General features: G+C 41.0%; 14 protein-coding genes and 4 long non-coding RNA genes across 86 annotated transcripts in view; 7 read left to right on the top strand and 11 right to left on the bottom strand.

Moving 5' to 3' along the window:
* Positions 1 to 7,045: 7,045 nt before the first annotated feature.
* Positions 7,046 to 15,027, bottom strand: LOC311436373 (toll-like receptor 2 type-2). Of its 3 annotated transcripts, XM_084518488.1 has the most exons (5): positions 14,916 to 15,019; positions 14,511 to 14,693; positions 13,914 to 14,007; positions 12,747 to 12,814; positions 7,046 to 9,789 (listed from the first exon to the last, which is right to left on the bottom strand). In XM_084518488.1, exon 5 carries the CDS (start codon positions 9,779 to 9,781, stop codon positions 7,430 to 7,432), a length of 2,352 nt encoding a protein of 783 aa, XP_084374614.1. In that variant the 5' UTR covers positions 9,782 to 9,789; positions 12,747 to 12,814; positions 13,914 to 14,007; positions 14,511 to 14,693; positions 14,916 to 15,019; the 3' UTR covers positions 7,046 to 7,429. The 3 variants fall into 3 exon arrangements, with proteins under 3 accessions (XP_084374614.1, XP_084374612.1, XP_084374613.1); XM_084518486.1 differs by lacking the exon at positions 13,914 to 14,007 and having other exon boundaries at positions 14,916 to 15,027; XM_084518487.1 differs by lacking the exons at positions 13,914 to 14,007; positions 14,916 to 15,019 and adding an exon at positions 14,804 to 14,821.
* Positions 15,028 to 16,176: 1,149 nt separating this feature from the next.
* On the bottom strand, positions 16,177 to 25,176 carry LOC311436583 (toll-like receptor 2 type-1). Of its 8 annotated transcripts, none has more exons than XM_084518886.1 (3): positions 25,152 to 25,176; positions 19,842 to 19,911; positions 16,177 to 18,920 (listed from the first exon to the last, which is right to left on the bottom strand). In XM_084518886.1, the coding sequence occupies exon 3, from the start codon at positions 18,914 to 18,916 to the stop codon at positions 16,535 to 16,537; it is 2,382 nt and encodes a 793-aa protein (XP_084375012.1). In that variant the 5' UTR covers positions 18,917 to 18,920; positions 19,842 to 19,911; positions 25,152 to 25,176; the 3' UTR covers positions 16,177 to 16,534. The 8 variants fall into 8 exon arrangements, with proteins under 8 accessions (XP_084375012.1, XP_084375011.1, XP_084375005.1 ...); XM_084518885.1 differs by lacking the exon at positions 25,152 to 25,176 and adding an exon at positions 23,649 to 23,786; XM_084518879.1 differs by lacking the exon at positions 25,152 to 25,176 and adding an exon at positions 20,943 to 21,339 and having other exon boundaries at positions 19,842 to 20,290.
* Positions 25,177 to 37,015: 11,839 nt separating this feature from the next.
* TMEM131L (transmembrane 131 like) lies at positions 37,016 to 114,667 on the bottom strand. 6 transcript variants are annotated; one of them, XM_084518480.1, is made up of 35 exons: positions 114,510 to 114,667; positions 114,227 to 114,297; positions 107,317 to 107,360; positions 81,876 to 81,947; positions 80,755 to 80,878; positions 79,576 to 79,692; positions 77,174 to 77,284; positions 71,107 to 71,184; positions 69,045 to 69,198; positions 66,744 to 66,802; positions 66,270 to 66,378; positions 65,217 to 65,322; positions 64,441 to 64,594; positions 63,611 to 63,781; positions 63,253 to 63,322; positions 61,398 to 61,515; positions 60,521 to 60,659; positions 59,441 to 59,550; positions 57,727 to 57,799; positions 55,560 to 55,702; positions 54,791 to 54,933; positions 54,278 to 54,464; positions 53,691 to 53,876; positions 51,989 to 52,138; positions 50,785 to 51,401; positions 49,189 to 49,343; positions 47,773 to 47,897; positions 46,027 to 46,184; positions 45,077 to 45,262; positions 43,921 to 43,999; positions 42,778 to 42,863; positions 41,344 to 41,464; positions 39,886 to 39,974; positions 38,909 to 39,051; positions 37,016 to 37,428 (listed from the first exon to the last, which is right to left on the bottom strand). In XM_084518480.1, the coding sequence occupies exons 1-35, from the start codon at positions 114,631 to 114,633 to the stop codon at positions 37,150 to 37,152; spliced, it is 4,851 nt and encodes a 1,616-aa protein (XP_084374606.1). In that variant the 5' UTR covers positions 114,634 to 114,667; the 3' UTR covers positions 37,016 to 37,149. The 6 variants fall into 6 exon arrangements, with proteins under 6 accessions (XP_084374606.1, XP_084374608.1, XP_084374607.1 ...); XM_084518482.1 differs by having other exon boundaries at positions 42,778 to 42,860; XM_084518481.1 differs by having other exon boundaries at positions 60,521 to 60,656.
* Positions 114,668 to 125,621: 10,954 nt separating this feature from the next.
* On the bottom strand, positions 125,622 to 167,430 carry MND1 (meiotic nuclear divisions 1). 4 transcript variants are annotated; one of them, XM_084518476.1, is made up of 9 exons: positions 166,682 to 166,798; positions 165,767 to 165,832; positions 164,817 to 164,874; positions 163,690 to 163,838; positions 147,553 to 147,627; positions 145,648 to 145,762; positions 129,386 to 129,430; positions 127,162 to 127,297; positions 125,622 to 126,635 (listed from the first exon to the last, which is right to left on the bottom strand). In XM_084518476.1, the coding sequence occupies exons 1-9, from the start codon at positions 166,682 to 166,684 to the stop codon at positions 126,587 to 126,589; spliced, it is 696 nt and encodes a 231-aa protein (XP_084374602.1). In that variant the 5' UTR covers positions 166,685 to 166,798; the 3' UTR covers positions 125,622 to 126,586. The 4 variants fall into 4 exon arrangements, with proteins under 4 accessions (XP_084374602.1, XP_084374605.1, XP_084374603.1 ...); XM_084518479.1 differs by lacking the exons at positions 125,622 to 126,635; positions 127,162 to 127,297; positions 166,682 to 166,798 and adding exons at positions 128,051 to 128,307; positions 167,058 to 167,430; XM_084518477.1 differs by lacking the exons at positions 125,622 to 126,635; positions 127,162 to 127,297 and adding an exon at positions 128,051 to 128,307 and having other exon boundaries at positions 164,817 to 164,895.
* A 3,087-nt stretch (positions 167,431 to 170,517) lies between these two features.
* On the bottom strand, positions 170,518 to 259,729 carry TRIM2 (tripartite motif containing 2). 21 transcript variants are annotated; one of them, XM_084517892.1, is made up of 15 exons: positions 242,599 to 242,728; positions 236,215 to 236,292; positions 229,427 to 229,567; positions 210,782 to 210,963; positions 208,445 to 208,682; positions 201,934 to 202,085; positions 201,071 to 201,251; positions 197,677 to 198,400; positions 189,181 to 189,284; positions 187,758 to 187,925; positions 180,379 to 180,559; positions 178,566 to 178,636; positions 176,110 to 176,250; positions 172,603 to 175,057; positions 170,518 to 172,569 (listed from the first exon to the last, which is right to left on the bottom strand). In XM_084517892.1, the coding sequence occupies exons 4-14, from the start codon at positions 210,913 to 210,915 to the stop codon at positions 174,905 to 174,907; spliced, it is 2,247 nt and encodes a 748-aa protein (XP_084374018.1). In that variant the 5' UTR covers positions 210,916 to 210,963; positions 229,427 to 229,567; positions 236,215 to 236,292; positions 242,599 to 242,728; the 3' UTR covers positions 170,518 to 172,569; positions 172,603 to 174,904. The 21 variants fall into 21 exon arrangements, with proteins under 21 accessions (XP_084374018.1, XP_084374020.1, XP_084374021.1 ...); XM_084517894.1 differs by having other exon boundaries at positions 229,427 to 229,563; XM_084517895.1 differs by lacking the exons at positions 236,215 to 236,292; positions 242,599 to 242,728 and adding an exon at positions 258,358 to 258,599.
* Positions 259,730 to 276,979: 17,250 nt separating this feature from the next.
* On the bottom strand, positions 276,980 to 289,630 carry LOC311436543. Of its 2 annotated transcripts, none has more exons than XR_014692924.1 (5): positions 289,421 to 289,630; positions 283,585 to 283,763; positions 282,519 to 282,665; positions 280,795 to 280,932; positions 276,980 to 277,421 (listed from the first exon to the last, which is right to left on the bottom strand). It is a non-coding gene; the product is annotated as an uncharacterized lncRNA (long non-coding RNA). The 2 variants fall into 2 exon arrangements; XR_014692925.1 differs by lacking the exon at positions 289,421 to 289,630 and adding an exon at positions 286,169 to 286,373.
* A 33,934-nt stretch (positions 289,631 to 323,564) lies between these two features.
* Positions 323,565 to 358,900, bottom strand: FHDC1 (FH2 domain containing 1). The gene is made up of 12 exons (XM_084518269.1): positions 358,804 to 358,900; positions 355,400 to 356,041; positions 348,758 to 348,819; positions 348,077 to 348,179; positions 339,276 to 339,361; positions 339,094 to 339,194; positions 336,439 to 336,509; positions 336,231 to 336,338; positions 335,261 to 335,331; positions 332,809 to 332,926; positions 330,415 to 330,579; positions 323,565 to 327,647 (listed from the first exon to the last, which is right to left on the bottom strand). The coding sequence occupies exons 2-12, from the start codon at positions 355,883 to 355,885 to the stop codon at positions 325,602 to 325,604; spliced, it is 3,417 nt and encodes a 1,138-aa protein (XP_084374395.1). The 5' UTR covers positions 355,886 to 356,041; positions 358,804 to 358,900; the 3' UTR covers positions 323,565 to 325,601.
* A 4,465-nt stretch (positions 358,901 to 363,365) lies between these two features.
* Positions 363,366 to 405,604, bottom strand: ARFIP1 (ARF interacting protein 1). Of its 10 annotated transcripts, none has more exons than XM_084517685.1 (10): positions 405,537 to 405,604; positions 401,011 to 401,090; positions 396,990 to 397,091; positions 387,210 to 387,318; positions 384,399 to 384,470; positions 382,790 to 382,899; positions 376,514 to 376,735; positions 372,931 to 373,088; positions 369,814 to 369,988; positions 363,366 to 364,971 (listed from the first exon to the last, which is right to left on the bottom strand). In XM_084517685.1, exons 2-10 carry the CDS (start codon positions 401,086 to 401,088, stop codon positions 364,816 to 364,818), a joined length of 1,182 nt encoding a protein of 393 aa, XP_084373811.1. In that variant the 5' UTR covers positions 401,089 to 401,090; positions 405,537 to 405,604; the 3' UTR covers positions 363,366 to 364,815. The 10 variants fall into 10 exon arrangements, with proteins under 10 accessions (XP_084373811.1, XP_084373806.1, XP_084373810.1 ...); XM_084517680.1 differs by having other exon boundaries at positions 384,375 to 384,470; positions 387,204 to 387,318; positions 405,537 to 405,603; XM_084517684.1 differs by having other exon boundaries at positions 387,204 to 387,318; positions 405,537 to 405,603.
* Positions 405,605 to 421,843: 16,239 nt separating this feature from the next.
* Positions 421,844 to 437,257, top strand: TMEM154 (transmembrane protein 154). Its single transcript, XM_084516811.1, has 7 exons — positions 421,844 to 421,972; positions 428,460 to 428,786; positions 429,442 to 429,469; positions 429,678 to 429,797; positions 430,297 to 430,382; positions 431,900 to 431,960; positions 434,634 to 437,257. Exons 1-7 carry the CDS (start codon positions 421,912 to 421,914, stop codon positions 434,647 to 434,649), a joined length of 699 nt encoding a protein of 232 aa, XP_084372937.1. The 5' UTR covers positions 421,844 to 421,911; the 3' UTR covers positions 434,650 to 437,257.
* Positions 437,258 to 450,732: 13,475 nt separating this feature from the next.
* Positions 450,733 to 615,387, top strand: FBXW7 (F-box and WD repeat domain containing 7). Of its 5 annotated transcripts, none has more exons than XM_084516802.1 (12): positions 450,733 to 450,982; positions 518,742 to 519,299; positions 584,666 to 584,748; positions 587,786 to 587,927; positions 595,017 to 595,151; positions 599,600 to 599,723; positions 601,673 to 601,809; positions 603,432 to 603,545; positions 606,575 to 606,756; positions 607,830 to 608,055; positions 612,113 to 612,323; positions 613,297 to 615,387. In XM_084516802.1, exons 2-12 carry the CDS (start codon positions 518,811 to 518,813, stop codon positions 613,563 to 613,565), a joined length of 2,112 nt encoding a protein of 703 aa, XP_084372928.1. In that variant the 5' UTR covers positions 450,733 to 450,982; positions 518,742 to 518,810; the 3' UTR covers positions 613,566 to 615,387. The 5 variants fall into 5 exon arrangements, with proteins under 5 accessions (XP_084372928.1, XP_084372931.1, XP_084372927.1 ...); XM_084516801.1 differs by lacking the exon at positions 450,733 to 450,982 and adding an exon at positions 487,781 to 487,877; XM_084516803.1 differs by lacking the exons at positions 450,733 to 450,982; positions 518,742 to 519,299 and adding an exon at positions 537,464 to 537,732.
* LOC311435614 lies at positions 608,309 to 820,165 on the bottom strand. Of its 3 annotated transcripts, XR_014692267.1 has the most exons (7): positions 819,961 to 820,165; positions 819,262 to 819,412; positions 705,287 to 705,374; positions 612,941 to 613,059; positions 612,102 to 612,282; positions 610,568 to 610,861; positions 608,309 to 608,861 (listed from the first exon to the last, which is right to left on the bottom strand). It is a non-coding gene; the product is annotated as an uncharacterized lncRNA (long non-coding RNA). The 3 variants fall into 3 exon arrangements; XR_014692266.1 differs by having other exon boundaries at positions 608,309 to 610,861; XR_014692268.1 differs by lacking the exons at positions 819,262 to 819,412; positions 819,961 to 820,165 and adding an exon at positions 816,915 to 817,024 and having other exon boundaries at positions 608,309 to 610,861.
* LOC311436653 lies at positions 726,688 to 733,560 on the top strand. The gene is made up of 3 exons (XR_014693002.1): positions 726,688 to 726,771; positions 730,981 to 731,021; positions 733,423 to 733,560. It is a non-coding gene; the product is annotated as an uncharacterized lncRNA (long non-coding RNA).
* Positions 820,166 to 820,454: 289 nt separating the features above from the next.
* On the top strand, positions 820,455 to 863,663 carry GATB (glutamyl-tRNA amidotransferase subunit B; the record flags this gene model as incomplete). Its single annotated transcript, XM_084516806.1, has 13 exons — positions 820,455 to 820,645; positions 822,003 to 822,153; positions 835,744 to 835,857; positions 838,951 to 839,149; positions 840,261 to 840,383; positions 843,768 to 843,881; positions 844,834 to 844,918; positions 845,311 to 845,355; positions 847,461 to 847,650; positions 854,405 to 854,538; positions 854,951 to 855,029; positions 860,482 to 860,616; positions 863,186 to 863,663. The coding sequence occupies 13 exons, from the start codon at positions 820,455 to 820,457 to the stop codon at positions 863,312 to 863,314; spliced, it is 1,689 nt and encodes a 562-aa protein (XP_084372932.1). The 3' UTR covers positions 863,315 to 863,663.
* A 743-nt stretch (positions 863,664 to 864,406) lies between these two features.
* On the bottom strand, positions 864,407 to 959,027 carry FHIP1A (FHF complex subunit HOOK interacting protein 1A). Of its 7 annotated transcripts, XM_084516789.1 has the most exons (16): positions 958,922 to 959,027; positions 958,595 to 958,689; positions 950,473 to 950,581; positions 940,842 to 940,937; positions 931,218 to 931,327; positions 909,516 to 909,747; positions 907,497 to 908,123; positions 902,616 to 902,774; positions 900,405 to 900,491; positions 888,628 to 888,795; positions 884,727 to 884,806; positions 883,064 to 883,251; positions 881,542 to 882,579; positions 878,305 to 878,483; positions 877,886 to 878,024; positions 864,407 to 873,658 (listed from the first exon to the last, which is right to left on the bottom strand). In XM_084516789.1, exons 6-16 carry the CDS (start codon positions 909,615 to 909,617, stop codon positions 873,408 to 873,410), a joined length of 3,018 nt encoding a protein of 1,005 aa, XP_084372915.1. In that variant the 5' UTR covers positions 909,618 to 909,747; positions 931,218 to 931,327; positions 940,842 to 940,937; positions 950,473 to 950,581; positions 958,595 to 958,689; positions 958,922 to 959,027; the 3' UTR covers positions 864,407 to 873,407. The 7 variants fall into 7 exon arrangements, with proteins under 7 accessions (XP_084372915.1, XP_084372914.1, XP_084372919.1 ...); XM_084516788.1 differs by lacking the exon at positions 931,218 to 931,327; XM_084516793.1 differs by lacking the exons at positions 931,218 to 931,327; positions 940,842 to 940,937.
* Positions 959,028 to 986,702: 27,675 nt separating this feature from the next.
* On the top strand, positions 986,703 to 1,069,501 carry SH3D19 (SH3 domain containing 19). 6 transcript variants are annotated; one of them, XM_084516797.1, is made up of 21 exons: positions 986,963 to 987,009; positions 1,005,094 to 1,005,133; positions 1,024,783 to 1,024,823; positions 1,031,072 to 1,031,112; positions 1,032,005 to 1,032,047; positions 1,033,282 to 1,033,429; positions 1,033,705 to 1,033,906; positions 1,034,596 to 1,035,591; positions 1,046,138 to 1,046,245; positions 1,049,502 to 1,049,614; positions 1,051,912 to 1,051,970; positions 1,053,570 to 1,053,834; positions 1,055,242 to 1,055,310; positions 1,056,263 to 1,056,335; positions 1,056,650 to 1,056,780; positions 1,059,155 to 1,059,213; positions 1,060,328 to 1,060,515; positions 1,060,769 to 1,060,821; positions 1,061,332 to 1,061,518; positions 1,062,443 to 1,062,540; positions 1,063,879 to 1,066,819. In XM_084516797.1, exons 4-21 carry the CDS (start codon positions 1,031,097 to 1,031,099, stop codon positions 1,063,993 to 1,063,995), a joined length of 2,925 nt encoding a protein of 974 aa, XP_084372923.1. In that variant the 5' UTR covers positions 986,963 to 987,009; positions 1,005,094 to 1,005,133; positions 1,024,783 to 1,024,823; positions 1,031,072 to 1,031,096; the 3' UTR covers positions 1,063,996 to 1,066,819. The 6 variants fall into 6 exon arrangements, with proteins under 6 accessions (XP_084372926.1, XP_084372922.1, XP_084372923.1 ...); XM_084516798.1 differs by lacking the exon at positions 986,963 to 987,009 and adding an exon at positions 989,174 to 989,334; XM_084516799.1 differs by lacking the exon at positions 986,963 to 987,009 and adding an exon at positions 989,530 to 989,598.
* A 149-nt stretch (positions 1,069,502 to 1,069,650) lies between these two features.
* On the bottom strand, positions 1,069,651 to 1,094,431 carry RPS3A (ribosomal protein S3A). Of its 3 annotated transcripts, none has more exons than XM_084516808.1 (7): positions 1,094,364 to 1,094,431; positions 1,092,433 to 1,092,488; positions 1,072,736 to 1,072,839; positions 1,071,436 to 1,071,623; positions 1,071,057 to 1,071,265; positions 1,070,371 to 1,070,480; positions 1,069,651 to 1,069,816 (listed from the first exon to the last, which is right to left on the bottom strand). In XM_084516808.1, the coding sequence occupies exons 3-7, from the start codon at positions 1,072,788 to 1,072,790 to the stop codon at positions 1,069,695 to 1,069,697; spliced, it is 684 nt and encodes a 227-aa protein (XP_084372934.1). In that variant the 5' UTR covers positions 1,072,791 to 1,072,839; positions 1,092,433 to 1,092,488; positions 1,094,364 to 1,094,431; the 3' UTR covers positions 1,069,651 to 1,069,694. The 3 variants fall into 3 exon arrangements, with proteins under 3 accessions (XP_084372934.1, XP_084372935.1, XP_084372933.1); XM_084516809.1 differs by having other exon boundaries at positions 1,094,374 to 1,094,409; XM_084516807.1 differs by lacking the exons at positions 1,092,433 to 1,092,488; positions 1,094,364 to 1,094,431 and adding an exon at positions 1,073,183 to 1,073,329.
* LOC311435613 lies at positions 1,075,833 to 1,082,816 on the top strand. Its single transcript, XR_014692265.1, has 4 exons — positions 1,075,833 to 1,078,992; positions 1,079,330 to 1,079,461; positions 1,081,123 to 1,081,209; positions 1,082,100 to 1,082,816. It is a non-coding gene; the product is annotated as an uncharacterized lncRNA (long non-coding RNA).
* Positions 1,094,432 to 1,094,519: 88 nt separating the features above from the next.
* LRBA (LPS responsive beige-like anchor protein) overlaps positions 1,094,520 to 1,153,433 on the top strand; it is a 390,502-nt gene continuing 331,588 nt past the window's right edge. For 2 of the 3 annotated variants that reach the window (XM_084516786.1, XM_084516785.1), the window contains exons 1-18: positions 1,094,520 to 1,094,700; positions 1,094,929 to 1,095,286; positions 1,131,361 to 1,131,592; positions 1,131,729 to 1,131,829; positions 1,133,969 to 1,134,064; positions 1,135,766 to 1,135,887; positions 1,135,994 to 1,136,120; positions 1,137,415 to 1,137,534; positions 1,137,829 to 1,137,975; positions 1,138,744 to 1,138,941; positions 1,139,871 to 1,140,004; positions 1,141,277 to 1,141,385; positions 1,141,496 to 1,141,648; positions 1,143,586 to 1,143,754; positions 1,145,070 to 1,145,149; positions 1,146,471 to 1,146,533; positions 1,148,294 to 1,148,391; positions 1,153,002 to 1,153,094. In XM_084516786.1, the coding sequence (XP_084372912.1) occupies positions 1,095,068 to 1,095,286; positions 1,131,361 to 1,131,592; positions 1,131,729 to 1,131,829; positions 1,133,969 to 1,134,064; positions 1,135,766 to 1,135,887; positions 1,135,994 to 1,136,120; positions 1,137,415 to 1,137,534; positions 1,137,829 to 1,137,975; positions 1,138,744 to 1,138,941; positions 1,139,871 to 1,140,004; positions 1,141,277 to 1,141,385; positions 1,141,496 to 1,141,648; positions 1,143,586 to 1,143,754; positions 1,145,070 to 1,145,149; positions 1,146,471 to 1,146,533; positions 1,148,294 to 1,148,391; positions 1,153,002 to 1,153,094 (2,261 nt within the window). In that variant the 5' untranslated portion in view covers positions 1,094,520 to 1,094,700; positions 1,094,929 to 1,095,067. The remainder of the gene's footprint in view (positions 1,094,701 to 1,094,928; positions 1,095,287 to 1,131,360; positions 1,131,593 to 1,131,728; positions 1,131,830 to 1,133,968; positions 1,134,065 to 1,135,765; positions 1,135,888 to 1,135,993; positions 1,136,121 to 1,137,414; positions 1,137,535 to 1,137,828; positions 1,137,976 to 1,138,743; positions 1,138,942 to 1,139,870; positions 1,140,005 to 1,141,276; positions 1,141,386 to 1,141,495; positions 1,141,649 to 1,143,585; positions 1,143,755 to 1,145,069; positions 1,145,150 to 1,146,470; positions 1,146,534 to 1,148,293; positions 1,148,392 to 1,153,001; positions 1,153,095 to 1,153,433) is intronic. The other variant, XM_084516787.1, reaches the window with a different exon arrangement.

Raw genomic sequence — 1,153,433 nt, 5'->3', positions numbered from 1 at the left:
ACATTATCAATCTGTTCACCATTACCATTTCTTGTGAAAACTGAAGCAAAACAAATTGTTTCTGTTTTTTGTTTGTTTGCATGCTTGCTTTTTAGTTTGTTTTTTCTTTCCCCCTGAACTTTTTTCTGTATTACACATTTTTATCCACATTTAGGTAAGGGAAAAATATAGAAGTTTAAAACTTCAATGGATTTACACAAACACTTCAGTATGAGTCACATATTCAATATAACACTTGGCATTTTGTGCCACTCTGCTACACACACAAAGTCTTAGTAAACCATATTTCCTTTCTCTTATCCATAGGTTGCTCTACACAGGGTTCATCCTAATCTATAAACTGAGTTATGCAATCAGAGTTGTGGGCTATTCAGCCATGATGTTTACCATGTTTGGATTTAATTTATTCTTTGGGTCAGCATCTTCAGGTAAAATTGGGATTGGCATCTGTTATGAATTCCTCTTGGATAGATTTTTATTTTATTATTTATTTTTTTTTAGTGCAATGGCTCCAAACTGGTCTTCTCACCACCTATCTCAATATATTAAATTCTTTTTTACATTGTATGGCAGCAGGTTGTCTTACTCCTTGAATTTTATTGTCACTTAATTGGTCTGAGGTTTGATATTTAGTCAGTTTACAATTTGTGTCTGTGGTGCGAAGAGAGGAGGGGAAAAACCTGAAAGTTCATACAGCCATTGCGTTCACTGACTGAATACCTTAATTTAACTGCTGAGTAAATCCTCAGTCCTTCATTTACGTACCTGAAAAAGATGAGACATAAAAAGAAAACATACAGGATACAAATAGTTCAGCACACTCATATCAGAAACACATTATAGTTCTTTCTGATAATTGTGCTTTCCCGTCCTCCCAGGCAATAATGTTGCCAGGGGGGTCTCCTCTTTTTATTTTGACTATTTCCCAAGACAATACTTTATGTACAGATGGTTCTAGACCCAACCTCTTGATCCAGCAAAAATTTTTGTCTGGGTAGAATTTGATATTTGTGTGCGTGTGTTTGTCAAGGCTTTCTGCCTGCCTTGCAGCAGCCCTGTCAGAGCTACCGTGCGGGGCTCTGTTTGAGGTGCTGCCTGACCAGAAATTCCAGGCATTCCTCAAGAGCACGGAGATGGACTACACAATGCATCTGCTCAAAGACCCACACTTCTTGGAAGTATTGGAGATACTTTCTGCACGTACATAAATCAGCTGTTCTTTTAAGTGCCAGATTTATTGCCCATACGTTGTACAGTTGATTCACCCAAAAGCACATAGCTCTGTTGGAGCGTTTTCCCAGCAGAGAAGTAACAGCCTTGTCTTACCAATGCTGCAGGCTTTGTTCCACTGAGGTAATTTGTGTAACCACCTAGCTTCCCCCACCTATTTTAAATTCCCCCACATATTTTAAAAATGCAACTGCAATATTTGCCAGGTCTGTTTTAAAGGTTCTTACCTTGTGTCCTATTACAGCAGGAAAGACAAGCCTTTTTTAATGTTCATTGAGAAGATCTGCTTTTATGAGTAACCCTGTTTTAGACTGCCAGGACACATAAAATCTCAGATAAATGGGAATAGATGAGAGCATTTTTGCAGACTGTGACTATTATTTGAGGGGAGTGGGGTGGGTGGGGAGGAGGGTCATTAAAAACATCCTTCTACAATTTAGCAAAGATTTTATTCAGGAGGTCATTGTCGTTTTCAGCTGAAGAAACTTAGCATTTCTTTGAATGGCATCCTACACTATATTGAGATTTGGCTGGTCTTGTTGCTTCTGCAAAACAATTAAATATACTTAATTGTTGTGTGTGATAAGACTCTCAGCAAACTTGCTTTCTAAGAAAATGTTTTGGCTTGACCTTCCTGTAGCAACGTCTAGTATTTGTGGCTTTAAAAGTGGTCTTTACCTTCACCTACTTTCAACATTGCTTATCAAGCATTCAAGCATACTGATGCTTCAAGTATGAGGGTGTTTGTTGCTGAAATAAAATAAAATAAAACAAAATAAAATAAAAATACCTGCAGTTTGAGGAAAGTAGGAGGAATCTCTTATGCACCTGGGCTCATGAGAAAAAGGTCTACCAAATACTCTTACAATAAACTAATCTCACTTTCCCGTAAGGGGAGCAGCTTTTGTGCCACAGACAAACTGTTGAACTCCCTTGTTGATCTTATCATTAGAAGATTAGACTTCATGAAGTAGCAGCCAGTGAAATATGCCAGTATCTGATCTGGGATTTCGAACAGGCTGGTCCCTATGTACAAGAGACTACAAAATTTCCTTAATGGCCATGGGAAGACAAGCTTCTTCCCCAAAGTCTGTGAAAGACACGTTCTTTCCTTTTTATAGTTTCTTCTTGCATAGTTTTTCTCATATAGTTCTTACAGTCTATTTTCCCTTTCTAAATAAGGAGACCATCTTAACACAGTACTCTTATGCTCTTATGTCTCAATTTCTTGAAATCAAGCAGATTTTGTTGTTGTTTAGCTTTTTTTTTTTTTTTCTCTCTGTAAACCTGATCTTGGCATTTTTCCAACATTAGTGGCATACCAACCAGAAATGTGTCCAACAACATCTGTGGGGTATGCAGGCAGAAAATATCTGCAGCTATAAATGAAGAAAGAATCACTGAAGATACCTACTATATCCTTTCCGTGTAATTTTGGAACTATTGTTTTCTCCTCTTTTGTGCTACATTAAAATTAGCAATAACAGTAATAAAAAACAAGGGAAAGAAAAAAGAAAAAAAAAAAAGGAAAAAGCACATTCAGAAACAGCACAGCACAGGAGTAAAAATAGGTTCTTTGAAATATATTTTGGTTCTGTGACACAAATTGAGTTCCTGCAGCTTTCTGATAGACAAACCCATGCAAGAATTGCCATAACCCTACAGTTTTATGCCAAAATCTGCCTTCCAGGTACTTTGTGCACAGGCTGTTTGGTTGTACCTGGCAGTACATTTGACCACCCCAGACGTGCTGGCCCATCAGCCAGGTCTGCTAACTCAGGATCCCATATACTGCAGCCGATTTCCTCTGCCTGTGCCTGGGCTGTGTTTGAAGAGTTCCTGTAAAGCAGCTGTGGAGCCCTTCTCCAAAGATGGCACATCCATAGGCGACAGCCTGGCTGAAGAGCCCATGTCTGATACTCAGGGGTACCAAACAGCTCAGCAATTTGTATTCCAGAAACTAAAGAGGAAGGTACCGCATACGTGCTGGAACGCTGTTACTAATCACCCCCTTCTGCAGTTCATAAGCATCTTGGCTTCTTCTGTGCTGGAAAATATGAATACTGGTCTGGATGTTCAGGCCATTGGCTTCAACTTTAAAATATTTCTAAGTATTCTAAATATTTTAAGTCATTTGAAACTGCTGGGTTATAAAACAAGGCAGTATCCATAATCAGTCATTAAAATTATCTGTGGATGGTTTGACTAGGTTTGCAGATGAATATACTGAGTCTTGTTTACATCTGAAAGATTTGTTAACAATACACCTGATACCAGGTTTCATGAATCCTGCATCCGTGGTTGGTGTACTGCTGGCAAGAAAGAGGCTTCCCCATACCGCAGTGAGAAAGTTGATTTGAAGAGGATGTTAAGTAACCCATATCCTTTCCCTCACAAGTGTGCTTTTCATTTGGATTTTCTAAACTGTACCCTGATTACTTGCTAATTCTTGTTTTGATCTGCAGTGGAGGGATGAGATGCCCACATTAAATAAATGGAAATACAATTATTATTAAGGAGCAATTATATTTAGGGAAGATGATAGTTCTGTTTGGCTTTATCTTATCTGAGACTCCAAGCAAGTTAAAAAAAGAAAAGTGCATATATATTTTCCTCCTTGGTTTTAAGACATTCGGAAATCATTTATATAATGAGAGGAACATTTTAAAGAATGTAAATCATAGTTTTAGAAAGACCATGCAGTGGTATTTGCTCTTTAAAGTAGTAACAAGATTGATATAATCCACTTTCAGAACAAGTGATCTTTTTGTTTTCCCTCCTCTTAGTAGTTAGTAAACTTCCTTTTTTCTCTAGCAAATGAAATAACAATTAGAGATCTGCTGTTGCATCAGTAGAAACCTGCCTGAGTTGAAGCAAAGTTTGGCTTACTTCTTCGAAGCCTATTTTAAATACGTGTGAGGAGGAAATTCAAATTTAGCCTTACCCCTAAAAAATACATATATAAAGTTTAAAAAAAAATACATGAAGCAAACTAGAAGAGTTAATGTAAACTCAAAAAAAAAGAATACTTTTGCTTTGATTCTGGCCTAGAAAAGCACCAAGATTTATCTATTGATAAATTTAATCCCCAGTTTTCTTAACAAGTTAGGTGGGAATGCACACCTGTATTGTATGGGCAACTTTTGGACTCGCTCTGCTACCTGATGGCTTGGTAACCAGTAGTTGTAGGTAAAATCAAGACATTAATTACTCTCTGGGTCTAGAACAGGACTAAGATTATTAGTAAGAACACACACTATTGAATATTTACCTGTGTACAGAAATATGCATAGTATGTTCTTAGTTTTAAAAGACTAGAGAGAGTAGTTGGTTGAACTCTGATGTGTTATGCACACTTATTACAAAATAGTGCCTCTTTTTCATTAAACAGCATGCTATTAAAGCATTGTTTATTTCCTCATAGAATTAAAAGAAGTGAGAAGATTATGCTAGAAAAAATAATTACTTATGTATATCCCTAAAAAAAAAAAAAAAAAAAAAAAAAAAGGAAAACAGTGTCAATATTTAAAGCCTGTTTCATTATTAAATATATTGGTAATGGCTTCTAGTTGAAATTCTGACTACAGAAAGTAGTGTAGCAGACAAGGAGAATTTTAGGTCTGATAATGGCTTTGTATACAGCAGATTCTGAAACACGGCACCCAAACAGTTTCATCACTCAGTTAATGTAAGGTAATATAAGATTACCATTAGTTTTTTTCATATTTTTTCCCCAACCTCTTTCAAGAACTGCTGTGTCATAATTCCTACATCTTCCAGTGGCCATCTGTAGAAAGCTCCAACAGCAGCAATGTTTACGGTGTGCATGGTAGCCAGATAGACCTTCCTAACATCTGAGATTTTGGCAAATATTTTGTGCTGCAGAGTTAGCTGGGGATACATGGTGGCAGGGGAGACGCTCCAATTGCTCGTGCTGTGAAGGCAGCAAAGGATGCAGATGATTTTTCTATTTTGCTTTTTTATGCCCACAATTGTTCAAGTTTTCAGTTAGTCAGTTACAAACTGGCTTAACTTCTAAAAATTGAGCCGCCCCACACACACCTTTTTAAATTAATGTGTGTTCAGACATAGTACAGGTGCCATTGACCTTACTGACAAAGTGTTTTCCTCGCTCGATTTCTGAACTGCTGCAGATAATACATCACAAGTAACTTCCTCCTACTTACTCTCCAACAGAGAGGAGCTGTTTTATTTGGAAGGGATTAAGTCCTGTTTGACTTACTGTCATCATGCTCAAAAGGCCCAACTTCCAATAACCAGATTCTCAAACACAGGAGGAGGGAGTTATAATATCTAATCACCTATTACATCTGTTGTTTTTGCCTTTTTAAAATAAATAAATAAACAAACAAACAAACAAACAAACAAGCAAACAGATCAGAGTGGATGCATGTCTTCCTGCTTTAGCAGCTGAATGTTTGACTTCTAAAATACCCTGATCACACCATAAGGAATTGAAACACAGTTTGTTTATGCAATAATAGCCAGTTCTGCTTAGGGGTCTGAGAGGGTAGTCTTAGGAGCTAATTTCCCCAACCTTGCTAACGTAGCTTTTGAACTCAGATTAAATATGGTCAGTATTTTAAGAATCTTCACACTGTCATTAGAAGTGACAAATGCAGGTTATCTTTACTTACATCTTGATATATATGAGAATAAAGCAGAGATTGTACGAAGCCGTCTAAGTGAAGGTAAGTTTTAGATGCTAAAAATAGTAAATGATACAACTGAAAAAAAAAAAAAAAAAAAAAAAAAAACACCTTAGGTAAATGAAAGAATGAAAGTGAGAGTAAATATTAAGTATATAGAAGGCAGGTGGCTTTTTGCTTAGATGAACTAGCAAGGTTAGTAATTTTTGTAACGCTTTAAGCCTGTGTTCATATATGCAAAAATGGATGTAAATAAATCTTTCTTTTTGTGTTACACTGATAGAGTTGCCTAATTGTGGATGAAATGGAGGAATGTTTGTCCTCAGTCTTCTGTCTGGCTAGAAATGGACAAGAGGACTTCTGCTCTCACTGAAATACTGTCTGCACAGAGAACCTCCTATAAGTAACACAAAAGGTAACTAGCTATGAGATAAGAGTTTTGGAGTTTAAAGTCAGATGCAAATACTCAGGTGGCTGAACACAGATTTTGTACACTTAGGATGCCAGAGACTAAAACACAACAATAAAAACATAACATGGACATGATCTATAAGGTCTTCCGATGCTTAAAGGGAGCCTAAAAGAAAGATGGAAGAGACTCTTTACCAGGGTTTATAGTGATAGTGAATGGCTTAAAACTAAAAAAGGGTAGATTTAGATTAGACATTAGGAAAGAATTCTTTACTATGAGGCTAGTGAGGCTACTTTACAGAGAGAACACAAATGTGGGAAATGCCCTTTTCATGCTGATGCCAAGGCTGTTGATTAGAGAGAAGCGTATGGTCTTGAATTCAAAGACTATATATATATTAGTGTTTCCCACACTCTAAGTGAGCACTCAGAGAGCTACATTTAAGCAAGTGAGAAGGGTGTTTGGACCCTACTCTAATGCACCTGTTCCCATGCATGGTACAAAGAAACTATACTGAAAACATCCACAAGTGCCTATCGCCACAAAAATTGTCTGCCATAGAACATGTCCATTACAGCAGCCAGCACTGCAGTGTGACGGTGCATTTTTAGATTAAAGTTTATAGCCACGATTCTTAGAAGATTTGGACATCTAACGTACAGTGATTGTGAAATACTGTTGATAATATGTCATCTTAACTAGGAGAGCTAGGATGAAACTTACATTCAATAAATGCAGTAATAAACTACTCCATAAACGAACCTTTATTGCACTTGATTAGAAGTAGTTTATACAAAAAATACGGAAATACCTTTGTCTAGGCAGGCTCTTTCATACAGCTATTCAAAGATAAAAGTATATAAACTACATAGCCATGTATCTAAATAACTTTTCATCATTAAATATTTAAATGAAACTGCTTTTTTTAATAATGCTGGTTAAAACACGTAGAAAAATCATGACTACAATGACAAAAATAAAACAATTTCACAGCAAGTAAAAGAAATTCCAGTAGCTCAAACCTTTGTTATACAGACACGGGTAGATGATGGACAAAGAGGCAAGGGAAATGAATCCAGCAGATATTTGCTACATACTCAGCCTTAAATGTCTCTGACTAGGATTTCAGAGCTACTTTCAAGTTTTCCCAAAACATCTCCTGCTGCTCTTCTTCACGAGGCCACTCCAGGTAGGTCTTTGTGTTCATTATCTTCCGCAGTTTGCAGAACCTCTTGGGAATAGCTTGGCTCTGGATGGGCTCCAGGAGGATGAGAATGGCCGCATCGTTGTTCTCGTCAAACAGACGGAAGTGCGAGAAGTCCAGCTCGTACTTGCACCACTCGCTCTGCACAAAGTGCTCCGACAGCACGAAGAGCGTTTTGTGGCTCTTCTCGATGGAGTCGATGATGTTATCCACAATCCACTTCCCGGGCACAAAGTCCCGCTTATGGAGGCACAGCCGAAAGGGGGGACATGCCTGCTCCAGCTCCTGCACCATGACGTTTTCCACCCAGTTGGAGTCATTCTCGCTGTAGGAGACAAAAGCATCGTAGCAGATGTCCTTGGGGGGGGCTCTCCTGGGCTTCCGCTTGGCTCGGAGCCATGCCCACGTCATTCTCATGTACCAGACTGCGTGGTACTTGTACCCAATGGCCACCAGGATGAGGATGACCAGGAAAACCACAGCGCAGATCAAGGACACTGCAAGGGACCGGTGACACTCCATCAGTGAGAGATGAACGGCTCCAACCTGAGCCCCTCTCACCGCCAGGGGAGAGTCGCAGATGTAGCCTTCTGGCCACCCCACAAGCATCTGTCCTATCCCTGCCTGGTGCTGAATGAAGGAGAGGAATTCACAGGAGCAGATAAAGTTATTGGCGCTGGCATCCAGCAGCTCCATTTTCTTGAAGGACTCCAACTCTTCCTTGGAGAAGCTGTTGAGCTTGTTTCCTCTGATTGACAGGGCCACCAAGTTAGGAATGCTTGTCGCGTCAGGCAAGGCCTTCAGCTGGTTTTTTGCAAGGTACAGCTCTTTGAGAAATGGCAGATGCAGATTAAACTCCTTCAGGTTGTTTGCACTGATGTCCAACACTTCGAGAGTTGAGGGAATGCAAGCCGTTAATTTGGGAATTTGAGTCCTAGAGAGATTCAAATATTTCAAATTTGCTGGCCACTCACACACATCTGGAATCTCACCAAAATTGTTTTGGCTAATGTCTAAAAGAATTAAGTTTCTTAGATGAGACAAGCTTTTAGCTGTCATTTTAAAGTCACTCAGTGAATTCTGACTTAAATTTAAAGTTTGTAGTAAAGGCCAACCACCCGGACAGGCTGAATGTTCCAAACTCTGATCTCCAAGCAAATTTGCACTAAGGTCAAGATATTCTAATGACAGAAGTTGTTTTGAAAGACTGCATGGTACCAAAAAGACCTTGGTATTTTCAACTGTGATTTTGGTAAAGAGAGACAGTAGATCTAGTACAGCCTGAAGATCCGTAAACAAATAAAATTCCTCTATAGATAATTTCTCAATTGTCAGAACTCTCAGAGACTGCGATTGGTTTGCTTGAATTTCTAAATCCCATCGTCCAGTGCCCAAGAGTCTACAGTCTTTCATCTCCACCTCAACTAATCTTGGCATCTTTTCTAAAATAGTGACAATACCAGGCACAGTAGCATCTGTGAGTAAGACCTGTTTAAAAGAAATTTTCTTTGCAAAAGACAAAGATAAAACGATCAAAAGTTGTATTTCTTCAGCTATATTGAATGCTATTTCTCTAATTTCTAACCAAATAGCAGAGTGCAGAAGATCATGAACAATTGCTGAGAACAGATCTACCCTTCTTATGCTTATGATCATGTGATTTATCTTCTTAATTGACTTCAGACTTCCAGGCTCATACACACTGAGATTGCTGCCCTCGATCCACAACTGGTCGAGAAGCGTAATGCCATCAAAGTTTCCTTGCCTTATTGTGGAGAACTGCGGGTTGCCCAGGTGGAGAGAGCTCAAGTTTCTCAGGCTAGAAAAGGGAGAACTTTCCCCCAGGTCGCTATAGCAATTGCCGTGAATGTGGAGGTGCTGGAGCGAAACAAGGTGATCAAACCACCCTGGGGACAAGTGAGCCAGGCGGTTATTTGACAAGTCCAAGAGCTCCAGCTTCCCCAGGGAGACAAACGAGTCCTCGTCTATGGAGCTGATTTTGTTGGACTGCAGCAGCAGGGTCCTCAGGTTCACAGCCTGCTGCAGATCATGCGCTCGGATGTGCTTTATCCTGTTGCGGGCCAAGTCTAACAGCGTGATTTTGTCTGTGAGCCCCGAGGGAATGAAGTCCAAGCCCATGGAAGAGCAGTTGCAAGACTGAGTGGCATCGCATGAAGGACAGGCCTGCTTCAGGGCTTGTTCCTCAGAGAGACTGACAGCCAAGACCACATACGTGGCCCACACTTGCCAGGTATGTGTCAACATTTTTTTGCCTAAAATATGAAATAGAGAAAGTACAAGATGATTACTTAGTTCTGAAGTAGCTACGTTTTGGATAATAGCTATAATATAACCCTTACTGTTCCTTTTAAAGACACTATATCAGTTTTTAATGCATTTCAGAGATTACATAGCTTAGTCAAAAATGGGACTCTATATACATATCCCACAATCATTTGCTAAAGGCTAAGTATATTGAATTCTTTTTTTCTTCTCCTAAGGGTTCTAGTTTTGGAATTAGGACTATCAAGTTAATTAATAGTTGTACATATTTTTGAAAGATTTAGTTAAATATCTGAATAATCACAACATTCTTACTAATATGATCCTTTGCCTGTTTAGAAAATAGTCCCCATATATCCCACCCCACCAGCACCCCAAATCCTGTCTTAAGTAGTTTTCCCCTGGAGCTGTGAATATTACTTTGTATATTCATTTTTTACTATGAAGTCTTGCATATGTGATTCAAATCCTGGTCACATTAAGAAGAGCCAGTGTCTTGTGGGAAACAGAATCAGAGTATCCTGAGTTGGAAGGGACCCAGAGGGATCACCAAGTCCAGCTCCTGGCTCCACACAGGACCATCCAAAAATCAGACCCTGTGTCTGAGAGCGTTGTCCAAATGCTTTGAACTCCAGCAGGCCATGACCACTGCCCTGGGGAGCCTGTCTCAGTGCCCGACCACCTCTGGGTGCAGAACCTTTCTCTAACCCCCAGCCTGACCCTCCCCTGTCCCAGCTCCATGCCGTTCCCTCAGGTCCTGTCGTTGTCCCCAGAGAGCAGAGCTCAGCGCCTGCCCCTCCGCTCCCCTCCTGAGGGAGCTGCAGGCCGCCTCCCCTCAGCCTGCTCTGCTTGGGGCTGAGCAAACCAAGGGACCTCAGCTGCTCTTCATATATCTTCTGCTCTAGTTCCTTTGCCAGATTTGTAGCCCTCCTTTGGAGGCTCTTTGATAGTTTTATGTCCTTCTTATATTGTGGCTCTTACATTGTGGCATCCAAAACTGCACACAGTGCTCAAGGTAAAGCCACACCAGCACAGAGCAGAGCGAGACAAATCATTTCCCTTGCCCAGCTAGCCATATGGTGCCTGATGCACCCAGGGTATGGTGGTCTGCCCTTTTGGCTGCCAGGGCATGCTGCTGACTCATATTCAACTTTCCATCAACCAGAACTCCCAGATCCCTTTCCACAGGGCTGCCTCTCCTCCCCCAGTCTGCACATACAGCCAGGGTTGCCCTGTCCCAAGTGCAGAATCCAGCACTTGCTCTTGTTACACTTCATGTGGTTTGTGATTGCCCAGCCCTCTAGTCTGTCAAGATCTCTCTGCAAGGCCTCTCTACCCTTGAGAGAGTCCATGGCTCCTACAAATTTACTATCATCTGCAAACTTCATTTCAAGTCCTGCTTCCAGTATGTGATTCAAATCCTGGTCACATCAAGAGTTAGCGTCTTGTCAGAAATAGTAACTTTCACATTTAATATTCATACCAGCATGTGTCTAATCTGACTTCTGGCAATAAGGAGAAGCTGATTTAATATGTTTCTGTCTCTTTCTTCTACCATAGGCTATTCTGGGTGTACCTGTGCTAGGAGTTGGGAGCTACATATTTGCCTAGATGTCTTTGTAGGCCATCATTACCATGCTGTGATCAGTCTGACCTTGACACTGAAACTTAAACTGGGAAAACTGACCACTGTAAACAACTGACTCTTAGTTCTTCCTTTTTACTGCTACATCTTCCTCCTCTGCTAGGGGCTTTTTCTGCTTTAGGTCTGTGTGGCAGATCTGGCTGGTCAGGCCTAGATGGAAGGAAGATCCAGCGGCTCTTGGAGCTTCTTGCAGCCAGATCACTTGGCTGGGCTAGATCAATTTTTTCTCCACCCTCATAGCCTGTTCCTCATCTTCTAAACCAAAATGATTCAAAAAAATCCACACAGTTGTAAATTCTGTCTCACTTCTCTTTTCCCTCACATTCACGCCTTTTATAATACTGATTTGAAATGACTTTTTGTGTTACAGAGCTTGCCATAAAATCTAGCCTGGCTTCCCTTCCAACAGAGACGTTAGATCTTCTCTCCCTTTGAGGAGTTGGAAAAACGATTCTTAAAGCCTGGGAGGGCTGTTTTCCTTTCAAAACACTTATTACATATTGAGTTATAAATCTTTTTTGTTTATGCTTTCTTGGCAAGGATCAAAGAGCACTTTTAAAGCATGAGACAACATTCCTCAGTGTGTCCCAAACCCCTGGGATGTAGGTATTTTACCAAGGGTGAAAAAAATGAACTAACTCCAAAAATGACCAGAGAACATGTTCCCAAAGGTCATCATGAGGTCTACATCAGGTTAACTGGGTTAGATGTACTCACTGAGGAGAATTTTCTCCTTCAGTCATCCCACTGAGACTCTGTGCAGAAGATCTACTTCAGTTTGAATTCATACTCTAGTTTGTTTTAGAATAGCTGACCCACAATAGGAAGATTTAGGCAGACAAGTCCTACCATTTCTAGTTGCATTATTTTTAGCCAGAGTTGCTTAAAATCTTTCAAAAGGGGCAGAATTTAAGCATATGGGAAGAGGAGAAAAGGATCTGGATATTTTCTTTCAGTCCTTCCATCTTTTCCCACCTAAAAGACTACAAGCATTTTGACCTCTTCTGCTATTTCCTTTAATCTCTCTCTTTCTCTGATGTGGAGCTTTGGGTCCTGAAGGACACATTCATCTCCCCGGACTTCAGATGCCCTCAGCTGAGGTGGTCTTTCACTCTGTCCTCCAAAGTCAATCAAGATAAATAACAACTTTTAGGGGCAATTCACGTCATGTCTCTTAGACACCCACATTAAGATCTGATGCCTCCAAGAGAAATTACACCACCAGCTTAAAATGGTTTAGGTATCTAGATATTTAAGCAGGTGAATCCCACCCAAAGAGTTACGATCTGTAGTCACAGTCACCTGCTATCCAGCTGAGGTTCTTTTACAGGGCTTCTTTGGTCACACGAGGCTGCCTGGATAACACAGTGCTGTAAGCCATAGGAGAAAAGCTGTGGTTAAGATTGGTTTCACAAGCAACACAATGAAGTGGAATTTCTAAAATGAATAGCAAGCGCAAGTTGCCATCAAACCTCCCACAGTTAGAAAACAAGCAAACAAACAGAAACCACCAGGCAACACAGTCCATCAAAATCTATCTATAGGTAGGTTATTTACAGATGGAAAACTGGCAGAGCAGAAAGTAACTGGGCAGGTACTAACTACATTGGAAACACCAGCTGAGCCCAACAACTCTCCTCCTTACCAGCAGGAACTGAAGTAATGACCCCAGTTTGGTGGTACAGGAAGAGATTTTTCTTTGTTGTCACTTCCCTGAGCATCTGTTTAAGGTTGTTTTGCTCGTTTGTCACATGGGACAGATCCCTGGGGAAATTCCATTCCTACTCTCATTCATTTTCAGACATTCTTTTCCCCTTCCCATTCCTGTCTAATAATGCAGTTTCCTGACTTCCAGGGTCCTTTCAGGCCTCTCCACATCTGCTCATGAATACAGCCCCACTCCATATCATCACCCTATCAAATAATCACTTGTTCCCCATTGCACTGGACAGAAAAAAAATAAAAATAAAAAAAAAATTGCCACATAGAAACTGAAACACAGCTAATATGCGGAAACTTGCACAGATATGGTTGTACTGTAAGGCACAGTGATGAACTAAATTTTCCAAGTGTTTCTGGTTTATGGACAAAGGATCCAAGCCATCAGATGTGCTCAGGGTTATCTTTCCTGGTCCAGGCCAGTAGAAGTATATGCACATATTCTTAAAGAAAACAAGTATCAACAGAGCAACTGTGTTAAACACTGATAAAGGTGAATTTAACTGCATGCCAACAGCATGCAAATTGTTTCTGATTTGGGAAAGAGTACCAAGCTAAAAGAGAGCTACTAACATCTAGCAGAGCTGCAGTCTGAGGGGCCACTGGTTTGTGAAAGGATCAATCCACAAGTAGACTGGGGAAGTTGTTACTTCCCACTTGGTTGTGTGTGGATTGCTTACGTCCTGGGTATTGCCCACCAGCATTTCCTTAAAAGTATATATGCGTATATACATACATGCATGTACTCACACATGGCTGTGCAACAGGGTGGAGTGACATAAGTAGCTAGCTGATCACACAGCCCCAAGACCAGTGCTTACTGAGCTCCTTCCTGGTTGTATTCCTAAAACAAAAGCAGCCCATATTCACACCTAGCCTTCCCTGAGCAGGTGGTAGTGACGTACAAATGGTGCAAAACAATGAATAGGACAAAACACACACAGGGCACCCTCCCAAGAGGAAACTGAGACGAAATGACACAGCCTGACCCAACTTGTCTTTTTTTTCATGTGCTGCTTTCTTCTGTCGCCCTTTCCTGAAGGACGTTGCTCCCATCAGCATGTCCCAGCTCTCCCAGGGAGCCTTCCCTCTCACTGCCTGCCATGCAGCCCCACCAGCTGCCTGTGATTGCTCCTGACAGGAGTCAGAAATCCTCCCCCCGTCCTGCTCTCCCACAGGAACCAGCCCACGCCCAGCAGCCCCAAGCATCCCAAATCTCCCATGCAGAGAAGGATGACATGGTGGCAGAGATTAGATAGCCCGAGTGCTCCATCCCCACTTCTCACTATGGCATTGCAGCCTCACTCCCTCCCTGCGTCTCCAGCCTCCACCCACCTGCAGACTTACCTCCATGTAGAAAACATTCCCTGGTGCTCCAGCTCTGGTGCCTGCGTGCTGGTTAACTTATTTCATGTTTCATCTCTCTCTTGGTGATCACTCTTCACTCAGCTACCTCTCGTGCTGCTGTCTCCTTCCCACTTCACTTCTCAACTTGGGCTATTCAAGCAGGGGAATTCCCACCTAGAAGATCTGATTGGCATAAGATCAGTAACGCCGTCGGTCTTCTTTAAATGTCTGAGCCCATAAAATTCTGTGTCTATGGTGAGAGCATACCACATAAAAGTCAAGGCTTTTCTTACCTCTGCCTGACCTTCTCTGAAACATTTCCCTCCTTACCTCTAGGCATGCAGCCTCCTAACCAATCTTATCTGTGCTCAGTGTTTGCTGTCAGATGATCCACCCATCACTTACCTGGAACTCAGATTTGATTAGCCCTTGAGCTATTCTGATCCAAGAGGGTGACCAGAAAAGTTCCATTGTAGACTTCGGACTAACTCTAGAGATGTCATTATAACAGGAAAGTAGAACCGAAAGTGGAGTTTGCATGCTAACCCCCAGAAGCTGCAATCTTGTGTATCTATGCATACACACGCACACAGAAGTGTTAATATGTACATATTAACATACACATACACAAATATATATATATGTGTGTGTGTATGCATATGCCTGCAAAGACACACGTATAAGCAAATTTCCTCATTTTTCAGCCACTTACTTGGACTCTCAGTACATACATCAAGACTTGCATTTCACCACAAAATAATTGCATGTATGAAGTTTAATCAAGATTCATCTATGCTCTTCTGTGCTTACACTCCAGCAACACAAGAAAAGTGGAGCATGGAAATGCTGAGTTATCCAAACCACATATAAATTTATCCCTCCAGAGACAATTCAGCTTTCCACAAGCAGCTCTAAACACAAGAAACCCACAATAAATCCAACTGCAGGTACTCAGGGTGAGACTAGCTATCAAAACATAAACATCTATATCTACCTGCTTGTCACTATTCCCTTTACAGCTGTTGAAGAGCAATGCAGTATAACCAGGACATATTTCACAATGAAGTACAAAAGATGAATTCCCTCCTACCAGTGCAGGCTTTCTGCACTGGTTACAGAGGTAAGCGTGTAGGGGTGCTTGGCCCAATGCTTAATTAAATGTGCTGTGCAAAATAGAAGAACAGAAACCAGTCTACAGTACCATCCACCCCACTCATTAGAAGCACAAGCTTGCACCCCACAAAAAGAAAGCAACTATTTCTATGGGTAGGTAAGGACACGTGGTAACCACAAAGGAGGAAACAAGAATCCACAGGGAGAAAGAAGACTAAGAAAAATAAAAAACAAACATACGTTGATTTAATGCCTCTGATTTTCAAGTTATTGTACATGGTGCCAGAATATGTCCTTGACTACTATTGAGCAAAACCCAACCTGTGCATGGTGGTATGGATTCTGGCATGAGTAGCCAGAAAACCAGTCTTACAAACAGAGACGTACATATTCAGTACTGTCTGTTTCACATTCTATGGCAATGGTAGGGCTCCAGAAAGCATATTTTGATGTAAACTCGCTTTTTTTTTTTTCTCAGAATTAAATTTTAAAAGCGTTCTATGAATGGTGATGCTGAAAAAAAAAATAAATGAAAGAACAACTGACACAGGAGTATTGAAGCACTTCGATTTATTTCCAATTGTAAACCACAAAAGGATTGTCAGGAACTAATCAGTGATATGGTGATAGGAGGAAAGAGTACAGAAAAACACTAAATTCAGATAAATGTATTTAGAAAATATTTAAAATCACGCAAGACTTCCAAATATCACCATTACTAGCATGGAAGATCAGAATATCAAATCACTGGAAAGCCTTTTGTGGCTCTTTTTCACTTATTAACATGACCATCCACAGGAAAGCCAGTTTTTGTTAGGCAGAAAAATAAGACAGATAAACGTCTTAGCAGGAAGAAACACTGACCTATATCCTTTGGGTAAATACACTGAAACAAGAGCTACTATCTTCTCCTATGATTTCAAAGCTGCTTTCAAGTTTTCCCAAAACATCTCCTGCTGCTCTTCTTCACGAGGCCACTCCAGGTAGGTCTTTGTGTTCATTATCTTCCGCAGTTTGCAGAACCTCTTGGGAATAGCTTGGCTCTGGATGGGCTCCAGGAGGATGAGAATGGCCGCATCGTTGTTCTCGTCAAACAGACGGAAGTGCGAGAAGTCCAGCTCGTACTTGCACCACTCGCTCTGCACAAAGTGCTCCGACAGCACGAAGAGCGTTTTGTGGCTCTTCTCGATGGAGTCGATGATGTTATCCACAATCCACTTCCCGGGCACAAAGTCCCGCTTATGGAGGCACAGCCGAAAGGGGGGACATGCCTGCTCCAGCTCCTGCACCATGACGTTTTCCACCCAGTTGGAGTCATTCTCGCTGTAGGAGACAAAAGCATCGTAGCAGATGTCCTTGGGGGGGGCTCTCCTGGGCTTCCGCTTGGCTCGGAGCCATGCCCACGTCATTCTCATGTACCAGACTGCGTGGTACTTGTACCCAATGGCCACCAGGATGAGGATGGCCAGGAAAACCACAGCGCAGATCAAGGACACCACCAGGGACCGGTGACACTCCATCAGTGAGAGATGAATGGCTCCAACCTGAGCCCCTCTCACTGCCAGGGGAGAGTCACAGATGTAGCCTTCTGGCCACCCCACAAGCATCTGTCCTATCCCTGCCTGGTGCTGAATGAAGGAGAGGAATTCACAGGAGCAGATAAAGTTATTGGCGCTGGCATCCAGCAGCTCCATTTTCTTGAAGGACTCCAACTCTTCCTTGGAGAAGCTGTTGAGCTTGTTTCCTCTGATTGACAGGGCCACCAAGTTAGGAATGCTTGTCGCGTCAGGCAAGGCCTTCAGCTGGTTTTTTGCAAGGTACAGCTCTTTGAGAAATGGCAGATGCAGATTAAACTCCTTCAGGTTGTTTGCACTGATGTCCAACACTTCGAGAGTTGAGGGAATGCAAGCCGTTAATTTGGAAATACGAGTCCTGGAGAGATTCAAATATTTCAAATTTGCTGGCCACTCACACACATCTGGAATCTCACCAAAATTGTTTTGGCTAATGTCAAGATTATTCAGTTTGGGTAGATTAGTTACATATTTTGCAGTCTGGTTTAGAGATTTTAAAGAGTTTTTACTTAGATTTAAAGTTTGCAATGAAGGCCAAGCACCTTTACAGATTGTCTCACTTAAGCGATTATTTACAAGCAAATTATCATGAAAGTCAAGATACACAAGTGATAAAAAATTTCTTGCAAGTCTGCATGGTACCATGAAAACTTTAGAGCTTGCAATGCTGAGTCTTTTCAGTTTACTTATTTGTGACTCCAAACCTTCCGGGTCTAAAAACATATAAAAATGCAGAATAGTCATATTAGTTACTGATACTATTTCAACAGAACTTTGTCCACTTACTTCAATTAATTTAGTATTCCAATTTCCATTCCCCTCAAGCACACTATCTATTGACTCTAACTCTCGCAAAGATGTGATTTCTTTCAATAACACCATTATTTGGCTAGCATATTTATCTGAGAATGAAGCTCTGGTAAAAGTAATTTTTTGTATTGTTAAAGGAAGTGTAGAGTTCTGCACCAGTTTTTCATTTTCAATGTCCAATTTAATTTCTCTAATTTCTAACCAAATGGCAGAGTGCAGAAGATCACGAACAATTGCTGAGAACAGATCTACCCTTCTTATGCTTATGATCATGTGATTTATCTTCTTAATTGACTTCAGACTTCCAGGCTCATACACACTGAGATTGCTGCCCTCGATCCACAACTGGTCGAGAAGCGTAATGCCATCAAAGTTTCCTTGCCTTATTGTGGAGAACTGCGGGTTGCCCAGGTGGAGAGAGCTCAAGTTTCTCAGGCTAGAAAAGGGAGAACTTTCCCCCAGGTCGCTATAGCAATTGCCGTGAATGTGGAGGTGCTGGAGCGAAACAAGGTGATCAAACCACCCTGGGGACAAGTGAGCCAGGCGGTTATTTGACAAGTCCAAGAGCTCCAGCTTCCCCAGGGAGACAAACGAGTCCTCGTCTATGGAGCTGATTTTGTTGGACTGCAGCAGCAGGGTCCTCAGGTTCACAGCCTGCTGCAGATCATGCGCTCGGATGTGCTTTATCCTGTTGCGGGCCAAGTCTAACAGCGTGATTTTGTCTGTGAGCCCCGAGGGAATGAAGTCCAAGCCCATGGAAGAGCAGTTGCAAGACTGAGTGGCATCGCATGAAGGACAGGCCTGCTTCAGGGCTTGTTCCTCAGAGAGACTGACAGCCAAGACCATGTACATGGCCCACACTTGCCAGGTATGTGTAGCTGTTGATTTCTGTTTTGGTTGGTTGAACATTTTGCTGTAGGAAACAGGAGATAAGACAGTATTGATTTGGGGTTTGGACAGCAACTGGCAACAATTAGAATCCTGTGCAGTTTTATTAGCAAGTCCATATTCAAATTTTATCTTGTATGAGATACCATGCAACATCAGTCCTATTTGAGCTGCTGAAACCTTGAAACACGGCATACTTATCTCTGAGGTACAGCCATATAGTGTCTCAACAGCCATAAAGGATGACTCTTAAAGTCCTGCCTTCTCATACACCCACCTGCTTCAGCTCGTCTCCTACATCTTCAGCATTATTCCTCCTCTTTGGGATGAAGCTACGACTGGATGTTTCAACATAAGAAGGGGAAGGCTGTTAGAAACACACCCTTCGCAGCATTAAACCGTCCATCGAGTACAGCTACCAGGAAGTCAGAAGCCAAAAAACAGAAAAGGCTTATGACCATCTGAGCGGTACACACTGGCCCTCTTGGCCCAAAGAGCAGGCTGTGGCTTCCTACACTGCAAACCTCTGCAGAAGAGACCCTGAGGTCTCCCACAGCGGAGCCTCAGGGCTTCTAAAAAGCAAAGCCGAGTACACTTTTGGCACGCCCTTTTAAACACTCTGCAAGCAATTTACATTCTTTATCAGAAAGGCTGAACAAGCTGATATCCAACCCAACAAAACTATCACCCTTTTCTGTAAATCAGTGCTGGGAATAGATGAGAATTAGACATTACCGTCACCCTATAAACAGTGAACGTAATTAGAACAATACTGATTTTAATTTACAGAAGGGCTGTGTTTCCTGCCATCGGTGCCAAAGAACATTTCACCATTAGCTACACCAGCAAATAAGTCACTTATTAAAGCTCACAAGCTGCTCTAAATGGTTTCAGTACTGACAAACAGCATCGCCCAATGCTGAATACACAGAGAGTCAATACTTACCTCGGGTACTGCGCATCGCACTTCTCTCTTCGTGTGCCGATATTGTACAGTCCAAGTAGTCACCTCATACCTGTAATTGCAACAAAAGCTTGAAACCCTGTGGCAGGTCTGGAGCTAGAAAATATTTCAGCCTGTGCTCCTCAGACAAAATCTTATTGACATCTTCCCAATCTCCACTAACTACTCAGCCAATGAAGCATACTGCTGTGCATGGCTATTCTTTAGTGGCTCCTCTCCGAAGGAAATCACGGCTTCTGAAGAGTTCAGGATGGTCCACCACGCATGACACTGACCTTCAGACTCACAGTCTAGCAGCATAATACATTTTTGTACCCTCCGCTCCGCAAGCTGAAATTCAGCATCAGATCCCTCTCCTTCTGACAGGCAGCTCCCATTGCTCAGAAGGTGATGCAACCATTTAGCGCAAGTCACTCTTTCCCAATCACTTCCTGAGGAAAAAAGTGCAGAAATAGTTTCAAGGCAGAACAACATTCTACTCCCTACCTCTCTACTTTTGGTATTTATTGCTTGGTATGTGCTGGGGGCTGTTAACTGGACTGAGCAATGGAAGATCTCAGCACAGCCAAGATGTTCTGTTGTGTGGGTTCCATAAATTGTTTAAATATATATTTATAAATAATTTGGAGTCAAGCTGTTTAGTCAAAAAGAATAATGGAGAAACACTCAGCATCATTTCATTTCCTAGGATGCTGCGGTCATAAGTTATCAACAACTACAAAATGCATAAAATTGGAACAATACTTGGTCTCAGAAAGAAGACATAGCTTGAAAGATAGTATCCTGCTGTAAACATCCAAGACAACTGTGGTGGTTTTACCGTGCTGGGCAGCTAAACCCCACAACCGCTCTCTCACTCCCCCTCCTTTAGATGAGGATGGGGAGAAGTAAAGCAAAGAACAACTCACGGGTTGAGATAAGGATAATTTAATTAAAGGGAAATAATTATAATAATTAAATAAAGACTACCATGAACTAAACAATTTAACTAAGGGGAAGTAAAAGGGAAAAGGAGAAAAAGGGAGGAAAACAAACAAACAAAATAAATGAAAGCTATATGGAAGTGCAGAGGAAAGAAATTACTCTCTACTTCCCACAAATGAGCGATGATTGACCACGTCCTTGAAGCAAGGCCTCAACGCACGCAGCCGGTGTTCGAGAGGAGGACCGACGTCTTCTCAACGAGAGCCCACCCCTCCCCTCTTCTTCCTGTTTCCACCTTTTATTGCTGAGTGTGACCCCACATGGTATGGAATATCCCTTTGATTGGTTTAGGTCAGCTGCCCTAGTGATGTTTCTCTCCTCACTTTTTGCCCACCTCCTAGGAGGGTTAGAGAAAGGCCCAATGCTGTGCCACTGCTGCTCAGCAGTAGACACAACACTGGTGTGATAACACTGCTGTTCCAGCTACAAGTACAGAGTACGGCACTGTATGGGCTGCTGCCGGGAAAGTTAACATTCCAGCCAGACCCAGTACAACAACTTTGAAAGGGAAGGCTTGATGACATTTATTTTTGCCTGACTGAATGGAAACTCACATCTGGTCAAATGGCCAAGCAGGCTGCACCCATGAAGGGGTAGGAAGCCTTCTTACCAGCACTGAGAGGGAAATCCATTAAATTCAAACTCCAAACCTTCTGACAGCAATTTCTATCTTTTTTTTTTTTTTTTTTTTCTGAGCACAGAAATTGCCACAGTCTGCTGCCCACTTGTTGCAAGAGGTACCTGCCTGAAAGCAGACAGACACAGTGACTGCGGCCACCTGCCCAGCCACACGTCAGGGGCCCAGCAGCATCTGACTGCTCAAGGCTGACGAAGCCCAGGCAGAAGCTCAAGTGCATCTGAGAGCATGCTTCAGTCCTGCTACCTTAAAATTAGCATTGCACATAAGGTTAAAAAATTGCTGAAAGTTCCCTACAGCTGTCTCTTCCCTCTTGCGCCTCTCATGTGGAATAGCTCTTGTTTTTAAACAGGGGGAACTTTTGGTTTTCAAAACTTTCCAAAATGTTAATTCTGAGTTTGGCATGACTCATTCCTGGGTTTTCATCATCAAAATTGCAACTCTTCAAAAAAGTTAAAGAAGTTACATTTGCGAAGAGCCTTCAAGATACACAAGAGGCTATGTGCTTCATTTAGTGCCTAACAAGCACTCTTCCTTATGTCTTATGGAATCACTATCATGCATTTGTGGAGACTTTAGACTTTAGGTAGGTGTCAGCTTTTTTTTTTTTTTTTTTTTCTGAAGCACCACCTTGTCTCCCAACATTCAGGCTCAGCCTGCTCTCATCACACTTCTAAACTAGATCTTGGGGGTGTTTCACTTGTTCAGAAAGCATAGGATGATAATACAGACCCTGAGCTTGCACGCAAGAGTTTAAATGAGGCATAGGGATGTGGTTTCTGGTTTCTTCCAGAAAGAGAAGACTGGAGAGACTCTGCCCCTCTACCTTGGGGACCTTTCCCAAAACAGCTTGGATCAGCAAACTGCTTAAAAAACTGAGAAGTCAGGATGGGTGTTCTGCTTGTTTCCATCTGTAGGGGAAAGAAAAATAATCTACACAACTTCTCTCACTCTCATTCCAGGTCAAATTTTCGGGATTTCTCAGGTTACCTGGAGTCAGGAAGGTCTGACAGTTCACAGTGTGGCCAGAAATACTGGAGACTGGGCTCAGAATAACTTCTTTCAAAGTCAAAGTAGGAAAAAAGTCCCGCTTTTTAAGGCAAGAATAAATTTCATCTCATCTGCTTTTTCTCTAGAGCAATCACATGTTCTGCATTGAACAAAGCTGCGTCTGGTGAGTGCTTTCTCTCTTCCTCCATGTCCGACTTGAGACTGTGATTCTGCTTCCTCTTTTGCAGTGCTTCACAAGGGTACGTGCCTCCACCGACCAGCACACTACATTTTCCCAGCAGAACGGTGCAGAGCTGCAAGAAGCCTGTGCTCTTGTAGCTGTGGCTGTTCCAAGCAGAGACCCCACACTGGCCCTTGCCAGAATATATGTAGGGCTGAGGGAGAGCTGTGAAGATCCTTTCTCAAGCTTGAAATGTCACTGTGTATCTGATGGCAGCAGATATCTGATCTGTATCTGATGCAGCACCCATTTCCCTCAGGTGGCTATGCCCTGGCACCCAGCCCCAGCCCTGGGCTCTGCATCGCTGCTCCAGCTGCAGGGACGGGCTCCTGCCTTGTCCCACCTCCAGGATTAAATCGCTGCTGCTGGGCAGGGCAGCCACACACGGAGGGGAGGACATATTAGATGGGTGTGGACCAAAACAGACAAAAAAATGTTTATGCTTTTTTGTTGGACAGAACCCTACGGAAGTAGGTGTGCTGGTCAAACACCATGAACCAAGCAACACCAGACCGCGGGGGAGCTTGGCCTCGAGACCAGGCTCCGGCTGCCAGAGTCCTGCAGCCCTCTCCTCCTGCCAGCCCTGGTGCCACCCCCCACAGGCACGTCTCTCTCTTTTAAAGTCATTTCCTCTTCACAGTCCCATGGGAGAGGATCCTGTGGCTGGTCCCCTCCCTTCCTCTCTGTCCTCCTGCATCCACACTCCCAACTGCTCTTGTTTTGCTCTTCCGCTTCGGAGATTGAGAAATGACAAGCGAGCAGCATGGGGGGGGCCTCACCAAGGGCAGGTGACTCCCTCCCCAAGCCTCTGCCTCGAAGAAAACACAGAAATAGCAGGGCAGGGAGGGAGTTCATGAATCCACTGTCCAGCAGCAATATTAGCAGAAGTGCCTGGCGAATTTTTACAAGCAGTGCAGAGCTCCTGCCTGATACTCACCCCGGTGACCAGGACACGCCAGCTTGTCTGCAGCAGCGCAAGCTGGGCTGAACCCGCAGCGCTCTTCTCCTGACCCCCCCTCGGAAATGGCTGGTGAGGAAAGGTGGTCAAATCTGTGCCTGCAGTCTCTGGAGCAGGAGGTATGAGGCTTGTGTAATTGGAAGCAGGAGGTTTGGCATTGCTTCACGGTTCTGCAAACAGAGCCTTGGCATGCACTGCTGGTGCCTATGCTTTAATCTGACTTGCAGCACTTCAGGTATTCATCTTCAAACTAAAAAATAATAATAATAAAAAAGCATTATAATGAAAAATTATGAAAAAGCAATTTTAACTCCACCATGTTCCCTATCGGGCTTACATTGACAGCAGCCGAATCCCGTGGTTAGATCTGCAGATGCAGCTTAAATGTAGAAGAACAGATTCCCCTTACTTTTCTTCTGCAACATCCTCATTCATCTTCTTGTTGTGGCAGAGTGTGAGACAGTGTTGTGGAACTGACTGCACATACAACAGCCAGCCTTTTGGAAATTCTTTGCCAAGGAAGCAGGTTTGTGTTGTTTTTTGTTTTGTTTTGTTTTGTTTTTCTTTCTCCTCCTCTTGCTCATATCCTTTCTGAAAGCTCTCAGTCAGAAACGAAGCTGATTTGCTGCCTAGAAGAGGAGCAGCTACCAGGGAGGATTTGCAGGCTGTGACACAAAGGTTTACGCTAATAACACAGAAAGTTCTGCCTTTATGGAATAGCTGCAACAGTGTGACTCAACAGGGGAAACATCCGAATTTCTCTGAAAATAGTCCTGTTGATTTTTTGACTCCCAAAGAATATGCACCAACACAAAGCAACTGCATGTGAGGCACCGCTAAACGACTCAGCTCCTTTCTTGCTTTGCATTTTAATATGTAGGATTAAAACATATATATTTTTTTTTCCCTGACAGGAATGTTAAGATTTGCAGTTGATACACAGCTTTAAAGCAGCAAATACTACGGCAAATTTTGATGCCCTTCCCTTACAGAACACCTCGACAAATGCATAAAACCCTGTTACCAGTGTCACACAAATTTGTTACTCCAAAACGAGACAGCTCACCTGGCATGCTGCAGGGAGCCAGGCAAGGTATAAAGCAGGTGCCACCAGCCAGGAGGCTCCCTTGGTGTGTGTGCAGGTACATCAGGTTACGTATGACCACATCTGAGCACTGCCTGGGACGCCCTGCACCCCTGAGAAAGGGGCCTGGTGCCCAGGGAAGATGCAGGGATAGGGACTGCATGCACAGGCAGGCGCCCGAGAGCCAAGACGACAGCTTTTCCTACAGGCTAGCTTGGCTGCATCAACCCTTACTTATATTTCCCATATCCATAACCCAAGATCCCCACATGTGCTCCACAGGGAGCCTAAACAGCCTGTGGGAACACAGCCTGAGGGCTGGGCTCCCCCTTAGGTACCCTGCAAGCAACAAGCTGCAACACGGGGGACACGAAGGAGAGAGGAATCGCATCTCTTACGCTTGCTGTTGGGCAGCTTCAGCTTCATTTCAGCTCACCAGGAGGGAAAATATGCTGTCACAGTCCGCCGGGTGCGAGCCATCACCAGCAGGCTGTCGTTAGGAAGTGAGGGTTTAACATCCCAGCGTTGGAATTTCCCGTGAAGGGGAAAAAAGGCTTTCCTCCACTCCAAGGAAAAGCTTTTCCAAACATGCTGGGCAAAGGGACACGCATGCCGGGAAATGTCACTTTGGGAAATGTCCAACAAACTGTGACCTGCCTTGCTGAGTGGAGATGGGTGCATGGACACGTGTTTTCTGCCTAGCCCTGCCCTGATACACCAAAAAAAAGTGCCCTCTTCCCCCACTCCCTTATTTTATTTATTTTTTTTTACGTGGAAGAGAAACATACTTGGGAATGGGACCAAGTCACCACATATGCAGCCAGAGTTTGTTTCCTGCACGGAGATGGAAAACGCGGTGCTGGGATGCAGAGATACATTTTTAAGTGCTTGTTACACAAAAATAAAATAAAATAAAATTCTGCTTAACAGTCAGGCAACAACCTGAGCAGGAAATGAATCAGGTCATTATCATATACCATAAAAATATCGAGATTTTTGTATTTTTTTCCAAATGAGACAATGCCAGGATATATTTTACACAGGTAGCTCAGGCTTTGCATTCAGTTGCTGCCTCCCTCTGTCTCTGATGCTATGAAGTATTTCAGATGTGACAGTGCGTTTCAGAAAGAGAAAGCCAGCCCATCCCAAATCCTTGTTTTCAGCTTTTAAAACCTCAGAAACTCTTTCTTTGGTGCAGGCACCTTTCTTGCTTTATCTGCAGTCAAAGCACCAGATTTTTAAAAATTAGGCAAAATCTAAATAGCTCTTCCCAAGTTTGTGTGTACTGGAAAAAAATGACATCTTTCATGAGTTTCTTGCAAGAATTAATTCTATTGTGTTCTTTTGCATTTCTATATTATTTTTAACCAACTTTTTTAGGAGCTTGAATACAGCAAAGTTTTAATCAGCCATGAAAAATAAATTTACTTAAAATGAAAATCTTGATCATAAGATGATGTTAATAATTACTTGAAAATTGTGTGTCGAATCTGATAGAGCCACCAGAACATCTTCAAATAATTAGATATTTCCACTATCTGACCATTCCCTGACTTTCCAGACTTGAATATGATTGAAAATAGACATCCCAAGCTGATTTTCAAGTACGCACTCAGCTATTTTAATCATTCCTCCTAAATTATCCTCAGATTGCATTTCTTGCAGTACCCTAAGTGTGAGCGTAGCAATACCAGCCTGGTAATACGGCAGTCACAACTCGCCCTGTAGCTGTAGTTCCTGTACCCATTGTGCCTCTTTGCCTTTATCCCAGTTTCCACAAAGCAAAAAACGCCCTGTGCTAGAAGAGAAATCCCAAAACAAAGTGCTGTCTAATACTGTGAAGTACCCACCTGAACAAATTTTGTCGAATTCAGCTCTAACAGCCAGTTACCCAGACCACTTCCACAGGCTGGGCAGCGGCAGCATGGGCTTGTGAAGGAATGGTCCTATCTCAGCGATGTCCCATTTCCCCAGGAGCGATGGTCCAGAAGCACTGCTGACCCTTCAGACCTTTTAGCAGGACATCAGACCTGTGGCAGAGACCAAAGCCCTGGTGTGGTAGATGGTTACAAGCACAGAATAAAAGAAAAGAAAACCAACCCCCCTGCTCTTAACTTGAAATCAAGTAGACAACAGGGGCTGTAGTGATGCTGAAGACTTTTGCAGGTCTTTAATAAGGACGTGTGGGACACATGGTAGCACATTCTTTTGGGTAATCTGATTCCTAATTTGCAGCTTTTGGATGGAAGAGATATCAAAGGAAGAGGAATCGCAGGAACTATAGGCAAAAACGTGGTAAAAAAATCAACCTTCATGACAACAGCTAGAATTATAGGGCAAGGCTAAGTTGGTTCACGGGTAACCATAGGATAACAAAATCTTAAATCCACTCAGCTGTGGGAAAGAGCATCTCTCTCACCTTGTCTCAACGCAGGGGATACTCCTCCGACCCTGAACCCGTGATGAGGTTTGCACCTGCAGGCACAAGAAGGGCTTTGTTTCTCTGGGTCCCAGCATCCAGCACTTAACAACTCTCACCCAGCATGCCGGCCACCTGGTTGGCTTTCAGCTTAGCACTTACCCAAGTGTCAGCGTACAGATTCTTTTTCTATTTACAGAGGTTATGCTACATTTGTGTTTCTTTCATGTGCTGTTATTATGACATCATTTTAAATTAATTTCCTGTCTGTTACATGATTAATAGTCTCAGCAAATTGCCTCTGGAATCAGTACTTCGGAGCACCTTATTTCTCTGGGGTTGGTTCCTTGAGCTCTTTGTTCCTGGCTCACTTCTAGGACCAAAAGGCCAAGCAAAGTGCATTGAGGTGCGTGACCCTCTGCTGAGAGGATTCCCTCTCGGTCCTCTCTCTGGTGCCTCCACGTCTCCATCTGTGATAGTGCCTTCTCTGCTGTCTGCACTGCCTGCCAGCTGAATGCTGTCTTCTAACAGCCACTAACAAAAAAAAAAAAACAGTGGAAGATGGGATGGATAGTGCAAAGGCTGGCTGGACTCTTCTCCCCTACTGTTCACAGTTCTCAACTTTCCTGTAAAATCAGTTTTCCTTACACTTACCAGCACAAAGCACAGCCTTTGAATGACTTTTGCTCACTTTCTGCAGGCTGAGGCTTTGGAAATCCTGTCCCCAGGCCAGGCGGCCCCTTCTCTTTCACGGGGAACTCTGCAAGGAGCTGGAGAGCTGGCCGACTAGGCAAAAAGCTGTGAGCTCGTAACGTCTCATCAAGTAACAGGACAACTTTGATACCACTGACTCACTGTGGGTAGGTCAGGTCTGCAACTGCTGCAAGGATTAAGGGAGGAGGGAGCGCGGTCACCCGTCCTGGCTCTGTGCACCTCCTCCTGCACAAAAAGCCTCCCGGTGGAGAAGAAAACACTTTGTGCCCTGCTCTGCCTTCTCTTTCCCATAGGAAGTCCCCAGAAGAAACCCCCATCCCCCAGAAAGGCAACTGATCATAAAATAATCCCTCTCCGTTTGCTTTCCGTGACGCTGCTGGCACAAGAATGAATACGAGCGCTGCCAAAATTAACAAGCAGGCATGGCAATCCCGCCTCTTGCTAGAGAGCCTTTCCAGACCTGCCTGAGCTTTCTTCTGGTGGCTGCACACAGAGGCAGGCTTGAGTCAGAGCCTATCTGCAGGAAAGAGGAGAGTGAGCACCTAATCTGACGTGACTAAAGCGCCCGAGGGCAAGGTGCCAGCTTTCTGGGCGGCTGACCTCTCTGCTCACAATTTTTCATTCGGGTGGTTTGCTTTGGCTAAGCGTCTTTGGTAAACATCGCGAAACACCAAAACCAGGAAATAAAAATTATTTTTTTTAAGGGAAAAAAAAAAAAAAGGAATCAAAACTAGTAATAGATCTTTCTTTGTCCTTCCAGGAACCAGCTTTACCCAGGCCAGCACACACCATCTGGAGCAGAGCAGGGCCTCCTCGGAGACCTGCAGCAGCGCTAGGGTGCCCAGCCACCCCACGGGGATTTCCAAATCCCTGGGGATTTCTCGCTCCTCCGATCCTGGCTTTTCCCTGCAATTCTTGGCATGAAATAGAGCAACTTCAGAGCACCAAAGTCTTTCCCATCTTGTGGCTGTTTACTGAAGGGCAAAAAGGCATGATCTGGGAACTGGAGTAAGCCTTGCAGAAAAGATGAGTAGAGGAGATGGATACAAGGGAAAGCTTAACCACAGGGCACAGGCAGGGGTGGCTGGCACCAGTAGCATTGAGGTATCCTGAGCATCCTCAGAAGGGGTAATGCAGAGGAAGGGTACCACCAGCAGCAGGTCCAGGGATTTCATAACCATGCTCTGTATATGTAACTACTGCCAAAGATGTGCATTTCAGTCAAGCCAACTACAAGGTTAGCCTCCTTATAAACAAACAAGCGCGCACACAATGTACAAACCAGGCAAACAGAAGCCCATGTCCTGAAAGGCCGTATTTCAGTGAGATGGCTGGAGTTAAGAGTCATCGCGCATGTAGCGGCATTCCCCTGTGATATTGTGGGCTTTGGCCTCAAGAGCAGAGCAACGAGGCTCCATCTGCAGAAAGAGACAGACTTTAAACTAACGTTACATGTTTGTGGAAAACAGAAGCAGCTGTTTTGCAGACAAACTAATAAAAGTCGGCATCGCTCGTAAGAACAAGATTTAGCTCAACTATAGCTCTAAAATATCTGCGCTCCAACATGCTTTGGAAAAACAGCCTCTTCTGCCTTCAGAATAGGTTGAACAATCAAAAAACTGTTTTCAAAATAAGTTGTACAGCTGGAAAGCCGCTTTCTGAGTTTACTGAAGCTGGTACACAGCATTTCTACCCGCTGCTGGGCAGCACTGCAGTTCCTGTGGGTTTGATAGCTTTAGACATGATAAATACAACCTGTCCAAGAGACCACGCCGAGCTCTGAGCCAACTTGTACCAAACTAAGCCAGGTGTCCTGAGGTCTTACTTCTCCCCATCACCTTCTGGAAGTTAAAACAGATATCTGTGATAAAGTGGATTGCCCTAAACACACAGGGATGGTGATATAATTAAGATATCTAGGATATCTACAGATTGATATCTGTAGATCTACACACAGATCTACAGGCTCTCCCTCTTCCTACCATGAAATACATCATTATCAGGCTCTTTCAGACCTCTAACTTTCAGATTTTTCCTCTCTTCTTTTCATATCTTCAGTATGTTTTGAGGCAACACTGAGTCCACAGTAGTTGTAATTAAACAAAAACCAACCAAACAAACAAACAACAAGCAAACAAACAAAAAACAGAGCAGTCATTATGCTTTATTCACTGCAGGAATAGATGGGGGAATTTGAAATCACCATGTCAGTCCCATTACTGTATGTATACATTTGGTCTGTCATCTATTAAAATGCATGACTGTATGTGCCTGGCAAGTGCTTCAAAGTTTTTCTTTTGATCTTTACAAAGATAAAACTGTAATATTTTTGTAGGTATATAAGAACATTAGTTACTGGACTAGTTAAAAACCACTTAACTTTTGAAACTGGTGCCATCTGTTTCCTATTTTTATTTATAGAATAAAATACTCTGCCTCTAAGGACTTCTCTAACAAGCCCTCTCATACGAAATACCAGTGATGTTTTGGCCAAGACAGCTGAGCTCCTGCTCGACGGGTTTGTGGATGGGGCTGGCCATCCAAACAAAGGACTGCAAAAATGAGAAGGCAAGGAGAAAGTCAGACAGCAAGCCATCTAAGAGCCTTTCACTCATCCCTCAAGTCAGCTCATCAGCAAGAACACTACCTTGGTTAGGCTTCAGGCTCCTCTATTAGAGCAAACGGCATATGAGATCCTTCCAACCCAACCCAAACCTGCAGCTTACTGAGCTTTGTGCAAGTCCCTCTCAGCGATGCAAACAGATTTATACTCCACTGAGAAAAACAGTACGTAGGAATTAACAGATTTGTTATATTGGTACCTCTCCCTTATGAATTTTGAAATGTTTTTATACACAGTTACTTGCAACAAGTTTTAGTCATTAAACCAACAAATTATCAAAAATGTTTCAAGTGGAAATAAAGCTTCATTTCTCAGGAATAAAAGAAATAACACCATTAAACCAACAACCTCTCAACCAACAAACATTCAGGGCATCTCTCACAGGTACACAGATACCTTTCCTTAGCGACAGTGTGAGCTGAGGGCTTGGCACACTACTAATTGCGACAGCACAGCAACTGCTGCAAGTTGCATGTTGCTGTAGGGTATCAACCTGCATCATGAAGTTCAGCTATTACAAAGGAAACCCAGGACTTTGCCTACGAATACCTCTCTGAAGGCAGAAATCCCTCAGGCTTGGGAAGGCAGGAAAGGCTCGTGCCCCTGCTAGTTCAGGCTGCCCACCATCATGTCCTTTATTCATGTCCCAAACTGCTATTGCCATCAGAAGCACCCCAGCCCAAAAGCCATGGGAAGTTCAGGCCACGCAGACATGCGATGTTCAAGGCTACAACTGCAAGCAAGCTCTGCAAGCTTACAAAGAGGAAGACAGCTATGAGGAAGAAAGTGACAGCAACATACTAGGAGAAGGTGACTGAACGATGTTTGTGCTCACCAGAGTGACGGTGCAGCAGGGTGCTGGGGAAGTGCCCGAGCTGGGCAATTGCGCCTTGGTTAAGCAGAAGATGCCTATGGTCTGGTTTCTTTCAGCCCCAGAAAGAGCATTCATTGCATGATGAGGATATACAGACCAGAAAACGCTGAAACTTGGCATTCAGAGTCATTTGGAGAGTGCGTGACCTCAATGCAGTACTAGCAGTGGGAGCCCAAAGGCAGATGTAGGCGTAATGTCCTTAGCTGATGAGAAGGGGTGACAGGTGCAGCACACCATGGGTCACAGCCCTGAGGAGAGCAGAGAGGAGATAAGGGCTTCCCTGCTGCAGGGTGCACAGGGCAGCAATGAGATCATTTTCCATTTGCTCACAGGCGCTGCCATCACCCTGCTTTGTCCCTGCAAGCGCAGCCAAGAAATGAGCAATATGCTCCCACGGCCACGCTCTCAGTGTCATCTGAGGAGTGTGATGGAAAGGTTACCGTGTTTTCTGTTGCTTCTGCGGGGTTTCTTTATCAATTTTGACATCTGGCTTGCATGCTCTGGTGTTGCACGTGTGGCACTGCACAACACCTTGACTTTAACAAGGCCATGCCGTATGAATGAAGTGAAACCCGCCTCTCACTAAAATCAGAACCAGAAACCCCAGCAGGCCTCGTGGGGTGTTGATGGCCTCGCTACAACACCCAACACACCGTCCTGCACGAGAAGAAAGTTGTGTTTCTAGTTTCGAGACAGCCCCAACCCAGCGCATCCTGCTTCCCCCGGATGCCGCGGAGGCAACCACCTCCCTTCCACGTAGCCGCTTCTGGAAGCCGTAGCGAGTCCAGTGTACAGGCTTCCCGCACATCTGTGCTACGGAGGACGTGTGAAAGCGCTGACTTCCCTCCACAAACTGTACATTCAGTCAAAATTAAAACCAAACAACCCGCTCCCAGCAAACCAAGCATTTTGCCAGCGCGGTTTGAGGAGCAAGGTCTGGCTGAGCCCGTCACACCACAGGCCGGGTCTGGGGGACGGAGCAGCGCCGTCCCGAAACCACCGCATGGGTGCTGGGTTTGCTGAGGAGCAGCTCTGCGGTCACTCCCCGAGACAAGGCACCTCAGGAGGTGCATACACACGTGTACAGGCTCGGCTGCGAGCCAGGCCTGCCTCCTGGTAGAGTGGCTGGAGGCAATTAAATGTCCGGCTTGTGCTGGACAAGCAGCTTGGTCACTGGCTCACCCAGCACTGGTTTGTGGGCTGGGGAGCGCTGTGGCTGGGGTTGGCACAGTCCCTGCTCACCCAGGCCACCACCAGCCTGCGAGCAGCAGTCCTGAACAAAAGCTCCAGAGGCACGCAGCCCAGCAGTACCACCCTGGTACTGTTGCCACCCTCCACAGCCACCCCAAAATTCAAAAGGGTTTGAGGGCTTGGGCCGCTGCGGTTTAAGTGACCGGAAAGAAATGAAGCAAAGCAGAGGCCGTGGAAAAAGTGAGCCACATGGTGTGTGAGGCACAGTGACAAGGGAGGCTTTTTTGTTGGGGAGGCACGGAGAGAGAGGAGACTTCTGCAGGGAAAGCCACCCCAGGGATGAAGGGATGAGCATCAGCAGGGGAGCGCCTGGGTCAGTGCCTCTAGTGACGACCACAGCAGTGGGTGCAAGCTCCCAGGACCTCAGTTGCAACACCTCTTTGTAGGGCTGGGACAAGAAATCCTCCCCCGTGCTACTCCATATCCCCCAGCTCGAGGAGATGGGGAACAGTGCCAGGCCTCTCGCCCACCACAGCAGAAATGGGCAACTGCTGCCAGAAACGCTCGGGCCTGCTGGGACACCCACCTCCACCAGGCCAGGCGAGCGAGCCCAGCCCCCTGCAGCCATGCTGAGTGGGCAGAGCTGCTGGTGACACCAGCCCAGCAGCCCTGGGGACGCTCAGCCCACCAAAGGTGCTGTGGAGAGCACACAGTAAGCCTTGCCAAATGCAGGGAGGCTGACCCAACAACGGGATGGGGCAGAGGAAGCAAAGGTGCTACCAGAACGTGGCTGTGGTGACGAGGACATGCCACCCTGCACCTGTCCCACAAAGAGCTTACAGCAAAGAAAGCATGTGGAGAGGGCAAACAGGGTGACTCAGGGACAAGCACAAGCAACGGGCGTTGCCCGAAACTGGAAGTGAAAAGAGCAAATGCTGGAAAGCAACACCCCATCCGCCACCGCAAAGACCAGCCTGGCCCGTCCGGGTCCCTCCCCGCAGGAGGCAAGCCCGGTGGGGCCAGCCCCACTTACCGGCAGGGTCCTGGGGAGCACTGCATGCTCCTCTTCCCTCAGCTCTCCAGCCCAACGCTGTGCAGGTCTCACCAATCCTGCAGGACGGGCTAGGACAGCTGAACAGACACTCACCGTCTCTCACAGTACCTATAAACCTTCACGAAATGCGCCAAGAGTATTCCCTGGATCCAGGATGGAAACCGGGGACAAACTAGGCAGACTTGGCCAAGACGCCTGGCACAAATCAAGGACAGCAGTAACTTCAGCCTCAGTACCTCCAGTCCCCAGTGCGCGTCCATGAAGCCACAAGGCTGCCTGGAGAGGGAGCAGGTGTGGCTGGTGCTTCTCCAAGTCTCTTCTTGGGAAAACGATGAACATCCTGAGTTTATGTAGCATTCACAGCAGGATAGAAATCCACACTGAAAGCTTGTAACTGCCCCTGATTTCCCCCCTCCCTCCATAACCAAGCACACTAGTGAACTGTGCAAGATACTCTTTTATACCATGATTCTTGTTTTTCCCTTTGCAAACTGAAGTGTTTCTTCAGTTTACTGAGAACTTTCACAGAAGAGTCTCAGAAAAATGGTAACAGTTTCACAGACATTGGCAAAACTCAAGACCCTGCTAAAAAGAATTCCTGGCACAAGGCAATAAATTAGAAATTATTTTGCTCAAGACAATTAGATGTCTTTATAGCTATCCATTTAAGCAGCCTCTCCAGTTCTACTCTAGTAGAATTACAGTAATTTTGGTACAAAGAAATTTGTAGTGGAATTTATTATTTCATCTTCCCCTTTACTGTAGGGGAAAGATGATTTTTAATTGAGCCCAAATCCGCTTGTATGCCGTGGATTACTCATTAAGCTATAGATGTCTCCTGATGGCAGCAATTATTCCTGGTAACCTTAATGAGCCTGTTACATTCCTTTGTTATTGTTATGAAAAGTTATATGAGATACTTTGCCTAATACTACCCAGCTCCTGGGGGAATTACTTCTTGATCTGTTCTGGTTTGATTAAAGAGAATGATTGTTTTCTTTCTCAGCAGTATTTCTCAAGTTGTTTGTGGCTCATTTCCCTTGTCTGTTGCTGGCACTTTAACCACTCTAACAGAGTTTTTCATAGAGCTCTTTTCCAAACATTTCTAATTTTTGTTGTTCTCCCTGAACTCTCCAGTGTCTTTGCTTGGATTATTGTGTTTGTTCTCTCTCTCAGCAATTTATTCAGCCTGGAACATAACACGCTGCTTAGAACAAGAACTCGGTGCTGATCAGAACTCTGTGGGGGGGTTTTGTTGGTGTTACAGTTTGTTGCAAATGTAAGAAAAGCATCTCCTTGTACTGGTGCTTGAGGAAAAAAGCTTCACTTCAGTGCAGGCAACATACAGATGCCATTAAAATGATGAAGCTAACAGAACAAATTGGGTATGCTAACCAATGGCAGCTCTGAGCATCCTGTGTTCTTTCCATTGCCTTTGCACCTCCAAAACTCAATGGGCATACAATAAAACGAGCAACATTATCCAGGGAATAAAGAACTTCATTGCATTTCAAACCAAATGATCAATTGATTTTTTTCCCCATGTTTATTGTGTATGCACTCCCGCTCAATTCCTCCCGAAGTCTCCTGCCATGGGCAATAGGTGCAGAGAAAACATATCTGTGGTTATGCCTCCTTCTCATGGCTTTGCACTGGTTCAGGAGCATCAAAGTTCGTATGAATATGTGAACTTTCCTTCAGAATCGCAAGCAATTACTATTAAACTCCATAGTCACAGAGTCCCATCCAGCAAGACACATCATGGAAAGTGGCCAAAGACTCTTAGTGCTATTTCCTGATAAAGTCATTAAAACACCCACAGTTTTGAAAAGCATTCAGTGAGGATCTCACTTTTCTGACACTGAAACCAAAGAAAGGCTTAGAAGCTCCTTCCACATAAGCAGCCAGAGCAGTTAAATGCAGCAGCTTCCTAAAAAGCCACCCAACCACCCTTTCAAAATCTTCTGACCAACATGAGCATGTCAGAGGAGCTGCTCCGATAGCTCAGCATGATGTGACTGGCAGAGCCAGAACCGTGTGGGCTCTCAGGTTGCTGAGGAGCCTTGCATGCAGGTTTATCAGCTATTTCACAGTGCCTTGGCTGCTCTACCTTCAAATAAAAACAAACATGAGCACTTCAGCATTTTGTTGTCTAATAACGCTTGTCTGCCTGTCAGGCTGAGTTCAAAGGGCAAGAGGAAAACAGGTGAAACAGCAAAGAGTCAAGAACTTGCTGAAGTTGTCAAACTCCTCAGAACAGCTGTCAGACCCCAGTGGTCTCACCTCCCACATGGAGCAGGACTGTCACTGCCACTAGAGCAGGCAATGCTGCGACCACCTCTGAGATGTACTCACTCCTCGGGACAACCCGTCCTCCTCCTGCTCCACCTGAGCCTCCCAAGCTGCAATCTTTGACTGTTGCTGCCAAGCCTGCAGCCACCACACAGGCTCTGCTTCTGTCCTCTTCCTAACTCTCCTTCAAGCAGCGGGGAGAGGCTGCTGCTGGATGCCCCTTTGGTCTCTCTTTCTCCAGACTTAACAAGCCCTCTTGCAGAGGACATGCCACAATCCCCCTGCTGTCCCCTTTCTTTGACACCTGAAGAGTGAAGACACCCAGCCACAGCCTGCAATGCCAAAACAAAAAGCTCTGTGGGGATGGGCAGCAGAGACAGTTTGCACGATGGAAAGATTCAGCCCTGAACAGGGTCACAGCCCTTCCTTGGTTGCCTTTCCCAAAGATTTGGTCCCATAATATGAATTAACACAATGCTGTTCTGGTTTGGAGAGTGGTGTGAACTCCACCCTCAACGGAAGGTTTGTTCCAATTCAAGCACAAGCATTTTAAACAAGGGCAATTAAGTGCACTGGAAACGCTATTGCAACATGAAGGCTAGAAATCCAAATGCAAGGTATCAGGAGTCACTAGCAAGGAAAGCTCCTGAAAGAAGTGCCCACCCACCCACACTGCACAAGTGTAATATCGTCCGACTGATGGTTTGCATTTTGAAGCCAGATAAGCAAGCCACAGTTCAGCCATTATTTTTCTTTTTTACTGCCAGAAGTTTACACCCACAAAGAATTATGTCAGCAATAAGAGTGGCACCACATGGAAAATATCTGATTTGCATCAACAGGTCCCTAGTGTTAGTTTGGCATAGATGCAATTATTTACAGGTGTAATTATGCACCTACAAATGCTAAAACACACCTAGTTTATACCACAAAATGCAAACTCCAGAAGAAACACGTGCAGTATGTGGTCATGGATACTTCTAAGAACCTAACACTTTTTTCTTGAAAAATTTTGGGGTTTAAATTTATAGCCTTCACCTGACAATAACAGTGTCCTGAATGTTTTGCTTCTCAAAATGCACTGAATGCTCAGACTTCAGTAAAAAAAATTTATTTTCAATATAAAAGTGCCAAAATATCCACCAACATTGTAATCTATTCAACAACCAGCTTACTCTAGTAATCAAAATTGCAAGCATCTTTATTCACATTTTGAAATCAAATTCCTTTCACACATTTCCACAGTAACCCGAGTCCCTTGAAAGTGGGAAATTTGCATTTCGGTTGGCTGCTGTAGTCCATATGTCCAAGTTCATGTAGGCACGGAACGGGTTAAACCTTGGATAGTATTCCTGCTTACACATAACTGCCTGGTTCTCAACATGGGTTGAGTGCTGGGTTGTGGCACTAACAGGACAGCAGCTTTCATAAACATCGCTCTGAGGTGCCCAGATGGAACCAAAAAGTCCAGACATTGGAGACAAGCTTCGGGTGCTCGAGAGGTAGGGCTGTAGAGAAAGATAAAATCATCATGGGAAACTGCAAAATGGCCTGTTTGCCAAAGAATGGATGGAAATGTACTGAATGGGAGGAATCAGCACTTAGGCAGAGAACTTGGGCAACACACAAGCAGAAAATTACACAAGTTTGCAAAGCAATATGGTTGCCCAAAAGATTGCAGCAGCATTAGCGTGCATATGGAAAGGCACTTCATGAAATGAATCCGCATGAGCTGCTCTCTACATGGCACCAATATCATTGTAACAGGAATACAATGCTCAGTTCTGGTTGGGTTGTTAAGAAATACAAGGAATAAACAGACGACACGTGAAGAGCGCCATGCATGGGTTCAGGAGTTAAAATTAAAAGAGAAGGACAACTAAGGAAAGAAAGTTAAAGGGTTGAAGTATGTGTCAGTACTGAAAGATTATGCACACCAGAAGCAAAAAGGGATATTCAGCATGGAAAAGAGAATATAACTGGGAGCCAGGGAATTCAGTCAGAAAAAATTTGAAAGCTTATAAAGAACCTCCTGGAGAGCAAGATGTGTTAGCCTGTGAGGAAGTCTCTTGGAGAAGGTCATGGAAGTCTTGGGACTTTTAAAACTGAATGAAACACTGAAAAGTATTGTGGGGAAAAGCTCAACAGGGAAATGAGCTGAATTATCTAATGTATTTTCCAATCTCTACCTTCTGTATTTCCTGGCATTCTTGAATAAAATATGGCATAAAGTTACATTTATTTCAGGAAACAGAATTCTACCAGTTTTGCCACTTTTTAAATATAGGTGAATTTTCATTTTTGCAGTTAGAAATATTTCTTGCTTTATTTGCTTAGTTTTCTTCAAAACAAGCATACTGTAAGTACAGTTTTTTCTTCTAATATATAAGAAATATGAGCAGAAGAGAAGGTGGTTGCAATTAAAGACCACCTTGAACTGAAGTCAGCCATACATTGCACTATGGGATGACATAAGCATGGCTAGTCCAGAGCGTAACAGGTCAAAGTCAGCATTCAGAAATCTGCACAAATCCAGCTTAAATCACTTGGATTTCCTAGCAAAAAAAGACTGTCAAAGTCACTGAGAGCAGCTGTCCATTCAGCCCCACCATTTTCAAATCTCTCTGGGTTTTGCTGTCAGCACTTTTTGTATTTTATCCTCATCTGGAAAGGTTGATTTTGATAGGGAAAAGTCTCGGTAGACTACATAAGTCCAAAATGTTTTTCCATATGTAAAATGATTTGCATCAATTTTCAGGCAAAAAAAAAGTGATCTATCTTGCCATTTAATAGACAAAGCTGAGTAACAACCCTGACCAGCAAGTGGGAAAAAGCCGTGCTACCAACACCAGCACCAAACACGTACATCAGGCTACTTGAAGGAATCACGAGGAACATGCAAGCGATAGGTAAGGGACAGACGGGCATGCACTGAGAAGGTTTTTGAAGAGGTGCACACAGAGACAGCCTGGCAGTGACAATACTCACCGTGGAGTTGACATAACTGGCGGGCTCCCAGGCGGGCGGCATGTTGGGAGGCGCATTCCAGGTGGAGGGGCAGCTCTGGTCAATGAAGGCTGTGTTCTGCACTGCGGCCGTACCTGGGAAGCCACTGGGGTAGTTCATGTTTTCTACAGTTTATAAAAACGAGGAAGACAAAATAAGGCTTTTGCAATGTAAACACTGCTAACGTTTCTGTGGAGGAATGCTGAATCTTCTTGGAGCGAGACATGCTGGAACCAACCTAAGCTTTTGGTGACTTAAGGCAGCTTCCAGGCAATGCAGCAGCGAAGCGTAACAACTTCTGTTAACAAGGCTACCATTTTGTACCAGGCACCCACTAACAAATTGCTATCAGGAAGACGGGGTAAAGAGTAGGCAATCTCTTTAATGGAGAAAGGAGCCTTTATTAGCTGCAGAACGTGCATGGCAGAGCCTACCCTGGCTTCACTGCCAACAGGCCTCAGCGCTAAGCACCCGAGGGAACACCGTGCTGCCTGTGATACTGTAGCTTGACTTTTAATTATTGCTTAGGTAATGCTAAAGAATTTTAGGTTCTTGCCAGTATGCATCCCAAGCCAAGAAACTCTAGCCTGGAAAGGTAATTGGTCACAAGAGGCCTTCTGTTTCACACACTGGAAGGCAGAAGCCTGCCAGAAGAGAAACAAAGAAAATTGTGCAAAAAGAATTGTGTAATATTGCGGTCACAAGCACTTCTCTCTATTCTGTCTCAGAGTAAGGACTGTATGCTGGATTTTCAGGCTTAAAATGTCTATACAAAGATCAATGTTCTCATCTACCACACACAGATTGTGCTTTTTTTTCGATAGAGCACCCGGTCAGCTGGAAAGTGCAACGTTTGGTCAAGCAATGAATGTCCAAATGCTTATAGACAAACTCTTTTTTGTTTCAAAGAACAGAGAGAAAATATGCTCAGTGATAACTTCATTTTTACTTCATCTCACCTTCTGGGAAAGCACCATATTCGTTCATCTCTAATGGACAATACATGTTGGAAAACTGGCTGTCACAAGTTGCGTTCCAGTCAATGAAGCTGTCCCGAGAAAAAGGAAAAATCTGCTGTTAGAAGCAGTTTGCAGAACTTCTGAAAATTATTTAGACATACTTATTTACTGTAAAGCTGTTGGGTGTAAAATGCCTGTAACTCATGATTAGGCTTTTCACATTCCACTTGCCATACAAATCCTGCCAGTAACCACTCTCTGCCAGTATGTAATCAGAGCGATTATCTTGCTGAGCTCTTTTTCCCTCCCAGGAGGATGAACAATTTGCAATGACAGCTACCAGAGTTCTGCAACACCTAGTGGGGCTCAACTTCTTCCTCCAGAAAAAGAAAGTAATTCTATTTCTTTTCAACAACCACAAGAGTAGTAGATAGAAAGTGAAGTGATTTGAAATAAGAGGAAACGTAATGCATTCTCTAGCATTTCTATGAATAGCACTCAATATGGGCATTTCTCCTGTCCCCACCACAAGCATGAGAGCCTTGTTCAGCAACGTTTCCTAAACTACACATGCTTAGTGAAAGGATTATACTTATTTTCATTAAAATAATTCAAGTATTTCAATAAGTCTTTCAAGAGCAATTCTTAAAGATCTGACTTAGAGCCAGACAGACTGCTGGCCATTATTCCAAATCATCAGGACTGCGGTTTGTTGACACACCAGTTTACAGTTGAGGTTAGCAGCCTGGTTAGAAACACAAGATCGTCACTTGGGGATTTCTGTGTTACCACTCTGTCGTTTTGGATGACAGGACATGACCTGAAGAACTGACAGCACTGCACTGCCAGAGTATTTCTTCTCCCTAGTTTGTCGTGAATTTCGCATTAGTAAAATTTACAGTGCAGAAAGTCTCTAGTACAAGAAGGACTCAAGTTCACTGCTGTACGAAAATTGACTCAAATCTACACAGAGCCTGATCAAATAGCCCAACCAACTTTTTTTCATATACCATCTTCACACTGGGCTATTTTATTTTATTTAACAATGTCTGTTTATGCCATATAACACAAGTACATACTGCATAACATTCCCTCTGATATACAGAAGCCATGTGTTTAGCAAGAGGAAAGCAAACCTAAAAGGCAGGCCCTCTGCCTGGTCATGCAAAAGAACTGGAAGAAATTAAAAATTTTCCAGCAAGTATTTAATTAAATTTGAATAGAAGTTCTGGAATATCTACACACGAATAGGAACACCAGTGAATTTGTCTGAGCAAAATTAATCATGATGTACTAATGGAAAGTATAAAAAAACAGGAGATAGTTAAAATCAAATTTGTGCTGTTGCTTCTATCATCTGCCTTACAAATATTATGAAGTAGGCTTAAGTGCAGTGCTCTGTATCACAGAAACCTGAACAAAGTGTTAGCCATACTGTTGACATGAGACATAACTTGCCTGTTGTGGACCGAGGGTGTTTCTTGGATCATACATGGTATATTATTCTCAAGGTTGTAGTTTAGGCTGTTTGTCAGGCAGACTGGCTGGGCAGGCCACAAGTCTCCTGCTGGGTAAAGACCTAAACAGGGGAGCAGGAACGAAATGGAAAACAGGAAGGAAGCTTGCATAAGCTCTGAGAATCAAATGTCATTCGTGATATTCAGATCCATGTGAAAGATAATCCAGCGATGCCAATGAACCTATTTATGTGAAAAGGCCAATTTTTAAACAAAGCTCAAAATTTCTATTTGTTAAAAAAAAAAAAAAAAAAGGACCTGAACCAAGAATTTGAAATTCCACAAAGCAGGGCAAGAAACTCCTGTGAAGAATTCTCAAGTCATTGATCATCGGTGGCAACACAGCGCCCTTCCACATGATCTGGGGACATGATCCCCACCAGCCTCTCTTTTGCCCCCACCCTTCATTCGGTAACCAGGTCTGAAGTACAGCCACATAAATGCAGCAGGAACATTCAGGTTTTTAATGTATGGGCAGTGCTGCCAGAGCTATCCATGAACGAACATTAGGTGAACTTGCTATGGCTGCATTTAGCCTGTAGAGCACATATTCACCGTGGTGCTCTCTACAGTCTGAACACCTAACTGCCCAAAGACATGTTGTTCCTATCAACTATGAAAACATAGCTGGATAAAGGAAAAAGATCCAAATTAACAGTCTTTATGAGACAATGGTTGCAAAGTTAGCTCAATTTCATTATTTCACATGACAGCAATTCGTAATATCTACACCACAGAAGCTTAATCAGCCTTTGTACCTTGCCAGACATGTTAATCCTACAGCAAAAGGCACAGCTGCAGGCAGACGGCTCTGCTGCTTAAAGAGCTGTGTGTTTTAAACAGTTTTCAAACTCCACCTCACCATGTAGAGCCTTTTGCTGTTATGAACTCCAGTGAACAGGTCAGAATTGAATACAAATAAAACAGAAACAATAAAAACTCAGAGTTTTAAAAGCCTGATCCAGTCCTTCTTCGTTATTCCTTTCAAAAAGGGCAAGTCCTTATTGTGGACATTTGGAGAGAAAAATGGTCAAATTCGCTTTGATGCTGAACTTCATTTTAACGTAAGGATCAGTGTTATCTCCCAACCACATTACTTTTAGACATAAACCTATGCAAAGCAAGAGAAGAAAAAACAAAGAATACCTAAAACATAAGCTGAAAGCTAAATGCTGTCTTAACACAGAGAAGATTCAAAAGAACATCAAAGCTGTAAGACTGTTTGCTAACTTTGATCTTAACTTGCTTAGAAGTCATTCAAATTCTAACAACATCTCTATGAATTTTGTGTTTACATGGGTTATTAGCAACATCATTGAAACTGCTTGACAAATAGTGTGCAAAGCCAGCTTAAGTTGCTAATTAAGTAACTGACCTTTGTTCTTGTCAGGATCTGCAGCTATGTCAGTGAAATTGGGACATAAGGTTTCAGGATACTGGGGAATGCTGTTCATGTCTCTGCTAAATGAAAAGAAAATTTCATTTCTTAAATCAAGGCACTCATGTTTAATAATCCAAAGTACTTCACAGGAAAGATACAAAAATGTAAAAATATTCTGGTGAATATCATAGTTGCTATTGCTTTCCCAACTTCTTTCCTGATTTTCCTTAAATTACCACTGAGCAATTTTTCAAAATTGAAAGCCATCTACTAATTACACACACAAAACAAATACATCTTAATTATCCCAGGTTTGTTATCCAACCTATTGCAACTTAATTCAACACCTCTCCTCTTGAAATCCGAAACAAAGCTATATTCCATTAAGATGAGTAGGATCTCACATGATGTTTCAATGCTCCCAACAACTTTCAGACAAGTTTACTTTTATGTGCATGAAGACACACAGACACATATGAACACCGATTTTGTATTCACTGAATGCCAAAGAAACTAGTTAATGTGAGTGGAAAGGCATTTTTAAGAACCAGAATCCCAGAGGAAAAGGATTAAATTATTTCTGCTAGTGAAAACAGACAGTCATGAATGAGAAGTGAAGCGAGGATTCATAGTAATAAAAACTGTAGATGCTATCTCTACAACAGCAAAGAAGTAGAAAGGAATGTGGGGTAGGGGGAAATCAATTTTCATGCTGTATATCCTAGAACATTATTTTCATTAAAAGAATAACATCAACTTGAAAGTCTCACTTCCATTTTTTTTTTTAAACAATTATTACTTTAATAAAACTAAGTGCCAAAGGAAATGCAGTAAGTTGCTAAGATCTGGAATAAATTAGAGGGGAAAAAATCACTTCCTTTTTTCCCCCAATTTCATTTTACATTTGGAAGTATTTATCATATTACCCCAGCACAATCCATTTTCTGTCACAATTGTATAGATCTTCTCACATACTGAAGAAGATTCTTCTTTTTCAAATAGAAAGTCCAATTAGAGGATCACAAAATATAGTAAGACAACAGATAGGTATGATTCATCAAAATGAGACAAGTTTTCAAGTTGATGGAGTTTCTTTAATGTCTTACAGGTGTAGATTCAAATTTATTTATTTTTTACCTGGTATTGCAGATGTTATGAGACAGATTTAAAGTGATAGGAGTTTCAGATGGAAAATCATTTTGTGAAATATTCTCTCCTAAAGAAAAGAATGACTGTGAAAAATCAAAGATCCTAAAAAAAAGAAGTATGCACAGAATATTCATTCACACAGATGAACTCAATGGTTTTAACCAGTTTTTCTTTCAGACTGGAGTATCACTAGCTGCAAAGTGTGCTATTTCCCCAGGGTCTTAAGCGTATTTTGTGACTTATAAGTGATTACCACACTTAATTTTAATGGATAGATTCCTTGTTACTATCATATTCATTTTGTATTTGGAATGACTTTTAAGAGGCAATACAATTTGAAAGTATTGCCCACAAATCATTATCCATTGCATCACAGGTTGAGACCCATCAAATAGAAACTTCATAACGTCAGGTTTTGAAATTTTCTACACACACAAATATACATAAAAATGTATGCTCATTTTTAAGATTATTCAAAATAACTTCTTTCAGGTACTCAAAGTGATTTTTACTTGTGTCACTTCAGCATTTTAAATCTACTTCTATCACTACAGCAATCTGGCTAGCAATGGCAGTGACAGAATTTTGGACTTCCAACTACGTAAATGGTATTCAGGCGTTCAAAAAGATGCAGTGATGAACCATAGTTGCCACTTCTCACGCCCCATGAAGTGGCTCAGGCCTCCTGGCTACTTCTACTTCAAATATGCCTATCCAATCCCAGCACCCTGAGATTCGTTCTGAACTGCTTTCACACGTTTCTCATTTGTGAACTTTCTTAAATAGCTCTAACAAGAAGATTGCATTTTTATGAGATTGATGTGATGTAACGAAGTCAAAGACATAAATTGCTTTGACTAGTCACTCTCAGTTCCATGGAAACTAATTGGGCAGCTCCTCAGTGCAGAGGACACCTCCTCTGTATTGTTCTGATACTCTCTGTAGCCTGGACAGCTCATCCTCATCTCCACAAAACCTGTGATACTTCCCTCCCCCAATACCAAGCATCTGTCCTACTGTTTCTGAGAGATATTTTCTCCTATAAAAGGCAAGCTACATACTCCATGCTGTGGAAGCCCTTCCCATTCAGAAGGAAGACAAACTCTCCCCACTATTGTGCAGAGGTGATGTTTGCAGAACTTACTGGATGGAAGAAAATGCCTGGCAGTAATCATGGGCTTTTTATCTCCGTCAGAACTGCTGGTACTGCTCCAGCTACCCCAGCTCCCACGACTGGCACGAACGCTTCCTGATGAACTTCCACAATCTGAGCTTGAATCAGAACAAAACTTCTCCAAACACTTCTTTTTGGACCGTTGATAAAAGCTTTCTAAAGAGGTTTTGGAAAAAAAGAGTCTTTCAGTTGAAGTGAAAAGCTACTGAGACGTGATTTTTCTAAATTTCCTGATAGCAGGACAGAAATCAGTATCTACTGATAGCCTCACCAAGATAAACACACCAGGCCCTACAGCATGAGGAGCTTATGACCTGACTGAGATCCCCAGCACAATGAACACAAGTCAGGGCACTGTGCAGTTACAGGCAATAGTTATGAAATAGGAAGCAATACTGCTCATTGAAATACACTGTTATTATCTGAAACAGGAAACATTCTGACTCTGGGAACATGCACACTAAAAGCAACAGAAGTTACAAGCAATGAATCCGTAAGTGATAGATTCTCCTTCCTTAGCATCTCATCAGGGAGACAATCTCACAGGCCTTAGGGAGCCTTACACCTCCTTCAGCCTGCTTATTCCAGAGGTGGCCTCAGCAATACAGCTGCCTCAGTTAGCACCAGCAGAACCTGGACGCACAAGCCAACCATCAGTCCTTTGCCCGAGAACAATCTGCTATGGCTTCAGACCGACATCTGCTGATTTGTGCTGAGAACCACCCCATGGAGGAAGCACACGGTGCCCTTCAGAAATGAGCAGGTATTATCACTGCTGGCATTGGTCCCCCTGCCAGCCCTGCCATCTCAGTGTAAGGGTGTGAAGCCAAGAGGGGCAAAAAGGTCTTAGGAAAGGAAAACTATTCTATTGCCACAAAAATATCTCACATTTCTTCAGTCTGACAATTAAGATTGCATACCTGTTTCTCCCTGTATAGACAAGCTCCCAGATTTCTGGTCTGCTTTGCAATTTTCCCCATCACCCTGAGGACACCAGGCTCTTATTCCAATATTAGCTCTCAGATCCGGTCTTTCATATTCGCTGCACATGTGCTTCAACTCACTCTGCTCGGGGACCCTAATACAACCACACCCAAAGAAACACATTTGCACATCACATTTCAATCGCACTTTTTCAGGTATTAAACACTTTAACTCAAAAGGCTACCAAGTCAGAATGCGGGGCAAGGAAAAGGACAAGGAGTTTTATTCCCCAACTTTACAGAAACTTAAAAAAACATCTGTTAAGGCTTTCCCAAAATGCTATATCCCTCATATGGACTGCTACTTCTCAGCAGGAGGAGCAAGACTGCATGTGTATGTTTAACTCCGTTCTCTAATGCACTTGCAGAAGGCATTCATACGTTACAGTAATAAACACAGTCTAGCACCGTATGGAGATCTAGGTTCACAGGAAAAATGTGCCTGACATCTATTTCATTGGCATAATTATAACCAGAATAATCTGGTTGTAAGATCTGAAGTAATCTCAAGGTTGTGCTAGTAAAATTGAAATATCTGGATCCAATCAGAGTATTAAGGGAGAAGGAATAAAATCCAGCTGTCAAGTTTCTACAGGAAGGATATGGCTACATCTTAACTCAGAAAGGGGCAACTACTGAATCAGATGAAGGAACAATCACAAAATTTCAGTGATTTCATGTTTTATCCTTCCTACCTGCAAATGTCTGCATACTGCAAGGAATTACACATAAGCAGACTTCCCCCAATGAATATTAATTGGGTTATAACAATCTCTTCAGATTTTGCAATCTCCTTGTTAAGTCCACTGACCTCAACAGGACCACTCACAATAAAAACGAAGTCAGTGAAGGCTTTGTAGGATTGTGACCTTAATTCAAAGGACTGTGGGAAGAAGAAAAGGATTTTCTCCTAGTAAGCTTTTCTGTCCTAGCACTAATTTACTATTTGTATTTTTAACAACACTCAAAATAGCTTAAACTTATAAAAATATGAAAAAAACATTTAATATAGTAGTTTACAGTTGACTTCAGAAATGCATTTAAATGAATCTCGGGGGGGAAAAAAAAGCAACTTCCCAAGGCGATCTCGAAATACTTTTGAATTTAGTGCTGCTCTAACTTGTTAATGCTTATCTACGAAGCCCCGGTGATACTACACATCTGCTTCCCTGAGGTAGATACTTCTTAATCATTATGGCAAAAATGAAAGTAACTTTATCTTGTCTTCCTCTTTCAAAACTACCAGAAGACAATATTCCCTAAGTTACTCAATACAGCAGATGATTCTCCTGACAGTGGAATAGTTTTAACAATTTAGTCTTCCTTTTTCCACTGAACAGAAAACACGACTGGATCTTATCCACACAACACAATAACGGAAAGGAAGTTAACCATCCAAACCTCAGAGACAGCAAATTCCAGACTGTACCAGAGAGCAACCACTGCTACGCAGAATGGGGTGCGTCTATATACATACAGATTTACAAATGGATAAATATTTCTTTTGCTGGCGATATTTAGTAGTGCACATTCTTAACAATAAAGCCTCAAGCCAGGACTACAGAGTGTTTATTTAACAAGATAAAGCAATCTGCCTAATGTACTATGCAAAACTCAGCAAAAGCCTGCGGAAACATTACAGCAGCTCTGGATTTCTTCATGACTTGGTGAGGCAACACATACCTTGTAGATATATTAACATTCTTTTTCTTATTCTTTCTAGATGTTCTATTTCTATTCCAATTTATGTTTGACACATTTCCTTCCTTCTTCTCCTGAGGTTTCTTCTTCCTAAATGCATCTTCTTGCTGAAGGTTTAAAAAAGAGAAAAAGCTGAGAATACATACCGAGGTAACTTCATTTTATACGGTAAAATGAACTCTATCAGATTTTCTTGCTAAATTTCACTGGACAAAACAACTCAACCCCAATTGCATAGTTACTATATGATTTAGTATCTCTCCACAGCACTTCCTCTTTCCAACACCATCCACTTGATCAGTCTTTCCAAGACTCTGTCCTTCAAGACACCAACAGATGATGAGAGAGAAATTTTTGAATTCCCAATGTTAGCATTTCACCCCTCACACCATCTAGCCCTGACTTCCAGGGGAAAAAAAAATACAGGGAGAAAAAGGAAGGCAGTCAATAAAATCCCCAACGTGCTAAAAACAAAAAACATCTGCCAAATTTATGATCAGTTTGTGTGCAAGTTCAGCAGCAATAAATCCTCCCTTTCCTCAGCAGCTGGGGGGGGGCATTCATTTGAATTACAACTGAAGAAATTATGGGGTAACTTAACCAACAAAGAACAGTGACTAAGAAATTCGGGAAACAAAAAACGAGCACCATCAGCCACACACAAGGAGTCTGTAACAATTCCCAAAACAAGACTGTATCCCATCTTTTCTCGTACATATTCCTCGAGCACTAATCATCATTACACTTTATTGTCATGCAGCTCCTATCCAGTAGACAGAACACACATAAACCAAATTCTTGGATTCTTCTTATTAATTTTTAATTACCAGATGAAATTTTTTAAGTGTTTTACACTGCCCATAACACATGCAATGCATATTGTTTATCACGTGCTCCAAAAACAAGGATGGAGAATGATCCTTCTCAGCAGCTTCACAATCTGTCATGGGGCTTCTGCTTGCTCTGTTCCTAAATGCAAATTTCTTACACAAAGTCCTATATTTGCAGATTAGGTGTCTGAACGAAGGGAAATACACCCATCTAGACCACTTCCTCTCTAGGGTTTGCTCCCACTTCATTATCATGGCTAACAACTGGCATTAGATCCCAGCCCTTCTGTGCCTGCTCTGGTAAGGAAGAACATGTCTGGCTGTGATACAGCCAGTATCACAATATAGGGGCTATTTTAACTTTTACCCAAATGGCTCATCATTAATATGCATGGGATGTGGGACAGTACAACTGCATTACTTCCTCATTCATCTGATTTGCAGGGTTTTAGACATGTCTCCCCGTACATAACAGTCCCCACATATACATACAAACATACCTATACGTGCAAATAAGTAACAAGGAGATTATTTTAAATTTAAAAAGCAGAAAGACAGCAATACAAACCTCAGAAGAAGTAATCTCCTCTTTTGCACAGCACAGAGTCTCTTCCTTAGGTCCCTTATTAATCTTTTTCTCAGTGGAAGGCTTTAGGTTGATCTGCTTTTTTAAGGTCTCACAGTTTTCAGTTTCATTCCTGAGAGGCACTTGCTGGTTATTCCCTACAATTAAAAAGTAACACAAGTTTGCTTGGGAACTGAATGGGCTCCCAATCATAACTACATTAGTTTCTACTTTCACTGTGGCCTACCTCCTTAAAAAAGAAAAAAAAAAAAAAAAAAAAAAAAAAAAAAACACAAAGGGAGCAAACTAAAAAGCATGACTTGAGTTGTTTTCCGAAACACTAGGGGACTAGCACCTAGGCTGATGATGTTGAAAATTTCAAAATCAACAGCTAATGCTGTGTAAGTATTCTGATAGCAGCTACAAAAAGTACCTCTGTATCAATTCATGCTTATGGGCACACTACTCTTACACACACAAATTACCCCATCCCTACTCATCTCATCCAAGTTTGAGCTACTCGGGTCCCAGCCATGGACTTTGGAGGGTAGAACTGGAAGCCAGAGAACTTTGGGCTTAAAAACAATCAGAAAAACCCTGCAATCTTGTGGAGAAAACTTCTAAAAAGAGGGTAAATCAAAGTAAGGCCAGCCTTTATTTGGATCTTCAAGACTCCAAAGTGTCCTCGGCATCCACTGTGAAGACAAAGGGAAACCACCCTTTCTTTAGGATAGTTGCAGCACTAGAAGTTTCTCTTCTTGAGGTGCTTATGAGGAAGTACTCTTGTGTAACGAAAGCAAAGAGGTGAAGAAAAAATAAGGAGGCCATTCTCAACAGCTGGCTGAGCTGCCCAGCTGAGCCACTATCCTCTGCTGGGATCCTTTTTAGGCTTCATTGACCCTACCAAAGGAAATAATCAAAACCCTGACAGTGCAAATACATAAATACAACTGCCAACAGACCCTTCAGCAGGTTACCTTTAGTGCTTTACCACTGATTACAAAGTATTTGTCAGTACTGCTTTCTCAAGGTGGAATTTGTGCTGATGAAAATAATTGTAGTATCTCCCAACTGGTTTATGTATGAACATGGTATCTGCAGTCTGTACTCAAAGTTACCTTGCTATGTACATAAAAACAGGTAAGATGTAATTACTGATTTTTTTTTTAATTCAAAGCAAAGAAGGAGTAAGTTTTTGCAGTTTAGGAATGGATGAAGAATCTCAAAAAAATTTTGTAAGTAAGAATAAAATTACCCTGCTTTCACTCCTGAGACAGCACACTGGTACCTGCCATATCTAACAGGTAAGGACACAAAGGGTAAGCAACCAGTGCAGCCAACAGAAATACACTACAGCAGGGCCCCAAATCCCTGTGTTACATACAGTTCATTCACAAAATTAACTGCCATAGACCAGAGACACCATAGCTTCAGAAAACATCAGTTTTCAAAATATAACTACTTTGCTGAGCTCCTAAGTCAAAACAAAATTGCAGAAGAAACATCTTCCTGATCTACTTTCCACTCAAAGTATTCTTGTGATTGTCTTAAAATTTTTAGCTGTGAAGCTAAGATAGAAATTAAAAATAAGAAAGATACCATTATTTTTCCTAGAAATTTCTTGCAGTTCTGGCTGTTGCAGAGGTGAACTTCTTGACAAGTGACTTTCAGGTAGCTTCTTAGACATCTTCACAGGACAGAACTCCTGTTCTTTGAGCTCAACTAGATTTTCTGGAGCTTTAAGGTTAGTTTCCTTAGGAAACATACATGTTTGAAGATCTTCCTTCAGATCACACTCTGAAGAAGTATTTTTAATGAGAACTGTATTTTTCAGTGCAGTTTCTTCTTTGCCCAGAAAGTTTTCTGGAAGAGTTAAATTCTTGTTAACATTTATGCCATTTGCATATTTTAGAGTTACCCAGTTCTCACTGACAACATCAGTGCAAATGTCCTCTTTTGGTGCTGAGATTTGGTTCTCCGCAATCTGATTTTGCTTCTCATCAGTAGCTGCAATGGCATTGCCAGCTGCTGTGTTTGGCTTTTGCTTACTGTAGTAAACTGAACATTTGTGTTTCTTCTGAGAGTGGCTGTAGGTCGCCGGACTTCTTTTGGCTGCATTTTGACTTCGGCTGGACGAAGTGCCTACAGACAGGAAGCCCTTCCCTTTGCCTTTATCTGATGAACTATAGGAATCCATAAATGTCTTACAGCTTCCCCTGGGGAAAAAAAAAAAAAAGACAAATTGAGTTGCCTTTTTGTTTTTTAAACATCTATGAGACTATCATAAGTTGTTTTATGGGATATTTTTGTAATAAAATGAAAGGGGGCATATTCACAAGCTGAGATTTTGTTAGGTCTTCAATGTATCATACCAGCTACTCACATTCTGATTTCAGTGGAAGTTGAGAAAGACTAAGTATGTGCTCATACTTCAAAGACACTTACATGCTTGAACAAATGCTTAACTGACCAACCAGGAGGTCAGGTTTGAGGGCCATTAACATCATTTGCCATTCTTAATTTTGTAAGGCTGCTGCGTATGGTGTATCCATTAATGCTATCGCACAACTTCTATCTTGTGTACTACTGACAATTTACAAGATGAATAAACCCTTGAGTTCTTCCATTTCTCTTCTGAAGAGATAAATACATGCTGCAACACTGAAGCTCTCTGAAGGAGGTTGCTTTGAACAAGACCTAAATGACTCCACAGCAATGTCAAAGTACCAACAGACAGAAAGAACTACTCCATATTAAACAGGTGCAAAAAATGCAAATCAAAAGAAGAGGAAAGTGTTTTTACTTGTAGGAATCAGAGCTGATGACATCAACAGAGTTGCTGTTCTGCTGGGATGAAGAACTAGGATTTGGCCTCTGTCTTGATTTCATGAACTCTGCTAGAATATACTGGGCTTGCTGGAAGGCTATCAGGATCACACCAAGCAGGGACAAACTGTCAAAGAAAAACAACAAACACTGGTGTCTACAATTTTCAGGAATGTTCAATGAAAGTTACAAATCTCGTAACAAGATGCACTTTTCAAATATTTTGTTAGTAATTTTAAAGAAAACAGCTGATAGGAAAACACAAAATAAGTAACAGTTCCAATGGTTCCCCTCCCCCTTTTTATTAAACATCATGGCCCTAGCTAGTTGTAGCGTGGCAAAAAGTAACTCAGCCTTGAGCTTCATAATGAAAAATCTAAAAGAAAAAAAAATAGAAAAGAAAACCAACACTTGGTTTAAAAATTAGTTAGAAAGAAATCTCACTCAACACAATGACAACATACCATAGCATGACACATCTACAGAGTACATGTCAGTTATATCACTAGTTTGTTATTTATTTACAATTGTCTCTTCTGCTACCTAGAGAAAATCCTGACATAAAATGGGCTACAAATGGCATTGTTCTTCTGAGGTAAAACTGAAGCTGCAAAATGCCTTCTCTTTATCTCTAGCACATTAATTACACCAAACATAAATCAATCAGAATGAAAAGCTCTGTAATTCATCAAATGATCTTCTCACATAGGATAAATTTTGTCAGCTGGAAAACAGAATGAGAAACTCCTGATTTTTCAAATCCCTGTGGTATCCTTCTGTTGCATCTAGAGCCACGTTACATGGTTACTCTTACTGTTCAATTGTGCTCTGTTTCCAGCATCAAAACAACAATGCAAGCCGAACAAGTGTGCATAATGATCTCAATTATACATGCACTGGTATGTATATAGATCACCATGACATTTGTGTTCACTCCTTGCTGGTCCTGATGGCAGGAATTCAGGGTTCAGTGCAATGAAGACATCAGAAATCATTTGCCACAAACAGCATTCAACTCACACTCACAGTATGAAAGGTTAATAAGGAAGACAACAAAAACCTAATTAAGAGCAAAACCCTGAACTGTTGTACAAAGTACAGGCCTCCTAAAACAGTTTACCGTGTACAAGCAATGAGTTAGCTAATGTAAGACAACTCTTTCTGGGGTAGCATCTTTATCAGTGTTCGTAACAAGAGCCAACAATAAGAGATACATATTTTTTAATACATGAAAGGAGGAAGCAAAAGGAAAAGCAGGTCCTTACTCAGGTGTCTGAAATCCCATAAATATGTTAATTTTCCAGAAATACTTTAAGATAAGCCATCAGTCCGCTCCATTCTACTGATGACATGCAGGGACTAACAGGTTCCACATGCATCTCTATGGATGGGGAAGTAAATCTTCTAGCAAGAGGGGTACCCTCTGGCTCTTCCTGTGGGAATACCTAACCCATCTTCTTTCCAAGCCTAACATGGGAGTTTATCAGCAGGAGAAGCATGAAATGCTTGTCAATTCTACCACAGGCAACTGGATCACACAAGGTCCTGCAGACAGCTGGCAGTACTCCCAAAAGACTTAGACGCAGCAGACATTTAGGCCCTATCATCACATCTACCACAAGCCAGAAGTGCATGCTGATTTCTCACAAGTGGGTCACCAGAAGCTCTGAACACATTACCTTACAAAGAGGACAGTGAGCCGCCAGAAAGACTCCTCCCAGCTGGGTCCTGGCACCACATCTGCACACAGGGGTAACAAATGGTGAGGAAGAGTCACGTTGAGGGTGAAGTGGAACTCCAGATCCGCAGCAGTCACCAGGGTTAGCTCCCGGATTACCCACGAAGATGTAAAATCAGGAGTGAATCTGTCATGCAAGCAGACAGAACTAGTGTTATTTTTCCCATTTGCTAGGCTTAATTTCATTTTCTGAACTCATACTGATACCAAAAAAAACATACAGCATGACTTCTGATTTAATAGTATGGAAAAAGACAATGAAATAAGCTATCACTGTATGCTTAAGACTACGCAGGTGCATTAGCACCTGTTTAAGAGGTTAAGACTTTGAGGTCATCCTCAAGCAGTAAGATGCGTGTACGCATACACACAACACATTATTGTAACTTACTGAAAAGCGTACTGAAGCTTATTTTCAAAGCTCACCAAATTTTGCATGCATGTGTGTTACTGGAGTGTCTGTTACTGCAACTAATTATTTCAAAATTCCACTTAAGTTAACTTGTCATCAGATTTGTTAGTGCTTACACAATGCTGATCTCCCGTGATGAGTTCTGAGCCAGGAAGAATTCCTGACAGTCTAACACTTCAAATCCATATCCTTGGCAACTGTAACCATTGATTTTCATTGATGAAATTGTTATAGGGAGAGGCCCAATATTCTCTACTTTGAAGTTCTTTGTGATGGACAAAATTTGCTTGCTGTCTTTCAGTTCTTAAAAGGAAAAAAGAAGAACAATTATTTTAGTGCTTAAAAAGACTAATGTTTAGAAGGAAATAGCTGCTTTTACTTTCAAATCAATTAAATACTCAGAAGCAACCAAAATTTTAATACAGACTATTTTGCAGCACTGTATTTCCAAAATCTGTAACTCTTATCAGCCAGTATTATGAGACATCAGAACCTACAACTCTTACTACCAAGTTCTTTAGTTTCTTTACTTCAATATTCTGTTTACTTAACATTATTGCACATTATCATTACCACTATGGAGTAATGCAGCCAGCTACAAAATCAGAGACCTGTTTCTTCTTACTCACGTCGTCTGCAGTCCATTAGTGTAGCTTCTGGCACCTTGAATCTAAGAGATCCTCCTGTACCTGGCAGTCTTCCCCCTACTTTAAGTAATTCTCTGGCTCCATAGCCTTCTACATTGACCACATCCAGAACAGTCAAGTTGTTTCTGCCACAACATAAAAATCAAATGATCAGCCATTAAAACACAAATGAAGTTTGCAACATCGTGGCTTTGCTATCTAGGTGCCAAATCAAGACAACAGTGTGTCAGTAACAGAATCACTAGCCACATCTGGAAAGGCCTCCCCTAAACACAGGTAGGATCACCTGTGAACCCTTCACTGCTGCACTTCACACAGTGAAAGGGCAAGTTTTGTTACCATTGCCACTGGATAATAGTGCCACCTGGTAAAAGTAGTTGTTCCTTCCAATTAGAAATATGACTCACTGGTCTCTTAAATGCTATCACTATGGAATTCAGTTTAAAATAGCAAAGCCACCCAGCAGGAAAAGGCTGTTGACGTGCTGACTGAAGAAGGGCCTCGATCATACATACAGTATATATTCATATGCATTTTCTAACCCACTAATCCAAACCACAAGGAAAAAAAAATCTGAAGTTCCATATTTAATGACCTAGGTAGGCATGAAGTACAAATACCCTTCAAGCAACTTTTATTAAACTGGAGGTATTCTGACTTGTAGATTTTGACTATTTGACTTTGCTCCAAGATTGGGCAAATTCATTTTCACATTTTCTTGGTTGCTTCTCACAACTGAAACCTGGGTTACCTGATTAAAATAAGTGAGGATACTCTTTTGTAGTCAACTGGAGTAAAAATTACAGCAACTTTTCTGGTTTCCAGCGGTTGCAAATTTAACCGAAGCAGCTCAGAACTGCATTTCTTGTTGATAAGATCCTCTTGACGTGCATTCTGTTAAACAAAAACGCACTTATTTACTCACAGAAAATGTGTGTTTAAAGATCTTAATAAAAGAAGGCACTACATCTTTCCTTAGCACCACGTATGATATTTTTGGCAAGGTGCAATGACTCCTAACTAACTTGTTACAATAAAGTCTTTCAATCTGACAACATAAAACATCAGATAAGGTTGTTTATTTGAGCAAGTGTTCATATTACTGCACTTATTATTATGAGGAATGTATTACTTCATTTTTTAAAACAGATTTTATTTGTTCAGATGGAAAAGAAATTACACTGTGTCCTTCATATTCAAGAAATGCTGAAACACTTCACAACACAACTAGAACTGACAGTATACTGATTGCACGGGGAAATGTGGCAACCGTTATACCATCAGTGTAAGACTTGCAACTTGATTTCAGTGAGAAAGGGACTGTTGGCAAATATGTTGATCATTTTGAGTCACTGGAAACAAGCCAAAGTGAACTCCCTACCATATTAACTGAAGACCAGCACTACCAGAAGCTAAGTGAGTCTAGAAATTATGTAAAATATATATGTTTCTTAAAAAAATTCAATACTGCTGTTTATATTTTCCCCCCATTAACATAAAAAAAAAAAAGACAAAGAGAAAGCAAACAATCCTAAAAGTTTCTCTATCAGAATTGGGGGATCTCCTCTTAGAAAATCATGATTGAACACCCATAGCAGTCAAAATAACCACAAACATCACAAAAAGGGTTCTTTCTTGGTTGTTTTTAAAAGCTTTTAAAAGGTTGTTTTTTTCACAGCTGTTGTCCTAGTGTTTTTTCTGATCTTTTCTAGACCAAAGTGTTTTTAGTCTATTTTATGAAAAAAAAAACATACAAAAAAGTTTCAGAACCTTCACTCAACAGTCAATATTCGTTAAAAGCAAAACACGTATGGATTTACAAACTTCACCGGGTCACTCTCTACAAAGGTGCACATGCACAAACGTGAGACTAACCACTCACTACACATGCATATAAAGTAACTACAAAAACGACATTCAAAAGTGTAAATAGTGATTTGGCCAACAACAAGCCAAGGTCGGTCTCATATACAGATATACTAAACGTCTACGTAACCATAGATGCTCCCATAGGTCTTCAAGTCTCTACATGAAATAGAGGCAATACACACACTGGTGTAAAGATCCACCACTATTTTACAACCACCCTTCACTGTCGACAAAAAACAAAGGTCAGCTTTGATAAGTTTAGCAAATGTATTCTTTTGGTTTTATAAAGTACCAGTCTTTCAATAGGATCTTGAGGAGTGTTTTTAGAAACACGTTCTTGTACAGAGCATTAAAGATGCAGCTGCAGCATGTACAAGCAGCAAAGAAAATTTGTCAATTCCAGGCTTTCACGCAAACTAGAAATATAAGAATGAACTCTGCTGGTACCCTGGACAGTACTCTGATTGTCAGACTGTGCCAACATCCCTGGAAGCACATCTTCTCTCTTTCTATTATCCACGACAGAACACCTGAAGGTATAATCTCAGCTCAGCGCTGGCATATGGCACAATTAAGTGTCATCACACTCATGTTAAAAATGAGGTAATGGAAACCACAGACAGCTGTGACATTCCAACCTGAATCTGAGAGTTGCAGTGAAACTGAGGTGAAACACAGAAATCCAGCTTTCTCCTTTGAACTACTGCCCAGCACTTCTTTCTGCTGAAAATATTATCTGTTAACTTCTGAGGTCACCAACAAAAGTCTTACACCTTGTGGACAACATAGGGCTAAACTGAAGTCCCAAAACAGAAAGCAAACTGTAGCCTTTTTGACACATACAGGCATGCACACACACTCTGCAGTTGTTTTCAATTTGGAAAACAGCAAACTCTGGAAAGAAATTAACTGCAAAAATACAAGCTTGACAGAGAATCAAGAAAACACACGTTGTTTTAAATAGTACTTAGTAAAAACTCAGATGTAATGTAGCTAAAAAAGAATTTTTCTAGGGTGTCATTTTTTTTAATCAAAATTAAACATCTTACCCTGTGAGAACATTCATCCATGAGCCTGAACTCAGTGGTGGTGAAATTAATAGCTTGGACATTTACGCCAAACCTAAATAAACCAAAACAAACAAAAAAAAAAGCATTGCAAACCTAGTCTGTCAGAACTAGACTGACTTATTTTTACATAGCGGCATTTATTCTTCAATGAATTATATTTTCACAATTGCACTTTGGCAGATGTGAAATACTGGGGAAATGCAGATCTGCATTTTAACAAAATATACTACAAATCTGTTTAATGTGGATTCCATGCATTTGGAAAACAGAAAAATGCCTAGGCATTTCAAATCTCTCAGTATGCAATATTGAGAAAGATAACAATCAAGAAATATTTCTAAGTTGTATATAAACAGAAATGTCCCACAGCTTTTTCTGAAACATGCCTGTTGAGAAACAATCATTACCATATCTCAATAATTTACTCATATGTCCCTCTTTCTGCTCACAATTTGTTTGGGACAAATTCATATTCTCTTTCACATACTTTGCAAATCAAAATCCTTTACAGAAACTGATAATTTGTCTAAAAGCAAATTTTAAGCATGTGATACTAAAGGCATTAGGAATGGACAGAAGAAAAACAATATGTAGAATTTAGGTCATAGAGGATTAATGGACCTTCAGCCCTGGAATTGGAAATTCACTTGTCACAAACTTTTTATATTAGCTTGAAAAGAACCAGTCAGTGAACATGACTGCTGGTAAACCTAGATCTGCAGAAACAAATGCGAAAACAAGGAGAAAATGTAATTTCAAACCACTAGAAAGAATCTACATGGAAATGATATTTAGTATGCAAACATATGTAATTACTAATGTGCCTATCTTTGTATATACACACACACACACCAAGATATAATGTTAAAGAAACAGCTATACAGGGACTGGTACCTCAAATAAGCAAGGTACACTTAAGCATGTAAGTAGTCCCACAGACTCCAAGCAAGCCAATAATTACTACCAACTGCACATGTATTGCAGTTTTTCCAAAGTTAAGCGTGACAGTTGGGGCTTATTTTGGTGAACTCCATATCCCTTTACACTCTCCATCTAACTCTATCTAGATTTCTCATTAGATCTTCTCATTTGTAACGCAGAAAGTTCAAAACAACGTTAAAATATTTGTTTAGCTGCCCCTAAAATGTTTATGATGGGGTTCCTGGCTCTAGACCCGCTGAATTTTTCTTTCCAGCTCCTGTTTCCTCTTCTTAGAGACAGGGCTTTTACCTAAGAAAAAGCTAAGAAAAAAACAAACAACCTTTTCCTTAAATTAGGTTCAGTTACCTTCCTCCTCACAGACTGCAGCCTACAGACTGGGTATTTCCCAACCCGCTTTGCTGGGAGCAGCACATCCCCACTTGTGTGAGTTGCTGCCCACAATTGCATAGCCTGCACAAGATTGCAGTAGGCCTCAGATCTTAAAAGATTACATAGTTTGTGGCTGGCATACATAAACTTGCTGCAAATATGTTCAGATAGTTTTTTATCATAGATCAGGTGCATTACACAGTCAGGTGTCACACAGAGAGCTGCCCTGAATATCAGACTATCTTCCAAAACGAGCAGAATGTTGCCCCCACTTCAGTTATGCTTTGAGAAATTGGAACAAACAATAAGCAGCATTCATAAGGCATAGCAAATACAACTTTTTAAAGGGAAGACAATATTCTGAGACAGTTATACTAATTACCATTTGCTGAGCAGACTCAGTGAAGCTTGGGGATCAGGGTAGTAAGAGAGTGGCACAAGCTGCAACGCAACTGGGAAGGATGATGGGTTTCTTAGCATGAAATACTTCACCTAAATAGTTTGGAGGAGAAAAGAAAAGTTAGACTACATACTTGATAATAATATGAACTGCATTTTCAAGGAAATTCAGCCTGGCTTCATCAGTCTTAATGCAATATAATCACATGCATACAAAACTGCATGGAACAGCAGGACATGTCATCACAATGCCATCATTTGCAGAAACAGCTAAGAGCATGAGGAGTGATTTTGCATGTGCAAAAGTATAGTCTTTCCCCCCTCAAAATAAACATTTCATTTGTATTTTGATTTGCACATGCAGACATAAACAAAGCTCTTCCGCAAAAGAAGGTAAGTTAGTAAGGTGCCACCTTTTCGTATAGAAGTTTGAGTCCAAGTAGGTTATGTACATTACTATGACAATCAAATGGCATAAATGGAATATCAAGGTAATTCACAACATGTGCATATGAGAAGCATCTCGGTATGACTGGTCTGTGCCAGACCAGGTTAGTACCAAAGTCTGACAAATGAAGAAGTAACTGTCAGCATAGTTGCAAGACACACTGCACTGCTGATCTCTCAGTTTTCTATCTTCAACATTTTATACACTTCTGTTATGTAAGGCTGTGGCAGAAGCAAGGCCACATATCCTGTATGCACAATGCATCATTAATGACAGCACATTCTATCCCAAGTCCCTTGTTCAATTATTTTACCACAAGCATGTAACAGATCACAATGTGAGGAAAGTTTTAATAAGCACGAAGAGTTGTTAGTTAATACCTACACTGCTTTATTCCTCTCCTTGTACTAAAAATACTACAATTTGATAGCTAGAGAATTTATCGAAGAGCCAAAGGGATAAACAAATTTGGTGTCTTATATTAGACTTGTATGAAGGTTTCAAAATACCAATCTAAAAGCCATATGAAAACATCACCAAATACTAACTGCAGATTCTGTTCTTTAAAGAAGCTAAACATGTATCAACTCAGAAGTGTAAGAAAACCATCCTTACCATACTACTTTTAACTGCTGTGGCACTGAAGTTGAGTGTAAGGCCAGGCTCTGCAGTTAATCGTGGCAAGAAAAAGGCAAGGGACTCCTCTTCAGGCTTCTGGTGAATAATGCGAGCTGATCCTAAAATACTTCTTCTGCTTTATTGGCAAAAAAACAGAAAGATTTGTTTTTCTCTTTTTTTTTTTTTTTCTTTGAAATCTAAGAACAAAAGATGATGATTTGCCAGGACCTATCAATTATATCAACTAATTCTTCCTTGGAAATGTTCTTCACAACACAAAGCCCACAAACATGTAATCTAGTCATAGAGAATAATTCAATCTCCCACTTTTCCACCTGCAACACAGTGACTATTTTTTGCAGCCATACTTCTCTGTTCTGGAAATTGGGTGATATCACTGATGCACTCTCTCTACAATTACTCAGGCACAGTGACTGCTTCCCTCCCCATGTCCCAAGTACATAGCATCCATTAGGTCAGGGAGTAAAAACCTTGAAAGCTATTCAGAGCTCCTGATCCTAAAAAGACTGCTATGGGACCTGTTGACAAAGGATTTGTGCAGCTTCATAACTGATCTGGTAAAATGTGCTTTGACTGCTTTCAAACTGGGTAGCCGTGGTGGGGCTCAGTCAAAACATTATTTACATTCTAGAATTCAGGCATCTCAAATGTTTACTTATTGCTGGCAGTGCCTTGAAATGGAAGTTAAAAGTGTTTGGGATGCTCTGAAATTCCAGATGCTTCAAGATAACCAACTTACATGCAGCAAGGTCAAAAATGTTTGTTCTAATTAAGAATACTTCAGAACAGAAATATTCCCCCTTACAACATTGTACTGGCTTGTATTAAGAACCTCAACGGATTCTGTACAGACCTGCAGGCTTCCCCACGTCTTATTTTTTGCCATCTCTCATAAAGTTCACTTGCAAGCTCAGAATCCACATCCCAAGCAGAACGGTCCAGAGAGAGACTCTTCTGCCAAAGCAGATTTGCTAAAACGATAACAGATTTTTCATATTTTAAGGAGGCAACATTTGCTCCTTTCATCAATCTACTTCTGAATGTGAGCAATCAGTATCTGCAAAGGGTCCCAACACAAAAAGAAGTAAGGCAAACCAAATTTTCCCTTCCAAGCAAACATGTGTGAAGGTACACATACTAAGCAAATCAGATGGGGACAATAAAGACATACATTCACAAAACTGCAGTAATTCTACATGTAAAGAGCAATATGGGAATTGCATAGATTTCATATGCTCTGGTAAGCCCTTTTTACTGTTGCTGTTTCTCAAGGATGCTATTGAGAAGTCATCAGATTATCAGTAGTCTTTACACAGAACTATCCACTGATATCAATGAAGTATCAAGATCATACACTCTTCTCTGTGCAGCAGTACAAAATTGTAATATTACAGCACAGCAGGCAGCAAAACAAATCTCCATTTTGCAGAAATGGTGTTTCTATTTCACCTTCTCTTTTCCAGGTGCTGACTATTTTCTCAAATTCTACATAAGCTAAGCTTCCAGGCTTTATATCAGTCCAAATATTAAAATCTTTTTAGAAAGTTAGATTCATGCTGCTTTAAACATTTTCACACAGCAGAATTGAGTTAAATAAGCAAATTTCTTTTTAAAGAAAACAAAGCCAGATTATTTTGAAAATACAAAATGCCATTTATTGTATTATCCTTCGAGTTTAAAGTAATCAATCTAGACTAATGACAACTTGAACAATCCAGCTACAAGTTGTTCAAGGCCAGTATTTTCAGACTTTCCTATTTAAGTACCAGTATCCGAAATTATATACCTATATACAAAAATCTGATTGTATTATTAGGATAGAAAGTAAGCAATCAATAAGTATTTACTTATATCAGCAATACTCTTTTATAAGGTTTTAAAATATATCTTGCTTTTAAGATATTTACCTAAACGTGCCTATGTATTAATAATTCTTCAAACCCTGTGTTTCTCTGTCACCTCAAATATCCTTTTTATCTTTGACTGACTACTATTGCCTTCTTCATATCCTCATACAAAAGTACATTTTAAGAAAGCATCATCTTGAAAACACATTCAAGAGAACAAATATTTAGAGCCTACGGTACCCAGCTGTCTAGTGAAATTCCTTCTTAAGCAGAGATTTTTTTAATTATTGTTATTAATTAAAAACACTATTCTGAATCAGCCTTCCTCAAATTATAAGGACACAATACTGCCTCAGGAATGTATAGCATCTAACATTGTGTTTCTGTAAATGTTAGCTAGGTACTTAAAACATCTCCTAGCATTAGGGAATCTAGACAAATCCTGCAGTTCCAGAAAGAACAACAGCACTTTGTTTTACATGACACAGCTTTCAGAGCTGTTTTATAAGCCTGATAAATGGTCTTTTGCAGAAATCTGTGAAATTACTGCTGTGGGAACAGATAGAGAGAACAAGTTCAAAATTAACTCTGGCTAATGGTCGGATATTGGTCAACATGTTTTTGTCCAAAATTGTATTACAAGACAGAACAACATTTAGCAAGTGATACAGAATTAGAGGTCTGAAATACTGCACATTATACTCAGTACGAAGCCATTTATGTCAGTAATGGTCTCAGAAAAGCTTATGTTTTTAAAAGACAAAATTAAATAGTTGTATTGACAATCTCAATATTCTCATTACATGTCCCGTTACATAGATTTTTCTACAATACTGTCATTAGATGCCTAAAAACGCCCACCTGAATCAGATTTTCCCAAGTAGCACTGAATATCACAATGGGCAATAGCTTCAAAATGAAGATCTCCTTGCTGGAAAAGAAAACAAAAAAAAAAATCACTTTCCATGTGACAAAAGAACAGGAAAAATTCCAGTTTTTCAGTGCATAAATTGGACAAGTCAAGGAAGAGAACTAAGGTTGCCTAGAGATCTGTAATTCCATCACTGTTTAACTCTGAGTGCTTAACTTTTTGAGCTAAAGAATGGTCCGGTATTGAGCATTTTCCAGGACTAAGGGACAAATTTCTGACCAAAAAAGGAAGCTGCTGCAGTTTGGTTGGCGGTACATAATAATCATTCAGCACAACTTAATACAATACCTTGGACACAGTTGAATATATCTGCAGAGGTATTTCAAACATCACTCCCACATTGGTGGCCAAACAAATACTAGAAAGCACATTTGTTACAGGGTCTTTCATACTGAGTTTCAGAGAAAATACATTCCAGCAGCCTGGAGGTAGAGTCAAAGGTTCAGCAAAGTTCAGAATCTAGAAAGAATCAAATGACACCTGAATTAAATCTGGAATGGCATTTTTAGCGCAAGCTGTACCTTGAAGAGCATAAACTTTCCATTTCTTTGTGGTTTTGCTGTTATTGCACACATACACGTGCCCATAACTGATCCATAGTGTGCACATAGAAATCTCCTATCTAAATACATGAATGGCCAACTAGATGCTTACATTATGTGCTTATTCATAAAACTGAATTGCCTGGTTTGAATCAAGCCAATGTGCAAGTAAACTGTTGACTTCGTCTTCCAAATTTCAAAACTCATCTATGTACTGAAGACTTCCATTATAGCCAATGAAGAAACACTCAATCCTATGGAGCACAAACAATACACACAACAATTCTGAGAACTGAGCAATGTTCTATAATTTGATGCATCTGTAGCTGCAACTGAAATGAAAAAAAAAACACAGTTGCTAATAAAGCGATATAAAAACAAGCCAGACAGTAAATAATGCCTACAGAGAGCCCAAGCTTCTCAGTACTTAAGTTACAGGTGCACAGCTACATTTATTTTTTAATTGATTTCAATCAGTACTGAGAGCAAGGTCTGTGAAAGAATCTATTTGTATGTCAAAGGAGCAAATCCCTATATCAAGGACAAGACACTGTAAGAAGCCAAAATAAACCTTACTTTTAAAATGTTCTTTGTTTCTCTAGCAATGTAGACTTCATTCAGTTCAATGCTAAAGTCAAAGTTGTTTGTAAACCATATGGACCAAAATCCTGAAGTATTATGGTGTGGTTCTATATGAAACATTGCTGCAGAAGGATTGACATCAAAATACCTATAAGTAAAAACAGAATGAAAATAAATACAACTGTAATTGCTTTTGAGCATGCACAAGCAGTCCACAGATAACTGTGGCATTCTAATACAATGAAGTCTCCTAAGGTTTTAAGGAGAAAGGAAAATAATTTCCTTTAAAATACTTACATATAATACCAGAGTAAAACTTGACAAGAACAATGTGAAAGAGGTAGGCAGGTAATCATTCCACCCTCTCGCTATGCCACAGTACACTGCCTACTGCTTTGTGATAAGGTAGGTTGGATTAAATTGGCAAAAGAAAGCTGAAGAAATGTTTGTGATTTTTCTATCACTACCCTGCTTCCACACTGGAGGAGCAAGGATGGTAGAAATTTTATCACAGCCTCTAAGCAATGTTTATATGATGTAAGCTGCATATGTTTTTTCCTGACTCCTGAAATTCTTACTGTATAAAATACAGGATTGTTACTTGAAATGTCAAAGGTCTGCTTTGGCAAATGACACAACAACAGGAAGAAGCCTCTTCACCATCCTTAGAATTGCTCCATGATGAAGCAAGCTAACTTTGTTTCTTTGAGTAGGTTACAATATTCTTGTAGTATCAACAAATGTTAAATAAAAATCTACCATTAACATACCCTTCCATCACAGGACAAGAAAGACAGGCTTTTAGTGTTGTAGTGCCTTCCAGTAGGTTGTTGTTCTTGTCATCAGAGTAAGGGCTTTCACTGTCACAGGATGCAGCTGGATAAGACCAGACACAGAGGAGAATACATCATTAGCCAGAAGAACAAAAGCAATGATTTCCATGTGAGGATCCCAAATAATGCTACTATGGGGAACATTTGTGTTCCACTTCTCACACAGGTGCACAAAGAAAGCATCTATTGCTAGTGTCCTAATTTTCAGAGGTTTGAAACCTTGATTTAAGAAGAATTTATGAATGCTAAACATTTTCATAGTACACACCACACACAAGGCTGCTGAGAGCAACGTCACCAACTTTAACCACGTGTCATCGACACAGCATTCTTATTTATCAGAAGATGCTGCCTCCTTTCAATAAAAGAAAGCGTTCTGAAAAAACACACCACTTAACATAGTTCCTTTCTTTCTCCTTACTTGCCTTTTTGAGGAAAAACAAGTGCCCATGTCATTATGAAAGCAGCCTGTTTCAGAAACATTTAAGTCTATGCACTGCAGTCTAGTGGACAGAACAGGAAACAAGCTGGAGTCAGCAATGCCTAAATTTTAATCTTTGCTCTTCCACAAACATGCCTGGTCTCGGGCAAGCCTCTTCAATGATCTTGCCAAGAAATGTCATAGAAAATGACCACCCAAGCACAATAGCCTTTCAGAAAATATATTGGAAACAGAAAAATAACCACAAATTATAAAAGGATGTTGAAAAAGCATATTCAATAATTATGCTTATTTTAAAATCAGCTAACAATTTCAGTATATGCTTTCTTCTTTTAGAAAAATATATGGCTTAGAGCCTTAGATCAGCGTAAAAAGAAGCATATATACACAAAAATGATGGAAATAATTAACAGAAAGAATTCATCCTCCTCTTCAAAAAATTCCTATTTTTTTTCCTGAGATTTTTCAAGATCTGTTTGCTGAAAAAAGCTACCATTGTATAGATGATTAGACAGGGTTTGATTATAATAAGTATATGCATGCTGTACCTTTACAAGAAATAGAAGCAACTTTTGTAAAGTTAGTAGATGATGAAGACAGCAGTACTGGCTCAAACTCCACAGGTAATCTGCCATTTTGAGACAACTGTCGTATTTCCTGCATGAAGACAAGAAAAGATGATCCTTGTAGCACTACCATCATTATTATTGTACCTCTCATATTAGTGTATCTTCTCGTCACATTTGCAAGCCAATATCTGCAATTTTCTCACAACTTCTAAATAAACCCATGGATTTTTTATTCAAAGATAGTAGCTCCTACGTCTTAAAAAAAAATCCATCGATGGAAGTACAACTCTAAAAGATATATTAAGATGTCTGGGTACAATGTAGAAGTACAGACACGTAACATTTGCCACCAGCAAAATCCCATCTGAAATTAGAGAGTAAGCCAGTGGGTTAGTTAGTTCCCTAATCAAATTCAACAGCCTAAAATATGGCTTCCTATAAGCCCATACTTACCTGTATATGCACGTGGCTGTTCCCAGAATGCAAGATGTACATATCTACCGTGGAATCACCTGTTCAAAAGAATGAAAATCGAGGTAAGCTCACCAAGGATTGAAGCACTCTTGCTGAGCCAGACACTCATATGAGAAGCAATCAAAATTTAAATTTAAAAAGCTTTCTGTGCAACAGCTGCCCTTGTAAAAATGAGGAGATATGCGCATCTGAGGCTGGAAATCCTCTCAAACCACTTCATAAAGGAGCAGAAATCCACTTAAGATTTTTGGCCTTAAGTATGAAGGCAAGCATCGACAAGATATCTTCCTTCATTATCTCCTAAATCCAGGATGGAACAACTCCTCTTTCCTACAGGCAGGGAGACAAGAAGCTCGGCTGAAGGAAGGATGGGTGGCTGATGTTGCTACAAATTTTTAAGGGGCCAAAGCATCAATAGCACGTGACAGTCCAGTTAAATACAAAAAAAAAAAAAAAAAAAAAAAGCCTGTGTAAGCACACAGCTATAGAAGAGCCTTGATCACCTGCTCTGAACCACAGGCATTCTCAGGAGACAACGCAAAGCTAGACTTGGTGCCTTACACCTTTGGTGCTTAATCACCAACTATCGTAGTAATTTTCTGACCTTAGCAACAAGACATGGATATAAGACAGCTTTCACCTGCAGATAAGGTGGATTTGATTACCACCCTTTGTCCCTGCTGAAGCTACACTCCCAGTCACTGGACACTACAAAGATCTGGAGGACCAAAAGAAGAGCCACGGGACAGACAAGACATGGCTATTACATCAGGGTGGTCGTAACACTTCAGTGAAGGAAGGAGACCTGAGCTCTTGCCCTTGCTTGTACCTGAAGTAAGTAAGTAGAGGCTAACAGTGCATCATTCTCCCAGTTTACCAGGTAAAATTTCTGTGAATGAGTGTGCTTTGCTCAGCTGCCCGAGAGCATGACTAGAGATGCCACCTTCCCAAAGAGGGTTCAAGATGTTGATGCAGATGCTCCATATACCCACAGCTGTGAGATTTAAAGCCCACACTCATCTACTACCTTTCCAGCTGGCAAGTTCCCCCATGCAGTCCCTTCCTACTTGCTTGTCCCACTCTAATGCGTGTTGAGCAAAGAGATTAACACAGCATCACATTCCATTTTGTTACACCTTCCCCTCAAGACCGTGCTTAATTACACAAATGGAAGGCAAGCAAGCAAACGCTGCTGTTTTGATATGGCACAGAACTGGTACTCATGGAGCAAGAAGTGGAACTTCCCACTGTGAGCAAGTCCAAAGGGATTACATGATCAACCTTTAATCCAATGAACATTCATAACTGCATTACATTTAGCAGAGAACAGCCTTAAAAACATACCTCCAGCACTTTACCCATCAAAAGTGTCAACAGCGAACACCCTTGACATGACAGATGTGAACAATTCTCTGCCAGCACCAGAATAAATGTACATCCACAATTCAACACCAAGTATCGGCATCCCATGGGCAGGGAAAATAGGTTTACAGTGGGTATTTCAGTTTCAATTGAGTAAATATCACATCATAGGACAGGCACAGGGGAATGGCATATAGTGTTTTGTGACTGGACCTTTACCTGAACTTCTCAAAAGACAAAACAATCATGCTCTTTTTATTAGCAATAAAAATTACTATTTGAATGTGGACTCTTAGGAAGTCCTTTCTTCTTCAGAAAGTAGAACTGGCAGAAATGTCTAAAAAACCTAACCAAACAGACCGCAAAGCTCTATAAATAATTTAAAACCCCTTGGATTTAGAAGATTTGTTCACCCAATAAACGTAGCATAAAGAAACTGTAAGGAGTTGATTGTTTTGCCTGTGGCATTTTAGCTTAGAAGAACAAATGATGCACACATCTGTATTACCTCATTACCCCACTTTCCACAATATCCACTATTCTGAGTACTGTACAAACCATTCTGCCTTCACAGTCCTATTATGACTAATTTAATTCCTGGGAAACTAGGCACACAGTTGTAGAAATCAAAGGACTACGATATCTTTTCATACCATTTAAGCAGATATGTTAGCACAGGGAAAACAGCAATGAAGCTTATGAAGACTTAGTTACCAATTGTTACCTTTATAAAGAGGACTGCACTTAGAGCAGCTCTGCCATAAGCGATTGGCTGACAAGCTGTATTTAACTGATTGTTCTTCCTTATTTGCAAAAACTTTATAGTGTCACTGAAATTGATTCAACTTAGCACACCAAATTATAACATATGTATAAAACCAATTTCTATTACAATTAACAGTGGTATTTAGGACTTACCTGAGGTCTTCGTTTTTTCCATTGCTACATAAACTACAAAAAGATTCTCCAGTAAGTATTGTCTGTGCTCCACAAAATCTTGTTGGGCATTTTCCATTCTTACCGTTAAGCTCATTTCTAGCAGCATTGGGTCATCGGACATAAAACAGCAACTCTGGAGCGAGACAAGGGGATACAGTGTGTGTGTGGTGGGGGAGGAAATGGAAAAAAAAAATCATTACAGTAAGGTATCTTGAGAAGTTAATCAAAGGCATTATCTAACAGACAAGGTCTTCAGCACGCAAGTGCTGATAAACAGGAGTAATTAGGACCTCTGCTAAAATTCTCAGCAGAAACCAAAGACAGTGCAGATACAGACAGCACAGCAGAAACAAAGACGAAAAACAACTAAAAAGGACACTGAACCTTGAAAGAATGCAAATTTATAAACTGTCTCAGTCAGTCTCACCTCAGGGACTGCAAAACAGTTTCCTTTGTTAAATCCTCTGCCTTCAATAAAATGTGCCATAAACAGACTGATGCATGTGTCTTAATGGTAGGAAGACAGTTCATGTTCACTGGTCTGTTTATAGTTAATTTTTCCAAATCCTGTGTTTTTTGTCTCCATTTCTCACTGAAGTAATTTTAAAAAAACAAACATACATGTACAATTCTTAATAGAAAACACTGTCGTCTGGCTAGAATACTTCAGATAAATACAAATAGGATTTTATTTCCTTGCTAAGTAGTGGCTGCTGTTAAGACAGCTGAGTCTTAGCAACTACAAAGACACAGACACCATTTTGCAAAAAATTAAACGCAACAAGCAAAACAAAACTAGACAATCAACAACGAGTAACAAATTTGTCCTGCATCACACAGTGAAAGGTCACTAAACTCAGACTCTGCTGCTTTACCACAGGGACTACTTTGGAGGCAGAAGAGAAGACTTCCACACCTGACACATAAGAAGTGCTCTAGTGAAGGGGCAGCAAACACCTTCAGTTACCCTGAAGCTCCACAATGAGATGTAACAGGAGGGGAAGCATCTGTGGATGTTGGTTCCCTCCTACTGCATCAAAGAAACGCTCAGTACTTGCAATAAGCTACCAGAAGCACAAAGGATGCTGCTGTAGAGACTCAAGCATAGGGGTGATGTGCTTTTGGGAAGCTTGTATCAGTGAGTGGGCAGCTATACTACATGTGATCTTAAACTTCCAGATGCATCTCAAGCCTAGCCTTGTTTACCATGCAATGCAAGAGTCAAATATGGGAATAAAACGGTACGGGATCACTATGATCTGTAACGTACAGAAAAATAGCTATGAAGTTTTGACCTAGTCATACTTGATGAAAGAAAGATGCTGCAGACCACAGCTCCAACCTATAGATCTGATCCAACAAAATACCTGATTGAGTGCCAGCATCACTGTGAACCATTACTTATTTACTGCGTAAACTCTTTTGAAGACAAAGGAGAAGATGATATTCTGCTGGCACTGCCCAGGAGTAGGAAATCTAGTGCTTTAAGTGCTTGCTCAGCACTTTGGAGGGGGCTTTTCTGCAAAAGGATTCGCCCCTCATCAGCTCCGCTGAACATCAAAGCCCTGTTTCAAAGCCTTTTGGCAACACAACTCAGGCAGTCCAGACTTCAGACTCTCATTTCATTGCTCTTTCGCCAGTATGAACTAAAAATTTGTGAAAACGTTTCTGGAGAAAGAAAATTCCAAGAATCTAAACTATTACTAATATATTGTTCTAATACTTTATTTAAATGATATAACATGCATTACAATGCATAGCTGGATAGGAGTTTTGGAGGAAGGGAAGGGTATTTATTTATTTATTTATTTATTTTTACCATTTCACCTTCTCCTAATGGTAATAGTGTGGTGTGTGTAACATTTCATTTATACCATAAGCTACAGTTTTATAGAATTGCAGTTAAAAATCATAACTCTTTTTTTAAACTGAGACATCTGAAACTGCAATGTTGCTAAAGATTGTAAAACTCTGGAAAGCATCCCTCTAAACATGAATTAAAATTAGACAACTTAAATAGACGTCACATAATAAAACATACCTTAATTTGCTGATATGCATCATTAGGTAAACTGCATTCAAGGTGAACACGTAAGAGACTAGCATTCATAGTTTCTGCCTGTAAGAAAGAAAAATGAAGAAAATGTCAAGCAGATTGCTTCAAAAGATGTTACCATAGAAATCTGATTCACACACCACAGTTTATAGATAGTAAGACTGTCTCCACACATACATGACACAGCAATGTAAGAAAGTTGTAAAAAAATATATATATATTCTGTACTGTAGGTCAGCAAACTCCAGTTCTCAAGAAATGAACTCCATTATTATCTACTTATCAAACTATTATTATACATGATTACTAAATATTTATACAGTATCAACACAAGAAAACCTTATAAACTTTCATAAGACAATAAACTGTACCCAACACAGCCTTTTTGCTTAATACAAAAGCTTCTTTTCTTATTTTCTGTATATTTCCTCTGTCAGTTGTATACTGAAATACAGTTGCTAAGCCAAGAATGTAATGCCTCTTGGATATGGTCTTATATGTAGGTTTCATGCCAAAATGGACAGACAGAAAATGCTTGCTTCACCTTTTTATTGATTGGAAAGGGAAAAGGCGGTGATTGTGCCAGCTTGTAAATCATTCATAAACCTAGTGGGGCTACAGCACCAAAGCCAAGCATAGTTCATGAAAGCTGTTTGGGAATCTGAACTGCCAACTTAACTGCACATACTGCTTAACCAGTATATGTTAATTCTAGGTAATAATTATTAAAAAAAAAAAAAAAAATATGAGAGTTCTGTCACTCTACTTGTAACTTAACTACAGCAAAATTACCTGATGACTTTGAGACTGATGTGGAACCCCACTCAGTTTGTCTTTTGATACCCAACTAAATCAGAACAGGGTGTCTGCAGGTGCAAGTTTCTGAAGGTGTCAATGCAATTTCTTTTAAAGAATTTAAATAATTTGATGCTGGGAGGCAGAACTGAGTAAAAGGTTTTAAAGTATCTAACAGCCTACTTCATATCTCCATGGGACAGACAGAAGGGAGCAGGGTGCATCTGAACAGAGAGGTTTATCACATTTCATTTATATGCTGGGGTATGGTTTTAGAAAAGTACAGCCCAAAGGAAGCCGATGCAAAGTCAGCAGTCTTAGTCCAATTGGATTTCATACTGAAATGACTTCGGCTTCACACAAGGGGGCGATCCAACCTCTGCAAAGGTTATATTAGCAGCACCAAAACACAGGCACATGCTTCCAGCACAGCTTGCTGGAGGTGTACAAACCCCAACCAGCTCTCTTCCTGCAAATTCTGTTGTCCTCATCAGTTTTGCAAGCAGTAAAAACCATTTGGCTCCAAAACATGCACCGCTTACCGACATCTCACAGCCACAATTGCTAATGGAGTTTTAACATGGCAGTCAGAGATGAACAGCAACTTTGGGGATCGCTTTTTTATCAAATAAACCTTGTTACTTAAAATTCCCTTCTCAGTGGTTTCAGAAAAAACACTATAATTTTCATGGCGATAAACAAAGAGGTGTTAACACTTATTCAATGCCATGGCAGACCCCTAGCCCCATAAAAATTCAGTTAAATCATGTTTTTCCAAAGTTTTATTTGAACTTCTCTTCTTGACCTGTAATAGGCCTACACAAGAATCTGCTATTACCTTAAAGACTGAAGCTGCTAATATAACGCACAGTGAGAGACACATTACTGGGGTGTATTCAGTGCTGACCTGCTTTCTATTGCAATTCTTTATTTCTCTTTGTAAAGGTTATCTTCAGAAAAGGAAAAGGGTTTTCATTTATCAGAGCCAGACAGATGCACAACTATTGTGCCTACTGTCTCAAAACACTGGTATTAACCATAAACCATAAAGACAAATAAAGAATCTGGGAAGAAGATGTCAAGCTGAGTTTCCCAGACAACAAGCCCATGACCACGTTCACTCTTCCAGGGGTGGAAGCATCTCATTTATACTGTGAGCAACACCACACAGGAATCAGCAGAGTGCTGAATTTCACAGTGCACGTTCACACCAGAGGCAAATTACAATGGGAAAAGTTAGAAAAAGCACTGCATAACACACACAACCACTGCTGCTCCTCTGGTCACCAGAAAGTTAGATGGTGCCTCTGTTTTGTATTAGATATGCATACATACCTGCACACACACAGCACCCACAAACCCTGCAGGAACTGTATGGACAACTCTGATGGACGCCACTCAGGTGAAATTTTGGCATGTTCTTCAATTAAAAACCAGAGAGGGACAGATGCCTCTTTAGAAAAATAAATACATTCAACCATCTGATGTGCCAGGAGTGCCATTCAGCTGGAGAAGGTCGAGGATTCTTGTTGGGGGACAGAACAGTTGGCAATGACTCAGGAAATAATTAACCCATCAAAAGAGAGAGAGCCTCAACAGGCCCGCTGGCACAGGCCACCTCAACAACCACCACACAACTGCCGAACTGAGGCTGCTTTTAGGGGAAGGATTCCTCATTCTGCCCCAGATACCCTGTCAGCCAGACACGGCTCTACACAAGATCTTCAGAGATATTCTTGCATTAATATCAGGACCTGTAGAGTTCAAACCACTTCCTGGAGCCTGACCGTATTATAATCTGAAACGAACAAACACAGAACCAGCTTCCCCTTCTTTCTGAACGTTGATACATTAAAGTTTCCTTCCAGGACAGTCCTGAAGAGCCATGCCTCTGTTATAAGTGAAGAACTGTTAATAAGCTGCTCTTGTAACAATGATTCAGCAGAGTTTCATCAGCTTTCTGCAGGCAGTTATCAGGATGGCACACTGAGAAAACTCTACTATCCTACCACAGTCCCGCTCCACACCCTAACAACACACTGCACAAATTTGCTTCTGTCGCTTCTGTTCACCTGCACAGAACATAACTTAAGGAGTCTTGGGAAGCCAGGAAAGCGATGCCTGTGTCTCCTGTGATAACACATCCCTCCCTGCAGCTCACTCCTCCATTGACATTTCCAGCCTGTTTGCACAGCATTTTGAACACAACGAGGCACCGATGTAGCTGCCTGCTAAGTGCCACGCAAATATTAACCAACACCCCACAACAGGCAACTGGAGCAGAGGCTGTATCCAGAAGCTGGATAAACAAAGATGACCTACATGTGCTCCGCCATCTGCCACGGCTTAGCGGTAACTAGTTGCTGCTGAACGGCCATGTGGACACACTATGAATTCAGCGTTGGATACAGCTCGCTTCCTCCCAACTCCTGAGCCAGAAATACCAGGATCCAGGACCATAGCCAGAGCGTGCTGATTATGAACCCTCCACAAGCTGAAACTTTGAAAGAAGCAGCTGAAAGAAGGTGAAATTCAACAGCAGACGCAGCAACTTTGTCTTTCTTTTTCATCCTAATTAACCACAAGAGCTTCTGGTTAAAAATATGGGGGAATAACAGAAAAGCCTGGGTATCTTCGCTGAGTTCAGAACAATTAAAACCCACAAACTCAGTGCAGCATGGAGGCTCGTCTTCCCTCGAAAGAGGGGAAACTTAATCCATACCCCTATGCACAATTCTGACCACTCATCTTCAAAAGAAGTTGTTACTAACTGGAAAAGCTGCAGAAAGGCATTGTCAGCTTGGTTAAGAAATGGCCAGCCCATCAGTGGAAAGGATACTAAAGAGCTTGGATTGCTCAGCTTAGCAAAAAGGAGGCTGAAAAATGTGATGCCACCTACAAATCATTCTGGGTTTAAGTGTCAGAAGCATGAGCAGTTTCCTAAACTGAGTGTGCATCATAACAAACAAATAGAAACTGGCAACACAGAAATATTCAGACTGGAAGTCAGATGTAGGTTTTGACTGCAGAGTAGTAAGAACAGGTGTTTGAGTTATGGTGACAATACATCCAGCAGTCATGGGAAGCCTTTTTACTCATCACCACTGGATTAGATGAAGATTTTACCTTTCCAGCCTTGACAACGATGGATGATGCCACTTTCAGTATTAGCAAGCAGCTTAAACACATCCATCTTTAAAAGAAGATCTAGTAGATGGGGGGAAAAGACACAAGCCATGGAGACCTCACTGACCTTTCTCACAGGTTTCCAAGCAGTGTCAATAGACTTTAAAGGCAAGGATATCTTTAGCATATCCAAGTGAGGCTTATGCTACCCTGAACTTAGATTAGTATTTCACTTCAGTTAAAAACAAACTTCAGAAGTAAATGAGTGATTAGGTAGGTATGGGTGGTTTGTTTTGAATGTTTTTTCACTAAAAAACTCCATTGTTTAGTGTTTATGTGTCCTTAAGTTTGTGTGTATGTAGTCACTCAAACGTCATAGACCTCTTCCTCACATAGCTTCTAAGCCTATGATATAAACTGGACAAAGAATCACACCAGCTTCTTTGGGATCCAGATCAGACCATTAGTGGGGTAAACTAAAAGAGACACTACTGGAGCAGATAGCTATCTTTAAAACAGCAAGAAGGGACCCAAACTTGAGCCACAAGCTCCACTTCAGTCCTCAGATCTCACCTACCACCTTCAACAGCCGAGGAAACTGCGCCATTGCTGCAGCACTTGCGTCCAGACTGGTAACACAGTGAACTGGAGACTAATTCCCCAGTTATAGCCAGGCACTGAAAAATTACACCCAGAGCTAGGAGAACTGAGCCAATACCCTCTCACATCTCATGTACTGAGAGAAGAAGGGTGCCAGGTGGTACCATCCTCCACTGCCAAACCACCTCAAGCTTGTACTGTAGAGAAATAAAGCAGAGGAAAATGTTCCTCACCATATAATAACACAGACATCAAACACTCCCCACAACTTGTCTAACTCAGGCATTCAGATAGAACTGAATGAACAGCAGAGTCTCCTTTCAATCCTCACATGGTACCTGATGATAATCCATCAAGCTAGTTGAGAAGATGCAGAACAACACGTCATAAATAGCATCTTCCTTCCCTCCACCACAAATTACTAAACCTAAAGATTTTTGGTTGCTTCACAATTGTCTGCCTACACACACCCACAAGCATACATGCAAGTATGTATACAGGAAAGACTGTTACTGAGGAAAAGAAGGAAAGACAAGGAAATTGTGAGATATCCTTGGGGAGAGGTAAGACATCTAACATACAGAAAGCAGACTTAAAAAGAGAGATCTAAGGTGAGAATTTCTCTCAGGTAGAAGAAACAGAAGAAGGCATCATGAAGGCAATCATTGCAGGTTATGTTTAGATACAAGATTAAATTGTTATGTGGTATAATATTCTAAAATACATTTAACAAAACTAAATACATGTATTATACAAAAGGTTTTATCCATAAAAAATATGAAGGAAATAATAAAAGATCGATTTTCCAGTACTACACAGCCTGGATGACTATGAAAATACCTGCAACTGCACCTAAACCTAAGAAACTGTTAAAGCTTCTCTTCCAATTTAAATAGTTATGCCTTGCAAATCCACCTTGCTGTATCCTTCACAGTTCCCTACTTTAGTCAAGCTGAGGTAAACAAAGCTGATGTCTTCAGCATTGACAGAGGTAGAAGGGGATACACCAGCCTGACTCTCAGCACTTCTCACCCATGCAGCACGCCGCACTTTATAATTCAGTGACAAACTGTATGTATCACAGCTCTGACCTGGCATGGGGAACAAGTTTGAAATAAAATGGGTGGGGAAAAACAAACAAAAACACACACAGCCCCTCTAAAGCCACTCTCTCCCCCCCCCCCCCCCCCGACCCTGTAAGTGGATTCATTTATTTTCAAGACATATCAGTTCTCCACTCTGGTTCAGAGCAAGGGCACACAGATAGTTTTGTTGGCACAACTGAGAACAGCACAGCACAGAAGCAACACTCAAGAACAAGTGGAAGTAGCCTTAAGGCCAAAGGCTTTTGTCTCATTAAAGCCAGGACACCAGCTCATCACGATACCCCTGTATCTGGTAACCCCTCTCCTGCAGTCACTGGTACTTGGATTTTCTGTTAACATTCCTTGTATCCCAACAACCTGAGGACAAAAATCTTTTATGTCTAAGCAGATTCATGTCTCACTACTGTTTGAAATGCATACTGTACCAGTGTTTGCGATGCCTGGATGTTTTGAATATGCGGAAGCAGTAAATAGGCGTTTGCTAGCTGCATTCTAGGTTCTTCTGGAGCAGACGTCAAAGTTCCCACTCCAAAAACCTTTTGTTAAAAAAAATAAAGTCATTATATCAACATACAATATATCAGTTATCAGAGTAATACAGAAAAATATTTTACTAATAAGAATCCCAAGGAACAGACTGTTTTTTAAAAATTATTTCAAAGATAATATACATATTAAAATGAGTTCCACTGAGCAGAGTAAATATACACAAAAGTAGCATGTTAGCATCTTCACTCATTCACTATCACATTTACTTATCAGCAGAGTATCAGGGTCTCTCATTAAAAAGCATTTAAACTCTTGCTGTTCTTCAGGCAATTACAATAGAAGTATCTGGATATACTAAATATTTGGAAGCTCGCAATAATCCATATTTTAACCATTTTTAACCTTTTAACTAAGCTAGTTATTAAACCTTTTCTTAATGCAAGTGAACAAGAGGCATTATCTTTCAAATTGTCTTCACAAATGATGGAGTAAAGCAGAACTGTTTTTAAAAAACTACATGCAGTACTTACACATACCATGTAGTCTTTGTTGTCAACAGGCTACTAAGTAAAACAGGAGGCTAATGGCCACATCACAGCGTTACGGTCACCATTTGACTGTGCGGTAATCTCTGGAAAACTATATTTCTAGCCTGAGGGCATACTGAAATCAATGGCTTTGACTTCAAAATTAAATAAAATATTTTTGATCACTTTGGTTTTTAAAGCCTGCAATTTTCAGAGCACTCAAGATTTGCAAGTTTTGTTTGTTTTTTTTTTTGTTTTGTTTTGTTTTGTTTTGTTTTTTACTGCATTTATATTTTTATATTTCTTATTTTTCTTATATTTTTATAAGAAACTATTTATTTTTCTTATATTTTTATATTTTTTATATTTCTTATTAATATAAAGACAATATTATATTGTCTTATAAAGACAATATTATATTTATATTAAAGACAATGAGATGCAAGATAACCTCTGATGATTTTATTCTTTCTCTCAAGAAAAACCCATTGGGGTTTTTCACTTACTTGTATGAAAATAGATCTTTAAAACAGAAGAAAAAACATGTTTTAAATTAATAGAATAACACAGTATTCACTGCAGACCCTCAGGCATTGGATAGAAAATACCCAATCAAATGGAATATGGGGAATTTTTATTTATTTTTTAAATGGAGACTGTTACAAATACTTTTTACTGTAACAGTGGTAATCCTCCATTTGGGAGGATCTGCCATACATACTCCTCGCATAAACACATTAGAAACAAGCGTATTTCAAGGCTTTTGGGCTCTCAAGAGCGCTGTAGCTGTGCATTAGCCACTACAGTTATGCCCAATTTTGAAGCTCTTAAACCTAATGCAGGCTGAAATCATGGACAGTCACTTCCTCTGTTACAGATGCCTGGTAAACTGTCCGTGAGTAACAGTGTGCTACCAATTCCAGCAGCAGTCCAACAGAAGACAAACCAATTTTCTGGTGACACTGACAACTGCTTCCCTGCAACTTGTTCACAAAAGGCCCTGGTTGAGCTGACTAGGTAACAAAAAGCAAGGGGTCAGGAGTGAATGCAAAGAGGGGAGAGATGCAAAAAGAAAAGGTCAAACACTCTATAATGCCGTGTTCCCCTATCTTTGATGAAAAGTTCCCACAAAATTTGGCATTACCCCTAGTACGTGCTAGACAATGGCAATATTTGTATTCCAAAACCTGTATTTCACTGAAGTTAACTATGCTTCATTTCAAGGTCTGTTTTCCAGCACAGCATCAAAGTATGAGAATGAAGGAGCTGGACGGTTGATTAAAGCTGACATTGTTTTTAAATCACTAAATTCAGGTTTCGATTTTTCTTCTACAACTTAATGAAAGTGAAGAACTTGAAACGCGTAACATTCCTTATAAAAATCAAATAACTTAAGACTCGCTTGAATTCCCTAGGTAATCAGACAGCAGATGGCTTCAATGTAAAACCTGTAACTTCCACTTTCACGTTTCACATATGTTTTGCACGACAAACAAATTCCAGCACAGTGCATTCTAGACAACAATATTACATGGAGCCACCCAGTACTGACAGGACCATGATCGATATGCTATGTACAAACACACACTTACTTTAACTACCACAAGTAGTCCCCCTAGCAGTAGTTATTTTAATGGTATACAAGTACGAGGGATCATGAGATCAGCAAAATCTGGTAATAGGGATGAACTGTACAATGTTACTCCACTTGACTTGTATCAGGAATTCAATGAACATTACGTTCGAAATGCATGAATTGCACTTTTAAAAAACACAAATCCAAAACGCAAACCAAAAATAAGCAAACTTACCTGATATGAAAGTACTCCATGAGATGAGGTATTTATAAATAATGAGCTTTCAATATTGCCTTCTTCTGTTGGCAGAAAAAGCACTCTGAATGAAATTTTTCCCATCGCTGGAATCACCTACAGAGACCACAAAGAAGCTTGCTTGCTCAGTGCAGTTAATCACAACACCCACCGTTCACCCACAGACACTTCCATGTGTACTTCTGTATCCACAGATCCCACTAGCAAAAACTCAGCCCTACGAAGTTTCACCTGTCCATAACTCTTATCTCTTGGAATGCAGAAGAACAGAGCACGCAGCAACTTGCTGTATTATGGCTGGAATTTCTCAGCTAGCTCAGGCCTCATCAATGTTCCTTTTTGCACAAGTTCATCGTGCAGAACTAACTGCCTCCACATCCTTTAAAACTCTTCCCCGCACATAGATACTTACCACAAAGCAAGTCAATCACCTCTGTGACACATTGCTACATGAGTCAAAGCCAAACTTGGGCAAAACAATTCTAACCAAACAGGCCCGTCTAACCAAGAGAGCAATAAAGTTTGTCTGCACAGTAATATCCATTCAGGCATGGTGGGGGAAAAAAAAAAAAATACGACACCAGACAAAAGCATAATAAAATGTTTTGCACATCAGCAGAGGGTAAAATCTGGGCTTCATCAAACTCAGATCCCAGTGACTCATTCTTAACATGTGTTATATTGTTATACATCATAAAAAAATCTGAGTTAAAATAATGGTCTTAGATCCTATGGCAATTATGCTCATAATTGCAACACAAAATGCATAAAACATTTCAGTATTTATTTTTGTTTTGGTTGAATATGCAAGACCATTGAAAAGACTGAAAATTCAAGGCTGTAAACACCCACATGCCTGTGGATGACTGCATAATGCTGCATATAAGAGAATGAGATTTAAACAGCCAATTTAACACTGAAAAAATCTTTTCTTTCTGAGTTACTGTAAAACACATTTCCTACTGTAGGTTTTGGATGTCTTCTCCCTTACCAATCTAAGTAAAAACGAGCAAAAAGTGCTAGCAAAAACAGAAAGAAGTTGGAGGTCCTAAGAAAAAGCACGAAGAGAAAACACAGAATGAAAAGTTTAGGCCAAAGGAAGCATGAAGGCTTGGCACTTGGCCATTACATAGTTTCCAAAAGTACATCAACACTCACCCGGTTATGAACAGGAGACACATGAAACTGTCTAGTAGCTGTAAACACTGAATTCACCACAACTTCTCTATCTCTACTAGGGTTGTAGGCATGCAGCATTTTAGCTCTGGGTAACCCCAGTAATCTAAAGGGGGGAAAAAAGAGAAAGAAATTATTCACTTTATAAGAATAGGCAATGTACGAAAAGCATCCAAACAAATCACACCAAAACATGTCGATATGAAAATTTCCCAGATACGATTATTCTTTGGAAAAATACCAAACAAGTTTTGCCGTTTAACTTACAAAGACAAATATATAACACTGCAATACAAGAGGTGCACATAGCCAAAGCTTACTTGGGTCACTCAGAGTTAGTTTGTTCTTGTTGTTTTTTTGTTTTGTTCTTTTTTTTTTTTTTTAATGTAACCTTTACTAAGCACAAAGCTTTCAATAAGAAAGTTCAAATAACCGAAGTCTCGTTTTGTTTTGTCAGCTAAAACAATGATCTCTTATGGCTTGTGAGTTAGCTAATGTATCTTAAAACCAGCAGCTTACATATACATCTTCTGAAACATTCCTTTAACTCACAAGGGTACAGTGTTTCTGTTTTGGTTATTGACGGAAGACAAATCATCATTTTAAAATGTTGGGGTTTTTGTTTTGCTTGTGTTTTTTGTTTTTGTTTTTGTTTTTTTTCTTAGAAGATAACTAAAAATCTCAAGTAATCTACCAGTATGTTTTGCCTCGGGTATTCTGGATTTTACTTTTGAAAGCTAAAGGTAGCAAAAAGCTCTTCCCCCTCTAGAAAGGCAACTTTTCAAGAAAGGAACAACCAGCATGAGGAACTGATTTAACACACATGCAGAATCACCTGAGAAGGCCCTTCTCTTCAGTATCTACCCAGAATGCGTTACAGTTCCCAGTTCTTTTTTCCTCCTTTCTAAAACTACATTAATTTTCATTTACCAAGTGCCTCAAGGTACAAAACGATTCCAACTCCATGGCAGTTACTTACTATTTCTCTTTTTTTCAGAGGATAGAATGATCTCAGCTAATAATCTTCACCCAAACACAGCCCAACAGAGTTGTTCCTCCCCACTTAATTATTAATTGAAGTAACAATAACACAAGACACTTACTGCATTCCAAAATGCAGGACTGACGGGTGAAAATGTAAAGCCTTCCCATTTGGAGGCATCTTTGCTGAGAAGCTGAAAAAATAAGAAAAGAAGACAATTAATATTTAGTGCACATGATACTATACACAGCAGGGAAAGAAGACATTACAGGCTGTAGGTCCTTGTATTCCTAAATATGCTGTTTCCAAACCTTTTCATACATTCTTCTCTCTGTCTTAACAATGACCTTTGAAGAAGGTTTCTGTACAATAGCACATGTTGGAAAGCTCATGCTAATAAAAGCACAGCTTGATAAGCATTTCACTCGAGATGCAATGCTGTCTTGAACAACCTCCCTTCCTTGAAGGTGTCCCCTCAGTCATACTGATTCACCTGGTTACAAGGGTGTGTAGGGAGCCATGGAGAAGTCATTTAAGAGAGTCCTGAGGAATGAAAATTATGTCAGCATGGAGCAGATCCCCAGTCTAGTCTACCTGGCATTCAGACAAGCACTTGTACTAGCAGAGCTGAGAGATGCACAGGTAGAAAAGCAAATAGCAGCTTGTGAAAAACTGACATCAAAGGAAGTGCTTGCCTAGCTGGCTTTAACACAAAAGCCAACTCATTCCTTATAAGCAGAACAGAATAAGAAAGAGCATGGAAACATACACATCATCATCTTTCCTTTGCCCTAGGAACATTTACAATGAAGTTCCCATCGGTTTTAGCACATTTTTAGCTTATTTCAACATGAGCCGAGATACCCTTAACGTAGACAGAAATCCCAGGGCACCTTCACCACTTTCTCAATTAAAACGTGTTCTCCACAAGCCTAAACAGCCATAGTGGTGGAAAAACAAGCCCAGCACTTGCTCGTTACAGCTACATACCCAGCACACCATGCTGTTGAAAACCTCCCCAGCAACAGTCAGAACCAGGCTCATCACTGCTGGGCGATGCCAACAAGCATCCTAGCAAGGGCGAGTCTGAGGCAGGAGGGAAGGATTGTGCTCTCATTTGTTATCCAGCTGCTTTGCATAACATGCGGTAGTGCAGTTAATTGGTTCCCAATTTAAAAATGCAGTTCTGTAACATTACACCTTTTATATATTAAAGCACCTACATAATTCTGTTGTTATAGCCCAAACCAATACAGCCATCATAATTTATTACCAATCAGGTTTATTACTATGAAACCCACAACTTTTATGACAACATTTCTCAGAGGAGGGAGTCAACTCCCTTGCCATTGTAGCAGGAGAAATGTGATACATCCAGGTAGTGTTTTGCTGGAAAATAATATAAGAGCAAATTATGCAGAACTATGAAGTCCGAGTGAATGACCAAGTCTCCTTCCAACCACCCCCAGCCAGCTCCTGTCCTGCTCCCACAGCATCTAGCACCTTCCAGGCCTCCAAAAGTCATCCTCCTGGACATACCCAGAAAGAAAGTCTGAGCACTGCTGTAAACATAAGTAAATAAAAATTGTCACTAAAATAAAAAGTCCCTGACATGTGAGAGAAAGCACGTTTCTTACAAGTACTTAAATATACATATTTAAATGCATATATATATCAAAATAAAAGTTAAGCCATACAGCATATGTATATAGTATCACCTTGAACCCCCTCATCACTTTTCTTAGGTTTTTAGCACCCTGAAGATACTACTGAGATATCTTTTCACACCTGAAAAACCTCTGCTAAGAAGGACAAGAAGCCGAATACTCCTCTGTGCCAATTTGTGTAATCATCAGCAGCTCTCTAAGACTTACTAATCTGTCTTCTGGGGAATTCAGGCAGCAACAGCCTTTCTCTGCCTCTCCATCTATGCAACAGGCACCCAGCGCTTTGGGGATGCAGGAGACTGCATTTCACTGAGTTCGGGAGAACAAGGACGTGACATAGCAGTGGTTCTTCAAAATGCGCTAGGTTGCTGTTCAGCCAACAACCACAGCCAGCCCTCTAGCCACAAAACAGGAAAAGCCCCATGAGAGCAGCAGCAGGGATCCCAGCGCCGGCACCCCATTCATTCTGGAGAAGGCAGCCTGGACCCCAGGAGGTCCAGCTAACAAACTCCACAGGCTCTGAGCCGGCTTCTGCACATCACCATGGAGGTAATTTCTTCCACAAAAGCTGGGAGCAGTCCTGGATCCAGCCTCACCCCTACCACACAGTGTCTCTGCAGGGAACAGCTCAGCTCCAAGCGGACGAGCACTCTTCTCACAGAAGAGAGACACCCCTACATGGAGCTACCGAGCATCTCCATGCACTGCTCCCCAGCAGCCCTGGGGATGGGACCCTGGCTGCACAACAGCCAGCTTCTGCTCTGCACCCCACGAGAGCTGCTGAAGTGCTCCAAGCCCCAGCCTGGCCCCGAAAGCAGAACAGCCACATTCCTGCGGCACTGCGCTCATAACCCTGCCCAATGGCCAGCTCCAGGGCGTCTGCAGCGCTTATCAGCAGCTGGAAGCTGTGCCAGAACCTAACTCGAGAGCTGAGTTTATTCGACGGCAGGACTCACAGAAAGAGAAATCTACTGTTCTCCAGCTCCGATTTATTTCTTTTTTCCCTCCCCAAGGGAGAAAACAACAGATTGGAATAGGAGGAATGGGCAGGGGGCCATTCTGCCCTCCACACCCAAGCCACCACTATACATTTTAAAAAGCCCACTGCAATGAAGAGAAAGGGACAGGAGTTCTTGTCCCTTGAAAGGGACAGGAGTGAGGTTCTCCAACGTGTTAGTGGTCTCTCAAAGCCAGCTAGAGGCTGGCACAACACTCTTCTGCATCGCCGCCTTTCCAGCTCAATGCAATGCATCCAGACCTCTGCAGGGGAACTCACACAGAAGCTGAGTTTCAAAGGCAATTTATTAAGATGCTTAAAAGTTGAAGTCACTTTTAAAATAGAACATTTAAAGAACCTCATCTCACAAATGGATTCACCTCAAGTTATGCCAAAAAAGCTCTCTTTTGGCTGCAGACTACATGCCCAAAAAAGTACACGGCACATTTCACGAGAACGTTACAGCCCTGGGAAAGACCCACAAATATCAGCCTAGGAATGGAAGTCTTGAAACAACAAATGTGGAGAAACAGTCCCCTTTGCAGAGGAGAAAGCCTGGTTTCCATCTCCTCCATTGCCCTCTCCAAGCAGCCAGCACCACGCCGAGCAGTCTGTCTAGCACAGCTCAGCTCCACGCTCCACTTCGGGGCATCTCTCAGTTTTTTTCAGGCTCACCACCTTAACACCAACTTCCACATGATACATTTTGACAAAACAGGCCAATTCCAAAATTTCAGGGGCCATGTTTAAGCTCAAGTGAACAGAACTGGAGAAAAACAGGAGGAAAATAAAAGAGGGAAAGGGAATTTCTGGCAACTGCCTTGGCACCTGAGCAGTTTCAGCTAGGTTTGCACTCATCTTTGTATCAAAGAAGTAGTTTAGTTGCCTCCATCACCACTGACAATTCAATATCCTTCCTCCTTCTCTGGCTAGCCCAACCTCACCATACAAATTAAAACGCTGACAGCCTGAATCATCAATCTCCAAAGGAAAGAAGAAGAGCTGAAGGGATGGGGAGGTGGACAAGGGACCAGCACAGTCACCCAGGGCAGACGGGAAGAGGCAGACACTCTCCTTGGCGGAAGAAGAGGGTGGACCCGAGAGGTGCACCTCTTTATAGCAGCATTACTCACACTTCACAGGCCAAAAACAGAAGAAAAGTGCTTACCCCCTAAAAATGCAAACAAAAGCCCAAACCTACTCTGAACAAGTTGTTTCTTTTTAGAAAACTTCAAAAACCGAGTTAATCCTTCTGACTATATATACATACGTATATAACAACCCAGCAATCCACAGAATAAACAGCAGCTAAGCAGAAGTGTGGAGAATTTTACCCCAATGTCTCATTTTCTTTCATCAGCTCCTCCAAACCTTCCTTGTACCCTTATTTCTTTGATTACTTCAGATTACCTTAGGAACCACATTATCTGATGATTCATAAAGCAACATCTGTAGATGGAATAATCATAACCGTTACTTAGTGAACTTTCCCCATCCTTCCTTTTTGTGCCCTTTGTTGACAGCATATGGAGAAAAAACAAAGGCAGGGCATTTTATTGTTGTTTTTTTTTTTTTCCTTTGTGGTTTTCTTGGGAACAGCAGGCAAAAGGGACTGGATTTTTAACATGCAAGAGGTCCTTTTAAGTGACTCTGCTAAGGTAGAATTATGCTGTTTTTTATTGATAAAAATAAAATCCAACTTTTTATGTTTGGCATTTTGGCACTTCATGTGTTCAATGTATGAATACTAATGAACCCACAGAGTGAGGCTTTGAGATACAAAAGCATATACATGCTGTATATGAAAGCACAATTTTTATATGTAAACTGAAGCAAAGAAACAAAATTCAAAAATCTCATTCACTGACTGATTTTAGATTCATTCCTCCAGACTACACCTGATAAACAAAAAGACTAAGGAGATTGACACATACAGAAACAACCGAGCCCAAATACTTTCAGTAGTGCTGACTACAGCTGATGGGAAGAGATTGTGTTGACAAATGAATAAATTGTTAAGGGAGAATTAACACAGATACAGAAACAGATCCCAGCAGCCACTGAACCAAAGTCTTCTGCAAAGACTTTGTCTGTCAGGTCACCTAGCTCCTCTCTTCTCTTTTACATTTATCATCAAGCCAACGCTCTTAAAAAAAAAAAAAAAAAAAAAAAAAAAAAAAAAAAAGCACCTGGAACATTTCTAACTACGGGGTGGTTGCATTTTTTTTTTTTTTTTTTTTGCAACCACCAAACTTAACATCTTTCCTAATGGCAGAAAGAACCACCAGAAAACCCATCTGCCCTGCTACAACCCTACCAGGCTCACGGGCAAAGTCCTCTGCAGGCTGCGGCACCTGGAGCAGCGCTGCTCCCGCCTGGCTCCCCATGTCCTCACCACCACATGCTCTTCTCAGCACCCCAAAAATCACGGGTTATTTATTTTTGTAAATGAAATAATGCCTAGCAGGTAAAAGAACAAACATGTGAGTTTTAAGCACTGAGAACCTAGAAGGCGAAATAGCCTCCGCTATTCTTAGTGCTGCATTGTTTAGGGAAGAGGGGGAGGACTGACTCACTGCTTCTGAATGCTTGGGGACAGGCAATTTGTCGTCAGGATTCCTTTATATATGCTTTACAAGAGCGCTGTGCTGTCTCTGCAAGACGGGTGGTGGTCTTGTTGTTCTCTGAGCTACCCCACGGACATCACAGACCGATTTCAGAGCGTGGAAGGCAGGAAGGGCCAAAATGGCATCACCCATCAAAAAACACTGCGTGCAGGCCTGCTATTTCGCCCATTTTGGCTAAAAATAGGAAAGGGGAGCTAAACCAAAATAAATCAGTGGGATGGACAAGACAACTTCTCTCCAAAAACAAACTCCATGATTTACAGCCACAAGTCATGACTTAAGGGGACAGACAGGTCAAACAACTTTTTCTTGGTGTTTTTCTAAAGTTGGCAAAACAGCATAGAGCCAGAAAGTTGCAATATGGCTTATTTTAGAAGGTGCTGAGGTAAAAGAGGTAGGTAAGCCTAGAGAAACATGAGAGACACCAGCCGCTCCTCACTACTTCCAAGCAGCCCCTGCGCGCAGCCTCCTCTCCTCCAGCCTCCGGTTCCCACTGCCATTCATGGTTCTTCTGGGTAACCTTTGCTCACCTTGCTGTGAAATCCTGCAATAATGTTTATAGAAGCTCTTAGCAGAACAGCTAGCCAAGCCAGCGCTGCTTTATTTTCACTTATTACAAAACCACAACTGTATCAAATTCATAAAGATCAAGCTCATAGGATCTGACGGTAAAGAGCTTACAAAGTCTCATTTCTCAACAGGATGCGAATGTAAGGACACGAATCTGTTTTTTCTCCCTGTCCTCACACCCAAACAGACTCCTTGAAAAACGTCCAAAAATGTTAAAGGCAGGCCATGATAAAAATCAGAATAAGACCCGTGAAGAATTTTAACAGAGAAGATGGGCAGTTAGACATGAAATCTTATAATGAATATCTTGGTGAAAAGAAAAGGCTTTCTTCTCCAGATGTCTGTGCGGTTTATATTTTAGCAGCAGCAGCACAATAAAGTGTGTTTAACAACAGAATGGAATTATTCTCTCCCATAAATCAATCCTCAACTTCAGAAATAAATGAAACCTGTACTAAATTAAGAAATGAGTTTACAATGACTTCAGTTCATTTGAAATTGTTTTCTGAAACCTCTTCTTTCAAAATCCTTCAGCCACCCAGATTTCAAGCAACAACCGAAGCTCTCTAGAGATGGTCCAGAGGGAGCTTGTGTCTTTCAGGCATCTTGGACAGTTGCTTCAATAAGTAAATAAGAGCAGAGATTCTGGAAAAGGCAAAGAGGTGGTGCCGAGAGCATTAGCAATGCTTCAGAGCTACTTCATTAAGCTTGGCTTTCCAATTGCTTTTAAAAACAAAGGGCACAAAATCCTGAAAGCCCCAAGCTCAGCTCACGGAGACCACCACGTAGGTTCCTGAACAACACGGGTCACTCCAGCATGTAGTCAGGGAATCAGGCATAAAAATCAGGTATTCATGTACCTGCGGGGCCTAAATAGAACCTGAAACTACTCGTGGACACACACACACAAAGATGTTTTGTTTCAGCCAGGCCAAGAACTATCTGAAGTTATTTGTTTTGGATGAGCAGACTGGGCCCACTTGTTCAAAACGCACATCAAACACTTTCCTCTGAAGCACCTCCGTTACCACCAGCAAAGTCTGAGCATCCTGGCAGGCAGAAGGCCTACCTTCATCCTCCCTTTTTCTTCTTACAATGAAATAATTGCTTGTTCATTTTGCAATACTTCAGAAAGCGATCTTTAAGTACCTAAGAGGATGGTAACTGCTCTGAAATAAAGCCTTTAATTTACCTTCTTTCCACATTTTCTTAAGTTCTTAAGAAAACAACAACAAAAAAGAGTCACTTGCCTAATGAAACAAAAACTTAAGCTCCCTTAGAAGCCCAGGCATTCTTGACGTTTCATCCTGAATTACCAGGTCCTGGAATTCAGGGGTTATGAGAAAATGCTGTATTTCAGTTCCGTTTAAAGAATGCTTCTAGCCCATGAGTATGTGAAATAAAAACACAAATCCCAAAGGCACAAAAGCAGTTCATATGTGTGTGTTTTGTTTTTTTTTTTAAACCTCAGAGCTTTTCAGCCATATCCACTCTCCTTCTCTTCCCCCCCCCCCCCATGTAATTTGCTTACCCTGCAGTTGCCAAATCCTCCAAAAATGTAGAACTGCCTGCACAACCCTGGTTTGTTCTTCAGAGCCTGACACTGAGCTCACAAACCATTTCTAAGATGCTAACTTGTGTTCATCTGACTTAGTGAAGAACTATTAAGGAATCAAACCTGAAATCACCCTGGTCTACTTTAGAGGCGTAAATAAATGTCTTTCTGAAGAAGGCTGATCATTCGCAACCCAAAACCGTTTCAACAGAAGCTACAGGACTCTGTGCCTCTGAAAAAACACGGATTATCCCAGCTCCTACCTAGAGTCTCTAAACTGAAAAAGAAACATTTTAAAGCCGAGATGTGTTGCTCACAGTCTTTTTCAGACATCTGAAAACACAGCTCAAGAGTGAAAGAGTACACAGAAGAACCTAGCAAAAAGAGAAGGCTTGTACAATACCAGCACAGCACCTTCTCAGGCTAAAAGCTGAGCCACTCTAGCTGCAAGTCTTGAACTGGAAATAGCGTGACATTTAAATGGCTGCTCCCTACCCAGTTTTCAAAGCATTTCACTGGAAGCAAACTACACAGCACACCCCTGTGAAGGAGGTAGAACAAAAGATTCTCAAAAAAGGCAAAAGGTCGACCACATGCTCACCTACCTTGTACCTAAGGGCAGCATATTTCTTCCCGCACACTTCTGCGCACCAGGTAGGCTAAATATTGAATTCTGCCCTTGCAACACTGAAACCATGGCAGATTTTAGTGGCAAACACTGCTTTTAAACATCATCCTGTACAAATGTAATTAGGCATCTAATGAAGACAGAGAATCAAGAAAAAGAAAGTACTGATTCTACGACACCTGCCTTAATTAATTCACTTTAAAATACCAATAAACTCATTTTCTCTTCCTGCAGAGAGTGTCTATGAGGGGAGAAAAGATGCTGAAATTCAAAAATGAAAATTAAGGAGGGACCATGAACAGTACAGAAGGAAGAGGTCCCAGTCCAGCCTTTGAATGCATCAACTGCAATTCCAATTTTACTGAGTAATTAATTTTATCAAGCACATAATCTCACTCAAAAATCTCCCTAGGTGCAACAGCAAAGGGCCAATTTCTGTCAATTCAGCAGCAACGCCACTTAAAGCGTTTCACTTTCATGTGTAAGGGCGCTGCAGTATTTATCCCATGTAGCAGCACATCTCTCTCTGGTCTGAGAGAATGGGGGAGGTTATTGACAGGAAATACAATGGGGCTGCAAAGCTCAGAGTAATAGGAAGTTACATTCTTGTTAAATATCATTGCACCCAACCATTTCCTTTTTCTATTTACAGCTGCAGCCAAAAATTTCCATCTTGACAGAAACCATTTCAAGTTAGAATAGTTCAGCAAAATGCATGAAAGAGCTCTGTGGTATCTGATAAGCTTGACCTGCTTAATATTTAAGAGTGATAATCTTCCTGCAGTAGCCGTCTCTTGCTGTTTCTTCATTAATTCGAGCATTTTAGTTTCTTCTCATAATGAACGAGCACAAACCCTTAAGACAGCTAAGGTTTGCATGGTAGACCTTAAGGTGCATAAGAAACTTTCACGCTGCATCTGGTAAGCACTAAAAATCCCCTCCCCTTTTTTCTCCCCATGAAGCAGAAAAAGAACATCAGCTAAAAAGGGAAACTAAGCAACTACAAGCAAGCTCGGACCCAAGATTTAAGAAATAAACATAATTTCTAAAAAATCTGGGTTTGATTTATTGCCTTTGGTCTGGACAATGCAACTGATACCACCTGCCCCTGAAAAGAAGCCATGGAAAAGTCAGCAGGCTGAGATGCCATATAAAGCTGCAAAATCCAGCTTTGACACCCAAGTGGAAAACATCAGCCTGGACTGCACGTCTCCTATCTTTCATGAATTACAGCCCAAATATTTAAGCAAAAAGTATCAACTTTAAGCCAGATAGCTTCAAATGCTACTACTGAGGAAAAAACAAACACTACACTGTTTAGATGGATTAGGCAGCAAACATTTACAAACTCCTAGGACACTGGGCAGTCCTCGTAGAAAACAAATACAGGCACCTCTTTCAAAACCCTTTCACCAAGCTTTTGCTAGAGTAACGCACCAAGCCCAGCTCTCTGTGCTATGTTAATTTCAGTTTCATAAGGGAAAAGTTATAGCTGCTAGTGATTGCCTGGCTTATTAAAATCTTAATTTTCTCTGCCAGCAGAGGAAACTTCATGCAAGACTTCCTCAGGCATGTGCAAACTATCCAGAATTTCAACAACACATGCTAGTTCCCTAAGAATATCTGATTTTTTGTCACCAAATAGCATTTTCACAAGCTGTATTATATGACTGTGGAAATACAATTTAAAAGAGAAAGAAATTAAAAGAGCAAGGCTACACTATTCTTAAAGGTACTTTAAGCACGGTGCCGCAGAGTCAAATTGCGATTACACAATCCTCCTCCACTCACAGCAGGCTCTAGCAGCAGCTGAAAATGCCGCTCCCCCACCCCATGGGCCACTACAAAACCTCACTGGGGAGAAAAGTAAAAGATAAGCATGAGCCAGTAACCAGACCGCAACATGGAAAAAGTAGCTTCATCCCAAAATCACCACCTCTCCATCTCCCAGAGCATCATTCTGTTCTTGTGACGCGTTAAATCTTTGCTTCTCTCTCCTTCTTCTGGTGCCACTTGACAAAGCTTTTTGTTCTGGTGCAGCAACCTACCGGATTCTACAGCATCTGACAGAAGCACTGCATGATATTATTTATCATGCTTGATATGTATTTTCTCCAGCAACACTTATTTTCTTCTCATGAAGTACACTGATTTTCTTCTCATGAAGTACCTTTTAAAATTTCAATAGTGAAAAAAAAATGCAGACTACTTTTAATGTTCATTCATATTTTATTAACTGATTGCACTATGCAATTTCATCTTCATCCGTACGCTTCAATGCTCCAGTCATCTATACCTACCATCAAATTAAAAGCTTCTGCTTTCCAGCTCCCCGTATAAGACTCCAATTACGCTTCCAAGTACATACACCCCCTTCTGCGGACAGAAAAAGGGGGAATCCTCCGCAGCGTCAGATCATTTCCACATTTTGACCTAAAGCAAAGAAGCCACTGCAGCGGCAGGGCACCACGCAGACAGCCTGCAGAATTCCCCTAGATGCAACCTTTTGAAATACCCAGCTTGCCGGTCTGTCTTGTGTCACTCAGTGCTCGCGGTCATGGCATAGAAAATGGAAAGACAGTGGTGTGATTTAGTGCTATTAATAAAAGGAAGCACTCTCAACAGCATATTTGTGACCTACTCCTAAGTACTAACAAATATTTATACTTTATTAGATTATGTTGTTAAAAAAACATACAATATGAAAAAAAAATTATACCAGAAAATCCAAATTAGCAAAAAAAAAAAAAATGGTCACTACTAGAATCAGTAGTTACAATGCTTATTGCAGGAATTATCAGGTCCTTACAAAACATCTGGGATGCGTTGAAGTCAATGCACAGCACGTACTCTGAGCCAGCTTCTTCTGATGTATAAAATGATGCAACACTCTACTAAGAAGGAAAGCAGAACTATACGAAATGCACCCCGTTTCACAGGTTTATTAATGAAACATCTACCACCAGAAATCTCAGCTATGGTATAGCTGGCACATCAACCTCTGGAGCTCTGCTGTCCAGCAATGGGCACCTTGAGCCTTTAAGCTAACATTCGTTTCCTACAGTACAAATTAGTATGGGAGGGAAGAGGAGAAAAATGAGCTGGGAAAAAAAACAGCAGGAAGTCAGCTTTTGGTACTTTGTATCAGTTCAAAAAATATATATTGCAATCAAGTACTATATTAAGACCTCACCCCCCCCCACCCCAGATTCTAGTATTTCCTCCTTTATTTCAAAGCCAAGAAGCTAATCAGAGTTCAGAGAGTTCAAATGTCAGCCCATCGCTTTTAACTCCTTATGGTCAGCAAGAAGAAAGGGAAAAGGAGCAAGCCTCAGAAAGCACAGCTTTTTTTTTTTTTTTTTTTGTCTCTAAGGACAAAGAATCAGTAAAGCTATTCTTAACGTCTTAATGATCCTCAAAAACCAGAAATTTGCTTCAAGTGAAAGAAAGGATGTGCTTCGCTGCTGCACGCTCCACAAATTAATCTATTTAATATGGAGCTTCTCAAGCTCCCTGCATCAGGAAAAGCTGCTATCTGACAGACCATGGCCTTCCCTGCGGCGTGAAGATGTATTTAACATGCTTGGCTGTGCTCCTCTCACTGCTCCTTTCTCTACAAGGTTGCAGGGATGTGAACATCCCTGGCCCAGCTGGGAACCCACACCTGAGCACATGCCCACTGCAGGCAGCAGGGCTCGATGCAGGGGGCCTGGAAGTCCAAGGGACCCGTAGCATTTGACCCATTATTATGACCACTTTGAATGCATTTGCTTTCGTTCTCTTCTCAACCTCTAACAGGCTTCTTCCTGTCACTCAGCAGTGATACTGTATGCTAAAAAAGTTTGGTTTTGTTCACAACTCACCCACCAAAACGCAGCCCGCCGCTTCAGTGACCAGAAAGCATTCACCGTGTACAAGAAGGGGGAGGAAAAAAAAAATCTGTGCAAGACTGAAAGCATGGGGATGGCAGTGGGGGGTGGTGGTGTTTGTTTTAAAGTGGCTACAAGCATCTGCAGGATCAGGCACGTTATCCCAGCAACACTGGGACCACTGACAAAGGGCAGAAATGCCTCCTTTTCAAAAGAAGAGTTTAAATGCTCCAGAAAGTAGGTCACCAATAGGCCAAAGAAATACCTAAGCAGGCAGCAGGCATCTCATGGGTTGCAGGCAGCAGGCTTGCAGCAAAGGACTTGAATGAAAGAGAGCACACCAAGACAGAAATGGGACAATAGCTATTGAAGAAAGGCAGTTAATAGCAACAAAGCACGTAAAGCACGGGTCAAGGAGTCGGTCAAGTACAGGCCCTTCAACTCCCCACCCTCCTCCAGTTGCCAGGAATCAAGATTTAGACACAAAACAGCGATGCACATGGCACACAGCACTAGCAGGCAAGCAGGCACAAAACCAGAAAGGGCTCAGTAAAGCCACAAAATGAAAAGGAGCTGCAAAACGTGGTCTACATGACTATTACATGACTACTCATTTCCTAAGGGCAGTGCAATGCTTTTCATTGTTCCAACCCCAGAAAAAAAAAAAAACAACAGGAATTACACATTTATGCTTATAAGGTTAACGCATTCGTTATCTCTGTGTTTAGGTCATAGCACCATTTATTGGTGCTATGTTTATTGCAGAGACCTTAATTGTAAAATGCCACGCCACAGCTTCAGTCAGTGAGACAATGCAATTCAACATAAAAAACATCTGTAGACACAAGGTAAGAGGTGACTTATGATGTTGCTCATGAGGTCCAACTTGTACCTTGTGTAGTAACCTACACGGAGGGCACACACAGCAGGGAAGTTGCACACTTTTGACTGCCAGAGAGGGGAGGCTCTTTTCAGCTTTGCATGGACTCACACTCGTTGTATGTGAACAGCAGTGGTTACACACGGTACAAACAGTTATGAATCAGTCACTCCCTTTTTTTTTTTTTTTCATTTCACTTCCCCTTTGCTGTTGTCTACCTTTCCTTTAATCGTCAGATTGCTATCTGCTGTTGTTGTGCCTTATCATTTTGTCTATCACTTCAGATAAGCTAACCTTCATCTTTCCCCTTCCTACCAGTATCTTCATTCACTAGACATTTTTTCAATAATTTTCTTTTTTCTTTTCTTGGTGTTTTTGTGATTTGTTGTTGTTCTGTTCTGCTTCTGCAGGGTCTTTTTCCCCTACGCAACCTTCGCCACCGTTTCTTCTGTCACAACGCTCTTCACTCCCGTCTTTCCAGCAGTCACCCCCCAATGCTTCCCCCACTGCTGAACTCCAGGCTCACCATCACATCTGAGCAGCTTCCGGAGGTGCACTAGAAGCAGGACATCTCACCAGTACCACGTGCGATCTGCTCGTGGCCCAGCCCTTCCTGAGCTGTGCAGCCATGCGTGGACGGCAGCCTCCTGCTTCTGCACAGTTCTGCCTCAGCCAGCGAGCTTGCTGCTCCGAGCCCCAGCCGGAGGCTGTGGGACAAGGAGCTTCTGCAGAAAGAAGGAGCCAAGTGGGCAGGACAGGCTCGCTGGGCCAGTCAGAAATGCTGAGGGTTCGGAAAAATTGCTGTAACCTCACCTGGCTTCTTGTCCTGTCCTGCAAGGGGAAACCACACGGGACAGTGGCAGGCAGGCAGGCTCCACCAGGATGGGAGCAGAGCACTCCCTCACCTCGGGCTCTGAAATTGGGAAACCTGTCCCTCCCACCTCCCTCCGCGGGCATGGGAAAAACAGGCCTCTCCACAGGCACCTCAGAGAAGCTGAATTAAACCTCTTCCCCCACACACACTACAGAAGGAGCCAGAGGAGACCAGCCTTCCACCACCTCAAGCTTTGTCCCCAGTCAGTGCCCAAGGCGGGCATTTCACCACCGCTGAGATCACCTACCCGTGGTGTGGACAGGTCCTGCCTCTTCCTCAGTGTCAGCTCCAGGTCATGTGGGGGGTGAACCTTGCCTGTTCTTGCATTGTTTTGATTTTATTTTTTTTTATCCTGACTGGTGCAACCTGGTTACTGTAACACCTTCTACACTGACCTGCTCTCAAGCAGCAGATGGGCAATGCCACAACAGCACTATAAGTGTATGGGACACCACACTATAATCAGTGGCAGCAATACCACGGTGTCCTGGGGCCCCTGTAACACAGCAGATTTCCCACATCAGCCACTACTTGGCTGTCACCTCCTTGCAGCCCCACAGACTCCGGTACCGGCTCCCCTCCAGCAACTCCCTGGAGAGGGACAGGGCTGCTGCACCTCAGGGTTTGCACCTCCTGGGTCATTCACGATGCTGAGTGGTATTTATTAACACCGATAGCACTGCTGCTCCAAAACACTGGGGATCTGTGGCACTGCAGGAAGCGAGCTGCTAAGGCCCTGCTCCAGCCACTGCTGCTTCAGGCCCAGGGGCTAGGGCTGATGCCCGGCTGCACCAAAAATGTCCCAGCCGCTGGGCCACAGCTTCAGCAGGACCCTAATTTCACTCTGGGTGAAAACACAAACCTTTTACATTTCAGATGTTTGTAATACATAGTCTTTGTGGGCTGTTCAACTTCTCAAGCAGAGAGCAAACAGCTTCACATGGCAATTTCTGCGTTAATCCCAGAAAAGACAAGCCAGCCCTTCAGAACAACATCCAGCGTCCACAGCTCCAGAATTCCTCCAAAGTACATCTTCACAGCTTAAGCACTGCCTCAGCAGCAACACTCAGGCAAGTATAATTACTTTAAACTTTAGAATTACTGCTTTTATCTTCTGCCATACATAACCATTTTTTAATGAATTACAGCAATTTACCCTTGAATAAAACTGTCGTATCACGTCAAATAATTGCCTAACAGAACCCGACCAGTTTTGCCTTTTATCCTGCAGCTCTCTCAGGCTTCAGCCCCCTTGTGCAACGACAGCTGATAACACCACAGCGTATGCGAGGATGGCCTCCAAACCAAGCAAGACGTGCACGCAGGCCCCACCTGTCTGTAGGACGCCCTGTCTGAGACAGATGAGGGATTGGCAGCTTCTACAAGGAAGTTGTCGAGGATGTGGTGCACTTCGTTGCTCTGAGTATAGCGGGCTGGACACAGAACAGACAGCAGGTCCGAGCCTTGAGAAGCGTGCACAAGCACATTGTCAGCTGGTTGGGGATACTGCACCTTTTGTCCAAGAGCACCACGGCTATGGAGTTAAAACGGTGGAACCTCGAGACCTTGGACACCACACAGAGGATCCTCCTCACAAATAGTACAAAAACAAGAGCACATCTGTTTTTTCTCTCTCTGCAGTGCTAAACACATCACACTGAGACCACTGGCTCGGAGTCAAGGAAGTCTCCACAGCTGCTCATTGTTCCAGGGGTATTCCCCACGGCAAAGCACCACGCTGCTCAGGCAAACGTGGACCCACGTCCCAAATGCCTAGGGACGGTGTTCAAGCCCATACACTTGTGTGCATATGGCCTAAAGTTTGCTTTGATACGTGACTGCCAAACCTGTTTTCATTCTCGCTAGTACGAAGCAAACACCTACAGCCCTAGGACTGCAAGAAGTTGCCCGACCCCACCAAACCCACGTATTGCCTGTGGAGGAGCTCTTCAGAAGTGCTCACCAGGGCAGGAGGCACCGGCGGAAGGAATATGCCAGGTGGCAAATTTATGGCTTAATTCTGAGAAGCAGAAGTTGCAGAAACAATTGAAGCAGCTTCACAAGGAAGGTAGAGACCTCAACGTACCAACAAACTTTAAAGACATCAGGCACTAACATTTGGATCCTCTGCTTGCCAAACACTGTCAGCTCTGAACAAATCCTGCAGGAGTTGACAGCAGATGTTCCAAGTGGCTCAAACCTGGTCCCGAAAGCTACTAGAAATCTAAGGCTCTTTATTAAAAACAACTCCACTTCAAACCCTCTTGTCTTGCAAGAGGGAGAAGACCCTCAGTAAATCGGTTGGGGGGGGGGAAGGGGGGAAAACTGCAGTGTAAAAACATGACAGCATTCAGAGTACACAGAGAGGAATAAAGAGCAGTAAAATAAGACTTAACTTTCCACTAGATTACATATCAGCATTCACGCATGACTTAAAAAAAGCTGGGAAAGTCCCACTCAGAAGATAAATATACATGTGCTACCAACAAGACAGATAGTAGCAGAGACTCAGATAAGCAGAATAGAAACTGCTCACTTTTTACTTTGTTTTATCCACTTTGTGAAGCTGAGGCTGCCTATCCATTCTAATTTAAAGGTAACTTACTTTCATCATTGCTGAGATACCTGACAAAGGGATTACCCTTCAGTCTCTCAAAGAAAATAACCAGGTGCCAGAGAGAAATACTAAACCAATGGACAGCAATATATGAAATAAATAATGCTTTACATACACAGAAGAAATACCAAGAATGCATGTCAGATCAGTTTTAACTTCAGGTCAATTTTCCTTCTTTACATATACCACTTGGTTTCTGAAAGTCTTCCCAAGTAGAGTGAAGTTGGTGAAATTATCATTCCATCGACGTACAAGCCTCTCCAAAGTCCAGATCAGCTTCAAATTTTAGGAATGCAAATGAACTGACATCATGCACAAAGAAGGCTCAGCTACATGATTGCAAGTGTCATCATCAGCCACCATCCCATCATCTGAAGGAACAGTTTCTAAAAAAGCTAGGCTTACAAACTAGAGCTGTTTTCTTTATTTCTCATGTTTCCTGAAGCAGCAATGCTGTTGTGAACAAGTATTTAACATAACTTTTTCTTACTCGCAAAGTTTGACCTCTAACCCAAACACAAGAAAATCAAGAACCAGGGGAAAGACACCCTGAGCTTTCAACTGCATTGAATGGTTTGCATTATTTTCACTTTCTCCTTTCTATGTCCAAGCCCTTACAGCTTCTTCATGTGTCTTCACAGGGTTGTTTTTTTTTTAACTGTAAAAAGTCAGCTTTTACAGGCAGTAACAAAACCCATTATTTTGCACTTCAAATTTCTTAATTTTGATGTCTGTGGATTTCAGGTATATGGGCGGGTTAGATAGGAAACTGCTGACTACTGGTTCACAGGGTACTGCAGCAGATGCCTTGTACTAGACAGGGAGCTGTCAGAAGTCAAGAGGTTTGCAAACAACAACAACAAAAAAAAAAATGAGGGCTCTCGCTATCCTCTTGGAGAGCACTGCTCTATTTTGAATTCTCAGCACAAAACTTCAAGGCGATAGGTTCTCACTGAGAAATTATTGTGTTTAAAGCTTATATAAAGCCCATTTGTTCCACAGAAAACAAGCTCTGCAGAGTGTACAAAAAAATGGTTGGCCTTGTCTAATTGCATTTCCATTGTACCTTCTACAACTTATCAGGACGAAAAAAAATGCAGCATTATTTATACATCGCTTTGGAGGAGAGAGAGGAGCGGTGACCATTGACACAGCCTGGCTTTGCTCTCCAGCTTCCATACCTCAGGCAGCAGCCTGGACATATCTAAATTGTGAGCCCCTCAGGGGACAAGACAGGCAGCTAAATTAATCACGCTGCACCCACACTTCTCCTTGGCTTACCTGATGAAAGCACACTCTTGCACACAAAGCAAGTATTTGCAGTGAGTACTCAGAGTCCTGCAAAAGCACCAACACATATCACCGCCACATGCAAATACCGTATCTGATAGACTTGTCCTGCCCCTGACACGGACAGGACTGCTTTGTCCCATCAGGAAGGGGGAGCTGGCCGTCCCTCAACAGCCACCACAACAAAAGAAGTCTCTGCCCTAAGCAGCTGCCAAAGAAAGTGGATCAAAACTAACATGACGACAACACAACAGAAGCAGTTCAGAACTCAGGCCTGAATTTATAACCAAGACTGAACCGAAAGCAGTAGTGATGACATTTGTTTTGATTTCCTGTCCATGTTTCTACCTACATTAGCGTGGCAAACACCGCAATGACCGGAAAGGCTCCTTCACCCGATTGCTTCCAAGTCACCACCTGGACCCACAGCCAGGGTGGGAACTCCGCTTTCCCAGGGCACATTTCCTATTCAAATTGAAATACGTCAGTGTTACAAGCTGGGCTGTATCACCTCTGACTCTCTAGGAAGATGGGAGGAAGGTAACAGCACTGCCCGTTAACACTTCACCACACTGCTTCGGAGACACTCCAGGTAACCCCATATTCAACTTACTGAAATCAAGCCCACGTGCTGGCGCTGATGATTCACGAGTAGATTGTTTGCAAACTCCCAAAAGCCAACAAGCTGCTTTATTTTTTCTACTCTGGAATGATTTGCCAAATCTGTAACAGCAGGAAAAATAAGACTCCACATGCTTATAGGGTGTCAATTTTCAGATTGCTGACAATGGGCTATTATTCCAGATGTCCATCTTTTAACTGCATAATGCTAAGATTAAAATTACTCAGAATTAAGCCCTCTTAAGGAGAACTGAACAGCAGCTATTAGGGAAGCAAACCTTATTTAGTAATAATAAATGTATAGATATAAAGCTAAATCTTTTGTGGCCCACTGCCCACAAATCACAAGGATTATCTTGAAATTAACACTCATGTGAAGTTCATTATTAGTGTATTAAAATGTAAAAGCAAAAGGATAAGAAGAGAGTTCCTACCCTGAAGTAGGTGTATTACAGAAGTAGCATGCTTGGGCGAAGGTGACACCGAGATTACGACTGAGACAATGACAAACGTGCCACAGCAGCTGTTTGCTTTTGCTATTTTTCCCCCCCCCTCTCTAAACACACGGTGCCCTTACGTCCCTTTCTCCAAAAGCAGGCAGGTTAAGCTGGACAAGAAGGACATCTGGGTACCAGGCTGACTTATGGAGTGCTCACAAAGATCGCACATTTGGGGGCAGACTCTTGTCCCAACATACAGGCTATGCATTGCTTAGCAAAAAAAAATAAAAAATAAAATAAAATTAAAACCACCCGTCCAGGCAGCAGGAAGAAAGAGGAAGACAGGACAGAGGAGACCGCAGAAGCAAGCCAAGAGGTCAGGTCCAGAGCCTGGACGAGGAATGGGCTTGCCAAAAAACCCGCTCTCCTTGGGAGGAGCGCAGTGGTGATGCTGTCCCCTGGGGGAGCGCAGCCTCCACACACAGCTCTGGTTCAGAGGTCCAGCACAGCCAGAGGAAGAGCCCAAGCAAGGAGTGTTGTGCGTGTTTGCAGCTGACACTGCTGCAGGAAGAACAGCCCCCAGCAGCCCCCACACCATACACACCCTTCTGCCACGGCTGCAAAGGAAAGCAGAGAACAATCCCAGGCTGATGTTAACCTTGCAAAAGCTAAAGCAAAGAACTGCTTTGAATCCAGAGGTGTCTTGTGATCCGACATGTAGAGCTGCACAAGGTAGGGGACAGTACAGGGAAAACAGAGAGGGCAAGACAGCCTCTTTCTCTTGCTGTGCAGGCTTGAGACTGCAACCATTTCAGGCATGGGCTGGACAGGAACTAAGAGAAGCAAGAAACGCTGTCATAGTAAGATACGCAAAAGATCTGTGGAAGAGACAAAAAGCCAGAAAGTGGGAAGAGAAAATGAGGAAGAAATTAAGAGAACGAGAGAAAGAAAGAAAGAAAGAGATGGGTCACCACAATGTGAAACCCGGTTCATTTCTCCGTTTCAAATGGGTCATTACAGGCGAGAAAGTTTCCTCCAGCAGCACAAATACAGCTTCTTCAGAAATACTGATCTCTGTGCAAACAATAACCTCACAGCCCCAGCTGGGAGGAGACCATCACTGCCAGAGCAGAAACGGGGAGAGAGACAGCCTGCATGGCTTCTCAAAGCAGCATAAACCATATGAAAGCACAAGTGTTAATTCTCAATTGCTAAACCAAGACTGCCTTCATTTCTCAAAGTCAAATTGCCACCCGTAGATAGGGAAGTCCCCTCTAGGTCAGTGTACAACCTAATGTATAGGTCAAGCTCTCACTGTCCTGATGACGGGCATCTTTTGGGCCACGAGGGCTCACAACAGTGGGCTCAAATTCATAACCCACCAGTTGTTTTTGGTTTAAGTTCAAAGAAACAATGCACGTTTGAGATGTATGGCAGTGTACTGCCGCAGTGTGTCAAAGACAAATTGAACCTGGTGATGCATCACCTTTAAAATACTCCAGTGAGGGTCAAATAGGAGCCGTGCCGCAGACAGGAGTTTGACAGATCTTTGCAAGATGCAGCAGGAGTGCCTCATCTGCCTCTAGCTCCAGCTCCAAAGCAGCCGTGGCATCAGCTCTTCAGCCTGGTCTGAAACAGCGCAGCTGCCCGGCTGCTGCTCTCATTTCAGAAATGGTTGAAAGTGACTCTGAAGTAAATAAATAAATGGGTAGCTGACTCATTTGCTAGCACACAGCACTGGCATGCAATGAAGTGGGGGAAAAAAAGCAGGTCTTTTACTCCCTGTGTCAGCAGACAAGCAACACAATTGCAAAAGGAGCGACATTTTGGAAGAAGCAATGCACATAAGGAATGCAGCTGTCCCTAACAGCACGTAATGCAAAGTTCATCAAGGCAAAGTTCATCAGTGAATGAATTACAACACATAAATCAGAGATAAAAAGATTAAAGAAACAAGAGTTCAGTATGCCACCCTGGCCATGCCTGGTAGAAGTCTAACAGAGTAGGAATATGCTGATAGCTCCTTCCAAAACCCTTTGTTTCTTCATCTACAAGAGATCCCTTAACTTTGTCAACCTTCCAACAAGTTTCCCCAACAAGCCTTTTTTATTCCAGCTTCAAGTGATCCTCCTCAGTCCCTACAGGGAACCCAAACTTCAGAGGTAGGTGCATGCATCTCATTTCCACTCCCTGACTTCCACGTTCATTTCTTTATAAAAGAATAAGTTTTAAGTTTTATCCAATAAAACTTAAAAGATGATGGTCTCTTGGTGATTTGGTGAAGTTGTAAGATACAACAGTAGTGACATATCAATTAAACACAAAAGTTAGCAAATACCAAAAGTATTTTTGGTGCAATTCAGTGAGAACACCCATGCTATGCATACTGTACAAGTGTGTTATTTTACGCGATGGCAACTAAAAAGCCTTTTCCCAAGAAGACTTATCTTTATACATATAAATATATACAGACATGTACATGAATAGACACGGATATATATGTATATACACATGCACAGATGCCTGATTCTTTCTAAAAAGTTCAAAATAATTTAAAATGTAATAAAAGCAATGCTCAGTATTACGAGTTAGGACCAAGCATGTATGCCAGGAAGTCTTCCCCTACACAAAGTATTTGAAAAATTAGTTGAAGGGGTAAATTTAATGGCAATCTAAATGATTAGTGGTACTTGGTACAAGCTTAGGTTGAAAACACTGCTTTAGGATGGTGCCTTTTGAACAGTTTAGGATCATACAATGACATTCCCAAATGACTTTTCAGCTTTTCCTTCTGAAACAATTTCTGAATGGATACTAATTTTAATAAAAAAATGTTTAAAAAGCAAGTGCCACACAAAATAATGTTTTGTTCACATCTCGACATTTGTTTTGATTCAAAAGCTTTTTTTTTTTTTTTCCCCTTTTCAGTAAGAAGTAGAACAGAAAAATAGGGTTGATCCTAAGCTATTTTTCAAACTTTGTTTTCCCGAGTTAGCCACCACCAAAGCTAGTTATCTGGCTCACAAACTTAATACCAGCCCCATGCCATTACTTTCCAAGAACCAGACTGTCATATTATGGCACTAAGATCACAGGCTTTTTTGAAGGATGAGTCACACACAAGTTTTTGGCTCTCCAAAGTGACTTAACAGACAGCCGTCAGTGCCAGACTCATCTGTGCCTCTCGACTGCAGAAGGGATGAAGTTGTGGCCAGTGAGAAATTGCCACATACAAGCTTGTAGGGTAAAGCTTGGCTAATTGCTGCAGAAAAAAATTATCACTACATCTCTTAGGTATCTGCAGGAGTGTTGACCACCTGAGTAATTTTGCAGTTTGTTCACCACGTCTGCATTTCTGTCTCATGGTAAACCCTGGACTTCCCAAATGTTAGTTCAAACCTGTCCAGATCACCAACTTTATTCCTCCTCAGCAATGTTAAACGTTTCACTGATCGACACCAGGAAAAGGCAGTGGGTCCTATCTTTACCTTCCCATTTTTCCTCCATGTCTGAGGCACTGGTTCCACAGACAGCAAGAAATGTGGGTTGAGGAGCAATGCCACTGCACAATCAGGAAAGGTGAGAGTGCTGGGCACCAGCTGTGACTCCAGTGGCTGGAGCATCCCAGCAGCAGGGACCCACCTGAGCCCAGTATCGCCAGTGAGCAGCTGCAGTCCCCTGGTCAGATTCTTGGAAATCTAAGTCAAGCAGCAATGCATGACTTAACTTACTGGATCACACTTGTAATTCTCCTATTAGTTGATACCTATCTACTGAAAGCAAAACATGCTTCAGGTAAAGGCTGCAGAATGTCCTCTTACTAATTACGCACCATACTCTTACTGTCTCTCTCTGCTTTCTCTTTCTTCACATGCCACAATCGGAGTACACAACAGCATTTGCTCCATGTGTTTTACTGAGTGAAACCCGGTACAACTGTTATTTAACACGTCAGCTTGGAAACTGGATTCTCAAAGCCATCCCCCCACCCTTGAAGTCCTCAAAACCACAGATTAAGAATGTCAGATGTATTAAAACATATTTCCTCTTTGCTTTTGACAGTCCAATGTACTTCTTGGATGCAGAAAGTTAGACAATTCAAAAACATTGTATATATCACTGAATAGCATTGTACCTTTAACTGTGCCTTTTGACTTACTCTGCTGCTTTAGCAAAAGCATAATAAAGTAGTAAGCACTTAAATCTTCAAAATTTGTTAACTTCCAGCTGCAGCAAGTGAATATTAAAGACTGTGGCCTGAAGCAGTACATCCAGCATCTATCTACTATCCATCATTTCTTATTTTAGAGTCTGATCCAGAGAGACAGAAAGCAACCTGTGGCAGCAGACAAGCAATCAGAAAGGCAGGAATTGCAGACAGGAAATTAAGGAGTTGCCAATTACCCTTTTTCACTCAAGGCACCAGGAAACCTATGGATCTCTGTATCAACCACTTCCCATTCACCTCTGAACCAGCTCTTTACAAAAAAATGGTGTTTTGGCAAATGGCTCGTCACTTCCACACAAACTTCTCTATTTAATCAAGTTCAACTAAGACAGAAATGATGAGACAACAACCATCCCTCCAGAGCACTCATCACAGAAACAACAGCAGAAGACCACCACGCCACACAGAAGATCCTGTGATGCACGTGCAATACTCAGGAAGCCAGTTAACAGGCTGTTAAAGCTTTACTATTTTTTTTTAAAGTAGGTTAACAAGCTCCCAAGAGAGCCCATTAACTTAGAATTAAAAATTGAATAAAACAATGTTTTGGGAAGAGACTTTCTCCTTTATGCCCCAAGATGCTGAACTCTCTCTGCTTTCTTTGGCTCTGGGGAAAATTTTGATTTCTCTGTCTCCATTAACGTTTGTTCACACCACTGCTCTAAGGTGCTTTGCTTCTGGTGCTCCAGGGGCTCCACATCAAGCCTCAGTATCTTCGGCTGATTTCCCTAGGGCATGCTGGCAGACAAGGAGATGGAGATAACGCAACCGCTCAGGTTCTGCTGCTTTAGGAAAAGGAAATGCCCATCATTTCAGCACAAAGTAACATAAAACAAGGGAATGAAAACTCATCTGGAAAGAAGCTCTTACCCTTCTAACAGATCTTTGCTACATACAGGCTACACTCTAACATTCCTTTGATACACATAGATCAGTGTTTACATACTCCAGCCATTTAAAAGACATACAGAAATCAGCATGTGTTTAGGCGAGTTTCCTGAAGCATCCGAGTGTATGACAATAGAAGGATGTTTCCATCCATGTAACAGTGATCCTTGGAAGCCTTACTTTCAGAAAACAAGGTCACTAATGGAAATGAGTAATTACTAGAAAATCTTTAAGCACCTGAATGACAAAAAAAACAAACCACTTTTTCCTATCTGAGGATCAAGAACTATTTATCTCTCAACTGTGTTTTTATTATTGCCGTATTAGACAATCACTCCATCCACCTCCTGAAAGAGGCAGGTGTAGGGGTTATTTTCCCCTAAAACGCATCTCTTGCTACTAACAAAAGTCTCAGTAACCACCTTAAGCACAGCATTTGAGGCTGTTGTCTTCTGACTATGTCTCAAGAAAGAGAGCATGCTTAGGCATGCAGTGAAAATTTTGCACCAAAACCGTAGTAATCCCCAGCTGAAAGACAGAAGGTTCTGTATTTGTGCAGGTAAAATGCCAGCTTTCAACAGTTTACCCCCTCCCAATCCTTTCCCCAAAGAAAAAAAAAAAAAAAAGAAGATTCGTTATTTTTGTTCCCTGTGCAGATATGAATCAGAGGATGTAGGTAAGCACAAACTGTCAGTGACACCTGTTAGAGGCAGCAATAACGCTGCCATCCTGTTTCTACACCACCTTTCTCATTTTCATGTAGAGAGAGCCCTAAGCTGATGCTGGGTCCAGGAGATGGTGTTCCTGATGGGGCAGTGAGAGGGAGAAAAAAGCTCTGTGAAGAAGTACTGCAGCGCAGGACCAGCAGATGAAAACCATCCCCTTTTTACTCCCATGCTTAGCCCTGCTGCCAATTCCCAGCACTGCTTGCGTTTTTATCAGATCTACTCACTCTCAAACCCTAGCTAAGGGCAAAGACAGGAGATAAATGAGAAAAGCATTTCAGGCTAACTACAGCCGTCAGAACACGGTGGTGTTACACGTGTTTATTTTAAGTCTTGTGATCTTTGTGACTGGCATGGCATGGAAAGCTGTACCCACATTAACACATACCAAAGGAAGGAAGTGTTTCACTGGTAGATGTCCAAGCATTTTAATCTGGACACTTAGAGGAAACAAAATGTGTGCTCAAAATATAAAATCTGCAGTGCTATTTACCCAACCCTCCAAAACAGAGGAGGCCTGGTATTAAAGGAAAGAGCAGAGCTGAAGGCTACGTTTAACAGCTTTATTACTTATCTGATTTAAAAAAAAAAAAATAAGAAATAAAGCAGGCTATTTATTGTTCCACAGCAACACATTAATAGGTCTTTGGCTTTAAATCTTCCTTATCCCCACAGTACACATTAACACTCCAAGACTACTTACGTTTGCAAGTTTTGGAACTGAAAATCGTCCTCTTGTTTAAAGAAATGACTTACAAAATATACTATAAAGCAGAACTGGTGAACACAGTATTTTTTCTGCGTAAGAGCAATGAAAAGTAAACGCAGCTTAGAGACGGAATAAAGAGAAACAGATGCAAGAGGGCACTTAGGTCTTGCATACGTTGTACGCTGTTTTCTGGCTCTGCTAACAAATTAATTTTAACATTTGTTGAGAAACTAGTAAGTCACATGTACTGAAAATGTATTTAATACACAGCAGAAAAACATAATTTTTAGTAATCCGCCTAATTACACTTCAGTATTTCCTAAAGTAAAAAAAAGAAAAAAATCTTCAACACTTGTTTCCATTTAAGTTCTGCTTACCTTTGCTCTTGTGGATGTTCTTCCACATCCTCCTCAGAATCAGCCTAACAAAGACAGAAAATACCACGTAAGCATCTCAGAATTGCAACAGCATGCACCGGACATACGCACCATTTCTAACCCCTCTGAAGCTGGACTCCATTATAACTTGTCTGGAAAAAAAATCAAAAATCTAAAATTCCTCCAATGATTCCTTCATGGTCCAAGTAAGGTGGATGTTGGCCACCCCAATTGCGGTTACAGCTCATTTTGCCACATAAATGGTGTTTTATCGTGGCTATTCCATTATTTTTTCAAATGTTGGTTTAACAGACTTATTTTCCATTTATACAAAGGCATCTAGGATTCTGTTCATACATACAATTTCAATCTGAAAACATCAATTGCCCTCAAGCTACAGGAAGGCTGATTATTTCCACCTTCAAATTACGTGCCCTGTGTAAGTAAATGTCATTCACCAGTATCCAAGCAAGGATGATGTGTAAAACCTTGAAATTCAGGTCACACAGTAACGCCGAAAGCGAAGGCAAGGCAGCAAGTTCCAACTAAGGCAGCAAGATCCCAAGCCCAGATCTTAACAACCATCAGCAAAACGTCCAAAAACCATGCAGAGCTTAAGCTGTGCTGTAAGCACAGCAGCTCAGCTCAACTGCTGGACAAAGGTAATTTTCAAGACGTGCAGGAAACAAACCATGGCAGCTTGCAGCTGACCACTAAACACTTTGAACTGCCTACAGAAATGAACTCAAGCGTTGGTTCAATGAGCTCCCTGCAGGAAATCCATTTAAAACAAGCAGGTAGCTGTGTTCTGGACTGGCTGAAATTTCCAGGAGAGCTGTAGGTATAATTCAAAGCGGAGCGTGTTACAACAGCCCAATCTGCTCTGATGAAATGAGGCACAACTTCAGGGAGATTAACATTTTCGAGACGAGGTCAGGGCTCTCCTGCCAAGCACAGCTGGTAAGCTTCCCCAGCCGCTGCAGAAGCAGGTGACGGTTCCACAAGACACCAGATAAAGACTGTAGCAATGAAAAGGTAGGAAAAAAACATGAAAAAACAACTTTAAAATTAAGAGAGCACCTTCCACCACTCCTCCCACACACTTTCCATTGAAGTGCATCACTCACAGGCCACAAGACACTAGTTTTCACCAGCTTCTGTTTTCATTACACGATGGGGAGAGAAAAAATAAATCACTTTGTTGTCCAGGTCCATTGCATGGTTCTGCAGCACAGACACACCTGGAGGTCCTGCGGCCAGCGTTCAAGGAGGCCTGGCAACCTCCTGCAAAGCCCAAGCAGGCAAAGGTTTGCTAGACCCTACCTGAAAAGCACAACACAAAAGCATCACCCATTTTCCAGTTTCTCCAACATTTTGTCACATTTCCAGGACCTCGGTACCATAACACCTCATCCACCTCTCCCAAGAACAGCTCTTCTGCCACACAGGCTGGCAATCTATCCTCATTTTAAATGGCTTAACTCTTCCTTTAAATGGTTTAACATCTGCCAGGCATTAGAAACCTGGGACTGTCATTACACAGTGCTCACTCTCAACACTCATTATCTTAGCATTGACTACTTCTCTTCTTCACGTTTTGTTAAGCAACGACGAAGAAAAACGTTCCCAATCTACGGCACAGCCACAGCATGAAAACTCAACTGTGCAAAAAAATATATATATAAATAAAACCACGCTTGACTTAGGAGCATGCATGCAGAGCTCCATTTCCAGCCTTCTCCTACCTTCTTCCCTCTCTGTATATGTCACATATATGTTATGCTACACACAGACTGAGGATTTAAAAAACAAAAAGAAAGCAAAGCCAGGAAGCTTTATCCAGCTACAATTTTCCCATACGAGTACAAGGGGCTGAAGGAAACAGCTCCTGAGGACAAAACGCAGGCCACAGCAGCATATCCATGACAGGAAAGAAAAAAAAAAAAAAATCCCCTTTCACCAAACCTCATCCTGAATACAGGCAGGTGCTTATCTTGTGCCCCGAAAGAGCCTCCCTCATGTCACACAAGGCATGAGAGCCTGGTCTGACAGTTTCTGCATAATCTGCATGGCCAGCCAGTCTCAAGTCATATCAGCACCATCCAGAAGCTCAACTGGGAGGCTGGAAGAGCCTTTTAACAGCCCAAAGAAGAACATAATCCCACCCTAAGTCTGTCTCAGGCTTTCACACAATTTGTGTGCCTTCAGACAAGCCCTGCTTTGAAGTAGGTGACTCTGTATATTTAATTTGTGCATGGCTGATAGGATATGCCTCTCTTAATGACACACTGCAGTGCCACATATCTCAGATACATATGCAAGATCAAGGTCTTCATCAGCTTTCGCAACTGGCAGACTAATTAACCTGATTAGCCCCTGAGCAGCACTGAAGAACAGGAACTGAAGACAAGGCTCTACTACATGGGCCAAAAGGAAAAGAAAAAAGTATGTATCCTTCAGACCTAGGCAGAATCTTTATGGTGAAAGCCCACACAGCTCGGTATCTGCCCCGTGCCTATCACTGACTATAATACAGCAAATAGTGGCATCTTCCTTTCTCTCCAAAATTCAGTACCTGAAACATTATCACGATAATCTTAAAATCAGCAGTCACTCTAACTTCCTACATGCCTGCAAAGAAATTCAAATGTACTCAAGGCGTTCCTCTAATGAAACATCTTGCTCATGTCCTACACACCACATGCATGGATAGGAGAACACCCATTACATCAGATAGACACAGACATCAGGAAAAAAAAGGCTGCTACGTATTACTTTTGATGCCTTGCTGTCATTTTCAATCATAAGACCTCAAATTTAGCCTTCATTATTTCACTTTAAATTGAAGGGGCTAAAAGGAAAGCACTGAATGTCCTCCTCCATATATACCTAATTGGCTTGGCCCTGCCCTCAGATTCTCAGGATAATTACCACAGCAGCCTCTGATGGAGATAATCACACTACATCAGCTCCCCAGAACCTCTTTTAAGTGGTGTCCATCGTAAATAGCAGATGGCATTTGTGTCTCTCCTTTCATTTTTTTGTGGCTGTGGATACAGAAGACCAGATCCCCTTACCATGCTTCTCCTGGAGTTCTTCTCTCTCCTCTTTAGAGGAAAACAAAAAGCAAAAACCACACGTGACTAACTACACTGCAGTTTTGCACTGTTTGACTTCGTATTTGGAGCTCTTTCAGCCTTTAATGGTGAAGGGCTTGAGTGTCAAGTCCTACCCAAAGATCTCTTCTGAGCATTTTAGTTACAGAAGTATTAACAAGTTACATACAACCAAGCCCATAAAATAGCAACGAGTTTGAATAAAAAACACAACTGCTTTAATCAAGGCTCTCCCAATTGATATCTTCCATGTCAAAAACCCACTGGCTTTCCATTCATCTCCCAACCATCAAGGCAGGCAAGACTTCATATTCTTCAGCATCTGTGACAAGTCCCAGGAAGCAAAACAAAAATCCAGTCACCCTGGAGACGTTTTGTGTCATGATGCTATAAAAAGGAGGTCGAGGAAAAGGAGGAAGAGGAGAACACAGGAGCCCCTTTGGCCACACTACCTTTGTAACGAAAGAGGAACTCAGTCCAAAGGGAATACCGACACTACTTCAGGCTGGAAAACTGAGCCCATTTCCAAGCAAAAAGGGGACCCAGGAAGAAATACTAACATTGGGGGAAGACATATGGAAGCACACTATCCTCCCTGAGTTCAGGGGCCCACGCATGCCCAGCCACCCTTCAGGCTCGACCATGGGCCAGCAGCTGCAGGTGAGCCACCACCCCCTGCAGTCAGGGCGTTTTCAGAGGGAGCCAAAAGCAGGAGAAACGCTCCCAAGGAGAGGGGAAGAAAAAAAAAAAAAAAAAAAAAAAAAAAGGCGTGAAGCGACACACAGGAGGGAAGTTGGGAGGGGGCCTGCAAACAATGAGAGGGAAGCAAGAGGAAACAGAAGGTAGAGTGACGAGGGTGGAGGCGCGTAGGCCGCCGGCGGCTCCGCTCCAGCGGGCGCATTTGCAGAGCACACGCAGACGGAGTGATGCTACGAGAGGCCTGTGGAACGACTACAAAGATGGAAACACCTCCCCCTTCCTTGTAACATGATTTCTTTATTCCGCTTGTGATCTTGAAAACAAAAGCAGGCATAGGCAACTTGGCAGCTGACTGGGCGACTGGCCGATCTCATTCCCATTCTCAAATGCTGCATGCAGCAAGAAATGCTCAAAACTGCTATGTCACAGACAGTTGATGATGCATGGAAAATAAGATAATAGTGCAAAGCCACTACAGAAAGGGAAAAGCATCGTTCAGACAGTGCTGGTAGCCTGCCAAAGCCAGGCAAAAGGACTGGACAGACAGGACAAGCTCATCTCTACCCTGTCCAGAGCTCGCGACATGCAGGCAGGGTGGAGGCACACTGGGAGAGTGGCACGCATGGCTCCTTCCTGGGATTCTTCCTTTCTGCATGGGAAGTCCTTGCTCTTGTGCTGCACGCCTTCCTGTCCGTCTGTCCTTCCTTCCCTCTCTCCTCAAGAGAAGAGAAAGAAGCCGATCGAGGAACCAGGATGCTTCCCATGCCCAACGCCTTCCCCTGCACCCATCTTTCAATACATGGATGAGGCTACTCCTGAGTATTCACCATCAAAAAACACTTCTCACCCACTCAAGAGCCAGGAAGTTATTCATCCTACTGGATCCTTACCATCACATCACCACTGCTCTGGTCCAGTGACACTGGCAGTAACTGCCTGGGTGTCCACATGGCAATGGCTGCTCTCGCAAGGAAGAGAACATGGGCAACCTCCTTGCAGCAGCAAGTCAGATCCTCTTCTTTTTGTGGAGCGTGGCCACCAACAAGCAGTAAATCTCTTGTGAGTTTAACCATCCCTCCAACAAAGGAAGGGAAATCAAACATTAACAGGTGAAGAGGTTTTCTGAATCTCGAGAGCTAATGCTAACACCCCTGCCAAGCTCCTCGCTGACCCAGAAGGGCAACAACACTGAATTGTTTTCACTAGCTCAGACATAGTGAAATAAGTACGTACCAAAGGTGATCGAAACAGGGCAACGCTTGGTCCCTCAGGAGCTCAGAGAAAAGCTACAAACAGCAATAGCAGGCCAGTGGCATTGCTCCTCACTAGAGGAGTCCATCACTAAGGAGATGGCCCATCAACACATCCACAGGCACACAGAGAGGTCTCCTTTCCTCTTCCTGCTGACTGGGAAAGGCAGCTTCAAATGGGTCATCCAGCCACAAGCCTGAAAAGAGCTAAGTAAAGCCAAAGCCCACAGGGGAATAGAAATTTGAGCACCAGGGCTGGGCCTGGAACCACGCTTTGGTTTTAAAACCTGACTGCGGAACCTCCTGTTTCTGCTTGAGCAGTGTCCTACTAGGCAGATGCTGCTTGCACCTCCAAGCTCCAAAGAGAAAGCTACGTAAAGCAGTCTTTGCACCACCAGTGCTCACAGACACTGGTTCATCTGTCTCTTAACATTGTCTTATTTCAGCGAGCCTATAGGTGATTTCTTCTCACTCTGTTGCAACTGGAATTAGGTCTGTTTGCTTTCCTGCATGCCCAATGCTGCATCTACAGAAATGAAAGAACAGCCTCATCCTTTTTACTGCTGCAAGGGTTCAGCAAGCCCATGCACTAAAGGCGACAAGTTCCAGGGCCATTCACGACTGGTTTTAGCTGCAGCCACACCGGAGCTCGTTTTTTGAGGATGCTCGAGAACAAAGTGTTTTCCAAGAGGACCCAATCTCCTCGGGAAGTAAACATTACGTAATCACCTCTCTGCTATGAGGAGCAACTATAAACAACTGCATTACGTGGTCCTACATCTAACGCATCTTAATGTCTTCAAGGTAAAGGCGAACAAGCAGGAGGCAGACTTCCCTGAGCACCTCTGGCCACGGAGACTCTGCACCTTCCCCCAGCTGTTACCGCATCTACACTTCCAAATAGCAGCAGGCAAATTCAGAACAGCGTAAGAGATAAAATAAAAAAAGGGGGGGGGGAGGAGTGGGAATATGAAACGTACAAGAGAAAATGCTTCCATAATGCTGGAATGGAGGAAGCTGGGCCCCAGGAAGCTAGCTGCGGTGAGAAATAACACTTGTGCTGTTTTTCCCCCCCGTTGGTGGGTATCGGCAGTCGGGCACCAAATGCAGAAGGGTGTAATGGCTCGGGAGAAAGGAAGTGCTCTCGCACAAGACGGCGTCCCTAAGGGCCTGATTCTCCCCAGTTATACGCCTGGTGCCTCGCAGTCTAGGAAGGCACGGCTCGACATATGGCTGAGTCCGTCACCGCGAGTTAAATGCCTGCCTGAAATGCCATAAACTCCAGGCCACCGCTGCCAGCTCTGCTCCTCCCGCACAGGCTGCGCCGCGCATTTGCACCCTTCCAGCTCCTCGCCCCATGCAGATCGCTGCAGCTTTCGCCACCGCTCCACAAAAGGAGCTGAGCAAAAAAAAAAAAAAACAAAATGTGCCACGACGGGGGGAGTGACATCCTAAATGAGGTGTCATTGGAGGGGGGGGGGGGGGGGGAAAAAAGGAATAAAAATGGCTTCACCTGAGCGCTGCTGCGAAATATAAATATATGCAGGGTTACTGCGTGCGCATCTGGCGCTTGCCACGCAAAGGCGCAGGCAGGCAGGCACGCTCGGCCTTTAAAAAATAAAGGGAAAAAGAACAACAAAAAAAAAAGGGAAAGTGGAGAAAATGAAGCTTATGAAGCTGCCCCCCCCCCCGGGGGCAGGGGCGGAAGGCGTGCAGGGGAAGCAACCCCCGGGAACATGGGCGCCGCCTGACAGCACAGCCCCGGCCAGTCCCCCAGCCCACACCCCGACCCCATACCCCCCCCGCCCCCCCCGGCCCTATAAGCGCCCTCCCGACCCTCCTCACCTGCGCGGGCAGCAGGAGCTCGCCCTCCTCGGCCTGCCACAGCTCCACCACGCCGGGGATGGGCTCGATGGCTGCGGGCAGAGAGAGAAACCGCACATGTACCCACCGCCGGGGGGCACGGGGCCAGCCGCCGCCGCCCGCCTTTGTGTCCCCGGGCTGCCACCGCGGCAGCGCCCCGGGGACGGGGGCGGCGGCCCCGCTCTCCCCCCTGCAGCAGCAGCAGCAGCAATAACACCAGCAGCAGCTGCAGCAGCAGCAGCGGGGGCGCCCCCCCGGCGCTCACCTTGCCCCTGCGCCTCGCCGGGTCGGAAGCAGGGCAGCAGGACGTGGAAGACGCCCAGCAGGAGGTTCATGGCCGCGGCCGCGCGGCAGTGCCCGCCGTGCTGCGGGTAGCGCAGCCCCGCCATGCCGAGCCGCGCCGAGCCGCGCCGCGCCGTGCTGCGGCTGGGCGGGGGCGGGGGCGGGGGCGGGGGGCGGGGGGCGGTGCCGCGCCGGGCAGGGCTCGCCCAGCGCCGCAGAGGCCGCGCCCCCTCCCCAGCATGGCGGGAGGCGCCGCCGCCATCTTGGCCCCCCGCCGTTTGGGGCAGCCAGCAGGCTCCATCACGGCCCCAAGGGCACCAGCAGGCTCTGTCCCAGTCCCAGCCTCACAGACAATGACCCGCAGCCACTGCTGGGGCTTGTTGGCCAGGCGCCGCGCACGCCCCTGGGTGCTGGCTGGGCTGGCAGCACGGCCATCATCAGCTTGCGGCTCCTGGCAGCCCACTTCGTGCCACAGTTGACCAACATCGCGCTCCTGTTTCTGAACAGAGTCACCACCGGCTCCCCCTGCCTCCCCAGCCTCATTAAATACAGCTAGGGGACCTACATACTCACCTGCCCTACTTTGCCATTTCCCCCCCCTTGTGCATTTTTCATGGGAGGCTGCCCAGCAAAACACACCTGTACAATCGCACAAAGGACTCGATCAGTACAGGACAACACTGAGTTATTCCCATAGTAGAGCCCATCAGTGATTGAGAAAAAAACAAACAAACAAAAACCTTTAATTTTTATGGCTAGGCAAACCATTCAAAAAGAGGCACTTCCTCCAACATCTCAAGTAAGCAACTCCCAAACTTCCCTGAGTACCCAAAAAAAAAAAAAAAGGCAGCAAGGACAGCTAACTTTCTATTTATTTATTTTAAAAGGCAATGTTACTGTTGCAGTATCCACCACATGCTAGGTAATTCAAAAAATATGCTGACACACTCTGTCCTCTCCTTGCCCTGCTCTGCCTACATTTTTTAGCACATACACTGCATCCACTTGAAAGCGTGGTGGATCCTTGCACACAGCAGGATTTGCAGCCTCCTGCGGGACCCGCCGCGTTACAATAGCGTTCAAAGCTTTATAAGCTTCATTTAGTTTCAGAAAGCCTGTCAGAGCATTGTCTGTGCTTAAAGAGGCATTTAAAACTAAAGCGAAGCTTTGAAAGCTTCAGAGACAATGACGCTGGGCTGCCGAAGCCCACGAGCTCGGGACACGTTTTGAAGAGATGGCATCATGTAGCAAGCATTGCACGCGGGGCTCGGAGCCCTGCGGTACCGAGGAAGGAGAGAGCAGCGAACAGAAAATGTGGACTGCACGCTGCGTTTATGCAGCTACGGGTCTGTGCAAAGTGTCTTTAATCCTGAACTGTTCCTGCCCTCAAGATCAGCAGACATACATATTTATTCTCTGGGTCTGTAACAATTTCCAAGCCATTGCTATGTACATTTCTATGCTGTAAAGGATAACAGACGACAACCCCTGGAGCGTGCATGATAGAAACTGCCCGAGATGCAGCAGCCGTGCCCGGGAGCTGCTGAAACCTGAGGATTTGTCCGACTTTGAATCCTCCTCAGCCCTGTGACACTGGGTTTGTGTGGGTGCCATGCACACCCCTCGCGAAGAGGGCTTGCCCTCGGTCTAACCATGCTGACCATAGCTTGAGCCGAGAGGAAAACATTCCTCCAAAAACAAACAGTAGCCAGTCCTCAACCTGCGGTGGCACCAAGTCCATGCACGTGGGTTTGGAAATAAGTAAGTGCCTCTCTGCTACACACCGAGTCCTGCCACTGAAAGCAGCGTGCCCTCACAAGGAGGACCATCGCCGCCAACAGGCTGCCTTTGCTTCCCCAGGATCACCGTCCTTCCTCGGGGCTCAGCTGCAGGCGAAACGCTCGATGGAGCAGAAAAGGAGCCAGTGCGAACCACAGCGGAGTTGCCATGTGGTTTAATTTTCAGCTTCAGATGGTTTTAATATGGGCGAAATGCATTTCTACTTAATGTCAGCCCAGCTGGACTATTTTTCACTGCAACCAAAAATTAATAAAACAAACCAGCTGGGGAAAAACAAGGGGCATGGGAAGCGTTAGCTCAAAGTGTTATACCCTGATAGAGGCATAAAGCAACTGGAAGCAGTCAATGCTGCAGGATGTCAGGGAAAAGCTTGGCTGTCCAGGGTGCCAGCAGTGCCATGTAGGTGCATTTGAGGGAGGAAGATACGCTGGTCACATGGAAATACACAGCACAAAACTAAGAATAATTTCAAAATGCATTCAAATTGGAAAGACTACTGTTAAAAAGACTACTTTGATATAGAAAAACTATTCTGAAGCACTTGTTTGAAATCCTGAGGTGCTGCTGCTATCCCAGACATGACACTGCAGAACAGCACTGCCAGGCTTCCATGTAAGTGTGCGAAGGATTTGCCCAAGCTGGCCCCGCAAGCCAGGATGGGTCCCAGACGTGCTTCTGTTAAGGAGCCAAACGTGTTCATTTCTTCATGGGGTAACAGAGGAGAAACTGCAAAGCTGCAACCTGCAGTTACGTGACTGAGCAACTGCTGCGATGAAAAGGTGCCGCTGTGCAAAGCTGCAACCCCCCAGCTTAGGCAGCAGGCTGGGTTTCACTTCCACTTGAAACTGAGGGGGGAATTTAGGAATCTTCGAAAAACACCGTAAGGAGCCAGGTTTGTGAAGTACCAGGGGTTTTTCATGCCACAGGCTCGAGACCGGCTCTATTTGCACGCACCAGGCAGAGCCCCTGCAGCCAGCCCCGCTGGTTTGATGTCATTTTCTTTCCTCAGGAGTCTTCGCCAGAACTCTTGCAGCATGGTGGGGCTGCAGGGAGGTCCGAGCCACCCAAAGGAACACCAAAAGAGCAGCTTTTTTGTCTTATTCCTACAGCAGCCTAGGTAATTAAGACATCTTAATCACCTTTCAGATGTTACACAGAGAAGCGCTCTAGAAAAATCAGACAACTTGGACACGTTGAAGATCTTACTTCCCAGAGAGCAATTTTAGACTTGGTGGTGGTTTCTCAAAGAACATCTGCACTTCCCTGCAGCCTTAAGTGCTGTCATTTTCTTCTGAAAATGCCACTGTCACTTAGACAGCATCCTTCCAAATGATTGTGTGTACTTGCAGTTCCCTACATGAATTGTCCAGCGGCAGCAGCTGGGCAGGAGGTGCTGCAGGCCAGCGCACAGCCCAGCTCCTATCGGCTGCAGCAGCCTCCTGCCTCCTTCTCCACACACTGTACTGGAAATGTGCTCTGCAGCATGCCCGATGGCCGTGCGGGGCTGCTTTTCCAAACAAGAAAACCTCTGAAAACAATGCATCCAGCCTAGGAAATACGTGGTGGTTGCTCTAATACATTATGTGTTTATACCCAAAATCTGTTTAGGTTCCAACAAGAAATTAGAAGGTCTCTAACGTATAAAATTTCCTTTAGAACCTGCCAAAACGGCCATCTGTCAATTGTGCAAATGCAGAAGGACTGGGGCTTTCTTTAGGATACTGAAGCCCATCATACAAATAATAATAGGTCGAATTTCAGTGCAAAACTGTTCGCTTTTTAACATTCAGCTTTGCATGTGGCTTTCAGAAGCATTATTCCGTATGCACACTTGCACTTACATGTTTTCTTATTTTTTGGCTCACTGGAGCAAGCAGTCAGCTTTTCCCTCATTCCTGAGGGATATCAGGTTACAGCGAATGTTGTTCTGCTCTTATACACTTACCCAGTGGCATATTAAAAATGCATATTTTTCCATTCGATTTTCTCCTTACCAGAGCTGGGTTTAATGCCACTTTTCTTCTCCCACTTGCTAGGTACTGTTTACAAGCCACGAGCTTACTCCCAGCTATAAAAGCGCAGGCAACAACGCAAACCCTGTTTCACCCCAGCTAGGGATACAGTCCCTGCAAGTCACCGAAGCGCCAGCTCATTTTTAACGAAGGAAATTTACAGCATATCCCTGAGGCTAAAGCATTTTTTCAGCAAGTTTGTTTTGCAGGAGGTCAGCCGAAGACCAGCTCTGGGGGGCATCGGGGACCCCCTCACTTGGGTTTGTTCCAGCTCTGAGATGCGTTGTTACAGTCAGGCAGCAAGCTTGAGGGAAAAAGAAAAACCCACCAGAAATATGGTGCAGGCTCGCTTAAAGCTGCCGAGTTCTGCAGGGTGGTGAGCTTCCATCTGCCTGTTCCTTGGCTGCCACTGCAGTGGCTCAGTTCAGCAGTTTCATCTATATCCTGGAAGAAATAAAAATCAGCATGACATCCAGCGGGGTAAGCTTGGCTCCCCTCGAGCATCCTCCTGTGCTACTCCCTGAATGCCTCAAGGCTCTTCATTTCACCAGAGGAGAAGGCCAAGCCAGCATCTCCCCTTCCTGCCCCCATGGAGCAGGGGGCTGGTTGCCCCAGCCCCTGCCCTCAGGCCAACACACCTCACGCCCGCCTTGATTTCCCAATCTGAACTGCCCCCGCAAGCTCCTCTCACAGAAGCTGCCTGCTGATTTTGAACAAATTCTGCCCAGGAGAAAGAGTGCACATGTGGGAGCCACTGATCGTCCTGTTCTCAGTCTCCAAACGCTCCAGGAGCAGGTTAGCAGGTTTGCTTGGCTTACTGTCCTGCACAAGTGTGCACTCATCATTATTAACAAGAAAAATATTATTGACCTTTTCTTTTTTTCATTTGTCTTCAATCAGGTTAAATACATTGAATCATTAAGTGGAGTTGATGCTAATAACATTCTCTTACAGATGTGCTAGACACTGCTAGTACAGAACACTTGAGCAGCGATTTATCACTATTGTAATTCCCTGAAATACAAAGAGGGGGGCTGCTCTTTTTCCGGGAGAAAATGATGAAAGTCTCAGCTGGAAAATATATTTGTGACTTGGTAATTGCTGTGCATGAAGAGCATGAACTAGAGGACTAGACAGAAAAGGCCAGTAAATCATATGGATGTAAAAGCACGTTACCACTCAAGCTAGAAGCACTCTTTAAAGGAATTATATTTTCTGATGGCACAATATTTTATTTTCTCTTAACTGAGCATATAAAGAAGTAGATCACTGCTCAGTGCGATTGTGAATCGGCACCTCACTATGTGGATTTATCTATGGCCATGTAATTGTGCACGATCAAAAACAATTACATGCCTTTAAGTAATGATCTCACCAACACAAAATATATGATGCTAAAAAGTTAAAAGAGTCAGAGGAGAACATGTTCTAAAATTATTTATACATTTATATTCTAATACGATGTATAATAGAAAGGGGAGAACATGATATTTCTTACGTCTTTTTTGTGTGTGTGTGTGTGTAAAAGTAACCAGCAGTGGAAATAAGGGAACCACGTATTCCACGATCCATAGTCCCAGAAGCCAGAGGTAGAAAGTTGGCATGCACATACCCTAACTTTTAATCTGAGGTTACATCTAGGTTTTATGCTGTCTTGTGCATCCTCAGCAGAAGAGCTAGGTTATCTTGCTTCATACAGATATAAACACATAAGGGATATCTGTTTGGAAAAAAAAAAAAAATCAGAAGAGACTTTATTTAGCATGACCAACACATGCAAAGAAAACAGAGGTTGCTTGATGTGACTTGCTCAGGGAAAAGGAGAACATCTAAACCTAATGGTAAATGTTACCATCCCAAAGCAAACAAACAAAGAAAAATGAACTAAACTTGAAACTTGGTTTGTTTCAGTATCTATTTTAAGTAGTCTAAGGTAATACATCTGTCCTTAAAAAGCACTGAGAGCTGAAGATGATTCTCAAACTGTAGAGGGATAAGATTTCTGTCAATTCCAAGAATACTTATTCAGAAATCTACTTTCCTGCCCATCTTTGTTAAGATTCTTCATCCTATCAAAGGTATTTGGGCTCTGCAAGCAAGTAGTAGGCAAAATGGCTTTCTTCTAGACTGCGTAATCCTCCTGTACCCATAACTGGGCTCAGTTGCTCCTGCAGTAAAAGGGTGATTCACTCTCCTGCAGCCATTGACAACGGGAAGCTGAGGTGAATGAAAAATTCACAAAATCGCTCTCATTGATTTAAATTCATCTAGCAGTCTGGGGTAGTGGCCCAAGACTAATTCAGAAAGGTTTCTATGCTGCCAGAGATCTCAGCCGACCTGAAGACAGGCAGGTCCACCAGCAAGGTGCACAGCCCGAGCATGACCCCAGTGCGAATGCTGAGCACACCCAGCAGCCTTCCGAGGGGCCAGGAGGGAATGTGTTGGAACATCCCAGACCTTCTGCAAAATTGTGTTTTTGAGGTCAAAATGAGACTCAAGCATAGCAGCGTTAGCCAAGAGGTCAGATGGAGGAGAGTGGAGACACGTCAAGGAGTCATTCAGTACCTGCGTGGGAATGGAGTGGAAGAGGGACATCACGGGAATGGTGGTGAACCCCAGGACACAGACGGTAAAAGGGAGTGGAGGGAAAAGTCCGGGTCCTCCAGACATAGATAAGTTTCAAATGAAAAGGGAGTTTTACTTGGCTAAGCATAGGATTGCTAAAGGAAATTATTTTCATCCTTTTCATCGACAAAAAAGATTTTTCCAGTAACAGCATTACCATGGAAACTGATTTTAAGAATAACAAGAAGGCATTTATCATAGAAACCTTATTGTAAAGAAGAGCAAACCCGTAGCATCTCATTCCCTAACCAGACTGATGACTTGGTCAGAGGGCCCACAGAACTACAATAATCCATTTCAAAGTGCTGTGGAGCAGCAACGCTGTATAGACCCGCAGCAGAACCCTGTCACTGCCTGCATGCCCTCTGAAACTACAGGTGGACAACTCGAAAGGAGGTTTCTCCCAGGCCACAGCAGCTGCCTGGCAGCCTGGCTGCACACCACGCCTGTGAGCAAGTTGAGCAATGCTCTGCCCCAGCTCGATTAGCCTGCCAATTTCTCTCATTTCATTCACTTTTACTGACTGAAAATTCAGTATGGCTGAACAAAAGGGCACGCTTGGCAGGCTGAAGCTAGCTAAGAATATACTGTTATGGTCATATTTTCCTGTTTCACTTCCTCTCTCTGCCACAGGGACGAGGGAGGCTGAGAGGTGCTGGCCGCCCCAAGGATGACCGTGAGGCCCGCTGCATGCAGGCCCACAGCCATGGTCATCGCAAGCGTGAAGCCACCAGCACCTAAAGTTTACACTCCTGTTACACGGAAATGTGAGCAAATAAAAGTAACTTATATACATCGTCCCCAGGTTTCCTGTCCTGGGAGTAGCCATGTGAGGCTGCAAGTGATAACACTCATATCCTCTGAGAGTAGAAAGCCTGCTTTACACTGATCTGGGATTCGAGCACCAGTTCGAGATAAGAAAAGGCATTTCTAGGGTCTCTCTCCTACACACAACATTAAAATGCTGACTTTGGGTAGATGTCAGCAGGGCTTTTTTCGCCCCCTCATTTTAGTCTTCAGCTCTGTTTTGTATTTGCTTTCTATTTTTATTGCTTCTCCTAGAGCTTTGGAAGCTGTGGGATGAGAGGGTGGTCCATATTTTAGACCTGTATGTGAATCTGTATTTCAGACTCAATTTTATATCATGTTTTCTCAGAATGAGGACGTATGGCCTATGCATGTTTTGTCCTAAGTTTAGACAATCTTCTTATCATTTAGGGATTCAATAATAAGGAAAGGGCTCTTTTCTCTTAAAAATAAATAAAAATAGACAGCCACAAAGCTGTAATAACCAAATTTTAATAGAACATTTTGATTTGAAACTTTGATTTTGAATTGCTTAACTCTTTTCATTTTTACCTCTTCCAACCCAAGGACAGAACAGTAAACCAGTATTGCTATAACACCTTTAATTGTAGGGACTTGCCTTTCACCAGATTAAATCTTTGATTTGTAGTTCTTGGTAACACTTTTTTCTGTATTGTTTCTTATATATCCATCTCACACAGATACAATATTAATGGCCATGGAATAACAAACAGGTCTGCTACAGAGCCTTGACTTTTGTTGTTTTATTTACTGATCTCAGGAACTGACTGGCTTTTTAAAAATATTGAAAAGTATATTCCCTAGAACATATTTTAGGAGGAAAAAAAGCCTACAGAGGAATACAGTTTATTATGATGATTAATTGATGTCCATGCAAAAAAAAAAATAATCAAAAGCATTTTTGCCACTGGGATTATGTTTTTATCGAGTACAGCAGGCAAAAAAAAAAAAATCTGACTCAATAGCCAATTAAATTTTCTATGAAATGGAGAACAAGATATGGAAATCTGACTTTTAGCTTCCTTCAAAAATCCTCCAGATTGCTAGAATCAGGCAGAGGCATTATTTTGCATGGCTAGTAGTGGTAATTTGAGAAAACGATGCAATTGCCTTCTTTCCTGCCTCCCCCCCCCATTTTTCTTCTTAAATGGACAGAAGAAGAAAAAAACATTTTTTCTCCACTGTAGGCTTTAGAAAAGAAATAAGACTTTCTACACCTCAGCATAAAAATCTTGTCTTCAGAGCCCCACAGACATTCGGCCTGAAGACAGTTGTGAGGGCCAAGGCAGCCCAGTTGCAGGTGAATCCCTGCAGAACCCTGACTCGACGTGCAGGTGGTAGCTCAGCCCATTCTCACTTCTAACACACCTCCTTCCTCTGCTGGCTTTCTGTAGGGGCCTCCGTTTTTAACAGCATCCCTTTTGCACTTCCTCACCAGCACAGTCCACTTTCACCGCCTGACCTGACAAAGGTGCCCCTCAGACTGGAGGACTTGCTTTAGAGCTGGTTGCTAATATACCAGTAAGATTTTTAGAAACTGAAGGCTGGATTTTTCTTTAAATGAAGTCTCTCATGTGGAAAGGTTCTTCTTTTCTCAGAATTACTTCGGTTTTCAGAAGAAAAAAAAATGAGACAGGAAATTGCCCAGCAGGTTTTGGTTGAAAGCTGTTGGTTGTAAACATTTGACTGGGAATGATTTTTTTTTTTTCCAAAAGGAAAATGTTATTGACTAGGTAGGGTGAAGAAGTAACAACTGATAGCTGAACTATCCACAGGGTGAAGACTGTTTTGGTATTTCTGAGGCACTGTAATGCTTCTGAAGTGACCCTGAAAGGTTCAGAAGTTCTTGTGGTGGTGTTCACAGATGTTTCTGCCCTCTACTCTTCTTGAGACACAGCTTTCTGCAAATACAGCTTGAAGAGGCAAGTCTAACTTGCAGGTGCCTGCTTTCCTGTGTGGCTGTGTAGGGGAAGGTGTGTGTGCTGACGTGCATGTTAGCGAGAGGAGTAAGAGAGCCATCTGTATGTGCAGACTGCAGCACCTTGCTCGTCCAGCCTACGTCGTTTCTGTGAGCACATTTGAAAGGGAAATGACAGTGGAGGAATGGAAGAGTAAAAGCAAAAGGAACATGGAAAAAGGACACTGAAGAGTAAGGCTGCTGCTGCTGCAAAGGTACATCCCTGGAGCAGATGAGTGCTTACACAAATGTTGTATCTTATTAGCACCTGCATGACACTGAGCGCTAGCCTAGGACCTGGCTCTTCAGGCCACCAGACATGCACACTTCTGGGGCACACCAATTTTCTAGAGCAGGCAAGACATCCCATCACTATCTCAGTAAAACCTCCTGCAAACTTACAGTGCCACAGAAGCCCAGCCCGGTAACCACAGCTCCATGAGCAGCAGAAGTAACAAAGTCTGTCTGCCAAGAGACCGGTTTCCTAGATCCCCGTTCCTTCCCCCAAAATGATGCACGTACCATGTCCAACCTCATCCCTGGCAGCACTGCCAGACCCTCACCATGAACTCAGTCACCACCTGGCACCAAAAGCTTCTAGGTCTTACACAGCTATCACCAACATTTTCCCTTCTTCCTCCCACCTCTGGCATGCTCTGTCCCTTCACAAGTCCCTGAACTAGCGGGTGGGAAAAGGAAAGCCTCTATTTATCAGGCGGCCGGCCAAGCAGAACAGATAAACTGCGAGCTCGCACTGCAGCCCCTCCAGCTGTATTTGGCTGAAATCCAGTGCAAAGTTTAAGAACGCTGTAGGGAAAAGAAAGAGAAATGACAGATGTAATCATACAGACCTCAGCTCTGCAAGAAACAAGGTAAAGACAAGTACCAGCCAGATCATCCAGCTGCTGGGAACATTTTGGGTGACAGAAGGGCTCTGCTTGAAGGAGCTCTTGCATCCAGCACCTCAGCCACCATGACAGGTCGGGTTTCTTTTCCCATTGCTCTTTGGGAAAGTTTCACTTCCAGCTTTGCTGCTTAGTCACAGCATCACCATGCCATTTGCCTCACAGCCTGGATTTTCCCATCTAAAACACATAGGTTACTGCACTCCAAGCTTAAGAAAGCGAAAGTAATGACATTTCAGAGGGCGCATTAATGAAAGATTTAGCAGCTGAATTACGTCAGAGGACAGACCCTTTTGACTGCTGACATTTTCACGCTGTAGAAGCGAGCACCACAAGAGAAGCTCTAGGGTTCATGCGTGGTGGTGTACAGAGCATGCACGTGGCTAGGTGAAAGAAAGCTGAAGAAGAACAGGTTTTTATCAGGGCAGGTATAAATCAGCAAGCTTTCTTTATACAGATGAGATTTGCAGGTAGAGTGGATGCAAACAAATATTTTATCCCGGGTCTAGGTTTGCCTCACTGTGACTAATCAACACCAGTCCCAAACAGTAGGTTTACCCATCACTTCAGCCTATTACTGTATCAATAAACTTATCATGATAATACTTTGAAAAAGCTGAACCTGATAGTCCTCCTGTAAGAGCTGGGGACTGATAGAAACAGCTGCCTTTGATCTGCACACTTTGCATTAGTAGCTGTTTCAGTTATAAGCCTGAATTTTAGTAAGGGCCTGACCTCCTGACTTAGCTGTAACAGTTGAAAATATCTACCTTACATGGGCAAAAAACCTACAAGGCAGGAAAAAAAAAAAAGAGGAAGACATATACATAATATAGCAGTGACATAACCACAAGAGTGACAGCAGAATTGAGCATTTTAAAACCACCACTTTCATGTTAGACTCTTTAGAAATATCCCAGATTCTATGCAAGGAAAACTCCGAAGAAACAAACCAGGGCACAAGATTAGATTGATTGTTTACATTTTTTATAACAGGCTAATAGCAAAAAACATCTCAGAAGGATTATCATTTTAACTGTTGGTAACTTTTAACTCATCAGAAAACAATTCTCTGCTTCTCTAAAAACTCCAAGTGAACAAACATATCTCCACATAATGTAATCACACATGGTTCCATACTATGGGGTTTAGAAGCCTTATCATTTGACGAAGAAAAGCTTCTAAACGTGATGCAGCAATGTGTCTTGGAATATTCAAATCATAAAAATTATCAATTTGTCTCAGAAGGGAACTTCATTTGCTTTTCCCACTGAAAGTCACCTGCATGAAAAACGTAGAATCATGAGAAAGGTAACATAAAGTAAGTCATTTCCACTACAGGAATAAGCATCAGTTTCTGATAACGTAACTCTTCTTCACTGCCTCTTTTTAGCTGAGAAATTTCTGTCTTGGTTGTTCCAAAATGGTATTCTTACAGGACGAGATACATTCTCACCTACATGCTTACTAACCAGCATCAGAAGTAGAAGACAGGAGAATGACTGCACTTCTGTGTTCTGTTCCGTACCTGCAAAACGAAACAAAAACTCTACAAAAATATATTTCTAAAAATTCTTTGTGCTTCTACTAAAGTTTTGCATCCAAAGCATTAGAGCTGCATTTGATGTTTTAGAAGTATTGTTCATGCTGGCTGAGGTAGACTTGCTTAGAGATGCTGCAGCCAATCACATTTATTTATCCATTATATTTGTTATTATATTCTTTATTGCAGTTCACAGCGCTTTCACCCTACAGACAGGAAGCCACAATATTGCAGCTAAACTTACATAGCTGGTCATCTTCATTTCCTTCTTGAATTTGGAAAGCAGCCAAAACAGTAGAACTCCTTAAGAAACCCTTTTTCCTGCAATGTAAGCCAGCTGTTCCAGGTACCATAGGAAGTCTTCGTGCACCAACAGCTCCAGACCATAAGTTACTTGAGACTCCTTGGTGAACAGAAGCTCATCCATGTCAGAGCGATTCTATAAGGTAAGCACCATCAAAGAGTTCATGTGCTCTGCATTCCTTAACACAAGTAAGCTTTTTGGGTCATCACCACCTTGTGTGTGGCAGATCCATGCTCTCAAAGGCAGGTGTGCACACACTGATATATTAGTAATAAAATCCTTCCACATGCAGAGACCGAAATGTCTCCATTGCAACAGTGTTGTAAGCACAGTGACATTTTACTACGTGCCAGGCATCACACACATTTTCCTTAGGCAACAGATACCTTACCATGCTACCTCTATATGAGAAAAATTTTCCACTTGGTATCTTCCCAATAACTTCATAGAAGTAAGATGACAATAGCCAGGGGCACACCTGAAATCCTTGGATCTAAACATACACTGAAACGGAAGCTCTTTAACTGGAAAAATCACAAGAGACAAGCTTCTGAGCATCTCTCTCGCTACATGTCACCTTTCCAGCAATGCTCTCATCAGTGGTTACAAAAAAGGCAGACCCTTTCTAGTGATACATGCATCTCCCTTGCAGCAGGCATACCTGCCTTCTGACAGGTGTAGCTTATATCCTCCGGAGTTGCACAGCAGAAATGTGGTCTCACAATCCATAGCTTCGGGAGGTACAAGCCCAGTCTGTACTCTCAAACCTTCTTTTTGTAGCCATGCACTGATGAGAGCTAGAAACCAGAAGCAGATTATGAACTTGTGAAAGTTCACCAAACAAAAATGAGACAACCTGAAACTTGATATTATTTTGGTGGGCTGCTTTTTTAGTTTAAAATTGAAAAAAGCCTGTAAACCCAAATAGCCCTACCATGCTCAGTTTTGAACAGCAAATTGAATTTGTCTCTCACATCCCAGTTTAACATCCAAAATCTCATTGCAATGTGGTGTGAATGGACGCACAGATTCTCTCACCTTCTTCTTCTACTCAGTAAAGGCCTTGACCAGAGAAGTTTTCTCAGCATGACTGTTGTCTAATCCAGTACATTTACTGGAGACGACTTAATTCCAATGAGCTAGTCTTTTCCAACAACAAACAAAAGTTTGTTGTTAAACTCCCAAGCAGCTCTAGCAATGCAATAAAGAACAACTTGAAATTAAACATCTTTTCAATTCACACTGCTACTGTCTCAGTGCTTGCCATTAATGGGTTTTGCCTCTTTTGTATTTCAGTTTCTAGATGAGGAAATATTCACTCTATTCCACATTTCCCAGTGTTTTCCATTCCATTTCATCCTGTTTAAACATAAATCTCTCAGTCTTCTAGCTCTTAGTACTTAGAGCTCTCAGTTAAGCAAAAAAAAATAGTCTCAGGACTTTGTGATAATTATCCTCAATAACCTCTCTCCATTCTTAGTCTGTCTCACATGAGTAACCAAGTGATTTATTGTCCAGAGAACAGGAGCAAAAAAATGAAATGCAACAAATATTTTTAGTATTTTATTAACTTTAACAAAAAACTACAAATTAAAGGGTGATCAGTCATTTTGGTGAGGATTCAAGCACACATTTAAATGCCAGCTGAGAGATATTTAACAAACTATGTACAATTATGTCAGCAATCAACTGCCGAGCAACTAGTCAATGTAATCAAAATCTTCTGGAATTCCAAAACTTTTATCAATTCTGCTCTCTTCAAATCCGAATTTACGCTTGGCCCAGGACTTTATTGCAAAGATGTTATCTGTAAACAGGATGGAAAACATACAGTTTTGAATGTTTAAGGAAGTGTGACTTGTGGTCTTGCATACACCAAATCCATTTGCACCAGCTCTAGAGAAAGGTACATGGTCAAGAACATCACTATTAAGTAGATTTGGAACAGAAAACAGGAGCCTCACTTCTCTAAACATCTTGATAACAGCCTGTCATCAACAATACAAAGCCGTGACAACTGCACCCCCAAAGTTATTTTCAAAATACATAACTTTGTCTCTTCACAAACAGTAAAAAAAACAATGAAAATGAAGACAGAGAATAGTAATAGCCAGAAGCCTATGACTACTATAGTCAGCTGCACTTGGCATAACAGATAATAGCGAGCAGTCCAGCAGTAGTAGATGAATTCTAAACAAAAAATTACAAACCATATTCCAAATAATTAAAGAAAAAAGAATGGATGTACATATTGCTTGCTCTGCAAAATGGAAATATGAAGCAACATAGCTAAGCTAAGCAACAGCAGAAAATTGAGTTAAACTTCCATACAAATGTTACCACAGTAAATTTCTATAAAACTATGCAGCATTTCTCCTGCACGTCAAAGCTGATGAATTAGGTTAAAAAATCCCTGCTTTATATTAGCATCCATCATATGGTAGCAGCAATAACGTTCCACAAAGCATTCTACTCTTCAGAAACAGATGAAAATTCAGAGAAGAAGAATTAAACTTTTTGGATACCTGGAATTATGACAGTGCCAAACTAAACACTGCCATTTCTGGTCTCTTTCTATTAAAGTTTTCTCATCTTAAGAGATTTTAACTCAACCAAAAAAATGAGCTGTAGGCTTTAACATAGCATGGAAGACAGCACCAGAAGAAAAGATTTATTAAAGTGACATTAAATACATCTAGTAATTAAACTGATAAAATTTATTCTTTTTTGAACCATGATTTATACCCAAATATATTTCTGTATGCTTTTTAGAAGTGAGCACTATCCTGCATCAAGCCTAATAAAATGTAAAATTCTTAACATCAAGTAGGTCTTTTACTCAAATTGCTCTAGTGTGAAGCTAGGCAAGATAAATGCATACACACCAGTCCATCTGTTGGCTGCCTCCTTGGCTATTTTGTTTGTTTGGCCTGGAATAAAAGAAAAAAAAAAAAAAAAGAAAAAAAAAACATAAATCAGAGTGAAATCATACAATAGTTTCAAGATAAGGAGATTATTACATTTTTATTGATGCCATTTTTAGGGAACCACAAAATATAAGGAAGTTACTCTATTGCTTCCAAAGCCTTCTCCTGTTTTACAGTTTTAAGGTTCCATCAAGCATGAAGCTAAATTAAAGAAAATCAGGAGCAAGGGAGCATAAAAGACACTATATGAACAATTATGAGTTTTAAAAGTGTATTTTAAAATAAAATCCTAGTTTGGTTTGCCTGGGGACTTAATTGTCTGTATCCAGATTGGAACTAGATACATGGCCTAAAGGTACTAGAGGCAAATGAGACTGAAAATATTTTATAATCCTCTCAGCATGTAAACTATCTGTCACATAGGTATGTACGACTCTATACAGATAAGGAAAATGACAAGAGTAACGGTCTATCACAGGAATTTGCAAACATATCACATAGCTCTGGAAAGTCCCCTGAGCTTTGAGAACCCCCTCTATGAAATGAAGGCAAAATAATGCTCCTGGTTATTAGCCTTGACTTCCCTCGCTTAGCACAACTGCAGATTCAAAGACCTAATAGTAAATTGCCATTACTACAAATGGCTTTTATATAGCTTCCATGAGGCAAAACTGTATTAAGAAAAAAAATCCTCTTAGATCACCTTGCTCCCATTAAAAGTAAGTACTGAATCAGATCAAACAGGTTGGTTTGTAACGTGGGAATTTATCAGAATCATCATGGTTCTCACGCCTACACAGAACTCAGTTAGTCCCAGTCAGTCTTGTTAGTACTTGCATGATAATATTCATTTGAATGGTCAGCATGAAATTTGTCTCCAGGGGTACTGAGAAGTGAATATATGATCAGGTATCCATTGTTATAAAGATTATACTTCAGGCAAAGTTAAATTATCTTGAAAAATCATCTGTTAGCACGCAAGAAAGTAAGCACTCATTATTCTACCCTTCGGTGTACCTCAGTAAGCGATGTGGAAAATGTTTAAATGACAGTAAAATACAGTTTTAATAACTGCAGCTTCTGAGGATGGTATACAATTAGAAAGCTTGGACATACCATAAAGAAAAAGTAAGAAAGACGGGCAGAAAAGGGAGTGGGTGGGAAGATGGCATTTTGGATCATTTGCATACATCAGAAGTTCAAGTTATTCCTTGCTGAGCAGATATACTCCTTATTTTCTTTGCTGACTTCTTGTTGCCACCTCCGCTTTTTCAGTTCCATGAATGGCAGCACTGCCATCACACTGGCAGCCAAGGACGTTTTGAACTGTGCTTTACCTGATGCTACACAGAGCAAGTTTGCGGGATAAGGGCTTTTACTGGTCAAGACTTTAAATGCATTAGCAATGATACTTAACTCATTTTTATTTTTATTTTTTTTAATGCTTGAGTACAACCTAAGGTTGTATTTGACTCCAAGTCAAAGTTTGAGTGGCAAAAGCTAGGATGGCATCAAACTTGCTGGATCCAGAGCTGCAAGGTAACAATACCCAAGGCTGGGATGTGGCGACCACCTTCACGGTGCCTACTAGGGCTCTGCAGAAAGCTCTGCTTTGCTGGAAGCAGCTAAGCAGCCAGTTCCTGCGCTTCTGCATCGCACAGCAGCTCTACGCTCCTGCAGCTTTCAGCACACGGCCCTGCGCATAAAGCACAGTGGCTGTACTGGTACAGCGGATTTGAAGAACAGCAGCAGCATGGTGCTCCATCACCCTTCAAGCACTGCTTATGCGTGTTAAAATACACAGGTGCAATCGTGTTTCAAATGTGACTTTTACCTCTGACTAAAAAGGCCGAGGTGACCAACAGATGCAGGTTGGGCAACAGTGTGGCTAGGATGGTGGTGGCTGCCTGTAACAGAGCTGTGGCTAGAAATAACATCATGGTAGCATGGGCAGGAAGCTATGCGGGGAAGCCCACAGTGGGCAGCACCTTCAATGACTCAAAGAACAGGAAATAACAAAAACAACAAAAGAAAGTGGAGATTGAAAGTATACAAACAAAATGGTGAAAGATTTTAACCACATCATTCTTGCCATGCACCACCTGGGACTGATCACAGACTGACAGCAAAGCGTCATGCTGTGAGAGTGGAAAGATGACAAGTGGAGGCAGAACTTCAGGACGAGGAAGGTGACATTCAAACAATCTGGCTGAATACCAAAGAAAAGGCTGCCCCAGTCCTCTGGAAGCTGCCAACACGCATCCCCCACATTACTGACAGTGAGCTTAGGGCTGGGGAAACCAGAGCCACTTACTTCCTCAGGCACAGGACATCTCCAGAAAACGCATCCACTAGAGGCTGGGGCAATTCTCGTTGCATTTACACTGGCTGGCATGCAAGAGCATCACACGGAGGCAGATGCGGGTTTATTCTGCCACGCCTGAAGTTGCTTAAGCCAACAGCCATATTGTATCAGCAGCAACGTCAGCTACTTTGACAACCTGCAAGGCAGCCACGTGCTCCTCACGTCCAGCCTGACCAAGCTGATGCAAATAAGACAGCTTGCACCGCCTCGTGTCCTCAAGTGAGACGAGCGCTGCCACTGCTGCAGGATGGCGCTGCAGTCTGCTCAACCACTAATTCCTTCACTTTCCCTTTACATTTCTATTTTTCATTTGGGGTGGGGGAAAACACACCTCATCCATCTCCAGAAACCACTGCATTATTCACCATAGCTATGGGCTGGGTGAGCATTTAGCTATTTGAAGTCAAGACTAAAATGCCTTGGGACATGGTGCAATTCCTGCCTATGATTCCTCTGCAGAACCTCGTCTGCCTGAAAGAGGAACAAGATATTGGGAGTCACGGACCTGCATCACCCGAAGACACCAGCTGCATCTGCATTACCACCAGCATCTTCCAGAGGCCCCGACGCCATCACAAGAACTGAGAGGCACGAAGGAATCTGCACCTGGACTGCTTTATGGAAACCTCTTGTAGTTGCTTGGTGGGACCTTCAGTGGTTGCATTATCTGCACACGTGTGTGTACAAAGGGTGAGGGATTGGAGGAGGAGCAGAACAGCCATCCCTGCCACCTACCTCATGTGCTGCTGCAATTCAAAGCCATGCTGCTTCGGACTGCCTGTTCTCCAGCTCCACGGGATCGTACAGCCATCGGCCTCCCACACAGTGGGGTGAAGTACGTATTTACTTCAGTTCCTGTGACAACTCATCGATCGACTTGCCTGCTCCCTGCCTGCAGGACACAAGGCGTTTGCTTGGCTGAGGCACACACCTGTGTCCTGGGCTGACCAGTTTCGGGCACTCTCAGCATTTTCTAAGCAGGTAAATAGATTCTCTCTCCTGAACCAAACGAAAGCCATCAGTGCAGGACCAAGGGGCAGCACAGCTTGCATGGCTTTTTAGCCTAAATGATTCGATGACTCTATGATTCTTGCAACACTAGGCTGTTACATTAGCAAGACGCACCTGGAAATATGCCTTAAATAGTGAAAGGCTATGGGTCAAAGAGTTAGTACTAAGCAGTCCTTCTGGAAGTCTCTTCTTCCCTCAACCCTACGTGTCCCTGCAAACCTGCAGGGAACTCAGGAGGCCCACATTCTGGGAAATGAACTATTTTCCAAGCAGTTTCCTTACCACAGGGACAAGCCTCTGAATCCCCTTAACAGAAAGAAAAGACAGGGAAAGGAAGGCCTGAATGTTTAAAGAGAAAGTGGAGGAGGGCTGGAAACACGCTCTTTAATGCAGGCAAGTGACAGCCAGATGGTGACCACAGGGATAAAGGAGCAGAGCAGGAGACTGCCCTGAAGAAAGGACACGTGGAACAGCGGCAGGAGGTGCAGCAAAAAGCCTCCTGAGGCAAAAGGACAGCACCCGACCAGGAGTGACGTCCAGTGGCACAAAACGTTAGTGCAGCAGTGTTTCTAAACAAATCTGCACTGGCAGCATGTACTGGCTCAGCAGCAGCGTGGTCAGGCCATGCTGGTTTTGATTCAGCTCTGGAAGCCCCAAAGCCGCTCTCTACATACTGCAGAACCACAGCCTCCTCTTCCCTCTCAGCCCTGCTCCTGCCCCCACATTCACCCACTTTTTCCCTGGAGGGGATGGTGGTGGGAACTGAAGGTCCTACTTGTGTTCCAAAGTGAAAGAGCCACTTGAGGTTTTCTAAAACCCCCAAATATTTCCACAGGAGGGGAAATCCACTAAATGCCTCGTCTACACAATATGCTCCAGGAGACTTGGTTACTCCTTCTGTCAGACTTGTGATACTTCCATGGCTGAAACACAGTTACAATAACAACCACATCATAAATATTTCCAAACCTACTCTCAGGTTCTTCCCAAAAGCTTTTTTTAAGTCCTGCATCTATCACTAAAGTAACACCATTGAAGCAGTCACTGAAGAGTGTTCAGAAATAAGACTGTAAAGGTAACATATTCTAGCTCCAACAGCTATAGTGAAAAAGCTCTCAACAGCCTCAGCCAGCTCACAGCCAGCTATAGACCTGGAAAAGAAGAAAGCTGTAGCCTTCTTTTCCTCTTCTCTTCTTCCTCACTTCTACTCTGACATTTTTAAGATAACTTTAAAGGTTATTGAAAGCAATGCTTTTATGCGTAAACAAAATTTCCAGGACCAGCCAGGAACCTCGATGTCTACAGAATAACAAAAGCTATCTATATTTATAAAACTAGCACAAGTCGGTGGTGGTTTCACCTACCAGAACTAACACCACAAGAGGATTGAGTGGATTTCCCACCTGGAAGATGCCTGGAAGAGAGCTAGCAAGGCTAGCTCTCTCCCTTTCAAGGAGACAGCCACCCATCAAGCTGTGGGACTGTTACGCAGATACTTGCTGAAGTCTGAGGTTGTATTTTGCACGTGGCTGAGGGAGCAATTTCACAGCGTGAATTGCAATTCTTGTGTATGAAATGCAGAGAACAGCTGCAACTGTTCACACAGGCCAGTGAGGATTATTAGCCCAAAGATTGCCAGCCTCTTTCATGAAACTGGTCAGGGTAAATAAGTTGCATTATGGGGATTTGAATTCCAGTAATAACTCTGCATCCACTCACACCAAATTTAAATATGAAAAACTGCAACAAATGGAAGAAAAGTCTATGAATGTGACTCTCCAATGACTGATTATTTATCGCATTCTGCAGTTATTCATTCTCATGCTCTCGGGCCACCCTTACTTTCCAGAAATGTTGTTTACTTTGCTATCACACTGGAACAGATTTATGTTTCTCTGCCCCTTGGAGAAGCATCTTTTTAACACCTCGTGATGCACAATTGCAAAAACCTTTCCCATAAAAGAAAATGTCTCATGCAAATAAAGATCCCATCTCTAAAGCCCAGGGTAGAATATGAACATAGAAATTCACAGAAACATCGAATTGCTTGGGTTGGAAGTGACCTTAAAGATGATGGAGTGCCAACCCCCTGCCATGGGCAGGGACACCTCCCACCAGACCAGGCTGCCCAAAGCCCCATCCAGCCTGGCCTCGAACACCCCCCCGTACTATAGGCGACCTGTTCCAGTGCCTTGCCACCCCTGAGTGAAGAATTACACACCAGTCACCCACCGAGTACAAAAGCTAACTACCTAGCAGCTCGTACCCACACATCCATCCACAAACCAACACCAGAGCCCCTGATCACACGATGATGTGATCAAGTGGCTTCTTCAAACACCTGAAACTAAGCATCCTTGAGAGGAAGTAGCTTGCAACGCTGTCAATAGGGTAACTCAAAACATAGCAAGAATGGTTTTAGAAGGATGTTTTGTAACGAAGTGTTAGGCAGAGATCCTTGTTTAATGCTATGTGCAATTTTCACCTTCCCCCATGCTTCCCAAAGAGGAGTTTCCACCTATAAGGAGAATAAAGCGCTGTTCTTTAGAAGAATGAGAGCACATCAGAATTTTGTCAGCTTCTTTGAATCCAAAATAACACATCATTCTTCCCCCATACTTCAGCATGCCACATAACACTTATCCCCAGGATATTAAGCAACAAATCACAAGGCTTCAGAATTCATAACAACTGAATTCAAGTCAATGAAAAGATACAACTTCTCATTTAAGCAACATCACAAATTCAATAGAACTATTTATACTGACATATTACTAAATAATATTGAGGAGTATCTCTTTCTTACATGTAGACTCTGAAAAAAAAATCAGAACTACGGGAAAACAAGTGTCGATTATTATGATTGCCACCTATGGATCTACGACTATTTTTAAAAGCATGGAACACAACACAATAAGCCTCTTGTGATGGAAAAGCATTCAAGGAATTTTAACACACGAATGAATTAAATTAACAATTCTGTTTCAACAGCTGTATGTACATATATATATATATATGCTTAAAAATAAATCTGAGCACATGCATAAGATAAAGCCACTCATTTATACGGTGAGACGCACCAGCGCACAGTAATGCTACCAATATGCTGATCCACATCTATGAGAATATGCTTTTAAAGGGTCTGCAATCTTTGTTGGAAAAAAAGTGTCAAGCCTCATCAGCAAGAGCTCCCTCTGTCCTATATGAAAAGGTCACACTGTCAAATTTCATCAGTAAGTACACAGTGTCTCTTTGAAAAACGTCCAACAGAATTTGTCAGAATCACTACCAAAAGATTCCTGTGTGCGAAATAGATGTGCTCGTGCTGAAGTTTACTGTATTCACGGACCCACAGAAAAAGCTCACTTACCTTTCAAGTACGCTACCTGAAAACCCATGCTGAAATCCTAGTGTATAACTAAAATGCATCTGTTCTTATCCAATTAACAGAGCAGAAGTACTGTTCTTAGACACGGGAAACAAGCACAGCCGCCTTCTGATTCAGGGCTCCTTTTCCTCTCTTTACTTACTGGTTGAGCTGTGCTGCTGAACTGCATTGCACACAAAGGCCCATCCCAGAGCACTTGGCTTTTTGTCACAGCTGCACACCTCCTGTGCCACAAGAGTTGTAGAGAAATGTCTGCAAGGTGTCTCAGGAGAGCCTCTACTCTCTGCACACATGACTTGACACGTGTCCAGCCTTACCTATGCCATTTCAGAGCTGTTGGTAGCCTGTTTTGAAGTTTTCCAGTATTAGGGCTTTTATGACCTCCTCAGGCAATCTAGTTCTGTGCTTGATCATTGCTACCATTAGAATAGTTTTTCATCCTTCTTTTTCCTGCTATTTAAAGCTAATTACTTATTGCTCAGTTCTCCATGAACCTGAGCAATGGGCTGTTCCTTTCCTTTTCTGAAGCAGAAATATGTATCTTCTTTCAAGCCCTTTTTTTTTTTTTTTTAATCTTTTCCCCTATACTGTGGTTGCCAGACCTCCAGTCTTTTTGCTGTACTCTGAATTCTCTCCAGTTAGTCATACATTTTAAAGTAAGATATCCAAAACTGAACACAGTGTTCCAGCTGAAGCCTCACTAATGCCAACATGAGTAGAAAGATTATTTCATGTATCTTATTGCTGGCTACACTTCTGTTCCTGTATCATTGTAAGGCAATTTTGCTTCACAATATGAGGATCTTACACTTGATGTGTAAACTACTGTAATCCTGACATCTTTTTCAAGCCCTCCCCCCTTTGCTAATTGCTCCAGATTGTGTGCAACACAGTAACCTCGAATGCATGCATGTCCTTGCACTTGGCCACTACTGAATTTTATCCAGTGTTTCTCTGTTTTGGGAATTTGTCACACTCATGTTGTCCTCTGTCCACACAGGCTGTCCTGGTCTCACCTCATCTGCTAATGTAACAAAAGCAAATCTTCTGTTCTATTATCCAGATCATTAATAACAATACTGAGCAGAAACAGACCCTATTAGAAGTTCTTTGAATGAACCTCAGATTCTGATGTTTATATTACTAGTGAGTAAACCCTGAGTGTAATAACAAAGTATTCCAGTTTCATCACGACTGTGTTTCCCTTCTTTTCTTATAACAACATCATGCAAAACAACAAAGCAACTTCTCCCATGCCACAAAGGTCTCTTAGACTACCAAAGATAAAATCTGTTTTCTTCTATGTATTCCCAAATTGTTTCTCTTTTCCATTTTTTTCTTTTTTTTTCCTATTTTTTCCACTGAAATTAGTTCACAAAATACTCAAATGAGGAAGAGAAAAAGAAACAGCAATACTCTCAAATACACCACCAATACTATAATTAATTTTACACTGATACAACCTGCCTTGCAAAATGTCTGCAGTTAAATAGCACTGAATGAGGTACCTACGTGAGAAATATACACTCCTAATATGCAGTCCCAATCAGGTTAATTGACTGGGACAAGAGATTTTTCAACATGTGGGATTGACAACACTTTTTTTTTCCTTTAAACAAGGACCTTTGACTTTGCACTGAAGACAACAATTTAAAAATCAAAAATACCTTTCCTGACTTCATTTTACCAATGGAAACCTTGAAAAGATATAAGTATTTATTTATAATTCCTTTTAATATCATCATAAGTTTATCAAAACAGACTGAATAAACGGTACCATATAAAACTAACCTCCAACATCAAACGCTGGGAGACAAGCAAAATAATCTCTCCACAAAAGCTTTTCTGGTTTCTTATGAATGATCTATAGACGACTTCCATTTGAAGCTGTCTTCATGGTTTTAAAACACAGGCAAATGGATTGCTGCCAATCCATTTCTAAATCAATGAAGATCATAAATGTAGTCATAAGCAGCCATTTTCTACATCACAAATTTTATCAGGTGTCTACCATACTTAAGGAGCCTAACAAATTTTGCCATAAAGATTTACTAGCTCAGACATTAAAATCATTCCCATATATTTCACCTGTCTGCCCCTCACACAACATGTTTTTTTCTGCCATTCCCATACAAACAAAAAAAGAAAGAAAACAAACAGAAAGAACAAAAATAAACCTTGTGAGCTTTCTAATTTAATTTATAGAGCATGGAACTTGCCAGAGTAGCCAGTTTATTTCAGCAGGGTGTCACAAATGCTAGCTAAAGATTTGATCTTCCAATTGCCTCTTTTCTGAATCTGTAAGTAAAACTCCACTGACAAAAAAAAAAAAAAAAAAAAAAAGAGTTTGCTTTGTTTTGTGTATTTTTTTTCTTTGTTTGTTTGTTGGTGGTTTGGGGTTTGTTTTGGTTGGTTGGATGTTTTATTTTGGCTTAACCAGATAAGCTGCAGCTCCATTTTAAAGCAAAGCAGCAGAAGTTCAAGCTCTGCAAGAATAATAATCTTGCCAGAATGTGTTTGAGGTATAAAACCATAAATATGCCTGTGTCTGTACATCTAGGACATTTTTTTCATGGCAGAGTAACCTCAGCTGGAGTCCAAACTTTAGGTCAAATGCAGAGTATCCAGAGTTACTCTGAAATACCGAAAATTAGGGCCTTTTGCTGAAAGCCAGATGGCCCTTCTGCACTTCAGTTTCCCAGATTCAGTGAAAAGCCCCACGTCACCTCAAGATTTGCACCTTTGAAATATATGTGCAGATGCATCGAAAGCCTCAGCAGTCTGTCCTGGTGGTCCCATGCTCGTAATTCATAGAACCATAGAATGTTTTGTGTTGGAAGGGGCCTTAAAGGTTATCTAAATCCACCCCCCCTGCCATAGGCAGGGATGCCACCCACTAGCCCAGGTTGGCCAAGGCCCCAGATTCTTCCTGGCTGTTATATTCGCCTTTCCTTCTAAGTGCCAGTAGCTGCTCATTTACCTCCTCCTGATCCTCTGTCATTTAGTCCTTCCCAAATCAATTCTCTACACTGTTCAACTCACCAAGAGTTCAGGAAAATGCCCTTTGAAAAATTTTTACCTGATGTTACCTAGCTAATCAGAGGATACCGGATCGCTCTTCAGGACGTTTACCAAGAGAACGACAATTCTGGGAAACACCTGACAAATTACCATATGTATGAAAGCCTTCAGAAGAAGCAGGCATAAGTGCTCAGCAGGCTGGCTGGTCGGTGGAAAAGGAGGTTTCAAAGACCTCACGAGACTCTACCACAGGACAAGGATATTTGCATATACCATCAGTTCCTAACTCAAACTGACAAGTCTGACTCACTTGCTGTTATCACTGGCAAACTGCAAGGCAGGAATGAAGGGCCAAGGTGGGAACTTTTTAATCTACTTCTGTTGGGAAGGTCCCTAAAGAAGCACTTTACAGCCTCCAGCAATCCCAACCAGATTCTGCTGTGCAACTGGTTGCTCTGTCAAAGGAACGGCACTTTCAATAAGTGAACTGCAGACTCCCTTAATTTTCAAGAGAGAAAGAAAAGTTGAAGGGATGAAGATAAAGGAGCGGAAGTACTGCAGAAGCCTGCAATGCCTTCTTGCTTGCGATGATTGCTTGAGGAGCTTTGAGCATTTGTGATCAAATATACATTTGCAATTCCACTCATTAGTACCTTGTTCCTTTTTTAACTTTACTTAGCATTTAAGGTCTATTTTTATTGGTACTGTGTATAATTATGATTACACACAAGTACTTTTATCATTTGTAGAAAAAAATCAAGAATAAAGATACCTTTAGTTTTGATTTCGCTCTGTCGTTTAATGCAGCTCTAGAATGGGTAAACTAGTTTTTCAGCCTTCCAACTGAATAGGATAGGGAGTGGGGTAAACATTAAAAAAAAAAAATCTTAGCTTGATGCAGTTAGTGAAGTAAATGTGTTCTTACATTACTGGTACATATCTATATGCATTCTTGTACGCCATGGTGAAGGAAGAAAAAGGAAAAAGAAAACAGGGGGAAAAGGGTCTTTTAGGGTTTGCTTCTATTAGTAGCAAATAGCTGCCAGATAGGTATAAAAGTAGGTATTGTCTATTTCCTGTAATATACTCATCCAGATCTTTAGGAGATGAATGCACTGAATATGTAATTCTACAAAAATTGAGACTAACTAAAATATATATATACATGTGTATATATATTGGGGGAGGGGGGCTGATGTTAAATCTATTATTTTTCTACATGCTTTTAAGTGCATGGTTCACTCCAAATAAAGATCAATTTAACCCTCTAAGGCTAACATAAGTGTGGGTGGAGACTCTAATCTAACTTCAACAGAATGACTAATTTCTAATTGCAGGCTCTTTGTTAATGGTATTGACGCATAAACCATAAAAAGCACAGCTTGCCTCTCAGATGCCAGGTGCATATTTCAGGGTCAGTAGCTAGAAAACATCTTCTTAATTGAAAACTGAACATATTGGATCTAGAGGTGATTGAAAAAACACTCTCTCTATAGGCTTGATCCTATTGACCTTGGTGGAATCTAGACTGTGATTAGAATTATTTGGAGACATTCACTTTCCTATGTGAATCATTGCATTTATAAACACAGCTATTTAAGTAACAGTTTGTAAACAGAAAGCACTGGTAATCCTCTAGTTTAAATAATCTTTCCGATACCTTTTTCCAAACAATAGAAAGACTTTACCATAAAATTGCCCATTAAACCATTTTGTAAGTAATTGGTGTTTTGGAGAATTTTGAGTAAAACCAATGCAGATAATTTTAAAGCCTCTCCATTAGCCAGGACAGTCTTTTCTTCATTTTCTTCAGTACTGTTATCCCCCTGGGAACAGGGACTTTAATATGAAGCAATCCCTAAAAGAATCTAGTAATTGATAGTAAGTTTCTGTAATGTCAAATACATCTGCGTGCATAACATGTTTTCAAAACAATCTGAATGCAACAATTACAAAATAATACCTGGGTGTATCAACAATGAAAATCCAAAACAAACAAGCAAACAAAACCCTAAACCACTCACCCCACAAATCTGATTTTTTTCCATGTCTAAACAAATCAGAATTAGAAACTTTTGAAGCATCTACAGTTTGCTATCAACAGTGCAATCAACATCAACATCTATCAACAATGAAAAAAACAGCACTTTCAAATAAGTAAAGCGTGATATTTTTTGGTATTCAGTAAACTCTAGTTATTCTCCTGACATTTATTTTTATACAGCCATATAAGCATTAGTCTTAGAAAATAATCTAGACCTCAAATGGGCTGATAGTGGTGCCTCTGCGATTACACTTTCGGAGATTCAAGAAGATAACTATGTGGATATTTGTGGTTAGAAATGCAGTCCATTTCAATCCACTGATGCCCCTTGCTACAAGATAAAAATAAACAAAGAGAGAAGTTTGACATCAGAAATGATGCATTACGTGTGCTGTGCTCGGTAGTTTGCTGCTTTGTGAGAATACAGTTTGTCCAAACACTTTTTTAAAGTTAAAAGCGTAAGACATAAAAATTATCAGTAACTGGGCATTCTAAAAACATGCTAAATAAACCAGGAATGCTGACAAGCAACATCTAGAAGCCAGCCACATAAATAATGGCACTCATACCCCAGTGGACACACTCACTTCACTCGGTGCATAACTATTTCTGAGCTTACTGTCCTACCCAAAGCAAGCAAGGCACAGCTACTGTGAAAAAAATAACAAAGTTTTGTTTAGACCCAGCTATGTTTTAACATAATATAAATTAACATTCCTTTCATCAAAGTAGAAGAATTTTTAAATTCTAGAAACGTTTTTCATAGTACAGTGAATACTGGAAGTGTTTGTCTGTTTCTGCTTGTAAACTGGTTGACAACTAAGAGCAAAATCAGTATAATTTATATACTTCAGCTGCCAGACAAACCACTCTGTAAAATTAATTGTCAGAATTTTATTTATTTATTTTAGCTCCCTAACCTCTCTCTGGTGGGCAGAAAGAATTAAACTTGTGTAGCAGGTTAATCTTGCTGTTACATGGAGGCTTGTCAGCCTTATGCAAATTTAGATAAATAATGAACTACTGACAGCTTCCATTCTCCATGCCGCTGTTCTCTACCATCGGCTTTAGGGAATCTACCAGCATCACATCTGTACACATGCAATCTGTATACATACGCATATATAGGACTATATACATATAGTCCTTCTGCTGGAGGAATAGGGAAACTCTTCTCCACAATGTCTGCTTCCCCATGAGAATATCCTCTAGCCTACAAAAATCTGCCTCTAGGTTAAGAAACAACGGCACAGTCCTGTGCCAACTGAAGCAGGATTACATGTCCAACACAGAAAAATAAAATCCCAGAACTTCTGTTTTTACTGCCGATGACTGTTGTCAGTTTTACTGCCTGTAATGAGGAAAGATCTGTAGCTCAATCCTAAATTACACTAGGTGGCTTAAACAACATTTCCGAGGATCAAACACAAGCTTCCAGCAATGAACTACAAAAGTCATTAAAAAAAAAAAAAGAAAGAAATCCCTGTATTTTTGCAAATTTAGATGTAGTTTTACAATACCCTACCTGTAAAATGGAATTACCCATGCATCTACAAGACCAGACTATTATGTAGCTTCCTCTAGTGGCCAGTCCCTAAACCTTGCTTCTGCTGCCATTTACCGCAGTTGTTTAAACACAAATGCTGACGTTCTGTGTTCAAGCACTGTAACCTTGGGTAGGCATTAGAGTTTATATTTTAGCTCTCCAGTACAAAAGCCAAGGAAATTAAGGTAAAGCATATAACAAACCATTTGCTATTTATATTAAAAGGACAAGTGGTAAAGCCAGCAAAAAATTGAGTTATTATTTAGTTCTCTAGTTTGCTCCCTGGTGAATTCTAGTATATTTAGTTACATCATCAAGCACGACTTTCTCATCCCAAGACTGAGGAAGCAAGACAGATGTTCGGCTTTCATTGCCTTTAGATATTTACTACAAATCATCCAAATTTCATTTTAACCTTGGAATTACTGTGCACATACACGTGCTGGTGCGTGTTTTAATGAGGCTTATTGCTGTAGTATGTAAACCTAACACACACCACTAGGTTTGCTTCTGCAATATTTTTTATGAGGGAAAGAGCAATTAAAAAGGCACAGCAAAGTATTCACCAAATTAGAAGGCCACTGAAATCAGAAGATAATTTGACATACCCCTAAAATATCACAAGAAAATCAAGGCTGCTCTGTGATACAGGATTGGAAGTTACAAGTATGAAATTTTATACTAAATATCAGAAAAATTTCCTTAGAGGTTAAAGCCATTTAAGGAAGGAAAGAGAAAACCTAAATGTAGAATATGCCAACAGCCCATTACAAAACATATTATACTGAACAATCCAACTCTTAAAAAGTGCATTATGTAACCTAACAGCCATTTCTGATTTCTGACTTAAAATGAAAATAAATTAATTTAGATTTCGGAATCCACTCATTGATCCAACCGAAAATAATCATAAGGATTAAGTTACTGCAATTGTATAGCTAGTGGAAAAATACATATCACTCGTGCAATTTGAAAAAAGCTTTAAAAATCTCTGAACAAATAACTGTGATTATAAGGTTGTTCGGGGAAACAGCAGTGGTAACTTTTATGTCTAAATGAATACCTTCAATTGCCTGAAATTCTTTACATCTTCTTACACTAAAAACTATAACTTCCTGCATCTTTTATTGCCTTTGCACTTCCCCTCACTCTGGAATGAGAGAAGTCGCATCCCCATCCCCCACCCACCATTACCATTATTATTTAAATCCTGTGAAATTCCATTCAGCTTTGACAAACACATTAATTCCCCCAAACTGACACTTAGCCATTTATACACTGCTAGCAAATTTAGACAGTGCAACAATGACTGATAAAACATATAATAAAGCACCAGCTTTTTAATTTAAGGTCAGGGACAAATTATTTTCAGAACACTACTGTACATTCCTCTGGGAATGCTGTTCCCCTGGGTAGCCCTACAAGGCTCACATCACCAGCTCCCTTAGACGTTCATCCCTCCATTGCAGATGCTTGTGTGAACCTTACACACGATTCAAAGAAGAGAAGGATGTGCCTGGAGTAATTAACGATTACATTTCTTCCTCTCTCTTCAGATATTAGTCCCCATGTTGCCAGCTAATGCACTTGTGTCCTGCCATTCAGGCTGTGATTTGTTCCCTTGTGCCTAGTATTTATGCACGTGCTTGTGGCAACTGCTTCAAAAGAGGCTCCTCAACACCTTCAGTGCAATGCTTACTGTAAGGATACCTCAGCACTTTCAATACCTGGAACTACGAATCCTCTGGTGTTGGTATCTGTCTAAATTTACTCATTTCCACAGCTGGAATGTGTCTGTTATTTCTCCTCAGGAGAGCACACAGCAAAGGATTTACAGTACTGTAATCTCAGGTCTCAAGTTTGCTTATTCCCTTTCATACCATTACATCCTCAGGGAAAGATAATGCAGCTGATGAAAAATGTCACAGCCTCTCTAAAGAAAGAATATCTGTCCAATTGGAGGGTGTGCTGCCAATTGTTTATGTTCCTGGCTTTCTCTCAGCACGTTTCTAAAGCTGGACTTTAAGGAGGAGGAAGAATAAGGAAAGCAAAAGATTTAGTCAAGTATTTTCCTCAAAAAAGGTCTGTGCTGGTTTCTCATCACTCTGTACTGGCATTTTGGCATTAGAGCAATTGAATATGCAGTGGTGTTTGGGTAGCAACCTAAGAGCCTAATAAATAAAACATGAAAGTAGAGAAAATTCAATAAAATTTCATGCATGCTTTTCATTTTTCATGTTAAGGATCAGAATATTAAGTACATTTCACTGGTCAGTTCTGTATTAAATATTACAGTCACTCATTATTCCTTGTATTCTATTTGAGTTAGAAACTTCAACCAAACCCCACAATTTCAGAAAGTACAAACATTAAGTCAACAGTGTAAAGACATACTTAAATATAAATACAAATTAAGTGTCTCTAATGAAATGCTTATGTTTTAAATAGAAAAGACAAAGTGGCATCTTATTGTATCGGTATAGGATTGAAGGTAAATGGGAACCAGTGAATACTTGCCACACACGTTAAGATTCAGTTACAGAATTATTATGGCACCAGAAAGAATGGTCCTGGCATTAATCATAATTATCAGAATTATTTCTATTTTAGGATTGTTTGTTAACAGCTCAGTTGTTGGCAGCGTAAATACCAATTTAAAATAAATCACCCTATATAGTATGACAGAACGCGAAAAGAAATGGTCAGTGTACCTGTATTTTATTGCTTACAAATTAAAAAAAAAAAAAGCAGCTATTCATTGGCTTATCTCTGCACACCAGCTTTTAAGCTAAAAAAGTGCAGACATTTTCCATGCAAAAGTTCACTTCAAACAATATTGACTTACGCATTTCTTCAACAACGTCTGGATCACATTCTCTGTATTTGTCTATTTCTGCCTTTAGCTGCTCTTTTTTCTTCCGAAGGGCTGCAAGTTCCTCTGTCAGCGCTGCACGTTCTGCCTGAGGATTCAAAGCACGTTGGGAGATAAAAAAAAAAAAAAAAAAAAAAGAAGAATAAAAATCAAATTATTGCAGAGAACATTTTTCAAAAATAAAAAGATATAAATTTGAAAGCTGTTTTCACTACTGCTTTCCATCAACGAACCAACTGAGCATTTTATGCACACACAACTCTTAGTGACACTCAACTTTCTTCCTTCCTGTTTGTATTCAGTATCAATAAGGTTAAAATGGATAAGCAAAAGAACAAATTCCTACAATCTTTGAACTCAGAATGGTTTAACAAACTCAGGTTAAAGAACATTTAAGATCACTGGTCTTGTCATTAAAGACTGCACTTCCACGTATCTGGATATTATGTATGAATGCCGTGGTAATGTATTTTTCTTCGTGTTTGTTCCACAGTGTCCAATTGTAGTAGTCTCAAAAATAAATTCAAATATTTATGACACGGTAGTCTTTCCTGGGAGAGCATACCCTGTCTACCTCAAATGTTCTACTGATTAATAATATCTGCAGACACCTGACTCAGCATGAGCACTCCCGTAGCCAACTCAGCACATATTTCAAATTCATCCTGTACTTACAGTCAACCTCTGGACCTGGCTGAAGACTGGGATATTCAAAGATCTCATGCCAGTGCACCAGGCAGCCTCAGACAGACAGGTAACACAAGTTTGTAAACTGTCAGGTTTTTATCCAGTGACAATCTCCACAGCAGCCTGGCAGTCTGAAGCATTTTTGAACTTCCACATTTGCAAAGCTTCTGCCTGGATTCAGCCTATTCTGAAAACGCAATACGGAAATCAAAGGCTTCCAGACACTGGGGTATGGAGGCCAGCTGCTCAGACATACATCCTGATCTAGATTTCTCAGGACTTTTTCCGAATGTTTAATCTGGAACTGAGGTGTTGGAAGCATCAGGCAAAACAGGATTTCCAGGACCAATCGCTTCCTGTGACAAGGTCAGGCCACATGGTGGAGAAGCCCAAGCCTCTAAGTCCATCTGGAAACCTGACAAGCACAGCTGTATGAGAAACCTGCCTGTGTTTCACTGATTATGGTCAAGCTCAGAGTGCTTCTACAAAGCCTTCTGGATTCTAAGATACGGCTCTTTCTTGCAAAATTCCATCCTATATGAAAACTTCTGTCCGTCCCTGTTTATGCATTTACATATTGGAGGTTTAAACTAGTCTACAATGAGCATCTCAAAACAAATCAGCAGCTAGAATACCATATGATTTTCTTCTAACATACTACTTCATATGCATGTTAGATGTGAAGCCTACATATTATTTTACAACGTATTTTAAACAGCTTCAGCATGCAAAGAGCACCAAGCTTAACTGACTTCTCAGAATAATAAATTAGAAATCCAGATTACAAGTAAAATGTAAAAAAAAAAAAAAAAAAAAAAAAAAAAAAAAAAAAAAAGTAGATCCCCAACACCTAAATTCACAGTTACTAGATTTGGCAGTTCAGCAACCATTGGCAACTTTGGCATATAACTGTGGGTAGGTCAAGTTTAACAATATCTTTAAATCTGAAAAAAGCTGGAAAACTACCAGACTTCAAGCATCTTGGAGTTGTCAATATTTTCCTCAGTAGTACAAAATAAGACCAAATAAGGAAGAATTTAACATTTAGGAACATCCTATTTTTTTTCTCCCTTCCTCATCTTCAGTACTTCAAAATCTTAATGGATTTCCAACAACTCATACTATTTGCAAACTGGGAATACTTGTATCCTGTTCCCTAATAGGATCGCCTCCACCCCCAAAGCAACTTACAGTATCTTCCCGTCCAATTTTTGATTTCTCAATGCTTTTCTGTAGAGCCTCTTTTTTCTGACTGCTTTCAGCAAGCTGATAAAAAAAAACAGAATAAAATCAACCTATTTCAGTGACATATATTAAGCATACTTATGAAAGTGTGTATATAGAGAAAATATTAAAACAAATAGAACATACACTTCAAGTACATAAATTTATATATATATATATATATTTATAATACATGTAATAAAAATAAACTCAAAATAAATACAAAACCACACAAATATAAGTCTGGGGCTCTGATCCACAGAAAACAATAACAGGAAGCAAGTTTTTTACTCCCACACCACGAAATCTTGTTACGTGCTGCATGTTCAGCATGGGACCAAAATCCTGTTTCATGCTGTAGTCTGGGATCCCTATGCAAAGGCCTCCATGACATGGAGGCTTTGGACTAGATAATTTCTTTTCATCCATTTCCAGCCCTTTAATCTCTCCCATAGCCACTCCCTTATTCCCTAGACAGGGTGACAATAGCTGTAGCAAATCCACCTGCTCAGCTGCTGATAGCAGCCTTCCCCAACTTTGCTACGCCATTGGCATTGCCCCAATCCTTTTTGCATACTGGTGAATAGAAGTCTCCATAGCACTAAGGCATGTAAAACCATGGCCCTTTTTCCTATGGCTTGATTTCTGAGTTGCCCTCCTTCCCAAGTGAGGCAGGGGCACCTTTCAGAGAAGACCCCATCTCCAAGGCCAGTACAGTGCTCCCTGCACAGTCCTGTCACTCCAGGACGCATCAGTTATGGAGAGATCTCTCTCAATTAACCTGCCGCCCATCCTGCGCCACGTCCAACAAGTTTAGTTGGACGTTTTCCAAGGACACTTTGGAAGCTGAGCCGGATGCGTGACTCACCCGCTGCTCCTCGGGGACGCAGTACTCAGCATTAGCCAGAGCTTCTTGAAATACCACACAAGATGAAGAAGAATGCAAAAAAGTTCTAACAAATATGTAGTTTGGAAAGCAATTCCTTAATTTGAAACCCCCTCTCACACACACACAAAAAGGAAACACTGGGATTCTTTGTAAGAACTAACTCTTCAGCTTAACTTTGAGATGTTCTGCGTATCAGTCAGGAAGAAAACTGGTATACCAGGTTAATTGCAAGGAAGATGGAGGTGGCTCTGAGATCCCATGTTTCATTCTTAAAAGAAAAAAAATAGAAATAGAAATAATTCCAATGGCAATGCCTTCCTCCCAAACTCTCACGAGGCCTCCACTTCTACATTCCCTTTCTCACTGAGGATCGCGCTTGGTGGAAGGGCATTCCCAAACATTTCCTGCAATCCCTTGCCTTAAGATTTAATCATATTTATATTCTCATGCAACTGGAATGCCAAGACCATGTTAGTCTTTACATGAAGAAGCGTTTCTGCAGCATGCTCCTCTCTGGGTGGACTACATGTTATCACATTGCTTACAAGAATTCAACTTGTTCGTACAATGCAAACAGAGCTGCTTTGGAGCTATAGCCACGATTCGATTTCTATTTAAACTTATGTCCAGTATGCATTTTCAGAAATACGTGTTATATATAAATGCATGAAAAGTATGAGGCAGACCTTATTGTCAAATCTTAGATATCGGACATAAAGGTAAAAAGAAATCCCATACTGGTGGGCTCTGTGGATTAAGCCCCAGACCAAATGCAGTTCACTTGGTTTGGGGAAGGGTCTGTGTGTTTCTTCTGTACCTCAATTTTTCAAAACTACCTCCTCTTTCTGGATAAGTATGTTCATGCATGTGTTATAAGATGAATGGCAATGCATATATGATTTGGGGAAAAATACATCCAGCTGTTTATTCATTGCACCACTGAAAGTAACCACCTAGGCGGTGTGGGTTTCAGTCTGTGGCTTGAAGTACACCAACATCTTAATTTTGGTGGGGAGCTAAACAGTACTCTTTCTGGGGTTTCCACAAAATTCATATAAAATTAAATGTGTTAGTGCCCACATTAAGTCTTACCAGGCAGAAGTACACAGTTCAGCACAGGACAAGCACTTAGGTATAGTTTTCAGTTTATGAAGCCCAAGGAAGAAAAATACCAAAACACACATCATTCAGCATCTCTGAACAAAGAATTTGTCTGGAACTAAACTCACAGAGGAAGCAGAAATGCCAAAGAGCTTATCTAGGTCTATATAAGTGCATGTGCAAAGAAAAAGACAGTGCTCTCTGGAACATAAAGCTAATAAAGCCATAAAGCTAATTCCTCTGATTTCATATTCATAAGGTTCTTTAAAAACAAATCTGCATTCTCTAAGATGGAAGCACAGGAAAACTTTTCAGAGAGGTGCAATAAAATAATACAATCTGATTACCAGCTTGAAAGCATGTTCCTCACTATGGCATCTCATTATTTTCTTGGTCCTCCATATTCCAGAACATTTAATTATGAAAGAGACAGTAATGATAAGCACTGAGATGTACAGAAATTTCTTTGCCAGGACTAGATTCTGACCTACATAATGTGCAAGGTTACCATGCTGCAAGACTAGAAGATCTTCCTCAGCCTAAAAGCAATGATAATTTTTATACAGTTTTATTGAAGATTTTTGCTTTCTTCTCTCATGGATTTTAATATCTTGTGGGATATATATATATATATATATATATATATATATATATATATATATATATATATATATATATCACTATCAATAATTCTAGAAGTTCTCTTCTTACAAAATAAAATGAACCCCCTGGTCTCTATGGGTTATTCAGAAGTCATAGTGGGTGTTCCTATGACAATAAAAGATAAGGGAAAGAACTGCAGAAGGAGAAGAGAGATTGAAAAAAAACAAACATAGGATGAGAATGCAAAGGGCGAAGAACAGATGGCCAGGGTCTGTGTGAGGAATCTGTGAGGATGGAAGAAACAGGAAGGCTTGGATAAAAAGGCAAGAACACAGCTGAAAATAACTGCACATGAAAGGAAAAAAGATAGTTAAGGATAAAGGAGTCAGATGGAGGAAGGATGAAGACAGATGATACAATACTTAACTGACAGGTAAGGGCAAATGGTATATGACAGGTTACAGGGCATTAAATGGAAAGAAAAAAACATGCAGAATTTGCAAATGCTGTGTATGTATGTTAGCAGAGGATCACATCTGGCCAAATAAAGCAACTCACCTTCCCACTCACCAGCTGTAGAAAGGTCTGATTGTAAAGGAGCACAGTAGCAGATGGAAGATTTCAATCCTTGGAGTAGTCATGAGACGTTTTTCAAGTGAACTGACAAATAATTTCTCAAAGAACATTAACCACCCTGAGAGAAGTCTTACTCCTGCCAATAGCTGTGGGATTGATCTGGAGGAAAAGCTACTTATTACCTCCCTCTACATGTGTCAGGTCTGACACAAGAACAACCTTCTGCCACAAGTGTAACTCATCAGATGTGGAAATAAGTGCAGAAAGATTTTCTGCTATACTGTAAAGTGTCATGTCTCCAGCCTGTCTGTTCACAAAGACCTCCTCAGAACCAGCACACGATTAAGCAAGGTACAAGAAAGCAGGAAAAACTGTCAGCTCACACAAAGCTGTTTAAACAAGTGTGTGGGGAGAACAAGACTAAATAATGAAAGTAAAAAGTCAAGGGGAAAAAAAAATCTCCACAAGAGTATTTTCAGTGTTTGCAAGACATGGTGGGAACCTGCAAGAAGGCAGATAAATGAGGTAATTAACATCTATAATAGAGGAGAGTTGGGAAGCAATTCCTTTAATTTTACAGACCTCTGTGGTCAATTGACTGACCACTGGCCTAGCCCTGACATTAATTCAATCCCAAGTCCCCCAGAAGGATGCTCGTTCTTGCTTTGCAAGGGACTCAGAGCATTTAGCTATACATTTGTGCAGCAGTTTGCACATGTTAAGTGCTACATGCTGATGATAACCATCACCCCCATCAGAGGCCTGGGGGTCTGGTTTGTGTCAAGGGATACAGATTAGATGTGCACAGGCGATTTATAATACGTTATGCACGCACCATTGCTAGGGTTGCACTGTAGCAAGTCAGTGATGTACATTCGGAAGAGGAACGTGTAACCCTGACACACAACAGCAGCAGGTTTCAATCCTCTCTCTCCTCCAAATTTGCCTGATAGGGCTCTAGCTCCACACTATTGGTATTTTATTCTCCAGAAAATGTTTTTGTTGGTCGTATTCCTTCTGGTTTCTCATTTCTCAACCACTGCAACCACCGGTGTCCCACCAAGCACGTAGCCTGTCTTCCTAGCGTTTTAAAGTATCTACAAACCTGGTGTCAGCCATGCAAACGCAGGCCCTCGTATGTACACTGGATGTGGATCAAACCAAGGTCTCGCATGCTAACCACCAAGAGTGTTCACAGATGTTATCCCACTGTCATTATGGTCTTAGGGAGAAATATCAGACGCTTAGTTTTCTCCTGGCCAAAATACTCAACCCAAAATGGTATTAAAAAAACTACTGCTATTGTGTGCACCACTCAACTGTGGCACCACAGAAGAATTCAAGACATCCATTTTTTAATTGTTCATAACTTTGCTAAACTATTTACTTGAGTTTTGAAGTTCTCTATGCTTTGTTTCAGGCCAGAGGCAAGCACTCTTTGCTTTTAACTTAAAGAAATGTGGTCCGAGAGTTTTGGGGTGACATTTGCAGCAGAGCAGTATATTTCTGTCCTACGTTAAATCTAATTCACCACTGAAAAAGTAAGTGGAATTGACAGAAGGCATGGAGACAAAGTACTTCAAAGCATTCCTCTAGATTTTAAAGAAAGATTAAAAAAAAAAAGACTGATAGCATAGAGAGAGTAAAAATGCAAAGATTAACAGCCAAAGCACAATCTGAAAATATTGAAAACAGACGCCTTGTGTTAAAACAAAGGCACAGCACTCCACTAAAAGCAACCGCTCAGCAATTGCTGTTGACTAAAACAATAAAACTTAAAAAACAGAAAGGCACATCGACATGCAGAATTGTTTTCTAAAGTACTGCACAAAATAAACATACAACTACTTTTTACATCAATTCTTGCCAGGGCCTCCAAACACACAGAAGTAAACATCAGGCTCGCCAATCACGCTACTAGCACGCTCCCATTGGAGTAGAGAGAGCATCCACCACGACCTGCAGCCCTGCCACTCCTGCCCTGCTCCCAGGCCGCAGGCACACCGCTGTTGAAATGCCATTTTGCACATACACGAGTGAAGATGGGGCAGGCCCCAGGTCCGCTGGGTCTTGTGTCAGGGATGTTACACACTTCTAGTGAAGCATAGACAGAAAGCATATACTTGAAACATAAATACAACTAAATTACTTTTATTTTTTTTTTCTTTTTAAATATGATTATGAAAGGAAGAGAAAAGGAACATGTAATGTCTTAACCAAGGTCATTACAAGTCACTTGAGCAATATGAAGTAGGGAACTATGGTTGCTGGACTTGGAGGCTATGAGAAGCACCTGGGAGACAGCAATAGTTAAAGAAATACAGGCAAGAGTAAGCATAGAGATGAAAGCAACACAGAATAAGACTTAATCCAGAAATCAAAGAATAGACAGTAAGATTTTTACAGGAAGAGAACACCATAAAAGAGATTAGCAGCATATTTTAGAAAAAAAAAAAAAAGGTAAATCACAGCCCACCATATTTCTGTACTTAAATATTTCTTTTTTTCTTAAACACTGAATTATGGGTATACTGGAGAAACATTCAGTACAAGAATTCTCTTCTGTTTATGCATGCTGAAAATTTTACCATAAAAGATTACCTCAACTTTAATACAACTTTTGAAAGAATCGGTTCAAAAACCTCCAGAAGATTGAGAATAAATACAAATTTCTGGAGAAAAAGGAGACCCAAAACCCCAGGAGAAGTTATATTTGCTATTCAAAATGAAAGGCTGGTGCACCGATACTTTTAAGTGAATAATACTTTTTCTAAAATATTATGTTATTATTTCTGCAAGTTATGTCTTTCAAAATAATTAACATATAGGTAATCAGTGAGTATTTTTCTAAACTTTGGATTATAACTTATGGCAGAGATTTAAGTTTAAGAAACTCAAGCTAAGTGAAGTTTTTTGGGGGAACCTAACTGAAGAGATATCTGACTCCATACATGTATAATTGTCTGATGAAGCACTGTTAAGATCCTAAAAATAAATAAATGAAAACTCTAAAGTTAGGTCTGAGCACTCATAAGCCGTATTTATGTTTTGCACTAGTATTGATGTGGGTAATACTGATGTACTTATCCCTCCCACAAACATAATCCATTTTGTGTTCCAAGATTAAATTTAGGCCTATAATCCTGATTTATTTGGCATGCTAATAAAAACTGATATATCCCACAGTAAATAAGGTATGGCTGTGTTCTCAGAAGGTACCGTGGAGTATACGATGAGTCCTGCCTGCAATCGCTTTCGGATAAAGAAAATTGAACGGGCCTCAAACGTGGAAGAAAGCAACGACACATTCTGCCTCCAATGGAACCTTCACCCATCCACATACAAATAGTACATTGCTAATTGCAGTTCTTTTAAAGATCATTCATATAAAGTAAAACACTGTACATTTAAGTGTTTTTTAATTCAGTTATTTTCTATCCATTTAGATGGAAAATCCACTTAGATTTGCCTTAAAGGTTAAGCTACAGTTTACTCAGAGAAGATGTCTTGCCACGAGTTTTTGGTTTTTGCATTATTCATTTGCAACACCATTTGGTAAGTACTGGTTATGCAACGAAAACAAAAAAAACTCCAGGCCAACCCCTTTAATGCACAAGAAGTGAAGGAGACAGTTGTGCAGGCTGAATGAAAGAATTGAATTTCACTGGCTGCTTTCAGAGCTGGCATAATTGGAATGAGCTGAGGGGCAGATGGCTGTCCTCTCAGATACAGATACCAAGTATGCCAAATCAACCTGGAAAAAAGGGGGGAAAAAAAAGAAAGAAAAGAACAAGGAGAAATGCCTCAGTCTTCAACCCTGCCTCACAAACGCAAGCAATCTAATAAGACATGCTGAAAGAACCAAAAGGCACCCAACACAACTGACAGAAACAGAGAAAACACTAAATCTGGACATGAAGGATGCTTGTAACTGTGCTTTAGTGCATTTACTTAACCAAAAAGTGCAAAGTGATTGTTAGCAGGTCTGTTCAAAGGAAAATAGAAACAAAGGGTAAGAAAAGAAAAAAGTTTTATTTTATCCCCAAAGGGCGTTTAAAAATTGCTATCCTAACCAGCTGGCAATGCCTTCAGGGACTCAGCACAGAGCCCCGAGTCAAAACACAATATCCATCTGATACTCCCTCAGCTCAAGTCCTGCCTAAAGATTACAAGATACAGTTAAAAACTTTATTCCAGAAACTTTAGAAAAGCTGAAATTCTACTTCAAGGTATTAACAGTAAATAAAAAGCCTCTGTAAAATACATTATCAAATATCCGAGTTTTGACAGCACCCTTGCATATTCACTTTTTATTCCAATTTTACAGCTTTTAAGCAATGCTCAAACAGATAACCAAGTCATCTCAAATTCCAGATACAAGGAATCGTCTTTGATGGAAATACAATGTGTTCAACAACAATTTGCTGCATGTCTGTGTCAGGAAAGACTTTTCCCGCAAAGTCCCCCAGCTTCAAACTGACTTCACACATTTGGTTTTACACTCCAGTGAATAAACTGTTTCTATTTCATCCCCTCCAGAAGAGAAAAATGCTATGAAGTGAAACTTAAAATATAAGTGCATGACAGGATTTTTATTTCTGCATGTGTGCTCATTTTCTGGGTTAAAATACGCTATATTAATCAAATGACAAAACTTGAAGGTGAAAGTTCAGATTAAATAAGATTACAACTCACCACCTCCATCAAACCCAGCTTTGAAAGGCAGTACTGCATCTGCCTTATCCCCAGGCTGGATGCTCCTGGCCTTACAGCAGAGGCAAACTTTCACGCTTGCCACACAGCACACAACATCTAAGCCCTTAAACTTTCTCAGGATGCTGGGTTTCAGCTAATGTGCTGAGCTGTCACTCAAGATATGCAAGGCACAGGGGTGCATCTGTGCCAGATTTGATAAGGCTTTTGAGAGCGCTCTATGTTTATTCCCAATTTCTTTGCATTTCAGATCAACAGTTTCACCGCAACGTCAGGATCAGGAATATATTTGAGCCAGCAGCTTGTGTGCAAACCTCTTCAAATAGGAAAGGTAAACCATGTGAAGACATAACGTGAAAAAAACACAGTTTCACAGAACACACAGTCAAAAAATACTAGTATTTTTTACTCCATTAGAGCAGAATGAATATATAGCATACACTACCAGGACACAGTAACAAGACATCCCTTTTAATAGAATAGGATTCCTCCTCTAAGCCTACTTTATAGTCTTTACAGGTACTACAGAGCCAGCTCAGAAAAAAAAAAAATAAAAAAATGCTCTTAAATCATGCCAGTTTTAGCTTATGCTCACCAAGGAGGCAGGAAAGGAAAACCTACACTGCACAGTTGCCATCAATCTAGTTACATATTAACAGCTAGTAAAAGGAAAAGCATGAAATTCTGCTAATGAACACCAAATTATGAGGTTGCTTAATTCTAACAGAAGCCTCCAGAGCACCATATTTTTAGAAGTCTGCCATGACAGCAGTAACTAAGCATACCCTCCAGGGCTTTGTAGCATGCCATTAAACATAATCCAGAAGGCTCTAATGAGTTACAGCATTAGAAGAGTATTCTCTGCTAGACATTTTAGGACTTACTAAATTCAGAATCATTTCAAGGCATCAACATTTTTTAAAATGCAAGATGCAAATAGGTGAGAAAAAAACCTGAACTGCTTCAAAGAAAAATTTATTAGCATCTTCCAGAAGACTGATTCAGGAAAGAAGCTTTACAGGATCAGCAGATGAATGAGCATAATGCAATCAACATATTATCTGTTTAGATGACGCAGATTCTCAGGCACTTGCTTTTAGGATACTTCTTACTGCTACAACGCCCACTGGATAGTACAAAGAAGCAAGACAGACACCATACCAGCTCCACAGCTGTACGTTTCTTTATGTATCTAGTCCTTTATTTCAAAGGAAATGTATAGGTCTGTAAAAGCCTGAAGGCTGAAAATAGGGAAAAATCACTAATTGCCTCTGTTGGGAGGATCATCACTACCCATAAAAAAAAAAAAAAAAAAAAAAAAAAAAAAACAGAAGGACAAAAAAAAAAAAAAAGAGTCCCGATGGCTGGGACTGATGATTGTCAAAATGGCCAGGCCAATACAAAAAGAACAATAAATTAGCAAGTAGAATCCTAAATCCCCTCAAATACAAGGGGAAAAAGGGAAGCCCAGCATGGATATTGAAAGACTACCATAACTGCTTAATCGACACATTGGGATCCTGCGTATGTTTTATAATGGGCATTAAATAGAGAACTCTTTAACAATTAGACTTTAATTTTTCCTGGAAAGGGACAAATTAGTATGCTTTCCACAACTGAATAAAACAAAATTATAAGCACACATATAAGAGAAAGATGTCTAAATGAATCATTCCTAATATAACTTGCACACATTAGTTGCAAAACTACTGACGTAAATCTCTGGTTTTAAAGGACAATTCCTCAGTATGCTATCCTAACATTCATAAAAATCATACTAAAAGTACAGACCCAAGCTTTTCCAGAAGGTATTTCACCAAACTTCAAGGTAAAGCTATTTATCTTATTTATTTTATTACAGCTATTCAAGTAACATGACAAACTGATAAACAAAATGAACAGCCCTACAAAGGGCAGTGGGCCATGGATTCCAGAGGTGTTGCACATGTACATCTAGGGAGACCCTGCATTCAAAGCCGCTGACAGAGACTGAAAACCGAACGAGAGATCCAAGGGGCTCTGCTGAAGGCCGATATAGCGTGTACTGAGGATACCACTGAGAAGTGATGCAAAAAGCTTTCTTCTAGGTCTGACGGGCCAAGCCAAAATGCCAGCCACGGTACACGGGGCCTGGTTGTCAGCAGCATGACCTGAGCACCACGAGGCCATTCCTTCCCCCTCACGGGGCGTCCACCATGCCCGCCGGGGCATCACCTCAGGTCAGCCAGCGCTGAGCGCCTGCAGCTACACGAAGCCAGAGCTGCGTGGCGGCACGCTGACATCCCCATCGCTTGGCTGGGGAAGGAGGAGGTTGCTCAGCCCAAAACAAGGTGGACAGCAGAGGTTTCTTTCACTTCAGCCAGTGGCCTCAGGCAGTCACAATCCAGCAAAGCTTCCATGCAGGAACCTAGTCACAATATTTGAGGAGGAAAAAGGTATCTGGCTAAAAAGGATAGATACAAACCAAACTAGCTGGTGGTTCAAACCCCAATTTTTCTGTGTGCATTCTGAACAAATAAGGTTCTCTCCTTTTAGCTAAATTGCCAAACATAATCCAGGAGGCCTCAAGCCAGATTACTCACCAATATGATTATTTTTTTCCATTAACTATTTTCAAACAATGTGCATTCCTAACAAAAGCACTTCCTAATATAGCATTCCCCAAGCATTTTTTAAAATGCATTAAATCCCCTATTTTCATATTTCAATGTTCCTAAATACAAACAATTTAGTACATGTGAAGTCACTATTTCAACATGTTCATTCCTGAAGAACTTTTTTTTTTTTTTTTTTTAACTAACTGCCAAAAGTGAGTTAGGATATACTGACTTCTAAATTCTTCCCCAGGCTCAATAAATGAGTCATGGGAAGTGAAAATCCCTCCTCTTACCAACCCTAGGGCAGGGATTTGAGGAATGAAACATCAACTAATCTCTTCCATCTTAACTAACACTTGCCCAATGCAGTATTTAGTGGGAAGAAAAAGAGAAATTGCCAGAAACTCTCCCCAAGTCTGTGTTGATCATGTGTATCTTGAACCGAGGTCATGGACCAGCATAGAAAGTCCATCCAATATTCCCCTCTGAAAAGATTTTCATTAATCTTTGTTGCAGTAAAAGGTGATACCATCCTAGTCTCTGCCTCAGAAAAAACAGGAGCAATAACACAGTCATGTTGCATTTTGCCCTTGCAAAACCTAAGAACATAAAAGAAGAACCCACAAGAAAGCAACATTATGAGAAATAAATTGCAATGATTGACAATAAGATGGTGAAATAAACCGTTTTGAACTGAAGAGAGAAATGAACCATCATAAAACCAGACTGGGGAAAGGAAGTAAACTTCTTGTTTCCCCAAACTACTAAGTTACGGTATTTCCAGTACTGCCAATAGTTAACACTAACAACAGAAAGATCTCTGTTGAAGAACTTGGTCCCTTAAGCCCAGCAGTAAGTACTAAACCTGTCCTGGGCAGCTCAAGTAGAGAATTCCTCACTTTGTCTATTGTAGACAACATGCTGGAGAGATAGGATGCTCCTTACAGCTTCTGAGGGTTGTGGTTCACAGCCTGGTCCACCCTCAGGTGAAAAAAGACCTCAGTGTTAGCAGTTACTTTAATTAAGGCTTAACTCAAGCCACTATAAAGCAAAATGCAAGCAGGAATTAATTCACCTTATCTAAAACAGACAATAAAATTGCACAGGTATTAAAAAACACATAGATAATGAAAGAAGAAGAAATTAAACAAAATCTAAGCTGAATCTCTTTATACTAAGGTTACATCAGAAAGGTCTCTGTTTGCCTCACTCACTGATATGCTGTTTCCTTCCCAGTAAAAGTGCTGTTAGGGTTTTGCTGCATATGTGCCTTCTCATCTTCAGCAGGTAATGAATCCTTCGCAGTCATATCCATTCGGTAGGCAACACATCCAGCAGAACAACACACAAACCCAAGATGCAGTGTGTATGCGATACATTACCAACTCTCGACTGAGATGGAACGTGACTGTGAGTAACATGCCAGAGCTACTCATCTCCAATCTCCTCATTTTATGCATGCAATGAAATCAACAAAAGGCAGAAGAATCCTCACCAGAAGATGATCTTCCTGCTTACACTGCACAGGTCACATTCTTTGCTAGCTTAATAAAACCCCTGAGCTTCCAGTATTGCTAAGCCAAGAAAAAACAACTCATTTTGTCAAAACATAATTGAACATAAGTAATACAAAACTTCAGAAACTGACTGCCAGGAGAATATTGGTAAAGAATAAAACTGCATCCTTCCACCTTTTTTTACGGGAGGAAAAGAACCAACCCCTTGAGTAAAGCTTCCACAGTTCTCTCAACAGAGGTAGAGTTCCATTAAAGATTTCTCCACTTATAAACCTTGTTTAAACAATACTTCTCAATCCACACCCTCACTCTGGTTTCACAATCTCATAGCTGTACTGATGCCATAATAAACCAGACCTGCAGAACAATCTGATTTAACCAAAATGCAGATTCCACTGTCTTTTTCAATGGTTCAATTCCCAACTGCATAAGCATAACTGAGAGGTGAAGAACAAGCATCTGGCGGAAGGCATAAACCTTTAAGAGCAGACATGCCACTGCACAGCAAATCAATCCAAAATCCATAGGGACCTACCAAGCAATTCTTACTCTGACCTACTGGAGAAAAAAAAAAAAAAAAATCAGCAGAAGCTACACAAAGCAAAGGTATTTGTGGTAATTGCTTTTCAGAAAAACAGGAAGAAGCCCGAAGAGTAACTCTGGTTTGGAGAACAGCACTAAGATTGTAATCCTAATGAAATCAGCACAGGATTTGCCATCTATGTCCCATTCAGGGGTTTGCAGCCTTATTCAAACACATGCCCTAGAAAAGCGTGCTGAAAAACAAGGAAAAAAGAGCTATGCCAACAGAAACAACTTTAATTCAACCATTGTTTTTGAATGCCATATCTCTGCACAAGGAGATCACACCAAAGACGTAACAAATCCTTCCTGGAAAGAAAAACAAAACAAAACACAACAAAACCAAGGATATACACAACAACCATGAGGTGTAACTTTTAACACCCAGGCAAACATGGCATACTCTTTGTTAGGAGTAGTGAGTCAGACCTCTCTGCTACTGTCTCTCTGTTGAGGTGTGGCTCAATCATCACTAAAAAAAATGAACCAAAATTCTGTTTCAAGACTCCCCACAATCACGTACTCTGTCAGATGCAGTACGCTATGAGCTTTAGCTTTGTTAAATCGTTATACAATAACTATGTCTGCAGTCAAAAGATGCTGTAGCAGGCCCGACTAGTCAAACATAGGCCCGGGCTCCACAAATTAACAGGAGAATTTGCGTTATGAAGTAGCTTGTTCTGTTCCGTTCCTCCACATTATTTTCAGATGTCTTGGTTCAGCATGTGGAATCACCCTTTTCCCTCAGCTATTTACCCATGCCCTCAGCAAACAAAGGTACTGCCTCTAGGTTTAAAGCCTTAACTGTGGATGAACTAGACTGCTGGATTTTTAAACTTCTGCTTTAAGTAAAGCACTCCAATCCCAGCTTGTAACTGCTGAAGAAAGAGACCAAATGAAGCAGTTAAACAAGTGATCTGGACAAGAGGCAGAAAGAAAACACTTCTCACAGCACGCCACAAGCTGTGCATGGAAATGATCAAAGACAGGCAACGTGCAGCAGAAACTGTACAACAGCTTACTCCTTCCCTCTGCTTCACATGTTCCGACAGGACGTTTTGTGATACCTGGTGACTGGATTTTGAAACCCCTTCAGGAAACGTGTGTGTGTTCACATAAAGAATAACACAAACACTAAATACAGCCGAGTTAAGCCCACAGACAGTATCTGTTATCATCTTGTAAAAATGTTCTGAGAGCTATTCATTTGAAAGTGCCACCCCTCCACTGTGTCAACAGGGAAAGGTTTGGCTACTGGAAATTGTTTCCCCTGAAACACTGAAACGTTTCCATTCTCATCAAAAAAGCAAGGTAATGAATAAAAATATTTTTAAGGACTTACAACATGTTTTAAAGAAAATTCAGGAAGCCTATATATTAAAAGTAGGACTTGGGTTTGCAAATAGGGTCTGGTAACAAAACGTCTTCTTTCAACTGCAACAGTTTTAGTATTATGAAACTGTTTATATCAGCACAGTTATTTATAAACAGAAATAACCACAAAATAACATTACACTAACTGCATGACTATTATAATACCATAACAATAGATGGTACTATGCTTAATAACGTAATAGTACATTTAAGGCGGCACAACGTGTTCGTAGACAACCCCTGGATACTTTCAGTGGAACACTTTATGTTCATTCTGCAAGGCATTCAAAGGAAGATACTGATCATGGTATGCTAGAGGCTTTCTTGATCAATTATCTTGAAAATTCACGAAGGGACTGGGCCCAAGGGCAAACACAAATACCAGTTCCATCATTCAGCTACTTGGCTACAGTATGTCACACAATCAAAACCCGAAAGAATCCGTGAGCAAACCATTGGCATTCAACAAGACTAGGGTGTTTGGTGAACAAGTACACAGAAGTTTATATCCATGACGCTAACAGGTCATCTGTGATGCTGAGAAAGGTACCCAAAATAGAGCAAGTCAGTGGCAGACCCTGAAATGAAAGTATCAATAATTCCAGTGACCCAAACAGTACCACAGCAGCTATCTCAAGCAGCACTCTTCAACTCATCCAAAGCACCTGCCTGGAAGGCTGTCACCACGCAGTTCCAGTTAGTGATGATCAGGAGTGCAGCCTTCCACAGCGCTTCCTCCTTCAGAGCCCTGAAGACATCACCAGCTCACAAAAGCAACACAGATCTGTGAATGTGGTAAAAGGAGCCAAAAGTTCTGGCAAGTCTCATTTTTAACCTTAAAAACTGGAGTAGATGCACCAGGCATGTGACAGAGTACGGGTACTCCCCTCCCTCTGCCAAATCCACACAAGCAGACACACAAAACACCTTGGGATGCCTGCCTAGAGCATCCAGGCCAGTAATTAATCTACCCTTTCCCCAGGGCAAGTGGAAATGACCTTATGTTGGTTAAAAGAGAGCAGTGGAATGGACTCTTCCAGTTAAATCATGAAAGATTTACAAACAGTGACAGCATCGCCAAGGACAGCTGACAAGGTTACCTCTCAGCTGTTCTTACTACACTCTGTGCATAAAGAAGGAACTTCAGCTACCAAATAACTGCGTTGATCAGACTTTTTACTTTTATCTTGGTGAAAAGACTTCAGATTCACAAAATACTTTTTCAATTCATGTTGGGGAAAAAAGCATGTTTTTATACGTTTGATTTGCAGCACTAACAAAATAGCTCAAGTTGACATACAATAGCAATGATGACACCAGAGCTATGCCTGAAGAAAAGTGTGTGTAAAAATTTCCAGATGCTACAAATAATTTTCTATTAATTCAGCTAATTCTTTGATGAATGAACATAACCCTATATAAGCATGGGAAAAGCTGGCAGGGTTGTTGTGCAGACAATAAAGACCATAAAACTAGTTTATTGAACTTGTTATCATTTACTCCAGTTGCAAACAAACTGATGAATAGATGCTTTCCCGCTCCAATTAGGAGAAGCAAGAAAGACACTTCCTAAAAACTAGTAAAGCCAGATCAAAAGAACAGCAGCGTTGCAACAAAAGATGCCTTGCTCTTCTGCAGGAGATCACGAGTGAGCAATTTGTTCTTCTCTCCTAATAAAAGTGCAGTACTGGATTATAAAAGTGCACACTAATTAAGCTATCAATAAGAACAGATGTGAATGAACAACGGCCCTAAGTAGAAACCACATGGATTTGGGATATCCATTTCAGACCTCTCCTGGCTTTCAGAACATTACCACATGGTGGCCTGTGCTATATAAGACACATAAAAGCATATGTTGCCTAATTATTTAAAGGAAGTCCTTAAATGATGTTTTCCATCACAAATAACATGTTTTCACCAGCAAGTGGAAAAAAGTCTTCTCAAGCTCCAGCAAGATTGGCTTCCAAGACTTTTCTGGGGGTGCTGTCAAGATAACGAGAAAGAATCTCCTATCCTGACTGCCAAATGATTCCCACAGGAAACTAGGGGTATGTGTGTGGGGGTGTGTGTGCATGAGAGCAAGTGAGAGGATCAAGAGGGTGTAAGAATAAATTCTGGTTACCAGGTACTTTCCTTAAAACCGATTTACCTGAGACTGCAGTTCTTCTAACTTGCGCTTCCTGGCATGAAGAGCTTTACTTGGAAAAGCCCAAAAATAATTGGAAGTTCCAATTCTGTCAGTGTCCACCATGCCATCGTCAACTAGGCTTTGCAGAATCTCTTTCACTGACATTGAAGCTAAGAAAAACAAAAATATCACATTAGAACTGCATAGCACCGCCACAGAACCACGGAGAATTATTAATACAGTTAGACACCATCTACAGTCATCTGTATGAATAATTTACTATAATGTCAGCTAGCTGGAAGGTTCCAAGAGGACACCATGCTTGATGCTTCACTTCAAAGAACGAATCCCTTTGAAATCAGTGGTTTCAACATAAAGGCTGCTATTCAATGCAGTCTGCTACCAGATGTTTGTAAACTGCTCACAGCTATCACAAAATATACATCCTTATTGCAGTACAATAGCGTGACAAACGCGTGAGGGGGCATTTGTCTTGCAATCTTAATTATAACATGGATTAATTTATAATTTCTTGATTAGGACCGTGATTACATGTCACTTTAAAATGCTTACCAAAGCATTAAACAGCAGTAGAGGCACTAAACCCACCTGCATACAGGCTCAGGAGTGACAGATTTTGCATTTGATTTTAATCCGTTCCAATACAGAAAGTTGTTGTAACGTTATATACGTGCAGTAATTGTTCATTCTGTAGCAAATGTGGGGTACAACTCACCAATTTAAGAATTATTCTAGTTCCACAAAGGGAACTAGTTACCATCATCCACAAGTGCTGCAAATACTTCAAGCTAATTCGTAGTTTTCAGTGCCTGACTTTCAGTTTCAAGTCTAACAGGGACTAAGGTTTTGTTTTGGTTTGCTTGGAGGTAGCTGTGGCATCTCAGTAATCTCTAATTTTGGCACTATCATCCAATATAAGTGACACAAACATTAGCAAATAATGACAGGAAAATTCTGTTGATGTTACACCTGCAGCCCTGCCATTGACCACTGTCTGCTTTTCCAGATATTTTTCCCATTGCTGTTAAAATAACAAGCCTACGACCAGAATCAGGAAAAATTACACTATTTGACCTGTCCCAAAAATAATTAATGGCTTGAGAGAAAAAACCTTTGTAAATACTTACTAATCCCTTTTTCTTTTGGAGCAATCTTCTCTATATCCTTCAACTGGAACACATCTTTCTGTGCAAAACACAAAAGATACTTCAGCTGTAAATGACAGCACCATCTAGGCCTGTATGGTTTTTACACTAAATCAATGCCAACAAAAGCAAGCAGGAAATACACTGAATGTTTATCTTTTGCTAGGGAAATGTGATGTATATCCCTCAATAGAATTAAGGCATTCTGAGAAATTTAAACAAAACAAAAAAAAAAAAAAGACTATTGCTGTCTCTAGAGTAACAAAAAAAAAAGAAAAAAAAAAGAAAAAATGAAAGAAACAAAAAGAAAAAAAAGAAAAAGAAAGAGAATTTTTTCTTTGTTCCAAAAGAGTCACCAAATTTTGCCTAAAATTAGAGTGAAAACCCCTTTGAGGGCACAGAGTCAGGGTTAGACTGTCTGCACCAGATGCACTGCACTGCATTGCTGAAGTACTCAAAGGTGACAGTAAATGTTTTAATAACATCATGCTGCACATATCCCACCAGTATACCCATAGGTCTGCTTTTCAGATCTCCAGGTTTCTTCTCCCCAGTGACCTTTCAGGCCTGCTCTGATCTCTTATAACACTGAGATTTCTCTCGCCTCTCAAAGTCAGCAAGATCCTTCCTAATCTCTCACTGTTGTTCTTATGGTAACAGACTCAACACGAGAAGATTTGGCCCCAAGAAAGATGAGCACATTGAGTATTTAACAACACCTGTGTATCTTTATGCCACTGCTCCGTCCGGGGACCAGCCACCTGATCCAAAGTTACACAGATCCAGCTCCATCCCAGTAATTTATACAACAACGACACAGGGCATCAATGAAAAGCAGATGTATACACACAATTCATCTACAATTAACCTCCTTTTAGGGCCTATCTTCCCACTGAATGTAAATGCAGGACAATTACAAGAAAGTGACTTACTGTTTCAAAAAAGATCTCCATCATGCGAGCTCTCTTCTCCTCAACACTCAGCCCTTTTTTCTTGGACTAAAACAGGAGAGGAAAAAAAAAATAAAAACATTCTTCCATCTACATAAACAACATTTGCTCAGAATTCCTACCTATGTACCTCTAAGTTATATTTGCCATCCTTTTAAATACCTTACCACTAACCTTTCACAAGGAATCATTACACCAAGCTGACCCACCTGCAATGTATTAAAGTGCTGGAGCTGTACTGTGAGTTAGGAGCTCACCTTTCATGCAACCTAATCAAGCTCAAGCCTCGAGGTTTCCTGGCATAGCCAAACAGTTTGTTATTTTCTTTGAATGTGATTAAACGTGTATTTATGTCTATTCTCAGTAACTTCCCCAAACGTTTAATAGCTCTTAAAAAGATAAGAATGATTGTCTCTTGCTTTTTGTGTTTATAATATTTAATCTTGAGCAATGTAAACACTAATGTGAAAAGGGATAAAGTGCATTTTCAGGTACTAGGCCTTCAGATTTCCCACTCAGCTTCCTAATTTCAAGGTCACGCTTTGAAAGCTGTTTTTCTTTCACTTCTTCTCTCTGTAGCTGTGCGACCCAGCTGTATAAAACATGGACTGAAGTACAACCAAAGGGCAGAAACACTAGGACATGGTAACGCTGGGATACAGCCTCCCACAGACAGCCAGGATTTGCTTTCACTAGCTGCATTTTCTATAGTTTTAAAACGCATTATTCGTGTTTCCCCGAGCCCCCCCTCCGCACGGCCGCCCTCCGGCAGGCAGCGGCCGTTACCCGCCGCAACGGAACGGCCCCTGCCCGCCCCGCGCCCCTCAGCGGCCCCCGCCCCGCTAACGGCGCCGCGGGGTGAGGAGGAGGAGGAGGAGGAAGGCGGCCCCCGCTTACCATGGCCGCCTCTGGGCTGTGTTTGATTTGGGCGCCAGGGCAAGGGCCGCCGGGAAGCCGCCTGTCAGCCCGCAGCGCCGCCTGCCGCCCGCACCCCGCCGCCCGCCGGCTCCTGTCAGCGGCAGCGCCCGGGGCTGGATGAAACCGCGGGGGGGGAAGGAAAAAAAAAAAAAAAAAAAAAAAAACGTGTAAAATTACATCCTGGTTTCTGCACCTTGTGGAGTCAGCCGAGAAACAGAGCCTCGCGTTTGAATAAAGCAGTTTCCATACAACAAACCCACCTCTATTTGAATACCACTAAGCAGTTCATCACTTCAAATATTTAAAATACCACATTTTTTCTTTTTTTTTTTTTCAATTATTATTTTTTTTAAACCTGAAATCGTATGCCCTCGTAGGCAGGTGAAGCAGGTTTTGCCCCTGGCTGGCTGCCGGTCGCAGCGGGTGCAGGTCACGCAGCCCGTTAAGGCGCAGGGGCCCTGCTGGAGTTCCTCAGGTGGCATTGCCCAGGCTTTGCCGACAAACTACATTCACCCTGCCCACACTTCTCAGTACGCATCCATTTTATATTTTGTGTGGAAAGTGCAATCTTCTTGACAGATATAATTGCCGTATCTTTGATATATCTTTGCAATGCTGAAATTTATTCACTTCCACAATACAGAGCCTAAAAAATACTTCAGATCCCACCACCGCTGGCTCCAGACTTGTTTTTGAGTCTCTGTTTACAGCCATGGGTTTGAGAACCTGCAGGACACGTGCTGTGTGCCTCCAGATAGCGACACCCCCGCGACGAGGCGTTGTGGCCTATGCACTATGCAGCCCCACATACACACTATATCTTACTTCTTCTCCCAGGCCCAACAGCAAACGTAAAATACAGCTACACTAACAGTGCTATCGCACACATAGCCTGGTGAGGGAGGATGTGGGGAAGCAAAACCCCTCTCGACATATGGAAGCAAGGGTCTTGGGCACATCTGGTGTTGCTGAAACAGTTGTTCGTCGCGATGACTGTTCTAACAACTTTAATTACTCACAGTTCATTGTAATTATTAGTTGTGCTGTAAATTGCCTTCCTTCAGCTACAGCGGTCTTGAGAAATTGCTCAGCATAGTAACAGCAAGGGGTTTCTATCTACCATACTAATTGTAAACTCTAATTGTAGAGTTTAAGTTCAGGCAAATAAAAACATGCCAAATGAAACGTTCAGGTAGCCCCATAAATATTTTTCAGCACTTTTATGAAGTGTTCCCTTTCCTGAAACCTGAAGCTCTCTTCCACACAGACCTAGCAATGATCCCATTTTTCAATGTGTGCACCGGTGTATTGCTAAAAATGAAATGCAAGTTTAAAAGGGCATTATTAATATGAAGTGTAATATTTATACTAAATACAAAGCTGCTTGTTTTCTTGTTCTTCCTTGTGCATCACATTTTCAGCTTGTTAACCTGCTGTGAAAGCTGACGCTTCCCTTCAACTGTTTTTGATGGCTCCTGCCATCAAACTCCTTTGAGTCTAGCCAGCTCTCAAAGGGTTGGTTCCCTTCCTGGGGCTCCCAGCAGCAGCTTCTTCCCTCCTGTCTCTGCACCCTTCTCTCCCCCAGGACATCCTTCACAGCCTGAAATGAAACCCAGCTCCGCTCCTCTCAAAAGGTTGCTGTGGCACTTGCAAAGCACCTGCTGCAGCGTGGATTTTCTCTAAGCAACACATGCCAGTAGCAGAGTGGGTGTTGGAGCTAAAAATGCCACAGGGAGATGAGGAAAAGCGTGAGAGGAGGGCATTTCAGAGGGCACTCACTCTGAATTGGTTTGGGGCACAGGCCTCAGTGTCTTCTAATTGAAACTAACTAATTTGAAAGATGACCAGGTGGGAGAGGTCCCAAACAAAGAGAAAGTACACAGGAATATCTCCTGCTCTGTTCAGTGATTATTGTTTTACATTACTGGATAAAGTCTGAAAGAACCACTCTTAAAATACAGAAAGGTCTGACATTTTTATGGGCTTCAGAATGTTTAGATGTAATTGTTTAAATATAAAATGATAATGGATGGAAAAACTGTGGAAGGCTGACACATAACTGCTTTTCTATTAGAAATTTGTCGTAATTTCTGTGTGATTTTCTCAAGTTCTAACAGTTCGGGCAGAAATTTTCTGTGCTTGGTGTCTGAGGGAGATGTCTAAGCACTAGCTGCAACAGTTTTGCTGTTTCTGAGATCTGAGGCAGAGAAAAAGACCATTGCTTTGTCAGTGTTAAAATATGCTTACATGAGATAGATAGACCTTGTACTCCTTCATTTTGCTCTTAAAATTCTGTAACTGAATTACATTCACAAATACTGTTTGAAAAGGCATTACAGCGGTGTTGGAAGGCAGGAAGGTTACGTAGAAGAACAACAATTGCCTGTTCTACTTCGGGTTTGTTCCTTTTGTGCAGTCTTCACGAGCTAATTTTTTCAACAGAAGGAAGGAATTCAAGTTGACTAGCAGATGAATTCATTTCCAGAAATTAATAGCAAACCTTCTGGGTCCTGTGGGCTACCTTCTACAACATCCATATGACTGACACAAGAAGGTGCTGCGGTGGAGCTGGAGGCTGGAAGAGAAGGGGAGCTCTCGGAGCCACTTGCTCATCAGTGGTGATACCAACTCCTCTGCGGGCCCAGCAGGCAGCACTGGGACATGGCTGGGCATCGGGACGCAACGTAACCCACAAGTAATCCATGCGGTGCAGTGTCTACAGCATCTGCTGCCTCCTGTCATGCTCAAGCAAGTGTTTGGGCTCCCAGCCTGCAAACAGGCATTCTCTCTGCAAACATCTGGCCCGGTGGGAGATGCTAGCTGGCCCTACGGCAGTGATCACTGCTGCCACAGCTTTGCTAGCGGACCTCTGAAGTAGCCACTTATCAACTCGATTAAATGAGTAGCTTAACTACTAGTTTTTTGGTAATGTGGCATTTCACATTCATCTGACACACGAGAGGGTCAAGAAACTTCAACTGTATGAACGGTAGAATGGTAGCGAGGAGCAGCAGACAGTGGGTCACTCTTCCACCAACACAGCTGGTGCCTGGGGAGAGCATCTGTCCGCAGAAATTGCATTGACTGTATTGACTGTTCCAGTTCGGGGAGTTATTTTTGTCTGGTGCAAACTAGGGAGCATTCACATGAACTGTCAGCAAAACTATGGGGATAGTTAACTGCGGAGCAGTGCAGCTGCTTGTGAAAGAGAATTTTAGCCTAAGGAACAATGAAACAGTTTTGATCGTGTAATTATTTATAAGCGGTTAGCAGTCCTTAAAAAGAGAGATTCTGGGTATCTCAAGATGGGTGCCCAGAATATATGTACCCTTTTAAATTATTTTGGCCCTGCTTTCCCTGACATTATTTCTTATTTGTGAAAACAGAATTCCATATTCTTCTTCACAGGATTTCTAAAAGATCACACGCTTATCTCTGCACAGAATTCAAGCAAGTACCACAGCAAAACCAAAGAGGAAGTTGGCCATTTGCTGCAGAAATTTCCTGGTAAAGAGCAGTGTTCTCCAATGAAAATGTTAATTTTGATCACTGAACTTTTGATTACTGAAATAGAACATGGAGGACAAGGAAGCCCACTTCTCTGCCTGCTTCCCAAGAGGATCTAAGTCCCTCTTTTTTTTTTTTTTTTTTAGATAAAAGCTGAACACCTGTGAACTAATTACAGTTTTCTTGGCTTGTGACCTGTGGTATCAGAGCTTCCTTTTCAAAAAAAACTTACCCATCTTGCTGCATTATGGAGATATATTTAGGGACAATGAGTACGAAACACATGAAAAATAAAATCTCAACGAGAATAACAGAGGAAACAAGCTTTATTTTTATTATTTGAAATTTTTGTGCGTGGTAAAGGTACACATTTGACTCTGATTTTCCTACATTTCCAAGACAGAGTAATTTTTATTTTTATTGTCGGCTAAAGCATCAATAATACCGTGGCACACAGGAAGCTAAAACTACACACACACACACACACACACACACAAACACTTTGATGCGCATCTTTCATCCTCGACCTTAAGGAGACAAAGTTTGTGTTTAGCCTCATAGGGATTCAAAAACAAAACAAAAACAAAACAAAACTGACAAACAAAAAAAACGCCACCATCACCAACAAAAAAAAATTCATCATGAGTTTCAACAGAGCGCAAGACTTACATAAGACTTACATGTACACAAAACATATGAAATGGACTTACAAAGGTGGAATGTACAAAAAGCTTTAAAAAAAGTCAAGAGAAAAGACAGACTCTTGGAACCGGAAAGCTGCAGCGTATCAACTGGTAGAGATTTCTAATGGGGGTACTGCTGTACACTGTGCAGCTCAGGGAACATTCCCATGTCATAAAGCCAAAGCAAAATTGTCCGGGTTAAGGCCGTGTTGCTCACAAACATCACTGAAGTGCTGTACATTCATCGGAAATAACGCAACCAGTTAGGAACCTTCCTACTGCGGAGCACAGATACCTTCCGTGCACTCTCCACAAACATACCAAAACAATCACTGCTCACAGTTCTTCAAGAAAAGTCTCGATGTACACCATGGTTTCATAACTAGCTGTCACCCACAGCTGGAAGTCATTTCTTTATAACAAACACAACATATTGGGCACTTATAGTTCTCATTATGGCAACACTAGATCCTTAATTATAAAAAATAGTGACGTAAAATTGAAAACCCTCTAGCTTTTACAGAACAGAAGAGCATTTACTAATAAATAACTCTCCGTCTGCATTAGACAAATGCTTTGCCTTAAGCCATTTTCCTTTTCCTATTCAGCTACGTTGCTGCTGTTTTAAGCTAGGTAAAAATCCTCTACTATTTGTAGTGGATCTACCTGAACAGATCCTTTTATTCTGTTCACAAAATAATGAAAATACAGTTGGCTAGTTTGTCCTAAAATACTCCAAATTACACAAGATCTGATAACCTTTTGCGATTACTTTTGAGTGGAAGATTAGTTAAACGAAGCACATACTTTCACCATTCATGCTGCGCTGCTAGTCAATTAGCATTCCAGGGAAGTCAAGGGAACATTTGGTTATACCTGAAATCTGGCAGCAGAATGCCTGTAAAGCCTTTAATGAATGCTAACAACTCAGTAAATCAAGTAGTGCAATTTTGACGTTCACTTAATTGAATGAGAAAACAATCTGCCAGGTTTTTTAGAACAGAATTTCTGCTTTGGTTGTTCTTTGTAAGGTTAGTAAGCCAAGCATTTTAGCTAAGTTGACTTGAAAAGCACACTGCAAAAGCAACATGTTCCTCAGTTTTCCTGTGCCAGGGAGATAAGGTCAGCCTTTGGAAGGAAATAGCCTATGCCACTGAATTTGAAACTGTAATTTGTAGCATTTGCTATCTATCAGGAGGAAATCCAAATCAGTGCTATTTTTCAAGTGCCCTAAGTGCTGTTCTAATGATGTCCGAAATATCAATAAGATGGAAAACCCAAACCACTATTCAATCTTAAGAAAAAAACCCACATCACCCCTAATACTGCTAGCTCGGTAGCAAGGGGGTTGTGTGCCGAATTCCACATTTCATCAGGATGCCAAGGGTTGACAGAGGCTACGTAAAATCCTGATGAGCAGCACGGTGTCAAATGAACTGAAAATCTCCAAGTAAAGTAGATGCACGGAACAGTACAGTCCTAAGTATACGTTTTGATATATGGGTTAGGGTCTGATTGCTGTGGTTCTCAGAGTTCCTGGCAATGGAGGATTTGGCAATCTTTCTTTAGAGGAAGCCACGCAAGTTTAGTAAAATGTTATTAAGAAAATTCAAATTTGGAAATAGATTCAATCAGTAGTATCCATAACTGACAGCAACAATACAGTTTTCGTGTTCTCTTTTTTTTTTCCTCTCAAAGAACCAGTGCAACTCTTTTTTTTTTTTTTTTTTTTGTTAAGCAATATAGTTAAAACACTATGTACCTTTGTTCATTGATAATTAGCCATCTAAGGGTATTCCAATGTTAGAAATTGTCAGAAGGCTTCTTATAAGGACACTTAGAAGAAAATTACTTGATCATCATAACATTTGATTTAAAACTTTGTTAAATTTTGATGGGACAGCTTATTGTCTAATATCTGAGGTAACTATCATCTTAGGAATTTTAGGACAAACTCAGTTCAAGCAGAGGCTATTTTTTTCTTTTGGTAATAACAGACTTGATTTTTAACATTTCAAAAATGTTACTACCAGTTTCTTAGCTGCATTATATAGTCCAAAGCTTATGCCTTATACACAAATATTTATTCCAATGAAATAAGGAAACTTGTCTTTGCATGAGAGTTTGTAAATTGACTCTATGTGCAAAAAAAATAAACAAGGGAAAGAGAAAAAACAGTAATTAAAAGAAATAGACAATACTACATATAAGAATTTGTGGGTCTGCATTTTTACAAGTCAAACATATCTTTCTGAAAAACCATTCATTTCTTTTTTTTCACAAATTGATTGAAACAACTTTAACCTTTTAGAAATAAGACAAACACCTGTAACAAGTCATTTAACAAAGGTTTCTTTCAATTTTGCAAATATGCTTAAAACGTTCCCCTGTTCCTGACCCAATGCCCTTTTGTTTCAAGGCCCTAAAAATTAGAAGAGAAAAATGCTACTTGTCACACTGTTTTAAGCATTGGCAGCACGCTCACCAGTTCCTCGAATGAGGTTTAAGAGTGAGCACCACTGTTTCTACGTTAGGCTATGGTAGCAATTCATCTTTTGAGCACTGGATGTAGAATTAAGAGTAATGCCAATACTCCTTTAAAAAGGACAAGTACACACTTTAAAAAAAAAAAAAAACTTTAAAAACAGAACCAAGTCATGTGATTGTAAGCATTTCCAATTAAAATAATACTTCAACAACGAACACAGTAGAAAGATCTGGCAGGAAGGAGGAGGGACATTTTTCAGAGTACTGCCATTGTCAAATGGCACACATATGTTCCAGTTTGCTGAAATAACATACATTTACTTTTTAAATTGTTTTCTGTCAGTCAGTCATACATACATACATACAAACAAATCAGAACAAATCTCACAGTCCTTATTTTATCCTCTAACAAAATTCCCTTTGATGAAGGACTTCAGGAATTGGTTCAAATTCATTCTTATTTGTAATGTGTTTTTTCCTCATGTAAAAAGAAATAGCTTTGGTAACCCTTGGCTTTCCTATACAACCTCTGTTTACCACAGTTCCTTTGGTTGTATAATGTAGGTCCTCCATAGGGGTACCTTCTCTGGCTTTCTGTCCTGTGTGATGCTGCATTTCTTTTATTTGTTAATACAATGAGTTGCCTTAAGGAAACATGGCAATGAACACATACGAAAGAGTGGCACACATGAGGTTAATTGAGTTGACATTGTAATAACCCTGATCCTAATGAACTAGTTTGGTGTCAAAAGGTCTGTCGTTATACAGAAATTCAGCTCTCACTAATGTATCACTACAATTAAGCTTTTCCAGAGCTTTAGAAATGTCAGGTCTCTGCAAAGTCCTTCCAGCACACTGAGCAAGAGGAAGAGTGAAGAACAAGCACATGAAACGATCCTTCATTAATCCCACAGGAGCTGGGAACTTGCATTGATTCTCATAGTGCTAAATGTTGAGCTGCGTTAGGTCTGACAGTTAGAACTAGACTGATTTTGTGTGACTTAACTTTATACTAAAAGGACCTACTTGTTATAGATAGTAAGACTTAAGAATGTTAAAAGTGTAATACCTACCATGATAATGACATCTAGAAGATTCCCAGGATCACCTTTGGGTGAAATAATGCATAACAATGACACTTTTTCAAATTTGGAAGCTCTGAACAGGAGCTACCTTTCGCAGTCTTCGAATAGCTTTGGGGATTTTTCCCCCAAATTTTCTCATTTTTGCCTAACTAGTTAATTCCAGTTCCGTAAGTTGCAGTTTGTGTTTAATATCACATTGTCTCTATGAATTCAGTTATAGAGGATTCTGTGTATTAACCCTTACAACAAAAAGTTGAGTGAGGAACGTAAGAGGTGCAAGTTCTATGTAAACAAGATTAAGTTTGGAAATTAACATGAGAAGTCCATAAGAGACTCCTTCATAATTAAAAATGAACTCAAAGTAGGAGACATCCTGCCTTGGGTCTCTGGGACCAGTCTTTGCTTACGGGTGGAGGATTATCCATCTCCAGAGCTCGTTGTTACTGTAAGTATCGATAGACCTTGAAGCAGTGATTTCCAGAGTCTGCAACTACAACGTGGCCATCTGAAGTAAGGGACAGACCTTGGGGGCCATAAAGTGGGTCAGCAGATGTGTTAATGTAGGATAAAAACGATCCGCTTCCATCAAAGACCTTTGGGGTGATAAAGCACATATGAAAAGTTATGAATAAAAAAGAAAACTAGCAGACAAAAATCTGCTTTCAGTTATACCACTATTCTTATTTTTGAAACTGTTGGCATACATACATACATACCCTAGAATAAATATACACAGAATCTGATCTGTTAGTCTCATAATATGCAAGTTTATATACAAATATATTTCCTTATTAAAAAGAACTAATTAAGGCTACCAGGATCTTTGGCAAGAATTAAGCATGCAACAAAGTAATAATAAAAAAAAGCATCTTGGCTGTTCCTTGCTCTAAAAATAAACAGCTAGAATAAAACAAACTCAATCAGGGACTCAACCAACACCTTGTTTTCCTAACAAATCTTACTGTTGTGGCTAGCATGAATCTTAGGTTCCCACACGGAGAAAACCAGGAATTTGTTTACACTGTTGACAGTGCTTCCTGAGAACAGCTCACGAGCAGCTCCTTTATTTTCATATTCAGTGAAACTAATGTCTACATTTAGTTATTTATTAGATATTCTTTGGCAAATAGGAAAGAATTTTGTGATTAGCACTTGAATGATAAAAAGAGTGCAACTCTCTTAACATAAAAGCAGAATATTTTTCTGACATTTTAAAAAGATGATAAAAATCTGCTGTATTTGCCTCAGGGTATAAAGAGATCATTTGTGTTTTTTGTTTTTTTTTTTTTTTTGTATTTTCCACCATGTCTCCAATCTTCTGTTATGATGATTATTATAAATTACTGTAATCTCAGTAAAGCTTGTAAGCCTGAACTCATCAAATAGCTTCTGGGGAACTACTTGGAGACAAGAGCCTAAGTAACCGTCAGACTTGCCAGCAGTCACACTGGGAAGTCCATGGTCTGACACTACCACTTCTAAAAGTGGACAGACCAACAATGAGGCATCGAAGAAAAAACGCTGTGTTAGAAACCACATCACTGTTGCTGTCCTGCTTCTTGGGAAGTCTGAAGACTTTAGTGACCAGAGTTATCAATCCATTAGTTTTCCTAATTGAGCACCTTTGAAATACACAAATCTCTACCTGTATTCGGCTGTTTCCCCAATCTGCTACAATAATATTTCCATTAGAGTCTACAGCTACTCCAGTTGGTGCATTAAACTGTCCATTGCCTTCTCCATTTGATCCAAACTTCAGTATGAATTCTCCCTCTTGGTTAAATACCTGTATGGTTTTAAATAAGAAAAGGAAAAAGCATGACATCACATCAAATATTACTGATCTACTACTACCAGTTCACTTACTAACAAAATTGGGAATTGAAGAATTCCAAGCAATATTCTCTGCCTCAATCACTCACTCCCCCTCTCTCTCCCTCCCCATCCTTTCTCAGCATGGACATTTATAGTTCTCCTATTTTGCTCTTATTTTAGAAATATTTAGAAATATGATAAAAGAAAAAAGAACTCAGTGACAATGCCAGCACCAGCCTACATCCTGAAAACAAGCTAAGCAAAATAAGAAGCATTCCCATAATTAAAAAAGCCAAAGTATTTAGAAAGTGAGATTCAGGATGTTTCATTTACGTAACATCATAACTATCTCCATTTATTTTCATCCATCTTGGACCCAGGCCCAGCTGTGCCACGAGGTCCAGCAGTGTTCTTAAGGACCAGCTGTGACCCAAACAAGAAAAAACAAAGACCTGACAAGTGCCAAACACACACCGAGGTGCTAAGAAGGGGGGAGGTGAGAGGACATCAGCCTCTTCCAACACCCACAATGGACAGAGAGAAAGCCTTTGGGGGCGGAAATGAATGAAGCACCAGGGTGGTGCCTCAGATGATGAAAAACAATAGGAAAAAAGTCAGCTAATAAGAAAAAACAGGCAAAGATAATTTGCTCTCTGCCCGGATTAAAATGGGGTGTCAGTGACAGAACACGAGAGAAGCCTATACTGAGGAGGATTTTGCACAGAAGATGCCTGAAATGAGGAAAAAGCTTGAAGGTTAATGGCAGAAGGAAGATAATGCTTTGCAGAGTGAGGATGTGTAATTCAAGACACTGGTGGCAGGAAGGATTTGGGAGCTATAAGAATGAAAATTGTTTCTGTACAAATGTATTTACTATTTAAAACAAAGTTTACTCTTTGCTCTTTTCCTCACCATCTAACAAAAGATAACAGCATGATTCAGTTTATAAATAACTCTCAAAGTGTCAACAACTATCTGCATTGATTTAGAGAACGCTACAAAAATAAGAATCCTTGCCAGTTAGTACCAAATTGCAACAAATAACATTTTTATCCCCCTGAGTCACACCAGACACAGACAGGACGCTCTGTTCTCATTAGCGACGCAATTTATTTTAATTCACTAAAACGCCTCATTTCTTACATCTCTTCACTTGCTTTTGTTCGTTTTAGTTGGCCCTTGTTGTTAACTCTCTCCAGGCATCCTTGTTACCACAGTAAGCCCTGCTGGTGGAGAGGTAATTTATGGAGCCACAGGCCTCCTGCTGCTAAATCACGTAAACACTCTGCGACAGGGCTCCTGCCACAGCCTTGGCTTTACTGTCGTAATCCAAACCACATGAGTCGCTGTTTCTTCTCATGTTCCAAGAGCATACAAAAGCAAGATCACTGCTCAAATGCTAGGTGATTCAGCACCACTATGGACATCAAGCTGTATATGCTTAGTAGTAGGCAGACAGAAATTCCATATTCCACGTAAACATACACAATTTATCATTTTAGTAACACTGATGAACTCGACTGAGGCTGCATCTGTGCAGAGTGCAGAAAGTGCCTGAAAGGGTTTGTCATGTCCTGAAAACAAACACAGGTGACTAATTTCTGAAATGGCCTGTAACTCCTTAACATAAAATTTCCATCACATCTCAACATTTACCCTTGTTCTGGTTTATTACTGGGACAAACACATATACCACCCAATCTTACCATGACTGTTTAACAGGCCATGAGTTGGGACTTCCCCTGTGAGTAAAGACTGGCGGACACTTCTGCCTTGTGCAGGATGTACTGGATAAAAACTGATGGTCTATCACACAGTTGTTAAGACTATCATGTGATAAATGGATCCAGAATAACAAAGCTTACAAATATGGAATTAAAGGCTGTCAGGTATCTTCACTTTGTTATACCTGTATTCTACTAGAAAAGTGGGAAGATTTTACTGGGGTATTCAAAAGCAGTTATCAGTTACCTAAAATAGCAAAGAACAATAAATAACTGGCTTGGCAGACAGCTAATCAAAAATAACCACAGTGATATAATTTATCTCAGGTATAACTTATGTTTAAGCAATTGAATTAAAGAACATGACAGTGAAACCAAAGGCAACTGATTGTATCTCCATTAAGCAATGCACTGCATGCAAAGGTCTCCAAATGTGCAGTCCTCTCATCAGGCCTCATACATAGCGAGCATCATCTCTTTGTTTTTAAAGATACTTTATTTTCCCCAGGAAAGTAACATGATATAATAAAAGGCTTTCCAAACTGCTATTAATTCACAGTACCTTGACAGAATGGTTATGAAAATCTGTAACGATAATTTCATTGTTGCTGTTTACAGCTGCAAAATGAGGACCTGCAATACAGAAGGAAAAAAAAAACTAAAAATAATACCATTAAAATAATTTTTAAAATAAATACATCAAAATATCACTATGTTTGCTTTCTGAACAACAAACAGTTAAACAGGACAATCCATTTCAAATTACTCATATTTGAAAGAATAAATCAAATTACTCAATTTGAAAGAACAAATGAAACATGAAATTACATTTCATGTTTAAAAAAGCTCAGCGTGCCTTTTTGTAAACAAATCATTTATTCTTCAACCATGTCAGCTAGTGCTATCATACCAATTAGCACTGTTTGTTCCTTCCTCTTCCTCTATATACGGATGACTACATAGATATTAATATGCTTATTAAGACAGCGCAGTGCTTAGGGATAAAGTTGTATATATAAAATGAAAATAGTACTCAAAAAGTACAGCAGCTTTAAATGAAATCTTCCATCATTTGTTTGCTTGCTTCTTACAAGCTCTCAAGGAAGCAAGTTTTAGGACAAATACAAAAGTTAACTAGAATAATATTGCTAGGGAAAAAAAAATACATTTTTGTTTTCTAGTTTATTAAACTATGTGCACAAACTTACTAAGAAACGATAACTTGAAAACAGGAAATCACCTGAATCAAAACACTTGGTGCTATTTTGTGTTATTAAACTGGAACTCGGTTGCAATTTTCACAGTTCATCAGTATACAGTATAAAACAGGTGAAGACCTCTACAGTGAAAACATTCCAGTAGTGACAATTCACCTGTTCTGTGTCGCCTACCACCAAGAATAGATGATACATTGCGCAAATGCACTGTTACAGAGTACTTGCACACCTATTATCGGGATGTATTCTTACAAATTTTAAGATGAAAGAAATTGGACCTACCCAGAAAATGTTGGTGACACTTGGCTGTGTTACAGCCAAAGCTTTCATAAATTATACAGTTTCACTTTATAAAATTATTTTACTTATATAGTTTTACTTTTGCCATGAGATACTGAAAGAGATCTCAAGAAAGATGAGAGCTGTTATATCATTTAAGCTATTTCTCTCTTACGCTGTGAGCTTGTCAAAACATCAGACTAGTCTATAACTACTTACTGTAAGTGACCAAACACCTGCAAAATGACCTGCATATATAATCTGGTGTCTTTGTTTCAAATTCTGAAAGAGCTTTTCAGTCAAAATATGTATCAGTTTTGTTGTTTTTCTTTAAACCTAATTGCATGTTCTCATTGAGAGACACCATGTGCAAGTAGTCAGTTGAATATATAAGTGGCAATTTCCCCAGACTGGCGTTTCCCATTTGCATAACTGTGTCTCCCTGATCTCAATCTTAACACTGTTCCATTATGCCTGTTTTCTAATGGGAAGATACTACTTAGGGCACGGGTTAATGTGTATCTGACCACGGGAAATACAAAGCATGATGTCTGAGTTGATTATCATGAACGGCTTAGCGTGGGCATTGCAAAGCATTTATAAAATGCTGGTTAAGATCAGTCTTTCTCGGGTCAGTGATCTGAAATGCTTCCAGCCACAGAAAGGTAGATGAAACAGCCCAGTTACAGCTACATTTGCAGAACAGATGTTGCAGTCTTCCCGGCCAGATAAACAAATGGTGAAGTGAACAGAAGCTGTGTGTTTAGTAGAACCTTTCCCCCCTCAGGAAAAAAATGAGTAGGATAGAGCTTCTTCAACATGCTCAAACATCATGCAAATGTGAGCAGAAGAGGCAAGAAAAGGGGATTTACATATTACCATCAAGTGTACCTGCAAACTGCTTGTCACCATTTCCTCGGCTGCCGAACCGGGTGACTATTTTCCCATTTGGCTGGAAGATGAACACGCAGCAAGCTTTATTGTCCACCACAATGATGTGTCCATTACGATCCACAGAAACGCCTTTAGGGCCCATGAGCTTTCCAGACCCAATTTTGGCCTAAAAGGGAAAACACAGAACAGGAAAATACATTAACGTGATAGAAATAAGTTAGTACTGTTCAAAGATGTCCTGTATTACAGACACACAGTAGCACGGAGAGAAATTTTTGTTGGCAAAAGTTTGCCAGAGGAAAGTGATTGCTTTATCAACTCAGATCGTGTATTTCTTCATTATATCTTCAGCCAAACAGAAAGATTGTTTTCTGTATGTTCTTTCTGGGGTGGAAGATCTGCTACCTCATTAATCTCCGTGTCGTCTTCCACCAGATCTACCTGGGACTGCTTAGACACTTAAAGTGTCAGCTGAAACCTGCAAAGGAGTTAGGATCATGCTGCCAAACTGCAAATGGAGTAATTTCTGAAACACTAAAGAAATCAGAGTTTGGTCCTATCTTAGGTGAAATAAAAATACTTCATCATTTTAAATAGAACTCGTGTCTACCAAAAACATCTGCCAGTATAATCAGCACCAGGAAGGGAACTGTATGCAATATTGTACCAAGGGAAAAAAAAAAAAAAAAAAAAAACTTCAGTGGAGATAATGTGGATCTCACACAGTGAGTTATTTAGAAAGGCTGGAGAGCTCTCCAACCAGAACACGTTAGAAGGAATGGGCAACTTATACACCTTGTTATATGTTCATAACATGCATATGTATGTTTTTATATACACTATTATAATAGATATTACAATATAATTTTACATACATATGTATGAAAATACTTCTTTAAGTAGGCTAGACGTATACATGGGTATTTACACAACTGACTGCAATTGCCTTTTATTGGGTTTTGTGCATTACAATGGATTAATGGCAGGTCAGACTGTAGCTTAGCCTTCCTATTCTCTTTTTTTTAGTTATTATTCCTCTTAGTTATTCCTTTAGGTTTAAAAAGAAAGGAAGAGGAATAATAACTAGAGAGGCAACTGTTGAGCTCAGCCTTGTGTTCTGTGTTTGGTCAGACCTGCTTTCTATTCTTGTCACCAATTACAGCTCATCCTCAGGGCGAGGAGCTGTGGGAAGCTCCAAGCTGCCCCTCAGCAGCTCGGAATATTCCAGATTGTCCTGTTAGCACAGGCAGGCCTCCTGGCTGAAAGATGCAGGTACCTACACCAGAACTGGTGAATGTTAGATTCCTCTCCCAGACCCCAGGAAAAGCCAACAGAAGTTACAGCCAGCACCTCTCCTTCCAGGAGAAGCACACAGGTAAGCCACCACTGGCCTAGACATATGCTTTGACTGCCTCTCAAAAAGCAGGGTGAAGCTAATGGGGACTACGTACAGGATCTACATAGTGGGTGGCTCTAGGCAACAGCATCCCACCTAGCCCAGGGCAAGCAGAAATTCAGGCAAAGCCTTCACAGAACCCTTGAGCTACCCAGGCGTATACCCAAGAAGATGCTGTGATCACCTCCCAAACCATTTCACATTTTTCACCATTCTTCTTTTTTATCTTTTTCCCCAAGCAGATCCTAGAAGCTGGTTTAAACTGCATACAATCAGTCAAGTTTTGACCTTTCAATTAAAAAGAGAAAAAATAAAATAAAAAAACACATTATAAAAATACCACCAAATTGTTTGGAGGTTTTGTTGTTGGAATGCAGCAACTTGCTTGCTGGTTTGGGAGGGGCTGGGAGGAGATGGGCAGCTTAAATGATGGGCAGGTTTGGAAGCAGTTTCCCAGATTGGCTCCAAAAGTCTAGGCTCCTGCTGGCCTTTTTACCGTTCTGGACAGGCAATCCTGGCTGTGCTGGAATTATGGATCCCAGAGCTTCCAGTCCCTGTAGTAATTTGTCAGAGATGTTCTATAAACATAATTTTATGTTTCCAACTGAATTTAAATGAAATAGATAGGAAGAGATTCATATTCTTTATGAAAAGACCATTTTTCACTGCGCTGCCTTTGCAGAAGGAACAGATCACCACTTAGAACAAGTGATGCATCTGCCTTCTGTGTCTGTCTCCCTGCCCTGCTGCAAGTGGTGAGGAATTTTCCCCTCTGCTCAGCACTGGTGAGGCCACACTTGCACTACCGTGTCCAGTTCTGAGCCCCCCAGTAGAAGAGAGGTGTGGACATATTAGAAAGAGTCCAGCTTAGGGCCACCAAGATGATCTAGGGACTGAAGCATCTCTCATGTGAGGAGAGGCTGGCAGAGCTGGGACTGTTCAGCCAGGAGAAGAGGAGGCTCAGAGGGGATCTCCTCCATGTGTACCAATACCTGGAGGGAGGACGAGGAGAAGACAGAGCCAGGCTCTTCTCAGTGGCACCCAGGGACAGGACAAGAGGCACTGGGTGCACACTGTTACACAGGAGGGTCCCTCTGAACAGCAGGGAGCACACCTGTACAGGTGACGGAGCTCTGGCACAGGCTGCTCAGAGAGGCTGTGGGGTCTCCTCCTTGAAGATCTTCAGAAGTCACTTGGATGTGTCCTGGTCATCCTGCTCTGCGTGGCCCTGCTGGAGCAGGAGTTGGGGCAGGTGGACCCAGAGGTCCCCTCCCACCTTAACCACCCTGTGATTCTGTGAGTGGCTGAAGGTCTCTTAGTCCATGACTGACAAGGCAGGACAGATTACAGGGCATGGAGAAGATCCATCGCCTAACTCATTTTGCTCAGTTCCCAGATGTTTTTTAAGCAAACAACCAAATTAAGATATGAAGGAGCTCAGCTGTCCTTAGGAAACCCCATGTTCCTACTCGACCGTGCATTCTCATGGGTGGGGTTGCAGGTAGAAGTAGGAGCCATCCCAAAATAAAGGAATCCAGATTCCCTGAAGCTGTCTAGTATGAAGTCAAAAGCATTACTGCACAACCTCTTTCAGTCTCAAATAAAGAAAACCTCAGGGAATAAATCTTGCAGCTTAAAAGACTACACTTAGCTAGCATGCAAGGATCATGTGTCTGGTTTATGTTCAGATACATATGCTCTTAGAAATTGCTCAATATTTAGACAAAAAACACCTAATTAAATCATGCTAAAACATCCCCAGGAAAAACTATTAAAAAAGACTGTGATCACCAAGGGAAAGACATGAACACACCTACAAAACGTACTCAGGTTTGCGTAACAACAAAGCAACAACATAAACCAAATGCAAATCAGTAGATTTATTTCCTCTGGGGTGATTAAATCATACTCCCTTTTTTCTTCTGGGATGCCTGGCTGTTTGTCTGCCTGTGCACTGTACCACCTCCTTACCATCTTTCCAGGATTCCTATGGAAAAATGACTCAGACTCATGAGTACAGTGTCTTCCTGACCATATGAATACATAAGAAATAATAAAAAAAAAAAAAATCAGGAATAAATCACGTACTACAATAACGGGCACTCACTGCTGAGAAAAGGAACAAAAATCACTATCCTTGGGCCAGGATTTAAAACACAATTTGCAGGCAGCAATAAATTATGTCCAGCTAGAGCCTGAAGTTCTTTATACTAAGAATCTCTGTTTCCAGTTTAGATCAAAATACATTAATGACACGTCACTGGGTCTGGCTGAACATATGCTTTGTGTATTTTTATTTCAGAAGGTTTCTTAGAATTATAGGTTTGATTATTTAAAACAGAGTATTATGAAACCCAGTCACTCCTGTTAAGTTTATGAATGGAAGTATTTTCAGACTTCTCTGCCATTAGAAATGAATAAAGTATAATGAATCATCTGAATCCTTAATACAAATACTGTGTTTAATTGAATTCAGTCAAGGACATTATGTCCCTTATTTTATAGGCACTTATGAATTTAGATTGGTTTTCAAATATGTGTTTATAAAGCCACTCTACCAGAATGGAAAAATATTCCACTCTGGGATATTCATAGAGGTGTTTTTTTTATTTTATTTTATTTTTTTTTTAAAGAGACAGCTAGGCTATATAAAAAATGAGCTAGACACTCTCTCTCTATATATATATATATGTATATATATAAAATTATACAGACTTTTTCACTGAAGTAGTAGGTGTGTTGGGGCTTTAAGTTCATTTCCACCAATCTTGTTTCTGTCAGAAAGGTTCACAATTGTTCATGACTGTCAGGAATTAATTTACAGACTTAAAATACACCTCTTCCTGTTCCAGAACTTCGCTAACATGGAGATGCATCATCACCACACATTGCAACTTCACACGATAAATGGATTTATCATTCACTTGACTGTCTTAATAGAACCATGACCACACGCCACACTCCACAGAACTATTCCTATCTGAACTTGCAGCCAGCTTCAAGCAGCTCCCTTCTTAGTCCCTCTAATGAGACAAGAAGAAATAAAAGTCTGACAGATCAGGTGTTTCCTTCCATCTTTTCCCACCCATCTTAACATGATGTCTTAACTTGATTTACAGCCCTGGTAGGCTGACAACAGGCTGTCTTAGATGTGACCCTTCAAGACTAGAAAGAAATAAATCTTGTCCTCAGAGAACCACAAATCCTTCTTGTGGTCCTAGCCTCCAGTTCCTTCACTAGGTATGAACACCACTCCTGGCACAGAGGCTGAAACATCTGCTTCAGCATGCGTTCTCTCTCAGCCTAGCAATTAAGACATCTTTTATAACACTTTTCTTAAGCAATCTGAAAGTAATTTACAGAGGAAGCTAGCCTTGTTACCCGGTTTTTATACATGAGCAAAATAAAGCACTAGGAAATGAAATGGAAGATCAGTAGTCACCTGTGAGACCCATGACATAGCCAGAAACAAAAGCCCCAATTTCTAAGACCCTATCAGATGGTTCATTGTTCGAAGGATAAGGTAGCCTTTCATTTTAAGAGACTCATGTTTTGGTGTAACTTTAGCCGAGGGTTTGCCAAGCTCTGCATTATGCCAGCTTCCCAGCCTTGAGAAAACGGAGCGCTGTCTGTGTTGCCAGCAGCGACTGAGGAAGGTGACACTTCTCTGCCTGGCAGAGCCTGCTGGGGTGAGTCAGCCCCCTTCTGTAATCAGGGAGGTGCCTGGGCCTGGCTCCAGGAGAAATCCGCCTCCTGGCTCACACCTCTATTAAATGCTGCTAAGCTAAAGGAGAGTGAATACAGAAATAACAGATCAAGTACAAAACAGGCCCCTGATAATGCTGAGTTAACAGCTAGCAGACCCCTGTATCACAGATGATACAGTGTCTTGCAGGCACAATCCTTAGAGGTGAAACACCATTATCCCTTTATTTATCTGTGTATCTTTGCCAGCATTGCCCAGCTTAATCTGACAGAGCCCCCATAAGAATGCCATTAATACTATGAACACCTAAGAATTCATGCAGCTCTTCCCAGATTGCCACAGGCTAGACCTGGTAAAGCTGTGTCCTGTGCTTCAACTGTGTGACTATGCCTTCCATCCGTATATAGCATGCTTCCACAAATAACCCCGTGTTTTTCTCTCACAAATATATTTTGTTGCGTGAAATCTAAAAGTACTATTGTATATTGATAATGTTTCATCTTTCGTTTAATCAGCCTAGTCCCAGGAACTACGAAGTCCAATGCACTAACTAGCATAACCCACACAAACATTGCTGACTTCATGTAGCTTCTGCAGTCCAGCAAAAACATTAACTAAAAGTGAAGCCAGGCTCCGTGTCTGAGGAACTACCTTAATTCAGTTTGTTCAATACTTGTCGCGCTGCAGGTAGATTATAGTATGCAGGATCATGGCTCCTCCAGAGCCATGGCTTTTTCCTCCAGAGCTGACACCATCCAAAATGCTGGATTTACAGCCTGTCTGCAGAAGGAAGGAAAATGAACCCTCCACCCTCCGTTTCCAGATCAAGCCAGCTCACACTGAAGATGTTAAAAATTATTTATACCACACTTAAGTTACTCAGAGTATTTGGATTCTTAACTACATCTTTGTTTCCTTCTGGTGTCTTCATTTCATTCAAGGCCTTCAGCCAAAGCGTTCCTGTGTACAGTTTGGAAACTAGTCAAGAAAGATCATACATTCTCTGCAAATGCAAATATTTTTTAACAGCTGCATTACATATTAGTGCTGTTTTACTTTAGCTTGGAGTCTACATAAGATCTGGATACTTTTAAAAGCATACAGGTGTCTGCTTCTCAGAAAGGGATCACTGAGGACCCTGCAAGCAGAACTAGCTATTTGCTATACCATTTGTCACTTTGGAAAGTCTAATAAAGGAAGGCCATTTCTTGGCAGCCACATGATCATGTCAGGACCTGAGCTTTTTGGTCATTAGGCTGTCAGAAAATGCCAAACAGGTGACTTATCTCCAATAGAAGGCTCTAGAACTAAGTAAGTGTGGTAGAAATTTCCCTGCAGGTTTTTTATCTCACCAAACAATGTGCTGCTAATTTCTGCTAGAGATGGCTATTTCTAGCATGCATTGCCAGTCTTTGTAACACGCATTCAGAGAACAGCACCAAATGAAGGCAACTTTTAATTCCCTCTGGAATTGCAGCTGGCTCCCAAACATGAAAAATACTGCAGGTTTGCAAGCCTTAGTGGAGTACAGTAGCTGCCTCTTTATTTTACTCCTATGAGAATCACTAGAGCTGCTATGAAAATAAGAAGTACACTCTTCTCAGAAATTCTTATTTCGGAAGCCTGACATTATTTCCTGCAGTTTTTCCACTGCACATCACCCCAGATAAAATACTCCTGACCATGCTATAGCACTGGAACAACCTCCTGGGATGCCTTTCCTCGCATTTATTACCAGCAGGACCATACGTGAATTATGCACCTGATTTGTTGATACATATGGAGTAAATAGAGGAAGTCACCATCAGTCTGCTACCTTATGTTTCCCTTCCATATGTTACTGAAGACTTCCCATAAGTTTTTATGTCTGTCTTGTGTGTAAATACATATATACACACGCCTTTTTGTATAATCAAAATACTAATGATATGATGTGGTGAAGCTAGTCCAACTACACTTGATTACATGAGCTATTCTCAACTGTGAGTTGCAGAAAGGCATCCAAGCACCCAGTGGGAAGAACTGTAGAATGGAATGTATCAACTCTGTCTGTTATTACATTGGCATCACAGCTGTGACCTCTTCCTATTTATTATACAACGTGGCTGTTCCCACATTACAACAACAAAACTTGGACTAAGTTACAAACTATGTAGTTTCTTCACACAAACACACACACACCAAAAAAAAAAAAAAAAAATTCCTTTGTAATAAGGAAAAAATAAGGAAAAAGCTCAGCAGAGCTCACATGGTAACTCATACCTTAAATTTTCCATCTGATGAGAATATGCTAACCCATTTGTTATCATAATCTGCAATAATGATGTCACCACTAGGATGCACAGCCACTCCTGTTGGCCGTTGCAACTGGCCAGGAGACCTTCCTCTTATGCCAAAGCGACTTTTGAACTGGCCATCGTTGGAAAATATCTGTAACAGAAAACATTAATTTTAAAACTAAGTCAGCATAAGAACATCATCTATTTCTTGGAGCTTACATTAAGTCTGAACACTGTAGTAAGGAAAGAGTTAGGCACGTGAAACACTTTACAAAATCCATATTTGAAAGTAATAAGCCTAATTTAAGAAGAGGCCTCAACCTGGATCCTGATTTCCTAATAAAGATTTTCTCAGCACTTACATTGTACTGTTTCAGAGATCTCAGAGTAATTTACAAACATTAGTGAATTATACTTCACAATGTCCCTCTCAGGCAGTTGGAAAGAAGTGGTGTTATTCCCATAACAGAAATGAGGAAAACAAGTGTCTCAGCCACAGTCAAACACTTAGACTTTAGAAGAGATAGGAGCAGAAGCTGAAAGAGAATTTCAGTATGTAATCATTTAACTTCGGAATAAGTACTGGGCCACTTTCTGGGAGATCTGTTAAATTAAAGGCTGCAAATTACCAAGTGGGAGGGTACTGATGAATATTTGACTCTGTCTCTTTGAAGAGGCCTGAAAACAAGTTGTTACTGCATGTGGCTTTCTGGTTCTGATATACTAAGAACGAGCCACTCACTTCTGCCTTGTTCATTGCTACCACATGAGCAGCCTGAAGAGCGATGACAAATTGTAAATGGTTTAAAGGACACACACACAAAAAAACAACAACAACAACAACAACAACAAAAAAAAACATGGCAGGCAAAATAGAAAGCACAGCTTGATTTTCACACAGGTTACAGGAGCCAAGAAATCACGGGTGTCAGGGATGCTTGCACAAAATATTTTATCATGATACCAGACAGAAAAATCCATTAGGCAGACTAAATGTCACTTTAAAATGACATTTACCCTTTTTTTTTTTTGTATTTGTGCTCACTTAGGAAATGATACTTGTGGCACCTTGTCCTATATTTATTTTGAAACACAGGCTGATAAATTTACAATGTAAAATCATATTTACAAAAGGGCATTTTTTCCAGATTATTGCACTGTTTGCTTTCTTCAATCAATGCCAAACATAATAAGGAAGGAATATACTCTGATATACATATTAGATACAGTGCAGATATGAAAAAGATAGCTGCAGGTCAAGAAGATGGGATGATAATGAGTGATGTTGAGATTTCTCTGAATTTACATGTCCTTGAATTGTACAAAATCTGTCTTTCCTGGAATACAAATAAGGCAAAGGTAGGGGGGAGAAACAGAAGAATACTGAAAGTGGCATATCCTCATACCTGCACACACTGGTTGTTGCTGTCTGCTATTAATATTTTTCCATTTGTAGATGCAGCTACACCTTGAAGATTTGTAAATTCCCCTTTGTTTCTTCCTTTGGTGCCTAAAATTGAACACAAAACACATAACAAATTAGGTTAGACAGGACTAATCAGTTAGGACTTAAATGCCAATACATGCATTTATTACATCCTTGATGTATGGATGCCTATATTGAAGAGTTCTTATCGCTGGTACAACTTCAAAGAACCATCTCAGTAACAGATCCCAGTTAGGTACAAGAAGAGATTGTCCTTATTCTTATCAGAGGAATTACCTCTGGCTTTTGTGGATTAAGGTGTCTTCACAATTTCACAATTTGCCTCTTGTGAGAGGTTACAAGTAACATATTTTTCATATGTTTGACTTTTTTTTTTTAAATATGGATTTTTATTCATCTGAGAAGGCAATGAAAGAGGCAGTACTGGGGGAGTATACAGATAGTCTAAGATAAGAACCTGGATGGATGGCAGGCGTTTAGTATAATTAGCTAAATCTCCTCAGTCAAGTTATAAAGTCAAGGAAGAAACATACCGGTCGTTTCTTTGGATGTGGCCTTTTCAAAACAGGGAAGTTTGCCATTCACTCATACAGTTTTCATTCACAGGATATAGAAGTTCCCTTAGATAGGAAACTGTGATGAAGAACTGTTTTTGAATGACTGGGACTTGTGGACCAATGAAGACCAATACCTGGAGACCGAATCTTTCTGCAAAGACCTTTGATAATCCTTATAAAGCAACACACACACACACACACGGGTCCCATTTTTATCCAGGACAAATGCAATAGCGATTTACACAGAACCGTAAGTCTTTTCCCCAGAGGGTCTAATGAGATAAAGAGCAATAAAAAGTAAGGTTTTCACAAAAGTTCATTAAGTTTAGGTGCCTCATCACGTAGATGCTTGTTCTGAGACGTTATGAGGAGAACTGCAAAGCAAACTGGTGTCTTTAAAAGGTCAGCACTGAAGTGTCTGGTCCAAACTACACCTGGAATACAGTAACAGTATCCAAATTCTGCTGTGTTTGTAAAGAAGGCTCAGGGGTCTCTAGACAAGCTGGAGTTATGATCTTGAACCACAAGGTTATTCATAATGATTGAATGAATTTCAAAACAACAAAAAACAATTCTATAAGCTGTTCTTTCTGAGACTTGGATGCAGAGCTATTTTTCCCCAGTAAAGTATTTTCACAAGCATTCACTGGCTGCCTATCAAACATTAATTGGTTTCAACTGAAGAACTTGTATTTTACTGTAGTCAGTCCAAATATCCTGGAGCTCAACGATTAAAACTGTTCTGACTGTGACCCCCAATAGAAGGCATCCATATTAGCTCTAATTTGTATTTAGCTTTCATTAGGGATGTGCACACTCTTAAAACCCGTTCCTTCAGCTGTGGTGATGGATGTGGGATGCATATTTCCTGTCACTGGCCAACAAGCAACATTCAACTCCTCGTCACCTGGTGCTGACAACAAGTCCCTTTGTTCCAAGGCTTGTTTTCTTATCTCTGTATGCTTACATCTTCTCAACAAGGCAAATGCTCCTCAATTTCTGTAGTCCAAGAGGAAACTACGTGGTAAGGGAATAGTGAGTTATGCACCAATTATGTTGCCCACACTTGAGCCATTTCTGCATATTCTTTTACTGAGCAGTGCCTGAGGGATGCCTGCAGTAATTTTTTTCCACCATATGTTAATGTTAAGTTTCCTTTTTGCCTTTTAGCCAAAGAGAGTGGATGAAAAGTAAGAAGCGTTCCTTTTAATACCGAGAGAAGAGGAAAAACATTTGTTAGAAAAGAGGAGGTGCAAGCTAGAGCATCTGGAACCAACTAGCACAACCGTTGTGGAATGTATGCGCTTTCCCCTTAGAAAAATGTTCATTTTTAAAGATAAGTGAGATCTATATAAAGAGTTACTCAGTTTTCTTCACATATGCATCAAAGGAGGGGGCAGGAGGAAGGAAAAGAAAAGAAATTACCCAGGAATGCCACTGTCACATTTCACAGTAAGTGTTAGATACCGTATTTTACTAGCACAGTGTGCAGATGAAATTACGCTCCATGAAACATTCTTGTTAATAGCACTTTGCATTTATTAAACCCAGGACACAGGTCCTAATTTGCACACAGGCTCCTCTACAGTCTCCTCTGCAACGGGGCAAATTTCTCGGAAGAGTTCAGCTGAGGCTAGTGAAACACACACCTTATTTCTTAAATTATGTTCAGGAAGAAAACAGATAACCTTGAACTTCCTACTTTGAGTAATTCACTATGCCAGCAAAGATGTGTAGCCAAGCACAGGCAGTGGCAGCAGCTCGGTTGAGAGGAAAGCTCATAGTAGAGTATGTCCACACTCTGGGAAAGCAGGATCCTGCAGCCCTGTAATACCAAAGGATGACGGCTCCTCCCTGTTAAGCATATTCCTGCCTTACAAACACCTGCCTGAGAGAGAAACTTCAGCAAATCTTTTACTGCAAGGTATCACCTCTCTACACAAAGGCAACCAATGCTTTGTCTTCTGTTCTCCGGGCAGTCAGTCAGTCTGACTGACCCCAGCCCAGGGCTGGGGCTAAAGGATGCACTTGTGGATCCTTGTTGCAGGGTTTCCCACACAGCTTGGCTTGGAGATAAAAACCTGCATCTTTCATATTTCTTGTTGCCCAGCCTTGCTTCCCTTCTGGCTCTGAGCTACTGAGGGGCACAACGGAGGAAAAAGACATTTTACTGCAATTTCTGCAGCAAGTTGCTTGGGACTGGGAGGGCGGGCTGAACAGAGCCATTAGGAATCAGATCCACGGAACAGCTCCTTTCAAACCATCGCTGTATACAGTTCTCCAAATAAACAATCAGATTGGATTTAGCCCTGTCTAATCCCGGCTGACATTAATCATTGTACCCTGCACAAACCAATTAATTTAGCTTTGAAGATATGCGTTCAACAACTGAGTAGCCATTTTTCAGCTCAAGACAATGCAGCACACCCAGAATGCTGCAACATTTCAGTCTTTTGTTCTTGCACAGTACAGGCCAAGTTGAATCTCACCAAAAAGAAGAAAAAAAACTAGAAACCTATAAAAATCACAGGGGTTGTTAAAAATTACATCACGTACCTAAGTCTGCGGTGTAAGCGCAGGGCATCTGGACAAACCTGCTGAACAATGTTCATTTTTGATACTCATAAAAACAGAAGTTTTTTTGTTTTTATTTTGCTGTGTTTTACTGATGTGAATAATAACCTCCCTGATTGCTAACCTAGATTTACCAGCTTCCTAAAACAGAAGGAAAATACATACCACTCCCCCCAGCAGAAAGGGAATGTATTCAAAGAGACAAGATCCCTGCAGAAAGATTAGAGATTAAATGGGAGACTGAGGATGCAGTACCAAGAGCATGTTGTTTAACTACCATTACTTTCCTGCCTACAACACCAAATACTTCTTCTGGGACTGTACTCTACATGGTATTGAGAAAAAAAAAAAAAAAAAAAAAAAAAAAGGAAAAGATAAAACTGAACAGCATGGAAAGCCAGCATGGAAAGCACAGACAAATATGAAGGAATTGCTTTCTTGTTTCTTTGTTCCTTAGCTTCATTTCTTTCTTCTCTTAGAGGGCCAAAAGATATTTAGTCAAACCCTACACATTATTAGGATATGCCTCTCCTGTAATAGATAAAACTGAAACACAAAAGGCTTTGTAGCAAAATTGTACTAAATCAGATTTAATAAACTACATACTTATCGTAGAATAAACATCAGTGTTACTAATCCAAGTTATCTAAGTTTTAAAACCAGTCTGTTGCATGAAGGCACACAGTGTTTGTAACCTGTAAAGAGGAATTCAGTAGGAACTCTGGCAGACACACATACTGTTAGTAGTGGAGTTCGAGCTAATTTGTATTCATTTGCTTGATGGAACATCTGCCCCTAAAAGCTTGGCAAAGAGCTCTGCCAAGCCTTGCTTGTGCGACAGAGCCCCACCGCAGCGAGGTGTACATGGGTCCTAGGGGTAGGTGCACCGTATGCCACAGCTACAGAGCTGCTGGGACAGCAGCAACATCCCAGACCACAGCAGGCAAACCTCTGTCATCATAGGTCATTGCCTCAGTCTGAGGCATCAGAGTTCTTCGGCCCCAGTCCGATACAGGTATGGCTGCAAATCTACACGGCGTAGGTCTGGCCAAATTTCACACTGGCAGTCACAAGCCTATAAAGAGTTCATGACTGGCCTCAGAGGGATTTGAGCTCATAAACTGGAAAATGAAATTCTATTTGCCCATTACAAGGCTTTCCGATTTCTACAGAAGTATAAATTCTGTATAGAAAATATATCCTACTGCTTCTTAATTGGTGTGTTCCTAGTTTCTGAAATGGAGGATAGAAAACAACTGATGAAAGCGTGTCAGGAGCCTCTGCACATCTCTTCCTTCCCCAGTGCCCTTAGCCTGGCCGTAACGTGGATAGGGTTGGACCTCCCTGCAAAGGTTGGGACAGGGGAATGGATGAGCAAGTGCTGCTTGCTATGGGGGAGCTGGGATTCCTCTGAGCCAGGCATACAAGGAGGCTCAGTTAGAGAAATAGACATATTTCTCTATGTCAGTTAGAAAAACAGACATATTTTCAAGATATCCATGCAGAGAGCTCACTTTTATTTTTGTAATTGCTTAAGAAGTTTATACCTATAGGCAGCCCTCTTTCTTTCAAATTGGACAATCCAATACAGAATGTCAGGCTGAGGCCTTCAGAGAAAATTTAAATACCAGACTAAGAACAAGTCCCCTAAAAATTTAAACATTTCCCTAAAACCAACTCACAGCTCCCCATTCATTATTTGTCAAATGTAAATCTAACCCTTCTGCTCCCCCTGAGCCTGCTTTGAAACTGCACTCTTTATCAGGCTACCAGCTATTATTACACAGGCCTTCTTCATGAGCTCATATGTGGAATAAATTCACAGTAAGGCTCCTATTTGGTTTCAGCACTGATAACAGCCCAGATGATGACATCCACACCTAGTAAGGAAGCTGACAGAAAGCACTGTTAACGGCTTATTTTCAGTCTTTTTTTTTCTTCTAAAAAATAAAAAATTAAAAAAAAAAAATGCAGAGCAATTTACACCCATTAAACTTACCAGCTAAACTTAGCTGCTCAGTTACATGGTTGAACAGAGAGCTAAACACAGTCTGAGGAAAAGGAAAATTGAGCTTTCTAGCAGAGAGCCAACTCTCCATCTGGCTGTGCCTGATGCCAAGTCCAAGCACAAATAAACGAAGAGAAAAAGAGAAAAAGCAGTTGAAGTGGGAAATGGCACCACTACTGCTAAATACCGTCAAAGAACCCAGTCATGAAAAGTGCCAGAAAGAAAAAAGAAAGAAAAAAAAAAAAAGGAGTACCAAGGCATACAGCCTGGTATGGCAGAGCTGGAGCACAAGACAGGGTCCTGGGCAGAGGAGGAGCTATCTGATGCCACCCATGGCTCTTAACCCTCCTTTGGAGGACCTGGAAGAGGCTTACCAGGGAAGGTGGAAGTGGCTGACACTTCCCTCACCTCCACATTCCTCCACTCAGTGTGGGTTTAAGGCACAAAAGCTGGGTAACAAAAGAGCTTTTCCTCTCACAGTAATGCTTCCTACCACTTGCAGCAGTAGAGAAAACCATCGTACAACAATTATGTTCTGGATATCACAAACAACGTCTTGCTCGTGTATGTACAAACTAGGTACATGCCACAGAGATGGATTTTTGTTAAACTATGGATTTACTTGTTTCTTTTCATTCCTGTAGCAAGTTTAGCAGGCTGTAACATTTAGAACATGAGAACTGCATGGACACACTCTTACAGCTCATGCCTGCTTAAAAAAAAAAAATAATAATAAAAAAATGTTGAGGTCATAAATTATTGAGAGAGAAGAAGAGGAAGCAAGAAATACTCTGGTCTTTTAAATAATGAATTATATAACTGTATGAACGTGCAGTCAATAGCGTGACCCTAAAGTGTCTAGATAGAACCACAAGCCTTTTTAAAAGCCATGAATATGACGGAATTGGCAACGGATGCAATGCCCAATTCCCCATGAATGAAAGCACTTACCTGCACTAATGTTGTATTAATATTATTTTTTAATACCGACACAAGAACTATCTCCTGCTAGGAGCTGAGTGATTTACTTGTGCATACAAGTCCATATATCAGCATATATACAAGGGCATGCTCCATATATCCAGATGCCCAGAGGAATATTACAGTATGATTCTCCAACACAGCTGTACAAGCTTCTGGCAGCCCAACTACAGGCTTTATCTTGCCCAGTTTAGAACAAAAATCCAGATTTGGCCAGGCTATCAGAGCTCAAAATAAAAATACACAGTTGTGTTGGAAAGCAGCAATAAACTTTATTTTGCATGACTTCATCAACAAATGAACCGAAACTCAACTTTTCCAAGTGCGTTGAAACTGGAACTGGACAAAATCTTAAATCCCTGAAGGCTATCCCTGTGAAAACGTCGGAAGTTTTACCTGTGTTTATTAATTACACATATGTTGGAAGCGTGTAGAAAGCTAGAGCATTGCAGCTGCAAATACTTAAGAGACTTTTCAGATGATACATAACCCCACAGGGACATCCCTATGCAGGATCAGTCTGTCAAATGAGTGGCTGAGAATGGAACGTGGAATGGGATGAAGCATTACCCTCAGTTCAGTTTTTTTAATAAAACAGCAATCCTTATATCCCAAATGTGGAAACTCATGAAGGGTTTCAACAAGCTAAAGCTCTAGAACTAGAGCTATGCATTTCCTTTTTTTTTTTTGTTTTTGTTTTTTATTTTTTGGGGGGAGGTAGGGGACACAGAGCAAGGAAGACAGCAAACAGGGAGGAGGAAAAACTCTGAAATAAAGAACGTAATCTATTTCATCACAACAACAAAAAAGGGCACTGAACTTTTCAAACAACATTCAAGATTGTTTTAGAGATTATGGTGTATTGGAGAGAACCATTTGGACAAAAGGAAAAAAAAACTGCAGCCATACTACTGTTTGGTAGTTAGGTTAGAAATCGGTCACTAGAAACAAGGGATACAGAAGTGAAAATTGTAATCTGAAATCCTGTTAGTCCATACCGAAAGGTTTATAACAAAAATATTAAAGTTTCAAAATAATTTCAGGATATTTTTTCTTAAGTATTTACTATTAAACACGTGTGTTTTTCTATTTGACTCTAAGAGGAATTTTGAAGTCTGGGTCAACCTTGTCTCCATTTAGACATGCAATTTCCACAAACAGACAAATTAGCGCTTGATGTATGTGACCAAAAGGGCCAGCACTGTGAGAAGGATCAGCCACAATGGCCCCCTGCCATTCCCAGGCATGCTGTGTCTGTGCAGGCTTTTCTGTCCTGCTCCTGTCTGCTACAGACCTAGGGAGACCCTTTCAGTCTGAACCTGCCCATCGAGCCCCTTCTCTGTTTTTCATAAAACATATCACAAGCACTCCCAGAAGAGTTCAGAGAGACACTTTCTTTCAGACCAGGTCTGAATCACCATAAAACTTAGCCTTACTAACAGTAGAACAGGATGCCATTGACTCTGTATAAATGCTTGGAGTTGCTGTATATAGGGGGTTGTTTATCTTACAAGGAAATGCACTGGCCATCTGGGAAAGGCCAGACATTTTGAGTTGCTCCATCCAAAGGTTGCACTGTGCTGTCCTGTCAGTAAGCAAAGCATGCATGCTGAATGCATTTTCTGATACAAAACTTAGGTTATTGCACAGACTGTCTGTCACAGTAAAGATTCCTAAAGAAATACTAACAGACGAGAAATCAGGTAGACAGGGCTAACTGACTGACAAGTGGTATCCAGATAAGTTTTCAGCAGAACTACTGAAAATCCCTGCAGGATTAACCACCACCCATTCTCCACTACAAGAAGGAAAGCTACCTTGCTAACCAGTGGTCAAGCCTGGTAAACACGCTGCTGAAATCCTGGCTTGCACCTATTAGGAGTTAACTTTGTTAGCTTTAGCTTTAAAACAGATTGCATCAGAAGAGCTGAAAGAAAATCACAATGACACCTAGATGTTGTGTTTACCGAGCATTAAAAATGCACAAATTTAGAGATATAAAGAACCAAACACTATATAAAGAACCGAACATATTTAGACTGGGGGGAGAGAGAACACAAATAAGGGAAATCCTAATTTTGTCCAATGCTGACATCAAGAAATAACTATATTTGTCCCAAATTTTAGCATGTATAGAACCTAGTTAATTAATTAGATTAACCTTTAACATAATCATTTTAGAGAGGGAGTCCTCCAACTTTGCTTCTTGCCATGCAGCTTTTTAAAGAAGTAATTTAATCTAAATCTGCAGCATTAATCTTTTTATATTGCCACTTTTCATCCAGTTTCACCGAGCTATTTTTAATAACGTCAGTAGTCAGCACAAGTCACCTACCTACTCTGAAGATCAAATCATCTTCAATGGGATTTTCTTTTCTTTTTCCAGTGCTGTACATGCTCGCAGGTCTTTTCACAGCTTTCTGCTTCACGTGACCACTGCCAGGAGATTTAACACGCCTCTTAACCCCTTCAGTGGTAGGTGACACATCCGCTGACCTGACCACTTTAAGTTTAAATGGGCTGCCCTTGATATGCTGATCATAAAGTCTCAGTGACAAAGTGAAGTCCCCTTCTTTCTGAACAGTATACAAAAATTCGTAAGTGCCGTTTTTATTGTCAAGTATTTCCCCATCTGCTACGCTCCCATCAGGCGTGCTCAGTTCAGCAGTGAGGTAAGCGTTCCCAGATTTACAGAGCTCCCCATCTTTGTCCTTCGTTGTGATGGTAACAGACATGGGCTGTCCGATCACGGTCTGCCTCAACCCCTCACCTGTGGCGACTGTTTCAGAGGCAACAGCATTGGTGGTTAAAATGGTACCCAGATTGTGAATGGACTTCTTCAGGCCTTCCGTTTCCACTATGAAGTCCAACTGGTCGTTTTCACGGGGCTGCAATGGGAAATCCCGCTCGGCCAGCTCGTTCAGCTTGTCGCTCATCTGCTTCTTCACCAGCAGCACTTCGGTTTCAGTGCCATGGTTGAGGGCTTGGGCCGTAAAGTTGCTGCAGCTTTTAATGCTCTCTTGTCCTTCCAGTAAGGTATCCAGCTGCGTTTGGAGGACCTGTGTGCATTGCCAAACACCAGATTAGCATCACATTGCAAGATCTGTGCTAGCAAGATGCTGCATGCTTTCTGCCTGAAGGCATTTGAAGAAACACAATTTATTGTGCTTTACTTTACAGTTTATTTTACAGTTTTCTTTTAGAAAATGTACTGCACTGATTCCCTGCACGTTCTCAGAATACCACACTGAGACAAAAAATGTACCCCGTTTTGGCTCTCCAGGGCTTCAAAGATCCACTGTCACTAGTTTGAATTACTCCCTTTACCTGCCTTTATTTATTTATTTATTTTTAAATATTAAAAAATGTGGAATTTTAAGCACCTTTCCATCTAATTCTCAGTTACAGTTAATGAGATAGTTAATGGGAAGCAAGTTGTCTGCACAGAGAGAGAGAGAGAGAGATTTTAAGAATCATCAGGCCCATGAACAAGGAAGGCTGCAAGGACTTCGTAAAATGATTTCTTCAGGGCCAGAGGAAACTTTGTGTTACTCCTTCCTCTATGGAGAGGGACAAGAAGGAATCTACATGCACCCTGAGGAAAAGTGTCATCCATCCTGAGGAAAAATTCTTGACCTAAATAACTGAAGACAGTAAAAGTCTCCCCAGCAGAAGTTGGGCAAGATGATTCCCCAGTTTCAGCAGTCAGGAGAGGAAAACATAAAGGATGGACCGGGGATACTGGAAAGAGTTGGGCTGAGTAGCCTGAAATTTTAGTGGGCAGCAAGTAGCTACTCTGTATTTAAGACTGAAAAGGAGCTTTTATTAAAGGCTCAGTTCTGGCCCTCAGTCTAAAATTCTTAAAACAGTATTGACCTCAAAATTGTTAAGTGTGGGCTGGGAACAAGGCTAACTTTTTTTTTTTTAAAACAGTTTTGTAATGAATTAGAAAAAAGATCCCTGAATTATAAAAACCTAACAGAGAAATTCATGGGAGTCTGGAAAACACAAACATTCCAGTTATCCCGCACAATCTCCACTGACAAAATCCCCAAACCAAAGGACTAAGTCACACATGTGGTATGTTTTTCCTACAGAAAAGAACTAGGGCACAGGCATTACAGTGGATCAGAGAGGTTATTTGTTGACTGTCACTGCAAAATTAGTATTTTTAAAACACTTCAGTTGATTTTAAATTAAACTTAGAGACTCTGTGTCTATTGCTATGAGATACTCTTCCCATGCTGATAAACACTATGTAATGATACTAAGGGCATTTTTTTTCTGATTTTTATGTAGCTATCTCTTTCTCTCCACTCACTGGGAAAAAAACTGTTAACTGTTATCTGTTTAGATGCCTAGAGAGGCATCTAAAAACCTCCCAGGATTCAGTGCTAGGCATTTTTGATCTGCCATGCCTTTATTCCAGGCCATAAACAGTTAAACAGACAGCATAGCTAGTAAAGTCCCGGGATGACAAAAACCCCTACACTCAGGATAAACCACAGACTGTGGAGGAAGACAATTTGCAGCTATATTTTAAAACCGTTATACTCTCAATGTAGCTTTCTTTCATTATAGACATGGAAAATATTAAGTCCTACCATAACTAGCATTTCAGATGTGTTTAGAGCATTTTACATGAGGCCTCTCAGTCCACTGGACAACCAAAACTGACTGGCTAAATTTCTTTTAGTAAAGAATAGCTCTTCCTTTTTTAATTTTTTTTTTTTTTTTTTTTTTTTTTTTGCAAGGTGAGAATGATGAAATATTTGGATTTGAATTATTTTGCAGGCCTACTGTTCAGTCCAAAACAAAATTTGTTTCTAATCACTCTTGCTATACAAACAGGAAATACCTCTTTTATTGCTTATATGCAGCTTCATAAACTTTGGTTCTCTAAATCATAAAGCATCGGAACAGGCTGCCTAGGGAGGTTGTGGAGTCTCCTTCTCTGGAGATATTCAAGGCCTGTCTGGACGCCTACCTGGGCAGCCTGCTCTGAGGAACCTGCTTTGGCAGGGGGGTTGGACCCGATGATCTTTCGAGGTCCCTTCCAACACCTACAGTTCTGTGATTCTGTGAAATAGTTGAACATGCCCCTTTAAACAACAGTAAGATAATTTAACATCATATTCCATCTTGTGTGAACTTCATACACAAACTGAGTATATTTTCTTGCTAAGCAAATACAGTTTTGGGACATCTTGGATATGTTTAGATGAACAGAATTGAGAATCTGAATTCAGACCTATTAATCCTCAACCTATGACTTCTAGGACGAAATATGTTACCAGGCATTTGAAAGGAAAACAGTGCTTTAAAGCCAAATGGTAAGCCTTGCTCAGTTCTTCGGGAGAAATTGTTTGGCTTGTATCTTCATGAGAGGATTCATGGAATTGCAGCCCAAGGATTTCAGACTTTAGTTTGGTATTCCCTTATTGGCATCTGTACATGAAACACGTGCGCTTTAAGCAGATACCTGCTCATTGTGCTTGCTGTTTTAGATCTCCTCACACCACATGCATGGGGCTAGCTACCCATACAGGATCTGGATTCCATTTTCGAGTGTGTGCAGCCACAAGCAAGGCTGTGAAGTACTTGATTTCAGGAAGACTAAGTTGTCCTCTGGATTTCAGACACAATTTGTCAAAGTGGCGTCCTGCATCATTTATAAAAACTGGCTGTTAAATTAATAGCTTTTCATTGAAACAAAACATGCATCTTACTTTGTGTTTAAGGCCATAATTCACTTCCAGTTCCATAAGCAGCACACTCTTTCGCACATTTAAAGTCTTCTGGAGTTCATCAAAAGTGGAATGAATGTCATCTACAATGCTAGCCTTTTGGTTGGTTAACTGGTGTATGATTTCAGATATAAAATGAAGTGCTGAGTCGATCTCTGGAAGCCTGAGGGAGGGATAAAATTACAAAGATTGCTGTTTCAAAAGTTATTAAACATTGGCCCTTGCCCTGACATTTTTTGATGAAACAATCTCATCACCAGGCTGTCTTTAAACTCGGTCATTTCCCAGAAGTAAGTTCATTCTTTTTATAACCACATAATGGTTTGGGTCTGATAAAACAAGGCTAAGCCAGGGCCTTCCCTTGTGGAAATTCATTACACTTCAGGCAGTTCCAACAGGGAGGCGTTGGATTCTCTGTCCTTTATGCAGATGTATCTACTAGGGAAGAGGGAACCAGATTTACCCCAGTTTGGTTTTGGTTTTGTTTTCTTAAGCTTTTCTGCCACAGTAAAGTTTGTGCTAGTCTAAGCATACAGTATTATTTATTTATTATTAAATTCATGGCTGGCTAGTACTTTTCTCCATAATATTTTACGCTCCTTCTTTGGAGAACACTTGTATTTCCAACAGCTTCTGTTTTGCAAAAGACTAATAGGTATCTTTTACTCTTTTCTTTAATCCCTCAGTGCATCAAACTCACTGGATTTTTTTTCCCTTATGCTGTCCTCTTTGCAATCCCTATTTTATGGGTAAAGGCCCATGGCACAAGCACATTAAAACAATTACCCAAGGTAACACAGGAAGGCAGTGCTAAAACTGAAAAATAATCCATGGAGACTCTGTACCGTTTATTGACAGCATCCAGCTGGACTTGGAGGGAAGCCTTGTGTTGCTCCACCACATCCTTGAGTGGTACTGTGGGATGTTCTGCATGTTCTCCCTCTGTACACTCCCGGCACATGGCTGTCTCGCAGGACTGGCAGTAAAATTCCATCACCTGAAAAAGTGCACAGCTCTAGATTCAGACACAGCAGCAGTACCATCAGCTCTAAGCACATCTTTCTGTGCCTTAAACTCATGCTATTAACCAAGCTTGCAGATTGCAGTTCAACGTGAAACAAAGACACCAACAATATACTGCTTAACAGTTGTCTGTTATTCTTACATATCTCCTACTAAATGCATTTTATTCTATCAGGAATCATCAAAACAGCAATCTGGAAAATTCAACGATGGACCCCAATGCTAGCCCTAATACCATCTTTATACTGTGGAACAGTAAACTTTGGTGTTTCTCTACTACTCCATGAAAACAAAACAAAACAAAACAAACAAACAAAAAAAAATCAGGGCATTCTGATCACCTCACTAACTTAATCCTTTGTCTCCCTTAAGGGGCTGCCACAGAAAGTGTAAGTTTAGGCTGTTTTTCTTAGCAGGGCCACTTGTGCAACACAAACTCAACTGAGATCACCAAACGCCATGTTTATTTGCTACAGAAAAACACCCTCAATGAACAAATGTGCTGCAGGGCAAAAGCTCTATATCCCACTGCTAATCCCTTAAAACCATCAAAACCCCATATCTGAGACTATAATAAGAGTGCTCATCTACACTTAAAAGAGCAGAAGATTGTTTCAACCTGTTAAATACCCAGTCAAACGCTGTCTGGTGATTAAAAAATAAGACCTTCATTGTGTAATAAATACCCCCAAATCTGAATATACTCATGATGGTAAAGAAAAGTGCTGTGTACAAAATCATATAATAGTCAAAATAGCACACATACATGCAAATTCAGCATGAGACATTCTTTTACAGCTCGAAAGTTTTTCAGCGCAAATAATTTTAGGCTTATTACTGAGTGTGTAAGAAAGCTCACAGTACATATGCTTCAAAGCAAACCATTGGCAGCTTTCTTGCGTTCAGCACATAGCATCAGAATCTTGAATAACTCGGTTGATGCTTTTGGCACGCAGACCTCACACAGAGGAGTGTGCTGGAGATGTGGGTTGACATTAGGTGGTTGTGTGGGTAGAGTAGAACCAGCTGTTTTCAGGTACCTGAGCAGAGGGACCTGTAACAGCTCCAAAGGAGCTGGCTGTTCCAAGTCTTGAGAATTAGGAGGGAGAAGTACTATTATTATTAGAAGTACTATTAGCATTAATAGGGATTTTCCTGTGATAAGCTCCTTTCCTTCTTATCTCAATTCACAAGACATGAGATTCACACGTAGTGAGGGTTCAGTTGTTTGCTGGCCATTTGTGTAAGCCACTTTAGAAACAAAGTAAAAGCTGCCCCCAAATTAACAGGGTAAGGAAAGCACATGTAGACCTAAATAATGGCAACTCCCATTAACACCACTCCAGTAATCCTGAACTTAGACAGTAGTGGGTCCTCTGAGGCCTGGCAGTTATTTTCGTGATCTCTAACATGTGGGGCAGTCTCACAAGCATAGAGGAAGTCAGTTAAATAGCACTTAGGATTCAATTATTTACAAAGGCTTCAAAAATTTGCAACCAGAACCAACCAAAATGAACAACATTTTATTAGGAAACTATAAGCCTTTTTATATGGTCATAAACGTTCACTTATTTTGAATCAGTGTCAAAAGTTCATCTTTCTGTCTCTTCATAATTTAATGCTCATGTTCAAGAGATTTTAACAAGCTTTTTTACTTGTTCTATATTTTTTATCTTTGGATACGATAGAATAATGTAATATTTCTGTTTCCTATTGAATACTTCATAACAATACCATCATATTTACAACAATATACATGAGAGAAAACATCTCATTGGCAAATTAAATTTTAGCCTAATTGACTTTCTTCCTCTTTATTCAAGTGCCAGAGAAACATATAAGCCAAAATGGTAATAGCAAGCAGACCATAAAGAGCTAAAATATATGTCTGCATAGAAATTGTCTTCTTTGCCTCAGTCACATTCAAAATGTGTTGAGTGAAACATCTTTCATTTCCCATGAAAATCTTTGGATTGTGCCATGGCTGAAGAAGAAAGAAAAGCTAATATTAACACAATTCAGGCCTCAAGTGCTTCCATGAGCTGATTTCCTAAGATTTTATCTAGCACTTCCTAATCATCTAAGATTCCATATATTTATTTTTTTCTTAATTTCTAAGTAGAGGCAGACACGTACTACTGGCTTTTCCTCTCCCCTCTCCATTCCCAACATGAGCATCACATTATGTAACATTCCCAGAAAACTTTTCATGATTCAGGTTTGTTTCACAAAATATTTCAGAAGAAAAAAATTTTAAAAAATTGCCTGAAACCCTTTTTTCCAAATGTCCTCTTGTGCAGGATAGACTGTGGCATCCAGCATTGCCTTCTGCTATGTTTCCACTGAAGTCACAAAATCAGGCAATGAAAACAGCCCTATCAGCTGTAATGAAATGTGAGTTAATACTCACTGGTTCTGAAATCCTCCCCACTGACTCTGCCTTAAACCAGACCAGGATATTTCAGCACAGTGATCTAACTAGAGATCCACACATCTTCACCACTGTAATTTAACTGAGTTACAGATTTTTTTTCCATTTGCATAATCAGGTCTACATGTACTTCTGAAATAGATTTCACAAAGCCAAAACACATGGATTCCAGCCCTTCAAAGTTCAGGTCTCAAGAAAAAAGCTCTCAGCAATGACAAGCCTCATTTATCCAAAACTACATCCAAATAACCATATTGTTCATCCTCTGCTTTCTATTTGTTTGAATTAAAACACCAGTCCAGAGAAAAGGAAGTGTTTGCTCTTTGCCAGCCCTCTTCCCCATCTCTCACCCATGTTCAGTTCCTCTGTCCCAGAGCTAGTGTGTACCTGAGATTTGTATGTTTGGGCTTTTAGAAGAATACAAGTTTGGATTACCTGAGCAGCCCTCCCAGACTATGTGGCAAAACTTAGAAACAAACACCTGTTCTCCCAAGTCTTAGCTTTTGCCTACTGATGCAGTAAACCTGAAAGCTTTAATCAAATTTAAAATAAAAGTTTACAAACTGTTATGACTTAAACAACATACTTACGTACAAGTAAACCACTTAAATCCCTTGTATTTAATCAAATATGATTATATCAGAGTCAGACTACTGCTCCCTAACTGTATTAAGTGTTTCTGGTGAGGGAGGACGATATTTTGCTAGCAGTGATCTCAGTTCATTAGTGCTAATGCTCATTAAAGGTAAGTTCTGACATTCTGAATTTTTCATTTAGCCTCAGTGACACACTGAATATTGCAGAGTACAGAAAAAATAGATTACAGTTTAATGGGATACACAAGTGACACAGTGGGAAGTATAGAAGTGAGGAGAAAAAAGGGTTTAAAAGGTATTTTATGAAGCCATTTCATCAGAACATCAAGGATAGAGGCTTTCTTATTTTTCTATGAGAAGCACATAGGCTGTAAGCAAAAGTTGCACACGTTCAGGAAATGTTTTTCTAAACACAATCTTTTACCTGTCAAGTTCCCAAGCTATTCTATCAACTTTCAAGAAAAACCTAGCCAGAGATGAGACATGCTCTCTTGTTTCAAGTGTTTAATCTAGTATTTGGTGTGTTCTCTTGTTGCACTCTACAGGCAGAAAATAAACTGCACTTGTAAAATTGAGGATCCTAGGCTCTAAGCTGGCTTTCACTTCAAACTCAGAAAAGAAAAAAATCCATATTATATAGTAATGGACCTACAGTTACACATTATTCCCTGTCCAGGCTATACCTAAATGATTGTAAACCAACATTTCCAAACTAGCATGCTTATGCCCAGCAGGAGTTACAGGAGTTTAGCAGCTGAGAATAAAGCCAATCTTATTTGCATGTGCAGATACAAGATTAGAACCTTCTCTCAGGTTCAGAAGTTCCATAGCATATGGGCCCTACTATCCCAGTTTCACAAGGACATTGTTGTGCTCTGTGCTTGGTGAATAAGGAAGCATTAGTTTATAGTTCCAGCACAGGAAATCTCTTACGTTAAGATACTACAAGCCGAGTTTCATTTTTCATAAGCACGCACACAACAAAGATGCCACAACAGAGGATGAGAGGATGTGTGCAGAAGAACTAGGATATACACAAACGTATGGAAAGTATGAGTGGTGGCAATGAGACCAACTGGAAAGGAAAGCACTTAACCTACAGGGCCTGAGGAAAGCTAAGATAGAAGCAGACAGGAAACTCAGTAAGAAAAAAACAGCAGTTTCTATCTGATTTTAATCACAGAGGTTTAAAGCCAGCATCACTGGAGAGGCTGAAAAAGCTTGTTTAAACAGAAACTTGTTTCCAAGCTAATACAAAGAAAATCTGGAAATATTTAAATCAAACCAACTTGATGCAAAATTTTCCCTCAAGAGCAAAAATACAATGGATCTGACAATACATATGATTATACCCAAGCCCATATACACAAGTGAATGAGGAGAGGATTCAGTGCAGAATGACTGCCCGTTCTTTGCAGGCCTCCTCCAGCCACCACCTCAGTCCCCCCTCGCTCACTCCAATATTGCTCCTTGCCATGCAGCACCCTGTCATGCTGTATACCCATGAAGCCAGCAACAGTCCATTTCCTCAGTCATGCCCAGGGTGCCCGGCACCCTGCCCTGCACACCTTGCCCTTTGGCCAGGCCTGCCCAGCCAGCCTTGGTCAGTTCTCCCCCAAACTTACCTCAGTTCCCCCCATTATGGTGATTAATGTGCACTTTACCTTTTAATTTCTTAGTTCACAAAGCTTTAAATTGGTGCTATTTTCAGCCTCTCCCCCACCCCACCACCACCCCACCCTCCCAGTTCCTACTGGAACAAGAAGATATTCCCATCACACCCTACTCTGCATCTTAAAAGGCAAGCTATGCTTCAAGGCAAGCCAACTAAGTTTATTTTAGAGGACTTACAAACACATCTTTCCATAGAAAGGAATTTTCAGAGAACTATAAGGTGGCCCAACTTTAATGTAGACATTTTTTTCTACATATACCCAAAGAGTCATCAGGTGATAATGTAAACTGCAAAACAAGTAACATCTTCATTTTGACGTCTGTTTCTTGGTTTTTTTGTTTTTGTTTTTTTTTTTTTTCTGCATTTCACAAAGAAATATGAAATGGCTCCCATCACAATTCCTCTATCAGAAAAGAACTGTGATTCATGTTAAGGAGATCCAACAAAATGTAAATAAAAAAAAATAGGAATACATTAATGAGTAACCACTACACACATACAGGTATAGCACACACTAAAAAAAGTTACGCAAGTTACTCATTAATCAGATTGTGAAGCAAATCAGTTCTACAAGCCAATCTAATTGCAGCAGGTTAGTAAAGGAGAGGGAACTGAGCTGTTTTTCTGTAAGAGCAATGAACACCTATCAACTGAATTACTTTTATACAACCCATACACCTAAACTGAGCATTGAATAAAACAGTTCACAGAAAGTTGTCTTAAAATCCTGGCATACATTTCTTGGTTTGCACAGAAGTTTACAACACTACATGGCTCAGTTTTTCAATATGGTCTACGTACACTCTTGCAAAGCCTAGCTTTGAGACAGAAGCTGATCTGCCTACCATGAAACCACACAGGTTACTGTTGAAAATGCTGAAAGCTGCAGAGTTGGAGTTGTTCTTGTAATAATATTGGAATACTTACTCACTTTGGGGGTACTTGCCAATGAATACAGTGATACCATCTGAGGGCGTATGGGAGAGGATGCTGGACAAAAAGAGTAGGTGGGGGGAAAAAAAAAAAAAAAAAAAAAGCAGCCTTCGAGGACTGATAACACAGGAGGCACAAAGCACTGCAGATAAACAGTAGCTCTCTGTTTTAAGCCTGTGCTGACCCAGCGCATCCTGAGTTAGGATGGCCTTTTACTTGGCACTATGTTAACATGCTCACATAGCTTCTGGGACTGCCTCCAATCTCTCAGGGTCAGTATGCGGGTAGGTTATGCTCATAAGGTACCTGCCTCATACTGCCTAAACAAGCCCACAGGTTCTCACCACAATATTTGAGCCTATGAGTAAGGCAGTTGTGGAAAGCCATCCCAAAGAGCCAAAGGCACAAGGTCCAGGGCTTGCAGGGGAGCAATTGTGACCACATGTACTAAGAGGAGGTATCACCAAAAGCAGTTGTTAAGATGAAATAACACTACTTTAAGATGCTCCTCTGAATGTGTTTGAGTACTGCTGGTTTTAAGAAGTCACTTGTCTTTGCTGAGCTAAAATAAAAATCAAAGCAATTGTGTCATTCCAATTCCCCCACTACCTATTTAAAATGACCTGTCCATGTTAAATAACCAGACCAGTCAGCACACATCAGTACCTGTGCATATCATGGGAGCTCATCTCACTTACATTTCCGTCATGATTGGGGCAGGAGAGCGGTTTGCCCGCAGCAACAGCGGTGACAGTCTCCAAGATGGAGGACTCTTCAATGCTGTTGTCTGGCGTTCGTTGCAGGACATCCATCAGGTTGGTAATAAAGAAGTTGTTCTGGAGTGCAGAAACCCCTTTCTCTGGCAGAATGGAGGTCTGGCGGCACACGGGGCAAGAAAGGGTTAAGCTATGGGCTGGAATGTAATTCTGTAAGCACCTGTGGGGAAGGGAGGTGGAGGGGGAGAAAGAGAGGGAAAGTATCATCAAAGAGGAAAAAAAACTCCCTTCATTTAAGAACTGGCTTGAAATAGCACTACCCCTACTTACGGGAGAAAAGGTAAATCATATTCCAGGCTTCAGAAGTGAAGTATTATGGGGACTTTTTTTTCCCCTGCCACATCAAAAAATGTTCAATAAGCTGACATCACTGTGAGAGTTATGGGCCCCTCTTTGAGCCATTCATGCTGAGTTGATCTATTCTTTGAGACATCTACCGCATCCTGCTCTTAGGATAGTAAAAATGATAAACTATCCGATAAAGTTTGACAGACATCAAGTTATTGCATTAAGCATACGTCTTTAACCGAGTAACCGATGGTTGACCTTTGTCTTTCCAAATGAATCTCCTTTATTAACTTGTATCTCTGGGTTTAGTGTTTCAGACCTAAAACCTGGTCCCAGTGAAACCAATGGAAAATTTTCCATTTATTTCAATTAGGAAAGTTATTTGGCAGTTGGCCAAAATCAACACAGCTCACTCTGCTTTGTTCTTACTACATAGAGAAGCATATCCTAAGTTATCATAGTTTATGTTAAGACAAGTTTTGGGGGGATTTTTGTGTTTTATTTTTCATTTTGATTAGTTCGCTTGTTTTAGAGATACTAAATTTCATAGAATACAAATCCAACACAAAGCTTCTGTTATCAAGAATATGCAGTAGTTAGTGCTTCTTCTGGCCTTGAAATCCAAGTTAACAACTGCTGAGCATACAACATTTGACTGCAATTCAATATAGCCCTGTAAAGACGGGAAGCTCTGCAGAATGCAGTTCTTCAGGAGTCTGAAAGGCGAGCAGTGCTACACCGAGTTGTTCATGTGATGCCAATCAAGGAGGGTGACCTTGCACAGCTATGTGTCTCTCATCCACTTCCAAGCACTTTGCTTGCACCACTCTTCATCCTCCCTTGGCAGCCCTCCTCCTGACCCCCCAGTAAGGGCTCTGTGAAAGGAGAGCTTAGGTTTTGTTCATCAGCTGTACACTGGAGGAGTTCTTCCAACCTCTCTCCATAACCAGATCAGCATAAGAGGATTACAGTGAAAACCAGAAGCTGACTTTAGGATTTACACATGAACTGAAGTCAAGAAACTTAAGACACAATGGTGAAAATCTTGACTTCACTAACTTCAGTGAGAGTTTCACTGCTGAATTTGGTAAAGACAGAGTTTCCTACTCCTTTAGGAAAAACTATTTAATCTGGCACACTCAGAGATCCACATTTTTTCTTGGACCCCGTAAAATTAAATACGCGCATCACAGTTCTAAGAGGTGGAAATCTCCTGAACTGTGTTCACATGAAGCGTCATTTATTATTATTCTCCTGCCATCCAATATATAACCCAAAGAGGTGCATCCCGTCATCAGATCAAGACTTCTAATCAGTAATTCTTCAGTTAACTTTTTTGCAGATGCTGTATTCCTGCCACCGTTTGAATGGATAATACAACATTAAAGTATCCCTAGGTATGTATATTTAATTCAGATGAATACAGTAGAAGGCAAATTGCTGGGTTTTCTCCATCTCTTTTCAGAGAGTTTTTCTACTTCAGTCAACCAAGCTGCAGAATAATGAGGACACTTAATCACCGGTTATTAATAATGTATATATTGTGTCTAAACCTTGGACATTAAAGGATGGGATAATTATTTTGCTACTTAGTAAACCAACAAAGAAAGGTTTTTATTGTTTCTAATTAAAGAATAATCAGTATAAATTTGAGGCTATTAATTTGAAGACCAAATTCTGACTGTGACCTTATTCATTGGTGTAACTCTATTCATTACTTCCATGAAATATATTTACTTACTTTTGCATAAAGGGAAAGCATTTGAAATATTCTGTAGTTGCCTCTTCTGCCTGCCCAACACATATAACAGTTTTTACCTCCCTACTTCTCCAGCTTTCCCACAATTTATTGTCCCTTAACATGACCTTTACAAGTAAAGAGAAAAGTCAGTGTCCCATAAAGGACACAGGCTTCTGTGCTCGTTCCAAGACAAATGTCAAGTTACAAGCACAAAGAAAGAAAGGACTTACCTTTCACAAAAAGTGTGCAGACAGGGAAGTACTTTGGGGTTCTTGTAACGGTCCAGGCATATGCTGCAAATCAGAAACTGCTTGTCAATCTGACGGACCACAGGACTTGGGATGTTAGAGCCTTCACTGGCCATCCTAGACCACTGACATATGGATCCTGTTCCCTTCTACCCTGCACACTGCTGGAGTTGGTTGAGAGGAAAAAAAAAAGAAAAAAAGAAAAAAAGAAAAAAGGCTTATAAACTCCATGAAATTACAAAATCAACAACCAATTCACCCATATTTCATCCTGATACGGGAATTCATATTTCCATATAAAGCAAAACCAACGGAGAATTAAACTTCTAAAACGTCGTGTTGGTGATGAGAGATTGGGAAACAGTCTACCCCACCATACATAACACCTCTGTGTGAGCACGCATTTCAGAAAGGCATGTTGCCTCTGAAATATGAGTTACAGGGCTGTTTGGTTTTGAAGACATCCACGATAAAAGTGTTCTTGTGCCAGTAGGCTAAGCCACTTCTAATAAACATTGGATTTCTTACATCTAGAGCACCACTGGCAAAATGCTTAAACTGGAACTGCACCAACCAAATGACTGTGTCACAGAGTTTAAGAATGGTTCAACTTAACATTTCTTCCCCTTATCGGTGCTGATGGTGCCAAAGATATGGTAGGCTTGGATTTCAGGAACTCCTGTGAAGGAACCTCCAGAGCCAGCCAGTCCCTGGGAAGACAGTGCTCAAATTCTGTATCAGCAGCAGAGGTGGGGTAGGTGAGGAGGAAATCCTCACAGTAACAGAGCCTAAGCAAAGAAGAGCCAGCTGATAGCTGCTGAGAGTCAGCAAAGGTAGGGCTGAGGGATACAGGAAGCAAATCCGGATAATGAATGCAAGGAAAATGGCATTCCAGGCAGGAAGAGTAGTCACTGAAATGTCTCCATAACACTGGCATAAAAAGCATGAAATAAAATGGAAAGAAGCAGAGCTATTGACTGGCAGAATTAAAATCACAGGTTAAAGGACCCCCAGCAGATTTGGAACTCCTCCTGTCCTGCAAGCAAGGTGCTGGAAGAGAAAAATTTTTCAACTGGAGGCACAGATTACAGCAACAGAATTAATGAGAAGAAAGAGAAAACAGGAGGAAAGGGAAGGGACCAACCTCAGGAAAAAGTTAACTGCTGGTTAAAATAGGTTAGAAAAACCTGACAAGCAGAGCTCCTGGCAGGGTGGCCAGCACAGCTCCTCTCCCCCAGCACTGAGAGGTGCAGGCTCCCTCCCCGAGGAGCCGACCGCAGCCGCTGTCCTAGCCCTGAGGCCTGCCAGTCCTCCTGCCTCCACGGAGGAGCAGGGGCTCCTTTTCTGTGTGAGCAGCCAGCCCAGCTGGGTGCTTCCACCACAGGCACACTCCTGAGGTGGTTCCTTCTTCCCTAAGCACTTTCTACCCCAGCTTGTAGTCATCCAGACAGCTCGATATTTGGCTTACAGGCAGCTGAGGCTTTCCAAGACCCCCTGCCACAGGTGCTGATCACGCTCCCTTCAAGGTCACTCACTTCCATAATGAGTGCTGTGGCCCATGGCATTTTACCAGCAGCGACACATCCTGATCTTCCTGAGCTGTGTATTAAGCTGTGCAGGTATGGCTGGCTTACTATGGTGGACAAGTGGCTACCTCTAGGATAATGATGGTGCCTATGGAACAGGGTGCACTGACCTCCCCTGTAACAGGTCCCTGGGGATTTGCCTCCTCTGCTAACAAGTACAGCAGCAGAAAGTAATTCCCAGTTAAAATCCCCAACAGCGGTAACTGACCTGCAACTTGAGGCACAACATTTATGGTGGGCCCTTTGGTTTCCTTTTACCCCCCTAAAAAGGGGAATCTGTAAGGTTAAAAATTGTTATAATATTCATGCAACTCAATGTTTGCTCATGATCCAAAAATGTGTGATTTCAGAATTGATCATTTGTTTCACTTTTTTCCATTTCTTTCCCTACCTTAAAATACAATGTCAATATTAGAAAAACACAAACTGAGTCTATTTAAGCGCCATAGATCACACACAGTAAATGTTGAGGGATCAGTTATGAACCCACGTCTCTTTTTAAAAGCTAGAGTTAAAAAATGGCTTCACAAGAAGTGGAACAAAAACATTCAGCTTTCACACATGGGAGTAGAAGGAGCAGGCTATCAAACATGCATTAACACATTCGTGCATTCGGCTGTATAACATGCTGCTCTTCAGCTGTGTGCTTCAAAAGACAATCATTTCACCATCGATGCAGCTGCATTTGCCTCCCACTCTCCCAACCCGAAAATTAGGGGGGTGGAAACCCAAACAAAACAAGGAAGATAATCAGAAGCAGGAGGATGTCTTATCAAAAGCACAGTTTCCAAACTGGACACCAATGCATTATGAACAGTGCAACTTTTTTTTTTTTTTTTGTTATAGACTAAGCATAGACTATTTTTATTAAAAAATGTACTTAAGATACAAAAGAGTAGGTCTCTAATAATGCTGCCTGCCATTTAATAGAAGAAAGCTCTCTAGCAACCAAACATGATTTACTGCAATTTCTTTTTCAGCCATCAAGTACACCAGCAAATGCTGTTTATACATGGACAACTCACATAGCCTGAAAAATTTCATGTGCATTTCATCTGATCCTCATCCTCATTTTCTGAACTCCCCATCTCATTGCAAAAACAGTTGATTCCTAGCATTTCATACATAGGTCTCATGCCAGCTGCTTTAACTTTCAAATATTCACACTTTCAGTTTTGTCAGTCAAAGGAAGGATTAATGAGAGATCAGAAATAAGTGCCTTTAATATGTGTTGTTTTGTCTGGAGCACAGCAGGCCATGATTATCATTTATTTCCTGTGCTCACATAAATCAGGCTTAAAACATGCACCTGAAAACAGAATTTCATCAGCACAGTTCAAGCTGTGGCCACTACATGGTACATTAAATTCTTACACAAATTATTCATGTTAAAAGTTTGTCAAGTATGTTATTTCCAGGACTAAGCATCTGATTCCACAGCCTCCCTCAGCCAACTTCACCTTTGATGTAATTTTGCTAAACGTGGTATGGCTATGGAAATGACTATTTTGTCTCAATGAAAGCAACTGTGTAACCAAAGACTATCTGAGGAAAAGTTGCAAATTTTAGATGATCCCTTTAAATATGGCCAAAGACAGCATTTATTCTAATTTTCTGCAGCGCTATCAGCAATTCCTCAAAAACAGCAACATAAGTTTCAGATGTATTGGCAGCGGGAGATTGTGCAAAGTAAGACTTTTTTTTTTTTTTTTTTTTAAACAGAAAACCCATCATTTTAATAGTAGCATCTTCTGGGAACTGCTAGGGTTCTTTTCAGAGGTTCATTTTTGTCTCAGAAGACAGAGACAAAGAGCAGCTGAAGTACGACATTTGAAAATAAGTCTGAGAATCACTGAATCACTTCTCCATATATTTACACTTTATAATTTAAACAGGCAAAGCTAAAGGTTTTTGAAACACTGCACCAAACAAGACCTAAAACCCCACCCATTTATCTCTAAGAGGCACACAGAGTGGAAGCCTGGGTCAGGTTTGCCAAATTAAGTGCAAAAAAATGGTTGGAAAATGTACACCCTTTGTCACCCATTTGAGGCTTAAGGATGATTGTTTTCAGCCATCCCCAAAATTACATTAATTATTTTTCCTCCTACTTGGAGATAGGACTATTGATTTGAATTCAAGATGCACTATAGAGCAAAGAAAGGAGGAAACAATGGCTCTCTAAGCTGGTGTAAAGCCTTGCCCTGCTACACATGCATGCCTCCAGGAACCAAAGTCAGGGTGTGGCCTCACCCATATGAAAAAGAACTTCCCTTACTCTTAAAAAAGGGGAGAAAATGTTAGGGTACAGCAAATAACAGTTCCAGAAGAGCTGTTTCCGACAAATAGTCACGCAATAGAGAAGTGCACCCTTTCTGCAAGTCTCTTTAACTCAGCTCTTCAACCGTTACCGAATTCTCTGTTAGTTTCCATGGCCCAGCTGAGAAAGAGACAGGGGGAAAACTTGCAACTGTCCGTTTCCCAGGGTTTATCCCTAAAAGCTCAGAACTCCCTCTCGCTGAGATGCTGCTATCGCCGAACTCCACCCAGCCAGAAATGCAACTAGCCTGAAAGTACAGCCTGGGGAGAACAAATTGCATGCAGCTTGTTCATCCTCTTCTTATCAATGGCATTCACAACCCGAGGGTCTATTCATGTCTGATGAATGACTAGGTTTCCAATGGCAACGTTTGCAAAGGAACGGCTAGGCCTTGAGAGCGGTAAGAAAGGGTGGGGAACCTCAACAATGTTGCTCCAAAGACTGGGGGAGCTGGGCTTTAAAACTCCTTAAAACAGACGTGCCATCTGTCCATGCTTTTTGGGAATGAAGGACAGATTCGAGACATTTACAGCAGCAGCCCCGAAATGAGCCAATACAGGACACAGCAAGTACATCAATAATCATCACCGCCACACAGCCCGCTTGGGTAGAAGGCTCGACAAGCTACATTTGCATTCCTTTCTCTCCCACTCTTGCAATCAGTTTGGTGCCTTGTTGTTTAAAACACAGCAACCCTCTTCATTCTTACAGCATGCAGAAGCATAATGAACAATCGGGGCTGAAACAGCAGCCACCGGGAACAACACTGAGCAAAACTCGAGCATTTTTGACCTACCCATCTTTGTAGAAAAATAGCTTAATCAGTGCAGTGCTGAGGACCAAATCCTTGCAGGGTCGGAGCTGCAGTTCCGCAGTAATCCAAACGAACAAAACATCATCTGTCAATATTTCAAGCCTCATGCGTAAAACCGGTTAAGGATCCCTATCGGAGCACAGTCACCATTAGAGGCACAGCGCATTTTGTGCTCTAAGGAGTGATGCTCCATTCCACGAAGAGGACAGGTGGAAAGAAAAATGGAAGAACGGGAGGAGGCCCAGTGAAGTCGTCATGAATTTTTTTTTTCCCCCCCCCGGGTCATTTACAAGTGGGAGACCCCTTCAGGATGCAAACCAATCAATCTTTATTTAGCACATCTTTTTCTCACTCAGCCCGTGTAGAAAGACTGCAGCAAAGCGTGCGGGGCATTGTGGGATAGGGATGCAGCAGAGAGCTGCAAGGAGATTCGCTGGGTTATTTTTTTTTCCCTCCCTACTCGGCAATCAGCTGTTCGGAGGCTCCGCGCAGGGCCATTGAATTTGGGCACCAGAATGTTATTACAGGATTAGCAGGCGGAGACAGCCACCAGTGTGCAGCTGGCATGTCAATGCAGCCCCGAAACACATATGCAAATATTACTCGCAAATCGGAAAAGGGATTTGAGTCCCCGGGGGAGAGCCGCTATTACGCAACGTTGGTTATCAGGGCAGTCGCCACAGATGAAACGAAAGCACTTTCATTTAGAAAGGGAGATAAAGCTTAGTGCTCAGTGATTGCATTCGGATTTGTCCAGGATTCAGAGTATTTCTTGGCTTGGTTCTCCCCTGCTCCAGCTTCCAGCACCAACAAAAGACCCCACAAACACCCTTTGTCCCTCCAGATGTTTAAAGCAGCACCAAGGAACCTCTTCCGAGAGCTGTACCACTGACACACAAACCAGCAGTGGCTTCTTGCACGGCAAAGCCACGAGTTTAACCTGCCTCGAGTCAGCTCAAACACTCACAGCTGTGATTCGTAACCTCACATTCAAGGACCAAGAGACTCAGAGCCAGCAGTCTGCTGAACTTCTGCACAAGCATTAATGCGAAGTTGCATTCCCTTAGTGAATCTAATAACTTATTTAAACTAACTAACTAACTCACAGATCAGTCTAGATTTTACCAGGCTGTTACCAAAGGAAATAAAGTTGGTGTCAGTGGAATTTCTCAGTTATACAGAGAAAGTTGCTCAAAAGATGCTTGTGAATACACAGACACTACTGAAGCTAAGCAACGTAGAATTAGCTTTGTCCTCCAGTACAACAGCTGGTGGGCTTTGCAGACAAGGTAGTATTTGCATCCCTAAATACAGTGAATCTTTTCTTTTGAAAAAAAAAAAAAACATAACAAAACGACAACAAAAAAACTCAAATCATATGCAAGTATTTCAGCTCACTGAGGCTAACAAAGCTTCCCACAAATAAAAGGACACAAAAGGCCATTTGCATCAGGAATAAAAACTGTTGGCTTTAAATACTGTCTGTGCTACTTGGACTTAATTAGAAGAGGTAGGGTTAGTTTAGACCTCACAGCTTAAAAAGTTGCCTTACACTCTTTAAACAGTTTCCAGAAAATACTTATTCTATTCTTGTACTGACCAGGTAAATAGGATTAATAATCATTATCATGACTGACATTTAATCTAAATTCCTGTTTAAAACATAGAATCTCTTCCCATCATTTATTTCCCACTTGGCAATCACTAAGCCAGATTGGTTTTATACATCGTGCAGATCCAGCCTGGTTTCCCTGGGTAATGCCCACTGGGCAAAAGCATGTTGTAATCCAGTTTATAACCTGAAATGAAACATCAGGCAGCATGCGTGCATGTGTTAGGAGTCTGGGTGCTCATGCCAAAACGCTGCTCCTCTGATTCCCTCGACATGTGCCCAACTCTGTCAAAGAAAACAAAGTCTGTTTCATTTTAGCTCCACACTCAGCAGGTCAGAAGAAGCAGGGATCTGCATGGCACAATTCACAGCTTAAAAAAAAAGGCCAGAGTTTCAGGCATATTTTTGGAGGAATGGGGGCGGGGTATTGCTATTCTTTCTTTGGGTTCTTGCTTTTCTTTTTCAACTGTATAGAGAACTCCATTACAAAGAACAAGCAAAAATTTTAACTCCCACAGCTAGGAGATCCAAAGTCTTTTGTTTTTGCCACTTGAACAAAGGCACGTTTAAAACAAAAATCAGGACTGAAAACTCTGGAGTGCACCCCCAGACCTGAGGCGGAGGGCTCAGACAGAAGCACACAGACATCACTTAGCTGCTTGCTTTTCCTTGCTCATTTCCAGCATCAAGTTTACATACACTAAAACAGAACAACAAGGATCGCTCAAATTGCTATTTACACTCACAGTCAGTAGAGCAGACTACAAACCCCTCGATTCAGAACCGCTCCCGTAACATACCTCATGGCCAAAGGAGACCGCAGGAGTCACAGCTACAGCCACTCTCTCACTGGGAACTACAACTCCAAATGAGAGATTGCTTCAAAATGCAGTTCTCATGCAATTAACTCCAAGAAGCTGCCTTCTGACAATGCTCTTATGTTCTGGAAATGATTCTGCTTCTTAAACAAAACAAAGCCTTGGTACTGTGGCAAGGAAGAGGAGACAACCGAAAAATGAGACAACAGAAAATCTCATTTCCCTTGAGATTTTGGTTCTTGCATGTTTAATGTTGACACATGGGCTCCTTCTCCCTTGTGAAGAGGAAATGGATTTGTAGCTCAGTGAGCAATCTTGCACTTTACCCCATACCAGTTATTGCCAGCCCATTTCAACCAGGTTTATTGTATGTCTGTTCTGAGCTGGGGGAAGGGCATGGGGGTTGTTGTTGTTTATTTTTCTTTTTTAAAAAAAAAAAAGAACAAAAACCACTAATCTCCCACAGAAGTTTGCTGCGCCCATTGGAAGTAAGTTCTGTGGAAAATATATAGCTCATGCCATCTTTATAGCACCACAGAAAGGAGTGGTCTAGCCCCTGCTATCATCCCCTGTAATTGTTACAATTTTCAAATAATTTCTTCTCCTTTTTCTAACACAGCCTGAATTAGCATTCTGAGGGAGTCCATAAATGGTAAGTTACAACAACAAAAATCAAAACCAACCCCAAACCTGTAGCTAATTTACAGACCATAGCTGGATATTGCTACATCCTTCCCCTAATATTAAATGAGTCATTCAAACACTCCGGGTTAAGATTAATGGCCTGCACTGAAGTCTCTGTCATAAATTGACTGAAGGGAGAGTAATCTAACTCAGCCTGCTCTACAGAAGATTTTAAGGTCAGCAGAAAAAAAAAATATATATATTGGGTCAGTCCTAACTAAATGGCTAAATAATACAGTTGCAGGAAATAAGGCTGTCTGGAAAATAAGAGGTGGGAGCGACCAGAAATCAGTTCCCCAAAGCCATGATGCTGGGAATGAGGGAACACAAACACAGGCCAGGATGGGCTGTTCAGCCACCCCTTGGCTCCACACTGTTAATTTGGCGCCGGCACCAGGAAATCAGGTGGGGTGAAACAAGCAGGCTCTGTCATTGTGGGACCGTGCCCGCATCAGGATCACGGGCCCTTAGTCATCTGGATGGGACGGTGCTGGCGGAGGCTCCTTTACCTTTCCCCACCGTTAACAAGTGCAACCTGCAGCCTGACCTGGCATGCTCCAGCAGCCCAGGCAGTAGCTCAGACGGGCAGGGAAAAGCCAGGGCTGCTTGCACTGCAGCCCTGCTCGCAGTCACAACGCCTCTGCCCTGAAAGGAGCTCTGTCAGGTGCTGGCTCCTCTCCCTGTGCCACAGCCTAGAGCCATGATCACTCGCCCATCTTGTGATCCAGTGGGGCAGATGCTCTTCCCCTAAGCTTGTGACCCTACACATGGCTTGTCACAGCCGGGGGAGGCAAAGAACTTGAAAGGTTTGCCTGGGATCTAACACTGGGCTGCTGAGACCTTCACGGCCCCCACAGCGCCCATCCTCCTCTGCCTTTACCACCTTATTCTGTTTCTTTCTACCTCCTGCTTACACCTAGCTCTGCTTGCCCAGGCTGTGGCTTTTGTAGCAAGCCTGAAGAAGGCATTTGCCATTGAGGTGGCACTGCAGCCACCAGAAAACAGCTCTGTATCCTGACATCTCTTCAGCACAGCAATGGGATCACCCCTAGTTTGACTGTCAGATGTCAAGGTCATGAATTAGATTTCTTTTACAGGCTCTCACCTGCTGAAGACAGGAATAACAAGGATAGAAGCCACTGCTATAAATGAAAACTAAATCATTTTACTTGCTTCATGTTCTTTCCCCTTTCCTCAGTTTGTAATCAAAACCTATAACAATACGTGTGTCTGAAGTAAGTGGGTGGGCCTCTTGAGACACCAACATACTTATGCTTTATACTCCAAGTTGGAGAAAAGGGTTACAGCTGACATCTAACCCTCCCCCCCTTTCCTTTTCTCTGCACATCCCCGCAACCTCTGCCTCCCTCTGCAGTACCCCAACGCAAAGCAGGACCTTTTGGTGGTCCTGCTTCCATCCCTACAGACCCCATGTTCCCCCAGTCTCGCCCTCAGACAAAGGGGAGCCTTTCTGCTGGCTGCCCTGCACACACCAAGGGATAAGGCTGGCAGGTTAGAGCTCATATTATCACCCAGTAATCACACACCCGAGATGTGATACTTACTTTAAGGCTATTTGTCTGAGGTTTTCAGGACCTCATTTCAGGACCATAGCCCTTTCCGTGTTTAATAAGACATTTTCTCAGGTGAGCTATTTTAAAGAAAAAAATCCACAGCGAGGCAGATCCAAATAATTATTTTATGGGCTAGGTGTTGTGCAGGCCTAAATAAAAGGATTTTAAATTCTACACTTTTCATCCAGAGCTGCTAGTCAGAGCATCCATAAAAAAAAAAAAAAAAAAAACTCTTCTGATTAACTACCAAGTGCCACTAACATGATCCATGATCCTCACACTTACACATTTTACTTACACATTTTTGACTCTAGGCCTATCTATTTTATTAACAATAACAGGTTTCTGTTCAGCCTTTTTAGGTACTTGAGCTCAAAAAAAAAAAAAAAAAAAAAAAAAAAAAAAAAAAAGCTGAGCTGGCAAATAATTAAAACTGTGCCTTAAATCACTGCAGCTTCCATAAACAGCTGCTCTGAAATGCTACTTGAAATCAAAGTGCTCCATGGAGACTCCACACTAATCACTGCTAAACCCTCCAGGCGCAGGACATCAGGTAGTACAAAAAGCAGGAGGCTGAGCAGGAATCTGTTTGGGAAGAGGTCCCTGGCCTCTTCTACATACTGTTAGATATAAGGTACATTAAGAACTGCTCTAGGCATTTTCTTTAGAGCTGCTGAGCAATGGCAAGAAAAGTAAAAGGTAGATGCAAATGCTTGGTCCTGAGGTGAGCAGTGAAGGTTGAACTGCTCAGAGATCATCCCCTCCACTCCCTCCTGAAACACCAACCTGCCCCATGCTGCATTTCTGCTTGATCTTACAGTTCTGCAGCTCTCCCTTTAGGAGAGATGATAGCCTTGAGTTTAGTCATATATTCCCCACTGGCCTCTCCTCTGCTTCTGCTTCCATTTACTTCACTTGGATCGTGTTGAATTAGCACAAAGTTCAAAGCAGCAAGGGACAAGACAGCACCCAGCTATCACCACATGACATGCAACTTCTATGCAAAATTAACCTAGAGACTGCCAGCCCTTCAGGCTTCTTTCTTCCTCTTTTTTTTTTTTTCCAACCTTCAAAATCCCACTTCTCAACAGAAACAGCATAAGAAAAATAAACTGGGAGAAAAAATACAGATGTTTCACAGCAAGAAATGTCAGACAGAGTATAAGCATTAAAAAAAAAGCAAACAACAGAGGCACAGGAAAGCACAGGAATTCATGTCTCCGTAGCACATGGGCTGTGTAGATAGGGTGCCTGAGCAGGTGGGATTTCTGCCAAAAACACATATGGGAGAGAGACTGAAGGACAAGAGGAAGAAGAGACCCTCCCCAGCCCGTGAGCATGCTGAATTCAGTTTCACGTAACCTGCAGCACTTACACTGTTTAAAGGATGAAATACTGCTTGCTGCTTCTCTGCATTTACCTGAGCTTTTGTACAGTATCCGCCTCATTTTCTCGCTTGGAGCCTACAGCGACGTTACCTTCTATGTCTGCTGCCTTCTTCTGAACTGAAATGCCTTTCAAACACACAGATGTATGCCTAAGCATCTATATATCACCCTCGGTCTCAGAGAAGACCTCAACCAAGCGTTAAGCAGCAGGCAGAGGTTTACCCAGGCAGGCTCTTTACGCTGGCAATAACGCGACACTGCGCTTTCACAGCAAGTAGGTAAACACGTAGCCGCATACGGCAGGTACTCTGGCACCAGAAACAGCGAGACAGTGTCAGAATAACCTTGGCAAGAGCAGCTCTGTGGGTTATAACAATAGTTGTACGCACAGGAGTTAAACCGACCAAAAAACAATAACACAAAGCCATCTGCAGCTCTTGTGGGGAGCTCCAAGCGCACACAGCCAGAGCCCGCTGGCTGCAGCGCTGCCTTCTCCTCCTCCACATTCACAGGGTCGCTCCATTTGAGTTAGCATTACTCAGCCCCAGCACCTCGGAGCTTGGGAGCACCCAATGGCTGCACTTCAGTGGGTAAACATGCCTTTCCAGACCGCAGCAAGGACACTCGCTTGCTGATTGCACTCCAGTGCTCCTATTTAAAGAACTGTTGTTGTGGGAAAAAGCCGAAACCTTTCTGCAGCATAGACGATGCGTTCCCCATGTCTTGTGCCTTGTCTGCAGAAATGCACCAATTCCCAATGTGCATTTCCACGGCAGGGTTTCACTGCAGCCACAGTAAGATGGGGCCTCTGGACGGGCCCCCCGTGCCCCCAAGCAGGCCGGGCCTCCAGGCAGTCCTCATGGTCCTCCCTCAGGTCCCACCAAGCAGCTGCACTGCCTCAGCCTGGCCTTTCCTCAGGCCTTTTCCATGAGGCACAAGCTTTTAGAGCAGACACAAGCTGCACGGAGGAGTAGCAGGAAGAGGTGCCCACCTGAATCCTTCTCCAAGAGTAACTCTCCTAAGCTTTCCCTTGGACGTCCCGTCCAGGTTCCCACATGCTAGCAAACACACAGGGCAGGTTCAGGTCAGATGCCCAAGGCTCCTACAGGGCGCTGGCAGCCTGACCGTGAGCAGATGCCCATCGCTGACAACATGCCAGCCTGCTGCAAAAATTACATGCTCCAAAGACCCTCATACGTATCATCCTGTCTTTCCAAATTGACATCACAACTTACGAAGTAATAGCTAATGAAAGATGAGAAAAGTAGTACCGCTCATATGGTACAAATTTTAATGCTCCCAAACTGAACTGGGAAACACAGTACCTTCATTTCTCTACAAAAATACATCTCGTTTACCTTATGGGAAAGCCAGTGCATCTGCAAATACTGGGAGCGCCCTAAGGTCTCACAAGTCAGCTACTGCAATTTAACCACAATGACACAATCTAACACAAAACACTTTCTATGCTATGAAATAAGTTTTCATAGAAAGCCTTTAGTTTGGATGAGGGCTATTTTTATAATGAAAGAAGTGCAAGATCGTAGCATATAAAGACCAAATTTTTTGCAGTCAGACATCAGGATTAGATTTTGCCAGCTTATTCTTTCTGCAAGTTCTGTGAAGCGATGTAAGAGCTGCCTGAGAATTTAGCAGCAGTCCTTGTGATGACTGTGACAAGACAAAACATGCTGTTCTTGATATAGGTTATATGCAGTATCATCGAAACAACAACACCTGTTAGAAAAGTATGTGAAGTAACCAGCTGTAGGCACTGCTGTTAAAAGGAATTGAGAAATCCTAGTGGAAAACCAGTTACAGATACAACATACATGCTCTGCACTATTTTGGGTGCTGAACTTCTTCTCTGGCTCAGTTAGCATAGTCAGGGGCTGTTAGGACACACTTCAGATAAATGCTTCTGGAATGCTGATGAACCTGTAAGTCTGAGTTAAATTTTACTCACAATTTATATCCACTGCATTTTAATCTTTCTTTTTAATGGCCACAGATGAGAAACCCCTTTTGAGGCTATCAGCCATGTCCTGGCTACTTCATTCCATGAGCTATGAAACTCATTGCCCCAGGGCGCTACAGCTGTTAATAATTTACGGGCATTCCAGGACAGACTGACAAATTCACAGAGGGTAAACTGACTCAAGATTTTTAAATATAAAGACACCTCCTCTACCAGAAGCAGAGCTGGAAGCACAAATCCCTGAAGATGAAAGAGTATTCAGGGGCATACTATTATACATCTGATCTATTTTTATGCTTCTCTGTAGGCACCCACTGTCAGCCACCATCCAGATTATAAGGCTGAGCTAGATTTACTTTTGTTTTGACCCAGTCTCACCTTCAAAATACTCAGTGTAGACATCACAGGAGCTGTCATAGTAGCCACTCCCTTTTTGCATAGTTAATGGACAAGAATGGCACCACAGGGCTGTTTTTATTACTTAGCAGAGCTATTTAGGGATGCCAGGTGAAATGAATCCATCAGACTGCTGCCTTAATGCACAACCTGCTGTATGAAGAATGCCACCGAGAGCCACAGAGCATCTTTAGCATGTATGCTCACTTCTACATCATACGAACAAGACATGCAACAATGGAGACCGACTGGTCATTGCCTCAAGCAGGGAACCTCTTCGTAGTGATTACAATATTAACCTACCATTTCTCCACATCCTCCTTCCTTTTCCAACATAGTTTATCCTCCAGGAAAAAAAAAATACTTCTAGTGATATTTCCTTTAGACTGATGTGTTTACCTTGCTTCCCTGCAGAAGTACTTACTCTCTATTTTTCTAAATGTAATGCCATAGAGCTTGGGGAAAATAGGCCTTTATTGCTGTCCTTAAATACCATCTAATTCCAACCCCCTGCCATGGGCAGGGATATCTCCCACTAAACTAGGATGCCCAAAGCCCCCTCCAGCATGCCCTTGAACACCTCCAGGGATGGGGCATCCACAGCTTCTCTGGGCAACCTGTGCCAGTGCCTCACCAACACCACAGTAAATTTCTTCCTAACATCTCATCTAAATCTATTCTCTTTTAGTTTAAAGCCATTACCCCTTGTCCTATCACTGCACCCCCTGACAGAGTCCCTCCCCAGGTTTCCTGCAGGCCCCCTTTAGGTACTGGAAGGCTGCAATGAGGTCTCCCCAGAGCCTTCTCTTCTCCAGCTGGGCAACCCCAACTCCCTCAGCCTGTCTTCACAGCAGAGGTGCTCCAGCCCTCTGACCATCCTCGCAGCCCTCCTCTGGACTCATTCTAATTTGTCCATGTCCTTCTTGTGCTGGGGATCCCAGAGCTGAATGCAGCACTCCAGGTGGGGTCTCACAAGAGCAGAGCAGAGGGGGAGAATCACCTCCCTTGCGCTGCTGGCCATGCTGCTTTTGGTGCAGCCTAGGATATGTTTGGCTTTTGGGCTGCAAGTACGTATTGCTGGCTCGTGTTGAGCTTCTCATCAGCCAACACCCCCAAATCCTCCTCAGGACTGCTCTCAAGCCATTCTCCACTCATCCTGTATTTGCACTTGGGAGCACCCCAACCCAGATGCAGGACCTCGCACTTGGCCTTGCTGAACCTCAAGAGATTCGCACAGGCCCACCTCTCAGGCCTGTCCAGGCCCCTCTGTACAGCATCCCTTCCCTCCTGCGTGTCAGCCACGCCATACAGCTCGGTGTCATCGGCAAACTTGCTGAGCTCAACATACTGTTGGGATCTTTTCAAGAGTATTTTCCAAGTTCAGCAAAATCTTCTGAGTGCAATCTTTTTTTTTTCTTTTGTCTGTAAGTAATTATGTCAAGTGCATTTGTTCAATATTCCATCACTGCTTTGGACGGTTTATTGATCTGCACAAGCTGTAGGAGTGTCTTCATATCAGTCAAAAGTTCAACATAATATAACCACTGCTCTTTCCTTGCTAAATCAACTCTTAAGCACTACACAAAGCACACTGCAAGATACCACAAACCTTCAAGATAAAAAATAACCCAGTTCAACTAAGCTTGGGCATAGAAGTCAAGCACAATACAAATCTTTGCAGAGACTAAAATTTACACTTTTCCTTGTAGCCATCATTCCATGTGACAGTTTTTCAAATGACAAATTCAATGAAAGGACATTATTCATTAAGCCTAGCATTCAATACTGATTAAAAAAAAAAAATCAACAGAAAAAGAGGGAATTCTCAATCTACTTTTCCAGAATGGGGATGGGAGAAGTCAAGAACAGAAGCTCATGGTAACACAGAGAAAATAGCTTTACATGACCAAAACAAAAACAAACAAACAAACAAACAAAAAGTCACCCAGAAATAAACTGATCATGCACACGTTTAGACAGACAAATAATACTAACACAAATAAATACATCCATACTGGATTAGGAACCAGCAGATTGCTGAACATTCATCTCATGCATTTAAAAACTGTCCAGAAGCAACTGCAGCTACTCCAATCTTTGCATCTCTTCTGCAGAGGGCATCCACCCTGACTTAAGAGCTGAAGATCCACCTAATTCATTGCTACTAACATCCACCCAAGACTGCAAATATTCAGAAGGTTTCAAAGGGAGAGAGAATGAATAATACTTTTACACATGACCAAAATGCTGATCATAAAAAGCCAACCTGTCCAGTCCTTTCAGGGGAACTTTCAGATTATAGATGATATCTGCAGTCATTACAGTCATTTGCCTTCTCCTAGGGGCAGGGTATATTCTTGAAGTTAATCTATTACCTTAAAGATCCAATATCTAACAGTAAAGTGTTATGGTTTACAGACAAACTGCTGCCAAAACAGCTATGGTAGCAGTCCAGCTATACAGGATATATTTTGATGCTTGTGTCAAGCAGATCACCATGTAACGTAAGAGGTGCCAGAATACATGCTGTTAACATTTTTCACATGTCTACGATTAGCCTCCTTCTTAATTTAGCTATGCCTTTTTTAACCTTACTGCATGAACTGGCAGCAAGGTGGATGGAGCCAGACCACATCTACCTGCCACAGTAGCTGTTCACTGCCTCAAGTAGTATATTACAATTGCTATTTCAGTTCTTCCTTTTGAATGGGATCTGCTTTTGAGCTCTTACCTGACGTCCAGCTGGCAAGTGGGAAAGCTGCCCGGTGGCCAACAGACTTCTCAACTGACTAGATCCTTGGCTCTCCCCATAGAGTACATTAGAATGGTATGTTATGTCATTTATTTCACTTCATACTAGTCCAGTTTCAAACTAAACTACTAATTCCAGCTTTTAAAATAAGCAATGTCCAATCCAAATATAGCAAAACACCCCAAATATTAGAAGGAATGACAAGCAATGCCAGGATAAGTCTATAGATTCTGTGACTGAAAATATCCAGAGAGTTTATTGTAGAAAATAGTAGACAAATGTCTTTAATATTGCAATTTATACAACAAATATTTAATTATTTCAATCACAGAAATAAAACTCGGTCTTTATAGAAATGAAACAAATCAGAAAGGTTGATAAGAAATGCCACCTGCATCTCTCCAAAGGTCAAAATGAATTTTGCTCAGAGGGTGGTGGGCTTAATTCCAGTTGATCAAAAGCAAGGGAAAGGTTCACACAATTTCTCACAAAATAAGATTTTTTTTTCCAAATTGCATTAGCTCAATGTTTGCAACCAAGAAGCTCCTGCCATTACAGGCACATGTCAACATGAACCTTACAACACGCCAACAGACTGTCTACAATACAGTAATGTCATATAACAAATACAAGAGCAAGCCCAATTCTAACAGAAGAAGCACGTCATAAGCAATAACCCATCAAAAACAGAGGCACAAAGAGGTGAAGTCTATTTATATGACTGATAAGCCATGTTCTTTTCCCTTCAGTATTTTAGTAACCTCCAAACAATGATTATTTCCTTTCCAACTTTTATTCCCTTCAATAAGTACTGGTTTTGTTTTGGAGTCTTCTCTCCTTTTTTTTTTTTTTTTTTTTTCTTTAATTGCAGCTCATGTCACACACTTCCACATGGTCAAGTTTTTTGTTTCATTTTTTCTTAAATCACAACCTGCACTCTCTAGAAATAGCATATCTAATTTTGGTTCAAGGTGTCAGCCAAGCATAGGATCAGCAATTGTGGATTTTATTCTGACAGTCATAAGATTTCTTCAGTGTGGTCCCTGAAGCCTGACTAAAAAAAAGCAAGTTCATATATGTTATCCTGCAAAGTAGAGATGGGCAGGTGTCCAGGAGAAAGTTTTCAGGGCTCCAAAAATTAAAAAATAAAAATGAAAAATAAAAAAGGAAGAAAAGAAAAAAGTTGAAAAACATTGTCTTTGAGTTTTCAAACCATTTGTAGATTCTTAAGAATTAATGGATTTTTATAATACTGCATTGTCCATACAAAATATTTAAATTTGTGGTGTTTTTCTCTTCTATAGTACAGTTCTATTGAGGATCATTCTTTATAAACTGAATTATTTGGAGTAAAGATGTGTTTGCTGCTGTATATAAACAAATAGTTCAAACCAGCTACACTTGTACCCTTGGGCATGTTTAATTTTGATGAGACAACATGCCTGCCAACTGATCGAATCCAATTCATTTACACTTGGCCCAAGAATCTCTCCTACCTTATCATACATCCTGCCTTTGTTTTTGTATAAATACTTGATGTGTCTAGACACAATCTTACACATTTCTGCAAAACTATGCAGAAATATTTTATGCAGATGATTAAATTTCAGCTTTACTATAGTAATGTACAACACTTTGTTCTCTGAATTAGAACACCCAAACCTTTTCAGTGCATTTAATTCCCCAATTTTCCTCAAAGGAATCAGGAGCCTCACTGTGTTTATATAAGCTGTTCAAATCCTAGTTTTGTTATGAATTAATTAAATTCCATTATCAGGCAAAGACAGGCCCAACATGTTTTTGAGATGGCTTCAAGCAGCAATTATCTGGGATTTTCCAGTAAACAACCTGACCTCCAAGCTGGGATTGCCAGAGAAAAATACTATCATGGGCTTAGGAAATCCCCCAGCTGCACTGCCATCTTTGTCCAGGTAAGATCTGAATTTCCAACCACTGTGCATACTGCTGGACATAGCAGAATTCAGACAGCACTTGTGTACTCTCAGGACATGGACACTGCTTATCTCATACCTGACCTCAGAGCCAAGACTCCACTGAATTCATAGACAGAAAACAACTTCCAAAAAAAACATTTAAGACCTGTATTTCCCTCCTCTCCCCCACCCTAAATAAAGGCATTAAACATAGTCTTCTAGTTTTTATTCTGTATATGGCATAATACATTTGCTGTCTCCCTTTTAAAATTCAATACACAAAACAGAAAATTTTCCCCAGTTGGCTGAAATAGATGTTTCCATCTAGAATTTGTTCTGTCATAAAATCCACTGCATGTTTCCTTTTGGCCCTCAAGCAGCATGCATTAGTGATGCTCCTTGGAGTAACAAAGAGATTCTGTTTAACCTTCCCTCTCAGGAAAACCTTGGTGTACCAAAGCCATTTCTCATAAAAAATGATGAAGCCCTCGCTGAAGAAAACACCAAGCTGTTCTTTACAGCCAAACTGCAGGCACTACAGGACCAGATCAGAGATGTGAGTTTCTTCACAAGTTTGTCAAATGCTTTGCTGAGAAGTTTAAGGAAACCTGTGGCTTGCCATAAACAATCTTGGACAAAGGTAAATAAAGCACAGAAGCTTTGTTTCATTTGTCAACAGCCAATAGAACAACCCTCTCTCCCCCCCTCCCCCCCAAAAAAAAACAAAACAAAACAAAACAAAAAAAAAACTCTCTGGAAATAGGGACTAACCTCAGCTTTCTGCTTTCTTTGTTTTCTAGCAAGACGTTGCTGTCTCAAGACCAGGTACAGTAGCTTCCTGGTACCTTCTCTCTATAACCGCTCCAGGCTTTAGATTTCATGAGTCCATCTTCCAGAAAGTCATGGGGCTAGCTTTAAAATAAACAAGTTTATATAGATTTTAACAAACCAAGCCTTTTAGTACACTTTTCAAGCCCTACAGTTTATATTCCTACACTTATTCCAAGTATTTTACATTGCCTAGAAGCTCTCATTAGCATCACTGGTCAATTTCTGTTCAGTTCTTGCACAAATGGATATGTGGAACTTTAAGAAAGAAAACTTCTGATGGTTATATCACAATAGTTGGTCACTATATCACTATATAGTACATCACAATAGCTGTTATCCAGGTAATAAATCCATTGCCCTCAAAGACAAATAATCTGAGGCTGGAACAGACAGTGGCTTTTCTTATACCATGTCCTTACCTAATAAATACTTATTTAGTCACCGTACTGTCACCACGTTTTTCTTATATACATACAAATGGACATTTATGTCATTGTTCCGGCTTGACGAATATTTGACTTCAGGGTGATTATCGTCTTATTCTTGGTATATTACCTGATACATTATATTTCCTTGTTCTTTCTTACCCCTATCAATCTGCCTGACAGTCTGCCTACAATGCTTTTTGAAAACAGTAAAATAAAGTAAAAAAAAAAAGCGCTGGGGGGAGGGAAGGGGGATTCATGCTTAGCAGGGGAGCTGTGCATCAGGTATTGGCTCAAGTTAATTTTCTCAAGAGCAGAACAACAGAATATGGTTGTCAGAACATTAATGCCAACTTCAAAAAACCTGACACCTGTGAGAAGCAAAAGTCTCCCTCCTAATAATACCTTGACATCAACCTCTCAGATTTACAGGGATTTATTTTGCTTTGAATAAACATCACTGTGCCTTTCCTTGGCAAACTGCTTGGCTTTGTTTCAATTATTGCTTTTAAATATTAAAGAGCAGAAGGCATTTGTTTCCCCGTCACATCCTGTCCTGTTTACACAGCATCACACCATCAATCCCCTTTGAAACGCTTGCTCTTACAGCAAGCTCGACACACACACGGTTCAATCAAAACATTTCCTATTGTCTCATGCCAGCCACAAACGGATTTCTGCACAAGCACTGAAAAGGTTTAAAGGTTTCGACAGCCACCTAAAGCTGAGCCGGCACGACTGTCAGAGAAAGGTGCTGTCAAACTGCTCCAACTCCGCCACTGCCACCCTGACTTTAGGAAGAGAAACGAAGACAAAGCCCTCGCTCACGCACACAGCTCAGCTCCTGGCTGGAGCTCGCCCGCTGCTCAGCCGCTACTCTCCCAAAACACTCGAGAGCAAGAAAAAGCACAAGGATAGTTAGAGACGAGTGCGAAAGGATAACTTACATTGTTTAGAGAGACAGTGGGAAAGGACTGCTGCGGTTTCTTCCTTATTTTACACTGCTGTTGGCAGAGCAGACAACCACAGAAGTTCACCTACAGAAATCCCTCTTTAATTCTCTCTCCCAGTTCATTTACTCTAGAGCCTCTCAGCCTGACGAGATCCAACAGTCAAAAGTTTATCCCCTCGTATTTCCGAATGATATGGCCGACTCTCCTTGGACACATACCAATGATGCAGTAAAAATAGACAAAAGGGGGGGAGGGAAGAAGCGATCTAGCTTGAGCCTGAATCTTCTTAACTCAGTGTTTTCTGTAAAAGCTGCTCTCATGTCAGGAGTTCCCATCCCTGCGCTAATTCGCAGAGCATGGAGTCATCCATCTGGTTTTCATAAACTGCAAATTACGAGCAAAGCGGGGAATATACACAGCCCAGCTTTAGCTGAACTCCCCGAGCACCAGCCTTACAAGTAACCTGAGGTACAAAGGCTTTGAAAATAAACAGGCAGCCCCATGCCAGACTGACTGCATGCACTCTTGCGTGCGTGCAGCTGGCCGCCTCACTGCCCCCCAGCAGCCCCCAGTCCCTGAGAGCACCCCACGGCTCAGGGAGGTGGCAGACACTTCCCCCCCCCCCCCAGGGGAACAAAGCAAGCTTGCAGCCCTCCCTCCCAGCACAAACAGCCTCTCCGGAACGGGAATTTAAAAAAAAAAAAAAAAAGTGCATTGCTTAGTTCAACAGTTTAGCAACTCAGTTAGAACAACCTGGTTTTTATAAACAGGGAAGTGAATGCTGATCCACTTACATCCTTTAAATGCTTCCAGGTGGGAAACAAACCCACTGGGGTCTCTCTCTCTCTTTTTTTTTTTTTTTCTTTTCATTTGCTGTTTCTTCCTCTAGTAAGGCAACTCACAATCAGTGGATGGCTGCTTGATAGAGAGCCTCTGGGGTGATCCTGTCCATAATTACAATGAGCACTACACCAAAAGTATCACAAATAAAACTTCTAAAAGCACCCAGTGAAAGTCCCTGACTTGAAGCTCCCAAGTCACTTTCACACCCTAGTTTCAGCTATTTAAAGATCTACTGGCCTGATTACATTCAGATGCAAGAGGCCTGAGTGCTCACCTACATTTCTGGGTAGCTCAAGGTTTTGAGTCAGAACAAAATTATGTGTCTTTTCCAACAAAAAATTGCAAAAACGAATTTTCTCTTCTTTACAGATGATAAAGAAGTTCTGCTGTTGCTCGAGGCAAAAAGTTGTTGCTGTTATTTACTTCAAAATATCAAGTTTGATTTATTCTTCAGTTTTGCCAGCAAACTTTTGCAAGCTTTTCTGCTGGGAATAAGCTTACTCTGTTTGGACACTGAGAATCTGTAAATGAGGCAGCTTTCACCAAAGCATGAATCAGTGCAGTGAGTCATTAACAAAATAAAAACACCATTGTAAACAGTCTGCCTGAAAATCCTGAGCCTTGTCACTTGCTCCACTTCTCATCTTTGCATGATTATGATCCTCTACTTGGATTCAGGATTGATATGACTGGATTGTTATTAAAAAAAAAAAAAAAAAAAGATTCTAATTAATAGATACAAAGGAGAAAATTATGAACTAATTTTCTGTACACGTACTTTTGCCTGTGCTGTCACAGTTCCTTCCAATAGTTGTAGAAGCCACTGCATAATTTTGATCAAATCTGGTAGAGGGCTAAAGCTCTCTATTTTTGTATTACATTCCTACAGCTTTTGTGAAAACAGGCAGCCCTCCAGAAGAGTGAAATACAATCTAGTGATCCAATGTAAAGGGCTACACATGAGCTCAGGCATATTATTAGACACCAGAGCACCCCACACAAACAAGAGGTACATGAGAACAGATTTCCTGTGTCCTACCAGTTGACTGCTACCACAGTTGTACATCTTTGGCCTGCAGGCTAGCATTTTTCCTTTTGTTCTGCTCCCCTAAGAAGGTTAACAGCAAAACACTTGAAATGCACAGGCATCAGCTTAAGCAAAGGTATCTTTCTGATATAGCAGTAAACAGGGTTGGTTAACAGTTGAGTTATTATTTTTCTTAGTAAACGCTTGGGGTCAATTGACTACATCTTACTTTTATCAGGACTGATATTTTCCATGAAATCAAAGGACTTAATCCTGGTTCAGAGTTCAGATTTGGGGACAGAAATTGTTTCACAAGGGTACAGCAGAATAGCCCTTGTGTGGCTTTCTGGATGTGCAGGCTCTCCTCCCATCCATACTGATATAGCACAGGACAAGTTGAATGAGCATTATCTTTGGAATAAGAATTCATTTTCTAGTGAGACATGGTGTTAAAGTGAAGAGTAGGTGGAAATTACCACTTTCAGTTTGTGATGATGGTGCAGACAATGTTTTTTTGCCTTGAGGAGCAAAGGCATTACTTACACTAATCTCTCAGGTACACTTCAATTTATTTGTTCTCTCAGAAAAATACTGCAGTCCACTTACATCAAGAGTTTTTTTCACAAATAACTGCTACGTAAAAAAATAAAATAAAATTCAAGATTCAGAAACAGAGGACTGATTTTAAACGATCTTTCATTTTCCAGGCTTTGGGGATCATTCTTATTCTTCAACTGTTTCCCCTTCCTTTCCTGTTCTTCATTTCCTCCTTAGTACCACCTGTGTGAGTAGAAGCATCCTACTGCCACAGACACCTCCCGCTCCGAGGCAGGCTGGCTGTGTGTCCCCTCACTGTAGCATGCACTGCTTTCCCCTGGATAATAGTAAGACATCATTTGATACCCAGTTTATCACACACCATCTCCACAAACTTCTAGGCAGACAAGCATCACATTCCTATCTAGCACAGGGGTGTTAGTTTTCCTTGAGAAACTGAAAGATATTCGTCAGTTTGCTGATGAGAGAAAATTTACAGTAGAAGGTTTTAAACAAGAACAACTGCAACAAAGACCAGATCAGTTCAGGAGAACAATCCGCTAAGAACAATTTTCTTTCTCAGAAAAATAGCAGCTTCCATTAGGGATGTTTTCAAATGCCAGCCACAAAATAACCTTGTTATTTTCCATGCAAATAGAAAGCAACCCTGACTTCTCACCAAGATCAACTATATCAGCAGTGTTAGCAGGACAAGGACTAGGAGAAGGATGCAGCTTAGATCTTGGTAATACTGATCATGTGCAACTTCATGTTTAGATTCTTGAAATATATTTTTTAACTGCACTGTATCTTTGTTAAAGCAAAGAAATTTGCCCCTCCTCAGTCAGTGACAGGTTTTGATGCACAGTAGTTGGCAGAAATTGTTTCTCTCTTGGATTGGATTCTGCTCCCATTGAGCCTAGTGGGGTTTTTTTGGAACTTCTATATCGTAAAGGTATAGATGGAAGCAATTTATTTTCTATCCTGTTGCTTTGTAGTTTAAATACTGAGAAAGTGGTAGGTGAAAGGTCTGGGTTTGTTGGAGACCACACCTTACCATTTAATTTGAACCTATGAAACTGCAGAATGATGGAAGCTCAGAATGGCAGATTAACAAACCAGGGATGCACCACAGCTCTGTGTTCACCTTTCATTCACACAGTAAACTACTTGGTGTAGGATTTTAAATACATTCCAGGTTGGTCGTAGTTCAAGTCCTATATGAATCTCCTGATGCAAACAAGCTGTCATGCTTTGTACAGACTGTAAAACCCCAAGTCAGATAAACAGACAAATCTACCCTTGGAGGAGGAGTTCAAGGTAAAGCTTCAGTTCTCCTACCGTTGATGAAATATAATAATGTAGATTTTGGCACTGACCATGACCCATTTTTTTGGATTATTATTATTTTTTTTTTTTTTAAAGAAGAATTAGTTGTGATTTAAAACATTTAAAACCAGCACACGGAGTATCTCGGATTGGGGTTCAGATGCTGAGCTTGTATTCCTTACTGTGAATTTGCTCTCTTACTGTGCGTTTCATTTCAGTATTTCAGATTGTTGTCCAGAGACTTAAGTTTGGCAAAAGTCTGTTCCCCTGCAAGTTGCTGATGATCTGAAGAGATAATACTGTGATAATTCTCTGCAGTCTGCTCCTACTGTTAGATCAGGACTGGGCTGCTTCAAAGCTGTTGGTATTTTGCTTTATAATGCAGTAACACTCCTCTTCCACAGAAAGCAAATACACAGCTCAGACAAAAAATATTATATTATAATATTGATGCCATAGCTGTAGTAGCCCCAAGGCTGCTGATATTTTCACTACAGCCTGGAGTAGCCCCTGGCTGTCCCCAAGAAAAAGCAAGAACATGCATAGCACTAAGCCACTTTTTCACATCAACTCTCACTTAACATCTGTGACTGCAGGGATCTGGGCTTTCCTGGAACACATAATCTGATTCTGAGAGCTCTGGTGACATTCAGCCTTGTCCCTTCTAAGAGAGCTGCAATGGTAAGCCCTTTTTTCACACTCTGAAGCCCACAGTGCAGAATCTAATGGCTGGATATTACACAGAATCACAGAATTTTCTAGGTTGGAAGAGACCTCAAGGTCATCGAGTCCAACCTCCAACCTAACGCTAACAGCCCTCCACTAAACCATATCCCTAAGCTCTACATCTAAGCGTCTTTTGAAGACTTCCAGGGATGGTGACTCCACCACTTCCCTGGGCAGCCTGTTCCAATGCCTCACAACCCTTTCTGTAAAGAAGTTCTTCCTAACATCTAACCTAAAACTCCCCTGGCTCAACTTAAGCCCATTCCCCCTCGTCCTGTCACCAGGCACGTGGGAGAACAGGCCAACCCCCACCTCGCTACAGCCTCCCTTGAGGTACCTAAAAAGAGCGATAAGGTCACCCCTGAGCCTCCTCTTCTCCAGGCTGAACAAGCCCAGCTCCCTCAGCCGCTCCTCGTAGGACTTGTTCTCCAGGCCCCTCACCAGCTTCGTCGCCCTTCTCTGGACCCGCTCAAGCACCTCGATGTCCTTCTTGTAGCGAGGGGCCCAAAACTGAACACAGTACTCGAGGTGCGGCCTCACCAGAGCTGAGTACAGGGGGACGATCACCTCCCTAGCCCTGCTGGTCACGCTGTTCCTAATGCAAGCCAGGATGCCGTTGGCCTTCTTGGCCACCTGAGCACACTGCTGGCTCATATTCAGCCGACTGTCCACCATCACTCCCAGGTCCTTCTCTGCCTGGCAGAATATTGCTTTGTCTTCTTCAAGCTTACAAATAAGCCAACAAAGAGCATGCAATGTATTTCTGCCAGTGGCGTTCATAAAGGTCACAGATTGGAAGGATGTGATTCCAAAAGACATACATTAGGCTGTTTTCAAAGGTTCCTGTTTCCCTTCCCCAAGCCCCAGCTGCACACTCCTATTTCTTACCTTGCACTGTGTGGCTATGTTTTCTTACTCTGACTGTGGCAATTTTGGGACCTCCACTGAATGGATGCAGTTCATTACCTGAGAGAAAATTAACACACAGCAAAATGCATCAATTTTCTGCAAGGAGAGTGAGATGAATTAGCTCACAGGTCTGGCGAGTGCCACAGGTGATGAAGAGATTGAGCATTACGGACCAGAGCAGGGGAAGAATGAAGACTGTGAGCCATTTTCTCAAGTTGCTCATGAAAATATACCATGACACAGGCAGGTTAGCACCACACCACTTCTGCCTGCTGAAGCTCAAAGCCCCACTTCCATGGCAATCTTGACCCTTAAATTCTGGCATACCCTCAGTTTGCGGCAGGCCCACAGTTCTACTCTGTACTGCCCTGAATCATACATAGTTTGCTATCCTCAAAAATTAACCACCAGTCCAGGCTCCCATTAAATCATGGTGTCTCAGCATTACTGTTTTTCAGGAGCTTTCATTCACATAAGCACATTTTCTTTCAGAAGCAAGTGTCCAGGAAACACTGATGTAATACATTTTCATATGGCTACATTCATGAGAAGTTCAGAACCAAAAGTAATGTGTCCAAACCCTCCTTTTAAAAAAAAAAATAAAATGTTGTTCATCCAAGAATCAGAAGTGTTACCATGTGACCAGTAACACAAAGAAAAGAGCACATGGATAACCACAGCAAGCAGTTCAAAAGCCCTTGTGGGGCTGAAGTTGGTTCACAAGATGTGTATTGAATACTGTGCAGTTTGTTTGGCAAAAGAAACAGGAAGGGCTACATTTTCTAAAAAGCATACCAAGCTTAAATATTTATTGACTTAGTTCTTCTCTGACCTTGCCCGGAGCCATCCATTCTTACAGCATAAAGGGCCAGTATATGCCTGGTTTACCCTACTTTTCTGCCCTCAAGTACAAGGAGAAAGGAAAAAGAAAGTATGTTGAGACCTTTGCACTGAGGAACATGGAACTCAGGGGGAGAAAAAACAGCCTGTTTGTGACTGCAAGCATGGGACTGTAGTGGGAAAGACTACAAGAAGAGGGTAGGAGGAGAATATGTCAGCAGGTGGAGGGCTTTGGGGGAGCTTGTAAGGGCTGTGAGGAAAGCAGAATAAGCATCTTAAATGGTATGGAATGAAGAGATTAAGGAGGACTCCTGGGAAGAAGGCAGCTCTTCTGGAGAGGTTGTGAACCATGTGGTTGAGGTACAGGGACATGGGCTGTAGGGAGTGAGGAGCTAGATGCTCTGCACTGGCTTGAGCTGGAGACTGGGACAAAGGGTGAGGGGCCTTAGGCTAGGAGACACTAAAAGCCAGAGTGAAAGCCTGAGGGGCTCCTGGCTATGCAGGGCTTTGGGGCAGATGTAAATACAAGGAATCTCTACTGAGGATACCCTAATTTAGGTACTTAAGCACACATACAAGAATGTTTCCCCTGCTCTTCCTACCTACATGATCATCTCTTCCCACTCCTATATCCTCTTTTTTTTTTTTTTCTCCCCTGTCAGAGCCACATAAGTTCTAGCTCACATGTTCCCATCTGTGCATTGAAGCATTACATTTTCCATAGCTACTGAGAACCAAAAAAAAAGTTTAAAAAAAAGTTTTGATGCAGCTCTGGCTCCCACAACATATGCGAGAATGTATATATGCAGAATTGTATGCCAGGATATTACTGCAACAAACATTAACATCTGTCTTACAGTAGATTAGGGCATTATACTCAGGGAGCATGAGGTAAAATGCCCGCTGAAGACACCATGTAATGAGAAAGAAGTCAGGAAGAACATGAGCCCCGGTATGAATTGATTACATGAGATAAACTACAGTACTAGCCTTGAAGCTTAATGGGTACTATGCTTCTCGGTTTCACATGCTGTGAAGCAGCAGTGGTAAGAGGAAAAGGCTGATGGCAGGCGATATTTTTTTTAGACAACACCAACCAGGACAGAACACAGCAAGCTGCCCACTCAATTAAAGGCCCTTTTATGCTTAAATTGCTGCTTTCTCAGACCTTCAACCTAGCTACGCAGGCAAAAAGGAAGGAAACTGAAAAATTGAAAAGCTCCTTTATGGATGAAAGAGCAGTGGCATTTATAACATTTCCCGACTACCTGAGCACATACTGGGACACAGCTTACTTTCTGGGCCCAGGAGACGTAGGGTAGAGAGAGGAGTCTGGGTGGGCCACCTGGAGGCTGCAATTAATTTTATACCGTTTCTGTACATATCCTAAAAGAAGGTGGTTAGCCAGACTCTGTTTTCCTACACTATCAAACCAATGCAGCTATGCAGATAGCCTAGTTCTGTAAGCCAGTGATTCCTGTAAGAAGAAAGCTTTGGGCTTGCTTGTGGAGGCCAAGGGAGCATCTTCCCAGCACGGGAACAGAGCACAGCCGGTACAAGTACCGTGCGTTGCTGATTCCTGTTTCCTTCAGCATTTCAGGCCAGCTGAAAGGCCAGGTACACGGAACAGGAGGGAGAGAAGTCAAAAAGACCAGTGGATTCTGGTAAACACAGATTTAAGGCAGCACAGGTCTGAAGGCCACTTAGCCACTGCAGTTCCCTCCACCACAGGCAAGGAAGGTCCCTGTTCTTTCTTCCTTGACCTGTTTCCAACTATATTGCATGCAGAGCACTCTACGGGACTGTCTCTGTAGCAAATTCTCAATTGAGAAACTTCTGCCACTGTTTTGGGGTGAATTTTGCATGTATACCCTGCCTTGCAATCCTTTTCTTTCCTAGGTGCAGTGCTTTCTCTGAGTAACGCCACCAAAATAAAACTGACAGCAGGTGCAGACCCTCTGCTTTTGATATCCAAGTAAGATCTGAGTACTAAAACCCTTCTAGTTTTTTCTTTTCATTTTTTAGAATGAAGCAGCATGTTGCACTTCACTGGCAACAATATCCCTTACCTAGAAAAGGATCTAATACTTAGGAAAAGGGACCTGAAAAAATACAGTTAAAGATTTTAAAAGCTTTCCCAGGTGTGGGTGAAGGTTGAGGATAATAACATGGAGAATATTAGAGGGTTCAGATTTAAGAGAGGGGACAACCTTATACAGGGAGGCTGAGGATGGTTTGTTTGCAAACCTCAGTCTCTATTCCAGCGGAGACCCGAGTGAGGAGTTTTACAAGGAAATCTACCCACACCTGACAGCAGGCTCCCACAGCTTCTTTCATGCACTCAGATGTTTTTTCTGTTACCTGACAGCTCAGTTTTCTGTTCAGACTCAAACAGCTGATGTCTCTCTCTCTTATCATAGCCTTAGCTGATAAATGTCAGGCAGATAGGACACATCAACAGAGCACCTGCAAATAAGCTGAATCCCTGAGAGGAACAGTGCCCTCAAAGCCTCCTGTTTTCACTGAGAATTTGAATGCTCAGTGTCATAAATTACAGCTCCAGTAACACAAAACTTATTAATCTAGGTAGCCATTCTTTCCCGAGAGATCACAGAATCACAGAATTTCTAGGTTGGAAGAGACCTCAAGATCACATTTGGGAGCTCACCTGACATTGTCAAGGACAAAGAAGAGGAAATCTAGTAGATCAGATTCAACTTGACAGTCTTTGCCAAATATTGTTAGCAGATTACAATTTTCATTAACAGGTCAGGGTTTTGGTCAACCCCTAATTAATTCCCTCTATTAACTGCCATATTACTGAACGATAACATGAGTGCAGCTGTATTGCATGTGCCAGCAGAACATGCCAGCCACAGGGAAACGTTGGCAAGTGATCCCACAGTCAACATGCAGTGCACCTACAGAGACAGAGGAAGAAAATGAATTGCCCTGAAAACACAGCCCTGGGAAGCAGATCTTAGTTCTATTTCCAACTTTTTGCAGACTTCATTTCCCCCTCTTGTAGATTGAAGATGATATGCTAATCTGCTTCCTTAGTTATCTGAAAGCTGAGTTAATGAGTATTAGTAAATCATTTTGTTTCCACACACTGCCTATCATCTCAGAATCAGAAAGTACAATTATAGTGTATGCGGTTCGCAGTAGTCAGTTTCTTTATTTTTTTTAATGAAGGATGTTGATTCAGTGCCCTGTTTTAGCAACCTCTGTGAATACATCTTGAAAATTATCTCTCTGGGAGGAAGACAAATCAATTTTAATCTGCTGCCTGTTTACTCTGATGTAAATCAAACAGGCACAGTCTGCCTCTACAGAGCAAGCCATGTTGTGCTGAGCTCGTGATGCACAAGGGAGTTCTTTCTTTAGACGGGAGACAGACAATGTGGTAAGCATATTGATTATTCCTAACTGTGTACGATGAGAGTACAAAAACTCTTAGGTGTGCATTTATGCCTGATGTATCCCATTCTGCTTTCATTTTTATTTAAGTACTGAGATCCAGGTCTCTTAATCTATAGACAAAAAAACAATTTCATTTTCATCTTTATTTCTCAAGGCTTAGTATCTATCTACTACTTAGAGTAACTGAAAACCTCCGGTCTGTGTTCATAGCCTGACACAGAAGCAGCCTATTTCTGTAATTACTTTTTATTCACACACTGTATTGCTTTGGAGGAGGTTCAGTCTCAGAACTGAACTGTTCTTTCTAGTGTTTTAACAATAAACCTCAATTTCTGTGAGCATCAAGACCCCTCTAGTTAGAATGTACAAAGTACAATAGCTGCCCACAGTTTGGCTGGTTTTATTTGCAGGTTCCTCTCTAAATATCTCTTAACCAGTGTTTTGCACAGATAATATTGCTTGATTAACCCTCTGCAACTCAACATTCACTAAATGAAGCAGTCCTTAGAAGCATTATGGGGGATATGAGCATTAAGCCAAGGGTCTACAACTGCATTAGGGCTGTCTGCAGAAGCGGTGCACTACCCCAAAACGCAAGCAGCAGGGCAGACACAGGGGCACAATTATATGGCAACAGGTCTCTTAAGATTTTAATTTTTTGTCATGACTCAAGGCTAACCAGGATGCAATTGAAACTTCAACGTAAGATTAGTTCTGTGACTTTAAAAATAGGCACAGTGAATATGCTTATGTACAGTAACAGCTTCTCCCCCCCCCCCCCCCCCAGGTACTCTGAACTCCAAGCCTGAGCTGAAATTTCTGCAGATCCAAGCACTTCTGGTTCTGGCAGCATCTGAAGCAGCACCCTGGAGAACGGACCATCCCTGCCATCCTGGCACTACTGAAGTGCTGTCGTAGTGCCATATGGGACATTTCCAGCTACTCCAGAAGAAGGAAACACTGAAAATACTGTTGCAGCCTCATCTGCTTGAGGCTTCCCACTCAGTTTTGAGCTCAGAGCACTTTGGATAAGCAGCCAATCTGCTTGGCCAATCTGAACCCCGGGAGATATACACAGGCATCCCTAGGAATTATCATTAGCATTATCCAACAGAATCTTGTAAAATAAATGAAAGGAAGAAAAAAATATAACATATGAGTAGCCTCAGCAATATGCTGCTGAGCGATAGATACTTTGCTCTATGGTCATAGCAAAGTCACTTAATCTGTTATATCTCAATTTTCTTCATTTATAAAATGTGAATGACGATGAGCTCAGCTACCACATGAAATCTAGACAGACTGGACAAAACTTCAATGGCAGAGTGAGTCTGAGATTCTGCATGGTGTCCAGCTGATAGGGTCACTATGATTTTCTTGGTAGGTGGGAAGGGTGAAAGAATCTGAAAAGTCCATCAATATTTGCATTGCAGGATTAAGTTTAAGAATACTGCCCAAATGGACTATTGTATTTAAAATTCTGAACATTAAAAAATTATATTAAAAACAAAACAAACAAACAAAAAAGTAAAGCTCAATCCATCTCTGCAGTCTTTTGCTCTGTGGAACTGTGAATTTTTCCTAATAGCAGCCAGCAAAGAGGACAGAAATCTCTGAACGTGACTTTGTTTTTCCTATGGCTAGGTATATATCTTAGAATATGACAGCACCTATCAGCATTTCAGGAAGCATTCATTTAACAGTACCCCATATCTAGCCACTTCACACAATGCCATTCATGACATTGCAAAAAATGTTACGCTTTGAAACACAACTGAATGATCAAGTACGGGAAACGCAGCTAAAAAGAACTAGATACTGATTAATTATTTACCAATTTATTTATTTAGTTTTAAAAATGCAAGTTTAAATGGGTCATGTCCCCGTTAACTTCTGCCCTCCCAGGAAGGTCTTATCTGAGACTGAAAGAGCGTAATCCTAGTAGTCATGACACTGCATACAAAGTAGCTGCTTTTTTACATCAGACAGAGGAAAATACTCTAACAGCTGCCTCTGTGAATGGCAGTGCCTACCTGCCTTGCTAAAACATCTGCCCTTAATCTTAGGAGAAAAGCCACGATGAGGCAGAAGGCTACTTACTGCCGTTCCATAGAGTCCGGGCAGGAGTACGAGAGGCTGAAACTCACTCTGCCTCCGACCAGAGGAGCCGGCTCCCTGCAGCACTCAGACAGTTGGTCCCACTCTGGCCATCAGGCGGCTGCGTTGAAGGGTGGCCTTGCACAAACACAAACAGCTTGTCAGCACAAGCCAAAGAGGCGGGCCGGCCCTGCCGGCCACAATGCAAGCCAATGATTAGCTGCTTGGCGTTCTGGGTGTTCGAGATATTGTGTTTCATTCTTCAGCAGGGGCTGGCTGGGAAGGACTAGTGCTTGACAGTTTACTGCTGGGCAGTAAAATGCTTAAGGCGGAAGGAAAAAGAATCAATAAGTCACTTCGGGAAAAACACATACTTGCTGCGATTGCTCTTAGAAAACCCACAGGCGTCCCCAATGCATCATTTCTTTTAGGTCAATCAAACAAACACTGCGAACTGAGTCCAGTCCATATTTGCTATAGAGAAGTTTCACTTGCAAAGTCTCTGATTTTTCTTCTCTCCACTCTTTTTCATATTCTCATCCTTCCTAACATGTTTCATTTGCTGACACCGTGGCTTCTCACTTGTCAGTCACAAACATCTTTGGCCCTGACCTCCCAGCCTTTAACGATCCTCTTCATTGCTTCTCTTCACCTCCATCGTCACTGCTTGTTCCTTTGGTCATCATCTTCCCTTTGGGGCAGAGTCACAACCCCAGCACCCCCAAGGTGAGGTTTTGTGAGACGATCAAACTAATCTAGCAATATACAGCTGGTGAAAGTGGAGATGCCGAGCCTCCCTTCTGTTCACCCTCCCACCCCCCCATCCTTCCAAGAAAAAGCAGGGTAGCCCAGAAGCAAATACATCTAGGTCAGTTTAGTGATTCTAACAGTGAGACAGAAGAGCTGCTTCATGCAGCGAGTACTCCCTGAAATTTCTCCTCCTGATCTTGCCTCAGCCGTCTATGATCACACCTGTTTCTCCAAGTTCTTATCTCCTTCGTTGTTTGAATTGAACTGTTCCTATTTAATTGAATATCCTGCTTACAGCTGCTGATCCTGTTTCATCCCTGCTCTGTCCTACTTTTTTTGCCTCTAGTTTGGCTGTGAGGCCCGTCTGCCGCTGAAATCAATCTCATCAAGTCTCTTACACCAACTCCCTGGATGAATATCATGCTTTGTACTTCAGTCTCTCTGAGCAATTTCCCTGCTTCAGAAATAATTAAAATGCTTCTTAAATGCCATGCCATCTTTTTGGCTTTCGCTATTTTTTCTCTGACCTTTCCAATTAATTCTTCTCTCAGCATCTTCCTCGCTCGCTCCCAAGGCATCCTACTTCTTGTTATACTTCATACAGTTTTTACTGTTTGCTGGTGCAGTCTCCTGTTTCACTTTTGTAAGCGTGCATTTCTATTTTTCAGCCTTCTGCTTCTTTCTGGTCCTACATGTTACCCAGTGTTTTAAGAATACTGCATTAAATGCCTTGACAGCTCCTAGTTCTCAGATCCTTTTCTGGGAGCAGATTACAGCCGGCCGATCACACTCCATTCATTACTGCCTTTACAGCCTTGGCACAAGCCGTTTCCCGTCCCCCTGCTTTGGTGAAGGAGCTGAGCCCCCTGCAAAAGCAGATGCTGAAGTTAGCACCTCGTTGGGGTGGGCAGGCATATCGCAGCTCCCAGGCTCCTGCTGACAGGCTGCGCGTGAGTTCTGGCACACTGCGCTGCATCACAACGTGCCTGGGTCACGTCTGCAAGTTTCTCTTCACAGTGAGGCATACTGGGCACGTTTCTTAATGATAGCTGAGATCCTAGTGCAACCGCACGGCTCCATCAGCTGCCATCCAAGCATACAATCTACAGCGCCTATACCTTTATCCAAGTCTGCTGCTTAGTTAACCCTAAACTAGGCACATTGGCAATATTTTATTAGAGATCTCTTCTTTAATGTTTTCAGTATTGATATTTACTGTGTGATCACAGGATTTGATTACTTCAGTCATTTTGATTACTGAGCCTGGATCTCATTCCCAATGCACCTGCATTGTTCTCCCTAGAAAATTCAGCATCTAAGGTCATCTTTTGTTTCATAGTCCAGCCACACTGCCTACACATCTCCATGCAAGCCAAGCTTTCTTGTCCTGAGCTTCAAGACCTTTTCAGAGTTTCTCCTTTCTTACTGATCCACTCCCACAGCTCTCTTCACCATAAGGCCTGTCTTTTCAGCATTCTTTCTTCCTACAAAGCTCTTTTCTTTCCACCTTGTCCTCTATGCAGAGAATGCCCGGCTTGATCAAATCAAAGTATCTTTCTTTTCTACAACCCACACAACACAAAACATTGAAATAATATATCAGAATGAGTCTCAGGAGCAATAAGTAGACTACAAGTAACTTCAGAAAGAGAGATGCTCCATACACAATATAAATTTTATGTGCTCAAATTTTTCTATCAACCATATGCCATATTTAATGCACCTTTTGGTGCTAGATTTTTAATGGAGAGGATAGGTATCAAAAGCCCTTGATGGACATGGATCAAGCGCTCAAACACTGTACATGAGATTGTGAAAAGACTGCTATGAAAAGACTGTTTGTAGATGCACAAGAGAAAGAAAGCTAGCTATTGCATCTCCGATTCCCATGGCAATTTATTTAAGATGCTAATTCAGTGTAACCACAAATACAGAAACAAAAGAGAGAACAAGAATGAGCTGATTTAGTGAACTATGTTGAAAAGGCAGACTTTAGACAAAGTCACTCTGGGTATAACTCCAGTGACTCCACTCACAGAATTATGCCAAGGATGAAGCTGCCTCTTTGTCCTTAAGCCTTGTATGACGCAGAAACTGTCACCAGCACTGCCAAGGGTGCAAACCCAAGTGCCAGCTAATCTGAAGACAGCCAAGCTCATTTAACAGCTCAGTTTTACCAAAGGGGCCATCCAGCCTCTCTCTTCATCATGACTGCCAGCTGCACAGGCCTGCCCCCTCCCTCACACGTGCTCAAGGAGCCGTGCGATGGCTCACGGAGCCAATTCTACTCACTGGGTATGTTTTTCAGACAGGTTAATGATCTGACTCATCTCCCTGTCACATCAAACAGCGCAAGAGGCAGCAAAGGAAAGCAGTGATCACATGTGGCTGGAAGCAGGAGAGGTAGAGAGGTGGAGACTGGGATCTGTCTTCTTTTTTTTATAAGCAGAAAGTTGGCTGTCATCCCCAGAAACCACCATCCCTTCTGGGGTGGGACCTAAAACTATGAGGTCCCAAACCATGGCAATCTTAAGCACAAGATCCTAAAAGCACCTAACACCCCCCCTTGCTTGATTTCCAGCAAGCACTAACATGTTTTAATAAAATGTTGTCAAAGTGAAAGTGCAGTACTATATTCATTAAATGCAGGTTTCTGAAAACAGTAATAATTTGGTTTACCAGGGGAAAAAAAAAAAAAATGGATAGGGGATAGATTCTTATGGGGGCAAAAAAAATAAAAAAAAAAAAAAAGAAGCATTTAAGTATTTTGCATCTGAAAACAGAAAGCATTTGGAATATGAATCACCACAATTTAACCTTGCCTACTCCCTAGGTTGCAGGCTTCTCCATGGGGTAACATTTAGAGTCTGTCTCCTTCCCTACTTCCATCCATGCATCCGGTTTATATCATTTATTCTTTGCTCGGTAAAACTGTTATTCTCCCTTTCCCTTTTTGTGGCCTCAGCCTATCTTCAGCCTGCCCTTTCTTCTCAAAACACAATCCCAGCTGCATGCTGTTTTGCCTGTCACCTTCACCCCTTAGGAGGCCACCAGGGAGCTTCAGACCCTGGGGCTCAGCCTGACCAATTTGTATCTGTGCCTCCACTAGGAGTAGTCCTCTCCTGCTTCCCCAGCAGTAGCCATAGACACTGCAGAAGGGAGTTAAGCAGGAAGATTTTTGTCATGTTTTACTGGCCTGGTTTCAATTAGAAAGTGGGTCACAAGTTGTTCCCAGAAAGCACACAAGCTCAGGCAACAAAAGACTTTGGATGGTGACAAAAGTGAAACTCTGTACGTGAATTGTTCCACTTTTCTTTAAAAAAGGAAAAGAAATCACAGAAATGGCAAAGAGAAGAGATCATGTGCAGATGTAGCACACTAACACATGAGGCTGCAATCAATGGGAACTTGGGCTTAGTCCCAGCTCAGACCATGTGCATTTTGAACTTTGAGCTCTTGGACCATTTCCTAATTAGAGAGCAAGGGGCACACTGTGGAACTATTTAACCCTTTTGTGGTGCCTCACAAGGTCAAGCAAATGCCAGAAAAGACACTGGGGATATATCTAGCCCCTGGAGGTCACATCTGACTACAAGAAACATCCCTCTGCTCCAAATGGTTTAGTGAAACAACAGCTGTCAGCACATCACTGTTCATGGCTCGCTACACAGAAAGATGAAGCTCACAACTCCTCCTTCCTGCATCGCTGAAGGCTTGCTGGGATGTCCCCTATTCTGCCAGCTCCCCATCTGTAATGCCACACCAGGGATCTGATAAAAGCAGAGATATCCACCTGGAACTTAATACTGGAAATAATGCCAAATTGCACACAGAGACTTGTTTCTCTACAGCACAGGAGCGGAAAAGCAGCATAACACAATAAAACTGTAAGCAAAAATACAAATAACATTTATCATGGTAGAAACTGTGTTGAAAGAAATAAGGTTACATAGCTGATGTACATCAACAGCTGTGATAATTCCTATTCTATCTGACTATCACTGACATTCTAGTTAGATGTGGATTAGTGATTTAATCCTTTATATTCCGCTGTAAAATATCAATCTTATGTCTCATCTATTTCATAGAACTACTGTGTGGATACATTTACAGCACCTTGAAGCTCTCATTGAAGAAATTCTGGACACGCAGACTCTTACTGCTTTCATTATTGATTTAGGAAAGACAACTTTCCAGAACCAATAAATACAGGATAACTAGTTTGGCAGAATTTTATTTCCAACAGGAGTTTGCTGGATAATTTAATGCTTCTAATTTTGACCTTCTCTGGTTGATCACAGTACCAATTAAATACTGTTAGAGAACATCAGTGCATAGAGAATGAAAAAGAATAGGCCAGACATTTTTCTTCATCCAGTTCAACTGATGTGGTCTTTCTGTAAGTTTTGTTTCAACTTTGACACCTCTAAGGTCACTCATTCCAAACATAATACAAATATACTAATAAAAACAGAAGCACCTCCAAAAATACATGCGCTGTGGATAATGATTAACCTTGGTGTCACAGGGCACTGTAAATCTTCAGGCTAATATTCCCTCTGTGCAAGTTTTCTCCCTGTTTTCATCGGGTTCCTTGTCCTTGTAAGAGGTGGTTCACAGAGCTTGGAGGAGATGTTTCATGTACAAACTACTCTCTGCATATGCTCTATCCTACTTAAAGACTAAGTTCCTCAGTTTCCCATCTCACCAGAGACTTTTTGAGCCTCAAGGTTTGACCAGACTGCACTGCGTCAAGAGTAGCAAAAAATACCAAACCTAGCTCTAAGATAGCTGTCTGCTATATACGCTGCCAAAATACTAGAAAATTCTGTCCAGCAACAAAGCGAAGTAGCTGGACACTATGTTGCCCTAAATAAATTTCTCCGATACCCCAGCTGGCTGTAAGCTACTTTGATCTATGCTGTACTACATTATAGTCACTCCTCTGCCAAATTCTCTGAGTGAATCTAGGCATGATATTTAAATTCCACTGGTGTTCAGTGGTGATTCATCTACTTGTAGTGGGATTTTTCAAACAATGCTGAAACACCCCTTAGCTATGATTAGCTTTGGAGTTCACTATATACTCCAGAAGGACAAATGTTTTGCTTTTGGAAGAGGCCTACGTTCAGTGGCAGGTACTTCCAAAGAGAGCCACTGACACCAGCAACATCAATACATTTCAAACAACACAAAATGATTCACCTCCAAGGAATGCTTTTCCAGATAACAGTATAAATATTTCAAGCAGTATATTTGGAACAGAAAAACTGATATGAAAAAACATGCCATCTCCCTTTTTAGATATGGCCTTTGTAACACAGGCTTTTTCTTCACACTTCTCTGGGTTGAGATGTCCCTGGTCACACATATGAACTCGGGGAAAATATTGAAAAGAACTCTTTGTGAAGACCTTGCTGTTAAGCAACAAATAGATATGAATAATTAGAAGACTGCCTTCAAGATAGCAGTGGCTCCTGTTCCCATCATAAAACCTATTTATCTTGAACTTAGACATAAATATCACACTCACTTGTTTGGCACAGCACCAAACCTCTGCAAACAAGAGCAAAGGATGCTCAGAGAAGAGGAGGTGTTTGCCCATCAGAGGAAAAATGCTCAATTAGCAATGCAGTGACCTTGTTTCAAAGAAAGCACTTTAATACGTGCCTTCCTTTCAAGCATATGAGAACTCCTGCTGATTTCACTCTCACATCAATGAGGTCAGCCATGGATTTAGCCAGGAACTAAAAGGAATTAACTCTCCTCACACACACACACTGAGTAACGGCCAGAGTGGTCTGCACCTCACAGTGCAGATGAGGCTCACTCCCTTCATCCCTTCCCACTCCCAATAAAGATCAGCAGCTTACCTCTTCCTGAGTGAGACTACCCAGCTGTTTTATGTTGGCTGTCTACATATTGAATCTGGGTGAGGGGGATACCAAGAAAATGCTACACCCAGTTTATTTCTACAACCCCTTTTCTATCTAGCAAACCTAGAGAGCATGTTAGTTACCTAGCATATGGAAGCACTTAAATAATTCAAACAGTTGAAAGGAAACTGTAGAGGCACAAAAAAGGTCAGAATCATTCACTTGAATGAACAAATGCTTTTAAAGATAGTTTTAAAAGATGGTAGTGTGTACTCACAGAAGCCTGAAAGCAAGCAAACACTACAGTCTAAGTGTTCAGCATCCTCATGTAACTGGGTCACATAAAAGGGAACTTTTGATGACTTCCAGGTGTTCTCAAGTCTGGCTCCTTGTGGTCACCCAGTTCCCTATAAAAACAGGGCCATGCTAGTTTGCAATCAAACCTCTGTTACAGAGGTATTCTGAACTGCAGGAGAGGGGAAGAGCTTAATATCATAAGACATCACAAACTTTAGCCACGAAGAACTCATTTAGAACATAAGAGTCCCCTGATCCAAGCAGCACATGGCTAAAGCTGTCGTGTGAGCAGGACCAAACTGCTCCCATGCATGGCGTTAAGTCATATCGTTTTATAGCAGCCTAAGAAAACTGAACTGGGAGTCAAAATACTCCCAGAGCTTTCTTCTGTCAATCACGCATACAAGAACCAGGATAAAAATGTATAAAAGACAATGCTAGCAGACTGAGCATACTAAGATTCATGTTAAAGGCAAAAACAACAAACAAGTCCATAGACAAATGGATAACTGCAGAGTGAAAGCAGCAATGCTATCACAAATTCCTAAAGGGTTGATAAAACTCAAGCAAAACTACTAAACTAATGCACACTGAAGGAATGTAGTCCCATTTGGTACAGTCTCACTGTTTTGACAAGACATGAAATTCATGAAATGATAAAATGCTCCAGAAATATATATTCTGTTAGAGATCTGCAAGCATTTAAAACATTCTTCATAAGAAAATGGTTGTATGAGAGTGTATTTTGATACAGCAACTGTAAGTTATGGAGGAAAATCCGTATAAGAACATACTTATAACCAATATGAAGTACAAAGAACATGTCTGAGAATTTAAACATACTTAATTTTTTATTCAGTGTGATTCTAAAATCAACTAGGTAGCTTTTTATTTACCACCAATAGTGTCTAGATAGGTCCAGAAAGATTTCTTGCTAATATTACATTGGGGCAAGAACAAAGTGTTTGAAATATTAGCCAGCCAACTAAGAAGACTGGGGATATTGTATAGTCTATCTTAAGCAAATAAGTAAAGAAAAATACGTGTAAAAGCAATTCCAATGCTATCTACATTAGCAAAGACTTTCTGAAGATATGCAGAATGAGAAAAAAATTGAAGTATCTCTAACTTAGATCCAGCAGCACTATGTTTTTTACAGTTACAGGAAATCAGTTCCACCTCAATTTTTTTTTTTTAATTTTTAACTGCCATTAAAATAATTTATATATATATATATAAGTGTTTCTTTCAGCAATTGGTCTTAGTGCTATTCTTGCTCTAAAAGTACTGAGTATGTTGCCTCATTCCTTGAGCAAGGACTCCCTGATTTCTGTTAAAGCAGTCACAGCTGCCTGACTACAACCCAGTGCCCTACCAGGGCCTTTGTGTTGACCTTGTCTATGGCATGGATTAAATTACAGTTTGCACACTGCCGTCCATTTGCATGCAAGGAACAAAATGTGTTGTGAGGCGATACTGCACAGTACCCAGAGTCTGGATGAACAGCAGGCCTTGAGAATTTCTGTGTATTCACTTGTGCTTCTCTGCATGTTTGTCAAGATGAGCCATGTGGCATGCTTGAAAGAGGTTTCTTGCTTAGAACTGATTGTTTGCTCTTGGTTGCTTTCTGACTCAAGCTGAAAGAGATCTCATAGAAGGAGGTATTGATAATCGCTAAAATTAAGCAATTGTTTAATTAATTGACTTATTTTAAAGCTATATTTCTTGGCCATTTTAAAGACAGGTTAAAGATATCAAAAAAGCACAAGTCAGCCAGAAAGGAACAGGAGACTGTTAACATGTAAACATAAAAATTAAAAACAAAACAAAAACAAACAAAAACACATTCAGATAGGCATTTTGTTAACATCAAATATTTTGTGAAGTCCTCTAGAGATGTCAATACTCCAGTAAAATTAAGCTTGCACCAGAGATAGCCTTTTTTATATAAGCCTTGCAACTGAGGAAGATATGAAACAAGACACACTGAACCCAGTTACACAGAAGAGGCCAGATTACATTTGCAAGACTCTGAAGGAAACTCTTTGATATGAGGAGAAGTATTCCCATGGGTGGCTCTCTCAGAAGGTAGTAACTTTACATATTGCTGTACACAGATTTCCCAGCATGAAACAATGTTGGCTTTTTTTTTCTTGCATGTTTTACTAACACTATTTCCTTACTGTCAGGGCTGTTCTTTCCCCATTTAGAGCTATGTTAGGCAGCTCAGGACCTCACGGTGGACAAGATGTGAGCTGCTGGCTGTCTCCTCTGCAGGTAAGCAGTATTCAAAGGTCAGGGTCCAGAGGGAATCTGTGCAGTGAATGAAGTCAAATGAATGGAAAAAAGACTCCTCTGTCACTGTATTTCTCTGAGTTGGCTCTTAGTGGGATCATACGTTGTCTATAGCAAATAAAATGGCCAACAATTGTTAGCAGCAACAATTAAGCCATTCATTGTGCCTTTCGGAAAATGATGGATGGAGTTTCTTGTACCAACCACATCCCAGCTGCACTCTTTATCAATTCCTCCTTCATAAAAGTTGTGCTATTTGAGCATCTGCTCTGAATCAGTAGATAAACAAACTACTATGGACTTCTTTGTATACACATCCATTCACAGAGACAACACCCCACTGACCTAGAGAATTACAGTGCGACAGACACCCCTGCACCTACTTTTAATCTCCACACCTGATTGAAGCAATCAGTTGAAGAGCTCTCGAGTTCTCCTTAGTAATAGCAAATAGCTTTATTTGGATAGCTCACCAGAAGTACAGCTGACAACACGGCGATGTTGTGCCACTTCTTGCTCTGGCCATACTCAAACTTTCCTCAGCAACAGAAGGGAAGTATATTTAAAGGAAAAAGCTTTTCAGAGGATAGGGTCAGACTAGTGGGGGGTCTCTGCTGCTGAAAGATCTAAGCAACCTTTTCCCAGCTCAATAAATCAGGGTTGCTTAACGCCCAGCCCTGTTTTTCCAAGGACTAGCTAGCTGAGGATCAAGGAGTGTCAGAGAACTCTCTTCTTTTAGCCCTCCACAGGACGTACAGTCAGGTGAGGTCCCCTCTGCATCTGACTGCCCTCATATCTTCAAAGCAAGCAATGCCAAAAAACCTTTTGTGCTTTCTTCAGAAAACTTTTTAAGGACAGACCTGTTTTTTAAAAACATTACCTGAAAACAATGATGTGACTTTTTGTTGCCCCAAGAGACCAAACTGATAATTCCCAAAATATAAGAATAACGGTGTTTTACATTGTCGTCCTCCCTTGCCTATACTGTCTGACATGGAACAAGAAATTAACATTCTGGAAAAAATGAATTAGCTGAAATTATTTCAGTGCATGAAGAACCAAGGTCAGAATCAAAGCAAACAATCACGAGTCTCCTAGTAATTACCATGAGAACGATTACTTTTCTCATCAATAATTATTGATTTCTATGTCTTTGATGTCCATACTATGGTGTTTATTATTAGCACCATACAAAGCCATCCATGTTATAAGCCCCACTGTTAACTCTCAGCATGCTCTTAAAAACAAAATAAGCTGAACAAGTTCATTGTTTTACATCTTAAATTGCACAGCCATCATTTTGTGAATCGCAGAATCAAATAAAAGAGTACTTTGGCCATCCTGCTGGGTGGAACAGTATGATGGTTGGAAGTCCCTTCAGGGTAAAATTTTGCCATGAGAATATTCAGTATTGAGTTACATTCACCTGTAGGATGGCTACGTCTTGGCACAAGGTTAATATACGTGTTGCCCTAGGAACTCCAGCACATTAAAATGATTTGGGTGTTAGATGATTTAATTCTTTAATCAGTTTTCAGACTCATTGGTTCGCTTTTACATAGGACTTACCTAATGCCTCAGCATAAACTAATGGCTAATTTAAAATCCGTTTGAGGGCTACACATACTATAAGAAAGTTGTAACAGCCTATGGATTCTTGTAACAGCCTATGGATTCAGATATGTCAGTAGGAAAGAACTCAGTGTCAAGGGAGTCAATACCAACCTCCTCTTTCAAAAACAAAAGAAAACCTAGCCCTGGTATGCAGGAGGAATTATTTTTCTACACTCCGCTGAGGCAGAACCAGAGCTATATTTTAATGAACTTATTTCCATCCAGCAAAGAATGGAAGTAGGTTTGTAACAATGCAGAGGAAGCTCACTTTTAGTCTACAGACTCTCTCAGTTCTTAAGAAAGGCCCCTTGATTGAATTCCCACTGAATCCGGGAAAAAAAAAAAAAAACTCAGACCAGTGAGTATTTAACATTTTGGAATGTCTTTGTAAAGACAACTAAAAAGAACTGAAGCCTTTAAAAATTAATACTAATCATCTTTCTAAATGACAATCAAGCTGCAGTGGTTATTTCTCATCTACCATCTTTAAAATCAGGTCATTACTTTTAGTAATGCTTTGAAATATGTGAATGATAGGACAGGATTTCAGAAACTCCTTAACAGTAATCCATACTCCTCCTGGGGATAAATTATTTTGCCTTGCCCATTCTAGCTTATCCATTTGGGAATCATAGCATTGCCTCAAAAAAAAAAAAAAAAAAAAAAAAAAAAAAAAAAGGCACCTGTCCTAATACTCCTGAACTAATGAGTTCTGCAAAATCCTTTCAAAGTACTCGCAAACCAGACTGATAAGATACTACTTTATCCATTCAGATCAAACTAGATAATTGCATGCTTGCAGATAATCTTTCAGAATTGTTTTACTCATTGTTCCCTGCATTCAAGGAAAAAAAAAAAGACATTTGACGAGTACAATAACCTTTCATGTTCAGCAGCTTCCATTCATTTAGATTCTTGCAACTGCTTTCTGAAAAGGACAACAGTACCACTGTCAGAATATATTTAAATTTAGGCCCATTACTAATGCCCACTGTTAGCTTTGTGTATGTTTATGATAACATAATTATATAACATAGTAATATAGTTATACAAGTTGCAGTGTCAATACAGAAGGAGATATAATTGCAAAGTAGTTTCAACCTGAAATAAATTTATAAAAAAAATAAAATAAAAATCAAATTCAAGGTATTGCAGTTTTCCAACTGCAATTTGACCCTCTGGGATTCTTTAGAATTTTTAGTGCTGCATATACAGCTAGGTTCATGCCCTCATACTAAAAATGGCAACTAGAAGTCATATGCACAATATAAATGTCCAGAAAGAATAATTACACAATTTTGCTCAGATATGTCAGTTACACATTGCTCAGTTAAGCTGTAGCTTGCATTCATGTGCTCCAGCCTTGCTTCATGAAGGATGATCTGAAGATTGTACAAACTGAATAAATGAAATACCATCTCAATGGAATAGCATATTATAATATGGGTATTTCTTACTTATTTCACATGGCAGATTCAGTTCTAGTTTATGGGTATAAAAAAAACACTGCCTACCTTACACCATGCCTTTCAAACAAAACATAGCAGAAATAGTGATGTTAACAGATGTGTGACTTATCCTGAAATCTACTTGTAAAATGGGTGAGGAGCAGAAAGACGGGAAAAATTGGCTTTACAGAAAACACGGATATTATGAGCCCCACTGTTCACAGTACACGATCCATGATGAGTCTATCATGGTGATTACCATCTGACGGCCAAGTGTCATGTTGCTGCTGTTTCATTCCAATAATTAACATTGAAATTTAGATCCTATAAGTAACTGCAGGTAAACATGCTTCATTAAACTTAATAATGAATATTATTGCCCTGGTAATTAAGGTTATCGTCAACATTATTAACTTAGTAATTACTAAAGTCAATAATAAAATAGTGTCTTAATGATTTTAAGGGAAATCTTCATTACTGGTCTACAACTACTTGTAATTGTAGCCATGCTTTGGTCAGTAGAGTTAATTTCAATTAATATACTTCATTAACTTCATAGCTAAACTCTAACAGCCTAAGGGAGATATTCCATTCCATGTGAATCAGTATGACAGTTTTGAAATAAGGTCACAGTAAGTATACATTTTCTTATTTTAATTACATGCAATTTCAACTCATATCTAGGCAAAACTCTGGCATCCTCATGACCAATTCAGTTTCAACATACCACTGACATCAGTATTCTGACTTCAGATAAAAATACAAACACAAAAACAGGTTGTATGATAAGATTTTACATGTGGATCACATATAATTAAAATATTTGGTTCTTCTTTCCTTCATGGCTAAGCTTTCACTTTATTTTTACAACAGCTTGTAAGTAATCTAGGTCCAAGGATTACCTTCTGTTTCTATACAGTATCTAGCTCAGTGATATTCCAATAAGAGAGTTCCTGGATGATACAGAAATAGAAGAGTAATAATCTAATATGCAGAATAAAGTGAAAATGCCATTGCTGGGATCAGAATTTCATATCAGGTGTAATGACTGATAATGTTTAACAAATTGATCTGACTCTGCATGGGTTTTTAGGAAACAAACAAGCCCTGTATAATTGGATTAAAAACAATTTATAACTGAATGAATAGACCCAATTACTTTCTTCAGATTTCTTCTTCGTGCAAAGTCCACAGAAAAACAGTAGCATCTTGTTTGTTTGTTTTTTTAATTATCATGGATGACTAAACAGACTGTAACTACATGTGGCTTGCTGTTTGAAAATCAAAATTCAGAATTCCTCGTAGGTAGCTTTGTTGTAATTGGTTACGTTAAGCAGTACATCAGTTTCCTTTTTATTCCTCAACTAGATAAGCATAATGCTCTTCTTCCAGACAGATTTCTAAGTCTTGGTAAATCACAAATCATGGAAGTGCTTGTGGAAAAGCAGATAGAAATTAGAAGACAGGTGGGAGGGAGAAACAGAAAGGAGAGAGGAAATACATTTAAGGAAATTTGTCCTTACCTACCTCGTGTGCTTCACAATTCTTCATGTAGGGAATTAGGAAACAGGAGTGATCACAATAATGACTGGAAAGAAAAACTCTGGTCATTGACTGCTTTGCAGGGGTTACCTGCGTTGTCAGTGCACCCTGTATTTTGCACAGAGAATGCTGAAAGTTCTCTTCAACTATGGCCAGTTGCAACCTGGCCAGACAAGACTGGCCTGATACAGACACTGGTTTAACCTTTCTAGTTCTCCAAGTGAGGTCAACCAAAAGGCGAACAGGATAGTTGGTTAGTTTCCAACCACCCATACTGCTTTCCTACAGGCCAAGGTACAGGATTGGGTGGTTTCTCACCTCCCACACCTCCCTGAAATATGCGGGGGGGGGATGACACACCTACAGTGCTGGCAATCAGCATCACTGATCTGGTCCTGTGCTGTTTACCAGGGGTAAAGGTATCTGCAAGAGGCTGACACAGCAGAAGGCATGGGAATGGTCAGACTTCACTGCTTTCAAAGAAAGCTACAAAGCATCAGTGTACATAATTACAAATGAGGTTTCAGCTCGGGGCTGCAGCACCAAGAACTGCAGGGGATTGTTTAACATTCAGTGAGCATATGCCTAAAAGTCAATGCACACACTTTCCGAATTTCAGCATCCAGCTGCATGCACATCAATGAACATTGCTTAGGCTTCATCAAGATCAATTTACATTGTGGATGAGATCTGGGAGAAAAACTGGTATATGGTTCAAAGTGCAGTGTACAAAGGATGTTTTTTTGGATATCTGTCAGGAAAATGCCAGAACAGATTTTAAGTAAAACACCTGAGATTTTTCATCCATGTCCCAAATCTGAAATGATTCAGGACACATATGAATTATTTCTCTACATTTTATAGACTTAAGCAGGAGCTTTCCGTATTTAATCCAGGCAAGCAGTGGATTAACTGCCTTCAGCCGAAAGCCTGCCAGCTGCCACCCCTTCCCTGCACACATGGCATTTGATGTCTGCCATTTTAACATTTTGACATTTTTGTGAGAGACATTGTCCTAAAAGGTCACCACTTGTCTCAGCAGTTGGCTTGCTGCCACTCAAGCTTGGGAAGATTAGCTCCACGGCTGTCATCAAAAATGACAGTTTTCAGAGCTAAGTTTCAGAGAAGCTATTAATTTCTAACTGTGTATGGGGAGGGTGGGAGTAGGGTACGCACTGAGGACAAGATGAAGAGAAGCTCCAAAATCACCTTTCAGTTCCTACAACAAAGACAGGCATTTCTATGTATACATCTGTAAGATGAAGCTGAAATACTGAAAAAACAGCTTCTAAACAGCAGATGGACCAAGCACATAACTTGTCTTATAACAGCATTATAGAGACAGTAATACTATGAATACATTTAGTTCTTGCACCAAACAATACAACATACTGTCTCTCTAGTCACTTCACAGCAGTCACCTCTTAACTGTTATCATGACTTTTTCACGAGGTTCATAAAAAGCTTACAGTACCGAAGCAGTCCCTAGGAAACAAAAACTTGCGTAAATAAAGCAAGAAACATGACATGGCATCTCAGACAAACTGGCTATAGGCTGCATTTCTCATGCAATTATCTGACATTTATACTTGTCACTGGTTGCAGGCTGTTTCCAATAAACAGATTTTGTTCACAGAATACTATGAATTCACTAGCCATGAACTCAATAGAACAATGGTACTACAGAAGCTTTGAACTAGAAGGGAAGCTATAAAAACAGGATGCTGTTTCTTCAGTGGTAAGAGATCAAAAAAAAAAAAAAAAAAAAAACACTCAACAAATACCAATTCTCTTCTTTACAGTATTACGGTGACACCAAGAAACCTGCAACTCCGCTACTTCCCAACAACCTTACCATCCTGCCTTCATGCCACAAAGCAGATAAAGATCCTCTTCACGTACAAATAGAGTGAGATTGGTGAAAAACATGCATCGCTCACCGTGCTACGTTCATTGTTCTTATCAGGTCAGATGCAGACTTACTGGTGCCCCTTATGATGACTATTTGTGCTTCCGATAATAAGGTACTGCTGAGTTTCTTAATGAGAAGTCCAGTTCTGCATTTTTGGATTTTCAAAGAAAAGATTCGAGGTGAAAAATACCACGGCAGATTTCCCTCCTATGTGTTCACAAGCAGCCTATTAATACTGAAGTATCTTTCCCACTGCATATCTAATTTTATCTAACAAAACTATCTATCTAGAAGCACCCCCTGCATTTGCTTGGGTTCTTCCCTCAGAGACAAAGTGGCAAGCAGATATCCTCAAAATCAACAAACATAACTGCAAACTATTTGTTCTGGAAAGCTTTCATGCATCCCATTCCCTTAGCAGCTCTTCCACTGAAAGCTGAAACAATACTGCATAGAAGCCTTCCCTGTCGGGATGTTTTCAGCTTTCATCTCTCTGCTTTTTCAAGCAGAACACCAAGGTAGAAACCCTAATTAGCAATCTGAAAGCAGCACACAGGCAAGGAATACTTACATTTGCAACTGTATTTGCAATATTTGCGCACTGATCCAACGACTGCTGATTACAAAGAGGAGAAGGAGCTTTTTAGGCTGCGTTTCAAGCCTTGTAGCAGTGTAAAGAAGGCAGTTATCTGAAAGCTACTCATTTTCTATATGCTGTGCTCTACTTTCTTCCCATGTGCATACAACACAGCTGCCAGATTTAATAACCATGTCAGCCTGCTTTCCCCATAAAGCAGCAGAGATGACAGGATGAAGATGAAGTAGCCAGCGTGTTAATCTGTAGCTATGGCCGCACTAAGCCTTGAATGAATGTCATGGTTTTATTTCCCTTGAAGAAAAAAAAAATAAAACAGATCAACATTATTTGTGGAGAAATGTGCCAAAGGATTTCAGAAATGTGAATCCATACTTGCCTTCAGTGACATTTAAGCATATTAAAAGAAATGGCTTTTTTTCCTCAGTTAACAAATCCTAGGAATTGATGTTGCAAAAAGGAATTAACTCCTGATCTTTCATCACACATTTTTCCTAGCAGCAACTGCTGGTACCCAAAAATAATAAAACCATTAACTGACAAATTAGTCGAGATAGCCAACTCCTCTCCAGAAGGAATTACTTCCAAATCTGCCTTTGCTGACTTCTTTCAGAAAAACGGAATTAATAAAAGGGGGAAAGTTCTCATTTACCATTTAAATCCTCCCATGCACTGTGGTTCCCAGAGCACTGGACTCTCTTATCAGATGTGGTCGGTTCACTGCCAAGGTGGAGCATTTCCGGACCTCCATCTGCAAAACCAGCTCCAGGTGAGGGAGGGATAGGCAGAGTTTACATGCCAAGAGAAGGTGCCAGGCATACAGACAAAAACTACAGGCTAAAAATAAACCCAGAAATGAATTTGCAGCAATGTGGGGATGCTGCAGAGATCGTATGACAGCTGTGTGCGTCTCTTTCTCTCTCATTTATATTCCCTTCACTTCCCTTGGAGGCACCTGTCTCAGCAGGGAGTGGTTTCTGTGGAAACTACGGACAGTCGGTTTTCCCCTCAGAGAAACTGTTCCTATGGCAACCTTACATAATGCATATGGCCTAGATTCTTCCTAATAATAAGGTAACACTGAAATTCTCATTACAAAATTAGTGCTGATTAGTTTTGGGGGCAAGAAATATAGTTATCTAAAAATTGTATCCGAAATACAAAATATAAAAATGATATTACAAATTAAATGAGAACGTAGCGGGCATTGTCACAGCACCACTCACAAAGAAAATAATTTCTAAATTCCAGTAAGCAAGGTCTATTATTGTGCATTTGTGGGAAGCGAGGAGAAAGGGAGGCATTTAGTTGACATTATGGCTCAACGTAGCAATCAATACTGCACATTGAAGTGTAGAGGCTTTTTTTTTTCCTGTTTATTCTTCCAGCAATGGAGATCTCACTACATCTACTACATTCAAAACGGAAATATCAGCTTCAGAATCACTCATTAGACATTATGAGATGGTGCTACATTAAAACTCGAGGAAGTGGCTGGAAGGAGCTGTACGAGTCAGTGAGGCATAGTGTGCAGTGGAGCAGAAAGCGAACAGGCAAATTGCTGTTTACATGGCTTTCCTCTCAGCTGGGAGGAGATGAACCTGTCCACAGCCATGGCAGGGAGGGCAGATTATCCGATCCTATTTGGGAGATGGGAAGATGAGGGCCCTGGTAATGGGGCTGTGCAGGCTTCTAATTCAGCAGCTGAAGACCTGCCTATGTTGGAAATGACATGAAGTGGTGGTCATGTAACAGATGTTTAGTGACTTCTGTAAGGCAGGTAGGTGTTGTCTCCCCTCCAGCCACACCTGCGGATAGCCCTTTTATTATTAAGAAAAATCACAAGTCAAATGATTAAAAAGTCAGAGCTATACATTTACACAAAATAAGAGATCTCAGTTTGAAGAATCTTGTTGGGGAGACATGAGTAAAAGCCTATCTTTGAGGTATCAGGGTTGTGACTCAGTGGATCACAATCTCTCTTTACCTGTCAATCTAGCAAATTTATTAGCATAAAATACACTAATATACATGGGGACTGATTATTTTCCTTTATGTCTACTCAGAAGATGAACAAGAGAGAACACACAGCCTACAGAGTATTTCCCCCAAATTTAAGCAAGGTCCTCCTGCGCTGCACTGTGCAAAGGGGTTCTCCAGATGGGACAAGGCAAGCAGGAAGCATTGATTAAAGCCCCACAGCCTACAATCTCATGAGGTTGAGATGACCTGTGCTGCCTGAAGGCAAGGTGCTGATTGGGATGTTACTTCTCCAAGCAGGTGTTCAAGAACCAAGAGCAAGGTTTCACTAAAAAGCAGCTGGTGACAGAAGTGATTGGGACATCCAATAAGACAAACCCAAGCGAAGGGATTTCCCTGACTGTGAAAAGCTTGACTTTTAAACTAACGAAGAAAACTGCTCCATTAATTGCATTGAATACCCAAACTGACTTACACAATATACACCTACTTTGACAATCATACTGGCAGATTGGCTGATATTTTTTTCTTTTTCTTCTAAAACTCAAGTGTTTTATGAAGATGTGAAAGTATTAAACGTTATCTCTCTTTTACAGAGAAAAACAAAGGAAATTTGGTGCGTGGTGTTAGTTTCAAATGGATTTGACAAAGGTCACCACCACCAGAACATTTTCTGCGCCTTATGTGACTGTGATATTGGATAAATCATAAAAGTTTCATACTTAGTCAAATATTACACAGGAGTCAGGCCTCTCTGACAGTTGATCTTTGAACCTCTGATCTCATGTTCTATCCACAGGACACAACAACCAGTGTATTACAAACAACCCTTTGCCTTGCAAAACTGAAAAAAAAAAAAAAAGAAAGAAAAAAAAACAGGAAATTAGAAAACATTTTCATCATCTTTCCAAATTAATCCTACATACAAAATCACATAATAATTAGACAATGTCTAATGAAACACATATTTAGTGCCCTAGGAAAGAAAATATACTCAAAAGAAAAGCAATAATAGTGAAAATACTCTGTGAGCAAATTAGAAAGAGCTAACCTGTCACTTAAATTCACGTCATTCTGATATTTTGCTATGTAAAATCTTGAACTTCTAAGAGTATGTTGCACAAAGACTGCAAGAGGGGCAAATTGAGAAATTAATATTATAACCAAAGAGGGTAAAGAAATGAAAAAAAAAAAAGCAAACATCTGACATAGAATGAGAAAACTCAACTAATTCTCATAGCTGTACCAATTCTTCCATCACAGAATAATATCCAATTGTTATGATTGGTTACGTGGCTTCTAGACCAAGTTATTATTTAACTGGTCAGCTCAGCACAGAGGCAGCATGAACTTAGATCCATCACCATTTACCTATGCAAATAACCAATTCATAGACACCTGCTGCTTCCTCATGCATAGGATGGGGTGTTTGGGCATCAAACTCAGAAACAGGCATCTCACTACTACCAGTGTACTCCCAGTAAATTAACCTAAGAAGGAACATTGCAGCACTTATATTTCTTCCTCTAAATTCCTTCTTTAGCTACATGGGGATCTCAAACTGCACAGATTTCTGATCACACTAAGTGACCTGGCTGAGATACTGCTGAGAAGGCAGTTAGACTGACAAAAGAAAGATTTACGTTCACAGCAGGACGCAGGCATGCAGAGATGCAGCTGTAACTCATGAACTTGCTGTTAGTTTCCTTCCAGCACAGAGTTAGCTCACTCCGGGACTACAAACTTCTCTTGACAGCTCTGGATCTGCAATAATTGTCTCTTCGCAAAGAGACTCAGAAAACATGTAATTGAGCTATTACAACATGGACACTGTTTGGCGCCTGTCACTGAACATGATAGCAATCCTACAGCCTAACACACAGCTGAGAAATGCTGACTTTCAGTGGTTATATCTAAAATGCTATCTACCCATTCCAGCAGGATTTATTATGTTTCCAACATCTTTTCCTATCTCATTACATCAAGCTTAAGAAAACCCTGTATTAGTAACACAATATTACATATGGCCTTCCTCAAAGGTAGAGAGAAGCGTCAATAGAAATCTTTGTACAGTATTACGTTACTTATTCCAAAGAAATTTCTAGTCCACATATCACCTTAATTAGCTCCATGCTACGCTTTTACGTAGACAAACTACTTCAACAGTCGATACCCTGGAATTACATCAGATTTATATTGCTTTTGATACAGCAGTCTCTTTCCTGCTATGGAAATCATCTCCCGTATTACGGAGAAAGGTCCTTCTTTCTATCTACTTGATAGAAATAAATAAAGGGGGAGACAGATTTACAAAGAGACACAGGCAGGGTTGCCAGATCCTAACTGCAAGGTGCCTTATAGGTTGCAGATTTCCCCTGCCAAGAGTTCTTAGCTTAAGCAGTCCACAGGAATGACACCCACAAAAGCCTGCACACTAGCACAGAGCTGTCTAAGATAGCTAATGGGGAAAGCCAAAAAAGAGACCTTACACTCTATCCATGAACTTGGTATCCTCATCAGGGTTGCAGGAAAATGCCCATCTCTGGCTGGGATTCATACACAGCCACTACCCAGAATTAAGTGCCTACCCGTACCCTTTCTCACAAAAGTTGACTGGCAAAGAGATGGGAGGCAATTACCATACTCCAAGATGAGAGCATGTGGCTCAACTCCACTAGCATCCAGATGAAAGTTTAACCAACATTCCCTTTCTTTAACAATATATTTTAGGTTATTCTAAGGTAGCAATCTTCCTGAAACAGCTGTCCTGCTACAGTAAACAATTAAAGGAATGAAGGAGGGAACAAGGACCACCGTGTAACCTAGTAGTCAGGCTGTTGGTTAAGGCACTAACCTGGCAAGTCCAGTCTCTGCTTCGGTTATTGGCTGCTCATCAGTAGTACCAGGTTTCTGGGTCCCTGATGGTAGGAGCTGTTTCGCTGGGGTTCAACAGGTGCTTTCAGAGCTCTGTCAGACAAACTGCTTTCAGAGAGGACAGGCACGGAGTGTCTTCTGTGACGGCCCTGACACGTGTAGGTATGAGGGAGATGCCCAGTTTCTGCTGTTTAGCATCTCCAGACACCTGGGTTACGTGGCAGGTTTTGAAGACCTACATTTCTGCCTGAAGTGTTTAAGGTGGCTATTAGGTACTTGAGGCCGTCTACAATGCAGGAACAGGGGCACCGGAGCTGGCAGGGATCTGCATTCCGACTCATAGCCCAGAAATGCTGGGGAGCTCTGTGCAGGAACAGAGACGATCCGGCCCTGTGCATGGTCACCAACAAGCCATAGTGCTGTGCACAAAGCTGCACTCTCCTGGGGGACCTTTCCAGACCAGTGGTTCCTGAATCTCAGTCTACCCCAGAGAGCGGGCAGGCCCTACCTCCGACCTCAGTCCCTGCTTGAATTTTGCCTGAGTTCAGCCAAGGAAACAGTCATTATGGGGATTAAAACTAATCTGATTTCATCTATCTTCGAACACACAGGAAACAGATCAAAGGTGGATCTCTGCTTGGGTTTCTCATGGATTTCAGTTTCAGTTAATGCTCCCAGCTGCAGGCCTGCCTGCCTATTTCTTCCCCTGTTTTAGAAGCAGAAATCATTGCCAAGGCTCCAGCAACCACGCCAGAAAATAGTGACAAACAGTGTAAGCTGATCTGGCAGGCTTCATTAAGGGCAGATTAAACGCTGACAGTCCCCAAGGTTTTTGTGATATGATTGCATGACATGGCCAATGAACTACTCACTCCCTAGGGTGAGATGCAGAGATGATGTTCAACTGCCTGGAGAGTGGAACATAGACTGCTCTGTAAAATTACATGTTATGATGATGTAACATGCAAGGTGCCATCCCTAAACAAGGTTCTTCACCTCAGACAAACTCCGTGTATTGCTAAACAGAAGTGTGTTTATTCCTAAGGGGACTGAATGACGTAGAAAAATCAAGAGACTTATAAAAGGTTGAAGTGGGAACTCAATAGTTCAGCCCCGAACTCAGAATGTTTTGTCTTTTTTCCCTATGCAAAGTTAACAGTTCCTGTCATTTCAGATTTTTTTTTCCCCAATAAATATTTGAGAATGGTCAAGTATTATTATACCAGAATGTCAATAACTAAGGTTCTCAGAGTTCTCTGTGCTTGTGGCAAGGTTGTCTCGGACCTAAAACTGCCTCCTAGATCTCCTATCTACTTGTAACCTAATGATTTTCCTTGCTTTACAGAGTGATGGATCCACAAGTTTCTAATCACAAACTGTAGGATAAGATTTCCCTTTTCAATCCAGAATACCTCAAATGCTTCCAAGTTTTCCCTTATATCACTAGATGAAATTAAAAGTTCCAATCCAAAATGCTGCCGCTTAACGTTCTGTTTTACGTGACTCTTTCTGTACTCATACTATCCAAATAAAATGGATACGGAATCAAATGCATTCACACAAATTTTTAAAAGGCCCCACAACATAGAAAGAAGAATTTTAGCCATTGTGATCTTATTTGTACACGCAGAACAGATACAGCAGAAAGAAGCTCCATTGGGTCTATACAGCTACAGCAGAGGAGGGTACTTTAAGGTAACAAACAGGAGAGTAAAATTTGCTATTTACACTATGAAGTTTTAGAGTTCTAGTGGTGTAGAAGTGAAGGTGAAGGCCTTATCCATGCCTCAGTACCTTAGCTAAAAATGCAGGAAAAACAGATACATAATAATTAACGTTATAATTAAAAAGTGGGAAACAATCCTACAAACTTCCATAGAACAGTGTTCTGAATTCAGTCAAAAAAAATGTGTTTCCTCCTGGATTGCATCTATCAGCATAAGTTCAGAAGAGGAAAAAGGGCTGTTGAAGTTGTCACATACCTAGAGAGTAATGCATCCAAAAAGCAGAGCACAACTTCTTAGCTGTCTCACAGGTTTTGAGTTGCTCATATGATTCTTTTCCAAAGCAGCAGGTTCTGTCTTTAACAGCTATTCATAATTTCAAACACATCTGGATGTGTTTTAATGAGGTTATATCTACCAAAAGCTTCTTGAACACCGTACACGCAGCATCCTGTTTGCAGGATGCCTTTATCATTAGATTGTTTGGTTTGCTTACTGCTACTACAAGACAGCAGGTGGAACTGAGGTATTGGTATACACAGGGGAATATATATCTGTAAAAAGGAAGTCAAACAGTTATTTGGAAAACAAATGAGCCATTGGTGTCACAATTTGGTCTTTTCCTTGTCCACCTTCCACATTCTCCCTGCATTTTAGTAACTCTAACTGCAAAACACAGGAATTACTCTATGCCATCACCATAATCAGCACTTATGATCTCTCTGCTTAGCCCTTTCAGCCCAGGGAGCTAAACAAAGAATAATTAAAAAAAAAAAAAAAATTACCTTTAGCTCTTCTGCTTCAAGTCAGCACGGAGACACTTTGTTGCTTGCTGTGCCCATTTGTGCCCTAGTAGTTCTGACCTGAAATGGATGCCTCTAGACTCCAGGGACATCCAAAGGCAGCTTTCCACAAACTGCACTGCTTACTTGGAACGTCTTTATGTTTGTTAAATACAAGGAAATAAGTTGAAACACACAAACCAAAATTACCCTCTGGGAAAATTATATTCCAATGTGACTAACACATTCAGCTATTTAAACCTCTTTATGGCTTTACCTCAAATTTAAAATGAATTGAGTAGCTTTCTGGGTGTGTGGGGTTCCGAGTGGAATGGAAATGATGAAAGCACTTATTCAAAACACTGGTTAGTAACCTTTTCCAGCACTCCAGTCCAAATCAGCTATTTGAGGGGATTACTTATAATTTATGAAGCACACACTATGTCATGCTTGCAAAAATGAATTCCTAGAGAGACCTAGAATGCTGCAGAAATCACGGCAGATTCAGATGAAGATTGTTGGAAGAGGGAGCAAAAAGCTGCAGTGATGTGTTAGCAGTATTGTTTCTCTCCTTTAGATTTTTCAGTAGTTTTTCTCTATGCACAGAGAGTTCCTTAGTTTCTGGAAGTGAGAGCACTCTGGCTTGGTGAGAAAGAATCAAAAGTGAGTCTCTTCCTGCTATCATTTTCCATAGATACCAGATTGATTTACACAGATCTCAGATAATCCCAGTGCCTGGAAGTAATCCTTTAACTCTAGGAGTTGCAGACTCCCTTCTGCTCCCAGGCTGAGACTGAAATCACAGAAGAGAAAACAACTCATGGTTTTACAGAATAATGCTCTCATACCCATCACAGCTTTTTCAGCAGTATAACTCATTGTACCCTTCAATCTGAAGCCTAAGAATTGAGAAAATACCACTACTTGCTTTGCCTCCTCTGAATACAGTCCTGCTGCAATAGATGACATCCACAAGGAAATCCTGGGTAGAAAAAATGTGTTAATGGGTGGCTTTTAATCACACCTTTGATCCTGAAAGCAAGAAAATGTGGACAAAGCCCTGTGCTCACTGTTTTCTATTGGGTATTTCTCTGCTGAGCCTAAAAGCTCTTTACTGACCCCACAGGGTGCCTAATTCTCGTTCGCAGGCTTAGCCTGTTAGAACTAAGCACAATCTTTAGAGGCACCGCAGTGCAGAACTGGGATTCTTCAAGTAGATACCGAGCATCTAAAAGCATTGCACCTGTAATTCAGGATCTCAAGTTATTAGTCTTATTTCTAAGCCGATTCACAATAGCATCTCAGGGTGTACAGAGGCATTCTATATGATTCAAGGACGCAAGCGTTCAACCACAATTCTTGCACTCATGGAGTACAGCCATGTTCCTGCTTTCTCAGCTCAGATGCAGTGTCACAGGCATTTCAGTAACTGTGCTAGGAACATCAGATCCTAGATGATTCTACTTTGCTGAAGAACATCATGCATCCTTTGTGTGAAATAAATTTTCCAGGTACTGCTACAATCAGCAGTATACTCAAGCAACTAATTGCTTTAACAAGACTCATTATAGAGAAAATGGGATTTTAATCTCATTGTTGACTACCAAGTAAAGCAGATAAATAGTTCCTTTTCTTTAGTATCAGCATCTTATTTGGTTTTATTCCCACAAAACAAATGAAACAGCAAGAGCCCACAGATCTCAGTTAACAGCCTGTCTTGAATCTGTTTGGGCAGTTCATGCATAGTGATTTCTCTCCTATTTTATTTAAGGAAACTCTAGCACTGTTTTCCACAAAAGCATCATTTTCTTGCAATGAACAACTTGCACCACACCATAAAATAATTTGATATTAACATTATACTAGTCAGTAGTTAGTATTAGTAGTTAATTAAACTTACTGCTTTAATTACATCAGTTGCTGATTTTAGACTTCACTGAAAGCATCAGAGATGGTGAGAAGGACATTTTCATTTCAAACTCTCTCAGCCCCCTAAATCCTTCATTAAAGCATTTACTACACACGTCCATTCTGAACAACTCCAAAACCGTGCTAGAGCCAATGAAATCTGGCAATCATGACCACATTCAGAATTACTGACTAACAAAGAAGATCAAGGTCATAACCACTGCCTGCCAAACAATTGGTTGTTGTGATCCCAACTATGGATTTTCACCCTTCTTTTGTTGCCAAAGCCCTTTCTATAAATGCAGACAATGGATGCGTAGCAATTGCTCTCTGTTGCTGGGCTGCTTGGAATAGAAATTGTACTACCATCTTTTGACTGTAAGGAGAACTACACCTTTAAAGTGTCTCCCTTCTGTATTAAGTCACTGCAGTTAAGCAACCTTCTTTAATTCAGTGAATGAAACAAAAATCCATTTAAACATGGAGGCACAAGATGTCCAGTGTAGTCAATGAACTGAGTCCTTTACAAAAAGCAATATGATTTCAACATACCCATAAGAAGTCCTGTAATTTTGGACAATTACATTATACTCAAGAAAAAAAAAAAAAAAAAGAAGTCTTAAGTGTGTCAGCTACAGTACTGTACTCCATATGTTTTACTTCAATACATTTACTCCTTATGTCTTACTAAAGTGTTTGGAAGCAGCTCCAGTATCACAGCTCCATGTCTCCTCTACATGTATCATTTCCAGTCTGTACAACTGCAATAGTGCTCAGTTCTCAGGCAAATCAGTACAGATCAAAGCTGGTATTGGCTACAGACTCCTTAATCTTCAGTGAGTAGTTTATATCGAGATCAGTTCATAAGTGATGGACGGTACCACTTTCTGAAATGCATAGTAATCTATATAAAACACAGTTCTTTGGGAGGTGTCATACAGAATTATAAGAAAATGTCGAAGTTTTAGCACCAAGAATTCTTCCACTTTTAAGCCTAGATGAGGTTCTGCAACAAGCCAAAAACACATTGGAAAAGCTCATAACAGGTCTTCTGAGGTTGGTTATCCCACACTATGCTCATACACAAAATAATGGTATTTTGAAACCATGCTAACACACGAAGATGACATTTTTAGGCAATTGCAGATGAATTTCAAGTATTCACAAAAGACAAATTCCAAAGCATTGCAAACAGGCACATATATCTAAACCCCAAAGTAACATGTAAAAACGTACACCATCCATATGATATTAAGAACCATTTTGGGGGTGGAGCATTTAATAACATTTTTCTGCATGCCAACAAAGGTTCTGTTGGATATCTGACAACAGAAACATTGTTTGAGTATGCCATGATCTGGCAACAGCATTCTTGCCAATCCCTGAAAAGAAACCACTGGCATTTAGGGTGTGCATTATGGCATGTGTGGTTTAGTAGTACTTCACCACTTTATAAATTCAGGGCAAAATCTTGGTTTCATTGAAGTTAATTTGCTGCAGGCCTCAGTGGAGCTAGGCTTTCATCCACAATATCTGAGAACTGGGTCTATAGTCTGGAGGATAATATTTAAAAAAAAAAAAAAAAAAAAGTTATTTTCCCTCTGCAAATAGAAAAAAATATATAAACAATGACTAATTGGTAAAGTTCAAGTTTTTTCTTATGACTCTTTTCCCTATTAATTATACTTTGCTGTATACAGTTTTTAAGAATCTCTCAATTTATGTATGTACATATGCAAAGAAATTGGGAAACAGCATATGTATACAGACAGGCTAAAGATAGGTGTTATCTTTCATTTTCTTCTCCCATTAGAACAGTTCCACTAACTTGCAGTTCCTCTGGTGTAACTGAAATTATATATGATGATAGAGTAAAGCCATTAATTCAAATAAATTTTTAGCGCTCACTTGTAATATTAAGCAAGCTATTACAAAGGAAAAATCAACAGCCTTGACAGGCACATTTCATTTTGACCTCTCATCTACATCCTCTTTGTAAAGGACCATCACATACCATACTGTGGTAGCCAACCCCTTCACACTGGACACAACCAGGGGTTTAACTTTTATACCAGCTAGATGGACAGAACACTTGACTGCTGTGTAAATTAAAAAAAATCATGTTTTATCAGAAGAGCTTTTTATAATCCCTACTCCTTAGCAGCAATGAAAGCAATGCCCCAACTCCCTTGACTATGTACAACCTACTTTTATCCCAGGTATGTCTAAATAAAGCAATAACTCTGGTATTAATAACAGTGCTTCTGTGTTTATACACAGCACCTAAAATTTGATCAAAGAAGTGAATTCTCTCCATCCCTTTTTGTCTACTGTTCAGAAAATAACTTGTGATGGTGTCTCTCAAGGCCTGGGGATCTCTGATCTCAAATCCAGTGTCTCACCAAAGACACTGGTTATTGGCATGATAAGCCCCAAGAACTGGTGATGCACTGAACTTCTGATCTTTTACATGTCTGTACCCAGTATTCACAGCATTAGTTTATAAGGATATGCCTTTATGAAAAGCTATGTTACTGAGATTTGAGAATCAATCAGCTGAAAGAACGTTTAGCTTGCATTGGACTAATGATTCGTTTGTAGTCACGTAAAGCAACTAGCCTGTGTGCTCTCTGGGAAGGAGATGACTCTAGCTAACACCTGAAATACACCAGCATTTTTACAGTAAGGTGAGATGTCACTAGTCTTGTATGAGAAATATTAAAATTGACCTCTGAGAAACTGTTGAATTAAATGGAAACATGAAGACAAAGAAAGAGGGAGTGCCTGAGTCTGAACAGAATTCCAAGAAGAATTTAGGTAGCTATCAGATACAGATAAGCCCTTAACATTGTCTTCAGTGATATTTAAATCCAGAGCAGTGCTTTTTTGTTTATGAACTGGATCCCAACCACAAAGAACCAAAATACTCTAACTGCTTACTTGCTGAAACTAAGCTAAAATAGGTAGATATAAAGGGTTGCTTTTATTTCTTTTGGCTTGCCTCTGCACCTACTAAGTTCATTGTCTATATTTGTCTTACTAAGTAAATTATTCCTCTACTTTTATCTTATAGGGGATTTTAGGTTAGCTGGCAATAAATAAAACGTTTTGCTGTGGTGGGTGTGGATGATCATTAAGACATGGGGATTGGACCACTTTTCAGGGTTCAGATGCCCCATCATAAGGCGTCATACAGAATAAAGAAAAAAGTGAGAAGGGCCTCCTTTTTCTAAGCTGCTTTGCCTGACTGGGAAGCTGGCAGTGCAGAGTGTCACTGTGGATGAAAAGTCATCACCACTGATTACCAGCAGCTGGAGATACCCCAGCACGCATGGTAACTATGGGGAAAACACCAGGACCTTGGTTATCACCCAGACATCTTCAGTGATTCACATCACACTACTCCATCTAGGCCAGGCAGGACAAAGTGAGACCCTGATACATACACATATATTCCTAAACCCCATCAGAAGAGAAAAGCAGTATTGAAAGCTTCTGTTTCTTGCCCAGCAGTAAGGCACTGACAAGATACCCTTCTATCTCTGAAAAAGCAGTCATCAACCACAAGTCCAGTATATGACAAGACTGCAATGCAAGCAGCAGTTTCCTGTGCTTCCCCTCTTTAGGGAGCGTTGTTAGCTTCTTTATCATCACTATTCTTTCCTGACACAAACATCCAAAGAAAAAAGCAAAGATCTGAAAGGTTATACATGGGATTCATGTGCTGTAGTTTTTTTTTTTTCCAGTACATTTACAGTACTGAAAGGGAATATTTGTAGTGACATTCCAAGTGTTCAGAGTGAGGATCCCTATTCACAGGGAAGTAGGAATTAGACCCCTACTGAAAAGATGAATCCAAACAAAATAAAAACCATTTGCATAGAAAACTGATCCACAGAATGGCATTGTTCACTGCATGGGCAATGCAATATTTCATGATTTTTCATTTTCACAGAAATTATTTCCATGTGCTCGATTACAGGCTACAAGCAAATTCTGAGATTTCTCTGCATGCCACAGCATGACACTGATGATCTACATTTGATCCTAAATGCCTGGCAGGTCTGAGTCTTGATATGCCTTTGTCTCTTACCCCATTTTTCTTCAAAACGATGAGCTTCTTTCTGAAATGCGATAAAACTTAAAACTGTTCGCTTTGTGCATATGCTTTCAAGTTTTTATTCTATACCAAAATTACCTGGAAAACAAGATGACAGCACAAGAAAAAAACCTACAGAGATATTAAAAAAAAAAAAAAATCAGGGTTGGCAGCATATTCTGGAAAATGCCAAAGGGTTTGTGGAATAAATCCCATTTGGAAACTTTTGAGATAAAAGAATCCAGCTGTTTTCAAACACCAAATGCACCACTAAGAAGTCTCTAAAATTGCAGAAATGTATTAAATCAACAAAACATATCATCCTCCCACACAAAACAAGAACAACAGCAACAAAAGAACCACAAAACATTCCTATTTAGATAGACTTCAGTGCTAGCTTAAGTATGTCTCTTCCAGGCAGTTTGTCAAAAAATATACACTACAAAGCACACAGGGGTGAGGGAATTTATGATGCTTCAGGCTATTGCAAAGCTAAGCAGAGAGATGAAAGCATTCATGCTGCTAAGGGACCTAGAATAAGGAACCAGGTCGAGCCATATGATGATTGGGAACCCTTTGCAAAAGCTTTTCTATCAACTCCATTAGAGTATTTCAATGACTGTACCACTGAACATGAGTTCCCGCTTTAGGGCTTAATTCAACGTTCAAAAAAAGCTGTAACTTTTTACTACCTTTAAAAGGTCTTTGGACCAAATGCTAAAATAATAAAACCAATCTATTTCTGTATCTTTTCTTCTGCTGTGCCTAACAAAAACAAAAAAAAAAGTTTTTTTTTTTTTGTTTTTTTAAATAAAGAAAAAGCGCATGGTATATAACCTGATCAACTCCTTCATGACACGCAGAGCATGAAAATGCATACATCTGAAGCATACTTCTAGGAAAAACTGGACCTTGGAAGTATTTATAACACAGGCTAGCTCCTTCATTGCAGTGATAGAAAACACTTGGAGAAGTCTGCAAAAACTGCAAGAATACTGCTCTTTTAATTCTAAAGAGATTCTCTATTTTCAGGCTGTCATTCCTTGCCATTGTTCCTTCAAAAGGGTACCTCGTTTCATAGGTTTCTAGCTCTGCTCCTCACAAGCAGTCCCCTGGCTGGTTAATACCCTGCACAATCCAACTAGTTGTGTGACTGCACTCCGAAACAGAGCTGCAAAGTGAATTGGCACTACTGAAAGTCAACATATTTTAATTTTTAAATTAAAATTTTGTCCAATGTCCAATTTTTAAATGGACAATTTACCAGTTCTAGGTTTGAAGCCAGACACAGTAGCACAAGTGAGGGTAAGGTAGCTTCCAGAAAATAAAGAAAAATGAGCCACTGGAAGCTACTAACAGAATACTACCCTGGGATAACAGCCTGGATGTCCAAAAATCCAGCCAAAATTCCTAACAGAAAGAGTTCTCCCTGTAGATAAATAACACTGAAAGGTAGCAATTTCATTAACTATGATGCAACGTAAAAAGTTCTACTCAAAGTTCCTTATATCTCTCCTTATCTTCTGATAATACCACAGGATCAGTTATACGGAGTTTTGAAACTCACATTTCACAATGTCAATTTCCATCTGGTCTTAAAAAAGACAAAAATAAGATGTAAGCAAGAGCAATTCAGAAACTTTACCATTTCTAAATACACACACACAAAGAACATAAAATATACTTGTGCTGAAATGGCTGGAGACAGAAGGCGCAAATTTGGCAGGCAAGATGACTAAATAAGAAGTAATGCATCTGCATTTTCCAATTAAAATCAGTTTCACTTTGACTGATCCACTGAAAAACACCCTTTTTGTCCTTTATCAAGTGTTTTCCCTCAGCTTGAAAGGAAGCAGCTAAGGAACATCATGCTGAGCTTGTGTACAATTAACTTCACCAAGCAATGAAACATTCAGAGAAGAAAAAGCAGCCCTTTCTGTGATATGTAGATTTTTGCACTGTGCTTACACAGTGCTGAACATTCAGCATGATACATGTAAAAGCATTCTAGCTTCCAAGATCTGTGTATTTATTTTATTCTATTTAAATGTTAACTCACTATAGTCTCTGTAACACACCTGAAGGAATTACAAAAGCTGTAACACCACAGAAAGTTATTTTCTATTCAGTTTTCTATCAGTATAGACATTTGGGCTTTTATTCACAGGGGATGCCTATGTATCCCTATGGATCGAGCTATTCATAATTATATGAGAGGCACCTTGCTACAGAGGGTCTGTCATTTTTTTTGACATATTTTTGACATTTGACACATATTTTTGACATTTTACCTCAGCCCTTTGAATTTAGATGTCTGAAGAGCCCTGAAGTGGTCTACATGAGAGTTCATCTTACTGCTTCTGATGCATATGACAGATCTCTTTCGAGTACCATGCCTGGCCTTTAATCTGCCAGCAACTGCTTTGTTAGAGTCTTGTTTTTATCAGCTCATCACATCCCCCTTGCTCAAACAATGTTACCCAGATTCAACATCAAACTGACAAGAAGCACCTTGCTGTAACTGTACCTTTGATGTTTTTGGTTTTGTCCTTGGTTTTGTGCTCCCCACCACCACCCTGCTCTAGATTACTTTAGGTAATAACGAGCTTGACTTTTGATGCTCCAGTCTTTGAAGTACTGAACTTTTGCATGCAAATGGCCAGGTTTCACTGCAGCAGAAAATAAGACTTTGTATTTTTTGATGACTGTTTGAACTGAATCTATTCAACATGTCTGCATAAGGCTGACTAAAGAGGTGCATTACTTTTACATCAGATAAATCTCCCACAGACCATTTTCTATGCTTCCTGGAATTTATCTTCTATGAAATTTTAAGTGCCAGTGTTGGAGTTGGCTGAATGTTACTTGCCAGCTGACATTAATTTTGCTCTTCTCTAATTCACAACCACTCACAAATATTTCTCACTTTTGAGGAACACATCCCTGCATGCTTTTGCCAAACTCTTTGGTGGCCCATTTTGCAGATGTCAGTTGCTTGTGGAAAAAAAAACAAACAAACAAAAAAAAAAACAGCTATTGACTATGTGCACGCTTTTCATCCAGTGCCTTTTTTGATGAGTGGCTGAAATTTTTGTGGAAAATAACAGCAAGCAAGAGAATGCATTTCCATGATGAATCTTTTGGGATGTGCAATATCTCCATGACTGTTCTACCATTGTAGAAATATTAAAGATTGACAAAAAATATAGCCACTATAGTCTTCAAGAATGTTGGATTAGAATGATTCATTACTGTATTTACAAGATTTCTCTTATATTGCCAGCCCCAACCACTATTTCCCACAGCAACAGTGGCTAAAAAGACAGCAGCAGTCTCATGCTAATGGCCAGAAGGAAAAATATTGAGCAATAGGCTCAATTCTTCCACCTGCAGCTTATATGCAGTGAAGAGGCTGCATCGTATGCTTTTTAGATAAGAGTATCATTACCCATGACTTGAGGTATCTCCAGTTTGGCCTATAGTGAACATCCATGCTCCTCCTCTTGCCTGCCCTTCTGAGCAAGCTATGACAGCACATTAACCACTACTGTGAAGTTCCTGCTGACTTCCCACCCGGTGAAACTACAAACATTTTAAGCTCTTGTTTTTCTCTAAGAAAAACACTTCTAGTTATTGGGTCCTGGCTATACAGAACAACCCCCTTCCACTGCCACAGAAAACAGGCCTTGAGGATACTAAAACTGTCAGCAGCTTATCAAGAAAAATTCCCAAGTGCCTAAGGGCTGAACATTTTTAGCTGGAAGACTTGAAATTTAGGACATAATATCAGGAGGGATTGGTGTGAGTTTAAATATACCCAGGAAGATACTCATGACCCAACTCTCCTCATACTGCACAGATATCTGTAAGGATGAGTGCAGAACACAAAATTGAGCTCACAAAAGGACCACGGAAGTTCTAAAAACACACCGGAATAAGCACCAAGAACTAAGCACTGTGGTGGGTAGTGTGCTATCAAAAAGGAGGGGCTTGAACCTGGGATCAGGAGAGGGAACTTGAACCTGAGTGCATCAGATAGCGGGCACAGCTGAGCAAACATTTAGCTGAAACCACTAAAGATCTGTAGGCCTCCACTACACAGAGGGTGAACATGATTTATCATAACTAGAGACAACTGACAGCACAGGTTGGTCAGGAGCCACAAATCCTAACTTATGTCCACATAAAATGGAGCTTGCCACCCTTACTCCAGCCCGAGAGCTACAGCCCTGAGCTCCCAGTCTGGTCAGGTTCTCTATAGACAAACAGAGGCATGTGTAATGTAATATGTGTAGTCCCCTTACTTAGAGCACCTATGTCATTCACAGCAGGATGGGTGCCTGGCTACAACAAAGCTTTGGGTAGGTTACAGATCTCGGGCCCCAGCAAGAGTACGTGTTAAAACTGGGTTCAGTGGTAGGAGTCCCACGGTATGAACATTTGTTACTATCAAGTTCAAGACAAAGCAACTATTCAGCGACTTTTATTTACTTATTTTAAAAGGATTTACAAAAGTGGCTGATAAGAACTAGCTGTACTTCACTACTGAAGACAACTGAGAAATAAGACACCCTTTATTTTTGTCCAAAACACCTTCTTCAATTGCCTTATTTTTTATTCCCCCCCCCTCCCCCCCCCCAGAGTAGAGAAAAATCCTGTCAGCACAGCAGGCATTAAGCATTTCTGAAAATGTTATCAGAGCACAGAAAGGCAGTAGTAGAGTCAAACACTGTAAATCTCAAAGATGTTTCTCTTTCTGAGCAAGTGTAAATAGGAGCAAAGGAGTCAAGATACACCATGTAGCTTCTTTGTTCAACAAAAGTAACAAGAACAATTTGTATGTGGAAAACTTCCGAGCAAAAAGGCGTATGTTGGCATGACGATAAATTGAAAAGCTATTGCATAGAAATACAACAAGAATAACAACACCAGGGGATTATTAAAAGGGCAGTACTCCAGATTGTCAAATGTGGTTTGTCAGAAATACGAACAAATAACACTTTCTCTAGCTTAGTTGAACTTGCAACACTGACCCTCAAAGCTGGTAATAAAATTTTCCAAAGAACAGGAACAAATAGAAGTTGCTTTGTTGTATTCTTATTTTTCCAACTTTTTAGGAATATCTTAAGCCTAGAAAAAAAAATCATTTTTGGTAAATAGATTTTATTTCATTTGCATTCTTTGTTACCCTTAGAACATTCTTTTAATCACCTTACAACTTCATTTTTTTTTCCTTCATCCTTCTGTTTCTTTTCATTTTTATGTGTTTCAAAATAAAAATTTAAAAACTTTTTTAATTTAATTTTTTTTTTTTTTTAATTTAAAAAATTTTAAAAAAAGATAATTGGGGAAAGTGGATAATGGCTTTCTGCTTTCAAGAACAGGGATAAAAGTTGTAAGAGGGCATCCAAAAATGAACACATACTAAGAAGATCAAGAACTCAGAATCTAACAGCTGAATTTACCCCACTGGCACATATGTAAGCTGCTTTGCATAAATCAGATACATTATAGAGCTTGGGATAAGATACTCAACTGAAAAGTTACTTTAAAAAAAGTAAAATACAGCTTACTAAAGTCATGAAGGACTAGAATGCAGCTTTGCAGCTTTTATTTTTAATAATACTAATTTATATTTCAAGACTTGTTGCAAACAAATATTTTTAGAATGAATTAGACAAAGAGGTTTGAGCTACCTGAAGATTAATATTTTGGTCTCAAAGGACATTTAACTGAAAACACCTACTACTATTCCACAGAAAATGTAATTTTTTCTGCTAGAGACAGAGGAAAACATTTCAAAAGGATTGCTTTTATGACCTTCACTGTCCTGGAGGATGAAATGATCATTCATCCAACTGTATTCTTGCTTTTGCCAGCAAAAATTACACTGCCCTGATTAGGTTTTCCATTTAAATGAATGAAGTCTTTCAGGAGCTCAGGTTTTTCAGGTTTCCCTCAATAGTCAGCCCTGCTAAAATTGGGCATTTCCTTTTAGTGCATAGTTTCCTACCAGTAGCCAGGACTAGCGATAGACACAGCTGTGTCAAGAGATGGAAAAGCAGAAACAACTACAGAGAATATTAAATGTGATTATTCGTTTTCTTGTTTTTAATAAATTTTAACATCATCATTCCTACCTCTGTACTGTAAAGTTCAATCCTAGCACATCTGCACCATGGTACTGCAGCTGACCACCACTGATCCAAATTTGAAATACAAGCAGCTACTGAACGTTACTCAGACGTGCAGGTCACACCAAGCCTTGTGTTACTGCAGCTACAGGTCACAAGAAATACATTCACCCTGGCTTAAGCCATCAGAGGCATCTCTCCTCTCTGATGTGTTGCAAGAGTATCCGTACTGAGGAAGCAAGGCCTGCTAAAATTTCAAGTCCTTAGGTGGTCGGTTAAGAGGGTCGTTCAGCATACTATCCAGTGGTGACAATGAAAGTGAGACCTTTTGCAGAAAAGGTGTTTAAAAAAATAGTACTTTAAATTTCAGTGATTTTTCTGCCCAGGAAAAGAAAATGCAAGTATTTTAGCACAATACTTAATCAACAATGTTCAAAAGAACAAGAGTTAAAGTTAATTCTAAGCGTATGTACTTTGCATTTTATTTGAAATCCTACTTTTTTCTTCTTCCAAAGAGCTCCCTTTCCCTTGTTGCCAGGGCTTGTGTTTTCCCTCAGGCTTGTCATAATCCTCAATTCCTTACAGTTTTGCATTTTTCTCCTCTAAGGCCTTTCTTCTGTCAGCTCAGAAAGACCTTTCATTTCATGTTCTTTTTTTTTTTTTTCCCCTCTTTTTCCTCTCAGGCCCTCTCTCTTCTATACTCATATTTACTACATGTGACCATGTTTTACATTTCCTCACTATTACTTTCTTAGGGTTTCTTTAATCCAGTGCATCACATTTTACAAGAAATACGTCCATGTTGCTTACTTCTCTCCCTCGGGCACCCCTCCTCACCTTTCATATCGTTGACTAGTCATTGCTTCTCTTTCTCTCAGTCTATTTTCTCTTCAGTCCTTCCTCTGCAGCTATCAGTATCAAACTAGTTAATTGTTTCTGTGGGCAGTGGGGCAGCACTTAAGTTAGCATCTATTCAGGACAAGGGCTGTTGCTGCCCTCCCCTAGGGAGGACTGACTAACATTAAGGCCCAAGAACTGTTGTCACAATTGATGTTGTCTCAACTGACGTTTGAGACAGAAAAAACATCAGTGTAGATGCAACCTGCTCTTGGAGTTCTAAGAAATTGGGGACTGAAACATTTCATCAGTACTAATCTTGCACTGATCTTTAAAACAGCTGCAGTTAAAGATTTCTATTCTGGCTGATGCAGCCTGGATCACTAATTTATTTATTTGCTTCAAAAGCCTAACCTCAGCCCTGTAAGGAGTCACCAGTTATGGCTTAAAGCAGTGTGATAGCAGTCATAGTTTATAACCAGGCAAGGGAGCAGCAGGTGCAAAAATCAGGCATTTCTGTCACTTGGCAGAGCAAAGCTGTCAGGTCAGTATCCCTAAGAGTTGAATGAGAAAAACTGGAAAATCAACTTCTGCAGATAGAGCTAACACGTTATTGGGACATAAGAAACCCATTAGTCACAGAGAATTTCAAGAACTCAAAGGTGCCTTTAATAAAAATGTAACTACTATTCCCAAACTATTTTATCTGGCAGGTATGCATACATTTTCCTTTACCTATGATTATCCAAATAAATCAGTGTGCAAGCACACATTAGATGGGACATTCTCTCGAGAGCATGGAAGGAGGTTTTCAACCTCTGACTTCCCAGGCCAGGGGAGATGCAGCGGGCAGTCACAATTACCTTGGAGCTGCTGGTCTCAGCTCAGTTGGCCAAGAGAAGAGAAGGAGATAATATCAAGCACTGGCAGTGCAGCTCTTTAGACAACAGTAGTCAGTAACTTAAGTTTTTAAAAGCCATTTCTGGAGCTGGCTATGATATTAATATTTGGTCCTATTGAAACAGACTGAGCTTTCTCCAGGACAGTTGTATGCAAAGCTGTTTTTCTGGGCCGAAGCTGCTGTCCTGTCTAATTATTGTAACAATTCCATATTCCCCTGATTTGTGCAATTACCTTGGGTTTGTGGTTTTGCAGAGAAGACTGCTATTAAAACAAAATCAAGCCAGTTATTGGTAGCAATAGTAGCTTGCATTACTTCAGCACCTCTGAAACCTAGTCATGGCTCAAGATTCTGGTGTCCTGAGGCTATGCTGAGGAGGATGAAGGCAAGTAATGAGTACACATCATATGTCACAAGATGGAAGCACTGCAACTTTCTCCACTTTAGCAGTATGGGTCAGCATTTCACATTTGGTTCTTTGTGAAAACCTGGAATCATGTTGCCCACTGAATACTGGCCTTGGGGCCAACCCGCAGTGACAAAATACAACTCATCTGTTCAGATATGAAACCACCTTCCTCAGAGCAGGGTCTGTTGTGGCGAAAGGGAAGTAACTATTGTAGGTACTCACATGGTTCCCATAAGAGCGATACTGAAACACGTGACTGTCCCTCATGGACTCTTCATTGTGATGTCCCTGTGCACAGTTGAAGCCTAGGATCCGAGAGACCTTCTGATCAAATAAGCTTTCCCAAGGTGACAGAAAACCCTGTGGTAGAGCACAAAAACAACTCAGATTTTCCTAGTAACATCAAGGCTTAGAGATCACTGTTCTCTGAACAACTTTTCTTCACATCACACTAGTTTGACATGCTTAGGAAAAGTTAAGATGCAAGAGTTCAGACAACATATGTAATTTTTCCTTTTTAAAAAGGCCATTGCAAGGTAATTTTTTTTTTTTTTTTTTTTTTTGTAACTTCTTTTGTTTTAAAATATACTAGGAAGTTTTAGGCTTTTGAGGGAAAAAACATCAACGCCCCTGAACACCACAAAGTTTTGTAGCTTTAGTGCAGGACTGGAAACCACCAATGGAAAGTCCTAAGGCCCTTCCATTATCTTAATCATGTTTCATCTAAAATAGTTACACCATTTCCCAAACAGCTGCTATGTAATCATAATTGTACTTGCACTGCTTTTCCCCCATGTGTTTTATAAAGTGAGCAAGATTTTATTAACCACATTTGAGGAGAAGCTCTCCCTACACGTACATTTTTCCATTCAACCCAAATAATTTTTCCTCCTCCTTCTTGATTCTATCCTCTTCTTTGTTCAGCTCCACTGGTGTTTACTCACTTTCCCCACCCACATTCCCCTCCACTGTTTTTGTTTGCAGTCTCTAGAAAATAGAAACTTTATAAATCAAAATTTATGTGAAGACCTCATTCCATGATTCAAGGAAATAATAGTTCTAAATGAAACAGTTCAATGTCTTACTTTGAACTAAACACAAGAGCCATGATTTTAATGCTACCCATTTATCCCTCTAACAGTTCACTCCAAAAGGTAACTGCGATGATTCTCTTAGAAAGTAGTACTCCATGAAAGTACTGTGGTTGCATATTCATTGGGGAGCACATAAAAAAGCCACTACTACAATTACATATCATTGGTTGTGTGTTCAAGATTAAGCTAAAACACTGTTTAAACCTTTTGGATTACATTCTGTTATCTTTGTCTATATACTAAGAAGATTTCAAATCTGCATGCCATCCCTTAAATCTAACAATAGATTAGCATAAAAACCTGTAAGATTATAAATCAAATGTATCACAGATACATTAATGTGAATCTGCTATGCAGTAGAACATAATGAAATTGTAAGTATGTAACTTACTATCCAAAATTTATGAGTATATAGATATATATATCATATATATATCTTGTAGGCTTCTAAAACAATTCTTTCTAAAAATCTACTCACTGAAAGACAGACAAGATTACTGAAGTGTAATTTTACACCCCCCCCCCAATATATAAACAAAAAACGAAGTTGCTATAAAATAGTCAGGAGTCCTTGCTGCCATTTCAACAGCGAATGCTACAAAGCCAAAAAGAGTGTTTTAATATTTTGAACACCCAACATCCAACTTTAAGCAGCTGTCCTGTCAAATTGCAGACAAGGAGAACTCAGAGCATGAATTTTCTCATCAATTTATGATCTGTCTCCAGTGCCATTTCTCTGCTTTTAAACCAAGAGGAACAGGCATTTTTACAGACCATATTCACCTGCAGACAAGAGATAGATAAGTTCATTCTTTCTTGTTAGTAGAACAAATGAGCATGTGAAGAACTTACCTTTTCCTCATTTTCTTGATTCCAGCTGCTCCACAGTCTTCAGCTTTGCACAATTTCCCCAGCCTGTGTGACCCCACAACAGAGCGTTGAGTGATTCATTGTGGCAGACTTCCTTCTGTTCATCCTCAGTTCATGAGGCCAGGCTGGCTGAGGTGGATGACAAACAAAAAAAAGGAAAAAAACTAACAAGTGGAAGCATCCTCAGGAGAAACTACAACCATTATATGAAACAGTGGTCTGATTAAGGCACGTTGTTCTTTCAGCATGTCAGCCAGTTACTTTACTGACTATTGACTTTGGCTGTAGGTCACTAGGGTGCTAATGCCAGGCAAAGCAAAAGGCATCTTGTCCTTTGATGGGATTTAAGGGTAATCTTAGGAAGGAAGAGTGAGAACACTTATTAGCATTTGGGGGTGTGATTGTTAATCCAGCAGTGGTGCATGGCTGATACATTAACTGTTTCACTCACAGGAACGAATGGAAGAAGGTTCTGCCAAGAATCTGCCTTTCATTGACTGAGACCACAAAGTCTGAATCCCATTCTTAAATCAAAGCCATGGTAAATGTTAAACCTGTGTGTTTCACAATGAGGGATTAATTCTTTCTTTATGCATAATCCTACCTGCCCACAGAGGAGACACTGCTGTAGAGAATCTTTAAAAGCCTAAGCAAATATACCTAGTATTTTATACAATACCTACAGAGAGAGACACAGAGGGAGAAATATTTCTGCATGCATTTTTCTCCTATTTAATCAACATCATCAGTAGCTAAACTAGGTCAGGTCCAAAGTAAGCCAGTAATGCTTTCTCCACTTCTTCCCCTTTATCATCAAATCCTAATTCCACATGTGGCATTGCTGCAGGAGCAGCCAAACTGCATGCTATATGTTGCTCTTCTTCAAAGCACTGTAGTCCTGTTGACTACTGCAGCCTCTCACACAAGAAAACATTCTTTGCCCCTGCAGGTTTACAATTCAGCCATTTACCATACTGAACTATCTGCATTAGCAGCTCAGGCAACAATCTTTAATTTGCAGCATTCTTTAGACTTCCATCATACACACCTATTTGCATGTTGCAATAATACATGCAGGAAAACAGACTTGCTGACCTACAGTCAGCCCAGTACAAGGATCACGGGGAGATGTGTGGCACTGATGAGACCATCACTGCTGCAGTCATCCATATGAAGAACACGAGGAACATCTTTCACAAAAATCAGCGGCAGGTTTTTCCCCATGTCCTAGGGACAGAAAAAAAGCAAAAAAAAAGAAAAGAAAAACAGCCTATTTTATTAGTGAATAAAATATATCACAAGCTTGCCCAATATACTCACTGAGTGGGCACAAATGTTTTGAAGTTATTCCTTCCTGCAACAGCTATCAGATAACAGAGTAACTGGAAAGATATGATCCACAACAATGTTGAGTTAGAAGTCACATCCACATGCAAAGTTTTTTATTTAACCCTTTGGTTTGACTGCAAGTAGTCCTGACAACTTGTTGGCTTGTTGTCAGCTTGAGGTGGAGGTTGCAAGTAATTTTTTAAACTCCCTTGGCATAGGCAGTGTACCTCTCTTGATTTAAACTGAAAAAATTGCTCTCGCTCTCTGGAGTCTCCAGCAGCTTAACATCCTCCAAACTGGATCTGCCAGCAATAGCACTAAACAACAAAAAGGGCATTAAGGGAAGGCATTCCTTAACAAGTGGGAATTGTTAGCAGGCAATAAACAAAATAAAAGAAACAGAAAAGATAAAGAGGGTAACACTGCCTATAAAAAGGCCAAAAGTTACCTATGCATGTAGTCCGGTCCATGCAGACAGAACTATCTGCCTGTGCGAGTCCCACAACAGTGAAGCTTCATTGCTGAGCTTTCTGCCACATTTTTCTCTAACCTCTGCCTTTGAATTTAAGGGAACATGTTATGAACACCAAAAGGCAACCCACTGTTGTTCACACAGAACACAAACTCCATTCGGTAGTCCATTACCTAGATAATCTGATTAGTCAAATTTGGCCAAAAAATAAGTAGAGCTGGCCACACCCCACCAGCTGTGCAATGTAAGAAAGACTACCATGCTATTATGAGGGAACTGCAGAGACGCATCACTTACAAGCAATCATAAAAAAGCTAAAGATTAAGATCCTTCAACCTTCTCATCTCTAGGACATCCAAGCCCCCGAAGATTTGAGTCAAAAGTTACCAACTGCAGGCAAGGAAAATAGCATTTTCACACTGCTGCTTTTCCAGCAAGTCCTCTCACACGCGCCATGCACAGTTTCTTTACTGATTAAGAGCCTCAGTCTCTCTGCATCGTATCTTGTTTTGGCTTGTACTGTGTAATGTATTTTGCTTCATTTTCACAACTGATCTCAGTGACCTTTTCAGACAGTTTTAGACCTGTCATCTGATAATTTATGAATCCTGTAACCTGATCCGGGTGTCAAAACGTTTACTTGATTAATATATTGGCTGAAGGACCTTTAAAAACAGCAAAGACGGGACAAAACGCTACAAGATGGCCATGTCATGACAATCTTCTGGGGCAACAGCGTAACATTGAGAAGTTTTCCATCCACCTTTAAGCAACTTCACAAACTTGCTCTCACCAAGGAAGGGAAAGGCCTGGAAATAAAGAGCTATAGGATAGCTTAGTGGAGGAACGTATAAGAGCAGGACACATTTCAGGTGGAACAAGACATCCGCTCAGTGTGAGAGTCTGGCCTACCTCAGTCTCTAATGACAGGAGGCCCATAGGGTAGCAGGTTACGCCATGTGAAAAAAAAAAAAATATCCTAACAGTTTGGCTTCCCACAATGTTTATAGCCTCCAAACCCCTTTATAATCACAGATCATTTTCTTCAGTACAACGTTATATGTCAAGAATTACAGTGATTTAGTAGGTAAGACACCTACCTTGCGGAAATGTACTATAGTTAAATTTAATAGTTGCTTAATTTTCTTCTCCAGCACAGATCGTATCTCAGACTTTTTCTTTACTTAGCTAGTACATATTTAGCAGCTGACTGCTTTAAAATACTGAGACCTTTTCAGCTGTGTCTTTCACTAGTATTACAGAAATACAGTATTCTCATTTCTTCCCTGCTACTTTTTCCCACATTGACAGGAAGTAAAACAGTCTTTTACTCTATTACATGTTATTTAAATGGTCCATATCAGTTATTCCTTGGAAACCTTCATTGCCTTCAGAGGAGAAAAGCTATAAACATCCCTCAGCTGTAGCATGCAATACTTGAAAGCACATGCTGACCATTCTGATCTTTAGAGACCCGAGTCCCTCACAGTGCTGCCAGGATTCTCAAACACAGGCTCAAAACACTGAATTAATCAACATGAACATGGTAATTACTCAACACCAGAACTTTTGAATGAACATTTAAGTAGTATATCTCAGGATTTGTGTCATTTATTGCACAATGTTTTTTTGTTCCTCTGTCAGTCCACTCAGACTTGTCTATGTTACTTCTCACAAATGAGATGTAGAAAAAAAAAAAAGGGCCCAGTTTATTTTAATCAAATACTGTACCACCCAAGAACCGCAGCTGGGTAATTTGTAGTTTATTCTTAGGTCTGAAACCAGCTTACACTGACAGGAAAAGAAATTGAGAAGGTTATCTCCCACTGACCTGTCAGCTTCTTCCTCACAAGAGCACTGCAGCTTCAGGGTTGAGCAATCTTCAGACATAAATCTTAACAGCTCTGTAAACATCTGCACAATGGTTCATCAATTACACTTCCATGCTATCTGTCACTATTGAAGTTTGGGGAGAAATTCCTGAGCAGATCCATTTGTTTGTTTTACTGCAAAATTACTCTTCTGGGAAAAAAAAGTTTGCCTTTTTTCTTGGCACACACCTAGAAAGGGAATGAGGAAACATTGCCAGGTTGTTAACCTAGCAATTACCTAATCAGAGACATTTTTATCCATTTTCAGTAGAATATTTTTTTTTTAATTTCATTAGCTCCCTACAACAACTTTCAGGTTTGTTGTCATTCAGTGCTTTGAAGCTGTTGCACAAAGCAAGGCAGGGCAAAGACATCAGTCACCTTAGTATGAATTGCTTCCGCAACCAGCCTAGGCCAGTACCCAGAAATACACCAGGATCACTTTTCTTAGCATCTAGATGTACATCATGTCACAGGGACAAGCCTTAAATATTTTCAAAGTGCAGATTTTAGTCTCACTGTTGCCTCAACTCTGTCCATGTAAATGGCAAATTATTTCCACTAGCACTGAAAAACAACTGAATTTACTGAGAATCATTCACACAAATCACTTGTCAGCCCTTTCAGGCAAAACCTTTTCCCCTGTTTCTCTACAGCAGGTAGCTTCACATCATCCTGACCTGTGACAAAGGCTTCAAGGCACAAGAGAAAGACAAAGAAAGAAATAGATGTATGTGTAGAGAGATCCATCTGCAAGTCAGGAAGGAAAGAAATTGTATGAAAAGAACCTGTGGCCTAGAGGTGGTTCTCACATTCTTACTTACCAAACGTTACAGCCTTGATGTATAATCCACATCCTTTTATTCCTCCTCTTCCTCTTATACCCATGAGGAATTGCTATCCTTCGTTTTACTTGGAGGGAGAGTCGTGAGTGAGTGTGCAAAACCAGGTCTTTGTCTGTAAAGTGCTTTACCCATGTGTGGCAGTATTATACAGACAGCTTTTCATGACTGCATTTTTCTGTGGGAGCAGGATTCCTCTCCCCAAGCAGCATTGCCCACTAACACTATCATGAGAGAGCAGTTGGAGATCCTGGGCTGAAAACAAGTGTGACGTACCATTCCATTCAGCTTAAAATGCAAGAGAACCTCTTCTCTCACCTTAATGAAACCGATCTACTTTCAGAAGCTACTTTTTTCCAGGCTCTTAAAAGATAACTCAAAACCTCTGATCACAATGTTTTTTGTTTTAAAGTTACCACAGTGTGCCAGAAAGTAAATACACACACACAAAAAAAAAAAAAAAAAAAAAAAAAAAAATTGCAAACAAGGTGTCATACCAAAATTAACTAAATTAACCATTTCTTTTAGACCTGAGGGGCCAAATGCGGCTTCATGAGTCAACCCAGGCAAACAATAAAAATCAGTGAGTTTGACCCACAGCACTTTTCCATCTGCAACAAGCCACCTAGAGGTCATGCTCATAAAGATCTGGCCGTTTGATTTGTGGCAAAAGTGTACAAACAAGACAAGCACAAGAAAGTGGATGAAAGAAAAAAGAGAATAAAGTTTTTTTGAGAATCTAATCAAAATCCATGTAGGATGATTAACAGTGAAAGGAGTTCTTTTCTTAAGAAGGGCTAGTTCTCATTTCAAATAAGAAACTGTAAGATTTCCTGCTGATTTATGATGTTTTCAGATCAAAAAACAAATGAAGATGCATGCAACGGAGAGGTGCAATATTTCCTATCCTGTTTCACAAACGCTATTCAAGAAAGGAAAGATATTGTGCTCAAATCTATACTTCTGCACATCGCATTTGCTGACTTTCAAATACATATCGACTGAGCGAAAAAGTTTAGGGATTTGACATCCATCAGTGAGGAGAAAGCTCATCATCCACATTCCTTGCAGCTGCTGATACTCAGCCAACACACTCCTACTCTGATGTCAGTGGTCTAAATGAGGGCCATACTCTGATAGCTTAATCCCAGGAAATCTCTGCTGAATTATTAGCTGAGGCTGACTTCCACAACAACTGCACTGTGCTCCTCACGCACAGAGAAGATTCCCCAGCTTCCGATTCCGGCAGGGAGGATTCTGCAGCCATTAAAACCTGGTCCAAAGTCCAAGCTTACCTTAAAGAGAGATTTGTTCACACATTGACCACCAGCATGAGCCCTTGGTGGAAGGAAAAGAATTAACCTGTCCCTCAAGTAATTAGAACTGGGTCATGTCCATAATTACTAACTGCAGCAAAATGCCATCGTGGCACTGAAGGAAGGTATTGAAAATACTAAAAAAAAAAAAAAAAAAAAAAAAAAAAGCACCTTCAAGTGTTCAGTACTTCATTTTCCCTTCTACTGGCCGGGAAGCTAGTCTGTTCAGCTTTCAGTCTCTTGTGGATATCATCATTTATATATAAATGGAAAAATTGTTCATGACTCATCTGCCTGTATTACCAAGTGGATTTTTTAGTCCAATAGCCAGACATCCATTATGCTGGCTGCTAAATGATTTACATTGATTGAGTATGCACTGTGTGCAGCTCTTGCAAATTTTATATGCTGGCTGTACAGAGGATGAATACTTGCTGATTATGCTCCAAATAGCAACGAACCCAATTACCTAAGCCACTAACTCCCAGTAAGGAAGCCAGAAATATAGCTGTTGCTTCACTACCTTAAAGAAACATTTACTGTTTGTAACCCAAAGTACTGCAAATTGAAATAAATTAGAGATTTACATTAGTGAAGAACTGCCCTATGAGTTGAAATCACCTCTCTTAATAATTGCTGTTAATTTCTTGTGCTCCAGATCTTCTATTCCAGAGCACGGCCTTACCCAAGACCCATGAAAGTGGACAAGAATCCAGGTACTTCAAGAATCTGAGTAACATGGAGCCACAAAAATGAAAAGTCTGGACAAAAAAAAAAAAAAGATAAATTTGAGGACTCAAACATAAGGATATTTCTGGTTCTGAACTATCTTGTGGTAAAAAAAATGAATCCCATCATACATGGAACAAATTGTGTTGCAAGGAATAGGTCCTAGTAACTGTAGAGGAATCATTTCAAAAAAAAGATTTGTCTGAAAGTAATGTGCAAAGGTCACCTAGACCAAACACTTTTCCACACAGTGCTAACTTCACATTAGATGTTGAGATCCTGGGCCTTGTCTATCTGATCTTCAATACAGATTGACATATCATACCTTTGGCACTGGTTCCAGTGCTCTGCCACTCCCACGGGTAAGATTTTTTTTTTCCTTTCCATGTCCTACTGGAAGTTCCCTTGTTGCACCATGTCACTGCTGCCACGCATCCCTTCATTGTGTGCCTTCTGTGTCTGAGCATCCCGGCTCTGTACCGTGGTGCCAGAGAAGAGCCACCACCACCACAGGCTGCACATCCGAGTGATAACAGCAGTGGGCCTGTACAGATTCAAGACCAAAGGGAGATCAGCACCGCAGGAAGCAGCTGCAGTTCTACAGGTTAAGGGCAGCTAGAAATTTGGCCAAGAGCCTCCCTTAGCATGCTCACATGGCATTTCATGGCTCTGATGTGCTTTTAATTACCTGACATCACCACACAACTCTACATGCACAACGCTGCTGAGTCTGTGCTTAGTGGAAGGTCTTAAAGCTAGGACTGGAATAACAGGAAAATCAGAACAGAGTGAAGAACAAGTTTGTTCTTTTAAATTCACATGGCACCTGTCACACAAACACTTCTTCCTTTCATGAGCAGCAGAGAAAGCCCCACGCTGTATCACAGAATTAAATAGAAAAGGCAAAAAATGACCAGTGTGATTGAAATCAGACCCCCCTCCTCTCGTTCACAGAGCACATTCTGAAGACTGATGGTTAATTGACTTCCCATTCCAGTCAATAACGAAATTCCTGCCCACAAATGTAACTGCTGTTCTGGACTCTGAGGTATACCCACAAGGTCATTTGTCATTAAAAACCATGAGGGGTAAAGCACTCCCTCAAACACAACACACAGGTGCACAACTCCAGAGACTCAGTGTCGATCTAAGCTTAGCAATGCAATTGATCCAATAAACAAAGGCACAAGATGTCCCTTTTTTAAAATAAATTTTTGCAAGTGAGAATCCTTTGTCTTCCAAAACTGAGATAGTCATGGACAAGGCTTAACCATATCTTGGAACCTAGGATGGCTTCCTGCACCTGCCTGTGAGGTTTGGGAACGGCAAACAAAGCATATCATCAGAATACAAATTCCCCAGTTAGCAAAAGGCACTATACATCAGCTCCAACTGCATGGAATAAGGCAAAGCAGAAAGAAATTAATTACAAATCTCCTTTCCACAAATGCGACTTGTGGATTCAGTCCTTTCTCTCTGGAAAGGCAGATAAGGTACTTCAGAGGATGATTCTGGAGGCCAGTTTATTCACTTACTCTCTCTCCTGCTCTGTATCTTTCAGGCTACTCTGTACAGTGGCTAGAAGGAAGGATATGAACAGATGGCTGTTTGCACTGATAACTGTGTCTGCTCCTAGTCAGATTAACTGATTAAATCCCAGTTAAAGATTACAGACAGGTAAAATGATACAGACAGTGCTTCAGTCACTCTTCACAGTCCAAGTAAAGAGATTAGGATGCATTCCTAACAACAACAACAAAGAAATTCAATACATGTTAGATAGGGGTTGTGCAAAACACACTGCTAGAGCATACAGTATTTGTCCTTCTAAAATATAGTTTTAAAGGGTGTAAAATTTACAGGAACATTAAGGTCAAACGGAAGTTTAGAGGCATAAGGCACACATGAGAGTCAAACGAACACTTACGGAGAGAAGGCATGCACGAGGATCAACAAACCCTAGGATATTTGACAGAATAGTATCAATGTCATGATTACTTTTTGCTTATCAAGGCTTTTGGCATCAAGCTATGCATGAGACATAGGGGCTGCAGCAGTATCCAATTTCATACCTCTTCTGATCATGCTGAGAAGAGATTCCCCTTCAGAAAAATTGGGAACATGCCAGAAGACTGGAGCATCATGCTGATACTCACTAAAAAGGAGAATGCATTGACTTCAGTAATTATTACCCTCAGTGCATGGCAAGATAACGACAAATCCATGCAATGCAATCAATAAAGAATGAAAGGATGGGAACATAAGCAGGGATGGTCTACTCAATTACATGGAAGACAGACACTGGCTCATAAACCTGATTGCATTCTCTGAGACCGCAGAATTGATTGCTAATAGTAATTGTGAAAATATAACGGCTTCAGCAGAGTACTTGACATAGTGCTGTATGACACTCTACTTAAAATGGCAGCTCTTACCCTACATCAATGAAAGCACAATAAATGGACTGAAAATTCATTAACTGGCAGAGCTTACAAAAATACGCGACCAGGTGTGGAAGTTTCTAGTGGAGTTCTACAGGGTTTCATTCTGGGTACATAGCCCATAAAGGTGTTTCTTCCTCTCCAGGGAAGAAACAAACGTTTGTTCCTTATACATACACTTACATGTTTATCATACTGAGATTAATGAAGGGTAAAACAAATTTGGTCATCAATAAATTCAGTTTAGCAATGCACACTTCTCAAGAAAACACAGTACGCGTAAAAATAGCGAGTACAAGCCTCACATACAAGCTGAGTGCATATTCTAGGAAGCAAAGAACTTGAGAAGATTTTGGATTTAGGCAAAATTAAGAGAGTACAGACATTTCTGCTGAAAGTAGAATGAATGGGTACAATCCCTGAGTTTATACCATGTTGCAGCACAGGGGAGGGGAGCTGCATTGGAAATGAGCTTGCTTCTCCAGGTTTCGGTTAAGAACTAGGGAAGAAGCAAAAAGAGGCACGAAGAAGAGCTGAGAGCTCAGCAAAATGTTTTGCTGTATGGGCTACCAGAAGAAAACAAATAGATTATGTGATTACATTACATAAATCCTTTGTAAGGAGAAAACTTTTTTTTCCCCCCAGATTTGTTTAATACGACAGAGAAACAAATGCAAAACACCAGTGGTTCAAGCCAAGCAAATTCATCTGTGACATTGGACAAAGTTCTACTCTGCAAGGTGATTAACCAGAAGAGCAAAGTACCTGGGGGAAGATTTTTCATCTTTGCTTGCAATTTCCAAATGAAGACTGGAAGTCTTCAAGGAGAACAGAAGCTTTAGTCTGACTCTTCAGATCAAGAGGAAAAACAAATCTGAAACTCTGCTGAAAGTACCAGCTTTCATCCTGTGGTGCTCGACCACACTTTACTTCAGAGGCCTTATGATCCTTCTCACTATGATGATAGCCAGGTCTTTTATGAGTCACCTGCACTCAGCTAAGGTTCATCTTCTTCCAACCAATTCTCAGGTTTCTCTACACATGCTCCACATACCTTTAAGAGGACTAATGAATAGGCATGACCATTTTTAATGTGTGTAATGAACAAAAAAGCAACATTTTCAAACTGTTACGTAAAAATCTGTTGAAATACACATTGCCCACTTCCACATGCCAGGTGCTGAATGGCTTTAATGCATTCCAAACAAAGACTTAGCTGCTCTCAATCCTGACCTCATCTCTTCTTCTACTACTAGAAGATGCAGTTTGCTCCAGGCCAATACATATGCTCCACACCCCTGCTTCTAAAAGTTACTGAAACAGATGATTTTTTTTTTTTCTTGATTTGAACAGAAACCTCAGGATCACACTAATATAAGCCACTTATTTTTATTAGATCACATCCTCCCCTGTAACTTTGACATTGTCTCGGTGGGGGAGAAAGCTTTCAGGAAAACACTGTACAAGTCCCTAACCCACAGACTGCTTGCTTTCTGCAAAGCAACTGGAGCACCCTTAGAGACACACACCAAAACATCGCTCTCTCAGTTCTTTGCAGAAATACACCCTCCTTCCCCACGATTTTCTCCCTGCATGAAATAATCGCAGTATTAAGTTGCCATTTGCAGATGCAACCTCAAGAATTTGTTATTTCTGGCACTATTATCAGTTATTTCTGGTGTCACGCAGCAGGGCCGCCAGGTAAACCCCACATGACAGCACGGCGGCTGCCAGGCGGCCGGGAAATGGCGCCCGCCTCCCCTCACGCCCGCAGCACTGCGGCCGCCGGAGGCCTCTGGTGCCACCCAGCGGACACCTCGCACCGCCGCCGGCCCCGGGGGACCTCCGGGGGACACCGTGCCCGAGGAGAAGGGTGGTGGCCCTGGAGGAAAGGGGGAGAGCCCCACATCTCCTCCCAGAGCCCGTGAAGAAGGGAGGATGGCGGTCTCCTGTCAGAGCCAGCCCCCAGTGAAACAGGGTCTTTTATGAGTCCTTTATGAGTCCTTATGCCCTTTGTAGGGCAGCAGTGTGCAGTTTTAAACTGCAGGAGTTCCCTAAAAAAAAGAATGAGGTTTGATATTGGAGAGGGATTTGTAGCCCAAGAGCAAGGCCCCACAAGCAGCCACCCACACCCTTCGTTAATTAAACCCAGGCCAGGCTCTGCCCTCCCATTAACAGGCAGAGAAGCAGCACTCAGGTGCTCTCCAACAAGCTCAGTCAATGCCATCTGCCACCACCAAGTGTTGTGAAACGGCCTCTTCGCTTGGCTTCCTGCGACCTGTCTCATTAACGAGGCTTCTCATTAACACCAGCCCCAGCTGCAAGTAACACCGTGCTCCATCCAAGCGGAGCCCTGCTCTACTGCCCCGCACTGCGCGGGCTGGAGGTCATTCCTACCTTCCATGGGCCTATACGGACCAGGAACAAATAATCGTATATGCACAGTGCACGTTTTTACAGAGTTCTGGGGTTTACTGGTGTTTTTGTGCTTGTTTGTTTTGTTTTGACATAAGAAAAGCTACTTGTATTTATGCTGTTTGTGCAGGATGCAAGTTCCAAAGTTTGCCTGTTGCAAAGCATAAACAGAATTTCCACAGATGCTCCTCTTCTGTCAAACCCATCTGCAGAGTGAAAATTCATTTAGGGCAAATGTTTTTAGATCTAGCGCCCAACCCAACTTTGACCAAAAAAAAAAAAAAGACAACGACAAAGGCAGCCCCTCCTCTGCCCCCAGCTGCGAGACCTAGGCCTGCAAATTTGCTACATAATTGAAAAAAATGCAATTTTATTCCAAGAATTGCTGCCAAAGCTTAGTGGTAGGACCACACTGAAGTGGGTGCAACAAAGAGATATAATAATCTCTTCAGATGTCCTTGGATGCATTACCTTCTCCAACCACTTAACTGATATAATGAGCTAAATGAAGGCATATGGGCTTTGTATCACAGAGCTGCTGTCTATAGTAGGTGAACTAATACAATTTCTAATGTAATGTCTCAAACACTTATCTTGACTCTCAACATCTGCAGGAACTAAGCTATAAAATTTAATTGCAGCTAATATGCAGACTTCAAACTTAGTCTGAACGAACTCCGGTTTTCTCTCTTTTCCATCCAAGAAGCACACACCTTCCCCCATCTCTTCCTGGAGCATCCTCAGTCCCCATGCTGCTTCCCCACCTGTAGCACCAGCAGTCCAAACCCTTCCTTCCTCTCCATGTTTTTTTCCACCACTGTATACTTCTATCATCTTTGCTACAGTCTCTCTTTGGTGTAGCTTTGTTTATGTCTTGTTTTGATAGCAATGAACAGATCATTATCCACAGGGAAGACAGCAACACAGTGTTTCCCAGTTGTTTTGTTTCATACAGCCTGTAATTTTTATGATAACAGGGTTATTTTTTGGTTGTTTGCAAAGTGATCTGATAATCTAATTGTATTCTCGATTTCCTCAGACCTTCTCAAAGACATTGTTTTTTTATAGTCTTCTTTCCAAATCCTGCAAGTGGCATTTTTCTTACCATTGCCATTTAGTACTTGTCTTTCAAATTTTGCAAGCTGCTGTAAAGAGGAACACTTACGCATGTTCTAGAACAGTGTGCCCTTCTCCATCTGAAGGGCACCAACACCTGTGGTATCTAACAAGCATTTTTAATAAGCTATTTTTCTATCACTTTGTTGCTCCAATGATGCATTGCCACAGACTGCTAGCAAAGGAGCTGTTTATCAGGTCTCTGCCTTGGAAATCGCCATCAATGGGCACAGATGCCTTGTACCCACACAAAACCTTTCTTGGTGGGCTGTGTGGGTGGACCTGGGCCTGCATTCCTGCAAATACTTGTGGGTACAACCTAGTCACAGCCTTACATTTAAGTATTGTCTTAAGATAACACATCAGATAAACATACATTTCAGATGAATGTTGTCTCAGTTTTACACCCCTCAAAGTGAATGGACCATCTTGTCTTTTCTGCTTGTTCAGTGCTTGCCACTTTGGTGTCTCAGGCTACCAGTAGGTCTGCCAGATACTTTGGCAGTACAAACAAGTGCTAAAAAGTATTAAATTGACATATGGAAACATCACTGTAAGGTTTTCTCTTGAGGTTGGAGACAAAATAGATTATGTCCTACATACATAAGAAAAGAGTTTGAAAGTGTTCTTTTTTTTATTTTATTTTATTTTTTGATATGATTACTTTGGGGAAAACACAGGTGGGTCTGAGTCATATAAATGTCTGATTTTCGGAATTGCTAAGCCTGTATAATCCCCCCCCCAGTAGGTCTGCAAGTCTATCCACAAGAGGGGCAGTAGCACTCTATTCCAGCACTGAACTTGTCCTTCCAGATGCGGTTTTAGAGCCGGAGATCAGGACATTGATTTTGCTTAATACATCACTGACACTGCCATTTTAACAGCAAAATCCTCCATCCGCACTCTTTTAAGGAATGAGGAGCCAGAGCCTGTCAGGTGGATTAGCCATATGTCAGCTCCACAGTGCACACCACAGCAGAGCCATAGTTAATCTCAAACCTTGATCGCAAGCCAAAGGGAACAATTATATAACTTAGAAATCTGAAAGGTGCATAGAACAAAAACAAACAAGAAGGAACAATCACCCTTACTTACACATGTGCACATTTTACTACAACTATTAGGCAATCAAGATTGTCATATAATTGGCTTTTTTTAAATTACAAAAATGATGGAAGGGTAGCAGTAATTAAAAAGTGCAGGCAAGACGTTGAAAGATGATAAATTACACAAAGGCAAAGTGCAAATGAAGCAAAACCTTTACAAGTATTTATTCGCTTCTTCATGGATTCACCATTTGTCGTGAGAAGCCAGTGTCAAACTGGTCGGAGGGACACGTAGCCCTTGGAGCAAACAGTCACCAGACCAGATTACTTTTGAAAAATGGTATCAAGCCCCAGAAAAGATGCAAGCCATAGGAGTGGGGCTCTTCACTGGGACAGATTGCACGGGCAAGTTCTGTGGCACACGCCTGAACTGTCACAAACATCCAAAGCAAACTTTTGAAAACTGATGAAAGGAGAAAAAGGTCCACTAGCATTATTCCTCCCACATGGTTAAAGGAGATGATCATGCAATTAATTCAGCTTATTTAGTAGGACAGTGCCTAGGGCCCCTCAAGGTGGGGCCTTATTATGCTAGGCACGTAAAAACAGAACAAGTCTCTGCTCCAAAACGGCTTACACTCTCCCCATACAAGGTCAGAGAGAAGAGGATAAAGGAGAAGCTGAGTGAACTAGCTGTGGAAGTGAAGATATTACTCTGTAAAACACGCTAGGAATTATTCTAAGAGGAAACTGTCCACTTAGGTAGTTTGAAATGCCGGCCTTTCTGCACTGCCTCAGAGCAATGCTCCAGAGATCATTTACAGAAACAGATGTTGGTGTCACGCTGCACAGGAAGGCCACCAATCTGTAGTAAACTACTCAGGCCTACCTGACAGCAGTGGCTGGTTTTCCACAGAATAACTCACAGGAAGCCAGGAAGCTAATGGTAACTTCACTGCTCCAAGGGTCATGGTAGCAAGTCTCCAAACCTGGCAAGCAGTTTAATACCAGATATCTAGACATACGTTCTTGCACATATCATCTGCTGAGATATTATTTGCAGCACGTGGGTTGCAACCAACTCATTCGTATTTGCAGCATCCTTGGGTTTTCTTTTCCTTTTTATTTATTTATTATTTGGTTGTTTGGGTTTTGTTTTCCAAAGATATCCCAGGTTGCACACCTCTCTAGCACTTATACATTTCCTAATCTACTGTGGATACATGGCATTGCTCCTCACTGGCAGGAGCAAACTCTTTACACTAAGTAGTGCTAGTAATAATAACTTTTGCTATTTTTCTCTATCTTCGAAGCACTGAACAAAATAACTAGCTAAGCTACTCAGAATGTTTTTCTAGCTGCATTTCACATTTAACAAAACTATCCATTTGCTTTGTGCCCACGCTCTTAAGGTACTGCAGTGAAGGTGCAATGGTAAACTCTAGCAGAGAGATGTCAGGCCTGACCTAATCTGCACTTCAGCACATGTGTATGCATACACAAGCCCGTAAGTTAGATTCATGAGTTGTCCAGATGAAGTCATGGATAGTGGTCACTATAACTGTGGTTGTTTTTTTTGGTTTGGATGTTTGTTTGTTTGTTTTTTTTCCCACATACAATGATAATTTCAGTGAGAATAACCCTTAGTTTGGATTAAAGGACCAGAAGGAAACAACCCAAGCAAAACACTGGTGAGAGTGCAACACATACAATTTTGTCTGTCTGGCCTCTTCTGAGCTGGAGACAAAATGGCTGGCATTCTTTCTTGCCAACTTCAACATTAACAGGAGGCACTGAAGCCAAAGGATTGCGTGCTGGCCTCGAATGCAGAAAACCTGCGTTCTGCAAGCTGCCGGCTAAGTGACATAAGGCATACTTACTTCCACATGCCTCTCTTTCCTTTCCCACCCATTGCTACTTTTGTAGATCATGAACTCATCTGGATAGGAGCTGGCTTTTTTTATTCTCTCTGTGCACAACAGAGCCCTGATCTCAGTTGGGCCTCTAGGCACCAGGTTAATATGTATAATAATAGCGTGGTACAAAAAAACAAAGGCATAACAGTTTCATGACAGAACGCATCTCAGATGAGTTAATGTGTGCAAAGCACTTTGAAGTTGAAAGGTACTGCAGCATGTGAAAGCTGAGCAGTACTTTCCTATGGATTTGTTGATCTTGAAGACTCGAGAAACCACTCAAAACATGCCTCTACTCAGCGAGATGCAGAATGCGAAGCCCTGCTATACACTCTGATCTCCAGATTGAGTACTATGTCCAAGAAATTCCTACTCGAGGATGTCATTAATAAAGCCCATGTCACTATAAGCAAATATCCTTACTTTTCACACCTCTCTATATTAAAAACGAGCATCCCTGGGGAAAAAAAATGCAAATAGGTTTTTCACAATCCTGCTGATTTTGGCATTATCTCTTCTCCATTGCTTTGAGTCACTCTTGCTTTCTGGTTCTCCTATGTAATTTGCCATGGGAAATCCAAAAATTCAAAGAAAAAGAGTTACAACCTGCCAACAGGTTGACATGAATCTTATCCATTCTGGATCCTGCAGTTAAGCTGACATTCCAAGGCTCACTGAAGACAAACAGATCCCCAACCAGGAATAAAGAGCATTTTGTGAGTACATCCAGGTTTCTTGGCTGGGTTCTTTCACGGGCCTGAGGTGAAACTCAGCCCAAGCACTCCCTGGATTGATTGCAGACCCAAAATGCTACTTAGGCTCATGCTTGCTTGAGCTGTTCTCGTACTTCACTGCTTCACACTACCATTTAATGTATTTCAGGAACAATGAGCAGCCTAGCTCAGGTTTAGGACCTACCTCACAAAGGACACCCCACAGTGTCTTGGAGCTCATGTTCTGACTGAGACAAGCTGCAGTAACTGAGAAAAACGTCTCCTGAAGGAAAGCACAAAGGTTACAGGAGAACAAGGGGGCTGCACAGAGCAGCTTTGTGCCTAATTTTGGCCTTTCTGAATTATCAGTTCTGCACACTTTTGTGTACACATAACGCACAGTAACCTGCACCAATCCGCCCGCTTACACATGCATCCATCCAAAAGGAGCAAAGCTATAATTAAATAAGGCTGACGGACGCCCACAGTCCCCACTAGCACCCACCCCCGGCCGCAGACGTCTCTCCAAAGGCGATGCCACTAGGTGGAGCCAAGCATCTCAGTTACTCCCTGGCCATGTGCACAGCTGCAGCATCAGCTGCATTGCCTAAACCACAGGTTTAAACACGTTTCTTGCTTACCGGGCAGTAATGTTGTTTCCCTGGCCAGTTGATACAGGGACAGGCTGTGGCGAATTGTCATTACGAGATTGCAAAACCCTACTCCCCAACCGCGCTGATTCACCCTTAGCGGAGGGTGATGTCAGTCCGGGTAGATTTGGCAGCCAGAAATGAGTTTGGGAAATGAAAGGAGGGGCTTCTGCTTATAGGGTGGAAGAGCCTCCTCTGTAATAGCTGCTTCTGGTTATCTAGGGAACGAGGGAGTCTGGCAGCTCTTGGCCCTTGAGTGAAACGCTTCTGCTCATCGACAGCCTCCCAGGAGCTGGCAGACATGTGAGGAGCTTCTCCATGCTCCCGTAGTTGCCCCTCCAGCCTTTGTGGCAGTCAAAGGAGGACACACCTGGCTTTCAGATGGTCCAGTGATTGCAAATTGGACAAGAAGCTGCCTGTTTTCTTTGGTGAGGGGTACGGCAATGGGGAGAAATACAGGGAAAATGCAGAAAATACAGGGAGTAAAATAAAACCCCAGCCTCGTGGTCCACAAAGAGCAGAAAGTTCAGGAAAATGATCAAAATACAGGTAGCAAAATGGCTGTCACTGTGCTGTTACATGGGTGGTGATGACAAGAGGCTGAAAACTAGTGCTGTGCAAACACACAGTCCTGGAACTCCCTGCCTGGAAAAGGAAACAGTGCCAGGTCTTGTTCACTCAGACCTTTTGCACTGATTTGTCTCCATTTCTTTGGAGGCCAGCAGAGCTAAGTGTGCTCAGCTGCCCACAACAGAAGGGATTATCCCACCATAAAGGTGGTGAAAACCATCCAGTTTATTTTGTAAATCAGTTTACATTCAACCATGTCCATATCTAAACATGGTGTGGGAATATCTGTTTATAAAGACACTGTAAGCAGAGGAAACAAATAAGTGTGGAAATGAAAGGGGGAAAGGTTAAAAAAAAAGTCATTAGCAAATCAACTAATTGCAACATCTAGAAAATCATTAGGATGCAGATTGTCAGGCTAAATTTGAATTGCATTTATCAGCAAATATCATGGACTGTGGCAAGCAGGGAGCAGAATGTAAATACAACCACAGCTTGAAATGTATAACGCTATATAGATTCTTTGTTGAAATGGGAATGGGGATTAGCTAAATCTGCACTACAATGAGAGCTGTATATGTGGGTCCAATATAAACTTCAGAGAAGCTAATGTGAAAACAGAATCAGATCTTAAACTTTATAGTGCACTTACAAAAACTCTGTGTTCATCAGAAAAAGAAATCTTTAGTACATCATTATATAAATCTGCAAATACCATTTTTCTGCCCAAGTCTAAAAGTATTATCCAAAATAAGCCTGTATTCGTATTTACCTTGTCAAGTGGATGTATCTACAGAGATACCATTTATCATCTCTCACTCTTTATTCCATGCATGTCTCATAGTGTGGTGATCTCAGGTTTTGATCATTATGAAATTAATGTTTTCTATATGCCAGCTCTTTCAGTGGCAAATACCTAGAGGCAATTACCCTTAACAGGTGTTAACGGTGCATTATGCAAAGTGGGTCGTACAATCATGGGTTTGTACAAGAGCAGCCAAGTGGCCCAACTGCTGGAGGACCTCTTCTCTTCAGGCAAAAATACTAAGATGCTTTGCAGTCAAGGCGAGTTAAAGCCTGCAGGAAGGGGTGTGGTAGGCTCACAAAAGTGTGTCGATGGTCAAGGTGTGTCCCCGGTGAGTCATTAGTGTCACATTGCATAGCCTCCTGGGACAGGTGACATTTGGTAGCCACATTGCTAAACACAAGTATTGGTAAACCTTGCTACTGGAGCATGACATGACCATCCTGGGCCTTGCAGGCACATCAAAGAGCAGATTTACAGGGCTGTTATCACCTGGGATACAGTTATCACCTGAGAAGAGTTGGGGCCTCTGCTGTTCTCTGGTGAACAATTTTGAGGAGATTTTGGTAAATGTCAACAGTCCGCCCATATAATACCCCACTGTAACGAACAGAAATAGGTTTTTAAAATGTAACTTATGATTAACTTTATCCTCAAAAAGCAAATTATTATTTACTATAGTTTAAATTTGCTGTTGGGAAGCTGGGATAAAAATAAGTAAATAAACTTTTTTTTTTTTTTTTTTTTTTTTCTGTGTTCCTGAGCTTTAGACAAATTTAACACGCTTAGCCAAAGGTAATTCAGCCTTTGGCTTCAGCTGTGCTACCCTGCTGAGGCAGATTGAAGCCCCTTGGTGTCACCACCACAGTAAGGCCTCCTAGACTGTCCTTTGAAGTGCGCTGAGGTGCTCCATGTCCCGGATCCTGCCTCGCACCGCTGCCTGTACCGCCGAGGCAGCTTGCCTGCAGGCCTGCTGAGACTTGCCTGCCACCCATGGCGCTTGAACGCCAGCCTCTGCTCTGGGCCGAGGCCCAGCTCCCGCAGGGCACCCCGCGAGGGGAAGAGCTCGGGTACCCTCCTGCAAGCCCAGCCTGACACCTCTGTCAGACATGGGCAGCACCAAGGCCCACACGCCCCATCCAGGCACCCCACAGAGCCACTCTGAGAGAGTCACAAGGATGAGCAGCCATGGCCTGAGGGGCTGTGAGCTGTGCCTGTGAGAAGCCCCACATGCAGCACACCAAGGCCTCATGCTCAGTGAGACCGCTGCCTCCAGCCACAGGGCACAGCAGGACACAGGGCACGTACCCTGGTGGCAGCAAGCTGGATGAGAGGCACCCCTCTGCCAGTGAGCTGGAAAAGTCACCCGGGTGAAACGCCGAAGTGACTCTGCCTCGACTCTGCCTCCCAGCCTGGGAGTTGCTGTGAGAAGTGTTAGCCTGGGCACAGCAGGACCCCATGCTTCTGGGTCTGCTGGAAACAAAGTGCTGTGCATTGGGCTTTTTCTTTGGCTGTCAAACCCTAAAGTCACATTTTCAGCCAGCTCAAACAGATACTTTAGCATCCAGCCAGGAAAAATGTAAGGCGATATTTACATATCTCTGTGTGTGCATGCCTGTTGACACTGTTCACCACCGTTCCAGCGTTAAACACAGTGGTGCCATGTTTCCTCCCTTCCCCTCTGCCTTGTTACTACCAGGGTTGGCTCCTGCACTTACAAAGCAGCTTTGTGTCCTCCCAGGACATAAGAGAGGCTGTTCTAAAGTCCAGCATCTGTCATTTATTGTTTACAGCGAAAGCTGCAGCTTTGAGCTGAGATCAATGCAGTTGCTTGAAGTGTTGGAGAATGTGCTCAATTATCACCAACCTTCCTGTCATTTGTTTGTATTGCTCTGCCGTGCACTCAGGCTGCAGGCCACAAGCTCCAGCAAAGCCTCCAGAGCCGGACAGCAAAGGCAGACATGAAAGGCGCAACCACACACCCAGTTAAGCCGAGAAGCTAAAATTAAAGCTGGTTGGAGCGGTGTGAAACGCCCTGCAGGCAGCAGGAGGATGTCTTTCTCCTAGGACCTTTTACAGGGCAGCAGTGAAAGCCCAAACATAACAACCGATAGGGGGGCTTGCTGCTGCCTCTTGCTGACCTGTCTTCAGAAGCAAAAGCTGTGTTTGCTTTGCCAAAATGAAGCCAGCACCTCTTGACGGTGATGTGCCCAGCAGGTGGGAAGTCTCCTGGCTGGAAATCTCCCACGGTGTCTGCATGGCCACATCCAAAGACCCCAAACTGAGATGAGAGGCGTGCAGTGGTAGATGCTGCAGTGTGATACGCCGCTGCCAGAGGTCACACACCCTGACACAAACTATTCCCACCATCACTCGTAAGAAGCCAGGGGAGCTGCAGGTATGGTTGTGGCTAATGGGAATAAGATCAGCCTAGATAGCGCGTTCTGGGAACAATGCGATTGTTCAGCATCGCTCATACAGGAAACCAAACAAACCCTGTACAAAGAGAGCCGGTTCTCCCTGAGAGCTCCTCGAGGCAGCTTCTGGTGCCCCACAGCACAGGGACCCCCCAGGCCTGGGGGGTGGCAGGCAGGGAGCAGTGCCCTGCTTGATGGTACCGCTGGTGCCCCCATTGAGCCTGCCCCTGCCAATATGTGGGTGGGGGGGCACAGCCCCACACAGCTGCGAGGCAGTCGGGATGGGAACACAAATTAAAGCCACCCATTTATGTAAACTACCTCCAAGAACCAAATGCAAAAACAGACACTTAGAAGCAGAACTGCAATACCAGTTTCAGTCAGGACCCACTGGCGTGCAAGATGAATTATATACATGCAGAATTTCAAAGAGGATTAATTAGGACAGGCTGAGTTCTGCCCACATCTTAATGACCTGAATAGATTATCCTCTCCCTCCTTGCTGCCTTGAGCTATCTGACTGGGGATTGTAACTGCAGATTTTCGCTTCACTTCACACTGTAAAACACAGCATCAGCTTCATGCACAGGGCAGGGGGCTGGCGATGCACTGCTGCATCCGAAGAGCTCCCATCACCCTGCTGGGGGTGGCTTGTTTGCAGAGACAAACTGGGGAACAGCAAGGGGGAACAGGCTGCCCAAAATTAGTGTTTCTCCAGTGCTTCTCAAGCATTATTACAGGAAAAAAAAAAAAAAAAAAAAAAAAAAAGAAAGAGAGAGAGAGAATAAGTGAATAAGTGGAGGAAAAACACGATGAAGGAAGGATTATGATAGCAACCGGATGGAGAGTTTCAACAAAATAAATCAAAAGATGAACAAGAGGCACAAGATGCCCCTGCACCTTGCAGTATTTGCTTACAAGAAGTGGTCCCAGTTCTACCAAATAAACTGTTGCTGTCCCATGGTGGACGGACAGCACACAGCCTCCCTCCAGCCTGCACAGGGCTTGTCTGCAAAGCTCACACTGCTCTGCCCACCCCTGCACAGACTGGGCGCTCTCCTGCCCTTCCTGAGCATGGGTAAATAACCCCACGCCTGCACACCTTGGGGTGAGTACATTTTTCATGGGTGAATACAGATTTTCCAAGTGATCAAGATAGGCTAACTGGGAGTGGGAGACTTGATTATATAGCAGAGCTCATGGATTTCCATGGAGGCCAGGAATGCTGTGTCACGGGTGTCACCTGTGCTGTCACCTCTGCTATTTTCCAGGACTGATTTCCAAAGGTAATTTTTTCAGTTGCAATAAACAGCCTTGGAGTAGCTCCTTGGAGGAGCTACTTTTCCAGAAAAAAAAAAAAAAAAAAAGAAAAAGAAAAAAAAGAAAACCCATTTAATTTCTTGGTAAGAAACTGTGCCTGTTTGGTGAACCTTAATGAGCAGAGCTGCAGTAGTTTGTAGTAGTTTGTATCTATTTATTTTCTGTAGATCACATCCATTGACTGTTCCCTTATTGGGACAGGCAGCCAGGCAGCATCCTCACAAGCCTAACCCAATGCGAGCATCACTTCAACTCCAGCACAGTGCAGAAAAGGTGACCTGGCACAATCCACATCCCACAGCTCTCTGCCAGGCAAAAAAAAAAAAAAAAAAAAAAAAAAAAAAAAAAAAAAACAAAACACCACCATTTGGGTTCTCATGCCATTTATTTTATGCCCTTTTATCCTGCAGCTCTGCCTGTGTTCTTTCATGTAATAAACAAATCATAGGTCTTGCTTTACATATCGCCTCACATGAAATCTCTTTCCGGCACTTTGTCTAGAAAGTGCCTAGCAGACCACTGCATTAAATAAAAATGAAGTCAAGCTTGGAGCTCCCCTACCCAGAGCCCTGGGGTTTACAGAGCCTTCTTTGTGCAGTTTCTATTTCTGTCTGATTAAGCTATCTAATTCTCAAAGATTAAGCTATCTAAACTGACTGAGCACTGAAGCATTTAAAATGTAAATGCACTGAGCTTTAATCACAGCCTGCAGACTACCTCCCTCTCTCTCTCCTGCATATACGTGGGGGCTATTTCCTGGCCACTTCTGGGCATTGCACCTGCACCTGCTGGCACATGCACATCCCACAGTTGACCAGAGCACTGCTGCTGTGTAAACTGCTGGTAAAGTGCCTTGGGGATCACCCATCCAGCAGAAGAGAGGCCTAGGTGGAGGCAAGCTCCTCACAGGGTGTGTGGCAGTGCTGTGGGCCTTGGGGACGTGGGCAGCTCACTGCACGTGTGGTCAGCACTTCCCCAAAGCCATACAGAAGTCAGGTCACCCCCAGGTGTCACCTGGAGGGTGAAGGACAAGGTGTCCAAGCGTGAGGACGCGAGGCCAAGGGTGCAGCTAGGGTAGCAGACGTGGTCCCATCCCCCCTTCTCTGTCCTGCTGCCCCCATGGCCTGGCACAAGCCGTGGCACCCACACCAGTGGCTTCCTTGTTGGCTCAGCCTGCTCTTGGTCAGGCAAAAACATTGTCAGCAAGAGGTCGGAGAGGAGGAGGAAGGCAAAAACATGGCTCCCCCATCCAAGGCCAACTTATACTCCTGCAGAAACACACCTCAGAGAAGCAAGAGTTGCCAAATCCCCCTCTTCTCCCTCCCAGTAACACACTGTGAGAACGAGACGTCCCTTGATTTCTTTTTACATTTGTTCTCTACACAGGGAACGTTGCAAATCTGCATGGGGAGCCCTGGGAGGAGAAGACACGCTGTGGCCATCCTGCAGCTCTGGTCGCGGGGGAGAGTGGCTTCCTGAGCCACAGGCAGCAACTGCAACATCAGCTTTACCAGGCCTCCACAGGCTGCTGTCACATTAATTTGCCTAATTGCTTTTGAACCAATGTACAGTTTGGGCACCTGGAGCATCCCGTGGCAATGAGTTCCACCAATTAATTACGTCCGCCTGAAAAAAAAAAAAAAAAGACGACTTCCTCCATGCCTTAAAAAAATATCTGCTCAATGATTTCATTTAACATCCATTAAGTCTTATGAGCAAACGGCTCCTGTTCCTCCTGTTACTCAGCAGGCCGGGGACTGCTGCCGTAGCCCCGAGCCTGAACCTTTCCAGGCTGAAGCTGGCAGCCAGGGTCTCCTCACGCAGAGGCAGCGTTGCATGCTGTTCCTGTCATAGGCTCCCTGCCTGTCCCCCTGCCAAGCACAGTGCTATGCACCCACCAACCCATTCAGTGGGAGCCAAAGGCCTTGGGCACCCTTTGAAAATCCCCCTTCAGTGCCACGGGCCGGGCACCAAGGCTGCTCCCAGTGACACCCACAGCGAGCCTTTGTTTGCCAGCGCCGCTGCCTCTGAGCCGGCAAACAGTGAGTGGCTGCCCCAGCTCCTGTGGCTGGGATCACGGCAAGAACAGAGGCAACGTGTTGGCTGGGCAATTAGAAGCGTTACAGCAATTAGCCTCTTACAGGCACTCGCAGTGGGAGTGCAGCAGATAGGAAAAGACATGACCTCAGCCCGGATCAAATAGGCAAAGCCAGCCACGGCGGGGACTTCTCCCAGAAGGCAAACAGGCGAGCTGCGGCCCTGCCAGGCCCAGCGTGCCGGGCAGCCCGGCCTTTACGGCTGGCCTTTTTCTGGCTCGGCCTGTAGCCTGCCCTTCTTGAAGCGCTGTTGTTTTTCCACAGCCGTTGCCTTCGCGACACAGCTCTGTGTGCCGAAAACACGCTGCTGGCACTGCACTGTGCCGAAGCCTTGCGGCTGGGTGGCTCCTGAAAGCGCCGAGCTGGCGGTGACGGCCCCTGTCCCGGGCAGGTGAACCGGGCAAGCACCAGCAGGGATGTGCCCATAGCAAACCCCGATTTATCTGCTGGGGCAGGGACTTTTCCTGTGGCTGCCAGCATGAATCACAGCCTGAGCCTCCCGTATTTTGGCTGAAAGCATTCGCAGGAATCACCACTGCTCCTTCTCTAACATTACTCTGCAAAAGCTGAGTAAAACAATGCAGTTGTTGGCTTTGCAGGAGTCAGGCAGCTCTTCTGGTAAGCAGAGGATTTTGATCGTGCCCTGTTATTTCATCTCTTTAGAATATTCACCAGACAAAGTAATTTTCCTGTCTCTGAGCAGTGCTAAGCTGTCAGGCTCCTATTCTCTGAGCAAAAAGCAGTGCAGCATCTTCCCCCTACACAAGTGCTTTTTTGGGGGAAGAGAAAAAAGAAGATGAAAAGAGAAGAAAAGGAAAAAAAAAAAAAAAAAAACACCAACCCCTCCCTCCTCACGATGGTCAGTTAGAGGCACACAGTTTTCCAGAGGTGGCAAGAAGAAGGAAATCGTGGCTGTTCACATAAAACCCCAGCACCCAGGAACTGCTCATAGCACCCAGGAGAGTCAGCCCCACCAGGTAGCATAGTATCGAGAGGCTCATTTAGCTGCTGGAAATAAAATCCCACCCTGCAAATACCTCCCCATTGGGAATTAAGCAGCACTGGGGCTAAAACTGGGCCTCAGACAGGATGGTGGGGGGTGAAGGATGGGGGCAGAGCGAAAAGGGATTACCCAGAGCCCTCCCTCGAAGGCAGCACAGACACTGCCCGTGTTGTTTCTTTAATTGCGGAAACAATGTGCTCTTTCACAGGCTGCAGGTGGCTCGGGGCATGGCAGAAAAGGGACATTATGGCTTTCCACCACAGCCTGCTTGAAAGGTTTGGAGCCCTATGCACAAAAAAGCCTTTGCTGAGGGTATGGCTGCTGCATCAAGTATCAATGAAAGCTGCGTATCTGCTGCTATGAATCTGATCGCCACAGAAAATGAATGGAAAGCATTAAGAGCAGCAAACAGTATTTCAAGCTGCGATGAACAGCATCCAATTCATCAGTGAATAGCAACCCCGGGTCAGCGAAAGAATAGCTTTGTTTGAATGAAGTGTGGAAGTGCCTCGAGCAGTCCGCAGGAGCAGATGGGCAAAAGAAGGAGCCAGAAACACGAGCACTTCTGAGATCTAGCGAAGGGCCAGCCCTGAGCGAGGCAGTCTGGCTGGCCGGGTGTGCAGAGGATACCTGGGCTGAATGCCCCAGGTGAGCTGGGTGATGGGGCTGTTGGCTCATTCACAGCACCCCCCAGGTGATGGGGCCGTTTGCTCATTCACAGCACCCCCTCGTCATCCCATCCTGCTCCCAGCTGCTGCTGGGCTCCCCCTGCCCCAGGTGCCTCTGCCCGACCTCCAGGCCAGATGCTGCCTGCAGGGTGGTGACAGCAAGACAGCTCTGATAAGCTCTGATGGCTCTGTACTTAGGGGAAATCCTCTTGGCTCTTGCCCAAGGCAAGGAAGGCTCAGAGGCCTGGCTTCCCAAAGGATGCATCCGGATCAAAGCCTGCTCCCCAGCCGCCACCGCCACCGCAGAGGCATCACCTCCAGCCATAACAGAAGGTTATAAAAACAAGGTCTCTCCCTGACACATCCCAGGCTGCAAGGAGGAAGCAGCTCCCAGGACCTGGCTGCCAGCGTGCTGAAGGTTCACAGAAATGCTGCTGGACCATAGGGACACACAGGGACGTGCCCCAGCTGTGAGAGGCAGGGCAGCAGGCACCACTCAGCTCTGTGCCATTCTTGCCTTAGCCACAGGAGCCCGGCATGGGTCTGGGGATGCCTCCATCTGCTCCCACTGTTGCAGTCCCACAGTCTTAAAATCCAGAGCACCACAAGGCTCAGGGCCAGCTTCTCAGTGCAGAAGATGCCCAACAGTCGAGCTGTGACAGTTTATGTTGCTTTGATAATTTATATCCCGTTTTATAGCTGTTGATGTTACAACTCCTTCGACATGAAAGATGGCAAGGCCCCCGTCTTATGGAGCTTGCAGTCTAGTACAGACAGGTAAACATAACAAGTAGAAACATTAAACTTTAGGTAGGGAGTGGGGACAGGTTGAGGGAGTATGTACAGAAATTATCTTTGGCACATCAAAGAGCTGGAAAAAGTCCATCAGAGGAACCTTTAGGCTATTTATGTATTTCAGGTAGCAAGATAAAATCATGAATAATGAGTTCCTGCAGCCTCTTTGCAGAACCAGCACTGAAGCAATGCTTACAGAGGCACTTCTCTGCTCACCTATGTCCTTCACACAGGGTACAAGGAATCCTCCATGGGTTTTCCTTGCTGACTTTTAACCAGCAAAGAGAGGAGAAATAGCAACCAGTACTGCCATGCCCTCCCCACCAAGGTTTGGTGCCTGTCCACGACTTCCAGATCACAAGGTGCATCTCCCCAGCACCATCCTCGGCATCTTTCTCCTCGTCTTCTTCTTCCTGTTTTTCACCATTTCTCCATTCTTTCAGACTGCTTATTTTGAACTTTAGTCCCCAGAGCTCCCAAACCTTGGCCCCGCTCCCCCTTGCCATACCCAACCCACACCATCTCCAGCGAAATCCTGCAGCGCAAGGCAAGCTGCACGCCAAGGAAAGGAACAACCAGACCCAGCTCCAATGCAGCCAGTGCTCGCCTCAGCTGCTGCCATCAGAGAGCGAGCACATGCTGAGGGGACATGCGTGGATCATTCCCTCCAAGGCGTTCCTGCACTGTTTCTCTGACCAGGGGATGAAGGCCTGAGACCCATCCCTGACAGGCTTTGGAAATCCTCTGTTGCAAAACCCAGGATTTCAGCAGGAAGAAAGCAACCTGGACAACTTGCTTGTGCTACACCACTGGGCTGTAGGAGGCTCAGGCTTGTGGGGGCCGGAGACAGCTCCAGAGCAGACCTGGGGATGTTTCCCAGCTTAATATAATTATCTCATTTGTGAGGGCTCCCTCCTAAATAAAAATTGAGCAGACCGATATAGGGTATGAACTGTTTCCAATACAATGCAGAAAGACATCACCCAAACAGACAAACATACGTGGCAGCACAGTTTGTTGTTTCGCCGCCAAAGAGACTGAGGTAAAAATGCAAGTTGATCAAATCACAAAGACATCCTGCATTTACAGAGGCTATGCATGCTTTCCACCAGGCTGGAGGAGCTGCTGCAAGTACAAGCCTCAGTAGCCAGGATGTGGAGTTAAGTAGAACTGATGCAGAAAAAAAAGCAGCCCCTTCCACTCCCACTGCGCCAGCCCAAGCTATACTGTAAAGAACCAGGTTAAAAAAAAAAAAAAAAAATCCAGCTGAAAAATAAGCTAGTGAAAAGCATTATTTCTTAGCCAGACAAACTGTGCAGTCTATTTCATCCTCCAGCAGCCCAGCATCTGTGGGCTGTGCCAAGCCTGCCCCTGGGCAACTGCGTTGTGACTCCTCTGCTGAAGGCAAGCCATTGCAAGAGATTGCAGTCATTTTTTTAATTATTTTTTTTTTCCCTGTTGTTGTTTCTCTTGCTGTTTCAGCCTGTTCAGTAGTTGCAGCATCTCTTGTGGTTTCTGTCAGACCGAGGAGCTTGGTGGCATTTGCCTGGAGACGTCTCTCCTCAGACACCTCATGCTGCTTCTCTGCACCCTGCCTGTGGGACAGGCAGAGAAACCAGGGGGAATCACACAGCCTGACGGCAAACCCCACCACCACACAGCTGAGATGGTGAAGGGGCTGGCCAGCTACTGGCACACATGGCTCTGAGAGACTGCCTTCAGCTGCCTGACAAACTGAGACAACTTCCAAGGGCCTTCTGCCCTCCTTGGGCCACTCCTCCTCCGCCATTGTGGCTGAAGACCTGCTGCCCCTCACCGGGCAGGCAGGCCAGGCCCACCTCCTCGCCCCGGCCCCCTTGTTTTGGGTTTGCTCTGACCCCAGTGCCGACTGCAAGGGGAAGGCAGAGACTGATCTCCAGCACCTCCTGCTTGGGTAGGAGCAAGCATGGCCTCGTTCGACCCCTGCAAGCAGCCACTCAGATATATTGTGGGCCTCCAGGCTTCAACACACAGAATAGGCCATGGTATATCACACAACGAGTTACAAGAGGCTTTCAGTTCACCAAACGTCCCTTTTCCCACCAATTCAGCATGGACCTAAATCCACGGAGCGCTGTGCAAGGGGCCAGCAGCTTGCCCTGCCGAGCACAGAGCCCAAGCTGTGGTCAGGGCCATCCCCGTGCCTTCTGGGCTCCTCCAATGTAAAATCCAAGCAGTAACCCAACCCTGGCAGCGGCAGTGTGCTGCATAGGGGCCACATGAGTGAGCCGAGTGACCGATCATTTCAAGGCAAAGTAAACAATCAGGGAGAAAAAAAAGCATGCAAGTGGATTGGCGTAATCTATGCCAAGAGAAAAGGATGTTTGTTGCACAAATAAAGTGAGTGGGAGCAAGACTTTCCTGCGTGACTGGCGGAAAGGTCCATAAATCAAGACTGGAACTCCTTGCCACGTATGTGAATCAATTAAAGCACTCGATGAATCATTTATTTTCAACATAGACAATCAGCAGCAATGGTTTGATGTTCAATTGATTTCTCATTTGTCTCGCTTCCCTGAGTAATGACAAACAGCTCACCGCTTACACGGTACATGTCTCAGCCCGACTGCTCCTGGAGCAGCTTCTGCTGCAAGGCATCAGCCGGGCACCTGCTCCTGCCTGCTGGCACTTCACGCCTTGCGGGCACTGCTCTGCAAGGCCCTTGGCTCTGCTCATCTCACCGATCCCACACCACGTTACGTTCTCCTTGGGTCTCTTTTCCTTTCCTTCTTTGACAAATTAAAAAAGTTAGAAATGTTCATTCCCACTGCTTGGCATGAGAGCCAGATTCCTGGCTAGAGAGCATCGGTGTCCAACTTCTGAACAGCCCAAAGTCTATAGAACAGACACAGGCTGCCCACAGAGGCTGTGGGCGCTCCCTCTTTGGAGATCTTCAGAAGCCGCCTGGACGTGGTCCTGGACACTATGCTCTGGGTGGCCCTGCTGGAGCAGGGGTTGGACCAGACGGACCCAGAGGGCCCTGCCCGCCTCAGCCATTTTGTGTTTACCACAGGAGCAGCAGAGATTTGCATGCAGTAGATGATTATGTGCCATAAACATACATTGCATTGCATTCGTCCAGATAGCCTTGTAAAACACTTTATATGGCCCTCTAATTTGTATTTGTGGACGCCTCGTGATATATTTCAATAGTTATAATTGGGAGCATACCAAAATGAAGTCCTCAGTTTGGGTGCTCGGCTTCACCGAGTGGTGAAGTGGTAAAGAAGTGGTGGTCATTAAGACATCAAATCAACAATGTGGACAGATTCCTGTAGCCAAATAGTTAATTTAGGGTGTGCAACTTACACAGACCCAAATATCTGTTCTGAAAAAGGAAGCAGCCCTCGCTGCTGGTTGCTGCTAGCTGATACGAGGCGCCACTGGGATGGGGCCAAGGTGTGCATTAGCATAATCCTATTGTGAAAAGTAAACTGATAAAAGACAGGTGGAAAAAATGGGCACGCCGAGCTTTTTCATTCATGAAAACAAGGTGCCCGTGCTGCTCAGTGCACAAGGTTGAGCGTTGATCTGGGGGCACAGGAGCCGAGTACCCTTGGAGTGACTGAGACCCTCAGTGTGCTCATGGCTTCTGGAAAAGGAGGCCCTGAGCTGCGCCGCCTCTTCTGGAGGCTGAGCACCAACACACCAGCACCTGGCTGCACAAGCAGCTGTCCAGGTTCAGGGCCACAGGCAAAATCCAGGTGTCAGTGAAGAAAGGTCCAAGCTCTTCAGGCTCTACTATGGTGAATTTTATGGACAGACAAGCCATACTGTGCTGCTGGCTGCCTACAGTCCCTCCAGGAGCATCCCCTCCCTTTTCCCTTTCCATCACCCCTCCGGAGAGCAGGGCACCCGACAGGCACCTTCACCTTTGCAAATGAGCTGGCATTCATCAGCCCTCAGGGCTGAGCAGTGTTTGAAGATGCCTTTGTGCTGTAACACTGCCCAGTAACCCCCACTGGGCAAAATCTATTGCCTAACATGCTGACCAACAGATCTCCTTGCTTCTTTCTCCTTCACAATATAGCTCTCCTGAGTCATTTTTGGCCATATTTGTACATAAGCTGGGCACAAGAGTACTACAGGGTAATAAACAACTAGTTTGCACTGCTCTCAGAGCATTTCCAAATGCCTCTGCTTTTCAGCCACTTCACTGGAGAACCTCTCAAAAATCCTCTTCCATTTATAGTCAGGATTCAAAGACTGGAGCTCCGTTGCCCACAGCCCTCATGCCCAGCTCTCCCACATCCTCGCTCCAGCAGATCAGTAGGAAAACATTTGCATCCCCAGGATTGCCCAATGCCCAACAGCCCGGGAAGCTGTTGAGGCACCTCTCTCAGAGCAAGCCTTGCGTCACCTCCTGCGTTTGGGCAGCGGTGCGGTCATGACTCAAGGCAGCGTGCGCAGAGGCTGAGGAAAGTCCTTTCAAGCGGCTCCGGATTCACCTATGGGGAGCAAGCGCACCCAGAGTTCACCCCGCCTGAATTCAGCGCTAGCTGCCTGATGTCACCGCGATTACAGCTCACTTCCTTCAAATCCTGCAAGCCAGGACACAGCAGGCGCTCGCAGGGGCTGTGCAAAAGCGTGCCCGCAGTGTGCCGTACCCAGCTGGTGACACGCTCCAGTGCACGCGCGCACCGGCACAGCAGCTGCTCCGGAAAAGGCGAGGAACTGCTCCTCTGGGGTTCCTGAGCTTCCCAGCTCAGGCAGAGCATCCTGCACGGGCTCAGTGGTACTTTGCCCCCGTTTATCAGCTCGTCCCTTTTACTGGTTGAATGATGGGGCTGCCCCTGGGATGGGCAAACATTAGGGCCAGAGCAGGAAGCTGAAAGGAAGGAGGAAAATTCACCAGGCCAGCTTTCGCAAGTAATGCAAATCTAGGGCTTGGTACCTCTGGGCCAACAGTCAGTGCCACTGAGAGCCACCACACTCAGCTTAGATTTCCCTGAGGCTTTTCTGAGGCTCAGCAGCTTGGGCCTGAGAAGGAAACATTAACGGCCCTTAGTGGTGGTGGAGGTGGTGAAGGGCCTGATGGCCTTTGGGGAGGCTGTCCCATTCAGGGCTGGTTTCTTCAGCCCCGTCAACACTCAGCCCAACAGCATCATTATCTAATTCATGTTTTAAATGTGATATGCCACCACTACACACATAGCAGAATCAAGGAAGGGAAAGCAGCAAACCCACTGACCTCCTGCAGCAAAGGGTTTCAAGGGTCAACCAAGGGTCTCCTTGGTTTGAAGATATGGCACCTCCAAAGCAGGTCCTTGGGATGGGGCTTTCTCCTCTTTCTTTTGAAGCCTGAGCTCTGGCTGCCCACCCCCACACGACAGGGACAAGGAGCTGCTTTGAGATGCTTCACTGTCACAGACAGTTCCAGCTTCAGCAAAATCCACCCCACCAGCCTTTCTTGCCAAAACGTAGGCTGATTTTTAATTTCTGCAAGGCTTACACAATTTCAAGACAATATTAAAAAAAAAAAAAAAAAATACTTTACCAATTTTCTACACTTGTCTTGATTTTAAAAGACAACACATCTTAAATAAATAACTAGCACTTCTCCTGGGCTCTGCAATTTGAGATTTGTCTTTGGAAGAGGAGAACAGGGTTTTTATTGCTTACACTTGAAACTGGAACAACACACTTGATGCCTGCTCAGAAATGCGCAAGCTCTTTGAAATTAATGACATACCGCATGGGAAGGTGTAACTCATGCCTTGATTTTTAGAAGAGGCAAAAGCACTTGATTGCAGCTGGAGTTAAACTCGAGTGAATCCTTCAGCTGGGTTCAGCCAGTTGCTTTGAATCAGTATTATGGTTACTTGGGTCCATGGGTGGCTGGGCATGGTGTGCAATAATTGCAGCCACTCAGTGCTTGGAGAACCACGACAGTAAACAAAAGGAAGAGTTGCCCAAAGAAGTTCTTAAAACTGACTCCTCCATGGACCATGCACCGCATCTTTCCTCCTGGCCTCACAGGTTTTGCTCCGAAAGCCACCTCAAATGACTTGTATGCCCCTTGCCATCTCCTCCTCACGTCCTGAAGGAAGCATTTTGCCCTGCTGGTCCCATAATGCTGAATAATGTTCCCAGTTGAGTCATCTGCAAGCTCTTTCCTGGAACGTAGCTCCTAAACTGGGGCTCCAGTGACCTGGCCCCCCTCAGCAGGTGGTGGCATCGGCCTGATATCCCCCTCCTGGTGGCCCAGGAAGCGCTGCAAGTCTCCTCAGGCTGCGGTGACTCACGGCGAAGCTGCCAGAGGTGGCTTTGGTGGAGCACGGCACCCGTGACTCACCCCGCGCTGGATCAACACCCGCGTCCCAGGCCCAAAGCAGCCATTTCGGGGCCCTCCTCCCTCCGCCCCGCTCCTGCTCCGAGGAGTGCAACTGCTCCGGTTGCCATAGCATGGGGCTCGGCAATAACATCAATAAGGAAAATGACCCGGGATGAGGCCATCTGTTTTATAGTCCCTCCGAGGCACCGCAGCGAAGGTGTTGCGCTCGGTTGAGTTGTGTCTCACTCCTGGGGCACCCAACGCAGCAAGCAGGGACACGTGCTCAATTAGGGAAGAAGGCTTAGGGGGGACAGAGAAGTCCCCTCTGTCTAAAGGGCAGCCTTAGCTGCCTTTCAGGGAGAGAACAGAACAGAGAAAACAGTCAACATGGACACACAAAGGTCAACAGAGAAGCAGCATTTAATCTGCACACACATCAGAGTAGCTCCAGGCTCCTCACTAGCTTTAGCTTAAGGCAAGGAGGAAAGGAAACCCGGGAGAAGAGTCTCAGAGCTCCCTTTTTAAAGGACACTAGTAAATAATCATTAGATGTTATCACTGCCTCCCTAATTACAGAATGCTCCCACATGGGAGGGGAAGAGGCTTACTGAAAAATGCCTATTCCTAGCTCAGGGGACAGCAGGAAAGGGGAAGAGAGGAGTTTGTTGCAGGAGGCAACAAAGGGGTGAGCAGATAGGGTTTGTCAGTACAGACATCATCCCCACCAGAGAGATGGAAAGGGCAAGCACACAACTCTGGCGGAGGACAGCCCTGGTGATACCAGAAACTTTCAGGCCCTGCAACTGACCATGTAGTAGATGCCTAGTTAAAAACAAACTCTGTTGTCAGGCACATTTACACTCTGACAGAGGAAACGTTGGCCACCGAGAGCAGCCTGGGAAGCCATGGCAATAAAGACAGGCCAACCTCCAGGAGCTCCCTGCACACCACAGCGTGCTGCTGCCGGACAGGCCTTTAAGCAGCGGCTTTGGGTCTCTCCCTGGGCCACAAGGACACCAGCACGAGCAGCAAGGCCTCCTCCCATGCCAAAGGCCACTGTGCCCCTAGGGACAAGGCCGGTGCTGGTCTCCCCGGCCCCTGCGCCATCCTGGCAGCAGGCCGGGGCCTCCTGGGGCCTCCTCTGCCAGCCACTTCACCGCCCGGCCCGTGTGGGTCTTCTCCAGGAGGAATCACAGCTCCTTCCCTGCAAAGGCTGCCTCTGAGAAGCAGAGATCTGATAATAAGAGCCTGCCAGTTTGGCACACAGCGTTGTAACAGATCCAGTTACCAGCAATTAGACACTCCACCCCGATTAATTTGTGCTAGAAATACTATGACGGTTTTAAACAGAAAGCTTGATTATCTGTTCGAACTATTTACCGAAGGTTGGGGTGAATTCTCTGTTATTTAAAATGTTGTGTATTAAGGCTGGACGTTTTATTCAGAGATAGTTACTGTAGTTTAAATGAGATTTATTAAGAGAAGTATTTTAATGAAACAGGAGGTTAGCCTCAATCGTACAATGGCCCTCTGTGATTAGTCACACACCTGCTTTGCCAATTCATGCTGAATTTTGAAGCTATGCATTCTCACAAATTTCTCTTTCATAGTCTTTATAATACTGTTGGGTGATTTTGCAATTACAAAATGTCTCCTGCTGTATTTCCACATGCCCTTCTCCCACGGGTTGTTTATGCCGTGTGTTACGTTCTTTCAGACACCTTTGTGCAGGCTGGGGACACAACAGCCCCCTGGGAGGCTGGGACAGGCTGGAAGTTCACCTGTGAAATTGTCTGGTTTTGGCTGGATATTTTGTTTAGTGGGACCAAGTGATCAGGAAGCATTGTTTAAGCTCCTGCACAGGCAGAAGACAGGAGTTAAGATTTAGCTTGAGCATTCGTCTCTTCACTGTAGCCATCTCCTTGCTGTCTTATTCCGTCTGAGGTCCATTTGGGGCACAAGCTCTGATCTTGCACCCTCTCCACTGCTGCATGAACGGGTCTCATGGAGCAGTTGCATCTTGGAGCAGTTGCTAAAGCACCAGCAGGAGCTGCCACACAATCCAGCCCACGCTCCATCCAGTTGAGTTAGACGTCTCTGGCAACAGATTGCATCAAACCCTCCAGAGGAGCACAGATATTTTCCTGCAAAGAGAAATATTAGCTGAATTTCTAGGCTTACCAGTTAGCTTCACACTTAATATAAGCGTTTGTATTACTTGGGATGAACACAGTGGTTCTATCCTAAGTGTGGGTGTGCTGATTTCATTAGAAAAGCCACGTTGCAAGCAAAGATATGCATCTGAAGTGTCACATTTATCATGAGACTTGCTGCTTAGCTGTGTCGTTATAAACAGACATCCTATCCTGGAGGAGACAAAGTAGTCATTGGGAATATTTATTGTATCTTACTAAGCTGTTTGGCGGGTAAGCCCTTTAAGAGCAGGCTAAGCAAACACCTGCCAGGAATGGTTTAGCTATAGCTAATATTGCTGTGGGGCAGGGGGACAGACTTTGCTTCCTTCCATTTCCCTTAGACCCGTGATGGCACTGTCGTCAGCTGCCCACGTGAGCCTGCCCTCAGGTGAGCAGCACCGGACCAATGTGCGGTGTGGTTACCAAATATCTCTCACATCTCCTCCTCTCTCTCCATCCAAACTGCACCAAACTGCAAACATCTACCCTTTCCCACAAGCCTCTGCAATTTCCAGTGGTTTTTTGTTGTTGTTGTTTTGTTTTTGTTTTTCCATTGATTTGTCTTTAGTTGCAAACTTGTTTATTTCTTGCACTCAATAGGCTCAATAGGTTCCCTCCTGCTTCCAGGGTTTTCATAGAGTCATAGAATATCCCAAGTTGGAAGGGACCCATAAGGACTCAAACTCCTGGCACCGCACAGGTCTGCCCAAAAGTTTAGGCCGTGTGACAGTGCACAGTCCAATCACTTCTTAAATTCAGATAGGACAATCACCTCCCTCGACCGACTAGCAGTGCTGTGCTTGATGCACCCCAGGATACGGCTGGCCCTCCTGGCTGCCAGGGCACACTGCTGGCTCATATTCAACTTGCTGTCAGCCACAACCCCCAGATCCCTCTCTGCAGGGCTGCTCTCCAGCGTCTCGTCACCCAGTCTGCACGTACAGCCAGGGTTGTTATGCAGGGGTGTTAACAAGAGTAGATGGGAAGGTGAGGATTTTTCCTCCAATTCCTTTCCTGACTCCTGCCTTTACTTGCTTTAGCAACTTCACACCACCATCAGCCACCGAAGGCAAAGTAGCATCAACGGTTGCAATATATTCCTTGGACAAGGTGGCAAGCACTTTTCAAGCCTTAGCCTATAGAAAACCAGCTTAGTGGTTTCCCACCTTGAACACCCTTGTTTCAGCAACACTATTATCATGAGAACCGCATGCCCCCCTCTTTTAACCACCCTGTGCTAACCGCAACACCCTGAGGTCCTCAGCAAAGTGACACGAGTGTGAAATTTGTCCTTTTTTTGAGCAGGTGGCTGCGCAATTTTATTTTTTTATTATTTTTTTTTTTAGCAAAACCATGTTTAAGTACTCACAGCAACGAGCAGTGCATACACTACATAAATACACTATGCATACACTCAAAGTGCTCTCCATTTCATGCAGCATTAGTCACTTCCACCAGAAGGAAGGCTGAGTACATATTCTCTCAGAGGCACCTCTGGGCTTCTGAGAGCAATCTACTGTTGTCAAAAGGTCTTGGTCCTTACTGTGTGAGAGAAAAAATCTGCTGCAGTCTTAACCCATACCATGAAAAGCTGCGTGCCAGTGTGAGAACAATAATGCAATTATTTTGCTCGGATGCGCAGGGAAACGGCACCAAACTGGCTGCACAAACCTATTTTGCTTCTGGTACCAGGATTATGGGTGGGGTGAGGAATCACTTAGCCTTAACTTTTTAAGCTGAGCTGTTGACATTCTCTCATTATAGCTTTCCAGATTTGAACCACAATGCTAAAGCACCCACACCTTTATTTGAACAGAATTCCCCCTCTGCAAAATGAGCCCATGTGCTCCTCTCCTCTGTGTCCCTTCCTGCCCCCCATAGGCTGCTCGACATGTTGGGAGCGATGTTAGTGCAGAAGAGATGGGAAGATGAATTCTGACTCTTCCTCTGCTTGGTGACAGCCACCTCCAGCAGCTACCCGCTCGCACAGACAAGGTGAGAGCTACAAAAAAATAAACGTGAACCCTAAAAACGGATCCCATTTTTGTTGCTCTATTCCCACATCTCACTGGAAGCTGGCAGGGAAAAGTTTCAGCTTGCAGGTTTTGCAGACAGACGTCTGACTAGCCTGGGCAAAAAGGAAAGGAAGCAAAAGAGCAGAACAGCCACTGAAGAGTCAAGAAACAAAAAGAGAAAGCAGGATGGAGTGAGCAGAAGAGCACAGAAATGCTGGGGCGTGGAAGGGAGATAAAGAAGGGAGATGAGTTATTAGTGGAAGCTGGAAAAATTAATAGAGGAGGATGGAAAACTGCAATAGAGGAAATAGGAGTGGGAGGAAACAGTCATGGGATGTAAAGGGGCAAATACAGCTGTAAAAGGGTGGGGGAAAATCAAAAACACATTTACACCCATTTTTCATCCTAAAATGGGAGATTAGAGATTTGCATAGGGAATACGCTTGAATCAGTTTAAATGCTGCATGAGAAAGAGCAGAAACAAAAACGTGAAGCTTGCAACGTGTCCTATGTTCAGCACCAGAGCTGAAGTGACTCCAGCAGCACTCGCTCAAGTAATTTCTGCAGTGATTGGAGTCAGTCACAGGGGATTCCTCGTTTCTCCTGGAGACTGCTTCGTAGCTGGGTTAGCCAGAAACAGCAGACACGCGGGGAAGTGTGAGGATGCTAATGATACAGAGAAAAGGATCCACATGCTTTCTGAAAACTTGTCTCCAGCTGTGCCTGTCCATTTGTAAGCATCACATTTTCCCTCATACACGTCTCCCTATTTCCACAGGCAGCACGCTGAGTACTGGACCTCAGTAATTCCAAGCTGCCAATCATGCATGTGTCCATCTTAGAAACAAACTCAGTTCCTTCCCAAAGCTTGTTCTGGACCACCAAAAAGATGCAAAAGCTTCTTTTTTTTTTCTTTTTTTTTTTTTTCGAAGAAACTATTGAAAGTGCACTGGACAGTCCATTCGTTTTTTTTCCTTGAACTCATGGAAAAGGATCAGGAGTAACCACCAGCAACAACACCACAGATGCGGATTTATTTTTCACCCATTGACCCTCCTTTACTGCTGAAGGAAGCTTTTTCACTTGTAACAACAAAGAAATGCAAGGGTAATGGTAAATAAAGTTGATTGTAAATTATTATGCAGAAGTGGAATCAAAGATTTCGTAGCCAGCTCCTTTTGGTTGCCCAAATAAACACTGTTTGTGTTGTTATTTCAGGATAAAGAGGAAATGCGAACTTTGGTGATCTGAGGCTAGACAGAGATTTGCTTTTATGCCTATTTTGCTGCTCCATCACTGCAAATGTTGAAAATAGCTGGTGCCCCTGTGCAGCAGAGAGTTACTTGAAGCTACACGCTCTATGTGATGGTCAAAGTCCTATTGTGAAAAATGGAAAAAAAAAAAAAAAAAAAAAAGAAAAGTAGGTAGAGTTCATCTCTCTCCTCCATTTGGCCTAAGAGGAGGCATCAAAGTCTGTTGTTCCCCTTCTCCCCCCAAACAAATAAGGATGGAACAGGGTAAAAAAGGAGCTATTGTTCAGACATGATCAAAAGCAGGAGACACATCACTGTTCAAAGGGAGTCTGTCCCGCATCCCTGCTTCAGATGGGGTGAATGTTCTCAGAAACGCTTGAAACTCTCCCCCCTCCTTCCAGACAAGGCCACCCTTGTGGAGCATGTGCTTGGCCCCTCCAAACCTGAACACCGCCGCTGAATTCAATGTCTTAGAGTGGCCTCCATGCTCCGCACTGGTTCAGCGCATAAAGAAAAGACATCAGCAACTGGGGGCTAGTGATTTTTTTTGGTCTGGTTTTAAAATCAGAGCAAGTTGCTGGCTGGAACAGCACACGCTCTGCACTCTCAGCCTTCTGCCTGAAACAACACAGAAGCCAGCCGCACGGCAAGGACCCGCGCAGCGTTGGCTGGAGCAACTTTGTCCGAGTGCAAGTAGTCGGTGCTGCTGCTGGTGGTCGCACACTGGGAACAGAAACACGCTTTGTTGCCACAAGAACCCTTCTCACATTCTTTGCCTCGGTGTCACTTCTTTACAGTCGCAAGGCTATTTGCTTGGACGCCAGCTTTAACAGCACGCAAGATTTCCAGAATGCATCTTTCAGCCAGGAGAACAAGACAGATTTTTATTGGCTTACGAGCAATAAAGAAGTAATGTATTTCTGGCTATTTAGATAGTGACGTGGCTAAAGCAAACTCCTTTGTTTTCAGCAGCTGCTAACAATACCTGTAGGGAGCTGTTCCCAAGGCAGTTATCTCTGGCACTAGCAGCAGGAGGATGTAAACAGCATGTATCAAGTTAATGGAAAACGTCGAGCAGCCAGCTCGGAAAGGAACTGTGTTCAGCCGGGCCTCTCTCGCGGGGATCGCCTCCTCACGTGGAGCAGCAGCAGCAGCTTTCCGAGGGCAGGTCCTCCTGGGCCTCGGCTCTCCGTGGGTGCGCGTGGAGCTGGAGGCAGCGAGCCGTGCAGAGGATGGGGTCACCGTCACCGTATCCGAGCTCGGGGTCAGCGCTGAGCTAACACGCTGTGTGCTCGCTCCCAGCCCGCTGCTGGCTCCTCTCTGGCTCAGTCAGAGCCAACGCGTGAGCGGCTGCATCCGTCCACACAGACGTAGCCTAAGATGAGAAAGATAGCGGTGGGGTTATTTTGAATGACATAGCCCGGACTTGCACGCTGTGGGAGGCGTGATGGGAACTCTTTCTGTCTTCCCTGATAATTTAATGAGCTGTTGTAATGAGGGATGCACTGAGCCCCTCATTTGTATGCAGTTCCCACATGAGATGTGAATATTAAATTCCTTTAAGTATGAATCAGCACCTCTCTCCTACTCCCACAGCTCCTTCCCCTATCTCGCCATCTCTTCCAGCTCCGCAGCCCCAGATTCCCCCGCGGTCCCCCGGGCTCCCCCACTTCACTGTCACCTCAGCAGCCATCAAAGGAGACAGATGCGCCTCTGATCGCGATCACAAGCACCAGCCGCTCGGCAGAACAAAGCTGGAGAGAAGGTCTCGTGTCTTTCTTCAAAACCGACTGCAGCCCGGCTACCCCCGCGGCCTCTTTCTTTGGGAAAATTTCATGACATGGGAAATTAAACCTACGGGGCAATGCTGTCTCTGACAGCTGGTAGTTTAAATAATGAATTGGTAATTATAAACCCTTTTGAAATAAAAATGAAGTTTAAAAAAACATAAACTTTTGAGACACACCTTTTGATGGCGCAGGGCTTTCCCACGTAGATTCCATCAGCAGCCATCACTCAGCGCTGGCAGACAGCAGGTGCTCGCCGCTCCGCACGGGGAGAGACGCACTCACCAAACGAGAAAAGTCAGGGGCTAGGCGAGTTTGCAAATAGCAGCAATTCCAGTCCAAAAAATCATTTCCATAGCAGAGGGGAGGAAGTGCTCCCTGAGGACAAGGAGGCTGGCTGGCTTTCATTTTTTCCAACCCATAGATGTTCTTTTTTTTTTTAAGCAGCAAGGCAGGAAAAATTATGGGAGAATGGGGTGGAATGTGAAAATTCAGAATTGCAGTGTAGAAATCACCACCTGCTCCTGCAAAACAGGCTACTCTTTATTTCCAAAGCCCTGGGAGCTGTAAACCAGGATTTCTCAATAAAGTGTGCTAAGCTAAAAGGCATGAAGATAGTGACAGATCCAGACTTGTTAGTGCCATGAACATTTGTCTTGGCCACATCATGCAGTGCATACACAAAGTGCTGCATCTACCATCTAATACCTTCCACCTTATACCCAAACATGTGCAGAAAGCCCTGCCTCAGGAACATTCAGAAACTAAAGACGAATTGCATGTCTTAGTACAAAAACAAACCCGGCACTGTAAAAGCCAGAATTTCTGCTGTGAAGTCCGTCCTTTTGGGATTTTCCCACAGTCACCTACACTCAGATTCCAGTTGCCAGAGACCTCCAGGACCAAAGCCAAAAGCGTAACAGGAAAAAGAAGCATAAAGCTCATGCCCAGTAAATGGGAACTTTATTAAACTACCAAGTTACTCCGAAATGTATAAATGTTCCATTAAATACATTCAGTTTTCTTTTACACAGATTTATAGAAACTTATTTACATATTCCAAACACATTTAAATTATTTTTTTCAAGCTTACTACCAATAAAAGTTTTTTTTTTTTTTTTAATAAAGGAGAAGAGTTAATCATCTGCTTTTGCAGATGTGCATACATACACACAGATACAAATAAGGAAAAGAGAGATTTTTTTTTCTTTTAAATCTAACCCACAAGGGAGGCAGCATCCAAAAAGCTTATAGGGTTTCGAGCAAAAATTCACCCTGACCAAAAAGTGGGCTATATAAATTCTCCCTGTGGGACAGACTCAAACAAGAAGCCCTATGTAATACTTCGTGGTGTTTGGGTACGGTGTCTGCAGTAAGATTTGCTGGTATAAAGGAAGCACTAAGGGCCCCTTGCCAAATTCAGAGTACAAAGGTAGCTGTCCCTGATACTATCCCATGAGAAGCATGTGAGCAATCTGGCGGCTCGTTCTCATTCCAGCACCAAGGGATAGAGCAGACAAGCAGATCTACCATTAGTAAGTCAATGCCACTTGTCTGAAGAGATTTTCCTTTTATTTTTTATTTTATTCTTAAATGAGGCTTCATTTGTAAGCAAGTAAAAAGGCAACTCTTTAAATAAGATACTTAGGAGAACAGCGATCAGTTTCCTCACCTACGTACACTTCCCTTAGGAAGACGCATAGCATGCTGAACAAGTTTTCCCTCATTCTCTGTACCTTAGTTTGGGAAGATGTTAAAATTTGTATCTGCAGGAAAAAAGAGCTGTTTCTATTTCGTAAAAAGCTCATCAAATACTAGTTTAAGTCATCCTTTGGAGTCTTTAAACATTAAAAACCACATTCGAAGCAACCAAGGAAGTCTACAAAAACATTGTCATGCGTAAGCTCTGTGTTTCATGCTAAATATTCATGTTGACAAGGAGAAGAGGAGGAGGAGGCAGGGAAACTGATGGCTCAATCAGAGCCATTGCAACATTCAAGTAATTTGGTAGTAGATAAACCAGTGGAAACATGGAATAGTACGAAAGTGCTCGGCACTACAACGCAGCCTTCAAGACTTGAACTGCAAACATCCTTGATATGTATCATAAATATATGGCACTTCTGTATGACCCAAAGCTGGCAAGTTTGCTTGTGACTAAAACAAGTCAGATGAGGAGTAGGCATCATCCCAATGGTTACTGATGGCCCTTCCAACAGGCACAGCCTCCGGCTGTGCTGCTCGGCGCAGCACCAGCCGTATCTACTCGTGCATGCAAGACAACGCTGCCACATTCTTGGAGAAAAAGCCTCCTGGCCAGCAGAAAGTTTTCTCCAGACACACGTACACATTCATAAAACATGCTAGAAATTCTTCAGTGAGGTTAAAGACAGCCACAAACAGAAAATATCCCATTTTACTATTTTTTGGCCAGCAGTTCCCAGTCTGTCCAATTGCCAGCAATGGACTTTGCAACAGGCAAAAAAGAGTTCCTGAATCCGAGGCAGTAGAAGCAACGAAAAGCACGATCACCCACGTTCATTTTCAGTACTGTTCCACAGGATTCACTTTAACATCAAATAAGGAACCGACCAGCACAAACGCTTGAGTCTTACGAATAATCTTATGTACATACAAACTGGCCTTTATCCATGCTTTCTGTCACAACGCGTTTCATCTTGTAGTTTAACTGCTTTACAATTTTTGGCTTTTGGTGACCTTCTATAGGATAAATACTCAAAGGCTTGCTGTTACGCTCTTATTCCATCACAGTAGCTTCAAATACATTCAAATTCATAAAAAAAAGGATTTAGACCAGAACCCGAGTAGTTGCCCTTTTCCAGTGGTGTGCGGTACTTCAAAGAGCACATGGTGTTGCTTCTCAGCAATGTTACCGTTTTAAGGAATCCCACGACGCAGACATCCAGTGCTTGAACAAGTGTTCACATTCCAAGGTTCCCCAAACCTCTCCCTTACTTCAGCAACGGCTTCAGTATTTTACCTATTGTGGTCCGGTTCGCATCTTTCAGTTTAAGAGAGGACTTCTCCTCCGTTCCCTGCTCCTTTGCTGAGGGTTCCACTTTGGTGCTGACAGTGTCTCCCTGGAGGAGGCTTCTCCCAACCGCTCTGGCACTGTTTGCTCTCTTTAAAGTACTGCCCCCGTTCTCCTTTGGACTCATCTCATCAGAGGTTGCTGCTGGCTTTGCTTTAGGCAGCCGCTGGGACACAGACCTCGTGATGGTTGGAGGTCTGGATGAGCTGGAGAGATCCACTTTTGCACGCTTTGAAGAAGAAGCCACTGTATTCCTTGCAAAGCTGGGGACAGTGGATGGTGTCTTGGGGACACTGACTGGGGCAACTTTGGTGTCATCTGCAGGGGTCTGTGGTTTCACGCTGGAGCGACAGATCTTTATTTCATCTGTCTTCGATTTTACAGTACTCCTAATGGGTTTAGAGACGGGCTTCTTGAGAGCGACTCTGTCCCTCTCAAAATGAGCGCTGCTTGAGGTCACAGTCCCCCTCTGTAACCTTGGCTCTTCCACTGACACGCTGTGCCTGTAAGGACTCCTCGGCAGCGTGTCGGTTGTGCCTCGGACAGAGCTGCGACGAGACAGACGACTCTCCACCGTACTAGTTTCACGAAGCGCCGGCTTGGCTTCGGGCTTTTTCACACTGCTTGGTGGTTTGTTAGACCGAGAAATAGGCACCACTTTCCTCATACTTTCATTCTCAGAGGCATTCAAAGTTCTTACAGGTCTGGAAGAAGCTGTGTGGCTTGGGCGAGTGCCACTGGATTTGGAGGAACTTGGAGATCTGTCCTTAAGAGAGTTTCTCTTTGGTCCTATCGCGTCTTTATTTTTTACGGACTTCTCTTTAGAAAGCATGTGCTTGCTGTTGGCATCATCCTTATCATTTGTGGAAGCATGAGGAGACAGATCCTTGGCAGACGCAGTATTCAGGTTCGAGAAGAGCGTTCTAGACCTGTACTGAGCACCACTCACCGAAGAGCGTGCTTTGCCAGCCTCACTTCTTACTTCGTTGCCCACCGATTTGAAATCATTTCCCTCTTCAGAGTCCAGCGTCAAAGAGCAGTCAGTCGTCGTATCCGACACATAGAACATGGGCCCGTCGTCCCTGCTTCCAGAAACACTTGTATCCAGGGACATGGGGCTGCTGCTGCTGGGCTCTGAAGCTTCGCTCTTGCCACCCACTGCCTTGGCTTTATGGTCATGGGCCTCTCTGGAGCTCCTGCAAGCTGGAGGCAAGTCATCATCGGCAGTGCTAAGGGAATGCAAGCTGAGGTCATCTAGAGTCTCCAAGTCTGTCCCACCGACATCCTCTAAGTATATTAGAGGTGTATCTTCTGCGGGCTTTGCTCCTTGAATGTCGAACTTACGCAATCCTTTAACAAGTTCGTGCTCCTCAATTGCAAGGGCCAGAGCGTTTATGTCAGCGGACTCCTCGCAGGAGGCATTAGAAGTGTGCGTGTTGTAGTTGGTGCTTCTCGGTGGGTAGCGGGCACCAGGACCGGCTGAGCCACCGAAGTGACTGGACTGTGCTGGGGGCAACTGCAAGTGGTCACCGCTTTTCCCTTTGGTTTCAGACTGCTGGTGCAAGTGCAAGGTATTTAAGTTGAGATCTCTCGTTTCTTTGGATTCAGTCCAGGCCACATTGGGTCTTGCTTGTCGGGTGTTTGCACGGGGAAGGCTGTTAAACTTGTTTGGATCCTCATCTTTTGAGATCTCCAGGAAACTCTGCAGCTCCCTGTCTGCAGTAATCCCCAGAGAAAGTCGAGAGCGTCTAGAATTGGGGTTTCTGTACGAAGGGCTTTGGGGTCTCTGCTGCAAGAAGGGAAGAAATTCTTCAAGTCCTTTTTTGGCCAGCATTTCCACATCATTTTCACTGCTGCTCCGTCCAAAGCTCCCAAGCTCGCCAGCTGCCCAGGATCGACGCTTCTCCTCCAGCTCCTTCCGCCTTTGCAGATGATGAAGTTCCTGAATCTCTCGTTCCCTGTTTTCCTGATAAAGAAAGACATAAATCCATGTTACAGAGGACAGTGCCCGACATGAGAACAAGTTGCCCTGCTTTATCTTTCCCTTTATTTCTTCCCGTCAACGTTATTTCCTTCTGCCATCACCCTCCCTCCACCCCCAATACATACAACCCACATGACTTCACTGTGGCAATCACAGTCTGCAAGCATTAACCATATAGGCAGCAGTTCCCTGCATAACTCATGCTGAAGGCACATCAGTCTGTGCATTTTCTTCTTATGCTGACCAAGCTCCTGCACAGCACAGAATGTGACCTGTCAAACCCAAGCAGATGTCAGGTGCACTCAAAGAGTCCCTGCTATATATGGAGAGCTTGAAATCTGCTCGCGGTATGTTTAGAGTTGGCAGCCTTATCTGGTGAGTAAACTTCCACCTGAGCATTACATATTTTACAACAAACTCGTCTGATGAGCACACAGTCAGTGTGTTCCTTCCACTGTCCCATATTACAACAACTGCAATTGGAGCAGCAAGTGGGGTTGCTACGGGGTGCTACTTACCTCCAACTTGAGCATAACAGAAGGGGAATTTTATGAAAAGACATTACCTACTTCCACATGAAAGCAAATTAAAAAGTTTATACAATGCCTCATTATCATTACTTAGACAACAACGGACACCTCTCAAGGACCATTAATAAATGCTTCATCCCAGATTTGGACCTCTTGTTCACTTCAAAAATTGGTAACTACTGCTCAGAAGTTGCCCGGGGCAGGCTGGGGATTTTGCTAACGAAGCTACCGGGTTCTGGTTTAGAAGGCAGCAGTTTGTGCTTGAAAGACAACACAGGAACACCTTTCTGCTATAAAATCATCGTCAGTGGATTATTATGACCGTCAACATTTTAAGTGTCACCTCTACACTTCAGATTTAATCTAGGTGCAACTTCAGTTGACCTTTCCAGGTTATTTTCTGAAATGGAGAACCTGGTTTTCTAGAGCCAGTACAGCTGTAGCAAAAGAAAGAAGAGAAAGGGCTAGTCTTGACAGAGGATTCAAAATTACATCATTTTCCAGCATGTTGTTAAGTCTGCCCTCAGCAAGCCTGTATGACACACTGTTTAAAAAAACACACCTCTATTTGTCTGAAGCACTGTCTAGTTTGATTTTCCCAGTGTTGTGACAACAGAAGAGCTGCACAACTATAAACAGTTGCCTGAAAGCTTTCAGTAAACAAAAGCCTAATGCTGAAACTCCTTTTGATGAATGGGCTGATCTACACCTCTTAAAGTGGATTTGAGGTGACACTGGGCTGTGAAAGATAAGATGCATTAGAGACCTCAGAAACCCAAACAGCTAAGAAAGGAAAAAGAAAAAACTTGCTTTTCAGGAAGAATGTCTGTGACAGGGAGCTTTCTTTCACAGGCGTGGAATTACAGAATTAATTCTTGCCTAATGCTAAAGCTTAACTTTAAATATCCCATTGTAAAGAGAAATAGTTAAAAATAGTAGTAAGTAGATATTACTTTCGTCTTCCATACTAGACACAGAACATTTTAACCTCACCCAAAACATGCTTCTGGAGATTTTATTCACAAGAAAAATCTATTTTAAGCACATAGAGCCATATTCTAAAATTGAAAAAAAAAAAAAAAAGAGTTAACACACAGTTTGAAATATGTGCACTTGGCTATCGTGTGTAAGCCATCTTTTCACACTGCTGGCTGTGCTGTCCACATGTTACATTGAGCAGACCTGCAGTCTCTATTCTAAATTGTTCCGTTAAATTTGTAGGGACATAGGTAATCCACATAAAATACCTCATAAGTAAATCTTTTCAATAGTCACAAATAAAAGACTAATTTGTCATTATTTTAGTGTGATTACTTACTACAGAGAGAGGAAGGGAGATCCCCATGGGACCCTGAAGTAATAGCTATTCATCAACCACTTGTAATGTGTGACTATGAATTAAATCCCCAGCCCTGAATAATTGAACACGTCCTTCATGAATGCACAAAGTCATCTCTCACTGAAATGTCTGCAATAGTTACCACCGTTTATATCTGTATAATATTCACATGCATAACTACGTGCTGCCTTGGGTGGTAAACGGTAGGTAAGCTAATGGGGCAATGAGCATGTTAACTGAACGTCCTCTTAGCTTGCTGTAATCAAGAACGTTCTCTCATTTCTAAACTAAAGCTTTTATGCAAAGTGCTGTCAAATGCAGATCTCATAAGGCAGAAAAAATAAATATATTTCTGGATCCATCTAATTGATGCTATTTATAAAGTCCTAAAAATTATTTGTAATGACAGGCAGACTTTTCTCAACCAAAATTCTAACCAGGGCTAATATTGCTCCTTGCCTATGCTTATCTTCGCATACTTGAATTATTTGGGACCAATTCAAGGTGTGCAGTTAGTTATATACCATATAGCAATTATCAACCTTCTCACCAAAGGAGGAGGAAGAAGCCCACCTACAAGCAGGCCTACAGGCTACCCTGACAGAACACCTCAATGGTCTGGCCAGCCTGAGCAGAAGGTGCAGAAGAGAACGAGAGCTGATGAGTTGGCAGTGGGACTGCATAGCGGGCTGGGCAGGATGACCATTTCCACGGCAGTTTGCTGTAGCCATTCTGGCAAATACACCAAATACCACCAGATAGGAAGTGTCCCATAGGCAGAAAACAAATAACTTAATCCTTGTGGGCCAGCATTTATTTCAAACGAGTGAGAATTGCATTCAGTGCTTACCAGCCTTACTGCAAGTTTAATGGTGCTTACCTTAACAGCCTTGTTGAATCTAATGCAGAAGTCCCTAAATATCTGGAAACATTCATCCAACTTCATAGTTTCTTTGTCCTCACAGAAGAAGTCAATGAGAGCGTTTCCTTCCTTTTGCAATTCCCGTTTCTGGTGTTCAAGCTCTTTTAGATGTCTTACAGCAAACTGTAGCAAAAAACACAGTAGGGTGAACTAGATAGAAAAAATTAAAGTCCCAACAGGTGATGTAAATATTAAGAATTTAAGAAAATCACTTTCCATCCTAGAAGCTAGCTGTTACAGAGCCCCGGAAATTAAGACTTTGAGGGAAAACTTCTAGTAACTAAAAGAAGCGTCTTGTCATTTCAATAAATTGATTAAGGAAGGTCAAGGAAAATGCATAAATCAAAATGTAAATTCTAGTGACAAGGATACAAACCAGGCAAAAGTTCAAAAGCCCTTGAACTGACATAGATCTGTAATTCTCAGTTGAGTAAAACCAAAGACTGTATTGGTGGACCACTTTGGAGCCCCCACAAAGCTCTCATGCCTTATTTTCCTATTTTCCTGGCAACTTTAAACTCAGTTGAAATGGTTTAGTTCTTTCTCTCTGATTTTCTCAAAAAAATCATGAATAAATTCATGGATATACATCATACGATCCACTGCTTCCTGAGCTGACCTTAGACCACCACCAAAAAGCCTTTCATGCCAGACAGGTAAGGGAACACATATACTATAAATGTATTTTAAGACATCCAGAAATTATCTCTGTAAAGTAGTGCTCTGAGTCAGAAGTGTAGAGCTATACAGACTTGGTTGGAGTAGATTGTTGGAAAAAAGTCAGGAGGAAGACAGCAAGACTGTAGTTAGACTTTGAGCAGCAGAACTACTTAAAAGAATTTCAGAAGTTGCTCCTCTGTCTCTCTGATCTACATCACCAGCCATTCACTCCCATCCTTGCATGGTCCCACATCTGAGAGCACATCTGACTCAAAGTAATGTGGGGAGAAAATTAATTTCCAGACAAATCTGTTCTGACACTGTCCACCTCATGATCACCTAAATACTTCTTGTACTGCAGCACTGGAGTGTGAATAGGCAGCTGGAGGTACTGGTGACCATTTAAGACAACCCCACCTGCCAGAAAGCTACTTGCCAAATGATGCCAGTAGGGTAGGAACAAATCTGACTTGTTAGCGTTCAGAAAAAAAAAACAAAACTGGATAGAAGATAAACTGGACAATTGACAAGAGCATACATAGAAAATTAGTTCCTCCCACATATTTCAGTAATTTATTCATGAGGATGAGATAATGAAAGCTGACTTTCAATCAGCTTGGTTATCATCTGCAATTTAAAAACAAAAACCGGAAGCGTTTCTGTAAGGTATGTATTTGTAAAATTATTTTTTTCCCAACATTTTTTTGGAACGTGGCCTAAACAAGGTTGTAGTGTTACGTAAAACCATCTATTAAATTAAAAAAAAATTCCCAAACATGTCAGAACAGAACATTAAAGAGTCTGGGTGCAATGGATAAAAGCCAATATTTCAGAGTGAATGAGGACAGCTATTTCAATCTTGACCCGCCTCTTTCTTCATCAGCTTCACATCTCCTGTAAAACTACAGGACTATTAACTACACTTGCAAGTTGAAAATCAGCGTGGGTTAAGTTCCAGTTCCAACGCCTGCTTTTTCACTTTTAATAACTATCTATAGCATGAAACAGAAAAAAACATTTAATTGAAGTATAATACATATTTCTCCAGGCATCACCCGGAAAATACCAAGAACTTTGCATCAAAGCTAAGCGCTCTGCTTCAAAGTGAAGTGCTACACACATTCATGCTTATGAAGTCACTGCGATAGGAAAAAAGAAAAGGAGAGCCTACCAAGAAGAAATGGTATGGCTTAAGAATAATACACTCTGTGTGAAGGGCAAATTAGTGCAGAAAACAGCCCCTTAGCATGCAAGCTGCTAACAATATCTCCCCAGTCACCTAACAATCAGGATTAATATGCATAGCACAGCCTCAGCAAAAACTGACATGATCCAATATAATGTCACAGCTGCCCTAAGTGTAGTATCTGTGTGTTAAGTACAAAACCAGAGATCGGTCCCAATTGTCTTATATTTTAACTACAGATCTCCAACAGTCATTTCACAGGCTTCAAACACGCTTGCCTAACAAGCCTCAGCCAATGTACACTCAACATCCCTCCTGGTAAAAATACAGTCTTTCCAGCACTCTTGACAAACAGCATATATTTGGAACATCTTCGTACAACTGACAGAGTAGGCATATCGAAACAATGCTTCACTTTATTAACTTGTCCACGCAAATTACACTGAGCTGAGGAATGCTACTGCATTCAGGTGATAACAACACACTAACACAGATATCCTACAAACCTGCAGAAAGCTTTCCATCTGGTAAAAGAGTTTCGGGTCTCGTCGAATGCTGTCTTTAACAGATCTTGCTTTGAAAGACAGTGATTGAAGCTCTGCTTCTAAATTATCAATGGATAACCTAAAAAAATGCATATACACAGAATACTTATCAGTGAGAAAGAGTTGCCCCTAGGTTAGCCACAATATGCATCAAAAATGGATGTTTAACACGAGGTGCAAGCTGGCTTTTAAACAAGACCTGCCTGTTCAGGAACTATTTCCAGAGTATAAATCGAAAGTTAGGAGAGAGATAAGCACATTTCTTCTTATTTGCAAACTGAAAAGATTCCCATGGGGTGTGGTTTCACAATTAACTCGAGCCAGTCCTACCCAGCCTTACCACCTGAAAATGCAATGCCACCCTGCCCAAGCACTCCTTTTTTCTCCCTGTGGCCTGTGCTAGCACTCATCTTCTAAATACAGCCATATCTGCGAACTGAAAATTAACCCAAAGAAAGGTAAAACAATTTGCTTCCAGATGGATCATTTCCTTGGTCCATCTTTTTACATTACTGTTTAAGTGCCAAAGCTGGCACAAAAAGGGGTCAGAAGGGACTGTCAGCCAGGACTGCCCATTTTGGCAATAACATGAGGCATCATGAAATTGCATGTTATGTTCTTCTAAGTTGTCACAGCAATGTAGCCCACACAGTCTCGACACAGCAGTTGTAACATTTCATCCTTCTACCACATACCAGCAGCAGAGCTGCTCCTGTTTTTAGGCAAAAGGAACTCAGCAAATGTACGATCACAGGAAGGAGCTCTCATCTGATGTAATCTAAGTCTCATCCTGGGAGAGGCACTTTCCATACGATGGGAGCTTCCACTCAAATCCCTCAGTCACTTTGAGGGTAAACACTCCTAAAGCCACGACATTTCCTTCACAAGGAAACTGAGCTCTGTCTGGAGTTGAAGCACCACTATTTCCAAAATGGTAAAACTTAACAATTTTTGCACATATGCTCCTAAACTACCCTTAATTCACCAGCAGAGAGACTTCAACACAGTAAGGCTGAAGACGTGTGGCAGACTGACTCAGTACACATGGCAGAACATGGTGACAGCACGTATAAATGAATATAATATGTGTTGTGTTTTCTCTGCTTACTTAATCTCCAAAGGTTAGCTCCCTGCTCTGGGAAGATGATGGGTGTTTTTGCAAATGAGAAGAGGTGTACATGATACAGGCTATGTTTTCCTGCCTGTGAAAGAGGAGGATGAAGGACTACAAGGAAAGAAGGTGAGATAATAAAAAATAGAGTACATAATGGCAGTTGTTTTAACATGCTCTAATTGGAAGGATTTATGAGCAACTTGTACATGACAGTTGTCTCTAATAATGATCTTCCTCACGCCCAGTGGTAGGACATGTATTTCATTTTGTTTCATTTTCCTGTAGAGTGCATTCCACAAATAGATTTCAGCAAGAGTTATAACAGAAGATTTTCAGCATTAACAAATGTGATCAAAGTACCAAACGGCTTGAAAAATATCACCAGTTTTCAGATTCTGCCTGTTCCCCCATAGTTTGCCAGGGGGCTTGGATGCCGAGGGAAGCTACATTCCCCAGCAGGCCACGAGGCAGACTGCCAAGAAGGTGTGTGGGTTGGATGGCAGAGAGCCACACAGGTGGTCCATCAAAAATTTTCTGATTAACTCCATGGCCACTCCTTTCTTCAGAAGATTTCAGAGTCCTTTGCAGACATGACTTAATTCTGCATCAGATATAAGAGCAGAGCTTGGATCCATTTTACAGCTGGAAAAATAATGTAAATAGATTGCCCAAAGCTCAAGGAGCAAGGAAGTAGCAAAACTGGGAGTAGAACTCCAAGATCACTAGCTTCCAGGTTTGTGCTTTAGATCGCAACATCTCACAAAGGCAGGTACAGTTATCAAGGTATGAATCAGGTTCGGTTTAAAATTATGCAGCTAGAGATGTTGAGATGAAAACACAGAGCCCCAAATCCTTCAGATTTTCCACCTGACAGAAATGGAGAAGCAAACCAAGTATCAAAACACATCTAAGAGAAGCCATGGCCAGCACTTGTATCTGGAACCACACTTGGAAGAGCACTGAACCCCGCTCAGAGACAGATGAAAATTGGTTTAAAGAAAAACATGAATGTGCTTTAGCATGATCTCTTAAAAGTAGCATCCATGAGCATGGTATTTGACAGAGATGAAACTACAAAACACTTCTGGAGATTGTGTCATAAAAAACCTTACACCTGAAGGCACATTGCAGGCATATTTCTGCTAGCAAATGGAAATGCAGCCCTCAAAGCTATAGTAAACATTTGTAAAGATCTCAGATTTTGTGCCAAGACTTCTCTGAATGAGCCTCATTGCTGCACAAATAAAAAAGTTCCAAGTCACAGTCTAACCCTAAGTTTTCAGTTTTCTTTTGGCTTACCTGGCAGCATCATGAACATCCCTGATTTTTTCTGAAAAGTTGAGAAGAGCAGCATCTTTCTTTTGGGCTTCCTGAAGCAAACAGAACAAAACCAAAACACACACAACCCATTAACATTCCATTACCAGGCCAAAGTGCCTAAGTCCAACAGCTCTAAAGCCTCTGGGAGGGCATTTAAAGTTTTGTCTCCTGCACTGTTTTCCTTCCTGTGCAATCCTAACACAGTTGAGCAGAGGACACCACTTAAAAGAAAAGCAGGGATGAGAACTAGAAACATTAAACAAGAGCTTCCATTTCACAGTCCACAACTATAGCTGCTTATACCAGTGAACCCAAGTCACATTAATAGGGAATGCTAGGGAAAGAACAATTTACTGATGCCTATTGTTTGAGCAGATACAATGTTTCCTGCACAAACATCAATTAATACCCCATTGTTTGCTGACTAGAAATCTGTTAAGCCAGTTTGTACACAGATAACCAAAGGCACATATGGAAGCATTTAAATTCCCTCCCTTCTAAAATCAAAAAGTTTGAAAGGAAAGAAAAATAACTAAAAAAAAAAAGTCTGCTGCAGCTTTAAAAATACTTGTCAGTCACCAGAGGTAGAAAAAAAGAAAAAAAACAACCGTTGATGAAAAGATTCAGTAGGATGATTAAAAGAGTACTTATCAAAAAAAAAAAAAAAAAGTCACTTCTACATTGTAAGAATTCAGGACAGTAAGAGATAAGCTACAGCGAGAAAGTTAGATGAAGGTAAGCTCCTACATGAGATGAAAAAATCAAGCTTTCCATGGATTTCTGGATAGGGTGACCAGAGATAGAAAAAATAGTGAACTTTGTGTAAGGAGGAGAAAAGAAGAGGATCAAAGCCTTAAACAAACCACTTTTTCTGAGACACATAGCTCCTTATATTGTCAATCATCTATGGCTTTAGGTTTGCATCAGTTACAAAATAGCTTTTATATACCAGAGCAACAAAATGCAGCAGGCTCATCCCAGGTTTGTTTGCTTTTGTGTCCGCCAGCTTGAGCAGCGACGACAGTTTAAATCCAACAGCATTGCCAGCATAACCTCCCTAAAAAGAAGGAAACGGCTGAGGTGTGTGGCATAAATGGACTGCAATACTAACAATGAAGTTTGGTCGATCAGCCGTCCCCATTTTAGATGTCACTTACCGCATTCATAATATTCCCAGCCTGGAGGACCAAGTGCAATATGGAATGCAGCTCCTCACAAGTCATTAACTCTGTAAGGAGCAGAAAATTGCTGTCTAATAATTGTTTACAAATACACACACACTTAACAAACTGCTCTTCACATCAAGCTTTTAAAGATATTGATTTTTATTTTAACAAGAAACTACGGTGAATTGAAAGGTCATGGGAAAAAAAAGGTCCTATATAATTCAAAGTCAAAAGCACAGTTGGCAAACCTCAAGTATATGTTCAGACTTCAGCTTTGCAAGTGTAGTATTTCCAAGGCAACCCCCAGTAGCTCACAAAACATTTGGGGCCTGATCCTGCAATGTGCAAAGTATCTTATGCAAGTGTCCTCAGAACCTGCTAAATTCAGTGTGAGGCAAATGTTCTGCACCTCGCAGGATCCATTGCCATCTGTCAGGATTGGATTTTTGAACAATTATTCTTTTTAGGGAGACTTAGCCATCAGGCCTGAGAAGACATCAGACAATGTTTTAATTTTCCATTCTTATCTCACTCCCATTATGAATCACTATTTTATTTCTATATAATCACCAACTCAGAGTGGCATTTGTTTTACCTCAGTGACATCAAAGACGATCAGCAAAGTTATATTCAGTGTGAAGTAAAGAGTCAAATGGAATAGAACTGCCACTTAAAGCTTTTCCATCACGGAAGCTTGCTTTGTACACATGCCCTTTTTGCAAAATGCACAGTAGTGTTCTGAGTTTGTACACCTCTTCACCCACCCCACACATGAACAGAAAACAACACGTGTTTAAAAGTCACTGAGCATAGCACCTTAGAAATAAAGGCACGGGAATTCAAAATTGCTAAGAGTTAATAAATCAACATTACACAAACGGCACAGTAAACCAAGTAACTGCAAATTTGCAAGTCACCTATAAGGCAAGAAAATCGATGTGAGCTGTTTTTAATGTAAGGTACTAATAAAAGGTGGAATCCTTTTGACTGCAGTATAAATGCTTTTAGAAATTATTTCGTTTCAAAGTTCACATTCTAAAATTTACCCCACATTTAACTGCTTAACACAATGCACTAATCTATCATGTTGGAAGCAGACAGCCCTTGTATCTTTGGATTTCAGTGTTTGCAGGATAAAATCATAGAACTAATTAAGCAGTCTGAGATCTAACAAGCTATAGGTGAGGAAGTAAGGGGGAAGAAAGAGGAGGGAATACAAAAGAGAATACTGGATTTCATAAGGCCAAGGAGAGAAAGCAACATCTGAAGTTTTTGCATACTAAGAGCCTGCTTAGCGTCACTACGAGATACATCCATTTGTAGGCGAGATGAGAATCCACCAAACTATTTAGACCATCCTAAGCCTTAGTGGTTATCAGCGTTAGGATTTAAGTAAATATTCTCGCAGCTTAATTACAAGGAAAGAAACAGAGTAGATGGGTATAGAAAAGTAGACAGAATTCCTAAACAACTTCAGGCTATCAACAAGCCCTCAAGTGAAAAGACCAAATGGAGAGGAGCGCATGACACAACTGGACTGAAGACAGGGAAGCTCAGCCTGATTTGCATGACTGGCCTGGTGCAGGATCTGGAGACTAAAGTGTCTCCTCTGGAGGGAAAGAATTCATCAGAAAGGTCCTGGGTGAAGGACATGAAGGACAATAGGGCGCGGCTGCTTTTATACATAACATATTCCCCTCACCTATGTCTGTTGCTCAAAAACAAAGAGCAATGATTTCAAAGAGCTCCCAATAAAAGGCCAAACTCAAACCTCAGCTTAAAGTAAGGGACATTTTCCTGAGTCAGGAAGGACCAGTTCAATCCCCACAGTTGGGAAGAACACACCAGACTTCTCTCCCTTTCCTTTCACTAAAAATGACTATCCTAAGCGCTGGTGCTCATATTTGAATATTTTGACTACTGTGCCTTTTTATCCCACTAGAAGCAGTCTAGACAGTGCTCCAGTAGTCTGTCAGAAAATTTACCAGCATGAAGCAGGACTTTCATACTGAGAAATAGGACAAATAGGTACTCAAGGCATTTGAAAATGTCAGCATTAATGTTAAATTAAACTAGGACATCAGTTATTTTCCCACAGAGCAGAAGATACCAGATTTGCTTAAGAATAGCCAGTCGTAGTATTTCAAAGATTGTGAAATGTAGAGAACATAAAATAGAATTATGTTTCCACAGTAAAGATTTTAGCCTATCAGTACTGCCACCTCAAAAGGCAGCGGCACATAGGGAAATCTGAAAGCTCTACAGTGATTTTCTCTGAAAATTAGCAAAAAAGTTTAACAATGGGATTCAGTCACAGCAACACATGATACATGAAAGAGTGAACTGTATTCAAATGACAAGGATGTGTCCTAATTTGATTATGGACACCTTTGCTTGCATCAGCTTAGGATACGCTGTTTGTAGGCTTTGGTCATGAACTCATTGGTAGTGTGTCCAAGTCTCCAGATTTTTGATTTTGGAAGCAAAGATTCACCAGACACACCCTGATGGCATTTGTCAGAGGGGAGTTAGCTTCCTTTTAATAGTGAAGGTACCTGAAATTCAAGCTCTGGTCTTCATAATGCAAACTAATTAACATGCTAACAAAAACAAGAGTATTATACATGTCCCAACATGCTTAATTACCTTTTGTTGCCCGTCTTATAATTTTCATGTCATCCTGCAGAGAAGCACAGGAGGGTGAGAACTCCCTCTCTAACACCATGGCTTCAATCCTAAGAGCGTAACTGGAGCAGACAAACAAACAGGTTTAGAACTGACAGCCAAAGAGAACCATCATGAACAGAATAAACCTACTATCTCCTTACTTTGGCACCTGGATTAGTAAATACATGAAGGAATCAGCTTGAGACAGTTTTGATACATCTCCATCAAAGGCTTTTAATTTCTTTACCTAGAAAAGAGAAAAAAACACTAGCAAAGAATTTTATTGAAGATCAAGATTAACTTGATTCTGGAAGGAAACACCCTGAAAAACAGTAAATTTAACAGGAGTTAAAGAGTTCACTCAGTGGCTAAACAGCTTTAGAGCCCAAGATCTTGGGATTTGGGCACATCCCAACCAGAAAATAAAACCATTAACACCACTCTTCTCCCCAAAGCCTAGCTACAAAATCCAATGGAAAAAACATGGTACCATCACTCTGTATCTCCTCCGCTCCCCGTCCCCAACTGCTCCCTCACACATGTTCAGTCGGTGTTTAAAAAAAAAAAAAATTGGCCTCATCATTATGTCTAGTATAACACTGTTCCAGTTTCCCTGTGAGAATCAGTTCTTCTCTTTCTCACTGGTCCATTTGCCATTCTCCAACTAAATTTTTGTTCTGCCAGGAAACAGCTGCTTAAGTGATGATCTGAAAAATGATCCTCAACTTTTCAGCAACTACGATACACACTTGGGCATAACCTAAAGTACTGGGTGTAGTTTAAAGTTAACTGTGTTCAGCATTTTCAGCATAAGACTGCCTAAGTCTCTTTGGCACTGCCTAAGTCTCTTTTTTTTTCCAGATACTTGCTTCAACTGTTGCCTCTAAAACTCTCTTAAGGGGTAAAACCTAATGCTCGAGTTTATTTTTTTTTTTCATTCATATGACATAGTTTAAAGATAAATGCAAGGTTGCATGTTGAAGTTATTTGTGGTCAGTATTTTGAGACAGCGTTTACGTGTAAAGGAACTATCACTGCATTCATTTTGTCAATCTTCCTTCCCAGCTCCACCAAAATCCATATATTTGCATGATCTGCAAGCCACTGATCTGCCCACATACTTAGTATATGTTTATACAGAAGAAAGGGAAAATACATGCACATACACTTAAGTATAACTGGAATTTCTTCCACATTTCCCAACACAGCAATTGTGTCCAAAAGCAGAGCTCACTCACAATTATGCTATTGCTTCATTCAACCAACAAGTTCACATCCAGTATCAGTTGTACACTTCCACTGATTTAAACACTACCCATCAGCCTTCCCTTTTATGACATTACACTTAAGGCCCATTCATAACCACATTTACACAGCTGCTTTTCAGTTTTAGGAAGCTTGTTAAGATATCATGGAAAGAGACACACTCCATCAGGGCATCAACAGTTTTCAGGCTGCCAGGAATTAACAAGATATCCATGAGTTCTAGATTTATTTTTTTTTTATATTGTTGCTGTTGTTTGTGGCTTCTTTTTTTTATTTTGATTTCACATTGTAAAAAAAAAAAAAAAAAGAGCAATACTGATTTATAGTGAAAGACAACACAGGTTATGCTAAATCAGGGATTTAAAAAAAAAATCGGCACTTGCAGAATAAAAGGATTCTTAAATCACTTTTTCCGCTTTATTCCCATTCTTTCTTTTCCACACCATACAATACAGAGGTGTTGAAAGCACATTAGTAAAGAGAAAACAAAAATTGGAAATTAAACCCAGAATAACAAAGCTTCCTTTTCAAATTTCAAACCAACAACAAAACAGACCAATATAAAAACTTCTGCCGGAAAGAGAATTCCAAGCAAAAAAGCAATTTTTATTCAGGCTATCTAACTCAATTTCCTAACCTGCCATTTAACTCAAGATATTCGGACAAAAGCTCCTTCTAAAGACAAACTGCATACCATTTATTTGAGGCCTGAGAAAACTCCTAATTTATAGAGTCATTCAAGAAGTCTGCCAACAAAAAACAGGAAAGACCAGACTCAACATTCCTGATATTTCTAAGGTGTTAAAACAAGCAAGAAACAAAACCCAAATAAACACTTTTTCCCCCTACATTATGAAGTGGGGGGCGGGAGATAGTAAATATCTCAGGCAGTCTTTGCAGGTGGTTCTTTAACCTTCCCAAAACATAGCGGTCTACTTTCTAAACAACAAAACCTGCAAATTCTCCAACTTTGTTTTAGTATATTGCAAACATCAGTTTGCCTATAAAGGACACAGGCATTCAGATTTTCATGGGGGGAAAAAAACCACCACCAACAACAAAAAAACAACAAAAGCAGCACACCACTGCCACGCGCAAATCACCAAGATGAAGATCACGTAACCACAGGCATTTAAAGAAAGATGCAATTTTAAGACTTAAATGCACAAAAAGTGAAGAACAAAGCCTGAGATACTCACACAAATAATAACTTATGCTGCCTGAACTACATTTAAATGTAGTGCTGTAAGCAGAATCAATGTTACTTATGTGGAGTGTTAATGCTGCAATGTGCATTTTGCTTCCCTGGGAGTCGAACGTTTCAAAACTTTTTGTGGACGCTGGATGAAATCCACTTTCTCCCACCCTGTACCAGGAAAAATGCCTGGAGTGGTACAAGGGCGTCAAAACCCCAGAATTCACCCAGAGGAGTTTTCCTGTACCAGCAAAACAGAAGATATTCACCTGGCTGCTTTCTGATGGGTAGGATGGGGTGTGAATGTCACAATGCAAAAATTTGGGGCAGTTGCCAGCCCAAAAGAGAGTCTGTGTAATGATCCTTAAAATAAAGATGTTCTCACAGCATGGCTACGCTTTTTCCATCCCACATCAGCCATCTTAAACCCCGCTGTCTTTGCCCTAGATGTCCAAAACTACCTTTATAAGGAATAACAAAGAATCTTCACTAACAAGCCGCAAACCCAAGCAAGGTAGAGGACAGTGACCCACTCCACAGAAACACAACCAGGGAAGAGTTACGAGGTCCCTTTTGTCCTACAATTCAGCACCTCATAGCCTGGTTCCCTTTGTGAATTTCAGTTTTCCAGACAGGAGGCTGAATCCCGTGTTAACCCTGTCTTAAAACTGGAAATACTCTGGGGAATGGCTAAGGACAACACCTCAATGAAGTTACAACACCACTTGCATGTGCATTCCCTCTTTATTACTCAATTCACAACTGAAAAAGTTCCTTTCTCCCATCATGAAGCAGAAATAAAAGTTACTTGTTTGACACTCCCTATAAACTGAACTAACAGCTTCTATACACCAAAGCTCAGAAGTTTTGGATGGCTGCCCCTACGTGTTCCAGGGCTACTCAGAAGCCCATGGGAGAGGCCTCTTCTCTCTACAGCCACGTTGCCTCAGTCTTGCTAACGAGAACCAACAACCTCCAGCACTCCTACAAGTGGGAGTCCAACCAAAACACCCAACGCAGCCAGGAATTGCAAAGAAACTACGGGCACTGTCAACAATGGTTGCTATTAATCATGTGAGAAGATACAATAGATAGGTTTATAATTAGTCTGAGAACACAAAAGAGCTTAAAAAAATGTGGTTTATTTTAAAATCACAATGAATAACTCAAACATTTCCAGCCTTGACCTCCTCTCTCCAAGCATAACAAAATCTTTTCCACAACCGCATGTAACAAGACACAGCAGTGTAATGCATACACGCAAGACAGCAGAATTGTATTGTATGTTCAGTTCTGTATTACTCAAATTGGGCACAGAGTTACTAATTTCATTTTTTCATCATATTTGTATATGGAATATGCATTTGCACTGTCCATGCATGCCCATGCACACTACATCAGATTTTAGATACTGGAGGTTCTCACATAAATAATTTGCTTCAGTTATGAAACACGGAAAGCCTGATCTTTTATTTGATTTGTGAACACTTGGACTAATTATGACTACTGCAAATATCATTCCTCACAGATAGGAGAGCTACTGCATTCCTGCCACTCAACTTCTCAGACATTTCTTGGTTACCAGAAGTACTTACTTACAACTTCTGGGATTTTACTGGGGCATAGTACAGATATGCTGCACTCCTAAATAGAAATCTAAGATCTCTGAAGAAGGGTATACATCAGTACACCACTCATCCTCAAATATATGTCTCTAAGTGCTTTCCCACGTGCCAATCAGCTAAGTCAAATATTCCCCATATTACAAATAAATAAGTAAAGCCAAGTGCAACAGTCCTGAGGAGTAAACATCTCTCTGTTGTTTGTGTATGTGGTGGGTTTTTTGTTTGTTTGTTTTTAAATATTTCCATAACATTGGAAACACTCAGGGCACTAGAGAACAACACAACTGAAAAACACCAAATCACGAGGGCGTATGGGAAAGCAGCTAATTAGGTGGTGAGATACCATGGGGCACATGCTTGGGTAGTGGCAAACCTCTATCAGCTAATGGTAAACAGAAAAGGAGAAAAACCCGTAGCTAATGTAAGGGGTGAAAAAAAGGAAGCAGAAGACGAAAGCCCTGAAGGATGGTCAGCCGTACAGAGCGCTGACTGAAGGAAGGAGGGGACAGTTGCTATACAAACATGGTTTGCGAAGGGTAGAGCTGATAGACAGAAACAATTCCAGTAAAGCAGGTGACAGATGACTAGGGTTTTAAAACAGCAGAAGAGCAAAGGACGGGCTTGAGAGATTGTGAAGGAAGACATTGTGTTGATAACCTGGGCGTGCATGTGTGTGGGTGCACTGATTAGTAGTATGATACACTCTCTTCTGTATATATTTAAAAAACAAATTCTAGCTATTCTAGCTCATTAAAAACTGGACTCTCACCACTTCTACCAGTCGGGGCCTGCTGAACAGCGTGACGATGTGCACATACAAGCAGCTAAAAGCTTCTCTGTTTTGGACAGGAACAACAAGTAACAGTTGTCAGCTGTTTTAACAGGACGCAGTTAAGAAACTTAGCTAGGAATCGGTTCAGAAGTGATGAATCAGAGAAGGCCATTGCTTCAGTCACAACAAAGGCTCCTTGGAAATCAACATGAGCTGCAAGAGGGGTTAAGCAAAGGAGAATCCAAATAGGCATTTCTTCCTCTTACAGAGCTGCTAATCACCGTAAGGCACAAGCAGCAGGGCTTCCAATAAGGCTTATTCAGTCAGAGAACCTATCCTACCTGTTAACGGATTTAGAAATGTTTAGACCTTCTCCTGTTCCTTTTTTTTCTTTTTTTAAATCCACGCTACTGTGGCTACTCTGGTGCCACTCACAGCCCTGAACTGTTGAGTGAAACACTGCAGCAAGCCGTGGGTTTGCCAGTTTCAAGAACTTGTCAAGTTTTTCAAATTAAACATTTGAGAATACCTAAACATTTTCAGTGTGACAAGAAGCCTTCACAGCAGTGCCAATATTTCAACAATGGTCTTATTCACATCGGAAAAAAAACATCCAGCAAAGAGACAGTACTTGCCATTTACACGCAACAATCCCAACAGCTTTCATAGCTGGAAGAAAAGCTAGAAAATTACTAGTACTGACACCTATTTCTGCATGTAGAGTTGACACAATACAGCAACGCAAAAAGAATAATCCTAAAGACAGCAGATGGTAAATTATTTGTTAGCCTGAGTCTTTAGCTTCCGTTCCCAAAAAGCTGTTCCATCTCAAAGATGCTGGAATGCCTCTCAGATGTCTGAGATAATACGGACTGAAACGGTGTAAAATGTGTTGCACACGTCAAAGCAGTGACTAGGAGAATGCTGAGGTAATGTGACTATATACCATAACACTTCTAGATAAGATTAGAGTATAAAGCCAGTGTTTATCCACACCAGATAAACTGTAAAGGTTGTTGGTCATAATGAAGGAGTGAGGCGGTCCAGAGTTGCCCTTCCTACAGCTGTGACCAGTAATGGTGTTCCTCCCACCCTGCTTTCATTTTGACAGACTAAAGGTTTATGGTACCATATAAAAGAAAGAAGAAGACATCTCCAAACACGCAGCTATCAGGGTGGAGTATATGCCCGGCACAGGGTGCTTGGACCTCATTCTAACTTGCAAGACAACTGTGCTACTGGGAAATGTAACTGCAAATAGCTGAGCTGCTGAAATGAAGGACATACAAAGGGGGAACTGCAAAAGGACAGCCAAGACAGAACACGTAACTAAATAACAACTAACTTTGTAGGAGCTGACTGCCTAGGTCTCCGCTCAGGGCAATTCTCAACCCCTACAACAACAAAACTGGTCTTTAAAAGGATGGGAAGTATCCAAGGGTAATCCCAGAGATACCTTGCTGAGAACACGTGCAACGTTCTCCAGGGACATGACAGCAGTAGGATGACATGATGATGACACCTTGCCAAAGCTATGTCACGTGCTATGACCACTAGATCAAAAAACAATTAGGGACTATTAAACTAAACAGGGAACACCAGAAGAAATAGCACCCCTTCATCTGATATCTCCAGTGACTTCAGATGATTTGTATGTTTGTATGGTTCTGATGCCTTCCCCTTAGTAAACCATGAATCCGTATTTCAGGAGGCAACTATTCAAGACTAGGAGGCAGATGATAAACTAACAAAAAAGAATAGGGCATACAAAGAGAAAAATTAATATACATCTAGAAAAAAAAAAAAAGCGCTGAGAAAGACAAACAACAAAATCTCTAAGGTTACTAAAGAGATGGATTTTCTTTACTGCACTAATATTCTAGGAGCCACAAGTAGCAAACGAGTTATTGGACTCACTCACTCTTTGAGCACTTGAAGAATGAGGATGTGAAGGCACTGAAACACTCTTCCATTACGGCAGCACCAACACACACACTCAACATATTCTCCCTGTCCCACCCCAGCTATAGCTGTGGTACTGTACAGAGCTTCCCATTCCCAGGAAGCAGTGAAAGCTCCAAGAAATGAAACAATTACAGGGAGAACAACAATGGGGAGAGGGGGTCTTTCCTTTTCCTGACCGTGAGTAAAGAGATCTCTGAAGCATGGAATTCATTAAATAAAATACAAGTATTTTCACACCGAGAACAAGCTTCTTCTCTGCCTTCCCTTGGGAACAACAACAAATCTAACATCTGATGCCCCATAATTTCTAATAGTGCTCTACATCACAGAATCTCTTCCATTAATTTCTGAAGCGGCTCCTTAAAAGCACTTCTTAAGTGTTATGGTCCCGCTATCTTGATGGGTAGGCCTGTTGTCAAATCACCGAGTTGGAAATAAACAAACCTCTCAACCCTGAGCAGCACCAACTGGATCTATCTACAACGTGGCTAGCTGAGTACTGAGGACCATCTCCTGGGGATTCGGAAACCACGCGCTGCCTACCAATAGTTAGCAGGAGGATGCATTTTGACTACTGTCATGCTCCAAAAGACAAAATTCAGCAATGCACATTAGACTTCTAGTGGAATTACAACACTTAAATCACACAGCAGTACGCCCTTTGAAACATTTTCAACTTGTGTTAAAATAAAAACCAAGATCTAAACCAGAAAGAGCAAAAGAAGAAAAAATACCTTTCTCTCAGCTTACTGCACTCAATATGCACAGTTACCTAGGAGTCACTTAAACTCCACTGTTTTCTCTGCCTGCCCAGAGAGATAAATCCCAGAAAGTTAAATTTTGTTTAAATATAGAAATGTGCACTGGAATTCAAAAAAGGGGGAAGGGGAAACAGTTTGAGCCGCCAGAACTATTTCAGAACTATTTTCACCACTTTTTTTCATATTACACATTTAAACTTGCTGATATCATCTAACTCTAAAAAAAATAATAATAAATTAACACCACTTTTTTTAAACAAGATTCCCTGCAAAAGAAGCTCAATTTAGGGTTGAATAGTCAACAGAAAAATAATGTGTTTTGCTAGTGACTGTATCTGATATCTGCTGCTGCACAGAGGAAACAAAGTGCTTGGACAGCATGACCTTGAAGTGGTAAAGCACGTGAGGTGAGGCTGATCTCTATGTGGATGTTAACTAGCAATTTCCTGAGTTTCAGCCATCACCTTGATGTGAAACACTCAAGCAATTCCAATGGTAATTCTGTCAAGTTTGTGGTACACATTTCTCTCAAGTATGTACTAATGGATCAGTACAAATACAAGAGCAGACAGGGAACTGTGCATCATTAAGCAGGGCTCCAGGTCAGTTGATGAAGCTTCACCTCCTAAATCACCTGATTGGGCTTGAAGGGTGGGACCATGAAGGGAGAAAGCAGCACTTGCACATAGGTCATATCATGGGCACAGAAATGGAGCAGAAGGTGCTGCTGGCGATTATATTATCCTTCGGAGAACTGAACAACATTAGCAAGTTGTACGGGTGCTGCACAGAGGAGCAGCCTTTCTGTCCTCCTTGGAACCTAATGACCTGGGCCAAGGCGCAAGCAGATCCCAGATGCACCAAGAAGGCAGCAAACCGTGAGGGATAAGAGAGCACCAGAGGATTGACGACACTCAGCTCCCAGGCACTGCAACAGGGAAGTACGAGGCAGGTGCCAAAGAAGTGAAATAATTTGTTTGCATTAGGATATACTTTGATTTGGAGTTTCCTGACCCGCAGTGCAGAGTTCTCTGCACTGCACATGGGACGGTTCCTTTCCTTGGTAGCGTGTTTATGGGACAAAAGCTCATAAGGGACATCAGAGATCAAAAATACCTTAGCAGTACTTTCTTTAAAAAGCACATTAAAGGTAGGTGAAGTTACCTGATGAGAAGGGAATCGCTGCAATCTCAATGCCACATGTAAAATGAAGATTAAACCTTTGCACTCAGGGATTTCCTATCCCCTGACCTAAGCATGGTTCTGGATCCCCACCAACACCCCTTTTTTATTTTTATTTTTTGACAGCCCTTCAGGTTGGGATCCCAGACAGTAGAACTCCACAGAAAAATAAGCTCCATGTAAAACCATTATTTACCTCCTCTGCTTCTGGCAACAATTTAAGAAATTCATTCAGCAATTCAGAACCATAGGGCTCACTTCTTCCATGATAAATATCTTCAATGATGGATTCAGCAGACCTTGAAAAAACAATTGAGCATACACATTTCTAACACTTGTAGGTTGAATAGTTACAGAAATTGAAAAAAACATCACGCCTGTGTTACTGAAAGGAATTATAATGAGGTTATCCGTATCTGTGTCTGCAGCAATGTTATTCTAACATTAGTTTGAGTGATGCCTTTACTAAAAGGTAACATCAGGAGTGAATACAGATAGCATTGAAACAGCTTACTCAAAAACAAACAAACCCCCACCTCAGCTTTCTATTAATTCTTTATAACGAAGGGGGCCCAATGAAAAGCAGATCTCATGCAGTATTACATGAGATATAAGGGCTTCCTTGAACCGCACCTGAAAACTCACTTCAACTAACAGCAGCAAAATCTGAATGTTTGGGGATAAGTCATATTGGCTGTCAAAACTAAGCATTATTAAACAAATTATGAAGTGTAGTTACTTATGACTAGCTTGTATAGGACTGCAAACTCCATCAGAACAGAGCACAATATACCATACATTTGATGACAACTGAGATTCACTATGAATTGCACATATCTGCAGCTTGCACTAGCAGCGTGGAAAAATCAAATCTTACTTTTTGAATTGCTTGAGAAATATCCCAATGTTCATACTCCGCTTTGCATCCAAAATGGAAACCTGAGAGAGAGAACAAGAGGGATTAATCTACTAATACATAAGAGAATAGTACATACTACAGATATCATTCTTAAACTGCTATAAACAGTTGTATGCACTTGCCACCAAACCACAAGCAAAATAAATAATTTCTAATCAAAGAACTAGTTTTTACCAGGGAAATGCACAGACCACCCACAACCCCTTTTCTCAAAGTGTAAAAACACAGCGACATTAACAGAAGGAAGGAATAAAGTTCTATTTCATTACAAAACGAAAACATTCTTCTTGCTTATTTCACAACACTGTATCTGTAAAATGTTGCTCAAGTAATACTTTGTGCTGAGTCTGGAGGCCCCACAGTTAGTTAGCAACACACTTCAAAATCAGTGTATTTCAGAGGTTACGCAGCAACTATGAGGAGGGGCTTTCTATAAGCAGAGGTCAACATGCAATACTGATTTCATTCAAGTGGACTAACAGCCACGCTGATCAAATGGAAAGATAAACCAGCCAATCTTGAATCAAAACCTGAGACAGGTGACATTCAAACCTGTTTCCTTGGTCTAGAATGAAAACAGAAACCCATAATAAATGGGTCTCCTCCCCTCACTGTACTTTAAAGATGATTTGCTAAGTCATCTTACATGTACAATTCTGGAGATTAAGCGAAAAGGTGTATTTTTCTTTTTCCCCTAGCTTTTTTTGCTTGATTTTAAATAGAAACATTAGTTCTTTTCATGCTGCTTTTTCTGACTGCAATGATGTACAACTGCAAACCTGAGATGTTAGCCACAGTTCTAGAGAATCTTGTCCTGAAGGTTAAAGTTTTACCACAGCTATTTTGGTGGCAACAGCTAGAAAATCAGGAGGTATACAAGGACAAGAGAATTGCTTCATGCTAATAGTGCCACAATAAATCAGCTCAGTACACACAGATGTTCAGGACTGCTGTTGGACTCACATGATGTTTGAGGTTTTGGCAAGTGGAAAGGTGTCTTGACCTCTGTGACAGCGTACGAATTAGAAGTGTATGTATATATAAATAAAAAGTTGGCACCGTCAAGAGATAGCCTGCAGTCAGCTGGTGATAGGGAAAATACAGGTATGGCTAACGTGCTATCCGCAGCGTACTACTGCATGCACATAGAAGACAGCCTCTTCATATGGTGAAAAAAAAGTGAATCAGATTTTAAAGTTTTGCAAAATCTGGGAATCTCCTCTCTCCTGAAACCAGTAAAGACCAGGAAACACAGGAAATATCAGAGTATCAGGTTTAATTAGATGACTACTAGCCTGAAACCCTTCATTTTTAGCATATGCAAAGATAAGAGGCCAGGCCATGGTTTATTCTCTCCTTATCTTAGGAGTTGAGAGGCCCCAACAGATCATTAAGGGAAAGCCCCTTAACATAGGACAGGTTCAGCTATCTCTTCTCCTGCACTATCTAATCTGTTTTCAAATGCAGGGACCTCTCACTGACCTCTCGCACTGCAGCTCCAGTCCCTAATTGCTCCGGTCACTGCGAATTCTCTGATCTCTCTCTACTGGTTTAAGTCAAGTAAGTTCTGCCATCGTGACATTAGCTTTTGGGTTGTTTGTTTTTTTTTAATCATTTTCAAAGACAATCTCCAGTACACCTCATTTTCAGTCACAGTTGGTAACTATTACAATAAGACTGACCATCTCCTGGGTAAACTTTTGGTTTCCGTGGCACAATTTAGATGTACATTACAACCTCAGATAAAACTAGAGATTTTTTTAATGTCTGCACTTGAAGAAAAACAAGGGATGATAACATATAAAGCTGCATTTGCCTTATCAGCATGACATAATACAAATATCATAGTTGTTCTTCTTTTACGTACGGGGACCTTACATGCTTTTCGCTCTGACTGTACTCTAGTTTTTCCCACTTTCTTGTTCAAGCACACCATCAAAAAGCGTGACTCAGTTTTTGGTCATTCCTTGTCTGGTGTCCTTTTTAAGATTATCAAAAGCGTTTGAAAAAGCTGTCATTACTTAACTACCTTCAAGGAGTTTCCAGACGCGAGTGTGAGGAGGAGAAAAGGGGCACCTGGCAGACACTCCATAAACACACCTCCCAGCTCTGCACAGAAGTACGGTACCTTCCACCTCCCATTCAGTAGTACCTGGCTGCATATCAGATTTAACAGCCTTAACATCTATTCCCAGTGTCTACTCCTCTTCCCCACTAAGCTTTCATTCAATTTGGTCCTTGCAGAAAGCTATCTGCATGATTTCCTCCCAGGCGCTTGCTTTTTACCCTTTAAGCACTACCCCAGCTTTTCATAAAGCCTGCTCCTCTCATCTCTTCACGCACACCTTCAGTACCGCTGCCAGCGCAGCACATCCTGGATCTCTGCTCGCCACCTACAAAGACACCGAAGTGCTGTGTACCACTGACATTGGTTGACTGCTGGACTTGGGAAGCAAAGAACTGAGAACAGGCTCTCCCTGCTCACTGGGATCTTTCACACCAAAGAAAACCTCTTATGGTTCCTTATGATTTACTTCAGGTCCATTCAGGAGAGTTTTCTCTACTCTCATCTTCGACTCTCCTGACAGAGAACACTATTAAACGCCTGTTTACCTTACCGTGGAAATATTACAACCTGCTCAAATGCCTTGCACCACCTCAGCACCTGCACTTTGCCAGACATGCTTGCCAGCAAATGCAAACATCCCTGCCTCACACACCTGCCATCTCCCTTTCCTAATCAGTTCAATCCTTTACGAAGGACAGCTGGTCCACTCCCAAACCCACTGGTCACCACCATCATTTGCAAGCTGGTGTGCTTTTGAGATCTACAGCAGGAGCAGACCCTGGAAGGTAAGAACAGTGTCAGCTAACCAACATTAATCCACCACTGTTGGATTAATTCACTGTTTTAGATGCCGCTGTGTTAAGAGAAGGGGGAAATAAGCTTGTGAAGTTGTGATGATGGTAAGAGGAAATCTGCTCCTGAACTCTGAGACAAATTTTCAACCAACAGGAAAGATACAGAGGAGCATTTTGGGAGACACAGAAGACCTCATCTCAACCCCAGATTTGCAGTCACTGTGGGAAGGCAGCGGGAGTTTCTTGCCATGAGATGGTCAGTGAGGAGCAGGAACATGACAAGGTGAGTTTATGACAGACAAGCGAAACATTGCATGGATTCCCTGGATGAGAATAACAGGTTTTCACACAGTGGGACATAGCTCATGAATTTTGGCAAGCACGGTCAGCCTGGCAGCACAGGCTCGGAGCCGGAGATTAGGAAGGACGCAGACCGCATCCTGCTTCAGCTTCCAGTTCACTTTACAACCTGCTGAACACCAGGGTTGAATTCATCATTTGGGGCTCTGCTCCCTGGGTCACACGCAGTGCCTGAGGAAAGGGGCACTTCAGCAGGCCGGGCAGGCCAGGCAGCAGGGCCGCCCCCTCCATCTTGCCCGCCTGCCACACTCCTCGCCTGCTCCCTCCCCAAGGCTGGCACTCAGCTCATTGCTTTTTTGCTGGGTCTGTTCCCTGCTGGATTAACAGGCTGAATCAGCTCTCAGGAAGGTGGAATGAGTGCTAGAGCTAGTATAGGCAAAAGAGAGAGAGGGCACAGCCAGGAGAGGGGGAAGAGACATATGCTGTTTGCCCCTTCCACCTTCCTTCTCCTGTCACGAAGCCCTCGCACGGGCTCTGCGATTCACTGCACCCTTTCACAAGCCATCCAACTCCCTAAAATGACAGAAAACCACTCCCAATGATGCCAGTGCACACGTGAGGGGAAGGGGGGACGGGAACTGAGGAGGAAGCCAGGCCAGATCCCTCGGCCGGCCACACCACCTCCAAAGGACAGGGAAAGTAATTTGCAGTCAGTGTGTAAACTTTGCTCTGCACCCCCTGTTTTTAAGAGACTCAAATTACGCGCAACCATAGTGGCAAATTAAGCTCTTAGTTAAGGAAACATGCTAATTAATCTCCCTTAAGGGTTTGGTGAGGGCTTGTTTATGAAAAGGAAGGCATTTGCTGTAGGAGTGAGTCTCAAACCTCAAGAGACTTCAGTTATAATAATGATGTTTAGTACCGAGCCTCCAGAACAGGGATTCAATAACCTGAGCTGAGCTCCTAAATTGCATGCATATAGCACTGCAGAGCGAGGAATTAAAAGAGAACACAGTTCTGTCAGCTCCTACAAGACAGAACTTTTGCCAACTGCCTCGTGATTTCATAATCGCGCTGTGCAGCAGGCATGAACACCCATCTCCACCAGTCTCTGGGGAGTGCCCTCAACACCGGCTGCAGGCAACCTTCAGAGCTCCTGCTGATGCCCCTGCACCGTGCAGAGGGGAGCACCTGAGCCCAAAGAACATTCTGTGTCCATGCACAGGGGCGTCACTTTGGACAGATGCTGTTTTCCTCAGATTTGGACTAAGCAATTCTTGAATTTAGGCACTTGAAACTACCACGAAAATTTGCTGCTGACACACGGCGACAACTAGACTGATTCCACCACGCGAATTCGGAAGACGCAGAAGCCACAACACGGCCAGAACAGAACCGCAGCTCCCTCAGCCCTACTCCAACACTGTCTCCACAAGGCCACGGGGATGCCATGTGCCTGTCTGCTGCAGCGAACCGAGGCTATTTGTCGCAACACTAGGGTGAGCAGCAGCTGCCAGCACTGATGATAGAGAGCACAAACACTGCCTGTGCCTCCGACCTCCATCCCTTGCTGCACGATGCCTACAGTAACGCCGAGCATGTGAGCTGTTGCGTCCCGTGCTTCCGCGCCTCCAGTGACACTCAGCTCGGCAGCATTATCCCCTTCCCTCCTTACTAAGCAGCCAGTACCGCAAAACCCATTAGCACACAAGAATTGCTCACCACTGTCTGACATGTTCTTGCAGCGTGCTTGACAAGGAAGTTGATCGTTTTGGCACCTAAGCAGCGTGATAAGCACAGAGAGGCAGGTCCTGGTCCCTCGCTGCCCGCCACCTGCAGAGGCAGTGGACAGGCATCGAGCTGCCAAGGACCACGGTATCAGCTCTGGATGTGTGCAGAAGAACATTAATTGTAATAGTGTGGGAGTTTGTTTCCCTCATTTTGCAGACCCATATTTTTAATCTCCAGCATTGCTCCCCAAGATGCCCCAAGTCTCAAGCTGTACATTTGGAGCACACTGGGGCTTCCCCTGCCCCAACTGCTGTACACTAGGGGCCACATTCAGTTTATGACATTTATCATCACATTTGCTACATCTAATTCTTCACCACATGGCACTCCTGGAAGGGAGCAGGTGCTTCGTAGGAAACACGTGAGGAAGGAGCTGTGCTCATCCACATGCAGCACAGGAAGTCTACTCACTGCAATCCTGATTCAAAGATGCACATAGCCCGAAAACAGCGCAGAGGTTAATCACTACCTCTGATGACGGCCTCAATTATTTCTTCCCGATGTCAGGGCTTCAGAGCCTGCAGTACTCATACCTGTTTTAAACCCCTGTTTATTCTGGGGTTTATTCCTCTCTATGCTATGTACAACATGAACACTATCGGTGCATCACTTTGTTCTTGCTGATATTTTATTTTGATCTCTTCCAACTTCTGAGAAACACCATCAGCTTTGAGTCCCTATTTTTTCACTAAAAACTGATACGTAATCACATCTGTTAACCCTGTGCCCTCTGTGTTTTGTTTACAAGCTAACATGTAAACACACACAGCTGTGATTAAATCTGCACTTCTACCCCCCAATTACTTCACAGAAAGATCACTTGAGACAATTCAGCTCAGGCTTCAAAAAGAGGCTACCTCTAAGTCAGGACTGAAGAACTAGAAAAGTTACTTCTCAGTTTACTGGAGAGTGCACCTGGAAGTGCTTCGAGTATACCTCTCAGCACCAGAACAGAAATCTGTAACAACCTTCTGTTCGAGCTGAAAAATCAAGCAGGTTATTTCTGTGTCCAGAACAACCATGGTAGATGCAAAAAAAAAAAAAAGCGTTCACCAGCAACATTTATGGAAGTTGAAACTTTAAAGTTATCTCAATTGAATAACAAATTCCCTTAACCAATGCATTGTATTTTATTGCCTCATTGTCATTCCGGTACTTCCCTTCTTGACGTATCTAAGACATCGGAAGTACATACAGAACATGTTAACCCTTGAGATATGACTCTCCTCCCTCCTGCCTAGTATATATTTGCATTTTGATTGTGCAATGGACACAGTGGAAGAGCTGAAGATAAAAGCTACAACGCACTGAAGTTTCACACTAAAAACTCAATGGCTATCCAATAAAAGTAAATACAGGTGCCTTCAGTTCCCTTCGCTTTTATTTATTTTAAGAGGTGGTCAGATCACAGCACTTACCCAGGTAAAAATAATAAAACACTGTTAGCTCTTTAAAAAACAGATTTGTGCCACCAAGGACAAATCCTCCCTGTCGTTTATCCTCCCTGTCGTTCCCCTCCCATTCAAATCAAGGCAAATTTATAGTCAGAATGGACCACAACAGAGACAGAGGTAAACAAAGGCCAGACGGGATTCATACCAATTCCCACAGCATGGTGGAAAAGAAAGATTGAACTTTGGTTCTTACCTCCTCTTTAGTCTCCTTAAACGAAGACTTTAAAGACCGACTTCTGGTGTCATGGGGCTTGGTTTCTTCCTGCTGCCCAAACAGCTCCTCGATTGTCTTGGTGTCGATCTGATACTGCGGTCTCGCCGCGATCGTCCAGATGTTGGTTTTGCCACGGACCTGCTCCTCGGGGATGGTTTTCCAGAAGAAGCTCCGCATCCGCTTCTTCCTGCTGTGGCTGTCGTGCCCGTTGGTCAGTGGTGGAGGCAGGGGGGGGGTCGGTCCCGGCAGCGGCGGGGGCGGCGGTGGTGGCGGCGGCAGCCCCGGGGGTGGCGGCGGGGCAGGGGGTGCCCCGGCCAGGGGACATGGCGCAGGGGGCGGCGGCGCCGCAGCGGGCGAGGGGAGGTGCGATGCCGCCGTGGGGTCCTCGCCCATCAATCCCGTCGCGACCGAGATGGCCCCATTTTCTTTGTCATTGACCAAGGAGAGACAATTCATAACATGCATCTTACGGCCCCTCCGAAGAGGAGAGCGTCAGTGCCTCAGGTCTGCCTGGCGCATGGAGCAGCGCAGCAGCGGCGTGCGGTGCGTCGCGGGGCGCCCGGTCAAGCTCTAGTCTGCCAGCAGCAGCAGCTCACGAGGGGACTGCGTCATCTTCACAACCTGCAACGAAGGGCAGCGGGGAGACTCGGGTCAGGGATGCTGGTGTCTTGCTGAAAAGACACCAGAATTAACACGTAACGGCGATCAAGAAGGAAAATTTAGGGTATCAAGCATCCTTCCTGAGGCAACCGTGTAAAATCTGTCCATGCAATATCTCAAGTATTTGTGGGGACTCAGACTTGGAGAATACATATAAAAACAAGAATCTCTCCTAAATCACACACAGCAGATAACAAACCCGTGCTTTAATCTCAGCTCGGTGCAGTTTTGTAAGAGAAGGTACGTATCCCAGATTATTAAGCCAAACAGTCGTCGACTCTTTTGCCCAGGGAGGTGGTTGAGTCACCACCCCTGGAGGTGCCGAAGAAAGGCGCAGATGTAGGACTCAGCAGCACGGTTTAGCGGTGGACTTGCCAGCACTAGGCAGAAGGTCGGACCAGGTGATCTCAGAGGCCTCCTCCAACCCAAACGATTCTGTGACTCCTGATTTCACATTTTTTTGGGTGATTATACAACACAGTTAGAAAATCTGACTGCTAACTACTACTCCTGCAGTAGCAGATTAACGGCATCAAATAGACCCCATCTGAATCCTTTGGTGTGAACCCAAGCTGTGTTAAAATAACGAGTGATGTGTGTGAAAATCTAGCAGCCTGCCCTAACATCCTGCTTTTTGGCCTTCCTATGATGTGACCGCCCATAAGGGAAGGACATCGCACCGCCCCTTGGCTCCCTGTGTCCGCAGAGCACCCACCTGCAGTATTTGCATTTTACCATTACTTGTCAGGCTACGCTGCCTGCCAAAACGCGCTACGAGAAGACAGACTGCAGTTTGATGAAGCTGTCCCTTATAATTTACTTCAGTATCTAGGTTACCACGGCAAGTTCAATAAGCAGAGAAAGGGCAGAGGAACCCCCAGAAACAGGAACCGACACATCCTAAGCACTCAGCACACAGAGCTTTACGTAGTTCAGAAAGCTCTTCTGTCTGCCCAGATTACCTCACGAGGTAGCTTAACAGGAATCACAACAGTTTTGAGCAAGCTCTCTTATACTGCCACCTACGAACAGCAGATACTGACATTGACGGCAAACCTTCAAGAACGACTTCTGTAGAAAGCACGATTTTGACAAGCCACGCCTGTTGGCTTTACTTTCCTTGTATTTCTCAGATAAGATAAGTTAAAATATTTCAGGTATAGACTAATGAAGAATTCCGTGGCTTCATGAAAACACGCTCGTTATCTCAAAACCATTTGGGGAATTCACGAAAACCAAAACCAACCAAACAAAAAAACCTCCAACCAACCAAGAACAAACTAAAAAAAAGATACCGCACAAGAAAAAATTATGTAGAATAAAGACAGCCGCCGAGCACAAATCAGTCGCAGGAAAACTCAAGCTGAAGCAATGCACTGGCATGAGAACAGCATCAAATCAAAAGTTTGGCACAGATTTAGCCGTACGTCTGTTCTGCAGGGTTCACATAGAGCTAATAGCAACCCAGATCGATTTGACATTGTATAATGGTGATGAAAAACCTTTGCTATTTTTGCCAGAGATCCATCATTAGAGCGTTCATGAACAAACAGATCCAAGTACAGAAAGAAGCCTTAGGGCAAATTCTCTCTTGCTCCTGTAAGGACTCGGCTACTCACAGCTTCTCTGAAGTCAATGGAAATTGACACAGAACCATCCGCTTCACCTGGTCTTCCCAAAAACTTGCACAGGTAGCAATGACCTCCCCTTTCTCGCTTCAGATTTTCTGGTCTCACACCAGAAGGTGTTACTGAGGTGCTCATGAGAACAGACCATGCTTATAAAAGCTTGTGTGAGGTTTAAACCATAGGAATGACGGAAAGTATTTTAATGGCAGGGTAAAGAGGGGAAGAGCTACAAAGAAAGTAGATCAGGATAAAGGGTTTCAAATTCAAATTAGCATTAATACCCAGTTGCTATTACAGAGCGCTATGCTCATTCCTCTCCTCCCAAGTTCACGATCAGAGATGCACAGAGGCATGAAAAAGCAGGTGCAAGGCGGTGGAAAGAAATTAACCACTCAGAGCAATTAACCGCTGCATTAATTTAAAGAAACACTCAGCTTGGAAAAAAAAAATAAAAATAAAATCTTGCCTCCCTAGCATGTATTTCAGAAGGAAATATGCATTAGCCCGCCTGCCACCAACACAAAGCAGCTCTCGGCAGCTATTATTTTCCGACTCGGGTTCCCACAGATTTAAAAAAAAAAAAAAAAAAAAAAAAAAAAAAAAAAAAAAAAGGAGAAAAAGAAAAAAAAGAGACAGACAGACAGACAGACTGACCGACCTACCGTGCCCCTGGGCAAGGCGTAAGCGCCTGGTTTTGAAACTCCCCGCAAAATGTGGGCAAAGCGGGGTGAAACGCTGGGGAGAGGGCGGCGGGGAGGCACCCGGGTCCCAGCGCTCACATGGACGGACAGAGGGGACAGACGGACAGACGGACAGAGGGACGGACGGGTCGGGGAGCTGGGCGCTGCTGTGCGAGGCAGGGACACTCCTAGTGAGAGGCGCGGGGAGTGCAGCAGCAGCAGGAGGAGGAGGAGGCGGCGAGGGGGACAGCGCAGCCCGGCCGGGCGGCGGGCACAGCCCCGCGGCTCCCCTCCAGCCACCCAGCGCTGCCTCCCCTCGCCATCGCCTCGCCCGTGCAGGCAGCTGTGCCCCCAGCCCGGCAGCAGGTGAGGCTCCCGGCTCCCGGCCCCGTCGCCGTGCCCCCGCCGCGCTCACCTGGGCCCGGTCTCGCAGCAGCCCCGGGCGCGGGTCCCGGCGCGGGTCCCGTGGCGGTGCCGCCGCCGCCTCCTCCTCGCATCGCGGCGCGGCTGAGCCGGGCCGGGCCGGGCCGCCCGCGGCCGGGGGCGGGGCTGCGCGCAGGCGCGGGGCGGGCGGGGCCCGGCAGGTGGCAGCGGGGGCGGCCCCGGCGCTGAGGGGGGATCCTCGGGGACACGGGGCTGAGAGACCCCAAGGCCTCGGAGATAAAGCGGTGTGCGCGCAGCTCGAGGGCACGAAGGCCTGGAGCGATGCAGAAGGGCCCGTGCCCGGTTTCATGGCACAGTGTGGAAGCCAGCAGCACCCAGCCCCTCACAGCAGGGCAACCACAACCGTCCCCTCGCCATGCCCAGGCCCCAAACCCCATCCCTCTCGCTGACCCAGCCAGGCAGCCCGTTCAATTCACTCCCTTTCTAAAACTCTCAGAACAAGAGCAAAATTTAAGGAATGTGATATTAGGACTCAGTCACTGAAGCCTTAAATCCACTGAGCAGAACCAGTTGAGCTGCAGCAAGGGCAATCCATGCCCTACCACGCATCTCGGCTTGGCAGGGCCAGCAGCAGCTGGAGAGGACAGGCTCTGATCGCAGCCAGCACGGACATTCCTCGAGAGTGCGAGGTCACCACGCAGGGCACGGGCAAGGAAGGGCAGCGCTGCCTGGACTGTGGCTGCTTGTGTTGGAAGCAAAGGGACTCGTTGTCGCTGCTGCCAGCCATGAGCGCAAATGCTCACCCTGCAAGACTAAAAGTACAAGCCAAACGAGGCTTACACAATGTCATATTAAAAAAAAATAAAAAATGAACAGGGTAGCAAAGGACCTGGGAGCCTGTCCAGATGTGAAGATAAATTCTTAACTTGTCCTCATCCTGTGAGATTTATACCAGAGCATTTCTAAAGCATCATGTCAGCAAATTACATTTAAGTTTTCAGCTGTTTTTACCCCCCTAACAGTGTAAACACTCGGCATACAACGATTTTGCCCGCATGGCTAAAATTCAGAGGCACAAGCAACTGAAAACAGGTCTTCACAGTAGGAAGTATTAAGCAACTTTAATAACAGGTAGACCAAGCAGCCCCACCTATAATAAGCACCAAATGCACCTCCCTAGAACAGATAGCATTTAGACGGGTTGGCATACTCTGAAAATAAATCCCACTGTATTTTAAGATTTCTAGTTAAAAGGAATTCTCAAGACAGTCTCCAAGATGACTAATTTTAACACATTACTTTTTTTTTTTTTTTTTTTTTTTTTTTTAAGAGGGGGAAAATTATTTTGGAAGATCTGCACTTCTTTGGAAGCAGAAGGAGCTTCTAATGCCTAGGTTGAATATGAAAGTAATGATTAAACCAATCTAATTGTAAGAACAGAATTTATACCACTTGAGCAAATGGCATAGTTACCCCTGTCGCAGGCCCTCAACTCTACAGTGTTTGGAGAGGCAAGGGAGAAAGTTTATTGCAACACTTTAGACACATTAAAACCAAGGGCTATTTGGTTTCAAAATGAAGGACTATGATAGTTGACCTTCTCTTGAAGCAAAACCCTGCAATTATTAACCACTATCATATAAAACTACCATGATGCATACGCATATGTAAGAAAGGCAGATCAAGACTGAACAAGCAGCACTAATTTTTAGCCTTATTTAACTCTGAAGTGCTTGAATTTACAGCCTTCAATACTCTTGAAAAGGTAGCAAGGTGTATAATTATTATTTTAATTAGCACAGTTGGACACACCATTTGTTAAGTACCATTAACTAGGAACACACTGCTGATAGCCGAACTGTTCCCAAATAAGCCAATGCATTTATGCTGGCATAAACAGTAATAACAGGACAAACCCAAACTAAAGATTTGTTTCAGGCCGATTCTGTTCTGTATCTTATCTCAGCACTTAATTAAGAAATGTTATCGCACATCCATAGTAGTATCCATCTGAATCCTACCACCCAATGATGCTCTTGATCTCTTTTTTTGCTCCTCCTGGAAGATCAAGTATTTCCATTCCTCCAAGAGTTATCTCGAAAACGGGTTCTCACAAAGAAAAGAGGCAGAATATATTTGCTCAGGAAGTGTTTTTCAGTAACTAAAGAAGCCACATTCTGCTGAGTGGCTGTACAATGTACAGTGTAAGTACTTAATAGAAATACACTATTTCAATGTAGTACAACAGTCAGCAACACAGAGTAGTTGCTGCTCCTATCTTTTTTTTTTTTTGAAAGGCAACTCAGGTGTAAGTAGTAATACTTTTGGTTCCTCAGTCATAAGAAATCAAGTATTAGCAAGCCATTGACTGTGCTTTTATGTCCAAGGCCATTGCTTTGCAAGGTTCATATGCTTCCCTGGATTTCCATACTGTGATACTGATGAAGTAGCAACACACAGTATTTTTATTTCCACTGCTTCTCTACCAATTCAAGCCATTCTTCTCCCAGACAGGCACAAGCTATCCTACTTGCCATTTTTAAGCTACAGGGTAAGGTACTTCCTTACTTCACTTCAAACTCCTGCCATAACAACAGAAATGGGTCAAAGATCCACAAACAATGTGAAGTAACAAAAACAATATACAGAAATGTAAACACAGCAAGTCACCTCTGTGCATCTCAAAAAAAAAAAAATAAAATATTAGATTTGACAAAGCTGAGCTCCCAGTAGCTGGATAAATTTGGGTTAGGGGTGATCACAATATAAACATGAGAAAGCCAGTGACTAGCACAAGCTCTACATCAAGAGTGAAGCATGGAAAAGATAACCAGACCAAAAAAAGATAATTGCAGAGGAGGAATGCTGAATAATTATGATATTCTTGTAACACCACAATAAGGAACAAAAACAGATAAGCAGAGAAGACAAACTGAACATGCCTTCACTTCAGTTCAAAACAGCAAAGTTGAGAGGAATGATTAGCTTTTCTTTTAATTACTTTGATCATTTTTTTAAGCAGAGAGGGATAGAGATAAGGTTGGGAGAATGTGTTAAAAAGATTGAAATCAAGCTGCTACTTTAATGATACCAGTGCATTATTACTGTACTCTACTTGCACAGACCTCTCTTCAAATGTAGCTACAGATACACTTCATAACCAGAGAAGGCTTTGTAAGGGCTTGGTAAAGCATGAAGTATGCCAAAGAGCATTTTCCTTACGTGTTAGAGTAGAAGAGCTGCTGTAGAATTCATACGAAATAACAGAAGCCACAAGTTGCAAACAAGCCAGGAGCGTAGGAAACTTACAGTATGGTCACTGAGAGAAACAGCTCTGTAGGTCCCTGCTTGGTAAGTCAGCTATGGCAACATGTCTGAAGTGCTGTTAACTACTTGAAATCCTTCTTCTTGATGAACCTCAGGCAACACTAAGAGCACTAATGCAGTAACTTGTAACAGAACAAATCTTACACAGACAAGACTCCAGTAGATGGGGGTATGATGCCCCCTCCCTTGCCGAAATAAAAAACCACCACCACTGTGAAACAATTGTCCATCTAGATGAGTGTCAGCATTAGAAGCTCAATATACAGATATTTTCTCTTTTTTCTGTATTAGAAAAACAACCATAATTATTTCTAACTGGAAACTTCCGCACACGATCTCCAGAAGAAAAAGCTTCTAAAGTTGGCTAGATTTGAAGTTAGCTTTGAATATCAGGCATGAATTTGAATTCTTTCATGAGCATATATTTCACATTCTTTTGCCACCATCCACGTGCCACAAAAGGAAATCACTTCAATATCCCATCAATCAGCTAAACGCAGAATCCTCCTCTCTGAGGCTATCAATTAGAACAATTGCTTTGGTGAGCAAAATGGAAATCATTCTTCCTTCTCTCTGGTCTTAAGTTCTACACTGAGACTTCAGCAAGTAATCTGTTTTGTCCAACCTTTCCTTCCAGTTGAAGACACTCCATCAGTTTTAAGCCACCACAAAAGTCTGAGGCTTGCACAATGCCATAGGTCTCCTCCCTGCACAAAACAGTTTCAGACCTGAGTTCACTCTTACCATTTCTGACAGATCACTTCCTTCTGCGCATGGACTATATTCAGCAGGAAGAGCATGAATCTTGCACTGAAACCAAAATTACATATTTCCTGTATAGTATTCTGAGAGTAGGAATTGCAATTGCAATCAATAGGTTTGCATTCTCTACCCCTGCTATGATGCTGCCTGTACATCCTACCTCAACCACACAGTCTACAGCTAACTTGCTACCTGCACCATCATATCATACACACATCAAGATTTGCAGACAGTGGAAGACAACAGCTTCATAGAAGTTCTTAAATATGAAGTTAGCTATAGAAGTTTAAAATTAAGAAAATACACATACTAAAGGATTTGTTTCATGTTAAGCCTACATTCAACTTGAACTTGCACATCATTAAATCACCCTGAAAAAGTAACAGCAGTGTTATAACCTACGGATTTCCCAGAAATTCATAGGTAGGGGAACAACTCAAATACAAAATGAAACTTCCACTGCAGAAGCTGGGTTGTACTCTTAACCATCACAAGTCAAGGAAGTTAGACTGCAAACACCTTTAATATGAATACAAAATTCACAGAGGATATACATTCTGGGGAATGTAAATGAACGATAACAAGAGATTCTGACAGAACAAAAACATAAGGAAGGCTCTGTCAGGCCAAGAATTTAATGAGGAATGATTAAAAAGTTTGATTTACAGTTACAATACAGTTGTGTTAAGCACTGAAAACTTTAAGAATGTCAGCTGAAAGGCATTTGAACATACAGTACATAAATCATACAATCCACACAGTTGTAAATAACATATTTGAAGTATTTCATTTTACTTAATAGAACACAAAGCAATGTAACATGTGCAAATGAGGACTTCAATACACTCAATTTAAAATGTATATGATAAAATTGACAGAATTTTACATTTAAAGAAGGACTATGCTATTGATGGAGAAATTAAAAAAAAGAAATATCTTCCTCATTACTCCCCTTACTGACGTATGCTTTTCAATTAAATAGAAAAATCATACTGGCCCAATTTCCTTTCTCAAAATCGCTTCTGTCCATGAAGATTAACTAAAGCTTCAATTCACTCTAAGTGTACAAAGAAACAGCATTTACACAGTCTACTTTCCCACGATGGGAACTGACAAACCATTATGTGAAAGGGTTCTTGGATTATGTACACTGGTTGAAAACATCTTGTAAAAAGGCACATACCTGTGATTTAAGGCTAGTACGGTTGTTTTTTTTTTTTTTTTTTTCCATAGAGAAAGTAAAATTTTAAATGAAATTAGTACATTGTATGGTCAGCCTCACTCAGCAAACCATTTGGTGCAAAGCAAAAACGTGTGCTTAGAAGCCTCAGACTGACAGTGATTCTTGCTTTAGTGTTTTTTTCCTTTAATTCTATGATGGAAATGTACATCTTTTTAAAAGGCATTTGCTCTAATTCCACTAGTCAATGAGTGTTCTGATACTGCTGTCTTATACGCAGGTACTGCATACAGACCTTATATTATTAATCTGCAAAATATTCTTTTAACTCTCTCCTTTTTAAAAGTCATACGAAAATCATTAAAGATGTTTTCTATATTCATCTATAAAATACCAGATGTTGGTACAAATCATGTAAACCTCCATTTGGAAATATTTTGACCAGCCACCAAAATGACCGGAGATCACAAACATAATTTGTCAGTGCAAATCTATATAGTTTTCTTTCCCCTCCCTCCCTCCCCCATCCCAGCTACAGAAATAACCACCAACCTTCACATACAAAAGGAGTGCTCTATATTTGAAATGATAGAAATTATGTTTGGTTACCTTAAAGTTACCCACTTTCCCACCAAATTCAGTTTTACAGTATTATAAAAGGGAAACAAAATTAAAGCTGTCTGTGCAAGAATCACTACAACAGTCCTTCAACCCCAACCCTTAATTCTTATTAGATTTATTGATTTTAGGTTAGCATCAGCTCCTCTTCTCTGATTACTGTTCTTCAAGCCAGGATGGAGCATCTGCTCCAGGAGTTTTCAACTTGATGTGGAACTGTTTAAGTGTCTGTTCAAGCTGCTTTTGATTCCCAGCAAAGTACGCTGCAATGGCATTGTGGAACAGAACGAGCTGATTGTGCAACACCTTAACCTGCAGGCAAGGACAGAGATTGGTTCAGATGAACAGGCAGATGCAAATAACGTCACACATCCATTATAACAAAAACAGGCATATCTGAGATGCTCAGACGTCACACGAGGTTATTTAATGAAAGTTTACAAATACAAAATGCAAATATTAAATTCCCTATTATTAAAGTGATTTAGTATTTTCATAAAGTAAGCTTAACTAGCAACACCAACTCAATATGCTCGGACCGCAAGCAATTCACTGAACAGCATAATGTTAGCAAATTACAAATACTTGATTACTTGCAATTAGATGCCATACCTCTGTGCAGTATACCTACCTGCAAGCCAAATGCATTTCCCTAAGACACTACATGACAAATGCTTTAAGTATACAGTTCATTTATTTGTCCCCTCCTGCAAAGAGGTGCTGTTCTCTAGCTCTTGCATACTCAAGTCAAGAAAAACTGATGCTCTTTTCCCAGCAATATTTCTTGCCCGCCTCCTGTAATGCAGGATTATTTACAGCGCTTAGTCAATATCTTGATTATAAAACGTGCAGAGTAGTTGTGAAACACAACTCATCGCAGCAATCAAAACTTGGGGAGAAGGGCACGAAAGCAGCCGGAGGGCATCACTGTTCCCTTCTGGTCTAGTCCCCGATGACAGACTATAGTGCTGATGAAGTCTAAGCAAAGTCAAGTAAACATTTACATTTTCAGTGTAGCACACCAGGAAACCTGAAGTCATGAATGCGTAGTAGTGTGATGAAAAGGCATCCGTCCAGTGTTACCCATAACCAGAAACTTGTCCTTTTTGTTCCTGTGTGTACTCTCAGCCCAGCACAACCCTACTCTTGTGCCACAAAGCCTGACTACCGAAGAGGTGGCCCTGTGCCTGTTTCCAGCCTACAGGACCTCAAGCCCACTTAGCCAACATGGAAGAGAACAGAGACACAGAGTGGCTGACTGAGCCCAAAGGGATGACGTGACAGGCAGCAGGTTTAGATTTCTCTATAGGTACTTTGCTTGGGTAGCTTTTATCACAAAACTTCTGTGAACTTCTCTGAAATCATCTGATAGTTGTATGTATTCAGTCAGGCCTAGGCTTCAGTATATACACACATGTATGCACACACAACCAAGAATTGACAACAAAGTCAAATAATTCAAATTGAAAAACGCTTTGCTTGTTTGTTTTTGAACTACCAAAGCTAACTCATTTTATGAAGTTCTATCCCAGAGCCAGATCATTGTGATATAAGTTTGGGGATAGTTACCAAACTGGTAGCTGAGGTGCCGGATGTTACTACTTCTGCTCTCCTCCTTCCGGAGACAGTTCCTAAGCCAATCCCCAAAATGACTGGGGGAACTCATTGTCCTCAGCTCTATTAAACATTCAATAAAAGCATATACTCAACTCCTCCTGTAAGCTCAACGATGAAGCAGCAGCCAGGTGAGACAAGAGAGTAATCTAATATCTCAAATCACCTGATGTCCACTGCAACAAAACCTCCCAAAACAGCTGAAATCTTGACTACAAGCATTCATTTAAAACCAAGTTCAAAGTGAAACAGCTTTCCCCTGAAGAAAGCTCAGCCTTGCCCACTCCCGTATCCAACCATTGATCCCCACTGCCATAGTGTTTCACCTTAGGCCTGTGTTGGCAAAACACGCAGTTATGCAGTCAGTTGGATCAGGGAACAGATCTAGATTAAAACTAACCAGACAACAACATATTTGCCTTAGCCTGGATCCGTTCCCCAATCTGATTCTCTGCACAGCTGCAAAAACACTTCTGTAAGCACAACAGAGAAGGCAATGTGGGGGAAGGGGGATACAAGAGGACGGGACCACCTCCTTCTACACCAAAGCCTTGATGTGATGTGACTGTCAGATTACAGAGCTAAAGGCCAAATCTTAAGCACTGAACTGCAGCACCCACTCCAGCAAATAACCATTTGAAGATTTGCCTATCAATAAAATAACATAATTCTAAGTTGCTAAAATACGGGTTCCAAAGTGCAACTAGCATGCCTGTCAAAAAACCATCGTGTTTTTTCAAGTTGAACATCATTTTAAATTATTGCCCCTTGTTAATTAACTATATGCATATCTGTTCCTCATTACGAGATGAGTAAGCATTCCATAATAGACTTGGCAAACTTTAGTCTCAAAACAAAACTGAACTTTCTACATAAACAAAAAATGGACATGGCCTAGAGAGAAGATGCGAGTTTCCTATTTCACACACAAGATACTGTAGGTTGGAACTCAGTCCCCACGTTTCCTGTTTTTTTCCCCACATTTCCTCATGCTTCCTTTGTGTGTATATGATTTTTTATTTTTTTTTGTATTGCCCAGACTAAAAAAAATACGTATTTATTAGGAGGTAACCATGAACTGATATATCTAACTGAAAATTAAATCCTAAAATACTTAATTGCTTTGCTATAGCCAAGTTTCATTACACAATTCTGCATTCAAGACACAAGCAAACAATAACTAAGCTTGAGACTACACTGTACTATATCCTGTATCAGAATATAGAAGACCCCAAGCCCCAAGGGTTCACAATCAACAGCAGGAAAGCTGTCTGGCTACTGCGCCATTCTTACCTAAAGACTTCCCTAATTAATCTCTGAACTATCACCTCTGGATCGATGCACCTCTGGACTCAGAATCATGACGATGTGTATTAGTAACACCGATGATCAGAGATTTGCATGTTCTAGCATGTTGTAACACACGTCTGGCAAGGCCATTCCTTGTTCAATAAAGCTACTCAAATACTAACCTTCATTTGCCTTGCACACAATAAGCCTAAAAAAAAAAAAAAAAAAAAGGCTTTCCAGAAGAGCCTACAAATGCAGCCCTTTGTGAGAACCCAAGTAAAACACTACATGTATTTTGTCTGACTGATCTTCCTTTATTTTGACCTCCCATTCTATTAAATGGGCACCAAGACAATTTGGTCCCATGAATGGGCACACTAAAATAAACAGCAAGTTCCTGCTCCTCCTAAGGATATAGTAGCAGTATAGCCACTATTATGCCCTCCCTAGAACTACCGTAACACCTTAGCAATGTCAAAAACGCTTTTCCCTTTGCCAGTTCAACATCATATATGGTCTTCAGTTTAAACCATCTCCTGAAGAGTGCACCACTCCATCAGCTGAAGCAGCAATATTACAGACACACACAAACATTTACTGATTGAGTAAGCAATTGTTCTCAGGTACCTTTGGAAGAAGTAGAGCATCTGGGATTGTAGAAATTAGATTTTAATTTCAATTAAATTTAACACTTATTGATCATACAGTTAATAATCCTTTAAAGTATAAAATACAATTGACTTAAGAGCAGTTGCATATACTTTATATGAACCTAAAAATTAAAATTAATGCTTGTAATGGTTATATAGTCGTCTGGCTGATCAGTTGTGCATTCCGATTTTTTAATACTAGCTGCAGGACAAGTATGAGGTCTCACATGAGCTCTCCTATGCTGATGTTGACAAAAGATGGTTGACACCAGAGAAAGGAATAAAGATGTCAGGTCGGTAAGAGGAATCTCTCAGATAACCACTGCCTCTGACTACGTATCAGGAAATGCTCTGGGCAACAGAAGAACAAAAACCCAAATAGACAGCTGCAACCTGGAGAAAAAAGCTCTTCACAAATTTAGGATTAAGATAATGTCAAGTATATTTTGGAGAATTGTACATAAAAATAATCAAAAACACCAACAGGGAATTTATGTGAGCAGGCCTCTCAGTACAGAATTATATTTAAGCCCATTATTTGACTGTACAGGAAATCCTTTCTGTGGTTTAATTGGGAACAAAGTTCCAGTCTCCCTTTAGAAAATATTTTGACATCTCTACTGTCAGAACTTGGAAGTATCAACCAGTGATAAAATGTTTTAAGCATGTTAAAGTCCCCTCTTCGTAAAAAAACGGAAGGAAAAAACTATCTTCCAGAAACTAAATTTGTAGGCTGTGACTGCTAACAGGATGTTTGACCTAATCCAGGACTGTCTGTCAGCAGGAAAACAACTTCACTAGTGTTCCATATATATATATATATTTTTTTTTTTTTTTTTTGAAATAAAGGCTTTTTTGTGAAGCAAGATGGAAGTAAGATGTTTTCACTCTGAAGCTTTCGTACCTGTATAAAGTGATCATTGCACTATACAGTTAATGCAAACCAAGAAGTATGGTAAGTGTTATTTTGACTAAATTGAATTCAAGCATCAAAATTCCCATACAGATATGAGCTAGAAGAAACAAACAGTTTCACCACAAGCCTGTAATATATTATATTAATATTAAACAACATACTAAAAGAGGAAAATGATGTAAACAAAAATACCCAACACCTTCAGGATACCCATTTTCAACCTAGTTTAGTTTTAAAACTTAAATTAGTAAATCCTCATAAGAACATAATTATCAGCATTTGGATTAGACTTCACCTTGTTTAGGACAGTGAGTTTTGATAAGAATTTTTCCATTTGCAAGTTAATCGGCTACAAGTTCAGCATAACAATGAATGAAACTCAGGACAATACTGGCTTTAAAATCACCTGATGACCTGGTTCACTAACTCTTAACACACTATCTGGGCTATGTGGTTCCAAACCCCTAGTCCTAATGCAAACGCTGGTATAAAGCAACAGTGCGCAGAAGCTATGTTTCCATTATATATTCTTTTGGAATTGAAAAGGGTTGTTTTCTCTTCTTTTTGCTTGCTCTACTTTTAAATTAGGATATATTTTAAGATCAAATAACTAAAAGTATTTCTAACAAAGGAGGAACATACAGGACAAAATATCTAAGCACAAAACCAGAAGCTGTTACTTACCTTATTTTCTTCCAAAAATTTCAATTTGATAGATACATCATTACGCATCTTGTCGTACTTCTCTTTATGCACTTGAAACAACTGCTGTGATTGCTCAATCTTTGGTAGAGTGTTTGCATCACGAGGGCCAAGATTCAGCTCTTCTAGGTCTGTTCGATAGGCATCGTATTCAATCCTGAGAAAGAGGAGGAAAAAAATGTAAAGGCAATGTGTCTTAAAACAGACTTCACATAAGTGCCAATTACAACAGAAAGTAAAGCAAACAGTCTAGTAGGGGGAAAAAAAGAAAAAACAGGCAAGTTATCTTGATTAATAGGAGGGAGAAAAAAACACCTCTATGTACATAGTATAAAAGCTGCTTCCGCAGCGTTCTGTTGCTGTCTCAAACATGCTTCCAACCCTCTGCTTTGTGCAGGCTTCAGTGGTCAGGTCCTTCCCTGGGACATCTGAGCTTATTAAGACAGTTTATCTAGCCACAGAGTGCATTCCCATGCGTCATTTTCCTATTGCTGAATTATCATAGTGAACAGTTTGCATCAAGAGCATGAGAAGCACTACAGGCAGGGCATCCCCTTAAGCAGAAGTGAGTAATGGCTTACTTTACCAAAATTACCAAAATGTCCCAAGGCTTTTACAACATGTTCTAATTTAGTTGCTATCCCAAAACTGGATGGGAACAATCTGCCCTGTGGCTACAGAGGCTGATGGTATTTATACCCTGCCAAGGGCTCATCCTATGTACCTAGGGAAGTCAGATACCCTGGATCACCACCACTGAGCAAGCTAAGAGAGAAAGTTAAGTCTAACAAGAGAATAAGTACTTCAGCTAATCCTGCAGTGAAGGCATATATTCCACTTCTAAATAAAACCAGATGAAAAAGGTTTTCTAATCTACTTTTTTTCCTAGGAAAGTCAGCAGTAATTAGCAAGTAAAGAGAAGCCAACACTGCAAAAAAATATGAAATTCTGTTATAGATGCTGCTAGCAAAAATTGAACTGAAGTTATGGTATTGGCTCTTGCCTGATAATACTTAAATTAACTCATCTAGTCTTCACATATCACTATTTAAAAAGAAAGCCTCCTGATACTCTTCCATGTTAGAATGTACTTTTTATTACACAAATCAAGATGCAGTCATACCTTCTCTCATTTTAATGAGAAAAAAAAAATCAAAATACTTCTGTATTCAAGAACAATAAACTTCTATTCAACATTGTCATCAAAAACATCAAGCAAATTTTTGTTAACAAAATTACATGAAGTTCAGCTTTCTGTTCATCAACATGTAGCATTTGTGTGTGGAAAAGCACCTACAGATTATTATTAAAGATATCATGAAATTCATCTTCTGCTTTCCAGCGTTACATAAAAGCCTACTGAACACTGGATCCTTGCCAGATAAACTATTTTTATATTTTAAAACATTACTGCAAATGGATGAGACAAACAGTGACAGCCTTTAAATTTTTTCCCCTCCTCCTATGCAATATGGGCTCCTTTGTTCAGTACCATCTAGCACTTGGCCAGGTACAGCAACCAACAATACCCAGAGATCAGCCTACGGTCACAAGCACCCCTGCCCAAGCCTCACTCACTACTCATTTGGTTTTGGTCTTAAAGTAGTGGAACCTAGTGTATCATGTGATGGATACCGATTTCAATGGAACAAACCAACCTATTTCTGTCTTACTTTGTCAAGTATAGACATTTATAAAACTGGAAGCATCAAAACTAAAAGCTAGTTAAAAACCAACTTGTCAGCTAGTGGCATAAGCACTCCAAAGGATAATATGATGTATTCCGAGGAAAAGTGATTACAGTATTCACTGGTCTCATCCTGACTTTCACTGCCACTATGATTCAGGCTTTATTTAATGAATTTATGACTTAGTTCCAAAAGGAAAATAATAAAGAGCTGATAGAAGAGGGAGAAACAGATGAATGCTAAAGTACAACCATGGAAAGGGAAGAGAAAGATCAAAAATAAAAGTGAGCCATTTTCGATTGCAAAGTGACAGACTGGCTACGTAAGTGAAGAACCTTCATAATTTATTTGCTTTATTAAAATGGAAAAAAGGAAAGTATTTCTTTGAGGAAAAGAAAGGGAAACTCCGAAGTACTTCAGGAGGAAAGAACCAGACATTCAGAAGGATTGGCAAGAACAATCTTAGCAGATGTATAAAGCTTCAAGAGGATGCCTGAGAAGTGTATGAACTGGCTTTATTTTTTTAAGGTAAAGGATTAAAAAAATAAAACACAACGTAACTGTTAGGTTAGTTATGCTTTTCATGCCTTTTGAAAGTTTACCTGAATATCAAAACAACAACTTAGTACTTTGCTTATAAGTACACTTAAAGCATTAGAAGAGAACCATTAAAAAAAAAAAAAAGGAGAAAGCTATAGAACTCAAGCCATTTGCAGTTTTTGACCTAAAAATAAAAAAGAAGTGCATTAACTGCATCTTTCAGCAAATTAGAAGAAAAATGCTATCCTCTTTAATGAAACTGAAAGAGGAAAAGAATGAAGCATGAAGAGCCACAACTCTAGCCACTACCAGAAGAAAATTTGTCCTCAGTGCTGTGCTGTATCTGGAGTAAAGTAATCTCCAGGTCAGGAAATCCATTATCTTCTGCTAGATATTATTCACCCATTATGAAGCATTTTTGTTTTTTCCCTTTCTAGACCAAACCTGCAACTTCTATATAAAAATTGAAGTGTGAACTACAAGTATTGTGCATCAACAGAAACACAGGATGAACTGCCTTTCAGGCAAAGATTATTTCATTAACTACAACATCGCTAGATCAACGGGTTAATCTTGCACTGTTCCTCTGCTTAGAAAGCCACCTTAAGCTTGCTAGCAGGAAAAAAAAGCTACTCTTTTTCAGAAACAAAGATAAAATAAAATGAAGTCTACAACAGAACATTTACAAAACATTTGAAGATATGTACAATGAGACGGATAACTGTAAATTCTCATTATATGAGAGTTGTGTTATACTGACAAGGTTTTAGATAGCAGGTTAGTAACTCAAATGCAAGGGCTAAACTGATATAAGGTTTGTTTCCTCAAGATTAATTGGTAATTAAAATAGCTAGACATAGAATAACCATACCTGGCACTTTCATATTGTTTCACAGTCAATAACGTATCCTCAATTGTTTTATTCACCAATGTGTTCACATTGGCAATAAAGAAGTTAATAGCCCCAAGAAGAGTCTCTCCATTTTTAGCTAGAAGTTTCTGCGTATCTGCATTGTAGCCAAACTCCTCCTGTAAACAGAGCAGAGAAAAGAACTGTAGATCATCTCAAATCATAACATTCATCAGCAGCTATAAAAAAAACATACAAAAACACAGACATGGAAGTTCTGTCACTTCTGTTTGGACACAGTTATGATTAAACACGTATGATTTCAATACAATAGTCAGTTCACAGCTTTTATGAAATTCCTCTAACATTAGTAAAGCACTGTTTACAATTTTGAAACCATGTGATGTTAAACTCTATTTCATAATGTTTTTTTTTTTTTTCTGAACTTGAAAAATATGAATGCTACTTAGAAGCGCTAACAATCATTACGTTGTCATTCAGCACTGGTTTAATCCAGCATCTCTCATGTGGTTGTCTAGGTAATGCCTTAACGCCAACAGAGACACCGCTACATTAAATACAGTAATATAACTAAATTCACAAGGGCACGCAGCATTAATTAGCTGCTAACTTTTGTTCTTACACATTCTGGAAAGGAGGACTGAAAAAAAATATTAAAGATCTATAATATTTTATTAGGCTGTAAATAACCAAAAAAGGCAGAGCATCACAACGGATAGCAAATAAAAGCAATAACGTAGATCAGATATAAGTTTTAAATGAATAAGGGAGAAATTATCTCCAAGGCATTCCAGTCACATTTGGATATATGACTTACTGCCTTTATTTTTCCTCCCTTTTCTGACAGCAGCATAAGCACTGACCAAGGCTGCAAAGATTTTCCTAATGCACGGATGCCAAACAAGTCCAATTATTACATTTATGTCATCCATATGGCATCTTCATACTCTGCAGATGGGAGTTCTCATAAAAGAGTATAATTTCTGGTTGCAATGGCTATAAAACACACTAGGAACATATTTGGAACTTGGTCTGCCAATAACTGACTCAGAAGCACTGTATTCTCCCAGTTTCCTTTCATCTAAAACAAACAACCGAAGCCAAATGATATTTCATGTTAACTTAATGACTTCATGTGGGTAAGGCTAATGGGCAGTGGTAAGGGAAGGAGTTTCTAGGAAAGGAGGTGCAGTGGAAATGAACAATTTAAGGGAGAAAATAGGAAGACAACCTAGGGCACCTTTTCATGAGCTAAGATCTAAAAAATCCTGCTAAAAGGTAACTTCGTCTCCTTCATTTTGCACAGCTGTTCGTATGGCAGAAGTATTCCCTCAGATCACCACAGATCCTGCTGAAATCAAGTAAAAGCATTTTCCAGCTGGTTCTCCTCTGACATTGCTAACTACACAGCAACACAAGCACTAGCACAGGGAAGAAGCAGGAGCATCCAGGCAAAGGCAACAGCAGAAGTCAGACTGCTCCTCTAGCAGGACTTAGTCTGAACTTTCCCTCCTACAGACAAGACCACAATTAGTTCTCCAGCTGGTCCTCTGACCCCGATCAGTGCAGACCCAAATGAGCAATATTACCCAATTCAAAGCAGGGGGGTAAGACAGATGGGACCATCGTGGTCTGCAGTACTGAGAGACAGACATGCAAACCACCAAAGTTGTCTTGCTACTGGTTCATAATTTCACAGGAAAAAAAGTGAGTTTTGTCTGCAGCCTTTGCAGATAACACTTATGAAAGACAGGAAATCCTTTCTGTATCAAGAGTTCGTGCTCCATGCACAGGTCAATTAAAATTGGAAGGCATCAGTCTGTATAATTAGAGGCACATGAGCCTGGAACCAGGAGTTATCTTTGTATCCAAAAGAGAAACTGTAAAACATTCATTCTAAGTAATGCCTCTGTAGATACCACATTAAAATCTCATTTTGTTAACATGCATAAACCAAACAATATTACCTTTAAGAAGTGATTTTTCCCCCTTACATGCTGCTATCAAATTAAACATTAAAGACTAACTGCTCAGAAATTCCACTTGCAGTCTCGCACAAGTTTCAGAGACAACAATGCTATCCAAACATTCAAGAACAGGCCAGGCTACAGACAGTAATACAGTACAGATTAAACAAAGGGAAAACACAAAGAGGAAAGAGACAAACATCAGGCAAGTCTCCAAGAGGCAAAGGTTAGATAACTTTTATTACAGCAGCAGAAACCTTTATTTGATTTTTATGAACAGCCCCATTCAATAATCTACATAAGAGATGAATGACTGAAACAAATTCCAAGACCAGTACAAGATGCTGAAAGAACCTGGAGGAACAGTATTCCCATTAGAAATACAAGCTATTCATGGAAAAAGCATTCATTAAACAAGAGCACAATGCCAGATTTAATCCAAGTTTCAGAAGAAACATCCAGCTTCAGCACATACTTCATAACAATCACTAAGTCCTGCCACAAACCACATACCCACATTTGTGTCAAGAGTCAACTGATTACTCAGAACTACTACTTTTAGCAGATTTAATTTCTTAGCTGCTATAAGTGCTATATTTTCAGATTTTCATCTGTCAGGCTATAATACTAGGACTTGCACTGCAGTAGATTTTCTTTTTTCTTTTTTCTTTTTTTTAAAAAAACAAAACAAAAACTAGCTATCAGTTAAGATTCCTATTTATAAACATTAACTCCATCTCCTCCCCTGAAACTCAGCAGGAGTAGAGAATCATGAAAAGGGAGTAATAAACACAAGTTCTACCTTTAATAACAACGTTAATTGGGGCTGTTTTGGCACCTGTGTCTTAGGAAATCATTAAAACCCTGGTTTTCCAAAGGATCAGTATCAGTATCAAACTGATTATTCTGTAATCCCAGAGTTAAAATCAATGTAGAAGCAAACCAGCTATTTTTTGATATGCAACATTTACCTTCTTTCTTTACAGCACACAGCTTTATGATCAGTAAGAAAATGACAGTGTTACATAAGCTTCTAAACTTCTAAGAACAATCCAAATGCAGTTATCTGAAATTGTCTCTCTCACTCAGAAACTCCAAAGAATATAGATTAGTCCTGTTAGTAGCAAAATTCTGATTAAAAAATGGACTCTGAGATGAAGTCTCAGTGCTTCAGTTTACTACAGAAAAATCATTTGCTCACATTTCACATGAAGAAGTGAAGTAATGTGCCCTACTCTACTTACTCCCAGGCATATTCCCCAAAGACATCCTGTAATTGGCATGAAGTAATGCTCTGGAACACTGACATTTCATTAGAAGCAAAAGGCGTAGTAAAATGCATTTTCTATAAACAAAGCAAAGTTGTCAGCTCTTGAGTCCAATTATCAGCTAAAGGCAAACATTTAGAAACAATTAAGAACTCCAGTAACTGCAGTGATATCCTATAGTTTTAAATTAATTACATAAATTTTTAACAAAAAGAACATCATGTTGTTACCAACAACGCTTATAGAAATAGCTGCTAGATACTATACACCCTGCACAAGTCAATTAGGCTTATCTTCATCTCTGCCCTTTTTTTTTTTTTTTTTTTTAAAACACTATAAAAGTCTTACATGAAGTTCCAATGATTTCAAACTCAGGTCAGCAAAAGCATCTCCAAGTTGCCTCTGGGTGTGCACCATCTGGAAGAGTTGTGTGGACAGCGTCTGTGCCAGTTTCAAGATATTTTCGTATTTTTTTTTGTTATCTCTCAATATATCTATTTGAGCTTCTAGTTCCAGATCTACTGTTCTCGAGCCACGACCCAGTTTTTCAGAGATGATCTGACGTGTACACTGGAAAAAAATTTAAATTATAAAGAATCAAATATATCCAAGACAACACAGCATACACCCATTTTCAGCTTCAAGGGACAGATAATTACACACAATTCTTTCACAATCACCCCTCCCAATATAAGTTTGCACAACAAACTGAAAAAACAACACACTCTTTAGAAGTTCATCAGGACTCAGCAAGAACAGTTGGACAAGTCTCAACTCTTACTAATATGAATATTCAAGTTAGCAAATCAAGAGCATAACTAATTGCTTCTCAAGTAAAAGAATGCTTATCTCTTTTACATTTGGTGAATCTTATTAAGTTAAAAGAAGCAATTATTTAGCTCTCTATATTAAAGTCCATTAATGGAAGTACTACCAGTTTTGCATAAAAATTTCTACTCAGTCATCTTTCAGGCTTTGTCTACCAACCATCCAATTCCAAACGACGCATGGCTGCTTTTTTATTTATTTATTTATTTATTTATTTTTAAGTTTCCAGTGAGACCCTGAACAGCTCTAAGTTTTTACTTTCATTTTTTGGAGATAGAAGATGATGGATGGGAGGGTAATCTTTACTATGCTTTTAAAGCTGACTCACAACTTTCACTAAGAAACATATAAAATTATTAAAATGCATTTCTCATTATTCACACAGCTGTAAAATGGAGCTAATTGTTAAGAGTACTACTTGTAACCAAAAAAGTCTTTCTGAGGCAGCTCTGAAGTTCACTAACATAGTGAGCAGCAAAACCTGCTCTTACTAGGCCAGCCAAAGGGTATGACAGCTTCGGCAGCTGCCACATTCCAGTTACCTGTGACATCTCCTTGCCAGAGATTTGAACCCGACTCAACAGTGAGCCTCCCAAGACACACCACTGGGGCTTCCCCTTGGGTGATGCATCGGAGAAGCCAATTGCCAAGCAGATGTGGCAAAGTCATGCAACTTCTCTATGTAAAGGAGCAATTATTTGCTGCTCTAGTTATGATTAATTTTAAGTTAATCCGTGGTCCCAAGAGGTGAAGACAAAATTAAGTTACACATATGAAGGAGAACTGTTAGAAACAGAATTACAAGGCAACTACATCCACAAAAAAAAAAAAAAAAACTAAGCGCAAAATTTAAGTTTCATTAGGAGAGATAGAGCCCAACTCTATCTTAAAACATATTCCCAGGGTACATTACAACACTAGATTTTCCAGGATTTCCAAATTCAAGGAATTTGGATTAGTCCGGTCTTTACTTACTTCGAAAGGAGATACTCTTTTAACCTTCTAGAACTTCTCAATAATTTCTAAATTGAATAGATAAAAACAAGAAAGACTCAAAAAAAGAAGCAAGTAGAACAAGATGGTCATAAGTGATAAGCTTTAGATTGGAAGCCAGGATTTGGGCTACCTCATTAGATTCAACAAGTTAACAAGAAAGAGCATAGCTAACCTAGTAGAAATTTTTCTGTCAAGAATCTGAAATTTTGGAGAGCACACCAGGTCATATCATCACAGAATTGACCTTTAATACTAAGGCATGCAACTGAAACTGTAAAAAAAAAAAAAAAAAAGTCTTAGCAAAGAGTATGCTAGGAGTATAAATAAGCATTTGACAAGACATAAAAGCAAACATGGAATTGAAGGAGAAATGCTGGCTATTTTCCAAGAAAATGCTCAGACACATACCTATTGAAATGAAAGGAAACGTCATGAAAGTTAAAATTTTTGGAAGCAAAAAAATTTTCACACAGGAAGAAGTTACTTTCACCCAAGGAGTACTTGCCTCAGAAGTTATGACAAAATACATGAAGAAAACAGTACTGGCAAATGAGAAAATGAGGAATGAGTCACTTGAAATGCTTATTCCGTATGCTTCATTAAAGTGAGATGTAGTTGAAGCTGAACACTGAACAAGAGTAACAAAGGGGATGCACCTACCTACTATTTTCATTTACTCTGGTTCTAACTGAACTAGTATAAAGACAGGTTGCTCTGTTTTCTCACTAGCAAACAGAGAGAATATTCCACACGCAAATTGTTTGGCATTGTTTTAAAAAGAAACCTATAAAGAACATTTTCCTGCATAATAATACCACACTTCTCAAGAAGTGAAAAGACAAATTTTAAGAAAAATAATTCTCAAAGCAAAAAACAACAAACAACAGAAATAGATTTAAGGGAAACGTCTCAGAAATACAAGTTCTACTAGTAGCCCAGTAGAGGCTTGTGAAACAGATACAGTGTTTTTTCCTCAAAGTTTAAGCTGTTGTAACCCAGACTGCATTAAAAGAAGTGTGACCAGCAGGTCAAGGGAGGTGATTCTCCCCCTCTAGTCTGCTCTCTTGAGAGCCCACCTGGAGCACTGCTCAGCTCTGAGGCCCCCAACCTAAGACAAATACGGACCTGTTAGAGCAGGTCCAGAGGACGGCCACAAAGATGACCACAGTGCTTGAGCACCTCTCCTGTGAAGACAGGCTGAGGACATTGGGGTTTTTCAGTCTTGAGAAGATAAGGCTCCAAGAAGACCTTATTGTGGCCTTCCAGTACCTACAGGAAGCCTACAGGAAAGGTGAAGGGGGACTCTTTGCCAGAGCATTTTGTGATAGGACAAGAGGAAATAGACACTGAAAGAAGGGAGATTTAGATTAGGTATTTGGAAGAAATTCTCTACTATGAGGGTGGTGAGGCACTGGCACAGGCTCCCCAGAGAGGCTGTGGCTGCCCCATCCCTGGAGGTGTTCAAGGCCAGGTTAGATGGGGCTTTGAGCAACCTGGTCTGGTGGGAGGTTTCCCTGCCCAGGGGGATTTGGAACTCAATGATCTGCAAGGTCCCTTCCAACCCAAACCATTCTATGATTCATTCTGTGATGAAAAACAAGAAGATAAGCTGCTTTATTAGAATCGTTGAAAGCAAAGAAGAGTCACAAATTCCTTGGGTCTGTCTTACTACTAAAATGAAAAAACTTCTCTCATCCAAAGGGGGAGTCTGGGGAAGGGAAAGAACAAAAAATGCTCTGGCCATTAGATCATGGGAGAAGAAAAGAGAACAACTTTTGAGGCTAACTCATGATTACTAAGGAACAGAAGGCTGGAGGGAATGAAGAGGGCCACTAGTTGCAAAAGCAACAGAATAATCTTATTACATCATGAGTTTGGGGAGAAGGTTAAGTGGTCTATGAAAATTCATGATTAGCTTAGGCAGAAGAGCAACATCAACCCCCTGTAATTATCAATGGTAAACAGTTGCTTAAACAGACACAGAAGCAGGAGATAACAAAAGCAAATGTGTCCCATTCACAGAAACGCATAGGGGACAAAAAACAGGGTATACAAAATACATACAGGCATACTTAATCATCACTTCACAGATGGGTATGATCTCTGGACGTAACAGAGAAAGTTGCTAAGGAGTGGTATCTGCAAGTAAGAGCTGGCTGACAAAGAGGACAACTGGAATGGCAAGCTAAAAACAAAGTGACAGATACTGAAGACGCTAGGAAAAAGGTGGAAGGTCTCTGGAGCACACTTTAAAGAAATCATCATTTAGACACTGACGATCTATCTTCCTGAAGATTTCACACATTTGATCAATGAGGAAGATTTACAGAAGAAAACCAACTGACTTCACAAAGCTTCAGAATTTTAGTTCCAGTTACACATTTCTTAATTCGAAGTGGTTCCCAGCAAGTAGCCTGCAGAAAAAGGAAGGCCTAAAGACTGATCTACTACATCTCATTGTTGATATACATTCTATCAAGGCACTGCAGCCATAACACAGGAGTTGTGTGACTCATGCGTCAACTGTTGAAGTCTGTAAAGTCAAAGCTTAAAAAATAACTTTTCTGAAGTTTAAAAAAAGCAACTAGTGATTTGAAAAGTTGTATTGATCCAATAGTCACTTTCTTCATAAAAATGCCCACACAAAGTCCCTGCATACATTTCAGGATGTGAGGCCTTACTGGGATACACTGAATTTCCCCTCACTCAGCACCCTGACCCTCACAGTGGCCAAAAGAGGCCTTAAAAAGACCGTGTGCCAGCACACAGAAAAAATTTCTTCTAAATTCGGTCCCCAGAATCCAGTAATTTCCATCTCATAATCCCTGACACAGTGCTGGGATACTATTCCTGCCAGTTCCCTAAATAACTTGGTAACAGCTTCACCACTAACTCCACTTGCAGATTAATGCCTAGTACGTAGAATGACATCGTTTCAGCTCCGAGGGGTTCAACTGCCAACTTCCCTAACCATTTATTGCTGCCCTTTATTTCCACATCTAACATATAATCAGTTAGCTATTACAAGATAAAGAGGAGGTTTCTTCCCATGACCTTCCTAAAAAGAAACCAATGCCACTATGTCCACAAATTGGAATACTGTCCCTAACAAATGACACATGATTTTTTTTTTGTATCGACTGTATAGAAAGTATTTTAAAGTGGCATCTCCAGGGACATTTATATAATGCTACCCCTATTCAGATAAAGTCATACGATCTAAGACAGCTCTAAAATAAAAGTCACGATGTTTCAGGAGTCCCATCTTAATTGATTCACCTCCTCAGGCATATTTGAGAGACAACCTCAAGTTTCCAGATTCCAAGAATACAGATTCATTTGATTTTCTGGAAGTGCTAGTCTCTGCTATTCCACAACTGATGAAATCCTAGGTTTCAGGGAGGGAGAGGTTTAAACCAAGAAATACATCTATATACATTTTTTTTTTTTTTTTAAACCAAGACATAGCAAAATAGACTGCCAAAGAAATAATTTTCTAAAGAGGGATCTGAGAACACCATTCCAGCACTTTTCACTAATCCTCTGGTTATTGGTGTGCATAAAAAGGTTTATAATCCTTCTGCAATTGTGATATAGGGTTTTCTTGATTTTGTTCTTTTAAAATCAAAGCACCAGAAAGAGAGAGTAAGATCATATCCTCTTATTATTTATTTGTGATTTAAATTTGTGGTATAGCAGATTAAGTCTCAAGAGTCAGTGTTTCTTAAATGGACATAGAATTTTAGAGAACAACTTCAGCTAAGTAGCATGTACTCTGACTGGACCACAGCAGGCTGCAAGAATGGCTGACAGACTCCTGCAGTTGCCACAAAATTTAGGTTACATGAAAAGTAGAAATTCTAAAAGCAATTTAGTCAGACAAAAAAAAATGGATCAAACTTCTGATTCTAACACAAAGACCAGCACAAACATTTTCTAGTGGGTAGAATGTCTCTACCCCCTTGGCTCCCATCCTTACTTGGGCGAATGCCCTTACCTGGATTCGAGAATACTGGAGGGTTTCAGACCTCTGTTTTACACGGGGAAAAAAATTTAAAACAAATTCCTCATTGCTTTATGGTTTGATGCAGGTCCTACTGATGCACACCCCTACCTGTCCACACCTCTGCCATTTGAGTTTTAATGGAAAGCTGTTTTTCAAAACCAGTCTTTGTTTAAAGCTCCTGATTAAAATATATTCCATGACACTCGTTCCTTACTTTGTGGCTTTTTAATGAGAGTCACAGCTGGCAAATTGGCGCTTTAAGAACCTTTTCTTTTTCTTTTGTTATTACCTTAATTTCATCAATTACCAGTTGATCTCAAAGAATTGCCATTGGAAAATAACATATATGAGTTGAAAGCAACAATTCCAACACTAAGAAAAAAATCAGCCAAGATGTAACAAAAACATCAGAACAGCAGTTAACAAGTTTGGAACTTGTAGGTGGACCTATCAGCTAAAATTCTATTGTATCTGTAATCAGCTCAGAAAAAAGACTCAAGAGTTAGAGTTGAAGCCTGTGTGTTCTTCTGAAGGGGACTAAGACATAACATTTTCTCCTTGTTAAATCAATGCCTTTAAAAAATTTCCCACTTAACACCATGGATTTAAAAAGGCTTACAAAGGTTACACCTGGAAGAAAACTAAGCCTTCCGCACACATTCTTGCTTATGCTTACTGAAACAACAGATTACTTCCTCTCATACCGCAGCACAATACTTCGAAAGCTTTAATCTGATCTAGTCACAAACTCATTTCTAGAATATATATGCACACACAAATGTAGGACTGCGTACCTTGTAGGTGTTTAGGCTCCACTTTCTCACCAGTTCCAATTTCTCCATTGCTGGATTCTTTACTTCATCTGCTAACACAACAGGTCCACTCTTCTGCTGAGCTCTGCCCCCTGTATCAGAAACAAAGCAAGTCTTTAAGGCCTTTTTGTTTTGTTTAAGGGATCTACAGCGAGTAAGGAAGATTTGTGCAATTGCACATGCAAAAGCAGAATAAGGTAAGAGTAACAGCTTTAATGAACAGGCAAATTTTCAAAATCGATTCAGAAGCTATTTTATAACTGATAGGAAGCATATATATAATATCAGTAATTTTACGTAGCAATAGGCTGAACAAAGCTTACCCGAATGCAAGGAATTTCGCTAACCAACCTTACAGTAGCTTTAGATACACATTTATTACTTAATCTGTGATTTAAAATTCCAGTAGTTGATCATCATCTTGGATTTAGCCAGTCTAAAAGTTGGTTTACACCCTGCAGATCACTCAATGGAAACGATTGACATATAACAACTGCTGTAACAGAGTACATCCAGTAAAACCAGTAAAGAAATCTCCAAACAGACTTCTCCTCCAATGAATGTTAGCCTTTCTAAAAGACGTTTTCAGCCACAAAAAGAATCACTCTTTAAATATATCTCAGCTTTTTAGCTCTTGGTTTAGTAACAACTCTACAAACAGCCAGGGTAAAAGAGCAATGAAGATACAACTGCAAGCAACACATCAAAATATCTACAGCCAGTTGGCACATATTCATGGTTGAATACTGAGCATTCTCAAACTAGTACGGGATATCACAGATTCTAAGTTTTAATTTGGAAAAACTCATTATGGTGTCCTAAACAGTAAGAACTGCAAAGCTCTACCAATTTAAGCAACTTTATTTATTTATTCATGTGCAGTTTTGACTATTGCTGCTTCTATATCATTCGAATAATCCTGAATGCTACTTGGAATCACCTTAGCCCTGCTAGGTTATTTGCGTAAGTAAGAGCTTGCAAAAAGAGTCTATCCAGATGCCTCAAGATACTCCTTTAGCATCAAGCACCACTGTCCTTTACGTCTTCAAAATGCTGTGCAAACATTAAGTAATTAATCCTCTCAACACCCTTATGAGGTAACTGAATAAGTTCTCTCCTTTTACATAGAAGGAAACAGACAAAGATGTTAAGTAATTTGCCCATAGGCACAAAATGAGTCAAGTGGCAAAGCCTAGTTTGGGTGTTATGAATTCCTAATTGCCACCTCATACTCAATCCTACTGGAACATGTGAACATTTTGGCAAAAAGAAAGCCCAAAGTTTCAGCTTTAACCTAAATAAAAGATCCTGGTTACTCACATTTTGCTACTGTTCGTTAGTATGAAGATTCGGTAATTAATTGTTTTTCGCATTATAGAGCAAAAAGCAGCATACAGAAAGGAAAGTAAAGGATATTTTGTCAGCCGTTAAAATCCAGAAATGAGAACCACCAAAAGACCCCAGAAATTGCATTTCTAAATAACAGTAAGTCAAATTATTAGAGACATGGAGGAGTTAGTACAGCGTCAGCAGACACAAGGGCGTTATCCGTTCAGTGCTATGATACCTGTGGGAATAATTAAATCACAACCTTGTCCAGCCAGTCTGCTAGCTGCTGCACTGCTAGGAGATATAACAGATGGTTTGGGTGATGCTGAGGAACCTGAAAAGTGGACATATTTAACATGAAAATCCACCATCTTCCCTTCGGAGCCTATACGCACTTTTACACAGACATGTTTTCAAAGCAAAGAAGTATTTGTTTCAGCAACACACTAAGTAGAAGTATTCACAGGAAAGTTACTGGAATCTCCGGTGGAAACACTTTTGAAAAGGTGCAGATGTTCATATGAACTACTCCAAGTTTTTGTGATTTAATCTTTTTTTTCCTAAGTCATGATGCCAAACTTTGCTTTCTTCTTAAAGAATCGTCAAAATAGAACTGACAGGTTCACCAGTGAAGTTTACACTGCCAACAGAAGGTTCCAGGAGACACTGTTAGAACACGCGGCTGCTGCAGTTGAAACCACTGGTTTGGGGTTAGGTAGATTTTACTCCGCACTGATGCTGAATGATATTCATGGCATTAAGGAATGAAGCAGGCTCTGAAAATCTGGACCAATTTCAATTAAACTTGATTACCATCTGTGCCTAAATCTATGACAAAAAAAACACCTCAGCAATAACCTGTCCTAAAAAGATCATAGGAGCCATTAGCTGTTAAGGTGTGTAACTTCCTTCTCAAGAGAAAGGTTTTACAGCACTAGCTTGATATCTTTTGGACAAGACATACCTTTCAGTGATCTGCACTGTGTGCGCTCCCTAAACGGTTTTAAGATTATGTTTTTCAGTGCTTTGCAACTGTTCCATATGACAAATGCAAAGTGACAATCTTACAGAATTTTCAGGACTTAAAAAAAAAAAAAAAAAAAAAAGCAAGTTAGCTTTTTCTCTGCAGTAATGAGTCATCAGCATATTGGGGGGGAGCTTTCATTGCTTCTGCTGAGAAATTCTGAGATACTTCATCGGGCTGACAGTGTGCCCATTGCAAGATGGGGGTAAGGAATTAAAAAAAGCCCAGGCTTCATAGTTTGGGCTAAAACTTATCAGTAACACCAAAAATATCAGTTGAATTAACCAAATCGACAAACACGTTTTGCCTTTTAAATATATTCTGGAGTCCTACTAGCAACAAGGGTTATACAAATACAACAATAAAACACTTTAATATCACACAGAAATTAAAAGATTGAAAGGTATCTCATTTGCTGTGATATTCTGTGGTGGTACATCACATATGGGCTGCAAGTAGATTTATCTAGGCATAAAAGTTTGATTGCAAGATCCTACTGAAGTCCTAAAGACCAAATCAGTTCAGCAAGTGAGCTAAGACAAGTGGTTAAATAATAATAATGAAGAAAATCCTAGCACTCAATAGTATTAATGCAGCCTTATGCATGTTTTGCCATCCCCCCTCCTCCCCCAAATCCTAAAAGCTCTGCTCCTCCAGAATCACTTATTTTGCATTCAAAAGGGAAGCCTGAATAAGGACACAAAGGGAATAAAGAACATTTAAAAACACAGTTATCATTTCTATTTTTCTCTCCAGTTTTATCAAGAGCCTAAGCCTCTACCACTACCACTTCTACCATTTCTGTATGAACATCTGGAAAAACCTGAAAAAAAATATCCTTGGAAGAAAGCTGTTGTATCTGAAGTGTTAAAAACACGTTCAAAGCTCATAATTTGTATACAAAACTTACTGCATAACATTTAGATTTCAAACATATTAGCATAGCTTGAAATGCATCTTAGACACCGTTTTCCTTATAGACTACGGCACGTAACAGCTGCAACAGTTATGCTGCAAACAGAATACAAAAAGGCAAGGATGATGAGCAGTTTGCCATCTGCTCAGTTTTTACCTAGATATTTTGCTAATTCCAGCCTTAAAGAAACCACAGCATTCACTTAGTAATATATGTAAAGTACAGCATGTAAATCACTGTTTTCATAAGCACATTTCACAAAACAGGAAATGAAGCAAAATGTAAATTAAATCTACGACTACAAAGAAACTTATTTTCACAGCTGCTCATTTGAGATCACTTCCAACCTTTCAAATTTAGACATCGTCTAAGCTACATAATTCATTAAAATATCCCTTTCACATACTATATCGTTGTACGACTGTTTTTAGACAGATGGGAAACACTGACATTACTGGTTTGTTTACCACTGTTTCTCACTGTTTAATACCAGTTTATACTCTTTTAAACATATTAAGACTAGTATTGAGAATAAATTATTAACTAAAATCCTCCTGCTATAAACAACGGTGACTCTGTGTTTAGAAGATATGAGGAAACTTTTTCATTATGTAATACTTGGAAAAAAAGATCCAAAGCATTATCGCTCCTGACAATACATTAAAATAAGGTATGCAATATAACAAAAAAGGAGAGATGTCTCAAGAGCAAAGAAGAATTTCACTAGTTTGTCTGTTTCCGCTAAGTGAACTGTGTATCCAGACATAAATATGTTACATTTCACATTGGAACAACACTTGCAATGTATTTATCCACATTTTAACAGACTTTCAATGCAATGTAAGTGTTATACCTTTCAGTTTGACACAGTTTCAAAGTTTTCAAGTGAAATACTTCCTATAACTGCAGGCCAATTTTCCCCTCAGCTTGCATGAGCCCTGTGACAGATTATAACAGTGCAGCATGTAACTCTATTTTAACACCTCAGGTTGTCACAAACGTACATCAATCAATATATCTACACCCAAATGCTCCAAGCAGCTACAGAACATTATTATTTCTGACCACATTAAAAATATGCCTCAGGACTTTAAATAGAAAAATTGAGGTTAAAAAAAGCAATTTACCTTTACCTGGAAATGGTCCTGCCTCAACGACTCCCTCTTTGGTGCTGTCAAAGCCATGAGATGTTATTTTGGTTTCAGAGAGTCCAAGTCCAACTGGTAATGAACGCTTCAAGTCCTTAAAATATTTGAATAAAATGGAAAATTGATGTTAAAAAAACATAAAAGTGACTCCAAGGTATTATAATGTAATCTCAGCAGCTCTCAGACAGACAGTTTTGCCTCTAGCCTGGAATGCCTTCTCTGGTGTCACAGCACTCTATTGTGATGCACAAATAAAACAAAGGAACAAGAAGCACCAAGTATAGCTTGTGTATTTAGTTAAATATATTGGTGTGTTAATTCTATGTTTCCCTTCTGCCATTTACAAGGAAAGAAAAAGTTACAAAACCCACAGAGCTGTTCAGGTTTAAAAGAGAGGCACAATAAGAATGCCACCTCTTACAGCAGCGGTTCCCAGAAGCGTGTCCCCCATCACCACGTCAAGGGGTCCGAAGCTGGTCCAAGCACCCAGAGCCACGTACTCACGCCTTCAGCTAAAGGCAGATCGGAGTGCACAATGATCTCACACTAAGGGCAGACAACATTTTACAAGCAGGAAACATGGCAGCAACTATCACAATGTTAAAGATGAAACACTATTTCACTCCAGGCAAGAAATATCTTTAAAATTTGCAGCATCCATTAACTCTATGAACAGTACATGAAGTCTCTAAACAATCTGACACTGTAAAAACATCCACTTCAAGAGTTTCCCCCGAGCACCTACTCAGTGTCACAAGTGATCCCTTCAGGGAGCAAGAAGCCTACAAAATCCTCCAGCCTACCTGCCTGACCACTTCAGGGCTAAACAGATGTTGAAGTGTGCTATTGAGGGCATTATCCAGACACCTCTCAAACACTGACAGGCACGGGGCATCAACCACCTCTCTAGGAAGCCTGTTCCAGGGTTTGGCCACCCTCAAGGTAAAGAAATGTTTCCTAATGTCCAGTCTGAACCTCCCCGTCACAACTTTGTCCCATTCCTTTGTGACCAGGGAGCAGAGACCAGCACCTCCGTCCCCACCTCCCCTGCCCAGGGAGCTGCAGAGTACGGGGAGTCCACCTCTCGGCCTCCTGCTCTCCAGGTGAGACAACCCAGGCATCCTCAGCCTCCCCCCACAGGACATGCCTTCCAGCCCCTTCAACTGCTTGGTTGCCCTCCTCTGGACATTTCCAAGGGCCGTAACACGTTTCTTATGTTGTGGAACCCAAAACAAATCAGGGAATCACAGAACAGTTGAGGTCCGAAGGGACCTTTGGAGGTCGTCTAGTCCCACACCCCGGCCGAGCAGGGTCGCCTGGAGCACACTGCACTGGATCACACCCAGGTGGGTTTTGAATATACCCAGGGAAGGAGACTCTACAACCCCTCTGGACAACCTGTTCCAGCGCTCTGTCACCCTCACAAAAAACTAAGCATTACGAAATTGGAAAACTGGCATTTTATGCAGTCGAGTACTGTTTTACATGCCCTCTGCTTCTATACAGAGGCAAGAAAAGGTAATACTACAGAGGAGCAATAGTGAAATATGCACAGAAAAACTATACATAGCTTTGAAATGCCTCTGTCTGGACAGGGACACAAACTATTTCTGATGTAATTAAAAGCATCACATACAAAGTAAAACCTTTACAATCCAATCCATGCATAATACTGCAGCCATCCAGTCCACAACCCAGAAGCGAGCTAGTGCCTAAGAATGACACTGCCCAGAGGTTCAGAACATCCCCAAGTGGCTTTGCATCACGTCCCCACAGACTTAGTCAGTTGTCTTCAGCTTAAGACAAACTCCTGAGAGGAGGGAAAAAGGAAAAGCTACAAACATGAACTCCAACATCACAGAAATCCTGTTGATGTGGAGAATACAGGATACTACTGCAATCGGAGTAACCAATTCCTGTAGCTGTACTTTCACTCATACAAACCAGCTATTTAATAATAGATCATGCTATATTTGTGTATTTGAAGCATTATACCAAAAAGAAAAACGGAAAAAATAAGTAGTATGAACAACAGTAGTCACACAGAACCTGACCTCACAAATAAAGCATACCACACCATCTGATATGTACTGCTTTCAGCCTTCACAACTTAATTCTGGTACTTCCATTTAAGTACTTGTAGTTAGTGGTGGGATGGAAGGCTTTTGCTTCAACTTAGTGTAGCTGGCAGACAGAGTCCATTTAACTCTGAAGCAAGTCAGTAGGAGATGAAAAAGCAGAAAAGCTTGCAAAAGGGTAACTGGATGGCAGAGGAGAAGATGCACCAATTTAACAAAAATGACACGGCATCAAACATTTTCCCCAAGGGCACCCTGGCACGTTGTATAGTTTTCAGAAATATTTAAATATGAAGCCAAAGAAATGTAGACAGCTAACCTGCTTAAGCATGTTTGAAACAGGAATCTAAGCAATCATCTGTATTTTGCGTTAAAATGCAGAACATCTATTTTGTAAATAGAAAAGTTCATATCTAAACTTAAGCAACTGTACTGCTTTTATACATTCAACTTAACTCTAATTTGAAGCTAAACACAGGCTGAACAAACTACAGGTAAATAAATCATTTACATTATTATAACACACCCTTCTCCAAAACAAAAAAATATGATATTCAGGTCAAGAAAATATATTCAAATCTACAATTGGGTATATACATAGTATTTTTGTAGACATATGTAACTACACAGACAGGCACAAACATTTATTCAAAGGTATCTTTCCTTTTAATGGCAAAAAAAAGGGTGAAGTTCAGTGTAAAGAGCTGCATTCATGCCTGTTTTTAATACTCTTACTAACTAGCTGAAATATACCTTCCTGAAGACAGACGTTTATACATGATGAGAATTGTCATCAAAAAGTCAGTGATCATCAATCCACCACCTCTATATTTTATATAAACATGCAAGCTACTGTTCAGTGGAGACATGTTTCTGTATGCAAACTTGAGATTTTAACACGTCATTCTTGCAAATGGTAGTGCTACTTTACATGCATTAAAAAAAAGGCTAGCCAAAAATCCGTGATCATTCTGATGAAGCAATTTATCACTTTGATAACTTACAAGGGACGATTCAGAAACAGCCTTAGAGTAAGGCAAAGATGACACGCACAAAACTACATGTTTACAAGAAGCTGTGACAGTAATTGGAGATTTTTGAATGGTAAGGAAGTTATATAAATTGCTTTCTTTTTTGTTCCCATCAACACTTCCCATGTTTTAACAGGAAGTGAAGTCAGATTCTCCTACAAAACAACACTAATTATATTTTGACCAGTTATTGGTCTTCTAACTAGTGGGAATATTTTGATGATCCCAAGAGCTGCTTTCAAATTTGTGATTTCCCATCTTCTTCGTAGTCATGTCACTAGAATTCCAGAATCACCGACACATCTCAAAAGTTTAACCCTGTAACATCATCACCATAAAAAGAGATGCTTCATTCATTGTTTTCAATTGTATGATGCTTAAAAGCATAGCATTGGTTTATGCAGTTACCACCTAAAAGTACTTGAACACTGTAACTTGACTGAGACCCAAGACTAGAGCTGTAAGAACTGCAATTTAGAATATTCCCATGAAGTGAAAAGGTCAACTTGCCTATTCCAATCTCTGCCATCTAGGATGATAAAGGTGCAAAGAAGTAAAAGCATGAAGTACAGGTACACAAGACAGCTGCACCAGTTTAATTTGGCCTAGTCAAATCAGTGCAAACCTACATAGTAGAGAGCATTCAAACTACATTAACCAACCTTTGCTTGAATTCCATTTTCAGTTTAAATCATTGTATTAAGCTAAAGATATTTTAGTAAGGTTAACCTTATTTAAGTGCCTCCAACAGGGGTAATCATCAGTTAATTACACAGGTCATGTAGATGAACCAGTATGAATTTTTGATGTACCAATCCTGTTGACATGGTAGATACAGCAAAGAAGTCATGCAGAATGGGTGTACGTGAAGGAATTTTGGCTGAGTTACAAGGCTGTTTTCAAAAAGATAATTCCTATCCATGCTCCCCATACTCATCTGAAATGAAGAGGGAAAAACATCAAAACTGTTGTCTCTCCTACAGGTAGAAGTCATGGAGCACCTACAGCAAACAAGGCTGTACTGATTTCACAGTGTCAGTCCATTATTAACGTATCACCAAGTATCATCATTTGCTACTACTAAACACTTTTAAAAGATATGGGTTTAGTTGCCTTTACTACTTTCAAGAAATCTCTTTAAAAAACAACATGTCACTAGCTAACTCATGGAGTGAGTCTGTTAAAAGTTGACCAACTAAAACTAGAAGCAACATACACATTTTTTAAATGACGGATAACATTGTTAACAAACTATTCAACTTACATCTGGGAAGAAAATTGTAACGTGCCTTCTTGTAAAGTTCAGTTTAACATTTTAAAGATTAAAGTACTCTTTAATGAGTAGATCTAACATCTATTCAGTAAGATATAAGGCTCTGAACTTCCACTTCTTGCTCTATGTAATATGTTAGTGGAGCTCCTCATCCTGCATTTTTCTCTTCTCCTTGCCCTACTACATGACTTAACTCTCACCTTCCATGAAATAATCCGCCAGATCCTCACTTCAGGATAAATTCCAGCTCTCATTTATTTCTATGCTTAAAGCTTTGCTCTATGGTGAAGCAGCAAATGGACTGACACATCTCTTATATTCCCCAACATGTTGCTCTTTACACAGAAGATCCTTTCTTGTTACTCCACACCTTCAGATTTACCTAATGTCGTACTAAAAATCTGCTTTTACATCAGTTTCCCTTCTACTCTCATCGTTCACATCCATAATTTTCACTCTTCAAGATCGCATGAAGTAGACCACTTGGCAAACAGGCAGACCGCTCTTTGTTTCATCTCATAAAAACAGTTTTCTACAGTTGATGTGCAGAAAGAAGTTTTAAATCAATCTACAGTAATTAAAATATAATTGCCCAAATTAAGGTCTAGCTATGCCAGTTAACACAGCAAAATCTAAGAAACAGGAACTCAGATGTTTCAGGGAGAACTTGAGTGATGAGACTGGGGGAGTTTTGGAAAGGCAAAGACAAGAGCTTATTACTAGTATTACATACAATATTTAATAACATTTTTGTCCCCACAGGAGTGCAAAAAGAGGCAGAAAGGAATCTATACTGAAAATGAAAGGAAACAATTGGAACACGAATTTTGGAGATGCAGACTGTTAAGAACTCAACACAGATTTGGAACAATAGTTTCAACATAACAAGTAGCTTACAACTGCCTGAATGCCTTCACAGACACGAACATTTTTAAAAACTATTTTAATTATTCCTGTGCAGCTTCCACATTATGCCTTTTTTCAATAAGGAGCCATATAATACACTCCTCTGCACAGTCCTCAGCTCCACAACCCTTCAGGGACATTAAAGCAACCACTATTCTAATCAAAATGATAATAGCATGGGAAGAAAACTGTGGGAGCAAAATCCCCTGTAAAAATCCTCTCTAAGTCAGGGATAAGTGAAATAAACCAGTGTAAAATAATAACCAACAAGGTTTTCTGTTTCAGTCTTCTTGTACAAAGCAGTAAGAAAAATATGTTTCCTTAGTAATTGCTGAAGTCCTCTATTATTAGCATAGAGTAACAAACATCCAAACATTGGCAAACTCTTCTAAACATCAAGTCTTTAAAGCATAACTGAGTTTCAACAGAGCTTGGAGAGCTGAAAGCACTGCATCAAGGTTTCCTGTAATAAGGCGACATTAGACATTTCATCCAATGATGATTGAAGCCACAGGCTTTATTAGTTAAAAAAAAAAATTCCATCTACCATACAGACAGGACAAAACTTGTCAGAATTCCTTAGGCATCTCTTATTATTACAAACGAGAGACTGAGTATGTCCCAGCATATTTCTGAATGAAACTTTACAGCTAAGCAAACACTTAAGTTACCTCATAAATATTCTTTTGATTCTTTTTTCTTAGACATAGGGAACCAACAATTTACTGAAGATCCATCAAGCAGTGCTCTAGCCTATGTCCACAAGGCTGGAACCAATATGCTTCTCCTGCAATTAGGTTATGGCAATCCATTCTGTCTGATGTTCTGCACAGCTAAATGCATTTTCCTTCAAACAATGAGCAACGCTGCTTGCCACTTCCAGGTAAATACATTTGTACAATATTGTCTTGCAAAATGAAATACTTGCCACGCTTGAGTACATACAAACACCACACTCAGTGAAAAATTTCGTGTCTGTGCAACTTATGGATGAGGTCTGATCAGAGTGCTAAGGCTGCGAGTCTAGACTAAAGCTTAGTTTTGTAACTAAAGAACCCTGAAGACCCTAACTACATATTTACTCAGTCTACCAAAACCATGCAATCAAAGCTGCTAAAGTACTTGTGGCAAAATAACAGTAGAAGAGCAAATAAAAACACAGGGTAAGTCACATTTTTTTCCATTTACATCTGAATTGTACAATGTCTAGATGAACAGCTCCCTGATTACAGCAAGTAAAAAAAAAAAAAGAAACTAAAGTAACCTTACTCCCCAGCCATCCGGCAAGCTGTAATTGAAATGTAGATTGGAGTTTGATTGGACTGAACTCCACTGTGGTCAAAAATTCTTACTGAACACTGTGGTAACAGTGCAACTTCAGAAAGGAGCAACAAGCCATTACTTAAGCGCCCTCTTAAAAAACAGTGCTTAGCTTGTCATTTCCATAAGTTGATAGGAAAAAAAGACCCCTGAGAACTTGGCACATAAGTTCTGCGGTGCAATGTGTATCGCTTTAGGTTAGAACAAAAAAATTACTGAAAACATTGGCACGAAAAAAAAGAAAGAGGAGAGCATTAAGCATTAGAAATAACAAACACAAAGATAAATAGAAGCTTAATATTAGAATTTGAGACTAACAGATTAGTAAACAGATCTAGATGTTAATTCCAAGAAGATTGTTTTCTTTGTTTTGTTTATAAGCAGCCCTGGTTATCACATATTCTGAGTTTAGGTCACACATGCAGGTCTTAACCTGTACAAGGCAGTTCAAAAAATTTCATCTTCACTGATCCCAGAATAATTACTGTGAAAGAAATTACAGCAGTAAATACAACTACGTTTGCAAAGTATAAATTTTCTGCAATTTATGCAAGCATTTGACCCATTTTGGGGTTTAGTGGAAGTTTTAAAACAGAGTAAACTTCAAGCCACAAAAGCATGTAGCATGCCAGCAAAAACCTACCTCAAATTTTATATTTGGCCACAGACAAATACTTATTTAACATCTCAATTTTCCACAGAACATGGTAGTTATACTTTGAATAAACAAGGGCTCTGACCCAGTCACTAAGTGCAATTTCCATTTACTGTAACTACCGAAGAAGTATTGAAAACACTAGAGTGAAGAAGCAATTCTTAGGCCAAAGAAAGATACCTCTGAAGCAGCAGTCGAGTCACAGCAGCATCAAGGTCATCAGCCTTAAAAATAGTAAATTTGCTTCTCAATTTCCAGCTGAAACCAAATTTACTGTCACTTAAAGGTAGATTTCAGTTGTCCCATTTAGATATAAACATATCTTTATCAAAACTTGGATGATGTGTAATGAAGTGAAGTTAAAACTAGGATTTACATTATGTTACTGGTAGATTTTGGTTGAGCAACAAATCTTAGGAATCACGTGCCATCCCTTACTGCCATACATTTGGGGGGTAGGGAGCAGGGTTGGTTTGGAAAACAACCCCAAAACCAAAAAACAACTCTTTCAGCAGAATTAGAAAAAAAAAATAGTACTAAGTGCAGTATTTTTAATATGGAGCTCCAACATGGATGTAATAACATCTCATGAAGTTTTATACCTTTTTACAGTCACGCTCATTATACAACTACACCACAATTGAAGTCAAATGGATGTTGTTTCAAGGATTTTTTTTTAAAACTATCTATTAAACTTTGCTGTATGTATATTTTATTTACAATAATAAATTATTATAATATGTAACCATATATTACACTATTAATATTTAGAAAAAAATCCTCTACTAATAGACCTTTTATAGAAAAAACTATTGCAATGTGCAGTATCTGCTTCATGGTTTGTCATTTACTAGCTTCAGAAGATCTTGCCCATTAAAGCTAAAGCCAGACTGAAGTCAAAATTATGCCTACACTTATTTTACCAATAACCAGGAAATATATTCATGGTGTATGTGTAATTTGTTTTTAAACTTGCAGAATTGTTTCCTACCCCCCAATAATCAGCATTTTAATAGGACAGAACAAAACATCGATGTTCAGCTCAGTATTTCTTTTAGAAATAATTCTGCATTGCAAGTCACCATGGAACTGTCAAAGCTTCCTTAAAATCTAAATCTTGTCAGATATCAAGTAGGTGTGAATAATTAGCTCATTTTCATAACTCCAACTGTAAAGCAAAGTAAGAATAAAGAAAATCAATCCCAAATTCCATAAACTGTACCATAGCACCCTCTGCTGGACAGTCAAAGACAAGAAGAAATTATAATAAAGTAAAGCAAGGATAAAAAAAGAACCACAGACAGATCTTTATGGAAGTATAGCTTCTTTTCAAAATGCTACAAACACATTGCATTCTGATACAGCTCATACAGTAGTACTCTTTTAGCTTCAATACAAGAAAAGTTACTTCTGCCGTGTTTACAGCTTCAAATCAGAATGCGACCATCTTTACTTCCAGGCACATTAGAAGTAGCTTGCCTTGGACTACTCAATACTTTTTCCTGTATATTAGTTTAGGACTTGGTTGCCTGAATTCACAGGAGCTGGTAATTCTCATATTTTAAAAGTGCTTATTTTCCTGTTTAATGAATAAAATTGTGCGATTAAAAATCAGGTTGCTCAAGGTTAGAGTTAATAATATTGAAGTGTATACATGCAATTGTGCATTACAGAGCCAGATTTCAAACTAAGAAAAGACTGCTATTGCTAATATACCCTTTTCTATATTAAGAAAGAAAAAAAAAAAGCTATTGCAATGTGTAATCTCTGCTTCATTTTTTCCCCAGTCAACTTTAACAATAATTTATCAGTTTCAAAAGAGGTTTTCCACTGAAGCTAAAATCAGAAGACAGCCAGAATTAGGCATATGCTTATTTTACCAAAATATTTTCCTTTTGTTCTGGCAGGCTGTCAGGCAATCCCTGTAAATCAATCCTCCAGTTTGTTTAGAACTAGGTTAAATAGAAAGAAAGAGTACAAGTAATCTAAGTACCCCAAGAAATTCTTTTTCCTCTTAAAATAAGAGAAAATAAAAACCTTACATCAACAGTTGTAACCAGAGACCTACAGCTTACATAAACTCTATCATGTTTATGTCTCCAAGCTTATTGTCACCATTTACAGTACAGTGTATGTACATCACACATGTGTCACATACATACACACTAAATGTATTTAAAACTGCAGCTTAATTATTAGAATCAGTAAGGTACAGCAAACTACTTAAACAATTTTAGCAAGAGCCAACTGTAGTCTGCTAGAGCATTTAATAAAGTGTACTGTAAAATTTGAGATCCATCAGAAAACAGGCTTGTGTAGCGTGATTTGTACGTACCCTTATGCAGAATTTCCTCACTATTCTTGCAAACAAGATTAACATATTTAACAATCTAAACTTCCAAAAGCTTTACAGAGCTGTCTTGACTGAAGTCCTCTGTGTTGCATTGTAACTTCAGCATTTCTGGTAACAGTACATTGTTAGACACCAAAGACAATTCTTACCCTATTAAAGCTGTGCTCATGGGAATCTTCCAGCTGTCCATTGCTAGTCACAGGAATTTCTGCTGCTGAATTTTTGGGAGACTCTTGAGCCATTGCACCTCCCTATTGTACAAGAAACAGGTTAGTATTTGTCTTAAATTTACAAGAAGTGATCTGTATTAAGATATTTGATGTTTAAGTCTTCTAACAGCCAATTTTATTTCAAACTCCTTTTTGGTAATGTTCTGATATACTTGATCTGCAAAGATGCATTTCATCATGTACCCTGACACATTAATAAGCTAGCACATCTCAGAAGTAACTGAAAGCTTCAAGACTGAAAAAAAGAAACAACCAAAGTTAACTGATGTATCATACGGCAGAGGGGTGCCAGAAAAATTAGACATGGGGCCAAGCTCAAGTATTTTCTATATACATACATGTACTTGATCCTTGGAGTAGTTAATGCATCTCAAACTACGACAAAAGTCAAGTTTGTTGTTTGCTAAAGAAAATTGTACTCACTAATGAAAAACAAAAAATATAAGAAAAGAGCAACAAGTTTAATCACGTATTACCAAAAACGTGATGATTCCAAGCTTTCAAACTGTTTAACTTGCTTTTTATTTTACCATAATATAGTGCCACCTTCTGACTAAACTGTTGGTATTCAGCTCTGACTCAGACAACAGCAGAAAACCTCAAGCGAAATGTGGAAACAAGAACTTAAAAGCATCAATGCAATTCAAGATTCAGAGTTAGTTTTGTGATGCTGCTGTTTCGTGGACAGCAGAAGCGGTTGTGTAACCACTGCTTTCAATGAATGACCTACAGTAAAACCTAGAAGAGAGTCTCAGAAGCGATGGACACCACATACAAGCACCTGAAAAGAGAGCAGCACCCCATCATTCTCAAAATGAAGACAGAGATGCTAAAAATTTAATCAAGCCACCGCTGCCCAAATGTACCCTTCCCCAAGAAATACGGAAGTTGGCTCTCTCAAAAAGCTACCCTTAACTCTTCAGGACAGCTTCATTAGTTAACTGAAGCGTAAACAGGACAAAAAGAATCAGAACATAACCAAGCCAGTGTTTGTTCAACTACTCATGTGAAAGTTGTCTGAAGCCTTCAAACATGCTCGTGCACCTTTGCCAGACTCCGAAGACAAGGCACACCATCAACACGTATGTGAGCATGATTTCTTTCTTCACTTAGAGCTCAGAAACCATCAAACTGAGCCAGCTGCTTTCCAATGAGAGGCTCAGGAACAGACCCAGGCCCATCAGGCTGAAGTACCAGCAGCTGCTCCAAGAGCACATGAAGCTTTTACAGGACATCTCCATGTAACGACTTCCTTAGGGTCACCTGCATCGTTCTTCATTGGCAACACCCTCTGTCACAGCCCACTGCTAGTATTCCCCTTACTCCCTCCTATCCTCTCTTGATTTACGCGCAGATTTTGGGAGTTCAACACATAACACCTGCTCATTATGCTCTGAGGCCTCCCAAGCTTTCTTCTAACTAGGCACTGTCTACAGGCTCCAACACACATCCTCCTCTAATTCTAAATAGCTTTCAAAGCCATGTTAACATACATGTATCTTCTTCCAAAGACTGCAATTTACAGAGATTTCACCTCATCTTATATTTTGAAGCACAGCTCACTATTCATACATCATTTGGTAGCTTTAAAACCTGATTTACATTTCTGGAATTTGTAATAAGCTTCTTGAATTTTGCAGCATAGAACAACAACACAGAGAAAATGGCAAGGAGACCTAAGTCCGTCTAGTTCTGAGTAAATGTTACCTTCTACACAGAGAAGAAAAAGGCCAAGGGCAAGCCAGCCTATGAGAACCACACACATAAGAACACCAGTCTTTGAATATATCCCACAAAAATTAACTCTGAGGTGATGCACCTTCCTTTTTGAAAATCAAGACTAAGTTAGAAACACTGAATTGAAACCTACTCTTTCAAAAACTGCTTTATTAAACATAAAATGAGAAGCAAAACATTCAGGCACAGCTTCTGAAAAAAAAAAAAAAAAAAAAAAAAAAAACAAGTCAAAATATTTTAGAAGTTCTAAAAACACAGAGTTCAAAATCATGTCAGGAAAAGTCAGCGTGCTACGCACTCAAGGAAAAGTGACTTTACAAGACCCTACCTTGCCCTATCGGCCGCTCCCATTAGCATTCAGTGAGTGCCTTCTTTCAGCCCTAGGAAGGAACAACTCACGTTGCATGGTCACATCAGCCTAGCAGACCAAGTTCTCTGCAGAGACCAGTTTTCAACCATGGCAATTATTCACAGACATACAGGGTCATGCATACACACCTCTCTGTCAATGCTTACATTAAAAAAACAACATTCACCAGCTTCTCTGGGCAATTTATGAAACCCAGGAAGGCCTAGAAGCAGCTCAGATGTTTATAGATATTTCCACTTGAGGCAAACCTTGGCGTCACGTTCAGAGAAAAGCAAAAAATAACTTTCTAACTTCAGCTTCCTGACACGTCTGAACGAAAACACCGTCCTTGGTTGCTGAAAGGAGGAAGTTTCACTACTCCCCCTCCCCGGTCCCTGCCATGAGCCACAGGGTCCCACCTCCCCGCCCCACAGGCCAGCCGCTCACCGGACTGCACGGTGACCAGACCCCACTCACTAACCCTGCAGGAAGACCTTTCTGCAGTTTCAGTAAGTTGAATTAGTTTACAATTAAGTCAGACAACACTAGAGACACTAAGTGAGCAGCATCAAAAAGGAAGTAGGATGAACTGTTAGCTCATCTCAACAAGAAACTACAGCCTGTATTTTTATCAGTCAAAGCTAGCACTGCTGTCACAAACAGCAAATCCTTGCCCTTTTTTCTGCCCTTCACCCCTACCTCTTTCCCTCAAGATCAATGTTGCCTATTCCCCCACCTCTTCCCTGGGCCAGCACACGCGTATTTGCACAGCAAACAGAACTGCAGGAACAACGCAGGTTAAAAGGAAGTGACCTATGCCCAAAAAGGGGATGGGGAGTATTTCTACGCAATCAGTTCTCCACAACAGTTCATCACACTGCTCCAGCATTCCTACCTACCAACTAGAGGGGGTGACCATGGAATAAGAAAGTATTGAGAGTTAAGAACTGCTTTTGGCCACAGCACCAGGTAAGCCTCAGTAGTGCAGTATTTCAAAATGCTGATTACAAGTGTAGGCTATTGCCAAAACCAGAAGCTCTTTGCTTCTGAAAGCAGCTTCCTGCAACTTCACTCACTGTATGCTTACTGCTCTGAGGGAAAACTAACCTATTAAATCTAACGGTGTTTCTGTTAAAGCAAGGAGGATGATTGCTGAACAGGGCGCCCCTTCAGCAAGCACAGCCCACAGCTCATTTAAATTGAGCACACAATGAAACTGCATCCTCAGAAGAAAACCTATCATATGCACGAAGAGTAAAGGAAATCCAAGTTCCCGAATTTGAAATTGAAATGAAAGTGATTAGTAAAGGAATGAATGAAATAAACAGCACAGAAAACAAGTAGTTGTCTTTTTTACTCTAGAGCACTCAAAGAAACATTTCTCTGAATGGCTAGCTGTTAGTGGGAACCTTCAAAGTTCCTTCATAATTTTAGGATGATCAGACTTCTGGAGATGCAAGCTGTAGCTGCGCCCAAGAACACAAACTAACCACCCCAAAAGCCAACAAAAAAGACTGATGCACCATGCCTTGTTATAGTCAGGCTGCACAAGAATTGCTACCTTCCAAGCACCAATCCTTTCCTCCTGCTGTACACACCTGACTCTGCCCTGCCCAAATCTGTTCGGCTCACAAAGCAAACACCCAGCAGCAGACTACTGGTTCAGGTACTCATTTCTCATGAACTGGATTGTTCTTAAATGTCCCAAAACCAAACCCACCCAACTCCAGACAATATGCATAAACTCCTACCCCCAAAACAACTTCCCTGTGCTACATGAATCATCCTTTTTGTCAGTCTGAAACCTCGCTGGGATTGGCTGATCTCACACAAATACGGCTACCACCCAATCACCTCAGAGTCAGACTGCACCTCTTCTCCAGCTGGGGGAAATTCATCAAGTGTTGCGGATTCATTCCTGTGTTCTGACATACCTGAAAACAAAATAGGGTTGGCATGCATTAATTGGCGTGAGAGGAGCTGGATGCTGCACCTTGCAGAAGTTCAAGCAGAGGTTCAGAAAAAGATTATTTAAAAAAAAAAAAATCTGTTAAAGCAAAGAGAAACCTCCCTGTTGTGATGAGGACCAGGATTTAGCTCTCTGAAATGAGGACTAGGAATCCAGCCTAGCAGAAGCTCCTGTTGGCAGAACAACCTTCCCTGCACAGAACGCTCAGCTTGCGACATCAAACCTGGGCAGCCAAACAAGGTTCTGCAGCACCAACACAACAGTTACACCCTACCACTGCACAGGACAGGATTCTGTTCAGAAATCAGGTTTACCCACGTTATACGAGTTCATATTGATACTAATTCACTGGATCCCAGCAAGCTGTTCAGTCTGTTATGCCCAACCAGGAACGGAAGTCTGTCCATTTCATTATTTCAACAGATGGCTAAAAAAATAATAAACATCTCACCTATAGAGGCAAAGACAGTCACTAACACGGAACATGTGCAAGAAATTGTGATTTGAGTGATTGTGAAAGCCAGCTACTTTCCTTACTTAAGCTGTATTAGGCACACAACCTGAATTGACTTCAAACAGCTGGTAAGTACAGGTGATACTGCAACTCACCCAGGGGTTTGCAAGGAGGAAACAGCAGTCATTAAAAATTAAACAGACTGTCAGCACTGAGCATAATCATACCTGACTGGAGTTCGTTAGCCTTGCCCCACTGTATACAGACGCAGTCACATTGGAGATTTGAAAAAAAGCAATCACCACCTAAATTGCATTTCAATTTCCCACGGTATAAAGCATTCTAAACAAAGCAAATAATTAATAAGGTAAGCAGCTCGCATGACAGGGGAACTAAAACAAGGACACAAAGGCTGAGAAACAGAACCATCTAGCTCACGTTACATGGGATAACCTGTTACTTGCAGCGTAGAAGCCAAGGCATAAAATTAGAGAACTCCTCAGGAAAGATGGCAATTCCTTCAGGGCTATCACTGAGTGACATGGGGATTTTCCCCCTACCCACTTATACTAAATTCTTTTCAAACTGATTTGCAGATTATGCCTTTTTCTTTTAATTCATGTGAAGGACCACATAGCAGAACCACTGCTTCCCCACGCAGCCCTCTCCAGACCCTTGCTTCCAGCTGAAAACAACCAAACATCTTCATGTCTAACAGCTGCCTTCTGAGTAGATATACAATTTCCATTAAGGACCAGAATAAGTGTTATTTCTTCACCTTGCTGGCTAAACAGCAAGCTGAGTTCATCCTTCAGCGCAGCCTTGGCTGCGACAATCTGTACCTCAGTTTCAGGGATCCCAGAGTTTTACCTCACATAAAGCCTCACGTACCATCACAATGCTATTTAAAACTATTAAATGCTAGAAGCAGCACAAAAATGTTTTTCTGATCAACTCAAGAATTCTTAATAATGTAATATAGAGGCACATGTACGATCTCACAAACCCATGTAGAGATACTGTGTAAAAACAAAAATAATTAGGAAAATTTCCATGACATTTGCTGTTATACCCCCCCCCAACACACACACGGAGCTGCTTATATCATGTTGTTTACTTGAAAGCAAGATGAACACGTGCACCACAGCTCTGCAGATGACTCTTTAGCATACCACAACATCCTTCGCCATCACCTGCAACCCCACTGTCCAGAAACACTGGTTTCCAGGCACCGATTCCCAATTCTCACTGGGGTACTTTGGCCCTTTATTTTACACGTCTTCACCAAAGCTTTAATTGCACTGGATGCTTGGTGGGAAAGTCCCTTACTACCACAGCCAAAGGAGCCCAGAAAGCAACCTCTATCCCACTGCTAAGGCAGGAACAAGAACTGGGACCACTTAACCATCAGGTGTGCCAGACTTTGTCTCGGCAGACAGGAACATGCTCTGAAGCAGCCATCCGATCTGCCTGCATGGTTCCTTCCCTGCCCTGCAGTTAATGCATATTCACAGCTTTCTCTTTTGCCCAAATACGACCATCTAGTTAGGGAAGCAGCTGAAGCATTTAAGCATGCCCAGAACCACTCTGAACCCCTCTGATGAGCTGACCAAGTCACAGAACCACGATACTCATTCCTGTGAGATTCCAGTCACGTCCAAATGATGCTGCAAGCGGCATTGGGTTCCTCACCTCAACCCTGCTGTAAAAGCAGCCAAATGCTGAGAGCTGTCCTGCAAATACTCACAGGGAAGCAGAACAGTAGGGAAAAGAAAGTTTAAAACCGCAATATTGCCAATACCTACTGCATTCCAGGACTACGCAGATGAAACAGGTTGAAATTTTAAATGTTTGTGTCAAAAAATCAGGAGAAACAACCCCCCTGCTTTGCAAGAAGCAAATAATCTACTTTGAATTCAATTAATGAGCCTGTCCAAACCAAACGTAGAAAATAACCTCCTCTTCTTCACGCCGATGGAAGGTTTCCTAGTGACCACCAAGAGCATCCTAAGCCAGCCATCTTTAGCCTTGGAAGGCACCAGCCAGCAGCACCAAGCCCAAGATGCAGGCACAAAAAGAGCATGAAGCAAGTACTCTGAATTCCAGCAGCCATGCAGAGCATCCAGGACTGGAAAACCGATGGGTGGGCAGATGGATTTTTACGGAGTCTGAAGGTATTTCACCCTGTTTCCTACACAAGTTTTACACTTTCTTTCACCATCTTTTCACAGCTCAATCCATACAAACATGTGCCGGAGAAGAAGAGGGGAGACCAAACAGACCGGGATTCTCCCCTACACGGCAGGGCCAGCTTACAGGCTTATCAGATTACCACCTCTGTAATTCCAAACTTGCTGACCATAACTAAAACCAGACCATTTTTAGAGCCCTGGAGATTTACACACCTTGTCTTCAACCGGCAAAGTAAACAAATCAAAACCTTTGGAACAGCATCCTAAACGTCCCTCAGGGCGAGCCTTTCCTTGACACTTCAGGAGTTACAGTTAGCAATACAAGAGCATACTTACAGGCTACCTGCAAACACGCACTAAACACGTTATCAAGAGTAAAGCCATTTTGAATAAAGGGTTTATTCTTAATGCAGTTATTAAGCAAATGACTCCTGCGGTCTCAGAAAAGAGTACCAGGGGATTCTCAACAATTACATCTGCTTTTCTAAGCAGGATGCTCTGGCTCCTGAAGTTGTTCTATTAATTAACGAGCTGCCTTTAAGATGAAAGCATCACATCTTCCGTCCAAACAAAGCGTGCTGCATTTACTGTCTTGCTACTCCACGGCACGCAGAACCAGCAGAAGCTCTTGTAACATTGCAGAAAATTTCAGTGTTGATGGAAAACAATGAATCGATGCATAGTTAGTTATTTTTGACTTACAAGTAGTAACAGCACCGCTAATTCTTGTCAAGATTTTTTTTTTTTTTTTTTTAAAGAATTGGGAAAGCAGTCAGCACTTTCTGCTGCAGTCACACCGTCGTTTCCCCTTTATGCTGTTCTCTTGCAAGACCAAGTTATATGTGAAAATCACAAGACACTGAGGAGATGAAGAGTGGGGAATAGGGCTGCAACTAGCTTACACCCCACGTCCTCCAGGTCAGGCTGCTCCCAGCTGCTCTTCTCCTCTCTGGACTGTCAAAGGCACAGGTTCCTATTGGGATTGTAACTTCTACCAAAACAGAAAGAACCTTCTGACTGAGACAGTACCACAAATTCCATTTTTTCCACCCTAATGCTCTTCTGTATGATCCTTTCCCTACATTTTAACCACGCAGGTGCACACGCATAAGCAGATAAATATAAATGACTGAGACAACCGTTTAGCTGGAGTTGCTCTGATCACCAGACACACTCTTCCAGCCCTGCAGAATCACATAGTTATCTAGGTTGGAAGAGACCTCCAAGATCACTTGGTCCAACCTCTGACCTAACACTAACAGTCCTCCACTAAACCATATCCCTAAGCTCTACATCTGAACGTCTTTTAAAGCCCTCCAGGGATGGTGACTCCACCATTTCCCTGGGCAGCCCATTCCAATGCCTCACAACCCTCTCAGTAAAGAAGTTCTTCCTAATATCCAGCCTAAACCTCCCCTGGTGCCCCTTTAGCCCGTCCCCCTCGTCCTGCCCCCAGGCACGTGGGAGCACAGACCAACCCCCACCTGGCTACAGCCTCCTGTAAGGCACCTGAAGAGCCCTCGGGTACCCTCTTAGGGCACCAGCAGGCAGAGCCGACTGCAAACACCAACCCCTTGCCCCCAGCCCCCCCCAGCCGCCCCCAGCCCAGCCCAGCCCAGCCCAGCCCAGGCCGCCCCCAGCCTGGGGGCACCCCGTGGCAGGGCCTCAGCGCCTCAGCGCCCCCCGCCGCCACCCCGCGGCCTCTCCCCTGTCCCCCCCGTCCACCCCCGCCCTGCCGGTCCCGGGGCCCGTCCCGGTGCCTCACCTGGCGGCGGGGAGGGGCCGGGGGGGGGCAGGGGGCGCGGGGCCCCTCCTCGCTTCTCCTCCGCCGCCGCCACCGGCAGCCGGAAGCGCCTGGCCGGAAGGGCGGCGGGCGGCGACCCGGCGGGGGACAGGCGCCGCTCTAGGCGGCGGAGGGCGCGCCTCTCTATGGTCGCTCCGCCGCCGGGGCGTCGCCATGGCAACGGCGCGGCCCAGGCTTGGGGCCCGAGGGGGGCCGCTGGGGTTTCCCTCTCAGCACCCTCAAAAAGTAAAAAATCTGAGCTCCTTCCAGCTGGTGCTCGCTCCTCCAGCCTCTGCCTCGCGTGTAAAGGGTCATCAGAAGTCTGAAAGTTAAACACTGGCGCTGTCTGTCCCATAGGCTGCACAAATAATAAAGGGGTGACACCGACTGCTGGCTGCAGTCGAGGTGCTGCAGCGGTGTCAGGGGGAAGTGACACCAGAGACTGCTGCGAAAAGTTACAACGAAGCAGTATGCAAACGAGAAAACAAAGGAAATGGTGAGGGCACAGAGGCCCGAAGTGATTTTGCGCAGGCAGCACGAGTAGGGTTTCCATAGGGTTTGCCCTTGGGGGAATGTGCAGCTCTGTGTGATGGCTTGGGAACTTGTGAAATGCCCCCAAATAATACAAAGGTGTGTGCCACAGGAAGAACATCAGATGAAGCTGGGGCATTTGTTGATGATGAAGATGAGGATGAAGGTGATCAACTTCAGGGAGCTGAACAGCCTTTACTGTCAAAAAAGCGACTCAGTGCTTTAGATACCCTTCAGAGATTTCCCAGAAGCCAAGACACAAATGATTCTTTTCCCTATTCCCTAGCTGACCTGGAGAATTATATTCAGAATATAGCATGTAAATAAATATTTTTAGCAAACTGTGAAGGCGTGTAATTGAAAAAGGGAGTTATAAAAGTAAACAAAACTATGGCAGCTCAATAACAAGTGCTGCAGCAATCTTTTCTCGTGTGTCTTGCTCAGGTGCATAAATGTGTATAGCAAAAGAAATTTGAAATAATGACAAAGGGCTGCAAGATGTGTTCCACAACAGTAGGAGGAAAAACCGTAAACTTTGGGACAAAGAGAAGAAATAACTTGAACATTTAATATAGTGACTGTAGTAGGTACTGTAGTAGGAGGCAGAACCAATTCTTTGAGTTCCTTGCTGCACTGACTGACCTGGTACCCACCTGGAATACTTTCTTCAGGAAGAGATTAGTGCTACTTCACCTCAGTAATTTCACTATTGTTTTTAATGACTTTTTTTTTTTTTTTAATGATATTTTCTTGTCCTTGTTCAAGTTCTAACCACAGTTTATTCTTAGGCGATGAACAGCAGAAAGCAGCTTTCATTTTCTTAAAGCTGCTCACGTGGAGATAAGCACAAGTGGCATAAGCATTTATCAAATAGTCAAAAGACAAATAAACCTTTACTTGTTCTTTGAAGGGATCAAAAAAGGAAGGTCATGCTTCTCCCTCCTAGCCTTTTTGATATTTGGATTTGGTCTAGGCCCTTCTGTACAATTCTGTGTGTTGCTACAGTTAATAAAGGGGACACAATCAGCTTATGCAGTATCTGCACTCCAAAACGTATTAAACTGTTGCTATATTTACTATACTTGGTAATAAAACAAAGTGCCTCATCTTGTCTTCATCGTCGTGCAGTCCTATATAGGCTTTGCTGTGGGCTTCCATGCACCAATGCAGTTTACTGTTACAGGTACCATTAACTGTGGTTCTGTTGGCATTAATGCATTTTGAAGTTAAGTAAACCACAGTATATTTACACCTCTTCCAGTATGCATTTCAAGCAATGTAATCATACCATAGTCAAAAATCTCAATTTATATGAGACATGGTGTCCTTTAGGAAACCTGTACAATTTATTATGGTGCTTAAAATTAAACCGTAAGAAACAATTGCTTGTTTATTTAAAACTTCAATTTTCAATAAATATTTTGGCAAAGCTTTGCTTACTTTTCTGGTGGAGGATGGTATCAATTTGTAAAACCATTTTGGAAAACTCTGTATCCAAATGTGACAGTGAAAATATGTTTTTGTTTGTTTGTTTTTTGGGGGGGCTCTTTTTGTGGGGAGGTGAGAAAATTCCTATTGCTAAACTCTATGAATGTTTTACTAGAATACCTAAAAAAAAAAAAAAAAAAGTGTTTTCTTGTTATAAAAAATCTGATGTGAATTTCATCCAAAGGAGGTGCTGATGAAATAAGAACATCCTTTCAAAATTTCCAATAAATAAAGTCCTACACAGAAATTTACAGATTCCGTGAAAGAGGCATCTCCCTGCATTCTCTTCTAACTATTTATTTTAAAATTTTAAAGTATGGATGCAAAATATTTTAAATTCAGAAGCTGTGTCAAATAAATCAATAAATGTTGCTTGCTTAAATACATTTGAACAAGCTTATGAAAAGCACTTTCTATTTTGGCTAAGCTTATTTTAAATTCATGTAAATCCCATTGACCCCTATAGATAATTTTTCTATGGTAATCTTATTATTTAAATTTCATGGTTTTCTATGTAACAATTTCTCTTGCTAAAGGCAAGTTTAGGGAGAAGTTTCTACCTGCCATACAGTAAATCTGTATATTCTTTAAGATTCACGTCTATGCAGACCTCATGGGCCCTGGATGCAGATAAGAAGGCTCTCTGTTTCCTTCTAAGAGAATTCGGAGCGTGAGGTGTTGACCTGCATGAGAAAGACTGGTGGGAGTCAGCAGCAAATCTTGGTTAGACACAGGTTCGATCTACAAGAACTGCAGTCTTTGCAAGGTGAGGATCGGGAGACGCGAAATACCGTCATTAGCTGACAACGAAGGAAGTTAATCACTGAGTGCTATACACTCTTGAAAACAACAGGAAGAAATTAGTAGTATGGTCTGAACTTTGAAGGTAAATCGTAGAGCTTGCATTAAAAAATGGCTAATCCATGAATATCTCAAATCGTCAAGAGAGCATATGATTTTTTTCTAGACTCCTTTTTCACTCTGAGAAGGCAAGCTAAAATGCAGACACTAAAATTATTTCTTTAGGTCAGCTGCTTTTTATTCTAACACTGCAGCTTTCAAAATTATTTAGGAGACCAAATATTCCTTTTCACTTGGGTTGTGATCACATTTATTGTTGAACAGAGAACGCAAAGCCAGTTTGAAGCTCGTTGGTATTTCAGGTATTTGTTCACAGGGGAAATGCAGACTCCTTGCATCCTAAATGCTCACAGTGAAAAAGGGAAGTGGTAAGCTATGCAAATCTTTATAATTTTAGCCTGTGCACACAGTCTGAGCTAGAGGTTTTTTTACATTGTCTAGGTAAACCTTCACAGCTTTTTATGGCTGTGGTGGTATTTATTAGAGGGGAAGGAAGAACGTTGCTTTAGACTGCACCATGTTTAAAAATAAGAACCGTTTTTACAAAAGACAGGTTACTAAGGTAGCCATTTTCTTTACGACCTCAGAAGTTATTTTGGACAACTATGGGCTTTTTCCTCTGTGCTTTTCTACTTTTTGCTTAGTTAGATAATAGTGATGTGCTTAGATGTCAAGTCGGTGAGGTTGCTTGCAGTAACCCAAAGCTGCTTCTTGCAGTATGAACAGAAAATATGAAGTCTTAAGAGTATTAACAACTTCCAAACAAGGCCAATATAGATAAGGGAGGGGGGAGGGGGAGAAAGGGGAAAAAAGGATGTTTGATAAAATCAAAAGCTTCCTCAGGGTCATTCTTTTAATGTGCAAAATTAGGTATGTTTTTGAAACTGTTAATAAATATTTCACTATTTCTGATTTTTGTATGTGTATATTGCTGTTGTGTGTGGTTCTGGACACTTTACAGATCTCTAAAACTTTACCTTCTTTTAAAATTGTTTCTCAAAAGAAAATTAGTCACCCCTCATGGTAAAAGGAAATTACTTTAACAAAACAGGCAAAAACTGAAGAGGGGGGAAGTAAGTGATTTATAAGAGAGTAATCCACATGTATAACCAAGATCAGTGATTTTGCTAGATAAGCAATCTGAAAGAATACATAAATAGGTGTTTTTTCATTATTTATTATGCAAACCTAGAGGATGATTTCTCAGTCATGCAGAGTCTTTAGTTATTTCAGATTTTAAAATTGCCGTATGGCTTTGTTAGCTTGTATGCTTACAGTGGAAAATACCAATCGTATACGCAGGCATTAATTTCAGATGATTTTCCTTTGTTCTCTCTAACAACCTGGGAAGTATGTTGGCTCAGGGAGCCAGCCAATATTTTAATGAACAGTAGGTAGCAAGTTAGTCAAATTTAACCATAATATTTTCACAGATGTAAACTAAATTGCAACATTAAAATATTAGTAAAATACCTTCAAGATTTCTAAGTGGTTGTGTTCATTGAAATGGAAGAATAAATATCAGCCTACTCAACAATTAAATAAAATGTGTGGTAGTTGGGCAACCGTGGCATACAATAACAGCGTTTCATATTGTTTTCTTCTTTTAATATTAATAAAAGCTGTTTCTTACAATTTTTAGGAAGCAATCATTAAAGAAGGACTTTGAAAAGTTCTCATGGGGAACGGCATGGTGCTGCTGTCAGAGAAGAGTTTTTATATTTAAACAAGGAAGTCAATATTTGCATCTAGATGCCTTAATATGCCTATATTGCAATTTCCTTTCTTGAAAATCAGAACCCAAATCAGTCAATTCATAAGCAAACAAATCTCTTCTAATTGAAATGCTTGCCATGCGAGGAGTGACAGCCTTCTTTTTATTGATACCTCCAGAAACAATAGAAAAAATAATTGCACCAGATGAGAAGAGAACAGCTCAGTGTCTGACAGCGTGGTTTTGTACGCTGCTTTTGTCCAGCTGCAGCAGTGCTGTGCAGAGATGTGGTTCCCTCATACTGATACACTTCCACCTGGGTAAAGTTACATTACTTTTGTACAAGATTATACTTCTCATGCAGCTTGTTGCCTTTCTTGCTACTCCAGTTCCTCCTCTGGAGATGTGTTTTCTCTCTTACAAGTGCAGCTGTCAAACTGTGTTGGTCGAGCTAAAGCCACACAGCCTTTGGGTTCAGGCGGGGTGGTGGAACAAGCAGTGCCTTGCTAGCTTTTTCGTAATGCTGCCTCCTTTGCTCCCTGAGTGTAATGGAAGAGCACAAATTACAAATTGCTGTGGTCAGCCAAGTGAAAGAATACCACTCAGACTGGTTCAGTGAGAAGATGCCCCATTTCCAACAGTTTTTAAAATGCCTTACTGTATTTTACAATAGTTCAGCTGAAAGCCACCTCTTCCTAGGCTTTCACACCATCCCACCTCCCACTCAACTGCTCAGTCTTGTGCCTGAAGGACGGTAAGGGGAAACATCACCTCAGAGCACATTTCTAACACTGTCTCTTGCGGTGATATTTCTGAAACAGCTCAAGTATCAGGAGGTATCACCCTCTCGGTACATGCGCTCATGATCTCAGGCCCTAAATTCTGCATTGCTGTACTTAGTGGTCTTCCCAAATCCTTGCTTCATTTAGACCAGAACATCCACTATGTCCGTATTTATTTTTACCTCCTCATTCACTGATTTTGCCCATCTATAATTTCCTTTCTAACTTTGTTAAATGGTTTAAAATAGGTCTAAATTAATCCAGTCAAAAATTCTGTAAATTAGATAAATTTACCTTCATTTTACAGACCAAGTAATAGAGGCTGCGATATTCCCAGAAGTCTCCCAGGACATCTGAGAGAATTGATAATAAAACATGTGATCTTTCTCCCTTTTCACGTGTCTCCATTTTTGTCCTTCTATTAGTGCTCCCTTCTGATCTATGCTTTTCAGATTCTCAATTTGACATTTAATAATCTTCATCTAAACCCTTCCCTTTTCTCTTTCATCTCTAACCCTTATAGACTTGTATAACACTCTTGCCATCATTCACTTTTATATTTCCATTTCTAAATATCACCCTTCTAACCTCAGTTCTTTGGACCTTTCTCCCCTTCTCTTTTATTGGCCTCATCTATGGTTAACACTATATTTAAAACCCCCTTTTCCTCTTTTCAGTGATTTGGTGTCCATTTCTTTTCTCTAAAAACAATATTTAATTCTTTATGGAGACAATCAGTCATTGACTTTCTATTTTACTTGGTGTGTCTTCATGATACTTAGATCAAAGGTTATGCATTAATCAGAGGTACGTTATTTTCCCAAAATTTACTTTTTTTTTTTTTTCATTTTGTTTTCTCACATTCTTAGTGTGGGAGAACTATTCGTGTGGGAGAACACACATGCCTAGTGTATTCCTAACACACTTTCAAGTCTTCCCTTTGTTTAAGCCTATTTTTATTTCTTGTGCTCCAAATCATCAGCATGAATATGATTCATTTTTTACACTTGTAAGTTAAGCCCATGAACAAAACCTGCACAAAGAATGAGTTTGTGACTATTTGTTTACATAGTTTGCAGTGTTACAATTCTGGAAAAAAAAAAATCAGATTGAAAGACAGCTCAGACATTGGCTAGTTTCTGTCAGGGTTTTTAACTGAATTTATATTTTTGTTTTTCTTTACTCTTCCATTTTTTTTCTATTCCAGTACTCGCTTGTGAGTTTCCAGTTACTTGTGCTCTGTTTGGCTTTGTAGTCAGCCCATGTGGCCTGCAAATCTAGAAGGAAAGCAGGTAGATCACAAAAAGAAGGAGCCAAAATGAGACGCCTTGGTCCACTACGATTCCCCTGCAGGGAATCAAAGACAATTTATAACTCTGGCTGAGCAGAACCTTTTATTCAAATTAATATTCAGAGTCCTCTGAAAGTCCACATCCATACACAAATAAGCCACAAAAAAAAAAAAAACAAAAACAAACAAACAAACAAACAAAAAAGATAAAACAGATAAAACCATGGGAAGTCTGGATTTAGGATGGCAAGAAATGGCCACCCATGCCTCAGGTCCACCTCAAAATTAACTGACACAAGGTTTTTTCCCAGAGCTAATGAGACAAGGTCTGTGTAAACCGTATGTCACAGCACTGCCCAGGGCTCATCTATGTTCAGTAAGCAAATAGAAATTTGCCTAGACACAAAGCAAGTGAAGCAGGATTTCTGTGTAAGAGTAGGATTTCTGTGTAGCCTGGAAGTCAGATGGGCTTGGAAATTGGCATGGCACTTCAGCTGTTACTGAGAGGCTCTTTGTAGTACAGATTTGAGGTATACTAGGTAAGGAGATACTTACCAAGTGCTGTTCCCAACAACTGGACTACTTCTGAAAAGCTGGCTTGATGGGTATCAATTTTACAGCTCTCAGAAAAAGGGGCAGAGCGTTACGTGTAGGCTGACCACATGGCGCAGACAGAAATGACAGGAGCTGGGCAGTGCTGGACATCTGGGTGATAATCCCTTGCTAGTTTGGCCACGTGGTGCTTCACAGCCTTGTGGCAAGTAGAAGCAGGCAGCAGAGACCCGACACAGCAGATCTGCAGAAGGCAGAGCTGACACAAGCGGATGAGGAGGGTTGTGTTTTCCATGCCACCTCCTCACCTGGCCGTTCCTCAACCCCGGTGGAGTGAGGAGCGTTACCACAAGGGGCTGAAACCCCGAGGCCTAAAGCGACTTGGCTGCCCTGCTTCCAGCACTGCTGGGCAAGCTGACTGCTTGGGTGGTCAGAAACCAGCTTGTAGTTGTGTCTTAATGTACATGGTTAAATCACAACCAAGGGGCTTCAGGGAAATGACAGAGTTCAGTCATCACCCAGCAGTTCCTACACCGTGATCTGCACCCAGCCATGACTCACACACGCAGCTCCAAACCTGCTTTCCTAATTAAATGCCGGCATTCCCAGCATTGATCTCTCCAGTGCTAATACTGGGGTGACAGATATCATCTTGGGCAATGAGATTATATGAAATTTAAATGAATGTAAGCTTCCTAAGGGATTATTCAGAACAAGGATTAGGGAGCTTTATGAGTTTAAAACTTCCTTAGGACCTCTTCATCCTCTCACCTCATCTCAGTGGCTTGCAGTGGTGCAGTCATCGCAGGAGGTGGCATGATCATTTCGATCTGCCTTCTCTGTGGGGAGCTCTGATCGTGTCTGCCTGTGTATTAGCCTGCAAGCGTCGGAGGCGATGGCACACGGTGTGGAAAGCAGCCACACGCCCCAGCCAGAGGGAGGTGCAGCCGCTGCGCTGCCTCCCAGCTGGGCTGAGCCAGCCTCTCGCTCGGATGCTGACTCCTCAGGCAAGGCACATATTTCTGAGATTATATCTTCAAAAAGCAGAAGTGCATGTACCGGTTTGCTCTTAAGCATTCATCCTGCACTTTCTTTCCTGCGTCTGTCGTTCCAGCTCCTCTGAGGTGAAAAATTCCACCTCAGCTGCTTGCCCGATCAGAGCAGTGCCCCAGCTTGGAAACCTGAGGTAGCTCTGTGCCATCCACCCTAATGATTTACAGGCTTTAAATACACCTCCTCTATTTGGCATGATTTTTTTTAATTATTTTTTTTTTTGTGAGTGCCAAATATTCTCCAAATTTGAGCTGTATACCTCAAATGAACTCCGCGCTCCTCTTGCTACATGGATATAAAGTTAAAAGGACTGATGCCAAGCGGAGATCTTCGAGATCTTCCTGTCCTGTCCTTCACCGGTTCGCAGGCCCTCAGCTTCTCTGAGACACAGGCTACGTGTGGATTGACTTATGTAGACGTGGTAGGAGAAATGAAGCTGCACAATTAAGCACCCTGAAAATAGATTAACAGAGGAATTACATGTTCGCTTCCAGGAAGCCTTTATTTCCTATATGATCATATCTATAATTCTTTCCACCATGGTTTCCATTAACAGGCATTAGCATTGACCTCTTGATGCCTCTGCCTGTGTCTGGATGAATGCCCCTTCCTGCAGAATTATAACCCTGCTTCCCTCATATGCAGTGTGCACGTAAGTATAACAATTGCAGTTCTGACAGTACATCAATCTTCAGAGAAATGCACACAGGCAATGGATTTGAGCAACCTGGTCTGCTGGGAGGTGTCCCTGCAGATACCAGGGGGTTGGAACTGGGTGGTCTTTAAGGTCCCTTCCAACCCAAACCATTCTGTTGCCCTATGAAAACGAGACCCAGGAAATTCCCCCTTCACACCACACTTGATGCCCCTATGCTTTGCCAGGGAGGTGTGGTTACAGCAGGGATGGGGACACATGTTCAAAAGAGGAGCAATAGGAAGGAAGGGTGCATGTACACATCACAGCTAACCCAGCGCTTCGCAAGGGATTTCTCCCCATACCGACCTCAAGCAGGAGGAAGTGGACATAAGCAGCTGCTTGTAGTTTGGTAAACTCAGTGCTTTTTATACATTTTATTACAGTCTCCAAAAAGGACATTTGGGAAGCTCAGCACTTGCACATCATCATCAAATTGTAAGGTTTTGCTCAGTGGCAGCTATATAAAAAGTTGCATATGAAACTGTTCTGTATCGTCAGACAAAATGAAATGAATGAGCTACATAAACTTACTTTAAAAATGTAATAAACAGACAGAGTTTCTCAAAGAAAACTAAAAAAGGTGTTTCTCAAAGAGAAAGAAACAAAAATAAAAATAAAGTAACAGAGAAGACAAAAGGCAGATTTTTTTTTTTTTCAGGTAGTCTTGCAGTGCTACAGTCAATTATATTGATCCATAAGATAGGTTTAAACACAGGGTGCTGAGAAGTGGTACTTTCTGCCATAACTGCACATCCCTCCCTGGATCATGACTGATAGCATTTTGGAAGAGTAGCACAAAAATTTTATCACCTGCATGAAAACCTGCTCAGCATTTAAATATAACATGTGCAGGGACAGGACCTTGTTTTCAGAGAGATTGTGGGCAAGCTACTGTTTGCATTGCCTATTAAAAATGACAGAACAGGTCCAAGAACAGGTTTCAGAGTGGCATCTGAATGATTTCAGATACCATATAAAGGTTCACAAATTGCTGACATGGTGTCCTTGGCATTGCAAAGACCAGAAAGCTTGTAGAGTTGGTGATCTGTGTGCTTAATGCTACAGTACTGACAAGGGGTTGTATCACATAGCATCTGTGATGATCAAACCAGTATTCGCTGTACTGAATGATATATGAATGAATGATATGATATATATGATGATATATCATATATATGATGATATATCATGAATGATAGCTTATTTATGTATATTTTTAAAATAATGTTTCAAAAATATGCTGAGGTCCACTTTAAAATAATATCCGTGCTTCCACTGCTTCGGTCTCAGTTTCTGTGCAAAAGTGCCTTTAGAAATCCTGACACTTTTCTGAGGGGGGGCCTAAAGTTAAAAACTGACACGCTTGAAGTGCAGACTGACAGCCCAAGAGCCTTCATTTAGCCTCTGGTTTGTATATACAGTATAAATGCAATCTGTGTGTAGAACATTTAAAAAGACTGCTCATAACACTGGGATAGATCTGGGCTTATGGAGCTAAATGCTTTAAAGGCATTTAAATGACCAGCTAAGAAAGCACACTTTCTCAAAGTCTCTAGGAACCAAACTTGTCCCAGATCAGATACCCATACTCTTAAAAGTGTCAGTGTTTATTTGCATCTTTATGTATCTAAGCACCTGTAAGAAAGCTAGTCTTTAATGTTTCTTTATAGTCTGGACTCTATATTAGTAATTTGTGAAGTGAAGTTCAGTAATTACAGTGAAAACATGCAAAGGAAAAAGTAGAGAATATTTTAATTCACGGATACAGAAAGGGACTTAGATGGGAGGATCAAATGAGAGCTGCCCCAGCCTAAAAAGTATCAAGGAACATTTAAGCTGCATTATTTTAGGACATCAAAGTTCATCTTCAGATTTGAGGTGTGGCTGGAAAAATCTTATGGCTCGCATTACTGTTTGTATGTGCTTTTTTTTTTTTTTTTTAATGGTAGAGTACTACTGCACGAATGGGATTTTCAGATTTTATTCTTTCCTTATGCATTGTTCACAGCTGAGAAAATACATTCAAACAGTTAGTTGAAGCACCCAATATACAAAATACAAAATAAGAAGGGTTTAAAAATGTACTTTGCTTTTTCTCAAGAACCTTATTTCTCTACCCTTCATTTTACTAAGTGCACCAAGGACTACACCCAAGGCAGATTTATGCTTTTCAATCTTCTTCATCAACTTCACTTTTCATTGTCTCTTTAAAAGAAATGTTTCTGTTTGTACAGAGCACTGTATTTTTGTTCAAGACAAATCTTAAGCAAATATTGGCTTGAAAGTGACAGCTAATTAATAGGCACCTCCACATAAGACACACAGTAGTCAAGTGTCATGTGAAGATAATTCACTGCCTTACTGCTTTTCCCCTCTTTAAGTTGCTGAATGCGCATCTGTCAGCTGAGCTGGCAAATTAAGTGCCTGTGACCAGACAGGCCTATGATCCCCGTGCTGGATGCCCTGGCAATATTTCTTCTCTTGCTCCCAGGAGCAGTCACGCAGAATTTCCATTTTCCAAAGTGCTTTTCCGAATTGCACAGGCATTCTTTTCAGCGTTACACTTTCTGTTCCTCCTGTAGCACCTCTCTCCGTACCGTGAGCTCTGCTTCCCTCCTGTGCCTGTAACACTCATTTTCTTACAGAAAGACCTTATTCCCCAGCCAGCAGACTACAGCCAGCTCCCCTGCTAAAGAGACATCCAAGCAATGTCCCTGTCCTTTGATGAAGTACCCGAACCAGCTTGTTTCCCTAGCTCACTGCGCCCAGACATGGGTGACAGCTCGCTCACGGGTCCCCTTCTGGGTGGACATCCTCCCAGCCCTCTCGTGGGGAGTAGGGTGGGACCTCTCCTGCCAACACAACTGCCATGCCCTGGTGATCCGCCTGTTGCTTACATTAATCTTGGATTGTTTACACCATGTGCACTCACAGTACAAGTTTAAGATACATGGCAACCCTGCAGAAAATTTGTATTTAAGCCATTCGGTCTCTAATTGCAGCTCAGACCTTGAGCATTGCAATATGTCACTCACACAACTGTTTTCAAAGAACAGGGCAAGCCTTTGACTAACAATCCACTGTGCTGCTCTGCAAATAAGCAAAACCATTATTCATACGGAAAATATCAGGAAACTGACCCAGCCTCTTTTTTAAACTCGTGCACTCTCTTTGAGTTTTGCCCTATCAATGGCCTGAGAGGATCCAAATGCAAGAGATTGATAGCCTGTACATTCCTGTCACAATAGCTGCACTGCTGGAATTCACACAAGTGCCTGAAAACTGATGCCCAGGGTTGCTTGTCTGAGGTGTTAATGGATTAATGTCTGCCAGGGAGCTTTGCATCGTTTTCAAACACCACCCAGGTGGAGCAGTGCTTCCCTCTGGCTGGGGACAGGGACAGGGACAGGGACAGGGACAGGGACAGGGACAGGGACAGGGACAGGGACAGGGACAGGGACAGGGACAGGGACAGGGACAGGGACAGGGACAGGGACAGGGACAGGGACAGAGATGGGCCCAACCTCTTGTGCCAAGCCTTCCCCATGCTGGAGAATCCCGGGGCATCCCTCACTGCTTGGCTGCCTGGGATAAGAGCAGGCTTTCTAAGGTCTAAATTCTTAATTGTTAAGCATTTGGCTACTTAAGCAATTGTCTGCGTTTATTCAGTGACCATCCAGCAGGAACTACAGGAGAAATGTTGATTTAATGAATGGCATTGCATTTCTCAAAATGAAACCAGAGAGTTAAGCTTGCTACAGTTTATGTGGTGTTATCTCCTCAGCTGATTTTTCTGTATGAGTGACCGCAGGGTATTTAAGCGTCTTCCTCATTCACGTCCACTATTTGTGGCCTTTTCTTTTTCCTTTCGGGTGAGCTTTTAGATGCTCTAAGTCTTTCTTTGAATTTTTCATTTTGTTGAAAGGAAAAAAACCCATCTGGATATTTTAGAGTAGTTTCATATTTTCTTTCTGTTCCTATTGAAGTTTTGAAAATATTTTAGCCATGATTTTATTGTCTGTGTTACATGCAAGTTGGAAATAAGGAACAAGGCAATAAAAAGGCAGAAATTTACAAGCCCAGTTAATCAGAGAGGTCATAAAAATGGCAGGTACTTGGTTTTATACTTTTATTATCCCCCTAATGTCAGCCGGGCTATTTTACGGTACCCACTTTGGACCAATATCTCACTGTTTTAAGCATTGTTCTAGTTTGTACTGGTGGCATCGGTCACGGAAAGGTGTAAATCTTTTCCTTGAGCATTTCTGTGTCTGAAATAAAACACAACTTGCATTTTTACATAGCCCAGAGTTGAGAGAGCTTTCTGGAGAGAGAGCTTTATTTGCAGCAACTCACACGGGCAGAGCTTGCTCTGAAACATGTGCAAGGGGGCATGCGCTCGCAGATCCGTGCGGGTGCCTGTACGTGCGTGCTGCGTGTTTCAGCCCTGACTCAGCAGCTCAAACCTACCTCTGCAGCCAGCAGAAGCACCAGCACATTCAGCACTCGGGCTGGCTTTGGGAGCTGCCCTCTGGAGCTGCCCATGGGCTTTGTCCACCGTCCTTTCACCTGGGGACTCTTCACATGTCTTGTAACGCTGCAGCAAATTGCATTGCAGGGCGATTTCCCCTTCTTTCACAGCAATCTGTGGGAAAATTGTACCTGTCCGTTCCCAACATCTGTCAGGAGCAGGAATAAGACATGAAAGGACCAGCAGAACTTGACAGGCACAGGTCCCTCTCTGCACTTCAGGGCAGTCCCATCGGCTGCTGACTCCTGCAGCAGACAAGCTGCACTGGCACCAGTTTTTAATGTAAGCCCTATCACAAGCCAGCAACGTGCTCCACCACTCTCTAAGGTTTATCTGCTGTGTTGTTGTTGTTGTTGGAGTTCTCATAGGAAAAAGGAACAAGAAGAGCATGAGTCAAGTGGCCGCAGCGTTACAAAACTTTTCTGTTTTTCTGAAGATGTGGCACTGATGACATCCTGGAGCCTCAGTGATGCAAACGTTTCTGTGATTAAAAAAGGGCATTAGCAAACAGCCTGGCTGGGTACTCAGAAATGCCCTTTACAACATAAAAAATCAAGGAAACGGTACCTAAAACATGCACAGACACTTCCAGCTGGGTAACACCCACTGAAAACACACAGGACTCACATTTCTCTCACCTGAGAAAAGACATTTCTTTTTGCTAAGGTGCGTTGTGGATCACAGTAAGTACCCAAAGGGCTATGAAATTACCAGATACCATCCATCCATCTCACAAAGACCCTCTGTGCCTGTGGCTGTCCTGGTTTCCAAATGCACAAGTTTGTTTTACAACGAGGCGATCACTATCGTTGTGCAGTTGCAGGTAGTGAGATGCTCGTTTTCAATGCAGGCTGAATTTGGACTCCCTCCTTTTGTTGTCACTAATGCAACTGAGAAAACATGCTCAAAAGGTACAAAAGGACAAAAAAAAAACACATGCCCAAATTGTCTGCTAGGAGCATACCTGCTTTTGGTTGACTTTGCAGGGGCAGATACATTTTGAGCAGTGAACTAGCCAAATGTGTGCCAAACTACCCTTGTATTGCTTTAAAGTCTTAATTAAAATGTTACATAGCACTAAGTCACCTTTCCTGAACTTCAATTTGCCTCAGAAATCATTAATTGGATACACACCACTGGGCGGTTATCTTGTTCTCGAGGGGTAACGATGAGTTATTAGCTGAACTTATGTCAAAATAGCTTATGGGGACCCAAGCGGGAAACGCTACATCCAGTGTTGAAAGACTGGAAGGGAAAAAAAGAAAGGATGTTGTCTTGTGCATTAAAAATATGAGATAAATGGCAACAACAACAAATAAATCCTCTTTTTACCTCCACTCTACCTTATGTTTTTGTAAGGGAAGCGTTGAGTGAGTTGGGCTGATTTTACAGAATGGGGGCAAAATAGCCAAATACGCTGAGCATGGTAAATGGAGAGAAACACTTCGTTTGCAGTCCACGTGGCATTAGGAAGACTGAGAGTGGCAAACTTGGGAAAGAGATGGGGAAGAAATGGAAGGGAAGGTAACATCCTTTATACATTAAATCAATGTCATAGATAAAAATCCTGTTACAAACTATGACTTCACTTACTGCTGAGTAGGGCTAAAGAAAAACTTAGGCTGGACAACAGCAATAGTGCTGGGACCCAATCACATACTCATTAAAACAGAAAGAAGTGCTTCTCCTGGCACTACAGAAGCAGCAACAGTGAGCACAGTGCTGAAAGTGGGGCAGGAATCACTCTGCAAAACCCATCATGTCCAACCAGATGCTCCCACTTCTCCCAGCGCTGCAGTATCCACACCACGTTTAAGCCGACCAAGCAGTGCCTACCCTGCTAAATTAAATTGTCAGCTCTTCGGGAACAGGTTTTGTCTGCTGATACTTTGGGCGTGAAGGAGATCTGGCCCCGGACTGGGAATGCTAGGCACTGCCGCAACATGGATGAATAACAATGGAAAGCAGCTCTATCGGTTACACACTGTTACTAATACTTGGAACTTGTGTAACCTTTCAATGGGAAAATCTTAAACACATGTACGAGCCTCACCTCTAATGCGTCTGTCTGGTAAGAATGATCGTCTATGGCTATGGCACCATACTAAAGAGTGCCTCCCCAAAATGCCCTATCAGTGCTGCCAAGCTCCTCTTTATCCTCTTGTAGGTGCAGTGTAGTGACTTTGCTCTTTTCCCCCCTGTTTTAAGCAGTTGGTGAACGTACACTGCCAATATTAAGCAACCAGTTCCAACTTAGCTAGCTCAGTCATTCGAGCATGTTAAATCTATTAACAAGCTGGTCATTAAATGAATTGCTGACCTATTTCTTCACTACTCTAGCTAAGAAACTACCTGATGACCTATGAAAATATCAATGGGATAAGAAAAATTATTAGCTGCACAAGCAGCGCAGCAGTTAGTCACTTTGGCAGCTTCCACCAGCCTGAAGAGAAATATTCACCATTGCCAGCTACCAGTAACTCGCCAGGATCTGGGTTTTGACACAGACTGATGTCTAGGGGAGACACCATGAAGCTGCTTACACAGGCAGCACTCATCTCCTCATCCTCAGCTTATTACTGGAAATGTTTTTGGCAATTAGGTGGTGCACGGCAGCCAGGAGTGGAGAGGAGGGCGGGAAGCCCACAGGTGCTGGAGCGGTGCTTGAAGAGCTACCTCCTCTCTCTTTTGCAATCCCTGCCTGCTTGACAGGCCCGGACGGCATTACATCACTTCCTAAAAACAATCAAACGGAGCCCATCTCCCGGAGAAATACAACTCAGAGGCACCGGGGCAGGAAACAGGAAATGTAAATGCTCCGCAGAAGCCCAGAGAGAGCCGCGGAGGCCGAGGCAGCATGCAGCCACCCGGCTGGGTCCCGCTGCTGAGCGCCCTGCTCCTCGCCCAGGAGGGCAACGGTGAGTGGCCAAGCAAACCTCACTTACTGTGGGGGCCCCGGGCATGCTGCTGGCAGGGCTGGCCCAGGGGTGACACCCACAGCTGCCCTCGGGGAGAGGGGACCTGCGGGAACTCGCTCGCTGCTGCCTGTGGCTGCGCCTCTTCCCAGTCGCGGCTTGCCCTTTTCTCTTCTCTTCTCCTCGGATGTAAGCCTGCACAGTGGATCTTACATTGAGGTGTGCAGGGAACTGGTGTCTCTGTTCCGGCTCACCAGGTGTTTGGGGTCTAATTTTAATCGTTTCTTGTACCTTGTTAACCCCACACCCATGCTATCAGCCATATGCTATGTCATAGCAAAGCTCAAGACCCAGCTCGCCCTCCACCCAAAAGCCAGCTGCTGATTTCCGCGGTGCTGATGACCCGAAACCTGCTCAATGAAAGAAAACACAGTTCTGGAGACAAATATTTGGAAATCTGTCTTGCCGAGCCTTCGGCACCCAGGATCTAGGTGTTTTGAAGGGAAGGACCACGAGGTGGGACAGCTGCTTATGACCGAGTGCTGGAGGCACTTGCTACAGCCCCCTGCAGAGGGTGGGTTGTGCCGCTTGCCCTTCATCGTGCCGGGACTGCCTGATGCAGGCGGCTGCTTGGGGAAAACCCTGCCTTGGTGGGGCTGACATGCCCCCCCGGCGTCATGCAAATCCCTGCCCAAGTGCCTCGATAGGGACAGAAGCATGTCACAGCTGCTGGGAGGGAAGGGAGAGCCCTCCAAGCAGCAGGGAGAGGCACTGCCGCTCGCCGCTACCACTGAGCTTCTATGGAAACTTGAAAAGGCACTGGGGAAATAGGTGGTGGCACTGTGCTGCTGTTGTTGTTTTTTTCCTGAAAACCAGCACTATTCCAGGCTGTAAAACCAGGCTGCAGGCTCCAGGCATGCTGCGGAGCTTATCGCGGTTAGCAATCGTGCTTAGCTGTAAGAATGAGTTAGGCGAGCTGTTACGGCATGGTTTGGTCTTGCCTGTGCTAATGCAGCCCTGCTGTGCTACGGGCGTGCTAGGGAAATGCGTTCCAAGCTTTGCACGTGCCTCCTGATCAAAGTGACCGGGAGAAGAAAAATCCTGTCACGAATGGAGCAAAATGGAGGTGCCAGAGAAGCAGAGAGGCAAGACCCCCGCCGTGCAGTGTGAAGAGGAGCAGGGGAGCTGCCAGAAATCACTTGCGCAATGCGTTGAGGTCAGACTTGTGCTTCCATCACCTCCATGTGCTGGGGGCTGCCTGAGCCCTGGCCCCCCAAGGGCTGCCATTCCCTGCACAAAGTGCAGCTGGGCAGGAGCCTGGCCAGTGTCAGCCCCTGCTGCCTGAGCAAGCCCTGCGCTGCTGGAGAAAGGTGATGGAGAAGAGGGGGGATCCCTGCTCTCCCCCCCACAAAGGTGTGCAAGCAGCCCCGGAACACAACCGAGGCTGGTGCTGAGGGCAGTTTTTCACTTGGTCTTCTGGGGAAACTGAACTGGAGGGGTTAAAATTTCTACTGAGATTCCTATAGGCTGCAGGTGGGCCAGGAGCACCTTTGCTGTGGCTGGCCTCCCAGGTGCATCCTTCTTGCTGACTGCTTTTGCTTACAGATCAACAGGACAGGAGCTTTAGGGGAGCTTTCTTCTTTTCTCCTCCAGTCCCAGACACTGTTGCCTCCCTCAGAGCAGTGTGCTGGGAAAGGGGGCAGAAGCTCTGGGATCGCCACGGTCTCACCTCTGCTGTCTAGAAAGAGCTTTGAAAAAAGTAGGTGATAGGAGTAAGATTAGATCTAGCAGCAGATCTAAAGGCAGATGGAAGCCTTTATAAACTGTGTTCCCATACCTTGCTGGAGCCTTGTAAAATCCTCACCTCGCCATTTGGATTATGATGAACAGATGGTTTTGTCCCAGCTGCACTGCAATTACTCTGGGGCGGCAGCTCTGTGAGTGTGCCTGAGGTCCCAGCACTGGCACTGGGTGGAAGGGACTCTGGGGTTTGCACAACACCTACACTGGTGTGTGCCGAGCCTAGAAGCAAATATTGAGGCCCTTCCTATAGCTTCTAACACAGAGCAAGACAATAAGAAAGGAGGATTTGCTATATATTCTCTCTTTCCAAAGTGCAGCCCCCTAAAAGCAGATGAGAACCCTTTCTGACAAACAAATCTTTGTTTTTATTTCCTCCTCCTCCTCCTTTCCAACCAGACACAATAACCTCTACTGCATTTATTTAAGCACTTCAGGGGCATTTCAGAAAATCTCCCTTTTACGTCAGCAAGATTTTATGCTAAATTTCAGTCAGTGACTCCTGCCTGTTGTCCCTCAAGAGACCTCTATGACTGCAGCTGAGCCTTCAGAGCTGCTGAACTTTTAATTTTGGGGTCCTGCTGAGAGTAGGGAACACTGAGAGGTTTGCACCATGAGTTTCTGGATGTGGTGGAGTTGCACAGGTGCCACTGATGTGGAGCTGGAAGGGCACAGGATCAAACAGAAGGAAAAAAAAGAAACATGACTCTGTATGGAAAATGTTTAGCTCTCGGGTGACGGATGAGGCTGCAGGCTCACAGTCTGGCTCTAAACGCAGGACCACATCTGCTGTTTAAAGAGCACTTGGGGCGGAATGGGCACGCAGCAAGGAGAAAGCCATTTCCTTGGCCAAGAAGTGCACCCCAAACCCTCTCTCCCCGCTCGGGGTAATACCCAGACAGCACTCCCTAACACCCCTCTGTAACAGGATCCTCTCTGCGGATGAGCCGCCCCGAGACGCTGGCTCAGCCCGTCGGGCGGCGCGTGGGCCCGGCAGCCAGCCCGCGGGGCCTGCAGCAGCACGCGGCCCGGGCAGGCCCCGGCCGACCGCGGCGGGCACGGCACCTCCACCATGGGCGCTGCTGGCGGGGCGAGAGGCAGGGGTGTGCCAGGCAGCCGCCGAGGGGAGCCCCAGGGCGGAGAGGAGCCGTAGGAGTGTGTGTAGTGCGCGGCAGGGCTGGGAGGAGGCACATTGGCCTGCTCTGCGTGGCCTCGGAGGCTTGGCTTCTTCTGTCGCCTTCTCCCGAGCCTTCTGCTCAGCACGTAGGAGCTGTTGTGCAAGCTGAAAAGCTCCCTTCGGAGACTCCGTCTGAGTTCAGTGCGAGCCCAGGAGGGAGGCCAGGGCCTTGCCAGCAGAACGCGGCGTGCTGACTGCGTGCCATTTGCCTTTGCCTCCCATCCAGCCGAAGCCAGAAACCTGTTTGCCTGCTTGCTGCATCCAGCAGCTCCTATCACCTCCTCGGAGTGCTGCAACGCAAACCGCAGGGGAAGAAGGGCAGCTACCACAGAAATGCTGCTTGTTTGTTTGTTTGTTTGTTTGCTGCACAGCTGCTGATCCCGGCCTGCAAAGCCACTCAGGATGTTCAGCCCCCTTTACTTCCCTTGAAAGGCAGGCTTGGAGGCACCTGCAAAACCCATCAGTCACTCGAGTGTATTTTTTAAGGAGAAAATTCTGAACAATGCCTCATACCACGATACCTGCATAGAGGGACAGAGCCCTTTTGTCATTCATACCAACTGTAGTGGAACCTTTTTTGAGCCACTGCTGCTGCTTGCTCAAGCATTCGGGCCCCCTGGTGCCCAGATCCTCTTGGTGGTGGGAACACCTTGGCTTCTTGCTGCAGCCAGGTGCTCACGCAATGCCCAGCTCCCCATCAGGATGGGGCCCAGCCACATGCCAGCCCCTCATCCTTCTTACAAGGGCAAAAAGTGGTGATGTGGGCTGGGAAAAAGCTGTGTTGTGCCCTCAACAGCTTCCCTCAAGATGACGTGCAGAAGGCACTGGGTGCGGGTGTCAGAACCTGGCCAAAAGCACAAGGCTGAGCCCAGCAAGAAGTGCTCTGCAAAATCGAGGAGGTATCTACATGGAGATCAGCAGATCTGTCTCTCTCCGAGCATGGAGAAAGTGCTTGAATAACATCCCACAAACCCTCCAGCTTTCAGGCACTCTCTGACCATGCTCCAAACCTTGCAACATCCACCTTTCATTCACCTCACTGGGATGTGCCAAGACAGCAGGTGAAACACGGGATATTGGAGCAATATCTTTGCAAGAGCCTTGTGCAATTGTCTGCCCGGCTGCTGAAAGACACATTCAAATCTCTCAAAGAAAAGGCCTTAGTAAGAGGAAATACTGCCCAAAGAAGAGATGGTGTTTTGGCCCTGGAATTATGTAAAGCGAACAAAATTACGAGGCAACAAGGTCACTCCTTGTGATTTGCCACTTTCTTTGTCTGGAGACTAGAAAAGATAGTTCTATTTCACACAGAGATAACAGATTTGAAATCTGCTTTACAGCTCAAAAACAGGCAAATAAAAAGTAACAGAGACATTGGAAACGTCTCTCTTGGAAATCAAACACAATGTGCGCTGTAGCTGAAAGCCTAGTACTGCATTTAATGAGATGTGACCGCTTGCTTTTGCTTTAGAGTCACATCATGCTTCAGACATTTGGAAAATCCATTTTATCTCTAATAGTAAATGGAAAATAAACTATTTCCCCCACACCCTTTGTGCTATTTTTAGCACTGGGCTTGTCATTGCAAACATATCAAATAAGGCAGCTGACAGGTTTCAAGGAGGATGGCTAGAGGAGAAAGAGGAAGCAAGGTCACAGGAATGGTCCTGTGGCACTGCGGTGCAAATATATATGGCCAAAAAATAATAATGGAGAGGTGCTTTCCCTCCCATCCTCTTTGCTGGGATTAATGAGAGCCAGCAGCTCACGCGAGCAGGTCGAGGAGCACACACGTAAGGGGTCACTGCCTGTAAAGGCACTGAAATACTAGGCAGGGAAGAAAGTGACAGACATTACTGACATGAAGCATTTTGCCATTGAAGAGCTAACATTTTTGTTGTCTTACTGCAGTGGAAGAGGCTGGTGACCTTTGCAGTATCAAATATTTTATTAAAGTATTAGGCATTATTTACTGAGTATTATAATTATTTATGAAGCATTAACATTCTTTCCTAGCTTTCAGGAGAGGGTGAAACAATCAGGTGCCTGTGTGATAAGCGTGGCACAAAGATCCAGATAAATCACTGCTGCCACACTCGAAGCATTGCATTCATTTGAAATTGGGGTTCGTGTCTTGTGAGATGCTCACCTCCTTCCTGAGGCAGACCTGGGTGGCGAGGAGGTGCTGCAGGGTGGGTTAAGCAAGAGATAGCGCTCTCACCCCAGTTTTCCTCTCTTGCTCGGTGTCCCTGGGAAGGACAGATTCCTGTCCTTCTGATTCCTCATTTGTAAAATGGAGATGATAACTGCTCATCTCTCAGGGCCATTATGAAGATTAATGTGTTTACTAAAGCATTTAAAATGCTAAGTACTTTCAGATCCAGTCCTGTGAGATTTGAAATGCCAGCGCTGAGGTGCTGAAAACCTGAAGCTCTTGCTAGCTCGAGTGGAAACCGCGGCTGCCCAGCGCCTGACGAGAGCAGGGAGCACCATGTCGCTGCAGAAGTCATGCTGTCCTGTCCTGTGTTACGGCATAAATGCTGTGCCACAGCGGCGCCCTGTCTGAAAGGGCAGGTAACATAAAAAGTCACCAGTTCACTTCAAGCAGTTAATTTGCATTTGGAAACCTGTAGGTGTAATTTATTGAGGGACTGATTCCCACGCCCCTGGCTACCACAGGGTTTTTGGCAATAGCATGGAATCCAGCACAGGCCGCAATTTACTGTGCTGCCATCAAGCTTTAAATCCCATGACCGTCAACAAGGACTTTTAATCGGCATCAAAAAGTCTTGTTTCAGTATCACCAATATAGCCAATTTCGGCCAATTGCCTTGCAAAATGTACGCTAAATGAAATCAAAACCTGGATCCAGATTCAAAACCTGCAACCTTCACAGTTATGACAAAGAAGCAGCGTTGTGTCTTTACCACTGTGAACTGTGAGTGCAGCCGGTACCATCCCTGTGCTGCTACCTCCTCCAGCCAATGCAGAAGTGAAAGTCAGCAGCGCCCGCAGGCTTTGTGCTTCCTTTTAGACCCGTTCCTCCTTGCTGCACGGCCAGACAGGGTTAAAGAATTGGAGGAGGGCACAACAGGGTGAAATGAGTGAGCTGGAGGGGCTGGTGAGCCTGGGAGCAGGGTCTCCCCAGGCACAGGCTGAGCGTGGAGAGGGACGGCATGCTTGGCAGGGCAGCAGAAGGCTTTTAGGAGAGCACAAGAGCTGATGTCAGCCTGCAGGGCAAACACGGCAGCTGCGGGCAGGCAGACCACAGGGGCTGACATGTCCCTGTGTAAGGCAGCTAAAGAGCCCTGCCACAGTAAGGTTTTGTGACAAACTCCACGTGTAATTTGGCATCTGGTGGCCCAGACTTCACACATGTGTGTGTGTGCATTTGCTAATTGTCTTTTTTTTAAGACATCAAGTGAAAAACGAATACTAAAACTGCATGCTTTGACTCTCTGATAGCACCAGTAAAACCCACACAATGTTAAGCTGTCCTCCTATGTTTGGTAGGCTCCGAAAACAGCGAGGATGGTTCTGGCTATGGATCACCAACATTACCCACCGCCACAGTGATACCTTCTCCTGCTGTGACTCCTATGTCCTATACAACCGTGGGCAGCACCCAGCCAGTCCTGGTCTCTACAAGGCCTACTGAAGGCAGCTCTGAAGCGGAAAGCGTTCCAACCACTGAACTGCATGACAAGAGCAATAACGAGAGCCTAGAGACGGAGGAGCCATCTGTCTTGGTGTACGCTGTCCCCGCTGTGCTGCTGGCCCTGCTGATTTTTCTGGTTATAGCTTTTATAGTAGTCCATAAAAGGAAAAAGTCTAAGCAAGGTAAATTTCTCTTCTCCTGCATCAGGAGGATATCTTTAGCACATGCTCAACATCATTCACAAAATGCTATTTCAAGGACCGGGATGCCCCATTTAGGGTGCTCATCTCTGGTTTTAGCTCCATGTCTCCCAAGCAGAAAAGGAGCGAGGAGACTCACACAGCAGTCCCTCAGCGAGAGCTGGTGCTGCTGCCCTGGCTCCTCGCAGTTCCCATATGGATGAGGGATGTGGCTGTGCCATGCTGTCCTTGTGCTTGGTAACCCCATGCAAGGTGACTTTAGTGCTCACCCTACAGGGTGAGGCTGCAATAGAACATGAGTTTTTGCAGGCCGAGGCTTTTCAGTCACTTCAAGAACCCCTGGAGGGGAAATTGCTTGTCTTCCTGTCCACTGTGGCACTGACATCCACTCAACCCCTGGCAGGCTGAGCTCACGGCGAGCTTCATTTAGTGTGCTGAGGATTAAACATAACGGGCTGCTCTGGAAATGGCAGGCAAGCAGGGCGGGATGTGCTGCCTTTCATCTAGAAGTGGATGGTTACGCCCTGTGAAAACAGAACCTGTTTGAAGTGACCCTAGTGCAGGATTTGCCCATAATATAGAGAGTGTATATACAAACAGCATAACTGTGAACAGCAACTTTTGTTTTCTTTTCCAGATGAGCTGGGAAGTGAAAACGTAAAAAGGTAAAGTTTATATCTTTTTTTTTTTTTTTTTTTTTTTTTTTTTTTTTTTTTTTAATTTCTCTAACTCTAATAGGCTTGCTGGTTTTTGCCCCCTGCACTGTCTGGTTTCATTTAAGCACGCACCAAACACTGCTAAATTTTCCCCTAATCGTTGCAGTGAACACCCTCTAGAGGTGGCTAACGTGCAACTTCGGGGTGTATCTTTCAGGCAACAGGCAGAGGAGAGGCAGCGGGATGGGGCGGGCGAGAGCTGCCCCACGGGGACCCATGCAGCATCTGCCCCTGGCCCCACCAGCCACCACGAGATATGGCCATGCCACGAGCAGAGGTCGGTCCCTGGGCTCACCACAGCCTCTTGCTGTTCAGAATAAGCTTCGTGTCCAGCTTCCCCATCTTTCAAGGCTGCCCTATGTGAGGCAGCTGCCCTGGAAGTAATCCTCTGGCTGCTGCAGGAACCTGCTGAGATCTGCGCAGCTCTTCTCCCAGTGAAACTTCTATTGAGCTCCTATTACTATTGAGCTCCTATAACTTCTACAGAGCTCCATCTTGCCGATAATCAACATAATGATATTAAATTAGTTTTGGGGGGGTGCTAAAAACAATTTTTCTACCATGTGACTACAGGAATGATCGGTAAAGAGAAGAATAAATGGTGATATTCAAATACATACAGAGTTTGGATAGCTATGACGATGCCTTTTTAAGTGTCTAGGCTGGGGCAGCTTTCCAGAGCGGCCACAAATGCCTGGAATTATGAGGGAATCATGCACAACTACTGCCTTAAATGTTTTCTGATTTAAGCCTTTGTGTAATGTCTTTTTCTCAAGTCCTATTTTTGAAGAAGACACCCCCTCTGTTATGGAGATAGAAATGGAAGAGCTTGATAAGTGGATGAACAGCATGAACAAAAATGGTACACGGTAACCCCTCTACTCCATCATCCCTCTCTTTCTAGCTGACGTAGATCCCACGCGTAGAAAACCAATGTAAGGCATTTTGTATTTGTGTCACTGATTTTCCTAAAACATTTTTAGTTGTGTTCTTTACTCTTTACTACAGAAATAGCAGCACGAATGTCAGGGGTAGGATTGTTCAGAGGAGTATTTTAGTTTGTGTGGGAGCTTATTTTTAACATATGAGGGAATATCATAAATGTTTTGAGTTTCCAGTAGGCACTTGTTAAAAACAAGTATAGCTGTGAACAGAATTTATATTTTTAAATACACATTTTAATGCTGGATCCTAGTTTCTATGAGGAATCCAGTCCTTTCAGTCTCGAGAGTTTCTACAGTTCTGTGGTTCGCATTGTGCTGTCGTAGAAGAAACAAGTATTTACTCGTAGCTCAGACCACTGTTTACATAAAATCACTGCCAAGATCTTATCACTGCCCCCCTCCTCTTCTTGTTTCCTTTCCCTGACTTGCCATCTCTGCTGCATGAAGCACAAGCTGCTCTTTGCTGCTGATCCCTGACTACATCCTCCCCACTGAGTCTGCCAGCACTTGGTACCCGCTGTGCCTACCACCAGAAGCATCTTCAACTCCCTCTTAGCTATTTCTTTTTCAAGCATCTTCTATTTTTCCCTAGTTTTCTCCCAGCTGAGAATCTCTGATCTGCATCCTCTTTCAAGGTTCTCCTACCCAAGCACAGGTCTTCTGTGTGAATTAGCTGGGGCAAATTAGCTGGGACCTGATCATGAACTGATATGTAACAAGCCATGCTAACAGCTTCTCACTGACTTGGAAATGCTGAAACCTCATTTTTAAATTCCTGGTCCCTTGCCTTCCATTCAAACAGCCCATCTGTCTGACCTCCTAGAGATGTTTTGGTTTTTAGGACATAAAACCCTTTGGAGCATCTCTTCCCATTAGCAAAACTCTCCAGATGACGGGGTTTTGACCTTCTCGGTCTATAATCTCCAGCTGAAAACAAGTTCTAAGGGTCAGTCATGAAATTAAGGCATCAAGTACAATACGTAGGGAAACACTGAGTTTTTAATTTCTGTGGACAGAAGGGAGCAAACATTTTGCAGTATGTTTTTTTCAGTAATGTTCCCTAAACCTCACCCCTAAATTCGGCACTGGATGATGAAGCATAGGTGCAGCTGTAAGCTGTGGAGGGCTAACAAATGATCCTCCCAAGGTAGCTCGTGGGAAGCAGTCCTCAAAGGTAGTGTGCTTGCCTATGTGTACACAAACAACTGAAACGTATCTAACAGAGAAGTTACCACAGTACCTATCAAAGGGAAGGAGGATTTCAAACACAAAATATTTACACTGCTTGGAACATGCAGATTTTAATAGATAAAACGATGCAGAAGAGCAGGTTTATGTACTAGAGTGGCTGCACAAAAAAAGTTTGATGTGATTTTGAAATAAAGCAGAGTAACTGCCAAGAGTAACTATCACCTTGTTTCTCATCCTGTTTCAGCTGATTGTGAATGTTTGCCTACTGTAAGAGAAGAAGAAAAAGAATCAATGGCCAACCCGAGGTACTTTTAATTCATTATGTTATTTGAAGAAACATGATCAATGTCAGTCATTCCAAAATAGTCTCATTTTTTTATATACATAATTATAAAAGACTGATTCTGGGGCCTATTTAGGTTTTAAAGTTCTTGTGTATGAGGACTGATTCCAACTCAAACGTTTTGATACTCCTTTAATTTTAAGCCAGTCACTGCCCATAAATCACACCCCTAACTAGCCTTGCAGTGGCAAACCAGTGTGAGACAGATGACCACATTGCACAGACAGAGTTTTCCTCACCGGTCAGCCTTTAATCACAGCTTCCTGAAGCATTAACACCAGCACCCAGAGCAGCTTCCCGAAGGATTTTCCCAGCACTGCCCTGCAGCCAGCTCAGGGGCCAGGAGGGATGCAGAACAGCCATCCAGACAGCTTGTCAGCTTGCAAGCAGCTGGGGAGTAAGAGGCTTTTGGGGCACAATGACATCCTCAGCCAAGTTCCTTCCCAGAACAGAAACAGTCATTTTGAGAAAAAACACCATAGACTACCAACTTCAGCAGGCATTTTAAATACAGTCCTCATTAAAGTGGTTCTGTGCTCTATTGCCATTAACCCCATCAAGCGGTGGGGATTTAGCTCCCAGCTGGCTACGAGTGCCTTTGGGCTATGTGTTCCCATGGGTGCCCCACCTGTAAGATGGAGATATCACCACTTTGAAGCACTGCATCCAGGCATAAGCCTTGACTCCTAATGGCAGCCCTGTTCAGATCAGGGTGTTTCAGTCTGAGTGAAGGTACACATCAGTAAAAACTTATTTTCTTATAGCTGGTGTCCTAGGACCAGCTGTGATGCCTCTGAAGGGTAGGAAGGCAAACAAGGCCATGTAGGAAGATGAGATTTCTCTTGCCAACATTCAGAACTGCTCAGACAAAGGACATTATCTGAATACAAAGGGCAAGATTATTACTGGAAGACTGCTTACTTTAGGAAAATTTGTTCTCAAATTACGTTACAAAAAGAGTTAAGATTTTATTTTTGAGAGTTCAGTACGGGAAACATCTCAGTGCCTCACTGAACACAAGTGGCTGAGTGTTATTTTCCTCCTTCATACAAGTTGCTGGAGGGTTCAATTAAGACTTAAATGCTTTCAGCTATGAACTAGTTTAGATAAGGTAGCATTTCAAGATAGCATTTTGAAAACATCTGAGGCAAACTGTCACAATAATGGCATTTCCAGAATGAAAGTTTTTCCAAAACTACTTTGCAGAGTAAGTGACTTCTTAATATAAAATTTTAAAAAGGTTTTAAGAAAAGACCAATATGGTGCTGAAATACTGGTAAGTTAATGCTTTATCTTAAAACTACTTTTTCAAAGTTCACTTTACACAAAATGTTGGAATGTGCTTCATTTCAAAGTGGAAGTATATTTGAAATGGTGCCATTTTCTGGCAAACAAATTAGTGCCCGTTCATTTCTGTGATCAAACCTTGTCAAACCAAAGAGGACTTTTTCCCCAGCCAAGCTCTTTGCTGAGTACTGAAGAGAAATACATGCCGATAAACACGTTTCAGCACCAATTTTGAGAAAAACAAAAAGTGAAAAAAGTATGAAGCAAGTGAAAAGAAAGCTGTTATTCTGGCTAAAACTCTTACAGGCATCAAGGCTATGGAGCTGTGCATCAGAGGCAAGGTGCAACAGCCCTAGCTCCCTCAGAGGTGGTGCTCATCTGCCCTGCACACAAGCTCACTAAATAAAACACATCTGTGTATACAGATACGTTTTGCATGTATATGATCTTTTATAAATATATATCAATGTCTTGCACGTGAAACCTAGTGCTAAAATCCCAACCAGGATACCTGCGCACACAGGCGCAGGACAGTGGGTGAGGTGAAGAGGAGGGCACACGACAAATCTCTTCTCTGGGGAACTTTTCCCCCCCCAGCAAGGAGAGGCACAGCACCCGCCCCCGTAGGGTGCTGAGATTGGCAGAGCAATCCTGCCTTATCACACCCTCTGGGTACCCTCCTGCTTTTTCTGTCCAGAAAAAAGATGGGTCTTTCCTACAGAGGGATTGTCTGGGTGGAGAACAAATCATTACAGAAAGAAATCCTCTCTGCCCAGCCTGCACCTCAGCTTAGGAAAATCATAAAAAGCCATGAAAAATATTAAGATTGTGTCCCTTTAAACTTCAGCAGTGGCTTTTAACCCTGCTGTTAGTGCTGATGGAAATCCATCCAGCTGATAACAGAAGTTGCATTTTTCATGTCTGTGTGAACTAAACATGAAGAAAGTGCTAGGGAGCAAGCTACCTAGGCAGAAATCAGAGGGGCAAAAAGAAAATTAATCTATTATGAGTCTAGGTTTAATATATATATATATATATATGTAAGAAAACCATGTAAAATGTTATCCTCAGGCGTGGGAAGAGGGGATTTTATTCTCCTGGTCCTAGACAAGGACTGAGGAAAGCTCGTGCTGGATAGCCTCCAGCCAAAATAAAAGTGGGATCATCCCTTGCTCACAGGCTGTAGCACCACAGATGGGCTCACCTGGTGTGCTGCATGGCTGACATTGGTTTTCTGTTCACACCTTCTCATGGGTTGAACAGACACTACTGCATATTTTTTTCTGCTGAGAGACAAGCAAACAAGCAGCCTGACACCGGTGTTTCTTTCTCTTCCATGTACACCCAGTGATGGTGAATCATGAAGTCACGGCAGCAGAGAACTGCTTAAAGGGAAGCAGCACACGAGCTGACAGACCCCAGATCCCGGATGAACTGGATTTAAACATGATTCATCTCAAAAGGCTGGAGGAGCAAATGCTTTTGTTGTGCCCTGCTACTTACAATCTTCAGAGAAGAAACATCAAGAGGAAAAAAAAAAAGAAAAAAGTGCTATAGTAGGACTAGGAGGTCGACTTAAATTCCTTCCGTAGTGACCAGTCAAGAGAAACATTTTCCCCACCCCAAAAAAGAGCTGTCCATGTTTCTGCGTCGCTCTCCTTCTCTGCATAGTGCAACAGCTAAGAGCATGTATGTGCTGAATTCGGTGGGCTGTTTATTCATTCTTTTTGGTTTAAACAGCACCCACAATTCTGGATTGCACTGGTTTAGTGTGTTTGAATCAGACTGTTGAGCTCATATTGATGTGATGTTTACTTTCAATTTGTTTTTTGGTAATGGTGCACTGATTTGCACAGGACTTCTGCTTAGGGCAGTGAAAGACTAGGACTAACAGACAGCTGTGAGGACAGACAGCAGCTGAAGCTCTCCCAAAGGATTTGCCAGGAGGCAGCCTACAACCCAGCAAGGGCACAATCCTCCTAGCAAGCATTTTGTTTTTCAAATTAAAGACACCATAGAAATTAAAAATATTATTTCAATATTGCCTTTGAGTTAACCCACTCCACAGCCCAGCACTGTGCTAGATCTCACCACCCAGCACTTCTTCCTGCGCAGCACTGCTCACCAACAGCAACCTGCTTCAGGCACACTCAGCTTGAAAATGCTTCTCCTCATCAAAATGGGCTGGGAGACTCAACAATTCAGTGCTCACACCAAACACACCTGGTAGATAAGCATGCATTATTCCTAACCACTTGGCCAAGGACTTCTGCTGCAAGAATATTACAGCTTCAGGTTTTGAAGACTGAGCTTGGAATATCTGAAAGACATAGGAAGGCTTCTCAACGTGCCTGCTCTCCTTCAGTGACACTGGAAAGTCAGACTCCTGAGATACCTCAAGTTGGGAGCACAAACTCTGTATTACTCCCGTGGATTTTGGGTGGCATGTCTTACTGATGTGGTTTAAGTATGCAGCATACAAAACTGGATATGTTTGTGCAAAGCTTCCCCTCCACTGTATTGAAAACTTGCATCTCATGGTACCTTAGATCCTTCCATGTCACATCCTACCTGTCCTCATATTCGATTTAAACGAGAAACTTCCTGCTCCACAGCTGTTCATTCTGCTCAGTTTTCTTTTGCTTGCAAGTATTTCATTAATATATGTTCGTGCCTAGCTTGGTTAAAGAGAGCAAATGAACAAAACCCCCAGAGCCCTAGGATGACAATTAATGCTCACTACCATCTGACAGATACAGAGGAGGGGTCAACATTGTGACTAATTGAGAATGTGTCAAACAGCAAAGTGTTTACAGCTAACCATTTTCCTGAATGTATTCATCACTGAATATGAATTGACTAGTAATTTCCTCAAAGAGTAAATATTTCCTCATTGTTCCAAGACAATTTATTGCACATACTGGATTTAATATGGGTGATGCTAAATTAATTTTCCTTGCTTGGATGATTTTTTAACTTGAAAAAATGTTGTAAGAGATAAATGTAAAACATTTTTTTCCAAACATTTTCACAAGTTCCTGACAGGAAAATCACTCTCTAGAACACTGATTTACAATAATACAATCACAGGGGAAAAGGGAGAAGACAAATTAAGGCAAGTAAAAAAAAATGGAAGCGGATATTTTCCAGGAGCAGCTTTGTTAGCACTTTCTTCCCAACGGAACTAAGCTGCTATGCTAAGGCTTCCTACAGCTTGCAAAGCAATAATCAGAAGATGTTCAGAAGAATATTTTTTGTAGTTTTTCATGAGGAAAAACATGTGCTTTGAGACCATTATTCTTTACTGGTTGTGTGTCTGGCATGCAGTCTTTTGCAACAGCAGCATCCCATGGCACCTCTAGCCCTACTCCAGCCCACACCACCCCCTATCCAGCAGGTGCTGCCTTCTCCAAGAAGCCAGCTGAAGCCCAGCTCAGACAAAGAACCAGGGCCTGTACTTCTTCCTGTGGTGTTCTTTTCATTGACTTAAAAAACTTACCAACCCCATTCTGTGGAGTAACAAAACCATGACATGATGATCCTTCACCCTGTCCTAGCCATGGATGTAGGACAGTGAATAATGAACCACAATGCATGGAGACAGTACTTGAAAACAGACTGTCAGGCATATATCCTGTTGGTTTTGACTTACTATTAATCCCCAAGTGGTCAGAATGCTGCACGGTTTCAAGTAATTTTCTTTGACATTTGGTTTCCCTGAAAGATTTAAGTAAAACTGGAGGGAACACATTTTCTGTAAACTTATGTTAATAAGCATTAACCCTTACTCTGAAGATCATCATTAGCAATTTCTACCTCAAGCTTTAAAATCATTTTTGCCCAGAATTGATCTTGAGGTGAGAGCTCAATAAAAAAAAAAAAAATTATGCCATTTACCCTTTCTAAAAATTCACATCAGGACATGTCTTTCCTTCTTCCAGAACTTTCTAACCATTTCAAAGTGAAAAATAAGGGCTTGGACACTTCTGTAGCCAATTCTGGATACAAGTTACCTGCCATTTTTAAAGGCAGCAGATCTAATCTAAAAGTTGCCGAGTTACTACTGAAAAGTTAAGGCTTCATTAAATCCTGCCCTCCTGATGCAAAAGAGACCAGCAGTTGAATAATCTGTATTGCAGGATAGTCATGGATACTTCTAATAGGTCCCTCAGTACTCTGCAAATATGATTTTTAGTATTTCTATTTTCCCCTAACAGAGACTTTAATGGCTTTTTTGTTCTTTCCCTCTGATCTCCTAGTGTTAACAACAGACTCCTCTGGAGACTGATGTGATAACCCCACTGCCTCTCCAGGCTGCCCATTTCACCCCCTCTAGTATCTCTTTTATTTTCATTTCTATGTAGACTTCAGCATTTTCTAAGGCCATCCCTCAGCATCCATTCAGGTTACAGCCAAGCATCTCCGCAGACCCCAGCAGTTATGGATGAAGCTTCAGCATGGTCACAGCCCTGATTCCTTTCTTCCTCACTCCCATCCAATAATCCCCTCTCCTGATACTAACCTGCCAATTGCACTTCAATCAAGTCTGTTTTATACTTTTTTTTTTTTTTTTTATCTGTTCCTGCTCATTTTCTTTCACATACACTGGTGATCTCTATATTAATCTTTTAGGTGGACTAAATTACAGGGGATTTAGACCATTTTGGTCCTACACTGGTACAGCCAAAGGGTTAAAATACTCTAGTTTACATGTACTAACATTATACCTTCTGTTTGTTTTAATTTTTCCCTAAATGATTCACACAGTCAGGCCCCCTAGCCTACAAAACAAAGAACAGAACAACCAGGCAGCAGGTAGTATTGTAGTGGATTATTTTAATATTGCCATGGATAATACAGGCTATGCCTCTGCTGTTACATCCTAATCATCTTGCCTGGTCTAAACCAATCCATCCCACCGTTTTTTTTTTTTTTTTTTTTTTTGCCATCAACCAATAGCTCAAGTTACTTTTCCTCTGTAGAAAAGAAGGAAAAACACACAAATAGGAAGTCACTTGCACTACGTTCAGCAAATGTGATGATCCCCGAAGAACTGTTACCTCTTCCCTTATTTTATTCAAGCACTTGAGCAGTTGTTACCAACATTTCTCAGGACAATTAGATATCTAATTTAGAGTAAGCAATTTTTGTTCTATAGAAAACAGAAGGCTACAGACCCAAAAGAAGACTTATTTGAGAACCATATAGATAAGAAGGAGGGTAATTGAGAACTAGCATCCTCCTAGATGCGATGAAATCAATACCTTAAGGAAGGTTTTCAACAACATAGAAATAACACCTCCATAAAAATACAAATACAGAGTTACTGGTATCACCAGCAGTTAATAGCACAACAGTCCTGCACTCAAACACATAACCTTCCATTAATGCCACAAAAAGAAGGTTGCTTTTGGTTTCTAGGTAGTCATAAGTCACGCATTCCCAGGTATCTACTGATTTATGAGATCAAAAGAGTTAATATTTTTCAGTGCTAAAACCAATGGAAGGCTATGAAAAGCTATTGTTTACTTTTTGTGTATGAAATTGCTGTATGTGCAATTGTTTTGTCAAAGAGCTGTTTCGAATGATTTTGTGATGTAAATATTTCAAAGTCATAATATCACTTAGATGTATTTAAAAGTATCAGAGTTAAACCAATTTTTTCTAATAAAGGTTTATAGTAGTTTTTAGTGCCTACTGTTTCTCTTTTTACCTATAACCCCACTAATCCACTCATGTCAGTAAGTGCTAGTTTTCTAGTTGATGACTTGGAGATTATTCAGTTCATGAAAGCAGATGTACAGAGACATGTAGTATATCAATATGTTATTCTGATCATTAAATTAAAATATAGGCAAGAAGTTAATCTCTCCAAATTACAGAAGTGCTTTGAATTAATTTATTAAAAAAAAAAAAAAGCTGCTTTGAATTCCTATGTATTTCTGTTGGACTATTCCAGATTGTCTTAGTAATAGTTAAATTTTTGCTCCAGAGAAATTGGTGAAGACCCACCACAGCCTTGCCATGTGTGGCCATAGTTGTCTTTTAATTATGAACTGCTTCTGAGGTTATTCCAGTTAAGCACCAAAATGAGAGTCTCCAAGTTGACAAAGCTGCTGAAATAAGTTTAGATACAGATTTAGAAGAGACTAACAAAGCAGTAAATTGCTTTTCACTTCCATCAGTCACATGACAGAAAGTTTCATTAGAGGGGAGCAAAACAGCCTAGGGGTGTCAAAGCTCAAGCCACTGGGCCTCCTCAATACCTTTACCACATTTGTCAACATTGACATGAAATGACTACTACCTAATGTAGCACTTATCAAGAGCAGTCTCCACAGGATGTCATTTGCCTAGCACCACAGAAGGTCAACAGACACAACTTTTGTATTTGATACAAGTGTTTACAGCTTCATATAAAGCCACTACTTTGGCTCTGTACCGTGTTACCTTATAGCCACAGGCACCAGCACCCCACTGCTGGTTTCCTCTGTAGGAGCCCTCAAGTGATCAGCCTCCATTTTCTCTTCATGTTTACCCCAAGTCACCAAGCACGAGGAGCCAGAAACACAAAATTGCAACACTACTCCTTAAGTCTGCAGTTTAAGAATCCAATACCAAAGTAAATCACAGGACACCTTTGCTCCCAGTGAGACCCAACACACTCCCAAGGCTAAGTTAAGCTACTGCCAAGGGCTGATATATAAATACTGCCAGTGCAGGTGGCTGCTATTTCGCTCAGGTGAAGGGCAGTTTGAAGGCAGGCTTTGATGTCAATAAAGATAAAGCCTTGATTAGGCATCTGGCATCTAACAAAAACAAACAAAAAAAAAAGCAGGAAAATATGTCGTTAAGCATTTTTTTCATCACGTTAAGTGTCTTGACACTGCCCATGACTGGTACTACTGCTCTGAAGAGCACAACCTCCTACATTAATTCTAGTTTCCATGGGTGTATAGCAAAAAATATTCCTCTTTGGTTCCTGTAGTTGTTATAAAGCATCAGATTTAATTATCTGGCTACAAACTTAAGGCAATTACTTAGAAATTCATGTTTATTCTGTAAATTTTATACAAGTTTTTCTTATGCAACAGGATTTTAAAAGGGGACTATTTTTACTGTAACAATTCAAATGAAGTTTTTCCTAGTGCATGCCAAAGCTGAGCTCTGCAGCCGGTTTGATGAAATTCTTTTTAATCCTCAGTGTGTTACGCACATGGATGGACTGCTGAATTTTACTATATAGAAAAATAAAATGAAGGAAGTGAGTGCTTTGTCTTCTGTTGATATAGATAAACTTTTAGGAACTATAGTTACAGATTTCAGAAATAAGCAAAAGGATGACAGATTTCTTAAATAAATATGCAATTCAGCATTTTTCCAAAGAAATTCAATTACTTCCCTGAAAGCAGAACAACATAAAGCACTAACTCTGTGTGTGCAATATGCACTCTGAAAGGAAAGCAGAGCTGAAACTAAAACTCAGATCCAAATTATATGGAACGGATTTGAATTTCATGGCACAGACCTCCCCTGTGCTCAGAGACTCAGCCCTGAATATCAAGTGCACGTGGCAATCAGCAGTGCTTAAAATCCAAGTGACAGCAGGAGAAAATGAACCAAGTTTGACACCTTCCTCTCCACTGGAAAGCAAAAGTTGGGAAGTATGTGGTCTTTCATCTTTGCATTAGACCAGGTCATGTTCAGCTTTATGGCAGCAGTGGGACGACACCACAAGAAATATTGGATTACCCTTTAATTTGAATGGATGAAGTCTTAGCCCTGTCAAGGTCAGCGTGACTGCTGCCAACTGTTCAAGAGCCTCTATTTTTGCTTTAGCAATGATTCAACAGGAAGGACTGAAGCCTTTGGTAGGCTATCTGCAACACAACTTCCCCCTGCGCTAGGTGTGGTGGCAGGCTGGGTTTGGGAGGTTCCTGCTTCCTTGGCCACTTGTTCTCAGGCTGGCCTCAGCGTGCCAGACCCCAGAAACACCAAGACACCGTACAGTGCCTCGCTGCAGGAAGAAAGGAGCAGTGAGCTGGCTGTGCTTTGGAGAAAACCTTCTGAGAAGGGGTTATTTCTGCTCTGGCTTTCACTGAGGCTGGTGTCACACTCAGGGTGGCAGGAGGCTACCGCCCTTGGTGCTCCATATTCTGCAGTCGCATGGGGGAAAGCCCACCCGGCATTTCTGAAGCTGGTGCCAAGTCAGAGAGCAAAACCACGGAATACCTGACTTTTCTAAAGAGACCCCAAGCACAACCTGAGATTTCAAAGCATTGCTTTTTTTTTATGACTACTCGTCAATTCTAGAGTGAAAAGCCAAGCCCCGGTGCTTGTTTATACCCTTTCAGAAGGGCTCCCTGGGCAGACAAGGCTGTAAAAGGATGGCTTTTTTACTGGCAGTGGCAGTAACAACCCCCCAGCAGGCCACACCCTGTCTAGCAGCAGTAGCTAGGGAGCACCAGGATTTCGCAAGTAGCATCACTAACACGGCCACTGAAGGGGTTCTTCCTGGGAGCCTGGGCTGCAGCCCTGCTGGGGTGCACCTGGCTGCATACTAAGCCGGAGTGTGCTGCTCGTTTTCTCAACACCAGCCCCCCCAAATTCTGCAGCTAAAGCAGGCACACTTGCAGTGCCTGCAGCAGCAGAGACTGGTATGAACTCTTCTTCAGCTCTGCCAACGGTTTTCAGTTTTGCATCACTTAGGCATGCTCCAGGGAGGCCTGATAAGCATAATGCTGAACAAGCCTGCAAAGTCTGAGAACCATCGCTCTTACGGCTCTCAGCACTATTAATATTCATGCAGCTGATCTAGCGTTATAACCCCAGTCATCTTTTCTACAAATAATGTGGGTCCTGAGGTTTGCTGCTGAATTAGGGTAAGTTTTATGGCATGGTAGCCTTCCGAGTAACGCTGAGGATGATAATTGAGGAGGCTTTCTGGCTGAGGGATTTTAGTCTGTTTAGTTGTTTCCTAGCACTGCTTCTGCTAAGGGGTAATTCTTGCAAAATAACGTGGGTAGGCTCATTGCTTTGCTTAATAGAAACAGTGAAGAAGCTGACCTGACCAGAGCTGCAGAAGATATATTACGTTATCTCGCTTTTTTTCAAGCTTATTACAAGGTTCAAGCCCATTATACTAGCTAAGCTACAATAAAGATTTGACCCATGAGTGCCAGAAGGGAATTCATCCTTATTCCCTTTCCTGATTACATAAATCTGAATGACAAGCTATTTAATCTCGGTAACAGTTAACAGTCTCTGATTACAACAGTTAATATTACCCAAAGGAATAGCAGCTACTAGTCGGAAAGCTGTGGTAACACCTTGCTAATGAGAACCATATTTAAGAATACTTTGGCTAACAGTTGGATTTCCATAAACTTTTTTTTTTTTCCTATTAAATTTTTCTTTTATAATGACAGCATCAGTAAGAGGGTCCATATATATATATATATATATATATATGAATTCTGCAAATATCTGAAAACTGCTTTGGACTGCCTCTGAACATACTGGAACTGTCTTCAGCTTTCTCTCTCAGGCAGTGGTGCCTGCTTCTCACTTGTAATAAGCAACTGTTTTCAGGCTGATTTCTTTAATTAAACCTTTTAAAGCACTTTCTGTTGCTAGATATAGCCTGAACAGAACAAAAGCACCATCTCAGAAAGTGTTGGTGATACCCAGAATAACCCTTAAAGCACTAAGGAATCAAAAATTTTCTACTTTCTTTTTCCATTCCCCCTCCTTTATTTTTTGTTGTTGTTGTTACAGTTCAAGACTGGTTTTCCTGCCTGATACTTGGAGATCTCTATCTTTTCTCTTGTGGAAAAGGCTTTATGCTACACAGTTAACTTTTGTATCTCAGGAACATAATAGTCTGAAGGGATCACTCATCATAGCAATTGTCAGGGCTGTCATATCTCCTTTCTTCAGGGATTCCTTTACAGGAAATAAAAGAGAGTATTTGACACAAATTTCAGATATCATTTCGTATTATGTATAAAATTTAATTATATATATATATTTGTATATAATTATATATAAGAACCGGGGTCTTCTCCAGGATCCTATTTAGCTTTCTACAATATTGTCTTCTGGAAAATTTCATGTTGCCTGCCAACAGCAGAAGTATACTATGAAGAAAGAACCAGCCCACAGCAGTCAGCCTGGTTCCTGAGGTAGCATCTCTTTTTTCTGGATTTGAAAAGCAAGTTGGGTAATTTTCCCTGTGAAGCTGGGCTTTCGGACACAAATACTTTTGATGTGTAGTGCTTCCCATGTGCTAGATGTTTCTATTTCTCACTGCTTTTGGATTTAACATGATGCAAGTTTATCTGATGAGGAAAGGAAATTTCTAAAGGAACCCGAAGAGCATAGAGCTCCATTTCAAACCTGCCATGCAGAATTCATTCTTCATTGTATAATTTAACAGCTGCCTACTAAGTAATTGTTCATTTATTGAAAAATCTTCCCAAAGAGCACTGATTAAGAATAAAATGTTGAACTTTACTACCTTTGCATTTTTCCCAGGGACCTGGATTGCTGAGATCAGAACCACAGCTGAACAAGAAATGGTAGAAGCATGCCTGTCTAACCAAAATTATTATTTGGAATTGCACCATTAAGAGATAGCAAGATTATTCCTTTTTCACAAGGCTTGCCAAAATCTATATTCTTAATTTACAATCTATATAGCTATCAGATTGTATTATACAAACCCATGTCACAGCTATGTCTTAATTTGTTAGTAAACAGCCTAGTTCTCTAAAAGTTGCTGTCTCTCTCTCTCTCTCCCTCTCTCATATAAATATCATTACTGAAATATAAATAGTTAAATTAAAGTCTGCTTATGATGGGGCACACCTACAGAAACTTGGTTATATTTTACTTAGTCACAGGAGAGTTTCATTTGCATAGACATGGGAGAAGGAAGAATGTACCATCACGTAAAAGACAACAACGCAGGGAAAAATTGACTAACCAAAAAGCATGCAAATTAATTGAAATCAAGTTCTAAGCTTATATTCACTTGCTAGTAATTTTGATTGTGAAATGCAATCTCAGAAAAGCCTCGAAGCCTGGAATTTGATGAGATACTGTTACCACTCTGTGGTAGTGCTGATAGCCTAATTCAGACAAATTGAGAGTTGTCCCTATCTGGTATGCTTTGGGAAAGTGCCTTTATTTTGCCTCTGACTTTACTGGTTTGGAGGACAAGGTGCTGATTGCCTAAAACTTCCCATTTTATAGCCACATAATTAGAATCAGAAGTAGAATCTTTAATTGGTCAGAATGCTGTAGGCCTTCTGCACGGTCAGCGGGTTATTCTCCTAGTTAACAGAACCCATGACTCTAATGTCATTTTCTTCCTATGATTGTCTTTTCCACATCTGTGCAAAATGCTTTTCAGGAGCTGATGTGCTGAATAATTGCTTTATAAAATGTAAGGGCTGCTGATGGGCAAAGTAACAGGACTGAACAAAATACTAATTATACAGGAGAGTAGGACAGTGTTGGATAGTGTCTGAAATAAAGATGAAAAATAGGTATTCAAATTTAAGTCAAAAAATAAAATATTTAAAAAAATCTTCTTGTTGTGGAACTATCTCTGGAGGTGTAGACAAGAAATTAATAAAGTTTCTGAAAAGTTTGGTTCTGCTATGGCTAGGAGGTATTCAACACTAAGCAGAAAACACCATTGTTGATGAAAATAGGTTTCCACCGAGGTTTCCTATGAACTTGTTGTTTAATGGTATTATGAATAGTTGAAATATCACAACGGTGATTCAATTATTTTCAGTACTGGGGAATACCTTATTAGGATGTGCTCCCACCAAACCTGCTTTGCTTACCAGGACAGTTAGACTACCACAGCTAAATATAGATTGTAAAGGAAATGTGCTAATGCTTTCAAGTTCAAGCACATACTTAGACAAATACTGTAAATAGGCTACTGTTTTGTCAACTAGCACTCGAGGGAGGCACAGAATAGATGCTCTCCCATGGGAATTTTCTGTGTTCCCTCTATGGCTTTTATGGAAACAAGTAGCTGCACTTAGATAGATATCTGAACCTTCTTTTTATTGTTATTAATTTCTGGTCCAATAGCAGCAAGACGAGGCTTGCTAGCCGTGAGCATCTGGGCAAGCTGCCCGATGGAGTTTTGCTACCACATTGATCTGCAATACCCTTGCCATTTCTGCCCTGAATTCTCCAGGGTACAGTTAATTTTAAACAGAGTGCTAGAGCTGTTTTACCCCTGCTGTAGTAGTGGCTGTGGTGAACCTGACAAACTTTGTGTTCTGCTGCAGATTTGGAGAACATTCGGAAATCGGTTCAGTTGAGTGCCACGTCAGGTGCATTAACAGTAGGCAGGAGTTAAGTACTGCCCATAAGGCTGCTCAGATTGGAGATCTGAGCCTGCAGCGTTGCACAGGTCAAATCAAAGTGGAGCTCAGTTCTAAACATTTCACAAAACACAGTGTTTTTCACTGAAGATGTAAACTTTTACAAGTACAGCTTTGCATGCAGAGTTCAATGATATGGTAAAGAAAAATCCCAGCAATGCTCTTGTAGCATACACAAACCAAAATATCAGTATGTAGCACACTTACGTCAGACCCGTTTTCACTAGAGTTGTATTTGCATCAAACTATAGCCAGACATGCAAAGGCAATTAACCCTATCATTAAAGCCAGTGTATTTATACAGGCAGTCCTTAGCTAACCTTCTCGCTGTTTGCATTGCCTCGCTTATTCTATAGGTTACCTCTGCCAAAAGCATCACAGTAACTGTAACAGGGTAAGCAGAAATGGAGACACAGAATGCAGGGAAAAAGAAAGGTCTTGCACTGTATTAACTCTGTAAGTATCCAAAATGAGGCCATTTTCCTGTGTCAGGGTAAGAATTCACAAACCCTCTCCAATATGATACCACTGCTGCTCTCTCTGCTATTACCACTATGGCATGTATAAGTAGATCTCCACGGCAAAGGGTGGGGTTGTCACCAAGACCTATGGTTTGAGATTGAAATTCCATATTGATGAGTTCATCTGTGCTATTGCTTTTCTGAGCTGGTGCCATCGCAGCAGCTTCTTTTATCTTTACTGTACCCTGAACCTGGTTCTGCTGTAGTTACTGGCTAAACTTTCATTGCTGTTTGTTGCAGTGAATTTAGTCCCTTTGTCTCCCATGAAGGGAGGAGGCTTGGGAAATAGGCTCCTGTTATTTGACTACATCCATGAAAAATGGCCTTATTTATCTTGGAAATTTCTTCCGTCTTTCCCAGACTTTCAACACACCACTGAGGAGCATCAAGTGTTAGGCTATTACATCTCTTGAAAATGAGATCCTGGCTAGCTCTTTTTTTCTTTAGCTGTTCCTTTTACTGGTACAGAAATTTTACATTATAGCTTTGCCTAAGCTCAGAGTCCCTCTTTCCCACAGGAATTAAAAAAAGATGAAAGATTTAATTCTTGCTTTCTTACTGTAACTTCTGTTTTATCTTATTTATTTTGTCTGAGTACTATAGGTTCCACTATATTATTGGCTAAGTCTGGTGCAACCAGCCTGCACACAGTTTGACAGTACTCAGTAAAACCAGGGGAGAAATTAGAATTATGCCTTACATTCTAAAAAAAAAAAAAAAAAAGAAGGTTTCAGTTCTGTCATGCTGGGTGTTTAAAAAGGCCTCCCCAGGGTCAGCCAGGGCAGTGGTTTGGGAGTCAAAGGCAGAACTAGCATGACTTTGCTTGGAAGGTTCTCACTCTACAAGGAGCTCTTTGCAGCTCAGCTTGAATTGTGCCATGCCCCCACATGAAGCACAGAGGGTGTTTCAAGTCATTTAGGAAGTGGCAGCGGGAGGTCTGAAGTAGCATATTTAGTGTGATGGTTTTGACAACCTATGTACAACACGCACGCTCCAGCCGATGGGATAAAGTTTGAGATACACGAACTGATCTATATTTCAACAAAAAGTGTGGTTCAACTCCCTTGTCACTTTGCTACCTTGACCATTTTGCTGCCTTCTGTCTGATCTTAAGAATTTTTTTCTCACACATAGTGTGATCAAGGCAGCTGTTGATCAGGCATCCCTGGCTCCATTGCCTTCCTCCTACTACTCGTGCAGTACAACAGCACAGCTTCTCCACAGCTCTGCCCCGTGTTTGGCATGGGGATCCAAAGTGTGGATAAGCACTACGCTGCAAGCCAGGGCTTCGTGTCTAGTGGGACTTTCTGCTCACAGGACTCTTGCTAAAGGGTCTGCTTCTCAGAGGGCAGCCCTTCCCCAGAAACCCTCCCCTGCCACAGGACCCCCCCCCCCACATGTGCACCACCTGTTACCCCAATACCTGGCTGTCTGCTTCTCCGCTTCCAAAACCTCATGTGTGGAGCCTCAGATATTCGCAGGTTATTCATAGCTGAAGCATTTGCCTGAGACAGCACTCAGTTTCCACTCTCATTTCTGCAGGTGGTGTGATGCACAGCACTGCAAGCCTCTAGGACATACATATCTGTAAACAATCAGGGGAAATAGTCTTAAAAAGAGTAAGCATGTGAATTTGAATTGCATTAGTCAAAATGAACTAAACCTTATACAGAATGCCTCCTTCAGCACTAGCTTAATTCGGATCCATGTTTTCCCACACAAAGAAATCCTTTTTGCTTTATCTTCAAACAACACTTCAAGCTTACAAAATTTACCGTAGACATCTGATAAAAAAAGAAATATGGGCACATGAATCAGATTAAAAATGCTGTTTTAGTACCTAAATACGCTCCTTTCATTTGTTTATTCCACCTCGCTATTTTTGCCATTTTAAAGATGACGAAGTATAGCACAGGGTTGGATTTCCTCTATAATCGTAATTTTCTTGTAGATTTGTTACCAAAACATGTCTTCTAACTCACGTTTTCAGACCATCATCTCATTTTTCTATGCTTTCTAACATGTAATCTTTTCAGTTGCCAAGCTCACGTGGAAGTTTTAATGTATTTCAGTGCAGTTTTTCTTACACGTGCATTTTAAGTGTAATTAAAAAATGATAGATTGCAGTCTTGCCATTAAGCTTAATACCAACTTCTGGTACAGATAGTAGTCCATCAGGATTAAAAACACTACAGGAACAAAATACATCCAGATGGCCAGTAGGTATCTGTTCAGCCTCTAGACTGAGTGCTTAAACAGTCTTTAGCTCCTTCTACATGCAAAGCGGTAAACTCGGGCAAGTTTTGTGTTCTCACTGGATCATATGCTGGAAATCATACAGTTAAACTTAAAAATGTTTTATATTTTATTTTTTTAAATAAATTTTATTAAAACTGGATGTGTGGTGGCACTAGAGACTGGCATATGACAGTGTTAATCTCCCTGCTTAGTTCTGCCACCGCATTGATCTGCAGTACATTGCTTTTTTATCCCTACTTCTTGAAGTACAGTCAGTCATGACAACATTTCCATTAAAGACTAGGCGCTGAACCACTTTAATCTGTGACTAATAAAAAATCCTAACATTTTCATTAAATGTCACACGGTCTCAGCACTGTCATCACTGCTGGCAGAGTAGCGTTTTTCTCTTTCTTGAGCAAGGCATCTACGTCAATTAGGTGGTCAACTTTTTCCTTCACTGCCCTCCATCAGTCTCCTTCACTTTGCCTCCCATGGAATACGTATTCGGTATTAGTGTTCCACGTTTGTTTAATCTAGGAGAAAGCCTGTTTCTTGAATGGCAGAGGGAGAACAGCACAACAAAGTGTAAAGCCAGGAGAATAAGTGATAGGTCCTGGAAATAAGAACCAGCGAACACCTTGACATGGACAAGGTCTGAAGGAGAGCACTGTTCTTGACCTTTCAAGTAGAAGAGATTGATATCGGAGGCATACATATTTTAGTACTGCTATTTCCTTTGTAGATGGCAATAACTGCACACACATTTTTGCAAACTTAGGAAACAGTTCACAGACACGTATGTTGAAATAACATCAATCTTTAATTCTACCTAAATGAAAATATTAAATAACTCATTCAGACTTAATGCCTGCTGGAGGAAAACAAAGTTTTAATTAATTACCGGATTAAATATTTATTCCTGTGTTTATTAGAGGGCTGCCTTCTCATTCTGTGTGAACGGTGAGCGATGTTCTGTGAGGAGCCAGGGTTCGCTAGTGAAGGAGACTGCTGCCCGCACAAACACCCCCATCGAATTTGTTAGCGAAGGCTTCAGCACGGCAGTGCGGGAGGTGAGGTGGATCAGCTGGCGAGGAAGGGACCTGGCAGCAGCTGAAAGAGCGAGAGGGCACCTCTGCCGTGCTGTCCCGGGATCAGCCCCGCACATCGGGCTCACCACAGGTGCTCTGAAGGCGTCAAGGAGGCGAGGCAGCAGGCGGTGCTGCTGAGAGCAGTGGTTCCTGCCTCCCCATGATCCTGAAGTGCTGGGAACGAGGGCTGGGGAGTGTTGGCTCTCACATGAGCTGCTCTTGAGATGCTGCGGCTCCCACCTTCCCGCTCCGCAGATTAACATGCTGCCAGCACGCCGGCCTTGGCACCGCGCCCAACGGGGGTAGCGCTGACGGGACCAGCGCTAGCGTGACGGGTAACAGCTTTACCGCGGGGAGGGAAAAAAGGGAAAAGAGAGGGAGGTTTGGAGACAAGGATAAGCTGAACCATCTGTTTTTAATACGCAAGAAGAGGAAAAGCAGGTAAACAAGGTTACAGCAAGGGGTGAACAAACACCGAGCAGCAGCTGCGGGGATGGCAGCAGCCATTTGGCGTGGCCACACGGCCTCTGGCCATGAGGTGGCTGGGAGTCAGGCAGCACCACGAGCTGCCTCCCTGGGGATGCGCGGCACAGGTGGGCACGGCAGGGAGTTGTAAAGCCACACGGGCTCCTGTGTTTGGCTCTGCGCGTGTGTTTCACGGTGAGGACACTGCTGCCTCACTGGGCTCTGAGCCTGCCCCGGCTGCTGCCCTCGCCATGGCAGCGCCAACGCCCCCCCCCCCTTCACCCTCTCCCCTCCCGCCTCAGCCCGGGCTCCCGCCCAGCGCGGCTGCGCGCGGCCCGCCCCCCTCATCGAGACCACGCCCCCTCCCTCGATGCCCCGCCCCCTCCCATAGTCCCCGCCCCCTTGTCCCGGCCTGAACCACGCGGCGCTACCTGCTGGGCTCCACCTTGCCCTCCGCCGGCGTCATCGCCCCGCGCCAGCGCGAGGCGGGGCGTGGCGGGGTGGGCGTGGCCTGTTGCCTGGTTACGGCTGTCATCCGGGCGCGCCGGCGCGCCGCTCGCTCGCTCCCCCCCCCCCCCCACCTCCCCTCCCGCCCTCCCCGCCCAGCACCGGAGCGGCCCCGGGGCGCGCTCCCGACGCCCCCTCCCGCCACCGCCGGCCCCGCCCCGCCCCGCGCCCCCCCCCCCCCCATGCCGCAGAGCGGAGCGCCCAGCCCCGCCGCACGGCCGCCCCGCGCCGCCCCGCCGCGGCCCTAGCGGCGCCCCCCGCCCCCGTCCCGTGTCCTCGCCCCCCGTCCCCCGTCCCCGCCGCCCCGGGGGGCAGCGGCGGCTCCATGTGAGCGGCCGACCCGCGCCCAGCCGCAGCGGGGGCCCGGCCCCGGGGCGGGGGGCGGCCGGCGGAGGGGGCTCCGGGCACCGCCGGCATCGCCCCGCCGGCACACGGGGAGCCCGGCGCGGCCGGGACCGACAAGTGAGTAGCGGAGGGGGGCGGGGGGGCTCGGTGCGGTGATGGAAATGCCCGGGCGTGGAGCGAGCGGGTCCCCGCGGCGCCTCCCCGCACGTAGCGCCCCGGGGCGGGGAGGGGGCGCGGGGCTGAGCCCGCCGCTGGGGAGCCTCGTGGGGGGAGAGGAGCGGCTGCGGTGCCTCTGCGGGGTGGTTCGGGGGAGCGCCCCAACTGGGAGCCCTGGGGGACAGCTGCTGTGGAGTGAGGACGCCTTCAGAGCAATGTCCCGGCCCCTCTCTGCCCTCCCCGTCTGTGTCTCCTGCACCAGGTGGAGTTGGGATTAAGGAAAAATGTGAAAAGTAGCGGCAGTGTGTACTGTACGAGGGCTGCACTGGGCACCGCTCGCTGGGTGCTGCGGGTCCGAGGGCAGGGGCAGCATTGCCTAGCCGTGCTCTGCGCCCTCACACTGAGCGAGGGGCAGCTGCTGGAGACGTGGGGACAGCACAGCAGCCAGCAGGGAGTTCTGCAGGCAGGCAGGGCACCTGACCCTTTTAAATTTCTTTTTGGGGCCAAACGTGCTGACAGGTAAGAAGACTCAACTTTAGACCCCAGTAACTCCATATCTTTAGCTCCCTGTCGTCACTGCAGTCCGAAAGACAAAGCAGGGAGGGCTGAACTCCTCATTCGGATCAGGTTTTGGTTTTCTTGCTCCAGGAGCTAGAGGTCGGGACAGGAGCTTGCCCTCCCTTCAGGCCGCAGAGTTGAAGGGATGGTCGGTCAGCCTTCTGCTGTGTGCAGTATCTGCGGGAGCTGAAAGGCACGGCGTCGTTGTGTTCTTTTCTGATACAGTGATTACATTTGCTTTTGTGTCACTTCCTGGTTTCAGACTTAAATTTGCCCTTTCCCACTCCATCGTCATCCTGTTATTAGCGGCAGCCGCGCTCTGTCTGTTGATGGCACTTGAGCGTTCCTCTTGCTGTTCCGGGTGGATAAATATTTCAAGAAAATATATCACCTTATGTTATGATTTTTTTCAGGCTTAAGTTTATTTTTCCTGTTAGAGCTTAGATCTACTCCACGTAGTTCCTTTGTTCGAGCTGAGTAACCTTTTACTGCTGCAATAACATCTATCCGGTAGCAAAAGCATTGGTGTTTCAGAGAGCATGCGAGCCTCATTTGTGTTGGTTATTAGAGAAACTTGCCAGCTTAGGAAGAGAAATCATTTGTATCTTCAGCCTGACAAACTAACTTTACTTCCTCCCATTATGTGCACACGCAGTACTTTGCACAAGTGCTGTTAATTACTTGAGCGGCGTTTCTCCTCTCTGGATTAGGAGAGGAGGGTGCGATGTTTTAGGCCTGGCCGTGTTATTGAACAGAGAGGAATGCTCTTCTGGCTCTTTAAAGTAAACTAAGTGAAGTGTCTTTTAGTCAGCATTAGTCAGTCCTTTAGTCAGTTCTAAATTCAGGCTGTAGCTAACAAACGTGTTTAATCTTTTGGCTCTTTCTCTTAAGAATATGTGCTTGTTAACTGAGTTTACCTACGTTACGTTTGAAATAAAAGTGCCATTAAGGCAGAATCTGCAGAGCTTCCTCTGACAGAGCCTGTGTATATCAGGTAATTCTTGACAGAGATAATGAGGATTGCTTGTAATCGCTCCTGTAAATGCTCCTCCGTGACAGAAAGTATTGTTATAGCTCAGTGAGTTTGTGGAAGGCGATGGATGGCTCTGTACCGAAATGTGCCCCCAGTCACGGATGGACCAGGCCTGTTCACCAGCATTGCTTCCATGGGCTCCTGTGGCAGCAAAGGCTTCGGATGCTGGCCTGAAAAAGATGTGAACTGCATAATCCTGGAGGCTCCCTCATTGCTAAGAAGATTCTCGGCCTGGCCGTTGGGTGCTGCGGCCACCTCTGTTATGGAGGCTGACCTGGCTTAAGCCAGAGCCCCGCTGAGCCCGATCACCCACATCTTGTGGTGGCTCCAGCCACTGATGTGCGGCTGTAAGCAGCTCTGTGCGCTTTGGGCTCTTCCCCAAAGCAACCTTCCCAACATATCACCCCATGGCTGTGGCCCACATTGCTCCTGTGTGTCTAGTGGCCCTCAGCGGCCTCCTCGCCTGCATTTGGGGGCTTGGAGGCAAGGGTGGGTGGGTATCTGCTTTGGTCGCTTAGAGTGAACGTAGCGGTTGTCAGCTGGGACGGATGCCCTGTACCTTTTTTTTTTTTTTATGAGAGAGAATGAAAACTTGAACCTGTCACAGCTTCATATTCAATAGAAGATGAAACGTGGCTCTCAGGCTTTACCTTTGTTTAGGCTATGGGTGAAATAAACGAGTCTTTTCTTAGCTCCACGCTCTGGTCAGCAGGAATCAGTAACTAACTCTAATGGCTCCATTAGGCACTTGAACTTTAAGCTACGGGTTTGATCATTGTCATTGTTATTCTTCCTTTGAGAACTTTGAGACGCTTTTTGGCTTTAATGAATGCAAGAGGCATCGCAGCTCAGTTGTGAGGGAACACTTCGTGAGAAGGAAGGGGAAACAGGAGTGATTTGTCCGCGGCGTTGTGAATCTTGCCTTGTTCTTACCACCAGTGGTTCTGATCAGCCACTCCAACATTTATCTTGTATTGATGCATGCATTACAGCTAAGCACTTTCTAATATATTCTTGCTGTTTTTGTCAATGTTGTGGATATGGTTTGTGTCAGTAAGCACTTTGACTTGCAGCCCATATCCCTGAAATTTACGCTCTCTAAAGAGCCTAATAAAGCTCTTTTCAGAGCTTGACCAAAGTGTTTCAGATTTGGAAGCATAACGCGTGCATATTGTAACTTACGTTACAAGGATACATACTTCAAAAATGAGGAATGTCAGGATGAAAAGAAATTGCTGAGTTGAACCTTATTCACTGTGAAAACTTGTGCACTGTGACAAAAGGTACATGAAAGTTGATGACATGTCTTCAAGACTGCTCATCTTTGCAAAACAGACAGGTCTCGATTATGCAGAAGCTCTTCAATACTTTGTTTTCTCAGTATTCTCTGAAACAATTACATTCATTTTCACAAGGGGGAAACAATGTATTTTTCCATAACATCATGTTTTAAGAAACCAGCAGGTATCTTTTCCCGTTACTTACTGGACAGTTCGAGATGTTACCATCAGCTAGAGAATACAGCACCTGCAGCTTGGCTGGTAAGAGGAGACGTGAAATACTCCTTGTTGTTCAAGACCAGCTTGTTTAGCTCAGATCATCTTTGTGTCTTGAGCTGAGATGGATAGCTTTGCACTGAAGGATGAGGAGTCTTCATGCGTGCTGTTTTGCTAGCAAAACACTGACAAGATGACTTCAGGAAGTGTATGCTCGCAAACAGCTGCAAGAGCAAGATTTGCTCTCTTCCCTGCCCCAAATCCCTCCAAGATGATGACTGGTGGCCGTTGCAGTCTGAACCAGGGTGCGAGAGCTGCCCAGCCAGAGTGGGAGCTGAGAGGGGTGAGCCTCCTCAGGGCACCCAGAAAGGGTACCGTGGAGCTGTGGGGAAGGAGGAGTTGTGGTTGCTTCCCCTATACTCCTCTAAATCTCCATTGATGAATCTTGCACTCCTACGTGGCCATCCCAGGCACTTGATTCATTCTTTCTCATCCCTGGCCCCTGCTTTTATGTGTGGATCCTCTTTGAAAATTAGAAATCTATGCTCATTCTAGGATAATGGTTGTGCTTGTTACTAGATTCCCCTTCCCAGATCCCCAGCCTTTTGGTCTGATGTTGATGCCTCTCTCTGAAGGTAGAAGAGGAAATGTTGCTCTGGAGAGGTGGGGGGAGATCTTCAAGCCATTCAAGTTGAGACATCCCTTGTGTGCCCCCTTGGTTGGGGCTATCAAGGAGATAAAGGGAGGTGTTGGAGAACCGAGTGCACAAGGAGTATTGAGAGCCCATTTTAATTGGAACAAAATATTTGTGAATGCAGCATTAAGGTTACCTACCTGTGGTTTTGTGCTGTAGGTTGTAGCAATTACTTTGAACTCCTGAAGGACAGGAACGGCAAACCCAGGGAGTGTGGTGTTGACAATCTCTGCTCGATGCTGCCCACTTAGACTGGCATAACGTCCTTAATGCACACGTGGGCTCGGTGTGCTCACAGATAGTGGTGAATATTTCTGGAGCACACGTTCTGCAGGAAAAGGTTTTCCACCTTTTCTTTAAGGTGGAGCTTTACGTTTAGATCTGCCGTAGCATACGGGATCTGCTTATGCTTGTGGGGAGTCTGCCTCATTATAAACCTCAGTTGAAAGGATATTTTTCTCTTTGTGTAAAATACACGATATGCTTTATGAGATTGAATGTGTATCCTTGTGTATCTGCAGGAATGAAAGCAGTTGCAATGTTTTCAGAAGTGAACAGGCTACTTCAGGACAAGCTACTTGTCTCACTGAATGAGTGATAAGCCCAAAACACCACAAGCCGAAGCCAATGGGGAAGAAAAGGTTTCAAGCTTTTTCCAGCTTCCCTTTTTAGGAAAGTAAGCTGCTCAGTGTGTTCCCTGGCGAGTGCAAGCCTTTCAGCATTGTGGCATAGTTCATGCTTGAGAAGTCTCTCACTAGCTATTCCAGGAGCTGCAAAATCTGGCGTTTCTATGCTAGACCTGACAATAGCGGATACACGCTTTTGTTGACTTCTCCATCACCTAGTAAAGCTGTTTTTTAAAAGATTTTTTTTCTTCAGTGTTCAAGATCATAACTGCTTAATAGTGATAACAAAAGCTACAGCTTTGGATTCAGGTCTCTCTGGAAAATATTTTACTCATCTTTTGTGGCCAGTGTGGTCTCACATAGCTTGGCACAGTTTTGAATCTCCGTGGAAGATCTGATGCCTACGTCTTTGCTTTAGCAAATGCTGCGTCTCTGCTAAGCAGTGTTGCGTGGCCCAAGCTAGGTCAGATAGTAAACGTGCAGTTTGCCAGGTGTTGCTGCTCCACTCGCTGTTTATGTTTAGTTTTAATTCATGCAGAGGTGCTCAAAGCAAAAGATCTTTTGGGTTTCCACGCAATAGAGATGGCCCTGAAACAGATCCTGGAGATACCCTTGTGTAAGTAGCTTGGAACATCTGTTCCTGATTTTTTTCTTTTTTCTTTTGCCATGGCCATTTCTTCTGTTGTTGCAAGAGCTGATGAGTGTGTTCAGATCCGTGCTGTTTCTGTGAGTGGGTGGATCACTGAAATGACAGCAAACTTCTTTCTTTATTGCAGAATGTGATAGTAACAGTTCTTAGACATCTTGAGGGCATCTCCAAGTCATCCTAAGGTAAAAGTCACTGCATTTAAAACATCGCAGCAACAGAACACGGTCTTTGGTGGCCCCTCAGTAATTCTGACTGTGCTTTGACACTACGCCCTACAGGAAAGCGACAGTACGTGTGAAGTAGGTCCTGCTGAGAGTGTTTTGTGTGGGCTCTGTAACAGGCAGGTGTCCGAACTCTTCATTTTCAAACCTGGAACACAGAAGTGTGTTTGCATTAACCACACTGATCACCTCCATAGTGACAGTTTCTTAGCTTGTTTGGGTGTTTAACTTAGTCTTCCATACCCGAGAGCACTAAAACTGGGGTGGTTTCTAGAGAGGGCTTGCTGTAGCAAAACAACTTTAACATTCACAGTTGTGTTTGTATTCAGGACATTGTGTTTCTTTCTTCCTTTTTTTTTTTTTTTTTTTTTTTTGGTGTTGAATTCCTAGCTTTATAGCTTATTGCCATGGTAAATCTTGCAAATTGTTTTGTTTCTTGTCCTCTGAATACTGTTATGCCTGACTATTCTGAAACCAAGTAATTCCTGATACGCAGTAGAAAAGAAGTGGGCTGATCTTGAAATAACACAGGAGGGTCAAACTTCAGCTGGAGCCCTCCTGATGTTTGGTTGTGCCTTGCAGGAGCGTGAGATAATGCTCGGCATGACTCAGGAGCATGGGCAGGATCTTCTGTTCGGGGGGTCGGGGCGGGTGGTGCCCCGTGTTTCGGGGTGGATGTGCGGCTCTCTAGGTAGGGGAGCTGCATGCTGCGGTTGCTGGCTGGCTGTGTAGGAGGTAGGTACAGTCATCCAGCTCAGCTCGCGTGTTGTTTACACGGGCTGTGGGAACCTTTCACAAGGGTGCTGGGAATGACTGGTAGAACAAAAGCTTGTTTGGTGGCACAAAAGAAATGTTAACTTCTGGGTCCCTCTCACTCCTGTTGTTTGTTTACACTGCAGTGCGGTGGGAACAAAATTAATTGTGTAGGTTAGGCGCAACCTAGTGAAGACTAAAACAGAAAAAAAAATGAAATTGGAACAATTTACCCTTCATAATACCTTTCTCAACTGTGGGAAGATTGAGAACTCCAGAGGTGTTACTCACTTGGCCTTTACAGGGGTTGTCCTTTTGTGCTGCATTTGACCTGTTCAGTTGCTGCTGAAGGGGATGGTCCCGAAGGGTTTCTCTCACCCCTTGCCATCTTGCTGTGCTAGTCTTTGGTTTAATCTGAATTTTTGGTAATTAAATTCAGGGCACTAAAATGGTAGAAAGCTGACAGCTCAAGATGAAGTGAGAAGGGAACTAAAAACGGAGTCAGCTCGGTGTCACACCGATGAGCGAGAGCTGGCATGGGATGCGGTGAGTGTGTGTGGCTGGTGGGGGACCCTTTGGGCAGTGGCTATCCTAAATCTGTTCAGTTGTGCCCCAAAACCTCACAATTGTGGTTTGATCTATTGAAGTTGGTGTGGGGCCTGTGCTACAGCCGAAAGGGCCGATCTTGCTGCCCCCTGCCCCTTTCTGGCTGTTGCGGTGGTCCTGTGCACTTCTCAAATACTGGTGGTTGTGAGCCAAGATGAGTGCTTCTAGCTTTTCTGTAAGGGAAGAGTGGGTTTGCCCCTCTTTAGCAGAAAGTCAAACAAAAATATCTATAAATGCTTACAATCTGTATACTAAACAGCGTAAGTATTGTCATATGTTTCATGCTGTATGCGCGTGACAAAAACCCCACCTTCAGCTACTACTCCAACTCAACCTAGAAAAATGAGCGTGCACTGGATCTTCAAAGGGTTTTCCCTGCAGTTCTCTTCATATCACAATCACAGCATTGCCAACCTGGACAAACTAATCCTTTTATTCAGTAAGATGACACTTGACACAGCGATCAAAGCTACAGCGAGTAGGAATATTAGTATTCAAATCTGTAAAACACAAGGGAAACAAATAGCACTACGAGCAGCAGAGCTAATAAAATGCTGTTTCCTATGGATTTGTATCCTGTCTGCTGCTGTAGCCCTGCACTGCAGTAACAGCTCTCACTGCTGTCCTGATGCCTTCTGTGCCCTTCCCCATCACAGATTTGTTGGTCTCGCAGCCGAGCAGTGCCCTGCTCCACGTGTGACCTGCTCTTTGTGCAGCTTGCTAGCTGGGCTGGAGGCAGCGTGTGCTGTGAGCAGAGCACAGCTACTGTGCCTGCTGCCAAAGAGGGGGAAAAATCACATTCAAGAATTCTGCTGATGGTAGAGTTAACTTCTCTGCTGCTCTCACCATCCTGTAGTTGCCACCTCCAGAAAAGGGTCGGGATCTCATTATGGAATTTATTGATCTTTTTTGTCTTTCAATCCTTTCTCTTCCGGACCGCTTTTTGAAAGGGTGTTGGAGTGCCATCAAATAGTTTTCATGTGTAAAACTGTGGTTAGTTTGTTGTTCTTCAAGATCAGTCTTAAAATTGTTATTAAAGATTATTATGCTGCTTACTAAAATGTAATCCTTTTAAAAATCCCATAGGATTTTCTTTTTTTTTTTTTTTCAATTGAACAAAATCTTGGGGTCTAACCAATTGTTTTATGCCTTGTATTAATCAGGATTTTACGGCGTTATTTTATATGTGAGGCTTTAACCCTGTAACTTAAGTTTTTGTTACAAAACTCGAGGTGTAGCTCCCACATTCTGAATTTCTTTCTCTGTACCCTTTCCTGTGTGTTATTTTGTTGCATCTCTAATGTTAACACACCTGATTTTTTTTCATGTGTTTTGGCGTGGGATTTAAGATGTCTTTGGTCAACTTTCACCTTTTTTTTAAAAACTGCTTTAGTTTAATTAGCATTTCAAACTGTTTTTGACATTGTGCTGTTATGTTAGGAAGTTTCTCCTTGAAATGCGGTATTCAGCCACATCCTGGCATTTAACTGAGCATCATTCTTTAGTGGGCTGCCCAGAGCAAACCTGTTGTTTCCCTGAGTTTGTTGCTGAAATCCAGAAAGTCAGGGAGTAGTATATGCGCCTAAAAGCACAGACAAAGCAGTGCATGTCGTTGTCTGTCATGTATCATCACTCTTTTAGCTTGGTCACATTATCCAAGATCCTTACAGTTCCTTCTCTTAACCTCAATAATTTTGGCATGAGTCAGTTTTGTCACTTCACCACTTGTTAGTTGCTGGATCACTAGTGAATATGTGAAGGAGTTTTAATACAGAATGCGGGCCTTCTGCTATTAACCCTTTTCTGTAAAGTAGTCGGTCATTTATTGCTTTTCCTTTTGATGCTTTTTTTTTTTTTTGCTGCTGTCTAAACAAAAACAGTATTTTTCCCCCAACACCAAGATTAATCTTACTGACCTGTTGCGACTTTGGGGAAGGCTTATCGGGAGTCAGCTTTTCAGCTATTTCTCCTTAGTTCTCACTGCTGTCGTCAAGTTCTGCCAGCCTTAAAAAAAAAAAAAAAAAAAAAAAAGCTTCCTGAACAGAAACTATGTTGTGTATGTTCTCCGATACCCACCTGCATAGGTTTAAAAATAATTTTCTTTAAGCAATTTTTTCAGCTAGCTTGCTGATAGATGAAAGGTTTGTTTGTCTAACTCTCTACATCGTATTTACTGGCTCTTTTAAATGTAAGAAAGAACTTTTTTTTTTTTTGAACACTAGAATACTGGATGTTTTTAGGAAGTTGATATAATCTTTAATATTTGTAGGTTACTTTTTCTCACTCCTCTCACATAACCCAGTTCTGATTTTTGCTCATAAAATGGCAAAATGCCCAGTGTAGCGGATTTCCTCTGAACAAGGTGTTAATGGGAAGGTGGTTAGCTCTCTTCCACTCGCCTAAATCGTGCAATTGAGTGTTGAAACATGTCTGCTCAGGTAGATGTTGAACTTGGGGTCTAGGAGGCCTTGGCTTCAGCTGACAGAGAGCCTGCAAGCTGTGTTGCAGTGGAGAGGGAGAAAGCAGGAGCAGAGAAGGGCTCTCCAGGTAATGGACAGGTGTGTCATGTGCCTTTCCATCTATTGCTTGTATCTGTTTTTCAGGCAGGGATAAAAACAACCCACCAACTACCACAAAACCAACCTGGAGTTATTTCTGTAGCTTTTCTCAGGAGAAAAATGCCAGCCAGGACTGCTGGGTAGCAGGTCACTGTGCCGCTTATTGCGAGCTTGCACAAAGTTGTGAAACTGCTTTAGCTATTGTGGTGGAGAATAAAAATATTTCATTAGAGGTGTCATGAACTTTTAATATTTTTGAATGAAAGGTCAAATTCAGTAAAATGTCTTGATTTAATGTATTTTATCAAGCTTGTCGGGTTTGGGGGGAGAGAAATCCAAACGTTAAAATACTTGGTTCCGTATTTTAACTGAAATGATCTATTTTAAAACATATTTATTAAATAGCTTTAAAACAAAAATTGCCATACTAGATCACACCAAAGTTCTTTCTTTCCCCATGTCTGATACCAGTCATAAAAGTGAAAATGGTGTATAGGAACTCTGCAGTTCCCAGATTTGTCACACAGCCCATCCTAAAAACATCCCTAAGTGGATGCATAGGGAAAATTGATAAGGAGATAAATGGTTGACACTTCTCCATACAGAGCTGCAGGCGGTTTGGGGAACCTCTGAGCCAGAGATTGTTTCTGTTTCTTCAGAAACTGGTGAACAATTTCTCTTCTTTGAACTTCTCCAGTATTTCCTTGAATCCATGTAAAATTTTCATCTTTTCATCATGCTAGGGCATGAAGAACTGCTCTTCCTTTGAATGTATCTGTCTAGTTCCTGTATTACATGTATATATTTCTGTCTATATTATATGTCTATATTGCTGTCTAGTGTCTGTGTTGGAAGGAGCAGTGACAGTCAGTTACTATCGTTTGCTCTTCCTGTCACTTGCCTTTGTCGTAGTCCCTTGAAGTTGGTCTCTTTGGTCTGGAAGAGACCGTTCTTCAGGTGCTAATTCTTCTATATTCAAGTCATTTTTGATGAAATAGTGCACATCCATAAAAGACAGATATTTCTACATTAACTGCTTGATTTTTTCATTGAAAAGGGGAAGTACTATTGGGGACCACTGCTTACTAGCATTTCAAGGCTGAAGTCAATCCTAGGGATGGCAGGCTGAGCTGAAGCATAGGCTGTGGGGGGATGTTTACTGAAGAACTGCTTGACCCTGTGGAAATGAAGGGTATTCAAGTAAGGAGGAGGAATTTTCGTCTGTGTCTTCAGGAAGTGGCAATTCCTGTATAGCTGTTCCTGTGTTAAGAACATCAGCACAGAAACTCTCAAGATTGTGTCTTGATGATATAGATTATTAAAAATAATAATTAAAACAAAACAGGATCTTTCTGAAATAATAAATAGCTCATTTCCTATGTTAGCATTTCAACTGTTGCAAGCAGGCAAAGTAAACAAAAATTCAGCCCTTGTAATTGAAGCTGCCTCTTGCTCAGCGCTGTTGATAGTGCCTTGTCAACTTGCATTTATTGATTGTGGCTCTGGAAAGGAGTACCCTTGTGAAGAAAGGTAAGTTTAATGCTTGGTGGTTTTCTGCAAACCTCTAAAGTCTTTATTTTTCTGGGTGTCAGTTTTTCAAGATTTGAAATAATCTTACTTTTTTTTTTTTGTCACAATTGCTATCACAATTTGAAGACACTTATGATGCGTTTTAACTCTGGTTAAATTGCTTTTATCACGACTGATAGGTTATAGTATCAATTTTTATTAAACACATGGTAAGGATAGATTAATTAAATTCAGTCCTGATCCTTCAGTCATTGACCTATAGACTTAAAATTGGTCGTAAGTCTAGCTGTGGGAGGCTGAGTGTGTGCATAAATGTTTGCTGTATCGATAGCTACAAATGTTTGTTGAACTTCTTAGTGACATACTTCTGTTGCCTCAGAACAAAAATGATTGTCAGTTTTTCATTGTTAATAAAAAAGTACCGGGAGCTTTTTATTAGTCTAAGCTTGCATTTATTTATTTGGAGGAGCACAAATTTGATTTCTGAAGAGCAGGATTTTCAAGTACTCTTAGGTCACTTAAGAGCACAAATTCCATTGACTTCCTACTGTTGGGGGACTGGAACTGAAATGAAACAGGGGATTAATTTTGAAACTTAAGCAAACCAAAAAGTGCAGTTGATCACAAATACCAGGCAGCGTATTGTGTTGTGGAGGAAGCCTCATTTTTGTGTGAATCTTTTGAAGCTTAAATGAACATCTGACCGGAAAATTCTCTTGAAAGACTTGGTCAGGGGCAATTAGCAAAATGAGGATTGATAACTTAATTAGGAAAACATTATAATTATTTTTAATAACTTAGAGAAGTCATGTTTGTTTACTTGTCAGGACAATATAGGATAACCCTTGTGCAACTCTTTCTAGAGTCTGTCTTTGCAGTAGTTACTGTGCTGCTGTTTTCTTTGCTGATACTCCACAGTGGTGCAATAGCACTCAAAAGACTCCTAAGTTTTTCACTTAAAGCTCTTCTTGGACTTTGAAGATGGCTGAAATTTTACAATTAAGTAAAATTACCTGTCCAGTTTTGCAAAGAAAGGTAATGGTAGTTTGTTTGCTTCTTGACTACTCATTGATTAATGTTTTGTTTGGCAGTAGCTAGGAGGGCTGCAAAACTTGTTGTTTCGCTCTTGTTCCAGATATCAGTTGTCTTTGTGCCTTATCAGGCTGCTTGACGACTGTTTAATTGAAAAGTTTTACAGGCTATTGAAGTGTTATTGTTAGAATAAGCACTTAATTCCAGAAGGAGGGTATAATCTCATGGCTTGCTATGGAGACTCACAGTGTAGGGGGAGGGATGCTATCGCTGTTCTAGATATCAGTCGTTTGTTTTATAAATACAGACTATTTTTTTTTTTTTTTTTTTCTGAATAGCAGAGGACAGAACCTTGGTGAATTGTAAGTATCTCTGTGTGGACAAATATTTTACTGTCATTCTGTTACAAGAACTTCAGCTGAGAATTCAAATGCTACATTCAGGGAAACAATTGGGAATCTTGTCCCTGAGAAATTGCAGCAGCAAGGGTGAAACTGAAGGGTGAAATTTTCACTTGGATAGACCTGTGTACTAAAACTGGTAGTTTAGCGTTATGCCTGACAAAAAGAAGTAGGTGAGAAATGATGGTAGAAGAATGACTTGAATTTGCTTCTACACTGACTTGCCACTAGGACAGTGGGGATTGTGTTGTTTTCTATATGAGTAATACGGTGTATATAGGGACTTTTTCCCATGCCATATCTTGTTTTGCTTTATTATCTGCATTATTGTTCTATACTGCTGCAATACTTGCATTTCACTGCTGGTAAAATGTGTTTCACTGATACTAAATATAGTGGTTTTGAAGAATTATCTGTCCTGCTTTTTGCTTAGCTGATGGTGACTAGATGGAAAGTTGCTTTTTTGGCCCAGGCTCTGATTAGAGAACAATGGAGCTGACTTGTTAATGAAGCAAGTTTAGAAATTGTGAGTAATGGGGGACGCTTCACTTTCATTCTCTCAAGGATTGCTGATATTGTGCTGCTGAGTTTATTAGGGCAAAACACTGATCTTGCTTGGAAAAAGTTTGTTACCATAGTCATGCTATAGCTGGCTCTGGAGAACAGTAAAAATCTCTGAGCACCAGGGAAGAAAGTTCAAAATTGGCTTCGGTTTAATTGAAAGCGAGGAGCACAAGTGTTTGCAGCATTTTGGTCTTTGCTCACTGCAGCTTTTCCCATGTCTGCTGTTCGTGAAATCCAAATAAATCCTCGGATCCCAAACTGAGTGCATCCCTTGTCTGATTCTTCTTTCACTCCAGAATTACTGCACTCTTGTTGACTTAGAGTAGGTTGTCAGTATTAGCAGGCAGCTTTAAATAAATCATTAATATGAGAAATTTGGAGGTTTTGGTGTTGTACATTGACCAAGAACCCTAAACTTGTTTGTTTGTGAAAAGGCATGAAACTTTGCACTGCAATTCCTGTCTTTTCAAAAGCTAGCGCTGAGGGGTTTTTTATCAGCAGCTCGAGGAAGTGGAGAAGTTAACAGATTTTAGAACTTCTGAGTTCGTGATTTTTTTTTTTCCTTTTTATAAGAAAAAGCATAGTTAAATGCATTCTATGAGGTTTCTGATGTTTCATAGACTAACAAAAGGTTGCTTTATTAGTAGCTTTAATGAACAAATCGCTTTATTGGCTTAGACATACTGGTTGCTTTGTCGGTCCTAACAGCTATGGGTTCTTGTTTCAATTCACCATTGTGCTGGAGTAGAGAAGTGATAGCCATTGACCTTCTGTTAAAGCACAATAAAAAGTTTTTTGTGAAGAAGGAAAGTGTGCAGGGAAAAATAAGAAAGCAGTTCTCTGACTTCAGTTGAGCAACGTAAAAACCAAGAGACAGTGTACCCCTCCTGTGCTTTTTCTTGCTAGGTGGCTCAGTACAGTGAGCCACCTGAAACAAGAAAACATGAGACCGATTTTCTGAAGACTGCTTTTCTTGGAACCTGTGTGTAAAGTAGGAAGGTACTTGTATTGTAGCTGTAAGGAAGCATATGGAGTAGATATTTGCTTAGTCCAGAATAGAATGTGTGTTGACTTTGAAAAAACCTTTCTTTTTAAATATTGATTGCCTGGTTTGTTTCAATAAGTACTTAACACGCATGACTTAAAGATAGCCTTTGATTGAATTAAGTGACCATACTTTATTTCTTGAATTATTTTCTAAGAATTTGGTTAAATGAGCAAATAGTATTTTTCCTGGCTGCATGGATGAGACAAAGATGAGATTTGTTAGGTTCTTAGAGCTTGTGTTAAAGGCAATTATTTCTTGAAGTTGATGTCTGTGTACTGAAAGGCTGCTAAATCAGGTGGGATGACATTAAGAATGAGCTTGGGGACTACAAAGCTATCAGATTGCTTTAGAAACATTTTACTTGTAAAACATGATCATCTTTCTGTATCTTGAACAATATTGTTCTCATTGAATCTGGGGATTCAGGTAGATTTGCCATATATATTTACATTATGTCACACGTGAAGTTAGAATGGTTAAAAGCATTAGGAACTTTCCTAATAAATGCAACTTTACAAGGGTTGTTTATTGCTCTCTGCAATACATATATTTCTTTGGGGTGGGAAAGTACAGTGCAGATGAGACATCCTGTAACCGAGTGGTTTCTGGCGTGCAGGTTTGCTCTGGGGCACTTGCTGTTTGGGAGCAGCTGCTGGGATGCATTTTATGGTATCGTTCTGCTTTGAGTTTTGTTGTAGGGATCCTGTTGTATGGTTGGTGGTTATGACCTGTCCGTAGTGGTGTCCCTGTTTGTATTACAATACACAGGTTGAATTACTGTTTTTCTTACAGAGCAGTTTCATGTCCTAATCCATTCTTAATTCATCAGGGAAGGAAGTTTTCCCTAAGGCCATTTCTTTGAGAAAGAATGTGTCAAGCAGTGAAGTTGTCCTTGTGTAAATGTATCTAGATGTCATTTTTGAGGCAGTTTGTTCCCGGTGAGCTTGTTATTGAAGTTAGGAAGGAGACTGAGGAAGAAGCACAGTGAGTGTGTTCAGCCTGTGCACCACTGACTGCTTGGAGAGGAGCTGGCTTGCCATGCTCTGGTTAGCTTGGTGCTGTTTAGAGGAAGTAACTTCTGGCTGTGTGTTTTCTGCTGAATCTTGTAGCGTGAAAAGGTTATTAATGTAAAACTTGCATGTTTTTGCAGGAAGGTAACGTTAAGCAGGAAAAAACACTTTGCTTCTGCTTTCCATGAGGAAAACAAGTGGATTTTTTCACTGTTACTAGCATGTAGTGCCTCCTTTCCTAAGTATTTTGTTTACTGCCTTCTTCAGTTTTCGTCTTTGCTGTTGTTCTGCATGCAGAAAAGGAGGTTTGTTTTGCTCTCTAGTGCGTTTCGTGTATTCTTTTCTCAGTGCAATCTCCCTATCTCCTGGTTGCATCTCTTTTCTCTTTGCCTCTGCTTACCCAGCTCTGCCCTCCCACACTTGTTTTACATTTTAATGTTTCAGTAGTTTTATGTATTTTCAAAACACTTGTGTTTTCTCTGTGATCCTAAAAATTCACTTTAGTGAGCCCTGATTTTTGAAGGAGCTACCTCTTCAGAGGCTGTGTTAGCACCTCCATCTGGCAGATACTCACTGATGGTCCTCGGCAGCTCGGCTTGCCACTGGATCTCTACCTCAGCTCTCCCCAATGTACACAGTTGAAAGGTTACATGGCCAAAGAATTGTTTAGAATAAATTAAGGTATATGAGTTTTTTCTTACTATAATGGGTACTAGAAGAATTCTGTAGAATTAGTCAACTCCAAATTGAGTTTGGAGGCTGCAGTTGGCTAAACATGATTCATATTCATCAGTTCTTAAATGTCCAAGTATCATTGTGAGTAATGGAATGGAAGAGGTTGTGTGGCTTTGAATAATACCTTTTAATCCTTCCTCCTACTGCATGGAAGCTTGTTTTTGAATAGGTTGCTGTCGGGAACTGGTTTTGAGGTTGTGTTGATATTATGATGCCCGTGGACAATTTGTAACTTGAGTATGTGATAGCAACTGATGCTAGCTGTGTATGTCAAAGCAAAGTGGTACTTCTGATGCAGTTTTCACTGGAAAGATAGTTTAAGTAGAAATAAAGAAACAAACCCTATTTGCAGAGTTTTGGCTGTACAGAACTTTACTGCAGTTAGCTTAATAATTATATATTTCTTCATTGGCATCAACCTGCTAAACACCCATCTCAAATGACAAACGGCAGCCTGGAAACTACACATATTGAAGAAAGAAGACAACTAACACATGTAGGTGCCTGCTGGTTTTAAAACAACATACAATAAAACGTGTGCGGTTTGGCCCTTAGCTACTAGACCGTGTGCAAGAAGGGGTGGGAGCGCAGTTGTTATTCATCTTGCGCAACAGAAAGACCTATAGCTGCAAAGACTGCTCCTTTGGAGGAATAAGCTGACATCTTTGAATGTTATGTAAAAACTTGCTGTGAGAGAAGTCCCTGTAATCATTCTACCTTGGAATTTATACGGAAAATGATTAAGTATTAGCAGCCATACTGGAAAATGTATGTTGAAGAAACTTAGCTCTGACTCTCTCCCCTAGCTTTTTAATAATCATCTACTTTCAAGTTCATTATCAGAGCCAAAATTTTTGCAGGCAACCTTGCATCAAGTAGTAGTGGGCCCTGCAGAGCAACAGATGCAAAGCTTGCCAGTGAATCTTCACCATCCTGTGGTAAATATTTACTCTCCTCCCCACTAAAATCAACAAAATGTGTGGGTCTTACATATTCACACACCAGAATGTAATGTACTCGATACAGTGCACTTCTTGTGGAAGTAAAGGGAGGGGAAGCAAATAACTGCTAAGCACCAGACTGAATTCATGTCTACAAATGGGAAGAGACCTAATAACCCTGTTCTTGCAGGCAAGCAGTGCATCAAGATGAACTAACTGCATAGTCAGTTTAACCAAGGTCAGCCTAAAGAAGCCTTCAGAAGACACATTTGAGAAGTCATATTTATTTAAAATACAGAGTTCTGCTGTCATGGGCTCAGGAGTGTTTTTGTGACATGTCATGTACTCTTCCACTCCTCTAACTCCTGGTACATTTCAGGTAAATATTAATTGCTTTCTTTGCCCTCCTTTAACAAGAAAGGCATTTCAGTTTTTCCCATTTTCCTTCAAAAAAAAATCCCTTAACTCTGTCGGTTATCAACTACCTCATTCTCATTAGCATAGCCCAGATGCAAACAGAGCGTATGTTCTCATCTTGAAGTTAGTTCTGAAGGTTGTTTTTCACTTCTTGAGATCGGGAGGTTTTCTATGCTTGATTGCTTGAGCTATTATCAATTTGACTACTGAAGTTTATTTTTTTTTTTTCTTCATAGTGTTTTGAATACTGTTCTCCTGACTGAGGTTTTTGCCTTAGAAAGCTCAATTTTATTTAATTTGAGAAGGATGTTAACCTGCCCTTGCAATGTTCGTGTTCCCTAGCTGAGAGTTTAGTTCTGTGTTAAATGAATCTCTGGCTCATTCAGTTTTCCTAGAGTCGTCCTCACTAATCACAAGTTATTTTTAACTCATGTAGCTGCCTTTTTTTTTCCTGTCAGTCCTTTGGGAGTGGAGATATGCACAGAGCAGTGCCATGATAGCTGGGAGAACTGGATTTTTTGTTCCTAGCTTCTGCCATTGACTTCTCTGAGCTTGTCTTACTTAAGAGCATATTGCCCCCTTTTTTTTTGGTGTGCATTATCTTCTGTAAAGTAGGAGTATGTAGCCACATCTGTAAAATACTTACAGGTCGTCGGGTAAATGCTGCTCTGAGTATTCACGTTTGTTGCAGGGTTTTGCAGCCCATGGTGATAATTTAATAACAACATGGTTTTATTTCTTTGTGGAAAAGAAGCAACAGCACAAGTTCAGCACATGGGATTCAAATGGCAGTCTGTAACTTGTATAATGTTATGAAGGTAATGTGGCCAATAATACGTGTACAGCTATTCATTGTTTAGTGGGAGCTGTGACTTGAAGTAAGTTGCAGCTAGTTTTGCTGGACATGAGATGTTTTGATGAAAACGGTGGTTACATTAATTGCTTTAATGTTTGTGGGAGTGTTTTAGCAGGTACCAAACTTCTGTCCTGTTTGCCTTGTTGAAAGCCCTCTTAGTGAAGAAACACAGTGTTTTCCTGTGAAGGACAGAGTATCTGAGGCAGACCCACAGCTCCAAGTGGAAAGCTACTCTGCTTAATGGTTCACAACTTATGTTTTTTCACTCTCATGGAAACGGCTTACTGCTATAGTTGCTGCATTAATCCATAATCCAATAAAGGGGATTTATTGGAGGGGTTGAAGGCAGAGAGAAGAAAAGGAATGTCTTTATAGTGCACTGTGAGCAATAGTTAGGGTAAAAATAAGATAGAGCCTTTGAGTTGCTCCATGTTTGTCTTTCTCCACGTGTTTCCTCGTGAAAGACTTGCACACTTAGTTTCACAGCAGCATTTTGAGGTGCAAATACATCCCTTCCCTTGCTCCTCAAGGGAAAGACCACATCAAGAACCCCAGCAGTCTCCCCTGTCCCTCCCAGGCTGTTCTTCCTAGCTGAACTAACAAGTTCAGCTGCAACAAGTACAGGGATAACCAGGGCACTACTTCAATCTATACAACTGGTCTGCATGCTGCATTAAATATCACATGCTAAATGAATGCTGACCCTTCAGCTTTGGTAAGAACAACGTCAGTTCCAGCATACAGTTCTACTGCACTATAGCTATCACTCCTCTAATAACACATGCAAATGTATAGCTTCAGGGCTCTTCTGAAATTACCCATTGTATGCGTATGTCTCATATTGAAGCTCCTGCTTAACTCGTATGTAGTAAAATGCTTGAATTAAAGCTGCTTCTGTCTGTAGAGAGCTCACACGAATGGCTTGTACCTGTAGCTGAAGGGATGGCAGACTCTGCATGTGGATTTTCATATCTTGAAAGCCAAAACTAGAAAGAGGAATGCATTGATACTTACTGACATTGATAAATATTTACTGAAAGCTCAGTGGCAGTCTGGTTCCTCCAAGGCTATGCTGACGTGCGTCACTACAAGTTTTCGTGCTGTTACGTTATTGCTAGAATTGCCCACTTTTTCCCTCAAAGCAAACTGAGACCTCGATGTAGCTGCTTCTGAGAGTGTTGGTGCTTCGTAGAAACCAAATGCAGGATCTTCAAACAACGTTAGTTGTTGTTGCTGGGGCTTGAAAGGTACAATTACGTGACTCAATCTCTGGAAAGCGAGCTGTTTGGAATTTCTGAATCTAAATGTCAGGTACAGCACCTTTTATTCCTTTCTCTCTCTTCTGATGTGAAGGCTTTGCCTATAATTTGTAAGCAGCTTGCAAAGAGCTCTGAAGAAACTTTCTCCAAGTGCTCAGCCTTTTGAGAAAAGATAATGTTAGTGCTTACCTTTCTTTTGAAGATGGGTTGACTTCTAAGAGCTGCTAAATGCCCTGTCTGGATCTTGTAAATCACTGTCTGTAGGAGACTATTCACCCTTGATTTGAAAATGTCGCTCATTTCCCATGTCTGAAATTAGTTTCAGAAAACAGACAAGATGGCATACTAATTTTTAAAGCTTGAAAATTTGTCGTGTGAGAATTACCATTTAATGAGCTCGTGTTTTACTCTGATTTCCAGTGTACAGTTTGGAGATGAATAATGATACTGTGCTCTTGAGGGCAGATATAGAAGTCTAGGAATAATTTGGCTCTCAGATACATACATATGTTCCTGTGGGGCAAATTAATTGGGAAGAATTACTGAACAGGATTAAACTAAGACATGTGAATTATAGGCCTAAGCTTAGGCATCTGCCGTCATGGGATACAATGGAAGCCTTAATTTGTCTACAAAATGCCCTAGCCTGTGGGCTGCAGAGAAGTCTGTGAGCATCACGAGAGTGTAACCTGTGAACTGGTTGTTGCCTGTCTGCAGCTGGCAACAGGAGACAGGAAAAGCTGCTGTGAACATCCAGGAGATCTTGAACCAAGGTGAGGAGGAGAGGCAGAAAACTTCTCTAGCAATCATATCTTAGTTGGAGTTTGTGTTTTAGGTAGTAGTAAAAGGCACAGGGAGCTTGATGCATCCCTCCAGGTCAGCGAGGGCAAATCCTGTGTTCTGGCCTGCAGCTCTTCATTCCTCTCTTTGCTGGCTGTGGACTTAGTAATAAGGTTTGGCCAATGCAGTAGTTCTCCTTGAGCCTGAGAGAAAACAGCACTTCATATGAAATCGGAAAAGACTGTCAATGTTCCCATTCCAGTCTTTGTTACCAGCTCTAATTATTAACATCCACTTTGATCCAAAATTCCTGAAAAGCAAGAGGAATATTCAGCAGTCTCGTTTCCTCCTTCAAAATAAAGACAAAACTAATAGTTGAAAAATTTGGCTCCGAATCTCCAGCTGAATCCAAGGTCATCTTGACAGACACTACTATCGAACAGTTCCTTCTGTTCTTGTCACCTTGGATGTATAACGGTACTGTTGCGAAAATACTTCTGGCATATCATTAAGATTTTACAGTGTGTTTGGATTTTGGGGTCAGATGATCCGAAAAGTATGCAGCTGAGATCTTAGGCTCACTTTATTTTTTTAAACTCTGTCAGCAGCGTTGCACTTTAAAATACATCTATTTATGACAGAATTCTACGCAAATTCTTTAGCCTATGGTACGTTAATTTTCTTCAACTCCCGATACAGAATTAAGCAACCAAAAAAGCTGCCTGTGCTCACAACCTAGCTTTGCTCTGTTGAGGGTTAGGTACTGTGCCGTGTTTGTATGATGCTGTCTTGCTGAAACTGTCAACTGCGATATTGGTAATGGGAAGAGTACACTGGAGGAGCTTTGTAAAACTTCATCCATGTTCTAGTTTATTGTCCATCTATCTTAAAGATTTGCAATAGTCACCTTACAGGCTTTTGTAAACACTCTGAATATTGCATTATGCTGTTCTCCAATCTCTTCCCTGTTCTAGTATATGCCACTAGTGAAGTAAGTTGATAAGAAGCAATGTAGTGAGATTATGGAAGAAAAAGAAAACAACAACAAATGCACTTTTTTTTTTTTTTTTTGTAGACATGAAGAAATCCTAGGTTCTGAAGTCATTTAGTCTGCTTTTCTCTCTTCAGGTTTGAATTGATGTTTCCACTGAGCTGTGATTATTCAAATTAGATCTTTGGAACATAAAAATGTGTTTATTTTGTTTCAGGAGACCATTGCTCTGAACTTGGCAACTTCTATAAAGTTTTACAATCCTTTGCTTCTTTAAAGAGTGTGGTTGATCTCAGCTTCTAGAAGTCGGGGAGCAGCCACTGCCTCTGTCTTTGCAGAACAAGATTTTACATCCAAGTCTAATGGCTCCATTCTGAGATGTCGTTGAGGGCAGGAAGGCAGGAGGAGAGTTGTAGGGAAGAAACGAGGACTAAGTATTGTCAGGTTTGCCTTCTTCAGAGCGAAGGGTGAGGATTTGAAATCGTGTATGACTGCAGCTCCTCCCAGTGGCAGGTCTTTCACTGTTACTATTAGCTGATAAGGATGCCAGACCGAGTGGTGCTCTGAGAAACACCCGCATCCCCACTGCATCCCTACTGCCCGCATTTTTAGAGGTGGGAAGGGGACACTTAATGCCTGAGTGGTAGGATCGGTAATAAGGGCCTGACTGTGCATCTGTAGCAGCCCACTGGACAGAGAGACTGCCAGAAACACCAATAATGTGCTCCCTTGTTCAACATCACTTCATGCTGTCTCAGTACAGGCTTGAAAAATAGTGTGTCTCCACAAATAGAGAAACTACTGTTGTTGTCTAGCACAAGCAGTCACCCTGATTCCTCCTGCAGAAAATCTGAGATTCATATTCTATCCACATAGTTAAACCTCTCATCCGAGCTCTCATCATCTGGCATTGTGATTGCTGCAGCAGCCTTTTATCAGGCCTTTACAGATGCAGTCTTGCTCTTGCTGTTAAGTCAGGCTATTGCTGCATGCTGATTTTCTTTTCCGTGTATATCAAGGCATTTCCTAAACGTTAAGGCAATGCTTTCAGGCATCAGTGTAGGAGACACCATGCCTGTTGGTACCAACTCTTCTTGGCTCTACGATGATCTATGTAACTTTGAAATATTTTCTGTGCTGTTGGTTGTGTATTTATAATGCTTGTGTGTGACACGGTATGAACATGCAGTGCTTTATACTGGTAAAAATTGCACAGAAATTTTGGAAATCATTTACTCACAAGACCTTCTCTTGCATTTCTAATTACATAGTTGAATTTGTTGAATGCTATTCCAGTTCTGCTTATGGTATCCCTCTTTCTGATGTCCTTAACTGGTAAGCATCTAGGTGGGCTGACAGACCTGCAATGCAAAGTGCAAACCTCTACCACATCCTTGGAGGTTCTCAAGACCTGACTGGACAAAATCCTGAGTGACCTGATTGGAATTCACTATTGACTGTCATTTGAGTAGAAGGTTGCATTAGAGATTTCCTGCGATCCCTTAAGTCTGAACTAACCTGTTTTTTCTTCTTTTTTGGTGGGCAGAATGAAAATCTGGCTCAATAGTCAGCAGTAAAGGCCAAATGCTGGAGGAGTAATCAAATGGAGAGTCGAGTGCCCAGCTTCCACTGACTCCTGTCAGTGTGCTGGAGTGCCAAACAAGTGTATCAGAAACATCCTGTGTCTTCCTGTTTTTAGCTTGGTGTCAAGTGCTAGGATGTGCTTCAGTGCACGTGCAAAGCAGCAGGAGACGTCCTCTGGCTTTGTGAGTATGTACATAGCCCATACTCTGTGGAGTCTATACAACTTTGTGGCTTGAGCATCATTAGTGATGTGTATAACACATTGATAGCCTCTTAAATCATACTGGCTTCATCTTTACGTAGCTGCTTAACTACATGGAACAAATGCTCTGTATGCTTTATTAGAAATTTTGTCTTTCTATTTTGGCAGTCACTATCAGTTGTTATTAAAATATTAAGACCAGTGTAGTTCACTTGATAAGATTTTTAAAAGGTCTTTCATTTGTCTGTGGTAAAAAAGCGGTGACGCTTCAGTATGTGGTATTAGGATTTTAGTTAATGAGATATTATCAACTGACATTTAGAGAAAGTAGTATTTATTTCTATAGTGATTTCCTCATTTTCACAGGTGAAAAATCAAACATCAGTCTGTATACCAGTGCATATATGTTAATATGTTGTTTCACTGTGTGGGATAATTGACACTCTTTTTCTGATCCTCCTTTGAGTTTCATGGAGTCATCAGGTGACTTGAATTAGGAGGGATTTTGGAGTTCATCTAGCCTGGACCCACACTCACAGCAGGACCAGCTTAGATGGAGTGAAAAGTTTTGAGCATCTCCAATGATAGACATGCCACTAGATGGTTCTGCTTCAGTATTTGACTGCCTGTGATAGGAAACTTGATTACCAGGGTGAGAAGTCAGAATTTGTTGTAGGCTTTGTCCATAGCCCATCGCTATGTGCCTCCAAGAGGAATCTGCTGAAAGACCGTATCTGTGGCATAAATTGTCGCTTTGTTACACAGAGTTCAAGTCTCTCTGCTCTTCCCTGACAGTACAAGGTCCTGGACATATGAAAGTACCTGAAAATGTTCCTAGTCAATTCCTTTTAAGACATGAAAATTAATACATTGGGCCTCCTGTAACAAATGATATAAATTTGAGCACTGGTACAATATAATCTGTTTCGGTGCAAATTACTGTAGGAAGATGTTTATCTGTACAGCAGGTGCCTTTCTAAGGTACACTTATTTGGGATTTGTGATATATGGAGAGATGTTTGTCTTAAGTAAAGCTGAAGCAGGGTAAAATTATGGTGAAATGTTCTTTCCTCTGTCTGCTGTTGGAGCTAGTCGTTTATTATTTCTGAATCTATATGAGATATTTACTATGTCTATGCTACCTAATACAAAGGAGGCTGAACTCCAAAAACTTTGGGATTTTGGTTCTGCAGAAGATCTAAGTTGTGGAAGGGAGCACAGACGCCTCCCATCCTTTCCTAAGCTGCCAGGCAGGAGTTACTTGCACAATGCTTAGCTGCCCTCCTGGAAGATGCCTGAATCATTAGCCTCTGGTAGTTAATGAATGAGCTTCTGGAGGGACGGTTCGGCCACGGATCGTGTTCCCTTCTTGCACGATCCCCTTGCAGCCCATGTGCCTTCGTGTGTCCGTCCACTCTGATCCATGCTTGGACCTTTTTGTGCACCTGCTTTGTTTGGTATGTGGGCTGTGTGCATTGTAAACTTTGTCAGCAAAAAACTTTGCAGCAAAATGAAGGTAACTTCAGAGTGTGTCGATTACTTCCGAAAGATATTTCATATTAATCAATTTATGACGAGCTGACATGTTTAAACCTCAACTAGGAGGTGCAAAGGTAAAGTGGCAAAGCAAAACCTTTTCTGCTCCATTGTCTCTGGTTTCGCTTGTAAAGTATCTATCTTTCAAGTGTTTAACACCATTTTTTCTCAGTATTAGAAGAGGAAGAAGTCTTTTTTTTTTTTTTTTTTTTTTTTTTGGGGGGGGGTGAGGCAGAATAGATCTGGGACAGTCATTCTAAAAATGATTTTTTAAATTTGTTTCTGATGGTTGCTTTAGGTAGTTCAAGCAATTCTTGATTAATCAGATTATTTTTCTCTGGAATGCCATGTTAAATTACCTTCCTGAGTAACCTTCCCTATTCAAATCTTGGGCTGGGTGCATTTTAAGCAATTAAATCAAACTACTTTTTCTAACCTATTATCCACAGAAGGATCTGTGTTTTTTTTTTTTTTTTTTTTTTTTTTTCCCCTAGCAAATGAATTAGGTAGCAGTTGCAAATTAGAATTTTGTTCCTTTAACACTTAACAAATTACTTACTGAGGACCTACAGGACAGATGGCGAGGGACACATCAGGGAGTGTAGTGATAATACAAGGGGTAGGAGTTCAAATCTAAAAGAGGGGAGACTGAGATACTAGGAAGAAGTTCTTTACAATGGGGGTGGTGAGGCCCTGGCACAGGTTGCCCAGAGAAGCTGTGGAAGCCCCATCCCTGGAGGTGTTCAAGGGCAGGCTGGATGGGGCTTCGGGCAGCCTGGTCTGGTGGGAGGTGTCCCTGCCCATGGATAGCCTTTAAGGTCCCTATAGGGATCCTATAGTTATCCTTCCCCTATAGGAACCTTAATTTGTAACTCCATGTTCTTTGTTTTCCTTTTATCCTTGGGGAACTCCAAGCACATTTCCAAGGAGAATTTGTGCCTGTTGTTCCATTTTGTTCCAGAGTTGGATATCAGGCAAAATGTTCCTTAGCTGTCAAAATCTTTCTGTAAGAAAACTCAGTGGCTAGTGGCTGAATGTAATAGCCTTCCTTTCCTTCTTTAATGTGTTGCCATCGATCTCTGCAAAGAGTTCTTCTGTTTCTGCCTGACTTTGAGGAGGATGGCTTGCCTTCCGTGAGATAAAGCTGAGGAGCAGTTGTCATTGCCCCAACATGAAAGAACAGAGCCATCTTTACAATGGCCACGGCTGTCTGCTTGCAGGGATGACAAAAGAAGGCCTTTCACAGGATAGCTTATGCATTAAACTTGTGTGAGACCGGCTGCTGGGATGGCCTTAAATGAGGCACGTAATGATATTACAGAACATAGCTGTCTGCGTCGCGGACTGAGCTACTGATGAAGCAGCTCCTCAACCGTTGCAGTTTAGAGTCAGGCATTTCTGAAGTAATTTGGTTTCTGTGCACAAAACACAGGAATACTTACAAACCTAACTTAAGTTGTCCCGTGAACAGAATTTAAGTGTATATGCTGGTTTGCCAGCTACTGGAGGATTATGAAATATTTAGCTGAATACAAGCTTTAGTAGAAAATGAGTCTTTAGGGAAAAAAATAAGGGAATTGATTCCTTAAACTTGGGTGAACTTTTTTTGCTTGTGTGAAATTGTAGAATAAAAGTAAAATCTTACAATTAAACTTTAAAAAATAGAATTACAGACATTGTTTATATCTAGAACTGCTAACACAATGCTTTCTGCTCCTCACTGACACTAATATTTTGGATAATGGCTTCAGCATGTGACTGGTTGACAAGTTAGGCTTGTCAGATGTCTTATTTATATTGAATATGCAGGGATTTAAATAGTGAGTAATAAAAAGTGGATAAGAATATAAACTGTATTTGCAGAAAAGAGAGAGCTAACAAAATATGATTTGGAAATCCGGAAGATGGCATGAAGAGTTGCTGAAGAACTTATCGGTGTATGCTTATGTACAATGGAAACACCGAAGATATTTCAATTAGAAACCAAAACAACTCCAGAAAACAACGTGGGAGAACTCGTACTGGTGTCTTGTTGATTTAGATCTTTGTGACTGAGAAATTTACTGCCGTGTGCCAAGACTGTATGCTTTTTCTGCCAGTTTAAAAGCTCGGTCCCTCAGAGGCTTACAATTATTTATTTAAAACATTCATGCTGTGATGTGAGAGAGACATGGGATATACTAGGGCTCCTGAGGAGCGGATGCAGTGTGTTGTGATAGCAGCTGTGATGGTATAGAAGAATGAGAGTGTGAGGTGTAGGAGCGGGATGAAGGCTAATATCCCTTATTGCACCAGCTGACAAAAGGGAAAAAATGTTTCCTAGTACATGAATTCTTAAGTGTAAATAGTGAATGGTAAATTAATTACACTGATTAATCAACTGCAGCATTTAATTTAAATGAAGCTGATATGGTTGTGGTATGACAAACAAAAAAAAAGCATGAGCAAACATGGAATTAACCTTGCCTGTGTCCTTAAGCATCCTACTAATGGTAATACTGCAAATGAAGTAAGAAGAGGTTTGTGTTTGAATGGAGACTACACAAAAGGGAAGAAAATGAAGGGTTCTCTACTATTTTATATCAAAAAAAAAAAAGTGTTAGTTCTGTCTCCTTCTCATCCATGCCCAAGTATCAGGCATCTTTTACTGGTTCTTTTGCTCTTCGATCTAGGACAGGCAGTGGTTGTCACTGAGGGCTCTCATGTATACCTGTATAGGAGTAAGTTCATCTTGGTGTTGCTGTAGGGAGGAAGAAGTACTTCCTGAAGTCAAAAACAATTAAATTCTATGTATTGTAAAGTTATGCTTTGTGAATTGAATATTCTGGGATCAAGAATGTTCAGGACTGGAGAGGAACTGAATACTTTCTCCTAACTAGAAAAGCTGTTTAAAGGCACGTATCATGAATTTCACAACATCCTTGTATACATATTTCTGCTCCCATGTAATCGTTTTAACTTACGTGACTTTGTGCAGCTTGCTTCATCTGCACCAGCTGCTTCAGGGGCCGTGGAAAGACACGTATGCAGAACTGGGCTCCGAGCTTGTGACCTCGACACTTAGCTGCTCTTGCACATCCTGATGTCAAGTTTCTTAACATCTGAAAAAATACGCGCCTTAAAACATGACAACTAGTCATCATTCAGTACTAAAAATTTGTTTTGTTAATATATAAATGAAGTGTGTTTGGGATATTACACTGACAGCTCATTGTCCTTTCCTGTTAAGTCATGGGTTCAAAGTCACCTCTTCTGCCCTGTAGCATCTGGGTCTACTTGCAGATCACAAATGCAAAGGCAACTATAGGTGATTGAACAGGTGGAGTGCTCTGAAGGTTTTCAGGCAGCATCTTAGAGAGCATCCATCTCAAGCTCCCTCAGCACGCTTATTGCTGCAGGTCTCTGCTCAGTTCTGAGCACTTTTTTTTTTTTTTTTTTTTTTGTCAGGCTGGCTCCTTAGTGTCAAAACCTTCTTTTCCCTCTATCTCCTTGTCCACCTTTGTTTTGTTGACAAAGTCATATTGAAATAGCACTGTGATAAAGGTTGGTGATCTTATGTGTGGCCTTCTTTCTTTTCCTGGGTTATTTTCCAGCCAAATCAGTTTTCCTGTTCTTCCCAGTCCAACTATGTGAACAATTACAACTCTATTCTCCTCTGTATGGGAGGTGTGGGGTTTGAAACGTGTATCCTGGCATAAGCAGCACTGCTTCTCAGAGTGACGCTTATGTTAGGCTATCGTTTTTGACTATAGGCAGTGCTAAAGAGCTAAATTCTTCCTGTATCTGCCTGGTTTTTGGAGATTTGAACAAGTGAGAGGAATGGATTTAAATGCCTAATGTGGCCGAGGAGGCATGGAAGAAAGTACTAGAAGACATGTTAAGGAATTTGGTATATAAATACAGAGTGGCTTTGTAGGTTGTTTCTTGCTATTAAACCCCATTTAAGAACTGACATGTTGTATATTTTTGTGAATGGATTTTGCGCTGCATCTTTATGTGGATTTTTTTACTACCTCTTTTTTTTGTTAGGAGGCTGATGAAAATTTGACTTATTTGCATTGAGTTAAGTTCAGCTTTGGATTTTTGTTTTTAGAGTTGATGTTCACTTAATCTTTGTTGCTCTGCTGTTTAAGGAAATGTGAAGTACTCTGTAGGAAGTGCAACTTGCAAAATGCTCACCGACTGACAGCTGTGGATTACTTTTTTTTTTTTTTTTTTTTTTTTTTTGCTGGAGGGCATAGTTTTCCTTCTAGGATTACCAGATTGATGATCTCATATGAAAAAAAGTGAACAGGCAAGATGCTTCTCTCATTCTATTCTATTCTATTTCTATTCTACTCTATTTCTTCACCAGAAAGGTAACAGTCTCATGGAACATAATTGTGTGTTGTTATGAGCTTCTATGTAAATTAAAAATAGCTTCTTAAACTTTCATAACCTTTTGGTGTTAAGCTAGCATTTTTCCCCATGACTCACTCACACAGACTGTATTAACTGTAGACGTGGGTCAGATTGTGCAGGGAGATCTGGACCGTGACCTCCAATGGGGTAATAAAAATGCATTTGGCAGCAGATAAGGACTTCAGAATATTTCAAAAGGTAATATTGGTAGTAAATACTTGGTCTTAATATAAGCCTCTAGATGGAGGGTGAGGCTTTAGTGGAGAACCAGGGCAAAAAATGTGTGTTATTTGATAATGGTTATGCTAACATTGTAAGCTTTCATTTGAAGTGGCCAGTCGCCTGTGTTTTCTGTGTCTTAAACATAATGAAGGCCGATCCACTTGTTTCCTGCAGCCTGGAGAGCAGCAAGGATTAGAATAGCTTCATTGTTGCGGCTCTTGAGTTAACACGAAACACAGTGGGAATGTTGATCTTTATAAGGCTCTTCTTGTCCTTCTCTCTTCAACTTTGAAATTGGTCTGCAAGGTTTCTTATTTGAAATGCTCAGATCGGGAAGTGAAGGACTGCTTTCCTTGTGCGTGAGTTCTTGTGTGTGTTTCGGTGTGGTGGTCTGCTTTGCTTCTGGCGATTTCAGGTATTTTCAAAAAAATATTGCTGAGAAACTGAGTTTCCTAAAACTGGCTTCTGTCTGCCGCTCTGTGAAGGCCTAGATTAAATTTATTAATGAGATTAAGCAAGCTTTAGAAAGAGTTTAGGGATTCGCTCTGACTTAAGCATTATTCAGACCAAAAAGGATGACAGGTCTGGTGTTATGGTGTGATTTGTGTGCACAATGATTTTGGTGTTGAAGAACTGACCATATCACCCTGCCCTGCGGTGACAGCCATGCATCTAGGTGGACGAGATGAGATGGAGCTTTTCTTGGCAGCAGGGAGGGAAGGGGCCACAGCCTCCCCTGCGCACTGTGTGAGGGGACTGGGATCAGATGGGGAGTTTTGGCGAGGTTGCTTGTGTTGATCCCACATAAAAGGGTTAAAAACTACCACTTAGGAGTTATGTTGTGGCCTTGCCAAGTCTGAAGTGCCGCAGGAACTGTCTGGCTATTATCCTGTACTTGTGGAAAAATGACCACCCTCTCGGCGGCTACAGCGTGACAGCTCAGAGAGCTAGGCTGTCCCTGTCCTCTCCTCCCTCAGTGCTAATGGAAATGGGTGGCTCTGAAATTGGCAGCACCATGATTAGCTGTGTGCTGCTTCTGTGCTGTCACAGGGCAAGGCTTCGTAGCAGCATCCCTCTTTCCATAAAGCATCAGTGCTCTTGTTACACTGTTTCAGGATTTTTGTCAATTGTCTTTGTTTGGAGAAGAGCGGCAACTCCATAATGAAGTCACCTTTAGAAAAAAGCACCAAGCATAAATTGATAGCATTTCCTTCTTAAATCAGCAGACGCCCTGAAACAAGACCTCTGAAAGAGAAATATTGAGTACCTGAGGAAAATGTTAACTGTTTCTGTGCTGTTGGCAGCCAGCTGTCTATCCCAACTTGCTTCCCAGAGCTCCAGAGAAGAAAGACCACTTGCTGTTAACAGACCACTGTGGTATCTTGGAAAGCTCTCAGTGCTTATGAGGTAACATGTTAGCATACTGAAAGCAAGTAGGTAATATACAGTAATGTGAATTTATTTTATAATCCACTTGAAGGATTACTGACTTCTTGTATTCAATTGTTGTATAATCTCCAGCTGTTTTTCTGGGCTATGTATCTAAAAAAAAATAAATAAGTCCTGTCCAGATGGTTCTCAGGGAGGAGGGAAGAGGCGCGAAGAGAAGGGGAAGTGGCAACTACTCAGTAAACCCCTAAGTGCGTTTGGGAGGACGGGCAGAGAGGAGCAGCTCCTGGGCAGGTGTCCCCGTGTCTGGCTGTAGCAGCACCAGGCCTAATTTGGTGTGATGGCTGCTGCGGCCTGTGCTCATGACTCAAATGTAGGCTTGCTATCTAATGCCAGGAACCACACTGTCTATCAACAGCACTACTTAAGCTAAGTGACTTAGCTCCCAAGCCAAATTATGAAATCTTTTCTCCTTAAGCCTGCTAGGATAGACATCCAGAAATCTGATGCTGGCTCGTCTCCTGCTCTCACAGGAAACACCCTCACAAGCCCGGCACTGATTACCCTCATCAGACTACTCTCAGTGCGTTTTCTCTCATTTAGGTGGAAGATGGTAGAAAAGACTTCCTTCTGTCTTAGCAGATGCTGGGAATTGTTCAAGGTACATGATTTTAACTTAGTCCTGTGAAGTGTAGGGAAGTTTGCTAGGGGAACATGACCTCTGGCTGTGGGACTTGCTCAGCCCTCACTGAAAACAATAAAAGTAGTTTACCCTTTTTTACTTTTTGGCTGCTGGTTTCTTTGCTTGCCTGAAGTAATGCCAACTGAGCATTTGGACCAAGAAGGATTTTAGTGGGGGTATTGCATGGCCAGGAGAGCAGGGAGACTAGCCTATGTATTCTGCTTTTTAAGTAAGGGCAGAGAGGGTTTTTAAAAGTTTTCTACAGCTTTCCATAGTATGGAAATCCTGTGGATTGGAGTGATTAATTTTTAGAGTGCAAAATGCCTTGCCTTTGTGAAGGATATGTTAATTTTTTTCCCACCTTAGTTTTTTCTAGGCTGTGTACAAGTACATTGGAATAATTGTTGGGTATACTTACTTTAATCATATACAGGAACAACTTTTCTTCTTTGGTGCACCAACATGCAATAAATAACAAATTATGTTGCAGCTGGGAGGAATAGTGTAGCAAAGCTGAGGCAAAGAAATGCAATTGGTATATGAGTCTCAAGCAGAATGAACAAACATCTCAAGTCCGATAGGTGTTGCAGTGGTTCTTACAAAATGATCCTGTTGATTTTTCTGCTCTCCAGCAGAGACAGTCTGGGTAGATGGACAGTATGCAGGATGAATACTGCAAATACGTACACAGTATGGGTTTGATCAGAAGGCTGTGTGCACGTACATGTAGGCAAAGGGAGCCTCTAATTCAGGTGGCTAATGACAATCACGTGTCTACAATGTGGTGCCCCTGCCTGTGGCGGGGGCTGGAACTAGGGGATCTTTAAGGTACCTTCAGTCACAGAGTGGCTTGGGTCAGAAATGTTTGTCCATTCAGTTACATATGCCACTGTGTTTCCTGCAGCAAGCCTTGTTAAGGGATTGGAATGGTGGTGGTGTGGATGGAAAACAGACCCCAGGCTTGCCACCACTACAGTGCCAGTGTGCTCCTGGAAGCCAGGGCTTGGGTAATGTGTCCGTGCTGCACAGGGAAAGATGGCATGTCTGCTGGCGTCCAGGGAGGCCAAAGCAGCACTTCCAGGCATTGCAAGTGCATTTTCCTTTTCTCTTTATGGGTGAGATTGGGAAGAGCACTGGGTTTTGGAAAGAGATGCAGGGTTTTGTGTTTTGTTTCTCAAATTAGAGAAGTTGTCATCAACAAAAGGAGGTCAGGTATGAGATGGGGGTCTTCCTAGGTGCAAGTGGTGTTTGCGCTGTACAAGCATGTACCAGTTGCACAGTTCTGAAACAGAAATGGTGTCTCCCACTTTCAACCCTTTGTTGTAGTTTCTCTTTTGTGAGGGGGGGGGGAAAAAGAGCCTGAGTCTGATGACCCGTTCACCTGCTTCTCACCTCTCCCCAGACTAGATAGAAGGGGCCTTGAGAGAAGGTGATGAAGCGGAAAACCACTTTTGCTGCATTGCCTTGGGTCACGCTGCTGAAAATGCAGACTCCTTATGTCCTTTCTGTATTTCTTTGAAACCTGCCTGTTGCTGGGACAGTGTACTTGTATGATGTGATTTTTTTTTAAAGTCTTTGTTTTCTCTTTGATGTGAGAATCTAAACATCCAAAGAACACTTTAATATTTTTAAGTAGGAATATTCTCAGATTTCTCGAGTGCATGAGATGATGTAGTTCTTCAAGCAATTTGGTGCTTCTCCCAGTGCAGGCTTAATGTTTTTATTGCTAGTAGTAAGCCTTCAATTAGAAGCTATTTGTTTTTACCTGTTTGCCTATTATAATGGTATATGAAAGGGCACTTAGCCCTTTCTACATGCCACTTAAGCATTTTTTTGGCTTATGAAGAACTACATAGTGTAGGTTCAGTTCATGACGCTACAAGGTCCTTGATTATTTTAAAGTGATTTAGAATTTTTTTCATACCGCTATCATCTTTGCTTGAAAAGTATTTTAAAAAAGTATAAATTCTTATTTTGTATTCACCTTGTCTTCCACAAACAGATGAACATTGTGACTATACTTAAAGGTAGGTATGCATTCAAAACTTTTTTTAATGACGAATTCAGAAATCAACTTTGAGAAGATCGATTCATTCACAAGGAAGTATATGAACAAGCTATTTTCTTGGCAATTCTGGAAGGTATATTGCAAGTGGCTTTTGTGCATGTTGGACTTACTTTCTGAGATAGCAGACACCATCTTGGGGGTGCTGGCCAGACCGTGTGACAAGCCAGGGGCCTCTGGTATTTCTGACCATCTTTCAAAGAGTTTCCTTAGGACACGTCCATCCATTGCAGAAGGTGTCTTCGATCTTTCTGAAACCCTTAGACATGTACCTTGTCTTGCTTTCCCTTTCTATTTTCTAAATATTATACATAAACCTGTTGGCCTTTTTTCCCTTTGAGTATTGTACTGTATATCAAGCATGTTGCGTGTTGATATCTTAGTGGTGTGCTTGGACATTTAAACTTGACAATGAATTATATATAGTAGAGCGTTCTTGCCCTAATGGTGTGCTGCTAATCATCTGCCACAATTACTTGGCAAGAGTCTTTTTGTAGGAAGGCTTTCCCCCTTAAATTTTATATCAGTTTAAAATAGTGTATGCTTGATAATTTGTTCGGTTACGATATTTCATAACTTGTATGTTGTTCCCATAGATATATCCCTGTGAACTATTAAGTGAAGTATATATTCTGCACATAACTTGTTCTATTAGTGCATACACTTTTCATAGCCTATGGTCTTTCCACGTACTGTATCCAAGTGATATTTCATTGAGGCTCTTTAACTAAGAGTGTGTCTGGCGGTTTGCCCACTGAGATCTTGCATACAGGAGAGCATGGCCTTAGCTTAGCATGAAATCATTTCTCTTTTACATCTTTTGTAGAAACAGTCTGTGGCTGATGAGGGGGAATGTCGCAAGAAAGCTTTGTTAGTTTGATAAATGTTTCTTTAAAACCATAAACAATCCTATGATGTTTTTAAGTTTGGATTTTGCTAAGTTTGTGGGACATGTGAAACCTAATATAATAACAAAAATAGCTGGCGTTCTGAAAAGTAACTATGCAGGATGTTGGCTGCATGATTTCTTCCTCTCAATCAATATTATGGAGAAGAGCGTTATGCACCTAATCTTCCTGTTATGCACAGGGAAGTAACAAAAATACTCAGGGCAAAATTTTATTTTCAGATTAAATGGATCCTAGGGAGTAAAGATGTAGGGAAAGTTTTGCTAATAACAGACAATAGGAAAGTAGAAGAAACATCTTACAAAATATTGTGGTAACACCACTGAAATGCTGTTTCCATTTTTTACATGACATTATAGGATGCTTGTAGTGGAGAGAAAGTTTGTTCATCTCTTAACTGTCACTGTCAGTGGGACTTCAGTTATGTTGTCCCTAGATAGGAGAAAAAAAATCTTTCAGTGATATTACTTTGATATTCCTGAAAATATTAATTTATTTTGCAGATACTTATGCTATCAAACTGTGGGTTGTCTGTCACTGCATGCATCCTGGAATCAATAGTACATTAAGGAAATGGGCACGAGGAGGGGCATAATTCATAAATAATGAATAGCAGGCTTTACTGCTGGTGTTTCGTTTCTGCTAAGAACAATACAAATTCTGGTGAAGTACCCTTGTACTTTGTAACCTTATTAGACTCAAAACCGTTATCCAAAATATTGATGTTTTCCTTTAGACTGCCCGTTAAGATATGCATCTGTGCAATCCTTAACTATGTGTGCTGCCGAAGGAAGAAGCCAGCATTTGTATTTATCAGAAATGCAGGTGCAGTAAGAATATTTGTATTAGAACTTATCTGCAGTCTACTGAGAGACCAGGATTTGAAGTAGGGGGATGTGGGGACTGTTTTTAACAACCATTTCCTTAGCTTTATAAACAATACATGCTTGTGGTCAGAGACTTTTTTGTGGTGTGCACGACGTGTGAAATTTTGAGCATGAGAACACGATCCTTGCACTTTAAATCTGTGTATTAATTTTTTTTCATTATCTCTCTGCTTCCACATCCTGCACATTGCTGGCAAGCATGCATCAGCAATGAGACTTTCTTCACTAATGTGTCTGACATCTCTCTGAAATATGACTGGTCAGAGCTATGGCTGATTTTTTTAGAAGTTGGTTCCTTTCAAGCCATTTAAGTAATTTCACCTGATATTACTTTAAATTTTCTATATAATGTGCTCTCTCAATGAATAGCTGTGTAGAATCAGCACGGGAAGAGCAAAGTCCTTGGCAATACCAGCTCAATTGCATCCGCAGATGAGGATTTAAAATTCTGTGCAGCAGACAGTACCTCCAGCAGGCGAGTAAAAGGTTACTGCATTATTGTGCTTGTTTGCATCTGTAGTCTTTATCTACCAGAGGTTTTTCATATTGTGCAATTTGTTGTGCATGCTTGTACATAGACTGGAAATTGATTTAATACAACCATGAATAGCAAAAGGGCAGAGCAAGGTGAAGGGAGAGGCTCAGTTCAGCTCTAAACCAAGGAAAGGGAGGGGGGAGGAGGAAGAGAGGAAAGGGAGGGGGGAAAGCAGGCGAGAAATTTGGCTTTCAATGCAGTGTGATAACGAGAAGTTTTTTTGTGAATATATTCATTTAAGCTGCTTTCCTGTCACTTGCATTTTTCTTAACCTTTTGATAAAGAGGATGCTGTTGAATGAGACGAGCACTGATAGCTCTCTAAATGTAAGTGACAATTATTTCAAGTCAGATTATCCCATAATCAGGTTAAGCATGTGTGTTAATGTGAGACCTCCTACTTTCAGCAATAGTATTGCATACATATCTTAAACGAATTCAAACGAGCTTTTTACAGTTTTACTTGCATTTCTATGTGAAAACCAAGAAGTATATAGTTATTGCGTTAGTATCTCTTGCAAATGAGAAAATATTTTCAACAGTAATTTTGTGTGTTAAACTAAAGTATATTTCTGCCCAGAGAATACTTTTTAAAGGTTAGAAGACCTGTTTAGTTCAAAAGAGCAGTCAGGCATACTTCTGTCTTTTTCTGTTCTGTTTTTTTCTTCTCAGAGCAAAGTCTCCTCCAAGACTACTAAAGCTGCTTATACTGTCTGCCTCTAACTTGTTTGGAGAGGTGGTTCCGCTACCTTTTGCCTTTAAGTCCCTTCACGGCTTGTTCCTTCCCAGGCTCAAATTTCTGTTGACTTCTCATAGGGCTGTTCTCACTCACACAGCTTTGTGGCAGCCATTCTTATTTCAGGCTCTGATAGACCCCAGTAGCATTTTCCTCATGCACTCGGAGTCTTCAGGAAGGCTTCCTTTGCTTTTTTCTTTTTTTCCCTTTTCCCCCAGACCTTGCCAGAAGTCAGTCCAGGAGCAGCAGCCAGCCAGGTTCTCGCTGCTCCCCCGTGTAGCTGGGAGGTCCTTATCAGGCGGAGGAGCTGCACCAGGTCTGCAGCTCCTGGTGTGAGCAGCAGCCCGCTGCTGGGGATGCTGCCGGGATGCTGTGGGGATGCAGGCGTGTGGGGCTGACGGGGTGGGGCCGCCTGCTGCTGGCGTGGGCCCAGGCTGGAGGCTGTGCTGCCGGGGAGGCTGAGGCAGACCCGAGGTGACGAGAGCCACAGGAGGAGCAGTCAGCAAGCGGCTGGGAGAGGCTGCCCTCCCTGCATGCATGCACTCCTCTCCTCTTAGGCAGCTGTCCTTCTCCTCGGAGCAGCACACTTTGCGAAGAGGGGAGAGCGCACGCGTTTTTTCCAAGGCGAGGTGCTACCTGCTGCTCAGCCTGGCTGATGTTTTTCCTGGAGAAACGCGGGCTTCTCGTCTGCTCAGCAGCAGCAGCTACAGCCAGGAGGCTGCAGAATGAGGCAGCTGGCCAGATTTGAGTGTGTATGGGACGGTACCGGTCCTGATTTCGTAAAGAATAAACTCATCTGAGCAAGTCAATGTGTGGCTGTGGCTGCAGCATTATTTCTTCTTTAATGAAGAGGCTGGGCTGTTCGACGTGCTGCTCCAATCTGCTGTCTTGCAGCCATACATCAGAGCAGTTGCAGAGACTATCCATTGGATGTCTCAATCAGCCGAAGAAGGTAACTATATTTTAAATTTTAAATATGCCATTAAAAGGATGCTGTATAATTCGGACGTACATGATAAAAAGACAAATTTCAGATGTTCTTAGCAGTTTTCTTGACCTTGCAGCTGCTATCCAATATCATTTTGCCATTATCAGGTTGTGTAGCAATAGAAATGTGCTGCAGTAATTGATTTTGTAATAGGATCAGGTGATTTACTGGCTGCTCTGACAACCACTTGCTTGCTTGTTCTGAAACGTGGAGCACTCTAATGGATGTTTTGATTGCAGCCTCCAGTTGCCCTGAAACTGCTAGATGTTCAAAGATGTAACAGCTCATTTGTAAGAATAAAAACTTCTCTAGCTGTTTTCTCCAATAACATGGGAAATTCATTTACGTTTTTAATACTGATGCTTCAGATTGCGGGTTTCTGTGTGATCATTTCAACAGAGAACTGGAAACTCTTAGCCAACTTCATACACGTCAGCTTTTCTACTTTACTGATAGCAATTGAAATCACACTGACATGTGCTTTTATATATTTCCTGAGAATTTGGTCCATGCCAAACATAGTCTAAGGCTTAGGTGACAGTATGCAACAGTTCTTACATGTTGGTACTAAATGTTACGTTTTGTTTTATGTTATGCTTTGAAAGTGCGTGCTCCGTCTCCTCTTTACTCCCTCTCTCTTTTCCCCTCCAGTCCCTTGGTTTAAAGCTGGCTCTATTTAGAAACTAAACAAAAAAATATTTGTTATGAGAATGATATGCGTTTTACTGTAGAAAAACTCATTAGGAGTTGTGATCTAATGACTGAAACTGGGGAGCTTAATTGGGCCAACCTTTCGGACCAAGCTGTCTTAGGCTGATAAAACTGAAGCATGTTGTGTTGAACTTACAGCTTTTAGGGTAACGTAGCGCAGCATTAATCTTCAGGCTAATTGGAGAGTAGTTTGAGCACAGAGCACTTTACAGTGGTTAGTAATAGCTCATGCCTAATTCTTTTCCCTTTAAAAAAAATACCTAGGTTTTGTCCATTATTTTGCAAGAATAAACACACTTTGAGTGCTCACTTTTACATGGCATATCATACAAGAATGAAAGCTAAAAAGCAAAATCCTTAAATTATTAAAGTTGCTTTTAATTGTATTACGCCTCTTTTTGGAGTGAAAACTGATAGGAAAAAAACTCCATCAGGAAGTAGAAGAGTCTTGGGTGAGCTCGGTAGTAAAAAACAGTCCAAGATAAGTTGAGTACACAGAAGTTCAGAGGACAGTCACTGTGGCCTCAGGACATCAGTGTGGTGCGTGTGTAATGGGTGATTTAAATAACTGATAGCTAAGATCAGATAGGTAACAATTTCTAAGGTGATCATATATACAGTGATTTAAGTGGCCCTAAGTAAATCAAGGTTGTTTGATCTGTAATTGTGAAGCCTAATCATGATTAAAATCAGTGAGCAAGAAACATATGATTTAAATCAATAGGTTTTAATTTTGTTTTCCATTTATACTTGAAAAGAGATAACTAAAAGTTGATTCTTTCATATAATTTGGTACACCTTCTTCCAAATGAAGAGAATATGCTGCTACTTCCATGTCTGCTCATGCAGAGTTTGATGTTCAGCTTCTTCTCAGCTGTGCTTTTACATAGTGAAATGAGCATGAGTCTCCTTGCAGAAATAGGTTTCTATCTCACCAATTTAGACGTGTGAAAGGAAACAAAGGTTCCTCTTTCTCCAGCACACAGTGGATTTTTTTTTGAGTCTGAGAGAACTGGTCATTGTACTGAAGTAGCAGAATGAGCCCGGACATGTTTTCTGAACCTGAAGACTAGTGTTTGGAGGTGGTGGGCGGTGGTGGAGTAGCACCTCCCAGGGCTCAGTGTGCAGGATGTACTCAGTCACTGCTGAGTACACGGATTTGACTGGGAGGGGGTGGGTGTTCAGTGATCTTCCCGTGTTTCAGCTCTTTACTTTAAATTGCCTTAGCAGGCATTAGGAAATGCAGCTATTGGCTTGAGAGAGGCTAATTGAAAATCACTTCCATTTAAATGAGTTAACTCGATGATAAAAAGTAAGTAAATAGGTTGCTTATACTTCTCGATGCATCTTTCTGAAGGTTAGCCTATACTATGTAGGAATTTTGCCACCATAATATATTTTATGAAAGTATTTGTTAGAAAGGTGATGAGATTCACTGTGTATTTTGCTACTAAGTGAAGTGCACTGATAGAGTGAGTTATGCCATGAAGTTTAAGAAAAATCTTTGTAAATCACCGAGAAAAGTAGTTGGAAAGAATTGCATTTCTCAGATAAAACAGTCTCTTTTTGTAAAATAATAGTGTTTTGTGTACAAAACAGCACTGCAAAATACAACAATTCCATGAAACTGTAGCCAGGGTGGGGAAAAAGTCCTTTCTGCTGACAGGAATTTGTCCGGGAATGGTAGTAAAGAGCAATAATGTGTTCTGCTGGAGTACTGTTGTGCTACCAGAGCCGAATGATTAATTGGACTCATTTGGTTTGTGTTCCCTTGGCTCACCTAAAGGCTTTCCAATGCTCTGGGAGTGCATGGGCAGCGAAACACCATTACGCCCCAGCCCTCGTGCCTGCCTCTGCTCATTCATGCAGTTGCCTGCTGCCTGCGAGGTGGTTACGTGCCTCCGGTGTGCTTGTGGAGTGGTTTGGGTAGAATACCACCATTAGTGTACCCGTACCATTTTGATATACTATGTACGTGTAGTATTCAGATTCTGGACCCCAGTGGTGCTCTAATTAGCAACAGCCAGCACTTAGCTGTTTTCATCACTAATGTTTTCTTCTTATTACTCAGCCAGAAGATATTTATAGTGGTAGCCACTACAACAGCTCTGAATATCTTTTTTAAAAGATATTCTAATGAGATCTAAGCTTTGTGTGTGTGTGAAACATCAGGCTAAACTTTAGGGTAAGCTTGTATCAAAGGTGGGAAGAAACAGACTTATTTGAGGTGGTATGTGCACTGTTGAAAACAAATGATGGTATTTAGGCATCAACATTTTCCAAAATTAGTTTGACTGTGCATGCCATTTAGTAGGATGATTTTGCAGGCTTAAAATGTTTCATGTTTAAAGTATCCCAGAGTGTCAGTGAAAGGGATCTTCCAGCAAACCTATTTCCTTTATTAAAAAAACAAAAGAGAATTGCACTGACTATTAAGAAAAACAAACAAACAAACAAAAAAAACAACCAAACAACAACAAAAAAAAAAAAAAAAAAAAAAAACCAAAAAAACACCACACAACAACAAAAACAATCAATGCTACTAATGTACATTTTACCTGCCTTAACGGAACTCTTAGAGATGTTTCCTGGAGATATACTGATAAAATTGTTTCCTGGAAGGACTTCAAACTTATTTTCTCTTTAACCACTCTAACTTAATCTCATTTTGCTGAAATGTGATAGTACTGGATCCATCTGTGCGGTGTATCACCAAACTACCTTGAGTTTTGTACAACCATGCAACCTTTTTGGGAGCTGAAAGTGTTACCAGCTTGTGAATGCTTGTTACTAAGGGGAGAAATCAGATAGTCTGCTTACCGATCTTTGCAAAAATGAGTATCTTGCTGTGTAATACTTCCCAAATATTTCAGTCCTTTAAGATGTTCTAATATTTTCTCTGTATTCGGGAAACATGGAAGGGAATCAAGATCTTTGCTGACTTGGCCTTACAATGATACTGGTACCACCTGCGCAGCTGCTGAATCAATTTGGTTCTGCTTTTGTAGACAACATGCCCTATATGTATGTTTCTATATGTAAATATGTATTTGTATATATGTGAAAAAACAGTTATAGTTGCGATTTGTTTGCTTGTTTGCTTCCAGCTGCCCTCCAAATTGGTGGCATTAGAAACTTATTGTGGGATCTGAATGTCAGGCTTTGTTCTCTCAGAAATAGAATTTCTGATCGTAATTCTGCATTTTAGATAGCAGTCCTAATGTGTCTAAAAGGAACCTGGCAACTCCTCCAGGGCTAAATTTAGCTCTGGAAGGCTAATGGCTTAAAATAAAAGTCAAAACTTTCTTTTATTGAAATGAGTGACTAGCTGTATTACAAGAGCATACCAGTCTAGGTTTATACAACAAGAAAGCCCAATTTTACCTTCTTAGGTCAAGACATTTAGTAAAATTAAGTTTATCCCTTCGTGTAAATGGTTTTTCAGTTTTCATGCTATGTTGTACAAATGCTAAAAACTAAAGGTTCCTGAAGTCTGTTTCTGTGGAGATACCAGCTTCAAGTATTTAAGCCAAGCGAGCCGATGCGCCTTTCTGGTAACTCCTTGGTTGTGCTATCATATGTCCACTTTCTGGGTTAAGCGGTTAGTGTGACTATAAAAACAGGAGAGAGAAGACTTCCTAAATCCCAAAGTTAATGGTGGCCTAAGATTTTTATGAGCAGGTGTCAGTTTATGTGTTTTTTAGCTGGTGCTTCTCAGCATAGGTGGGCGGCTCTGCCAACAGTTTAGCAGAGCAGGTGCCTCAGTCCTGGGGCCTGGTGCTGTATGTTCCGAAATGATGCCTCTCTGCAATCAGAGGATAATACGGACTCTGAATACCCCGGGGAATAAGTTTATCTTGAAATAGCAGCAGAGCTTTTCTTCTGAATAATCAGGAAGCACTGAATCTTCTCTGGTTGAGGAGACAGTGGTGAGGGTGCAGAGCTGCGAGGAGGGAGCTGTGCATGGGAGGCCTCTGGTGCACTGAGGAGCCGTGTGGTGAGGAGGGGAGAACAGGCAAGCAGACCTGGGGCTGAAGGAGCCGTCCTGGTTATCTGGAGAGACCCATACCTGCCGCAGTCCCAGGCTTTGTCTTTGGCTTCAGCTGCTGTGCTTCGCAGGCCTGGTGCCTTCCCCTGTCCTCTCACTGCTGTGTGGTACACCACAGGGCCCTCAGCCGCCATCAGTTCTCTGGTGATTCCCTCCTGTGGTAGTATTTCAATTTCCCTTGGTCTTTGTCAGGCTAAAGTGGCTTCTCTTCTTTTTTCTTTTTATAAACAGCAGCACAAAATTTCTTTGGTGCTGTTTTTCATTGTTTGCAAAACAGGAAAAATGATGGCATCGCAGTAAACAGCAACATTTGGCAGTAAAATCCGATTACTGCCATCAATATTGGCATTATCAGAAGCACAGCAACGCAAGAGAGAGCAATGTACTGTTGCTCAAACTGAATTTAGGGGGGAAAAAAATCAATTTTGGAAATGAAATGCGATCTTCCAAAAGTAAGTGTAGGTAACTATCTAATTGGGATGGTTTATCAGGCTGGTAGAATTGTCCCGTCAGACTGGCCTCCCAAGTCTTCGTTTGGGAACAATTGCCATCTCACTAATGGTGTTACAAGTGCTCCAACACAGACGATCCTGTTAACAGTATTAAAGATGATGAGATTCCAGGGTTCAAATTAAATTTTGTCTATTCTAATCAAACCAACTTTTCAAGTACAATTTTCATAACTCCTCCACTCCCCGGCCCCTCAGAAATGCTGCTTTTTACTCATTAAGCCGTAGAAGACCACAGCAAGCTGTTTAGAGAGACGTGTCATCACAGCAACAGAGATCTTCAGATTGTTGAGCAGAAATACCACGGGGGCAAAACCAAACCTTCATCCTTGGCTTGGCTGCTCTGGACGGTCCTCCAAGCAACTTCTTACCTACTGGTAGCTTAATGTTCCTGATATTCCTCCTAATGAATTTTCCTTATAAGTACAAGACTTCCCCCTTCAGGACTTCCTGCTGTGACTGTTAGCTTGTTGACTTCCAGCCTTAGCAGAAGGGGATACGTGAGGAGTCAGGCAGACTTGCTATGAACCATTCTGGTCATTCTTACACCATGTTCAGTTTAAGTTTCTTAAAACTTTATGATCTGAATACTGCACTTTGCTCGCTCACTGTTTTGGGAAAGTGATTGCAAATATTTTTTCCTTGTACGTTGTTCAACTTCTATTCTAGAAGTTTTAAATAGAAGTTTCTCCAAGACCTCTTTTTAATTCCAGTTTTTAGAACCTTTTGTGTATCCTTAACCATCTTTGCACTTACACTGTTGTACAAGAAAAATAGACAAACAACATCTTGTATACTGGTTATGTTATGCTTTGCAGATAATGATAAAATTGAATTGTAAACTTAACAACTTGTTGTCTACAGACTTCAAAAGATATATTTATTTTATTAATACATATGATTTTTCTTAATTCCATAAAAAGGCTGCTTTACCATTATCCTCCCTACTGAGATGTCACTGATGATATTGTATTGATCCATTAAAAAGGTTTGCAGTGAAGCTTTTTACTTGATGTAGGCTGTCTTTTTTAATTATAGCTGTGCCACTATGCTGTGCAGAACACTGTAGTTAGGGTTGTGTCAGCACTTATATTTTAAATCCCTTGTTTTTATCAGCAACTTAATACTGACAATAAAAATTGCTTTGAGGCAAATCATTGCAAAATCTTAGCCTTCAGAGTGAGTCAGTAACAGTTCACTGTATTAAAAACTATTCAGATGAGTCTGAGTTAATGAAAGGTTAGATCCTTCTTTTACACATGCAATTTTTATCTGTGCCTGTAACTACTGTTTTCAAAACATATATATTTTTAAGGCTGTTTTCTTGAGATACAGTCATTCAGCATGTAAAAGCAGCAGATTTCATCGCACCATTCTCTGGGCATCTCTAAAGCATCGACAATAGTTCCTGAACCTGTCTTGTTTTTGTGGTTTTCTTTTTTTCCTCTCTTCTTTTCCTTTCTCTTCTTCCCAAATTTTGCTCTGAGTGTGTTTGTGTTCGTTTATCATCCAAGGTGGCATCTTTGTGATTTTTCTGGTGTTTTGTTTGTTTTAGGGCCAGGTGTTAGCTTGCTCATTGGGCCCTCCTAAGTTGGGAAAATGAGAGAGGAAAAAAACTATAATCAGCACAGATAACTGATTTTCACAGCAAGTGAAAAAGTGTAGTAATAAAAAATAGTTTAAAATAAAAATGTTGAAGAGGTGGAGTTGTACCATAGCTATTCTTTGAACTCTAACATTGTTAAAGATACAAGCCTTGGTTTTGCAGGAACGTGGCATCACAGTTAAGTTCAATGCAGCTGGTGTCACTAGATCAGTACGTGTCTGCCTGCAAAGGGTGGGCAAAATCACTCTTTTGCCTTATGTTTGTCGCTAAAATGAAGTGGTCAGCTATGAAGCGTATGCACATACCATACCATTGAGCAACCCGGGAAATATGATGCATAGTAAAATACGCCCCAGAAAATTCCACTGAAAAATAAGTGCTAAAAACATCTCGGTAAATACATCTTGCTTGCACTCTGTGGGCATATATAGGCCCTAGGGGCAAAAACTGGTGTTTGAGGCTGTTGTAATGCAGATACAGAAAGAATTGGTGACTCACCCAGCTTCTCACATCTGGAACTGGGGAAAAAATTAGATCTTAACTCAGATCTCACTGCTATCTTTTAAGCACGTTTTAACCACGTAGTCTCTGTAGTCTTTAATTCATAGAAAGATGGACCTTATTCCTTCAGTGTCTTTTCTGACACTTCACCAATACAGGGGTAGTGTCTTTGCCATCCATTGGGGATTGTGTGCCAACTAATGCAGCTGTCACTTGATTTTTATTTGTTATCCCCCCCAACACACAAACACACACACCAAGGTTTTTGGCTCCATCTGCTTGCCTGGTCGCTTTCATTGTCTTCTACTTTCCCACTGTGCTGTCTCCCAGATGCACAGTTGTTACTAATGCTTAGCTTGTCCCTTTTTTTCTCCACCTGTTTCCCCAAAGAATGCAAATTTCACTTTGCCTTCCTCCAGATGCCTACACCTACAGTCACAATTCAGGATGGGGAGTAGAAGACGCTTCCCGTCAGATAGACATATCATAACTGAATGTATACAAAAGCATTTTCCATCTGTTTTCACAGCTGCGGTTATTTCCCATGATAGCCTGAGTGACAACAAAATCTTTTCCTTAAGCAGGTTGGGTTAGGTGGCATAAACTGAGGAACGAAGGAAATGGCTAACCAACATGGACTGAGTGTGGTACTACAGGAGCTAGGAAGGCAGTGCTGTAATTTGCTGCTCTTAAGGCTGTGACAGCCCATAATTTTGAGTGGCAATTCACTGGTGAAAGCTAGGTCGCTAATTCTTTATTTCTGCCTAGAAAGACACCTTGCATAACAGTGGCAATTCGGGATCTTAGGATGTGAAAATCAGTTGCTAAGTTAGTGCAGGACATCAGGATTAGTGCGGTGTGCCAGCTGGATTTAAAACAACATGAATTAGCAAGCCACTAACTGAAGTTAATAATGTGGGTAGTTTCTACCTGTCTGTTGTGATGTGATTTTAAAAATAATAATTTTAAGAAGTGTACGTACTTGTAGCTGATGACCTGCTGTCAGCTTTTGTTCTGGAGCGTAGGAAAGCAGCAAACCCTGGATATGTGTATACAAGCTTACCAACTCATTTTGAGACTTCACAAATATCTTGGGTCTAAACTTTTCTCTCATTTCATTTTTTTTGTAATCAAGGCTTCCTAAGCTTGCTTATGTATACATGTACACTAGCAGTTCCTCCTTCAAAAATTTATCTTATGATCACCTGTGAGCACTGATGCCTGTATGTAGGCTAGTCTTTAAGTACTTCATGCATCTTGCTTAGCTGTGCCCACCTGATATTTCTTCCTTTAGAAGAACGAGTAATTAAAATGTTTTGGCTGAACTTCATCTTTATAGAGCTTCACCAGAAGAGTTTGGAAGAGTGGGAGAGCAAATACTGCATGTGAGGATAATTGTCATTCAGGAGAAATAAATTGCAACTTCCCAATTTGGTTCTTATTAGAAACTTAGAGTAATTGTTCTTGGACTGAAAAGTTCCTCACTGTTTGGTGCCCATAGCTTCCGTTATGGACCAAGTTACACAAGACACATTTTTCTTTGTGAAAAACATGAATTGATTCTTAGATTTTAGTCTTGATTTAAAGGCATTCTCAAACCTGCTTTATACAACATGTATTGTTAATCTTTCACTATTCTGTGATGTGAATTGTTCATATGAAAGTAACTTTTCCCAGTTGTGCTCCACTTGCAAGTTCCTTGTGAACCTATATTTTTGTAAATAAAGTAAAATGGCAACCTTCTATATGTGGAAAAAGCTATGCAAAGAAGCATGATTTTGTTTGTTTTGGTTGGAAACCACATTTAATGGTAGTGAGCTGTTAGATTAAGTGGCAGGCAAAGGTAGCAAATCTGGCTGGGTTTATTAGAATGTTTCAGATCCTTTATCAGCCCCCAGCGTGAAAAAGCACCCTCCCCATAAAATAATGCATTCCCCAGGCTTCCCCACATCCAAGCAAAAACCAGCTGTGAGCTGTGCTCTGAGAGAGCAGATATACAGGATGTGTCCTGATACATTACAGACATGAGCTCATTTTGTGGTGACCGTGCTTTCCCTAAATATTCCAAGCCAGATCTTGTGCCTTCATTGTTGCACTGCATCTGAATAAAGGAGGTGCTATGGGCAGCAAGGGTTTTTCTCTTCTTGAATGGAGGAATAGAAGATCTGCTTTTTTTTTTTTTTTTAAATATATTACAGGGAAAATTAACTATGAAAGCAGACTGTAAAACAGGTAAAGAATAGTGCTAAGGGAGGGCACAGTTATCTTGCTTTTTATCTCCTCAAAGACTTCAGTCAGGATGTTTTCAGGCATTTTGTCTGTGAGTCCGAGTGCCAAGTCCGTCACATCGATCCAGGCAAGTGAGCACAAAGCATACATTGCAGTTCTCACAACCAGGTCTTACCGTGCACCAAGCACTTCAGCTGTCCCTTGATGCACTTGAATGTGCTAGCAGCAGCAAGAGGCTGCAGGATCCGATGTCAGTAGATGAGGCTGTTTCACTCTGTGCTAGTACATGGGGTCACTTCTGTCTATGTAATCAGTGGCTTGCAGAAGTCCTAAAAGCTGGTGGCCTCGTGTTCTTGTGACTTACAAAACAGGCCCTTACTGTGCATCGTCTTATGTCTGCTGATGTAAGAAGTACGCTTCTAAAATTTCTGATGTGTGCTGCTGGTCGCTAGAGAAAGGAAGAGAAATTTGGGGAATCGATATTGACTTTACTGAGCAGTTCAGAAATTTCTTGCTCTCGATAATAAAAATGTATTGTTAAGAAATGCTCTCATTAAGATTAAAAAACAAACAAAAAACAACAGCAAAATGTGGGGTGAAATTAAGATTTCAGTTATTAGAGGCTAGAATCATCCATGTCAGGACGTTGCCGAGACAAGCTTTTCTTCTCTCTGGAAGTTGTCAGCAGCTCAAGATAGCAGTGAGATGTCTAGCTGTGGTATTTCCCAGCACACCACATTTTCTGAATTAAATATGGCAGGCCTATCTACACTTGCCTTTTAGGGGAGACTGAAGTTTAACTGCTGAATGACTTGTTGGCGTCAAGAGAGTCTTACTATGCTTTTATCTTAAGCTGGAAACTTCATGGTAGTTTGATGTGTCAGGAAACGTATAGTGTAATTTTTGTTTTGATCGGTTTTGGTTCTTCCTGTATTGAAAAGGTTAAAGATCTTCTATACCCTGAGAACACAGAAATGCACTGATTCCTTGTCTTTACCTGGAAGCTTATCTGCTGCTTTGGGGAAGATGAGTATTTCATGCTGTATGTTTCTGAGCATGTTTATTTTAGTAGGGAAAGGTTTAAGTAAGAAAGTAGTGTGTGTACTTCAAAGTAACGCCAACTGATAGGGGAGAAAAAGTGGCACGAAAAATGTTGCCTGACTTTGGCGAAGAAAATTTCTGTTACTGCCTCAGATCAGCTTGTTTTCGATGACAAGTTGAATCCTGTTGCAGCAGGATTCATAATGAATTACTGTTGATGTTCAAAGCTCATATGGTACTGTAACATAAGCACTGCTAAGTTGGTGAAACACAGCAAGCCAATCCAGAAAGGAAAATTTATTCATTCTATTACTGAAACATTACTCCAGAAGTTTTGTAATTAAAATGGCTTTGTTTGTCTTTGTGTTGTCCTAAATTGTGAACATAATGAACACAGTAGCATCTTTTATCACCGTAGAGTGTGGACTGTGAACATACGGGTGTAATACAAAGTACAACAGGCAGTCATTCAGACAGTTTTGCCTGAAAAGAGGACTGGATTTCATTTGATCTGTCTGTGGAGTACATTTCCAAATAGTGGATGATGTGGATGCCATTGGCTGTAGTTGGTCTTGGACTTGCAGAATTCAAATCTTAAGTGTAGGGACTATAGAAAATAATGAATACAAGTACCTGCTTGTGGGAATAGCTGGGAAATAAAAAGGTGATGGCACTTCACTGGCTGCATAGCTCTTATCAATTTATTTTAGCTATTTCATCTGAAAAGATTTTGCATTAGCATGCACAGCTTTGCAAAGGCTCGGCGAGTTCCCTGAGCAGGAAAATTCAGATAGTTGAATACTTCAATCTTGTGTCATCGCTTGCAGAGTGATGGCTATGGTAAGTGTCCTGATGACATATATTATATAAGGTGTAATTAGGTGGCAGATGGCATCAGACTTCATTTGTATTTGGCATAGTTTTTGAGGAGGAAACAGTAAGGGCACGCTTGTATTTTTTTCGTTTTATTTAGCCGTATCCATTCACAAATAAGTGTTGACGCGTTTACTCCTGTTATTTGAACGCAGCTGCACCTTTGGTTTTAAAAGGCAAGTTCTCAGTTGGCCAGGTAAGCTATCTTTGGTGCTGAGAAAGGCAGCTAATACCACTGTATACATTTAGGTGTGTTTAGTAATGTGTAAGTTCACAATGGTCATGGTATCTTGACAAGCCATCTATCACTGTAGCAGCATTGATACCCCTAGAACCACAAGTCCACTCTTTTCCACAGGAAGACTTTAAATATAGGCGAGTAACAAATGAACCAACCAAAGAGCAGATAAGAGTCTTTGTATTAATGGTAGTGCTGATGGCTGGCAAACAGCCACTGGCATCAGGCAAATCTGTTGCAAACAGAAGACTTGATTTCATTTTCATGCAAGGATTGTACTACAGCCTATGCATTTCCTTGGGTAGAATTAAAAAAGACATTAGGCTTTATAGAATCAAAAGCCCATGGATAAAAACAAAAACAAAACACAGATTGCTGTCACAAAGTCAAGTTTTTGTTTTTACTAGTCCTTGAATTTGCTTTTGCTTATTTATTTAATCAGTAGCTCTCATTGGATCCTGGTGTAAATCTGTCACACCGGCTCTAAATAACTTGGTTCTTGTCCCACGCAAAGTTGAATATTTTGCCACGTTCCCACAATGTGAAATTTGGGCAGTGTTTCTCAGCCTTTACTTTTCAGGATCTTATGGATTTACACAAGCATATGTTAGGTGTTGGAAATAAAAGGACTTCAGAGAGACACGAACACTTTGATACTTGCTTGTAAACACCGCAGCTATTTTCGGTATTACTTTGGCTGGCTTAGCATCTTGTTAGATTTTCCATTAGGAAAGTCTTGTTTTAACAGTATCAATAACGTGCTGCAAGGACAATGCTGCTTGGAGTCCATCTCAATTGTTAGAGAAGCTTTAAATATTATTAAATTAAGGAATTGCGTTTTTGGCCTTTTTGACAGCATTCCTCTTCAGGGTGCACAAAGCCAATTTGTCTTGAAGCATAAAATAAACAATCAGGTACTAATGTTATGAAGTGTCCATTTCTGCTTGTTTCAGCTGTTGCTAAATATAAAAATTGATATGCTGGAACACTTACTCCTGAGTCGTCGTCTTTTTCCAAGCTCTGCATAATACAGTAGATCAATAATGCACTTTCTTGGCTACAGGCACTGAACAGATCTGATCCTGTTTACTCTATATCTAGTAATGAATTATCTATAATTCGTCTGAGGCCTTATATTGTATAATTTATTCCACTCTTCATATTTTTTTGCCTTGCTATCCCCTTATAATTACTTCGATTCTAGTTTTATGCTGCCACATCTGCCTGGAATATTCTCCGTTTTGACACAGCTTCTAACTTAACCTTCAGGTTGCTATTCAAAATATACCTTTCCTTTCATCTCATCAGCAAGTCCCACTTGCCTGTGTCAGTACTTCTGATTCCCTTCCTCTGTAGTAGAGGAAAGAGCAAGCAGCAAATCTATCCCATTGTGAGCAGCTAATTGTGTTATCTTGATTTTACATATTCCTTCTTTTCTTTGGTCTGTGATTTGCAAATTCTGTTGAGCAAGACCATCCTTTACAAATACAGATGATGGACTCTGCTGTGCAAGAGAGATTTACTTGCTCCTTTACCTCTGGAATGTGTGTGTGTATTGACAGTGATACATCCTAGGTAGTATTTGCCAAACTTGTACTTGGAGAAACAATTACGCTTTGGGAAGGGCCAATTGAAGCATTTGGATTTGGATTCCAAGTTACATACTGGGGATCAAGTTCATTGATAAGTGGTTTGGAGGTGACACGTGTGCTTGAAGAAGCAAGCTTTATTGTTATGCTACTCCCATGGATTTTGTGGAGTTTTCACAAATGTACTGAGATTACTGAACATTGGCCAGTCACTTTCCTGTTGCTGCTTATTGATGACGATTTGATAAGAGCACCCTGTACTCCTGAACAATGGCACTGTATTTGGTAGCTAGAGATTAATAGTTTTTCAGTTGAGCTAAACTTATTGCATCTTCGTGAAGCATTTTACCTTCCAGTCTCTCCCACATATCCTTGCTGTGTTTAAAACAAACCAGCAAATGTGTGAAAGTGCTCAATGACGATCAGTTCCTTGAGGGGAGTCAAGTACAAAAGCACCCCTCCACACGTCTGCTTGTTCCCTTGCTAGTCCAGCAACTTTATGAACCTGTAAGGTATTTAGAAAAGGTTGTATTTTTTAAATAAATGGCAAAAGTTTAGCTTTTCAGTTTCTTATTTTTGGTTATTAATGTGAATTGTCTATTTGTCTTACCTATATGCCTGCATCTTGGGCTCTGCATGTGTGTGAATGGATTGCTTTGCATTCTGCTCGGAGGTAAAGGATGCTAGGGCAAAACTCTTCTCTCAGAGCTTTCTTGGAGAGAAGAACAAGTGGTACCAGGACAGAAGCAGACACGTGTGTGTGTGACACACTTGTAGCAAAAATGCTAATTTCTTTATCATGAGGAAGACCCTTTTTCATAGTTAAAGTTGTGGACCATGTGGTCTTCAATGAAACATCTCCTTGAAGCCACTGATGAAGGGATTGGTGTTACCTTTGCTTATTGTTTCCGTGCGTTTGCAGACTTGGTTTGTATTTGTTAGACTTTGGAGGTTGTTGTAAGGACCTAAGGAGGTTAGGTTAAACTATTTTGGGAGTGAAGTACTTCAGCCAAGTAGTAAATTGTGTGGTGTGTTTGCCATCTGGGTATGTGCATGTCCTTTCTTTTATTTTTGCCCTTGAAATGCTGTCCTCATGAGCTCTCTCAGGGTGTGATCACTTAGGAAGATGACTGCCAAAGAAGCAAGAAGCCCCCAAATCAGGATAGTGAGATACGGTCATTCTTATTATTTCCAGTAGACCTATACTCCCTTCCTCGTTTATGAACAAAAGTAACAATAAATTAAGTTTGTCCCTTGGCCAACATTGGCCACTTTCATCATATTTAGAGCTTGTTCTCTGCTTAAATAGAAGTAGTAGCAGTTGGACTCTAAGTGTTGTGTCCATGATTCATCGTAAGTGAACGTGATCAGCTGTAGATGCCAGCCTCTTTGTAAGACCAGGACGGGAATCCTTGCTTCACTTTCACTGGTTCTTACAACATGGGGAAGCTGTGGAACAGAACAGACCGTGAGTTTGAATTGAGCCCTTAACCAATTTCCCGAGTGGGTGCCCTTGTGCTGCAGTGGCCGTTCAGGTCAGACTGGGCAGTGCTGCTCACGGGTTGCAGCCCGTGCCGCTTGTCCTGTCCCCCCGTGTCTCTCATCGGTGCGTGGAACTGCTCGTGCGGTTGTTTCCTAATCTATTTCAGGCAAAACAAATCTGCTTAGCTAAGAATTTAAACTTTTAAGCTAACCTGGCTTGTTCTGACTGAAGCAGATTAGTGATGCTTATGTACGCAGGTATGCCGGGGGAGCTGGTTGGATGCAGCGATAAGCAGGTTGGGGGCGTGGGGGCTGGGCTGCACCTCAGGAAGGGTGCACAAATGTGTCTGTACCCCTCTTCTTTCTAAAAGTTTATTTAAATAGCTTATTTAACGTGTCAGGAAGTGTATATTGAAATTAAAATGCAAAATCTTGTACAGTGTAAGTGTGCCAGGGGAGCTTGCAGAGCACTTGCTTACTGTTAGCTGCTGGTTGTTACCTACTGTCAAGTGTTCTTCTGTCTATGGGAGTGCTCTGTGTGCACTTCTATCTCTTAATTCAGTGAACTAGGATTTCCCTGCAATGCTTGTTTTTGTCCTGGTGTTATCTCTGGCTATAAGAAGTTCAGCTAATATTTCGGGTCCCACTGGAATTGAGTGCACACAACTGAAAATAAATAAATAAACACTAAAATGTTCTTTCCACAATACCTGTTAAAATACTGCTGCCAGTCTTTTGAGGTTGATATGTTATGTTTTAAAGAAGTCCTGCCAGAAAATCTGCTGAAGCTCTCTCTCACTCTTCCAAGATGTGTCGCCAAGCTCTCTTGCATAGCTGGGAGAATTTCTGTGTGAGCTCATAAAGATCTCATGCTTTCTTCAGGTCGGTAATGTGATTTCAACTAAGTGAACCATTTCTTGTTGATGGATGGTACCTGCATCAGAGCTGCTCAATAGTTCTGTGTTAGGGTATAAATGATGGAGCACCCATCACCCGCTCGCTGTTCCTTCACCAGCAGCAGAAAGACCTAGGGTCGTCCAGCCTGCCGTCCTGCTACTGGGAGTTGAACCTTTTCCAGATTTTATGGCTTTTGAGAAGGTTTTCTGAATGCACTCAGCCTTCTAAATTTATCGTCTGGAGCTGAATAGACTTTGGATCAGATTTTTTGAGCTGTCTCCTGTCCACTTCTAACAAGTCCTTTAAAACAGCTCCAAATGTGTGCACTTAAGGTTTCTGCCTGGTGAGCCCCAGAGCTGAGTGTGGCAGGTGCTGCTGGGGCTGGGAGATCCCACCTCCCAGGCAGATGGGCCACAGGCTTTTTTTTTTTTTTTCTCCCATGCAGAATCAAAACCCAAAGAATATGAGACAGTATTTGGGCAATCCGTAAAAAGCAACCAAAGCTGTTTCAGGTCAATGTCTGCTCTTGAAGATGGGTTATCTTGGAAATGTGTGCTTGGTCTCACTAGTCGGAGCAGTAAGAGCAGATCTGCGCACCCCGTTGGTGCTCTTACCCCATGTTCACTGCGTACCTTTGAGAACGGATATGAACAATACGGGAGTGGATTTTGATAAAATCTTCTCTAGGAAATAAAAGCATTTCTCAAAGCCTTTTTTTTTTTCTTTTTTTTTTTCTTGGGTTTATATTGGAGAAAGAAATCTTGTTTGCTAGATATTTCCCAGGTGTCAAGATAATAGGAATGGAAATGTAAATGCCTTAGTTCAATTGTATTTTTTCTATCATGATGGAATTTATATCTAATCATCACTACTGTTGAGCAAATAGATGACTCTGATGTCCTGGTGAGCAGAAAGTGATTTTTAAACTTTGGACAGATCGGTGCCATCTGTTAATGAGCCCTGCCTGCATCTGAGATTATGGAAGTCCACATATAGATTATGAGAAATATTAAGATAGAAACAGACTTGAAAGCCCCATGTATGAATTGGACTTTACGTGGTCAGGATGATTTGTACCGTGTTCTGTTTTTCTTTGTTTAGGAGTGGGCCTTTTGAGAAGTTGAGCTGTATACCAAGAGAAATGCCTTAGGCTTACTAAAACCCCTTTTAGGCTGTTGGAGTGCAGATGATTACTGTAAGGTCCAATCTACAGGCTTCCCGCTGTGCCTGCCATAGGACGTAACCTAATCAGCCAGGTTTTCCAGTAAGGACAAATGCAGAAACCTTGTTTGTGGTGGTGCTGTAGCTGCTGCCACCCGAAGTGTTATTCAGAGCATCTTCCAACTTGGCATTAAAACAGCAGAAACAGTCATAGTGAAATACAGCTGCTAACAGCTGGAGTGTCCCACACATCTTTTTTATGTGGTAGTGATAAAAACCCATTCTGAGTTAATTTGAAAATGGCCTTAATTTTTTTATGGTTATTTTGCCAGTCTTTTCTTTGAACAACTTTTCTCTGTTAGAAATGACCAGCTGACTCAGAAGCGTGCCCTGGCTGTTCCGTGCACCCCAGAGCTCTGTTCCCTTGTGCTGTCAGTGTTAGACTCTTCGGGTTTCCCTTCCTGTCATTTTGGGGCTGTGTGTGGCACGTACGAGAGACTCTTGTCTGACAGGCTGTGCCATACCAGCTGCCTTGCATTTCCACCTGTTACCAGCTGTCTGACAAGTCTTTCCCTTTGAACATCAAGACGCCTTTCACTAGGGCCAGAGTAACTTCACCTGTGTGCTCCGGAACTGTGCTGATTTCCAAGAACTGTGCAGAAGCTGTGGGGTACAGCAGCTGTCCTTTGCCACACCACACACCTGACGCAGCAGCGAGGACGGACAGCAGGTCTGGATGGAAGCAGTGCGGTCTGTGTCTGATCGATACAGCTGGTGCTGTTTGGCTCTGCTGTCCTGCAAGGACAGTGATGACTCTTCATCTTCATGATGACTGCACTGACAGCACCCTTGAAAAGTCAGGAAGGTGGAGTGGCCTGCACGAAAGGTGGGTCAAGACAGTGACATTGGTGCCTTTTCCTGCTTGCAGCTGCTGCTGTGGTGGGGTCACAGCTGCAAAGAAACTGTCCCAGCTCTGCATGAGAAGCAGGTGCAGCTCTGGCAGACGGGTGGTTTGGTGAGACAGTGGTCTGTATGGGATGCACACATGCTTACAGCAAAACTTGTACTGGCTGATTTGAAGGCATTCATTTGGAATTGGTAACTGCTGTTTTATGTGCCATCAGGCAGGTGGCATGCATGGATTTAAAGAGTAAGACAGGAGTGGAAAAGGCTTCCTCGGAATACCGTCCATATTAGACTTAAAGCAATCTGTTTGTATTTGAAAAATGATTCTAATATGCCTTTTTAGCTCTTTATGCATCTACTATCAAGTAGGGGTTAAATGAGGGACTTAACTTTATTTCAATACATGCACATTGTCAAAAAAGGAGAAAAAATGCTCTGAAGTATCGGGAAACATTCACCTACCTAGTTGTTATCTGTAAGAGTGTTTGTCATGTTAACAGCTGGTGGATCAGACTATAAAACTGAAATCTTTGGTTGTCTGCATTTGGGAAAGGGTCCTGAAGAGAGAAGAAATGAAATTCAGTTCAGAGGGGGAACCTGTTTGGAATTGGTTTGGGTGCTGGGCAAACTCTCCACCAGCTTTTTAGTATTTGTGCTATATCTGCTCTCTGTGTAAGATGGGGGTGAAGGTAGGAAGTTTTTCTGCACTATATAAGAATTTGTTGTTATAGCCAGTTCAAGCTGAACCACGTTATGTTGAAGTAATTTCTGACAGATGCATCAATTCTTTCTAAAGTGATCTTTAAGCCAGCATTTGTCTGCATACAAGAACTGTACAATGAAACACAGCAGTGTATTTAAGGTCAGTAGCACTCTTCTCCTTTTGTTGTCATTGACCTGTCATTCTGCAGTGTGGATGCTAAGTTAATACCGAGTAATATTTTACTGGTACAGCTTTGTTCATATACCTAATATGAATTAGGTGTGCCAGTGCATCTATATTCATGTGGAGAGGAAAGAGAAAGAAGGTAGAGCTAACTTCCAGTTAAAAAACTGCCTCCCTAACTTCTTTGTGACCCTCACAAAATAACTTTGCCATTTGTTTCTCTGGACTTCCCATGACAAGTTCAAAAGACAGCAAGCTGCAGGACAAGTGCATTGATTTGGGTCTTTGATATGTGGCTTCTGCCAACCTCAGTAGCCAAGTTTAGATCCCTAATGCTAGCAATGAAACACGGCTTGCTTTTATTGCAGAATATAGCATAAAGTTTATGGGCAGGTGTTTGTTCTGCAGCGGTGTAAGATGTTAATTGGCCCCAGGCTGTCCCCTGCCCTGGAAGGGTGTATGGTCTGCTGTCCTCAGAACAGCTCACGTTAGTCACTTTTAATCCAGTGCTGGTTTGCTCTGACTGGGGAGCTTGCTGACCTCCCTGATGTGGGGTGGGTTAGGCAGCACTCTTGCAGTTGGCTTTTGGTGGAGCTTCGCCAGCCACGTCCTGTGGCAGAGGTGCAGCAGCATCTTCACTGGCGTTAGCCTCAGAGAAGGGTCTCCCTCTACAACATGTTACTTTCTGCAATTGATTTATGACCCAAATTTCAAATTTTAAGAGCATTTGTATTTGTGCAGGCTTTGCCAGTACCTCTTTAGGTTGGTAGTTCAGTTACATGATTTTTGTTCCCTCTTCCTGGGGTCAGTGCTGCCCGGTCTGGGACGCAGCTCTTCTCCCTGCTTGTGCTCACAGCACCTTTCTGTAGTAGGAACGTGCTGTAGAGCAGGAGCACTGAATACCTAGTCTATTGCTTCGTGGAATTTTCAAGGGCACTTGATTGCCTCCCTGTCCCTAATGTTGAAGGCCATCTAATGTTCATTTCCAGGTACCTAGTTTCATCTCTGGTCACGCAGATACCCCAAATTACTTTCCCAGCCACAGACAGAGTTTGGCTGAGCAAACTGAAGTTTCCTTAGGTTGGCAGGCAAATGGCCTGCTGCTGAACATACTGCTTAATCAGTTACTGAAATAAGATTCTCGGAGAGCCATCTTAAGGGCATTAAACCAATAACAATAATTGCAACCATTTCCATTTCTCCAGTGGAGCCTGCTAAGAGTCTGTCTGGGCAGAGGCCAGATTCTTTTAGACAGGTTGGGTTATCATCTTCCTTCGAACCTGGCAGTCGCACATGCTGTTTGTCAGCAAGCGCCTTGTTGTTCTGCAAGGTCAGAGCTTCGATCTGCTGCCGGAAAGCTTCCCGGTGATGCAGAGAACATAACACTCAGGAACCAACGTGTGGTAAGCGGTGTTCTGGAGAAGTGAGGTTAATGAGAAGACATTTGCTGTTTTTAATACAGTGTGGAGACTGATTTTTTTTTTCTTTGCTTTCAAGTGAGACGCTAAGAAGGGAGTCGGTTCTGCTGTGTCCCAGTAGTATGTGACCTTGTTGTACTTAAGTTTTTCTTATGGTGAAAATGCAAACAAACCAATGTATTAACAGATTTCAGCAAGTCTGGTAAATGCCGCCATTATTCTTCTTTATTTGTATTTCTGGCTTTTATTAAAAGGAAAAAAATAAAAGGAGGTCAAAGACTTCTTATCAGATGCTGATGCAAAGGCATTTAATGAGTTCATTGACTAGCTCTGGATGAAAGTACATGTTTCTTGAGTTCAGCTTTGAAAACACAGTATTCAGAATGGAGCCAATATTGCCCAGCAGATACTGCACAAAATCTGATTGAATGTACATAGCAGAGCATTTCATAAGATATGAAGTCAGACAGTGGACAGATAGATATTCTTCATAAAATATATATTACTCCTTGTTCTTTTACAGCAATCTCACAGGAACAGAGCTGATCTGTATTTTTCCCCCCAAATGGTAAGATTACACCAGCAATAGTATCTTGTGTTGCTTGCATGAAGGATATTTTCTACCCCAACCTGATCCCCAGCTACCTTTTCTTATCTCAGAAATTCAGTTTATAGCTCTGCTGAACTAGGCCTAAATAAAAAAAGTCTGTAATGTATTACAGCCTTTTACTCCCAGCTGCATTAGCAGTACTGATAGAATTACTGGAATTTTTCCTAGCAATTAAAACTACATGACAGCTGAATGTTATAGATAATAGTCCTTCAAACTTTCTTAAAGAGTAGGCAACCGAAAACAGGAAATGAAAATAGAAATTTTAAACAGTAGCCTTACCGCTATGGATCTTCATATGCAAAGTACTGTTAGTGATAGCTTGGCAAGACTTGGGGACTTTTTTCACCTTGTGGAAAAAGAAAAGAAGTAGCATTAGTATTAATAGATAGCTCTTTAATGTCTGGTAAGCTGTTCTTTATTTGTACAACAAAGACCTGGCAGTCTTTTCTAGAAATTCAGTCTGAAATGAAGCTATATTTCTTAAATAGCAGTGCTTGGGCCCATTTGCAGACATTGTACCATGGGACCTTCTATGTCTATTTAGCTGGAGAGCTCTTAATATTTTTGACTGGATGTTCAAGCAGTGGCATTGCAGCTTATGCACCAGAGCTGCTCTGTCCATAATGTCTATCGGATATATCTCTGATACCTATGTGGTAGATCTCAAAAGAGACGATATTATTTCCAGCTTCTTGAGAAAATTGTGCTATGCCATGAAACTTCTTGACAGCCAAGGAGAAGATTATTCTTGGTGCTTGCTCGATTTACACTTCTCTCAGCTTCAGTCCTGTGGTGTTTTCCTTCTTAACCACTGGAAAGATTTTCAGCACAAAGTGAGTGTGCATGCGTTCATCTGGTTGTGCGTTGTCATTACACACTAGAGCTGTTCATCTCAGTTAGGAAAGAGTTTAGTACTTGGCATTAATTTCTTCCTTCCCCCCATTTAAACTTCACTAAATTCAGTTTAAATTTAACTAAATGCAATTGCTCTCTGTCCTCAAGGTCTACCTCGGCTGAAGTTCACCTCTTCTGTCCATCTCTTCTGCTCTGCGTTCCAGGTTCACCTTTTTTGTTCTGTGCATCTGCCTCCTTGTGCTGCACTTCTGCAGCCTTTCAATTAGAGATTCTGTCCAAGAAATCATGCTGCCGTTTTGCCAGAAGCTGACACTGGCCATCTGGTAAAATTGCAATTCACTATCAGTAAAATCCATAATTTGGGGAAATGTACCCAAAATGACTTTTATGATTAGTGGACAGGAAAGAAACGGAGACGGAGAAGTCATTTGGGTACTCTATAAATCACTTTGTGGTTTTTAGACCAAGCATCTTAATGGCAGCACTCTCGCTGCCAAGTGCTGTTTTGCTTTTACCTTCAGATATTTTGCATTAATAATGAGCAGTTCTTCTTGGAAGTTATTTATGTATTGCTCTTATGATACCGTTCTGCAAAGCAGCACTGTGTGAGGTACCAGGCTATGTGAATGGCTTCATAAAGCAGCTCGGCATAACGTATTGCTAAGGTCTGTAGGTTTGTACGCTGGAAATGCATCCCTGCCCAGGGGCCATGTCCAGCACGGTTGTGGATGCTGGAGACAAATCTACAGGAAGGTTGTTTTGGCTGTGCCAGCTGCTGTGCGTGTTAAGCTTGATGGCCTTGAGATCTCTCTGCAGTGGAACTAGGCACTTTTTTATCAGCAGTTGGGTAACCTGTGGCACTGTCGGAGCGGAGAGGAGGTGACCACGGCAGCTCGTGCTCCTGTGTGCTCCCAGGCAGGGGCAGCCAGCTAACTGTGCTCGGGCAGCTGGGCTCGTGCTACGTGTTCTGCAGCTTTTAAATGTGCCTGCTGAGCTAAGAGGGAGTATTTCTCTAATTTAAGACTTAGCCGTGATGAATTTACTATCTTCCTAGTAAGCTATTAGAGTGAGTAATTATTCTCATAGTTAATTCCATTTGGATTTTTCTAATTTCAGCATTCAGTGGTTGGACCTTGCTTCTTGTCTATTAGATAAAATCCCTGTTCAGCTGGATACTTAGGAACAAAGTAGTCATTTCTGCATGATAATCACATTGCCTGCTTACTTAAAAATAGTGCGGTACTGACGGATTGCTCTGGGTTCAGTTCCTTCTGTTGGAACATAGAGCTTAATTTGTGCATTTTCTCAGGAGAGTTTTCCATGATATGTAGTGCTCCAGCATGGCTTAACTGGAGTTACTACTAGAAAGCAAGATTAGGAGTGTCATCCTCTTCTCTCCTATGGCTCCCTTCCTATGGATAAAAGGCCTTGAGCTGCATAAAAGCATCCAAAATGATGTTCTTCCAGGCAGCTGGGAAGGTCTCTGTATGCAGGGCTGTTGATGGAGCACTGATCTCCATCAAGACTGATCTCTAGGACTTTAGATACAGGCAATACAGGTCTACTAGTCTGAGGGTGATCTGCAGAGATTAGGGGCCAGCTTGGAAAGCTGTCTTAACTACCACAGACCCCAAACCTCTTTAGCTTAGTTTAGGGAAGGGGTAGGAGGAGTGAAACTAACCTCCCAATTTCCCAAACAGATGACATTTTAAGAACCGTGTTGTGTCCTGCTGAACTGTAGGAGTTGTCACTCTTGCTGTATGATGACTGGGGTTGTTTGTTTGTTTTGAGAGAAAATCTTTATTACATGTGTATTTAGCATGAAGTAAGAGTTGGGACAATCCCATTTCTACATTTCTAGGCTTTGCTAAGTAGGCATGCAACAGCATCTTTAAATCATAAGACTGTAATTATCTGCCTGCTCTATTTATCTAATCTGAGAATTTTTCAGCCCATGTGCTTCTCTAGTAATGTAACTAAAGATATTCTGATTATATTGCTGTTAAGTATGATCTACTGCTTGTTTTTGGCAATAAACTTCTCTTTATTAGTATGCACAGAAGGCATACTTGAACTGAGACTGAAATATCAAGATAGAAACTTGCTATTCTAAACTGAACAAACGAGCATGCTAGTTCTGTATTACTAGTAGTAGCAATACTGCAGGCTTCACGTAGTAATCTGTTTTGTAAAAAAAATAATATATATTTTTTAAAGTGTATGCATTAATTATGCAAGGTAAGCTTCCGTTTAGAGAGGTAAAATGAATATAGGAATCCAAGTCACAGTAAAACTGTCAAAGCACAAGGATAAGAATAAAACTGAAAATTGTGCTTTACCTTTCTAGCTCAGAGATTATTTCAGTGAGAAAAAGGACGCTGATTAACATTACAGATTAAGTGGCAGCATGGAGGACTGTATGGAGGACTTGCCTGTCTTATGTTGTTTTCAGTAGCTGCTAGAAATTTTGGCACCCTTTAAACTCCTCCAAGCTTTTTGCTGCTTTTCATTTTCTGAGGAAAGGGGAGAAGCCTGTCATTAGTCACACATGATTGTTAACTTGTCACGTTTTACAGATTATTCCTTTTTACTTCAAAGAGTAGTTGTTGAAAAGATACACCAGCCATCTTCTGTATAACAGTTATTATTGATGTAACTACTAAAAATAACACAATTATTTATATGAACACAGTGAGATCGGTCATAATACTGATTTCCTATTGTGGATTGTTGCCTCCCATGATGATCTTTCAAGGATTTTGAATTATTTTATTCTCAATTTATATCCATTCACTCTTCTTGATGAAAACATAAGAAAACAAAATTAAAAAGGAGGAGTAACTTTGTTGGTCTTAGTTTTCTGTGAGCTGAGAGGTAAGAATATTCCTGGTGTATAGTCATGAGCTCTCCATTTCTTCAATAACTCTGTATTTGTGTTGATAATTGTCAGTTGTGATATGGCTTTTGGGGAAAAGGACTTAAGATTATAATTTTATATTGTTTTCTTATTACGAGGTGATGGAGTCTTCCAGCAGCATCCTCAGTGGATCGCTTTACCATTTTCTCTAATTACCACCCTATCCTTACCCCTACGGTATTTTGCAGTAATTCTCATTTTCTTAAGTATCGAGTTCTAAGGTAAAAACATACCCTGTATAACATGCTATTCTGTAATTTGCTATGGTATTTTGTTCCTCCTTTTTGAAGTGAGGAAAATGCATATATTTTTAACATCTCAAATATAAGATCTAAGGCCATGAATTTCTTGCAGAGAAGTGTTTATAGAAAAGATCAGTCTTCCTCTCTTCCTATTTTGTGTTGACTGCTTTAATTTTGTTAGTGTGTCTCAATAATACATTTTATATCATAATTCTGTTGTTAAAAACTTCCGCAACTTGAACTCAGATGAGTTAGAAGATGAGCAAGAAGTCTTTCTGGGCTAGGTCTCTTCTGTGTAATGTTTTATCCTGAACAGTTTTTCCTGTTTTTGAGGAGAGAAGAAATGGGGTTCTGGTTTATGGTGTTAAGATCTAGCATTCCTCTTGATGTTGTGAAGACAGAGAAATCATGGAATATATTTTAGCTATAAGTAATCCAAATTCTGTGTGTGTGTGCATGAACCTCGCAGGTGATTGTGTTGCTAATGAATCTGTGTGTGCCCTGCCTGTACAGAGCAAGCAAGAGCATTGTGCCTTTCGCAGCTTTTCTGACTCTGCCACAGTCACTGTCTGAAGAGTTAAGGGAATCTGTCTTGAAGAGACTGGGCTTTTACCGTAATGGCTTAAAAGAGTTTTATTCACCCACTTAAACATGCAATATGAAGTTATTTGTTTCTGAATAGAGAATGGACATTAAAAGTTAATGTTCTGTGCTGATGTTCAAAGTGTACAAATGAAGATCATGTGGAAATACTACAGAAAAAATAATGTAAAAGGAAGAAAGGACAGATACATAAAAGGAAAATTTATTCTCCTACACTAACAGGACCAAGACCTATTGAGCAGAAAATGTTACTTTCGATTCAGCAGTTGAGTTCTAAGGAGGGAATGGACATCTGCAGTTTGAAACATTTGTATGAGTATAGCTGGAGGTCAGAAGAATGCAATGAGTGCTGGGCCCTTGTTTTGTTCATATAAAATACCTTAGTCTGTATAAAGTAATTAGATATCATACTTTATCATTATCTAAAGAAAAAGTATGTTGACTGCTTGTTGCTCAAGCTGTTTCTTCTAAACTTTTGCCTAATAAAGGTCCTAATTTATCTTCCACCTCTGATATTTTTTCATGCCACTCAGCTGAAGCACTGCTAAATATATGTAAATTCCCATAGTAATTTCTCATGTTTCCTCAACTATTTTTTCTGTAATCTTATTGTCTGCTGGGTCTTGTAAGCTATTTCATGTTTTATCTTGTATTTCATACTTTACCTGTGTTTACTAAGAGGAATTAGGATTACCTGATAGATCTTCCATATCCCCATTGTCTTTCCAACTCAGAGCTAAATTTTCTTTTAATTGCTTTCCTGTGTTTGTCCCTGTAATTGATAGCAAGGGATGTTGCTCTCTTGTACTCTTTAATACCTACATCAGCTATCGTGTCTCATCTAAATTTGTTTTGCAGGGAATTGATCAGAACAGGGCAAAATATGGGACTGAAAAGTAGCACTCAAGGCTAAAAGGGTTTGGGAGACAGAGGCAGAGGATTAGAGAGGGGGCTGTCTTAAGAGGCAGTCCTAGGAGATGGTAAATTTGGATGATGAAGCAGGGAGAAAACGGGTGAAGTCTGGTGAAATAAGATTGTTGGGCTAAGAGAAGCAGGTGAACAGAGGGGAGAGACATCTTACAGTAGACCCCATGTTGTGGGAAAAGTGGAATTGTCTTTGTTCAAAAAGATGTAGGTCTTTTTGGCTGGGGCATGGAGACTTGATGAAAAGCCTGAGAAGGCAGATAAAAAGTTGGGACCAGATTATAGTAGGGAGGAGAGGTAATTAAAACTGGCCACACAAGAAGATTAGAGGCAGCTGGACTTAATTAAATTTGCACAGGGAAACCTTAACTGTGTTTGTTTTGTTTCTGTTTTTTTTTTTTTTTTTTTAATTTACTGAATGCTTAGTCTATTTTTTTGCTTGCTGTCAGGTTTATGTTTGACATAAGTCATTAAAGGAGCACTTTAATTTTCATGTTGGTTACTCTGACCATTTTGCACTAAATAAACAACATGAATCGGTGGTAAAGGATCTTAAAGAGATTGCATAAGGGAGCAGGATGATTTCTTATCCAACAGAGGCTGCGTGTGCTGCTCTACTCTATCTTGTCTGCTGATCAGTCTCGAGTAAAGAAAAAAAAGCAGTAGCCGGAGACATGCTGGGCAAGACGATGGTAGAGCAGGAGCAGAGAAACTTTTTAGCAGCTGATTTGTGTGGAGCTTGGGGCTGTGAATTGGCCGGATGAGCAAATTGAGGTGTGTATACCTTTGGAAGAAGTGGCTTTATTCTTGGAAAATGCGTGCCTACTTGTCTTGCTGTAGAATGAGTTGCACTGAGAATGATGTATTTTGCTTCAAAGCTACTGAAATTTAAAAAAAGTTTAATGTTCATTTTGCTCAGATCTACATTTTCAGATAATGGAAATATAGAAGGTTTGTTTATTTTCCAGTTCTCCACAGTATATTAAACTCATAATTTTATGACTAGAGGAGGCCATTGCTATGATCTAGGTTCCCACCCTGTGTAATGCAGCAAAGTTCATCTCATACAATTTCTGTTTAAAGCCCATGAATGTAGTTTAAGGTGTGGCTATGTCTGAAACGTCTTGTCTTCATTAATGCCTTGCATGAGGATAATTGTCCAGTACTGTAACCCACAAAAGTGCTTTTTTTCCCCTTTGACTTTGTACAGTTTGTTTCCAGTTATTGCACTGTTATGGTTCTGTTTGGGTTTGTTACTTTGCTGTTGGAAGCCTTTCCCATATGCGAACTTTGGGGCTAGTAGTACAATCACTACATCAAATGTTATTTTTACAGTGTGTAGGCTGCCTGTGCATAGTGCTGCCTAGTGTCAGCTATCGTGTAAAGTCCAAGTATTTTTTTTTTTTTTTGCCTAGAAGGGGGTTTGCATCTCTCACTTGGAAGTTAAGTCTTGATAACCTTTTCAAGTTTTGCCACACAAAACAGGCTCACTACCCCCACCCTGCCCTCTCTGCCTCTGACCTCCTTTCCTTTTTTTTTTCCCCTAATTTACAGTTTTAAGTGATAAAAGGGCATAATGAAGAGCCAGCCGTACATATGGAGATTTCCAGGTATTCCCACAGTTATGTTTTTATAAGTTTAAAAATGTGCAGTGGTTCTCAGATCTGCTGAGGGGACGGAGAGGTTTTGGCGGGAAAGCAGGCCGCGGGGCGCTCGCCTCACGGAGCGGAGCCTGCTGCGGCTGTCGGTCCTGAGGAATTTCCCTGTACTTCCCTGGTGATCCTCAGCACTTCTTACAGCTGGTTTTGAGCTACTGTTTTTCTGGGTTACTTCTTCAATCTATTTTCTGTGCATATTTTCTGGATAAAGCTGAAGAATTCAGTGTGAGCAGCACTTAATGTTGAATGTAGATGGAGGTGTGTTCTGAGGCTCGGTGTTCACTGTTGGCTCCCTTCCAGGATTTACGTTTTCCTGAGGGATTCCCTGTATTTCCATACAGTGACCTGCTGAAAGTGTTAGGAAACTTCCCTGAGCCTTGCCTGCCAGAGTTGCTGGCCCAGCTCAGTGAGGTTTGCATGATAAATGCATATGCAGGCATTGCTGCAGCCCTGTCACGCTTTGGTGGCTGTCCGAATTTCTCACTCAAGTCTGAGGTGGGCAGGAAAAGCAAGAGCTTCCCGGTACCAATCTGAGGATATGTTGGACTCCATGCTCCTTGTGGGGTCCCTTCCAACTTGGGATATTCAATCATTATGTGATAGAAGTATGGGGCTCAGAGTACATGTGAAGGAGGCCCGGTGCTAGATGAAAACACAGCATCTTAGTTCTCTGGCAGTCTTCACCCTGCAAAATAATAACCCCTTACTGTTCCATATCTACCTTATGTATGGAAATGGTTACATCTTGTGTATTAGCTGGCAGCAGTTAATTCTGCAAGCACTTGCGTGACAGAAGGCAGCTTTAATGTTTCACATCTCTCAGATAACGTACATCCATCTGTGCTTCAGCAAATGTATCACCTCTTTGCATATTGATGCTTTCTGATGTAGCACTGCTTGTAATTAAATTTTGATAATGCATTTTATAGGCTTCTGGAAAAAAACAAGCTGAGTTTGTTCGTTTAGATACAGAGCGAAACGGAAGTTGTGTTTGAGGCTAACATTGTGAATTGATGGTCACTGCAAAAATGGAGGAATAATTAAAAATCCATAATAAAACTAGCATATTGTCTTTTTGATTGGCTGGAATTTCATTTAGGCCTGTTATTAACAGTAACAGTAGAGTATTTTTGTTATTTAAGCAGTTAGCAGAATCTGATGCATTTTATAATTATTATTGTCATCTGATTTGTTATTTTAATGCTGACCTTTCATGTTAGTTGCTTATAGGTAAAATTGAAAGTATGTTTGAAATTCTAGGAACAAGTAGAGCATTTACAACTTCAGCAAGTACGTCCTAAACAGGTAGTTGCATATATTTAAAATAAAGCTGGTGATACTGAAGAATGTTTAAAACTCTTAAGCTTCATTTGTGACTAGAGAATTGCAGTGGAAATTAAAACTGTTAGACAGTGAAGGTGTAGATTTCTTATATAGTCCTTTTAAGTATTGGTTTTTAAGTGACTTAAGTACTTCAAAAAATCAAGATCTTCTCACTTTTTCTGAGAAAGTAAGATGTCCTGTTGTCACATTCATAATGCCTAAACTATGTAGCAAGCCTGATAAATAACTTGTGCTAGCGTCAGGTGGTATTCACAACCACATTTGAATTGCATGATGAAATGGAGATAAACATCACTCAAATATGCTAAGAAAAAAAAAAAAAAGTGAAAATGCATCTCTTAGAGTGCTCTCTTAATGGCATCTTTCTCAAGTACTACTTAGTATGTATAGAAAATTAAACATGTTTATTTCCGATGCCCATTGCACTCAAGGTTGGAGTTGTTAGCTTCTGGTTTGGGTCACGTGCAACCCAGTGCCCTGCTGGGTTTTTCCCCTGGTAAAAGCAGAAGTCAGCACAGTCTCTGCTGTTTCCTTCATGTCCTTGCCTTGATGTGTATAGCTTAATTGTCTTTTATTGTTAGCTGCTAGTTCATGGAGTGGAACTAATAGCTAGTGGACACTTACTTGGAACACATTTCAGCTTCTCAGCTTTGAGGGTTTATTTGGGGGTGACTGTCATGTGGTTAGATATGTGGAAACCTGAGAACCATGTCTTTGGGATTTAAGTATTGCTTCCGTGCTGAAGAGGAGGCAGGTGTTCAGAATCCCATCTATGAGTTCCTCTCAAAGCAAGACTTTAAAACCATCTGTAAATGTGTTTCTGTGGCTTTTACATTAAGACACAATGAAATGACTTGAGCTATGGTTTCTGGGACCTTCCAGTCACCTCAGCAATAAATTTAGTATTTTTAAAAATATCATAGAGCAAAGATGGGGTTTATCTATTCAGACCTCTGTCATCCAAGCCTCTAAAGTTTTCTGGTCTGATTTTAAAAACAAACAAAACAAAGGAACAAACTGACAGGTGGTAGACTTTCTGAAGATACGGAGTTGTTCTTTTGTGCATGTGTGGGTGGGAGAAGAGTGGGTTGAAGAATGTCTTCCTCTACTGAAGGACTTGTGGAAACGAAGTCCTTTACTGCTCCTACTGTGATATGGGGCACTCGTGCTCCTTTCCAATGCTGTCGTTGTGCTTTCTGAATCCCTTGTGTGGCTTAACATGCTGAGTAAGAGGTGTGCTGTGTGTATACCTGAGCACGGGGTGCTATGCACAGCTAAGAAGCTGGTTGTTTTCTCTTGGCATGTATACTCACGTGCAGGTAGTTCTGAAAAACTTAGGAATTTTGCAGAATCTAGTTTTTACAGAGATCATGTTCAGACTATATGATAGTAGAAATGACTCTCTTGTTAAAAGCTTGACAATGAACTGAAAAAATTGAGTCTGAAGTTGAAACTGCTCCTTGTTGCGTGGAATTTCAAGTTGTTGGGAGTAGTACAATGCAGTGATATTTTATGCATCATCTAATAAAAAATATAGCTTGTAATTTTCCACTTTTTTTTTTTTTTTGTCTCCTTAGAATGTGAAAGCATTTGCATCTTCAGATAGCCTAGCCAAGGTCCAAGAAGTAGCAAGCTGGCTTTTGGAAATGAATCAGGAACTGCTCTCTGTGGGCAGCAAGAGGCGACGAACTGGTGGATCTCTTCGAGGTAATGCTTCCTCAAGCCAAGTAGATGAGGAGCAGATGAATCGGGTTGTAGAAGAGGAGGAGCAGCAGCAAAGACGACAACAAGAGGAGCAGCACATTGGGAGGAATGGGGAGATAGGAGGAGAAGAACCTGGATTTGATGACAGACATGAATCCCAGCAGGAACAGTTAGAAGAAAATAACAATAGACTTATTACAGTGGATGAAGAATCCACTTGTAACCAAGAGGAAGATGATGATGAACATGCTGGTGATCAAGAGGAGGAGGTGGAAGAGGAGGAGGAAATGGACCAGGAGAGTGATGATTTTGATCAGTCTGATGACAGCAGTAGAGAAGATGAACATGCGAACAGTAACAGTGTCACAAATTCCAATAGCCTCATGGACTTGCCCATTCACCAGTCATCACCATTCTACACAAAGACAAAGGTGAGAAACTGATTTTTTTTTTTTTTTATTATTAATCTTGGTTAACTCTGGATTTTGGAAAATAATATCTATATATAAACTTAAACTGAGGTTTTAAACTGAGGCCAAGACTTTGTTTCCTAAAGAACTTAGTTTGTGGACTACATAAATTCTTAAACTGTATTGTTTTCACTGTTAATAATCAGAAAATCTGCAGGCATTTGACATGAATAAGTACTTGTTTTAAGGGACTAGAGCTCTCAAAGACTATTTTAAAAAGAACAGGGTTGTTTTAAAAAGTATTTCATATGCTGACTCATACCCTTAATAAGACTCTCCAGGGGTTATTTATGTTTTCTTTTTCAAAGCAGGCAAGAAAGAAGGTAAGCAATTGTGTGTATGTGGTGGTCTGTGAGATCTAGTTCAAAGTGTTGGTCATGAAAAGTTAGTGTGAAATATTACAGGAACTCAACGTTCTCCCTTCTAGACAGGTCACGGTGATTTCATTGACAACATATGGGTTTAAAAGAACGTAATAGTGAATCATTCATTTATAGTCATTGCATAATGCTGTATGACATGCTACTTGAAAGGAGCTTGTAAATTGTGTTAAATGATTGAAAATTTCCAGTTTGCAACAACAATTTGAAAATAAATAATAGCATTTTTATTGTTACAAGTATCACCCAACATTTAAGATCCATTGTTTGTTAGGAGTTCACCATGTTTTCCAAATACCTCAAGAAGAAAGAATTATCTTAGCTTTTAGCAGCAGCAAAATCTGAAAGAATAATGATAGCGGTGATACTGCCTAATGAAAGGGAGGAGCAGGGAAGTGGCGTTGTGGAAGAGCATTGTTCTTAAGCCTATGTGCTAATTTTGTAATCATCATAAATTGGTAATAAAACACTTTGTTTCCTTCCACCTTTAAAAATAAAACAGAAAACCCTCAAATTCTTATAATATACTTGGTTTTCTGAAAACCGATGTAAAAAAAAACAAAAACAAAAAACAAAACAAAACAAAACAAAACAAAACACAGAAGCAATTAACAGTGCTCCCTATTTGTATGACTATGAATATAAATGTTTTGATAATCAGACTTGAAGATGCACCAGAACAGGTAAATAGGATGAATATTTGCTTGAAGCTGCAGCAATACGTTTTTGGTATTGCTGATTAGTTTGTTTAGAAAAGTCATAATGTTTTCATGTGTTTTTTTAGGAAATGATACAACTTTATAATTCTATTGTTCAAGCTTCTGAAGTGTACGCTTTCTAACTTGGAATGAAATGCTGTGATGCAGTCAAATTTCATGTCATTCAGTTAGCTTTCTACGTGCTGTTTTTAATCTGATGATTTGGTTTTCCAAAGTTCAGTGTTACTTGTTGATGATTGTGTAACAATTTGCACCCATCCAGTTTGGACTTGATACATAATGTAAGATATATTTACACTCAGAAATACATGTAAAGTCTCTGACTCAAAAGCTTTGTTTTTCTTTGTAACTAACCGTACTCAAAATACGTATGAACTGAGCAGAACATGATCAGTTCTGAAGCTTTGTTTAATCATCTCTAGTAATGAATGCAATTTTCAAAATTTTTTTATGGCACATTCAATATGAATCAATATTCCAAGGAAGTTTTGCCTAAAGGAGCTTGTCTCAGAGATTTTCGTATAGATACACAATTTCTGTGTTGTCTGATAGTTGCTTTGCATTTTGTTTCCATGCAGTGCTGGCCATTTTCATCTGTGCTGCGCCCTCAGGCTGTGCTCCTGCAAGAACTGTTTGGGGAGCTAGGTAGTGGAAATCATCTTTGGGAATTGTTTCTGATTCATGGTGTGACTTTATTTTTGATAGTTTTAACTGTATACCTGAAGGAGCAGCACAGGTAGAAAGCTGCTTGAGCTGGCACTGCTCGAGGTCATGGTTATGCAGTAATGCTTCATTAATTCCTATCAATTCCTTAATAAAACAAAATCTAACTATAGGAACGCATTCTGTGTTAGGAAATATTGTAGAAATACAGCTGTGCCAGAGCATGTTTATTTCTACTCTGGTAATTCATTCATGACTAATGAATATGCTGCTTTTGGGAAGATAAAGGGGTATTTGTAGGTTCATCGGCAGTATTTCTCTTTGTACTTGTTGGAGATGGACTCATCCCAGGAGACTCAAGCCTCGTAGACTGACTTTTAGTGTTTCAGATATGCTTCTCAGCATTTGTAGTCTAGTACAGTTCTGCTTCTTGTCGCTCTGGCTGAGTTATGGGCTCCCTTGCTGTATTCTGTATTCCTGTGAAGCTTGCTTTGCGCCACCAGTATCAGCTGTGGGGACTGAATCTGCCGCTCTGCTGTTTCTATGTCAGATGTAAACCCTGCTGCTCAGAGGCATACGTTGCTGATCCAACGCAGTTGCTAGCTTGATGTAGCTGTATGGAGCAATGCTGGCAACATACAGGGTGTTTTCATCAGTACCAACTATCAGGGGATAGGAGCGTGACTGAGTAAAACAGCAACTGCTACAGTTGTGAACTGTTTCTGTGCACTCATATGAACTTTTGGATATCTGTTCTTTGTCTTTCTGTTTTTCTTTTCCTTATAAACTACTGAATAAAGTCTCTTTGTAATGGTTTTTTTTTTTTTTTTTTTTTTTTTTTTTTTTACGTTTTGTTTATTGGCCTGTGGAATCATGTGATGTTAAGGATGTGGCAAGGTTCCCAAGTAACACAGTATATGCCAGTTGTGTTGGGCACCCATCATCTTAGATGTCCACCTGGCAGCAGCAAGCTGACTGTTCTAGCTGATAAACTCAATCAAAATTGCTAAAACATTTATATGAAAATGTTTTTATATATTTATAATGTATGCTTACACAATATGTAGGATTATATATAAATAAAATATGTAAATATTTGCTTGATATTACTGTTCCATGGAAGCAATTGCAGTAATTGTTTCCATAATGTACTGAAAATATTATGACTGAAGGGTGTGTGCCCTTAAAATGAGAGGATACAGGAGTGTCTTTGTTGCATTCACCAGGAGTGCCTTAGGAATCTGGAAGGGTCATTGTGATTATGTTACAGTCCCCTGCTTGAAATGTTAGGCTGATCTGTGTTGACTTCTGTGCAAGCTAAAGCAGATTGTTCAAATGTTTTTGCTTTTTATAAAAGAAAACAGTCCAGCAAGGCAGATCTGTCAGAACTCTTGGTCGTTTCAGTGAATTGTATTTAAATTTCTGTACTTTTATTCTATTCTGCCTTTTTACTGTGTCTGTTTTGACCATTGTATTCTATTGTTTTCCTGCTGAACTGAAGAGCTGTTTAACTTGTCTTTATTTTGTTTGTGTCTTTATGTTGTGTACATTGACTCAATGATCTTGAGGTCTCTTCCAACCTAGAAATTCTGTGATTCTGTGATAAAGTGATCGAGTTCACTCCTGAAAGGTCTCCTACATGTAGGTACTTAGGACACTGTGTCCAGCAGACATATTTTCCTATTCTTGTCCTCATTATGGTATTTCCCTTAACACTGATTTTTGAGCATTGATCTGAACTGTAGATGCCAGCACCTCAGTTGTTGCAAGGAGGCTAATTAAAAATTATTCATACTATGTATTACCTGATCACGTAACAAACAATCACATTAACACCTTTGACCACAGCAATGCATTGGGATTTCATGTCCAGCTGCTCTGCCCAACATGATGCAAGACTTTTTCAGAGAGCTTTCTGTTCTGTAAGTATGATCTGTGTTCTTTGCAACTAGAAAATTGAATTGATGCTTGGGTGTGTTCAAGTGAATAGTTTTCTTGTACCCAGTGTACCCCCATTAGATTCTTAACAGTTAATTTTCATTCCCCTCAATCTATCTCCTGTCAAATGTTGTTTGTCATATCTGTTACATAAAAATACAAAACAGCACGGTAGGGTAAAATAAGTAATACATGCAAGGCTTTCAGGAACGTGCTCTCGATGCTGATTGTTTGCTGGTTGCATGGTATGCACAGCATCCATTGCCAGTTCCCTTTGATGACTTTGTATCACTTGAGTTCCTTAGGAATGATCCTGCTACAGTTAAACCACAACAGGAGCAAACAGAAACTTCCAATACATCAGATACTTCGTAGCAACTGCCCTTAAATGCTTTTATCCCACAGTAATTGTGGTATTCTGTAACACTGCAAGGACAGGAAAACATAGCTGGTAGTTACTGGCACTGGGAAATAGCTTACATAAATTAACATCCTTGCTTGTTTTAGATTTTGTTTGCTTAACTATTTCTACAACTTCTAGTTTTTAATGTTAACTTTAATATTAACAGCTGTCATCCTCGGTATACTTAAATCTGTTGTTTTTAATTGCTTTGTTTCCATCAAGATGAGTTGTTTTTGTTTAGTTGCTTTGATGTTTTCTTAGAGGAGTAATGACATCTTGATTATCTTAGAAAATGTTCCCATACAGTTTAAATAAGTTACAGATTTATTTGGCTTTGGGATGGACTTGAAATTTATTGCAGAATGGTGAAAAAAGAAGTCATGATCACTTACACCAAAGCTACCACAAAATTTTAACTGATCTATTAGTTTTTCCTTTATTTAAAATTTATGTTATGTCCTACGTTGAAGCTACCTCAGTTAGGAAACAGTCACTTTAAAAAATAAAAATAAATATTCCTGATAATGGTTAGTTGTGTTCCAGTGAATATTGTTACAGTTTTTTATGATTAAGACAAAAAAGTACTTCATACCAGAGTACCAAAAGCAGTTAGGTGCTGTAGGTCAAGTTGTGGTATCAAGGTATGTTTCCTTTCTTACTCCTGCTTGCGTGTCTGAAGCTGGTCTTTGGCAGATTGAGGAGAACAATCTGAAGATTATACAGAACCTAAAAGATCCAAATTATTATGTCTAATAATAACTTCTTGAGGTGTATAAAGTTGGATCTGTAACCACAAAAACCACATTGATACCCCTTCAGCAGTTGCTGTATTTGAGCATTTACTGCATTATTTAAAGTTAATAATTTGATTCCTCTCATATATAACATACAGCAATGGTAAGGGTTGAGAAGCAGCTTATTTTTCTGGTAAAACTGGTGCACTTTGGTTGCAGTGACCTCTGATTCCAGGTTCCGTATCCACCGTGCCTGTTTGACCACAAAGTCACTGGGAGGTGCGAGTGTGTGAGTGTGAGCATTACACTCCTTGCTCTTTTTGTCCGTCGACCCTGGGGAGTGGCGGGGAGACCAACTAAGCTGGCTTGGCTGCAGTGGAGCTAGGTCAGCGCGTACCACAGGCTCGTTCCTGGGAGCTTACATTTCCAGACTTAAAGGTCTGGAGCAAACCTAAAGCTCAAATACTTAGTTTGAGCTCCCAAATCGTGCAGACTGGGAGAGAATTTTTTACTCTCTGGTGCTTGTTCTGAGCTGGTGCATAGAGCACAAGGATATAAAAGATGTATTTTTTGGTAATTTCAGTTTTGTGTGGAAGGATAGTATCAATTTTTAAAACTAAAGGAAATTAAGTGGCTATTGTAAGGAAGATTGCACAGGGCAGTTCATGCCTGTGAAAACTGAAAAGTGGCTCCTCTTTTGTGCAAGTGTAAATTTATTGTCAGAAGGTCAGTAGCAAACAAAGCTTTTTTAGAAATACATGGAAAGAAAGGATAACTAGAGCGATGCTGACCTTTGGGTCAGTTTACTTCCCTCTGTTTAGGGAAGGTTGGAATACTGTGTGTAGGTGGGGTGGTTGTCTTGCAGCAATGTGTGTTAACATTTTTACCTCTTTTTCAGCAGCAGAGGGTGCTGCTATTGCTTTGCTGCAGTCTTATGGAGAGTTGTGCTGTTGTGCTGCATTGCTTTGCAAAGGATTTCCCTCCTGCAGCTAAAAACTTAGTGTGTTTTTTAATCTGCAAAATAAATACAATGGAATTTAAGAAGTTTATACTGTAAAGAGAGATTGCTTTTTTCCCCTTTTTTTGTGTGCAGGGATCATGCATAGGTTATGTAGATTCTTCATGCCTTTCATCTCCTGAGATGTCTAACAATTATCACAATGCTTTAAAGAGTTTTTAAACCAAGTAATAATTCATTTAGTCGTGTCAAAATGGGTACATGTTAGGAAGTGCTCTGACTGTAAGAAAAAAAAAGTTGGCAATAGAATTTTTTGTTCTCGCTTCTCCCTCAGATTCTCCTTCCTAATTAAAGCTGCTTTCATATCACTGTCTTGAAAAGATTAGCGACATGCACATTTTTTCCTGCTGTTCTCCCCCTTTGGTTTTTGTGAACCACGGCATTAAAATACAATGGGATAAGATGAGTAAATGGCTTAAGATAAATAAACAATTAATGGTCTTTACAACTGCAAGGCAGAACTACTTTTACGTTACTGTGACAGTTTAATTATTTTGGAGCAAGTTTTGTGTTTTTTAAAAATAAGATTTTTGACCCTTCCAGTACCGAACCTTATTTTTCTGTTGGACTGTAACAACATTAGAAATAGCCACGCTCTTGAGATTAGTATCAATTAACACTTACAACCTTTGACTTCTTTCTCATTTATATACTGCACAGTTTAGTTGCTGATGATTCCAAGCATGAAGGATCATTTGGAAAGGTTCTGTGACTGTCATTAAGATATAGTTTGTTAAATATTAAAGTATCCGTGGAAGGAATGCAGATTCCCAGTCTCTCTGTAGACAGCAAAGTTCTTCCTCTTCTGTGCTAACCGGCAGCATGTTTCTTGACTTCAAATACCAACCTTTCCTTTGAAAAGTACTTTTCTCTTGCTTTGTTTTTACTTGACATTAGGTAATGGATCATTTGCTGCCTGATATTTGCTGAGGTTTAGCTGCATTCTTACCTTTGTGAGTAGAATCGTCCCTATGCTTTCACTTGCAGGTAAAGCTGGCATTAAAAAATGGCTGCTCTGCTAATTTTCTGCAGTCTGTAAGCAGATCATGAAGCTTTCAAATTGATACGTGGGTTCTACTTGTAATACGCAGTTATCCCAGATATAGTTTGTGGCATAACTTGGCTACCTAGTTCAGCTTTCTCATGCAAAATTCTTGAGGTATCTAGTAATTAAATGCTATGTTAAAATGTCCCTTGCAGTCAAAGGACAGGAATCTCTCCTACAATAAACACTGTCTTTTCTTTCCTTTAATGAAAGGTGCTTTACTGGTTTTCATCATGGTTTCTAGAATTTTAACTACAGATTTAATGCACAGTACTGATGTGTAATTTGTTTTGTTGAGAGTTGTGTATAGACAGGAGAATCAACAATCTCAGTGCCTGCGAAGGAAGAGACGTTTAACAGAAAACATTGATGCTGGCAGTTTGGGTCATGGTTTTGATTACAAGATGGTATTTAATAAGGAGGTTTTCATTGATTTTTGCCTTCGTTATGGAGAGATGTGTGTTTTCCTGATGTGGAAAAGACACAGTGCTGATTTAGTCCTCTCTTTTCCTGTTACAGTGATCACTTACTGGACTAAAGACCTAGCTGAGTAAGGCACAAGCAATTTTCTTCTACTTTACCAATAATTGAGGTCAGTCTTTCAGTTCCAGTCTAGGAATTTACCTCAACTAGTCACACTGGAAAATAAAACAACAGAGCTCTTGCTTGTGCCAGATTAGTCTGTACAGATATCTGACTCAAACGTCCAATCGCAGCCGTTGTGCAGTGAGGATGCGGCCTGCCTCTCAGAACACGTACCTTCCTTAGTTCCTGATCGTCCTTACAGGCACATTTGGTAGCTCTGTCTCAACGTACGTGCAATTCTTTTGGAGCTGTATGTTTGTTGACATGCAGGCATATTTCCAGCCCTCCCCTGCTGCAGGGAAAAAGCCAGCCACCTCTCTGGCAGGGAAGCAGTCTCTTAGACTTGCTCAGAATTGATGTGTTGGTATGAGGCTGTATTAACTTGAATTGTCTTCTAGTTTCTTGGCCTCTGCAGAGCTCCTTAAAGATAAATATTGGAGAGGAGTTTGTCAGTGTGACTCCGACTGCCATATCAGATTCCTGGATGGCTTTGCATAGAACACACCAAACTGATCCTTTCAGAATAACTACTCGAGGCGGTGTCTTTAGTTGCACACTTTTTTTGTAGGTTTTGAAATCAGCATCAATTAACCACCCAAATTTTGCTCAGGATCTTGGTACTCAAGATGAAAATTAGCCTTTTAAAATATACGTTGCATTTTTTAAGAATGTCGGTAACACCATTTCAGCTTGTGAGTTATATGGCCATGCCATGATGAAGTAGAAATCACAAAAACATGCTCAAGAATACTTTCAGTATGCTTACTCTGTGGGGGATGCATTGCTTGTCTAAGAAATACATGCAGGAGCTCTGCCCCACTTAAATATGCCATTTGTTCCTTATGTTATTCTTGATTATGTGGCAGGTGCTGTTGCCTGATGTGATCATTAGCCCAAATATCCCTAGTCTGCAGTGATACAGCTGTATTTACTGAGCATTTTATCAGTGGATGCTGCTGCTCTCAGTGTTGATTTTAAGCTGCTTCACCTTTTGGGGCTTAGCTGAAGTTGTTATTAGTGGTTATGAAACTTGATGCAATGGTGAATCGAAGTGTGAAGGAAGTAAAACTTACTGGTGAGTTAGTTTTTGGTTCTGTTCATTATTTTATTTTTCTTTTTAAGGATGGTCTTTTAATACTAATCTGGCTGCAAGTTTATGTTTAAAATGTTATGATCAGTACAATTATTTTGTTCGTTGATGTCTTATACTTAAAAAAAATAAATAAATAAATAAAAAATTGAGATATGAAATTAGTTCAGAAAGGTGGAGGAATAGAAGTTGATCTGAGGACCAGAACTATGTTTAACAGCTGCTGCAGGACTAACATTTTTTCGTGACTCATTTGTCATTGCAGTCTGCAAACTAGCAGTGTATCCTTTACTTCTGTAGAGTCTTTGTTATCTGCACAACATCTTGGTATTCAGGAAATTTTACATAAGGAAATAATTTACATACCCTTACAAATTCTTGAGTATAAGAAGGAAATGCAGAGATTTCTCTCCTAAGTCAAGCTGGAACTAAACTAACTATTTCTCTGTAGAGAAAGAGAATCTTACTTCTTTTTATGCTTTTTTTTTTTTTTTTTTTTTTTTTTTTTACCAAAAGCTGATGTTTTCTACTGATGCAACTACCTGACCGAATATTACATAATATGAAATGGGCAAATTGTGAATTTTAGTACTATTCAGTGAAATTCAATCTTGGGAGACAGTGGCTGTGCTTTTCAGCTGTGTCATGAAATAAGACTCTGTTGACGCTTATTAAATTTTAATGTATTTGTTCCATCCCTGGTGCCTCTGCTGAAGTGGAAAATGTACCTGCAGCCACCACAGATTGCCAGCAGGGATAAGTTCCACCTTATTCACCATCAGAAGTCATTATTACTTTTAAGTGAAGTATGAGCAATGTTTCCTGTAAGTGCAAAGCACTTTCTTATTGTGTGTTACTCAGCTGCTGGTTATCTGTGTTTGGCAGAGGCAGGAGACCCTTTGTTGTTCGTACTTAAGTTATGGAGCCTTTCTAAAGGATGGCAGCTTTTGCAATCATTATTAAGCAAATATATTGAATACTAAAAATACTAATAAACAACAAATAACACATACCTTTTTTTTTTTTTGCCAGTGTTAAGTCCTTCAGTTCTGATCCCTTAGTCAGATATTCTAAACCACAGAAAATAAATCACTGTATTAAAATGAGCAAGTAAAACTGGAAGTGACACAGCTATATGGAAGAAATCAAGCTTTGTGTAATTCATTATGGATCCCTTGTTCCTGCTAGATGTAGTGCTGTTCTTTGTCTTTAAGTGGGACATTACCCAAAGCCAAGGATATTTCAGCAAGGATATTGTTACCCCGAGGCAATTACCCATCTGCACAATTTTTGGCTTTGGTGGAAACCCCTAGTGTTGCATGTCCTTTAAGTAAGTATTCCAAGCTCTGTTTTATATGCATTCATGCTTATCTGTTCTGGAGGAAAAAAAACACAACACAACAGACTATTGAAACTTTTCCGATGCTTTGCCAGTGAGAACACTTTGGTATTGCTGCCCTCTATTTCTTTGTTGACAGAGTTTGAAGTACAAACATCAGGCAGACAATTCAGCTCAAAGCTGGATCTAGGTGTCCATATAAATATGTTTATATATATTTATTAAATACTCATAAGTATTTTAGATAATGGGCAATGTCTGAACAAACCAGGGGAAGCCAGTGCCTGTTAAATAAGAATACAGGCAAGAATTGTCCCATCTCTTCCCCACCCACTCAGAGGGGAAGAAAAAAGGGGGGAAGTAAAAGAGGCAAATAAAAGATGAAGATGGCATCCATATCAGCCAAGTGCCATGTCTTCCATAGACTACCTGCTCTTTTCTGTGATTTAGGCATCCTTTACTTCACATATCTTGAGCTTTATAAATAGCTTCACAGCCCTTTGCAGTATGCTGTTAACCAGCTGAAAAGGATTAGGTAGCTTAATTCATTGCTATCAAATGAATGCCAGTATAACAATTGGTTGCATTTGTTGCATTTATTTGAATTTTACAGTTCTAGTGAGAAAAAAATAATCTTCTAAAAAATAGACCTGGCTGCCTACGTTCTTTCATTTCAAAATGTAATACTTTGCATTGTTCAAACTTCTATTTCTGGCATATTTTCATTTTATTTAAATAAAATAGCTGGATATAAGAGTCTTATTTTGATGTTGGGTATACAAGAGGATTTTTTTAATGCTAAATAGTATCTGGACATTTTTTCTTCCTAGTAAGAAAGAAAATCTGAATGCATTAGTAGCTGAAATATTTTTAAGAGCTTTATGTTTTTTTGGGGAATGTAACTTTTCCATTTAATATGCAGAAAGGGAGAATTACAAGTCCAAATTTAATTTTTAGTAATGGTTTCTAGATGCTATTAAAAAACTAGTACTTGTGATTTAAAATATTTTGGTACTGGCCTTGTATATATTTTGTATGTGTGTATACACAAGTAGATAATTTCTCATTTATAGTCTTGCATTTTACATGAAAGTACTAGGAAAGTTCCTAAGAGAAGTTGAATTATTCTGTATGAAGTTAATTTTTCAGTTTCCTGCTTTGTAAAGCAGCCTTCTTGCTAACAAAACCACCTGCTTCCCCTTCCCCCCCACCCCAGCTTGTCCTCAGCCTGGGAATTTGACTTGCATTTTAATCCAGTGTTAAATATTGCATGACTTCTCTACCTGTTGTTGTAGTCTTAATTCTTGCCTCAGCTTTATTTAAAGGTGCAACAACAGCATAAATAAGTGGTCAGCAAATGAATTCCTGCATAGCAGCTGTAGCAGTTCGTCTTAACAGCTGGTGCAACTCTGGCTAGACTTAAATGTACTTAACCACCAAATTGTTTTATAGCCAATGAGGACTGGGCAGACATTTCTGGAATACTTGGAAAGTGCAAGATGATGAAGCTGGATTTCTGTTACATACCTGAAATTTTTAATGAGGAAAGAAAGACATGTGCTTCTAAGATGGTTTAAAAAAAAAAAAAAAAAGATAATGACAACAAGACCCCGTAGTACAGTAAATAAAGTTAGGAAGTTTGTGGAGCAGAGCCAAATGATAGTTTTCTGATTATAAATATGTACACTTACAGGATGCTTAAATATGGTAGGAACTATTTAAAAATGTATGTGGTTAAGTATATGTCTTAATGACATGGTAGTATCATTAGTATTGACATATTGTCATGCCAATCTGCAATTTACTAGAAAGTCTTTATCTTTCTCATAAATTCTTAATGTGACCTGACAAAAAGCTTCCTTGTGCAAATGGTCTCCTCCTACTTCTGTCAAATCCTCTTCTGCACTAACAACATGTGGACTGAGGGCAGACCTATAGCAGCGTGTTCCCTTCCCTTTCTCTTGATAATAAATTTTGCTTGTTGAGATGCTCAGGAAGCTTTTTATTGGTGATGGCTATTCAGGGCCAGTGTTTCATGCTCAGGGATCCAAGAGAAAGGAGAGGGGACCTGATAGCTTGATGTTGCTGAAGGGTTCATGTCTTGTCTACTTGCTCACCACTTCCACACACTTTTGCTGTTTGTGTTTGCATTATCATGCATCTGGCTACTTTATGAGCTGCTTACATTTGCCAAGCTAATGTAAAATTTACTAAGTGACAATGAAAGCTGAGGGTTTTCTGGCACCCTGCTTACTGAAGTCATTTCAGAGCAAAGTGCGAGAAGTGCTGCAGCCAGCTTAAGGAAGTTTGGAATCAAGCGGCCAGAGCAAGGGAGGGAGGTGAAAACCACTTCTTAAAGAAAATAGCTGTTAAACTAACACTGCACCTAAGTGCTAGTGACTTTGTCAGTGTGAAGTCAACTAATTTACAGGTTGTATCACTTCTTTCTTCACTGACTTCTAGTGTGTTGAATAACCTGTAGCTGAAATGGGGATGCTGATGTCGTCAGTCTCTTGAGAGAAAGTTAAGAGATTTAAGTTCATGAAATGCTTTTTTTCCTGTAAGAGTTTTCAAAACAGCTTTTTGTAATAGTTGGACATTGTATAAAAGGGAACATAGGAACCAAGTTTCTCCATTCCTGTGCTTTCTTTTCAGCCTTCTGCAAAGTACTATCCGTCTAGGTGTCAGTACACAACGTCATAGTTCAGCCTGAAAAAATGCAGGTGATAAGGGCTCTTACTCTTTCATTAGGTGTAAAAGGCAAAGGAGAGAAGATATTGCATAGCTCATGGACACTGCTGGGCTAGAATCAGTAGCTGAGGAACAGGAATAAAAGGACAAAAAGAAAAAGTAGAAAAACAGCAAACCAGAAACTGAAGGAGAGCCTGGAGCAGAGTAATTGAACAGGGCTGGAGATTTGTGTGATGTTCTGTTGGAACATTTGACCACTTCATTGTTCCAGTGCTTTATTTCTTCAACTTAAAAAGTTTGAAAAAGGGGAATAGTAGATTTGCTTTTGACTCTGGGTCTCTTGCCAGTTTGCTTGTGTTGTGTTTTTTCTCATTAGTAGCTGCCCGCAGGACTCAGAGGTATTCTCGAGTTTCTTCAGCTTGATGCGCTGTGCTTGCGCATCAGGTGAACTGCAGCTGCCAGTCACAGTTTTCATTTGTTTGCAGCAAATGTAGAATTAAAATAGTACATTAAATTCACTTTAATTCCAAGCTTCAGTTCGCAGCTAGTACATTTTTATCATGTTTGAAAGGGTTCACACTCATGCATGGATAATCTCTTCTCAGCTGATCTGTGGTAATGCGTTAATTTAGTATCAGTTCACAGTGGATCTGAGTCTCTACTTTGGAGGGCAGGGGGAATGTCCTTGCTGGTAAAGGAGGATGAATCTGTATTTCAGCGGGGCGTAAGTTAATATGCAAAATGAGTTACTGCAAGGGACTGATAATCTGGTTGGTGAGGAACTAGGCAGTTTGTTGATCTCTGCTTTCCAGCTGCAAGCAGGGAATGCTGCTCTTCTCCTTTTGCTGCTGGATTCTCCAGCTGACCTCTTTCTCTTCTCTATATTTTTTAGTCAATTCTGATCTTGAGAGATCAAAATGATCCCTCCATCGATTCCCTGCATACTCTCTTCAGGGTTCTGGGTCATTATATTTTTACACACACAGAGTTTTGTACCGAGTAAATTGGGATATGATAGAGAGACTCTTGAGAGCGAATTTTTTTTTGGTGCAGTGCCACTAGTATATTTGGTCTGGTTTGGTACAGCAGTGCTGTGTTTCTATGCAGCTTATTCATTTGCCTGCACAAAGCAGGCTCATGCAGTATATCAACTGGGAACTATTTGTGTACTGGTATTAGAAGTCCTTCACAGAAAGAAGCTTGGGACCACAGTCACCGTTCAAGAATAGTTACTAGTGTAGTTCACTTCGCTCACAAAAGGGTTGGTACTCTTTCTACACATGCATAGGGACAGGCATGAACGTTAGGAAAGCAATAAGGCATGTGTATAATCTAAGTTCTAGTGCGTTTTTCAATATCTGCACATTTTGAGAAGGTGACTTTAGAAATGTTGCAGTGCTCTGCTTTATCCATTTGAGGGCAGCTGTTCACCAATGTTAAGAACTGTTGAAAGAGTGCCTCGGGTTCTGCTTTCTGCATTTCAGTCTTTCTATACTTGGAAATATTTAATTTAGGCCTCTGTAGGTCTTGAATTGTTGCATCACCACATTAAAATGTCATAAGTTCATGTAGTCTTTCAGCAGGATTAGTATCCAAAACAATTGTGGGCTCTAGGAGAAGATTTTGTGAAGTTTGTGAGTAAGCTGCTTTTTGTTGCTGTGATAAATTTTTACAGCTATGCCTTAAAGCCTTCTGCAGTCAAGTATTCTGAACAAGCAAGGGAGTTTCATAACGTTTTATTTCTGGTAAACAGTTCCTAAAAAAACTCTGCTAAAGGTTCATGTTTAATTACTTCAGAAGTTACTGGTGTTTACTGCCTGCTTTTGCTTTACAGAGGTGTCCCCTCACTGGACCCTCAGAAAAGAAAGAAAAGTCTTCTGCCTTATTAAGCTTATAGTTAACTGTCAATAGCAATCTCAAACTAATATTTTCAAACACAAGTTTTCAGGCACTTCTATGCATAAAGTGATCTGTTTTCTAACACGACAATGGGTAAACACTTAAAAAGAGCATCATTGGAAATCAGTCCCAAATTGCTCAGAAATAGGATGCTAGAAAAATGTATTAAAAACAGTGAGGCTCAAATTTCTGTAGTTTCACATTTGTCAAGTTTATACCTTCTCTCTGTATAATATTTAAAGAAAAAGCTTTTAAAGATAAAAGCAACAGAGCTATTCTTTAAAATTTACAGTTAGAGCTTAAATGAGAAGTATATGTGTAATGAATACAAAAATAAATTATACATAATATGTGCGATATATTCCTGACACTTCCAAATAGCCAACCCTCTCCATTTTTGTCTTCCTCTTACTGCTTAAATTAGGCTGTGTTGTATTTTCAGGCTAAGAACTCTCACTGATTAAATGTTTATAGTTGTCCAGCATAGCTTGGGGCCCTAGAACATTACTGTAAGACAATTAATACCTACAATCAGTAATGTGTCATGCATTTAAGGCTGAAAAGGAATGATGATGCATGGGAGCAAAAATGGGCTGACAATATCTGGTCTGCATTTTGATGATGCCAAAAAAAGAGGGGGTAAGTGGAGTGGGCAGAGACAAAAACTGAAGCTGTTCCTTTTAGTGTGGTAGAGTGTAAAATTTAGTGTAGTCACTTTGCATATGACAAAAAAGTAATCCTTATTCTGCTTTGGCTTTATCCACTTAGTAAGTAGGCAACTCAAAGTGAACATGATACTTTTTTTTTCAGCTAGAAGTGCGTCCCCGTGGATTTACTTTAGAATATCTGTTTGTGAATGTTTGGAAGTTACTGAGGAAAAACTGACATATGCTGGCACTCTTACCTCAAACCACACAGCAAAGTGAGGTCTGATAATCAGAGCTCTGTCGGGAGAGGTACGAGAATAATCTGTGACAGGAGCCTTGCACCACGAGTGGGGCTGGGAGAATGCCTGGCTCCCCGACTGCATGCAGAACTGTAAACGGACCGAGTCGTGTCCCTGTTCTCCACATTGGTTACGAGCTGATGTAAAAGGAGGAGTAAGACTGTCTGTACACTGGTATGCTACTAGGCTCTGATACCAACTGATAGCGGCGGGTATTAAAATAGAACGATCTGCCACGCTGTCTGATCTTCCTCTCAGCAATTGCGCAATGAGATAGTCTCTTAAAACAATTTTTCAGCAGTTTCTCACAGCACACATGCATGTATTTCTGTATGTGATTAAATGAAATACAGCGTATTCCTTAAACTAGAATCTGAGGGTTGCTTTGTTTGATAAATACTGGGTCTCATCTTGTCACATTACATACCCACTATTTAAATATTAAATTACATCAATAGAAATACATTTTGGTAAACTTCCCACTTTGCTGGAACAATTGAGACAGTAACTGGTACCTCAGAAATGGAAAACTTTGATTTATTGCTTTATTTTGAAAGATATTTCAATAGAGAACTGTGAGTTGCTTGTTTTTCCTCCGTTCAGTCTTTTAAGGTAGAAATAAAATGGCACGTTTGCTCCCTCTTTGGAGTGTTTTAGTAAGGCTTCCTTGTCTGAGTGAAAATGAAATCCTAAGACACCTTTCCAAAGTCTTCTAGCCAAGTTAAGTCTAATACTTGTATAAAATACCAAGTCCTTCAGAATGAAGCTATGAAGTATGATCTGATAATTCCACTGCTACATGTAAGCTAATGATAAACTGCTTTTTGGTGTTTATAGGATGAAGTGTAAAGAAGGAAACATAGGAGGTCTTTTAGAAGAAAATCTACATCTAAAGCTTACTTTGGAATGGTGTTTGAATGGAATAGTAGTAAAGAAAAATAGAATGCTGGATTGGCACAGTGTTTTCATCCACCTATCCCAGCATTTCCACATGCAGCATCTGTAAAGAAATGTAAAGTTCTCTAAGAGGCATTTTCTTATAAGTAAATAGTTGCTGAAATGTATATATACTGAGTGAAACATTTTGGGTTTTTATGTTTTTACAAAAAAAAAAAAAAAAGAAGTATTCAACAAGTAAATGTGTAGTTGGGGAGGCCCTTTATTTGTGAGTGAAACATGATGACAGGTTGGCTTTTTTGAAGGGGAAACAAAGAGCTAAGTGGAGATGCTAATACAGGCATATTTTAATGCTGTCTTTTGTCAAGTTACAGTGTTGTGCTTCAAGCATTAAAGCATTACTACACTCCCTCTTTTGCCCTTACATAATTATACAGTTAATTATCTTTGCCGGGTTGTGCATAAAGGGACACGCAAGATTTCTTAATGGTCATTTATTCACTCTGTTTTGGGCTATACTGGCTCGGTTCGTACAAGGGCTTTGACGGCTTTCTGCATCTTTTATCAGTAATTTCATAAGACATTTTCACAGGCTTTTGTCTCTTTCTACTTAGTTTTGCTCAAAAAGGTTTTCAAAATTCGAATACATTTTTAAGAACTGTGTTTAAGTACAGGGGTTGAATAGGGTTGTGGGAACCTAACAGCATTGTAGGGAAGCTAATTTGAACCAAAAAATGATTTAAAATTGAAGTAAACTAATTGCAGGTAATCTGAGTAATAAGACACGGCTGTTTTAGCGTGCTTTGGTGGAATAACAACTTATTCCAGAAAATGGCACTCAGCTGGGGTTGTTGCTGAGAGCAGCCTCTCCCCATCTCCTTCGGGGACAGCCTTCCTGCAGGAAGGGGGGCGAAGGAAAACTAGCTGGGAAACTCAAGGTGACTCTTCCCACACTCCTCACGGAGGAGGGGCTGTGCCCTTCTCCTTTCCACCAGTGTGATGGAAGGGGCCTGCATGCAAACCCGCCAGAAAAGGGGAGAACGCCTCAATGCCACCGGTGCCTACAGCCAAAGCCCCCACAGCAGCAGGGAGGTGCAGGCTGGGCTGCCTGTATGTCGGTAAGGAGGGCTAGGAAGAAAACTGTAGTCTTACTTCTGATTTCCAAAAAACAACAACAAAACCCACCACATTTCAAGCCAATATCTTCACTTTGGGGGACTCCAATTTCTTCCTACTTTTTCTTTCATTTCATTTTTAAACTTCCAGTCTTAGCAATACATTGTGATTGCGGAGGTGAGAAACAGCAAAGCCTGGGTAACTTTTTTGAGTCACTAGCTGTCAAGTTTTTATTGAAAGCCTCCAGAAGAAGCCTGCCTGGAAAGCGGTGTGGCTGATCCTGGGGTAACACCGTTAGGGTCTGAAGGCTGGAGTCTCCTTAAATTCTTGCTCTGAAAGGACATCACCAGCTCATAAAATAAACCAATTTAAAATAAAGTAAAAATTCTTCCTTTAAAGCACATGCGTTAACGTCTGTGGCACTGAAAGCTCGTGGCAGTTACATGATTTTCTCCTTGGTTTTTAATCTCCGGATCCCTTTTCAGAGAAGGGTTCTCCTGACATGGCAGGGGAGGTCCACCAGCTGTGTGACTGGCAGGAGCAGTCTGCCTGCCCCTCCGTCGTGCAATTCCTGTCTATACTAGGATAGCTCGCGCTTCACTGAGCAGCAGACAGGTCAGGACACTTGGCAGGAGAAGGTTGAGAGACAAAGGCAGAAGGTTGTGGGGAGCTGGATCGCCACTTTGAAACCCGTTTTTGAAGGAAAACATGCAACTTTAGGAGCAAAGGTTTTTTAGCAATGCTCATGCATTATTAGTAGACTTGACAGAGTAAGAACAGTAAAATGTCCAAACCTGGGAAAACTGCCATAAACCATGGCTTGGTTCCTGTTGATCTTAAAAGTACCAAAGAGCCTCTACCACACCAAACTGTGATGAAGATATTTAGCATCAGCATCATTGCCCAGGGCTTGCCCTTCTGCCGTAGGCGGGTAAGTGTAAAATTCTTTAAAACCTGAATTTTGATCACTTTGCTTGTGGTTTAGTGCTTTGTCATGGTGCATTCGTCCCATGAGGAAATAGTTATCTGTACAGCGTATTGTCTCGGGGTGCCACAGAAGAGCCCTTGGGTCACTTATCTCAATATTTTTTTTCCTGCTTCATTTTAATTAAAATCCACGTGTTGTTTGTCGTAGATATTACTCATTTACAGGGACACGTCGGAGATTATTTTATAGGTGCAAACCATGTAGATGAAAAAAATAAAATATAAAAAGAAGTGCATTCTTAAATTTGTACTTCACTCTTATTTGCTGTTTTAGGTGCTGTAGGATTTTAGTTGCAGGCAATCACTGAGTGCAGTTCTGAATTGCACTGGCACAGTTGGGTACTAAAGTAGAGAATTCAGAGATCTTAAACTCATTTAATATTTAAATGTTTTTAGTAATAATTCTTAAAATACAGTTTTAATACTGTAGTAACTCAGTAGTGGAGATAAAAATTTTTTGCTGTTACAGAAAATAAAAATAGCATGTTACTATGTGGAGGTTGCGATATAGTTTATATATAGACAATCCCAGCCTGACAGACTATCACGGGTCTTATGCTACAGCTTCAGGAACTATATGGATAATGTGGCTCTTAAAACACAAAATATGAGGGGGAGAAAAAAGTATTTTAAGTTTTGTTCTCTCCAGTACCTAATATTAAATTCCTTAAAAAAGCTGCAAATCAACTTATATCATGATTCTGTTACGTGATTTACATATTGCTGAGCTCATGCTCTCTAAAGTCAAATTAATTTTTTGTCTTTATTACTTTTTGGAACTTTTTTCAATAGAACTATAAATAAATTTATTCATCGTAATGAATATTCCCCACACTATGAAGTTTTCTGTTGCTACTGAGTAAATATTAACTCCATTTATTGATGCCAAGTTTTAAAATTCTGGTTCAGCTTTTGCAAATGTGCTGACTTCCCTTGAATGTCTAAATACCCCTTTTTAGTGAATTTACGTAGTTAAATCATAGATGACATTTAAATTTGACAAGATTGCCCTTGAAAGGTTGATTTCTCCTTACTGTGTTGCTTTGAGTATCTGAGAACATTTCTTGTATGTAAAAGATACATGGTATGTATTGAAGGCTAGCAGTGTCATATCAACCTGCAGCAGTGCAAATATTGGGACGTGTATATACAGCGCTCTGTCATATGGTTGCATTTCACAAAAAATAATGTTTTTCTGAAATTCAATACTACTTGTGTGTTCACTGGATGGCGAATAGGAACATTTCACAAGGTTGAAATTGATAAAGTAATCATCTCTTAATAGGCGTTTTCAAATTTTTGGTGTGCTTTGAGAATGGTTTGCCTGAAACTAAGCATTCGGAATACATTTTGATAGTTCTAGTTCCTTTGTCTTTATGTTGCTTCTATGCTTTATCAGAATAAAAATTTTTCCATGAGTTTAGTAGATGTTCCACACAAGTCTTATTTTAAAGAAGTAATGGGAATATTAAAAAGTTATGCTGTCAGCATGGAAATGCTAATCTTGCATATGTATTTTCTGTAGTGAGCAGTGTGGCTACGCGTTAGCTTATTGCAAATATGAAAAGACGATTTAAAAATCAGTTCCCTGAAGAAATTCCATTGTTCTAAAATGATCACGGTCTCTCAGTTGTCCTGTCCTAAATCATGTTTGAGCAGTCAGTTTCATGAGTTTGGATGTTTTAGGTTTATAAGAGTCCTAAGAAGTTGTTCAGCATCTACTTTTATCTTTAGGACTAAGCTGGAAATTAATAAATGCTGCAAGCATGTATTTTACCTTCAATTTAAGTTTTACTTGTCTTCTGAAACTACTAGTTCTCAGTCTGATGGCAGCTGGTAGTGGAAAAGATGAGAGGCTCCACCATTACTCTCATGCCTTGCAATGTATTCAAAGCCTGCGTAGAGCTCTCAGCGATCACCATATTGGGTTCCTTCCATGGTAGCATGCGTTGGCTGCATAAAAGGTCTGCGTTTTCATTTCTACATATCCAAAAATAAAACCCACTTTGGTATCAACAGATGGGAGGATCGATACTTTTGTTACACAAATATATCATTTTATTAAATGTTGCTAAAACCAAAAAAGTATTTTCAAGTAAAATTGAAGATTGTGTCAGAACTCCTCTGGTCTGCAACTCTTTTCTTTAATTTATACTCTTCATTTAAGAAGTGGTGGATTGAATTATTCAGTATTGAATGTTCAGACCCCAAGTTGATATACTTTAAAACATTGGCTAGGGTTTGCTTCTAAGTTATGAGCAGGCAATGTGTCAATACCAATACTGACTGCTCTCTGGTAAGTGTATGACTGGGCTGTTCAAACACTGACAGGGCTTAAAGATTATCGACCTTCTCCTTGTTTGAACTCATTCCTTCTCCTACTTCATCGTGCATTAAACTGAGCAAAACATCTTTAAAATGTGTACTGTGATCCCTGGAAATAAAACTGCTTCCGTTAGGGGAGCTGACAACCCATAGCTTCTGCATCCTCTGCATTAGTTCTATTGGGCTTCTGTCAAGAAGGGTACTATAAATGGTCACAGGACTTAACAGTTTGCCCCTATGCATTTTGTCAGTTTGCTCATGGAGTTAAAACACTTGCCTGCAATACCCCTAATCGGAATCCGGTTAAAAATAGTATTACTTAGCATTCTTTGTGTAGCTCTTGAGAATAGCTTTGTGCATAGCTCTAGAAGCACTGTACTCGCATGATAAACGCGTGCATGCCTTCAAAATGTTGCTGAAAGCATTGATGCTGGATTGTCAAACATAAACACAGCTATGGTCCTCTTTAGCTGTTAACGTATCTTTTGTAGGCACTGAAGTGGACTTTGCTGTATATTGTGAAGGAGCAATGAAGCCCTTTAACTAGTGCAAACTTCAGGTATCATATGTCACTTAGCTCGAACTGCAGCTGATCACTGAACATACTTAGGAGACAGTCATGCATGTCACGTATGTTCAAAAGCAAGTGCTCTATTTTCTCTATCATAGTAAATGCTTTCAGTTTGTTATGAATTGGTCTGTAAATTAACTGTATGATTTTTCTCCATAGGCTGTTCTTAAACCACTAATGATGGAAGTATTTCTCCTTTCTAACTGTTCTAATTCTTACCAGTTTCAGAAGCTGTACTTTAAAAACAGATTGCTTCCCTCTTTAATTTCCACGTTTCCTCCTGAAAATTCCAGTACTTGTTACTGTTAAAACTTGCTATATAACAATTTCACCATATTGAATATACATTTTTGAGCAGCAGTAATAAGCCGAAGAATTTGTGAAAATGCCTTTTGCACTTTCAGCATTCCTCTATTTCAAGCGGCTTAAAGTAGAGCTGAATTGTTGCAAAGGAGTTTCAGTGTGCACCCTGCGGTATTCTAAACTGGAAAAGCTGAGGTAATAAATGTATCCATTTCCAAGGGCCCTGCTCTCGGAAACAGCAGAGATTCATTTATACCGTGCCATTTCGTGAGAATAGTTTTTCTGTTTCACCCTTAAAATGTATCTGACAAAATTCAGGCAATTCATCAACTCAGTTCATTAGTGAAATGCTTCCCTTTGTCAGATGTACTTGTACATGAGGTGAACAAAGATAAAGCATTTGAAGATTGATTTATTTGCCAGCTTGTAGACAGTTTTATATGTAAAAGCATCGACTGGTTTTATGCATGGCACACTACGGGTTGACTTGTTACTGCAGTAGAGCACTTGGAGTGAGATGCCACTTCATTTTCCTGCCTCTGCTTGATTAGTATGCACGTAGTTGTTTCAAACACTGATGTGCCTTATGTGCAAACATCTTCACTCATTTGGACTTGGTGATTTATCCCTTCATTTCTGTATTAAAACAACCAAAACCACCCTTTTTGTTGTTAGTCAAATCAAAGTAACTGCTTGTGCCAGCACTTCAGCCACATAGTCCTTTCAGTGTTTCAGGAAAATCTAATCCCGACATTTTCTGCAACAAATTGTATTTCTTGCTGGGGTAAAGCATGTTATTTCATAGATCACAGCAAGAAGTTACTTAATGAACCAAAAACTATCTAGTCTTCTGGGAAATGCTGTGTCCTCCCGTCTTAACTAGGGAAAGTACTTCTCTGCATTTCAGCTGGCTTCGGATCAGATCCTGAATAAAATGAAAACCAACTAAACTATTTTTCTCTTTAAGCCCAAGTGAACAAAGTGTTCCCTCCCTGTAATTCCTTACCATTTGTTAAGAAGAGACCATCAGAAGAGCATAAAGGAGAAATGAGTATGTGTCTGCTACTGGACAAATAAGAGCATTCCCGCGTGCCTGTGCCTTCTACAGGAGACTCCTTGCTTCTGGGCTTTGTGGCAGGTAACCAGCATTGTGGCTGCTGGTGGCAAGAAGGTTTTTTTAAGTGGCTGTCACAAGTTATTCTCTCAAAGCTGGTTTAGCCTTTACTTCACTCTCTGTGTTTGTGTCAGAATTTGTCACTCTGATGGAAGCACGGATCATGGACTGATCAGCTGGTATCTATGAGAAGTTTGTTCTTGTCCCCTAAGCTTGTTTCTCATAAGGGAGGATGTCCATTGCTCTGTAAGTAAAATATTCCCAGAAAAGCCATCCATACAGAGCTTTTATTTCTCATTCTGTTAAAAGTATAACTTAGATTGTTTTAGTGGAAAGAAAGGAATGCTGAAAAGTTAGAGAAAGGGGCAAACCTAAGTCTTGTTTAACGCTGCCTACAGGGAAGCTTACTTTAGAATGTTAATAATCTTGAATAATGAACTACTTCCTATTTAAAAAAAAAATAAAAAAAATCCAGTATCTTCACTCTGAAACTTCTTTTCCTATGCCTTTCATCCCTTTTCACAAGGGGAATTGAAGTACTTCCTGAGTGAGGTGCTAGCCCTGAGGAGAAGCAGTCTGTTGCTTATTTGCTCAATGTGGAGCATTGGCAGGCTGAAGTTGTCTTCTTCCCCCCCGCCACCCCCTTTTTTTTTGTTCTTTCTTCAATTATCTCCTTCGTTGGGCTTGCTAAACAGTTAACTCAGTTCTGTACTTGAGAGGGAACAAAACAGGAATCACAGAAGTGGAAAAACACTAGGCAGGTCCTCGATTCCCTGGCTAACTCAAGGTAGCCGTGGTTAATTTGGGGTGGTTTGGCCAGGCTTAGCTGAGGCTCCCCAGGGACTCCCAGGCTGTGCTTACGGGAGGTGCACTAAGCCACCCCACGGTCCATTTTTTTCCTTTTTTATCTACGGATGCAGTCAGCTGGTAGCCAGTGTTTATGGCTCTGCCAGAACTACGTGCGTGCAGAAGCATGCTCCCGTCTACCTCTGTGGGGTGCTACAGAAGCTCTGGGCTTAAGATAGCCATTTGTAGGAGGGAGCATTTAGTTTGCTGTTCAAACAGCTGTTCCTCCTGTCTCATGGGGGGAAAAAAGTAAATTGCTAGCTAGAATGCGCACATCTAGTCTAACCTGCTGTACTGGGTCAAAAATACCTGGGCAATCTCTGAAAACTTGCCTGTTCTTATTTTTTTAATCTTCACTGCAACACTCCCAGAGACTGTTTTTTTCAGAATATTCAGTGATCCTCTGTCACCGTACTGTCTCTGAGAAATGCTTTTATATTTAAATTGTACTACTTATTTCTGGCCAAGATAAAAGCAGCAGTAAGAAACTCATTTGTATTTAACATAAAGAAAAAGTGTTGGTTTTTTTTTTTTTTTTTTTGGTGTGGTTTTGATGTGTTTAAAACTTCTACTTTTCGTGCAGTGAGCAATGTTACTTAGACTGATATGCAGGTGCCTATGCTAAAAGCGTGTTAGGGAGATGCTGAAGTCAGTCACTTAAATTCAGGAGGTGTCAGAATGAGGCTTGACTGGGCAATTTTATTCTTTTGTGCCCAGTTGTTTAGATGTCTTCAAAAAGCTTTATTGTTATTAAAGCTGAGCTATTGAAACATGCTGGATTGCCTTTGTGAAAGCTCTTTACCTTCTTAAAGTCGGTCTGTTTTATGGTCTCAAGCTATGGAGGCTACCACAGCCAGCAGAAGAAAAGAAGGAACAGGAGACAGCAGCGATGCCATAAACTGACCCAGCTGCCTCTTCGTTGATTGATATACCTGAGGGAAAGTTATGAAATGTATAATTAAATACTTCATTTATTGCTTTGAAACCTAATCACCTTAACCATGAATCTCCATTTTCTTTTTATTCACTCCCTTATATTTCTAAGTAAACACTTCTTGTCCTCCTACAGCAAGCGAAGCCCTTGTAATTTCCTGAACATAGCTATGCAGGTATGGGAAAGGGTCATTGTGCAGGACTGATTCCTTATGCAGAAACAGAAAGAAGGCAAATGAATTTTAACCGGCCTTCTTGGTTCTGGTATTTCCCAGCTGTTGAGTGGAAGTCCAGCCAAACCGAACGGGAATGACACCCAGGCGAGGCAGAGGCCGGGCTGTAGCATTAGCATCTCCCTCACAGGTCTCTGCTGCCTAGCACACCAATTGGTTATCGCTTCTTACGTGACAGACTGTCACTGTCAGAGAGCCATGGTTTTGACGCTTATAATAGTTCCACTCATCAGACCGAGGAGCCTACCCCCTTCATAGTTTCATTGCTCAGCTTGTGTTTTTCTTCAAAACTCTGCTTTACACCTTGGTTTGCTCTATCTCAATCATCCTCCTCCCAGTTTTAGACCTAATTCTGCTTTTCCCCCCACAGCTTCTCTTTGGTATCTGTCCTCTGTTAAAAGCAGGCCCTTTTTTCCTCTTCAATTTTCACTCCATCTGCACTCCTGGTACCCTTATTAGTCTTCGTTTCATGTTAAAATCATTGTGTGTAATTTTGCATAGGGATAATGCTGAAAAGGGGCAAGAGTAGCACCTTTCAAAACTGTATTCAGGGATTTTTTAAGGTTTCTCAGTGGCTTGAAAAAGCAGTAAAGCAGCACTGCAGCTGATGTGACTTTTCCCTTTGACTTTTAGTCAAAGAAGTCTGTACTTTTGATCTGTCGTGTCCTGAAAATATTTTCTGAGTAACTGGTTGGATTACAAGGCTTCTTGGTAAGAGCATTGAGGTGGCTGTAGAACACGTGTGGTTTGATCACACTTCGGAAAAACTTCTAGTTACCTGTCAAGTGGATGTGATTTTGGTAGTAGAACATGCAGTCTATGAGGTAGGGTGATAAATCTTAAAAATTCAGATAGGAATTGCAAACCATGTACAACGTTTTTAATGTGGATTTGCGGAATGCAAGTGCTGGCTGTGTATGTCGTAAGAAAATTTGATTCTGTGCAAGATGATGCACAAAATATGTTTTTTAATAACATTGTGACACTGTAACATTTCAAATTAATAGGCAAATCATTGAAAAATTCTTTTGTTTTTCATTTCTTTTGTAGATCATATTCTAGGGTATTCCAAAATCACCAAATCCATAGGCTCTAAACTGATTGATAAAGGGAGGAAAGAAGAAGATTGAGTTAAAACGCATAAGTGTTACTGAAAGTCTAAATACATATTTCTGTGTATTATCTTTCCTTATAAACTGAGTTTAGCAAAGCTTTATTAACCCAACTGATTTTATACTTACTATGAATGGAACAAATACTTGGTAAATGCTTATCTGTTAAAGTTCTTTGTGAGATAAGGAAATGTTTTTTCAGGGAATGGTGTAACAATATGGCAAAGACGGCAAGTGTTTTGTGTTGTAATTTGTAATCCACGCTGCATTTCAGATCATTTATTAAGCTTGTATAAGCTGCATTGCTTTTCATATACAAGATAGAATTTTATTTGAAAGTTGAAAAATAGGAGGCAACTTGTGTGTGGAAGACTCAGGAAGGTAAAAGACTTATTTTAGGAATCCAGTGTGTAAATATATGCAAATTTGAGACCAGATATTTCAACACATGTACCTTTCTGTGGAATTTCTAAGATTACATTTGACTCCAGTCTTAGTAGTCAGCATATATTTCAGCCTATAATGTAGTTAGTATGTAATAAAGGGAACTGATCACAACATGCTGCTCTCATGAAGAAAGATCTCACAAGGCACTGTATGGTTTAGAAGCCCCAATCTCTCTCTCTGCATACACAATCACAGTCTTGAAAAAGATAAGTTTATTTACAGATTTTACTATTGGTATTATCCTTAAAGCTGTATGCAACCGTGCCTCTGCACAGAATGCTTACTGCTTGTAGAGATGAAAGACAGAAGACAAAGTAGAAATAGAGGTGTGCTAGCTGCTAGAAAGAGAAAATTGTTTCTAGGATCACCGGCCAGTAGTATGTAGGTGATACAGTGCCATTCCTTTTCTGAAGGTCCTCTCCCAGTGGAATTTTACTTTCTAGGTAGAAAAAAGAAAGTAGAGCAGATGCTGCAAAGGTATTTTTGGTATGTTTTTAGCCCCATTCTTTCTGCTTACTCTGTGCTTAGGTAGGCTTACTACTATACTTAAATGGTTAAGATTTTCTTGCTCTAAATGAATCTGCACGATACGGTGTTCTGTAAGTACAAATGGCAGTCTCTTCCAAAGCATGTTGCTATTAATAAACCCTAACACAAGATTACTTCTCATGATAACCACAGCAGCTGGCAAGAATGTTTGCAATTTTAACATATTTGCAGCACCACTACATTCCGTCTTGCATTTCTCCTGTGGTTCGTTGTCAGTGAAATTTCAGACAGGATTCCTACCATGAATTTTTTCATGGCCTCAGTGTCTCTGCCCTCTTCTGCCTTGCCACCTTCAAATCCCATCTAGATACCAAGCTATCAACCAAGTCTGCTGCTGTCTAGTGCCTGTTCTGTCCACATAGCTTTTCTAAAGCATCTCTCTTTACTGTCCTGCCTTTCTACGCCCACAGTATTCCTCTTCTTTGTCTCTCTGCGTATGCTGCACGCTGTTCTGGTAAAACCCTTCCTGCCCACGCACCTCCTTTAATGAAACGAGGAATTATCTGTAGCTGGCTAGTCTAATATTTCTTAATTAGGCCAGATAAACCATCAGGTTGAAGAAATATAAAAATACGGCTGCTGTAGCAGCCAGTAATTAATTTTAAAGCACAAGCATTTAGGCTTAAATATAATAATTTAAGTATTAAAATACTACATGTAAATCAATTTTCACTCCTTACCCTTGCTTTGTTATCACCAGGCAGATAGTAAACTCTCACAGTTGGTAACAATTTCTTTTCCTTGAATAGCATTCAGAATAGATGCTTGTGAACCTTTCTATTTTTTTTTTTTTTAGGAGGAATGTGTTTTAAAGAATACTAATCTTCTATTTGTTTCATGTGATTGACATCTGTTTGCCCCTTCCTTGCAGTTTCCACTCCCATTGACACTAGAAATAAGTAAGATTACCTAACAGATGCTGCACATGGCTAAAAAATAATTATACAAATTAGAGAAAGTGGGGCTACATCATCCCTTTAGCCTATGGCAGGGTCTATTGTGTCAGTGCTGTTGCTGGCTGAGATTTATCTAATGGTATAAAATTGCTTCTGGTAGAAATTGTTAGTTTTCTCATCATGTTTAAAATATCATTATGTGTTGAGGTCACTTTGCACTATAAAAATTTGACATTAATTGCAATTAATGCGGGGGCTGAAACTAATTTCCAGATTTATTAAGGACATATGTCCATAGCAGTACTTCTTCGCTTTAGAAAGAAAATGGATTATAGTAATAGCAGCTTTTTTGGTCGGTGCCTAGCTCATATGGAATATGTGGATTAAAATTGCAGAAGTAGATTAGTTTTATGGTTGGTTTGTTGATGTTTTTAAGAAACAGCCTCCCCAGCCCCATGTGTTAGAGAAAGCTTTTTATAATTTTATTGGCAATGTTCCATTTTAAATGTCAGAGAAATTACTGTAAATTTCTTTTAGCTTCTTCTCTGTTCCCATTTTCTTGCTGCATAAAGAGCTGGTCATCGTGGGGGGCAAACTTCAGCGAGCCGTAGCCATTACTTCCCAAAAGCAGAGGAGACAGCTTGAGCAGCCTTTCTCCAAGCTGTGCTAGTGATTGTGGATCTCCTGTTGGTAACTGAAGTCAGCTTTCCAAACGGTCTGAATATCCTGCCGCCTTACTGAGTCAAATCTGCTCGGAGCAGTGGATTGATGTAGATCACTTTCTGGACCTGGCGCCTCCTCAGCGTATTGCGTCTGCTCAACCTGTCTCCCTTGGTTTGTTCTGCGCATTCCCATGAGGGGCTGCATCCAGATGTCTTCTCATTTTAGTGCCCGATATAAAATGAATGCAGCTGTCTTGCAGACGCAGCACTAAGCCCCGCGCCGGTCTTGAGATTTCTGGGAAGGCATCCAAACTTCTGAGAGGGTCAAGAGGAAATAGTTTCCTGTTCTGAAGTGCTGGCCCATTTTAATTTGGGGGCAGAAGTGAATGTCTTAGATGTCCAGAAATACTGCATATTTGTCTGTTTATGGCCGTGTTTAGCAGGTCCAGCCTTACTTCTGTTGAGTTAGGTAGAGCTTGCATCAGAAGTGACTCTTCTTCCTGCTTCGTGGTGAAAGTAAATCGTAGAAGATATCTAAGACATCCTCAGGGAACTAATCCATTCCTGCAAACATGACAGCAGGGAGAGGCAGGTGTGGAAATCTGCTTTTTGCCCCCCTCCACCAGCACACATGCCGTGGTTTCTGTCTTTTCCTCTTCCTGACGCAGAGGGAAACACGCTGTAAAAATTCAAACTGGTCGCTGAAGTGCTGGAGTATTAAAAACCATAACTTGCGCCTCTCTGTTAATTTGAAGTGCCTTTATGACTTTGGGGACCTAATTTATAGAAACAGGTAGCATTGGCAGCTTCTGGCAGTGGACATGTAGAACGGACGAGTTCATAATTGCTGAAAATTTTCAGCATATTCTTTGGGCTTCAGCAGACAATTTACGTCCCCTGAGGTTATTCAGACATAGTTACCCAGTCATAATAGGTACTGCAAGCCTAATAAAACTAATCTTTCAAGAGACATCTGTGTTTATTTGCTCTTAGCGTTGTCTGTCTTCTGTGTATATATGTTGATATAAAAATTGAGATGTTATTTAATAATTGGCCCTCAGGCATTGTATTTTCTTGGTGATTTTAAGATTTGTAATTCAGATTTGCACTACTTAAGCGTGAACAGTATTACTGAACAAAAAAAAAATCTTTAAATTGAACTGTCTTCTCTGTGAAGAGAGAACTCTAATCTTCATGATATAAACACCAAAATGTGCAGTCTTTTTACATATTTTAACAAGTGACTGTCTATACATAGTGTATGGTATTTTTATTTGTACGCTTATGTATATGGAAGAAGGTAAATATAGTCCTTTTCACAAAGGTTTTATGTTGACACGGGTCAAACCTCACTGGGGTGAAATGTGCGACAACTATTGAGAAATATAGTAAGTAGAGTTCTAAACAGTAGTTTAAAATGTATTTTAAACTCTTTTCCACCGTTTCTCTACACTTAATTTCAGCTTGTTTGTATCTCTGAGCCTTCAGAACCACAAAGCTTGGGCACCTATTTGTGCATTTTCATGCCTTGCTGCGAGGCGGCATACAACACCAACTTTGTTCTTGACCAGTTTTTCTCATGTTCTTCTAATTTGGCATAAATTCGAAGCTTTGATCTCTTTACTAGTTTTAACTTTTCAGAGTTTTAAAAAATATTTTGTGTTTTGATGGTATATGGACATATGGTGAACGAGTATTCTGTGGAGAACTCAGACTAAAGAGTTGAGAACCTGAGGTGTTGCCTTTTTTTAGCTTACAAGGAAACTTCTTTGGGGGAGGAGAGAAAGGAGGTGGTGGAGAAAGGGAATTAAATTCAAACATTGGGACTTGGAAGAGACTGTATTGCTTTATAGATGTTCCTAAGTTCTTTTTCTAAAACAAATGCTGAAACTAAGGGGGAAAAATTACTTCTGCAAAATGAAAGCAAAAGAACAAATCACGTTTTTTTTTTTTTTTTTTTCCTATACGTTGCCCCTCCATATTGTAGGTACCTTAGGAGTATACTGTTGAACTACTTTTTTCCTATCTTCAAATTGTCTCAGCATTATCAATAGGCTTTTTTATTTTCTCTCAAAGAACAACAACAAAAAAAGAATCAGTATGCATTCCATGGAGAGGACATACAAATGTATGTTGTCTTTGAAGAATAAGAGTGTCAGATATTGGATGTGGCATTCCAAAGCATGTAATGACACGGATCACAAAGCTGTTGCCCTATTAAAAGCCTAATATATGCAACCATCTTTGTATTTCTAAAAGAATGTCAGTTGCTACTTATAAATATGCTAAAAACCTTTCTGAACTTCTGAATTCCTTTGACAGTGCTTGTGAACTTCATGGTCTATTTTTAAAATACAATATATAATTTTCATTCAGTAGTGTGCAATATTAAAGCTAGTAGGTAATTGCTTCCTTTCTTGCATTCGGAACTGGGGAGTCATAGCATCTTGTTATCTAATACTACTTAATAATAATGCTCAGCATACATACACAGATACAGATGCTGTTTTTTTTTCTTCCGGAGCTGTTCTTCAGTGTGAGTTTAAGATTTCCTTCTAGCTCCTTGCCAATAAGTTGCAGCATTGTTGCTTTGAAAGAGTCTGCCCTTGGTTATTTGTGTCTATTATAGACATCAAAAACTATCAAACACAGAGGCTTTATCTGGACCGTGTTAAGTGCAACTTGGCAACTACTTTATAAATGGACAAATTAGTAAATTTAGTAATATTATCCTAGCAGACCAAACCTGAAGTTTTCTACCTTTTCATTTTTCTTTCCCATTATATTATTTTTCTCTAGCTTCAAATAAATCAGAGCTTTTCAGTCTATATGAAATCTTAGTTTTCAATAGAAAAAAATATTAAATAGCAGAAACACTGGATACGTCTTCTAGTGTATTATAAATGTGTTTTCTCCTGTCCTTCGCTTCCTGACCCTAAAAATAACAGAAGCATAAACTTCCCCAGCTTACCTTCAGCACACAGTTTCTGTTCTTCCTCTGACAAGAATGAAGACAAGAGCCAAGGTTTGGTTTTACGTAGTAGTTTTACAAGCAAATCTGGAAACAAAAATAATTGTACCTCATTTCTTTCCTTGTCTTGTTCTTTTCACCTCATGGATGTCTGCTGTCATATTCTCCAATCCTGTAAACAGCTGCTGCTACAAATTTCCTTCTTTTCTTGTTTGACTTGGAAAACCAGAAGTTGTTTGTGTACTGTCAAAATAAATGGAAAATAATAATAATAATAATAAAAACTAGCATTGAATGCTGTCCATGGTTCAAGCTGCAACAACTTACAGTTGGAGGTCTGTGGAGTACTAAAGAAAAAATGTTTCAGGAGCTGAACACTTAGAATATTGTGGCTAGTCCCTGTTCTAGAAGGCATCTAGCACAAAGTCAAAGACAACTCCTTGTTTTTCTAATTCCTTTAGGAACAGCACTACCCCCTTGAGACCTTCTTTACCAGTGAGCCTTTAGGAATGCATTTGTTCTTGTCCAAGTGAAATTCAGTTGTTTCTCCAGTGTGGCTATCTCATTAATAAATGGTTTCAAACTGAGGTTTTCAAATCTGAGGATTTCAAAATCCTTAGATTTTGCTGTCCAAAGTACAATTGTATATATTTATTAGATATAATTTTTATATATAAATGGAACTGGAGATAACTGAAATTAGCCTATGTTGCATGATTATATATGTATCCTTAGTTGGAATGAGGAAAGAAATTATGTAGGATATAGGCACTATTTTTTTTTTTTTTTTTTAAATGTACTTTTGCTTTTGAAAATGCTCTTGTCTCTTGAGTCCAGATAGTATTAATTGGATCAAGATTTGGGAAAAGACAGCATTTCCATGCAGGCATAATGGAAGGTATAGGCAGGAATTTGAAATACTGATGCGTAGAAGTTTTCTGTAAGGAGAATTTGAGGGCACTACTTCGTAAAACAAAGTTCATTAGGTGTTGAAAAATCACCACTACATTTAAAGTGCAAAATTAGTTTATCTTCATTTAAGAAAGAGAATATTTGAGCTCTGATTAACAGTTGTGTTTATTTTCATAAAAATAGAAAAATCTGTAAAGGTGTTTCTCGCCTAAAACCAAAATTAGAAGTGGACAGGAGCATTAGGTAGGCTAATGTAAATGAAAGTTTTGAGAGATTCAGCACATCTACACGCAGCTTGATCTTTGTGCAGTATTTAGGTGTAATTTGTTCCTTTACAGTGGTTGCTTGGAGGGAAATAGCACTTCTCCTTCTCCAGTGGATGCTTCAGATTCAGAGGACGTTTAGTGACATTACAGGGGTTGGGAGCAGTAGGCACTGCCACACCAATCCCAGGCTTGTGTCATAGATACAGCATTGCTTTGTTGGCTGCAAATGAAATGAGATATGGGAGGTGAGACTGACAAAAGACAGGGCAGAAAAATGAGTGGCTATAGTACCAAGCAGCCAGAGCTATATTGCTGGAAATGGGGCTGTTTCTGTGTAGGTATGTCAGCAAAAATTTTTTTTTTTTGTGGTCGTAGAAGTTATTTATGTAGTACTCCCTGGTTGGCCATCCCAGCTGACAAGAAATTTATATCATCTTAAAAAGTGCTACCGTAGATTCGGCAGTGAAGTCTCTCAAACAGGGATATATTCTTCAGAGAATACATCACGACTTGTTTGAGAATTCATTATTTCATAAAAAGGCCTGACGCCATGTGTTGGACGCTGGACCTATGCACTCATTCCTATTTTAATGTTGTTTGATGCCTTGCTTGCTGAGTCAAAGCTGGATTGGTTGCAGTTACAGAGAGCTTACCTCTAGGTGCCACCAGTATGATAGAAATACAACCCCCTGCTCTTAACCTTTCAATTTTTTTTAAGCCTTTCGATTAACCTGACCCAAGTTCTGAGTAGCAACCTCTTAGAGAAGCAACCTCTGAAGAGGACGTGGTCATTCCTCTGAGTGCAAGCTTCCCTTCCCTTCCAGGAGTTGGGCTCATGGTCCTTGTGGGTCCCTTCCAACTTGGGATAGTCTGTGAAAGCTCCAAATGCTTCTTGTAAGGGAAAGATCCCTAATAGGGTGGTGAGTGACACTTACGTAATAACTCAATAAACCTATATGACTAGCCAGAAGAGAGAATAAAATACGTGATGGTCCATAAATTGTCACTGAAATAACTGTTTTTCAAAGTTTTTTTAGAAAACATCTGGCTTGTCTTTTAAGTCCTTGTTTCTACCAACATGTAGTCAGAAGAGAAAGCTTGAATTTAGTTTTTCTATTGTTAGTTGAGAATCCTTTGGATATTGTCTTTATGGTTATGGAAAATGGATTTTTACTATACCTACCATGCTATTATTTATGATCTTTTTTGCTTAGAAACTTCCTTGCAACACTTGGTTAGTAAGGGGATGTACTACCCTGATCTGGGTGAAGAAGCTGTGCAAGAAGTCATTGTAGGCTGGATTGTTAAATACATGGTGTATTGTTACAGACATGGTGCAACATACAGTGTTACAATTACAGGAACATAGTAAAATCTCAATCGATGGCCCCACACAAATACTAAAAACAACGTGAGCTCACACTTACGTGTCCTTTTTATACCATTATTGTGATGAATGCAAATTGCACAGTGGTTTGACATCTCTAAGTGCAAGAATTTCTGAAATACATCACTCTGAGAGCTGTTTCCTACTCTTTTTTGTGACTGTTGATAATCCAAACTTGATTTTTTCCTCTTCCTCCTTGAAAAAGTTGTGCTTATATGCAGGTGACTTGAACAGTCTAATAGACATGGCATTAGTCTGTGATGAAAATTAAATTATCACCAGACTCTGCTAAGCTTAGATGGATTGTTGGCCTGACCCAGGGAGACATTTGTGATGTTCCTGCAAACCATAGCATATCTAAAATGTCCCATGGATTTAATAAAGTGCACATAGAAGGAAGAGCTCTGGTGTACCATTTATTTAAACAGCTACCATGTGAGTGTAATGGACAGAATAGATTTAGGGTATTTTATATGCAAAAGAGATTTTCTAAGGCACTTTTTCTACTTAAGGGTATGCTTATCTTAAATACCATATGAACATTTGTAGAACATGACATGTTTTAAGCATAAATTTTAAAAATTGCAAATTTTGCCATTCTAGTTGTTTTAAAAAATACTTGCTTCTGTGCAATACAGTGGTTTGCTTTATGGCCTCATTGTATAGGCATTTTGTTTTCATAATGGAAAATATAACAGCGGCTCCCAGTGATGTTACATAAGCCCCCTGGCATCCCTTTTATGCTGGTTTATCACTGACGGAGCTAAGAGGCACAGCAAGTCTTTGTCCGGGCTAGGGAGGGATTTCATAATATGGGGGAAATCCCCAAGTTGCTGTAGTAATCTTTTCTGCAGAGACCATTTTTCTAACATTGAAATCTTAATTGAAAAGAGCTAGAAATTAATTTTTGCAATTTATTTCTCTGTTTCATGGATTTCCTGCAGAAAAGTGATCCCTGAATTTGAGGACATGAAAATGTTAGTTAGCTTTTCCAAACAACTTGTATATAAATATATATAATGATTCTATAGCGTATGCTGTTATATACTATTAGCATGGATGAAGAAAAATAGGAAAAGACTTGTGTCAGGTCTGGATAGAAATTGTTAACTGTAACATAAAGGTACTACACACAACCAGACAATATTAATTTTTAAAAAGTTTAAGAAATGTGTTTATTGAATACATTGACTTAGCATGCTTTCCTCCTTTTTTTTTTTTTTTTTTTTTTGAATGCTAACCTTTCTCAAGTGCAAGCAAGGCACAGGTAGTGAAATACAAAACAGGTTATTATGCTTTTGTGTTGCTTACGTGCCTGTAGAATATTCAGAGACGTAATACCTTCTATTATTTTATTGTTATTCTTCAGAAAATCATCACAAAAATATCATCTTATATGTAGTTTAAGAACAGGACGAAGATTGGGTTGGCAGTCCTAGTGATTTCTGAAGATTAGTATTCAGTTTGCAACTGAATAGCTCTGCTGCATCAAGCGGGTAGAAAACTATGGATTTACTCACACCAGCATATAATGCATTTCTTGCTTTTGTTCTTGTATTTGGTTTAAGTTCTGACTTTTGAAAAGTCTGTGAGATTAAATCAGCAAGAAGGTTACCCAAAACTAAGGTAGTAATCAAGATTTTATAGTTTTCACAGAAAACATCTTAATGTCATCCTACCAAGAAGTTCAGAAATGAACTGTGACTCTACATGCGTCTTGACTACAAGATACAAACATGTACTGATTTTTTTTATACAGCTCTCAAAGTGTTGTCTCTATGAGAAGGTTAAGCCAACAAAGCAGCAAACACAGCAGAAGAAACTATTAGAATACCCTTTGGAAAATATTTAGCCTGACTTGATAAAAGTCTCGCTTAATGCTGTTATACATGGTATGAAGAAGCGTAGAAAGTGGGAATTTAGGACTGTCGTATGTCTAAACTTCTGTGGGAGTATACCCTGGACTAGTACATCCTAAAGTTGGGGGAAATGATCTTTATAGATCAGCTATGCAGTCATGCTCTGGAAAGTCATCCCCATTCAAATAGAATGGGCTTGTCTGGCCGGTGTTTTTGTTGATGTTAATCTGGTGAATTTGACTCGTTGAAATATGGGACATCTTTTTATTTTTTTATCCAATCTGAAGTCTCTGGCTGAAGTGCAACTTAATGTTACCCGAAGCAAAAGCCATACACCAATGAGAAGGACAAGTTTTAATGTTAAACTGCATGCAAAGTATCAATTGAATTTTAAGTCAGAAGAAACAGGATGCTTGAGGAAAAAATGTATTATTTTAAAAGTTAAGGGAATAAACAAGTGTGAAATAGCTTTTCACAAACAGGCATTCATAAACGAATTCCCATGCCAGTAAGTGTTTATGATAATGGAAGTTTTATTGTTCCGTTCTTAACTTAAAACTTTGATAGGATATCCATTTTAGTATGTACTTTTTTCTTTCAGAGAAAAAGTTATATTTAACTGAATTGTTTGTGTTATTGTAATAAACTGTGTAATCAAGGTAGTTTTTTTTTGGTTTGTTTTAAGAGAATGGACTAAACGTGTACTTCAAGGTCCTTTAAAATATAACATCCACTGTAGTGATACTCCAATTCTCTTCCTTTATCTGTGTTTGTTTATTTATTTATTGCGGGGCGGACTGTTAAATACAAAAATAAGAATAAGAACAGAGTTTCACATGGTTACCTTGGTTCACTTTCAGTAAATTCTTTTGCATTTTGCAGCTTGTGGTGGTGTTCCTGTAGTGGACGTGTAGGGGCAGTGTGGTGCTATCTATAAATCTTTCTGTATTTTCATCTCTTCAACCTGTTCTCGAAGATCACAAGCTGAAATATTACTTCATCTGTTGTGTACTTGCTTCCTTTTAAGGGAAATATGTGAATTCTTTCAAGTTAAAGAAATATCCCAGAAATGTCAATACAGTTGAGATCATTCTTGTTTATAGTGAGTCACTGTTTTCTCCTGAATATTGTTTATATTCATGAATATAGATAATCGGTATTTTTTCGGGACTGTTGGTGTTTAAAGGTTTCCATGCGCTAGAAGCACATGGAGCTTATTTGCAAGTGCTGGCAAACTGTAGTTATGCTTTAAACAAAAAGGACATTGACAGAACAACTTCGACTTTTGTTTGTTTTTAGCTTCAGATATTAAAGTACATTTGAGGATACCTCTTTGTTAAAGGCAACTGTTGGATGTGCGTTGTCTGAGGCCCTGCAGAGCTGAACTGCTAGAGATGTTTGGTGTATTTGCTTAAGCAGAAGAAGTTGGTATCCAAAGCAGGCGCCGGCTCACACTTGAAACTGCCATCGCACAAGGAAGGGTCATCATTCTGGGATGTATGGTCTGAAACAACGATTATTTCTGATGTCATGGTTTAGTTAACAGAGACAACATTCACTCCAGCCTCTTCTTACTACAGAGTTCCAGTTAGTGTAGTTGCTATTCTGTCCCAGTGATACAACAAGGAAGATTTTGAGGTTAAACTTTTGGGGAGAGTGAAGCTTAGCTCTGCCAGTTGCAGTAGCAAGCTTTCTCTTTAATGCTGTGACAGAATTTTTTAGGGTTTTTGTAGGCAACTTTGATTATGTCGCTGTGAATACTTAATTTTGTTTCAAAGTAGTAAAACACTGAATCTTAGAATATTTCATGTGAGTCATATGGGACATGCAGAAATCTTGCATTTCTCAAGTGAAAGTCCTCCAGAATAAGTGGGGCTTTCCTCCTTTATTGACTCTGTGTTTGCATCCCAGTCTGTAGGTCAGGACCTGAGCCTGGAAAGATTAAAAAATGATATTGAGGAGCTCAGGCTCCTTTGAAGATGATAAGCAAGGTAAACTTGAAGATGATAAGCAAGTTAGTAGCATAGCAAATGCTATCTAGATACGGCACTTAGATCTGTTGTACCAGGGGCCTTCCTCCTGGCGAGATGAAAAAACTTGTATATCTGGAAGGAACCAAAGTCGCTTGGGCAGATCATATTTCCATAGAAAAAGTGTTTTACTTTTGCTTTGTACCAAATGCTTTCAGTTACGTAATGTGTTAAAGCAAGCTGTTTTTATCCTGGTGCATATTAAACAGTTCAGAGATCAGATTCAGAAATATGAACTAAGTGATATTTATGACAATTTTTAAGTACAGAAAATTACAGGAGTCATTATAATGACTGCTAATATATAGGCTGAAAAGTAACAATTTTTTCAGCTGCTAAGTGTTTTTAAGGTTAACTAATCATGAGTTATTGTTTTTATTCTTCTCTGAGTGTACAAAACTGTGAAATGCTACCTGTTTTGTCATTTGATAAACTATTTCTTATGTCCTTAAGATGCTTGAAATATGAAAAATATTTTGTAAGGTGTGCTAGAATTCTCCGGGAAAGATCAAAGTACACATTCTTTTACTGAAATTCAATTGATTTGACCTGCATTAAATTTTGAAATTAGGTGGAGACTTCCAGTGAACTTCAATAGTGATTTTTCCTTCGATTTGTTATGGGGTTATGATAGACACGAGCAATAAAAATGTCATTTGGGTATGCCATTGTATAGCTGCATGACAAGCTCTTTGATGCCCTGAGAAAATTGCTTTCTCTTTTTTTGTTTATTCTAAGATCACCAGTTATAAGAAGCCAGTAACACAGCCAATTTTGTATGTGTGCTTAACTCCCGAGGTGTGATGTGTAAAGGTTAAAAGATTATATGTGCTTTTTGGGGAGCGTTATGATGCATAATTGCATGATGACCGTAGAGGTAATATCTTTTTTCTCCCTCAGATGCTAAGTTTCGCTCTTCACCACTTTCAGAAACAACACTGTATTTTTCTTTTAGTCTGTCTTACTAGATGAATATTTGAAAACTACCTCACTAGCCTTACTGCCACAAAAGACAAATGTTAGGAAGCTGAGGGCTTGAAATATTAAGGCTTTTAGAGTCGGAATTAAAATAAATAGATAAAAAAGCCACACATATTAAACTTCTGATGAAGCGCTTGGCTGAGCAATGTCCATGCCCCATCTTTTTCCATGTTGTTTCCTAGAAAGCATTGGCTGCGGTTCTTGAAAAGCCCCTGTAGCACTCACCATTGGGCAATCACAAACAAGAAAAACAAGCGTGTTTTCTTGTCGGCTTTATGCATCAAAACTGCCTACTTCTTCTGGGCCTGCCAAGTAGATGCATGCAATTTCAAGTGCAAAAGTGCATGTGCAATTTTTAGACTTGATGCAAACAGCGTGTATCTAATTAGCTGCTCGCATAAACAGCTACTCAGCTGCGTGCCTCGTACGCACATGGGCTGCTCAGATGAATGCGGCTCCCCACAAATTTTCTTAAAGCAAGTATCCTTTCCTCTCATCCAGCGAAGAGCTTGTCGGCGTCTGGAGGATGGCGTGGATGTTGTCAGCATTTAAAAAAAATCGCTTTTCAAAAATGGTTAGGCTGAGAGGGCTATTATGCGAAAAGTTAATAGATAATATGGTGCTTGTTGGTCACACATGCTGCAAGTACCAGAAACTGCAGGAGGAGAGCGTGTTTCTGTTCCTAAGGGCTTCCCCCGCCCCCAGCCGATGAAGAGATTTGTTAATGAATGGAAAACTTTCATTAACAAGTTGCCTCCCTTAAAAACGAACTGAACTTGCAAATAATCAGAATAGCATTTGGCATATCATTAGTACGCAAGGAATAAGCCTTAGAAAATTGGGAGAATTGGTTCGTACGGTTCAACAAAAGTACTTTAGAAATTAGGCTTTCCTTTGGTAGCTTGTGCCCCTCTGGTCTCTTTTCATTTTCTTGCTATCTGTGCAGACCCTTTACATTTTTTCCAGGCCTCCCCCCACCTCTGCTCAATAGCTAATCTGCTAAATTCATGCTACAACTGCTTCATTGAGTGGAAGCGTTGTTCTGCCCGTTTCGTACCAGCTTTGTTACTGTGCAGTATTTTTCAGCTGTTTGTGCTCATTACCATACAGCTGGTATTTAGAGGAGAGAGGGAGGCAGGCAGAAGCTTTCCTGTCTGCAAGTATAAGAAGCTCTTTTGCAAATGGGGTGCTGGCAGATGGGACATGTGTTTAAACGGGTTTTGCTGATAACAGACTGCATTAAAAATCATTCTGAGAAAGTCTAAGGTCAGCCCCATGAATTCAGAACTTGAGAGGTATTCAGCGTTTGGAAGACCTTTATAGAATATTAATTAACCCTGGTACATCGAAGTGACAAATGGATTGTTTGCTAAAATGTTATATACTGTCCTGCCGCCCCCACCTCATTGTTGCTTTCCTTTTGCAGAAATGTTCTGTGCTATCCCGCTGCCCCCACTTTGTGGTTCGTTTCCTTTAGCATCTCCTGGTCTTTTTTTTTTTTTTTTTTTTTAAATCACAGGGTTGTATACAGTGATCATGATCAGGGCTGCTGCCAAAACAGATGAGTGAACAAACAGTAAAATCCCCGATTTTATGAAAGGGAAAATAATCTGCATTTTGCGAGGCGGTTTTACATTTTGTGCAATTATACGAATCCAGTGAAAAGCCAACCCATTACACGCACAGACAAGCAGCATTGGTGGCGCTGCACTGCTTGGGATGAGCTAAAGTGATAATTGAGCAAAGTTTGTGTCTGGAGTTGGGACATCTTAGCCATAGCTCTAACCATGGCTGGGAAGGGCAGAGAAGCTTTTGGGCACATGGGCCTGGCTGGGAGCAAGAGGTTTGTCTATTGGAGACAAACTACCTACCTCTCCATTACTAACACCATTACCTTTGCTGCTCAGTGTCTCAGCAGTCCCAGGTGTGTACCTGAAGGCAGATCAGAGGGTCCCAGAAGCATACGTAAAAGCTTGTCAGCTCAGCCTCTCGCTTTCCCCCCACTGCCCCAACAGCACTGCTTGGGACAGGGCACGATCTTGCCTCTGTCCTCAGGCTGTGCTGTGGCAGTCCTACTGAAGCAGGCCGTATCTGTGGGTGTTGGTCCTGCAGCGCAGCAAGCTATCAGGGCTCTTAAAGCTCATGTCTGAAAGTCACCTTCAGCAGTGACTCCAGACCTGCCAACAAATGTCTGTACAATGTAGGTCAAATTTTTGTTATGGAGAGAGGAAATCAAGCTGAGCGATGCTCTGTAACTATTTAACTATTTGCCTGGAGTTTTATTTCAAGAACAGTTACAAAGCATCCAGAGATTTTCAAGAACAACACTGCTCACCTGCAAAATGCTCTTGCTGCTTTGTGGCGTGAGCTACGCTTACAGAAAACGTGTTGCAAAGTCATTGCTCTTAGTGATTCAGTGATCATGTTTAGAATTACATTGATAAAGCTGAAGATTAAGGTGGGGATTGGTATGTGATCTGAGTTGCAAGTAAAGTGCTGTTCTTTGGTCAGCTTCCACATTTTAAGCGCATTCGCGATGCACTTGGCAAGAGTGAAGGTCAGAACTGGTTAACTGCAGCTCTTTAGTCCTTTAAATCAAATATAATTCATTAGGTCTTGATGTGCATTGCAGTACAGCAAGAAAGTGGTGGCCAAAGTCAGGCCCTGGAGTGATAGCTCTGCGACTGAAGGCAGTTCCCCTCCACCCCCCGAGTTTATAAACTCCAGCATTCTGGTTTTGCACCTCTGGCTCAAAATTCAGTTGTACAAAAGTACAAAACCTCAAAAAAGAGGTTATGAACAGAAACCCTCTTTGCTGGCTGGAGGCTTTATTTGCACACCTATGCCTTCAACCCACTGTCTTCCTTTCTGCCTCTTTTCCCAGTGCTGCTCCTCTGCCTCTGCCAGTTCTTCCCTCCCTTCAGCGTTGCTGGCAATGGGCGTCCTGTAAATGCTCAATTTGCTTTAGGCAAAGTTAGTTAGGTTTAAAAGGCTATTAAAAGTGATTTAAGCTGCACGGTAATTTTTTTTTTGCGTGCAGAAGATGAAAGAGCAGCAGAACTGTGGGCTCAGTAACCTGCTGCAGAAAGGTGTTAGAGCCCCTGGGGGTCTTTCAGCTGCCCAGGGTGTTCAGCGCAGGCGTCTGCGCATGGTGTGCGTAGAGCAGATGTAAGCCTTTCTGTCACTCTGAGTGCCCTCCTCCGACTGTTTGTGCTGGTGCCACTACTTTGATTAAAACTCACCAGCTGAAGGTTGTCTCTTGGCAGCAGTCCCTGCCTCTGGAGACCCCCATCTCCCCCTCGCTGCTTGCTGCCGCCCCAGCGGTGGTGGCTGCAGCCTCACCAGAGCCAGCAGAGCAGGTCGTGCGTGCCTTCCTGCTCCAGCTCTCGGGTGGTCAGCCAATTTAAGTGGGTGATTTGAGCTAACCCAGCTAATTCCTCCTCAAGTGGGTGTAAAAACTCTCCTATGGATCCTTTGGTTCTCTTGTGGGGGCAGTAGCATGTTCCATTGGCGCAGCTAAAGGTGGAGGAGGAGGTGGTGCAACAGCTCTGTGGTGTGCAGGTGTGGCAAACGCATGGCTTGTTGGCCCTACCGAGCCCTGGGCCAGCCCTGTGATACACAGACATGGAAACGTGAAGGCTTCCCACGAGCAGAGATGAAAAAAAAAATCTACAAGTGTATTTCTGGGGTCCTTTTGGGTGTAAGCTGAGAAAGGCAACTGTGAAGTAGCTTGGTGGTTTGTTCTTGCCTAGAGAAAGCTGTGTGTGCTTTGTTGCAGGCTGTGGGCAGCTGGTAACAGGGAGCCCTCTCGTCTCAGTCGGGATGTTTATAAGCATGGTGCGATTTCCATGCTAATGTGAATTCTGTTCATGTGTAAAAGTAGTTCAGTGGCCAGTAAGTAACTTCAGCGTTTGCTATAGAAGAACTCAGAATGTCTAGGTAAGTGTTTCACGCTAAGGTTAAAACGATTGTGGCCATGGCACAAAGCTGGAACCTCTTTTGGGTCTGTGATGACATCTCTGTGCTTGTGATAGGGGATCACAAGTAACTAAGACCTAGGACAAGCCAATTACGTTGTAAAATTTGTCTGAGGACCACCCCCTTGGAAAGTCTTATGCACGTTCCTGCCTTAAATATTTTGAAAACCTTACAAAATACTTGTGCATTATTTTGATACTTTTAGGTGTATTGCTTGTCAGTTGCACATTTTTAAAAATAATGCATATGACTGCTAACTTGTGCTTAATGCCTAGGTAATGTCTGATGCTCAGAATTGATAGGAGATGCACAGATTTGAAGAGATTGAGATCTTTTTCTGTTTCTTTATATGTGAGTTTTGTAATGAAGCTTATAGTAGGATCTTTAGTGCCCTTAAGGTAAGAAAGGATGTTGCTTTAAAGACTAAAAGGAATATTTCTAACTGCAAGGCAGACAACAGACTGTGCAGTAGAACAAGTAGAATGATGTTCCATCCAGAATCTAGTCCCACTAATGTTATTTTATACTGGCTCACTTCAGAGAAGTCTGTGTTAAAACCTTCAGGGAAAGAACAATAGCGTAGTTATCTATGGAAATCAAAAACAGTGGAGAAAGCAGAGTGTAGTGAGTAATCAAAATCTGGAGCAACTGAGTGGCAAAGAGAACACATCCGAGAGAGTTTTCAGTGAAGGGGAGAAATTTCTAAAACTTGGCAGTGCGTTTTGAGATCTTGTGGTTTTGTCCTTGGTATGCTGAGGTCCTCCCTGATCTCCTGCCCTGGGTGCTTCGTTGTGCTTACTACCCATGGGCAAACTACAGCTGCCAGGTACTGCTGAAGTTTTTCACTTTGGCCACTTCTGTGGTAGAAGACAGGCTTTTAACAGTTCTCCTGTCATGAAAGTTTTTGCTGCAGAGAGCTCTGCTGGTGAGCCTTGTTGGGGTTTGGACAAATCAGCCAACCCAGTGGTTGCCCAGCAAAAAGAGACATCAGTCCTCTGTCCATAGGGTCTGTATTATCAGCTGTGCTTTAAACTGAAGAGCTCAGTGTTGCTTCAGTGATGAATCATTCTTTATGTTTAATATTTAATTAGGAAACCTCCACCAAAAAGTACAGGGCAAATTAAAATAATTAGGAAATTGCCACAGCCTTGGTCCTTCATGTGTGTTGTTAAAGCAGAAGTATACCCGGAGGTGCAGCAGGTGGCAATCGCGCTAGACAAGACAGACCTGGAGCCACATCAAAGTCTGATGGGAAAGTGGCTAGGAACCTTATTCGCTAACCTTGCAATAGTCCACCTTGCTGACGTGTGCCTTTTTCCACTTGTACACTGGTGCCATGTTCTTGCATTTTTTTGTTGTTGTTGTTGTTCACCAAACAACTATCCACAAATCTGGTTTAATAAAATTCTTAGATGCTGTCTTGTAAATATATTCTGTAAAGCTGTGCATAAGTCACAGGTATTACATTTTTGTCTTGCTTCTGGTCTTGAGCAGTTCAGTACCAGGATGGAAAGGGTCTTTTATAACAATTCAGAGTGGAATTCTATAGCCTGTTCCTATCAAGTCTCTTCAAGTTGTTTTGTGTGTGTGTGTGTGTGTTTTGCTTTGCTTTGTCCTGGTTGGTGTTTTTTTTTTTTTAAAGCATAAAACCAATCCATGTAGTGTTCTCTCATTTTGCGTATGCCTAGTGACTGTTTAAATAATTTATTTTCCTATAGCTTTTACTCTATACTTAGTGCAGAATTATCTTTTTTTTTTTTTTTTTTTTTAAGAAAGGAAATAAAATCCTACTTCACATTAGTTTTGCAGATGTATGGAGAGAAAACTGAATTAAAGCAGTACTTATTTTCAGCATATCATGATTTACTGTAACCACAGGGTGGGTGGTACACAGTGTTGGATAAGTCAGGCCGAAGGCCTGTGCTCAAAGAGAATACCATCAGGAGCAAGATCTCCTCTGAGAACAGCACTGATAAGGAGCTGAAAATGGCCTTAATTCAAAATAGGAAGCACAAAGAAACAAATACCCTGTTCCATCTGAAGACGAGATGAGAAACACAAACATATCCCCCATTTGTGAAACAGACAAATTATTATGACAGATGTCAGCTGCGAGTAATGGAAAGCACTTACTCCGGTCAATATTGGTTTAAGCAGCGTGCACCAGGAACAGTAGGAGCACAGCCTCCGTGGGCTGCAGTGCAGTGATTCACTGAGGTCTTGAAACTGGCTGATAGATTTATTCTGCTTAGCTGAGAACCTCATCTGATGAGGAATTTGTAAGTAATAGCCATCATGGGTTCAGCTGTTTCCAAAGGAGAAAGAGGATCACCATTTTCTCGGTTACAGGAGCCTCGTGTTTCAGCGTGTGCTGGAAATCAGATGAACACTGCACATTGGGTGGCACGGTTTGCCCCGCAGAAACTGGATTTTGGGGTGACACCTGGTCTGTGGGTACCCACGCTCCCCGGTAAGCCGGTCAGTAGGCTGCCAGCTGACCTTCTTACCTCAAGGGAGTGGGTGAGGGACAGCAGCAAGGTTATCGTTCAGTCTCCCTGGCTGTCAGGAGTTAAGAGAGAACAAACCACCTCGCAGAGCAGGCAGCAGTCTTGGTGCAACGTGTCTTTTTGCAGAGCACTACTAACGTGGAAAGATGAGCACTGTACTGGCTGATGGAGCCGTGCTTCTCGGGCTGGTAACTTGGAGGTGAGCTCACCTGATGCTTCAGCCTCCCCAGGAAGATCTGTTATTTCAAGGATCTTCTCTCTGCAGCCAGGTTCACAATGGCAGCTAATGCTTGCATGGCAAACGCACTTCTACCTACAGTGGGAGCTTGTTCATGAACCCTGAAAAGCACTCCATTTAATTGCAGCACATTCTTTCAGAAGGGGTATAAGAAGTCAAGGATCTTTGCTCACGTATTTCTCAGCAGAGATCAGGACAAGCATTTTTGGAAGTCTTACTGAGAAACGTGTTTTGCTTCTCCCCTCCATGAGGGGCAAGCACAATGGTAGGACTGCACTTCCAGCCCTTCCAGCACAGCACCAACTGACTCTCTGTGGGAGTTGTCATGTTTCTTATCCATTAAAGCAGGCTCCTTAATAGCTGCTATCACAGTCAGGCAAGCTTTAGGAGTTCAGAGCGTCTCTTATGAGACCTGGTATTATATATCTAATTCAGACAAGTGTGTCTTGCAATCACGATTGCATTGTTTCCCAAGGAAATACCAGTATTACCCTTCCCTCTCTGACGCATCAAAGCCCAGCTCCGAGGAGGGCTGACTGCTGGCGAGGGGGCTGCAGTAAGACCCGCTGTTCAGCTGTGCAGCCGTCGGCACACAGAGCTGGCTACATACCACGCATTGGCCATTAATGTGTGGCTTCTGCTTTCTTGACAGGAGTTTTCTGTTTGATGTGTTCCCCCTACAAGGTGCACTTGGTGTACTATCTGCGCAATGCTTTGGGTTGTTCAAATTCAGTGATCCTGCTTTCCAAAGCGTGTAGAGAAAAATCCCGTAATAACCATCTGTAGGCAGCAGCATGATTAAAAAAGAAGTAGGGGAGCATGCTTCATCTCACCTGAGGAGCTTGTTTCCTTTGGGTAACAAGTTCTAAGGTGATGCTCCACACTGGGGGAAAAAAAGAGGGTTCATCCAAAACTGGTATTGAAAGTTGGGTTTGTTTTGTCAGAAGATGTTATCTATACCCTGGAAAATCAGCACGGGAGTTGCAGTCTGCAGCTTAGTTTGCAATTTACCTCGACTGTGAAAATGGTGTCGTGGCAGGCGGGGGTTAAGAGAGCGGGGAAAGTGTTCCTTTGGGGCCAGCAATGGGCAGGCTGGATCTGCCTGTCTCCTCTGTCTCAGAGCTGATGCCAAGCACGGTAAGAGGCAGGAGGTGGAGGTCCCTTCCCTCTGCAAGGAAGGCAGGCCACCCCGCTCAGGTACGGCTGCTTTCTCCATTGGCACCAGAGTCTGGGGGGCGTGAGGCTTGGCCCTGGCAGACGGAAGAAGCTTTGAGGCCAAAAGAGAGATTTTAGAGCCTCTTTCCCCAGAGGCCTTTTCTTCTCCCATTTCAACTTGAGCAGAGCTGCAACTGCAGAGTCCAGTCTGCTGCCTTTTGTCTGTGTTGGAGAGGTGACATAAGTTGTTGGCCACGGTATCTGTTTGGCGGTGAAAGTCACTAACTGTTTAAAAATCTTCGGTTTCTAGAAGTGTTTTTGAGTCAAAGCTATATTTTTCTTAAGAAAAATGCCATTTTTATTAAAATATGAGGTTGGATAATGCCTTTCTGGTTGGCAAATAACTTACTTAGAGCAAGCTGCAAGTTAAAGCATAGCACTTGGAACACCGTGAATACAAAATTGTAGTCTTTGCTATCCCGTATGTAGGAGGAAAGCATCATAATTGCCGATACAATGGAGTGGTGGATTTTGACATTTTATTAAGCTTTGGACATATAATCACTCTTCAATGTTCTGTTCAATGCAGCCTGCAGAAAATAGCAGAAAATTGTTATGCACTGATAACGATGAGGTGTTGACAAAGCACGTAGTGAACTTCAGGCTCACGCTCCTCTTACTTGCTTTGCTGCATTCCCAGCTCTTGTTTTGCCTTTACGGCTTCTGCTGTTCTGTGAGAGAAGTTTCCAGTTCCTTTCTGGAACTAAAAGGCTATAAATAATAACGTTTCAATTCAGATGGCACAGGTTAACAACGAGCATAGGAATTGTTTGCTCTCGGTACTCAGATGTAAAGCTAGTATCTCTGCATTGTTTTCTTCCAATTTCTTTTCCAAACATGAGAAAAGTTAGTTGTCTCCGATTTTTGGTTGATGCTGTGTTATATCTTTGTGGTAAACTTCTTAAGCATTGTTTAATCAAATTGTAAACTCTGAGTATCAGTCAAGTCACTTTCTTTTGTAAAGTTACTCATGCAATTATTATCTTAAGGACTGTGTGTAAAATGTTTGTATAAATTGCCTTTTGCACACATCTTGGTGCAAGAAACTGATCCTAGCTAAAATGGAAGGAAATTGTTTATGGGGTAAGAGGAGCTTTGTCATCTCAAGAAAAGATACTATATATAAAGAAACTTGTGTTTTTACTGAAGAAAGGATTACTCAAATTAGCCTACTGCGTTGAAGTAGGCAATAATCTTTCACATCAGGTCTGCTGCAGCTGAACACGTAACTGGTTTATTTTTATGGCCTTGCTAAGTAGGTGGGAGAAGAATTGGCCGGTAGTGTTTATGAAGAGACCTTTAAAAAAAAATCAAGTATTCAAACAGGAGTTTAAAAAGAGGAAGAGAGAGAAGGTCATAAATTCTTTGTACCGTCTTTGACTTTGTACCTTTTTGTATATTTCAACTCTCCCTCCCAGGAATTTTTTTTTGTATTGCAGATTTCTGTACATGAGTGGATTTCTTAAAGAGCTTGCAGATAACAGCCTTTAAAGGTGTCCTTCAAGTCAGCTTGTAGATGTTCTGGGCTTTGTTGAAGTTTTTGGGATCTTTTTTTGGTAACTTCATGCAAAGTACGGTCTAAGGTGTAGCCTACCGTATTTTTTTTTGTTGTCTGTTGAGAGGTCATCTGTGACATCGTATGCACTTGCATGCAAAACCCTTGGATGACGAATACGCCCGCATGATAGCACACTGATTTTCTGATTAGAGAAGAAAGCTGTGAGTATGATCGCTTCTGCCAAAGTACTTTTCCTAGAACCCATCATTTACACAACAGTTCCTGATGTAGCCCTAAGGGCTTATGTCTTAGAGTCCCCTTTCTTGCCTGCTATTTCTGTGCCAACCAACCCCTTCGTTAGGCTACAGCCAAGCTGTGAGAAGAGCACTTCTGTTGGCAAAGAGCTCGGATCCATCTCAACAAGAAGCTGCAGCAGCTTCAGATAATATTTCTCCCAGCTGTTTGTGGGCGCTCTGCTCGCACAGCACAACTGGCAGAAAGAATATGCTGATGCTCCTCAGCGACATCTCTGCAAAATCCAGGGGCTTCGTGTGCACCACAGCAGTCATTCACGAATGTGCCTCTACGGCTGCAGGTTGTTTGCCTGGCTAAGCCCAGCGCAACCCCTCTGTTTAAGGGAAATGCCCTCTCAAAGCTGCTGGAAAAGTTGTTTGTCAAACTGAAGTGGATATTTTCAAGCAGTGAGGCTCTGCCAGGCGGGCTTGTTTGGGGCAAGGTGCTGCAGAAGTAAGGCAGCCGTGTCGCACCCAGGGTAGTCCTGGGCCTGGGCAGGCTTGGCTGGCAGCGGTGTAGCAGGAGAAGAGGCTCTGGAGGGAAATCTCCTCCTGAGTTGGTGTGGCAGTGTGAGGTCTGCGTGTGATCTGAAGCTCGTAGGTATTCCATCGAGGCGTTCGGAGCGCGCATCTTCCTTAATCAAAATCGGTCGGTTGTGGAAGTTTTATGTCAGTGCAAATGCCCGTTATGAATAATATCTGAGCAGAATGACTTCGATCCTGACGGAAAACGTTTCCATCTGGTGAAACCAAAAACACCTCCAAAACAAATCAGTAAAAAGTTACTAGACTTTGTTTCTCCGATGTATCATTTTATGCCTGCGGAATGAAAGCACAAGCTTCGTTTAGAAATCATTGCGGTGTGGGCTTCAGAACATATGGGTAGCCAGAGCACGTATCCAGAGTCTCCGAAAAGTTGGTACTTCAGCTGCTAGTATGTGTTAAACTGCGTGCTGCTGTTTCTCACCGCATCTCCAGCCTGTCTCGTCAATTGAAAGCAGGCGACCACGAGTCCAAGTCTTCTCTGCAGCTGGTTGCTGTTAGCTGCCTGGGAGCTGACCCCGTGTGTATTTACTGATATGTAATTCCTAACAGAATTTAGTCCCCTTTTGTACCTATCCTGTGAATAGGTTATTAGATTTTTCTCTTCACAGAGACAAGAAATGTTGCACCAAGTCATGTGTAGTGGCACTAGAAACAGAATTCGGGACCCTGATAAAAAAAAAAAAAAAAAAAAAAAAGGAAAGAAAGAAAAGCATAAATAGACCAAAGCCTTGTTTACTCAGCTAAGTTGCCTTTTGAACTGAATAAATGAAATGTGGTTTAGGAATGCTATCTGTCTATCTGTCTGTTCAAAGCACTTGCAGAACAGATGACTTGGCCTGCCCTGTCACACAATGGATTTCTGTGTGTGTGAATGAGCTGGGAGCTGCCAGGACAGAAGAAGAAGGTCCTATAACTACAGCCACGTGTTGCACCCACAACTGTCTCTGCTACAGATCTTTTGATGTTGGATTAAGTCATTTAGCTTCAGACCTTTCTCAAAGAAAGCCGTGACTTAAAGCATGTCACTCTGTAGATATATTCAGGAGAGGAAATGTTTTGAAGGTTAAAGCAGCAGGTATATAGGTTTACACATCTTCGTTAAAATCCAGCAGTACCACAAGTTCCCAATTAACTCAGATTACTTATCCTACCGATAGGGAATCAAGTGTACTTTTTGGCTCCTGCGAGTCCGAGCAGTTGGTGCTGCGAACCTGTCATCTCCCAACCCAGCTATGTTGGCTGAATAAACTGCCACCCTTCAGGCTACTTCCAGGTATTGTGCATCCTGCCAACAGACTTCTGCTGCTGTTTCAGATCTGCCAGTTAAGCTGCTCATGTCATCACTTCCTAGCCTGTTTGAGGAAAAAAATGCGTTTATTGCCAAAGATCTGCTGCTATATATAGTTGTATAAACCAGCGCAGCTTCCTGACTGAAGGAGGTTAAGGAGGGAACCTTAGCCTCTTCTCCTGGTGAAGTCACCTCCACAAGAGGACACACCTGCAGCTTTCTGTGTCAAGAGTTGACTCTGACTAGTTTATTTACAACAGGTTCACTCAGTCCCTGCCTTACAGCGAGGGAAATCTGTAGTGGGTAGTTCATGAGGAGATAGTGGCTGGCATCTGGAGCAGGCAGTCCCCTGGCCTAGGATTGTTCTTGATTCACAACACATTTGGTTGTCCCTTGTCACTGTCTCTTGGTGTTGAAAATGGGTTTTAGACTGGATAAATCATAGTAACATCCTCTTTGAAAAGATTTCTTTCCCTATCTACTGTAAGTTTATACTGATGTAGTCCAAAGTCATCCTTTCTGGTCTGTGTGGCGGCATCAACGTGGAGAACGCGCTTCTAGACTTGCAGTTCCCAGCCATCGCCCCCGGGTTTCTTAACCCAGAGGTGGAAGCAGCAATGTGAAGCAGTCAGATTCCCAGTTACTCCTTCGCTGCTCCAGGTTAGTTAAGCCCTCAGCCTGTGGGCCTCTCCCTCCGTTCAGCCCTCATCAGCTGGGATCGCTCCCCGTCTCCGAGCCGTTCTTGCTTTGAATGGGAGATCTCATTACAGGGGATATTGATGCTATTTCACAAGCCCTTATTATACACGTTGAGCTGTCTGGTCTCTTCCTTTCCAGCTTTGAGATTGCTCCCAAAAAGTGCTAACCAATGTATTAGGAGCTTCTTAAAATTAGTTTAACACGAAGAAGCAAATATACTCAACTCTGTTATTAGTTTAATGCAGATCAAGATAATATTCTCACCTCGGTTCTAAAGACCTTGAAAGGAATAATGCAATTCGGTGCTGGCATCCTTACAGATAAAAGGTTGTATAATTGCGTTATATGGAAACTACTGCAAGCTGCTCCTCTCTCTCCTTTCCTTTAAAAACATTTTGAAGACTGTAATGCTGTTTTGGGGGTGGGGGCTGGGGGCGCTTGGTGCTTAGCATCTGAGTGCTGGGAAATTTATTCTTCCCCATATGCTTTTCCAGAGTATTTCTGAGAACAGTGATTTTGTTTGGGGGAGATGAAAAGCTGGAAGAACTGGTAGACGGTTTAGAAAGACCTGTCAGAGGTAGCAAGCAGTTAATTTGCATTCCTGAAATTCTTGTGTTGTCTGGAAGGAATCAGTTGATAAATTCTTCCAGGCTGGGGTTTTCGCTGGGCAGGACCAGATCTGTTCCGATGCAGACGCTGCTGCTCAAGCTTCTGTTGCAGAGCCTAAGACAGATCGGTGGCGGGCCCAGCTGCAGCAGCCTTTGTCCCTCTGACTTCAGGCTTCCCTCGGGGCGCTTCCTGACCGTGTCGGCTGCCCGGTCGCGTTGCGGGGTCTTCCTTGGATGTTGTCTTGCTGACTCTGATGATAGATGCAGCTCGAGAGGACCAGGCACAGTAGTACCTCAGCAGAGAGAAAAGATCAGCCTCGTTTGAGCCCTCGTTGGGCTTCCTGGAGGTGCAAGTTTTCAGAAGCTGAAGACAGTTTGCTGGCTTATTTGCTTATTTAGGTAGAGAGAAAACTAGACAAATGCTAACTGCCAGACTCAGATAAAGGAAACAGCTTTCAAAGAGCTTGGATTCAACCTGCTAGTTGTTCTCACAGCCTGCATGACTACTCCTCAGGCTGCTAGCCTGGTTTTTATGTGTCTTTCTTGGGCATCTGCTAAGCTTCTAACTTAGAGTTCTGCTTCCTACTGCAATAAAAAAGTATACATTTTTTTTTTCTTTTTTTGAGGGGGGAGGGAGGTAATGTGATTTTCTTCTTTCTTTTTTTTTTTTTTTTCCTTCTGAGATGAGATTTCTTGTGCTACAGCCATCTCTTTAACCTTGGTGTACCCTGCCTCTGCTTAGAGAACAGCTTAAGCATCGCAGCTCTTCAAAACAGATACTTTTTAGATTGTAACAGATGTCCCCCGAAACTGGGAAATGGGAAATGAATTGGATTTTCAGTGTCTTCGAACTGTCGACCCGTGTTTTAGATCAATGTAGACTCAGTGCTGACTCTTCCTCTTTTCTCCTTCCCACATTTAGTGTGCAATTCTGAGCAGCTCTCCCAGCTCACTGTTCACGTTTCTCTGGCTCTTTCCAGTGCAACACAACTGCCAGCTGTCCACCTGGTGAAAGAGAAAGAAATCTGTTCTTCAGCGAGGCGCGTGTCATGTAGCAATGCAAATAGTTATCGTCCACAGGGAAGTGAACAAATTCCAGTCAGTGGAAGTGTTTTTGCTTCTTGGTATACTCAGCTGGTACGGGACATTTGACTGTCCTCTGTGATGTGGCAAATTAAGTACTTGGCATTTTTTTTCCTTGCTATTTTTTTCGCAAGGAAACACAAAGCCTACCCCCCATTTTCTGGTCATCAAGATACTGCTGTGACAGCAGCTATGTGGTGACTCCTGACTACCAAGTAGCCCACACATCTCGCCACAAATTTGGGAGTTGTCTATCTAAAAGGAAGAGACTTTCAGCGGGCTCTTTGAAGGACCATACTGATAAGGAGACTGACATCCGTGCCTTAAGCTGAAAGTTATCTTATTGTTCTAGCTTTTAACCCAGTAGTCTGCAGTAGCTGAAATGTTGCTGTAAATTACAGGGAAGGTTAGTGTCTTCTGTAGTTTCCTTGTCAGGTTGATTGCTCAGTCTAAGCTCAAGGCTGACTGATTACTTCTTAAATTAGCGTTCTACCAAACTTTATGTTAATCAGAATAAGTAAGAATTAGCAGACTTTTCATAAGGCAAATTAAAAGAATGTTGCTGTACTTGTTGGTTTAAAAACAAAACAGACCAAACAAACAAACGACCACAAAACCTTGGTCCGATGACTTGCCATCAATAGTGTTTTTGTGATGATTGACCTAGGTTAGGGTGAACACCTTTTTTTTTCCTTGTCTTACATACCAGAAAATGAGAGGGTTACTCAGTACAATGTTGCATGCAAATCTGGAGACCACCCTCTGTTCCAAAACACATGGATTGCAAATAATTTGTAGCCAGGAGAGACTTTGAATGAAGTTTGACGAATTCTAGCAGGAATAAACATAAAAGATTCCCTCACATCGGTCAACCAGTTCGGCTTTTTGAATCAACACAGCCTAGGAGTTTCTAATCCCTCTGGCGATAGTGGTCTGTCTTCTAATTTTAGCCTCTTTCAGTTTGTAGTTACTTGTAGGGCACAATAGACCAGTGGAAAAAATCTGCATTTTAAAATAGCGTGTTTGAAGAACAGCGCGGGCATGAGTCATACCTGTCCCTGCAGGCCGTAAAAAGCCGTGGACGGCTGGCGGGGAAGAAGTGTATTTAAACTTTGTTCTTGCCAATTTAAATCACTTTATTCAAGAGCATGTGAATGAGTTGTAGTATTCCGTTAAGGCTGTTTTTGTCAAATATTTTTATGGGGAAATGTATTTCTACAAGCAGGAAATGAATTCTTCCCCGAATTTTCCTTTACATCAAATATTCCTAATCATCACCTGTGACTGCACAGGGGACAAAAGTGAACGCTTTCAGATCTCATCCCAAGGAGGAATTCAGCTCACAACCAGAGCAGGACCACATTGAAGTAGCTGCATAGTGATTTAAATGTAGGTTGATATGCAAATGATTCGGTCAGTGGCCTGTAGCACATTTTGCTGGAGGTAGATAGTAAAATGGAGATTATTCAGATTTGGCTGGTTTTCAAGGCACTGGTTTGTTCTGCGTATGGATTAGATGAAGGAAATCAAACAACACGATGTGCGAAGCTTGTGCTGAAGACATTAAATTCCAAGGACCCTAATGGTGCTTTGCACTGAGATTTTGCCAACTTTCTGCTTAGAAAGCAGGAGCTCCCACTAAATACCAAGCTGCAGACTGGTGCTCTCCTACTCCACCCTCCTGCTTCCCTTTTCCATTCAGTCTTTCCCTGTAACACCAGCAGGCATATGACGTGTACAGCGGGATTTCTTTTTCCATTTCTGTGAGAAAGGCTGGCTTACCTAAACCTGTTTGGCATCGATTGAATGTTAGAGATGGAATATGATTAAAAAAAAATAATAATAAACAAACAAACAAAAAACCCACCCTAGAGTTTGGTCAGAAGATCTCTGGCATAACTTTAGCAATCTAATAGCTCATAACATGCTTTCGCAATTGCTTTCAGTAAAAGAAAAGGAATAGGAATCAAGATGTGTATTTGCATAGGCTTTGCTGCAGCATCTCTAATCCTCCTTGTGTACTAATTTCAAATAATAGTTTGTAATATTTTATATATTTCTAGAATATTAAAATAGTAAAGATGCAAAGAATAAGCTTCCCCCATACAGCCTACCACACTGGGGGCTTAGACAGTTCCTAGAGATTTTGCTTTGTAGCATTTCATTAGTTGCATTTCTTTTCTTTTCTTTTCCTTTTTTTTTCTTTTTTTTTTTTCTTTTTTTTTTTTTTTTTTAGTAACTCAGTACCATCAGAGGGGCTACATTCACATCAGTAACTGGGTTTAAGAAATACCAAGAGTCTACATAACATTACAGATTTTAAAACCATGGTTGCCATCTAATTTTGTGGTTACAAATGAAAGCCAAATACTCCTGAAATCTCTAATTTACTCCATCCTGTCTATAAATAAAAAAATTGTAAGTTTCAAACCCCAGGAATTTAGAGAACTGCCTTGCTGCTTATCCCCCAGTGCATGGCTTCGGTTTAGGGAGCTCATCGGTTGCGTTACACTGACCTGCCAAGTCGGCAGGTTTTGGAGAACGGGTTAAAGTCTGGAGATTTGTTGAGGTTGCAGTATGTGGTTTATCTTGATGGTAAAAACGGTTTTTTGAGTTGCAGTTTTTAAAATTCAAGTACAAATGTTATGTCTTGATAAAGGGAGCATAAGCTTTTACCAAAAAAAGTGGTTTTCCAAAAGAAGCTTGGACCACAGTGGCAAGCTATGGGCATTTTTCTTTGTATGCTGCAGTTCTTGCCACCTTGGGACCTAATTCATACATTTTGCACCTCTGAGAGGTTTCCATTATCAATACCTGTTCTGGGCCTGACTGTATTAGAGGTATTTATCTTAAATAATCTCTTAAATAATGCTAGATTCAGTGAAGAAAAAAAAGTGCTTAAATTCTCCCCCCTCTGCTCTGGATGAGGGACTGCTTACCCCTAATTATGCAGTGCTGCGTTTCTTCTGGAGGCAGACAGGCGTGCTATCTGGTTTCTAGACTCGGAGCACCTGTTCAAGGAAGAGTTTGTTTAGATTGGGCAGGTTTCCTAGCCTGCCAGCTCCCTTTTGATGCGAAATTACACAGCGTAAGGTTAAAGACAGTGGGTTAGAGAGGCTTCAAAGAGCCCAGCGTGACCCCGGCATGCCTGGCATGCCTTTCTGTTGTGCAGAGGTTTGGCATCCTTCCCCCTGCAGCCCAGGGAATGCGCTCAGGGCAAGAACCCAACTCGGGGAGGGCTCCCCGGGTCGTAGGGGCTGTGGGGAAGGTGGGTGAGTTCCTTGTCCCCTTTCTAAACGCTGCTGGTGCTCGCCAGTGGGGCACAGTGACCGTCCGCAGCTGTGTGAAGATAAACAACCCCTCACACCTACCAGGGATGCCCCGGGCTGTGAGGGACCTGTGTCCCACCAGACCCACCTGCACCCTTCCCCTGCACTCACCCAGCCCTGTGACAGCCAAAGGCAAGGGGGCAAAGCTCCCCCGAGGGGCTGCTGCCAGCTGCTCCGGGGAAGATGTGGCCCCACGTGGGGAACGGGGAGTTGCTGATGCCAGGTGAGATGGGGGAAAGCTAAATTCCCAGCTGTGTTACAGGGTCCTGCAGGATGCTACAGACATTTGCAGGTTTGCCTTTGCAAACTTGAGGCAAGTGCAAGTGGGTACCAAGAGCGTGTCCCGAATGAATCGGAGGCTTTCCCACAGATCCTCTGTTGTATTTAGCATGCACCCTGCGCTGGGCTGTCTTGGTAAGCAGCTTTCTAGCAGTGAAAGTATCTTGCATCTGTCATCTCAAACTCCCTTGAAAGCTTGGTTTTATAACCTTTATACTCTCTTTAGGTAATACAGTTAGGAAAATGAATTTGACATTTTTAACAGTTTATTCTTCAAATTCTTCCTAAATCCCTCTGGTATAATCTGTAATTCCAGGAATTCTTCTGTCTGTAGCCCGAGGGCTCGCCACTAACGCCCTTATCGTTCCCATGGACCGCAGAGGGGCAGGAGCTGTTTTGTAAATAGATTTCTTTATATTATGCCAGACAAACAAGCGCTTCCCTTGGCAATCAAAATTAAGCTATCTCCAAAGAAAATAACTTATCAGACAACAGGCAGTAGATACCAGTGCTCTATTGGTATTCTGTGCAAACCACAGGCTTTCTTTGGAAATCCCTCCGTGACAGAGCAGGCCTTTCTCCTTCCCTACCAAGCTGATTTCCCAACCTGCTCATACTTGGGTGAAAGCAGTTTGACCGCCAGTGTCCAAAGACAGAAATGCCCGTTTCATTAATTTGGAAACGTTCTTGTTGAGGTAAACAAGCGAATCCAGCCCCGTTCTATGGCTGAAATGTTGGGGGAGAAAGAAAAGTATGGTTGGCTTTTTTTAATTTTTTTTTTTTTTTAGTATTGTGCTTCTCATGCATTGGTCAGCGAGAAGGGCTCGTGCCTCGTGCATAGGAGGTAGGATTGAATATGCCTCAAGCACGTGTTTTGCTAACTTTACAGACCGCATCTGGAGCACTCAGCACAGGCAGAATCTGTGAAATGGTCATAGCAGGAATACAAAGCTATAAACGTGCCAGCAGCTGGCTGTAAGGGCGCACGAAGAGCAGGGCCTGGGCTGTGCCACCCTGGGGCTTTGCCCACGCTGCATGCCTGCATTATCCCAGGCTGTGCTGCAGCATCTCGACGCCCAGTGCAACGTGAACGTGAGTGATTAACGCAGCTACAGCTGCTTCCAGAAACAGCTCGTCTTGCAATGTATTAAGTGTAAAGATATAATAAACAGGTGACAGTTAACTTTAATAGGAGTACAATGAGTGAAGATGCACTTCTTAAGAAGATCCGCTGCCATTAGCGGATGTTTGGCGAGATGTTTTGCATTACGTGTAATACCTCCTCCTTCCTTTGAAACACCAGTCCTGCACTAATGCTCTGCAGAAACCAAACACGACTCCTAATGGTCCTGTTGCACTGAAAGCAGTCGAATACGTGAAAGTGCAGGTTGCATTAGCGACCTTAATTCTCCTCCTTACAATGTGCGTTATGAAAATCTCTATTATGAGATGGTATTGCTAGTTCTTAAACAAACCCTGCAAGACTTCTGTGTAGGTAAGTTGCGTGTGGTTACTGCCACAGGGGATTAAAAGCAACATGAAGCCCGTCTCCCCTGATATTTTTGTTTTCATTTTACCTTTTTCTGTAACAAGGGGGAAAAAAAGAAGAGGCTTTGGGAAGCAAATGACTTGTTTTTGCTGAGAAATAATACCCAGTTGTAATGAGACAAGCTCCCTGGAGTTGTAACGTGACGTGTTTAAGGGAGGTTGACATTATACCCCCAGCCTGTGGTTCACCTTGTGCTCGTTTTACGGTGAAACCGTAATGTTTTCGTGTCCATTTCTGTTTGACAGCAGCTTAAGTATGTTTTTTAGTGCAACCGGGTCTCTCCGTGGTAACAATACAGCCCCCTGGCAGGGAGGACGAAGCCTAAAGCTGTGTTCCTCGCCGGTTCACCCGAGGCTGCAGTGTGGCAGGCATTTGCTGTGGCTCTTCCGTGGGGAGGGAAGCAGAGAGCCGTCCGTGCCTCTGGCTACGGGGGCACAAACGTCTGCGTGGCTGGGCAGGCAGGGAGGGGGCAGCCTGGGCTGGCTGCAGAGCAGCCCCCAGGTTTATGGGGAGTCTGCTACAGATAATATACCTCTGAAAGCAGTGTTCGTAAAGTTCGTATTGCTCTCATAAAATCAGGATTTATTAATAGTAATATTCAGGTGCTATCTATGCCTTTTTCCATCCCTGGAAGGAAAATAACTTACAGTCTGTTTACAGTTCTGCTAACTACAATGCCTTGCTCTGCATGGGAATAAGGAATAATAGTGTGTGGAAAATACCAGTTTGAAAGCAGCATTCAAAATGCTTTGCCAAGAAACATTATATAATTAGTAAAACAATTTAGTAACACCTATCATACTTGATAATGTCTTCGCCGCTGTGTGTAAGTAAGCCTTTGAAGGCGATGTGCAGCTTAGTGCAGTGCCTCCTTCCTTGTGTGCCGTGCTTCCTCTTGCTTGCCTTGCTTCACCCCAAACTTCAGGTCCCTCCGTGCTGCAGGAACAGGTTATTGATCAGGGATGTGGTGAGCAGTGCGCGTTGCAGGGCACAGAAGCAGGGTTGTTTGACTTGTACGCCGTGAGCTCGTAAGCTTACGTTTCTGTCTGTAACTCTGTGAGGCAAACCTGCTGCCGCGGGCCCTGCTGAGCCTCCCGCTGAAGCTGCAGGTACATGGGTTACAAATTCCTCCTTCCAGACTGCATTCCTGGGAGCCCAGGCACCTTTCCTTCCTCCTTCATGTGCAGGGTGATGGCCAATAAATCATAAATCAGAGGTGGCAGCCTCGAGGTTATGGCCTGGCCCGAGACAAACTGGGGGAAACCATGAAAACGTGGGCTTTCCAAAATCCCATCGGCTTGGTTCATAATGCATTCAAAAAAACAGAGGTCTGACAGTAATAGCAGTGCCCTTTGGTAGGGGAAAGGCCTGCCCTGAATTACTTGGCTGAATTACACATTTAGCACTGGTCATGGGGTGTATTTTTCCTCCTCTTCTAAGACCTCACACCAGCTAGGCCCTAGCACCTGCCTGGCTCGTTGGGGAGCAGGGAGCTCGGTTCAGCACACCTCTGTTAGGAGCTGAAGCTGCAGTCAAATGTCAAAAGCAGATGGCAGAAGCACCTCTCCGTGGGGCCGGAGCCTTGCCTGAATGGGAGCATTTGGCAAATTAAATGAAGTCTGTGGTCGGAGGGAGAGGTCATATAGAGAAGACAAAGCGCTGAGTGCTGCAGCTGCCCTAACTCGATTAGGAGCAGAAGGGAAGTGTTTAAAACACAGGCCGGACCAGATTAGAGAAGGGGAAGAATAGCGAAGCCTGACTGTCCTTCCTGGGCCTTCGCTGCTGCCTCTGGGCTAAATCGCACGCAGCCGGGGGCTTGGCCCCAAATTGATGAGGGCATTTGGTTTCCTGAGTTCCGGGGGTGAGGGGAGAGCAATCCTATTAGACACTGCACACAAACCCCTCCGCGGCGTCTCCAAAGGAGGCAGTCTGCTGCACGTCTGCTGAGCCTGCCGAGTACACAGGATCCCTCCTGGCAGCGTCTCGAGTGATGCATTTACCAATATTAACGGAGACACCAAACCGTACTGCTCCGCAGCTCCTCCCGCACACGTTCTGCTCGCAGGGCCCATATGTGCGTGTGAAATGCCAGCCCGCCCCGAGATGTTTCTCCAGCCCAAACCCCCCAAAATGCCGTTTCCTTTGGTCCGCGGCGCCGGGATCTCCGTTCTTCTGGGGCTTGCGCAGCTCCGCGGGTGATTGCTGCAGCTCATCCCAGCCTTTCATTAGGAGTAATAGACGCTCTTAATTACAGCGTGCCACATGACAAACTGGTAAAGGTGCTAGAAATGGTGCCAGCAGGAAAAGAATTGGATGATGCGAATTTTTATTAATTAAGAGCTGGCAGGACTGACGGGAGAGGAGATTGGGCTTGTGTCCACTGGAAACTATGTAATTTTGGTGGAGACATTTTAAAAAAATGTAATGAGTTATATGCTGATTGTGGTTTTAAAAACTTGAAAACTTATCTTCAGCCGAAACGAAATGAAGCCAACCTTTGAAATTGAATACATATGAAACAGGGAAACGCAGCAATTTTGGGTTTTTCTCTTAAAGTTGTAGTGCTAACTATGGTCTGCCCCAGTGCATGTTAATTTGCGAGAAGCATTCACTTGATGCCATTAAGAGTGCTTGGAGCACGTTAAGTTCCTGCAGTAAAGATTATTGCAAATGCCAGGAAAGATAGAAACGGAGGCATCGTCCCTGCTGTTGGGCTCCCAGAAGCGTCGGAGGAGCCGGGGACTGACTTGCCCCCCGTTAAGTTTTCCAGGAAGACGCGGAGCGGAGCTGTGACCTGCAGCGCTGCTGGGTCTCCGCGGTTGTGTTCATTCTCCTCTGCTCCTGCAAGGTCTCAAATCATTCCTCCTGCTGCTCCTTGCAACTGGGATCGTGGCGTGCTCGTGAAGCTGAGCTTCCCCGAGGATGGGGGGCCTCCAAAGCAAGGGAGGGGGTGAAAGCCCTTTTGAGAGAGAGGTGGAGCAGGAGCCAGAGGGGCTCTCCTGAGGCTTGGGGGAAGAGCAGGCACACCCCTGGGACCTGCTGCTGCCTGGAGATGCACAGAGGGTGGGTCCCTGTTTGGGAAGAGGTGGTAAGGCTGTAGGAGAAAAACATCAGGTGGGAGAGATCCGTGTGCAGCTTTTGTCTTGTGCTCTCGGGAAGGTAGACTGCTAGACGAAAGACAGTCACCATTAAAATGTCAAAATCTGTCAGTGGTATCTGCAGCTAAAATTAGGAAGAACCCGAAACCCTTTTGTGCGCATAAATATCTGATGTGCCGAGCGCTGCTCCGCTGGCAGGTGGATGTTGGGGTTACCGCAGGGCCTGCCCGCGGCGCAGAGCGTGGCAGTGAAGTCGGGGATTTCTTGTAGCCGTGAGAGACTATCTGCCAGTCATTATCGGAAGAGAAGGAATCAGCAATAGCAATACTCCAAAAGAGAGGAAAATAGTAATTTCTAATTATTATTCAACTCATTGACTGCTTACTCTGAAGCACATCTTGTTCAAAGGAGAAAAGCAGTCACGCTGGCAGGTTGCGCTTGTCCGTGGGCAGGGGAGAGGAGAGGCGAGGCGAGGCTGCTCCCGGGGCTCTCCTGCCAGCACCCGCTGGGACACCCCTGCTGCCAGCCCCCTCCGCATCAGGCGGGCCTTGGGAACGTGGCAGGGTGCCTCGTGTGTGCCCCCACCTCGAGTCCTGCATCCCACGGCGGCAATGTTCAGCTTCCTTCGTGTCTGGTGCTTTGGGTATTAATTTGCTTCCTGTGCTGATTTCATGTGTACACGCAGCCCGTGTGGGTTTTTCCCTTCCCCTCCGCATGCGATGCGCTCGCAGAGGAAGGCAGTAATAGTCCCCAGGGATATGTACGGCGCTCTTCACGTCTGAGGTATGGAGTCAACTCAAGACCATTTTGTTCTCATAAAATATACAGCACTGCAGTTTAATGGGTAATGGCATAAATGCCGGGGTTTGACGGGCAGAGCCATTTCACTGGGAGACGTGGAAGCGAGGGCTGGGGGCTGGCTGCAGGTGGCTGGCACTGTGCGAGGCCATCCTCGTGTGCCGTGGGGCCGTGCCTTCACCCCATCAGTGTGCCAACACCCCGCTGCTGCGCTCACCCGCGCTGAAGTATCAGTAAAGATGAGGTTTCTTTACGTACTGACGGGGAGGCTGAAGGCTCTTGCAGAAAGCAGTTCCTCTCCTTTACGTGCGTGCCCTTTTCCATACCTCTTTGTGTGGTAGGGGGACGGGGGCTCCCCTCTGGCTGCCAGGAGCGGCTGCGTGGCTGCTGCTGAGCACCTCCGGCCCCTGTGCTGCGGGGGGGAGCCGCAGGTCAATGCTGCGTTTTCAGCCCGTGTTCTGGGGGTGCTCTGCACCCACCCCCCTCCCGTATTTATTTATTCGTTTATTTATTTATTTATTTTTGCTACTCACGCAGAAAACTTTGCAGAAGCACCCAGCCCAAGGAAAAATGGCAGGAGCCGGCGTGCCTCGCTGCCGCTGGCTGTAGGGGAGCGCACGGAGCCTGCCTGCGGGCGGCAGGGGCCTGCCCCAGCCCCAACCCAGCACCGGGGGGCTCGGGGCGCCCCGGGCTGTAAGCGTAGGGGTAAGGGGGCAGAGGAGGGGAAGCCCCTGCAGCAGGAGGGCTCCTTAGCACGGGGGGGCCTGGGGCTGAGGTGCGGGGAGATCCGGCCCAAGGGGTGCTGGTGCCACAGCCCCGGGGCCGGGCCGGGCCGGGGGCTCCTCGCCAGCACCCACCGCCTGCTGCAGCCGCTCCCCGGGGTCCTGTCCCAGCGCCCCTTATGTAACGCCTGGCCTCGGGGCTCCACTCCCGCAGCCCTAGACGCCTGTGATGATAAAGCAGCGCCTCGTTCTCCACCTTCATGATTATTATGGTCATTATTATCACTACTGGCATTATTTTTATTCCCCCCCAGCCCACCCCAGCGCCTTTCCCCGGGGGGGAGGGGGGGGGGCAGCGGTGGCGTCCCCATCAGCGCCGCGGGGCTCCCCTGCGCTGCTCTGCGGTGCTTTGCCGAGCTGCTGGGAGCCGTGCCTTGCCGTGCCTTGCCGATACGCTCCGAGCCGAGCCGTGCCGGGGCCGTGCCGGGCGCTGCGGGGCGGGGCGGGCGCTCCCCAGCCCCCCGGGCCGCAGTGCCGCGGCGAGGCGAGGCGAGGCGCGCTGCGGAGGCGGCGGGAGGAGGGAGGAGGGACGGGGCGGGCGCTGGAGGCCGGCAGGCAGCGGGGAGGAGGAGGAGGAGGAGGAGGAGGAGGAGGAGGAGGAGGAGGAGGAGGAGGAGGAGGAGGAGAGGCCGGCGGGCAGGGAGCCGGGCTCGGCGCGGCGCAGGCAGCCGGGCAGGGCCGAGCCGAGCCGAGCCGCGCCGTGCCTGGCCGGGCCGAGCCGTGCCGGGCGCGCTCCCCGCGGGTCCCCGCCGCCGGCGCCGCCTGTGCCGAGCATGTCGGGCCGGGAGGCGGTGACCTACCTGCCGGACAAGGGGCTCTACTGCCAGCGCCTGCCCGGCCGCCGGGCGCGCAGGGGGAAGCGCGCCGACGCCATGGGCTTCTACGGCACCCTCAAGATGATCTTCTACAAAGTGAGTGCTCCGCGGGGCCGCACTGCGCACCCCGCGCCCCCCCGCTGCCCCCCGGCTGCCCGGGGCACGTCCCGCCCCGCCGCCTGCCCTCCGACAAAGTTTCGCCCCCTCCCGCCGGCCGCGCGGCCGGCGCGGGGAGAAAGTTGCCCGAAATCGCGGGAAACGAGCCCGAAAGGGGCGGCGGGGGGCTCCCGGGGCGCGCTGCGGGTGTGCTGCGGGGAGCCCCGGCGGTGCCCGGCCGCAGCGCGCTGCCTGCCGGCCTCAGCCCGCACCGCCCGGCCCCGGGGGCTGCCCCGGGCTGTGGGGAGCGGCCGGGGCGAGGCGGTGCCCGCGGGGTGCCCCCGGTGCCGTGCCCGCCTGGGGAAGCGCCTCGCTGCGTCCCGGGGGAGGCACGGCCGCAGCAGGGGATCCGCCGCCAGCCGCGGCGAGACCGCGCGGGGTGAAGCTCAGCCCCGCTGCATGCCCGAGCCGCGCTCGGCCACGGGTCCGCGGTGGCTTTCTGCAGGGAAAGCCACGGAGGCGGTTGAAAAGTTAAAAAAAAATAAAATAAGATGAATCAGGATAACGCGATACGGATCATCATCCTGCTTGCTTGGGTTTAATTTTTTTTTTTTTTTTTAGCCAGGTAGACCGATGCAATAAATGGTTAAATATATTCCAGCACAGTGTTAGAAAAGATCAAATCAGTGGTTTGTGTGAGATGCCAACTTTTAAACCGTGTACCTTAAAATGACATTTTTGGGGAAAAAAAAAAAAAAAAAAAAAAGGAAAATGGTAAAATTAAAGTCCGAGTTGTGACACAGGTAGTTCCTGCGTTCTGCAGCTTGCAGTTGTACGCAGCAGTAAGTATCCTTCTGCTGGCTCAAGTGCTCCGGTGTATCACATCTTTCTTTTTTTTTTTTTAAAAAAAAAAAAAAAAAAAGAAAATGAAAACCAACAAAACCCACAGAAACTGCATTTAGCATCACGACGTCTCACTGAGTCCAAAAGCCTGTGGTTAAAGATTGCCCAAATATGTAGAAAGTAATCTTTATTTGTCTGGCTGGGTAAATATGGCTTTCACTGGTTTCCATCTCACTGGTAATTTTTGCAGACTGGCTTCCCCTTTTAGCAGCTGCCCTGCTCATTATTTGGTTTTGATCACATCTAATTGTGGGTGACATTCAAGGCTGAGATTTACCGGGTTTCATCCTTAGCTTTTTTGTGAAAATGTCTGTTACTCTTTCGGTCAGTTTTATAAATGCTTCCAGTGTGCAACTCAAAAATAAAGGGTGCTGGGCAAAAGAAAAGATGTATTTGAATTTTTTTAGGCCATAAAATGGTATTTGCTTTATAGTGCAGACGCGTTACCTGACATTTAACCGTTTGTGTGAGACTTTTAGCAGTGAATCTGGACACGGAGAATGAAGGGGGTGGTTTGGTTCTTTTTCTGCCCTCCCTGGAGAACAGGGAGAGAGCACTTCAGTAAATAAAGCAGCACCGAGTTCTGTGCACTTTTAAACATTTGCCTTTGGAAATAAAAGGAATGTAATTCCAGTGGGTTTGGGACCTCAAAACAGCATTACTGTATCCATGTGCCGTATAAAAACATGTATCAAGTATTGTTTAAAGTTAAAGCCGGAAACTACAATGTTGCTTTAAATAATCTGGTGAATGCTAACTTTGTTGAAATCCGCTATTAAAGCAGAAAGTAAAAATGGATTTGATTTACAGAAGTATGTATAAGTAAGGCTGGCCATGTAACTAAAACCATGTTGTTGCTCTTTTCCCTCACCTTGCAGATGAAGAGAAAGTTGGACCATGGCTCCGAGGTCCGTTCTTTCTCTCTGGGAAAGAAACCCTGCAAAGTCTCAGAATACACAAGGTAATTAAATGCAATAACAGACCCCTGGGTTGTGATTCTTGTGCGTATCCCGTCTTTCCAGTCTCGCTAAGCCTGCTTCATTGCTCCTCTCCATGTTAAAGCACTGCGAAGCGGAGGAAGGGGAGGTATCAGTGTTCATGTACTGCTTAGCTAATTTAAATCACCTACACTGAAGATGAGTTTTAATGAAGTAGCCAGACTTGCATTTCTTCAGCTGAGGTTTGTGTTTGATTCTAAATATAGCACGCCCATTTACTTGGAGTCTTTTCGAGGGCTGAGGCATTCCTGGGAATAAAATCAATCAGATTGTTAAAAAGGGGCATAACGATAAACCCTAAGACTATTACAAACTGTGATCAAATGTATCACTTCGCTATGGCAACAGGAATGAGAGAATGGAAATTTATGTAGGCAGAGCAGACCATCTGATGCGAACGGGAACACACACGTACTTGTTACCCACGACGTGAAATTACCAAGGGCTCCTCCAGCCCTGCCTCCGTACTACGCCGGAGCGGCACCGCGTCGCGCAGGCAGCGGCACGTGTGCGGTCAGATGCCTTGCAGGGCAACGCGCCCCTGAGCATGAGGGGAGGTGGCCGAGCAGGGCCCTGCGTGCACGCCTTGCAGCTGCAGGTCCTACTACATAGTTGCCATAACGATTGTGCTCTGGTGCCGCACTGCTTCCCATCATTTTGGAGCTTACACCATCACGCATTTTTCCCCCGTAAGAAGCATCAGCCCTCCCACAGGCTTCGTGCTTGCTGCCTAACACTGGCTGGGGATGTTATTTCTGTGAATAGCGTTGTAGCGTTCAGCCACCGATGGGTCTCCCAAAAGTAACATGCATTTATTTCCCCTCCTTTAAGGGGCTTAGCAGGTGATGAGCGAAAAGTTAGGACAGTGAGGGAAAACAGGTTCCCTGGTTGCTTTTCAGACAGAAACGCTGCAGCAGAGAAGAAGAGGCAGCCGAGGAGCACATGTTGCAGCTCCCACGTCTCGTGCATTGGTAGTTTCTCCGGGCCTTTCCATTATTCTAGTGGAGGAGCACTCCCATTCACCCACCGGGTGGTTCCTGGTGCGACACGCCGCTCTCTGCACTCAGGTGAAAGTAAACAGCTCCGGAGCAAGGAAGGGGCGCTTCTTGGCAAGCGTACCTGTGGCGCTCAAAGGAACCGCTGTGCTTGCCCAGCTTCCGCAGCAGCCTGCCCGCCTGCTGCAGGTGGATGAGAGCAAACAGAAAAATACAGCAGGAACAAAAGCCTGCTGGCTTAATCTCAGGTCAAGGAAAGAGACTTTTAGATCTTATTTGGAATAGCTGCCTCTGAATGAGAACCAGTTCGCTGCAGAAGAAATTAAGGTGTAGCTGTTGTAGTGAGGCAAGCTCAAGGCTACGTGTTGCTCAGACCCTGTATAAGCCAAGTTAAGGGCCTTATTCTGGAGCCTAAATGAGAGGCCTTCTGCAAGGTCTCTGTACAGGTGATGAGAATGAGTAGGCTGTAAATACAGATTTGATTTTAAAAAAAAAACAAAAACAAAAACGCTTTCTACTGTCATTGCTTGGATTTTGAGTCATTATTGACATAAAAGAATCCTTAAATAACATCTGATCCTCTCTCCTAAACTGTTTGATTATATTTTCTGTAATAATGTTTAGGCAAACGATGTGGCTCTTGTGTCTGCTTGGTTCATTTTCCATAGGATCAGGCGCTCTTTAAAATTGACAGTTCTGATTAACTTTGTTTGCATATAACAGGTAAAGCCAGTAAACAAATGTCATTAAGAGGATCCCTGATCTGTGAAACAGTATTTTGGTATTACCTTCTGTTTCTATTACTGCTCGGTGAAATTATCATTAGAAAGTCTATTCAAGCCGTTCTTTACTTTTCTCTACCAGCCTGGGTAAATGCTAGAACAAGCTACGATTGTCCTTCAGAACAAGGAAGAATAAAGGGTGGAAGATTTGTAGATTTTGATGAGATACGTATTAAAATGGACGTGCCTGGCATCGTTCAAAGCTATTCCTCTAGCCAGTGAAATGTCAGTAACCCCCTGAATAAACACCTGCTAAAAAGTTGGGTCTATCATAAATAAAAGCAAAGGGTTTGGGTTGTTTTTTGTTGCTGTTTTTTTTTTTTTTTTTTTTGAGTCCCACGACTGCATTTAAAATTTTGATGTTTGTGAAAACACTACAGCAGAGTTCCAGATTTTGTGGTGGGGACACAACGTTGGCATTCTGTGAACGAAGTGCTTTACATTATGTTTAAAAAAAAGAGAGAACTCAGTCAGCTGTATGACTCTAGGCTCCTACAATAGCAGCTTAATCCTGGCTTTTTTTAAAGGCCTGTCCCATACGAATGAGCTGTTTTTTAACGTGTCAGAGTGAAAAAATCCAACTGTAATTCAGGGAGCACCTTTGGCTCCTTTTCCCTCCTCACTTTGCCGCCCTTTAATTCCCGTGTCGCTCCATCAACACACAAACTTTAAAACGCTCCATACAAGCACTTCAAAGTCCCGTTCCAATCACCAGGGCGCTAGGATTGTTTGATAGTAATAGCTCTTTGTCAACAAAAGTATATTAAGAGCCAACAATAGCTATCTCTCCGTTTGTGGGTGAAGCAGCCATAGCACGTCACGTTCAGGTGAGACTGGGCTCGGGCTCCCGGCACCAGCGGTCAGAAGGCACAGGTGCAGCCCAGCAGAAAAGGACACACTCTGCCAAGGAAAGGGATATGAGAACACGCACTTTAATAGATAGCCTGCTGGCCAGTTGATGGAGCAGTGTTTTTTTGGCCTTGGAGGAGTTTGCCCCTAGCTGGAAGATCAGTGCCGCAGTGGTAGCAACAGGTGAGTTTGTGAGCTTGAGGGCGCTGGCGCCGTGAGCGGCCAACGGGGCGTTCCCACAGTGTTGGCTTTGCAGGAAGCTTCAGACTCCCAGTAACAGCTGCAACTTCTGCACTAGGTTTCCTCTTCTGCCCTAGGCTGTGACTGTTCCTCCATGTTTTACATGCAGCTTTCACTTCTTCTTTGTGTTCTAGTACCACGGGGCTGGTGCCATGCTCTGCCACACCTACTACTTTTGGGGACCTGAGGGCAGCCAACGGCCAGGGACAGCAGCGGCGCCGCATTACATCTGTGCAGCCACCCACAGGCCTTCAGGAATGGCTGAAAATGTTTCAGGTAACCAGTGCTTAGAGAAAGAGACATCTGGAGCAGCTTACCTCTGTGATTTAAGCACGGGCTGCTGCACTAAAGGCAGTCCTCGCTGTATATCCCTGAATGTCTCGGTCATTGATTTTGTGTACTGTTGAAAAAACAAATGGGCAGCAACTTCAAGGAAATGCAGTTGCCCGTTTTAGCTAGTTGCTGTAGAAACTCACAAAAAAATTACTACTTTCTCTGGTTTCTTAATAAAATAGCCCATACTGTTTGATGCTTTCACATTTTCTGCAAATTCTGTCCAACATGTAACGGCTGCCTCCATGGCCTCCGGCTAACGGGAGACATTTTCTCTGGGAGACTACCAAGTGTGAGCACGTGGTTTGCTTCAGCGTAGGTATAGCACTAAATTTACCATAAGTCTGGTGTCTTCTAAGAATAGAAGACAGAGGAGTGTTTAGCAAAAATAGGTTGAACGGAAACTCGATGTGTATTTTTACTGATGTTTGAGTACTGAACACGATGTCAGCTGGCACACGCATGTAACATTGAAAGGAGAGGGAAAAGAGGCTTGCGGTATCTTTCCAACAGCCCTCAATGATGTCTAAAACTTTATTTGACAAAAAACAAAACAAAAACTAAAACACCCAATGGTGTGAGGCGCAGGGGTACACAGTCGCACAGGTAGAAACCAGAGCCTGCATGACACCAGTTTGGTGGCAGCTAAGCCAATGTTGTGTGTGTTAGTACAGACACGCTCTGGGGCAGGCCTGTGCTCCTGCGGCACAAACTGTGTCCCAGACAGACCAGCAGCCTGGTTTTGAGAAGTAGGGATGGGTCCCAGTCATTGATTTGAAAAATGGAAATATGATGTCTTCAACCCTTGATTAATAAACTGTTGCTTCTAAAAATGTTTTCAGAAGGCATAAGTAACTAATAGAGGCATAGTTTCAATTACGATAACAGACATTTTCAAAGATAGAGCAGCAATATTGTAGACGTAGTAGCGAGCATACGATTTTGCAGGCAGGAGCGTGCTTTGGCTTGATTCACACTGCCACATAGTACCATTGATCTCAATCACTGTCAGCTGTGAACATTAAAATAATAACGTAGAACTCCATTCCCTCTTTATTTTTACATATTTATAATCTGCTTAAAACAGCGGAAGTCTGGAATTAACATATTCTTGTACACATCATCCAGTTTCTTAAACATGCTCACATGTAATTGGTACCGTGAGTCTTTTTTTAAGAGGGTTCATAGAAATATGTCCTTTTAACCCTCAGGGATCAGGCTTGAATGGTACTTTGTACATATCATACTTAATATAATGCGATGTATTTTTACATTTTGTTAATGTTAAAGCCTTTGTACTGACAAAAGCTGTTTTCTGTGCAGTGCATAATGTGTATTTTCTGATGGAAGATCACTAGTTACCAAGAGTTACATATTCAAAAAAATTATGAAAGGCTGGAGTGTTTGAGAGCGTGACGCAAACATGCTTGACAGTAAAAAAAACAACAATGCTATTTGCTGTTTGGTCAGGATTGGGAAAAGAAGTCCACAAGCCCATGGAAACTTTGCCTATAATTAGGTTGTTATTATTTTAGGGTCACAAGTACTGGTTTAGTTAATGGAGAAACTATGTTCTCCATTAACTGCATAATTAGATACTTTCAGGTTTTGAAAAGACTCAGCCGCAGCAATAATTCCTGGATTCTGATCTGGACTCTTGAGAGAGAGAGAGGCCTCTTTTTCAGGACCAGAGACCAGCTAGCAGCACTCGGTGATCACCCCCCTCACTGGTAGTTTCTATTTTATTCTCAAAAGGGGAGTCCCTTATTTTGGAACCCAAAGCTTTCAGAGCCACGTAGCTGCATTTCAATGTTTCACCTCCTTGGCTAATGCCAAGCCCCTCATTTTCTGCATGTTTATTTTCCATGTGAATTTTATGAAGGGGGCAAGGCTTCAATAGCCAAACGTTGAGAGCACAGCCTTAAAGTAAGGGGAGCTCGCTCTGCCCAGAGGGCAGAATTAACTGGCACAGGAAGCATCATTCTTGCAATACGAAGATTTTCCCATACAGAAACAGAAATGGGAGGCCTTTCTTCTTCATGCACTTTACACCTCCTAAGCCTGTTTAATAGCACTATCTGATTTTATGTGAAAATATATTTCCAATTAATTTTAAAGCTAAATTTCCAGGGGCACATTAGCTGGACATATGTTCTGTTTGAAGGTAGAACTGTCCTTTGGCACAGAAGCCAGCAGTAACAAGTGATACTCGGTTATTTCGAGGTTCCTCACCTGTACATTGGCCTTCAGTCACTCTCCTTTGTTTTTTTTTTTTTTTTTTTTTTTTTTTTTCCCCAAATTTAAATGCAAGACCACTCAAATACTAAGAAAACAGGGCGTGTGTCTGAGTTTTGTTGTCTTGTTTTTTGTTTAAACTTATTTTTGTATGTTACTGCTGCTGCTGTGTTTTGTAGCTGATCTAGGGTTTTTTATTGTGAAAATGACAAAAACTAGTGCAGAAAGGAGAAACATCTGGAAGTACATTTGCACTTTCCCTTTAAAAATGAAGATGTGTATTGATTTCAATGAAATGTTAGTCTAGAAACAAAAATAGAAAAGTATTTTGATAGGTTCAAGCCATTTAATTTCTTAAAGGCCTATTTATTTTTTCTGTTTCGCAGTGGCTCTTGGTTTCAGGTCTTTTTAATGTCCACCATAAGATTTTTAAAACTCAGTGCCCAAGTGTATCTTTACAATATTTTTTCTTTTGTGAGAAGCTATTTTTATTTTATTTGGAACAAGAAATATTTTTAAGTCACCAAATTGCTTGCCATAAGGAAAAAAATCAGCTGCGTGCTAAACTCAGCCAGAGACAGTCCTGCTGTAAATATTACATTCCATTTTTCTCTTTTCATTCTTCCTACTTCACTTGCTTACATTGCTGGGTTTTATTTCAGTAACGTGATCAACAAAATTTGGAATTTTCTTGAAATATGTTGGAGTGCACATAGTGATGCTGAGAAGTTGCTCCGTAGGCAGTAAGTACAGCACTCGCTTTGAGTAACTAGTGAACGCTGTTATTTTACTCAGATTGGAAAGATTGTTTCCTCCGTGGTTTAAGATAGTGTCCACAATCCTCCTCCCATTGAGGGCTGGCTAGAAGACTGTTTCTTTCTGCCACACAGAGCTAACTCAAATTACTTACCATTCTTCATGTCATACTCTTCCAAAGACTCTTGTGAATGCACACATGAGTGGTCCAGCTCTTACACGCAGCTGGTGGTCAAGGTTGTATCATAAGCAGCATGACAGCAGCACCCCCTTCGCAGTGTAAGGTCAAGGTTTCAGTGTTGATGCACAGCCCTTGCACCCTCAATGGGAAGGATCCGCACTGCAGCACTTCCTGCAGGGGGCTTTGCTTGTTTGCTACATCTGTCCAGACTGGGCTACCCTCTGAGGTGGCGAGGTGCTCGGTACCTAACCAGGGGCTGGGCAGCAGCAGGACCCCCGCCAGCCCCTCTGCAGGGCTCTGTGGGAAACAGCACAGCTCCGTTAGCAGAGCGCAGCGACAGAGGACGGCACCCTAAAATTGTACCACGGCGTAACGTGTTCAAAATAGCTGTCCTGAAGATGCCTGGAGCAGAAAAAGGATCTATTTGCTACAAACTGGAGTTGTGCAAACTGGTGTTAACAGGTTGGGGCTGCGTGACAGAAGAGCGTAGCTCATGGTAGAGCAGAGGCACAGAAACAGAAGGAGATGATGAAAGGAGGGGAGGCAAGTCAGGCGGGAGTGATGAGGTGGAAGTCGTAGAAGCAGCAGAGATGTTTATGTTGATAGAAAGCTGTTTGGCTTGCCTGAAAACGTGAGGAAAGAGGTTTACGCGCAACAGCGAAGGGGAAAAGGAAGGGGTATTTCTCAGGTAGGCAGTGCCGTGGTTGCTGTAGCAGCATCCTGGATGATGAGATGGTATCAGCCAGACGAAAGGCAAAGCCAGACCTCCCTGGGGCACTGGGCAGGGACGAGGGAGATGCTGTGTCTTAGGATTTCAGATCACTGAAGGAGCACAGCAGCAGCAGCAGTCCCTGCCGGGCTCCCCAGGCCTGTGGGAAGGAACCATGGAGCTGCCTTTCCTAGGGGAAGCCCTGCACAGAACAAAAGCTTTGGTTCAGTTTTACATTAAGCTTAAGTTTTGAAGACAAGGAAAATGAATTAAACACATGCATTTTACAGACAAAGTATGTTCTTTACAGGGATCTTCAATTTCAAAGGGGATCACCTGGTAGAAGTCCCAAGGTTTTCTGGACACTACACCAAGTGTCTCAGGCCTCTCCGGTCATCTAAAACATTTGAAACTTTGCAAACTGTTTGGCGCCCATTTACTACTACTTTTTTTCTTTTTTCTTTCCATCTTTGATACTTGTTTACTGTTGTTTCTCATCAAAGCCACAAACTTACTGCTGCTCAATGCAATTTGGTGCAAACAGATCAATCTTTGGGGTCCAGAAACACAAATTTCCTAGTCTTGCCTTCATTAACAGAAACATTAGTGTTCATCTGGCAAGATTACTCACTTCATCAGAATGGTTCCTGCCAAGAGCTTCCCTCACAGACCCTTCCTGCCTGTAGCTGGGGGTCTGTGTTTAGGTGAGAGACTGAGGGGACAATGTCCTAGAGAAAAAAACACGTGTTGGCAGCTGATGGCTTAGAAAGAGACCAAGGTACCTGCCCGTATCCATCCCATAAGGATGGCTGGACAGGTGACAGGGGTGCTGCTTTTATTCAGTAGCATCTCTTTGCAATTCTTGTATCGTCTCCATTCTCTTCTCTGCGCAGCTCTGAATTGCTCTGTAAAAATAGAAATGCAAGAGAGTTGCAGACAGTGCACAGTGAAATTATTAATTAATAATGGGTTCACAATTGCCACCAGTGTTTGCCACAGCAATACGCAACGCTGTTCGGGTTGATTTGTTTTAATTTAGTGTAGCTGCTTATAGACTAAGAGTAGGCTGACCTTGGAAACTTAGAGCGTGAGGAAGTAGCACAGGTATTAGTTTTCCTTTCTTAATTCTCCTAAATTCAAATGCAGCTGACAGCTAAGATGACAGATTGCAACCGCTTGTACCTAACAGCAGCAAAGCTTGGGGTAAGTGGAACAAGCAATTGGAAAGGCAGAGAGAGGAACAGTTCCTCAGAGCCTGCTAGATGGAGAACTGTTCTGGGATGCAGACGTTTCCATCGACGGAAATTGATAATGAAAGCTATTTATAACGACACCGCTGCAGTTTATGCTGAGAGACTTGTGTCTTTTTAACACTGTGAGGTGTTGGCGACCCGAGATCTACTAACACCTGAGGCACAGAAACCCGGGTCTCTCGCAGTGACGATATAAAACACGTGTGGGGATGGGGAACGCTTTCCTGGCAGCTTAGGCCATGTTTCCAGTCGCCAGCAGCGTGTGCAGAGGCTCAGCTCACAGCAGCTCCCTCCCTCGGCCCCTTTTCCATGTCCATCGTGGCAGATGTCAGGCTCTCTCGCACGCCTGCTGTGGAGCAGGCACGTGCAGATGGGTGGCTGAGCAGCCACGTGCTGGGTGCTGGCTGGTAGCTCCTGGCACGTGCTCCCTGCGCAGCTGAGGCAGCGCCACGCCGCTCTCACTGCTCTGCAAGCATGGGGGCACCTGAAAGCCAGGTGGGCAACTGGGACTTCTCTTGGCATTCCCAATGCTTCGAAACCTTCATCAGGGGAAATGATGCAACACGATGATCTTCTCACAGCAAGCAGAGCAGGGTATTTACTTGCTTTTCGTTCATCTTCAGAAATCCCCCTTTCTCCTCACCTTGCCTCATTGTGTACAGAATCTTGACACAATTGCCCGTGTTGTAGTGTTGCAGGGACCAGAGTTAATGGTCAGGCTCACATCCAGAGAGCAGGAATGTACAGCATAAGCAGTAAAGGCCCTTCGATACGTGGCAGATTAGTACAGAGATCTTAATTCTAAGGTACCTTGCCTTTTTTTTTTTAATTTAATTTCTCTTAGCCTCTCACCATAACTGTAATATAATTTGTATGTGCTAATTTACTTGTAAATGTCACTCCAGAAGACATTGAAGAATGTGGATGTGAATTTGCTCTCAAAAACTGTGATGTCTCATTTTCTATCCTCTCTAAGGCTTTATTCATGCTCTAATTCAGTTGCTAAATCAGTTAGCAATGGCTGTTGTCTTTTTTTTCTCCAGAAGAAATTATTTTTTCTTTAAATTGTTTTCACGTAACAAATCTAAACTCTTTGAGGAGCACAGATGAGTTGAAGACATGCTTTTCAGATGTGCAGTGTATTCAGTTTCTAATTGTTTTCTACAAATGATGCTACTAATCTGCTATGCTCTCAGACGAGTGCCTTATTGAAATCTTCAAATTTTATGATGCCCATTAGTAAAAATGTGAGGTAAGGAAATTTCCAGTCAAAATTCTCTGTTTATTCAAGTGTAAATTGATGCCTACAAATACCCGTAGGTTTATAGCCAGGATCCTGAAATACAGCATTGTTGCTTAGGGACACACCACAGTAATAAGCAGGCAGTAAGCCAATGTATTTCTAGAAAAAGTTTCTTTTCTTTCCTTTCCTCTCATTCCACTGAAAATTTTTGGTCTGTCAGATGAAACGCTAAGGTTAAAAGTTGTCATCTCACTTGAACGTAAAACGGAGAAAGAGAGAGTGCGCGTTCTGTTCCAGCCCCGTCATTGTCAGTAATATGTGCATAGATTTCATCAACTTCAAAAGAAGCTTAATTATTTTAATTATTATTATTAAATATTATTATCTATTTAATTGCTAATCTGTATGTGTGTGTGTATAACAAATTCTTTCTTAGCTTAAGAATCAATGTAGTAATTTGGAATATTTTGTGTTGATTAACTTCTCATTTTTGTGTAATTTACATGAGCATTTATCTTGATGGCTTTTTATATGCTTATATATAGGTCAGCAAAGAAACTTAACTTGTCTTTTTTTTTTTGAAAAAGCAACAGCACTTACTAATATAAACTATGCTTAATGTTTATTTTTTTTTATATTATTTATTTTCTTGCAGAGCTGGAGTGGACCAGAGAAATTACTTGCTTTAGATGAACTTATTGACAGTTGTGAACCAACACAAGTCAAACACATGATGCAAGTGATAGAGCCCCAGTTTCAAAGAGACTTCATTTCCTTGCTCCCAAAAGAGGTGAGAAACACAGGGTAATACAGGACTGGGCAGTGCGTGATCTGCTGCCTTTTAAATACTTCTGTGCTAACTGTGGCGTTCATTTTTGCCAACATAATGAAGTAAACTGATGTTTAAAAGGTCCGTAAGTTGAAACACTGCCATACCATAGTAACTGTCGTTTCACATTAACATACCTTTATGTTTTGATGGGCATTTAGATACCTGGAAATATGGATGACTCCGTTCAACAAAGTCCCCGTAGCTTTACAAATATCTCTGTATCTTAATTGGGCTGGCAGCTGTATTTTTGTTTTGAGAACCAGTTCTTTTACATAGAATGTACACACACATTTCCTCCAGATGTAAGGCCTCTCTGCGCATTGTTCTGTAAGGATAAGCATTGTCGTTTAATGCTTTAAGTACTATATTTTGGTGAATATTAGTTTTGAATTTATTTTAAACAAACTAAACCCTAAAGTCTGTACTGAAAAAAACAACCAAAGTAAACCCAGAAAAGCCCTTCTTGCTAAGGATAAAGGCAAGCCCTAATTAACTAGATATCCTGCAGTAAATCCTGTATGGCAAATCTGATCATATTGTATCAGGTTAAGGAGAAGCTAAGACTTAGATTTGAGTGTGTGCTTTGCAGCATGTGTAAGTAAATGTCATCCACAGAAGAGTAATTCCTGATGTCCTCGCCATTAGAACAGGGGGTTAGACGTGAAGGATTATAAACCCATTTTGCTACAATTGTTAAATGAATGCATGTTAGCTCATTTAGAAATGATATTTCTTACCCCAATTGATTTTATCAAATGGGAACTTGTTTTGTTGTCTGGAGTGAGGAGGCAGTGCATTATTTTTTGTTCCAGACCTACTACATGTTGGGTTTGCCATGTAAAACTTCTCATGAGAGCTGGTATTTTTAAGTCTTCATTTACCAACACATCTGAAAACAAGTTCTTAGTAGATCCTCTGGTGCTAGGATATGGTTGCTATGTTTAATATGCCCTTACTTACTGTGGGGGCTGTTCTGCATCTCCATTTCTTGACGTTCTTTCTGGTGTATGTTCTATTTTTGAAATACTTGGATGTACATGACCCTTCTTCCCGTTTATCTACTATCATATCTCTGTGGATTAGGAAATGTCACAGCCTTCCCCTGGGTTTTGCTGGTTAGCATTTGTAAGGCTCGGGAGCAGTTTATGCAGTGAATGTTGACTTAGTGCACATGATGTAAGTATTTACAGAAGCGCTGTGTGGTAGCCTTCATGTATGTAGGGGATGCAGTGGGAGGAGAAGGGTCTAGTAAGATCTCTGGGTTGTTGCCACCTTCATGAAGAAGCTGCCCAAGGCAGCCTTAGTTCAGAGGCAGAGGAAGAAAGACGCTATTTAGATTTTGGGAAAACAGAAGATATTTTGTCACTTCACTTCTTATTAAATCAAAAATCTCAATAATTGATAGCAGTAACTCACAGCTGAGTTAGCTTTCTTTGCCTGACTTAGTGCCAAAACTAACTCAAGTACAACCAGTGATGCAGTTGCATTGTAACTAATGATCATGTTGCTACTCAGTTTTAGCAGTTTCTTCACTACAAGGCTTTGCTATTTAGCTGTAAAATATTTCTTCTCTCTTATTTGTTCTTTAACTCCACCGTAAGATACGTGTGTGTTTAATTATATTTATTTTTAGTGGTTGTGCTTGCCTCTTGAAACCAGGATTGTCAAGTGTTTAGTTTCATGAAAGGCTGGCTTGGCCATGGAAGCTGGCTTAAATCATTTTTGCTTCCTAGCCCCCAGTTACTGTCACCAAAATCAACTGAGTTAACAAAACAAAAAAATCAAGCTAACGCCATCTCGCCTCCATTTTGGAGATCATTAACCCAGATCGCTTCTGTCCCCTGCTGGCTTCAGCAGGGGGTGATGAGTAAGTGGGGGGAAGCAAGAATAATTTGGTAGGGTCAGTAATTCTGTAAGCAGGCTTTCCTACCAAAGCGAGCATCCTGTGAACGCACGCTCTCTTGAGTTGTCACTCTGCATTAACATCTCCAGGTATCTCCCACGTCGTGTTGTGGTATGCAGTGCGGGGATTTTATTACCTAACCAGGACAGGAAGCACATTCGAGCAGGAGGCCGCTTCTTCAGAAATGCTTTCGGCAATAGAGAGACAGTAACTTAATACCTGAATAACCAAGAAAATGTTTGCTTTCCTCCTGAGGAAACCTGCAGTCAAACAATTAATCTGAAATAATACTTGTTTTCTCACGGAGCAATTAGAAATAATTATTGAAATTACTTGTTTGTGAAAACCAGGTCTGGAAATTAACAGATGAGGAGTGTTGTTGAAATCCGCCAAAGTCTTGTTGGTGCCATGGTATGAGTGGAAGAGAAAGTGAGCGGCAGCGTGTTGTGTTGGGTATTATTAACACTGCGAAGGGGAGTAGGGCTAGGTACAGCTGAGTCAAAGGTCGATCTTTGCTACCTGAAGCCTTCTTATAACTAGATCCGTGAACAGTGACAGAGGGCCTTCAGCTTTTGTGTGCTGCTAATCCTAAAGTCAACTGTGAGTTGTGTTGACCCTTGATGACTACTTAGCCAAATATAGTCTAAAATAAATGTCACCCATATGTAACCTGTTTTAAAAATCAGTCGGCTCACAGATTTTAATTAACGCTACCTTAGCAAACATTCATACCTGTATAGATAGGACAGGTGATATTTAAACAAACTCTTCTCTCGGTTAAGGAACATCCAGCAGAAACAGAAAGGCTCTGTTCCGTGCTTTGAGTCTTGCTGTGTGTGACCAGCTGTCTGATGTGTGTTAGGAAACAGGGTTTCTTCAATATTTTTACATATCAGGAATTAAGTCAGAAAGTCTAAAAGGACGGGCACAGTTGTTGCTTGTGTATCAGAGAGCCTTTCAGCAAAGCCTAAATTCTGACTCCATAATTGAGTAGGGACAGAATGACTGTTGTGCAGCTGCATGGCCTGGGATGCACATGGGAGCTAACGTGCAAGTTGGGGCGCAGATTCTGCAAATGTGGAGTCCTGCATGCTCGCTGTGGGCTGCAGGTGATGACTTGCAAACAAGGCGTGTAAATGCAATCAAAATGCAAACAGTCCTGGCATACTGAATTTTTATTTCCTGCTCAGTCACTGATGGGGCTACATTACTAAAAGCAAACGTTTCTCACGTAATAAGGTCAAAAATCTTTTGAGGTCAATGGCCTATGGTTATGACTTCCTTACTGAATTTCAGTCTATGCTTCTTTAAAGGGCAGATTCTATTTATAGACAACACAACTCCAGTTAAGAATTAAATACAAAAATTGTAAGCACAAAAAGATATGTCAAGCAGCAGTTAAGGTGGATGATATGATTTCCCTGATAACTTTTGCATCCTAGTCCTGGCAAAGACCCCACTATTTCTAAACGTAAGTAGTTGTTGTGCATCACTTTTTATCAGCAATGTTTCCTCTTGAGTTTTTAGCCAGGGCAGCCACTTTGCTGCCTCTTATGTTTTTATTCTCAGTGACTGGGAAAATACGTTGTTGCTGTTCAGTAGAAAAGCTGTAGTCATCCATGATACCCTTAAGGATATCAGTCCCTGTGTTTTGTATTGTGTTTGAGATGCCTCAGTCCCTGTTTAAGACTCCAACACATCTGAAGGTATTTCTGGAGATTTGGGGCTTTTATCATGGTCATTATATGGCTTAGCTCAGTCAGCTGTGCTCTGAGTGCTGCCGGTAACATTTAATGTTGTCACACAGAAAAGTTCAACTTCAGTTTGTCTTATGCTGCTTACTGGGATTTCCCATGTGTTTTTTTTTTTTTGGTAACACATACTACGTGCAATAGCAAAGTTATGTGTTTCAGGCCCTCTGCATCCAGGTCCATCAAACTCCCTGTAGCATCCCTGTATGTTTGCATTCTAATCAGAAATTGAGCAATGTGTATGCTGGGCTTCTGCAGCTGCGGAGTACTTTTGAACTTGAGTACAAATAGCATTTATGTTTTCTATATTTGAGCTTCCTGCATGATGTTATTCATCACAGCGTTCCTCATTTGGTCACGTAGCGTTGTGTTTTCCAGTTAAAACCTTCTGGTACATTTATTAGATAAAATATTGGAGACATGATTATTTTGGTACAGCCGGTAATGGTTCGTGGTAATATGGATGACATTTAAAAAAAGCATAATAGCCAGTGATTTCAGCTGACATCTATTCTCCTGCAAATAATATACATTTTTGATGTGATCCATATGGATTTAGTTATCTAAGATGATTGCTATACTTTTCATGTGCGCACTGGAACAAACTGTAGCTCTGTTAAGTTTCTGAGAACATTTAATAATTTATTGTTTCAATTTTCCGTATTTCAGCCTCTGATGTGTGATAATACTTTGAGTTACTTCCCTTTTCCTTTCAAAAGCAATTGAGAAAATATGCTCCCTTTTTTTCACAGCTGGCACTGTATGTGCTGTCATTCCTGGAACCCAGGGACCTTCTGCAGGCAGCCCAGACATGCCGTTACTGGAGGATTCTGGCTGAAGATAATCTTCTCTGGAGAGAGAAATGCAAAGAGGAGGGTAAGGCTGAGCAAAAAGATGAATGTAACGGTGTTGCTGCCATAAAAAGTGCAGTTCATTTACATAATAAGCTTAAAGTTTTACAAAGGGAATTCAGATGACTTTAAATTTACCCGTTTGAGCTACGTGGTGCATATCTGTGTTGGAAGTAGGAAGCAGGAATAATCTGTGGGCTGCTAGCAATGAAACTAGACTTAAGTTTGAACATCCTATTCATAAGGGTGTACACTTGGGGTATGTTTTAAAAATACTATTATTTTTGCTTTGTCAGGACTGGCTTTATTCAAAACAGAAACAAAGCAAATATGAGCTAAGATGGAAAAATGATAGGTGCACAGTCTTGTAAATAACATGGAGGAAGAACTGCAGCGGTTGGGTAGAACAGGCCCTGTAATTTAATGTCAGTTGTAGGAAAATTAGCAGAGAAATTTCATAGGGTAGGGAAGGAAGGTGGTAACTTGGTTGCTCAGAGAAGGGGCTGCAGTTCCATAAGCCCTGTAGATTGGACAGCTCATGCCAACGCAAGAAGGTGTGGTGGTTCAGCAGCAGTATGAATGGGCAATAAAAAGCTTCCAGGGAAACAACCTCCTAGTTGAAAACAACAACAAAAAGGTAAACTTGTATTTCTAAGCAGAAATACATGAACAAGGAAGGAGTCAGTTTCTGGAGGCAGAGCACATGCCTGAGAGCAGTGTCCTTACTGGACGTGGGCAAACACAGGTACCGTCCAGTCTGCCTCAGAGTCCTGAGAGAAGAACTTGTGAAAGGTCTATGCAAGGGCTTTAAAAACGATGACAGAATACATGAAGCTGGGTATTTTTAAAGGCTCCCTAAATTAATGAGTTGTTCTTTTGCAATGGAAATCAGGTGTCTAACCTCATAAATCTTAAGATTCTCCTCTTACCAATTTCAGTGAAAAATGTATTAAGAGGACAGAATGAGAAAAAGGAAAACGTTGAGAGGCATGAGTCTGCATTTGTGAGCCTGAGAAGTAAAAAATAAATTATAAGTAAAAATATGTACAAATAAGTAAGAATATGTCTAGGAATGAGAGCACTGCCAAAACAGTATTTTAGCCTGTTTAGACGTAGTGAGGTGCTCAGTAATATGAAGGCACAGTTAATTCAAGTCTTGCAGATAGAAACACTAGAAAAAGGGCTAAAAGCAGAATGAAATCACGTAGTGGCAACAGACAAGACTCAGGCTAGTAATGAGATGCAGTGGAGAGAGATGCTGTGTAGAAGAGATGGATGGGTGAGAAAGAGAATTGGGGAAAAAAAAAGAACACACACACACAAAAACCAACAACCTATAGTAGTAAGGCTGAAACAAAGCACTACCTCTTAAGTACCAATTCAGCCAGGGCACAACTGCACATAAATTGAAGCCAGGCAAGGGCGTAGCTTTTTGAAAGAAAATAAAATAAATAAAGAGCCCACTAATATCAAGAATCACAGTGAACTCAAAGGTAACAAAGATGCATGACCAGAGAGGAGGTGCACACAAAGAAAGAATTGCTTTTTGAATGGCTTTGAAATGAGAGTATGAGCGGTTGTGGAGTTTGCTGGTTGATACTTATTTGAAAAAGGCAATATTCTGCTACATCTCCTCAGAAAAAGGGATCCAAAACCAAGGCAGTAGATTGCTAGGAAGGAGTGATGAACAAGAGCATTTTCAGCCACATGATTACCGTAATGATTGTGCTGGGAAGACCAGGAAAGATGTAGTATCAGGAGCAGGGTGGTGTCACTGACAAAATGCAAATGCTGGCATGGAGAAGATGAGCAGAACCCTCTGGCAGGAGGTTGTTATGTCAATGCAGTATTTAACTTCAGAGTTCACGGTAAGGTTTGGAAGGGAGAGAAGTTGTTTTATTGGGATTGGACTCATCACTCCCTCTTCCCCCCCACCCCTTCTGTTTTTTAATTTTTTATTTTAACCTATTTTAGGGATTGATGAACCATTACATATCAAAAGGAGGAAAGTAATAAAACCAGGCTTTATACATAGTCCGTGGAAAAGCGCGTATATTAGACAACACAGGATTGATACCAACTGGCGGCGAGGAGAACTTAAATCGCCTAAGGTAAGTTTCTGAGCTATGGACATGGTGCCATGAACAAAGCAAGGTCAGCTCCAGTTATTTATTTTTTTTTTCTTTTTGCTACAGACTAGCCATGCACAAAAAGCAGTGTGTTTTACAAAAAGGAAATGATTTGTATTTTAGCTTACCATGTTTTTACATTAATTTCTGAGCACCATGTTAGGAAATCAAAATGCAATGCTTCATATAACAAAATTGTTGCACTGCTGTTTTAAAAAAATCTGCAGAATTTGGTGAATGCCTATGCCAGTCTTGTGAGGGAGATAATCTCAGAGACTTGATTGGGAATACTTTTATTTAAAATTAAACATACAAACACGCGTATTTGTAGAGCTGGGCCACATACCTACACAAAAACATTCTACAACCATTCTATGACCATTTCATGCTTAGTTTAATAGATATTCTTATAAATTGAGCAACACAAGGCAGTAACTGTGTTTCATATTAAGATTTTGTTTTTTAAAATATTAACATATTTAGCAATATTGATTTCATATTCTCATTAAGTCCTTTCCAATACAAAGATATGAAGCAATACCTACAACATTTTTAAAAATAAATTAGCAACTGTCAAATCAAACTCATATTGAACTAGCAGTAAAAAACATGAAGAAAAAACATATATCCTTTTAGACAATTTCCCTGTTTTCTTGATTCCTGTACAATGAAACAGTAAGAACAAAAAAAATTCCTGTGAAAACCCTATGGATATATCCTGCTGTTTATTTGGCCGTGACTTATGTACATCTCTGGCAACGGCTCTGTATTTCTTGCCTTGATACGCCACATCAAGTTATCTTGGAATTATTATTAAAATTACAGCCTCAGGCATTAGCCAAATGCCCATTTCATTTCGATGAACATCTTGAAGAGTGCTCAGATATCTTGAATAAAAGCATTTCTGTGTGTTCTGATAACTATTCTTTTACTGTATTGCAGTAAAATACACCGGAGTTTTTCCCAAATCAAGTATTGAAAATCCTACATCTGTGGAGTTAGATTCCAATCCACATTTCCAGCACTTTAAATGTTCTCTTTTTCTTGTATTTCATTTAATTTACTGTTTATAGTTTTTTGACTTTGGTGCTGCCTGGCATTTAACAGATTACAATGGTAAGGGGCCAATAGACATGGTTGGCCTTGACCATAGAAATACAAATATGCAGCAAATAATACAGTGCCCTGCTTTTTGTTCAAGATTGAAATGACTCTTAAAATGTAAAAGTCTGAAGGGAAAAAAAATACAAAAAAATGATTATGAACATGTGATGGAGTAACTGCAGAGGAATTAAGCAATGTCCAGCTACTAATTTATCCTACTTTTATTACTGATTTATCCTGGTACTTGTAGGAGGTTTAAAATAACTGTGGTATGCTTGACAAGCAATGCAGTATTACTCCATGGAAGAAGGAAAATACCTTCTTTGGTCTCAGCTGGCAGTAAATTAGACTTGACACACAGGATTAAGGGGCCATATTATTTTTTAAGTTACTCTACCATTTTATAATTTATGAATCAGAATAGCACTTTGTTTCCCCTGCTTATCTCTGATCTCCTGAGTTAAATCGTGAGTGTACATTTTCATGTTCTTTATTGTCAGGTGCTCAAAGGTCATGATGATCACGTCATCACATGCCTTCAGTTCTGCGGTAACCGAATAGTGAGCGGCTCTGATGACAACACATTAAAAGTGTGGTCAGCAGTTACCGGCAAGGTAAGCTGAGTATGTTGCTGAATTGCTTAGGAAATGAGCTAGTAGGAGCCATAGTTTTATCAGCTACCACAGTTTTATCAGGCCACACCCAGCATGGTCTTTGGTTTGTCTGGCACAACATTCAGCAAAAATACTGGTAAACATTTGGGTCATCTTTCCCCACACAGAATCTAGTCCAGTTCAAAAAAGTCACCTTGATGTGAAATTACAATGCTGCTCATGTTACCGTTGGCATATATCCTTGTTCTCTTGGCAATTCTTCTATTCTTGTGGAGTCATTTGTGACATGGATTCTAAAGAATTTGGACAGATATGTTGCTTTATCTCCCTTAAAGCTTAATTTAGCCTGCTTTTACCCCTCTAGATCTCACTTGTCTTCTATCATTCTTTCTGTTGTTTCTAAGTTATTGAAATGGTGTGTTGATTTTACTGGCTCTGTTTTCAAATACAGTTTGTTTTTCGTTCTAAGCCACTATATTGCTGAGCCAGAAAAAAAAATGTAACTTGCTTTAGGTTTAAATATTTCCTATTAAATTAGATCCAGCTCAGGCAGGAATTTAATAAGCTTCAATAATTTAATTTTGGCTTAGGGAAGCAAAACAATATGTGCAATCAAAAAGACAGTACTGAACATTTCACTCATGTTAGAACATCACAGCTACTCAGCACACAGCTTTTGTTTTAAGGTGACTGTCCGTGCTCTATATGGATACAGAAATGACCTCAGGGAAATAGTAGATTTTCCTTCGAAACTAGTCTCGTGTATCCTTTGTTTTGTTTTAATGATACAGTTACTTGAACACCAGGACAGCTTTTGAGGATAACATGTTTAAGATGTAAAAGGTATCCACTTTTAATGTTTAAGCTAAATATGTAAAGCATTTGTCTTTGCATGCCTAGAAATTCCTCAACAGGATTGTAAATACTACTGTGGGGAAGAATAAAATTAAAAGCAATGGGCAGCTTCACCCTGCCTCTACTGACTTCCCCACAACAATCTGTCTAATGATGGAACTCATATTAAATTTTTCATTTTTTAATTGAAAAGGGCAGGCTAAGCTCAAGTGAAAAATACTTGCTTTCTGTATACCACCCTCTCAAAAGCAAAATGTTCTTTTAAATATATAAAGTTGATCATACTAGCAGGACTTATCAATTCATGTTCAGTAATTTTTTTGAAAGTAATTACAAATCCTAGTGTGACTATTTACCTCCAACCTTAAAGAGAGCTAAGTATTGTATGTGAAAGATGGGAGACTGCTGTATTAGCCCTTATGCTTACTGATACTGAAGAATTAATAACAGGAACCCTGAAGGTTGGTTTGTGCAAATGAACATGACTAAATAATCCCCTTGACAGATGTAAAGCCCAAAATAAGGATTCTGTGTTCTTACTGCTTTAGAAGGATGATTTCTTAAAATATGAACAAATCAGTTGAAATTAAAAAAAAAAATGTTTTGGAGCTGTAAAAGTGAAGAGAAGCTATGAACTGAAAAAGATGGATTTGTTAGCAGTGAATTAAGCTAGAAGCCAGGAATTGTAGAATACTGGTAAAAGATTTTAAAGAACCAGAAATCTATGTACAGCAGAAAAGCAAGGGATTTTCAAGTATGTTTGTTAGAAGGGACAGGATATTACCAACAGAAATTAGTGTACTATTGGTCACTGATGCAGAAAAAGTATTTATTTTTGGAGAAAAGTCATATGATGGAAACAGAACGTGCAGTGATGATAGAACATTTCATTTCAGCAGAAACTTGAAAGGATGTTAAACAACAGCTACCAAAGTTAGGGCTTACTTTATTACAGCTGATCCAGATAGCCTGTATTTTCTGATCTGTTTCTGAAGTTACTTGTGTTTCTTCAAAAGGAGAAGAAAGCTAAAATGTGTCATTATTTAAACGGAGTAAACTAAAGACTGTGTGTTTAGGATACATTATCTCAGATAAAAAATATTGGACTACGTGAAGAGGAGTCAACTAACAGTTAGAGGAAGGCCATGGAAATTAATGCCACTTAGCATTAGATTACAGAAAAAGAGATCATCAAACAGTCTTGACCTCTTTTCTCCTGCAGATATGGGTCTGACTGATAAAAATAATAGCGCTGAGGTAGATGGCCGTGTGCAGTGCAAGACTGCATCCCATGACACAGCAGAAGAAAATAGAGCAATGCGAAAATCAACATGGCACATATTTAATTGGGTTAGAACGTGGGTAATTAGAGAGATCATGTTGTTAATGTAAATGCAAAATCTTTACGGAGTATCCTTCTAGAAGGTTCTTGCAAGGATGTGGTCTAGTCTGTACTAGTTAGCACTTCACTGCTGCTCAGTAAGAAAGACGTATACAGCCATTACTTACAGGAATACAGACCGAGAGGCAGAGACAAGCCGCTGCTCCAGAGCGGGTGAGGTTTTATACAAGTAGGTGTGAGCAAACGCTGTTTCTACGTGGTGAAAAATCATGTCATACAGCTAGGATCAAAGAAGGGAGGCTGCGCGTGTGTAATGGGGGATTCTCTCCTGGGCAACAGTGAAGTCTGAGAAAGGTTTGAAACGCGATTTTACAGTATTGATGCTGTAGCTGCTGCTTACAGACTGTGATGTTTCTGGAAAAACAAACAGAAAAATAAAATAGGAGTATATGGCTTATAGGTTGGTGGTAGAACTACTAAGTGAATACTCTCTCCAGTTGTAATACATATGCTTCAGAAACATCCTGGAAAACCTTCAGTGACTCAGAAAAATACTGAGAAAAAGACTTTGGGCCTGTATTGAGAAATTTGGAAAGACAGTTTACTTTATCAAAAGCAAGATTATGGGGAATATTCCTTAAAGTACCAATGAGAGAGAGAGAAATTTCACGAGCCTTTTCTAACAGATGGAATTTTTAGTTCAAGCACAGAGAAGTCTCCAGGAGTCTTCTGGCTTTCACTATGAGAAACTACTGTTACCTCCTTGATTACTTTTCTTAAATTTCCCTTCAGCACTGCCTAAGCAGTAACTGAGCCCCACGTTTATTTTCAGTGTTTGAGAACGCTAGTTGGACACACAGGCGGAGTCTGGTCATCACAGATGAGGGACAACATCATCATCAGTGGATCCACAGACCGAACTTTGAAAGTCTGGAACGCTGAGACTGGAGAATGCATACACACCTTGTACGGCCACACCTCCACGGTGCGTTGCATGCATCTCCACGAGAAAAGGTAAGTCTTTGCCCAAAGTGACAGCCACGGTTTGGCTTGTAATTTATGCCGTGTTTACAGAAAATGCTTGTTAAAGTTGGGTGCCTAATCAAACACTGAGCGAAACACAAAACGGGCAAAGCATCCAAACTAAACTACATAAATCAACACAAGGGAGGAGATGATTAATAGAAGCAAGAGCATAAGAGTGCTAATTAAAGAACAGAAAATGAAGTGTCATGGATTTTATAAAGTCACATTTTACCTGATTTCGAAACTAATTCTAGTATGCTGTGATCCAGTCTCCCACACTGAACAATTTCTTCTTAGCTTTTTGTAAAGGTTACAAACTTTTACTCATTTTGCAGAATGACTTTTTAAGTATTGTTGGTGCAGAATTTTATTAAGATTTTAATTGATTGCATCATAATTTCTGCAATAGTATGTCATGTCTTGAGTCAAGGAACATTGGCATAGATCCCTTACTTGGCTATGGCATGGAGTAGTTGACAGAGTGCCCACTGGTTGTATTTCTTATTTTTTTGAAGAACGATGAAGTTTTCCTTTACCTGTTCCTTTAATATTAATTCCTTTTCATTTCTGTTCTTGCCTGAAAACGCTCTTAAAAGTATAAACTGAAAAAAAATCAAGCAGAATAACTGTTCTTTTAGTAAAGTATAACTTCTAAAGATCTTCTTTGTTTCATTGTTACAATTAGTTAACTCAGTCATTAAAATGGGATGCTCAAAGCACTAACTTGAACTTGACATATTCATAAGCTTTCATGGGTGGACACAATAGTCCACAGTTTCCCATGGCATTATTTTGCTGTTCAGGAATGAAGTGCTTTTTAAGTACTGGTTGCTAATTATATCAAATGTGTCCTGGAGAGGTGAGTACAGCAATGAAGAAAAACACTCAAGTCATTTGCAACCCTAATGAAACGTCATACCAAACCAGGTCTTGGTAGCCAGTGGACAAATGCTACCTAGTGTCCCAAATTATAACTTTTAACTGATCTGTAGCCCAATCTAATTGTTCTAATACTTTTATTTCCGATACTAAGTATAGGAGGGGTTTTCTTGTTCCTGCAGAGTGGTGAGTGGTTCTCGAGACGCTACACTGAGAGTTTGGGACATAGAGACGGGCCAGTGTTTACATGTTCTGATGGGCCACGTAGCTGCAGTTCGGTGCGTTCAATATGATGGCAGAAGGGTTGTAAGTGGTGCATATGATTTTATGGTCAAAGTGTGGGATCCAGAGACAGAGACCTGTCTGCACACGCTGCAAGGGCATACTAACAGAGTCTATTCATTACAGGTAAGTGATTTGCATCTGCTGCTTTAGTTAATTAGCATTTAAAGTCAGTGTATTTCACCTCGTTTATTAAATTGTGAGTACCTACTCCGGAATTGTACAGGCCACAGGAATATAGGATCATCTGTGATAGTCTCCTCTCCAATTTTTATAGTTATATGGTGTCTTAATTTAGAGAGTGAGGTTTTTTTAGAGGAGCATTTTTAAAGCACCCAACGTAACAAAGCCCAGATCTCTGTCCCAGCAAGTTAAGTGGTTTTGCTTTTTTTTTTTTTCCCGCCATGTATTTTGGAGCTTTGTTATCAGTTTCCCTAAAAGAAGCTCTAATGTTACTATTTAAATAAATCAGATAATAGAGTATTTGAAAATGTGCCAGATACCTCATTGGATTATTGTTCTGAATTATACAAATCTGTTTATCCTTATTTTGTAGTCACATCTTCTAGTTCCAAGCTGTAATTCACAGCAAGGCTAAACCTAAAATTTGAATGCCCTGACATAAATCTCCAGTCTTCTGCTTCCTTTTCTCAGAGTCGAGGCTTACAGTTGTTAGGCTTAGTCAGCAGAGACATGTTACTGTAGATGCAGGTTATTATTGGTATTACTCTGTGGCATGGTTTTATTGCTTACCTGTCACCTGACTTTTCACCAGACCTATGCTGGCAAAGACATGCGTAGACTCTTCTTACCTTTACTAATCCAAGAGATCATCTTGTTCATTCATAAAGTCAAAGTATCACTTCCAGGCACATAAAGGAGAAATAAATTAATTTCATGCTTCTGCCTGTTCTCACCACAGTCTGTCAGAACTTGAAAAAGAAATTAACAATTACAGTTTACAACCAGGAAGTAGCATTCAGTATGTAACTAGTCTGGATTATGGCACAGAAAGTGAAGCTCTGTGCTAGAGAACATTTTTCCTAAATTCTTTAATCATAAGGTTTTTCTCACCATAATAGATTAAATGTGAACAAGATGCCTAATTGATTTTCTTCTGAAAAATACGCAGTAAAATTTATCAGATATCTCCAGCCCTTCCCTTACATTTATATGCTGAGGAGTATTCTTGTATCGAGCAGCAAACAAGTTAAAAATGCTGTATCACCTCTCTCTTAAAAATATTACAGTTTTATTTCATCTGGTGCAATTGAGGAATAGTGTATGTTATTCTGCCTTATGTTCACTAGTGGCTCTTGTTCTGGCTGATGAATATTCATGTCTTGCTCTGAAACTGTACTAATAATGGATCAAGTAGTTGGGTAATGTTACTCTCACTGATAGTATTTATACCCTGTAAATGGAACTTGGTATTATCAAAATAATTTTCTAGGGGGCAGAATGCTACAGGTGCTTACAGTTCTAGGAGAGGAAGATTTGTTAAAATTGCATAGTGAGCTCCTGCTGAAATAGCCCAAAACAACACAGCTCCCATAAATAGAATATTAGGCTGATAACCAGCCTGCCTTCCCCATCCCTGCTTCACAGTGGATTCTCTTACAGTTCAGTATTTCCCCTTCTGTGGACCCCCTACCATTTGCCAGAGATCCTTATGCAGCAACTTAAGATTACAGACCACACTGCGTTTTCTTAGTCATCTCTTTCTTAGCTGCCTTTGAAATAATCTACAGATTCTCAGGGTCCTTGAGTAAGTTCAGCTTAGAAGAAAAACATCCCATGGTGTTTCCACCCAAGAAGTGTGCTGGCTACTCACCATTCCTGGTCCTTTATCCAAACTCAAATTGTTCACATCCTGCTTGGGAAGTAGGGTGCCCAAAGCAGGATGCAGAATTCCAGTCAAAGTCTTAACAATGCTTGCTAGAATTGGAAAGTTATTTTACATGCCTTATATAGCATATGTCTATTTCAGACACCAGAGTGTCTGTTTGTAGTATATATTTTCTTTACCAGAACTGCAGTGTATGCTGGTAAGCAGTCTGCATGTGCCAGTCACTCCCTAAGTTCTTTTGAAGTGAAGTGCCAGGCTCAACCATATTTGCAGGCAGTGATTTCAGATGTTCTAAGATCTAGGAGGCCTTTATGGAAAGCAGCAGTCAGAGAGCTGAGTTCTCTTAACTGGGTTCTCTGTTCTCCTTTACTGGATACCAGTCAGTCCAGACGGACAGACAGACAGTGTCGCCTTGCCCTACCTATAGCAAAGGCTCCTGCCAAGTCATCATTTTCCCAGGCTGCAGTTGTACCTGCATGCATTCAAGCCAAGTTCACATCTTCACAGTTCTCTCTCAGCTTTTACACTTTGCTCTGGGTTAATTTTAGATTTTAAATGTTGCACAAATCCTAATGAAAATACTAATTGCCAGAACTCCCAGAAATCTTTGTGATATGTCTAATAACATGGTAAACAAAGTTCTGAACTGAAAGTATCTCTGCACCAAATTTGCCTCCATCTTGATGAAAATACAGCCAAGACATCTGCCGTTTCACATGGCTTTTTACCATCACAGAAGAAACATTGGTTAAGCACGTTTTCCCAAAATGGACATTTGTTGTTACTTACCACATTGCTTACAACCAGACAGATTATTTGTTACTTTCTTCTGGAAATTGAAGTTAGGCTGACTGATCCAGAATTCCCCGTCTCCCATCATCATCTCCTTCAATAAAAAGAGAACTTGTATTTGCCATCTGAAGTCTTGTCTATCTTCCATGAGTTCTCAAAGATAGCAGCAGATGTCTCTGGAATTGTCTTCAAACAACTTGCCTTATGCATTTTTTTTCCTATTCTAGCAGAAGCTCGTATTCAGTTGTCACCGGTGTCAGTGCTGTTAGCCTACACTCAGATGGCTGAGGACTGAAACAAAAAAAGTTAAATAGCTGGCCTCATTTAGTGTTTCCTTCCCACTGCGCATAAATGAGCTTTTTAGTTATTTTTTGGCCTTCTTCATGTTTTGTTTTGTTTCGTTTTTTTTTTTATAATTTTTTTATATAATAGCGTTTTATCGTCCTTAACAGCTCTTGCTAGTTTTATCTTGTTTTGTGCTCTGCCTTTCTGATTTTGTCCCATTTATACGCACCTATTGATCTAGTTTCCACTTTTTGTACGATTCCTTGTACTTCAGCCAAGTGGGTCTTGGTAATTTACTACACTTCCTATCTTTCCTTCACACAAGGATAGTTTGTGTCTTTAAGAAAGTGCCAACTCTCCTGAACTCTTCTTCCCCTCAGAGAATAGATATATAACAACCACATGGGAAGGAAGTCTCAATTTATTGAAGTATTCCTCCTTGAAGCCCACTGTTTTTATTCTTCTGCTCTTTTTTCCTTCCTTTTTTGAGAATCCTGGACTCTTATGTCATTGTCGCTATCATTCAAGTTACTTTCCACCTTTATATTCTCTACATGTCCGATCTTTTTGGTGAAAAGTATCTAATCTCGTAGCTGATTCCTCTACATGTTCACGTTTAACATATTTTTACTTTATATGTATATACGCCCAGAAAATCTAAGAATGTGGACATCTGTGTTAGCCTGTATACTTTTCCCAACGATGACTAGGAAGAGTTCCTTACTGCACACAATTATGATTATAAAATGGCTACATCCAGCATTTTTCAATTCCCTCCATTTCCCTATGTTTTGGCTTTTGTATAGCTTGTTCTGGATTAATGTTGTTGCCCTTCTCCAGCTTAAAGCCCCCCTGACTTCTGAAAAGCAGGTTTGGCTTTTTTAATTCTTTCCTATGAAAATGGCATCCTTTTACTGTTGTACCCTGCAGCACAGCCAAGATTCTGTTCTGTGTAAAAGGGTTGTATTACATCTGAAAGACCAATGGTTCAGTGTTGTTCTCCTCAAGCAGAGTACCTCCTAGGCCATGTCTACAACAGGAAATTATGCTGCCCACAAGTCGCCTGCTCTAATATCGAACAGTCACTTCAGTCTCTATGTAGACTGAACTTTTATTTTGTAATGCCATTTCCAAATATATACATATGCAGTATCTAACATTGCATTTAGTGAATTAAATATGCTTAATAGCCTTCTTCATATAGAGCATTGTAAGATCCTGATATAATTGCTCACAACAGATTTACCTTTCTTGTAGTTTGATGGTATCCATGTGGTGAGTGGATCTCTTGACACCTCCATCCGAGTCTGGGATGTGGAGACAGGAAACTGCATTCACACGCTGACGGGCCACCAGTCTTTAACAAGTGGAATGGAACTCAAGGACAATATACTCGTGTCTGGGAATGCCGATTCTACAGTCAAAATCTGGGACATTAAAACAGGACAATGTTTACAGACATTGCAAGGTGAGCTCAAACTACCTTCATGTAAATCAAGCTGCCTGCAGTAATCTGTGCTGCAGATCCTATGTCAAAACTTCTAAAAATGACATGCAAAGAAACAACCACGGACCATTTACAACTTAAATATAATTTTTTCTGATGACAGCTGTATGATCTTTAGAGGAACAAAATGTATTTAATCTAATCTATTCAGATCACTTGCCTATTATGAAAGGCAGATGGTCTGGACTGATAGAAATTTGGTATGGGTGTATTAGCCTAATAAGCCACAGAAGTATGTAGGAAATGACATCTCAAAACAGTCAGTCAGCGTACTTATTTAGGGGTCACTTGGATGTTTCAAAGCCTACTGATTAATTGGAGCGGGAGGCAAAGTACCCTGTCTATTGCAATAAATCAAAAGAAATGAGGGGAAGATGTTTTCTTTAGTTCAGTAATAAAGAAGATTTCAGTTTCCACTCGGGCATCGTGCACATGAACACATTGTTTTGTACCCCCCTAAAAAAGGTCTTACATCATATCCAGCAATGCTAGCTACAGCAGAAAATTAAGCTTCACTGGAAAGCAGGCTGCTGTTTTAACAATTTATATGTCTTATCTATATATCCATCAATACTTACTGGTAGAGTAATCCCGTAATAACACTTCAAAGGGACGTGGAGACAAACAGTCGTAGTGGCCACCTCATTCTGGATGGTTACGCTCATTTTCATGAATTCCCAGGTATACACTTGCCCTGCTGTAAACAAAACAAGATCATTATAACAAAGAAGGAAATACGGGGAATTTTTCTATGCCTGCATTCACTTTTTGAAAACATGGGGCAAGGCTTCTGTACCTTTTGAAGCAGAAAAACAGGGTTAATGCATCTAATAGATAGAAACAGCTGTATGCAAATCGATGGATATTTATGTTAGATGCAGCGCTGGCTGTCCTTGAGTTCTAATTACAAAAATGTTCTGGTTTCCTCCTCTAGGTCCCAACAAGCATCAGAGTGCTGTGACCTGTTTACAGTTCAACAAGAACTTTGTAATTACCAGCTCAGATGATGGGACTGTAAAACTTTGGGACTTGAAAACGGGTGAATTTATCCGAAATCTAGTTACATTGGAGAGTGGGGGAAGTGGAGGCGTCGTGTGGCGGATCAGAGCTTCTAACACAAAGCTAGTGTGTGCGGTTGGAAGCCGAAATGGGACTGAGGAAACAAAGCTGCTGGTATTGGACTTTGACGTGGATATGAAGTGAAGGGCAGAAAGATTAATTTGTCCAAACGTGTAGACGATGTTCTCCTTTCCCTCCCCCTGAAAAAAAAAGAAAAAAAAAAAGAAAAAAGAAAAAAAAGAAAAAGGAAAAAAAAATCCCTTGTCCTTGGTGGTGCAGGATGTTGGCTTGGGGCAACAGATCCTAAAGACCTACAGACTACGAAGGAGAAGACAAAGATGATGAACTCTAACTGACAAGTGAGGCATTTGCTGTCTCGTCACATAAAAAGGCTACACTTTCGACCGGGGCAGCTTTGCAGAAATACGACTTTTGAAATGAAACCAGGTGCAATTATTTCTTTAATTTCCTCCAACTGCTTCCTTCAGCAATTTGGAGGTGAAAAAATAATAATGTTACAGTTCTTGTTAACAGGTTATTTTACCACAAAGATCTCGAAAGAAGCTGCACATGCAAGCCTGCTCGTGCACCCCTGGGCCCCCTGGGTCCGGGCAGCCCCTCCGAGCAACGCGCTCTCCCCTCGCCCCGCTCTGAGCAGGGGTTGGAGCAGACGACCTCCAGAGGTCCCTCCCAACCTCTACGAGCAGTCACTGGTTGACTTTCAAAAACTAGAGAGCATCTGCAATGACAACAAAAACAAAAGCAAAACCAGAAAGAGTCCATTCCTGGTGTGGAAAAGCTGAAATATTACTGTGAATTGTTTTGTACAGTTTTATCAGAGCTTTTTCTTTTTTTTCTTTTATTCCTTTTTTTTTTTTTTTTTTTTTTTTGCCAACCATTGCCAATGTCAATCACAGTATTAGCCTCTGTTTAATCTATTTACTGTTGCTTCCATCTACACTCTTCAATGCATAAGTTGCTCTGAGGTGGCAAGTTGTCCTGGGTTTTGAGAGTCCTCTGATGGATTTAATTCGCAATGCTGGTGCTAGAAGTAGGTCTTCAATTACGGGATTGTTGTCCCACCCCTGTACTGTATTCCCAGTGGCCAAACTTATTTATGCTGCTAAATGAAAGAAAGAAAAGCAAATTATTTTTTTTTATTTTTTTTTCTGCTGTGACGTTTTAGTCCCAGACTGAATTCCAAATTTGCTCTAGTTTGGTTACAGAAAAAGACTTTTTGCCACTGAAACTTGAGCCAACTGTGCCTCTAAGAGGCTGAGAGTGGAAGAGTTTCAGACAATTAAGAGTGAAGTTTGCCTGCAAATAAAGAATTGAGTGTGTGTGCAAAGCTTATTTTCTTTTTTCTGGGCAAAAATTAAAACACATTCCTTAGAACAAAGCTATTGCAGCCTGTTCTGTGGGGAAATTTTTCTTTGTGAGGGCTGTGGTGAATGGAATGAACATACATTAAAAAAAAAAAAAACTGACAAAATTTTTAAAAAATATTATAAAATACAAAAATGAAATAAAGTTGCTGGTCAGTCTTAGTGTTTTACAGTATTTGAGAAAAAAAAACAACTGTTACAGTTATTGCTGGGAGGAACTGACAGAGCAAAAACTTACGTTTTTGTAAAGATGTCACATGCAAACAAAATGAGAAATGAAAGAGTCAAATGGTTTGCCTCATTCTCCAAGAGCCACAACTCAAGCTGAACTGTGAAAGTGGTTTAACACTGTATCCTAGGCGATCTTTTTTCCTCCTCTTTTTTTTTTTTTTGTTTTTGTTTTTGTTTTATTTATAGTCTGATTTAAAACAATCAGATTCCAGTTGGTTAATTTTAGTTATGTAACAACCTGACATGATGGAGGAAAACAACCTTTAAAGGGATTGTGTCTATGGTTTGATTCACTTAGAAATTTTATTTTCTTATAACTTAAGTGCAATAAAATGTGTTTTTTCATGTTAGTATGTCTTTTTTTTTTCCTTTCTATTTCTTGGGGTTAATTTAATACTATACATCCTATGGAGCCTAAAGCAGGTCAAGTTGCTCAGCTTACTGGTAGATGCTAAAATATGTCTCAGGACTTTTTATGTAACACTTCCACAAACAGGTGCACGAGCGTCCTCTCCTTCAGTTGCCGTATAGGATTTGTCACACGGCCTTCAAAAAACATGCGGTAAAGCCATTAGCTTCCTAGCGCTAGGAACGTGTCAGGATTTGACTCTGGAGGGAGTCAGCTATAAAAAGCATCTGAAGTACATAAAAACTTCTCCCAATAGCATCTTGTTACTGCATCTTAAATTGAAACTTGATGTTTATTATTTATGGATTTCAATCAATTGATTGCAGTCTTAACAGCGGAGAGTACATCCATAAATGCAACTAAAATCAAAGTTAGGATCTGGGGCAGGTTGAAATAAAGACTACAGAAAAAAACAATCCCACAACATTCCAGATCAGTCCAACAGCAGCTCTATCAGAAACCAAGGTAAGCCATCAGCTGCCTTAGAAACCTACCAACTGAGAGAGAGTCTGTTTCTCTCTTAAATCTCCTTGACCAAAATTACTGTTTTTGTCTGTGCCTTTTCCGTCAGGGCACACAATTTACCTGTTTGTGACAGTTTTCCCTATAGAAAACTGTAATTAAAATAAACAACAGCAAAAAAAAAACACACAAAAAAAAATCCAAACCAAAGCATTAGAAGAGAAACTACATGGATGGAAGAGACAAATATTTATATACTTATACATCAATGACTACGTGCTTATTCAAATGTAGTTCCAATTCCCACATTATGCAAAACGAGTAATGCTGAAGGATCACACTTCCATCTGGCCTCTAGAGATTAAAAAGCCATACAAAATGACTGAGCAGCAACAAATTGTAAAAAGCTGTTCATTGAGTTGGTGTTTAAGGAAAAAAAATTGCAGTAAGCCCCAACACATAAAGCTATGATTGTCCTGGTATTTACGTAAAGACAATTAAAAAGCTAATCCTCCCATCTCAAGTGACAGCCTCCGACTGCCACAACTTCAGCGCGTAGCTCGGGCACGCACCCCTGGGGGCCGGCAGAAATGCTCAGTGCGGGGCCAGGCCCTGGTGTGGGGACGCTGCTCAGCTGAGAACACGGGTAGGACTCTCGGCCACCCCGAAAACAGGTACGTCAGCCTGGGCTGAGCTACTTACGATAGGGGATGGAAATAGAATGGTACGAGATGAATATTTAATGCAGGGACCTGAGCAACAGCTTTTAAGATTATGTAATTTTCTTCCGCGATTTGTAAAAATTGCAACAACATGTTTTCAAAGAGCAAAGGCACTTGCCTATCTGCACGGGAGAATGAGAGATTTCTGAGTAACATTGCGCTGGAGGGCAGGAATACAAATCAAGGCAGAAGACTGAAATGACTGAAGAGGAAGAATAACATCCAAATCGGTTCAAGCTGTGTGTAAGTACACTTTAAGCAGCCAATATGACCAGGATCAAAGTGTGCTTAACTAGAATTCAAAAGTTTTCCAGTTAATAGCATAGCTCCAACACTATCTCAACTGTTCAAATTAATACAGACCAGCTTGAACCTGTTAAGCAAACCACATTTCTAGCTTCCTTTATCCCAGATGTTGATAAAAAGTACTGCCTGCAAAGTCAAGATGTGATAGACTGTCACATATTAACTACAAAAATCAGAACCGTACTTAACATTTACTTTCTAAAGCACTTTTCCTCTTTGATAAAACAACTCCGTGAAGGTGTGTTAGCATTCTAAAGTCTTCTGGTTTTGTTAAACACTCTGTTTAGGTTTGCAGGCATTCACATTGCTTATGAGATACCTGAACAACGTAGCTCAAAGAGCAGAGGTTTGTTAATTTATTAAAGCGACAGCATTTCAAAAATAGGCCTGTACTAAACACATGATTTGTAAGAAAGCGTTCACACAGCTTTTCTCTACAGCACCCTTCATGCTACCATATTCACTGAAACCTTCAGTTCACTTTGTTTAGTTTGGCAGCACCTGCTCCAATCGAGGCTGTTTAGACATCATCTCGTCTTCATTTTGTGTAATTAGATTTTGATTTTTAGGGTGGGTATTTTTCTTTTTTTAAAATAAAAACATTTGTGAATACTAGCATAAGATCTGAACTGCTTTACGCTCTCAGTATGCGTGCACTTGTTGAATCTAGTGGCTTATTCATCGTAGATTATATCAAAACAATAGCGGCAGCTACCCTAGAGAGATAATTACACCAGTGTTTCTGGACTCTTGTCTTATTGCTGATTCCCTTATTTCCCTTTATTTTAGCTCTAGAAGGAGCTTCATAATTTTCTCCTGTATCTGAAGCCAAGTCAACAACACTAAAAGGCTTTTGTGCAGTTGTTCTTTTTGAGCTGTGCCTCTCTCTAGCCAGCAATAAGCCAGCCAGAACTGGCACTGCCACTTCCTCCAAGATCCCGTTCCTGTGGGCTCACACACCCATTTACCTCCTCGAGAGCTAAACGCAGCCATTTCACAGCTGCATCGACACCAGTTCGTGGTTCAGAACTAATCCAGCACCTCAAAAATACACTCACGTGGGCACTGGGTCTTCAGGCCCAACACACTGGTGCTATCCAAGCAGGCCTTCGCCAACCCTCTCCCAGAGCAACATGGCTCCTGATGTGCAACCAATTCCCATCCAAACAGGGGGAGCAGAAAACAGCATCCACCAGATACCACTGGGGAGTTTTTGCCAAACAAACAAACAAAATAAACAAATAAATAACAGGACAGATGTCTTCAACTGTCTTTCAGCACACTTTCCTGGGGTTTTTTACTAATCTGCTTATGGAATCCAGTGTAAAAGAAATACAAATCTCATTGTCTGGCCAAAGTTTTCCACCAGCAAGTCCGCAGCTGAATCATTCAGAAAAGGGAGTCACTAAATTCTGGGATTAGATAGGCAAAAGACACAGACTGTAACAGTCAAAAAGAAAAATCATTTGAGTCACGCTGACCACACAACTGTTAATTACTCGAAGGGCAATATCCAAACATACCGACTACTGAATCTCAAAGAAAGGGGAGAGTATTTTCTCTCCATCTCCTGTCATTTTACCTATAGCCTTGATCCTTGACCCTGTTACTGCTTGAAAATGCACGCTGTTTGAGGTGTTTAGTATTTTATGATGTTTATGATGAAGGATACGACCTATATGAGATACATTAGGTTTTTCAAACTTCTAAAAATTGCATATATTCCAACATTTTTCAGTGACATGGTTCCTCAACCATCAGTGCAGGTTTGCAAACGAAATGGCTGCTTTAACAGAAAAGCTGTTCCCTCCTGCAACAGTCTGACAAAACTAGGCGTCCCCAAAAACTCAGCAGCCCTTATGGGCTCTTGCTCCCTGTTCAAGTTGCCGAATGGCCCAGCAACTGTAGGAGTACCTCAGAGGACAGCAGTGGTGCATTGTGCTGCCTGCAGCGCGCACTGCTGAGGCGAAACACTGCAGCACTCCGTGGGACTGCAGTTGCCTAAGACCCATGGCTTCATGCCCACGCACACGCTGCATTGCTCAGCCCAGACGTCCACAAAAGTCCTATACAATCATGACTAAGCATCACCTGGCCAGGACAGATCTCCCACCAGCTAGAGCCAGCCAAAACCATTAATCACAGAAGAACCCAGCAGTTGTTTTTAAACCACACACTGTGCAGGGCAGTGGAAGGTGAGCAGACCTCCAAAGGCATCCTCCAGCCCTCCTCTGTCCTCACCTCAGCCTTGCTCAGACCCAATGTCAGCTACCCGGTCCCCATTCACAAGCTGGTTTGTCCCAGCACAGCAGCAATAACTTCAGAAAAAGAAGATTATTTGTCCTCTGCATGTCTCTGTGCTGCTGGAATCTATTCTGTGCTTTCTGCCACTTTCTTCACAAGGACAACACGACCTCAGCCTAACACGAAATGCTCCGAGGGAGTCCATGAGATGAGAATGCATCATTCAGCCTGGAGCGAGATGTTTGTCATCAGCATTGCTAAAACGATTTCCACCTTGAGACTAGACTGAAAGTAATGTTCTAGACCTGCTGCAATCAGACACATTTCAAGTTGATTTCAATATCCTATTTTTTTTCAGACACAGAGCTTTTAATGCCACAAACCTCATCTGGCCTGGGTGTCTCCACGCCTGCACAACAGGCACATCTAAGAGGCAAGATCGTGAGTTAGGTTGCACAGAATCTGGGTGAGCTCACGGTCTACAAACAGGGAACAAGCATGCAAGGTCAGTGTAAGCTGGATCTGAAATGGCCTGTGAAAAATCAGAGGAAAGCAGGTGCAATGAATCTGGGGCTTTTTTTGTCCAATAAATATAAGTCCTACAACAACTGCTTGGGGGTATTTCATCATCCTCATCAACAAAGCATAGGAGCAAACTTTCTTTATGAAGCCTTTGGTCTGCCTGGCCTGTAATTGAGAACAGGACCAGCCACGTTGGCTCTGACTTGCAGGAACCTCTCTTACCTGGGGCGGGTTGTTTGATGGGAAGATGAATGGAACGGCCCCAAACTTCTGTCTGGCTCATCACGGCAGTCAGGCAGATGTCTGAGATGCAGGTTTTGCATGGTGCTTACGGTGCGCTATTCGAGAAGGCTTTGTTCTTTTAATTTTAAACAGGATACGTGGAATGCAGAAGATCCAAAAACTTCAAAGGCGCTTGCCATTGCCAAAGGAGCTGCATTTTGACTAAGTTCAGCCTCTAGATTACATATTCAAATCTGACAGTGTGGGAAGATGCTCACACCTTCAAGAGGCTTGAAGATTTCTAACGAATTGAGGCATTCAGATTAGTTGGCTATAAACACCAACGTGGTAAATTGAGCAGTACGACTGTTCCTAAATGGGAGTTTTATTTTCAGCTCCACTGTTGAAATGGATTTCTAATAATACCACAGCTTTGCAGATACATAAACAACATAAAGCAGGTTTCCTTTACCCTGGTGTACAGAACTGAGTAGTACATTTCCCTCTCTTTTCAAACTGCCATTTGCTTTTAGGTTTCCTGATACATTTCATTGCTGATTTTAAATTTTTACATTATAGTTTGGAAAAAATAAAGCACTGAAAAGCTGCTGACTAGACAGGACTCCAACATTTTTCCTTCAGACTGTTTGCTGCTACTTGTGTGCTTTGGTGTTCCTCCTGTCAATTCTCAGCTGACAGGAGTGTATGTTTCTATTAACTAGCATACACATTTTCCCAAATAATTAAGATTTATAGAAACATGTTATACTGCTGTCCCCTGTGGAAAAGTTTCTTATTTTTTTCTGCTGGTGTTTCTGATGCTGATTTACACCACGCATTAGGCATGCACTGGATTCTCTCTTTACCATTCTGCTGACTACTGCCACACTTCAAATATCCCATTTCATCCAAAGCAACATAGTAATGCAATGTTCCTCGTGCCCAGCCTCACATCCCACACAATTTGCCATTACATTTCATGAGCAGATATATATCCAGACATGACTGGGTTCCCCTGTTCACAGGCAGCCACTCACCAGCAGAACCAGCTCTTGAGACCTCACCGTTCATGGCTTTTGGCCACATGGCAGAACAGGAAGAACCCAGGTCAGAGGCACAGCAAGATGGAGGAATGCACCTCTGAGTGAGAATGCCACTAATACAGCCACCAACCAGTAAAGCTAGGAGGGATATGGCTCCACTAAGGCCACAGCTCTCCAATATTAGTTCAAAAACTCAAGATTATAACCTATATTTTAAAAAGTTTCAACCTATGTGTTCATTTCTACATACATTCACATACTGAAACACTTCTTGCTTTACATATTTTTATAAAAAAAGACTTGCGGACATAATAACCTGTTTTCCTCATTTCTTCCCTCGTTTTCATTTTCTCTGACACTTGCACTTCAGTTTCCTCATGTTTCACTTCCTCCTTTGTTATGTCCCTATTGCTTTTCTTTTAACACTTTACTACTCATGTTCCCTGTTTTTCACATTTTTTTTCTTCCTCGTCTTCCCCTATTCCCAGACCTACCCCTTCACTTAAAACTTTAATATGCAGCTGCACTCTCCTCTTTCTCCTTCATCCCAAGACATGAGCGGGTACACTACTGTCTTTTTCATGCCACTCTCATAAATACAAGATATACGGGACATATATAAGACTGATGTGAAACAAATACAGAGCCCTCTGAAAAAAATCATTTATTTATCTGCTTCAGCATTAAAGATCCAAAATTCCTCTCTTCACAATCCACAGGTGACTCAAATGGTCTGACAGCAGTAGGATCAGGCCCTCTAACCATGGCCCAGTTTATCTCCAATTTCACAAACAACCGAGCAACAAGGATTGCCTAATTAATGCTCATTAAACCTCCTCCCTACTGTTTTCTGCCAAAAGACAGTATTTTCCTAAAAATTATGTATTATCTTGCTCATTAGGAAATCTAATGTGTAAAGGCAAGTCTGAAAGTATTCCTCATTAGGAAACATGGGTGATGCAGGCTTTTCTAAATCCAGGCAGAATTCAGGAGATACTTTTGGTAAAAAGTCTCAAGACAAGCGCAGAAACCATCACCCCACCAGATGCCTGTTTGTTTCATAGAGTTATGCATAAACAAGAATGTGAGGCTGCAAATGAACCCCTATTCCAAACCCAACAGCGGCGGCTGATTTTCCTTCCGGTACCACCACCACAGCGCAGCTGGGGTAGGGCAGGCTGTCAGGGTATGTTAGGAATCACGTATAAAGCACGTCTAAAGCAATCTACTACACATTGCTCACTAATTCTTAATATACAATGACAGCGTAGGCAATAAAAGCTCCAGAGCCAGCGTGATGATGTGACTGCACACTGGGTATACGACCCGAGTGCTGGTGAAATGTAACTGTTGTAGTGACACACTATATAGCCAGCTGAAAAAAGTCTGGGGCATCCTGCACTGCTCTGAGATTTGCCTTCTGCATAGTGTTAAACCACCGTGACTTATTCAAAGAGATAAGCAACTGTTAAGAAGGACACAAACTGTCCAAAGCAACAAAGCCACAGATAAGACACCTGGTCTCTGCAGGGCAAAAAGCAATACAAACAACCGCCACAACAAGAACAAACCAAACCAGCAAAACTCCAAACCAAATCCCAGCATCTTTCATCTGCATGTTTCATTTCAGCTTAATAATAACATTACCGAGTGCAGGTGACCTCCTCACCTCGCGAACGCGTGCCCACCCATCCCCAGCACAAGCTCTTTGTGCGCCTCACTCACAGGCTCTATGGCTGCATTTACTCAACGAGAAAGATAAATAGGATTTGCCTTACATTTGGTTGTGGGTTGTTTGTTTTTTGTTTTTTTTTGTTTTTTTTTTTTTTTGTTTTGTTTTGTTTTGTTTTGTTTGTTTGTTTGTTTGTTTGTTTTCCTCATTTTATTCAAGCATTTTGCTTTTGTTTTGTTGTATTACAAGTAGGCAGAACAACAACCATTGCATTTCCCCATGGCTTCAACAAAGCTGGCAATAGATGGGTGTTGCTGCTTATCCTCTCTAGGGTGTAGAATGATTATATCAGAGAAAATAAATTAGAATTAGACGGAGTTTCGAAGCCCAAAAAGCACGACATGTGACTAGCATTGTATCTAGAAAGCCTGAGGTAAAGAACCGTCCCCACTGACAGCCCGCCTAATCCCCGTACAGCCAACAAGAGGCACCACGCAGCACACAGCAGCAGTTAAACCTAACAGTAAAGGGAACAGGAGCTTTTCCACAGACATGAGGAGCGCACCAGAGAAGAAGAAAACCCCACGGGCCTCACAGCAGCACACTGCGATGTGCTCTGGGGTAGTCCACGCATGGCTCCCGTTGCGCAGCCTGATTTATCAGGCAGCGCGGTGCAGACAAAACTGATCTGACAGGAAGACAAGAGTTCCTTTCATCTTTGACTCTCCAAACAAATTATGCTCTCTAATTAATGCCCAAACCCAGTCATTTGTGCAGAGAAACCCGAGCTCCAGTTTTCTGCACCAGAGGAGGGCCCTCCTCCTCGCCACAGGTGGCGCGCGCTGAGGGGCCTGCGGCCTCCTCTGCCTGCCGGGCCTACACACCCTGTCAAAGGGCGGCTTTCGCCACGGCTCTGCTCTAAAAATTTGGATTATTGCCCCTAAACATTGCTCTTACTGTCACATTGGGGTTTGGTTTGCAGAAGAGGTGAGACAAAGACGCCCCTTCACAAGGTGTATTCGTCCTTTTAGCTCTGCCATAAACAGGACGACGTCCTCCAAGTCGCACAATCCATGAAATGGCGGCACAGGTCCCTCACGCTAGGCTCTGGCCTGCATTTCACGACTCCTCTGCTGCACCCACATTAGAAACAACTTTTCAGGAAAGATAGCTATTTCATCCTGTCCTTACAAAACGCAGAACACCTACTTTTGGTGTGACCCTCATCTCTCTGCCAGATGGGGAGTAAAACTGCACCGCTCTTGGGGAGCCACGCATGTTTTGGAGAGCCACTCCAGCTCGGCAGCCTGCTGTGGGAGGCGGAGTGCCTTTTGAGATTAGCGTCTGGTAGCGAGAGCATCTTCCTGCCTAAGTTTCCATCTCACATGTTCTCAGACATTTTCCAGCATCCACCCGATGTGCATCGAACAGTGAGCAATTGAGAGTTCAAGCAAATGATATGGAGGAATGGATAATTAGCCCCTAGGAATGCATCCAGCTACAGTTATACTCCATGAAGGTTGGAGACCCAATCCTCCTCAATTAAATCTGATACTGAAGGAATTTATAGGGCTTTATCCAAGCTACTAATTCGCAATTTTACTGCAAACAATTTACAATCAAATGAAGTGAAAGCTAGAAGCAAAGAGTACATTAATGACCTAATTTTCCTTTTGCGTTTCTCTTAGTTTTATCTTCCAGATAAGACCAATCTTAACATTGCAAAAATATGCCAGTAAATAAATACAAACTATTTTATTTTCGTTATTACCGCATAAAAGCTGAATTGCGAATCTGAACTTCAGCGTTGCCTTCTGCTGAGGACAGACTCGTATTGCCAACCTCCACTAACAGAAACTGGGAAAATATCACCACTTCTCACACCGAAAATTCGTGCCCCAGCAAAGCAGTACAAAACGTACCACAGTATCTGAGTAGAAAATCTAGCATTCTGGGCTAGCAATATGCAATCTGTAAATCATACAGCCATGTGAGCTATAAGATGTGACTTAAAAATACAATAAATATGCTTTCAGAAAGGAAGCATCAGTGCCAAAGCAGCTATTTGCAATACTCCACTGGAGCTCTGTCTGCACCAGAAGAGATCAAGGTGCAGCCTAAATAAGAGAATTTTTATTAGGTCTAAAGGCACTGGTCAAGTGACAAAGACCTCGGTCCAGGGGTTGCTCTTTCACAGGAGAGCAGTCAGCCTGTGGCTTGCTCCTAAACGAGACATCCTGCTGCACTCTGGAAGGGGCACTAGGGCTGAGCTGACCCGCTGAGACAGTCAGGTAACTCATGTGTTTATGAACAGCTGATTCTTTGGAGGTTTAGTGAGCTGAGCTGGCTCAAGAGGGTCAGTCAGCCACCAACACAAGGGAAGCAAGTGGCCAGGAGCAAGGCAGGGCTGCCTCTCCCAGCCACAGAATGCTGCTAAGACCTCAGGAGACACTGAGTCGGGTCAACATCTCAAAGCTGTCTCCTTCAATTCTCTCTTCTCCTGTTTTACTTTCATCCCATGCTCGCCTGACGCCCCAACCCCCCAGAGCCATGTAGGAAAGCTGCTGTAGGAGCAGAAATCCCAACCACTGGTGAGAAGGTGTTCAGGGCCTGGGTCAAAACTTGCTGCTTTTGCCTCCAGATATACTTGTGCCGTGTTCACTTACCATGAGCCCCAGAGAAATGCACAGGAAGAACCTGCAGTTACACAGCTTGATCCCATCACAGAAAAAAAATCAGAGTCCTGTTTAAGATGTGAAATTGTGAGATGCTGAGACACATAACTGGGCAGAAGGCTGGCTCTGGCTTGACTTGGCTGAGCAATGTGAATCGGTAGGCCACCAAGGGAAGTAATACAGCAAGGTAAATGAAATTTGCTTTGCAGAATGCACTCTCTCCAATGAAATTTAAAAATGAAATGCTTTCTTCTTCCAGCTAAGCAAATACAATGCACAGCATTCTTCGGAACCAAAAGCGTATGATAGAAACATGAGGTGCAGTAAGCACTTCCCCTCGAGTGTCCTTCTTGGCTAACAAAAGAAGCAGCAAGAACCTGTACAGCTGAGCTAAGCATTAGTGCCCACAGAGAAACAAATATCAGCCCAGGTCTTGCTGGGCTGAGGTACAGGAAGAACAACCAGATCTGGATAATTTGAGCAGGACACCATCCTAAGCAGGAGTGCCTGGGGAGGCAGCGGAGCTCACCACAGAATACTTGGCAAAGCCAGGGAGTGGTATACAATTCCAGTTTTAAATCAGCCTTTGCACTCCACTACCCTGGAGCTGCTTCGTGGTGGTCCAGTCTTCCAGCACAAGGTGAGGTAGCTACAAGATGCCAACTGCCAACGGCCCCAGGCTGCTGCAGCTTTTCCTCAGGTGCAGAGGTTACCCAGGTACCCTTCCTGCCTTCCCTTCCTCACAATCGCCTTTGAATGCACAGTCATTAACCACAAAACTTTCCGCTACCCAATAAACATTTCAATCATTTCTCTATGCTAATCTTTTTTAAGGGTTTAAATTAGCTAAAACTTACATTTTGGCACCAGAGCAGGGCAAAAAGCTTTCAGAAAAGACCAACAGTATTGGTGAAAAACAAATTTGCCATCTACTTTGGCAACAAATTGCCAAAAGAGAGATTAGGCTGAACAGGCAGAGGCATAATTGGAAGACGAACACACACGTACAAGGAAAGGAGCATTTCAGAACTATGCATTTGGTGCCAATCATCTTAATGTGAGAAAACAATACAAGGATTCACTGGGCAGACACCCAAAGACTCCAAGAGACCTAAAATGCAAAGGATGTATAAAAGCTTTACACAAAATCTACAAATATTTGAAGGGTGTGAAGCTGGGAATTTTGTGGGTTCAAATGAAGAGAAAGATCTAAGCATAACAGGAAGAAATTAAGAGAAATAAGACCGCCAGGATAAAGATGTTTCACAGCAAAATTTAATAGGCAGCAAAATGGTTTCCCAAAGCAAGAAGCCGAAGTTTGAAAAACCTCGACTTTAAAAGCACATCAGAAAAAAAATATCTGAATAACAATCCAGATTTAAAACTTGGAAAACATGTAAGGCTGTAAATCACTGAGAAAAGAAGCGTACATGCTTTTAAAGATTTAGCCCTCAGCAAGGAACCATCTCGCAGAGAATATGCCACGCGATAGCAATACTGGGCTAGAGCTTTTCCCACTTGTAGCATGCATTTGTTTCCTTCCTCCTCCCTGCCCCCCAAGCCAATATCGACCATTTCCGCCATGCAGCAAAGTGGGACGTGTTCTGGCGATGTGCAATTACTCGTTGGAGCATGAACAGGACCGATATGCTGCAGTAATCTCAACGGTAGCCTCTAATGGAAGTTGTCTGCTTATTCCCATTTCCATCGGGACAGCAGCCTGTGATGCGACTCGACTGTCAGTCTGGGCTGACTGCACCCCTGAGACACCTCAACCGCTCAGCGTGCTGGGAGTCATCTTCAGAAACAACCTGCTTTGTCCCTACTTGACTCCATGCCAAGGGAGTCGCACAAACACCTCGGGATGTTTCAGTGCTACAGGTTACGTAACAGCTAAATTTCTGAAACCTTGTCTGAAACCCTCAGTTGTTCAAAAACCAGCAACAAAAGCCTCCTGATAATTAGCAAATTTTCCCTCTGATAGTCAGGAAACTGCAAAAATTTAATAAGGTTTCTCAGTTTCTTTATCTTCCCCTCCTGTAACTGCAGAACTGCTGATCTCCAAGCACATTTGGTTTCTTTTCTCTTTGTTTCATATGTAATGGTGTAGTCAGACCTGTTCCTTTCTGAACCCCTGTTAGGAACATCTCCCTGCTATTCTATGTACCAACATCCTTTAATCCCTTCCCTAATTTAAACATATTCTAAGTGGCACTTCGCTCTCTACTGGGACTCCAGAACAGCCACTTTATTAGGACAGCCCTACACAAACTTCACTTTCCAAGTGCAAGACGTTGCACTCACTCCTTGGAAGTATCAGTGCTGGTGAGGAGGCAAAAATCCCAACCTTCTCTTCCTCAGCAGCAAGACCAAGGGCTGCAAAAGGACCAGCTCATCATCTCCTGTGAGTCATTTCTGTAAGAGAAGTCACAGGTCTAGTGACACTGAAGGCTCTAAAAGGCTGTACAAAGAGCAGAATACCTTTTTTTTTTTTTTTCCTTTTTTTTTTTTTGTTTCTTCAGTGGAAGCCTGAAAAGGTTTCTGGAAAGTAAGGAAGTGTCACTTACAGAACATAGCCAAAACTTCTCAGCCCAAAATCTGCAGGTGCTTTAAAGAAATACCAGTATCATTATACTCATTTTGCAGATGGAAAAGCAAAAGCACAATAAGGTAATGCCAATCCCAGCATCATGAACTCAACTCAGATTTCCTGGAATTGTTCACTAAGATACAAATCCGTTCTTTATCCAAATTTATTTAACATGTAATGAAATAGATTCCAGAGAACTTGGCCTGCTCTACGTAGGAAAAACATAAAAATTCATATAACATTGGTTTTGTCTGTGCAAAAATCAAGATTATATGCAGTGATCTCCTTAGTCTTTATTTGGTTTCAACTGAAGAGAGGTTTGAGAGAAAAAGTAAGCTTAGAAAAATGAAAAGCATTACTTTAGGCTTGCACAACATAATCTTATTTTAAATTCTAAGGTGAAATTCTTGACCTAACTGGAGCTCCTACTGATTTCAGTGGGGCAAGGTTTTCACCTCTTAATGTGTGGTAAAGGGAAGGAGAAAAGATCACTTTCTACAGGCACTTTGAAGAAGTACTGCATTCAAAGCAAAGAAAAGTTAAGTCAAATATTTCATGTAAACTCTGTGAGCTCATTTCCCAGATGAGCTAGATATCTGCTGAGCTTGCCTTAAAGGGCAAAAAGCAAAGATGGCTTCACCTCCTAAATGTGGCCTGGGGCACAGTTATGATGATTTACCTTAAGACAGTTTAAATGCTCTTGGCTTATTCTGAGTGGAGATCACGTCTCCTGACAGCCAAAGATACTGAGGCACTGAGGTTAGGTCAGAACCCAGCCTCAAGTCTCTGGAATAAAATAGAAAAGGTACATTGCAAACAGCTGAAAAGGACAACAGCCATCATCTCAAAAAGCTGTCGGAGAACAGCTTTGTTAAAGATCAGGAGGGCAGTAATAGTAATTAAAAATAGTACATTAATTGAAAAGTTGAATTTTTCTTGCACGTTATCTGGCACCTACAATCGGATAATTGCAAGCAAGCATAAGTAAGAAGTGTCAGCCTGCCACAAGCAATGGCAACAACCTCGTGGGAGAGAAAAGTCTTCAGGAATTTGTGGAAGACAAAGCATTACTTAAAGACATGAAAGAAGCAGTTATACCGACAAGAAAAAGAAGAACGGGGAGGATCAGATTTCAGTACACCTACCAGTAACTGATAAGGTTAGAGAACAACAGAAATTTAATCTGCAGGCATGGACTGGATAGCAAGGTGATTGGTAACAGTCAACACAAATGGCATCAATCTAAACATTGTTAGAAAACCTACTAATGATGCCCTAACATACTTCAGGCAATATTTTCACAGTGAATCAAGGGGAATCTAAGTAGCATAAAGCAGGAATACTACTAGTTGAAAAACTGCATATGAAGGATAGCTATCAGCACTTCTTGTCTTAGTGAGACTCATGGAATGCAACCATTTCATCAGTGCCTGGGATGATGCCATACCCTTGCTGTGTTTGCAGCCCACATCAAGTTGCAGAGGGCACAAAGTGCTGGAGAACAGGAGTAGAATCCCAAACAATCCTAAGAAAATGGAAAAGTGGTCTGAAATAAATAGGATGTACCTTGGTAAAGACAAACGCTAAGTGTAATACTTCAGATCTTGTCAGCCAGCTGAAGGTCAGAACAATCAACTGCACAAATACTGGATGCAAAATCACTGGCTAGGAGACAGAAAAGGACCTGGGGGGTTAAAATGGCTCAGAAATCAAACATCAATCAACACTGTCACACTGCTGAGGAAGAAAATAAAAATCCTAAATGTTACAGTGCTAAGTGCTAACAAAGCTTCCTCTGAAGTAGCTTGCTCGGCTTACACTCCACATTTCCAAAAATCCACTGACAGCACACCACTCAGAGAGAATCTAGAGGAGAAGACAAGAATGAGCGATGTCTAGACAGCAGGCCATCGGAGCTAATGCTGAGAAGAACAAGAGGTGCTCTGTCTGAGGATGACAGAGACCAAGAAAAAAGCTAACACATATATAAAATGCACGAAACGTTGCTGCAAAAAGGAAAAAGTAAAATGTCCTCCATGTTCAGGTTCAGGGATATGAGAAAAACATCTTTGAATTAAATGCACTGGTTAGGTTTTCTTGCTGAATTTCTATCATGGAAATCTCTTTGAAAAGGTTAGACAAACCTCTAGTAGCAATGTTTCAGGTACAGCTCAGCTGCCCTGGAGATGGAGGCTAAACAGATAATCCCAAGGTCCCTATTTTACATGATTTTTTTATGATACACCCTACTTTTTGGAATGCTGCATATGATTCACTGGGCTTATCCGTCATTTGTAAATGACTGTTTTCAGTATGTTTTCTCTCTTTAGAAGTCACACAATTTTCTTAGCTCTGGTGATATTTCCCCCACAGTTTCCATGTGCAGCAGCATTTACTTCAGAACTTTGCGCGTCAGATATGCACATTTGAATAGCATGCAGTATTCATGACACTACCCTGGCTTAGCAAGGCACGGAGCCAACAATACTGAGAGCGTAGGCAAGGGAGAAACAGGAGGGAGCAAAGTCAGCAGCACTTGTGGAGGGAGGAGAATGTAAACTGGGAAGGGAAAAATGAAGGGAAAGGACCCAGATATACTCAGACCAGACCAGAGAGTAAAGAATTTCAAAGTTAGGGCAACACTCTGAATTTAGAGTGTGATCTGCCTTGTTAAAACTCCCCGCTGAGCATGCAGTTGTGCCCTACCTTTTATTTTAAGTCCCCCAGTCAGGATAAGCGGAGTAAAGAACCATGTTTATATTTGTTCTAGTTTATTGAACATGATCTTAAAATTGCATGGGGTAGAGGAAGGATGGAGCTGTCAAAGAAACCGGAGAACGGGAATAATTACATGTGGGCTTCATTGGGAACTGAAGTCAGAGGGGATTTTGACGTTTCTACTTCTTGAAACGGTCTGCAAAAAGGAATTTGAATGGGAACCAATAATTTGTAGAGAACTTTTATCCTTGTGGTAGATATCCCATTACTTCTATTTTCTTAAGTGAATTGTGGCAGAATCCATGAAAAAATTAAAATTTCCACTCTGTTCTTAGTCACTTCACTACTCTGCCTCCCAGTACACTGCTTTTCATTTAATTACTGCTCTAAGCAGAACTACGTTATATGCATATGCGATGTTTTGCTTTCCAACAGGCAGAGGAAGAATGTCAAGGTTTAGGGTACATCATTTTGACAGCTGTAGGAAGAGAATACAACATCCTTAGCAGAAAGAGACGGAAGAAACAATGGAGGTATGAGAGGTTGTTGAAAAAGGGAGAGAGGTGGAGGGGAGCTAGAGTAATGATTAGTAAGGGCAGCAGAGGAAGGAAGGGCGCGCAGAAGTGAAAAGATGTGGAACCGGCCCCTTCAGCTTTTACTCTGAACACTGAAGGGCATGATCCAAAACATCTTTGAAACTGATGCTAACATTTTATTCACCCTGCCACACCACTCGAAGTACTGCAGTTGCTAAACTGGAAGTGCAGAATGCAAGGCACTCGCTGTCTTTTGCTGTTTCACTTGGCAAACAACAGCTCCTACCTTATCTGCCTATCATTTTCACCATATTGCTCCACTGCTGCAAGGTCCTACCAATGCTATCATTACTCCAAAGGAACAGAAAGGGCCTCGGGCACTCTCTATCATTTATAGCACCGTATTAGTAAAATCAGTGAAGGTTTTTTTGATACAGCTAATGCATCAGCAGGCACAAGAGCCTTCTCTGCACTACAGCTCCTGCCACTCTGTTGTTTCTTCCTAAGCAGTGAATGCACGTATTACGGAAAGGAGCCAGGAAATCACCTGAGATGAGCAGATACAGAAAACCTTTTGTCCAAAGTACATTTATTTATACTGAAATTGTCAAATTTTGCCTGCTATAGTAATACATGAATTGAGCTGGGATGGTATTTTTCTGCCTGTTTAAATTGCATCTCTGCAACAGATGGAACAGAATAGTTGTAGCCGTAGGCCAAACTCTGAGAATTATTCTAGTGGTGGAGGTAATAATAATGATCACAAATGGCAAAATGAAGCAAAAGTTCACATTTAACTCATCAATACATTATTTTCATTCTTACCACAGAAAACTTGGCAATAGCTGCTCTCTGCTTGTGATCCTTTCTGAATGCAGCCAAAGACTCAGCGTGGGGTTTCCAAAAGTCATCTAAAGGACTTCAGAGCATAGCTGGGCAGGAATTTTGGTGTTTCTACTCCACAAACAATACTAACCTTTGGAACATAGCTAAGGAATATTTGTTCTATATAGGAATAAAAATTTAAATTATCCACGTTTCCTACAGAATGGGAATTTCAGGGTTTCCTTTCAAGTAAGCTAATGCTGCTAGGCTACTCTATAGCTAAGGATTGTAGGAACTGAAACACAGAGGAGCTGCAAGCATAGCAACTCTGAGAGGTGTCACAAGTCAGAAACATGGAATTTTCTGCTGTTAGCCAGCTGGTATGCAATCAAACAACCTGGGATTTGGGAAAAATGGCAGCTCACTATATTGCTATTAAAAGGTTATGTAGACACAGAGGCAATTCAGACAAGTTTCATGAAAGTACACCTGGAATTTGTTAAAAAGATAATACTAGTAATGAAGAGCAGAAGTAACCTCAGACAGAAGACTTACAAATCGATTTTGTGTGAAACCTATGACCTTATGGCATTTAGATCATTTAAAAAAATCCTTCCCTCCATTAATAACTAGTATGAAAATGTGAAGAAAGAGTTCATGCTCACATGCAACATATATCAGTGTATCAGTTATACTTACTAGGTGTCTTTTTGTAACTATGTATGATGGCCCCTAAAGGAATTGCAAGCCCTTGACAGCTCTTTAGTACTACGAGAAGTCTAACATCACAATATGAAGCTTATCTGGGCTGTTAGGTACTTGCCAGAGTATAACAGTACAGTACATTTTTGGGATGCTTAGTGCTAACACTTTCTTGCACTTCACAATCTTTCCAAGTGTTACACGAAGGGTACATAGTCTACAGGTAATTCATCTCTATCTTGCTTGTAATTAGACAACTTACAAATATCCATAAATGAATTGTGGGACCAAGAAACACAGAAAGGCTGGACTCCTCTAAGGGGGAATTAAAGCATGAATATTTGGCTGCTGCCTTAGAAGAATTAGAAATCTTTCAAAAATAATTAAAAAAAAATGTTTGGCATCGTTTTTTTACTCTTTTCCTCCTCAAATGCAATACCCCTATAGATAAGAAGCTATATGTTCCTGACAACACTTAACTGCAAAGCCATGTGAATATTTAAACTGAGCTGGAAACCCCTGGAAGGCAAGACAGCTTTTCAAGGTCTCGAACATTTTATTAAATTACACCTTTCTATGCTATAAGATCTTCTCACTGACCATAGCAAGCAGTAGGCAAGGAACCAGATTAAATCAGTTGCACAGCCACAAGGCGTAGCACAATAAAGAATCCATTACCCAAATCATTTTATATCTAAGCAAACGGAAAATGTAAAGGCATTTACATTAGCATCTGATGCGAATGTAAGCTCTGCAGTACTGATGGAGAAATGATAGTGCTGCTGTCCATACAGTGTGTGATTGCAATACTGGGCCAATCATTTATCAAACCGCCTCTTTAAAAAAATATATTAAATATGTGCATGCGCTCTGCATTATATGGTAGCAACTAAGCCAAGAAGCATTCTTTTCCTATTTGTTATCTGCCATCAATGCAAAATGGAAGCTGAAAAGTTAATATAAATCTTTTTTTTTTTTTTTCACTGAGTTTCCAAATAAAACCTGTATGTTTCTCTTAGAAATTCTTATCATTCTGAAGTCGATCGTGCACTGCAATCTAGGTGATAACTGTATTTAAGGTTTCTTTTTTTTCTTTCCTCCTTTTTCAAACCTCTGAAGAACAACCAAATGCTCATCTGAATATGTTTTTTAGATGTGGATATTCTCTGGCATGAGAACCCAAGTGGGCCGAATTTTGCTTACTGTATTCACAGGCATAGTTCAGCTGAAATGAGTCAGGCTGCCTGTTTAACAGACCCCGTATCTTTATCAGCAATAAAATCCACATGCGGTAGAAATCCACATGCAAACTAAACTGGAAAATGGAGTGAAACTGGAGAGCATCCTTTTGTCGGTGAAAATTCAGCCAACATAGTGGGACCATCTGGCGGCAACCTCCCTGATGTGATAAGCAGACTCAGCTTAGTACCAAACTCCTCCACGGATGGACAACCAATGACTCAACACTGCGCGTTCTTCTTTTCGGATCAGTGCAATAAAAGCAGTCCCATCTAATACCAGGGTCCCCATATAATGCCAGGGCACACCAAGGTACTAGTGCTATTATAAAACTAAATGTAAAGCAGAGCTCCTCCCATCACTTGTGTCCTTTACATGGTTCACACCTATTTTTTTCTGATAAGGAGAACAGGTCTTGTCCAGGTACACTTGCCAAATCTCAGTTTGGGAGATGGCATTCTGCCTTTCAGAGATTAAGTTCATCAAGCAAAGAAGTAAATATATATATATATATATATATATACACATATATATATATATATCCCATCAAAGTCATTAAATTAGACTGTTATGGGGACTACGTGCTGCTGACCACAGTTCATGAAAGCGTACATAGCTGGCATAATTTATTATCATAAACGCCAATGTAAATAAAAGATTACAACACGTACTGCTGTGCCATGTCACATTCAAGGATTCAGTGACTGTTCAAGAACTGTTAAAATGCAAGAAAGAGAAAGTCCTATCAAGATGAAAACAGCCCTTTAAGAAAATTATTTCAGTGCTTCTCAATCTCTATTACCAACTCAGCTGGTGAGAAGTGAGATTCTGAAGTCATTTCCCCTTCTCAGATACAATGATAACAGTTGATTTTATTTATTTATTTTTTTTAAGGAAACCAGTGTATTACTCATTTTGTCATTCTGTTTCCATTCTTATTCCTAGAACATATGTTTTCATAAACAGCCACTGAAATGTAAACCAACGCATACATTAAAGAGGCTAAATAATAAAAAACAGCCTAGGATTTCTCACCTGTGTAACACAACTAAATTCTCTCATCTCACCACCGTTAGAAAACAAAGCCTTCCCTTCAGAAAACAAAGCCAGACAGAACTACGCCTTCCCTTCTCACAGCTCTGTAATAAAGATAGCTCATAGAAAGAACAGACTGCTATGGTCTGGCGGCAAGTATTCCTATAATAGTCTCTCCAGGTAGAAGTGATGCCGTTTGACGAGATAACAATATATGCAATGCCTGTATTGAGAACAGAAAAGTAATATGAATGAGCGCCGACATATTGGTCCAACCTTAGGAATGTTGGGGAATATAGAACAAATTTTGAAAGAAAGTTTAATGCGTGACATGGACGTAAAGGCAAAGTGGCATACTATCCAAAGAGTTCTCCAGGCTGACATGGTAAGATAATCAATGCTTTAGACAAAGACAAGATACTCAGTCAGGCTTGTGTGGCTGGACTTCTGTAAAGCATTTCCGGAGGAAACCATTTGTCAATTTAGAAAACAGTATCTGCTGGGTAGGCAGCTTGGCGAAGGAAATATAGCAACTGGAAGTATTAAGGGGAAGAATGTCAGTGGCAGGGAACTTGACTACTAAAGATTTTAGCATTTTCATTAATAACCCTGGCATAAACAAATGTGCTAATGAGTCAGTGATGTTGGGTGTCACCGACAACACTGAAGAGGATTGCAGTAACCACCCCAAAATAAATCAATTTCTTTGGTGGCAAGAACAACAGAAATGTGAACTGAGTTCCATACGAACCACAAATGTGATTCTGCACTTGGGAGTTAGCTGCAGAAACTTCTGTAATAAAGCTGAGAGCTCATCAATAAGAAATTGCTAAGGTAGAGCATGGTCTGTGTGATTCAGCCGTGAAAGAGACAAATGTGATGTTAGGATGCATCAGTCAAGGCATCTCCAGCAGGTAGAAAAGTATTAATGCCACTGTATGAGGGCTTTCTTTCAAAAACTGCACATAACAGTGTCTTCACTGATGATAATAATGTCTTCACATGATAATAGTGTCTTCAGCACTCAAGGAAGAGGCTCACAAGTGGGCACACCAGGCAGACAAGCGCTGCCATATAAATCCAGATGTGTCTGTCTTACAAGGGAAGGCCAAAGGAGCTGAGATATTTATTTTGAGAGGCAACTAACTGGAATGTTATCTGTAATTACAACAGGGTAAACAACAGCCAGGAAAAAAGCTGATGCGAGAAGAAAAGAGGTATAAATTGGTCATTAGGCTGAAAATTAGAAGCAGTTTCTCAGGCATTAGGACAATTTGGTTGCAGAACAGCTAATTGCAGCATCTGAAGCAAAGAAACCCAACCTACTATGCTGTGAACAAGACCCAGCACCCCTGCCACTCCACAGTGCCAAGGAGGCCCAAAATTAAAATGCATTTATGCAGCGATACCTGTCAGTGACAGGGAGCAAAAGAAGAAATTGCTTATCAAGGTGTCTCACTCACTAGAAAGCAGAGTTACCACAGTAATGGTGATGCTTGATATAACATAGCCTACAACAGCGAGGGACTCAAGGTGACACTCTCAATTGTATGTGCGTAAATGTGCTGGCCTGCATTTGCTTAGAAATTAAGTAAATAATAACAATATTTATGGAATACCAGAGAAGCAAGCAAAGCCTACAATTTTATTTACTTTATCACATTGAGGAATCAAAAGCAGTAAAGCAACTTAGGGGAGATCAGTGGGTGCTAATGTTGGTACTGCATTAGAGGACGTTCTCACAGGAACCGCAACGTGGTGTCGTAGGCAATGACACTGATAAATGAAGACAGAGGAGGGAATCAGAAAAGATGCAGATGTTCCCTAGAAGCGTTCCAGGATGATGAACTAAATGACTTTTTCGTAGAGTGTCTGAAGTGATTTTTTCCAAACTCTGCTTATTCCTTATAAAAACCAAGGCATTAATGGGACCAGGTATAAGAGACCTTCCCCTACCAGTACAGTTGACTAGGCACAGCACACACAAAGCTATCTAATTAGGTTGCCTGGCTTAAAAACATTACTGAAAACAAATGAACTATCAGTGTCTTAATAGCATACATCTGGCCATTAATGTTAAATATTTTTTTCTGAATAATTTTAAGGAAAATAGCTTAACACTGTCTGTACTTCTGTATTAAAAATAGCACTGCCACGTTTGCCTCCCTGCTAAGCAGAAGTACTTAGGAGTCACGCAGCACCTCTTACAGCCTATCAGCCGGCATCAAATCCAGGGTGACTCTAATAGTGTGCAAGTGACTGTGCTGGAGATGGGTGGCTTTGCTCTGTTTTTCCTGAAGGGGAGTTTCTGGCAGCCAGAACCTACTCAGAGGGATGTAGATTCGCCACACGGGATTAAAAAAAAGGTGAAGGAAAATTACTCGGAAAGAAGTCGTTTTCCTGAAAGGACACCTAAAATTGACAGCAAATTCCAATGCATGTTTAGTTCGGTTTGTCTGGGCTGACATCCTGATCGCACCTATGCAGAGCAGCTCATTGCCCTAACCCCCTCCAGGCCTCATCGCTCAGCAGCATTACAGCTTTGACAGTTGAGGGAGACTGTCTCAAGAAAGTATTATTAATTTCTGAGGTGAAATACCAGAGATTGACACTCATGGTTATTTCACACAATAAGTTCATTCACTAGCATTCAGGGACAAGCCAAACAAAAATGAGGTTTGGCCTCTTGAGCCCGCATGTAAGGCAGATTACAATGAACCACCACTTTGCGCAGCAAACGCAAATCACACCTCCCTGTGTGAATGTGTTTCTGGGATTACCCAGAGGTCTGAGGTTCCCTGGATGCATGCAGGGACAGGAGAACGGACTGAAGGGACAATTAGCCTTCCTCCCATTCAGCAGCTTCCATGGCTCATGAAAATCAATTTAACACGGCTGTTACAAAATCAACAAAGAAAACCCAGCGCTGCTGAGACTTGATGCCTGCACAATACACGCTCTCCTGGGCAATCTGCAGCATCCAGGCATTGCCACCGCGCGAGTTGCAGGGAGAGAAGGGAAATGCCTTCCTCTCTCACAGCTCTGCCTGGGATGCTATGCAAAATGGCAGCTCCTTTACCTTTCCTAGCAGGAAAATTGCCCACCTTGCCTTCAAAACAAAACCCACCAACACGCATGAGCACATGTTATGTTAATTCATTCAACATCCCTGCACTAGGCCCACTCCTGCTGTCTGAGCACTGCTTGCATCGGAGCATTTAAGCCACCTCACCTCTTTGCTTTGAAGCAAACAGCCATGTGTGGGTTTGCTCAAACAGCTTTCCAAAACCTACTGGGAGCTGCTCTTGCCCTGGCATTGCCGCAGCACTGCTGAACAGGTGAGCCACCAGGCTGCTGCTGTGGATGGCTGAAAGCTGCCACCCAGCAGCTGCCTGACAGCACCTGGTGCTGTGGCAGACCCAAATCCCCAGGGCCCAGGAGGCTTCCCAACCCCTGAGGAGAGAATTTGCCTCCCCTCCTTTTTGCTCTGAGCACTTGTGCATCCACGTACCAAAAACCCAGCCACGCATGGGGCACAAAGTAGAACTGTGAGGCTTTGGAGAAGGTCCTGGATTCACAGCAACCACCCCATGCTTATCTGCATCATTAGGTATAAAAGCTTGTGTTCTTCTTAAAACAATGGCCTGGAGATTTCTGAATTTTGAACCTTGTAAAGGAACACAAAAAAAGGTAATTAAAACAAGGAGAAATGTGAGATAGTTAAGTCCAAGGTAAAGTGCATCACAGCTCAAGTGAAAGAGCAAGAGCTTTATGGAAATGTTGGATTTACTCAGTGAATGATTTGCACACTGAAGGCTTAAAAGTGTTTCTTTGTGTGTGCGGAATGTTAGTCTAACATATTAATACCCACACAGCTGGTTTCCTCTTCTTTTTTGTCGTTAAATCAGCGCACCTCATCTCTAAACCACACCAAACTAATATTTTTCCAAGGTAGGCAGTTCCCTGCCTGTGCAACTACCTTATTATCATGCCTACACACTCTTACAAAACGCTTTGCGGCCCTTTATGGAAGACCCGAGGGGCATAAGAAATTCTGGGATTTGGGATTAAGCTGGCAGAATTTTGCAGTTCATCTGTTGGTATTCAAAACTTCATTTGTCTTCAGCAAGAAAACACTAATTTCCCATTGTCAGACAGCCTGGCTGCGAACAAACGCTGTCCCTCTACAGTTGTCAGTACACGGAGACTGCTGCATCCGGATTTCCAGCCCCACAGCCAGCTGGCTCCATGTGCTGGGCCAATATGGGCTGGGGGAAAGGAGCAGGATGAGGAGAAAACCAACGGGTTGCTTCAGAAAGAGCTCTACCTGAGGTAGTCTCACCTGCTAAAGCCCCGTTTCTGAGCTGGGGAAAGGAAGATGGAGTGAGGGGACGGCAATGCAATCCCACGAGGATCAGCAATGCCTGTGGGAGGCAAGGGACAGCAGAAGCCTTCCCCGAAGCCTCGGCAGCAGCGTATCACCACAAGTCCCTTCCGTCACAGACAAAGAAAGGCTTCCTCCCTAACGTGCAAAGTGCCACGACTTCGAGTGAGCATCCAAGTAGCGCAGCGCTGGTAGAAGGGGGCTGTGCTCTGAAGGAAGAGGCAACGTGCCAGCTCCTGCGGCTGGACAACTCAAGGACAATTTCTGCCGGGGTTGAGCAGCTGAGGTCCACAGGTGGCCACGTGACGTGTCGCCACTTACCAACCAACTAAAGGGTCATTTCTTCCCCCAATTTAAAGCTTAGATGATCCCTCCGGAAGAATCATCGGGGTCTAAAACAAAGCTGGGCCTCCTCCTTCAGCGAGAAGGGGATTTTTTTTCTCCAAAGATTGCTCTGGTGTTCCGCTGTCATTCAGGAAACCCACATTCCCTGGCTTTGACTGGTCATTTGGCAAGGAGACATGACTTGTTTAATTATCTCCCAAGGAGCAGCAAAATGACAGTGGAGCACACATTTGGAAGGCTGAAAGGCAGCTCCTAATGACAAGTCTGTAAGCTGCTGAGCAAAATCTGCTTCCTGTGATAACTGCTTGCTGCTTTTTGAACATTATCTGTGAAGTCAGAGGCTGATCTTCACCCACAGAGGCAGAGACGAGGAGGACGGTAATTGCATAAGTACTGTCTGTTGTGGATTCTCCTCACCCCGCACACGGAGAAAGACTGGCTAAATGGCAGTGCACAAACCACCAAGACACGCATGCTGTTAGCCATCACACAAGCGTGTACCCAAGAAGACCTGGAAGGGCAATAGCATCAGTGCAAGCATTTTCAAAAGCCTGCGCTACCTTGCAATATGAATGCCAGCCTAAAATCAGGTCAGTTTTTGTCTGCAATAAACAACTATTTTAGCAGAGTGCCAGATGTCAGAAAGCACCTGTCAGGCTACGGGGCTTTATGAGATGGGTACGTAACAAATGAAATGTACCAAGGCTTAACACAAAGACCTTGATCTCTGCTTCCGTGACAGCTGAATCCAAGGAACTTTCATAAGTTTTGGTCCAAATGTCACATATGCATTGCAATAAAATATTTGTTTCTCTAGCAGCACCTTACACCTCAGTGCTTTCATCTAAGGATATACAACACCGCTTTTGCAGGATGCTGAAAGAACAGATTCACTGGCATTGACACTGACTTTCCCTTCAGAGGCTGCTGAGGTCAAGATTTGCAGAGCACAGTAACACTCCCAGCCCAACTTTGATCCTTTCAGGCCACTGCAATGACACAAAAGTCTTGGAGTATCAGTTCTGCTCTTCAACTCTCCCCATGACGAGGCTCCTGCGTTCAGACGAGGACAGCTGCTATCAAGCTGGCAGAGAAATTTCTGCACCAGGAATTCACACAGGGTGAGTGCAGTGACTGCTCTGTCCCACAGGAAAATAACATTTTCAGTTTAGCCAAAAGCATCGAGCCAGGCTGTTATCAGTGAAAAATACAATTGTGTGTGACATCATGTAAAATAGTAGCACAAGTCCTTGGACTGCAATACTGCATCTGCTTAAAACAGCAAACATAACAGCTATGAATCCAGCAATAAGGGACAGCACTGTAATTCTGTGAAGGCCAGGTGAAGGGCAGGTTACGGACAACAAGGAGTAATCCAATTTGGTTACACTAGCTAAGGTAAAATTTACAATTGCTATCAATCCTCATGCTTTAAGGCATAAACTGAGCACCATCTGGGGCCAGAAAGAAATTTCCCTCTGTGGTACACTATAACACAATTGGCTGTGTGTATTTCTTCCTCTGAATCATCGCATATTGGCTACTGTCAGAGACAGGATACAAGACTGTACGGATCACTGGTTTGTTCCAGAGCAGCGGTTTCTGTGTTCATTTTCTTCCCAGCCCTCACATATTACAATAATGTCATTAATACTACAGCAGTCATTCTTCCAATATACAGTAATGGTTTCTCTAATTCTGAAACAAACACCGAGAGCGACTTAAATGATTCCAACAACTAATCAAAAGCACTACGCTACATTTTATGGGGTCTGAGTGATTTACTAGTTTTGTTTTGGAAAACAAATCTCACAGTCTAATTACTTGTATTTTTTAAATTACACATCAAGCATATTATCTAGCATTCAATATAGCGATAGCACAAAGAAAAAGCATCAATGATGCTTAAAAAAGTAATTTAGAATTTGGCTTTGACTTTGTTTTAAAGACAAGATGTAAGTATTGTCTTCCTGACTGAGATTTATTAACACTCCCCCTTTCCATTATCTGAGCATCTCACTTGCCCTAAAGCACATCTGTAAAGACAGTGAGAGACTGCACGCGTTTGCTATATCCATAAATTACAGATGTTGCTCTGAGCTACTCATCTATCAAGACAATTTTCCATAAGAGTAAGACCAACCTGAAAAGTATCCACCTTGCAGAGAATATGGAAAATAATTAATAAAAGCACAGTCTGCAGACTTAATTTGTTTTACAGGGAACATTCGCTACCCAAAGCTTTTTAACATGGCATGACAAAACACAGAGAAGCAAATCAGAGCCCAAATAACACTTGTGGGTATCAAAACAAAGACCTCGATGCATCAGTAACATGCTGCTGTGTACACACACGACAATAACAGATGCAGTAAAGAGGATTCGGGTAATTCTGTGACAACTTTTGTATTGAATAATCGGTGCTGGATCATATTTTCCAATTAATAACGTTATGTCACATTTTACAGGTTAGTGCTTCTCTTGGATCATGCCTACGTACATCACCATTATATTCCATTCCATGAACATGCTGCGTGCGCCTATGGAAGAGCAGAAGACCTGTATCTAACACGGCATGTGATTATCACAAAGCTGAAGCGTATAAAACAAAAGGCAAATTGAGAAGAAAATGAAAGCAGCAGCTTTACAAAGAAAGATTCTGCCATCACGGAGCCCGGTTACTCTATCTTAACCTTTCTACTTCTATAGGCAATTGAAAAATGAATAAATGCTGAGAAAGCAGATAACAAGATTAAGAACACAGAGCCTTTTCTAGGTTGCATAAAATACAAAACATGACTTAACTGAGTGGAAAGAGGGAAAACAGTACTTGTGGGAGATAAAAGAAAAACACACACTTGAACACTTTATGCCAATCATTTGCTTATTCTAAACAGAAGGCAAATACTGTATTTCTATCTTCAGAGCTGGGCAAGAGTAAAAAAAGACAGAGCTTTCATGTACAGAGAAGTGTCCCTTTTTCACTGCGATTTGCATTTCAGAAATAATAAAATACCCTGGGTTCCCCCTGGGTTTTCTGTTGTACAGTCTCTGCAAAAGCTATTGTTTCCCTTTGTTTTGTAAAGCATTTTTGTGAAGATGAAACTACAGGTTTCTAAACTATTGAGACAAGTTGTTGGTTTTCCTTTCCTCCTCACCAAAACAGAAAGCTTTGGCGGAAAGAAGAGTACTTCAGTTCTGTTCTGACTTATGCAAATAGAAGAGAAAACGACATGGGAGCAGCTGTAACACATGATACAACAATACTTTAGGCTTGATTTCCCCACAGTCAAATGAAGACTGGCTTATGAAACAAGGGAAGGAGAAGAAAACACACTGGAGTAGAAAAGATGAGCAGCCAGTTCTCATAAAATCATTGCCAGCTAGAAAGTGAGCATTTGATATCAACAATTCCATCTCCCAAGGAGTCCACTTAAAATTTCTTGACCGCCCACACAGCACCCAGCAGACAAGAGTTTCAAAACTGGGTGCCTGTCAGACTTTATCTGCATGTAGGTACTTATGTAAGTGCCCTGATTTTCTAAAATGCTGAGAACACCATTAAGGCCTCTGTAGATTAAAACAGGAAGGGCTGGGTACCCAGCCATTCAGAAATGAAGATGACACTTCTTTGGAAGCCTAACTTTTAAACCTCACTTCCAAAATATTATCTTAGTTGGTATATTAGAATTTAAGAACTGAAAAAGACTCCCTTTAGAGTCTACCTGTGCAACCCTTAACAGGCTGCAAGAATACCTGCTGAAAAGGGACAGGCACTGCCTCCATTTCAAGCATGAGCACATTTTTCCCATCACAGTCTTCCAATCCTACATGCACACAGGGAACAAGAGCTAGAATCATACCCAGTTTTCCGAAAATTGGTGCCAATATCACACAGGGCACACTCTGGAAATAAGTACTTTATAGGCTTAATGGTGCAACTCACTTTAAACTTTCAAACGTCACTGTTTTTCACACAGATAAGCCACTGCTCTTTACACTTTAACGCCATCAGCCTAGGAAAAGCAAAAGACTCTGGCCACTCCATGCTTTCATCATAACAACACAACCTTTGGCTTGATGGTGCAGATCTGGCTGACAGTGCTGAATGAAAGAAAAAGAGGGAGAGGGGGAGGACTGAAGGAAAAAAAAAAAAAAAAAACACAACAACACAATCCACTTTCTCTTCCTTTGTATTTTTAACATAATAAGTAGATTTCACAAGAAGGTTTGCGATGAACCCCTGAAAAAACATTTACAGGATTAAAGTCGGAACCTGGAAAGGCAGTAAATCATCTACAGTAAACACAAAGAAATTGAGGGCAGTTTAAGCAAGGCAGTATCTTTGATCCAGTGTCTCCTATCACCAGTGAAAACCGAGAAGACACACAGAAATATGTTGTGTGTCCCCTCAGGAAACTGAAAAACAGTTAATTAAGAAAGAGAATTTTATCTTTTGATCCTTTTCATAATTCTCCCTCTTCCTCACGGTCATGTATACACAACGATGAGAGAACGAAGGGTTTAGGTCACTGTTGCTAAAGGCATTATTTTCTACAACCTTTCCCTCCCACCGTGCTATGGAGAGCTTGCAGCTCTTGTCTGTCATCACCACATATTATCCTCCTCACACACACACCGATACTTACAAATAAGGAATGTGGTTGACCTGGCAACAGGATGTTCATTTCCTTATTTATCCACCATTCCTTTTAATGACATTAGTCTCAGCTAAGTAGAGAACAGTTCCAGCATTGCACAATTTTGCAAGTGTCTAGTTATACCGAGTACAAGCAGCAATCCTCAAAGCAATCCATGTTCTGACACACACTTCACTATCAAGAATTTGTTTCTACCAAACAGGAGAACAAACCATCACAATCACAACCCTTCTATCTAATATTGAGAATTAAGTATTGCATTATGACCTCTCTCCCCAATTTGCTTACTAGAATCAGGATTGGAAATTAGGAGCTTCAGGGTTGGCAGTGGTCTTGTGAGAGGAAGAAAAAAAAGGGGAATAGACTAGGAAGGCAAGAGTTGTCCAGGCCTGAGCCCTGTCTAAGAAATCTCTGAGCAATGCAAACCCCAAAGAGGCGGAGGTAATAGCCATGTATGTAAGGGGAGACCTTAGCCCTTCTCTCTCAAGCTGTGAAAAACAGGTACTCTGGTATCTGAAATTCTTGATTTGGGATGCCTAATCCGAGGAAATTATACAAGGCCTTAATTTCTTCCAAGAGGATGATCCCCATCATCTGACACGTGAACCGGTATTTGATGCAGCTCCTGAAAGACATGGCTGGACAGGAAGGTGAGCTCATCTTGCCATTCTGCTATGGCAACTGTTTAGTTCATACACTGGCTATGTTCTTCTAACCTTTCGGTACGGTTCTAAGGACCAAATTCAAATCTGCCATATGATTCAGTGGCCTCTGTGACAAACACAGCAGCAAGACTCAGTTAGCTGCACCGTAAACTCAGCCTGCACCACGTCTTGAGCTCAATTTCTCCAAATCAGCAGCACTACAGATAAGCTCTGATCAGTATCACAAGTGCCACCCTGCTCACAAGCCGTTCAAACCCTCCCAGCGTATCTCTGCAAGATTCTGCAGACAAAAACGGAGCACACAGCGCTGCTCTCCTCTTCATAAACCCCAGTGCAATCCCCAAGGCTGCTTGTGTGGGCTACCGGGGTGGGTGCCTACATAGCAGTGTAGTACCAGCAGCTAACTTGGTTAAGGACTTTGTGCCAGAAAGGACTGAATACTATTGTTTATTTTGTACAAATACAAAATTTGATTGCTCCCCCCCCAACTCTTTACGGCTAAATCAGGCTGTCCAGCATATATTTTCAATACATAGAGCAAAGAAGCGTAAAATCTAACATCACGTATTCCTTTACACTGAAGTTTTACATCACCGGGGTCCTGAAACAGGAACATATTAAAAGACAGCTAATTTGAAGGAACTGTTTGACAGTAAAAGCTGGAGCTCAGCCAAAGAGCTACAGTACACAAGGATTTTAATGGCTACAAAATGCTTGGTACCCTGTGGAGAAATTACTGAACAGACTAATTTTTCGCCCCGAGGGGTGAGGTTCCAATCTCTGCAGGTGTGAGAGCTGAGCACACAAGTATGCCTGTCCACACCTGAAGATGTTTGCCCACCGCAGTCTGAGCAGCTCTGCGCAGCTAAGGAGCGCTGCGGAGTAGCGTGCCTCTACACGGGGATTTTAAGTACTATCAGCAGCATACTGTGAGGAACCTGCACCACGTCAGTCCACGCTACTGCCTGCCTCCAGACTGCAGCGTCTGTTCTTCTCACGGATAATGATTGAATTGGATGGCTGTAGTCTCCAGAGCTCCATCCCTCCAGCACTGCTTCACACCTGAACGAACCCGAATACAAAATGCTTCCACCCCGATTTGGTAGCGGTTACACTACGGTCTTTACAGGAAATAAACAACATGCAAGACAGCAAAAGCTCAAGTTCTGTACGTAGAGACTCTGTAGGCCTGCAACAACTACCCAGCATTTCTACATTAGCACCACTGTTTTCACTACAGTATCTACCTGACTGCCTGCTGGCTCCCTTACTACGCAGTTTTCTACATGAGGTATGGTGCTGGCGATAAGGCTATGTATTATCAATGAAACAATCTTGCAATAGCCACTGTGCATAGTTGGTAAGTCCTTACCAACATTTATCGACAGAAATCACCTATAAGAACTCATCCAAAACACTCACTGTAAACACAAATTGTCAACTGATATGGAAAAACTAAACTGGCCATTACAGGCCCAGCCCTAAACTGGCTTGACACAGAGCTGCAGCCAAATTATTTCTCCCTGGCATGAAAATTTATCTTTTAGGTTCTTGTCAGTACAGGAGCAAGCTGTTACAGAAATAAACCCGCAGATACTCAGCCATCCTTTTCTGGGCAGAAGAAAGTTCTCTTCTCTACACATCACTGACCTGGGACGTATCTGCACACAATCTGGAAATGTTGCTGAGCCATATTAATATCACACATTGCTAAAATTACAAAAAGATGTTTGATCAACAAGTATATCCAGCCCTTTCCTAATGTACCACCGGTGTGGAGACTGTTTCCTTAGCACCTTTATGATCATTTTAGCAGCAGGCAACATTAGCACAGAGGCACAAAAATACCTTCTTATTCAGCTGATTCAGATAAGGAGGCAGGGTTTGTAAAAAGCCTGGAGGGCTTCCTAGCAGCCAAAACAGTTCCCTGCCTGTGTTACTTGCCAGTGGGAGTGTCTGTGGGGGTAAATCTGGGACAACACCTGGTATTGCCAATATTGTCAGGTGTATCCTGTCATTTGAACACCCCATAGGAGCACTCATGCTGTACAAACAATGCTGACACCCTGCACAGCTCCACTTATTCTGTACACCCTGTCTAGCAGGTACTTACAGTCTGCAGGGATCTTCCGAGCAGTCCCTGACACTCCTGTTTGGGATTTGCAAGCCACCTGAATTACGACAAAACTTTTGCTGCTACCCAGGGACAAAGTGGATGTCAGATGCTAAACCCAGAAATGCACAATGCTCAGAAGACCAGATACAACACCAGGGCACTCACAGCAAATATGTCTGAAATAATTCTGACTGATCAGACGCATTCACTGTCACCTTTGAGGAAGTCTTTTCTTGGCTCAGCCCATTAGGAAAGGCTGGGATTGCTGCTGCCACCCTAGAGATGCAGCCTGCTGCTACTGCTGCTGCTAGGGGGAATAGGAACTGCTGTAGTGAAAGTTCCCTTTCCAGCAACAGCTCCTTCCTCATTGCACTCTTCGTGATTTCTATAGGCTCCAGTTGGGTATTAGGATACTCTTGAGCCACTGCTGCAGCTTCTGACAACAGAAACTTCCCTCTATTTCCCATGGTTGTCCCAGGCAATTCTCTGCTGCACTCCCCCACCCGCTTCAGGCAGCAGTTTGTGCTGAATGGAGACCATCAACTAAAGAAATGTGATGAAGTCCTTCAAAAATACCAGTATTTAGCAATGGACTGTTCAGAGTCAGTTAATTATCACAGCAGAAGATATTTCTGTGTAGTCAGCCACAAGCTGACTGCATCTAACCACACAATCCTTTAGCATCACCTGTCCTTAAAAGATAATTTCTTTAAACAAACTAGCCATGGCTATCTGTAAATTTGCTATTTTAGCATGGCATTTATTTCATATTTTTTTTCTGCTTTCTACAGAAAGGTTTTTATAAAATTTCTTGGTGGGCAGGAGGGGAAGAATACTGACTGCATGTGTTCCCCGAAGGTTCATAAATGGTCTCCATCCATCCTGCAATCTCCAAACTCAATATGCAGGATTGAATAGAGCTTGGGCTAGGAGTCTCTTCAGCACTTAGCCCTAAAGACTGTCTTTTTAATAGCCTTAAAATCTGCAGAGGGAATAGATGAACTAAATGGTTTAATGGTTGACTTACATTTTGCTCTGTTCCACGGGGACCAGGTGGTTTCACATTCTATATCTGCACTTTTGCCGAAGGTAGCTCAGAATTTCCATTTGAGTCAAGCCATATCTTTTATCAGTGTTCTTCCCAAAACCACGTCCATTACACGGGGAAGCTGGATTATATAAACTTGACTTCAAGATGTGAAATCGTTGTCTAGGAAAGGCAAGCCTCTAGGAAGTTACACAGATTATTCTGCATCATTAGTAAGCAACTATTATGTAATCCTCAGTATCTTCTCTGATTTAAAACTGTTTTTCAAATAAATCACATTTGGTAGGGAGGTTGGTACTGGAGGCTTAGAGTGTAGCTTTACGCAGAACTTTTGTAAGGGAAATCAACACCTTGGTGCAGATTTGGATTTGAAATCTCTCTAGAGAGGCAGTTTGGTAGGATAGTCATTGTTTAATTAGTACTCCTCTCAATTAGCATCTGGAGTTAAGGATCCACAAGCAGATATATATATCCAAGAAATTCTCAGAAGAATTACCTACCAGTAACTGAATATGCAGAAGCTCAGAAAATTGCTCATACTCCCTCACTTCAGCTTCTTCAGAGATTTCCTTCCTTTAAATTAGCAAAAACAAATGCAAAATAAGCAGGACTAAGTACTCTTCTTTTACCTCATTGCTCAGAGTACAACCGATTGGCAGCCAGAAGTGCACTCTCCTTTGCAATTCCTAAACTCAACATATGCAGAACTAAGAACATATGCAGGTAAGATACACTCTGAAAACAACAGTATTATCATTAGCCACAAAAGGTCAACATGGTCCTACTTAGGCATGCATACAGCTGGGCTGGGTATCAACATTATTTAGAATCAACAGCTGCTCAGCACGCCGAAAAAATCAGGATCTTGCATACAGATTTGGGAGCAGAAGCTTAGGTATCAGTTCAGCTATGCGGAGACTTTCACAGCTACTTCAGAAACCACCTTCCCTAGCAGACTATGATGCATGTCTTGTTCAGTTAGCCCCAAAATGCTACCCGATGAAACAGAATACAGACGACAACAAAAGGCAGAAACAAAAATTTAGTAGGGAGACTTCAGTAGGGAAAAGAAATCCTGCCTGCCACTCACCAATTACTAGCTGTTTTGAACCATTACTTCAAGGACTTTGAAGGACTCCATCAGCTTGATTCTTTGGAGAATTCAGGCAAAACTAAGACAAACCACTGCTCTAAAAATTACAGTGCTTTAAAACAAATTCTTCTTTTTTCCTAATAACTGGAGTGTGAAGGTTTGTTTAGGGAGGGCTGTGTCTAGGCACAGGAAAAGCAAGCAGTTCCCACAGGGCACCATAGTGCTGGGAGGAGGAGCAATAGGGCCACCATTCCAGCACCTACTTCACCTCACCTCTGTAAGGACAGCTATGCTGGCAACTTTTCCTGCCCTACTGAGCAAGAAAGGGGCTGGAGCACGTAGGCAGCAGCTACCTGGGGAAAGAAGGCAGGAAGGAAGGGTGGCTTACATCAATGCTTCTCCTCTTCCTATGGCAGCAATGGCTCTTCTGTCCTGGCCTTCATCCTCAGGGTGAGAAATCTCAACCTTCCCATACTTCTTGGGGTGCCTTAAGCTAGCTCTGCGTATGAAAACCTGAAGCCAAGACAGCTCAAGGTAAGCACACTGCAACCATTCATCTTTAAACGTTGTTAACGTATACATGCACACAAAAAGATCAACAATTTCTAGTTGAAATCTTCACTGGCAGAGTCAAACGCACTGCTATGCTGAGAGAAGCCCCAACAAGCAATCTTTCACTCCAGTTCCTAACAAGCCTGAAGAACAACGCCATCCAACACCCAGGGAGACGCTGCCTCCAACATTCACAGCAAAAGGAGGGTATGTCAGCTGCAAGCAATTTTATTTGCGGGGAAAATAATTCCATTTGTATCATGCCAAAGACAACAGAGGGCCACAGGTATTCCGCAGGAAGGCTGCTTCTTTGCCTTCTGAAATGAGAAGTGGCAATACGAAACTAGTCAGAAAAGCAAGGAGAGGTGACTGAGTGGGGAGATGCACACTGCAAGCTGCTTTTACAGTCACTGTCATGTATCTTCCCCATGGTTAGATGTAAACTCAATATTCCAGGTCCCAGACCACTTGCTGCCTAAGGAAATAACATTACATTATGAGTGAGAGCAGGAAGGCTGGGGAAGGGAGGGGAAAGGGGAATGCCAGGCGCGTGGCTTTTACACTAATCCTCGTCAGAGCGCAGAATACCTGTGGCACGGGGCAGGATGCCTGCTCTTTTACTGCCCTGCTCTAGGTAAGGTGCCTTCCTGGGGAGGTGGCGATGGGTAAGAAGGAAATTAACAGAACAAATAATGTCAAACACTGCAGCACTATAGTTGGAGGGGGAACCCGGTCAACTCTTGTATTCAGCAGGCAGGAAGATTATTCCCCTCTTCTGCTCACACAAGCTCCCCCTCCCCAGACAGCTCCGTGGCAGCCATCTAATTAGCAATGCTGGCACTGATGGGGGAGGACGAGCCTGCCTCTGAGTTCAGCTCTGCCCCATGGCAGAGGCACGCTTTATTACTAATGCTCCACTTTACTGCTGATCATGGAATAGAAATAAAGATTTCATCTGGGTCCATGTGAATGTTTTTGTAACACTTCTTTTCCCTCTCTTGTATATCTTTGCAACTAGGGTACAGTAAGGAAAAACAAAGAATCACAGTGTGATTTAATAGAAGGAAGAGCTTTCCTTTGCAGCTATGTGTTTAGTAGAAACAAACAAACAAAAAGCTATGCAGCCTCACTGTTGCAGGTCTACACAGAGAGCCTCACACCTCCAAAAACACACCAAAAATAATAGGCAGGAGAGACATTCAGTAAAACTACTAACATGTAATATTCTAATGCAACTAGGAGGGCTAATGACCACATTTTTTTTCTCCAATAATAAAAACATTAGAATGCCAAAAATACACATAATATTCCAGGAGCCATAATCAAAAAGGATCGGAGCTCCAAAGTCTACCAGAAGCAGATACTGACAAATACCTGCACACGAAGGATGTAACTCAAGCAAGCTTAATTCTGATTTTCTTTCATTCTGCAATTTCTGCTTGCTGAGAACAGAAGTGGTACCCCAGGCCATGGTTCCTGTTCTTTCCCTCTGTTTCCATTCACACCCACCCATTTCAGCTCTGGCTGCTTTTCTCCTGTTCCATCATCTTGCTCACTCCGGCCCTCCCATCTCCTTGGTCCTGTTTAATCTCAGCTCTGCTTGTCCCCACCCCACCTGCCCTCCCTTCTCCCATGTGCCAACCCCTTTCCTCAGCCTCTACTCCTCCTAAAACCTGCTCCTACTTTCTCTTCAACATAATCCTTCCTTCCAGCTCCTGCCTCTCCATCTTTGCTCTCTGCCTTCCCAAGGCCCCTCCACGCAACCTCATCCCCCCACAAGCTGGCCATGCCAGCTTTCCTTCAGGCTGCTACATCAAGAGCTCTGAGAAGACAAGGGGAAAATCAGTGCTGGCACCACACGCTGCTGCAATACGAAAGATTAAGCACAGGGAGTGACCAGCTCAGATCCCAGAGCCCTAAGATAAAGCGTGTGCAGTTGAGTGGGCATCAAAAGTACCCTAAGGGACAGAAAATGCTGCCTGCAGATGGAATCTTCCGTCTAAAACCAATGTGCACAAATGTATTCAGGCTTATAGCTCCTACCTAAAGTGTCCAGCCCCCAAAACCCACAGCTAGTCAGAAGACTAAATACCTTTGTGAATCTTTAATTCAGCCATTAGGCTCTGACAAGCCTGCCTGCTGAGCAAGCGAGCTCAGGTTTTCAGAGGCTCACGACTTGACCAAAAATGCAGAGCTTAACACAGCTAATTGTAGACTTGGACGGATGCCCTGACAAATTTCAAGTCTATGCTTGAAAACAGATTAGAGCTTCAAAAACAAAAGAGGTATGCATTTATTTCAATATGAGCAAAACATCTTTACTCCTTAAACTCAGTCTCAGAAATGAACCGACTTACTTGAAACTCTTCCACAATGCAGCCTGAGGCAGATGCTTGGCTTGAAGAAGTTCACCCCAAATACTTATAAACTGAAAGTTGTATACAATTTAAAATGGGATCTCTATAACAGAAAGCACCGGATTATACCATCTTTATCCATAATTAACACAGGTACACTCAGCTTTTTAATTGCTTTTTTCTCCCCCTCACATTCTTACCATTACCATAGTTCCTCCACACTCTGCACACAAAAGATGCACTTCACAAATGTTTTCTAGTGACATGTAGGAAAGTGAAGAACAGCTACTGTAATCATTCTGCTTGAAAACTTATCCACTGTCTTAAGCCAGCACTATTTTGCTCTGCCAGGGGAAAACAGGCCAGCCAGCTAGGTGGTAAGACTCAATGGGCAGCTTTGCAAGAAGGTACACAGTGTGATTCATACCAAAGATTCTCCTTTCCTCCTCCCACGTTTCTACAAAATCTTTTCTACACGTTTCTACAAATTTTTTTTCTACAAAAAGGGGTTATTTAGATGACTCTTTCACCAAGACTGACCTGATAAAGATGTCTGTATGTGGGTAAATGTCGCAAGCCACCTGAAACAGAAAGGAATTGCGCAAGGGGATGGTTCCTTCTTGTCCAATGTTCCCGTGGCCGCTCGTTGTGTGGACTCCTGGCTCCCCGCTGATGTTTGTATGACTTAACGGTGCTCAGAACAGTGCAGGACTGCCTTCCGTATTTCAGAACAGAAACTGATTATTTTAAGTCTGTCTCATGAGGGATTGGCTCCAGAGAAAAGTTGTAAAAATAAATAAATCCAAAAAGCTATCTGTGTACGTCACATACTGAGCTTTACCACCCAGGACTTCACAGACCAAGAATTCTGTATCACGGAATCATACAGGTTGGAAGAGACCTCCAAGATCACCTGGTCCAACCATCCCACTACCACCAATGTCATCCACCAAACCATGTCCCCAAGCACCAGGTCCAACCTTTCCTTAAACACCCCCAGGGACGGTGACACCACCACCTCCCTGGGCCACCCGTCCCAATGCCTGACTGCTCTTTCTGAGAAGAAATGTCTCCTCATTTCCAACCTGAACCTCCCCTGGAGCAACTTGAGGCCATTCCCTCTTGTCCTAGAGGACTAAGGAACTACTGGAGTTATGAGTTTTTTCACCAAAAAAAAAATGCATTTGACAAAACTTCTTTGACAGAAAAGACATGTTATACCAATGCAAATTTTCCACTAATGTTTCTTTTAATGTTAAAAAAAAAAAAAAAAAAAAAAAAAAGTATTAAACCTATCTTAGATTTCTCTGCAAACAAACAAGAAAGAGTTGGCACGTCTGCTGCTGCTTCCGACCAGGCCTTCAGGACCTTCATATTATTATTTATTATTATTATTAACAGTGATTTTCCCCCAACTATCAGTCAAACCTGCTGTGACAGGCAAAGCAAAACTGCCACACAACTTTTTGCTGATGGGCTCTGCCAGACATTCTCAAGAACAATATCTGAATATTTTTAAGGCTGTTACAACCTGGCCTATATTCTTTCCCTTCAAAAATGTCAGCATAAATCTCAAAAATCATGATTCAACTCCTGAAGAATAGTGATGGCTTTACCAGCACAGAAAAGATACTTAAAAATGGCTCCTATAGATCGATATATCCAACAGAATGGGTCATCTGAACCTATTCACAACTTTGTTGGGAGGGATTTAGTAAACTGTAGTAGTCTAAATCTGAACAAAACTGACCAAAGAGTCATCTCATAGTCTGACTGAGATAGTCTCTGTTCAGACAATATGGGATATTTCAGCCACCCCTACAGTTCTGTGAAGATTATGAAGGTTCTGGGAAAGTAGCGCAAATAGAAAAATAAATGAATAAAACATTGCCAGTAACACGGAATTCTCTTTACTCAAAATTCCCTTAGTCAAACTTTTTAAAAATAGGTTATAAAGTCTGCTAATTATAGAGCACTGAACCTCATTCAGTCAATCACGGCGCTGGATCCACTTAGAATAAACACTACCACTACTGATAAACGTACAATATTCTTCTTAATACCGTTTAGCTCCTTATACAAGCACAAGCATGAGGAAGGTGCTTGATGCTGATCTATGCAGAATAGTCGTGTTTAAAGGAGCCACTGTCAATATTTCACATTGCTGGATGAAGCGTAACGAACACTAATGAAGAGCTTTGTCATGGTCTTCTAAAGAAGTCTAATTGCCTGGGAATCCTGACACCGAACACATTAGCTCATTCAAATCTCGTTTCCCAGTCCTTCACCTCCAACTACCCATCTTTGATCCAAGTCAGAAAAGTTAATCTATTTTTTCCTCTGTCAAGTATACCACTATACTCTCAGGCACCTGTCACATGAATCCAGACTCTCCAGACACTCCCAAGTCCACATCCAGAAAAGGCACAGCAAAACAGACACCATGTAGTAACAGACCTCTAAAATGCTGCAAGGAAACAGTAAAAAAAATATACTTCTTCTTTGTTCAACGCAATAACTTTATATCAAATTATCAGTGTTCTCACATTCTAGAATACAGTTTATACATGCTGCTGTGATGCACATCATCCTCTTCTCTTCAGAAAGCTCCAAGGAAACACACTTGTTGATTCACACCAAAGCGAAACATTATTAAATAAAACTAGTATTCATTAAGTGTGTGAATGTGCAACAAAAAAACAAGTAAAGCAAATCCCCAAAGAGCATCTTACTTATTTTTGCATCTCTGTTTTTTGCTGAGATGATTCAAAATGCATCCCAGTTACAAGAGATCTCAGCACAGCTATTACACTTGTGCAGAGATGCCATTCTAATTAGGTAATAAAATCTACAGACTAGTAAGAATTTAATTCTCAGTATTTGGTATCGCACAAAGACTTTAAAATAGCTTTTTATGATATTTGAATGAGATGAACAGAATAACCCCAATAAATATACAAAAGGGGTTTCTCTTAGTAGCTCTGTCCTACTTTTAAAGCTTTTACTGTAATAGCAACGCTATTCTCTGCCTCCCCTGTAGCAGATTGCAGAGTTTTCTTCTGTCTTTGTAGCATGGCTAATAAGTTCTGGGTTTGAGCAGCTTAGACCTCAGGCTACTAGTATGTTGAAATCAATTATGCAAAGCCCATTCATTTTGCTACAATGTACTAAACTGCTGCTGTCACCGCGATAGAATGGCTGCTCAGATTGGTTTCTTGGATTTTTTCCCCCCTTCTTTTCTTATCATTACAATGTCTTCATCCATTGCCAAAGTTGGCATTCTTCTTCAAATATACTGCCTCCTACCTAGTGTGCAATGCCCACTTCAGGATTAAGCGAAACCAACTTGAAATTCCAGTAGCAACGAAAGCTGCAAACATGAGTTGTAGCTATAGCATGGTCTGTGCGTGCGGGGAGTAAGAACCCAATTCAGGCATTACATCAAATCCCAAATTTGGTTACAAGTGACTGTTCCAAGATTAATTCTCTAAAAGCTTAAGACCTAAAAGCTATTAAGAAGCCCTTCTCCAACCTTTGTTGCAGTTATTATGTGTATTAATAAACACTATTAAAATATATTATAACATGATGATATATTATTATATATTAATATATAATGCTATATATTATAGTATTAATAAATACTATTCTATAATTATTTGCTTATAAATGTAGGATGCTGGTTTACACACCATCCACTTTCTTTAGTACTTTGAAGTATCTGGTTTTCAGAGTACTGAACAGTCCTGAAACTCTTTTATTTTGTATCTGGCTTCACGTTTATAACAACTGGAAGTGGCAATTAGCTACCTCAGAGTTGATATCAAATGTAAATTTACTTGTTATGATATATATTCGTCCATTTCAGCGGCAATCAATTCTCATATGAAATTATTATGTGTCCTAAGAGAACAAGGAACAACAGTAGAAAAAAGATTATCAAAACATATTCAAAGGATGGTGTGACTGTATATGTGCTCTAGATGCATAAATATGCCTCAAGACACCTGAAGCAATCCATTAAACCATAGGCACTGAAAGCACTGAAATGGGTGGACTTCTGAAGGAGCTTTCCAATTTTAACAGTGGCAGGAAAGCTTATTCTTAATATATATATATATGTATATTATATATGTTTTTTAAAAAGGAATATTTCTCTGTATATTTAGTATGCTGAGTCAGCGCAGCAAAGGGTCAGACAGGAACCAGAAAGGAGGAGGGAGCAGGACTAACCCTTTTGGTAGAAGCCAGCCATTTCGCTGGCCCAGACGGCTCATCCAGCCTCACATAACACCTTCCTAAAGAAGGTGAAAACCAACACGTACACGTAGGAATGCCACCGAGAACCCTGAACTTCCCACATGCAATTCAACAGCATCACATCTTACTTAGAAAGTAACAGCCCTTAAAGCTGCATTTGAGCCCATAAATGAAGTAAAAAGTTCCTAGCAAAGGAATCACAAGTGGCTCACGTGTTGCCAGGGAGATAAATTCAGAAAGAAGCAGGAAACAATGCTTCAGCCTACAAATGGGAGGTACTACTCCAGAAGGAGGGGCCTAACTTTCAGCTTGCACAGCCCAAGCCTGTACAAAAAGACCCAAAATAAAGGACACACAAAAGTCCCTCAGAAGGGCTGCAGAAAACAAAGTATAAATACCCCGCCAGAACACGGGGAGTGTATTTCTAGGTACGTTATTTCTGACAGCAAAACCAACCTGAAAAGCACCTGGCTTTCCTCCCGCGGTTGCTCCTTGCCCTCTCCGTGCACAGGTGCCGAGACAGCAAGTGGAGGTATGAGCGGAAGGCACATCACACAAACGTCCCAGATGAGAAAAGACAGCCCCCCTTCTAATTAGACTCAATAACTGTGACATAAATACTTCCCAACAGTAGGAATGATGCAGCACTTGAATACAGAACAGGAAAATGACAGAACCAAGTCACGCCTTCCCTAACGAAAGGCTGGCAAGTTACAGAGCGATGTCTCTCACTTACAGGCCCGAGTCCCAGACCCTACGTCCCTGCATGCCTCCTGGACGGGCGATGGTGCAGCCTGATAATTCAGAGCCTAACCTACCCGTTCACAGGAGTACCTGCGAACCGATAAAGAGAAAACTAGCAAGCGATCTGTAGCAGGAACACTCGGTGGACAGTCACACCTTGAGGCAGGACGCTCTCAGTTAGGCACGATACTCAAACTTTTACAAAGTTTGTGAGATCGGGAAGGTGCCACAGGCTGCAGGAGAGCTCTGCCTGCTGTAACCATCGCAGGAATGTAAATGCTCTGCAATGGCAACGCTGCTGGCCTTGGCAGAATCTCATTTTCTGCTCTGCTGCTGTGGGACTGGCTTACCCGCGCCTGCAGAACCGGTGCCTTCCCCATCTCCCAGCCTCCCCCAAACCCTTTCAATTCAATCTCAAACTGCAATGATCATTAAAAACAATGAGCATGTCTGGTGCAAGTAAACGTGCCTAGACTATCGACTATTCATTAAGTACCTGGCACTGGATCCATAATATGGGATTCTGACATGGAAAGAAAAGCTTTAGAGCTCACTGAGAAGTATGAGCTTTACATATAAAGGAGTTTAAAGGTGCATCTTTGTCTGACAAATAAGAGGAGGCTAAGTCCTTTGGGATGACGTTGATAGTTTCGCCCCCTGTATCTTCTATCCTATTTGGATACCACCTTTTCAAAATCACAGATAAATTAAGTCAACTTTAGCTAATGTGGTAATGATTTGTAGTGAGTGGCAGAAATTCCCCTGTAATTATGCATGAATTGATGTGTGATTTCCTAATGAGCTTAAGTGAAGAAATCATCATTTTGTGATAAATGCTTTATTTCTTAAAATGCTAGTAACACATTTCTAATAAATTTAATCAAGCGACTCGCACTCATGTAACATTTACAACTATTAAGTGTGCAGTCTCTTACACTGCCTTACAGCTCTGGCTGATTGCGGTGCGTTCAAGTTGCGCGTTTCACAAACACGCTTATACCAACCATTATGTTATTGTTCTGCACAACTATCAATTACTTCATTCTGAAGCTAATTTACATTCTGTAGGAGTTTTGTGCCCCAAAGGCAGAACTCTTCTGCCCTTTGACGTATGAGTGTATACAGCAGGAAATGAAACGGAGTTTGTCTACCTTTCAGGACACACGTCGTCCTTCAGGATGTCATGTGAGGGACAGTGAAGTCTCACTACAGAACTCCCATCTTAGGAGTTCCCAGAGTACAACCGCTTCATCTCTCTGAAACATCCTTGATCTGTCACCCTCAGCCCTCCCAGCTCTCCGGGCAGAAAAACAGTACAGCATTAAACTTGGTAGTAGAGCTGAACTGCTGTAGGAGCAGGGGAGGTAGAAAGCTTTCTAAAATGATCTAAAGGCATGATCTGTAGTCTTTTTACTAAGAATTTTAGCTCAGGTCTTTCGTTCTATAGCAAGCAGCTGTAGGAAATGGATGACCTAGGAAAGTCACGGACCTAGGGACTTCTGTGAGGTGCTCCATCCTTACAGACTGGAAATTAAATGCTTTTGGCACACAGTTCTGCACGTTCAGATGCTGGAATTTAGCTATCCCAAGTGTACCATGTGGGTTGTCACCTTCCTCAAAGAAGGTCTGCCTAACCAAGGGAAGTCTCCACCTCTGTTACGCTTCTTCACACTCAGCACCAATCCCTTCTTAGAGCTTCAGAAGAAAAAGTTAAGAGAGAAAACCCTAATATTGCACTCAATTCCATTTGATTCCTCACTACAGATAAAATGCTCATATAAAAATATTAAGATGGCAAAGCTGGCCGGTTTTAAATGCAGGATCAGTGTTAAATGGTACCAGCAGGAAATCTCAAATACCATGAATACTTACACAGTGCTGTCCCTAGGGCTAGAAAATCTCCTTCAAAGAACTACATATCAGCACCTCAAAATACAAGAAGAGATCTTACACGTATCAAATACATATAAATGTTGATTTCGATGTGAGGGTGGACTGGAGTCATTGAAATTCAAGTTAACATGAAGAATACAGTCGAAAGATAAACCCGTTCTGCCATCTCAAGAAGAGAAAAGAGAGAGGCTTGGATTGACTACTTGAGCACCTGAGTTCCCCAGAACATATTGTTAATGCATAATTATCACTGAATACATTGATTTTGGTTTGAACTTCGTAACTTTTCAGTGAACCCAAGTTCCAATGATCTACATTCAAAAGGATTTTATCGCGTGCTCAATTCCCCTTAGATACCTAGAAGAATTGTAGCACACGTATATCTTAGCAAATCTTTCTCTTAAGAGCCTCTCTATTGGAGCAGTTAATAAATCCGTCTAGATGATACTCTTCCTTCCTATCTACCCACCTGTTCCCACATGAGGTCAAAAAGGTGAGTGGCAGTGGCAAGCTGAAATTTTCTTTCTTGAACAGGTATTCTTTCCTCACCCTCACAGGCATTCTTCAAGGTTTTTTTCCCCCACTCTGGTCTAAAGTTGAATCACACCACAAGTCAGAATAACGCTTCAGATTCCTCTGTCCTGCCAACTCATTCTTGCCAAATTCTATCCTCCCACGGCCAGAATATGTTTCACAGCCTAATTCAGACCATTTAATCTTCCTCCTTCAAATATCCAAACCCCTCCTCATCCAAGTTACATTCCCTGTGGGTGTATTATTTGTTAAAGCTTTTATGCTACAATTAATAAAAATGCCAAAGATTAAAACAAAAACTGGTGATCGTGCAGGCTTGGATTTTCAAAGGAGGAAGATACTGCACTGCCAGTGGACTCCAACAAGAGCTGGCCTTCTGTTCAGTTTCCGTGCCTCTGCATATCACAGGTCTACAATGTCAAAGAGAAGATAGACCACTCTGACATTTTTTCAAAACCCGTTTTCTCCATCTTTCCCATACTTTATAGTTCCCTGAAATCTTTACCATTTAGGGTTGCATTATTAGACAGTGGATTAAATAGACACAACACTTCTACCATGGCTCTTCAGCTAACGGGTTAGTAATTGGCAGTGACTTAACACCTGAATGCTCAGGCTCCAAGTACACCAAACATCCCCCAACTTCCTTGACTTTAAGGCTCAGAGCATAGTTCCCTCAATTCCAGTGTCTGCTTACAATGAAACACTAGCTTTTGGTATAAGAGTTAACAAAGCTTCAACTTATTGAACCTCAAATGTCAGAATTTGCATTATTTTCCTGCAGCTGTGTGTATTATTCTAACTGGTTCACACTTAAATGTTATTAAAAAAGCCCATCAAAAAAGTAACCAGTATATACACTATTCTATTAAAAGTGGTTCCAAATCTCAATTTTTCTGTTGTAAAATTCTCATGAATAAAGTTGCATATATTTTTCCTTCCACTGAAATGTTTATTTAATTTGCAGAAACAAGTACTGCCTTTATAAGTAGGTAAAGGACAGGACAGTGCAATTTGCTTTTTCAAGAAAGTATATTAAACAGTCAATATTTCTCACTTTAAGTAAAACTATCCTTTAACCTTTTGTTATACGCCCTAAACCAGAAGCTCTCTCTTAAAAAGTGTTTCATTTCTCTCTTCAAAAAGCTTCCGAATTTAGAACTGTTTATATCGCATTTTTCTTCATCAGTGTTTTTTTTATATGGGTCTAGAGGTAGCATTTCTCCAGTCCTGTCTCTTTTATATGGCATCGGCTATAGCATTAGTGACCATTCTATACTTCAGTGTAAAAAAAGATTAAAAATGGAAAAATACCATAAAATACCATACCATAAAATGCCACAAACTCCTCAGAAGATCATAATATTAGCATTGTGTTTTCTCAGTCTAAACTCTCATCCTCTGGTATGATAAAATATAGGTAAAACGGAAACACGGTGTTCATTTGATCAAGATCTCAGGCCAATTCATCAATAACATTTCATAATTCTATCTGGCCATCTACATTTTCTGAATGTTATCTGCACTTTCCACTGAGCTGTAAAAGCAATGAAAAAAATATGTTCTATTTTTATGTTCTCCACGAAACACAGCATAGTCAAACTTAACCATAACATCACCAAAACACAGAAAAATGCATAATTGCACTATTTTTAGAGAAAGACCACTGAGTTACACTTTTTCATCAACATAGTTTTGCAAAATGAAAACAAAGTATGTTGTTCCTCCTCTGTATAAACATACTGGATTCTAAACTGCTACACGTGCACAATGTGCCAGGCAGTGTGAGACAGTTCTGTATATTGTTTACTGCTTACCTAATCACAGAGACCAACTCATTTTGAAATAGTACTGTTCATGGTGGCCAGGAGACACTAACAATAATACACATTTCACTCAAGCAGAATTCTTCTTTGGCAGTTTTGCTGAAATCAGAAGACCAGCTCTAGGAGGACTGCAGCTACGAAGTGATTTTTAGCTGACTGCATGCAGCCTACCTGTGGGGAACACCCATAGGAGCAGGTATAAACCAGAGACATCACAGCATACATTTACCCTTTACAGCTACGGGTAAGGAAAGTGTTTCAGCATATGCCTACGTCAAATAAATTCTCAAATACCTTTCAGAACAGGGACCTCTGTCATCAGCTGTATTATCTGTAACAGCACATTCACTTTCAACTGTAAAAGGGGAAAAATAGATTCATGCTAGAATACTACAGCAGGATGTATGACTTAGAAGTATAAATGTTTTAATATGTTAGCAGTACCTGTAGCACTGAGAATTTTTATTGTAACTAATAAATGTCACCTTATGCTGGACCATATTGCCATCAACAAAAACCATGTAATGCGTGGGATGGACAGAAAACAGGAATAGGTAAGACAACCCCCAGAACAATTTCCAAGAGGAAGCAGAGATTCTTTGGATGAGTTACTGGAGACTTTGTATGACTCATCTTGAGAAGTTAGCAATATTAAGTGAATAGTAAATAGTATACTTTACCTAAAAAATCACAACTGTATTCTGGCATTTGCCAGTATACATGTATGATGTGTAGTTATTGGAACACATTGAAGATTAATGAGCACACTGAAATGTACCCACACCCCCTGATTCAGTGCCACTTGGAGTCAAAATTATGGCATTAACTCACAGGCTCTGCATCCCAGGAACCAGTAAGCTGTGCCAAAGAATCCTTGTTAAGTTATAATTACAAGATTTCTGTTTTGCCAACCTCTTCAGGGGCAGATGCATGTGATCTCAAGATGCCAGCTCTTTAGTATTAGATGGAAGCAGGCAAGATCATTAATTAAAATTAGCTAAATAATGAAAAAAATTCAAATATTTTCTGTAAACTGCTCTCATTTTTCAGTACACCATAGCTACAGTCTTCCCTACTCAAGCCTATGTGGTTTTGTAATTAACATTTTATAGAAAAAGGAGAATGCATTTCTAAGGAAATACACCTTGGTATAAAACAAAAAAATAAAAAATAAAAAACGAAGCAGAGATATATCAGAGTACGTGCAGTCCAGCATCAGATGAAATGTGGTTTAGCTATTTTTTTAAATTTATTCCTGTTTTTGCCACATTACTTCCCTTTATAGGATTCTATGAAGTTTTAAATCAATTCAGAATTATAAAGGGAATAACCTCCTTGCCTTATGCAGTAGCAGAAAGAAGGCAGACTGCAGTAACTTCCATTTTCTTACATACAATAAAACCCTTGAGACATTCTTATTAATAATCACTGACAGATGTGAAGAAAAAAATAAAATAAAGACCTGGGTAAAGTTTTAAGAAGACGGGAAACCTATCAGTTGTGGAATTCATCTGGGTATGACACAGGTTGCTGCAGACATAAAGCCATCGAAAGTCCTTGCTTCAGGGTTCTGGATATAAAATATTCATGGTGTATAATTTTGCATAATTTGTTTAGCTACTGAAGCATAATTTAGTTCCTTGGTGCACAGATACAGAGAAAAGAATGAAGGAAAATACTTCGGAAAGTATCTTCCAAATCCGAAAGGTTTTTTACTACTGGGTATGGTATGCACAAATACGCGAACCAGTCTTTAGATATTAAACAGATAGGTATAGGTATCAGTACCAAAGCATCTTTAATGTGTTTGCTGTCAGGCTCTCATGCTTTTGCTTATTTGCTGAAAATACTGATTTCCCCCCAGCCATGTGCTGTACTCTCAGAGATACAACTGAGTTGGGCGTAGTCAAGCTCCAGATTCAGAAAGCATCTTGTGCTGCATTCACCAGCTCTAGGGCAGGTTGTACTTGCTTGAACACTCTCTTTTGGATCGGACGTTTAAAGCTGTTGGCATCTCGGCCTGATTTTCCTTACATTGACAAAAAAACTCATCTAAAATGAATTCAGCGAGTTCAGAACACAAAGCCTAGACCACGCACACAACCCTAGATTTGCAAAATCAAACCCAAACTAGTGCTGCCCACGACAAAACCACATCCTTTTTCTGAAGTTTACTCTGCACCAAAGTCTCACAGACTACCTTCAAAAGAACGGAAAACAAGAACAAGTGCTCATTCCTTTTTAAAACCACTTAGGTGCTTTCACACTTTTACTCGGTTGCATAATAAAAATGACTGCAACATAGCTTCAAAAGGAAAGGCCAAGATTTCAAGAGCTCACACTTACAAATACAAGAGACAGGGAACTGGAAGAGTGGCAAGAAGACAATGAGAGTGCTAACCGGTAAGCTACATGATAATTTTTCTTTTACTGAATTTGTGTGCTATACTTACAGTCTGTGTGTTTTTTTTTTTTTTTTTTTTTTTTTTTTTAATTTAATATGGAAATTTATTAGATCATTAAAAAGAACCACTTTTTTTTTTTTCATATACAGAGACTCACTGACAGTAATACTGTGAGTCAAACTTTGTTAATTGTTCTTCCAACTCTCAAATACATGCAATATCGTGGAAACATCTAACTACACATGACATAGAGATATACAGGTATCAGGAGGAATCCTAATATAAATGTTTTGGATGAATATTTTTCCTTTTTCCTTTTTTTTTTTTTCTCTAATTTGTTGTTAAATTATGTTTACAACTATCCATAAATCAAAGTCAACTTTATGCTTTTGAATAACCACTGCAACTCATATTCCAAACACATTTCACAGGGAGTTTGGCCCAAGCAAGAGCTTTTGGACTACACCCCTACCAAATATGATATGGAAATAAAAATACAAACATTAACATACATTGCATCTTAGCAAAGGAGTCTCAAAAATTAATAAGGGAGTTAGGCTCTCCATCTCCCTTGAAAAGTTGACCCAAATGAGTATTTAACTACATCTGGCACTTTTCAGATATCCTCTCTTAGTTCTTACAAAACTTACACGGAGAAAGATATACACATAGATGCATGTATTGGTCTGCTCTTTCACTTTAGCTACTGAAGCCACAGGGAGCTGATCACTCCCTGTTAACAGAACCCATCATTAGAGAAAAATTGGATGAAAATTGTCATGAAATACAGGCTACACGAACCTGATTTTCAGAGATATTTTCTTGAATTCTAACATCTTTTTATATGGGAAATGGCTTCTGTATGTTTCTTTACAATCTAGATTTCCTCAAGTAAAACCACCAATTTTAGTCCATTATGCCCATTTAATTTTGTTTTAAGTAGCTTCAACATAAGTAGTAGGCCATAATCTGAAAGGCCTCATAAGACTAAAAAATTTCTAATAATTGAAAAGTTTATAACCCTACTGCTCTGAATGAATCTGTAAAGCAGGAAACCTTATATTTAGCTCAAGCCCAAATGAGTTTGTGACCCACTATAGCTAGAGGGAACATAATCCTCTTGTGCAAAATTACTTTCCTATTATTTTTTTAATTCAACAAGTATGCAAAACAGAGAAGGAGGGAAGACAGAGAGTAAACACGCCAGAGAAATTACTGGTCTTTGAAAAACTGCAAATTTCCTTCAGTCACTAACCTGGCAGATCAGACTTGAGTGTTTCAAAGGAAAGCCTGTCAGTCCTGCCTTTGAATCTCAGGAAGCTCTGGGAGCAAAAACTACCTGAGCCTGGCCAACGAGCAGCGGCATACGTAGCGCCTGCTTTTACCATCTGCTTGAGAAAGAACACAGAGTGAGAGTATATAACCTAGCAGTTATTTAAAGCCCTTTGGAAAATCAAGTCACTGCTGCTGAGTGTTTCTATACCTCAGGCTATATGAAGACAAGTTAAGTGCTGATTCGGAACCCTACCATTTTGTTTTATTTCACTACAATGGGCAGGCTGGGAGTTGCCCAAGACAACGAACGTAGCCATAACCCTTCTTCATGGTAAACATATAATTTCCCCAGTGATCCGGTAAGCAATAACAAAAAGTTATGTGTAGTACATATAGTGTTTATATTCCCCTGGGTTTAATATGGCTCACAGTAAAATTGATTTTCTGGAATCTTGCAATAAACCTCATCAAAGTAAATGAAACCCACGCTGGCTTTTTATAAAGTGATTGGATTCAGGGTGATAAATTAACCCTCACCGTCAGAGAGACTCCCAGTAATGCACTTGCTCGATTAAACTCCTCCAGACTCTGTTTAGATTTTAATTTTCTATAGGACTTATTTAACTATCTCAAACCTTCCAACCTAATGCTCATAGAAGGGATAGCAGCTGAGAACTCCACTTTTTCTTTTCAGACTAAACAGATCAACCAGATTTATATGTGACGAGTGACTGCTTGACACCATTCTCTAACCTCCATAAAAAAGCCACCGATAGTTATTCATATCCCATGGGAGTGAAGAGGAGGAAAAGAATGAGCTTCTGCTTACTAAGAGTTCCTAATCAAACACCAGGAGCGGAGTAATTTAGAGTAATTCTAAATTATTTCACACATGAAATCAGAATTTGTAAGAGATGCAACAGTAAAATCCAATGGATACGCGGTGGTAATCTACAGAAGTAGTACTTCTCTGGCTCACAACAAGCTCTCCTGCACTATCCATTCCCAGCACGTGCTTCTCACCTGAAACGACTACCTACGCTTGCCAAGGTAGATTATTCCTAATTCTTTGCCAGTCTTTGGACATTCCAGTTTTGCCACCACGCTCAGCCCCCGTTTCAGCAGGAGGCGAGATGTATTTAAAAACACTAAATTCAAAGTGACCTTCCCTAACATTCCTCAACAGCCTCTGGTGACTGTCAAGGAAAAAAAAAAAAATGTTGTCTATTCACAGCTACCGTGCGATATGTATGAAAACTATTTTTGTTGCCGTATTTACTCCTGGTTAAATGAAAAAATTATTCATTTAACCAGGAGTAAAACCTCGGAGATTTTTTTTCTCGTTTCCCAGTCTGTCTAGGGAAAACAGGCTGCAGTAAACAATCATGCCCTATTTTATTCCTACTTAAATGAATTATCATAATAATAATTACTAGCAAAAACATCTGGTTTCTGCTCAGCACAGACGGCAAATTCTTTGACACATTGCTTGCATTTCCCCTTCTTCTTAGTCTCCAGGCTGAGGGTCTCAGGCTTTTTTTAGACCAACCCCACATACCAACCCCACAGCATGCCTGATGGTACAGATTTATGGAGAGACTGCTGATGACCATAAAATGTTTCCTACGTTTTTTTCTGCCTCCAGAAAATTATGCCTTTGTAATAATATATTTTCTTTAGAGCATTTCCCTGCCTTTTATTCAGATGACATTTGCATGTAAACAACTTCTTGCTGTTTTTCTTCACTCCTAAACAACTGCCTGGGAAAGTAATGTTCCCTTTGACATCGTATCGGCCTGTTACTGCAGAATGTTCCTAAGGCTCCTGTTTAAGGTTTTGATTTAGCAAATGGGACTATCCGATAGAAGCTATTAAAAATTCAAATTAATTAATATTTCCATTGAAACAGAAGATTATTATTTTGTAAACAAGAGAAAGAAGAATTAGAGATCAACTCGTCATGTGAGACTTTAAACAGGACTGTTACTTAAGTCCACGAGCAGTATCACCTTTTGCATTTCCATAGTGCCTTCTGTCACAGGAACTCAGCACCACACTAGAGGCTGCTTGAGCTGCTTCTCCTCTACTGAACAGTGCTGGTATGGAAAGGAGGGCTTGAGTTCAGCAGCAGCCATGGTCCAAGCAGCCCAGAAGCAGGAAATAGTTGAGGGTGGGGAGGGGACCGTATGAGGGCAAGTACCGCTCAGTGTTACGATCTCTGCACATTTTTCATCAAGGTGCAAAGGGATGTAAGCCCCTCTCCCCCTTGGGGGAGTCTCAGTGGGTTTTAAGGGGTGATAGGTATGAAGAAGCCTAGTCAGGACCCAAAAAGATTAGGAAACCACCAGGCAAAGTAAGGGCTTAATTTTAGAACCATGAGGTTGAAAACAACTCTCACGGCATCTCTGCATCAAACAACCTTTGGCATCTCTGGCCCCCAGTGCTTCATAAAGCTTCTCAAAGGGGAGCAGGACTCTCTTGTGAGGGGGCTGGCATTTGCTTTTACAGCAGGGCTGCGGCCCAGGTTGCCATGAACAAACCTTGCATGCAGCACAGCCTCTTCCCAGCTTAGCTGTACACCCACTGATCTATCATTGACATGCTGATATATCACGATATACCGCTATCATCTGGTTTACATCCCTGTTTCACCCTTCTTTCATCTGAATTTCAGTTTATTTCAACTGCACACGATATGTAAGGTTTCCAAGTTAATCATTACAAGCTCAATACATAAAATCAATGTAACATGAAAGAAGCAATTAGAAACAAACATGTATTCACTTAGTGATAAAAAATCCATTCTAACACAAGGGTTAATATAATTAAATGCTTTCAAAAAATGACTACAAATCTCATTGCAACATTTTACATTCCTTCTATCTTTATGAAGTTCCAAAGTTATTTCCTTGTCACTTTTTCAAGTTTTATAACATTGAAAAGTTATCTTCAGCCTGCCAATAAACATTTAAGAAAAAGAACTAAAAAGGCTCCAAACAAACCACAAAATAGTGCCAGAATTCTACTGCTTAAGAACACCTGTAGGCACATAAATGAAATATGAGAAAACTCTTCCCTATTATTTCTACCACTGCATATATCACAGAAAATATTTACAGCTTACAATGTATGATCAAGAGAGTAAGTTCTTGCAACTTTGCATTTGATGAGAATGGATCTGGAATGAATCTAGAGCACCACCCAGACTACTCAGTAGAGGTCAGGTCATCATTAAAGTAGTTTTGCATTATTTTTCTATAAAATATTATCATAAGAGTATGAAAATTGTAATTTTTGAACTATGATTAATTTGATTCCATGCTGTTCTGAGACCCTAATCTACAGGCCATACTCATAAAAATAACCTCATGAATTCAACTATTGTTGAGTGAAGGCTGCAGTAGGAAATGATCTGTTCTAAGAAGGAATTGGAAAAACAAAGGAAATATAATCTGCATGATCCTAAAAGACGAATTAATAAGAGCCAAACAGAAAGATCAGGAGGGAAACAACTAAGGACTAATACTTGCCAAGACCTACCTCAGGTTGCTTCTACTTTCCAAAGGAAATAAAACAAAGAAAACCAAAACAAACAAAACACCTACGTATTTTTTTCATTGCTTAAGGAAATGAGGAAAGGCAATTATCTACTATGAGGTCTCTCCAGTATCCATGTAACAAAAGCAAAAACAACCAAACAGAAAATTCTTCTGGATATGCATAGGCTGAAATTACAGTATTTGCAGCTATATTTGCTGCATTCTTCTACACTCTTGCACACCTTTTGACAGGATTGCAGGGACTGCTGTGGCAAAAACTAGGATCCAGGTGAATCACAGCTTCTGTGAGAGCCAGCTGCATGATCAGTGTGGTATGGCTGCAGACCTTTCATCTCTAGAAAGTACACAATATAACACTGATACTAAGAAATCTGCCAAGACCTTCACTTTCTTGTTCCAAAGGGTAGACATAAATACCTAATACAACAGATATTATTCTTACATTAATTCATCAATAAACACATGAAAGATAGAGACCAAAGATAAGCCAGACCCAGCTGACCCAGAATAGAGTTATTCTGTAAATAACAACAAGTCCTGAACCTCCACATTTTCTAATAATGCACTTCTGTACACAAAGCATTTTCTTCCAGACTGGCATCACCAGAACACTCAGTAGTGCTGAAAATCAAATTGCTTCTATTTAGATGCCTAAGCATCGATTTGGGATTCTATTTTAAGCATCTCAGTCTGAAAAGGTTTCCATTTTTTCCACAATCAAGAAGCATGAGCAGCATTAGTGTCTACTCAAAATGTACGACTTGCACAGGGCACAGGAGCCCCAGTTAGGCTCCATCCAGACACACACGCACACTCCCTCTCTCCTTCCTCCTCTGTCTCTCTCCCCAGCCCCTCTCCCCCTTTCCCTCAAAAGTTCCTCAGGTTTCTAGACTCACATGAAGCATGCCCACCCGGCAGCAAAGGCGCTGCCAAATCCCAACAGCAACAGCCAGAGCTCATCATTAACAAACTGGCAGCAGCGCTCCCGAGCACCCGTGACTACAACAGGGAGCTGGCTCTTACCTACAGAGTTAAGTGGCTAGTGGAAACATTAATCACACTGAAGAATATCTGTATTCATTGGGAACCTTGTATTATCACTAGGTAACATGCACAGGCTCAGAGGGGCCTCCTCCTGATGTGATTACAGTGTGGAAGGAGGTTTTCACTAATGATATAAAAGTATGGTTTTACTGTTCATAGCAGGGCTCCTTCTCGGGATTCTCCCATCCTTTCAAAGAGAGTCGATGGTACGAAGGGACAGGAAAATTGATGCGAGTGTCTGGCCAGGACAGGTCCAGGCAGACTGGGAAATGGTGCTGCCATTTGAAAGAAATTCAAAGACTGAATCTATTGAATTAGTTTTTTAAATTAGGCATACAGCTAATTCTAAAAACGATTCACCAGTTATTTTGATAAAAGTCTGCCTGATTACGTTATCTCTTTGGGAAGGCATCTATACTGGAAATATGTGACCTACTAAGTTTGAATTAGAAAATAACTTGAAATATTTAAATAAAGCACAGATCTCCTCCACCCTGCAGTTGCTCTGACAGATTCTAGGAACTTTTCCCAATGCCCACAAACTTCTACATCTTCCATTCCTGCTCATCCTTCCATCCACAGCTTCTGCAAGGTTTATGCAGACCTTTTGCTCCAGGTAAGCTAATGACCTGGACATCAGATTGTCATAGTGGGCATTCATTGCCCCAGCTCATCATCCAATACATTTTTCCTTTAGACCTGAATTTCTTGTAATCTTGGCAAGAAATTTCATCTTCCCCATGCCTCATTTCCTCCAACACTAATCTTCCTCTTTATGGCCTTCTCCTTCTCTGTTTTCCTCTTTACTCCTTACTCCTCCGAGGATACTTACTGCTCCACTCACCTAAATTCTTCTGCCTCCTACTTGTACAATTTTTCCCACAGACTTTCCCAGATCCTTCAAGTGATCCTAGCCCTTACTGTCCTTTTTAAGTCACTTTTCTATCCCAGCCTACAGTTCCCCAGCTGCTTTGTTCTGGTTCTAAACCAGCCTCATTCCCAACTATACAACTCCCACATCTGTTTTCTCCTCTTTCCCCGCACATTTTCTTGCTGCCTGAGTAGGTCTCCATCTCCTGACACTATGTGGAAGCCCCTTTACCTAGAGGGTAACAAAGAACCAGACAAGGGTCAAATAAATGGCTGTGATCCCTTTCCTGAATGCAAAGGTTCCCAGAAAACCATGCCCATCTCGATGCAGCACAGCCTAGCAAACATCAAGAGGAAATGCTCTGAACAGAAAACATTTCCACATTGCTCTTGATTATGCCTCGAACAGAAAGAGGGCAACAACAAACAATATCTCATAGCACGAGATTCATTATAATGTCAAAAGAGCTGGCATTTCTGGGACAATGGATGTATTAGTGTGACATATCTTGCTACATAAAAGAGGAGGTGGATTTCAAGTGTTTAAATGCAGAAGGTCTTCTGCATTTTTAATAAACTGAAAAACACAGAGGTCAGTTATTTTCCTTTTTCCTTTTCACTGTGGGATTATAAAATTTAGTCTCTAAGAATAAGAACATCTCCTGGAAAGTATTAAGTCCCTTATCTGTCATCTTGGGAACTGACATAAACTGCCGTTGAGTTCACCTGTGTTTCCTAGAATATGCTCAGGACTTCACAGGATCAGACCTATGTAAGAATAAACACATACAAAATACTGGATGTACCTGAATCTCCTGACTCGCTTTATCGAATTCACAGCTGTATAGTTCCAGATGAAGAAGCGGAGATACTAGTTTTCTTATTAATTTTTCTATTTCAGAAAACATGGAAGACTGAAGATTGTAACTTATCTGAAGCCAGGGGATAGGAGCAAAGAGGGAGTAGAAGGATAACGTACCAATGAAATGTTGACAGTTCTCTATTTTTTTGCCAATTGATGCTAAAATGACAGACGGTGATGTTTATGAAATGTATAATTCAAAGCAAATTTGCCTAGATAACCAAGTTAAAGATGCTTTATCTTTCCTAACAAACATTATGCAGCAATCAGCAAAACCCAAAGTACATAATACAAACAGAAAATGCAGGAAAACAAATCTTTTCTTTTCCCCTAAGTCAACATATTTTCTGAGCCCAAATAAAGTTCTTGGCTTTCTCTCAAATCTTCACAGCTAATCAATAGTTTAGTCATACTATGAAAAATGATGTATCCATATTCTTCACAATTGACATTTGCTAACCGTCTCCAAGGTCGCATTGATTGCCAGTTGTTCAGTTTACCCAACTTCTGTTTTGAGCCAAATAATATGATCTTTGTTTCATTAATATTTAATAGTAATTTAGATTGTGCCAGATGATCTTAAAGCTCATTTAAATCAGCTTGAAGATAATATTAAGCTTTCTTCTAGTATAATCTATTACCATAAATGATTGTGTCATCTGCATATAAATGGTGAGTTGAATATGATAATGAAGTGCAAAGATTATCAATATAGAATGACAAATGCATCTGACTTAAAATAAATCCTTCGGGGACCCATTTACTCTTGTTTTCAGTGGTAAAAGATGCATTGTTTCACTTCAAGTATCCTACGGAAAACATAAAGGCTTTGGATCATGAGATACAATATTTATCCTGTGTGAAAAACAAGAAAGTCAAGAATCCAAATTGTAGAACTCTCTCTTTTCAAGTGTGGTAATTACAGTTCATACAGATCCATTTTACTTCCAGTAGGACAGACCTTGATTAATTATTAGTGTTGTGTTGTTTTTTTTTTTTTAGAGTGATTACACTGAAGAATGTGTTTTTATTTAAAATGGGTTTAGTTTATATTTGTTTCTCGCTAGCTGGTCATTTAAATTAGTTTAGTTTAATGATCAGTAGATGCCATGCCCATTGAAGAAAAGTACCTGAGTGCAGTTAACAGTATGACACCCAAAGCTGTTCCCTCTATAAAAACGACAGCTGGGAGGGCTGCAGGGAAACCCTGCTTGGCAATAAGGCTGCATTTAAAAGAATTAAATTGTCAAATTCTCTAGGCTCATGGGCTTAATTAAAGTCTGTGGACAATTTCAGTGACAAAAGAAACAATTACAGCAGTAAGAAATACTAATAAATACATTAGAAATGGTTAAAAACAGTTGAATATAAAGTAAGAGCATTTTCTGGCAAATATTGTCCAAGGAAATGCTATAATATATCCGTGCCATGGCACTGTGGAAAGCACGCTGAGGTGACAGAGCCTACCGGAAACCAGCACTTGCAGAGAATTGGGAAAACACACAGACCACATCTGCAAGGATTTTACTTCCTTTCCTTTCAAAATCTTCCCTCCCAAAGTTTCGGGTAGTTTGTTATTACAAAGACTAATATTTGTAAAATTATACATAAGCGAAGTAATCATTTAACTTGGGTGCGTGTACCTATGCAAAAAGATCCAGCATTATTCTGGCCTCCTAGGGTATCAGCTCCGAAGGTCTCAGCCTTTGGTTTGACAGAGTCATCTGTGCAATGAAGTGGTCACGAATAAATTTGGACGAGACAGTGCAAAGGCTTTACTTATTCAAGAACGAAATTTGGAAAAGCCTTGTAAATACAGTCACGGGAGCAAGAAATGTACGAACCAAGGGATTGTAAATTAGATTAAGAGAACTCATAAAAACAGGAAATTAATTCTGTGGCATGAGTCCTAGGGAATGCACACTTTAAGGATATGCAAAGAGAGCGCACTGAAGCGCTGGGTGTCTCCGCTATACTTGCACTAACTTTGTGCTTCAAAACTCTGACTGGCAGGGGCCAGGAAGGAATTTTCTTTTCCTTCCTTAGTCTATCGCTTGGCTTCTGGAAACTGGATGGCACAAAAACCGGGATGCAGGCAGAGTACAGCTGTGTTTCTAGTGACGTAAAATTCTCAGCTGAACTGCGTCCTGCTCGCACACAAAGGATTAAACCATTCTTCAGATTTAGGAGCAGGGGGACATCTGTCCTCTAAGTCAGATTAGCAGGGATCAGAGGGGTTTTATTTGCCCCATCAGTAATTTAGGGTATGATCAGCTTCTTAGGATCACAGAGGAGTTAATTTTACATATATTTTGCTAGCACATAGACCTGGAAGAGTAGCACTATCTTCCACTTCGTTGCTTTCTGCCTACAACACACTACAGTTGCAGCTTCTAGACTTACTACGTACTTAAATTTTCTCTTAAGCACTGAGAATTATAACCTTCAGTGACATGGGAAGTAGCTGATGTATGGATACCTCTGAACTAGTATCTACTGCGAGGTGGTCTGCCAGAGCAAGAAAGAGGATTCAGTTGCCCAGGGTGCTGCCTGCTGGTCCCATATTCCTACTCAGCTGTGCATAGGTGCATCAAGTCCTGTGCCAGGCAACATGATAAATGGTAGGCTTCTGAAACTGCAGGTCCCAACTGGGATCTGCAAGGCCACATCACATGCTTTGTAGCTACAAAACCTATAAACCTAGGGCATGGGTATTCCAGCCCTGAGGCAATGGCTTCACTCCACGTTTGTGCCAAGTTACCATATTCCTGCCCCAGGCTCCGGACCCCATCCACCAACTCATTCCTTTGCCACTGAAATTCACCTCTCCTGGTGACTGGCACATTCTTAAACACAAAGCCAAGAACAACAGGATCCACTGTCCAGAAATTAATTACACCATTACTGAGAATTACGCCGAACTATGCTGTTACTGAGATCCTACGCCTACTCATCTCATAAGAGCTCACCGAGCAGGTATCATGTCATAACCATATTTGCTGCCAGTGTCACACACGTCTGCGCAAAGTGGCAGTCTTGTAGAATGCACTTTTGGACCCCACACTTTTGCTAAATACTGATAATTCCTTTGTAGGATCACAAAGGCTGCCCAAGAGACCCTGGGTGTGGTCTCATCTTTGTGTTTGTCTATTGCTGAGACCTTAAGGCGCTTCTGTGGATCGACAGTTCCCACACTGTGGGTGCTGTGAAAGCTGTAAACCTGCGAGGTACCCAAGTACCTAGCCAAACCTGTGTCGTAGAGCATGCTGGAGCTGCAAGCCTACCATGGCACGAGGTGTGTGAGAGCCACTGGTATCAAACCCCGCTGTCCTGCAGGATTGCTGAGCAGCGCTGATAGCTGTGGGTGAGCTGCTGCATCTCCTTACGCTCCCGGTTTCTGCTTGGTGTTAACACACACAGCACTCATATCGGCTAAGCGCAAAGACCTCTGAGCTATAGGAAGTGCGAACAAGCCACCTTATAAATCAGGAGAACTTCCCCCACACACACCCCATGAATTATATGGCTATTTACATGTCAACAGCAACGTTACTGGGTAATAGATGTAAGAGCGTGAGCGCAGACGGGTTTTGCTTTTTGTAGAGAACAAAGAAATGCTGCACAGCTCAATGTACAGGGATGATCTTTGAGTCCATACCATGTTTTCTGTACCAACTGTTTGTCACGAGAAATTCAAATGCAGCTCAACTTCGGCTGGAGTGCAAAGCAGTGTGAAAACTATGAATCATTATGGAAGCATTTTTAAAATGTAGTTATTTATTTTTTGACTTAGATTTAGCATTAGAGATTGATTTCTAGCTTTTTTCTTTCTTTCTTTTTTTTTTTTTTTTTCTTAGCATTTCGAGTTGTAGCATTTTGGTTAATTCAGATTGTTTCTTTAAAAATCAGCTGGGACACCGATTATAACTTTGAGGAAAATGTCACCAAAACCAAGTACAATTTATTTAAGCTCACTGTGTAAATGATTTTGATGGCATAAACTGCAGAAAGGTCAAACCTCAAATTAGTAAATTTATCTTCCAAATAAAAAAAAAAACAAACCTCCCACTCCTGAAATTACAATGATAGCTCTTAAAAGGGAAAAGACAACCCAGTGAGATTTTCTTTTGTAGGTTTCACATTCAAATCCAGACTACTTGCATAGGTATTAAAATTGCTGTCATCTCATAGATATCTGGTGTCTCCCCTAAACTGATGTGTGTGTCTCTGCCACAAGGTTAATTCAGGCTCTCGTGTAAACACCTGGAACCCACAAGGATGACCCACTGACCTGAGTTATAAGCAGCTTTTAGGCCCAGGGGAAATTTTACAGGTTAGACATTAGTGTCAGCTGTAGCACAGGTTCAAAGAGGAGTAACAGACATTGAGAATGGAGAGGAGCTGAAGAGGACGAGGAGGGGAAAAATCGCTTTAGTGTCCTTGGTCTTCCCTCCCAAGCCTTTTGCAAAGCTCATGGGATGAGGAGATAAATGAGTGTTTTCTTCCTGGATATATGAGACAGCTTTCTGTCTAATATGTAAGAAGACAAGAGCAACTTTTTCTAACTGCCATCTCCATCACATCCAACTGCGCGAGTCAAGAAGGATGATTTTAGCAGCTGTGTTTTCTGTAGCTCAGAAAGCCTTACAAAGAAATCAAGGAGGTCAAAGAAAATAGGATTTCATTAATCAAAGCAAGCAAGGAGAAGAGCTTGAACAAAAGTTGCAGCTTTCTGGAGAGAATGAAAAAGCCTGATTCTCATGGTAGCGTGCTGGAGATGCATTAAGATTTAGACACTGTCTATATGGCAAGGACAAGGAAGAAAAAAAAGTGCTGGAGGCAATTTGCAGGCTACAAGCTTCAGTGACAAAAGGTTAGGGATAATGGGACAGTTTAGTAATCTGCCCATCAATGTATAGCTTCTGTTGGATGCTCTGAATATATTTGTGACTTTGATAGTCTGCAAGCCAGCATGGATTAGAGCTGTTTGGTGCTGGACATTGACTATGGCAGAGAGGTGAAAGCAGGGGCAGTGCTTGGATGCCACCAACAAAGCTCCCCGGTAGTTTACAGACAAGGAGGCTCAGGTGGGGCCAGGCCTAATGCAGCTGTGAAAGAAAAGGAACAGACGGCTGGGGAAAAAGCACCCACCATAAAACCATGCTAGTTTTCAATTTACTAACCTACTCTCGCTGCTACAAAACCAAGAGTTTATCTCTGAAAGCAGCAGCATGAAGGGAAGGCTGTGAGCGGCTGTTAGCTGAAATGCAGATAACATCGCTGCAAGTAGGTAAAACCTGTTCCTGTATCTCCATTAACTTGCTCTCTCCCAAATTGCCTACAACAGGTGGCAGAGTCTGGATGCAATGCATTTTGTACCTTGCAACAGCTGTGAACAGGGTGCACGCTGCAATGCTGAAGAGATGCTACTTGTTACAACTGTCTCACATGACCAAGGGCAGCTCCAGAATTCAAAATATTTCCTTGTTCTGGAGTTAAATTGGGCCACTGTGATATTCATTCTGCAATTTAATACTGCAAGGCTTTGGGAGACACCCAGATAGATGGGCAGAAAGAAATGAGATTAGCAACCTGCGACATTTTTCACATTTTGATAGGCTTTTACGTGACATTAGCACAAAAACAGGTAAAGTGGCTTTCCAATAAATGCATTACAGACTTCACAGGCCAATTCTTAAGCTGGCATAGTTCTGTTGACTTTAAAAGAGCTACGATGATTTATGTTAGTTGACAACCCCTCTGTATACAAACCCTCTCTCATTCCACAGTTACCGCTTCATCTACCCCCAAACTAACTATAATGACCAAAGTGGGCGAGTTGAGTAATTTAGCTAAATGTCTGTTAACTGACTTCCAGAAAAGAAGCCAGAGCAGCTGAGTAACAACAGGCTAGAAGACCTAAAACCACAGCTTTTCCTAAACAATCACAGAAAACCAAAGGGAGAAGGTGATTGAGAGAAGGAACGACATAATCACTGATCTTCCTTCAGAGGTCCTCATAGAAACATCCCTTTTTATGCAACTTCAGTAAAAAAAAAATAAATAAATAAATAAATACACACACTTGTTCTTAGACCAATATTGCAGACTACCCACAGAAACACACCAGTTCCTTAGCAGCATTTGGCTGAAGGCAACCAATCACCACCAGGAAGCAATGCAACATATACGGTCTCTTAGAGAACGAGAGCACCAGAAATACACGTCCCAGTAACTCCCTTCTTTGGCTATATAAAGCTCTTCCAAAAGCAAGGACCCAGAAACAGAAGAGCTTGGGATCTCTGTGTGTATGCATTTGTTTTTTGTTTTTTGTTTTTTTACTAAGTGTTCTAAGGCCATTTTTCATTTTTGACCATGAAATCGTAGTAATCGATACATACTTTCAGGAACATAAAATTAATTTTAAATACAGAATTATGTGTACATATAACCCGGTTTATCTGCCTTCTAAATTACAAGTAAGTCTGGGCAATATTCCTAGTGCCCATTAATGTTAAATATGACAACTGTTTTCAGAGATTAAACATCTTACAACTTGATGGATGTTATATGTTTATTATACTGTACGTACATAAAATGCCTCATAGCATGTTCTGTGTATAAAAGATCAATCGATGCTTCTACTTTAAACATCATTTTGAAAATGATTATAATTCATATTTTAATTAAATCCACCTTAAGTCAGAAATGTTTATTCACTGCCCAGAAATCAATCTCTTACCAAAAAAACCCACCTGTGGATTCAAATTTTGCTTCTGCCACTACTTATTTCCTACTTCTGTCTAATATTAAAATAAATGGATTAATAAAAACCTTACAGGCAAAAATAAATCTATAGATACATCAACATTTTTGGATACATAGCTCCCATCTGTACATACATTTATTATTCCTTCATTAATATAGCATTTTACCTTTCAGAAAGATGCTTTACAAGTTTTCTCACAAAAAAAAAAATGAGTACAGGGTACAGAGCAGCACTGAAATGTAGTCTTGTCAGCTGCAGCACAGTGATGGCCAGACAGAGAATCATGGCAAGGGCACTGAGCAAGACAAGACAAGTTGTGGCCACAAGGTCTACATGAAACTCAACTCGTAACTTTGAAGCATACTCCCTGAAATCAGAAGAAAAGCAAAGTGTGCAATAGAGAGCTGCCAGTAACATCTGCTGGTTATGTCTCTGTTTTATTTAAAGAATGTGCTTGTTAGCACAGTTTGCCTTTCCGCTGCCTACTTTGTTCCGGCAGCTTTAGACTCCCAGCATAAGCTAGCTGACTGTACTCTCCTCCAGTACACAAGGCCTGGGCTACTTTGGAAAGCAGGCTCCAGACAGAGCTGTGGCCCCTCTAATTTTGCTGTCATTATGGGATGCAGTCAAGTCTGGTTTTGAGGATAATCCGGGACTGTCACGACCTCTTATGCCAACCAAAATAGCCAGAGTGGTACTGATCTCCAGCTCATAGCCTGTAGGCATGCAAAGCCCACCATGGCCACGTGCGTGGCCACTGCTAATAAATGGCTTTTGGGTCTGACACGCAACTGGTGGCTGTCCTCGGGCAGGATCTGCTCCCTCCTCTTGCTGTGAAGGGATGCAAGCACAGCAGCTCTGATGCCACTGTCTCCGTATGCCCCTCGTTAGCATCTGGACCTGGCTTCTGACCTGCTCATCGACATCTTGCTCGAGCACCCCGTCCTGGGGAGGGCAGCCCACATCCTCCCAGTTCCTGCAAGGCACATTCAAGGCCTGAGAAAAGGGGAAGAGCCACAACACAGCGCTGAGAAAACAACATCACGAGCACTTTTGGTTTGCAATACAAGTAGAAGCAGAATGGTGCTAGTGACAGATAACAGGCTACAGCTTACTTGTTTTGATCCCACGTCTACATTACCCATGTACTTCTACTTCATTTCCAATATGGTCCAGTTAACAAGCCATTTGAAGGGTCTCGACATACAAATGGCCCTAAACATCAGTATTGCCCTTTTCCAAACTAATCAAGCTCCTCACTGATATGCTTCCATCCCCTCTGCAGCAAAGCAGGCCTGATTTTGGAATCAGCAAAACAGCGTTTTGAAGAGACCTTCAAAGCAGCCTCGCTGACTTCCTGGTTGGACTCAGATCTCAGGGCTCCTCCACTTTGTTAGCTTTTTTTTTTTCTTCTTTTTTTTGCAAAGTCCCTCTGTTGTATTTACTGGATTATTTCACTTACGTGTTTACGATAAGCTATTAAAACATCAGTGGAAACATACAGAGGTTCCATTAAAAGACGCACATCAGATTCAGCTTTATATGAACAGCCACCACCGACTGGGTAACGCCATCAGCTTTGCACCAGGCTGCCATTCAAAAAATCTCAATGGCATGCAGACATTCACAAATCCCACATACTAGCACAGGATCGGACCACTCTAACTCTTGCTTGCAGGTCACTGGATCAGCTTGCTGTTTTGTGTTGCGACTGCCGAAAATGCTTCCCAGACAGCCAGCTGTTCCCAGCGGGAGCAGACAGGGCTGCCTGCCCCACCGCGCTGCCTCAGCAAGCTGCTCTGAGGGCACTCACCGCACCTGCGTCACCCCGACACTGAAGCAGGCTGGGGCTCCTCTTCTAGGGTCCCATTCTGAAATAGGGCCCCATTCCTTGTGCACATCCTCTGCATGTCTTCCCAAAAAATGAGCAGCACAGAGCTGTTCTCATGCTTGCAATACAGCGCTCTCAGGGCCGGTTCCTTCAGCCTACATGTATTTTCAAGTGTAACTTAAGGATACTGAAGGCCTGTTAGGCCATAAAAAGCTGAACTAGCTACCCCAGAAGGTGTCCATGCTTAGAGTATCGAACCTTCAGAACCCCTGGGCCTTATTTCTTCAGCCATAAAATGAGGACAAAACTCAGAGGAATGTAAAGACCCAACCGGTGAGGTGTCCTACCGACAAGGTAACAGGGATAATCAACATTCTCTAGAGTATGGCATGAAAAAATAATCTTGGCGAATAAAATGTTTTGTTTTAGCATGCTGCCTGGCTACCCAACAAATTCGACATGTGCGCTGCAGGACAGCGGGTGGAGTTATGGATTAGAGGATCAGCCTCTGAATTCGCTGCTGTTAATGGGTTTAAATCTCAACTTTACTGTGAAGTTGTTTTAAGGCAGGTTTTTCTGAACCACTGTGCACACGTGCATTCTTCTCAGCCTGCCAGGTAACTTGGTTCGCTCGTGGACCTGAAATCTAACCTTGCATTTCGCAGCCAATACTTTAGAAAATTATATGTTTGAGCCTTTTGCAAGGTGGGAGTGGTGCGCCAACCACATGTAAGAAATGGAAAGCCACAAGAGGATTCTTTCTGCTGCGAATATTGAGTCAGGGATACAGTTATGGAAAGCACATATTCCACTCTTTCATCCATCTGCAGACTCTTTTCCTAAAGCTATTCTCATCTTCTGCAGCCACTGGTAAAATGCACAGACATGACCTCAGATCCAGTATAAACAAACCAAATGTAAATGTCAGTGCAGTTGTACCTACCTCCCCTAGAGGTGATTTTGCCACAGGATTAGACCGAATGTAAATAACAGGGAAAGCACAGCACTTTGAAAGAAACATGTCAATTTAAATTAAGTAGAGCTTCTCGTTTTATCTTACAAACCATGATCTAAGTAAGATCCCCTGGCTTTCTGCCAGGCAACCGGGCAATGGGCACTAAAGACCAGCGAGTCTTTGCCTCTCACGACACTTGAAAACCTTTGGATTAATTCACAGCCCACTGCTTGCAACCCAGCTCAGCAACAGCCCACTGCTGGGCTCTCGCTGCCTGCTGTACCTTGCTGAACAGAGCATCCCCAGCAGCAGATCTCCCTGGGAGCAAGGTCACACAGACAACAAGTGGATACAGGATGCCTGCCAGCCTCCTACGCACTAGGGATACTTTATACAGGCCGTGTAAGTATGTCTATAGGCACTCTCCCCCTCCCCAAGCACCACGCCCTGCAACAGCTGAAGGAACAGGCCTCAGCTCTGCTGCAACTTGTCCGGCACGTTGGGTTTTGTAGCCTGCAGACAAGGTTTAGTTCCGACTAAACCTGCCACAGTTTGTTTGCTGCCCGAGATAGGGCAAGTAAAAAATGACTGAAGCACACTCATCGGTGCTTTCAGAAACTTCAAAGAAACCCCCGAATAAGCAGGGCAAGTCTACACAGCTCTGTGTATTGTTACACGAATAGCATCTTCAGGAATAAACATTTTCAGAACTAGTATTTATAGCATATGGCGGTGCTGGATCTCTTTTAACTCACAGATAATGTTGTTCTTAGTATTGCTTCTCTAAGATTAGCTTAAGCTCTCTTCTTTTAAAATTTGGCCTGAGTTACAAGAGCCCTCCATAGACCTTCAAGATTGGGGTCTCAGCTGCTCAAGAATTTTGATCTGTGGTTCTTGAAACACTGTTTGGCCTGATCCTACACTTTTTCCCAAAAACTTTGCAGGGAAAGTTACACATATAGAGAGTTTTCTAAATGAGCCACTTTAACTCTGCTGCTACATACTGAATATAATGCTGTGCACAAATATATTTTGGGGGAAAATGCAGTTACAGATGGACATCCTGGGCTCACGGTTTGGCTTGGCTTGCTTTGACCTGCTGATTACAGCCCAAGCACACCTCAAATCCCTTTACAAGTCTGCAGTGCAAAGATGGTCTCTGAATAGGAGCTTCTGTGGCACTGGATGGAATACAACAAAAGCCAGGGCAATTTCTAAAGTGATTGTTTTATATTTAATAAATAGCGATAATATTTTCGTTTAAACATTTAATGCTTCAAAGGACATGATATCCATCTGATCAGTACGTGCTTTGAAACTTCACACTGCATTACCGGGAATGTTTTCTCAGCACACGTAAAGCAAGATTAGAGCTTTTTCATTATAACTCTGAACCCCATGACAGTTATCAGACAACACGCTACAGGAAAGTGACATCTCTGACATGGGTAATATTGAGCCATCAGCATCAACAGAACAATATCTTTCTTGTTTGATGCTGTTTTAAGCCAAGAGCATGACAATTATGCAAGGAGATATGCACAACAACAACAGCAAAAGGCTTACTGGAAGCACCAGCGTGAGCCTGTGCTTGAGGAGACCCACGAGGCTGAAGGAACTGCTGGCACTCGGGCTGAGCCTGCCTTGCCCATCCTGCTCAGTGTGGTGCAGCAGCGGGCACTGGAACACAGAGCCATCCAGCGGGCCATAATAAAATAAGGAGCGAGATCAAATCAAAGCCAAAAAGTAGGATTTTGTCCCGTCCCACTCTGCCCTCGATTGTTAAAGCTGCTGTGAGTGCCTGAGGCCGGGTGTGACCCACTGCCTGCCCTGACATCGAACACGGTGACACCTTTTGGGAAGCCTGGTGTCTGCGCACAAGTCTCAGGCACTTCTCAAAGACACGTCATTAGCTCGAGTAAACTGCCATGGAACGAACGCAATTACATTTCCTCCTACGCTATCCTGAAACTCAGTCACATTCTGGCTTAAACTTTTGACTCATTCAATTTTTATGCTGCTTGTTCGTTTTATAATCCAGTTGTTATATGTTTCACTTTCACTACTTATTTTCTTCTGCAATCATCATAGGATAAGGACTAATTATTTTAATAGCTTTCATTACAGCATGCTGGTGCATTTGCTTTTCTTTTTTAAATGGAGTTATGTTTAAACTACCTCCTTTTTTCTTTTTTTCTTCTCTCTAAACCAGAAAAGAAATGGCAAGCTCTGCTTGGGGGTTATGGAAATAAACAGTGCTTTAGGCAAAATTTTCAACAAATCAGGAAAATGAGAGTAAGCATGATGAACGGATTGGAAAGATTCATGTCCAAGGAATTAAAAGGATACAAAATACTGCAACATTGCTGCATCTCACTGCATTTCACTGAAAAAGGTTTTTGAGTTACCAAAAGCTTAAAAATGGGACCATTCCTACTAAGAATTTTATCAAATATGTAAGCCTGAGAAGAACACGTGTGCATAACTTATGTACAGCAGCAGCATTTGCTAAAGCCAAAATAAAATAGCCCCTGTGTGTATGCACACACATCTGCACGAGTGACCACCTAAACTTCTCATCGCCAAAGGGAGAAATTCTGCTGAGCAAACGGATTTTCCCTTACCCAGATCCTTGCTGCTGGTACCGCCCTGACTCTCAGTGGTCCCTCACGCGGACAGCTTCTGAAGCCTTGGCTGGAGGAGGAGGGCCTTGAGAAAGGGAAGGAAGTTCGTTTAGAAAATAGCAGGAATCAAAGACACGTCCAGATGCTTGGACACACCAGGTATTTATGCTGCTGGCTGAACTTGCAGCCCTGCTCTGCCACGTGTATCTGTTTGCTCACGCCTGCATCTGTCTGCATGCTTCATTCACAGACCATGTGCTGAAGTGTACAAACATTTGCAGGTTTCCCTATTAAAAAAATGACCAGCACTACCAAAACCCAGTCTCGGCCACCCAGTTGGGAAGCATTTTTCCCTCTACCCAGACAGCTCTGCCCATGCTCCAACTTGCTGGCTCCTGTCCTTTTGCTGCATACATCTCTGCAGAGTCCGCCCCTGCCGTGGATGTGCAAAGGCAAGCTCCTGGTTCGTGTTCCCCTCCTCCTTGCCCACCGGGACCCAGGCCCTCCTCTGTGGGGCTGCCACGGAGCCAGCCCCAGGCCATGCCTCGAGCTTGCCCGGCTCCTTCTGAAGGCCGGCAGGTATCAGGTAGTGCCTGCCCCGGCACTGCCTGCTGAGAGCAGCACCGAGAGCAAGCCTGCAGCAAAAGTACTAACCACCAGCCTTCTGAGCCTGACAGGTCAGCCAGTTTTTCAGCCTTTTTGCAAGTCGAGCCATTTAATCTGCATTTCTTCAGCTTGACTGGGGGGTACTACACAAGACGGTATTGAAAGCCTTGCTAAAATCAATCCACGGCTCTCCCCTCCCGCACAAAGCTAATTGTTTTATCACAGAAGGTGTTAAAATTGATCACCTGCAATTTATCCCTCAAATGTTCACTATCTCCTTTTCCTCATATGCCTGGAAACAGTGTCCAGGAGAATTTGTTCTGTAATTTTCAGGGCTCAGTTTGTCAGACAGTAGTAGCATGTCAGATATTCTTTTGGGTCTCTTTTGAAAAGGGGTGTACCATTCCCCTTTTTCCATTCAATGGGAACCTCCCGATTGCCACGACCTCTCAGAGATGACAGGAACTCAGCCTTACAGTGACATTTGCCAGATCCTTCAGCATCCTCGGGCACAACCTGACTTACCCGATGGCCTATATACACCCTACTGACGTGACCAGTCCCTAGCTTGCTCCTCTCTACCCCGGATAGAAAGTCTGTTCCCAAAATCGCCTGCTGCTGGGCACAGCAGTCTGGGAGGCCTACACATAATTAGCTGCTGCAAATCCACACACAGACCCAGACACCGCACCCTGGGCGCTCAGTCCAATGACAGTTATATATATAAAGCTGCCTTCTTGTCGGTGGTAGCAAGCCAGACAATTAAATACAGCAAGAGACGTAATTAAAGCTGCTTGCAGTCCTTGAGGGGACTTTGTCGGCGTGATACCGGCCTAAAAGAGCCCTGTTTATCTGAGAGCAGAAAGAGGCATGCCCACAACCCATCTAACCCCAGAAAACTTTACACTTAGCTACCCAATAAATGCGGCACGGGAGCTCTGCTGAGGGCGAGAGCTTGCCATGAGCTCATTGTCCAGTCGGCGCATCTCACACTGGGGCGACAAAGACAGATTTGGCCGCTCGCCAATGCAAATTTCGGTGCGCGTTCTGTGCCTTTCCCTTGCTTTTTTTCCACAAACTCTGCCGCGCTGCGTGTGTGCTGTGTTTGAAGCATGTTGACGCTCTCTGCCTTGATGCAGCTGGCACCCCAGATCGATTACTGGACGCTCAACTTGAAAACACTTGAAAGGAAAACCACGGGGCGGACGATCTAGCCGGCTCTCGAGCCTGCTGGATATTGGCTGACCCAGCACAGCTCCATCCCAGCGGAGTTCCTTTATTTTGTATCTCTCCCCTGAAAGCCATGAAGACTTCCAAATGCCCTGTGTACTAATTCAATTTTCCAGTGGCTATCACAACATTGATATGGTAATTTAAGACATTAGTTCCTAAGATGCAATCTGAATGCTGAGAGCACCCTTTTTTCGGCTTCTCTAATTTAGTCCATGCTACTTTCAACCTCAGTTTCCTTTTGTTCTTCCTCTGCCGAGATGCCCAGAGCGGCATTACCGCCGGCTGATGATGCCGATGCTATCAGTAACCATTAAGGCTGTCAGCACTCAGATGTTATTTGTTTTTCGCTGTTGTTCCATGAGATCCAGTTTAGATTAGGGCCCACCCGGCTGCGCACACAGGTAGATTAAAAGAGCCTTCCCTGTTCTGTACTTGGCCAAAAGAGCAAACAGCCACGACTCACCCTGGGAGCAGCTGCTCTCCTGAAGACGAGGCTTCCAGCACTGACTATACCAGCAAAAACGGGGGCAGCCGGGCTCCTCATGCCAACAACAGTCTGTGAGCTTAGGCTGCCACTAGCACTTCCAAGCAGCTCCTTCCTCCTGGACCTGCAAAGAGCACCTTAGAAAGAGCACATAGAAAAGGACCTGCAAAGTGAAGCCCGGCGTGCCACCACTAAGGGGGACAGCCCCCCATCAGCAACGAGCACAGCCAGGGCTCTCTCCGCTGCTGTATCACAACACGAAGCACACCGGCGATGCCAGCAGTCCTGTAGCAAACGCTCCCTGCTTTTCTGCCCTCCACGCAGCCCCTCTTGAGACGCCAAGGTACACTAAAGCCATGTGCCTGAAGCTGGATGTCAGCTCGCAGTATTAATGAAGCCATTAGGAGTTTTAATTTTAGAGAGTGCTTTACGGTTTTGGTATCTGGTCAGCTTCTAATCAGGTAAATCTTATGTCAGGAAGAATAAAAAAGATTCTCTCTCCCTGTTCACGTTGTCGGCACACGGTCATGCGTGGTAGTTTTATCTTTATTTAAATACTAATAAGAAGAGACAGTTCCACATTATGAAAATCTCCTCATACTTCATGCATAGTCAACATTTTTACATATTCATAGCCGACTAGAAGGCAAACAGAAGAACCTGGCTACTGCCACTTTTCACTGAAGAGCCTCGTGAGCGTTTTTCTCCCCTTCCTGTTAAGTTTTGCCATGGTTTAAAGGACATAGAGCTAAGGACAGATGAACCACGTGTAACTATTGTGTGTTCCACAAAATTACCACTTAGGCATCAGCAGAAAAGCTGCATGTAGCACTGAAACACCTAATGACATTGCCCATTAATATGCAGCCCTTTGTTCTCCCTCCTCTCCAGTTCTGGCAGCAATTCCCCATGACCACTGCAGAAGGTTTCATCAGGTTACTTATCCTTGAGAAGCACTTTCATTTGCCGTAGAAATGACTCGAAGGGTAAGCGAGTTGCTCAGCAGTGGGCTCTTCTCTCTCTCTCTCCCCATCCCTACTCCTTTCATTTAATTTAAGGAAAACAATAAGAGAGACTTTTAGCTCAGCTTCTCCTCTCTTTCAGATACAACGAAAATAAGATAAAAACCCTCTGTCAGGTCTGCCACTAAAATTTCAGTTTATTTATTATGAAATAACATGGTTTTCCCAAGGGAACAAGTTATTCAACTTCTCCTGTCATCATCACGTACTAAAAGGGAGGGAGAATTGCCTACTTTTGATCAATAAATACTTTTGTGCCAACAAATGTGAAAATTTCAGGTATGAATTTTCTTGTATATTTTTTTTTTAGAGAACAATTTGTAAGTGACCTACTGACTGGCTTGTTTTTCCCCTATAGGAACCTCTGTGCACCACTGCCAGTACTGCTAGCAGTATTTCTGGGAGAGACGATAAAGAATCCTGACAAGCATTTGGGCATCTCTTCTTTTTCCTTCTCCTGTCTAAAAAATGTCCTCCTTGCCTTGGCTGTATTCCACATTCTGCTTTTTGTTTCCTTATCTGCCCCCTAGCCTTTATTCTCCTCCCCCACCGCAGCCTGGGGGCCTCCCTCCCTCCCTCTGTCCCTCGCTGTGAATGCCATTTCCCTAGGGGCAGCAGGGAAATTTCCCGATGTAAACAACAACATCAATCCCTTTGCTTCTCTGCTCCTACCTTTTTCTCCTCCGTCTCTGCCCGCTCCCTTTTGTAAGTACTTTTGTATGTTGAGCCACATGCAGAGACTGAGGGTGGAAGACATGAAGCCAGAAGCAAACAAAACCTTCGCTTGCTTTAGCTTAGTCACTAATAGCTCCATTAGCTTATTGAACTCCAGGATATATCATGCCGCAGTTCATGATTCAGGGTCTCCCAATTGCTCCTGCATTGTTTATATCCTGAGTCAGAGCCTTTCAGATAATTTAGGCTTAATCATTCTTCCGCAATACCAGTCTTACGGGGGCTATTTAATCAAATCTATCAGTCATGCTACAAGACATCTTGAGATTTCAGAGGAATCACCAGACACTGACTTAGCATTTATTTACTCGTGGGAGTAACATTTCCATTTGTGCTTCAGCTTGTGAGAATGCCAAACGATACAGAAGCTGAGTGACCCGAGGTATCTCTATCTGTTTTGCTGATTTGGGAACAGGGAGCTCGACTGGATGGCAGAAAAATGGGAATGAGGAAAGAAGCCTGACCTCCAGCAGCTGCTGTGAACCAGCCGCGATGAGCTGGTGTGCACAATTTGTTTGGCTTTCTTCTGTGACTGGACTACTGCAGACAGAAAAACAGGCAAATACGAGCTGTTAAACCTGTAAACGACCGAAGAAAATACATATTCCCATTTGCCACTACAGCACCTGTCATCTGAACGCTTCTGAGATGTATTTATTGCACTCCTCCCTCCTCTCCTAATTGGGGTGAGAGGAGAGGTCACCCCTGGGCAGGAGACAAGTCAGCACCGCCACGTGATCCATACAACACTGTAACTCCAGGAGCAAAGACTGCAAACCGAAACAGCCTGATCTTGAGCTCAAGCCTACCTTTTGCCACTTCCACATTGCAAGGGAAGACATCAAAATAAAATAGCTGGGGAAAAGTCTAAGAGCATATGCTGTGGGTAAAAAATGTACCCTTTATTTCAGATTTCTTTGTAAAGACTGAAGAATAGTGAAGAGTTTCCAACCACTTTGTACCAGGGGGGCGATGTTTTGTTTTGTTTTAAACACGCACACAGAGTCACTCACTCTACTTTTGTTTCGTTGTAGGGAAGATTGCATTTAAGCACCGGTTGGCTAGGAAACCAGCCTCTCGTGTGTCGTCTGCCAGTTCTGACACACAGTCAGCACAGACGTCCATGTAGCCTCTACAGCCTGAAAGAATTAATTGCAAGAAAATCTAATTTCCATTGTTGATATTTATGGAAATGTTACTTATGCATTTTTGATCTGCTTCTGATTGGATGGAAGCACACCACATATGACCTGGCTATAACCTCGCTGCTCCTGGCGATACTAGCAAGTACATTTAATTTGGATGAGAAATGGTAATATCCCAAAGCTAAATGACATCACTGACTCCAACACTTTTAAAAGGTTGGTCATATCCTTCTCCTCCAATGCTCCAATGTCACCTGGCCGGCAACTTCCAGAGAAATCATATTTAGCAAACAACATTATTTTTCATCCTTTTTTTTTTTTTTTTTGAACATCGTTCCTGTGAAAGAAGCTTTCTCGGGCTTTATGGAACACAATGTTATGCTTTTAGATCACGTGCAATCTACAGATGGCTAAGGAACTTTATTCATGTGTAGCTGCAGACGTTTGTAAAGCACAGACTACTATTAAACTTCAGGTTACGGATGGGGATCCCAGCCCTGAAAGGACTGTTCCACAAGGTGCTTGCAGGAAGACAAGGAGCAGAACCAACATCTGAGAGGTAACAGCTCTGCATCTGCATCACACAGTCACCCTTCCCCAAAACTGTTTGGGGAACACCCTGCTCCGGATTCACGGTGCTATTGAGCAGGTGGCACAGTTCACTCATCACCTTGTCCTCTAGGAAACAACTCCCCCTGGGCTTACCAGAGGATGCTGGGGGCAGGAGAATGTTTCCTGCCTAACGCTGCTCCCTGGTCTGTAGGCTTCTCATCAGCTGTCTGTCCAGGGACCTTCCCTGGCCCCCTCTGAATTACAAGTGCCACGTTCAGCTGGTTTGCTGTCAGACCCTGCCTGACAGACATACAAAGCCGAATCATCTCCTTCCTCTCCCCAGTGCCTTACTCCCGCACTAAGCCTCAGGCCTGCTGGTCAGCTGGAGAGGGCTCTGAGGCCTGGGGTACCAGCCTGCAGTCTGTCAGAGATAGGAATTGACAACTCCTCATAAAGATGAGGGACTAAAGCATGCTGATGGCACAACTCTGTTTCTCAATATTTGTTCCTTTTCACCTAAGGCTTATCTGTCTGGAGGCTGTCAGGTTACAGCTGCAGTTCAAAAGCTGCTGCATTTTTCAAGCTCTCTTCTTATCCAGTCCCACCTTGACCTGGCCACGCTGGTTATCCACAAAAGCAGCCGGGAGAAATTCAACAGGTGAAGATGAATCAGAACTTCTATCCCACGAAAAATTTATTTGGGCTGGGTCTCTGGGCTCCTTTAAAAAGCAGAGGAAACTGCTAGGGAAGGTCTCTAGACTCAGGCTCTCAGTCTACACTGCCTTTTATCACCCACCCCTGGACTAATTGGCCTTATCCTGTTCCACTTGCAGGTAGCTGACATCCACATACGCTAAGTTTTTCCAAAAAACACACCTTCATGTTTTGCTGGCATTCTCCACTGCATTTCTGAAAACCCAACCAAAAAGAAAACGTTTCTGTCTTCCGACAGACCCACGAGCACAGCACTTCCCAAACAGCACCATCAGCACACGCTGGGGTTCACGGTTGTTTTCTGTAGGGTTTGCAATGTTTGCTTTGACCATGTTTTCCTGCTTAAAAACAGCGTGTTTACCATTATTTGAAGGGGTGAAATGAAGTGCTTTTAAAATAATTGGTCTGGGCAGGAAATAAAAATGCCATTTGGGAAACAGACAGGGCACTGCTTGTTTACACAGCAGTTCGGAAACAAGCTTACACATGCTCCCTCACACTATCAGCCTTGACCCACTGCTTGGCGGTGCAGCTGAGCATAAGGAATTGAGCTACCTGAGCAGCATGTTACTAACAAGAAAGCACTTACCAGAGCGCCCACCACTTCTGTTGGCCAACAGGTAGCAACAGCAACTCAGCAGCACTCTCGGTTGCTGCCTTAAGCGCAGTAGAGGAGGCTTTAAATTTGCGTGCTCTAATTTCATGAGGTTACAAGGAAGGCTGGAAAGTCCTGAGACTTTTCACTATGAGCTGTGAAAGGGAGCGTATCTATTTAGTGATACTTTGTCGAGAGTATATTTCAAATAAATAAATAAATAAATAAATGAAACAAAATTCTTCAACTGGTCATTGCTCTGAATTCCTAAAATGATGCCCGTTCTAAGATCCTAGGTGTTCCTGAAAACCTCTAATCCAGCTTTAGAAGCCTGTAATGGCTTGAAAAATGAGGTTCATAGGTTCATTTGTCACAGTGCCAGAGACAACTGGGCCCATTAAAATCATGCCCATACACGTCAAAGACAAGAATGAGTTGAGTGAGATGCTGAAACATTGCAAAGAAAATGAAAGTGTGCTGTGCTCTGACTACCATTAGGGCAATAAAATGCTCTTTTCAGAAGGCAGTAGCGCTAATAGGGGGGAGGCTGTGGACAGGCAGGCTGATCTGAGAAAACTTTACTTAGATAAAGCTGATCCTGTTATGGGCTGCGAAAAAACTAACCCAGCAGCCAGCTCCCAGCTTTTCTCCCTTGTAACCACCAGCAGCTCCTTGCTAGCTTGCTCCACCTGCCTCCATTATTTCTACCTTCTCTACGAGCTTGCACATCCTGGATGTGAGGAGCCTGTTGCTCGGGGCTCTGCTGAACGTTTCAGCTTTCACACTGGGGGGGAGCTGGTGGACGAGGCACTCTCTCAAGAACCCTTCCAGCCATCTTTGCCCTTATTCTGTTCTCTGATTTACTCACAACGAACTGGATTCGTGATAACTTAAAGACAAAAAGGAAGAAAAAGTTAAAAATCCCTAAAATAAGCGGAGGAAAAAGAAACGAAAAGGAGGGAGTAGAAGAATATCTTTATAGTACAACAATCCAGTGGCTCAAATGTTCATACATGTCTGTTGAAAGTTTGCCTAGAATCCTGAATTTTGGAAGTGCTGAGTACTTTCATCTAAAATTAATTTTTACCTTGGTACTTGCACGTCCCACCACAGAATTAATTGCTCTGAAAACCAAGCCCCGTTTTTTGCTTCCAGTGCCTGAAGCGATTGATACGGATGCAGGTGTTCAATTTTAGGCACACAGGCTTGAAAAATACAAGTGATTAGTTCCAGGGTTTGTTCCCAGATAGATTTACCATAGATAGAGAAAAAACACAATCCATCTGCTTTACATTTTACTAGCAAAGTCAACAGGTAAGGGAACTACTTCAGTTTAGTGAACTACTGAAGAGCCGGCTGTCTGCAAACAGATCCGACTCTGGAATGTCTCCCAGAGCCATCTTGGCATGAAACCACACAGATCCACCCTGGTTTTTAGCATTTGCATATCGTGGATGGAGCAGCTGAGTACCTCTTCCCTCACACATGTACAGGAGGCTGGGCACAACTAGGAAAAGCTGCGACCGCTACATTCCCAGTGAGCAAAACCAGTTCCAGCCCCATTCCTTGGTTGCTTACTACTGGGGGAGAGGTTGCAGCTTCCTTGGATCATATGCCAGGTCCACACTACTACAATATTCTCTTAGACCGTATCCCAGCCTCAGCTTTAAGAAGTTTTTTCATCCCTTCCTGTTCCAAAAATCTGTCACATGCAGTTCTTCACCCTTCTAGAAACAGACTTCAAACGCTTCGAGACACAGTTTAACATGGCAAACTTAACAAGTGTGGTGCATCTTGCACACTGCAGCGCTACGTTAATAATAAATATTAATTTACATCCCCACAGCAGGGAAAACTCTGACAGATCGAGCAGCCCTGAAGCACTTGAGTGTGAAACCACCTGAACCTCTTCATGACAGTGAGGCTCCCGAGGGACTTGTCCGATTTACAGTGAAGTTAGTGATTTGCAATAGAAAATAACCTTTTCATTCAGATGTAACTTTATGCTCCACTGCAGCGGCTGGCCTATGCGCTCAGCAAATGAAAGGTGGAGCCTGGGTGCATTCACCTGTGTCCCACAGGAGAATGCTCTGACTGGAGAAACTCCACTTGTGGAGCTCCTGTCGATGACCAGCGGGTTGCAAAGTACAAGTGGAGGCTCTAGGATGGACTCACAGACCGACCAGGAAAGCTTATTAGTTTGATTTACAGTGGTATTTTTCAGGGAAAAAAAAAAACAACAAAGGACGTGGCAGGAAAACAGAAATGACATGGGGACGAAGCACGTTTAACACTTAGCTTTGAAAGGAACAGGGTTTTAGCCCTCTTGAGGGCACGCTTACATTCTCTGTCCAGTTTAATAAAACTGGTCGCAGAGAACTAATTTCTGCTAGGTAAATAGCACCGGGTACATCAATTTCCTGTCAGCAGCTGCACTTTCAACAGTTTCGGTCTTTCATTCAAATGTGCGAGTGCTTTGCTTAAATTGCACATTTCTCATTTAGTGTACCTTGAAAATATGTACTGTCACTCACTCATAATCTCTGCAAAGAGTTTGGCTGTGCTGTGCTTTGCATAAAACAGCGCTGGAGAGGATCAGTCAAGCAGATAAGAGGAGACATTAGAACACACACAGGTAGAGTTGGGGAGAATTAAAAAAAAAAAAAAAAAAAAAAAAAAAAAAAAAAGCCTCTGACTACAATTCTGTGTAGGAAATGAGGCGTCCAAAAGCCTAAGTTCTGAATCAGCTCTCCAAATCTCTCTGATTTTTCTCAAAGGTCAAAGGCTAACTACTTGTGTTAAGAAATAAATTACCACATAGACTCAAGCAGCTTAAAAAGATAAAAAGGTATCTCTTAGAAAAAGCCCAATTTGGAAGTCTTAAACATAGTAATGAATTAATGCAAATCTTCAGAAGATTCTACCTTGCTGGGCAATTCCTCTAAGTAACCTTTCTTTTCGTCTCTGGCTGCTCAGATACAATGATAGGGAGAAACTAGGATGTCATTTACTTAACCTAGCTAAGATTTCTCATTTGTAATTCCAGCGGTGCCACTTCTCCTCCTCTCCAGTCTAGGAGCAGTGTGATTTATGTGCATTCCTGCCACCAGGGGCTCTGGGGATTCCAGGCTCCCCGTGTACCTGCTGACATTTTGCAGGCGGCATGCAGTGGAGCCCTGGAACCCAAGAATAGCTAATGAGAAAGAATGGCCCTCGGATCAAACTGAGACTTTTCAAAAATTCCCAGCTAAGTATTTCTGCCACTAGAAAATGCCTGTTTGTTGAAATTTCATCTCTTCAAAGTAGCACTCAGTTTTTGGAAAAAAAAAAAAAAAAGCCTATTCTACTAACAGCTCTATTTACATAGTAGGCATTAAAAATAAAGTCAGATTTAAAATTTCATTACCATTTCCTTAAAACTCGATTGATTTCTCCATCATGACACGTTTTGGGAAAGCATTTAACAAAAAAAAATAATCACAATCCTTTGTTCGCAGTTTTGCTGTGAACCAAGACAGACTTTAAAGACAAACCTTCCTACAGAGTGGAAATTCCAGTTTTAGCACTTTCAGTACAAAGCTGGTTATTAAACAAGATGGGTTTTCTGCCCTTGTTCTTTGATGTCTGTTCACATCGTGGATGCACCCCGATGCAAACCTTGGAAGCCAGAGCCTTTTTTCCCCTTGTAGTATTGGTAGCTTATCTGAAGCCATGGCTCATTAAGCACGGGGTTCATGGTGCTGTAAACGGGAATGGCAGTTAAGAAGCAAACATACAGTTAGACACAACATCACCACCAAAAACAAAACCAGCATAAATCTTCCTTCTTCAAGTGTTTCTCTACATGTACTTTTGTCAAGCGTCTGATTTCAAGCAGTACCCCAGCATTTATAGGAGGACAGAGCTCCTGGGAAAAATTGCCTGAAGACCTGCTGCCAGAAGCAGCATCACTGGGAAGGTTCAGCAGGAGCAGTGTGTGCAGTGGCAGTGTGAGCAGGGCTCACGTGGCAGCTCCGGGCACATTCTGCAAGGATGCCATCAGCGAGGCCTCAGTTCCGGCTGAGTGAGCAGGACACTCCTTCCCAGCTAACTCATAATGCCTGTTCACACAATTGGTCATCCAGGGAGAAACCTCCACGTAGGAACAGATGGTTCCCTAACCAGTTGGCAGCGAGCTCAAAAATACGAATCTTCCTTAAGCAGGTCGCACGGCTAGTACGAACAAGACAAAGCACACCTCGCATGCAAAGCAGCCATAAATGGAGACGTGCAACTCAGAAAACAAATGAAAACACAGGCAGATGAATATCTTCACTCAGAAGAAACTCTTACACTGCGTTTAGTAAGAATTCACAATGATTTCCGAGTCTGATTTTGTGCTCAAAGAAGATCTAAGACCTAGGACCTCAATTTCTTTCACTTTCGCAGCTAATAGCTATGTAGAAAGACATTGTCATGGACAAACAAAAGAGGATAATGTTTCTAGAGACTCAAAGGCTGTCCCCACTAAAAATATTAATACCAAGCTCAATTTCAGTGCAGAACCTTATGGGATCAGAGGAAAGGAAATAGCTAACCAGAGCATTCAACATCTCGTCAGTAGAAGGTGGAAATACATTTTTAAAAAATGTATTCGGTGATGTTGGGCAGAAATAGTTGCCAAATGAGTTACCAAACTAATAGAGAAACCTGTTTTTTTGCAATTCAATTAATAATACAGACTCATCATGGATGAACAGTGCCATTTTGTAAACCTTTGTTCCTCAGCTGGAGCAGTCTTCCCAGGGGATTTTTAACTGCTGCTAAGTACAGAGATGATAAGTCTGAGAAAACCTGATGTATTCTAACCCAGGAGTCAACAAACACCTCTGCAAGGAAATGAAAGGAGTGGAAACTTAAACGATAAAAGCTAGAAATTGTATCTATCCTCTCTGTACAAAGAATCTTATTTTGGAGCATGAAAGATCTCAATGGGAAAGACCACAGGAAAAGGTAAAAATACATAAAGATCTACAAAAGACTGGACTGAACCACTCTGAACAAAGATAATACGCGGGGATGAGTCCGATGACAGACAAATTCTGGCAGCTGTCACAAACCTAGGTGAAGCTCTTGTAATACTTTCATAGCTGGCATCACTGCATACATCTTGCTGCACATAACATGCCAAAAACATAAAGCAAAATGCTAGACTGTCAAGAAAACATTCCTTTCCTCTACAGTGACACACCACCATTAGCATCAACAGCGCTAGCTTTGAATGATATATTATCTGCTGTTCTATCTACTGAGCAGAGAGAAAAATGGGAGAGAGAAAAGGATGCCTGCAGTTCTGAATCAATCCTATAGTCTGCCCTGGCACACAGAAGGCCAGTCTTTTCAGACGGGAAAATTGATTAGGAGTTCTTCAGTCTTCAGTTTTAACCTGAGCATCTGGAACTCCTTTGGGCTGATTAAGAGACTGAGGTGCTCCCCCCTTCTGGAGATGGTTGCTTTAGCAAGTGTCTCTTCAGAGTTCAGAACGACTCCATCCAGATCAGGCTGTGTCTAACTTTTCTGTAGCACGCTGTTGGCAGTAACAAAGGACTGATTCAAAACCTAGGTGCCCTTAGCAGAATTAGAGAACAAAACTAGCTTGAATTCACACCAGAAATCTGAGAGGGAAAAATAAAGTGAAGTCTGCTCTGGGCACTTGCAAAGGCAATTCTCTCACATTACAGCACTAAGCTAGAATGTCAAACATAACTAATTGTTACAGATGACATTTATTTCTCAAACACAGCGCTGCTTAGCAAAACAGAAACAGCAAATCCAGAGTACACAAAGTAAACCGTGTTTTCTTACAGTTCTTAGAACAATGGTCTTTTGATTTATTTTTTCTACCTACCTTTCTAGCAAGTCACTCAGTGGTAAAATATCTGTTTCTATTTCTCACTTCTTTCTTTCCTGTGCACCCCAGTCATGGCTCGCAGTTGCCAGAGAGCTCTCTTGTCCACTGACACCAAGGAGCAGCTCGCTCTTGCTTGTAGGGGAAATATTACCTGCCTCCTGTGACAAAGCCTCTTGCTATCTTCAGGCCACAAAGCTGTTTCTGCACCCTTTCCTCCAACCATAACACTGCCTTTCATGTCACCCAGTCATGTGGTTGCCCAGCACGGAAGTCCTTTCTGCAGCCCTACTCCTACCATTCTTGAAAAGCTGCTTCCCTCTGCCTTGAAAGATTTCATAGTCAGCTCTAAAAGTATCCTAAGAGAGCCTGATAATCTCTCACCAGCGTCCCAGATGCAGGATGTCAATTCTCACTGAACCATGAAGGCAGCTTAATTGCAATCTAGATTCTGCAAAAATTTGTTTGCATGGAAAAAAAAAAAAGGTACAAAACCAAAACAAACAAACCCCAGCTGAAGTGAAGGACTGCTTTTCATCTAGAATCTATTTCTCACTCAGGATGCAGTATTTGCTGCTTTATTCAGGCACAATGATTAGGAAAAGTGATGCAAACTAGTTTCTTTCTCAAATTACCCATGTAAATTACCCTCTATCTTCAATTTCATCAGTGGTTATGGTAGAGAAAATCAATTTGATTCTTAGGTCAAAGGACCACAACTATGCTATGCAATACAAGGGGGACTATGCAAGGAAAAGCAAAAATTGCATCTTGGGAATATATAAGCCCTATTGATATTACAACAAGGTTGTAAATGAAACAGCAAGAAAAATATTAATTTGAATGTACATGAATAAATATTTTGCTTCTCCTTTAGCAAAAGAGCTCAAGGAAAAAAAAAAAAAGGCCCCATAACAGTCAGACATACAGAGACACAGAGCAGTTGCTTGTGCAGCAGGTCACATGCTAGTTTTTTTGGTTTTTAGGCCCCCAGAAAGACTGCTCTCTCTTTGACAGCCAGGCTTTGATATGCTCATCGTGCATTTCAAATTATTTATGGACAGGCATACAGTCCTGGCAAAATCAATATAAAAAAATAAACAAATCCACCAGCGTCTACTACATTCAATCATTTACTCATTAGGGAACACTTCTGGAACACCAAACCTACCCACTAACGTTCCTAGTTTGGCAAAAAGGCTAGGGGAGAATCCCAGAGAAGGGCTCTTTCTCTCATTTCTGTGAGTGAGAGAATGTAACTAGCAACTGTTTTCCAGCAGTTGATCATGAAATGGATCAGATCATGTTTTATTTATTCTCCACAAATGGAGAATCAGAGCAAAGTGTAGTCTTGGGATTAATCAGTGGGCTTTTATCACTGGGGCACCAGTTGGACTTTGGTCCCTCTCCTAGTGCCTACAAATCACTCTGATTAGATGCCTGCCTCAGACATACATCATTTGACTTTGCTGGCCTCAGGCATAATGACTGGAAGACTGTATAAAGTGGATGAGCTTCCACAGAGTGGGTCACTAAGGCTTGATATAAAGGATGAAAATTAGTGTGTCTGAGAGGAGGCTAGTGAATAACACAGTCAGCTCTGTTGCGAAAGTCTCATCTAGAAAAGACGGAGTTGTGGAGCCCTAAAATGCTGAGCTGCCTGGATAAAAGTCTGGTACTTTTACAGCTGTGTGCTGGTGGTAGCAGTGGGGCCATACGAGCTGCAACTTTCCCACCTCCACTTAGTAGAATAAAAGAGCCAAGAGCCAACAAAAACATAATAGAAATGTAATATTGCTTAATTATTTCTAACTGATGTCATGACATCAGCTCTCTTCTATGTTGCAGGCAGGAGCTGCCTGGCCTAATGAATATACTTGGGAGATGTTCAAGCCTAGAAGATGACCCATATAGCAGTGACTTGGTCTTTCTGGAAATGTTGGCAGAGGACAACCTTAACATTTAGCAACTCTGAAAAGAAGATGTGTATCTTCTGGTCCCCGAATGCGCGCAAATTTGGCCCAATTCTAACACACAAATGCCCAAGTTTAGATATGCTGATATACTTAGAGTCATAAAATCACAGAATAGGTTGGGTTGGAAGGGACCTTAAAGGTCATCCAGTTCCAACCCCGTGCCATGGGCAGGGACACCTCCCACCAGCCCAGGTTGCCCAAAGCCCCATCCAGCCTGGCCTTGAGCATCTCCAGGGATGGGGCATCCACAGCTTCTCTGGGCAGCCTGTGCCACTGCCTCACCACCCTGAGTGATGAATTTCTTCCAAATATGTCATGTAAATCTAATTTATTTATTTATTTATTTATTTGTTTATTTTTAGTTTAAAGCCATTACCCATTCTCCTATCACCACACACCCTGACAAAGAGTCTTTCCTGTAGGCCCCCTTCAGGTACTGGAGGGCCACTATAAGGTCTCCGCAGAGACCCAGGTCTCTCAGCCTGTCCTGACAGGAGAGGTGCTCCCACCTTCTGATCATCTTCATGGCCCTCCTCTGGACTCATTCTAATATATCCATGTCCTACTTACTAAGGTGTTTGTTTTTTTTTTTTTTTTTTTTCAGTCCATTTACATTGCACATCTCCCACCTCTACTGATACCAACATATCAGCTCCAAATCCAAGTTGCTGTACTTTGCAGATCCCAAATTCAAAAGCTTCCACACACTACCTGCAGCACACGTTTCCCTGCTGCAGTGCTGTATGGCTCTCCATCCTGACCTGCCATGCAGAATAATGGTTTGCTGCTGCTTCTGTCAGGGAAAGCAATACCAGTTGCAGCGTGACAGTAACTGCATCAACACAAAATAACAAAGGCTGCAAACGTAGCACCGATGCTTCGGATTCAAACCCTACTTAGGATGCAGCATGTCATAATGGTTCACTAAAACAGTATTTATTGAATTATTTGAATAGTGCTTCATTTGGTTGGTATGTGATGCACACATTTGCATAGTCCATTTCTGGCATTTCAGCTTCCCAAACTCCTGACTTTGCTGTATAAGTTTTCCCTGCTACACATACAGTTCCTATATTATCTATGAATTATAAAGGTATTTGGGGCTCGGTCTGGGTATGAGATGTATATAAATGTAAACCATTGTAACTTGGAAAAGCAAGTATTACAGCAAAATTACTTACTGCTTACTACATGAGCATGACGGATGTGTTTTCCCTTCCCTTTACACATTATCTGTTTGATTCCTTTAGCCTCGTGTCGATATCCATATTCACTGCAGCACCTTCTTTTCCATGAGCAGAAAGTATTTTTCTTCGAAGCTGATGTGAACGCAGCTCAATGTATCATTCAGCAAGCACTCCTGCAGCTCAGTCATCCTACAGGCCATATTAGACATAGGATCCTTGAATCTATAGCTAAAATGAGCCTTACTGCAGAGTGTCTTCTGTAGTTAAGATAAGCAGTAGTTTGCAAAGTATTAGGGGAAAATCCTATACTCTGATCTGAGGTATATTATAATAGGATCTGCTTAATATTCAATAGAGTGCTTTCAAAACGCTTTCATTTTAAATACAGTCAAACGTATTGCAATCACATATTTATCTCTCCGGAGAGCCAGAGAATATTTTCTCCATTGTACTGCAAATGGAAAAGAATACCCTAGCGTATCTGACACATTCCTTCGGAGATTTTCAGTGCTTTAAATCAAAGCGCCAAAACAAGGGTTTATTGTAGCAACCCAGAGGGAAGCATCATCTCCAATATCCTGATTCTTTGCAGCTGCTCATTCAGCACGGATGCAACCTGGTTATTAACAGTAACAAAGCTATCAAATGGGGACTTCCTTTGGAAGAAAGGCCTTCTATATGTCTGCACTGCATATTCTGTACGTGTAAAAGGTACCCACACAAATGTGAAGGAGTTTATATGCAGATGCATACTCATTCATTCTCATCACTTATACGTACGATGTTTTTGTTATATTAAATAAAACATGTAAGGTGAAAAAGGCCATCAGGTTGAAAAGTCAAGAGTCAGAACAGGTGATAACAGAAGTTTTAATTCAGCTCCACTGGACAGAGAGGTTATGAATTGTCCTTAATTATACACACACACTATTTCCTAGCCAGCCTCCTGCCTCATTCAGCACTCAGGACATACAGAGCTCAGAGAGCACGTTATTATAACCTTTTAATCATGCTCTCTCAAATTTTGGCCCTTGGCCTTATTCAGTAATACCCAGCCTTATTTAGGATTTCCTATGCTGACTACAGAGTTACTCTTTGTCTCCTGGTTGTTTCTATAGTGTTGACCCCTGATCATCTCAGCTATCGCAGTCAATTTTGTTCACTGGCCCCATTTTTCAGACAAAGCAACTGAGACAAAGTAGAAAAGAAAAATACAAGATTCCATGGCCTAAACTGAAACACAAGGCTTCGTTTATCAGATTATATAGCATTTTAAAGCACTTTGTATTTCAGAGTGAAGCCCCACTAGACATCAGCTGTGGCTGTGAGAGCTCAGCACATTTACAGCACTAAGCAGTTTTCTACTTTTCGTAGAAAATAAGGCCTACAATAAGTGACTGCTTATCAAAACTTAAGGAACTTCTCCGGGTTATTCTGTGGCAGATGCAGGAACAGACTACAAGGGATAAGAATGGCATCTATTTGCTTTGTCCTTGGCATTATTCTTTTCTCCTAACAATCCCCTCAGCCCTTCACCACACAGCTCCTCATTTCTGCAACAATGAACTATACAACTCCCATTTCATGTACTTAATGAGGCTGGAGCCTCTTTGAGGAAAAAAGCATGTAATAAAAGAGTGCATTATAGTGTTTATGCACATGAATATCAATTTAAGAGTGCAGAGAAAACTTTGACTGCAGTATTTCTTAACTTTTGACTGCCTGATTTTTGCAACATTAGCATTGTTTTAATGTAGGAAATTGCAGTTAAAAGTGTCTAGGCTTTTAATACAAATTTTGTTAGGAAGAATGATACGTAACAGTGAGAGCTCTAGATGTATTTTAGTACAAGCTTCTACCACTTGAATTAACGAAGCCACCCTGACAGTGGGCCATTATTCCACAGGATGACCAAGTAGCTAGGGTGTTTGAAACAGAGCTTCAAAGTAGGTTTGATGGTAGTAAAGGATGTTAAAACTAAGAATTCTCTTTGGCGTTTTCCAGATGCCTCAAGATTTGGAGGAAATATGCCCTCAAGTATGACTTCCATACCTTTTATGTTTTCTTTCATACCTTTTATGTTTTCTTCTCTGATTCCTGGCATGTGGAAGGAACAAACGCAGGAGAAATTCTGATCAACCGGTGCACTTGTTGGACTGCATGTATTCAGTCTACACAGGGGTGCTATGGACATTATGCTACATAATAATCATAGATTTTTGCCAGCAGTACTACCCTATAACAAATTAAACATATCACCTAATCTACAAAAATTAAGAAATCAAATCTAGGAAAGCAGAGGGGTGTGTTTCAATGTATCCCAAACTTTGTTTCTCTGGGATTCCACCAGAGGTGACATAAGGCACATTTGTTTTCCATCCAGTGATTCAGTCTGTTTCTGGAGCAGTGCTGCATGTTATACCTTAGAACAGAATCTGGGCAGCAATAATGAAGCACCTTGCAGAAAGAATTAAAATAGTAATAATAAATAATAAAAATAAAGGCTTGTCCCTGCCTCTGATAAAACATCCATATCAGAATCAGTTCAAACCCTTTGCAGTTCACTCACTGCTGTTCATGATAAATTCATCAAGGGTAAAGACGTTCTTCCTCTCATAAACAAATGACTCTCCAGGTATATATCTAAGCTGAATGAAAAATACGGATGGTGCCAATAACTTTGGTACTCAGAAAAACGTCCTATTAGATTATCACAATTTAACTGAAATCAGAACAGGATATATGATGGGTTGTTAGGACATAATTCAAGTGCTTCTGTTCAGAAATGCACACAGCTTCACATAATGAGACGCATGCATTTTCTAATAAAAGCATACATCTCCCAGAGAAAACAACCCACCTCTACTTCCGTGTACATAAAACATCCATCTTAACAGCTGGAGAATGCTGCCAGGCAGTGATCTGGGCTATAAGGAGCTTATCAGTTACATTCCTTCCCTGCCTCTCCCCTGCAAATACTCTTGGACCCAGTTAAGCAAAAGAAAACAGAGACAGATTGTAAGACAAGCCATGGGGCAGAAAGTTATTCTTGATGTGGAACTATGCCTTTAACAAATGGAAACTAGTGGTATGATACTGGATACAATTTTATTTTCCTTTCTAAGCTACGGAAACATCCAGAGTAGGATCAAAAATTCACAGGCATGTGATACCAGCCCTCATCCCCATCTGACAGCAATGGGTAAATCAACCATTCCACTCAAAGGCACTCACAAAGACATGCTGCCATACACCAATATGTTCCTTGAAACCCGTATTCTGCAGATGTGTGTGTTTTGGATGGGGCCACAGTCCCGAACTTGGCAGGAAATGTGTCTCCTGCAGAGACAGAATGCAGCCCATCAGCTCTCCCATGGAGGCAAGGGCTCGTTGCTGCCTTAGGGTGTCTTGCTCCTCTGCACGGGGCTGCTGCCTCCCCACGCCAGTTTGCCCCAGAGCCCCAGGAGCCCACGGAAGCAGGAAGGGCTGCCCCACTCTGAGCAGCTGATCAGTACAGCCAGCAGCTCCTGTGGCTCCTGCAGGCCCTCAAGAGCCGCCTCCTGCCAGGGAACCGTGGTGGAACGAAGCCTTTCAGGATAAAAGAGCGGTGGCCTGGTGCACAGCTTCCCATGCCCCACTTCAAATCCTACTTGCAGCCAAGTTCAGCTGGCCCGGAGTCTCATTCTCTCTCCAGATGGTGATTAGTGCCCACACATTGGTCTCAAGCCATAAGGCAGCATGTTCACAGGAAGGCCTGTAGTGAGATGTTAGCGGTTGAAAAGAAGCAAAGCCAATGATTGCAGAAGGAGCAGACAGCTGAGAGAACAGCGTGAAGCTGTGCTCCATGGCCTGAGCAGTGCTGCCTGTACAATTAAGCAGCTTCCAACAAATCTGACCTCTGTTCAGCCGACTGCAGAAAGCAGACAAAAAGGATCCTCCCCAGCAATGACTGCTCTGTTCTGCTACAACAATGCAGAAAGCAGCTCTACCGTAGGGGCTGCTCCACCACTGAAACCTGTTCACCTTTGTACAGCACAGCAGAAGACTTCACAGCAGTTTTGCTCAAAAATCTAACCCAACTGGCAATGTATTTATTAATAGAAGTACCATCCATGGAGAAATATAATGTGTAAAAGGAACTGGCCACAGGCAGGATACTGGACTGGCATGGACTAGGCCAAGGAGTAAGTGAAGGATTATCGCTGCTGCTAAATAGTCTGGGCTGGTATCGCAGGAAAGGCGCTGCTATCACCGATGCAGGTTTCCTGAATCTTGCTTTTAAACACAAAGGTTTGTAAGCACTCTGATCCCACCAAAAGGACTTCACCCATCTTCTACAAATACTTTTTTCACTTCTAAATTCATCAATTCCATTTTTCACATGGAACGCAGTTGACTTGGTGATACTGCTCACAACACTCCGTATTAATTCAACTCATTTTAAACTAAATGCATGGTCAAAACCTTCAATTTAACCTATACCTCAATACAAGCAGCACTGGGAGAGAATCTAAAGCAGCAGGGATTTTGGCAACTTGCATCATGGAAAAGGTGGCGCATGGCATTTTGGACTTCCCATACCTTATGAAAGCTTTAAGGGCCCTGGTCATGAATATGAAAATTCTTATGATTAAATTGATAAAAGGAAGTGCAACTTGTAGAGAAGATTATTTCCCATAAAATTAAAAAACAGAATCTAAAACCAGTAAACCCAAGTAAAAATAGTTAACCATATTGTCTTCATACTCAAAGTAGAAAGCTTTGAAATGCTGCTAACTGGTGCTGTCTTCCTTTCTACTCCATTGTCCGCTTAGCTTTTCTTTGATTGGAATTGACTGTCAGTCTGGTTTTATTCAGCCAAACAGTGATCTCAAGTGTTATGGGTGACTAGAAGAAACTGTTGTTTGCTTTGGATATAAAAACCAAGTTATTGTTTGTCCATTGTTGCTATTTTAGTCCATACTGCATCAAAACTGTCACTCATGGCATGACAAAGAATCAGAACAACAACAAAAGAAGACGAATAGATGACGGTGGCTGCAAAGGCAGACAACAGGTGAAAACAGAGAAAATCATGGAGCTACGTTACCCTACCTGGACATGAAAAAGCCACAAATCATGAAGGTCCACCCAAATATAAAAATTAAAATAAAACAAGAGAGCATGACTAAGGAAAAAAAAGCCTGACTCATCAAAAAGGCACGAAGAATGGCCCAAAAGGAAGTTCAGCAAAACAAAGTGTTTTAATTTCATTATTAAGTTCCTAAATCAGTGGCAGTTTGGAGAACTTCGATTATCAGGACATTTAAAAGAAAATATATATATATACACATGATTTGAGACTACAGCCTGTCTTGGTTTAAATATTGGGACTGGACTCTCATCTGTGTTCAAACTTTGTTCAGGTCTGACAGGTACACAGGTGAAAAATGAGACTTCCTGATGTCTGTACTTCCTATACCATAACTTTCTATGCCCTTTTCCCAGAAAACAAGACAGAGTTGCTGATAAGCCCTACCTCCCGATGTCAGGTATATCCAAAGTTGTCTGGTGTTCTATTTAAGGACTCCATCAGCAACAGCCCCGCGCTGCCTGCCATCAATCACCTGAAAACAGAATACAAAGCAAGGATGGCTTAGAAATTTTAAGAAGGAAGAGGATGTTTTGCAACCTTTAAAGCATTTTATGCCACCATATAATTTCATATTCTTGCTGTACTTCGTATCTAAGAAGAGACAAGCATCTCAAATAAGGTTAATGTATTTACCCTAGGAAGCCCCTAATGGGGCTACACGTTGACTGATAAGCACCGAATATACCCATCCGTGTGCAACGCATTCAGTTCAGCATGCGATATATATAGTATGATTCAACAGAAGCTGTGCTCACTCCAGTATCCAGTATCTGTTTCTATGGATTCAGATTTCAGTTTGTGCAGAGTTCAATTCAAAATATCGCTTGTGCTTTTCTGAATAAACAGGTTTGAATTAGGTCCCTAACTCAGCCTTTATAAATTCAGCTATAGCACATAATAGGATTATTTACCACTTTTATAAAGTGACAAGCGTCAGCTACACAAGTATTTGGGGAATTATACAGTTTGAATGCCTTCAGTTAAAAGCCAGCCTCTAGCCTCCATATTTTTGTAAGATCAAAGCTGGTATTCTCCGTTTAGCCCCCATTCAGAAAGAAGATGTCAAATCTCAGCCGGAGTTTTTCTGCACTCAGACTTTAACAGCCGCTGATTATCCCCTATCACAGTTAAACCTGCTGGAAGCTGTTTGCAAAAATTCTTCTGTAGCTTCATTTCTCTGTGCCTTCCCCAAAGCGTCACGCAGGGTGACCAGGTAACCCCCAGCTCAGAAGGGAGCGCCAGCCAAGTTCCCCCATTGCTTCTGATGCTTGCTGGCCCTGACGGGAACCCCCACAAATTAACGTAGCGTGGCTCTGCACAGCTTTCTTCAGGGATTCTCTGCACGTACAAATCAAAGAGGAGAGGCAGGGAAAGCGTGACCCTATCTTTGTTACTGAACCACCTGGTTTCTACCTGTTTTTCCCCACAGACTCCAGAAACATGTACTCCTGTTGGAGGGACTAACAGAGGAGGTGGACAAAGGCAAAGGCAAAAAGAAAGGTATTTTGATCTCCAAAACCCATGCAGGAGAGGCTCAGCTTTCTTTCTGGGATAGGGGTGAGGATAAGCGGTAGTGGTCACTGTCTGTAGCATGTCAATTTAACTCAGCCAACTCTCGTGTAACATGGGATGGGAATGAGCCCCGAGGCCACTGAGGCTGGGTTCCCACCATCACAGGCAGTACTACGACAGATGTCACATTCCCAACATCTGTTCCACACAGCACCGCAAATCACCTCTTTTGGTAAAACATGCACACAACAATCACCGAAATGTTATGTGCCATAGGAAGAGAGAGGAGATCAAGGCCCCTGAGATGACACTGGATTATTTAGATAACACTTCAAGTGATCCAAAGAGGCTTATGACTCATACCACAAAGCACTGCAAAAATCAAGCCAATCAGCCAAAAACACCTCCAAAACCAGCAGTCCCATTCTCAAAGCAAATTTCCTGCTGAGCCTAAATAAGACAACGACAATCAGTCTAAACAAAAGCAAGATAGAAGTACACCAAGCAGGTACTTGAGGTTTTGGTGGCATGGCGATCACACACATACCCTGGTTCTAGCTCCTCTCACTGCAACCAGTCTCGCTGATTCACTGGGGAGGAAACAGAAAAAACAACAACAAACAAATCAGCCTCATCAGCCACCAACTGCAACCTTACTGTGCATCACGGGGCAAGAAGGGAAAGGGGCAGGAAAAATCCCTCCTGATGCACAAAAAAAAAAGTCATGCAGCCCCGATGCATCAGAGTAATATAGCATAAATTCACAAAATAAAAAAAACAACAAACAACAACAAAACAGTTATCCAGACTCCTTTCAAGGAAGATAACCTTTCCTTTGATATAGCTGTGTGTGTGTGTGTGTGTGTGTGTGGAATGACTAGGGACCCATAAGACAGACTAGATGTCTTATGTCGGATACCTTCTCTTCCAGTTCCACACCTGAATTTCCATAAGATAATCAAAGCACATTTAAAACACTCGTCTTCCCTGGACTATTCCGAAGGCCACTCTCAATTGGCTCCAAGCCATGTTTTTTCCAATAGTTTTCTGGATTTTGTCCCAAATCGTTACAATTATAATCATTTTAGATGTTTGTTTTGCTAATAAATATTTTACCAGTTTTAAGTGCCTTGGAACTTGAAATCTGTCTCAATTCCATTTGCAAAAGCTCAGGGAAGCAATAAAATGGACTAGCGCAACTTAGACGAAATTAATTCCATCTTGGGACTCTGGTAGCAAAACAAACCAAAGACTGCTGAATCTTCAGATGAAACTCTGTCATTACAGCTCCCTACAGCTCATATATTATTCCCCGTTAAAAAAAAAAAAAAAGAGTTCCTGAAAATTCCTTATGTCCTTGCAGACAGAACAAAAAGTATTGATGTCACTGCACACAGCCACATTAGCACGGAATATAGCATGTTGATTTTAATTTCTTGAAATATGTAAAGTAAACAGATTTGTCTAACCATACATCACAGATATGTGGTATACACAACTGTACGAATTAATGAAAAATCAGCTACGGTCGGGTTTGTGTGCAGTAGTGACAAATGCCAAAATAATGATACTCCTGACTTCATGGGTTGCATTAGGCGGATATATAAATATCTGTTTTGGTGTAATTTAACATATAGCATCAAAATAGGTCAAAATTAATCAATATTAATGCTGCTGTTGAAAAGAGAAGCCTTTAGCTGCCCTGCCTGCATGTTCCCACTGTCTCCCTACCACTGGCAATAACATGGTTACTTGGGCATCTGGATTGGAGAACTGAACTGGCTGAAAACCAGCTGAGAAGGGAGAAAAAATCCAAACCCAACCCATAGCAGAGCAATTAGTCTCTGATGAAACAAGAGTATGCAACATGGTTGAGGAAACTTGCATCAGGACAAAAACAGCTGTAATAAGGTCAGGTTTCAGGACCAATGAACCATTCTGCTTTGCACCAAGAAGAGAGACCTGAGAGTCTCACAGCTGCATGAAGGACCAGACGCAGGCATTCAGAGGATGGGCCGTCCCATCATCCCCCACAAGCCTTTCTAATTTCACCATTAAAACCTGCCCTCATTCTTAAATGACAGGACTCTTACATGTCAGATTACAGACGTGTACTTACAAGGGGTGCTCTGACCATATTCACTGCTGCAATACTGGGCTACCTTGCTCACTGTGAAGGTCACTCTGTGCATGATGGTAGTTGCAGCATCCGCAAACAAACTGAAAGAATTTTAAAGTATTGTGGCCAAAGAAGCTTTTATAAACAGTTTGCCTTTACCTACGGTTGGGAAACATTTCTCTAGTTGTGATTACTGCTCATCTACCATGAAGTATTTCATTTCAATTGCTTATCTAACAAGGAGAGCATTTCTCTTCTTCAAAGCAGCTGATTCCAGTTACTGTCAAGGTCAAAAATGCAAGATTAAAGGGATCCCGAAGCAATGTGATGGTTTCCATGTCCCACAAACTGATCACCCTTCGTTTACTATCAGATTCCCAGTCTCTGCAAATCAACCCATGAAAACACTGTATTGACTTACTTAAATTCCTTTCTTCACTATTATCAAGACCAGCATCTTACCAGGAAAAAAATGCTATTGTGACCACTTGGAATACTAGAAGCTACATTCATCCTCTTATTTTCATCTTATTTCATTCAGATATCATGTAAGACAAGGGGGGAAAAAAACAAAAAACAACACCAAAAAACAAAAACAAAAACAAAAAAACCTTCCTCTTAGAAATCACATCAATTTATCCAAGTTCTTGTAAAATGGTCTATATGTGTTTGGCTTAAGTATCTCTTTCTTGCTAAGAGCATAGTAGGTGAGAATACATGCCAGTCAGCATTGAACAAGTAGGTAATTTAAATGTTAACCATACACGGTAAAATTACAAATGGTCAGTGACCGTGTTCTGGCCAAAATGAAGGAAGATGATAAAAATTATAAGAGAAGTCAAATTTCTGAACTCCACAACTGTACACAGAGAGAAGGTGCAGAGGTAATATTAGAGAATCACAGAATAGTTGAGGTTGGAAGGGACCTCCAGAGATCATCTAATCCAACCCCCCAGCTCAAGCAGGGTCACCCAGAGCATGTCACACAGGATGGCGTCCAGGCAGGCTTTGAGACTCCAAAAGGAGACTCCCCAGCCTCTCTGGGCAGCTGATTCCAGTGCTCCGTCTGTCCCATTGCCCCATCCACCTCTTCTTTTAAGTGTGTAAAGATTGGAGAATTTATGAAAATAGCTATTTATGGAGCTATTTGTGGGCTCTTTTTGCTTCTGTCCTGCTCTGTTGTTTTTTTTTTGTTTTGTTTTGTTTTTTTTTTTAAAGGAAGCAAAAAATGCCTACATTAACTTCTGTTGCAACTCCGGATGAGTCAGTGAAATTACACCTGGGATTAATTTGCTTAAGTGTGTCTGACCATGTTCTGAACAGAGCTCTCTGGTCTGCTCTGATAAACCTTCGCAGTTCTTTAGGTAAACAAACATGTACTTTTAGGTGTCGTGACCCACAGGTTGCTGGAACAGGCTAAATTTGAGGTAGAGCTAATTGGGTTGGGGATAGGCCATTAAATTTAGTCTTCAACTGCAGAACTCTCTTGGCTACAGAAATCAGAGCTCATTCACCAAGGAAAACACGAGGCCTCCGCTTTGCAAAAGCTTTTCTGCAGCGATACTAGATAATGGGTTGGCATCAATTCCCCTAAGACAAACAATTAGAAATATTTCAGAACTTTAAATAATTAAACAGGCAAGAAGCAAGCAATGACTCAAGTATGCCAACTGTGAAACACAAGGGACGGCTGGAGCGCAGAGCTTTTCAGGTGAAGATTTGTCTACAGAAATATTAGAAATACCTGCAATTCATACACATGAAAGCAGAATCAGGAAGGGAAGGGTATGAAAGTAGTAAAGAGTGAATATAATATGCACAAGATTTTTTTTTCCCAGTTTGAAATACAGATTTTAACTTGTAAATTGAATTGACATGCAAGAAACAGCATTCCTATCAAAACCACCCAGGTGGATTATGTTAGTATTTCTAGCATATAGCACAGTGACAAAATGAGCAGTGATTCCCACAAGTGCTGGCACACAGAAGAACGCCTAGCCTTAGGGCTGATGCGTTGAGGCCTTTCAGTGCTAAGTGACAGTAATGTGTAAGAGTCACATACTCATATCCGTTAGGATACAAATACCAGAAATGAATTAACTGATTTGAAAACATTTTTTGGATGATAGGAAATCAGCACAGTTGGATCTTGGAGCTGAAGTCTGAAATTGCACACAGCAAGCTGAATGGCGATGACTAAGCAAGCAAAATGAATTTTAAAAACTTTAAATAAAAAAAAAAGAAAAGAAAAGAAAAGAAAATCCACTGCCTAGACCTTTAGATAGTGACTTGTATGTCTCACAATGCTTCCCATCGTGCCATGTTAATAAAGTTTATTTTGCATTCTCACAACAGTCTCTTTCATTACACACCCTTTCAAAACTCATTTCTTTAAAAAGACTCATGCATGAACTGTTCTTGTTAAAGCATTTAACACGCCAATTAAAACAGTATGAATAAAAGAACATTTTGTAACTCAAAGTGACTGAAATCCCAAATGACGGTGTGATTTTAAGTTCTGATTCTTTGGTTCTTGCTTTTTTTAAAAAAAAAAAAAAAAAAAAAAACACAAAAAAAAAAAACACAAAAACATTCTGCCTTCTATTCTGCAAGCTTTTCTTGTCCTAATGTTAATTTAAAACCCAGTCTGGCAACCTTCTATATGGTATCAATTGTCAGTAAGGCATTCCTTGCTACAAATTGGTGTGTCAGATGAAACTCTTCAAGAAAAAAATGCCACTTTGTATTGAGCTCTACATACATGTGGCAATGGGATAAGCATGCAGCATTAAAAAAGAGGAACCTAGAACTATTTCGTAGGAGCTTAGATAATTATCAGCTTTAAATCAGGAAATACTCCATTTCTAACAATAAGCTATTCAGCACTGTCAGTCCCCTAATTCAGTGGACTGCAGATGAACTTTAATAAAAAGGGTATATAATTCAGTCATGAGATGAATAAGTTAGGACATTGGACGTTTCACCGTAGAGTGTGAGTGGAATAAATCCAGCCAGAATGTACTGGGGCCAAAAGTACTCTCTTGTTCTTTGAAAAGAAAGGCATAATAAATGTTTACCTGAAGTAATAAAGATTATCTGCCCAGTCTCTCTAGTCCAAAGCATCTCATGATAGAAGACACCTGTAAAGACTGAAGGGCATTTCATCCATAAGCAGTACATTACCACAGTTCCCTTCCAAGGATAAGATAAATAAAATAATAAAATAAAACCAGACCCATCTGTGCATCTACTACAATTACAAATATATTTCAATCCTTACTTCGGGAATTAATTCCAACATGTTTTGCCTAATACACTTGTAATAGAAGTCAGATTTTGCACTTAACCTATTTCCAGAGTTCAACATACCATTCTACTTATACCTGATCCTGTCATCTGTCTTCCTCCTCCTGATTGTGCAAACCATTTCTTCTTCCCTTTTCTGCCTAATACTGCCATCCTATGACATCTCCCTTCCTTACCCCATAAGTGCCTCTTTTCATCTGCCTTTAAAACTCTATGCCTCCACCTCAGCGCAAGGTACTTCTAGCAAGGGCAGAACTCCCAGGCCTCTCTTCAAATCACCAGGTTTGCCATGGTCCCCAGCTGCTCTGGTAAAGACCACAATTCATCTTTGACCTTTGGAGTAGGTGTGGAGGAAGAAACCTTGGCAATTACAGTCCCAATGCTCCATTTGGAAAGCTAATTTAGGAAATGAAATGAAAAAAGGGGGGGGGGCGGGGGGGAATGCATCTGTTTTGTAAGACACTAGATTAATTTTTACTTTAATACTTTGCAAAATGGCCTTCTTGGACTCCAGAGCCTGGCTCTGCACCAAACCATACAATAATGAATACCAGAGGCTTTGTGTATAAAAGTAAAACTGAGAAAGGCAAAAGGATTGAAGCACTGTGTAAGAATATTAACAGGACTGAAAGTTAACGTACACAGACACCAAAGAAAACCTACAAACAGAATAAGAAATGATGTGCTAACCTTTACTCTGAGTCTTACTTTTGTACCTGCCTTTCTGAAAGGTGGGTCCATAGGAGAGCTCCATGATGGGGTCAGTTTGGGTGGGAAGGGAGAGCCAGGTTGTCATCAACAAGAAATGCCATCGTGGTGCCAGAACAGGAATAGCCGAGTATTCATCATGTTAACAGACACAGCTCCGTACGCCCAGACAGACCATTACCGAAAGCAATGACTCAGACTTCCAAATGCAAGAAAAGATTTGGAATGCAAGGGCTCAGCACTGGTAAGTTCGACAGTCTTTGCTAAGGAAAAGGGTGAGGAACACAAGCGTGGAGCTCGTCCTGCCAACAACTTGCCTGCCTCAGGATTCTGCTCACCTGGGGCTGGGGACTTTGCACATACAGCAGAAGCACGGTGGCTGTGGCACTGTCAACACAGTGCGACTATAAATCTAGTGGAGGCTCCGAGTCCATATAAGCAGCAAGTATCTTAGGGTGAATTATTTAACATTGGAAAGCTGGGTTTTATCATCTCCCTGGTTTCGTTTACTGCTCCTCAGTAAACAGAAGCTGGTTGTCATTTAAGGCTCTTCAAAGGAAGAGGAATAAATGCTGAATGCTGTTACCTTCTGCCTGTTGCTAGGATTAACAGCAAAAGGCAGCAGCCATCAACTGCCCAGTAACTCAGGAAGAATTGCTGAGGGGTCAGTAAAGTACTAGGAGCTTCAATCAGAGGCTAAACAAACTTCTCTCCTATCCCCAAACTCCTCCAAAACGAACCCCACCACTGCACTCCCAATTTTCCCTCCAGGAAGAAGATCAGAAAGACGCCAAGCCACATGTGTCAGATGTTATGTACATCACTTAGCATACTGTGGAAAGCACTCAGGGGTACTGTGGTGACGAGGATGGTATAAAAATCTGTGTGATAGATAATTTACAAAATTGCTAGGAACACAGTAGTGGAAACTTGCACGGAGGGGGCTTTTTTTGGGTTTATTTCCAGAAAGTTTTAAAACACAACAGGAGCAAGAAATGATAAAACCAAATCAGATTTAAATGAACTAGCTTCTCCCAGTAGGGAGAGCTGCTTTTTCCTGAATCCCCTGGAGTTAGCTAGGTCATGCTTTAGTAAACAGCAGCCTCTGGTAGAAGTGCCTGTATTAACCTCTAAGCCCCTGAAAGAGGTTGATGCACTACTGTCAACGCTTCCCATCTGCACAGAAATAACGAGGCAGTGACTTTTCAGGGGAAATTAATGCCATATACACCAGTAGTGGTGACTGGGTGTGGGTACTGGGCAAGCTTTCCACGGCATAACCATGGGTCTGGGGATGTTTGCTTGGGACAACAAATCACAAAGTGAAGTGAATGAACACACAAAAAGCCCCATTTGGGGCTGGGTTTCTTTGGTAGCACCGTCAGACTTCCCTGGAGAAAGGCTCTGCTCCCAGGTGATGACCACGCATGATGTGCAACTACTTGAATTCATGGCATGTAGTTAAGGACATTCACAGGATATTTATAAATATGTAAACGAGGAGAAAGCACTAGCAGGAACACCACAATGTTAGCAAAGCCACATCGGTGTGAAAGGCTTCCATTCCTGATGACAACATCAAACCTAACAAAAATAAGCAGCTTTACTGGGGAGTCTGAAAAGACTGCAAGTGAAATTGATACTATGGTCTCAAAAGATCTTAAATGATATCTTCCTGAAGTTACAGTAAGATACCTTGTCTCCTCAGATGGCTGGGATGGTAAATTTCATAGAAGACCTGAAGCTAACATTCCGCATCAGAAATAAATCTAGGAGGAACCAGCAGCACACATACATAAATTCACCGAAGGAAAAAAGATACAACAACAACAGAACAAATCACCCGAACAAAACATCAAGATATTTGATAGAAGTTAGTTTTAAAGCTGTTTTGTAGGGATTCAAAGATAAACTGTAATTAAGAGATAGTGGGTTTTCTAGAAGATCCTAGTGCATGAGGCTTTGAAAATTTAACCAGGAGGGAATTAACCGATGAAAGAAAATTAAAAGATTATTAGCAAACAAATAATTAGTCATCAAGCTAGATTCTCCCTGCAGATTTTCCTTTTAAAAACAGGTCAAACTACAAACATGCAGAACTCTGCAACAGTTCAAGAGATGAAACATTTTTCCTCAACTGAGAAGCAGACACAAAAAGAAAATTAACTCATCCGCGGGATTGCTCTGTGTGCTCTCACTGGGCAAACATCCTTCAAAGACCATCAAACTGCAGAATGCCAACAGGAGCTTTATACCTCATGCTTACTTGAGGGTTTAGACCAGTGGTGGACTATTGATAAACTGACCCTCTTTACCTGAAGACAACTATTAACTGCATCTGGGCAAGGGACGTGAATATTTCCAAGACTTAGGAACATAACATAGCAGAAAGGTAAAAAACATTCCTCTGATAGTGATGAGCCAGTAAATCTAAACAGCTTTGATAAATGGCTCTGTGCTATAAAAGGACAGTGGCATTCAAAACATGAGTCAAACATGGGGACATCTTTCATTGCTTTTCTGCTTAGTCAACCTCCCCCAGCTTTACCATTGTGCTCTTCTGAGTTTTCTAAAAAAAAAACAAAATAAAAAAAATAATAATAATAATAAAAAAACCACTTTTATTTGCTTTTCTTATGACCATATTTGCAAAACCGAGTACAAAGTAAGAGGCTGTGATTGATCATAATCCTCTGATGGACGAGGAGATCCCATCATCAGACTTCTGGACTAGGCAGAGTCCTGGCATGGGTCAGCATCCTCCTGACTGGCAATTACAAGCAGCATGCCATAAAAGCCACTTCTTGGGAGGCTTCTGCTGCAATCCCCTGTGCCTGGGTTTGGCCCTGAGCCTTTGTGACATGAATCTTACAGATGCTTATAACACAAGCAAAAAAACTCCCCAGTCACAGTAGATGAAGAAGCTAGTGATAAGGTTGCCAGGGACAAGATCCTAAAGCACTTCATAGCAGATATAAGGCCTTGGGCAGAAGGAAGATAAGGAAACACTATCGCAGTCAGTATTAATCCAGTGGGACCTTCCTCTGCACCTACAGGCTGAGCACTAGAAACTCCACACTCGAGCAAACTTCCAGAGCAGTGAAGAAAATAAGGGCAACGAATGGGCAGGTCGTTAGTTCTGACTTCCTGGTGACAGCCAAAAAAGGATCCAAAAGCCAGTGCTCCTCAGATCCAAGGAATCACAGGAACACATGGAAAGATTACAGCATTTACACTGCCAAGGCCAGGGGACGAAACAAGCCGCATCCACTTCAACAGTATAGCGTTTTACAAGGGCAGATAGAGTTTCTCCCTGTACAGCCTCAACTGCCAATGGCTAGCTAGAAAAGTTCCCTGAATCCCTCTAATCCCACTTATCATTCTCATTCCCTTGGGGAAAATCAGCTTGGATACAATTAGGCTGTTCAAGAAGAACTTAGCAGAATATCAGACTCCCCGTACAATAATAAACGGCATCTCTCATTACACCGAGGCCACATCCTTACATCCCATTAATGCCAAGGTAATCGCTGACAAAAACATTTTTTCCAGTTGGCAACTTCCAAGAAGAAAGGCAGACAAGGAAGGGGGTAGTTCCACAGCAAAACCCATGGACGAGCTTTATCGTTTACTGGGATCAAATTGCTGCGAGCTCCAGTTTACCATTTCAAACACATGAGCTGGGACAACGATTAAACCAGACTCGATAGCAGATGCTGAAGAAACACCTCAGCCATGACACACAGACCCAGAGCAGCAGCTGCTGTCTGCCTTAGTTATCTGTGGGGATCGCGACCAATCTCCACGTGCTTCTCCCTGGTCACATATTTCTGTAACCACCAAGACAGAGACATCTTAAACCTGATAAAGTCTAACTATAGTGAGCTCACCACCACATTGCGCCCTAGATTTAACATAAAAGACAAAAAACACGGTGAGGCTGGCCCAAGGGACCCTGCTAGGAACCAGCCTGATTAGCAGCAACATTACAACATACCGGCCTAATCAAGGGTTGAAGCATTGCTGGTGTTTAATTCAACAGAACTGTTTTCAAATAGTCGAATGGCTGAGTTAAGTGCATTGCCGATGCCACGAGCCTGACAAAAGGAACCAGCCGAAGCCTTGAACTGAAGCTCTTTATCATTACAAATGAAAAAACGTAGACACAATGGGAGACAAACTGGCATAACGACAGAGGCACTAATAAGTTCAGATAGTGAATATCTTTGCAGGTGTCTTCTCTCTGTAGTCCAGGAAGATCCACCAAATTCAGCATGGAAACAACTAAATCCATAAATGTACCCAGTAATCTATGCAGAGGGGATGTCAGAAACTAAGAGATATCACTGGAAAAAGAGGGAGAAGCAAGGGTGCTGAGAAGACGTAACTGGAAAACACGAAGGCCTCTCACACTGAACCGGGCAGGCGACGTGCCTCTGTTCATTCGAGGTATGTGCGCACTCGGGCACAGCTCCTGTGCAAGGCCAAACACACAAATAACCCACTGACACGCTGCCTTCCCCGGGGACTCCGGGAATCAGGCCAATTTCCCCATTCTCAAGTCCTGTGTAGATTAAAGGGGAAGTTCAACCACCTTCCAAAGGCTTATCACACCCGTCCTCAGATTCTGGATGTTGCTCTATAGTTAACACAATGTCAAAACTTGCCGTCTAGAAGACTCACGTGGAAGAGCTGTCTACCACCCTGCAGTCCCTCACAACCCATGGCAGGTCAACTCAAGACACATAACTTAAATTTTGGTGAAAAGAGAAGTGTAACACCAGCCTGATAAAGTGACCTGTTTCTTGTACCCCTTCCCCTTCCCAGTAGAGAATTCACAAGTCATTAATATTACAGGTACTTCTAAAAGTAGGGTTTTGAACATATTATTTAAGGAGATTAATCAGGAAATTGATTAATTAGACTCCATTGCACAGTGTACCTAAACATACTAAGAAGCAAACCTGTTTCTTTGCTAAGTCCCCAGAGCCCTGAGCACTGACTGGTAGAACAGACCATGAATCACTGTGTTAATATTTTCAGTAAGGCACTGAGCACAGACCAGCTCCTGCTGACATTATGCTTAAGATATAAAAATCTTTATGGCTTTGCAGAAATGGAGGTGAGCACGCTTAGGCGTGTGTGTCCTGTCAAGGCTCCAGACTCCACAGTGGTGATGCCACAGCATCTCAAACCCCACTGTCACAGTGGCTCACGCATCCTGTGCTCGTTCCCACCTTAAGGTAGAGACAAGAAGGCCAGCAGGAGCACAACAGCAGCCTGCAAACAACAGCTGGGTTCGGAGCTCCAGCGAGGGAAAAGCTGCTCTTCCAAATTTCTCTGGATGCTTGCCACAGTGTTGTCTCAGACTTGGTGCTTGGATATGGAGCAGAACCAACATGTTCTGCAGGGTGTGGGGGAAAGCTTCCAGCTCACCAAGCCTAAAGATGGACCTGGACTCGGTGCAGGTCTCTGCAGCTACTCAGTAGGTGTGTGCTGTCTTTGTTTTCCAGATCTGTGATATGACTCTAAACACCTTGAACCCTAACAAACCAAACTCTCAAGTACAAATTATTTTCTAACTTGTCGTTAACCTCAGGACTTCTGCTGGAAAACAAAGCCACACCTGAGAACAACAGATCGCAGAGCTAATGAAGATGCACTACAGTCATTGCAAGCAAAGCTGTTTTTGTTAATGGATCATATAATAACTTTATAGAGAGCTACACTGATTTTTGTTTTAATTGTTATAGTGCCTGGAAAGAAAAAAAAAAAGTGTTTTATTTATTTTTCTTATGGAAACTGTTTGGTCTTTATTTTAGTTCTATTTCCAATCATCATCACAAAACAGACTGCTATATCTCCGTATGAATCAGCAACGAAGCCAGTCATTGTTGCAAGAAGCTGGAGTCTGAGGAATGGCATACAGAACAAAGAGAAGCTCCAGCATTCCCAGTGCATGCTGAGAAAATACACAGAAGTTGTCCAGCCATGGTCTTTACAATTCGTGTACATAAAGACAAGACCAAAATTACACAGAGACCTTCCTTAAATTGATCACCTCAGCCTTTGAGAAGCAAATTTGGTAGGAAATGAAAGAAATTACTACTTGCAGGAATAAGTTCTGGTCCCCAGAATTTAGATAAGCAACATGAGGGGCATGCCTACAAGAGGACACAACGTGATTTATATTTTGAAACAAGTCCCTAAGACATATTGAAGATATTTTTTTTTTCCAAAATCCTTTGCAGAAGTCCCTGCCACTAGAATATTCTCACACTGTTGCTGAAACGTGTGAAAACAGAGATTGTTAAAATCACACTGAGCAAGAACATGTAATCAGCACTGAACACTTAACTCGTGGGGTATTTCTCAAGCACGCTACAAGCCAGCACTCTCCTTCTGCATGCCACTGCTCCACAAACACTCCTGTTGCTATGAGGATGGGTGACAGAAGACTCCACGCTTCTACCAGTCCAAGAGCAGACATTTCTTACATATTGTTAGTCTAAAAAAAATGCCAATTTCCTACATGTTGTTGGATGTCTGAATCAATTTATTGGCTGTAGATGGAAGCAGTGAACACTCCTCTGAATCACCCAGTGTTTTTCACGACACCGGGAGGAACACCGTAAGATCACCTTCTATTCCCTTCTATTGTCACCTTCTAGTGACAATACAGCAGCTTGCGTTTATGTAATAAAATGACCATCTATCTATATGTTTCTCTGATATAAGTCACAACAGAGGACAGACTTGATTTCAGATAGCACACGGAAAGCTGACGAGGCAATTACATCCACTGCGCTGCTAACAAGCAGGTGCACCAAGTGGGCCCAGAATAGGCAAAGCCCACGCGTACCTTGCTGGGTGCAGTACCTGTCACACACAAACCCTTCCCCATCTCATCTTTCCTAACTCGCCTGTCTGTATTTGTGTTACAGGCATGTAAATGACTGACACAGCAAGTGTGTTTGGCATAATTTCCTCTCAGGTTCCTCTGCTCAGCAAGAACTGGGGCTGAGGGGCACGAGCGTAGGAAGGGTTGTTTTCCACAGGTGAACAGCAAAAACATCATTTGAATCAAACGTTTTCCACGCTTATCTACTTAGTGCAGGCATCTAGAGGACAGACCAGCCTGCTAAAACAGAGAACACCAAATACCTCCCCACTTAAGGCCATTTCTGAAATTACACCATTCTTTGACAGAACAGTGTGACCCATTATTTTATGAGTTAGCAGACTGACTCATCCCACTGTCCCTCAGTCATTAACATCAGGCAATTTTTTGTTTCACTGAGCTCACGCCATGCATTTGCTCACCTCAATTTAATGCCCTAAGTAGTTTAGCTCAACTACTCAGCGCTGTTTGCAAATTGCCAATCTACCTACTTATCAACTACCTGCGTAACGTTTGCCTTGCATCTTTCTGTGCCGTAGGAGAACAACCTGCTAATCCAGTGCACCGAGTGCACGTGAAAAAAGACAAAGAAAAAGCCCCAAGTAACATTTATCATCTAGGTATGATTTCTCCCTGCGTAAAGCTAACAGAATCATAAGCTGCTATTGACACTGAGCCAGCTGAAAATGTGAACTGCAGCAAGGGACATAATGCAGATAAATGTCCCTTTTTTGTGCTTTAAAGAGCTCCATAGGTTCTTTCTCCTAAATCCTTCCATTGATTACACTGTCTGGTAGAATCCAGCGTTTCTGCAGAGGCTAAATCTTTCTTGTCGCACAGTGAGCTTGCTTTCCCCTTGCCCAGCCCCACCAGCTTCCAGACAGAGCGGTTATTCCTTTGCAGATAGGGAACCTACCCCCAGACACGTGCTCTGGCCTGCAAACAGGAGGGCTGGGGCTACAACTCGTACCTGCAGTGGCACACGCAGTTTCTCATAACTCAAACGCTCCTTTTTATAGAGCAGTACATTGATCACAGTTACCGGCTCCTTCTAGAGCTAGAGCTGCTGCTATTTTAAGATCTAGTTGTATGATTGCGTCTCCTCACACAGTGAAATCATTTAGTCTTCTTTTAGGCATACATAGCACAGGCTAGTAGAGTGTTTGCTGGGTTTCATTTGTATAAATTGATTGAGGTTTTCTGGCACGGTACTTTAGATACAGTTTCTAAGAGAGCAACAGTAGCAGTGGGAGGATTTACATTTACAGGTGTGTGGAAAAATGTTCCTCCACCCTGGTACTCGTTTTTAAGTGGAGACAAGTGCAACACCGTGTACATATGCATGGCCATATGCAGAGCCTTGCTCGGTGCTGCTCTTTGTTGTGGAAAGAAGCGATGACAACTCTGCCAGCAGAGATGGCCAGTCAAGCTCCAGGCCGTGGCCAGTGTAACACGCCCAGTTAGAAGCGGGCTTTGCTGAAGTGAAGGCCGGTATCCCAGGTATTGCTGTGGCACAGGGCTGACTTCCCTGTCTGCGCCAGAGCAGCAATTCTCCAGTGAAGCGAACGGTGGTTTCTGGGGAATGTGTTTGTTAAATGCTGCTGAAGGAATATGGTCGAGATGTAGGTGTGCAGGGCTCTGTTTTAACAGGCACTTGAAATGAGTATGAAGAGACAGCATTACAAATCAGCTGGCTCTGCCACAGCCGAGGAATTATTCAGTGTGCAGTTGCTGGAAAGCGGCGAGCACTTCAATAGACAGATAACTTCCCCCAAACTAAAGAAGGGCAGCAGAAGTAGCGAGAGGACACAGCACCTATCACCTAGAATCTGTCTTGTCAGTCAAGAAAAAAAAAATATTTTTTTTATTCATTGAAAAGCATTTCAGGCAATTAAATCCTCTTCACTTTGGTGCCAACCAGTGCTTGCTAGTGTCAGCTCTTCTTTACTGCAGCCAGCAGTATTCTTTAGCCTGCAACTTTCAAGGTCATGCAGTATTCAACTTACAAATGTACTGGCACAAAGAAGGTAACAGATGTTGTCAACAATAGCAACACATCTACCTGAAATAATCCACCTTTGTATTTATTATATCATATTCATCAGTTATTTCCAATCCAAATGATTTCTCAATGTGTCACGACACAAAACAGAGCTTACAAGCCTACTCGTTTCGCAGTTAGGGAAAATTATTCTCATCAGTGAGTTGCTTAGAGATCTGGTAACAACTGAAGTCAGTGCTGTCATTTGACAGAAAAAGGGATCCAAGACACGCAAATGAAAAAATCTTCTGCCTTGGATAGAGAGCACGTGCTTGTACCCTACAGTGCTCTGGGACCCGATCAGCGCACGTACACCTGTGTTAGAGAGCCCACCGCACGAAGCTCAGCACGCTGCAGCTGAATACCAGCTGGTTACAGCATAGTGACTTTCCTGATTAGCCACGGTTTTAATGTAAATTTATGTGAATTTTAACATACACGCTTTAACGTACTTTCAGTACTTCCTGCTCCTGTACTTTAGGTGTCCATAGTGCTAGCAGTAAATCTAGCTAAATCACTAAATCCTTCTTCAGTCTTTTGGCGTTGTGAGGTCAAAGACCGCATGAATTCAGATCAATGATAAACAATTTCTCTTGAAGTGAAGCAAAACAATTTCAATAATTACAGCTCACAGGAGCTGGTAAATTTGCCCTGTCCCTTTTGAGTACCCTTGATAAACTTTAATTTCTGTTTTTACTTTAAATGAATTGTTTTGATTACATATATTTGTTTTTTCTCTTTATTAAGTCAAACTGACTACTGAAAAATTAGTGTGTCGATCTAGAAACAGGTGCGTCTTGCAACTAGAAAAACACAAGACAGTGCATCCCTACCTTGGTATCCCCATTGCTCTCCAAAATGAAACAACAACAACAAAAAAGTACTTCTGTTTTGACTTTGATGTTCCATAAATTAAATTAGCATTTTTAATTTATGGAACATCTCAATGTTCCATAAATTAGTGCAGGAATAGAGGCCACTAGGCATTGGGATAATTTTGCATATACAGCTTGTATGGTTCCTAAGGCATTTCAAAAGACTTCCTTGCCCCGGAAGTTTGGGATGAAAACTATTTTGTGTATGTGTGTACAAAGATACAATATAACATTAAAGTATCGTGGGACCAGAGTGTATGAAAAGTATTTCCCACTTTAAATTAGAAAAGACAGAATCCTACTCAGTCTCCAAGTGAGGTTACCTCTTTCCCCCCTTTTTTTCTTTAAACTTACATGATGAATTTTGCTCTAACACTTGTTTTAAAGCAGAGAAGCGTCTGTATCCAGAACTCACTACTGGTCCATAGGTTGGGGGAAAGAATTCCTCAGGCAAATCCCAAATGACGGAAGGAAAAATGGCAGCAAAAGAGTGACTACACAGAAAGCACTGCACATTGCAAGAGGCATTGCAAATACATACAATCGGGCTTGTGTTTTCATAAGTTGGAGCTGGCCACTTGCATGCTTTTATCAGTTCCACTCCCATCCTCTCTCACTGCCATGTGGCTTTGGCTCTTTTCCTACCTGCTCTACAGACTAATCCTAAATGCCACTGATATTTGATGCCTGAATCGCAGTTCCCAAGGGTTGCCTGCATATAAATTCAGATCCAAAATAGCAAAAATCTTGCATGAGTCTCAGAGAAGTAACTCTGGTTATTTCAATCTCTTTCCTTCACACCACTCCTTCTCTCTGACTTGTTAATGTTTGCCACCATTCCACTATTAATACCTTCTTGGGTAGAAGTCCCACACAATCCAGGTTGCTCACAGAAGAGCGTCAGCCAGCATTTTCCATACAACCTTTGGGTCCTAATTAGAATAAACATTGCTTGTGATAACTAGAGACAGGACGGTCCTGACTGTAAGGATAGTCAGAGACACCACAGACAGGAGAACACCCCAAGACTGTGCGTGTTGTTATTCAGTTAGCAAAATCCCCACCTAGGCTTGTATTCTAAAAAACATAGGCATAGTCCTTAAAAAGCTGACTACAAACACTGCCTTCTTCCATGTGCAATGGGCACAAGGTCAGCACAAGAGGCTGAGAAAGGGAAACAGCACCCCTCCTGTTAAGAAGGATTTTCCTGTGGAGGCTTAGGGCAGTTGTGTTACACATACATTTTCTGTGATTCATCTTTTCTAGGTAGATGATGCACTATATAAGCAATGCCAGGGCTTTGCTCAGTCAATGTTGGGTCAAATAAACGTGCCTGTATGCAGCTTTTATTGAAAACATCACGTAATTGAAATGTTTGCACGGCAGCACAAAGATAGACACAAGGCTGCCTATAAAGTCTCAAGGATACTACCACTGCCTTACTAACCAACCATGACAAGTAGATAGAGGTATGATTGTCATATCAGAACAAGGTACTGTCTGATAATAATCTAACTGTCCAAAGCTACACTGAAAAATTATTAGGGAAATAGTTTAGCAAGTGTTATGCTCTTACAGACTCAAAAACGTAACTATTTTGCACTGATAGACCAGTTTACTTGCAAAATATCAAACAATTTGAAAAATTAGAACAAAAAAAATCAACTGGTTCACATAAATTGAGTATTTAGTAGAGGACTGTAGAATAGTTTCTTTTATTTGTCTTTTTGAGCGTGGGCTGGACAGTTCAACTACTTGGGCTGGTATATTACTTTTCCATCAAATAAATCTTTGAGGTTTTTTTCCTGTCATTAAATTTCCAACTCCCATTTCTCAACCTTTTCTTCTCTATCACTGCAATTTCTCATATAAGAAAGCAGCAGCGAGGTCCGTAATAACAGAACAAAGCTTTACAGACTCGTTCTTTCTGACTGCATTTTAGGTCATCACTTGAGGACTACTTTCCACAGATACCTTAAGCCCATGCACGTAGCATCTGCCCTGACCCTTCAACTTAGTGAACTTTAAAAAAAGAATGTGATTTGGGGTGGTCTAGTTTTTAGCTGGAAAAAAAACAAACAAACAAACAAACAAAAAAACATACATAACTTCACTTTTGATGCATACACTGCTCCCCTGACCAAAATTTATTGCTAATATCTACTGCGATCAGAATCCAGTGCAAATGCAGTATGGATGCAGTAAAAGCCAAATGAAACTTCCAAATTGAACTGCACACTGATTTTTAATTTTTCACAGTAGTGAAAAGATCATCCTGCCACTCTCTGAGATCTCTGTGCTGTTGCATCACTGACGCTCTCCAGAATCAAGCAGCTCTGAGAACATGGGTAGTGGTATTGACCCAAGCCCGCACTTTTTTCAAAGATATCTCTCAATTTAAGCAGAGAGATTAAGAACTTCAGAGAATGGGCATGAAACAGATTACTCTCTGCAAATATTCCCGTAAAAGTTTTGATAGCATGCCAGATATAAATGGACAAAAATCTATTACGCTTTCTATTTGATTCGGGTCACGTTAGGAGGTTAGTAATTTTGTATGGGATTCTTGAATGGCCTCTCCCTCTTCTGTGAGCAGAGGGATTACTTCTTTCATGCTGTACATATGGTGCTCTTGAGGAACATTTCATTCACTTGAAAACATAGTTCTGGAAACAACGTCTTATATAGGACTCTGTCCCTTGTCACATTGCTTTAGAAGTAGAGGGAGAGAGCTGAAACAGATAGGTATAGCTTCCTAGTACATTTACTTTTGATTAAAGACAATATTATTCCATTCTATACTGTAGGCAGAAAATTCTGCTTTATTAACAGTCTATGGCACCCTAATGAACTCTGGCAGAACACAGAAGGAAAAGCAGATCCCTACTGAGTTGTCTGGAGGAGCCAGAGGGGACCAAAGAAAAACACAGGCAAGATGTTAACAGGAGAGCTCGGGCAAAAACCTGACTACAAAGAAAAATGAAAAGCTTATTCTAAGGGGGAGACGTATTCTATTATTAATAATAATAGGACACTTTTCAGTGTAGGCTTATCAAGCATGCTTTTTCTGCAGTGTTTTGAGCCAGCTACCATTGTCTATTACTATAAACACACTGTCACCAGTTAGTTTTGCCTAAGTAGCCCCCACCGGCTTGTTTAAACTGGAGCATTCCTTTGTAAAGTCTCATTTCTTTTTTAGTTACTTTGCATGCAGTGCGAAACAGTGCACGCTCTGCTAAAACAGAGCTGCTCAGGAGGAGGCCAACTGCATAATAATTCTTGAAGAGACTGACAATAGCTGGAGTTAAATTATGCTTTCATTTTTCTTATGTTTTAATCTGATTCGTCTTAATTGCATGTTTGCAACATGTTAATTATCAGGGCTTGACATTGTAGAGTTGGTATTGAGTAGAAGAGTGATTTGGCTACGAAAGTGAAATCTTCTAAATAACTTACATGCACACAAATGTTTGGCAACAAATTAGATTTGCAAATAAGCAAACTTTACTGCCTTACCCACAGACCCAGAATTTCTGAAAATGACCACCACAAACCTCCACGTCTCCAACAACCTTTCCTTTATCTAGCAGGATTAACAAAAACACAAAAAAACCCTCTGCTACAGAAAAACTACCCATTACGTCAGACCCCAATGAATGGCTTAACACACAAACTGCACACAAAACCCCGAGCTCAGCAGAGGCGCTCTCCCTGTGCTGTGTTAGTGTCCTGTCGCTGACCTAGAGCAGGGGTGAGACCACACACTGGAAGCAGCAGCACAATTTCTCCGAAGCCATGGAAGCTGCACCACCTCCAGCAGCTCAAAATTTGGCTCGCTAGAACCCAGCATGCACCGAGGAGGTGACAAGAGCAAATCTGAAGTGCTGAAGGTGAGGGACTCTCACATTCCTCAAGTAATTGGAAATTAGACTAAAATGTTATTAAAGGAAAAAAAAAAAAAAAAAAAAAAAAAAAGAAGTGAGGAAGAACTTGCTGACACCAATTTGTCTTTGAAATACCCTTAGGTGATGTAAAAGGCTTCCCTAGCTACTTCTATAAATTGTCACTCTCACCCAGATCCAGGGAGGTGTTGACTAGCCTGGGCTTCAAACAAACTCCAGGGGAGAAGCTGTGCGCTGCCGCCCTGGATGGGTTCACCGTGGGGTGGGTGCGCTCGCAGCTTGGCAGCAAGTGTTTGCTGTAATTAGGCAAACACTTCGGGAGGAGCAGCTGAACAGGTTTCCACTGAACTGCTGCACCCAGTTCGGTTTGTGCTGCTGCTAATAACAACCCCCCAGCAGCGCTCAGCCCTGAGCGTGCGATGCAAAAGCCAGCATGAATAATGCAGTGAGCGCCGGGTCCTGAACCCACCTTTCCTTTCAGGAAGGGAGAAGCAATGCACCTCAGGTACAAAGTTTTACTCTAGCAGGGCTTAATCTTTCTTTCCTTTTCAGAGCTTTGTTACTAAGTGCTGTGTAGGTGTGAAAAGCCTTATTACCATGTAATTTTGTTGGGATCAGACTTGCAACTACCTGCTTTGCTTCATATTCATATACACAGAGCGATCAAAATCTGTTTTATTTCCTAACAATGGCCAATTTTGCTATAATTATTTTAAAATAGCAGATTTCAGGAATAGTGCCCCAGTTAATTCACGGGTGGCACCTATCCACACACGACTGAAATACCTTATTATTTATTACCTTTTCCATAATGAACTTCGCGATAAACAACTGGAAAACTAATTTGGTTTTTGACAATGCCGAACCTTTGAATAGAGAAAATCACAGAGTCGAACACAGAGTGCAGTCCTGTGTGGTAAGTGGTCGCCATGGCAACCGATAGATTTTATGCTAAGTCTGGCCTTTAAAAACATTGCACGTTTACCACCGAGAAAAAGATGGCCTTGATTTCAAAATGATACAACAAGGATCTCGAGCGGGCATGCTTCCTCGGCTGCGTTGCAAATAAAATTAGCAGGCGTCCCTTTAACACTAAATCCTCTCAGCGCGGCGTGTCATCGTTGACGTACGTGTGGGCCCGCTTTCGGCGGGGAAGTTTTTTTCCCCCCCTTGCGTCTCGTTGCACGACATGGAGCCCTTTCCCCCCCAGTTCTCCCCTCCTTGTTTTTCTCCATCCCGCACGAAAATAGACCGTCGAGCCCTTATCTCAGCCAGTGATCATGGTGACAGAGAAAATATTATTGCGTGCTTATCTAGAGCAGTTTCAATCATACAAGCTTATAATAACTTGCAATAATGGGAGAAGGAGTAACTCTAGCTGCAGTGCCTGCTACAGCCTCATTTGCTTTCACTCCACACTCGAGTAACCGGCGCCCATAAAAGGGAACGTATTTTTAATAAATAAAGATCCCAACTTCAGGCTGTCTGCAACTGTTGACAACAACATGCTGTAAAGAGTTAAGAACTATGATCGTCATCATTAGCGCTTAACGAGAATTTGGTTTTCGGTTTTGGAACCCGAGTAACGGGGCATTAGGGGAGACGGACAGAATTATAACTGAATTCGTTGTTCGATTTTTCATCCCTTATTACCTGACAGTATGGGGCACATGCCTGTAACGTTTGATTCAAAGCAGAGTTTGCACGCTCAGGTTATTCCTCTCGGCATGCGTGTGGGATGCCTGCTTTTGGTTGATTAGGAATGCAGCCTTGAGAGCTCTGGATGAGTAGGAGGGGAAGATACAGAGACCATCTGTTGCTATTCCTGTGAAGGTAATTTCAACATGCATTCAGTCATCATCGTGACAGTAATAGCACTTCATACATAGCCTTTCACATCATCAAATGTTTGGTCTTTGTGTTCCGTTCCATCTCAACCACAGTATAAGCATCACTCTCTCACCACGCTGAATGCTTCCCCCACGATCTCCTTTGTCCAAGGTGTACTTTCCTTTCCGCACAACAGAAGAGAGGTCCTCTACTCAGCCTCCGTGAACAAGGGGCATAAAACAGTCAAGTTCTGTTTACCATGAAACAAGACAATGTAACCGAATTTATTACCCTTTGTGTTGCTTTTTCCTATCTGCTGTTGGGCTTCAATTTCTCCAAGGGTGATCATCAAAGCAGCAACAAAAAATAGGAGCCCCAACTGTGATGGAAACAGGCAACAAAACAAAAGCTAAAAGCTTCTGTGTGAAGCATGGTCCCCCGTGCATCTCTGGGGAAGACAAAAGTTTGCCCCCCTGTAGGGAAAAAATATGCTAGGAACAAATCTACCCAATACACAGGCAGCACAGCAATAAGAGGGCTGGAGGGGCTCAGGTACACCGGTAAGGCATGGCAAGGTAAGTACTGTCTGTCATCCGATCGCTGCTTCCCTCTGGACGACCAGCCATGCGGCACCTCTGTGGGTACCAATTCATCCCACCACCAACGTGCTATGGTATGGCAATTCAGCACACCAACAACTTGCATGTTGTCAGCGTTGTTGCATGTAGTCGCATGTATGTCAACAGCATTTTGCTTTTGGTGAACGCCGTAGCAGTAACGTTAGCATCGCCGCCGCCGCCACCGCCCCCTCCCATTCTCTTTCCTTCCCCACAGATGGAGGAACGCTGTGCCAGCGTTATGATTAGCAGAGTGTTGGAGTTATCAGAAACAACTGAGCAGCTCCTGACAGACTACTTCCCGTTTGCTATCCCATTTATTTATTTATTTCCATTTAGGAGGGAAATCAGACATATACCAGGTGAAAGGAGGAGAGATCCTCCAAGGGAGGGTGCTATCTGTCAAATGTTTCCCTCGGTCCCTGATCTGCAGACGCACCTCCACAGAACTCCTAATAACCGTGGTGAGCCCTGAGCCCCCTGCTTCCAGCCCAGGCAGCATCGCCGTTTCTCTGGGAGCTGTGCTCTCTCAGCCTGCCTTCACTCCCTGCTTTGAAGGCAAACAGCAAGGATCAGCCAGCATTACTACCAAGGGATGCAGCAACATTGCCAACAAGTTAACAGACAAACCTTGGGATACCACTGGAAAATACACCTGCAGACGCGAAACACAAGATAAAGATTATGGCACTGCACAGCACACATCCCCACGCAGAACTTCTTGCCTTCACGCACTCCTAGAAACTCTATTATATTAAAAAATAATAATAATAAATCTTATTCTACCAGCACTCATAGCAACTCTGTTTGGATTTTACAGATCTTTTGTTTTCCCCACATCTCAGAGAGGAAAAGTTTAACATGGCCAATTTTAAAATGGAGGAGAACCACAGTGTTCTTGGGTCCTGAATGAAATATTTGCTCTTCTTCTGTATTACTTTCAGTGGAAATAAAAAAAATAGAGGAAGACTTCAGATTGTCTTTTTCTTTAAAGCAGAGATTTCTAGTACCAACAGATAACTAATCTACTGAATAAATCTGAAGGTATCTGGCTGGTGAAAAAGTGAAGTGGTTGAGACACCAGAGACTTCACAAGGCAGATGACCTTTTTTTTGTTGTTCTTAAATGGAGATGCAATGAGGTCTTTACTCAGGCGTGGCAGCATGCTGATCATATTTGAAAGTGACAAACTTGTCATCTAATACCTGCCAAATATCCCAGCTTCCACAGTTAATTACAATACAATATTCACCGCCTTCAGAGAAAAAAAAAAATAGTCGACATAAATTTGAATTGGATGGCTGGGGGAGAGAAACAGCACGCATGGTCATTAGCCATCAAAATCTACACACTATGAAGTTCTGCTTGCTGTTGTCCAAAAAAACAATCACACTCAGACCTATTTTTGGTAAGTATGATAAAAACCTATCAATGGAGCCAACTCAAAAGTTCTATTTTTTTATGCTACTGACAGTTCCAAATGAAGAAAATGTGGCTGCTCTGGCAAAAATAGTTGATTGTTTCACATAATGAAATGCTGCTCTTCGCTTCTAGATCCTATTAACTTTTACATATAAACTGTGTTAATGTAGAAGCATCAGGAATCTGTGAAAATAATTTCTCGTGACAGCTCTAGGATTAAGCTCTTTTCAGATAGTTAGACTGGCTAACTTCAATTGTAAATTGCTTTTAAAGAGCAGAGCATATACCGTAACCCCTCCCGTGCCTCCTACAAACCGACATCAACAAGGCATCTGGGACAAGCGTATGCCAGTAATTTATCTTAATTATTTGTCAGCAAAGCTGCCCTAATAGGATCTGTCTTTCATTTTGATTAAAATGACCCTCTGAAATGTGGTCCTCATAGAAAGTTGACAAGCAGAGGTAAAATTTGAACTGTCTGGCACTTCTAATTTTATCTCTGGAAACGAAGAGTGCGCTTCTAAATACTCTTCTCTAACTGTTTCCTCTATTCCCCTCTCTGTTTAGCTCCCACACCATGAACAACCTGTTCATACCTCTTTGGTGATCAACAATGATAAAGTCACCTTTGGTCCCTGTGACTTCTTCCCATTTTTCATTCTATGCCCCATAGCAAGCATTATTTCTACCATTACTTGAATGTATCAGGAATTCAATACTGTAGTTAAACAAACTACTACTACATCGTCTTTTTTTTTTTTTTTTTTCTTAATCGCTTAGCTATGGCTATGACAAATACTTCTCAAGCCATCTGGTATGATTTAATCCTGTGATTTTTTTTGAAGGTACAAACTGATGGGGTTCATCATATTGTTCCAGTATTCAGGTACGTGACACTCCCAAATACGACATTTTTGATCATGCTGCAATGACATGGTAATTCTTTAGGAACTTCTTTTATACGTATATTTATGTATATACTTTAATATATATGTGCTTAGACTTATCATTTGCCAGAATTAATACATACACAGAGCTGGCATTTACTGTCAGGACGTAAGACCACAGATTTGATTTTGAAGTTATCAAGACAAAGTCTTTCAGAGGTCTGTTAACCGAAGTTTTCTCACTAGAGCATGATGTGTTTCACTTGATGGTACCAGTTACACATGAAATGCAATTTCAGTATTACTATTCCAGATGAAGTCATGTGTACAATTAGAAAGCACAGATAATACCTTTAGAGGCTTGTATGAGGGATCAGATACGCCAAAAAGAGCATCAAGGAAAGAGCCCTGGCTTGGAAGGGCAGCTGGGGAAGGAGCATTGCCAGTAGGAAGATGATAACTGAGTAAATAGTAACACGAGCTGGAAAATCTGCAAAAAAACAATTTCTTGCTTTTCAACTACTCTCTCACAAATTGTTACAGAGGAAAAATAGGTTGTAACACTTCAGCTAGCTCAAATGAAAAAAGGAACAAAATAAACAAATATCAGGGGTGCGGGGTATATAAACTTCTCCCTCCATAGTTTCGCAAGGGGTGCTGGGGATAATTTCACTTATAGTCTACTAAAATAAAAATTAAAAAAAACGAGAGTTTAAAGATGTTCCAAGATAATGTGATACAATGCATAACATATGTTTAGGCTGACCATGCATGCCTGTTTTTTCACCCTTCCAATCCCATATCCTGTCAGCATCAGCCTTAGAAATAAAAGTTATGAGACAAAGCATTATCCCCCAGATTTTAATTTACTGTCTTGGCACATGGAGACTAACATTTAGTAAGGTTTTGAATACTAATTCAATACAGAGTGAGGAAGCACAGGAGAGAAAAAGAGGCGAAATAAGAAAGCTCAGGTATCAGCTTTGGTAGGATTTACCTGGATGATGGAGTAGAGTGCACCCTCAGTAAATTTCCAGATGACACAAAACTGGGGGCAGTGCCTGACAAACCAGAGTGCCATGCTGCCATCCGGAGGGACACCGACGGGCTGGAGAGGTGGGCTGACAAGAATCTCATTAGGTAATTCAACAAGGAGAAGCACAAAGTTCTGCACCTGGGCAAGAACAACCCCCATGATGCACATGATGGGGTCACCCAGCTGAAAAGCAGCTGGGCAGAAAAGGACCTGGGAACTTGCTGGACACCAAGTTGAACATGAGCCAGCAGCGTGCCCTGGCCATTAAGAGGGGTAACTGTGTTCTTGGCTGCATTAGGCAAAGTATGGCCTGCAGGTCAAGAGGTGATCCTTCCCCTCTACTCAGCACTGGTGAGGCTGCCTCCTTAGTTCTGGGGCCCCCAGTACTTGGACATGCTGGAGAGAGTCCAGCTTAGAGCCACCAAGATGACCAAGGGACTAGAGCATCTCTCCTATGAGAAGAGGCTGAGAAAGCCGGGACTGTTCAGCCAGAAGAGAAGGACAGGGGGGTGGATCTTGTCAATTTACGTAAATACCTGAAGGGAGGGTGCAATGGGGACAGAGCCAGGCTCTTTTCAGAGTGCCCAGGGACAGGACAAGAGGCACTGGGCACACACTGTTACACAGGTGGTTCCCTCTGAACATCTGGAAGCACACCTGTGCTGTGCGGGTGATGGAGCACTGGCACAGGCTGCTCAGAGAGGTGGTGGAGTCTCTCTCACTGGAGAGATTCAGAAGCCACCTGGACATGAGCCTGGGTAACCTGGAGGTGGCCCTGCCTGCCCATTGGATCAGGTGACCTCCAGAGGTCCCTTCCAACCTAAGCCATCCTATGATTCTGCAGACAGATCAGTTAAAGCCAGTTTTATTTCTCCCACTCCCATTTCTGTGCTAAAAAGTTATTTTCTGTAATGTGCAAGACAGTTCCTTGACCATCATTTCACGTTCAAGTCAGTTAGAGAGAAATTGTTCATGTATATCAAACACAAAAAGGTCCCACATTCCCCAACTCCATATTAAATAATGATGTGTGGTTCCCAGAACCAGGCTCCGTAGGCCTCAATCTTGTACTACAATAGTAATATTTATCACTCTTTCACATCAGTGTAGCTTTCCCTGAAGAAGATCTGGACTCTCAGGCAGTACGGTGCTACATACACTACATAGAATAAAATGGGATGGCTCCCAGAAAGCAAAGGATTAAATATTTCCTTCTCTCTCCTCCATCTTCAGCTACCTGTTTCAGACTCCATTCTGCCCCCACCCTTGCAGTCAGCACAAGCCTTTCATGATCTGAGCTGAAATATGGCAAAAAAAATAAAAGAAAAAGCTTTAAGGAACGGTATTCTGCACTGTTTGATCAGACACATGCCAAAGAAGGGAGAAGGCTGGGAACACACAGTCCAGGTGGAAGCAAAAGTGGGACTGCAACCAGCTGTACCATACAAAACCACACCAATGAGGAATCAAGCAGGAAAAGGCATGGAACTTCCTTTTCTGCATTTTTTAATAAAGGTGATATGCTGATATTAAGCTGGATTTTCATATTTGTTTGCACTCTTAGAGTTCTGAATTAGTGCAAGGAGCAGCTTTTGGATGAATACAGGGAGCATTCAATGAAATTGCTCTACCCCTGCACAGGTTCCTCTTATTTTGTCTTGCCTATGATATCACAAACCATCTTGAACACAGTGCAGTATGTTCGTTGTCATAAATCACACCCAGACACTTGGAACAGTAAATCAATACTGTTCCCATCTTCTGCAAAAGGAACAGGAGGCTGACATAACCTGCAGAGAGAAAGGGGAAACCTGCCAGCCTGCTCTAAACAGGACTCCCGAACATGAGAGTCACAAGCCCTGCAAGTTTCTTCACTCAGTAGCAAAACAATGCTACTGCTACTGACACTTCCCCTCTCCACAGAAAGGTATTGTGTTTGTAGTATATAACTGTCACAGCACAGGCATCAACACTCTTGTTCTTCAAAGAAAAAGACAGGTGGTAGAAAGGAGTCAACCACAAAAGGGGCAAGGCAGAAGCCAAGCACATCCTGTTCCAAAAGGCAAAAAGGGAAGGAAAAAAAGTCACTGATTCTTTCCACCTCCGTAGATAAACTAACAGGGCTGCTTCTTGGTGTCACAATACCTCTGCAGAAGTCAAAATCTACAACAACGAGTAGGCAACGCAGCAGGACTGCCACTCTCTGAGTACCCAGTCCACCAGGAATCTTGCCAGGACATGAAGTAGAATTGTGTGAATTTGTTTTTTCACAAGCTTGCGAGAGAGAGAGAAAGGGAAAACAACAATAACAAAAAACACACACACATAAGGTGATATCTAGGAATGGAGGCATTTTTCAATTTAATCTCAATTTCATCAAATTGCTTAGGGGGGAAAAACACCTTACAAAACATAAAATCCCAAGTGTTTCTATTAACATTTGCTAAATGCATTCTTTATTATCATTATGATTGACTTATTTTGAATTTTTTCTTCAGCTTTATTAAGGAAGACCTCAAAATATTAAAAATTGGCCAAAGGATAAGTAAAAACAATACAGCAAAAGTCTCACTTAAACGCCCCACTAAGTGAGATGAATTCCAAAATTGTCAAACAGATTAAAAATTCATCATTAGCCCAGCTCCAGCACTAACATAACTTTCTTCTACTTTCTTACAGCAGAAGGACTCCTAGGAACATTCACCTCTAAATCGTGTTAGCAGAACGGTGGTTGGTCCTCAACTGGAAGCACAGAAACAGAAATATCTTTTACGTTAGAGACACCAAATCCTATGAGAAATATTAGCTCTGAGAGTTTAGCTTGTGCGGACAGAGAGAATTCAAGTTCACTTCAGGAAAAAAAAAAAAAAAAAAAAAAAAAAAGTATGATAAAGTACAGGAAAACCTTTTCATCAACTGGAATACGCCACTATGGAGTTAGGAAATCAGTTTTCTGGTTTTGTCTCTACTATTCGTGCATCCTGGGAATCTGGGCAACTTCTGTGAATTTGCTTCTGTTTTCCCCAGTCTTTACAAAAAGATGATACTTAACAAAATGATTCAAGATGTACAGATTAAAAACTCTATGAAAGGTATTAGAAGATTTTCTGCATTTTGCCTAAGATCCAGAGTCTTAAAACCTTTTGTAATTCACAGTTCAGTGAATTATCCCAAAACATAAAAGTCTTTGGATAAAAACATTTGCATTTAGATACATTTAACCTTACATTAAAACCAGAAGATGAATAATACTTTAATGCTTGTCATATTTATTAGCTCTGCTCAAGGTGAGCAAAAGCTCTTGGGAACAGATGTGCCAGACCTTCCTCCCCCTCCCCCATTCACTTTTTTCCCTTCTTATACTGCAGGAGTTCAGTTCTAGCGCTATTTTTTCATACTTTTTTTTTTTTTTCCTCCTGGCACAAAAATCAGAATGCAGCAAAGACATAAGGGATGAGGATAAAAGAAATAAGACCAACTACTAAATTGACTGTATAAAGAGTGAAAGAGAGACAAAACTGGTTATTCAAAGATATGTTTTGACCTACTCTGCCGTAAGCCCCTATGTCACCCTAACCCAAAAATTCTCTCCCAGAGCTCAGCTAATGATTGCCTGTATTTGTGTTCACAGAAGCACAGAACAGTTCTGGTTGGAAGGGATCTCTTGAGATCATCTGGTCCAACCCCACTACCCAAGCGGGTTGGTTAGAGCAGGTTGCTCAGGAAAGGGGCCGGCTGAGTTTTGAACATCAACAAGGCTGGAGACCCCCCAGCCTCTCTGGGCAAACTGGTCCAGTGTTTGAGCACCCGTACAGGTATTTTCTTGTGCTGATTGCCACTTGTCCTCAGAAGAGTCCATCTCCCTTGCCTGCATTCCCTCCCATCAGTTATTTATATATATTGATAAAATCCACACAAGCCTTCTCCACGCTAGAGAGCTCCAGCTTTCTCAGGCTCTCCTCACAGGAGAGCTGCACTGGCCCATTCATCATCTTCGTGGCTCTTCGCTGGATTCACTCCAGTAAATCCATATTTTCTTGGGCTCAAAATGCAGAACAAGACAGAGTATCCCAGGAGCGGCCTCACCAGTGCAATGCAGCGAGGAAGGACCACCTCCCCTGAGCTGCTGGCAATGCTCTTCCTCACGCAGCCCTGACCTTTGCAGCACAGGCAAACTCCTGGCTCATGGTCAGCCTGCTATCTATCAGTGCTCAAAGGTCCTTCTCTGCAGAGCTGCTTTGCAGCCAGTCGGACCCCAGCACGTCCTGATATCTGGGGTTATTCCTTCCCAAATGTAGGACTTGGCATTTCCCTTTACTCAATTTCATGTGATTCCTCTCAGCCCATTTGTCCATCCTGCAGAAGCTCATCTGAATGGCAGCACAGCCATCTCTGTATCAACCACTCCTCCTGGTTTGGCAGCAGCTGTGAACTTGCAAAGGGCGCACTCTGTCCCATCAGCTGGGTCACCACCAGAGATGTTAAATAGCACTGGCCCCCGTATCGACTTGTGGAGTACACAGCTATTGACCTGCCTCAAACTGAGCTTTGTGCTGCTGATTGCAGTCCTCCGGGCCTGGCTGTTCAACCAGCTCTCAGGTCCATTTATAAAAGCTGCACTTTGTCAGCTTGTCTGTGATTTTGTTAGGAGACATGGTGTCAAAAGACTTACTAAAGTCATGGGAAACAACTACCACTGCTCTCTCTCGCCTCGTCATCCAAGCTAGTCATCTCGCTGCAGAAAGCTATCAGGTCAGCGAGGCATGATCTCCCCACCAGAAATCCTTGCTGACTACTCCCAGTCATCTTGTCCTTCAGGTACTTGGAAATGGTTTCCAGGAGTAGTTGTTCCATCACCTTTCCAGGAACTGCGGTGAGGCTGACCAGCCTGCAGTTCCCTGAATCTTCTCTCTTGCCCTTCAGTAGCAACATTTGCTGTCTTTCAGCCCTGAGGAACCTCTGCCAGTCACTATGACCTTCCTAAGGTAACAGCGAGTGGCCTGTTAGTGACAATCAGCTCTCTCTGCACTCAGGCGTTCAACCCATCAGGCCCCAGCTCACAGGTGCTGGGTTTGCTGAAGCGTTCCCTAACCTGGTCCTCCTCCACCACGAGCAAGTCTACCTTGTTCTGTACTTCCCTGCTGGTGTCTCAGGGACCTGGATCTACCAAAGGCTGGTGCTGCTGGCAAAGACTGAGCCAAAGAAGGCATCAAGTACCTCAGCCTTTTGTCTGTAATATGGCACAAGGTCTCCTGCCCCATTCAGCAGTGAGCCCACATTTTTCCTAGTCTTCCTTCTGCTGCCTATGTACTTGAATCCTTTCTTGTTCACTTCCCCTTGCCAGATTCAACCCTGGGTCAGCCTTAGCTTTCCTAAGGCTATCTCAGCACAAATAACAACTTTATACTCCTCCTGAGTCATCTATCCTTGCTTCTACCCCTCGTACACTACCTTTTCTGTATGCTTGAGCTCAGTTGGGATTTTCTTGTTCATCCATGCAGACCTTCTGTCACTTCTGCTTGTTTTTCTGCTTCTCAGGACAAGCTTTCTTGAGCTTGAAGGAGGTGATCAATATCAACCGACTCCTCTCCTCTCCACAGTCATATCCCAAGGGATTCTTCCAAGCAAATCTCTGAAGTGGCTTAAGGTTGCTCTTCCTGAAATCCAGGGTCATGCTTCTGCTTTTTGCCCTGCTCCCTCTCAGGATACTGAACTCCAGCTGATGGTCACTACTGCCAAGGCAGCCCCCAACTTTCACACCCCCGATCAGTTATTTCACGTTTGAAATATCAGGTCCAGCTGATCAGGTCTGCTGGTGCAGATAAAAGCTGCACAGATAATTGTAAGAGGCTTGATAGCAAGCTTACACATTCTCTAAAAGCTACATCATAAAAAACATTGAGAAACAATCAATAGAAAAGAGGCAGACACACAGGTTAACTTTATTTTCATTCATAGGTCTCTCAGAAAATATTCTCAGAAAAACAGTCTGCTTGTTCCATAATATTTAACTGAGCCTTCGCCAAAGCTTTAGGCATGTCAGTACAACAGAAGGGAAGGAAATAATAAAAGAAACAAGATTATATTACACTGACTCACTGGTGGGTACCAACACTGTTCAGGAAAATGGGTAGAAGTATAGAAGAGAAACATCATGGAGAGAGGGAGAAGGGGAACCACAACGAGAAAGACCGTGGCTGAGACACAAAGGGACGGTGCATGTCAGCAGCGTGGGAAAGGAGCAAGGACAACGGATCGAGCAGCACAGACTGTCTTTGTAGCTGTGGTGTGCCCAGGCCTTACACCTGATTTAATACCTTTGTAATAGACAGTTTCTTTTCCTCTATAGCTCAGTGATGACAATTGCAGAGTGCTGCTATTGCAATGCTTGCATTAAAATACATGGTATCACTTTTTTTTTTTTTTTTTTTTAGAGTCCCAGTTCTGACTGCAGACTACACAATCTTCCACCAGATTTTTTTCTAGCCATCAGCTACAGTGTACTAACAGCCATGATGACTGATTTGTACGTTTGTATCAGTACTGTAATCAGGGTTAAACTTATGCTTAGAAAAATCTTTGAGATTGTCCCAGTATTTTGTGGTACAACATCCTGTCTCATACCTGAGACATAACACATTAGAAGGATGCCAAAAACAGGAGATCGTTTTTTTTTCATGGTATTTTCCTACCCTGGAAGGCTTACATTTGTAACCTCTGTAAAAGGTGAGGAAAAGGAAAAGGCATCCTTTTCCTCATCCAAAAAATAAATAAATAAATCCATGCCTTCCCTCTGTTCCCTGAAGGGTGTGAATAAGAAAAAAGTCCAATAATAGGAAAGAGCAGAATTTATTGAAGAGAGATAATGAGAATGAAGAGAGTGCTAAGAGGGTCAAAGGTTATGTGCAGAGCAACCCTTAAAAAGAATGGGTATTAAAATCTTTGGATATTAATCCAGCCTGTGACCCTTGTCACCAGTTAAAATATCAAAAGGTATCAGAACATTAACCACCAGACATTTTAGAACAGTTCAAACAGCCTGTGCAAGTCTAATTAAATCTGCCCCCAAATCTGTCACCCAGTACAGAAAAACAAGATGGGAAAATTCATCATGACTCAAAACTAAAAGGTAGGTGGGATGAGAATACTGACACTGGCATTTATTATGGAAGAGGATTATCATAATCAGCCCCAGCAAACAATCATCTCTCAATCTGTGTAGGGCTGAGCTTTTTGTTTTCAGTATGCTAAACTTTTACTGCCAAGGAAGGCTCATAGCCTGGAAATTATTTCATTGCCACTTTGTTTCAAGAAACTGTGTGTGTGTGTGTGTGTGTGTGTGTGTGCGCACTTCAGCACTCAGCTTGGCTCTAGGTGGGTTGTGTTTTGTTGTTCTCCTTGTCTAAAGGTCTTAAGCTGTTTTTTAGAAAGAAAGGAGCACTAAAAAAGAGCTAGTTATCTTGAACAGAAGCAATCAAACTCCTTTGTTTATTTACAGCCACATGTCACTGCTTCAACTCCATGCAAAGCATACAGTCTTTAAGTTTCCTTACTCATGATTCATTCTGAGAGACATTGTAAAAGTGAGAACATTACTGGCATAATTAGACACCAGTGTATTACACGGGGCCAGAGTCGGTAGTTTTAAGAATTCAGGACGGTAATGCCAGCCAGAAGTACCTGCTACAATGCCATGCGCCACACTCAACTACTATCTGATAATCTGATTTTCAACATGATAAGCACAATACTGAAACTGTGTAACAGTGAGTGCCGCGGTCCTACACAGCTCAGACACTATAGAAATATTTTCTGAAACCAAAAGAAAATGGTTAAAAATATATAATGGAAAATATCCTTCCTCACAGCGTTCCTGTACTTCTTTTTTAATTTAAAATCAATCTCTTCCTCTTACACAGGTAGCTTTGTGGTAGTGGCATCATAGGAGTCAGTGAATTGCAGACCTCTCCTTTCTATGGGGTACCTAATGTCTGACACACACCTTTCCAAGATCACCTCATTTTGGACACACTGTGGAATTTCAGCCTTGGCTTTTCTCTTCTCAAATATAAAATAACAACGTGTACGTTTCCATTTGGGAGTATAAAGATGTTAGCAGCTATACTTCACAATTCAGAGGCCATGAAGATGGGGAAAAAAATATATAACGAATGGCTGAAACTAGACAAATTGCTCCAAAAGGCTCTAGTATTTATAGCGAATGTGTAACAGAATGAGTTTTATAACAAAGCCAGTTTTCAAACTACAACATTTTGTCTTGAAATTTGTATTTCTTTGATGTAAGAAAATGATTCAATGACTCTTTAAATGTACGTCAGGATAAAAAAGAACTTAAATATTACTTAAATATTTTTCCTTGAAAACCCTGGCCCTGCTCAGTTTCCAAATGAGTAACATTTTTGTGTCACCAGTTTCAGTAAGAGCAGTAAGCCATTACACTGCTAAAAGAAAATGCCTGGAGTTTTCATACTGACCTGCACCACTTACAGTCTCTGCTTACAGTTATGAGTTGTTCTGGGCTAGCGTACCTTCATTTTTAAAAGGCAAACATTTCTTCAATTCAGGAGATACTGTTAAATTACCCCTTGGCTTTCTCTCTTAGAGGATGACAAAATTAAATCTCTCCTAATGCAAGCTACTCTCTTTTCCGCTAAATTTATTTGATTACAAGGAAACCTTAGATCCAACAGGATGTAAAAGAGATGAAAAGCAACATTAGCTGATGTGTATCAAACCCACTCCACTCTTATCAAGCAGTGCTAAAAAGTTATTAGTGTTATGCTGGGGGAAAGAACACAGGGTGCTTCTGTAACACGCTTTCATTATTCACTGACACAAGTCATACCTTTACAGTGTTTTACCATTCTCCAAGCATAGGCAAAGCAAATATTTGTGTGGTTAGGTATCTTTTAGACAGAATGTAATTCAAGCAGTGACACCAATTTAATACTGAGTGCCTTCCGATTGAGCTTAGCCACTTCATTACTAAACTAAGAGATATTTATACTTTAAAAATAGGTCTATTTGTCATATTCTCTTGTAAAATACCTCGCCAAGACCGGATCTACTAACGAGATTTTAAGATGTGGCCCTTTACAGAAATTGCATTTAAATTAAGATATAACAAGCATGATGCTGCTACTGCTTTATCAAAGAGACAACTAACCTAAAGAAGGGATCTTTTGAATTATCTAATACAACCTCTGAGTCAGACCTCAGGGACTCAAACCTCATAAGCATAACACTTCCCATATTATATTTTCATAGAGCTGAGCTTGCCATAGTATGGCATTAGATAAACTCTGCTACTGTCCAGTTGTCCATAATCTCAGCGTGTATTTCCCAATCATTAAGGTGAGTCTGATCTCTCTTACAGTGATTCCTCATTGTACTTTTAGTACTGGGTTTGACATGACAATTTTTCCCTTCGAATTGTTTTTATGCAGACATATGGGTTCCTCCAGCGCACAACCGAAGGAGCGCTTCCAAATCTCAGCCAGAGCTAAGACATGATGCATTCTCTGCTCCTGGCCTGGCAGGAAGTGGAATTGGTAGGGACAAACTTGTAACAGGTTAGCTGCAGGTGGGTCTGCATCACACTGTCTTCATCTGTGCTTCTCTCTAAAACTCCTGCCACTTACGTCAGCCTGCAGTGCTGCTAAGCGCTGGCCTAAAAACGCACCCGGGAATCCCTAAGAAAATTGTACGAGATTATCGATTCTGCTGCAGAACTTGACTGAGTCACTTAACACAGGTATTCCTTGCGGCATACCCCCTTCAAGCTTTTCCCACTAGTTCGCTCCTTTCTGTACCACACAGCACATGAGCTCTGTGCCAGATGATACAGCATCTATCATGGAAGAAGTAGGAAATTACACAGCCGTATCCTGGGAAATCTCAGCTATTTACAGGCCAAGATTTAAACAGCCCAGTCCAGGGAGCCGCGTCTAGTGGGCAGCTCCTCAGTCAGTCCCAGGAGGCTGCAGGTGCTGAGCACCAGCTGCACAGCACACCACCAGGGACTGCAGAAAAATGCCTCTGCTGGTACGTAAAATACAGCCCCATTCTGCCTATATTTTCATGAGTTTCTACCTTCATTATATCTCAAGGTATACTAAATGTCTTTTACTTACCACCAGACCTACACATTCAGCCTAAGATTTGGAAATAAAGGCATGTGAATCACAAAATAAGGTGCCCGAAGTAGGGCTAGCTGTCACCTGGAAACCTGGCTGCATGCGTTGGCAAACCTGGTGAGCCTTGTAAATATTCAGTTGATCACGTGCAACACAGAGTGAAATCCATGCCATGCTTTTTTTCCTGGCAATGAAAGCCATGAGACAGGATACCAAACACACATCAGAAAAAGTGCTACTGAGCAACCATGCAAATTTTATGGCTTCTTTAATTCTACAGGCTCTCTGAATACTATTGGGACTCAGTTACCCTACCACTGAATGAACTCTGCACCTGTAGAATGTGCCGCTCTACACAAACACATGATCACGTCAATCAGCATCTGACATGTGCCAAACCGTGCCATCCCAGCACTAATAATTACTTCATTTGACCACAACCATTAACTATTTCTGAAGTTGTTAATAAACTTTAACTAATGGGAAGTTGGAGTCCTTATATTTCAGGTGACGTGATCTACAAGTAGAAACATTTCTTTTTCTTAGTTGTAATCTAAGCAAGGAAGAGTTTTATCAAATTTAAAAATAACTATTGAAATAATGGTATTTTTCTTGGACATTTTTTATGGTGACACATAAACACAAGGAATTCATTTATTACACTATTTAGTAATACATGGAAATTGAACTAATCTGATGTAATTGATCTTTCAGTTCACCATATATTTAGCTGTCCTATTCATTTGTAAGCTGATGAAAGATTATCCAAACATCGAATGCTGCATTGATGGATGTTTTGGCTAAATAGCTAAGGATAGTGTAGCATAGAATCATATCATATATCCTGTTTACTACTGCCTAAAGACAAAATTACTGGTCCTGGTATGTCAGTTAGCTGGAATTCCTGTGCTCAGGAATTTTCCCATGGCTGTTTCTAATACAGAGAGGTTTAAGAGGCAGTCTGCAGCAAGCTAGCCACACATTACTTTGCGCTTGATTACCATGAGTCTAAGACTTCGGCACAAGAGGTTAAAGTGGCTACACACTACCATGGAAAACACAAAACTTGAAGAGAAATGCAAGAATCAAAACACGTTAATTTCATGAGTGTCAGAAATAAAAAGTTCTTCACTTCCTTATTTGCTGAGTATTTAGTTGACTGCCTACATCTCCATCATGTTCTTTAGGAACAGTTCTTAATGGTCTTCCACTTAGGGATGCAGAAATTAAAAGCAGAATTTGCATTATGCAGGGAGGCAGAATTTGCAGAAAATTAATAAATATTAACTGAAGAAGTGAATGCAAACTAGTTTGTAGTTTTCTTTTGGCCTTTTTTTTTTTTTGGAATGATAAGCTACTGCATGGACTCTCTCATTCAGAAATAAAATGACTTTAATTCACATCCAAATTTCAGCTAAATTCTGAGGAAAGCATACACACTAATTTATTAGAAGTGTAATAAAACAGTAGCACCCTCACACTGTTAGGCAATTTGCATCAGTTATGCTAAGCAAATTAACACAGCTGAGACCAAAGATTTGTGATGTTCTATCACTTGCCATGATATGTCATTTTTCAAGCTCTCACAAGCTCAAAACCATCAAGCACTGTGCTGAAAGGTGTGCATTGCAGGCAGAGGCAAAAGCGCATTCTGAGACACTTCAGACAGATTGCTATCAATTCTCCCTCATAATCATACCAAAAACAAGAACAAGCCTTAGCAATGGAAGAAGATAGCACTGCTACAGCATCTTTTTTCCACCTTGTTTGCTTTTATTATGCATCAGCTATGGTCTGTGATCTTTCATAAGTATTTTAAGAATTGAATGCATCTCAGCTTCTAAAGGAGCTATATGGATATTATCTATATTGAGGTCAGCGACAGAGAAATACAAATTTGGTGCCTACTTTGTATCTCAAGGCAATCTTGCCATGCAAAGTCAGCAAAACAGTTTCATCAGTAAAATTGTATTTTCTATGATTTCAAACATAGTTACCTAATTCTAAACTAAAATAGTCCTACATAGAAGAAATAAAGTCTTAGCTGTGAAAGGATAACGATTCTTAAAAGCAATGACATATTTTGAGTCCTAATTCATAAAAGCAGGGCTGAACAAGAGGTCAGAATTCATCAATATAGAGAACTGGCAACACATGTATTCAGATCAGAAGTGGCAAGAAAATCAAAAATAGGCATATAAAGACACACTACCAACAGCATCATCCACAAAGTGACTGGGAATGCAACATCCATTAAATCCAAACTTTTATGACTCTACAAATGGTAGATGTGATGTCCCATCCTTAACAAACTAACTATACAGCATGGCACTTCCCAAGGAGGAGTCGTGGATTTGACATAAAACCCAAAGCAAGGAATACTATAAGAAATTTGGACTGTTTTTAATCTGTTGTATTCTCATACTGTTATAAAATTCCGTTAATGGACAAAGAACCAAATGTGCTACATATTGCACAGAACTTCCTTGTCTAGGAAGAATAAGACAATAGGAGAAGCAGATGACCAGGGGAGTTCAAAGATCAGTAAGAGAAGTGAATGATTGGTATAAGAAGCAGTGGTCTCAGTTCACTAAGAAAATGGTAAACATTTTTCTTTTGTAAACATCCTGACAGAGAACTTAAGACAGGATTTGAAGTGTGATGAGGAGGTAACTTTGTGCATAATTATAGGAAGTATATTCCAAGCATCAGAGACAACTTGGACAAGAGGAACATGTGTAGAAATGAACAAGTGCAATCAGAGACAGCAGCACAAGCCAAGGGGTGCTTCAAGACCAAGTGACAGAGTAGGTAACAAAGTGGATAGCCCTGAAGGCCTTACAAGTGACAACCAACTTGCACGCAGTAGAAATCAGTTGGGGCAGAGAATCAGGAAAGGGATGCAAGAAGGTTGGTTTTACCACGAAAATGAAGTGTTACTTTTCAAGAAATTACCATTTCAGCTATACAACATTCCACCCAAGTATCATGCAGTTTTTCCCTTCACACATCTCTCTTTAAAAGGCTGCGAAAGGGGAGAGAGTCATGAGTCAGTCACTGTCTTTATCAGACTCAAATCTTTATGATCTAAGAGAGAGATAAATGGAGGAAGGTAGAAAAGAAAGATTTCTCTTCCTGCCTCTAATGACACCAGTTAGGACCCTTGAGCAGTACAAGGAGCAGCAGCCTCCAAAATGCACTTCTGTACTCTCCTGGTTTTAAAGGATATGGGATTTTTGTTTTCCTAAAAAGTGAAACATTTAGTGAGACATTAAATCCTCCCAAGTTCTGTAGTGGCTGAAAGCCCAGACAACAGCAATAACCACAGCTTTCATTCCTGTAGCACTTCTATTGCAAGAACAACCACCAGTTGCAGCAGAAAATGCCTGTGTGGCATTGCAGCATGGTCTGCTTGAGTGAGGGACTTGAGCAAAAAACATGTGGCAAAGACACCCTTACAATGGAAATGCTCCGAGAGGAGAACTGACCACTGATCTTACCCAAATTCCAACTAAGTTAACAGTCTCAGCCTACCGTGGGATAGTATCTAGCACTCTGATCTTTCCAACGTGTCAATTAATTACACTGAAATAATCAATGTGCTTAGTTAGGACTTGGGGAAAAGTTGTGGGGTTTTTGGTTGGTTGGTTTATTATTATAATTGTTTTGTCTTCTTTTTTGTTGTATTGATACACACACACACACGTCATTTAAAATAATCAAAGCTACTGCTTTAATTTGTGGCCATGACTGCTCTTACATTTCGTTTTTCCTGGGCTTTATGGAGAAGTAGTACTCAAGGTACCAATGACAGACAACCCTGATCCAGAAGAAGGGACAGAGGGCACGGAATACATTTACAATCACATCATGAGGCATGGAAGTCTGTGCCTACTTCCCGAGAAATTCACCCCAAGGAAGAACATTTAAAAACCAATGAAAACCACCGCTTATCCTCTAGATTCCACAGCTGCAAAGATGCATTGCTCAGATTACTTCTGGGTTTTCCTGCAGTGAAGTTCTGGACAGAAATTACCTTTCAGTGTATTTGCAGAGATAAGAAAATAAGACCAGAACAAATGACATTAACAACCGTATCTTGCAGTGGAAAGAGCAAAAGGGAGAAAGGGGTCTTTTGGAAAGCACTCACCCTCAAGGGTTTAGCTAGCTAAGAGTTTAGGGAATAATCCCAAACACCTGAGAGAGCACTAAACTGCCCTCTGGAACAGCCTCCTTCTCCTTAATACCGATTACAGATGCCTACAGAGTGGGGTAGGTGAACAATCCCAACTGTGCCGATTTTGACATGTGTAATTCCTGAGCCAGAGGCACTGCGAGACTGATATTCACATTTCCCTATTTCTACGTTGAAGATATGCTTCTGTGAATAAAAATAATTTGGACTAATGAGAGAGTCTAAATTCACCTTATATCTACGCTGGAAGTGATTATCTTCAGATACATAGAATAAACCAGAACTACACAGAGATTGATTCACAGCTTTGTTGACACACTTTTATCACTCAAAATATGAAGGTGAAAGCATGTTCATCCTTGTGCACTTCTTTACACAGTTTTTTGCCACTTCTGCACCGTTCTGAAATGCACACTGTTGAGTTTCAAATCTCTTTGCTGTCTCCATTTTCCAATCTCAGCAGTTTTGAATTTATGAATTACCAAACACTGCGTAACCACCAAATACTTCGGGTCCAGATTCTTGGACACGTTCCAGCTGCTTTGCATTTTTGTAACTTGCAGCTCCTGGTATCTGGCCCCCTGGAATTTTCTCTTTTGTAGGGAGAATCTTTCCAGCAGTAGAAAATTACTGCTGGCAGTAAACACCTAGGATTGTGCGTGTAACGGATTTTCCCTTTCACAGAGTGTGGAAAAATACATAAAGCAGTTATCTACATATTTCATTCTTCTAGACTCCAGCGGGGTTCCACTGAGCGCTTATATCTGTGAAGAACAACACAGGTGCCTCCACTGGCTCCAAATACCTTATTGCCTGGGGATAGGGCATCTTCCACAGCAGGAAGAGATACAAGTACAGGCTCTCTCAAGGCAGAACTGATCTTCTTTTCTCGCTGCATGTTATACCAGCCAGATACGCAAAGGGCAGCATTGTCACTGGGGACTCTCTCCAAAGCCTGTCTGCTCGAGCCGTTGAGGTATGCCTATTCTGACACACAGCTAAAAGAACAAGTCAGCAACATAAAAATTTACCAAAGCTTCCTCATAAGCAAAGAGAAAATAACACGCATGCAGAATTTAACGCTGGCCCAAGGATACACTAACATGAGAGCAACATGAGAAATGGCAGAAATGAGAAACATCAGACAATACCAGAACAGAGGGATTAGCTCAATGGCACTGTTGATTACGGTAGAAGTTCCCTGAGCGATGATAGCTCAAATAAGGCATGAAGCTAACAAAATGAGGGCCAGTTGGAAAGACCAAGTGTTTATTTTGGAAGAGATGAGGCTGTTAAAGGGAAAGAAATTGTGAGGGGAAAAAAGAGGGAAAAAATGAATATAGAAGGTATTAAAATCATGCAGTCAGAGACGATCTGGGTACTTGATCTCCGCAACTGCACAGGCCAGTAAAACTCCTGCTTCCACCACACCCACCCCTGACGTACTTCCACAGTCACCAGCAACTGGCATCTCTTCTCCAGCATCAGTGAGGGAGTACTCAGAGCACTCTGCCTAATATTAGCATGGAAACGCCTCAGTGTTTTCCTCTCTTACAGAAAATTGCAAAATTTGACAAATCCAGTTCAAATTCATCGTGCTGCTATAACTCCAAACCATATTTTAGGCAAATCTACTGTCCAAGAGAAGTAAACTCTGTGTACACCAGGCCTTTTATAATTCTCTGCACATGAAACCTTCTACAGAAAGCTTATAAGCTTTGTTATACAGGCAATTTCAGGAAGCTTATAAAAAGGATATTGTTAACTCCATTCCATAAAAAGGGAGCTACTTATGATGAGAGAGAGGAAATGGTTTGCCAATTATATGCTTAGCAGCAGGCCTGTCACAGACAACAGCACCGTTCTCAAAATATTGACACCAGCTCCATCTCAAAAGGAAACATTTTCTACTAGGATAAGCACTCAGAAAAACCCAGGGACTGATCTAAATGCGACTGTAACATTCAAAACATCTGGGATTCACAAAAAGCAGCCTTTTAAAACTCAACTTGCTCTCCCATGTGACCTTTTCAGCTTTCTTGGCTGGAGAAAACCTTTAGCCTGAATGATTTGAACTTCACTGATTCTAGACCCCTCATGATTTCAGATAACTATAATTCTTCCATTTCCTTCCAGGAAGGTAATTTCCAGCTCGCTGTGCACTTCGGGCTCATGTCAGCTGTAAAGTGCCTAAGTTAACACTATCGGCAATCGGACTGCCCCTGTCTTCTGCGTACCTCCCTGCACGGCTCCCTCTCGTCTTCTGGCTCGTGCAGTGAGCAGGATTCAGGAGCTCCTCTGAGGTACTGTAAACACGCGGGGATATTTGCTAGGTTAGTTTTAAACCCTGATCAACTCCCAGTTCTCATCCATTGCATAGCCACACAAACATTTTGTTATGCACAGAGGGGAGGCAGTATGCAGCTCCTTCTAGTGCAGCGTCAGTGCACGTCAGCTTGTAGAGGGAATGAAAAGCCAAGAATCAAGATCTGTAAGACACAAAAAAATAACCAGACTAAAAGAAAATATATATATATCAGGAGATTCGAAACCTCCTTCTTCAGAGTAAAAAGGTTTGGACTAGTGATACTTGGACATAAGATTGGACTGTTTAGTGGCTGTTTGCTTAGTCTGCAACTACGTCTGTATCACAGAATCACAAACCTGGGATCACAATCTTCTCAGGGTGCCACTGAGAAGAGCCTGGCTCTGTCCTCTCCGCATCCTCCCTTCAGGTATAGGTACACATGGAGGGGATCCTCCCTGAGCCTCCTCTTCTCCTGGCTGAACAGTCCCAGCTCTGCCAGCCTCTCCTCACATGAGAGATGCTTCAGTCCCTTAATTGTCTTGTTGGCCCTTTGCTGGACCTCCTCCAGTATGTCCGTGCCTCTCTTACACTGGGGAGTCCAGAACTGGGGAGTCCAGGCGTGTCCTCACCAGTGCTGAGCAGAGGGGAAGTGTCACCTCCCTGTGCCTGCTGGCAAGACTTTGCTTAATGCAGCCCAGGGTAATATTATCACAGAATTTCTAGGTTGGAAGAGACCTCAAGATCATCGAGTCCAACCTCTGACCTAACACTAACAGTCCCCACTAAACCATATCCCTAACATGTACCACTGGCCTTCTTTGCAGTGCTTCTACTTGCTGGGGCATTTATTCTAAAACTTTTTTTTTCTTCATTTATTTTTGGTGTGGATTAGCATGAAGTCAGTCTGCAATGGCAAATTTGCATCTATTCATTATTGATAACTTCTGATTGAAGTAATTGAATTTACTCCATTTGAAGGATGAAATAATCATAACTAGGAAGCTCTCCTTGCCTGCTTTTGCATTAATATAGTTATTACCAATGGCTTTGTATTAGCACAGCAATATGAAAGGCCAAAGCCTAAGTGATGTACGAAAAGTACACCTAAACTCCAACTGAAATCTGTTTTCTCTGTTAATCAAAGGCTTTTCAGACATTTCTATTTTTATCACACATAGAGATCTTTAAGATCTGATTTTCAAAGGTTTGACACTTCCAATTTTACAGAGAAAAGGTGACCAGACTTTAGAGGAGAAAACCAGTTCTCAGAATTTCAAGAATATTCCTAGAGATTGAATTTTCATCTCAAGTGTAACATGCCCATTGAGCAATACTTTTTAATACCACTACATTTAAAAATTCAGTTTATATATATGTATATAGGTTTGGTTATGTGATCAAACCAGAGGCTAAGCATCTTCTCAGAAAAGACAACAAAATCAGATTAGGTTACTTATTCAAATATTTCAAATAGCTACACAGTGTACAAAACCAAACACTCACAAAACCTAAATTGGTGCAGCAGAATAAAATCCCCAGAGTTCTTAAATGCTTTTATATTTTCCACTGTATAATGGAGCATATCAGATAGAGAGGCATAAATGGCCATAAATTTGTTCCTGAAGTTACAGATGACTCTATTGTAACTTACGATGAACAGAAGGCCTTGCCACTGGAATCCGCCAGCAACCACTGAGAGAATGCACAAGGCTTTCCCTTAATACCTCTCTCTCTAAGAAGTGTTTAATTATCTGATAAATATGTTCTAATTGTAGGCAATAAAATAAAGTTTAATTCACTTTGCACAAACAAGTCCAGAAATCTCTTTCCAAATGTGTGGGGAAAAGTCCCCAGATGGATCCAGGCTCCGTGCACCTTCTGCCATAAATCACAGCAAACCTGTGACCACTCATCTGTGAGCAGCTTTTATGTATGCATTGAACATGTTCTGTGGACATTTGGCTTTCTTCCTCTTTCAGTGCTAGATACCACCTGCAGGAGTGCTTACTTGAAAAGGAAATCCTTGGTCTTCAGATCCAGAGGTTTGATGGCCCCTTTTTATTAGGGAAACAAAGGTCTGTCTCTTCCAAACAGAAATAATGGTAACATGGCTCAGAGTAGGAAATCCCATCAGAGCAAGACTTAAAATGCAGAGGATAATCACTCTAGGGTGTGTAAAGGGAGGCAAGTGAAATGCTCCTATCAAGTCCTGAGAGGATTTCGGTCTGAATCTCATGCATCTTAGTACTCCCGATCCACAATGGACTGCAATGCATTCAGAAGAGGAGCCTCTCTTCTATTCTACCATGGTACAAGATGTACAAACAATCCCAGGCATTTTCATGCTCTACCACTACATCAGGAAAAGCTCCCATTATAGGGCTCCTTAAGGTAGCATTAAAAATACACAAATCCCTAAAATACAATACTCCTTCTGTACTGGTAAACCACAATTAAAACAAAGCTTATTCATCCAATTTTTACAACAAACTGGCTTTACAGAAATAGATGTTATTTCTTACACAGCAAAAAGGTTTCTAAGTAAGGCATCATCTTTTCTCAGGCAACAATTGTGTGTGCATGACAGCAGTGCAATGGTAAAAAAAAAAAAAAAAATAGTTATTAAATCTGTATTTTCAACCAAATACAATCTTAACAAGTTTTTAGAATTTATTTCTTGGTACAAACTGCAAGGAAGAAAATTGTCTCCCACTCAAAGCAAACACTGCAGCTTTTTACTAGCACTAATAGATGCTCTACTGAATAATGTCAGCCGTGACTCAGACTTGCTTCCTCCAAAGAGGAGGACTTAAGCTTTCGCACTTGGTAAGCCTTGCCTTCCTCTGCAGTCAATAAGTCTGAAATTTTCATTTTCTTCCCCCTTTTCTCTTCCCCTGTGTTTTTAAAGTGTAAAAACAATATTTTTATAAAATCATCATCATCAGCTTTCAAAAGGAGCTGGGCCTTTAAGAAAATGATCACATAAAAGATCAACACTACAAGAAAAAAAAAAGGAAAATAAACAGGAGCTGGCAGAAAACAAACCACCAGCTAGACAGCATTGTTTCTGTGCCTAATATTTAAACTCTGTTCCAGCTACACAAAGCAGAGTAACAACAAACCTGCAAGAATTACAGTACCAGGAAACTCAAAGAAGTCATTGTTCCTTCTGGAAGCCTCACAGCCAGCTCCGGCCTTCTCAGCAAGACACTGTCAGATCCATCAAGCTGAGCTGAAAGGAATTTCCATATTTTAAAAGACCTAAGTGTGGAAAGTGAGCCGTAATATTTCGTTGCCCTTTAAAGCACAAACACTCACGCACACCAGAACAGGTTACACATACAGAGAGCTGAGTGAGTGTCAGAGGTGTGCTGGCTGCACCTTTCCAAGCAGAAGGTGAAGTAGGGAATGACACCTAAGAACAAGCCTAGAAAAAACAAAACAAAACAACAAAAAAGATGACCTGTGGTGCTAGCATCCAAGCAGATACGCTGACCGACAGGTACCTCTAACTATGTGCTGATGCAAATCACAGAAGTAGTCAGTTGATTAGACGTAGCCGAAATTGAGGCACCTCGCAGACGCCGAAGCAAGCGCGGAGGAGCCACTTCTCCCAGGTTCAGAGTGTTGCCACTCCAGGGAGGCCGGGCTCAGCCCAGCTGCCAGCATGGCTCGTTGTCATTACACGGCCCTTTTTTTACTGGGGCTCTGGAATTTAGGATAATGCATACGGTCACGTCAGCTCTCTTTATTAAGGTCCTCCAGAGATTTGTTTGACACCACATATTTTCATCAGATCAAAGCTATCTCCTAGGTATGTTAGGCAAAGTAGAGAGCATGCTGTACTTTCCCACCTTCTCTCAAAGTTTGAAACAAAGCATTAAGAACCAAGGTACGAGCCATTTATCTGTCAAATAAAGATCAAGGCGAGTTAAGAGCCTCTGGCAAATAAAGATCAAGGCTAGTTAAGGGCCTCTGGCAAAGCTGATGGTGCAGTCTGTCCCCATCCAGCTTTAAAAAGGATTGATACAGAAGCCCTTACTGCTATTACAAAACAGAATTTCTGAAAAGTTTGGATTCATTCCCTTTAAGACCCAGGAAGTTTGGTGTCTGGTTTTCCTCTCAGCAGTAACTTCTGCTTCTTCCTTTCTCTTCCGCAACTTTTGCGTGAAAACGTCTTGAGTGGCTGTTCAATCGTAGGCTACTGAAATAAATCAAAACATCCCAACTCTGAAATGTGTTCCTGTTACCAAAACCAAATACCCTGACTGAAATAATGTAGATCCCTGTCTGCCTGCTTACGTCTGCAGCCTGGCAAAACTCAGGTTCATAGGCTGCAGGTGTTTAAAAGCTGATGTACAAATCTGTCTCTATGTATACGGCTAGGTAGAAGATGATCATAAAGAAAACGGCTGATCACAGGGAAATAATAATAATAATAAAAAAGATTAAAACTAATTTCTACTGAACATTTGGATTATGAAAGGAAAGAAATACGACTCTAACACCCGTGTCTCTAGAGACTTCAGTTTGGGAACTCTCCATTACAGCCTGGGATACCGAGATTGCATTGCTAGACTGATTAGAATTTATCCGGCTGAACATTTTGCTGTCAGAAAACATGATTAGTGAGAAGGGAAATTGGTTGTAATTGACTTTTTTTTTTTCTTAAGTAAAAAAAGGAAAAAATATTTTGTTTCAGCCTTTGTTTTAAGAGAGACCAAGAGAATTATGTATGAAGTATTTAAGGATAAAACATCGTGATCAACTCTGAAAAACAGTTTGAGAATTGTCTTCACTGGAAAGATTTTATTAAAAAGATGCATTTTGATTACAAGGAAAAACTCCATTCCTTCCTATGTGAAAACATGTCCTGTGAGCTAACACAGCATCCTCCTGCTCGTCATCCCTCTGGGGGTGTTTGTGGGAATCCCCAGCCTGGCTGCTATTGGTAAGAGATACAGCCCCAGCCCACAGAGGAGGGTGGATACAGGAGAACTAGTGGCCCTGACGAGACCCCAAGGACTGCACCTTGTGTCTCAGATCCTGATACTTAAAATATCTGCTGAAGTGAAAAAATAATGATCCATCAGTATCCAGACACTTGTGTGAAATATCTCATTTCACCGTTTTTACTCTAATAAAAAATACAGAGTGCAATTTCAGCCAGAGCTAATTTCTTTATCCAGAGCCAAGTACAAAGTACAGGAGATCACATAACGACATGCGGACAATCCTTCATCCTCATACAGGAAAGTCACCTTGATTTGAAGGCATTACAGTCACTGCTGCTCGACAGAAGGATTAAGAACCACTCGGTTAATAGTCTGTACCAAAGTCATGACCAACAGCAGCCCCCAGCAGAGCAAAGCCGTGCAGAAACCTGACAGGGATTCTACGCTAGGGGAGGAGAAAATATAATTCTCGTAATGAATGCCACTAAAACTGATTGCAGTGTTTACTGCTAGCGATACCAAACCACCTACCCTTGCCTCTCACTCTGCGTTAGCACCTCTCGTAGAAATTGTCTCCCAGAGTGCACTGAATGCTTGTCATTCACCAAGCCTTCCTTTTTGGAAATGCATCACAAGAATGACTGCATTCAGTGTGTGAACAACTATTGTCTCTGCCTTGACTCACTGGAGCTCATGCAAAACTTCTGAAAGCTGCTGATCGTCACCCTCAGACTGAACGCGCTGAGAGCTGTGGATGAGGTACCCACATCTGAGTAGGAGCTTGTATGTAAATAAAGGGCAGAACTGCACCAAAACCAAGTACTAAGTGCAGACCACACAGCAACATTACGCTTTACACAGATGCAGTCTCACTGGGTCTGCCTGTGATGATCCAGACTTTCATCGCATATATATTCCTTCTGCTGAGGCTCTGCATTTGTCTGATTTTTTTCCTCCCATCCCACTCTCGGTTATTTTTTCTGCCTCTAATCAAGAGCAGTATTTGGAGAAAGGATCACTGAGCATGTATGGGCATCAACATTTAAAAATCTGTGCTCTGCAAGATCCACAATGGAGCCAGACATTGTATCTTGATGGCCAAAGCCTTGGAAATGAAATTTTGGCATGAATCACGCAATATCCAAGTACACTGGAGTGGAGTCTGCACATCATAATTCACATTATTCATATTTGAATGCATTGTAAACTGGTATGAAAACTAATTTACAGAACAGATAAAGGTCATGCAACTATAGAGAAAGTAGAAGGAAATAAACATTTCAGTCAGAGAGAATAAAACTGCGTGATATGAAATGGTTTTCAGAGATTTTTAAGGTAAATGTATTTTTGCTAAACATGTAAATAGAGCAAAAATGAATATCAAACCTATTGTCTTGTCAGCTTCAAGTGGTTTTCTTTTTAAAATATCTACCTTTCAGACCTTGTGAACCCTTATTTATCTCTATACAGAAATGCTCATTTTTTGAAATACAAAGCTTTTTAGTTATCTAAAAACACCGCCAGGTACCTATGTGCAGATTTTCAATTCCTGTTTTTAAAATAAATAAAATAAAAGTCAAAAGATGTCAGGCCTTCTCAACTCTTTGAAGTAAAATAAAACCAAGTGACTGACAGGCACCCATCCATAAAATATTACTCTAGTGTGTAGATAAGAGCAAAATATCTTTCTTGGAGCTTCTGGCAGGCAGCTAGGCTCTAGAGGAGAGCTGAGATTAAGACAAAGATGGGAGCCACCACAGTGGTTTCTGTTCTTTGCTCTAGATGGCTCCTTGGGCAGCATTTGAGTTTCCTTGCTTTGCCTTTCAGAGGCCTTGTTCCTCCCTGCTCTCTGTTTAAGGTGACTTAAGCAGCTCCTTCTACATTCCAGGTTCCGTTCTCCATGCCTGAAAATTAGGCCCTGCAGAACATAACTCAGAAGCTCTTATCAAATAATTCACATTTTGTAAAAACACCCTGTTAAGTGGCAGAGAAGAGCTATATTTAGAAAGGTGGAGAGGAAGGGAGGAAAAAGATTCAGTAACAAAGCAGACAGAGCATGTCAACACTCTGCACATTAGAAGTGACACTACATCTTTCTTCATTTACAAAAAGAACAGAGTCAATTATTTAGCTATTTGTCCACAGGCTAAAATGATTAAAACATTAAGCTGGACACTTGTGGAGTGAAATGATGTTCACGTAGGGAGCATATGTATTTATTATGAGTCAGCCAAGTTCCAGAAAGGGCATGCAGCAACACATACAGCTACCGCTGTCAAACAATGAAGAACTTCCACAAGTCCTTTACTAATTCAACAAGGTATAGCAAAAACACCTTGAGACAGCTAAAATACTCTCTCTACAAATGTGGAAGGTTCACCATACACCGCTGAGGTGTCATTTTGCTGAATCAAATAAATCTTAAGTCTCAGAGGTGAACTGAAAATTGAGAACAAATGCATGTGCTTGCAACTTTCTTAGATTTAAAACGTTTTAGAGTGGTTTAGAAAATCATAAATGCCTCGATGTATTAGAGTTGCAGTATCCAAACAAACCAAGCAAGGGAGAAAGTGAATCAAAGCCTTTTCATAACGTGCCCTTCTAAAAGACTTCTCAAAATGCCAGTCTAAAAGGCTTCTCAGAATGCCAGCAGTACACGTAACATCAGAACCCTAGAATCGCTAAGGTTGGAAAAGCCCTCCAACATCATCTGGTCCAACTATCACCCTCCTATCTATGTCACCCAGTGAACCACGTCCTTTCCATCCAAGTCACATTAACTCCTCTTAGAAAAAGGGGAAAACACAAGTGCAGCAAGATCCACCTCCCGAGCAAGTAATCTCATCCTCGCCACAATGACTCTCTTTATCCTGAGGCAAGAACTCAAGTGGAGCAGGAAGCCTTGCTCCTTCACCACGTGTCCCGGCTGACGGCTGAGCTCTCGCAGACGGCCACCATCCCACTGACCCCTCTCCGAGGCTCGCTGCCACACCTTTCGAATGACTGCTTCAATGTGACGGGCAAAGAGGATGCTTGCCGTTGTGCAAATTCAATATACTGATAGGATTCTGCTTCTGTAAAATTTAGAAGCATATAAATAACAAACCATTACAGTGACAACGACCAAATTTCTATGTTTATAGAATACTGGCAGTTCATAAATATTAAAGTATGCTGTTAGCAACAAACTACAACATATAGATGCTATTTTTTTCCTAGCGATAGGGAAACAGTAACCATCACGGAAATAATTCATTATTTATAGACCTTTGAATTTTAAAGCCACATGACTGCACTACAATTTTCCATTAAAATTCAAAAAAGTATCTGTTTGTTATCCCTTTGATGAATGTGCTAAAGGCAATGGAAACAGCAACTATTGCTGACAGATTTCCCAATGATACAGTGGTATTTGCCACTTAATCATCAATACAGTTTTTTAAATGAGTCCTAATATTGCCAAGTAACTCTCATGTAGCTTCATTAAAGCAAAAACATAGGAATCCTGTCACAACTGGAGATTGCAATTATGTATCTTAATTTGCATCACGCAAGTGTTGTGGTAGGGAGAAGCAGGCTCTCAGGCAACCTTCCCCTAGGGCTCGTTACAGGGAAGTTCAGCTGCCTCTGGAGCTAGAAAGGAGCACAAGCAGATTTGTTATCTACTCAAAGCTTGCCTTGAAAGTATTCTGACAGCTCCCAGAGTCCTTCAGCTAATTTATGTGACCTTTGCAGTCACAATCTTTTCTCTTTCAAACTCACTGGGAACCACCACACTAGTTTTGATGGGAAAAAAAAAAAAAAGTTGTCCTTCCTGTGATGCATTTGGTCAGAAAGCTTCTGACTGCAGACCTGAATGGAGTAAGAAATAAAACAAAATCAAACCAAAACCAAACCACAAAAAAGTAGCCAACCCAAGTTATGCAGAAAAAAAACAAACTGGAAAAATACGTAATAAATTAAGTAATTTTCTATACTTAATTCTCCCCTCACTACAGTAAATTTGGATATTATATTAACAGCACCGTGACCATCCTGGAGACTAGTTTCTATCCAAATTTTAGATTATTCTGATACAAGATTTCTAAACTAGGAAGCTTGGAAAGAAAAAGTTGTTTCTTCAGGGTTTGTTCAAACAAGATTCTGTCACCTTAACTCAGAAATGATTTCTCCATCTCTAAGCAAAATTTCCCTGAATGTTTTTGTGAGGATGTAGAGATCAGGACCAACTATGAGGCAGGGAACTGAACTTCTGAACACACTTCAGAAGCTTCACTGACACTGAAAATTACAGAGAAAACTGGTCTACCAGCCTCAAGCTGACTTCCAAAACGCTTCCAGATTTGCATTTTCCTCCCATTGAGTCCTCCTCCCACCTTTTGAGTATTCTAACAAGTTGTGCCTGCACTATCCTGTTACGGTGCTCAGGGCGTGCCTTCACCAGAAATGCTGTGCTGGCCTCGAGCCTCACTCGGGGTTTCATAAACGCAGCCTTGCTGGAGTCCTCACTGGAAGGATCCCCACAGGGTCAGTTTGGGGAAGACGACATCCCGTAGGAAGGACCCCACATGGAGCAGGGACAGAGTGAGGAGGAAGGAGCAGAAATCCACGTTGCCACTGAATAGAATAGTTTCTCTTCCCCATACCAAGAGAGATGTTCCTCAAAACAGCCTTTTAAAACTTTTAGGCATGTTTTAAAAATACATTGATCCAAGAATGGCACAACTGCGATTTAATAGCAAAGGAACAGAAAGCAAAAATTACAACAGTCACTGAACGGCCAGCTAGAAGGCCACAGTGGCACATCCCTGTGAATGGCAGGTGTTTGAAGGAACATTCACTTAATCTTAAATTTAAATCCCTTGGATTCAGAAAGGTGGGTTTGGTTGGCTGCATGAGAGTTTATAGCTACATCCGCAAATGAATTGCTAAATTACCAAACATTGGAAATCTCCACGGAAATTTGTGTCTGAGAATGAAAACTGTTCAGAGTTCACATGGAAAGCAGAAGCTAGGCATGGCGAGAACTGGAGATGCGGTGACAGCTGCTTAGAGTTTTAAAACTCTTAAAGTTTTAAAGACTCAGAGTTTTAGAAATGCGAAGTTTTCTGTCACACATGGCACCCAGGAAACACCTTCACCGCACACAATGTGTGCACAACACAGTGCTTCCGCTGCATTAGCGATACGCTCTATTTCCCCACAAACACCAGGAGAAGAGCACACTGAGGGGGAACTTTTCAGGCTAACTAAGGGGATTTTCCCTCCATATGCAATCAGGAGGAAGACAAAAAGACAGCATCAGCCTATTGCTACCCACATTTACTCTTCTATACTTTCACATACCATTTTTTTCCTTAAGTAAGGGTACCATTAATGTGCTGTTAAGAAGGAAAATCAATTTGCTTCTTGCAAACAAATATGACAGCAGCAGAGGTGAAAATTCTCATTACTCCTTCAACACAAAGTTGAGACTTAGAAAAGACTGCTTATATAGAAACTCTTTTGTGTCAAATATACAAAGTGTGGGCATCTTCAGAAGTGCTGAGAACGTTCTTATCAAACTATCAAACCTTGTCAAAACTTGCACAGCTTCAGGTTTTACAATAACCTCGGATCCAAGCTTCAGTTGTCAACAATTTGCTAAGCCAATTGTGAGAGAATCTCTGCTTTGTTAAAACCTAACCTGTTTGCTCTGGAATTGAGCTTTTTTGTTTGTTTTTGTTCTTGTTGGTTATTTTGTTTGAAACTGGAGCTGAATCCAAGATTCAATTTCTGCAATTCTTTGTGAGAGAAAGAAACAGAGAGAGAGGCAAATACTTTAAAAAGAAAAATGCAGATGCTTTAAAAATTTATTGCAGGGATCTGGAGGCAAAAAAAAAAACCAAAACAGCAAGCAGTGGTATGTTCAAATGGTGCATTTTGGGGGAAATTTCTGCAGTGCAGTCTACAGAATACTGGATTATTTGAACCTATTATAGAATTTTCACATGAAAGAAGCATGTTTAGTGGAGCTCTTCCTTAAATTGAAATTCCAAGTGTTTATGAAACAATCAAGATGGAGTTGATCTTTTCTGGTTTTAGTTCTTTATTCAAGATTACTAGAAGTAAGGAGAATTCATCTGAGGACATACCAGATTCCATTAGATCAGCTGCTCAATGTTAATTTCCCAAGATGGTGCTGTTTCATAGTGCAGAGACTTGAGCTATTCTATCACGTTAACTTCTGTAGGATGTACTGTCCAGAGAACTAGAGAGAAGGACAGAAGAGAGGAGGTAGATCTAATGCAGACACACAATGCTTCCTCTGTATTAACCTCTTTTAAGTAATTTCCTCAGATTTGCATAGAGCTCAGGAGATTTGTACACTCAGGAAGCACTTTTATTTTCCCCCCTCAGGGAAAAGGGACAGGGGTAAAAGGCCTCTGTGTCCCAATCATTTGTATTTAGTTCTGATGAATACAAGTGATGAAGTTCTCCTTTTTATTTCTGCATGAGATACCAGTGCCCTTCAGTAGCAAGAATGGAAGAATCTGTCAGGATCTGAATTTGCGTTGAACTGCAGCCAGTCTAAGGAAGACCTGCTTGCACAGAGGGAACTGCTGGCTACTATAGGAAAATGTGGTAGCAGTTGGTAGCATACAAAGTTCCAAACGAGCAGTCCAGAGCACATTATCAGGTAATATCCCCAAATGAATTTCCAGCACTGAGAGCAAGATGAGCCCACAGAATGTGCCCAGGAACCTGAGGCCAGTTAATGAAATGAAGACCTCCAAATCGCAGACCATCCAAATGCAAGATGAACCTGGAAGCCTAAATGCCCCTGGGAAAAACTGGTGCAACACAAGCACTCCCACACTTCTCCTGGAAAGAAACATTCAAGGTGCTGAGTTATGTCCCTACCACTTAGAAGTGCACTGAAACACGGAAACATTCTTTTAGCAAGAGAAACCATTCCTTTCATATGAATTTATCCTTTTCAACTGCTCAGATCAGCAGCTGATTAAATCATAGCTCTATTTCCTCTATATCAGGTGCAAAGACAAAAATGTGAGGACTGCTGTTAAGTCTTTTCTCTTAGCTGTGTGTCACCTCCTTTTAAGATCTCACAATGTATTGCAGTACGCAATATACTGCACAATGTATTTGCAGCACAAAATGGTTTAACCACACCAAGCTGACATAACACTGCCACAAGGTAAAACTGCACACACTATATTAGATTTACCTTCTCTTCCTTAATTGCAAGCTATGTTTCAAGAAAGCTCAGCTGAGGACTAAGATGGTAAGTTCAAGCGGATGCAGAACAAAGTGATCTGTCCTAAAGTCACCTCTGCTTTAGTTACCTTATCATTTTTGCTAAATAAATGTGTTGGTTGTTTTTTTCCCCCACAATCTCTCCATGTTGACTAAAACCAAACCAAAATAATTTAGTCTTGCAAATTCCTTTCTGAGCCCAAAAGTAAATTGTTGTAAGCGCAGACCTACAAAACCTCTGAAGCCATAGATCAGTTGGTGCCAGTACATACAGAAGCACCTGGATGTCCTACAATATTCAGGTTTAAACGGAAGATAAGAACTATCCTTAATCTCAAGAAGGCATACCAACAAGAAGTCCCTACCTATACAACCTATAGGGAATGGAAAACAGCACTTATGATGTGCCCATTCAGAATCATTGCCCAAAAGGCAACCTGAGGGACTCCTAGCCATTCATGAAGTAGCTGCCTTCTCCTGAACCTTGTTGCAGTACAGCCTACCTGTACTGCAGGTCATCCACCAAATTGAGAAAGGGCTGAACTCATCTGGACAAGCTGCAGTACCTTTGCTTTTCTCAAAGCCAAGCCTGAATCCTGCACTGTAATTCCAAGACGTCATATGACATAAAAGAAACATGGTTTGCAAATTGTCCCTAAGGAGGGAAGAAATCCGTAACTTTAGATTCAGAATTTACAGAACTCCTGCAAATTCATGCCAGTTAACGAGGCTGAACTGGTCTAAATCAGGGGAGATTCCGGTCCGGAGAGTCTCATTTTCAAAATGTAATGTACCATGTATTTATCGGAGCAGGACACCATTTTGTTAATGTTTGTTTATTCTGTTACCCCAGCATTTGGCAAACTGCTTACACGTCCAAGACATTTAGTGTTACTGCTTGTTAGGGTGTACGTGGAGCTGTAAGATAGCTAGAGCTTGATTCATAAAACTAGTTATGAGTGTTCTGTAAATTTGTCATGGATCTCTTATACAGCAGTCAGACTGCAGGCTGAATGCTTGATTCAAAGAAAAGAATACCTGTATTACATGAAAAGATTGTAAAATGCCAGTCAGGTGCTGGGAAACTGCAGCTCTGCGTAGAATTATGGCCTTGGGAAAACGCCCCCATTTGACCACTGAAAGATCTAATCACATCTCAGACCACCTCTTTTCCTCTTAAGACATGCCAGAGGTTGTCTGAGAGATGATAAATATACGGGATTTTTCTCTCAGTTTCTTGAGGCTGAAAGCACCCCCTGCAAAGGACCCGAAGGTAAGCCCTTGACCCATTTATTTCCCAAAGACTCGCAATTGCAGGTCTGTCAGCATGGAGGATCTCCGATTCCTCAGATGCCCACCTCCTGTGTCATACACTCCCCCTCTACCTAGTCTCCCAGTGACTTCTATGGTTTGCAGTGATCTTTGGAAGCATATTGTCCCTCCCCTTTATGGGAAAATGCTGGAGATTTTCTTCCTTTTCCCAACCATTTACCAGCATTTAATGAATGGTATCTGTATCCCCTACTCTGCCTGGTGTCCCTACAGAATCCCAAACTCAGAAGACAGATAGCAACAAGATTATAAAGTGAGGGAAGGGGGCTGGGGATACACTAGCTACTTATTCCCACTGGAATTTAGAACGCTTAAAAAAAAAAAGCTACGCTACCTATGCAACCGTAGCAGTTTGTCAGCTTCTTACATCAGCTATTCATTCTCTCTCCCTTTGCATAATTCTTCCATCCCTTTTAATATTTTTAAATGTCTACTGAGACTATTAAATTAAAAAAAAAAAATCATCGTATAACTTAAAACATATAAGTTGCTATGTTTTTGGAAACTGAATAGAATTCATTAGAGACATACATTTACCACTGGCTTCTGATCTTTCTGGAATTACCTATTCTTCAGAACACCATAATGAGAGTTTTAATAAAAACTGGTTCCTATATGCCAAAGCATTAATTCTTGTGAAATGGAAATCATCTTATCTTAAAGAGGATGAATAGGGCGTAGGACATCATGAATTACCTTTGGTTGAAAAAGCCTCTTTCAAAACTATCAAGCAATGAAGACACTTTCTACAGCATCTGCTCTCATTTTTATGAGTGGACTTTGCTATTGGCTTCATTTTCTTTTCCAATTTTCTTTTGTAGCAGAGAGCCCAATCAAAATGGGAATTGATGCATCTGCTGCAGGATGAACAACATCCTTCAGCTTCCCCTAAAACAAACAATGATTCAGGAGGTCCAGGACATCTTAGAGCCCATTTGCATTCCTGCAAGATGAGTCCCACATATATTCTCATCACCACACTGATTATGTGAGACATCAAACAGTTAAAAATAATAGAGAAGTCTCATCAAAAAAAAAAAAATGTCAGATTTCTCTCAAGTCTGGATACAAGTCCAAATTGTATCAATTGTCCCCCTTCCAATGAATCTAAACACATCCTAGAGTAAAGTAATGATATTGCACAATTGTTACAGATGTGGTTTTTTTTGGGGGGGAGGTGTAACCTGATACCCATACAATGCCGTTTTTGTTTTCAGACAGTGGGGCTTTCTGAAAATTGGATCCTTTCAAGGTATGTCAAATAGGACATACAAAACTGAGGCATGTAAAAACAGTAGTCAGTACTATTATTTTTTTCCTGGAGCTCAGGAAAGAGCTTTAAAATCCAAAAATCAAGTTGTGCAATTGGGTATCATTATTACAAATAATAATAAAATAATAATAACTGCCAGTGAAGAACTCTCAGCTGGATACAGGCATACAGCAAACTTGAAAGTAAATGCAAGAAATGTTACAAACAGAAAGCTGCATACTCCCTCAGCCCTTGTGAATGAAGGTGGTTTACAGCCTGCTTTGTAGCCTAAATATCTAGCGAGCATCCTGTCTCTTTACTGTTCAAAGTTATGGGTGTTTAGAAACATAATTTTCAAAGTCACATTGCTTTATGACTGTTCATCTGTCTAAAGACTAATTAACTGTGACAAGCTGACCATTAGGAAAAAACATTCATACATATGACAAGATGACAGATGTTTTAACACAAATACAATGTCACCCTAAAAGAGATGTGACAGGTTTAAGTTTCAATTAATTAGAGAAGTTTTAGAATACAATAATCATTTTCAAACCAGTGAACCCTGTTAGAGGAGGAATACAGTATTCCTTGTTTTAAACAGCCACTCTATTTTCAAAAGCAAGTGAGCTAAAAAGAAGGCATTACTTTTATGCACTGCAATCTGTTCTCTTTCCATACTCTGCCTTTACTGATCGAGTAAACCACTCTGACTTCTTTTACTTTAATTTACTCAGAGAAGTCAGAGATGATAGAAAAACAAGAACATAGCATTTAATTTCAGGTATTTTATGGTCAGCAATGTAAAATAATCTTCAACCTTATAATCCTTATTTCTAATGATGCATAAAATTGAGCTCATCATTCTATTTTGGAACATAAGATCTGAAATATTTGAGGGGATCAAAACCTAGTAACCAAGACTCCACATTCCTGTGTCTTTTACCAGACCCCGTACTTCTATTTCTTTTGTGGTTTTCCTACACACACACACAAAAAAAAAAAAAAAAAAAAAAAAAAAAGCTTTTGATAGTATTTACCTACCCTGTCTTCTTTTCCTGTATTCAAGAACTTACACAAACGTGAGTCATCCTGAATTCTGAATACTCTGAAAGCCCTGGAGCTTTCAGGAGAGCCTCATGGACACATTTTAAGCTTCCCCTCATCCGACTGCCAGAGCTTGGCACCCCTACTACCATTACCCTGGTTCATCCCCTGTATTCCATACGTCAGTGGCCTGCTAAGGAAACATGGCAATTGCTGTAAGAAAGCCACAGTTGCATCTTTTCTTTAAATGTAATGGCTAGACTAAAGTCTAGAAACAACTGGCATGACCGCGAAAAAATGTCATAAGTACCCTAAAATACCTTAAACTATGTTGTAAAGATGCATGGGAAGAAGTATCTTCTGGCTAGTGCTCCAAAGGACATAGCAGAACATTCGTACCTTGAGCACATTCACTTTGATACTGCATTTGTTTATTTATTCATTCAAAAACAGATTAAATGTTCTTGTGAGTGATGAATTGCAGTTTTCCAAGATGAAAAACTGCTCTCACCTTTTGCCTGCACAAGGAAAATAAAATAAAACGATTAATTTCCATTTATTGAAACTCATTAATAAAAACTCCCAGCACCGGTCTGTTAACTTAGATTCAGATTACACCTAATGTAATAGCAGAACTCATTTCGGCATTAGTATTTATTCAGTTGCTTCCACGGAGCCCTTGGAAGTAACAGCATTCTGTCAAAATACTAGGCAGAAGCTTGCACTACTAAAATCACATTTTGTAAAGCTTCCCTTTTTGGAACTGTTCTTATTTGCTCAATAAGGGCTCATAACAACCATGTGAGTGGAAAAAAAAAGGGAGAGATGGGGTGGGCACACCATTTTTTTTTATTATTATTTTTTTTTAACATCCGTGCACAGTAGCAGGATACAGATTAAATTTCAGTACTACCTAATGTTCTTTTTTTTTTTAATATATATATAAATATCCCTTAGATATGAGCCCAGCATCCTCTTCTCTCTTACGGACCAACGAGCAGACCACAGCAGGAGAGAATATTCTGCACTGTGCGAGGATTAATGTAGCGGATGTTTACTCACATAGATCACTGGTGATCTAGAAGAGTAATTCTGCATATTGACTTGTTACATAGAGATTACCCTAAGCCAAAGGAAATGGGTTTTCCTTAATTAATCTACCAAAAAATACCATTTTGTTCAATGCAGCACCTCCTGATTTTCTTCCACTAAGGCTAGGCTCTACCCTACAAAGTCCACATCCTTGCTTATGTTACTTCAAGTCCGGGAGTTTTGCCCAGGCCTTAAGTCTGTACATAAAGGACATACAAAAAAGATAGAGGACTCAGCATGGCCAGTATGAGTTTGTCCTGTGGTGCTTAATACTATCATTTTCATCTTTCTGAAAAATGTTACACAACTCAGAGTCTGGAAAAGCCAATTGTAAAAATCAATGTGTTATAAGGGAAATTATTGTGATTTACAATTTTGTCAGTCCCTTAAATATTTATGTTTTTTCAGGGTAGTCTAGCATCTATGTAATAAGGAAGAACTACTTAAATACTAGGCAAGAGAAAGTATCAACAATAACGTCCAGTAATAATGACAGTAACTATGTACATAGATTTAAACATTTTTTTAAAAATACTCTTTGCACTGTAGAGTAGTTTCAAATAGTGGAAAACTAAGGTAACTTGACAAGTTCCATACGCTGCTGCAGAGCTCTGCTGATACTCTGAAGCTGTCTTGGAGGGGAAATATAGGCAGAAGCAGAGTATGGAAGAATATAATCGGGATACAAGAGCAGCTATCCTGCAATATTTAGCATCATTAGCAGCTAGTTACAGGACTGTTTTGAGTCATATACTTCCTCTAGACCTAATAGCACCCAGCTGTGCTGTTAAACAGGACAGTCCTTCCAAAACTCTCTAAAGTTTTTTTAATGTACAGGTTTTTGGAATTTTAGAATATCCCCTGCCAATGGATGAATTCTAAAATGTCCTTATGTGGTGCTTAAAAAATAACTTCTGTTTAAGTGTTCAGTCTGATGAGTTTCTCATTTGTGTGCCAAGGGAAATAGCGAGTGATCTTTCCCTAGCTACTTTTCCCATGCTTCCCACCATCTTACAGGCCTCTCACATTCTCTTCGGTTGCCTCATTTCTAGGCGAAGCAGCCTTAATCTCTCTTCAGTCTCTGCTCATGTAAGAACTATCCCATATGGCATTTCACCTGTTCTAGTTCTACTGTATGTTTTTCAGAGTTATGTATTGTTAAGCATGCTTTCATTTTATCCCCTTTCCAGCTCATTCATGAACATGGTAAATGGTAAGAGTCCCACAGTCAAAGTGCTAGAAGATTCTGATAGTTACCTCTCTCCATAGCTGACCATTTTTACCTCAAATTCATTTTCTGTCTTTAAGTAACTATTCATCCACAGGAAGACCTTTCTACTTACTTCATCAAGCTTAATTGCTTCAAGATCTGTTTGTAAGAGCTATTTTCAAAAAGATTTTTGAAGGAGCTCAGCATGCTGCACAAAGCAAATCGTTATCCTAAAATCATGCTCATTGATACAATTAAAAAAACACAATACCTAGTAGATCGGTGAGGTATAGTTATTCTTCAAAGGGGGAAAAAATATGACAATACTGTCTATAAACACATTCAATCCATGTTTATAATAAATAATTACAATTCATTTATTTCTACTGACATACCCAGAGTAGAATTTAAACCTTCTGAGCTGATTTTCCTGACAGATCTTAAAAAATGTGCATCGTTCTCATTTCTAAGTTGAAATCACCATAAGCAAAAGATTTCACATCTTAGCTCAGTAATTTGTTAACTGAGAGACCCCTCCTCACTACGAGCTTTGAGACTTGCACTACAGATTCATGTAGAGACTGGTGAAGATTGCAAAGGTTTGAACTCATTAATAAACACTAAATACACTAAACACAACATTTAGTCTTTGCAGAAGAAAAGAAGGGCATTCAGTAGCAGGCTCTAACTCTTTATAAAGAAGGGGAAATGCCTGTTCCTAATCTGAATGTGAGGATGTAAACGCGTTAAAAGTGAACTGTGTCTGTACTGGACAGATATTGCTTTGGAGCAGGTTGGAAGCAAATTCCCCAGTCATTCCCATTTACCACTCAGTGGTTTTGCCCATAGAGTGGGGATTTGGGATAGCCAAACCATGAACTCCTTTCAGAAGAAGCTAAACTGAGAGGTTCCTCTGCCTGAATCAGGGGCTAGACTGTTCAGTGCCTGGAACTGTATTCCAGACCCCATACAATGCAGATGTGGGGGCTTCAGCATCTAATTCTTCAATTCTTACCATTGTTATTGTGCCAAATGACTTGCTCGTATAAAGAAAACCTCCTTGAACACTTCGGAACTTAAAATCAAGTTCCTACACCACTGCCTCATGTTAGCCATTACACGGCCAAAGCTTTCAGTTAAAATTCATTCTGCTTTGCACAGAACCAGGGATAAAAAATTAGAAGGTCTTACATGGACCCTAACTCTTGAATGACCAACAGAAATAAGATTTATAAACCCAGTAGTAGTTCCAGGCTTTCTCCCTTCTGAGACCAGAACTTTGGCTATGTCAAAAAGGTGGGGATAATTTATGAAGTATATGAGGTACTTTCTTCTTCCACTCAGTCTTTGCATTGCAAGCAGTGCTAGCAGAATACTGCGCCCTCAGAGCACGCTTATTTCAATACTCCTCTTGAATCAGAGCAGTTACACATCTTAAAGTACAGAGAGCTCCACATACACACGTCTGTTGTCCTTGCAGACTCCACATTATAAGCGAGATCACTTATTGGGAATTATTTTAAGGCGCATCTGAAATTTATGTCAGAATTCAAAAGAGACTTTTCTACACATTTCTCAATCATCACATTAAAAAACTGCATCCTTGCTCTTGTTTTTCCCATTACTGTTCATATTCCCAAACTCTACCAATTAGAGGTACTAAAACCAGTTGTAATTTAAAATTCAATTGCTTAAATTCAATTGAATCAGCAGTTGAAAGATCTCTCTCAAAATTCTCGAGTCAGAGTTAACTGAGTTTAGGTATTTTTCAGACAAATTGGCAGGGACTAATTAAATTTCCAATGTTTTTATTTGCTTGTTTTGAACCCAGATAATCTTCTGTTCTGTTCAGTTGGCTTGCCTTCTAGCACTCACAAATTGAAAAATAGAAATCAACATCATTAGTATTCTTTGTACCTCAACTATATTCTCACACATTTGCCTTGCTGTGAGAAGAGAATTTCCTTCTCTTAAGGACTATAGTGCCTATAGTAGCACATGGTATTTCTGCAAGAATTTTATCTGAGGTGGAAGTGAATAAGGCGGAGTAAACATGCATCAGTATTTTATTATTGCACAGCATCTTAAGCAATTAATTTTATCACTGAAACAGATAGTTAGGGCCATATCCATGTCCCACTGTAGCAGAAGGAAGTTCTTCTACTAGTATCAATAGCAACTGAAGTGTTGAACTTTGTATAAAAGGTTCTCAAAGATCTTTGCTTCAAAATGTTTGTCTGAACTGTTCATTTTATATTTATGCTCAAAGTTAGGACTGAATTTATCATTAAAAAAATAAATTAATAAAATTCTGTGTCTTTTCTAGTCTGAAACATTTGGAACTTTGTCCAAAACAAAGGAGAGGAGAGGGGAGGAGAGTACAAAGCCCGCACCCTTCTTTGGTTAAGAAATGCAGCCAAGCCTTCTTTTCCACAGTTGTTTGTGCCTCTCATCCTCAGGGAATGAAATACCTTTCTTGTTTCCTCCAAAACTGAAACAAATCCTGCCCACTACAGCACTGTTTGAACTTCCCAATTCTTCTCACTACTCATGAGCTGCTTTATGAACACATACAAGAGGTCTTGTTTGTTTGTTCGTTTTCCCCCTTTTCTTTCCATTCTCCAGTGGGTCTGCTGTTTAAAAGGCAATTCTGAACAACTTTTGCTATTGTATAGCTAACCGTTTTAGCAAAAGAAAAAGCATAAGCAGCTCACAAAATAAAATCTATAAGGCAAGTGTCTCACTGGCTTGCTTTACAATTGAACAGACAATGGCTCTCAATGCTGAAAGTTTTGGACAATAGTGTCAATACAGAACTGTGGAAAAAATAGAAATTAACGTACAACGAATAGTGAACCGTAATGTGTGGAACAACCCGAAGTATCAGTACAGGCTGGGGGATGTCCTGCTGGAGAGGAGCTCTGAGGAGAAGGACCTGGGGGTCCTGGTGGAGGACAGGTTGACCATGAGCCAGCACTGTGCCCTGGTGGCCAAGAGGGCCAGTGGGATCCTGGCGTGCATTGAAAGGAGCATGGCCAGCAGGTCAAGGGAGCTGATCCTCCCCCTCTACTCTGCCCTGGTCAGGCCTCACCTGGAGTACTGTGTCCAGTTCTGGGCTCCCCGGTACAAGAAAGACAGGGATCTCCTGGAAATTGTCCAGCGGAGGGCCACAAAGATGATACGGGGACTGGAGCATCTTCCCTATGAGGAAAGGCTGAGAGACCTGGATTGTTCAGCCTGGAGAAGAGAAGACTGAGAGGGGATCTCATCAATGTGTATAAATACCTGAGGTGTGGGAGACAGAGGGATTTGGCCAACCTCTTCTCAGTGGTTTGTGGGGATAGGACAAGGAGCAATGGCTGCAAGTTAGAGCACAGGAAGTTCCGCACTGACATGCAAAAGAACTTCTTCACAGTGAGGGTGACAGAGCACTGGAACAGGCTGCGCAGGGAGGTTGTGGAGTCTCCTTCTCTGGAGATATTCAAGGCCTGTCTGGATGCCTACCTGGGCAGCCTGCTCTGAGGAACCTGCTTTGGCAGGGGGGTTGGACCCGATGATCTTTTGAGGTCCCTTCCAACCCCTACAGTTCTGTGATTCTGTGAAAAATATATGAACTACATGTAACGCATTCCAAGTAATTCATCACAATATAAAACACAAGGTTAGTTGAAATAAAGACAACAGTCCTCAGAAGTTTTCCTTAGAGACCAATAATTTGTCAGCACAAATGATATTAGTGTTCAGCGGATGCTGAGTTTGAGATTTATCATTCTCAAACGGGCAAAACAGACAAGGTTAATTCTCAGGATCTGGTCCTGAACCTAAGTACTCTATGCTCCCTCTGCAATATACTGTCTTAACCAATACTGTTTATGACTCTGTTTGTCATTTGCTTCTGCGCCCGAGCCTTTTGATCATAGAGCTAAAGGAATCGTCTCTGCCTGTGATATGGTAGGCACATATATTTCAATGCTATAAACACTGAAATTTACTGCCAAAATTACAGTGATGTTTGTGAAGATAAACCCTACTGGAAGTAGCTGGTTTCACGCGGGAACCAAAGGCTGGAGTTAGGGAGGACATCAGCAAAGTGACTCGGTCTGAGCATTCAGCCTGACGCCTCACCTCCACTAGTAAGACTGCCAAGCACAAGAGCAATACAGATGGGACAGTTACTAGCCTTAAAACATCTGTCCTTGTACTTACATTTACAGCATGTAATATTTGTCATTCCCGTACTGTACAACTGTTACGTGTTTATTAGAGACAGAAAGTAGAATTGACATCATAGACAAAAAAGGATGACTTCTATGACCACAGGAGGAATCAGCATTTCAAAATATATTTACAGGACTCACTTTTCTGCAGTGCATGAGACTTTTTACAAATATAAGGAATTACGAACTAGCAACTCTCTTGTCCTTTGCTATTTACCCCCAAGAAAAATTACGACAGACAAAACTCATGCAAGAATTCTGTTGGTCAGGGACGAAAGCAATTCTCCTGAATCTCAGCCGAACATCTCAAACAAAATATTGTCCTTTTAAACTCACTAATTCCTGAAATGCAAGATAGTCCTTTACCACATGGCTTTCTCTTCATCAGAGAGAACAAAAGCAAGATGTACCCCACTGCTGTTGCCAGAAATAGTAGCTCATGCCAATCATTAGCAGGAGGTGCAGAGACTAAAGAACGGGCAAAGAAATAACTCCAGGTCACGATCTGGAATGATTTCTCTAGATGATCAAGAGTGAAAAGGGGTTAAAAATAAAACTATTATCATACAAAGTCAGGACATTTTCTCTGAGCTCTTCAAGTGTACACGTGGCCACAGACAGTTAAACTGAAAGTGCATCTATAAGTATTTCCTATCGCTGATAGTGCCCTTTCCTAGTGCTATTCAAATCCTTTAAGTTTTCACGGTTTGGCTAATCCTATTTCTTTTTAAATCCCATTAAGACCCTCCTTATGCATTATGGATATTGAAAAGAATGAACATACGCCTTGCAAAGACAGCAGAATGAGTCTCCCACATGAGGAGAAATGGGCTGGCTAGAATCCATCTGAGCATCATTTACCTCTGGTACATGGTACCGAAAGACATGGTTAAAGGACTGGGCAGCCTCAAAGACACTTCCCAACTCTACTACTCCAGCTCTTGGTTACGCTAGGTCCCGTCACCTGCCTCAGCAACAGACACTGAGCAATACCATTTGCCCATTGCTTTGACATCAGACATCATAATTCCTTTACCCACAGAACCTTTCAAATGCATTGCTGCAACTCAAGACTGTTTTGCTTGCCCTGCCATAGTATGCCAAAGCCATACACTGCTGCAGGCTGTCTATCTCTAATCCATTATTTTTACACATAACAGAGCTTTTGTGAACAGAAAACATCCAGAGTCTGAAAGTAGGTATGCTGCACTCCGTATTACAAGTTAATGTTTTAATTACATTCAATGAATGTAATAATTGCTAGTGCAAGCGGTACCTCTTGATACTAAAAGAAATGACTGAATGCTATTTATTCTTTTACGTGTGCAGCTCTTTAACTTCCTGAAGTCTGAAGCTTTTCCTACTGGAAAGCACTGGCCTTGTGTATATACAACTCGAGTGCATAGCCCAACCTGCTATTAACTTCTCAAGTACTGTGAAAAACTAATTTTCCTAGCGATTATTTTTCCCTCCCAGACCATAAAACCCCTTTTTGATCCATGTAGTGGATATGTTTCTCACAGCTCTATTCAAACCAATGTAATTTTTGTACCTTTCAAGATTATAAACCTCTCTCTTTTGTATCACAAATCATCACAGGAAAGTTTAATATGATATGCCAGGACAGGCCTGTACTGTTATCTCTTAAATCAGCAGCACCATTGCTTTCACTATGTACTGCTATGCCTGCTAAGTTCAAATGATGACGGTAAAGCATGAGTCCTACCTGAAGCATGCTTTGCGTCTCTCCCAAAAGAAACATCATTAACACTGCGCTGACTAATGCAATGCCACTGGTATTTTAATAACTTCTGGCATTTAAAAACAAAACAAAACAAAAAAAAAAAAAAAAAAAAAAAACAACAAAAAACACTTTTCTCCTGCATGTGTTTATTTACATTGCCTATTACAATTATTGTATGGGAAGTCACATTACTTTAGGAAAACAGCATTTGAAAGCACACTTCAAGTCACCATAGTTGTGTTTCTTCAAATTTAGAGACTCCAATCCTTGAAATTACAGACAAAAACGCTAAGAATTGTAACATGGATAGTAAACCCACACTGCCCATGAGCCCAACTCTTCTTATACTGAAATAAATCCGATTAATCCACAGGAGACTATATCTTCAGAACGCTTGAACTGGATCATCTAAGCCCACTCTTGCACACTTAGTTAACTAGAGCTAAGACATCCAGCACCTTGCACGAGACACTTCAACATTATCCTAAAGGGTCAAGCATTTATTTGTAAACTGGAGCTAAATACCTCATGGGCAGAAATACCTCTTAGGTGTGTGTACTACACACAAGCTTCTGCAAAGAAGTCCAGTTATCTGTGGAATAAACAGAATTTATACTAGCTATCACGAAGACTATCCAGAAAAGACTACCAACACCTACTAGATATGGTGGCTATTGGGATTCAGACAACATATACTAAAGCAAGCAGTTTCATAACTCAGATGCATGATCAATGGAACAGAGATGAACCTGGAATTAGTTTATTGAATAATTATCTTCAGCATCCTTTGAACTCAGCATATTTGGAAAACAGTCATGATTTCAGAGTCCCTAGGAGGAACTATGTACAGGGTCATTTATAAACACCAGCCATCGAACAAGTTTTGTTTTCATGGGCATTATTTGTTCAAAATTTACAGTATTGGATTTTTTTTTCCCCAAGAAAAGGAATAGGAATGTGCCTAATTAAGTAGGGCAATAAACCAATGTGCGAATTAACAAACTATTGTTAATTTATGGTCTGATACCCAGCATTAGGCTCTCACTGTAGATAACACAAACCTGCCTCCTTTCTATGTTCAGGTTGTGCAGTCACATTTTCTTCTCTTTTTGCCCAGGTGTACTATTTTAACAGATTCCTGAAATGAGAGAAAGCCCTACACACTAAAAAGTGAAGAGAGTGAGGTGTTTTTTTTATTTTAAGCATACAGCACACTACTTTTTTTGAAATTTCCTTCCTTGTTATTAACTTGCTAGTCTACAATGGTGTGAGGCAAGATAAACGAACTAGTCAGGCATAACTTACTTCTTTTAAGTAGAAAGGAGTAAGATAGCAAGAGTTGTGCCAGTAGTTGAGGGGATGTTTTTCTCAGAGGTGGGCAGGGATTTAGGTGAAAAGGGAAGGATGCTGCCAGTGGTGCTGCAGCCTGGTAATCCAATTGAGAGCACGCTGAAGTAGAAGGCTACTCCGGGGGAAATGCAGCTCAGGGCTGGAAAGAGCCCACCCGGGGAACAGAGGAGAGAGATCACAGGTGTCACATGGGATATGCCTCTTCTTCTGTGATACAATCATACAACTAAAATGATAAACCTAAAACAGCTAAACTTTAAACTTCTTCCTCATTGTATGATTATTCTTTCAGAGCTTTCAGCAAGTCACGGTTGTGAAATGAACAAAACCAATACTACCCTGTGTCAATCACATTTAGACATGGAAGAAAAAATAAATAAGAACAACCCAGGAAAAGGGATTTTTTTTTCCTAGGGATTATGAGTGTACTGCCTGTCAAATCAACTAGCTTTTTAATCTGAAAGTTACTCTATTTAATAACTGAAAAGTGATTTTGTTTCCAAAGTTAGTTAGGAAAAAGAATTATGTATTTTGATGTACCTTGAATATGTTAAAGAGTAAACAATCAAACTGGAATGTACAAGATGCAAAAATGCAGAATTCATGTAATTGTATTCCAGTGAAGAGTACAATTTCTTATTTATTAAGAGTGGTCTAAGCATAAGCAACTACCAACACTGAGAATGGACCTTTGAAAAGCAGTAAGCTCCATTCAATTATGTAAAAATTTTCTGCATCGAAATTAATTTTTACAAGCATCTTATGATCCTGTTAGGGACGTATAATCCCCCTACAAATATGTGGGATACATAATGTCTAGGTATCACCTTTCATGGCTTCTTTTCAGCAGCGGCACCTTGCAGACTCCAGCTCGCCTATACAAACCCAGCGAGACACACCTGTACGTGTCCACGAAGGCAGTGTTACTGCCACAGAACGAGAGAGCTTTAAACCACATCTGGCAAAGGACACTAACAATGCTTGTCCCATTTCTTGTAGCAGATGGTGACACCATAGATGAAAACACATTTGGCAGGACAAAGAGTCATCTGTCCAGCTATTGAAGCCACACCATCAGAGGCAAGCAAAACTCAGTTTGATTATGTGAAGTGAAATCAAAACAACTAATGTTGGGGAATGTTCTGACTGCTGGGCTTAATGAATATGACAGCAATTCCGCCTGTCTAAAATTCTCAGCAGTGCCCTATAATCCCTTCTTTTCCTCAAGGTACTGCTTTTCCTTTTGCAGTTTATTTGCTCTGTAAATGGTAGGCCCTGATGCTCATTCTCACCCTTCTATTTCCTCTGCAGTAATTTACAAAGGCCCCAGTTTTTAAGACTTAACTTTGTCCAATACAGGCACTGTGCTTGCATTATGCTTCACTGGGCAGTTATTTCTGTGATCAGCTGCCAATACCGTCATCACACCTGGGGCCATTATAACATACAAATTTTAGCATGAGATGCTAAGCCCCATGCAACCAACAGAAGAGTTTCCTTACAGAACAGTAGAGCGTGATCAAGTAGGAGTAACAAGTAACTCCTGGCCTCTACAGATATAACTGAGCTGTGCTTAATTTCATGTAAAAAAATCATTACCTTTGTAAACAATTGTCATTTAAACAGAAAATTCAAACCTCGCCTGCTTGCATTCAAATACTATGTGTTCTAAATCCCTGTATTAAACAGGAGGTACAATTGGCAGGGAAATTATGCGAAGTTCCACGGACACAAGGCAGGCAGATTTTATAAGCGCAATACCTTCATATCTACACTAAACAAAAGAAAAAAAAAGTATAGGCCATCTGAAAACAACAGTAAAGCTTATTCACATGGAAGCTTAACAAGAATATAACAAGAATGTCTCTCTCTTCACAGCACCTATGTCTCTGACTGCCTGTTGTTTCCTCTCTTCCCTGCCCCTGCAATTTGCTCCCCTAGTTTCTCCCTAAATCACTGCCTCTGCTCCACCGCTTTATCTCCCTCTGATATTTCCCTCCTGGATTGCTTCTTCCCTCCTGGATTGCTTTGAGATAAGGCATGACAACACAGCACTTACAAGAAGTATTCTTAATCCTCTATATCCTCTCATTTAATAAACAGTAAATCTTTTGTACTGTAACACGGAAAAAGCCATGTTCAAGCTCACTTCTGAAATGCAAAATATCAGCAAGATACTACAAATTCCCAGATATTATCCAGTTTTGCTCGTTCCAGATTTGTGTTGAAGTTCAAGCTAGAAGAAACTACCACTGAAGGATTTGCTTTTTATAACCTTTACATGCCTAACACCACAACGGTAGGCTAGACTGCTGCTGCTCCTCATCAGAATCTCCTCAGAGTACTTCATGAAGAAAGAATGTGAGCACATTTTGCTATGCTGTTATAATTAAGGCACACGCCTCAGTTTTTCCTGTTATTTTTGGTAGCATTTCTAAGACAAATGACTGAGTCAAAATTCCTTTATTAAAATTAAGATAAAGGTGGACATTTGCATGTCCTGTTTGATGTGATGCGCCATCAGCTCTTAGAACGAAACTCTCCCACTCATAAAAGCCGATCTTGGCAATGAATGAAACATTCCCCGCTTCCCACACATGCACAACTGGACATTAGCTTTCAAACTCAGGAACACTCCCTGCAACAAGGATCAAAGGAACCATGTGAAGAAAAATGCAGAAGATGGAATGGGAGATATTCTTTGTGGATTTCAGAGAGCAACAGGAGTGCTCCATTACCCTCTTTCTGAAAGGACTTTATTTGGGCTCTCAGAACAAACAACTTTGACCTTCTGTGATCCAGAAGGGAATTGTTGGTTTGGTTTTAGAAAAACTACTTGGTCTAGCTTTAACTTATCACTAGCTGTCTGACCTTCCTTAAAAGTAGTCTCCACACACCAACCAGTGAGATCTACATCACCCGAAATGGAGACAAGCAAGGGTACTGGCCTACAGACCCGGTCTCACAGCCAGAGGAGCCAGGGTAACGGAGCATTCCTAAGAAGCTGTGCCAACACTGACTTCAAGACATATTTGGAAAAGCTACATGCAATGTAAAAAATGCTCAGCAGAAATCTGGAACTCCTGGATGCTCATACAGTGACAAACTAGAGGCCAAATCAAATGGAGCTGAGGGTGCCAGCCACATATGCTTAACCTGATTCCATCAGGTTTCTGAACCATAGCTTTTCTTCTGTTTCAACTTGCACTGGACAATCTTGAAGTACACAGCTGGCTTAAAATACAAATCAACAAATAAACAAACTACTAATCCATTGTTTATTTTTTTTTTTTTTTTCAATTTTTGGAAGGCAGAAATAGCTTAATTGTGCAGCTTAAAAAACCACATGATTGACTCACTGCAAAATTCATTAATTCATATAGGTATCTTCTCTGGTTTGTTCATAAGGTGCATAAAAGATGCATAAGACCTCAGTGCCTATGTGCATTTGTTAGCTAACATAATACTAATCAGCCTTCTCACGAGCAACTAGAAACCCAGCTAGGTTTCCAGGTGAACACCCAATATAGCTGAATGAGGAATCAATACAGCTCAATAGCATATTCTGCAGGCCAAGAGCTGCTGGCACTCCTGCCCCCATGTACCCAGCATGTACCAAGATATACTACCCTAGTGGAGAATGTCTCACCTGCAACTGCAGCAATGAACACGCTGTACGAGCAGGCTAAAATGTCAGATATTTGATTGCACGTTCTCGATAGAAAGACAGAGCTCAATTTCCTATGCAGTGAACAAGATATTATTGATAAACGTGAATATGCACTTGAGCATCAGTTGGCACAGATATGATAGCTTATTAAAATGAATCATAGTTGTACAATTTAAAATAGGAATACTCATAATTTTAAAGCCAAAACCAGTATGCTATAGTTCTAGAAGAAATACTTCCGGAAAATAGCACAGCTAGAAATAGAATTGTATACATTATATATAAGGACATCATTGATCAAAGCCTGTTTCTGCACAAATTGGTTTGTCAGATGGAAGAGGATTGCAGTAGTAAGATACTGGTTTTAGCTGATGCTCTTTTCTTTAGCCTATGTTACCAATATCATCAACATGATGAGCTCTTCCTCAGATTCAGTGTGAGAACCCACAAAATTCAGGCAATGTGCCACCTCCAGTCTAATTGATGAGAGGCCTTTCTCACCATTTCCACAGTCCCAACATGTGCAGTAATCTCTTGCTACTCTGCTGATTGAGAGCATCCCAGGCTGGAGCAATGAGGAAAATGCTCATCTCAGAACACAATTCCCAGCACACAGGTTAGGAGGATTTCCTGCCTTCACACAGGACAGCACAAAGGGGACAGACTAGTGCTCTCATGAGCTCTCTCTCCAGAATTACTAGGAGGAAAAAAAAAAAAGAAAAAAAAAAAGACATTCAGAAATGTCTTCTATTCATGGTTTCACTCAAGTTATTTTTCTTAACACCCCCCTCCGCATCCACAGCATGTGTCACAATTGTGATAGTGGAACCCTCTCAGCTATAAACTGAGCAATGAAGTTTTTGGCCCTCGTTGCAGACAACTTGACAGGAATTCCAACAGAGATGAAAGTACATACACGCACTTGTATGAACTGTACATAGCCATTGATAGTTTTTCCCCCCAAACTCAACTACTGCCTCTCTGTCACAATGTAATATATGCTCCAGTCCTAGTTCAACAGTACTGTATGCACACGTAAAATCCACAGAAATTCTGCACTTGTATCGATAGTTTTGTGTCATTAGCCGTAAACTCAACTCCACCTCAGCCAACATCAGCCCTGCCACTTTCCCTGCCTCTCACTGTTCCTGGTGTGAACCCATTTTCATGCACTCAGCTTACTTTAAACCTAGGAAAATCATTTTCAGGGGGTCTTTTTGTCTTCTGGGGTTTTCATGTGGAGAGCTTCATCAAAGTGCTTCCTTTTACAGAAGTTACTTCCACATGCCTGGAAGAAAAGGCTGAGAAAGGGTGAGGAACTGATGGACAAACCTTTTTTTTTTTTTTTTTTTTTCCTCTCACCAGAAAGGGTGGGAAGAGGAGAACACAAGTTTCCAGACTTGCTAAACCATTCCTGTTCCAGTCTTCAAAAGCTTTGGAAACTTCAGAGAAGAAAATCAAAGAACAGCAACAACTTTCTTAGAAGCTTGGATGAACAACTTTGCAGTGGACAGCCAGGTGGGGACAATAATCTCCCACAGCATTGGTCCCCTTCAGAAATGCCACATCAAAGGCTGTAATCACATTAATAAATTGAGACACTTCACCAAGCTGCCCTTCAAAGGAAGAGATAGCAAACCTAGCAAACAAAGACTCCAAATGATGAACACTGATTAACTCATGCTCTAGTATGCATGACTTTAGGACAGATTGGAATGGCCTTTTTGGTGACATACCCTAAGGATAGGCAAATGTAACCCTGACTTAATAAAAGTTTTCTTGTTTGGTTGGTCGGCTGTTTTTTGTTGGTTGGTTGGTTGGTGTGGTTTGGTTGTTTTGTTTTGACTGAGGTTTTTCACCACGTTTTTTCCTCTGAAGCCACTCACTTTCGCAAAGAGCTAAGCACTGAGCAGCTCATTCAGAAAGCGATGTACACAGACACGCAAGCAGCATGAGCGCTGCTCTGCGCTGAAGGTCAGAGCTTTGATATTCCAAATTCGGACTCCTGCTCAAACAGGCTCACAAACAAAAGTGCTGCAGTTTATCTTCAGGCAATGTTCAGCATTGTGCCCAATGCCTTGAACACTTCAAGAATCCTATAACAAGGCAGAAAGGAGAGAGGAAAGATCAGGTTCAACTTCAGTCATGAAATGTGTTTGCATTGTGAAAATATCTGGAACCTTCTTTCAAAAATAATAATTCAGGGAAAGTTGTGTCCAGTCTCTACAACTGCTTTGCCCTGACTGTAGCAGATGGGAGTACAAAGGAATTTTTATCTGATGCCCAGTTACCTTGAGATGAAATTTGGAATATGTTTAGTTTGAGGTGTGTGGTTTGTTTTTTGTTTGTTTTGTTGTTATTTTTTGCTTGTTTCTTCTTCTTATTTTGTGCATGTGCTTTCAGTGGTGGAGAGGCTCAGCTTTCTTCTAGCAGTAAACTGTTTATTTGCTATCAAAAACTGAAGGCCAATAAATTGTTAACTACTTATAATCAAATCCTATCTACCTATGAAATAAGTAGCTGTCTCCAAACTTTGTTGCACAAAAGATTTACTCTGTGTTCTTTCCAAGCTATTTCAGTGTGACCCTAGGGCAAATAACAATGAAAAGCTGGGCAGTGAGAAAATGCTTTCACTGTCTTACTTAGTATCACAGTCAAGAAATAGCTACACTGGCATCCTTGCCAACTAGGTTCATGTGTCAACTGCTACTTGGATTATTTTGAAGCAACAGCCCGAAGAAGCCATCCTAGTAAGGACTACAAAGTAGTGGATCCTTATTCTTCATTTCAAAAATACTTTGGAGCACAGTATGAAGGATCAAATGAAACTGAACTTGAGAAATACCACTGCTATAGGGGCTTGGAGCAACGTAGTGTCTGCTTAGATTTAACAGTTCTCTTTAAAGAGTTTGATCCGATTACCACACACAAAAATCCTCAGTACTTATTTCAGCTGTAGTGGCACTTCTGAGTGAAGAGCGAAAGCCACCAGATGTATCTCACAGCTTCAGATCCCTTTGCTGGGTCCAGCTCATATAGGCTACTCCATTAATGGAGAAAATCAGGATGTGTAGGTTCCCTTTTCGGACGCATTTACACGAACATGTATAACTATGCAAGCTCTTTCACTGTACCCTCAAAGGCTTATTGAGACACGGCACAAGTTTTACACCAGGCCAAGCTCATATGCAGGCAGCTTTGAGAAGCAGAGCAAGCCCGAATATGTTTGTTCTTGACATCTATTGCAGTGGAGAGCAGAGAAAGGAATAGAAGAAATGCACTGACAGCTCAGCCAGCCTGTGCCTCCCATCTCAATTCAATGCCTTCCCCCAGCCCTTTACAGGATCAAAAAGATGCTATTTCAGATCTCAGTTCATAATAACAAAGATATGTATGTCCTTCTGATCTCTCTGGATTTTTTACTTTCAGTTCCTGTCCTCCTACACATCCCATTTCTGCATGGGAAAACCACACCAATTCCACTGCAGATGACTTTTGCACTCCTCCAGACCAGAGGCTAGGGAGGCCCTTCAGGAAGGGTAGGTTATTTGAGCCGAACTGAGCTTACTGCCACTGACACAAATTCTACATTGCAAAACAGATTTACTAAAATTGTTGACAACAAACAAGGAGCAGCTCCACCCCTCTACGGAAAGCAAGAATGAACGCTCTGGAACGAAACCCAGCAAGAGCACATTTCCAAACTAATAGTGTTACAGTACAACATATTAAAAGAAAGACTGGCACAGAAAAGCAAATGATCTACACAATTGAAACACATGCAAAGTATTCTGATTGAATTTGTCTCAGTATTTAAAGATCAAAGATAAAATTATTTCAGACAAGATGCTCCTTTTCCAAGCAACATGCTTAAGACTGTAAAAAATGTCCATTTCAATTAAGATTTTGGCACTGGCTTTTGAACATCCCAAGTTTGTTAATTTTATGTAAAGCAAAATAAAATTATATTCTCAATGGACTTCAGCAAATTAAATGAAAGTATTTCCAGCAGCTAACTTGAAAAGGGATATCATTAAAGCACTGTGTTCAATCTTATCTGTAGTTACCACTTCAGCTTCTAGTCACGACACATTCATTCAAAACAAAATAGCAGATTGTAATGTGGGCTGATATCTGAAGGCATTTCACGAGCGTACTCATGTTGAAGTTTAAATTTTACATGATCACTGGAGAGATTACCTTTGAACTACTACAAAACTGTTTCCATTTCTTTGTTCTGTCTCTGCATTAGCATATGGCATAGGGAAGTTTAATATAATTTCTTTCCATTTAATTATGTTGACTAGTTAGCTAAATAAGATATAATGCAAAACTGGAGAACATTTTCTCTTTTCTGTTTTGCCCCCCCCTCAAAAGAGAGCCAGCCATTCAGATTCAGATTACACAGCTTTCAGATTTGCTGCCCAAAACCCCAGGTTACGGACACAACAATATTACAGCCATCATTTTTCCTTTTTTTTTTTTTTTTTTTAAATAGTCCATTAGGTCTATGATTTTCTTCTGTTTCTAACCAGGAGTACTGATGCTTCAATATGTTGTTAAATGAAAAATGTGCTTTGACACTTGTCACTACATCTTAAGCTAGAAAATGAGCGTGGTTCTTAATCAGAACAGACAAAACTACTGTACTGTTTGATGAAAATTACAATTTCTAACTGGCTCTGTGTAAACCATTCTAACCTAATGCCAAGTCCTTGATGATAAGTGCTGCTAGGAAACATTATTGGGCAGCCCTATGCATGCAGACGGTTAATTATGACTTCAGTGGAGAACAGTTCATGAGATTATGTACACTTACAATGCAATTAACTCTTGTTTACCATTTCTTACATATCTGCTATGTAGCATATGTGTAGAACATTAATACTTTGCATATCATTTTAACTTCTCTGCTCAGAGGGGTCCAGGCCTATAAGGATCTGTATGCTTTTTCTCTTTAATAAGAAACAGAGAATAAATCACAGTCGGTTTACAACCAAGCATTGTCTCTGGTGCTTGCTTTTACGATTCCATATATAAAAATCAGCTAGATCTGTGCCTACTATAGCCACCTGCTGAAATTTCAACACCAAAATAAGATCTATAATTGGATGTACAAAAACAGAACCTCTGAAATTACAGCACAACAGGCCCAAAATTTGCAGCAGGGAGAGCGGAATTCTGCAGCAGTGTTTATATGTGGCTGTCAGCAGTTGTACACCCACAGAATCTACTATTAGCAGGAAAAAAAAAGCCAAGAAAAAATCCCACGTACATAGCCTCCTACTTTTAGCAGCTCTAATTTTCTTTGCCCTCGCAGGAGCTTTTCCAGATTCCCTCCCCTGTTCCAAAAGGAGTACGTGGGCCCCACGCTGTACAGAAGTGCATAGGACACCATCATCTCTTCCATAGCATATTTAGGAAACTAGGTAAAGGGGAGACAAGAGCATGTAATTCTTCACAGTTTCCTCAAAAGAGCTGAAAGATACCACCTTATATGGTAAAGACAATTTTTAGTGTTTTTTTTTTTTTTAATAGAACTCATTTACATTTATTAGCATCTCACATTCCTGTGACAGTTCAAATCCATATATAAGGCACAGATAGAACATTCTTGTCTCTTCCTTATGCACAGCCTTAGACTGTAGCTTTACTTACACCTTAATACCTTTGCATTTCACTTTTTTTTTATCTCCCACTGCAGTACTAACCCCAGCAAAGCTCCTCGTACAGAAAGCTTGGCATTAGTGTGAAGGCAGAGTCTTAGGGCTTTAGCCACTGCACCACCTAGATTCAACCAAATCCAAGCTCCACAATACCCTAATGGCTAGAATAATAATTGCTACTTTGCTTAGCAGTCCCCAGGTGCTACAACACACAGAGGCTTTAAACCCATTGGGAAATGATAAAAGAAAATACATTTACTGCCAAGGCACCACATAGCATGGCACTGGCACAGCACGTCCTACTGAATTTGATACTAGGGACACCTCCAAAGCACAGCCATGTCCTAGCTCTCCTCCAGTGCTGTTACAGGTGGCTTTGAGAGTTTATGTGGAACAGCAAACTCCAAATTCTCTGAAGTATATGAGGAATCCAGTCCAAGACTTCAGAAGAAACTTTCCTTCATCCCCAGTGCTGATGCCGAGCACAGAAATGTGCTCAAACATCTGGAAAGCACTGCCATGACCACAAAGGTCTCCAACACGGCTCAGACGAGAGATACAAAACTAATGCAGACACTCACAAATTTAAAGCCCTGGCAGAGAACATCACGCACAGATCTTTTCTATTCTATCTTATCTTTGAGAAAACGGTGCGAGGTTTCCTCACTTGCTTTCATACGAAAACCTTCAGGAAGTCAGAGTCCTTCATCTGTTCTACTGACAATATTGGCAACAGACTGTCGTGAACTCTCACACTTCATTTGCAGAGGTGGGTCAGGAAGACATCAGCTGCAGCGCCGCTTGCTTCAACCATCTGTGCCCACAGCCCAGGGGCCCTACAGGAGTTTTCTGCTTGCCTATAGTACAACCTCCTTTTCTGAGGCTGCTTTTTCTCAGGAGGCAGAGAAATCATCCGGTCACAGCTGTTGATAGGGTGAGGTAGAACTGGTAGAATTATTAACGTTATTAATGTTCCCTCTCCACCTGCCCAGCTAAAGAGGTGGTGAGCTGTTCACACCATTTCCACGCGGACTGAAATAGCTCTGACCCACAGAAAATATACAGTGCTCTGGGGTTCTCACTTCCCTCTCTGGGCTCCAAGAGAAGCAATGGCCTGTGGTCCCACGTGCAATTTACAATAAAACAAGGAACGTACATGATCAAAGAAGACCTGTTAAACTGAGCACAGGCTGTGAAAAAAACATTAGTGAACTGAGGCAGGGAAAAAGAATTACTCCTTCAGAACATGACTGAAGCTGTAAGATGCACACAGCAGGGCAACACCGCACACAAGCGCGTGCCTTCCCACTTGGGTTGTGCCTTCAGAGCAAGCACCAAGTCAGTAACGTTCTGCCTTGGAACTCGGCGGACTGACGATGCTATCATTAACACACGCTTGTGGGGCTGCCAGAGTCTCGTGGTACCGAACATCACGTAAGTGGATTTGTGGCATAGCAGGTATGCTCCAGCACAGGCAGGTGCTATCAGGAGGCTGAGGATGCCTGCCTGTGGCAGAGATTACAGACTAGGTACTTCTTACACCGTGTGCTTCTAGGGAATCTGATCCTTTGCTTCTTGGACCTGCTTTCCAAATGCCGTAATGCTGTCCCCCACGTCTCAAGCTGGACAAGATATAGGTCAGCTCCAACAAACTTAACAAATGCCCATTTTTTTGTTCACTTAGTAGCATTTAGTAGACTTCTCATAAATGTTCAGCCATGGCAGCTTTTATGGTATTTATTAGCCTCTACATCTTTTATCTGGAAGTTTAAGTCCATAATGTGTTTCTTCACCTTTGTATTAGTCAGATGGCACAGTAACTGCCAGCTCCTGCAGCTTACAAAGAGCATGGTTTAAGCTGCAGTAACTGTCTGGACAGTATCTGAGTTCCTGACACCTTAGCAGTGGTGATCCAACCCTAAAAATGACTTGTTTTCATTGTCTAGGCAAACCAAAAGCATTCTCACCTGCATCCATCAGAAGTTCTAAGTTTGCTTAGAGATGTACATGTATTACAGTGCAACTTTGTTCCTTCTCTTGTTTTGGACCTCATCCTACCCAATCCGTGTGTCAGAGGAACAAACCAGCACTGCTCATTAGGCCCAGCTTACCGAGAAAGGCACATTTGCTACAAGCACAATTCCTACTACACACATGCCAATCTTTGTCCCACCTCTTCTCCCCCTCCCCTCTGACCCCGAATCTACAAAAACAGCCCTGTCTCATTCCCCACCAGCCTGCCCACCCTGACGTTTGTGCTCCCCAGCCCCCCTTGCTGTTCCTCCTTTCCAGCTCTCACTGGCACATCTGCTTGTTCTAGCTGCCTAATGTCCCTTTGTCTTGCTGCAGACAATCTAGCCCAGGATCCTGTCCCCAAGAGTGACATTAGGGGATGCTATTTAGAAAGAACAAGCAAGCCTTCCGTTGTCTGCAATCCATTCCTCTAATATTCCCCTAGCATCAGAAAGCGTTGTATTATGGATGCTAGAGGACAGATTCCTGCCTAATCCTTTAGTATCTATTTATTGACCTGTTGTACATGATTTAATGTAATCCCTTTCAAACCTGCCGAAATTGTCTACTTCCACAAGCTCCTTACAGCACGTTCCAGAAGTTCCGTGCCTGCTGTGTAAAATACCAGGGCCTTATATAGTGCCAAGATGCTGGCCTCTGTCTTGTTATAATGCCCCACATTTCGCTGGTTCTTTTGGCTGCTGCTACTGCATACTCAGCCAACAATTTCAGAAATCTCTCAACTGACTCTGAGATAATTCCTCTTGTGTTGCAATTACTTGTTCCGAGTTTGGCATTTTGTTGGTATGGTTGAGATTATTTTTATTTAGATGATTACCTCACTTTTATCTATTCTGAAGCTTGTTCTGCCATCTTCCCCCCCCACACACACACACAGCTTTGTCAGACTTTTGTGGACTTCATTCACTAAACACACCCCATTTGATTTCTGAAACCTGTTTAGCATCATTTGCACTCAGAGTTCAGGTGAGGAGAAAGTGATTCCTGAGGATCCCTCTCTTGACTCTCATCCTGAAAAGTGACACAGACTCCAGCATTTGCTTTGCAGCTTTTAATCATCTTGCAGTTCATGGAATAGCCTTTTTCCCCCAACACTCTAACAAGTTCATTTCTTTAACCTTTGCTGTTCCTTCTATCCTGGAAGATGCGGGTAGGAAATGTTACTTCTGTTTTTTTCTCCCCTCACCTAGCATGACCACAGGTTTCCTTTATCTCTCTTCCAGGTTCCTTGATGAAGGGATGCATGGAACAGTAAAGTGACCAACTTGTTGCTTCCACTCACCCAAGGGAAGAGCCCGATGAACAAGGGCAAGAAACCAAACTACTCCAACACTTGCCTCTAGTTGTTTTTGCAGGGACATTACTAAGCTGCTATGGGAGGAAGATGGCAGTGACTTTGATCATTGGCTCTATTTCAAGCAGCGCAAATGGGACAGGCAGACAAACAAACATTTATTCTCACCACAACCAAAAACTTCTATTATAAAATTTGCACTAGCCCTCACCAAGAAATACTTATAGGATCTGGCAATGCTTCATACAGATTAAAAAAAAAACAACCTCATCCTGTGAGGGCACACATGACCATAACACACAGCTCAAAGAGTCCTGCCAAAAAGTTGTGGTTTTGTTTTGTTTTGTTTTTCCCCAGGGGTGAGCCATGTGTGATGAAGACCAGCCATGCAGACATCACTCTGCATCCCATGCAACGGAACTGAATGATGGAGTTCCCCATGGAGAAGTGACCCACAGAAGCAAAACAGGAAAAAGACAATTGGGTCAGCATTTATCAAGAAATGGGTGGAAATGTGTTCGCTTAAAAGAGCATTGAGCAAAGGTTGTTTTTTTCCTCCCCCTCACAGTACTGTAGCTATGGTGTCAAATCCTATCTGACCCCTGTTCTGAGAGGAATGGCTTTGTTAAGAGGAAGTGCATGTCATCAAGACAAATCTCTCTCTTTATTAAATTAATTCCTGTACAAGAGACTGAGACCTTTCCTTCTAAGCTCAGAGGGAATCATACTGTGCCCACGTCTTATGCTTACCTTTTCATCTCCTAAAGAGAAATTATACATAAAATATCCATCCAAACTTATCTGAGTACTCTTGGTAATGGTTGTGAGATGATGAAATGGCATAATTCTTTGTAAAATAAATGCTTGAAGAAAACATGTAAAACAAACAAACAAAAAAAACCAATGGTGTTTACTTAATGAAATTACAATAGAGCCTTGAGAAAAGTGATTCATTTCTTCAGCAGTTGTCTATTATCAGCTGCTTCACCTATTTGTTTTGTTTGTCTGTTAGCCTCAGCTGTGATGTGCACTTGCTGATTGACTGGCTAGATGACCTCAACTACAAAAGCTACAGGCAGTGGTAGGGAAAGAAACACTCAGGAGTTTATAATGCCTTGTCCTCTGAAATGCCAGCTTCAATTCGCTTAGAGCCAGTGGTTCAAATTCATACAGCACAATTACTCTTTAAGGAGTTAAAACGTTACTGTTGAGAGACAAGAAAATGAAAGCATTTAAAAAGCAGAGGGAACTATTCTTGTGAAACATCACTGCTTTCATTCCCCACTGGGAAACAATAAAAATGTCACCTCCCCATAACCAGCATCGCTCAAAGACACAGATGCTGAGCAACTTGTGAAGTAAGTCTGATTTTTTCAGTCCACCCAATATTCGCGTGTGTAGTGTCCTCAAATTACCTCTTAATGTCCAGTCCCTACAGGACCTGAGTCTGTCTTGTTTAAAAAAAAAAACAAAAAAAAACCACACCTACAAGTGTAATAAAGCCCATTTGGGTGAGCAGCAGCTCATATTTGAGCTGTTAAACAAAGTTTAAGATTGTAACAAAACCTACTATGCATCACAGCTGGCATGCATAATAAACAGGGTTTAAAAAGAACATTATTATTTACGAGGAAAATGGTGCTGAAAATAAACTCCTACACATGTTTAATGTCTTCTTTCCTTTATTTTTATTCTAGGTAGCAAGAAGAATTTAGAAAAACACCACAACCCAAAACAATGAAAGAAGACTTGATGCCTCATAATGACTAACTTTATGCAAAACTCCTTTTAGAAAAAAAAAATTCAGTTCAAGAGTTCTTCAATTGACTGTATATCAGTAGATAAAACATGACAAAAACAGTCATTCAGAAGTAATTTTAAATTAAATTTCCATCTAATAAAAGCTATTTGTCTTCTCTATGACTCATATAGAAGAATGAAGAAAATACGATGCAAATTCTCTTTGTCACGACCCCTTTTTCATTTCTTATTTGCTGATGTATATCACATTATTGAATTTTTGAAAATGAGGAGGAGACTTGGTGAGTGCTTCACCCTACACACTTTCATTATTTAAAAAAAAAAAAAAAACACATCTGAATATGCTGAAGTTCCAAATAAAGTTGAAGTTATTCTATAATTAAGTCATTTTACCTCTTAAAGTTCCCCAAAAGACACATGTGAAGCCCAGTCTAGGCTGTCTTCTTTCTTTGTCTCTCAAAACATTAACAATGTGCTTACAGGTTGTCCCAGAAACTAGAGAGTGCTCTTGTACTGAAGATGGAGGGGTATGGAGTGCTGCATCACTGTTAAGAGAAGAAGCGCACAAAGTAATGAGCCTCAATCCCTAGCTCTCCCATGCACAAAGGCTTCTCTGTACTTCAGTAGACAGAGAAACTGTGGAGTCTGAGCATCTTGGATTTGGGACTAGAAGTACTTGCATGAGGTGTCAACACAGGAGCCAAAATGTTTCATATATATGTTGCTAGCCGTAAGGAACCCAACATGGCTAAGGTGACAAAACTTCGGAAGCTTTTTATATTAACACAAAGCTCAGGGGAAACATTTACACAGTGGCACTTCTATTGCATGGTAGTGCTTTCTGCTTCCACGAGAAAAATTGCACCTGCTTGGGCACCCTGTTTACAGTCTGCAAAAACCCACAGCCATCCTTTTGAAACTGGCATCTGGTGAGAACAGCTAACTTTTCTGCTGTTCAGCCTGATAGAGCTGTTACGTGAAAAAGACTGCAATATACTGGGTAGAGAGTTTAAATTCTATTTTTCATGGCAAGTAAAAGGAAAAAGCAAACAACTACTGCAACAGTGGAAAATGCCAGGTATCACTCAGCCTCCCCAAACCTGGCAAGACAACGTTTAAAAGGTAAGAGCTGTATTAAGGTCTACGTGACAACGGCTTCTGCCCTCTGAGTCCATCATTTATTACTCTAGGGGATGGAGTGCACTTTTCTAAGGGAATTCCCCCTGTAAGTACCTCTTCAAAAATGGGCAGTATCAGTCAAGAGTGAACAACGGAGAGAAGGAGAAGTGAGTTGTTCTAGCCAGATGTATCAGCTTAATTTCAGTTGAGCTTCAGCTGTCATTTACAGCTACTCTTTGTCAATAGTCTTTGATGGACTATGCAAGATACATGTGGTTTCCTTTTCCAATTATGTAAGCAAGCAGATACATGTCAATTTGAACACTGTGTATGCATGTTAACACATATTAATGTAGCTGCATATTCACACACACTCTTACAAACACATATGTACACATTATATACAGGAAAACCATGAGGAATCAGTGGAGAGACTTCAGCACAGAGACTACAGTGTTAAAGACTGTCAGTGAGTTGGGAGCATGACTTAAACAACGCATAACCAAGGTATTTTAACACAGAAGTGTAAAATAACTCAGTTTTATCAGAGAAAAAAAAAAAAAAAAAAAGAACATTTTGGCATAATAGCTTTGGATCTTTGGGGAATCTGGATAAGCTACACCTATATAAACATTTGCCAGTACTTCCACATTTCAGCAGTGATGCTGGAACAAACAGGGAGGCAACCATTTTTCCCTCATTGAACCAGGCTGAACGCACATGCTGTGTGGAACACTGCACTAGTCAGAAGAGCTCCTTACAGATACAATATTCAGGTTTCACACTAAATACCAAAAATGTGGAGCTGAAAAATGCTGAGAGTAAGTCTAATATACATATTATGGAGTTGGACATTTTTAAAAAGTCAAAATCCAGCCTTTCTGTTATGGGTTGAGGGCTTTTACTTTGTTTTGTTTGCTTTGAGAGGTGTTTTGTTTTATTTTTTCCCTGCAAGCACAGTTTTTGATTGGCAGCAAATATCTTGAGCATGTTAGGAAATTAATTACTTAACCTGTAAGATATCTTAGTGCTATACATGGTGTCCTCAGTTAATTTAACTCACAAAACTGCCAAGTGCAGTAAGGCCTATCACAAAATTAATTTTCAAAATCAAATCAATAATGAACTATGGATAAAATTACACGGTCATCAATATAGAAGTTAACCTACTTGACATTTATATTCCTTAGACTGATAGCTGGCATGTGCCTTTCCTATGAATATTGACAAGTCAGAGGGAAAACATTGTTACAAGATTTCATGGCTAATACTGTGGCAGATGATTTTGACTGGCAAATCAAGCTCTAAACATGAGCTCTACCTGTGATACATCACAGGATGTGGCGGAAAGCAGTATCTCATCTTTCAGCCCTCAGTGTCCCCAGAAGAGAAATAAGAAATACCTGCTCACCTCATGAAGTGCTGGGAAACTGAAATGGTTTATAAGCCTCTTATAAACTAGTGTCAATGTAAATGGAAGACATTCAGCACCTTACAATACATTTTAGTGCCTTGCAGAATCAAACTAACCATACAGCTCTTCAAAAATCAAATGCACGGTGACCAAATGTAGTCTATTTGAGGGTAAAATTCACCCTTAACACTTAAAATGGAAGTGTTATATATACTTATTAGTATTTTTTAAATCATTATTTATGCCACTGGTTTACAGAATAGCATTCATAGTGAGATCTCCAGATTTTCAAATGATGCTAAATTTGGAGTCAGTGCAAATAATGAGGAATAATACAATCAGATTCAAAAGGATTTGGATCATCTAGGTAATTAGGCCAGCAGATGGCAAATGTAGTTCAGCGTAGGAAAATGTTAAATAATTGGTCTGGGAATATGTACTAAATGGGATGATCATATAGCATGATGATTAAGTAACAGCATTATTTGTGGGGATAAAAAATTAAACCATTCCATCCTGCATACAGAAAAAAGAGACAAAGAAAACGGTTATGACAACATATTAGTAAATAAATAAAAAAGGAAATAGTAAAAGGCATTTATTAGATTCTCCACATTATAATGTACGTGATCTGTTTTTACAATCAAGAGATCCAGGCAGGAAGTAGTTTAATTAGGTAACAGAACCAACTAGTGTGAAAGCGCAAGTATAAGCAGAAGCATTCAACACCTTACAGGATGTGTTTGGCATCACATAGTATCATATCTAAAGTCAGAAATGTTCTTTGAAGATCAAGTACACTAGGATAAAACTAAAGCCTTTTGAAGTTTAAAAACCAAAACCCAAAACAAGGCCAGATAAAGTGAGAAACCCTGGCCTACTCAATTAATAGTCAATATCTCAACAAAGAAGTATCTTAGGGAGAAATCTCAGATTCCCCATTGGAGTTGTGGGTTTCGTATATGAGGCCAAAATGCAAGTTCCTTATCTAAACTAGGAAGATCAAGGACTCCAGATTTTGGTCTCTCTAGACACAATTCTAATCACTTCACTATCAGCTCTTCTACAGTGAGCTTCCAGGGCTGTTCTGAAGCACGTATCCCTTCCCTAATACAGATTTCTTTTAAAAGGATGGAAATTGAATTTTTGTTAAAACTTGGAAGAATACACAACCAGTTGCAGTAATTATGTGTATCACAGATCACCATGGCACGTAGGAATAACTTCTGTAGAAAGAAAACCATTATTCTAGACACTGTGTTGTTGAAAAAATACAGTACAACGTATGGTAACAGCAACAAAGTAGTGTAGGCAGATCCGGAAAGCAGCTATGTAAAAACACCGCAGGATTGTCACTTCTGGCACAAACTGGTCCTTTTAAAAATTAATAAAATACAAACACAAAGATGAAAGGCTAAAGCTAAAAGAAAGATTTGTGGTACACTGACTAATAGGAATGGGTTCACTTAAAGGATGTTATCACATACGACCAGTGACATTTCAGGACAATGCACGTTATGAGAAGAAGCACAGACAGTCACGGTCCATTTTCACCAGGAAAGATGACACAGATGTGACAAATGGAGGTTTTTCAAACAACTGACTATTGTTAGAAAGTTATTTTTCACACTAGTAAAGGGCAAAATTTGCAATAAAAAAGGCAATGCTGTTTGTGCCATTAGACATATTCATAGGTCCACACAACGGAAGCGGGATTCAGCACGAAAACTGAAGTTACAAAGTAGGAATCAAAACTTTAAAATGACAATATAACAAGAGATGTGCAAAACTACTGTACAGCCCAAGAAAATAAATATTGATGTGTATAACTGAAAGACTCTACAGTAACTTAGCTTACCAAAGGCTCTGCTGGATTCTTCAAGCAATGAAAAAATTTAGCCAGTTCTAGTTGTCTTTGTTAAGTATAACCTCTCACTTAAGGAAGATGCAATTCTGAGAGCTCCTATGAGGAGGATGAGATAATTTCAACTGCTTGTTCTAGCCATATCACATGGTTATTTGGTTGTTCATTTTTTAAATGTGTTTATTTAAACGAAAAGAAAACAGCAGAGGGGCTGTAAAAAGCAGACAGGTGGGATTAAGATACCAGTAAATATTAAAAAGCACATTGCTAGTCCTAAAATATCTTACGGTCTTATAATAAAACCATAACATTCTTCCCTTACACCATTAATTCTTTTTCACCTTAACCTGCTTACTTTATTTTGTACTGAAGCTATCATATGAAAGTGCTTTGAGTGCTTTTCTCTGATTGCACTGGCAGAGAAATATGAACCATTACCTATCATTACCTTTATTTCAAACCTGTCACTTCTTCCTCTTTGTAGCCAACAAGCTGCAAGAAGGGGAAAAAATGCAGTCTCTATCAAAGAATAAAGCCACCCATACAAAAATAAGTTGAAAGGAATGTGGAACAAAGGAGGAGGGAGGGTGAAGAAAGGGAAGGAAGTCTTGATAAATCTGCTCTCTCTGTGCAAAAGGACATTCTACTCGCCTGCTATCAAAAATCTGTCTAAAACACAATGCATGCTGGAGAGCTGGCTTCTGCCTCTAAGTCTTTCTCCTGCCACGCCTTGTACTTAAAATACCTCTGTCATTCCACAAATATTATGCAAATAAAAATAATATTGATACCACTGACTCTTGCATGGAAAAAATGTATATAAATGGAGCTTGAGAACATGAGGGAAGATGCACTTCCCTCAAAGCTGTGTCTACCTTTTATAAGGTGCTTTTCAGTAAATCCTTCATGAGCCACACAATGAGCTGTGAGCAATTAATGGTAATTAAATGGCCCCTCTAACCATAACACTGCAGTGACACATTAATGACCTCAAAACGTACTTGGATTTGGAACTTTTTTCCTCCCCCCGGGTGCATGCTAGGCTGCCTTACCTCTGTAAAGCTGTGGCATGCTCCAGCTGCTACTGCACACGCACGGAATGTCATTCCCGCCCGCAGTAGCATGCACCGTTCACCAAACGCTGAAGGAAAGCAACCATTTTACAAGGGCGCTGCAGATACAGCTCAGAGACTAAACCATGCCAGTAAGCTTTGGTTTGCCTGCTTGAAACACCCAGAGAAGCTACATGCAATTGCAAACTGATGGTGTACTGACAGGTAAGCCATCATGAAGGCAGCAGAAACATGTTCCAGAAGCTTATCGCGCTCTCTGACCTGGGTTAGTAGTAAGTCTGCCTTGTAACAACTCAAGAAATAATCATCAGTTAAGAGTTGATTTGCCCGCAGCCTAACCATGGAGCTAATGCCAGGACCGTGGTGTTCCCTCGTCTCTCAGAAAGTGCTTTATTAGGAGGCAAAGAAATACCAGAAGATCAGTCACCCCTGTACTCCAGAAGTATCATGGCAGTCACTGGAAAAAAACAGACAAAGTAGTGTAATGAGCTGGCAAACAAACAGCTGCATTTGCAGTCACTTCTGATTTTGCCATTAAACCTCTACAGACTCAACTGCAAATGCTCATCTCACATATTATTTTCATCTTAGCAAAGGAACGTAAGATAAAGAAATCCAACATAACGAACATAATGAAATCCAGAGGGACAAAATGACATAGGCAAGTATCTTTTGAAAGCAAATGCCTCTGGAAAATACTAGGTATTCAATCAAACTTAATTAATTGACAACAAATGCTCAAGTTCAGTAGAGTGTCTGACAACTTCTATCTCCAAAGGTATCAAAAAAAAAAAAAAAAAAAAGAAGAAGATGAAAACATCTAGGATATGTTTTTAAGAATGAAGCCAGAGCATCTGCTGTGGCAGGCATTTCATCGGGCAGCTGCAGAAAACTGAAGGGCTGGCTGAAGGAATTTATCATAGAACAGGAACAGAGGGAAAACTTACGGGACTTAACAAGAAAGAGGACGTGCAGACGGTGGCAGAACACAGACAGTGATCACTGAGCCCAGATGACACCCTAAAGGCCATTTAATGTCACAGAATGGGTTCAGATTCAGCAGCAGATTTCCCATCTTGTTTTGAAAATATTTATAACCTTGATTTATAGCCCATGTATATGCTCCTCCTGGATTGTGACTTGCTAATACCTCAAACAGCAAAACCTCATCTGTAAACCTACAGTCATCTTTTTTCTCCTTCAAGGTTGCTTTTTCCTTGTAGAACCTCTTCTTCCCTTCCTTTTTTTTTTTTTTTTTTTTTTTTTTTTTAACTGCACTGGAATATTCAATGCAAGACTCAAGTCAGTTTAGATTTAGACTTTGGTGAGGTTAGGGACAGATAAAGAAATTCCCACTGTTTTCCCAAGACCTAGTTAATTGCAGAGTCAAGAATGCTAGGATGTGGGCAGATTTCTCTTTGTGATCAAGTAAAGCTCAAAGAAAAGCTGTTCTAAGATCACAGATGGTGCACGAAAGCCTGAAAAATAAAGTAGTAGCTTAAAGCAGAGAAAAGTTATGATGACGGTAGTATATATTGCTTGGAGCTAATACACAGCTTGTCACAGCCCCTAAAAATCACAGGTTAGCAAGTATTAAAGCTAGAATGTAATAATGACATTGTGTATTCCAGCCAAAACAGAACTCGCATTTGAATTTTATTTCCATTTCAATACATGAATACGTGCACTGAAGGCTACAGACTCTATATTGACTACAAAAGACACGGCTAAGTTCAGATACTCCAAAATAAGTCTATTTCAGTGCTTGGATCCAAAAGCAATCAGTGAGAGTCACAAAAAAAAAAAAAAACAAACAAAAAAAACAACAAAAAAAAAAACACAACACACACACCTAACACCTACTCAAAGGTACAAAGGAAAACACTTGGGGGCTGGAGAAATGGGAAGAAAATGGAGAAAGAAGAGAGTGAGAAAAGCAATCCCAAAAGCAGAAAGAAGTTTGCTAATTGCACATTAATGACAACATTGTTGTTTTTTTATATTATGCTTTGATACATGTGAAATACTCTTCATATACAGCTGTAACGAAACACATTCTGCTTCCAAAAAAGAAAAAAAGAAGAAATATTCAGTTTCCACAGAGAAAGGTGAAAACATAGGAAACATATCAAGGTATTGTTTGCTGGATTATATACAGACAGAATATATCAGTCATCTTATTACTGCCATTAGTTGATTTGAATTACAATTGCGCCCATAGTCCAGGGGCTGATTGCCACAGATTCCATCAGTGCTTTAGATTCTGAATCCTCTGAAGCAGCAAGCAGCATACACAGGAGGGATGGGAGAATATTAAAGCATACTCTTTCAAAGGGAGTGTCTGCTTTTCCAACAGCCATCTATCTAGTCAAAAAAAAAAAAAAAAAAAAAAAAGAACTATCTAGTATAAGACTTAGATCTATCATCTATTCATAAATGCTTCCCTTTAAAGAACATATGGGGGATTAAGAACTGACTCAAATTCTAATGAGGACCTACCAAATAGGTTTGCACTGTCATTGTGCATGGTCATGAAACTGAAACATCTGATAAACATTTATCTAATGTGCTGAGATCAAAGAAGAGCATGAGACTAATCAGCACTTGAGGAACATGCTTTCCAGAAGAGCTCTATTTCATGGGGTTCCACTAAGTGGCCCATCTGCAGCTGCAACATGCACTTGTACTTCCTCTTGGCATCTGCAAAATGTAATAGCTAATGCCTGCTGACAGGTAGCAATCAATTTGACTAGTTGGTTCTGGCACTTCGGCTCATGCAGAAGCAGAGATGTTAAAATGCTGCCCTGCAAGTGAAAGCCCAAAATGGGATGGGATGCAAATTAATTGCACCATTGTTTCCTTCCGTGCATGACTTTTCAAAAGAATGCACTAAGTCTTACCAACAATTTGACTTGCTTGAAGATGAGGTTGTAGCTAAATTCCTAGTGAGACCAGGCAGCACAAATTACATGCATGTGATTTTTCTCTGCTACACCCATGATTTTACAGCTGGAATGCTATGCGAGTCAAAAAAAAAATATCAGACAGAATTAACTTTTCTTCTGCAGCCTCTGTTCTTCAGGTTTGCACACAAACATCTTTTGGATGCAAAAGAAAGCCATGGCCATAAATATTGTCCCTGTCATTGTTTGTGTAAACCACAGTGCCTGCACAACTCAAGCCATGCTGTTATGTGCTGTATGAATCAAGACAAAGCACCCTTCATCTGGAGAGAGGGAAATGTCCACTGCACCACAAAGCACTACCACAACTGAAATAATATACAGGAAGGAAAAAAAAAAAAAATAAAGGAAAAATACAAGGAAATAAGGGGATAATATTGGGCAGTATGAAGAAGAATGGTCTCAGCATAAGACAGCTGCTTACCTAATGGTAAACTTTTGTAGTCACAGACTTTTTAGAAGGGCTTTGAATGAAGACTGTTTGCAGACCAGGGCCTGCACATAATATAAATCATAGCATGAAAAAGAAGCATTAAAAAGTTAAGTGGGTTACAGTGATTGGCAACTGGAGGTAGGAATAAACAGTAAAATATTGCAGGAGATGCAAGAAGTGTTAAAGAGTAAAGAGCCTTCAAAACAAGAGACAAACACCTTGAACTTCATGAGACAGTAGATGCAACTAGTTGATGGAATCAGGAAAAAAGTGACAGTGGTCAAACAGAAAGTCAGACTCCAACAGACAGACTCCCACATTTTGGCTGAGCAGGGAATCTGGTAATCACCCCATGGAAAATACAAGAGCCTCACCAAGCCCAACCAAAAGACTATAGGCAATGCCCACTGCTTGTAAACTTTTCTAAACAGGTTAGTAAAGAAAACCAAAAGGGAAAAGCCCCAGTGTCACTTGCCAGCTCCTATGTCTGAGATCTCTTACCTAGGCTTTATGCCAACAAAGTTTTTGGTGGATTGATTCCTCTATTTAAAATAAATAAATCTATGCTTACCCTACAGGACCTCACTATTATATTTACTACCATCAGTCATTGCTTCTCTCATTTCTTCTAGAAAACTGCAAGGTTGAATGGAAATGCCAAAAGCAGCTTGAGATCTTTTCATCCACATGAAACCAGACAACCGCTGTGACCTTTTTCTCCTCAGCTTCTAAGATGCTCACCTATGGAGTGCTGCAAAGTCCACTCCTTTCCCAGACCCTGTTGAGAAACTGTGTTAAATACTTGCGGAAAAATCTTTTATGTTAATGGTTAGTGACATCGTAACAACTTACAGCCTTTACCAACCTGCAAACAACTTCAATCTTTTTGACAGACTGTTTTCAATTCCTCTAAATGAGTGATGAAATTCATCACATGGATGAATAGAAGAGATACTGGTACAAGACAAGAATAATGAATACACTTAGCTTCTTTAAAGGTTCCCAAATTACTGAGTACATCAATTGTCAGATAATTAAAATCTCTCAGGCAATTTCATGGACTTTGCATTACAAGCCCAACAGAACTGAGTAATGGGTAATAAAGACATCCAAAAAGTACCTTTTTTTTTTTTCCCCTTAGTCTTCACAGGTGGGCTTTGCACCCAGATCTCTGCATGTTTGAAGATGAGGTTGTAGCCAAGTTCCTAACGAGACCAGCGAGAAGTGTGGTCAGCAATGGAGTAGCAACAGGTTATGACTACTTCCAGAGGCTGGATGTTTTCAAATCCACAAGACCAAACAGAGCCTGAAGCCCTTAAGGGGCTGAAAGTTTCAGCCAATCCAACAGCAAAGTCACTACCATCATTTGTATTTATCACCATACATTTATGATGTTCAGGTCACTGATGCCTAGAAAACAGGTGTGTTGCATTGGTCTTTAAGAAAATAAGGAGAATAAGGAGGACCTTCTCACCTGGAACCCTGTAAATTGTGGAGCTCATTGTTTCAGAATCCATTTCCAAACACACACAAAAGAAGAAGGTAATTGGGAAAAGCCAGCACTGGAATTAAGGGTAAATCATGCTTAACCAAATTGCCTTCTATGAAGAAATGACTAGCTAAATGGAAAAGGGGAGAATGGTGGGTGTAACCTGCGGAGGTGCTAGTAAGGTTTCTGGAAGCTGAAGAACCACAGGCTGGAAGAACAGCGAGGCAGGCTGAAAGCACGCTGCACGGCTGTGCTCAAAGAACACTGACTGTCCAGTGGCTGCCAGTCAGCAATGAGCACCATATGCCAGGAATTCATACTGGGGACTCTACTGCTCAACAGTAGTAAAGCCATGACAGTAAGATTCCAGAATAATGCAAAGGTTTGCACCTGAGATAGAATAAATCCATGCACCAATACACACTGGGAGGCAGACGGGCAAGTTTCAACCCTGTTGAAAAGAACATGATGCATAGACACCGATCTGAACATGAGCAGCAAGTGTTTGCTTGTAATGAGCAAGGCAAACTATATACACAACTGTATTAGGAGAAGCATGGCCAGCAAATCAAGGGGAGTTCTCTTTCTACTGAGTGCTGGTGAAGCTTCAGGAATCTGTGCCCAGTTTCATGTGGATAAGAAGAATCTGAAAACATCCAGAGAAGAGTCACCAAGATGGCCAGAGGCATTGAGAACATGATTTGCAAGGAGCAATCAAGGAAGCCACACTTCTGTAGCTCAATGAAAAGGTGAAGTGGTGCTAGAAAGGATACAAAGATAAGAGAGCCATGTTCTTTGTGGTTGTAGCAGATGATATAACAAGCAGCGATGACCACAATTTGCAACTTCAAGGGTTCCAACAGGACAACATGAAAAGCACATTGCTAATTTATGTCTTATAGCTCCCTAATTTATGCCAGAGGGTCAACACAGTCACAGAATCATAGAATATCCCGAGTTGGAAGGGACCCATAAGGATCATGAAGTCCAACTCCATTCCTCAGGCTACCCTCTATGCCCAACGTGCAGACAGACAATGCCACCAACCTTCTTGTCAACACCAAACTTTGTCCTGCTGAATCTAAACAACCAAGTAAAATATCTCTAACTGAAATACCAAGAAATTAACCCCCCAAAAATACAGTATAAACTCCATCAGCATAAGGCCTGCACTGGTTTACCCTGAGAACTTTGTGTAGGTGATGACAGGTAACAGGAGTAGAGATTGAAGCAGAGATCACATTTCCCTTTCTAGATACGTAACGTTTTGTGAAGATGCCACAAAAAGGACTTTGCAAGCCTGAGCTGTCATTTCGTAGTGTTTCAAAGTCATATTCTTCATCCTGTGCTTGCTTCTAGCCCAGATTCCTAAGTTTGCCATCTAAAGAAGAAAAAAAAAAAAAAAAAAAAAGATCCTGTATTTGTAGCTACTCCGTATGCCTGCAGTAAAACTGTCAACATCTAAACTCTCATGTAAACAGGTACATATTTTAGCTCTTTCTCCCATTGGCGTAATTGTTAAGACTAGGGCAGGCAACAGATTTTTTTATTTTTTTAAAGGCTCCAGTTATATCAATGGTAAGTTTGAATAGATTTTTAGTCTGCTGTAGTAAGGCAGTAAAATATAATAGCCTCTTAACTGACACATTGTTATCAGTCTTATTATGGCTTTCTTCAAGCCTGTCAGTGGATTATGGTAATTTTTTTAGTCACGGATCTAATCAAAGTAGAAGACTGAGCTACTGACAGCTCAGGAGAAATATAACTGCTTACATACTGTCATGAAATTCTAACAGAGGCAGAAACTTCAGCTGCTTTCTCCCCCCCAACTCTCCTCCTAGTAAAACAAAGCAACTTCGGGAACAACAGGTTTCTTTTCTACATCAAACAAAGAAACAAAGTTCAGTGCTTTCCCTCAAATTAATACAGCATTCAGAACAAGGAACTTTGTTCTTCGAGGCAGCTGGTGCAGTGAAAAGCTTGCAGGTTTACTAGTATTGCCCATGGCAATTTTGAAACGGACTAGAAACTACTGTAAACAAATCTTAAAATCTACCTGTCCCAAACCCTCCCTCTGCTTATTTCTGATTTGATCAATGAAACCATTACTCTGTGTAACACAAAGCCCTAATTAAGGTTTAAATACTCCCAACTCATTACAGCAAGAAGAAAGCTGCATTTACTTTATTCTCCAAGCACCAAGGAAGAGCTTTGTGCAGAAATTATACAGTGGCTTAGAATGAGAAAAGCCAGGGCTGTAATTCTGTGCTGGGCGTGCAGTGGGTATGAGCAGTCCTACATGACGCTCAGAGGAGAGGGTCACACTGCAGTCCTTGGATTGTATCATACCTGGGGAGGTTTTACACTTTCCTCAAGCTTTGTGGGTTTCTTCCAAAGTTCGAAGTCTTACAGACCATAAACCTCGTGCATTTCATAAGCAGTAGTTCCAGTGCAACTGTCACTGAACTTGTGATGGGAAGACACTAAAAACTGTGAAAGCTGCATTTATACACAGAGCTAAAGCACGGACAGAGCACTGCATTAAAACCATTCACAACAGCTCTCCTCTAAGACTGAGGAAGCAGAGAAGCTTCCACTGCCGTTCTGTTCCTGGCTATCCTGCATGCCGGCTTGACAGCTGCAGCGGTGGTCAACGATCCAATGCATCCATTACAAACTACTCTATAACCAGTAACTTACTTCACATGGCTACTGAAGAACAAGATGATACTAGTGCTGATACAAGGCTGATGTGAGCTCCAAACACGAACCTAGAAGTGAAAGAATTGACTGAAGAATGCAACTCTGAAATCCCACCTACCAGACTAGCTACTGAACACTGAATTTACTGAGTTGTTAAAAAGGAAAAGAACGACACAAAAAAAAAAAACAACCCACACCCACTGCTCCCATCACTTTCCCCACCAAAAAAACCACCACCTGAGTCAGAGAGCAGACTGCTGGTTGCATATCTCACTAGCATTTGTCACTGATAATACAAGAGAAAATGAGAACAAAGCAAACAGCAGTTGAAAGTAACATACTCTGCTGCTCTAGACAAGAACAACAAATTCTTGCTGTGATGGGAGTATTGCCGCAGCCGTGACTTCATTCATACGCCCTCTGAGTATAAAAATAAGTTAACGTCTTGAAGCCTGGTCTGATGGCGAGTGACACTACTTCAATAAAATAATTTATTTTGTGCTTAGGAACGTGTGGAACATCAGAACACAGAGGCACAGGAACCAAGCTCTATAAAAGCATCTCTAAAAAGCAACCTATGCACACAGCGAAGGTAGCCTTTCCTGAGCATACCAGTATCAGACTGAAAAGAGGACTTTTATACTTGAATACTTGTAAGTCTTCTGCTTCTCCTTCCTGCAGCTGTTTTTATTCTACAGGAACTACAGACTGCTAAAAAAGCTTGTGCACGTGAGCTGAAGATTGCCAAGCTAAACTTGACATAAAATGCAGACAGATCTGAAGCTAGGTGTTGCCCAATAGCATATCTGCATTATCAGCAATGTTACAAATCACACCCAAAGAACATTTTTATAAAGAAAGGCAAAGCATTAAAAAAATCCAAACTTGTTTTCTATTGCGTGCCAAATGAGAAAAGTTTCCTTTTTCCCAAAATCTATTTAAATTCCTGGCTAGTTGAATAGCCATTGTATTATCAGTCAAGTGCAATAATAAGAACTCCACAGAGCTACCATGAGTCATAGCATTGGATCCAAAGCCTATTGATGTAAAGGTGAAATATTATCTTCTCATTTACTTTATATGATTTTGGTTCAAGCCTATAGCAAAAGACATGAAATGAAGCAAAACCGCTTGAAACGAGCTAAAGCGTTTATTAAGATTAAAGACAAATTATTATATGATACAGAATCTTCAATGCTGACTGCTTACCATTACGGGATTTAATGCATTTTCCATAGTTCCTATTCTACAATGAACTGAGGTTATCTGCAATAAAGATTCCAGTAAGACATTTCACCCTGCTTTTTCAAATTCCTATTTTTTAACCAGTTTTTCTTAGTCTTCAGCAGCATCCAACCTTTTTAACATCACACTAATTTCAGTAACTAATGAATCAAGCTTTAGCACAAACAAGCACAAGCACGTAACTTGAGGGTAGAAAGGAAAGGGAACTGGAAATATTATTCCAGTAAATGATATGTAGTTAGGTTTTGCAGCTGAATGAAAGGCACTGCAATGGGACTGGAATTACATAGGTGAACAAGTACCTTCTACTATAATCTGTCCTTTTATAGGTCTTCATTTATGTTCTTGATGTCTCTGTTTATGTTATGACCTAACACATATTTATCCCATTTGCATACGTTGAGGCATATATCAGGCCAAAAAGATTACTTCAAACCTGCAGAATGATATTTAGAGGAAAAATTGTAAGCAGTATTAGCATTTAGCTAATTATTATCACACAAACTTTTACCTAAGCATTATTACTACCTGCTAAGAGCAGAAGGAAAGAAGGGACAACTTAAAACTTCTACAAACATGAAGGTACACTCCATCCCTAGACCTTGTTTTGAATTTAGATGTGCTCTGCTTAGTAATCACTCATCACTGAACTGCTTCATTCAGTAACCAAGTTCTAACTGACCAGCACTATAAAACATGAACGGTAACTAGTGCTAATGAAAGTACCTTACAAGTACAATGTCCAATAAGTGATTAAAAGGCTCTGGGCAAATATCATGTGAGCTTTTTGTGCATGCATGTTTTTTGTAAATAAAAAATGGTCAAAACTGGGAGAAATGTCTTTAAACAAAGGATGAATATTGATAGGAGCTTTAACGCAGTAAAATCCCATTTCATTAACATTTGATAGGAATACATTTATGTTACTGATACTACAAAGTAATAAGTACACACTAGTGACAGGTGTGAAATCAATAGAAGGAAGTATTGCTCTTCCAAACGAAAGCCATGCCAAATGCCAAAGCTACAAGATAGTGAGATCTGGGATGACCAGGAAGGTTTTAGGCACGTACCACACTAACACACGCTGCATGCAAGCTCTGACTGGGCCACAGAGTGCTCATATCTCAACTCTCCTGCTCAGCCTGGCACTTCAGCACATTCTTTTCATATGGACAACTGTACAATGGGATGCCAGCTTGACTGGCAAGGAAGTACTGCCACTGCACAGCAGTGAAGTAAAATTTACAGCGTTAAAAGTCTGCTTTCCCACTGAGGTTTTATCTGCCTTCCTAGTGGTAGGTTTCCTACAAGGGCACCTGCTAATTTAAGGTCCTGGGAGGTTCAGCTGATGGCATAGCATATGCCTCTTGGTGGTATTTCTCACCATCACAACACAAATACTGACTGCAAAACTCTGCTGTCCCCTTTAAAAATAACTGCAAGGGTAAGATTTCTTTCAAATCTTCTGGAGTATAGTAGTACTTTTTTTTTTTTTTTTTTTTTTCCTTTTACTCTGCTACCACCCTATATTGTCCTGCTTGTAAAACTGGCAAAGAACAAGCAATTAGTTTTTGCCTGTTGTGGCCCAGTGACTGAATTGAAGCTAACTGAAGGAGCTGAGTGGTGAAAGGTATACAAATTAAATATGGATTCCCTTACGTCACCTTTGAGTGATGCATTCAGGGAATCCTGGATGTATTCTTACAGGATTAAGGGTTTTTTGTTTTTAGTTGAAGAACATGGATTGGTCACGATCGAAGGTCACAAAATAAGGACATGACATAAGGGAGTTCTTCTTTCCACAATTTCCCCTGTACAGTGCACCTAAAATAACAACATCATCGCGTGCTACTTAGTGGAATTGAATCAATTATATCAGATTGTGTTCAAACACATGAAGCCCAATAACGAGCATTTGGTTAATTGTTCGCCCTTTTCAGGAAACGCAGTCTTGTGGGAAATTGACAATCAAAATAAAACACGATGTTATAGCCTGTGGGAAGCACTTCTGCTCCAAAAGCAATGACAAGCATCATCATCTTTCCTTGTGGAGGAATCCCCCACCAACACAGGCTACTGCTGATTAGCAGGCACAAGCAGAATAAACCGCCTGTACGCCACACAACAGATTCCTGAACAATACCACTCTTACAGACCCAGAAGGATCAGGCCACAGATGGTGCTTCAAAAATCATCACTGGGGCAATTTACTGCATCTCACCTTAATCTTTATTGTTGCAATTACAAGACAGTATAAGCAAATTAGTCACCAGAATTTCACAACAGCTCTAGTTCTTTTTCACGAAATCCACAGGATCACAAAAATTGCAGTAAATATTATTAACCCACATCATAGTCTCAGGATCTCGCATCACCATCTCCTCTTTGCAGATCACCTGTGTGGTGAAGAATGTCACACATCTTGGTCTCTGTGGAGGCCTTGAAATAACAGCTTTTTAGAGACCAGGGATGCTGATGGAGATGCCTAAGTTAATTAGAAAGAAGAAAGCCTTTTAAGTTCTCATCAGTTCCCACGCTCCTGTGACAACTGGCACAACTTCAGACCTTCCTCCTTAATTCTTGTTATTTTATTTGACTGTTTAAGGGGACTGAAGATTTGCTCTTCTTTCTCTTCCTAAAGCTGATGCTCAGAACAACAAAGTCCATGTTATGACCAGGTAGGAAGTCATTTTCTTTCCATCTAGATGACTACTGGACTGTGCTATGAAGATATCACAGGAACTTTGGACTGAGGTGGTCTGATAACCTACTTACTTTATCAGTTCAGTTGCCCAAGCCACAGGGACAGAGCTCACCTTCGTGCACATACTCCAGTCCATAACAGTACCCTCGCCTGATCATTTCCATCTTTTTGATGTTTTCCATGCAAAGGATTGATTCTCCTTAAAACCAGCTTTTTACAAACACACATATTCTAATGATCAAATGTACATTCTGATTTCAATGCTGTAAGGGATCATTATGAAAATTAAATGACAGAAAACTTAAAAAAAAAAAAAAAAAAAGTCCCTGAATCCTATAGATTTCTGAAGTTTTAACAGAATTTTAGAACTGACAGGATAAGCCATCGCTCCAGAGGTGATCGTCACCTTTGACTGCAACACCATTGTATGTTTGCAAAAGTACATTTTCAAAACAAGTCTCCTCTTCCAACTCATTCAGCGAGGGTAAAAAGAAAAAACCCTGATAAAAAAAAAATCTTGATGTGCAACTGATAAGTCAAATGGGCTACAATGGCATTACATTCCAAAAAATCCCCTGGAGAAGACTGACTCACCACCTCATTTTTTCAATTACCATCATTAAAAAGTTTTCTGTATTGCAATCATTTTCTCTTACAGAAAAGGAACTAAACTTTTTTCTCTCAAGCAGAACAATTAATGTGTTTAAGAAAATCTATGTAACTCCTAGTAGTAACTGGAAAGCGTTAGAATCACAAGCTCATGGGCTCTGACAGGAGTAATTACCTGGTCAAGCACACAATGGAGAACACCTCGCCTAGTATCAGTTCTGCTGGTTCCATAGGATCACAAACACGAATTAAACAGATTTTGTTTCCTTGTTTTAGTACCATACAAAAAGAAAATCAATTGTACAATTTGTATGCATAAACAAATACAAACTGAAAGACAAAAGTGGCATAACTAGCCAGCACAGCTAAGCTATGCATCCACATCTGGGCACCACATTTCAGAAAAAACAGACCACTTGGAGGCAGTTCAGGGAAGAGCAATGATCAGAGATCTAAAAAAATATCAGATAATAGGAAAGACAAAAAGGACTATTTGGCTTTAAAGATCTCTTTTTAGTCTCAGTCACAGAAAAAAAAAAAAAAAAAAAAAAAAAAAGAGAGAGACTCATGTTAGAACTCATTAGATAACAGAAGTTTTCCATTAGTAAAGGCAGTGGAGGTCCTTGAGGCTAGACCAACACCTGTCAGGAATGCCATCAGTGTAGTTCATCCTGTTTCAAAACACTGGCACAGACAACTTCTTGTGATCCAAGAATAATTCCTGATTCTTTGCATACCCTCTTTCTTTTCAAACTGTTTTGTAGCATCTAACCCATTCTAGTCCGCTTCCGCTTTCTGGCCTAGGATAGCCCAAGCAATCATTCAGTTGTTGTAAGCAGAACTGCCAGCTCTGAGGACAGAAAAAACAATAGACAGGAAAACTTCTGTTCGTTAAAGAAAATAAAAAATACCCGAACTTCTACGAAGTAAGTATTTTAAAGTAAAGTATTCTAAAGTAGTAATTTAGGGAGTGTGATCCACTGTAAGATTTCCTGAGAGCTGGTAAATTCTTGAGAATTTTCTTGTTAAATCAAAGCTAAGCATTACTGCAGCTGAGAAGCAATACATCAAAGCTGTACAGCTTTTTGTGCTTCCCTGCTCTCTTCCAAAAATTTTTAAAAGCTACGTGAATTCTAGACAGACATATATATCTTCTTGCACCTGACACATACATGCACATACTAATTATGCTTAGGAACCAAAATGAAGAAAATTAAGTTCAAAAAATGACAATGCAACAACACTGTAATATCTGCCTGCTTATAATATGTCTGTGTTCACTTGTCAACTAATCACAGCATGCTAAAATAACTTGTCTTTTCAGAAACGTTTAACTATCTTCATCCCTTACACATGATTTAGTAACAATTGCAATATTTATTTGCAGAAGGAGAAGGTGATAAAAGGGAGCTAATGAAAAGCATTATTAATGGGTAACACAGTACCATTAACAAGCACAGAGCAAATGAGGCAAGTACATTAGTAATAAAGAATAAGATTATTTGAAGCATTGCACACTGGTCTCCGGCTCTTTTCATCTGTATAAAAATAGGTATTGTACCACTGTATTGTTTAACCTCTTAGCTTCATTAGGTTATTTATCTTTAAGAAGAACCAGCAACCACCAGGATGGCTACAGGCTCCAGTAGGTATGAATGTAATGAAATTTGATGCAACTATACAGGACAAACTCAATAAGTTAATCAATATTGTAGTTAGATTAGTACTTATGTTATTTAGGAAAAAAATATCTTGCAATAGGGTTTTACTGCTTTGTTTAATGTTCTAAGATTTGTGTGTCCTGGTGAGTGAGTAGTCCTCATTAAGGTGAAATCCTATCGGGCTATTTGCGCCACTGAGAAACTCCCCAATGTGGCACAGACAGCTATTAGCCTCTGGAACTTCATCTGTTCTTGTGAAGGACAGAGTTAGACAACATATGAATAAGGAGTAGTAATTTACATCTCAGTGTCACCGAATTCAAAGGATAAGCATGCCATCGGTTTCGCACAGCTATGCCAAGGCAAAGAGCAAGCAAATAGCTTGTTCCGCTGCAGGAACGAGTTATACAAGCAGCATACATAGAAGCCCAGGCAGAACAGCAAAACCATGATGGTGCCTCAGCCAGCTCTTCTCACAGTCCAGCACATCCAAACCCATTTAGACTCTTCTGTGGTTTGTGCTAATACACCGAAGCACAGACACCTGCCTCATTCTCTGCTGCACGAGAGGTGGTGTTTACTTCTGGTACAGGGGTGGACAGAACAGTAGATAGAGCAAATGTTGTCTGCCCTTAGTTTAGTCCATTTGGGGACCATATTTAGACTGGGTCAGACTTAGAGGCCACCTCCCTCTTACAGAATAGGGGAAGAACAGGCAGAACATTTACTTTCGACATCCTAAGGAATTTTCTGAAAGGCCTACATATACACACATTTCAATAAACCACATTCCCCTGTGACTCCACTTGCCCTTTCCCCGCATTACAACCTAGTTGAATTAGTTACCATCCACTGTTGGGCTAGTCCTGATTTGTCCTAATATGTAAATTATGCTCCTGCCTCATTTAAAAACCCTAGAGAGCAGTTTTTCCTGTATTTAAATCATTGTACCACATATTACATGGACAATGAATCCAGCCTGGAGTGCTTGCCTACACTAATGCATATAACTAATGAAATGAAGATTAATTAGTGAAATACTAGTGCAGTGATATAAGATACGAAGCACTCTGAGTATATTAACGTCTAATGACATACTTAAGAAATATTTGAATAAACTCTGAAACTGAAAGCTTCAGAGCTTGAATCTAGACATGCAAAGAAACACGCAATTGCCAGCACGTGATACACAGCTGAGTTGTTACATTGGCAGTAAGTGCTGTGCCAAATCCACACCACAATTCTCTCAGCTACCACTAATTACAGGCAGAAAATGCAGCCACTCCTGTACTTTGCTGACATAGATGGCTGTTGAGAAGCAGTTTGATTTTTAATATGACTTAAAAGAACATCAGGTTGGTTTTAAATTATATTTTAAAGTAACTTAAGTTGAACTTCACCAGATTTTCTGGTCATTCATTGCCAACACCTGTTGGACACCAAATGTTTTATTTTAATATTGAGCTTTTTTAAAAAATATTTTTATTTTAAAACTGAGCTTTCTTTTAATAATTCTCAGTCAAAAACTTCACCACCTCTTCAGCTCCCACACCAACTTGGACACAGCCTGGTTAAGACTGCACTATCTGAATTTATTTTTCTACCTGGAAAATCCTCAAGGTCTAACATTTGTAGCACCTCTCTCCCCAAATACATTTATTCTGCATCCTGAATGCTATTGTCACTGAAACTCAGACCACAAGGAGTTTGTTGCTGTTTTTCCTGTCCTCAGAACGGAGCTTAGGGAAGCTTTCTTGCTTCAGCTAAGGATAATTATACCCAAACTGGTGTTTGTTTGTATTAAGAGTCAGGAGTTATCACATTATCTGCACCAAAACAGGGGTCAGAGGCATACCCTGGACACTGAGCTTTTTATAGTTATTTTCTCATATACAGAAGCAAGCCATGATGCAAGAGGGAACAATACGAACTTGAACCCAGACCTACTGTAACTGTGCTAGGAAAAAAAAAAAAAAAAAAAAAAGTAGAAACAATGCTGTAAAATCTAGATGGAGGATTTATATTACTGTTAACCTCTACATAATTCCCAGAGTTGGATACCAAAGCCAATATATAAAGTGATTTTCAGCTCTCTTATAAAATTAATCTCAGAGAAATATCCCAGCATACAAATACTGAGTTTTCTTTTTATTATTATTATTTATTCACTGAGTGGATAGATAAATCGCATCAGGCGAGCCACGTTTAGGAAGCCAAGGTCAATGGTACTGAAATAGCAGTCTGTGTGATGAACATGAAGTCAAGAAAAGCCTTACATTAGAGAGATTTTTGTGGCCTCCTTAGCCACTCAGTAAGTTATAACAGAGAGTCTCCTCCAGACTGCAGAGCTTCTGAGAAAGGCGAGCTAACAGAGTTGGGGAAATACAATCTCTGCTGCTTACACACTTCCTCGGTGGCACTGACAAAACTGGTGATGAAGCCACTGGACTCCCCTGCCACTCCTAGAAATCAAATACATGTTCAAAATTTCCAGTTGTCTTTCCCAACATGCACTCCTATGGCCTGGCCTGCCCCCTTCTCTCACTTGAGTGACTTCATGCGATGCAGGGAAAGCCAGGCTTTTCTGTGTTCAAACAGGTGTCAACATGAGAGTTGCAGAACAGATATGGAATTAATCTCAACTATGTGTGGGGGATGATACAGCCCAACATCTAGATCCCTGTGTGAAACCTGTTGTCCGAGATCCATTTATAGCTTAAGTTTCAAAACAGACAAAGGAATTTAGAGAATTCAAGTACTGAAGTCTCGACTGTAAACAGCCATGTAGGTACCCAGTCTGTGAGTACACACACACATTGAGTGGGAAGTGAGAGGGTCTCTCTCAGGGTAGTAATGCAAGAAATAAGAAGTCCAGAAACATTAGTCCATGTTTGCTGCCACGTCCGTGCTTTTCTCCCCCTCACAGGGATTTGGAACAGCAACCTACAAACTTCTGTGTCAGCAGCAAGGAACCATAAAGTTCAGTTATGCTTTGGTCTGGTCCATTACCACTAGAGACCTTTCCGTGCAAGTGAAAAAACAGGACAGATGACTAAGGGGAAGCACTAACTACCAGCACTATCATACATCTTGTTGAATTCACCTCACTAATACCAGGGCAGATCATGTAAATTACCTGCCTGGGGCCTAATAAATTTGGTCCCCTGAGTTTTCAGCCTGGTATAATCACTAGCTTGATTAATTGCATAGCAGTTCCCTAATCCTGCACTGCTCACTCAGAGGATAAGCACTGGATACTTAATTTATATTTATTTTTTTTAAAGCTTCTAGAGGCCAAAGTCTATCTTTAATGCATATAATTAGTTCCCTCCTAAAAACCAACCACCTGATTGATTGTGGCAGGTTACAGGTAGCCTTGAACCTTTTGAATAATCACAGCATGCTCTTGTCTTGGTTTATTTCCACTTCCATCAACAGCAGTGAATCAACAGTTTCCATTATCAACTGAAAATACCAGGTGCCATCCTGCAGTCTCAAAGACAGGACACTCCATAATTATTTACTTGAACATTTCTACAAAGTTAGTAGTTCTGTCTTTTCTAATTCTACCACACATTTTGGTATTTGGCATTCCATTTGAAGTCACAGCTTTGTGAGTCTGGGGGCTTCATGAGAAAGCAAACCCCTAAAATTTGATTTCATATTGTTAATTAAAGTGAATCTAAAGAAAAACTGAGAATATGACTCTCAATGGCTTCAAAAAGACTGAATAGAAGCCAAGCAATTAAGAAATTAGCACTTACTGCTACTAAAAACAAACCCACAAAAAAAAAACACACAACACACAAAAAAATCCACCATGGCCATCCTGATTTAAGCCAGTCTTGTGATCTGGAGTTGGGTTCTCAAACTCTCAAAATGAAGAGCTGCCCTTTAAATGAATTCATATTCCACGGATTTGGATCAGTTCTTGGGTGCACAGTAGAAATTCACATCTAAGTGAATACAGCCTCTTTGTGAAGAGAAGCTATGAATGAATAGCTTAATTGGACACTTGCAAAATTAACTTGTCAAAAGTAATTACTCTATACAAGATCCAACTGGAAATGTTTTATATCAACCACAATTTCAAACAGTATTTAAGCTATTCCTTGGCCTTTGAAGATACTTTTGCAGTGTTCTGTTTACTTACTATGCTACCACCATGCATTTTCAGATCTCTGAAGTACATTTTGGACAAAGAGACAAAAATTCATTTTGTGTTCAGTCCAGAAGAGGTTAGCAGATAGACTGCCTGTATTTTCCCAATAAAGTTTTCTCCTTTTTCCTTCTCAAGTTAGAGTAAAATCTTCCTGACTAAACATATGGCTTTGTTTAATTTAAAAATCCATTTTCTATTTTATACAAAGGAAGCAAGCAACTATTAAAACCTGGAAACATTCAGTGATTGAGAAAGATCAAGTAAATATGATCACAAACTAGGAAAGCAAGGCTGTAATTACAAGACATCAGAATTCACATGATAACTACCATGGAAGGCAGATTACCCCCTTTACATCGAGGGAATACGGTACTTTGCGTTACCTAGCACAACGTACATAAACAGTATGTCCAGCCCTGCATATCTCAGAGCACATCTTGTTGTGCTGCTCCTGCCCTTTGTGGCTGGCAATCACTGAAGATTGCCATCAAAAAACAACACATGAACAAATTGACAAATTAAAATATTTTTTCCCCAGTTAATGCTTAATTGGGTATTTCAGAACATGGTAAGAAGACAAGAGACATGCTTTGGGGATGCAGATTCCAAGAAGAGGTTAAATCTCTCCTCCCTGGGACCTAGAAGGAGCAGTAAATTTTGCATGACTCATATAGCGGTAATAAACTGCTCCCCAAATTAGACACTTCCTGTCTAGTACCATGAGATTGAAGATCATAAATGGAAAAAGAAAATCTCTTGATACATATGTGCATTTCTTTCACCCATGGAAAAGTCCGTTTGAATATACAACATGCATCTCACTGAATCTCCACCTCAGTAGCAGAGGAAGCAGCAATCCAAAGTGTGCTGCTGAGGCCAGATCTATCACATGGCCTTCCAATACACGGTTACTACTGCACTCCTGGCCTCCTCCTGTACATTCAACACAAAACATTAATTGTCTAGTGACACGGAATATCACTTCTCCTCACAGTGCTACTGCCCTGATGGAATCACTTGTGTTGCTTTAATGTGTACAGTAGCAGAAAAAGAAGAGATCAAAGGTATCGTTAGAACAAAAGCCAGCAACGCATGCACATGCTATTACAGCTGCTAGGGCCACTGCTGCGAGCACTGGAAGGATGAAAAAAGGAAATACTATTTCAGACTACTTTATAGACAGAAAGCCATGTACCATCCTATAAATGCCAATACTTTGAGAAGAAGGGCACATGGTGAAGCTAGAAAGGCTGGTCTCTAAAGTACCTTAGGCAAAGACATTGTCTCAATTGTCTAACACATGTGAACTCTTCTGGGTTTGCTTTCACAGAAGTTTTGGGATCGATCCCAAACACTTTACTCATTGCAAACTCTTGCTGAATTCCCTTAGAGTTTTGTTTTAACAAGGCCTATGGAAACAGCCTTCTGACACAGTCAGGCTATACTGCGCTGCTGCTGGTTTGCACTGAACTCCTTGCACACACTGCTATACTGGACAAGGCAAGGAGGAAATACAAACTTTAAAGATTATCCAATTTATTAAAGCTTAATGAGCCATTGCTGCAATATGTGCAAAGCACACAGCATCTCTTCCATTCTGGCTTCAGACTGCAATTTACTAATCAGTTTCTGAAGCTAAAGCACCTCAGTCCCACAGCAGTTACTGACTGATAGGTTAATAGAAGTTTCTGCAGAGAGAATTTCACTTCTGTAATTCGAAGTTTAAGGGCAAATCTGAGATTACTTGGGGGGAAGATGACAACAGCAGCACTTAATTCTTTACCATACCTTTAAAACAACAGTAAAAGAATCATTGTATTACCCATATATTTTATACAGATATATTGCTTTAATACAGCTGTTGGACACAAGACTGAACAATTATTCATACTATTTCTAAAGAATAAACTGAAAGACAGGCCCACTTTAACACGATCTGTATAAAACACTATCTCAAGAGTATTCATTGTGGGCCAAATTACCCCACTGGCATCCAGGTCCCTAGTTCAAAATGAAATTAAAAAAAAGATTCTGGTAGAATATTGTCCCCATCTTTTGATCAGTCTGCAGCCTGTGTGAAATAGATCTGGCACTGGTGGGCAGCGGTTCAAACCAGGCAGCAGGAACTGATGGCGCCCCAGGGAAAGAACAAACAACACAGGATTAAATATTTGATATAACTTTGGTGGCAGTCCTTTCTGTTAGGACACTAGATATACAAGTAACAGAATGGGAAGCAAGTTTGAGCTGCTCCTGTGTGTTCTGGCCTCTTCTGTACCCAAAGGGACTAATTTCTATGTCGTCACAATGTGACACTGATTGCAAGCTCTCAATTAGTGCCTGTGAATAAGACTATCTGTACCAGGTCCACGAAGAAATCATGACCTGGATTAGTAAGCAATCAGCCTTTGAGTCTTGGGAATAGAAGATGAAAAAAAAAGGGTGGGCTGGGGGATGTCTCTCCACTTGATCTGCTGCGTAGTGGTACTTCATTTCTTCTATATTTCACTCATCACTTCAGTATGGAACACTGGAAGTTTGTACAGGGATAAATATTATTCAAACAGTGAAATGGATGAATAATTTCAAGGAAGGACCCTGGCATTCGCTTTTCACTCATGAGAAGAAGAAACACTTACATTTTTCTATTTCGGTATCAGAAAAGTTATCAAGCACAAAGGTATGGCCTAAATACAGTACAGATGGAAAAAATAATGATGAAAAGTAATCAACATCCTTGTCACTTACCAAGAAAGCAGAAGATAAATGTGATAGTTTCAAATGCTACAGGCTTTGTGTAGAACTCATGGCAACAACGCAACCATAGAAGGAAAAATTTATTTACGTCGGAGTGTAAAGACATTTTGTCTTGCAGGATGAGGGCTTTCAGCCTGGGTTCTTTGAGCCCACTTGGGTGATGCATGACAACACATAGCCGTAAACAGCTGAAGGCAAGGTGTAGGAATATAGAACATCTTGAAAATAAGTGAATAAACCACTCCTTGAAAATCAACTCTAAACAAGCAAAACTTGTCTGTGTTATTGCATGGAAACAAGGTGAGCCAAGGGCTGCCTCACGTGAAGACATGGAACTTTATTCAAAGCTTTTGAGCATCTACCTGCAATATTTTTTGTCTTTCCCCTTCATGCACAGTACTGCACTAAAAGCACAGAAGAAATTAATCAAAGTTCTATCTGGAGAACAGTTTTAATTCACATCCTTATTGCTTCACACAATAAAAGTAGTTCTTACTGCTAACACCACCAAAGGCAGTCACTCGAAGCACTGTGCTAAGGCTGGAGAATATAATTTTCTTCTAAAATATATTCAACTTATAAATAATCCCACATTTTAAATAAAATCCCTCTCTGAAAACAGAGCCTTAACAAGATTCAACAATTGAGACTACCTTTAAACTGGTTTTGATTAAAAAAATAATTTTAGACTAATGTCATTATTATAATGGGCTTACTTCAAGCATTATGTTGCCTGACAACTCTTTCAAACAGTTCCTTCACTTTTTTTCACGATAGAAAAAGTCACTAGTAATTGAAGGTTTTGTTGATCATTAATGCCTCCTCTTAGTCAGTGAAAACACTTAGATATATATTCCTGATTTGACTGTTCAACTAAAATTTTTACTCTTTAGCAAACTTAACAGAGATCTTCGTGTCTATTTTTTCCTGGGGTGGGGTTGTCAGCTGGAATCTTATAAATGAGTCCATGAAATTGAAATCGTAAATAATTTAAAAGGATACCAGAACAGACAATTTATATCTCAAGTGCATTTTGGAAGGTATCCTTTGTCTAAAACTAAATACTTCTGACAAGCTGCAAGACTACATCATGCTACCTTCAGAAGCAGCAATTAGGATTTAGTCTTGTACAACAGTATTTAATTCCTTCCCTTATCCTGGGGTTAAGGGAAAAAGTTCTTGGTCTACTACTGGTTATGTGAAACCATATGCTACTGAAATATTATATCTCTGACCTTACATTTAAAGTCACAGATAGTCTGAAACAAGAGTTGTTGCTCTTAATTTAGGAAATAACAGGCCTCAGGCATAATAGTTCCTTGAAATTTCATTGGAAAATGCACACAGGGGAAAAAAAATCAGAATAATAATAAATTAAAAAAAAAAACACAAACAGGGTTAAGTTAGTTTCACTTCTAAATGGAAGAGAGAGAAAGCATGCGCTAAAGAACAAGGCTAAAGCGAATACACAGCCTCAGAAGACATAGTTCAAGGACCTTCACGTTGGTGCCAATACAATTAAAGAACATACAAGTCAACTGAAGATCAACTGAAACATTACCAATCATTTTCTTCTCTGTGCCCCCTCAGGCAATATATACATGAGAGCCACATGATAACTTTATGAACTTTTCTCTAACTTGGACTCTTTAGGTTAGACTCTGTTCTTTCCAAATACAGTTCCCATTACTTGAAAAACATACTATTAAAAAAGATACACAACAACAAGACACTACCAGCAGCAAAACACATTCCCTACAGACTGAATTGTATCTAAATATAAGCTTAATATAACTACTATATTACAACTTAAACACTTGGAAAACGTTGTATTTTATAGTGTGTCCAAACCAAAAGGAGTGATCGCCCTTGAAGTAAATTATACAAATTTCCACCCAGATGAAATGAATCCCTGAGCACTAGAAGCCATACCACAAGTACCATAGGCTCATAATGAAGCTTTAATAACTTTGCTGAGAATCAACACCAATATGGTAAAAACATACTGGGGGGGGAAAAAAAAAAGAAAAAAAAAAAAAGCATAACACATGCAATAACTGAATTTCACATTGTCAAAACAACTTGATTAGAAAGCAGGATTAGCAGTAGCACTCACCACAAGATGATCAATAGCACTGAAGCCTCTCAAACAAATACTGCCTTTGGTGAATAAGTTGCAAGGCTCCCAGCCACAATAAGCTCAGCAGCCACTGTGCTTCCAATTTGGTGCCCTGAACCAAACAGCCATACAGTGCACCAAGGCACTAGTTACCAGATTGCCAACACCTGATTCAAACCACAGGTGCAGCCACTTGTTCACTGCAGCACTGCCAGGCAAGACAAACCATGTGAAAATTAGTAGAGGAGAGCCATAGTATAAGAGGTTCTCCTCACTGAAGCAAAAATACAGTTTCTATCCTGCTACAGCCTCTGAGGAATAATGAATTTACCTTCTATGTAACTGTTAGTATCTGCATGTTACTTCTAACTTCTGTTACTGTATAACAGAAATGTGTAAATATTTATTGTGACTTTTCTTCTAGCTACATCTGGCCCTTAAATTCCAAGTAATAATACTTTTTATGAAATACAATGGCATTACCTGTTTGCCAATAAAGAGTTGATACCATTTCTTACATTAACATACTTTGATACAAGGCCCCTTCTATCACCCTATCTATCATGTAATGCATGCATACATGTACACGGCCAGCAGATCATATGAGCAAGCCATATTAGCTCCTTAAATACTGTCTCTTGTGTTCAAGAGAAATACCCTTTTCCCACCTGCAAGGTGAGTGTTTTTTGTTTTTTTTTTTTTATCATTTCTCACTATGGGTAGATTGACAAACTGAACCAATGGTCCTAGTGGAAAATCATTGCCCTTATTAGTTAAAAGTTGCAGAAAAAGAAGAAAGTTTCTCTCTTTATACCTGTAGAACGAATGAAAGGTTTTCAAGGTATGCAGATAACATTAGGGGCCTAAAAGTTTGAAAGCATCCTTTCCCACAGTTTGTTTGTAAACTTAACAACCTTCTTCATCACTGTTCTCTGTTGAACAACATCTGCTTATTTGATAAGGCTACAGCTCTACTCTGCAAAAAGGCACACCCTCTACTTCAAAATCTAACTGGGGTTCCTGCTTGTTCCTGATTTCATATGCTGAAATAAGACACTGCAGACAGCCTGTGAAATATCTAACAAATACCCCTTTCCCTGCTATTCCAAAAGGACATATTACAACCTGCAAAAAGACCAAGCACGCATAATAACGTGGCTTGCAAGAAAGCAGTATTTAGAGTTCAGATCCTATAAACTGAAATTCAGAGGGATCTTCTTTCAAATAAGTGGGACAGACCACATTTTTATGGCTTAAACAATAAACCGTTGGGCTTTTGTCCTTTAAAAAATTACAATTTCCTCTCAGACATTGGTTAAATTCCTAAGGTAGTAAGAAAATCAGAGTCAGAGCAAAGTGTCCCCTGGATGTACCCTCTCTAAGACACAAGTCTACATAGTCAGTACTGAACTATCATCATACCAATCTTTATGCAGTGCTGAAGACATTTTCCTATTCCAAGACACAGCATGATCTATAAACACACTGCAAAGTAGAGGCTGCTGTGCAAGGTACATAAAGAACAAATCTGTAGCCTTTCCTAACTCTGAGTAAGCTGCTGGGAAAGGCAATTATTCCCTGCTTGTCTGTGATTGATCAGCTTCCTGTATATGGATATGTGAGCTTTCATTTATTATCTTCTTGGTCACTGGCATGAGGCCTCAAAGAAAGAGGGTTTTGTAATGGGATTTTTTCTAGAAAGGGTATTAAAATAGCATTGAGGCAATTTAAATCATAAACAATGACACTTTCCAATCTTCCTCTCTATATAAGACAACATCCATATAGCTAAAAGTTCCAGGGGAATAGTTTTGGATATAGAAAGGAGATTTCAACCCCTCTGTACCTTCCATTGCTTTTTAAATAATATGCACAAAGGGCAGAAGCCTGTGCGACCAAGGCAGAATAAGACTTTAAGTAACGTGATTTTAATATTCATAAGGTTTAAACTTCTTAGTGATTATTTATGAAAACTTTTATATTCTTATTATTAAAAGATGATTATATGAATATTATGAAAACTTCAGGATAACAGGCTTAAAAGAAAGTAAAATAACCCAAAATTTAGCATTTTTACACCAGTAAAAACATTTTAGAGTTAAACTCGGAACCCATCCTCATAGCTGGGTTGAAACAATCTGCCAATCCCTTCAAAGTATCAAATAATAATAAAATACAGTGCTCATGGAATAAAATTGGTAAACGAATGAATCTGTTACAGAAATAACAATAATATACTAAAGTTTCAAGATTAAATAGTTTTCATATTACATTGCATAGGCATAGGGCTATATAGAAAAAGCAACAGGGTTTTCCTCATATCAAAATTATCAAGAAATCTTACCCATTACATTGGCTTAGACTGCTATACTGGTGTTATATTAGGATATGTCATACACAGGAACTCCATGACAGGAGAGGAGGAAACAGGACACACCAGGGTTCTTCCACTCTTCACAAAGCGTCCAAGACCACCTGTGGCCAGTTCTTCTTTACTGCAAAGGAATTTTGTCTTGGTCACACTTTGAGTACAACAGAAGGAACTTTCTTCAAGGAAAGAAAAACAACAAACGGATATCCCTCAACTAGATGGTACAAATAACTGTGGATTGGTGTCTGCTGACGGTTACTCTCAACTGGTTCTTCTTATAGAACTGCTAATTTAATTCATTTAAAATATAAATATATTCGAGAATTGGTACAATGAAACAAATGTTTTACAGCATTCTTAGTTGAATGAATTATCTTCCACATTATTTTAAACCCTTCATCATCTCACATTTGAGAGTAAAGGGCATAAAGGCAGTAAGACGCTGTCAAGTGCTTATATGCACCACTGTCCTCTGCTGGAAGGAATCAGTCTTACTCACACTTTTGTGACCGATTAGCTTCAATTGGCAGTATCTGACATAGAGCAAAGATGACAGGCAACAGCTAACGTACATTCCCATTTAAGCTCCCCAGGCCTGTGGTTTAGGACAGAAGGTTGCTAAATCTGTTGTCTGTTTGATGTAGCTGCATAAACAGCGTCTAAGATACTTGCCTATTCAGTGATCCTTGTTACCGTGTATTTGTACAGCAATAACACTGTGGGGCCCTCCAGGGACTGGCCCTCAGTGCTCCACGCACACAGCCAAGGCCCAGGGTTGCCACTGAAGGGCATCAGATTGCTGACAGAAAACGAGGCAGGTGATGTTTGACGCCCAAGATTTGGGAAACACCAACTATAAAACATCTTTTTTTTTTTTTTTTTTTTTTTTAATCAGTGTGTCAGGGTATGGGTGCGGAGCGTGGATCTCCCGGTCCCCAGCCGTGCTGTGGCACCGCTCCCCTGAGGGCTGCCACACCTCACAGCGCCTCGCCTCGCCTCGCCGAGGCCGCCGCCCGCCATTACCGCCCCCTCAGGCGGAGCCGAGGCGCGGGGCCTGCCGGGAGTTGTAGTCCCCCCGCCCGCCACTCCGCGCAGCCACCGCGCTCTCCGGACTACATCTCCCAGGGGGCGCTGCGGGGAAGGCTCGGAGCCGTGGGCGAGGCAAAATGGCGGCGGCGGCGCTGGGCTGTGGCGGGGGCTGGCGCCGGGCGTGGCGGCGCGGCCTGGGGGGATCCCTCCCCGCCCCTGTCCCCATCGCTGCCCTTGTCCCCATTACTGTCCCTGTCCCAGCCCGCCGCCACCCGCGGGTCGTCGCCCGTAACGCCGGAGGTGGGGCGGTGCCGGCGGGGAAGAGCGGGTACGGCGTGGGGCCGGGCTCGGGGGGCGGGCGGCCTCAGCAGCCTGCTGTCAGGGCGGTGAGGCAGCGACAGCACCTCCCGAGCGAGCTGACACACACGGGCTGCCACAGGGACACGGTTGTGGTTAGCGCACGGGCAAAGAGAGAGCCTGGCGTGCCCCTGGTAGGGGTCCCAAGGCAGCTCGCCTTCCCAAAATGAGATATTTTGTATGAGTAGAGGAAAACACCGAAGAAAATGTTTCAGTACAGAAAAAAATGTATGGGATGCTTTAAACATCTGAACCTTAATCCGTTAGGACAATACTCTTCTTCCTAAAGCAGCAGTGCGAGTGGTATCTGCATCTCTAATTTCGTGTCTGTTATGATGTCCTCGGCTGTTGGAGGGCAGACAGAGAACTAAAATCTTGGCAGTGTGTTATGTTCACCTTTGGAAGGAGCACTATCCTTGATATATTTGTTTAATGTTTTTCCATAGCTCGCTTATCTGCTATAGCTATCTGGGTACTTACATTGCTGAAGTCTCTTGCCACAGAAATGTGATTTCATCACTGAAATATTATTTGTGCCACTTCATTTGTACAAGGCCAGATAATTACTTACAGAAACTGTCAAGCAATTCATACTGTAAAGGTGACCCTTTTCCCTTGTCCATATAAAGGTTATGGATGTGAGAATTGCAATTACTTTTCACATGATATAGAGAAGCTTTATGCTATGGAGTATGTTCAGAGAGCAGCAGCTCTCTAGTTGAAATTGTGATTTCTCTATTACCACATTACTAATGTTTATGCTAATATGCTACTAGCACTGCTCTGGAGAGCCACCTTTCCCAGCATGCAAGTGACTGTCTGACAAAGAATACATGATTTATTATGCCACCTGTCTGCTGGAGATTTATCAAACTGCATGAGAAGTAATTGATATTTATGATGATTTTGTGATTTTCATGGGGTACCAAATTAGGGTTCATTCAGCATGCAAGTTTGCCTCATTAATTTCTGTAAGATTTCTCATCTAAGGCAAAGTTAAGTTTCAGACCATTACGTTTTCTTTCTTACAGCATTCTCTCCAGCGTATAGTCAAGACCCTTTGCCATACAGTCCTGTCTTTATATATTGAGTTAGTGCCTTGTCTCCGGCATTGCAGCACAACCTTTGCTGTCACACTGTAGATGGATTTGCAGTACTGTTTGCAAATTTTTACAATTGCAATTTAGTTTTTGTCAAATAACTAAATGAAGAGGTTTTAATTCTTGTATTTTTAGATGTTTATGTTTTTTTAACATAGAATCATAGATAGTTATGTGTAGGTAACATCATTGATATTTAACTACATTTCTCTTTTCTTTCCTTTTCAGTCTTGCTCCTTGGGTACCAGTTGTGGGTCTGGAAATTCATGCACAGATCAGCTCCAACTCAAAACTTTTCTCTGGTTCCCAAGTCCAGTTTGCAGCACCTCCTAACTCTTTGGTATCTTTCTTTGATGCTTCCTTACCGGGAACTTTACCAGTAAGTTATGTTTCAACTTAACTTTTAACAGAATTTATGTCAGCCAATTTTGGGTGTATTTCTAATATTCTCTTTCTAATATTTGACTATAAAACTGCTTTTACACATTTGTGTATTTTCCGTCTGTTTGATAATTTGAGACGCCTGGTACTGTTTTTTTTTTTATTCTACTGACTCCCTGGTTATCACTGCGGATATTTGATATCCCCTGCAAAGGAAAAAAAATAAGGACTGTCTTTTCGACATATTAAATGAATCACAGTATTTCTCTGAGGCCAGAGTGGGTGTATTTGGTTAGTATGCCACACAGGAAATTCCTTAGATATGAGAGGTACTGAAAATCCTGTGAGAGAAGAACGTCTTAGATTTATTTCCAAGTGGCCATTTGATGTTACTTTGCCATATGTGTGTTTATGTAGCTGTCATTTGCCATTTGGAATGTCTCACTACAGGGTTACTTAGTTTCCTTAGTAGAAACTCTCTGATTTAGGCAAGTGTCAACTGTTCCTATTTCCAGTGCAACATAATTAAAATTAAAAAAAAAAAAAAAAAGAGGAATCCGTGTGAAACATTGTGAGCTAATAAGTCAGAATAGATAGCTAGTGCTTGGCAATGAGAATTTCTTAGGGACAGCATAATACATTTTTGTAGTCACAGCTTAATTATAACTTCATTGGTTGTGATGGCTATGACAGTGCTTCTGTAGAATTCTCCAGGAATCTAACAGGTTTCATATAATAGTTTAAAAAAAAAAAAAAAAAGTGTAACACTATACAGCGAAAGTAAATAGTGAATAGACTTTACATTGCTTCATGCAACAAACATGCAGAGATTATAATGGGGTGAAATTATTTTATGCATATGCAAAAGTGCTTCCTTGAGTATATTTGTTAGAGTGGAGGCTTGAATTCCAGTTGCAGATGTATTTTTTTTATCTGTTGGAAGCTTTTCTTCACCATATTATAGCCTTAAATAAGATTATAAAATTGAGAATTAACTTACAGGTAGATTTCTAGGGGCTTTATATGTGCTGTGTGATCCTTAAAGAGAGAAATGAATTGATATATTCATTTTGTATTTGCAAAGGTATTGAAACCCAAGAAAGTAGAGGTTGGATGCTGATAAAATTTGGACTTGACTCTGGTCTCAGTGCCAATTCAGGGCTGAGTTTCAGATCTAACTATATAGAAATCTTGACAACTTTCCAGAGAGAATGGGAATCTTATGCAATCATTTGGTTTTAGACTTGAATCCCAGTTAGACCTGAAATATGGAAGATGAGTTAATTTCATCTGGGGGTAGGCCAAGGTTAAGGAGTTCATAATCACAGAATTTAAAAGGGTTCAAATTTTTGTTTTACAGCTTCTTAACATTCTGTGAATGCACAGAAATCCTGTTAAATTGTCTAATGCTTGTCTTCAGTCAAGTAGAAAATCTGTTCTTGAAAGAACGAAAATGAGTATTTATGTAGAGTTTCATTTTTATGTACATTTCTATTTGTCCAGGTTGGGGCTTTTCTGGCTTGCTTTTCTCTGTCGCAGCGCTTACAAATGAGGCTTGGTATGGCCTTTGTGAGAACATACTGATACACGTGGGCTTTGGCAGAGAAGGTAACTGCACCTGAGATGCGAAAGCTGGACAGTTAGGTTAATTGAAAAGTAGTGATTCTGTGTTAGCTTCTCCCAGGTGCTTTTATTTCTACAAAAAGAAAGATTTTTCTCACCGTAGTACTGCTGAAAATAGAGTTGAAAGTGAATGTTACAAAACACCAGTTCTTGCAGGCTAGCATGTGATACAGAATCCAGTCTGTAGTCATACCTTTGTTTTAGCATTGTACTTGCTGCACACAAATTAATGTCAGAGAACAGTATTTGTTCTGGCAGCAAATAACTGGGCTTATTTTCTTGAAGTAACTACATGTATTTGTATATAGCAGTATTACCAGAAGTAGAATTTGATAGATTTCAGTGGATTTAGAAAGATAGAAGGTAGATTTTGAAAATTTCTAAGTATTTATGAAAAAATAAAAAATAAAGTAACACCTTTACAAACGTTCAGATTATTGCCTACTAAGTCTTTTTAGAAGGTAAATATTTGGCTTTCCAACCCTGTTTTGACGAGAAATTAAAAAAATAGGAGCGAAGTCATAACAGAACTGAAAAATACAGGGGTTGTTCTGTCTGCAGCAGAGAGTAACTAGTGTTATAAACTGGGAAGTATAGTGACAGTTCTCAATGTCACAGGGATTTAAACTTACCGTGGGACTATGATATGGCTATGATAGACAACCATGCTAGCGTTTGGTGCTTCGCAGTGGGACCAGAAAGAATGGTGCTAGGGGGAACTTTTCTACTTGTTATACATTTCTTGGTCACTAATCAGCGTGGGCATGATACTTCGCTGTGCTCTGCACAGTAGAGGGGAAACTAGAGGAATCTGTTCAGACCTCCTCCATCTTTCTGCTTTATATTTTCCTCCTGTACTGTCATACAATTTATTTTATGTTCCTGCTGCAAGTAGGCCTTCAGAGGACCATCAAAAACAGTGTTAGTGTCACGACCATTTCACTATGCCGCTTTCATAATGTGCCTCTGAGACAGCTACAGGCAAGAACAGCGATGCAGGTGTACTCCTGTTCGGCATGAAGCAGGAAAAATGACATGGTAAAGCTTTAATTAAGAAGGTACATTAAGAAATAGTAAAACTGGAGGGCACGTCCCGCACTGCTCTACAGGCTTCATTTTCATGTCCTGTGGTGATGGAACCTTCACCCTTAGGCATCGTACTCAATCACTCTAAGGATTGCTTCTCTTTGGGACAATATACAAGCCTTCAAAATTTAATGAAGTGTGCAAAGTGTACCTCTTATGTTTTGTTTACCAGGTAGATGGACTTGGCAAGCAAATTAGCATGGTGTATTTAGAGACCTTGTTACATAGAAAGTATTAAGCTACACAGGGCTGCATATGATGCATTATATGTACATGTAGGTTGATTTAAAATTCTTCTGAGGATCCATAAATGTGTTTTCACTTCCAGTCTGATAAATCCTCTTTGAAAATTCTGAGAATCTTTATAAAGGTTTATAAAGGTGAGACTGGCCTCACAGAAAGTAAATCCAGCTATTCTCATGCTTCAGATGGCTGACTAAAAGTTAATTATAGCTCAGCCTAAGAAATAAGATGATAGATCTAGTAACTAAAGGCTGAAACCTTTGTTGTCTGTGCTTAGTCTTTGTTGCTAATCACACCAGAAGATAAACATTTTGTGTTTGTATCCTTCATGACTAAAGTGAAAACCTGATCCTGTTTCTTTGTATGCAGGTATACTAAGAAATAACCTAGGATTTATTAACCAAGGTTTAAGTTAATAAGAGTTGAATGAATGTTAGCCCTGCAACCTTAAGTATTTTGAAAATTTTGACACCTTCTCTTGCATTTGAATTTTGTTATCTTCACAGTGTGAACAGTGTCTGTTTTATCTTTTTGTAAGGTAGAGTTTTCTGAAGCACAGGTAATCATCAAGCTCTGGTTCTAATGAAGAAAAGATAAATTCCATCTGACCTTAGAAAAAGTAGAGTAAGGGCTGTGTTGAACACTGCTGTAGAATATCATGATATTTTCTGAATATATATCTTTTTCCTGTTTCATTAGACATCCTTCAGCACTTGGCAACTCACTCATTGCTGCTACTGAGACTTTCATGTCTTCGATTTAAACCCCTTCAGTTTTCCCTGTGTGGTGTTAGAAGGAAGCCTTTGCATGCTCCTGTATTTTCTCTCAGCAGTACAATGACATTCCTACAACCGATACACTTTTTCATGCAAGAAAGTGGGGCTAGAACAGCTGTTATGCCTTGCTCCTTCAGGTACTGTGTTACTGGCAACCTGAAATCCAAACTCTGACTTCTCCAAAGCTAAGGAATGTGACTGCGGCACTGCTCAGTAGCTGAGAGCACACGTATCATGCTGTTGTCCTCCCCCACTGCAGTGCTGTGACATAGTTGCCCAGGGACCTGGCAGTGGTAATACCCAGCTTGGAGATGTGGAGGATGCTTTAGTTCCCCTTCCTGTGTTGAGATTGCATCCATCCTTGGCAGTAGGAGATGCCCAGTATTTTTACAGGTGGCTTGGGTGATTATCAGACTTCATAATAAATTTCAGATGCTATTAACATGCAGGATTTACCTGGTGCATTTGCATTCAAAGGCACTGGGAGGTTGGTATGTATTTTGGTGGATTTGGCACCATCTTACAGATGTTGGAACAGAAACATTGAGACTAGAATTTATATTTTACAACTTGAAACTAGACTTTTTGATATCCCATGCCTGTTAGATCTGGTGACCACAGCAGCTGCTTTATCAACTTGTGACTTCAGTTGTGTTTTGACATTCCTGCTGACACGCATGTAAATTGAGTCCCTTCTTGTACTTAGCTTTCCTTTTGATAACTACATGTTCAATTGCACACACTTTTCTTGAGGAACCGGACAGTCTTGGGTTCCTTCTATGCGTGTTGGTTTAGGTGTTGTAATCTAAATTTACTTTTCTTCTTTGAAACCACATGTGCTTAGATTGTTGTACCCTTCAATCTCTCCTCTAAAAATAAATTAGTAGCAGTGCCTGAAGGAAGAAGTGAGTGCATACTTGTTTAAAACCATTTACTTATGTCTAGATTCTATTTAACTGTTTGCTATTTCTTTCACTAAAGCTGCAATAATTGTATTCAAGTGGAAAAAAGGAGATATTTTCTTAGAAATTCGTGGTACCTATCTGTTGCAGTCCTTTCATTCCTGATGATATTTGGGTGTGTTATAAGCATCGTATCATCAGTGGTTAACAGCCTTTCATTGTTGACACAGCCCCAGCTTGCAAAGTATGTTAGTCCTAGTCCCTGTAAGCCTCTAAAAAGAAAATACCACTTAGTTTAGAAAAAAAAATGGGAGAGGGAAACAGACTTTCAAATGATTGCTCCCTGAGAAGGCTTTTGCAGTTCATAGACCCTTGAATTTCTGAGTACGTGATGGATTAGAGCCTACCTATGTAATTTCAAGCTATTAAGCAGTTCAGCACTGTTGTACTGGTCAGGAGAAGTCTTTGAGAGATTAAGGAGGCCTGCTTCAGGTGACTTTCAGGGCTGGCTTAGAGTGAGGGGTTCTCCTTGTTGTATTTTCTTCTCTTTCATAGGATCACGCACAGCCTGGGGTGGTTATTCGTGGAACTAGTCTCCTTCATTGGGGTCTGAGAAGCGTTACACCTCCTCAGTTGCTGCAGTTGCTTGGGTCAAAATTATTTCATGCTTAACTATGAATACTATTTTTCTGGAGATGCCTCTGCTCTTGTGCTTTGAAGTGTTTGGTGATGTTTGTCAATGCTCTTCTGTCAAGCTTTGAAGGAGTACCCTGCAAGATTTTCTCTTGCTTTTTGCTGTGTCTTGTTTATTTGTGAGAAGTTAGAACATTCATTCTGGGTGTTTTAATCTTTTTGTCAAGGCTAACAATTCCTGTAGGGCTTTGTCTCCTTAACATCTCAGAAACTGTGCTACCTATTGAGCTCTCCCTTTTTCTTCTTGTTGGCTTTGCTGTTCATCCTTAACAGGTCCCTCTGGCTGATGTAAACTTGCCTGTTAGAACTGCGTTGCGTTGATATAACATCTTGCTGTCACCTATTTCAGTAGATCCTTCAATGCATCACTGATGTTATCTATGTATTTTCACTTATCTCCTTTTGTGTTGGTTTTTATTGCTTTACCTTTTGCTTTATACAGATTTTTTTTCTACTTCATAGTGGGGAGCTGGTGTTTGCAGTATCTTGTTTCCTTTCTTTCACGTAGTTCTGCTACCGAAGTCATCGTGCCACCTCTGATACGGTAGGACAGTGTGACCGTTACATGACAGCTAGACAGATCGCTGTCCCCTCTTTCCTGATACACTCTGAAATTGCTGCCGAAATGCACATTAGGCTTTTGCAGTAGTTTTTATTTGTGTGCTGGGAATTTATTTTAACTTTGAACTGTGGGTGATTTTGGCAGAGAGGCAAATTTCTATTCCTTCACTTATCAGTCACTATATATGCTTTGGCATCCTTAAGATTTTGATTTAATTTTCTCTCCATATGTGGACAGCCAGTCTGGTTCCAGGCGACTCCTTCTGAGGAAATCCAAGGTAGTGGAGTGTACATATGCAAGTGAAAACAGCACTCTATTAAGAAAGAGTTTCAGTAGCAATCAGGATTCTACCATTTTTTTGAGCATTTTAACTTTGCAAACTGACATCTTGCTTCTTTGTTCTTCTTATTAACAATTTTTTCTTTGAAGACTTTTTTCATTAAAAGGTATTTAGGAAACACTGTCCAACAGCATTTGATGACAGATAATTGTAGACTGGGTCTTTGTTCTCATCATGGTTAGCTATCTCATGTGTAATGTTGCATAACTCTCAGTTTTATGTATTTTGCTTGAAACTTATCTTGGTGCAATTAGGCTGTAATTGGTTCTTAGGGTAAAATTAATCTGTTTCTTTGTGTTTTCCTCTCTATCAGCCACCTTGGCACCGTAAATATGTTATGGCTGTATTTTTGATTTTGAAAGGAATGTGTAAGCTTGTGCCACTGGATTTTATTAGTTGTATGTGTAGACTTTGCTATTGCAACCATTGTTTTCTATACAGAAATGTTAGTTTTGCAGTTTAGCTGCCAAGTTCAGCCAAATTTGTCTAAAAAGATTTCGATCTGCAGATGTTTTTCTGAATCTATTAGCAAGTACCTGAAGAGGAAAATAGCGTTTGAGTCTGCTCTTTTCTCCCCACTGCTACTAGCTTTATTTGGGCTGCTGACATTCAGGTATTTGTGACACTTCATACTCAGTTTGGGATGTTGAAGTGGGGAAGAGGTGAAGGGAATCATGGAGGAGATGGTGCTGATCTCTGCTTAGCTAAAACAAACTTGGACAGTTATTTATAGGAAATTAATTTTCATTGGTCCTGCTGGTCTTGTCTTTTAACGAAGAATTTTAACCAAAAGCAAACAAACTTGCCTTTTAAAAGATAATTTTAATTTGCTCTTTTAATAGCTTTTTGCAAGATTTGTTGCAGTATGTGACCTATCGTTTGCTTGAATTACTTTTTCCTTGTGTGTGTTAGACTTCTGTTTTACTCTCAATTTGTAAGTTGTGCTGTTGTAAGAGGTCAGAAGAACCACCCTGAAGGGAAAGATGGCACCTTTTTTGAAGAGCAAATAAGCATGTTTCAGGAAACTGCGAATGGAGGAAGAAGGGATGAGGGAGTGAGTAGCAGCAAAGGGCTGGGAGCTTTTAGTATACTTAAAGATTGCAACAAGGAGCAGAGGGCAGAGAGGCAAGATTTAGAAGTGCAAGAGAATGCCAGTCAATGTGTATCGAAGTTCTGAATTTGTTGCAAGGGATTTGATAACAAGGGAGATGGCCCTGAACAAGCCTACATGCCAAGAACCACCTGCAAGGGTAAACAGGGTAAGGGGGCAATTTAGAAACACTTTCTATTTCCATTCTTTACTAAATGCTCTGAATTTTCCCCCTTAAACAAGTTGAGCAATATAAGTTGTGTTGAAGAAAGCAGATGTTACTCATGTTTAAAAGTCTTTATTAGTGTTTGTTGTTTTTTTGCAGAGCTAAGCATAGGAAAAGGTCTGAGCAGCTCTTCGTCAAAGCTCTGGCTGACTTTGGATTTGATCCCATTCTGTAACTTAGGTTTTAGCCATTGCTCAGTCTCCTGTCTCTAGAATCAGGGAGTTGTTTTCACTGGCTTTTTCCTTGTTTAGCTTCTCCTGGACCAGATAGCGCTGGCAGTGGTTTCCGTTTCAGGTGGCGTAACAGAGGAAGCATCCTTATGACAGGTCAAAAAAGCCATGTGGCAGGCTCAGAAGGTGGAACTGTCAGCAGGGTGGGTATAGATGTTAGATACTGGACTTCTTGATGGCAATGCCATGGAAACAGTGCTTATGGATATGATAAACCATTGCATCTCTATTGTGTTGTTCTTCTGCTTTTGGAACCAGTTCTGAATGGTAGAAGTTTATTCAGTTGTAGCCGGGGATGATGGAGTTTTAGACACCAAGATCTCTGTTTTGAGGCAATGCCACTGGATTTGTTGCCTCACTAGCACCCCAGAAACAGATTTTTTTCCATTGAGAACACTGAGCACTTTGCCCACATAGTAGTCTGAATGGATTTTTCGTTCTGTGGGTTTTAGCAAACCCTGTCTCAAAGGGCTGAGAAACCCAGAAGGCAGCAAGTATTTAAAGAGCTTTGAATTTGGTGTTAAACTTCCTGGTTTTCTTACTCTCAGGGGTCAGAATTTCTCCCTACTGCTGCTGAATTTTTGTGATTTTCATTGCCACTGGAAGATAATTCCTCCTATTCTAAGCCTTGTGATACAAGTATTCACAATGGCTCTTCATTTTCAGAGAATGTGCCCTGTTATTCTTTGGATACATGTAAAGTAATGTGTTTAGGAGCCAGGCACTTCTTAAGATGTCAGAGTTCCCTGTTCTTTGCCACCAGACAAGGTTAAGGATAATAATATGTTTTGTATAGTAGCATATATCTTTGGCACCGGACAGCAGACAGATAAGGTTACAAAATATAATGATATATTTGACCAAAATACACTGCTTCAACTTCTCAGTTGCCATTTTGTTCTCCTTCCTTAAGCTGGAGTCTCTTTCTGTTAATCTAAGGTCTTTATTTATAATGTCTGCTGCTTTCTCCTCTGCTCACTTGCACCTTTCCTTAGGGATAAGAACATAATGCTCATCTTAAGACGGGAAATATGCTGTGAAGTAGATGCTGGACTGAAAGCCAAAAAAGCATAAATTGAAGCTGGCCTTCTTTTTAAATTTATCCTGCAGTTAGTGACCTCGTTTGTTGCAATATGTAGGTTCTTTGCAGACCAAACAAATGACAAGTCTTATGTTGGCTTGTTCTTTTAAAATATATATATATTGTATGCCAAAGGGGCTGGGGTATGATTCCCAACGATCCTGTTGAAACAAATGGTTTATTTGGGACATGGTTACCTCTTCATTTATTGCCGTGTACATTCTGTATGTGCATAGCTACAAGACAGTTAGGCCCTCCTCTCTGTGTGGGAGGATGCCAAGGAAGAACCCCGGGTTGAAGTACTCAACTGCAGTATCAGATGGAACGGTCACAATTACATTTGGACTAAGTGGATATGAGAATAATTTATTTTGAAGTTTAACTTATGAATGCACTTCAAAGAACCATATATTGGAGCAGGTCAGTACTTTTAAAACTGTAGGAATAATAAAACTGAACATATCCATTAATGGAAGCAAATAAAAATCAGAGTGATATGAAATAAGAGTAACAGGAAATATGACTAGATATATCTGTTGAGGTTTCTAAAGATTACTGCTTTGTCTACAGAGAGCTGGCTAAGTACATTGCACTACTTCCTTCTTCCAGCTGTTATTTTAAATTAAAAGGAACCAAATTAAATATTTCCAAGATAAATAGTCACGTAGTTAATCACAGGATGCCAATTTCTTCATGTTTATAAGTAGGAGTGAAGGTTTTAAGATAGCCAATTCATATGGAACCTACTTTATTAAAATATGTAACCTAGAATCAATATATATTTTTATTAATTTTGGGGAAATTATGTTGATTATGCTGTGTTTAGTACAAGGAATGCTTTGTTCTGTAACAAAGGCCTCTGGGAACCCACTGCTATAATATAGATTTTTTTCTTAAGGGGTAGCAGAAATGAACTTTTTTCCAGGAAGGAGATTTAGGTGTTTCTTTTTTTATATATATTTTTTTTTCACTTACCATAGAACCATGGACTGGCTTGGGTTGGAAGGGACCTTAAAGACCACTCAGTTTCACCCCCCTGCCATGGGCAGGGACACCTCCCACCAGAACAGGTTGCCCAAAGCCCCATCCAGCCTGGCCTTGAGCACCTCCAGGGATGGGGCATCCACAGCTTCCCTGGGCAACCTGTGCCAATGCCTCACCACCCTCTGAGTGAAGAATTTCTTCCTAACATCTAATATAAGTCTCTTCTCTTTTAGTTTAAAACCATTCCCCCTTGTCCTATCATTGTCTGCCCAAGTAAAACGTTGTTCTCGGTCTTTTCATAAGCCCCCTTTAAGTATTGAAAGGCTGCTTATCCTATATATTACTCATGACCAAAACAAAAAGCTTTATGCCTACACTCTTAAAGTGTAAAAATGATCATTCACTAAATATAGAAACAGATATCTTCACCTAAAAGGGAACCAGCTTTTCTAATGTATTAGTATAAGGAGTAAACCTGCTGCTAAAGAAAAAAAAAAAAAAAAAAAAACTGTTAAAGTTTGCTTTTGATGGGAATTTATGCCGTTGAAGGTATTATGCATGTACTGTTGTATAGCTATTGAATAGTCCTGTATTTAAAGCCAAGGTCTTGACTAATCCGACCTTGCAAATAAAAATGATAAATTTTTAAAAGGAATCTTTCCACTTGTGAACTAGATGTAGAGAATAGACAAGTATCAGAAAAAGCAAGGTCTTAGTTGGATTGTTCTTTCATTCCTTTAGCTCTCAGTTACCATGGTGCTCTAGCAGGATAGCCTAGCTACAAGGGAAATGGTGCTGATGTTGTGATGCCATTGTTAAGGTGTTGCATGAGTTTCCAATCCAAACAATTTACATTTCTTTCTGTGATAGGTCTCTAGGAGTTTCTTGAAATAAATACCTAGGAGAGATGCTTCTGTTTTAGAAGACCAGAAGTGTTTAAGAAGGCTTTCTAGACTGTTGTGTTTTGTCCATAGCTGTTCCAGGAACTGCACAGCTTTCTTTCAAGGCCAGTGCTTTGCTAGCATATCAGACTGGCAGCTTGTCAGTTCAAGCCAGTAATTTAGATCTTTGGTGCTAGTCAAAGCTGTCAACTTAATAACAGCTTACCACCTAAACAAGCTGGGGGGACTTATTCTAGGTCATTAGTAAGGGAAGTTTCACATACTGAATTGATATTTATCACTGTAGATTATTTGAGAAGCTAAGCTTGTTTGAAGCAAAATTAGTAGTTTGCTTAACCAGTTCTGCTTTATGCACATAGATCATAAAAGACCGAAATGGGTAGTGATAATTCAGAAGTGGAGCAATATTAGATAACTTCTGATTTTTGAGGAAGTAGATGGTCATCTGCTTGTCCTAGTCAAACAGAGCAGGAGAAAAGACATCTCAGTATGGCGCTGGGGGAAAGATTGATTTTGCAGTGTCTTCTGCAGTCAAGAAATACCACAGGAAGTGAGACTAGTGAATGAGTAATGTACGTACAAGGACTGGGCTACTGTGATCCAATATGCTGCGCGCAGATACACATTGCAGCCATCCAACTGCTTAGTAATACTGCATAGAAAATAATGAATATTTTACATTTTTATGCTAGTTTTTCCCCAGGGCCACCAGAATGGTTCACCAGTTGTAGTACAAATGCTTCTTGCAGATGTAAGTAGTAAGTATATGGGAATTATTTCCTCCACCCCCAAACAGTATTAATCCCGTAGAGCAATGAGTAAGATACAGTCTACCTTGTTTGAAGCAAAAACTGAAGAAGTAGTCAAAGGTGATAGTTGTATCATAATCATTGGCTAAACTCTACTTGTGTTTGTAGAACATCCTCTGAGGCTCTAGTGGACTGCAGCTTGGGACCTGGGTTTTGTCTTGTTCTCAGATTGGAGTCAGTCACAATCCCTTCGCTGGCTGCAGACACAGCAGGACATCAGGCATGTGTTCACTGCTTTGGTACACTGGTGTTTTGAGTCTCCCTGGTCCATATGAAGCCTTAATGGTTTCTGGTTAAAGGGCTGACGGGTATAGTCCTCTCTGATTTGTAAAGCTGAGTAGTGTCATGCCATAAGGCTTCAGAAGGAGGAAATTTTGCTGGTGCAGTTAGAAATGTTGTGGTGTTTTAAACATTGAACAATTTGGACCGTTATAAGCATTGTTATGAGCTTTTTTAAACAGTAAAAAAAAAAGTCTCTGTTCTGCCTGGAAGCATTTAATTGCTGAAAACAGGATCATCTACTATGTAATGAACTGCAGCCATGATACTAAAATAAAGTAATATTTTGAAGTTACCTGTTTTACTTTAGATTACAGTCAGGGCTAATTGCGTTCATTTTGCTGCAGATCTATTTCAAAGGGAAATTGTTCTTCCTCTTATCTGTTTTGAAATCTGTTCTATGTGTCTTTTAAAATTTTTAATAAATAAAATATGCTGCAACAGATGATGTGTTGTAGTTAGCCATATATAGCTATGCTAAAGATCTGAAAGTTACCTTGTTAGATGTCTTAAATACTTAATTTCTCTACTGTATAAGCAATTTTTAAGTTTCTCTTATATGAAGAGTTTCTCCTATTTTTCAGTGAAGTTTTGATTTCTAAAATACTCAAAGCAGAGATACGTCCTTTTTGAGGTAAACACATGGGCTATGAACAATGTACAGCTGCTTATTCTGTTTTCAGAAACCAGGCTGGTAAATATAAAAAAACAAATTCTGTCGGAAACATTGAAGAAAACGGTATTTAAGCCTTTTATGTTTTGGTCAATGCAGATGAAATCATGTAAATACCTTTACCTAATGTGTTCCTTTAATGGTCCAGAAATTGACTTCTTGGCAGCTCTACAACACAGAATAAGATGAATAAAGTTCCGTTCCTGCCTCAAAACACAGTAAATGTGATCATGTTGGAGTTGCACTAAGGCAAACTCAGTCTTCTCTATTTTTTTCCAGTTATATCAATTTGGTATTAGTTGAACTGTTAAATTAATGAGAGCACATTTGAAAAAAGCTGTAATTATGAAACATTGCTTGTTACTACTTTTGGGAGTGGAATTTTCTTTCTCCTCTGGATCCTGAACCTGCTGAAGAGGTAGAAGGGTGTAACACTGAGAGTGATGTATTCATTGTGAGAAACTCCTTTATTTCTTCATGAAGGCCTTGCTGGGTCTTCAGCTCATGCGGCGTTCTTCAAGAACCTTAATGCAATGGGTTCCCTGGGTTCTGGAATGCATGCATACTTGTAGCCATGGGATCAATAGATGTTTCTTTGGTTCTCTTTTAACAAAGCATAAGCACACTTAATTTCATCGTTGTTAAACAAATCTGTGTATAATTATTCAGGAATTCACTGTGGTTTCAGAACACCTGTAACCACAAAGTGTTTGAATGAAATAGCACTGCAGTCCCTTGTGCAAGTCCATTGTTTTCCCAGTATGACGTGACAGCCAGTTGCAAGTCAGTTGTCATTTGCTATGATTAATCTTTTTTATCTCTGAGTGTGCAAGAGTAGCAAGCCAGAGCAGTGCATACCTCCTTATGTGGCATGACAACGTGACAATGACATTTTTTTCATCTTAAAGCTCTGCGGATTTGTAGCTACTGCAACTTTAATGATGAATTAGAACTACCCACACAAGGAAAGAGATATAAGGGTGGCTGAAGGAAAGCAAAACTGAATATACGCTCCATGTAAGGTAGTGTGTGGGAAACACATTTGTTACATACTGAGCATCTGAGCAAAACTGTGTCATGTTTCCTTAGGTTCTCAACAGGAGATGTGTAGAAGCAGCAGTGATGACAGGCCTGGCACTCAACTGCAGCATAAACAAGAAGTCCTTGTTTGACAGAAAACACTATTTCTATGCAGATCTGCCTGTAAGTATGCAGTGTGGGTGGCTCCTTTACAGCTGTAGGAAAGGGCAAGTCTGGAGTACGGGTGACAACAGGGGATGAGCGAAGAGATGCTTTTTCTGTTTCCAGTCAGTGTTCTGCTCGCCCCAACAGGATGCTGCGCTGTGCCCTGATGAATAGACAGCTGTACCCTGGTGCTCGCTGATTGAATATGATTGCTCTGATTGCTGACTCCTTGCTTAGCTGCACGATTCCAGTGGCTTAATGTAATTGAATTGGGAGCTGGAGCTGCTTTGCCCCCTAAGTTCTCCATTCCTGGTGCTTAGCACTAATTGTCTGTTAGGGTAAAAGCAGTCTGATAATAGCCCTTCATTTCAAGTGAATGTATAACAAACACAAGTTTCACTGGTATAAACATGGTAGTGTCTTTTCTGTGTGTGCTTAAAGAGCTAAAAATATTTAATTTGCCTTTAAAAATTTCTCAGTCAGTAGTTCCAATAAATTAAAAAAAAATATGACTGAGTCTTTTCAGTGTGGTTTGTTGGTAGCTTTCGTATTTGTTAGAAATTGTCAGTGGAAGTCAAATACATTTTGCCACACTTGATATGGAAATACTGAAATCAGTAAGGGCCTAACTTCTGTCATTACAACAGGGCGCAGAAGTGTTTGAATCTTTTCTTTGTCTATTTTGGTAAATAGAAATTTATATTTCTTTCTTTCTTTCTAATTTTAAATACTTTTTTTTCCTGTCAGCTTATTTGCTCTGATTTTTCAGTTTAATTTGTCAAAGGGAGGAACACTAGCTTTAATTTCTCTCATTTGTGGCTGAACATCTGCTGACTGCATAAGAAGAAAAAAAATGTTTTTATTTTATCTGAGAAAGATCAGGCATGTTAGCTTATCCTCTCTTTAGGTGAGGTATCCCAGACATCAAGAGAGGCAGAGAAAGAGATTTCTCAGGTCCCAAATCAAAGTACAGATGTGCTGTATTATTAACCAGGCTATCTTCTCTCCCAGTGTTTGTTCAGGTATTGAAAATATTTTGAAGTTACACATAACACATTGAAATACATTTGTTTCTCACTTTGGAAAGGGAAAGATTTTATAGTTTTCTGTTGGACACCTGGATCTCAGAAGAGATTTGTATCCTGTTTTCTTTTTTATTGGGAATGTGCAACTCTTAGGTTCACTTCTGTGAAGTTGACATAATTGCTGATTTTGTTTTTGGGGATAACTTTGCTAATATTTGTGAGTCATTAAGAGAGGCCCTTTTGCTGGGAGTTTTGTAATGAGCTACTGGGAATATGAAACACATCCTTATCACGTTGAATTATCAATGCTTTTTTTTTTTTTTTTTTACTTGTAGAACTATTTTAGAACCCATTTCCTGACCTGAAGAAGAAAAAAGTGAAATAGCAAGAAATAAACACAACTTTCAAAATTCCTTTATACATACTAAAGAAGCACCAAAACATCACAGATCTGTTTCCACGTCACCTTTGGTGCTTCTGCCATTAAACTGAAAACAATCTCATAGTCTTGTGTTTTCTCCTGCTATCAGTCCTATCAGTCTCCTGTATAGAAACTATATGAAAGAATGTTGTCAAGTAAAAGAAACCTCAGCTATGTGTTTAGAGGAGAAAGGTGAGGCAGAAGAAAGAGTGTACAGCATCATGTGGGCTGCCATTGTCAGTGAACGTGAATTATAGGATCCTCTTGTAAAATATGGATGGAAATTTGGTGAAGGAGATGCTGATTTTATTAGCCTGAAACACGTAATTCTTTTTTTCTAGTGACTGACTTCTGTAGTTTAAAGCGCTGACATTAAACTGCCCAACCTGCATTTCACAGTGAAGCAGTCTAGCCAGGAACTCTGTAATAAGATGCGGAGTTTAGGCTAATGAGCTGTACAGAACAGATAAAATAAATCCTGCTCTTAGGGTCTTTTGACAATGGGATTATTGTTACTCATGAGCGTAGGGCTTTGGATAGGAAATGGGATTCTTGTTATTTATTGTCACTCAGCATTCCAGGCTTTAAAAAAAATCATTTTAATGAGAAGTTTTAAGAGATGGGAAGAGCTGTCTGGTTAGCATAGTCTGAAAAGAGTCTATTATTTTATGTTTCTTGTAGTGATTATGGCTAGAAGGTCGTGCTCTTTATTGCATATATAAACTGAGCTATTCACGGTGCCAGACCATTGTCCTGTATCCCAACGCGCTGTCACCATCTCTAAACTTTACAGTAAGCCCTTCCTCCCTACAAGATACGCAAATGCTTCTCCCAGAAAACTGGCAGGCTTTTTTAAAATTCTCACCAGTGGGGGCATGAGCAGGCTAGCAAGGAGGAAGGGATAGGGGCCCTATCTCAACAGAGTAATTGATTCAAGTCTGTATTTTTACATCAGAGCAGTGATTACAAGCCCTTGTCACTGGCAGCCCCTTCTCTGGCTAGAAGCTGCCCCTTTGCATGGAGTCCCGAGTATGAGGTGGTATTTATCAGCTGTGTGCCTCATTGGGGGTTGCAGTGTCTAGCTTGTAAATTGCTGTGTTAATGAAACTGGACTTTCTCCTTTTCTTCATATTTTTTTCCTGCCACCTCCCTCCCCACCACACTAATGAGTCAGTTACTGAACTGGCAGAGAGGGATATTCAGCTTGGGGATGGAGGTACAGTTACTGTCTTCAGACAAGATTTAACATGATCACAGAACCACAAGCATGGAAGAACCTCTTCTGGTCCATTTTCTGCCCCAAGGCAGTATCAGTGAAATTGATGTAATCTTTAGCAAGTGGTTGAGTAGTTGGTTATTGATTATTTCTGCATTAGTATAGTATTGCATTCTTGCCTGTATTGAGGAGCACTCTTACTTTTTCCCAGATCTCCAGCTTCTCACAGTTACTTCAAATTCTAGTCCCCTTCTCTAGCTTCCCTCCTCTCCAGATAAGCAGAATAATTTGTGTTTTTGCCTGTTTACGTGTACCTTCATCTTTTACAGGTCACTATGGAAGCTGTTGCATAGTCAGTTTAATATTCTTAGTCTAGAGTACTTGCATTTGGTAATGCTGCTGTTTTGCATAAAATGAATGTTTTGAGTATAAAGCTATTTTTTTGACAGGCTGGCTATCAAATCACTCAGCAAAGAGTTCCTATTGCGGTGAATGGGAGTCTGTCATACAGTCTCTGCATAGATAACAAAATGAGCCAGATGGTGACCAAAACTGTGAGGATTAAGCAAATTCAGTTGGAGCAAGACAGTGGAAAGAGTCTCCATGATGATTCAAGGAGCCAAACTCTTGTTGACTTGAATAGGGCTGGTAAGCCTGGACTATTTTCTTATTTTTCTCCTTCTTTCTGTATAAGATGAGTCTTTAAAAGTAAATGGGTGACAAGTAACAAGTGAAAAGTAAAAACAACCTGGTATGTCTCTCCTCAAAAATAAAAACAGATCAAAATGCACATTACACTTGAAGCAGGGGAAGGCTTGCATTTTTTAATGGCTAGCAAGCCTTTCCTATTGCAGTTGGTTGATGGCATATTGCAATAGCAAATTAGAAATCTGTTGGCTCCAATTCTTCAAAACTGTGTATGTCAGTAACATACAGCCACGCAGCTGCTTAAGCTCTTGCTACTTGTCCTGGTTTCAGTTAGCACAGATATTTAAACAATAGGCATTGTTTAAAAATTATAATAATAAATAAAAAAATCCCAGACCTGTAGTAAATCAAGTTTGTATGTAGGAGTAGTTGCTAGAATTTGACATTGCATGAGTCAGAGATTTCTTTTAATTATTAGCTTTGAAAAAATGTAGATTTTCTCTTAAAGCATTGAAATTATAAACTGAATGAACCAACTTAATGCAAAATAGAAGACAGCAATCAGGATGGCCTAGCGTAACAGGGATGTGGTGCTCCAGTATCCTGGAGTTAAGGGCTGTGGCTGCTCATATTCTTTGAAAGCCAGATACTGAAAATAAAAACTAGACTACATCTGTTTGCAGTTCTGTCTGTTCCAAGATTAGTTTAAGATCAATAAATTTGAGTCTGCAGTCAGATTGGCTTTAAACTGGAGTTCTCCTAGCGGAAGGCAGAAGAGGAATGTGTGTGTCTGTTCTGCAAGTCATCAGAGGGTGGAGGACAGCCTGCAGTTTGCCTGCTCCTTTAAAAAAATAGGAGGAAAAGTTTTTATAGGAGTCTGCAGCTGGGTCCATTGTGACAGTCACTAAATAATACATGATTTTTATGTTTGCTTTTGTTTGTTTTATTATGTTTTCTTTTGGGGGCATTGTTGTTTTCTGGGGTGGAGGGTTTTTTTGTGTGTGTTTTTCTTGAAAAAGGCCCAAGTGCTTTCATGTGTTTAGCCAGTTCCACTCTAATATGCCGAGATCAAAAGCTATTGTTGGAAATCTCTTGTCTCTTCCCCTGGTAGGAGTCGGCCTCATGGAGGTTGTCATGGAGCCTGATATGTGCTGTGGGGAAGAAGCAGCTGCAGCAGTCAGAGAGCTTCAACTTATTCTTCAAACACTTGGGAGCAGCCAGGCAATCATGGCAGGTACAGAAGGGGGAAGGGCATGTTCTCTTGTCACCAGTAATTCTCTGTGTTTGCAGGAGTTTTGCAGCTTCTGGTTCTTTTGCTCTGCAGTTGCTTATAACACGTAGCTTTTTCTAGCTGTTGTTTTTACAATCCTCAGAGCCTGCCCTAATGTCTCCCATGCTTCAGGTGTCCTTATGGGCCTGCCTTCCTCTGCAGAGCTTTGCAGTGTTAGATTTTATATTGACTCACACATTACTTTTACAGGATAAGCCTAGGCAGGAAAGAGTGTCCCCAGGGTTCTTGTGTTTCTCCCTGTCTGCCCTCATGTTGCTTGCCACAGAGCTGCAGCACAGAGGCAATGCAGTAAGGACTAGCTGTGGAATATGGCTGTTCCCTTAGTTCCCACAAAGTAGCAGGAGTATGGATCATCCTCTAAGTTGCATGTCAGGTCTCAGCTGGTCATAAAATCGGTGTAAGCAGTAAACTTATGCAGGTGTCTTGGGTGAACCAACAAGATTTTAGCTTTTACCCCACCTGATTGTTTCACACACTGTCTGTCCCTCCCCACACCCTTCTGGCATTGTGCTCGCTAGGTCTCAACTTGTCTTCCCACTAGGGAGATCACTGCTGATCGGGGGATGCTGGGCAGAAATTTGTGGTGGTTCGTGCTGTGTAGCAGGCTTGCAGGGAACAGTTGCAGGCATTAGCAGCCAAGGTCCCGAGGTACCCTCTGGCATTCGTCCCCACACATCAATCTGATCTTCAGGATTCTACTCTACCTCCAGGATTTCTCCAGCAGAGATCACTACAATCTTTCTGAGACCACCTCCTCTTGAGAATCCCTCATTTTGGCACCAGCTCTTCTGCCTGGAACTCTAAAGCCCCAATTTTTCTAGTCTGAATAGTTGTGCAGAAGCGCAGCATGTCTTCAGCCTCCTAACTGGTTGTTCTCTCTCATGTCCCTTTCTAAATTTGAGACATACCATTTTTGCTCAGTCCTAATGTTACCAAAATTTACAGCCAGTCCATGGTTACAGCTAGCAAACAGCAGGCTTCTGTGTGAGAGTTTTAAAAAGTGCAATTTGGGGCATTCATTCCCCCCAGCACATACACTCATTTATCTGTTGCCTGTTAGTGTTCACAATTTAAGCTTTTTTTTTTCCTCTCTCTTTTTTTTTTTTTCCCTGTGATAATTGGCCTCACTGATCTGGCAACAAAATCAGGTCATAGTATAAATGGGTCCATCACCTAGAGAACTGAGCCAGAATGGTCCAAGTATTACCAAAGACTTAGGGGATCTAAGAAATGTTAGCTACTGATTCAAATCTAATTTAATGTAGGGGGAAATAATAATTGCTAGACATTCCTTATGTTACATAGTGCCTTGCGCTGCCTACATCTTCTCTCTGAATCTTCTCTCACAAGTGCGGTACCCATCAGGTGGGGCACGGTGTTTTGTTATTAAGCATCCAGTTTTCAAAGGCCGTCATGGACATATATATATATACACCATCATTTATCACTTCTGAATTTGACCCGAATATTGCCACTGGAATTGCACTGTGGTATCTTTTACTGCATTGAGATTTCTGACTGTAAAGGCAGAGTCCAGTGCTGGGAATATTTTTCCTGCAATATAATTCACTTTAAAAGTATTTGATTTTTTCTTTTTTTTTTTTTTTTTTTTTTTTGCAGGTGGCATTTTTAAGGGCTTGCTACTATGGTTTTCCCTTGTCATAGAATAGTAATTCATAATTACCATTGCTATAAATCATAATTACTTGCTTTCAAATAAGGTCTTTACATTCTCATACTTTACCTTCATTCTGCTTCTGTGTTCAGTGAAGACAAGTGCCCAGTTTTATTCACTGTTACTTCATTAACAATAGACAAGTGAAAAGATAATTTCATTGCAAAAAGAAAGGAAAAGAAGCTGAGCTTAAAGTGGGCTTAAAGGGAAAAAGCTGTTTTAAGAACATTTAGGGTCTGGCTCTCCTTTCACTTATGCCTGATTAATTTCATTGTCACATCACATTGACACCTACATCCAAGTAGAAGCAGGTTGTGTCTCAAAATGAAGTAAGGACAGGACAAGAATATTCTTCTTCTGTAACAAGGATTCATTTCACCCCAATGAGGAAGCACATGCAAAACACCTCTCTTGAAAGAGATGTTGGGTCATTCCAGCACTTTTATTCTTAATATGTGCTCGGCAAAGGCTCTTTGAAGACAGAGAAAATGAATGAACTATCATCCAGCCTACTTTTACAAAATGTACCAAATCCTCTCTAGTCAATTTACGTCTCTTGACCAGAATGGATTCTGAGCCATAGACTTCTCAGCTTTGACTCTGAGCTATTTTGTATTTCCTTTATTATTAATACTGTATCTAAACCTCAAGTGGTTTTTGCTTTTTGTTTTGTTTTGTTTTTTTGGTTGGTTGGTTTTGCTTTGTTTTGTTTTTCTTTTTATCTGTATTAAAATTTAAAAACCAAAGATGAAGGCCATAGACATTCACTGTGCAATATGGGAAAAAATGTTAAGTCATTATAATATAACCTTTCCTGTTTGTTTTTTTCCCACCAGTTGAATAACTATGGCAAACCTTCTCTTCTTAGAAGTGATGTCTTTAGGGGAGAAAACTTAGAAAGATGAAAGTCCTATTTACTTGAAGTTGAGTCATCAAAGATCTCTGAGAACATTAGCCCATTTTGGACTAAAATTGTACGATGCTTTTATATGTAACTTTGTATTCAGTTTCAGTGTTTCTGGCAGCTAGGGAAATCTGGGGAGGGAAAAGATTGCAGTTTCTTGAAGGAGAGGAAGAAAATTACAAAAAATCCACCACTTCTGACATTTTGTCTTTGGGCTGCAGACTTCCAAGGACACCTAAGTAAATCTGTTCAACGTAACTGCAAGTTCTTGTGTTCCACGCTAGAGTAGTATATATCCATCAAGTTGTAATTCCAAAGTTTTGGTGCTGTTTTTAGTGGAATGGAACTCACAGTCTACTGCTTTAAACTGCTTGTATAATTCTGCCCTTTATTTAAGAGCTGTGAGTCAGAAGCTCTTTTTGCTGTACTGATCTAGATGACCTGCCCTGCATTGTGCCATACAGTTTTCTTGGAGAGGAATTATCAGCAATAATACTAAAAAAAAATAAAATACATATATATAAAATTGTATTCTCGGAAAATTATGAATGATTGGAGGCAGAAGCTTAAAATGGAATCACAAACAGAAAGCTATTATGAGGTGGTTGTTACCCATTTCTGATCATACGGTAGTCGGCTATTAATGTTCTACATGTAACATGCAGTTTATTAATGCATGCCAAGTTCGTTTGTTTTTGACTCTAGGTTACAGGGCAGACTATTCTGTTGATGAAGTTTCCTTTTACAGAGGGTCAGCTGAGAGTGGATGCCAATGTTTCTGTGCATCATCCTGGAGAGCCTTACGGAGTGAGGACGGAGGTGAAGAATATCAATAGCATACGATTCCTGGCAAAAGCAATAGGTAAATGGTTCCTTTGTTACTGGAGCATTGTAGATATTTTAGGAGGTCTCAGTAAATGAAATATGCCAAGCTCCAGAGTACACTAATCGGCCTTAAATGCCTTGACTAGCTTTGTCTGGGCATCCCATCCATGTGTCTTGCCCCTGGTGCAGGAGTCCCATTTAAGCCCGGGCTGGGGCCTTCAGACTTTGCCTAAGCAATGTCACAGGTGTGTGAGTTTCCAGTCCTGTCTCCTGATGGACCTTGGACCCGTGCTGTAGTCTTGTTCCCAGTCCTGTGGCTGGCCTCATCTCCTGCTGCTTCTGACTGAACTCCCTGGATGGACCCTGGACCCAGCTCACCCCCGTCACAGTGACCGAGACGCTGCCAGTGGACCTATGGGGCACTCTGGGGATAGCAGCCGTGTTAGTCTGCAGTTTTAACTTTTATCCTTCTGCCTGTAAGAAGAACAAAGCAGATGATTCAGTGCTTAGAGTGTTTGGCTCTGAAATATGTTAGCAGTAGCTCCGTGTCGTCCAGTGTAGATGATTGCTTTCCACTGAGTACAGTAGATGGTGTGTGTGAAGTTCAGATGCGGCTTGGGTATGAGCAAGAAAAGATGATCGTTACATCCCCAAAATAAAACTGGCAAGGGCGATATGAGAATTCTTGTTCCAAATACTCTACTGGGTGAGAGGAAGGTCACTAGGAATGTATGGCTTGGCTGCAGTGCCTGGGAGAAAATGTTTTCTACTTGAAGGAAATGAAAGAAGATGAGGAAAACATGCAAGGAAAGAAACAGTGCTAGAGAGAAAGGCAGTGACTAATAATTCTGTCTGTAACTACTGCTGTTGATTTCATTAAGGTTAAATCAACAAACTTTTCCATTATTGCATAGCAGTGAAATAGTAGAATGTATAAAAGCTAATAGTGCAGTATAACAAGCTTATTTTTTTTCTTTTGTTTCTGTCAGACTATGAAATACAGAGGCAAATTGAAGAACTGGAAAATGGAGGAACAATTCTGAATGAAACAAGAGCCTTTGATTCCAAGCTTGGGTGAGTTTTTATTTTGGAGGAATATCAGGAATAATACATTTAGAGTGCTAGGGATACCCAGTGAACTGATCAGGGGAGATAGCATGGTAATGCTCAACTTCTTTCTTCTAAAGTCAAAATTCACAAGCATAGTTTCATTGCAGGTAGTAATTAATTCCTCTTAAAGCTGAGGCTTTAACACAATCTGTTGATAAAAACAAGCAAACAAACAAAAAAACCACCCCTGTGTGTTACATCAAGCAGTGTCAGGGAGTTCACACACATTTTCTTTGAAGTGGCTTTAAGAAGTTCTCCTGATCTTCGCAAGGTGATGTTTTGTTTTGTTTTTTTTCCAGAAAACTGATTCTGTGGTGTACCACTTCTCACATCTTACCTGTTGTGTTTTATTTTAGGTGCACTGTACCAATGAGAGACAAAGAAGGAATGCAGGATTATCGGTATTTTTTTTTCAATAAGTTAACGTTTCAAGAACTGAAAACTTATTTAATATGCTAAGCGTAGTCAATGTAATGAGTCTGTAAATTTAGTATGGCGAGTGTAGACCTTCCACTGGAAGGGAAAGAGACCTATCAAAATCAGTTTATTTCTGAGAAGTTCACATCTAGAACTCTCTGATCTTTGCTAAATCCCATAGATCTTTCCCAAAAACTAAACTGGATTACCTTCGCTCCAAGTGGATAAATTGAAGGTTTGCTTTGTGGCCAGTACACATGTATTATTAAGAATGTCTGACATTAAATGTAAGAATATTCTGAGTTAAGAATTGTTCCTGCTTTAAATAAATACTGAGGGAAATGATTTTCAGATAGCAGGCCCTGCCTCTTCACGCTTAAATTCTGTTTAAGACACTATTTGAAAATCCTAACTACTGCTGAAGAGTGTCAGTGTACATAGGCAGGTTTCTACCTTAAGATCTGTGTAGCCCTATTGAGGTTGTTACCCTGCTAAGTACCTCTTGCTTTCCACCAGTGTGAGATGACAGCCATCGCAGTTTGATTGCTAGCATGATTCATGTGAGCACTCTTTCATCTACTCTCGGCAAAGTCAGTGCAGCACAGTCAAGCCACAAACAGCCAGCTGGGAAGGATCGAGCTGGAGGGTGAGGGACTAAGGCATGACTCCTGGCAGGAAGCAGTGCTGCTGGGAGCTGGGGCAGCACTGCAAAGCAGCAGCATAACCTCTGCGTGCCCTAGCACAGGAGGTAATCACAGTAGTGTCTGGATGAGATGATCAGACAATGCTGCTGGTTATGCAGCTCAGTGATTACTGAGGGCTTTGGGCTCCTCTTCTCCTGCTCTGTGCCTGCCTGCATCCTCCCCTGCCTAGGGTCTTCTTAATGCTGATCCACCCAGGAATTCCCTGGCTTTTCATCCTAGGACAGTCTTCCTGTTACTGCCAGAGTTCACTTCTTGGCTGGAAAATTGTAGTTTTGCAGGAGACTTTTCAGAGCTTCTTAGCTCTGCCCTATCTGTATTCCTGTTAAACCTGCATATATTCTCATTGAAGCACAGCAAGGATTTTGAAAATATCCCACAAAGTTTAAATTAAATCTGCTTTTCCAATTAGCATTTGTAGAAATGCAGCAGAAATGGCAGTGATCATTTAAGAATTCCTTAATGTGGTAGGGGCTGGCTTATTTAACAAGACTAATAACACAACTAATTTAACAAGAATAAGAACAAATGCAAAAGAAAATTCATGCAAACCTTGGCAAAACTGGTGAGTCCAATATACTTCAAATAAAGACTGGAAAGATTACTATTAGTGCTAAGATTGTGGCCAATATTAAACTGTGTTTTCTCAGATTTTTATAATTTACTTCTTGCAAATATACATCAGATGTGAGATATGTGGTTAGGCAGATTTGAAATAAAAAATTATAGAGGTTGTCCAATGTCCTTTATTCTGAAATTTTTGAACCCCTCATTTGATCATCTAACAATGAAGTTTCTGCTTCAATTGCAGTTATTCCACTGGTTTGAAATGGCCTTCTCTTTAAGGGAGCCTTTTGTTCAGTGGTGGCACCCGGCTGAGCACAGTGACTTTGCTTTTAGAACAGCATGGGATTTCATCTAGATTTTTGAAGTTAGTATGCAAAAGGTCGCAACCTGCCCAGATCACTCCTGGCAGTTGGCTCTCAATCTGGGTTTCTTCCTGCCAATCCACTGCAGTCTTTTTGCCCAGATCTACAATTCATGCTTGATGCCAAAAGGTTGAATACGTTGTTTCCATAGCTATCATTGTCATTGTTACTAATAATATTATTTTGAGTGCAGAAGTGTTTTAATTACTCCTTTCTAAACATTGACTTTGACAATCAGTGGCAAATACTTATAGAGAATAGGGACTTTGCAGCAGTTCAGGGACTGATCTCTTCGTACTTACCATTAGTATACCAAGTAATTATTTTTTAATGTTTTATTTTGTTAAAATAGTAGTACAATTTCCAGGTGAGCTTAAACTTGTCTTTTTTTTTTTTTTCTTGTTGCTTAGCTTTTGGACTAAAAATAATTCTAAGGAAGTTTTTCTTCATTTTCTCTAGGTTCATGCCAGAGCCAAATCTTCCTCCATTGATTCTATATGATACTAAATCTTTGCCAGCTAATGTGAACCATCAGCAAGTGGTAAATATTGATTGGATTCATGAAAGACTTCCTGACCTCCCCAGTGCGAAGAGAGCAAAGCTTGTTGAGCTGTATGGGATTCTTCCTGAACACAGCTTCACCTTAGTGGTAGGTCTATTGATCAAGTGCGAAAATAAACCTAGCAACTTCAAAGCTCCATTGTTTTTAAAAACATTTACAAATGTCATTATTAACCAGCTATCAGTTCTCATGGATTTTTTTTGGTTGGAAATTTGTCCAGTTCGTTGCCTACTTTGTACCTTGGAGCCATATGAATAGAATAGTAGGGGGAAAAGAAACCTTGCACAGTGCTACTAGAAAAAGCATTTCTCATGCAAGGTGCAGTCAAATAACTATTATTTAATATTGATCTTGTCTGTCTACACATGGACAAACTAGTGACTTACTGCCACAAATGTACAACTTCCTGCTGAGAAATCCTTGTCTGCAATTGCATGTTCTTCTTGTCTTTGGGTCTGGTATGAGTCTGGGCACAGTGTCAGTGTTTAACAAATTAATGGACATGCTTTCCTGACTGCAGATGGAAAACCCATAGTTTAAATCTTTCAGCTTCATGTGCCCCAGTTTCCATACTCTTTAGAAAAAAAAAATTTAAAAAATTGACTTAGGTAAATAAACAAAATGGCTTTACAACATCAACGTTGACCTCACAATGCAGTTTACCAGGGACATGTTTAGAAGAGGGGATGTGAAAGAAAGGATGTGCCAAATGTGGATGTAAATAATGAAAAGACAACAAAATCTCATAACTTCCAAAATTAATCTAAAGGACTTAAGGCTTCTTAAATACAAATTGCATCATCTTGTTTTGGCAATGAAAACTTTGTGGTGGGTTAGTATAGCCACCCAAGTTTAGACATTTCACATAGCCAGCTAAGCTAGGACAGGGTTCTGCTTTGGTTACCTCTGTGATTAGTGGCGACAGAAGGAAAACAACTTCATGGTAAGATTCAGAGTATAACCGTAAGTACTTTAAATTGTCCTCTGGAGGAGTTCCTTTCCTTTGGCTGTAAGTGCAGGGAGAGCAGTGCACATAACTACCTAATAACCCTTCTTCGTGTGTCTTTAATACACTTGTGCTGTGTATACTGTGTATATTTTAATACACCTTTATAGAATCTGTTTCTACAGAAAACATAGTTACTTCGTCTGAAGAAAGATGTTAGGAAATCTGCTTTTGTGCTGGTGTGCCATTTTAGTGGGCTACTGCTTGGTAGGCAGATATGTTGTAAGTCTCATCGAAGTGATGAGGCTGCAGTGACTGAGAAGTGTCTGTAGTATCTTACCTTTCTGTTTCATTGTGTAAATTGCACAATGTGATTTAGCAGGCAGTATTCCTGTCCAAGTGTGCATTTTATCTTGCACATTAAAATAAAAGGAGCTCAGAAGAGGAAGTAGGTCTCTGCACACCCTTTTTTCTGTTGTTTTTTATTCTTCTCCCCCATTCTGGTGGGTTGACCTTGATCAGCTGCTAAGCACCATGCAGTTGCTTGCTCATTCCCCCAACCAGTGGGATGGGGGAGAGAGTAAGAAGAGCAAAAGCAAAAGAACTTATGGGTGGAGATAGATGTAACACTTAAAGAAGTCAAAGAAGGAGGAAGATAAAAACAGAAGTAATGCAAGAGCAATCACTTATCACCTCCCACAAGTAGTCTGATGCCCATCCAGTCTCAGAGTGCCTCATCCCAAACCCTTTGCCCTCAGTTTTTCTTGCTGAGCATGGCATATGGCAGGTAATATCCCTGCAGTCAATTTAGGCTGGCTGTTCTTGCCTGCCCCTAGCCTGCTCACTGCAGGAGTATAGCGGGAAAAGAGAAAGCCTTTATGCTGTGCAAGTACAGCTCAGCAGTAGCCAAAACACCGGTGCGTTACCAGCACTGTTATAGTCACAAATCCAGAACACAACCCCCTATGGCCTGCTATGAAGAAAATTAACTTCATCCCAGCCAGACTCAGTACACCCACTTCTTTCCCTTGGCATCAACCTACTTCTTCAATCTTGCTGGTATTGATGGCCTCTGCTGTGTGGTTTCTGTCATCTCTAGTAACTAACCCTATGGATTTGCCTGACCAGCTCCCCTTTCTTTCCAGCCATTCTCTGAAATCTGCTATTGCCTTTGCTTTTTCTCTCTTAGCTTTTTCCTTTTTGCAGCGTATAAGATAATTAATGAGCTCCAAGCTGAATTTTGGGATACAGCTTGTAATAAGATAATGCAACCATTTGAATGCATGAAGTGAACACATTCTTCATTGTGGGTCTTCTTTTATTGTGCATTAGAATGTCAGCATGTATACTCTCCATAAAAGTTGCTTGCCTGTTCACTGGGAGACTAGTTAACCTTAATTCATCTGAAAATGGTATGTCCATTGCTGTATTAAGCTTACATCAGAAGTTACAGAAGATTGCTGATAGGGCCAGATGCACAATCTAATGAGCATTCTTTCAGGTTAGAGCGCCCAGGAGTGCTCATTAAATAAATGGCAGTGGTAGAGGGATGACTCTAAAATGCAAAATCTCTGTTCTGCGCCAACTTGTTAGCGAAAACGCAAAAAAAAAAAAAAAAAAAAAGTTATAATAAAACAATACTGTACCTCAGAATGCAAGTTAGTTTCTGAGCTCACTTCATGAGCTTTATTCTCATATACGATAACTGCCTGTACGCACTGCAGTATTGAGAATGTAAGTCTCTAGCGTTGCCTAATTGCAAGATGAACTGAAATGGAAGGAGAGCTTTGGCTGTTAATATCTTTGCCTGAGATTTCCTAAGTGTAAACTGCTAGATTTTTCATAGTTTTGTACAAATGACAAAAATAAGTGAAGTTTGATTTTCTTCATGCAAAATCCTTCTTATTTGTAAACATACAATTTTTTGGGCTGGATAGACTGAGTGGTATTTGGGTATTCAATTTCTGCATGCAGTTCCTACTTTGCTGTGTAAACTGTTAGGCTGTCGAATACTGTTCTTCTATCAAGAAGGATCTCTGAGAACTTGGTCAGTTATGGTAGTATAATATTTTTGCCTTGCTTCCTGTAGGGGCAAAAAAAATAAGATGCATTGGCATAGATATAAATGTGATGCTTTGTTTTCAAAGACCATGCTGAAGTCCAACTGAAAAATAGATTGGCTGTCACAGTACAGCAATAGAAAAATAAAAAAAGTCTGATCATTTCCTTTCTCATCTGAATTTCAAGTCTTTGTATACATTTACTGTTCCTCTGCTTACTCAGATAAAAGCAGCAGTTCCACTTGGGCTTGGGGTCATTCGTTTGCTGGAACAATTACATTTGTGAATCCATTAAACGGTCAAAATGGGATGCTGAAAAAGTAGTTCTTGACAATTTTGTTTACAGCATGCCACCCTCATACACTTTGGTGTGCAGGTGAATTTATGCTTCTTTTTAGAATTTAAAGCATTTTATAAGAAGCCATAAAGAAGTTTGAACTGTCTTTCTTTGACTGCTCTTCTTGCTGCTTTAACAGAGTACATTTTCTGCTTTTTTCCCCCTGACAGTCTTGCACATTTTTGCGGCAGTAGTTACCTCATAGTTGGTTATTGTGGGAGCTGTGATGGCGAAAATGGGAAGAAGAAAGCAGAAAATGACATTTGTGAACACTGATGTGGTTTTCTCCTTCAGTTCTTCAGGAAACATTATTGGTCTTTAAAAGCACAAGTTTGCATTACAGAGCCAATGTCTCTGCAGATGACACCCATGGCGTTCTGTAAAGTAGCATATTGTTTTAAACTTGTTTTAAAAGCATCTGGAATCACTCCACCCCTAGATTTTGACGTGTACTATTAAATGGTGGTGTGAAACCATATTTCAAAAATAAATTTGCATCTGGTTGAGTTCATATTTCACGCCAGTGAGATTCTGATGAATAAGTTACAACATATTTTGTGCATAATGGGAGCCCCCAAGTGGGCCTCAATCACAAGCATGGTGCTGCAATTCCAGAATTCTGGTTTTCCTTCTAAGAAGCATAAAATATGTTACTCAGAATTAAGTGAGACAGCATTCCTGTGAACCAGAACATTAGAGCTTGCAGTGGTTTTCAGCTCAGATCTATCACAAGGGACAGGTCTGTGTGTATGTGTGTACGTTAACTCTTTATGATGTTTTAAGCCACGGTGTAGAAATACAGAAGCAGAAATGCCTAGTGTGTGCAGACAGCACACAGAAAATTGTGATGACAAATTATTAGGGAAGTAGCTAAGTTAAGATTTCACTGAAGTTTTTTTGTTTGTTTTAGAAGTGAAATGATGGATAGTAGAGCTCAGTGTATCAGAGCTGCCCCCTGGTTATTTTTCTCTAAGATTAACTACGTCTTCTGAGGAGAAGTCATCAAAATGAATTTGGTAGTTGGGGTGAGTTTGGCATGACAAAAGTTGACCAAAATGCACAGCAAATTAAAGTCAAGTTCAAGTAGTATGGTATCTAGAAATTAAAGTTAATCAAGCTATTCCTTCTTTATATGGCAAGAAAATACGGAAATCATTTCATTTCTAACAGTCATTTTGACGTTTTGACATTCTGCCTTATTCAATTCAATCTGGCATTGCTGGGTTTTCCTTCTTTTTGGCTACAGAAAATTATAGTCACTTTTAAAAAAATAAAGACGGGCCAAGGAATTTGGGGGAATATATCCAGTTCTATGTGCACAAGTAACCGGTAGGTATAGGGTTCAGTGCCTGGTAGCATGTGTAAGTCTATCTCTCAGAGTATTCCTGGGCTTTTCTCCTCTTACTGCTTGGAAATCATCTGATTAAAATTTGAAGGCTGTGTATGTTTGTCCTTGATTTTCAAAGGTCTGGCAGCAGCATCAGAGCTGTAACTCCAGCCAGGCTGTTGATATCCAGAAATCTGAATAAGCCCACTGCTAGAGATATGCTCTCCATCATATACGTGATAAAAGTGTTGGACATGCTGCATCTGAGCTGTGTAGCCTTCATTGAGACATGTGGCGTCTGCAGACATTGTTTTTGTGTGCATAATGTTGTAGCTAGACTACTCTGCCTGGAGTGTTTGTAAAACCTTCTGCAGCACATGTATAAAAAACAACAATAACAAAAACCAACATTTATACATACTCACTTCTTCCTACCTAAATTGGACAGGTGCTTCTGTGTAAGGGAGTCTGCTATTTAAATAATAGGTGTGTGTTTGTGCTAATGAATCCTGGGGTGAATTAGGAAGAGTGCAGTATTTAGTAGTTTATCATTTTAGTAATTCCACTTCACACATGCCTAGTTTTTAATCGTTTATTAGACTTTGATAATTACATCACTCCTCTGATGTTTGAGCTTTTTTGTTTTTTATTTTTTTGTCTTTAAGCAAAATTTGTTCTAATGTATTTAACCTTGGATTTTGCATTTTGTATAGCTAAGTAACTGCTAGTTAAATTTGTAAGAACATAGGTCAAGAAAGGAAGTTTGTGTCTGTGTATCAGATAAGTTTTGGGAGTTACCGGATCCACTCCACAGAAGTCCTTAGTGACTTACTGAGGCTGAGAACTTCGATTCTTTCTTTGTTCATGGTCTCAAGGTAAAGGGGAAGGGTCTGATTTCTGTCCCACCAGTTTTACAGCACTTCAATCCATTATTCTAAGTAGGTTTTAATCTGTTTTACTGAATAGAGAGCGGTACATTGCAACCTCCCTAAAAGCCATACGTCATTACTAACGAATGTGGTATCCAGAGATGGTAGAAGTTTACATTCTGAAATTTTCAAGGTGGAAAGTCCAAATTTTTTGTATTGCTATGGTGATAAGTTATCTATAAAAACAAGGGCAAAAGAGACAGTTTTGACAGGGGTGAGTTTGGGTGGAAAAGTCAGGTTTGGTTTAGCATGTACCTGGACTCTTTTTGCTCAGAAGTGTTCGCAGAGATCTGTCTGCTATCACTATGTGCTTGGAAAATGTTTCTGCTGTGATGACAGTGTACTGAGAATAACTCAGTGGCTGCCTCTAAACTGTTACCTCTGACAACTTCTCAGAGCTGGCATGTCCTCCTGTGCAGTTATGCCAAACACTGCAGAAGTCCAGTAGCACGCTGGATTTGGATTCCTCCTTGAAAAGGAGCGCTACAAGCCTTTAGTAGACCTAATAAGTTCTGTGCTATAGTTAAAGATCCATCACTGCCTTGATGTCGAGCAGCACAGCATTCAACAGACTGTGCAGTGTCTGTTCTTCTAAAAACAGGCTCAGATTTCACTTATACTATAAACTGAATCCCTTACTGTCATACCTTCTGAGCACTTAGGGTGCTGTGTGAAGCCTTACATAGCTTCTGTGAAAGCTAGAAACTAGAAAAATAAAACCCCACTCCTTACAGTATGACCTTTCCGTATCATTCAAGGGTGAATACAAGCCAATCTTACTCCATCGATCCAAAATAAGAAGAAGTGATTGCAAGATGAAAAGTGAAGTATCTGTAGACAGTTTCAGGCAAAGTCTTCTTGGTAACAGACAGCATGACAGCATGTGGAGCATTTTATTGAGCATTATATTTTCTGGCATCGTATGTATGTAGAACAAAGGAGATGAGAGGTTCTCTCCAAATGATAATTTTAGGGAGGATTTCAGAGAAAAAAGATAACTCGGTTCTTGGAAGTTACATTAAAACAGACAGGCTGACATACAAGCTATATGTATGCATTCTAGACAACATACTTTGCTTACTGTTTTGTTAATAAAATTACTCAAAAGTCTTGTGGCTTTGAAATGAATTCACAAAACCAATTTACTTTAGGATTGAGTATTTATACTCTGAATATAATTGTGTAACTAATCATGTTTGCACTTCAGTATCTCTTTGATGCATTTAATTTTTCTTTTAACAGAATGAAGACGGATTAACAGAATTCTTTGAAAATGTAGTAAAACAGACCCAGATGAAGCCAAAGAAAGTCATCGGCTGGATTTTAAATGACCTGCTGAGTTACTTAAAACAACATTCCTGTACAGTGAAGGAAAGGTCAGGCTTCTCAATTACTACAATGGTGAAACAAAATTGCTCCTTTTCTCATGTACCAAGAATAGTATCATGTCACTCTGTTGCTCACTTCTGCTTTAGTTATTATCTGTGAAGTTTGCTAGCCTAGGCAGTGCTACTTAGGCCTTGACACTGTCATGATGAATGAAGCTAACCAAATGCCTTCCAGAGAAGAGGACTATGTAGTTAAGAGTAGTAATCAGTGCCTTCCTTCTCTGGAATATGACAATGTTAAGGCATAATCAGGCAATCAATACCAAAGCTGAATATAGTGTATCATGGGAAAAAATACTAGCTTGTCATGTTAAATGGTGTGATGTTTAGGCAAGCATCAGTAGCCTAGATATATTACGTATCCTTTTCTCTGAGGTAACTCTTGCCCCTTTTTCCATAGCCCAATCAGTTCTGTTCTCCTAGCTGACCTTCTGAATCTTCTCGAAAAAAAAGAAATTTCTGCTTCAGCAGCAAAGCAGGTGAGTACCTTTTTGATTTTACTGTAATTTTATTTTGAATCTGTGGGCACTTAGTCCATTTGCATAGCTACTTTATATTCAGTGTGTATCAGTACACTGCTTGTTTAAAAGGAAATTATTCAGAGTGTTGATGAAGGATAAATCTAGCATCTATACTGTATACATATAACGGATGAAAATACCTCGTGTATATAATCTTACAGATATATTTGCATATTCAGCGTTAGAAGGAAGCACAAACCAAAGAGTACATTTTCAACATGTGAACTGCAGTCAGTTAAGTAAGTTCTGCTTCTGAACAGACCGGGCACAGATCTCAATTTGGTAGTTTGAGTCAGACCTGAGTGAAAGGTCAGTGGGAACTAATCCCTGACTTGCAGTTAAGCTGGGAGTATCAGCTACTGTGTGCTAAGGGATACTAGGGTCTACATTCCCAAGTATTAGCATATGGAAATGGATATAATTACCTGATTGTAGTCACAAAAAGAAAAAGAAGGAAAAAAAAAAAAGTCTGATCTGGCATACTCTGTGAGTGAAACATGGAGACTTCTGGCCTCTTTTATCCCAGCTTCTTTGAGCAAGTGTTGTTATTGGCGTCTCAAGCAAGAGCTGTCTGTAAAGCCAGTTTTCCCCCTGTCAGGACAGTTAGAAAAATCAGCACTTGGCACATTCATCTTAAGTTATGAACTGCTTATGATGGGTACTGTGACGTCTGAGTGTATATAGACAAAATTCGGAGCCCTTTTGTGAAAGGGAATAACTGCCATTCATCTCACGTTGTTTGTGGAATGTGTTGTTCTTTCAGGTAGTGATTGGCCTTTACATAAATACATCAGATGGCCGTTTGTTCTCAGGTGATCAGCAAAATTGCTAATAAAGATATTTAGTTTGCTTTGTGTGCTTTCAAGAGTTTAACACTGGAATACACAGGGCTGGCTTCCGCTTTTTTAGCACAAATGGAGTCCAAGAACAACTTTGGAACGGTACAGAGAGCAGTGCACCTTTTGCATGGTTATAAACCAAGAGTAACAGTTGCAAATGTGGCTCTTTACCCTACTTGGAGACACTTAAACCTCCTGGTTTGGGGGGGTTTCTTGTGCTTCTTAATTAAGCTGGGCTTGTGGTTGGTCTGCTCCTCAGAATAGCCAGCGGCTTATTATAGGCACCATAAATACAAGACCTAAGTGCCTGACTTCAGGCATGTGCATTTGGAAATTTTAGATTGCAAAAGTAAAAGCTTCAAAAAGAACATAACATTAAAAGGAAACGCGTTGGGATGCCGGGTGGTTGTGTGCCCGTGGGGTAACGGGACACCCATCAGCTTGGAGTCTGCGTCTGAGAGAGGAGCTTCAGAACTCCATTCTTAATTCTCTGCTTCCTTGTGGAGGTAGAAACGGGGTACTAATGCTTTTCTGCTGGAGGTTTTTCCTTGTGATATATCTGTACGCCAGCACTTCTGACAGGTTATGAAATGTCAAGAATTTCAGAGATGCCTTTCTTGTTTAATTACAAACTCCTTGTAATGTGCGTGTTGTCCTCTCTGTTCTGAAATTGGACACAGAGAAATAACAGTACTGTTTGCCATCACTGAGTGATGCTATCAAACTGCAGGAACCTTGCCGCATTTAGAAAAGTATTTTGGTTGCCTGGATGTCAGAAGAATAACAAATGTTTATAACAATTCTCAGCAGTAGGCAGAGATACTGGATGGCCCGAGGGCAGAAAGGGCTATATATACACAACAGCAGATGAATTGCAGCACTTGGGGTGGGGGAGAACGAATTGCAGCGGTGGAGACGGATCCAACTAGAAATGATAGAAGGGTTTGATGGGGTGAGCACGCAGACGTGTATCCACATACACGGCTCACAGCAGGAAGCTGTTAAAAGTTTTAATTTTTTAAGAGGTTTGTGTTCGGTCTCTGCTGTGTGAGGCATTAGAAACACAGACAGATAAAAGCCGAGAGTGCTGATTATAGACACAGAACATTGTATGGTAGGATGCATATGCCAAGGAAAGGGCACTGTGTGCTTGCATAATTAACACTTAGGTAATTACGGAGCTCACGCCCAACTTGCCATCAAATATAGCATCCTGCCCAGAGGTCTCCAAAGCGGTTTCAGTCTGGCATGCCTGTGCGCAGGGGGGCAGCTCCCACGCTGCAGGGCTGTGGGGCGAGCGTGGCCTGGGCCAGGGGAGCCTTGAGGCTCCACTTTGAAGTCCACGGCGGGACATCCCGGTGCAACTTCCCCAGGGCTGGAACCACTCCGGTGGGCAATACGCCTCAACGGGGCCTCAGTCCTCACTTTGGGGCTGGCAGGGTGTACATCTGTGGCATCAGGGCCCGCTTGTGTGTTCCGGAGTTGGAGGAGGACGGATCCTGGGGCAGGAAAGCAGAAAGTGGCCCTGGCTGCTGAGAGCCCTGCTGGAGCAGCTCAGCATGGAGCCCTTCATCGCCTGTTCTTCAGGGATCTGGAGCAGGGCACGGAGCAGAGCAGCCCCCAGGTCTTGTTTGCTTATGCAGTTGCATATGTCACCCACATAGGAATAACTTCAGCACACCCACTTGGCACCCCTGCTTTAAAGTAGATAGCAGGAAAATGAGCACAGTACACAAACCTAAACAGAACCATCTGCTTTGACAATTATGGCTGCGCCATCTGGAGCACTGGACCCAGCCTGCCCCTCACTTTTGTCAGAGGCTGAGGGACAACTGCCAGGCATCAAGGCTTTCCATCAGTGGCAAGGAGAGATGCCCACAGGACAGGCTCGAGTGGTGCTGCCTGCTGCTTCCCTCCCACCTTTGGCAGGAAATGACTGCGGGTAGGGTTTCCAGTTGGAGCTGTTCTCAGGCGCAGCAGTCAGCTGGCATCTTCACCAGTTGCAAAATGTTTGATATGATGCCCATGGCAGCCAGACGTGTGAGTCCTGATTAATTCGTCTTGACCAATGGTTCGCTGCTATGCCGGTGTAGGTAGAGAGAGCAGAACATCATTAAAATCTAATCACGCTCAGGCAAGAATCAATAGTAGAAACTACTGAGATTTCAGTAATGGAAATGAGGCCTGAGATTCTCGTTTTGGCTCTGGAGACCTCATAATTTGATCCCACTGTTCTGGTGCAGACAGTTTGTGTAAATGAGTTGAAATCATTTTTTAAACTGCTTTCTTTAGATCTGTACTCTTTGCCAAGTAGCGAAACACATTTTTTAAAGTGCATCTTTGACAGGACTTGGCCACATCTCTTTCTGCTTTCCTTCATACCTGTAAACAAGCAGGGGCCTTGATAACATTATTGCTCCGGTAGCTGAGTGGATATGCTTGTTACCAAATTGAAAAGTACACGTGATGCAGATGCCACAGGGAAAATCTGGTGCCGTGAAGGTTTCTAACGGGCGAGCTTTTCTCCGTGCCAGGAGATGTTTGGCAGAGGACGGGCGGGGAAGCAGAGCTGTGGCCGTGACCGTCAAGCTGTCCTGCCCCCTGATCTAAGGCAGCCTGATGGATGAGTTGCTCCTGGGTAACTCTGCCATGCTTGGCTGCTTAGATTTTGTTTGTCGCAGATTTTCTCCTCCCGCAGCACATAACGTCTTGCTTGCGTACATACCAGTCCTAAAAATCACATCTGCCTCTTTCCAGGATGGTGATGGGGCATATTTACTGTCCAACCTCTGATGTGTGCAGTGCTTGGGGCTCTCCGGGGTGTTTTGCCATGGGCTGTGCTGTGCAAAGAGGACAGAGCTCCTTCTGAGGGGCGCTGTACCAGCCCAGTGCCTCGGGAGGCCCTCAGGGAAGGAAGGAGCAGGTGGAGACTGCTGTGGAATTAGGCCATGGAGTGCAGCAAAAAGAAAATAACGCAACCTGCTGCAGACTGGGTGGATCTCTGCTGGGTGTGTTTGTTTCTAGGGGTGTTGCAGGTAGCACTGGCACAATGATTTGCACTCTATTGCACTGGAAGGAAGATCTTGCAGAAGGCATCATACACTGCATTGATTTGTTTAGATGTAAGCAGCTGAAAGCTTTACTCAGTGTGGTTCTAACTCTGGCCGCTTATCGGTAGCTTTAATGTTGTGATCTGCCTGCAGCCCTCTTACAGGGGAAAAACAAGGCGCTTTGTGTCGCTGCCCTCTCTCGGGGTCTCCAGCACTGTGACAAGATACCATCGAATGCTTTGGGGTACAGCTGGCAAACAAATCTCTATTTACAAGAATTGTCAGCACGTGGTTCTTACAGACCTCTCATGGCTACAAAATTGCTTAACCACGGGTCTTTCGTACCGGAGAAGTCTTCCACACTGAAGGCTGGGGTACTTAAAGTACCATCCCGCATCTTCCATTCTTCCTAAGTTGTCTTGCTGCCCTGCTAATTATTTAACACACGGTTTGAATGGCCTTTCTCCTTTCCCCTTCCCAGCCTCTCCTCCATCTACACTGAGTGTTTAGTGCTGAAATTTTGACGTGACATCCATTTCCATACTGGTACACAGCAGTGGCCCGAACATACAATTATATCTTCAGAGCAGGATGAAGCACAAGCAGCTGTTTTAATAAGGGTTTTCTTTCTCTCCTCCCACAGCTCTGAAATAAGAGCAAAGGGAATACAGAAAATGACTGCCCAAGGAAATTGTTTTTTTACAAATGTTCCCTTCTCTCAAGTTTATTCCAGGGCAATAGCCCTGCTATGGCATAGGAGAACACACCAGCATTAAGAAGTAATTATTCCAGAGGCTTAGGTTCACCCCGCATCCCTGTGCGTGGAGGTGATGCATAGGTGGGCTGGAGCTGCTGCACGGAATCGGCTCGGCACCATTTCTCTTCTGCTTTGTCGTACGTATCCTCATTACAGCTTGCTGATGAGGGCTGGTAATGAGATGAGTTACCTGGGATTGGACTCGGTACAGCAGTCAGCTAATCGTCAGCTCCTGTGCAGAGACATCGCTCATGGAAATGCATTTTCTCACCGCGCTCAGGCACTTCTTGTGCACAATGTGAGACGAGCGCGAGTGCTGCCTGAGAAACAGCCTCGCTGGTGGCGGTGGTGCCTGCCACTGGGCCCACCTGCAGCAGGGGGCAGAGCTCAGAGCGGTGAGCAGCACGTGCTGCTGCCCGAAGGAGGGACAGAAGGTACATGGGGGCTGCAGCAGGCAAACTTCTTGGAACAAGTATCCTCGCTGCTAGCAGGCAGCTCCTGGTGCTGCGGCAGGCTGCAGAGCACCCAACCACTCTGTGCAGGGAGTGAAAAGGCTTCGATTGATTTCAGGGTGCCGAAAAAAGGAGGGAAGGCACAAGAGCTCTTTCAGCACAGCGCATGATTAAATCTTGGGCTTGTTCATGTTGAGACAATCTGCTCTTGCTGCTACTAAAATCTGACTTAGCTCTGTAATTAAAATACTTGCATGTAAATAACATTGATACGCACAGCAACTGACCTTCGCCACTCATTGTGATTTTCAGGTGTTCGAGGAATTGTGGAAGGGAGAAGGAAAGACGCCTCTTGAAATCGTTAAAGAAAAGCAGCTTCAACTGCTAGAGGATCAAGAGGAGCTGGAACAGATCTGCCAAGCAGTGATTGATGAACACGAAAAGGAGGTGATTATGGTGGTGCTGGAAAGCTCGGGCGCTGTGTTAGGCTGTGCCGCTAAAAAGGAGGGGATTAAAATGGCCTTTTCTCTTTTAATTGCTATTTGAGATCTAGAGCCAGTATAGCAGCATTAAAGCTGCTGCACAGCTATGATCATGTCTTTTCTTCTCCTTTCTTATTTTACTAAGTGTTTCTTTGGAAATTGAAGCTTACACAAAATGATCAGCAGAAGAAATTACCAGTCTGGCTAATGTGCTAAGTCATTCTATGAAACCATAAAAATTTAATGCAAGGAAGCCAAGCTACCGGGCTTTCCTTCTGTCTTCACCTATGCAGTGTACTGGCCTTAACCTGACCTCGCCACTTGGCCACGTAATTCTCATTATGTCATTTCTTGAGATATTAGAGCAACAGCACTACGCTGTTCTGAATCTGAAGACTGAGGCTATCCACCAGCAAGGCATATGTTACGGGATTAGAGACAGTATCAGAACTGGCAGGGCCAAAATTTCACTTGTTTCTGTCTCTTCTCCATGTCCCCACCTTCCCTCAGTGCCAGAGGCAAGCCTCGCTTGCTGTCCTGCCTGGCGCTGTCTGTGGGGTGGGGAGGAGCTGGCCCCATGTGGCAGCAGCACCTGTGGGTTCAGGGGGCTGCGTGTGCTGCAACAGGGCTGCTGTCAGCTCTGCTGGCCTGCGCTTAGGCTGTGGCAGCAGCACAAGTGCTGCAGTGTGTTCAGGACAGGGTTTCAGCTCTTCCCCATCCCCATCAAAGGACGTGCAGCAGCCTGCGTGGCCATCAGGCTCACATGCTCTGAGCCAGGAAAAGGGGAAAAAGTACGTGTTGATCTTGAAGGGGAGGAGTGGGAAGGAATCCTGACAGAGTCTAACATCTGCTTTATAAAAAACAAAATGAAAACAAGTGCTTAGATGTACTGTGGAGGGAAAATGTAAAGGCAGAAGTGAATAGCTTGCTTCTACTATAAACATTGTCTAGATACATTTGCCATTTGGAAAAAAGACATTAACATCTTTTGAGAACAATACCACCCACCCCAGATCTCATTGGGGGATGCTAACAGCTCTGCAAGAGCTTTTGATAAAGAAAATGAGCTTGCAGTAGGTCGGCGTGACCTCCATCAGACTGACTTATTTGCAGAGCCTGATAAAAGTGCTCCTGTATTTTCTGGCTAGAGCAGAAGCACAAGTGTGGATAGAAAGAACATTAGAACTGATTGGGAAGTGCAGAAGCTGAAGGTCCATAACTATACTCCCATTTCAATAATAATGCCTTGCCTGAGAATATAATTCCTCTCTGCTTTCCCCTGTTTGAGTCAAGCCAAATGCAGGAGAATGGCCTCACTTCCCTCCTTTTTCCAGGTGATCTTTCACTACAGCAACAGCTGCCTTGAAGCCCTGTAATTCACTACTTCAAATTGCTGCAAGAGCTTGCATGACAAAATAGTTAGCTGAGTACTTGCCAGGGGAAAAAAGTATGCCTTGCTTTCTGATAGCAACTTTCTTTAAAAAGAACTAACCTCGACAAAGTTGTTCAAAGCGACACCAAGCAGTTCATGAAAACACAACATCCAGGCTGTACCGTACTCTCCCCTGTATAAGGAATTCCTAGCATGGAAGGCGTAATGAGTCCTTTCCATACTGTGACGATACCAAGAAGATTTTAGCCTGCCAATAATTCAGATACCCTAATGAGCAGCCGTATTTGCATTTGCGCTCAGCATTGTCACAGTTGGTGGTTCATATGTTAGCCATCCTTCCCTTAATGTCTGTAAATACAGCGTCCTGGTTAATTGAAGCTATCGTGTTTTGCCCAGTAATTCTGACAATGTGGGGAATGTCTTCCTGCCACTCAAACAGTATGAAGACCAGAAGCTTGTGTTTCAGCAGTAGCATATCATTTAGAAATGTCCAAAAGTAATTTTTTCAATACTTTTTTCCACAGCTTCTTTACTTAGGTTTTAAACATGGCCTTGATATTTTGCAGGTAATTGTGCACCGAAAACCACCTCCCTGACAGGAGGCCATATTTGCTTTTTGCAAAGGATTCCTTGCTTAAAGGAAACAACGTGCTGTTACCAAACCACCTGAGTCTGCTCTTGAAGGACCTCACAAATATCAAATAGATTGTGATTCGATGCAAATTATTATACCTGACCAGTATGTTGAAGAAAACATAAGATAGGCTTCTTTTTGCTAATAGGCTCTATCTCATTTTTCTTGCTGTTTTCCAGGAAGTCAACTGTTCAAGTTGCAGACCTTGTTTACATCCAAAAATGTTCTCTGGCTTTTTCAATAAGAACAAATCTTTCTATTAGTTGTAAGGCCCTGCTGCTGCAGAGACTTGCTGTTTTCTCAGGGGAGCAGAGCAGGAACTTATTGCAAAGCTGAAGGCAGTTTTTATAAACAACAACTTAGCCCCAAAATATAGTGTTCAACCATGCTGGACAAAGGACAAACCTTTAGGTTTTGTCTTAAAGGACAAAAATATTCATGATTTGGCAATGAATGAGTGAAGACGCTGTTTTCCAGTAACAATGGTGTTTATCTGTTCTTTTAAAGGTTATGGCGATAAAAGCAGGAAATCAAAAAGTCGTAAATAAGTTAATTGGACTGGTTCAAAGAGCAACCCAAGGCCGATCCAATCCTGTTCTGGTGAAGCAAATATTAGAGAAGAAGCTGTCAGAGTAGCCACAAGGGAAAACTGCACAACTGTCTACAGAAGACACGCTTCATCCCGTGTGGTTCACTGCTAACTAACTGTGGTGCCTCCTTGTGTGGCAGCATTACGTGCCCCAGGTCGGTTCTGCTGCAAGGAGCATTACTTTCTTGCCTTCCCAGCTGCATCAGCCAAAGGCAGATGAGTGAAAGACCACCTCAACAGATGATGATGGAGTTGTTTACATGTCCTCCACTTTGGTGGGGCATTCAGAAATGTAATTTACATACAGCCACAGGGAACAAGTTCCCAGAAAAGTCTGTGAGTATACAGAGCGTAAGTTGTATTCGTTAGTTTTGTAATAAAGCAAGTGTAAACTGAGCTCTTCTAGCATCCTGAGATGGGCAATTCACAGCTCTTGAATGCATAAACCTGGTGGTACATACTAAGAACCCATTGTGAATTAGTGGGAGCACACTAGTAGATACAATCAAAACACCTAGGACTAATGAAGAATGGCCGCATGTGCCTGCATGCCTGGCAGAAGAGGGAATTAAAAAAAAGTGCCATTGTGCTCATTCTTCCTGGTTTCTTAGGTACGGGACAAGGACAAAGTCCTGAAGTCCACTGAAGAAGTCCACTGAAGTCCATGGTCCTAGAGTTAAGTTCCCCTTCCCAACTCATTGACATATTTAAATCCTTTAGCTGATCAAGCCATTAACAAGAAGCCCAACTAGGGGCAGCCATTCAAATTTACAGGTGGGAGGGCAGGAAATCCCATTTAGCACCAGGGGGCTCTTTGGAGTTCTTACATCCCTTTTGGAGGCTGCTCAATGGTACATTTTAAAGACCATATTTACCTCCAACCCCAGAGATGCTTCTTCAGAATTGTTCCTGGAGAGGTGCCCCCTGGGCACATGTTGCCACAGAAGACATGCAGCAGGTATACTCCGGGCTTTTAGTCACCTTTTGCAAAGGTGATGTTTGCAATGCTAGTTCAGGCTAGGTTGATGGCAGATAATTCTCATGAGTATCACTGCTAACGTTTGTCTCAAGGAGAAGATTTCTGCACAAATTGGCTCACGGTTCACCTTTGAACTCTGAATTAGAAGACAGAAAAAAACTACGGCTTTCAAATACATTTAATGAATAAAATGTATACCCAGAATTCACATAAAAATAACTTTACAGTTAAAAAGTCATACAGCTGACAAAAAGCAGTAACATGGTTGCAATCAAAAACCATGACCCTTACAAAAACACAAAACCAGGATTTTCTTGTAGCCTGACAGTCACACAAAAGTTTTTACTATGTTTTCATAGCATGAGCAAGAAGTACCATTTTCTCTTACACAGTGGTGTAAACTTTCAGTTAATACAAGGTTTAGACTATACAGCAAACTTTACATTTTAGAACTGGAGGTCTGTTCAACTCCTGCCACGGCAGGAAGAACCCAAAAGGCACAAGGGCTTCTGTGTGAAATCTCAAATCCTAATTTAAAGGTACTCCTGGGTGTAAAAAAACAAAATTGTTTCCAAAAGGTTGTCCTCCAAGGTTAATGCTTTTTGTTGTACAGCTTGATGCTGTTGTGCTGAGTTTATCCTCTATAGTAGTGGGTGCCTCTTGAAAAATAAATAAAGAGTTGAGAAGCACAACACTGTATTTGGGACAGTAACAATTAAGCTGTATTTAAGAGAGGGAAGGCGCTCCACTACTGTAGCATGGCTACTGCTGGTAAATGTCTTTCTTTTCAATGGTTATAACTTTGTACCCACTCTTTTCCTAAATAACTAGACTTTGTTAATACAGTACAAAATCTGTTAAAAATCATGAGCCAAGTTCTATATGAGTACAGCATTAGGTCTTGAATTGGATTTACTCTAAGTCTCAACCTATTTTTCACCTCCACCTGCCAGCCACAGTGGATAACTAGTAAGATAGAAAGGGATAATTTTAATATTCTTTCTCTTTGAGGGAAGGTAAAGATCAGCCACAGCCTATAAATTTTGAACTATATTAAGAACCAGTCACTTGTTGAATTTTTAAACAAGTCTTCTGCAGACACACACAAAATGTAAATTTCTTTATGATAGGAAGAGAAGTGTTTTTGAGTCAGAGCAGTTCAAGATGATGAATCTTTTTTACATTCGTGGAGATAGCAGCTATCAGCTTCGAAGCAGTCTGAGCTGGCAGCAGGAGCCAGAGGTAAGAAAGCTCAGCGTGGCCAGCTCACGTGGTTCTGACTACGGCAGCCTGCGGTAAAGGGCTCGTCAGTCACACCACGCCACCCTGAGCAAACCCATACAACCAAAATTCATACCACCACACTGTGTCCTAAATGGAGCTAAAGGCAAATTCTAAACATCCCAGAAGTAAACTTCATACTGAGCACAAGAGCAGCTTTGGCTTAGCTGTGTATAGCAATACTCTGCAAAGCACATTAAAAGACAGAAGTAGCCTCACGGAATTCTGTATCTGCTATTGCAAAGACTACATAAATAATAATAATAAAAAGCAACCACCCCCAAAAACAGAGGACAGGTAGGTCCAGGAAGATAAAATGCAGAACCTGGCGATGAAGGGTTCAGAGGCTGTTTTAAACACAGTTGTATCAAGGCTAGGAACTCAACTCGAGAATTAAGGTGGGGGCTTTGCCCCTAACTGGTAAGCCTTGCACAGCCGTGACAGGGCTCCCTGAGCTACCGAGTGCAGGTGCCATCTGGGCAACAGCAGCAGGCGGGGTGAGTTAAGGACAGGTTCGTGCAGATTTTCAGCAGTAGCCGTCCATGAACAGAGGGACGAGGAAAATGCTCGCAAATTAAAAGCTGACACCAGACACTGTCATGACAAGCTCATCTAACCGCTGATGAAAGTCCTCTAGGAGGTCACCCCTGAGGCGGAGAGATGATACTTACCATCCCCTATAGCTGAGGGATCCCGTACCCGGGGCTGTGCAAGAGGAGAAGAAAGTTGACAAAAAAGATGCTGGCAAAGCTGAAGTAGCGAAGAAAGAATTTCTAGCGCTCAGCCTTGGCTGCAGAGTTTAATTTTAACTGTGTTAAAAATAGAAGCATATGATAGGAGCCTTAACTAAAAATTTACAGCTAGAATATTCACACTGCACTTTCACTGCAGCCCCTCTCCACTCTGTGGCATGGCGTCAGCACGCTGCAATGTTCTCGTTTCTGTTCTGAGCACCCCTCTACCTACACACTCTCACAATCACTGACCTCAGCAGCACCTTCTCAGTAATTTATGTCCCTGTGTGTATGCTTGACATGTAGAGTGGCTTTTCTTCTCTTAAGCAAGTTAGGTTTTCCCTCAACTCTCTCTTCTAAAACTGCTCAGGGTAGAAGGCAGAACAGCACGCTAGTCTTTTTGCCCTCATTGCCTGCATCTTCCTTGTAATGCCGTTTACAAATACCCCGAAGTTTGTTATATTATGCTTCACACAACAGGCACATAAAACCAAGCTGCCGCAGACAGGAGGTCAAGATTTATCCCTCTGGACACTCAGGAGGTTGCCTGCACTGGGCTGGCTGGTTGGTGCAAATCTCTTCCCTGCTCCCCTGCAAGATGTGGCAAACTTTCATATAAAACACAGAGAAAGAGCAAATGATATTGCTACACAGTGTGAGGAAGGCAATAAAATCCCAAGTCCTAAGTTGTCAAGGCCTGTGATTTGCTGTGCGTTTTTCTGCCCATCGTGATGGTAAATTTAAACTCCAGGCAGAAGAGTCTCTGGGCCGAGCCAGACCAGTAATTAGGGGTCACTGCAGCAGGAACACAGCGCCGCCAGGAATGCTCCTCCTTTTCTGACTGTGCTCCAACTCACAATGTCTGGCTATACAGCCTGAATTTAACCGCACTACAGCAGAGCTTCAGTGGGCAGCAGGAGTGCCCGGCTGCTGCCACGAGACGAGAGGGATGCGAGTTCAGTTCAGGGGGCAATGCAGCTGTGTGCGGTCCTACTGAGCGTCGGGCCAGCCCTCGCAGGCACTTAGTCCCAGCCCCCAGATCTCCTGTGGGGCCTTCAGGCGTTACACGGTTGTTTGGATGTACAGGTGGAGAGGGGCCCTCACCTCCTGTCCTTCCAACAGTTTCACCCCAGGGAGTGCTCCCTCCACTCACAGCCATTACGCGTAAGCCCAAAGCAAGAGCTCTCCTGACACTGCCGCACCAACCACAGCTTCAATTACCTCAAGCAGCTACACCCACAAAGCTGGCATAGCCACCAGCAAGTTGCATTCTGCCTCCTCATTCCTGAAGCCTTTAGTTTCAGACTGGTCTTAGAGGCGCTCAGACCCCACTGTTACCACGCTGGAGTTTTAAGACCGACGCCTGGACACGGGGAAGCACCTGGAGCAGCACGAGGCCTCGGCTCAAGGTGCAGCAGGGAGTGCCAGGAGCCAGCACCGCTCCCTGCCCTCAGAGGACGGGCAGGATGGCATTTTGTCCGGGCCCTGGCCAAGCTGCCGCAGCAGCGCTCAGCCAAACACAGTTTAGCTGTCCTGGATTTAACTCGTTATTTTTTTGGTCCGAATCCAAGCTAGTTGCTTTTGAAGCAGACTGCAATAAAATACAGCTGCTATGGAATTGGCTTCGTCGGAACTGGAAGGTTGCAGGTATTCAGGCCACAATACCTAATTGTATGCAGGCATTCTGCCGAAGCGCCAGAGAAAGTTATTTGGTTGAGAACTGCAGCCTTTGCACAAAAGTTCCATCAGGGCTTTAAGCCCAGAGACTTCAGTCTTAATTTAATCCAGCTGCCACACAAGAACCATTATAATCAATGAACAAAAAGAAGATTTGCACAGTCAGCAACAAAACGCCACTCTAAGTACCTACACATTTAAGAATACAAGTAATGCTCCTATTCATAAATAAGAGGCTTCCAACTGGGCATGTAACAAATGAAGCACGTTGATGCAGGGCCACAACGTGTTCAGAAAAGCTGGGGGCCCCTGAAAAATTAAGTACATTTACTCAGAGTCGGGCTTTCACAGCTAACAAAGTCACCGAAGTAGCGCTGCGTTCCCTGGCTGCCTTCGGCCTGACAGCTGGCACTGCTGTCCTATTATCTGAATACCTCGTTATGCAAATCTGACACCACACTAACAAGGAGCAATTTTTACCCTCCTTCACACGGTTCTGGTCCAAAACATGACTGGGCAGCACTACCCAACTGGACAGTTACCACAGGATACTGTCAGATCCATTTTTTCAAGTTTACCATGAGCTTTTTCTTTCTGGTCCCTGTTAAGTGAAGACAACACAAATGTAAATTTTTGCTGCGTTTCACACAGATGCAAGTGCCCCCTGCTAATCTGCGCTGTTTTACCTTGGGTTTGCTCGTTAGCCAGCACAGCCTGGGTGTCAGGTACCCTGTTTCTGCTGGGAATGTTCAAAACGTGCAAGAACAACATACTGTAATTAGCTAAATCAGATCTAGACACAGCAGCAACGTTACTGTACTGTGCCAGAGGCATCGGAGTCAAAAGAAAAGAAAAGAAAGAAGAAAACGCCAGTATTCTCTCATAACTGCAGGTGCAGTTTAAATGTTACAAACTTAATAGGAGCTGTCATAAAAACTGCAGGCATGACATAGCAATTTCAGTAAATACAGCACAGTAAATTGCTTATTAAATCAAGCTGCCCTCAAACAGGAGCTGTGGCTACAAATTTAAGTGATACAATGACATAATTTCACCGCGCCAAATCACACAGCTCCCATCCTTTTCCTCTCAACCCTGAGATTTTAGAGCTTCCTAGAGGAGCTGAAAAACCTTCCTGAAGCATGAAGCCTTCTGCAAGGCATAAGCACAGCACACAAAAGGGGAGCGAATGCCTGTACGCTGTGCTAGATGGTCCGCTTCTCTTGGTAAATAGGACTTAACCTCTTGAACCTAAATGCTTGGACTCGGCAGGATGCAGTAAGTTTGTTTGCAAATGTTTTTCTCAGAAGGAGCATGCAGACCACTCAGGCATCGTGCCTGGACCAAAGAGCAATTAGAGTTGTGCTGGTGGCAGAAGCACCGCTCAGCCTTACTGCCTGCCAGTTCTGTTCCCATTCAAAAGCGAGGCTCCTGCCCATGTCTCCAGTCCACCCCCAATCACTGGGGTTTTCTTCCATTCCAGGAAATTTATCAGCCTTGGTAAAAACAGCAGGCAAGTGCAGGAAGCCCCACCGTTACCTGCACAAACACGGCAGTGCATCTTTCACACCTGGAACTGCAACGCCAATCAACACCTCGGACTCCTTTAAAATCCCAGATTTTCCTTTACGGCACATAGGGGAAAGCCAAATTTAAGCAGGGCCAACAACACAGCACACGAATTGCAACTGATGTGTGTGTATGTGTGTTCAGAGATCAGTACATACGAAGGGTGATACTGTCTAGAATGAAAGCTGCTGAGTGCATCAGCCCAACAGGAAACACGTGTGTGTGCTGAGCCTAAACTACAAGGCATCCAAAACGGGTCAAAGGTAAAGGACAATGACCGCAGCTGTTTTAAGACACAAAGTGCTCACCTTATAGGCAGGTTGCAAGAAAATAGCAGGTTCAAAGAGCAGGAAAGATTCCTTGCTAGAACGGAACAGCTTAAAACCACTCTGAAAGGCTGCATCATTGAAAATGTGGCACTCACAGTTTGAAACGTATAAGAGGAGACTGGAAATTAGCTTTGGTATCACTGAGACACCACCTGCAGGTTTTGGAATAGATCTGCCAACCCCAGGGCACTTCATTCATGACCGATGCTGAGACAACGTGCAGAAGGGGACTACTCCAGCGACACACACGTGAGCATGGGGAGATCCGGATCGTGGAACGCCTCCCTCCTGGAAAGAGCAACATAACACTGTGCCCTCCAATGCAGTACCGGCTGGACTGCAGAGACCAGAGGCATAATTTATTAATTTTTTTTGTTGTTTTGAAAAAAAAGATGTCTCGTTGGTGAGAGACGGGATAATACATTATCTAACTGGAGGGAAGGAGCTTATTAAACAAGCATTTAGCTGAAGAACTTACGCACAAAAAGGTGATTCATCTCTAAGGATCAACATTTTCAAGATAAATCACAGGTTCTGCATTTTGAAGACAGGAAGATGTAATTCCTGCCAATATTTTTTCACTGGGTGCTGACATTATGCTTCTGTCACAGCTGAGTCATAGCTGCAAGCCCCACTTAGCTCAGGAACCAAGAAATACAATGTTACACATACAGTGGTCATTTTTATGGTCCTGAGCCAGGGTCACTGCACTCATCCAGCTCTCCCTTTTGGGGAGCTGACAGGCAGGTTTCCCTCTTACAAGGGGACACTGTGTACAAACAGTTGTGACCTTTCAGCAAGAAGTCCTCCACATCACTCCATTGGCTGTCTTTATCCTCCTGCAGCTGACTTTATCCTCTTCCAGGAGGGAAAATCCTCCCCTCTCTCAAATTTACAGGTGCTTTTTTGAGCAGTCCAAATTTTAAAATCCCCATGTAGCTTAATAGCCCTGCTGAGATTAACACTGCCGTGACTTTGCAGGTTTGTTGAAAACACCAGTTAAAATAACAATCTCAAAAGAAATCGCTCCTACCCAGCGAACAAAGATTGTTGTTTCAGAATAAAAACAAGGGAAGGGAGGGTTCACAGAGTAAGCTCACTGCCTTGAGCATCTGTCTGCAGAATTGATTTTCCTTTTCTTTTTTTTTTTTTAAGGAATCCTCCTTTAAAAAACAATTGGATTACTTTTGCAATCTAGCACATGATTCTGAACCACTAGAAGTGAGCTGATCACGTTTATTCAGGTCTTTTTCTTTTGCTCACAAAGTTCCTACCAGAAGAGGCGAGGAGCACAGCACGCCCTGCCCTACACCCACAATGCTGAAACACTCCACACAATGCCACAGAACTCCTTCAGGCCCGGCCTGCATGAAAGACAGCGTGAGTACAGCGTGAATGACAGCAGTTCGGGTAATAGCAGGAGTGGAGGAAGAGCCCACCATTTCCCAGGATGACATAAAGTATCTTAATTAGCTCATCTCTCATTCACAACAGCAATGCAGGGGAAAAAAGAAAGAGAAGGGAAGAGCTCTCCCAAGCCTGGATAACTGAGATTTAAGAAAAAAATTAAAAAAAAAAAAGAACACAGCTTTGACTTCAGCTTCCACAGAAGCTTGTGAAGTGAAACAGGGCCACGTGGAGGTCAGAAGGTGATTTACAGGATGGCAATGCAATGGTGCTTAAAAAAAAAAAAATAGACAAGTTAGAAGTGAAAGCAAACCAGAGAATCAGCCAGGAAGCAACATGGCCCCCAGCCACGGTCGAAGTGAAGACTGTACAGCAAACAAGCAAAGACAGACCCAGAGAAATTCTTGAGGTGATTTTGTTAGAGGTACACTTTGGGATTTTTTTCATTAGAATTGCCTCCAGCAGTCTGACAATGAATGCTTCTCACAGTTGTAGATGAAAGGTACAATTTTTTCACAAGCATCTAAAGGATTTAGGAGCTTAAATTGCACTGCAAGGTCCACAAGAATTGATCTGTAATTAATTACACTCTTCTGGGGTGGTTTTGTTTTTAACCAAGTGTTCTTACTACCATAAGCTTTCCCCAAGCAATCGCTGAGAAGATGTGTATGGAAATTGGGGTGTGATTGACTGAAGTATCCCAGTCTTACGGAATTACAGTGAGCGGAACCAACACACACAAGTGTTATTTCCGATTTCTGGTTCTTCAGGTTTTCTGGGGAGGCTGTTAAGTTTCTTTCCTGGAAAAAGGGGGTTTAAGACTTTCTTGAGCCAAACACCCTTTTATGTAGCCAGCTAGAGCAGAGTGGAAGCACAATTATGCTACTGAGATAAGATGGAATGCAGTGGTGATGCACCAATTCATCATGCTTGGGTTCTTCTAATGAAGCCCATTACTCACAGAAGAGAATTTTCTCGAGCAGTTAGTCACCAGCAGACAGCTTTCCCTGTTACCGCTTCCTTTTCTGCAGCTGGTGAATAGCCTGGTCCTCCCCTCGCTATCCCAAAAGTGCAATATTAGGAAAAGTCAACACCTAAATTAAAAGTAAACAAACAGTATTCAACTTTCCCTTAACCAAAAAAAATGAACAATAAAACAGAACAGCTTTCAGGAGCAAGCCAACCTTTTTCATTAAAAAAAGGACAAAACCAGCCTGCTGTCCTTTTAATACTACTGAAAGATATTGAATACCTTTCCTTAGCTTATTAAAATAAGCATAAAAACAAACTACAAATTAATCACCACTTGCATAGACACGTTTTGTTTTGTACTTTGTGCAAATCTTACTAAATAAGGCATGCTTGAGAGTTTAGGTAGCAATGCAGCAGTTATCAAAGAATGCTGAGAAACTGCAAGGAAAATTCCAGGCAGTCTGCAATCCACATCCACTTACACAGTTCATTTGACTTCAAAGACCAACAGCTGATAGCTGCAGATCCGTCTGCAACATAAGGCAACACGGTATGTGTAGGGTCCGGCACCTGCTTTCGGCTAGTCACGGGTTTCACACACATAAGATCACTTGAATTCACAAACCTGAGCCACCAGTCAAAGAGGGCTTTTCGGAGGTGGACTGGTAAGAACCCCGTCTCAGGGAGAAGGAGAGGAAGGGGGGAGGAGGGCAGAGACATGGAGAAGCACAGCCCCTCACAGAAAGGGAACTTGTGCAGATTTTGCCCCAAACTTTGTCCATGGAGCAACGTTTTTCCAGACAAACCATTGTCAGACAGGCTTTTGAAAAGAATATTTCTGGAGCAGAACAAGCTAAAACATTTGCCACTGAGCCAACCTACGAGTGCCTATTGCAGAAATTCAACAGGAGTCAGTGACACTGAAGAAGTGCAGCTGCATAAAGAGGAACTCGGAAGCTGCATTAAGACCAGTATCAGGGATCTCTAAAATAAGTTACGTAGCACAGAGGGAAATTATGAGACCCAATCTAAGGTAATGTGGAATGACATTTTGCCTCTCTCTTCCCCCTCCAAATCAAGTATTTTCAGGAAATATTGAAGTACAGCCTTCTTTTGTAAGCAGCTTTGCATTATATAAAAAAAAATCTGTTTGAACTCCAAAAGCATTTTAAAACCATGTTTAAAAACCCTCCTAATAATAATCCTCAAAATCCCCCAGTATTTTGTAACATAAAACGGAGTGTTCCTGCGCAAGAGCTGCCAGCTCCTTCAGGAACTCCGGGAAGAGGGCAGCTGCCAGGACAGCATTCCTCACGTGCGCAGGAAGGCTGGGATGAGCCAGGCCCCTTTTTCCTTTATGTCCCAGGAAAGGCTGGAGTACAGCCGGGGAAGCTTCGGAGAGGTTCCTTCCTTTCCCTGTGCTGCTGCTGTGCTGGACGTTACCTAAAGCCGGGAAGAGGGTGGGGAGGGAAAGAAAAGAAAGAAAAAAAAAAAAAGGACTTAGTATGTTAAGCACACGGTATTTGTACAGCGACCAAACGCAGTTTGCAAGGGTTGCGTTCAGAGCTGGAGTTTACAGTACCCGGACTGCAGAGGCAGATACTTCGCTAATCCAAAGTTTTTAAGTTCTACATGGCCTGCTTCTACTGCATTTTTTATTAGCCGTCTTTCCCCAGGTTATATATTACTCAGCTGCAGCTCTGATGAGAGAAATATGTGGGCAGAAGAGTCATCAAGGGAAAGAGTAATATGGATTTACTTTATGAAATAGATAATATCTACCATTAGACCCAGCATGGTTTCCTCAGTTTAAAATACTATACTCTGGCCCTTCCCCAGATCAAAATATCACTCGGCTCCACTTGGCTCTCTCCTCCCCCCATGAATCACTGCGTAAGTGGGCTTGAAGCCAAGCTATCAAAATTGCCACGGGAATCTAAAGCAAGCTGGAAACTAAGGGAAAAAACTTCTGAAATTTTGATTTTCCTACAGCTGTAGCTCTTGCCAACTATACTTACTTATACTCCCTGTAAAGCAGCTAAATATTTAAAAAAAAAAAAAAAAAAGGAAGAAAAAAAGAACAAGTGAAAACCACCATGTGATCTGCAGGGCATTAGAGCTATATGATCTCTGATGCCAGAGTTCAGGGGATCGGGGCTCAAACATCAGGACGCATGGAATTACAGAGACAGCAGCACTTAAATTTCAATCAAGTGCTCCTTGTTTCATCCTGAAGCAGAACTCCACTTTAATTAAATGCTATTCAGCGAAACTAAAAAGGTGACAAAATTTAACACTGATGGAAATAAATACCTTACAAAGAAAAATGAACTTGCAGAACTCCGTGCCACAAGATGTCACTGAGGCCAGGATCTCAGCCAGCTAGCATCCTGCCTGACTTACAAGTGGATGTTCCCATTAGTTGGATAAGCAAATAATTGAACACACACACAAAACCTAGAGCCAACCAAGGAAACAAACAAAAACCCACCCTGTCATATTAACTCACGTACCGCAGACAAGCCCAACACCACAAGACTGCATTAAGGAGAGGTTTCCCTTGAAGCACATGCAGTTTATACTAAAACAATTCAGTCCCAGGTTACATGAACCTTTTTCTGAAACATCTGCAAGCAGCTAATGGGGGTACCCCAGGTGAACGCCTCCCTCGATGTGGCAGAGCAATTCCTCTGTTCAACAGCTCTGCGCTCGGGTTTCTTTCCCGTAGCTCTCCTCCGGCATTGTGGAATCACTGTGAGCTTTCAACTACTCAAAAGAAATTTTAATCTTAATCATCTAACAGAGTTGTACTTTTCTCGAGTTTCAAAAAACCCTTCCAACTCCAGACTTATCAATCATTCATATTGTTATTCTACAAATTTCTGTCTACTAGAGACACAGTACAGGAATTTCAGCTCTGTGGAAAATTCTGACTGTGGGAGGAAAAACAACTTAAATTATGAATTACAATCAAAAGATGAAGTTTTGAGCTTCCCTTGAAGATTTTCTTTTAGATTCTCTTACAATCTCAAAATGTTTCATAATTAATATCAAGTATTTTAAATAGTTTAGCCAATATAACCAGAATGTTACTGTGCTTTGAAAGCTTTTTTTTCTTAAACTCTTCCCTTCATAAAGCATCAAAATTGACACAGTTCAACAAAAAACGTCTTGATTTAAACTTTTTATATATTTATATTAAAAAAAAAGGAAGGCAGAGTAAGCTGGTCAAGGGATCAGAGATTTGACTTTTTTCTTCAACCAAGACTGTCCACTTCTTTCTGCAGTCAGAATGCAAACTGAATCACGAAACTGAGAAAATGAGCACTCTGGAGACAGCGTTAGTAATGCACTGGAAAAAGGGCAGCATTTCATATGGGATCTACATCACGAAACTCTACATATCTAACCCTAACCCCAACTACTGTGTGAGCAAACCATCTAGTACTGTGCAAGCAGAAAATAACAAATCGGCCCTTCCTGCTCAAATGCTTTTGGAGGCTGTCACTCTCAAAAGAAGGGAAATGCTTTGGAATATTTCATGTTTACATTTGCTTTCCCCGTTAAATCTGGCTCATGTTTTTCAGATGCAAATTCTGTAGGTGGCCTGTTGTGCTCCGGCCTTTAGAGAAAATCTGGGGGGGTTATTCATCACTTCTGTTTGGGGAAGAAACCCCCAGAGCACAGCTGATGCCTTATTAGCTTGAATGTCACCTGTGAGCACCACACAAGAATCCTGTACGAGTTCCTCATTCTTTTTCATTTTCCATTAGCGTAGCAGCTCCTGCCTTGCCCTTGCACTTTTAATCAATACAATGACCTGCTGCGTGTCGAAGGACTGGTGAGCCAACTTGCCCCAAGAATTACAGTTTGATTGCTTGCATCACCAGCCTTCTTGGGAACCAAATCTGCTGTTATCCAGACATTTATTTACTCTCCATCCATTTGTCAAGAGGTGCCTTCTTTACAGGGGTTGCCACAAGACAGAAGAAAATGTACCAACAGAGTGACTAAGCAGCCTTGTTTTGAGATCTTAAATAATGACCCGCATGAGTCAGCCTGGCATATTCTGAAGCCCACAGAAGAAAACTGACGTAAAATACATGTAGGAAGTACAAATAAATGCCCCAAATTACTCTGGTATTTAACTGAGATACGACTAACCAGCACTGAAAACCCTTAAGTGCAAGGCTTGTGGGTTTTCTCAGACAGATGAATTTCTGTTGGGAATGCATTATATAGAAGTTCCTACTGCTAGCACCTGAAAAAAAGGACATTTAATGTTGCCTCCTAATCTTGTCTCCCAAGTGCCAGCCACAACATCACCTAATTGTACGGCTTCCTAATCCATGGTACCAGAACGCAGAGCCTAAGCCCCCCCCGATATTTGCAACACACAGCTCATTTACAGCACGTTCCTTCTACAGGCTCATTCTTCGAGAGGCAGCCTTGGCAAGATCGTAATTTTGCAAAATAGATGTGCTGCAAACCACACAAACACACACCACGCTGACTAGCAGCTAGGTAAATTATTCTTCAGAGCCTTGAAAAATGAAAACACAATTAAGAAGGCATGTAAGTCCTGCCTTGCACACCTCTGGAAATCCAAGGAAATCCAAGGAAAACAACATCTTTACAGAGGTCTAGGCAAGGCAGGATGATCATTACCGATTCCAAATGATGCATAAGAACATCTGTATATGCAGCCTCTTGAACCCAGGTGAACATCTCTTGAACATCTGGTCACAGCTCTCACTAACTTCTACACATTCTCATCACATGGGAATTATTTTCTTTGGTGGTGGTGGTAGGTTTTTTTATTTGTTTTAAGGAAAACCTGCACCCCAACCCTGCCTGCTCAGCAACAAGCTGAGAAGCCACATGATACCAGGGCAGGGCCCCTAACCCAGCTGCTTCTGGAAATTTCTTAATTAGAACATAAGAGTCTTCATTTTGTTAATTTTTATTAGCTTCCCTCACTGCAGCATAAGTACTGTTAACTGTTAAGACAGGTGTAGCACACACTGTCCTTGACTAGCAGCAGATGTTGCAAAGTCCCCTGGAAAGCTGGGGTAATACCTGCTTAACTCCCTGCTGCTCTTGAAGTGTCCTGACTTATATCCCCCCATTTATTTTTATGTTTTATGTTTTCATTCAAGAAAGCACATTTGAAGTTTTCTGGCTCATCTCTATCTCGCTCAGTTGAAGCCCAAGCTATGATATGAAGCCTTATTCAATTGTTACCCAAACCAATTTATTCTGGATTTCTGTCCTCCCTACATTTATCAAAAAAAGACCCAATGACTAGCAGAAGGTCAGGCTAAAAATAAAATGAAATCATGCACATATGCCACCTCACCTCATGCCTTGAAAGCAAGTTTGTTTACGGCCAAACTGACAGCAAGCCAAGCAAGAGCTGATTTTGTTACTCCTTTAAACAGACGTTTTCTGTAGCAACGACATAATAAAAGCTTCTAAAGAGCACGGAATATCCAAACAGATCCCTATACTGTGGCCTACTGAGGATCATCAGTTTCAAGTCAGAACGGTGCATCTGGTTAATGATATTTATAACGCACCACACCTACTTTTAATCGTGCTGTAGCAAATGGGAGAGGTGGCTGGTGAGTCATTGCACCCAGCACTCCTCCGGGTGCGGTTAACATTTACCTTTGGTTAGCAGCTCCTCGGCTGTATCAGCCATGTCCACACGAAAAAGCAAGTACTGCTGGGCCTCCAGGAGAAGACCTGGGAAGTCTTTTTCAATGGAAGCAAAATGTTCAATTTTATTTTTCACAGATGCCAGCACCTGCCAAAAGAAGAGCAACAATCACTTTTTACTCCCTTGCTCCCTGTGCAACCACAGCTTGAATGCTCAGCCTTTCTCCATATGCATTAAAGAAGAGTTGCAACAAAAGTTATGGCCATGAAGAGTTTCCAGTTCTTTGCACAAAAGATCACTAAAACATTGAAATGGGATGCAAGGCTCTCAGGTGGGAGAAGAGCAGGTGGAACTGAAAAGACCTGAAGTAAAGTTTAACATGACACCAAGAACACCGTTCCTATAGGCATGACTGGTGGTCAAATACCTGATAAAGTGAGCGCACGCTAGGCTGAAACACCATGTTGGTGTTGAGCAGGAAGGAGCGAAGAAGAGGCTGTGGATAACTCGCCAGCTGAGTAATAATCCCAATAAGCAGCAAATTGACATGCAAGGAATTCTCCAGCATGTTCTCCAGCTTCGACAACACCACGCTGATAAACGGTCCTGAAAGAAAAGGAGAAGGAACCAATGCCATTGTTTACATAGAAGAAAAATCCTAAGATCCAGGAAATAAGCATGGAAAAGGAACTTTGATCATTATAACCAACCAAATCAGACCTCCTACATGCTAATTAAAGACAGCGAGGAGAAAAAAAAAAAAAAAAAACAAACATAACTGAACAGACGAAACAGAGTTAACAGAGATGTTAAAAGCTTTCATGAGTAGGAGCAGTTGAGTAGCTAGCCACTTGCATTAACAGCATATTTAACATACACAACCGTTCTACTTTACATATGCCAATAAGGATTTAGCCTCATGTGTTATGGTCTGTCATTCCATGCCTTTTGAAGTTAATCAGGATGGTACCACTGAACAATCTGTCCTTTACACTGGCATTGTGCCTTATTTCCACAGAAGGACTCGGCAAAGTAAATTACAGCCAGATAGTCTTATCAAAAATCTGTGCTCTTGTAAAGAAAATACAAAAATGCTACTCTAAACATAAAATCAAAACCTGCAATAGCTCACATCACAAGAAAATGCATTTTCAGCACTGCGAACAGTCACACAAAGCAGGGAAGATATTAAGATAGATTTATAAGCAAAATTATTTGTAAAAGTAGTCTTTATCATATAAATGTCAGCAATAAATAATAGCTTTAGCTTGTGCATTCATGCTGGAGGATAACCACTGATATACAGAGGCATTTACCGCCAGGGTACCAAGCCCTGTAGTGCTCAAGCTTAACAAAGCTGTCTGAAGGTGAGTGTGCCTTTCACCAGATCACAGGCGCTGCTGGGTGGCACTGCCAGGGGGTGCTGGAGGGGTGCCCTGATCACAAGCAAAGCGCTGGGAACAGCCCTCGGCCCGCAGCCAGCCCCGCCACACGACTGCGTGTGCAACCCCTCGGGGAAACCAGGGGCACCCCTGGCTGACAGGGTGACAGCACGACAAACGCTGAACAGCCACCCGAGGCCCCAGCACAAGGCGCAGGCCACTGGCACTTCTGGGTAGGTTCCTCCTGTCCCAACATAACCCACTGCTTGCTGCTCTCCTGTCCGTGGGGACACTTCCACAGAGCTCCTGAGGACCACGGTGCAACGGGAGCTCTCCTCTCTGAGGAGGGGTTGCAGTGGAGGCAGCTGAGGTAGCTCACAGTTCCTCTCCTGTAGGTCAAACTTCAGGTCTGAGCAGGGAAAGCTGAAGTTAGACATCTGTAACAAATGCTGCGTGCCACTCTGAGAGAAGTTACCAACATGAAATTCTCAGTGGTAGAGTGATGTATCTTCGAGAAATCATTAGAATACAAATCAGAGGAACTAAGAATTTGCAAGCCTGGTAAGAAGTGGAGTAAACCAATGAAAATACAAAAAATATATTCCTTTCCTGACTTCATCGCCACATGGCCATGAAGTCAAGCACTGATGTATGGAGAAAACAAAAACTGTGATGCACTAAGTTCCTGTTCCTGAACATCACATTCTTCCTTGCTCCGGGGCAAACAGGAATGATTGTGGTTTTTAAGTTTTTAACCTCATATTGGACATTTAATTTTTCTTTTTAAGAAAAAAAAAAATTGGATATAGACATCAATGGGACATTTTCTTCATAGATCTGTGAGCCTGAAGAAAGCATCTTTGCACTGCTGAGAGTTACTGGGGGTGAGAGCCTCTGTCTGGTTAGCTGATCCTGCAGCAGGAAGCCCCATCCATCCTATGGCATCATCCCCAAAATTGAAAGCAACCGAAAATCTTTATCCCAGACATCTACATATGTAATGTAGCTCTCCACATTAAATATATTTGAAGGACGCTGCAATCCCACATTTCTGAGACATTTTTGTGAGCAATTCCTTACCAAGGATCACCGAGACCTTCACTAAAGCAAGGTGAGCAGCCTAAGAGTAAGACATGTTATGGATGCAGAGCAAAGTGTGGTTTTTTGGTTGGGTTGGGTTTTGTTTTCCTGTTTTTAAAAAGCAAGAAATGGAGGAAGGGACTGGATGAAAAATGTGAGACAGGGACAACATTTTTGAGCTACATTTGACAGCAGATAATGGGTAATGGAGAGGTTTGAATGTGATTAGCCTTTAATACAAGGAAATTGCCACCACAGAGAAAATAGCAAATGGACGGGATAAACAGGCTGAGTTTTTCAATTAGGAGACAGTGCCAGGCATGCTGGCCACAGCTGACCAGAAAGGGCTGCATTTCAATGGATACAAATGAATGTTTTCCCCCCTCCTTCCAAATGGACGAGACGTCAGATTACAGAAGTCTCATTTGGGATGAGAAAAACCCAGGCACGCTACTATTTTTTTTTTATTATTTGCATTACTGTGGTATCTAGGAGACCTAATTAAAGATTGGGAGCCTGCAGTGCAAGGAGCTGCACAAGCACAGATCAAAAGCACGCTGCAGCCTCCAGGAGCGCTGTCATTCCGGAGTGCTATGGCCAGTCTCTGGAGAACAAGCTGAAATTGTTGTCTGGCACATGACAGCGCAGCGTGCCAGCAGCCAGGGCTGCCCTGGCGCTTGAGGAGCGGGCTGCCAGGGCGCTGCACGCAGACAGGCGCGGGCAGACGTGGCACCCGTGCTGCCACCTCGTGCTAAAATGTGAAATAGCTGAGGGGGGATAGCGGCATGCCGCATCCACAGCGTCAGAGATGAAAGGCATCAGGAAAACGCATCGTTCAGCCGGGCTCTGTCTGCTAGCACAGTTACTCCGGCCCCCTTTCAACCACCAGGCTTCCCCTAGAACGACGGTGCTCTGACACAAGCAACATAATCGCAGGATTTTAAACAATTAAAACTAAAAGCCCCAAAAGAACTGAGCAGCCACGATTTCGTGTCACTGCACTGCTCTGCCCTACTTCCCTGTCGTATCCCCTTCGCTCTCCTTGGGCCAGTCCCAGCTATTTGGGCACAGCCTCCTTAGTGCCAAGGCTGTTCCTTGCGCTGTGCTCGCGCCATGCACTGCGCAGTGCCATCTCGTTTGGCCACCTTTGACCACCATCCCTTCTCACATTTGTTGTGTGTGTAACTAACAGGACATGCCACCTGTAAACGGAGCACTCTGGCTCCTCGTAGCACGCTTGGGAGAGGGATCCTCCTTAGGGCCAAATGGAGACGACACACTCTCTGCAGACGGGGTGTCTGCTGAGAAATTCTCAAAGTCCTCCTCCTCTTCTGCAGGAGACACAGGGTCAGGAGCGTCCAACTTTTCCTCCTCCAAGCTTGCATTATTTGGATCCAGTTCCTTAATAATTTTGTCATACTGTGCAATGAAATCCTCACCATCTGTGCTCAGCAGTCTTACACTTAAGTTGTGATCTGCCTCCTGAGGAGAAAGCTTCAACTCCAAATCTGGCTGTGGATCCGTCTCAGCCATTTTCTGGTTTGTATGTTCTTTCATTACACCTTGAGTCAAGCTTGAATTTGTCTTACTGTGCTCATCCAAGTCCGTTTCCAGCTGGCTGTTTGCAAGAGGCCCATTGACAACAGTCTGGCTTTCAACCTGACGTTCTTTGGCTACATTTGAAGTTTTCTCCTTGGAGTTATCTTCCTGAGTATCCTTCTGGGCACATAATCTGTAAACCATAACATCATCCTGAAAGTCTGATTCTTCTATGTAAGATCCTTTGATGAGCATGATCGCATTTTTTTTCATCTCCTGAATGTGTTTTGGTGGCTCTATAGGTGGCTGCATCTCTGTGCTCCCCAGATCATCATACGGATGGGGTGAGCTCACATCAGAACCAGGAGAAATCCCTGTGTCGTAGCTATCATCCCATTCTAGCTCCAGCTGCATCTTCTCACCAAAAGGAGCTGTGTGAGAGGAGCTACACATGCTGGGTGTCCTTTGCTGGAGCCGAAACATGGGGTGTTCCACGTCTGTATCGTTCTCCTCAGCAAGCGTTTGGATAAAGGTGTCTGGATCGGGGTTTACTCCATCATATAAGGCAGACCAAACCTTACAGTCTTTCAGACACTGGAGGATGGCTTCCTGAGCTTCCCCCAGGTACTGCAGGTAGCTGATATCCACAGTTCTTCCACATTCCACAATGCAGGTGGATTCACAAGGGCCTCTACCAGAATCTGAAAATAAAGAAGATGACTCATAACATGCAATAAGAAAACAACACAAAAGTTCTCTAGCAAGACAGTCACTAAGACGTGGCAGGTGGAGTTTTAGCCCCAACCACCCAATAAGGCAGGAAGATCAAAGAATTAAGAGATTTGTTCATAAATGCACAACTTGTTCCTACTAGCAAGTTAGCACTGTAATGCAGTATTTCTGAGAGACCAGCCCACATCCTATCTGTAAAGCAGCTGTAAGCACTTGTGAAGCCGCAAGAATTGCCATCATGTATCTGTACATTATTTTCACAAATGTGTATTTTAACAGCTAGCCAAGTTGAATAAGGCTTCCATAGACCTGGACACACGGAAGGGATTAAAACAGCTTTCCAGTGCAGCCTAATTGCCCAGTTTATTGTTACCCACCACTTTTATTCCACCTCCTCCCATGAGCCAAATTCATTGCAGTTCATGATCTGGTCATCCCCCAAGCAACAATTACCTTTAGTTTGTGCTGCTTTTGTCCAGAGAATATAATCTTTTCCCTGGCTTTCCAGAGTCAAGGTGATCCCGGTGGAGCAGCAGACTGGTGTCAGGGCGAGCAGTTTTGCAGCAGACACAGAGTAACAATCTCTCTCTTTCACAGCCCACCGCTGGCTCAACATCATGTGGTTACACGGGATCAGATACCTGAAAGAGCAGTGCCTAGCATTACATCCTTCCACGTTAGAGAAAGCTAACGCATACAAAATTCCCTTTCCACCTTCCTTCCCACTCCAAATTAAAAGAAATAACAATAATCTTGACAGTGATCCATATCCTAAACCTCTCAAGAGCATGAAGCCCTGACTCTTTACATTGTGAGGCTACAGTTCAATGAGTAACTGTCAAGAAGAGTAGAGATAGGAAATCAGTTGCATCAGAATGGGGAAGACGAGCGCTCCTTCATAGGTCAGAGCAAGCCTGCTGTAAGAAGCGATGGGGGAAGCGTAGGATGGGCAGAAGTCAAAGGCTAGCTGTGTGGTTTGCTCCCATTATGAAAGAGTTCTGTCTCAGAAGCCTTAATTTATTTGTTTTTCTAGGAAAACCACAGAGAGCTGGTTTACATGTACCAGGCAAGCAGCCAGCAAAAAGGAAGGAAGGGTCATCAAGGTGTTTTACAGCACTAGATCAAGAGCTCTTGGGCAGAGGAGGGAATAAGCTATGGGGAGAACAAGGAACAGAGAAAGAACACTCTCATGTTTAACTTCTTTAGAGCAATGAATGTTTAACTTTTTAAGAGCACTTTATTAAGACCCTTAGTGTTAACTGGGCTGATGTTTTGCCATTTAAAATGCAAACAAATTTTAAAGGATTCCCTAAATAAACAAAAAGAAGATTAAACAACAGCACTCGACTGTACTGCAGTTAGTAGGGGAGTCCCAATCTAACTTGAGTTCACGGAGTTCCTAACACCATTCCCAAGCACAACAGTCAGAGAGCTGCAAGGAATTTCACCTTAACACCTATCAGTGGAGGGCCAGGCAGGTGCCTGAAACAGTCCCACCTTCCAGTCACACCTTCCACAACGTTAAAACCTTGATTTAGTTGCACCAGGATTTCCACATAAGTGATTAAGTCTAATCTAATCCACATACTCAATTACAACTGTAGTGTTCTGAGGCAACCCATAGAACAAACAGTTAGCAGTAATATATAATCAATGTGTCTAGCACATTACATAACAATTTATGTATAACAGTTCAGGAACCTGAAATATTCTTGGGGACTGAGCAGAGGTGAAAAAACAGAGATGGAAGCTGCAAGCAAATATACAGGTCCTCTGTATACATAATACACTAGAGAAAACATGTAGGAGAGAAGAATTATACATTTTAAAGCAGGGAATAAGCAGTTTGAAGGTGATAAATATATTCTTAGCTTCTCTTCTCTCTCTTTTATAGAAATAAATCACATGAAAAATCTCTTGTTCCTGAAGATCACAGGACATAAATCACGCTTCTACAGGTCTAGCATACTTTTGTCAGAACCGTAAATATTCTTATCTCTGTAGTAGCTTGCATTTCTGCTGTCTTGGAGAACCCCCATCTAACTCTGCATCCATAGGCTGAGATTACACGTCCCAGAATTAGAATGAAAAGTGGAAAGAAGAATTTGGGCTTTACCTTAAAACTAGCTGCAACATCACGTCTTCACAATGCAAGCCAATGAGTGTTCTGAACAGTGCCAAGGAGACCACACAGAGCTAGAAAATGATAAATGTTTCAGTTTTTGATCTGGAAATTGTACCTTTCCATTCTGCATAACAGAGTGACTCTGCCAGAACATAATGCTTTAAGTTACTGTTACTATGCTATTGCACTTTGTCAGCACCCCTATGGGATTTTATTAAGTTGTCTTGAGCTATACATACACCATGTTACATTTTGGCAAAACATGATCCAGAATTTTCCTTCAAAAAAGCTATAAAAAAATAAATATTCTTTGAAAGGTATTAGCATTAAATTATATGGAAACTCAAAGCAACTATTTACCAGTCTTTTTTTTTTCCTAATTTATTAGCTTAATCCAGCATAAAGTGAATCCTGTAACTTGCAAGATAAAGTGCTAGGGTTTACCTCTGACAAAGAATTTAAATCAACAAAGAGTCTTTTCCCAAAAAATCTATAAACCATCTCAAGTTTTGGTTGTTTTACATATTAGGAAAGATTAGCGTTCTGCACATTACAAAACTAAACGCTTCTATACCCTCCTGCCTTGAGAAATACAGCTCACTGACATAGGACTGCACAAGCCATTTTTTATTGGAATCCACTCCATGTGAGTTGCTCCCAATCCTGCCATTACAGCTCATTTGGAGGGCGGGGAACCATGGCAAGGCATGAAGATCCTTTCTGTGAGACTATGTAAAAGGAAAAGGAAAATAGGACTCCTCATTGGAATTGCGTGCTTGCCTTATTGGCAAAGGTCTGATCAAACACACCCATAATCAAGTATTTCAGCAGTCACGTGCAGCAGAGGCAAAAATCATACCCTTTTTGTGATCGGCACCCCATTTTCACACTAGCTTTAGGACAGACTAGAAACTTGAGACTTTTACGGGATTTTTGGTCACAAATAATGTCTAAATAAGACACATACCACTTTCAAAACTATCATGCAGTGTATTTTTACCTAACAGATGCTTGCTTGACTGCACAGACGCATCCAACATGGTAGAAGCATGAGCTCTTATCTTTCATTTGTTTTTGTGAACAACAGCACCATCATTTCCCTGCCTCTTTACACGTATTCCCTTGGGCATGTGCTCCTGTGCTGCTCTGTCTTGGAAACAGCATCTCACAGCTGGCTTAGATCCCAGGACCAGGTTGACTCTTGTGAGAATTATTTAGCATAAGTTGACTCCTTCCTAGAGTTTCACTTTGGTTTTAATCTTCCTTCTCATTACATTAATCACATAATTAATACATGAAATAAATCTCACTTCTCAGTAGCTTAAAAAAAAAAAAAAAAAGAAACAAATTAGGACAAAATAAAGAAAAAGCTATAGATGTTTTCTGCCTGTTTTCAGTCACTGAATGTCCTTTGTAGTTCATTCAGGACTAAATCCAGCATCCTTCCTGGGCAAGGCTTCTCTTCCCAACTGTGGAATTTCCTCCTCTTCTCTGCACTCTCCCTACTCCCACTGATAAAAGGCTCTGAGCTAGCTCTGCAGAAGCACATTGCTATGTTCCTCTCCAGCCCAGGCTTTCTTGAGAATGTCAACTCGAAAGACTCGTCGTTTCACCATTTCCCTTCTCTTTTTCAGACCAGCGACTCAGCAGCCCTACAGAATGACCAGCTGTCCATGCTGACCAAGAGCAGAGGAATGCACACATTTCTTGTAAAATATACATACACATACATACATTTCCCCTGACTTGGTAGCTATCTCTGTGGAGCTATTAAGTAGTAAAGCTTTAATGAACCTCACTTGGTAGCCTCTAAAAAGCAAACTTTTCTTTGATTGCCTTCCCTAGTTTGGTCACTCAGTTAACACCCAGAAAAGAACAAGAGAAAGCAAGTTAAGCCCTGCACTCAAAAAACAAGCTGGGATGTGGACAAGCATGAAGGTAATAAAGCATGGCTGACAGCTAGCCAGGCACAGGGAGAAAATAACCCGTGAACAGTCATGAGCTGGCCTGCTGTGAGGCAAAGCAGAGCTCAAATTCGTTGCCCTTCCACCACTCGTACCAGGAGCCGACAGGAGGGTGCTTGTTAGCCCAAGACCTCATGCCTACAGAAATAGAAAAAGTGAAAGAGCAAGGAAGGAAGAAACAACCAGAAATGCAGTTGCTAATGTGGAGGCAGAGACGAATAGCTGCAAAACAAGCTTCTGGAAGAAGTCAGATCCTGACGTGAAAGGAGTGTTTTAGGGAGGGGTTGTAGGGGTAAAATGGGAATTCTCATTTCCTCTGAGAGACTAACGGAGAGCCAAGCCTAACTGTTCTTCATACCCTCAAAGTGCAAAACCTGCCAATTCCTTAAATTTTCCTGTATTTATGGCATTGCAGTTTATAGGGAAACGTTTGCAATATGGTTGCAAGGACAAATGAGAAATCAGGAATCTTCTGCAGGAGAAGAGCTAGTCTATTTTTGCGTTTCATAAAAAGAAAAGATTGAATGTACTACCAGGAGATAAAGAGGATAGTATTTACAAGCGTATTTGGCCACCTGTCTGTACATAAGTTTAATCCCGTGATTTATTAATAAGTATTTTCAGCGATAGTAACATATGCAGCTTTTGTGCTATGGAAACCACACAGAAGGCTGCAGCTCTGGCTTTTGTACTTGGCCAAGCTATACTGCAGAAAACTCATTTAGTATCACAGAACCATTTTGGCTGGGATCCTGAGTTACTCAGGGCTGGAGAAGTCTTTACAATTCCAATCTCGTTCGCCTATGGAACAGTAATTAATGATTAGCAGAGACAACAGCATTTGCATTTTTGTCGACAGAAGCTGTTTCAGTTCTCAGAGTTAATCCATCTTAAAAATGCAGTAACAACAGCATATATCCATATTTGTGTTCACTCACATTTCCGAACAAATTCCAGACTAAGACACTGTCCCTAATTCACAAATTTAATGCATGTGCTGGTGTTCTGCTTTCTCTTGCCCTAAAACTTTATACGGTATTTCACCCATGAAGTTGTGCACCACACAAGATTCAGCCAAGGTTGCCAGCCAAGCAAGGCTCAGAATTTTAGTCCAGTGCAACAAGTATTCCTTTTCTCTGCCAGAAGATGAAACTGTTAGCACAGGTAACTTGCCTATCTCTGTAAGCTAGCTCTCCAGTCACTGTGGCACATTGTGCCTATACTGCGAAGGGGCTCACTGCAAATTTGAGATAAACCTTACTACACGGAGGAGTGAAGAAAGAAAAGGAAGTGGCAAATCTGATCACTTGAGCAAGAAAGTGTCTTTTTTTTAATCGAACAAGAAAGCTGGCAATATCTCTGTTAAGCAAACATGCTACGACAATACACCCTTGGTTCGTGAGAAATACATTGGCAATGCTGCAATCACAACTTGAGCAATTTGGAGACATCCTTACAGGGCTCCCACAGTCTCCTACAGAGATCATTTGCAAATACTTATGGCTAGGCAGAACTCCAAAGATCAAAAATGCACCCCACCTTGATTATGTTTATAAGTCCTGGGGATGAGGTATCTATGGCAGCACTAATTCAGCCATATCCAGAATGAAAATACTTCCAAATTGCCCTGTAGAGTTCTAACAGAATTCAAACTTCCAAAAGCCCTCATCTCCCTCTATCCCATTTTGTGTATGGGTCAGACCACCTCACACATTTATCAACTTCTCAGTGCAGCAGTGCAGCCATAGCCAGCTGCCAGCATAAAAAAAAAAAAAAAAATAGAGAGAGATTTTTTTAAAAAGCACACATTTGGGTGGGGGAGAAAATTCCTAGTTAGACAAATGCTCACTGCAAACACGGGCTCTCCCATTTAATTAGTGAACCTGCATCCACACTGAGCACCTGACCGTGCCTCCTGCTGGCCTTACCCGGAATGGCGTGTTGATTCGGCTAGTGAGCGTGTCTAGGATGTGCACATTCTCATGTCGATGCAGCAAAATAAAACGGAGGAAAATCTTGAGGAGGGCTGGCTCTGAAACACTACGCAAGAAGAGATCCAGGTACGCAGTGGTAGCCATCACTTCTTCCACGGTCACCTACAGGGAAATAAAAGGCAAATGCAAACAAACTGTGCACACAACATCCATCCCCACCCTGCAACTGTACGATACCCAGCACCCACCCTAAGCTCTCCATACATTGCCACCAAAATACTGAGACCCTTGCTTTTAAACCTGTGAAGTAACGTGCTTCTGACTTTCTCATAACCATTCTGAACCCATTTCTTATGTCTTGCTTCCCCAGAGGTAAAAACTCCCCCAACCTGCCAACACCCCAGATCTCATACATGCTGAAATACTATGAGCTAAATCCTGCTAGAAGTTCCCCACCACGTTTCTGCTATGTCAGGGGTTTTGAATCACACTTCTGCCGTTCCTCAGAAGCATTCTCAGATGTTGTGAATGCCTGGATCTACCGCGTTATTAAAAATAAATGACAACAGAGCAGAATCAAAGCACAGTACAAACTCGTAGGTCCGGCACTTTAAAAAATAAATTAAAAAAACAGAACATGCCTATCCACAATTTTGCCACTATTTTCCATCTCACTCAATTTTTAAAAGCTGTGTGTATACAGCCATACACACACAAACCAAAGACTGAAGTGTTTGCTATTGCCTATTTGTATGTTGAAACACAATTGTCCCGTATCCACGCGCTGCTTGCATACCATTTGGACAGCCCGTACTGCTCTGCTTAACGCAAGCCTTTTGGAGCTTATCTATTGACAGGATGCACTGGCAAGGCGCAGCGAATTCCAAAGGCCACCTCTGCACCACACATTGCTGTTGCAAAGTCAGCTTTTTAAAAATAGTTGCCCAGGAACCCAACAAGCTTAAGCGTACAAAGATAAACCCTCATACACAAAAATCTCTCTGTATGAAAGGAAGTATTAAACATCTTTTGTTTACCAAACTTAGCTGGATAAATGAAAAGACTGATTTTATTAAAAAAAAAAAAAAGAATCAAAGCTGTCACTTCAGAACTAAGAGGATTTAGAAGCGACTCAGAAGGGCAGCACTTACGTAACACGCCGTAAATATTAAAATCCCTGTTCCATTCTGCCGCGTGTTAGCTACATGCACAGTAATGTCATCCAGCAAACGCTCCCTTTAAAGCATTTAAGATCACAAGCTGCTTCTGGCCAGTTACACAGAACATAGGAATGCTGTATACAGCCTGCAGACCTTATGGAGAGGGGGCACTGACGAGGAGAATGCAGAGTAGCTCTGAAGTTGAGGTCACTGCTTCCCTCTCTTTCTGAGGCTTTATTCTGATACTCGGCTCCAACATCCTTAACATCAAGCAGCAGCCTACTAGCTCATTTTGGTATTAGAAACAAAACACCAGGGAAGCTGCAACAGTCAAATTTTTCACCAGAAATTCAGGTCATTTTATTCAGTTTATTTTGGTCAAAATCAAGCACTAAAACATACTAGTGAAAGGAAAGGAATACAGCACATTTTCACTGGCTCTATGAACTTCGTAAAGCTAAGTAAACAACAGCCAGACAGGTTTGCTAGATCTGTAGTTGTACGACCAGTGCTGCCCAGTACAGAAATGAGAAAAAAGATCTTCCCTGAACCAACACTGATTAACATACACTCCAACTCCAAATCCAGTTTATGAATTCATTCCTCTTCCTTCTCCTGCAAATGTCAAGTGAAAAAAAGAAAAAAAAAGTTGCGAGATCAAGCACCCCAAAGTTATAAATCACCAGGATTAACACTGTGGCTACAGCTCTGGTTCAAATTCTGCATTACTGTAAATATTATGATAAAATGCCTTTTTATGTGCATATGCACGTAGGCACGCATTTCCACTGCGCTACCGCCACATCCCAACCACCATAAGATTTGCTCAGGAAATGAGCAAGGGGCTGTGCAACAAAGGAAATTGTTTCTGGTTGGAGCTGAGATTCGTTTTTTGCAATAGCCAAAAGGTGTTGGAAGTTGTGGGGTAAAAAAAAAATAAAAGTAAATAAATAAATAAAGAAAAGGCTTTCTGATTACAGCCGCTGACTGTTGCCCTGAGAACTGGCATTTTCTGTTTTGTGTTTTACAGCAACAAACACTAAAAAGCAAACCCCAAGAAATCCATCATGTGACATCATAATGATAGCATACAGTTCATCAAAGGGTTTAAAACCTCTGCCAAGAAAAGGCCAGACAGAAGTAATATATTGTTATGTCTCTGTCACTCCTCCTTCATCCTTTACGAGGAAAATGAAGCACGCACTTGGCCTGCGGGTTTCACAGATGTTTGCTGACAGCAGAGGAATGGGCCTATGTAGATATATAAAGTACTGAAACTGTAAATGAAAGCAAGCAAAGGCTGCAGATTCACAAGGGCAGTGACCTTTTTCTGAAATCAATGCTCTTTGGGCAACTCGTGCTACATTTGTATCAGCAAGAGAAAGCCATGCGCTTTTCAGAGTGTGCATCATGAATGAAACAAAGGGCAGAAGAAAGCCAGCGAGAGACTACTTTAGGAAAGAAATGTTCAATTCTGAGAGCATGTTCAGTGTTCTTGCAGCTTGGGGACTAAACAAAAAAGAAATCCTCTTTACTGTAGCCAACACCTCAGTGACACCACTAAACAGAGCTAGAAGCACCAAATAGCGATTAAAGCAGCCCAAATAGGTCACAGAAGAGTTACTTATAACTTTGTTAAACCTCAATTGTTTGAATTGAGGTTTTTCGTGCAGTGTGCCACATCATGTTTAATTCTTAATTCTTCTTGGGAAGGATGGTGTTGAATCTGCTTAACCATTTGCTGAGAAAGAGGGAAGGAGAATCTTTTTGCATTTTCCAGTGAAAATGCACCACCTTCACCACAACACTCCTTCACGCTTGTGCAATAAACGAGGCTAGGATCTATTTCACAACTCCCCATAAAGCGCTCAAGGCAGGCAAGCTAAGGGTATGCAAGCGAAATTACTGCTACTTGTGCTGGGACTTCTCTCAGCGTACCTTTGTGCGCAACTTGTCCATAAAACCAGCACAGAGATGGCCCTTCTGCTTCCTTACAATAGCAAATCAAAATATATTGCTCTGTGGCATTTGAAACAAAAGCCATGTATACAGCTTAGGATCAATTAAGCTGGCAAGCAGATGTGTGCTTTTACAGTCATATCATATTTTCCCCATCTTGCATTCTGGGTGTACTTCTTGATTTTACTCTTCCTGACAATAAACATAATTTCTGAAGATTTGAGACAGCACAAGAAGTAAGTCAAAAAGGCTCATTTTAGCTCTTCGAGGCTAATTTCCTTTTACTCACTGGGATACACTAACCTGCCCTGAATGAGCCTCTAGAGAACTCACTCACTTTTGCAATTAACTAAGGAAGGACTTTGGAGAAACCAGTCACGCTAGGCAAAAATCAGCCTTGGCAAAGACCTTTTAACTCAGTAAAACTGTTCCACGTTGTACATAACACATTCAGTGCTGAAAGCAAGGCTGGTTCAATTTGTGCAGTTATTACTGAAAATCTCTGTTTTCTAAGACACGCAAACCATAATATTAAGCTTCATTCAGACTACCTGCTGTTGTTTCTCCTGAAACTAATGTCTTGTGAGACAGATTTGGGTAAAGTAGGAAAATCCTTTCTAAAAAAAATAATAAATCCAAATCAGTATTTAGGTAAGCAACAAAAGAACAAATGTTCCTGGAGAACAAAACATTACTACACACATCAAGAATGTTCACTACAATCAAAACCTGAGGCAGCTTACAAAAAACTGTATTTCACTGTAAACATTGATTTCAGTATAATTCATCCTAGCTAGCCCTCAAAGTGAATTTATGTGAACAGCTTTGAAAGGATGATAAGAAACGAGCCAAAACTTTCACATATCCACGAGTGTGACATTTAATCTGAATATTCCTCACCTCTGATAATTCAAGGATCAAGAAAAATACCATACTAAAGGGAGATGAATGAAGAGGTGGTAGTTTGCTGGAAGTCCTTTGCTAAGTAAGAAAATTTGGAGGTGTATTTTTGATAAAGATATTTCAGCAGTATTAAAATCCATCACTGCTACAATAGCAAAAAATGAAAACCTACCAGCAGCATACTTTGCATCAGATCCTTTCTACCAAAATTGCTTGGGAATGGTAAAGACTGGGGATATCTCTGCTCTTGAGATAAAATTGTAGGATGGAAAATGAAAAATGAGAAAAATATGTATCCATTACATTACTCAGACAAGGATTCTGCCATTTCTATTTCCATTATCCATCGTTGTAATGACAAAAACTTACTGGAATTTTGAAAAATACACATATAAAGTATGTATCTAAAAGATGCCATCTGGAAGCCTCATCCACGTGCTTTTCCTTACAACACCCAGTTGTTACAGATATTTTTGAAGATTACAGATACTTTAACAAGAGGGACTACCCGAGAGCCTTCATAGCCAGAGAGATACTTGATCAGAGATTATTGAAAACAGAAAGCTACTTTTAGCATTTTAATACCCTTCTCTTATTATGTAATAATTTTTAGTAAATCTTTTCTTGCCTCTTCTGATGACTGATTAGATGGTGAGGCAGAACGCTGTAAAGAGATCCAGCTTTTACAAGTCACCGTGCCAAGTAATAGCAGAGAGCCAGAAATTACTGTCATTGCGAGTTCAGTTTAATATATTACACTGACTGTGTTAGACCAATTGCACTGATTCTTTATTACTGGCTATTCTCCCTTGGGATCTGCACTATATACTTTCTAATTTACAGCTTTGTGCCTTCTTACGAGAGTATGGCTTTCATGATTCCCCCTCTCCTTCCTACAAGGATTTCACACTGCCTATGAAGTGACCATGAACGTCCTCATTAGATCTTATCTTCTAGATCCATGAGCAGTTTAAACCTGAATAAATCCACCCCCCTGATTAAAAAGTAGAAAATAAAATTCAACCATTCCCACCCTCTTCTCCTTTCTATTCATTTTCAACTTCTTGCCCCCTGCTTATACTGGCAGAAGTGTTCATGCTTCACTTCATTGCACAGTGAATTGGCTCAGGGAATTGATTCAGGATAAAACTACCTCGGAAATAAAGGCAAGCTTTATCTTCAATCAATCAGTTTCCCATCTGAACAAGTGGGATCAGTGACAGAGAAAGTTTGCATTTAGGGAGGAACCAGAAAACAAGAGCTGCTTCAACTTCCTTCTGCTTAAGTTAATAAACAGGCTCAGTTTGTACCTCGTTAAAGTTCAAATCAATTGCCTGATGTAAAAAGTGAACAGCACCTTTAACATATGTCCACTTTGTAGCAGGTAAAATTAAGTTTTGTAGCTCCTGATGGGCTTCTCCAAAGCATAAGACTATTCCAAGTTTTCCAGTAAGGCTGTATTTACACCTTTTTACAGCAGCTGTCCAAACACTTCTCAGTAAGGTGAGAGACAGGATTATTTCTAACTGGAAACTGACGTTCTTTTAGGATATTTATAAAGATGCTACTTCCAATCAGTATAGTGTAATTTACAGGTCATTTCCCCCTAGCTGAGCAGTGTAATCACCGAGCAAGTATTATTGAATTATCACAGTAGCATACCACTTCAGAGGTTTTCATTTAGATGGGTTAGTGAGCAATGTAACTGAGGTCCACTTGACAGGACCGTGCCAGTGCTCCCAGAAACCTGTTCTGTTTGCTTGGCCAACAGCAATGTTTTTCACTAAAAAGCTGGTAAAATTTTCCTTCATTCAGACTAAAACTAGCTTTCCAAGTAGAGAAATAATATCCTAGCAATTAAATGCATATAGTGTAGCAGTAAATACGAAGAAATGAAAAATTTGCTGTAATCATATAATTTGACAAATTTTTAGCACTATCTTCAACAAATTGAAATTACACAAATTACATAAACATTCAAAATGATCAGGATTGCTACCTGCATCACCCAAATGCTCTGAATGCCAAAGTAAATCATAGAAGCTTCCAAGAAAGAGGTGTATATAAACAATATTATTTGCATCAAAGGTAATGTAATATTGCATATATAATCACCGTCTGACTCCTTGTTATCTAGCACATGGTTTTGATGGCAAAAATCTACACTAATTGAAGATCTCATGAAAAGGATTATCCACTGATGAGCTTCCTACAATGGCACGACAAGTATCTAAAAGAATAAGGTAAATAAGCACTTTCTAATACCAAACACATAAAAACTAGAACAAGGCAACAGGGCCCCTGTCACAAGCAGTAAGACTCCTTCAACTTCAGAGGCATTATTCTGATTCACTGTGGGACTTCAACTAGACTTTAACTGATGACGAAATTAGCTTGATTTGATTACTTGGACCACTGTAACGTTTGGCCCCTAAATACCTTATATTTTTTGACAGAGGTCCAAGCAGTTAGCTTTGAAAATTAAGTGAAAAAATAGCCAGTGAGATAAATCACAGAAACGTAATGTCATGGCTCCCTTCCTGAGCAGAAGTACACCTTCTTGCAAGTATTTTTTCCTAAGTACCAGAAGCTAAGGAGGAACGTAAAGATTTGCATAATTTCAAGTTGTAACTGGCACGCCGTCAAAAAGTGCCAGTCTTAAATTATGAGCAGATTTTGTCAGATAGTCTTGTCTTAAATCCCAGACATTTACACCAGAAAAAACGAAGGATGGTTTGGCCAAAAATCGTGGGCTGTTACTACAAAATGAAAACTATCAAGCTAACCTCTCCTTTGTCCGTCTATCTTTATGGACAAAGTATTTTATTCTTTCTGGTTTTAACTAAATCCGTACAGAAATAAGGAATTCGTGACCTTGCATAACAAACGCTCAGACAAATCCCACTGAACGGCACCGAATCACGTGTTTCCATTTCTCTAGAAACTCAGATGTCAGAAGCAAGGAAGGTAACTCTTGTAAGAAGTACAATAAAAACCAACCAAAGGACAAGACAGGGCTATTCACTGCAGCCAGTTAATGCATATCCCCAGCTACGCGATACAAATCTGAGCTCTGTCTACCCACTTGGCAATGTTCAGCTGCTGGGATAGGAACATATTTGTCAATTCCTCATTACGTGGGTAGGTGGGATAACCCACGCAACGCGACAACAGACAAGTACAGACCAGGTATAAATTAGGCTGCAAGAACATGCTATAATTAGGACACTTATCTTTGAGAAACGAAGTTAGGGAGTCATAAACTCAGACAATGTTTGTTTTTTTTAAGCACATCATGGTTAATCTGCTCCCTAAATAACCCTCAGTGTTCACAGTGAAAAACAGGTTATTTCAAGGCAGCTAGCCTGCACAATAAATTTGAAACTTCCTTAACTGGAAAAAACCTGAACTAGCTGATTCTTTTTTCAGCTACATATCGGCTCCCTGAGCTGAATAAAACCATCAAATCACACCAAGCAAAGTACGTTGGTCTCCCCATCCCAACTTGTTCATAGCAATGCGTTGCTATCCTCAACACTCTTGTACTGTCTCATTCACGCGGTGAATCATGTACATAGTAAGTACGTGTGGGGGACAGCCTGCAAAAATTTTAAAAAGGCTTTACTACATAATGCCATGAGCATTACAGACAGTTCAAGATCACGTATATACACATCTCAAAGCCTGGAGCCATGAACTGGAATTCTGAAAAGCTGTGACACCTTCACGAAGTGTCCTGTTGAATTGTCCACTGTTTTAAGCAGGAAGAAGAGAAGAGCATTTCCAAACACAGTAAGGACAAGAAGGTGAATAGGAGCAGGCAGGATTTATGAAGGGGCAATCATGCCCTCTACAACAAGATGCCTGGCTCGCAGATAAATGCAGAGCAGTTGATATCTATCTTGCACAGTTTTTGACACTGTCTCTTGCATGGTTTTTGACACTGCCTTTTGCACAATATCCTCACAGACGAAATGATGAAGTGAGGTGGATTGAAAACCAGTGGCAGTGCTGGGCTCAAAAGCTTGTGATCAGTAATGCAAAGTACAGCTCAATGCCCGTGAGGAGGGGGCTACGCTGAGGCCAGGGCAGTTTAATATCATCATTAATGACCTAGATGATGAGATGAAGTGTACCCTCAAGCAAGTTTGTAGACATGAAGAAGTGGGAAGTGCAGCTGACAGACTGGATGGCTGTGCTGCCATTCAGAGGGACCCTGACATACAGGTCCTTGGGGACAAAGACTGGCCACGTGCAAGCCGTGCATTCTTAGAGCAAAGATGAACTCCAGGCTGCATTTCCAGCAGGTTGGTGGGGGGCATCCTTTCCCTTTACTCAGCACTGCTAAGATGTGCTGGGCCACCCAGGACATGGTGGAGTATGTCCAGCAAAGGACCACAAAGATGAATGTGCTGTGAGAGCATCTGATGTATGAGGAGAGGCAGAGAGAGCTGGGACTACTCAGCCGGGAGAACAGAAGGCTCGGCAGGATCCTATCAGTGTGTGAGAATATCTGCTGGGAAGGAGCAAAGGTAACAGAACTCTTCTTGGTGGTGCCTGGTGAAAGAATACGAAGCAACGGGGCAATAAATGAAACCCAGGAAATTCCAAATTGACATCAGGAAAAGAAAAAAAAAAAAAAGGCAAAGAAACAACTAGTGCACTTCTCCGAGCAACTTGCTCTAGCTGATCCTGCTTGAGTGAGAGGTTAAGGCAGGATGACATCCACGGGTGCCTGCCAGCCTCAGCTATGTTGCAGTTCTGGACAGAAACAGGAGAAGGAGAGACTGGCCAGCATGATCAAGGCTCAGCTTCAATCCAAAAGCGAGCAACCCTCCTCATGCCAGACATTTTGTTCATATCAAAATACCTCAGCTGATAAGTCAAACTAATGTTGCTGTTGCTCCACGAGGGATTAAAAGATAACAAGGTTATTAGCTACACAATTTATTGAATATTGCTTGCACGGTTGTTTGGCTGATTTTATTTTATATACTTGAATAATCTAAATTAGATTTGGTGATCAGACAGGAAGTCATATTAATGTGATTTGTTGATGTGGCTGTTGTTGTTTTACACAGAAATCAAATTCTATCACAATGAGAACACAGAAGATTGAAGATTTCTTTCCTAGATGTCTGCATTCTCGACTGGAGCTGTCTTTTCAAAACAACAAATTCACGTCTGCGTCTCTCTGCAAAGCAATTTTGAACTCAAAACATCTACTCCTTGAGGGAAAATTGGAGTAGAATACGTAGAGAACAGATCTGAAGTAGTGCCAACAGAGCCAAAAGCTCCTCTCTCTTCTGAATTCTGCATTAAGCTAGAACCATGGGTACCAGACTAGATGTGGGATGCTAGGGCCTGCATGCCATACAAAGTCCGGACTCGCTTCCTTCCACGTCTGTCACCAACAGGTATCAGAAGCAGCTGTTCCATACCAATTAAATTCTACTAATAAGATTTCCATGAAGAGAGATTTATAGAACATGTACTAATAATTAGCATCTCTTCTTTATCCTTCCCCAGATCTGTCTTCCAAGTCAGGTTTTTATACCATGCTCCTGTATACATGCCAGAAGGAATCCAAGCAACCCACACCGATAAACAACTGGATAAAAAAAAATAATCAAGATGCATGTAGTATTATTCAACGAAAGTAATGAAGTACTTCTGCTTTAAAACCACCATGATGCCTCTGTCCTTTCTCTCATTTTGGCCCTTCCCATATTTCACCTTTGTGTTATTAAGGAGAGAAAAACAAAATTTCCATTACAACACTGGAAATGTCCCCAAATGGATGATACTTGCTTACTCCTCAACACAGCATGAACTTTTAGAACAACCGCTAGAAATCACTGTAGCATATGAAAGAGCTGTTACAGCATAATTATCTATCTTAGCCTAGAGGCACCTGTCCCAAAAGCAAAGATGTAAAATATTTATTTTCCGTTAAATTTATGTGGCACAACACAAAGACTGAAGAGGTCAAAGGTACCTCCCTTTGTTTCCTTTTGCTACAGATTTTGGTCTCATATATGTGAGAACCTTGTGTCAAATCCACTAGATGGTGCAATACATCTTCTCCGTTAAGTGTGTTTGGGGTTTAAATATATCAAATATTTATTTTTTAATGAGAAGTCAAACTTAATGCTCATCAAGGTAAGGTTTATTAATGGAAGAAAAAGGATGCAAGAGAATTTAAGAGCTCAGGAAAGACCTGGGATTGAAGCTTATGTGTGTTAGCAGCCAACACCTCCATTTTCAAGAGAAGTATGATTTCACCCAATTTCAGAATATATAAATGCGGTTCAATAAAATTTCTATCACATGAAGAAGCTAATCTGAACAGCATGCTTTAAAGGATTTAAATAGCATCTATAAAGAAATAATCAAGCCAATAGGAGGTTCGGAGTTATATTGACCAATACAAATAGCATTCATCTGCATGGTAGTATTCAAGAACCCTAAAATTTGTCTTGAGCACTTCAGAGGTTAAAAACAGTACCTACTAAAACTAGAGTCCCATGGCTACCTTCTGACATCTCACTTGTTATCTGTAATGTTGACCTAAAGCTAGCTCCTGTTTCACTTTTGATTGCACTTCCCAGTGTTTGTACTGGATTAAGTCAAAAAATTTCTACAAAACAGAAAAAAGAAATCCTGTTAGGTAAGGGGGTGAACTATCTGAATGACAGATTACAAACTTGATCTGGATCGCAGCCGAATTTTATTTCAGCCCTTGCCAAATTCTCAAATGTTTGTGTTCTGCTGAATCGCTGAAGATTCTACACTGCTTATTACTTTCTTGGTAAGTGACTGCTTACCACAAGGAATTGTGTGTACTGCCAAGACAAGTCCTACACTAGGAAGTAGGAGATGGTGTTTCACTGGCCTCTCAGAAATGGAACAGGTGCACAGCTTTCTGCTTGGCAGGCTTAGTAAAAATTAGTAAAACTTTTTAAAGTTATTTATTAGTCCTCTCCTGGCAATTTTTGGTAGATATCCAAAAAAAAAATCTTAGTTTTTATTCTCATCATTTCCTGCTTTTTCTCCTCACACAAGATGTTCTTTTTTAGGAAAATGACTGTTAATTGACATATTCTGCAGGACATGTAGTTTCCTGCAGTCCAAAATTAAAAAAAAAAAAAAGAAAATCAGTAATTCACCAACATCAGTGAAATATTTTGCACTAAAACTCAAAGATTTTTTTTTCTTTGACGTAACATAAATTGCACCCTAGCACATTAGAAAATTGACATAAAATTCGATTTCTTCTCCACTTTATGAAAATAATTCTACCAACTGTGGTAAGGAAACACTACCAACTTAGCTAAAGTTGGGGGGAATATTTATTGACCAAACATTTTCCTTTTCAACATTTGGAATTTGGGCATTTTCCTTTTGGAAAAATATTCATTTGGAAAAAAAATCCCTCATGGCAATGTCCGTCATGATGAAATGCTGTCTGAACGGTCACTGCTTTTTGATGGTATGTCAGCCTAGTGCAACAAAAAGGTTTTGGTTCTCCATTTCACTTCACAATTTTAAACATTTTCATAAATATCCTCATTTTACTTAACAATCTGCATGGAGTAAAGAGGAATTATGGAAAGAAAAGGTGGGAAGTCAGCCTAGAACTCACTACTGTTAGCTATGTTCACTCAGCTATGTTCAGTATCATCTTCACAGAGAGATCATCCATAATGTCTTTGCCTCATTCAAGCCACACTCGCATTCACCACTGACCTTATGGAGCGCAGGAGCCATTACTGGCACCAAAAATCCATTGTAAATGTAATTCACAAGCTGGTTACGAATCAAAGGATGTGCGACCTAAGGGGAAGGGAGGTGAGCAAAGACAGAACAGTTCCAGTGAGATTTCAAACAAGACAAGGAAGATACTACTACTGCCCACTACCAAAATAACTTCACATTTAAAAAGCCATGTTCATTTGTCCTTCTCTCTAGCATTTTCTACGATATGGATTCTTAAAGATTGTGTGTTCCTCAAACACAAACTGTGTTTAATTACGGTAAGCCTGCCAACAGTGGGAGAACAGGGCTTTTCAATCTCCGCGTGTGTTGACAAAGATGAATGGATGGACAGCAAAGCGTGCATGCCCATGCATCAAGGAAGACTTGAGATTCTAAATTTAGCTCCTGCAACCTTCTCAGGGTCACTTGAAGGTGGACTTGCCATCATTAAATTGTCCTCTTACAACAAGAAAAAGCAGAACGACTGTTTTCCTGTGTTTTAAGAGTAGGTAAACCAAAGCGTTCTCTAGGCTGTGGCACAAGAACATTCAGTTCACATGCTCTTCCCCCAACCACTGGGGAAAAAAAAAAAGAAAAAGAAACAGAACAAATAAAACGAAAAACAGCATACGTTATTTATAAAATAGGTTATTAACTTTTAAAAAATTGAACTGCTATTGGAAGCCAAAAATCTACTTTTATAATGATGCATTCACTATTTTCCACAAAATAAAACATATTACCAATTAATGCATTTAAAATAAATTTAATAAGAGCAAAAAAAATATCCCTTCAGAAGCACTCCAGGTTAATATATTCTGTTTGAAGTTTAAATACGAACTTGAATGTCACAGCCTACATGCAGCCACAAATACATTCTCCTACTTGCAATTCTTCCCAAAATTCCTATAATTTATAACCCTCACTTTGAAAAGGGGAAGAAAAATGGTTACCCTTCTTCATGCTGTGATCCAGGGAAAAAGTAGTAAGTGGCAAGAGGTCTTGGCTACACTGTCCCTTATTAATCTCTGGCCAAAGTTTTTCAGTCAGCACAGAACGAGCCACAGCACAAAAACCATTCTATGCATTAAGCAAAAATTCCTGCTGTAACTGAGTTTTCTTCTGCGCATTGCTGAAGATAGACTATGAAGACACAATCAGGCAGCACTCAGAAACTGCTCTTTTGTGCATGTCAACTTAAGATCTTTAATAATTTTCAGTTTATTTGAAAAGCAGTTTTTAAATTACATATTCTTAATTCGTCTGCAGCAACTTTTGCATGGACTCTAAAAAAGGTATCAAATATTATCTCCTACAAATGTAGATCTCCTGCATACAAACACCACTTGGACAGATGTTAAAAAACCTTTTATACTGCATTTAAAGAATGACAGCTACTATTATTCTCACTTGTTCAATGCTTTAATAGTCGATCGGTTGCTTTACTGTATTTTGCACGCATCTCACTACAACTTATTTTTTATTTAACAGGAAATGTTATTTTCAATCCTATTCAGTGCATTTCTTTAAGTAACACATACCTACAGCCTGTGTAGAATTTATATCCTATGTTAATAAAATATTGGGCAAGTGCTCTGTAGGGTCCTCTGTCCTTAAAAAACAATACAAAATAGATTTTTCTGGATCAAAGCCAGAAAAAAATCAAGAAGCAATTATTAGGAACAGAGTATGTATTCTAAACAGGCCAATCTGAAATTAATAATTTAAATGCAGTGGTCACTGAAAGGCAAAACAAACTAAACAGACTATTTTCTTGTGTACACTGTTATAAGAGCTTAAACAAAAACAGAGTGTTTTTTAACACAAATACATAAATAGTACTCTCCCCCCCACGTAAAGGCATTCAATTTACTTTTAATATCAACAGTAGCATTAAAATGCGATAAACTTTTTTTTTTTAAAAATAAAGAAAATACTCCCAATTTTGTGATGAAATATCAAGAAGCAGCACAATTATACCGAATTTATTACAAACATCTGTCATCTGAAAAACAAAAACATATTAATTCATCCTTACAACTGGAACAACCAGCACAAAGCCTTCACTTTATAAGCAACTTATTTAGTGTAACATACAAGTCCATGCCATCAATAAGGGAAACTAAACTCCATCATGCAAAAACTTTTGCAGAATATATAAAACTATTGCTTCAAGAGAATAGGACAGCTCTACTCCATTACCTGTATCACAGCATTGCAAAATTCAAGAGAATTCATGAATTGCACAAGGGCTGGTGACAACAGCCAGTCATCTTTCAGTAGACAGTGCCACTCTTCCCCTTTTTCTTCCAACTTTGTAGGCAAAGACGAATAGAGGCCACTTAGTCCTGTTGCCAGCACCTGTATTTCAAAAACAGCAGAGAAATAAGTTAAGTTTCTAAATGTTCATCTGCTTGAATGCACAACAAATCATTTCTCTTGCTAGTTTTAGTAACTCAAGAGACTGTTATGATTAATTCAGTTTCCTTTGGAAGAGTTCTGTGGCAGAAAAACATGAGTATTTTCAAGAGCCTTCTACATATTATCCTTCTTACAAGAACTGGTAATTATGAGAAAGTGATGTGAAAAAGCAGATCGTCTTGTATTCTTTATCAGAATTTATATATTTTTCTAAATGCCTGTAAAATTATTTTACACTCTCCTTCATTTATCCTCCAGAAGAAGCCACCATTGTCATATCTCCATAGCCTGTCAGATGCAGATGGTTTGAATGTTACTTCCATATGCCTATATAAAATTATTTCACCAGGAAATAGAAAAAACTAGAAATGGAGGGGGAAGTGTCCCCATCAACAAAAATGAAGTACAGTCTCACTCTGGCCACAGATACGTGTTGACTTCTATTCGTAGAAATGGGTATTCAGTTGAATCCAAGTCACAAGAAGAATTTTTTAACTGTTAATAATTTCTTTTTTCCTTCGTATTTACTTGGAAAAGGGAAGGGAAGGGAAGGGAAGAAAAGGGAAATAACTTACTGTATAGACGTTTCCAGTGCTATTAAGGCTTACGGGTGATCTATGTAGAATATTATCACAGAAGCGCAAAAATGTAGTTTTAGTTACAATTTTAAAAGCGTATTTCCCCAAAAAAAAACTTTTTAAGTGTTACTGAATATATCAAGAGCATTGGGAGTTCAGGACCAAACTTTTAATTATTAACATTATTTGAAGCTGGAAATTTTTATTTTACAATTCTCATCCTTCTGACATGATTTTCTACAACTTTAGGGCACTTTTTAAGATGATGTTCATTTTAATGGGATCATTAAGACTCAGCCTGATGGAAACCTTTTCAGTTTTCATTCAGTGAACTCTTAGAGGAATTTGTCTGTCCAGAAATGGCTACTTGGTGTCCACAGGGCTAGACAATCAAAGTCCAGGTGAAAGACAACTGTTTTCTCCATTAGAAAACAAACACTTGACAATGTGCAGGTCAACAACCCAAGGGTTCGTGGAAGGGGACGGAGGTGTTGATGACATGCAAGTGTAACCAATTACAACTGTTAACATATCCAGCTGGGCAAAGGCTGTCTTTCTGAATGCTTTCCATTTCTAAAAAATCACAAAGCTTTGAAGACGAGCTTATTCTGGTACATATAATTAAGCCAAATACCATGAAAAAGATAATACTGTGGGAAACTCTGCTTTGGCATGCTAAGCTACTTTTTCACACATAAATATACATATATATATATATATATATATGTACACACATATATACAGACACACACACATACATAAAACCAACAATAAAAAGTTGCAGGAAATACTAACAAATCCAAGAAGCTAAACTATGGAGCAAAGCTTTATTTGTACAATCACATTCTTTTATAACAAGGAAGTTTTTTCCTTTCTCTTGGTAGAAGAGCTCAAAGTAAGAAGTTGGGAAGATTTCACTAGACCTATTAAAATATTTCCAGTAATCCCCTCCATACTCGTACTCACAAACCCAGGCTTCAGACAATTGTAGAAAGAAAAAAAAAAAATCTGAAAAAGAGAATTTAAATTTCTTTTGTGTGACAATCTCCTAATTAATGCATGCTTGATTTTCCATTGTCTGCTTAAAATTTAATTGCTATTTATAAGCACACACCCTCTCAGTAAGCAAAGCAATTTGATTTTCAGAACTGAGCACTATCCTCATTTCTCCTTGATATGGAAGTTTAGTTCTGAAGTGCATGAAAACGACCTTGAGCAAAACACGCTGTTCACTGCTACAAGGAGCAGAGAACTCCCAATCATTCAATGTCTCAAAACGGGGCACTCTTTAGCTTGTCCAACTTACTGGAGTAACAAGTGACAGATGTAGCTGTTAAAATGTGAAGCGTTTAGAAAGCTCTTATTTTTTCTATGAGGTACAACACAAATAGCTCTATGTGAAACCATGTTTCTAAAGCACTGAGAAACAGAGTAGCCATTAGAAGCAAATTTACTCTGATTTAAATAAAAAAATATATATATTTTTTATATAAAAGTATGTGGTAAAAATACAACTACCATTTGAAATTACTAACAGAACTCTTCACATGTTATAAGCAGGCGTATTAAATAATGTACACAGTCCACATTATGGAGTTTTAATCAGCAAGATCACAATCATCAATGAAAAAAATATTCTAGAAGGAAGGAAATGAATGAGTTCACATCCTGGGAGAGAAAGATTGGTTTCTTTTTTTTTGTTTTGTTTTACCTTAAACAGTCACTGTCCTTCTAGATTTCTTCTAACAATTGTTATGGCAGCCCTACATGCTCATCAACTCTTAGAAACACCTCCAAAGTTTTATTTTTCACCACTGAGTCACGAGGCTCTCTGCAAACCAATGATTGATATGCTTTGTCTTGCCTCAGAGAAAGGCACTGACTGTCTATGAGATTTGTAAATCTCATATTTGGTTAAATCATGTGTTGTCAATATATAAACAATTGCTATCTGGCCATCTTATTTTCACATTGAAGTTCCTTCCCTTTAATAATTCCTCATTCCTCCCACATCCATTGTCCTATCTCTGTGCGGTCTCAACTTTTCAAGTGCATTGGAGTCATAATACCTTCTTTTATACCTAACTCTCCTGAGTTGTGGGGTATTTACAAATACAATGTTTCGCGGAGAAGCTTTGAGATGCTACCCCACTCAAAATTCCATAGAAACATTGTTTTCCTGTTATGCAGTGAACAGACAATACCTTAAATCACGAAGTTACAGAAGCTGCAGGTTAAAACATTGTAAAAATTACTTGACCAAAGATACAGGAAAACCTTTGTAAAAATCAGAAATCTTTGCCTAAATAGCTTGTCTTCACGTTCTATGTCAAAAACACTTGTTTATGAGATGTTCTCACTCCAACCTGTCCCCTTCCTTCTTTATAGGTTACTCACCCACAGCTTTGAATACTATGGACAGTTTAGTTTTAAAAAGCTGCTAAACAAAGTGAGCTCAAAAAATAATATGGAGAAAGCCTTCAGGTACACTTTGGCACAGATTTGGACATATGAAGCAGAAGAGATTTATGGTCAGGTCTCGGCCCAGGTCATGTCTATGCTATGCAGTGAGGCATGGTACAGAAAATCCTACGTGCTATCAACGAATTTAGCCAAGTAACCAGAGACAGCATCATCACAGTGCCACTCAAACGCAACTCAGATCAGCAAAGGGCTGTGCCACCTGTTTTGCAGTGCAGATGTAGCCTCAGTGACCCTGATTTTAGTGATATGCAGCAATGCCACTGATGTCTACAGAGCATCTTCTTTCACCAGAACAGAACCTGGTCCTTGAGCTCATCACACTCAAATTCAAGAAAGACTCTGTGCTAGTGAGCTAATTCTATGGCACTGCATTAAAATTTTATTATAAACTTAGGCCAGTCTCATTACTGTTCAGAAAAGTCTGATTTTAGCACATTTGACAAGAGGCCATCCTAATTAGAATGATTGTCAGTCATGGCTCCCCGCTGTTCGAAGGTTAATATAGTTGGCTTTTATCTTCAGTGTAAAAAGGATTTTTTTTTAATTAATTGGAAGATGTAATTATGGAAGTTATAGCATAGAGCCAATAATGGCATCGGTCTCAGGGACAATTTAAGAACCAAGTTCGTATTTTTTAGCAGCATCTATTAAATAAGGTCAACTGGAGTCTCTCAGCACAAGACATTTGATGCAACATTTACAACTGACAAAGGATACCATTTACAAGTTCTGCTTTGGAACTTCTAGGCTTGCTCCAGACTACAAACCTGGCTCTGCCTTACCTGTCAAAGGGTACAGCAGTCTGAGGGGAAACAGAGACCTATGGCTGGAATAGCTGTCACGTGCAAATGTTTGGGTTGAAGGTATGTCAGTGTAAAGGCACTGTAAAGCACTACGCTTTAGTAGCTATGAAAGGTTCCCATCCATTTAATTTTTTATGGCATTTATTAAACTAAAAATGCAAGCCACACAGAAGATAAAAGAATTGAGCCAGAAACTGGCACAGAAGAGCATCTTCTCTCCACAGTGATACTAGGTTTTAAAGCTGTTGCAGATCTCAAATTAATTTTTGTGATAAGGCATGAAGCAAGTGCAATAGTGCAATGCTGTTTGTTAAATTAGCTTATTTACTTGTTTAATAGCAAAGATTTTCCATTTGTGTAATACAGCTGATTTGTCAGCTCTAACAATGCAACATTACTACCAAGTTTTGTAACAGACTACAACATAGCACGATGGTGTTATGGTTGAGACAGCCACCAAAATGTGCAGATCGCTGACAAAGAGCAAGTCGCCCACTTTAGCTTCCATCAGTTTCCTAAATCGACTCACTGAGTGACTGCAGGAAAAAAACACACACACACACACACTTGTGCTGGTCCAAAGGAGGGGAAGCGCAGTAGTATAAAAAGCAGCAGCAAGACTGCATTTGGGAGTAGGGCCAGCTTGAACAGCATTATAATTTGTAAAACAGCTGTTGGCAGAAACAAAAAAGTATGTTAAAACACATCTTTACCAAAAAGGACAGAACAAGATGAGCAGAACACAAGTGCAATGCCTAGCTTAACATTGAAGACTGAGCAAAAGAGGAACAACTTACTGGGCAAAAATAGGTGTTCTCTGCTATGTGGTTTGCAACAACATTGTTTTCTGCAGACAGGGACATTATGAAGAGCAGTGCATCACGAGCCTGTTGGCCCACCGTTCCTTCTCGATGGATGAAGGGAATCAGAAGGGAAAATATGAGGAAATTGGCAGCTCCTTGGTCCTCGCTGGTGTGGAAAAACAGTTCTAGAATGGAGGGATCTTTGGCTATTATAGAGCAGAGCTGGTTCAGGAGGACAACCAATTCTGTTTCCACTGTTGGAGTGGCTGTTCCTGAGCAGGAGCTCAGCAACATCATCAAAGGCTTCAAGATGGGCTTGTGATGTAGCAAAGGCTGATGAGACTGGGTTACTAGCATTTCATACATTTTGAGTTGCTCAATTTTTGTCTCATCAGTGAACTCTCGCCGTAGGCTCCAAAGAAAAAGCTTCTCCATTATGTTTTCTGAGACCACAAACTCTAGAATGGGCCCCATTGAGGCGTCCTTTGCTTGCTCCTCAATTAGTAAGAAAAGCATGTGTTCCACGTAATTCTGAACAGTGCTGGCTTCATCAGGTGAAATTGCCCCATACTTTGCCTGAGTATTCTTCAAGGGATCATGCTTCTCTAAGATTTTTAGAACCTAAAAAGAAACAAGAACAGGTAAATTGTTTTCAGTGTATGTTTCAAAATATGCACTTACCTATAAGGAAAAAAAAAAAAATCAGGATTTGTAAAACAAGAAGCCCAAACCCTTTTTATGCTTTTAAGATTTGTCTGTCAAGAATCTTCTAGATGTAAAAGTCTCACATTTGGCATGCAAGAGGCTAAAAGTTAATTCTTTTGTTCACCTTTGTAGGCACCTGAATTTGCCACCTCTCTTACTGCAGAAAACTTTACGTTCTCTGAAGCATGGCTAAAGCAGGTTCCTTTAGCCTTTGGAAACTGAGTTTCAATGATGTTTGCAGTCAGCTTCTTAGTCACAAAGGACTGAAATCAAGGGGCTGGCTCTTCACACAGAGTAACCGTGTTCAGGAGCATCAATATCATGAGGTGACTTGCAGTTGTGAGAGAGGCAGAAGTCCAAGAAGTCCACATAGTTGATCTCTCCATGCCACATCATATAAAATACAAATGGCCGCTTATGCCCATGTACTCCTGGCAACGTTCAACACAGATTTAGGATTGAGTAATAACTGCAATCCCAGCACTTAAATGCCCTGGATTAAATTCTGTTCTGCATGCGATCAGTGAAGCTCATTGTCTGTGGAACAACCACCATATTTAGTCCTTTTGTGGAGGATAATTGCTGCAAAACCAAAAATTCAGCAGGTCCTCCCCTAACACAACAGCATTACCACAGTTCAATGACAGAAGGTGGCTCCTGAAAGACGGCTCTTCCAACACTGGAAATATCTCAGAAACACCACTGCCCTTTCCTGACTTGCTTCTAAAGATAGCAGAAGCAGCAAAAGCAGAAGCACAGAAATCAATTTTACATAAAATGTTATTTATATTACTGTAGCAAATAAGATCTTCTATCATGTTGTTCAGAGCAAAACATCTTTGCCTACAAACAGTAAAAATCCTGATAACAAGCAAACAATTTTTAGAATCAGTGCATAATCTTTATCTGTCCATAATAAACAACCCTGCATACAGCTTGGCTCCCATACATCTAATGCTTTACAGAAAATAGGCAACTCTTAACTAGGAGAAGGAAAGGAAACACAGAAGTTTGTAATAGGGTACAAGTCCCAGTGAATCATTAGAAAAGACAAGTAGAAGATCTAGACCTCCTGTAAGATATTGCCATGTCATACTACTTCCCTTTCAGATATAAGTCTGGGGTTTGAATTGTGATTAGTTAAGCCTAGCCATACCTTAAAACATCAATTACCTTTGTGTTTTAAAATGTTTAAACATAGTAGATGAAGTTGTTCCTCAGCAATTCAGGATTACCCCCAAAAGCAAGACTGAAGCAAATTCATTTTAATGCAATCTTCTTCAAATCAATAAAACTCAATAGCATTACCTGTGCCCAGTGTGTTCTAAACACTATCATGCATGTTTCTGGGTCAACACCTTGCAGGCTCAGACCCTGCCGTTTTTTTCTGATACTGGTTCCAGAGGACATTATAAGTTTTCCGAAGGTCAACCATCTAGGCCATGCTGGATCTCCTTTGAAAATCCCGTACTTAGTAAAAGATGTCCAAGCATCGCAGAGAGATCAATATCCTGTTTTGAGCTCCGGTATCCACAGAATTCTGTTTAAGGAAAAATAACACAAAACACATCTGTACACCAATTTATATATATACATGCGCACACACACACAGAACATACTTATAGATATCACTAAAGCATTTATTTTATTTTAATTCAGCTGGAGGATGGAATTTTTTAAAACATGTTATATGTGACCACCATCTTAAACTTCTCATCATAAGAGTTTTTAAGCCTCAAACGTATTTTTTAAGATCAGTGATTGAATTAAGGTGCTACTCAAATACAACAAGCTCATGCAATAAACACTGTATGCATACTTTATTACATTTTTATTTTTTTCTGTATGTTTTTGCCTTCTGATCATGTCTCTCTTCAGGGTAGCTTAATAACTGTAGCATAGACTGTACAAGTAAAAAAGTACAGGTTCTTTATATATTTTTAAAAACAGTATTCCCATGAATGGATATAATCGTGAATACTTCATTTTTTCTATCAGAAAACATATCAGTTGGAAATACCTGTAGCATACCGTATGCAGGTAGAAAGATGCACTTGTATCAACACCAAAGGACAATAACCAAAACCAAAGGACATAAAAAAATATAAAACCAAACCACCCTCATGTATTCACCGTCAAATAAATTGAGATGTCGTATTAGAGGACTATAAGACCAAACACTGGCACTTTCTTTTCATCCATTATTTAATATCCTAGATATCTGAGTATCAAAGTAGTTGCACACCTGCAGGGAAACGTTAAAATGAAACAAAGACAGATATCTTACAGATATTTGGGAGGCTTAAGAGAACATAGTATTCCCTCAAGCATCAATATCTAAGTTACACAGTTCCCCTCTTTTTTGCTCCTCCATCAACTTTAATTTTTTATTCTTCTTTTGCAAACAGACTCTGCTATTAATTTTGAGCCACTGCAAAACAAAAACAACAACAAAAAAACAACACAGTTAAGGAAGACAACAAATGCACTACAGGTTCCTACAGCTTGTGTACAACATAGAAGACTTTTATGCATTTTGAAATCTTCTTTCTCCAGTCTTCATTAGGATCCCAAGAATCCTGGATATTCCTTGGCTTAGTCAAATACATTAGGAGATTTTTCTGCCACAGCCTATATAGCAATTCGTTGCTAGTGCAGTAGATATTTCCCTGCATGTATCTTAGAAGATAAAAATCTTTCTCTACAGTGGACATCTCTGCTCCCTGCAGGTATGCTCTGCTTATATTCTTGAAATTGTTAGCAGAAAAAAACATACCGACAGTCAAAAAAGTAACAGCAAATTTTTGCTGCATTCAGAATGTCCAAAAAAAGACCAGGCTACACCACTAAGATTTTTGAGACAAACAAAAAACAAACAGAAGTTGATCAGGCAGTCTTAATACCCCCTTGTTCCCATGTATATTCTCTATGTTTGAGATTCAACAAGATTCAATTGCATATAAGGGTCTTCCCTCCCACCCCCACCCCTTGCTCCTTATACTACTTGAAATACACATTATGCATTTCCTAAACACTGCTGTACAACACAATTAACACGAGCTATTTTCTCTTTTGCAGATAAAACATGCCTCACATGGAAAGGCCACCATGAACCTGGGACAGTTTATCCATTTGGGTAACAACACTGCTTCCTAAACAATGCTGGCACCCCATTACCTCCTGTATGTTCAATGCACACAAACGTGGTGACCTTTACTAGTAGCTCAACACATCTACAGAACAAACCAAAAACATGCCGAGAAAACACTTACAAAAAGCCTGCTGCAAGTAGCTTTCCTAATACCACACCCAACAATCCCAATAAATATTTATTTGAGCTTCTTTGGAGCACCTGTTCACTTCATGCCCGTTCCCCCTTGGCCAGCCCTCTCCTCCAAACACAAACCTTCCTATTTCTGTAGCAGCTGAGCAGACTCCTCTGGGCAGAAGTGCCCTTCACCGCACAGCCCCAATTCACCCTTCAAGCAGATCTGTCCTGTGCATGAAATGAAGCAAGCAGCTTTGGAAAACTTAATGTGATTGTGTAATTAAAGATGGTATCATAAGGTGCAGCAAGAGAAGTTAATTAACAAAGCAGAGGCAAGTTCATTTCTGGAATTTACTAGTTTTGAGTTGTTTGACTTTACAACTTGGAGGTTGTTTCTGTAGAGTTTGCACTTGTTGAAGAATTTAAACAGAAGAAACTGCTATTACATACCCATCTCGATATCACATGACAGATTACCATCGTTACAATTGCGACAGTAGAATCAGAAACTTCAGGTCAGCCTCCACTATTTAATCTAGCAAACAACTGTAAGGGAGATCATGGCTTTCTTCAAGACTGCCAATAAAAATCAAAGGCTGGTGACGTAAGACACTTGAGATACATGCAAAGCTCTAGGATGTATTATACACGGGCAATCTAAAACCTGTTACCTTCGCTTCTCATCCAACCTCTTCTAATTCTCTGTCCTCCCCAACCTTCACGGCTCTTCCTTCTCATGCATCATGCCTAACCAGCCTCACCCTCCACTCCCCAAGTTCCTAGCAGCATGCATTCCCTCCCCATCAGACCCTCCTATAAAACAAGAGGGAAAGACACTTTTACTACTTCTATCTTGTAGCTATCAAAACATGGGTTTGGAGGGTAGAGGTGCCATACTCGCACTTTGATCATCACAGACTCCTGCAGTGTTGCTCCACTTCTCTGCAGCTGTGCAGGAGTGGCTCAGCACAGATGTACAGAAAAAAGGACATCCAAGTGCTCACCGGCAGTGAGGCGCTATTTTATGGTGCATCTCTCACCACACATTCAAAACACAACAACATACCAAGAGATCCAACAACACAGCCAGTTACATTTGTGTGTGCAGATCAAAAATTCATTTTCTACTAAAGACCTACTTCATGGCTAACATTTATGAAAGAATTTATAACCACCTCTGTGTTCTTACACAGTGAAATCCCGCCTCTGTTAAAAGCTTACTGCCGAAGCAGATCACCTCTGCTGTCTGTGCTTGTAGTACGGGCATCTAGAAACGCCTGTACTACCAACCACGGGAGACTTTTAGGAAAGTTCCCCTCTGTTTTTAGGAAGGTTTAGGAAGGTTTCCCTGAGTTGCTGTTGCATGCAGCTTGCCCAATCCATTTACGAGATGTGTTTTATTACCTGCACAAATGCTACCCCATTGCTAGATGAAGATCTTTAGTAGTACACAAGTGACAAACACCGTAAAACAGCAAGTTCACCTCCTGCATTTATACATTCTAACAAAAACCTGCCCGTACCAGTAGATTGCACATACATATGTCACAAGACTGAAGCCATTTAAATCTTTAATAACAAAGAATCATGAAAAAGATCATTCATCCCTTGGTGATGAATAGCAACCTCTCAGACATTAAAACTCAATCAGAACCGGTTTATTCTGAATGCTCACTCCTACTGCACAAAGTCATTATAAACAGATTGTATGAAGCACGGAATGAAGCGCAAAACTACCAAATCCAAATTACTAGCTGAAAACAAATCAACTTGTCTGCAGCAAATGGTAAGCTGACCATGGCTAAGTTGGCCTGCATCCAGCTCAGCTATCGGATCCGAAATTTAAGAGTGGTGAGAGAATACAGACCTTCCCCTCACAGCAGCAAATACTATGGCCTTTTAATTATCTCTAATTTAAAAGTAACTAGACAGCAGCAAGCAAGACTGCAATGTGCAGTAACATTTCTAAAATCAAATCAATTCTCTTAAGGAAGCAAATATTTCCAGTCTGGAAAGTATCTTGGGATATCGGGATTTCTTTAGTAAGACAAAACACTGATAGATTGTATAGGCTTCAAAGACTTCAGAGTCAGTAATGCTGCTTCAGAAAGCATATACAGCTTTTTGACAAGCGGTCACATAATAGATCCTAAAAACAGTGTACTATTTGAAAAAGGAAGACAATTATATTGGAAGAGATGTTATCTTCTAAGATACACATCTACCGAAAGTTAGTATGCTCATTACAGCGGCACTAGAAAGAATATGTTCACCGTATTTGTGGCAAGTAGCTTTTTCCACTGGATTTTCTTGATTATTTTGCAAGGCTGAATGACAAATAATCTGACAAGACAAATAATCTGATTATACTAAATGCAAATTTGGGAAAACGAATTAATTTATAAAACACCAATCATGGAAGAAAGGGTAGAAATTAACTCAGTCACCACTACAGACAGAAATATTTTAATCAGTTTAGGGTTGAAATACTACAATAATTTAGCTTTTCCTCTCCACTAAATCCTACTCAAGGCATTACTCCATCAATTAACAGACCTGACAAGTGGAAATACACCTCTCCTGCAGTCCATACGAAATGCAACTTCCAAAAAGCATTGCTCAGTTTAATATTTTCACCGTGCTGTACAATAACAAAACCTTCTTAGCAGGTAAATCTTTCCATAATTCAAGCATATCCTACCAGTCAGTTAACTTTATTAAGAGGCAAAGTCCACTTACATATCCATTCTAGAGCTATTGTAATTGCCTAAACTGACAAGACTTTTTTCTCTACTCTTTATTCTCCTACACAAGGTTCCCACACCTACAGCCAAAGTTTTATGTACATAACAATCCCAATGTGAAATGGGAAGCGCATCACACACGAGGAAATGAGTTTCACACAGACAAGCGAAATTCCCCTAAGATCTTGCTATATTTTTTGAGTAATTGAACAAAATTGCATCATTTCAAAAGCTTTTGATGGGTTTATATCAAATACCTTTCAATGGGGGCTTATTTAGTTTGTTGGGTTTTCTTTTTTTCTGCAAATACAGTTAACTGTTACGTATACAAACGGGATGTAAACGAGCACCTATGTGCTCCCTGAGCAGCAGCAGAGAAAATTGTACAATCACAAACCTAGACCTGTAACCACGTCTGTGGAATCTGAGAAAAGCAAATGAGGATGGAAGGAAAAGAGCAGAAATCTTTAGCACAACCTAACTGATTTGCCTTTTTTTTTTTAAAAAAAAAAAAAAAAGAAAAAAAAAAAAAGCAGCAGTCATAACTACACTGAGTAGCTTTAGATTAACGATGAGACTGAGACCTAGCTGTTGGACTTGCAGAGGATACTTGCTTTCAGTTTTCCTTCAGAAGCCTGTAAATCATCAACCCTTTTCCCACAGCTGATTATATGGCTGAACTCCCTAATCAACAGAAGTACTTATTTCATTGCCAAGTACACTGGAGGAACAGCCCAGCTGAGAATCATCCCTTGTCAAGCCCACTCCCACCACAACATCTCTTCAGAAGTTTCACTTTTGAATTTAAAAAAGTAGCACAGAAGTTTGCAGGATCGGGGCGTACCAGGCAATGCACACCATACAGACAAAAAATGTGCAGCCTAACATAGCAAGGCAATATAGACTCAGAATATGCTGCAAGGCTCCCCTGTTTAATCTTCAAAGTTGTCTTCTGTTGAAACCCTATGCTGGTGTGTTCTCCAACAGTTCTCGAGTGCAACTGTACTGCTGGTACTGGATTCTGCACGCTTTTGTCCTGCTGGCCAAAGCTGCCCATCCCTGTCAATCCGGAGACAATAGAGAGCTGGATAAGAAGCCTTAATGGAAGTGAAAGAAACAGCAAATACCACAACATTTTCATGGATCAGTGTGGCATAAAGGAGCTTGAAATTAGACAACTTCAAAGAAGCAGAGGGAAATTATATGGTTTTAAGCATAGCTATACAATCACTTTTCTGCAGTGTCTGATAAGTGGATGAGGGAGAGCAGGCGAAAAATGAGTGGCAAATTTTAGCAAGCCTCAACTTAGTTCCAGCTTAAAAGAGACCTTGTTCAAGGTTTGTTTATTTTTGATCAAAAAGAAGGCTTTCTGCATAAATTTGTCAGCTTTTCTTTAGGGACTATGATCCGGGAGAGGGTGTAAATTTTATTAACGAGAGTATTTCAAAGGAAAACAGTCGCTGCATTATAGGATTCATCCTGCTTGTGCTAAGTTTTGCTACAGAAAAGCTTATGACGAGGAGTCACATCCTCTGCCTTAATGGTCCTATACATTCAGTACCAGAAGGCAGAAAGATTACAGCTTGCTCACTGGAGAACTGGAACCAGGGTGGGTAACTGGGAGAACAGTGGTTAAAAGCCACTGCACTGGAGAGTTCTCAAGTTCTGTGCTTAATTAAGTCCTACTCGCAAAAGTTCTACTAGCAAGAAAACTACATTAACAATTTAACACTTTACACCACAGTTTTTTAACACATTAAACTATATTAGCAGTTAGCTTCCTCCTTCATTTTATTTCCATGTTTTGATGCTGCAGTCCGCTAGTTGTCTTGTCCTTTGTCTACCTCAAGCAAACACTTCACATTTAGTCAGCTTTCTTCTGCTTGCCTTTGCTACCCAGTACCTGCAAAGATGCTGTGCCTCGCGTGGGTGGGTGGGAGATGTTTTACACTTAAGCAGATAGCTTTATCAAAGCTCAGCAGAGAAGAAGTCACCACAAATTGTGAAGCAATGCAGTTAATCAAAGTATCACTCTGTTCTCATCAAGCACAATTTAATCCAACCCACAAACATGAAAGCGTGCCTTGTGACTTGTGCCCACCGAGACCACAATAACAAGATGTATCTCATGACAGAAACTACGCTGAGTGTGGTTTATAAGGAGATGAAAACCTTACTGTCACATTTACGGTCAGCCTGCTGCAGTTAAAAACGCAATTCATCTTTTCTGAAATCTCTGGAGATATACACTACTCACACGTTTATTGGGGTGTCACACCAGCTCAGATAACTAGCTGGGGTCCCACTAACCTCTTCATGTCCTGTGTGTTAATTGTTAGGGGATCCGGTTTATGGCCTTAAATAAATACATGGGTCTCCAGACACAGGAATGAGCCATTTCCCCAGAGCAAGCACAGCAGCAGTGCCTGCCCCAGCTCAGCCGTGCTGCAGTGGCACAGCGTGCATGTAAAGGACAAGCAATGGGATGGACTCACACTGGTAGCCTGTGTGCTGGGGCACAGGCTCTGCCAAATCCCGAGACCGCAGCAATTTCTGCTGCAGGGATTGGAGGGGTTGGCCAAAATGAATGAACAGAGAGGCCAGTTAGGCAGTATGGTCCAAAATGCATTGATGCTTTAGGCTAACATTACACATAGTGGGTCTAGGAAAGTGCACAAGTAACCAACAAAGACAATTCATCAAAGGGCACATTACCAGCCAGAGAAATGGCAGCAACTGCTCAAGGGAACTGTAATTAAACAAAGCAGAATACCTGTCAGAGACCTTGACCTCCTCGAGGAAGGCTCTATTTACCTGATACACCACGGGGCACATTCAGCCACCACATTCATTTGTACACAGGCAATTTTCCTGGAACTCAAGAGCACAGCATGACTGAAGCTACTCTTGCAAAGACCCGGGAGGGACAAGCTATACATTCATATCCCTAGGTCATAAATCTGAAGCTAAGGAAGGGCTGGGGTTGCGAGGAAATAAGGTTGCAAATCTAGTGGTGTGATTTGCTTCTTTTAAAGAGCGATAAGGAACATAAATCTGCTTCTCTGTTATGTTTGAGCTCCCCCACATTTGGCTTACTACAGAAATGAAGCAATTCAGTAATAATTAGTGGTTAAAAACACAGATTATGGTGGCTAAAAATGCGAGAATAAAATGGTAGCTGAGGTTATCAACATTCAAAATACCTATCTCTATTTTCTCCTTTGACAACAGCACTCAGTCACCACGTGACTGAGCTATCTTGTCGGCTACTTGCAGACAACAGCTACAAAAGGGGGATTGGAACCTGAATTTAAAACTGAAAAAACAGCATCTCAGAAAAGTTTGTTTCTACCTACATACTGAAGAAAGTAGATGTCATTGAAATTGATTCAAAGGCTTTAACTCCACTGGTTCATTCCCGAATCACCACCAAAACTGCTGAGCCAAGGAAAGGATGTTTCCAGAGAGAACCAAGTCATTAACATGTCTGATGGCCACAGACTGAAGTGTTTGTTGTTGTACTGTGCGAGACAGGCACTGCAAGCAAAACAAAACTCAGTTTACAACTGTGTGCAATGAATATGCTTTCCTATCAGATTTCAGAGGGAAAGAGAACAACCCCAAAGGGCAAAAGACATGTCACTGAAAGAGAGCTACTTTGCATTCCTTGATTCATAGAGGAACTGCACAGATCAGCTGCTGCATCCACACACTTTTTTTTTTTTTTGACATCATTGAAGTGAATTATTTGGAAAAAACAGTTGTTGCCAACCTCCCCACCTCTACTGGGAATTTGCAGGGCTTTATTTCAAGATTTATCACCATCCAGGAGTGGGAGGGAGCAGCACATCAGAAAACAGACATTTAACAAAACCAACTTTATGTTCTGGTTATGCTAGTGGAAGAGAGACATCAAAGTGATCCAACTCAACCTGTAACATCAATTTTGCTTTCCAAGATAATTCTGACATCTGTGTGACATGTTAAATCACACAAACTTGGCCCCAGCTCACTCATATTTTGGGACAACACAAGCTTCTTGAAGTTGTGATGATGAAGTGAACAGAACCCAGAACCTTGTTTTCCTTTTTGAAAGTTTTGGGTTCTGTTCTTTCTTTCTAAGAAAGGTAAAATAAAGTGTCTACAGCTAAAAGTACAAAATAAATTCATAGGAAATAATTAAGTTGCATATCTGGAAAAGCTTCCTGACAGGAAGATAAATGAGGCTAGCTCAACAGTGGAAGGCTCCATGCTCTGAAGATTTAACACTGTTTTCAGAACACTCACGTAGAGAATAGGAAATACAATCTTCCTGAGAGAACAATGCTCTAGAAAACAGTTATCAACATACACATAATTACCGTATGCAGATTACAGAAAACAAGATTAAGTTATATATTTTATGGCTACAAGAGCAATATGTAAACAGTTTTTCAAGCGCTTTGTATAACATGTCAAACTATTCATTATAACAAGCATAAGTCATCCAAGACTAATGTTCTTGACTCTACAAACTGACAGTAAAGATGACATGTAAGCTTTCAGCACTAACCCACAATACAATGCAGATCCACATATTCTAAACTTTCCCCATATTTCATAATAAAGAAGCCATAAATATTTCTTCTCTCCAAACTCTCAGATGATTCTGCAGATTCTAAATACAGTTCAGGCTCAAGAATCAGTAAAAAAGAAAAAAAGCATTAAAAGATTACCCTGATTACTTGATCAATAAACCAACTGGCCTCCCCAGAGGTTTGTTACGAAGTTTTCACTGAGAAAAGAACCTGCACTTTGTAACTGGAATTCTCTCTCATTCACATGCATGTGTTACTTCTCTTTTACCCGTCTCTCTCAAATTAAAAGCCCAGGAATAGGCCAAAATATCCCATTAAATCAAAACTGCTAGGTATGCAATGAATATTGCATGGTTGTTAACATACTACTTATTCTAGAAACATATTTATACCTCCTCTCAGGAATTCATTTGCAATACCAAGTTGTTTTTTTCCTTAAAAAAATAATTTTACAACTGTATATAAATTTAGGTAGCTATCTATTACACTATAAAAACCTCCCACATTTCTCAGTATGTTCATTATAGTGCACGGACTATAATAGTTGACTGCATGACTTAAAATCATCATTTATCTTTCTGTACGTGGCTGCCTGAAACCACTCATTTTAGAGAGAATTACCCCCCCAAGATACTTATCCAGCAAGTAAAGATTATTTCCTACTCTCTGAAGTGATACCCTGTTAGTGGCGCGATGAATTAATGAATGAAGAGAATGACCAAAAGCATGTTGTTACACAGCTTCAGGACAACTGTTTCATTACATTGTAGGATGGCAGAAGCCTGTCACAAATTACTTAGCAAGCCTACTACGCTTAATGAGCTACTAAAACCTGAAAGGTCATTTTCATATCTCACACTACGTATATGCATCACCTGACATCAGGCAGAGGGTTGTAATAGAATGTTAAATCTAGCGGATTGGCGCTTATGCATGGAAATCCATTTTGTGTTTTTTTTTTTCCTCTTTTAAAAAAAGAAAGAAAAAAGAAACACAGAAAGAACAGAACATTGCATGAACTACCATTGTTTGCATCAGGCATTTGCAATTTAGCTTAGAGAAAGCTCCAGAAGATAGTGAACTGCCTTTCTCCTAAATTATGTTCCACACTTGGTGAAGAGAAAAGCAATTGCAAAATCCTTTTTCATTTCCTTTTTATGACTATCAATTGCCAAATTTGGGGATAACAATTGAATTAACATTATTGCCTCAGATGAGGCCCACAAATCACCGCAGCACACTGCTCACTGAAGAATAGGGATGAGAAACAGGAAGAAAAGTAAAAAAGGCAAAATAAGCACTCCTTACAAAATCCTAAGCCATCCCTGCAGCTCTCTGTTCCCACAACGCACAAACCCCCAGGTATTTGGTCCCATAGGAAGATGCACGGAAATGCTGCTCTCAACTCTCCCCTTCTAATCCAATTTAAACAGAGAAGCGGGAGTTGACGATTCATTTCACATTAATTCCTCCTGCAAAGTCAGGAATTTCCATAAGGTAACACTTCACCCATCGCTGAGTACAGCTGTATGGAAAACCTGCCTCTCCTCCTGCGGTGATGCCCATGTTTAAAAATTTTAGCACAGATTTGCAAGTTGGATGGACTTTGACAGGTTTTGTCTTTCTATACGTGCTTCAAATTTCTCACTTTTAATATACATGCTAGTGAACAGCAAAATCCGAAGTGAATTGTTGGCATTTTTATTATTTTCAGTGCATAAAAAGCCAAAGCAAAAGAAAAATAACCATGTAATTGAATTTGTATTTCCATTTCCAATCAGTTTCACTGTATTTTATACATCTGGTAGGTGTTTTTCCTCCTAAGTTTCTCCAGCTTTCCTGGGAATAAAAAGATTTGTGTCAACATAAACAGCATCAAGCTGTCCATTATGCAGAGTACAAATTAATTTATCTCCGATCTCATAACACAAGTTTACTCTGTTACGAGAATATGTTATACTCCTATGCTGTCCTGTCTTCCACAACTGGAACCAAATGCAATTACAGCATCTTCCATTCTTGAGACTGTCTCTGCCTGGATAATAAGGCATATAAATGCACTGCCTAAGAAGAACTATCTATTTTTAGTCTATACAACACTTGCTTCAGACATGTTGTCAGCTTTAAGGAAAAAACAACAGCTAAATAATCAAGTAAAGGAACAATAAAAAAAAAAAAAGACAAAGGAAATCCAACACACTTGTGACAATTCTGAATTATTTTTTTCAGTTTTGCCTTTGAACCTCTGGCACAAGGTGAACAGAATTAGAGGTGCCTTTCTAGTCCAGTGAGGAATGAAGATAAACTAGCAGCTTCCACACCCTAGAAGGCAAGAGAAGGTAAGTAAAAGCCTTTTCTGAATTGCAAATGAGGACTGCACATCTTAAAAAGGGAGTGCTCTGATAAACAAAGAACCTCACAAATTTTGCAGGAGAACAGTGTCTACTAAAAGGTGGAGTGAGCACCAGAAGCTACTAACGTAGAATTTATTTACTATTAAAACTTTCTAACACTTGGAATGCTCAAAATTGACATCCTAGCCTGGATGCCAGCTGTAGCAGGAACACTTCTCTATACAGATAACAGAAAGTCAAACCACAACCTCTCCCATTTAATTCTGTAGCACCTAAGGAGAAATTTACAGGCGTGGGAAAGCCCAGGTTCCACCCAGCGACAGGTTGTTCCTATTCCTTCTTGCACACCTCCAAAGGCGGGGAGTGTCTGTGTGTGTCTTTGGGAACCTTGCTGCTTCTCACCTCTGCTGCCATCCCTCCTGAGCTTGTGGAGCTGTACAAGTTACAGTATGCCTACACTACTTCTGTGTGCTTTGTTTTGTTGTGGTTTTATTTTTAAGTAGCTGGGGTGTACTTATCTGCCATGCCTGAAATCCAGCATCTTTCCTATCCCATTCCTCCTCACCCCAAATTTGACAAATTTATTGAAAATTGGCACTGTATGCTACCCAAAATTGCAAACTGAGCCTGAGACAACGTTACATACGGCATACCAATCCTCACAGAGCTCCAAAGGAGAAGTGCAAGCTGAAGGCAGGAACAGTCTGAAGAGGCATGTGACCGTCAGTCTGCACGCATATGTCTTGAGCAGCAGTCAGCTGTAACCACAGCATCTTTGAAAGTAGGACTCCAATTTCATTCCTGAGCACGTGCTTCTTGAAACTAAATGACATTTTTTTTCTAGCATCTCACTTCAAGAAATAAGTTATAAGAACTAGACAGCATATGTCAATCCATTTTTTGCATTGATACATCAGTTATGAAAAGTACTGTAGCATATGCAAAACTATTACGTTTACCAGTTATCCCTCTGCTGAAACTAAACTTTTAGTATTTCTACTGTCTCACCACATACTGCCATCTCTGTGCTCTGTTTTATGTTTTATTTTTCCACTTTTTACTGTTTTATCTCCAAGTCCATCTCTCCCCACAGACACCACTTTACTTGAACCATAACTCATGCCATGGGCACTCCAGTAATGACACTTCAAAACTGTTTCTGAGTACGTCTTTCCACTAGTCAGCATTCAGATATCCCTGCTGCTATCAAGTATTCCTGCCCTCTGAACAACATTAACCTCCAGTCCCTGGATGTCTCAGGAGGCATTTCATTGACGTTGTGAGAATTTGCATACAATCAAGTGTCTGCTCTGGAAAAGTAACAGAAAATAAATGGTAAGACGGCACTAAACCACACACATATGACTAAGGACAAATTAACAACGTATGGCAGAAAACTTCTCTTTAGAAGTGCAGGTACCAAAAGCATATCCACCTGCAGTAACTCCCACCATAATAAATAAGTGGAAAGAACCAGTCCCCAAATTTGCTAACACTTGAAAATTCAGCACAGCTCGACTCGACACGTACAGGTCAGGTTGCCCCAATGCTCCCACATCCTATAGCTCAGCAGGACTGGGAGCCAAGAGCCACAGTTGTCTCTAACAGGGGAAAAGCTAAGCTTTCCCTGTGACAGTGTACCTATCCACCAACTCGACCATCAGTAAGATTAATGCTAAATATAAAACGCAGCGCTGTGATGTATGACTGCTAGCACAATAAACCCACCACCAGAAGCAGTAAATTGACTCTGTGGACCCATGAGGGCTGTAGCTACTGCTGGTGTACTGCTGTATTTTAACAGTTGTCCCATCTCACATCCCTCAGAGTACTGCAAAGGGTTTTAAGTACCAATTTCACAACAGGATGGTAAGAGAAAAAATAAATCTTGCACCTCCAGCATCCATTCAAACAATGGATCCTCTCATAATAGAGCATTCAGCAATATCTGAAGTATTATTTTAATGTTGTTCTGCAAAGAGGTGTGGTCATTTAAGACATCAACCTGAGACGATTAGTAGAACATTTTCAAAGTAAAGATTACATGGAAGTAAATGTGAACCAAATCAACTTGCAAGTGGAAGTGATCGAGTTTGGTTGTGTCAGACCCCAGAACCACGTGTTCACTCGCAAATACCACATCTTACGTTTACTGGGAAACCTTCAAAGCTTAAAAGTTTCTAGATGGACTGAACAAATTTCTTTGGACTCGGGCAAGATTTGTACGAGCAGTTGGGTAAGAAAAAGCAGAATTCCCTCAAATCTATTAAATTCCCTCTTAATCGCTCTGAATAGCATACTGGAGACACAGTCATCCTCACAAGCCACAGCAGGGAAATGCCTTCAAGTCAGGAGACTAAAGTTCTCTTCCAAATCTCTTCACTCTCCCATTAGATGGGAGCAACAGACTTGTGGAGAACTCTGATTATTTTTAATGCAGCAAGTCACCATCATTCAGTTGACAGCCGGGCTGTTTTAGCTGCCCAGAAGGTGAGTCCCTACACATCACACACAGACAATGTGCTTAGACCTACGGGCCCATCAGAAACCCCTACCTGGGGAAATGTTTCTAAGCTCAGGGTCTACAATTCATGAATTCTCACGTTACCTTCACTTCAGCATTGCACAGAAAAGATAAGTCACAACCAATGCCCCTCTCAATGAAGAAAAAAATACATTAGGTGTCTCAGGATGCCAACTGGAGGATTTCGTACAGTGTTTGGCTATTATTAGAGTGCTGTTTTGCTTAGCAGATCAGAGGATATAATCATCAGATGATGCAGCCAAGATTTGCAAAGCCCTATTAAGGACTAATGAGATAAACAAGTTAAAATTTACATTTTGCTCCACTGATAAGGTTCATTGGCACACTTATCTCCAACACCAAGGTTTGAATACTAAACCCACTTAATAACGTCTAGTAAAGCTTATTACAATGCTGGTTATTACAGTTTAACACCACTCAAGCAGCATATTAGGAGCTCTGAAGTTCAGTGCTGGGATCTGGAAGCAAACACCTGCAGAGCTCCCGCTGTGAGCAAGCACCAGCCTTCTGGGCCTTCCTCCTCACCCTTCCAACAGCCCAAAGCCACGACCTAGGAACTCAACAGGCAGACAAACACTGCTTGTTGCTGTTATTCCAATGGTGTCTGCCTGTTTTCCTGCAATAACAGTAAGGATTAAATAGCAAGTACTTTTGTATCTACAACACATTATGTTACACTTGGTTTATACTCTCTAATCCCTAATGATGAAAGAAAAGCACTGAGGTACTGGCAAAATTAACAGCAGAAGCTTGGAGACTGTATTTGTTTTTTTACTCACCTTTTTCACCATATTCTGTCAAAAGTACACCCAGTGCTGTAAAATACCCACATTTACTGAAAAGGATACTGAAAGTATAATTTAGGCCTTACACTACCCTGTGTATTTTTATGCCACATCTAACTAACTTGAGCACTTAAACGGGCAACCATCATATTTAAGGACAACACAAGAGCACGAGGGTGATAACATTCTTTCCATTTTAATCTCCACAGCATATCTGCCCTGTGACAGCAATGGAAAGAAGGCAAGGCAGGGGATAATTAAGTGCCATCTATCTATGGATCAACGGCAACCAGTGTCAGGACTCGCTTGTGCCAGTTCAAAAGGAGATGTTTAAGAGGCACAGTTCCTCTGGGAAGCCACCATCCTAACCCACACACGGGACCACGAGGAGAGCCATGGAAGGCAAGGGATGGCACAGCAGCCACCATTACCTTTTCAAAGCAAAATGCACAAAAGGAACGACAGCCAAAAGAATAAGAACACTACAGATGAAACAACTCCACTTCTTATTTGTAAGGTAATATTCAAAAGCAAATATTCATTATGCTCATGAAAGGCACTGCAGAGCTATCAGAATGTTTTCTTCTGTGGAGTAAAGTGAAAAGGCACTTAAGAGCGTGACAATAAAAGAAACTAGCTGAGCAAATCATGTGTGAAGCATTAAACGCAACTGCTTTTCGGAACGCGCTTTTGTTCCTTTCAATTTATCACCTGCTTTAAACACCCAGCTTGTAATGCAATCCATTCCACTTCCTCCAGCCTGGCTTTAAAATACAGGCACGCCGTATTTCAGCAGTACATGCAAAAAAATGCAGCGGAGCTCAGAAACACAAGGTTAGGCACAGGGCTTGACGGAAAGCATTCCTCTGTGCCTACAGGCATCCCCAGGTAGGCACTGGCACGCACCCAACTCCTTGCTGCAGCCAGGCACTACAAGTGAGAAGGGGGCACTTCAGAGCTAGGCTCCTTTCCCCACCTGCAGGAACTTTTCCTTCCTACAGACGTGAACAGCTCTAGTGCTGCAGAACAGCCAGGCCAGAGGAGTTCCGCCACTTTTCCAGCTACTGGCAGTGTGAGTTGTGTCAGAACAGCCCGTGCACCTCACATGGTTCTTATGGCACGCACCAGGTCCTGAAACCAAGCATTGGTAAAGGCTGGGCACTCAGAGGATCCCTCCCGACAACCTGTCTTGAAAATAAGATACTTGTGACTCAGGAAGTGCAGAGCCTTCAAGCCTCTTTCTGTACAGGAAAATCCTGCCAGCCTGATCCCACAGGAGTTCCCCTCGCTACACATTTTTTTCCCATAGGGGATAAAATGCCTCTGTAGTCTTTTTTCCTTCAATACATTACGGAAGGCACAGCTTCTCCCACTCTAGTTTACGCGTATGGATTGTTTACTAAAATAATAATCAGAGAAGCTGCTCCAATTACTCTTTCAGCTATGCTAATACTTGGTAGGTATTCTGAATCTAAATGCTCCAATATCTGCCTGCATCTATAAACAACAGATGTATCTAAAGCATATTGTATTTTTAAAAGGGAGACAGCCAGCAGCAGAGTATTCCCACAGGCAGCCTTGTCAGGAAGAGATATAAGTGGTAAATAATTAATTTTCCCAGGTTAACTTGAATTCTAGACTAGCATTTGTGAGCAACAATGCCATGGCAAGGCAACTACCAATTCTAGTTTGTATTCCTGTCCAGTCAGGAGATTTACCTTACGTACAAGCACTGACAGCAAAAGTTTCACCATCTTGGAGATGGGAAAAATAAAGAATGCTTATGCAAGTCCAACAAAGGCTCTTCTGTGAAATAAAAAACGCAGAAGTGTGTGCTCAGCTACTGCTGCAGGTTTGTTTTATTACTCCTTCCAATTAGCAGGCCAAACACAGATAGGTGCTGAGCACTGACTTCAGATTTCAGCACACGGAGCCCTCCAGTATCACCTACCCTTCCTTGCAGAGCTACAAACGATTGAAGGTGTAATTCAGTGTTTACTGTGCCTTTTCCCCCTGCATTACAGACGTTTGGTGTGAAGGTTGGGGACAATTCTAAACAAAGGGGTGGGTGCAGTGCAGCCAACTCCTCTTTTCAACGCTGGTCATAAACTTAGCAGTTCAGCAAGTAAAGCTGCAAAAACAGTACATAAAATACTGTGAATATTACAGACTTGCATTCAATATTAGATAACACCTGTGGTTTGAAGTGACTGAAGTTTTATATGGACTGTCAGCTGATGAATCATGATGCCATACCACACTTAGAGAAAGTAAAACAAAAAATACATTAATAGAATGATACAACGTTTATTCCTATTTGCTGCCTCAGAAGTGCTGGCAGCTCATTGCTCATACAATCAGGAATAAACTGGCCTTCAGGACAAAACTTTGTTGAAGGTAGTTGCTTCTCTCTGGAAATGGTCCACAAAATGGACAAGAAAACCATCGACCACATAAGAGATATAAACTTTATTAACATATTGCTTACATCAATTTTCTATCAAAGAAGGATTTTTTTATTTTGTTTTTGAGTAGCTCTCTATCTGTTGGTACCCATAAAGGTGACAGAAGAGTCCTTCACACTTAGCAGTCCTTTCAAACTACAGAATCAAATCCAATGCCCGAGGGAAATTTGTCTTCCAGGTCTGATTTTAAGTTCTTGTGCTTCTAGAATTGCCGTGACTCTGTGACCAAGAGCAAAGTTAATGGACCTCAGGATCCTATTTCCATTTATTTCAGTTAGCTGAATTTTTAGAGGATCAGAATACAGTTATATATTTCTTTATCGTGGTTGTAATACAGCTTCATTATAAAGAAACAGGAGAAATGTTCTGCTCTGTTCTTTACAATCAATAGATTATGTAGCTCAGTCAACGAGCAGAAGGAATTATGAAAAAAGAAAGTGATCTTTAAACTATTAGTATTTTCAGAACAACTTCTCTTCCAGATACGCAGATTCCCACCTTCCAAATACAGCTAATAATGTCAGAGGCCCTGAGATTCATATGGTCAGAATGAATAATATTTACATTAAGCAAATGTATTGCCATAGTAACATAGACAACATCGAGCTATCTACCTGACACAGCTCACTAAATTATTTAGCATGCCAATACTACAGTGACACTGTGTAAATGATCACATTCATTAGGAGGAGAGTAGGTGCTGAAAAACTAAATGTTAGACAGCTAGATTTGTGGCCATGAAAACAACAGCACGAGTGCAGAAGACAGAAGCAAAGAAGAAGACTGCAGCCTGTAGCAGAACAGTGCGCCCCAAAATGTTTTATTTCAAAAGCATGCCCACACGCAAAGCAGGGCAAAACAGAGTCCCACTTATGGGACGTAATGCTGATCAGACATCATGTCCCAAACAAAATACAATATTAATTATTTTCTGCATTGCATTTTTGGGTTAACCATTTTATTAAATTAAGGTGCGTTTTCCATTCCTAAAGCTGTGATTTCTATGCTGTGGAATTACGAGAGCCAGCACACTGAAATAGTGCCCGTGAAGCAGCAGTAACTACGACACTCCCTCAGAAATCTGTAGAAATCTCTTCAACAATCAGCACATTTACAGCAAGCAGAGAGGTGCAGTATGCCGGGTGACAGCCTGCCACATACTCCCAAGAGGCAGATGCTGGCTGGGATGGGAGTGCTTCGTGGCTATCCTCAACCCAAACTAAAGCAGTCTGGAAAACCCCAGCACCTCCTGCACTCTGGGTATTTCCCCTCATCACATGCAAGGGCAGAACAGTGACAGGACAGGAAAAAGGAGGGACAGATAAAGTCAACTCTGTGACCAGGTGGATTTCTTCCTGAGCTTTGACAGCTGTAGTCCTTTCTTTTGTTGGGCACAAATCACATATTCATCTCTCTTTGAACTCAAAATAACTTAGTAAAAAAAAACAAAACAAAAAAACAAAAAAAAAAAAAAAAAAAAAAAAACTAAGCCTCATCACACACAGATCCAGGCACAAACCTAGTCCAGCCCAGCTCTAACCAACTCCTTTTCTCCTGATCTTTTTAATTCTTCACAGGCTCCACTTATAGAATTTCAATGCAAGAGAAAGCTCTGAATAATTTCTTCTACTGTTTTTTTTTTTCCCCTCGTTGTCTTATGGAAAATAAATCTGGCATACACCCTTCTCCACCCTCATGCTTGTATTATTACTCACTTGCATGGAAATGCCACCGAGTAAGTCTTTCTTAAAGACATTTTTATAGTACTAACAATAATCACAGCCAACCTCAAGACGATAGATTATCATAACAGAGACACAGGTAGAATTTCATCTTGAGAGACCAGCTTTTCAAAATATTGTAGCGTTTGGGCCACGCTGCTCTCCAGCGAGACGGCTGCTGAAATAACAAGTCTGCTTTCTTAAGTTATTTTAAATAAGAATTATTCAAGAACTGACTTGAACCTCTGCTGGAGAATTGGAGCAAAGTATGGAAAGCAGCAACGCAGTTGGAAAGCAGTTTTAGGAAGTGGCCTTATAGGAGCTATTGATAAAATCCCCGATTCCCTTCCTCTCCCTACAAAGTATTTCAGAGGCTCAGAATATATTCCATACTGTGAAAGGGTGTGACAAATTCTTGCTTCTGATCAAGGCTAACAATGGACTCACTGTCACATGAAAGAAATCCTCCCGAAATGTTCCATCTGCATAGCCTCAATCTTTCCTTCCAGTTACCAGCTGAATCTCATTTCTGAGATAAAATAGTCAAAGATACTACCACCAAAGTAATTCTAAGACTTGATTTTTGCCAGATAGAAGATGAAAATAAATAAGGTTTCCTTCTGCTTGTTAAAGATCCCCTCTCCTGCTGGAATCTGCTATAGGAACATAGGAATGTTTCTGAGCAACTTGAGCATCCAGCTAAAGTGGCTGGCGTAAGTCTTTGACAATGCAAGGTAAGAAACACTCAGCACCTAGGAGAGGTATCCCAACGCTAACCTCAAATCCCACTGAGGCTGAATTTTCTCCTGCAACTTCTGTCTTTCAAGTTTGTACCTGAAAGCACTAGAAAACTAAGTCCTGCTACATAAACTACAATCAATTCTAATCATAAAAAAACTTTTACTTTCAAGCCAACAGTGAGTAGATAAACCCAAGAAGTAACTGCAGTCCACAGGGATACTAACTTAACTTCATTAGATTTGGCTCCGCACCACTAATACTGCATCCAAATTGTTTCCTCCAGAAAAAAAAAAAAAGAAAAAAAATCAAGTAACAGCAACAAAACTTGCTTTACTCCAACAGAAGGGTTTTACAGATCAGACGTGGTACTGCTCCCAAGCGAAGTCTGTGCTTTTCCACAGTGCTGTACTCTGCTCTAACAAGTCTTCTCAAAAACAAACATCAGCAAGCGTGCTAAAGTAGCTTTACACAAACATCAGCTCCGAGCCAGCAGAACCAGGGCTAATAGCGACCGCAGGTGAAGCTGAGCTGACCTCAGGCAGAACGGCCGCCTCAGTACTGAGCCTCCTGGAGCTTCCTCTTCCAGGAACACGTGTACACAGTGGCTCCACACAGAGCCAGCAACCCTTTATTAATTTTGGCTCCGTTTCCTGCAAAACTGCTTGCAGCATTACCAGGGACAAACTGAGGCTGGAAACATTCAAGCCGGATTTTCTGGAGCGCTGAGCCACACCATGCCAGCTCTAACATACCTAAACTATTTTTGCATCTACAGCATAGACAGCCCTCTGTGCAGATAATCTGGCCACAAATCACTGTGAGTTGGCTTTACATGCTTATGTTCAATGCAAAATACAAAAATTTTGCACAGTACAAATCATGAAATTGTATAACCAAAAATAAAGCCTACCGCACAACAGGAAAGCCAAAAGGAACTGTTGCCCAGTGATCAGATACAACTAAGCCAGTACACACAGTACCAGGTTCAGAAGAACAGCAAAATTTGTATCACTTAAAAGTATCATTTATCTGTAAAAGACAACCTTAGAGCAAAATGTTTTTTTTTGTGTAATAGATGACTCAAAATAGATTTATTATTGTTGGTGATTCTGCATACACGACAAAATTTAACCAGCTATAATGTTTTTTGCATCCAGATTGCAAATAGACCTATCATGCACATCCCCCAGTAAATTAAGTTGGACAGCTAAAACTTCATAAGGGTACCCAATTTTAATTTCTGGATGACCAAACCTGTTCTGTGTCAGCAAGGCAAATTCCAGGCTGCAGTGCATTACCGAGTACTCCCCTCCTACAGTTACATACGAGTGTGCATGCACGCTAAGTGCAACGCATCTGAACAGTTCAGAAAGTATCCTGAGAAAACGAACAAAGGTCAAAATAGAGTATTTCTCTGGCTGAGTTAAATTTAAAAGTTGGACTAAAACATGTATAGGAACTGAATGGCAGCTCTACAGCAGTTTCACACATTAAGGTTAACAAGCAGCAAGCAGGCTAGCTGACAAGGACATAATTGGCATTAAAGGCAGCAGCAGCACATCTAATTTCCAGTGCTACAGTTATTATCTCAAGGGTGCTTTGTTAACATTGACTGTACAAATAGAATACCTTACATCAGTGTTTTTACTTTTAGCATATTCAAGAATCCTGTGGCACATTATGTTATTATCTCATACATTACTCTGATAGGGGACTTAGTCTCACCCAGTGCGATGCATCCTGTTTACTTTAATGCCAACTTGATTCCCCTTTCTCAAAGTGGAATAGAAAAACCACAAAAGGTTCGTACTTATAATTATTATACCGTTGTCCTTCCTTCCAGGGTTCCCCTTCAGACCCAGTTTTTCAAGGCAGAAAAAGTAACACAGTCAAACACTCACTGCTTCAAAGCCCTTCAACCTGGAAAGCCAAAAAAAAAAATAATAAAGCACAATAGAGACCACATGCTTAACATTGTCATCAAACTGACGTGGAGCTCCCTGCTCGCAGAGGTGAAAATGTTTAAACACCATGCTAGACCAAAGCCAACTCAGTGCTTTGCAGGACTGAGCCCCAAAAGAACTAGAAACTGGGAAGAAAGACTCAAACCCAGGCCTTCTATACAATATAAAAGAACATGAACTGATGCAGGGTTGGCCTATATTTGATTGCGATGTAGTTTGTTTGCTTTTATTCACTGATGTATCAGCAAGCCAAAGTGGGCTCAAATAGATCCTTGGACATGGAGGGCTGCAGAGACCTTATGCTTAGTGGTTCCTAATCCACAAGGTGGAAGTCAGAGCCAACGGGCAGAGCAAACCCCCAAAACCAAGTATTTCTCATCCTCTTCTCTACGCCTGAGTCCTCCAACAGCTTGATTTTAAAGAAAGCACCAAAGCTGCAGTTATGCAGATCACTTGGCCAATGAACCAGGTCACATCAGGCAAAAAGAGGTAAGAGCTGACAGAGAGGGTTGTGTTTGTTTCTGAGGTGTTGTGGTACCTAACTAAATGCTACTTGCAAGAACATCCTAAGCATTCAGATCAAAGTCCACAGGAAACAACCAGTGCAAACATCCCCAGTTACACTGGGGCGTGGGGGCTGTTCTATTTTTAATACCCAAGAAGAACTCCTCCTGCTGTCCCTCCTCAGCCAGGATGGGAACAGAACCTTTTGTACGGGAAAACACATTTAGCCATCAGCCTCTCTCACACTGGCAGCTGCTTTTATACACAGCAGGGAGACTGAAGAGGCAGAGCAAAACAGAGCTGTATCAGCTCAAGGCCAGGTCTTTAAAAGGAAGCAAGCATCTTCCCACTTTGCGTACCGCCACAACTCCCCAGGGCAATGAACAATGTCCCCTTCCCTCCCATCCTGCTCCGCAGTGGAAAGGCATCTGTAACATGTTCTCTGACTGCCAGCAGCTCCCAGCCCTGACTCACTGAGCAGCACCGCTGCCGACGTACTCTGCACATAACTCAGATCCTCTCCTTCAAGTCAGGACTTCTGCATATCTGCGTGCTCTTTCCACAATGCCTAGAACAACAAGCAGGCCAATTTTCTTGCAATAATTTCTGCATATCTAGAATAATGCTTTCAATTGTTCAATCATTTGGTGTCAGCCCGTCTCCTGCAGACAACCTGCCATATCGCTGAAGGTACTATGTGAATTATAAGAAGAAAATAGGGAAATACAGATGGGTAAAATTAAAGAGGTGCATAAAGGACTAGTCCAAGCAGAAATAACTTCATTTTTTTTTCCACCCAATTCCATTTAATATCATTCCTGCAGAACAGCATTTCATTTATCAGAAAAGCATAAACGGGAGAGCGATGGAAATAGCAGAACTGAATTAAACAAAATGAAGGTGTTGGTGGTTTGTTTTTTTTTTTTGTTTGTTTGTTTGGTTTTTTTTTCCAGACAAAAAAGGATGGGAAAAGTAAAGAAAAACTATAGGTGGAAAAGAGAAGATAGATTGCTCTGATTTGTATTGACAAACCACTAATCAACCTCTTCTGTAGTGCACAGTAATGTTCAAAAAAACCAACCTACTCCCATCACCACCTATGCATATACACACCGGTACGTATACCAGCCAGTATGTTTTGCCGTTAGGAGTCAAGTTGCTGCACAAATGCCTTAATATGGAGGCAGATTTACTGTACAGGTCTTTCTAATTTCATGGTCAAATCCTACATGCACCATATATAAAGCATCTGAAACTTGCACATAAAAGTGACAGTTTCAGATGTAGGCACCCTGCAATAAAAACTGAACAACAACACACATACTAAATAAATCTTATGACATTTATTTCCTTATTTTAACAGTGAAAACATGAAGAAACAGAAGAAAAAAAAAAAAACAGACATGGACTTACCTTACTATGCATTATTAAAATGCAAAGCACAGTAGCTTGTTAATTTTTCACTTGAAGTAACTGCATAACTTGTTTGGGAAATTATTCAGCAGAAAATACGTTCTAAAAACTCCAGTCATTTCATTTCACCTTTCATTTTCTATCACCTACAAGTCAGACTTGCATATGCAGTTTAATGAAAAGTAAAGTGCACAAATCCTTGAAGCCCAGATACAGAAGGAATGTGCTGTGAGCATCTGAGGTTCAGAACATCCCTTCTGAATTTGTCTTACTACAACAGATAAGTATTTCCCTCCCCGCCCCCCCATCACCACAGGAAGCTCAGACAAGAAGCATGCAATCCCTTTCTACATATAATTGAGATATAAAGAAACATCAGTATAAACATGGCATGTCAGAAGTTAGTTTTATCACACTAGAAACAAAATCCCAGCTTTCTATACGTCAAGAAATATTTTCAATCTTCTATCTCCATGATGCTTGTCATGGACACATGCTAAGACGATGATAGATGAATGGCAATAGAATGATGATAGATTAAAAGTAATGACTGATTCAGGCGTACAAGATGCTTTGAAGAGTACCTGAAATATAAACATAAGTGTAGGAACAAGAAAATAATTATCCATACTTCCCCAGGCACAGATCGATTTTCTGTGGATTCTCCTGCTATTAAATGTGCAAGAATCAGGGTTGGGAAAGAAAGCAGAATCAGAGTTGAGGTAAATCAAAAAATTCAACCACAACAGATGTGCATTTACCTAACCATTTTCTCCTGACTCGCACAAAAGAGGTCTTCCAAAATCTCTTAGCAGCTAGGTCTGTATCTGATGCTTGCTTACGGAGTCTAGGAGATGGGAAATGTGCATGCTAACCTCCTGTAAAAAAGGGAAGATGAGAAATTTGGCTACTCTTTATATAAAATGCTAAACACCTACCTGGGCAGCAGTTTGGAGGGACTGAAGTTACCACCTGGCCACTTGCACAGGTGACTTTTGTTGCTGCCTCCACTCAGGCTGTGAGCATGTGAGGGAGGACAGGCAGTGGCATCAGCTTACTCCTGACTTGAGTGGGAATTTGATTCACAGGGATCAGCCATTCCAGCTGCTCCCCCACAGATAGCTTTAAGACAATTATTCCTCATTATGAAACGTACACTGCTTTTGTATGCTACTATAGCATTCTACGAGGTTCAAGAAAGAGAGCAATAAATAAATATTGCTCTCTCATATTTAAAAAAATAAATAAATTTAATTAATAAAATAAAATAAATAATGAAATAAAAACAAATAATGAACGGGGAAAAAAATCACAACACAAACACTGGGTAATTTAATAGGAAGGCTTCTCCACTAGCTGTAACCATGGGCTAAGTAATTAGACGCAGCTCTGCAGCTGGTTTGACTCCAGCTTAGTAGAAGACCTCTCATTCTGGAGTGAGCTGTTTGCTATCTGCTTTCCACTGTTCATGAAGCACCCTCGGGCTAAGCTGCACAGCACTCAGCAGCAGTCCCCACACAGGCTCTGATGACATCTCTATATGCTGCCCATTTCCTACACTGAACTTGGCCTTGCCCAGTTTTAAAGTCTCTTTAAGACAACAGCTACTAGAAAGATGTGGAGGAATCACAAGTGGTGCTAGGAAATTAGCCACTGACAGAACTGAATTTTAGTCTAATGAGATAAAACAAGATTCCAGCTAGAGGCCAATACCGTTCAACATCTTTGTTAATGAGTGCAGTACCAGAGTGCACTCCCATGCTGGTTTGTGGAAATTACAGAAGTGGGAGGAGTAGCTGATAGATTAGATAGCTGTGATACCGTTCTGAGATCCCAGCAGGCAGAAGGGATGATGAGAGAGGACACTCACAAAGTTCAATACGCAAAAGCCCTGCACCTGGGGAGGGATAGCTCCAGGCACAAGCACGCACTGGGGACTAACCAGCTAGAAAGCAGCCTGGCACAAGACGCAGGGACCTGGCAGACACCAGGCAGACCATGAAGCAGCTACATGTTCTTGCTGCAAGGCTGACACACAGCCATCGCTGCATCCCTCCTGGCCTGCAGCAGGAGCAGGATTGCCAGCAGGTCCAGGGCAGCTGGACAGGATGACCTCCAGAGGTGTCTGCCAGCCTCAGCTGTGCTGCTGCTCTGGGAAGGGGCAGGAGAAGGCAGAGGAAAGGCCAGCACCATCGAGGCCCATCTTTAATCCAAAAGTGAGAGACTCTCCTCATACCAGACGTTTTGCTTATCTCTGACTACACCAGTTGCAAAAGCAAACTGCTGTTGCTCTTATTAAAAGCTAATAAAACTACTAGCTACACAAAATATCTAATAGTGCTTGCACAGCAGTTTGGCTTATTTTATTTAGAACAGCAGAGCACTGCTCCACACATCACACCTCCAATGCTCTAAGGCAGCACAGCTATGACTACCCTCTCAGCAGTCAGAGAAGCAGCAGAATGATACCAAGCACCTTGAGACCAGGCCCCTTCACTTCTCACCTGCAACCTGTCTCAAGGGAGTATTTTACACTGGAGAGAGAGAAAAAGGAAAACTGCTTCTAAAGCTCTTGACCCTGGACTGCACCTCCGGAGAGGCATCACATGTAGACATGCCTCAGTCAGATACAAAGCTCACATTGTTTCGCAACACTGAGGAACCTATTTGGGAAGCTAGTGGTAATATGGTGAATTAAACATGCTACGAGAGAACATGCAAACTCAGTTCTCTTATTAGTAACATGCTAATCCATAGATTATAAAACAACGCTTGAAAATGTAGAACAGATGCATTTACGTGACTTCCTCAGTTCGTATTTCAGAACACAAAAATAGATAAATTTCTATGTATCACTGGAGGAGATTTTCCAGAATACCTGCTTGTAAGATAATTGTGCAAACAATCCAAATATTTCCATTATAAAAGAAAAACAAAACATTGATAAAAGAGCACCAGTAACTGCTCAGGGCTTGCTGTTGGTTTTTGTTTGCCTTTTTCTTCCTCCCCAGTTTCAGGAAAAGTGAGAAATTCTAAACAAGGTCATTCATGATACTGCTTCAGCTGCTGCCTTGCCTTTCAGAAGCACCAGACCAGTTTTTCTTGTTTCTTTTCCAAAGGCAGTGGGACAATAGCTTCATCTCCCCAATTAACTACTGTGGGGCACTCAGCTCTAGGCAGTTGGCTTACCCTGCATGAGCACTTATTACTACCGTCCTACTTGTTTGTATTTCTCAAGACACAGCATATTAGCTCTTCAACCGTAGTTGCTTTCTACATGTTCATTCCACTGAGTTCATCTCACTGGATTTCTTCAACTGCGTCTCATTAAAGCCTGATTATTTTCCCCCTCTGTATGGCACGTTGATTTGCAGCAGCATTAACCAATGAAAGTAGAATCCAGCCCCACAGCCTTAAGATGTATGAGACCCCAAAGCTTTCTAGGCTATGATTTTTAGTGTCCAAAGATTAACAGTTCATCTTAATCTCAGTTCTACCTTTCTAGGACAATAGTTTAGAGAGTCTCTGATAGGGTTTTCACTAAAATATATCTCCAAAGGATGGGATGATCCAGTTAAACAACCCAGGGTTTCCAAGAAAGCGAGGTCCTTCCCCTTGTGCCATATCCCTAGCACTTGTATTTTGTGCATGGAAGTGCACCTGGTCACCCCCAAGCTGATTCAGTTTACCAAACTATCAGAAGCAAACCCAGGAGAACAGAGAAAGGGACAGTTTCCTGATCAGTGGGGCTGTGCAGCTCCCACCTCTGACAGAGGCTAGAGCAGCTCAGCTGCTCCTGGGACTATTCCCTAATTTTTTATTACCATAGTTGTATATTTAGAGCCCTTCCAGAGTGGAATGCTGAGGATTTACACTTCCATACCTTACCATTTCTCACTGAGACAGTCATTAAACACAGGTTAATTCTTCTGAAATAACATTACAAGAATTCAAATTTCTCAGCAGTAAACATTTCAACATGTTTAAAATGCCAGGAGACACTAGATCCCTGTTCACACTTCATTCAGAACTGTCCAAATGCAAAGAAAATATTCCCTGGCCTGGTTGCCACCATGTCCCTAGCAAGGGACACAAAACTGATACAGGACATGCATGGAAATATAACAAAATGCTAGCAGAATTGGACAAAAAAAGAACTTACTGGCCAATAGATACATTCCTAGGAATGTTTAGAGAAACAATCATGTTCAGTATATCTAATAAAATAAAAAGAATTCCTTATTTTCTTAAAACTTTTCACATCCTTTCCTCTTCTGGCACTGGAAGAAGTCTGTTTCTTCAAATATTTCTTCAAACATCTCTTTCATGTTTTATTTCCCCCATATTATTCCCCTGTAATGTTCAGCTCTGCTTTTGGTCAATTCCAAACTAATAACACCCTTTGAGGCCAGCAGATTCTTCTTCAGAACCCATAACACACCCCACACAACCCAGAAATTAACAGTAGTCTGTTTATCTCCTATACAGTCACAAAGAAGTGTAAGAAAGGATACAGAAACTTCCTCATCTATTCTATTCCATCCTCAAAGATCCTTGGTATGGAGGGAACTGATTGCAAAAGCACCTACCGTGACTCCAGTAGAAGGGCTGCAGTACCCACCTTAAAATGCTGTTTTCTGTTCAGCTGACACACCCTTGAAAGGGCGAACAGACTGATAAGGTTACAGCCTTCCCACAAGGAGAGAAGCAGAAAACTAACTTGCTCCTTTCAGGCAAAATGCATTTTTAAATTGCTCCTGTGATGATAGCTATCATCATCACCTACCTATCACATCAAAATAAAGTCTCAATCTTGCCATTCACAACTAGCAGAAAGTTATGCTGAAGTTTCTAAGCTGTTTCCAGAACAGAAGTAGATATTTCAATTATTTTGACTTTTGAAAGTTTTTTCCATGTCATGACCTTCATAACGCTTAGAACTGGAAGATCGCCTTGGCTATCAAGTCCAGTCAATTTATAATTTATAATCCCCTTGATAAATTAATCAGACTCCAGATTTTTAATATTCTCTTACTGAATCTTTTGAATACTATGGCATCTTCAAAGCAGTGAAATATTAGTCTGCACAGATTTTCTAGTATCACACCGTTGCCTACTTACTAGTGTCACCCATAGAATCAGATAACTGTCAAAGAGTTCTATGAATTTTGCTTAAATGAGGACACAAGTAATTGTAATCTTTAAAGACTGTACAGTAAGACAAATTTTCAAGTTACTGAATTCACAAGGAAAAGCTACATTACCACAGCCTCTTCAAAAGATTCATTTTCTTAGTTGCAGCTGGTTGCTCAAGGGCATACCTAAACAATTGGTTCATGAGACTAAAATAAATGCTTCTCTCCAGCACATCCTACAACAACAGTGCTCTGCTGCTAGATTGTACAAAAAGTTTATCTTGCATAGGCCACTTGAGAATTTACAACATTTTACAGATTAGCAATCTAATTTCAACACACTGGGGGAACAAACTCAACTCAAACAAAGGTTACGAGGACTTGGGAACAACCAGCAAAACTAGGAGTTATTAAATATCAACATTTTGAGATTTAAATTTATTTTTAATTGTTACCTGTCTTCTCAGTGTAACTGGGTAGCCACTAGGTGTGAAGAACAGCTATGAAGTGAAAGAAACACTACTGAGGAAAATCAATACTAACTGGTGATTACCAAGTTATTTTCCAGTATCCCTTTTTATATCTGGAGAATCAAAGAACTTCAGAAAGCAATCGAATTCTAATTATACAGTGATTAAACTGACAAACATCAATTGTCTTGCACTGAAACAAAACGTTTATACATTCCTTGGAATGTAAATTCAAATTTCAGAAAATTAATTCCCAGAGCAGTACCACTCAAGTCAATGAGTTACACTAATTTTACCTGTGAGAATACAGATTTGGGTCAAAGTTTCAAAATCATTTTGAGTTATCCTCAATCATCAACTATTCCCTCACTAGCAAGAAGATTTCCTGCCTCTTCAATATAACGTTCCTGTTCAAAGGGAGGCAAAAACCCCCTATGTTTCACAAAAAAAAAAAAACCAAAAAAAAACAAAAACACATTCACGCAAACCAGTTGAAAAGTTTTAGAACCTGGGGCTGAAGTAGTCAGCTGCACACCTTCATAATATATGGAAATGGCCTGCAACAAAGCAGCCTCTGTGTCAGATACACTGCTGCACTGCACTGGTAATGAAGACCAAGCTTTCAGATTGAATGGACATAAAAAGGATGTTACAAGAAATCATTTTGCAAACTGCATGCTGCTTCTAGCAACTGGCGCCCCACAGGAATATATCATGTTTATCTAATCACTTCCATCTTCTCATGGTTAAGATAAGCCACAGTTCATTTTAGTTAATAGAGCCACAGAAGTAGGGTGAAACAAGTATTCTGCTTAGCCTGCATTTTGTAAACTTGTGCACACATGTGCCAATGAAATCAAATTAATTTGATTTGATATTTTTTTCAGCTTTGAACCTCATGCACTGCCAGCAAACCACGCTAATCTAATCTGGGTGGTAGAAAAAAAAAGTTCTCCAAAATTCCTTCTCAGTAATGTTATACTTACAGCTTCCAAATCTTTGTTCTAAGGGACTTACAATAAAAACAATACTTGATGTAAATTTTTCATTTCAACTTAATATGAAATTAAGACCATGAATATTGCTTCCAAAAGCCCAACAGTATGTTTTAAGCAGGTGACATTGAATTTTCATGTAGACAATTCTATTTCTAGCAAACCAGAGTTTGAAAACTTATTCTAGAATCCAGTGACATAAATGACAATGTATATCCACAGCCCTGAAGCATACACTAAAGCAGAGGTGAAAAGTCCCTTAAAAAATATAAAAAAGAGTATATTAAATGTGATTCAAGTGCCTACAACTCTGATCCTGCATTCTCCCCTCTCTGGGTATCTCCATTTGCTGCCTCTGTTCCAGCACCAGTGTTAATTCGTGGCTCAAACAAGAGAACACATTGTTACCAGCCACAGAAGGTATCAGAAATATACATGATTTCTAAAAGTAACTAGTAAAATTCACTAAAAAAAAAAAAAGGAGAGAAAAGAACTTACAGAACAGAAAAACTATTGGTTTTGATTAAATAAGCACATGGCTAGAGATACCTCTACATGCTTGCACTATTCGCATATTGCCCCCACGCACCTCTGACCCGAAAATACCCCTGTGCTGAACTGATCCGTGACCCCCGTCAGAACAGACGCTGCTGTGCTCTCTGCTCAGTTGCAGGTATGAGTACATGCAGGTGGAACCCAAACCTGACCAACAGGAAAATGTGCTGAATTGCACTAACGCTATGCCCTCTCTGGTTTCACCTCAGAACAGCACTCCTGAGGCACTGCCCTGGGAAACCCAGCTCTGTGCTTGTGCAGCAAAACTTCCACCAGACCTCTGCCCCTTCTTTCCAGTGCCATAAACCTGTCACCTCCTGCTTAAGGACAGTTCAACCCAAAAACCCACCCTGGCTCTGCACTGGTGTGTACAGAACGAATGCATCGCACAGCATTACCTTCACTGCTTGCCTGATTAAAAAGAAGTTTGTCTGACAACAGCTCCAGAAAGGCTTCTCTGGTGTTTTCCTGTTCAGCCTGTTCAGGTTCTCAGACTGCAGAAAGAAAACCAAAATCTAATCAATAAGTTTACATTTAGCCTTCCAATTAAATCTGTTCTTACAGGCCTATAAATTAACAACACCTACTCCTCTCTTTGATCTATTCCAAATTTGTCTTTTGAAATAACAATGTATACTTAAAACCAACTTAATTAATCCACATTTGGAAAAATGAAGTCAGCTCTACCTGAAAATTCCCTTTATTTAAGAAAAATATAGGCAAGCAACAACAATGACGAACGGGAAAACATCCTGTTAACTGAGTAACTGATCTTTAAAGATTTTTTTTCATGTTTGTTACAGCATGACTTCTCCACACAGTTTTCCAAAGCTGTCATCACAATGGTTGTTGTTCTTCCAAAATAAACATAAAATTACTAAATTGCTAAACACTTGTGTTATGAAAATCAGACACACACTTATTTTTTTTTTGCATTATCATTAAAAGTTCTTCATTTTTAGGTCTGAACTTAGCAGATCTCAACTACTCAAAATGACCACAAATTCCCTTTGTGCTGCTTTGAACTTACCAAACCTCCTTTTTTCCGAGTGGTCACCAATTTCCTTTGGTTTAGTACCAAGCACAATTTCCACTAAGTTAGTACTAAAATAAAGCCAGTTCTGGAAAGATAACTACTTATTACTTCTATTTCAGTATGACTGAAGTTGAGAAAACCAGCTGTCGCTACCAGCAGAAAACTAGTCTTACTTTTTCATTTCATCTTGCCAGTGTCCTGTCCCACCTATCATTACACACCGTTAACTTTACTGCACTGTGCATAAATTCTTCAGGACAAAATAATGTACTTACTTAATTAGACTTGTGTCTCAAGTAATGTCAAATAAGTCAAGATGGTTGGACAAAACATTTTTTATGACACACCCTGAAACTCTGGAATGAATAGCCCTGATTATGTGATACACACACAAGTTTTTTTCCTTGTTTGTCTTGAACTGAGAAAGATCGTGTCTTACGCATTACTGAAGTAATGTACACACCTTTGTGCTTCTCCAAGCTTCCAGATAAATGCATCCTTTATGGACCTATCCCCCAGCACCACAGTAAGAGCAAATTCATACACTGGGATGTAGTGATGGAAGATAAAGACAATAAGAACTGTTTAAATCATTTATAGCACATCATTGGCTCCTAAAAAAGGCCATACCAAGTAGCCTGCAAATAGGAATCCTATGAAAGTGTAAAATCTAAGTCATGTATTGCTCTTTTCTATTAACATTTTGTGAAGCTCGAGGCAGTTTAAGAATTACCTACATCAGTAGAACAGAACCTTAGCCTGTAACACTCATTTCACATAACTGATAAAAACCAAATTTTTCACTGGATTGCTCCTATGATACAACTCATTGCTGGGAAGAAAGAAAATATTCCCGCCCCACAAGGCTACATCTTCGTAATTTTTCTAATTTTTTTTTTAAATCACAACTCAAAGCCTTACAAATCTTTCACCAGGAAAAAAAAACAAAACAAACAAACAAACATAATTTAGCTGAAAGAAAGTTTTATCCTAATATCCTGCATACAAACGAAGTAACTTAAAAGAGGTTTTAAAGTATTTTCTGTTTTTTCCATTCTGAAATTCCAACCTGGACTTAGGAAAGATTTCCTTAAAGGAGTTTAATTGAAAACAAAAACATACTCGGAAACATACTTATTTCAAATGCAATAATATTTTCTGATTATCAACTGGTACTAAAATCTGTATCAGTGATAAACTTGAACTAGAAACTCAAGCTATTAAGTTAATGAAAAAAAAAACAATCCCATTTCTTGCTATCGTTAGCTAAACCAAGAAGATCTCAAACATACTAGTAAAACTGATGGCTGGAGCCAGCACAGTAGGAACTACAGACAGTTGGTATTAGTTCTATTACTCTCTACCATCAGTGAACGTGTTGCCTGCCCATAAACCTAACTAGATTTTAAGTCTGGTAAGGAAGAAACAAGTCACTGAAAGCTCTACACCTGCTATAAATGAATTTACAGAATGAGATGGGAATACAGTCTGAACAGGTTCTGGTCCTTTGTTTTCTATCAGGAAAACCAACTGGCCTCAACTCTAATAATGACAACCCACCTGGAGAACAACTCTTACCTACAGCAATTGATGGAGAAACAGTCACTTGGGAAATCAAGAGCTTCCATACAGCCACAGAGACATAGATCGCTGCAGCTCAGTCCATTTCAAAGTTGACACTCTTTCAATTTTGGAGGTAGTGCCACCTGTGCTGGGAACATGTAGTGCTTCTGGACAAACACCCTGCTGTGGCTGAGCCTCTGGAAAAGGCTTGACATTCAGATACATTTTTTATAATTTGCATTTAATAAAAACAGGTTTACAGCCCTGTCAGAACTGCCAAGTAATTCCTTCAGACAATGAAAACCAGAACAGATTAAATGCTTAACTTGTCAAGCATCATTGTTTCTGCAGCCCCTGGTTTCATAAAGATCCTTTCATACAATACTTTGGGAACCCCTACAATATATTGCAGAGAAACCAGCTGTTTCCCTAGCCATTACAGAGAAGCACAGGTTGGTATAAGAAGAATCTTTCCTTTCCAGTTTGACAAAGCAGAAATCTCCCATTCACAGGTGCACACAAACTGCATCAAGCACGAGGTGGAAGAATGACTGACTATGCTGTATTACAGGGAAGGACAAGACCAAACACATGCTACATCAAAACGTGATGAAAGATGATGTTCATTTTCATAAAGCAAGTGTTAGGAGTTTTACAAAGAACAAGCAGGACACCAGCGTTTACATTATCTACCAGCTGTTCCTATCCTTTCCAATCAGTTTCAAAGAAAACTGGAGTATACAAACAGCAGGAACTAGTGATCACTTGAAAATATCACTTCACACTAGTTCTGCTTTATGACACTATTTGAATGGCACGAATGGACTACCTAGTATGACTAACACAGCTCTGGAAACCAAACATACTGACGAATGGCAAGCTTGTCTGTACTAATCCCAATCTCATTTAACTCCCACACACTGGGCTCGCTCCTGCCATCCAACTTCACTTCTCTTATCCACACCAGTTCCTTATTCCAATCTTGCAATTAACATCCACATCTCCTCCCCAAATGGTGCCAACTCTTATATGAAACATTCAAGCTACACAGGCCACGCCCCTGTCTGTGCTCTTTGATCAGCTCTTTTTGCAGACTAAGTTCCACTTGGGGAGGCAACGCACATATCCAGCCCTTTCCACCTTGTAAAGCAGCTTATCTCATAAAAAAAGCACACGTACAATGTTGCAGCAAGAACCAAATGATACTCATACTTGTAGATCAGGTCTGGGAGAGATTTATCTGAATTTTCATCTGTCAGTTGACTAGTTTCACTGCACAGAAAGGTGAAGTAAGACAGCACAATGACAAACCGAAGTCTAGCAGTCCCTGCCCCTTGTTCTGTTTTCATAGTAAGAGCACACAAACTTTAGAAATCCTCTTTTTTTTAAGTAGAGATGGAGATGACAAGTCCTTCCTCCTTGAACTCTTTGGGTATCCTACAGTGTACCCGTTAGGAACAAAACGCACATATTCATCTCATGAGGAGCTTTTCAACTATTTTATTTCCCATAGCCCAAATGACAAGGAGATACTCTGAAAAGAAAAGAGGAATTATTCCAACTCACGAAAATCCTGGTATATAGCCTTGTGTGTCCTCACCGGTGTGCCACTGGTGATCTATGACCTACATAAACACTATGTAGGTCACAAAGTATTGCTCTCCAGAAGTCTGCAGGGCACTGAGAAACAGCTGAAGTGCGTTTGATAATTGCCATATATTGATTTCACGTGTTAGCAATTACTGTGGTTGCCACAGGAATATTATGCAAGTGTCACCCTGCAGAGGATACTGTATAGGTGTGAACAAGAAGAGAAATGATTCAGTGCACACGGGCAGGACGCTCCAGAACTCACATCACCTAAATGCAGCTCAGTGCTACTGGAGCCTCCAGCCGGCACTGTAAATAAAGTTGAAGTCTCAAGCCCATTTTTCAGAGGAGTTGTGTCCATCAAGCCAGAGCCTATCGTGACAGCCAGTATTCCAAATTGAGACCTCGTACTTCAGCAGACACTTCTATTATGCATTACTTATTAAACACATCCACTTCACCTGCAATTAATGTGTCTACAGCAAAGAACATCTTGCTTTGGTAGCTGCTCTGTTTGGCAGACAAGCTAGATTTAAAAGTTCCTTCAGTTGCGTTCTGTTTTCCACTGCAGACAATGAAAGGGGAAGAAATTAGTGAAGTGAAAGTTATCCTTCTCTATTAATACAAAGTAACTGCCCAACAACTGAATGAGATCTGGCAGCGTAACAACTGAGAGGGCCAACAAAAACCTTTATGAGAACAAGCCTTCTGATGATATACCCTCAGGTCACATACAAGAGACGCAGTAGCGATGAACTGTATTCCGCAGCATGAGACAGTCCACACAGAGAAGTCCAGTGGTTTCAGGCTTTTTTTCTTCCACCACCTGGGTGAGAAACCCCTGAAAGCACTGAAACCATCATCAGTTATGTGCTCGCTGCCCTGTGGAAGCCATCCGCATTTCCCTTGCTTGCTGCCACCCACCCATCCCTGTTGCTCTTTGAAAACACTTGTGTGCCACATGCTGAGCCTGTCAGGGGCAATTAAGAAACCATTCTGGCAAAAAACTAACCATGGAGAAAGAGATAAATAAATATACAGCCACACTAGACCCATCAAGGTCATTTCACAGCTACACACTGCACCCATGAAATGCAAAATCAGAAAGAAGTGGCGTGACACTGAATGCTAAAGCTGGCCGCGCTGCCAAGAAGCCGGTCACAAAACTCAATTATTGAGACAGGAAATGCATCATAACAACATCTTGTTAAACCAGCCAGGTGCGCGCAAAGGGGAAGGAGAAATCCACACATTTCTGTTAACACTGGAGTCATTTATATTAAATTCACATTTGACATCTAACAAGGCCGCACACATACAAGAAAAAGCAAGTATGAAAAGGGTGTCTATTCATTTATACAGTGCTTAGCATTCAAAATGGATTTTACAGACATCCTGCTAACCTGTCTGGCAGAAAATCCTCCAGACAACACAAATTAATTCCAAACAGGGAGGCTGTCAGTTTTTCCCTCTTATGAGCAAGGAACTAGAATTGTGAAATGGCTTTCAGCATGCTGTTTTAAGGAGCCATGCAGCACTTAAAAAGGTATACATCACGGGAGGAAAAAATTTATTTTGCTTAAGTACAATTTTTGGACGAGAACTCATAGTTCGAACTGGCTGCGATGGAAGCAGAGCCGCAGTTTCTAAGATCATTCTGAAACAGCTCTCTCATCAGAGTAGCATGAACAAAACCACTCCAATATTGAAGAGCTAATGAGAGGACACCATCAGTTTATAGAGCAGAAATCAAAACATGATTTCAGTACAGACTAGACTAGAAAACCCAACAGATCCTTTATTGTTTTATGCTCCAGAATTTTAGTGAAGATCATATCAGGTTTATACAGAGGCAACTAGAAATCTAGTTACAGTATTTTAGCATCTTTTCCCCCTTTGTTAAAACAAAGGGGTCGTCTTCAGAACCAGCCTATTTTCTCTAGTGAGATGATACCACGGCAAATCTGTCTACCCTCCAGATCATCTCCAAAACCTTTCCTGCCAGCACCCTTAATGCAATCCTAATCCGGTCTGTGCCTCCAAAATAAAAGAAAGGAAAATATATACCTAACACCAACATGGAACCACTTTACTCTGGGAACTATTACTATCTAATGTTGTTGGTTGTGAAAGTTTTTGGGCAGTTCATTGTTGCCGGTTTGGTTTGGGGAGCTTTGCTTTCAAAGACATTCCTCATCCAGAATCACAAGCTTGAAATTGCAAATTGGTACAGGGGACTGTAAACATGGTCAATGAAGAAGATGGTCATATGAGGAATAATCACATTTCTGAGCTGGCTAGTGCATGTTTTCAAGTTTATGCTTAATACAGTATTAGATGTATTTAAGAGTGGTGCCATATTATCCTAACATATTCAATGTTTCAGCTTCAAAGTACTGCAGGACTGATGCAATAAATCTTTGTTTCCTCTACTGAGGCAGTAAAACAAGATGCAAAGGTCTGTTCTTTTGTAGTCTACAAAAGCTTGATTTCTCTGTGATATACAGTCAGTGTGCAGGCATTAAAGAGAAGGCATTAAGAACATCGAAAAATTCTCTGAACACAAATATGTAAAAAAATCTACATCTGAAACCTTAACATTGAGCTACAGTAACTTTCCACAACCTAAGTGCCTCTGGTTTTCCAATTAATTTAAAACCAAACAAACAAAACACACAAATACACACCTTAGATGCAGAGGGCAACAGGAGAGTCAGTGTAGCATATGAAATAGGAAGAATCTGTATTACTTCACGAAATTCTATTTCCCAATCAGCTTTTTTTTCCCTCTCCATAAAAAGCCATAATTAAATTTTAAAAGCACAGTTACAATTAAACAGAGAGCTTCCTGTACTCATAGCTCAGAAGAGTCATATTAATCACTCAATATTGCCAGAGTGTACTTGTCACCAGCTCTTATTCACCTCCAGACAGAATTCAGCACTGGCAGGTAGAAAATAATACATCCTTATCTCCAGAGAGCACTGACACTTGGATCTCATTCTAGGCACTGATAAACCATCCCTGCCAAGTACAGTCTTGCCTTGTGTAACATTTTTGGAAGAACAAAGATTTTGCTTTTGCACTAAATACATGGCTTTGTAAAAGCAAGCAAATAAAATCACACACCAAGTAAGAAATAATACACATCTGCATTCTCTATCGTAAACTGGTAGGGAAGAGAAAATGCAAGTTTGCACCTTCTCATTTCTGAAAACTGGGACAAATAAGGAAGATAGGAAATGGTGGAAGAAATGCTATATAAAAAAAAAAAAAAGGAACCAAAAAAAGTTAAAAACACACATATATATAATCAACTGTTTCGTTAGCCTGAAATTCTATCCTCACTGAAATCAGTGGAAAGGGATCTAAAAATTTTAGAACACAAAGATAGTCAATTCATAGCAGTAACCTTCATGAATTAAGATGCTCAATTCTGTATCTTGAGAACGTCAACATCATTGTGACAGAAGACAGTCTTCAGTGCTCCTTCAAGCCACAGCATAGAGTCCATCAAACTTCCTTTTAATAGGAAGGATACGGGACATCCTCAGAATGGCAAAAACCTTTTCAAAGATTTTTGAAGTGAGTAGCCAAGAGCTAGTCATCCCCTTTCACAATTAATTTTGAGCTGAGTATAATCATAGGATTACACTGCATTTTATTTGAGATGGAAGTTCTCCTTAGAGACTGTATTGCATCCCATGTATCATAACCTACACCACTACCCAGACTAGATTTTATGAAAGATGCATAGCCTTGTGGTTTGGGAAATTTAAATTGCTTTCCTTATCTTTCCCCTTCATGTGAAAACTAAGAAAATAACCCCAGAATCCACAGTCCACAGATTTATGAAACAACACAAACCCTCCCAGTAGCAATACATGCCATTCAAAGTCTCAAAAAACAGCAGATGCACTTTAAAATATTAAAAGGCAAGTTTGTTAAAAATTAGCTTTCATACATACACAATGGTAATTAAGAGAAAGTACATTTCATAGAAGCAATACATCCTGATAAACTTACCTCTGTGAATAAAGCAAAAAAAAAAAAAAAATCCTAAGCTGTTAACTTTCAATAAAATTCTGCCTACTCACTCTTGATTTAGAGATCAGTTGACGTAGCCAGACTGCCTCAGTTCCGTGCTTTCCTTCTGCTATTCAGAAATTTGCCCAATACCTTCCAGATGAAATTAAAGCCTTTGTTTCATCTCACTGTCGTTATCCCTAGCACTCAAACTAGAATTTTCACACAGTCAAGTGCCGTCCCTGTTTTGCACTGTTAGTGGACAATTAATTAAAGGAAAAGAGTTAGTGCACCCTAATAAACATAGGCCACAGGGGAAGCATAATAGAGGGCTGTTTACAACACAGAGTGGATTAAAAGGCAGGGTTTGCCAAGTTGTCACTAATACAAGCTGATTAAGTCTGCACGGCAGCAAGCAGACATTAGCATAGGTCGGGAAGCAGTAAAACCACAGTGGCTTGGATGCAGGGCCACACAAACATGACTAAACTGCTTCCAAAGCTAATCTAAGCGTCTTCATACCATGTTTCCTAGCACTCCCTGTTCTAGGATTTGCTCCTGCAGAGCCAGTGTGGGTGTAGGCATGCCCACAGTCTCCTTTTTTCACATTGCTGTCTTACACCAAGGAGTTCTAGCTTCTTTTCAACTGCTACAATGAGAAGTACTAAAAGTCTCACCCATACATTTGATGCAGGAAGAAATAAAAAAACATATTTAAAAGAGGCACAATGCTTTAGTATCCTCTGGATCCTCCCTATGTGGTAAGACAGGAAAGCAGAGACAGGGAGAAAAGGAATTGCCAGCACTGCAGACTCCCTGCATTTTGCAGATAGCGTTGCACCACTGTAGCCATCTCTTACTCACCGAAGAATCAAAACCCATGCGAAGTCACTTGGTGCACTTAGATGTCTTTTGCCGTGGCAATACCCACCCTGTCTCTATCACAACTCACAGAGGCTCACATCAGCTGTTCTTTATACTATTCACGACTTTTCCTGAGAACACGTCAATACAAGTGTCTGACCAACCAAGGAAACAAAACAGACCACGGAGAAACAAAAACGTGTGTATCACATACTGAGACTGACCCTCGCTAGCTCTCATTTCCCCACTACTTCCCTCTCCTCTTGGAAGCTGAAATAACCACTCTTAGCTCACTCAGTCATTCCTCCAGATTCCCAGGCATTCTTATTGTTCTTCTCCAGACTGCCTCCAATGGATTTGTACTTTGATTATTACTTTTTAAATAAATTCCGTTTTCAAAACTGGGAGCTACCTCAACTCAGACCTTACCTCCACTGGTGATAAAGATTACATCACTTAACTTGCAGAGTATACCTCTATTCTCACCTAGGTGATGTAGATACAGGACCCCACAGTAAGAACTAGACAGGTCCTGAAGGGTTACTGAAGCAAACCTCAGGGGAAGCAAGGATGCATTTGGCCCTCCGGCCTTCTCTGCTCGCTCCCATTGACCAGGCCGAAACAACCAGGTGGCAGCAATTACTTCAAAGTAGCCTCACTCTGAAGTAAGGAACTGAGCGGTGGGGCTCATGCTTTTGCTATGCAAACCTCAAGCCAACCCAAGAACCAGCCCTGTTAAAAAACCCTTTACTGAGGGCAGAATTAAACCATTCTATGACAATAGCTTGGTATGATATTCTCTAATTTTACAATTCCATAACCATGTTGACTCATTCTTCTCATCTACTATAATCTTTAAATCCTTTCTATAAAACAAACACACAAAACAGAACACTGTCTTTTGAGTCCGCTGCCAGAGAAAACTGTTTTTCAAGCACTTCAGCACTTACCCACAGTGAGTTCCTCCCGACGTTCTTTAACAAGGGTGAAACTTTGACATTTTCTACCACAAGGACTCAAGATACCAGAGATCAACTGCTCCTCCTCTGTCTGCAGGGCCTGTTAAGAGTTTTGGAGAAAGAAATTGCATTAGGCTAACACATTTTAATCTTAAAAATAAAATCATCTGGGCTACTACCCATTTCTTCGTCATCTTCTAGTGCTTCAGAAGAATGTAAATCCCATGAAAAATACCAGAATAAACAAAGTTAAACAACTGGGCCTACAAGTGTTCATTTCTATCCTCCCCTCTAAAAACAGAGACTCGTCAGTTGCTCTTCAGTTCCCCAGCATTACACACATCCTCCATGAGTTAAGAGTTGCAGCAACTCAGGGATTACATCAGCCAGCTCTTACCCTTTGAATAATGCTTTTTAAACACATCAGACCTAAACTTATCTCCGTGCTCTTTAAGCTGTCCCCTCCCCATGCCAGCTTAGGGTTGTAGCACTCGCCTTGATCATGGGTTACATCGGCCTCTTAGTCCCAGGCTCTCTTATAAGAGGATGAGGTCAAAGACCTCGGTCTGCTTTGTATTATCTGTCAACAGCTCTAGTCTTCAAAGAGCAGCAAACCTTCCTTGTCTTTCTTTTCACTATCGTTATATTTCTCTAACGACTTCTTGTCGATCTTCGTCAGTCTGAGAGTTGCATTTTAGCATTACCTGCTTGTGCTCCAACTCTACACTTGCCCGTAGTAACCCAACTACTCCAACTACCAGGACTCCCCTACCCTCCTTGCTGTGTTTGGTGTTAAAGAGCTCACTGGGAGCCAAACCAGCCTCTCACTGCTTTTTGGTTTCCCCTGTGGAGGAATAGTTTCTCTTTCTGCATTAACATAATTTCCCGAAGGAAAAATCTCTCTCCTGTGTCATCTTCTATTGCTCTTAACACACAGAAAGAGTGGATAAGATTCATGTTGACCCCACTCGACTCAAGTCTGCCTTTCTAAAAATCCCTTGGTTTATTTCACAGAAAGGCTTATTCTGCCTGCAACTGTTTCTTTCAACTCCCTGATGCCACAGACCCCAATACTCCCGTTCCTGAATAAATAATATTTTTATCTCAGAATATTTGAAAGTACTTTGGTACGATAACCGCTTGGATCACATTATCTTCTGTCACAGCCTTTTGTCACTGCACCCAGTGCTGTGTGCTGCTGAAATGCTGCTGCTGGGTTGACGTCTCCTTTAAACCTCAACTGTTGTTACTTGAAATGTTTGCCAGAAATTGGTACAAATATCACCATTAGTAAAGGAACAGGCCTTCCTGCCAATACAACACGGCGTTATCCCCCACGCTTGCTGCTGCTTCGAAATCACTCAGTAACTTTCCACCTATTGAATCGCTGCACATGCACCTGCTACGGTAATGATAAGAACGTACAGCAAGTCCTGGATTTCAGCTATGCATAGCTTAGCACTTCCCAAACCAATACAACATCCATGAAATGCGAGCTACTGCTATCATTTTAGAGTTTTAAATTGTCAAGAGGAGGAATCAGATAACATTTCATTCATCTTTAATTCATTTAACTTTTTAAAATGTATCTGCACATGAAGTAATTCAAATGCTGTTGAATTTCACTGAAGGCTAATGGGAAATGTTCATGCAAATACAAGCCACAAATTCCGCTAACAATTTTCTTCCTTATAGGCAAAGACTAAAAGAAACATTAATGCCTGGTAAAGCATTCAGATAACTTCTATATACACCAAAGGTCAAATAATTCAGGCATTTTAACTGAGCTGCCTTGAATGTCAGCAGAAACCAGGTCTGGGTGCCTACAACTTTGCCCACTCCCTCAGCCACAGCAGTCCATCTACTGAAGAGCATTATCACCAGCATTCACCTCTGCCCCTACGTCCCCAATATTGGGTGGTGGATATCACTTAACTCTTCCAATTAACCCATTTTATTAACAGGTTGCTGAAAACACCACCACTGACATGAGACATAACTTGCAAACAGAACACATCATAAAGGCAATGTTTGCTAAATGCCTTAGTTGTTTCCCTTGGAATATTTAAATATTTCTCAATAAAAGTTCTTGTAAATATAAAGAAGTTTTCTAAACCCAAGGACTCCACCAGCATCAAAGCAAAACTAACCCAGCTTGATGCAGCCTAAGGAATTCTGCAAAACCTCCTCGATTCTCCTGTGCGTTCTGCTGTATCGGCACCAGCAAGTCAGGAACCCCTGAGCACTGGGTTGTTGCTGGCAAAGATCACCACTGTAAAAATCATGCCAGCAAAAAACTGCTGAAGGCAGATGTAACCACTGACATCCATAAAACTTCTGTGGTATCTGGCAGCCGGTTCACACTAACGTCTTCCAGTGCTGTTCACACTGCTGGGACCAAAGCATTAAGAACAGGAATCACTGAGGGGAAATTGTTTTGCTTTTTTCCCCTCCTTTTAAGAGAGCATAGTATTTCCACTTTACGTGCTGCTCGCCGTATGAAAATGTTTCAAGGAGCTGATAAAGAACTTTCCAGTTGTTTACCTGAAACCAGTCCAAGCAGGCAAGCATAATTAATCTCAATGCAAGTCAGGAATTCAGAAAGGAAATTACCCACTTAGACCTAGCAATTCCAAATGCGATAGCTGACTATGAACTGAATGGCAAAATGACTAACTATTGAAAAAAAAAAAAAAAAAGAAAGAAAGAAAAAACACAAGATTCCCTCAAAACAACAGACTACATGAACCCACCACCGCTACCTTCAAATGTCAGTCAAGTCCCAGTATGAGTGCTGCTCCCAGACCATGCCACAGGTATCCCAAGGGCATTTGGGTGGGTTAAACAACGTCAGAGCCAAACAAGGAGCAGCACACCCTTTTTTTTTTTTTTGAAGGCAGTAATGGTTTACACAAAATTACTGGGCTGCTTAGCACCGGTCATAGCTGTACCTCACTCAGGCACATATGGGAGAGAACATAAAGTAATTCCAGGTCACATGCAGAAGGGTACAGAGCCCTTGTCTCTGACATGCATCCACATCTCTCTGTGCTTGGGAGTATTCATTAAGGAGTTCCTCACAAGGGGGCATGAGCTTTTGTCCTCCATAGGTTTTCTTATGGGAATACATTCTGAATTTATGGCACCATACTAAAACACGTTTATGGCACAGGCAAAGTGTGTAAGTGTCACAAAACTCCAGGGAGGAAACAGCACAGCTATGCACAGCAGATTGGTCCAGCGGAATAAGATAAGCACACGTGATTATAAAATCAGCACCTCCCTACTCACACTCCCTTCTTCCCAAATACTTTCAAAATACATGCTTACAGAAACACCACTCTCAATATAACCAATACCAGTACAGCATTGCAGCAGCAAGCCAAATTATCTCTGCCTCTCACATGTGCTGCAATAAGGCAAGAACCTGCCACATCAAAATGAGTTAAAGTAATTTAATAAAAATGCACGCTACTTTTTTGGACCTGGCTACACCATGGCAGTTTTTCATTTGTTGCTCTGTCGCATGTGTCAAAAACAAACACCTGAAAAAAATGGTTTAGTTACTATAAATATATTAATAATAGCTGTTTATATAACTAAGTCAAAAATGCAATATCCTCAGCATACACTTTCTCTCCTGCACCAGGGTACGTGAGGTTTTACTAATGATTTTATGAGTTCAGTTGGGATTGGTTTTTCAGCAGTTCAGCTCTCCAACCAGCAGCGCAGTAGACAGCCAACAGTTAAATTTAATTTACAATTCAAAAGTTCACTGGCATATAGGTCTTTTAAATAGCTTAAAGGGGTTTTGTTTGTTTGTTTGTTGTGCCAGTGTTTTTTTTTTTTTTTTTTTTATGTACATTAGGAAATCCTTCTAGCTGGGAGCTTTCTTGCTGGCATCACTTTATCAGCTCCCCAGGCAAATTAAAATACTACTACATCAGTGACTACATTAGAGCTACTTATATAAGAAAGTTTCACAGGAATAAATCCTACCCTCCACTGATAAACAACACAGGCAAGTTGTTCAAAATGCACAAGACTTAGGAGGAGAAAGGGCACAAGCGTCTCTCAGCAAGTTACTTACGCAAAGATCCTAGCACGTTTTTATTACCATACAGCTTGTTTTGTTTTTTCAAACCAAACAAGTTATACTAAGGCATGCAACTGTTCAAATCAATTAAACAACGTCTGTCATGCTATTTGGAGACTTGAGTAGAGGTACACGGGACAATGATGACATTTGACTATCCTTCTGCAATAACATGGCAAAAATATATAATAATAATTCACCTAACATTTTTAGCACTATTTTGCTATCTATTTCCCTACAGAAGCAGATAGCATGTTCTCTATAATGCTAATCATGATGAGACCAGAATTAACTGTCACAGTACACTTGGGCAATTCAGTATTACTTCACACTTGAACGTTTTTTTCTTTTTTTTTTTCTTTTTAGAAGTCATTGATTTCTCAATAACGTCCCTGCGCACCCATGGGGAGCCACCACAGTACGAAGCAGAACAAATTCCAGGACAAATATTGCAACTGCCAGGAAAACACGCTGCCTTTAGTTCAGAGACAGAACAAAGCAAATCAAAGACCTAAGTACACCTCACGCAACCTAACCCTCATCCCTCCTTTTCAGGTGACAGTTTATTCCGGAGGAAAAAACCATAGCGTTACTTGGTACGTATGGAACTGTGCTTTCAGGCCTCCTGCACGCAGATAGCTGTATTTGTGTCACGTTTCCAAACTTTTCTCTGCCAATTAAAGCTAATCCCACTAGACACAAAGGTAACACTTTTACAGATGATGCCTTCAGGTGTCCAGAACCTCAACCACCGTTAGAAGGTCTGCTTTCATTCCTTACTGAATTGCCTCACCTGGATGCGTCCTTCAGAACCAACCTTTGACAAGCATTTTCTGGCCACATGATTTCAAAGGGAAAGTACTCTTATCACACCACCAAGATGACTCCTTTACCAGAAGGTAACTACATGCAGTCATAAGAAGTCTTATGATTAATGCCATAAAACAGTAAGGCAGTATGTGTTCCCGAAAGCTCCTTAGTCCTGATAACACTAACCTGAGCTAGGAATGCTTTATTACCACTGCAGCACCTCCAAATGCCAATCAACACCACAAAAATATATTGATGGATGGAATAATTACTCCTGCATAATGTACAGCACCATTTCTTGCTGTATGCATTCAAAAGTGTGTTCAAAACCATTCTTTCAGCTTAGCCTAGTCAGTGTTCAGACCTGATCCAAGTCTAGCTGGCCTGCTCTACAAGACAGATTGAAGTCCTACCTCTGACTTTCAAATGGATGAATCCAGTCAGGACAAGGTACTGGAGAGTGTTTGTATGAGGTTTTTAAAGGTATAATTCTAACAGAATATAAGAAGCCTTTATTTTGTAACGATGCTGTACTGTAAAAGAGACAAAAATGCAGAATTTCCAGGTCATTATTGCCCCAGCTTTACAGTAGAGCAGACCTTTGTAGCCTATCCCATGTCCACACTATCAGAGCAGTAAAAATGCATCTATAAACATCATTTCATCTATAAACTCATCTGTAAACATCTATAAACATCAGCATAGGCATCTACTGTCATGTGACAACACCACCTGAAATACACCATATGTTAGAGCAGCTACACGGAGCAGGCTGCAAGACACAAAATCAGTGTTTTGCTCTATCTTCCTGGAAGCTCTCTTTCCTTGGTGCTAAATAAGAGTACAGAATACATTTGCTTTCTGGGTGGTAGGTCAGACAGTCTTAGACTAAATGACTATCTGGTTAGGCTGAGAAGACCTCACAACTAAGCCAACAATGCCATGTCAGCATGTTTAAATAGAGAGAACACTTGTGGCTGAAAAAAAAAAAATAGCATGTCTTAGAGTTTAAGTGTCTGTAAACCAAAATATAGTTTTAAAACTATTAGAAAAAGGATGAGTGGAACATGCGGTCTGAAAAGCCCTATTCTCAGGGACACACAGCAAACACAAACATGCCAACTGCTCTAGACATGTTGTAAAGCACAGAGAGAGCAGAGCGCATCTCTCTCAAACGTTTGAGAGAAACTACAAGTCACAGTAAGACCAGGACATATAGACCTGCATTGTCAAAGGCTTAAGTACACAACTCAGACATTAAGAACTACACTGGATTTCCATAAACCTCATTAAAATTTTAAAAGTTCTTGCAATGAAACATTCTGCAAACATCAAAAAGTATCATTTGTATACTAATAAATAAAGATATGCAAGGGTGGAACAGCAGCCTGTAAATATATATATATATTATTTTTTTTAAAGCAGCCTTAAAACTTGATGTACATCAAAGTAATCTCGATAACCCTTCAATGAAGGGTTTAACAGAGAAACTGATGATTCAGATGGTACTGAGTCTGTAAGTCTGAAGACTTACACTTAGCAGGGTCCAATGCATTAGTATAATCTTTTAAAAAGAAAGTGCATAGACAGACTTCTAAAACTCAGTTTCATATCATGATTGAATAAAATCACGCCAGCAGCAGTTTCTCCAATTTTGTTGCTCAAAGTTTTGGATTATATGAAGTTCCACATCCCACTTCAGAGAGAAAAAAAAAAAAAAAAAACCACCCTTCACAGAGCATAACCTAATTTTTACCATAACCACCATAACGCTTTGACAGTAAAGTCTTAAAAAAAAAAAAAGAAGTAAAAAAAAAAAAAGTAAATGGAGTTATGTTTCTTTTACAGGCTTTAGCAACTCAGCTGTCATCATTTTAATACAATTCAGTTATTTTTTCAAAGTACATATTGTCAGCCTTCATGGTTCAACAAATAGATTAAAATAGCTGTTTGCAGAAGTCAATTGAAAACATTTGTGTTGATTGAGATGAATCACAGAAAAAGGCATCTGGGTGTTCAACAGCTTCACAACTGCAACTGCCATCCTCACATCGATACATCACCGGTACAGTCTTGCCCTTTGCAACTATTTATACTTTACAAAGCAGATTATAAGGTTTTCTGTCTTTTCTTCCTCCTTTGACCTTCCACATTTATTAACGTACAGCCAGCAAGGAAGACATGAATCACAGCATCAGGTCCTAATTCCTAGATTAGTTTCAGAGCAGGTGGACTCTTTATATACAGCCCAGCTGAAGTAAGGCAGCACAAATAACGTGAAAATCCTAATCTGACTTGACTCCTTCAGGTGTTCTATCCCCTTCCAATTACCCTTAATTCTAAAAGATTTACCTCTAGAAATTATGACACAAAAACAGCACAGGCCAAAAGCATGGGTGTGAACTGCATGGCTTAGCACTACTACTACACTGATGTGAGAGAGCTCTTTGAACAAAGAGTTTATTACCACTCCCTCTTCAATCTGAAAACGAAACAAGATAAAAACATCACACCTCGCTGCCAAGGAAATAAGGCCCTGAATTCTTCTGAGGGCTCTGAGGAGGGGTGCAAGCCCTGTGGTATGGATGAAAAATGCCACTGCGGACTCTGGAGCAGCATCAGAGTTTCACGCTGGTCATTGGAAAGTATCAGGACAGCGAATGCAGAGGCAGATTCTGCAGTATTTTTCAGCTTAAAAAGTATGACAATGTATAAAAATAACGCTCATTTGGAGGTATTTATCTTCCTATCTGTCTCTGGGATGATCAGAAGACCAATCACAGGCGCTGGGCAGGAGAAGGAGGAAATCCGAGCGAAATATTACCTCGGATGATCTTGAGGTCTCTTCCAACCTAGGCATTCTGTGATTCTGTGAATACTGCCAAGCCTGCCTCAGCATTTCTCAGTTTTCAGAGCTCACGGGTCCTGATGCGGCAGAGCCCCAGCAGCACGGCTCGGCCCCGCTCACAGCCCCCTGGCAGGCACCGCACCGTCCCCACAGGGCCCCGGGGAGCGCCTCACGCCGCCCTGCCCACACAGCGCTGCCCCGAGGGCAGGCGGCAGGCACTTCATCGAGGCAAACTCAGCCCCTCGCTTTGCTGTGGCGCCCCAGAACACCCAAAGGAGCCTTTTTAAGTTTTCCTAAGTGACTGACGCGAAGAATTTCCTGAGGGAAAAAAAAAAAAAAAAAAAACAGGTCGGTATTACCGGAGCGCTGACGGAGAAGTGCGAACCCAAACCGGGAACTCACGGACAGGGTCAGAAAGCCAACAAGCCAAGTGAAAAAGACGCTGGTATCACACCTGTGAGGAAAAAAAAAAAAAAAAAAACCCTCCTGGAGCAGCCAGGAGCCCTCCCCAGGCTCTCCCCTCGCCGCTCGCCCCGTCCCGGCCGGCTTCCCGTCAGGGCACTTGGCAGCCAGGTCGCGCCCAGCCTCCCCTCCCCTCCCCTCCCCTCCCCTCCCCGCGGAGGGGGATTATGCCGGCCTGATTTCCCGTGACCTACATAGCGCAACCGGCCCCCCTCAGCCCCTACCTGGCTCGGCGGCTCCCCCCCAACACGGCAGCCGGGCCGGGCCGGGCAGGGCCGGTGTCGGGGAGCGGGGCCGTGTGGCTGAGTCAGGGCGGCGGGGAGGAGCCGCCACCTGCCCGGCTCCGCCAGGCCCGGCCGCGCTGCCCCCTGCCGGCCGCCCGCTCCTGCCTCCGCCCGGGGGAGGGCGCCTGGAGGCGGCCCGCGGGTCTGTGGGGTGGCTCTAGGCACTGGGGAAGGGTCCTTCAGCCTCGGGACGGCAATAAAGTGGTAATAACAACGCACAGCACATGGCTCTGGGGCTTTATGGCTGGGCCCGCGAAGGGAAGGTGGCCCCGGTTATGCGCGTCACTAGATGGCACTGTTATACACGCACCTCTGTGTTTTTTTTTTTTCTTTTCCCTTAGCTGGTGCTGCAGCACACGACTGCCTGCCTGCCTGCCTGCCTGCACAAGTGCTGGTGCTCCTCGGGGTGCGTTTCTGCCAGCAGCTGCCTCTCCCAAGGGCTCTTTCCTCGGTGAGTCACTGCAGGCCTGCAGGGCCTGTGCCCCTGTGTGGGGCTGCAGGGGGAACTGAAGCCTGAAGTCATTAAAACTGAAAAAGCCCTCACAGGTCATCAGGTCCAACCATCCCTGACCAATGTCACCCACTAACCATGTCCCCAAGCACCACATCCAACCTCTCCTTAAACACCCCCAGGGACAATGACTCTACCACCTCCCTGGGCAACCCATGCCAACGCCTGACTACTCCTTCTGAAATTTATCCTAATTTCTAACCTAAACTTCCCCTGGCACAACTTGAGGCCCTTCCCTCTAGTCCTATCGCTAGTTATCTGTGGTTAGATGTTAGGAAGAACTTCTTCACTGAAAGGGTTGTGAGGCATTGGAACAGGCTGCCCAGGGAAGTGGTGGAGTCACCATCCCTGGAAGTCTTCAAAAGACGTTTAGATGTAGAGCTTAGGGATATGGTTTAGTGGGGACTGCTAGCGTTAGGTCAGAGGTTGGACTCGATGATCTTGAGGTCTCTTCCAACCTAGAAATTCTGTGATTCTGTGAAGAGGCCGACCCCCAGATCAAAGAAGTTGCCCAGCTTTGTGCCATTTATTTCTCCTTCATGGAACAGCAGCAAACCAGAAGCGCCAACAGCCTTGTTAAATCCAGCCCAGGACACTTAAGTATTAGAAATTAAAGGTAGTTTCCCAATGATGTTAGCTATAGCTTGTATTTCTCTATCCTTTAACTGTGGTAGACTGCTGTTGGTGAATAGTTAAGCATGGTTTGCTGTGTCTTCCTTCTTTTTTTTTTTTTTTAAAAAAAAAGGTTTCAAGTGAATTAATTAGACTGTCACCATACTGATTGTGATTTTGCTAATGACTCCAAATAGGAAAAGACATTGGCCTATTAGAGTAACTGCTCATTTACATAAAGATATAATATAATTTACCAAGTGTAATGGTATTCTCTGTGAGCTCAGGAAGTGTTCTCTCCAAATGCACTATGTAATTAAAGAATAATTTACTAAGGTTGCTAACTACATAGGACCTCACAAACTAACTCACACCTAGGTATGCTAGAGTTAAGATTTCCCAACCCAGGACAAAGCTGTCATCCAAAAGTCCAGTCAGAAATTAAACTACCTTGAGTCAGGTTCCTCCATTTAGAATAACCGAAAGAATTAAAATATCTTGACATGTAGAAATTAAATCTAAGCTTTTGGAGTGAGGGGTGGGGGAAGCAGCCATTCCGGAGATAACAGTTCTTCCCTCTTCTCCTGTTGTTTATTATTTTCAGAACTGCAAGATGAATTGTTAGTTCAACATTATTCTTTAATTGTAAATGCTATGGTAGAAGTGCTCAGCAGAGGTACCAAAACATTCTCATTGTCTGAATTCAGGGTGAATGTTGCCCAGATCTCTGGTAGTTTATTTCTCTGTTGGAGACATGTATTTCAATGTTAGATGCAATATTTCTTACCATTTGTTCAGGAAACAGCTTCTGTGTGCTGCCATAGCGCTTGGATTCACAGGTAGGTGGCATTCAGCATCTGCCTACAACAGCAGAGCAGAAGCCAGCTTGGGAATTTGGTAAAAGTGTCTAGAGGACTCTAGCAGAAATTGAGAGGATACTTCTGCTTAAATTGCTCAGTCTCAGCAGCGTGGGAGTTGCCAGCCAGCGCACAGATGCCTTCATCATAAGTAGATCATTAAGGAGTAAGCCTCTGCAACAGGATCTGTTACAGATGCTGATAAAATCCATTTCATTTCTTTCTATTGCTGCTGTAAGCATTTCAAAAACACTCCATAATTATTTTTCATGGGGTAGTTAGGTGGAAGCCACGATAGCTGTCCCTTTATATCCCTATCTCTTAATCATTAGATAGGCTGTTCTATCACACAGTTAGATGGAAGAGATGGAAATGTAAAGATGGCTTATCACAAACTCCTGCTAATCCTCCTAGTGGCCCTTTTTGTTCTGAAGGCATTCTTAGCATCTAAGAAATACTTCACCAAGATAAAACAGTAAGAGGCATAATACCTGACTGACAGGAGAGCTGCAAGAACTAAAGGTAATGCAAGTTTTTAGCAAACAGCATATGCCTGTCTTGAATGTTGTGTCATCAGGACAAGTGTACAGCGTCTAGTAAAGTTTAAGCAATAATTACAGCTAAATTTGTATTTATAGTAGTTAGAGAATATAACAACATGTGTGGTTATACTTTTGGGCACTGGTTTTACTCCATGGAAAGATCAAGCTTTCTAAAGAAATTCCATGAAGTTTCTCCTTTCTGTGACCCAGGGACAGTTTTCATTTTGCAAATAAAATTGCCAAAGTAGATTGACAACTGTAAAACAGACAGGTTTTAGAAGAGCTCTCTTACTGTAAATTTCTTCACCATTTTTGGTATGTCACATGTCTTTAAGTGTGCTTTGTGCAAAAAATTTAACTGTACTCTCCAACTACAAGCTTCAGGTGTGCTACCAGTGGAGAATCCATGAAATAGAAACAGTTTCATTAAGATGCAGGTTTTCTTTGATGTGTTGTTGATATCACCTCAGTAAAACAAGCCTGTACTACATTTGCTTCTTAGTGAGAGTTCTGTTTTCCAGGAAAAGTATTAGAGAATAAAAATGATCTATTTAGGAACAGAGAGAAACATGGGCATGTGTTCAAAGTCACGTGAAATGCCATGGTAGAACCTTTCTTCCACACCTTCTGTGAGCAATAAGAAAAAAAAATAAAATCTGCTTTAGATCTTAAGAAAGGTCCTTTAAGATCTTTCTCTGTACATACCCTAAAACCTTCATACAAAGAAAGACAAACACTACTTTAAATGCTTATGAAAAATCATCAGTTACTTCTACCTAAACCATACTTCATCTGAAAGATATAAACCATGCTTATCCCTTAATGTTCAAAGATGTCCCCAAGCTTTGTTTTGTGATAGTTTTGCAGATATTTTGCTTCAGCACACAACTCACAGTGTAATGCCATTCTAAAATCATTACTACATGAAAGATAAATGTTTTACTTACGTGAATAGAATCCAGATACTTTGCTAGACTGGTAACTAATAAAAATATCCATGTAGATTGGAAATTAATGTTACCTTTCAGTACTTAAGCAATGTGTTTGTGATTGATGAATATGAGAACCTAAGGAATAAGAAATAACAATTTGTTTGCTAAGAAAAAGAAACAATACATTCTGAAATATCTGTCCTCTGATGAACAGAAACATCTTAAAAGATCTCATAAACTCATCTAATTGGTATTTTTTGATTTACTCATTCCAAGAGGACTTCTTAAAATAAAAGAAAGTTTGTTAAAGAAGTTTTATACCTGCATTTAGTTAAAAAAAACTCACCTTTGACCACTATAAATTAGCGATTTATGAGACAAATTAAAATAAATTCACTGTTCCTTTAACAAAATTATTTTTCCTTTTTAAAACCAGATTTGGTTATCTATGATACATTGTAAGGGCCTGACACTAATTTTGAGAATAAGTTAATTCATTGTGCTCCAAAAGTCAGTCCACTTATACCCTGCAATTTCTCATATGCTATAAAATGGCACAGGTCAGCACTGCTATCAAAAGAAGTAATCTTGCCTTTCTTCACCCATTTTGTCTCTCCCTAAACATCCTGGCACAGAACATTTTTGCAGCTGTTTAATAAATGAGATCAGTTCCCTGATCCAGATTAAAATTAACCCTCTTTTTCTATGGCTAGTTTTGACATGGATCAGGTCTCTGATCAGGTTCACCTGCCACCATATAAATCCTCACCCTGACAGAAAAGAGGAAGCAGTGTGCGTACAGGAATGAGGTGGGACTACATAAATCAGCATAAGGAACGTGTGAAACTATGGTTTTAAAAACCTCCTTGTGTTGTTTTTCTTTTATTTTTTGTTTTGTTTGAGAGTATGAGTCTAAAGCATATGCTGCAATATCCTCAGCATTATGTGAGAACTTGCCTTCTTTCTGCTTTGAAAACACAGAGCTGAGTCCTGGACTTGTGCTGTAAATCCTTCAAGCTGTGTACTTAGGAAGGAGGAGGACAACTGATAACTTCTTTAAAATAAAGTCTCCTTTCCCACAGAAACAAACAAACAAACAAAACTACTTCTATCTCTATAGGCTGTTACCAGTTCAAGGTAGTTTCAGGACAGAAAATTCTTCAGGCTGTTATAGATTTCTTCTGGATTTACTAACCCATCCCTGCCAGCAAAGATTTATGTCTGGCCCCTAGCAAATTGCTTACCTTAAGAATACAGCTGAAGGATATTTAACAAAAATATGTCCCTAGAGGAAAAGCAGTGGTTTAGTCCTGCTTTTCTAATTACAAATTATCCTCCAAGGTCCAGTGGGAGCTTCAAGCAAGAACTATATAACACATTTCTTAATAAAAAATCAGGTTATCAGCATTATTATACTTTTCTAATTAAACAGATTGTGATTATAGCTAACATGGTATTTAAGCAAACAGTGCCAAAGCTACTCTTCCATAACCTGTAACCTGCCCATATGTCACATGTAGTCAATAGTGCAAAAACATCCTGGTGTTCTGTCCCTGCCCCCTAGAAAGTCACCTCAGACAAGCTGGATTTAATCATTTAATTATCTCAGATTTAAAAAAAAAAAAAAAAAAGTGTTGACAGTTGATCAGTAGGGAATATTTTAGTAGACCTGAATAGCACCATTGAACTCAGATAAAAGGCCTAATCTCAGCTAATTACAACGTGATCTATGTCGATTCCTTAGAGAAACAGGCACTCATTGATACCTGCACAGTATTCTCCCTGTTTTGATAAAGTTCCCCCCACACACCCCGGGTTTTCACTACTACTTTGCCATTGCAAAGTGACATTCTGTCTGCTCTCATAAAATCTTCCGCTTTGTCCTCTTGACAGACCACCTTGGGAGGCTGTCTAATCGCTGGGCTACTGGTAATGGGAAATAGGTTACCTGCGATACAGGAAAATCCTGTGGTCTGTGTTGCATTAAGCCCATTTGCCAGATGTGAAGTTGGACATTCTAGATTTTTTTTCCTGAACTAACATGACTTTGCACCCACAGGAAATTGATACCAAGGCAAGGTAAAGAAAGAATTTGTCATACTGCATGTGCTGCTGGTCTCTGGATAGTACTTCTGTCCATCTACATGCCTGAAGATGCAAAGAAAACAGGCAATGAAAGATCTCGTTAGTCTGCACGTCTCTCTTACACCACTTAAAATACAATGAAATATTATTAAGTATCATTTTTTATGTGAGCATATGAATACTGATTTCCTCTATGAATGAATCAGTACTAGGCACGAGATGAGGTATTCAGCTGCTAGACAAAAAAATCTATAGTGAATCAGAGAGTAATTCCTGGTAGTGTTTTGTTCCTCTGCATGTTCTTTTTTGTTCCTTCCTTAGGTCTGGAATAAAGTGATTCTTTACCATTGTCAGATAGTTTGTGAAGTCAGGAGGCACTACTTTCTACAGAAAAAATAAGAGAGAGAAACGGTACTTGCAAAGGAGGAAAACTGCTTTGTGTTTCTTGCACACGATGTACAGATTTATTTTTTTTTCTTGGAAATTGAGTTTTTTTAATGTTTTATATTATAGTTTATCTTCTTTTCAGAGTTTATGGCTAAGGCATAAGTATAAAGTAAACTGAGAAAAGTTTTTATTTTTTGAAAATTTGTTTTTCTCATTTTTACCAATAGCAATTTTATTTATACCAAATAAATAGTATAAGAGAAAAGTTGGGCACCTATCTTTGTGCAAGGTTAATTACTAGAAACTCTCAGGGCAGTTAGAGACTCACAGAAAGAGACAGAGAATAGTCAAGACGAGAACCTACAGTATGATTTCCAACAAGTTCACAGTCCTAAAGCTTCATATTTTTAAGGTCCCTCCCTGTTCTGCAGGGTATTCAGTAGGAAGTTTTATTGAAATCCAGAGCAATTTGCTGAAATGGACGCCAATGGCCATTTGGAGAGGTAGGATCAAGGATCACCATCAGTAGGTGGCTAAATTGTTTAAAACAAAATCCTATGGGGATAAACAAAATAAATAAAAAAAAATAAAAAATAAAAAGAAGAGAGAGAGAGAGAAATCTTGCAGGTGAGAACTTCTCATAACCCTTCACATTTCAAAGTCATTGAATGAAATGCATAAACAGTGTTAGGATCAAAGACCAGGCCCCAAGTCTCCTTCTCTCCCTTCGAGAGCTGAGTTCCTAGCTGCCAGGTGGCATAAGCGTGCTCCACTTGCTTGCTCTTCCCAGCCTGGTGCACTTTGCAGCATACCCCTGCTTCAAAAGACTCCCACTTTGTGTAAATTGCTGGGTAAGAAATACTGAAGCAAGGAAGGAAATGTCAGTTTGAATTTCTTGGGATGAGGAAAAACTAAACCTTACTCTTTTATTTTGTAGGCAAATGATCTCTCAGTGTACTATTTCTAGGGCCAAGAGCGACTCCTTTACAGATGCCTTTCTGCAGAGAGAAAAGTCCCTTTGCTTCTTACTAAGAGCAGTTTCTAGACTCTGGGCGTTAACTAAAAGAAAATCTCCATTTTCTAGTCTCTAATTCATACACTGAATCTTCAGAAAGGGCAGGTCTGCAGTTGCACTCTTGTGTGTTGTCTGTCTTCTAGGCAGAGCTCCCTGCTCAGTGGCAGGCTATTTGGATGGTCTTTTTAAGTGGCTTAGCTCTCCTCATGCACTCTGTGTAGAACCTGTAACTCAGTTACAAGTTCCATTCTAGCATCTGGAAGCTAGGCAGTGCCACTGCTGCTGGAAATCTGGCCAGTACTGTCTTGATGAAGGCAAAATAGAGAACCTGAAATAGTCTGAATTCTAATTCACGGGAATTTGCCCTTCAGCAGCCTTTTTTAGGGTATTTTTATTGAATTGTTTTTCTTTTCCTCTTTTTTTCCTTAGGCTTCTCTCCTAAAAACAAGATTCTGTAATATTTTGCTTGCATCAAAGGAAACTTGCATATAAGTGCAATCTATACTAAGCAAAAGAAAACAACGCACAGTTAGTATCCCCGTAATCCTAGGTCGGATTGCATAGTGCCGTGTTGCTCATTTTGAACTTGGTCTCTTACAATTACAGAAATATGGCCTAACTGTACAACATGCATTGTACATATTCGTCTCAGAATCAGTTACCATTTGCACACCCCAGAACTTGTATATTTACAGAATGGAAGCTGTCAGATACTATTGTCTTGAGAGTCCTTATCAAAAGACATTACATGTTCAAGTTTAAGCTTGACACCTTTGTTTAAAGAATAATCATTTTTAGGGAGTCTGTCTTAGCATGCAGCCACTGGAAATGATAATCCTGATGGAATTCAGTGTTTTTCATTTGTTGGCCCTGGCAGCTGTGCGTTAGTAAAATAAATAAATTAAATAAACAGCAACATCTGTTCCAGTCACTGGGGGCTTATTGCTGGAGTTATCTGCATCAGATGGGAGGAGAAGCTCTAGTGGAGGAGTTCTGCTTTCCAGAGCAGAGATTAGCGGACTCACTAGGAATAAATATGTTGACTCGTGTGACCTGTGGGAAATATCTCACCTGCCAAATGATGACGTTACCTAGTATTAGAGTCAGAAGTCCTCTAGCATCTACCCTGTGTTATTCATACGAGTATTATATTTCGAGAGCTCCTATGGTGTCAGTCTGTATCTTATGTAGCTGAGAAGCAAAGCCTGTTGTTTTTTCTTTTAGTAAATTATTCTTGGCTCCAGGTTACCTTCCTCTCTCTCTTCTTTAGGAACAGTATGAATGTGTGTGTGTGTGCGTACATGTATATGAATATACACATAATCCTCTGTGTGCATATTTGCATGGGGGGGATTAGACAATACACATATGACTTTACGTGCTGTAGTCAAGGCACCTCCCTGTTTTGTTTTGATAAACTAAGCAATAAATGTACTGGATAGCTGTGATGCGCAGGCAGTAAAACTAGGTGATCTAATAATGCCTCTGGATTTAAACTCCATGCATCTCTCCATAAACAAACCTGGGAGAGCAATCACACAAATAGGTATTCCTACCTATTAATTTAACGAATGCTCTGTTATGTTTTTTTTTGTTTGTTTGTTTGTTTTTTTAAGCGTAACATAAATTCTTAATCAGACAGACACGTGTAACTTGCCAGTGTCTTCAAAGTTGTCTGGGAATGTAGTGGAGAGCTATAGGAAAAAAATGGCAGCATGAACCAGAATGGTTCACTTCCCTTACTGGAATCCAGAAACTCAAACAGCAGTGGCTGACCAGGGTTGCAACCATAAGCAGAAATACAAGCTAATTAAAAAATATTACATCGGAAGGTTTAAAAAGAAAAAGTTGATAGACTTCAGAAGATTGTTGTGCTGCTGGAGTGCTGTAGCTGTGTGCTGCATGGCTGTTTCTGTTGGCAAGATCAGGTTTCTGCGAAACTATTTCTGTACTGAGTCCTGAGCACTTAGGGGTTTATGGTCGTTAATCTGTGCTCAGATGGAGCCTGAAACTTGGGAGAGGGCTTCCTTTGACAGAAGTTGCACCCCTCTGGGGAGGTAGCTCGTTCCCCACCTTCTTATAGTTGTTGTACAGACACCAATTTGGGTCTGACCATAGCAGCCACAGAAACACAGCATCTGTTGTGTGGGAAGGGATCTCTGGAGGCCACCTACGCCATATCCCTGCTGAGAGCAGGACCAAATAAATCCAGTTGCTCGGGGCCTTGTCCAGGCAGGCTTTGGGTGTCTTATATCCAAGGATGGAGATCTCACAGCTTTTCTGGGCCCTTGTTCCACTGTTTGACTGCCCTCACAGTAACAGTTTTTCCTGATAGCTAGTGGGATTTTTTATTTATTTTTTTATTTTATTCTAACTTCAGCCCGTTGCCTCTTGCTCTGCTACTGGGCACCTTTGAAATAAGCCAGGGGCACACTGCTAACTCACATTCAGCTTGTTGTCAAACACTGAGCTGCTTTCTACCTAGTCGGCTTCCAGCCTGCAGTGTTTTATGAGGTGGTTCCACCCTTGACACAGGACTTTGCCTTTGCCCTTGTTAAACTTGATGAGCTTCCCAGCAGCCCATTTACCCCGGGTGCAGTGGCCCCTCTGAATTAGCAGCATATCAGCTGCGCCCTGAGTTTGGTGTCATTCCTAAACTGGCTGTGGTTGCAAGCCATCCCATCATCCAGGCCTTTATTAAAGGTACAAACCCCAGCCTGAAGGCACTGTGGTAACTGACTGCTGGCTGGATTTTATACCATGGATCACAACGTCCTTGGCTCAACTATACAGCCAGGTACAATGTCTACCTTCGTAGGAGAGGCAGCTGTCAAGGATCATAATGCTTATTTCCTTAATTTTAATCAATAGGAGGCTGTGGCATTGTTATTCCCATAGCACGTGCACTAGAGGGCAGTCAATAAAGGGATGTGATTGCAGGTTTAAAGCTGTGAGCAAGTGGGAGGTGGTGGGAGCGTGAGCGGTAGCAGCTGAAGCCTAGGAAGAGGTGTCAGCACGTCTTGCTAGTTCGCTGGTTGTTGCAACACACTGCTTCGAAGTCAACAAATAAAATGGGTTCAAAGAGAGTTTAAAAAAAGGAGAACAAGTCCCACTATTATAATGTATATTTTTAAAAGTACTCCTGGTACTACCTCTGTCTCAGAAGGCTTCTGAACTGTTAATTACCTGGTTTTCATTCTCTTCCCCTAAGTGTGTATCGTCAGCTATTGCAGAAGGTGGGACATTGGGCCGGACAGACCCAGCTGTGTGAGCGTTTATGAGGACTTGACTTCCACCTCTTTTTAAATTAGAAAGATGAAAGCATCAACAGGCTAAGTGGTAGTGAGATAGACACTGAAGGAAAGAACATGTTGAGTTTGTTTTGATATCTAGAAGGAAGTGGAGGAGGTTGGAGGTTCCCACTTTCTTTTTCATCCTTTGAAAACATCAATTAAACGTAAGCAGCAGGTGCAGAAGAGAAAGGAGCGGAATAGGGTCTACTTAGAGTAATTGCTGGAGCTCTGGGAAGAGTTACATTTACCAGTTCTCTCTGCTTTAAGCATTGAATGGCAGCCAAGTAAGTCAGATGGGTATGTGTGTGGAAAAGGGGGATATGTAGGAATCGGAAGGAACATGAACATGCTAGCAAAGGCTTCTTCAACTTTGTGTGAGGGTGCTTTTCAGTTTTAAAACTGTACCTTATTCTGACATATTATTTTCAGGCTTGCTGCAGTGACAGTTACTCATGAAAGTATAATGCAGCCTATATTGGATTACTAATTGGTTGGCATTCCTCTCTCCACTTTTCTTAATTTTGTACTACTTCTGGTCTGCAAAAAACATTAGCAATATGTGGATATCACAGATACAGAAATAAGGAATTGCAGCATGAAGATATTTATTGTGTAATAACTAAATTTGGTAATTGCAGCTATTTGAAGTGTAACTTTATATGGTTCATATCAAATAATTATATTTTTTAAGCACAATGAGCTATATAATTTAGTGGCATGGGAAATAACCTCTTAAAAAGTTGCTGTGGCTAATGCTTTTTTCATACTGATTTTATGCTTGTAGAACTTCGTCAGCTTTAATGGAATTAATCCCAATTTTCATTTACATAAATGCAAAGAAGCCTCAGCCTAAGCTTTACTTTACATACTGTTTCAAGTGTGCTTGGAACTGCTAAACCCACTTAATTCCACATAAAATTAAAGTTTAAAACAGAGCGTCCTAATTGTTCTCATTTCACACATAAGCCTCTGTGGCAAACAACAAAACAGACAATGTTCTTTGACATTTTAGATTTACTGTACTGGTTGAATATTCAGTGGCTTTTGAGCTGTATTTTTATCAATGAAAAGTCTGTGAAACCCCTTGACTGGAAATCAGTTTGTATTAATGAAATCCACTAGCTTCCATAGACCATGGAAGTACGAACTGCCTGTATCAAAGGGAGAAAAAAGCATTTGATTTTTAAGACATAAATCAAGCCTTCGTTTCTTGCTCTTTGATCAGTTTTGCTTATGTGGGCACGTAATCTGACCCCCTTTGCCATCTAATTTTCAGACTCTCCCTCCCCTCACTATTCAGCTTTTATCAAGGCCAGATTTTTCTTTTTTTTTTTTTTTTCTGCAGGGAGCAGTCATGTCTCATTCATTTTTCTCTCTGGTGTTTAGAATCCCTGTTGCAAAGTTTAAGCCATTAGGAAATGCCCACCTCTTGGAACATCAAGCACATCCTTTTTTTTTTGTTACTAGGCTGCCGCACCATGGCCGTATGCGTAAACTACAGTTGTAGTTCTGCTGAAGTAAGCTGTACTGCAGGAGTTTTTGTGAGTGTGATAGATAAATCAGGCTTTCATTTCTTGCTTTGCTCCAGGGAGAGTATTATTACCTTACAGAGGACAAACTAATAGACTACCATTTTACCTGTAGGCACCAACCACGCTGGTATCTTAAGTATGTTACAGACTATCCTTTTGATCATTAATACTGTGCATGCTCTAGTATCCCAACATGTAATTTATCACTATGCTGCTTCCCCTGGCTGTTAGTAGTAGGATACCCTAAATCAATGCTATTTTAAATTGGATTTTCAAGTGAGTGAATATTCAGACTTTTATGCCAGTAAGCAAAGGGATAAACTTTCAAAATACCTTCCCGAAGAAATCAAGTAGATGCATCAACTGAAACACATCTGATGTCCTTTATAAGTGTGAAGTTTCAACGGTTTTGAATCTGTGCAGCAATTAAGTCATGGAAGTGAAGCAACGTGTGTTTCAAACATAGAGCCCAATGGGTAGCCATACACAGTGGTTTAAAATGACTATCAGTTTCTTCATAACATATTGTCAGGGCTTCAAAATTATCCTGTTTTCTCTATAAACAATAGCTACCATTTGAAAATATTCTGAAAAACTAAAAGTCCAGAGCAAAGGGAACTCATTCGGGAGAGAAGAAAAAGGTCTTACTGGCACAGTAGCCCAGCAGCGTGAAAGCAAGCTAAAAAAAATTCATATGTATTTTCCTCTGAATATTCTCCTGTATCCACTCTTGGGTGTGCTGGAGGGCAGAGGGGAAGGAAGACTGTTAAAAATTAAACAGCTTGCTCTTACTAATATAAAAATCCATCATACAGTCATCATTGATTTAAACTAAAACAAGTGCTGACCTTTGGCCATGTTAGTAACATTGTTCCAGAAAATCTCTATGGCATTTTAATATTTTGTGTTAATGTAGATTAACATTATTACAAGGAACAAAACTTCTTAGACTAATGTTCCCCAGGATGTTCGACCCTAAGGCACCTTTGATTTCTAAACAGAACCCACTGTTAAAAGTGCTAATGAGTGCTGCCAAAAAGGTAACAGTCCTATGCCCTAAGAAGCCAAACTGTGATATATATATTAGGAGGCTCTGAAGGCCCTGGTTATATCTCCCCATTTAGTAATATTACAAGTAAAATTTATTAGGAGCAGGAGGCTGAGAAAGAAAGGGAGATCATAAAACAATGTAAAGCAGGAGCTCAAAAAGAAGCTGGATGAGAAACAGCTTGGGTATGGGAACTAAACCAGTAGAGAAGGAAATAAAAAAATTAAAAAAAAAAAAAAATCATTTCCCAAGTATTTCTGCAGCAGTCAGCGCAAGCAAGAGCAACATAAGAGGTGTCGCTTAAAACCATACACTGAAGTTGCAAGTGTCAGTATTGAAATACAAGAAAAGTATTTTTAAAGAACGGGGATGCTGCCCAAATAGCTCGAGACTGAAATGCAAAAGAAAGCGAGGCTGCCTGAGGCGTGATGCAGGCAGCGCAGGAACCTCCTCTGCTGCTTATTTGTCACAGCAGAAGCACCAGGGTCCCTCGAGTACCGACCGGTGCTGTGTGTACAAACCCAGGCAGTGCTGCAGTGCAGCAGGCTTTGGCATTGAACACATACAGCTGAAGCACCGTCTGCCAGCAAGGCTAAAGTGTGAGACTTGGAGCAGGAGAGAGTGAAATAATACCAACCCAATTTGTGTTGGATAGCACTGTGGCAGGTAGATGCACAAGCAAAGCATGTATGCAGAGGCACAGAGCTAACAAGAGCTAGGTTAGCTGCAGTTTCCAGGAATTAGTTCAGCTGTTGGTTGAAGATGGTGAATCAAACTGCAAATCAGATCAGATCCTGTAACAGCCACCACAGTTTTTTAGCTGCTGTAATGATTTCCTTCTCCTGGAGACATTAAAAATGCCCTTCTTTTACAGTATGTTGTATCGTTTTTCCTGGAAATTTTTGCATAACTTAGTTGCCATTTATCATTTTTTTCCCTACATTCTTCCTGCAGGGTTGGGAATCCCAGTGCACTGTATTGCAGTAGGGCTGCAACAGGACTGTAATTTATGCTGCTGAATTCCACACATAACTATTCTCAAAATGTCACTGTCCCTTTGTTTTTATAATGGCATTGTATTACAGGACTATATTTAGTTGAAAACTTTTCACCTGTAGGTCTGTCTCTGCTTCCAAGACAGTAGGTGTCTGACATTGATACATGTATTTAAAACAAAATAACATGCCCTCAATAGAACATTTCGGAAATGTAAAAGCATTTCTTAACACTGCTGAGTGATCGTAATCCCAAGAAAGAGACCTTTTTTCCCTTGTGCATCTGAATCTTTCACAAGGGGAAAAGGCCCACTAAACCAAATCAACCTTAGTGACAAGATGTGGAAATATAAATAACTGCTTTTACCTTATCTTTGTTTCCTCTTGTTCTGTTTACTATAAATTAGTCAGGCAAACAGATTCTGTGTATTTATTTTATCATAGAGTCCAGGCGATTGTGCCTAGAGAATACAAATGTTGTTTTCCTGGTGTTTCTCCCTTGCCACTAAAGACCTGGAGTAAGTAGTGTTACTGAACCTACAAGGCTGGAGCCCCAGAGAGGCAGAGTTAGTTACGTGCTTCTGCAATCCCGGTCCTTTTGCTTGCCTGACAGTTTCCATATGCAGTGTGCTTCCTTTCTCTTGTCTGGTTGTTGGTTTATTGGTGGTGGTGGTTTTGGTGGTGGTTTTTGTGTGTGTTGCTTTTGTTTTGTGATTTTTTTTTTTCCTATCTATCTGTTTTGCCAGTAAGCAATTCCCTGCAGGATCAGTGCATCTGTACGGTACCCAGCACAAAAGGGACCAATCTGAGTTGGAAGCTCTTTGTGTCATTATAATCACACTAATAAGTTCTTTAGCCTGGGTACTGTAGCTCATTTTATCAGATTTTACCAGATGTGCTTCCTCACAGCACTTCTTTCTCAGTAATATTCTGGTTTAGTGGGGAGGAGAAGATGAGAAGGAGCAGGGCACCTGCTACAACACTTGCAAAATGATGGAGGTCACGGTCAGATCCAATTAAGAACAAGAACTGAAGAGATACTGTAGTTAGTATCCCCGTCAGCTATCCAGTGCTCTGTCCTCTCTCACCTCAGTCCAAGTTTTGCATTAAAATAATTTCCTGCCTTGATTTTCCTCCTTTGTTTAATTATCTGTATTGTTTGCTCTATTCCTTTTCATGTTACATTTATTAAGCTATTTCTTTCCCTGTTGGCTTAACTGCAGAAGTCTTGTGTTGAATATGCATGGAATCTACCACAACCTTCAGGCACTGGTGAATCTCCAATACTGTTATTTTATAATAGATATTTTGTGGACACTACACACACAGTAGTAGTAAATTTATTGAAGTGTAAAGAGAAAAAAACTGCTCGGTACAATGCAGTGCTCCAGGACCACAATTTGGTATAGCTCTCCATCACAGACAAACATCAAGTTATACTGTCTGTCATAAAAGAATTGGATGTGATAAATTCTGTGAGCAGTATATTAAATTTAAGGCTTGAAAACTAGCCACTTTCACAGTGCCAGCTCCAGGAAGCTGGCTCGATTTCCCTTTGGCTTGATATTTAACAAATTGCCATGAAATTATGTGGGTGTTCCTTTCTTTCTCTTCAAAACACTGCCTTTTGAAACTTCACTCTTCAATATTTTCTGTGCACATCCTAATGGATAAACATTCACATCTCAGGATTTCTCACAATTGGCAGAAATTGGCAGCTTTGTTGTTTGTGAGAAGAGGCAAAGGACAGAAATGGAATGGCATTATTGCCCCATAAATGTGATTTCATCAAATGAGCCTGCAAGCCTGGAAAATTCATAGTTCTCCCTTTGGATTGCTTCAACACTGGATGTGTTCTGTGGATAATGTGAGAACTTGCATGCCTGGTCCAAAACCAGCTGAAGTTGGCAGAAAGACTCAATTGTTTTGATGGTAATTCTTTGGAATATATGTCCTTATCTACTGACATGGAATAAAATAAGTATATGGAAATACCTGTGCCAAGCTTCTGTTCCATCCTCACTGCCAGATGACAACTCAGGGAAAGCACTCATGGTTTTGCTGCTTTTCAGATGGGGAAACCCAGTCTTGATATAAGTGGGAGCCTGCCAAATTAAGTAAATGATGCATCAGCTGAAAGACTGCAAGAGAATTTTTATGCTGTGTGTCTAGAAGCGGGATGAATGAATTCATAGCCTTAGGGGAGGATCGGCAAGACTTTAAGCCATCCCTGTAATCCTCTGATGCTGGGTGTCTTTGCAACTGGCTGCAAGCCTAGGGAGTCTCTAGCAGCCTGGTGCTGAAGTTCTGGCTCTGACAGCTTCCATGTGCCACATTTTGCAAGAGGCCCTTGAATAAACAGCCTTTATATTCTTTTTTACACCACCGGCTGCAAGGGCTCCACCAACCGCAGAACACTCCAGCTTTCTTAAGGGGCATAAAGCGGGTAGAGCACATGTGATGATATTTACTGTGCACAAGAGCTACTTCACTTTTATTGAGAAGCCCAAAATAATTTTTATGAGGCTCACTTACCAGGAAGCGGTGTGTTGATAGGTCTCTCTTGCCACCGATTCTGTTCACCACTGAGCTGGCACCCCCAGAAATACTGGAGAAATGCAGATGTAACTCCTGAGGCTGTGCCAAAACCTATGCAAAACTTTCTTGTGATCATTCTAGATCAAAGTGGACCCTATAAGTTCATCGTAAATGAGCTAAAATTATACAGAGAATAAGTACAGAAACACAACTTTTTGTTGCAGCTAACAAAAGATTAATGTAACTGAGATAAAAATGAGGAATCCATCAAACATGCAGTTGACAGCACAAACATAGAAACTGTGATATCAAATGTAAGTCCAGAATTTCTGTGAATAACAAACAACTCAGCATTTCCTTTTATTCTTTTTATTTCCTTGATTAAGCTATTAAAGACTGGGGAGTGTTTGGGGGTGTTTAGAAGCCAGAAATTAACTAGAATGTGTAGAGCAATTTTGCTCTCTTGCTTCTACCACCCTGTTTCTGTTCCTTAAAACTGCTCATCCTTATTAGCAGTCACGTCTCTGTCTTTCACCAATGAAAAGTCTTACGAGATAGTCCCTCTAGATGGTTTCTGATTCTACCATTTCTATCTGGATTCGTCATTAGCCCTTAATAACGATACTTCTGGTAGACTGCTTGAAATAAGCTTTCAAGTAGCATGTGTGTATTAGCCAGGCTGACTGAAGACAAGGGTAGTATGAGAACTGTAAGGCCTCTTAATGAATAATTTCAACAGAAAAGACCCACATAACAAGACTCTGGAAACATTAGACATTAGACAAATCAAAAATCAGCTCCAATGGACACCCTTTTAAAACATTTTTACTTGTTCCAGTAGAATCTGTTCAGTTTTCTTCCTCAGGAGTGCTACAAACTTCTGATTTTCCTATTTCTTCCTGGCTCACTGTGTTCTGATAGCATTTCTCACAGAAAAAGATTGTCTCTTGGAGAGTTCAGTTACACATGCTGTTCCAATGATCCTGACAAGGATGGATGGTAATAAAAATTGTCTGTCCTTTGAACGTGATTTGGATTACACTGCAGAAATTACATGTCAATATTGGATAGAGCTGTAAGGGGGAAATACACAAGAAATGTAGGGTTATATGTGCACATGATTCGTCATTCCCCTCTTGACATCACTCACTCTACATGCCTGTTCTTTATTTATAGGCAAGCAGCATGCTGACATTTCAATATTCCTTCAGCTCACCAGTTCCGAGTAGAGTCACAGTGAGAAAAGCAACTTGTGTAACCATGAAATTCATTTCACTGGATTTCCCAAGAATTTAATTTTAAATTGAAAGGTAAGCCATGGTGTTAATTTTACGGGAGTTTTGAAAAGGGGAGGTCACATCTTAGGAAAAGGTGTATGAATGGCATTCAGAAGATAATAAAGAGACTGGAAAATGGCATAAATTCTCTTTACATTTTTTTTAGTAATTGCAGGAGGCAATGGATGCAGTCCTGTCAGGCAACATAATGTTTTACTTTATCTAGTGCTGGACTTTAATTAGATTACAAGGGCTAGACGTCAGTTTTAGCTTATTGCTATGAGTTGTGTTTTAATTACTGACAGAAACTGGAATTATCATGTATACACAAACACATATGCAAATGTGTGACACAAGTAGAAGTTGTGCTATTGTAATCAGAAGGAAGAAAAAGGTATCTGAATTTAAATAGAACTCAGTTAATTCAGTAGCATGCTGGGGTACTGTGATCATGGGTACATGAGAAATAACAGTAATGATTTTCTGTTTCCCGTGCTCCCTTTTAATACAGCTTCTGTCATACATTAGTAAATCGTGAACATCCATAGCTTTTCCTCAGAAAGTTTTGACCTGATGCAGAATGAATACAATACGTATGCTTTTAAGATTGAGGCTGTTGAAGCATTTAAGAGTAAACTAGATGAAGATTCCATCTTGCAAATAAAAGATATTGGTATTTTAAGTTATCAAGAACCATTGTACCCAGGCAAAAAATCACTTCCTGGGGAGAACGAGAAGTGTGTTTAGGTCATTAAATCTGTTTTTAAACTCCAGAGGAAAAAAAAATAGCCTGTGGATCTCCAGAAGTCTTGAACAATTACCAAAAAAAAAAAAAAAAAAAAGGAAACATTCAGGCATGTAACTTTTCCACTTGCTAATACACCAGATGTAATGTTAGCCCATGTGAACCTGTCTAGCTGGAAGCAGTTACTTTTTCTTCAACAAGACATTTTTCATCAGGAAACAAAAGTCCTGCTACGCTCAGAAATCTCTGGTTCAGCCAACATTATGTCAATATTGTTGGGCTTCATCTGTTAACAACTTGCAAGCCAGAGAATTAATAACTAGATTTAAGTTGCCACTATTCGCTAATGAGGCTGGAACGTGACCTGCACACCTAACCAGCCGTGAATAAAAAAGAAAAAGCTCAAGGCTCATTTACTACAACTGTCAAACTAATGCATTTTCTTTATTGCTGATCCAAAGAAGGATCAGCCCTGGTGCTGCAGCAGTATATCAACGTTCAGCAATTGTAAGCATCAGGGTGAAATGAGAGACAGTTTACTCCAGAACTTCTCAATATTTGCTTTCCTTTTGCTATAAACTTTTCAAATGTCTTACCCTGGGACTGGATGATAAAACCCTATTAATCCCCCTGGAAAGCTGTATTTCGTATAATCGTGTGAGATGGGATGAAGGTTTTATCTGTATATTTTACATTCCCCCTTTGCAAATTTTTGCATTCCTTTCTCACTCTTAAATCATTGCTTTGACAATAATAATTGTGTATGCCAGAGCTATCAACAGTAGAAAATTCCAGACGTTGCTGCACAGATGGAACGCAAAGAAGAGAGTAGTTCAAACCCTCCTCCTTTATATGCACCCTTCCAGTCTGAGCAAGAGGGGTTGCACTGTTGATTTCATTGCTGAACTCTAGATCAAAACCTTTCTGAATTCTGTGTTCAGTTATATCAGAACATCTCACTCATTTTCTCTAAATTTCCAAATGAGTCTGAAATTGATGTCTAGATACGAATTTTGGGCATGACTGCATCAGTACATTTTCAGAATATAAGGGCTGTGTTGCACCTGCAAAGGCATGTTTTGCTGTAGAGCAACATCAAACTCTCACTATGAAGTTGTCCCTAAGTCTTCTGCTCCCACACAGATAAGAATCTCTGCCTCCAGTTTCACAGTGTATGTAACCCAGACTATCTGGCTTGGACACAAAAGCTTTAGGCAAAGGCATAAGAGAAGCTTTTGCTATGATGATAACTGTTTACCTAATCATCTTCACTGTGATTATAGCTGCAAAACACTGGTTTCTTCCAGAGCAATCCCTCCATTTCTCTTACGGACAGACAGATGTTTCCAATGTTTCTGAGAAAGAACCAGAACAGTTGGCTACCCAAAGTTGCAGTAACATCTAAAGGGAGAAGATACTATATTTGAAGCCACTTGAGTACTTCAGGCTCTAGGCAATTATGTGGAATAAAGTTTTCTCTGCGAAAGCTGTTTTAGGACTGATAGCCTGGCTCCAGCACACTGCTGAACACATGAGTTTTGTGAAGGCATCTCAGAAACTGATTCCGACACTCTCTTCCTTATTTTCCAGACCATTGAACTTTTACTGATGTGGAATTGAATGTTGTAGAGCTCCCTCAAAAAGCTTCTGGCATTTAAGCAGCATCAAAAGAAAGGAGTTCACAGTAGATATAAAAAATTTCCATAAAACAGATCCTGTACTTGTAAAGTTACTTCGAGATGAGCATTTGGGAGATTTTGTCCGTGAAGGCACTGTAGTCAGCCAATGGGAACAAGAAGAAAAAGCATGGAAAGCACTGGTAAGTGTGTCTCAAGTCCTTTTTACCTCACGAATTCCTGAATGCTGCTTCATGTCCTTGTAAACAACAGATATCCATGTAAATTGGAGTGAGGCCCTTTACAAAGAGCAGAGGAGTAGCCCATACCTCCTCTCAAGGTGTAAAACCCCTAGGAAGTTTTACATAGGCTAATTTCGCCTTTTGTGCTCTCCACACTCTGAAAGCCTCTTGCTTCAGCCAGCCCTTGACAAATATGACATTTTCTTTGAGCTAATAAAGTTTCAAAAAGCACCTGCAAGATAGGGACTGGATGGCCTGTACATCTTGGGGGAAAGAGTGCAGCATTTTTCTGGGTCAAACAAACATTATGAAGAATGAACAGTGTGAGAAGCTGCAGTCTGAGGAAGGCAGAGATTTGGGGCAGGCTAGAGGAGTTGTGGTATATATGCATTGTGGAAGATTAGGAGAGACTCTGGTGAAGTAAAATGTTGCAGAAAAGAAGATGTGATGGAAGTCTAAAAAAAAATTTTTGAAAATTACTCTTTAGGGAAAATACAAGTTGATTCAGTTTGCAGCTGAGAACAACAGATCTGTTGTCTACAGATCTTCCTCAGAACCTGGCTACAGCAAAGCTCTGATGCAAGATGCGAGTTTTCTCTGAGAAACTGTCCATGAAACTCCAGATTTTGCCAACAGTAGCTTGCAAAAATGCTGCTAACCTTCATCAGTCCAGACCTCACTGGGAATGCCAGACATTTGGCAGACAGTTGGTGTTCACTTATGTAACTAGAACAAAGGAAATTTGATTACTGTTGTGCCTTCACATTGCAAACTTTAACCTTGTGAGGTTGTTTTTTTCTTCATCACACTGGGAATCTTTTCCCAGTGAATAATGCAATCCTATGATTACACTTGGTGAACATGGGAAAAAAATCCTGAATGCTGTGAATGTGCACATGTATATACAAAGTAACAAGGAAGTGAAAAATTAGGATAGGACCTCTGTTGGTGGCCTATATTGCTAAAAAAAACTTCAGCATTAAAGGGTTTAGCAAGAGGCCTGTCATTGACACTGAAAACAACAGATTGCTATATAGTTGCAAAGTATGAATAACATAAAACTGTTTCTGGTAGTCAGAAGAAAGCATCGTTCCACAACTCATTTTTTCATCCAACCACCTAAAAAGTACAGGTATCTTCTTGGCTACTCAGCAGTTGTCAGCTCAGAAACTACAGTCATTTAAATAAGTATATATAACTGAAGTGCACTACCCCTGGTAGCCTAGCAAAATAGATTTTTGCAAGCATGAATTTGAAGTACATAAACCCTGTACTATAAACCTCAATAAAGCCAGTATGGAGGCCGTGGTGATGGAGATGCTTGTCATCATCTGTTCTTCTATTGGCATTTAGCGTTTAGAGTAATGGTTGTGGTAAAAATAAATAAATAAAACAAATTTGAAAAAGACAGGACTGATACTATCAGGTAGGAGTGTTTTTATTTTTCCTTAATTGCTCCTGAGGTTTGCAAGTCCTTCCCTATCAGATTAATTGGAAAATACATGTTTGAGGAAAACACGGCTGCATCTTGCACCACGTTTGGCTGGCTGGCTTAAAATGAGCAGGTGTCATCCAATATTCTGTCAAGGGGCCTAGCCAAATACTCAATCAAAGCTATCAAACTGTTTTTTCCATTCTTCATCTCTTATTAAAAACAAATTGTTTTAAGAAGCTGCGTGTTGTTGAATGTACGACTGAAAGATGACTGTAACAGATCAAAATAATTTTGTGAAAGTTGGAAACCTGCACTGTTCCATTTGGGATAGACTGTTCTGGATTTCTGCAAAACTTCCACATTAGAAAAATGTTTTCCCATTAGTAAACACCCATTAAGGTAACTAGACTGTTACAACCTCATTAATATTAAACTTCTTGGCACTGAACTCACAAATTAGTAATTATCATACAATTATTTAATTGCAAAATTATCCTGTTGCTGAATATTAACGTGCCTTCGCAAACACTTCTGCTAAGAGTGAGCTGTGTCAGTGTTCAGCACAAGCAAAACATGATAGCATGCCTGGCTGATCACGGGTGGTACCATGAAAAACAAAATGAAACAAAACAAAACAGGAGACTGCAAATCCTATATTAAACTGTGAAGATTACGCACTTAATAGGTCATATTGGTATCCTGTGGGAGGCAGTTTGCCTGCATTTCATGGCAGCAGAACAGAAGAAAACAGAATCAGAGTTCCTTGTATCTGTAACCAATTTTGGTACTCTGGGAAACTTCTAGTTTTACCGCAATGGACAAATTTATGACTCTGTTTCACTTTTTGCAAGTTCTTTAGGACTCTCTTTGCTATCTTCCCTAAGTTTTTCCCTTGTCAGCTCTTTGCACTGAAATGCGAACTGCAGCAGAAAGCTGGACTCGCATCCTGGGGCTAGTTTTGTATATTCTTAGGTATTAGACTCACGTGTGTCCAATGTGATAATACTTCTTACATCACGCTGTTGCCAACCCACTTAGCACAACATCAGCACTGTCCTGTCCGCTGGTAAGTCTGTGGTTGTAGAGTAACCATTAATACTTCGGGGCACAAACTACAAATCAATTTGGCCTTGACAGCCTCTCTTGCTAAGAACATTTACCTCTGTAGCAGTTCTTTTCCCTTCTGTGCTTCTTCACAGTTTTCTACTTCTTTTTGTCATTCCCTTTAATCACAGAGGCTGTAGAAATAAATTTATTACCCCGTGAGTGATAATGAGCAATAAAAGAGAAAAAATACTGTTTGGAGGTGTTTGCTAAATAACGAGATAGGAGAGGAAAGGGTACTTTTAGTCCAGTAAGTCTGGAAAAGAGCAAAAGTAATTGAAATTATTAGTAAAACTAATTTAAAAACTGACAACTGTAAAAATCTCCCTCTGAATACATTTTGCCCTCTTTACTGCCAGTCTTTTGGCAAATGTCACCATAGTCTCAGGTCTTTTGAAATTATTGGATTGATCCTTCCATGCAGAGATCCTTGTCATTTTTTGAGAGCAATCTCAAATCCCTAGTTTCACGTAAAGGTAATTTCCCAGTGTTTCAGTCAGGAAGGTCTTTATTCAAGGAAATCAATAATCTTCTATTTTTATCATCTTCATTCATCACAAAACCATCTACCTTTCGTCTGTCATCCTGCTGATATGATGGGAACCACAAGCAGCCGTAACAATGTGAGGGAACCCACACTTAGCTGGAGACATTTCAGGAAGCCTGCAGGCTCCTGATATGTCATTCTCCAGCTACACGAAAACCCATTGGACCAGCTGAAAACAAATGGAGATCGAATTATCAGATCTTGGCCCTCCACAATGTCTGTTTCCTATACTGGCTATATTGCCAATGTCATTCGTCTATTGAACGAGATCCTTGTTATTTTTATGCAGAACAAAAATAATGTTGTCATGTCCAAAGGCTACATTTTCTCTTTTGCAAACACTCTTTTTCATCCCTTGCATTTTTTGAAAATCTTTTGTCTGCATTCTTTTGTGGTCTGAGGCTCCTGTATCTCTGCCAAACACTGATACATTCATCGCAGGCTTCAGCTGTGTTGCAGAACCTGAATAGACATTGAGGCTACATGGGCGACTTCAATTAAGCAGTTCTATAGAGCTGATATTTTTTGTTGAGAAACAGTGTCTTTTTGCAGGGCCAAACAAAGCAGCAATTCCAGGGATGCAAATCAGAACAAAATACTTAAAAAATAATAACTGCCAAGCCAACTAATTGTGAGGGCTCAGCAGAGAATACAAAGCCCCATTTAGCCAGTTGCTTCCTTCATCTGCTCTACCGTTGTGAAATCCCAAGTATGTACATTACAGCAAAGATGTATGTGGCGAGGCAGAGTCTCGGTGAGAAATTTCCAGATTCTAACAGCTACATTACAGACTTCCTGAGACAATAAGATTTGTTTTCTTGGAGAAGTATAGCTATGAAAATATACAAAGGCTTTTTATTCCTACGCACATGTACACAGCAGAGATTCTCACTGAAGTACAAGAATGCAATTTTTTTCTTTCATCCTGCTTGTAAGACACAAGTATATTGTATTTCACACAGGGCTTCAGAGCGGCATATGCCACATGCTGATGTGTTTTTCTCAACTATGTGAGAAGGGAGCAAGTGCTCTTCCCTTTTTTTTCTTTAACTTTTGGAACTTTATTTACTTTTTCTCCCCCTTTTTCTTCCTTTTTGATAATTTCTCTTTGCTGAGAAGTAAAAGAGGAGCTTTTCTCTTTGAATTTCTGGAGAGAATTTCCTGCATGGCTTTCATTTTTGCTATACTTGACAATATCAGGTCCAGTCACACACACACACCCTCCACCACCTTTTTTTCCTTCTTCCCCTGGGTGTGGTAATCCAGCAGAACTCTCTTTTTGTGTTCCAATCTGAGTCAAATTATCACAAAGTACTCTGTCTGGCCTAGGCTATTTTGAGATCAGCCAGCAACTCTGGCTGTTTGGATTATTTTGACAACTGGCTTTGCTGCTTCTCTAAAGCCCCAAAAGCACAGCGCTCTCCACCTAGAAACTGCTTGCCCAGGTACGGGGCTGTGTCAGGATGTGTCACTGGGCCTGCTAAGCTGCAGCTGCCGCTGGTGCTGAGGAGCACGATGTCAGCACCATGTATGTACCAAGCTTGTAATAATTACCTGTAAGAAATGGAGATCTAGCCATCCACCCTTTGCCTCTGTGCCCCTACAGTCCTTGCATACTAGCAGATTTTGCTGTTGAGAGAAATGAAGAGGATGAGAATATACCAGCCTGCACATTCCTGTATATTACCCTACCTGCACTAGTTTCACAGGCATTTGAAGCCCAGACCACCCAGAAAAAAAACTTCTAAACTTGAATGCCTGTGGCGTTTGCACACAGCAGAGTACCTGTGGATAACATATCCCGAAGAGCTCTGCCTTCTGGTAAGCAGCCTCCAGCTGGAGGTGTTATTGCGTGGCTTTTGCAAGAAAGGGTTTGGAAATCTGATTCAAGTGTTTCATGCAATGCTACTTTGCATTTTAATTTTGTTTAAACACTGCAATTTTTGTTTGTTTCAAGTAGTACTGCTTGGAAACTGTTTCCAATAGTTTCCAGTAGTATGCTGGTTATTGCTACCTGAATCTTGTATCCACTTCAGAATTGTATCAGTTTGACCTCTTGCTTTCTGGTGAAATCTATCCTCCATCAGTTCAAGGCACCTCTTGAACACTTCTTTTAGCTCTGAAACTTGGTCCCTGTCCCAGCTGCATTTCTTGCTGGCAGAGCCTGGTATATGGCCACGCTGGTGCTTCAGAGACTTCATCACATTGTATAACCTAGCTATTGTGCTTTCCTTTGCACACAGGGCTTTCTCTGGGCACTTTTAAGTGCATCTCAGCCATATTGAGAATGTGGAAGATTGCTTTTATTACATTTGTTATCCGTTTTTCCATGGTGTCCATAATTACCTCCTGTATAATTTTAGGGCCCCAACTGTTACCACGTTTCTGTCTGGAGCTCCATCTCCAGAAACCTTACTTTGGCTGCATGATGCAGAGCTGGCAAAACTTGGGCTTTGATACAGTCTTGGTGAACTAAGCTAGCTCTGTGATCTCTAACAAACTCTTGATGATTGTCAACATTAAATATCCAGGATCCTTTCATATTCTGTTTGTTTTTTTTTTTTTTTTTTTTTTGTTTTGTTTTGTTTTGTTTTGTTTTGTTTTTTGTTTGTTTGTTTGTTTTTTTGGTATTTTGGGAAATGTTTCCCTAGTCACAGCTGGGATGATTCTGTTCTGCGTATTTCTCTTAGACCCAAGATCTCTCCAAATGTATTTTTCAGTTTTATATGCTTGGAAGTTTAATTAAACTTTCCAGATTCTTCAAATTTATATAATGTTCTATCATATACATGTATTCCTGATTTTTTTTCCTTCCTTGGTAATCTTCATGATAGTAAGCTTCCTTTCTTACTCCCTCCCATCACCCCAGAAATAAACCACATAGTAATAAAAATAAATATTCAGGAAGCAGAAAATGGATGGTTCTTGTCACGCTGTGGTTAGCGGTGTTTAGGAGACGAATACAGCTGCTGCATTTGGGCTCCATTGCGAAGAAATGGAATACAAACAACACATCCCATTTGTTTCATGTGGTAGAATTTTTGTCTTACACACACATACCATCAACTTTACTGTTCTCTCGTGTTGTTCCTCATACTTTTTGTGTTTGAACTTCTTTTTTTGTGTATTATGTTGTTGTTGTTGTTGTTGCAGGTGAGGCTGCGTGGCACACCCCTGTAGAGTATCTGCAGCAGAAGCACCCCACTGGGGAAATGCCTATCCAGTTTAGATCAAGTACAAGGTGTTGATCTGGCGCTGGAATTTGTGAGGTGAGATCTTTTGGCTAACATGCAATCCACCCATGCAGAAGTCATCTGAAGCATGAAGCTTTTGAGAACACATACCTGTAGCGGCAGGTTTGACTTGTTTGTAATATAGTCCTACTGTACATTCAGTTTTATGCCTGGCTTTACGTGCCTTTATAGCATAAAGCCTTGTCTTCCTAATGTATAACTATTAAGCCCCTTGAACGCTAAGCTCTTAAAGAGGAAAACCAAAACAGAACAACTGTTACGGAGCAATGGTTGTAAAGTCAGGCACAGAAACACAAAGAAACGCGTAGCCATTCATTTGTATTTACGTATTGTGATACATTTTTTTCTTCCTGCGTGGTACTTTTTTTCAGCAGAGTGGATGGTGCTTAGTGAGTCACCACAGATATTGCTCAACATTAGGATTACTCAGTGCTTTGTTGTATCTTCCTGGCCTAATTTGTGGTAACATACTTTATTTAGCGTCCACTTTTCACCTGCTTTGAAGCTGAATTTTACTTCCTCGTGCGCTTTCTTTCAGCAATGCCCAGTGTGGACTCACCTGTGCAAACATTTATGACTTGGTTTTACAATAACATTACACAAAGAAACAATCTTATTGCAATTCTAGTTATGGGCAAGTGAGGCCCAGGAAAGGAGGAAAAAAAAAAGGGGGGCAAAAAACCCTTAGACTACAGCTTGCGTTTAAAGCGCCCAACTTGAAGCACAGCCAGACTGTGCAGATCACTTCTGTGCTTCAAGTGTGTACCTGCGGGTTGCAAGGGCATCCCTGAGATGGCTTATCTGTAAGCAGTCTGAAGGCCAAGCCAAACCCCACAGCCTGCAAGCCTCGAGGTAGGGCTGGCCATCACCTGAGCGCCTCCCCTCGCCCAGGGAGCCCCCAGGCTGCGGGCGGGCTGCACGCCTGCGCCCCCCGGCCCTGCTGCCACGAAGCCTGCCCCTCAGCAAGCCTCCCCGGCCCCCCCTCGCCGTCAGCAGCCCTTTATCGCCTCGTTCAACTTTTCTCTTTCTCCAAGGGGCCGGCGAGGTGGCGGTGCCCCCGGCGGCGGCCGCCAGGTACCTCCCCCCGCCGCCTCCTCCGCCCCCTTCGGCGGCGCTGCCAGGCGGCCGCGGGGCTTCCTGCTGACGGCGGCCAGCCGCGGATGGGCAGGACGGGCGGCCGGCCCCCGCTGCCCTTCTCCTTTTCCTCCTCTTCTTCCTCCTCCGCCTCCTCCTCCTCCTCGGCTCCCCCCCCAGCAGCGCGGGGCAGGCCCGGGCGGCGCTGAGGGGAAGGCGCCGGCCTCAGCCGCCGCCCCCCGGCCATGGCAGCCCCCGCTGCTCGCTGAGCGCCGCCGCCCGCGGGCCCCTCGCCCATGGCCGAAGCCTGGAGGCTGGAGGAGGACGAGGAGGAGCTGCGGGAGCTGGGCAGGAGGCACCGCAGGGGGGCCCTGGGCTCGGCGGCAGGTGAGGGGCCGGGGGCGCGGGGCGGCGAGGCTGCAGGTGCCCGTGGGGGGGGCGGCAGGGCGAAGGGCACCGTCAGGAGGCCCGGGGCCACCACAGGAGGACCCGGGGTCACCGTGTGGTCTGTGGAGCCCGTCCTGACCAGCATGGGCGTGTGGGGTGGGAAAGCTGGCACCAAGGACCCGGTGACCCCACAGCGCGCCTTGACTTGGGACCAGCCTGGTTGGTGGGACTGGGTTTCTCTGTGGGGCTGGGTCACGCCAGCAGCGCTGCTGGAGCATTTCATCCCACTCAGTTGGGCTGGAGTTAATTCAGGGCAGGTGCACCTGTACAGCTGCCCAGCGTGAGCCGAAAGCGTGCTCTCGGAGGGCGATCAGGAAGCTGTGCTCCGAAAGCCTGCTCCTCCAGGCTAGCGCTGAGGTAGGCACGCGTTGTCCACCAGAGACACATCCAGATGGCTCTACCAGGAAACATACTTACACTCCTTACCAGGAAACTAAATACGTTACTGATGCTTCGTGTAAATGTCAAGATTGATGGAACATCTAGGTATAAAAGTTATATATAAAATTGCATATAATGGTTTCTGTGCAGGTAAGGACTGCAGGCCTTGGCAAACAGGAGGTGAGAGCTGTTGTGTACAGCAAGGCATGGAGACAGGAGCTTGGGAGCAGACAGGTTGATATGGCTTCATACACAGACTTGGAGGTTGCAGTAAGCTTTTGTTTGATAAAATGACATCCAGTGGATCTTGGCAGCAGTTGAAGTAGTTTCGTTAATTTGATTGTCATTAAATTGACAAGCAATGCTTATATCACATTCTCTATCTTTACAAAGTTGGTAAATGCAGCATTTTCCTCTTCTCTCGCTGTAAAAATCCTTCCAGAACAAACTGTTTTCTTAAAGTCTGTTTCCAGGGAAAATTTCAGCTACACTGCATATTTAAAGTTTAATTCCAAATATTCTGGCAACTACTAATTATGATAAAACCATAATGCTCTAATCACTTTTACAATTCATGTGGTTTTGTATCCATTTGAGCAACAGGAGTATTCTTTCGCAGATGAGAAAAACAGCAATTTGAGGGCTCCCAATGCAGAGCAGAGTTTGCAACACACAGGCCCTGTGGCTTCCCACAACCCTGGTTATGTCAGTGCATTCCTGGGCAGGTGCAGGATTAGCAGGAGCCAGCGTGGCTTGGCACGTGTGCAGGATTTCGCCTCGTCGAGGGCAGGAGGGAAAACCAGTGTTGGTTCCCGAACCATTTCCTCGGTAGCCAAACATGTGAGCTGCTAGTTCTGATACTTGTTTTTTAAAGCTGTTTCTTCTGGAGATATTTATTGGTGGAGAACATCTATTTGGTTCTATGTTCGTGTATGTACGTATATAATCATTGCTTTCATGTTATGAAGCAAAATGTTTTATAAACTCTGGAAACCAACTCTGTTCCCAGAGTTTATCTTGGTTGAAATGCTACTAATCAGTAATAAAGGGCCTTTCTCTTCCTTTTATAAAACTTTTTGTTATTATGTCCTGACAAGCCCCCTCCAAAATGGGCCTGGCACTGTTTACCTTACTAGTGTAAAGTAGGTGTGGATGACTAGCATTCTGCTTTGGCTGTCTCTCCTTCCTTCCATCTGTTTGAAAGACTGCACAGTGGAAAGCAGGGCACAAACACTCCCAGAGTGTTTTTTAACTCATCCATGAAGCGTATCATTTCAAGTGGGTGAGTGTGCTGCCCTTCCTTTATTTGATAATTCCCTTATACATTAATATACAAGCCTGTTGAAAATAAGTGCATTTTTGTGTATTATGTGCAGTTACACTGACAAAATGGTAACATACGTAAGTGTTAAATAACTTACTGGGTATATTTCCAAGTTTAAAAAAAGCGTCTTAGCCAGCTGCCAGTTTAAGCATTTCAGTGTGTTAAGCTAATTGCAAATATGAGTATATTAAATTTCTGGTCTGTTCAGCTTATATACGTGGAAGTAAGGGCAGTTGCTCACCTTTGTCCCGCACGTACAGGACTTGCGTTGGCAAAGCGAGAGGTAGTTGAAGGGTGAAAGTTCAGAAATGCTTCTGACTTAATAAACACTCAGGTATAATTAGCGCTGTTTTATTGAGGAACGAAAACACAGGACGTCACTGAACGAAGAAGCAGTATTTTTCCTGGGAGCTAGTCCTGGTTGCGCTACCACAGATACAAGAGGATGAAGCAGGTTAAGCTCATCTAACAGCTTGCTGCAGCAAGAAGGGTGATCCCTTCCTTGGACCTGTGCTTCGGCTCTTCCCGTGTATCAGCTGTGCTGCTCGTCCGACCTGCTGGTGAGCAAAGTCACTGAAGCTGTGGCTGTGTGGCAGCCTGGGCTGATCTCCCTGCTGGCTGCTGGGGCCTCTCTTGGAGTTCTTGTGCTTACTAGGACCTGCACCAACCTGTTCTGGTGCACTGGCCCAGCAGGAAGCTATTTTTCTTGTTCTCTTTGGTGGATGCAATTCTGCTGATTCAGCTTGCTGGCAAAGTTTTCTACAGGTTCTGATGGTGTTGAAGCTGGCATAAAAAAGAGAGTGGGAACATGCAGCCGGAGGGAGGTAAGGCACTGTGCCAGCCAGGAGTTAGTTTGGCTTAGGTTGCCGTGAAACTGTAGGCTGAGCTGTTAAGAAATCTACTTGCCTGTTGTTTTGGTGTAATTTTTCTTTCCTTTTCTTTCTTTCTTTTTTTTTTTTTTCTATTGTGTCTAGATTCGTGTGTTTTGTTGTTGTTGTCTGGTTCAATGAGCTTTAGAGGCCTGCTGAAGCAGTAGAAAAATGCCAGAACTGATGTTAAAAGCAGGGAATGGCAACTTGGAGGTATGACCAGATGAGGTGGGAACAGAACTATCCTTGTCCGTGGCAGACATCTTAGGTAGCTTAACTATTTTGTTTGACTGCCTGTTTACCCCACCGTACGCCAGTGGGATGAGTTTTCTCTGAATTCAAGAAAGCTTTTTGATTAGCTCTTTCTGGGAAACTGGGAGAAGGTAACAAGTAGAGCAATTTGAGAATCTCCTAATGAAATGATTTTCCCTTTGAGAAAATGAGGATTGATTTAATTTTTTTTATATTATTTCTTTAAGTGGTAGGAAGGAAGAATAGGATATAATCTTTAAAAATTGGGAAGAATAAAATGAGCTACATAGGTTCATTAAACTGAATCTCCTAGCCACCTGCTGTGGGAAAGGAAGCCAGTCTTGCAGGAAACCTTTTATATAAGTAAGTAAAATAACATGATAGATTTCATCTTAAAATAACGTGATAGATTATACCCTCATGTTGCATATGCCTGCCATATAGGTTCTTACTCAGGGAAGTCATAGAGAACACTGGATTTTTACTGGATATTTTTCTTTTTAAATTTATGATTATAATCTTTTTGTTTAGCTTGTTTTTAATGAAGTGAATGACGAAAAAGAAAACAAAACAACCAACCTAAGATCATCTTTCCTATATACTTGCATGCTCTGTCCAGTCTAACTTTGGACCTTAATCTGGTGTACTTTTCTGTTTCAGTGAGCTTTTTATTTTATGAGTACAGACTCAAATAAGGAAGCTTTATAGTGAGTAAGTGAGTATAGTAAATGTTAGTTGTGAAATGCTTTGGTTAATTGTGTGTCTAAGCACAAAAGGCTTGCCGCATTAGGAGTGAGAGAGAATCTCAGTATTCTGGTGTTACTGAAAGTGCACACGCAATTTTAAATATGCTTAATATCTATGTTATTTCACTTTGAATTCTGGTCAGTGTTCCTAGAGAAAGAGTAGTTGTTATGGATGTAGCAGATGTTTCCTTACTTTAAATTAAAAAAAGAAAGCCAGATATAGAAGTCAGTAACAAAATTTGAGTTCATAATGAAGAGCTCTTGTGATTTATACTGTGTGTGTATTTAAAAGTATAGATGGTCATTAATACAAGGAAAGGCTCTGATTTAATTCAATATTGCTCGTTTTTATCATAAATACTTGTCTGTGGCTTGTTCCTATGTAGTGGCTGTGAATTTTGCACACAACTTTTTCAATGCTGACTTCTCTGGATGTGTTTTGTATCTGCTTCTCTACAGTATTTCAAGTGTTTTCTGGAACTTCTTCAGCTCTAGTGGGCAATTTTAGATTATGGATGCGATTATCAATTTTTGGTTGGTTGATTGACTGAATGCTTTGGTTTTTAGCCAAAACAAGACCTAGTTCACAGTTGGATCAACACTTTGCACTCCCACATCAAACTGGTGCTGACTTGTTTTCGAAGCTGAGAACTATGAGCTGTATCCAGTCTAACACATTAAGGTTAAATATCTCCCTGCTCAACATGCTGAGAAATTACTGGGGTACGTTTGCGTAGTGTGGCTGATGAAACTTAGTGAATGGTAATTTGCAGGCATCGTGGATTTTTTTCAGATAAGAATTTGATACAAGAATGCGCAGCAGTTGTTCCGAAGTTAATGCAAATTGTGTGTTTGGCCTTGAGAAGAAAAGAATAAGGTGATGTGAGATTCTTCATGAAATTCAGCACTGATGAAGTGCTGAACTCCTTTAGGGGTCACTAGATCATGACATAAACATCTTGAACATAGCAGCCTGTGACCCTGGGTAGTGAGAAAATGTGATGAGGAAAAAGATGGCTGAAAGAGTTAGGTGCTGTGTTCCTATAATCTTAAATAAACCTTATATTTAAGATGTGGAAAGCTCTTCTTCTTACAGAATAGAAATCAGCATTGTTCAACTGGGAACTTCCATCATCTGCATGTCTCTGTCTTTCAGCTCTGATCTGGAAATTGTTCTGCTCATCTGTGGCAAAAGTAATCACTTACCTGTTGTTTGTAATGGTATATGTTAACCATTATTTGCCTGTTAGGAAGAAAGATAAACATGACAAAACAGATCACCTGTCTTGAATAAATGCATAAGGTATAGTTATGATCTGCCAGTCTGTCCATATGCAAACAAGAAGCACTCACAAAAAGTTTGAGGAAGAGAGTTTGGGGATGTTGGTTATTTATTTAATTAGTCAGAGCACAAGTTCAGGTGTGGTAGGGTTAATTGCTGGCTGGACATCCCTTACCTGTTTCTTTTGGGATTTGGTCTCATGGTTTTTGCAGTCTCAATGCAGGTTCAAGGGCTAAAGTCCTGATAATTATTTGAGGCCCCACCACAGTAAAAGACTTAAAATTTAAAGAGCACAAATAATGCAGTTCTTATTAAGTAATCTCAAAGTAGTGCTAATATGTTGTATCTTGTAGGTATTAAAAAATTACCTGGTTAGGCCTTCCCCATAACCCACTGAAGTTGTTTTACATGTTTCCACTAAATTTCCTAGTCTTTGAATCTAGCTTGCTTGAGGTAAATATAAGAAGCTAACTAGAATTTTTGTGGAATATAATAACATAACCCGTATGTGGAAATTCACCATCCTTTCTGGAAATTGAAGTGTGCTGTCTGTGGCAAGAAAAAAACTTCTTGCAGTTCCTTGGGAAAGAGCACAGAATGCACCACAAAGAATGTTGTGTCTTCGGAAGAAACAAGCCTTCTAAAAATAAAAGCTGCTCTAAGGAAAATAGCTGAATAATCTGTGATAGCCAACAGGGAGTAGTCTTTTCCTAGCCAAGAGACTGTAGAAGGACTAATAATAAAAGACTAATGTGATGAAATAGATCTTCTTCACTTAGCTTATAGCCAAAGCAAGGCACAAAAATGAATCGTTGCATAAGGAGTGGGGAGATGATAGCCAAAGAGCAGAACCCAGGGAGTGATGATGGTCCAAAACCATGCTGTTAACTGGGTGTCGCAATCAATCGCTTCCTGTCAAGGTAACAAGTAATAACTCAGGGTTGTTGCATAAATACAGGGGATGGACAGCACAGGGCAGCGTGAGTCAGAACGTCATCGCAAGAACCTTGAGCAAGCAACCTGGGCTCTGCCCGCGGCCGGGGGTTGGAACCTGGGACCCTTAAGGTCCCTTCCAACAAAAGCCATTCTGTAATTTGAAGAAGTTTTTACCACAGCGGCTGTTGTTCTCAGATGAAACAAGTTTAGTATTTGTAAATCAAGTTGTAAATAGTTACTCTTGACTGTATAGCCTTGACTTAAAGTCTGGAAACAAGAGAGAGGTGGTATTAACCCTCTTTCTGTGAAAAGTTGATGTAGTTCAGAGCATGCATTTCAATAAGTATTTCATACGATACGTACAGCGTGAATTTTTATTTTGATAGTGCTTAAAGCCATTTGACGTAAATATCTTCCGCTGATGCTTATCAGCCCTAGTTAAATACAGTGCTTTGCATAGGGCATTGTACACTGTCCTTGCTCTGGTGATCTTGTGGCTCAGAAGTGTGGCAGTGTTGGCTGGAAGCGAGTTCTGGGGCTCACCTAGCCCAGCCTCTAGCTTGAAGCAGGACTCCTGCCAAGACTAGATCCATCCACCAAGGCTTCCTCTAGTCATGTCATAAGTAGTCTTCCAAAAGAGAAGGATTTACAGCCTCTGCATGCAACCTGTTCCAGCCCCGCATTACCTCCCAGTGAAGGAATTCACTGGCCTTCAGGCAGCTGTGTAGATAGCTTGTTTGCCTCCTGTTTGCTCATCTAAAAAAGCCTGGACCTGGACCCTTCAACCTTATCATTGGGCAGTTCTGCCTTACATACTCAGCTTTTCAACCGGAGTAGAAGCATCAGCTGAATTTCTAGCCAAGATTTTTACTCTTACGGTGAAAAACAGTGTGCACAGTTACTGAAGCATTCCAACTGCAGACTTGAGAAGACAATGTATCATCTGCTGATCCGTGCTTTATGCTTGGCAGCCATCCTTCCCCTCAGTGAAAGACAAACTTAAGTTTTGGGGGGAAGCCTAGATTTAGTAGATGATGACACAGAGCAAAAAAAATTAATTTTTTTCCTCCAGTGCTTTATGAATTTTGAAAGACCCAGGCTTCTATGGATATCAGTGTTAAGTTGATCATCTGACGTAGCGCTGTGTTACGCTAACTGCTTCAGGTGTTGGAAATCAGCAGTTCTGTGTGGACTGGGCGTGTTACGCTAAAAACATCAATTCGACATTCTGACTTGAGAATTAAGGATCTTTTATCAAGATATAATGGAATTCGAAATAAGATGCTTTGAAGGTGAACTTAGCTGGTCTGTGATTTTTTTTTTAAATATGACAGAACAAACCTATACCTGCCATATTGATACCAGAGGAACATAGCTATAAGCAGCTGCATTTGAGGCCAGCCTGAAAGGCTCAACAAAAGTCAAGCTGAAGATTTCACACTGTAATATTAGAAGCTGAATGCAACAAATCTCACTGCTCATTTTCTTTCCTACTGCTTATATTTATTTATTTATTTTTATTCTAAGTTTTTTTAAGGGGCTGTTGCATTGATTTTGTATATGAATCACCACCTCAGTCAGCTTGTTGAGGTTTTTGTAGAAAATGTGATTGGATCAGAACCTGCAGATGTTGAATGGGTGATACAGTCACTCCTGTAACTAAAAGCGTGTACTGCCTCAGACTTTCAGAGCCATGATACTGGCTTATCTGTGCCCCATTGAAAAACTGAAAAATACAGGACAAGAAGTTAATAATTTTCATGCCCATGGGCAAGTTATACTGGATCAGACAAAAGGATCATCTTGTTCAGTAACCTGGTTCTTACAGTTGCCTACAAGTACCTTCAGAGAAGTATGCAAGAAACCTCTACGAAGTTTTAATTTTTAATTCTAAAAAGGATTGCTTATCCTCTGCAGCCGACACCTTAGAAACCTCTTGGAGGCTAATATGAAAGTTTCTGTTAAATAGTTACCCAGTGCTTTATCTTTTATGGCTTCGGTTCCTTTTTGACACCACTTACACTTTTGATCTTCAAATCTTACATCATAGCAAGGAAGGCAATTTACTTCTTCACTGTACATAATCAATTACTACCTGTTATATGCTGGTTGGTATTTTTGCTGGATATTCACTAATTCTTGAATTATGATGATGAATTTCCCATAAATATTTTGCTTTTTTAATGTGGCTTTGAACATGGTGATTCACATTCTAAAAGCTGTAGGTAAATTTCAAGCACTGTGTTTCCTACAAAGGTGGTTCTGCTGCATTCTCCTAGGCAGAATGTTGTATGCATAAAATAAGCTATTTGATTATTTTCTTCAGCAATAACATTTTGTTTCTATTTACATGAGGCAAGCTAAAATTAATGTAAATTGTTTTCTTAAGGTGATAAATTTATATTAATCATGCAGTCTGTCTTGCATTAAAACCCAAGCAGTCAATATCGCAGATCTACATGTGAAAATTGATTCAGGTTGTGCACATCTGTGTTAAATCATTTACAAGAATTTTTGAGTGAACAGAGTGCTGTGATGTTATTTATTATTAAAATACTGTTTGCTCTTCCTGTTAGAGTGATGGGATATAAATACCTGGAAACAAGCTCAGCATTTTGATAACTTTCGTATGATAAATTGTTCCCTCAGCGTTCATTTTATGATTGTCTGCACTGCAAATTTACAGTGCAGAAACTAATAGAAATGTGGAACTTGGGATCAAAGGTAGAGCTTTGGAAAAATCTCTCCTCTTACCTAGGGCTTTGAAAATGTCATGGTCGGATGCCACAGTTGATCTGATGGCAAATACTGCAGGCTTTGTCACTCGCCGTAAGGCTGTCAGCCTTTCAGGTTGATGGTTGGACTTGGTGGTCTGGGAGGTCTTTTCAAGACCTTTCTAGGACTTCCTTGAAGGTCTAGGTGATTCTGAGTACATCTGAAGAAACACACAGTAAGCACTGAACTGGAATGATGAAGCTCACCTGAGAATAGGGTACCTGAGAGTGTGGGGCGCCTGCTGTAGTCCACCGCCTCCTCTGTTTAAGCAGGTCTGGACAGTGCTTGGAGCAGTGTCCCTACCAGAGTGGGACAGGCATCAGTGACTGACGAGACAGGAGGATGCTGCACATCTCATGTATCCAGCAGTAACAGGCATAACTTCCTGCAGAGCACCAGCATCCGCTCTGGGAAATGCGTGCTATCTGCCACTGTGACTCTGGGGACGCTTCATTTCTCCAGTTCCTGTCCACTGCTTTGGGGTTGGTGGATCCATCACCAAGAACTATTTAATTGAGGGGTGTCATTATGCTCCTGGCACCCTAGCAAAGCAGAGGTACTTATTAATGTGTTTACAGAAGTTGGATGCCTGTGATGGATCCTCTGGCGCCTCTTTGGCGTATGCACAGGAGTGGGGTGGGGAAAAGGAGAGGTCTGGGTGCATGTGGGAGGGGAGCTGTTTCTCCAAGGTGCTGAGGAATTGGAATGGTCTCTGACAGCATTACCACGGTGCCCAGGAACCCATGGTTTTTCTGTGGTAATCAGGGGATCCCTTGTTTTCAGCTTTTCAGGATGCTTGTGGCTTTGCCGTCTTCTTGCCATTTGTTTAAGGCTGCTGGCCTTTGAAGTCTCTCCTTGGACAGTAGAGAGGAACTGCTTCCTTGAGGAGCAACTGAATGAGAGACACATTGGTGTTTATGAGACTGAGGACTGGATGCACTAACCTGATGTCAAAGCTAGAAGCTGCTAAATATTACTTTTATAGTAGCTGTGTGTTCTCTGAGAGCCTGAAAGGATGAGGAAGTACACTTGCTGAATGTTCAGAAAAACAGATGAGAGGATTTTGAGAAATACTGTAATTAGGAGCCCAAAGATGGGCACAGTCAGCTGTTCCCTAAAACAGGGGGGGCAGATGAGAAGAATGAAAGGTGTGTGTTTGTAATATCAATGGTCATTTTTAAAGCATTTCTTAGAGTTGTGACAGCTTTCGTTTTGTTCACAAAGAGACCTGGTATTTTTATTACGATTTGTATATGTTTGTGTTTTGTAAGCTGTGTTGAAGTCATCCATAGCTTTCAAGTTCTACCTAAACCATAACACACCAACCTGTGCATTGCGAACCGTGCTCGTGTTTGTTGAGCGTGCTTTTGAGGTTCTTACAAAGTGGTGTAAAAGCCTCGTGCTCCACAAGCGTTGCCTGCCACGCCTCTCCCAGTGGATGGTGTTGGTCTTTTGTTACCTGCTGTTTCCTTGTTGTCCCCCCTCTTTTATTCTCTCCTATCTTCCCCCTTTATAAAACATTGTTTTGTATCCTGACTTCTGATCGGGACGGTCCTCAAGGACCAAAGGACACAAATGTTCATATTACATGCACGTGTTACACCATAACAAAGGTACCTTGAAGAGGATTTGGTAGATGTTTAACATTTGCCTCGGGGTGGGATGTGGATGAACTCATGTCACACCTCAGTAAAATGCTTTCAAAATGCCAGGTGACTCATGTCTTGAAAAATGAGCTTTGGATGCTGATCACTATCATATAACATGCACAACTTTTAAACGTGTATTCAGTGTCAATGGATCAGGGTTATCTTAGGTTCCAACAGTTTATTGGTATATGCTGACAATATTAAACAATTCCCTTTTTCAGATCTTCAGACAACTCCTTTTAATGATGTTTCTGAACCCTGTAATCTTTATTTTGAACTTAGCGATATGGTTTAGTGGAGGACTTGTTAGTGGTAGGTCAGAGGTTGGACTCGATAATCTTGAGGTCCCTTCCAAGCTAGACAATTCTGTGATTGTGATTTTAGTGTAAAGAGCAAGAGACCTTCTGGAGGATAATCCATGTTGTAGATTTTATAGAAAATCCAGTGCATGTGAGAAGCAGTTGCTCTATTTGCTTTCCTAGAATTTTTTATTTTTGTGTGGCTATTGGGCAGAATTATCAATGTCACTTGAGGAAAATCTTTTGTTAATAGGCTAATTTCAAATGCACTTTTCTGTAAAATCAGTACTTGCTACAGAAAATTGAGGTTTAAGAATGTTCTCATGTTAGCTGTCTTTATTTGGACTGGGTAAACAATTTGGGGATAATTGGGGATAATTTGGAGAATAAAATCAGCATAATTGCTGACATGGGACCAAAAAATATTCCATTAACAATCTATTGACTGTTTCAGTGGTATCTGAAGAGAAATAAATATTATTTGCCTTGTACATTTATTCTCTTTTCATAGAGGTTGTTCTTTTATGATTGAGTGTGTTTCAATCGGTTATTACAATAAGCGTTTTTCTTTCTGTATCTCTTCATCCCCCTATTCTCCAAATTCCCCCCAAACTACAGACCTATGCATTTGCTTGCACTAACAACAATACCTAGATTCCAGATTAATATGTGGAGGTATAGAAGCTGTGCTGTCGGCATTGCTGTCAGTGGGTTCACAGGATGTAGTAATTAAGAATATTTTTTTTCTTGTTAGTTTATTTTAAAGCTGAATTAGTTTCCTGTGCTACGGAAGTGGAAATGTCTGTAGCTGATACTCCCATTCAGCACCTTATTGTGAATTCGTGTCTCACACGCGTTACATGAGACTTGACTTCCAAGCGTGTAATGTGTAAGATTACCCTGCAGACTGGTGTTGATTTTTGCCATCTCAAAAATAGAAGGGTGCTGTTTTGGATATGCAAATTCCAAAAACTTTTAATTGCCCCTGGATCGGGGTGGGGTTGGTGGAGGATTGTTGGAGGGAAAGGCATGGTGAGATTTGCAAAATATTTGGTGTCCAAAAATGATCTTCTTGCTATATAATATTAGTACTTCACAAATAGAGATTACATTTTTTGCAAGTTACAAAATAGGTTGTGAATTCACAAAAATTGTGCATGATTATCTGAAATGCACATAACAAAGGCTGTTTCTGCAACACATTAGTTTGTACCGTGTAGGTCAAAGGAAATTGCTTAAATGGTGGAAGTGATATCCCCTGCACTCAGCCTGAAATTATCCCTGCCTGTGGCCAGGAATGCACAACTTTAGGAAACTGTTGTTCAACAGGAAGGGAAGAATAAGGCAAGCCTGACAGAAAACTTAAAACTGTTCTTCTTATATTAATTTTTTTATATCATTTATTGTTGTGAATCATCACTCTATGGCAAAGAGACCTAGTGTCACACTGAGCCCTGTTGTGTTACTGAGGAATAAGCAGAGCCTATACAGGCAAGCTATGTCTCTGGGAAGGAAGTGGCAGTACCATGCTCTTGAAAGATAATTTCCTTTTATTGGTAATGCTGGCAATGTCTGAAATGCTTTTCAGAAACGTAAATTTTAACATTTCTGAAATACCTGGAGAGGGAGGTATTTTGTGGTTATATATCTTCAGTCTATCAAAAAGATGAGTCAAGTTAATTGGTACTTCACTCTATGAAATTATCAAGAAAATTAAGTAGTAGGGTTCCTCTTAGCTCCCACTGTGATTCTGGGAGCTCTGCCTGCTTTAGTCCTATGTGCCTGAAGTACATCATCTAAGAAGGACATTGCACTGACCAGCCGCAATGTCTTGTCTAAAGATGTGCTGATTTCCACCTTCAGAAGCTGTTCGTTTCCTGAAAAAAAAAAAAGAAACCACCTTTATAAACAAATGTATGTTGAATTTCCTGCTTAAATTTTAGAAGGTACAAGTGTTTTAACATATGGATATGCTGTGTATGTTTGATTGCTCATGTACTTTGTTTATTGTTCATGGTCTCAGAACAGGGAACCAGTGCTGAGTTTGGTCGATGTTATTCCAACATGGACCATTTTGAGGAGCAGAGAGCTTACACAGTCCTTCCTTTCTCTCATCTTTCTGCATCAGCCCCTCTCTTATGGCTGGCACGTGTGCTTACACTGATTCCCACACAATTTTGCTGTTGAGTTGCAGGAGTAACACAGGAGCAAGAACGAGAGGCTAGAAATTCACAGCCACAAAAACAAATTGGCAGCAAACGTAGCACTGGTAGATGTGGCCCCTGTTGTCCAGTAAATTCCTTTTTTCATTTATATAGCACACAAGTACACAGAAGGCTTTAAAGGTGACTATAGTTCACTGTTAATCTCTTTAGCAATTGAAAAATATGGCCTTTGGATAATTAGAAGCTGTATGGTGGTCAGTAGGTCTCAAGGTTAAATACTCACCCAGAGGTTCAATGAATTCTTCTGTACATATTTACATGTTTGTTCTTTTTTTTTGTTTTCCCATGGCCATATATCGGTCGTGCTTAGGAGTGAAGAAAGCATTACTTCCAAGACTAAAACACTGCAAGAATGCTGTGTGCCTGCAAGACTCAGTTACCGTTGGTATTGAAATGGACAGGCCAGTGACATTTCATTTGGGGGGCAGCGGGCTGTGTAATCCATTCTTTTCCCCAATTTACTGCTCTGAAATTTAGCAGCATTCTGCAGAATTTAAAGAAGGTATAAAAACCGTCTGCCCTTACGGTTGTAAACTTGGTGTGTGTCCTGGTTTTGTGGCCTTTTGGAGAGCAGGGATAGCTATACGTTAAACTAAATGAGAAAAACTTCTTCAAAGCCTCTCATTAATCTCTCCTCATGCTTTCTGCCTTTTAAACAACTGATAAGGGACTCTGCTGCTACAATACTGAAATATATAGATAAATGTTCGGTCTTGCAGTTTTTATTGTATAGCAGTTCCTAATCAAACTGAATGAAATTTATAGTAGATTGCGTACCCTGGAACTGATTTGCATTGTTACGACTCCTCACCCAAGAGGAGTGCTATAAAGAAGCAGGAGTCTCTGAGAGCCGCGTCCTGCCTTAACGAAGTGGAAGGCAGAAATACGGCAACACCACAGGCCGCTATAGCTTATCTCAGTGCAAATAAAACGAGCACTGAAAATCCCGCACAGCTGCAGATCTTTTGCCCAGGGAACGTGCAGTTTTGTTTGACATTGGGCCCTATGTATACTGACAACTTAAAGGGGAAATTTGGGGCTCTTTGATCTGGGGCAGCTGGCTAACAGGAACTGTTGCAACGTGGTCAGCTGGTCAAGATTACAAAAACGAAGTTGTTAATGTAATGGTAGTAGCCATCGTATTTCTGCATGATGTCTTGTTAAGGTTGCTGCATCAGATTTAGGGCCTAGAAGCTTACAGAAGTATGCTCCTTGGGGACTGGGGCATGTGGGTTGGAGCAATTTGTTTAGTCATTTTCAACAATTGCCTATTCTGAGAAGATGACTTCTCTGTAGTTTTTGTATTTGGGGTTGCCAGCACTACTGGCAACAGTACTGCTTAAAAGCCCACCGTTTCTGTTGCCTGTTCTCTTACAGAGGCTTGCCATTGCTGCAGAAGTATTGTTACAAGCATCTCCTACTACTTTTCTTTACCAAACCACTGCAGTGCCATGGTGGGCTAAAAGCAATTGAGACGGACAGGTTTTTTGTAATAAAGTGTCCTCTTGGAGAGCGTCGGGATGTCCTGCCCCCTCTGGCGGCTGCTCCATTCAAGAGCCATAGTTAGGATGAAAACGCAGTATTTCCCAAAGTGGACATAGTGCATGCTTCCCTTTGTCCTCTTCGGCCAATTCAGCTTTTACAAGAGCTCAAGCTGAGGGCTGGGATTAAGGGTAGGAAGTTGGATCTGTGTCCAGAGGTAACTGCGTTGGAAGCTCCCCGCTCTCTTTGCAGGTTGAAAGCAGCAGAATGTCTCTTAACTTTCCGCTCCTTTTTCAACAGCGTTTTGTGTTTACTCTTAAATTTTTTTCTAGTGAGAGCAGTCTTTTCAGTAGAAGTCACTCTTAGCAACAAGATGCTTTGGAGAATATTGCAAAATAAACAGAGAAAAACAACGGCTCTCTTTGGTGCGGGCTGCCTTTTTCCCTTTTCTTTGCTTGTCTTCCAAAGACGAGAGGGAATGACTTAAAAGCTATTGTTTTCTGCTTTGGTGGTCGTTTTTGGCAAAAACTTCAGCTATTTTGGGTTTGTGGAACGACTGAAATAAAGTCATGTCAGTTATTTTTCTCCTGATGGTTATGTTTATACTTTCCTTGAGAAGAAAAACTGTTCTGTCAAAATAAAAGCAAACAAACAAGATAATTTTCCCATGCTTGAAGGCTAAGAAAGTCGCCAGTTAAAGAAACCTGACCCTTTCTAAAAGCAACTGGAATATGACATATATGTCTGCTGCTCAGTTTTGAATGCTGAAAGAAGGCGTAGCATGTCCATGCTACTGATGAAATGCACACAGTATGATTTTCTAAATAAACACCAGATTTGCCAAACAGTTGTGGTATGAACAGCAGATCTTTGTGTCCTGGTGTTTTCCTTGATTCTTCTACAGTGTTTAAAACTTGGCAGCGGTCTTCCCGACCTCAGCCAGAAGTCTCTGACTTCTTCCGCCTCATCTGCTCCACCTGCCAGCTCCTTGACTTCTTGCGCTGTATCCTGCTGCTGAACAAGGATAATCTACTCATCCACGCAGGCTGTATTGGTTAAAGGGCAGCAAAGGTTTAGGAATTCGTACTGTATTTGATGGTAACTGCACACGCAGTAAGAAATTGTATTGCTCGGGTAGTGCAGAGATGGTGAAAGTAGTCCAAGTATCTCATCTGTGGAAGCTTGTTTCTTGAAGGTAGAATCTGTCAGTGGAAGCATAATTCTTGCCTGCAAATTTCCTGTGTCTGCGTGTGGACTGCCTTCCTCATCGTGCATGCTAGTCCAGTGCTCTAATCTGACGTGCTCTTTTGCCTTCCAGAGTTTAGTATTGAAGGACATACGGTATCATACTGGGAACACATCGTGTCCCATAGTGTTTTCTGGGAATTTATTTCTTTGATGTGAGGGAAAATCTGTAATGCAAGATTTGATTTTCAGATCTTTGCCTCTATGCTGTCTTCTTGCTTGTTTCTCCTAGAAAAGGTTGCAAAAAGATCTTGGTTGTCAAAGTAACATGCAGAGTAAAAGAGCCAGCTGTGGGCATTCAGCTGGGATTTGGATATGCATTTATATTTAGTATGTACCTGTATGTGTATGCATGAAACGTGCAATATACATTAAGATTTGCCTGTGTGCTCATGTTTTAGAGATGTGCGACATTAGTTGCTTGTACATAATACCGAAACAGCATCCAGAATTGCAAAATTAAGGTGCTAAATAGAAAGAGTCAACTCTCTGAGTCTCTAATTACACTTGATACTAAACGAATTTAGAACATTAAATTCATAATAGCAATAAGCATGTACTCTTAAAAAAAACTAACTGCATGCTTGTAGGATTATGTTTCCCGCTGTTCTTTTTGGTAAGACCAGAGTATAGGCGGATGATGTTCCTTCTCTGTATTTAGCAGTAAACGAAATGTGTAAGAACAACACTAATGTTTTGTTTTTTCAATAAAATGAAGGAGAGAAGGAAATGCACTGATCTCCTGAGCGAGCAGGTTTCAGTGGCATGGCCAGGCTGTGGTGGATCTGCCAGTTGGACGTGGGCTGAGAGGAGAGCCCACATATGCTGTGTTTACATCTTCTGTGACTCTTTTCTTCTTCTCACTGGTACATCCACACTGCCGTGCTATTGGTGGGAAGGTTGTATCTGACTGCTGCTAGGTGGTGGCTGTGTAAATAACCGGGGACACTGGCAGCAAGCAACAGATGGCAAGCAGATTTCAGTAGGAGGCACTGCCTGCTTTGTTTGTGTTGTTTTTTTTTGCATACTCATAGGTAAATTGAACAAGTGATAAAGATGGAAGGAGCTTTTTCTGCGTGTCTTTGAACAACGGCTGCTGTAACTCTGGTTTGAGCTATCTCGTGCTGTTTCTAGCAAACAGAGTTGCATGCGGTGTGATGAAATGGAGATTGCTGTGAGTCAGAAACAGTAAATTATATGCTCTGTGGCTATGACAGCTCAATAGGAGCACCTGTGGATGGAAAAAGCATTAGTATTCCTTTGGGCACTGTTGACATGATCTTTTTTACCGCTTTATCAAAATGTAATCAAATGAGCATATAAAACTTGGGAGAAGAGAATATTTCTTCTGTACATGAGATAAAACTATACAAACAAACGTGCTAATAAAAGAAGAAGAAATTTTAGCTCAAGTGTGGAGCTTAGGGTTCAAAATACAGTCTGTAAGTATGATTTTTTTTTTTTTAAGAGGACTCTTACTCATCAAGGTAGGGAAGTTTTTCAGTAAACTGTTACTAACAGGGAAAATAGCTTTCTCTTGTCTAGACTCACAGATGGAATCAGAAGCAAAATCACAATGGTCAGAGTTGATTATATATAGGTGTAAGAACACCCTTCTAATTGCATAGTAGATCTTTTTGTTATAAATAATTTTAAACACTCGAATTTAAGAAAATATGTATTTTAGGAGGACACAAGTCTCACTTTTTTTCAATCATTTCAAAAATTTTGCGGTAAGAGATGTTCTGGACTTACAGTGTAACTGAGTGTGTAGATTCTAATAACATAATAACCTGTTTTATGATGCTTGTTTGTTGAATCTTGCTCTTAGAAGTGTTTTCTACTTTCTTTTTGTATCAGAGCGTTCAGAAATCAATCAAGATGCAGAAACATATCTGGGGATGATTCTAGGAACTAATAAATTAGTCAGCAAAAGCAGTTTATCTGAGGTCATGTGATTGTACTGTGTAGATATTAGTTGCTGGTCAATGTCATTAGTGCAGATAAGCTGCTTGACACAGTCATTGAATAAACAAAACCTTTTGTGAAAGCACAGAAAGATTCTGTATCTAGAACACCCCGAAGTCGAAGAGTTAATGACGGGCCTGCACTGGATTCAGTGTATTTGCAGATGTTGCTGCAACCAACTGCTGATTTTTCTCCCATCCTGTCAGGGAACTCTGCCAGCCATGATTCATGGAATGATTTTTTTGCGCTGAGTAATCTGTGGTTTTGCTTTTTTCCTCTTCCCTCCCTCTTATTTTTACCCTAAACTAAAGTCTTATTCATTTTAGCTAAAGGGAGGGGAAGCTTCTAAAGCATTAAAACAAAACATGAAATACACACTGTTTGGAATAGAGGAATTTTAATAAATATTAAGCTTGCAGTCATATTACTTTTTCTCAGGCAGAATAGTGCAGTGTAGAAAAACAGTTTTATGGCAGAATCAGCTTTTGTTTCTGCTAGTCCTGTGGTGTGACAGTTCTTTTAAGACTTTTGTGCTAGTATTGCTAAAGAACATCCAAGTTTTGTGCTGATACTATGCCTCCTTTCTCACAGATCGCTCTGAAAGAAATAAGCCAGACTGCCGCTCTTCAGGGTAAGAACCATATTCCTGTGTTTATTCTTCCCTTCTTTTCCTTTTTTTTTTTTTTTTTCCTTTACTTTCCTTTTATGGGGTCAATTAGGAAATTAGCCAAAAAATAAAAATGCCTTTCTTCAACTCCTCTGTTTTGGTAACAGTAAGAAAATACCCAAATAACTTTGTGATAAAAATAATTGTGTGATATTCCCTAATTTTTCAAGGAATTGACAGGGTTCACTACACTGTAACTCTGCGCGCTCAAAGTCGGAAAGGCTTGTTTATGTATCATGTACAGGGTTGTTTTGTAAAACTGTGATTTGAGACAAGAAGCACTTACGACTTTTGCTTCTGTGTTCTTTGGAGCATTTGCTTTTGTAGCAGGGAAAATAATTATTGTCTCAGTCAAGAATAGCAACACTTAACTCTGATCCTATCATACCTAAGGTTTCAAAATTGGGTGAAACAAACAGGTATTGAGCAAAACACATATGCACACATTTTATTTTTATCCAGAATTTCCATCAGGAATTGCCATAGACTTCGAAAGCTATTGATTTGTAAGGCCGCATTTTCTCTTAAGCTTCTGAAAATTCTCTAGTTCTCCTCCTTATATTCTCTCATTTGAGGAAAACAAAACAAACAACAACAACAAACCATCTCTTTCCCTTTTGTCTTATTTCCAAACTCTTCAATCAGATCTTCTCCACAGAATAAGATCTCCTCCATATCCCTTGGTGGATAATGGGATTTTAATGAAGTTTGGTGATTGAGCAGGCTAGCTAGCAGTGGTTCACCCTTGTGAAATGCCTTTCCAAAGGACACTGCTGGTGCCCAGCCTTCTGACATAATATGGCATGACCTTTTCATTTTATTTTAGGCTATTTTTTTTTTGTTGTTGTTACTATGTTTTTACAGTACACTGGGGTAGTTTTCATAGTTAGAAGAACAGAGGGAGCTGTAAGAAGGAACTTTTAGCACAGCTGATATGCTGTATCTACTACACATTGCAATGGAAGAGAGGGTGCCTATCCCGTCCCTCCCAAATCCCCAACAGCACTGTAGCTGTTTCCAGCTGTGTGCTTCTGCAATTGCAGTGGAATATTGTCTTTGATTACTCGTATCTGCTTGAAAGGAAATAGAGACTGGTATTTTATAATTAAAAATGCTCATTGTTTTTTCTTTAAAAGATGCAGTTGTTGTCTACATGCTTAAACTTTTATTAGATTATAGTACAATAAATTCAAATGTATTCAAATAATTATCAAAAGGAAATCTAATTTTATCAAAATGTTTAATACAAGGTTGAAACAGGTTCAGTCTGTTCCCACTTCATGTGGCTGGTCCTTCCCACCAGTACCGTTTTGCTCTGCAGTGTATTTTAGAAGTTCTAATTTGTAACCAAAAGAAAAGGTTTTTAGTATCAACCCCCCCCCCTCCTTAACAATTGCAAAGAATTGCAATTACAAACATGGACCAACCCTGACAATAAAATACTGCCCTAAATTGTCTGGGTTACAGATTGCAAATTCTCCCATGGAAAGCACAGAGAAATTAACAGGCTCATGCAAGTTGCTCATCGTGTTGAAGAAAATGCAGCTTTCCAGTATTTCATTCTTGTCAGTAGTGCACTTAGTTTCTAACCTGTTAAACATCTGTGTATCTTCTATCACCTTCTCAATTTCACTGGCCATTGGTGTCATGTTAGTTCTGCTTTATAGGATGAGCTGTGTGGAAGAAAAATGGCTGTGAAAAGGATAGCATGGTTTTGTGCATGTCCCGCTGCTCTTTCTAGGCCAGAGGTGACCAGAGCCAACCTTAGTTACGTGACGTACTCTGCTAATTGATACTGCTGCACTCCATGGTTTATCTTGTGTTATCGTGGAAGCCTAATCCTATGGTGACAAATTGCTGGGTGACGTTCTTCTTATCCCTAGTCTGTTCATACCATTTTTGGGAAGAGAGCTGCAGCCACAGGAAGACCAGCATTCCTTGCAGTAAAAACTGAGGGAAAACTAAATAGTGAAGCATCCAAGACTTGAAGTGCAGTGCAACACTGCTCTTAGAAAATGGACAACATTTCAGAGCTGTGTGAGTTACATCAAGGACCATTTCATGGCTTATGCCAATTTTTGATGGGCTACTGCATCCATGACCTCCTCTCTGGAGGCAGCTCATGACAAAGGAAGACAAAACAAAATGACCTAAAGGCATCTTTTCTATTTTTTTCCTTAAGCTGCGTGATGTGGGATGGATCTCAAAAGTGCAGCATAACATCCTTCTCATGATCTAAAGTTGAACAAAATGACCGTGCGCATCATTGTACTTGAATGCAAGGCCTATTAACGAGAATTTCTGCACTAGAATTAGTATGAAAAAATGGAGGTGGGCATGGGGATGCTAGCTGACCACATGAAGAGAGATGCAATGAGCCTTAAGAAAAGCAGATATCTGAAGATGAAACAGTGGGTATAAATGTGGCCAAGAGATGGTTGGAGAGGTAGTCCTTTATCCCAGTGTTCCACGCTCATGATACAAGATCACACCAGGGCTTTGTATGAAATAGAGACAAAAAAAAAAAGGAGGAAAAAAAAAAGCCCAAACATCACCACACCCCAAATTCTCCTGAGGCTCTGAAAGGCTACGTTTTAGTCCAGAGCATGATCAGCTTAGTAAAAAGATCATATGACAATATTTCTTGTGATTGTGGAGGCCTGGAGTGGGACCTAGAGTAAGGCTGGTAAGTCTGGGGGTTGGATGAACCAAAGATGATAGGAAATGGTTTTAAAGGAGGGAAACATACCCTTGATATTGCTTACAAAAAGTGCTTTTGATACACTTACCTCTCTTGACAATTAGCAACTGTCCACCTTGCAGGAGAGATTGGATCAAGTGAGGAGTAGCAGAAAAGAGCCTGTGGATATCTTCGTGTACCACTCTGCATGGATTTTTTGCGTTAAATATTAGCACATAAGTAAGATTGAAACAGATGTCCCATTAATCTAAATAACACCTATTGCTATGTTAGGTTGTTATCTGGAGACATTTAATTTCAAGACCTGATATTACCCATCCTCCAATTATTAAATTCCTGACGGTATTAAAAATGTGTCGATGCTGGCAACAATGATCTGTAATTATCATTATTTCTTGATTTTACTGTGAGGTCATGCACTGTTGGCTCTGATAGCTTCATGTCATGCACTGCTGTAACATGGGTCAATTAGGTCAAAAGAAGTAGACACTTTAGCCTTACGCCTCTAAATGTTTTCACACTGCAAATTACATGACAGTAAGTTAATAGAAGACTTCAGGCATCCACATGTTCACAGCTAATCCTGAACATGAGTAAATCTCATAGAAGGAACTGGATTAACTAGACTGTGCTTTTTTTTTTTTCCATGTGGGATAAGGATTACAGATCACAAAATCCAGAAACACAGCTGTGTAATGTGATCTAATTCATTGTAGTTGCCTCGACCTTGGAGATGAGAGGGTGAAGGTAGCTGAAGACTGCAACAATTTATTGACAGGTTTAGTAGCGTATCAATTGCTTGAAGTCAAATAAGGGATCTTGATTTTTAAATCTGGGAGACTACTGTGAAAGTTTGTCCTCAAAATGGAGAGTGTGGGGGGGAACTAGCTCATTCTAACAGCAGATTCTAGGTTTTACTGCTGTATAGTATACATTCTGTCTACATTGTTGTATAGTGTATATCCTGTCTATTTGTAATGTACTAAAGCTCTTTTCCAGCTTGTCATCTTCATTTGATTGAACAAAATTGGTCTGTTTTCATTTAAAATATGTCAAGTCAACAATACAAACAGACACAGCATTTCTTTTGTTCCTTTATAAAGAAGCACTCTAAGTAGCTGATCAAAGGGGCTGCAGATTCTTTTGGTGAGCTTCTGGTAAACCAAGCTGTCATTTCTATGAATGGTATTTTGTATATGACTTTGGTTTTAGGTTTTTGTGTAGCAAAATTCCATTAGCGAATGATTCTCTGCATTTCTCTTTCCTCTGCTATTTAATGTTGATTTTATGAAATTGTGTTTAATAAATATTTCAGTGATGTTTTAACTGTAGCTTAAAAATGTGTTTTGCCAGGCCATTTGTTGAAGCATCACCTGAAAACACCTTTTAATTAGGATCTCATGCCTTTAGCAGGGCAGGTAGCGAGTCTTAAGGCACAGTTCAGACAATATAGTGGAGCTCTACTCACTTTCCAGTTAAATTGATACACTTGTACAATTTGTACGATGGGTATAAATCAATACGCTTTTGACATCTTGAGAAAACAGACAATAGAAGGATTTTCTGTGTTGCAACCATTACAGTCAGTCTGCAGTAAGTCGTTTAATAATTCCAGCTTTGTGTATCTGAAGGAGAATATGAGTGACCTTTCTTTCACCCTACAAATGTTGCTAGCTCCCAGATACCGAAGTTTGTGTTTCTAGATTGAAGCCTTTCACAAATTGCTGCTAACAGCTGTGTGTTTAACAAGGAGAGGTGTTTTGTCATCAGGAGTAATTTCACTATTAATTTTGTAGGCCATTTAACAGATTTTGCACATCTTAGGTAAATTTCAGTTCAAGGTTAGTGTACTGGAAATGTGCATTGTAAAGAGTGAGAGGTACTCCTGTAACCCTTTGTTGGCCTCTAGGTTCTTTGTTGTATTTTAGTTAACAGTGCAATGTGGACAGACTTCTGATGCTACTGCTAGATCAGGTAATGTCTTTTTCTAGTCGAGTCTTGAAATCCTCCCCAGGAGAGAGAGAGATTGAGCCTGGTGATCCGGCTAATTTTCAGCACGCTGACAGCCTGCTTGCCTGTCTCATACTAACTCAACTTCCAAATGATAATGCTGTGGGAGTCAGTGTTAAAAGAACCAGTCAAAATCTAATTCTTTAGTTCAAACATTGGGTTGCTTTATCCAGGGGGACCACATTCATTCCTACAAGCATCCTGATACCTTGTTTTTCACTGTTGTCATTCAAAAGCTGTGCATTATCCCCTGGAGAAGTTTGCAATACGTTGTCAATGCAGCTGTTTACCCAGAGGAACATTTCAGTCTTTCACCCTTTCTAGCCAGTGTTTCAGGCTGTAATGCAAATCCGAAGTTTGAGACTTGGAACCTTGCTGACACTTGATGTGAAAGGGAGGGGAAAGGTGTGGATGTGTGACAAAGCGAGGGTAAAAGCCTTCAGGACACCTCTGGGTTGTGCTTAGAAAAATGAACAAATGTTGGGGATGATGCTTGTTTTACTGCTGCATTCTTATTCTTCATAATAAGCCTTCCGAATTTTTAAGGCTGAAGTGTAGCAAGTTGCTCTTACTCTAAGCATACTTCTAGGGTGTGGAAAAAATGAAGATCTTATGTTTGTGTGTTCCCAGTAGGTCAGAGATTGATGTATGAAGAAGTGTTTGTCCAGAAAGCTCATTTCCTTCCCGGGCCCTGAGGATACAGTTTCACAATTGCCACGAGCTGAGCTAAGCCTGTGCTGCTCCAGAAGGAGCGACCGTTCCCTCCTTTGGGCTGTTATCAGTGCTCATGTGGTTAGTTGGATCAGAAGGCTCATCTCCAAGGAGAAAAAGAGCTGCGTCTCCATTTTACAGATGAAGTGGGTTCAGCAGAGGGAAGCAGAGCCAGACAATAAATCAAAGGTAGAGCTGGAAGACAGGGTCTTGATAACATGACTCTTGTTGTTGACATCTAAAAAGTAGGATCATGTGGCTCTTTTTTTTTTTTTTTTTTTTTTCCTCCTTCTGAGACCTGCATTTTACATTCGGTCACTTAGAGCATGGTGTAATCCCATTGGTTAAATGTGGGTTCAAACTGGAGTAACTTCAGCCTGGAATCTGCTTATGTGTCTTTCTTCTGTTTATCGTGTTTTTCTGGGAAGCAGCACATGCTGTGCACGTCAGGGATGTGCCTCCCTGGAGAAGCATAAGCTGGAGCAATTTTGTGCAGCAGATTTCTTTGATAGCTGCCTTGCCCCAGTAAATCATTATGTTTGATTTCTTCTTTGCAATGTTAATTTTCCCTGCTCAGTTTATACACGTCTCTAAATGAGAAATAAAATATCACAGGTAAAGCAGAGGAATTAATAGCAGATGGGTTAGGCTTAGTTGTTGGCAATTAGGGATCTTGTGGATGTCTAGAGTCTATTGCTACAGATGTTTGTTTTAATGCCACCAATTCTTCACTGTTGTGCTGGGGATTTTTGGCTGTTCCTCTCCCAGATAGCAGTCAAGAGTTGTTGTGGAGGGAGCATCCTAGCCAAAGTTCCAGATTCCTTAACTCTAAGCAGAGAAGAGGGATTTGTTTTAATAAAAGAGCACTCTGTTCCTGGTTTCTGCGAAGGGAACTTGAAGGACTGGCTGCTTTGGTGCCCTGAACAACCCCTTCCGTTGTGTGGGCTGCTCTCCAGTGCTAATGCTAATTCATAATGGAAAATAATGCTGAGAATGAGGTGGTTGTTGAAGGAATAAAGAGAGAAGGGTTCACCCTCCTCCTTCATTCAGAGAGTTTCAGTGCTCCTTTGGGAGCCCTGTGAACACGAGCCAGTTTTGCTGTTCATCACCTTTCTGAGCAGGTTCCAGTGGAAGGTACTGAGAACCACCCGGGCACCAGGCTGCTCTCTGTGTGGATTGGGATAATTACCTGGAGTGTAAGCCACCGTGGCACACCTTAGTTCTACAAGGGTAGTTTCAGGAAGCACACAATTACCTATTCTAATTATCGTGCTTTCCTTTTAAAAGAAGTTTTGGGCAATTTCACTTTTTCCCTATAAGACAGCAATAATTCTCTTTCAAACAACCAGATGGTTTTCTCTTTAAACCCCGCAGAAAATACACAAGCTCTAGGGTGGATGGAAGCTATGGGGAGAACTGGAATTCTCTGTTTATAAGTAACATGAGAGGAGCCAAATTAATCAGGCATGGTTTTAATTCTCCTGTATGATTATTCGTTCGTTCCAAAGACGTTTAAATGACAAATAGCACATGAAATTCAGCCGGTGGATGGGAGAGAGGGCTGGAAGAGAATTCTTTCCAAAGGTATTTGTAATCGTCTGAAAAAAAAACAGTAATTTTTCTAGAAGGAGGAGGAGCTGCTAGGGGAAGCCCATGGGATATGTGTCCGGGCCGAGGAGGCAGACTTGCCTGGTTGTAAACATCCAGCTCAGAAGAAGCAGTGGCTCAGGTTCTCCCCGAAAAAAATCACGTATTGGTATTTTAAGAGTGCTGGAGCTGATACATGGGCTTTGGTTCATTTCCCCAAGGATCTGTGTAGGTTTCTTGTTGGACTCAGGTCAGTATCTACATTTTCCTTCACCTCTGGAATTTGAGTGGGAGAGTTCAGTTTGCGTTGTTGGTTTCCATGGCCTCTTTCTCTGATGTGCACAAGAGGCAGGAGATCGTTACTTTTTCCCTTTTTTCTCTTTTTTATGTAGTGCTTACCTACTTTGTCATTTTATTTTAACTTATTCTTTGATGTCTGCAGATCATTTCAGTACAGATAATTGGTTACTTTAAGTAGCATCTGATTTTGGCAGGTTGAACATAGAAGCAATTGATTACATACTCCTGAAAAGCATGATACAGTTGCATCCTGACTGTCTCGTGGTAGAGAGCTATTTCTAGTGAGGTCTGTCATATGGAGAGCTTCTTCCATCTTACTGTATGTATCTGGTACTTGATGTGCGTTTTGCACAGCTGTGTATTAGTCTCTGGTTCTGTCATTTGTGAGACAGGTTGCATTTCTGATTTTGCTACAAGATTTCTCCTTTCAAAGGCATTTTGCTCAGTGCAGGTATCGCAATTTGAACGTAATCCCTGTTCTGAACGTAGTCCCTGTTTGTCCTAGTTTTGGCCAGCTGCAACAAACCACAGGCTCGCCTGACCAAGTACTAACCCTTAGTAGGGCTGCGAAGGCACCAGGGATGAGCTGCTTTTGTGTCTGTTCCCAACTGCCTCGGCTGCAGGAAGTGAGCTAAGATTCAGCAGTGCAAAGAGACATCACCTCTTCCCTTGCAGGCCACAACCAGTGTGGTCACAGGTAGGTCCCTTGCTACAGAGGACTGAAGTTAGATCACACAGCTCTAACTGTGGAAAGTATTTTTGAAGGTAAGGGCCTTATAAGTACGTATAGTCACATCTTAATTTTGGCAGTTGTTACAAGAGGTTTGTCTTCTCTTCTCTATACAGTGAACATTCCCAGTCTCCTAAAGCATGAGGCAAAGGCTGATTTTTAGTTAAAGAGAGGATCCAAATCTAATTACATCATTCAAACCACAAATAATGGTTACTTAGTTGAATCTCTCTGTTGATCCACAATATAATACTTAGTAGTTCCAGCAAAAGAAGTACATGAGTGATCTCACATCACACTAAGCAATGTTCTTGCCTGGAATAAATGCTTGGTGGGAAGAAATAACTTTGTTTTCTTTATTACAGTCCTATTCCATTTAACATGGACTTCTGCTTCCCCGTCTCCTCACACACTGATGTTTAGTATCAGTACAGTACTGGCTCAGACAATTCTGATAGCATTTTGGGATTGGACCACTTCAGGAGGTTTCCCTCCTCTCCTGGGAACACAGCTTCTTATGGGCACCCGCTTTGAAGACCACTGTTTTTTTTTTATTAGCTTCTTTCCACTGCCTCTTCTAAAACACTCTGCCCATGATTAGCTAAAAGCTACTGCTGCTCCTAAAAGGTGTAGGTTTGACATCTTGGAAGGAAGAGCAGTGTCCTGAGACAAGGACAGCAGTGACAGGGATAGGAGAGGCTTTCCAGCCACACTACTGCTGTATGGGACAGAAGATCATTTTCATTGCTGCCCCATCTGTCTTTTTTCTTCTGAGGCATAACAGGGAAACGTGTTCTGTTAAATGAACATTGTACTCTGTGAACAGACTTCTAATGCTCTCTGTTAATAACAGCAGTTAATTTTTTTTTTTCAGTATAGAACACATCTGAAATGATGACTTAGTAATTCATGTAATTACTGTTCCCATACTATCTTCTGTGTTTGGTGGTTTTTTTTTTTTTTTTTAAAACGACGTCTGTTAGTATTTGGATTGACAAAAATGCTCCTTAGTGCAGTAACTGCCTTGCTGCAGGTGCTAAGCAGGTATTTTGCTTTGCATAATACAGATGTAGTTGAACTACAATAAAAAACAAAATCATTAATGTTCTTGGAGCTTAATTATAAATTGCCAAGAATGTTTTCACAGGAAAAAATAAAAAATAAGATTTTGAAATGTCATCAAAAGGTAAACAACACCACATTATTTACCTTTTAATTAGAGCAGCTGAAGTAACTGGAAGAAATGCCCAAGGTTTTAGATAGGCAACCTCCTTCCATCCTGAAAGACATCTAAGGATCTGTAAAAGTGGCCTTTCTGGAGCAGACAAAAGGTCCGTCTGTTCTAATGTTCTTACTCTGTCTTGCTTATGTCCAAAGCAGAGGCGTAGGGAAGAAGATGAGGAAAAAACCAAGCATGTATTGGAAGGCATCCATGTATTCTGTCAGCATCCAGATTTACGTGACTCAGGGGTCTCCTGAGAGAGATGTTGCTTTGTGTTTAATATCCCTCAATGGGTTTTCTTTAATTATTATTTTTTGAATGCATAGAGGCTTTTAGCATTCACAGTGTTGTGCAGCGAGAAGTGCCATAGCTTAACCTTGTGTTGTATGCAGAGAAGTCTTTTTGGCTCTTTTGAATTTGGTGCCAGCTACTTTTGTATAAAGCTTTCCACGTCGTGTAGTGTAAGAGGCTGAGCTGCCATTCCCTGCAGAACCGTAGGATATCTGCCCTTGGAAGGGACCCACAAGATCCACGGAGTGCAGCTCCTGTGGCTTTGCTGCTTGAGGAAATTATCATGCATTTCTTCTGGGTTTGCCTAGGTTGTGTTCATCAGTTAGGCAGTTGGAAGGAAAAGGTCACCATTACTCCTGGAGGCCCAGAGGCGTGTTAAAAGGGGAGAGGGAGGTAAAGTTGTTGGCTGACATGAAAAAGATTAGGGACAATTTCCTGTCTTTGGAGTTATAGGTATTGCTGAGAGTCGAGGTCAGTGAAATTACCTGCTTCGTTGTCTGGATCCAGAGCCCTTAAATTGCACTGGAGATTTAAAAAAAATAAAAACAATAAAAAAAAAATCTTAATGATTTGATTTGGGCTCAAGGATCAGAGATCAGAGACTGGTTACAAGGGTAACCCCACTGGTAGGTGGTTGTTCTGTCCTTTTGGTTGCCCAAAGAAGCTGAATCTGCTACTTAGTACTTCCTGAATTTCCTCTGCCTACCTGGCTGATATAAGGCAAATGGTGCATTGATCCAAGTGCAGGGATAAGCATGGGGAAGGCGATGTGTTTTGGGGATTTTGACAGGCTAGGGAGGAGCACTGATGTTTGTGGCTCTGAAATGTCCTGGCAAGGTGTTCCTTACAGCTGCTGCTCCAGGAAGGTCCGGTGCAGTCTGTTTTACAAGGTGTTTGCTCGTGAGGCTAAATTTGGTTGAGTGGCGAAAGGTGATGATAGTGATTATGTCTTCCGAGCTGTAACCATCCATTAGAGGCTGCAGTATTTATTATTTTGCAATGTAATTTGAGGTCCCAGATGTTTAAGGCAGCCAGGGTATATGACTGAGGGTGGAGGAAGTTCATTTTGTCGTGCAGGGCATTTTCACGGTGACCTGCTCGAAGATGGGATCTGCTTTACAGGGGAAGTGTCCCCAGTGGGTAAAGACCTTCTCCCGATTGGTGAGGTAGGTATTTTGAGTCCTCTTAAAGCAACATCATTGCCTGCCTTTCATTGCCTGCCTTTGGGGGGTTTTGTAGTGTGTTTGGCATAGATGCAGGTTTTGTAGGTGTAGGTGTGATTTTAAGCTTTGATGGCTGATGCCTCTGTTTCACTTAGAAAAGAATTTGGGTATCTAAAATCTTGAATCTTTTCCCCCACCTTGGGCTAAGAAAGATACCAGCTTTACCAGTACGCTATACCTTGTCTACATACTTGCACACTCAGAATAACAAGGCTGCTATTACCTGAAAAATAATCTGTGAAGTGTGTCTTTTGAGAATGGTTGACCATAATCTCAGAGTTGCTGAATCTTTGCAAATGAATAAAAAGCCACTGCAGTTTAAGATAATATTTGAACTTAAGAGATAGGCATTGTAGACCTGCAGATGTGTGAGTGTATGGTTTGTTGTTAAACAGTGCAGATTTCTAAGGAGTCATTGTCTGTATTTGTAACCAAAATCTCTGCCAATATTTGTGGTTTTGAAGAAAAGGAAGCATTTCGGTGTTTTTGGAGGCAGGGCAGGGGAAGAGCGTATAGGCAAACATGCTGTTTCTCTGAGCTGCATGCAGGGCACTTTCTGGAAAGACAGGTTGAGTGAAGGGTGTGGTTATGAGATTTTAATTTACAATTTCTGTGCTCTGTGCTTTCTGTAAGGGCCACTGTTGCGAGTTCATGGACCTAATGTCTTGTAGGGTGTAACTGGGTGAGTCAACAGTCCCCTGGAACAAGATGTGATCGCACACGAGCATAGTTTTAACTTTTGTGATGCTTTAACATGGGAGGGCTCAAAATGAGTTTCTGCTGCTCATAAATGATTATTTAAATAATCATTTATTTATTTTATGTATTTAATAAATGAGCAGTTTGAAGCCAGTACATCTCTGTATATGGATGACCTTGTAAAATTGTTACACAAATTTTTGGCTGCTGCTTCACATTTACAGTGTAGAAGGGTTTATGCTTTGTTGGGCTTCTTTTTGGTCATGAGTTAATGGGCTTCAGTCTATTGTATGCATATGTATTGATAAATCTGTTTTATAGGCCACCTCTCCGCAACAAATGTCTTTCCTCTCAACATATGCCTGCAATGAAAATAATGAGAAAATTCCTTTTGTTTCCTCACTCAGTTAAAGCTTAAACTCCAACACATTTCATGCCACTTATTTGGCTCAGACGGATTACAAAGAAGTAGAATTAGGCAAAAGGAGCGTGACAGTCCTACATGTCAGAGGGCTCAGCGTTGGCCAACACACTTAGAAATTCTCAGAGGTGCTCAGCTGATTTTTTGGAACCGAGGTCATGCCGGCATTAAACGCTTCTCCGTGATCCCACTTCTGTGGCTGCGGTTGAACTTTACATTTTGGATGCTTCTCAAACAGCTGGCTTTTATATTACAGAACTGGAATTGTGTGCTGTTAATCTCTGACTAGGCAGGATGCAGATAGTATCTTAACTGCTGAGTGTAAAAGCTATTTGGTAGTGTCCCTTGGAAGTGACACTCAATTATCAACCTGCTGGAGGCCTTAAGATGCCTCGAGATTCCCCTGGAACTCCTTCCTCACAGATATGCCAGCATCTTCCTTGAAGGATGCACAGTAACTGAAACAAACGGACCTGTGTTTTTCCAACTATGTTTGCACAGGAAACAGATCGAGGCAAAATAAGTAACACCTATGCCTTGCTCCCTCCGTTTGATTACAGCTCTGGAGTCTTTGAAGTCTGAAGACTTTCAAGTACCTGAGCTTTCTCCTCTGGATTCCTCACTCACAGCTCATTCCTGCAGGCAGCACCCTTAGTTCCTGCTCGTTCTCCTCTGAAGACATGCTCTGGTGTGTTTCTGCTCCTAAGCTTCATGGCCTTTGTTTACAGCAGGCCAGCAGAAGTGACTGCTTTGGGTGATTCCTCACCCCCCAGCCTCATTTTTTCTCTTTGTTGATCTGGAAGCAGCTGGTTTTAGTAGGGGCTGAAGATACTTCCTTTCTTTTATATATACTGAAGATACTACTTTGTTGTAAAGCAGAATGTTCCCTGTTTTGGTAGTATATCATTATTAATACTTCTAATCCTAAAATGAGGATATTCACATAACACTTTTCCCCTTTTACAAACCTTTAAGCTTAAAGATAACCTTGCCACTATAATTACATTCTCTATGAAGTACACAGACTATTGAGGAAAGTCTAATATCCATACTTTATAATAGTTAAAGACCTGTAAAGATACCTTGAATCCTGTGGATCTGGATCAACAGGTTTTTTCTAAGCCTTTGTCCTGCTCATCCTTCATTATTAAAACAGGTTTTGCTCATCTGTGAGGTCAATTACAAAGGTTCTGGAGCTCACTCAGCCACCAGATTGTGTTGTGATGTACAGAGATGTGTGAGGCAAGCAGGATGACTTGTCAGTGGCCAGTGAGGGCTTTGATTTGCTGACTGAAATGCCACTGCAAATAGTTGAATCAAAGAGCCATTCTTGAGAAGGAAGCTTCATTTCATTCTGCTTACCTGCAGAAGTAGGGCACTGTCATCTCACGCCATTTGTAAATGCACAATCTTTGTGAACTTCGATGGTAAAGAACTTATATCTGAAAAAGTTGCAGCTTACAGTTAAGTCTTTTTATCTGATAGAGGCTTCTTCATACACTGTTCACCCTTATTCTATTTACTACCAAGATTAAATTGTCATTAAAGCATTTGCAGTATTATTTCTAAATTTCCATTGAGATGTATTTGCAGAGGTATCACAAAAGTGAGTACAAATTGTTGCTAGATAGGTTAGACTGTAGATTCTTAGCTGTTACAGAGGGGCCAAACTCTTCAATAAGCAGGGCCCTCCGTTCTTGTCATACACATTTTGATGGGAGACGAAATCCATGAACAGACGGTGAAGACTGAGAAAACTTGAATAATGCCCTGACAATTTGCAGCTCGGGTTGTCTGAAGGAAAATGCAAAGTGAAAAGGGGAATTCTGCCTAGCGTGTCTGTAGCTCTGGATCAGGAAAGTGTTAATTTGGGATACACAGGAACTGAGTGATTCGGATTCGCACTAAAATTTGGGGTGTTTTAGCTTCAAGATCTAAGCTGGACATCGTTAAGTGGGGAAGCTGTTGCGGCCTGATGGCTGCAGTTAGCTGCAAGGATCAGTGGGTGAGATGGTATCATTTGCTGCCTTGATCTGCTTTGACTTCCTTCCAGTGTCCTGCCATGAAACTGAAGGTTCAGTGGCTGAAATACCATCCCCAAGTATGACAGTGACAAGCACATGAATATGGAATACGTGGCTGAAGCAATAGCTAGAAAGCCATTTCTGAAACCATCTCCCTACGCTGATCAATGCGAGCTGTTCTAATTAGCCGAGCAGCTGGGTTTTAGCTGCTTCTTAACTACGTCCTCGCTTATCCAGGCAGTGGGAAGTCACAGTTGCTCTGTTCATTTAGTGATGCAGAAGTAGACATCTTCAGCATAGCGATGAGGATTGAATTGTAACTGGGCTTTATTACTGCTTTGGGATTGCTTGCTTGTGGGGCCAGGCCCAAGAGAGGTAAAGTGGTACCAGGGTGAGTCTGATTTCCTAAATCTGTAGTATTGAGCACTTGATTTCTTAGGTGACTGGATCTTTATTAGTACCCGCAGAGCCACGGGGTGCAATACCCCATTAGCTAGCAGGGAAGGTGAGGGTGTGTCTTCATGTTCCAGAGCAGCCAGGGTGGTGCCAGGTTGCTGCCAGCTGCTTGCTGCTGGTGCTCATCTGATCTCCCAGCGAGCCAGCCTGGGCAACCAGCATGAGCAGAAAGCCAAACCACAGCAGTGAATCAGCTGATGCTGAAGGGCGAGAAGAACAGCTGACCCGAGGCAGAGCCAGCGTTTGGTGATTTGCTGCGTGCTGGAAGTGAGTCACGGGCTAAAGGTCGGGTTTTGTGCATGGAGGCTGAGCTGCTTCCCACAAGGACAGCCACTGGCCTCCCTGGCTGCCCCTTCCCACCACCTCTTGCATCACCCTGGTGCTTGTGGGGCGCTGCAGCCAGCTGGAGCAGTCAGCCTGTCTGCCTGAGAACTAATTGGGGTGTTTGTTATTAGCAGAATCACGTGGTAGATCTGGCAGACATGCAGCCATGTCAGCACCAGCCCAGGAGGATTGGTGAAAATGGAGAGCCTGTGCTGGCTGTGCACTCTCTGTTTGCCTTATACCAAGGGAGAATCTGAACCTCAGGTCCATGCGTCACATAAACTAACAGCTCTGTCCTTGGCCTGCCATCTGCGTGGTGGTAAACTCAATCTTTTGCACCAGCCTTAATTTTTCTTTAGAAATACTAACGTCTTTCCGGAGCTCAGTCTGCAGTGAAATCATTGCATTTTGAATATTTTGATTGGAATAATGTTTTCTAAATAATATTAACAGCTTCCTAATAAGCTTTAAAAAGATTACTTCGTGGTACGTTGGCTGTTAGGAAGTTAGTGTGATTTCTAGGGGAGCTGAGAGGAACAGATCATGCCTTTCATTATCCTAGTGTTTTACCTCACAGTGATTTCAACATCAGCTATTGAAAAACTCTTGGCTGACGTTCCAATAAGTCACAAGATATTAAAAATAGCAATGTTTTAACTTTTTGAAGTACCTGTGTAAAGAGTCAATAATTATCACAACTGAAATGTGTTAAATGCCTTTTACGCAGGTGTGTCAACCGAAGGATGGATATCTTGAGAAAAATCCTATGTAACATGATGTGAAGGATAAGTGTTTGGAGCAGATGCTTCAGCGTGTTTGTTTTTTAGAACAAGTGATTGTCCTTTTTCATTTTTTTCTCACTGGAAAAATCTCAAGGGCGATGTATGAAATAGGTGGAATCGGTTTTCCTGGAGAATACTCATCGCTATGTCAGCTCAGATGAAGAAACCAAAGGTCTCCCTTCTGCTAGAGGGAGGTTCCTGTGGGAGCAGGCACTGTGGAGGATCGCACAATTCCTGCAGAGCATCCCGTGCGTGCCACAGAATAGAGGATGGATGCTCAGAGGTGGACGAAGGAGGGATGCTGAGACAGGACCATAGTTGGGGCCATCTTCTGTATCCCGAGCAGTGCTGCAGCCCACAGGGCAGAAATCTGTAGGTAGCCTGGGGAAGATCCCCGTGTGAAATGCAGACCCTCCCAGCAGGCACAATTCCCTCTGCTGGTTTGGAGACACCTCTGTGGTTCGAACCCCGTGCTGCTCCCATCTGCTGCCCGGGGGCTGTTGCCTTGTTTCAGGAGTCACCCTGCAGGAGCAGGCCTTCAGGTAGAGCTGCAGCTGGTGACAATTTTATTTCCCTGATAAGTGGGCTTAAAAAATGCTTATGAAGCATTTTCTTGAAGTGTTTATATTTGGGAAATCTGTCCTTGAAACCTAGAATGCAGCCTGCAGGAGGAGTGAGGAGGTGTTTAACATCTGCAGATGAGCCATTCCAGGTTCTTTATCTTTCAGAAAGGGTGACCCCTGGGACCCTTGTCATATCACTGCTGAGTTGCAGTGCCCGACTGCTTTCAGCTAGCAAGTACAGCAGCTTTAAAGGTCCCCTCTGAACCCATCAAGACAGTTTGTTTGGATGCCCAGAGTTGGGCTAGGTGCCCCTTCTGAAGGGCTGGCCTGGGACACCCAACAGAGCTGCTCCTTCAGTTGGAAATGGAACAAAGTTTGTGCTTAAATTAACAGTGAGTGAGGTCCAGGCTAAATCAGATGTTAAAAAAAAAAATTGCTCTTGTCCTCTGCTGCCTGGTAAATAGTATGGGGGCAACATGAGTGGTTTGCATCTCTGCTTACTCCATATTAGGGGTGGCTTGAGCTAATGTTGATCAGGCTTTTATGCAGTGAAAGTGCCTGCTCCCTGCTGTCTGTTCTGTTTTCTTCCACCAGTTTGAGTTTGGACTGTGCACGCTGCAGGGCAGTGCAGGAGCTGCTGTCCCCCTGCGGGCTGGCTGTTGCAATGCCATCTCCTCCGTCATCCTGGCGTAACTGTCGGGAGAGTCGTGCTGGGACCAGGATCAGAGATCCCATGCAAATTAAACTTCTTACTGCTTCATCTTGTCCTTGACATGAGCATTGATGGTTGGTTGGTTTGTTTGTTTGTGTGTGCGCTCTGGTTCACTGCTCTGCTTTACAGACAGGAGGAGGAGGTGGGAAAGAGGCAGGGACTCCATTCAGCAGAGTCCTTGCTGCAGCTCCTACCACATCAAATAGCAGAACTAAATTTGCTTTGGTTATGCTAACTTTTTTGGATTCCTTGAGAGAAAATGTGGTCATTAAATGGGGGGCAGAGGAGGACAATAGCAATCTTATCGCTCCTCGTTTTGCAAGCTGGGATGGGACACCAGGAATTGTTGCCTACGTAACAGGGTGGGGTGAGCTCAGCATGAGGTGTGGGCAAAAATCACAGGCTGCCCTAAGAACAGCATCTTCCTTAAATTACTGGGGTTCTGTATGTAACAAAGTTAAGGAATTTGCAGTCCCCTTACAGGGTTTTGTGGGAAAGAAAATAAAAAAAAAAGAAGAAGAAATTTTAAATCCACTCCCATTTCTTGGCTTTTAAAGGGTTTAAATAATTGTAAGTTAAATGTGAATCAAACTCTCCTGGGGATAGCAAATACAGTGCTTTGCTAGAAGAGAGGAAGGGTGTTGATGGTGACCTGTTAATGGAAAGGGGGAAAGAAAAACTATCTGATAACAGTTTGCTTTTGCTGGTGAGTTCATAAATTTTCAAACAGAACCGTGTTATCTTGGGTTCTGAATTATACGGGTTGTTGCATGCTTGAACTGCCTTGCTGATGATACATCCATACTTCTGTTTCACCAGGTTAGTTTCATGAAAGGTCTTTGCACTTTGATTTTAAGGTCTTTTCTATACTCTTCTGGTCAGTTTAATGCACAGAAAACATGAATTTTTGCATATATGATGACTCCTATGAGTTCTAGCCAAAAATATGTGCTCACATCTAAAAGTGCTCATCAAATTCTGGGGCAAATTGAACTGGTTCCAAGTGCTCTTGCCAGATGAAGAAAGAACTTAACCTGCTCCATTTGGGTCTTACTGATACTTGAGTATGTATAACTTGTAGGTTTCCTAATTTCCTGCAATAGAATTTAAGAAAATGTTGAATTGTGAGTATGAAGGTATTTGTTCCTCCAGAAGACTTCAGATTCATGTTGCCAGACTTTAGTCTCCTTTCTACCAGTACTAAATATAATTAAAACCTTGAATATTGCAGTTATTCACAGCACTGAAGGCAAAAGAATAAAGTTTCAAATTTGAACATCCAAAAGAAAGAGTTTAGTTAGAAGGAAGAAAAAAAGACAAATCGGGTGCATCAGGGAGGGACATAAAACTAAAAGTGTTCCTTGAAGATAAGGCTGTATTGTGATGGAATAGTTTGAAGGAAAGCAAGAATCCTCTTCTGCTGAGAATGTGCAATAAAATATGACTGATAGAAATGTTTTCTAATGCGGCTTTGCTAGCTGTGTGGAGAGGGGCCAAGCCACAGTTGAACTGTTTCTGAAACCAGACAAATAGGCATTGTTTATCCTAGACTAGCCAAAGGATTTCAGAAGACAGTTCAGTCAGGGCAACATTCATTTCTAGTCTTAATTAGTTTTCTGAGCGAATGTAGAGGGAGGACATTTTTCATCCAAGTTCTTTGTAAGTGTCTCTTTCTTCTCTCCTCCAGCCCCTCCTTTTCTTCATCCCACTGGTGGAGCTGCAGCCAGCAGCAATCGCAGGAGAAGTGCAGGCGGCGCCAGGCTGAGCGCTGCCCGTGGCTGTGCGCTGCGTGCCTGCCCTGTGGTCACAGGATGCTCGTGCCCTCCCTGCACCAACCTTCCTTCTCCTACTCCAGCTACTGCTGAAGGCTCTGGTGCAGGGTTTCTGGAAAACACTTGATTAGCATGTCTTTCTGCTGTAATTAAGATACCGTGTTAATTTGAACCACATATAGTCTATTTTCAGCCTCTTAGAAGTGCTCAATATTCTTTTAAAGGCATCTCCAAGTATTCTTTACATATCATATCTAAGAAAGAAAGAAAAAACCTTTTTCTGAAGTAGGTTTACGTTTGTGGTTTGTTTGTTTTTTAATCTCCTCTCTAACTTTGTACACATGGCAGGTTTATTTATATGTTCATCAATTTAGCAACACTGCGTAAAAATGGTAATCTCAGGTTACTTCTAATGTGTACCTGCAGAAATAGTAAAGGCTGCTATATCTGTTAAATAAGATGTTTGGGAGAGAGACAACAGAAACCTTAATCTTACCAAGAAAACAGATGAGTTGGCAAAAGGAAACATTTTTCTGTCCTTGTGTACCAACGATTTTGTAGTTACGTCTTCCTGTCTAACCCCACCCCTGAGCTATTACTAAAAAATGCAACTCCAAATGAAAGTGAAGATCAGCTGATAAGAAATTGTTAAAAATATTTAACAGAGGGGCTGTAGGTGTTTTCTTGGCTGTGTAAATTTTCATTATTTACAGGAATGTTGTCATTAAATGCTAATAATCTGAGAGTATACACACCCACATGGGCTCTTCTCCAAGTTTTCCAGTCAAATGAGACAGAATGTGAACTTGAACACACAGTCGAGAGAACAAATGCTTTACAAAATTGGCTTTCTATCTTTTCAGAGTCTTTAAGCTAAGCTGCAACCTGGTTTTCATTAGAAGGGGTTGGGTGTAGTTGTATAATCTGAGAGTTTTGGACAAGTTTCTGTTAAGATAGCAACCTTGGGGATAAACCAATTTGGCAAGCCCAATACAACATATAGGGAACCTCAGATTGACGTTACATAGTTGTTTCCTCTTTGAGATGTTAACCACTTTATAATCATTTGTTCTTTCTTCACTAAGCCAAGGACCCTTGTCATCCATAAGAGCAGCAATCAAGAGATGTAAGTCTATTTTTCTTACTTTTTGAGAGTCATAATATTGTAAGATTGCTACATCTTGATTTTTATTAACTGGTTAACTTTTTATGTGAAAAGAAAGCTGCTAGCAATGTCTGTCGTCTTTTTTTTTTTTTTTTTCCTCCTCGTGTTAGACCATCTTTTTGCTTTGCTGGTGGTCTGTTCTTTCTTGACAGTTACTAACATTTTCTTACTTGTACACTAGAGCATTCGTGTGCAGATATGATTGATCCATCTCTGAAGAACATGGGTTATATATGCCCAGTTTTTCTCCATTGACAAAACAGAAGTTCAATTCATTTCAGGAGAATAATTTCAGGAGAAATCCGTAGCACCTTTCCATTTGGGACGGGATTTGTTGCATGCACATGACTCATTTCAAAAATAAATGAATAGTTTGTAATCTTGTATGAAAATACAGTCTTTTTGTCCCTGATTTTTTTTAACTCCTCTTTCTCTTTGCCTGCTCATGATGTTTCCAGATAGAGAATTTCTTCAGCTGCATTCTCTGAAGTACTTTATACTGTTTCTTTTTCTCCCCTTTTCATTTTTATTTCATTGCTGTCCATGATTTCAGTTTGGTACTCTCAAAACAACCTTGAGGATACTGCCACAGGGAGGAAATACATTAGTGTGTATGATTTGTTTCTACTGATTTGTTTCCCTCGATCTATTAGTAAGGGACTCATTAGTATGGATTAGGTTGGAGGTAGTCAAAGAGGATCATGAAAGCTTTATTCAGAGCAAGTCTACATGATGCTGTAGTTAAAATGCAGCACTTCATCTGTGCTATTGCTGCCACAAATAGGATACTGGAAAACAGAGAGCACCAGATCACAGAGGGCCTTTGTCATGGAGTCAGGAATTGATTCAGACTGCCTAAGCTCCAGACCCTCGTCTAACTGATAAACTGTGTAAAAGATCATTAAGCAGTTGATAGATGTATGGTTCTGAAAATACAGTAGCAAGAGATACCTTCTTTTGAGGCTTAGATAAAAAAAAAAAAAACTAAGTTCAAAAATTCTAGTCAAGAAGCCCTGACACATATGCTATATATAATTATACTTAATAATATTAATATGTGAATAACCATGATAAAATATGAATAGTATGTGAATTCTACAGATGATAAGCTAGAAAAAAATCTCCATGCACATATTATAGCATTGTACATGAAACTATGGTTTTATATATATATATATACACATATATATATGCCAGTAGCCACACCTGAAGATGGATCTAACTTAAAAATGGACCCTGAATAATTCCTAACTCTGCTTGCCATTAATCTGGAAAAAGTATGGTATTCTCTGGAAAAATATTTTTCCCAACAGTGCTAGATTTTTTTTTCTTAATCAGAGCTTTGGTGTGCTGTTCACATCTAATTTTCGAGAAACACAACAGGTATCTGCAGGGTTTCAACTTTCCAACCTATGGACAATGCTTAAGCTTACTTTATACTGCTAGGTCTCTTCCTGTCTTGTGGCCAAAGAGGAAGAAGGCTTATTTTCCTTTTGGCCACCCTGACTGCAACTCTGTATAAGAAGATGGTGTTGTTTTTCTTCTGTTGTTTGATAGCTCAGTAGAATCCAGAAAAGTGAGCCCAAGATGCTTGAAGAAAGCAAGCATGTGAAAACGAGATGTTCTCAGCAGTCATTTTTCATCTGAACTCTTCAGGAGTTACCCCTGGGTTTTTAATGATGATCTCAGCTGAGAACACACCTCTAAAGCCAGCTCACAATGAAATCAGGGGAATGATTTTCACGGACACCCGAGACAGCCACATGCCAAAGAAAACAAAAAGGAGCAAGCTAAGTGCTGCAATAGTGATACAAAGGGGAATGGGGCTTTTGCTCGCTTCTCAGCTCTTCCAGAACAGGGGGGCATTAAGGAACGGGCTGCAGAGGCAAGTCTGCTGCCATAAAATATTGGAAGAACCTGTAAACTTGTTCCTCATTCTGTCCTAAGCAAATATGTGGCTGAATGAAGGATGTGTAACAGCTTGTATGCACTTCGAGGCTGTGGCTTGTCATTTGGCAGGTTTGCAGCCGCTTTTGGCTGTGCGTTTTGTTTGTTTTCATTTTTGTTTTGTTTTGCTTGGGGGCTTCCTAGGTTCTTTTGGCTCCCATTTTTTCCTAACCAGATCAATTCCATGACCTCATTCGCTCCCCATCTGCACAAACATTTGGGCTGGCATAATGCAGGGACTGGTGCAGAGGCAGGAACATACAGCCCGAGGAAAGGTGTGGGAAGGGAAGGAGTGAAGTATCTTCATAAATCGCTGCTGTCAAATTTGAGTGAAACTGCAGGCTTTCCCAAAGGGCGTACTTAACACAGATTTTATTCAGCAACAATGCCAGCCTCTCTGGTGCCCAGCAGTTCGGTCAGCTGTGGGAATGTATTTGATCTCACTGTGGGTGGGGAGAGGAATGCCCATCATGTTCCCCCCCACCCCACCTCCGCCCCAGATAATTTTTGACCAGTTCCCTCACTGAAGTTGTCCAGAGAAGAACTGGAGCCAGGAAGGAGAGGCAGAGAACAGACCTCTGCTAGGGGGGCACGCTCCTTCCCCTGTGCTGCCAGTGGTCTGAGCCCAAGGTGAGCAGGGGCAGGGAGATAAAATGGACAAAAACCGTAGAGAAAGTGCTTAGTTTTACATATATTTACCATTCTGAACTCACTCACTGCGGGGTCATATAAGTGCTAATGTTGGTTCAAGAGAGGGAACAAAAGTCTCTCTTTTGAAGAGGAATTGGGCAGCATCTCTTTTAGCTACATTCAAGCATTAAATCAGCGTAGCTCTAAGGTCAGGCAGCCTGACATTTCTCTGAGGTGCCTGGAAACAGAACTAGAAGAAAAGGAGCAAGACCTCCCCCTTGTGCCAAGAAATATGTTCAGGAGAAAAGCCTCAAGCCTGTTATTTCAGGGATGTGTGAAAATTTCCCAGTAGTTTGAAACTCTGCTTCTACATAACTAGTGTTATCAGATCTTGGATGACATTAGGCTTTTCTGGCTTAGGCTTGAGGATTACCTCATCATTTTAGCACCCCTTGAAGAGTGCATCTCTGCATGCATGCAGCACCCTCACTATTGCAAAGGCCCTAAGTGTGGCCTCTTGCATAGAAGCAGTCTGTCAGCTTTGTTGGTGTATTACTTAGCAGGTAGGGCAAGGAGTGTTTGCTCGCAATTGTGGCTCTCTCTGAGACTGTAAGGAATAACTTTTATCCCCAGGCAGCTATTCAGGGAGAAGAATAACTTCTCAGTCTAATGGTCTGCTTACTTTGTAGTATTGGTGGTAGAAATTTCTAGCCTGGTGTTGGAAAAGCATTGAGGGAAGCTGTATTTTTAAATATTAGCACATTTGCTTGTTGGAGAAAGTAACATTATTACTTTAAAACCCATTGATAACAGTTAATATGAAGAAAAATCGGAAGGATCGTAAAATCATTAAGGTTGGAAAAGACCTCAAAGGTATCAGGTCTCACCGCCCCCCAGCCACCACTATTACCCACCAAACCATGTTTACTGACAGCTGCGGGAAGGGACAATAAATAAAAATCATCAGAAAAATTTGAAGCTTCATTTCACGCAAGGTTTGGGCTATTTGAGGCTATGGTTCCAATCTGTAATGGAAAATGGAACTTGCTTTTTTAAAGCAGTCTGCAGTGACAAAGCTGTTCAGTATTTCATACAGATTTGCTAATGGAAATATACAGATATTATTATGCAGTGTTTCTTTTGTGGAAGCACTCAGTGCGCACAGCAGGAGGCTATCTCTGAGCAGATCCTTGAATGAACTTCATAGTTTCCTCTATATTGCCTAAAAAAGTTGCCTGAAAGACTGTAAATTCTAGCCCAGCTCTTTTCAAAAGACTCAAAAGTGCACACCAGACTTCAGTTGCCACCAGCTCATCTGTATCATTGCAATTTACGAGTTTGTGGTGTAAGGGCTGTTAGAAAGTGTGCTTATACGGGCATCTTGATCTCAGAGCTTGAAGTGCCTCCAGCCCCATAATCGGCGTGTGTTTCAAACAGAAATGAATTGCCAAGTTCGCTTGCAAAATACAACCCAGAGAAGGAACTGTAGAGGAAAAACATTCTCAAACATAAGCATCCAGCACAGGCACTACCCTGCGCAGCCAAAACTATTTAACCAGCTTTACCCACTGATTTGTGTACAGAATGAATCTGTAAGTCACTCATCTGTTCCCTGCTTACAGTATTACCATTAATCCTTTATTCACTTGAAAACTGCTATAATAGGTTAAAAACTGTTTGTTTGTTTTTCTGTGGAAAAACATTTGGATGCCTCATTGACACTCATGGAAATAAATATCTCTAGTGACAATATTATGGGGCGATTTGACATTCTTTCTTTCCCTTGAGACCAATAAAGTTATAAGAAGAAAATGTGTGGATTTTATGTGCTGGGTTTTCCTGTCCCACCCCTTCTTTAACCACTTTGCTTACTTTTTACTTAAAAACCACTAAATATATGCTCCTGAAAATATTAGCACTTCTCACCCAGAGCATTTCTTAGTGTAGAAGTGGAGGTTTCTAGTTGTCAGTATGCAAGTCCACACTGAAATAATTTTTTATTGACTCCCCTAATGGAGGAAATGTGTTTGTGTTTTTTTTTAAATCTTAAAGCTGTCATAATTTGAAATCTGAAGGAAAAATTAATAGCACACTTTTTCAAGGCAGTCCGCAAACGGAACGAAGAACAGACTCACAGCATCCAAAGACCACTCCTGCCTTGGAACTCCAATGAATGCGTGAGAGCAGAAGATGCAGTAGGTTTCACCTCTGCTCCTCCTGTGGATTTAAGAGCTCGCAAAGTAAAATGCTGTAGGAGTGTGGTTCTAACAAAAATAGGAAAGCAAAAAAAGGGGAGCAAGTGATGGAAGGAGGGATGAATTTTGTTGAGGTCCCTAAGAAATGCGAAATGCTTATCTTAAATGCTTGTGCAGATGATTCCGTGAGTGTTCAGGACTTTTTGTTTCAAGCAGCAGAATGGACACATTTGGAAAACATAAATAATGGTGTAGGTGTTACTCCTTTTTGAAAGGATGTGTTTGTATCTACTAATGAAGTTATTTTTATATAAGTAATGTTAATGTGGTGTTTGATGTGAGTTTACTTGTTTAGTTGAAATTTTTGTACAAAAATATTTGATGGGTTATGTAGATTTGTATGCCCCACTGTAGTTTTTTTAGCTTCTCTTTAGAAAGTAAAAAGGTCTTACAGATATTTTTGTTTGTTCTAGTAACTTTAATAAATAGAATTATGTCTTGGGTCTCATGGGAGAAAATAGTGTGTAGTCTTCATCAAGAAAAGGAGAAAGATCGGAAGAAATTGACAGGTTTATCAGTTTAGTTTTACTTCCCTCATTAATTAGCTTTAATTTCCTTACCATTTCTTTTAATAGCCTTTACCATTTGGGTGTACCCTGAACAGTTATTAAGTACATTTACCAAATGAATGCTTCTTCCATCCTCTTTGTAAATCTAAACTTGGAATAGGTTGGTTTGGTTGTTTGGGGTTGTTTTTGCTTGTTTATTAGTTTTCCTTTTAATGTGTTGGTAGGATGAATGCTGGGTTAAGATCTGCGAACAGCAAAGTGAAGGTGAAGTGTCAGTTGTGTCGGGGATTTCTGGTTTTTACAGAACTGGGTTAGGAGATGTGCAGTTATGGCTGAAACTTTGAGGTGTGCCTCTTACCTTGGTCAGCATGCCTGACCGTACCTCTTTGTTGGAGTTTGTACTGTGGGATCCCAGCTTCTTGCCGGCTGGATCAGCTCCTCAATGTCACCCAGTATTTTTGGAGAGGAAAAAGCACAGACCCAAATAAACCCTGATTTTAAGCTAAATAAAGCATTCAAAATAGATTGGACTTCCCCTCCCCATGTTCCTACAGTGGCACTTTGTTGAGCAATACAGTGGAATTTTCCATATTCAGTTATATTCTTCATGGTTAATTTATGGCAGGGAAAACATCTGAACAACCATTGTTAAAATCAGCGTGGAACTAGAAATAAAATCTGATTTATTTCCATTTTTTAAGACACTGTATGGTGAATAGACGTTACAGTTGTCCTTTTAAATCTTTGGCACGTGCGCTGTCCTTGTGTGACTAACCCATTTGATCGTGGTTTCTGGCACTCTGGAGCCTTGTTTTTTTCTCCTTCACCCCCTCTTCCTCTTCTGTAACCCCTTCTTTTTTTCCTCTAGCACTCATGAATAGTGCACATCAAAAATGCCCCGTGGAAGAGGTATGTCTGACACACAACTCTGCAATTCTTAAATCAAGTGCGCTTTGCTGATTTCAGATTCCAGCTCTGAGCCTTTGGCACAGGAACAGCACAATCGTCAGCTTCTGCACAATAAGTCTCTACCGTTTCCTAAATTGTCCTTGCTATGCCGAAATCTGTCCCTCAGATAATTTTCTTTGCCCTTAGAAGAGATCAAAATGAAAACGTAATGTGGCCATTGAAAAAATCATTTGAATATAAATATGGCAAAAAGAAAAACTAAGGGGTCAGGATTCACTTATTTTGCCTAACTTAAAGCACTTTTTTTTTTAATGTTGCTAACCTTTAATGCACAAGAGATTAAACTTTAGGAAACTTTTTTTTTTTTCCTTTTATATAAAGGAGGGTGAAATACTTTCTTAGATTTTGTGCCTTAGTACTCTTCCTTCTTTAAAACTAACAAAAAAATAATTTAATAAAAGAGATAAAAGAACACATCTCAGAAATGAGCCATCAAAAACAAAGCCAGATATGCTTAACACTTCTCTGTTTTATTCATGGATTGTTTAAGCTAAAGAAAAACAAATTTCAGCTCTAGGGTTGCAATGCAGGAGGCAGGAACATAGGCAAGGAAGAAGGATGGTCTCTCTTGATGGTAGCTAGAACACAGAATGACTTAAACTGATGATGAAACCGAGTCCTAAACCTTTTTAAAACCTTCCCCTCGTATTTAATACAAATAATCTTTTTCAAAACCTTGGCCAGTCTTAAAATCTGGAATATATGATCGGATGCTGTGTGCTCTCTGTCTCATTTGTGGTGGCTTGGTATGGGCTATGCTGTTACCCTCATCTTACCGCTGTGGTGGTACATTTTAACTTCTTCAAAACTTCTGTTTCTTTTGTTTAAATAGCTTCTCGGACTTCTAGCCATAGTGAACAGCAGAGGGATAGAAGGTAAGATGCAGTTATTTATTTTGCATTTAGATGTTTCTCTAAAACTTGTTCAATTGTGTCTTATTACTTTCTACATCATTCTCCTCTTTTTTTTTTTTTTTTTTTTTTTTTTCCCCTCATCCTTTTTGTGTTTAAAAATAAATTGTACTTGGAATAAAATAAAAATACTGTGATGCTTAAGCACAGGGTGGACTAAGAGTTTGCGTTTTCTGGTCGAGTGCTGTTTGTGTCCTCAGAAAAGGAATGCAACCAACCAACAAACCTGCGTAGAACTGTTTCACTTTCCTGACATCTATTTACAGGATCACTTCACAATGAAAATAAGCACACTTTCAGGTCTCATTCCATTTTCTCAAAAGATTTGAGAAAGGAGGTCACCAACCTGAATAGCTGGTGAACTGAGTCTGCTGTTACTTCAGGTGTGAAGGAACTGCATCCCCCCTGTTTAAGTTTTTTTACGATCATTTTAGAAGTTATGTTTCTGCAGTTTTTCTGATAGCAGACCGAGGCTTCTGTAGCAGATGCTTCATCTACTCACAAAGCTCACTTCTCAAAATGCATCTTATGCAGCATTCTAGATTAATCAGCAGTGGCTTGGGGGCTGTAGCTGGGATACAGAGGCTCTCGCTGCAGCTTATCCTCTAAAGCAGTTGGTACAGTAATAAAACAGCGGCAGTACCTAGAGGTGCTAAAAACCCATGGCAATCCCTGTTATGCTAGATGCTCTAAGCAAATAGGCCCTGTCCCAAAGGCCTTATGAAGTGGGCTCTGGCTTTCCTGTAGCACAGTGGGAGGCTTCTCCAGAAGTCTTTGGGGCAGACAATCTTTCAGGTAGCCAGCCAGAAGCAGATTTGACTATCCCACTGTTTTCGCATTGCAGCAGGCTAAAGGCACATGCATGATTAGTTCTCATTATCCTGTGAAGACTAGGACTACTTCCATCTAATTGAGTTACACTTGTATTTAAGTACTTTAAGCATGTAAATTATTTCACTGAAGCCAATAAACCTACTTTTTGGCTTAGTCATTTAATTAGGTGCTTTGAATGGAAGCCTAAGTGCTTGTTAGAAAAGTCAGGTAAGTTGCTTCGAAATCGCAGAAAGATATCTTTGGTTAAATCAAAAAGACTTGAGCTGTTTTGATTTTCCATGCTGAGAAAACCTTGGTCTTTTACATTTAAAGAAACTATTCTAAAACATTTTAGATAATTATTCTCATTTGCCTTCGTCTGTAGGCGTCCTGAAATTACAATAGTTGCTGCTGAACCCCTCCGGCCGTCCTCCTGGTTTCCAGGTGCAAGCCCTGTTGCTCCTCAGGGATTAGGATTCCCTTCTTCTTCGTCTCATGCTCAGTGGAGGACAAATGAGCTTATTCCAGCTGAGGTGAGCATGGATTTACATGAGGTGTGTTTGAATTATAAAGGTAAATGAAAAAAAAGGTAAGAAGAGAGAAACAGTATTATCACTAGGAGTTTTTACGTGCTTAGGCTTTCATGACAGTGAATAATAAAAGATGGTGCTCTTTTCTTCTGCATATATTAATTTAGTATTTTTAAAATTACATGTATATTTATATATATATATTTTTTTTTTTGCTTTTTGTTTTTTAAGGATCACATCTGGACATACATTACTATTTCTCTCTCTTTGTCTTGTAGCTTCCACCGTCTTATGAGCAGGTGATAAAAGAAATTAATCAAGTGCAAGTCAATACAACAAATAACAATAATGCTGCTGCTTCTAGACATACCACTACTTCTGCAACACAAACTGACTTTCCAGAGGAACTAATCAGCCGTTTGCCAGCAAGTAATGTAAAAAACAGTGTGCCTGCACACTGGGAATCTGCAAGCTATCCAGGTGAGATTTTTGGATTTCTCATTCATAAAAATCTTAGGCTGTTTCTTGAAGATGTTCTTCGTTATTGATCTGTACAGCAGTTAACATGAACAACAGTTACTTTTCTGGGAGTGATTGATGCTGCAAATTCCTGCAAAGCTGCTCTCTTCTCAAGTACTATTGCATTCACGTTTAGACTACAATTAAAACTTCTTCTGCAAGGAAGATGAGTAGTATCATATGTCTTTATGACTTTACAATAAAAACCTTTAATGTTTTCCTCAATTCAGCCATAAGGGCAATTGCTTTGGGGCTAGTAGAGCTCAGATGTCCAATTGGAGTAACAGCAGTTACACATTCAGGCTGAAAAGTAACTGGCTGAATGTGCAATGCTCAGATGAGGAAATCACTGTGCTATTCCTTGGTCAAAACGTTGCTTGCATACCCTTCCTGCTGCAAGCTAAGAGGTTTTGAACTCATAGCATGCAGATGCCGTATGTTTTAGCAATCTTCAGCTTCTTCCTGGAGTTCATATATTTTTTTAATTTGTTTTTGTTTTTTTTTTTTTTTTTAGAAAGAGAATTGCAGTTTCACACACAGCACTAAGTTCTGAACAAAAATCATTGTTTCACACCCTAATGATGATAAAAACTAATATAAATCAAGTGTTCTAGAATAGATAACTGAAACCTTTTCTTTTCTTTTTGTAGGGCAAAGTCCTCTGAAACCTCCTAGGCCTTCTGCATCTCTTCTGAATAGGTCTTCAGAAAATGAGACTTCCTTAATAGGTTTTGATGCTTCTGAAGGTCAGAAGCACCAAGAAAATCCCAGTGCTGTGATATGTCCTGTGCCAAAGCCAAGATCAAGAACCAATCTCAGACCTGTGGTCAAAAATACTGAAAGTCAGATAAGAGACAATGGGGAAGAAGTGAACCAGTCTAACACAAAGAGACAGCAACCTTCAGCTGAGCAGTCGTCTGTGTTAGATGATAGCTTACTAGACAATCATTTGGCAGTGGACAGCATGAGTACAGGGAAGAGCCAAAATAGTATTGTTTCAAGGATCAAAGTTTTTGAGACCCAAGGAACTAATGATACCTCAGGATTAGCAAAGAAACCAGAAATTGCGCCTCGTTCATTCGCCCCAAGACCTGTACCTGCAAAGAAGCCAGTAGTTGCTCCAAAGCCAGGGCTAAGCAGAGTTTCGGGAGATTGGGATGCATGGACAGAAAGCAAATCAACACCTTCTTCCAAGGAATTGCAGCTTCAACCTGAAGCAGTTGGGAACAGTGTTGCAACCAAACCTGAACTGCCAAAGAAACCAAAACCTGGCCTTGTAAAAAGTAGTAGTAGTGATTTTCTTGATACAAAGAGTGGATCGGTTGCAGAGAACAACAACGGACAAAAGAAATATCCTGTTCCTGCTCCAAGGCCTCTCATTCCTAAAAAGTCACATAGTGCAGAAAATCCTGCCTTTTCTTTGGCCACGCTAAAACCAATTGCTGCACCCCCACGGGCTCCTGTATCTGCCCAAGAAAAAGTTTCCAAGTCTCTGGGGGAATTGTCACCTGCAGCCAACTCCTCAGCACCCACTTTGCAAAGTAAACTAGATGTGGAAGGAGATCTGATCAGTTTTGATGATGACGTTTTGCCCTTGAGTCCACCTTGTGTCGTTAAAGATAGCATCAGTTGTGAAGCAGCAGCAGGTAAGAAGAAAAAGTTTTAAACTGTCCCTGTGGTTACTGTTTGCAGGTGTCTGTTCCTGTGTGAATTGTGCCTTACCTATTCTGCCTGCCTTGACAGGGCCTATATGTGCATGAAATTCTTTGTTTTCCATTATGTCAAAAACACTATGAAATTACATGAGTTTTGGGACTTGGAAGGTTTTCGGGCTGTATAAATCTCAGAGGTTGCCTGCTGGATTTATTACACAATTACTAAAATAATGATAAAAGACTTCACGTTACACACCAGATGTTCCCTCCAGAATGTATCACAATTCTCTCTCAGAAACTTGGGACATCTTATCTCTTGCCATCTAATCTGCCTAATTTATTAGAGTGCCTGAAGCTCTGCAGTGGAAGTCTCCTGAGCATAGTATGTTTGTAGGTATTGTTCCATTAGGTCATCTAGAGAAGCAGCAATGTTTATTATTTAGGGAGAATGGTGATCAAACACACTGGAATACTCTGTTTCACCAGTGGCTATTTATTTTCTCTCTCCTATCTTTGTCTATTGTGTTGTCATGCAACTATATACTTGTTATGCAACTTCAGATTTTTCTGAAAAATTAAAAAAGTTATTTCGTACGGGTGGATTAATTACAACTACATCTCTCTCATAAACTTAGTTTGATTCCATCAAACAAGAGGCCGGTTAAGGCCATTTTATAAAACTATGATTTAGGTAGCTTAAGACACAAGTGGGTGTTCAGCTGTCACTGAATTTAACAGCAATGGGGTTTTCCCTCCTAGTATTCAAGTATATCAGATTTAGCACACCAACCTCTTTGCAATCCAGGGAGAGCTCTGCTTTAAAACAGATGGCGTGTCATACAAAATGCATGTTTCAAAAACTATGATTTTTAAATCCCCCCCCCTTTTTTTTTAACCTCATTTATCATTAAACTTCTCATCACTCTGCAAAGAGACACCCAAATAGTGTGTAGTTGTCAGAGTAAATCAATATTAATGATTGTTAGCAAGTGTGATTTCTTTACAGGTAGTGGATTATATTGTTAGCTGAAGTTCTGACTTGTTATCACTTCCATTTTACGTTGGCATAAAAAGCCCAAGGCAGATGTAGGAAGTCCCTTAAAGCTGTAAACTGTTCAGGTCAACACGTACAGACATACAAACCTCAGAGCAGCTTATGAAAGCAGTGAAATAAGGCAACAGAAGGTCCTGCAGGAGAGGTGATTAACTCTACAGGGATCCGCTTCTTTTTTCTTGGACTGATGGGCTCCAGGAGCACTGCAGAGACCGTAGCAAATCTAGAAGGAAGGAAAAGTACCAGGTAAGTGGAGAGGAGTTTTGAAGTGTGTGACTGACGGTACCTAGCTGGGAACAGAGTTCAGATCATCAGGTCTGGAGACTGCAATTGTACAACAGCCACTGTGCATGTGGTGGTTTTAGAAGAAAGTTAGAAGCAGGAGCGATGATTCTTGGTTTCTGTGCATTTGAGGGAAAACTTGTAGTTTCAGCCTTTTGATGATTAGATGCAATAAACAAAGGGAAAATGTAACTTCCAACTAGAAGGCAGCGATGAAAGAGAATTCTTGCATTTTGAAAGTGAATAAAAAGGAAAGTGATGTTTTGGCTGTGTGCCCTAAGAGTCTGCCTTTCCCCCACCCTGAAAAAATATATAATGATAATTCTGTTAAATCAAAAGTTCAGTCATCCCAAAGAAAGAAAAAATCAGCTTTCATGTTGAAACTATCATCTGAATAACACTTCTGTTAACCATAAGAATGGAAAGTATTTTCTTCTTAATTTAATCAAGAATAACACCTAGGATTCCAGAAAGGTTACTGATTTCTGGAGTCTATGATTTTATTCATTTAATAAAATGGCATTTTCACTGCAACACCTTCATATGTAGATAAGAAAAAAAGGCCTGACAGCATTATCACTTTATTACTCTGTAAAATTAGGAATCCTTCCAGATTTTTGCAGGCATTTGTGAGCTGAAGATCATACGCTATACCCTTGATTACTAATGCCATGCTACGTCTTGACAAAGCATCTACAAGAACAACACTGGCTTTCTGAAAAATGAGGCAACGCAGAGCACTAACACTAGCTATTTCTCATGTTCCCATAGGAACAGCTTAGGATTTGCAAGATGAATCCACAGTAAAATGTTTTGTAAAGGCAGGAAGAGAAGCTGTAATCCTGCTCCCAATTCCCCAGACCTTTGTATTTCTTACATATTTGTCATTGTCATTACTTAGCAAAATGACAGCGCTCTCCTTGTTGTTATGGCAACCCTAGAAAAGGAGAAAGGCTTTTATGCAGTGGTGGTTGAAACTAAGCACCAACAGATTTTTGTCAAAGAGCAGTTTTGCATCACAGATTAGAATGTTCATAATTTTTTTTTTCTGATACAGCACAAATGCATCTGGGACTTAGACTAATGTAAATAGATTTGGACAGAGATTTGAAAGGAAGAAGGTGAAGCATTCTGTTGATGTTGGGAAAGGTGCAGAAGTTGAGGGGAACATCTGGATGAAAAGGTGAAACACAAGCAAAACCAAATGGTTCTTCTAGTGCGCATTGAGATACAGGGTACCTGTATCAAGATCACTTTCAAAGCTTTCAGCACCCACTGTGCCAATTGAAGTCTGACGGAGGCTTGACAGCTAGGAGATTCAGAGGTAAACCATGGCAGAACGTTGCATCCAGCTCATGTCTCTGCTGCTGGCCCAAGGGAAGTGGCAGGAAGAAACAGTCAAGAATGACAAATCTGTGGAACAGTTCCTTTCATCAACAGCCAGAATTGATGCCAGTTTTAAGTGCCCGCATAATTTTGCACTCAAAGGCTAGAGATAATGTTCAAAGGCGTTTGTATCCTAATGAAATTGCTCCTGCTCAAGCCAGTCACTTAGAATGTGAAGGCGTCTACTTGGGACCATAAATCTTGACATGTTAATGCTTTGATGACAGTTGTGATATTTTGAATCATAAAGGATATTTTTACACTTCAGCTATAGCCGGTAACTGGGATTTGTGCGGTTCCATAAGGTTACGAGTTTCACTAATGTGTCAGGAGGAATCGTTTCTGGGTATTCCATATTTAAAAAGGCTAAGAAATGAAATCCTAGTATGAGCTGAGCTGGGTAGAAGTTCCGTGGCTTCAGTGGATCCATGATTTCACCTGTAACTCCCATCAGCTGCTGTGTTAAAGCATGTAGTGGGCCTGCTTGTTCAAGTCCTGAGATGGAAAATAAGGTAACATTCAAAATATGTGCATTTAAAGCACATATTTAAATTAAAACCTGGAGGTGATTTTGCTACAATATTTTAATTCTTTCTTATGTGTAGGGAGTTCTTCTTTTCCCCTTGCCTTCTTTCTCCAAGACATCATATAGTTCACTGATCGCTCTATTCCTGATGTACCAGAATTTAATTTAAACCAAATATTTTGAAAAGTAATTCAGAGAGTGTCTGTCCTTACGAGGAGGCAGTTTTCTGTTTTATTTTCCTCATATTAATGTACTTCAATTCTAACAGTAATGCAACAGATGCATTTCTTATTTCTTTTATTTAGTTACTTACTTCCTCACAGTATAAAAGTTCAATTCTGCCTGTATGGGCAGAAAAATGACCAAACCAGTGATTACTGTCTATTTATATATGTTGTTCCTTCTTGTGGCATGAATGGTGGCATCTGTGTGATATTGTGGCCGATTCAGAAAAACTGCTGCTTGAGTAACTCCAACTTTGTCTTCTGTGGGGATATTGCCCAGCTGCTTGTTTTTAATTGCTTCCTCAGGAAGGAACAGGAAAAAAAAAAAAAAGACCTAAAATGTTTATAACTGGTAGATTACTCCAGACCTATCTTCAAAATAATGCAGTTCTTCTCAGTATTCTGCTGTTACTCCTGATGACTCTTGTTGTGGTTATTTTAAATTACCTGTCTCCTTTTGGACTTGCTGCCCAAGGTACCATCCCCAGAGCAGAGTGAGCTGCCTCATCCATTTCCATTTGGCTTGAGCCCCTGACAAAACGAGGTTTACCTGAAGGTGTTCTGCTGGGGCTGGAGTAGCTGGAGGCCTGTGCTGTGCCCTCTTGGTTTTGCTGCGGCGTTGGCCATCTCCAACACAAGTGGTAGCAAGCATCCATTGCCTCTTCGGGCCCTGCAGATGTTTGCGTAGTGAACTTAAGCTGGACCCCCAAGGAGCTTGTAGGTGGCTCCGCTCTTACCGCAGGAGAAGGCCTTATAGCCAATTCAGGAAACCAGTACAAATTTTAAATCATAGCCTCCTAATAGGTGATGAACCCTTTGGGTTGTAAAACTCAAACAAATTCACTTTTGAGTTCCATGTCGATACATGTTAAGTGGTAGCTTGCAAGTAATAATGTTCTTAATGATAACCTTCTTTAATGATTAAATTTTATAACACTTAAAATGCAGACATCTTTTGATCAGGAAGGTTGTCAAAAAACAACAAAATGCTTACTTAAAAGAAGCATTTATAAACAACACAGTATTTTTTCCTTCACTGAAAGCATGCAAAATTATTCTGAGAGGCTAGACAAATATTTTAAACAACATCATACATTCCTTTGTCCTCCAAATTTTCATTAAAAAGATTTTGTATGCCCTACTTTCTTCCACTATGGATCCTCTGCTCTGGAGATTTCCAGCTTGCTTGTTTTGGGGCACTTGAGTCTCTTACCAATGAGCGAGCATTACTATTGTTAGGCAAGAACGGGTGAAGCTGTGTTTCTTAACCTCTGGGGGTAATCTTGGGTTTTGGTTTTGTCGCCCACTGTATGACCAAACACCCTCCAGCATCAGATTTTTGAAGTTAGACCAGGTTGTGCAGCCAATTTTAGCAACGTCACCTCATAGCTGACCTCTTCCAGGCAGGAGGTTGGATTAGAGACCTCCTGAAGGCTCTTGCAACTTCACCTACCCTCTTCTTACCCTACCGAAATAGATTCAATAGTCCCCACACTCTTATGTTGTAACTGGTGCTGGTGTTAGCGGGCCTTTTGTGCCAAAGGCAGTGCAATTACCGTCACCTCGAGTGGTTCACTGCTAGCTTGCCCACATTAAACTGTTGTGCTTTTTTGAAGCACACAGGTAGTAAGTGTGGGCATTCACGCAGTTTCAGAGAGAAATGCCACAAACCTGATGATAGCCAAAGCTTGGAAAAGGTCTGTTTATAACTGTCTCTGTGCACTATATAGTGCTGTAGTTTTACACCCTATAAATGCTGGTATTGCCGTTAAGTCTTACAATAGCCCAAGAAATGTTGCTGTTCCACTAGTGGATTTCATTTATTTTTCAGCTTTCTAACGTCTGGATGAGGTATTCCATTGCTGTATTAAAGACATCTTGTGTTTTTAACAAGACTTAATACTAGGTCTTCTATTGCATCTTTTACCAAATTTTAATGATACCTTTTGGACAACATCAAACTCTGCATAATTCTGTGACTTCATGCATTTTGTTGTGCTGATGGCTCCTTCTGCACAATCTGTGTATATCTTATAGACATCATTCATTCTTCATATCAGACTCATTCCTCCAAAGTAACGATTGCTGGCTTCGAGTTGCCTTACCTTTCATCAGATGTCAGATGTCAGCAGTGAACAGAGAGCAATACCTAGTACCTGTGCAAGTGGTTCCCTGTATTTCCTCCGCTCTGAGTAGCAATAAATTTTGCCAGAGAAATTCTTCCCATCCATAAGTCTTTGCACAACACATTTTTGGATTTTACTAATGTGTGAGAAGTTGGAAATTTCTGTTTGGGCATCTGGACCATCTTTCTTTTTCTGGGAGGAAAGAATCCTCAAGAAGAAACTTTTGCAATCATTGCCTACTTGCTCTGGTGGTGTGTGCTTTTGGTACAGCATAAGTAGATGCAGAAATAAAGCTAATGCCTTGGCAAGAATGTTAGAAATACTACTTAGATGTAAAGCTTGTTATGTGTAAGAGGTTTGGAGCCCGCTCAAATACCTGCTGGACTAATTGTGCCTATCAGGTACCTCAAATCTCCCGGTCCTGATGCAGTGTAAATCTGTGAATGAAGCAGGACTACGCAGTCTGCTCATAGCAGCTACTGAAGTAACTGAGCTAGTCATGAAAAGTGACTGTGTAGGCTGGGGAGAAAGAAATCCTAGAACGTTATGATAGCAGGTTTGCTTGTCTCTGCTCCATTTTTAATTTTGAAATGATTTCTGAAGCAATATAAGGTCTACTCCTGAATGCTGCGTTCCTTCTATTTGCATGACCCGGCCTCCTCTCCTACAAGAAATCCAAAGAGCCTGAGTTGCACCTGAGCTTATATTTGTGTTAGGCACAGTGGACATCACAAAGAGCCTACATCTCATTGTCTTTTTTTTTTTTTTTTCCTCATTATTCTTTTTTTTAATTTCCCAGTCTGCTGAAAGACATGGATGTGATCAGATCATGGCAATTTTCTATGCAGAGGGACCTGAAGATTACATATTTTGAGAAAGGCAGCACAGACTCTGTAATTCTCTCTGGGTCAGAAATACCATTTTGAAGAATAGTGAGCTGGTAATTTCCCTGATGAAAAGAACTGGGAAAAACTGAGGTTGGGAAAATGGCTGATGCCGGCATTCAGTAGAATACATGCTCTGATCTGACTATTTATGTTTGCAGATAGGTTGAAATTCAGAATTTTCAGGAGAGGTCAGACTTTTGGTATTTCCCAGTGTTTCTTAAGCATGGACCCCATTCCTGTTTGGGATGCTATCTGTCAGACCTGCAGTGGATCTCCAGGTATATTACTAGGAGAGGTCTGTTATTGAAAATCTTCCCCAAGTGTGAACTAAATCTGCTTCCACAAAGCCAACAGTGGTTTTGCCAGGCTGGGTTTTAATAAAGCCGTTGTTGGTGGGGGTTGGCCTGTCTTCTTCTCCTGGGAGCCCCTGGTGACCCCGATGATAATTATGTTCCATGTGAAGAGAATGTGTGAGCTTTGCCTGCAGTAGCTTTTTTTTTATTTTATTTTAATTAAACATTGAAAGTAGACACAGTTGCATACTACTTCTGTAGTGACAAGTGTTGTAATGTCAGCATCAACACATTTTACACTCTGCTGTTTTTGCGTACTGAGAGTAATTCTTGCAGGACTGATGTTCTTCACAGTAGATGATATTATTCTGTGCTTCCAGCATATCACATCTGATTTGTCTGGAGAGCCCCCTTATTGCTGCTGAGATATCTGTTACCATCTCACTATCTTAAAGACCACCAATACGTGCTTCAGAAAGCTATCCATTTTCCTGTTCACAGGGATGAAAACGAATGCTTGTTCTGTAACCTGCTGATTTCTGATTTTAAAAAAGGATGATATATGGAAGTGGGCAAAAAGGTTCTCTCCTAAACTGGTAAAAGAAAGAGATGGTGCATGGCGTATTTGGATACATGACTTTCATTTGCCTTACCAACAAAGCAGCACAGTAATATATGTTATCAAATAAGCCTTTGAAACAGAAGCTCCAGAAAAGTGAGACCCAGAGAAACACAGGCTTTAAGCATCATTGTAAAAGTTTAATAAAAAAGATCAATTGAAGTCTGTTGATATGTGTTATGAAAAATGCCTTGCAGACTAATTTCCTTGAGCTGAGAAGCTTTAAATGAGTATGTTAACAATTCTGTTTTCACACTTCCATGAATTATGCTCAAACGATGCCCGATTGTTGTTAAACAACATAAAAATTTGATATGCTGTCAGTCCCATTGCACAAAGCAGCGCAGCCGTTTACTCAGCCAATTTCTGCTGCAAACCCAGCACTGGGGAATGGAATGACACAAACAAGGTAATGAGTTTTAAGCTAATTATGAGGTGACAACAGTGTAATTGAACATAAGATAATGAGTGGAAAACTAAGGTTTGTAGAACGGTTTTCTCAGCCTCAGGTTGAGAATGACGGAAACTGAGAGTTAAAAATAACTTTGCCCAAATCTAGTGATTTAGAGACTTCAGCCAACTGCTGAATGGTCAGGAAAGCCATCTTGCTTGTGCAAAGCCTTGCACAGAAATGGTTACCAGATGACAACCAGTACTTTTGTGCACTTGTAAATCTCCCAATTTGAAAGAATACAGACCTGTGGTTGTTTGAGGTGTTCAGGGTATTCCCATTTGGTGTTATTCTGTCTGTACTTCTATGAGATGGAGGCTTTGGACAATTATTTCCTCACCATCCATGCAGAGCTTCCTTCCCCTCTGCAGAAGGTTAGCCTGGGAGGTTCCCTACGGCCCTGCTGTGTCCAGGAGCCCGCTACCAGCCCTGCTCACCTTCCCATGGGTACCCTTGGCCTCAAACTTCCCCAGGGACCCTGCTGCCCCTATGGGTGTACCTGTGCTACGGTCACCAGGTAATTGACTGAGAGCGGAGGAAACCCTACCTTGGGCTTTCTTTTTTCAGTGGCACTGAAATCATTCTGAACACCATCATGCAGTTACGACTAGGTAAATCTTTTTGAATGCAATTCAAATTCTAGCAGTGTAGCTAGCAGATGTAGGTGTAAAGAAAGGAAGGAAAATGCTAACTGCAGGCTTGCTCTGAGAGTGGGGTTTTATGTTTGTTGCAACTACCGTACTGCCAGACTGCTCGCACCCCTGGTGTGGTCTGTGTTTTCCAGTCCTCTAGCACATCTCTTGCTCTGGTGCAGCTTTCACTGAGGGGACCTAAACCTTTTACTGACTAGTGCTAACAGTAACTTAACCAGGCTGGCAGGTTCACACTTACCTTCTATATGTACCTGATGTCTATGCCCGAAGGTGTTTACAAGCAGTCTGGCAGAAGGAATCGGTGCACTTTGATTCACGGCTGCAATGCAACATGAAGGTACCTGGCCAGATCTGGGGAGGCTGTAAGTAGCTGGATGTCCTGGCTTTGGGACAGACTGTGACACAAGCCCTGCGCCTCTGTCTGACAGATACACCTACAAAGAGCCTTGGGCCAGGGGCTAGCGGGAGATGAGCATCGGAGCATGCCTGGGCCATGCAGCATGCTGTCCTTGCTGGTGCTAGAGCCTGCCTGAAGCTGTTTGGGGCCTATTCTTAGTGTAAAAATAATAAAAAAGAGCTTAATGTGGTTGATCTTTCCCTCTCGAAAAATGCCAAGGCTTTTTAAATTGAAGGGCTAAAAGCTTTGTAATGAAGTTCATAAGTACTGTATTTCTGGATACTTTAAAATCTGATTTACACTCCCAGACACAGATTGCAAGTGTACTGATAAACTGCATTGGGTTGTATTGTTCCAAATTATCGATAGGAAATCATGACTTCACACTGCATAACTTCTGTTTGCTTGTTGTTGAACATGAAGATAGAGTTTTATCAAATACAGTCTTTTCAGCTTTGTCAGAAAGCGTGGTGGTGGTTTTGGGAAGAGATAAGTTTTTTTAAAAAAGCCCCAAAGAATGTAAAGAGATGCCCAGCATGCTTCCTCTCTGAGACTCTGACACTCCATAAATAACATCTCATTGAGCTACGCATCTAAAAAGGCCACCAGAGGAGATCAAACTCAGTTGTTGGGGCTGTGAATGCATGTCATGGAGAATTTATTGGCCAGAATGCTTCTCCAGTTTCTACCTTACACATTTCTGATGCAGTTAAGCATTGCCATTTTACTGCAGTTTTTAGTAATGCCAGAGAAAAAGGTAGCATCTGTTAACAGCATAGAACAAGTAGAAACGAAGTATTGCTCTTTGACATGGTGTACGTGAGGAAGAACCCTTTGATTTGGATTTTATTTATGTACGAGTATTTTTACAGCTGCCTTCTACATGCACATATGTTCCCATGCCTATTAATACGAGACCAGTGCTTAAGTTTATTAATCATAGAAAACATTGCTCCTGTCTTACTGATGGAATGACTGGACAGGCTTGTAGAGGAATGAGTGATCTAGGCAGGGACACACAGAGCTCAGGGACGACTCCGAGTCCTTGGTGTGAACCAGTCTCTCCATGACTTCAGGGTTATAATCAGCAAAATGACGCAGAATCTCCAAGGGGATTAGTTATTCTACAGCAAAGACATATTGTAATCGGTAATGGTTAAGTGCTTTCTGCTTTTTTGTTTGTTTCTTTCTGTAGGCATAAAGATAAAACTTCTGTGGAGCTGACCATTTAGCTTTGGCAAGATTTTGCTGATTAAAACTTAGTGGTGAATGTGTTCACAGCACATGAGAGGAACTGTGATGAAAATACATTTCCCCAAAGCCATCCTGATTTTGGGTCCTTATTATCAAGCAATGCGGTTGCTCTTCAGTGGCCTTTGTAATTCCAGAAGGCATCTGTAACATGTTTGTGTTAACTTGACTATGATAGTGGATGTACCTAAAAGATATGTTATTTACAAAGAGCTGACTACTCTATTTGCATCAGCCCAATGTTTGTCCCTGGAAACAGATTTATATATATTTTTATGACTTCCTTGGGTGTGAAATATTAATGTGCTTAAAAATGAATGCTATAACTGGTAAGATTTGTGTTCAGCAAATGCATATTAAATACATTGTGTTTTTTTTCTCCTTCTAGATCCATTCCAGTTCCTCTCCAAAAGTGAACCGGTGAAGGAACAGGCAGCTCAACCAGTGTTAGCACGGAAACCCACTGTTATCCGAATTCCAGCTAAACCCGGGAAATGTAAGTTCTTCTCCCAAATTGTCTGAAAAATCTTTACCAGGAAATAATTTTAATTGGGACTTACTATTTCCAAATCGAGTTGCTGTTAGCTTGCTGTATTAGCTGTCAAAGGAATCCCGCAGTGCAGTTGAACACGACAGATGGCCAGCAGTGGTGGGAGGCAGCAGTGGCTGGCAGTCATGTTCCTCTCTCCCTGTCTCCCATCTACCTTGTCTGGTGCCCTCCTTTCCACTAAGCTTGATTCTCCTCAAACCTTATGGAGCTAATGCGTATCAGGGGGGAAATGGTGGCAGGGAGAGATCTAAATGCTGGCAGAGAAGAGCTGGAGGAGACCCTTGCAGCAGAAGCAAACTTGCTCAGTCAGCTAACCCATACTGCTGAGCTGTACCTTTGGTCAAATTGACTTATGTGCAGACATCAGCTGAGGATATTTTAATGCTGCTCCCAAGCTTCCTGGGAGCAGGGCCTGCACTTGTCAAAGGAACCACATTAGTGTATTAAATTTTGCTTCAGGAGCTTAGTCAGGTTGTAAACATAGTTTTTACAGCTTCCATCAAAATCTGTGGTCATTTAAACTGTAGTGTTTTGGTAGTAATTGAGGGAATAAAAAAGGCATGCGAGCATTCGATTGCAAAGAACTGATTTGTTCTATTTTGTGGCAAGGTCCTCCTGTCTGTAGTTTTCTGATAGTTATCTTATCCCTAATGCCTTCCATCTCTAATCCTTTACAACTTTACAAATTACACTGACAGTATCTCAGAGTGGAAATTTGTCAGAGAGCCACAAGGTCTTTGTGTTGATCTTTTAGTCCTTGAGTACATAGCTGCTGAAGTTTAGCCTTATGTTTTATCCTCAAAACTTACGAAGAGGGATCAGAAAATAGCTCTTGAAACCGATATTTCAGACTCAAGTTGTACTAAATTGTGTAGGTATAGAGCCAAAGATATCCTGGTGGCATTGCTACTAAGACTTTCACTATTCCCTGAGATCCCTTCTCTCTCCACCTAACCCCTCCGGTTTTCTTTTCCTCTGTGTATGTGTGAAATGCAGTGGAAGTGATGAAAAATGCAGAAAAGAATGAAGATAAAGCAATTAGGAAAAGACATTCTGCTAATACATGATCATATATAAAAGCTTTTTTCAGTTAGAAGAATATGTTTACAAACTAATGGAAGAAACCCAACATAATTAATCTCCATAAAGGAGATCTTTCCTTTAAGAAAAAAGACTTTTTTCTTATCTGGAGTCTTTTGAACTTGTAGATAACCAGTCCCTTGCTGCTCTCTAGTGGCAATTGAACTTCCTACAGAGACTGCCAGTCAGAGTGTACTTAATTACAATTTTTAGAGGGGTGTGAAGGACTGCTTTATAAGAGGCTGTGGATGGAAGATTAATGGGATGTGGGGGAACAGAAGCAGGTTCCAAATAAACAGAGTAACCTTTTGGCAGATAGGAACTGCTGTAGAAATGTAAGCTGTTAAAAGCTAAAAATCCCAAGTGCAATTGGGCCAAAGAGTGACAAGGATATAGTAACATTCACCTTGTAAGAGAGCTACATGGTCTCGATACAAGGGGTCTTTTGCCATCCTTTGTCTGTTAGGAACCAGTGCAAAACAAAAAGAAAAAAAACAATAAACTGGAGAAAAACAAAAACAAAAAAATACAGCACTACCAAAAAGAGAGCAGAGCTGTATGTTTAAGAATTTGATCTCCAGTGCTTTAGAAGTTCCTCATTAGCATTTTTGTTGAGCTATGATTAGAAAGGAAGCATTAAACTTCCACTTCAGTTTTTACACTTAGAAATCACTGAAAGTAGCACCTGCTTTCTAGTTGTTGGAGGTTTTTTTTTCTTCCTCTCTTTCCTTTAACTTTAGTTTATAAACAGCAAAGACAGAGAAGTTAGACCATCTGTGCATATATCAAGATTTGAAATGGCATCAATAAATAAATCTCTCATGTTCTTTGTATATCAGTAAGGTATGTTGAAGAGAAGATATCCCTTGCAATTACGAGCAGGTATTGTTTTTACTTCTCATCGTATTACCTTAGAAGAGTGGATGAACTTCATTAACTTCTATTCCCTGTTCTCAGTCCCTGCCAACACAGTGACTATTACCTGCTCCTGAGTGTTATAATGTATTTATCCTTGAAATAATCCACTTCTAAACATCAACACCAGTCTTCTAGATCACAGTAGTACAACAGAAGTGTTAAAAACACCACCTCTCCTTCCTAGGTGCTCTTCCTTTGTTAAGAGTACTTTTCATGAAATGAGCAACTTAAAGTTGTCCTTTCTGTAGAATCTGTCCTCATTTTTGTCATTAGTCTATGAAAGCCCAGGCTGTCTGTACATCTTTTTATGTAACTCCAGGACAGTCTGGAAATCAGAAGAGTGTCTGAAGTTTGTGGCATGAAGGGAATTTTCTTGGTATGCAAATGCATTGTAAAATAGGTGACAACGTTTCAGTATATAAAGACAAAAATATTGGTGAATATGCTGATAAAACTTGACCAAGTCATTCCCAGAATTGGATGGCAGAGATGTTTATAACAAATCTCATGTATCTCAGGTTTTTGTATCTTTGTTGAGACTGAGATCATCACTCTTCCGTAGTAAGAACTTTACTGTTTCCTTTTATATGTCCTAAATTTGCTTAGCTCCTTAGAGACTACGAGGGAGCTCCCATCTTTCTTTTTGTTCTATCACCATGACTTTTCTAGAAGGCAAGAGTTTCTTTGCTTGCCTTTACCTTTCCGGAGATTCTTCCATCCTAGTCTCCTGATCTTTCAGGGTTACTTGAAATAACCCTCAGCTGTTTTCCAGCTTGAAGGATATTCCAGGAGCTGACAGCTGAAAAAAGTGAGCCAGTTTAGAAATGTGGCTGAGAGATGGTGATGGTGTTTCAGAGTATCCAGTAATGAGTCCAACATTCCCAAGGGTAGAAACTCTGCTGCTCGTCTAATATTATATCAACAAGTATTGCAGCTGAAATCCTAGAATAACTTGCTGGTGTCCTGAGAGTAAAGTGAAGATTCATTATGCAGAATGGGAAGCACTCCTACAGTCAACGTAAGAGGTACAATGTTCCCTTCACTAGTCTTTAGGTGGGCCTGCCCATTGGCTGCTCTGGCTATGAGGAAGAAAGTTGTGTTCACAGAAAGATGCACCAAAACAAGGTGGATTTTCTTATCTGTGTTTGGTCTGTGTAAAGAAGCTATTCATTAGATTTTCATTTGGGATTTTTTTTTTTTACAGCTTTAAATGACATCCCTCATAGCCCTCCACCACTCCCTGCTGAAAAGCCTATTGGCAACACCTCTGACATCACAGCAGGCAAACCCAACAGTGGTGACCTAGTAAAAAAATTGGTAAGTTAAAACTTTTCCTGCATTACAACTTTGTCTGCTTTGGGTAACAGATCTCTTGTCACTCTCAATCCTTTTTAAAGCAAGTTATTTGAGAGACCAAAGGATGAAAGGGACTACTCAAAAATATAAGGTTTTCTTCTTTTAATTGCGTCCTCTAATTTAATTAGGTAATTTAGACTGCTGTCAGTTCTGAAAAACACTTTGTTGATTTTACTAAACTTTGATCACATTTATCTTCAATTTTCTGTATTTTGCAGCTGGAATCAAGGACACGCTACAATTTAGTTTCCAAAGCACTGCAAAGCAGCTCAAACTGTAATGAGACTTTTATGGTCAAATACTGCCAAAGTCCTTTAGAAATACATACTTTTTTACCTTCATATACACAGTACTTCTCTGTGTCTGAGCTAATGTCCAGGCAGAGAAGCTGTTCTGTAGATGAATGAAGCTTGCTTTCTTCAGCTCTTTTCTTCCAGTTGTTTTCTACTGGCCCTTGTCAGACCCTGAGTAGAACCATCTTTCTGAAAAGTAAGGCTCTGCTCTTCACTCCTGAGCAAATAATAATGGTAGACATTGTAGCTGAAGCTGTAGCTTCATTTATAGCTGTATCCTATATTCACTTTGAAACAAATTTACTAAAGAGAATTAAAATAAACTAGAAAATGAAAATAGATTTTCCAAATATTGAGAGCTGTGATGGCAAGAAAGGCAGAGAATCTTGTGGAAACCATAGGCAGTAAAAAGATCAAATCAAATCAAAAGCCCTGACTAGGTGGACAGCTGCCAACAAATGTATTTGTGGCTACTTTTGTTAATAGGATAAAGGGGGTTTTAAACATCGTGGCTGAAGAGGCTATTCATAGAGGTCCTATCTTTTCTAGATAATGCTGTAAAAATAATTTCCAATACAATACATTAAATAACGTTTTACACAATACAATCCAAGAACATTTACAATATCCTTCAGATTACTGCGACAGGCACACAGAGGATCACTTCATACAGTAATCTTTGAATAATCTGTTACATATTTTGAGATCTCCTCCTCTAAACTGAAGTTCAAGATTGTATATGCTCATTTCAACCTTTTTCCATTGCCAAGTGGAGAATATTGAGAATGGATTCATAATAAAGTATTACACAAACCAGTGCTTCTGAAACTAGCAGTGTTCATCTGTAGAAGCAACAACAGAAGCTGTTGACCATAAGCAGCAATTGGCTCAGGTTTCATGCAGAAGAGGAGAACTTTTGATGTTAGGATACCAGTCCCATCTGAAAGTGTCAGGCAATTTTCTTTTTAATCAGAAGTATTTAATCAGGAGCAGTCATCTGGGGACTTAGTCAAGAGGCAAAGTTCTTAGTCAAGAGGCAAAGTCACAAAATACATCTAGGTATTTTCTAGGTGGAGAAAAATCACAGAAATTGTTTACCAGTTTCAAGCACATGTCGACAAGACACGTAAGCAAGAGCATTGAGCCCTTTTAAAAGTTACTGGTTCAGGAAGGTTACTTTTGATCGTAGATTTAACACGCTGATTTGCCGTGCTGTTGCAGACAGCTGCGCTTGGTCAGCTGAGCTGGCGGTACTCTCTGGCACTGGGATGAAAATGAAGAGCAGGAGGCAGAAGGATGGTAACTTGTTAATCCATTACTGTGGTCCAAGCCCTTCAGATATGTCATGTGTTCCCCTCTGTTGACTCTGCCACAGGGTAGCAATCTCTGGCAGGGTTGGGATGGGCAGCTGGGAGCAGCAAAGCCTTGATCTGCCAAAGCAAGATTCAGCAGGATTTGTGTGTTAGATCTCTAGGAAACATCCTTAGATGCCTTCTTGAATGAGAGCTAATGTTATTTGCAAGAGACTCTCTCCTGTGTGAGTTACATCAATGTCATATTTTCTGCTCTAAGCCTATTCAAAGTGTTTCATTTGTCAAAGTTAAATCAAAGCCAATAACGTAACTGCAGACAAGTTGGAATCCTATGGGCAGTGAAATTGTGCATTTGTATGATTCTCCTGAGTTTCTCTTGCCTGATTCCCACGTGATAGGATAAAGAGGGCTGGGTCATATCTAATATACAATTTAGGCTGTGATTCAGGTGAGTCAGCCAAAGTTATTTACATCTCCCTCTACGTACAACAATATGCTAGAACACACCATGATATTTATTACTTTAGTCCCAAAGTGCCAGAAACTCTTGTTTTTCTTGTCTGTAATTTAAAATAAGAAATGCATCATTTAAACAAGATCCTTTCTGTTTCTTAGGTTTAATGAAATGCCTTTTTCTTTTTAATCTTCGTAGGACTTGGATCATTCAGAACAGGCTGGAGCACCTCAGCTAGAACCTGCACTACCTCCAAGGTAAGCGCAATTTTTCAGTGATTAACTCAGAAACATCTCTTTTATGTGAGTATGTGTAGTTAGTCTCAGTGTAGACACCACCAACTCTGATCCTAACTCAAAGGGCTTGGGCAGGTTTTGCTTTTAATGTACTCACTAATAAATAGGCAGATCCAAGCTGCTAGTGGGTTCATACTTGTTTGTACGACATCGGTATGAGCAGGGAGATTACAGAAGGACAGCTGTTTGGCTCCTCAGCTAATGTGCAGTGGCTGCTGACAGGCATTCCTTTCTGCATCTTTAACCTTTTTACCCACAGCTGAACAGAGAACATCCCCTCCTGCATGTTGCTGACCTTTTGATCAACAGCACTTGCACTTGTGGCTGGCTTGGAGTGGTGGAGGAATAGAGGTGGCAGATGCTGCCACCCTCGAAAGGGCAGATGCTGGACCTTCCCAGTGTCTAGCGTTCACTTCAGGCCTAAAACCCCAGTGAACCATCAGAATTAATTATAAGTTGAACAGAAGTGGAAAATTTTTTTGAAATTGAAAAAAATAATTCCTATTCAAATAGGAGTAGGGAACTCTTATCAGGGGCATTAGTAAATCACCAATATCTTCTCAAGTGGTAGATGACATTCACAAAACATGTCAGATTCTCTGGAAGTTCCACTAATGCACATTTGTTGAGGTTGATAATTTTTACTGATCCTTGAGGAATTCATGCTAGCAAATAATTATGCTAATATACATATATATGTGTGTGTGTGTATATATATATGTAAAATATATATATGAGAGATAAAATTGTAGGAGAAAAGTGCAGTTACTCACGGAAGACTTCCCAATAAAAATTAAACAAACCTGTATTTTTGGAATTGTTGCAGTGCCAGGTTTCTTAATAACGTGAAGCCAAAGTTTTATGGGCACAATGCTTGTTTAAAACAGAGGTGATTTTTTTTATTAGCAAATTATTGTTCACTCTCTTTGATTCTGAAAACTTTGGTATTTTTTGTCAGCACTTAGTAAGGAGGAATTTTATTTTTTTTTTTCTTTTAAATTACCACTGTCAGTTATTAGACTTCTTGATTTTATTTTCTAAACTACTGGTACACTAATGAGAGTGTGGTACCTCTGGTATTACCAGAAAGCTTGAGCATTGCCACTGCCCAAAAGTGACTTCAGGTGAGTGAAATCCTAGAGTATGAGCTAGTCTGATTCCTGAAAACCAGCTGGATCAGCAGAGCTTCTCAGGGCTTCCCCTCAGGCTCTCCACTAGAACTCCTTGCTAAGGCATCTTCAGTCAAAGCTCTTTTTGAAAGTGGATTGCTAAAAAAAATCCTGCTTATGAAGAGGGCTTTTGAGAACACTGGCAAGCTGTTAATAAAAGTGGTGGGCAGACTTGGAAATGTGAAGTCAAAGGATCTGTAGAAGGACTTGATCATCCAATCCCATTATTTGAAGGTTTCGTGGATTCCTCGAGAACTTCAGATATTTCAAGCTCTACAGCCATGAGTCATGTTTCCTTATAGCATGCTCTATTGCTAGGGCTGTGGTGGAGGTTGGGGGGTGGCAGGCTTCTTAATATGCATATTTCTCAGATGGCTTACCCAATTTTTAGGCCTGCGAATGGAAAAATTGTACCAGCTCGACCTCCCCCACCTAAAGGAGTTCCTGGAAGGCCACCTCCACCAAAACTCTCCGCAATCAAGACCTCCTCCCAGAAGGATGCTCTTTCCCGATCCACTTCTGACATTGCTTCTGATAAAAGACCAAGCAAGTTCAAATTGGGACCCAAGAGAACAAAGAGCCAAGTATTAAAAAATCAAGATCCAGCTTTACCTCCAAGACCTAAACCAGGTCATCCCCTCTACAATAAATACATGGTGAGAGCTGAGATATTCTGACACTGGTGTTTATAAAAGCATGCTGGTGGAAATGGTAGTGAGAAAACTATTGAGATAGGTTACTGTGATACGATTAGTGCATCTATCAGCATAACCTTCCCTAGAAAATACTGATAAATAAAGAGTAATAAGCAGTGTGAGGTAGTACTAGAGAAAGTAATATATAAATGTGATGTATAGATGTATGTATACATGTAATTTTTTTATATTATTTTTTATATATCTCTATAGCTTTTGATTTGTTGGGGTCTTTTCCACAGGCATCAGTTCTGAATTCTATTTGAGTACATAAAATGATGCTAAATATTGCATCTGTATAGAGCTATACCTTGTGTATATCAAAACACTTAACAAAATTGGAAGAGCATCAAAACATAAAAAGTAGCTTACCTTGCTTAATCAAGCCTGCAAAGAGCGAGGAATGTAACATTACTTATCCTTGGTTTTCATTGTACAGATTCCAACCGTTTTCATTATAAATTTTATACTTTTATATATATTTATTTTTTAGTACTGCATGTGGTGTTAGGGGATAACACAGATCAGTGTTACAGGAGGGAGTTTTTCCGCAGATACTTAAAACTGGTCAGTGATCCGAACTGGTAACAGCTTGAACCAGTGCTATTGCCATTAAAAAAAAAAAAAAAAAAGTGCCCACAGAACCACAGCATGAATGACAACATCAACATGCAGCACAGACTAGAAGCATTCTGTTGCCTTCTCTCTGGTCCTCACTCTTGTGTTTAGGTTCTTGGTGGAACAGAGGAGTAAGAGAGAGAAAGGTGCATCTAAGTGATAGTAGGAACAGGTCTGACATAAAGGAAGCATCATGCTTCTTCTGTGGCACAGCCATTCCTGTTTTCATAGAAAAACATGTGACATATCTTGGAAATGAGATTTTTTTTTTTCAGTAGCAGATCGCCAGTAATTTCTTGACCTTGCATGTTACTGTCTATGAAATTGTCCTCCCGGCTCATTTTTCCAGTGCCCTCCATGACAGCTGAATACATTTCTGTATTAGAGTGTTGCTGAACATCATGTGCCATATGGGATAAGAAAAGTTAGGTGGCTAAGAAAATTTTAAAGCCGATGGCGAGACTTGGGTTTCTCGAAGTGGAGGGCTGTTAGCGTTAGGTTGGAGGTTGGACTTGATGACCTTGAGGTCTCTTCCAACCTAGAAAATTCTGTGATTCTGTGATTCTGTGAAATGGCAGGTCATATCACCTGCAATCCTGCTCTGAATGCTTTCCAAAGAAGCTTGTCATCTCCCACTAGATTCCTAAATTAGCTACCTGTATGAATACTTCCATCGCCTGTTTTCACATGCGGTGGAAACTTCGGGTGCTTAAAATTGAAACAAACTATTCCCATTTGCCTCTATTCAAGCTACCTTTGTCTCATGGAATTGCCAAGGAAGATTGCCTTCCCAGGAACCATGGGGAACCATCCTGTAAGGTAAGACGTTTTCTTCTGTTCATAAATGTTTAATGGGTAAGACTCCAGTTATGTTAAAGTATCAACTGCTTTAGGCTTTAAAGGTTGTACTGAGAAATGCAATAGTGGTTATTAAATCCTTGTGTTTCTTTCATAAAAACAAAACAACCACCAAAACAAACCCCAATAATGGTGATTTGCCTCATAGCACCAGGACATTCTGCTTATGAGAGCAACAGTGATTACTTGGAGTGCCAGAAGGGAGAGGAAACTGTAAAAGTTTCTCTGTCTCCTCTGAAGGTAATCACTCCCTGGCTGAGTATCTGAAAAGCAGGGAAAAGATGAGCGCTCAGTTTTACAAAGTGCTGTATGTGATGTGTCAGTGATTGACATAGGGACTTCAAAGAATTTCCCTTGTTCTGTGCTTATACAGAACTTAACCTGTTTTAGGGCATGACTGTATTATTATCAAACAGCTGGTGTAGATGCTAGCTCTGAGCAGCCTTTTTGATAAACAAAACCTACATGGCTGAAATAGGTTTCTGTGCAATCTGTTGTTATCTGTTGTAATTCATATTATTCTGTCCTTACCTTTGTCCACGCTGGGCTTTTTTGGTTGTTGGTTTTGTTTTCCTTTTTTTCCCCACAATGAATTACCTTGCTTGAAAGCAATTCAGGCACAGTGGTTTTGTCTATACTGAGGCTTTGTCTATACTGGGAAAAGTTTCACGCCCTCCCTTTCCTTTTGCTGGATCAGAAGTAGATTTTGGTGAAATGCCTTCTGGTTTACACTGGCCAAAGGCATACAGAATACAGGCCAGTGACCAGCACTTGTGCCTCCAGTGGTGGTTCTCTGGTACCACAACAACGTTGTGTCCAAAGTCAGAAAGTGACTCTCAGAGTATGTGACAGAGAATCAGTGTTACTATCTTCCATGATTTATAAACTACTTGGATGTATTTGTTGTTGTCAGGATTCAAACAACCCTCCAAAAGTTGCTGACACAAGTGCACCTCATGCTGTAGTCCTGCATGATTTTTCTGCAGGTAAGTAAATGTGAATATTTTCGAAGCTTATTTTTCTCCAAGACTTTCAAATGGGGATTTTCTTAGGACTTGGATCTTAAAAATAATCAGGAAGCTCAGTGTGCAAGGTCTGCACATAGAATTGTTCAAATCCATGGGTCTAGCTATAGTTGTGCCAGTCTTCTAGTTAAAGCTAATTTGTTTAGCATGTGTGACTAAGGTTTGACAAAAACTCATTCTGCTCTTGCCCGTAATATTTATATTAAGAAAGTTTTACTCAAAGAAAATCAGTGAGTGTGATAACTACCATTAACTGAAATGATGCTGTCTTGCAGAGCATGCTGATGACTTGGACCTTCGTTCTGGAGATACAGTTTGTCTTTTGGAGAAAATCGATGCTGAGTGGTACAGAGGAAAATGTGGGAATCGCACAGGGATATTTCCTGCCAGCTTTGTGAAAGTAGTTGTATGTAGGCTTTGTATACAGTACTACACACAATCCTACTGCATTGGTTTTCTTGTTCTATGTTACTGAAGCTCCTGTGTGTTTAATTCCATTCACTGTTTAGATAATCTCTTTTCCGTCTGGCAGTGCAGAAGACATACCAACTTGTTTGCATGGTATTAGGAAGATGCTTGATTTGGCAGAACCAATTTGTGTTATGGGGATTATTTTCCTATTAGTTTCAAGCCAAGTGAGAAAATCATGGCCCTTACCAGATTCTCTTTGTTAACTGGGGTAGTTTCTCTGGGTCTACAGAGCAGATTATTTTTCACAGCAACATGTAAAAATCAACACGCAGTAAGATGATTGCTTTGTGCTTCCATGTCAGCTTCTCTGGTATTCTTGTCCCCTTGAACTGTGCTGGAATCACCACTTTTGCAGCCAGGTAGGGCTGTACAGGGTCAGGGCAGCAGCTGAGCCCAAGCAAACATTTTTCTTCCTTCCTAGATTTTTTTTCTTCCAGCTGGATGTGTTCCCCTACGTGACAACACAAATGAGTGTGCTGGCATGTCGCAAGGAGATTGTGCTATTGCAAATGAGGAGCTTAAAGCAATCCTGTTACTAAATGTGACACTTGCCATTAAACTGCGGGCCAGAGCCGGGTGTTGTTTTGGAGCCCAGTGGAAATGGATTGAGCAGCTCAGGTTTAAAGAAGATACAATAGAGTTCACTACCTTGAAAGCTGAGTCATCTGTTGTAAGCTTGACTTAGAGATTGAAGTCCATTTTGTGTCAGTAGAAAGGGCCATGGGGCTATCCACCCCAGCCAGATGGACATGCACGAATGCAGAACTGGCACCGGGATGCAGTGAAGGTGTATGGCTGGGCATTAAAGACATTAAGGGTCTGTACTGAACAGGGCAGCTGACAGAAAGAGCTGAGAACTGCTGCTACGTGGAAAAATACCAAGTGTTTGGTAATTCACAGTGTGTTACAGAGGGTGTCTGTTTGGCTTGTAATGGTGTTACTGGAAAAGAATTTTAAAATTTGGGAAGTGCTGAAGAATTAAAAATAGACCTGTGGTTAGTAATCATACTTGCTTTCACAAGAAAGATTTGTTAGCTACATTGAGCCTCTACACAAGCCAACAATTTAAATCATCAATGTTCTTGTTACAACTGAGAGCTGATAAGGAAAGGATTTTATGTTAAAGTAGTGGAATGAAGATTTGACATCAAATTCATCATTGCCACAGAGAGATAAGGCTTCATAGAAGCTAGGGAAGATGCTTTTCAAACACCTATTTGAGTTTTAATGGCTGTTTACCCTTTTGAGTGCAAAAATAGCCTTTGAGCAAAATTAAAAAAAAAAAAAAGGACAGTAAACGTGGCTAATGCACTGAGTGAATTCTCCTATGTATTCATGTCAGCTTGGGTGTTGATCCAAGGCCTCCATCAGTACATTACTGTGTTCTACAATATTGAGCTGCATACTAGCTTGGTTGTCTGGACACCAAACAGTAATACATAGTTATTGCTTACCATGGACCTTTCAGGGCTCCACTGCTATGAGCTTCTCTAGCAAGAGTACTGCAGAGATTATTTGTCCTAAAAGTCAGCATGATTTCTTCCAGCACATCACAGCAGCAATGAAACGTTTTTATTGGTGTGGATGGGAACTGGCTTATGTGATAGTGAGCTTCACTAGGCTTGCAGTTTCATACTAAAGCTCCCTTGATATCATACCAAAAATACAGTTAGTCTTCTTGGGATAATGGATTGGTATATCCACGTGCTGATTTTCTAAATTATATTTCTCCCCTTCCTTTAATTAGCACATAGTAGTTATCTACAGCTGAGTTAGGAACAATTTGTTTGTTTTCTCTAAACTAACCTTTCTTTAGATGCTGCCTCTACAAGTGAGATTTATCATAAGCTTTTGTTTTGAGTACAGCTGGCTACCAAAGCCCAGAAAAATGTATGTAAACGCTAATCTTGTCTATTGTGGTATGTTGTGCTAGTAAATTATAGAGAGGAATTATCAATTGGAAGGTTGGAGCTACATGCAACAAGCCGTAGTACCACCTGGTCTCATTTTCTGTCAATCAGCTGTGCTGCAAGTAGGAATATTGAGAAAGGCTAATAGCAAAAAACATTTAGTGTTCCTTATTTGTATAAGATTGGAAAAGGAGAAATCAGACATACAAAACCAAAATCTACATTAATATGGTAAAATATCAGAGCATGTTAGTGATTATATAGCATCACATGGAGCCCATAACAGGATCTGTGCTTTATTTAAAATCAGGGGTGATTTTAACAAGTTGAAAGTTTATGGTAGTTGTGTTGCCATAAGCTTAAAATGGAATATTTGTACTGATTTTGCTGTCTTATTAGATTGATGTTCCAGAAGAAAGCAAAAGGAAAAAAATACCCTGCTCGTCACCATCTATTAAGTGAGTCAAATAAATACTTTCTTTCTTATCTTGATTTACTAGTAAGTAAAAAAAAAAAAAAAAAAGGATAGCTTTGAAGCAGGTGTTAATTGTGATGAGGTTGATATAGTTAGCAGTTTATCCATCTATTGTAAAGCTATTCTACAAATTAAGTTCTCAAGAATAAAAGTTGATGACATTTTACTAAAGTTCATATTCAGGTAAAAAAGACTAAAAGCTTACTTCATGTATTCAAAAACCAGTATGTCACTTCATAACAAGCATTTATGTAGATAGAGCCCCCTTGAACAACTTGCTGTAACTAAGTGGCGGTTTGTTGGCTTTCATAACTATTTATTGCAGCAATAAAGCACATTCAGAGGTAGGAACACAGTATGAAAGGAGTGTTGAGTTTGTTCTGGAGATAGAAATAGCTTGTCCTAGCTGAACCTTTGTTTATTTAAATGCTGCTTCTGCAACTAAGCAAATACAGCAGAAAATGCTGCCGCCACCCTAAGGTTTTTAGGAAGATAAGAATGGGGATGCGAATCAAACTTATATATTGTTTTAAACTATACTATGGAAAGAACTAAGCCTAGCTTCACTTTTTTTTTTCTTCACAGCATGACCTTTCTGAGAAACCATAGATGTTGCTTGGTTGCAACATCTTTGCTTGAGCAATTAATAAATGTATGAAATTATTAAATTGAGGAAAAAGATGAATTAGTTTTTCAGTGTTATACCAAATTGCATAAACTTTATCAGATACATTGATGGTTCTTTCCTAAATAATTTATTGCCCCACCCTGGGATGAATTTTACAGAATACAGTTTGTCAAAGTAAATTAAAACTAGCACACACACACACACACACACACACTGGATTTGGGATTTGGGACAAATACATTGCCCTTCCACCCCCCAGCTCATCCTTGTTTTACTGTACCTGAATTGGATACTGGTTCAAAAAAACATTAAACTCTTAACAGAAGTATATCTGAACACTGGCTTAGATATGAACAAAAGTGTAAAAATGCAAGAGGTAGCCCAGCATCAAAGTGATTGTGGTGGTGTTGTTTGGGATGTGGCGACTAATAGGAAATATACAAAGTAAGTTCCTTTCTTGTTTGTGCAGAGGGCCAAGATGCATAGCACGATTTGAGTATATTGGAGACCAGAGAGACGAACTCAGTTTTTCAGAAGGTGAAACTATTATCCTTAAAGAATATGTAAATGAAGAGTGGGCCAAAGGAGAGCTTAGAGGCGCGTCTGGAATTTTCCCCTTGAACTTTGTGGAAGTAATTGAAGATCTGCCTGGAACAGGTATGACTGTGTTAGCAAAAATCTTCAAGAACGTGGCTTTGTACTGTACATACATAGGTGGTATAGAAGGATAGAGTCCAACAGGACAACGCATGTGGAAAAGAAGTGGAAAGGGAGATGAGAACAATCAAAAGAAATACTAGGACTTCTTAAGAAGTTATTCTTAATAATCATTTTGAATGTCTAAATCTGCTCTCATTAGTACATTTTGAGTAGTCATTGCTACTGTTCTAACCTGTCCTTTGCTACATAGGTACAGGAGCCGCACTGAAGAACAAGGTGGAGGTTTCTTCTTCCCTTCCTCAGGTAATACAGCTTCACAGGCAGGGGCCAGAATTTACGTAAAGTTTCCATAGATTTACATAGAATTTCTATTACAGTGTCATATTAGCTGCACATCTTTAAACTTGAATGCAGTACAACTCCCACAGCACATAACGATGCGTGGTCACATCTAGAAGTCTGACGGTTGCTCTTAATTCAATGTGTAGCTTTTGACAAGTTAAAATTTGCAACTTTTTTATCCTTTGTGCTTAAGCAAGTTGTTAGTTCTGTTTTGAGTAGTGTTGCAGTGGGCTAATTTTGAATTTACTAATCCTAGCCTCTGCCACCAGTGATAAAAAGGAATGCCTGTAAGCTTAGAGGAAATTATGTAGTAATTGCTGCTATGCTGTTCTAGCCTACACCTTCACCAACAGCTGAATAGTGTGAGAGAAAGTGTGCATACCCACATCTTGTACACCAGCGTTCAGGAACTTAGTGCTGTTGCCTCTATTCACGCTTCTGAAATTAATGCACTTCTTTTCACTTGAACAGAACAACAGACACTCAGTGGAGTGGTGTGAAGCACTTCATGATTTCACAGCAGAAACCAAAGACGACTTATCCTTCAGAAAAGGAGACTACATCCAGATACTGGAACAAGTAGATTCGGAGTGGTACAGAGGAAGGCTGAATGACAAGGAAGGGATTTTCCCAGCAGTGTTTGTTCAGATCTGCTCAGGTACAGTGCTCTACTATATGACAACTCATTATTCCTTAGGCTCTGATGGTAACGATTTCTGGGAGAACCCAACTCTTCCATTGCCTTAAAAACCATATGCCGCTACAGTCTTTAACATCCTAAAGCTAAACTAAGTGTTGAACCACAGTCTGAAATAATGGCAGTATATTGCTCTAGTCATATTCTATCTGCACCTAAACTGTACTTTCAACCATTTCAGAATCTGTATTGCTTCCCAAATTATTTATTAACTAATTTAGCTGTCTTTACCAGGAATTCAGGTGTATAAAAAGGGAGGCAGCTTCTCCTGCAGCTAAAGGGAAATACCGCAGTACAACCGAAGATTTGGTATAGCTGTAAATAACTACTATAATTCTCTTAGGGAATCAAGAAATGACCTCTGTTTGCTCTCCTCAAGCTTCTGCTTAATCCTACAACCAATACAGTCAAAACCTTAACAGAGGACACAAAAGAATCACTTTTTTTTCCCCCCTCATAGCTGGCAACTAAAGCCATGAGTTAAACTTGACAGGAAATAAATATCACCTGTCTGACCAGTAGCACACAGTGAGTGCAGTTACACAACACTGCTGCATCTCCCGCTACACAGAAGAAAAGACAACTTTCATTAAGTTTCTACACTGGAAAGTTTGAGTAAATGGATTTTACTTTTAGCCCTTTTAGAAGGAAACCACAAGAATACGTTGGTGTTGTAAGATGAACTAGTGGCAGTAGAGATTTCAGTTCCACTAGGAACAATGAAATTTGCCCACTATCAGTAGTAATAACAGTTGGGCACCCTGCAGCACACTCATAGGGGGGGAAAAAAAAAACAAAAACACACAAGAATACCAGGAAGTGTCACTGGAAACAATGATGTATTTGACTTGAATCCAAATAACCTGTCTTCTCCATGTTCTGCAGCCAGAGTAGAGATGTCACAGTCTCTAGGAGGGAAGAAAAGAAAAGCCAAAGCTCTTTATGATTTTCATGGCGAAAATGAAGATGAGCTTTCCTTCAAGGTAAGTGCCTCTTTTGTTAGCCCAATTTTTCAGAAGATTTTGTGGTCATAAAAAAATGCTAAAATAGGATTTATCCATAGTGAAAACAGGCTTGGAATAGCAACGAATCAAACTCCAGAAAAAGGCATAGCTATTAGCACGTTCGATGAAAGACCTGCTCAAAACATTTTTTGTCCTTACCACAACTTGCTTCATACTGGCAAAATCTTCACAGAAGACGACACTGAGAAGAGGTCAGGAATTGAAGTCTTCCTCTGACTTATCTAATCCAGCAAATATGACGATACCAACACCTTTTTTTGTGGTATATTTGGTTCTTCATCATTTGTTAAGGCCAAGGGAGACTATTTTTTTGTCTGGAAAAATGGCAAGAAGATGATGTGATAATAGTAAGAGTGCTGGTGTTAGAGCAATGATGTCTGTAGGGGACACCTAGTACAGCAAAATCTGAAAGTTTGGTAGCACAATACATAGTTGCCATGGGAGCAAGAGGAAAATGAAATACTTGCTGCAAGCCCAGATAATATGAAAAAGCATGAACATGAAACAGCATGCCCTTGTAGATTAAAACCCATGATATTTAGGTAACTGTCCTCAAAAGCAAGTTTCTGAGAAACAACAGACTTTCACAGCAGGTCCAAAATTGCATTTATCAGCTGGAACACATTATTTTCTCTTTCTAAAGTTGGCAAAGTAATTAGTTTCTGCATTAACAGCTTGCCATACTGAAAGGACAGATGAGTCTTTAAAGCAGAAGAGAACTGAGGTACTGGCAGAAAGGCTAGACTTACGACAATACTGTGGACGTAGGGCAGGATGATGAAAATAGGAACAAGGATCAAACGCAGAAGATGGAGTTTATTTTAAAGGCCATGCTGAGCCACTTTGATGATTGCAGCCCTTTTGGGAAGTTTCCAAAGGAAAGAGGAAAGTTTCCAAGTGCTGGGAATCACTGGGACTGAATTGAAAGAAAAATCTTTGAAGCGTTTGAAGGAAATAAACCAATCACAGAGCAGGAGCACACACAATGAATGAGGCAGCAGCCTGTAGGCCATCTCGCTGGCATACCTACCCACCTTTAGACCCGCAGCAGCACAGGAAGTTATCCAGCAGTGCTACTTTCTCCTTCCAGGAAGCGGTGATTTTTCAAAACAGGACCAGTATTTACCCTCAGAGAAAGTTCAGCAAACATAGTTTCAAAGAAATGTAACAGGAGAAGAGAGGCCATCTCCTACTACCTTTTGGCTTGATTGTAACTGCTTCTGAATAACGTGAACTATGCATGCATTGCTGTTACCTGGTAAGCTGTCCAGGCTCACGTTACTCCTTCTCTTACAGGCAGGTGATATCATAGCAGAGCTGGAATCCGTAGACGAGGACTGGATGAGTGGAGAGCTGCAAGGAAAATCTGGGATATTTCCCAGGAACTTTGTTCAAATTTTAAGAACACCATGAAGTGTTGCCTGTCTTTGTACTCCCTATAAGCGGGAGAGAATGTACTCTAGCCTGACGGCACAGCAAAGACATCGACGTATTTTGACTATCAATGTTTTGCACTACTTTTTCTAGACAGTCATACAAGTATCTTGAAGTTAAACGAGACAATTTTAGTCTTTTGTGACTGTGTGTTTAGCCATGCTTCATGAATGCTCTGAGAGCAAATGCAAGCACGATTTTTAGTGGTTTCCAGCTAGGGAAATACTGTGGTGCAGCACCATTTTAACTTAAACAGCATTCTGCTATGTTTACTATCTGGTATTACATTTGTCATGCACAACGTCTGCATAAAGTAAGCTTCCGTGGGCTTCTTTTAAAACTGTTTAAAGAGTTGTTTTTAATATATAACTACAGCACTCAGTATGTAGATAAAGTTTGATATTCAGGTTTCTTTACTGCTTGACTTCCACATTAGCAGTAGAATCCACTTGTTTTTATGACTTAGAGGACAAGAAATGTAACTTATCTCATAGTAGAAAAATATCAAATCTAGAACTGGTAAGAGGGAAAACTCAAGCAAATCTTTGTTAACTGTTCTCCTAAAGCTGCTCATATGGGAAGATCAGAAAACACAGGTATTTTGCCTCTTAACTAATAGTATTCAAATTGGTATGAATTATCTTAAACCTCTTCTCCCTTACCCTAAATCTTTTCTAGATAGAGCTTTAGTTGTTCGACTACCCCGTTCTTCTTTAAGCGCCACCCTGCCCTTCTGTCCCAGCAGCAGTTAGCTGTGATGGACAGCATTTACTCAGCTTTCTCAGCCCCCCTCGTGCAGTAGCTGCTCTATTTCAACTATTTGCCCCTCCACCCCTTTCATGTAAGTGGAAAGCCAGACTTCACTCAGTCTGCATTTGATTTGTCGCTCAAGCACTGGAACATACTTCAGTAACACTATTCCTCTCCTTAACATGAAGGATATTATACAGCCTTGGTTTTAGCTTTCAGCAGATGTGGGATTAGTTTTCAGTTTGTTACCACGTACCAGCTATACTGAGCATCATTATAAATGGTCTGTCGTGGCCTTAAGGAAAAAATGTCTGGCAAACTGGTACATCAAGAAGCTTGAACAAAATCATTTAGTAAAAAGCAGCGGTGCGACTTGAACAACAGAAACTGAGACAGACGTGACTGCAGGAGCTGAGCCGGCTGGCAGTAAATTCCTTTTTGTGACACTTGCCTTCTGACAAAGTAGTTAAACACGCATGCCTTGATAAGCCACTAACCTCTGCCTGGAACAGGAAAAATAAAGTGTTGAAGCCAGCCGGGGGGGCAGCTCTCCTCCCCGCTCACTGCACCTTGGTTCCCATCGCAGCAGGCAGACAGCAGGGAGCGGGTGCACCCTGTTGGGGCAACTGGCCAGGGCTTGCCTGAAGTGAACACGCAGGGAGCACGCAGCACAGCACCAACACGAGGACCCCAGCACTCGTTTGCTCTGCAGATTTCACTGTGATGCTGCAGTACTCGCAAGTCTGGATGCAGGCTTTAGCACTCCAGCGTTTTTTCTCTAGAAGCTTCACAAATGTGGTGTGTAGTTGAACTTGTCACCGTCACGCAGCTAGAGGATGAAGATCACAAAGCTTTTGAGAGCTGAGAACTGGATTTTTACTTTCATTAAAGGGGTTAACATTGTAACAATAATTGTAAATCATGCACTGTTCCAGAAGAATGGAAATGTGATTGTTTCTACAGCTGTTATTCATTTTTAACATCCCAATGAGCCTATCCTGATCTGTGGAATTCAACTTCAACCTAAGTCCACCTCTGAGAACAACTCATCCCACTCTCCAAGCTCTCCTACCAGGTGCTAAAGGTTCTTGTTTATTCAGATAGAGCAGCCTTTTCTTTATAGGTCTCCGATTAAATGAATATGAGAGATTCCTGACTTTTCAACCATGAACTTTCAGGGGACCACCCTATTAAACAGGCTTCTTGCACCATGGCCTGTGCCCAGACAACTCCTGAACCTCTTGCAAGCAGAGCACAAGGAGAACAGCAACAAAGCCACCCCCAGAAGCAGAATAGCAGTCCTCAGAAAACACATTTAATCCTAGCGATGGTGGATGAGTCCAAAGCGGATGATGCTTGCTTGCTGTTTGTCTGGCAGTTTTCTAAGATTTTGATACAAGTCTCAAATTAGAACGGATTTCTTTTATATTTTTTTCAGTTTCCTCACCCTCGTTTCTATAACTGTGATGTAGACCATTTTTTTTCTAACTTCCATGGAATGTTTAAAGTCAGTGCCTCCCAGTAGTTCAGACTGCTCTTCTTTCCTATCTCCTCCGAGTCACGCAGGGAAGAGCAGCAAAGCCTTACATTCAGTGCAAGGAGTGCCACCTAAAGGCTGTTTACATTATTGCAAACACAAGCTATTAAAAGTCAGATAAAGACGGTTGGCTTCTACAGGAAGGGATTTTCTTAAGACTTGATGCCTGCTATCACCGTGAAACTGCATACAGATAATACAATTCCTAAGGTGTACAGTACATAATTTGCAGAAAAGCAAGAATGAAGTTGAGCACACATCTTACCTGCAGTGTAGTAGCAAATTTCAGCTGTAACCTTGGAATTCAGCCAGAGCCCCATGTGTTAGTCTAATAGAAAACGTTTTGATAAACAAGGCTTTTATTGTTTGCCCCACCCTCTGGAACTATCTTCAGGAAGGAGACTGTTCTGTGTACAATTAACCGTGTGGTAAATAAATCTTTGTTAAGTCCGGTAAGTTTGTTATGGTACCTCTGTAAATTAAAAATGTATTTAACCAATAAATTTTTATAATTAAGTCGTGACTGCAATTTTATCACCTTATGTTGCACAGAGCTGACTCTCCACTTGAGATGAGTTTTACAGATGCTACTCTTGCTCATACATTTAACCCACCCACCAGCAAAAAAAAAAAAAAAAAAAAAAAGCAATAAAAATTGCAAAATTGTATACCTACAGGAGCAGTTCAAGGCCATCAGAGAACCCTGAGGGCGGTTCCAGTTGAGTCAAGCCTTTGGACTCAGGTACATTTCCCACCTCTCACCTGCAGAACGCCTGGCGCTGCTACCTGCAGCAACCAGCCGGCCTCACGGGGTATGGCACAAGACAGCCATGCTCTGTGACAAGACCTCGTGACAATGACAGAGGCTGAGCCTCAGCTGTCAGCAATTGTGTGTGTGCTTGGTATTCATACACCAGGACTTTTCAGCTGAAATTTTGTACGAAGAATACAGTAGGTGCACGAGAGTTCCCTTTCTGCTTACTTCTGTATGTTTAAAGTTATTTCAAAGCATACATTTACACTATAGGTTAATGCTACAAAAAAAGAAAAAAAAAAAACAACATACACACAAAGCACTGCTTTTTGAAAAACTGGAAAAGCAAGTTTTTGTTCTTTCCTAAGATGCTCTTGTAGTAGCCCTCCTGCAACAGCTAAAGGACAATGTAACATGATAAAAGGCGTTTTTCACAAGCAGAAATAGTATCCAGGCTTTCTAAGTCTCCTATTATAGATGAGTACAGGCCAGTTCAGTCCCTGAGGATTTGTTTGGTGGAATTACTGCTAAGCAGAGGAAATACTAACAATTTTTTTTTACTGGAAAGCTCTGACAGATCTTTGCCCTAATGCAGAGCTTGAATATACGCATATACATGTACACGTCTGCACTAAAACAATTGTAGGTTCAAGGTTCAATTTTTCAGCCTTGCAACATCTACTCCAAACCCTGGTTTGTTTTTCACTCCAGTGAGTTTTTAGTTTTGCTGGAGAAGTGAAGAGGAATTGGTTCCAATCTATGGCTTCACAGTATCAGTCCCTACCTAGGACTCTTGGAGAACTACAACTGCCTCCTGAAGCACTACACCAAACCTTACAAAACTCAGCAGCTGCCAGTAAGCACTATTTTAAGATGCATCTTCAACAGCACAGAAAAGCAAAACAGAGGAAAGATCAAAAGCAGCACTCCCCCTTAGTCCTGTTTCAGTGTCAGCTTTGCGTACTCACTACCCTTCTGCTACCAAGCTGGAAAAAGAACAAGGATGCCTGTATTGGCCAACCAAGAAAGGTAAGTTACTCAAGTATTAAGTCACAGACTGTAATCCATCTCATTATTAAGACTTTGTTTATTAATGCGCAAATATTGCGGATGCTCTACTCCTTTATTTACGTTACTACTTCCAGTAAAATTCCTCAGACTTGAGTTACCCACTTAGTAAATCTACAGGTAGCAATGCCGGGCACTTGGCATGGTGTATAGCTGGGAACTCACAGGAGTAGGAACACAGGAAAGGGAGGCAGAAGTGAGCACCCTATCACATCCCTTTCAGCCAAAGATGTGCAATTAAGCTTTGAAGAATCGCATCATATTCCAAGTTTCCTCCGTACCTACCTTTGAGTCGAACGAAACTATTTTAACTTCCTTTCATAATCTTTAGTAAAAAGCTAAAAAGCGTTTTCTTGTACTTACTGGCTTTAACTGGGCACCTCTGCAGCAGTTTACACGAGTTCCATAGTACGGAAAACAAAAATCCACTCAGAGCCTATGTTTACTGCCTACCCAATTCTGGGCTGGGAGCCTTCCTGCGACAGCATTTAGAGCGTTTAATCCCTGACAAGTACATCTTAGACCTAAGCAGGAAGCCCCAAATCAAGACACTGAATCACACCAGTCCTTGAAAGATTGTGAATCAGCAAGTCTTCTGTTTACTGAAAGCTTTCTAATTGCAACCTAAGGTGTTCTACCATTATTAAAAAAACCCTGCCTTGTTTAAAGCCATGTACCTCAGAATAAAATATCCCAAGCGCCCCATTCACATACTTTTAAACAGAAGACGGGAAATAAAAGGCCTAATTCTTCCTGTTACAAGCTTGTACTCAGGCCTGTGAGAGTATCAAACTTAAGCACTCACCTGCATTTCAAGAATACAAAAGTCGGTGCGAGTACTCTTAAATGATCTGCTGAGTAATTTAAGTGCTTTATTTTTTAAAAAGAGACCATTGCCTTTTTACAGTAGAAATACTCCCGTCTCCAGCTTCCACAGGTTTCTCAAATGTGATTAGTAACCTCAGTTCTGACTGAAGGTGAATTACACACAACCCTACTCCTCTCAAGCATATTTTTCACGTCTACACTGCTTACAGCTCTAACACTACTTCCATAATCAAAACGTCAACTTTAATTTAAAAAGATGATCACTTTCAGTATCAGAAAAGTTATCTACCTCATGATAGATCGTATCAAATAAATTATCACCAAGAAGTTTAAACATATATATAATTCTGAAGTTGACTAGTAAACCCAGAAGACTCCCTTAGGATATTCTGAAACAAAAGTTACACCTACAGAAGTTAACACTTCTAGACAAATCCACAATAATTTCTTTTATGAGGACCAAAATTACTGGGGAAAAAAAACCACACAGAAATGTTAGCATTGTATTTTCAAATAGCACCTTTCAAATAGGACAAACCACCTTCTTCCACCTACCTTGCAACACCAGTCTTGAGAAACAGATCTCCAAAACAATCACTTCTTCCTTTTTAAACCAAGGCAGTAGACGTTTACCTCATTAAAAAAAATCCGCGTCCAGTACCAATATTGTCTAGCAGCAATACAGGCAACCAAACACTTATTCCGTATAATAAAACTTTTATTTTTGGTCAATTTGTAGTTTTAGACGGACTCTTGCACAGGCGGCTCATATCCATCAGCTCGTTCTACTTTAGCACCTGCCTCATCCCCAGAAGGCTTCCCGGCACCACCACCTTCACCATGCAGTTCCATCAGCTTGCCCACTGCAAGGAGATACAACAGTGAGATACACCCCTGTTTAAAGCAGTTTGAAGTTACCCAACTGCTCACTGCATACAAATTAAACCACCAGAACACTGAACATAGGATCAGCTCCATTCCAGCAAGTGCGTGCAAGGAAATGATGCTGAATTAACTGACAGTCAGACATAAAACAGAAGCCAGCAGTGGAGTAAGGTACAGCCACGTACATTCTTACAGTTCTAAGAACCTACTACATTTCATGGGAATGTCAGAAAATGGGGAAATTAAAATCATTCCGTGTCATCTGGGACCGAAACATTTTGTCATCATTCATTCCCAAGCCAAAGCTTTAAGCACCCAGTTTCAGGCAAGAACTTCAACAAGCTCCAAACTAACCACTGCTTGGCTTCCAGGCCTGCAAGCTAGATGTCTGACTAGAAGGGCAAGCCTTCACTACTACACCTACATAATCTTTTGATGCTGCTTTCGTGTATTTTTCCCAAAGCAAATGCATATTCAAGTGTTTTGCCACCCCCCCTCTTAAAACTTGGGACGTGATTAGTAATCGACTTACATTCAAACTTGGGCTTCTTCAGCATCTTGACTTTGCGGACATAGACATCGTGAAGCGGGTAGATGGACTGGCAGGCCTTCTCTATGTCTTTGCCAATGCTGTCTGGGATCCTGAACAGTCAGAGCAGTGATACAATGTTAAAACTCTGCCTGCTTCCTCATCAGCAACATGCACAGTAAGTAATTCCTAAGAACACATAACATTCCACAGGATCTTGCATCTATACTACCTTCACTCTCTGGCAATTTGGGTAAGCATGCTTTGATTACAAGATGTTACCTTCCTTGCAACATTAGCAGGAATATAGAGCAAGCATGGCCACGTAGAGACCAAGCCTGCGATCTAACTTCAGGCAGCAAACAGTATTTTGTAAGATGTCACAGGAAGAAACCAGAACATTCACAACCTCAAGTGATCAGAATTACCACTTTGGTCTTTAGAAACATGAATCCAAGATCTCTGGAGGGCCTGATTTTACATTTACACTAACGTGAAATGATGCAGGCTGACAGAAATGATGCAGAGAGTGTTCAAAGCAAACGGCACCTCAGCTCTTCAGTGCCAGAGACACACCTTGCCCGATCCCTGCTGGTCAGTCAGGGAAGCACTGGCCCCCAGTTAGCGCTCAGTAACTACCAAACAACTATCAGTACTGCAGCCAAGGGAGGAAAACCATCAGAGCTTACAGCTTGTTGACAACTTCCTTCAGGTCGTTGGTTTGGACCTCTCGGGTCATGATTTCCATCATCTTCTTGCGAATCTGCCTGACCTGCTGGTGCTGGGCGTAAGAGGTCTTGCGGATTTGGTTATTGCGCTTCTTCGTGAAACCCACGCAGAAGAGGCGCAGCAGGTAACCATCGGTAGTTTTGACGTCAACATGGGCTTCGATCATTGTCTGGAGAGGAGGGGGGGGAAAAAAAAAAAAAAAAGGAGTCAAGCACCATCACCCCAACAGGTTCATTTACACCTGCTGGTACCATTTCCACGACTGCTTTAAAACCCACCAGTAGCTGCCTCCTCTTCCTGAAGAGGACAGCAACCCCGCAGAGCTCGTTCCTCACGCACCTGCCACTTTTTGACCATGGAACACATTTTATCCCGGGTGAGGTCCATTCCATGGAAGTTGGTCAGACAGTTCTTGCCCTGCACGTCCTCAGTTATCAGTTTAAATTTACGGAAGGCAACCTCGTCGTTCTGCAGATCAGCCAGACTCACTTCAAATACACGACCCTTCAGTCCATCAGAGGCAATTTCTGATTAGGGAACAAAACAATACACCTTTTATTAATATTAGAGAAGTATTGCTCAAGTCAGACACTCAACTTCCATCTGATCTTTTCTAGTAGCAGGTGATGCCTCCAGCTTCGTTGTTTTCAAGTTTAAATGCATCTTGAGTAAGACCAGATCAACTCAACCAAGTACTGTCACTTGTTAAACTGAGCAATCTTTAGGTAAATTACACCAGATGCTGAGCACAAACACTGCTATACTATAAATTCCAGTATGTGTGTATTTTTTTTTTTTTCAAGTGGGAGAGGCTACGAAGTATTTTAAAATACAATAACGAAAAAAAAGCCACGTGTACTTATGAGAGATGAAACAGTAACAGGTATTGAGCACAGTCAGGTTGTTTCACACCCCTGCCTCTAACAATTAGCTATTTTAACGTCAGCAGACTCATTCTTAGTTTACAGTAACCCTAATTTTACTATTTCACATTACACAGCTTGAAATAATGATTACCTTCATAACTCAGTGCAAGCAGGAGATCAGAAAATAACTTTTTAGCTGCCATTCTACACAGCTAACCTTCCAAAAACACTGTTATTTCTATCCAGAGCTCTCTGCATTCCTAACAGAGGCTCCCTATTCCTCAGGTGTGTAGACCAAATTAGAAGTAACAAAACAAACAAAACTTTACCCATTCTACATATGCTGCTGTTAAGTTTGAAACTCCAGCTCTCAACAAAGATCTCTTAAGTAAAGGCTTTGAATTTCAACCCCTCCTATGACCCTGTTACAAGCAGGGTGCCGTGCAACACTGTCTCCAGATCTCGCCTTCTAACATTCAAAAGGATCACTTAACTTTTGTCAAATTCACCTGGTCACAGCAGCAGCCCATCAGAAACTTCAGCCTTGTCTTTCTGTAGCACATCCGCAGTTTGGTACTCTTACAGAAACAAGGGCTGTAACTTTGGGCTAACTCCCTCACAACCCCCCCCCCTTTTTTTCTTTTTTAATTCCAAGTTCATAATTGCGACAAGCAAAAACTGCTTGTCAGCAGCTCTCTGACGGAGTCCCATTTGCATGTCCCACATGGAGCACGCAACGCATGTGCTCTTCCAAGCAAAGCCGCGGTACTCACTGGTTCCTTGAGTCCTGGTGACAAGCGTCTTCCCGATGTTTCTGATGTTGAACATGGCTGGCGCCTTGACATCGTACCAGTCCTTTTTGGAGAACGGGTCCACCCTTCGTTGGGACAGAGCAGAGGCAGCACTCACTCTCCTTCCTTGATCAGACCCGGCCGGCACAAGCTCCCCTCTCCCTTACGGCCGGCCAGAGGAGGCACAAACCCCGCAGACACCCGAGGGGCCGCCGAGCCCCAGCCCCGGGCCCGGGCCCGGGCCCAGCCGAGCACACGCCACAGGTCAGGCCCAGCCCCAGGCCCAGTCCCGGGCCCGCCATGACAGCAGCCGCCATCCGCCGCCATCCACCCCCATCCGCCACCATCCGTCGCCATCCGCGGTCCCCCGCCGCCCCCCGGCCCTCGTCCCGCCCCGGCCGTGCCCCCCGCCCCCCCCCTTGCCCTTACACTTTCTTCTTGGCGCCCTTCTTGCCGCCCTTGGTGAGCCGCTTGTTCTTGCCGACCGCCATCGTGCCGGCCCGCCCGCCGAAAGGCCGCTCGCCGCTCGCGCGAGACTTTACGAGAGCGCGCCTCGCGCGAGACCCGCGGCGGCCGCGCCCGCCCTCGCGAGAACGGGGCCGGGGCCGGGGCGGGACCCGGTGCCCTGAGGGGCGGCGCTGCCCCTCCCGGCCGCCCCGCAGCGCCCCTGGGTGCGGTGGGCGCTGCGCCCTCAGCGGGCTGTGGGTCGGCTGCAGCTGCCTCGGAGCAGCCTGCCGTGTGAGTTAGCAGGTCACGGCGCATAATCGCAGCAGCTCCCAGCTTCGTCATGAATAGTCAGCTCCCATTGCCCCTCGTGCACTGCAGGGCACGGTGCCGTGCCTCACAGAGGGCACGCACTGCCGTGTGTATTCCACGCACTTCATCCAGAGGCACTTACTCCTCATGTCTAGCAAAACCCATAAAAACCCAACCTAGAAGCTAAGGAAGCACACACACTGTGTGATCCCAGCCCCCCAGGCTCTAGCAGTCACGCTGCAAGCACAGTAATTAATAGTACGAGCTGCTCTGGCTGGTTTCTCAGTAGTTTGCATTACACGAGAGATGTCTGAGGACCAGCTTAAAGCCCTGTGAGCGCAGCTCACTAATTCCTTGACTTCCCTCTTCCTGCTTTCACATTCTTCCACTCATCAACCGGAGCCACACGCTGAGGACATGGGAAGCACACCCTGCTACGTGGTGAGGAGCCTTCCTTCCAGCAGGGTGCCCGTGTGGTAGCTCCAGCTGCAGCGTGGGCTCGGTCCCACACCAGGAGCACAGGTGCTCAGCAGATCAGGGATCGAACCACCCGGCTCTCAGGCAACTGCTGCCCCCGGACAGCAGCAGGAGCCCTGCCTTGCCTGTGGTGGAGGATCCCAGCTCCGTCCCTCTGCAGCACTACAGCTGCTCGCCGGCAGCAGGGCTCTGAGGCTGGGGCTTCTGAATCTGTTCGGAGTCGTGAGTTACAACATGTCCAGGGTAATAAAAATCCTGCGCTTGCGAAGGGGTAGTTGTCAGCCACACAAAAGCCATCTGTTATGTTTTACAAATGAAACCAGAGCAGCAGGCACAGTTCTGATTACTTCATCAATTTCTTTCACGCTAGCCTGGAATTTCATCTGCATGCCTACAGCAACTGGATTCCATCAGCAGCTCACACTATCAGACAGAGAGCTTAATCAGACAAAAGCAGACCTCCTGCTTACTACCTCTTCTGTAATCAGGCTTCAAGGAAAAAAAAATAAAAGAGAAAAATGAAAAAACAACAACAGAACACTTCAGGTTTTTCTCCTGAATGTCAGGGAAAAAGACCCCCAACATGAGAAGATGAAGCCTCCTTTTCCAAGCTGTAGGACTGCAAGAGACTCTTTCCTATTTTCCTGCGTTGTTGGCACATTGTTAATTAGGATTCCCTGCTGCAGATTGACTTAACTGCAAAATCTCACCTGCACAAATAAAACACCTCTTCTAGTTCTGGAAATTATGCATCTCCAGAGGACAGCTTTTGAGGTTTTCCTAGACGTTTCGCAGTGAGATACCACCGATAATCTGTTCACCTGTCAGTACTTGACTTGCCCTTGTTTTGCCCTGCCCAGCAGCTGAAGGCTTTCTCCACTCAGAGCCTCCCATACACAAAAAGATCAGCAATTTTATTCCTTGGTACTTCCCTCCTAAGTGAGTTTGGAATCAGCTGTAAAGGAGAGGTGATCCGTGAGGCAGAAACAACAACAAAAAAAGCAAAATCAGTGGAGCCTAACAAACAGGGTAGGAAGCCCACTAGAAAGAAGGCCACACTGGATCAGGTCAATTGCCCTGGCACTTCAGCCTGATGCTTTTGCCCAGTACTTCAAACAGACAATTGAAAAGGTAAGCAAATACTTCAAAAGCCTCTAGCAGTCAGAGCAGCTGAAATGTTTACAGTTCTTTTCTTCTCTCTTTACACATTTTCTTTAGGAGGAAGTGACCATTTAACCTTGATCCAACTTGGAAACTAGCCCTGTTTTGAGCAGGGATCAGGCTAGAAGGCCTCCAAAGCCCCTTGCATCCTAACTCCTTCTGTGACTCTAGACTGTGCCAAACAGGAAGCTTCTTTTGGCCCTTGATTTTATGCCTCAACACAATTTCAGGCAGTTCCAAAATGGAACAGATTATCGATCAACTCCAAACTATGTCATCAAGAAGCATTTTCACCCTCCTTTCCCACCTTCTTTCACAATGAAAAGGGAATTTCCCTTTCTCTGTTTCCTTCTTAACTTGCACGGAGCTGTACAACTTCACCTGCAGTTCTGTAGCTGAGATGAAGGGCCGGCTGGTTTTATTTCTTTTACAGTCACTTCCCTGTTGGCTGTGATAATTCAATTCAATGGGGTTGGCTTGCTCTAGTTCTTAAAAAGGGCAAAGATTTCTAAATATAGATATCAGAGAACAGTTCATTAAATCAAGCCTTGTCGTTAAGAGACTTCTTTTTTCCCTTTAAGCATCCTTCACAACTGAAGTAGTCAAGGCAGAGGGCCACTCTTTACTCTGTTGCTATCGTGTTGCTCTAGGTAACAGGAAAAAAAAAAAAAAACAAGCACCACACACGACACAACAACAACAAATCAGTCAAGCTCTACAAGATTTCCCCTTGTGAAATCCTTTGTCCTTAGGGAATTTATTTTATTTTATTTTTAAATAACCCCACACATTGTTTTGCAGAGTTCTCTTTGCTTTAAGTAGCATTTTCCCCTCTTTTTTTTTTTTTTTTTTTTTACAGCTATAGCTGGCTACACAAATACAACCTAGCATCCCACAAGCCCCTATGTACATTTGTAGTTAAGCAATGCTCCAAAGGTGTTTTTTTTTCCTTTTTTTTTTTTTTTTCTTTTTTAAATCAGAGCAAGAAAATTATTTCTCCAAATATAAGTTCTAGGAAATATCAAGTAACATTTCTATTCTCTGATCAGGCTGCAATGAAGAGCTCAGACATAAAAGTGGAAGAATGGGGGAAAAAAGGCAAACATAAGCTGAAGAAAATGGCATCCTTTCTGCTGAAACAGTTTGATAACTCTACAGGTTAAACAAACAGCAACAAAAAAGGGAAACACAATTTATTTTGACTAAATTGCAGACAGCAGTATAGATTACCTGTAAGAAAACACTAGGCAAGTCAGATTCAAAATTGTTTGCAGTCTTTTACTGTAAATTATTTTATGGGTAGCACCACGAGGAAGTTGCTTTCTTTAGGAAACTTGCTGCTGCCAGCCTGTAACGTGAAGAGCAGCTCTGGCTTTAATGACAGAGGTCTACTTGTAACAGGAGGGCTTTGTGGCCAAAGGGAGCATTTGCCTCCTAGCATAAGGGACTGCAACCCCCACCTAGGGGTAGATGCACTTTCATAATTCAGAAGCGGGGACATTTTACGTTGCTCCCTATAAATCTTTGGAAACCCAGAGGAATCAACATTTCCTGTCTTCTCCTCCAGCTTTCTCTATTTCCCTTGAAACTGCTTAACAGGTTTGGGATTTCGTATCTGCCACCCTTTATTACTAGCCTTTGTAATCACATTCCTCAACATGAAGGGATTCTGTTGTACCCTTTCCTTCTAGTTTTAGAGGTATTTAATTATCAGAAACTTGCCTGTTCTCAGCTTCTCTAAACTAAATCAATCCCAAGCATCTTTCCACAGATTAGAAGAAAGAAGTTGCTATCCCTGTCACACGATGCAGATGAAATAAAGGGCACCTTTAAAGTCTCAGAGAGCTAATAGCACACATCTCAGTTAACGCTTCAGGATATGACTTTCTTAAAAAAACGGACATGCAAGTCTTGTTCACTATTGTCCTTCCAGGTGTCCAGTCTGAACAAAATGGAATTCTATTAATCCTGTTCAAGTGATCATCCTTTTTATAACACTTTCTTCTTGATAGATGCAAAAATTTTTTTAGAAATATATTCCAAAGGAGTTTCATCTTACAGTGCCTCTTAAACAAAACGAAACACCACCACCAAAAAAAAACTCAGCAAAGCCAGACCCTTCTATACAATCCTGCTTTATATATGTATAGACCATACATATGGTTATTAAGTAATCAACAGAAACCATGTTTTTTTTTTTTTTTTTTTTAAACATACGTATTTTAACTCACCAGGTTAAAACCCGAAGACCTACTCTAAAAATCTAACTGTAGTGTTGGGCCCTTCTTTCTGACCTATGCAGCCAACCTACTTAAACATGTTCAACTTCAGAACAGAAATTCTTTTTAAGAATCCAAGCAAATGCCTGTTTTAGTTTAATAAAGGGAAAACTCCAGAGACCTAGCTAGATTTTGTTGCTTTCTGTAACTGATATTTTTTTCTAAGATGTAATATTTATGAATATACTGCATAACAAAGTATTCTTACATAACTTATTTATGTACTCATGATCGAGGAAGCAATTACCGGCATTTTACTTAGTATCGAAACCAGGAAGATTATTCTGACTAGATGTAAAAAGGCAATCTTCCCTTCTATTTTAGTTGTTGTGAAGCACACATAATACACACTGTTCCCAGATTTCCCTTTGCTTCTGCCTGACTAGCAGCACAAAGCGCAAGCTGTTTGTTTTAAATTCCCCTCTCCCATTCTCAGATAACTCAAACAATTGTTCTGGCACTTCCAGGTTGGCGAGTTTCATTGACAAGATAAGCATAACTGGCATAGCAATAATAATATTAATTAAAATAAAATACTATAAAAAAGCAGAAACAACTCTGCATCTCTGCAGAGCTGTGATAGAACCTGAGGTCTTGCTTCCATGGCAAATTCACTTAGATTAATATACATAAAACCCTCCAGTGTAGGAAAAGCATTAGGGTTTGCTCTGTATAGCTCTTTTTACTTTTGTCTACAACAAGCAGTTATTCACGAATAGATTCATCAAGCCTAAATTTCATCTGCTTAGCTGTAATAGTTATCAGTTCAGGTGTAATTTAGGCAGAATATAGCAGGTACTGAACGCTTTGCCATCAATGTTTATTCTTGGTGAAAGTATATATTTTTGTAGCACTGCTATAGCTTATTTTATGTTCTGCCTATGTTTTTGCTTCAATTACATTTATTTAGCTAGCTATAAGTATTTATACCAGTGCCTAAGTCTGGTTGCAAACAGCCGTATGCCTCATTTGACAATATTTTCCTTAGCTCCTTGGAATCGTGGTGGTCACACCAGAACCTCTGTGTTTTCCCAATTCCCTTGCATGAATACAGCTTTCTTCCTTTGCAGGCCCTCATTAATTAAAAATACTTTAAATATTTTGAATCCCACTGTAGCAAAACACTGTGGCATAACACATAAATTACTGAGAAAAAAACTACTGCTTGCACAGCTCCCCTCCAGTATTACTAACAACAGGGCAGCACGCTGTGCTTCCAGCCCCTCTTACCCTAGTGTTGTACTCACTGCAGCAGCAACCTTCTGCTCTTCTCTCCCTCTGTTCCAACACCCAGGCCTTATCTGCTCTCCCCTTGAAAATCAGGCCTTCTGCAGCTGCTTTAGGGTGGTGATCCCACACCATAGGGTGGGGAAGAGATGGTAGCATGGGGGTATTTTTGTATTGACCCTGCTTTTGTCAGTTACCAAAATGTACAGAGATAAAGCTGGGAATGGGGGCTGAGCAAGTTCCTAAGACAGGTACATACAACCATTGTGCCAGTTTTATGAGGCCATGAGAGCTGTGATTTGGCTCAAAAAAAGGTGTGATAATTATTTGTATCATGAAGTAAGTGATTCTGAAAAGGGCATTCTATGTAGTGGTACTTGTTTTATTATTTCAGATTATTTTAAGTAGTCTATTTTGCCTGCTTGTTCTGCTGCTACAGCTGGTGTGTTTTTGTGTGGCTGCATTAGTTGCATGGTTTAATCGCAAAACATTGTTTCCTTGCAGGTACTTATTTTATTTGTTAGCTTTGATTGGTTTTAAGTACAGTTTAAAACCACGTATATTAATTTGGGTCTTTAAGGAATGGTTGTATGCTACCTCTTAATTTTTACTTATGGAAATGAAGCAGGATGGGGGCCAAATAATTCCTGTGCTTTATAATTTTCTGCTCTTTTAGATTTCACTTCAGTGGACTACTCGGGCTTACTTCTTTGAGGACATTTACGTGTGAAGTATTTGCATTGAGAAAAAACAAAAACAATCAACTATTCTCCCTCCTTTCCTCCCTGTTTTGGCTAAGCAAGTATATGTAAATAATTTATTATCAAGATTTATCAATTTGTTTCTATAATTTCTGATTTTCTGGGTATTTTCTAGAAGAGTTTGATATTTACCCATAATACTGGTAATTTTCTGCCTGTATTGACTTATTGACTTTTCCTGAAACTGTACTATCGGGCATCTTTTTTATACAAATTCTTTTTTTTTTTTTTTTTTTAAAATCTCATTATTATGCTTTTCTAAAAGCTCTGATTTTTCTCTGAAAGAGTATTTTTTTTTTCAAAGCGTACTGGTGAAGCGAGTGAATATTTTCTTTATCAGTTATTCGCTATCAAATTTGCCTATGCTGCAGGTTAAAGTCTTTCTCCCTTGACTGCCAACTCAGCTATCGTTAATCATGCAATTTAGTCTGATGATAATTTATTCCATCTAATGATGCATGAGATGCAAAAAAGCCCAAAGGAGGAGTCTGTGGGAGTGGAAATTAGGAGGGAAAAATTCCCAAACCAAACATTGCCATCTTTTTTCCTTGCAAACTCAGCATATCTTTGCTGAAATTACTGAGACACCATGGAGCCCTGCTTTTTTTTTACAATCTCTTGGTGGTGGAGTCACACTTTAAATCACTCTGCAAAAGCATGACTTAGTTAACACTTCATTATACGAGAAGGTTTCTACTATGCTGTATTTGGCAGAAAAATCTGACTTTTCTCATGCATTTTATCCATCATCCATTTCAAATTAAGAAAAGAAAATGTGACATTAAAAGTTTTTGTCTAAAAGGTACAAAGCTGAATGTCTACTTGTCTAATCACCAGTTGTGCTAGCTGGGCATTTTAAAAATATTAGAGATCAGGTAACAAAGATTTAAAAAAAAAATCACATAAATACTTTTATTTTCCTTGAAGGAATAAATATTTCAGTATAAAGCATTATTTAAAGAGTAACATTTCACCTCAAAGATCTTTACAATGTGGCTAGCTAAATGAATTCAGTAAGCGGAGAACAGGGTTGTTTGCTCAAATTAGGCTTTCCAAATTGTGATCTTCAGACTAGCAGCTGCCTGAAGTGTCAGAGTAATACACATGGTGCATACACGTTTCCAGAGCCAAACCATCCCTTTTACAGCTTGTGTTGAGGAGAGAGGAACCTGTAAAATATTTGAGGGTAGAAAACGGTGTAGGAAATCTGGCAGTCATAGGCTTAGTGGAAAATTCTTTTTCACAAAGCAGAAAATAGACTTAGCACTAGAATAATACCATATCCAGTTCCCAGCAACGTTCACACTCTTGTAGCACTGGGATTCAAGCCTGTATGAGTATGTGGATTCTTATGGTTATTTTCTGCAGCTGAATCCCAAGTCCTTTATTCATTTTTCCTCATTTCCTTAAACAAGACTCCAAATTGTAATATTCAAATAGTGAGATTATATACAACTAAATAATAGCACGTATTTTAATTTTGTATCTTTTTATGATACAATCTTAAATTTACAGAGATTGTTCTGAAATGGATAAGTACACTTGAAATTCTGTACTCTTATACAAAAGCACTCATTCTATACCCTTATGTGGAACTATATTCAATAACTACATAAATATGGCATTGTCATCTAAATCCATCTAGCTACGCTTCCAGCAAATGTGAACTTTTACTTCTGAGTCTAGTCCTTTTTTCGATCTCTTTCAGCAAAATAGCATGTTCTAACTAAAGATAACTCAGTGTTTTTCAAGAGGCACAGGCTTATGCGGAAAGACTTCTCAACCCTAGACTCAGGTCAGTAATAATGTGATATCCTGGCAAAGAAATTACAGAAATATTGTACAGGAAGTGGCATCAAGACGTCATCTAGTCCACTTCCCCACTATAAATATTTTTAGTCACATCCATGTAACTTGTTGAACAAAGAATGCAATGAATGGTGTAGAAAATGCCTGCCACTCTCTTATTATGCATTTTCCATTAAAACACAGGGATTTTTTTCCTGTGATGTGAATGGGTATCTGAAAATATTTGTAAACCTCTTTTTTTATATATATCTGCCAGTTTTCACAATGAGAAAACTTTTAATAACAGATTAAAATACCTCTAATTTCGGAATATTACATTATACCTTTATAAACTACCTATACACATTTAAAAACTACCAACAACAACAAGAAAAAAAAAAAAAAAAAAAAAAGCCCTAAAAGGTAGCCTCTGGTCTGTTTTTCTTTAGAAAAATCTCAATCAATTCCATCTTTAAAATACTCATGACAGTGTAGGTTCTGCTTTGAAAACTGACATCCTCTCTGAGAAAACACGCACACACAGTAGTACATAAATTTCATACAACTACTTGAAAAGAGAGGCCAACAGAAATGCAACAACTAAGTTTAAATTATGTTCAATTCCTATGTGTACATAAAAACTGCACGTAGAGTTTCTGGTCTCAGATGGAGAGGGCCCTGAGGCTGGCATGTATAACTGATTCTGTGAAGTCGCTGGGTAAGTTAGGTTGGAAAGGACCTCAGGACAGCGACTCCATGACCCTTCTGGGCAGTGTGTTCCTTCCAGTTCTTAACCATCTAACTCCATCCCTGCATACCCACAACACTTCTGTATCTACTGTGCAGCTCACCCCCACTTTGACCTCCATACACTTCCTTTTTCTCATTTGAACCCAGGTTGGAGTTTCCCATTCAGCCAAACTGTCCTCCTGCTTTGTCCACCCACTTTCCTGTGCCTGTGCTTTCAGGAGGCTGGCCTTGAAGACTGATGAGCTCCGTGTGGCCCCTGCAGGGCACCCTCCCATGAGATGCTGCCTGCTAGCTCTCTGAACAAGCTGGAGTTCAGAGATTTTACTCTGCCATTGCTGCTGCTTCTCTCTGCTGCTTCTCCTAGCTTCCACAAGAGACTACATCCATTTGCTTTCAGATTGTAAAGGTGGCATAAGCTTCTTCCTTATTTTTCAAAGTGTTGGTTTGCTTCAAGAAAAGAAAAAGATGATGAATCATTTGACATTTTTATGTGTGACTGTGCCACATGTGCTTATGAACTGGCAAAGAAGTGGCCCTCCAGAGCCAGAAAGAAATTCTTGGTTCTTCTTGAGACAAGATTACGGGTGCTTGTTTTTGTCTGAATGCTTTTAACCTGCCTATGGATTTCTACCACCCTGATATCTGCCAAGAGATGTGCTCTGACCCACTCACTGAGTTATAATAATCCCCAACAGTACTCCTCTAAAAATTAGGGTGTGTCACCCTTGAAGGGTCCTTACAAAAATTTCTCCGTATGCACAACTCTACTCATCTCTGGATTTGAGGATACATTTTATTTTAAATAAAAGGAGAATCAGGCAATAAACAAATGTACCTGGCTGAAATTGGCAAAGATAAAATAGGCATTTTGTCAAATATCACTTATTTGAAACTTACCTAAGTGACTGGTAAAGCTTTTAAAACATACTCAGTATTTCAGCTACTTACAGAAACATTGACTGCATATTAGAAGCTTTCCTAACCTGGTTCCCCGATATAGCACAGATATCTGCATGCATTCCCCGGGCGGTTCTTCAAAGGGTGAGTTTCCAAGAGTTTCTCCATTTCTGGTAGAATCTGAAGCCACTGAAGATACCCTGATGAAGATAGCTGGCCGAATCGTGTCAGAAACTGATGCAGCTTAACTGACTCTGACTTCTGCAGAGCTACATTCACTTGCAAGGGAAGTAAGCTCTGATCCCTGAGATAAAAGCAAAATGTCAGGGAGGAAAGATCAGAGATACGTTTCAGACATTTCTGCTGAGGAGAATCAGTTATTTCAACTCTCCACTTTAAACTTGAACTGAGTAATGTTCTTGTCTACATTGCGGGTTTTCCATGGAGATCTCCCAGTTTTTTTGAAGGAATAACCAGGCTTGAGAGTGAATGGTCAAAGGTGGTGTTACAACATGTCAAAGCCCTTTTTTTTCACATTATAAATTCAGCTGCCTAGGAGGAAACCACCTCATGCCTTGGAGCATTTTAGGACAAACATTAATAATAACAAATTCTAATTGGTCGTTATTGCTTGAACAGAAAATATCAGATTTCATTTTCACCAGGAGGAAATGAAAATGTCATGTACTGTAATATGACAGGCATGGAATTTACAGTAGTGATATGTACTTGTAATTACCTTTATATGTGTAAATGCACACAAAGCAGAACACCAGGGAGGCCGTTTTACAACAGATTTAATCAAGAGAACATCTACGTCTCCTCATAAACTTACTCAACCAACTTTGAAAAAAGAATGGAGTTGATTAGACAGGTTAATGGGGTGATGTCTTTATAAATGACAGATGGCCATGTTAGAACAGAAAGTTGTTCACTCTCCATTTTTTATTTTATTTTACTTATGAGAGTATTTTACTATTTTTTTTCTTTTTACTTATGAAAGCATTGCTCATACATTTTTGATTAGCAATGGTTCACTGAAAAAAAAGCAATTTCCAGTGAAACTGAACTTTTAACTGGATGGATGTTGTAACCACGCTTAAGTGGCAATAATCAAAACTAAAATACAAAATGAATTTTATGGAATTCCAGGTCCTTATAAACATCCTGACCTCCCCACATTGGGTTGCAAATGGCAAAAAGTGCTTACAGATTTGCAAGCTCATAAGAACGTAAGAAAGAAATGGGAACATGAAGAAGAAAGTTAACTTTTTTATGATAAAGGAAACCCATTAGTGATGAATTTGACAGAGTAATTAAAAAAATTAGAAGTTAAAAAGACAAGAGTCTTAATTAAGAATAATTAAAAGTATTACTAGTGCCGCATTAGCTACACTTGGAAAAAAAAAATCCACCTTGGACATAATGATTTTGCCTCAGAACTACCTAAGTTTTAGAATTTGGGCTAGCCTACATTGTTCATCTCCTTTCAGACATATGAGGTATCTGGAAGTGGATCCAGATACCAGAGTTAACTGAAGGGGGGCTTATAAGACCTCTGGTAGAGTGCTGTGGGGACCCTGGCCAGGTCTAAGGAGAACTGCGGTGCCTGAAGTAATTCTTGAAAGCCACCATTGCAGCAGCAGCTCCTGGCTCTTTTCTGGGCGTTAGGGCACTCAGTGACGGTCCTTGTGCCACTGCTGGCATGTGTGACAGCTCGTGAAGCTCTGATCTAAAGATTTCCCGTGCCTACTCAGCTGTTAGATAATCAAAGCTGCATGATTATTTCTGCAACATTCTCCCACTTCTCCTCTTCTCTCACATGAGAAATGACCATTCCTAAATGGAGCAGAAATAAAGAAAATAGGATACGCACTGCTAACCCCCTACTCTTTTTTTTTTCCCCTTTTTTTTTTCTTTTTTTCTTTTTTTCTTCTCTTTCAGGCTTTGATTGTACCACTATCTCCTTTGGCATTTGTCAGTGTTCTGCAGCTCCTTCATCTGATGCAGACCCTTGATTAAAACAATCCTATTGAATATCTCTCTAGCCTCCAGACATGAATTTGAAAAAAAAAAAAAAAAAAGCACAAGGTCTGTGAGGAATGTTTTCTGTAGAAAATGTTTTCTGTAGATTTCTGTGTGAATTTAAGATTTATGACAAGCACTAAACTAAATTTTGAAAAACACTCTGAATCTTCAGGGTCTTTTTTAATTTCCCAGGACTGTAATGCTAGTGCAGTGAAACTATCTATACGTACATATGTGAAACTCTGCAGTTTCTCTCTCTGAACCTCTGCAGAATTCTGCAGCTGACACTAATGGAAGACAAGTTGACATAGTCAGGACAATGTGGCTGCAGCATATCAGAGAGTCTGGCTCAGAATTTTTGTGACTTTTCTGAGTGCTAGCATATCACAGATTTAATTTCACTTATCTGTACGGATGCAAATCAATAGTTTCCATACTGGTGGCTAATCCTCATTAACAGAAATGGATCAGCTTATCTTTTAGGTTTGTGATTAGGTGGCTGGCAGCTGCAGATATATTGTTTCACCTTTCACTAGTAACATTATAATAAACAGGTTGGAGTGATAATTTTACAACATATTTAAGTCACTATGCAACTCAATCAACTTGTCCCACAGCTCACCCCTTATTAACATAGAGAAAACAAATTTCACACACGGTATTCATCTAGGTAATAGCCGTGACTGGCTTTGTGTACTGCATTGGCATTTCCAACAGGCTAATTGCAATAACGTCAGTAAAATCACTTATCAATGTGTTACCATCTGGTCAAGTGTTACCAAGCCAAAATGGACATAATGAAGTGGAGATTGTTTAGATCTACCCTCGCTCAATTAATTTCTTAAGTTCAAACAAAATTTAACCATGTACTAATACCATAGCCAACCCCTGCAGCTAGATACCAGATTTTTTCCAGAGCTCCTGTTTTCCCCAGAGTTAGCTCAATGCTCACAGCATTTTGCATTAGGGACACAATTTTTAAGGCTGTAGATGATAATAACTGCATCAGCAGTGGATCTCTGGTTTCATAAATGTAGCAAGGATAGAATGAATGGGACTAATATAGAAAGGATTATGTGAAAGATTTGTATCTTCAGGAAAGACAGGGACTTCCACACTGCCTGATGCTTAACAATAAGCAACTGTTTTTCAGAACCTGGCTGCTTTGCAAGGTGGTCTGTTTAAGTGCCTTTAAAGGCAAAATACCATGGCTAATCTATTCAGACAATCCTCGATCACTTTAGCTTACAGTGATTTCATTAAGTAAATACATAGAAGAATTTTCCTCAGTACATGGCTATTACAACATTCTAATGAAAGAGACTGTATTTTGGGAGAGCCTGGTAAATGCTACAGTTTAAAAAAATAATCTTCTTTCTGCTTGCATTCCATTCCTAAAACTCACTGATTCCCTTGACTCTTTACTGCTCTGTATCGACTATCTCCCTGTACACCTTCCCCTTGCCATTGATCCCTGCTTCTAATGCAACAATCTCTTAGTCTGCATTCCTTTTGCTTTCTGCTGTCCTCTGTTTAATTTGCCTCACCATTTTGAAACAGTTCCTCTCCTTTCCAAAACATGAAGACTGCCTCCTCTTTGTTTTCCTGCTTATCCTCCTACATACACCACTATGAAGTTTTCTCCCTCCAACAGAGCCTCCTCCTTATGAATCCTACACATGCATCTCTTCAGAGGGAGCTATGTTAAAAAGAAAATGAGATGATAAAAAATTAAAAGTAGTTATAATGTAAAAGTTTAACATGAGCCAAAGCTAACATAACATCCAAAATATATTAAAATTATTTAAAAAGAATTAAAACAAAGAGAGCACAAACTCTCAGAGAGTAGCCCCCCCCCTTTTTTTTCTTTTTTTTTTTTTTTTTGTTATCCACCAGTTGTTGTGCTGTCTCTGAGAAACAATGACTTAGCAGAAATCCTCAGGCTTGTCTGTTCCCTTGTTTTTTACCTCAGAGTGTTGCTATCCACAGAAATACTAAAAGCCAGAGGGAGATTATATAGTTTATGTGTTCATCACAGGAACATCTCTAATCTTTGTTGTTGTAATGCTACAATAGAGCCAAATGACTGAAGCATCACACCACATACCAATAGTGAGCTGTTTCCATAATAATCATGATGTTTCAAGTTTAATTTTGTGATTTATCCCCTTCTGTGATGTGTCACAGGCCTGTAACTGCATTCACCTCACAAATCTTAATCCAGCTCCTGTGAGAAGTGATTTGTAGGGGATTTCAAAACATCCTCTGAGATCACATTGGAGTTTTACACAGAAAACCTCTCATAATCCCCCTCAAAACTGTAACATAGAGCTATTTCTAGGTCTTTTGTTTCATTTGGGCTCCGTGTTTGACTCTTGCCTTTTAAGCAGCAAGACTGGGTTTAGATGGAGAGTTTGAACGCCCGAGAGAGGTGACCCTGCAGTGCGAGCCAGGTGCAACTAAATGGGTGGGTGGGCACGGCTCCTGCTGGGCTGGGAGCAGCTGCCCCCCAGGCTCATGGAACAGCACAGCAAGGCAGCAAGCACAGGCTCAACAAGCACAGGCTCAAGGCTGTCTCCCTCTGGCACACCATTCAAGCATACAGCTATCTGTTCTGATAAATGTGCCATATACACTCAAGTTTCAGTGTGTATGGCCTTAGCAAAGAAAAACAGCTTGTAGTACTCTCTGTACGCTAATGTTTTACATGGGTGTATTAGTTTGGCTCAAACTAATAGCGTGTAGGGTCTACCACCACGGCAGAAGACAACGTAAACATCTACAATACTGCCAGAGATCGGGTTCTTTCACAACAACAAATACATCTTTTAGCACAAATGGGTAGGGGGTAAAAAAAAATAGTAAGGGTGCATAACTCAAAAGGAAAAGTAAGGAGTACTCATTAAGAGTACAATACACAAGTATACAATGAGTTGTTTTGTAAGTTTCTTTAGAATTTACTCTGGTAAAAGTTTGCATTTCCTTTGATGGAGATGAGGTATTTCCTGACACAGCTTGGATATTGTAAGGAATTACACTGACATTCTGAAGATCCTTTCCAAGCTAAAGGAAAGAGAAATAAGCTAAAGCAGCTTCTTTAGCTCAGCATCAGCATAATTTCCTGAGAAAATGGATTTTTTTTCTAATACTACTAGATGAGACATTAAGAATTCATTCATTAATTCAGTGCTATTTAAAAACAACGATAGCAGCAATCCGCCAATCAAGAAAAATGAAGACATACTAATAAAGCGTCTAAACAAAAGTGAATAAAATTCACCATTTAAAAAACTACACTAAAAATGTAAAATTCTACATTATAAAAATACACTAAAATAAAAACAAAATGCTTAACGAATACTGCAAAAAAACTTCACACCTAACCAAAAGAAAACTTCCTCTTTTGTCAAGGCTAATCTTTATTTTAGGATTACATTGCACTCTTGAAGTATTATGTTCTCTGTAAAAACAGAGAGGACCTCTCATTTAAGGTCAACAGGATTTATAAGCAGCTTTTTTATTTGGATTTTTATTTCTAGCCAAGGATTTTTAAAGCAGTTCTTAATGCTTAAGATCAAGAAGCATTTTGTCATAAAAAGTTATAAAATGAAGCATTTTTTCTTCTCCTTCTTTTTGCTTAAAAGCAGAGTATTTTATTCCAGCATACTCTAGCTGCCAAAAGTTACTCTTGCTACAGATGCAGCAAAGCTGGCAGCGGGTCCAGTTCTTAGCTGCTATGTTTAATTTCCCATGTTAGGTATTTCTGCACACTGAAAAGATCCCCTACGAGCCTTCTCTTCTCTGGGTGGAATGGTTCCAGCTCTCTCAGCCTCTCCTGGTACGTCAGGTGCTCCAGTCCTGCCATCGTCCTTGCAGCACATCGCAGGCCCCACTCCAGTATGTCCATGCCTCTCTCACGCCATGGAGCCCAGGATGGGATGCGACATCCTAGGTGTGGTCTGATCAGTGCTGAACAGAGGGTTCAGAAGCTTTGAACAGAGCTTTGAAACCATTACACGTGATAGTACTTTCAGGTGTGATTTAAACATTTTACAGGAAGGATATTTTTCTTAAGTTTAGACAGTTTAGTGGTACTTTCCATAAAATCTTACCGAGTTCATTCCCTGTCTGTGGTTTAAATTCATTTTTAATCCATGCTTTGTGATTTTCTTTTGAGGTTGTCAGGGTTAGAGAAACCTTTATATTATTTTTTAATTTCCTTAGCTCGACACTTCAAATTTGATTGTGGAAGGTAGAACAAGCATTTTAAGATTTTAAGATTTTAGACTTGTAACCATACTTGTGAAGCCTAGGGAGAAGGATTAAGACAGGGTTTAGTCCCAGTTTTGTTGGGAGGTATTCTTTAAATATTTCTCAGATATACTTTCCATTAGTTTTACCTAATGTAGCCTATTTCTCTAAATCCTGGGTGGAGGGCTTTTGACAACTACCCTGGTAGTTTGAACCGGCCCAAACGGAGAACAGATCACCTAAAGATTTATCATTGTTTTATCTGGATGAAAAAAATCTAATCAAAACAATTGTATTTGGAACCCTAAACTGGCAGCCAGCTGAACTTTACCTGCCTTGACTGATGCACATACCCCACTGCCTTTAACAATCAAGGCCAGTCAAGCAGTATTTATTTATCTGCACAAAAATATAGTAAGATCTGACAGGATTCAACATGACACTTGTTGTCCTCATTGGCAAACTGGATTTGCTGGCTATTGGTGTATGCAGTTTGGACAAAAACATCTGAAATCCATTAAGATAGATTTTACCAATTCATTTTCTTTTCTTTTTTTTTTTTTTCTAAAGTGACTTTAAAACAGAAAAAGAAAGCAGAAAAAGATTAACAACAAACGTTGCATTCTACACAGATAACAGCAAAAGCAATAAATAGACTTGATTCTCCAAACAATTTTACACGTTCTTTCATTTCTGCTTTTGCCTGGTAATAGATGGCCTGATGAAGAGCTTAAAGATAGGAGGATACTTAAAAATGAGGAAGTAAAATTAGCATGTGAAAATGTGTCCTTAGCCAATTTAAAATAAAAATAAAAATTATAACATAAATAAAAATTATAACATACTTATCTACTTATCAAAGGCAAGGCAATACTTTCAGAAACTACACAACTGGGAAACCAGAAAAGGAGGCATCGAGGAATTCTAAGATTAAAATGTCAAGAATATATAGCACGTGTATAACTGCGCAAGCTCACTGTAGCTTAATATGGACTGAAAGTGTCGGCATTACGATTATAAACACTTCTGAGTTTATCTGTGCAGATTCTGAGGAAGAAACTGCAGATGTTTGCAACCCAAGTTAGATATTATCATCTCTTCCTAATAATATATGTATGTAACTAAGGGAGACGGGGAAAGAAAGGGAAAAACAAAGGAGATTGCTCCTTTGTTAATACTTGGAATTTCAAACGGGAGAGCAGCTATGGAATACTGTCATCTTAACATATGTTATATGGATAAATGTAACCATATAATAAAATTATATAGAAAGGGAACTGAAGAAGCATTATAACAGAACAAATTCCAGTGTATCTTTTTTTTCTTTTTTTTTGCCACTAAACCACTGGAAATTTAATACCAACACACACAAAGTAAGGCATTTCTACATCAAGCCACAGACCAATCCAGATATTATTAAACGATAACATACCCAGTTAGAATAATAACTAATATTTATTAATCACAGTCTTCTTTGGTATGTTTTAGGAACATTGCACATCACTTTAGAAAGCCATTTTCCAGAAGAATTGTGGGTCAATTTTCTTTGTACTATTTTTTTGTGTACGCACAGTCAGGGAGACGTATATTCAAACTATTCTTTCCCAAATGTGGTGTAATATCAAGAATAAGGAGCAATTTTTATTTCCCAGACAAAACAGTATTGGCCTCTTTGGAGTTTCATTAGAGTCAGAACTCAAAACACAAAAATTTCTGCCAATTTGAAGATTTATTCCTTTTCCCTCCATAGAATGAAACAAATGACACACACACACATTTCCATATCTATCTGTCTATCTGCAAGTTATGCCTACAACTCTGAAATGATCCTGCCTTTGGAAACCTTTGACGCTGTCATGTTCTGTGGCATGAATAAAAATCAAATCAAATTAGAAAGCAGAAAATACACAGTATTTATAAGTATTTCTGGTACCAGCCAGAGCTACAACAGATTTATTTTTCTTTGGGAGGACTAGCATGCAAAGCACATTTCAACTTTGCTTAAAGAGTTTCTTAAGGAAAGGTGCTGGCAGTCACACTAAGAAAATAAACATTTGATGGTTATTTCCCTCCCAGTTCAGGACTGCAATCAGTGCTTACTGCATTCTAGAAAAGGTACTAGTGAATGTGATTCTGGCTGGAATGTAACGTATGTCACAAAGGCATATCCAGGGTTTGTTGTGGGCAGAACGGATATGGAGAGAGGAAACAATGCAATCTAGTAACTAGTGTAATTTTACCAGAAATGTATATTTAGCCATATCTGTTTGGAAGATGAAGAAGCTATTGTCTATTTAGCATTTTAGCAAGTCACATCCTGCTTATATCTTTGCAGACAGTTTGTTGTCAGGCTGTCCATTGCCAGGATAGAGTCAGCATAACTTCCTTAATACTGCCAATGAGAACAGGGACGGGCAAGTGAGTTATAAGTACTTTTTACATTTCCCCCATGAAATTACTATTAAATTTGCATTTTGGGGGGAAGAGATCTGAAATATGCAGCCTGTACATTAATATATCCCACGTAGGTGCATACATACACTTACTTGAAAGTGACTGCCCGGTTTGTAATTTGTTTAGCTAGTAAAAGTTCAAAATACCATTTAAACAATGTGTACAACTAAAGCTCAAAGTAATGTAGAAGAAAAGAAAGGATCCAAGCAACCATAAGGTGAATCATCATGCAACAAAGAAAAAAATTTCAAGGAGAAATACAGAAATACATCTATAAAGATTTTGTTAGTGGCCAACTGTAAAAAAGCAAAACAAAACAAACCCAAACTAAATTTATAAACAAACAGCAGTTGTATATATATTGCTCTTCTGACAAAGGGCATTATTATTTACACAACAGTGTTGCCATAGTGGTTATCAAGGCCTCGGTGTAATCCACCGTATGCACACATAACAAAGGGACGTTTTTCTCTCAAAGAGCTTACAGCAACAAGTGAATTTAGAAAAAGATAATAAAAAAACAAACAACAACAACAAAAAACAACTTATATTGGGAAGCATGAGGTAATAATAACATGATTATAAACAGTATCATAAATTGCAATCTGAACACAGCAGCTGCATAGTCAGTGTTGAGTAGACAGAGAAAAAGTTGAGAGAGATGTTACAATGATCTTAAAAATGCTCAACTCATGTCTGTGCATTAGAAGTGAGTTTAGCTACATTTTACTGGGGCACTCAGGCAGCTGTCCAAATAGACAGCTTTAAAAAGAACTTAAAAAATGTTAACTTGTCAGCTTTTTCCTGACGTTATTCACATTTTTCAGATTACATGTATTTCCATACAGACCTTAAGAAGAACTGTAGTCACTGGAGCTCTTGAATTCACTTCAGTAAGATGGAGTCCTAAAATTAATAAAAAATAAATCAATAAATTTATAGAAATGGCTTTGAAATCTTCACAAATTAAAATGTTTTGCTTATCAGCATTTTGACTTCTAAAATAGCTGGACATTTGCTTTCCTTCCTATTCTGTCTCTGCCATATTTGCCAGATACCACCTTTACACAGATGGGCTTGATCAGAAAGTGTGGCTGGGCACATGGAGGAATACCACACATTCTTACAGTCAGCACAACTGAAAGCCAAATGTTGTACCACTGGTACTGGATTATAGCACACTAGGACTTGGAAGTGCGCAAACTGCAACTTGCTTAAAGATGTTGCAGTGCAACAGACTTTGAGAAGCACACATTATACCAAGTATGTCACATAAAACCAAAAGAATTTATTAAGTATAATTGAGTAATTACAATTATTTTTGTAAAAATCACATTAAAATCACACAAAGACACAGATTTTTCTCCAAAATATTCATATCCATATTAGAAATGAACAAACACAAAAAAGAAAAACTTTTATCAAAAGAGCTAAAGATATATATATACCTCCCCTTGGTATTTTCAAATGAAAACAGTAGTTAACAGAGAGACACGATGCTAATTAGAAGATGAGTATCTGGCAATTTTCATAGGCTAGCAGTGTTTGTTTATCAGCAAAACAAAATTAGAAATAAGCATTTCCAAGGTTATTTTAGAGTAAGACTTTTCTAACACCTTACATGGGGGCTGTTGTTGCTTAAAAGCAATATGATGAGTGTTACATTATCAGTGACTACTAGCTTAGGTTAGTATTACAGTTTTCTATAATCACTGTGGGCTGTGTATGTCTTTATTCCACCCAAGTTTTGGGACTGGCAATGCTTGAAGAAGAGTAATAAAGCAACTTCTTGGCAACCAAAGTTAATTACAAGTGTATACAGGTGTATTATCGTACTTGTATTGTTATGCATGTGAAATAACAAGGTAATTTAAAAAGCATACTAACACAGTTGAACGAATTTATTTTTTCCTTAGAAGAATCAAAAAAAAAAAAAAAAGTACTGTACTTCAGTGTGCTGCCAAGTTTTGTTGTTGTTGTTTTTTTCTCTACTAAAATATTTTGCTTTAATTTTATTCCTATTTCTAGGTCAGATGAAGTGAATCCAGGTTCACCTACAAAACTTTACTCTTTACGTAGAAGAATGACAATTTTTGGACACAACACAGTGAATATCTGAAGAAAACAAAAAGACCTTTTAAGCTGCTCAAGCAAAAAAATGCGTACAAACGCTTTAAGACAACCATCTCAGGACTAACTCAAAAAGGAGCTGATAGTTATTCCACAAAGTCCACTTAAGACTGTATAAACTGTTCAGTTTTATACAAAAGATGCTGCAATACCAGAGGAACGGACAGCAGAATTATCCCTGAAGCAGATCAGAGGGACAGCCTGTGAGCTAACAGAATTACTGCGAGAAGCAAATCTTTCTGCCGCAAAAACACGACTATAAAAACCAGCACTGGGAAAAGACAGGTGGCTAACTCTCAGGTCACTACAGAACCACAGACTCGTGTTATTAATTATTAAGAAACCGTAATCCCAACGCTTTAACCCATAATTGAAGGCAATTTCGGTGGGAATGACGAAACAGCAGCCGTGGCCCCGCTCAGACCAGCAGTCCCGTTGCCGTGCTGAGCTCAGGGCCACCTGAAGGCGCAGTTTGCAGCAGCCCCTGGCAGTAACTTTCCGCCACACACCGTGCTGCCTCTCACAGAAACACCTTTATTTACGGGGCCATCCTCCCAGCTGCCTGCTGACAGAACCCCCCCCTCAGCGCGGGGCTCCCCCCTCAGCCCACCCTCCCGCCTAACGGCCGCCGCGCGCGCTCCCGCCGCTCACCTGCCCGCACCTGTGCGCGCCCCCGAGCGAGCCGCGCACCCGCCCCCCCCCACACACGCCCCAGCGGTGTCGCCCCGCCCGCACCCGGCCGCGCAGGCGCAGGGCCCCGTGGGCCGGCAGCGCTGCGGGGGCCGCGCGCTGTCATGGCGGCGCGGGGCGGCAGGAAGCCGCGGCGCTGAGCGGGAGCGGCTGAGGTGAGGCGGCGAGCGGCGAGGAGCTGGCGGCGGGGGCTGGCCGCTGGCAGTCCGAGCTCAGCCGCCGCTGCTGGTGCCGCCCGGGGGAGGCTCAGGCGCTTCTCTGCGGAGCCGGAGCAGGGCGCCGGGGCAGCCCCAGCTGGGTGAGTGCGGGCGGGGGGCGGCTGCACCTGCCCCGGGCGGCGGCTGAGGGGAGAGGGCGGGTGTGGAGGGGGGGGGGGTGTGCGCGTAGGGAAATAAAATGTTAAATAAAATGTTAAATAAAATATAAAATAAAATCAAATCAAAAGGCAGGGGGAGAGCCCTCCTCGGCGGCTGTCACGGCGCGGGGAGAGAGTGAGTGGTGGGGAATAACTCGGCTCGTCCCGCAGGGCCGGCCGCCCGCAGGCGCCTCCTGTGAGGGGCAGCCTCCTGTGAGGCGCCACCTGCCCCGCAGCCCCCGCAGGGGTCCCCGTCCCTGCTGCCTTCCTCGCCGAGCCCCCGCCGGCGTCTGGAGCCGCCTCAGGAGCCATGGCGAGCGGAGAGAAGCAAGTTGTGCGGCCAACAGGTGATGGTGGAGGAGGAGGAGCGGGGAGAGAAGGAAACGGCGCTGAAGGGGGAAGTGTGCTGCAGCCGCTCAACCCAGGAGTCCCCATCCGAGGCATCCGGATGAAATTCGCCGTGCTGACGGGGCTGGTGGAAGTCGGCGAGGTGTCCAACAGGGACATACTCGAAACGACGTTTAATCTGGTGAGTCGCCTGCTGTTTCAACCGTGGCAGAAATACACATGCAGAAGAATCCCTTGCTCTTTTGACGTGATTTTTCTGTCTTTAAATATACATCTGCGTGCTTATGCTTTCACCTTACTACATTTCAGCTGGGTTCTTCTCACTTAAGAATTACAAAAACTGAAGAAACAGCATACGAGCCTCTATATCCCCATTTAAACTTGAAGTAACTTTAACATCGGGCTTAATTTGCCTCAGAGAAATTGTTGCTCTAGCTAGAGCTGGTAAGTGTATTGTGATGTTTAAACATTCAACAGGTATACTCAACAAGCAAGTTAAATGTTGATGTAGTAACTCAAGCTGTCATCAGAACACATGTTGTTGTGTTCAGCCAAAACAACTTTTCCCATGAAAACGTTGATGCCCCTTTTTGCTTTCTGTTTGCTTTGAACTTGGATGTTCTGCCCACAGGGAAGTGGGGCAGGAAGAAATTCGTTTACATGCTTTACTGACTTTGTTTATTGGGAAGAGTAGGGCTTGATTTCAGTGCCCTCTTTTTTAATGACTTAAATAGTTTGATACTATTTTTTAATACAGTAGAAATGTCTTTCATACTTCAGATCTCACTAAAAATTGAGGGTACTACCTACTTATGTCTAAGCTACAAACGTAATATATGCTGTTAAAGTCCTTGGGCTGCATTTAAAACTATTCGGCTACTTGTTAAAGATTGCTTACTGAAGGACACCAAACACTAGGAGAAATCGTCTTTATGTTTACAAAGGCACTTTGCTGTTATCAGAAGTCTCAAAAAATCTCTTAAAAATGATCATTGTTCCTCCTCCTCGTTTTTAGTGAGCACCTTTGACTTTAAAATAGCATGGCTTCTGACGAACCAGGAAGTGAGACCATGTAATAGTGCGAAGTGTGGTAGAAGGAAAGTTGATACAAAAGGCACGTTGTTTTTTAAATGCAGTTGGATTTTCTGTTACTTTTTTAAAGAATACTTTTTTTAGTAGTGTTCTGTAACTTACATGTAGGTTTTAGTGGTCATTTAATACTTACATGTACGACATTCTCTGTTTTTTAACGTTATCTTCTTGGTTTATGATAAGTATGTTTTTAAAAAAATATTTACACAGTAACAAAGTATAATCCTGTAATTTGTTTGGCTGAAAGTCGAAACACAGTGCAATTGTAGTACTAACAAATATGAAGGAGGGTAGACATGTGGATGCCTTGCATAGGAGCAGGTGATTGAAGTTGCTTAGAGTGCACTTGACAATTGTTTTTAACAAAACCCAGTGCTCAGATACGTGAACGAGAGGTTCAAAAGGAAATTCTGGCAAATAGTTTATGATTTAGGGCACATGTAGGGGCGGGGAGAACTATTTCATGAGCGTGTTCAATTTTACTTTTTCTAGCATGCTCTTTTGAGAGGGTATACTGGAAGTGTACTTTTTGCAGCAGTGGGAAGAGGTTCAGCAAGATGGTAAATTTAAAAGCTTGTTCATTTTGGGATTCTTTTTCTAATCTGTTTTGGACAAGAGAGAAACTAAAATTTAGAGAATCCTTGATTTTAGATTTAAGAGGACTGGAGAATTTGACATGTAGGCTTCATTCTTCTGGATCTTCTTATCCCGTTTAGAAGCTAGGGAGAGTTTCCGGCCCTGGAGGTTCTTGAGATGAAGTCTTTTTCACTTGATGTCCAAGTGGTACAACATGCCTGACCTCTGTCTGAGAAGATTCTCCAGCCATTCCAGCACACCTGCCTGTGATTTGGGAGGCTAAAGTTCAAGCCTCTGCACCACTTTTTATTGTTAGAGCAAAACCACTCATTTGATACCTATCATAAAGCAACTAATAATTTGGCAGTAAGGGTGCTTTACCTGCATTATATAACAATGCAATACAATTTTTTTGGGGTAGTATCAGAAAAAGTAGGTCCCTTGATTTTTCTGAGTCTCGGGTAAACAGATTAACTGCTGGTGACTTATTTGGAGGGAGAGGATATCTCGGTATTTTGTGGTTTCATTGTAACTGGAATGCCAAAAAATCAAACCAGCCAACAATTTTTTGTAACAGATTTTGTTACAGGAAATAATTTATTTTCTGGAGTTCTTTATTTATTTATTTAAGAAAAAACTTTTAATCTGATTTTTTTGGCTTTCTTGGTTATGAGTGTAGCATAGAAGATGAAAATCTGAAACATCAGCGCCTCCCTGCAAAGCAGTACTTATCTGTCTGGCATTGGGTTGTGCCTCTGTTCAGTTGTTAGCTGCGACTTCTTTGTTTTGTCAGTTAATACCTCCAAAATCACACTGATCAGAAACCGAGGCGTGTGGGGCGTTGGTTGGCAGAGGTGTACTTTTTGGTGTGCATATGCACAAGCGAGCCATTTCTTCTGTGAAGCAGTGACTCTTGGTGATGGCTTTAATGAAAACCTGTTTCCCTGTGGCTTTTCAAGTGAATTTACTCTTGTGTATGCAGGTTCAGGGGGGTACGAAAATCATGCTGTGTTCTGCCATTGGTAATGGGGTTAAGCCCAAAATATCCCCTGCTATTGAGTTTTATTCAGTTCAGTGACTCATAACTGCACTAGCTCAGCGGTGTTAGCAGCTAGCTTTCTTCTTGTACTTTGAAAGGAGGTGATATACAGTATTTGGGGGATTTTTTGATCGCTAAAGCGAGATGTCTTCAGACCAGACTGAAGGAAGGGCTGGGCAAATCTCAGTAGAAAGGTGTGACTGCATCCTTGCTTCTTACCTTACAGGGTGGTTTTGCTACGAAGAGTTTCTTTTTCACAATAAGGTTAGCTGACCTATTTTTTTTAACTACTTGAACAAACATGCTGCTCTTGGTTCTGTTCTTCAAGTTTGCTGAGCACATGCAGGCTACGGTGAATTCTTTCATGTTTGATGGAGAATCCAGACAAACTCAAGGTGCTGCTGCTTTGATGTTCGTCATCTGAAGGATTTACAGAATTGTCATGTTTTATATGTAGAAGACCCAAAAGGTCAAGAATTAGAAGTGCACAATGATTGACTTGCTGCCTGTTAAAGAAATGTAAGCTCCTGTTGTCCCAATTACTTGAGCAAATAACTTGTTCAGTCCAGCAGTGTTGGATCTTGGAGCTGAGAGCCAACTATAACGCTTTCTCTGTCCAGCAGTATAACAGAGTGCTTCGTGAGCTTATGTCTGCCATGCATCAAAAAAATAGTAGCGTCATTTTATTGTCTTTGGACATGTAACTCTTGAAACTTACTAGCTCTGTTTTGGTCAGTGTTCTCTGAGAACCTAGTTTTCCAGTTCACCTTAGATATGGCTTTGTGTATTTCAGCATTTCTTCAAACTGAGGAGGAAAAATGCTGAGCTTAAGGAAGCTTATTTTTCTATGACATAGTTTGGGAATGCATTCTTGTTCAAGCATTTATCTATCTATCTGATAGACACTAGGCTAAACTATGGGCATATATTGCTTGTTCCTTTTGCATTATGTTTTTAATTGACCATGATTCTTATTTTTTTTATTTTGTTCCTCCTTAGCTTTTAAAAATAAAAGGGCTCCTGTAAGGAGAAGATGATAGAATGAAAAAAGAATTATTTACACAGAGATCTATTACAAACTTAAAATAACTCTGTGTTTTTTATAGTAAAACAGAAAGAGAAGTTGACCCCTCCTTCTATTGAAGAAATTTTCAGAAAGAATAGTAGAAATAATTCAGCAATTGGTAAAACTTTATGATAATAATTATTTACTTAATGTTCTGTGGTGCCGGTATCAGTGAAGGCTTTTAGGATCTGAGGTTTTCAAGTTCCAAAAACTATTTTCTAAGTCTGTTCTCCAGGCTATACAACCTGTGCTCGAAATATAGGAGGCCCTTCAGAATCTTTCCCAGGTCAAAATTCTGGATGGAGCTTCTGGTCGGCTCCATTCTCAGCAGGCTTGTCTTGTGTCATGTGTTGCTGTTATGTTGTTTCCAAGTTATTGCAAGTTTCTAGTTATATATAAAACTTAGGTCACCGCATATGCTTGTCTTTCAGTAGGTAAAAGACTGACTGACAAGTGTTCTGTTCGTAAGGAATGCTGTGAGCACAGGGGTTAACTGTACTGAGCTTGCAGGAGGAAACAGATATTCTGGCAAAATTCTGCTTTGCTTCAAGCAGATGACTGTATGGCTGTTGTCTTTCTCTGGGGTGTTGGTGCAATTCAGTTTGGGGAGTTCATGCAAGAATTTGCTCAGGTCTCAAGCTGACTAGTGTCTAGGGACATCAGCTATTCCAGGCTTTCTGCTCTTTAAGGAAATGCCATACCTTGGACTAAGCATTTTTCTTAAATAAGCCCTAGTGCTTTTAATTGTTTTGTTACCTATAATACAGATTTGGTTGTTTTTTGTTTTTCTTCCTCCTCTGTCTGTGTTGCAAAGGTTGTTGCTTTTACTGCTTTGTCCCTCTTCTCAGTGAGGAGCACGTGCTGCTGCTTCTGATTACATTCACGTGTTACGAGGTTGTCACCAAGTTTCTCCCAGTGAGAATGTACAAATGAGTTTTTTTTTCCTCCTCCAAAGGTGATTTCAAACTAACTGAATCTGTGGAGCAAAGACTAAAATTACTTCATAAACTTCATTTTGTCACCTCTCTCATTCTGCCAGACGTCACTAAAACCACAAACAAAATTTACCTTGAAGGTTTTTTAAATTCTTGCTGGTTACTTTCAATTTTTCTTTTTAAAGGTATTTTCTTCTGCAGCCCAGTTGGCTCGCTTTAGAGAACAAATGAGATGGATGTGGGGGCTAGCTCTTATTTGCCTTCTGCTGATGTGCATTCTGCTGTTCTTTGTCATTTCTCCATTGCTGTTTTCTGCACTATAGTGTCTGTTTACCTGAAAGCTAATGGTATCACATGCTGACACAGCAGGTTTCTAATCTGATACAAATGCTTCTGAAACACTTAACATAACGGATTTTATGAACTAAAAATTTCCTTTATTAATCTTTGGTCAGCAAGAGTCTTTTTGCATGTATTTCTCTTGTAGAAAATCCCCAAAGCTAATGCTGATAGAACTAAATGTATTACAGTAGTCAAAAATGTGTCACGAATGTTTCCATAACAGCCTGTTGTTTTGCCTACCTTGGCATGTATTTTAATAAGTGTTAGGGTTTATTTGCTCTCTAAACTTAGCCACATTGATGACAAGCAAGAGTAACCAGAGTTCCTAGAGCAGCACTAAATATTGTGCATTTCTTAATACATGCAGTGTTCCTTGGCTTCCCAGGGAGTGCACCTCTGGCTACAGTTATCCTAGTTCAGTCACTTCTGTCCATTTACAGTATAGATGATAAGGTAAGTCAGTGGATTTAGCTAGGTCAAGCTTGTAGGTTAAAAAAATAATAATAATAAAATGGACAGTTAGCTGTCTCACTAGTCACGTGTAGTTCTACGTGATTTTGTTTTTTTGATACATCTGTGGAATTCCACCAAAGATCTGTAATTAGTTTCCAAATCTGTCTCAAAGTGCTGTTTACAAAGTTCATCAAGTGCAAACTTACTTCCCTTTCACAATGGGAGGCTAGTGCCCAGTTTGGTGAATGAATTTAGATTACTTAATTCCAGGTCATCTTCATGCTTTTGAACACACCTAATTTGGGGATCCAGTAACAAAAGGATAATTTTGGTTACTTTACCTGAGTAAATAAGGCCAAGGGATGTCTTTCACCAGGCTTTACCTAGCTCAAGATTGTTAAGCAATGGGAGTCACTTGTCCTTCACTTAGAGTAAGGATTACAGACTTCCATTTTATTAAAATACATTCTGAGTAGTTATGTGTATACTTAGTACTGATGTGATGTCAATTCTTTTGTGTGTGTGTGTTAGGTGTTGATGCAACTTGGAAATCACTTTGTAGTTGGTAGAAAAATCACCCTGCATGATGAGGGTAGGAATTTAGGGAACTTTTGTGGTCAGTCAAGAAATGCATGGAATGTAGTGAGTGAGATGGTAATGGCAGTCTGGATATGCTATAGCTCCATGCTGAAACTATGGAGTTTAGAAAAAAAAAAAAAAAAACTACGTCTGAACTCTGAAGAAGAGCTGATTTGTACTTTGGCTGTGGTATCAACTCTGTGATTGCAGTTTAAAACACCCTGTAGGAGGTCAAAATATTGAGCACAAAAGTCCAGGTAGGAAAATGTTTTTCTTTTTTTTCCTCCAACTGGCTAATTCTTATCGCTTCTCGTGACCAACCTGAAATTTCACTTCTGTGAAAGCCTGTGCACTACTTGCATGGGCTTGTGCATAAGCACATAGCATCCTGTGCTATCAATAGGCTCTGTACAAACCTAAGATAAAGCTAAAAAGGCAAAGCAGAACCAGTTGTTTACATATATCACACCTTAATAATGCAATATTTGATGAGGACAGTTTTTAATTATTGGTCTGTTTCACAAGTAAGCCTGTTAAAAATGAGTTCATAGCATACTTTCAAATTTGTCTTCAGGGGGGATGCGTCAGTTCAGTGGCAGTTTTCTCTAGCTGATATCTTTTAACAAAGAAGAGAAAGCTGGTTATTTGTTGTGGTTACTTTGCTCTCCCTAAATAGTGTTTTGTATCACCTCTGTCAGAGAAGCTAGGGTGGGTGGACCCTTGTGTGACCTAGTAGTGCAGATAGCACGGCAAAGTAGGGGCCATATGGACTGGCTCAGGAACAGCATTTGCGGATTAGGGAATAGAATGAAATTAGTCAAAAGCATCAGGGAAATAGGTGGATGGCATGTCAAGGTTGGTACAAAGGTTGGACAATGCAGAGAGAGATAAAAAGAGGTAATTATTCATGTTCGTTGAAAGAGATTGGAGGAACAAACCAAACGTGCAGGTTCAAAAGGAGCGTGGGTAAGGAGTAGTTTTATGAGGTGGCTGTTCTGGACTAATGTTGTGGGCTGAAGAAAATCAGGGATGAGGAAGTAGTTCAATTCTTCTTTAAGGCTGCACTGGTTTGGTGAGGTGTTAGGTACTGAGTGGCTTTGGGTTAGTCAAATGTGTGTTCAGATGCCAAAGCTTCCTGAGAATCCAGTTTTCTGAAAATCAGCATGTGTGTTTTTGCATTCAGATTGCTTGTTTTTATCTTTCATCAGCATTCTCTGTGGTTTCAGTCACGGTCTATATCTGTTTTACCACCTATTGGGGAAACTGCGGTCATTCTGAACGGTGTCCTGCTTGACATGGTGTGCTGACTTTTTTTTTTTTTTTTTTACTAGACAACTTAGTAACTTCAAGTACTTGTAACTTCTGTCTTCACAGAGTCATGAAGTTCTCTGTGAGCCTTGAAGTAGCTTTAATTCATTGCACAGATTAAATAAGCTCTACGGTTTAGTCATTAGATGTGAAATAGCTTTTTGCCACCTTCAGCGCTTCTGTGTATAAAATGCTAAAATGTCTTTTCTGTCAAATTCAGTCTTGCGTGTGTTAAATTTATGCATATCTTTTTAAAGAACTTCTATTTATTTTAAGTGGGTCAATCTGGAAGAAAGTTCTTGTTCATAATCACTAATTACACTTAGCTAACTTTCTGCCATTCAAACCTCTTCTCCAGCCCCTAGAGGCCTTTGCTGGCCTCTTCATAACATTTTCATGATGGGTTTTTGGTATTAGCTTGACCTAATTAGTAACGTATTAATTTAGGTTACGCTTCTGCTTTATACAATTCTGGATTTTTCTGTTAGACTTGGTGTCATGCTAAAGCATGTTCAAAAACTAGTTTGGTCATCTTTTTTCTTTTATTTTCTCTTTTATTTTCTCTTTTATTTATTTATTTTTTTTTCCCTTTTGGGGGAACCTTCAGACTATGTCCATCTGGGAGCTCTGGCCATCTGCCAGGAATCTGATGGCTCTAATTTGCCTAAAACAGGATACTATTGCCACCTGCTTTTTTAATACCATGTGTGGTCAGTGGAGACTGCAGTTTCCAGTATTCAGTGCTCCATATTTAGAGGAGATAGCAATCGAGATCCATCCTTGCACAACTGCTGTAATCAAATTAATAACAATGCTGCATGAGCAGTTGCAATTGTACCTTTTCCGTAGATGCAGCAGTCCTTGTGCTGATGCTGGAAGGTCAATGTAACTTATGAAGAGCTTGCATTTCTACAGTGCTTTAGATTCCAAGGCTTTACAAGTAGGCATCGATAGTTTCTAAATAGAAACTAATTTGTAGAAAATGTAATGCCTTCTGTTGCACTGTATTCCTCTAGCGCTGACTGGAGGGCTGGGAACAGCTACGTCCCAGGCATGATTTTCTCATTAATAGCTGCCTTGAGATGATACTTAAATGAGAATAGCTAGTGGGAATAGGATGTGCTCTGTTGCCTTCTGTAAAGTGCTCTGCATGCTTAAACTGCAAGTCTCTTTGTAACAGCCTGCATATGAGTGGTTCTGGCGGTGTTCTTGTTACATACATTTAGCTGGAAAATTTCATGTGCGTTATACAGAAAATTCAGATCACTCTGATTATTTTTGGCATGACTGTTAAGCTGGAAGTGAGTTGCTTAGGCAAAAATCTTTTCTGTTGATGCAACTGCAGAAAACAACACTTCAAGAGCTACTGGGTTAGCTTTCCTTTGCAATTGAAAATCAAAACCAGAGTCGTGACTTAGGACTCATCTGCTCCATGGGAATGTGTTTTGTCCCCCCATTTCTCCTCTGTGCAATCAGCACTTGTTCTCTGTGGGATGGATGGAAATCAAGAGAAATGGATTAAATCAAGTCTGTTCTATTTGCCTCACTTAGACCTTCTGACTTTCTGGTTTTATACTGGACTTAGGCCTGTAGAACAGTAACTGTAACAATGCACAGAATGACCTTTAACTTAATTATTCTCTCTTCTGGGAATGCTGGAAAGGTAGGGAAGCAGCAGTAAGCAGCAGGTAAGATGATTGCTGCAGCTTGAGAGCCCTTTCACTTACAGAGGAGCAGCAAGAGAACCAATAGTATTTCGCAGCTAATTGAGAAATATGTAATTATAGGGTCCAGGATAATGAATGTTTGCTTGATAAACCTCTCACTAATTGGTTTATTTGTCAGGCAGTGTGCAGGTTTGGGTGGGAATTGCGCTGGTTGCTTTCCCAGATATGATTGGTATGGGGTTGGAGGTGAGCTGTTTGGTAGAAGGTGAGCTCCGTTGCTGTAACTTCTAAACTTCAGTCATCTGTTATTAGAGAAGTCTTTAAGTTAAGCAGAATGCACTTGTTAAGATTAAAGCTGTGTTCGTAAGAACAACTGTGTTTTATAGGATTATAGATTTAGGAGGACCCTAAGAAGCAAGCAGTGGTTTAAAAAACAAACACACAGTCAAAACCAAAAAAACCCCACCCACAAACACACACACACACACACACAAAGTTCCTTGTGCAGAATCATAGATGTAATCTCAAAAAGAACACAAGTCAATGACATAGAATTGTTGATAAGCCTTAAAACAATGCAATTGGGGGCGGGGAGAATAGGAATCAAGTGACTAATATTGGTAATGGTGCATGACTGTTAAATAAACAAGTGGAAACTATCAGTGCAGTCAGCATCTGTCTCCTGCTAATGTTTTTGTTGAAAGTAAGCGTGTGATTCGTCTGTAGTTGTGGTTGTGAACTTGGTTGAAAAAAACTTGAAAGCTTTTTTTTTTTTTTTTTTTGTTCTTCAAGTAGTGTCTTAGTTCAAGTCTATGATTTGGTTCCAGTGTATAACTTAAGTGTTATAATACCTGACTTCTGGGTATCTGATGCGGAGTTTGAAACTGAGCAACTGTGACTGTGTTTCAAGAACACGTTTCAAGGTAGCTAACGTGAGATGGAAGCTATTTATGTTTAATATATTGCTGATGTTACAGAATGAGAGTACTGAGGTGCTGGGAATGGTATTTTGATTTGCATTGTATGCTTTGTACTCTACTTCAGAATGTCATCTTCGGAAGCTGTGCTGTTCTCAGCACTTCAGATTTCCTTGCTTTAAGCTCAACTGCAAGGAGGTAGCAATCTCAACAGTCAAGTGCTGTGAAAGTGCTTCTCAGACAGCGCTTGCTCAGGCACAGAAATTGTCCCAGCAGCTTCCCATCTTTATGCAAACAGTGAAAGCCCATGAGGAAATTACTGGCTTGTTTTCTTGCCCACTTGTTCATCCAGAGTAGGGTGCCAACATTGTGCCATACTTGATAATCTGCAGTTTAACCTTGCAACAAGACACTGCTTTGTCCTTTCTGTGCTTTCTGCCGCTCTTTTGTGGCCTGGCATCAGCTGCTTTCATCCTGGGTCACAGAAGTGAGTCCCGAGCATTTACTGGGTTCTGTACTGGGCTGGGGAGCTGTGGACACCAGTGAGCAGCAGTTCCTGTGGATGAGCTGATTGGCGGTGGTGTTGCCTCTGAGGGAGATAATTACTCCGTGACTCATCTGAGACCTGGCAGTAAGAACTTGTGTCCTTTCTGAGGATATCTTTGAAAGTGAAATGTTTATCGTGCTCTGGGAATTTTGCTGGTGTAGTAAAGTCTCACCTGTGCAGGAAATGAAAGCTACTCTGCATCCTGTCAGCAGGAAGAGATTCAAGTTCTTGTGTCAAAAGTGCACAGCCACGGTGCTTTAAGTGACCTGTAAAAGGATGTTTCTAACACCTCTTCTGCAAAGACACAGCAAAGAACGTCATATTGATGGGTATGGGATACGCTTACGGTGTGCCTCTGTTGGCAGTGCTTTCGACTTCAGTAGCACTGTGTTAGACGATTTCTTGATGCTTCAATTTCCTGTTCAAGGTGGGTGTATTTGTAGAGGGAGATGAGTAGCTTTAAATGCTTATTTAAATTGTTTCTCAATTTCACAACTTCTAAGAGTCAGTTTCAGCATTTCCTGGAATTCTAACTACATCTCTAGAGAATTGTTTCTCAGCTGTGTCTAGGAGTTTTGTATATCAAGGATACCTCTAAATGGGTTTGGTTGCTTGTGACCACCCTGCTCGTGCTGAAAAAACTGCTTGAAAGCACATATAGATCCCTGAAACAGCTATTGATCACTGTAACAGTGGGATCAAAGCAGAGTAAAGGGTCTCTCAATCGCAGTGAGTTGATGTAGCTTCCCATATTAAATGGCCAAACCTCAAGCTTGATCAACAGTTCTGAAGGCCAAGACAGCTTCATTTTAAAAAAGTTAATAGCTTGGCTGTGAGGAGTTGTTAGCTCAGCGTGGGAGTTAATTATCTCTGGTTGAATGAATGGTGATATCAAAAAAACACAGGAATGAAATTATGTATGGCCATTATATTAATGGAATATTAATTACTCGAGCATGGTTTTGTCTTCAGGAAAGTCCTTTGTTTTGTGTGATGTCTGTGTGGTATGGTTCCGTGCTCTGATGCCGTGAACAAGCAAGGTATTTATACAGTTACTACCTCTTGTACAATGAAGTAGTAGCATACTCTTTGGGATACATCCATGTTTTTTGCTTGAATGATTTCTGTAGCAAATACGGGTGTTACAAAAGCAAGGAGCGAACTGCTATTTTTATTTGCTAATTCTGTGACTGTAGCAGGGCCTGTAAGAGTCAAGCTGTGTTCTTTTCTTTTCATCCATCGGATGTGATGAAGTTTCTGCAGATTGAATCAATTCCTACTTGCACCAAGTAGGCAGTCGTGACTGATGAGGCACGTTTGGTTAAATTTAAGTTTTCCAGGAAGAGGAATGGAGGTCCAGATTTTTCTACAAGATTATAGGGATGCATAGAGTAGCAAGGGACTGGAAAAAAATGCTACTACTTCTCAGGAGCTGTTTGCTTTGGAAGCATTCATGTAGATGACTGCAGGGAATTGGTAGAAATGAAACTAGTGATAATTCTGGATTCCACAGCACTCCATATGTGATACAAACTAAAAGTTCCCCAAGGCAACTGCCTGCAACCATTGCTGCTGATGGAAGATGCCTTCTTCCTGGGCTGTGCTTTCTGTGTGGATTCATCAAGAGATGCTTCACAATTGCTCCTTGGTTCTAATGGCAGTAGAAGTCAATGACAAGTTCTCTCTCTGTTCACAGTGTTGTATAATTTGTTCATAGTATCTAACGCCAACAAATACTGAAACTACATTATAAAATCCTTGGAGTTTAAAACTTTTTACTACTTGATGAATAAACAAGCAGCAACATTTGGAAAGCTGATGTCCATTTTCTTTCCCTTGTGAACTGGTCCAGATGTAAGCCGTGTAACATCTTTACTTCTACTGGGTTGCATGATGTGGGTCAAACTGTCAGAGCTCTGTGGTATGGCATGACTTGCTGACTGTTTGTTGATGGGATAATCTATCAATATATTCCAGGGTTCTAGTAATATGCTTGCTGCTGTTAGCTAAAGTAGTTGAACTTTCACTCATACTGTGTTTAGTTTTCAAGAGATGCAATTAATTGGATGTGTGTGTATATGTATGTGTGAATATATCTTTAGATATTTGTAAACTGTTACAACTGTGATTTAAGCTCTTTGGAAAAGTATAGAGAGTGTTGAATCAGCGATGAACTCAAACCTGAAACGAGATTACAGATTTTAAAGCTTTAGCATGGGTGGTATTGTTCTACAACTTGAACTATGATGGTGGAATGTGAGGCTGATTTTGTTGATGTGGTTGGGACCTGTCTCATAACAGCAGTTCTTACTGCAGGAAGTTTGTGAACACTTAAGCCCTTCTAAAGGACTTTTTTTTTTTTTTTTTTTTTTTTTTTTTTTTTTTTTAGAAAAAAAGTATTTTTTTTCCTAAAAAAGTCTTTTAAAAGACTTTCTAAAAGCTTTTTTTTTTTTTTTTTTTTTTTTTTTTGTAAATCCTCTGGGAAGATGACAAACCTCTGTGTTATGCTGAAACAATTTTTTTCTCCCCAACATTGACTTTTGCTAATTGGAGTAAATAATGAGAAAGTTGTAGCATCTTTACATGTTGAAACCTAATTGTCAACCGCTATGTTATATAATACTTCGTTAGGAAAGAGGAAATGAACACAAAAGCTGTTCTTAATGCCCAAGAGGTTGTATAGTCAGTGACTTCTCTATAAAGGCAGGAAATGGGCTACGTTTATCTTGATGTCTGCACAACAGCAGCTAAACAGAAGACTCTGAGGCTGGTATCCTAAAACTTCAAGTGAGTTTATACTGAACTTCAGTGTGATGCTTGCTTGAATCCAAGTAGTAGTAGTTGCATGAATACACAATGTTTCCCTTATTTCAGGAAAACAAGCATGAAGAATAACATGTAGCAGGAGCTGTAACAGTAATCGCTTCTCAGTGCAAAGAAAATCTAAAAAAGTCACAATGAAAACACTGAGCTGGTCCTATTTGTAATGTCCTAAAAATGGCAGTGAGAGTTGCTTTTCTGATTGTTTGCTAATTCTGTGCAAGTATGCAAAGCTTCTTCAGTACATAAAGGAAGATGGAAATGAAAACTTTAAGGACAGGTTTTCAAATCTGAAGTAGGAAATGTAGAATTATTTTCACCTAAAGCCTTTTGGAGTTTGTATATGTTACCTGAGGCAGGGGTGCATCACAGACAAATGCATAAAGGTCCTGGTTTTGCGTAGCAGGCTCCAAGTGGGAAAGATGATTTCCGAGGAAGAACAGATGTGTTATAATTTGAAGTGTCTGGCTTGCTTTGCTGTGGTGCAGCTGTTGTCACTGCTATCACTGCAGATGGTGATAAGCCATGGCTACTGCCAGCAGCCATCTGAGGCTAGAAACAAGAGCTTGTGTGCTATCTACTCCAAATTTGTAAATCTCCTTTAACTGTTCTCCAGACTAGTCCTTGTATATTTGAGGGGGGGAAAAAAAGCAAAAACTCTTGCCCCATAGTATGATGATCTTAAATTTATGAAAATTTGCAGATTTGATGTAAAGAATTAATGCTAGCATGACAATTCATGGACTAAATGTATGTTGAATGTTGAAATATGTAAATTGGATGATTTCATAACTGCAACATTCTTACGCAGTGTGTGAATGAAAACTGTTTTAGTTTTTGCAGTAACAGGAAGCATGAGCACAGAAAGTTACTTCTGTCTCCCCACCACACTCTTCAAAATTCTCCCTTAAATGGGTGCATATCCCAGTTTATTTATGATAGTCTTGTGAAGCATTGTGTTTTTTTCTGAATGACTTCATTCAGATATTTTTGGGTTCCAAACACATTGCTGATCCGAAAATCTGAAATTAGTTTTTGTTTAAACACAGTGAGAAATGGAACATAATAAGAAAAATAAATCTATTTTTTTTTACTTCTAAAGTGTTATCTCATGAGAGCATTCTTCTGATTACCTGGAATCACTTAGCACCATCTGTAATGCCATATGTAACGCTGTTGAAAGAGTGTAATAAATGCTGAGGATGAGCATAGTTGAATTAAAAATGGTCACTTGGCAAACGAGTATCTAATATTTTAGGAATTGAAGAATTATCCATGGAGAGATTTTTGTTTTTCTTCTGTAGACTGCTTTATTTTCCATAACCCACTCTTTTCCTCTTTGGGTCAGCGCAGAGCTATCTATGGCAGTGGTGTAATGGTTGCCATAGGTAGGTTTTCTCTGAGCGAACGTTGTTACTGCCAGTTTCATGTGTACTTCCTGCTCAGCAGAGGACCATATTGCTGCTTCAAGTGTTCTTTGCTGTAGCATTGTCTCTCTTCTTCGAGTGCCCACATACAGGAGAGAGAACAGCTGCGATCATCTTTCTTTCCTGCAGTGGCACCAAGAGTCGTACCGGTCTCCAGAGCTAGGCAGCTAAATTAGGTTCAAACATTTGCCAGCAGTCATCCCAAGGTGGCACGAGGACTGTTTAAAAAAAAAAACAGGCCCTGAATTCTAGTTAGTTGTTTTAATGGGAAATGTTTAAAATGTTTAAATGTTAAAAGATGTTAAAACGTTTAAAATGTTTAAAACAAAAAGAAAACCTTGCTTAATATGACCTTGTGAGCTTGAAAAGTGGTGACATTTAGCAAGATAACTGCATTTGAATAATGGAGTAGACTGGCAATTATGTTTAAAGGGATTTTGATTTCTCTTTTGCATACCTTATACAAAACAAAACACAAAACCAAAAACCCTTTACATTGAAAGCACTGGAATAGAATCATCCCTAGAATTATTTTTGCAGGGTTGCAGTCAAACTTTTTTTTTTTTTTTTTTTTTTTTCCTGGAATAGGCTGCCTTTATTCTAGATGCTGAAGGAGCTGTTTTGTTTTTTGGCTTGTCCATAAATTGACTTGTACAAAGGTGACAAAATTTAACTGACCATATTTTGTCAGAGTCTAATTGACTTTAGCGTTATACTTCAATATGTTTACGAATGCATGGAATTTGTATTTCTTTTATCTGTAATTTTTACTTTCATTTCTGATCATTTCCTTAAACATTTCATTAGGATTTGGTTGTACTGAACATAAACGTGTTTCACAAGTTCCAGTACTGTCTTTTGTATCAGAATTTGCACAAAGGAAGGAAAGTAGAGTTAAAATTTTTATATTGGCATACTTTTTAAATTATGAATAATAATGTCCATATTTGCATCATAGCAGCCTTTCATACTCCAGATGTATGATTGACCAGCTGGGTTAAGGTAGAAGTATTGTCAAAGACAGCATTGCACGTAAAATAAATCAGATGAATGACAACAAAGATGAAAGAAGTTTTAGGTTCATCTTGAAATAAGAACAGTTTCTTAAGCAAGAATTGTATTCTGTGCTCAGTGCTTTGCAAGACAGAGTGCGGTAATAAACAAAAAGCAGGCAACCTTTCCATACTTCTTAAGAATTTACAAGAACAGATTTCATTCATGTGTAATAATTGTTAAGAAAATCATATGTGCAGATTTTTTACTTTAACACTTTGCATTTCATCGTGCATCCATTGTTACTGTATTTTTCCCCAATATTATTTGTCTTTGGTAACTGAATGCTTTTTAATGGTTTCAGCATTGTATTAAAAAACAAATGGATTTTTTGAAAGTAAGTTGAACACTACAATTTCACTATATAAATACATTCAAGTAAGGATTTCAGCATTTAAAAAAATGCTACACTTGTATGGCTAAAGTAGTCATTCATGAAGCACTCGTGCCTCCTCAGAAAGTTATTCCCTTGAAGAGGGCTTACTGTGGATAAAATGTTAATCTGCTTTGCTCATACTGCATAATTCAGTCTTAAACAATAAATAGGAAAAAGTCAGTTAAATTTCAGAAGGGAAATTGAGACTTGGCTAGGCAGAAAAGACCTTACCTTCCAACCATCTTAAGGGTATTGCAGAACACTTTGGTTTTATAAACTTAATCTTCTGATTGGATTCTGAAGACATGATTGCATTTGCAGCAAGAAAAAAAGCTCCTTCATTTACTCAAATACTTGTAGTTTTTAACTTAGCAGTTGGTGCAGCTGAAATAATGTGATGGTTCTGCCAAAACCTGTATTTGTGTTACTTGCTTCATTTTTCAGTTACTGAAAGTGCAGTGTTCAATAATACAAAATGTGTGGTGTGCTCACCTGTAATGCCAGCAGGAGGACATGAGAGGTTTACTTTAGGTTTTTCTATTAACTCAATCTGGAAGACACAATGGGGATGTTTACATTTAGAGACCAATCTGAGTTAAGCCTGCAGTGCAGTGTAAAAAAGCCATCTGTAATGTATTTAGTGCACATCAGTCATACCAATTAATGCTTGAAAATACTTATATTCAAACTTCACAAATTTAAGATAAAAAATGTATGCAGGATGTTTGCGGACTTAATTCTTTAAATATTTTAATTTAATTTCATCTTGCCAGTAAAAGCCCACAATTTGGTTAGAGATTGCTGGAGTGTAAATCTGTATGGCTATGTACCTCTACCATCTATTTCGTAGCCTAGATATTTTTGCCTCAGTAATTCCCAGGTTTCCTGTTCTTTTTACCTATGCTGTGTACATGTTATTATTTACTCACACTTATTACTTACTTATTTGTGGTCCTACATGCAATCATAAAAAAAAAAAAAAAAAAGTGTATAAAAAGAGTAAGTGCAAATATTTGAGAGAAGAGTAACGTTCTTCCTAAAACTCAAGCAACATTCTTCCTAAAATTCAAATATGGAAAGGCTGATCTTGGAGTAACACTTAAAAATTTATATTTTCTGAGAAAAGCTTTCTTCAAAAGATTGTCAAGTACAAATTCTGAGGCCAAGAGGTGAAGGTGACCTACTGCGTAATATCAGCCTTAAGGCCAGCTAGTATTTTATGCAGTTAGTCTACAGACTATGCCAAGTGGAAATAGTAAAACCTCACCAAATGAATTGGGGGACAGCTTGGAAAAGTTGTCAATAAGCCAGCAGTCAGCTAGGTTCAAGTGATACTAAGTTTAACACTGGAAAAGACTTTAAAACAGCTAAATATTTCTTATAAGGTGTTTTTCTGGAGATCTAAGTTTTTGGAAATGCTGTACGTGAGTAAGCACTGAGTCTTACGGAGGGAGCGTGGCTCAGCCTAGTAGAGTGACATGCTTTTTAAAGGAAGTGTATTTTTAGTTGAGCTTTTTGGATTATGTGGAACGCTGTGAAAAATGATGCACAAACTTTGCTCGCAAAGGGAAGAAAAATCAGTGCTCTACTGCAAGTCCAACCAAAGATGTTAAAATGGACTGGATGTGTTGAGTGGAGCTCTGTTTTGTGTGTTTGGCCTTAACACTGTGCTCTCATCTCTGTTAGGGAAATCTGGAAGCCTGGGTGGTGTGATATTCAAGGTGCTACAGATCTGATGGGGTCAGAAAGATCTTGTAAAGTGTCTGGGGTGCGATAATTGTTCTGCTCCATACAAAATACGCATTGCCCCGGTGTTAACCTTTTATGTGAGATGTTGGGATGAAGCCGAGACGCTTGCTGCCAGGCAGGAAACCACTGTTGATAGGCAGGGTTGGTGACCAAATGTAATTTCTTTTGAGGTGGATTTTTATGGGTGGGTGGATAGTCTTGGCTATTAACACAACTAGGAGAAATATTTCAGCTGATTGAGAGTTCATACACTCGTCTCCATCAAAGCAAAGTCAGGGAAGGGCACCAGTTTTGATCCTGATAGCTTCACAGAGATTCACATGACAAGACAAAGAGGGTAACAGGAATTTATAACACAGTGCCTTCCTTCGTATCAATTTCAGAGGATACAGACTGACTGACTTGCTAATGTGTTGTGAGTGGGAGCTGGCTGCGCTTCAGTGCTGAGAAAGCGGTGCATGGAGATCGCTGGAGTGAGTTTTGGGAGGAAGCCAAGGAAACATTGCAGGGTTTACTCAGAAGGATTACACAGTCAGTCTGATCTGCATCTGAAATATTAGATCTGCTTTGACCCTCAGCTGCTGGGGAATGATTGCTAAGGTGGTGTAAGCAAGTGACACAATGCAGTGTCTGGTTGGAGGGCTGCGGCCTTCTCCTCCAGGTGCACATCACAGTGTTTTAATTAATTGCTTTCCCAGTGTTCGAGGCAGGGAGAGATGTAACTGTGCATCGTGTCTTTCCAAAACTCCTGTTGCTCTATAATTAATAATCTAGTTTTCATAGGGAAAGCTTTGCCTGGAGCAGTTTTGTATATGCTAGCAGAATCCACAGTCCCTCTAACTTCATTTCTGCAGCGATGCTTAAAATACTATGCTTAATAGTATCCCCCTGCCTTTTTTTGTCTTAGTGGCATCCAGCATTAAAAAACAATAAGCTTACATACAATTATGTTTATCTATACACATTGAGAGAACATCACTATCGATACTACCTTTATCAAGAAGTGCATTTAAAATGCCAAATGAAATTGAGCTCATTTTGCAACATATAGAAGTATATATTTTTTTTCAAGAGCTGAAGAAATTTTTGTTTGGGAATTAATTCTCTTTGGACAGATGTCTCAAAAACAAACACACATACATGTACAAACCAACCTTTCCTTTGTTTCTAAGACAGAAATACTGTGGTAGTCTGGAGTGACCGGTCTTCCACTTCATAATGCTCTTAAACCAGAGATTTCACCACTACTTTGTGGTAGTACCTTTATTATATACTTTTTGTTGTTCTCTCTCTATAATGCTTTATATTACTGATCATAATATTCAGTAAATGAAAGTTTGCAGTTTTAAACTTTTCCATTAATGGAAGAAAGATCAAGATGTGATGCGCTACAAGAGGAGAGGATCTCTGTAACCTGAACTAGTGGACAAGTGAATAGGGATGTTTCCTCTGAGGTATTACTATTACTGGGTAACATTTCAGGTCACAGAGGAACTGTGTTGTTGAATGTCAAGTACTTGAAGTCCATAACTGTTTTTAAGGAGTTTAAAAAAAAAAAAAAAAAAAAAAAAAAAGCACCGTTCAGGATGGGGGTAATTTTATGTATGTGCTTGTGCTTATAGGTGTGTATTTTAAGTCCTAAATATTTCTAAAGTTCTTTGTGGATGTGATACAGTTCCTCCCAGTTGTATTTGCGGTGACTGATTCTTAGAGGAATCTTTAGCTTGTGCAATATTTTCACATCAAAGCACATGAAAGCTTGAGATTATGCTTCTGTCATTCAATTTCAGTGTGTTTTTAAGATCGATATATTGGAGACTTAACACAGACATTTTTCCTGTTTAGAATCTGTTACCTGAAGTGCCCATGAGATGGTGCTCATCAGTCTTTTTTCTGTGTAGCAGCACATCTGTGTAATTCTGATTTACAACTAAGAATGCAGTGTTGGGTAGTGCTGTCTTTCTAGAAGGAGAAAACAAAACACAAAATCAACAGTGGTCAGCATCTTGAATTAATACACAAAATACCTGTTACTTCATTATTTTGCTATGTGCTGTAAAGACGGTCCTGATATCCCATCATTGGGAAGATTGATCTGATGCTAGATTATAGTTTATACTTTACCGCTTCGTTTTTTTACTTAAAAAGTTAAAAAGTAAAAAAAAAAAAAAAAAAAAAAAAAATCTAAAAATTGACTTATCCTTTGCCTATTTAGACTTATATTGTTTTGTTGCTGCTGTACTTCTTTCTGATTTTCTCATATAGCAACATGAAAGTTTCCTTTATAGAAAACACACTCTGCTAGTAATCCACATTGGTGCGTTCTGTGAAGTGATGTCTTTCTATGGGGCTTTCATCAGTTTGGGTTGTTTGTTTCTTCCCCGTGCCTTATGGCAGCAGTAGCACAGAACAGCAGAGCTCAAGACAAATGTCAAGCTGTTATGAACTAAGGCAGGAGGATACCTTTCTTTGGGCTGGACTCAGTGTTAGGAGCTCCAGTGCCATTTTTCAATGGTAAACTATGTAACTTCAGAGGGAAGCTACAGAAAAAGAGCAAATTAAGAGGAAAAGGTAAGAGTAAAATGTCTTATGTCTGAAGTAAGGTTCCAAAAACACTTGAACTGGGCTGCAGCAAAGTAGAGCCAAACGTGTTATTTTACATTTGTTTTCAGACCGTTCTTATTTTGAGAGCAATAACCTGAATGGTCTTTTGGGGGAGGTCTGGAAGAGAACACAAGTGACGTAGCTGTACTCCCAAGGAAGGAGTTATTAATATTGATAGGTAAGAAAACAAGAGTTGTTTGTATGAAAACTGGATTGAAGTGATTAGCATTGCTGTTATAATTGGTCATGTGAAGACATCAGTTATAAAGAAAATATCTGCTGAGTATTAGCAGAGATTATAGGCCTCTGCAAACTGTTTTTGCTTCAATGTGGTGATGGATGTTTCTTTTGGGTGTCTTACAGGCTTTATTTTTTAAATCTCTGTAGCTTTGACCGAATCAAAAATCAATGAATGTTGAGAGCAATGTTAGGCAGTTGTAGAAAATATTAAGGTGCTTGAGAAAGGTGCATCTTGACAAAAATGGGTGAATCATCTGTACCGAGGTGATAATGTATGTGTATGAATTGTATTGGGAGAAGAGAAATGATTTCAGGAAGAAAAGGGGTCAAATACTTTTCTAACCTTCATGCTGAGCAAACAAGCCTGTACAAAGGAGTCTTGTGGAAAAGCTGAATGAGGCTAGGGGTTGTAAGTACCAGTGTACGTAGAAGAGGAAACCAGGGAGAGGTACAATCAGAAGATAACTCTTCAGAAAAGCAGTCTTGCCTTCTTCTTTTCAGACTTCAGCATTGCTTTTAGGTTTATTCTTCTCAATATACTGTTCTCACTGTGATGGAAGTCTGTAATTTTTTTTCATTGTATTTACTCACTCTTTCATCATTCCTTCTTCTTTATATCTTCAAATTTTGTCTTTTTTTATGCCTTCCTGAGTACCACTTCTTCAACCTTCTGTATCTTTATACTTATAATTCTCAAAAAACAAAACATAAAAAACACCACCACCAACAAAAAACTGAACAACTTCATTATGGAAATGCTGTAGGTAATTTTCATTTGGAAAAAAATAATAATTGGAAGATTGCTGCTGTGCTTCAGGGGAGTTGGTGATTCTGGAATCAATTGAGAATGAATACAAGAGAAATCTAGAGGTTATTATTTTGGTGGCAGAAAAAAGGTAGTTTGGCTAGAAGTAGGGTTAATATAAGGGAGGCTCCAACTCATATGATAACACTGATTTTGCACATAAAACACTAACATTCTTGAAAATGAAATTTATAAGATTTGTTTTTATTCGAGAAAGTATTTCAGTTCCATGGCCCAGAAAACCAAACATCTGTCTATTTCATGAAGAGTATAAATTTCATCTTGAACAATTCCAAAAAGTAAACTTTGAGAGAATTACATTTACGTGCAGTTTGCCAGGAATCGATATTTTTGTTCTCATAGAAGAGTATATGAGAGACAGGGGTCTTGCAATAATAATTCCAGCAAGATGGCTGTAGTATATCTGAGGAAATTAATGTTTTATAGCTTGGTATACCATGCAGCTTATAATGCAACACTGTTTACACAGCATTGTTTGTATTGACTATTTTTAAAACTATTACAGTTGGGGGGGAAAAGAAGTCAGAAAAATGTGGAAAAAAAAAAAGCAAAAAAGCTTTCTATGTAAACTTGTGGCTCCATAATCAATAAAACAGATTGTCTAAATACATCATCGCTTACTAATCTGATCCTAGTTTTAAATTTATTTAGACTTTGTGCGTTAGAGTTTTGTTCTGAAGTTCTGTGGCAATGTAAATACCTGATTTGAACTTCGTGTTGTGCACCAAGGTAGCTGCTGTACACTGAAATGGCCACTGAAGAACCTGTAAGCTGAGACCTGCTTTTTTTTTTTTTTTTTTTTGCCATGAATCAAACATTACATGGGAACAAACTATCCTGCATATAATATGTTGCAGCTGAGATGAAAGTAGGTTTTGGAGTAAACCTGTTGGTGAATTGTGAAACAGTGTTATCCTTGAACCAACACCTGCTGATTCTTTGTGGCAACTATTTAAAATGGATTGTTACTTTACTTAATGTGACTATTTTTTTTTGGAGGCAATATCCTGAAATTTAATATTTTATTACCCCCTCAAACAGCAGCTAGCCTACTGTTCGAACCATCTTGTCTGTACTTATCTGTCAGCATTGTTTTTTGTTTGTTTTTTGAGAGATAGAGAAAGCATCTGACCCTGTGAGTTTGATTTCAAGCCTGTTTAGTTTTCAAAGGGATCAAATTAAGCAGGTGTAGAATAAGTGGTTGGAACTCTTGTTACCAATTAAATTGTTTTTTAAAATTTAAAAAAACCTTAAATGGTGATGTTTTCTGACCTTTTAATGTACGTGATGTTAGGACATGAGTGACTGACTTCTAAGAAATAATTGAACCGAGAGCAAGTATGCTTTTTGTTAGTCCACTGCAAGAATATTTTCAAAATTAAGTGGGAATAAATTATTATAATAGGGGAAAACAAACACAAGTATGCATTAAAGAGGGTCATAGTATACTGATAATAGAATTTTTCATGTTCTACATCCTGATTATGCATATAAATTAAACTGATTCTTTTATTAGGTTCTTCTATTAGGAAATGTATTTGAAGACCTTAGTGTTTTCCCTATACCTCCAATTATTTGCAAACAGATCAGGTTCATGTTTACTTGTTCATACTTTCTGTGATCTGTATTCCTGTACTCCTGTATTGGAACAGGACTTTCTAATGAGTATTAAAAAAAAAAAAAGTCTGAGCCTGACCATATGTGGTACTTCACTAATGGTTCTTTGATAACTCCTCTTATTTCTCTTTTATAATTATTAAAATAATATGTAAAGACCGTATGAAAGTCATAGGATAGACATTATGAAAAGAAGAAGAGGGAATACATAATGAAATGCACTAATTTGGTGTTGGCAATAGAAGTTTGAGGTACGCATACATCTGCTTAAAGATGTAGAGGAATTTGGCTATGGGATGAAGCTTAATATTATTGGGTAATAAAAAAGGGGGGAAGGATATTACATAGAATGTATGATTTCCCCCTATTTAAATCTTTACAATACGAAGTGGCTACTTTTTAAGTTACTCAAGTAGTCACATGTGCCAGCTTACCTGATAGATCACCAGTGACATCAAAACATAGGAACTTGTGCAGCTCCCATGTTCCCTCTGTGAGGCAGTGAGCAGCTTGGAATTTGGGGTTGTGGGGTATCTTGTTGGCCTGGCAATTGGGAAGCAGGAAGGACTGCAGTGTCAGTGCATGTGTGGCAGCAGCTGAGGAGTCCAACAGCTCTGGGGTCCTCAGGTGTCTCTGGGTAACACAGCAGGAAACCAGGGTTGTCTTGGGCAAGTTTATAATCAGATTAGTGATAAACAGCTGAAAATGTGGTGATGGTGGTGTCAGTTTCAGTTAGTAATATTTTTTCACCACCCCCCCCCCCCCCCCCCCATAATTGTTTCTTCCAAAGTGGTGGAAACAGGCTGGAACTGTAGGCTTGAGGAAGCTCACTGTTTCTGCATTTCTCTGGCTTTGGGAATAAGCTTATGAACACTAAAGCTGCAGCAGAAAATAAAGTAGTGATCAAATAATTATTTTCTTAACATGTATTTTCTGTGCAGAAATAGAGGAGTGAACAACTACGAATACCGTGAGCTGTATTCTTCATTGCAGGATGTGGTGTGAAAGAAAGGAACACCAGGGTTTGGGTAGGCCTCTCACAGAAATGGGTGTGCTCTAACAACTCTGGAGTTCTGCAGCAATGCCATTTGTCTTCATCTGTGGTGGGGAAAAAAACAGAAGCTTAGCATATAGAAAAGTTGGTGCGACTTTGATGATAACTTAATCTCATGAAGTTACAGCTACCACTTCAAAGTTGTCTTTCTACTTGGAAAGCTTGGTGAACTACACGAAATTATACATGTCCACACCAGTGTTTCTGCTACGGCAGCCAGTACTTGGTAGCAGTCAGAAACTCAGCTTGTTTCAGTTTCTTGCTTCATGATTTTTGTGGTATTTGCTTTTTCTCTTGTTGTACTGAAAAACCTCTTTCTCTTAGAAGTAAACATTTGTGTGTGTGGGAAGCCACAGGAAAACATTGTGACTAAGCTTGATTTGATAAGCATTGAGGAGTGCATGTGATCTTCATATCGTAATGAATTTAGTTGGCAAAACTTTAGAGAGAATGTGCCAGCAGAAGGAAAGAAAACAAAACAGCTTCTCTGTTAGAGGCTTCAATAAATCTCCAGATTTAGTCTTTAAATCAACATGACTTCCTTACAAGCTGAAGATGTTTTTCTATGTGCTTAGATGAAAAATACTGAAGTCTTATATTATTTACAAAGAAATTCTGTAGTTAAAGAAAAAAATATTTGGATATGGATTAAAACAGGTTTTCCTAAAAAGATTAGTGTTTGTTTTCATAGCATTAACCTCTCCTTTTATAATGGCACTTCATTTGTGTTCAAGCTGAGTAGCTTTTCTTAGTGGCAGATGTTCTTTCCTTCGCCATCTCACTGAAGCAAGATTTACTGTTCAGTTAATCACACTTTTTGCAGGGAAAATGACATTTTAAGAAACACCATTTCACATACTCCTACATGATTTGGATATAGCCTTTTTCAGGTTATGTATACTATCATTTGTGGATAATAATTCAGTTTTCATTCACAGATTTGTATGTGGAAGATATTTCTGCATTCTTAAATCCTTTTGATTGTAGTAATTCCAGGAAAAGCCTTTTCGCCTTGGAAGTCCAAATACATGGTATGATGGTGTTGGTGAAGGAATGCTGAGATTAATAACTCCATTAGTGTTGTGGTTTTTGTCAGATTTTTTGATAAATCTGGTGATATTTTTTTTTTTTTTTTTTTTTTTAAGTTAAAAGTATCGGAAGTCAAGCTTTAAAAAATGCTGCCTTTACTGGCTAGGTGCTTGTTTCAAAGTGTAGTTCAAAACCCTTTTGTCTCACAAAACTAGTTGTTGCTCTCCTTCAGTCTAAGCTGTAGTTGGTCACAGGATGTGAGAGGTTCCTGCCAGGTTTTCTGGAGAATATCTATTGGTTTCTGTTAGTGGTGTTTGAACACCTAAAAATAAAAATAATAATAATAATAAATTGTTTACAATTCTAAAAATTGAGGATGCCATCATCTTAGGTCTAATTTCAAATGTAGCTCCTAGAGGAATGGGAAATGTAGGGTGTGAACTGGCTGGGTACAGCTGCTCAGCCAAAGACAAGGCAGGTGTTGTACAGCTAAGTGAGAATGCCTTTGTCTGTGGGAGTGGGAAAAGAATTGGTGTACAGGGTGATCAGCGGACCTGCTGAAGGTCATTTGGAGAAGCACTTAGCAGGAGAGGAGTGGAGAGATTTTAAGTGGAAAAACAGGAGGGTGTATTTTTAGGCAATAATAGTGATGACGTATATGCATCATTAATAGCTTGTCTTGTATCTTTTATTTATTTCTTTATTTACTGTTATAACTATTCCTTGAAGAAAATCTCCATTCAGTCAATGCCTGTATAGTGAGAAAAGGGACAGAGACAAGTGGAGTTGAGAGGAAGAGTCTTGGGTAATAGTAGGAGCTTCTGTATCAGGGGAAAAAAACAGAAGCAAACAGCAGTGATGTGGCAAACTGGGGAAGAAAAAGCCAAAAAATTTAACAAAACTTAAGTGATGGAGTCTTATTTCATTCCTTGCTTTTAGTATTGCTGTTGAAAGGGGAAAAAAAAAAAGGCTGGTCTTCTTAATGGAGGCTTTATTAATGTGTCTATTTTCACCAAGTGAACTTTTCCTCCTTCTGATATCGTTAGTAGAAATTACCACTTTGTCCATAGCACTCATGCTGTTACAAAAACCCAGGTGGACAGAGGTTATCCAAGGATAGTCGGATATCTGGATATCACCCCCGTGAGCAGTACAGATGTGCTGGCTGAACTTCTTGTGAATGGTCAAGGCTTAAATCAAATAGAGGAAGTGAGCAACAGCACTGTTGGTAGGTCTTTGAGCTTGCTCAAGTATTTCTGGTTCATTGTTTGGTAAGAAAATGAATATCTGTTAATCCTTTTAATATCCTACTTGAATTCTGTGCTTTACTTCTTTAATATACTTACAGTTAAGTGCATTAAAACAGTAATACAATGACTTTTTTTTTCCCTTCTCTAAACACAGCAGTAGTGTCATATTTTTAGAGAGGGGAAGTCGCTTTTTGGTAAGAGTAAGTGTTGGCCAGTTACTGCTGTAGGCAGCCTTCTGTTCCAGCCAGGGTCATCTGCGTGGTTCTCCCATGTTGATCACAACCATAGTAAGTTTTTAAAAAAAAGGCAACAGGGAAACTTAAGTGTTCTCACTTGCAATTACTGTTACTGCCCTGGAGACCTGAGGATTCTTGACCTGCCTAAATTGACAACCTAGTTATCTGAATCCATGATGGCTTTGTTTCTCTTTGCTGTGAAATTCCAACTTTCTTACACCCAAACTCTTACCAATCTCTTCTTTAGCTGTGGCAGACCATCTTGGCCAGTTCTGAGAAGGCAGGAGTGCTGTTTTCCAGCTGCTTTGGATCAAGGTGTTATCACAAATGACAGAAACAGATGTGCTGGGTTCTTGGTTTCTGTGTAATTTGGTGCCTTTAGTTGTGCTGAAATTTCCTGCAGTTGATCTGTTGAGCTATGAAATGCGTGCCAGCTCCTCCACTGCCATCACATTTGCTTCTAGCATGTGCTATATGAGGGCTGTGACTTACAGTAGGAGAGGAAATACTTAGCATTACTGTTGCTAAATCTGATAAAACCTGTCAGCTTTAAAAGTAAACTGATTGCTCACTTCATTCTGTGTTCTCTTTTGGCTTTTTGAGCTTCAGTGTTTTTTTTTTTCCGCTAGTAAAGTTATTTTTTGCTATTCTCTGTAATCCTGTGTTTGGAACATCTTCTGTTTTGCTCGTTTTCCTTGATTTCCTTTGTTCCTTTGGCCTTTCACCCCCTACTTGCTATCCCTGTGTCTCTATGAGCTTGCAAAACTCATTCACGCATGTTTCCTAGAATAAGCTCATGACCTTGTTTAACTCCAGCGTTCCATTGTTACACTGTTTTTAGTGAAGGACTTTGCAAGTATGAAGAATTAGTCACTGTTTCAATGAAAAGTTATGTGAAGGGTTGCTTGTCTGAGGCTTGCAGGACAGGTTCTGTAGCTAGAGTGGTGGCTTCTTGCTCCTACTGGCATGATCCCCTGTAAAATACCAGGCAGATGTGTTGTTTCTGTAGAAAATATCAGGGTATAGTTTCTGTTCTCTGCCTGGGGCAGCAGTATCCAAGCTTTTCTGATCATGCAGCCTACCTTGAGCATGCAGCCTTTGTGCATGTGCGTATTTATAAAATATTTTTATGTTTTGCTCTACCAATATATTAGATGCGTTATAAAACACACAAAAATAGAAACTAAAAGAAGTGAGATGAAAATAGTGTTTTTACGTTTTTATGACTTCATTTGCTAATGATGCAAAAAATACTTCCTGCACCCCGAAGAACCATCGTGCACTCCCCTTGGGGTGCATGCACCCAACTTTGGAGACCACTGATCTAGGTGACTGGTGATTTGACTTCCTCTGAGTTGAATAATTATGTATTTGCTGTGGAATAGTAAGCCCGGGGACATATGGCCTTCATTTCTTTTCTCCCATCAAAACATGCCCAGTGACCTTGCTATATACAAGACCTGACTGGAGTACAGTGGGTGGTGACATGAATATACAGCTTTCCTTTTGCCTGCTCTGAAAGACATCATTTTATTTTTTCACACTTCAAAAATACATTCTAAGCAAATGTTTAATTCAGACTACCTGACAAAGTTTTCCTTTTACCACTGTTTTAGAACAACCAAGATCTGCAGTGTGTTAAAGGATAAAGGAGCCTAAATGTAAGAGGAAAGTTGACCTATGTGCTTTCAAGTGTACAGTTCAAATCTTGCATAAAGAAATTGAGTAAGGCCTTCTGCATATTAATTTACGTGGTTTAAAAGTTTGATTGAAATGTACCCATCAACTTTGTCATTGTTCTGTTTTTTCTTATCTGGGCTATGGGCATAATGTTCAGTTTATGGGCACATGCTCAATGTAGAACGTGAATGCCGTAACTGATGGAGGTAGGCACAAGCAGGGTTTTTTCTGTAAAGTCATCCAGACTACAACGTTTGTTCTCCACTCCAGACTTGTTGATTCAAATCATATTGCTAATGCTAACTTCTGGGCTGCTTCCTTGATTAAGACAGGACAGGATGCAGCCCAGCACAGCTTGATGACTGATGTACAGTTTAGTCCTTTTCTCTAAGCAAACAGCAGATTGGTTTTGTTTGCTGATGGATGATATTTCTAGATTTGACAAACAGTTAAGTACTGGATGCGAAGTTATGTGTCTGGATCCTGAAAAAATCAGTTTTTTGTTTTTCTCCTAAATTCAGATAAAAATGCTAGGTAACTTTTAGAAATGTGGGTAGGAAGGCAAGTGCTGGGATAATGAAATGAATGGCATGGTACGGTGCTTTGCTATCTGCGTTTCATGTCTTTGAGTTTAAATTCAGAGTATTGTAACTTGAGCCGACTTTCTACTGGCTGTCATAAAATGACAGATTTCTGATTTTTAAAATGTCACAACCATAAATCATTAGTTTGCTAAGATTGCACTAGCAAGCTATTAAAGAACATGGCAATATTTACTGTAGATAAATGCAAATTTAAAAAGGTTCTCTGTATCATGGTTTAAATGATTTATTTGCTTTCAATCCATATATGAATCTGATGTGATGTAAAATTTAGGATATTTCATTTCCTGTATGGAGCTACGAATTTGCATATTATTAAACCATCTCCTGGAGTCATATCTTTCTTGTATATCTTAAACGCTATCACAGGTTGAGATGCACTGGGGAAAAGAGTTAATTAAAACAGAGGCAGAATATAATGCTATTAATACAGAAATGGGAAAGATGTGAGTTTCAGGTGGATTTAGATATAGTCTATATCTATGCTAATATATTTTGAGATATATAATACAAACCAAACTCAGGAAGCTGACAGGTTTTGTAAATGTTTTAGCCGCTGTTTGGAGTGTACTGCAAGTCAGCTTTGTCTTGAAGTTGATGTGCAAGATATCAGCTGGGTAACCTTTAGTTTCTTCAGGAATTCAAGTTAAAGCTTACAGTAGCACAGCCTCCTCAGGTGCAAAGGGCTGCTGCCCTCTGGGTTCTGCATTGAACAAAAGCCCGTTGAGCATTGCTTTTGTACCCTGTCCTGCTTTATTCTCCGAAATGATAAAGATTGGCTGTAGCTACACCTGTCAAATGGCCCCTAGATGTGCTGGCTGAGCCTGCTGTGCCAGAGTGTGGATTTCTGGGCCCTCAGGACTAGTGTTTTGTGTTCTGTTGTTGGCAATCCTTGCTGTATCAGCTGTCCTGCCTTGAGGTGGGTCTGTACAGATTGGGAGGAGGTTAGAATTTGTGGTACTGGACTTGTCTCTGACTTGCATTTTGGAATCGGTTGTTGAATTTCTAGGAGAGAGAGAGAAGCATGATGTTACAAGTTGCTGTAACTTTTTTTTTTTTTTAAATGAATGGATATCAAAATGATAAAATAAATATGGATTTCTTGAGGGAACCTGTTTTTGTAGGAGGAAATGTAACTGATCGCTTTGTAAGTGAAGCAATTAGCAATCAGTCCATGGTCTGAGAGAGAGATTGAATTTCATTCTTGGCTGTGTACTTTAAAGTAGATTTAAGTACCAAAAACTAAAATTTGAATTTCATTCACGTTTGAAAATACTGTATAGAACTAATTCATCCTTGCTCTGTTCTGCTTGCCTTGGGTTTCAGCTGCACACTAGGAACTGATATTAGAGGACTACTTTGACATAAAAATGCTTGCGAGCGGAATGAAAATGCATTATTATTAGCTGTAGTAAACAGCATCATTGTTGGCAGCCCTGTTACCTTTTAGAACTTTCCTCCCTTCTTTGGCAAGGAGAACCCCATAGGTAAGCATCACCACCAGAAAGGTGCTTCAGATGTGTTGCATCTACGGGGACTAGAATTATACTTTTTTCCATCTATTTCAGCTGATAGAGTGATTTTAATGTCAACTTTTCTGCTAGTTTGAAATCTTATCCAGTCTCATTTACTAGAAATACAGTTTTCTTCTTTGTGGCAGAGCATGAGGTATGGGCTGCTGATATAAAGCTGTGTTGGGGAGGAAGAAATTATACTGTGCAGAGATTCTCTTTTTTTAAAAAAAAAAAAAAAAGCCAAAAAAAGACTAGTGCTGGTTTAACGGTTTCTAGTCCAACATTAGGTGGCAGTAGTAGACTCTTAACACCATGTGTGCACTAGTTAAATTTACTTTTAGGTCACTTCCCAGAGGGGAGAAAGAGGTGAAATTCTGTTTAATACAGAACATTTGTCATAAATCACCACAAAGGGAAGCAATGGGGATGATTTTTCCTGAATGATCCAGGTTTGATCATAGTTACTAGCAGTATTGAATCATATAAAACATCTGGGTTTGGGTGGGTACAATACTGTTGTGCAATGCCACTACTGATGTACCTGTTTTAAAATGGACCTTTCTTATTTGCCAGGTAAATGAAGGTGTAGGCTTTGTTAGGAACTTGGCAACGGTGAGAAAAAGCATATAATTAATAAGAAAACTTAAAAATGTCACACACACACCCCCCCCCCAGCCCATCCTTTTTCCTTCAGAAAGTAGGGGAGGTAGCTACTACCCGTATTTCATTTTTTGGAGTGTGACTTGGGTTGTGTTGGATCAGAAAGTTGCCGTTCACTTGCAGAGGTGTCACCGGTCACTTGCAGATTCATAGTCTCATGTTACTTTCAACTTTGAGCTACTGCTATGGGTAGCAAATGGCTTTTAATCTTCTGCATCTTACTGGAAGGTGATGACCTTGCCTTTCATGAGAGGATCTTCCCCACAGTTCTTTGTGTTTGCTCTAGTTTGATTGCATTATTGTTGGTATAGTGGCAAGACACTGAAGAAAGAAAAGTTGACATCCAGGCTTTCTCATTGCCTTCCTTGCCTCTCTGTAACCTCTCTGGGTGTGAGCCCTCTTTGCCATGATCTCTGACTTGACATTGATGCCAGTGCCACTGTTTGATATGATTATCCGAACTGTCAGCAGACTTTGAGAACAAACCTTCTCTTAGCATCTTACTCATGTTTTAGTATGCTCTCGCCTCCAAGTGTTGCAATAACAAAGATCACATGAAAAAATGCAAGGTGAGGGACAGAGAATGGATTGCTAGCCATGATAACATGTTAGAGTTATTTCCCCAGCTGCAGCTTCTGGTCTGTACAGGCACTTCCAAATCAGAACAATCTTTTTATCACACCCAGGATGTGTACCAACAGTACTGACTTTGTTCCTTTGTGTTCCCAAGGGATTTGACTGGCTTGGGATCACTCATGATGCTGTGAGATCCTTGCCCTTAAGATACTGTAGTTCTTATACTTCCCAGATCTTTGGCAAGTCTTTCTGATGATACATACATTTGCTTTGAGTTCCTGAACATGTGCAAAGGTGTGGAGACCAGTCTGTGGGTTTCTGCTTTGGTGGGAGATGAGAGTAAATATAGGCAACGAATATTGCATTGCTAGTTGCTGTTAATTGTAAGCATAACGGCTAACATGAATCCATCTTCTTTGGGTTTGTATTCTCCAGAAGTTGGCTTCAGGTTTCATCGTTGAGGGTTGAAAAATGTTGTTTGTATGTTTGTTAACCATGAGTCAACTGATTAAAATGGCAGTAAGAACAGGACTGTTTTGCGTAACATAGCTCTTTTGTAAATAGAAAGAAAATGTAAGGTGTGTATCAAATGCTTAAGTGTTCACATAGCTGCTGGTTTAGCTTCATCACATTTTTCTTAAAGTTTAGCTTGTGTAAGGACCTTACTTGAATAGATTTCAGTCGTTAGCTTTGTGCATCCAGCTTTGTGGCTAAGCATAAACTTGAAAATTTCCTTTGAGATAGAATTGGTTTGCTATTTGATTGACTTTTTTTTTTTTTGCATGGGATAGGCATTGTCTGTATCTGTTATCTTGATACACGTAAGACGCAATTTTGAGATTATGAAATGAACTCTGAGAGGAAAAAAAACGAGGTCATAATTTGCATGGTGAATAGTTCTTTACTACATGACTTCAGGGAGCAAAGAAACTTGTCTTTCTGTGTAGGTTATTTAGTAACCAGGCGGAGGAGGAAGTTCTATAGAAGTGTAAAGCCTTTGAAGGTTTGACGTAAAACTCTGGAAATTCAACTCTGTAGTTCTCCCAAGTATAAATAATTTGGATTTTCACAAATAAATGCTGATTGTGGTCTCAGACGTGTATTTTTATTTTTTCTTTTCCTGTTACGGTGCATTGAAATATTTTCTTACAAGCTTTTGAAATATTTAGTATTTAAAAATGACTTGACATAGGATTCATAATCTAGATCATGATATTTGAGGAAAGTGGAGTTTGTATTTATTGAGTAATTTTCTGCATACTCGAGTTTGGAATTTGCTCATCCATAGGGTGCACCATCTCTCTTATATTTAAGATGACTTCTCCTACTTTAGGTTAAATGAAAGGTTCATGGCAAAGAGAGGTCTGATGTTCATTTTTTTTTCTACTTAGAAATGATCCATTTTTTAAAAATACACTCTAGAATTAATGTAATTATGTTGACTTCTCATTTGTTCGGTTCTTAAAGTTAAGGGGAAAAAACATTATTTGAGTGTGTCGCTGACAATGGCTGTGTTCTTCCTGCTTTCAGCCAGCCAAATGTAGAAACATTGTACTAAAAATATATATTAACTAAACCAGTAGCTGCAGATTTTCAAGGTAAATATAAATGGCAAAATGTAAAATTTGTGAAGATGTATTTGAATACTTTGAAAGTTGCACTTTAAAACCATTGCTATAAGCTTACACTTAATTCTGCATGCCAAAGGAAGAAAACGTTATGCCACCCGGTAGGTTGCTATAAAGATTGTTTATGCAGCTCAGCATAAGACTTAAAATACGTTGAATTGGAGAATTTTGAAAAATGTACTGTGCGACATTAGAGACCAAATCATGCTAAAGTGCAAGGAAAGACTATACATCAGTTCAAAGGCTACATTATTCAAAAAAATACAACCATAAAAAAGGTAATAAGATTACATTCTCACACTTCATGGCTAGTAAGGTGCATTAAGCTGCTCAGATATTCATAACTTACTGTGACATTTGGGAAGATTACATTTTGCTGTGCACAGCCATTACTGCAGCTCAGATAATAACTAGCCAATGCATGGACCTGGATTATGATCCCTGTCATTGGAAACAAATTTGTGTTTTGAAGGTTGATCAGTTTCAAATCACCATTAGAAAGGGTTAATATGACATACTGTGGTGTGTGTGTGCTTATGTGTATCTAATGGGTATGCATACATATAGTACATCAACCGCACGGTGCCTTCAGTATATTGCTTTCTCCATCATTTTTTTCCTCCTCGTTTTCCCTTAAAGGAACTGTTAAAATAGTAATTATTTCTACCATAGCAGATTATTGCTAGAATGGACTTGCTGAAATGCTTATTTTTGCAGATTAAATTGGAAACCTAATTTGACAGCTTCCTGGATGGGTGGTTACCGATAATAGTGTATCTAGCCAAAAATGAAAGATTGGTGGTGTAGACTAAAGGGTGAAGGTAAGGTCACCTCTAGTAGTCGTATAGGGTTTGGGAGTGATAATTGATGGTTGGATGGTTAGTTAAAACCAAGCGCATAAAGAGTTGAATTTCTTGTCCAGAATTAGCAGGTGTTTTTTGGCTTGAATTCAACTTTGAGCTGTTCTGTTTGCACACACAGTGCAGTGTTCGCTTTGTTTCTCAACTTGATGGTGACAAAGACTGGCTTCTTGAGGAATACCCCAGTTTTGTAGAGGGTGATACATCGAATGTAAAACAAAGCATAACTTGTATTTTGTTTTCCAACATTTTGTTCAGCTTTTGAAGGGGTGTGTACCTTTTTCTTGGCATCTGTTTTGTAATGCTTCTGCATAAATCCAGCAGTTAACTGAATTAATCAATGCTCAGCATTTTCACTTACTCTTTAATTCTACCTTATGGTGCTTTCTTGAGGTAGGCCTCTGCTCCATCTTAAGGAAGGGGAAAACAGGCTTGGGGATAATGACGTGATAGATTTGTTTGAGTGAGTTGACAGGGAGAGTTGATATAGAGAAGCTGGGAATATAATTTAAGTCTCCCTGTTTGCTTCCTGCGATTTCCCTAGATATTAAGGAAACATCTGATAGTAAATTGCATAATTACTTTTCATGACCAAGAGAGGAGAAAATGGAAAAGTGTAAATTACTATTTAGAAATTGTTACCATGAGACATTGTCTATTCTGTCATAAAACCAGGAAGTTTTTCTGTTCCTTGTGGTGCTTGGCAGTACCGATTTATGCCCAGAAGACCAAAGATTGCTTCTTCAAAGTGACAAGATTTAGACACTTGAGGAAAATGTATGGTAATTTCAGTAGTTAATGAAGAGCATATATTCTATTTCGTTGAGTAAGTTTATCTTCAGATCCTGCTCAGCTGAGAGAAGGTGTAGGAGCTAATACAGAAGCAACTTACTGTATGTATTTTTGGGGCAGTTTTGACATGGTATGATTTTGGTGAGTGACACTATTGAAGCTGTTAAAGAACAAAGCTTGTGGAAGGAACAATACATGTGGCAGAAATAATGTCTTTTATTAGGTAGTCTTGTAGAACTGAGAAGAAGCTGATATTTGAGTCAACCCTACTTGAATTCTTATTTGTAGGTTATGTCATAAGCAAGTATGGCACATTTTAAAGTTTAATATAGTTCCAATATAGGTCCAAGAAAAGTTATAGAAATGTGGGGATTGGGGGTAGAGGTTATTTTATTGAGTACAAACCCCAGAATGAAGTAGGTTAGTTATTCATTCCCCCGTCCCTGTCCCACACCCTTTCCTGGCACATGCGATTAGTTACTAGGTGCATGTTTAAACAAAACCTGCATCTAGGAGACCTGAAATAGTACAGGATTTAAGCACCTGAGCATAATCAAAGGTTTCAAACAGTGCTGCAGTTTCACTTTCATCCAAGTAGAGCAAGCCTTTACTTCCTTTTCATACCTGTGACTAATGAAATTGGCAAGTAATACCGTACCAGCCTTATTCAGTATCTCAAGAATGACTCTTAAACATTTGTAAGCAGCAATATTTCTTCTTTGGGCTAGAATTGCCTTATTTGAGGAGTATTAAGCACATCCACAGGGAAGCTTTTAGGGCCACTCTAGGCCATTTAAGGTATCTTAGTTGACCTTGCTCTCTCACCTGCCTTGGAACCTTCCATTGATCTGTTCACTTCACACCTGTGTGCGGCAGCTCCGGACATCCATATCTTAAACTACCCAAAAGTTCTTTTGCAGCAATTGTCTTGTAGTAGCTGACACCTTTGTTAGATCTTGAAGTGGAAGTTGAAACAGGAAGAATAAGACTTGATAGATTGACGTCGATCTCGTTTTGCTTTTCAGCTTGTGTTTGATAGTTTTCTCCTTGCAGATGGAATAACTGCAAGAAGATAGTAACTGAATAATTAAATGTGGAATGGTGTTTTGATATATGTATTTTTTAATCTTTTGTCTGAAAGCTTGTTGGGGGCGATTTTGACCTGGAAATGAACTTTATTATTCAAGAAAAAGATGGCATTACCTGCATGGTAGAACTGTTGGATAAATGTGACGTCACCTGCCAGGCCGAGGTGTGGAGCATGTTCACAGCAATCCTGAAGAAAAGTATACGCAATCTACAGGCATGCACGGAAGTGGGGCTGGTTGAACAAGTACTCAAGAGGATTGATAGAGCTGACAACATGATTGCAGGTACAGCTTCACCTAGTATATGAGTCAAATTGTGTTCCTTTTACGTAAAATCTCATGGGAACACTTACTTATTAATGAAGTGATAGAAATTTGACACTGCATTTTATTAAGTATTATTATATTGTTCTCCTTTCAGATCTCTTAGTGGATATGCTGGGTGTGTTGGCTAGCTATAACTTGACGGTTCGAGAGCTCAAGTTATTCTTCAGCAAACTTCAAGGAGAAAAAGGGAGATGGGTAAAAGAAAACAAACCTGAAACCAATATTTTTGTAGTGTTGTTGGTGTTTTTTTGTAATGTTTCCAACTTAAGAGACTGTGTGATAACCTTAAAATACGTATTTTTAAAATATACCAGGAAATAAAGGATGCCTGCTGCTGTTATATCAATGGAATCTATTTTTACTTGAAAGCAATTAACGCATGTAGAGTAGAACAGTGATGAAATTAAGTTTAGATTTTGGATATATTGACTGGATTGGTCTTCTTGAACACCTGGGAATAATATAGCAATACTACGCATGTGTTTTTATGCACGTGTTTTTACTTTTATAGCTTCAGTTATGTGAAATTGAAGGAAAAAAATATTTTTTTTAATATAAAAGAAAAAAATAAATTGCATACATATGCACATTAATGTGTTCTTATTTTCACGTTGTTTATCTTTACCTGAAGGCTGGAGAGTTTTATTTAGTCAGCAACATGAGAATTTATATCAAAAATTAAAATGAAGGAAATAAGTGCTAGCTGAAAACTCATAGTTTTGTGTGATCTAGAAAGGAAGAAGAGGGTCCACTCTTACTTTTGAGAGCCTCCTTCCCTAAAGATTCTTTTCTTGTGGAGACCACCAGATATGTTTTCTTTAACCCTCAAATTGTTGTTTTGCTGGAATTTTAACAGTGGTTTACCTTCTTGGACTTTTAATTCCACTCCTGTTATCTCTAAATACCTTGCCTAGTGTAGGCAAAAGGCATCTCAGTGTTTTTGTTGCCTTCAAATAATTAAAATATATTTAATATAAAAGCGTGGATGCACAAACAACAGATTTCGAAAGGAGCTCTTGAAATAACTGGTTCACATAAGACACTCTATATAGGGTTTAAATTTAATAATTGAACATACAGATTATATTTAACTGTAGCTGAATTAAAGTTGTCTTTGTAACATTAACTTTTTCATTTCCTGGCTCTCTGCTATTTGCATTTAATTTCCCTTTCTTTATTAAAGACTAAATATAGAGGAAGGGAAGAGAAAAACACCATAGTTGCATTGCTATGGAGTTGCACAACTCCATAAATCTTAAAATCAGCAGTGCTGTAAAGATACAAAGTATTTGGCTACAACAAAAATTACCTGGTTGAATTCTGTGGTGCTGAGGACATCTAAACAGATCTCAGTGTTTCCTCTTCGATTTTTTAATTCAGATTTATGAAGCAGTTTATCTGACTATAATTTTGGTACATTTGAGATACTTTGTAATGGATCATCCAGTGCTTTATTTTCAGAGTGGCTGCTTACAAGAAGGGAAAAAGGGCGCTCAGAAAAAGATTGGAAAAGTAAAATTGTAGTTTGGAAATAGATCTACTGGAAAGCTAGGGAGTGGTAAAAGAAAACGCAGAAGTATTCTGCCAGTTTGACCACTATTTGCTGGATTTCTGTTGTTAACTCACATTTGGAGTTTATAATTGCTGAGTATTACAATGACATTAATGCAGAATTAGGGTTTTGGTGGGGAAGCATTAAATATTCACACTGAGCGGTCAGTTTAGGTGCTTGAGACTTATATCTGTCCATGAATTTATATGAAGGGATATAGCTAACTACAGTCTCTTTAATCTGGTATGTCACTGTAATCCTGATGAAAATAAACCTGCCTGCTGATTTCTCCCTTCTCCCTCTTGCGAGCTTTTCCACATCTCTCATGTGCTGGCACAGGTTTCCTGCAACCATAATCTAAGACTGGTTTGAGAATTGCTTTTTTTTTTTTTTTTTTTTAACCCAACAAGTTTTCATCTGGATCAGTTAATTTACTTTGGCTCACTGCAAATCCACCCAAACAGTAATGCTGACGGGCATCAGCAGGCAGAGGTAGTATCCAACGTTCAGGGTCATTTTAGCCTACGCTGGATGACAGTGGCTATGGACTTCAAGTCCTTAATTTAGTTACGCAATTAAGTACATTTCAGTGCACCTACTGTGTACTGTGTGAAGGAATCCATGACTCTCTCTTAATGTTGTTTATTGAAAATGCTAAATGTTGTAGCAGAGTATTATTTAACCATGAGCAAAGCTTTAAAATGTGTCTTTGTGTGTGTGTGTGTGTATAGTCTTATTGGTGTGTTTCATTTATTTACAAATGTAATAATTCTTTTTGTCAGCCACCACACGCTGGGAAGTTGTTGTCTGTGTTAAAACACATGCCTCAGAAATACGGACCTGATGCCTTCTTCAACTTTCCAGGAAAAAGTGCTGCAGTATGTAGATATTTGAAGTATTTTTTTCATTTGTTTTTCTGTTACTAACATTGGTTGTTTATATTCCTGTCCTTTTGGCTCATCCCTCTTTGTCATAGAGGTAGACTCAACAGAACTTTTTTTCTCTGCCTGACACCTACTTCATACTGAACTAAATGATGCTTATAACTAAAGTGCATTTTCACTATGGAAGGACAAATAGTGTTACATAAAGAATAGATATAGATGAGTTTTTTTCACCTGCCTTGAGTAGTTTAGTTATATCTTGTTGCAAGGAGAATCTGGGGAATCTGCTTGCTTATTGATATGTTTCTGTGGTAATGGTGCTTGTGTTAGTATCCAGTATGTGTGGGGAATGCCTTACATCTAGGAACCTTCACTAGTGAAGCCACAGAAAAATATGGCCATACTTGTGCCATTTGTTATTTTTCTAGCAATCAAATAACATGAATTATGTGCTGTGCATAATAATTCTCTGAGAAGATTTGGATCTTAGATAGTATAGGTTGAATACTACTGAAAGATGGCACTTCGTATATTTCACATACAATGGAATTTGGCAATTGACATGTTTCTGTTTGTTTTGGCTGTTAATGTACTATTCTTGCATTTAATTTCTGATAATTTTGTTAAATGCCTGAATATTGGGGTGCTTCAATAACTCCAATGTCAATATTGTCATTTATTTTTAAATCGAGAAGTCTTAGATATTAAGTATTGAATAAAATACTCCAAAATCCATTGTGATTTAAATGAAATGATAGTACTACCAGTACCCAAAAGTCAGCCTCAAAAACGTGCAATTTGATTAATTAGCTGGTATGTAGTGAAGGATTTATTGCATTTTATTTGGTCAAGGATAGCCGAATGGAGCATGGGAGTTTGATGACACTCAAGTTCTTTGTTTTTTGTTCATTGGCATTGATTATCTGGACAGCATCTTTGATCAGAGTTTATGGCAGTCTTAGTTGTAGTGTGTGTTGCAAGAAAGTTGATGGTAATGTTTTTAAAAAAAAAAAAACAAAAAAAAAAAACAATAAAGCTTAACTGTTTGAAACAAAGGGCCCACCTATGCAGTTTACAACTTGGGAGCTTTTAAGCTACTGTTTATACAGTGCTTGATATCGGGATTTTGGCTGGGGATTGTATCACCTTTCTTTTAAGGAAATTTATAGGACTCTCACATTCTAACTGGAAGGCTGTCTGGATGTGAATTTCAAGGAAGATAAGAATCTGTTGATAAATAAATTCTTATATAAAATCATAAATGCTTCTCTTTTTTTTTTTCTTGCCAACTTCTTTTCGTAATTATTTTCCTGACTGCCAACGCTATGTGAAAATAAGTTCATAAATATGTTTATTCTGATAGGCTACCACAAAAACAAATCTTGAATTTACATTTTGAGGAGTTTTTATGTTGTAATGATTCCACTGAAGCATTTAAATTTTAAAGCATGGTTACTATTGATAGTCTTATTTGAGATATAAAGACCAATTTTTAAATATTTAAATTAATTCGATATTTAGCAATGGAGTACAAAGAATGGTGTACAGAAAAAGTATGGAAGTTAGGCCAGATTTTTTTTGGTTAGAGAAACAGTCCACACTCATCGTGTACACGTCTGTAGTGCATGTCTTAAACTGTGTATTCTTTGTATCATGATGTTCAACAATGTACATGAATAACTTTACTTTTTTTAGGCTATTGCCTTACCTCCTATAGCCAAGTGGCCCTACCAGAATGGATTTACTTTTCACACTTGGTTAAGAATGGATCCTGTAAATAATATAAATGTGGACAAGGATAAGCCTTACTTATATTGGTGCGTATTAACAGAAAACCATATTTCTGATATCCAATTATTACTATTTGTTCAATGATTTCTATTTCCATCTATGTACAACGCTAACTTTGTTCTAATTTGATAGTTTTCGAACGAACAAAGGACTTGGCTATTCTGCTCACTTTGTTGGAGGCTGCTTGATTGTAACATCCATCAAATCAAAGGGAAAAGGTTTTCAGCATTGTGTTAAATTTGATTTCAAGCCACAAAAGGTGAGTAAAAAATACTAAAATCTTTCAAAAATGTTTAATGAATTACAAAAATGTGCATGTGTTTACATGTGTGTAACTAGGAGTTTAACTAGGTACGTGCGTAACTAGGTGTTATATTTGTAGAATATATCTTTAAAAATGTATCCTAGAGGGACTGGTGTTTCTATTTATTAGGTTTGCCCCTCTGCAGAAGAATATTTACGCTGGAATGAGCAAAATCATTTTTTGTTCTAATTAATATTTCTTTTAAGTTTTACTTAAGATACGTATAAGGAAAAACTAGAAAATGGAGTTTACAAGAGGTTTTATGAATTTTTGAAGCTTGCCTGGTTTCTCTGATAACTCTATTTTTGTGTGTGTTTTATACTGTGTTTTATCCTGTCTCCAGCCTTTCTCTTGTTTTCCACAAGTATTTTGCTAAGGCTCATCTTTAGGTCATTGCTTGACACTTAGTGCGGACAAACGCAGTGTTATTTTAGAAAGAATGTTTACTAATCCATATATAGGTTTCCTTATCAAACCAGGGCAATTACTGGGAGTTTGCTCTTTTTACAGTTTGGAAAATAACAGATTCATTGAATTAATCTGTTACATTTCATGTTCATTGAAATTGTCCAGAACATACTCTCCTTACATTTGGAACTTTTCTCTGCCAATCTTATCAAATGTAAGAACTTAAATGTGAGTTGATTCTATTATTAATGTTCAAGACCTGCTTGTCTATTAAGCAGTATTATGCTCTGTTTAGAATGTTTTCCTTTTCAGTTAGAAATTCTCCTAATGTTTCTGGAGCAACTGGTGTAAACATTTTGTGTGGGACAGCAGGCCTCCTCAGGAATTTCTTATCAGTAATCCCTTGCTGTAAATATGGATTCTGTTTGTGACAATTTGACATGTACAGCCTTTGAAAGTCTTTAAAGTCTGGAGCCATCCTTGCTCTTTGGAATGACAACATTTACAGTAGTCCATCATTCTAAGTGTAATCCACCTTAGAACTTACTTACACAGTGGTTTCAGTATAAATGTTTCTATGTTGTCATGATTTTTTTTTTTTTTTTTTGAGTTTTATGCCATAAATATCTTTTAAGCTTTTAATCTGTGTCTACTTTTTGTGGAAAAATAGGTTATCCTTTGATAGAGCTGTGCAGGAAAACTCAACAATGTCTTTTTTACTTAAAACTTTCAATCTTAGTTTAATTCAAAGAAACTGTTGAATGTGTAGTGTGCTCCACTTCAATGATTGAGCTACATTAAGTGTCTATAGAAGTTTATCAATTATTTTCTTGTTGTTCAGTGGTATATGGTTACTATTGTGCACATCTATAACCGCTGGAAGAATAGTGAACTTCGATGTTATGTGAATGGGGAACTGGCATCCTATGGAGAAATAACATGGTTTGTCAACACCAGTGATGTAAGTAATCTCTGTTTACCAGTATGTGTAGTTGATCATTTTGATGGATTAAATAGTTGTCCTTTACCGTATTATTTTGTTCTTTAACTAAACCTCCCCTATTTTATGCATTTGAAAAAAATTAAAAGTCAGTAGTAACTCTTTGGTAAGGGAGTAGGTTCTGCTTATACATCTAAAAACTTACTATTAGTTTCTGCTAAGACCTCAAAAGATTTTTTTAATATAAAAATGATAACCTATATTATTCTCATAATTTATTTGTGTAGCTTAATTTAAACCATATTTCCTTTTCAGACATTTGACAAATGTTTCCTGGGCTCTTCAGAAACAGCAGACGCCAATCGAGTGTTCTGTGGCCAAATGACATCTGTTTACCTTTTCAGTGAGGCTCTCAATGCTGCTCAGATCTTTGCCATTTATCAGCTTGGTCTGGGATATAAGGTAGTGTGGAATTGACTATAAAGCCCCCAAAGTTTAAATCTGATAATGTTCTTTATGGTAGATTTTAAGAATGTTGTGACACCTCTGTGCCTCTGAAAATATTTTTACCACTTCATCTTTTTATTAAATTGTTCTGTAAGCCTATGTATCTTCTCACAAACTACAAGTAAACATTAACCCAATTATTTAATCGGGTTCTTGTTTACATATCACAACTTCTGTGTTGATGGTTGGGAGAGGGATAACAACACCTTTCTCTGGCTAGGTTAACTTCCTCATTGAGGCTGAAAACTAGATCAAGTATTAAGTATTTGTTTTAGGAAAGTAGATTTGTAGTTGATTTTGCTAGTCAGTTTTCCTTGATGTGTGAAGTTAGTGCTGAAGATTAGTTTTGTTGCAATGATTTATTATTTGTTTTGTCACAGCCCTGAGGGGTACTAATTGAAGACTTATTCCCCAACAGCTGTACAAACAAACGCAGAAAAGATGGTTCCTATTCTGTCTGTTCCTCAATTATTAGTTCCTTCTGAGTGAACATTGTTGACTGTCATTCTGTTTCTTATCTAATGTATTTCTTCTACATTATCTACCATTTTGGCAATGTCACTCCTCAGGGGTCAAAAAAGAAATCTTGCAGTTTTAATTCTGTAGAATTGATTAAGAAACAATATTATTTTCTGTTAATAATTGTGTTCAAAACTGTATTTTCAATGTATATGATCTAATTTTTTTTAATTTTCTCTTCTTCAACCCTGCTTCTCATTCCAGGGAACATTTAAATTCAAGGCAGAAAGTGATCTCTTCCTTGATGAACATCACAAATTGTTGCTGTATGATGGCAAACTCTCCAGTGCTATTGCTTTTATGTACAATCCAAGGGCTACAGATGCACAGCTCTGTCTAGAGTCATCCCCTAAGGATAACCCTTCTATTTTTGTTCATTCACCACATGCACTCATGCTGCAGGTATATAAACATTTTCATAGATTTGGAGGATATAGATGATTTCTCTTTGAAAACCTGAAAATTGAATTTAACAGGGATTTGGATGAGATGGACAGTAGCTGCTGATACATGTATTTTCTTTTTTTCTCTCTGGGTCATCTCAGTTCTTTTCCTCTTGCAGTTCATAACACAGCTGAGCACTTTACTACCTCAGTTTCCAAAGCGATGTGGGTGGTGAGGACTCAATATTAGTTGATGAAATTACCAAGCCTGTGTATACTGTCAGGCCACGTGATGTTTTTCTGTGACCATTATCTGAATTACAACATCTGTGTTAACTGCAGTCAGGAAAATAACTCATCTTCTCTCATCTTACCTCTATTTCATAATTCTACTTCAGTTTGTAATGTTGTATGTATAGTCAGATGGACCTTTACCACACTGGTGTGTGGACATGGCATCTGCTTCTTGAATTAATATGGATGCACATCAGTTGTAAGAAAATGTTTCTTTAATGAAGGTTACAGCCTAAAAAATCTTAGTATTACTAAGAGACTGTGTTAACCTGTCAGAAACATTCTTCTTCCTAATTTGTCACACACTTCTGGTCCTCTGCAAATATTGCCTATCTCCAGCCCTTTGCCCTGTTGATATGATACTCTTTTCTTCCCTATGCTTTGAATGCATCATTCTTTTAATGTGCTAGAAGCATTTTCTAGAGTTTCTGTATTATTAAATGCTTGTTTTAGAGTTTGAAAGCTACCTCCTATATATTCATCTGAGTATCTACAGTGCAGATTGTCTCTAAAGCCAGACTGGGCATTTAGGGTGGCTGTAGCTGTATGTCTTTTTTTGGCAATAGTACAGTTTTGTATAGAAATTTTGAACTATTTCTAACAAACTTTTAATAACAGTTTCTCAAAGAGACATCTTTATTTCTTTTTTGTCAGGATGTGAAAGCAGTCTTAACACATTCTATCCAAAGTGCCCTGCACTCTATTGGAGGAGTGCAGGTACTTTTCCCTCTCTTTGCACAATTGGACTACAGGCAATATTCATCAGACCACGTAGACACAACTGTTTGGTGAGTGTGTTGTAGTTATTGTGTTCTGTTCTTTGTTTCTTTTTTTATGTGGATGAAATTACCTCTTGCTCTAATAAGCAAGTTAAATTCACTTGTGGAATAATTAGTTCCATCTAAAAACAAAAAGATAGTGTTGTTGTTCAGCATATAGTGAAGTATGTTTACTTTGTACTGAATTTTCTTTGACAGTTCATACAACCAAAAGGCACTCATTTTCTACCTCGCGTTTTGTTGTGTAACAGAATTATGGACAACTCTTTCTGAGCTGATTCTTGTCACAGAGAAAATCCATTGGGGAGGGCTTCTGTAGAAAGCCCTGAAAAGATGAAATTTTCAGTTATATTTAGTTGTTCCTTGGATTTTTTTTTTTTTTTTGTCTTCAGACATTATGGAAGATGGATCTTCAAAGCAGAATAGAAGAATGAAAATGTGATCTGTTTTCAGCTCACTTGTTAACGCTCTTGAAATAGTATTTTGATATTTGAAGTAAAACCTAAAACAGTCTAGAGCTGTCATTTTTCTTTCCTCTACTACTCATTACTGCTGAGCTTTAGGAGCGTATAAATCTTCTGGCTTTTCCTCTGGTTTCAGCACTGTTTCCACTCAGTCCAACTTCTGAACAGGCACAGAAACTGGTGTAGTTCCTCAGAGTAGTAATAAAGCAAAGGAATTGCTTTTTAGAATCATGGTTTATTTGTTCTGTTTCATTGCAATTGTAGTTTCATGGCTGTTGAAAGATGATCTACATCCATACTATTGTGAAGAGGGAGTGGTTACAATGTTCCTTCAGCCCATTTTGTACATCTCAAGACCTCTTCTGAGATGGCTCAGTCTTGTACATCTATGTGATGAGCTGAGGATTTGATCCAGATGCCAAGTAACCCATCAAGAGAGGGTTTTTCAGCTGGCTGGTGAAAATACTTGCTCATTGGAAAGCAAAGCAGTAGCAAGTGGAATAGCATTTGTCTCTGAACTTGAACTTCTGTAACTGAAACATGAAGCAGAGAGAACCACACACAGTGTTGCTTTTCTGCAAGAACGTGTTTTTAGAAGAATTTTGCTATAATCTCAGAGTCCAAAATTTCAAGTTAGAAATGCATTAATTAATAGCAAGAAATTAGAGCTATCTAAATTTAATCTTTGGTTTTAGAAATTCTGATCTAAGCACTTATTGCGTTACTTTTATTTCTGATCTTTGTGTTGGAAGAGTTAATTTGAAAATACTTTTTGTCTCATTGTGGTAACACTTATCTAAAATACTATATTTTTCAGTTCTACGTTATTGGCTTTCATCATGGAGTTGTTGAAGAACTCCATTGCTATGCAAGAACAGATGCTTTCCTGTAAGGGCTTCCTTGTGATAGGATATAGTCTGGAAAAGGTAAAGCAATACTTTTTTTATGTCTCGCATTAATGTTGTGGGTTTTGGGGGCAGAAATAATCTTCCTAGGCTGTTGCAGGGTTCTTTCTTAAGCAGATTTTCTTTTACAGTCTTCCAAAGCCCATGTTACACGAGCCGTACTGGAGTTATGCCTTGCCTTTTCAAAATACCTGAGCAACTTACAAAATGGGGTGCCCTTGCTGAAACAGCTGTGCGATCATGTTCTCCTTAATCCTGCAATATGGATTCATATCCCAGCACAGGTAAAATTGTTTATTCTTATGAATAAGGTACCTTTTTGATATATCTCTTCGGAAGTTTTGAGACTAAGGCTTGCCTGCCACTGTTAAAGATCCTGGCTCCCAGCAGAAATTACATAGAAACTGTTGTCAGGCTACTTTTGTGCATATAGTGGTCAAGTATTGCAAACTCCCAAAACATTCAGGCAGTTTGGAAACCTGCAGCACTCAGCAGAGCAGAGTGTGGTGACTTCTGGGGTTCCTGACCCAGTCAGCATTCGGATGGATTAATAGGCAAACCACAGCAATTTTTAAAAGAAACCATGATGGGTGTCTAATTTGAAGTCTTTGTTGAAACTGATGTTGTCCCTGAAGAGTTCTTCTGTTTTAGTGAATCTTTGCTCTTTGTGAGTGAACTGTTTGGATTGGAGCTTTCCAATTAATTCTACTTTAAAAGTAGTTTCAAGTTTAAAAGTAAGTTTCAAAAATTTCTGGATATAGTGTATATACAAGGGAATAATTAATGGAAAACCTTGTGTAGGTTATTGGTTTTTCAGGAAGAAATTGTAGGATTACTCATGGCTTGGAATTTACTATATTTAAGTCTATCTCTTGTTTTAAGATCTTTAAAAGGTGTATTTTGATGTAGTACAGCATTTTCAGTCCTTTATTCTTGGAGAGGACTTAAAGCCCTCACACTTTTTAAGGAATATTGCTTTGCTTTTTAAACAGATCATTTCAAAGTTTTATGTTAATCCTTTGTCAAACTTCAAAAAAAACATGAAATGTGGTTATACAAAGCAGTCATTCATTTCAGGTGCTGAACTATTATCAAGAATCAACACTGTGGCATAAATATTACAGATAGCTTACAAAAGAATTATTTCCTCTCTGCCAATAATTGTACTGGACATTTCATTTGTCCTTTCTTTATGTTGCTCTACAAAATATAACATTTTATTAGTATCTTGAAATTTCTGGTAGCTAAGTGTTCTGGTAGCTATTGTTCTAACTGCAGACATATGAAACAATTGGTAAGATCATCTGTGAAGGAGGATAGGAGTGTACATATTTTCTTTCAATATGTGAGCCAGCAACATGCCTATAAGGCCAAGGTAGCTAACAAGATCCTGGGCTTCATTAGGCGGAGTGTACCCAGCAGGTTGAGGGAAGTAGTCTTGCCCCTCTACTCAACGTTGGTATGACACATCTGGGCTGCTACATCCAGTTCTGAGCTCTCCCCAGTATAAGGGAGACATAAACATGTTGGAGCGGGGCCAGCAGCAGGCAGAGGAGATGAAGGGACTGGAGCATCTGACACATGAGGAGAGGCTGAGAGAACCAAGACTATTCAACCTGGATAAAAGAAGGCTCAGGCAGGATCATCTTGTTGTGCCCAAATACTTAATGGGGGAGGGAAGACAGATCTAGATTCTTTGTGGAGGCCATTGAAAAGGAGGAGAAGCAATGGGCACAAATGTAAAGACAAGAAATACCACGTAAATGTAAGAAACAACTTTCTTACTGTGAGGATGAGCAAACCGGAGCAAGTTGCTCAGAGAGGTTGTGGAGTGTCCATCTTTGAACATTTTCAAACCCAGCTGGGCACAGTCCTGAGCAGTTTGGGGTAGTTGACCCTATTCTGATCAGGGAGTTTGTATGATCTCCAGAGGTGCCTTCCAACCTTACCTATCTGTGATTGTGTGAATGTTGGGCTTTCATGTTCTTTCAAATGTGCACCACCTTTAAAAAACAAACAGCAACAAAACCCACAACAATCTATAGTTTTAGAAATAAAATCATTTTTTTCATCAGTAAGTAAGAGCTTTCAGAGTTTTATGACTATGCTGAGAAATTCTATTCCTTTAAGAAACTTTAATATATGAAATTTAAGAATGCAGTTGCTTGATGTGCTCTAATTTTCCTTTAATGATTTTGAATCTCCTAACTGGGTGTTGTAGGTTCAGCTGATCCTGTATACTTATTTATCTACGGAGTTCATTGGCACCGTTAACATCTATGGTGCAATCCGGAGGGTTGGGACCGTTCTTTTGGTCATGCATACCCTGAAGTATTATTACTGGGTAGTGAATCCTCAGGATCGCAGTGGTATAACTCCCAAGGGCGTAGGTATGTATTAATTTCTACTCTCACAAGCTAATGTGTGTTTTAAGCAGTACTGTATGCAATGTATAGAGAAGAACTATAAGTGTTTCAGATACTGTAATGGAATGGGTTTGCTGGAACAGTTCAAGCAGAGTCCATAGGATATTCTTGAAAAAGGTCTTTTTAAGAAACCAATGAAAACATTTGAGGAAAATAATATCCTCTGTGATCAAAGACCCACATGAAATAATTCTTGATGGAAGTGATTGTAGAAATGGTAGGGTTTTAAAAGGGTAGACTTGCGCCTGGTTGCAAAGAATATTTTGTAGTATTAAGCGTCCTGTAAGTAGCAAAGCTAAATTATTTGCGTATTTAGTGAAAATATGAATTTACTTAATTATTTTTTGAACTGATTTATTGAGCCTAAGGAAAGTATATACGTAGGGTAGTCTTATTTAAATTAATAGCTGATTTTCACTAGGCTGGTCTGTATTGAAAATAACTGTTCTTAAACCAAATATTCCTGTGTGCTTATCCTGTATAGGATACATACGCTTGTCTAATCACTTGCATTTGCTACTTGATTTGCTTTTCTCTGATGAATAAGATCATAAAAAATGTGAACCTATGAGGAAATGTAAAAAATACTCCTAGAAATTTACTTGCAACTGTTCACTTGCTTTTGGTATGAAAGCTTTTACTTGGCTTTGACATTTGGTTGCACCTGTTGTTTTAACCCTGCCTCTCTTGGGAACTTCTCAGTGTTTGAGTATTCAAAATGTTTTAGTGGAGGTCTGCTCTGCACAGAAATGGCAGAAGCAAGTCCTCCTGACTTGGAATCTACAAATTAAGTCTATGGCTTTCAAGGTAATCTTCAGATATGGCATTGTAGGGTTGATTTTTATTGTGTGTGTAGCCTGTGTGTAATAAAGGCATGTAGCTCTTCCTTTCAGCTTCAGTAGAAGAACTTTTAAAAACAATTTTAAACTGCAAAAATCATCTGGGAATTGTGACAAAGTTCTCATATCAATCTTTTTCTTTGCATGAAGTTGGTTCATAGGTCCTGCAAACAAATGATCAAATTCTGAAAAGAATGTAGAGTGTAGAAAACCATATTTAATAAAAGTTTACTAGAACCTCACTAGTCAGGGATTTTACTAATAAATAGTAATAGAATGTATTACTACTATTTTGTAGTTAAAAGTGAAAGAAAAATAACTGCCTAGCACTGTCTTCTTCACACAGTGAGTGCCTTTTATGTTCTGTATGTTAAAATGTATGCTATGCTATTAACCACTATTAATTTGCATTCCATGTATCTACTTTTCTTTCTTCGTAGATGGGCCACGGCCTACTCAAAAAGAAATTTTATCTTTGCGAGCATTCTTGTTGATGTTTGTTAAACAGCTAGTGATGAAGGTAGGATATCCAAATCTACTTTCATAAGGAAATCCACTTCAATATAATATTTTTCCTAAGCATGTTGAGTTTTGTAAACAAACAAGTAAATAGAAATACCATATAAGGTGCATCTGTTGTTGTGGCTCTTGCCACAGACAGCAGTGCTGGAAAATGCATTTTTCTCCTCTTTAAGCTGTTTTAATCAAAAATAGAGCTGTTACATTGTTACCTTAGAAAAAAGAAAATGCCACATTTTCTGAAGTGCTTCAAGACTAAAGAGCAGTATTTGACATTATATTCTGTGGGCCAGTTGGACAGAGGGGGGGATGAGAGAGAGACTACCAATACATTTTACAACCATTTGTTACGCAGTAGAGGAATACAGAAATTCAGCAGCTCTACTGTGTATAGAGTTGTCTTAACCCTTTCCTATTGTAAGTTTTGACTTCTCTCTTCTTCCTTCCCTCCTGTATGCCATGTCTTCTGTGTTTGAATCTAGCTCCCTTTCCTTTCTTCCTCTGTGTTGCTAATGGACCCTGTGCTGCTATCCAGAGCCCCAGCAACTGGAGGAGTTTTATTTATTTTTTTTTGTCAGAGATTTATAGCTTGGACAGTTTAGGATGGAATTCCACAAAGATAGTAAAAGATGTTCGTGATAAAATGCTGATTTTTTTCTGCAAATTTTCTATTTGTACACAATGGTGCAAAATCTTTTGGGGAATTCTGAGACTGACTTTAAAAAATGAAAGCCCTAGAAAAGAAAAAAATGTGCTCTTGATCCTGTTCTTAGAAACTTTTTGTTTTTATTTTCACCAAAAAACCCTCAAGGCATATTCCTGATGTTAAATCATTTATGGCTTTTAATTCCTGTGAAATTGAAAGCAACTGAAGTTAGGATTCCATAGTAGAAAGTCAGATGCGAAGTTGGCTATAGGCCTAGCTAACAGGTATATAATTAAACATCCAGGTCTACTATGAATCCTCTTTGCAACCTTAATTTAATTATTTTACTAATGGAAAGCACTCAGTTCATATTCTATGTATCAATTAACATGCACTGTTATGTTACTGTAGCAATTTCTTATACTATGTTACTATCCAGCCTATTTTTACACCTGTATTGGAGTTGTCTTAATGTACTTCTTCTAACCTTCAGTGGGTCCTTTCTGTGCAGATGAAAAGCTATCTTCTATGTATGAAACTATTATAGAACCAAACGAAAGTGAATTTGCCTTGTGAGACTTGCATTGTATAACAATAATGGCTTGTAATGATGCTCTTTTGGGAATGATTCTTTTGTACTTGAAAGATGATGCTTAAAACTTGATTATTTTTAAAGGACTATGGAATAAAAGAAGAAGAATTGCAGGCAATCCTCAATTATCTACTCACTATCCATGAGGTAATTTTTTAATGTTTGTTTTTCTGTGCAATACTTCTGCAGTTTGTGATCACAAAAGTATCTGTATTTCCAAGTATTACCTTCTTTATGCCACAAGATGGCTCTGTAGAGGAAGTAACAAATACTATTGTAGTGTGCCGAACCGCCAATATTCTTGCAGTGATTTAAGCACTATGTTCAATGTTAAATTGAAGTTCATTAAGCCAGTAAATCAGAATGGTTTCCTATGTTGTTCTAAAAACCGATTTGCCAAGCAGAAAAACAGATGGTGAGACTGACTTAAAAAACAAAAAACAAAAAACAAAAAACAAAAAACAAAGACAAAATGTTGTTTTATGCTGCCTAAGTAATATTTTTTGTTTTGTTTTTCAGTCCTTTTTATTTTGCTTCTTAAATAAAGCAATAAAATTGAAAACATGCATTAAAAAATAAAGATGTATGTTAATGGCATCTACAAGAAGCATATAAACTTAATTGGGAGAAAATGTTGGTTACCACTGATACGTCTGCATCTTCATATTTTAGCACCAGGAAAAGGCACTTTATGCCAGATGCAACATCAAAGACAAGGGAAATGGGGACATAAATCTAACTGATCTCATCTCTGTAAGGGTGCTTGAAATGGGTAAAATAAGGAATTAATTGAACTTCAAGCAGTACAGATTTTCTTTTTCTTTTCTGTTTACACCTATATTTTTCTTTTATTCTCTGTGCTTGTTACTGGTCCATACGCTTGGCAGTATCATGGTGAAGCAACTTAAGTCATTCTACTTCATATGGAGATGTAAAAAATAAGACTCTTGGTAACATATAAGAGTAAACCAGAATAGCAAAAGCTTTATGTGGCCTTCAGATGAGAAGGTTATATTTTTAACTTTTAAAGTTTGCATGGTCAAGTCTACAACGCCGAATCCTAAAGAATTAGGTATCTAGTGTATATTCGGAAAAAAACACCAATAAAAAAGTAAAATTCAGCCTTATCATAGGGCTTATTCATCAGTGATAGCGTATGTGATAAAAGCTAGTAGTGTCTTTAGGTGAAAACAGTTCTTCAGAGGGATGTAAAATAGATTTTCTGATAGGGAAAGAATCAGAATACTTCTTCAAAAGTGGAAAATTCTGGCAGCGTTCCTTTTAATACCATGAAGAATGGGAAAAGAAAAAACAGTTGCATTTTGCTACTTCATAGGTTATTTTTAGTTATAATTAACTTGGAACAAATTCATAAGATGTAGTTTGAAGTGCTTTGGACTATTAGTGTGAAAACTTTATTGAACAGCTTGAATTACCCACTTTAAACATTGCCTGTGGCAAGCTGTGGTATTTTTTTTTCCTAGGGTGGACATTTATTAGTAGAGATTTTGTGTTAAACACCACCCTCTGTCCCAGAAAACGTGCAGCATTTATTTCTAGCTCCTGTGCAGTAAAAGAGAGGGAAATGTGCATACAAATGAGTATGTGCATGGAAGGAAATAACATAGTCTAATGGTCCATTCCCTGTCAAAGGCTTACTTCCAAGACACAGATGTGTCACTTTTCACTCTATAAAAGAAAGTATTTTTTTCATAATATTTTCTCCTGGTTACGTGCACTTGCCTTCCAGGTCTATAGCTCTTTTGATCCTGGCCTAATTGTTTTGGTCCTTGGTTTACTATTAACTCTCCAGATAATTTTGAATTATTTTGTAGTGATACTTTTAACCAAAACAATGCCCTAGCATAGATGCATTTTAATTCAAATGTATAACTTTTATTCAACAGGATGACAATCTAATGGATGTCTTGCAGTTGCTTGTTGCTCTGATGTCAGAGCATCCAAGTTCTATGATCCCTGCTTTTGATCAGAGGAATGGATTACAGTAAGTTGAATTTTGTAAGTGGGAAAGGAAATAGTATTTTGACCATACTGTTGCTTGCTAGAATTCCCATGAAATCTGAAAGGTCCTCATCAGTGCATGTGTTGCAGTCTCAGACTCCTCCTCTTGGGAGATTTTTGCATCCAGGTGTTCTTTTGACAAGAGGTGATGTTGGATTTATCATCAATGAGGCCTTTGTAAAAATGTTTCCAAGCTGCTGGTTGTGCTTAAACAGGTAGTGATCAATTTGAGTTAGTCCATACATAGAAGTTAAGTCTTCATCTACAAGCATTTAGTCTTTTGCCTCCCGTTCTTGCATATGTTTTTGGAATGGGAAGGTTTGACAAAAAATGTTTCAGGTTTCTTCTTATCTTTGTTAGCTTTTTTTTAAAAATGCGTTATCAGAGCATTATCAGACTTTAGCAGAAGAAACCTTTTATTTGTTTAAATTGTCACTTTGTTGTGGACTGTTCAGTCTGTGTTCCCAACAAAATGAAAGATACTGCTTAACACTACTGTGATATAAAATAGGGAAAGTAGCAAATTCTACCAACAGTAAAAGCACAGGAAAAGATCTGCTAGAAAAAAGCTCTTGTGACGCTGATTTTTTATTGTAGTTCTTAGAGAGTCATCACATTATTGAACTTCTCTAATTTAAAATGAATCTGCCTGGACATGGCAGGGAAAAGATTGGAACAGGCAAGCAAATAGAAGAACAATTCCTAGAAGAGTATGTAGAATAGTAATTCTCTTGCTATGTAAAGGCAGAGTCTCATTTCATACATTTTGTTGCACCTATTGGTTAACCCCCATTTATACATACATTTTTTTCAGTTGCCCTTTCTCAAGAGACAACATTCAGGCACGTTCATAATTGTTTTCTTCCTTCTTAGTGCTAGGCTGTGTTTTTTTTTTTACCGATTTTCTTCAGCTTTGACTTCATTTGTATGGTAATGTATTATGCTATGGGAAACTAATAAAAACTCTAAATAATAAAGTATTTGAATGTCATGTTGGGTCTCCAATGTAATATGTTTGTTTTTATTTAACAACTGGCAGTAGACATTTTCTTTTTTATTAACTAGTATATGGGCAAGTCAGTATGAATAGTGAGTCCACTGTGAGAAATCATTTTGCTTTCCTGTCTCGTTTGTTACATGCCTTGCTCTGGTATCGTCTCCAGTCACTTAATGGGTTGCTTGTACTCTTAGTGATATACCTGCTCTTTGCAATTTTTTATTAGTTAAAAATTTAAAATGAACCTATCTGAATAAATAATTGTACAAAAATATATTTTTAATTTAATTAGGTAACCCTCATACTGTTAAGAAAAGCAGGGAGATGGATTATGTCCATTGGATGAACAGGGTATATTTGGCATGCTCAGTGGTTTGGTTCTGTAGTTGATGTGCTTGCAGCTTTCTTCAAGATAAATTATTTGTTGTAAATTACCTTTTTTTAATCACTCTTGGGATTTAATTTAAGTTCTAATATAGAACTAGATTTTATTTGTCTTAGTTGTCTTAGGTGAGGTGTCCTGGATTTCTTTATCTGTTCCTGTCTTTAGCTATGTAAAAGGAAAGTAATATATAAGTAGTGGTGAATGCTCACTTACATATAGATAAGGTCTGTATATTCTGGGTAAGTCCTTTGAACTGTTTATGACTGACTGAACTAAAATGCAGTGTTGTAACACGGAATATTTTTGGAAAGGCTCTAGAATCACTGAGATCTTTATTATAATAAAGCTATGCAAATTTCCTCAAGAATGTATTCAGGAAAATATACATGAAAAGGTCCAATAAGGCACTGTGCCTTCTAATCCAATATAATTGCTATGGAACATTAGGACATTATTATTATTATTATTATTATTATTATTATTATTATTATTATTATTATTTTGTAGAGAGAGCTTAGTAGTCCTTGTTGTTGTAATCAAATCAAATTTGGCAGATTCAAAGATCTGCCCAATATCGTGGGCTATAGCTGCATCAAAACCAATCTTCATGGTGGTGAGAACTGTACTGTCTGAAAAAGAAATGAAAAAAGTAGATGTAACTGATAACAACATGAGAACTAAAACTAAAGTTGTTTATGGGAGATTTACGAGCATTGAGAAAACATTGCATTCGTTATTTTTCACAGTGATAGAAGATCAATATTAGAACCTTTCACTATCTCAATAAATGTGTTTTATTAAAAGATTAAGTTTTAATTAGTAACAACAACTGTTTTTTATTTATGAACATAGTAAGACGTTAGTAGCACTTAAACATGGATGAATACATAGTAAGCATGCACTGCAAATTATTATTTAGAAGTTAAGGTAAATACTAGTCTGATTTATTTCAGGAAGTAGAAGATGTACACGATGAGATCTGTGCGGTATTACAGATTAAATTAGTAATGTCAAATATAGTTAAGGTTTCTGGACTTCCCACTGTAAGATGGCATTTCTAGTTGTTGTTAATTTATCTAACTTTCATCTGTTGTGTGGATATTCTCCTTGCTGTGTTGACTAAACCTGTTTTGTACCCTGCAAAAACTATTTTAGAACTGTTCGGATAGCTAAGTCTAGTACTTTGCTACAAATGCCCCTCACTGTCTGAAAGTTGCTTAGTGGAGAATTGTTAGCAGGTATAGAGCAGGAGTTTGGCACTGCAGGTGTGGCGAGAGTCTCTGAGTAGACCATGGTCAGCAGGATGGGGAGGAGAACCATAAGAGCACATCTGAGAAAAATCTGTGGGTTGAGATGAAGACAGTTGAATAAGTGGAGGAAAAGAGGGGAAAATGAATGGTGCAAAGGCAGTCACTTGGCACTTCCTGGAACTAGTTTGATGCCCAGCCAGTGTCTGAGCAATGACTACCTGGGAAAGATTCCCCCCAGTTTTATTGCTGAGCATAATGTACATGTGTCATGGAATATCTCTAGTCAGTTTGGGTCAGCTGTCCCAGCTGTATACTTCCTACTTCTACCTCAGCCTACTTCAGGGATGGGCAGAGAAGGTCTGCATGCTGTGCAAGCAGTGCTCAGCAATAGTTAAAATACTGGTGTCTTATCAACACTTCTGGTCACAAATCAAAAATGCAGCACTGTACAGGTTGTTCTGAAGAAAATTAACTCCATCCCAGGCAAACCCAGTATAGACTCACACTATTGTCTGATGTGCTTTTCCATGAAAGCTTCTCCCAGTTGTTGAAGCAGTAAGCTGCTGAAATCTGCTTATGGCTCTTGCAGTATGAGCTGGAGATGCACTTCTTTGAAAGTAGGGTGTCAGTCGGTTCACTCCAGTCCTTGTGGTGCTGGACATGAGAAACGAGAACAGGTTTGCACAGAAAGGTACAGAGTACAGGAGACAAAGGTCAATGCGGATAATATTGAAAGGACAGGTAGGAGGGAAAGAGATACAGGCTTTGCACACCAAGCGGAAAGGTTTGTTGTTGGTAAAGCACGTATTGCTGGAGGGTGTATTCCTTCATCTAAGGTCTGTGGTCAGGTAGTGCTCTATTGTCAGCAGAGATCTCTGGAGGCACTGGATAAGTCTTTTAGAATCACCTGTAGCAGCTGGTCAATAAGGAAAACAACTCCTACCAACTAGCTTAAGGTGTGGATGCCTACAGCAGCAGAATTCTAACAGTGAACTGTTCAGCTTTTTTTGAAAATACAGGTAAACTACATTGAAGACTATTTTACTTTTGAAAACTCCTTCTTGTGGTTACTAAATTAAGAACTCTGAAGTTAGAGACTTCTGAAATATGGGCTGTTCAGGAATTTTAATTTGCCTACTCCCCTTTTCTACACTAAACAAATTTTAATATAATTTAACCCACTTTTGATTCAATGAATAAGGTAAATTTCCTGAGAAGGAATGCTGCTTTAAAAATGTAGAGATGAGAAGCTTTCTAGTAATCTGGGACAGTTGAATGGGCAAATGATCCTGACATAACTTAATGCTGCTTTGGAGAATGGGTTGCCAGGCAGATCATTTCCAACGCATGTCCTTAGTTGTCGCTAATTATTGGTTTTTAATTTTTCTGTGGCTCCAACCTGAGAAACCTGATTTCTAGAAGACATGAGTATTTGCTAGTATAGCTGTGTTCAGCAAGAGCCTCCTTGTATAAAGAGGGTTGTATAAATGAATTCCTTTTCAAGGCCCTTGTATTTCGACTAGAATGCTACCTTTATTGTCTGCAAATGTTAGTGGTAGTAAAAAAATAAATAAATTCATTCGTCACTGTACCTATACAGCCAGGTATACATTAAAAGAATTGCTTGTTTAGTTTTCTGGGTAAATATCAGATTAATAAAGCTTTGCATATAGGAATCGCAGTAGCCTTTTTACAGATCTATATCTATCTATGTATCTATCTATCTATATATATGCTTTAGCTATTGATATTTGGGAGATGGTTAAATTTGACTATAAAATTTTTAAATCTAATTATAAAATGTGAAATCAGAAACTATTGTGCAGTTGATTTTATTAATAGTCATCCTTTTAAAATAGCCTCAGAAAAACTCATTTGCGTTTTACTTCAGTTAATTTTCCAAGCCAAAAACTGCTGTATATTTCAAATATTTTAGGAAGCCTTATGTTTTCTCTGCTTAGGGTTGTCTACAAGCTTCTAGCATCAAAAAGTGAAGGCATCAGGGTGCAAGCTCTGAAAGTGATGGGATATTTCTTAAAGCATCTTGCTCCAAAGTAAGTACTGGTTTAAGTCTATCAAAAAGAAAAAAGAGAAGAAGGGAAAAAAAAAATGCAATCATCTTATGACACTTATAAAATCATGTACATATAAAATCACATATATGTGGTATATATGTTTATATGTACATCATGTATTTGAGTGTATGCATTTTTTTGTAAATAAAATAAAACTATGTTGGTGGTTAATAATTAAATACACTTCACCAAATAGCAGCTGCTATTCTTTAAGTACTCTTCACTTTGTCATTAATCCATTTCTGACATGGTTGTATTACTAGTGTCTAGGTATTATCGCTTCCTTATCAAGTTCATTTATTTCTTACTTGCATTGTC

Source organism: Aythya ferina (genome assembly GCF_964211825.1).
Source record: "Aythya ferina genome assembly, chromosome: 4".
NCBI lineage: Eukaryota > Metazoa > Chordata > Aves > Anseriformes > Anatidae > Aythya > Aythya ferina.
This window is presented reverse-complemented; position numbering and strand designations above follow the sequence as displayed.

Bases quoted from the DNA above. Each gene is read 5' to 3' on its own strand.
- FBXW7 (XM_084516802.1), top strand. From the start codon at position 518,811: ATGAATCAGGAACTGCTCTCTGTGGGCAGCAAGAGGCGACGAACTGGT. The intron at 587,928-595,016 runs GTAACCAGTGCT...ATTTTCTTGCAG, and splicing joins AATGGCTGAAAATGTTTCAG to AGCTGGAGTGGACCAGAGAA. The intron at 603,546-606,574 runs GTAAGCTGAGTA...GTTTATTTTCAG, and splicing joins GGTCAGCAGTTACCGGCAAG to TGTTTGAGAACGCTAGTTGG.
- MND1 (XM_084518476.1), bottom strand. The intron at 145,763-147,552 runs GTAAGTTGCTTT...TTGAATCCTCAG, and splicing joins AAATTGGACGGGAAGATACT to GCAGAACGTGCAGCGCTGAC. The intron at 126,636-127,161 runs GTATGCCTGCTG...CTTACCTTATAG, and splicing joins CTACACCTGTCAGAAGGCAG to AATCGCTCTGACATGGATGA.
- ARFIP1 (XM_084517680.1), bottom strand. From the start codon at position 401,088: ATGTCAGAACACAGGAATGAATCCGCAACACTTGATGAATTTCCCCCA. The intron at 369,989-372,930 runs GTATGGTTATTC...CCTCTTTCTCAG, and splicing joins AAACAATATGAAAGTGCCAG to GATTGAATACGATGCCTATC. The intron at 364,972-369,813 runs GTAAGTAACAGC...CCTTGCCTGCAG, and splicing joins AATTTTTGGAAGAAAATAAG to GTTAAGGTGTTGCACAATCA.
- FHDC1 (XM_084518269.1), bottom strand. From the start codon at position 355,885: ATGCATGTTATGAATTGTCTCTCCTTGGTCAATGACAAAGAAAATGGG. The intron at 336,339-336,438 runs GTAAGTGACATC...CCTTCTTTTTAG, and splicing joins CTGGGAATATTATGAATGCG to GGAGGTTATGCTGGCAATGC. The intron at 335,332-336,230 runs GTATATAAAAGC...TGTTTGCTTCAG, and splicing joins TGCTGCATTTTGTTGCTCTG to GAAGCCCAAAAGAAAGATGC.
- SH3D19 (XM_084516800.1), top strand. From the start codon at position 986,919: ATGGCCGAAGCCTGGAGGCTGGAGGAGGACGAGGAGGAGCTGCGGGAG. The intron at 1,056,781-1,059,154 runs GTATGTAGGCTT...CTGTCTTATTAG, and splicing joins CCAGCTTTGTGAAAGTAGTT to ATTGATGTTCCAGAAGAAAG. The intron at 1,060,516-1,060,768 runs GTATGACTGTGT...TTTGCTACATAG, and splicing joins TGAAGATCTGCCTGGAACAG to GTACAGGAGCCGCACTGAAG.
- LOC311436373 (XM_084518486.1), bottom strand. From the start codon at position 9,781: ATGTTGACACATACCTGGCAAGTGTGGGCCACGTATGTGGTCTTGGCT.
- FHIP1A (XM_084516789.1), bottom strand. From the start codon at position 909,617: ATGTCCTCTGGAACCAGTATCAGAAAAAAACGGCAGGGTCTGAGCCTG. The intron at 902,775-907,496 runs GTAAGTTGTTCC...TTTGAAATACAG, and splicing joins AGAACACCTATTTTTGCCCA to GTGCTGGCAACAGGACTAAG. The intron at 878,025-878,304 runs GTATTTGACCAC...TTCTTTTGGCAG, and splicing joins GCGTGCGCTCACTTTATCAG to GTGCTGGCATCTGTGAAAAA.
- TRIM2 (XM_084517882.1), bottom strand. From the start codon at position 210,915: ATGGCCAGTGAAGGCTCTAACATCCCAAGTCCTGTGGTCCGTCAGATT. The intron at 189,285-197,676 runs GTAGGTGACTTG...GTTCAATTTTAG, and splicing joins TGATTTGATCTTCAGAGTAG to GCACCAAAGGAAGAAACAAA. The intron at 187,926-189,180 runs GTATGAGGATAT...TTTCTGTTACAG, and splicing joins GCAACAACCAGTGTGTGCAG to ATATTTTCCAACGATGGCCA.
- LOC311436583 (XM_084518886.1), bottom strand. From the start codon at position 18,916: ATGTTCAACCAACCAAAACAGAAATCAACAGCTACACATACCTGGCAA.
- TMEM154 (XM_084516811.1), top strand. From the start codon at position 421,912: ATGCAGCCACCCGGCTGGGTCCCGCTGCTGAGCGCCCTGCTCCTCGCC. The intron at 428,787-429,441 runs GTAAATTTCTCT...TTTCTTTTCCAG, and splicing joins AAGGAAAAAGTCTAAGCAAG to ATGAGCTGGGAAGTGAAAAC. The intron at 429,470-429,677 runs GTAAAGTTTATA...TGTATCTTTCAG, and splicing joins GGAAGTGAAAACGTAAAAAG to GCAACAGGCAGAGGAGAGGC.
- RPS3A (XM_084516807.1), bottom strand. From the start codon at position 1,073,244: ATGGCGGTCGGCAAGAACAAGCGGCTCACCAAGGGCGGCAAGAAGGGC. The intron at 1,071,266-1,071,435 runs GTGCGTGAGGAA...CCTCCTCTCCAG, and splicing joins CCATGGTCAAAAAGTGGCAG to ACAATGATCGAAGCCCATGT. The intron at 1,069,817-1,070,370 runs GTAAGTCGATTA...ATCTCCTTGCAG, and splicing joins GAAGAAGCCCAAGTTTGAAT to TGGGCAAGCTGATGGAACTG.
- TMEM131L (XM_084518480.1), bottom strand. From the start codon at position 114,633: ATGGCGGGGCTGCGCTACCCGCAGCACGGCGGGCACTGCCGCGCGGCC. The intron at 107,361-114,226 runs GTGAGGAGGGTC...TGTCTTTGTTAG, and splicing joins AGCTCCTGCTGCCCGCGCAG to GCTGATTCTGAGGAGGATGT. The intron at 44,000-45,076 runs GTAAGTTCTGCA...TCTTTTCTTTAG, and splicing joins CAGGCATTTTCTTCCATCCA to GAGAGAATATTTCACAAAAT.